The sequence below is a fragment of the Triturus cristatus genome, chromosome 11, assembly GCF_964204655.1.
Source record: "Triturus cristatus chromosome 11, aTriCri1.1, whole genome shotgun sequence".
NCBI lineage: Eukaryota > Metazoa > Chordata > Amphibia > Caudata > Salamandridae > Triturus > Triturus cristatus.
In genome coordinates, this window is record NC_140594.1 from 121,993,091 (window position 1) to 123,119,866 (window position 1,126,776).

Here is a 1,126,776-nt window from a genome sequence, read left to right on the forward strand (position 1 = left end):
AGTGGGCTCATTTTAGGGAATTTGGGTGGCTGAAAGGCCAAGTAGAAATTGTAAAGATTCAAACATGCGCAACATGCACACACATATTTCTGCAGTAATTACCATAACCCACTGAGCGGTCCATTTGCTGATAATCGATGCAGGACAGAAGTGAGTGACTGGAAGGGTGCTTCCAAGTGGTGTGTTTTGAATGATTGTGCCTCCATTATGAACTACTCTTACTTGGTTGCTCGCCGACGTGGATAAACGTTGCCACTAGCTTCCGCTGGCTGCACATGGCTATCTTTCTAAAATGAATGCTGTTTTCAGTCAGCGACAAGAAATAGAACAGTAAATGCGGGGAGAGTTCACACTTTCCAATATTCTTTTTCCTTCTCTTCAATTCATTTTCGTTAATAACGAAAATATCTCAGGTAACACTCAGGCATGGGGCAGCGTCACCCATGCTATGTGAGGGGGGCGTAAACATACCATTAACACCGTATACGTACGATTAGACATCCATATCTGAGAAGACTTCACGTTATCTCACAGCTTCAAAAAGCATACAGCTTGCAGGTGGTTGACGCACGCGCGCTACTGCCTCCTGAGATCTGTCTCGCGCGTGACTGCTCACCCGCAGTTTCGCCCCCATTCCTCATCTCGCGAGCAGAGGGGCGCTCTCATTGGTAGTTTGGAACCGGCTAACGTGTGACGTCTTGTTCACCTTACGTACAGTGCCGGAACAGGGAAGCGATGGCGGCATACATAGGGCGAGCATTTATCAGCGTGGGAAAGCCAGCGAGCCGGTGAGCACCTGGGGGGAGAGTAGGGTGCGGTCTAGGGGTTAAGTTGAAGGCTACCCTTGGGGCACGGGCAGGAGAAGTTCTCGTGAGGAGTGAAGAGTACTTACCCTTTAAGTGACCCCTCAGGGCTCATGTGTGGCTCTTTCAAGCAGACCTGGATTTTGGGCAGTGACACTTTTATGTGCTGAGATTTTTCGGCTCATATTTATAATGTTAAAGCTAAACTGCAGGTTTCCAGTTTGAATCAGACAATGTCTTGAGGTGTAAAGGCTGTAGTTGATACGCTAACGATATGATGCTCGTTTACAGTTGCAAGTACAGGTTAAGCAGAGAAGAGCCAGGAAGGTTGAGCTATAGTGTGTAAGAAAGTGTGTGTCAAAGTGACGGGTGTGGTTATTATGTGAAAGGAATAATAATGATCACATAGCTGGACACTGTTGGCTGTCTGTCACATTGTGCTGATTGATGCTTCAGAAGATGGTTATATGGAGGGTAGGGAAGGCGGAGGAGGCACAGTCTGTACAACCGGGAACCTAGCCTCTTTGAAAGATATAGCTCTGACTAGACATTGAAATTATAGAGTGTTCTTACTCGATCATACTGTCTCCGAACTGGAGTTAGCTTTGACTGCCCATTCTGCTGCCTTTGGAGAGCAAAGCGTCAAAACTGAAGGACGTAGATGTCCAATTGAAATAAAAAATCAGACCAACTACCATTTGGGTAGTTACCATTGTAGATGGTGGATGAATTTTAGCCGTGTACCCGGAAGGCTTGAAATTTAATCCCATTGTTTCCACTTTACCAAGCTATACTGGTAATCAACACATAGTTAAAACAAGCATTGGCATAGCCAATAGGTCTCGCTTTTGGGACCTTATAAGTGAATAGCCATGCAACACTTGATGTTGTCTAATCTAGGATATTGTGCTGGATAACTAAATATTTATAATGTTCCACAGGCGAGACCTATTGGCTATGCATTGGGGGTAGCAGTAGCATGAGATATAAGGAAGGAGAGTGATGAGTAGAAGAGTAGTATGATCTATAAGAAAGGAGAGTAAGGAGGAAAAGAACAGTGTGAGGTATAAGGAAGGGGACTGAGGAGAAGAGTAGTGTGAGGTACAAGGATGTAGAGTGATGAGAAGAGTAGTGTGAGGTATAAGGAAAGGGTGTGACGAGAAGAGTAGTGTGAGATATAAGGAACAAGACTGAGGAGGAGAAGAGTGGTATATGTTATAAAGAAGGGGAGTGATGATTTGAAGAGCAGTGTGAGGTATAAGGAAGGAGAGTGAGGAGAAGAGTAGTGTGAGGTATAAAGATGTAGAGGGATGAGAATAGTAGTGTGAGAAATAAGGAATGAGAGAGGAGTACACATGCAGTGTGAGGTATAAGGAAGGAGAGTAGGGAGAAGGGTAGTGTGCGGTATAAAGATGTAGAGTGATGATAATAGTGTGAGGTATAAGGAAGGAGAGTGGGGAGAAGTGTAGTGTGAGGTAAAATGACGTAGACTGAACAGAAAAGTAGTGTGAGGTGTAAGGAAAGAGTGAGGAGAAGAGTATGGTGAGATGAGGAAGGAGAGTGAGGAGTTGAAGATCAGTATGAGCATTGGAAATGCAATAGGTCTCGCAATTGGTTATTTTTGAATTTTAAATGGTAATGTTTTTTATCTACGTGTTGTGGATGTATTATGTGTTGTGTATTTGAATGATGCAGATTGAATTATAATTGTTAGATATGGAGGAGTACTTAGTATAAGGAAGGAGACTGAGTATGCGAAGAGCAGTGTGAGTGAAATGGAAGAGTAATGAGAGCATTGTGAGTGAAATGGAATGAGAGTAATAAGAGCAGTATGAGTCCAAAGGAAGAAGTGTCATAAGAGCAGCCTGAGTGAAATGGAAGTGTAATGAGAGCAGTGTGAGTGAAATGGAAGAGTAATGAGAGCAGTGTGAGTGAAATGGATGGAGAGCAATAAGAGCAGTATGAGTCAAAAGGAAGGAGAGTAATAAGAGCAGTATGAGTCAAAAGGAAGGAGTGTCATAAGAGCAGCCTGAGTGAAATGGAAGAGTAATGAGAGCAGTGTGAGTGAAATGGAAGAATAATGAGAGCAGTGTGAGTGAAATGGAAGGAGAGTAATAAGAGCAGTATGAGTCAAAAGGAAGGAGAGTCATAAGAGCAGCGTGAGTGAAATGGAAGAGTAATGAGAGCAGTGTGAGTGAAATGGAAGAGTAATGAGAGCAGTGTGAGTGAAATGGAAGAGTAATGAGAGCAGTGTGAGTGAAATGGAAGGAGAGCAATAAGAGCAGTATGAGTCAAAAGGAATGAGAGGAGTAAGAGCAGTATGAGTTAAAAGGAAGGAGTGTGTGTCATAAGAGCAGCCTGAGTGAAGTGGAAAAGTAATGGGCAGTGTGAGTGAAATGGAAGAGTAATGAGAGGAGTGTGAGTGAAATGGAAGGAGAGTAATACGAGCAGTATGAGTCAAAAGGAAGGAGAGTCATAAGAGCAGCGTGAGTGAAATGGAAGAGTAATGAGAGCAGTGTGAGTGAAATGGAAGGAGAGTAATAAGAGCAGTGTGAGTGAAATGGAAGGAGAGTAATAAGAGCAGTGTGAGTGAAATGGAAGGAGAGTAATAAGAGCAGTATGAGTCAAAAGGAAGGAGAGTCATAATAGCAGCGTGAGTGAAACGCACTCAGTAGAAAAGAATTAAAAAAATTCTGTTAATTATAGGCGGGAGATGTGTCGAACAGAACGACTGTAGCCACATGTTTGCAGCTACACACAACCAAAATTAGTAGCACTAAATATTAGCAAAATACATTTGTAAAAATACGCTCCAATTAAAAAAAAAAAAAAAATAGCTTGAACGTTGCTTTTGTAACGTGGTTAATATAATGTAATAGATCGACGTATGTTTTGTAAAAACGCCGCCTGAAATTCTGATGAAGTGTGAGTTGCTGTGAATTGTCTCATCATGTTTTATGTACTTCAACTCATATACAGCAACCAACAATGAACCGCAGGCAGCTGAACACATATGCATTATGTGTGAAGTAAAATGCGTTAATTGACAGTAAATTGTAAACAAATATACAAAACAAATATGGCCATTTCTGTTACATATAGGTGGGCGTAAAAGCAACGACTGTAGGAGGATACATGTGTGAATTATAAGGCACACACAAGTGGTGAGGCACATATAGATAATATATACAAATATGTTGTACAATGCATACAAATGTATAAAAAGTGTACTTATGGAAAGTACATTTCGCGCACAGAAGATAGATACGCGTACAGTAATGAGAGCAGTGTGAGTGAAATGGAAGGAGAGTAATAAGAGCAGTGTGAGTAATAGCAAGCTGGTGGCCGGCCTGGATAGATCTTTTAAACCACCTACTAAATTTCTCGCAAGAGCAGCGCATGCGCTGACTCTAGCGAGACCTAAAAAACAAAATGAGCAGGTCCCCCAATAGATTGGTATTTCGCTGATGAGGATAGTTGGGGAACTCAGTCAGTGCTACCCTCACTCCAATTTGGCCTAGTGGTTAAGTTGGAAACCATGGCATTAAGATAATGGATATACGGTGTACTTGCCCAAAACGTTTGTGTTTAAGAAAACTGTATGTCTGATGTTTAAGGATTCAACACACGCTGTAAAGTACTATTTTACACTTCGAGATAATTGTTTTATTATAAAATTCCTGACTTTTTTAGCCCATGCCTTTACAATGTTTGGGTCTTTAGCCACTTAATATTAACCATATCTTTTCTTATATTTATGACCCCTGTAGCGTATTTGATCTATTTTTCTAACTTATGTTCATGATGACCGTAAATATATTCTCTTTTTATTTATTATTGTAATTCATGTGATTAATTCAATACAAATTGATTAATACACACATAAAGTGAAATTATTTTAAATATTTGGCTCTAATTGTGTTCAAATTGAGTGCATTTGGAAGTGTTATTTATAACTTATTCCTATAATCCCATTTTTTTGGGGCTAAGACTTCGAAGTACTTTGTTATCAGTTTAAAATTTAAAATATACTTAATGTAAGTAATTGCTGGAACCCATCACTTGTTGGCTATTAACTCAAGGAACAGTGGGCCCAGTCTCGTTATCTAGTAATTGAAATGTGTGACAGTAGGAACATTACAGGTCTAGGAGCGAGCAGTCCTTTCTTCCCAGTTCCCCTACTTGACTAGTTTTTGATGTTGGGCAAAACGTATTCCTCATGTGCTGCTGTCCCCTTATTGTTGTGAAGTGAATACTTTAATAAAGGCTCATTCAAGCCTCAAAAAACCATAACATTTTTACTAGATCTACAGGTGTAGTGACTTAAATAATCCATTTGACCTAATAATGCTCTTGACCCATAAACTGGTTTAAAATTATGTGATCCTGGGCAAATATTTTATTTCACTAAGCTGCAATTTTCATCTTTATCGCTTATTAGGGCACCTTCAAATACGTGAGTTCAGCATGTCTGCTGTACAAATAACACTTTTGTTTGATTTAATAGACATCACTTTTGCTCTATATAAAATACCAATCTAGTCACACGACTGCTGACTTGCCTCTTAGTTCATTAACTGCATTGTCATCAGGGGAAGGCAGGGATTTTTCTCAGATCAGGTTTAAAAACTATCACTTTTAATAAATACACACCTGAAGCATGAAGTGGTTGCACACATTTGCAATCAGCAGATTTTCCATTGAAATGGCCACAACATTTCCCACTGACTTGGTTTTACTGATAAAACTATATAGTTTATAATGTTTTAAAATCGAGTTACTACAAATATTTATCATTTGCACATCACCAAGTAAAGTGTTCTGATTTGTTTTGCTCCGGTTTAAATCTTTGTTTGCTTCAAACCTCTGAATTACAAAAAAGTGTTATTTCGTAATTCCTGATATATTTTGAAATACTTGTACTTTTTATTTACAAGCTGTTTACATGTTGTGTGTTGGAAAAAAATCTGACATCTTGCAGTGTTTTGTTTTTTAATGATTGTCATACAGGTCACTTAACAAAAACCTCTAACTGTAATAAGAGAAAGAAAAGTAAACCACTTTTTCCAGTATAAGATCAGAAACAATTAGTAAAAAGACAAACTGACATTTGACTTCTGTCCTTGAACACACAGCAAATGTGTCAAGATAAAAACAAGATTTATAGGTGGCTTTATTGCTCATCACTTTCTGAATGAACAGAACACCTGTTCCTTCCAGCTTAAATTCTCTCGCCAGAACGGAGGAGTAGGTGCTAAAATAGCTCAATCTGATTAAATCTGACTCGCCATAGCTAGTGGGCGAGTAGATATTTTGAGGCCTGTCAGTACATGAAATTAACATTAAGAACATATTTTATTCATTAACAGAAAAAATAATCAGACTCCTTAGTCTGCTTAGCAAGCAGTAGCAATGCCAGTAGGGCTGGATTTAATGTGCTGCCCTCTACAGTTTTACAGGCTGACTGCCTTCCCTGTACTCACATGGGCAGAGATTTATACATCTGATGTACTGAGAACATGAGTGAGAACCAAGAAAAAAGAATCTATGTATTTTGGGTTGATGAAATATGGGCTCAGCCAAGAGTGCATAAGAAGAGGAAGGAAGCATGTGAAAAGGTATGTAGGGCTGAAGCAGAGAACTGAGATGCTCACGACAAGTTCCTTGTCCACCAAGCATAATATGTTTTGTAAAAGATCTGTTTATTCACTGATAACTTGTGGAGGAAGTCCTGCTGGGAGTAACAGAAGTGTACTTGGGTAAAATAGGTAACAGAAGTGGCAGCTGCATTTTGCACAATCAGAAGGTGACACGAGAGACTTGAGTAAGTCAAGCAAGACAGCAGTGTTCTAATTTAAATAGAATGAGATGGCTACCTGGTTCATCAACCTTCTCTCTTCAGCTCGGAGGAGAGGAAGAATTTTCCTTAAACTCTTCAAAGGGAGTAACATACACATATGGACAGAAGGTTAGATCAGCGTTGAGAGTAACACCAACATTTTTGGTCTTAGTAGCAGGAGCTGGGAGTGGGCCAACAGCTAGTAACAGAGCTCTAGGATGATTCTCTAGATCCAACACCTCCATTTTATCAGCTTTCTTCGTCATCAGCCATGAAGCCAAAGGAAGACATTCCCCAAGTTTAAGTGGAATGTCAGATTACTTCCACCTTGTTATAGCAGGAATTTAATATCGGCATAGATTAAAAACAAAAATAAAGCCAAAAGAATTAACTAAATAAACCAAAAGGTTTACATGAAAGTTAATTCTACACAAAGTTCAAGCTTATGCTTAATTTTGTTGTCCAGTGTTATAACTTTAAAAAAGAAGTTTAATTGACACACTACTAAATACCAAACATAAAAGTACAGATGTACACAAAGAAACAAACCTTTAGCACCAACTGAACTATAGATACATGTTACATTGTCTCTTAGTGTTAAACAACGTGTGGACTATCTCTTTTGTCTTGTGTTAAAAGGAGTTCGTATGATTGTCACATAGTTCAGTGTAAAACCATTTCCCCTTCGATTTCTGATTGAGTTCAGAGTTTAAACCCCCTTCCTTGTGCATTTATCAAAGAGTTCACAATGTAAAATCTAACTCTCAGGGTACTGTTATAGAGCATTCCAGGCTGATTAATGGAGGCACTGTGGGGAAGGAGTTCAGAACTGAGAAACCCACAATAAGTCAATGTCCAGGCAGTGTTTTTTCTTTAAACAGTAAATGTACTTTAATGATCACACAACTAAATACTATACAAAAAATGTCAAATGTTTTTAAGATTTCAGATGGAATTACAAATCATCACCCCACATAGAGGGCCTTACAGATTGAACAGGGTACTAAGAAGTAGAAGAGGGGTCTTCTAATCTTCTAGATGTAGTCTGATCCTGTTATCTGTGAGGTGCCAAGTGGCTGGTTGCGTTCCAGCAGGCTTTAATCCAATCAAACGATCAAGTTTATAGACTCTGTCAAATCTTTCAGAATGTAAAATGTGAGGCCTCCTGCCTACGTTGCTGCATTTAATATTCAATCAAACAAGCGTGTTGGCTGTAACTTGAACATAACATAAACATAACCATGTTATCTTTGCCTACAGTAATCAACTAAGCAATTTAGGCAGACCCAAAGTATACATTAACATTAGCTGTCTTTCTGGAAACATCAAGCATATACTGTGACTGGTTTTAACAAGCATTGGCAAAGTCTATAGGTTATGCATATGTCAGTGGTTCCCAAACTTTTTCGAACCTTTGGCTCCCTTGACCAATTGCCTGATGGCCGCAGCTCTCCATTATATTATTATTTTTTTGCCGGTGGAGGAGTCAAATAGCAAACAAAAAAGAAAACGAACTGTTATATGGCTAGATGAGTCTCTGGTTTGAGACCATATTCTTGATCAAGAGATTTCTTTAAATCTGGATATGACCGTGCACTGGACACCTCTCCTGGATAAGGAGACACTGCATTATTTAATTTGTCACTACCAGGAACATTTTAGGTCGGGTGTTACCCCCAACCTTTTGTTTTTAATAAAAAAAGAATATATAATATACATACTTTTAGGGGCTTTCTGTCAGCCCTGTTCGCCCATTATTAGTCTACTGTGGTGTCATTCACATTTTGCTTCTACCCACCACAACACACGGAATGGGGCACAACGTAGGCCCACTTCAACCATTGATCAACCTGACTGTGAGTAATGGTTTTGCTTTTGCACAGTATACACTGTAAATGCTCATTCATCAGCCTTCTAGCGGAGACATTATATAACTATGGCTAATGCAGCATCAATCCAGAACAAATGGAAAGAGAATACATTAAAGTGCCAAATGCAATCCAGGCAGCTTGTTGTTTCTGTACACCACCAGATACCGAAAGAGGAAGCAAGTAAATCCCTACTGCATACATTCTGGAATCAAAATAATATCAAACAATTTGTTACAGGGGTAATACTGAGAAACTATTGAAATTTGAAGGCCAGACTGACTGTTATGAACACTGGACTGAATGCAGAAAAACATGTTGAAACACCAGCATATTTCACTACTTCAAAAGAAAGTCCGGATGTAAAATATCAACAGTATTCCGGCAAAGCTGAGAGAGTGCAATAGTGAAATCAAAACGGAGTCACCTTGAGTGTGTAGGGCAAGGGTACCATTCTTCTGAAAAACTTAGCATTTTGTCTGGATAATGTGACTTACAAAAGGGGAAACACTGATGAGTAGAACTTGCCCTTCAGCAATACAATGATGAAACTGGAGTCGCTGTTCCCAATTCTGGAGGTGTGTGCTCATACTGGCATCTAGTGGCTGTCCTAGGAACTGCAGTTCATTGAAACGATCTGAAAAGCTTTACCGCTGAACAATGTGTGCCGCTTTATTGTTTTGTATTGACCGCGGTGCCCCTGGCTGAGTTTGGTGGCACACAGTTTGGAGCCTACTGGCCTATGCAAAACCTATTGCCTTTGTCAATGTTTAGGTCTCGGCCTGGTGTGAGCAGCGCATGCGCTGCCCTCGCCATGCTGAGGGCTTCTTAGAATCAATACGGATTCCGAAGCTTTCAGAAACCCCGCCGATCTTTTTCATTCGCTGGCTTCACGCTGGCGTCATCCTCCATGGTAAATGATGGCTCATGATTGAAAAGGAGGCATCTTAGTCCCTCCTGGTTACCGCCTTGTCTCCTTTTGGCCCCGCCCACCGGGATTGCATCTTTTACTGGTGGCATGTTACTGTGGCCTTTAATTACGGGGTTAGCACTTTTTGTTTCCCCTTCCCTCTGCCTCTCCACGAGCAGATGGTGATCTGCAGAGACACAACTGCATGAGTTGAAACGTGATTCCACAGCTATGTCTCGTATCACTACATATTGGCGCGTCTATTTTTGCATCGCGCTTTCAATTAAGTGAAAGCGCGATGCAGATATAAACAAGCGACTTTTGCTGGACAGCTTTTTAAAAATTGTATTTCTTTAATGAGCGCGGCGCCCGCGAGGGACACCGCGCTCACTTTATACATAAAATCATTGTCGCTCTGCCTCCATTCTTCTAGGAAGCGCTTATAAACAAGCGGCTTTCGTTGGACAGCTTGTTTTTAAAAAAAAAATTCTTTAATCAGCACGGCGCCTGATAGGGATACCGCACTCACTTTATACATAAAATCATCGTCCCGCTGTCTCCATTCTTCTAGGAAGCGCAAGCACCGCGCTCACTTTACATAAAATCATCGCTGCACTGTCTCCTTTCTTCTAGGAAGTGCAAGCAAAAGAAGTATCTTCGTAATTGCCAAGGCTGTTCTGTAAGCCTACGGCGGATACTTGCCGGGGCACACGCAAATTGTGCAACAACTTGGGGCGGGTAGCATGCGTAGAGTGAGTAATCGAGAGAGGAGCATGAATGCAAATTGGCTGCAAGCAGCATGCCCCAATGCCGCATTTCTCCACTTCAGTCCTATTTTCTTATTTTTTTTACTTACCAAAACCAACCACTTGTTTATTTATTTACTACGGCGCCCGTATGCTTTTCTACAGAGAACGCACCTCCCAAACAGCATCAAGCAGCGATCGCTGTATCCTTTATTTTTTTACTACGGTGACCGTATGCTTTCCTACAGAAAACACCCTTCCCACTTCCCAAACAGCATCAATCTTCCCCGGGGAAGTGGAGAAGAAAAGGCTTTTTGGTTTCCCCCCCCCCCCCCACCCAAAAAAAGTTGGGAGGAGGAGGAATAAAGCGTTTTCAAGTCCTCCCCACTCCAGTGTCAAGGAAGGTGTTGAGCAGGCAGGAGAGGCTTGGATTTTCCGCCATCTTCCCTTTTTGAAGCCCCACGCTCCCATCCAGCTCCACTCCAGGATCATGGTTCTGTTGCATGCTGGGAGAAGCCCCTCCGGATTTTTGGGGGCCCGTGGGCTATGGAAGAGCTACCTTAACCGAGTTGCTTTTCTCTTTTGCTTAGTAGCATGCCATATGCCCTTTAACTTAACCGAGTTGCTTCGCTCCTTTTCTTAGTAGCGTGCCATATGCCCTTTAACTTTGGCTGCACTCCCCCACAACGCTCGCGGGACGCCAGCAATCGCAGAATATAATATCATCCAACACCATTAAGTAGGAAAAGGAAATATTGCAACATTTTCATTTTAATAAGACGTCGCACCATGCATCTTAATGTACCTTGCTGTCTGCACTCACTTGCGGCTGCGTGGCTTTCTCATATCGGGTGCTCTGATTGCAATAATTTCCGGGCCTCACCTGCATGGCCGAGTCCAGATATTGTTGGGTGGGGGGGGGTTGTTTGAGTGACTTTTTAAAAAATTGTTTTTTTTTTCTTCTCCGTACTGTTGTGCGCACTCAGATCGGCGTGGAGGTGAAAGTGAAACTACATCGTAAGAATAATTCCAAGATCAACGGTGCACAACCACGCCCAAGTCTTGGTAGCTGTGGGGCGCGGGAGGGGATGGATGAATAGATGATTACATTGCAATCATTCTAAGCTCGGCATGGCCAGGTCTGAGGGAGATGTGCTGGCTGACACTCATCTCTGGGGAGTGACATATGCTGTCTAATTGCCGTCTCTGCCTGTCTTCCAGTTCTGAGAAGTGATCAGTGATGAACACGGCATCAGTCCCACAGGCAGCGGTCACTAAAACAGCAACCATCAGCAGCTCGAGCGAATCCGTGCCTATTGCAACAAGGCCTCTGGTAACGCAGCCCGATTGCCTTGCGGATCAGTAATTGCTGCTGTCACTCATAGTGATATACCCCCTGCACATATGTTTTATTTAAAGGGCAGCTTTGCCTGCGGGTTTTCTGAGGACAAGTCAAGAGGTTTAGCTGTCATTCCTCAGTGCAGCAAAGTCAACACAACAAACACAACTGTTTCACGGATCATATTTAGATTTTGTAGCATTTTTTAGCCTATTAAAAAAAAAATTTCAATTGGTATTTGTGAAGAGAAGCACTGTCACCGCTAGGCAGGGCTTTAAGTGGGATGACAAAACTGGGGGGGGGGGGGGTCTTTCCAAGGGGCGTGGTCATTGTAATTAAGGGCGTGGCTTAACAACACGTAAAGTAAAAATCTGTATTTAGCATATTGCGCCGCCCGACTTGTATTTTGCAGTTCCTGTCATTGCGTCCAGATCTATGATACAAGAAGTCACATCATACCTACAAGTCAGGACTATTTGCTTTGTCAATGGTTGCTAGTTGCATAAGATAAATAAGCAGCAACTATGGCTTGTATATAATATTGAAAAAGCTTCTACTTAAAGCCCTGGTGACACCACAACAATGTTGCTGCTCCTGAGATCCAAAAAGAGAAAGGAAATCCAGAGAGTAGATGACTCTCTTTAAAGGATTTCCCTTCCCCTACAACACTCACTAAGTTAAAGCCACTTGCTTTGCTAATGGTAATGTATAGCAAAGCAAATGGCTTAAACTTAATAAAAGGCGAGACCTATTGCATTTATAATGCTTGTTTTTACATGTTGTACAGCAGTTCAGCTGTTGTGCAACATGGCTTACATTTTATATTTTTTTTAAAGCATTATGACGCGGCCAGCATTGACCATGTCATTACTCTGGTTTTTCTTTCTACGAAGTAAAAAGTAAAACGGCTATCAAAAAACACTGTGCAATGTAACTAGTGTTCATGTAAAGTGCTCCAATACCTTCGGGTCGAGTTTGCGCTATATAAAACTAAAACAATGCTAATAGACCTTTGGGTTGAAGTGAGGTTTTAAACCTCCTGTCAATATTAACAGGGCATTTCATGTAGTTATATGACAATGTCTTCATGTCTCTCTATCCAACTGGCAAGTTGTCTATGCCGCAATATATGCACTTTGTTATATACATCACTAGTTCCCATCGCTCTAATCTCGTCAGAATGTTTAGGCACTTGCTATCTTGTTTTTATGGGTGAGACGCCAGGGTATAGAGTATATGTTGTGAGCATTTGTGAAGGGGGCAACAAAGGATGGGACAAAATGATAGGTTTGGGTGACCTAGTTTTGAGGGACTAGCACTGTACTTGTTGTTTAAGATCATATTGTAGGCATCACATGCACACCATTCAGCATTTGGCCTTACAAACTTTATGGCATTGCAGCTCAGGGTACTGAGAAAAGGTAAGTCACACCTGCCCCACAGCTGTGCTTCCCTCCCCGATGTCAGTGACAAAGGTACAGCAGTGGGAGATACATGTGCAGAAGAGAGACATGAGGAGCCCCCACCTCTCCATCCCCTCACGAAGTAAGTTTTGTAAATACTAAGTACTGTGTGATATGCAGAGTCCCCCAGGGCGCAAACAAGAAGGCAGGAGGGGGCCTCTTGAAGCGATAAAGGGATAAATATTCAAGGAGATTCATGATGAAGGTGAGGGAAAAGTTTAAACTGTTAAGAGGATTAAAGAGGACTCCTCTAATCCGAGCCCCACCTCCTCTTCAGAGAAAACAAACCTTCAGTAGGGCCAAGAGCGCTGCTTGGCGGACTACTTAAAATGGGCGAGAGACCTGACCAGTTAAAGGAAAACACACACAGATGAGATATTGGGACAAGCATTTGCAATGCAATAGGTCTCGCTTTACTGAAAGTTTGAGCTATTAGCATTGCAAATGATATTGTTAGTTAGGTTTTTTTGTCAAAAAATATCCCAGCTGTAGCATAAGTAATAAAATCCATGAAGCAAGAAAAGGATGCATTACTACAGTCTGTTACTAGGTCTCCCTGTGAGATGTACTATTAGCCACGTAAGGCACTGCACCCTTACTTATGCTACTGCTGAGACATTTGTTAACCAAAAAAAATTGTAACACATTATTATTTGCAACACCAATCACTCAGACTTTCAGTAATGCTAAACCTATTGCATTGCAAATGCTTGTTTAACATGGAAAAGGCATCATTAGGCCAGTCAGTGCACTAAAAGTAAAAAGCTGAAGCATAACTGACTCAAATGCAGACAACACAGTAAATGAAAAACAGGTAAGAGGAACTGAGCTAAAGATATCTGGGATAATCAGACCTCTCCATTCAAGCACTTAATAGGTCCCCTTTGAGAAGGGGTTACGAGTTATGTTCCCCTCTAAGTACAGTAGACAAAAGGGGTGTGTTAGCTGGTGGTGTGATAAGCCATTCATTTAGAAAGAAAAAAAAATGATCAGAAGCAGTGAACTGGGTAGAAATGCAATGAAGAGAGGAATTGCATTAGGCAGCTACAAAACGTGGTGGTTGGAGAGGACAGGGAGTAGGGAGCACATCCTGAATAGCTGTGGGCAGAAAAATGCTAAGGTTTATCGACATAACATCACATTCTTTCCCACCCACATTTAGTGGTTAACCCAAGGTGGCAGCAAGTATGCCCTGAAGTTGTACAGAGAGACCACAACTGTGTGAGACCTGTTCCTGTCTCTGTAAATTGTTTCCTTTTACCAGACACCATGCAACATTCAGATCTTCAATGTTTCTCGGCCTTTTGTGGCCAACTTCACTATGATAGGTATTTGCACAATATAGTTTGCTACTCTGCCTTTCTGCCTATGTTTCCTGCCACCGGCTCTTGGATAACATGTTGGAGGCAAAAAAATGACACAAAACCAGGGGCACGGGAATGATTTTGGAAAGGAGGAAGTGGTCAGATCCGAGTCTAACTGGGCTAGTGGTGCTGAATGAAATATAAACAAAAAGCAGCAGTGACCCTCTACCTGTTGGAAGAAACTTTACCATCATTGTGTTACTGGTTGTGAAAAACACATAATCGTTTGCTATTATGCATTCAGTAATAAGGAAGGAAGTTTGTAAACTAACTGATGATCGATACTGGGCACATAGTGTTTTTATCTCAAACTTTATGAAAGATTCCACAACTCCAGTTAGAAGGATGCTTGCACGTAGTAAGAAACTGCACAAAGCAAGCACGCCAACGATACATGAATACATACAGAATAGAAACACAAAGAGGGAAAGATCCAGCAAAAGCAGACACAAAGTGTAGACAAAGAAGATATTTTTTATGGGAAGAAACCACAGGAACGTAGAGGTACTCTGAAAATCTAAAAGGTAAAGCAAGAAAAGCTGAACAGAGAATCCAAGAGCAAAAACAGTAATACAATGTTGCGCACTCGTGTGTCAGCTGCTTGCGATCTGTTTACCGGGAGGGTGAGTTATTTCTGTGGAATAGAAACAACAAACACTCTGCTTCAGAGACTGTGGGTGTTTAATGGAGTGTGCTACAGATGCCTAAAAGCGCGCTGTTCAGCCCTCATGTACAAGCAGCATGGAAGACCGCTTTTGTTGCTGTGTGTTAGCAAGTATAAATGGTGCTCCCACAACGTGCAAAGAGAAACCAAAGGTAACAGAACGCCACAGGCGTGAGACCTGAAAAGAGACATTCACTGTGAGAATATTGGCCTTAGTTCCTTTTCAGCATCTGTGCTGGCGTGTAGGACAGCCACTGTTGTGCTAGCCGTTATAGTGGAAGATGAGTGGCATAAACATAAAGGACGGACAACCTCCTGCAGTGAAGTGTAAAGTTAGTGAAAGGTGTTGTCAGCGCCATGAGTAAGCAGTCAAAGTGATATGATTTTCAGGGGTGTGGAATTTAATAAAATACCTACTTGTCCATGGGGCAGATTGCTTCATAAATCTACTTGTCCTGTAACAAAATCCACTTGTCCCTTTGGTGCCACGTTGTGCGGTGACAAATTATGACAGTAATCTCATTATATAAGAGCTCTGATATAGCCTCTCTGATTATGCCAGGGCTCATACCATAGTGTTTGAATACTTGCAATTCCCTTATGTTGCTACGTTTCCACAGATCTACATACTGGGGCTGAAGGTATTACTTAGCGATAGTTCCAGGGTTAGAATGCCGTTTTGAGCCTGTGCAAACCTACTAACTTGCATGTTTTAATGGTTTTCAGCAAAAAGTGGTTGGACGGAAAGTGAACTTGCAAACACTCAGATTTACCCATGAGAAAATCTACACGTGCATATTTACTCATGCTAAAATGCAGTTCACAAATATTTTCTAGGAATACTATTTCTGGTCCTACTTCCGTAAATTTTTGGGAATTCATAAAAGCCGTATAGCTGCATATACCATGGGTGCACTTTTGAGACTTTCTTGAATAATTTGGCCCCTAATATGGTCTGGCGTTGACCGTGACCTTTTGTGTTTATTACAATTCTGTCTCTCTCTCTGTATCAGCTGGCTTCACAGTGAGTGACAGCATTCTGCTCTTTCACAAGGAGCATATCGGCACACAAAGTAGTTTTGTTCAGTGCCAGTAACTACTGTGGCAGGGTGTGCTTTTTGAGACCAAAAACCTATTTTTTGCTTTGCCAATGTTTGTTATAATGGTGAGGGCCTGGCAGCTCCCACACAAAGGTTTTACAAAAACCATGCCAAAACAAGTCACACATTGACAAAACTAAAAAGCTGACCAGCAATTTAAGACCTACTGGCTTTGCCAATGCTTGTTAATTTTTGTTTTCCATAATCTTATTGAAACTGTTTACACTGATTTTCAATTATGAATATTTTGGGTAAATACTAGCATGCATTAACACATGTTACTAAATGATGCTGCAAAGAAATGGTACTTGAATTTTTACAGTAGTTTAGCAAAATGTTTTTTTTCCTGCTTTATTTTTTTATGAGCATTTTATTTTGAAAGCAAAGAATCATCAATCTTGCTTTGAAGCTTCTGCAAATATTTGCATCAAATCAGAGAGCATTCTGGGAGCATCATGCATAGCCTCATATTGCTAAACTTTGAAAACGTTTGTACACATTTTTATACTGGAACCACTGTTAGTAGCGCAGTCGGAGCTTACAACATTTACTTAGAGCACTCACCCTAATAATAAAGGCTTTCAATTAATGAAGCATAAATACAAGTTTTAGCAGCATTAACACATTGGCAAAAATATTACCTTAACTGCAGACAGTGCCCTTCCCTGATCCATAATGTGGTACCGCAAACTGGCAGCCAATTAGTTTGTGCTGCAGGGGGTTGGGCCTACTTGTCCCAAGGACAAAATACACATGAAAACTTGTTGCCCTTGACCTCAAACAATATGTCCTGGACGTTTGGCTATTGGAATTCCACATCCCTGGATTTTGTAATGTGTAGATATGAAGGAAGATGTTAATTTTCACACAGGGCAGGGCAAGCATCAGAAAATGCAAGTATAGAGACAGCCTGCAAAACTAACTCTGATGGAGTGCTATAGTTAAAAAAAAAAAAAAAATGTACCTTTGCAGGCGTGTGGACACTGGCTACTGGAAGTAGTACTTGGTCTAGGCCCCAAAACAAGACATCCTAAGCGCGCTGATCAGCACAGTAAACAAGAGTAACGTTCGAGCCAGCCATGGTAAGTAAAGTGACGTGGTAGATAGTCAATGGTAAGTAAAGGTAAGTAATGGGCGGGGTCTAAGCCCCTTTTAAGATTAAAAATAATAATAATAATTTATACTAGAGATTTCGCAAGCGCTGTGCAGACAAAACCTAAAAGGCGATGCATATGCTAAAGCATTCCTAAGGCATGTGTTAGTGAGTTCACAGTATAGGACCACTTGGCTTGTATTTGTCAAGTAGTTCAAAATGTAAAGCATCTTCCTATGGCTTTTGTCATGGAGTTCATAATGTAAATCTCATCCTTCATTTTTTCAGACTTCACAAATTAAAACCCAGTACAGGCAAAAACCAAAGCCAGGTATCCATGACTTCAATATCTGGAATTAAGGGTAGAGCTTGCCTCAACTTCCAGGAGTTTAACAAACTTGCAGTATATAGGAAAGGTTGTAGTGGGCTGGAAAACATTTGTATTCTCCTTTACTTTCCTTCCTCCTGCAGCCATCTCCAATTAGGTAAACTGTTGTACATGTTTGCACACTAAAACCATTTGCTTCACTCCCCAGTTGCATGTTTTCCAGAGCCCTCACTTTTTTCCATGTCAGATGTGGATGACGTAGCTAGTACTGATTTTATTTGCATACTTGTTTCCTTCTAGTGTAATTAAAAGGCTTCCAGTCTCTCAGAAATACAGAAAAAAATGACTAGATAATAAATTCGAGACTGGCATAAGGCATCGTGGGATCTTTTTTGTATTTCTTTCTTACTCTTTTGTTTCCTTTGTTTGCAGTTCACCAGCATAGGAAGTTACCCCTGGAGAGTCAGCTCACCCTGCTGGATTCCCAAGGAGTAAAGCAGGCTCATTGTACCTCTTCTGGAGCTCAAACCTAACAACATGAGCTGCAGAAGTAAAGATTTTAGTTAACAGTTTTTATAACCCGAGACCAGTCATTTCCTCAGCAAATTCATTCAAACTGAATGAACAGGGGATGTGCAAAGGCAGACTATAATTTTATTAGCTCCTTTTTGGAAGATAAAGGGGTGTTTAGAGACAACACATGCTAAGCAAAGCAGGACACTGAGGGATCACCATTATTGCCATGACGTTCTTCCTGGGTCTGATCACAACTGTGACACATCATGGCATCTGCTACTCAGTCTCAAGAGTAACTGCTATGGGTGGTTTCTAAGACAGCCCCTCCTACAGTTGTCCCTATTACTGTCCTTAACGGGTTTCCCTTTTGGTTGTGCCAATAAAATATACTGTACATCTAAAAACGAGTTAAATTGCAAATTAGTTTAATATGGAAAGCTCTCATTGGAGGTGATTTGCCAGGAAGTGAGGCTACAACCCTTTTCGCAGTCTGACCTGTGGCATTGTGAGGGCACTGCTATTCATATGATAGCGTTTCCACAAATAAACAATTATTGTAACAGGAAAGAGCAGTACATCCAACAGAGGCTCAAAATGACACTGAGCCTGGAATACTCTTCAGACAGGATTCCAACACAGAACATCCATGTCATGACTGACCCACTGAAATTCAGGATGGCACACATCTTCCCCCCTTAAAAAATAAAAGTACATGACTTGCAACTAACCAACTAAATCAGAATATTTAATATAATAGGTCTATTTGAAATTAGAAAAGTGCCAAGGTGCCCTGCTTAGTATGTTAGTGGTATTTACAAATACATCATATATTCGTTCAAAGCTCACTTAAAGATTGCACATGAATTACATGAAAAAGTGAATAGCGCGAGTGAATTTGGTTGTAAGTAAACAATTGTGGCTGGAATTAGATCAGAAATAACATTGAATTACTGCAAATAGATGAGAAAATAAGAACATAATTCCTATAATCTCAACTGTACTCTCTTGGATGGCGCACTGCAAACTAGTTGAATCAGTTGACTAGTTTCACCCATGCCTAATTATCTTCCTCGGCTATTTAACATGGTTACTCCTGTGCCACCATCACTTTCTCCAGCATTCATCTGGTTTGTACTCCCTCACCACTATTTTAGACACTCTGGAAAGATTTCACCACTTGCTGCCTCACTCGTGTGTAGTTCCCTTTGACCTCTTACTCTTGCATAGGCTCTCAAAATGTGTAAAGGAATTTTCTGTTCAACACTGGGTCCTTAAATTTGAATCAACCCACTCCCTGCACATCACACAAAACAAAGAACTGCCATTTTTGACAGACCCACTTTTCTCTTCAGTCTTCCATTTGGTATCATTCCAAAGATAACTTGCAACAACATTCTTACAGAACATATTCACCATCCAACACAAACACAATTCTAATATCACTTTCCTACCACATAAAATCAAATGATGATTTACCAGTGCCCGCATGCGGCTAAGTCGTGTATGACTGCAACATCTCCCTTGTAACCTTCGCACAATCAAAAATGGACAAATAAGCAATTTGTATCTATCAGTTTACCCCTTAACTATGCAATTAGATTGAGGGTGATAATGAGTTATTCTCAATTGCTTTATGCCACTCTTCCCCAGATACTTCCTCATCATGCCTGAAATGAACTGCAGACCGTTATTAATACGAATCTCATCAGCACCTTCTTTAGCAAATGTAATTTTAAACTATTTGTTCACATTATCTATAGTAGGTCCAGCCACACGCTTAACTTAAACCCAACGGGTGAGATTGTCTACCAAAACAATCATGTGTCTTATTAAGATCTGAAATGGACAAAGAAAGTTGACACCAATCCTCGGCCATGCCCTCTCGGGGCAATACACTGGATTCTCAACAGAGGTCCTCCTAATCAAATGTGTATCGTTCAAGTTGTACTGGACACAATCTTTAACCAGCCTGATTTAGCATTTCAACGTATCCATAAGAGTGTGTATTTGATCTTATCTTTTGTGATGCTTAGATCTAAATAACTACAGTGAACTGACTCCAAAATTCTGTATCTAAAACACAAGTGAGTATGAATATGACACCTATCATAAACACAAATTTCCAAAGATCATTAATTTTCAATCTTCCAAAAAGTTTGAAATTCAAGATTAACTTTTCTCTCAGCCTAACTACATCTCACCACCTCCTCTACAATAAGATAATTTGACATTCACTCCAAGCTGTCATGTCAGCACATACAACCATATCATCCCCCTTAGCAATCCTCTATTCTTAAATCTCATTCTATGCATCGATTTCATCTGCACCATCATTCACTGGAAGCATGGGCAAAAAATCTGCAGTAATGTTCTTACCCGCTCAAATATACACTCTGATATTAAATTCTAGCAGTTTGGATGACAGTCTTGAAAGTCTTCCTGTTGATTTCTTGACTTTCCTCCTATTGGGAAAGCTACTAATGGTCAATGCATTTAAAGCAAAAAGGCCTTACCACACAGACAATTGGTTACATTTTTGCACACCACATACTCCCAAAGCATTTGCCTCTCAATTCAATTTCAGAGTATCTTCTTTTTGCCTTCTTTAGTGTTCTTGAAACAACACCAACTGTTGCCTCCTCAGACCCATATTGTTGGGATAACAAAGGACAGATAGCATAAGAGCTCACACCTACAGTTACAAACCTCCCACTATACTCATTGAAAGGTTGTAGAGCAATATGCAAATGATGTATCCTCTATTTAAAATTGGAATTGCTTAGACCAGTGAAAAACATTTCCTTTCTTAAGTAAGGCTTGAAAACATTCAGTTAAATCAGCAAACTCATTCAGAAACTTTGCAAGAGTATTCTCAGAGACCTAAAATTAAGTTTGAGGTTAATTCATCTTTCAATTAGATGATAGTGCGTTTTCTATAATCTGCACCTAAGAGGGTTTAGGTTTCACTCCGTCACTAGGCAAGATGTGACTGAGATATTCCACTTCCGGTTTTTAAATTGAACTTCCCCTTCCTCAACATGAGGCGCTTGTACTTCAAATTGGAAAGAACTTTTTCAGTTGCAGCATTATGTTCTGATTCTGTTTTAAATCAGTGGGTCATCTCGGAACATCACTGCAAAATAAAGCCCTTCAGCTAGCTAGATATGTCTTTCTGAAATATTGATGCAAATGCCAGGCCAGAAGTCATTTTGCAAAACCGGTACATACCACCAGGCATGACATATGCTGTTGAATTATGTACGTCATTACGTAGCTCTACCTGGTGATACGCAGTTTGAAGGTCTAGCTGTGTGAATCTCTTGGCCAGACCCTACAGCTGCTATGAGATCATCAGTTCTGGGTGAAGGAAAACAATTGACCCAGATTGTTTTGGTTTAAGAAATCTTAACGATGCAGTGACATCGTTCACCAGTCTTCTTATGTGCTATAACAATGGCAGAAAGCCACAAAGTAGTGTCAGGTGGCTTGATAACTCAAAAAGAACCCATCTTGTATGATGAGGGACATATCACCTGAGTGCAACATTTAGCAATTTGTGATTTCGTTGGAATAAAAAACTTTACCCAGTTTGTCACCGAACACACTTTTCAAATTCCCTAGCCAAGGATTCTCTTTATCAAATTTGTTTTCAATGAATGATACGGGATTGTTTTCCCTTGCCTATCCACAGTTCCAAATTCTGCATGATGCCACTTTCCCAACGCATTCATCCCTTTTTTGTCTGAAAATACTGGATGAGAACTATTCACTTTCCTTCAATAGCAGTATTGGTGGCATCCGGAGGTAATATTGGTTTGCCTCTCCCTAATACCTTATACTTGTCCACTGATATGATAGTGATTCTGTGCCTCAGTTCACCAGCAGATCCTCAATTCCATCAATGACACAGCTATGTGAGGATCATTATGCACGTTAGGTGACTCCTAAGCACTGCTAACTGCACAATTGGTTACTAAATTAGCTCTAAGTTTTTCTTCTCCCTCTCTACATGCCTGCCTTTCATACACCACACATCTAACATCAACCTGCTTACCTCTTCTGCATACTTTGTCAGAATGCCACTCCTTCTGCATTCGTCTTCACGGACTATGCAGTAATGGAATTAGGCACATGTGATGGTGAAGCACACCTATGTTGCAAAGATCTTGCCACTTGTCTGCCAAATTGCTTGAGCCTGTCAGTTTGAAAAGTTACTTTTGTGTTTTCTGAATGGGGAAGGAAGACACGTTAGTCAACATCATGGTATTCAAACGAGTCTCAAATTGTTTTGCCTCTTCCTAGCAATTGAGTGGGCTGCTGGCTGTGTCCACAGCTTTGTCTAGGGAAGGATGTTTTTAAATTGAATAAATGTTCACTTTTTAGAATTGCACTTGGCAACTAATTGGTCTCGTATTAATTGTAAAGTAAGTCCCTCAAACACACAGTAAGCTGTTCTTCCTTTTAAAGCTTTTACATATGTGTCTGAGTGATTTGGACCTTCTACTCTAGTGAAGAAATGATGTTGATACACCACTAAGTTCTTTTTGCCTTAAAAAGACGTCTCTTATTGCTTGACACCAATTACATTTTTATTCACATTCTCACGTCTGCTGGAGTGTAATCAGACAAGTGTTCAAATACCTTTGACTCTCCCACTACGGGCTAATTGTGACTCTCCCACTACGGGCTAATTGTACCAAATATTTCTTATCCTACCAGGCTTGTATCTGTGGCCCTACCCTGCTCCAAGATATATACGTGCCGGATCGAGAAAAAACAGTTCATGGGTGGCTCCCTCGATTCCTGAAGGAAAGGGGATGAAAATTTAACACAATGCACGATGAAAGGATTGGTGTAAACTCCATGGTCATAAAACATGCTTTTTTAAAAAAAAATTGTGTATAAAACGACTTAGAAGAGAACTTGGGACTACATACATCATCCCAATGTCCTGTGGCAACTGTACTATAAGCAGATTATAGAAAAGCAAATGTTGTCCGGCCGACCACAGCTGCAGATTACTGACATTGCCCATAAAGTCTCCTTTCAAGCAAATGCCATGGCGCTTATATACCTGTTGGTGGACAGCCTTATGGGTAATACGATGACTCAGCTTCTCATCTTACATGGAGACCCCATTGCTCACTTATTCTTTGGTGTCCCCTTTCCACACTTTTGCATTCCAACAGTGCAAATCTTACACTTTGTGATTGTATTAAACTGTGGTAGAACGACTGTCTCCTACTCTGATGTCTATAACGGAGATACAGCGAAGTGCATATTCTATCTTAGCACTGCCACTTGCCTAGTACCAATAAAAAATGCTTCCACCCTGTTGTGAGTGGAGTGAGCCTTTTGAGACATCACTATGAGAAATAGTCAGGGTGTTTACATACAGCAACATAATAATTTATATTTACATAAACATACCTCCTGCATAGGAACAATAAATGTGCATGCAAGGATCGCAAGTGCTATATAAATGCAAACCTTTTCACCTCTTCTATCCATCCCTATCCTTCTCAATCCAAATAACTAACATATCCACCGCTCAAATTACTTTAATATTTTTACTATACTAATTCACCACTAATCCTTTACGGGTTCCAGAGTAACGTGCTACTCCCCCTAAAAAGCGATTTGACGCCTCGTCAGGGGTAGTAAGTGCTATAGAATTGCAATTACAATACAGTACAATACATGTCCTGATCTAAGGGTAGACAATGCATTCCTTTGCTGGGTTTACAACCTTGAAAGGGTCTATCAACCTAAAACGAGATTTTCAAAGGGGAAAGAGAAATAGGTGCACACTGGCTGAGCTCACTCTTATCTTCCTTTTGAAGGCAGCCCCAAAAACCTGCACTGCTAAGTTATCTGTTCAAAAATATAGCCTGAAAATATATCGGCCTTAAAACTTAAATATCTCCGTACTAACATGCCAACTATAGTTGGAGGCAAATGCCAGTCAAGACTTTGGGTGTCTAATGTTTGCATTTATGATTGTGCAGTCTTTGTGCAGTCTTGTGAGAGGCCATAAGCCAGTGCTGTAGTATGCCTAATACAAGGCGGCAATGGAATAATAGGTAAAATACAGAGTAAGCACATATGTACAGAACAAGGGCCTCCAATGATCAGACTCAATACAACTTCTGTTATTTGTTGTTTACACAGCCTAAAGTGTTGACAACGGTTCAACTCTCGGTGGCTTGAGAGTCCTCGACAGGACTAGTGGAAAATTAGAGAAGCTAGTGCAGGAAATCAGAAAAAAGGAAGGACCAGGATTTAGAATCCATTCGGCCTCTCACTGTGTGATCACTTGAGCACTGTTTTCTTGAAACTGCTCTATTGTATGATGAACGGGTCTTTTTGAAATTGTTTTTTCTGTGTAAATGTTCATTCCTATATGATCGATTTGGAACCATTGTTGGTGTTACTGTTTAATTCCCCCTGGTTCCAGGTAGTTTCGGGCTGCCCCTGTTTTTTGTAAATGTTTTAAATTAAATCATCCACTTTACATCATTTGTTACCCCATCAGCATGGACACGTAACCACAAGGTAGTGCCCTATGAAGATGCAGGCACGGGGCAGACCTCTGCCAGCTCTCGAGCACTTGGATATTGTTTATATTCTCTGGAAGGCTTTAATTCACATTTAGACCCCATTCCAATCCAATCTTTAACATGATAAGGCTACATCAACTTTGATGTTGAGAAGAAGTTTCTCTTTTCTGTATCTGGAGGAATGCAAATGTGGCGTGAAAGGATGACTTGGTGAATGGTTAGCTTGTGCTGGTTGGGAAAGGAGGCAAAAGGTGAATATATGGGCCTGGAGGCAAAATGCAAATGCTATCTTTAGAGAACGGATATGTCGGTGTTGAAAAGAGTCGATTTGAAGCAGTAGTGTGGCTGGCTAAGCGCGCCAGTTGGCAGTGCCCTGGTGCGATGTAGTAATATGCTATTTCCCAATTGTCAATGTACTGTAGACCCTGCTTTCAAGGACACCTCTAGCACTCAGTGTGCCCAGTTCGTGTGTGCATGAATGTTGTTCAGGAGCTTATGTTGTCTCAATGATAGGAGATGGGTGGATGGCCCAGGTTACTGTGAGTGAATTCCAGAAAATGAAATGCTGTGTAAACTGCGGCGCGTAGTGGTGTCGGAGTTTCAGATTTTCCAAATGTGCTTTTAAGTATGCCCCTGACTTTGGGGGTCCACAGATCTCCGAAACGTGTCCTGCTGCTGTACAATTTTTACATGTCCCTCTTCGCCCTGATTGTGGCCGGTGCATACCCACCTCCATTCCATTGTCAATCTTCATGACTTTGTACCTAATACCCATGGTTGTGTTACGATGCTCGCTCTCTACTATTTTTCATGTGTTTTCCTTCATGTGACTGCTTGTGCTGTTTGCACATGACGACTGCTCTGTACTGTTGGTTTATAATTTTAATAAAGCTAATAAAAAACAAAGTAAGCCTCTGGCCCCAAAAAGGTTTTAATAGGCACTTGTTGAAGGATGGGGGCCACCCATTCACTATTTACAAAATAAGTATGTTGATTATATGGAAGTGTATTTTACCCACTACGTGATTCTAAAGCAGATAATAATTACTCGGCATAATACCCTTTGGCGTCTAGCAATAATAGACTGTCTAGACCTAGGGTATTCTTGCGATGGGAGCAGTGATCACAGTAGTAGTTGTGACGAGTTAGTAAACCATTCATCTACAGTGATAGTATCACTGGCCACATCACATTAGTTTAAGCACAAAATGGCAGTTAAAATTAATCAATGAGCGCTCCGTTGTAATCTCTGTAATTGTTCAATACGCGTTACCCTATGCGTGGCTGTCATAGAGAGCGAGGAGCATGAATAGTGGTCATTATAAATGGTTAACGGAGAATATTGGGGATTTGTTTTCACAGAGGATTCTGATTGACTCAAAGTAGACAGGAGCGAAGCTTACGCGGTCTATGATGTCACTCAGAACCCTGAGGTGAAAGGCATCGGCGTCTTTCACTTTTTAGCCCTCTATAATGGTATGTTATGTGTAACACCCAAAATCGTTGGACTGCTTTCAACTAAGCAGAGTAAGGGGGAGCAGGATTCTGATCGACATAAAGTAGACAAAAGCAAAGCTCAGGTTGTCTAAAATGTCACTCAGACCCCACAGTGGAAAACATCCCCATTCAATTTTACTAATCTCTAAGTAATTGGGTAGTCATACATTACATGGCCTTATCTCTCACTACCAAATGCAAAAAGAAATACTATCCTCCAGCTACCCCTACCCCCCTCTGTACTACTTCTCCTAAATCTATGCTTTATGCTCTCCATTCAGTGCTGCACTAAACAGGCTCTCTGAGAACCCTGTCAGAGTGGCCTAAAACCTCTTTATGGCTTAGAAACAGTAGGAAATATCTTTTGTTTCCCACTGTTGCTCCGTTATAACAGTGAATAACCAGATTTAGAACCGTTTTTTCCCACCAGAGGCTTTCTGTAAGGGCCATACATGACTGAATTCGAAATCCACTGTTTCTTTATTTTAAAGGAACGACAGGCCACATAGTGCTGGTTCTCTGTTCCAACGGAGAGCAGAGAGCACAGATTCAGGCAGGGCGGAAAAGCCCTGAAAGCTGTAGAGGCAGGTGGAAGGAGGTCCTTTTTAGGTCGAGAATGAGCAGCACATGCGCTACTCTGCGAGGCATGCTGTATTCAGGTATGGACTTGACGTTTCACCTATCTTTTCGATTGGCTCCTGTTACTGTCCTTTCTAAATGATTGCCTCTGGTTCGGTAATAGGCTTCTTAGTCCCTCCTTAGTAACGCCTTGTCTGCATTTGTAACCTCCCATGAGGACTGGACTTTTTACTTCTGTTTAATCTAGTCTGTGAGCACTATTTTCTTTAATGATTTACCCTATTCCACCCAAGACATGCTCTTCTACAACCAGCACATACAAAGTATATTGCGTTTTTTCCCAGTATTTATTTACTTTATTAGTAGCAGTAACATGGGCCGCCCGCCTTTTTAGGTCGAGCCTATGGCAGCGAACATGCACTGCATAGGAAATCGACATCTTGAAATCACTTCAGCTTGTGTAGAAGCTTGTGCGTGTGGTGCTCACACGCGATTGGCATTTGCATCTGGCTTTAGTACGCAATTGGCCAAAGGCGTGTGGAGGTCCCAGCTTTCCTGAAATGTTCACTCCCAGAGCGTTTTGCTCTCTGGAGCCAGCAGCGGCGCGCAGGGGCCATCTGTTTTGGGTCAGGTTTCATGCACGTCCCCCTCCACCCCAGCTCCACAAGAATGTGCGTCGCTTTTATCTTTCACGGGCCGCGCTTGTTTTCTTTTTATTCCGATGCTTGTCGTTCTGCTTTTTTTTTTCTATTTAACCATCACCCGGACCGCCGCCCCCTAGCAGGTTTGAAAGTCAACCAAAGTTTCCTGTTTCAATGCTTCGAAATGGGGAAGAAACCACGCGACCCTGTCCTAGCCGGGGACAGCAGGGATGACTCCGCACAATGAATGACGGCTACACGCATCGCCATCACACAGTTTCTCCAGAATTACCTTGTTTTCGTCAATAGCTCCTCAAGTCCCCGTTTGCGGCCATGACAGTTACATCCGGGAATTGTGCTGCCTTCAGCGAATCAGCAGCAGGGTTGGACGGTAATACCAAATACACACTGCCCTCTACGGCGCTGGGGCACAGAGGGTGTACACACAGCATCCTTATATCACCCCCCAAGCGTAATGTGCTCGTTCATACTACGTCACTTCTGACCAGCAAATTACGGCAGGAAGTCCTACCGACTGGAATAAGCTCGGACAGTCACTTCATTGCCTGCATATTATCACATCTACAAACAAAAGTGTAAATCGCCCCCATATTTGAACACAAACTTCAATCACACAACACCCTAAATTCAAACCCCCTTCCTCCATTTCACATTCGCTTTCGGTGCGCAACGCCGCACAAATCCAATTGAGGCTTACCCTGCCTGGGCGTGTGGCACCTGTGTGTTTGTGTGGAGGCAGAGCAGGTGTGTTAACAATCACACTGCATGTGGACTACGTCTGCAGAGGAATCGAGCACCTGCACCGTTTGATGCGAAGTAAGATTGCCCAGTGTTACTTCCTGTGACTCGCCGGATGCGCTGCAGAGGGTATGAAAGCGTTGCTTGCACTCTGAAACGGTTGCCATCTTCGGTATGCAGGCTACGTGCTTGTTTTTATTCGCCACGGGGCCATTACATGAGAGAACCTGTTGTTGATTGCTGCCCCGTCCTACCTGCTTGCCACTACCCCACTTCTGCCTCTCCTGATATGTTTCTTGAATGCGCTGCAGACACTGTGTGGTCCTGGTCACATATTCGTATTTCCGTGGCGTTTCGTAACAGCAGTTGTGGATGAGTTCCTGTTTGCCTATTTTTCTCTCTTTTTCCAGCCAGAACAACATCAATGTTATAGAGCACGAAATCGAACGCCCTACAAGGGCACCACTTACAAAAGTGTGGTTGTTTACAATTACCAACATGGATGAAAAAGCTGAAGTCAAAGGAGAAGCTGCAAGGTCTGTCTGAGCCAGTGCTGTGTTGCCAACAGTGTCTTTTTTCGTGTTCCATTCATCGTTAGGCCACTTGTGAACAGTATAGTTAGAAATTTAAGAAAAAATATGGGGACTAGAAATGTATGCAGATTGTGTTGACCTCTGCTTAGGGAGGTGTTTATGAGATATTCATTCTTTGCGCTCCTGTGTGATACTTCAGATTATTTGGAGGCGGTCACAGTGCTGATGGCATACTTCGGGTTCGCATCAATAGTGACTTTAGGTGGTTCAACCTGTCTGGGTTCCATTAGAGGAAGGACCAGCCTTCAGATGCTTTTCATGCCTAATTATGCCACCCTGCCAACACTGCGACCTGTCTGAGTATTTGAATACCTGCCCCTGACTCTTCAGTGCCTCGTCCCAAGCTAACTTTGACCAAACATAATTTTATGTTGCCACTTTTTCAACCTACATCTGTGCACTTTTTTATTTATTTATAATTTACGCATTACTGATGCTCTGCATGTTACAGATTATGACCATTGTACTGCTTTGCTGCTCTCATCTACTGTAAACTGTCCAGCCCTGTTGAATACAGGCCTACTATTCCCTAATTACCTCTTTCTACTCCTGAAGCTACCTGTACACTTGCTGACATTTTAACTTAGAAATACATTTTTTTAAATTCTGAACAGACTTCCTCATATTTTCATTAAATAGCACTTAACCCTATCCTTGTGTGTGGCCGTTCACCAGTGGCATATGAAGTAACCGTGGATGTTGTAGCACCCAGGATAATGTGCTGCATGGTTAATTGCTTAAAAGGTCCCAAAAGGAGAGACCTATTGGCTATGCCAATGCTTGTTGTATATTTATTTGCTATATTAGCATTTACGTCATGCTGCTCTTTAGCTTCAGAGGTTTAAAGCTAAAGTGCAGCGTGCCACAATTGCTAAAAAAGTAAATGAATAGAAAAAAGCAGATGGGCACCGCTTTTCTTTTCTATTTATTTATTTACTTTAGTAGCAATCTCGGCACGCTGCGTTTTCGCTTTAAACATCTGAAGCGGGTCGTGACACGATTTCTACAAAAATAAAAAATTTAAATGTGACGGCCGCGCACTTTTTTTTTATTTATTTTTTTAGAAATATTTACTTTTGTAGAAATTGTTTCCAAACAAGGCACCTGACATGCTTCATGTTTTAACAAGGCGGCCGTGCTGCCCTTATGTATTATTTGTCACCGCAGCACCCGAAGCCCTATTACATGGCGGCCGGCCGTGCTGCTGTTATTTTGTGTTGTTTTTCAACAGAGTACCTGCCATGCTCCATGTTTTAACACGGCACCTGACAACCAACGGTAAGCAGCTGGTGGGTTCTACCATAACCTTGTTATATGGCTGATAGGAAGACCCGTGCTTGTAACTGAGACTTAAGGCACTCACACAGTTCACGTACTAATTTTCCTGCATGCGACTACAAACCAAATTTCTTGCCTTTCCATTTAACGTGGGCTTGTTTATTAACTCTTTAATGAGTCTGTGTGTGTGTCTGTCTGTGTGTCTGCTTGTGTGTGACATTTGGAATGCAATAGGTCTCGCTTTTGCGAGTTTCAGCAATTGGCATTGTAAATGACAATGCCTTTTATTTATGTGTTTGATTTTAAAACATACATAAAAGGCATGGTCATTTACAATGCCTATAGCTTAAACTTTCAAAAATGCGAGATGTATTGCATTGCAAATGCTTGTTTGGTTGTACATTTTGGACAGGGCAAAAAGGAGGGACCATGTTGTGCATGGCACCCTATTACGATTGAAAGCGGGGGCAAATGATTTTAGGAGCATAGATAACATACAATTATAGATGGATAAAAAGTAAATAACTAAAGACTTTCACCTTGGGCTTCTCTGACATCAGACAATTTGGGTTACACTATTGTCTTTTTGCTGTCTTTCATAATTACTTGGTGGAAAACATCTCTCCCCCATCTATCATTCTGTATGTTGTATGAAATGTACCTGTCTTAGTACTATGCTATTTAGTTCGAGATTCAGTTTATGATGCTCTGAATTTGATTAACCTACCTTGGAGCATTTCCTGTCATGTCTTTCCAGTTTGACAATAATCACAAAGGGCTAACAAATGCCTCCATTTCTGCTTTTCCATCCAGTGTTTGCATCTTACAAATCAGTGCATTCTGAGAGTGTGTACACACAAGTGAAAACAATAATCTGTACAAGAAAAGCCAGAGACTGAAAATATTATGGTCCAGTGACGTAGAGCCATCGGGTAACCACAGCTGACTTCCCTGTATCATTGCCAGATATTTCACATAAGCACCGAATCTCGCTTTATTATCTCCAGTTTGACCACCATAGAGCTCAGGATATTCTAGCCGCAGAGTAGGCCAGTGGAAGTGGCGCTGCCCTGGTGAAGAGGTGGGAATTTGTGGTTTGCGACTCAAAGGTTTTCTCCACATGAATGTCCCTGTAGTCTGTGTTGAACTGCAAGGGGTGTACTGTATTTGTTGGACCACTCTGCATCACCTAATTGGGAGTAACTTTTGGATAGCTACAGATATGCACCAACTGGCTTCCATTGGCGTGAGATCCTTTGCATCGCTTTGCGAGTGCTGGTAATGTCCCATACGCAGGATTCCCATATGAAAGAATGCATGATTCTCTCTCTACTCTTGCAGGTTATATGCACACTTCTCTGCCTTCTCTGCACACAGTTACAGAAGCAGGTAAAACGTTTACTGTAGGAAAGTCAAGCTGCACTTTGGGGTCTCTGTATGCTCACACTCCACATCCCTGGTATCCATGATTGCTGAAAATTAAATAAAGCATATTATCGTTTAAGTATTGCAGATATTTTCTTAAGAACTGGAAATGGCCATTACACAGTGAAAGATAGAGGACTATTAGAACATGAATTGACAAAGCTAATAGATCTCACCTATGTGAGATCTATTGGCTTTGCTAATATGTTTTAGCCATGTTGTACACCAGTGTGGGTGCTGTTCAGCATGGCTAAAAGTTAGTGGCGTAAAGGAGAGTGGCGTGGAAGATCATGGAGTGGAGTGTTAAGTAGTGGCGTGGAGTAGAGTGTTGTAAAAGAAGTAGAGTCTCCTATAGTGGAAGGACGTAGAGTGGAGTAGAGTTGAGTGGTGTGGAATGGTATAGAGCAGAGTGGAGTGGCATAGAGGGTGTGGAGTAGAATGTTGTAGAGTAGAGTGGTGAGGAGCATAGTAGATTGTTGTAGAGTAGAGTCGAGGGATGTAGAGTCTAGTGGCATAGAATGGAGTGGCACAGAGTTTCAAAGAGTGGAGTGGCATAGTGGAGTAGAGTGGAGTAAAGTGGCATGAAGTGGCTAATAGGGAGTTGCGTAAAGCATCGTGGAGTAGAGTTTAATGGAGTAGAGTGTCATAGAATGGAGTATCAAAGTGTCGTGCAGTGGCGTAGAGTGGTGCAGAGTGTATTGGTGTAGAGTAAAGTGGTGCAAAGTAGATTGCAGTGGCGTGGTTATATGATGGCACAACACATTTGTGAACAACACATGCCTGTACCACGTGGTTTCAACCACGACCGTGTCTTTACCACGCAATTTTGTGGTAAAGACATGATGGGTAAAGAGACATACATGCTAAAGATCATACCACTGCCCTGTAAACTGTCCCTTTTCCCCCTGCCCTGAGCCCTAAAAATTTACCCCGCGCCACAAAACTACCCCCAGCCTCCCCCACCCTGAGCCCTAAACACTAAACACTGTCCCCTACATCCCTAAAGTACCCCGACCCAGCCCCCCTACCTGAGGCCTAAAACTTCCCTCAGCCCTGTTTGACCTCTAAATATTAGTCCTGCACCCCAAAACTCCCCCAAGCGCCCCACCCCCCGCCTTGAGGCCTAAAACTGCCCCCAGCCGTTTAAAAAACTGTCCCTTTCCTCCTTTAAACTAACTGAAACCCCTCCTGAGCCCTAAAAACTAACCCCGCCCCCCCCAAGGACCGGTCTCAGCTCCACTTACCTCACTGTATCCTTTCCCGATACTTCCTCTGCCTGCCCAGCTGCTATGAAACTAGACTGCGCATTGCCTTAACCACTCATATGCGTTGTTAAGGCATATGCGTGGTTAAGCTGGCCTAAAAAAAACATTAAAATGTTACTAGATCTGCAGGTCTAGTGACTTAAATAATCTATTCAACCTAATTGTAATGCTTTTGACCCATAAACTGGTTTTAAATCGTGGGCAAATATTGTAATTAATTAAGCTACCATTTTCTTCATTATCTCTTAAGAGAGTACCTGCAAATATGTGAGTTCAGCATGTCTGCTGTACAAAAAACTCTTTTGATTTAATAGACTAAACCTTAGCTCTTGAGAACTTGTGGGACCCATAAAAACCTACCTGTTGTTCCTCGTGTTTGTTCTGGGTGTTCCTGGCCTCATTTCCTCCCGCCGCCGCCCTGCCAAAAACGCGGCCGCCGAGTGGAGAAAACTACATTACCCAGTCTCCCCAGCTCCGGAGGGCCAATCAGGTGACGCTATTCACGCGCCCGGAGGCGCTTTAAATTCCTGCATACCTCCGGGGGAGCGGGTGTTGCCCTGACGCTGTTGAGAACTTGTGGGACCCATAAAAACCTACCTGTTGTTCCTCGTGTTTGTTCTGGGTGTTCCTGGCCTCATTTCCTCCCGCCGCCGCCCTGCCAAAAACGCGGCCGCCGAGTGGAGAAAACTACATTACCCAGTCTCCCCAGCTCCGGAGGGCCAATCAGGTGCCGCTATTCACGCGCCCGGAGGCGCTTTAAATTCCTGCATACCTCCGGGGGAGCGGGTGTTGCCCTGACGCTGTTGAGAACTTGTGGGACCCATAAAAACCTACCTGTTGTTCCTCGTGTTTGTTCTGGGTGTTCCTGGCCTCATTTCCTCCCGCCGCCGCCCTGCCAAAAACGCGGCCGCCGAGTGGAGAAAACTACATTACCCAGTCTCCCCAGCTCCGGAGGGCCAATCAGGTGCTGCTATTCACGCGCCCGGAGGCGCTTTAAATTCCTGCATACCTCCGGGGGAGCGGGTGTTGCCCTGACGCTGTTGAGAACTTGTGGGACCCATAAAAACCTACCTGTTGTTCCTCGTGTTTGTTCTGGGTGTTCCTGGCCTCATTTCCTCCCGCCGCCGCCCTGCCAAAAACGCGGCCGCCGAGTGGAGAAAACTACATTACCCAGTCTCCCCAGCTCCGGAGGGCCAATCAGGTGACGCTATTCACGCGCCCGGAGGCGCTTTAAATTCCTGCATACCTCCGGGGGAGCGGGTGTTGCCCTGACGCTGTTGAGAACTTGTGGGACCCATAAAAACCTACCTGTTGTTCCTCGTGTTTGTTCTGGGTGTTCCTGGCCTCATTTCCTCCCGCCGCCGCCCTGCCAAAAACGCGGCCGCCGAGTGGAGAAAACTACATTACCCAGTCTCCCCAGCTCCGGAGGGCCAATCAGGTGCCGCTATTCACGCGCCCGGAGGCGCTTTAAATTCCTGCATACCTCCGGGGGAGCGGGTGTTGCCCTGACGCTGTTGAGAACTTGTGGGACCCATAAAAACCTACCTGTTGTTCCTCGTGTTTGTTCTGGGTGTTCCTGGCCTCATTTCCTCCCGCCGCCGCCCTGCCAAAAACGCGGCCGCCGAGTGGAGAAAACTACATTACCCAGTCTCCCCAGCTCCGGAGGGCCAATCAGGTGACGCTATTCACGCGCCCGGAGGCGCTTTAAATTCCTGCATACCTCCCGCGTCGCGGGACAGCGCGCGGGCAGCGCCGGGCGAAGCCCGGGCCAAGGGCGGGCCCGTTTAAGCCCGTTAAAGACCGGGTAAGACTGGACTGGGCCCCCCCTCTTACATTTTAGATAGGTGTTTTTGCTCTGCCATCCTTAATATACACACTAAGTACCATACTAGCGATTTCTGCTTAGTTGACTAGCTTTAGTTTGTATTGTGTATTTATCTAGTAGTTGTGATAGGATGCCGAGGGCTTCTAGGAGTAAAACTGCACATGGGGAAGTACAGACATCTGGCCCAATTGACCAGTACATCACCAGGGCAAATGAAGCCATCAACCAAGGCATATCGCTCTTGGAGAGGAGGGTATCTCAGGATTTGGCCTTAGCAAGGCGTTCCTCTATAGGCCCTTTGGCCTTAGCCAAGACACCCACTAGCCCTAGGGACCTTAGACCTCTTATTGAAATCCAGGCTGAAACCCATGGCGTGCCAAATACGGTCGATCTTTCGGCCTCATTGGCTCTTTCGGACATGCACTCAAGCGACGCTCTTGAGAAGACGCCCGATCTTTTTACTAGTTCAAGGCAGGAGCTTCCCACTGTTAATCACTCAAGGGGGAAGAGGGAGGGCGCCATTCCAAAACGGAAGAAGCCTAGGGAGGTGGAAAAATGCAAGGGTAAACCTAAGAAAAAAATACCGCCTATTCGGGCACAAAGCAAAAGCATACCTAATCAGAGTAACCTACCTAATTCAGCCACTGATATAACTGCTCCGCCCACAAACATAACAACTCTTGGTGACCTTGGTAGTTTGGGCGAGGGTTGCAAAGTCTGCGAGGCCAAAAACTTATTTTTATCTAGATTAGAAGAGCTTATCAAAGACTTTATGCAACCCATTGCACTATCCCTTTCTAACATTGAAAAACAGTTATCCTCAATGAATGTTTCCCCTAGGGTCCAGTTGGGCGTTGGGCTGGCTTCTCATGAGGAACCGCAACCAACCCCCACAACCTTGAGAACGGAGCGGCTACTGGCAAATGCACCCTCCCATGTATTAAACACAAGATCAAAGCCACTGCCAGCTCAATTAAAGAAAGTTGTGGAGCCCCCTAAACCCCCCGGCCCTGCCAAAATCTCGGAAAACACACTACTTAAATCCTCAGGGCCAACACACCCTAATGATAATATCAGGGGGGAGCACGGGCACCACATACATCTACCAGCAGACGCAGATCCATATGTTGTGATCCTGACCGGTGTCCCCGAGTTAAGGCCAAAAGCTGAGGAACCAACGTGGGCCTTAAAAAACAAGGTCCAGCATTGGCTCAATACCAACAGACCGCTCCCACCCTCCTGTGGTAGTAGGATCCTAATGGTGCGTAGGGTCCCTTGGGTGGGAAGCGAGAAGAAAACAAGCCAAGGGGACTGCATTATAGTTAATTTTGACAATCCACGTACGGCGGATTATATTTGCCGTCGTGGCTTGTGGCCTAAGTACGATGGAATAAAGGTGAGAAGGCTCTCTTCCTTTTATCCTCCCACACACTATTGGGCCGACATCCCCGATAGGAACATGCCACAAATAAACAACTGGAATATAAGAAGGGAGTGGTGCGATTGGCCGGATTACGAGGGCAGAGACGCAGCTCTCTCTGTTGGCTGGAGAGGTTTACCACTCGCTAACAGATTTAGCTGTTTAGAGGAAGTGGATTGACCATCATCGGGTCCAGTAAATCGCCCTGAGGTCACCGAACATGACAGTCCCAAATTATCCCAGCCCCTAGATAGTTTTGTCTTTGAAAACAGTATTGATTCCACCAAGACTGCCTCATCCCCGAAATTAATTCCTCAAGAAACCCCGCAGGCCTCCGCTCTAAGCCCATGCTCCATTGTGACCACAGGGCATGGGAGCATACCGCCTCAGGTCTCCACTGAGCTTGTGCCCCCTGTTTTATTCACGCCCTCTATTGTCCACCAAAGTGCCCAAAAAAATGTCGTCCAAGATCCTCTTGGTACTCTAAAAATTCTAAGTTGGAATCTTGCTGGCATCCACAGGAAATTATGCCTTCCGGAGTGGAATGCCTTAGTAGAGGCACACACGATCTGTTTATTCCAAGAGACCTGGAGTTTAGAACCTTTACACCGGGTAGGTTATGTCACCTATTTTGTTCCTGCAGTTCTTGCTAGAAATGGGATAGGCCGTCCCTCTGGAGGCCTACTCATTTGGATAAGCATTGCTCTAAATCTTCGTATAGATGCAAAACAAATCAATTGTCCTGATATCCTAGGAATTTCCCTGAGAGGTCCCCAAAGGGGATTTATTCTTGATGTACTTAATGTATATGCCAGAGGTGCTAAGTGTGGCTCTACGTCTCCGACAGTCTCCATTCTTGACACGATGTTGAGAGAAAATACAGTTCGAGCTAAAGTTCTGGTCGCGGGCGACTTTAATTGCACCTACGAGCCCCTGATACAGGATGACGCTTCTGACCCGGCTGAGGATGACGAAAGATGGGGCATCCCGTCTTTGGCCATCCCCCCGGTTAAAAAATGGTCTGCAACTGCGATCCAGTTGAATGCTCTAACGCTGGAGTTCGACTTGAGAGCTGCCAATGGCCGCACACGCTCAGATCCTATGGGCGCGGCCACATTTAACAGACCTAACTGCACCTCAAGGATCGACTATATCATGCTAGATTTCTTTCTCTGGGGTTTTGTCCAGGATATGGTCGTTTTGTCTACAGTTGAAAGCGACCATAATTCGCTTTCCTTGTCCCTTAGGAATCCCTGGCCCAACGATAGGATTAAAACATCTCCTAAGGTAGCTAATAAAATCTCTATCTCCTCTTGTGGGAGACGTTTGAAGTGGAGTTTGGTCTCCAAGGATGAAACCAAACTCAACACTATACACACACTGCTTATTGCCTCACAAATGGAGTTGGAAAACAGTGACCCGGCCTTCTCGACCCCTGGCCGGGTCACTTCCATCTTTGTGGAAACCCTTAGGTCTATTGGGAATGTGTTTTCTAAAGAGGAGCATCTGGCCAAGAACAAGGTAACTAGGAACCCTAGGGGGAAACATGACTGGTATACATCTGCCTGTAGACATGCAAAATCACTCTTGATTAAGGCCATCAAAAGTAAAAATCAAGGAGCAATTCAGGGAGCTAGGACATTATATAAGAAAACCCTCGCAAACGCTAGAAAGGAGTGGGAGCTTGAATACTGGTGCTCCTTAAAAGAGGCCAGCTTGGGGAAAGATCCAAGGCGTTTTTGGGATGCAATTAGAGCTAAAACAAGACCCGACAGCGAACTTATCACATGCAATATCACAAGTCAAGCATGGGTCGATCACTTTACTAAATTGTATGCTGGTCACACTGGGGATATTCTTGAAACTTCCCCCATAGCCACCTCTAATGATGATCTGGTGCGGGGGGTGGCGTCAGCAACTCCCGACCTCCCAATAAGAAGCGTAGACTATGAAATCGATACGTTAGGCACAATCACGACACTCAATGACTGGGGGGTAGGTTCGGCAGATTCCGCTTTCTCGATCAAAGAAGTCGAGTATGCAATTGGTAACATTAGGCCCCAAAAAGCAGCCGGCTTAGATGGTATCCCCGGGGATCTGCTACGTTCGGATATTTCGAATTGGGGCAAATTTATTTGCTGTTTGATCAATGCCATTAGTAGGGGAGCTCCTATTCCGGCATCGTGGAAAGGGGCGGAGGTCGTCCCTATTTTCAAAAAGGGGGCCAGGGACGACCCGTCTAACTATAGACCTATAAGCCTGCTGGATATAACCCAAAAGGTAGTCGGGAAGGTGTTGTTGGTCAGATTATCACAATGGATCGACGAAACCAATATCCTTTCCGACTACCAGGCAGGATTTAGAACAGGCACTGGTACCATTGAACAGACATTTAGATTGTTACTAGTGTATTGGAAGGTGGTGGTCCTAGGCAAGGGCAGTCTTTATCTCGCATTTATCGACTTAAAGACTGCCTTTGATTTGGTACCCAGGGAGACCCTCTGGAGAGTCCTTGCTGATATGGGGGTACCCCACTACTTACTTTTGTTAATTGCAAGGTTGCATGAAAACAACTTTGCCCAGATTAGATGGGGCAGGGATGGAGAGAGAACTAGTAGAATCCCGGTAGAGAGAGGGGTTCGCCAGGGATGTGTTCTAGCCCCCACCCTTTTTTCCTTATATGTGAACGGTGTGGTTGAGCATCTGCTGAACGATCCTTCAGATGAACCATCCCTGGCAGGGGAACGTATCCCTACCCTCCTCTTCGCGGACGACACCCTTTTACTCTCCAAATCCCCTATGGGCCTCCAAAAATTATTAAATAACTTCCAACTCTTTTGTGCTAAACGGGGCCTGGTAATTAACACTGACAAAACGAAATATCTTGTGATGAACCCCCCCAAAAAACTTGTGCGCCCTTTGAAATTAAATGACGTACCTTTGGGGAGGGTGGATGTGTTTGATTACCTAGGGATCCGCTTATCTCATAATATGCAATGGGCCCCCCACTTATGCAAGATGTTGCTAGCCCACAAGAGAGTAACAGGGGCCCTACTGAAGGAACAGCGCTCCTGTGCTATTAGACCCATAGCCCCTGTTATGGAAATTTATGCAGCAAGGGCAGTCAGCTCTGCTCTTTACGGGGCTGAGCTGTGGGGTTCATGCAATATTAGTGAGTTGTCAAGAGCTGAGAGAAAGTTTTGTAGGGCAATCATGTCACTCCCTCAAGGTACTCCAACGACCCCACTGATGCTCGAACTAGGTTGTCGTCCTATTGATGACCTGGCGAAACTTCGCCCTCTACTGCTATGGGCCCGACTATGACGTGTCCCGGAACTAGCTAAATATGCCAAAGGCCTCTCCGAAGTTATGTCACTCCCGGGATGGCACAAGATAAAGTGGCTGAGCGACATGAAAATCCTCCTGTGCAATCTGGGGCTAAGCGCAGCATGGGAAAACAGGTCTTCCCCACCGAAAGCTACGCTTAAGTCTCTATACTGGAATTGGATTGCGACTCAAAGAAAATTGAACTGTACATTGGGTAGACTCACGGAGGACTTTTTGGAATTCAAGGATCAGCCGATCCGGGAATTGTATCTCGACATTATTGAGAGACCTTTTGATAGATCTCTTTATTTCAAATTTAGGACCGGGACTCTCCCACTTTATGTTTTTACTTCCCGGTGGAATCCCCCTGCCCAGACCACTGAATTTTGTCCTTTTTGTCTATCTAGACAAGAGTCTGTGGCCCATTTTTTATTCGAATGCCCACAGTATGCATACCCAAGAAGAAGATGGCTTAAGCAATTGTGCCGTTCCTTAGGCACTAGGCACTACATTGAGGCGTTACGTATTTTAATGTCTGACTCCCGCCCTCTGTATGCTTGCGCCCTATCAAAATTCCTATCTTGGGCATGGCGCATCAGAAGCAAAAGGCTTAAAGAAATTGTTTAATACGTTCTTAACATTTATTTATGATATGTCTTTCTCTTAATGTGATATTTGGATTTTAACTTAAATGAATTTAAACTCTTTTTTAATTGTAAAGCTTTTATGATATGTTTTTATCGAAATAAAGCCTTTTGACTTGATATATGGTACAAATCTAGCCACATGTAGGATACACATGACCCGACTTGCCTCTTAGTTCGTTAACACGATTGTCATCAGGCAGGGTGCAGGCACTTTCCCCAATTATGTTAAACTACCACTTTTAATAAATACATAACTGAACCATGCTGTCATTTGCAATCAGCAGATTTTCCATTGAAATGGCCTCATAAATTCCCGCTGACATGCAGTTTTACTGATAACACTATATAGGGCCTGTTTCTGATGCGGTTAGGAAGGCATCCTACGGTCATTTGCTCCGTCCAAATCTGATCGGGAATGTGTCTTTCCAACTGACTCGGAAAGGTTTCCAACCGACCGAGTATGATCCGAGTTAGACGTAAGGAATATCCCAATCCAAACCTGACAGCATTTGGAATGACCAAGCCGTACGGAGCAGAATTGCGCATCTCTACGGGCTGCATTTCCAAACTGCCGAGTACGATGCTGGATTTGGATATCCTTTCCGAATCGTGCCGTCCAACTCGAATCGGCAGTCAGAATCAGAATTTGGGGGCCTGTAGTAGGCCCCCCTGCACATGGAGCCTTCCCGATCAGGCCTGTTGGGATACCCATGGGTCTTCTCTTACCAGCCATGCACAGTATGCCAGACACCAGGGGGTGCCCGCCAAAGGGTGCCCGATTTTCCCCTGCCACCCCTAACTTCAATGGGAGCGTATGCATTCAGTCGGAACAGAGGCTCCCATTGAAGTCAATGGGAATCCAACCAAATCATATCTGAAAGCATCCAGATGCATCGTACTCGGTCGGGTGGACTCTCCCGATCCGATTCGGTGGGAAAGCATTCCCAAACCCATTCAGTTGGGAAACTTTCCAAACCGCATCAGAATCGGGCCCATAGTGTACAAAGTGAAGTTTTCTGATGTTGTTTTGCTCCTGTTTAACTATTTGCATCACATTTCCTCATTACAAAACAAATATGCTTTCATAATTCCTGATATATTTTAAATATTTGTAATATTCATTTACAGGCTATTTATTTAAATATTATGTGTTGGAGAAAAAAACTGACATCTTCAATCCGCGCACTTGACAAAAACCTTTACCTGTAGCAAGAGAAAGAAAAATAAACTCTATTTTCCAAGCAGCAATTAGTAAAAAGACACACTGACATTTGACCTCTTTCCTTGAACAGACAGCAAATGTGTCAAGATAAAAACGAGATTTAATGGCATCTTTATTGCCCCTTCACTTTTTGAATGAACAGAACACTTGTTCCTTTCCAGCTTAAGTTCACTTGCCAGATGGAACTAGTAGGTGCTAAAAATGGCTTGACCTGATAAAATTTCACTCGCAAGTGGGCGAGTATATTTTTCGAGGTCTGGGTTAAGGCACACGCGGTTCGGCTTGCGGGGAAAAGGCATGCCTGGCTGAGCTCGCGTTGTTAAGGCCGTTTCCCCAGTGGTATAGACTAAATAGGTTGAGTAGAGTGACATGGCATTGAGTGACGTGGCGAGGAGTGCAGTGGTGCAGAATAGATTAGATTAGAGTGGCGTGGCATGAATTCAGAGTGTAGTAGCATAGAGTGCAGTTGAGTGATGCAGAGTAGATTGACGTAGAGTACATTGGTTTTGAGTAAACTGGTGCAGCGTGCATTGGTGAAGAGTACAGTGAAGCAGAGTAGAGTGGAGTAGTGCATGCTAGAGTACAGTGGCATAGAATAGGCTGACGTAGAGGGCAGAGTAGATTAGACTGGCATAGAGTGCACTGGCCTAGAATGGAGTGGTACAGAGTAGAGTGCAGTATTGTGGAGTGGCATAGAGTGGAGTGGTGTAGAGTACAGTGGTGCATTGAAGAGTATTGTGGGATAGAGTGCATTGGTATGGAGTGGTGCAGAGTAGAGTGCAGTGACGCAGTTTGGAGTGGTGCAGGGCAGACTGCAGCGGTGTGGAGTAGCGCAGATTCGAGTGTAGTGGGGTAAAGTGAAGTATATATGATGTGGTACTTCCATTACAGACAATACATATTCAGTTGAAATTACCATTACATTTGGACAGTCATACAGTTTTACTGATAACAGTATACAACACACAAACAGTAATGTGTGGAACTGTCATCACCTATTGTGTTTATTTTTTTTTATCATATTAAGATATTTATTTCCACCACACTCCAGAATTACCAAAGAGGTGCTTCATTTCAGCTTTCCATATTCTGATATATTCTCGAATATCTGCACAGTTCATTTACAGACCTTTACATTCTGTTGTGTGCTAGAAAAAAATAACATTGTATAGCCATCCTCAAGCAGATCCCCAGTAGCCAGCATGACTGTCATATAAATCCTCTCACTATGAAGTCTGAGAAAAGAAAAATAAACACTAAGCTCCTTGAAAGACAGTCTGGCATTTGACCTCTGTGTTTCAATGCACAACAAATGTGATCAGATCAAAAGGCCTGTTTACAGAAATCGAGCACTTGTGTAAGAATACAGTAAATAGGGGTTGGGCAACAGAAGGGACAAACCTGATCTGCACAGCCTTAAACAAATAGAGCGAGCATATAGAAAGCAAGCAAATGTGAGTTACAAACCACAAACCCAATGGTAAGCAGTGGGTGGAATGCATTGCTAGGGAAGCTTTCCCAATATCGCCAAGATGTAATTAGCAAAACAGACAGCTGCACTGTCTGTTGGGCTTTGACCTAAAAACTACAGTCCTCACTAGCATGGGTCAATTTTCCACAGAATTAGGCTAGAATTGCAGTTCCATTTCTCAAATGGGTTTCCTGAAATGCAGAAAAGGAGCGAAGTGGAACCAGTTGATTCTACTGGACTATTTGCTTCTGTTTGTCGGGATCGGACTGGGACAAAAAAATAGGCCTGTGAACCAAACTAAAAGTGGCCCCGGTTGCAATCCAGATAGCCATAAAATAGTGGCCCATATTTGCAAATCAAGTCCGTTTTGAACTTGTAAAGACCCGCTGTGTGGGTAGTTTGCACGGTACGGGAGACTGCATGCATTTGTGTTTTCTGCAGGCAATGGTTGTGGTAATAGGGAAATTGGAACTAAAATCTGGCCCACCTGGGTGTAAAACAGGCCCACAAACTGCTAAAAGAAATCGGCCCACACACTGATCTGTCAGACCATCCCATCAGAGCACCACGTATGTTTGCCCTATAGGCCAGTTCGACCCTACTTTTCGTGGATGCACCTTTAGGCAGTCCTTATCTGCTGCCAGCTTTGTAAGTAAGCCTTGTTTCCTAGGAGAGGATCGGATATTTTTCTCCATTCGGTAAACTGGATACAGTCAGGATTGCTTTCCTTAATTGCACCCCGTTAATAAAAATTATGTAAATTCCAGGTGTCTATCGATGGACACGCATTCTATTTTCACCCTGTTTAGTCTGCTACATTTGTGTGACCCCTGCTTTTTGCCGAGATCATGAAAGCCTGTTTTAAGCGTGGCAAGTTTATTTCGATAGAAAAGATTCAGCAAGTCTGCGGTGTTCTGGAGATGTAATTGCTTGGGCCAAAATAGACCTCTTTGGGGGTTCACTTGTAAGATTGAAAACTTGCAAATGTGTTGAAGTGGCTGTGCAGGGGCTGCTGGCAGACGGGCAGAGGGGACCTGGCTCACCAAGGCTTACCTCAAGCACACATCAGCCGGGGTCGTGGGAAGAACATGTGGTTGCTGGGGCTGTGGTGGTAAGCATACATGGGAATGGATGTAGCGGGTGGACCAGGCATCCCTTCTCTGTTCTGGACTCTTTGATTCCGTTGTGTGACGTTACATGTGTTCAAAACACGTTTCCTTGGCCTGGGCGTGCGTAGGAAGTACTGTTAGAGTTGAGTGGAATTTGACATGCAGTAGCCTTTCCTTTATCCTGAAGCTTGTCTTGGTTTACTTTTGAGGGTTTGTTTGCATATATTAACTCCTGAAAAGCTATCTTTGATCACCAGCGGCTAGGATCCTGAAAAACACAAAGAATCGCATATCCCATTGCTGAATTTCGAATGTGGTAGTTGGTAGTATCCGATATTCATAGGTAGAGATTTTCGACCCTTTCAGTTGCTCTGCATAGTAAACGCTGTGATGTGCGATTCACTCTTGTGTTTGCACTGATCATGTGGCACCAATGTGTGCATTTTCTGTTTGTCTGTTTTTTCGACTGCTACGTGATAAACCCTCGAGGTTAATCAACATCTTCTATTTCATCATTGCAGTTTACACTGGTTTATAAAGGTTGCTCCACGGCAGTTCCAGATCTCCAGCAATCAAAAGACTTCCAGAAATGTCCATTCCGGTGAGTGGGATGTCACTTCTGAACTCTTGCTTTTTTACCTTTCTGGCCTTCAGTTTGCAGTAGTGTTGGGTAGGTGAGATCAGGAGGCAAGGCTTGTGCTAAGTGAGTCTCTTCTGCTTCGGACTGGTTGTTGCCAGCGTGTGATAACTGCCAGGTCCCCCTCCTTTTAGGTAGCTGCTCATCTCTCCCACCCGCTGGTCCTCCAAAGAGCTTCTGCAGACTTAGTGCATGGTTTTAGTCCTACCTGGGTCATATCTTAGTTGTCCCCTTTAGGCCACTTTTAATTAATTATCAATACTCTTCTGTAATGTTGCTTCTGAAAATTGCAGAAAACAGGACCAAGGACAGTGCCCTCCAATCCCAGGCTCTTCGTCTCCTTTTCTCAGCTCTGTTCCCATATGCCAAGACTATTTTCTTCCTATTGACTACATGTTTCTGACCTACTAATGTTACTCGTGGATCTAATACTTATTTCTCGGATCCTATGTCATTGCTTCTCATTTTCAAATATATTTTTGTATGTGTTAATTGAATCCATCTGAATGAATTAAAGACTTCCCAATTGATCATTTTGATCACTGAGCACTGGTTTTGTTGGATTTGGATCTGAAGAGCTATGATCGCAGTGACCGGCATTGTTGTCCATATCTGTATTCTCACCAGTTATTATATAAATTACACGTACCCCATGTGTTGCATGTTTACAGAGGTGCCTTTTTGGCCTTGGTGGTTTTCAATTATTTGAGTGGCTGCCCTATGGATTCTCTGTACCATTATAATGCTTGTCTAAACTAAATCACCAATGACTGTCTTCTTTTCTTCTGCTTCTTGCTGCCAAACACCTGAAGATTTGAGCTTAAGGACATCTTGGTCCCTCTAATAGGCTTTGCTTGTCTAAGTGTGCTGTTTCTAACGCTGGATCCTGTTAGTGTCACACATGTTACAGATGTGCTGGTCTGTGATCGGTAGAGATGTATTGGAGAATCTGTACCTGGCTCTGCCCTTTGATGGGTACCCAGGCGCATGAGGCCCAGTAAGCCACTTACTGCTCTGTAATACAAACCTATCGAGTACCTTGTACCCCTAGAGCAACTCCTAAGAACCTGTAAGGCCAGAGTGTGTGGAATGGTGATGTAAATAGAAACCTGTGAGGTTATTGTGGCCACTTCGGGTTCTGCTGTGTGACAGGAACCACTTCAAATGCTGTTATTTGATACCCAGCCTATGTGGTCCTAGACCTGGTGTTTGACCAACTGTGTAGTGTCAGGCCCCCGATTGCCTATTACCTTTACGTTTGCAACAGGAGCATTTGGGTTCAAACCTCGTACTCTGGGTCTGACCATGCACCCTGTTTGATGCTGTCTGATTAGAATGGAGAGGCGCAGTGTCTTCAACCCTGTGTGCTGATCTGTGATGAGACCGGGTGAGATCAGAGAGCCTGTTCATGAGCTGCTCTCTGCTGTCACATACCCAGTATGCCATGCCCTCTGCTGCTTTTAGAACGATCTTTTATCCTAATGTTCGTACCTCACTGGTCAGTAGGCCCTGCGCTTGCTTGGTCAATGCTCATGTGATGTAGCACTGTTGCACGAAGCTTGTTGGCAGCCAGTGCTAGTGAAATTTCCAGAGTCGCTGATTGGAGAGCAAATTCAGCAAATTCTTGCCAGGCTCTGAGTTAACGGGTGCCCATGTAAATAATATCTGCAGTGTCATGATGTGTTATCTCATCAGTCCGCAGAGGAAACTTCCACTGGTCCACACCTCCTCGCTGGCATCTCATCAGAAGGACAGCCTGTTCTTTTACAAATTCTAAATCTGCACCATTTTAGTATTTTGAGTGAATACCGGTTTTAACAAGGTCAAAGTTCTAATCCTGAGAGTAAACAGGGAGGGACGTTTCACATGCCTGTCCTACCTTTCTGCTTTTCTATGAGAAACTTGCACATTTCTCCATCCGCCTCAGTCATGTTACCGTGGAGATTCTGTGCATAGCTCTTATTGCCAACCCGAGGCAGCTTTAAAGCACTGAAAGTATGCTAGTGAAGAAGCATCTTACTCAGACCAAGGCAATTAGGCTTCAGTGAGCGTCAAAGATGATGGTTTAAGGCTACTGAAGGCTAATGTCCTCCATAGCATTGGCGGATCGCGGTACTATTTGAGGTGCACTAATCTCTTGAAATACCATGTCGCTCCTGCGTCTGTGTTTGAAGTACTGTTCTGAGCCTACTGTACCCCCGTGGTACAGTCCGTGGCCCACTCAGTGTGGGCCTTTTGTTGCTGCAGTCATTTAATAGTGTATTTTTAAAGAGTTCATCTGGAAAATAACTTGAGCGTGCCACTGTAGCTAGGTATTCTGTTGAAAACTATGTTTCCCGTTTCATTTATTTTTTCCAAATTGCTGCAACAAATAGGTGATGTAAGGAATATTCAGTTAAGTGCCTTATTTGCCTTTTTAACCGTAAAGTGTAAGTAAAAAGAAAAGTAGTGTCAAAAAAGTTGAAGCACAGCATGGTTGTAGGAGTGCATGCCCCCGGCACACGCGCACACCTTAGTAGAGCATGAGTGCGAATCTGTATTAAGCTTCCTTCACACACTGAGTAGTGCAGGCATGGCAGAAGCTGGCAGCAAATCAAGCTTCCCTCAGTCACGAGCAGGAAGTTCGAGCCTCCATTTCAAAGAGCTGATCAGCAATAATGCATGTTTTCCACGAACACACAGGCCCAAAGCTTGATGCACTACAGCCCAGGCATCCCTTGCATACCACTACTCTTCTGTGATTTGCCGGTCCCCTTTTAGGAGTTGGATAGGTGTCGGAAGTTTCAGACAGCTATTCATATACCTGTTCAGGGTTGACCTCATTTTGAATTTTACCTACTGGGGTTGGGTGGAAGTTGTTGCCTGGAGAACATAACAAGCTGGTTCTGATATGCAAGTAGATAGGATTTGTTTGTGATCTTTCATCTCAGCGAGAAGCATCCTGGATAAATACTCTGAAATGCGGTCTACATATTTGAAGCACAGTGTGTTGCTCTTCTGCAGGCACAGGTCCCCCCCCTTCCCCTTTATGCTCGACCTGTTTACCTCTGGGAGCTTGAACCACTTAGTGTGTTAATAAGAGAAAACCGAAGGGTGGTAGACACTGGCAGGGTGATAAGCTCAGCTAGCTACTGAATAGAGCAGGAATTCAGTTAGATTGATAGATTGTTCACTAGTGGACGTTTCATGTACCTCTGTCAAAGGAATGTTATTCATGCTACTCTTCTTCAGAGGCTAAAGCAAGGGACATAGGATCAGTCTTTCAATGTACCTACGCAAGTACTCAGAGTGTGGGTTGTAGTATTTGACTCCAGCCACCACTATCTTCCACACCACAGTGTGCTTGATTCTGAACGGCCTCCATTCTTTCCATAGTTTTTTGTGATATAACATTTGTAATTTGACCTAGAACTTTTTCTTGCATGAAACAATGTTTGCTTCCTATGCCCTTTAGATTAGGTTTGTCTGACTTTGAAGCTGTCTGCATGACAAATTAACAGTGTGCGCTGTCGCTCTGCACTTGTTTTTAGCTATTTGGTGTTTCGTTCGCCTTCCAGAAGTGCTTCCAGTGGAATGTCCGAGGGCTATTTGACATCTGAAAAGTACACTCAGTCATCACACTGTTGGCCACATTCAGTTCTTTATCTCTTTTTTTGAAAATTCTTTTTATTAAAGTTTTTTTTTTTTTTTAAATTTATTTTTATTAGTTTCAGTTGTAGTTATGCATACATTAGAGTCGACATTTCAGCAATCAATGAGTACATCCGTACATTAACAAGGGAAAATAGTCACATTTAGATATTATCTATTGCTCGATCACTATTGCGCCTCATTTCCAGTTCCATCGCTGTGAAAATACAAAGATTACCACGGTACACATTCCATTTGCCCCATTTCCTATCCCACTTCTTAGGGCATCCCCGCATTATAAAAACTTCCTTTTCTGCAATCCTACGTTTATCAACTTCCCGTAACCATATTCGTATAGTTGGAGAACTTGCCGCCCCCACCCCTTAGCTATTTCTCTTTTGACCAGGGTATATCCAAGTGTGGCTAGCTGTTGTTCCACCTCTGTAAGATCCATTTCCGCCCAGATATTAAGCAGCCCCAACCCCGGCGTGAGAGTCAATTCTTTCCCTAAGGCCGCTTGGATATGAGTCGTGGCCCCCTCCCATAGCTGAAGAAGCTGAGGGCATTCCCATATTGTATGAAAAAAGGTAACCATACAGTTGCAACCCCTGAGACAGAGTGGGTCAGTCCTGGCCCCTAGCTTTGCGCGTGTTACTCCCGTTAAATATGATCTATGTAGAATTTTGAATTGTATTAATCGGAAGCGGAGGGTGATGGCTGCTTCCCTAGGGGACATCAGAGCTGCCTGCCAATCTTCATCTTCAAGTGATCCAAGGTCCCCCTCCCATTTTTCTCTAAGCTTATGCAGTGTGTCAGGAATGTTGTTGCACAATTTTTTGTAAGTCAGCGAGATGGCTTTGGAATATAGTGGCCCATCAAGCATCCGATCTTCCAACGGCGACGACTCTGGTAGTTCTGCGGGGTTCAGCAGTGCTGTGGTGAGGGCGTGTCGGATCTGCATGCATCTAAACTGCTCCCCCTGTGCCATTGCATACTGGTCTTGAAGCGCCTTAAAATTGTGGATCCACCCCTTTTTGATCATGTCGCCAACGACGGAGATCCCAATAGTGTCCCACCTATCAAAGCCGGGTTGATGACAGAGAGAACCCAACCTTTGGGCATACCATAGCGGCGTTGCCTTTGTGAGGACGTTTGACCACCCAAAGGGGGAGTTAGCCCGATGCCAGATAGCCCGTGTATGTGAGAGAGGCCCTAGATATCGCCCTCGCTTCTCTTTGGAGTACAGCGCTCCCAGATACCCTGAACGTCCAGTTTGATATCTGTCTAGCATATATGCTGGATCATTAGGAGAGCAGTAAATCCACTGGTTTATCACCACGAATTGCGAGGCCCAGTAGTAGAGTCTAAGGTCCGGGAGGGCTATACCTCCGTCGTACCAACCTTTCGTCAGTTTGTTGGTGGCAATGCGGGGTGCCCTTCCATCCCAGAGCAGGGTTCTAACCTCACTCTCCACCTCTGTGAAATGTGTGTCTGGAACTCGATATGGGCAATTCTGGAAAATCTATTCGAAACGGGGGAGTGCCAGCATCTTAAACAGGGCCGCACGGCCTATCAGTGACAAGGGCAAGGCTCTCCAGTGTTTAACATCTGTTTTGAGCTGGGCCAGTGGGGGGGACCAGGTTACAACCGTAAAAAAGGGCAGGATCAGATGTTGCATAGATTCCCAAGTACCGAAAGCCATCCTCTGCCACCTCAATTGCGCAATTTGGGGGAGGCGGGGAACCCGCCCCCGGAGCATAAACAGAACAGATTTACTCCAGTTTATTCGATAGCCAGAGTACTTTCCAAAATTCGTGAAAATATCCAAGACCCCGCAAATGGATTGATATGGGGAGGCTAGATACAGCAGGATATCATCTGCGTACAGGGATATTCGATCTTCCTGGCCCTCTGCCCATTTCGGGCCCCGCACCATCCCGTCTCGACGGATCCAGGCTGCCAATGGTTCCAGCATCAAGGAAAATATCAATGGGGACAGAGGACAGCCCTGTCGGGTTCCTCTTCGCAATGTGAATACGCGTGAGGTATAGTTATTAACTCTCACTTGGCCCTTTATATCCACGTAAAGTAATTTAATCCAGCCTAGAAATTTCGGGCCAAATCCCATCTTGGCCAAGACTTCAAATAAATATGGCCACTCAATGGAATCAAACGCCATAGAGGCATCTAATGACAACACCACAGCATCCTCTTCCAGAACTTCCTTCTGTGCCAGCACGTTGTTAAGTTGGCGGATGTTCAGTGCTGTGTTGCGCCCCGGCATAAACCCAGACTGGTCAGGATGCACCAGCGATGAGATAATCGGGACCAATCTGGTGGCCAGAACTTTAGCTAGGATCTTGGATTCCGCGTTGATCAACGAAATCGGCCGGTAAGAGCCACATTGATCCCCAGGCTTCCCTGGTTTACGGATTACAACTATAGATGCAACACGCTGGTCTCTGGGCAGCCTCCCTTGATCATAGCATTCATTGTACATGGCACGCAAATGAGGGGTAACGTATGAGGCAGTTGCTTTCAAGAATTCGATGGGGAGTCCGTTGGGACCCATGGCCTTCCCTGAGTGGATTTAGCGCCTTTTGGATCTCTTCATCCGTCAGGTCACCCTCTAGTGCGACTCTGTCTGAGTCTGAGAGAGTTGATATATTACCATCGGAAAGAAGTTGGCGAGAGTCCTCCGCAGTGTATACAGTGGAAGGAGAGTAGATCTGCTCTAAGTGATCCGCGAAGGCTTGTGCTATATCTTTAGGATGTGTGACGGTGCTGCCATCAGACATAGTCAGGCTCGACACCCACCTTTCCCCTTGCTCTCTCTTTTCCAACCAGGCCAGCGTCTTCCCAGTCCTGTCTCCGAGTTCATATAGACGATGTTGTATGTTAAGGTGCTTGGCCACCATATGTTCCCTAGCTTTGATCCTATACTCTTCCTGTTTTATTTCTAGGTGGTGCAATGCTTCCTCTGAGGGCTCATCTGAAGTCACTCGTTCCAATTCACGAAGCTCATCTTCCAAGTGGGCTAACTGGCTATGTTTCTTCTTTATGTATCCCACCTTCAGGGACAAGGCATGCCCCTTTAGCACCACTTTACATGCCTCCCACAAAGTTTGCGCTGTCCTTACTGAGCCTGTATTTTCATTAAAATAATTACAGGTTTGCTGACCGTTCGGCTCTGATATCAGGGATTTTCAGTAACCACGGGTTTAGAACTATTGTGGAACGCGGCTGTCTCTCCCAATGTGTAAGTTTGACAGAAATCGGCGAGTGATCTGAAATGCCTCTGGGCAGAACATCAGGTTTTTGAAAACTTCCAATGGAGGCTGCATGCGTCAGAAAATAATCTATTCGAGATGAGCTTCTATGCGCATTGGAGTAGTACGTATAGTGAATTTCATTGGGCTTCAGGGTTCGCCCCACATATACTAGACCCATGGCTGTGGTGAATTCTTTCATTTGTATATTGGGACGTGCCCCCGCCTGTTGGGGATATTTATCTTTATCTTCCTCCATGATCATGTTGTAGTCTCCTCCAATTATCAGTGTGCCCACCGGAAGGTCAGTCAATATTTTCCCAAGAGCTATCAAGGCTTCTTTACCCAACGCAGGAGGTAGGTACACTGAAATTATATTAAGCGCCCTCCCCTCTCATTGGGCCTCCAAGACAGCAAATCTACCCCCATGGTCCACCCGGGTATTCTTTACAATGATAGCTAGATTTCTCTTAACTAGAATTCAAGTTCCCCTAGATCTTGTGGTGAAGTCGGCGTGTACTAGGAGTTTGTACCCCCATCATGTTAGGGCTTTGCTTTTGTTCCCCACCATGTGTGTTTCTTGCAACAATACTATGTCTGGGGCCTGCCGTTTCAAGTACTGCTGGACAATGCCTTGCTTAATTTTATCTCCCAGTCCGTTTACGTTCCAGGAAAGTATAGAGATCGACGAATCCATTTTACCCTCCATCGTCCGATGTGGTACGAAGGCAACTATTCAGCAGGAGTGTGTGTTGGACAAACTTCTGTAGTGGTATAGCCAGGGCCTGACCTGGCTCGTCCTTCCAGCAGATACAATCTAGTGCGGAACTGGCTTGTAGCAGTAAGCATAACCAACTTTGTGAATCAAAACAGTCCTAAAAACAATGAACACCTGACCCTCCACCCCCTCACCTCCCCCCTCCCTGCCGCCCTGCCCGTGGATTTAGAACTACCCACTCCCCAAGTAGGCAGAGTGCCTCTCCCCCTCCCAGAAATACCAAACAGAATGGGTGTGCGGTCTCCCCATCCCCGTCTACAGTGATCAGTGGTATACCCCCATCCTGGGAGCTCCCAGCCCAGCCCATGTAGGAACAGAATAATACCATTCCCAACTGAGGCCTAGCAACAGTAACCATTACTATAGCAAATGCCCTCCAGGCCAGTAGGTCACTGTTATAATAGGAACGTTCTCACCAGTGTCCCGAAGCACTCTTGGAGGTAGATGTTCCGGCAGTCCCCGTCCATCGTACAGCCGCACCACCAGAGTTACGCCTAAGTGTTTTTGTTACCAGCGGGGCCATCCTCTGTAAGAGTCCCTTCAGTCTCTCTATGCATTTGTGTCTCTTTCGGTTTCGACGGTGTCCACCAACTCTGCGCCACCCCTCTAGCCATTCCCTCGCGTCTTCCGGCGAGTTGAAGAAGCACGTCTTTCCGTCTGATTCCACTCTCAGTTTCGCCGGGAACAGCATGGCATATTTCACCTCTCGATCTCGGAGCTCTTTCTTTACTGCCTGAAAGCTGTATCGTTGAGCCTGGACCCTGGCCGTGAAGTCTGGGAAGAAAGTGACGTCGCTGTTCTCTACTTTGAGTGGGGGCCCTGTCCGTGCTGTTTGCAAAATAATATCTCTGTCTCTATAGTTAAATACACGGGCTATTAGTGGTCTCGGAGGAGCTCCAGGTTTTGCCCTTCCTTCCAGAACTCGATGCGCTCGCTCAATTGAGAAATACCTGGAGAGACTTTTGGGCTGCAGATGTTTTACTATAAGGTCTTCGACAAAGAGGTCCGCGGCTGGCCCCTCAGCCCGTTCCGGCTCACCTAAAATACGAATATTGTTCCTGCGGGCCCTTCCTTCATACTCATCAAGCTGTTGAGCCATCCTCACGTGTTGGCTCTGCAACTCGGCCACCTGAGTCTGGATTTGAGCCGTGTCATCATGCAGTGATGACGTGACCAGTTTGAGGTCTTTAACTTTTTCGCCCATTTTCCGAAAGTCTGCTCGTAGTAGGGATACTTCAGTGGTGACAGAATCCAGAGATGACCTCACTCCACTGATGGCTTCCAGCACGTCGCGTAGTGTAGGTTCTGACTGCGGTCTCAACTCTTTTTGTGACCCTTGGTCTTCTAGTCGCTGCGTTTCCTGGTCCTCCCCAGTCTTATTCCATGCAAATTTTGCGAGTTTGCCCTGTACGCTCGCCTTTGGACCTCTTCCCATCGCTATGGCTGTCCTCGTGGCCCAAGGGGCAGCAATAGATAGATAGGAGGCGCCAATCAGAGCACTTCAAACATCTGAGTCACCTAGACTGTATTGTCGCAAGCCCCCTGCCACTGTGTCCGGGACTGGTCCACAGGGATCCAGGTATCGCCTCAATATGTGTCTCACGTGGGTAGTTGTCTCGCATACCTAGGTGTCCACCAGACGTTTTATACGAGGGTGTACGGGCTAGGACCTCTCCTTGTTTCAGCCGTCTACAGCTGTCAGGTCAGCAGGTCGCTATATCTCTCTACCGCCGCCACACTCTTCCTTAGGGCATCAGTTTGGGGTCAAATCTCCACTCCGGCGCCTCTTATGTTTTGCCCGCTGTCTGCCTTTTCCCACTTTGCTGAGTGAGGCCTTTTTGTAGCCTGCCACGAGGCTTCCCACCTCATTCAGAGGCCACAGGGGTGAGCCTCCTCCCCCCACGTCGCATAGATCCGCTTCAGTCTGCTGGGGGGTAGGCGATGTACGATCTCAGCCCAGGCAGGAGCAGCGGCCGCTGTTAGGCCACTCCCCGCAGCCCACAATCCACAGTACCCCGCCGGAGCAAGCAGCAGCTTTGCGCACACAGCGCCACCCTCGGGGCTTGGATCCCGCTGGCAGCGCCTCTCCACCGGTGTCAGCAGCCCGGCGCGGCCTATAGATCCATCAGTGTCGAATCAGGGGCATTGAGGAGTCCACCCCCGGGCAGCGGTAAGCCCAGCTACAGCGCCGATCCCTGCGCGGCCGAGTCCCACCTCTGGTCTTCGTCGCGATGTGCTAGCTTCTCCCACAGCGACTCTCTGGCCTGGGGCAGCCTCCGAGTCATCCGTACGTGAAGGCCTATAAGCCGGGTCCTCCAGTAGCAGCGTCACCCGGCAGGGCCCAGACAACCCCTCCCGCGCGTCTCCTCTATTACTCCGGGCAGGCTCCGATTGTCCCCGGTGCCCAGTATGGCATCTGCAGTGTGGCCAAGGGAAGTCCTCACCGGTCAATTGCTGGCAGGATTTGCTAGAGACTCCGTAGTAACTCCCCGGAGTCCGGATGCCGCCATGTGTTCCCACCGCCGAGCACCACAGGTTTTACCAAGTACAGGTGATGTCGCTAATAAAGCCAATTATCTGCCAGCAGTGGTTCCGGTGCCGGGAACCGTCTTTTCTTTTTTTCCAAAATGCAACCGTCTTGGGGTCAGGATATTATCGGATGTTTTCCGGGAATGTGGAGCTCCGCTAGCCAGCCGCCATTCGCTTCGACTGCCAGCCACGCCCCCCTTTATTGAAGTTTTTAAGCATTGAAATAATTGGCATAGCAAAGTTGAAAAGAAAAATGTACAGTCATGTAGAGCAGTTTCAGAGTTATTAGGATTACTTCCAGAGGCATGAATTCCAGGTTACACATTACTATAGCTTAAGCATCCAAATACATGAGTCGCAACATTATGGTATGTCCATTGCCGGGGAACCTTTCACGGGCAAGTTGCTTTAACTTTTGAAGGTTAGATTGGGCTGGTCCTTATGACTCCATTCAAAGGTGTGCTGTGCGTGATCTTCTAAGTAACGATGGAGGAGAAAGTGGGGATGAGGGGTTAACAAGGTGATGTCAATCAATCAATCAATCAGAGGATTTGTAAAGCGCGCTACTTACCCGTGAGGGTCTCAAGGCACTGGGGGGGCGGCGCCGTTACTGGTCGAAAAGCCAGGTCTTGAGGTGTTTTCTGAAGGTGAGTAGGTCTTCGGTCTGACGTGGTGGGTAGGTAGGGTGTTCCAGGTTTTGGTGGCGAGGAAGGAGAAGGATCTGCTGCCGGAGGTAGTACGTTGGATGCGGGGGACGGTGGCGAGGGCGAGGCTGGCGGAGCGGAGCTGGCGGGAGGGTGTGTGGAAGTTGAGTCTGCTGTTCAGGTAGGCTGGTCCGGCGTTGTGGAGTGCTTTGGGTGCGTGGGTGAGGTGTTTGAAAGTGATCCTCTTTTCGACGGGGAGCCAGTGGAGGTCTCGCAGGTGGGGGGTGATGTGGCAGTGGCGGGGTACGTTGACGATCAGTCAGGCGGAGGCGTTTTGGATGCGCTGGAGTCGACGCAGGTGTTTGGCTGGGATTCCGGCGTAGAGTGCATTGACGTAGTCCAGCCTGCTGCTTACGAGGGCCTGTGTTACCGTTCTCATGTCATGAGCTGGGTCTTCCTCCCGATGGAGGGTGGGGAGAGGAGGCTTACAAAATATATGGGGTGTGATGGGAAGGAGCCGTGGGTCTAGTGGAGGGCATCAGGGAAAATGCATTGATGAAAGGGGCTTATGTGGGGGGAGGGGTCCTTCTCGAGTCCATTCTCAAAGTTGGGTGACCATGGTGTTGCAGGATTCTGCTATGAGTCGCTTACAGAGATGTCAGGCTTCTTCCCATTGTAGGGCGGTGCCCTCTGCTTCCCCTGAACGGATGGAGGAGTCCACTGTACCATTGGGAAATCACTGGGGGTTGTTGGGATCTCCAATTGAAGGCGAGGATACAGTTAGCCAGTAGTAGAGCGAGATTGCACTTTATGGTTCTTCCCCCTTTTAAAAATTCTCAGCATAGTAAGCTCTGATAGCTGCTAGGTTATCATGTATGTTGTGCCAATAGTGGGCAATACTAGAGCATGGCCATATCATGTTGAAGGTCGGCTGTTTGGGACTGTCATCTGGGGCATGTTAGGTGTGCTGTAGGGAAGATACAGTTTAATCGTGAGGGCGTGAGATATGCCCTATGTAGTATCATATACTGGATGTACTTGAATCATGCATTACGAGATGCTTTGGGGGGACTCTAGGGGCATGTTCCATTCGGTGTCATTCAGGGGATGCATCAGCTGTACCTCTAAAGTTTGGAGGAGGTGTGTCAGAGAGGTCCCCATGTGTGTCAGTTTGAAAGAGGTTACCCACAATCTCTATGAATTGTTCGTGCCATGCGGAGAGGTGGTCCGATGTGAAGGCTCTGGGGAGTCGTGGTAGCCCCTGGAGAGGGAATGTGGGGGAATAGGGTTGCATGTGTCGTGTCAATTAGAAAATACTGGTGAGGCACTTCTGGGCCACCCAGACGTGTAAGGACCAGGAGCAGTGTACTTTGACTGTAGGTTGTAGTAGCTGGTGAAGAACGTTGAGGGCGAAGGAGCCATTCCCAGTCCTAGTTTCATATAAGTTCTTTCCTGTCAACCAGCAGGATACCCATTGGAGGTGTGCTGCAAGTTGGCAGGGCTCGAAGGATGAAGCACTGAGTCCATCCTGACCCACCGGCAACTGTAGTTTGCGGAGAGCTACACGTCGCCTCTTGCCATCTCAGAGCAGATCTCCCAGCATCAAATCTAAATCCTGAAAGAATTGCCTGGGGGGGGGGGGTGGGAGTTTGGTGTACCGGTACAGTCATGAAATAGTATAACAGGCATGGGAGGACGATCATTTTGGTGAGGGCGATTTTGCCTGTAAGGGCAAGGGGCAGGCGCTGCCAGAACCATGTTAGCGATGTGATGGCTTTGAAGGCTCGCCTCATTTTGCCCTCAAATAGATCTATCTTGTTGTGAGTGTTACAGGCGGATGCCGAGGTAGTGGACCGCAGCCTCCGCCCATGTCAGTTGCGTGCTGCCCAAGTGAATGGCCTGGGGGGGGGGGGGGCGCATCTTGCCGCAAGGGGAAGACATATGATTTTGCCCAGTTTATTCACAGGCTTGCGTCCTCCTCGAAGTCCCGGAAGGTTGCAGATATTGTCTTGATGCTCGCTGTGGTGTCCCAAAGGTAGAGTAGTAAGTCATCAGCATACAGCGACACTGCATGGATAGTGTAGTCTAGGGGGATGCCTAAGTGTATTCCTTGCGACCGAAGTCTGTGAGCCAATGGCTCCATGGCAATGGCGAAGAGGATTGGGGAAAAGAGACCGCCCTGATGTGTGCCTCGGTTTACTGGGAAAGGGGCCGAGATTCGGTGGCCAATACATACTCAGTGGGCAGGGGTGGTATATAGCAGTTTCATGTAGGCTAGGGTTCGTCTAACGAGGCCAGTTGAGGTAGTCCCAGAACATAGTATTGAAAACTTTCTCTAGATCTAGTAGCAGGCATGCTGGCTGGGGGTATCGCAGCGATGCCTGATCCATTATGTAGAATAGCCTTCTGATGTTATTTGATGATGAAGACCGGAGTACGTCAGACGGAGATGACATGAGTAGCAAGCGAGACTTCTCACTGTTGAAGTACGCTCGCTCCGCACGCCCTCCGAGGGAGCCACTGAGCCCTTAATTAAGTGTTCTAAGTACAACTGACCCATAACACTTCAGCGCACTTCGTGACGCCCTAAGAAAAAAGGGTAAGTGCAATTACTTACCTTCGCAGAACACACAATAGTGACCTGCCAATCCGGTCCTGAAGAACCATAGGGTTGAAACATGTCAACCACCTATTTCCTAACATAGGTGCTATAGATCAGTAGCCCTTCTATTCACGCACCGCAAATCTTTTTAATCTTGCCCCACCCCTGACTAAATAAATTTAAACCAGGGGCAAGGAGGTAATTTTAAGCTCACTCCACTCTCACCCTCACTACTCCTGATCACAATCCCTGATCACTACTGCGAATAACCAGTTGGTCTCCCTCCTGGTGGAGGAAAGCACATATAAGACCCAATGATGACGCTTTTCACGTAAGAAACGAAAGGGGACAACCAAGATATACCGCTGCTACAAGTAGTACGTGAATGAGGGTTTTTATTTTAGATGGTAAGAACCCCAGACCCTGGTCAAAACAGGACAAGTGATCCATTCTTCTCTGATTTCTTGAAAGTTATTTGATGTGCCGCAGCCCGTGACAAACCCATTTTGATTGGGTTGTACAATGGTGGGTAGTATCTGGAGGTAGTGGTCAGTAAGTATTTTGCTGAGTATTTTGTCATCTGTGCACAGGGGGGCATTCGGGCTGTTGAAGGATAGGCAGGTTTGATCCTGTCTGGTTTCAGGAGCGAAATGAGGAGGAATTCCGGTAGCGATGTCGAGAGTGTTCCAGTGGTGAGCGCTTCGTTGTACTTGTCAGCCAGTTTAGGGGCAAGGTGGACGGAGATCTGGTCATAATATTCTATAGGGATGCCATCCACTCACCCCTGGTGTCTTATTTCTGGCCAAGTCGTGGATCGCCTTTTTTACGTCCGCTACTGTGATTAAGTCATTGAGTTCTGTAGTAGGGGATCTCTGTGTATAGTCATAATCTAGTGAATAGTCCCGCCCATGTGCGTGGACCCCGGAGCAATAAAAAATAATCTCTAAAGGTGACAAATCATGCAGACCTGCATACACCTTTAAGAGAGAATTTAATTTAAAGACAGATAATGCAGCCTATACCCACAGGCTACACTGTCCAGTACTTCAACTAGAATTCCACCAACATCCACAAACAGCACTGCCTGTCTAGCTTTTTTCCACATAGGAAAAAACACTGCCTCTACCAGCAAAAGCCTCTGGAATGATAGAGAGGAAGGAGTGGACAGACAAGCCCCATAGGCTGCCATTATGTGGCTTAGAACAGGATACTGTGCCTTTAAGAAAACTTTCCAGATTTCCAGAACTTTCCCCAGTATCCCAGAATGCCCAGCAGGTCCCATTTACTTTCAGTTCTTTTTTAAGGCGTAGCACGCCAGACCTGTAGCATTCTTCATATGAATAATAATCTCTCCACCGGGGAGGAGGGCGGGTGCTTATGACTATAACAGAGATACCCCTACTACAGAACTGGAGTTACAGAAAAGAAACTACTCCTTCTGTAGTAGGGTATCTCTGTGTATAGTCATAATCTAGTGAATAGAATGGCAAGCCCATCCCCACACAACAACAGCGGTGGAGAACAACAAGACAAAACCACTACTGTGCGAACAAATTTCGCAGCGAAGCCTGCCCAACCTGAGCATCTGCCCTGGCATCCGAGTCCAGACAGTAATGCGCAGCAAAGGTATGGACCGACTTCCAAGTGGCCGCCTTGCAGATTTCCGCAATAGAACAGGATACTGTGCCTTTAAGAAAACTTTCCAGATTTCCAGAACTTTCCCCAGTATCCCAGAATGCCCAGCAGGTCCCATTTACTTTCAGTTCTTTTTTCCGGCTCCTGCTAGCAGGACCCTGGAGCATTGAGCTCTCACCTTTTCAAGGGTTTATTGTAGTTTTTGTCAATTTTTGTCACTTTTTCAAGTGCTTAGTGGCTGGTACTGTCAACATGCCTGGCTTGTTCGACAAGTGCCCGGAATGTGGTAGAAAGAAGGCTAAAACTGATCCACACGAGGTGTGTATAGGTTGCCTTCCCCAGTCCCACGTGCCTGAAGACTGTGATATCTGCCACTCGTTCTCAGCCAGGACCCTGAGGGACAGAATGAAAATCAGGCTTCAAATCCTGGAGGAGAGAAGGCTGAAGGCACCAGGTGGGTCTGATGGGGCTGATTTGGCCCATACTGAGGCCTCTGGGGGGCTCCCCAGGTGCAGGAAGACCAGTAAGCGTTCCCACTCCCCGTCGACGTCGAGGGCGTCGACGGAGACGTCGAGGAGGATGACTACCATCTGTTCGCCGTCTCCCCAGGGCTCTGGGGAGAAGCGGCGCCGACGGTCGACGTCGAGGGACCTGAATAGGCCGCCGTCGACTACGTCGGCATCTTCGGCGACGACGCCGTCTACGGCGCCGTCCAGCAGTCGGTGTCGAGATCGGACCCGGCGTCGGCGCTCGCCGTCGAGGGGAGGTCGCCGTCGGTGAAGAGGAGACGGTCGACGTCGCCGTCGAAGAGGAGATCGACGTCGATACGCTCGAGGTCAAGAAGATCGCCGTCGAGGCACAGATCGCCGTCGAGACGAAGATCGCCGTCGAGACGAAGATTGCCGTCGAGACGAAGATTGCCGTCGAGACGAAGATTGCCGTCGAGACGAAGGTCGCCGTCGAGACGAAGGTCGCCGTCGAGACGAAGGTCGCCGTCGAGGCGAAGGTCGCCGTCGAGGAAGAGAGAGTCATCGGGATCGGTGTACTCTGTGGTGTATACGCCTCCTCGGATGCCTACGTCACCGCCTCCTCCTCCGCCTCCACCACCACCGCCAACACCACCGCCGCCACCACCACCTCCACCGCCACCACCGCCTCCACAGCCGCGGCCAATGCCTCCGCCGCCCCCACCTCGGTCGTTACCACGCACTCCATTGGGGCTGCCGGCGGTTCCCCCGCGGTCGGTTTCTCTTCCGAGGTACCCGACTCCGCCGCAGGGGACTCCGAAGCCACGACGCCCGCGGTCGCCGGGACCGGCTAGACCGGCGGGCAGACCGAAGCCGAAGAGGTCGCGCTCCCGCTCTCTCAGGAGGAGAAGATCACAGAGCCATGGACGGTCATCATCGGACTCAGGACGACGCCGTAGGAGGCACAGGTCCAGGTCGCACACGCGATCCTCGACCAGAGATTTTTCCCCGACGTTGTCGGACTCGCCGGGGACTAGGGTGTCTCCGGTGGACGATTTGGTCTCTTTCCAAGAGGTGCTGTTGAGAGGGGCAGCAAAGTTGGGTATCACGGTGACGGTTCCAACACCCACGACGTCCGTGATATTCGAGACACTTCATAAGAAACATCTGTCTCGCCCTCTACTGCCCCTTGTAGCAGGACTGGTGGAACCCGCGTTGGAGCTGTTCCTCACTCCCGCGGTGACGAAGGCCGCCCCCTCCAGGCTCATGAAAAAGTATAGGGCCCCGGAGTCGGACCCTACCTTTTTGAGGGTGGACCCGAAGCTGGATTCGGTCATCGTGACGGCGGCGAGGAAACAACATGCGACCGCCCCTTCATCGACGGTCCCGCCTGACAAAGAAAGCCGCTGGCTGGATTCTGCGGGCAGGAAGGTGTGTGGGACCGCAGCCACCACCATGAAGGCGGCGAGTGCAGGGGCTTTGTTGGGCCGTTACGACCGGGCCCTGTGGGAGTCCCTGCAGCAGTATGCGGACCTGCTGCCCCAGGACAGGAAGGAGGACTTCTTGGAAACAGTGCGCGAAGGCATGCTGGTTTCTAATCAGGTGATCGGCGCGGCGGCGGATGTATCCTTGTTGGCCGCCCACGCCTTCTGTCATGGCGTCCACCAGAGGCGACATTCGTGGCTGCGCCTGACGTCCCTCAAACCAGAGGCGCAGCACAGAGTGGCCAACCTACCCTTCTCGGGGGAAACCCTGTTCGGGAAACATGCGGATGATGAGATGGCCCGCATGAAGGCGGAGGCGGAAACCCTGACGGCCGTCGGGTTGGAGAAGGCCGAGAAGAAGAAGCGCCCGTTCCAGAGGCGGTTCGGGTTTTCGGGCAGAGGGCGTGGGCAGGGTTCGGGACAGCAGCAGCACCAACAGCAGCAGTTCCGGAAGCCCTTCCAGAAGCGCCAGAGGGGTAGAGGAGGCCAGCAGGCTACTACCACTACCAAGGGCCCGGCCGGGTCTCGGCCCTGAGCGGCTACTTCCCCCTCAACCGTTACCCACTCCAGTGGGGGGAAGCATTCAACTTTTTCCGGCAGAGTGGAGAAAAATTACTCAGGACAAGTGGGTGCTGAATATTGTTTGCAATGGATACAGTCTTCGGTTTATCAGCCCGCCTCCAGCGATTCCGCCGGTCAGCTCTCGGTTCCAGCTGAGTGAGCTCCAGGCGGAGGCAGACATCTTGTTGAGAAAAATGGCGGTAGAAGAGGTACCTCTGTCTCAAAGGGGAAGAGGTCTGTACTCTCGGTTCTTCCTCGTTCGCAAGAAGGACAAGAACGAGTTCAGGCCCATTCTGGATTTGCGACAGGCAAACAAATGGATTCGCAGAGAGAAGTTTCGCATGCTATCGTTGCACCAGATTTACCCTCAGCTGCAACGGGGAGACTGGCTCTGTGCCATAGATCTACAGGATGCGTACTTCCATGTGCCCATAGCACTGAAGCACAGGAAGTTCCTGCGATTCCAAGTCGGCGCCAATCACTATCAATACACAGTACTGCCATTCGGGCTAAAGTCTGCGCCCAGGACCTTCTCGAAGTGCATGGCGGTGGTGGCGGCACATCTGCGAAGGAACAAGGTGTTTGTCTACCTGTATCTGGACGATTGGCTGATCAGCTTCATCCTTCTCGGAAGCGCAACATCACTTCCGATGGACGTGCGCTCTCTTGCACAAGCTGGGGTTACACGTCAACATGTCCAAGTCGGTCCCGACTCCGGTCCAGTGCATACAGTACCTGGGAGCCTCCATCGATACGCGGTCAGCAAGCGTGTCTCCTTCGGAGGAGAGACGGTTATCACTCCTTCGGAATGCTCAGGACCTCAGGACTGCTCCATCGACGACAGTGAGGAAGGTGTCTTCTCTACTGGGATCGATGGCCTCCTGTATCTTCCTCACGCCTCACGCACGGCTACACATGAGACCAATGCAGGAGTGCTTGGAGGATCAGTGGGATCAGAGGACAGGCTCTTGGGACGACGAGATACGACTGTCGCTGCATGCTCTTCAGTCTCTGAAGTGGTGGTGTTCGGCGGAAAACCTCCTCAAGGGGGTTCCCTTCCACAAGGACATTCCCACGACGAGTGTCGTGACGGATGCTTCTCTCCAGGGCTGGGGAGCGCATTCCGGAGACTTGCAGATTCAAGGAAAGTGGTCTCCTTTGGAATCGACGTACCACATCAATTTCCTGGAACTCAGATCTGTCTTCCTGGCACTGAAGGCCTTCCTTCCGTCCTTCCAGACCAACTCGCTGCTGATACAGACGGACAATACAACCACGATGTATTACCTCAACAAGCAGGGGGGGTCGAGATCGCGCACTCTGTCGCAGGAGGCGCAGGCGATCTGGCGCTGGCGGCTGGCCCGAGGACTGACGATTACGGCCACGCATCTGCCAGGGGTGCAGAATGCTCAAGCGGACGCCTTGAGCAGGCTGATTCAGGAAAACCACGAATGGGTCATAAACGACGAAGTACTAGGAGAAGTCTTCGCAAGGTGGGGGACTCCAGACGTAGATCTGTTCGCCACCGCCGAAAACAGCAAATGCCGAGACTTCGCATCCAGGTACTACCATCGGGGGACGCTGGGGAATGCGCTATGGATCGATTGGTCGAACAGCTTTCTGTACGCTTTATCACCCATTCCCCTGATTCCGGCAGTGCTCATCAAGCTGTCCCAGTCCAGGGCGCGGATGATCCTGATCGCCCCGGAGTGGCCCAGGCAGTGGTGGTTCACGGACCTACTTCACCGGTCTCTCCTTCCTCACATGCGGTTGCCGTGCAGGCCGGACCTTCTCACGAAGTTCGGGGGGTGGATGGTGTACCCCAACCTCTCGTCTTTGAGTTTGGCGGCATGGCTCCTGAAATAGTGCAATATGGCCATCTGAATCTACCAGACGATTGTATGGACATACTGAAGGAGTCTAAACGACCTTCCACTAGGACATCCTATGCTTACAAGTGGAAGAGGTTCTGTATCTGGTGTAAGTCCAAGAACTTTGATCCGACGACATGTAAGGAAGATGTCATCCTTCCATACCTTTTACATCTGGCGCAGTCTGGCCTTAATTTCCATTCCATTAAGGTTCATCTGGCTGCTTTGACTGCTTACAGGAAATGCCCTTCACAGACTTCCTTCTTTCAGATCCCTGTGGTCAAGGATTTTTTGGAAGGCTTGAAGAAAGTGTTTCCTCCCGTCAGACTTCCCTCGCCTTCCTGGGACTTGAATGTGGGGCTGTCCAGACTGATGAAGGAGCCTTTTGAACCCATTCACAAGGCTTCATTGCAGCACCTATCCTGGAAGGCGGCGTTCCTAGTGGCCATTACATCGGCCCGCAGGGTGAGTGAACTTCAGGCATTATGTTGTCAAGAACCTTATACTGTATTTCATGCTGCTAAGGTTGTGATGCGTACTCACCCTAAATTTCTTCCTAAGGTTATCTCTGACTTTCATGTCAACCAGACCATAACTTTACCTACATTCTTTCAGAATCCTTCTTCGCCAGCAGAAAGGTCTCTCCATTCCCTGGATGTTCGGAGGGTGTTGAAATTTTATCTGGATAAGACCAAGGATATTCGTAGGTCTGACCAATTGTTTGTTAATTATGGATCAGTCAGGACTGGTCTTGCGACCTCTAAGCAGTCCATTTCTCGGTGGATTGTGTCCTGCATACAATTGTGTTATCAAAAGGCTAATAAGACCTTAGGGGGTAAGCCTAAGGCTCATTCCACCAGGGGCAAAGCTGCCACGACGGCTTTGCTGCGTAATGTTCCTATTGCGGAAATCTGCAAGGCGGCCACTTGGAAGTCGGTCCATTCTTTTGCTGCGCATTACTGTCTGGACTCGGATGCCAGGGCAGATGCTCAGGTTGGGCAGGCTTCGCTGCGAAATTTGTTCGCACAGTAGTGGTTTTGTCTTGTTGTTCTCCACCGCTGTTGTTGTGTGGGGATGGGCTTGCCATTCTATTCACTAGATTATGACTATACACAGAGATCCCCTACTACAGAAGGAGTAGTTTCTTTTCTGTAACTCCAGTTCTGTAGTAGGGGTATCTCTGTTATAGTCATAAGCACCCGCCCTCCTCCCCGGTGGAGAGATTATTATTCATATGAAGAATGCTACAGGTCTGGCGTGCTACGCCTTCAAAAAGAACTGAAAGTAAATGGGACCTGCTGGGCATTCTGGGATACTGGAGAAAGTTCTGGAAATCTGGAAAGTTTTCTTAAAGGCACAGTATCCTGTTCTAAGCCACATAATGGCAGCCTATGGGGCTTGTCTGTCCACTCCTTCCTCTCTATCATTCCAGAGGCTTTTGCTGGTAGAGGCAGGGTTTTTTCCTATGGGGAGAAAAGCTAGACAGGCAGTGCTGTTTGTGGATGTTGGTGGAATTCTAGTTGAAGTACTGGACAGTATAGCCTGTGGGTATAGGCTGCATTATCTGTCTTTAAATTAAATTCTCTCTTAAAGGTGTATGCAGGTCTGCATGATTTGTCACCTTTAGAGATTATTTTTTATTGCTCCGGGGTCCACGCACATGGGCGGGACTATTCACTAGATTATGACTATAACAGAGATACCCCTACTACAGAACTGGAGTTACAGAAAAGAAACTACTCCTTCTTCTTGTTCAATGATGATGGAAGGCATTGGTAGGGAGGTGATGAATCCCTCAATTACCCCGAGACTGGAGCGGATGGCGCTTTGTATAGTACTGAAAGAACGCTTTCAATATGGCTGGTTGGGAGTGCAGAATGGGACCAGTGTCTGTGGCTATTTCTGGGATAGGCCTGTCTTGGTCTCCTGGTGGGCTAGCCACACCAGGAGGTGGCCTGGTTTGTCCCCTGTAGAATGTATCTGGGCTGTATATGCAGCAAAATTAGAGCAACCAAGGCACTCTAGAAGAGCGGCATGTTGTGTTTTAGCAGCCAGTGCCCGGTGGGCATCGGAGTTGGGAGGGGCTTGACTGTTCAGGTCTGCCGTTGTCGCCTCAGTGTTCTTGAAGTCCCTGGTTAGTTCACGACCGACTCTAGCTATGTTTTGAATGCAGAATCCCCTGGTGACCGCCTTAAAGGAGTTCCACTCGATCCCTCATGTGGAGCCCTGGCATGATTTTCAGCGAAATACTGACCATTGTGGGTAAGTTGAGCATTGCAGAAGAGTGGGTCGTCAAGAGTTTCAAGGGGTAGCCACCAGGTGGGGTGCACCAGAGTCCATGTCTCTAATATGGGCAGCATGGTCGAAAATAACTTGGCCTAGATAGTCCGAGTGTGTTACGTGTGGTAGTATAGTTGCGGAACTATTAGTTGGCTTGGGCCGAGTAATGTGACGCAGGTGTAGGTTGGGTGTTCTCCAGGCACCTAATAATGTCCATTGCTGAATTCAACGGGAGAATAGCTGTGAGTGCTGGCGCACTTGTGCTTGGGGAAGTGGTGGGTGTTATCTGTTGAGGTGGGGGTCAAGGAAAGGTGTGCTGGGACGGATCCACAGTAGAGCGCCTCAAGCATAGGCAGAATATGTCGTGCCATAGATCATGCCCCTCCAGCGTTTACTAAGCAGCTAGAGCTCACTACTAGTGAGATTGGTGTTAGTCTCCCCCTAACAAACAGGGGATAACGACCCATTGGGCTATGACCCTGGGCAAAGAAGCTCAAAAACAGTTTGTTCCATATTTGGGGCGTATATGCAGCCTAGGAGTAGTAAATCGCCTTCCAAACGGCCCTTTATAAAGACATATCTCCCTTCCTTGTCAAAAACCGTTATGAGTTTGCAAAGGTGTGCTGGGACGGATCCACAGTAGAGCGCCTCAAGCATAGGCAGAATATGTCGTGCCATAGATCATGCCCCTCCAGCGTTTACTAAGCAGCTAGAGCTCACTACTAGTGAGATTGGTATCCTGGTTGAAACTGATGTGTTCATTTTGTCATTTGATGTAAGAATACACTGAAAAGCCACAGTGCTACGAGTACAAACCCCACACGTTGAGTGTTAAGAACCTGGTGTGGAGTCGGGGCTCCTTAAGGTAGGGTTGTGTAGAGATACCATGGACTGGTATGGTAAGGAGAGGTATCCTGCTCTGTACCCATCCAGGCCTACGGTAAGTGGGATTTGCGTTGCTCGTGCTGTGGGAAAAACAACCATAAAATCAGGTAAGGATGGGGGGCGTGGCCTGGCGCGCGGCAAGATGGCCGCACTGTAGTGCTGCTCCGCCGGCTGCCGTAAATATCCTACACTATCCTGCTCTCTGGGTGCCCATCGCCCAACGCCCGGCTGGGAGATTGCAGTTCCGGAGCTTGGGCTAGCGGAGGCTTCTGTCGGGAAGCGGATCCGTAGCCTGGGGCGGTGATCGGAGAGCCGCGCTGGGCAAGGCCGCCATTTTGGGAGCTTGCAGTGGAGAGCGGAGAAGCCGAGGCGGTGGGAACCGACGCCGCGCTGGGGGCCCCTGTGCTGCACGCCTGGTGCTGGTGTCGTGTGCGCGGCTGCTGACGGAAGGTGGCGGCGGAGACGGACGGCGCTGACACTGGGGCTCCCCTACTGCTGCAGCGGAAGAGACGAGTGGTGGCTCGGCGGGCGCGGAGGTGAGGAGAGCGGGGCGGGACAGACGCGAGCTGCCGGCTTCGGACGGGCGAGTGGGCCCTGTGGCTGGCGGCGAGCTCCCCCCTTCGTGTCCTGCTTGAGCTGCTACACAGCGCATCGATCGTGGCAAGTACACGCTGGGAAGCCGCGGAGGCGGGAGCTGGCTTCGTGGATGTGGGGGCTGTGAGCGAGGGCGGCGAGGTGCACACGAGCCGCCGGCCGGGCGGCGGGATACCCCACTTCATCCTGAGTGAGCTGCCCGGTGTTGGTCTGCGGGGGACTGGGTATCCTGCAAGGTTGCTGGACACACACGCGGCGAGGGTGCCTGGTGTACTACTGCCTGTGGGGCTGAGCCGGACATTGCTGGATCCATTTGTGAGGACTATTACGCTGATCGGGGGTGTCGGGGGCACGCAGGCCAGCTGGCACTGAGTGGGAGACAGTGAGAGGGACCCCCCTGGCTGATTTCCGCCGCCGACTGGTGCTTTGCTCCCCGCTGACCTGGGGGCGCGCCGTCGGCTCCATCTGCCCTACTGCTACATTTAGGCCAGGCTGATCGCAACCATGGGCAAATCGGAAAAAACTCAGCCGCGGCTCACGTTTGAGCCTCGCAAAGGGGGTAAATCCTCGCACGCCGGGACATCGGACACGGAGCTGGAGTCTGCCGCGCCGGCCCCCACGGCCTTGGAGACGACACTAGCGGCGATCCAGGCCAGCCTGCAGTCTATCGATGGCAAGATAGAGGTTCTTAGTGGTCGCATGGACTCCATCTCCGCCAGGCTGGACAAGCAGGGGATGCGACTGGGTGAGGCAGAGCAGCGTATCTCGGACAATGAAAATGGTCTCAAGCAGGTCTCTGATAAGACTGCGGACATGGCACAGCTGCTGGCAGTGATACAGGCCAAGAACGAGGATATCGAGGCGCGCTCTTGGCGCAATAATGTACGGATTTTAGGCCTGCCGGAATCCACCAATGTGGGCCGGCTTGAGGACTACATCGAAACTATGATACGAGATATCTGTGAGCCCACGAATCTCTCCACCATGTTTGCCGTTGAGCGCGCCCACAGGTCTTTAAACGCGCGCCCGCCGCCGGGTGCTCCACCGCGCCCCATTATAGCTAGACTGTTAAACTTCAGGGATAGAGACGCACTGCTCCGTATGTCTCGTCAGAAAGGCACTATCACCTACCAGGGGAATGCCCTCTCCTTTTTTCCAGACTTTACTGCCACGGTTCAAGCTGCACGCAAAGAATTTCTAGGTGTTAAAAAGCTGCTCATGAAGGAACGAATCCCGTACGCAATGTTATACCCAGCCCGTCTTCGGATTGGCACTGATGACGCTGCTAAGATATTCGCTAACCCGAAAACAGCTATGGACCATGCCAAATCGCTGAGAAGAGGAAAACAGCCCTCCGCGTCTACCCCCGAGATTGATGACTGATTGTAGTATTCCTTACACAGTGGCCCACTATTGGGTCCGCACGGACGCCTGATCTAACAGATTGCTGCGTAATTGAACTAAGTGGTGAGCCTGTTGATTTATCCATGATACCTGCGGTGTCATTGTATTGCATTTGTACTGTTTCCTATGCATGATGGTTCATGTTGGGTATTACAGCTGAGGAGTGCGCCCACTGCGGATTCAGGGCTCTTCTAGATAACGCGCGCATGTTGTCTCCGCCCCTTGATCAGTATGGAGCGGGAGGGACTGCTGGGGCACATTGGCTGATTCCTCCGCGGCGACGCTTCACTGCTGTACCTGGGGAGCTTGAGCTGCACACTGGGGGACTTCAAGGCGCTTCGAGTGGTGGGATAACCATTGAGAGCATTAGACACAGTACGGCGGCCCCTCCCCAAAAGACTGGGAGGTGTATGCGGCCACTACGTTCCCCCAATGGGTGCTCCCCACACTACTCTATTATTGCTATGCCGGGGGTTTGTTTTTGGTTATGTTTATGCGTTTTGTTGCATAGTACTGGGCTCTGTCTTTGGCACGGTTGGGTTGCTGAAGTGGGTGGGGGGGTGGGTGTTCAATACAGTTCCGGATGCGACTGGGGACGCTGATCAGAGTGCATGCTGGGAAGATGAAACGAGGTGCGTGTTGTACAGCGGGGCGGAGGGTGGCAGTCAGCTTTAGAGCAGTGCCATCGCATACGGAAAATGGGTGACGACTGTCGATGCTTGACTTGGAATGTCCGCGGGCTTAATACTCCCAAAAACATACGCCATGTGTTACATTACTTAGACAGGCACAATATACAGATTGCGCTACTGCAGGAGACCCATCTCACTAAACACACGGAGGCTGCGATGGCTCACAGGTGGGCAGGGTTTCGGCTCGCTTCTTCCTACTCAGCTTATGCGCGGGGAGTGATTATACTGGTCATAAAAGGTGTTCCATTCCTACCTACGCGCACAGCCACGGATTCAGAAGGGCGCTGGGCGGTGGTGCAGGGTAGGCTGGGAATGACTTATGTTACGATTCTGAATATGTATGGTCCAGTAGTGGACGATCCACTCCCCTTTACACAGATGCTTGCTGGGGTGCGCTCCTGGCCAGAAACTGCAGTGCTCTGGGGGGGTGACCTCAACACACATCTCAACCCACAGGTTGACAAGTCTAATCCAGCGGGTGCCCGCACGCTTAAGGTGGCTCAATGTGTCCGCGAAGCAATGGTGGAGATGGGACTGGTGGATGCCTGGCGGTTGAGGAATGAACGAGCTTGCGTGGGTACGCACATCACACCTGCCCACAACAGTTGGTCCCGACTGGACTACTGGTTGCTGAGTGAGGAGACGAACAGATGGGTGATTGGCGTCGGCAACCTGGCGCGCACGTTGTCGGATCACAACCCTGTATATTTACATTTGCGAATCCCTACTAACCCGCATCGCCCCTTCACGTGGCGCTTTCGAGCGGAGGCACTGCGAGATCCCATATACACAGACACCATTAGGGAGGCCATTGTGAACTATTTCGCTGAAAATACAGGCTCTGTGACTAGCCAGGCATCTCTTTGGGAGGCTTTCAAGGTAACGATTCGGGGGGGTCTGCATTAGCACCACTGCGGGTATTCTGAGAGATATTCGGGGGCAGCTTGCTAAAACTGAGACTGCCCTTGAGGGGTTGGAGCGGGAATACCATGCAGCTCCGTCTACTGCGACGCTAGCACGCATACAAGAATTACTTGCGGAATACGAAAAACTGGCAGACACGGAAGTAAAATACAGGGGGAAGCGGCATGTGGCTAGGGTGTATGGGGAGGGAGGGCGGCCCGGCAGAAACCTGGCCGCTAAATTGCAATTTCGAGCAAATCACCAGCAGATTGACAAGATTGTTGATGCTGGTGGGACGGAGCACTTCATGCCGCAGGCTATAGTGGAGCAATTTAAGGACTGTTATGAGACACTTTATACCACACAAGGTGAGGTGGACGGGGCGGACTTGACAGACTACTTGTCGGACATAGCGTGCGCGTGGCTCTCCGACTCGCACAGGGAATACCTATCCATGCCTATAGACGTGGACGATGTCCGAGACGCCATTATTTCTCTTCCCAACAACAAGGCTCCTGGGCCTGATGGCCTTTCGGCCGAATTTTACAAGGCGTACATTGATCTACTGGCCCCACACATCTTGGAAATGTATGCAGAAGCGCACGAGGCTGGTATACTGCCTCCGTCTTTGAGACAAGCCATGATTATCACTCTCCTCAAAAAGGATAAACCACCCTCCAGTTGCGACTCCTATCGTCCCCTTTCGCTGATCAATCTAGACGCAAAAATACTAGCTAAGATTCTGGCCACAAAGCTGCAGCCTCTGATGACCTGTCTGGTACTCCCTGATCAGTCCGGGTTCATACCGGAAAGGTCCACCTCCCACAATTTACGGACCATATTTTCCATGTTTCACATACTTAATCCCGAACTGCCGGCGGCCGCTGTAATGTTGGACGCGGCTAAGGCCTTCGATTCCGTTGAATGGCATTATATGTTTTACATATTACGTAAGACTGGTTTTCCAGAGGTCACGATACGGTGGATTCAGCTCTTGTATACGGACATATCGGCTGTAGTGCACGTGGGTAACCATACGTCCGGGCCATTTCGGATTGCTCGGGGTACTAGGCAGGGGTGCCCGCTGTCCCCTCTGCTATTTGCCCTGGCCCTCGAGCCGCTGGCTTGCAAGATTCGGCAATGTCATAGGGCATCCGCCCTCAATTTTAATCACCGGCCGGTGGGCATATCGATGTATGCTGATGACATGGTCTTGTTCATTAGGGAACCCCAGACACATTTATCTCCGGTCCTCCGGGAATACATTAAATTTGGGCTGTATTCCGGACTCGCGATCAATTGGGACAAATCAGTTGTCATACCACTCACGACGATAACGTCACAGCCCCACTTGGAATACCCCTTGATCTGAACGACGGAACCAGTGAAATATCTCGGGGTGTGGGTCCACCGCGATCCCGATGTGGTGATCAGGGAAAATTATGGCAGGGCATATGACGCACTGGTGCGGCAGGTGGACGGATGGTTGCGCCTCCCCTTGTCCCTGGCGGATCGCATCGCTGTGATAAAAATGGTTGTCCTTCCACGCTTTCTGTATTTATATTGCAATATACCGGTTAGGCTGACCCAACAATTTTTTAAAACGCTGTGCACCCAACTACTGCGCTTAATTTGGGGGGGTAGACACCCTAGGATTAGCTGGAAAACGTTGACTCTTTCGTACGACAGGGGGGGCTTTGCGGCTCCTGACTTTTACGTGTACTATCTATGCGCACAGGCGCAATATGCGTACTTTTGGTACAGACCACATAGCTTCGTCCCACATGTAGCGGTGGAGGATGGGGACGCCCATCCCACCCCACTTAGAGGTATACTAACGCACACTGTCCGACACACGCCACGCACAGAAATCAACACACTGGACATGACGATTGCGGCCTGGCAAGCGATTGGACGTAGAACGCAGAGACTGCCACTGTATGCACCGGCACTACCATTGGCGCACCACGCGGCCCTGTCGGTCACACAAGAGGTGGGTCCTCTAACATCGCTTAAAGAAGCTGGTATAACACATATGCAGGATCTATACGCACGGGGCCGCTATCTAGAACAGAGTGACTTGGCATACATACAGAACCCCACACCCTTGTTTGTGTATACCTGCCACCGTCTAAAGCGAGCAATGAAAGACCACTACCCCTGTTTCCCTGCTGAACCCCCCGCACTTAAGGCCCTGCAGTTGATGCTGGTGGCTCCGTCCAGGAAGAAACTAATCACAAAATTATACAGGGCTGTGCAGGAGGAAGCGGTCAGTGGCCCTGATACTAGTTTAGCAAAATGGAACGATGTATTAGATCCCCACATCATAGGTGAAGACTGGGAGCGGACCTGTCAGCTGACGGGCCGCCTCACCCCTAATGGCAACCTGCGTATCATTCACTTAAAATATGTGCATCAAATATACTATACCCCGTCTAGGCTGTATAAAATGGGGTTGAGGGAGTCGGATCAGTGCAAGCGGTGCGGGCGGGAGGCTGCGGACTTCCTGCATCTGGCGTGGAGCTGTGTGCCGGTGTTTGAGTACTGGGGTGAGGTGCTACACCACATTCACAAGATGGCGGGGGCTGTGCTTCCATGTGTGCCCGCGGTGTGTCTGCTGACCTCTGTGCCTCAGCTGAGGGGTATGGTGGGCAGGTTTGTGAGGGTTGCTCTTTTGATGGCTAAACGGCGCATTCTGTTTACGTGGGACAGTGCAGCTAAACCAAAAGTTAGTGGTTGGCTGTCGGACATGGTATACTGTAGGGAAAACTTAGAATTGTATGCAGAGGAGTTGCCCACTTCTTCCAAACCGAAGGATATCTGGGAGCCGCTCAGACGCTTTCTTGCTGAGGGCACGCCGAACGATGCTGATTGAATTTTTCTCCTTTTGTGATCAGGTATATCGCTAGGGTGGCTGCCACAAGATTGTCATTACTACATGTCCGCTGCAGGACGCTCGCTGTATCTCCGAAGTGCACTTTGTGTCTTGTGAATTTGCCCGGAACTGTACTGTTGTTAAAATGTTTTGTTTGTCTGTACGATGCTCACAGATGACGGCGAGCTGTACTGTATTTCAAATAATAAACAGATTTAAAAAAAAAAAAAAAACAGGTAAAGGATCTCAAACGATAACGAGAATCTACAGCCATTGGCAGTACCCCCAAACAGTCTCTTGTAGGGCAGTCCATGGAAAGAGGGGAGGTAGAAAACGGTAACCATAATATGGAGAGAGAGGGTAGGAAGTCTACACTATTAATCGTCCGTTTGTGATGGGGTGTAGAGTGGGACGATGATCTGGTGTCCTATGAAAGAAGTGGCGGACTCTCATTGAAGGGCTAGGAGGGGAGCAAGGGAGGCTGAAGTGCGCCCTGGTACATGGAATATAAGGTGACCAGGATTGGGTCCCGCAGTGTCCAGCCCTCTCTGTATAGTGACCAGCTATTCCAAGGTGAGAAGTCGTTCGATAAAGTCATCTACTGTTTTTGGGGTGACTGAAGGGCCATAAAATAGACCCGTATAGCCTGAAGTACCAGAGGCGTTACCATCCTTGCTGATGGCAGAGCTTGCATGGGTTTCTGGTGTATTGCGAGTGTCGCTGCGATGGTGATTGTTGCTTGTGTCTCAGCTCCGGTTGTAAAGGTGGACTATTGCCTCCCATGGGTCTGTAGAGATGGCGACCGCCTCGTCTTTGTCGCTGTTTGGGGTGGGTCACGATGCCCCTGTCTGCGGAAGGGTGTGAACCCCCAGTCTAGGTGATTCTCGATCCAGTCTCCGACCAATGTGAGCTCTGTAAATAAGTAGGTGTGCTGGTTGTGGATGAATTTTAGCTTTGCTTGATAGAATGAGGAGTATTGGACATGAAGGTCCCGGAGTCGGGGCTTCACACTAAGGAAGGAGGAGCGTTGGTGTGGAATCAGCATGTGGTAATTGGGGAAATATTGAGACCGTACTGTTTTCGTATGCAAGTGGGGCTTTCTTCCCAGCTGCCTGCAGGTTGGCATCCCTGTCTTTGTAGAGGAGGAGTCTGGCAACAACAGGGCAGGGTGGCGTTCCTGGTGGGGAATGACAGACCGACACCAGGTGCGCCCTCTTGTTCGCTGATCATTGCGGAGCAGACCAAATTGCTTGCAGAGTTCCTCTATTATGGTTTCCACAGAGGATCGAGAAATTTCATTTGTGTGTAAGATAGCATCCACTTCGCCTGAGGGACCCTGGACTGGGTAAGCGACGCGTTTTCCAGTGTTGTCCTTCTGAGGACTGGGACATGGGTGAGGGGGGCTGGGACTGTCCTTTTAGTGTTGTTTCATGGCCCATCGCCGATGATGGCAAAAGAGAAACATGGGAGGACGCAAGAGAGGGAATTGCTAAAAAAGAAGCGGTTGGTGCCAACCTCTCCACTCCCTTGCAGGTGTCTTTCCTGGCTGCTGAGGGATGTGGGTGGGATGAGGAAGGTCGGTGTGGGCCATATGGCAGGAACAAGGGTCCCCCACTATCTGCATGGTTGAAGGGCTGTGCCCGACGTAAATGGTGGTATTCACTCCCAGGTGCTGTTGCACCAGATCCAGGGGTGGGGGGAGTTGAGGGGGCCCCCTGTGGGCCAACAGCATATGGCGGTGATGTTAGTCTGAGTCTTTAATGCAGGCCATAGTCTACTAACCCTCTTCCCACTCGATGCGTGGGTGAACTCACATCTGCCAGGACCCCTCCCCCCAAGCAGGCCCAGGAAATGTCTCTGTCCACCGCTGTGTCCCCCCCCCTTGCAGTCTTCTTGCGGGAACTCCAGGACCTGGGTGTGAAAATCTGCCTGCAGTACTAGAGGTGGGGCAGGCTCTGTACAGCCAACCCCGTATTCTCATGCGCTGAGGGGGGCCTCCCATATGGCTTGGCTCACATGCGGTGCCTCTGGATCTCACCTCAATTTATGTTTATGCTTGCGTCCTCTAGAAGATGCCACTGCAGTGGTAGACGGCGTTAGTCCTTCTGGCCCCTCCCTGGGCTTGTGTCTCTAGTTCCCACACCTTCCCTACTGTTTCAGAGACTGGAGTTGGAATAGTAAATTATACTATTCCAAACTCCAGCACCCCCATCCCCCACAGCAAGTTGTTGTAATGTCTTGCATTGTAATGGTATGCGTCGTAACAATGCGGTTGTTGTAATGACCGCGTTGTAATGGCATGCAATGTAAATGTGTGCGTTGTAACGTGTCCTATTTTGCGCTCACTCACTGGACCGCAGGAAGCATAGCGGTTGGGTGCCTCGCCACTGCGGTTGGCTGTCTCCGATCCAACACAAGCGTGGCAGGGTGCTGATAGGAGCAGGCAGGCCTCATAAGCGTATGGTCAGACCTTCCCTGCTGTAAGTCGGCGGTCTTGACCGGCCTCTGCTGCCCACCTACTCTGTCGGGTGCAGACAGGTACGTTAGCGAATGAAGATGAAGCCCCGATTGGCAGGATTCTGACGGATTTCTCTGCCAGCCGACCCGGAGCCTAGAAAAAAAGCTGTCTGCCCTCTTTGGTGGCAAAACCACACACCCTCAGTTCTTTATCTCTTTTACGCTTTCTACCCAGGAAGCTATCTTTTTCTCTACTTTTTAGGTCGCAGCTTTGCTAAAGACATCTTGGGGACATTCAGAATTGTTGACCTAGGAATGCATTCCGCCCGTTGCTTACGTGGTTTCTAACTTGCATTTTCTGGCCTTCTATTTACTGGCTTTATTTGCTTTAGGCTGTCCCCGCCCGTTGCCCAAACCTTGTTTACTGTATTCTTCCACAAACTCGCTTTCTGTAAACAGGTGTTTAAATCTTGTTCTTATCTTGTCACATTTGCTGTACATTCAAAGACAGATGTCAAATGTCAGGCTCTGTCTTCCAGGACGCTTGTGTTTAATTTTCTTTCTCTGACTTTAAAGTGAGAAGATTTATGTGACAATCATGCTGGCTACTGGGGGTCTGTTTGAGGAAGGCTGTACGGTGTTATATATTTTTTCTAGCTCAACAAAATTTAAATGTTTGTAAATAAACTGTGCTGATGATCGAATCAATTCTTTGGGTTATGACGTTTCCACACATTGTTTGTGCTGCATACGTTAATCAGTAAAACTGTATATGAGTGCAAATGTAATGGTCATTTTAATGGAAGATATATTGTCTGTAATGGCAGACACTACCATGTCATGCATACTCCACGTTACCCCACTCTTCCGAGCAACATTCCACACTATGCTACCCCACACTGTGTCACTGCACTCCACGCCTCTCTACTCTACACCACTCCACTTTACTCTATGCCAATGCACTCTACCCCACGTTACTCTATGAACCACTGCACTCTTCACCACTGCACTCTACACCCCCCCACTCTATGCCACCTTAGTCTGCAACACTGCACTCTACGCCAATGCACTGTACTCTGTACCACTCCACTGTATGCCTGTGTCTTCTATGCCAATCCCCTCTAATCCAATCAAATGTTCTCTGCACCACTGCACTCTACTCTGAAACAATCTACGCTACTGCACTCTGTGCCACTCCACACCACTCTACTATATACCATTGCACTCTACAACTGTATACTCTGCAACACAGCACTCTCTGCCAGTCTACTTTGCCACTCTAACCTGCTGAGCTCTACGCCATTGAACTCTGCATTGCTCCACTCTACGCCAATACACTCTAATCCACGTTGCACCACTGCACTCTACGAAACTCTACTCTGTACCACTGCACTCTACGCCACTTCACTCTACTCTGAAACCATCTACTGTATGCTGCTGCAGTCTACGCCACTGAATTCCACACCGCACCACTCCACACTGCGCCACTCCACTTTGCGCCACTGCACTAAAAAATAGTACACTTTGAACCACTGCACTCTATGCCAATCTACTCTACACCACTGTACTCTATGCCACTGCACTGTACGTCACTTTACTGTGCATCACTCTATGCCACTGCACTCTACACCAATGCACTCTACGCCACTCTACACCACTGCACTTTACTCTGCACTCTCTACTACTGAACACTATGCCAGTCTACTCTGCGCCTCTACACCACTGCACTCCACTCTGGAGCACTCTATGGCATCCTAATCTCCGTGCACCACTGCACTCTACGCCACTTCACTCTATGCCTCTCTAACTTGCACCATTCTACTCTATGTCAGTGCACACTGCCCACTCTATTATAGACCATTGCACTCTTAGCCACTGCACTCTACACCACTCCAGTGTAGTCCAATCCACTCTACGCCACTCCATTCTGCTCCACTACTTTATACCACTCCACACCACTTCACTCTAGTCTAAAACAATCTGCTCTATGCCACTGCACTCTGTGCCACTCTAACCTTCCCCACTCTACGTCACAGCAATCAACACTGCACCACTCTACGCCACTACTCTATGCCACTGCATTCTACCCTGCACGACTATACTCTACCATACTCCACTCCAGTCTACTCTATGCCACCCTGCTCCACTCTGTGCCCTTCCACTCTACGCCACTGTATTGTACGCTGCGCCACTCTATGCTACTCCTCTCTACTCAACTATAAGCCACTGCACTCTACGCCACTCCAGTGTAGGCCACGCCACTCCAGAACACTGCACTCTACGCCACTACTCTATACCACCACACACTACGTCACTTCACTTTACTCTAAAATAATCTGCTCTATGCCACTGCACTCTATGCCACTCTACTCCATTCTGCCCCACTGCACTGTCACCGCAAGCAACACTGCACAACTCTACATCAATTCTTTATGCCACTGCACTCTACCCTGCACCACTATACTCTACCCTGCGCCGCGCCACTCCACTCCACTCTGAAACAATCTACTCTATGCCACTCTACTCCACTCTGTCATTCCACTCTACGCTGCACCACTCTAATCCACTGCACTCTGTGCTACGTCATTCTACTCTAAGCCACTGCATTCTATGCCAATTCACTCTACACCACTTTACTCAAAACCAGTGCACACTACGCAAGCTACTTTGCACCACTGCACTTTACACCACTATACAACACAACATTCTACTCTATGCTACTGCATTCTACGCTACTGTCTCTCTACACCATTGCGCTTTGTCACTGCACTCTATTCTACTCTGCACCACTCTACACTACTGCACTCTGCATCACTGCAGTCTACGCAACTGCACTCTATGCCACTCTGCTGCACTTTATGCCACTGCACCACTCTACTCTATACCACTCCACTCTGCACCACTCCACTCCCCTCTGCGCTACTCCCCTCTGCGCCACTCCCCTCTGCGCCACTCCCCTCTGCGCCACTCCCCTCTGCACGCACCACTCCCCTCTGCACGCACCACTCCCCTCTGCACGCACCACTCCCCTCTGCACGCACCACTCCCCTCTGCACGCACCACTCCCCTCTGCACGCACCACTCCCCTCTGCACGCACCACTCCCCTCTGCACGCACCACTCCCCTCTGCACGCACCACTCCCCTCTGCACGCACCACTCCCCTCTGCACGCACCACTCCCCTCTGCACGCACCACTCCCCTCTGCACGCACCACTCCCCTCTGCACGCACCACTCCCCTCTGCACGCACCACTCCCCTCTGCACGCACCACTCCCCTCTGCACGCACCACTCCCCTCTGCACGCACCACTCCCCTCTGCACGCACCACTCCCCTCTGCACGCACCACTCCCCTCTGCACGCACCACTCCCCTCTGCACGCACCACTCCCCTCTGCACGCACCACTCCCCTCTGCACGCACCACTCCCCTCTGCACGCACCACTCCCCTCTGCACGCACCACTCCCCTCTGCACGCACCACTCCCCTCTGCACGCACCACTCCCCTCTGCACGCACCACTCCCCTCTGCACGCACCACTCCCCTCTGCACGCACCACTCCCCTCTGCACGCACCACTCCCCTCTGCACGCACCACTCTCCTCTGCACGCACCACTCTCCTCTGCACGCACCACGCTCCTCTGCACGCACCACGCTCCTCTGCACGCACCACGCTCCTCTGCACGCACCACGCTCCTCTGCACGCACCACTCTCCCTCTCCTCTGCACGCACCACTCTCCCTCTCCTCTGCACGCACCACTCTCCCTCTCCTCTGCACGCACCACGCTCCTCTGCACGCACCACTCTCCCTCTCCTCTGCACGCACCACGCTCCTCTGCACGCACCACGCTCCTCTGCACGCACCACTCTCCCTCTCCTCTGCACGCACCACTCTCCCTCTCCTCTGCACGCACCACTCTCCCTCTCCTCTGCACGCACCACTCTCCCTCTCCTCTGCACGCACCACTCTCCCTCTCCTCTGCACGCACCACTCTCCCTCTCCTCTGCACGCACCACTCTCCCTCTCCTCTGCACGCACCACTCTCCCTCTCCTCTGCACGCACCACTCTCCCTCTCCTCTGCACGCACCACTCTCCCTCTCCTCTGCACGCACCACTCTCCCTCTCCTCTGCACGCACCACTCTCCCTCTCCTCTGCACGCACCACTCTCCCTCTCCTCTACACCACTCCACTCTCCCTCTCCTCTACACCACTCCACTCTCCCTCTCCTCTACACCACTCCACTCTCCCTCTCCTCTACACCACTCCACTCTCCCTCTCCTCTACACCACTCCACTCTCCCTCTCCTCTACACCACTCCACTCTCCCTCTCCTCTACACCACTCCACTCTCCCTCTCCTCTACACCACTCCACTCTCCCTCTCCTCTACACCACTCCACTCTCCCTCTCCTCTACACCACTCCACTCTCCTCTACACCACTCCACTCTCCTCTACACCACTCCACTCTGCCACTTCGGTCTACGTCACTCTACTCTGCAACACTGCTCTCTCCGCCACGGAACTCTATGCCCCTCTACTTTGCATCGCTCCACTCTATTTCACTGTACTCTATGCCAGTTCACTCTAAGCCACTCTAATCTACTCTGCACCACTGCACTCTACGACACTCTACTCTATACCACTGCTGTTTATGCCGGTTCACTCTACTCTGAAACAATCTACTCTATGCTACTGGAATCTACGCACTCCACTCTATGGCCACTCAACACTATGCTAATCTACTCTGCACCACTGCACTGTATGCCACTGTACTCTACACCACTGTACTATATGCCACTTTACACCATTGCACTCTGGCACTTTACTCTGCACCACTCTACGCCACAGCACTCTACTTCAGTGTACTCTGACACACTACTCTGCAGCACTGCATTTTCAGGCACTATGCTCTATACCACTCTACTGTGTGCCACTTTACTTCATGGCACTGCACTCTACTCTGTGCCACTCTACTGCACTCCACGCCAGTGCACTCTACGCCACTCTAATGTATTGTGCACCACTGGACTCTGACACTGCACTCTACGCCACTTTACTCTACCACACTCTAGTCTGCCCTGCATCACTCTACTCTATGCCACTACACTCTATCTCGCTCTGCTATACACCACGGCACTCTTCATTGCACTCTACACCACTTCACACCACTCCAGTCTAGGACACTTCACTCATTCCACTCAACGCCACTCTACTATGCAACACTATACTCCACACCACTACTCTGTACCACTCCACTCTACCCTGCACCACTCCATTCTACACCACTTCAATCTACTCTGAATGATCTACTCCATGACACTGCAATCTACGCCACTCTATGCCACTTCAATCAACGCTGCACGATTCTACACTACTCTACGTCTCTGCGCTCTTTGCTGCACCACTATACTCTGTCCTCCACCACTCCACTTTACTCTGAAACAATCTACTCTACCCCACTGCACTCTGCTACTGCATTCTACACCACTCTATTCCACTGTACGCCACTGAACTCTATGCTGCACCAATCTACTCCTCTGCAGTCTGCTTTGCCACTGTACTCTAAACCACTGCAATCTACGTTGTGCACTCTACACCACTTTACTCAAAATTGATGCACCCTACAACAATGCACCTACGCCAACTACTTTTCACTACTGCACTTTCCGCCACTATACTAGGCAGCATTCTACTCTATGCCACTGCACTCTGCACTGTACGTCAGTGCTCTCTGCACTACTCTGCGACCCCGTACTCTACGACCCTGCACTCTGACACTCTAAATGACTGCACCGCTCAACTCTACGCCACTCATCTGCACCCCACGCTGCTGCACCCCACGCTGCTGCACCCCACGCCGCTGCACTCTACGCCACTGCACTCTACACCTCTACTCTACCCTGCTCTACTCCACTCTATCCTGCAGCACTTCACTCTATGCCACTCTGCACCACTCCACGCCATTACACTCTGCACCACTGCAATCTACTCTACACCACTGTACTCTATGGCACTGCACTCTATGCTACTCTACGTCATTGCACTCTATGCCAATGCACTCTACACCACTTCACTTAAAACCAATGCACTTAGTCAATCTACTCTGCACCACTGTATTTTATTCCACTTCACTCTAGGCAACTCTGCTCCACTCTGACACGCTACAATGCTCCAATCTGTGATGCTCTACTCCATTAAACTGCTACACTGACACTCTACTCCACTCTACGCCACTACTTCATTCTGTGATGTTCTACACAACTCCATGCCACTTTACTCAACTGTATTCTATGAAACACTACTCCACTTCATGTCACTCCACTCTGACAATCTGCTCCGGTCTAAGCCACTCTGCTCCACAACACTACTCTTCACAACACCCTCTATGTCACTCCATTCTACACCGCTCCACGACACTCTGTGCCACTCCACTCAACTCTAACGCTGTACTCCACTCTACACCACTCAACTCTATGCCCTTCCACTCTGACACACTACTCCATCCACGAAACTCCAAAGCACTGTACACTAATCTGACATTCCTCTTCACCACTCAACTCTAGTGTACACCACTCCACACCCCTTTATGCCACTCCATAACACTCCACTCTACTCCACTTTACAACACTCCACGCCACTCTCCTTTACCCCACTAACGTTTAGCCATGCTGAACAGCAGCCACTCTGGTGTACAACATGGCTAAACATATTGTCAAACCAATAGCTCTTGCATAGGCGAGATGTATTGGCTTTGCCAATGCTTGTTATCCCAAGGTTTGGCAAAGCCAATCGGACATGCTTTTGTGCAATAAGCAGAATTTGTATATGCCTGTGTTTGCATGCTTTGGCACACTAAAGTCTGACCTATTGGCTTTGCCAAAGCATGTTTCTCTGACTTGAGAGACTCCCTAATACCTTCCCCCACACCTCCTCTCACTCTCACCTCCTTAACTCCACTTCCCTTTGCCTCAATAGTCTAATGCTATTGTACAGAGTAACCTGGCAATACTTTATTTTCTGCAGTTTATCCAATATATGCTCTTCACTCATCTTCCACTAAGCCACACCCAGGTTCTTCATTGGACAACTTTCCTATGTTCACTAAAGCACTTCTATGCTGCTCTTAATTTTTCACGTTGCTTCACTTGTTCTGCTGCATCAAACTTCCCTGATGCTTTTATTTTGTTTTTTTGTGTTTTTTTTTTTTTAAACTAGGACAACTCTCCTGACAACGAGTTGCAATTTGACTGTGCTACCTTCTACACTGGTAGCTTAGGTTGTCAGTATACTTTGCATATGTTTCTTGGAGAATGTGGTCTTATTTATACTACAGACATTTAAAATCTGGGTCCAGTGTGCTTTTTTATGTATGAATTAGTCCATTTGATGTTGACCACTGATGATTTATCACGGGTTCCTATTATTCTATATATTTTATTTACATTTTTATTAGTCTCTGGGTTTTATTTCGGGGATTCACAGTTAAGTCTTAAAATTCAAATGTTTCTTTTTTATCTTTCCATTTGTACCCTTGACAGTTTATTTAGCTTATGAATTGATGTTATGCCAATCATCCATCCATAAGATCTTTGTTCGCCGGGCCAGGCGAGATGGGAGAAAGGGACAGGAGAAAGCTAGTAAGAGAGAGCCGACCGGGATGCGAATGGAAGCAGAAATTTGAACAGAGGAGTTGACATCTGCTGTACAGCAGAACACACTCGTCGAGCAAGGCCAGAATAGAAAGTGGATATATTAGGCGAGGGAGGGGTTTCAGCTGCAGTAAGACTTAGACCTTTCTTCTGTGAGAACATATAAATAAATTGAAGAAATTGTGTATAGTCTGTGCTAACTGGTAGGGAACATGTCACAGTATGAATATAAATCAAAGGTTATTAGATCCCATGCGGGATCTAATACCCTTTGATTTATATTTCTTGCTAAACCAGGATCTTGGCACCCACATTTACCATGTCTTATGAAAATATATCAAATCTTACTGACAAACGAGCAGATACATTCATGTTTGGAGAGAATGAGGCACAAAGAATTTACTCCTTGATTGGCGAAGTGGAGACGGCATCCACAAGCACCGGATCAATACAAAGCAATATCAAACAACTGTTGTATTTAACAAAAAGAGAATTCAGTCAGCGATTACATGCGAGCATGCTTATAAAATACCATTGTGCACAACGTATTCCAAGAGGTCTGAGAATTCCCTTGAGACCCTCCCTGTGTATAAACGATTCGAAATTCATCGACAGATGGTATGGGATACTCAAGTGTTCCCTAGATTTGATCTTGTTAATCATAGAGGAGCTGTCAAAGATCCTGGAAGAACTGGGCAGCGAGATCAATCAATAAAAAGTGAATTGTCATCTAAACTGAGTGCAGAGGAATGGTCAAAAGTGTTACCGGACATCAATGAACAACTATCTCGACACACGCAAGAGATTAATGAACGGAAAGTGCGTACATTTCGTAGAGACACCATCGATTATAAACTTGGAGAGGTTTATAATTGGGCTGAGGTATACGCAAGAAGAAGACAGAACAGACCTCCCAATAAGACATCTGAAACCGATACGTTGTCAGCAGGTAGTGATTCTGAGATACACAAGCAAAGTTGTGCACACACGAGTCAAATGGATCAGTTGGGTGTGGATAACACACAACCAGAACCAACGACAACACCAGACACCACTGTGGCTCCTTTTTTAGGAACGGGCCATTTAGGCAACGACGAACCAGGAGGGGCAAGGGGCGGAGCAAACACTGTTCCGACACCATCAAAACGAATAACCAGAAGTCAGAAGTAGGTAATGACAAAGAACTTGGTAATCAACATCTCTTCTGTTCCTTTGAAACCCCATGAAACCAAGATTCTACAGAAAAGTATGTCTTTTGTACCAACATACAAGTCCAACATCTTAGAAGCAGAGGTCAGCTTCTTCAAATATATATATTTTTTAAACCTCTTTTTATTAACAAAATACAGTTTTCCATTTAATGAGACAATACACATAGCAGTGGGTCAGCCGAGCAGTGATAGTACAGTATATAGCAGGTGCCATACCTTTAGGCCAGTAATAGTCCGAGACTCTTCCAGTGGACCCCCAAACCTCCCACCCGCCCCCAGGATCCCGACATCAGCTTCTTCAAATTTATGCGTGCATTGAGGTTAAGGCACTTTTTTTGATAACATCATCGCTGAACTTCCTACTAAATCGGATGACACTCTTAAAGATTTACAACCAAAGAGTTCCTACATGGCACCTATCAGTCACAAGGTACTAGACACTTTTGAAACCCTTGTCAGGAATGATCTACAAAAACTATTTAAAGGTCAAGGATCCAGGCAATCCAATTTAACAGTGAAGGACAAAGGCGTACTTCAACGGTTAGCCGATAGACAAGAAATCGTGATTGTAAAAGTGGACAAGGGCGGCGCTCTCGTCGTTATGGATACATCCTATTATCAACAGAAAATTGACGAGCATGTGAATGATCCAACTACCTACTTAGAAATTGGATACAGCCCAACAGAGATGTTTCGACGTGAACTCAAGGAACTCATTGACAAAGCAGTATCGACCGGTATTATCACTGAAAAAGATCGTAGATACCTCGTCCAGGATTTCGCTAGGTGTCCTACTTTCCAGATGGTGCCAAAGGTACATAAGGATTTGCACAAACCACCTATGAGACCCATAGTTTCAACACGTGGATCGATCCATGAACCCGTGGACAAATATCTCGATAGATATTTGCAGGACTTTGTGCAAAATATGTCGACATACGTCAGAGATACCACCGAATTATTAATGAAAATAAAAAACATCACCATTGATTGGAACAAAGAGGTTTGTCTGTGCTCTATTAACGTGACCGCTTTGTATGCGTCCATTCCTTATGACCTTTGCATCGAGGCAATTGAGCATTCTCTGTTACAATCTGATCTCAGCCAGGAATTGACTGTTTTTTTGCTTGAGCTGCTCCAGTTCACTTTATACCATAGTTACTTTGTTCACGATAACAAATTCTTTCTTCAACTAACAGAGACTTTCATGGGGAATTGCGCAGCTCCCAGCTACGCAAATCTCTTTATGCACAAGTTCAAACTTGACAACATTCTCAGAACGGATGTTTGGAGCAAACACCTAGTATCTTATCTAAGATGCATAGATGACATCTTCATTGTGTAGCAAGGACCTAAAGAAGATCTAGAGATGGCCATTGTGTTCTTAAACCGTGTTATTGATCGGATTAAGATCACATACAACATTGATCACACGGCGATTAACGTTTTAGATGTTGTCATTTACATTAGCAATCAACGATTGGAAACCACTTTGTACAGAAACGACACGGACCGGAATAATTTATTACATTTCAGTAGTTTCCATCAACATTCTCTTAAAGTTCACTTGCCCTATTCTCAATTACTATGGGTGAAGAGATTAGTCTCTGAACAACAACTGCTACCGTTGAACATCACGAACATGGTGGAGCGTTTTCACAACAGAAGCTATCCCTCAGAAATCTTGAACGTCGCAACCAGGTAGGTGGCTTCGATATCTCATGACCATCTTTTGACCACTCAAAAATGAGCAACCCAAATGGGCAGTTCTTGTGTCAAAATTCTCGACAAAGTCGGGGATTTAAAAAGATCATATTAAAAACATTGTCCAATGCTCCAGTTCGAACCTGATTTCAATCAATCCTTTTTGGAGAAACCACTCTTTGCTTACCAAAGGAGCAAACATTTAGCAGAGTTGATTAGATCAAAAAGACCGGAAACCTATATCTCCACCTATAGAGGCACTGTGCCGTGTCACAATTGTGGGAACTTCAACAACATCATCAAAGGGAATACAGCAAACCATCCGACGAAAGGTTTAAAAATCTGACTTTTCACTACAGCCACGTGTGACTCCAAAAACTTGGTATATCTACTCAAATATCCGTGTGGACTGGCATACATCGGCAAGACCGAAAGGAAGATAAAGACCAGATTGAACGAACACATAAGCAACATCAGAAACAAAAATCCAAGATCCACCTTGGCTACACACTTTGCACTTGACAATCACAACATCAGCCAATTGCGGTTTTTAGTCTGTGAAGTTGTAAACATCAAAGAAGGAAGAGATCACCACAAGTTTTTGACACAGCGTGAAACATTTTGGATCATGAAAATTAATATGTTGACACCTAATGGTTTGAATGACCGGATTGAATACAGTTGTTTTTTGTAATGTTGGGTGCTGACATTTACCATTGAGAATGGTTTTTTTAATGGACTGAATGACCGGATTGCATACAGTTGTTTTTTGAAATTTTTGTAATTTGGGTTGCCTACATTTACCATCTTTAATGTCTTAAGAAGTGTTCTTTCATCATTCCTGGTTCCCATTTTCTGGTTTCTTTTTATTACATATTCCTTGTTTCCATTTTTCACTTTATGTACTCATATCACTGCTGCTTTGCATTATTTGCCATGTTTTCACAAGTATTTCCTTCATGCACTTTGTGTCACTATTTTCTGTCTTTTGGTTCAGTCTACCAGTTCTCGATCTTCTCTGTCTGTCCTGTCTATTCTTCACCATCTCCCATTCACACTCCACGGCATGGCTAACCGCACTTTTCCGATATATTCGTGTACCATTCCAAGATGGCTGCCATTATTAGCGTCACAGCGCTTAGCAAGGCCCTTTTCACTTTCTGAACTCTTGCTAAAAAGAGAAGACCGCACGAACGCGTGTCTTGAATCATTTGCGCAACCAGCAGCATTCACCTTGGCGGGTCCGGAAGTACAGAGAGCAAAGGTAAATTTTCACCGTTACAACTGCCGCTTCATACGGGAACGTACACACGTGAGCCATTTTTGGTACCATATACGCTAGAGAAAAAGTTTAATGATTATTACTAGTGCATTGACGGCCGTAGCCTCAAGCACCATTGAAACCGGGTTTCAGTGCACTTTTGCCATCACACTAATTCACCTGCTGTGTTGCACTGACTTTTGTTTCACATTTCGTTCATAGCGCGAAGTAAGTCCGATATCCGTTGTACATGTATTTCACGCTCTGTCGAAATGATACTGTTGCGAACATTCTTCCTGATTGTTTTAACCTTTTGATTTTTTATATAGGCTAATGGTTTTGATCACAGCACGTTTTTTTTTTTTAATTAAGATCATCCTTATTTCTAAACCGGTCTGTTACCAGTAAGGGACCTCTAAACACAAGGAATCACGTCACCTTGCATGTCTCACATTGCAGATGAAGTGAACATTATGTCTGCTCTTTTGAATATGGTCGTCTCATTCGCTCATTCTTGGTTTTTAGGAAGTTATCCCCTGACGAAGGGCGGAGACACGCCCGAAATGCATTGGGGCCGCTGTACATGTTTGGTTTATTGATTACGGAAGCATACAGATTTGAAGATTGACATACTCCATGAAATTGATGTGATTAGAAACACACAGTTGAGAATAAACGATGTGTTGCAACATCCATGCGAAATTTGAAAATCATTTCTTTAATTGAATACATCCAGATTGGAATCTGGCAGTGTATTCCGAGGGACACTTCCCACCAATGAGGTGCAACAGAAAAGTATGAATATAAAAACAAGCACTGGAAAAGCCAATAGGTGTCACCTGTGTAAGAGCTATTGGCTTTACCAAAGTGTTTTAGCCATGTTTTGCACCAGCTTGGCTGCTGTTCAGCATGGCTTAAAGTTAGTGCGTACAGGAAAGTGGTGTAGCGTGGAGAAGAGTATTGCAGATTGGCGTAGGGTAGAGTATTGTGGAGTGGTATAGAGTGGAATCAAATGGTGGTGAGTGGGGTGTCGTGGAGTAGAGTTGTGGAATGGCATTGAGTGGAGTAGAGCTGTGGAATAGCAAAGTGTCGTACAGTGGAGTTCAGTGTCACGCTGAGTGTCATGAACTAGAGTAGTGGAATGGTACAGAGTGTCATAGAGTGGAGTATAGTGTTCTGGAGTGTCATGGAGTAGAGTTGTGGAATGTCAGAGTGTAGTGCAGTGTCGTAGGTTGGAGTACAGTGTCGTGGAGTAAGGTGACATGCAGTGGCATTGTGTAGAGTGGAGTAATTTATATGCGAGTGTGGGGGTGTATCTGTATTTGTTTACAAATTTAAATAAGTGAAACACAAATCCCACCTAAGCCATCTGGTGCAAGACCCCTGGCTAAATGAAACCAGCCCTGCTGCCACTGACCAATGAAAACAAAATAAGTGTGAGTGACAAAGATGTCAAACAGTGGTAAGTAGTGGGTGGACTCTAAGCATATTTTAGGTTTAACATACAATATATGTCAAATAGACAGTGCATGTGTGCTGCCTCAGGCGAGACCTAAAAAGGCAGAAGCATGTTTCCCTTCAGGGCATGACATGTTTGTTCACTGTTTAGGCCTGGGAGATAGTCGAGTGATGGCGCTGTGCATCTTTAAAAGCACAAAGGAACTCAGACCATCAATTCAAATTATATAAACTAGTTAACAAGGCGAGGGGAATTGTAAAGCACACGCAGCTGATTCTCTGCAGTGCTTTCGTGTTGACGAAGAAGGTGAAACCAAAATCCTCCCTAAACCGACAGAATTAAACCAGCTGCTCCTGACCAGTGAAAAGAAATGTGTGACGATGAAGCCGACCCAAGGTAAGTAATGGGCGGGCTGGGAACTCTTTTAAAGTTTTAGTTAACAAAACCTCTAGCGACAGTGCATGATCGGTCTCAGGCGTGAACTAATAACGGCTGCCTAAATATTTTTTCATTATTTAGCGTAGATTGTGTCCATGTCAGACCCTCCTCGCATTTAAATAATTTTCACCTAAGAGTAGATTGACGAGAGAGCTAAGTTTGACGGTTTAACAGGTTACAAAATGGCTGCCTTGCACTGAAATAGCACGCAGATAACGTATGTAGCGTTGCAGCGTCCTACAATAGTTTTTACTTTCAGGGCACATTGATCTGTTGCAGTGTATACATAGGAAATTAACTTTTTCCCTTTACAACGCCCATCACAACACAGAAACAGCGCTAGCATCTCCCCTCCCCCAACATAGATACTTACTCCATACTCAACCTGTAAATTGGCCTAGGGCATTAATGTGCCTTCCAAAGAGATTGATTTATCTCCCGTTGATCATTTCTAGATTCCTAGCCAACGCAAATTACCCTTTCACACTCAGGATTTCATAAAATAAGTACTTTTGAGTTGGTTAAAAGTTACATCTTTACGTTAAGTGCTTTGAAACCCTTTACTTTGTAGTCTGTGCTCTTTATATATTTCTCATTATTATATTGAATTTGCGTAGTGCACACTCGACTTAATCTACTCTGGGCAGCCTTGTGAATCTATGATGTTGAAATGGTGGCCGTAAACCCTGCTGTAACATAACATCAGGTGTATTTGTAACGCGCATGTTCACCCAAGGGTATCTTGGCGCTTCATAACAAATGTTTGTTACCCAATTCAATGGTACTAATTTTTCAACCACAGAAGGATGAAAAGCTGAGTGTACCCGCCGGGATTTGAACCTTTGACATAGAGGTCGGACACAGGCCACTACCGTGGACACATCAGTCCACTAAGCCACCAGACACAGCTGTATTAAGGATTCTGTGGATTGAACTCCTCTCTTGCTTGACATTGCTCTCTGGGATGTGTGCAATCCGCTCAGCTCGGTGAACAGTCCTTGGACCTGGTACATTATGCCACTTGAAATGGGGCCTTCTGTATAAGATGAGGGACAACAATTAAAGGAGCTAATAAAGTTAAGGATACTAGGCCATGAGGAGGTGATATTTTGTGAGGTTGGCAACTGTAGATTGGTATATGGCATGGGTGCTGTGAAACATGACCAGGATAGTAGTAGGTGTGATACAAACCTCTAAATAGAAAACATAGTGCTATAAAGTCCTGTATTGCCTAGTCTTTAAATTACCTATTCCCTTTTAGGACTTGCCTACCAGACATTGCAAGCTGTCTGGTTGGAAAAGATTTACTATGTGTTCATCTAGAACTTACAGTGAATTTACAGCACGCCCATGGCTTACCTTTGCTTGGCTTTATTGTCACTCTTGTGTGCTTGCTTCTTATTCCATGGGTTTCCTTGTCAATCTTGCTAGCCCTTCCCCTGGAGCATAGCTTCATTACAATTCTTTGGCTTGATTGACTTGACTGCTTCTATTGCTCACTTTTAGTAAACTACCTTTTTTCTTTAAGCATTCCATGAAAGTTCATGTGTTTTCCTGCTCTCTCCCTTGTGCGTTTCTACCCCTGTCAAATAGCCACCTGCCACACTTCTTGTTGCTAACTTGTGCTGCTGTCTTTCACATGTGTATCCCCCTCCGCCAAATTTAACCCCGCTGCGCGCTGTGTTGCTTTCTCATTCGTGTACGTTGCCCCTTCCCTGTTCTCCCTCATGTGCTGCTTCACCCCACCAACTCCCTGTTGATTCCCACCCTCACCTGCTCCTCTGCCCTTTCCAGCCACAATATTTATTCATCTATTTTGGGGCAAACCAGTCAGCAAAATGATGCTGGTCCCTCCACATAAAAATGATTTATTTTCCATTGAATACCCACCTCCAAACCGTAAATTAGAATGCCGTAAATTAAAATGCTGCCTGTGCCATTTTGTAGGCGCTCACACTTTCTCCTACAAAATGACGCTGCCTCACAATTGTGCTTTTTTCCCCTTTTCTTTTGTCCATGCTGCACAGTGTCTTGTTGATGTTGAATAACCTCGCCAAAAGGCATTGGCAAAGCCAATAGGTCCAGAAGGCGAGACTTGTTGCCTTTTCAATGCTTGGTTTTTTGCTGTTGCAGTGTGAAACTAGCCGTGTCACCTGGATGCAATGCTGTGCAGCATGCACCCCAGCACACCATAATATAACCGAACTTAGATACAACTGTTATTCCCCTCACTGGCCTGTGAAATGCTCTTTTTGAAATGGCCATACAGCTAGCTATAGCCACATTACATAAAGCACGTCTGGTGAGGATCACATTTTTTTTTTTAGCAAAAATAGTGTCTTTGTTTTTCAGAGTGAGCATTTGTATCGAACTATAACTCCTTAGATTGTAGTTAAGATTTCGAGTATGACAAACAATACCTTACTTGATTGCTAAAGAGGAACTCTTTTCAGATATTAAGAAAAAAGAAACTGTAATGGATGCAATGCTTGATTTAATCTCAGCCAGTTGCTGTTACTCTGGGCTGCATTCCCTTTACATCTTTTTTGCTGACTGGGCCACCCAAAAGGGAGTATCCCCATGCACTGCAACATAGGATATGCTCTTCTAGGACGATCCACCTCGAACTGCCCAGCTACACACCCTTTGAATGGGAGCAAAAGCACACCCAATTTCCTACCTTTATTCTGAAAACTGACTTTTTAAAAAACAAATTAGAAAACGAACAAATTGTAGTGACGGACAAACGACAAACTGTATGCCGAAGTACAACTCGCTTAAATGCAAGATAAAAAGCCATGTTCTGACGGATAATTCTGCCTGTGGATTCCTCACCTTTCAAATACCCCCTGCGCCAGCATTCCGTGGGAAAATTATTTCCTAACTCTCCCACGTCGACTAGGACGTCGCAATGGATCGGCTCCGCTCACGGCACCGTATGATGTCATCGGATCCACAATCCAAGAGAAGACAAACCTCTCAACATCGTTCTTCAAAGGCCAGAGTCTCGAGGTCGAGATCGAGGTCGCCGACTCCAGCTGAGCGACCTCGGAGAAGGGACTTTATCTCTCCTACTCCTTCTCCTCGGGCGACGCCAGTACCATCTCCGGCTGCGGCGTTGCAGGTTTCAGAGGCTTCTTCGCTTCATGAAGAATCACCAGCTCCAGCGACGTCACCGGCGCCGGGAGGGTCCTCTCCAGGCTGTGTGGCTTCACCTGTGCGGGCGCCGTCCCCGGCTCCGCAGGCTCCAGTGCGACCTCAGGTGACTCCCCCTACAGGAAGGTACGGATTCATATCCTCCTTTTCCTGCTCCTGGGGCTGACTCTTCGCATTTTCTCAATGCGATGTTTGGTTTATTTGCAAGAGCCTCAACTCCATCCGGTGCACCTTCAGGCCCCGTGGGTCCTCTGGCTTTCAACCTGGGTGTGCCTCAGTTCTATTCCCAGGCATCTTTCATGCCATTTATGCCGTCGACTCTGGCTTGGCATTTCCCGGCGCAGAGATCCTCTACCCCGGCTCCCCGGACTCCTTCAGCTGCTGAGTCTGCTCCACCTCGGATTCGATTGACGTCGAGGTTCGATGTCGAGGCTCCTCCATCGACGCCGCTGGTGTCTTCTCCGGCGCCATGTGTGGCTCCGCCGACGCCGTTGCCTAAGCAACGCTCCAGGAGAGAAGCTCAGAGATTGCTTGAGGTGGAGGAGTATTTGCAAGAACAGGAGGAAGGAGAAATTGTGGACAAGGGCCTTTAGGAAGCTAGTGGCCTAGATACTTCTCCTGAGTATGATTTACCATCTGCAAGTGGTTGTGTTGGGCAGGACGTTGCATCTTATTATGTTGTAATTAAGAAGGCAGCTGATTTATTGGGCCTTAAACTTCCCTCTGCTGAGGTTAAGTCTAACATACTGACGGAAGTTTTGAATACTTCTTCATCTACCTCTGAGCCCCTACTTCCATTCACAGAGGCTTTAACAGATCCAATTCTGGAGGTGTGGCAGATGCCTTTGTCTGCTCCGGCTGTATCTCGTTCTATTTCGAGAAGATACAAGCCTGCCCCTGGTAATCTGGCTTTTTTGTCATCACATCCGACACCGGAGAGTCTAGTTGTCCAAGCTTCTTGCTCAAAACAGTCTTCTGGTGCTTTTCCTACCATTTTGGGTGACAGGGACTCAAAAAAGACAGAGCAAGCTGCGAAGAAAGTATTTTCATCTGCAAGTATGGCTCTAAAGTCAACTAATGCGACTTCCCTTCTTGGACGATATATATATGCATTGATCGACTCTGTTGTTCAACTTGCTCCTAAGATGCCTGAGGAGGATCGTGCCAACTTCTTGGAAGTCCTTTCGGATTCACAGGCTGCAGCACGTCAAGTGATTGTCAGGCATGGACACTGCTGACTGTGGCTCGTGTTATGGGGTCTTCTGTGGCTACAAGGAGACAGGCATAGCTCAAGTCTTCAAGGTTTTCGGCTGATGTAAAGGCGACCTTGTTGGATTTGCCCTTTGATGGGTCAAGGCTCTTTGGTTCTAAGGCAGATTCAGCCTTGGAACGTTTCAAAGATAGTAGAGCCACCGCAAGATCTTTAGGCCTCCAGATTCAGTCTAGAGGTTATGGATACAAGAGATATCTGGGCTTTGGAAGATCTGCTTCCTTTTTGTGGCCGCCAACAATTTCAGCAGAGCCATCAACAGCAAAATCCCTTGTACAAATCATACAGAGGGAAGAATAAGAGAGGCCTCAGGGGTGCAAATCGTCTGCAAGCCTCTTCCTCCCCTCCTGCCACCGTTGGTACTTCAGGAAAGCAGTTCTGGATTCCCCATCTTAGAACATGTTGGTCCAGTTGGAGGTCGGGTGTCCCTCTTTCTACAAGATTGGAGACTGATCACATCAGATCGTTGGGTCTTGAATCTTGTAGAGAATGGGTACACCCTCCCATTTTTGGAGTTTCCCCCTCCTTACCCTCCTCGCCAGGGTGGTTGTTCAGAAGACAACTTGTTGTTTTTGCAGCAGAAGGTTCTCACTTTACTCCAAAAAGGTGCGATAGAGGTGGTTCCAGAGCAGGAAAGGGGTCAGGGCTGTTACTCCCGATATTTCCTGATCCCCAAAAAAGATGGTCGCTTGAGACCGATCTTGGACCTCAGGATTTTGAACCTTTACCTCAGACAGGAAAAGTTAAAAATGTTGACCTTGGTTCAGGTTCTCCTTGCGCTGCAACAGGAAGACTGGATGGTGTCCATCGATCTGCAGGATGCATATTTTCATCTTCCCATTCTGAAGTCGCATCGGAAGTATCTCCGGTTCACGGTGGGATCGCAACATTACCAGTTTGCGGTTCTTCCGTTCGGTCTTACTTCCGCGCCTCGAGTCTTTTCATAGGTGATGGCGGTGGTAGCGGCTCATCTCAGAAGGTCAGGGGTTCCTGTTTTCCCCTACCTGGATGACTGGCTGTTGAAAGCGGAGTCTCGAGAGTTGGTTTCGCGCCACTTGCAAGTGACAACTCATCTGTTGTTCAAATTGGGTTTTTCAATAAATGTACCCAAATCTCACCTGGTGCCCTCTCAACGCAGCCTATTCATAGGGGCAATACTGGACACTTCTGTGTGCCGAGCAAACCCACCTCCGCAGAGGATTCTCGACATACAGGAAATGATTCCTTTGTTTCACGATGGAGCAGTTGTTCCAGTCCTGAAGGTTCTTCGCCTGCTCGGTCTGTTCGCTTCCTGCATTCTGTTGTTCAACCATGCACGCTGGCACATGAGGGCACTCCAGTGGTGCCTCCGCAGGCAGTGGTATCAGCACAACGGAGATCTCGGGGAGAACATCAGAATCTCCAGAGAAGCTGCAGCGGAGCGGTCTTGGTGGAGTGTGCAGGGTAACCTGTCTCAAGGAAAGCCCTTTCAGCCTCCTCCACCAGTGGCCACAGTGATCACGGATGCCTCCACTCTAGGGTGGGGTGCTCATCTGGGGGATCTGGAGGTCAAAGACCTTTGGTCTCCAGAGGAAAGGTTGCTTCACATCAACCTTCTGGAATTGCGGGCGATACGTTTGGCACTGAAGTCTTTTCTCCCTTCCCTTCTCGGTCGGTCGGTTCAGGTCCTGACGGACAACACTACCGCGATGTGGTACATCAACAAACAGGAAGGTGTAGGGTCGTATCGACTCTGTCGAGAGGCTCTGGTACTGGGCTCAGGGCCAACGGATTTGTGTGTTTGCAAATCATCTGGCCGGTGTGCTGAATGTTCGTGCGGACAGTCTGTCAGCGTTACTCGGCCGATCACGAGTGGCGGCTTCATCCGGAGGTGGTCCATCGCATCTTTCAGATGTGGGGATCCCCTCGGTTGGACCTGTTTGCCACTCACAAGAACGTGCACTGCCCATTATTCTGCAGTCTCCAGTATCCGTTGCAGGGAGCTTTGGGGGATGCGTTTCAGATAGCTTGGACCTCACAACTTCTTTACGCGTTTCCTTGCATACCTTTGATTCCTCAGGTTCTGAGGAAGATTCGCCAAGACCGGGCCCAAGTTATATTGATCGCCCCGGATTGGCCAAGAAGGGTGTGGTACACAGATCTTCTTCACCTCTCATCGCACCCTCCGCTCCGTCTCCCTTTCAGGGCAGACCTCCTCTCACAGTCGCTGGGGCAGGTTCTACACCCCCATCTCCAGAGCCTGCACCTTCATGCTTGGAGATCGAACGGGGCAACCTGAGTTTTCTCTCTCTCCCGCCAGAGATAGTGGACGTTATTTTATCATCCAGGCGACACTCCACTAAGTCTGTTTACTCTTCCATGTGGTCCAGGTTTGTTAAGTGGTGCGGAGAGAGAGACATTGACCCTTTGAAGGCTCGATTGTCTAATATTTTGGAGTTTTCTCTATCTTTAACACAGCAAGGTTGTGCTGTAGCCACTGTTAAGGGCTATTTATCGGCTTTGTCGGCCTTTTTATGTTTGCCGGACCGGCCGTCTTTATTTAAGTCCCCCATTGTCATGAGGTTCATTAAGGGCCTTACAAATAAGTTTCCTCCCACACCTTTCGTTATGCCTCAGTGGGATTTGAATCTCGTACTCACTTTTTTAATGGGTTCTCCGTTTGAGCCTCTTCACTCTTGCCCGTTGAGGCTTCTTTCTTTTAAAACGGTTTTCTTGATTGCCATTACCTCAGCTGGGAGGGTAAGTGAGCTTCAAGCTCTTAGTTCGAAACCTCCTTTCCTGACCATTCATGCGGATAAGTTGGTTCTAAGGACCAGGGTTGCTTTCCTTCCCAAGGTGGTTACCCCTTTTCATATGGGACAATCCATCACTTTACCTACCTTTTATCCTCCCCCTTCCAAGGAGGAAGAGAGACTGCATCGGTTAGACCCTCAGAGGGCTGTCAGCTTTTATTTAGATCGGACTAGAGATCTGAGGCTGGACGATCAGCTCTTCGTGGGCTACGTTGGGAAAATGAAAGGCAAGGCAGTGCACAAGAGGACGCTTTCCAGGCGGATTAACTTGTGCTGAGAACAACAGAAGAGTGAGGAAAAACAACAGGTAGTTAGGCCACTCTCAAACCCGTAGGTAAATGCAATCAAATCAACAAAAGAGTGTGCCTTCAATTTATCAAAAGAGCACTACTGTAGATTCCGAATAGGTTTCTTTAGAAAGCCCTCACTCACCATCCTGGTTGGTGACATGCTTCATCATCGGGCCCCACCGGGAGAGGCCGAGTGCCACCCCGGTGTTCTTCGACGCCAGAATTACTGTGGAGCTGGTGAGGTGAGTGATGAAAGTGATAGTTAAAAATGTCTTGTTTGTGTCAACAAAAAAACTTTAATAGAAGCCAAACAGACATGTATAAAAACAAGGTGTAGGACGTAATGACTTAATAAATTGTTCAGCCAGGTCACTTACAGTGTGGTCTATAAAAACAGGGTGTAGGACATATGGGCTAAATGGATTAATTAGCCAAGTCACTTACCGTGTGGTCAACATGTTCCAGCCTACGTGTCATATTTTAACAGGCATTCATCAGGACCATAAATGAAACCCCGGCGGTATGGGCGCGCTAAGGCCCACCCTAACCAGAGGTTGCAAGTGTAAAAAAATTGATCACAAACAATTGATCAAAAAATTGTTTGACTCCCACAATGGAGAGGAACCGAGTTTATTCTGGATAGAGGACAAACAAACATGGACAAACGAAAAAGAGAGACAAACATGTAGAGATTAAGCATGGTCTCATGGGTTTGTCAATGGTGGACGTACAGTTACAGGTGCTCTGCGTGGTGCACGTAAACGGTAACGCTGAACAACTGTGCTACTATGAGGTCAGGAAGTGCTTCAACGCTGTAAGGGAAAGTCAAGCATTACTTAGACATACGAAGGTGCCTGTCTAACATAAACAGATATGAGAGGCCCAGGACAAACAATAGCATTACGATAGTCATTGTGGTAGAACACTATGCGCAAAAGGAGTAGACACACAGTGTGGTTGGGCACTGAGTACACAGAGATTAAACGGTATCTCACTTGGGGTGTAGAGAATTTCTACACCATGGATCTCAGGAGGGGGGTGGAAGCTACAATGGCACACCCTGGGTAGAGAGGGAAGAAAAGGGACGAGGGGTGAATACACCTCACACGTAAGGGGGAGATGCCTGTTACTTAGCTGAAATCCTATTAGCGATGAAGAACTCACGCCCGCTAAGCTTGGCACCCGCTTGGCACCTAAGCAGACCCTCTGGAACCAGACCTTGATGGTAAATGCAGGTGGGGGCCGGTGAGCTTATAAGGACGGGGGACGCTCACCGCGCTCGAGAGGCAAGGCATGGGGGCGTGGCCACGTCGGGGCGTGAACAAGGAGGGCGTTGTGACGTAATCGAGCAACAACCAAAGGGGTTGCGGAAGACAAAACTATCTCATCTGTACCCAATAGGTGGGGCGGGTGCTGAGTGAGTAATTTTAACTATCACTTTCATCACTCACAACACTCACATCACCAGCTCCGCAGTAATTCTGGCGTGGAAGCACACCTCTCGGCCTCTTCCGGTGGGGCCCGATGATAAAGCATGTCACCAACCAGGTTGGTGAGTGAGGGCTTTCTAAAGAAACCTATTTGGATTCTACAGTGGTGCTCTTTTGATAAATTGAAGGCACACTCTTTTGTTGATTTGATTGGATTATCTTGTGCGTCAAGATTTGCTACGCCCTGGCCAAGAAGGAACTGCGTGAAGGTATCAGGGCTCATTCCACCAGAGCTAAGTCTGCTTCTTCTGCTTTGGCTAGAGGTGTTCCTGTTCTTGATATCTGTAAGGCAGCAACTTGGGCCTCCCTCCACACCTTTGCAAAGCATTACTGCTTGGACTCTGACGTTAGGAGGGATGGCCATTTTGCTCGCTCTGTTTTGCAGGATTTTTTGGTCTAGTCAGGTGGACACCCTCCTCCGGGTGGGGTACGGCTTTGGGAATCTATTCGAAAGGTGAGGAATCCACAGGCAGAAGTATCCATCAGAAGAACAAGTTACTTACCTTCGGTAACGCTTTTTCTGGTGGATACAATATCTGCCTGTGGATTCCTCACAGACCCACCCGCCTCCCCGTTGTCCACCTGTTTCTACCAAAAAAAAGTTTATTTTGATATGTCTTAATCATGTTTATACTTTAATAAGGAGAATTGCTTATTCTGTTACTATTTCTCTATACTTTTATTTATTATGCTCTTGTGAATTTATATACATATATATATTTGGTATGCTATGTTTGCATTTGAAAATGTGTCGATTCGCCCATTTGCCTCAGTGGCACAGAAAAATGGGTGGAACTGACGTCAGCACGCCGACTAGGTCCTTTTGCGGCTCCGATGACGTCATACGGTGCCGCGAGCGGAGCCGATCCATTGTGACGTCCTCGTCGACGTGGGAGAGCTAGGAAATAATTTTCCCGTGGAATGCAGGCGCAGGGGGTATTCGAAAGGTGAGGAATCTACAGGCAGATATTGTATCCACCAGAAAAAGCGTTACCGAAGGTAAGTAACTTGTTCTTTTGGTTCAAACAGACACTTATGTTTTTTAATGTATTTTGATTTTTTTTTTTATAGCGTTTTATATAGCGCAAACTAGACCCGAGAGATCTGGTAGCAAAGCGCTTTACATGAGCACCAGTTTCGCTACAGATTGACACATTCTTTTTTGGTAGGCATGGGGAGATTAAGTGATTTGCCCAGAATCACAGGATGTTGAGCGTTGTTGCCGAGACTCAAACCCGGTTCTCCAGCTTTGAGGTCGACCGCACTAGCCGTAAGGCTACATCCTCTCCCCATTATGAAACAAACAAAAAAAAGCATTGGCAAAGCTTATAGATCTGACCTTGGCAAGTTTTTTTTTTTTTTTTTTTTTTTTTTACATGTATTTTTGTCATTAGGTTGACACTGAATCACAAACAGAAAGATGTATACAATACTGGAAATAATAGCACATCCGGCTTCACAAATGCTAATACAAAGGAAAATGAAACACATTTTCATTATCAGGAAAGGAACGTTAAACATCAACAAGGAATGGTGTCTCCCATCACCCCAGCACCAATGAACTAATAATTGCACAAAAGCTACTACAGGCATGGCTGGGGGCGCATTCCACAATACTCCGGTACTGGGCTCACAAATCTTTCACACCCTCGTTCTAGTGCAGGTAGCATCTTCGTTCAGTAAGAATTGGCAAAGCCAATAGGTCTCGCCTCTGCAAGAGCTATTGGCTTTGCCAATATGTTTTAGCCATGATGTACAACAGTGTGGCTGCTGTTCAGCATGGCTAAAAGTTGGGTAAAGAAGAGTGTAGTGTAGTGTCGTAAAGTGGAGTAGGGTGGAGTGTTACGGAGTGGCGTTGTGGTAAATAATTTTCCTTTACCTGGACTTAATTTGATACAGAAACATAATTAAATAGCTCAGTAAAATGAGAGGCAGAATCCGTGGTATTAGAGGTTCGGAATGGGCTTTATTCCAATGAACGATTATAATCGGTTGCTCCAAGTTCCATCACCACGGAGGTTCAGGAAGTGAAGTACATACATTATTGACATGAAATGACTTTTATAGATCATACATTACAATGAGGCGAATGCAGTAGGCGTAACAATTGATAAGGAAAATGACGATATATCTGCGTAACCAAAAATGGGTGTAATAAGGAGTAAAAAGGAACGTAATTGGTTATGATGTCATATATAGGTGGATCCATAAGATAATACTTGGCATAGATGCGCGCGCAGCAGCATGACGCGTAATTGACGTGTAACTAGGGGGTGAAGGGGACTTGACATTTAGCTCTACATGTGGAGACGAAAAGTCTGGGGGGTCAAGTCAACCTAATCCCAAATCATATCTAACATCCTATGTTTAAAGAACTATGTTATCCATAAAGAAGGACTCTCGAACAGAATCTATTCTATACTGACTGTGCGTGCGTGTACAAGCGTCTAAGTGTCTACACTAAATGCGAGGGCAGGAATCTTCCATAGCAACAGGACTATGAATTACTTGCATAAGGGCAGAGAAGCCGGGCCTTTTGCTCGGTAGTTGGAAGAATGTTTACTTAAACTACTAGGCAGGAATGCATCGGCTGAGGGGGAAGCAGATAACTCGAAGGTGAAATACAGTTCTTGGCAGAGAATAGGCTGATGTCAGGCTTCGTGAGCCGCGCAGAGAATGAGACAAAGTTCATGGTCACAGATGCAGGCTCAGACTGGAGCTTTCAGAGGCAGAAGGCAAGAAGAGTTTTGATGACAGAATCAGGGCCTACTTGCCTGGACTGTAAAATGGCATAAGTGAACCATATAAAGCCGGTGGCCTTTCATACTTAGGAATGGAATATCCGGCCTATTCATGGCGGATCTGACAGAGGACATGTTGACGGTGGACGCACATGTATTTGCGTCTTCATAACTGGAACTGGAGGGAACATACATGTACTTGTAACATGCACATAGAACCGTTGGGGTCCAAGATAGGGGACATAACTGACCAGAAAAATCCATATTTCCACATTCCCTCCTTGTCCCCTACTTGCCCGTTAAGAGATATCAATCTTCATTAATCCATTGATCTGTTCATATAGCATCATTTGTTCTTCTTTCTTCTTCCGGGATCTTGAATGAAATCTTGGTGGTGGAATACACGATGTGGCACACAGACCACAAATCGCTGGTCCACATTGTAGACATAGACAGCAACTGAATAGTATGAGAAGGCCAATACCTAGGAAGGATAGAACTCTCCATCCCCAGGCTGATATCACACTCCAAAACCAATTGGACCAAGTCCAAGTGCCTGGATTCTGGTGTATCTGGCTTACAATCTCATGAAGGCGAGTTATAGCTTTATATACAGATGGCGAATTTTCTGGTATGAAAATGCAACAGCTTGATCCGATGACCCTACAAGCTCCGCCCCTATCAGCCAGGATGACGTCAAGGACAAGACGATTTTGAAGCACAACAATCCGCATAGCAGACTGCTCTTCTGTTAAATTGCCTAAGGCGGAAATAGTTTCATTTACTACTGCTTCAAGGGTTCTAGTTAATCTACGTATTAGCTTACTATTAGTAACAGTACCTATATAGGGAAAGATGCCTTTATTGAAATCTGTGTATTTTTCCCATGCTGTTTCAGTGTAATCGACAATCGGGAGATCTCTCCGCTCTCTATTGTGTACTAAATGAATATTTCTATAATAATCAGGAGGAGCTAGGAAAACAGGTGGCAAAAGGAATGCAATGTAGCAGGTACCATCCCAATCTAGAGGTAGACGCATATATGCAGTCTGACCACATATAAAGTAGGAGTGGCGATAAGCTCTGAATGAGGATTTGCCTTGATCACTGAATTCTACTGTAGTAGTGCATTTACTATGGCCCATATGTATGGAACCAACCTTTCTTACACACAATTCACCCTTCGCTGGGAATACTGACATGGTGGGTAAGACTAGTTCAACTTCGGATACGACATTTAGAATCATGAGATTAGGTGTAAAATTACCTAATCCATATACTTCATTTTCTAGATCAGTTCCTGTTCTTTTGGGGCGACCCTCCTTGTCAGGGTAGCAGACCTTGAGTAAAACTAGGTTCAGGTTTCCCCATACCCACTGATCTTGGTAAACTGCTGTGTCTGAGTCTATGGAATTGATTAAACTAAACCATGCTCCACAGGAGCCATTATGTGTAAATGGGTGCGGAAAGAATGGCAAGACTCCTTCATAATTCTGATAGGGAGGGAGCCGGCCACACACCCAACAATTAGTGGCATTACTAGTCTGATGGGAATGATGTAACATACTAATGAAAGTGTTATTGCGCAGCGCAAGTCTATAAGACAATTCATGCGGGGGTAAGTCACTAAAAGAATGTTCAGCAGTAACATTATAAACATGTTTAGAAATAGGGTAATATATGTGCAACAATATGCTTGCAGTAATTATTAAAAGACTCAAGAAAAACAAGATTATTAATGTCACTATGCAATGGCTACGCAGTGATTTACAATACGCCTGTCGTTTCATCATTTTTCGCGACTGTCCATGATTCAGGTCTAGAGGATACATGTCAGAGACAGATTCAACCGCTTCACCTAGGAGAGGACTTAAACAATCAAATCGTCTGACGTTCTAGGCCTCAATTTTACTTTGTAGAGTTCGGTTTCAGTCTTTTCAACCAAAGGAAGTTTTGAATCAGTCTGTGAGGGAGTGCAGGGCACAATGTCTATATCCGAGGATTGTCCATGAAATTTCTTGATATGACTTGAATGAATCCAGCCCTTGCGGCCCTCGATCTTCACGGCTGTTCTTGTGGTCAGCAGAACCAACTTGGGTGTCTTCCACCTGGGCTCCAGCTGAGTCTTTCGGTCGAAATTTTTCACAAACACGAAATCACCCGGAACTATGTCATGGGGTTTCACCTCAGTGTTGTCGGGAAATGCTGCAGCAACCTGTGAACGACAAGATTGTAGTGCAGACATCAAGGAAGCCAAGTAATCTGTCAGCATATTACAGTCAATATCAGTTATTTTGCGTGGTATAGGCGTCCCCCACATATTTGGTGGTCTGCCGAAGATCACCTCATACGGGGATAGCCCTGTTCGAGAGTGTGCTACCATTCTCATGTAAAAGAGTGCAACTGGTAACGCTACTATCCAGTCGACACCTTTTTCTCGGCATATTTTGGACAATCTAATTTTCAGGATCTGGTTATGTCTTTCTACGAGACCTGCTGCCTCGGGGTGTCGAACACAGTGGAATTTCCACTGATATCCTAGCAGAAGTGAAACATGTTTCATTAATTCGGATGAGAACGGCTGGCCGTTATCTGAGTAAACAACACGTGGTAAACCGTATCGTGGGAAGAATTCTCGAACCAACTGTTTGGCAGTAGTCGGGGCAGTGTAATCTGAAACCGGGTACGCCTCCGTCCAACGGGACAGAGCGCAGACAACTACGAGAACATATTTGAATCCTCGACATCGTTCCATCTGGATATAATCCATCTGGAGGACTTCAAAAGGATGATCAGGAGGATGAAATCCACCCTGTTCTACGGGAACGCTTTTTCCTGGGTTGAACTGGCAACAGATCATACAGGTACGGACTTTTTGTTTGGCTGCTGCTCGTAAATGTTTTTTGAACCAAATGTGTTGAATGCTGTCTAGCATAGCTTTTTCTCCTAGATGTGCTGGACTATGTATAGTGTTAACTATAACTTGGACCATTGAATCAGGAAGGAACCATACAGACCTTTCCTTCATCATCCATCCTTGGTCCGTTTGGATCCCTCCTAATTCAGTCCATTTCTTTATTTCGTCTGGTGTAGCATGTGTCTGTATGTCAATTACGTCAAGAGTAGGGTCTTTAACTGTCATACAATGTGTCGGCATCGGGACTATTGTCTTTGTCATGTCGGGGGTTTGAGTTTGAGCAGTCTGTTTAGCTGTTCTGTCGGCTAGATCATTGCCTTGAGAAATGATATCAGTAACCTTCGTATGTGCTTTGCATTTCATAATTGATATTGCCGTGGGTAGATGTATTGCATCTAATAAGGCATGGATGAGGGGTCCGTGCTGAATGTGGGCACCGTGGGAAGTTAAATAACCTCTCTCTCGCCACAGCACGCCGAAGTCATGTACAACTCCGAATGCATAACGTGAATCAGTGTATATGTTGACTTTTTTACTTGTGGCTTGAATACAGGCTTGTGTCAGAGCAGTAAGCTCTGCGGCTTGAGCTGACAAAGTATTAATACGATTAGTTTCAATGACTTCTGTATCTGTTGTGACTGCGTAAGCGGCCACTAACTCTCCTGTACTTGTTCTCATACATGAACCATCTACATACAATGTCAGGTCTGGATCTGACAATGGGACATCGGTTAAATCTTGTCTAGGTTTCGTCGTTATTGTAATAACTTCAATACAGTCATGAGCTAGTGGGTCTGTTCCGGTTACTGGCAAAAGTGTGGCAGGATTCAATGTGTTACAGCGTCTGATTTCTATATGTGGCTGAAACAATGTAAGTTCATACCCTGTAAGTCGCGCTATAGTCAAGTGTTGTGTTTGCGTTCTATTTACAAGAACCTCTACTGCATGTGGTACTTGAACTGTCAATGGATGTCCTAACACTATGGCATCGCTTTGTCTGATTGCTAATGCTGTCGCTGCCACTGATTTTAGGCATGCAGGCAAAGCCTGAGCTACGGGATCTAATGTACTAGAAAAATAAGCACATGGTTTGTGTGCTCCTGCTTGTTCCTGTGTGAGTACTGACAAAGCAGTACCTTCGCGTTCTGTAACAAAGAGTGTAAACTGTTTTCTGTAACATGGCGTTGCTAAAACAGGTGCTTGACATAAAGCTTTCTTTAGGCTTTCAAAAGCTTGTGTATGTTCCTGGGTCCAAGGGAGAACAGTCGATGTGGCTGCCTCCTGTGTTGTCAACTGAATGAGTGGTTTTGCTAGAAATGCATATTGCGGGATCCACTGTCTACAGTATGAAGTGAGGCCTATGAAAGCCCGCACCTCCTTTTGTGTCTTGGGTATTGGCATGTTAGCTATTAACTGAATGCGGTCTGGTGTAAGCTGCCTTCCCTCCTTGGACAGCGAGTGTCCAAGATAAATAACTCGCTGGACACAGAATTGCAGCTTAGAAGGGGACACCTTGTGCCCCTTTTCGGCTAGAAATTGTAAAACTGTCAGTGATGCTTTTTCACATTCGGGTTCGCTTCGGGCGGTGATCAGCAGATCATCGACGTATTGAAGCAGAGCAGTGTTAACTGGCATGTGGATACTGTCAAGTTCTCGTTTCAGTGCTTGGCTATAGATGCTGGGACTTTCTGTAAATCCTTGAGGTGCGCGTGAGAATTTAAAGCTACGTCCATTTAAACTAAATCCGAATAAATATTGACTTTCCGGATCTATTGGGACGCTGAAAAAGGCATTCTTGAGATCGATCACAGTAAAGAATGTCGCTTCGGAATCAATAGCTGTCAGTAATGACGAGATATCTGGGACCACAGGAAATTGTGGCACAATGCATTTGTTTAATTCGCGCAGATCAATAACCAATCGATAGACTGGCGGGGCCTTTGGATCTGTTCGTTTAAGAATCGGAATTATTGGTGAATTACATACATTGGAGTCTGTTTCTACAACTACTCCTTGGGTAATGAGCTCGTCAATGATTTGCAGTAAAGCCATTACAGCATCTGATGGTAACTTGTATTGTCGCATTCGTGGTAGCACCACTCCTGCCTTTAATGTGACTCGATATGGTGTAATATTCATGCAACCAACATCAGTAGGGCCTTGTGCCCATAGACGTGTAGGTAAAGTCTGCAGTCGGGGATCCATGTCTCTAGATACATAGTGACCTTTAAAATCACGTAAAAACAATCTTACTCCTTCCGGAGAACAACATATTATAGCTCCTAGAGCTTTTAATGTTTTTATTCCTAACAGGTTTTCTGGACATGATTTAGTAAGCAATAAATCTGTAGTTCGGGTCAGAGGTCCTATCGTAAGTGGCAGAGGTTGTGACACTTCATTAACAATAGGTTTTCCTGAAAAACCAAGGGAAATATTCTGAGAGCCTGAGAGGGGTGCCCCTGGAACTTCACTACGTTTTATTGTTGTTCGACTTGCCCCTGTATCGAGTAAAAATTTTCTATCTTGGCCTAATAATTCACTGTGTACATAAGGTCCTTCTTGATCTACAGGTATCTCGATAAGGGGTAAGTCAACTTCCCTCTCTAGGCTAGTTCATGCGTAACGCTGATAATCAGGATAGTCGTACTGTGCGGTCTGGTACATTTGTCGTGTTGTTGTCTGTGTGGCAGCAACAGGCAACGGTGGTGCAGCCGGCACAAACTGTATTGGCTGTTGCGCGGCTGGCATGGCCTGGGCATGCTGCAGAGCTCCTTGTTCATTCTGATCTTGTCTAAGTGGCCGTGATCTTTCTTGTGTTTTACCTATGGCGATATTATGTTTTAAAACTGGACAATCGTGTACATAATGACCTGGCTTTTTACTATAATTGCATGTCCCTTTTACAGGTCCTGCTGAATCGGAATGTGTCATACCCTTTTTATGTCCTTCAGCTGGAACTGTCTGGGAAACTAACATTTTCATTTTCGTGTCTTTCATGCGTCTGTGTTCATGTTCTTGTTCCTCTCTAATTCTATTGTGATGGTATTGCAACATTTGTAACATTTGTGATGGAGTGTTACCTTGCCAGGTACTCTCGAATTTTAATACTCTATTCTTTACTTGGGGCAGGGCATTTTCTACTAATTTTGTTACAAACAGATGTGGGTATGATTCGCTACTTGCTTTTATGCCACTATTTATACCAAAACATTTTTCCAATCGGGCATAGTAATCACTAGTGTCTTCATCTTGCTTCTGTTTACAGGCTGAAATTGTACCCCAATCTTCCTTTTTCGTAGTTAATAAACGTGGCAGTACCTGTACTAGCAAACCTGGTAATGCCTTAGTTTTATCCCCGAGTCCTGCTCCTGCAGTTCGGGCCTTTTCTTCCGCTTCTAACACTGACCATTCTATCTTTTGGTCTCCTACCTCCCACTCTTTTTCCTTGAGTTTCTCATAAATACCAGCAGGCATCAATACCTTTAATATTGTCATAATGTCGGGATAGGTATACTCTCCCATGAGTAACATGTCTTTAATTTCTCGGTGAAAACCCGCTGGGTCTTTGTCATGACTGGGTACCACTTTCTTCATTTGTAGCAATTCTATTTTCGATATGGGCGTATATACAAATACGCGTTTAAACTCATTGTCCTCGCCCTTTATTGGGTGCACTTCTCGCAAGGGATTCTGTCTATCCATGTGATACGTGGTTCTTTCCTTGACGGGCAATGAGACATGTTCTGAACATACAAAAAGAATATACTGCTTTCTTGATTCTAGAATTTCTTTAATTAATTTAGTACCTGAACCTCTCCATCTATTCGTGAGTAATTCGGTCAATATGTCAGGTAAGGGACCAGGGTCCGAATGTTGACTCTGATATAGTATAATGAGTTGTTGAATCATATAAATCCCAGCTAACCGCTGTTCATCTGGGGTGAGATTCAAAAATGTGCGTGCTACTGTATCATCACTATATTTTCCGGGACTGTCCACCCAATGGACAGCTGCCCTGGCTAAGTCTTGTTCGTCCATAGAATCGAGGAAATGATAACCCCTTCGTTCTCGGAGTAGTTTGTCGGCGGCTTGGAACGAATGCTCGTTAGACCTGATGTTAATTATAGGTATTTGGAAATTCCTGTTATTATCTGGACATATTGGGCGTATCGGGTCAATAAGACATCTCGTACTATTACAAGATCTTCTTTTACCTACATAGGCTATAGTTTCTGACTGTCCTGTGGGCAGTCCTGATGCTTCTTCCTCGCTTTGTTCGAACTGATCTACCGCTAGTCTTTCTTCGTGTAGGCGTTCTATTTCTTTACGGATCTTTCGGCACATGGCTATTATACAATTTTGTTTATCATGTCTCCCTTCTGATATATTCTGGCTCCATCTTGTAAGAATTTGCATTGCTTCCGGGTCTACCCCCGGTCGGTCTTGATTTCTGATCACACAGTTTATGAGGAAACGTAACAGTTCCCCCTGTATCTCTACTTTCTGGTATTCCATAGCTCTGTTAATACATTCTGGATCTCGCCCTGTTTGGACAAAATGGTATATATTATCTAGATGCGCAGTCATTCCTGGTAACTTCCCTAAATACACTGCGGCTCGTCTGATACGCAATGACACCAGGGTCATTTCGTCCTCTTTACCGGGCACAGGGTCATATCTGCAATCTATAAGAAGTTCCTTCAGCGTACGGGCACTTATGAGTTTGGGTGTACGTGAATGTGCTGACTCTTGAAAAGTAAGTTTATTTATTCTGGGTGGCGTAGAAAAGATATTGGTAGCACCTCCCGTGGCCCCATCTGGGGTGTCGGGTGTGAAAGGATTCGTCGAACGTGACACAGCAACTACAGGTGTGGACACAGCTATAGAAGTAGCTGTAGGAGCGGATGCAGAAACAGATGTGCTTGCCAGAACTTGTGACTCGATTTGTTGCTGTAGGGATACGGGTGCTGGATCTTGGCGTTGGACCTCCCTGGTATGCGGTCGATGCGGGGCGGAATTAGCATATTCGGGAGCTGCGTCATCTAAATATGAGGAAAGAAAAACATCTTCTGCGGTTCTAGGATGCCCCTTAGGATGTACCTTTATTGGAAATAATGGGGTTGGCAAGTCTTTCGGTATTTCTGGGGTAGCCTTAGGTAATCCTTCGGCCAGAAGGGGATACATACCATTCATAAGGGCATTCCTTTGTCTGTCTACTTGTTCTGATTTCACTCGGATACCTTCCTCAATTAATAGATTTTCTCGAACTTTATTGGAATTCTCTTTACTCTTCTCTTCCTGTCTACGTGCTTTTTCTGTTCGTCTATGTGATTCCTTACGCCATAATTCAATGGCATCTTTCTGTGACTGTCTGACTTTCCTTTTCCATAACTCTTCTTCTACTTTCATGATGCACTCTGCATCCCAGGTTCCCGCTGCGGGCCACCTCTGACTTTCTGGTAATTCCTTAGTGTAGTCTACCCATAGATCAAGAAATAATATGGCGTCTAAGCCATGTTTATGATACATGAAGTACCCTGGAGTGTCCCTAGGAGGAATGGGAACGGCTTCTTCGAGTACCCCTTTTCTTGTAGTGATCTGTCTTAGTTTCGAAAAGAACGGCATATTGGGAACTGACCTTATACTTGATTTTGACCAACTGACCTGATACTTGATTTTGAACAGACTTAATACAATAAACACGATAATGAACAGTCATTCATACCACAATATACAGAACGTACTTAAAACATTTAACATTTAAACATTAAACCTTTAACTGAAACAACAATGATGATCGTCTGCATAACTAATCACCAAGCTTAATTCTTGACAATAACTAGATACTTCGGAATACTTGATATACTGCTAAAACAGTACAGATACACTGCTGAAACAGTGCAGACCGGAGTTGTGTACCCAAACCCGTCTTGACCGGCACAACCTATGTGCACGTCAGAAAATGCCTCCCCAGCAATGGTACTCACCGGGTAGCTTCGGAAACGGAAGGTCTCGGTAACTTGAACTTGAACCGGACTGGACTCGACTCGACTCGTCGGAAACTGGGCTTGACTTCGAACTGGTGGGCCTCTGTATACCTCGGATCTTGCTCTCTCAGCTAGGCTCTGGTCGGGATACTTCGCACTTCTCACCGCCTCGTCTGGGTGTTGATCGCAGCCTCAGTCGCCCCCGCTTGACCGGAGGGAGATACAGGAAATCCTGCTGGTACGCGTTATTGTCCGTCCAGCTGTGGCAGGAGACCGGGCCTGCAACTCACCGCCGGCGCGTGAGATGAGAAAGTGTCCCTATTCGGGCGCCATTCATGTGGTAAATAATTTTCCTTTACCTGGACTTAATTTGATACAGAAACATAATTAAATAGCTCAGTAAAATGAGAGGCAGAATCCGTGGTATTAGAGGTTCGGAATGGGCTTTATTCCAATGAACGATTATAATCGGTTGCTCCAAGTTCCATCACCACGGAGGTTCAGGAAGTGAAGTACATACATTATTGACATGAAATGACTTTTATAGATCATACATTACAATGAGGCGAATGCAGTAGGCGTAACAATTGATAAGGAAAATGACGATATATCTGCGTAACCAAAAATGGGTGTAATAAGGAGTAAAAAGGAACGTAATTGGTTATGATGTCATATATAGGTGGATCCATAAGATAATACTTGGCATAGATGCGCGCGCAGCAGCATGACGCGTAATTGACGTGTAACTAGGGGGTGAAGGGGACTTGACATTTAGCTCTACATGTGGAGACGAAAAGTCTGGGGGGTCAAGTCAACCTAATCCCAAATCATATCTAACATCCTATGTTTAAAGAACTATGTTATCCATAAAGAAGGACTCTCGAACAGAATCTATTCTATACTGACTGTGCGTGCGTGTACAAGCGTCTAAGTGTCTACACTAAATGCGAGGGCAGGAATCTTCCATAGCAACAGGACTATGAATTACTTGCATAAGGGCAGAGAAGCCGGGCCTTTTGCTCGGTAGTTGGAAGAATGTTTACTTAAACTACTAGGCAGGAATGCATCGGCTGAGGGGGAAGCAGATAACTCGAAGGTGAAATACAGTTCTTGGCAGAGAATAGGCTGATGTCAGGCTTCGTGAGCCGCGCAGAGAATGAGACAAAGTTCATGGTCACAGATGCAGGCTCAGACTGGAGCTTTCAGAGGCAGAAGGCAAGAAGAGTTTTGATGACAGAATCAGGGCCTACTTGCCTGGACTGTAAAATGGCATAAGTGAACCATATAAAGCCGGTGGCCTTTCATACTTAGGAATGGAATATCCGGCCTATTCATGGCGGATCTGACAGAGGACATGTTGACGGTGGACGCACATGTATTTGCGTCTTCATAACTGGAACTGGAGGGAACATACATGTACTTGTAACATGCACATAGAACCGTTGGGGTCCAAGATAGGGGACATAACTGACCAGAAAAATCCATATTTCCACAGCGTAGCGAGTTGTAGAGTGGCTTGGAGTGGTACAGAGTGGTGCAGAGTAGAGCTGAGTGGCATGACATGAAGTGGTGTGGAGTGTCGTGGAAGGAGTAGAATGTCATAGAGTGGAAGGGCGTAGAGTGGAGAAAACTTGTCGGTACAGTTGGGTGTAGTGCCATAGAGTGTCGTGGACTAGAGGAGAGTGGAATGGCGTAGAGGGTGTTGCGTAGAGTGGAGTAGAGTGTTGTAGAGTCAAGTGGCGTAGAGTTCAGTGGAGTGGCATAGAGTGGAGTGGAACAGTGGAGTGGAGTAATGGGTCATAGAATAGAGAAGAGTAAAGTGGCTTGATGTTACATAGAGGGAGTTGCTTAGTTTCTCGTAGAGTCGAGTAGTGGCATAGTGTTGTGGGGTAGAGTGGCATAGAATGGAGTGGAGCATCATGAAGTGGAGTGTCGTAGACTGGAGTGTCATTAGAGTGACCTGGCATAAAGTACATTGGTTCAGAGTAGATTGGCATAGCATGCATTAGTTTTGAGTAAAATGGTGCAGTCCTTTGGCTTAGAGTGCAGTGATGTAAAGTGGTGCACAGTAGATTGCAGTTGCGTAGAGCGCAGTGGTGTAGAGTAGATTGTTTCTGAGTGGAGTGGTGCAGGGTAGAGTGCACATGTGTAAAGTGGTGTTGAGTGCAGCGGCATAGAGTAGAGTAGAGTGGTGTAGGGTGCAGTGGTATGGATTGCAGTGGTACAGAATTGATTGGAGTGGCTTAGAGTGGATTGATGCAAAATAAAGTATAGTGGCACAGAGTTGAGTGGTGCAGAGTAGTGTGCAGTTGGTTGGAGCTCAGTGGCAGAGAGTGCCGTCTTGCAGATTAAAGTGTCCTAGAGTGCAGTGGCATAGACTAGAGTGGTGCAGAGTATAGTTGTGCAGTGGAGAAGAGTGAAGTGGTGCATAGTAGAGTGTTTTAGGGTAGAAAGGCGTAGAGAGAAGTGGCATAAAATGCAGGGTCATAGAGTGCAGTGGTGCACAGTAGATGAGGGTGGTGTACAGTGCAGTGGCGCAGAGTAGAGTAGTCTAGTGTAATACAAAAACAATAATGTGTAATGCCACATTAGGACCCCATAAAGCACGGCATTCGTCCGTGCTAGTAACCGTATTCAAAAGAAACCATAACGTTGTTGCAGGAACACACTGCACTATGGTGCGTTTGATATTGAGGCTTATCAACTATTTGTAGAATCATGTGTGCAACCTAGGGACTTTTAAGTACCTAAGCAATGTATTATCATGTGAACAGGCTAAATGCTAGCATGTATTTAGCTTGTTAAATATCTTGGACATATTTTTGAACTTTCGTATTTATTATCACCTGAGAATTCTAGCCAATCCTCATATACCTTCTTGTTGATCATTATGTGCATTATCTAGGCACTATAATGTACCTAACTTGTCTATCATCATTGTATTGTGTTGAAAGATATATATGGCGCTTACTACCCATATATTTGGTGCGAAAGCGCTTGCCTACATGGGTAGCACACTATACTGTGTGGTTGGAAGTGTGTTGTCTTTGTTTTGATCCTACTACATGGGAAGTGTTTCCATGTCGTGCTTGTTGAGCACAGAGGTGCGGTTATCATGTTATCCGACGCAGCTCTTAGCAGTGTGATGAGTGAAGAGGTGTGAGAGACACTTGCAGTTTATGGTTTTCAGTAACCTAGTAGCTTTTAGTAGCTCTGCTGGTCCCTTTATGCTATTTCTTATTATCATAGTTCATTTCGCTGGTTACTTCGCTGGGTGGTCACTTCAGAGATATTTTGCTTAACGCCTTCTATGTGTGCTTCAGAAGCCGCCTGATGCTACAGTGCTCATGTGCGTAGGACTTCTCATGGCTTTCCGCACACATGGCACAGGAAATCTCTCTGGTGCGTGCACAGAGGGATTTACTTCCCCCCCCCCCCCCTTCCAAGCAGCCCCGGGAGCTGGGGTAAGAGCTTCCCCACCTCCCGAGGCTGCTCATCATTTCAGTGAAAAAACAGATCTGCACGCACATCGCGCTGACGTCATTTCAGTGAAACAGAAATGAGCCGATTGGCTTGTTTCAGTTTTTACTGCCTTGGTGCTCAGGGGGCTATCTCAGCCCCCTGAGCACCGAGGCAGACGGAGATGTATCATTGCAAAGGGGAAAATTCCCCTTTTCAATGGTACACCTCCCTAGTGGTTGCCTGCTTGGGGATCGCCGCAGGAGTGTGATCCCCAAGCAAGGATCCACCACTAGACACCAGGGAGGGGGAGTGGCCCCTTGGGCAAGGGCCTTTGCTCCCCCCAAATACATTTGGGCAAATTCAGTCTTTTTGCCCACCCCAGGGGCAGAAAGCACACTAAACACCAGGGATTATTTTTTAATAGTATTTAGGGTTGGGGGTTGCCAAACTGACATTTATTGCCTCCCCTAGGGGGCAAATGAGAGGTATTACCCCTAATCTGCCCCCCCGGGGGGGGGGGCAGAAAACCCACTAGACACCAGGGATTACTTTAAAAAAAAAAAAATAAGAGGGGTGGGGCTGCCCACAAAAGTCAAGACCGTGCCCCCAACCAAATAGATTTGGGAACACTCTTTCTGCCCACCCGGGGGGTCCGAAAGCAAACTAGATACCAGGGATTATTTTTGTTTTATAGTATTTGTGGGGTGGGGGCTGCCTTAAATGGGCATGCCAATGCCCCCACCCCTCAAACAACCTTCACAGACTTTCTCCCTCCCCATCCTTCCCCAGGGGGCAAATGAGGGTTATTACACCCGATCTGCCCCCCTCCCCCCCCCCCCGGTGGCAAGCCCACTAGTCACCAGGTACTTTTTTTTAAAATTGAAATAAGAGGAGTGTGGGCTGCCCACCACAAGGAGAAAGACCATACCTCCACCCAAATATATTTGAAAACAGTCTTTCTGCCAGACTACACTAGGTATCTGGGATTTTTATTTATGTATGTTTAGGGGTGGGAGCTGCTCAAAATGGGCATGTCAATGCCTCCACCTCCCTTAAAAAATTGCCACAGTATTTCTGCCCCCACCATTATGAGGCAGATGGGGGCAGTAGCCCCTGATCTGACCCCCCGGGGGCAGAAAGCTTACTAAGCACCAGGGATTGTTTTTTTTTTATACGTAGGGTGGGTGCACTAGCATGCCCATTTTGGTCTGCCCCCACACCTACTAATTGGACATTTTTTAGGTCTCGCCTAGCATCGCAGCGCATGCGCTGCTCGCTCTGCGAGAGCTATTGTTATCGAGGCGATTTCGGAAGTGGAGTGGAATCTTCACCCATGCGTTTTATTGGCGCGTGTCGCATTTTATGCTATATGCTCGCTTTCTATTTAAAGTGAGGCGTGTTTGTTCCCTCCCTGTCTCCTTTTGCCCCCGCCCAACCCGACTGGATTGTTTGCTTGCGGCGTTATCCTTGGTAAGCACTTTTTTACGCTATGCTATTTCAACTGGTCCTAGTTGTTGTTTGTTTTTGGAATGACTAGAAATGCATAAGTACATTCTTTACTGATTAGTTAACATCAAAGAATATAACCTCAGAATAAAACAACATGAGAAACTAATGTTTCACCGAGAAACATGAAAGTTTAATACTCGCGACAGACATCGTCAGAATTAAGGATCCCAAATTACTCCCTTCTTCGCAGTCGCCAGGGCACAGGAAGTACAGTGCCAGGAACCCCAGCATGACTGCTGTTCTCATGCTGACAAGGTTTGTAGCTTTCCGAAGCATGCTGCTTCTCAGACGTCACATTTTCGGGAGCGTTGCTGCAAGCTCGAGCCTTGCTTCGTAGCCTTGAACTTCCCCGGAGGACTTCCAGGCGGCTGCGGCTCTGTCACTAAGCCAAGCACAGCAAGAGCCTGGTGGGAGGGATCCGGGCCATGACTTGCTGCGTCATGCATGACTTTCAGGCAGGAAGCGCTCCTCTTAATCCCCAAGGAGCAAAGTTTATCTCTTAACCTGCCGGGTTTCCTGTCGGAGGCTAGCACGTGTTTTTCATGTTCAGACTGGTATAATGTTTCAAACATTGCGCCCGAATGCCTGCCCTCGACATGCCTAACATTTAAACCTATCCCGTGTACTTAAATACGTTTCCGTGAATTCTCATCCGAAGCACATACCTCTCAGTCACTGCAGCAAAACTAAAGTTGGTACCGCAGGTTGGTGCAATAATAAACATTTGTGGTTTCTTTTTACCAAGACCTGTCCACGCGTTTGGGTAGGGCCAGGGCCACTGCTGTTATGTGGCAATGAATGTGAAAGTTATGCGCCGGATCATGCCGCGTACATATATTATGCAACAATATGCAAAGTACGTGGTAAGTTGTATGGCAATATCTGTTTTGACATTTTTCAGCTTATCATACACTGTTGCAAATTTTATCCCAGTGCAGTAGAAAAACACTTATGAGTCTTAATAAGAAAAATACACGCATGTTATGAGATCCTATTTAAAATGTTATTCCGCAACAATGAGGTTATCTCGAGTAGGGGAGGTGGGAAGAAACGATAATCAGACTGGTCCAGACTAAAAAAAACTTTGTGTAAAATGTATACATTGTTGTACTCGCAGAAAACGAGAGAGAGAGAGAGAAAACACCCCCGAAACCTTCTTGTCATAAAAGTGCTTCTTTTTTTTAACACATCCCAGTTATGGTTTTCAAATTTCACTTCTTTTTCAAGTTTCTCAGTGTTTATAGTATATTTATGTTCTGAAACAACCATCAGATTAGTTGTTTACACCACATCTTTACGTACGATTGTAGGTCAGCTTTATGAAAAAAACAGCTTGGGCAAACGGGTTCGGTGCTAGACTTTCCTTCAAACCGATTTCTCTGAAAATTTCAAAATTAATGAATGTTGTGTTTTTGTGCAAATACGTAAAAAGTAATTGGTGATGACTTAACACATTGTTAAGCCATGCACTCCAGAATTCCCATCAGCCAGTGTATTTACCACGGTGTTCCTTGCTCACTACATAGCCAGGAGGAGGAAGAACAGGGCCAGACTGGCCTGCTGGGCAAGCGGGTAATCCATCGGGGGGCTGAAGGCCAGTTTTGACCCTTGGAGGGCCAGTTTCGGCCCCCAGGAGGCCCTTTTTGGCCCCCAGAAGTAGTGGTGCAAGTTATATGGTCCTGCTGCTGCTCGTTAGATTTTTTTGGAGCTGTTTTAGCGCTCCTGCCCGCGTTAACCGAGCGAGCACAGAAAACAGCATACATGAGGACAAAAAGTGTATGGCAGGTTAAGCAGCCTGACTCCTGCAGCATACTATAATGTAGTTGCGCTCAAGGTAGACCTGTGACTGCCGCATATAGGCAGGCGCTGGTGCTAGGCAGATTCCAGACTATGGTCGATGCAGGGCTCGGAGTGGAGCTCTGGGCAGGGTTGCCTGCCAGTGCAGTGATGACTGCATGGTATGAGTGAATGCCAACCACACATTAAACCGAATTAAAAATCCCATGATTTTACAGTGCATGCAGTCAGTCGCTGTGCAGCGAGTTAGGCTACCCCAGGCAGCTGGCTTCAGCCTTGCATGACGCAGCAGCATCAGTGACGCCACATACATAACTTAGAGGAGCAGTGATTTCCTACAGCCTAGAAACTTGTGCCATAATGGTCCTTCCAGTTAATTGATTGTACCTTAATAGAGTATTTCATACAATACTTGAGGATTTTTTTTAACCTGAAAACTGCCTCCAAAAAAGTGTGCTGTCGAACAGTGCTTCCAGATATTGGTAGCTTGTGACTTATCAGAAGCGCTTTTCTTTCAAGAATTATCCTTAGATATGCATTGTCCAAAGCAGAGAATTTTGAGTCTTGGTTAGGTTTACTTGGAGGTTGTTGGATGACTTGTAAAGGGCAAGAGGGTTCAAAGTCCCTGGCAAGTCAACTGCGGTTCACTCGTCCTCCCCATTGTCGACTTTTTACATCGTGTCCACTTAGTGAAGGGAGATTGGTCCGAGCCTGTGCCAGATCGGTGTCCGGACCGGTTACAGAGATGTTGAACTAGAAAAGAGCAAAGACTTCTCTCTGCAGGGAGAGTATTTATAAAACAGCAAAAAAAAAGCAGTATCTAGTGTGCGACATATCAAAGTTGATACATACATTATTAAACAAGCATTTACAATGCAGTAGGTCTTGCATTTGCAAGAGTTAGAGCGATTGCTTATGTAAATTACAATGTCTTTAACCCATGTGTTTTAGTTTGGAGTGTAGTGAATGTATGTGGAGTGGAATTATGTGAGTTGTATTGGAATCGTGTGGGGTGGAATTGTGTGGTGCGGAGTATATTTGTGTAGTGGAATTATGTGGCATGGTGAATAGATTGTGGTGGGAGCGGCACAGAATAGACGGAAAGGAAGAAAAAGAGTAATAGATAGTTTGTTCAGGAAGTGGTGAATGAACGAGACAGAGGAGCAGAAAGTGTTTGAGAAAGAACATACTGAAGTCCTGCCTTTCTCTGAATCAGGCGGATGGACCTTCAGTTAGGCACAGAGAGTACACAGTCCCCTTTGCAATAGAGTATCCTTTCCACCAAACTGTAAATCGGCCCCTATGTTTGTTGAGCTGTGAACGCAAAGGAATGATGTAATTTCAAGGTTGCACAATATACTTTTTAAAAATCACGTAAAATCTCACCCTCAAGGCTTTTCGTAACAAGCATTTGCAGTGCAATAGGTCTCGCATTCACGTGAGTTTGAGCTATTGACATTGTAAATGACAATGCATTCTATTTTTTTTTCCGTTTTTAAAACAAAAATAAAAGGCATTGTTATTTACAATGCCAATAGCTTAAACTTGCGTAAATGCGAGACCTGTTGCATTGCAAATGCTTGTTCTGCCTCCTTTGGGGGTAGATCGGGGAAATAGCCACCGATCTGTCCACCTGGGGGGGCAGAAAGCCCACTAGGCAGCCAGGGACAATTTATTTTGTAGTGGAGGGGTGGGGGCTGCCCAGAATGAGCATACCAATGCCCCCACCCCTTAGACAATTTGCCACAGTCTTTCTGCCACCTCCCCTGGGCAGCTGATTGGGGCAACAGGCCCTTATCTCCCCCAGGGGCGTGGGGGGGCATTGTTTAAAAAAAAGAAATATATATATATATATATACGTAGGGGATGCCAAAAAAAGGGACTGCCAGTGCCCCCACCCCTCCAAAACGAATTGGACAGTCTTGCTAGCCCCTTGGGGGGTATAAGCCCACTAGGCAGCCAGGGACTGTATATTTATTTATTTTTTTGAACAGTGGTGGGGGGCTTCCTAGAATGGGCATGCCAATTTCCCCACCCCCTAAAAAATTTGCCACAGTTGCAAATAGCATCAGTAGCCCCAAATCTGCCCCCTGAGGGGTAGAAACCCACTAGGCACCAGGGATTGTTTTTTTTTATATGTAGGGGTAGGGGCTGTCCGAAATGGACATGCCTGTGCCCCCAAACACAAACTGGACAGTCTTTCTACCCCCCTTGGGTGCCAGATGGGGGTTATTACCCTCGATCTTTCCATGGGGTGGGGGGGGCAAAATGTCCACTAGACACCAGGAATATGTTTATGTACATGTCAGAGAGCGGTCCCATAGACCCGGGTTGCTCACCTTTTTTCTAGGCACACATTTTGGCGGTTTCTACCAAATTAATTGCTAAATACCCGTTATGCAATGAAAACCCATTGCAAGGCACAGCTCAGTTATTGGCTCTGGGGACCTCGTGTTCTTGGTGAACGTACAAGTCCTATATATCCCCACATCTAGAACGGTCCAGCGGACGTAACGGTATATTGTTTTAAAAAATCTGCCATAGTTAGAAGAAGTTGCAGGTGAAAACATTAGCACAAATTAATGTTAATTTTAAACTCAGTTTAATTTTTCTTTTTATTTCAACAGTTAGTTTCTATAGGAAAACCTTGAAGGATCTACACAATGACCCTTTGCTAAATTCAGAATATTGTCTACTTTCCAGAAATGAATAGCTTTCCGGGATCCGTTATTGCTTTCATATTAATTTCTACCACTAACTGAAAGGAGGTTGGAAGCACAAAAACATTGTAAAAATAGACTATGTCCCAGTAAAATGCCAAAACTGTATAAAGAATTAGGATTTTCTGACAAAAGTCTGCCTGTCCCTGAAAGCTGGGAAGATGGTGATGTGAGCACCACAAACCCTTTGTTGATACAATTTGTAGGGAAAATAAACAGGTGCTTTCTTCTGCAGCATTTTTTCCATTTTACCCCCCAAAAACAAAATGTTGCTCTATTTTGGCTAATTTCTGGGTCCCCTCCAGGGGAATCCACAAACCCTGGGTATCTTTAGATTCTTCAGGGTGCTGGGAGAAAAGGACATAAGTTTGGCGGGCATACCCTATGTGGACAAAAAGGTACATGGGACTAAGCGCTTACTACCCTAAATAGCCCAAAAAAGGCTCAGCACGGGGGGGGGGGCGGGGGGGGGGGATGGAAGGCCTAGCAGCGAAACGGTTAAAGTTTATGGTCCTGAGCAGGCATAATTTGGAGGGAGAAATGATGGAGAGATCTGCTGAGATGGACTTTAATATCATCCCGTCCCTTGATTATCATTGTGAGTTGTCAGGTCACACTTGTTGCCAACCACCAGTTTATTTACATTCTTGCTGACATAGCGGTCAATTTCCTGGCACAAATGCTTCACATTGTTGTAGTGCTCCTGGTTGTTGATCTCGTGTGCATGTTCGATGCATTTTCGTGTACCTGCCCTATTTATTATCATATGTACATTCTAGGACTTTCATGGAGGTATCGTGTAAATAAGCAAGGTACTATCTTGTAACCTGTCTGTCATCATGTATGTGTGTTATTCATTTTCATGTATGTGACTCATTTTGTTCGCACGTTAGTATTTGATGCACTTTCATGCAGCTGTCAGCTAGCTTGTTTTTAATACATAAATATTCTTTACTCGTTCAAGGTGTTGACTGTTTATATTCCTATGCTTCTTCATGTACGTATCCTGTTCGTTGTCATGTACATAGTCTGGGCTTTTGTCATTTTCATGAGTATTATCAAGAAATTTGTGAACCGATTCCTGCCACACGCACACTCCTTTTAGGACTCAAAACTGAGAGACAACAGTGTAAATCTTTTACATCTCGGCCTCCTTTGCAACATATACATCAGTTAGGGGTGATCCGGACAGCAACTGCTGCTCCTTCCCTGCCATTTTTAGGCTGCACCTACCAGACAGTGCAAGCTGGCTGGTTGTGAAACACCTGTTGTGGTTTTCCCAAAGGCCTACAGTGGGCTTGGAGCCCGCCCATTGCTTACAGTTATTGGTGTTATTGTCACTATCCTCTTTTTTCTTCTCATTTAATGTTTTGCTTTCGTCGTCTTGTGTTTGTTCCCTTGATCAAACCATCTTTACCATCTGTTTACTTATATCTTTCCACCGCTCACTCTTATGGAACTGTGTTTGTCTTTTTGCTTAAGCAATCCAGAAATGCATTGGTTTTCCAGATCTCTCTTCTTGTGCTTTTGCCCTCCCCACTGCGTCTTGAATTTGTGTGTATGTGTATATATATATATATATATATATATATATATCTCCAAAAGTCCTCGCCTACTTCAATCTTCTCCGTGGAGGATAACAAGTGCGGACCCATATTCTGTGCAATTATTATTTATTGTTCACCCAAATCCGCCATAAGGCGTTTCGGCCGTGACTGGCCTTGATCACATGACAACGCTGGCTCAATAGATCACCCTTTTTAAAGTGACAGTGCTCGTAAACCAAATAATGGACATAAACAACATACTGCACAGCTGCTCCAATGTACGCTTAAATAAAAGTATAAATACTCCTAAAAACCATTTTGTATACAATTAAAATCACATACTGTGGTTACATTGCGTGCAGATCGGTATTGCGTGCTATTCAGAATTAGTTGATGGCTTCAACGCATTATCATCCTGTCCATTGTTTTTCCATCTCCTCATTTGGTTATCTTAACACTTACGGTGCCTACAAACCTGATATCTACCACCCAAACATTTCCATTTTATGTATTTGCAGATAAATCAATGTTTTAATACATCAAATGTTGCTTTACCTAAAGTGACTAGTGCACACAATTTGGCACACCATTGGAATACACTGTTTTTGAACAGCATGAGATATATATAGATATATATATAACTTCTCTTGCTCGGTCACAACCACCGCAACTCCTGATCAAAGGGCCCGTCGTCCGTCCGGATCATCCGAGCTAGATCCGTATGAAATCTCCAAACTGCCGATACTTGAGTATAGGGTGACGACACCTTGTCTTGCAAAATAAACAGATTTAATGTTCAGCTGTTGGACGCGTTTCGCCTGTCCTGCAGGCTTGTTCCCCAGCCGTTAACAATAAAGTTTTCACCATTTTAAGACACTCACCGCGTGTCACGTGTACAAGAACTACAAATGCAGTATATTAGACAACAGACTAGTAGTTTTTACAGTCCAACATGAATTCATGCTAACACATTATACCTTTGCATCAGGAAGCCAGGGTTGATTAATTAAATCTTTGACACAACAACATTTGGACTCAAATTAACAAAGTTCCAAAATTCAAAGTATAAAGTGTCAAGGAAAAATTATGCAATTTAACTCTAAGTAACATTTCACGGTTAGAGCATACATATATCGTTTTGATTCAAAAACCTTAATGTTTGGTATTGACGTTGCATAATGCTCTTTTTCAACTTTACAGTGTAACTTGCTGTTACCATTAATCTATTCGATATGCTGCCCAAGTGGGCCTGAAGTCCTTGCGGTAATGTTCTACTAATAAAGAAAGTATTCAATTTTAACGGCAAATGTTTTAATTACAAAAGTGCCACCAAAAACAAACTTAAAAAATCATGGTTAAAAATACGGGCAAGGAAGAAGCTGTTACTATACAATAATCACAGGTGGGTATGCAGGTCTTCCTCCATATTAAGTCCTGTCGGGATTTTACAATTCAATTTGATTATGTATGAAGATTCAAGCCTTCTCAATTGTTTTTCCCTATTACCTCCTCTCTTGTTGCTCTTAACTGCATCTATTACGAAGTATGTCAAGCCAACTATGCTTTTGTCATGAAAGCGCTCAAAATGACGAGCCACAGGATAAGATTTGTCACCATTTTTGGTCGCCCTCAAATGTTGTAAAACGCGCTTATGCACCGGCAGGATAGTGCTGCCAACGTATCTCAGGCCACAAGGGCACTGAAGCACGTAGACCGCATAATCCGTCTTGCATGTGTAATGGCCTTTGATTTTAAATTGTCTATTTGTGAAGCCTGATGTGTACATGAAGGTGTTAATGCCATGTACACAAGCTTTACATTTCGTACATTTCACAAATCCTTCTCTCTTCGTGAGCCACATTGTGGCTCCTACCTTTGCGGGCGGATTTTTCAAAACATTGCGGACCAGCATTTGCTTAAAACTCTTTGCTCTTCTGAACGTGATTTGTGGTTTTTAGGTCTCGGGACCATCCGGTCTGCCGAAGGCAGAACCGGTAGTCGAGAGATTTAATGTTTTGGAGAAGAGGGGCTTGAACCCGCCCCTCTTCTCCCCTGTTCTCCATTGGCTGGCCTCTTCAATGCTGGGCAGCCATTGGAGAAGAGGTCCCATCACTCCGATCAGGCCCCGTCCTTTTCGGATCGGGGGGCGTGTTTTTTGCAGAAAGTCTAATTATCTCCTCCAGCCAATGGCTGGAGGAGATAACAGCAAAACACGCCCCCGAATCCGAAAAGGACGCTGCGTTTCTCCGAGGCATTTCTGCTCTGCCTCGGAGAAAGGCGGTGGTGTGCTTGTCGAACGAAGCTGCAGCACTGGCTCCAAAATTGACTTCGGTTGTTATAATCTCATAGCCCATAAAACTGTCCGAGGAGCGAATTTAGTAAGATTTTTTGGTTGTTGTTCCAAATGGGCTTTATTATACCGCTTGCATCAAATGTTTCCAGCAACATCGGCGCTATGCTTTCGATGCGGGCTTCCATGAGGGGGCTGGCCCTACGTCCTGCTATTCTTATGCTTCGTAAAACAGCGGGAGGAGCGGTATGCACGGAGTGCGGGTGCGTTTAAAATATCCAGATGTATCTGGGAGAATGCCAGGATTGAAGAACTTTAAAAATCTCCTTTGCTCTCTATTTAAGCACCTTAAGACTAGCGAGTCGTTTTTTATAAATATATATTGTCTATGCAATTTTGTACTGAGAATTTTATGAGACAATGCGTACATTGTATGAAATGGCAATGAATTGAGTGACGCCTGATTACTTGCCTTCCCCTGCATTCCGACACGCTTCCGACTTCGCGGCGCCTCGAAGCTTCCATAGAAACGACCAGACCATCCATTGCATTTTTTTCACCCTCGGCCCTTTGAAGCGCCAGAATATACTCCCTGTTCACTCTCATCTAAGTAATTGTATTGTTACCAAAGTATTTTATCAGAAAACCAAACAAGGTAATACGGTTGTATACCGGATATGTAACTTGCATGACCACATAGTAGATGAGTGGTAGAAGTAATGAATTGGAAAATACGATTGAAGTCGACAAATTGCACCCCCACGCTTCGATTCGCCTATAGTTTTGAGTAAGTGCTGTGCCAGCAGCGTGAAACACCACGCACCCTTCCCTCTTACCTCCCCCCAATCTTTAGCACTTTGAGACAGCCTTATAATAGTACAGGCAATAAACAAGCGGTCACTTACAATATGACATTCTGGAGCAGGTAGCCCCGCCCTCTTGTCCATCATTGAGCCTAGTGAGTGTGTAGGAGGGGCAGACGTGCAGTTCGCCAGAAGTAACCTGGTTTGCTGTCTTGACAGTTAACATTTACACAGACGTGATTGATTACCCCCAGCAGCTTGTGCGACATGGAGACGGCATGGCCCACAGACCATGCCAGTACCCAAAATATTTTTGGCTAGTAGTGTTTATCTAGAGGCGTGGTTTATGAAACATGAGTGCTGTTTTGTAAACCCCCTGCTAATCAGAAGAGGCAGTTTCCGCAAACTCCTTCCTTGTAGAAGCGAAGGCCCTCTTTCGAATGCCCGCATTAACGTCATTTCCGCAGTTGTCTAGTATTCTTCTGTGTCCGTACAAAGTAACGCGTATTACAGCATCTCGGTGTTGGCGTGCAAACCTGTTCACAAAGCGTTTTATTTATTTGGTTTTGTAACGTGGAGCCGCACGGGTGATACATGCGTTTGACGGCCGATAGCGACCACAGCTCCTCCCTGTCATGTCTGGGGTTTCACACTGCCTACAATGTCCCCGGCACTGCTTCACCCACTCTTGTTACTCCGGTTTTTGTGTAGATTATGACTATTTTTTTTTCTTCCGGCGTGAAGGTTGTTTCACAGGTTAATTGATCAGCGTGAATAAATAGTTCAGCTATTACACTTGTTCCCCCTTTTTTCAACTGTTTCGTGTTGGAGGTAGTAGTGTGAAAAGTTTTGAGCTTTTGGTGTGTTTATGGTGCTCTTCCCCCCCACTCATCTCTCTCTATCAAGCCGACTTCCACTCCTCTCTGTTGACCCGTGCTCTTCCTCTTCCACCCCTTCTCTAGCCAGGCACATTCCTCTCTCACTCTCTCGCACCTCGCCCTCAAGCTTGCCCACTATTTTCACCCTCTCCACGCACCCCTCGGTCCCCCCTCACGCCTCTTCCTGGTGACTGCTCTCTACTGTCCCCCCTCCATGTATCTCTCTAATGTCCTTTCCCCTTCCCCCTCTCTGCTCTCTACCTCCTCGCGCCCTCTCTTTCACACCATCCTTTCTTCCACCTTACCTCGCCCACCCGTCTCCGCTTCCTTTTCCCTCTGTCCTGCAGTCTCATATCTTTCGCCCCCCGCGCCTCCACCGCCCCTGCCTTTCTCTTTTTTTTTCTTTTTTAACGTTTGCTGGTAAAATCTTCCCGTCTCCTTTTTACACCCCCTCATCCTCTCACCTTACCTGTCTGCCCTTCCCCGCCTCCCTCGAGTGCTTTTTCTCACCCGCCCCCTAAATCTACCACCCCTAATCTCCCCACACATATTTGTACATTCACTTCACCTTCCATAGACTACAGGTTTACATTTTAACATGGATGCACCAAACTTGCAACGGGCACATCATAAACTATGTCTATTGGCTAATCACGTCACCTATACCTATAAACACTACAGAGCAGAACAAACTGCTCCAAGTGAGGCCTTCGGACGTGATCTCCTTAGCAGGACACACTGCTTAATTTATGTTACGAATGTATTGTCTTACACAGAACGACCTTAAACCAGCGAGGTTTCAAAGAAATGTGCAGAGTAGGTTTAAGAGAACAGCATATATGCATTGACCGAAAATTAATAAGATGCAGAGTTCAGAATTAGAAGCTCACAACCTCACAACTTCACTATCTCTCACTCACTACCTCAATCACTCTCTATCTCACTACCTCACTCTTTCTATCTCACTAACTCACTTTCACTCTCTTTCCCTACCTCTCTCTCTATCTCACTACATCACTCTATGCTTATATATCACTACCTCACAATATCCCTCTCCCTCACTACCTCACTCTTTCACTACCTCACTCTCTCTATCTCACTACCTCACTCTCTATCTACCTCACTCTCTCTATCTCACTACCTCACTCTCTATCTACCTCATTCTCTATCTCACTACCTCACTCTCTATCTACCTCACTCTCTCGCACTACCTCACTCTCTATTTCAATACCTCACTATCTCACTACCTCACTCTCTCTCTCTGCTAATGCAATAGGTATCACATATGCAAAAAAAAGCTAATGTCAATAGAAATGACAATGCCATTTATTTAGGGATACAAAAATGATAAAAAAAATAATGAGCAATACCAATAGCTCTACCTATAATATTGCCGAGACCATTGCATTGTAAATGCTTGTTTCTTGACTAGCTTGCCTAGTGTGGGTTCACTGCATATCAAATGCCAATGCTTGGCTAGGATGCTTCTTACTTTTTTATGCTGAATATTATAAGTAGTTCTCATCCTACAATCATTTTTGTTCATATTTTCCAATTTTTTCCTGGTGTTACTTTTATTAAAGAGAATGTCTTCCCTCGTCCTTTTCTTGGCTTTTTTGATCGCCGATCTAATGCATTCTTCAGAGTAACCTCTTGCTTTAAAACACAATTGCAGTGTTGATAATTCTTTGTCAGTCTTTGAGAAGACTGCAGTAAATGAGGAAATTAAGAAACTTCATAACAAATAAATCTCCCAAGATGGCCGCTGAGACAAAAGAGCCCAAATGTAGCCCAAATTTCACCCAGATGTAGCCCAAGTATAGCCCAATGACAGAATGTCCCAGAGTGTTCTAACGAACAGCTAGAGCGCTTACTGTCTTATGACAAAAGTATGGCACACCTAAAGCCATCTTGATTGGAATAAACTGGTAACACTTAAAACATTTAATTTAAAAAGGAACACAATGAGGGGGTTCATTTTGCCATAGAAATTATGATTAATGCTGAAGAAAGAAAATGAGGGCACATTTTGAGTGACTTCTCAAATCCTCTTCTATTTCATTAAAAAATTCTGATGTGCAGACTGAAACATGCACTTTTAATACCAGCAGCAGACTGAAACGTGCACTTTTAATACCAGCAGCAGACTTCCGTGGTGAGCAGTAGCTTTACTACAGTGATCTAATGAGCAACTAGAGTGCTAACATTCAGAATTTATGGCAAATGTGTGACCTATCTGAATACCTTCTTGATGGAATCAAAGTAAAAAACTGAAAGCATTTCCTACTGAGGAGACTGCAAGAAATGAGGAAATTAGGAAACTTCATAACAAATAAATCTCCCAAGATGGCCACCAGAGACAAAAGAGCCCATATGCAGCACAAATATCACCCAGATGTAGCCCACATGTAGCCCAATGACAGAAGTGTGCAAAACACTTATTTTTTGTGTATTTGCAGTTTTATATAGTGCAGACTTGTCAGGTATTGGAGTGCTTTACATGAGCATTGGTTACATCACACAAGATCAAATTCATTTTGGTTGTAGACATTGGGAGATTAAGTGATTTGACCAGAATCACAGAATGTTGAGCTGAAGCAGAAACTCCAACCTGGTTCCCCAGTTGCAAAGTCTGCAGCTCTGGAAGTAACATCACATCCTCTCCCCTAGGTGCAACATTTAATCAAGTGGTCAACTGGATAAAAAACCATAAAGATTACAAATAATTTAAAAGTTCTTTGTTGCTATTTGAAAACTCAGAAAATATGTCCTCATTTTAGTTTTTTAGAGCACTAACCATAATTTTGATGCAAATAAGACCCTCTCATATATGTAATTTCTAAAGGAAATACTCTAGGTATTACAGTTTTGATTACATCAAGATGACGTCAGGCGTTCCCACTTTTGTAATAAATATAGAATGTTAGCAATCTAGTTGTTCATTGGGATACTGTTGAGAGGCAGCGGCCAGAGGCACGGACTCTGAAAATTGAAGGCAGGTAGGAGAGTGCAGAGGCAACAAGTTTACCACACTGGGCAGGCAGGAGGGGCAGTGGCAGCACAACAGACTATGGAGGGCAGTGGAAATGGGGGCAGGGGCAACAAACCAACAATACAGGACTGGCAAGAGAGGCTGTGGCAATATAATAGTCCATTGTGGGCAGAAGGAAGAGGCAGTGGTAGTGCAACCATACATGCCAACAGACCCGTTTCAGCCAGGAAACGTCCAATGTTTTTAAGCTCAAATGGGCTTTATTTGATCTGTCTCCTGTCTACAATCTCCTCTTTTTCAATGTAACTCAAAGGGGAAAATCAATACCCCAGTTTTTTTTTCAAAATCTCCCTCTTACCAAGTTCAAAATGTTCGCAAGTATGGTACATTGGATCATGGTTGGCAGTAGGAATTGGGGTAGGGACATGGACACGGATAACAGAGGACAGGAGGGACATGGAGAGGTGCACCAAACTGACCCTACAGGGCAGGCATCAGGGTTTGCAGCAGCACAATACACCACACAGCGCATGCGGGACGGGAGTGCAGCACAACAATCCATAGAAAGCAATAGGGAGGGGACAGGACCATGCACATGGACAACAGAGAACAGATGGGAAAGAGGCAATGGTAGCTAGCTGACAATAATGGACAGACAGGAGAGAAAGCTGATGCATAACAGACCATAAAGGGCAGGAGGGACGGATCAGGGGCATTACAATGGAACAGACACGCCAGGAGGGAGGGAATGGGGGTCTGCACATGGAAACAGAGGGCTGGGGACAAGGGGGCAGGGCAGGAGCAGCAAGATGACCATTGAGGTCAGGCAGGATGGGCACTAGAAACAAGACACACCATGGAGAGCAACAATGGGTCTATGATGGCATACACACAGACCATGGAGGGAAGATGGTAGGGGGTCAGGGCAGCTAGCTGACCACACAGGGAAGGTGGGAGGGGCCATGGCAGCACAGAAGACCATGCATGGCAAGCGGGAGGGTTAGTGGCAGCACAATGGCTATGATGGGCAAGAAGGAGGGTGCAGGGGCATGCACAAAGGACCATGGAGGATAGAAGGGAGGGTCAGGACCTGGGCACAGACAAGAGAGTTCAGGGGAAGGGGCCTCACAACAGACCGCGCGGGGCAGGCAGGAGGAGAAGTTGCAGCACAACAGACCAGGGAGAGCAGAAGAGTGTGGCAGTAAAATGGACCATGGAGGACAGGAGGAAGGGGATAGGGGCATGGCATGTGCACAGGCAGGGTGGAGGTGGCAGGGACAGGTTACAGTCATCTGACAATGCTAGGCAGGTGGGAGGGGAGTGGCAGCTCAACAGAACACTCAGAGTAGATAGGAGTGGCAGGTCCATGGAACATGGTGGTCAAAAAGGATGGAGCAGGGGCATGCACAAAGACATCGGAGGGCAGGGGGAAGGAGAATAAGGGCAGCAAGCTAAGCACAGAGGCTAAGCAGGAGGTCAATGATGGGCCATAGAATTGGGCAATGGAGGGCAGGAGGAGTGGACTGGTACATCATGCTAAATGGAGGGCAGTGGCAGCACATCGGACCATGCATGGCAGGAGGGAGGAGGCTAGTCCATGGATTCAGACAACAGAGGCTAGGGAGGAGGTGGATGGGGCAGCAAGCTAACTGTTCAGAGAAGGTGGGTATTAGGAACTTTATTGTTTTTAAAATGTGTGTCTGTGCGAACTACTTAAAATATGAACAAGTATGCAGCATAATCTCACTTTTATTCAGGAAGAAGAGGACGTTTGTGACTGTGACTCCGGGCTCACTTGGCAGAAACACCCCCTGACCCTCCACCCCCCATCGCAAAATGTAATGCCCGTGAAAAGGGTAGGTGGACGCAGTGTTATATAGAACATAGTCCTGAGAGCACGATTGAAAATGAAAACTAGATATAGTATATGGTATAAACTATGCTCCAAAAAGTGTGATATAAGATGAACCGGGTCATGAAATATAATATGCAATACATTGTGAGAGCGCGAGATAGCACAGGCACTAGCGCCTGCTATGCGATATGCGCCTTGGAGTGTAATATGCACAGGGCAGTGTTGTGTAACCTAACTAGTCTCTAAAGTTGTTATATAAAATACGTGCTCGGGAGTGTAACGTTGCATATGCACTGTGACAAAGATATGGATCCCAGATTGTAATATGTATGGCATAGCGCTGTGCGTTATAACATAGGCATCGAGGAAGGCACGTTAGATGGGGCAATATAACCCGTGCGAAGGCAAGTGTGGCATGACATATTCACGGGGTGGTGTTACAGTGCACATGGGCTAGAGAGTGTCATAGCATACGCACTAGCTGGTGGAATACAACACAGAGGTGTGAGGCACTCGGCGGGCACTGGTGGGTGTAACACAGCATTGGGCTCAGCCCGAAGCACGCTGTGACTCTAAAGTGAGGTTCGTCTCCTTTCCAGAGAGTAAAATAAAAAGTATTACACATCCGGCGGTGGATGTGTATTTTACTAACAGTGAGGGGGGTTTCTTGCATAGTTTGGTCGAATTTTTTGTCGAATCCCCTTTGAATGGCTTGGTGTGCGTGTAAATTAAATGTGCCCATCAATAGCTACCCATTTTTGTATAAATAAACGACAAGGGTGTCTACTTGGAGAGTACCCACCGGCGGGGCGCCGGGATTAGGCACGGTAGGGCGTCAGACACGTCAGAGCTTCACTAGCGGTGTAAATACATTCCATGTGGATTCATTCTATGCATAGTCGCCTTTTAATGAATATCACGCAAATCGTCATGGTGATAGGTACATACGGTTTGTCCAGCATGTCCTAGGTGTTTCTATAAATATATATTTTTTTTAAATAATAAAAAACAAAGGCCGGCCCCCGGGAATGGGGTCCCCGGGGCCATAAGTGGCCTGAGGAGGGGGGCAACGCAGCCCCCTCCTAAAGATAAAAAAAAAAAAAAGTCATGAGCGGGGGGTTGGGGTCCCCAGGGCCGATTTAGGCCTTGGGAGGGCCAAATTTATTTTTTTCAACAAAAAAAATTAGGGTGCAGGCCCTGGGGGATGGGGTCCCCAGGGCCAGTAAATTAGAAAAAGAAGGGGGGCCACACAGCCCTCCTTCTTAAAAAAATAAAATAAATAAAAGACCGGCATCGCGCCGGAGGCCACGCCCCCTCCTTACAGCACTCTGCAAACGCGCCCCCTGGCCAGTTGTAAGTTGGGGAATTAATTCCCCTTCAATACTGAGGGTCCCTGAGGGCCAACTAGCCCAACAGGTATCTCCAGTATGCGCCAGGGAGCTGCGTTGCAGCCAGGTGTTCTGAGGCCACGCCCCTTTTTACACTTCTATGCAACGCAGCTCTGTGGCGCTTACTGGAGGTACCTAGTGGGCTAGTTTGACCTTAGGGACCCTTAGGATTCAAGGGGACTTCATCTTGGAGCGGCTACAGGGCGCGTTTACACAGTGGTGAAGGGAGGGGACGGGGCCTGAGTTAACGTGTGCAAACTCCCTTTCAATCCTGAGGGACCCTGGGGCCAACTAGCCCACCAGGTGCTTCCAGTAAGCGCCACTGCTTTGTGTTGCAGAGAGGTGGTGCAGGCAGGGCCCCTTTTTACACCTCTCTGGAATGGCGCTTACTGGACATACCTAGTGGGCTATTTTGCCCCTAGGGATCCTCTGGATTCAAGGGGACTTAATCTCCCAACTTAAAAAACGGCCACAGGGCGTGTTTACACAGTGGGGAAGGGAGGGGACGGGGCTTGAGGTGACGTGTGCAAACACGCCCTATGGCGCGTTTTAAGTTGGGGAAATAATTCCCCTTCAATCCTGAGGGCCCCTGGGGACTAACTAGCCCACCAGGTGCTTCCAGTAAGCGTCACTGAGCTGCGTTGCAGAGAGGTGGTCCAGGCCGTGCCACTTTTTGACACCTCTCTGCAACGCAGCTCTGTGGCGTTTACTGGAGGTACCTAGTGGGCTAGTTGGACCCTAGGGACCCTCAGGATTCAAATGAACTTAATCTCCCAACTAAAAACGGCCACAGGGCGTGTTTACACAGTGGTGAAGGGAGGGGACGGGGCCTGAGTTAACGTGTGCAAACAAGCCCTGCAGCACGTTTTAAGTTGGGGAAATAATTCCCCTTCAATCCTGAGGGACCCTGGGGGCCAACTAGACCACCAGGTGCTTCCAGTAAGCGCCGCTGCGTTGCAGAGAGGTGGTCTAGGTCGTGCCCCTTTTTACATCTCTCTGCTATGCAGCTCTGTGGCGCTTACTGGAGGTACCTAGTGGTCTAGTTAGACCCTAGGGTTCAAGGAGACTTAATCTCCCAACTTAAAACGGCCACAGGGCGTGTTTACACAGTGGGGAAGTGTGGGGACGGGGCCTGAGGTGACGTGTGCAAACACGCCCAGTGGCGCGTTTTAAGACGTAGTTTTAATCCCCTGCCCTATTATATACTAGGGGCTTACAGAGGAGGTCATGTTAATCACAGGGGGACCCCAACGCATAGTGTTCCCTAGTGTATGTAGGTGTGTTCACTGTATTCTGAGTGTCTTTTAACATAGCACTGGCTCTAGGACTGGTTAGTCAGACTGTTACCACCAGTATCTGTCTGAAAAAGTTGAGGGTACAGGATGATTTTGCAACAAGGCTTCTTTCTGCTCTTCTATTTGTTCTTTCTGCACGTTATCCTTCTTCCTGCACTTTTCTTCGTCTTTGAGGACTTCTGTTGCTTCTTTCTGCATTTCTTTTTTTTCTTTCTGTGCGTTTTTTCTTCTTTCTTCACATGTCCTATCTCTGTAGGCACAGTTAGAAATTAGCATTTAAAAAACCTTTGAAATTCACTGAAAAAACCATAGGTTTCAGGCACGTTATAGTTAGGAATTAGCATTTAAAAAACCTTAGAAATTCACTGAAAAAAACATAGGTTTCAGGGGCGTTATAGTTAGCTGGACTTTTCACTCGTACAAAACCATTGAAATTCCCCCGTTATAGTTAGTTCAGCTAACTATAACTCGCGCGCCCGCAATGCACTGCTGATGACGTCACATATTACATCACTCATGACATGGTCAGTGACATCACTGATGACATCTCAAATGACATCACTGATGACATCACTGATAACATCATCCTTGTGATAGAGTGGCAGACCTCCTCTCACCATAATATAACCTTTGATACACACATTCAAAAATAGAAACAAAAATTTTCAAAACAATGGACATACCAATATCAGTTACAACAACCTATTCAGTCATTCTAAGATCCACATACACATCCACTCATTCACCAACAGTCCTATACAGTCACTCATACATGTACTCACTCATCATATGTACTCATACACCTATACATCCTGTTGCACATAGCCACTCATCCATAGAGTTACTCACACACATAGTCACTCATGCTAATAAAGAATCAAACATCCATTTACTTGCATATACAGTTATACACACACCACCACACTTACTTCTACATAAACTTACACATACTTAGTCTTTTAAACAATCACTTACAGAAACACATACTTATTCATACAGGAACTCTTTCAATCTCTCACTCTCACATATTCTCACTTATATACACCAATAGTCACATATACTAGTTTAAAACATATGTAGTTACTCATAAAGACACTATTGAGACAGTCATTCACTCACTAACACACCCATGCACACACTCATCCACCCATACAGTCCTGCACACATGCTGTCTTCAACACATACAAACAGTGAGTCACTCATTCATGCACCTATGCACTGTGTAATACCCCCCCCGAACCATACAGCCACTCAGACACTCAGACACTCATACTGATACTCAATAAACCAACTAATAACCTATATAGACACTCATGTAGCTACTCATCAACCCATGCAGCCACTTATACACAAAGTGAGAGACTGATACAGATATTTACATATTTAAACATTACTCACTAAGCCATGTATTCACTAAGATACACTTAATCAGTCAGTTATACAATCAATTTTTCAAAAACAAATCATCCATTTAGACACTTATATACCCATTTATTCTTCCATCGACCTTGAGATATACATATATAAAACATATGTAATTTTCAGAAAAACACACACTCACTGGATGATGTCATCAGTAATGTCACTGACCATGTCATGAGTGATGTAATATGTGACATCATCAGCAGTGCATTGCGGGTGCGCGGGTTATAGTTAGCTGAACTAACTATAACAGGGGAATTTCAATGGTTTTGTACGAGTGAAAAGTCCAGCTAACTAGAACGCCCCTGAAACCTATGGTTTTTTCAGTGGAAAAAAAAAAAATATATATATATATATATATATATATATATATATATATATATATATATACATATACATATACATACATACTATATACCAAGGTGTTGTGAAGAATGAGTGGGTGTATAAGTGTCTGAATGGATGATTTAGTAGGTGCGTGACTGATTGTATAAGTGTCTGATTAAGCGTATCTTAGTGAATGCATGGGTTATTGATTAAACTGTGTAAATGTCTGTATCAGTCTGTCAGTTGGTGTATACGTGGCTGCATGGGTTGGTGAATAGCTACATGACTGTCTATTTCGGTTATTGATTGGTTGTCTGAGTATCTATATGGGTGCCTGAGTGTGATTGTGAGTGGGTGGGGGGTCGGTGACTCTGTTCATAGATGTGTGAGAGGGTGATTCACTGGGTGTATGGGATGAAGAGTGCATCTGTGAAGGGCTGTATGGGTTGGTATGGGTGTGTTGGTGAGTGATTGGATATTTCAGTGATATATATGTGAGTAACTACATATGTGAATGACAGTATATGAGTGTTGGAGTATATAAATCACTATACGTGAGAGTGAGTGATTGTGAGAGTGGCTGCCTGGATGAGTGTGTGCTTGTATTAGTGACTGTATAAGAGAAAGTAAGTATGTTTTAGTATTTGTATAAATAAGTGAGGTGGTCTGTGTATAACTGTATAGGTGAGTAAATGGATGTGTGATTTTTCGCATGATGGAGTAGGTGTGTGAGTAAGTCTATGGATGGGTGGCGGTGTGGGTGTATGTATAGGTGTATGAGTGCATATGATAGTGCTGTATTGATGAGTGACTGCATGTATGAGTTACTGTATGGGTAGATGTTTGTGTGTAGACCTATGAATTACTGAGTGGGTATGTACTAACTGCTATTGGTCTGTCTATGCTTTCAATATTGATAATCTGTATTTTAGAGTCGGTGTATAAAAGGTTTTATTAGGCTGTGAGGAGGTGCATCAGATTATCACATGGATGATGTCATCAGTGATGTCATTTGAGATGTCATAAGTGATGTCATGAGTGATGTCACCCACCATGTCATGGGTGATGTAATATGTGACGTCTTCAGTAGTGCATTGCGGGGGCGCTAGTTATAGTTATCTCTACTAACTATAACGGCCGAGTTTCTCTGGTTTTGTACAAGTGAAATGTTCAACTAACTATAACGTCTCTGAAACTTGTGTTTTTTTTTCAGTGAATTGCTAAGGTTTTTTAGATGCTAATTTCTAACTATAACTTCCCTCAAACCTATGTTTTTTTTTCAGTGACTTTCATAGGTTTTTTAAATGCTAATTCCTAACAATAACGTCCCTGAAACCTATGTTTATTTCAGTGAATTTCAATGGTTTTTTAAATGAGAATTTCTAATTATGTCCCCTAATCCTATGGTTTTTCAGTGAATTTTCAAAGTTTTTTAAATGCTAATTTCTAACTATAACATCCCTATTAAGTCTACTTGAATCCTAAAGGTCCCTGGTGGCCAAGTAGCCCACCAGGTACCTCCAGTAAGCGCCACAGAGCTGCATTGCAGAGAGGTGTTCCTAGGCTATACCCCTTTTTACACCACGCTGAAAAAGAGGCTTCTGGTGCACTGCTGCTCGGAGGCTGAAGTCCTCTTGTGTCCTGAAGTCGTCAGGACACAAGAGGACCTCATCGCCCCACCAGCAGTGCACCAGAAGCCGCGTTTGCAGAGTAGTGTGAAAAGGGGCGTGGCCTCGGACCACCTCTCTGCAACGCAGCTCTGTGGCGCTTACTGGAGGTACCTGGTGGGCTAGTTGGCCCCCAGGGACCCTCAGGATTCAAGGAGACTTAATCCCTCAATTTACAACGAGCCAGGGGTTATTTGAGCCGCCCTGGGTGGTGGCGGGCCCCAGGGCCATCAAGGGCTCCAGGAGGAGGTCCGCGCGGACCCCCTCCCAACGTTTAAAGCCCCGGGGAGGTGGCGTTCCCTGGGGCTGCGAGGGGGCCGCTTGCCCCCGTACATAATCAGCATAGCCCTGGGGAGGTGGCAGGCCCCGGGGCTGTGGGGGCACCCCGCGGTCCCCGCTCTTAGTTTTTTAGGTCTCCCTTGCGTTGCAGCGCATGCGCTGCTCGCCTTGGCGAGACCTATAGTTGTTGGTTTTCTCTGTGTTCTTTGAAAGCGGGGTTTGTGTCCGCCCTGTCGCCTTTAGGCCCCGCCCACCCTGCCTGGAGATTCTGCTCGCGCAAGGCATCAGCGCAACACAGGACCTTCAGGCAGTGTCCTAACACGGTAACACCTCCTCCCTCCAAGATGGTTATTGGGTGACGAACGCACTAAGGATGAAGGACAGCGCAAGGCACGAGGTTCTACCGAGTCACAAGATGGCTGCCAACAGTTCCTGGTTTGGAGTGTTGGCAGCCAATGAGAATGAAGCTCGTGCTCAGGAGGGTTTGCGAAGCCACCGCGCCCACAGATATCAACATTTTTTCTTTTTCTAATTTCTCAGGAACTACGGAACTTTTTTACACCATTTAAAAGAAGGGCTCTTTCTGAAGCAAGACCTACCTTTCTGTCAATTTTCGTGTAATTCCGTTCAGCATTTCGGGCCGTAGCTTTTATCTCGCTAGGAGAAAACAGCGTCATGAGTGATGTAATATCTGAGGTCATAAGCAGTGCATTGCAAGGGATCTAACTTATAGTTAACTCTGGTAACTGTCACTTCTGAATTTTATTGGTTTTATATGAGTAAAGTCTGAGGCTAACTATAACGTCCCTGTAACCTCTGTTTTTTTAAGTGAATTTCTGTGTTTTTTAGGTCTCGCTAGCATAGGCTGCACACATGCGTAGTCTTGCTGGCGTGATTTAGGGTTTTGAGGTCTTTTCGTTAGAGGGCTTTAAGCCCCGCCCCTCTTTTCCATTGGCCGGCATCACCTTTTATGGTAAACGGTGGCCAGCCATTGGAACAGAGTTGGTCATGACGTATTTGCTCGGCTTTTTCTGCCGTCCCACTTGGACTGCCTCGCCTGCTTTCCTTCTGAAGTAAAAGGTTTCCTATCTTTATGGAGCCAAACACATGGCCCCATAAAGATAAGAAACCTTTTAGCAGGCGAGGCCACAGCAGAAAAAGCCAGACAATAACGTCATGGTGAGTGCTTCTTTTTATCGGCGTGTGCTCGTGTGTCTTATGGGGCACTGGACTTTGGATTGTCAGAGTGCATTTCCGTGGACTTCTCAGTATGTGTATGAGCTCATTCGTACCCTCCCTCTCCCCCCCACCCACCACATATACACACACACAGCTGACCCGGACTCACAGCCAAGGCAAGCGGCGTTGCGAGTATATAAACATTAACAATGCGGCCCCTGGGCCCCAGTAGAAGAGCGCGGAGCACAGCAGCAACGCACCTACCGGCCGCGGCGACTCCTAGCTGTCTGCTGCCTCCGGTGCTCTTGTGTCCTCCCCCCATGGGTACACCCGGCATGTCTCGCACGGTGGGTCCTCAGTCCCCAGCCATGGAGATCCAGTAGCGTCAGTCGGGAAGAGATTGTCAAGGCTTTGACTGCTCTGAATCCTGGCCTGGTGGCGCTACCTGCAGGCGCTGCAAAAGCCCCTCTCAGCACCCGACGACTACAGAAGCCCCAGGAAGCGGTCCTATTAGCCGCAAACACCGCCGGCAGCATGACAACACCAGCGCCTGCAGCCTGAGCCAGCCCTGCCCCAACCGCGCTCCAGCCCCTTCCTCCCCCTCCCTGCTGCACTCACAGCTCAGCTCTCCCGCCGACCCCAGAGTCGGAGCTGCCAAGTTATAGAGCTCACAGCCTTCCATAGCAGGACTGGCCCCATCTCCCAGCCTCCCATAGCAGCTCTGGCCGCATCTGCTGATGAAGAGGATAACTCTTCCTTCTTACTTGGGGACCAGGCTAGTGCCTCACACTGAAAGACATGCCATAGGTTTGCACAGGGTTGGATTGGAATCAAAAATAGGCCCTGGCACCCTAGAAAATGTGGCCCACATTTGTGGATTGCGCCTTTTCGATTAAGAGTATTAAGAACATGAAGGGGAGGGGTTCTCTAAGAGAGGCATGTTTTCTTAAATTCACTGAGATAAAAAATGCCAATGTTGTCAGGACTTTTTGTGCACGAATTAGTTCACAATGGTGAACCACGCCTGAATACGAGTGAGGCTACTTCTGCTCAGGCCCCCTGCCCCTGCTCAATCTGTGTACATTATTGGGCCGGCCCAGCAAGAGACTGGTAATGACACCTCCGCCCGCCCCCTTGGTAAAAGGTAAGTAACAAGCATTAAAAATGCAATAGGTCTCGCCTTTTATTAAGTTAAAGCCATTTGCTTTGCTATAAAATACCATTAGCAAATTAAATGGCTTGAACTTAATCAAAGGCGAGACCTATTGCATTTTCAATGCTTGTTTAACTAGTAGTCGCGTTTGCAGAGTGGTGGAGAAAGGGGGCGTTGCCTTTCAACTGTTAGCAGTCCCGCTGTGTGGGACTTACTGGAGATATCAGGAGGGATTGTTGACCCCCAAGGACCCTTAGCAGCCAAGGGGACTTCATCCCCCAACCAGTAGTGCGATAGGAGGCGCGTTTGTAGAGTGGTGGAGAAAGGGTGCGAGCCTCCGACAACCTCTCTGCAATCCCACTCTGTGAGACTTACTGGAGGTAAGAGGAGGGGTTGTTGATCCCCAAGGACCCTCAGGAGTAAAGTGTATTACCGCCCCCAACCAGTTGTGCGCCAAGGGGGTGTGTTTGCAGAGTGGTGGAGATAGGGAGCGGGCCTCTTGCGACTTGCTGATTGAGCTTTTGTAGTCATTTCTAAAATTTTATAGGGGGGGGACGGGGACGGAGGAGCCCCGTTCCCTGGGCCGATTTCGGCTCCTGGACCGCATCCATCTGGGCCAGGCCTTTTTTGAATGGAGGAGGGGGGCTGCGTGGCCCCTCTCCCCAGGCTGATTTCGGCCCCGGGGACTCCATCTCCTTGGGACCCATACTTTTTTTTTTTTTTTTAATCAAATGGAAGTGGTCGAGTGCCTATCCCCCTGGGCAAGGCCTCTTCTGGGTTCCTTGGTCCCGCCCATGTCATCCACTTACAACTGTTGGGGACCCCCCTGGGGAGGCTAAAGGCCCCTCTGATCCCTACCCGCTCCCTGCCTCCTGAAGGAGCTGGCATTGCTTTTACAGAGGGAGCTGCTGAACATGCAGCTCCCTCTCTTTGAAAGCAACTTTGCTCCACTTCCAGCTCTCGCTTTTCTGGAAGCAGTGTGTTTGCTATGGCTTGGTGGGAGCAGTAAAGTGGTTGGTTAACGTGTCCCCCCCCCCCCCCCCCCCCCCCACACACATTTGTTCAGGAATAGCCCCGGTGAGGTGGCAGTCCCCAGGGCTGGGGGGGTCTGAGACGCCTCCCCATTTAAAAAGTAAATAAACCCTCGGGAAGTGGTGGTCCCCGGGATAGCGGGGGAGGCTAAGTTAATAATAGCATCCTTTAATTTGATTAATGTTTTTACATCGGGTACTGGAGGTGTTTTAGAATAGTGTAACTTAGATATGCATATGAGACATGCATGTTGCCTGCAGATTGACCCACTGGGGTACAATATTGATCAATGTGATAATCTGATTACTCCTAAAGAGCAGCGTATTTTATTCTGCAATACCCCTTGGTATGTGTTGAATTTAGTCAATCTTTTTCATCCATACCGGGTTCTCGACTACATATGTTTACTCTCTTTGAGCTTGATTGTAAAAGACTCAGTAATTATTATTATTTTTTTTTTTTTTTTTTTTTTTGTTTTTGAAACCGTTTATTACAAATCTCAAGAATATACAGGTATGGGCCTACAACCTTCCGGCCGGCCGCTAGGATGACAGGAGCATATGACATACGTTCATAAAACACTTGGTATTGCAGAGGAGCATATTCAGGAGGTATCAATGCCGTGGGCCATATCAGTCAGACCCCACAATACGGTTTCATTTTATACAAACAACAAGAAAAAACCACACCCACAAGGCAACCCGCAATCGACAGTAGCAGCACGTGCTCCCCGAATGGGGGACCCCAAGTAGCCACAGGAGTCTAAAGAGGGGAAGGGGAACAGAGCAAGGACTGGGGGAACCCTGTGCCCGGGGCTGGGGGAAGGAGTCAGCTAAGGGGACGGGGCTGGTGAGGCAGCAGGCAGCAGTGGTGGCGCGCAGATACCCCCACGATAGGCGTTCCAGGGGCCCCATACTTTCACCCATGTCCCAGGCTTACCCCTCGCCACATACACCACCTTTTCTCGAAACATGCACCAGTCCATGTGTTCTTTCCAGGCCGACACCGCCGGGGGCTTCTGGGATCCCCACAGTTGAGCAATATCCCGCTTAGCTACCATATATCCCAGAGTCACCCACCACATCTGCGGAGCCGAGTAGTCAGTTGGTTCCCACACATTCAACAGGCACCTCCTCGCTTCAGGCAGCAGCGCGACACGCGTAACCACTCGCAGGACCTCGTGCACACCACGCCAAAATCGCTCCACCTTCGGACATTCCCACAAAATATGCAGAAAGGTCGCCAAGGCACCACACCCACGCTTACACAGCCCATCCTCAGCATAGCCCATACGCAGAAGCCTTGGCCCCGTCATGTAGACCCGGTGGAGTATCTTAAGCTGGACGAAGCGAAGGCGAGCCGGTATGGCCACCTCCTTCGGAGAGGCCACCGCGGAGGTCCAGTCTTCGTCGTCCAACTCCAGCCCATCGGCAACCCAAGCCTCTCGGAGGCCAGTTAGCAAGCCCGAGCGGTCATTGATCAGCTTTTTGTAAATAAGGGAGATCGTGCTGTCTGGGACATGGCCATCTAGCACTCTGTCCTCCAGGGGGGAAGACTCCGGGATGGAGGCGACGTCTGGGAAGACGGAGCCCAGTGCATGACGGACCTGCAGGTACCGAAAGTATTCACTGTCCTGCAGCTGAAACTCCGTCTGCAGCATCTCGAATGTTTTAAATCCCCCCCTCGTCCAGAGATCCCCGACTTTACTAATGCCGATCATGTCCCACTTCTCGAAGCCCTTCGAGGTCCACAGGGAGCCCAACCTCTCAGATGCGTACAGTGGTGACGCCCGGGTCAAACGGTCCTTCCACCCCATAGCTGCATTACCCGCGTGCCATACTCGCACCATGACACGCGTAGGTCCCGTCAGGCGAGCGTCGGGCGCGCCAGAATAGAGCGCTCGATTGTAGTCGCCACCGGGCAGTAGCATCTTGTCCATTTCAAATGCCGGGTTCAAGGCGGGCCCGTAGAGGCCATGGTTGAGTGCAGCTAACTGGGAGGCCCAGTAATACCGTTTAATATCCGGGAGGGCAATCCCCCCGTCGTACCATGGGAGCGTCAACTTTGCCAGGGCAATACGCGGCCTCCCGTCCCAGAACAGGCGGCGCTGTAGACTCTCCACCTCACGGAAGTAGCGCGCTGGGACTAAGTCCATAGTGTTCTGGAGAGCGTACAGGAAGCGTGGCAACGACATCATTTTAAACAGCGCCGCCCGGCCGAGCGGCGAAAGCGGCAGGCGCCGCCAGCGCGCGACGTCCTCCTTCAAGCGCTGGAGGGGGGGAAGCAAGTTCCGCTCGTAGCGGGCCTCCGGGTCCAGGGTAATGTAGACACCTAGGTACCTAAACCCCTGAGCGGCAATCTGGATCGGACAGCCCCGCGGGAGGACGGGAGCCTCCCCGGAGAGCACATTAACACATGATTTAGCCCAGTTGATGACAAGGCCTGAGTTGCGGCCAAATGAACGTAAAACATCAACCAGGACTATTAGTGATTTACGTGGGGAGGCTAGGTACAAAAGGATGTCGTCAGCGTATAGGGACACGCGGTCCTCGTACTCGGGGGTCCAACGGAGACCACGGATGGAAGGCTCCCACCGCAGCCACTCCGCCAGGGGCTCCAAGGCGAGCGCAAACAGGAGCGGCGACAAGGGTGCAGCCCTGCCGCGTGCCCCGGCCCAGCTCGAATGGGGCCGATACTCTTCCGTTTACCACCACCTGCGCCAATGGGCACGAGTACAACAATTTGACCCAACTGATGAAACCCGGGCCAAATCCAAACTTCGCCAGCATCGCCCAAATGTATGGCCACTCAAGCGTGTCAAACGCCATGGTGGCGTCTAAGGACGCCAGTATGGCCGGCACCCGCACGAATGGAACACGTGCGAGCACCCCGTGCAAGCGCCGCAGATTAAGGGCCGTGTTGCGATGGGGAATAAAGCCGGACTGGTCTTGATGGACCAGATCGCCCACCACGCCGACCAGCCGATTGGCCAGCACCTTGGCAAGAATTTTGGGCTCCGCATTTAAGAGCGAGATAGGCCGATAGGATGTAACCCGGTCCCGAGGTCTCCCTTCCTTGTGGATCACCACGATTGTAGCCAGACGCTGGTCCAGCGGGAGGGAGCCCAGCGAGTGGGCCGCCAGGAACATCGCGCGAAGGTGGGGTGCCAATGCATCCGGTCGCAACTTATACAACTCGATAGGGATGCCATTCGGGCCCATGGCCTTGCCAGAGGCGACCGAGCGTATGGTGAGGGCAATTTCGTCGGAGGTGGGAGCGGCATCCAACGACACCCTGTCCTCCTCCGAAAGGGAAGGGAGCGCGATATCCCTAAGCAGGGCATGCGAATCCTCCTCCGAGCAGGGAGAAACCGGGGAATACACTTCACGGAAATAATCCGCGAAACAGGAGACAATTTCTTCTGGCTCGGTTACACTCACACCATCCATCCTCTCAATCAGCGGGACCACACGATTCGCTCTCTCCTTTTTATCCAACCACGCGAGCAGTTTACCAGCCTTATCACCCACATCATACAGTCGCCCCTGTTGCTCCCTACTGAGGCCCCTGGCCGCCTCCGTGACGAGGGCCCTGTAGGCCGCCTGCTTAAGCTGTAGGACATGTAGCGCAGCATCTGTCACCCCACCCTCTAGATCCCCCTCCAATTCGACGATTTCAGCCTCCACCCGGGTCACCTCCTCCCGCTCGCGCCTCCGGGCATGGGAAATAAGGGATAGGGCCTCCCCTCTGAGAACTGTCTTGAAGGCTTCCCACAGGGAGATAGCCGAAGGGACGGACCCCACATTCTCATCAAAGTATCGCTGTAAGGATTTAATCAAGTCAGCGCGAATGATGGGGTCGCGCAGGTACCAAGCATTGATTGGAACTACCCTGCCCTCACCCCTCGGGAAGACATCAATGCGTAACAGGAGCGGGGAGTGATCTGAAATACCCCGCGCCAAATGGCGCACCTCTCCTACCCTCCCAACATAGGCCGCCGGGACAAGGACATAATCAAGCCGTGAGAGGCTACCATGGGCCCCCGAGTGGAAAGTGTACTGCAGCTGCGTGGGATGTTTTAAGCGCCAGCAGTCCACCAATCCCAGTGTATCCAAGAGGCCGGACAGCCACGCCTGTGCCCGGGGGAGGTCCCTAGGGGGGTGACGATCCACAGTCCCAGAAACCGCCGCATTGAAGTCCCCCCCAACTACCAGAAGCCCCCCCGGAAGGCCAAGGAGGAGGCGCCCCAGGTCTGCAAAAGTGGTCGACTGTAGCCCCGGTGGGACGTATACTGATACAAAGACAACTACTTTGCCCTCCATTCTCCCCACCAAGACAGTGTAGCGTCCCCTATCATCATGGAGCACCTCATCAATTTCCAACGGGAGCGAGTTCTTCACCATGATACCCACACCCCGTGAGCCCGACGTGAAGCCCGAGTGGGCCACTAAACGGTAGCCACGCCGATTCATGGCACAAAAGGAGTTACCAATAAGGTGTGTCTCCTGCAGAAAGACTACATCGGGTGAGATTCGTTTCAAATACTGCAGGACCACACCTCGTTTGATCCTATCCCCCAGTCCATTAACGTTCCAAGACAACAAAGTCAAGTCTCTACCCCCCATCACACACAAAAGCCATCATTCGTCCCCCGGAGAGCACCTTAAGATCAATACAAAAAAGGGTTTGCCTTGTGGTAAAAACGTACAACACCCCACCCCAACCCACCCACCCCAACAAAACTCCCCCCTCCCTGCACCCCTGCATGAGCCCAAACAGCCCCCGCAAAGTGCAGTGTGCCTGTCGCCCCATAGTTGGTTAAACTATCTAAGCCCCCAGAGGAGGAGGGAGAACCCCCAAGAGACCCCACACGACCTCCACAGGAGGGGAACTTACTCGAACAGACGAACAATCCAAAGTGACATCAATTTTGTCCAGAGCGAGGCCTAATATTAGTCCCTCAGTCCTGGTCCGGCGAGCCCTCTTCCCCCAACCGCTCCCCCCCCCACCCCCCCGAGCCCGATCCCCAGACAAAGTATCCAGCCAGTCCCCAGCCGCTTCGGGACGATCAAAAAAGTGCGTGCGGCCATCCACCTCCACCCGCAGCTTAGCTGGGAAAAGCATCGCATACTTGAGGTTAAGGTCCCGTAGACGACGTTTGACTCCGAGAAAGCTCAGTCTCTGCTTTTGGACCGCTGGAGTGAAATCAGGATAAAAATTGATGTCCATGTTGTCGAGTCTGACCGGTCCCTGTAGTCTGGAGGATTGCAGAATGGCATCTCTGTCCCGAAAGTTGAAAATCCGGGCAATGAGAGGCCTCGGAGGGGCTCCGGTCTTAGGCCTTCCCCCGGGAACCCTGTGGGCCCGTTCCACCGCGAAGAATTTACTCAGCCCCCGGGGCTGGAGATGAGTGAGAATCAAGTCCTCCACGAATAGGTCCGCCGCCGCCTCCTCACGTCCCTCAGGCACCCCAATAATGCGGACATTGTTCCTCCGGGCCCGACCCTCGGAATCCTCCAAGCGGCGGTCCATCAGCGCACTCGCCTGGCCAAGCCGGCGCACCTCCTTTTGGAGGGTCGCCACATCTGTCGTGAGGCCCGATGTGGTGTGGGCCAAAGAATCGACCCGATCATTGGTCTTGGATAGATCGGCCCTCACCAAGCCAACATCCACGAGGACCGAGTCTATCTTCTGCGCCAGTGTATCAAAACGCTGGCTCACCGAGGCCTTCATCTCGGCGATAGCACCCATGACATCCCGCAGGGTCAGATCCGCGGGCAGAGCAGGAGAATCAGTCGGGCCCTCAGGGGACCTACGCGGCACCTCAGGAGATCCCTTCTGGAGGGTGTAGCGGTCCATGCTGTTAGACTGCTGGGCTGCGCCACGTCGGGTCGATTTCACCTTTGCCTGGTCGCCATCTTGCTTTGTGGACATGGTTCCAGTCCCCCGATCGTGCCAATCACGTCGTAAAGGGCAGGGAAACCGGGTCACGGGCTCCGGGGGGGCCACCACAGACCTGCGGGGTGGATCACAGCCGGCGGGCCGGCAGGGTACCCCAACGAGGCCACACCACCTCACTGCGCCCCGCGACCCAACCTCGCCAAGACAGCAAGGAGGGTGCAAAAGCGAAAGTGAAAGTGCGGGGTACGCGAGTCGCCGAGCCCTGCCCGCCGCCGCTGTTGTTCACTTTGTCTCCGGATGACCCCACAGATCCAATCCGGGGTCCGGCGTGGAGAAGGCCGCAAACCTCGATCGATGTTCCCGCCGGTGTCCGAGGTCCAATTTGGAAGCGGAAAACGGGTGCCACCTCAGCTCGGGCTCACCAAGACAGTCCCCTCATCTAGGACAGGATATTTTCAGGATATGTGTAGGAGGTCACGGAGGTCCTCGGGAGCCTCGCACCTACGCGGCCATCTTGGTTGCGCGCTAGGCTCCTCCCCCCGACTCAGTAATTATTAATGATGTCCACTTGTCTTCAGGAAGTATGGCTGGAAAGGTGATAAGAAACAATCACTGCTACTCACTAAGGGCGTAATTCTTATTTTGTATTGACGCTGTCTTGAGACAGGCTGCATATGTCCTAATATATGTTATATTTGTGGCAGCATGAGTACTGTTATTATGACCGTGATACCCGTGACGCAAATACAAATTAATCATGCGTTAAATGCATTTAAGTTCAAACACTCTCATATGTATTGATGTAATTCTCTGTGCGTTCTTTCATTTTTTTATTTTTCTTTACTGTCACTTTTTGATTAATTTTGCTTTCACATGAATAATGAATTGAGAAAATGCTTAAATTGTTATTTATCCATGGTGTAGAAATGTATGAGATTTAGTGTTTGAAGAAAGACAATCTCTCTGTTTCTTTACCACATGAAAACGTTAAATGATGCAATTATTGTGCGCCACGTGTATGTGCGCACCATCCACCTTTCCTTACTCTAATCCAAACGCAGAGCCAACCCCTACTTAAACCAGTCCTCTTCTCAATCCCTAACTCTTGCCCCAGTTCGAACTCTAACACCAACTCTAACCTGGACAGCTTGGTTTTTATCATGCCTCACACCTTAGTTTAACCCTCAGCTTCTCAGTGACCTCATCCCTAAACCCTGAGCTCACAAACTTTTGATCATATGTTTTTGTTCTTGCTATTTCTTATCTGTTTCTCTTTTCTTTATTTTTGATGCTCTATTTCCATTTCAAAATTTGAATGTGAAATATGTTCCAGTGACTGTGATCCTGGGTTAGTTGCTCATTTGGTCACCAACTCCTGGAATTTATATTATTGGGGACATTGGAAACTATAGTTAACACTAAGAAAATCATCATAGCTATTATACTGTTAGACTCTTGCTTGCTCTTCAATGTGTGGTCTGTTTAGGACCCCAATGAAAAGAAGATTGTTCTTCCTACATTTTGGATTGTGTTTACTTATCCTACATCTGCTCTTTGTTTTGACAATTTCAGATGCAAGGAAGCTCCATGCAGCATCGGCCGCAGTTGCATTGCGAATACGACCGCTCTACGTTCTGCTGGGCACTGGTGGTGGATACGTTGGATACAGACAGTATGGGAAGTACCAGGATCTCCAGCTTGAAAGACGAGGAATAGAAATTCCACCAAAGCTTGCAAATGAAGTGGAGGTTAGTCCTGGAATGGATGAAGCAATTACTCAATGCACACATTTAAGAATGAGGAAATGGTTTCATGGTTTTCTCTGAGTAAATTTGCGTTTTACATACTTGTGTTGTGTGAAGCTATCAAAAGATACTTCTGTTGACATCAAGAGGCTCCTTAAAAGGTATCTATAGTTTATGGCTTCAGCATTTGTCAATGAGATCCTAGGCTGTCTGATTTGAGAGAGCAGGCGCTTGTCTGACCATATTGTCCTAATTTATTTGCCTTTCTTTTATGTGGTTGTTCAGAAACACCTTGATATGTTGTTACCTAAAGAATTACCTACCTAATGCAGAGATAATGGGAAGGGCATGTATTCATATTCAGATTTTTCTAGTTAGTTCTTACATTGTCCGTAATTAATTTAGCTTTTAAATGTTGACATCAAGTTTGCTTCTTTTGGTTAAGATCTGTTGATTTGTTTTTTAATGGAGGGAAGCTGTGGGGCATGTTGGAATTGACCAAAATCAACAACAGTAGTTTTTCCCGTCTGCATTTTCTTGTATAGAGACTTCAGTGTGGTGAAGATTATTCAAATTCTATTTTACCACTGAAGTGTTTTTTCACAGTTTGTGTCTGCAGTGATGCCCAACTGATAGAGTACCCTGGATGCCAAGCTGATGAATTCGATACATACTTTGCTAGTTTATTAAAATGCAGTGCTAAGTAATTGAGTATTCTGTCTGTCTTGTTACTCCCGAACACCGTCTCTATCAGTTTTCTTCTGCATCCCTATCTCGACATTTGCTGACTGGTGGATAGCTGTATGATTATATATTTTTTATTACTTTGTTATCTTTCCTGCATAGTTTTTTAGGTCTCGGCTGCGAAAGGCTGCGCTTGCGCAGTCTCGCTCCGAGATTTAATGAGTTTGAGTGACTTTGAGAAGAGGGGCTTGCACCCGCCCCTCTTCTCTCCTGTTCTCCATTGGCTGGCCTCTTAAATGCTGGCCAGCCACTGGAGAAGAGGTCCAGTCACTCCGTTGAAGCCCCGTCCTTTTCGGATCGGGGGGCGTGTTTTTTGCGAGAAGTCTCCGGGAGGAGACAACAGCAAAACACGCCCCCCAATCCGAAAAGGACACTCCCTTTCTCCGAGGCATTTTCTGCTGTGCCTCGGAGAAAGGCGGTGGTGTGTCATCCCCGTCCACTTGGATATCCGTGCTAAACTCACACTTCTTCACTCCAAGTCGAGTAGTAAGTGAGAAATGTGCTTCCGTTGTATTCTTGCTAATGATTGTGTAGTCCTTTTTTTGTTTTTTGCGTTTTCTGTTATCTATGACGGTTGCCCGGAGAGAGGCTCCGCCTGAGTAAAGTATACTGCGCGTGGAAGGGTAGGGGCGACCTCGCGTGACAACTACGTCCGCTTTACCCCTCCCCCTACATAAAAGGCGGACGCCATTGTTTAGATGGTGGTGCGAAGTGATCTGGTGTTGGAAGGTGAGCATGGTTTGTTTATCACCTGCGTTTGAGTTGGCCGATTTGCGGAGCAGTTCGTCGCCTCCTCTTTGTTGAGTTGAGCTCCGAACGTTTCCCCCTCAATTTAGGTTTTGCGGGTCCGTTGTATTCTTGCTAATGATTGTGTAGTCCTTTTTTTGTTTTTGGCGTTTTCTGTTATCTATGACGGTTGCCCGGAGAGAGGCTCCGCCTGAGTAAAGTATACTGCGCGTGGAAGGGTAGGGGCGACCTCACGTGACAACTACGTCCGCTTTACCCCTCCCCCTACTTAAAAGGCGGACGCCATTGTTTAGATGGTGGTGCGAAGTGATCTGGTGTTGGAAGGTGAGCATGGTTTGTTTATCACCTGCGTTTGAGTTGGCCGATTTGCGGAGCAGTTCGTCGCCTCCTCTTTGTTGAGTTGAGCTCCGAACGTTTCCCCCTCAATTTAGGTTTTGCGGGTACCCCCGATTCTACTGTCACTACTTCCAATGATGGCAATGATATTTAATAAAAATGTGGGCTCCTTGTAAGTGGATCCGATGTTGCCCGTGGATTGCTATCTTATGGCGACGGTGGTTTATGTTTGCAATCTTTCATGGATCTCAGGTGGGGCTAAATACTGCCTCCGTGGCCTCTCAAATCGGTGACACCTGATCCCTCCCCGTTAATTACTCAAGACTTGTTCCTGCTAAAATAACAAAGTGTCAAAAAAAATAGATAAGCCCACTGTTCGGTATCCGCTGACCACTTATGGACCGCCCAGTCCAAAGTGTCCAAACTGTTTTTTGTGTGCGAGATAATGTGACGTGGGAGATGAAACGTCTCCGTTTCGTCCCTTCTTTCGGTTATGGGGACAAAACAAACTCTGTTGTAGTTTCATATATTGTCTGCTGCCGTCGTACTGTTTCTCTGCTGTAAGGGTTCTCCGGTTCCTTCTCAGGCGGTGAGAGTTCTCAGACTCGCAGGCGAACTGACCACAGCCCTGCTAGGAAAGTGCAAATGTGTCAACAAGCCAAACATTAACTTCATCGTTGGCGTATTTAAACATTCGTCTTTAATGTTTGTGATCAGTTGCCTGTCCTGGGACACAGCCTTGAACTTCTCTTAACACGGAAGTGTCAGTACTTTACAATTTGTAGGAAATGGCGGAGCCTGCCGTCTCAAGTCATTCATCCTGCCAGAATGCTATTAATTATCTAGTTTAAGTTGATGCCAAGGCCTTAATTACATCGTATAAGCCGGATAACCAATAAAGTTGTTTTGTTTACAAACGTGTCCTTTTGGTTTTATTTCATATTGACATCTGTATCCCGTTTTAATACGTGTTACCGACTTTTGCCAGCTGAGCTGATGAACAGGTTTATTTGTAAATCCTTTTAAGTGGGTTTCGTTTATTCAGTGAAGTTGTGATATTCTCTAAAATCAAACAGTTTATGCAGAGCAATTCTTTTGCTGTGTACTTTTGGAAACCATTTCCACGTAGGTGTCAGGGCAACCATTGTGTTGGGTGAAGGATCCTGTGACTTAATATCAGTGGCTACACTTGTTTTTTGCGTTTTGGACAGACTTTAAGGAAACATGTTTTAGTTTCTGGATGAACACTTGCCCTTAGGGATTGCGGGTTGCAAATGTTCTATAAGGCCCTTGAAACCACTGCTATCCTGTCCATCCCGACCCATACTATTTATGTAAAGCTAAATCTTCATGGGAGACATGGATATTCGTGACTATTGGGTGTACCCCACTGAATTTAACTACTAGATAATCAGACAAGCATTTACAATGCAACGGTCTCGGCATTGTTAAAGTTAGAGCTATTGGCATTGCTCATGACAATGCCGTTCCTTTAAATGTTTTAAAAACAAAAACATAAACAAAAATAATGTCATGAGCAATGCCAATAGCTCTAACTTTACCAATGCCGAGACCATTGCATTGTAAATGCTTGTCTTTACTTATTACTATTGAATTTGTTCTTAACTTCCTTGGATGTGTTACAAAACACTAAATATTCCATCATTTTACGTTTTAAAAAAAATATATATATATGTGTGTGTGTATATGTATATAAATGTTGGAAGGCGGACCCCGAGGAGTCGGTGAGACCACCAAGGGGGGCCCTCTCACTGCACGAAGTAGCCGAGCGCTGCCGAGAAGTCTCCTGAGAGATCCTTCTCCTATCACGTACTAGCACAGTAACACCACCACACCGGACTCAAGGAGGTTGTCTCAAGACAAGCAATTCTTTATCAGCAATAAAAAGGTTACGAGGTCAATATTTACACGAAGGGATCGAGGGATCCACCAAAAGTCTCAGTGTCTCTTTGGAAGGGTAGGGGTAGCGGGACAGTCTTTGGCAGGAGTGCGGTACGAGGGTACCTGGGGCCCAGTTCTTATCCTCAAGCTGGAGGACCTCCGGATCTCGGATGGGTCGAGCCGCGACGGCGTCAGCAGGGCTCTGGCGTACAGTTCGTGGAGAGCCGCGATTCAATCAGCAGGGCTCTCAAGATGGTTTCTGCTCAGCTCGGGCCGCGACGTCGTCAGCAGGGCTCTGAGGAAGGTTTCAGCGAGGTTGGGCCGCGACAGCGTCAGCAGGGCTCCGATGTTCCAGGTGGTTCAGAAAGGGTTCACAAGAAGGAGCCGCGACGCAGTCAGCAGGGCTCGTGATGGTTCCGACAAGAGTTCTTCTCCGTAGGGTCAGCCGCGATTCAATCAGCAGGGCTCTCGACTCCGGGATACAACTGCCGAGCTGTGGTGGGGTCGCCCCAGATATAGGTCTGGAGCCCTTTGATGTCCGGACCTATGCGCCCGAGGGGGCGGAGTGGCCGGGTGGAGGTGGCCAGACGCCCAGCAGGAGAGGCGCCAGGCCCATGGGAGTTGCAGGGCGATCACACCTTGAGAGGGGAGGACAGGTGGGGGTCCCATCGATACTGTCCTCCGCCGGGGGCGATGAATGGTTCCTGCGGCACCCCCTGGCTAGTTCGTGGTGCCTCGATGTCGGGGCTTCGCTGGGGTCGAGGCCGGGTTGAGCGGGGTCGCGCCGGCTGGTGCACGGTGTGACGTGGATGCCAACAAGATGGCGGAGCCACGAGGAGTATGCGACCACGTGCAGCTCCGGGTGAAGGGCCTTGGTGCAGTTCAGACGGGTGGCCCGTGACGGCCGGGGCGGGGAACGGGCACAATCCAGGGGGTTAAGGACCACGCCACGAGGCCGGGTCCAACAGGCGTCCCCCCCCCCCCCAGCCGAAGGCATGGAGAGTCACCCATCTCCTTGGGGATTCTCCTCGTCAAGGCGGAAGAAGCGGGACAGGCCGTCGGCGTTGGCGTGGTCATTGCCGGGCCGGTGTTCGACGTCAAAGTCCATCCCTTGTAGCGAGATGGACCATCGCAGCAGCTTGGGGTTCTCGCCCCGCATTCGCATTAACCATTGAAAGGGCCGGTGGTCGGTCTGGACCCGGAAGTGGGCGCCAAAGAGGTAGGGCCGGAGCTTCTTGAGGGCCCACACCACAGCGAAGGCCTCACGCTCAATAGTGCTCCAGCGTTGCTCTCGGGGCAGTAGTCGTCGGCTGATGAAGGCCACTGGTCGGTCGAGCCCCTTTTCGTCGGCTTGGGATAGGACGGCCCCGATCCCATACTCGGAGGCGTCCGTCTGTACCACGAACTCCTTCTGGTAGTCCGGGGCCTGCAGCACCGGAGCAGTACACATGGCTGTTTTTAGGGTGTCGAAGGCTGTTTGGCAGCGGGGTGTCCAGTGTACCTTCTTGGGCTGCTTTTTGGACGTTAACTCTGTGAGGGGGCCAACAATGCTCCCATAGTCCCGGATAAACCGCCGGTAGTATCCGGTGAGGCCCAGGAAGGCCCGGACAGCGGTCTGGGTAGTGGGGGGTTCCCAGGTCTGGATGGCATCTATCTTCGCTTGGAGGGGGGCCACCTGACCGCTCCCCACTTGATGGCCCAGGTAGGTCACGGATCCGTGGCCGATTTGACATTTGCTGGCCTTGATTGTGAGCCCGGCCTGCTGGAGGGCGGCCAGGACGGCCTTCAGGTGAAGGAGGTGCTCGGCCCAGTGGTTGCTGTACACGGCAATGTCATCTAAGTAGGCCGCGCTGAAGGCCTCAAGCCCGGCCAAAACCTTGTTCACCAGTCTTTGGAAGGTGGCCGGGGCGTTCTTCATTCCGAAGGGCATCACCCGAAAGTGGTAATGCCCATCCGGAGTCGAAAAGGCGGATCTTTCTTGGGCGCCGGGGGTGAGCTGGATTTGCCAGTACCCGGCGGTGAGGTCCAGCGTGCTCAAGTAGCGAGCGGCCCCTAGGCGGTCGATGAGTTCGTCGGCCCGGGGTATCGGGTGTGCGTCTGTCTTGGTTACTGCATTCAGGGCTCGGTAGTCCACGCAGAATCGCAACTCCGGGGGGTGACCGGGAGCTGCGGCCTTGGGCACCAGGACGACAGGGCTGGCCCACGGGCTGTCGGAAGGCTCGATGACCCCCAGGGCCAGCATCTTCGCTACTTCGGCCTGGATGCAGGCCCGCACTCGGTCAGGCACCCGGTAGGCTCTGTGTCGTATGGGGGGGCTCTCCCCGGTGTCGACGTCGTGGACGCACCAGTGAGTCACCCCCGGGGTGAGAGAGAAGAGGGCTGCGTAGTCCCGCAGTAATTGCTGGCAGTCGTTGCGCTGTTCCGGGGTCAGGGACGAGGCGAGTTGGACCCCTTCGATCGATCCATCGTGAATGTCGGATTGCAAGAGGTCGGGCAAGGGCTCGGAGTCGTCCTCGCCCCCCTCGTCGGTCGCCAGCAGCAGGCTCAGTTCGGTCCGGGCGAAGTGGGGTTTTAGCCTGTTAGCATGTAGGACCCGGAGGGGGTTCCGGGGGGACTCCAGATCGACCAGGTAGGTGACGGGACTTTTCTTCTCCACCACCTTGAAGGGCCCAGTCCACTTGTCCTGGAGGGCGCCGGGTTCGACCGGGGCCATGACCCATACTTTCTGACCTGGCTCGAATTCTACAGTAGAGGTGTTGCGATCGTACCACCGCTTCATGTCCTCCTGGCTGGCCTCGAGGTTGGCTTCGGCCATGGCTCGGAACTTGCGGGTCTGGTTTCGGAGGGTCAGGAGGTATCGGTAGACGTCAGGAGGGGCGCCTCGGGGCTTCATCTCCCAGCCCTCCTTGACCAGGCTGAGCGGTCCGCGGACCGGGTGTCCATACAATAGTTCAAACGGGCTGAACCCCAGGGACTTCTGCGGGACCTCCCGATAGGCAAACAGGAGGCAGGGCAGCAGGACATCCCATTTCCGCCTGAGGGGTTCTTCCAGGCCCTGGATCATCCCTTTTAATGTTCGGTTGAACCGCTCAACCAGTCCGTTCCCCTGAGGGTGATAGGGGGTCGTGAACTTGTATGTGACCCCGCACTGTTGCCACAGGGACCGCATGTACCTGGAGATAAAGTTCGTGCCGCGGTCGCTCACCACTTCGCTGGGGAATCCCACTCGGGAGAAGATCCCCATCAAGGCCCGGCCTACCACAGGGGCCGTTATAGTTCTTAGCGGGACCGCCTCCGGGTACCTGGTGGCGTGGTCCACGAGGACCAGGATGAAGCGGTGGCCCAGGGCGGTTTGGGGGTCCAGGGGTCCCACAATATCGATTCCGACCCGCTCGAACGGGGTGCTGACGGCGGGAAAGGGCTGGAGGGGGGCCTTGACCCGACCCCCCGTCTTTCCGCTGGCTTGGCAGGTCTGGCAGGACCGGCAGTGGTTGTCCACATCTCTCCGCATCCGGGGCCAGTAGAAGTGGGTCACCAGACGACTGTACGTTTTGTCTTGCCCCAAGTGTCCGGCGAGGGGCACGTCATGGGCCAGGTTGAGAAGGAACTCCCGGAAGCGGAGGGGGACCACCAACACGCGGCTGGCCCCGAGTTCTGCTACTTTCTGTTCACTGTACAACAGGCACTCGGCCCAGAAGATCCAGTGGGTGCCGGTCTGGTCACCGTTGGCTTGCGCGGTCGCCTGTTGTCGGACCCCTTCGAGAGAGGGACAGGACTGTTGCTCTTGCTGGAACTGCTCTCGGGTGGGGCCCCCTTCGTGTTGCCATTGCGTCAGTTCTGGTAGGGCGCTCGGAGAAGCCATCTCTTCGGGGGAGGATTCGCTGGGCCCAGGGCCGGTGTCCGCCTCCTCCTCGCTGCTGGTGGGAGGGGGTGTGAGCCCCTCGGGTCGGGCGGTCCCGGAGGTCGAGGATGAGCGGGGGGCCTGGGCGGTCATGGACCGGGTGATGGCGCAGGCCCAATCAGCCAGTCCCAACATTCGGAGGTGCTCTCGTCGTTCTACTTGAGCCCAGGGGGAACTTTCCAAGTCGTTCCCCAGGAGGCAGTCGACCGGGGCGTCGTCGCGCACCGTCACCTTCAGCAGGCCCGTCACCCCTCCCCACTCGAAGGGGACCAGGGCCATCTGGCATAGGCTTTCACTGTTGTCGGCCGTCCGTACGGGGCGCAGCACATTCGGTAGAATCTGTTCAGGGTTCACCAGGTGGCAGCGGACAGCGGTGATACTGGCACCTGTGTCGCGAAGGGCTTCGGCCCGTTGTCCGTTGACCGTGACCTGCTGCCGGTACTTCTGGGTGTTGGTTGGGATGGGGGTGCAGGGTACCATCTCTCGGCTACCCAGGCAGACCAGGGACATGGCTGCCGGCTCCCACTCAGTGTTCTCTCGGTCGAGGGCCTCCTCTTCCTCTTCTCCTCCCCCCAAGGCGGCGGCTGTCAGCTGCCGGGGCGGGGGCCCACCGGCCCCGTTTCTTCGGTTCAGAGGGCAGGCCGGATCGCTGGCAAAGTGTCCGGTTTGTTGGCAGCCATAGCAGGTCACTGGTGGCCGTGGTCCGGGCCGGGCCCACCCTTCGAGCTAGGCTCGGGGAGAGATGTGGCTGCGGTGGCCCTCGAGGGGGGCTCCTGGGGGCCCCGGCGGGAGGGTCTCGGTTCCTGTTCGGCCCTCCCCCCCCACCGCGCTGGCCTGGGGGTCCGTTGGGGTTCCTCTGGTACTCCCCCATTGAGCTCCGGGGGACCCGGGAGTTGACCCATCGATCGGCCTCGACGGCAAGTTTTCGCGGGTCGGTCATTTTGCTGTCGAGGAGGTGCTGTCTCAGTTCCACGAAGCAATTGTTGGAAAGATGTTCCCACACGATGAGGTCGACCAGCTGCCCGTAGGTGGTTACTTTGCTTCCTTTGATCCACCCTTCTAGGGCCCGACTGAAAAAGTCCACATATTCCACCCATGTGGTACCCGGGATTTTCTTGCAGTCTCTGAACCGCTGGCGGTACATTTCCGCTGTTAGCCCGTAGCGGGTGAGCAGGGCCTCCTTCATGTGATCGTAGGAGGTCATCACCTCCTCCGGTAGCTGGAGCAGCGTGTCCCGCCCTTCACTCAGGAATCGCCCCCACAGGCCTGCGCCCCAGTCTTTTCGGGGCACCCGATGGGAGGTCATGGCCACCTCGTAGGCCTTAAACCATTGTTGGATGTCGTCATTCTTGTAATACTCCTTGACGACCTCTTTCGGGATATGTACCTTGGCCTCGGGGGGCGGTAGAGTGTCTCTAGTACTGGGGGTGTCGGTCCCTCCGTTCTTGGCCTTGATCTCGAGCTCCTTGAGACTGCGCTCGTGCTCAAGAGTTAGTTTCTTTTCCTCCAACTCCCGGTGTCGTCTCTTCTCTTCTATCTCTTCTTGAAGGCGTAGCTGCTCGAGGGCCAGTTTCTTTTCTGCCAGCTGGAGTTCGCCGTCCAGCCGCAGTCGGGCGAGCTCTAGCTCGTGGCTCCGGACCTTTTCCCGCTCTCGTATTTCTTCTTCGGAGAGGCCGGTTTCTAGGCTCTTTCTTCCTCCGGTTGCCGGAGTCAGTGCGGTTGCTGTGGTCTCCGTCAGGGGCAAGGGCCCTTCTTCCTGGGAGGGGCCTGCCCCGGCCTCCAACCATGCCCTCAGAGCTTTCTGCATCTCTTCTTTGGTACCTAGGCTGGTGGTTGCAATGCCTTTGTCTTTGCAGAACTGTTTTAATTCTTTGTGCGTATATTCTTCCAGCCGTTCGGGCTGGAACTCCATTGTCGCGTTGTTTTCCTGGCTGCTCATGATGCTATTCGTTTGGATGGGTAGCTAGTGGGTACTGGCTGGTACGTACTGCGTTCGGCTCGGATCCCGTCGCTGGCCACCAAATGTTGGAAGGCGGACCCCGAGGAGTCGGTGAGACCACCAAGGGGGGCCCTCTCACTGCACGAAGTAGCCGAGCGCTGCCGAGAAGTCTCCTGAGAGATCCTTCTCCTATCACGTACTAGCACAGTAACACCACCACACCGGACTCAAGGAGGTTGTCTCAAGACAAGCAATTCTTTATCAGCAATAAAAAGGTTACGAGGTCAATATTTACACGAAGGGATCGAGGGATCCACCAAAAGTCTCAGTGTCTCTTTGGAAGGGTAGGGGTAGCGGGACAGTCTTTGGCAGGAGTGCGGTACGAGGGTACCTGGGGCCCAGTTCTTATCCTCAAGCTGGAGGACCTCCGGATCTCGGATGGGTCGAGCCGCGACGGCGTCAGCAGGGCTCTGGCGTACAGTTCGTGGAGAGCCGCGATTCAATCAGCAGGGCTCTCAAGATGGTTTCTGCTCAGCTCGGGCCGCGACGTCGTCAGCAGGGCTCTGAGGAAGGTTTCAGCGAGGTTGGGCCGCGACAGCGTCAGCAGGGCTCCGATGTTCCAGGTGGTTCAGAAAGGGTTCACAAGAAGGAGCCGCGACGCAGTCAGCAGGGCTCGTGATGGTTCCGACAAGAGTTCTTCTCCGTAGGGTCAGCCGCGATTCAATCAGCAGGGCTCTCGACTCCGGGATACAACTGCCGAGCTGTGGTGGGGTCGCCCCAGATATAGGTCTGGAGCCCTTTGATGTCCAGACCTATGCGCCCGAGGGGGCGGAGTGGCCGGGTGGAGGTAGCCAGACGCCCAGCAGGAGAGGCGCCAGGCCCATGGGAGTTGCAGGGCGATCACACCTCGAGAGGGGAGGACAGTTGGGGGTCCCATCGATACTGTCCTCCGCCGGGGGCGATGAATGGTTCCTGCGGCACCCCCTGGCTAGTTCGTGGTGCCTCGATGTCGGGGCTTCGCTGGGGTCGAGGCCGGGTTGAGCGGGGTCGCGCCGGCTGGTGCACGGTGTGACGTGGATGCCAACAAGATGGCGGAGCCATGAGGAGTATGCGACCACGTGCAGCTCCGGGTGAAGGGCCTTGGTGCAGTTCAGACGGGTGGCCCGTGACGGCCGGGGCGGGGAACGGGCACAATCCAGGGGGTTAAGGACCACGCCACGAGGCCGGGTCCAACAATATATATATCTTTATTTGAAATGCTTTTTTGGGGGAAAGCTCAACTAAGCCATTGCAGTTTTTAAACAGGAGGATAGTACTGTAGATTACACCTTTAATGGCATTACCGGAACAACCCTTTTCAATTGTATTTTTTCTTGGAATTTGTTAAGTGTCCTGTGTTGTCTTGGGGTAGCTCTGGGGTTATGTAAAGGCCAAGTACACAGAGGTAATGTGCTAGGAATAGATATCAAGTATTGGACAAGGAGGAATTTTTAGTTAAAAAAATTAATCCGAAATGAAATCAATCACATGGTTACTTTGGACATGTAGTTTTCTTTATAGCACATTTCCGAACCTCAGACATGAGTCTTTCCTCATATGACAGAGTGATTAAATGTGAGGGCATAGTTCCATACTAGGGACATTTTGGATGTCAACTTCCTAAGGTCATATAATGCCTTGAAGCCTTGTCACAGCAAACATATGATGGACGGAATGCTGACAATGCAAAAATTATCCCCCAATCAAAAGACCTGGGTTAAATCCATTGTTCTTTTGCCCACTACGCCACCCCAGCAATATGCAAATCAGTCTTGACCCTGTGCCCCATGGGAACAGTCCAGACCGAACTGCCAGGCCAGGTCCTCCCTGGACTGGAAACAAGCATCCTGGGACCGTTTTTAGGGTATGTCACCCTTCTTCAGCCAGGCTATCTTGGATCCAGTGGCACAGTGAGCAAGGGACCCACTTCTGGACATACCCATCCAACTTAGGGCGATGCTTGTTTCCAGTCCAGGGAGGACCTGGCCTGGCAGTTCGGGCTGGACTGTTTCTATTGGGCGCCGGGTTAAGACTGATTTGCATTTGGCTGGGTCCAAACTGGAACGGCATGGTGAGCAAAAAAACAATGGATTTAGGCCCAGATCTCTGTACTGGGGTGAATGTATGACATTGTTCTGCATTCTGTCCATCAATTGTTCTTTTTGCATTTGTCAGCCCGATTGGGATGGGTATGCCCAGACGTGAGTCCCGTGCTCTCCATGCCACTAGAGTCAAGCTATCCTGGCTGATGAGAGGTGAAAGCCCGAAACCGATGCTAGGATGCTTGTTTCCAGTTCAGGGAGGACCTGGCCTGGCAGTTCGGGCTGGACTGTTCCCATTGGGCGCAGGGTCAAGACTGATTTGCATATGGCTGGGTCCAAACTGGAATGGCATGGTGAGCAAAAATACGATGGATTTAGGCCCAGATCTCTGTACTGGGGTGAATGTATGACATTGTTCTGCATTCTGTCCATCACTTATTCTTTTTGAAGGCTTATCAAGCACAGTGTAGGTTGCAAATGCACTCTTGGTTCATCTAAGAGCCACTGCTATCATCTGAGCTAGTTTGTGTTAAGTTTAAGACCCAAATCGGTGTATGTGCTCTCTTTCGAACAAATGGCAGTTATGACAGTTTGGTTGTTCTGTTGAATGGGTTTTATAATATACCACTTGAAGGTAAATAAGGAGATCACAAATGTTTATTAAGTGCAGCTGGCAAGTGGGCACCAATTGGGGTGGCAATGAAGAGGCGCATAACAATGGTCCAGTCTTTTCCTAATGCTTGATTCGGATTGTTTGGTTCTGTGCCCAAACATTGAGCTTCTCTTAGTCCCATTAAATATGGTTATTGGTAAGACCTTAATTCATTGGTCCCGCTCGAAATGTGCATGACTTCGTATGAGACTTGTAATGTGTCATTGTTTGTTAATTGTGTTGGACCAGACCATGACATTTATTTAATAGGTTGAGCTGGATTTGGGTGAAACAATTGATTTATAGGTGAAGCTCGATATGAGCACAGCAGGTCGATCATAGTTCTCTTTGAATAGGGCAGGTAATGCATTGACTCTGCTGCATATGGACAAGGCATTAATAATTATTCTGTCCCTACAGTGGTTGGTTGCTCACTACTTAACAGCAGTACAGGACTGGTATTCCATCAGAAGACTGCCAGCTTACACTTCTGTCCTTTATCTCATGGAGTTATTAAGCAGCAGAGGTGCTTTGCAGAGGAGAAGAGCTACGATTTTAATAAGAATAGTTCTGAAGCAAGTGGGCGGGGGACAGCAAAGAGCTGTGCTGTGAACCTAGTTGTTCCTTTTTCACTGATCCACAGCCAACTGCTTCAGCTTTAAGGTGTAAAGGACTGACCCAAAACGCCATGTTCACGTGGAGCCTGCCAGTTTAGAGTCAAGTGGAGGCGTTGCAATTGTGTGCTGGTTTTCTTGTAGTTCTTGCAATATCCAAACCACAAACAAGGTTGTACTTCAATCAAACAATCTTTCAGTCTTCCTGTTTCCTTTGCTTTTTACAGTATTGCTCTTCTGCCCTGTGCATTGCCTTCTCTGATATTTGGGTATCCTTTTGGATCGATTTTTGAAGCTGGGAGGCACAGGGAAAAGCCAATCTTGATGGGGCTGGAAAACGGTTGCTAAGTCAAAAAAGATTGTCATGGGAATAGGGCCTCGATCAGGGATTGAGTCCTTCCATCAATTCTCTCCTCCTAGACCATTTTCTGGCCACAGCCCTCCCCTAGGGAATTGTTGGCCAACTCCTCATCGACCCTGTACTGTGCCTGAATACCATTCCAACGTTTGGTGCATGGTGGAATGAGAGAAACATATTTCTGGTTTTTTTACCAAGCTCCATTTCTGAGGTTTGTTCTCATTTGAGTATTGAAATCACTTACTGGTGTATGGGACTGTCCTGACATTTCTTTGAATTCCTTGATTCAACCTGGAGCAAGGTGTAGCTGCAGAGTTTACAGAGTAGTTGACTGTTTGTTGAGCCTCAGGTTTGACTATTGAAGGGTCCTGTTCTGAAGTGTAATTTGTTGATTAGTGATAAATGATTAATCCAGACATCCATATCAAACTCTTGGACTGCTCATTATGACATTGAACCTGAGGTTACTTTGCGAAGTCTGTAGCTAAATGTGAGTCAGTAACTGGCCTAAATACAGATCCAGTGGCTGGCCTTGTAACCGCTGAGGAGAGGGAGTAAACTAGGAGTGGCAGGTTATAGTTGCCTACCGTAGTTCATTATAAAGTTCTGTTGGGAGTACATCTTCATCTCCCACCCAAATCAATACCTCTCTGTTTGGGCGCATGTTAGTAGTTAACCTCAATTTGATTACTGGAGAAATGACCATGGGCAAGTTTGCCATAGGAAGATGGAACTTTTACCCGGTCTCGTTTATCAATTTATCTTCTGTGCATGCGTTTTGCTTGTCCACTCTGAACTGCTTTCAGGAGAAGGTACCTTAGTACAGATGTGAGTATATTCAATGTGTATTATACATTTCATTACCTGTTCTTGCTTTGTGTGGCTTTCAGTGACCCCTACAAACAAGCCATCTGACAGCTGTTACTACCGTTTAGTAATTGTGAAAAATTCCCTGATCAGTGAAAAGTATTAATAAAATACTCCTGTCTTTTTTTTTTTTTTTTTACTTTTTATTTATTGAATTTTCATAATAAATCATCTATACATTTCATCAGTATTTACACATAGTTACAGAACACACATTGATGATTTGATACATTCCAATAAAAACCTGACGGTAAAATTCAAGTGCATTCAGTGTTTGGATTACAATAACAGATCTCGAGCAGTATGGAAGGAAAGTCCTCAACCATAGACATGAAATAGGAGTCTAATGAACCCCATATCTCACGTGGCTTAGACGCACATGGTAATTCTTCAGCATAGCAGGTGAGTTGATCCTGACAATTTACCATATCTTTCAGCCAATGTTTGTGCTGTGGTGCAGGCCTGCCACCCCAATGAATGGAGATTCTGCGTTTCGCCAACAATAAAGCTATAGCTACCAATTTCCGATTACTAGATTCGTTCTTTATGACATTTCCTAACAAACATACTTGCATAGTACAATCTATCAGCTCCCCCACCATTTTCGTCAGTGTGTGTGTGACCTGTACCCAGAACTCATAGATCTTAGGACAGGCCATGCCAAATGGTGGAAATCTGCGTTGTGCGCACCACATCGTACACAGCATGCAGAGTCTCTTAATCCATATTTATGAAGCTGCGCAGGCATATAATACATTTGATGCAAATATTTAAAATGAATAATTCTAAGGTTCCCATTTACAGTCAGCTGCCCTGTCAATTTGCAACACGTTCCCCATTCGTCCTCTGTCAGTGGCTCAGATAGAACAGCATTCCATTTCTCCATTGGACCTATCCCAACGGTTGCTGCATCTATTTGTGAAGCACTATATAAATGAGTGATAAGTTTGGATCGTGTTTGCGTTGTGTATATTCCCTGCAGCGCTCCTAAGGAGGGCGGCTCTCCAGGAAGGCATGGGTATAGCGCCCGTAATGCTGCGCGTAATCTGTATATAAACATCAGCATTGCAGAAACTCCTTTCCCTCTACAAACTTCGAGATTCCGATAAACTTCCCTTCATGATATATATCTCCCATTGTGTGTATTCCTGCTTCATGTAGGATCTTAAGTGCGCCAGCCTCACTTGTTACAGAGAGTCCGGTATGGTGCAAAAGTGGCATAGCTGGAGCATATAAAGGGAGCCTTTGCGCCCTCTTCCCAAGCTCCTTCCACGCGTTGACCGTGCATTGCACCGTATCTATTTCTCCCTTTTCAAATATAGTGCTAGTGTTTACAATCAGGGCTTTGAGCGGTACTGGATGAACAGCGCCAGCTTCCACTGCCACATGCCACATGTGGGATGAAAGCTGGAGCCTGCTGCCAATAGTAGGCGTAATGCGTCTGAGCACAGAGTTAATATAAGTGTAAATCCGGAGCAGTGAACCCACCCATCTTGTATGGAAGCGTTAACACCTCCCATTTCACTCTTGGTTTTCTACCCACCCATGTGAGCGGAAGTAGTGAAGTACGAAGCGTAGTGAAGGAATGCTGTGTTAACCGAATGGGGATAGCACGAATAAATATAAAAACTTCGGGAGTACGATCATCTTGATTAAGGCTATTCTGTCTGCAAACAATAATGGCAGTTTTATTCATCTGGACACTTGCTCTTCTAGTCGTGTGATTGCCCTACCATAATTGGTTTGTATAACTACCTGCGGATCTCTATGGATCCAGATTCCCAAGTACTTTACTGGGTCCGTGCTCCATCTCCTCATATTCTTACCCATGTTTCAGGAAGCATGATGTGGTGAATGATGGGTGGCCACATTCTGTCTGCTTTGAGAGGCTAGGTGATATAAATGGTTTCTGTCTCGGGTACCGTAGTGCTGCCCTTTGATTGTAGTACCAAATTAAGTCTTGCTGTTCTATTTCCATTTAAATATTTGGACTTGCTTGCTCCCGTCAATTGAACGTGCCAGGTTATTGAGTTTATCCTGGTTGAGACTAGCTTTGTTAGTGACATACTCAGCTTTCCTTCGTTCCTCTTATTTCTTAAATTAATGTCACCATGACTGCTGTCTTCCTCAGTACCGCGGTGCTTCCTGTGCCTTACGGACCATCATTTTGCACATGACGGGAGACACAACCCATATTTCTCTTTGGAATTATTTTTCTGCTGCTCTTGACCTTTCTGGTCATGTTATTGGAAGATATTTGCAAACACAAGGAGATGATATACGGAGCGCTGAACCTTTTCAGACACTCACCCCAGTCACACATCTGGGTTGAATCCATCATCGTTCTTTAGCTCACTTAGCCACCTCAGTTCAGACCCAGCTATATGCAAATCAGTCTTGACCCTGTGCCCCATGGGAGCAGTCCATCCCGAACTGCCAAGCCAAGTCTTCCCTGAACCGGAAACAGGCATCCTGGGACCAGTTTCGGGTAACGTATTTGCCACAGATTGAGCAGTGCAAAGCTCTATTACAGAGAGGATCTGGTGGGAAATTGTCATAATACAGAGCAGTAAAAAAAGATAACTGAGTAATCTCCTTCCTTGTTAATCACAGTCCCTCCTACTTATCGGTAGTGCTCTTGAGACACAGAATTAGAAATGCACTGCTCTGGTGTGACCAAGCAACGAGACACTATGCACAGAGATCAGTAATACAGTTCCCTACTGGTCGCAGAGGCGTGACCTTACACTCCTTAGAAACTAGCAGCTTCATGGAAACTGTCCGGGACTTCAGGAACCAATCACAAGGTCCACAGTAGGTCCAGAGACTGCCACTGACGTCCCTGAAACTAGTCAGTGAGTGCGATAGGAAGCATTTTTGGAAAAACATGAAGCAGAAAAAGAGAATGTTCACACCTTCGGGGATCAGCTAATTTGTCGGGCTGTGATTTGTGATTCCAGTTTTAAGCGTTAAGTAAGACATCCCTTGCCCTTGTGCGGCCTGAAGTTGGACTTCGAAGGACCCTTTAATTGGTATCGGTTGTAGATCTCTATTTTTTTTCTCTCATGCTTATGCACTTCCTCCGATGTCCCCTTCTTCATTTAATCAACGAAACTGGAGCATGTTTTTAGTCTCTCCTACAGACTGCTTGCAAATGTCTGTAATTGAAGACCTCTTGTGTCAAAAGCCGAAACTTAGACTGGTCAGTCAGCTTTTGGTCAGTTTACTGCTTGTGGTTGGTTGGCTTTCCAGTCAACCTCGTTTGCTTCCTTGCTTATTTCATGACTTTATGAAATATTCCTGTTTCCCTACCATTCTCTAAAGACTGTGTTTTCACAAGCACACTTTCTGGTTGAAAAAAGAATCTGCTAACATATTTAGAGAACATTTTGTAAGTGTTGGCTGAGGTTAAGGCACTCAGTTCTCAAATTGCTAAAAAAAAAAAAATCCCCAGGTGCTAGTAGGCTAAAGTACATGTGTACGTTTGGTTTGTGTCTCCTATCTTCTCTACCTTTAATGTTGAGTAAAAACCTTCGGTTATTCAGTAGGCCTTCAGTTCCCACATTTAAGTCCAGTAACGGGTTTACCTGCCTGCACAGTCATGAGAGGCAGTGTGTACTGTTTGACTCTATCCTCTGTACACTGTTTTACTTCCATAATGAGACTGAACACTTTTCTAGCATGCTTCTTTCTCTACCCTTTGCCGTTACCAAACAGAAACAAGCGCTGAAGCTAGAGGTAACAAGATATAACAGTTGAAACTGTGTGAGCCTTGTATGTAATCCCTTCTTGCATTAATTGGTGCGCTCTGGACTAGTCTGTGTAGGTGACTGCCTGGCAGGTTAAAGCGTTTGTGCTCTTTCCGTCTTATCTTGTATTAGTAACATAGCAATAGAAAACTGGGAGCTGCCATGGGGTCTGTCCCTGGATACTTTTACGCATTTGTTTCAGGCATTCGTTATCGCTTTGCAGAACTGCAACAGCAGCAAGATGTCTGCTTCCTACAGAAGGCCCGCGTTCTTTGTATCACAGCCCACAGCACTTGGCAGACACGTTCTACATTACTATTTATTCTGGACAGGCGCCCTGGGCACCCTGCACGCACATGGGCCACCCAGTGAAGAGAAAAGAACTGCTTGCTTTGCCCAGTTCCGCAACACTAACAGTATGCCTTCTAGAATGTTCCTTCGTTCAATGATGCCAGCAGGGCTTTGACACACATTGTGACCTCATTTACCAGCGGGCCAATTAAATACCTTTTGAATGGAAGTCATCCAGTGAGTAAGGGATAATAGGCTGTTGGTGTAAGAAAGCGGACCACCAGCCACCGTAGCTTCAGGTTACCGACTCAGTATCCATTCTGTCCTGCTGGGCTTGGAGAAATAATCCCCTTAAAGGATTTCCTCTCCTCCTATCGGCGCTCCATTGATCTCATAAACCGCTCCGCAGTATGACTTGCTGGAGTACTGGGGCACGTTTCTTCAGTCCTTGGTCTGTATTCTGAGAAGAAAAACTTTCTTTGCCTAACATTGTGGAAACTCCCCAAAAATTCATTCGAATATTCATAGCAGATGGATTTTGGTCAGTGCCTATAACTAGTGAATCTTGTCAGTGCTTTAGTTACATCCGCACCAAATACACTGTGAGTCTGGTCTCCAACTTATGACCCCGATCTTGGAGGTATTACCAGAAAACAGAGATAAAATATCTTACTGCAAAAATATTGTAGGCTCAATTGGGTGATGGTGAGTATATAGAGGCAAGTATAACTTTACTATACTTAATGCTACACATATGTACACTGATACATAAATCCATCAATGTTAAGTTCTTATATGTGTAAACCTAAAACATATACACAAACAATTGATTATGTTACAGGGTCGTGGAATTGTTTACAAATCTGTATTTCCAAGAACCAGAATGCTTCAGACATCTACTTGTCCTGTAAAAAAAAATACACTTGTACCATTTGGTTTTGTGAAGTGAGAAATATGGCACAGTTCCCATTAGACCAAAGCTTTGATAACAGCCTCTCTGATTATTCCGGGGCTCCTATTTTACCTTTAATTGACACCTAACAAAGCTTCTATGGTACCACCTTTATGATTATGCTGTACTCCCAAACATATTCTGCAACAACAAGGGAACCCAAGAGAAGTCGACCAGGGACCTTGGGAGACAATTGTTTTCAACAACAGTGGTCCCCAGAAAGTGAAATGGAAACCAAAGGAATGAATATAGACTCAATCGTAGCTATATTTAGTGGACTTGTCCAGCCGGACAGAGGTCTGATATTTACTTGTGGGTTTAGGATATAGTCATACAAAACAAAACCTAAATGGAACACAATCCTGTGTCCTACTTAGCCAGTAGAGTACATAAACAAGGGAGAAAACGAACAACACGGGGCTCAGGCAAAGCTTTTCCGGTTTGTTACACAAGGAGAATATACAGTGTTACAAGAACAAATCACTACAAAACACCTTTACAGCGGAATGAACAAAAGGTTTTTTGCCTATAAGGTGTATTAGGGTGTCGACGGCGTTTCGATCCGGAAGAATCCTGCTATTGAGCAACTTCCCTGCAACATACTGGCGACTGAGCCGTTGGAGTACGCGAAGGTGACTCCCCCCCCGTATCCGAGTTTGAATTCATCATATCTGGAGCCGCCATTATAACAGCCCTCGTCTCCCCGCCCAAGTTCCCCCGTTCTGGAATTGCGCCTAATGAGGCTCTATCTAACAGGCATGTTATTTAAGTCCTGATGATGATCCACTCATTCTTCAAACGGATCGAAACACCGTTGACACCCTAATACACCTTAAAGGTGTTTTGTAGTGATTAGTTCTTGTAACACTGTATATTCTCCTTGTGTAACAAACCGGAAAAGCTTTGCCTGAGCCCCCTGTTGTTCGTTTTCTCCCTTGTTTATGTACTCTACTGGCTAAGTAGGACACAGGATTGTGTCCCATTTTATGTATTGTTTTGTATGACTATATCCTAAACCTACAAGTAAATATCAGACCTCTGGCCGGCTGGACAAGTCCACTAAATATAGCTATGATTGAGCCTATATTCATTCCTTTGGTTTCCATTTCACTTTCTGGGGACCACTGTTGTTGAAAACAAGTACTCCCAAACATACCAGGGCTCTGCTCATGTCAAATCTTAAATTATTCACAGGCTCAGAGTATGCCGACCTTCTGTCTAATAATGGGTTTTGTTTAGGCCAGCTTTCTGATCATGGTAGGGTTCTGAATTTAAATCTCACACAACAGAGAAGTACTGCAAACAATATCCTATCCCCTGGGATCCAAGATAGACAGGTGCTACCATTCATGTAGTTATCCACATGGGAATGGTAAATATCATATGCACCCAAACCCAAGACAAACAAGCATTGGCATAGCCAATAGGTCTCGCCTTTGGGACCTTATAAGTATTTAGCCATGCAACAGTTGCATAACTAAATACTTATAAGGTCCCAAAAGCGAGAGCTATTGGCTATGCCAAGCGGCCGTGGGGCCGCGAAATTGAAAGTAATCGCGGTACAGCACGGCGCGCGCGGCCGCGCACATGCACTGTAGCTCTAGGCTGGCCTGGTAGCACTTTTTGGAGCCCTCTCAATAAGTCTCGCCAGACCAGCGCATGCGCTGGGTCAGGCGAGACCTAAAAAGGGGAAGACAATAAATGTCTTAATACTGCCCTCACACACTTTGCAGTGTCATGCTTCATCATAGGGCCGCATCATACATCCAGGTGCAGACCAGCACTCTGGATGGAGTGCGATAAGTTTTTTGATGAAGAACAGTGGTGTGGGTAGAAAAAGTAAGAAAAAGTGACAGAACCCACAAAAAACACATAAAAAACGTGACACAACTTAAAGAAGGGAAATGTATTCCCCTGGGAGACGGGACCAAACAGTGCAGATACATATACTTAAAACAACCTAAGGGTCAACACTTAATATTTTATTCTATCTGTTAACCCCTGGTAGGATTAAAAACACGATCAGGGATATAAAGGAGAGGTAACGACCCCTATAGCCCCACTGCAAATACCAACATGTTTCTGCCAATATTATGCGCCCACAAGGATCGCTCTGGCATTCATCAGGGTGTTGGCCCCCCGTTTCTGGTCTTCACCCCTATTCGGGTGTTTACCTTTTTATTCAGTCTGTGGAACAATATCCAATTCTTACGTACTCTGGGAATTTCCGAGAGGGAGCAAATTCCTATAAAAAGAGAAGGGAAGAGAAAGGACAAAACCTCTCAATCTTGTATTCCCAAACCTTTGTGTGTTCCTCCTTACAAATCTGAAAATCATGTCTTCAACCCATTAACCCACATGCAGCCAGTCTCTCACTGTAACCCAGACAGTACATGTAACTCAACCCACACACGTCCCACTTGGAGTCGCCACACTCCCCAAACCCCACAGACACCTCATTATTAATGGAATATATAACACTAGCCCTTGTTCCACCAGTGTATGTCAGGTATTTAAAAGTGAGTTCCCTTATAGCCTCAGATCAAATCAAGTTGCATAGCATCATGCTGTCAAATAACACACTCCATAACCCATTTCCCTGTACGTAAAAACATCCAGGACCTAAACCTAAGTTCATCTCTGTTCGCTTAATTATACTCACAAGAGTTCATAAGGAATTCTCTGAACCGGGACCTTAGTGGGACTGTGCTCTCGCCGTCCCACTGTGAAATATAAAAACAATCGATAGTCGGACATACGGGGACGTGCATTCCTTGTACCACACCATCCCCCTCGTAGCTGTGTCTCAAAGTACACACCTAAACTCGCCTTTTGCCAGCACTTTCATTATCGCAGACGTCTGATCATAGCAGCGTTCAAGATGTATCATTTTTAGGTCCTTGCTGAGTCGGTGCGCATGCACTGCTCGGAGAGACTTTAGTAAGGGCTTTAAAAAAATGCTACCACCGGCTACAGCTTGCAGTGCATGTGCGGGGGGCGTGCGTTTCAGCAGAGGCGCCATATGGCGTGATTACTGCTGCGCGCGCACCACTCGCGCACATGCACTGCAAGCTGTGGGCGGCGGTAGCATTTTTAGCTTGCTAATCACGGCACCGGTGCTTTATTTTTAACATTAAAAGTAAAGTGCCGCGAATATAGCAAAAGTAAAGAAATAGATGTTTTTTTCTATTTCTTTACTTTTGGTATAATCGCTGCACCCGCGCTTTACATTTAACATTAAAAGTAAAAGGCGGGTGCCGCGATTATAGGAAAAGTAAAGAAATAGATATTTTTTTCTATTTCTTGACTTTTGGTATCATCGCGGCACCCACGCTTTACTTTTAATGTTACAAGTAAAGCACGGGTGCTGCGATTATACCAAAAGTAAAGAAATAGAAAAAAACATCTATCTCTTTACTTTTGATATATCGCGGTACCGTGCTTTACTTTTAACATTAGAAGTAAAGCGTCGGTGCCGCGATGCTGGTCTTGCATTGTACTCAACGTGAGCTCATTTGCATGAAAATGCTCCCAATTGACGGCATACATGAGAACTGAGGCACAGAATGATATAGTAAATTTCCCAGGATCACACGTTTTGGTCAGTTGCATTCGGAAACATTCAAATCTAAATTTTGTGGCTCCAGACCCTGCAATTAAAGCCATTAAATCACGCTTTCTCCCCAAGAATGAAGACATTCGCTTCGGGGATGGAAAACAACATGTGCCTATAAGTGGGGAATTTTGCACATGAAGTGAACTGCTTCAGCAGACGTAAGCAAGCCTGTGACATGAATCAAGCACATTTATTGGCTGATGTAAGGTGCAAGTTGTTTCTGTTCAATCCATTCGTTGATCTGCCCAGAATTCTCCCAGTGGCTCATTTCCTGCCAGAAACCTGCAGAAGCTTGTGCTATAACTGCTAAGAAATCCGGAACAGGACTGCACCCTCAGTTGTTAAGTTCGTGTTTTTACAGCACAAACCAGGTGCAAGCAGTACCACGAAGATGTACTTTCAAGTAAAAATAGCTAAAGAGGCAACCAACAAAGGGCCCACTCAACCTACAGTGTATTTCAGAAAAGTCGCAGCATTCTTGACCTTCTACACAATTGGTTACTTGTTGACGATTAGTGATTTACAAAAGATATAAATGTGATGCATGAGTGTGTTTTATATGTTGTTCTCTTCACGGATTGCACAAGTCTGTGAAATAACATTTCCTTGACTCATAGACATAACCTCGTCATGAAATCCTTTGTCTATTCCCACCTTGATTCCGATAACACCGAACTACATCAAACTGCTCATGAGACATCATTCTCTAAAGTGCACTAATGAAAGCGAAACGTGTCAGGATTTGCTGTCATGTTGTTTTTGGTAGACTTGGGTGATACTTAACTAATCCAAATGCTGTAGTAATCGCTGCCTGGTGGTAAGTGATTAATATTTTGTCTTGGCTTAAATGGTATTTTATCAGCCAGAAAGTAATGACTTGTGCAGACACAAGGCCTTCCAGAGGCAATGAAGAGTGTTGCTGGTGAATTGCTGTGCTTCACCGGGAGTGACCTTCCCCAGAGCAAGTAGGCCCGTTGCTGTGTGTGTACAGTGTTCCTTGTAGCCACCTTTCTTCATAGTGCGCGATGTAGTCCAGGCAAAGATGTTCGGCTGCTTCAGTGTTTAGCGCTTTCATTTTTACGGATCAGTGCTATATGAAACGTAAGCTGTTTTTCTTTACTCGCAGCAAAACTCTAAGCAGAAGTTGCATGTAACTCACTTCTTCCAAGTTTGCAAATGCTGCATGGTCATTGGCAAGCCGACAGCAGTGCAGACGAGCCTATAGCAACGTTCTGCTGTCAATCCATTTTAAGGCGTGTCCTCTCTAGATAAGGAAGCCGCAAAGCAAAGGTGAAACTTTAAAAGGAAGTGTTCTCGACAACAACCACTGCTGAAAAGCAATACTGCGTGTTTAGTTAGTACTCTGTCTGTTAAAATAAACGGGGGTAAACCCAAATAAATTCAATGTAAATATGCTGGAGTGCTGCAGAAGTAGGGTTCCCACCTGACTGTGTGTGTTTTTCTTTTTTTTTTACCAGTCTGGCCTGTAATTTTAACTCCAGGAAATTAGGAAAAGCGCTGAAATTCGGTAATTTTACCCACCTGAAGCATAAGCCTAAAGGTTACCATGTGAAACAAGCATTGGCATAGCCAATTGGTCTCGCCTTTGGGACCTTATAAGTGTTTAGCCATGCAACGGTTGATGTTGTTGCACCAAGGATATTGTGCTGCCTAACTAAATACTTATAAGGTCCCAAAAGTGACACCTATTGGCTATGCCAATGCTTGTTCTAATTGTAACATGACTCTCTTTCCTAATTTAAATTTTGCGGAAGCGTCCTGTGTACTGCTTTGGGAAATTCACCTTTAACCCCTTGCGTGCGGGTTTATTTCTCCCGCTGTGCAGGAGAAATGGCGTTCGGGAACACGACGGCTCCCGGCCGTCGTGTGCACACGCCCACCATAATACACGACGGCCGGGAGACGTCGTGCGCACTCAAGGGGTTAAGCATTCACTCAATTTTAGAAAATATTACTTTAAATAAACCCAGATAGTATTTGAGGTCCATTTCCTAGACTGACAACAGACTCATCGAGTCCACTAACAATGTGACCTTCGATTGACCCACATTGTGTTAAATTTTTGTGCAGATCACGTCATGTCACTGTGCCTCGCTTCATTAGCTCGCTATATTTGTGAGCATGTACCAAGCACTAGATGAGTGACTTGTTTCACTTTACAAATAGATACAATCTGCAAAGCCGTGCCAGGTCACAATGGTGTGTGCTCGATTCTCAAAGCTACTTACACATGTAGTTTGACTTAGACCTATAAAACTTGGTTTTACACTCATAAAAGGATTTTGTCACATGAAAATTTTCATGTGATGAAATCTATTCACAGGGACTGGAATTAGGATGGGGGAAGTGGTGGTTTCAGGGTTCAGGTGTCATGTGAGTTTGGGCATACTGACAAAACAACATGTTCAAGATATGAATGAATTTAACAACTCCTCTCCACCCATTTCCCGGCCTGGAAAAAGTTGAAAATACCAAAAAAGGTGGGGAAATAGGGAAAGGCTCTACTTGTCTCCAGAAGGAAAATATTAACACCCCCCCCCCCCCCCCCCCCGTAAAAAAAAAAGGATAAAACGCTTTAATACATGAATTTGTTTGTGGTGCAGATTTTTGCGTTAACAAATGTATACAGGTATGTTTGCTCGGGCAAAAATGGAATCCCCTTAAGTTCATTCTGAGTTTGGCTTCCAAGCCAACTTTTGTAAACTGTTGTGAATTTCTGAAAGTCATGAATCTACATCAGGCAAGGTTTGAGAACTGCGGGTGCACTTTTACAAATGTCTTTAATAATGGAGCCACTAAGATATTTTTTACAGTTGCCCATAATGAATTTATAATAATGCTCGCTTTAAACAAAATCAGTAATTTTGCCTCCATTCTTTTTCATGTATTTTCATATATAATTAAGGATCATTCAGAGAGTATTACAAATAGTCATAGATTGTTCACTTCTGCAAACCTATGTTCATATATTCATATTGGAATCCATGACCGTAATGCAAGCTGAGCTTAAACTATCTGTGTTTCCTTAGAGTTCTCACACTAATAATAAAGGTTTTGCATGAATGAATACTATATACCAATTTGAACATTTTCTACAGAGGGATACTTACCTTGCTTTAGTAGCGGATTCCTCACCTAGCCTTTGACAGTGAGTGTAGGAAAGGGGGCCATTTTTGGAATGCTTGTTTATGTGAAAGAAGGCAAAAGAGGGACAGTGTGTAAGAAAGGTGCATGTAAGAGAAGTTAGGGTATCTGTAAAAAACAAGTGGAGTTTGCAAGGGAAAGCGATGACAGCAGCAGAAAATGCAGAGAACAGCTGCACTAAGAGCTATAGATGAAACGGGACTCCGAGAGATCAGCAATACTGTAGGAATTGAAAGCAGCAGGAGTTACCATATTGGCAGCAGGACCCAAAGTGACCCTCGCAGAATTAGCAGGATGTGGCAGAAGGAGGAGTTGCAGGTAGTGACAGCAGGACTGTGATCTCACCAGGTTTGGCAGGATGTGACAGCAGCAGGACTTGCAGGCAGTGACAGCAGGACTCTGTGATCTCACCAGGAGTGCAGGATGCGACAGCAGCAGGATGTGACAGCAGGATTTGCAGGCAGTGACAGCAGGACTTGGATCTCACCAGGAGTTGCAGGATGTGACAGAGGCAGGAGTTGCAGGCAGTGATAGCAGGTCTCTGATCTCACCAGGAGTGCTGGATGTGACAGCAGCAGGATTTGCACAGTGACAGCAGGACTCTGATCTCACCAGGAGTTGCAGGATGTTACAGCAGCAAGAGTTGCAGGTAGTGACAGCAGGACTCTGATCTCACCAGTAGTGCAGGATGTGACAGCAGGACTGTGATCACACCAGGAGTGGCAGGGTGTGAAGCAGCAGGAGTTGCAGGCAGTGACAGCAGGACTCTGTGATCTCACCAGTAGTGCAGGATGTGACAGCAGGACTGTGATCACACCAGGAGTGGCAGGGTGTGACAGCAGCGGGAGTTGCAGGCAGTGACAGCAGGACTCTGTGATCTCACCAGGAGTGCAGGATGTGACCGCATTAGGAGTTGCAGGCAGTGACAGGACTCTGTGATCTCACTAGGAGTGCAGGATGTGGCAGCAGGAGTTGCAGGCAGTGACACAGGACTCTGTGATCTCACCAGGAGTTGCAGGATGTGACAGCAGCAGGAGTTGCAGGCAGTGACGGTGGTGACAGCAGGACTCTGTGATCTCACCAGGAGTGCAGGATGTGACAGCAGGAGTTGCAGGCAGTGACACAGGACTCCGTGACCTCACCAGGAGTGCTGGAGGTGCAGGCAGTGACAGCATCAGGAGTTGCAGGCAGTGACAGCTGGACTCTGTGATCTCACCAGGAGTGCAGTATGTGACAGCAGTAGCAGTGGTTGCAGGCAGTGACAGTACTTTGTGATCTCAACAGGAGTGCAGGATGTGACAGCAGGACTCTGATCTCACCAGGAGTGGCAGGATGCGACAGCAGCAGGAGTTGCAGGCAGTGGCACAGGACTTTGTGATCTCACTAGGAGTGGCAGGATGTGACAGGAGCAGCAATTGCAGGCAGTGACGGCGGTAACAGCAGGACTCTGTGATTTCACCAGGAGTGCAGGACGTGACAGCAGGAGTTGCAGGCAGTGACACGGGACTCTGTGACCTCACCAGGAGTGCAGGATGTGCAGGCAGTGACAGGAGTGCAGTATGCGACAGCAGTAGTTGCAGGCAGGGACAGGACTTTGAGATCTCATCAGGAGTGCAGGATGTAACAGCAGGACTCTGTGATCTCACCAGGAGCGGCAGGATGTGACTATAGCAGGAGTTGCAGGCAGTGACAGCAGTGACAGCTGGACTCTGTGATCTCGCCAGGCATGGCAGGATGTGACAGCTGCAGGAGTTGCAGGCAGTGACAGCAGCACTCTGTGATCTCACCAGGAGTGCAGGATGTGGCAGCAGGAGTTGCAGGCAGTGACACAGGACTCTGTGATCTCGCCAGGAGTGGCAGGATGTGACAGCAGCAGGAGTTGCAGGCAGTGACACAGGACTCTGTGATCTCACCAGGAGTGGCAGGATATGACAGCAGCAGGAGGTACAGGCATTGACGGTGGTGACACAGGACTCTGTGATACAATGTAGCACCCCCTTAAATTGGGGTGTGTCCCCCTAGGCACCATTGCTACCTTAAATAGGGTTTTAATAAAGTTCAATGAGCTCAAATGTGACCACAGTATTCAGAGATTTCTGAATGTATCGTTTTCTTCACAATAATGCATTCATTTTTAGGTCTTGCGCCTAGTGTTGCAGTGCATAGCACTGCTCGTGCAGCACAAGACTTCTTGTAGGGGCTTCTGAAAGCTGATCACACGCTCGTGCGTGTGGTCAGCTTTTGTTACAGGGCTATTGTGCTTTGCGTGCATCTTTCTGAGAAAGACAGCATGCAATTGGGCAATGGCGGGTGCATGTCCCGCCTGTGCTCCGCCCACGGCCTATTGGTGTCGGTTACCCGCACAGGCCACATCTCTTTTCAATTATCGTGCCCAGACACGGGCGCGATAATTGAAAGAAGATCGCTTGTTGTGGCGCGCGCGCACCACTTGCGGGCTTGTTTTTCTTTATTGCGAGACTCATGTTTTTGTTGTTGTTTAACTCTCAAATGGCACTGTGTAACTTGAGGTGAATTTAGTAAGTCCTTGCTTTGTCTATGAATGCTAAGATTTTTAAACCCATACAGTCTACTGTAAAAAAATAAAACTATACAGTTTACAAGATGCAGAACTGGCTATGTGACTTGACAATTACATAGTGTCTTTATACAATAACCACAGTTAGGTTTGCGCTATAGAAATAGTCCCCACACATATTTATATCCGTATGCATACATGCCAAAATTTTAGGACAGGGACATGGGTGTTTCAAAATAACAAGCATTTGCAATACAATATGTCTCGCATTTACGCGAGTTTGAGCTATTGACATTGCAAATAACAATGCCTTTTATTTTTGTTTTAGTTTTTGAAACATAAATAAAAGGCATTGTCATTTATAATGCCAATAGCTTAAACGTGCGTAAATGCGAGACCTATTGCATTGCAAATGCTTGTTCAAAATGAAATTGAGATCTTAATCCAGAAGACTACAATCTCCATGATACATTGCACCAAAAGTTTGAAGTTCAAACATGGATTGCATTATCTAGAGTTTTACACATCCCAATGCATTTCGGGCTTGTCGCCCTTCTTCAGGATATAAATATGTAGTACAAAGTAAAATGAAATCGGATGTGACATACAATGAGGAAACAACGTATGATAATAAACTGATTCTTCTACAGTCTATGGGTGAACTCGTTGGTGAGCCTGGTGAACGCGTGATTAAAAGAAAGTGTAAACTGTGGTTTAAAATATAGGTACATCGTGCAATATAAAAATAACAATCAATTAAAACAACGAAGTGAAAAAACAACAGGCATGTATGTGGCAGAAGGTTCTGTTTTTAATGAAATGAACACGGGAAGTTCAATCAGTGAAAAAATTTCACCCCCAATACACGTGTGTTTCAAACTCGAGGAGTTTAAACATAACGTTTGCGATTATCAAGAAGACCAAAACGTATTCGTGCGCGTAGGTTGAAACTGTAAGGTCGCGGTGGAAATCAGCGTACCGGCATTTTACTCCGGTTCGATGTAAAATTACTACTCAAGTGAAACGATAGATAGTTGGCAAATCGAAACAAGTAGAACGTTAGTGGTGTGCACAGAGAGGAATAAAACTACCTCAGTGCATTCAAGCTGTCTTAAAAGTGAACTTACTCAGATCTAGTTTGCATGCTCTAGAATGAGTGCAAAAATTCTTTTCCGACTAATGTGTTAGTCAGGTGAATGTTTCCAGAAATGAAGCGTGTTTAAAGGAGATAAAATGAAATAAAAGACGGACGATGTTAAAACCGGAAGTGTAGTGAAGGAAAAGATGGCGGCCATCTTGACGCGTGAATATTCGGTTAAAAAAAAACAAGAAATAAAAATGCTAACATTGCGGCATAATATAACAGTAGGTTTAGGTCACTAGAAAATAGTGAGTGTTCAAACGAGTTACTTGAAAGATACGATCTATGGCAAAACATGCCGAACAATGTCAGATGTGATGAACAAAATTCAACATGAGGTTAACAATAATAACTGCGATGTATATACTCTCCACAGGAGAAGATGAATAACAATCAACAGGCTAGAATGACAGTCATAATAAATGATGTTCAAAAGTGAGTCAGTTGTGGATCACAGAAACAGGCGGCGTAGTACAGTGCAATACAATAAAAAAATCAGTCAGTTATAGATGTCATTGAAATTCCATCCTATCGTTCATTCCTTTTGGTTTCAGTGCGTCAAGGTATCTGATCCAGAAGTTCTCACGTTGTAATAAATGATTGTGGTTGTCTCTTCCTTCCTGTTTGACAACCACCTCAAGGATTCAAAAATTCAGTTGGCTGATATTATGTTTAGCTTCCATGAAATGGCAGGTAATTGTAGATTTTAGCTGTTTGGTTCTTATGTTCATTGATCCTAACCTTCATCTTTCTTTCAGTCTTGCCGACGTTCACTTTGCCGCATGGACACTTTAGTAAATAGATGACATTAGCGGTGTCACAGGTTGCTGTCACTTGTAATTTAATGTTATACCCCTTCATGGGGTGTGAGATGTTGGATCTGGCAATTATGTTATGGCAATTGCTGCAATTCAAGCACGGTTGTGTTTCTTTATATTCCATTTGGTCATAGTTTGTTGATGGATGTTTGAGTAGCTCTCCAAGATTTTTCCCTCTTTTGTATGCGAAGATGGGTTCTTCGGTAAACCACTGTTTAAAATCCGGTTCCAGTTGTAGGATCGGGCAATGTCGTTTTATGATTCTTTTATAAGTACCACTTAAGGTGGAGAATTTTGACACAACATTCATCCCGTTGTTTGTGGGTGTCTTGGTGGTAATTACCAATTCCTCGCGCTTTCTTGATTGGACTCTTGCCTTTGCTTGATCAAGTATAGGTCCCGGGTAACCGCGTTCCCTGAATCTGTGTCATGTTCTCAATTCGCTCTGTTAAGGTATCCGAATTAGACACTATGCGTTTTACTCTAAGTAGCTGAGAATATGGAAGATGAATTTTCAAAGATGGCTGATGAAAGCTGCTGTAATGAAGTGTGTTATTTCTGTCCGTTTGTTTCCTGTAGATGTTGGTTTCCAGTCCTAATTGTGTTTTGGTAATTCTAACATCCAAAAAGGTGTTGGAATGCTTCTGGATCTCATGAGTGAACTGAATCCTCTCATCCATTTGGTTCAGTTTCTCTATGGCTTTTGACAATTCTGTTTGTGTGCCGTTCCACAAAATGAAGATGTTATCTATGTAACGTAAAAACAGTTTCATATGGAATTTCCATGAAGGGAAAGTAAGAATATGTTCCTCTTCAAAACTATTCATACAAAGATTTGCATATGCAGGAGCTGCACAATTGCCCCTCGATGTTCCGGTTAGTTGTAAGAACTTCCTCATGACCTATATTACTTTCACAAATTGAACATCAATTCAACATGGACTAACCAACTATTTTATAGCAATGCCACAATTTAAAGAGAAAGCTTTGTAGTTTCATCATTATTTATTTCATTTTTTGTGTCAAAATCCTTATACTTTTTCCCTATTTTCTTAAATATAAAAATATCAATATGGATATATACATACAGATAAACACAATTGTTACATACAATATGAAATACAAAACGTAATTAACTTGATAACCCCTGAATGAAAAAAGAAAGAAAAAAGTTTCATTCATACTAACATCCAACCTCATACACACTCATACTATATTCACAAGTGCATAGATCTAGGGTATGGGAGATAAAAGATTGCACAATCTCCACAACCAATTAAGGTGACTGCATACTGCAGGATCTGAGCAATATTGGTTGACGCGCGTTTCGGTGGTTTAAAGAATGGTAGTTCCACCTTCCTCAGGACCTTAGACAGATAATGAAAAAACACAGACACCCAGGGGAATTTGTTGGAAATGTGGATGAGTAATGAGGCATTTACTAATGTTCTCTGTAAGGAAAATCTCGCTGCGGCATGAACTGCTGACCACTGCTGCCAAAAGTGGCCATATATATTGACAGAGAAGGCACGTCCTAGGATTCTAATTTGTCATGTGTCCTAAGGCATTTGGTAATGTACTCTGTACAAAGCTCTCACTGCGAAATGGACCGCTGATGCCAAATGCGGCTGTTATATGACTAAAACGACACGCCCTAGAACTTTAATATATGATGCATCCTTAAACAACTCTGCATATATGCTGACACTCAAGACTTGACGCTCTGTCTTGGGGTCGGGCACTGTTCAAATTGATGAATCTTGTGAGTTCGTATTATACTAAACAGCTTTGTGAATGTCTCGTAGCATGTACTGGGTGTGTCAAAATCGGTGCCGCATAAACTCCGGGCTAGTGGCCTCGCATTCGTTAATCTATCGTGGTCACAGGGTCCAAAGAGTAATCCGGTGTAATACAATAAGAAACACCTTAAAATCCAAATCTGTGTTGGTTTGCAAAAGTGCATATTCGACAGCCTCCATGCCCAGTTGATGTGGAATGGAGGTGTATAGCGACTTCACATCTATTGTGCACAATAGAATAGATTCCTCCTCGGTGATCGTGACTTGGTTGATTTTTGTCAAAAAAGCTGCAGTATCTCCTATGACAGTATTAATTTTCATCACGCTGTGCTCTAGATAGCAGTCCAAAAATTTACCGACAGGTTCATGTATGCTACCTTTTGTGGACACTATGGGACAAAATGGTGGATTCAGTGGGTCCTTGTGTAAATTATAGGACTTTTGTCTCAAATACCTCCTTGACTTTGTCGTTTATCAATCCGTTGTCAGTGGCCCTACCAACAATGGATTTCAGTATATCCGCAAATTGGTTTGTGGGATTCATGTTGAGTCTGGCGTAGGTATGTTCATCCATGATATGAGCTTCCACTTGTCTTTCCTAATATGTGCTATTCATAACCACTAGTGCACCACCCTTGTCAGCACCATACTCCTTTTGGGTGAGATTCCTTTGTTTTTGATGCTTTTTGAAATTCCATTTTAATAGGTCCTGTTTGACGAGGGATTCAAAGACATCCAAACGTTTGTGGCTCACTGGTGCCATGAATGTAGTCCTAGATTTCAATCCACGTAGTGGATCCTCATCATTGTCTGATCGTTCAATCATCACATTTTCAAAGAAATGTCTTAGACGTAAATTCCTCATGAATTTAAAAAGACTAATTTCAAGCTCTAAGCTGTTGGTGTGACAGATAGGAACAAATGATGTTCCCTTCTGTAATTTATTCAACTCTAAATTGGAAAAAGAGTAGTCAGCGATGTTGATCACCAGGTTTTGGTATATGTCGTCTTCTTGCCTTTCTCCTTCTTCCCACGAGTTTGAGGATGTTCTTTCTCTTTTTCCTTTTCTTTTGCTCTACCTGGGTTGTCTCGATCAGTTTGGCCTAATTCTAAAAAAGACGCTCCAGATGTCTAAGGTGGTTCAAGAATATCCGGTCTCCTGCGAGGCTGGCTGGAAGTATCACTTTCTGAAGATGACGTATCAGTGTTCTGAGTATATAGTTTATTTTGCCTTCTTCCGGCGTATATTTCCGCCCAACTGTAAACTTTTCCAAGTTTATAGACCACAGTATCCCTGCGGAATTTATGAATTTTCCTCTCATTTATTTCTTGGGTGTGTTTTGTCATTTGGTTGTTAATATCCTCCAATACTTTAGAAAAATCTTCTGCGGACATTGATTAGCTGAGTTCAGACTTGACATTTGCATATTCTTTAGTGAGTTCTTCCAGTATGTTAGATAGCTCCTCTATTATCAAGAGTATTAAGTCCAGGGAGCATTTATTTCATATGGTGTACCAACGATCCTTGAATTTATGTACGTTTTTACATAATGATGGCTTAAGGTGAATCCTCAGACCCCTTGGTATTCTTTGGGCCCTGTGGTATTTGATTAACGTGCTGGCATGTAGCCATTGATTGATCTCCCTTTTAGAGATATATATCAATTGTTTAAAATTCTGTTCCTTATTGTGATTTGTAGAAAATTGAGTGGTTTCCTCTCGTTATGAGAGCGTAAACCCTGGTTGCCTCCTCGTTAAAAAATGCGAATGGATCTGCTCTTAAATCTGTGAGGTTTGAAATTTCATCATATGCCATGGTGGCGTCAACAATGCGTACTTTGTTCTAGTTTCGGAAGAATATATTGACAAAAAAGATTACGTCCGTGCACAGCTAATATTCACACAAAAATTATTTTGACAGCGTTTAAAACCCTATTTAGGGTAGGACTGGTGCCTAGGGGGGGACACTCCAATTTAAGGGGGTTCTACATTGTTTCTGATTCGGAGAGCGATACCCTGGGAGCATCTTACACACTAATGAAGACTTAAACGCTGTCAAAATACATTTTTGGTGAATATTAGCTGTGCACTGACTTAAACTTTTTTGACAGGACTCTGTGATCTCATCGTGAGTGGCAGGATGTAACAGCAGCAGGAGTTGCAGGCAGTGACTGCGGTGACAGCAGGACTCTGTGATCTCACCAGAAGGGCAGGATGTGACCGCAGCAGGAGTTGCAGACAGTGACAGCAGAACTATGTGACCTCAGCAGAATGTGACAGCAGCAGGAGTTTCAGGCAGTGACAGCAGGACCCTGACCTCTCCAAGAGTGCAGGAGGTGCAGGAAGTGACAGCAGCAGGAGTTTCAGGCAGTGTGAGCAGGACTCTGTGATCTCACCAGGAGTGGCAGGATGCGACAGCAGCAGGAGGTGACAGCAGCAGGAGTTTCAGGCAGTGACAGCAGGACTATGTTACCTCACCAGGAGTGCAAGATGTCACAGCAGCAGGAGTGACAGCAGGACTCTGTGACCTCAGCAGGACTGGAGGATGTGACAGCAGGACTCTGTGACCTCACCAGGAGTCTATGAGGTGCAGGCAGTGACAGCAGCAGGAGGTGCAGACAGTGGCAGCAGCATGAGCTGCAGTCAGTGACAGCAGCAGGAGGTGCAGACAGTGACCGCAGGACTCTGTTACCTCATCAGGAGTGCAGGATGTGACAGCAGGACTCTTTGATCTCACCAGGAGTGGCAGGGTGTGACAGAAGCAGCAAGAGTTGCAGGCAGTGACAGCTGGACTCTGTGATCTCACCAGGAGTGGTAGGGTGTGACAGCAGCAGGAGTTGCAGGCAGTGACAGGACTCTGTGATCTCACCAGGAGTGCAGGATGTGACAGCAGCAGCAGGAGTTGCAGGCAGTGACAGCTGGACTCTGTGATCTCACCAGGAGTGGTAGGGTGTGACAGCAGCAGGAGTTGCAGGCAGTGACAGGACTCTGTGATCTCACCAGGAGTGCAGGATGTGACAGCAGCAGCAGGAGTTGCAGGCAGTGACAGTTGGACTCTGGCCTCACCAGGAGTGCAGGATGTGACAGCAGGAGTTGCAGGCAGTGACACAGAACTATCTGTCCTCACCAGGAGTGCAGGAGGTGCAGGCAGTGACAGCAGCAGAAGGTGGAGGCAGTGACAGCGGGACTCTGTGACCTCACCAGGTGTGCAGGAGGTGCAGGCAGTGACAGTAGCAGGAGGTGGAGGCAGTGACAGCAGGATTCTGACCTCTCCAGGAGTGCAGGGGGTACAGGCAGTGACGGCAGTAGGAGGTGGAGGCAGTGACAGCAGGACTCTGTGACCCCATCAGGAATGCAGGATTGACAGCAGCAGGAGTTGCAGGCAGTGACGACAGAAATATGTGACATCACCAAGAGTGCAAGGTGTGACGGCAGCAGGAGGGACAGCAGGACTCTGTGACCTCACCAGAAGTGCAGGAGGTGCAAGGAGTGACAGCAGCATGAGGTGCAGGCAGTGACAGCAGCATGAGGTGCAGGCAGTGACAGCAGCATGAGGTGCAGGCAGTGACAGCAGCAGCCGCAGGAGGTGCAGGCAGTGACAGCAGGACTGTGATCTCACAAGATGTGACAGGATGTGACAGAAGCAGGAGTTGCGTGCAGTGACAGCAGGACTCTCTGACCTCACCAGGAGTGCAGGATATGACATCCTCATGGGTTGCATCCAGCAATGTAAGCTGTAGCAGTACAGCCTAGCAGAGAACGGCAGGATTGGGATTCGTATGGAGTGACCGCAGCAAACTGCATGATAAAATGGCCGGAGGTACAGTGGGACTCTGACTGGCCACACCAACCTTTTAGGAATTGACAGAAACCTCAACAACCACACAACAGGTGATGGGAGGAATGCTTGCAAATAGACTAAACCACTGGCAATCGCTCTGGGTAGCATTCCAGTCCATCGTTTTTCACCCAGAGTGTCGCTCTAGACACAACAACAACATGAGTGAAACAGAGCTACAGCAAGTGCTCTGTGAGGCAATGATGACTTAGTATGGTGGCTGTACTCACATTCACTCACTCGCCCATGCACCCACTCCAGAGCTATCTATATCATCTACATGCCACTGATAACTGTACATTACTGTGAGTGTGGACGATCGATGTGCTGCCGCAATGGGGAGGGAGGGAGGGTGTGTGTGTGTGCCTGTCTGTCTGTCTGTCTGACAAAGCCTTGTACTGCTCCTCCAGCTGCTGCCATCTGACCTTTACCTTTTTTTAGGTCTCGCCTAGCGAAAGCATCGCATGCACTGCTCTCGCTATTGCGAGTACCTTTTGGAATCGATTCTGCGGAGCACTCGCATGCACGCGTCTGCATGGACAAACATGACTGCTCTCGCCATCTGTCCATAGCAGACAGCATGCGCGTGTCCGTCGGACTGTGGACAGCCCGACGCCATCTTGCGATGCTTTCGTTGTCATAGCAACGAAAAAGCTATCGCTTTCACTGCCGCTTGTTTCCTGTGGTACCTTTTCTCCATCAGGAGCGCAGGGAATGACGCCTTGTGTGCTGACCCATTTGCACTTTAGGCACAATAGATGACCACTCGCCCCTCCCATCCGCCCTGCCCCCTCAATTATGGGCGATTAGTCTGTGTGTTGTGTCAAGAAGGGGGAGGGGGCGGGGTGCACATTATCTGTTTAGGTACACGGAGAGCACGCTTACACCCCGCTTTGTGTCAGCCCAGGCTCCGAGCCCGTTCTGGGGTAGCCGGGAGTCCAGCTGCAGGCTGCTCGGGTGACACCGGCCGCCCCACACGCCCATCTTCCTTCACGTGGCCTCTGAGCTCGGGGGGTCGTGAACTGGGATTTCATTAATGTATTAAATCGAGCCATTCAAGTGCGCGTCCTTTATTAAATTATCTCATCGTGATAAAAGTGGAGTCGTCCCCCTAACCACTACTATTTGTGTTTGGACCAATATGGCATTTTCCTGTGACAATGCACCGTTGCACATAATGTATGCCAGGTCGGAAAAATTAGGCAAGAGGGGGTGGGTACTGAAATTGGAAAAAAAGGCACCATTTATTGTTGTCCATCGTGTTCCCACCAACGAGGTTCGCAAATACGCGAGTGCACGCGCAGACTCAGAGCCACAAACATTAATTGGCATATAGTAATAAAAACAGGTTTATCAGCTGATTGCAGTATACTCCACCCAATCTCTTTCTCTCTTTAATCGTGTCTCTCTGCCCCCTCCGCTTTCTTCCTTTTAATAAAAACAGAATCTAGTAAACTAAAGTTCCAGAGACTCTGCCAGTCTCTGCTCTCTGTCTCATCTGCGTGTCCTCTCTCTAGCCCCATTTGTCTGTGCCTAACCTCACTCTTTCCCTGCTTCCCCAATCTCTCCACCCTTTCTCCCCCTCTGTTTCCCGCCCCGGTCAAGCTTCTCGACATCACCAACGTTTATGCTGCAACCAAATCAGTCTGCTCGCAAAAAAAAAAAACAATTATGACAACTAAAAAGGCTATTATGACGTTTCTGTGCACATGAATGTTTGTTATTCCTGATGGTTTTTGGTAGGGTGCAAGTCACCTAAAAAATACCCCAACCCGCCAGGCTTTCCACTGGTAATTACCAATGTTTCCAGTAGGCTCGCCCCTCCCCTTTTCTGGAAATATGCTTCATTCGAGCCGTTCACGCACCTCTGAAGGGGAAGTGACATCAGCTCACCCAGACATTTTCACAACATCAAGATAATGCCACATTATCAACTATTTTCTCTACTTTTCCCAGAACTGCTAGTCGTTCCAAGGTGCTCGCCACACACTGGCTCGGCCCATCCGGACACCCTTTTGGGTGTGAGAAATGCGGTACCCAAACTCGGCAGCCTAAGCATTCACCCTAGGTGAACCGGAACATTGTATATTTCACAGAAAAACAACTAAGTAAAACGAGCCCTTACAACGAGGCCCTGACACAATAAACTAACAGTGAAAAGGGAAGAAGATCCATTAAAAGGGACACTTGCGCTCTCCACTAGCACAAAATCAGCACTGGTATAGAAAGACAGTGCTTTAAATAGGCCGGTACTGTGCACCTGCACTTTGTTTTATTTTAAGAGGGAGAGTACCTGCACTTCTCGAGAGAAACGTAATACTTTTAATTGGGGAGTAGCGGCACTTCTCAGAAACAAGCACTTCTATTTTTCCTGCACTTCTATTTTTTCATTTAAAGCACCGAGGAAAATCCTTTATTGGTCAGTCGTATGGACCTGGAGAACACATTTAGTTAATGTAGGAAGACACATTGCCATGAACGTGCTCTTTGCCAATGAGGGTGTGTGTTTTTATGTCTACTTGTTGTATACTTTGGGTGGGCAATTACCCAGAATGCCTCTCTTGAACAATGACCATGCACTCGTCTTTTCATTTGGATTCTCTGCAGCCTGTATTGTTTACTGCACATATAATTACATCTTAATGTCTATAAGGTGCTAACAGCCAGTTCTACAGTCCACCAGGAGTGTATTCCCAGTGTATTCTTGGCAAAGCCAATAGGTTTCGCCTTTGGAACCTTATAAGTATTTAGTTATGCAGCACAATATCCTTACTGCAACATTAACTGTTGCATGGCTAAACACTTATAAGGTCCCAAAGGCGAGACCCATTGGCTATGCCAATGCTTGTTTTGTTAAGGAAGTATGTACTGATGCTATCCATGCTGCACCTCTGTTGTGTGTTAATGAATCGTGGTGTATCCTTTTCACGACACTAAAGCCAAAACAGCTGGCATCAACGGTGCGTCTTTTGATGCAAGGTGCAAATGAAAGAATGCAAAATATATGAATAGCAGTTTACTCCTTGGTTTGCTTGTGAAGCAAGTATTGTTTTCGAAATAGACTACCGCACTCAGTAACATGTTAAGATAGTTGTGAAAGGATTCCAAATAATGTGTGACGCCTTTAGCTAATCTTGGTTTTTCAAACAGTATCTCTTTGTATGTTGAGAATTTTGAGTCTGTAACAAAACTACCAGCCCCAGAATCAAGGCGGTGTTGGGTGAAAAGTCAGAAATCACAGATATGTCACATCACTGAGTCGCTGGCAGCCTTCTAAACAAGCATTTACAATGCAATGGTCTCGGCATTGTTAAAGTAAGAGCTATTGGCATTGCTCATGACATTATTTTTGTTTATATTTTTGTTTTTAAAACATTTAAAGAAACTGCATTGTTATTTACAATGTCAATAGCTTAATCACTCTCAAATGCGAGACCTATTGCATTTGCACCCACACACAGAGCCACACACACAAAGCCACCCACACACACAGAGCCACCCACACACACAGAGCCACTCACATAGCGCAACCCACACACAAATAGAGCCACCCACAGAGCCACCTACACACACACAGTTACCCACACACAGACCGAGCCACCACGCATAGTCACCTGCAAAAAAAGCCACACACACAGAGCCACACACACAGAGCCACACACACACACATTGAGCCTCCCACACACACAGAGAGACGCCCCACACACACACACACACACATACATACACAGAGCCACATACACACACACACACACACACACACACACACAGCCACACACCCACATACAGAACCACACACACACAGAGAGAGCCACACACACACATAGAGAGCCACACACATAGATCTGGACACATACACATTGATCTTGGGAGCCAAAGCAGAAGTGGCACCCACTTCACCTCCTGTTCAAATGTTAACTGGTCTCTTTGTTGCTTATGGCTGTACTTGCGTGTTAAACTGGTACCAATGGTGTAAAACCTTTGTCCATGGAGTTTTAATATGTAAAAATGACAAACTAATTAAGCAATACCATCATAAAATGCACCGCATTATGATGCATAATGTGCCTTGTAGTTTCCCATAATTTAGTCAATCCTGCAACATAATTGGCTCCTTTCCTGTTGCATAATTCAAATGGCTTTGCAGGTACCATATTGCACCAACATCACTACGAGATTAATGGGGAGCCTTAACCGTCCCAAATGTAATATTGGAATCTTTTTCAAGCAGATTACATCAAAAAATAGCATGTACACTCTCGGCAGTGCCACTAAGCTATCCCTGAACCATAAACTTCACAGAAGTTCTAAACTGCACTTTTTAGGTCTCACCTGAGCCAGCGCTTTAGCGCTGCTCTGGCGAGAGCTATAGAAAACGCGGATTTCGAAGTGCAAATGAGTGCTTTTCAGGCCCCCAACTACAGTGCATGTGCGCGCGCACCATTTGGCAGCCTGCATGTACATTTCACGGGCGCTTTGATGTTCTCAGTGAGCCGCGCGGCCATTGCGAACATCAAAGCGCCCGCGAAATGATTACTTTCACTTTAACGTTCGCACCTACTTGGCAGACTGGTTCTCTGTTGCTCTTTCTCCTCAGAGTCCGTCCCTCCCCCTGTTGCAGCAGCTGGCATTACACGGGGGAGGGTGGCTCTTCGTGCCTACCAAAAAACGAGCATTGGCATAGCCAATAGGTCTCGCTTTTGGGACCTTATAAGTATTTAGTTATGCAACTATTGCATAGTTAAACACATATAAGGTCCCAAAAGCGAGACCTATTGGCTATGCCAATGCTTGTTTGCATCTGATTCCTGTCTTGTTAGTTTCAGTACCGTCTTTTCATCTCTTTGCTGATGTAAAGAAAAGAAAGACATTAATTCTGAAACTGACAGGCGGTAGTAACATCCTGTATTTCAAGGCAGGTAAACAACACAACTTAGTATCAGCCTTGGCAACACAAAACAAAGCCCCCGTTTGTGAGTGTAAATGAGGAAGGAGCTCTGACAACGCAGAGTAATGTACTGACCCTTCTGCAAAGTGCTGCAGCGCCTCGGCAAGCGAAGGAAGCGCTATACACATTTTCATAGCATATACTCAAAGCTTGTCCCTTACTTCACACGCATACCTACTCCTAGACGCCGCCAACCGACCTGTTCAATTCACATCCCTCTGAATCAGTCCGTGCTGATAACGTTAGTCTGAGAAATTAGCACTTTGCGAACCCACTGTATTGCGAGACGCACTTAATCTTTCAAAGCGCTATGTGTTGCATCAAATTCCCCATGAACATTTCGCCTGCATTTTAAAGGTGACGTTGTAATTAATGCACGAAGTTGCGCCGAAGCAGAAATAACCCAGGTAGAATGAAACTACGCGCTTCAGCCAGAGTAGGAAGAATCTCCCTAAATGGAAAACTAATTCAGTCTGATTAAACTGAAAACATAAAATAATAATACTTCAAAATAAAAATACACACATCGTCAATGGATGGCTGCAAGAGCGTTCTCCTTTGTGCAACTCAACTGAGAAACATATACACTGACTTGCACATTGTTGTAGAACAGTGAACAATGAACTGCTTCTTGGCACTTAACAGCTGGCACAGCATACGTAACTTTAAATTCCGCACTATATTAATAGAATTGAAGGTGTAGCGCTAGGGTGCGATTGGAAAGCGCGACGGGCGCTATATACATTAACATCAACAGAAGTAAATGGTAATAAAAAATGCTACACCATGTACTCACATTGACCTTCATGTTGCTGCCTTGGTGCTTATTCCATAGTCCGGGGGACGCAATGGCTGCAGAAGACCCCATACAACACCCAAATTTGCCTTCAAGTTTCTGCGAGCCCTCCTCTGAGCTGGCAGGCAGCCTGGAGGGGACGGGACACTCCCCTTTCCCTCCCCTATTGAGCTCCGGAGCACGCACTGTAGGGGTTTGTTTGTGAATGAAAGGACCTAATGGCACTATAAATTCTCGCCGGCTTCCTCATTGGTTGTCGCTATCTAAATGCAAATGAAGGGCGGGGCTTACCACATGGCTCTTAGAAGCTCCCTGATGGGAAGCCTGTAGGGGTGAGGAGGGGGGGGGTCATCTCCCCCTCTTGTTGTCATCACAAGCTGAGTGTATTTGGGGGGCAGGAGCAGCCGCGCTTATTTCACCGGATGTCGTCGCCAAATGTGTCACACTCAGTGCACTGTCTTGTTCCACGGTCGCCTCCTTTTAGTGCCCTGCTTAGCCCTTGCCAGGTCAATGGGGTGGGGGGTCAGTTTCTCCTTTATTTGTACCCGTAATTTCTCCTGTTTAAAAGTTTCATATTGGCAATTTTATATAGAGGGAACTTGGCCCGAGGGCATCTGAGCGCTTCATGTCAGCACCAAAGTACGTCACACATGGTCAGATTAAGTTCTTGGGCACGTGGAGATTAACCGTTTTTTTCCCACAATCACAAGATGATGAGCGGTAGCCGAGGCTCGAACTTGGTTCCAGGGTTCCAAAATTGACATATGGACCATGAGTCCACATCACAACTGTTCCACGCGCTCAGTGCCAATGTGAGGCCAGCACTTTCTCTTCATGCCATTCCTCCCCACCTATCAAAGCCCATCCTCTCGCATCTCCCTGCAAGGTAGCTCGGTAGGTTTAACTCTGCTTGCCGTGTTGACTCAGCCTTACGTCCTCCGGGACAACATTACTGTGCCCAGTGTTTGCTCGGTTTTATTCCCTGGGCCCATACTTACTACCTGTTCGAGACGGCGCTCCTGCGACACACAGCAGTGCTTTATGACGCTAACAGCAGCGATGGTTATTTTCAAGTGCAAAAAAATACTTGGTAACCAAAGTGGACTCGAGCAGTGGCCCAAAATCTCTCTGTGCCACAGACTCCGCCCTCTCTCTGAGTTATACAAAGGAGGTGTAATCGGCGTAACCTCCATTAGTGCAGCAGGTGCAGTGTCACCGGCGCCCAGAGGCCTGAGGGGGTCTCTGCACCCTGATTATTCATTCGAACAGAAGCCAGGGGGCCCATTTCCTTGCTCGGGGGCCTGTGACACACTGGCTTCGCTACTGGGCGTACCAGTCGTTGAGGGAATCGCCCTGAACACCACCGCCTTTCTCCGAGGTCAAGCAGAAATGCCTCGGAGAAACGCAGCGGCATTTTCAGATTCGGGGGCGTGTTTTTCTTTCTCTCCTCTTGCCATTGGCTGGAATGTTTACATTCCAGAGGAGAGAAAGAAAGTAAAAAACACGCCCCCCGAATCCGAAAAAGACGGGGCCTGTTTTGCGAGACAAACCTCTTCTCCAATGGCTGGCCAGCATTTAAGAGGCCAGCCAATGGAGAAGAGGAGAGAAGAGGGGCGGGTTCAAGCCCCTCTTCTCCAAGTCATTAAATCTCGCGAGCGAAACTGCGCAAGCGCAGCCTTCGCTAGCCGAGACCTAAAAATGAAATCATGTTGTGCGTTTCTCCATGTTTTTAATGGTAGGCAATGAAAGATTGAAAAACTCCAATGGGGGAGAAGGTATAGATGGCCTTTCATCTCTCTGCTAATGGACGAGCATCTCCCTGCTGTTGCGCAAGCATCTATCTCTCTTGCTAATGGATGTCATGAACACTTTTCTAAAACCAAGCATTGGCATAGCCAATAGGTCTTGCCTTTGGGACCTTATAAGTGGTTAGTCATGCATCGAGGCTAGGAGAGAACTGGGGCCGTGCGCTCAGGTACTCTACTCGGGGAGGGTAGGGAAGAGGTAGACTAGCTCGTGCGCAGGAGCACGGATTCACATTGAGGGAACTGATGCAGTAAGTAGGGGCTTGAGTACATGGTAAGTGGGAGAGGAACATTATGGAACACCTATGCTACTGGACAAACCAGCATTAGCAAAGCCATCAGGCTCGTTGGTACACACTGACGTGCACTAACTCGCACGCAAGAATTGCTTTGCCAATGCTTGTGTCTAGCTACCAACTGAGCCTCCGAACAAGGGCTGCGTCTGATAGGAACCGGCCAGCAGCAGCCATGTTGGCAATAAAGTGACACTTCGCTGGGAATGTGAACACTCAGTGGTATTACAAACAATGTCACGTTTCAGGGCGGTAAAACTGTTAGTATTACATTGGACTGTGGCGATTTCCTAAAGCGATAGGGAGGTTTTTCGTTGCTTCGCCATGTCACTATTAATGAAAAATACGGAATTTGATCAGACAACAAAAAACGCCAAGAGGCGAAGTAATCACCGACCACCACTGCATTATGAAAAACACACTTTAACTTAGCATCGGCGATCGTACTAACTCCTGTGTAAAAATAACGTACAACTCTTTACTAATAAAAAGCGGGTGCGTTTTCAGAGAAAGGTGGGGGTCTCTGCTTTGATTTACAAGGACGCTTCTCTGCTTCAGGGGGCTATGAATCCGTGTACAATTAGAAATGAGGCTGACCGTTGTACTTCGGTCACGGCTGTTGCTGTAAGGTGCTTTAGTTAAAGTGCTGGCATAGTGGAGGTCTGCAAGCAGATGCGGTGGGGAAAGTAGACTAAGGTGTGCGGGGCATGTGTAAAATTCCGCGGACTTTAAATGTCATAAATTGAAGGCACAGAAGTACAGCGCGGAAATACGGTTTGTGAGACTAGGCCGCGATTCTATGCGCTAGGACTTGACAATGAGCATTAGGCAGTCTCACTATGTCAGTGTAGCACAACCTGCAGTGCTGGGGTCGCCCACGCCCACCTCCTCAATTACCTCATGACATCCGACCTCAGTTGTTTACGTTTCAGGCAGACCCTGCTGCTCTTGGGATGGGTACCTCCTTAGCGCCTCGATGGGTGCATCAATATAAGCGCAATGCCACCAGCGTGCCTTCTGTAAGCGCTGCATCTGCCTCTCCCAGCAAGGAACCCCGCCAACAGCCGCAGGTAATTGCAGGCTAATGCCATCAGTAAGGGGCAGTAACCACGAGCTAGTTTAATTCCCCTCCCCCTTCGGCTTCAGTGTTGAAACCTGAGCTCTAACAGGGGGTTCAATAGTCCCCCTGGCACCGGTCTGATCAGAGTGCACCATCACCAGCCACCCTCGAAAACTACACCAGGCTCACTGGTGCAGTCACTGCTTTCCATATAGGGAGCGATTAATTGTATTATCGTGTATTTGCATTTATATACTGCTTAGTGCCCCTGACAAGGCGTCAAATTCATTTCTTTAAACCATACAGAAGGCAAGAGGGATCAGCGAGTTAACCGCTCTCGGCTGACACCTGCTGCGAGTTCAAATCTGGGCAAGGCCAAACCAGTCATCCATCCTTCCGAGGTTGATACACTGATTTGGCTTACAGTCACACGTATTATATATAGTGCACATAAAGAGACAAATCCAGTACGAAGTGTGACATAAATACGTTGGCTCCCAACAGACCACGCTGTACTGGGGGATGAGTGTGGGTTTCTGCACGTTTACTGTTCGCTTGAGGATCCGTTAAAAGTTCCCACAAATGGGGAGGAGCCAAGATGGCGACCGGAGCAGACGCTTGAGCGCCCGGCTCCGTCGGCCCTTGGCCCCGGACTATCATCCTGATTCCTATCCTTGCCGATTCTCGAGGTGAAACGTGTGCGACGACGCGCTGTCCAAGCCGCCGCTTCCCCGAAGTCTCAGCCCGCCCGGATGCCGGAGTTTTTGGTGCTTTTGTTCTCCGCCCTGGACCCCTGCTCCATTGTGGCCTTTGCCGGCCCCCTGGAAGCTCCGCAGTCACCGGACCCGCTAGCGCAAACCCGAGCCCCGCGGTCCCGACCTCACCTAACACCACGTACTGTCGCCAGATGAGCCTGGGGAGGGACGGCCAGACACCTCCTGCACCCTGCGCCTGAAAGGCTGGGGCTGTAAGGTAAGCCCCGGTGCGGCGGGTCTCCTGCCCCGATCTGTGGACCGCGCTGCGGGAGGCTGCCGACCCCCTTCTTCTATTGCCTAGTCGGCTGCAAAGAGAACCCGAGGGAAGGGAGGCGACTGTTGGCTTTCCCAGTTGCGGCGCAGACCTGAGGGGAACTGACTCCTTGCTACGACCCCCCCCCCCTGGCCATTGTACCGTCCGGCGGTAAAACATGGCGTTGTTTGCCTGCTCGCGGCTGGGGGGTGATACTCCGGTCTTGCCCGCTGCCCGCTTCGCCCTCCCTCCACCAGACACCAGCTCCACAGTGCCGTCCCGGATTGCTGCCGATGTGGGGGTGCAGCTTCCGCTGACATGCGGCTCCGTTCTGGCCGTCCTGCGGGACTTTCGTCTACACATGTGTGCTCGCTTTCAGGCGCTGAGTGAGCAGTTTGACTCCATGCTGTCGGCTGCGGGCCGTGAGCGCTCCGTTTGTCATCAACACGGCGTGGGTCCGCCAGTGCTTTTGTCCTCTTGCGGGGACGCAACGGCTGTGTGTGATCGTGCTACACTGGTGCCTGCATCTGGCTTTCCCGGCACCCAGGATCAATTGCTCTCCAGCTCAACAGCGGATACTTTGTTTCCCCGTTCATTGCTGCCTGCTTCATTGTTGCCTGCCTCACCGCGTCTGCAAGAGTATCCAGCTGAGCGACACCTAACATCCTCGAGGAATCGTTCACGGTGGCCTACTGCTTCTTTTCTGTGGAACTCCTGTACTCTACATGCCATGTCTGGACTTTATGTGGTGCACAAAGGGACCTCTACAGATGGTCGGCGGCCATTTTGTGATTCTACTTCACCATCTTCTCCCAAGCGGCCATATTGTCTTTGTCTGCACGGGATGCGGGGCCTTCATGTAGGGGCTGGCTTAATCTCAAGCCCGCGATCGGGCCAGGGCTAGACTGATTTATATCGCCATGGTTTCACGGATGGGCTGGACTGGGACTGGAACTGTATGTATACTTTGTGCGCACTCGTCGCGATCTGTCTTCCTTCATTTAAATTGTTGTGACAATTCATTTTCACACGACCGCTTCTGGTGTAGTGGGTTCTCAGTGTGTGGAAGCCATAGATGGCCGATGGTTTAGGGCGCTCTGATGATACGTAGGCTCCTCCCCACTTTCTTCTCTTTGGGAGTTGAGATTAGAATAGTCCTATTCTTTTCTCACCCCCTTTATCATAGGTGTACTGTTTTCTTATCTTTCTTTACTCTATTCTTACTCTCTTTCTTGTCTATATTTCGGGTTTATTGGGCGACAGGCACTATGCTGGGGGGGGGGCAGGCCGTAGCCTCCGCATTGGTGTAGGGTGGGGGGGTAATTTACTGTTTCTAATTAGTTCTATGGGCCTTTCTTTTCTTTTTATGTTTCTGCGCTATACTTCTTTCGATTCTGGGTCCGGGTGTGGGGTTGACTGAGTGGGGGCGGCACTGGAGGGGTGCGTAATTGCTTATGTGACTATCCTGTTATATAACTGCATTGCCTCACTGCCTGAGATTTTACTTCCATTGCTGTTTTAATGATGCTGCTGCTCTCCCGCGTGGGGAAGATATCGTGCGGACTTGAATCTCCTTGGTTCTTATTCTTCACTGACTTTTTCCCTGATAAAATTATTTTGGAAAACTTTAAAATTAACCTTCACTTCTCCTTTCCCAGGGGTCAAGGATCTCTCCAGTGTATAATTCCTAAATCGTTGCTAATCTTGACCGTTGAAGCACAGGGGCCGTAATGTTTGTATCAGTGCTTAACCGTATCGTGGCCGGCCTGAAGGTTGTAGGCCCGTATTTGTTCTTTTAATATGCACGAATAAAGGTTTAAAAAAAAAAAAAAAAAAAAAAATCCCACAAATGATACATTTACGCGTTAAAAAGATGCTAATAAGTGCGAATCGCTCAGGCACGAAATATTTCCGTGACAATGAGCATTAGGCAGTCTCACTATGTCAGTGTAGCACAACCTGCAGTGCTGGGGTCGTCCACGCCCAGGATCTTGTGGTGAGATGCACCTGTGAAGGGTGCCTTGAGAGAGACCATCCCAGAAGAGGCACGCGACAACCAGTACGAGCTTCCCCAGAATACAAAAGATCAAAGGCGCAAATATAAACATATCAAACTTCTCTTAAAAAAAAAGCTTGCATTGAACGAACAGCGCAAGAGCTGCAAACTTGTCTCATGAACAGATGTTTGTTGTATCTTGACTCCAATGTATTTCTTGCTCTCTCTGTGGAACCTTGCTGTGATGTCATTCTACGGAATGTTAGGAGTCAAATGTTCATAGTTGACTGGGCTGAGCTGCCTGCTGGCTGCTCCTGGTGGGGTCCTGTTATAGTCTTGATCTGGTCTCCCTGTGATCTTGTACCATCCTGAATAAAACCTCTCTGAACTACATCTACCTGCGTGGACTTGATCACTACAATTTTTGGCGACGAGGATGGGATACGAACCCATGCGTGGTGGACGCTTTGGTGCACGCTTTTTCCGTTAGCCACCCGGCACTGCGTAGCCAACGTGCCGCCATGTTTTGGTTGGCTGCCGCTGCAAAGGCTGGTCCTGTTTCATTATGCCAACCACGTCTTGTGCGGCAATTATCTGAAGAATAGACTTCTTTCACCTTCATGCTCTGTCTGTACCTGCTGGTTAGTTTTGTCCTACGATCACCGTCGTGGGATCTGCTTTGAGTTTCTGCGGTGAGTGACAGATTACTCTTCTGGAGTCATAATTGACTTTTACACTGTGCTACGATTGGCTAAGGATGTTCATTGCTTCACGTCTCTTCAAGCTGGAAGACCCAGACTCAGCGTGTCATCACACCAACTACTCTGCGGTGACACGCACACCTGATGGATTTATTGCAAGTTTACTCCCCTCGTCATTACAAATGGTATAGGGTGCCTGGTTCTTAATTTTACCTATTTTCGCATATTATTCAATTTCGATGCTACTTTGCCAAATTTCTTGATTTAGTTAACATGTCACAGTCTGGGCAATACGTGACAGTTACGCATTTTCTTGATCTGCTTCTCTTACGCAAGAGCGTTTCTTTTCTAACACAACTCTGGTGAGAGAGCGCGCACCGGCGTGTAGTCTGGTTTATAGTTGCAATTTATTCATGGAAAAATATTGCATACTTCGTGAATATGTTATTGTGCAGTGATGCCACATCTTTTGTTCTCTTTCATTAGGGACACCTTAGTTTTCTTGTAGGTGGCATTCAAGCTCTACTCCCTTCAATTGGGAATGGGCGTGCGTATCGGTACGAGTCCCATTCACACAGAGTGCATTACTTGACCCTTTATGTGTTGGTCATAAGGGTGCTGTTTCCTTGCACACAGTCCCTCATTCACACTGATTCTCGCACTTTGTGTGTTCTGCCAGTCAGTGTTCCTGCAAGCACGGACGTGCTGTGAGCCATCCGGGGTGACGTGGGATACGTCCCGCCATCTTGCGGTTGGTAGCATGTTCTTCCGGCTTCTCTCTGTACTCCCACTTTGTTGACCAACAAAGTCAGGAACCAAATCGCACCATCTTGAGGCACTCGTGATGCATGGTGTGAGTAAACCGTTACTGAGAATGAGAGTGCACCTCAGGTATTGTCATCGTCGAGGGTTTCCCTGGTTCATGGATCTAAGGTACTTTATCTGGCGCTCTTGCTGCGTTGCACGCTGTACTTGGAGTCAACTGTATGCCAGCACAGAAGACAATCGTGGTGTGTTGTTTTCTTTGGGTTTTATTTTCCAGACTTCCGATACTCGGGTGACATATCGGTCACTACATGTCTCTTAGAAAAGTGTTTTATTTTTATTTTTTTTCTGTAACATGTTTGAGAGTTTTACACGTATATCGGACTCCTGTGTGCCTTTGCTTATGGCTCTTTGAAAAGTGTTTTTGCTGTAACATATTTGAGAGTTTTGCACATATATCTGACTCTTTTATGCCTTTGCTTCTGCCAATTTCACAGTCTCCAGTGAGTGTTTCTGCATTTCTGGGGGTGGGGAATTTTAACATGCTATTTATTTTATCTACCTGTATTAATGACATTAGTGAATCCAAGCTCCGTTTACAATGTTCTATGCTTGGAGTTTCCCTTCACATTGCAGTGGAAAGTTTGCAATGGGTTTGTAGTCCCATTTGCCAGCAGTGGGTTTTAGTTGTAGTCCCTTTTGCCAGCAGTGGGTTTTTAGTCCCATCTGCTAATTTTACAGCTACTGTTCTTTGTTTTACGTTGTGTTGCTACGCTCAAAGCAATCATGCATTAGGTTTTAGTCCTTTTGCATCTCTTTACACTCAGGGCAACTATGCAACGGTTTTAGTCCATTCAGCTTTTTTTTTTAGCTTCTCTATCCATAGAGATTTGTCACAGGTTCCTACCCACATTATGTCACAGGCTCCTAACCGTGTATTCGGGTTCCTACCCGAAAAAGCTAACATTTATGTTGCTTTAGTGCAGTGTGGAAGCTCCACACTAGTTGTCCATACACGGACACCTTTAGTCTTATTTGTTAACCCTACATAGGGTGTGTTTGACACTTTGGTGCACAACTTTGTTCTACCTCCCTCCAGGGAGCTATGCATGGGTGTAAGTCCCTTTACATTAAATATATGGGTTCTCACCCATATCTGTTTGCTCACATTATTCAACCTCTTTTAGTTTTCCCTGTGTCGTCACCACTAGGGGTATTAACGCTATGTTTGTTCTTATTTTATTTCCCATCTTTTTACACTCAGGGTAACTGTGCATAGGTTATTGTCCCTTTGCATCTTAGGTATTTTACTGTCACTAGAGATATGTTTTGGGTATACAGTATACAGTCCAGTTTACTCCACACAGGGTGTACGTTATGGGTGTTAGTCCCATCTTCTTATTTATGCATGAATCAATCAATCTGACACACTGTCTGGTGAAGAAGTATGTTTGCCCATGTGTGTACCAGTCAACTAGATTTCATCTTATGCAGAGGTTATTTCCTCATATCAAGCATTCTTGGCATTGTTTTTTTTATTGCCTGCTTGATTTTGTGTTACTTGTCGAGTGAAGTGCTCGTCTACACTTAGAAGCCTGCTGGGTACTGTGTATTCAGCGTGTTGTGTGTTAATTGTTACAAGGGAAATACATTTTCAATAATGTTTTAAGTAATTGATTTTCAGCGAGGCTACATGGCAGTTCAACCTCTGCTTTTTGAAAACTCCTCGTGCCTCTCTACCACGCACACTATCTCGCACTCAGCCATACCGAGCTTCTTTTGCCTCCGTGGTGTCTCCTATGATGTGCTCACACTCAATTTCTCTACTGCGAGATGTTTTAGCCCACGTTCTTGCCGCAAGCCAGTTTAGCTTCCACATTTCATTGTTTAAGTTTCCCTTATGTTGGGGATGTTTAGTTTTCTTTACAGTGGTTAGCTGAACTTCACATGGCTCCTACACACGAGTGGATCCCGTTCATGGGGTATTGTTTCCCTTGCATGAGGGTTGGCCCTACGTGGGGTTAGTTTTGGGGTTTTCTCTCGTGCATACATTATGTGCCTCTACCTGAGGTTTTACTCTAATTACACAGTTTACTGACACAGTGGACATTGTGTTTACCTCTTGGGGTGTCGTCTCTTTTTCTGATGCACAATATTTTTTTTGTGTTGTACGATGCACAATATTTTACTTTCACACAGTGCACAATGTTTAGGTTTCAGTCCTGGGTGTTTCGCCATCGCTACATGTGCAGCCTAACAGACTTTCCTATGAGGTCCGTTGTTTCTCATTTGGTTAATGTTTTGTCTCGTAGTACACTAGGTGTACATCCACTATGCACACTCTCTTGACTTCTCCGGAGGTGTGTTTGTTGGGTTTTTCCCTATCATCCTGTATATAACATATGACCTCCAGTCGAGGTGTGGCTTACACAGACATTACATGACTTATACCTTCACTACAGTGCACGTTCTTACCTTACTTAAGGGGGTGTTTCTGTAAAGTTGATTGACAGTTTATATTTTGTATTTATTAATAAGCTAGGAAAAGTCACTTTATTTTTTTACGCATCTCTTTTTGAAGAGATTAGCCATGTATTTGGGTCCCTACCCATATTTGTTTTAATCATATGGGTTTCTACCCAAATCTGTTTTTGTTTTTTTACATCACTCAACCTCTTCCTTTGTTTTCACAATTTTAACTTTACAAGGACTATGGTTCCTATGGGTCTTAGTCCCATCTGTTACTGCTGTATTGCCTTATCTTCCAAGGGTTTTGTTTTCGGGTCATAGTCCTCCCGAACCTCACATATAGTTATGAATTATTAATATGCACTTTTGTCTTTAGTTTATATTTTTAAATTTGTATTGATGAAGGTGTTTCTCGTGGGTGAGGATTATTCTTATGCTTTTCCTCATCTTCCTTGTTTTCTTTCTTCATTTCTTTTCTCATGGTGATGTCTACCTCTAATGTATCGTGTGGATTTTGAGCTTTACCCTGCTTTTCTGTCGTTTTTACTTGCTCTGTTGGTTTTTCATTTTTCAGCCTCCTTTCATTCCTGTTCTGGCCAGTGGGTGTGTTTTCGGGCAGTTGTTCGTGCTTCTTCTTTTCTTATTCTCTGATTATGTATTTTGTCCTTTTTTTGTGTACAGAAGAGAGGATGGTCCTATATCTGGGTGTAGGAAGGTGGATATCTGACTATGGTTACCCCCAACTTTTTGCCTAGTGTCTAGCTGGTTTTTCGACTTAGTTGGCCTGAGATCCTGCCATTCAGGGTCTCAGGCTGTCTGCTCTCTCTTTAAAATGGACTCCATGTACCCTAGGTACATAACCAATTGGTAAGGATCACCTTATTGGACCCTGTACAGTGTACCCTAGGTACCCAGGGCATAGGTGTACCCTAGGCCTCCCAGGGGCTGCAGCATGTATTATGCCACCCCTGGTCTGGCCTTCCAATCAGACACAACTGGCTGATCACTCAGCTGGGGCAAGGTCGTGTAATCACCCCTTGCTTAGATATAGTATGCCTATATCTGCCCTTATATATAGACACATGTGTACCTATCAGTCACTCCTATGGCAGGCCTTAACAATCCTGGAGGCAGAGTGCTTGGTAACATGTGAGATGGTGCTCTAGCATGAGCTGAGCCTGTCTGCAGCTTTCGGAACCATGTCCTTATAGCTGTTCTATGATATAGCCTACCATATACTCTTAAAGTGCCTTATAATCTTAAACGGTTATGGTAACTATGGTTTGGCTTTATCAAAACATGTCGTGTAAGGTGTCTAACACTTTGGAATAATACCCCCATACCATTTCTGGTGATGAGGATATTATTCCTCCCTTCTAGAGGGAGAGACATGTTAAAATCCTACTTTGCTGTTTAACTCTAACCAAAGCCTCAGCATCACAAAATGGATGCTGCTGCCACAGACACAAGTCTGACCTCCTGCAGCTGGGAGTGATCCCAGCCAGGGAGGCCTGGACAATAGGTTTCCTGCTTGGGGAGGTGCTAGCACCTCCCCAGACAGCCTTTAGTGTATTGGGGCAGGGTGGGCTGAAAGGAATGAGACATGCCTGGGGCACACAAGGTGTTCCTTGCATAGTCCAGTTCAAACCGGCACTGGGGCACTCCAGCCCCAGCTCTGGCGCGAAACTGGACAAAGGGAAGTGGGTGTAACCACCCCCTCCCAGGTCCCACCCATAAGGCGTGACCTAGCAGGTATCCCAGCCCCCCAGATTAGTATAAGAGTGGGAGTTGGGCCTCAAGACTTTGGATTATCCTGAACCTGCAAAACTGAACAGAAACTCTGGACCTTCGACATTCGACGAAAGAAGAAGACTGAAGAATCTCCCTTGTAGCCAAGGAGTGGCTACCCTGTGCAAACAGGCACCATCAAGAGACTACCCTTTGCTTTGCGACCGTTCTACGAGGAACCGACTGCAGAGCCCGACCAGAGCCTTGACTTCCAGACTTCTCCGACCCTCATCCACATCTGCAGCAGAGCTGAGATCCGTGGAGGCGACGAGCGACGTGGGACCGGCTACCTGGAAAAAGTGGCTAGTAACTTACAGCGCAGCTTCTGAGGTACCCTCGAAGTTGTGCACCGGGGATTGAGAAGCCCCAACCCCAAGCACCATCTGCACCGAAGATCAGCCCCCCACACTCCACGAGTCCTGCGTGGGGCCCTTCAGCATTTTCCTGCTTGCCGCGTCTGTCCGGTTGCTTGCCCGCTGGCTAGTGGCAATCTTCTGCGCTGGTTTGGCTCCTCCAGACTGGCTCCCGCTTCTCTGCAAAGAAGAAGCACCCCAGACCTTCCTGGTCTGCGCCAGAAGCAAGTCCTTCGTTCTTCGTGGGTTCCGCTTGCCAAGGCTTGGTGAGTCCTAGTCCAACTTCGACGCCGCCGACAGCAAGAGCCTTCGTGGGACAGCTCGCCTCCTGGTCCTGGTCGTCCTCGACGCTTCCTGGTCCTCCTGGCTGCAGCGACAAGCTTCACCTCCACCTGCAAGTCTAGTTTTCAAGTCTCAACTTCCTAGCTACTCCGGAAGTGTCCTAAATCTACCGTTTTCTAAACTGTACTATTGCTATTGACTTTTACGCATTACGCGTGAGTGTTTCCACTCTGCACACGAATCCCGTGGGCCTCCCACTTCCTAACTAACGCTAGTGTAGTGTAGCCCCAGCGATTCCCTAGGCCTAGGCCTATTCTATTTCCGTGACAGTGGTTCTTATACCACTTACTTAGTATATGGTTTGCGTGGCCCCTAGGGCCTAACTGTATTACTTACCTGTGTGACTTAATGTATGCATAAATAAGACTGTGTTGTACTTACCTCTAATCTCATAAAGAGTGCTGAGGGTTTGCTTAGAATAAATACACTTTATTTTATATATATATCTGTTGTGGTGTCCTTTCATTTGGTATTCAAGGGATTATATATGGTATCACAGCTGGCTTCACATGCCATTCAGAGTTTAGCCTAAGACTGCTCTTGTCCATGCTACCACTAGGATAGCTGGTCTATAAGGTTGACTTTACAACCAATCACCATAAGGGTATTTGGACTGATATAAGGTGTACACTATAACTAGTGACATCATACATCAGGCCAACTTCTCACACTGGGTTTGACTCTCTTCTTTGCTGCTTTATTCCTGTTTCTTATGCCCTCTTATTTCTATGGTTTCTTGTTTCTCATTTTCTGCATTCTCCTCATCTTTGGCTCTTCTTTCTTGTGTTTCTTTTATATGTAGAAGAAAGAGTTGTATCTTGTATCTATGTTGTATCTTGACTCCAAAGTATTTCTTGCTCTCTCTGTGGAACCTTGCTGTGATGTCATTCTACGGAATGTTAGGAGTCAAATGTTCACAGTTGACTGGGCTGAGCTGCCTACTGGCTGCTCCTGGTGGGGTCTTGTTATAGTCTTGATCTGGTCTCCCTGTGATCTTGTACCATCCTGAATAAAACCTCTCTGAACTACAGCTACCTGCGTGGACTTGATCACTACATTTTCCACGCTCAAAACACCTATAAACGGCCCTGAATGTATATTGATGTCGGAGACAGGACATATGCAGCACGCCGAGGCTAGCAGTGGGAGCGTACTGGTTGTTTACAAACATATACAGTTACAGCACGCCAGGAAGCAGACATTCACGCTTTACTACCACACAGAGAATAGACACACTAGAGGTGACTGTCGGGCAAACGACCTTCGTACAAACAGAACAAATGCACCACAAAGAGCAAGCCTCCCTCGCACACGGCCCAAGAAGGCACTGAAAGGTGGGCAGCTGTCTGGACGAAGGCTTTCCTGTGGCGCGAAGAAGTTACTCAGCCTTGGAATGTGCAAGCCCTGCAAGGAAACCGGACAGAAAACAGATTGCCCCTGCGTGCCGCTGCTGGCTCCCGAGAGCAAAACGCTCTGGGAGTAAACCTTTGGAAAGAAGCTGGGACATCCACACGCCTTTGGCCAATTGCGTATTGAAGCCAAATGCAAAGGCCAATAGCGTGTGAGCACAACATGCACGTGCTTTGAAGAAAGCAAAAGTGATTCCAAGAGGTCGATTTCCTATGCAGTGCATGCATGCTGCCATAGGCTTGACCTAACAAAGGGTCAGCAAAAGGTCCTAATACCCCAAAACATGAGTGTCAATTGTCTTTGGGTACATAACAGCACCTGCAACTGGCCACCTTACACCTGAAGTCTGTGATTAGGCCAGTTAACAGCGTCAGCTGAACTTGTCTAATGACACATTAACTGAAAACCTACGTGCTGGCAACCACCTTCTTCCTGGACTCATCCTACAGTTTGGAATGCCTCACAGTTCGCACCGACAACACCTCTGTGACACACGCTTTGCCTCGACCAAGGGAAAGCATGTGTTGCAAGTGCCACCCTGCCAGGAAGCTAAAGCTGTGATTTATCTTGCAGGCTTTTAGGAGTCCCACACCTATATCCCGAGTCTCCTGGTGACCACTCTTGCAGGTCCTCTTTCTACTGGAACACAAGTTTCTGTGTGTTCCGGTCACCCCCCCCCCCCAATTTGGCTGTTATGCTTTAGTGGAATCTCTCCTTCCAATTTTGTTTTCTCTTGGTAACCTCCCCAATCTGTTGTGCTGTCTTGGTTGTTCCTTCTGTGACCTTTCTTTGGGTAATCCACTGAAAATTGTGTTGTCTTCTGGTATCCCCTTCCCAGTGGTGCTGTCTTGTGCTAGCAGAGAAATAAGAACCTGTATTCTAATCTAGTAAGACTCCTTCCCAGTTCTACTGTCCACGAGTGACCCACTTCCTAGTTATGTTTTCTCGGTTACTCCACCCCTGGCTGCCCCACATTTTCTGGGACCATCTCTTGGTTATACCTTGAGGCTCCCATGTCTCCAAGTAGCACGTTCCGGGCAGCTGTCCTTGTGGCCCGTTTCTGTTCTTAGGTTTGTTTCCCAGTTGTGCCTCCCAGCTTTAGGACCTCTAGCCCGCTCCGCTGCCCAAGAAAGTCACTTCCCAGTTTCCAGACCTGTCTCCCGGTGGTCCTTCACAATTCCCAGGCCTGTCTCCTGTCATAGTCTATTTAGTGGAGACATGTCTGTAATGTAGTCTCGTGGTGGGCCCCTGGGTGTTTCCCTGGCGCACCTTCTAGATCACGGGCTGCCTTCTCACAGTGCGGTCCAGATAGCTCCTTGGGCTGTTTCCTTGTGGCGCCTCCTAGATCTGGAGGTTTTTTCCCACCAGCGTCTCCCAGATCCCACAACTGTCTCCAGGTGGAGCCTCCTAGAGTCCACTTATGTCTCCGAGTCCTCCCTTCTCTGAGTTCCATGGTATCTTGGTAGCACTCTGTTTCTCAGTTATTCGGTCTTCGTTAACTGCTCACTGCCCCACCTCGGCTGTCGCCTGTAATCCATCCCCCTCTTGTGCTTCCTTGCCTTCAAGTAACACATTTACCACACCCTTTTTTGTCCTCTTCTACGCTCTTGCCAGTTCCCTTGTCTCCTAGAAATCCAAGAACCCAAGTCTTGTGTTGTTGGAGTTGCAAAACATTCGTTCCTTTCAGCTCCAATGTGATGGATGCTGAGTTGGCTTTTTGTTAGAGCTATGCAAATTGAATATCTTTCTAACTGTGTGGATGATTTTAGGGTGGCCGTTTGGCGCAAAGGGAAGGACCTCATTTAGGTCACTGATAGCTGGAATTCTTTTTGCCACTGAGTTTCCCACGCTGCCGCCTGTAGGATCATACAAATCATGTTTGACTGGCGAGAAAATGTGCAGAAACAATTCTCATAAAATCCTGTACCTCTTTTCTGCGCTCTGCCAAAGTTGTATCGTTTTACAAAGGAAGTTATGTGGGAAAAAGTATGGGAAATGGAGTGCGTAGCCAATAAAAGATAATGTTGCACAGAAAAAGAAACGTACTGCTACAGTGGAGGTTGTGGTGGTGAGTGAGCAAGTTGCCAGGAAGGAAGGAATTCCATTATGCTGACTGCACTGTACCATACTCTGATAAGCACAGGACAATTGCCACTTCGAAAACAGTTTAGAATAAAGTTTCGAGGCCAATTGTGATTTTATTTTGTGGGACATGTTTGAAATATCATTTGAAATACAAAAAAAATGTAAGAAAGTTAAGACGCAATGGTGAATGTTTTGTCAGAAGGGAGATAAGGCAGAGCCTGCATCCACAAAATGAGGACAGGTGCAATTCTTTGGGGATGATGTCTGATTAGTTCTTACGGGGTGGAACTGTTAAAAATCAACATTACGTTTGTTTTATTCAAGTTAAATAGTGCATTTGTGAACCAGCCCCGTTCCGAACAGTAATACTAAAGAAATGCCGTCTGTGTGTTGTGCCCTGGCACCCTGGCTGTGGAAACTCGGGCACTTACTAAACAGGGGCCTGCACCCTTGGGGTTATGCCCACTGTGCCCCTGTACCTTTTTGAGTGTGGAAGCTGGTGCCTTAATGTTGAGAAGTGCCTACATCCCTTTTAAGTTGTGCACAGTGCCCCACACTCGTCAGATAGTGGAATGTTGTACATTTTAGTGAACTGTGCCCTGCGCCAGTATGAATTTATGCACAATGCCCTTGCACCCTTTCTACTTGAACCCCCGTAGTGAACAGTTACCTGCAACAATCTTAAACTGTGCAGTGTGGCCCGCATGCTTCTTGATGTTGGCCCTTATGCATTTTAGTGAATTGTGATCCTCTCGATATTCGCACTGCTCCCTCACACCCTTCTGTCTGTGAAAACTCACGTGTGTCAGTAATGGTGCCGTGCGCCCTTAGGAATCTGTGCACTCTGGTCTCGTGCCCTTGCTCTGGACCCCCCTCCCCCTTGTGAATAGTTCCATCACCCTTCTTACTGTGTAGCCACTTGTAAGTGGTGCGCAGCGGCCTGTTGACAGTGGGCTGCCTTGTGCAAAGGTCTTACTGTGGGCCCTTATCGAGGGTGCTCTGCACCTTTGTATCAATGCAATGTGCTCCTGCACCTTTCTGACTGTGAAGCACATACTTTGAGTGAGTGGCCCCTGCACTCCTATCAGTCTGTGCACTTTGCTTTAGGCCCTTTCTTACAAACTTCAAGTGATTGGTATCATTTATCCCTGTGTTTAGATGGTATCCTCCTCCCTTCATACTTAGAGCCATACATCCCAGTACTTCCGTCAGTCTCTTGTTGAGGACCACTGAGGCCCCAGCATGTTTCCTTCAGTGACCTCTAAAATCCTCACACAGTCATTAACAAGAGTCTCTAGCCTGGTAGCCGTTGCACTTTCCCACTGCTCTCTTAGCTTCCTCTTGCTTCTAGACTCCATCTTTCACATTCTCCCACCCTGCTACCTCATTTCACCGCCATTACTGAAATATCAACAGGCACCCCTGCTTCATTCCTATCAGCTATCACTCGGAGATACATTTCCAACTCTCCACAGTACCTGTCACTATTCACATGGACATCTCACAGGCACTCCATACTGACCCTGCATGGGTGGTGTGATTTGACTCTTTTGACACAAATCTTTGCTGACCAGCAGTGTAACACTAGTCATTCCTCCTCCTTCTCTCGCATGACACTTGCCTGAACCTCCTGCTTCTCTCCAAGTTCCTCATCCATTCGTCCTCCTATATACTTATTTGGATCTTTTCCACCCCCCCCTGAAAGTAAAATCCACCTTGATTTGTGTCCACATACCTTAATGGTATTTAGAACAACCTCTTCCTACTGCATGGCTGAGTCATTTGAAGACTTAAGATGCCTTACGTGCTGCATTGGATGGTCACTTTTCCATCTGTGCCTTTACACTATTAAGTCTCTACATGCCTTTTCTTATTTCTTGCACTCCAAGACGCACACATATAACAATATTTTGTTACTCTTGACCCTCATTGCTACCCCATTTTAGTGTTAAACCCCACCACATTCCCAATATTTTTAGTACTTCTGTGTTCCCGCTGATCCTTTCTGTCCTCTAAAAGTCAAATGCTTTACCGCCTAATTAGGTCTCGCCTGAGCCAGCTCGCATGCGCTGCTCTGGGAGGCTTCTAGTAATGACTTCCAACACTGAGCATGTTTTTTTTTTTGCTCTCCCGCTGTTGGTCTTTGTGTGCGTCTTTCTAAGAAAGACAGCACGCAATTGGCCAAAGGCGGGTGCATGTCCCGCCTTCTCTCTCCCCTGGCCTAGGGAGCTCGGGAGAGAGAAGCAGCCCCGCACTGTGCTTGCTGCATTCTTTAAATTCTTTGCAGCGCGCGCACCACTCGCTGGCAGAGCTGCGGTTTCTTTCTTATCTCGCTTTAACTTTCCAGGCCACGCTAATTTCTTAAGGATTGTAGAGGTGTGACATGGCCCGGGGATTTTTGAACTTCTTTTGTTTAACTTCCTCATCAAGAGTTCTTGTGTCTGTCACTGCGAGCCAGGAAGCGGCCCATGTGAAAGTCCTTGAATGTAACCGTATTGCGCCTCTTTGCCGGGTCCGGAAACACTGGCAAGAAGCACAAAGTATCAAATTCGCAGCACCGATGAATGTGACTCTGTAAAAATTAATGGTCAGTCCACATGGAAAAATCACGTGACGATATCCAATTTCTGGATCTCATTAAGCATTCCACCCCCCACTTTGTGTGTGTCCAGGTGGAAAGTACATGCACAGATGCGGGCCAGCTAAGCAGAAGCCAGCCTGGGGTTGCTTGTACTTTCCTTCAGATGAGATGTGGGGGAGCTGGTCGTTTCTAAACTATTTTGGAGGTGTGACATGGCCAGGGGATTTTTGAACTTGTTTTGTATAACTTCCTCATCAAGAGTACTTGTGTTCGTCAGTGCGAGCGAGGAAGTGGCCCATGTGAAAGTCCTTGAATGTAACCGTAATGCGCCTCTTTGCTGGGTCCAGAAACACTGCCCAGAAGCACAAAGTATTGAATTTGCAGCACCGCCATAAGATTCAAAGTGCTGCGCCATCAGGAAGCCGCATCGGTCCTAGCCATCAGCTGGAACATCTACACCTGAATGCCAGCATTTCTAGGTTTGCCGTTGTGGGTACAATAGGATTTTTTTCCCATTGATCAACTCACTTACCCTTCTCCCATCCTCTTTCGGCACCAGAGGCAGCAGTGACAGCATATGTAAACCCGCAGTGGTTCTTATTTGCATGAGGTGTGTAAGAGGGCAGGTGTAGGGTTGGCAGGGGCCATGCCCTAGCTGTATTGATTCAGAGAATTTCGAGCCAAGGCTGCACAAAAACACACAAAAAAGCTTATTTTCTCTTGCACGTTTTTTGGGCGCCATCTAACCATTATCTGCCCAGGTTTTAAGCGCGCAAATCCTAGTTGAGTATGCACAAGTCCACCCCCCCTCCTAACTCTGCTCCACCCCCCCCCCCCCCCCCCCTCCCTCCCCAGCACCCATCTCGGCAGGGACATGAATGAACACTGAGACAATGTGATGGCTTTAGCAGGACAGTAAAGAGATGCAGAATCTTAAAGTGGGCGCTAAAACGCCTGCTTACGAAACCTATTCAGAAACTGCCGATGTCTGGATGTGTTAAAAACCGCCCTTTTCGTGCCTACTTGAAGGCGCCACATTTATGCAGAATTACAAAGGTAGCCATCACCAAAATCCCCTCCATGTCTCAGCTTAAATTGGTGGAGGGGCCGTGATTTATACGCTCAGCTCTACCAGGCCCACCTAACTAAGAGAGCTTTGTTTTAGCCACAGGATCGGTTTCATTTCTACTTTAAAGCAAACCTGATCAGGGAGGTAGAGATGTCTTACTAACCTAGTGTTGCACATCAGACCTGCTGTTTCACTGCTGTAGCAAGGAGCCCACCCTTTGGGTTTTGGCATTTGGTGCGCCTAACAGGGCTGCACCAGTGCTGTCACCCAATCATATATCCATGTTTTCAGTTTGCTTATGTGTGACATTTCAGTATTTTCAGTCCACTTAAAAGTGACAACGTTTTGGTGCTTTGTGTGTGACACACTCAGTGATTATCACACGAAATAAAACAATGAAGCCCCTATAATACGGATATCTATGTTAATAAATTAGCCCATTTTGATCATAGTTATAACTAGACCTGGGCACATTTTTATTAAAGCAGAGTAATTTCGTGTTACTTTTGGGACTCGAAATTGCAGAAAATTACACAATTATGCCCGCTGACGAAATTTGGAGTAATTGGGGCACAAATGCCTACTGCAAGAGCACAGGAACAGAGTGCGAGCGGCTGCTGGCTGCGACTGTCCGTGTTCTACTGCATTTAGCTCTATTTTCTTAGCATGAAATACATTCTCTGTTCCATTTTGGACGCAGGGGTGCACTTTTGAGCTAAGAAACTAGAGCTAAATCCAGGGTTACATTCCTCACGCAATTGCATGTAATCTCCTGTAATTTTGCTTAATTACACTACAGCAAACTACACGAGTTAAGCCCCCCTCTAGTAATAAAATTCCTAGGAAGGAGGTCATCCTGCTGGTGATATGAGGGTTACCTTTGAATCCGGAAGATCTGGTTTACACACCCATGGAGGACGGCCAGACAGAGACCCCTTAGCGTCGCACAGTAAACAAATGCTTCCAATGCTTCCCCATGCCTAACAAATAACAATCATTGGCATAGCCAATAGGTCTCGCCTTTGGGACCTTATAAATGTTTAGCCATGCAACAGTTGATGATGTTGCACCAAGGATATTGTGCTGGATAACCAATCACTCATAAGGTCCCAAAGGCGAGACCTATTGGCTATGTCAATACTTGTTTTTCGATTATTAACATGTAGTTTGATGATGACAAAATGAAAGAAACAGAGTAAATTGCAAGCCACAACAGAGGCTCTCTTTTTATAACTTCCATCCAGTACATTACAGTAATAAGTTAATAGCAAGCATGCCAACAGCGACATAAACCCCACATGCTCACACATTACAATTATCCTAGGTATTACTAAGAGGGATTGGGAGACTCGCCAGGTCCGCCATCTCTGCAGGTGTCAGAGCAGGGGTCTGTCTGACACCTTCCCCCACAACCACCTCAGCACTGTGCCCCATGTGCACTCACACCTCGCCATCCTTCATCTGTCCACGTCACATAGTATAGCATTATATAGCAATCAGTTCTGTTGTAATGCTGAAAGCCAAATACATGCCAAACGGGCCCCATTGACTGGCATCATGGTCCAATATTTCTTCAGCTGTTCCCTGCAATATGAAACGCCGTTCAGACAGCATTCAACATAGGAGGACCTCCCTCTTCTCCATTGCATTGCCACCCTTCTGTTGACCAGGAGGAATATCATAGCACTAAGCTTGCCGGTACTAGCAGACACATCCTTGACGTACCCCAATAAGGTCACCAGAGGACTCCTCTGTCTTTCATTGCCCCCCAACCTCTTTAATAAATGTGTACACAGCAGCCCAGAAAATGGCTACCTCATGGCACCCTCAAGCTAAATGCGGAAGGTCTGTATCTGTGTCCCCGGAGTGTGTGCATCAGGAATCCTGTGCTAATCCCATTTTATGTAGTTTAGTGAAGGTGAGATATATCTTGTGCATGTATGTGACATGTTTAGTCGTAGCCTTTAATTGGGCGACGAGTTGTTCGTCTGCTCAAGGCAGCACTTCCACTGCTCATCAGTTAGGTCAATTCTGAGATCAGTTTACCACTCAAATCTTGCTTTTGATGTGACAACAAGAGATTTCTCTTGCATAGTTGTGTATATACGAGTGATCAAACGCCTCAGGAGGGGATGCCACCACACAACTCAGTGCCTCTAAATTCAGGGGATTCTTTGGATAAGTGCTATGCACTTCCTTGTAGGTGTTAAGCAATCTGACATAAAGCAAAATGTCTAATGATATGCTGACCGTAACATTTAAATGGCCTGTAAAGCAATGAAATTTCCCTCTTGGTAAGAGATCCCTAAACACAGCCCCAATCTTTTCAGCTGATTCTGACCGATCCATCCACTGTGACAGACAGGGTAGGGTTCTGAGCCAACTGCAGTACTCTCGGATAAAGGCAGGTCCGCTTAGCCCAGTGCCTCAACCAGTCTCATACCCACCCAGCACTTTTCTGAGTATCAGTCTCTCTTCTAGTGCGCACCGCGGAATGCATAAATTGCATTGACTAACAGGCAGGGGCTGGTGTTATCCGCTTCAATTGCAAGGTGTGACTGATATAATGTTGACTAAAATCACTGATGAACAATTTGAGCCTGCACACAGTAATGATATAGCTCATGGTCAGAAGGGCACATTCCGCCCTGAGCATACGCTAAAGTCAGTATCTCCCATGCCAGCCTCGGCTGCTACCCTGCCCATGTCAGATCAACCAGTAGGGATCTAATGCAGTAAAAAAATGGCTTTTGTCAGTGGGATAGAAATGTTAACAACTAGGTAAAGGAATTCTCTTGCAGGAGACAGTGGCCGCTTCACCCACACAGGGGCCCGCTCTTCCAACCAAGCTACAGCTGTACCATTGTTCTACCTCCAAAGCGTGTTGAGATCCCAGATGATCCATATCCTCCGCTATTTCACAGTATGTCCCACCCATGCCAGTGGGAATTCAATTGCAGATGAAGGCTTGGCTGGCTTCGGGGGTAATATAACTGACTTGGACCAATTTACTCTGATCCCTGTCAGTCTGCCAAATCTAAAATACTCATGCAGTATTGGCCCAAGATTTGTCTTAGGGCTTTTAACATAAGAAGTCACGTTCACAGTAGAGATGATGAAAGAACCAACCCCCACCCACTTCAACACCCCCAGACCATTGAAGAAATTCCCCCCAGACCAAATCCAAAAGCATTGCCCTTGTGATCCTTGGGCCTGCTGAAAACCAATCAGACCAATTCCAGGGTAGCTCAGAGCTGGGCAAACTCCCCATCTCAACACGAGGATGGGTGGCAAGGGGAAATCAATCAATCAATCAAACCCAAAAAGAACATGTGTTAAAATAAAGAAAAAAGAGAATCCTCCCTCTCCATAAGAGCGTTCACCAATCCACTTCAATACATATTTGTGGTCTGCAATCTGGGAGCAGCAGGTGTCACGCGTCTGCCAGGGCATCAGAAAATTCCATGAGAGGCTCCGTCATTATCACTGGCATGGTCTCCAGAACCTTCACTAGCTTCTCCTCTATCCTTCAGGTCCTTAGCAGCAAATGTGTAGCCAAATTTGGTCACCAACTTGGGATCCTTGAAATAATCAACTTTTCTGAATTGCAGTCACACAAAGTCTAGCCGGGTAAATGAGGGTGTACGACCATCATACAGCCTGGACAGCAAGGATAATGTCTGGGTAGATCAAAATCTTTCTTCCCCGGTATTGCAAATACCGCCTTTCCCATGCAGCCCTAATAACTGTGCCCCAATCCCTATAATGCAGTACTTTGGAAATTGTTAGGTGCGCCTGAGCCTCCGCTTGAGAACGTGGGCTGAGGGATCAGTTAGAGCGCTCATTCGAGAACTGTCCGGTCCCCACAATTCTTACCTTACTGTTGTGGAGAAATCCCACAGGGATGACAAGGACAACCCCCTCCTGGACCCTTTCCCTCCTGGAAGGACCGAGTGCACTAACCAGGACAGAGAGGGAGCTGGGGGAGGCTGCCACGAAGCAGGTGAGGGTGGTGTGTCGGGATGGGGCGTCTCTCGTGAACAACCGGGGTCTTGGGTCGGGCGCGAATCCCACCTAGACAGAGAGGAGAGGGGTAAGCGCGGTTCCAGGAAAGGGAATGAAAACAGAGGCACAGGTACGTAAACACTAACCCCCTGGTTATCGCTCACTGCAAGTGTTACCTGAAGGTGGCGCTCCTGCGCAGGAAAGATGAGACAAGTCGGCAAGCGCTTCAAGGTGGGAGGCGAGAGAGGGCCTCAGCGTGGCGGAAGCATACGCTCCTGCGCTGTATGCTATGGGTACCAGGAATCGGTCCATGGGGGGAAGCTCGGGAATGACCTGGCGTGGCAGCGCACCTGCGCTAGTGAGGAGGGGCAAAGTAAGGGTGACTCCGTGCCGTCGCACAAGTCGTGGTGCTCAAGGGGGAAGCGCGCCGGCGCTAGTGAAGGAGGGGCAAAGTAAGGGCGACTCCGTGCCGTCGCACGAGTCGCGGGGAAGCAAGGAAGATAGCGCTCCTGCGCTGGAGAGGAAACAGAAAAGGCGATAGAGACTCTACCCGAGTCTCGGTGAACAGCAGCTGTAGGCGCCCATGCGCGGTCCAGCCGGAAGGTCTGGTTGCTGTTAGAGCCTTCGCTACGCTCCTGCGTATCCGGCGAAGCTCCGTGGATGAATCCGAAGCACCGGCGTGGGGGTCCGTCGGCTTAAAGTACACAATCCACTGGAAGTGTGGGACGGCCAATGACAGTGGCAGAGTCGATCACAGCCACTAGACCGCTACTCGGTGAGAAGCCAGTATAGGGGAGGAGTCTCGTCCCGTGGAAGGCCTCGCTTCCGGCAGTCGGGAGCGAGGAGCGGACGAGATCATGACAAGAACATATCAGAAAGCTGCTCACCAAAGAGTGATTTCAGCATTGATTCTACTTAGATCTTGATATTTTCCATAGGTGTGGATTCCAGCAATTCCAACAGAAGAGTATTGTTTCTTCTGGAGCGTGCCTCCAGGTCTTCTTTTTAGCTTTGATAACCTCCAAAACTTTCTCCATCCTCAAAAGCTGTTCATTTCTCACTGTAGTGCCATCTTCAGTGTCAGATAGTCTACGTTCTAGATGATACACTAGGTCATCATATTTATCTATTTTGTTGCTCATCCGGTCTAGTCTATTGGTCAGGTCATCAATTTTACAATCGACTGTGCATAGACTGTTGCATATCTGTTTGCAAAGATTTAATATCCAAGTGTTCTAATAAGGGTCCTATGCTAGCCTCAGTGCTGATGGATCTCAAAGGCCTTTTTGCCTCGAAGGTTAGCTTAGCATGGCTCCGATTATGTTTTTCCATCATAGCTGGGAGCTAGTGTGCGACCAAACCAGACCACTATGGTAACAGTCGGGTCGCCAACCTGACTTGGAACACTGCAAGTGTAGTTTGCAATCCTGGTGGGTCCCACCTTACCACAGCACAATGGAGGGGGGGCACAAGCCAGGCCTCCCTGGTCTGAATGTCCAACTCTCAAGGTTACTCAATAGGTGGGGAACTCGGGGTGTCAGTCCAACAGTACAGCGCCACAAGTCCAAGGAGAGCCCACCTGCGTGCAACCAGGGCGATTCCACAGCACAGCCCTGTCATCGGCATTCCAGCACAGAGACACAGACCTAGGCGTTCAGAGCTTGCCTGCCGTCAAACCACAAATTAGAAGCTGCGGTAGACGCAAGGGGGTATTGGGGGGCTTGGTGCAGACCCCTGGTGTTATCACATCTCCTCTGGGAAACCTGCAATCAAAGTTTAGGCCGCTCTGCACCGTCCGCTCACTGCAGGTTCTTACCCCGGACAGGGCCTCAGCTCCATCCGCCAGCATGCCTGCTTTGCTTCCTTGCTTGACCCTCAACACCAGATGCGTTCTGTCCTAGCTGCCAACTCAGTCTGCCTCCAGGTCAGGAGCTCGTCTCTGGGACTTCCTCAGAGGTTTTTTATGCAAGTAGGCCTCAGATCGGATTCACAGCCAATTGCCTCCAACTCGCCCTTCAGCAACAGCAAAAACACTCCGCCACCTGGATCTCTTTCTGATATGTGAAGGACAGTCTTACTGGGTATTAGCTCGGATTCCTGTCGGATTCTCCTCCTGATCGGCAAAGCCTCACTGGGTGCTGGCCATCTTGCAGCCAGGATCTCTGGCGCCCTTCATTTACCTCCTTAGTTGATCTTATTTTCCTCTATTGAATTTTATCCTCTTTGATTACTGATATTGTCCTTTGTTTAAAATTCACTGACTTGTTCTCTCTTGCACTGCCTTTAAAAATCCCTAAACATCTGAGCTTTTACAAGCTCGCTCTCAAACTGGCGAACAGTAACCTACTTGGTCACCCTCCAGTCTGGCCTTGAGATTTTTCACTCAACTGGGACAGCTCCCTCCATTTACTAAAATTTCCTCTCCTCAGAATTCCACAACTGGTTATCGGTACTTCTCTTTCTTGGCCTATGTGCTATCTGCAGTATTTTAGACCTTCTGCCATCTGTAGCTACTCAGTTCTCTCAGTTCTCTTGGCATTGCCAGCATCGCCTTTGAATAGTTCGTCATGTATTTTTAGGTCGAGCCTGGGTAGTGCATATGCTGCTCTGTGAGGCATGCTGTATTCATATTTGATATGAAGCTTCTCCCACTCTCCGCCCATATTTTTCATTTTCTTGTGTTATTGTCTTTTATAAACTGGGGCTTTTCATTGGTCAATAGGCTTAGTAGTCCCTCCTTAGTACCGCCTTGGCTCACCTTGTAACCTCCAATAAGGACTTGCCTTCTAAGTGTGTTGTTACTCGATAGGCTTTAATTACAGCCTTCGAGCACTATTTTGTTAAATTGTTTTCACCTGCCTGCTGTTGCAGGCAGGACATGCTCTCTCCTAATGTTTGTTTTAAAACAAAAATGTAATCGCACGGCCCGTCACAGTGGCGTTCGCTTCTTTTGTTTATTTGCTGCAGGAGAACCCGGCCACAGGGTTTTTTTTCTATCCATTCACGTTTTGTTGTTGTTTACAAGCTTCCCATGCCACGATTGCATGTTAATAGAGGCTGCGCCCTTTTCTTTAGTTGAGCTTATTCTTATTAGGACTTGTATTGCGCAATGAATCATCCCCTAAGGGATCTCTCGTCGCCTTGGCTGCACGCTACCGGTAACTTATGACAATATGGCGGTTAGAACATCCATGTTTTAAGCTGCTTCTTAAACAGCACCAAAGTTGAGCAGGCTTGGATCTCATCTGGTAGTCTGTTCCCGTGGAAGGGGGCAAGATGAGAAAATGCACGCCCACCCATTTTAATTTTACTGATTTTACAGGGACAGATTCTTCCTTAGCTATGCCGGGCCCATCCATCGCAGTGCTTTAAACAATATAGTCAAGAGCTTAAACACTGCTCTCTTCCTAATGGGCAGCCAGTGCAGTTGTTGCAAGAGAGGTAGGGACGGGGTGCGGACCGGTTTGTTGAGAGCCAGCCGCGCTGCTGTGTTTTGAACAACTTGCAGCCTAGATGATAGATCCTCCCTAATTCCTACTAGTAGTAAATTACCGTAATCTAGTCTACTTACTAGCAGTGCCTGTATTAAGGTCTTTCTGGCCTCCAGGTGGATCTATGGAAAAATCTTCATCAACATCCACATTATTCCAAAGCATGTACCAGAGACCGTCTTCACATGATCCTCCAGGGAAAGTTTATTATCGATCATAATTCCCAAGTTCCTTGCCTGCTTTTTTGGACTAGGTGCCTCCCCAAGTTCCACAGGCCACCAGTCCGCCGGCCATGGTTCCACAGCCTTCCCAAACAAGAGAATCTCAGTTTTATTGGAGTTTAGCTGAAGGAAATTCTTGCTCATCCATGTGGCTATTTTCAACATACAGGACTTAAACTTTGCTCTGGTTGCCGTGGGATCCGTATAAGAGAAATATTACAAACCTCAGAGTGAGGAGGATAAGATCGGCGCTAGTTCTGACATGATAAACTGCAATTCCGGGTCTATTGGCGAGCCTGATTTCGTCAGCGCAAGTACAGACTCCACTTGCTGTGTGGTAATAGTTACAAAAGAGTCGAGCCTAGGTAGTGAACTATCCCTCCGGGAGGAGACTATCCCCTTCGATACCTCTCCTACCCCCAAAGAGCTATACATTTTATCGATCTTCTCTTTAAAATAGTTTGCTAGATCATCACAAAGCCTTTGCGTAGGGGGAATAGAGGGACTGTTTACTCTAGGGTTTGTGAACTCCTTAAGTATCTTAAAGAGCTCCTTGGAGGAGTTTTTTGCCTCCCGTATTCGCATGCCTAAATGATCTCTTCTTGCTGTATTACAGCTTTTTAGATAGGCTCTATGTGCCAATTTATAGGCCTGCTTATCCTCCGCCAGCTTAGTTTTCCTCCATTTTCTCTCGCTACCTCTACACAGGGCCTTTACCTTTTTAAGGCATTCCGAGTACCAGGGGGCTGGAGCAGCCCTTTCCTGAGTACTCACTACTCTAAGAGGAGCGATGCTGTTTAAGGTGTCCCTAATGGAGGCCTCCCATCTTTCTAGGGCTTTGTCACTTGCCTCCCCTCTTTCGAATGAGGGGGTTCTAAATGCCCGACTAAACGCTGCAGGAGTGACTTTACTCCAAGCTCTACGAAAAGTTTCTCTATGTTGGAGCTGGCTTCCTGCTTCTGGCATGCTGAAAAAAATGTTAGCGCCAAATGCTCGGTCCAAGTTAATGCCAGCGGAGGTTCTACTGATAAATCATGAATGTTCGTAAAAATGATGTCCAGGGTGTGTCCTGCTACATGTGTAGGTTCATGAATTCTCGGATAGAGACCTAACGACTCCATCCTTTGATGCTTGGTCGCTTGGGGTCTGGGAGTGAAGGGGGTCTATAGTTTGCTGAATGTGTCGCAAACCACCCACATTGAGAACAGTTACAGCCTTGTGCCCCCCTCTCTACTGAGATATACCCCTCACACCCCGTGCCTTGAGTATTCACCCTAAGATTCAGCAGCAAGTCTTTTGAATAAATTAAAAGAGACATCTTATACCTGTTAAAATGGGCAAAGTTTCCTGGCAGCTGGCAGCGTCCAGGCGCGGACAGGCTTGCCTTAGACACGCCAGCGGCGCACCCACTGGGCACATCTGCTGCACTTCTGCGCACGCGGTGAATTCATGCCCCCAGACCTGACAACTAGAGCGCTCACCGCTCAAGATGGCCCTCAAAATCAGATTGCCCAGGTCTGCAAAGGCAGCCTCTCTCCACTCAAACGGCCGTTAAAGCGCGACCGCGGTGGACCAGAGAGTTCCCGAATTTACATTATATTCCCCCAAAACAAGTTCCACTGTGCACAAACGTTTAAAAAGCAGGTAAAAACATAGTTTAAAAACAGGAGCAAAGCGTTAGTGTCAGCTTCCAAAAGTGTGTGCTGCGTGTAAAGAAAGGTCCATGGCCGCTATTAAAGTGAAACTGCCGAATGCGGCGCTTTTAAAAAAATAAAAAAGCATTTGTCAAGTTGAGAAACAAATGCTTTTTATATAGACGCCCCATACCGCGCTTTAATTTTAAAGGTGGCCGCGCCCCTTTCTTTAGATTCAGCTTGTCTAAAGAAAGGGGCACGGACTATATTAACGTGAAAGCGTGGCATGGGGTGCATGTAAACAACAAAAAATATTTGCACTGCAGTATGTCTCGCATTTAAGCTATTGTCATTTACTCTCATAGATGCGAGACCTATTGCATTGCAAATGCTTGTTTTTTCCGCCGCTGTTTGGCATATATAAATGCCGAGCAACTTCAGCAAAAAGCATTGGTAAAGGCAAATGATTAGACCTGTTGGATTTGACAATGCTTATTGCTTCAGGTGTCTCCTCTGGCTCAATTCCCAGACTCCGTTCTCTACTTCTTGTACACCTCCTTTCTTGGCTACATTATCTCCTGTATCACCTTTTTGTACCACCTACACTCCTTTATTTCCATTACAGCTGTGGCTACTAGCTATCGGTTGCCTGACATTAGGAAGATGTGCCCCTCCCTTCCCTTCCATACCCATAAGTCTCTAATAAATGCTTTTATGATGATTAATTCAGACAGCTATAGCAGGCATCTTGAGAGCCATCCAGAGCACCTGTTCTTTTTCTTCAAGAAACATACTCACTTTGCAGCAAAAACACCCACTACCTCATGGCACAACCAAAAAGGGACGTCCACTGGCATACAAAATGGGCAAAGGAAGATGCACCAGAGCTAAAACAATGGCAGATCTCATTGAGAGGTGAGAAAACAGCCATAAATACAAGAATCATCAAGAGATGGAAAGTGAGCATAAGGTAAGAGAGCTAGACCACTAAAGGCAATGACAGACCAACATCTGCAGGAGTGATTATATAACACAAGAGCATCCAGGCAGAAACTATCCACTTGCTCCCCGTAGTGCCCAAGCCGCTAAACATAGCCCGAACTCCACTTCCGCTCCAGAGCAAAGGGCAATTGAATACAGAAACAAATAAAGAAAAAGAAAAACCAGCAAAAGTGGTGCTCCATCATGCACCAAAGGAGCATCTATCTAACTCGTAACAGAAAGGTTTCAAGCTCTGAAGGCCCAGTGCATGAAACCCCCAAAAGGTGAGGTGGATGACACATTGGGGGGCAAAGACACTTGAGGTTGACTGCTCCCAAGTCTGAACGTCCCAATCAAGAGCAAAGGCAGCAGAACCAAACCAGTACTGCATTAGAAGCACCCACAGGTGTGGCTGTGAAGCTCCACACCACCCTGCCTAACATTACCGACTACTTGCAGTCTTCGGTTACAACTGTGTAGGCTTCTAGCAGAGTAAAGTCAAAAGTCCCCCTTAAACCTCCAGAGACCAGATGCTTATCAGAGTCTACAGAGTTGGGAGACAGCCCAGAAGCACAAGCACTATAACATGGATCTAATCAGTAGTGACCCCACCTCTTACTAATAGCCAGACATAAAATGCTGGGCAATAAGACTAATAGAACTAGGGGTGCGATTGAAGAACAGCACAGAATACCTACAAGGAAGTGACTGGCGAGCTGTAGGCCTCCACCACCAATAGCAACTAACGGAAGACAAACACAGGGCCCCAAACCCCAAACCGAGACCCCAAGGAGAACATCCCTTAAGGACATCTGAACTACCGATACCAGAATACTACCAATAGGGTGACACCCTAGGAGGGGAGACGAAAATAAAACAAACCTTTATAACTTGTGCTAGACCAAGTAGGATTCACCTGAAACTGGGCTCCCACCAGAAGTAGGACACATTCCCAAGAACATGAGGAGAAAAGGTCCGCAAAAATATTTGTGTGAATATCAGAAAGAATACTCTTACTATTCACATATGAGGGCCAGAGCACTAGACTGGTGTGAATGACTACTGCAAAGCCTAACAGGAAAGTCTCTGAAAGCTGTCTCAGGAACTCCCCATGATATAATCCTTCCCTTCAACTGAGATGAGTCCCACATGGCTTAGCCCCTGAAAATTCATCGGCCTTCTAGTGTAGCCTCCATAATTTACTTACAGGAGATGCCAGTGATCTAGATCAAGAAGGATTGTGCCCTTGCCTGTGGCTCTCCAAGACCTGACAGCTCCCGCTCCGGAACGAATGGAGCCATCAAAAGATAATCCTACTTGTCTGAATGGACAGCCTTCCGGAAACTAGATGGACTAATCCAAGCGGTATGACAAACATACAGAGGAGCCCATGGATCTGAGCACTGAGTCCGCCAGACCTAAGGAGCTGTTTGGTAGCTTAAAAGCTATCACAAACCACCTCGGTAAAGTAGCCACTCACATTATCTGGAAGGTGCAGGTCCACAGTCTGCGCCATCTCCCAGAGAGTTAGAGTAGCAGACCAACAGGAATATAGCATCACACGAACCGAGAGCAATTTCGCCCCCCTCTCATCAATCAGTATCTAGTCCGCATCAAGCAGGCGGATGAAAACTATTTAATGAGGGGGGATTTGTTGATATCCTGTGATAGAAAGAGGTTTGCCATGCATACTGTCAGTCTCAGAATTTGATGGTAGAAAGCAAGGGAGCCAAGAGCTCGGTAATAACACCATGCGACTTGATAGCTGGAACATAGGTTTCTCTATTCCAAACCTACTGTATTTTTTGTAATATGTTTTATTTGAGTTTTAAATTGACATACGATTGTCAGATAACCATTTCAAAGAAAACATAAGCAAAACAAATTGATTACGGTGATGTTTGGTCACATTTCCCTCTCTCGTCCTCACACCCTCCCTGAGGTCCATAAGATACGTGGCGTTGTGATGGTCTTTCTCATATCATCCCCGTTCCTAGTGCTGGCTCTCCTTCATATGTCCTTAGCCTTTCAGACAAACTGGATAAATGCCTTCATGCATTTTCGGTGCGTTGTTTCCTGCTTTCTACAGCTCAAGTCCCCCATAGGGCATCCTCCCCACACTTTTCCATATTATTTTGGGTAGCCCCTTCCCTCATATACCATTTTTTTCTTAAGTTCCACATACGGCCATGCCCATTGTCCATTCTTAGAACCTTGGGCATGTTTGGCAACCCCATTTCCTGGCAATCTTCCTTTTTCGTCAGTAGAAATCCTTAATTAATCAGTAATTCTTTAAAGACGTTGCCTCAGAGTCCCTCCATATTTACAGTAGTATCAGTGGGGATTGTGCTTCGATAGTTACTCCTGTGGCCTCTTCCAATTTGCTTACCATCCTGTGCCAGAATGCTAGAACTGCAAGGCAGTCCCATAGTGTATGTAAGAAATTCACCTTTTGTCCACACTTTGTCATCCATTTATCGTCCCGGGCTCTACCTACTTTGAACATTAGGGCTCTGGTGTAATACATTCTGTATAATACAGGGGATTCTGTAATCCCTGTATAAATGCACATCTCTAATTTGTTTATAATCGGCGACTATTGACGCTCTCAATCGCCTATTTTAAAGAAAAGACGTCTGCACTCGAGTATTGTAAGTTATCGCAGTCGAGTTCTAAGATCACAATGCCTTCTGCTAGAGCCAGCAGTGAAAGTAAGGAGATGTAGCGTTTCTTTCTTCTGCTCTTCTTTTTTTTTTTTTTTAGCTTTCAATGACCAGCAGAGAGAACATGTTTATTTTTTGCACTACTTAGTGAAAAGCTCTCTTCACGTTCAGAGCTAGTGCAGTTTAAAAAAGAAAAACTGACTTGTATTGAACTCTTTCTAATATCTTTGCAACAAATAACTAACATATTTTTGATGTTTCATTTTGCACTAGAGTTTTATTTTTATTCTTCATGTTTGCAAACATGCTCACTCTCATATGAAAAAGCTTCGCAACAGGGTTGTAAGTGGTTTGTAGGAAAGGTAATTGTGTGACTGAGCATTATAGGGGATAAAGTACTCCCTGGCGTGCATTAAAAGGATATTGCAAGTCACTGAGGAGTTCCATAACCTTATAAAGGAACTCCGGTCTATATGGCTGCCGAACTCTTCTGTGACTTGCAATATCCTTATAATGTACGGTTGGGGGTACTTTATCCCTTGTATGTAATATGTTTAACTGGGTGAGGCATAAAGTTGCCTTTATGGCCACTTCTCTAGGGAATTGTAGCACATCCCTCTAGTCATCATCGTCCAGTTCACCTATATCTCTTTACCCTCTGGCCTTAAATCTCCCTAGGTTGTCCTGTGTATTCTTCATTAAAGTGGCATATATATAAAGGAAATAGCCTTCACAGTCACATGTCCATCCAGTTATCTCCACTCCAGCGGGGAGTCCTCTTTGGTCTGCTTATCAGGAGGAATAGTTTACTGTAGTTGGAGATATTTAAAGATCTGCATCATTGCCATCTTATATTCTGTTTGTAGGTACTCAAAGGGCACTATGCCATTTGCGTTCCACACGTCCCCTAGTGTCAAGACGCCGATAATATCCCATTTGTGAAAGCCTCATGTTACGGTCACTGGGCCAAGTCTATTTTTCCATCCCGGTTCTCCTGTTAGCTTGCACCACATGGATATCACGGTTACAGTGGCTGGTGGGGCATCTGCACTCTTCTTCCCGCCATATAGTATATGTAGGTATCCTTTCCAGTTGCGGCTCGTATTCCTCGTGGGTGGGGTTAAGCGCGGGGGTTCGTGCAGGGAAGGTAAAAAAAAAACTTTCCTTACCAGGTCCCGCGCCACCTCCACTCCTGGCCGGGTCCCGTTTCCTGGAACCGTAAGCATGCATCCTCCCTCCACTATCCTAATTCAATCACAACGCTGCAATTGGTGCGGACAGCGCCCAGCCGGGCGCCTGTAGGGAGGCCATTTTCTCTATGTAGGCTGCATGCAGCCTACATACAGAAAATGTAAAGTGAGTATGACTGGTTTGGTCCGCCCTAGAGGGCCGACCAAACAGTCAGGCCCCACAACAGTTGGCAAGCCACTCCTCCCCGACCCCAACCAGGCAAACCCTGACTTCTGCTTTCTCTCAGCACGAGAAGCAGAAACATTAAATGGTATTTAAAATACCCTTTTATGTTTCTGCTTCTCGCACTGCGAGAAAGCAGTGGGGCGACGCTCCTCCACCCTAATGGAGGAGCCGCCCCTGTTCCTTTCTGTCCCACGTTAGGCAGTCCATCTTTAATGCTGGTCATATAGTGGACCATACACCCATTTATTTATTGTGCTAACCTGAGTTGCCTCATAGTATCTACAGACATTTGGTAAAGCCATGCCCCCATCGTAGACAAATCTCTGGAGGGTAGCCATTGCTATTCAGAGCGGACTGTTCCTGCATAGCAAGGTCTGGAGGAATCGATTTACCATCCGGAAGAACACCACCTGGACTGTGCATCGACTAATTTGAAGTACATATGTAACGCATGACAATGCAATCATTTTAAAGAGCGTTGCTCTGCCAGGATAGAGAGAGGCAGTGCTTCCCAGTGTTTAATATCCTTTTCCAAACTGTGAATTCGTGGGACTAGGTTATCTTCATAGTGTATTTTTTTGCTTATTGAGATCCACAGCCCTTGGTATTTGAAACGTTGGGTGGCAGTGTTCAGTGGCAGAGGTAAGTCACCCTCTAGTGACCAGTTGCCCATTGAGAATATTAGAGATTTGTCCAAGTTTATTCTCAAGTCCGAGAATGCCCTATACACTCTGAAAATCTCTAGCCTTCTCAGGGGCATTTCCCGGTATGCCACGTACCACAGTATGTCTTCCACAATTTGGGATATGCGCTTTTCCCAGGAGCCTCCCCATTTCCACCCCCACACCTGAGCATCTACTCCATTTCTCCAGGACTGCTATTGCCAGAGCATCGGCAATAGGGGACATTCTTGCCTAGTGCCCCTCTGGATGGGATGTTTTTTGTCCATTTTTTAAATTTGAGTCCAAACCCCGTCTTTCCCATCATGACAAATAAAAAGGGTCGTTCAATAGAGTTGGGCACTGTTTGAGCATCCAAAGATGCCACCGTAAGTGGTACTGCTAGCCCCATTGCCACTTTGATGTTATTATAGAGGCAACAGAGGTTTAGTTTAGTAGAGCCTGGAGGTACGAATCCGCTCTGGTCCTGATGTACCAGATCTGAGATCACTCCCCTGTAGTCTGTTTGCTAACACCTTAGCTAGTACTTTGCTGTCTGCATTGAGCAGAGGTAATGTCCGGCAGGAGTTTCATCTGTCTTTTGGTTTACCTTCCTGAGGGATGAGCACTATTGTTGCAGTGCGTAAGTCTTTTGAGTTCTCCCTTACTTTACATCTCTTTATACATTCTGTGCATCGTTTTCATTACTTTACTTGCCATTCATTTAAAAAATTCCGCCTGGAGCCCATTCGGGCTCTGAGTCTTCACAGATTAAAGCTATAGGAGTGCAGTTTGCCCTTCTTCCTGCATGACATAGTTTTCAAATGCAGGGGCCCTGTTTTTTCCTAATGGGGCAGTGGTTTATAAAAGCCTGTGCGGTGTTATGCGTGTTGAATAGAATTCCTGCATGCGTCTGCTAGTATTGCCGCTATTTCGTTACTCCCTGTGATTTTTGTGCCGGTCTGAGCCACAATCTCACTTATATGGTTCCTTTCATTATCTCTACCACTAACCCTTGCCAGGAGTTTCCCAGCCTTGTCCTCTGCTTCATATATTCATTGGCAAAATAGAAATGAAGTCCTTTTTATGTCCTCAGTGGCTATCATATGGTACTTCTCCTTTGTAAGAGCTATGCATGTTGTTCTTCTAAGGGGGTTAGTATGAAGTCCTTTTCTAGGCCAGCTATCTCCTTTTCCAGGTCAAGGCTCTACAGTATCCTTTTCCTTTCATCTCTCACCTAACCCTGAAATTATTGTTCCCCATATTGTGACCTTGTAGGCTTCCCACTGTATTACAGCATCATTTGCTGTTTCACTATTTTCTGTAAAGTAATGCTCCAAGGCTTCCTCTAGTCGCTCTACTTCTTTTTGTGTTAGTCTCTATGCCGCCATCCTCCACTCTCCCCTAATCTTTCTGGTTTCTAATGTGGCACTCAGTGGGTAATCATCTGACATACCTTTTGCTTTGTATTCAACCTCTGTGAATCAACCCAATGTTGTAAGTGGTATGAAGAGGTAATCTATGCATGAGTGTGTTATGTGCCCCCGAGTAATAGGAGTAACATTTACATGTACCGTTCAGGGACCTCCAAATATCCCCCATTCCCATCACCTGTACAAAGCTCCCCAGTTTCCTAGCTAGTGGGTGGACCATCTGTTTGAGGGACGTTCTAGCTAGGTGAATTTGAGGACCATATTTAATCCTCCCCACAGGATGGTTGTAGCTTTGGGGAGGTCCGTAAGTACTTATTTCTGTTTCTGTAGTGTCTAATGGAACCCCAGTAAGACGTACACTTTGTCTTTGTCTCCCCTTTTTTGACAAGATGGCCTGGTATATGATGTCCACTTATGTAAGTGGGTACCTTGCACCACTCCAGACAACCCTTATGGTGTTTTAAGAGGTCTTAGACAACCTTGGAAAGCACTCTAAGTGGTAGCTGTGGAGAGCAGCCTTCAGGCTTAGTCCAGAAGGAGTGTGAAGCAGCTTGTTCTACCAGAATGCAATCTTATAGTATAGATTAAGTGAAAGAAACCACACCAAGTATTTATAAAAATATGTAATCAGTATATAATACTCTAGTACGTTTCAAATATCTCCTACACGAGATAAACACAATGCACACAATACTTTAGCAAAGTAACACAGTAAATAGCACAAAATACACAGTGGCCCGGGGGAGGGGGGGGGGGTGTAACCAAACTATATACTGAGAGAGTGGTAGAAGAACCACGACTCGGGTCAAGACCAGGTCAAGAGGACATAGAAGTGCTGGGACCCCAAGGAACCACCCAAGGTGAGTAGATGGGGACCCCACGGAGAGCATGTGCTGTGTGGGAACACGACAGCGTGCTCTCGTGCAACTCAACGTGTAAGTTGCGGTTGAATTTTTAAAGATTAAGGACCCTTCCCAGTGGACCCTGAAGAAACCCCATGGATGACAGAAGATTGGAGAGCAACCCCGCCCGTGGATACCATAGTACCCACGTTACCTACACCAGGGAAGCCGGGTGCATACGTGTGAAGTGGTGTTGGAAACTGCCGTCAAACCCAATGGAGGACTTCAGGTAAATGCCGCTGTTGCAGAAGGAGAAAGTGTCCAGTGCAATCCAATGGTGGATTCTTGATGAGAGGTACCTACAAGCAGAGGGGACAGAGTCTTTATCACTCAGGAGTGACCAGGAGACTTTGAAGACGAAGGCCCTCCGATATCTGGTGTTGCAGGATTAATGACAATGACCTTGACTCTGCAGCTGTGAGGACCAGGCGATGCTGAGGCGGACCAGGAGCCGTGCACGAGCTGTCCCACGAAGGATGTTGAGTGCTGAGGGGTCGGTGTCCGGCAGAAGCACCAACTAGCCTTGGTAAATGCAACCATCGCAGGAATCAAAGAAGGAGCAGCGTCGGGACCAGCAAGGTACAAGGGACTCACCAAGAGCAAGGGATTCAGGGCAGGCCCGAGCAATCCGGGGAGCCCAAAAGTAACAACAATGACCTTCAAGTGAACCCACAGGCTGGAGGCACAGGAGTTGCGAGAGAACCTCAAGCAGCTCACCAAAAGATGCAGGCCAGGATGCACACGATGAGGTGTGGCTGAAGATTCTAGTCACTGGAGGTGCTCGAGGTTGGGGCTACTTGGAGCCCGAAGATCTTCTTGGAAAGAAGTCAACAAGCCCTTGCAACTGCAAGTTGACGTGGTGCACGGGGGTTTGTTTATTGCTACCCCCACGAGGGATACTGGCCTCAAACTTGGTGAGAGGACAGGGCACGCCACGGGAGGTGTGGAAAAAAAAACACCTGTGTTGCAGAGTCCAGAGTATCTCAGGTTAAGCAAACCGGTCGACTTAGTTACTGTGCCTGCGGATGCAGGGGAGTGACTCCTTCACTCCAAGGGAAATATCTTCAAGTGTCTTTGAAGGATCACAAGCCTTGGAAGGTTCCTGTATGATGCACAGGCACAGACGATGCAGCAGGCTGGAAAGGAGACAAAGTCTGGCCCAAACGAAGTCCAGCAAAGTCCAGAGTGCCCAGACGGTAAAAGAGCAGTGGTGTCTGATCTGAATCTTATCCCACGATGAATCTAGGGACCTACACCCAGGTAAGTCCTTAAGTGCCCTAGGGAAAGGGTTGGGAAGATTCAGGGGACCCTCCCAGAGGAGGGTCTGGACAGGGGGGAGGTTACTCCCATGTCCTTTGTCCAGTTTCGTGCCAGAGCAGGAGCCAACGTCTCCCAGGACTAGTTTGAACTGGATTCTGCACAGGGACAGCATATGTGCCCCTCATGCAGACTGCGTGGTGCTGGCAAGCGCACCCACCCCATCCCAATACTCTAAATCCTGTTTGGGAGGTGGTTTTTTCTTTGTTTAAGGGCACTACACATGAGCGCTCGTGTTTTCATCGCTCTGAGCTCCATTTAAAACCAGGTCTGTAAATCTTATTTTTATCTTGTCACATTTGGTGTGCGTTCAAAGACCGAGGTCAAATGTCAGGTGATGTTTTCAAAGGGCACTTTTCTTTCTCTGACTTCAAAGTGAGAGGATTTAAAAAAATAATGCCCTGGTGTTGCTTGCTCGTCCCTCAACACCCTCCCGCTTCTCTGCTTCACCCGCACCCCTCCCCCTCCCTCATCGCTGCTTGTTGTTCCGATGGTCCCGCTATAATAGCTTTAAAAAAATGTTATAGGTATTTGTAATGTTAACATGTGATGCTTCGTGAATGTGACACTCATCTTGTTTATTTATTTGAAAAGTTTTATAGAGCGCGAACAAGACCCCAAAGGGGTATCAGAGTGCTGTACAGCATTGTCAGCAGCAATTATACAGAACATAAAGAAGGTGAGTGAGATTACAACCTGAGGGAAAACATTCACGAATAAGGAGTAGGGTGTATCAGAGGTGCCCTAGAGTGCTCCGAGTACAACATCAGACACATAGAAAGAACCAAGATATGCGATGAACATCCCGGAATAGCAAAAATCAGCAGTTGATGCAGTTAAAGGAGCTATCGAGGACTAGAACAAAAAGAGGGTGAGTACATATCATACAACATCAGTGAAAATATTTCACGTTTTAGGTTATTAACAGAACATACGAGTATTATCAGCGCATTAGCGTTCGTTCATTAGTAGTCTTTTGATCAATTTTTTAAAGGAGGTAGTGGAAGGATTTGATCTGATCTCGGTTGGCAAGGAGTTCCAGATTCTAGGAGCAAGACTGGTGAACGCACGATTGTACAGTCTTTTTTTTTTTATATCTTGGAGGTTTCAAGAGAAGGATGGACGTACTTCTGAGATTCTGTCTGGAGCCTGATAGCTCAAGTTTGTTTGCTAGATAGTGTGGGGTATTGTGGTGTATGGCTTTATGAGTCAGACAAGCTATCTTGAGTCGGATTCTAGCTTCAATAGATAACCAGTTTAATTGTACACGGTCCGGTGAAATGTGAGAAAATTTCTTAGAACCCGTTAAAAGCCTGGCCGATGCATTCAGGGTAGCTCTGATTGGGGCTAGGCTGGCTTGGGAAGTCCTGCGAGGGTCACCAACCCATATTCCAATCTTGGGATAGTCCGGGATTGAACCATCGCCCTGAGATCTTCGGGGGGGGGAAGGAATGGTTTGATTTTCTTCAGTGTGTTGTTGGAAATTGGCTCCCCTAATAGTAGCACTGATGTGTGCCTGCATGTTTAGGTGTTTATCCATGGTGATACCTAAATATTTGGCTACAACGTGAGGCATGCAGTTCAGATCAGTTAGGTGTTTAATCCAGTCGGGGGTAGGAGCTGAGTGATTAGGTGGGGTGATCAAAAGAAATTCCGTTTTGAGAGTATTTACTAGGAGATGGTTCTGAGCTAGCCATTGTTGAGTTTGGGCTAGTGCAGCATTTACAGTTTTTATGTCCTCTTGCGAGGAGATCTTCAGGTACAATTGCGTGTCCTCCGCATACATGTGGTATTGGATGTTGGCTCTGTTCAGAATGACCGCAAGAGGCTCCATGAATAGATTGCAGAGAGTGGGCGAGAGTGCAGAACCTTGGGGGACTCCAATCAGGACAGGGGTGCTGGACGCCAGGGTATGATTAACTTTGATCCTTTGCGTGCGGTTGTGAAGGAAGGAGGCAAACCGATTAAGGACCGGGCCCGACAATCCCATCCTATGTTGTAGAAGATCAATCAAGTTTTCATGTTTGATGGTATCGAAGGCTGAGGACAGGTCTAAAAGGATCAGGAGACAAGGGACATTTAGGTCAAGGGCTCTCACGGCATCATCCACAATGTGAGTTAGTGCCGTTTCAGTGCTGTGCCCTGCTCTGAATCCTGACTGATGAGGATCCAGGAAATTACATTTTTCAATATGTTTACAGAGCTGCGAGTGAACGCATTTTTCAAGCAATTTTGCTAGTCATGCTGCTGGTAAGAGGTCGCAAGTTGTTTGGATCTGATAGGTCCGCATTGGGCTTCTTAGGAATGGGAGTAACTTGCCCAACTTTAGGCAGTCCGGAATCTTTCCCTGTGAGAGGGATTCATGAATGATCCTGGACCAGAGAGGTAGAACGGCTGAGATTAAATCTTTATATAGCTTGGCGGGTAGAGGATCACCAAAGTGGTTGGAGGGTTTGATGGGTGTCATGTTAAGTATCTCAGTGCAGTCTGGTAGGAGAAAACTGCTCCAAGAGGCGTTGTTTTTGAGTCTCAGAGGTGAGTGCATTGTCGTGGATTCTGCAGCCTCCCCTAATCCTGTGGGTTAAATCTTGGATAGCAGAGCTATATTTTCGTTGTTTTTTCAGCGAAGTGAGCTGTAAAATCATCATCACTAGGGAGAAGGGATAATGGAGTAGAGCTTTGGTTTGAAGATTGGTTAGATTGTTCCTTAATGATTTTGAAGAGTTTTTTTGGTCTATTTTTGGCTCCATTCAGTTGAAGTCTGAAGTGTTCGATTTTCGCCAGTCGTATGTGTTTATTGTAAATGCTTCTCATTTTCATCAGTTGAGAGAGTGGTGGAAGGCGAGTTTCTCCAGAGTCTAACAGAGAGTCTTAGATTACGTCGTTCATCATTTAGGGCACCATTAAACAATGGTTTAGAAAGTTTGACTAGGATCTGTATGAGCTGTTTCGGAGCAACCGAGTCAAGAATGTTGGAAAAGGTGTTAATGTAATGCTCAGAAAGATCATCAAGGTTGGTCAAATTAGGGGGGGCTGTAATTTATTTTTGGTGATTGAGGTCATCATGTTAATGTTGAGGTCTCTCGTATTGAGAGTTATTTGTTGCGCTTTAAGGGGTTGACCCCGACGACCCAGTCCCTTATCTAAGATGAGCAAGGGAATTTGAAAATAATCGTTCCAGTCACTGAGTAGGATTTCTCCTATTTGTATGAGGTTGTCTTTGGCAATGATGAGGTCTATAGTGGCGCCTTTATTGTGAGTAGATCCTTTACAGAGCTGTGAGAAATTGAGGTCAGAGAGGAAAGTCTTAAAGGAGTGGACAATTGGATCATTTTTGTCTTTCCAATGGAGGTTGAAGTCTCCGAGGAATATCTGGCATAGTTGTTTCGAGCTAATGACCTCCATGATTTGCTCTGTGAAGACTAGATTGTCACCAGGAGGGTGATAGATTGAGTTCAGCACACAAATCTTCTTGCCTTTGTCCCAGATTTCAGAGACTAGCTGTTCACTGGAGGATAAGACAGTATAATAGAATTGTTTTACTGTGAGGTTGGAGCGATGAATGCAGGCCATGTCTCCTCCTGTTTTATCCAGTCAATCACTTCTGAGAATAGAGTAGTCGGTGGGATTAAGATGTCAAGAATCAAGGAGGAAGCATCATTGAGCCAAGTTTCAGTGATGATTAAAAGGTCCAAGTTATGTGCAATGTTGAGATCAGAAATATCAGCATGCTTCACAGCTGATCTACAAATGAGAAGCATCCCGTTAATATGCAGGTTGGAAGTGACCACTTCTTGAGTCGAGGTGTTTGTGTGACGTAGGTTCCTTGTTTAACTTTCTGAGATTAAGGCTCAGTTCCCTGTCAGGGTCTGCAGTGATTGAGGGGAGTAGAGTTGGGTTGGGAGATCATTTTAGAGTCAGTGTAGGACCCAAGCAGGGCGAGAATGTCTTCTTCAGATAACTGGGGTAGGGGTCTGTGGGGCCGTGAGTGGTGGTTAGGTAGCGGCCTAGAGCTCCAGCTAGCGCTAAAATAGGAGCAGAGGGAGGTAAAGTCTTTGGTAGCGTACAGCTTCTGTGAGTAGTGGATATCATTCTTCTGCACGGGGTGAACCCCAACGCTTCTCCATCTTCAAAGAGAAATGCATAATGCTATGCACCAAGTCTTTGACTACCGACATATCATGCTTTAGGTCCTCAATCTTCTTCTCAAGGCCATGATTGTTCAAGCACTTATTCGCATGAGTAGTCCGCGCAGGTAGGATAAAATCCGCTTTTGTAGTGTTAGTAGAGGGTTAGGTAGGACTATTGGCACGGTTATATAGGGAGATAGGGTCAAGCTCGAGCAGAGGATCAGGGCTTGGAGTGGGAATAGTGAGAGGTGGAGGGGAATTGGGAGGAGTAGATGGTGGTGGGCGTGTAGTGATAGTGTGGGTGAGTGTCTGTTATCGGTCAACGGATAGGCGGCATCAACAAGGTTCCTGACCCTGGGAATGGATGATACAGGGCTTAAGGGTCGATTATCCAGTCTTACCTTCTTGTTAGGGTTGGTAGGGTGGTCATCACTACCGTTATTAGCATGAGTAGTGTGCGGTACAGGGGATAGTGGATAGGAGGTGATGCAAGGTAGAAGAGGAGCATTGGTCCGGGAAGCAATAAGGGGGAAGGAACAACTCTGGTCAGTTAGACCTTCCTCAGCTCGAGACAGACGTGGGTTTTTCAGGTTTGTGGTGTTGGCGGTTGGGATGGCGTCAGTTAACTTGGGTCGAGCTGTCGGGAGCGTGGGCAATGGAGAGGAGGGGCCGTCATTCGCCTCGGGATCAGAGCCATTGAGTGGCATCTTTTGACTGTTGGTGGAGGTGTTCGAGTTAGTTATAGTGTTCTTGAACCTTAAAAAGGCATAATTAAATCACTTGAGGTTCAAGTCCGATGCTTGGATAAGGACATTACCATTATTGTAAAGGGAGATAGTCATATCCGCCATAAGGGCCGGGGATGGAAGCGTGGTTAAACGATAACCATGTGGAGTTTTGGTCTGTTTGGAGCGCAGCATAGAGGTGAGGGTCCTTCTCCACTGTGCTCTTCTGTTGGTGTAGAAGATGAGATCAGTCATTATAGTGCCCTTATTTGAGATATAGGTGTCCGATATCAATGTTTCGGGTCATCTCTTGAGGCTATTGTGCTTAAAGGTCTTCTTAGCCTTTAGCGATAGGTTGGGTGGGTAGATGATCTTAACCGAGTTTTAACCAGATTGGACAAAGGGGTTAGAGGCATGATAAGTATTTTGTGCCATGTTGACTGAAGAGCTTAGTAGGCAGCGATTAAAAGGAGCCCAAAAGAATAAAGGGTGGAGAGGTAGCCCAATTAGTAGAGGGTCCTGATGGAGGTCTGGGGAGCGAGCGTCATCTCGCCCGTCCGTGTTGAGAACCACACTTCAGGGGTGAGCCAGTAAGTGGGAGGGGGTGGTAGACTGGGGCTGGGGATCACATTAAGAAATATAGGGGTAGGTCTAGGAAAGTGGTGGGGGGGCATAGTGAGTACCGAAGGCAGAGTAGCCATGTGTCTAGATTTTTTTTTTTTTTAAACCTTCTTTTTATTAAACAGTAGTCCGCTTTCATAAACATGATCATAAACTTACATTGGGTTACATACATTTTCAATGGCACACACATACTACAATGCAAAGACATGATGTTGTATTAATAGACCCTTTGGAGTCCAAATCACTCTGTCCCTGCGCCCTCCCTAACCTAACTAGTCGAAACCCCCCCAAATCCCCAGTAGTGTTCCCATCGTTGCCAGATTTTCTCCCATTTCTTGGGGCATCCCATACTTTCATAAATTGTCTTTTCTGCCGCACAGCACCAGTCCAAGTCTTTTTTCCACTGGGATACTTTGGGCGGTTGAATTGCCCCCCTCACACCCTCAATATTCCTCTTAGCAACCATTGCAGCCACCTGCAGCCAGCTTTTTTGATATTTGGGCCAAATCAGTTCCCCAGTCACACAATATATGCCATCTGTCTTCCAGGGGGATCTCCTGCTCCACCACGTCTGACATAATCCAGCCCACCTTCCGCCAGTATGTCTGTATAATCGGGCAGTGCCACAGGATATGAAAAAACGTTCCCTTCTGAGTACACCCCCTCTGACACTCCTCAGTTAAAATGCACCCTACTTTAAACATAAGTGTACTGGTACAATAGGACCTGTGCAGGATCCGCAGTTGGACCAATCTAAAGCGTGCCCGGATTGCCAACTCCCTGGGGCTCCGTAGGGGCGCCACCCAATCATCATCCTCCATTAGTCTCACGTCGGACTCCCACGCCTCTCACACCTTGATTAATAAATTTGGTGAGTTTAAAAAAAAAAAGAATTATATGTACAGGACAATGCCTTCTCCGGGATTGGGTCCAACAATAATCTGTCTTCTAATGGACTATACACGGGGATCTGGTCCAAATCCTTGAGATAACTGCCCAGCGCATGCTTCAATTGCAAATATTTATAGTGTTCCGTAGGTGCCAACTGGAATTCTGAATGTAGCTCTGCAACCGGCACACAGCCTGTCTCCGCCTTACATCCGCCAAACGAGCAATGTCAATTAGTTTCCATTTCGCGAATCCCTGTAGTCGACCCACCTCCCGGAGCATCTCACTGGTCCACAAAGGGGCCTGCTCCATCAGCCATCCCGCCCAACCCAGGAATCGAGTAGCCCTAGTCCATGCCATCCGTACTAATTGAGTATGTGGGAGTATACCGTCCTGTCTTTCCCGACCATATAGTGCCTGCAGATAACCTTCTGCCCCCATCGCCCACTAATCGACTCTATATGCTGGATAGTTCCTATCTGCAAAGACCCAGTCAATAATTGACCTTAAGTTGTGACGCCCAATAGTACTTTTGAATATCTGGAATGGCCAACCCTCACACGTACACCCCTTTCTGCAGTTTGGCCAGTGCTATCTGTGCAACCCCCCACCCACACCCCACAGCAATGTTCTCAATTCACTGTCTATGTCCTTAAATAATTTTTCTGGTATTTGACAGGGCATATTTTGTATAACGTATAGTATCCGCGGCAGAGACATCATTTTGAAGAGAACAGCTCTTCCCATCAGGGAGATTGGTAGCTTCCTCCAGTGTGCAACGTCACTCTTCAGGCGGTTCGATGTGTCTAGTTTTCAAAGTAGTATCATAACTGAAACTGAAATAATTCCCGGTGCTTAATGATCTTGCGCCATAGTTGAGAGTATTGTCCTGACTGCGGTCTTCCCAGTGGATGATACTATGAAATGTTGAAAAGACAAGATATTGGAGCTCAAGTGCTAGGTGTGTGGGATGAGGTGAAGTGACCACTCCATGATGGCCCCCATAAATTAGGGATTGGAGCAAGCTCATTTCTCTTTCCATGGATTGCAGAGCAAGCTCATTTCTCTGCAATAGATCCCCTCCAAGATGGTCACCATATGTTAGGCTTGGACCAAGCTCATTTCTCTTTCCATGGATTGCAGAGCAAGCTCATTTCTCTGCAATAGATCCACTCCAAGATGGTCACCATAAGTTAGGCTTGGACCAAGCTCATTTCTCTTTCTCTGAATTGCAGAGCAAGCTCATTTCTGTTTCCATATTTTGAGTTAAAAAAAACAAAACTATTACCCTACACTTTTGTTAGGCCACATCGAATTATTATACTGTACTCGGTCAGGCACAAACACACACACACACAGTATCCACGCAGATCACACGAGTGATACAATCTTTCGGAAAACTTGTATCACAGACGTTAACGTTCTGAATCCGCCACAGATTAGGGTTACGTCCGATGGAATCTGCTGCACAGTACGCATTAGTTGTTTCGAGGGTCCTGCTGTAACAATTTTTAGGTCTCGCCTGAGCCAGAGCTTATAGCGCTGCTCTGGCGAGAGTTTTAGTAAGAGGGTTTTGGAAGTGCTAACCTAGTGGCTTTTATCAGGCCTCCAGCTTGCGTCGCGATGTCGTGCACGCACACAGCTGCTATCCTGGTTTCTAGCATTCCTTTCCTCGCATGGCCGGATTTCCTCCCCCTCTCTCATCCACTCCTCCCCCTCCCTTACTGCACGGAAGATCGGTTATGTTTCTAATCTTAGACCTCTTTCATTCTCTGCCTCTGCTAATTACTTTCGCGGCGCCGCAATGTAATGCTGCTCTGATCTGTCTCATTATCTCACGCTATCTCATTCTGCCTCAGATCAGACTATTCTTTTCGAGGTCTGTCTCGTGAAGTCTCTGGTGTAACTCGCTCACATCTGTCTCACTTGTTTATTTAATTGCACTCCACACAACTCCCAGCCGGGTCGCGTTTTTTAAATTTTTTATCCAGAGTGTCGCGCTATCAGTTTTAAATGCGCTCCCTTCCCCACCACTCCATCCCACGCTTCACCGACGTGACCATTCACCATTCTCTAATCTCCAGTGCCAGCTTATGTGCCTTTAAAAATGTATTTTGTTGATTAGGAATTGTGGCATCCTCGCAGCTCGCAAAACCTCATTCTGCCCGCCCTCCCCACCTTTAGAGACAGAAATTGCAGTCCGATTAAGGTCTGAACACTTACAGTGCGCAAAGCGGGAGATGCTCACTTCGTTCTATGCGTGCATAACTTTTCACATGGAAGGAAAAGCTGCTAATTTTTGCCCTACTTGCTTTATGTACCATTAGCAATTCCTTTGGTGCTGCTCCTTGATTTTTGTCATTTCCTGATTTAGCAAGGTTTCTGCTAAGTAGAGTTGCAGATCGCCCATCGGTTGTCCAGCTCATCTACTGCCCCGTGACTTCAGGTTACACTGTAGTTGGTCAACCCACTTTATTCACTGGCTGTCCGCACTATGAGTGAGAGCATTTTGTTTGATCACACGTGCACAGGAGCATGAGAAGGAGTACACTTCAGTGCATGTGCTGGCATGTTGGAGCTCTGGCTTGCTCCTTTATTTTGTATATTTTCCCACTTTTTCCACATTGCAGGTTTGCAAAATAAGCAAACACAAGCATTGGCATTGCCAATAGGTCTCGCCTTTGGGACCTTATAAGTGTTTAGACATGCAACAGTTGATGTTGTTGTACCAAGGATATTGTACTGCTTAACTAAATACTTCTAAGGTTCCAAAGGCTAGACCTATTGGCTATGCCAATGCTTGTTTTTTATGTTATTGGTATTTGTAATGTTAAAACGTGATTCTTCATGAATGAGACACTGTTCTCGAGTTTAAAAAAAAAACATTTATAACCCTGCATTTTTGTAAGGCACGTCGAATAATACTGTACTCTGTCAAGCACACCCATAAAGTATCCACACAGATCACACGAGTGATACAATCTTTTGGTAAACGTTTAACACTGCTGGTTAAGATTTGAAGCCGCCAAAGGTTTGGATTACGTCCCATGGAAGCTGCTGCACAGCATGCATTAGTTGTTTCCAGGGTCCCTCTGTAACAGCCCTCACTGATTAAGAATATGCAAGTTGCCTGTAGGGACCCTTTAGGAGAAAACAGAACGTATACAAAATAAGCACATGGGGCAGTTTGAGGAAAGTTCCCAGAATTTATAGTTATCACAAGTTAAGTGGGATTTGTGTTTTTGCCAAAGAATGTGCACATTAAATGTTTCTCTTTCCCACTAGTACATTTTATTTCTCACTCCCCTTGCTATGTGCATTTATTTTGTGCAGAAGTAACCCCCAAGGGGTATTCTGAGACATGTTTGTAACACATATTATCAAACAGGAGCCATTGAGGGTGGGACAATGGAAGACTGACTTACACTGGTGTTGTACTGCAGAAAAAGTAGTGTATGAAGGCAGGGGCTGCCCTAAGAAATGGGAGAAAGTGTGGCACCAATGGGATGCCTATAGGGATTTGTAAAGCCGAGAAGGGGAGGGTGACTGGGGGGGGGGCAGGCCTCACACCGGTTTGTTCAAGAGTTTAGTCACTAGGGCGGCTAGAGATATAGGTTTTTTTATCTAATGTGCCGACTGTTTGTGAAGTGGAACTGTATTTTATAATGTTTTTATAGTCCATTTCCCATGGTCACTGTACTGTACACTGCATACATTTTATATTCAATAAAAAGGTTTGTTAAAAAAAACCAGGAGCCAGTGAAAAATCCTTAACTAAAAGACATTCACATTGTCGCTGCCTATAGCTCTCAAATTGTCGTGACCTATTGTCTTTACTAATGCTTATTTTTTAGGTCTCGCCTACGCAGCATTCTTGCGCTGCATAGGAGGGCCTTTAGCCGTTGCTCTTCACTTTTTCAAGCACTGCACTCGTGCTTATGGCGGCATCCTCCTTGCGGGAGCACGCAGCGGCGCGCCACAAGCACGAGAGTAGTGCTTGAAAAAGTGAAGACTGCTCTCCCAAGCGCGTGGCCAGCACAAGCACGAGTGCTTCAAACAGCTGCTGCTTGTTGAGAGGTGGCGCGAAATTCCAATGGGAACGAATGACAAAACCGCAGGCAGTCGCAGCACTCAAAGCGACCCTTCCAGCAGGAGCAATGCTAATGCTCGCTGTGCATATTTCACGAGAAACAACCAGTGCTTTAAGAGGGGCTTAAAGGTCGTGTTTCATAAAGGGGCATGTTCAAAGAAACCTATAGGAATCCTTTCCAGAAAACACGATCGCCGATGAAATGTGTGGATGAAACACGTGAAACAAAAATCATGTGCTTCAAGTAGTTTACCCCCTGACCAGTATTTGGGTGTGTTTGAGTTTTCTGATACTCTGTAAACTATGCCCAGCAGACATCTAAGGATACTCGTGTTATGGCTGCAGCAGACAACGTGTGAGCCAGTCGATCGCTACAGCACAGGCGCCACCTGCAGGGGTCTTGATGTACTGTTTTTGACATGCAATAATAACCGGCCTCCTTATTACTATATCTGAAACAATCGACTCCTCTTACAAGTTGCTTGGAATGGTGCATTATGTATTTGTAGAAATTAGGCTGCGCAGATGAACGACAGTGCTCCCCGACTGCAAACAAACGAGAGAAAACAGTCAGGCCAGACGTGAAACACCCGCCCCAGCACCTATCTGATGTCATGTGTAATCCCAACGCCGCGCGTGCACATCTTCTGTCTGGTTGCACTCTTTAGAAAACACAGTAGTTTATGTGCTTAAGCCATCCCTTACATACATCGGCCAAAGCAATTTAGAGATCCATCGCACGCTTTTTTCATCGAGGCTAAAAAGTGCCTCTGTGCAAAGCGAACCCTCCTGCCTTTTCAACAATTATCGCTAGCTGAAATAGTTATATTAGAGTTTTCTGATAATGCATCTACGGATGTCACGTACCAAGGAACATGCAATTACAACGGACCAGACCCATTGGCTTTGAAAGTGCTGATGAGTATTATCAGGTAAAGAATAACAATGATTTTATTGTGAATAATTAAAACATTGAAAATGCTTCACCTCTGAAAATATGCGACAGTTAAATGTTTCTACGGTCTGTGGAAGGAGTAACGTGCTTCGGAGTGTCTCAGTCGCAGCCGTTCCCTTGCCCCTGTTACACTTGCATCTTTTCTCCCAGCATATTCCAGAAATTCTCTATTTGTATAGCTCCCACACCATCACCTGCCGCATCATAACAGTGTTTTCACTCTGTCCTTCGGCATATCTGCCAACCAAGCAGAAAAGTGATTTATACTCTCTAAAGACACCTACGCATCTTAACTTTGCACCAAAATGTTGTTTTGCAGCTTAGCGTGCTGTCAACCATCTGCCATGTCATACTGATGCACTCCTTCAACACCTGCGGTTAAATCTTAGTACTGAATGTTCTGTCTTTACTCATTGCAATTAAATGTAATAAAATACTACTGCTGACTTTGTTCAGGGTGAATTTGCACCTAAACGGGATTTTACTTCCTAAATGTGTTTTGAAATCTGAAAATATCTCCACGTTCCTGTTAATGTTTCAAAAAATCTACTTCATTCTACAAATTTTGCATTTCAGGCTTGCAGTTTCACATGGAAGCACCATTCTGAATGAGCAACCAGGGTGAGAATCAACTGCATGACTTCAGTGACCCATAATGCACCCGTTGGGCCAAAGCAAACGTTGGCAGTTGGCTATCCACTGTCACTGCATAAGATACAAGACTAATGTGCCAGCTGCAGAAACGTCTGTGCATACTGTTGGTCAAACATTTGATTGCCATCAGACTACCTCACCCTAACATCATATAGTAGCCTGACATTACTGTGATGACAGTTACATTTATCGAGAAGCAAAAAACAATAATTTCTGGTGTTTGGGCTGGTTTTTATACACTTGTTTCTTTTTCTTCTCTTTCGTAGTTAGGGAAATTTGATGGTGAAAGGCAGTACGAGTACATTTAAATTGTAACATTTGCTTGAGTTTTCATCTGTCCTTGTGCTTTCATTTCGCACCCTCTTTTGTTTGTTTGCAAGGTAATATGAAGTAGTGTTCCTGCTTGAAAGGAAAGCTAGTCTTTCTCTGGGAAAGTACTGCAGTCACCTAATACATTTCAGTGTCATCAGTGAAATATTAATTTGATAATTGAATTATGAGGTCATTTTAAAGTGAATTTCCTAAATCGAAGATCTTCTGTTCTATCATACGGATACGGAAGTCACTGTCACAACGTGAACAAATTAGGTTTTTCCTAAGTGCGTATTGGCTTAATCAGTTAACTGTCTCCAAATAATGTTTAAAGCGCTTAAACTCCTTATAGCGCTCTATTGGAATACTTGGAGACTTCCAGAAAGATATGTTTCCCAAAACGACCACACAGGCTCCGTCAATTAAACAAAAGAGTAAATGTGGTCAGATTTCCTTGTAGATTTGGGCTGGAATGGCTCTCCAGATAGGTTAAAGCGTGCCATTACATTGTAATGTCCTTCTGTCGGAGAAGCGAGTAGGTGTGCAGAAAGCTCTCCAGAACCCCCATCCAGCCAGTGGCTGAAACCTGTCAAGCAGCATATCTTAAAACATAGTTTTACATTACTTTACTCGATGTGGTTTGTTAAAAGCTTCCAGTTAAGCGTGTTTATGTGTTGATCTTAATAAAAACAAGCATTGGCATAGCCAATAGGTCTCGCCTTTGGGACCTTATAAGTGTTTAGCCATGCAACAGTTGATGTTGTTGCACCAAGGATATTGTGCTGGATAACTAAACACTTATAAGGTCCCAAAGGCGAGACCTATTGTCTATGCCAATGCTTGTCTTTTTTTCGGAGGCAGTCTATGAGGGTGCATGTTTTATCCAGCTGTTTCTCTTGTATGCTTTTCCCAGCCGTGCTTAGTTTTCTTTCGATTATGCGGATGGCTGTTATTTAAGACCCTTTGTGCCTTGTCGGTTGCCTCGGGGTGCAGAAGTCAGCTGGCCATTTAGGTTTCAGCGCATGTTAAACGTTTAACTTCGGAGGATGATAAACTTTCTTTTAACTTTCTCGATGTAGTGCTCTGTCTTGAGTTTCATGAGGAAATATTTATAATGCACGCTGTAGTTCTACCCATTTTTTGCTGCCATATATTGGAGAATGTTTATTTTTGCATTCACAAATTAATTCAAATCACTAGCCTACCAGGGTTCCAGTTTGTTATTTTTTTTAAAAGAAAAAACTCTTATTGGGACAGGGACACCAGTGTCTGCGGGAAATGTGGAGGAAAAATGTGTATGTATTTATTCAGTTGTCCCTTGCAGCATCAGTTTGTGTGCAGCCCACCCCGGAAGGCATAGGCTAATTTTTTGGTGACAGTTGTGGCTTTAGAAAGTGAATCTGAGTATTTTTTTCTTCGTTTTGCACTAGTACAGAATATGTTAACGGCCCTTATCTTCTTCATCCAGAAACTCTTAAAAGCAGTTATTCGCCTTATTGCATGCTCTATAAAACTTGGCCTTTTCTTCAGTCCATCACTTTTGTTGAATTTATCACCACATGTATTTAGAGGTTTTACTTGCCGTTTTTTTCCAAGTCAGTTTGCTATTTAATGTTTTGCTCTAAGTTAGTCGTTTTATGTGATATATTTTGTAATAGGAAAGTGCGATTCTGCAGAAGATACCCCGACCCGTGCTGCAATTTAATTATATAGCAAAATAAATGTGTAATGTAATTGTGTAAATGCATAGTGTACTCTCTGCCAGTTTTTAGGTCTCGCCTGGCGTTAGCAGCTCGCATGCGCTGCTCTCGCCATGCGAGGGCTTCTTGGAATCAATACGGTTCGAGAAATTCAGTTTCTGCTCCATCCCTTAATTTCATTGGCGAGCGCCATTTACCATCATTAATTATGCCGAACAGAGTGTGCTCATTGTACCGGAGGCTTTCAGTCTCTCCTGGTTACCGCCTTGTCCTCTTTTGACCACGCCCACCGGGATTGGATCTTTCACTGGCGGCGTGAGATCGTGGGTTTTATAACAACTAGCCTCACTTTTTTTTTTACAGTCACGTGGCGTGGCGACAGCTGTTTGTGTTCTTGTTACATATTCGTGGTGTCCACTTCAGGGACACCGCGCTCTGTTTGTGTTTGTTCTTTTTAACTGTTCTCGGCTCGAGGCGCGTAGGGCTTGCGGCAATTTATTTTTTAAAGATTGTATGTGTAGGCTTACCAAACCGCTTGTAACTTTACCTCACATGATAAAACAATCTTCATTTACCTCCTACTTTTTTTAATTCTTCTTTAATCATTGACCTTTCATTTAGTTACATATTTAATTAATTAATATTAATTGATTGTCATCGCCGTTCCCCTTGCGTGCCGTTGCTCTGCGGTCTCCTTTGAAATGTTCGCTTTTCGTGTGGCTCCCGCCTTCGCTTCCTCTCTTTCTGAAGTCGGCTCTCCTGTCTGGTCACAGCTGCCCCCTGATGGTCCCTTCGATAATAACATCAAAACGGTTTTCAAACACAAGCCCACGCAGGCCCTGTAAGTTGTTTGGAGACTGAAGGGGTTTCAAGCCGACCTATTCGCTCCATCCCCACTGTGCAAACAGATGGGACCCCTTTTAAGGATGCGGGGGCACCCCAAAGCACACAGAGACCTTGATTGACACCTAACTAAACTACGGAGGAGTGAAATTAGGAAACTGCTGTGTGTAAGCTAATGACGACTGTGGGCGACTGGGCGTGTGCCCGCCACCAAGGACAGAGCCTCTTCTGGGGTCAAAGTTCAGCTCGCCCCTAGGCCTCGCCCACCTTTAATCAGTGGTACCTCTCATCTCCACTCTCAAACTCAGATTAGTAGTTAGGTCAATTCCATCTAACCCATCACCTCTTGCGCGTCCTAGGCTATTATTTCAGAGCGCCACAGTGCTGCAAAGATATCTAGTCCTCCAGTGTTGGGTAAGAATAGTTTTCTCAAGCCTCTTTTTATTACTTCTTTGAAATGACGCGATTGCAGTACAGCGTTTGTCAAGAGAGAAACAAAACTAGGCATCGAGCTCTTTCCGGTAAAGCTATGGTGTTTGATTTACGTTGGCACATTTTTTTTTCAATTCGCATGAAGGCTTTTAAGATTGTTGTGCAGTTTGGAGATCGGGAGATACTGAGAAATTGTGCAAACCGAACCAACTGGCCAGGATAGATTAGTCCTTTTAATTAAGGATAGAAACTATGTTGATTCAGTCTGTCGTGCTTAACAGGAACCCAGGGTGAAATTCCCAACTATTAAATGCTTTGCAGTGGAATAATCCATGTTGTATGTGTTTTTGAAAAAAAGACGGGGATTTCCACTATTTCATATAAGCACAAATTGAAACTAGCAGTCGCTAAAAGAAAGTGAATGTGTACATATAACTATACACATATATATATATATATGTAGGTAGCTGCTGCTGCGAGAGCGCTTGCGCGTTTTTGCAGTAAAACTGCTGTTTTAAAAACGTTATATATTCTTTTTGTTTGTTTTGGTCATTTTGACCCTTTTTTAAATTGCCCCTTACCTGCACCATAAATTGTGCCCCTTCAACGCCGTTTTGGCGGGTCTGGTCCTGGGGTGGGTGCCTGGTTCGTTTTTGGCGGACATCTTGGAGTGGGGTGAGTGGATTGAGGCTTTTCCAGCTGACAGCGCTTGAATGCACATGTGACGCCTGGGAACACCTATTTAGGGCGAGTCCCTCCTGCTTTCAGCCCCTGACAAGGTAGCTGCTGCTGCGAGAGCGCTTGCGCGTTTTTGCAGTAAAACTGCTGTTTTAAAAACGTTATATATTCTTTTTGTTTGTTTTGGTCATTTTGACCCTTTTTTAAATTGCCCCTTACCTGCACCATAAATTGTGCCCCTTCACCGCCGTTTTGGCGGGTCTGGTCCTGGGGTGGGTGCCTGGTTCGTTTTTGGCGGACATCTTGGAGTGGGGTGAGTGGATTGAGGCTTTTCCAGCTGACAGCGCTTGAATGCACATGTGACGCCTGGGAACACCTATTTAAGGCTCCTCCCCTAGCGCAGCGGGATCGCGCAGCGGGCGCGTCCTCGCGTGGCCGGAGTCGTGCCAGAGTCCTGCCCGTCTGCGCCCGTCCGCGCTAAGGACGCGCTGGCATCGCGGCGATATTTACATCAGGTGCATCTTTAACCATGCTTATGTATACCAGGGATAGTCTCCTGGCATTTAATACCTGTCTGCCTCCCTGCGCCGAAGTCCGCGTTGACCCTTTGTGTGGCCCCCATCGCTGTGCTTGTGGCGGCTGGCTACTCGAAGCCCCTTCCTGTTTGGGGTCTTGTATAGTGCAGCCTGCCATAAGCAGTAAGGTCTCTTCGCGACATCTCACCATCTGGAATTTAAACGTCAGATCGGTGGTCAAGCATTATCAGGATATTGCTGATCTTGTGGACAATGACCCCCCTGACATCTTTTGTCTGACAGAGACATGGCTGCAAGACACCGATTCTACGGTATTGAATCTGGCGTTCCCTGTTGAGTATTCCATCTACACGCTCAACCGCTCTTCGAGAGGGGGTGGCGTCGCTCTTGCTGTTAAATCGTGCTATTCTTGCGCCTGGAGTGTGCAGAACATCACGGGCTGCGAAAGCGCCCTGTTCAAGGTTGCGGTTACTCCGCATTTTACCTTGTCAGGATTGCTGATTTACCGTCCACCTGGTAGCTCAGTGGCATTTCGAGAGGCTCTCCCTGAGGCGGTTAGTTCACTAGCAGTAGGGTCTGCCAATTTTTCTATCATTGGTGATTTGAATCTCCATTTTGACACTTTGTGTCTTTCTTCTGTGGGAGGGATGGTGGCGGACCTTGAGGCCCTTCAACTGTTCCAGCTGGTCTCGGACCCCACTCATAGTGGTGGCCACACTCTGGACCCCTTTTTTTCTAACTTAGAAGGGGTTACAGTGGCCCCCCCCCTCCCCCTGACCTGGTCAGACCATTCACTCGTGACCATTCACTGTAGTCTTGATGAAGCCCCACTTAAGGTGCCACTGCGAGCCATGCCCAGACGGCGCTGGAGCAAATTAAAGGCGGAAGATCTCCACCGCCTTCTCACTGACGACCCACTGGGTGCAGTGGAGAACGTGGAGTCTGGTTATGACCATTTCTGCGGTTGGGTAACCAGGGCCCTCGACTCCCTTATCCCGATGGTTTCCAGTAAGTGTGGCTCCCGCGCCCCCAGTCCCTGGTATGATGGCAATCTGAGGGCTCTGAAAAGTGTCTGCAGACGTGCAGAGAGAGACTGGAGGAAGAGGTATGACAGCAGCAAAAAAACCCTGTATATGGCTGCGGTCAAGTCTTATCACCGCGCGGTTTGTAGAACCCGGGCTGAATACTACGCTCTGGAGTTTCGCAATAGTGGGAATCCTGTTAAAACCATCTTTAAGGCCCTTAAAGACCTTGTGGCAAGGAAGCCGGCCGGTAACTCCATCAGCTCCAATACTCATTGTGAAGCGCTGGCGGCTTTTTTCCTGGAGAAGGTCCAGACCATATATAGGGCCTTCCCCTCCTCCACTGCACAAACCAGTATGGGGCCTCCCATCCGGTTGGATCAGGTGGTGCTAGACTCTCTCCCCTCTCTCTCTTTGGAGTCTTACACGGCCTTGGCTCTCCGAGTTAAGTCGGGGTCGCCGGACGACCCGCTCAAGCCACCTATGTTCAGAGACCAGGTTTTTGCTCGCCCGGTTTGCGACTTAATCAACACGTCGCTATCATCAGGCCAAGTGCCTTTGAAATGGAAGCATGCGGTAGTAATGCCCATTTTGAAAAAACCATCTCTCGACCCTACAAAATCGGAGAACTACCGCCCGATTTCACTTCTCCCGTGGCCAGCCAAACTCGCGGAGGCGCATGTCAACATCGCCCTCTCTGGTCATCTGTTGCGTGCCAACATTCTGGACGATACCCAGAATGGTTTTCGGGCTGGCCACAGTACGGAGACAGCACTGTTATCTATGGTCGAGCACCTTCGGGTAGTTCTGGATGCAGGTCAAACGGCGGCGCTTGTTTTGTTAGACCTAAGCGCCGCCTTTGACACGGTCTCCCATGATATTCTCCTGCAACGTCTTGAGGAGATAGGGGTGATCGGCACTGCACACCAGTGGTTCCGTTCGTTTCTCAGGGATCGTTCCTTCTGTGTGGCGTCCCCGCCCTACCAGTCCAAATGTCATCCTCTGTCTCTTGGGGTCCCACAGGGTTCCTCACTGAGCCCCACGTTGTTTAACATCTACGTGAGGCCGCTGGCTGAGGTTGTGAAGCTCTGTGGTATGACCATGGTGTCGTACGCAGATGACACCCAGCTAGCGGTCACGATCAGCGGGGACTCTGGGGTGGATGCCCCAAGATTCAGAGAAGGACTCAGGGCGGTGGCTGGTTGGATGACGTCCAACTGTCTCCAACTAAACGCCAAAAAAACGGAGGTGATGATCTTTGGGAAGCGGACGGACCTATGGGGAGATACTTGGTGGCCCTCTGAGCTGGGGCCGACCCCCACTCCGGTTGCGGAGATCAAAAACCTTGGTGTTTGGCTGGACCCTTCCCTCAACTTCGTTGGCCACACCAACAGGACGGCGGCTTGCTGCTTCGGCATCCTGCGCAATTTGCGCCCTGCCCTTAAATACTTCGATGCCGCAACTCGTCAATTGGTGGTGCAAGCAACGGTTTTGGCACGGTTGGACTATGCCAGCTCCCTTTTTATAGGATTAAACCAGGCTGAGTTAACCCGACTTCAAAGAGTGCAGAACGCTGCGGCCAGAGCGATCATAGGTCTTCCTAGGTTTTGCTCGGCCGGTCAATCTTTGCGAGCCTTGCATTGGTTACCCGTTAGGCAGCGGATCCACTTTAAAGTTTTGTGCCTTTCCTTTAAAATTCTGAAGGGCCTATCACCTCCCTTACTGCACCAACTCTTGCGCCCTTACATCCCGGGCCGCACTCTGCGCTCGCTAGACCAAGAATTAGCGGTAGCCCCTCGGTTCAAACTCAGTCGGGTGGGGGGTCGCTCTTTTAAGGTGCGGGCAGCCGCACTCTGGAACGCTCTCCCTTTGAAACTCCGGACCTTTGGTGACCTGCTCTCCTTCCGCAAGGCCGCTAAAACTCATTTATTTTCTGAGCTTTGTTAAATCCTTCACCCCCCAATTTCTTAATAATTATTTCTGTTTCCCAGTTGTGTTGTGTTCGCCACCTTGTCGGTGCGCCGGGACGCTCCTTCGCTGGAGCAGCCGTGCGCAATACAAATAGCACTAACATAACATAACATAACATAACATATTTACAAATGTATATCAATACATATGTATGCATACATATATGTAGATGTATGTGTACATGCATATGTATGTGTATATATTAGTGCATATTTATATATATGCATACATATACATATATATGCATATATAGATTTTCAAATATATATGCATATATATAAATCAAAAATATACACTAATAGATACAAAACTAAAAATCGATACCATTTACAAAACAAATTGCTTTAACTTTAACAAAGGCGAGACCTATTGCATTTCCAATGCTTGTTTAATACAGCGGTTTATCACAGATGGGGGGACGCGACCACTAGTCCCAGCCCCACACTCAGCAGCGAGGGGCAGCCAATGTTCTCACCGCTCCAAGAGAGGCATAATGCCTGCATCTTGATCCCGCAACGTAGGAGCGGTTTATCGGAGCAGGGGGGACGTGACCACTAGTCCTAGCATCACCTACAGCAGCGAGGGGGCTGCCAACATTCTCGTTATGCCAAGATGCGCATTAAGCCCGTACCTTGACCCTGCAACGTGGGAGCGGTTTACTGGAGATGGGGGGCGCGACCACTAGTCCCAGCACCACCCATGGCAGCGAGGGGCCGTCAACGTTCTTGCCGTGCCAGAAGGGGCATAAAGCCCGGGCCTGTCTGCATATGTCCGCGTCCGTAAGAGGCTGGGCCACATCTCTCATTTGTTTCTTGGCCACAGTCCAGAGAGAGCTACTGTTGGTGTGAGTAGCCGCAAAGCCTGAGTTTGATTTACCTAAGCCACTGCTTTGTCTGAAGGGGCCATCGTTGTGTCTGAGACTGAGCAGGCCCTTTAGAGCCATATATTCTGATTTTGGGTCTCTTTTTGTTGAGCCCAGTGCTGAGCAAATGTGATTTATCGGTCCAAGCAATTCGGAGACGGAAATACCCAGGAGGGGCCCAGTCTCCACTATCTTCTCCAAAACTCACTTCGATTGGTAGGATGTTACTAAGGGCCATAGGGGTGGTGACTACAAAAATATAAAAAACTGAGAGGCGGCTCTCCCTGAGCACTGATGCCCATTACTCCATAATGGGCCCCCAGCTTGTCTCATCTTGTAAACCAGAGTACTCTGTTAATGACATTCTCTTGCCCCCCTGATCAGCTCGGAGTTAACAGCCCACGGCGGGGATTGGATAATAATTGTACCTTGACAGAGAAAGGGAGTGCGGAGACATATCTGTCTACCAAGAAGAAGTATAATGCCAGTCGCACTCCTAAGTCCACTTGAAGCAGCAGAGATGAAGTGGCTCCACCTTGCTCCATGGACAATGTACTTCCTTTGCGTGACAATAGGCAGGGCTTTAAATAGGATGAAAAAACTGGGGGGGTCTCTCAAAGGGGCGTGGCCAATGTAATTAAGGGCATGGCTTAAAAACACGAATGCTAAAAGTTTGTGTTTAGCATAGTGTGCCGCCCAACTTGTATTTAGCGGTTTCTGTAATTGCATCCAGAATTGTGATACAAGTAACCTCATACCTACAACAAGTCAGGACTATTGGCTTTGTCAATGGTTGTTAGTTGCATGAGATAAATAAGCAGCAACTATGGCTTGTATATAATATTGAAAAAGCTTCCACTTAAAGCCCTGGTGACATCACCACAATTTTGCTGCTCTTGCGTTTCAAAAAGAGAAGGGAAATCCAGAAAGAAAATGACTCTTAAAAGGATTTCCTTTCCCCTACAACGCTCACCTGGCATGACATCATGCCGTAACTTCTCAACTGGTGAGAAGTAGGCATGGGCGGTAAATTCCGTTCCGCTCACGGAATTTGGGTAATTTTGCGTTCCGAGGAGAACGTGGAATTGCCAAAAATTCAGCTGCTTCAAGGAATTTTTTGCTTGTTCGTGCTTTCAAAATGCGTGTTCGCATCGTGAATGGGCAGAACAAGCAATTCCTCGTGTTCGCTGAACTCTGCGTGCTTGCAGAGATTTTTTACCCTACGACTACGCAAATTCCGCCCACCCCTAGTGAGAAGTGAGCAGTGTAAGCAGGTGTGCATCGATGTGCCTGCTGTCTCGAAACGGGTCTCTATCGGGCTCTGTTTTGCGCCCGGCCACTTTTTTCCAGACTGCTGTCACTGCAGTCCGGAAAAAGAACGGTCCGCCTTTGCCAGGCCGCAAAACAGAGCTCAATTGAGACCCGTTTCGAGGCCCCCTTCAAAAAACTGACGGTGCTCAGACCCGGTGGGACCTGGCCCACTTGAAGCCCTGATAATAGGGATGGTGGGAAGGTCTCTCAGCCCCCATGGGTAACGTCCCTAGTAAAGGACATCTTAGCCCAGGTTAAATCCATCCTCCTTGAGGAACTTACACCCCTTATAGCACACTTGAACATGCTGGGTCAATCGAACAGGGATGTCCTGTGTGTAATTCCCGGGGGGGGGGGCTCAAAGGGCACAACTGGCAGAGGCTGCCAGACTGATTCTGCCATGCCCAGGGCCAGCATCACTAGTTCAAAGGGGAGGAGCAATTGTGTGAGCAATTGTGGGGGCATTGTACAGCTAAATGGCACGAACCCGAGGAAGCCCTTTTTTCTGTAAAATCTGGTAGGAGTAATTCCCCGGTAGGTTCGAGGGAGTCCCCACAGAGGCTGCCAATGTTAGTGGTGCAAAACCCCCAATTATTTATCTACCTCCTGCCCTTACGTTGTGATCCTGTCAGGGGTTCCAGAGCTAAAAACAGGTCAGAGGGAATCCCACGAGGACCTAACTAATAAATGTCTGCATTGGCTTATGAGATATAGGAACGTTCCCCTTGATAGGGCCCTTGATAGGGCCGGCAGCATTCTTGAGGGTGAGCTGGATTAGGAAGGGTCCCATAGATAGGTCTGGTGACTGTGTCATTATTAATTTTAGGAATCCACCACTGGCTTACAATCTTCTGTCAGGTGAACTATCTATGCAGGAGCCAGGTTCAGCTATAACCCTTTTACTACTGGGCTATTTTCATAGACCCCCACCGGCTGGCCCCAATTCTTTGAACCCAACTCCAAAACTTAAACATTTTGATCGTCAGGCACTGTGTGCCCTGACCTACGGGGTACCTGTAGCCAATAGATTTGATGTGCTGGAGGGGGTGGAATGACTTTCCAAGATTAGGACTGACCATGCTTCTAGGCCTAATGAGGGTGATCTTGATCATTGCATTGGAGGGTGGGAATGGAAGCAGGGAAACTCCACCAACATTACAAGTTGGAATCCTCCACGCTCAGCTAGGTCCCCATGTTTGGATGGTGACCTGCCGGGTGAAATCTGCTTGAGAGCTCACCCGGATCTAGCAGCCGGTCAGGTCATGAGGGGAATGACTCCTTGAATTTCTATTCATCTTGCCAAAAGTTCCTTTCTTTAGAAGGTTGTTCTGAAGTTATGCGTAATAGTAGGGTGGGCTGTGAACTTGGTTCTGGCGAGCCCTCTTGTAGTGTAAACAACTCCAAGATAGAGGGGTTGAGTCAGGCACTCATACAACTGGGAGAGACTAACGCTTTGGATGGCACCATAGTAACTCTGGGCACTCCACAAGTTACAAAGTCTACTAAAGTGGTGTCATGGAATGTTGCTAGATTGAAGGGCAAATTGAATTGCAGTTATTGGGGGTCATTTATAGACCAGTATGATATTTGTTTGTTTCAAGAAACCTGGTTAACTAACTAAGAGATGCACCCTTTGGTTAGCTACTCATCTGGGATACGCAGCCAAAATGGTAGAGACTCTCTCCGATGACATTCTGTGCGTCTTACTAACCTTCGTCCCCAAAGTTAATGTGTATTTGGTCAATGTCTACTCTAGACCAGTGGGCATTGCTTTGTCCCTTGATCTAGCTTTGCCTACTAGGAGTGCAACGGCAACATGAACTGATCAATTGGATGGTAGACTGACTTCCTCCAGACGTAAAATACAATGGATTGCGTTAGAGCAATCCCCAGACTCAATTGACGCTCTGTATAAGGCAGTGGGTACTTCCCTAACAGATTTGTGCAATGCTATTACATCTGACGGTAAAGTCTGCCAACTTGCAAGGGTGACCGCAATTCATGCCATGCTAGCTGGCAAACTAAAGGATTTATTTTATGTAGAAGCACGTTCTAGGGGTCCTAGGAAGAATATGTCTTCATGGTTTAATAAACCGTGTAGAGTCACCAAATTAGCCTTATTAGAGGCATTAAAAACTAAAGATAGCAATTTGATGTGAATTGCGAGAGTAGCTTATAAAAATGCCACTCGCTCTGCAAAAAAAGTGTGAATTAGCAAAATGGAATTCTCTTCTTTGTGCTACTAAGCGTGAGGATTCTAAGGCATTTTGGAGTATAGTTACGTCTGGCAACTGTGAGGGTAAAGTCAGCATAGAGCATAATATTTCAGCTGGCGCGTGGATTGAGCACTACCAATCCCTGTATGGTGCCCCGGAGGGACAAGGTGAACATGTGTCCGTAACCATTGGCAGGGGTCTGCTAAGCAGGGAGTCGTCCTCCCATGGTCAGAAGGACTATCTTGTGATAACCCTTGTGTAAGTGCTTAGGCCCATTAGCAAGATCACCCCTCGTAAGTAGGGGCAGGCGGTGAGCTCTGCTCCTCCGGCAGAGCTTGTGGAGTTTTGCGTGCTCCGCTTGGAGCACTTAGTTCAGCAAAAACTCCGACAGCAGAGCATGCCGGCGTGCGCTCACCCTACAACTACAGCTGACTACAAGGAGGATGGCTCGGCCAGTGGTATGTGTGGAATCCACCACAGCGAATGAACATTTTGGAATGTTGTGTGGCTCACCATGCTACGATTGACTAAAGAGCCTCCGCTGCTCCAAATCTTGTCACTTCTCACTTACACATGCTTGGAAAATCCACGAGTCCCTTTCTGAGCCTGCACAATGGACCTCTATTCCTGTTGTGGGTATGCCCAGTAGCAAATAGCTGGAGTTCTCTTTAGTGGGCCTGGTCGCAGCGCAGGGAAGGAGCTGTGCTGGCTAACCACAAAGGTGGGAGAGTCTGCTCCAGGAACAGCAAGCAGAGTGGGAGTGCCCACCTGGCAGGCAGCAGAAAGTAGAGGCTACCGAGGGCTTCCTGCAGGATGAGGCTGCCCCATCACGATCCTCCCTTCATGTTGGGGGCGTTTTTTAGCTTCCCATGTTGAGCCTTGTCCTCCAGCTGCAGTGCACAGGTAGGCCCAGAATGTATGTGAAGTGTGCTTTGGAACAGGCAAGCGCACGGAGCACATCACCTCTGGAAGGTAATGTGAGGGCTGCAGATGGGATTCCCTGTCTGCTATTGGCAGTGTACAATTGTGCTATCCTTTATTGTGTCTCTCGCTCTCTCCTAAAATACATGAGCTGCATGGGCTCACAACTGACTTGTGGCTTTAATTATGCTTCCCTCCGCTTCTTAGTAATTGCAGTAAGGGGTGGTCAGGGATTGTGGTGCTACCTGTTGACCATCTGCACTCGTTGCTGTTGGTCAGTGTTTTTTTGTAGTCTGTCCTGTGTTCATTGTCAGTATGGTGCAGGGCTGCCTTTCTTACTTGCAGGCCTTTGATGGGTGCTCAGTGGGTCCTGTTGTCTGGTGGTGTTGTAACCTGACCGATGTAACTTGAATTGGGCTGGTTTGTTCCACTACTATGCCTCAGGGAAATTGCTCGAGTGAATGCTCTCCTCCCATGCAGTGCAGGTTGGTCCACGACGTCAGGTCCATAGCCCATGTCTGCAATATAGAATGGTAGAGGTAGGCCTTGTGTACACACTGGGACTGACTAGGGAGGCACTATTGTAGATTCTGGCTCCAGATGGGTGACCCATGTGTTGTTGAAAAACCTGACTGACGTAACTTGAATTGGGCTGGTTTGTTTCGATTTGGTACTGTGCCTCAGGGAATTTGCTGCAGTGAATGCTTTCCTCCCATGCAGTGTGGGTTGGTCCATGGCGTCAGATCCACAGCCCGCGTCGGCAATATAGAATGGTAGCGGGGGACGTGTGTACATGCTGGGGCTGACTAAGGCGGCACTATTCTAGATTCTGGCTCTATATGGATGACCCTGTGCCCTGACACTGAAAAGCATTTGAAGTTATCTGTGCATGCCCCTTGGTACGCTATGTGGCATGCCTCCCTCACACACGGTCCCAGCATGGAATAATAATTGCTTTGCTAACTCCGCCCACTCATGAAACTGTGTGTTTTAGCCGAGTTTTCCAGTAACTCTGTGGAGTGAATCTCCACGAGCTCCACCCAGGCCTACTCGTAAGGCACTTGGTATTGATAAAATACCTGGGGATCTTTATCTTCCTGAACCCGAAGTCTGGGGCCCATATTTGTGGGTATTCTTCAATGCTATCATGGAGGAGATGCTCATCCCTTACTCCTTGGCGGAGATGGAAATCATCCCCATCTATAAGAAAGGTTCCCCATTGTTGCCTGGTAACTGCAAACATGTTAGTATGATAGATACTATGCAAAAAGTATTCTTCCTAGAGATACTAGAAACTACAGGATTAGATCAAGGAAAATAAGGTTCTTATCCCCTTTCAAGCAGGCTTTAGGCAGCGTACCTACAATAGATCAAGTTTTCAGATTACAACTTTTATATTGGAAAACTGTCGTCTTTGAGGGTGGCAGCCTCTTTGTGATATTTGTAGATTTAAAGTCAGCTTTTGACTTAGTGCAAAAGGAATTACTTTGGTGCGTTTTGGCCGATATGGGGCGTCCCTACCTATCTGTGCCATATAATTCATTGAGTCCATGAGAAGAACTTTGCACAGGTCCGCTGTGGTAAATTGAGGAAACTTTCTGAACCCTTTGTTGTTAGCAGGGGAGTCCAACAAGAATTTGTGTTGGTCCCAACATTGTTTAGTTTGTATATTAATGGCCTTATGAACGCATTGAACACTACTAACAATGATGCACCTAGGTAGGCCTCCATCAAAGTGCCAGCGTTGGTTTGCTAATACCTTTCTTCTTTCAAAAACTCCAATGGGTATCCAAAGGCTCCCGAATAATTTTAATGCTTTCTGCAAGTTAAGGGGTTTAGAAATCAACATCACTTAGACCATATTTATGGTCTTTAACCCATCCCACTCTACACACCCAAACCCTAGTTTAAATGAAACTCCTTTAGAGAGGGTATCCACGTTTGACTATCTAGCTATAACGTCTAGTGAGCACATGAACTGGTCGTTCCATATTGCCAAGCAAAGGCTTAAACTAGCACAACACATGAATGGGCTCTGCAGGGTGTCCATGGAGTACTTCTTTAAACATATTAGCTCCATTATTGAAATTTATAAATCGCAAGCCCTAGGTGCTACTGTGTACAGGGCCAAGCTCTGGGGACACGAGCTTGCAAGCAACATCACGCAGATGGAGAATAGGTTCATTAGGCATTTGCTGAATCTCCCCCCAGTATCCGAATTAGTCCCCCTCAGACTATTTCTAGATATCAGACCTATTTTTGAGGGATTCTGTTTTAGAGCCCTCTTTTTTACGTCTCGTTGAGCCAGCACATGCGCTGCTCTGCGAGAAATTTAGTGTGTGGGTTTTAAAAGTGCTGCCACAGGCTTTTGGTGGCCTAGCGCTTGCGTTCACGCGAGCGTGCACGCATGCAGCCGCCATCTGTCTTTGATCGTGATCACTTTCACGTGTCACGCGGCAGTGTCACTTTCACGGCCGCGCTGCCAATGCTTGTTTTAATAGCTGCATATCATAGTATTTTCGACTTCCAGTGCTATCTAATGCATTAATCAGTGGAGTACTAATCGGTTCTCTTAAGGTGGCAGTCTTTCAACATGGCAAAAGTACTCTTGCCAGGCTGATCAGCACGGCATCAGCAAAGTGTTTTGGGGATGTCTACAGGCCTTTAATTAATTGCCCTGTAGCTGTCTACATTGATGAAATGTTGCCCGTCTAACTCCGTATATCGTGTATTTTAATTTATATTTGTATATAATTATATTTTGGACTTGCGCTGCTCATTTAATCACATTTATCAGAAAGGCACTTTCAGCCGCTTTTAAGGAAGCAGCCATTGTATGGGGCAAAATCAGTCTCCCCAAGCTGAGCAGCACAGCACCTGCTAAGTGTTTTTTGGATGTTTTCAGTGTGTTAGCCAAACTCCCCATTGCTGTCTAAATTGGTGGAATATTGGGCCGTCCTAGTCCCGCATACATTCCTTTCTTCATCCACCGCTACACTACCTAACATCGGACATTTTTATTTATAGCTGCAAACAGCTGTATTTATAACTAGTCTTTTCGCAGCTGCCCACATTTGCTCGAAGTTGAACGTTTGCCTCACGCACAATATGATTTCCTATTACTGAAATAACATTTGATACATTTTTCCACCGTTTAAATTGCAACTGCACAAACACGTTTGCTTTAAGATATTTAAGGGTTACGATCTGATTGGTGAACGTCAGGGGTTGCATTTTATTTTATTTACAATGTCAATGTCTGACCATCACCTTATCTCACTGTGATATTTCCTGTTATTCTCACTGGCGTGGCAAATGTTTCATTTTGGCAGCACATTATTAACGCAGTAATAACATCTCTGCATTACAAAAAGTCAGAACTAGGTACAAGGGGCAAGTGACAAAGTGCTCTCGCGGGTTAATAATGAGAGATCAAAGTTCATCTGTTCTTTGTAGCCAGGACATGCCTCAGGAATGTACTGAAAGGCGCACTTAAAGTGGTAGTTTTTGTGGGGGCAAACCAACTTTTTCTTGCCAAGCTGATCTGCACAGCAGTAACAAAGTGTTTTCGAGCTGTTTTAAACAAAAAAACATACTGGAACAGCAGGGAATTTTAAAAGCACAGGCTCGCTTTGCCTTTTTTGTTAAACTAACATATGTTAATTTAGGCCAATTGGCACAGATTAATCACAATTCCCTCCAGACTCTCTTTACAACCCAGTCCTGCACCCCTGGCCGCGGCTCCCACTGAGGGCTAACCATCGAGGGTGCCTGAATTGAATAAGATGGATTCTCGTTGAATTCAGGAGCCCCACTAGGTCCTCAGGGCAGGCCCCACATGAGCCAACAAAAAGGTCCACTGTCTAGGACCCGCCATTTCTTTTCCACGGTAAAGCGCAGAAGGTGAAGCTACCTTTTCATAACGGTGGCATAAAAACTACTTCCACGCCTTCAAAACAGCAAAATCCTTTTTTTCCCATAAGAGAAAAAAGTGTGCTCATTTACTTCTCAGCAATATTTTCCTTTCTTTAAAAAAAGAAGAAAAGTAACAATATCCTGCCTGTGCCGGTGTGTTTCCGTTTTTATTTTGGCTTGTTGTAAATAGCTCCGATGCTGAACATCGGCGCGTCCAATTAACATGTATTAAACAGATGTATGTGAACGACATGCGATAAGCACACCCGTTTCAGTGTTCGATTTCCCCACACACACAATTGTTATGTTTAAGAACAGCAGAATCCTTTTAATGACACTTCCGCCCTTTGCCTCCAAAGGGCAGGTGCCCAGTGCTTGGGTGAGATTCCTACCACTGAATCTGAACCTCCACGGCGTGGGATAACTCGCCCTGCAAAGACACATTTTACTTTTAATAAAGCCAAGGATGTGAAATGCACTTGTGATGTTTCATTTTCTTTTTCGAGAAGGCGCTACACAACGTTCATGTCTCAAATTATAAACTTTTTTTATTCTAAAAATATAAATAAGTAAAACCAATCCATTGGCCCTCCTCCTGTCCATCCATTTCTATCTCCATTTCTATCAATGTGCGGCACACATACGCAGCAAGCACACATATGCATACTTTCATATGTAAAAACAACTGAAATCGTCGATCAGTAACTGCATTTCTGAGGCTGTCGCTTTAACCCTCATTCTACAGCACCAGGAAACCCTGCTGTGCTTGCGCTGTCCGCCTCATACTGCTTTTATTTTCCTTACTTTCAGACATGTTGCCGAGCAGCACGCGCTGCTGTGCAACATGTCTACAAATTATTGACAAGGCCAATAGATCTCGCATGGGCGAAACCTATTGGCTTTGCCAATGTTTGCTTTTATTCTCTGTTTTCTCCGAGTATAGGTGACTTCTTCAAGTTGACGACTCTATTCTTTCAGCCATTACAAGCGTTAGCGTGTGATCGCGGAGTGCTAATGTGTGTAATTGCGTTTAACAGCTGCCGCCTTCCAACAGAAAGAGAAGTGGGCACAGTGGCGGCAGAGTGTGCAGTGATTCTAAAGCACAGCACAGCTCGGGGAGCAAATGGAAACACGCATTTGGAAGGCAATAGGTCTCGCATTTACGAGAGTGTGAGCTATTGGCATTAAATAAGTTACTTTTATTTATGTGGTGTTTTTAAAACGGATAGATAAAAGGCATTGTCATTTACAATGCCTATAGCACAAAACTCGCAAATGCGAGACCTATTGCATTGCAAATGCTTTTTTTTTGTAAAAGTGCTCCATGCTCATGCTGACCGATGCAGCTGGAATATTGACTATTAATTCACAAGAATGATAAAATAATTACTGATAACACAAGTAAAGCGTTAATATACTTTCAAGAATTGGTGATAAGACACAAGACATATACACAACAAGCATTGGCATAGCCAATAGGTCTCGCTTTTGGGACTTTATAAGTATTTAATCATTCAGCACAATATCCTTGGTGCAACAACATCAACTGTTGCATCGTTAAACACTTATAAGGTCCCAAAAGCGTGACATATTGGCTATGCCAATGCTTGTTTGGAGAAGAATTTGGGCCACTTCTGAGCTGATCTCTTATAGATTAGCCCTGGAGGAGATTTTAGTGCTTTTGGAGGCGGGAAGGCGGCCATTGCTCAGTCACTTTAGGGAAACTCTTGAAAGCATGGGCAAAGCGAGCCTCTGGGATAATCCTGTTGAGGCCTCCCTGACCGTCTTTAAGGAGGAACTTGCTAAATGATAAAAGGAGTTTAAGTTGCCTTGCCTCCTGATGAGCTCTTCTCTGGGTGCTGTGACAGCAAGATTGTTAGGGCATAAAGATACATACAGATTGGAGGATTTTCTGGATGAAGTCAAGCCAGCTTTAGCAAGGAAGCTTTACATCCAGTTTAGGCATGGATCACTTCTCCGGCGCATATTTACAAACCGTTGGAGGGGTGAGGGCTATAACTCCTTACAGAACCGTCATTCTTGCGGTATAGCTGAGGAAACCGAAGCCCATGCTTTATATTTTTTGCCCAGTTTATAATAAATCAAGGTCCAAATGGCTAGTCCAACTTTGCAGGAATGTAGGAACATCGCATTGTTCTGAGGCACTTAGAATTCTGAAAACTGACACACATCAACCTATTGTTTGTGCTGTGTCTAGATTTCTATTCTTAATTTGGTGCTTAAGAAAAAGGTTTTTGTGACTGTTTATTTTGTATTTGGACTCTGTCAGCTTCTCAAGCTTGGCAACCGACATATAGCATTGCGAAAGGTTGGGATAAATATCTTATCTGAGGGTGTTTTTTTAATGTCTTAATGTTTTAATTTTTTAAGCCTCTTTAGGATATGCTCTTTGTTTACCTACATCAGATAGTGCCTGAGTATCCCCGAACTAGTGCGTACTGCTAGACATCACGGTTGGCATAGTGGACCCTCTTACAGCTCACTTCTTAGGTTCTTTGTGAGGTTTTTGCCTTTCTGGAATTTTTTTTATCAATGAGGAACTCTAATGTGCTCTGTCGTAAACAGATGCAATATGTTCTTAACTAGTTTGAAATGATTTGCTTTGTAATGTATTGGGTATTTGACCTTCTGGAAATGTCTCAGCGTGGAGGTACACTTTGTGCTCTATTGTACGAAGATTCATCATGTTCTTTATTCACTACTGAGATGTACTGTAATTAACTCCGTATTTTTTTTATTCATCATGTATTTTATTTACCACTGAGATGTTTGTTACTGTGTACTTTTATGGTTCGCTGAACAGAAATAAAGTTGTTTGATGATAAATACACATTCCCGCATCCTAATTATTGTAGACACACTGACGCACAACTACAGGTGTACGAACACATCACCACACACGCATACACAAAATACAGTTCTAATGTAAGTGCCTCAAGTTTGAGATGCGCTACTGCAATATAAATGTCCTCTGTAATGTAGTGCCTGGTCGCTCTTCGTAGCAGATCTGTGCAATATAAAATACCTAGGATAAGTACCTTATGATGCTGTGGTCCATATTCATCATGCTGCTAGTGCCAGATTGTGTTCTGAGCTGTGTGTGGTGTCAGGTTGTGTTCTAGGTAGTGGTATGTTCTGCAGTTGGTGAAGGTGCTGCCTGCTCTAGAAGGTGCCTACCAAACTGCGCAAGGTGTCTGGTTGCAAAATATCTATTGTTGGTTTACAGTGGTCCTTAGAAACCGCCCATTGATTACCATTGGTTCCTTTATTGTCACCTGCGTCTGCTTGCTTCTTATTCAATTGATTGCCTTCCTCTCCATGTGTTTTCCTCTTCCCAGGAGCTTAGCCTCTTTGTGATCCTTTTGATCTGCTGACGTGTAGCCTTCCACTGCTCACATTTATTGAACTACTTGTTCAAGGCATATGAGCTGCAGATTACACACTTTCGCATAGATCGCCATCTGGTGTTGGGCCCGGATGTTTGCAGTTTGTGTTTCCTCATGGAAAGTCTTTGGAAGTCACGAGGTCGGTGACTCCTCCCTTGGATCGTATTGCGCATGGGCTTCGGCTCCATCCTCAGATTTTTTTTTTCCGCCATCGGGCTCGGATGTAATACTTCGCGTTTCGGTTCCGAACATTTCCAGTTCGACGATCAAAGCGGAATCCTCGCTCATCGCGGTATTGTTCAGATCCAGATCTCCTCAATCACCTTCTCTTCGACACATCTTCGATTCCAGTCGTCAACGGCGGCCTTCGGGCCTACCCAAGCTCCGGTCCCGGCTGATTGAAAGAACTCCTTTCAAGAAGTGCCCTCGATGTGGGTTCAAATTCCCCCACACCGATCTTCATGAGGTGTGCAACCTCTGCCTCTCCCCTGAACACGAGGCTCGAGACTGTCCGGCCTGCAAGTCTTTCAGATCGAAAAAGACTATTCGAGATCGAAGGGCCAGATGAAACATGGCGCACTCCTCGACCTCCGTTCCAGTCGACATCTTCGGGGACGACGTCGAAGATCCGGGACAGCAGCACACCGAAGAGGACCTCGTCAGTGCTTCCGAAGCCGACGACTCAGATGTGGAGGACAATACCCCGGCGCAGAGGGTCGTGAGTACTATACCCCCTCCCGCACCCGCGCCGACAACCAAAAAGGCTTCGGTCACGCCTTCGCCTCCGGGCCTAGGCAAGACCAGAGACACTGCTTCAAACACCCCACCTTTGGGCCCGGTGAAGAAGCCAAATAAGCCTTCCGGCGGCTCGGGCTCGAGCCAGCCCTCCAGCGGTGCAGAGAAACACACTTCGGCACCGAAAAAGAGACTGGCCTCTACCTCGACACCGAGCTCCGCACCAAAGTCCTCGGTGTCGAAACCCAGCTTTTCGGTACCGACCAAACTCCATAAGGCCCTCGGCACCGACACTTCTACGCCAAAGCCCACCTCGGCGCCGACCAAGATATCGGAGGTTCCCAAGCCCAGTGCTAAGCACGGCACGGACAAGCCTAAAAAGTCATCGGCCCCGAAACCTTCGGCGCCAACGGAACAAACATTGTCACAGGAACTGTTTACACTGGATCCCTTGCAAAAGACTCTTACCAAGGATCCAAAAACTGGACATTTGGCACTCTCTTCGAAAAAGAGACATTTGGACAAACCGGCTCCGCCTCCACCTCCAAAGAGGAAGGACTCTGCTACCTCCCCTTTCAGAATGCCTTCCCCACCTCCTTCACCTCCTCCACCCTCTCCACCTCCGCCCCCTCCGCCACCCCCACCTCATCGCTCCACGACCCCGTCTCCAGACGATGATGATCAGGGGGACCCATATTACGATCCTGGGGATGTGCCCCAAGACCCCACCCCTACAGGATCCCCAGACCCATGGGACAACTACAATAATCCAGACATTCCAGACGTCCCACAAGATGACCTTTACCCTTCCAGGCCATCTCCACCGGAAGACTCCATTAGGTTTCCACCACCTACTTCAGAGGGCGGCACATTATCACGGGGTAGAGCTACACACTGACCCAGTAGAGGAGGATTTCCTCCTCGACACCTTTGATACTGCACATAGGTCTACCTCCATACTACCTATGCTCAAGGGGGTGATAAAACATGCGCCAGAGGTTTTTAAGGACTCAGTCAGGGCTAGGGTCATTAACCCACGCATAGAGAAAAAGTACAAAGCTGCCCCCACAGATCCTGCCTATATCAAAGGGCCAGCGCCACTGGATTCCCTAGTGGTTTCCACTGCACGGAAGAGGTCAAACTCCCAGGCGTCAGGCGAAGCACCACCACCTGACAAAGAGTCAAAGCTACTGGACGCGTCAGGAAAGCGCACTGCGTCACAGGCAGCCAATATATGTCGTATCCCCAACACTCAAACGCTATTGGCCAGATACGATAGAGCGCATTATGATGAATTAGAAACCATAATGCACCACCTCCCAGAAAGATACAAAAATAGGGCCAATGAATTAATTCAAGAGGGTAAGACTATAACTAACACCTCCATACGCTGTGCCTTAGACGCAGCTGACACAGCCTCCAGGGCCATTAACACTAGCGTCCTCCTCCGTCGCCATGCTTGGCTGAGAGTATCAGGCTTCAAACCTGAGGTACAGGCCTCCATCCTAAATCATCCCTTTGACCAAGAACACCTATTCGGCCCAAAGGTAGATGAGGCCCTCGAGAAAATGAAGAAGGACACGATACAGCGAAATCTATGGGAGCCCTGCAGTCACACCCTCCTAGGCTCTCCTTTCGTCGCTCTTCCTTTCGGGGTATGGCTAGAGGCTACTCCTCAGATAGCGCGTCCACTTCCTACAAATCCCCTGCTCAGTCCACCTTCACAAGGGGTTATCAAAGAGGCGGCTATAGGGGCAATAACAATAAAGGCAGAGGCAAAACAAATACCGCCCGCTCTGACACACCGCCTACCCAATGACTTCCCCCCCGCTCCCTCCAGACCATCCCACTCCGGTCGGGGGCAGGCTGCAAAATTTCCTTCAGGTCTGGGAGACCATCACCTCAGACAAATGGGTGAACCAAATTATTCGCTCAGGGTACTGCCTAGAATTGACATCTACCCCCCCACCCCCCCCCCCCCAAACATTCCACCCAGGCAACGCCCAATGTCACAAGAACATTCCACATTACTAAAACAGGAGGTAATCTCCCTCCTACAAAAACAGGCAATAGAACAAGTTCCCGGCAATCAGCAAAATTTAGGGGTCTACTCCCTATATTTTCTGATACCAAAAAGAGACGAGACTCTACGACCTATTCTAGATCTCCGGCCTCTAAACACATACATACATTCGGACCATTTTCACATGGTAACACTTCAGCAGGTACTTCCGCTCCTCTCCCAGAACAACTTTCTCACCACACTGGACTTAAAAGACGCATACTTTCACATTCCGGTACACCATGCTCACAGAAAGTACCTCAGATTTGTAGTGGACGGGCAACACTACCAGTTCAAGGTGCTCCCATTTGGGGTCACAACAGCACCAAGGGTATTCACCAAGTGCCTAGCGGTAGTGGCGGCACACCTCAGAAGACAGCACATTCACGTCTTCCCATATTTGGACGACTGGCTGATAAAAGCCACGTCCTACAACCAATGTGTACACCACACCGCCACTAAAATCCAACTACTTCACCAGCTAGGTTTCACGGTCAACCACCAAAAGTCCCAGCTAACACCATCCCACATAAAGCAATACCTCGGTGCCACCATAGACACCTCAAAAGCCATAGCCTACCCCAATCCTGCCAGGATTGCAAGCATTCAGGCTTTGCGTCAAAGATTCATACCTCAACACTTCCAGCAAGAGTGTTTATGCATCTGATAGGGATGATGGCCTCTTGCATTTTCATAGTGCCTCACGGAAGACTCCAGATGCGTCCACTCCAAGGTTGCTTAGCGCGCCAATGGAACCAGGCCCAGGGGCAACTGACAGATCTGGTGTTGGTAGACGGTCGCACCCATTGCTCTCTGCAGTGGTGGAACACCACAAATCTTTCCAGAGGTCGACCGTTCCTGGACCCGGTTCCACAAATAATACTAACAGACGCATCGCTCTCCGGCTGAGGAGCTCATCTACTACACCTCACAGTGCAGGGCACATGGACGCCGCAACAAAAGTTACTCCATATCAACCATCTGGAGTTACTGGCAATCATTCTAGCCCTAAAATCCTTTCAAACACAGATTTTAGGCAAAGCAGTCCTCATTCGCACAGACAACATGACGGCCATGTACTACAAAAACAAGGCGGCACACACTCTCCACAGCTCTCTCAACTAGCACAGAGCATATGGAGATGGGCAATTCCACACAAAATCTTTCTCCTAGCCCAACATGTCCTAGAAGTCCAAAACACCATGGCAGATCTGCTCAGCAGACAGACGCAGCAGATCCACGAGTGGGAACTTCACCCACAGGTTCTTCACCCGTTCTTTCAGATGTGGGGTCATCCACAGATAGACCTCTTCGCCACCCACGAAAACAAAAAATGCCCAAGCTTCGCCGCCAGATACCCACACCCATTGTCCAAAGGCAATGTGATATGGATGAACTGGTCAGGCAAATTTGCGTACGCCTTTCCACCTCTCCCACTAATTCCATTAGTGGTGCGAAAGCTACAACAGCATTCCCTCACACTGATCCTAGTAGCTCCAACGTGGGCCAGACAACCATGGTACACCACGCTGCTGGAACTCTCGGTAGTACCACACCAAAAGCTACACCTCTCCCCATGCCTCCTAACCCAGAACCATGGAGAGATCAGACAACCGGACCCAGCTCAGCTCAACCTTGCGATCTGGCTCCTTAGATCCTAGAATTCGGATACCTTAACCTTCCCCCTGACTGTATGAACGTCATCAGAGAAGCTAGACGCCCTACCACTAGAGCCTGCTACGCTGCCAAGTGGAAAAGATTTGTTGTTTATTGCCATAACAACACAATCAATCCTCTAGACGTATCTATACAACACATCATATGCTACTTGCTCCATCTACAAAGGTCTAACCTAGCATATACATCCATTCGGCTACACCTCGCAGCAATTGCCGCTTACCTACAGAACAGACAGCACCTATCACTTTTCAGAGTGCCTGCCATTAAAGCCTTCATGGAAGTCCTGAAACGAATAATTCCCCCCAGAGTACCACCCTCACCTGTGTGGAACTTAAATATAGTTCCCACAAGGCTAATGGGACCGCCCTTCGAACCTTTGCATAAATGCGAACTGCAATTTCTCACATGGAAAACAGCTTTTCTTGTAGACATCACTTCCCTTAGAAGGGTCAGTGAGATACAAGCACTTACTATACAAGAACCTTTTCTCCAAATGCACCAGAACAAGGTTGTTCTCCGTACCAACCCAAAATTCCTACCCAAAGTCATTTCCCCCTTTCATCTAAACCAATCGGTAGAATTACCGGTATTTTTCTCCCAACCTCAAACTGTTGCAGAAAGGGCTCTACACACGCTAGATGTTAAACGGGCCTTACTTTACTATATCCAGAGAACACAACCTTTCAGAAAGACCAAACAACTATTTGTCTCTTTCTCTCCACCACACAAAGGCAACCCCATCTCAAAATAAGGGATAGCTAGGTGGATTGTAAAATGCATACAGATTTGCTACCACAAAGCAAAACGAACACTATCTGTTCCCCCTAAAGCCCACTCTACACGAAAGATAGGGGCTTCTATGGCTTTTCTAGGGAACATCCCATTAGATGAGATCTGCAAAGCAGCTACATGGTCAACACCGCACACTTTCACTAAACATTACTGTGTAGATGTGCAAACCAAGCAACAAGCTAGTGTGGGCCAGGCTGTACTAAAAACACTATTTCAAACCACTGGAACAGATACTGGTGGTCGCCGCTAAGGTTGGGAACTGCTATATAGTCTATGCAAAAGTGTGTAATCTAGTTCATATGCCTCGAACGGAATATGCTACTTACCAGTATGCATCTGTTCTTGGCATGTAGAGCTGTAGATCTACACACGCCCACCCGCCTTCCCGGCTACCGGTATCCGTTCCAGTCTATCTTATTTAGATACAACACACATGGGTTTCTTCACTGTTATAACTATGCTCCATCTTTCCCTGTTGGCGAAAAACAATCTGAGGATGGAGCCGAAGTCCATGCGCAATACGATCCAAGGGAGGAGTCACCGACCTCGTGACTTCCAAAGAATTTCCAAGAGGAAAAACCAACTGCAAACATCCGGGCCCAACACCAGATGGCGATCTATGCAAAAGTGTGTAGATCTGCAGCTCTACATGCCAAGAGCAGATGCATATTGGTAAGTAGCATATGCCTTTCTTTTTTCATTCAGCACTCCAGGAGAGTGCATTTGTTTGCTAGCTCTCTACCGCTTGTGCTGCTTCAGTCCTCTCTTAACCCCTGTGCTGCGTTGCTCCCTACATCTCCCAACTTGTGTATAAAAGCACAGCCACCAGGGATATAGTTGCTGGGGTGAGACTGAAGAGCATACTTTAAATATTGTTTTACCGCCTGCATTCCACATATTGTGTAAAAATCACAAGCTTTGACACACAAGGGTTTTCAGGGTGTTGGGTCGAGGGCCATCTGCTGCGCCCAATCAGCTGGTGCCCTGGAGGCCAGTAACTCTACTCCCTAGGCTAGTGCAGAGAAGCAAATGGCTGAATCCTGTGGAAAAGTAAATTAGACATTGGAAAGCGTTTCCTTCACATTCTGACAAATTTCTTATTTTTTTAACATTCCGTTCAGAGGTTCTTGAGTTAAAACTTTTTGACCTCTCAAAAGAGATGTTTGCTTTCCTCCAGTATTTTGAAATGTTTTTTCTTTTGATTTACTTTGTTGGACCCAACAGCTTGACACTTGCATTATAAAGGCGAGACACATTTGCTTTGCTAATTAATGCTCGTTTGTGTGGTGTCTCTTGACACTTGCTGCTATGAATAAATAAATAATAATATTTTATTGTTCCATTAATTAAACCCATAACAATATTACATACACAATTTCTAGCATTCCATTTTTTTTCTAAAAATTACATTGTTATAATATAAAAAACATCATAAGATATACACAATTTTTGAAATATTCTTCAAATTAGCTCTTTAAAGTGCTTTTGCTTTCAGTTTTTGTTCATGAATGTGTAGAAACTTTATCAATTTGCAATTCATTTGGGAATCGGTTGAGTCCACTCCTCTTATAATAGCGGTTCTACACAAATGTACCTCTGTCCAAGAACGCTCTCCGTTAAAAGGTAATTCGCGCTGGTTGCAGTACCTTACAGTGGTATACAAGATGAACCAAATCTTCCTTTTAACTGCTACAAAGCCGGCATTTTTGATTCTCCATACGCTTCCGTTGCGGGGCGTCCGCAAGAGTAGGGCACTTTCCAAACTGCAATGCCATTAGTTTTCTTTTTACATGAATAGAGAAGGTGGAGTCAAAATAGGCCGCTTGTTTCAGTATTTTATAGCTATTGATCACTGTCCAGGAATGAGATCTTTTAGCAAAAATGCCTTTATCAACCAGCAACTAATAGAACTTTGCAGCTTTATTTAGTGCTAGCTTGAATGTTGGATAGGGCATATTTTTATTCCAGAGATCAATGATACAGGTAACCTTAAGTGCATATTCTAAGAATTTGTAGGCTCGCAAGTTTTTTTTCTTTTCCAATTCCAGCCATAAAGATTAATTGAGCCTATTTTCCTCTACATATTATTTTATCCGGTACCGCACCTTTATGTATGTGTAGAGTCTGCCCAATGTTACATTTAATAGCCCAAATTCTAAGCGCATTTGCGCTGGTGAGGCGGTCTTGGGGAGCTGTAGAACCTTTTTATAAATACTTGTTATTAGCTTATTAAGAGTCTCTGAGTCCTTCTCGTGCATAGCGGCACTGGCGTATGATAGTGTTGACAGTACTTTGGCAGAAATAGTCGCCAGCAGCTGTCTTAATGAAGGTCCCTCCAGTTTCTTTGCTAGTGATCTAAGGGCAAATATTAGGGCACCTGCTCGCAGGGTCATGTCTTTTTTCTGGTCTTCAAAGGATAGCTTATCGTCTACATAAAATCCCAAATACTTGTAGCATGATACATTCTCTAATAATTTGCCTTTGAGTTTGATGTTATGATGCGGGGCTATTCGGTTTGTATTGAGCATTGTTTTGGATTTGGGTGAATTGAGTTCCAGTTTATTTGCAGACAGAAATTCTGAGATGTCGTTTAATAGTCTTATCAAACCCACCCTAGTTAAGCTCAAGAGAAGAATATCAGCTGCGTAGGCAAGGTGCGATAATTGTAGTTTGCCTAACTTTTGTGAATGTGAGTTAATTCCATCGAGCTTTCCAGATAGGTCTGAGATGAATAAGTTGAATAGGTGCGGGCCAACATGTACCCCTATTTTAAGCCAATGGTGGTCTACACCTTTCTGGAAATTTTAGCTCCATCCCCAATCTTCACACGAACCCAAGTATCTCTATAAAACAGCAGTAGAACCCTAAGTATTCTCTCTGGTATGTTCCAGAATTTTAATTTAGCCCACAGTAGTTTCCGGTCTACGCTATCAAAAGCAGCTTTTAAATCTATATGACACAGATGCAGGTCCTGTTTCTTGTTTTTACATTTTTCAGCAATCAGTGAAATTGACAGGATATTGGAGATAGTTCCAATGCCCTTTCCAAAGCCTGTTTGATTTTTTGGGATTAAATTACGTTCTCTTGACCAATCAACCAGATCTTCAAGGATAAGTGAGGCAAAATACTTAGTTTCAACATCCTGTAAGGCAATTAGCCTATAATTTGTAGGGTTAGATCTGTCTCCTTCTTTATAAATAGGGGTTATGATTGATCCCTGCCAACTTTCTGGAACTAGATTGGTAATTTCAACATCAGTGTAAAGTTTTTCTAGGTGCGTGCTCCAATACTCCGAATCCTGTTTAAATGTGGCTTGCGGAATGCCATTCGGGCCAGGAGTTCCATTACCTTTGTTTATTATGTTTATTATTTCTTCTGTTGTGTAAAGTAACTGCTTTGTCAGTGGAACCAATTCATGCTCAGTTGACTGCATCGCAGTCAGCGATTGGCCTTTTTTCCACGTCTTGGAGTTGTTTCTGTTGAAATTTCTCCCTGAGAAAATTAACCCATTCCTGCTCTTGAACAAACGATGTTAATGCAATGCATTTCGAGGCCTTGACAGGTTATTTATTGTCTGCCAGAATTTATTCGAATTTGAATGTCTTGCGTTGTAAATTAGTTTGGACCAGAAACTCTCCGTTTTCACTTTTTTAAATTCCCACATTCTCTTTTTAAATAGTTTTCTTAGTTGTCAATGTTTCCCATATTATCCCCTCGGATTTGTCTAAGTGCAGATTCCTTTGTGCTCTTTTTAGTTCTCTCTTTAGCATTTGTAGATCATTTGGTTTATCTTTAGTTTGATCATATCTTTTAACCCTGATTTCGGGTTTGTTCATTATTTTTGCTAATTTGTTTAGAAAAAGCAACCAAGCTTGGATTCTATTCATGGGTTCTGTTGTTTGTTTTGCCAGGAGAACCTTTATTGTTAAGAACAAATCTGTTTTGGTTGTGTTTGTCCATTTCAGACGTTTTAGATTTATTGAAGTAATTTCGCCCTCTGGTGTATTAGTAAAATGAAATCTTGGCATGGTCAGATTAAAAATGACGTGCTGCATTGAGTGATCACTCAAGGTGCTGTACTCTATGAAGAAGCGAGCCAATAATGGAATTAGAGGAAGTGTTATAAGTGTACAATCTAACGTTGATTGCGCCCTTGGGCCGCGATACGCTTTTGTCAGTGGGCGATCTTCATCTGTTCTTCCGTTAAGCACGCACATACCTTGGAATTCAAGATCTGTTGCTAGTTGCTGACCAATACGGTCCACATGACAGGTCCCAGCATTATATTGCTGTGGAACACACCAATATGAATTATCTGCTGTTAAGATTTCATCATCATCCGAAGTGAATATCAGATTGGAATTAAAATCTCCTGTCACTATTAGATTCCACATGAGCTCTGCACAACGTAATCTTGATATTGTTTTAGTTGAGACCATTTTTCTCCTTTTTTATTTGAACCTTCGGTTGTGTGTAATAGTTAATTGATACCATTGTATTTCTTTACCTGAGTGTTGATCTGAGAATGTAACAAGTTGTATGCTGGGATCCGGAGATTTTAGATGTTCTGTTGTTATTTTTAAATCTGTGGATACATATACTATCCGTCCGCCTATTGCACAACTAAATTGATTGCATTTTTCCGCAGCTACTGTGTAGTGAGTGAAACCTACTATCGGAATCTCTTCCTGCGACCAAGTCTCCTGCAGGGCTGTTATGTCACAATCTGCCCACTCCTTAAGTGGAAGGTCCTCCTCAAGTAATCGCCTAGCTCCAGCTATGTTCCAAGTTAACGTGTGTATAGCACCTATTGCAGAGCTGGTAGCCATAACTTTCTTATGTCAAACACTACTTTTGTTGCTTAGTATACTGGGTAGCCAGTTCCATTGATCTTGATTTAGTTCAGTCTCCCTTTGTACTTCTGTGGCTAGTCCCTCTGAAATCTGGGCTGTACCACTCCTACCCTTTGCATTATGTAAAATTCAATAAACCTGTGCGGAAACTGCAGTTTGATTTGTTTTCCTTTTAGTATGCTGCGTTTCAATTTCTTTCAATGGAAATGGGTAACAAGGTATTACTGGTGCTGTTATTTGTATTCCCCAGGCTGAAAATTGATCTGAGCTACTTAGTATTAAGTGTGCTAACTCTGACGTCTGCCATGTAGTTAATGTTTGTTCTTTTGTTGTGTTATCTCCTGGTAGAAATTGGACTGCTACAAGATCTGACGATTGTACATGTTTTAGTGCCTTAATTTCTGCCATACGTTTCATAATATTGCGTCTATTTAAGATATCGTAACTGCCCTGCGTTTCATATTCTGGGCTCCATATTAACTAGTGAGTTACCTGGGTACTTGGTGCAGTTCCCCTTCTTATATATTTGTCCTCCAGATTCTTAGGCTGAGATTTAATTTGATTGGGAAAATGGATACTTAGATGGCCATAAGAGGAGCATTGCTGCTTGGTCTGTGTTGGATTTTGAAATACTACTGGAGTACATTGATCTATCACTTCTTTTACTGGATGTCGAGGTAAAGAAGTTGTATCTACTTTCTCTGCGGGTGTAAATGCCCCAGTAACAGATTTCCAATTAGTATTAGTAGATTCCCTGTTTACTACTACATCCGATCTTAATTTGTGAATACTTAACAGAGTATCTGGCTTCATTGCCTCGTTCCCGCTCTCCTCAGTGAATCAATGTGAAAACCTGGACTGGCTTACTAATAGTTTTTCCACATGTCCTACAGCCAACTCGGTTTACATGCAAAACCTTGTATTGCAGTAAGAAAGAACTCAGTCAAGGGACTGCTATGCTTGATGTTATAATCCACCTAAAAGACATTTATTCCATATTGGGTGTATGTAGAATTTTAGACCTGTTTTGTTGGATGTTGATTTATTCTGTGAGAACAATGCAGGTGAAACAAACTTTACTTTACCCTTTAACTGATGCATTTGATTTCTGCTTCAAACTACAGTATGCCATTTAAAGAAAAGCAGTAAATATGTTTGCTGCATATAGATATAAAGACTAAAGGGAAAAAAGACCGACTGGTACCAGCTCTCTCCTCTAAAGAAAGAGAAACTATTTCCTCCAAAAGTTGGCTTTATAACCCTTGTCCAGGGCCTGGTACACTTTCATCCAAATGGTGCAAAAACCCTGCCCCATGGCCTCTCAGACTCGACACTCACTCGGTAAGGGCATCCTACATGTATGATCGAAGATATGAAGACATACGAGCTCTCCACCCCCATCCTGATGAAAATCCATTGGCTTCCCTTGCAGGCCTGCACCAGCCTCAAAACCAGAGGCATAATTTGCAAAGCCATTGTCAATACCAGCTGGATAATATAAAAGCCATTACGACTGACACCCCAAGCTCACTATCTCGGGAGGTTCTCTGCATATGTGCAGCCCGGACACCATCATATTGCAGACTAAGAAATGTTTTTTTTTTTTTTTTTTTTAAATGGCACAAGACCTTTTCCATCTTTGCATACAGGATCTGGAACAACATCCCCATATCCATCAGGACTGCTACAGTGCGGCTCCAGTTTAAGAAAGAGTTGAAGACTCGCCTGTTTAAAGATCACTACATCACAATGCATTAACCGTCCGGAACACAGCTTTCTCCCCTATCACTCGGTGACTTGATGCTTGTCTTTGACCCTGTACAGCGCTCCACTGCCTTTTTGCTAGGTTTGTCCTATAGAAATAACATATACATACATATATAGATATACACACACAATCTATTGCCCGTAGGGGAAGTGTATACATAAATGAAATCTTACCAATACAAATAATGCACAGTGACTAAGAAGTGACCAGAGGAGTGTAGAGAGTTACTTTGTCCTAAAATGAATACTTCAAATTGATACCAGAATAGGATTAGTAGGAAAAGTTGAGACAGTGTCTAAGTCCTTAGCATCCAGGTGTGGGTTGCTTTGTAAGTTTGTTAGGGTAATCCAGATGCAAATTGTGCAGAGCTCATGGATGCATTAATGCAGGAGAAGGCTACCAGACTCGGCTAGCTGGAGGGAACTGTACAGATAAATAGATGGTTAATATGTGTTTGCCATTGGTCTTACAATAAGTTTGCAGACACCAATTTTGTGAACAGATAAAGTGGTAATCCCAGATAAAATTGACAAGTATAGCCTGTTGTAAGCAAAATATTTGCGGCCTTCACAGGTGTGTCCGGTGGAGATTGCTGTTGCTTCTCATACTAATGGAATTTACATGGAACCGAACAGCAGGCTTGGTGAAGGAAAGTGCCACCTGACCCGACCAAACCTTCATGTCAGCCGGATGCTCAATTCTGCCTAACTCTGTGTACCCCAGAGCTCCAGCACTGTCCAGTATCGGCATTCTCCAGGATTGCCATACTTAAAGGCAGGACAACTGCGATGACTCCACCATCAACCCCGATGGGTTTGTCAGTGATGGAAACGTTAGAACCATTTTGAAACCCACTCCATCTACAGAAAGTGCTGCAATGCTATGAAGATAACATCAAACAAGCATGATTGTGGTTATCCCACCTTACTGACAGACTGACCGCATTTCTCTGAGGGCATCCAGGGTGACTTATTGTGCCGTGAACTGAGGCAGAAGCAGAGTGACCACCATTCAGGAGAGTGAGTACAGTGTTGCCTTGCAACTTGGTGTCACTTGGCATGTTGAATCCATCTAGTTGCCCACAAGCTATTTGCATTGTGAGACTTGTGCATTTAGATTGCGCCTTTCTACCATTGTGTGGTCCTGCAGCACATTTGAAATGTGGATGCCTTTTACATTTATGGGGTTTTCCTTGACTGGAGTGAAAACGATCTGTTACCTTTTTATCTGCCATGTTTTGTATGTTTAAAGGATGGATCACATTGGATAACGACCATTATGATCAGAATAGACTAGTATAGTGCTGAGCGATTGATTATATTGGACAATGACTGGCACATCCCGTTATGAGTCAGTGTAGAGTATTGTGTATAGGTGTGTGCCAGAGTACTTGATCAGATGTTTTCATTGCTTGGCTTGGATAGGCTGTGCAGTTTGGAGGCATCTTTTTCCCATTCTGTGGCCGTGATGCTGCGTTGTGTGCATGTGGGAGAAGCATAGTTCAGTTCCTCGGTGTGGTTCATCCTTGATACAGTGTTGTGTGCATGTTCGAGATGTATAGTTTGCTCCCTCGGCTTGGTTGGTCCTTGATGCTGTGTTGTGTGCATATGGGAGAGGCATAGTTCCCTTCTTCAGCATGGTTGATCCTTGATGCAGTGTTGTGTGCATATGGGAGAGCCGTAGTTCACTGCCTCAGCGGGGTTGGTCCTGGATGCTGTGTTCTGTGCATGTGGGAGAGGCGTAGTTCACTCCTGTGTGATTGATCCTTGATGCAGTGTTGTGTGCCTGTGGGAGTGGCATAGTTCACTCCTCTGTGATTGATCCTTGATACAGTGTTGTGTGCATGTGGGAGAGGCATAGTTCACTCCTCTGTGATTGATCCTTGATGCAGTGTTGTGTGCATGTGGGAGAGGCATAGTTCACTCCTCTGTGATTGATCCTTGATACAGTGTTGTGTGCATGTGGGAGAGGCATAGTTCACTCCTCTGTGATTGATCCTTGATGCAGTGTTGTGTGCATGTGGGAGAGGCATAGTTCACTCCTCTGTGATTGATCCTTGATGCAGTGTTGTGTGCATGTGGGAGAGCCGTAGTTCACTGCCTCAGCGGGGTTGGTCCTGGATGCTGTGTTCTGTGCATGTGGGAGAGGCGTAGTTCACTCCTGTGTGATTGATCCTTGATGCAGTGTTGTGTGCCTGTGGGAGTGGCATAGTTCACTCCTCTGTGATTGATCCTTGATACAGTGTTGTGTGCATGTGGGAGAGGCATAGTTCACTCCTCTGTGATTGATCCTTGATGCAGTGTTGTGTGCATGTGGGAGAGGCATAGTTCACTCCTCTGTGATTGATCCTTGATGCAGTGTTGTGTGCATGTGGGAGAGCCGTAGTTCACTGCCTCAGCGGGGTTGGTCCTGGATGCGGTGTTGTGTGCATGTGGGAGAGGCATAGTTCCCTTCTTCAGCATGGTTGATCCTTGATGCTGTGTTCTGTGCATGTGGGAGAGGCTTAGTTCACTCCTCTGTGATTGATCCTTGATGCAGTGTTGTGTGCATGTGGAAGAGCCGTTGTTCACTGCCTCAGCGGGGTTGGCCCTGGATACTGTGTTCTGTGCATGTGGGAGAGGCGTAGTTATCTGCCTTCCCGTGGTTGATGTGTGGGTTGGTGAGCAGACCTAACAGCTATGTGGCTTGGACCCCTTGTGTGCACGATGGGGCTTGTTGGGTTTGTCTCGTGTGCTGTTGTTGTAGGGTGGGGTATGAATATAACTTTCCTGTCCTCCTCATAATAATGGTAACAAACAAAGTACTGTGGGGTAAAAGGACAGGAGCGGCCCCTGTGCTGTACATGACACGGATTGCCGTAGCAGTTGTGACGTGCTAGGGATGGCTTACTCTACTGCACCATCCAGAAATGGCAGGATGGCCACCTGGCAGAAGTTGGTGGGTCAATGGTAGGTTTCTTAAGTTAGAACTGGAGTAGGCAGTGTTGCTTCCAGGGCCCGGGAGAGACGAAGTTACTCTGGTGCACACGTTTCTGGGGCTAGAGGTTGGTGGTGTGGCTTTGGCTGGGTGGTTATCCATTGTGGAGCCGGGTGAAGGTGGTGATGTTGGCAAGTGCAGAGGTCTGACTTGTGTTACTCGAGAGGACAGGTGGGATGAGATCTGTAGGTATTTGTGCCCAGATGTTGAGGCATCGTTTGGTGGGGGCCTTCCCCGATTTGTGGTGCTAGCGTTTGGCTGAAACCAGTCTCAAAACTCGTGTTGCATCATTCTCATGTGTCAGCAGAGGCCGTGCTTGTGGCGATGCGGGAGTGTTGAGATGGCTGTGCAGGGAGGGGCTGGGAGGGCCGGCCTGTCTCCCTATCGCGTGCATTCTCCCATCCCGCCGGGGCGAGGTGTGAAGCGGCAGTCTGGGGGTTCACACTGAACTCTGCCACCGAGGCGTGGCTGCCGTGAGTGGAATTTTTTATTGTCCGTGTTGACTTCCCTTGATGGAGGCTGTTTGTTCCTCAAATCAGCGACATTGAGGCCAAAGCAAACAGTGCAAGGATAAAAAGCAGGGGCCGGGTGGGACGACAGAAACTTCCCTGGCAGGAAGAAGCGGGTACCCTGAACTGAGTGACGGCGGTGCAGCGCAGAGCGCCATGAGGCCGAGGTAAAGTGCCAAGTGTTTGCTGACTGCACGGCGTTGCATGGCTGCCCCTGTCTTTTGTTCTGCCTCGTAATGTCGCTGCATGGAAAGTCATTTAACTAATCGAAGTGCAGCCCCTCAATCTTTGTCTGTTATCAGCATTTTCCCTGTATTTTGAAAAAAATATGTGCTCCTATTTATATCATTTTTGGTTTGTTTATTTTTAATTGGTAACGGATTTATAAAGTTTTCCATGAAAGTGCACACATTTTATTAAATAATGTTGAAGCGTGTGTTGTTCTTTGGTTTAGTCGCAAGGGAGGGAGCGGGCTCGTTGCCCAGCCGCCCCATGCCGTCGTCCGGCCAGTACCTTGGTCTGAGTGTGAAGGTCACGACAGAAGCGCGGCTCCTCCTGCCCTGGGAATGCGGTGGGAGGATGCCCGGACAATGCCTGCCCTTGTTAGCTGTGTCCAGCTGGGATGCGGGCATTCCGCGCGGCATACAGCGAATCCCAGGCTCAGCTGCGCCTTCAACCTGTAGAAGGGTAGAGTGCAGGGTGGCCTATGAGGAAACCAGACGAGTCGGCCGCCCGGGGACCTTCCCGTGCCCCATAGACTGTCCGCCTCCGACAGTGGTGGTTCATATTGTCTGAGGTGAAGTGACGCAGGAGCTTGGAGTAAGGCCATAGAAGATACCCACTGCCGCCTCTCCCTCTCCTCCAGGCTTCCTACCCAGTGTCCTAGATTCCCAATCCCTTCAATTTAGGAAAAGTGCTCAGTGCCGCAGTAGGGGGCGCGGGAAGCCCAGGCCTCCGCTTTACTTGTGCCCATCCGAAAGGTGCCTCCACTCTGCACCCTGATCTTAGCAGGAAGGGGTCAGCCCGACATTGGCTCTTATGATGAAGCTGGCCAGGTGCCTCGGGCACCCGGCCCACACGGAGCGAGTTGGCAGGGGCTGCAGAGTGGTGGACGCGGCCCGATGCCACCTGAGCGTGAGGTCTGAGCCGCACACTTGTGCTTTGCAGTACTTGTAACTTTATTCCACTTTAGAAATGAGCGCCAACTTCCTTCTGACAGAAGATGACCAGCGCGTGGCACGCCTCGCCTCACGTGCCATCATGGTAGAGACAGAAGCGCTGCTAATGGCGCGTGACATAAAGGGAACGGGGCAGAGACGCAACTGGGGAGGTGAAGACACGACAGGGAATGAATAAGAAAAGCTCAGGATTTAGGTACTGCTGGCGGGGAGAGCAAAGACTGGGCCGTGTCATCCCAAAAGCTCAGATTAGACTAGGGCAGTATCTCAGAAGGGGCAGAGAAAGGCGGGACGGGATTTGTGTACCGCAGGAGACGAAAGGAGATAAGGACAGTGTCAGTCCAAGAGCGAAGTGAAGAGCCTGACTCACTATCACTGCAGGGGGTGCGACATAAGACTGGGACAGTGTCACAGCAGGGCTGAGAGGTGGGAGGCGACAGTATACTGCACGGGCAGAAAAAAGGGAGTTGGGCAGTGTCCAAGCAGGGCTGAGAGGAGTGAGACGGCAGTATACTGCAGGATGGGAGAAGAGACTGGGGCAGTGTCACGGGATGAGAGGAGTGAGATGGGCAGTATAATGCAGGGGGTGAGAAGAGACTGGGGCAGTGTCACAGCAGGGCTGAGAGGAGTGAGACGGGCATTATACAGCAGGGGATGAGAAGAGACTGGGGCAGTGTCACAGCAGGGCTGAGAGCAGTAAGACTGCCAGTATATTGTAGGGGTTGAGAAGAGACTGGGGCAAGTGTCCGAGAGGGGATGGGGCGGGAGATTATACTGCAAGGGGTGAGAAGAGAGTGGGGCAGTGTCACAGCAGGGCTGAGAGGAGTGAGACGGGCAGTATACTGCAGGGGGTGAGAAGAGACTGGGACAGTGTCACAGCGGGGAAGAGAGGAGGGGAGATTGGGGCAGTATACTGCAGGGGGTGAGAAGAGACTGGGGCAGTGTCACAGCGGGGGTGAGAAGAGGGAGATGGGGCAGTGTACTGCAGGGGGTGAGAAGAGAGTGGGCAGTGTCACAGGATGAGAGGAGTGAGATGGGCAGTATAATGCAGGAGGCGAGAAGAGACTGGGGCAGTGTCACAGCAGGGCTGAGAGGAGTGAGACGGGCAGTATACTGCAGGGTGTGAGATGAGACTGGGGCAGTGTCGCAGCAGGGCTGAGAGGAGTGAGACGGGGCAGTATACTGCAGGGGGTGAGAAGAGACTGGGGCAAGTGTCACAGCGGGGATGAGAAGAGGGAGACGGGTCAATATACTCCAAGGGGTGAGAAGAGACTGGGGCAGTGTCACAGCGGGGAAGAGAGGAGGAGAGACTGGGTCAATGTCTCAGCAGGGCCGAGAGCAGTGAGACGGGCAGTATACTGCAGGGGGTGAGATGAGACTGGGGCAGTGTCACAGCAGGACTGACAGGAGGGAGACAGGCAGTATACTGCAGGTGGTGAGAAGAGACTGGGGCAGTGTAACAGCTGGGATGAGAAGAGGGAGACGGGGCAGTGTACTGCAGGGGGTGAGAAGAGAGTGGGTCAGTGTCACAGGATGAGAGGAGTGAGATGGGCAGTATAATGCAGGAGGCGAGAAGAGACTGGGGCAGTGTCACAGCAGGGCTGAGAGGAGTGAGACGGGCAGTATACTGCAGGGTGTGAGATGAGACTGGGGCATTGTCACAGCGGGGATGAGAAGAGGGAGACGGGGCAGTATACTGCAGGGGTTGTGAAGAGACTGGGGCAGTGTCACAGCGGGGATGAGAAGAGGGAGACGGGGCAGTATACTGCAGGGGGTGAGAAGAGACTGGTGCAGTGTCACAGCGGGGAAGAGAGGAGGGGAGACTGGGACAGTGTCTCAGCAGGGCCGAGAGCAGTGAGACGGGCAGTATACTGCAGGGGGTGAGATGAGACTGGGGCAGTGTCACAGCAGGACTGATAGGAGGGAGACAGGCAGTATACTGCAGGGGGTGAGAAGAGACTGGGGCAGTGTCACAGCGGGGATGAGAAGAGGGAGACGGGGCAGTGTACTGCAGGGGGTGAGAAGAGAGTGGGTCAGTGTCACAGGATGAGAGGAGTGAGATGGGCAGTATAATGCAGGAGGCGAGAAGAGACTGGGGCAGTGTCACAGGATGAGAGGAGTGAGATGGGCAGTATAATGCAGGAGGCGAGAAGAGACTGCCGCAGTGTCACAGCAGGGCTGAGAGGAGTGAGACGGGCAGTATACTGCAGGGTGTGAGATGAGACTGGGGCATTTTCACAGCGGGGATGAGAAGAGGGAGACGGGGCAGTATACTGCAGGGGTTGTGAAGAGACTGGGGCAGTGTCACAGCGGGGATGAGAAGAGGGAGACGGGGCAGTATACTGCAGGGGTTGAGAAGAGACTGGGGCAAGTGTCACAGCGGGGATGAGAAGAGGGAGACGAGTCAATATACTGCAAGGGGTGAGAAGAGACTGGGGCAGTGTCACAGCGGGGAAGAGAGGAGGGGAGACTGGGGCAGTGTCTCAGCAGGGCCGAGAGCAGTGAGACGGGCAGTATACTGCAGGGGGTGAGATGAGACTGGGGCAGTGTCACAGCAGGACTGACAGGAGGGAGACAGGCAGTATACTGCAGAGGGTGAGAAGAGACTGGGACAGTGTCACAGTGGGGCTGATAGAACGAAGACGGGGCAGTACACTGCTGGATGTGAGATGAGACTGGGGCAAGTGTCCCAGCGGGGACGAGAGGGGAGGGGGCGGGACATTATACTGCAAGGAGTGAGAAGAGACTGGGGCAGTGTCACAGCAGGGCTGAGAGGAGTGAGACGGGCAGTATACCGCAGGGGTGAGAAGAGACTGGGGCAGTGTTACAGGATGATTGGAGTGAGAAGGGCAGAATACTGCAAGGGGTGAGAAGAGACTGGGGCAGTCTCACAGCGGGCAAGAGAGGAGGGGAGACTGGGGCAGTGTCTCAGCAGGGCCGAGAGCAGTGAGACGGGCAGTATACTGCAGGGGGTGAGATGAGACTGGGGCAGTGTCACAGCAGGACTGACAGGAGGGAGACAGGCAGTATACTGCAGGGGGTGGGAAGAGACTGGGGCAGTGTCACAGCGGGGATGAGAAGAGGGAGACGAGGCAGTGTACTGCAGGGGGTGAGAAGAGAGTGGGTCAGTGTCACAGGATGAGAGGAGTGAGATGGGCAGTATAATGCAGGAGGCGAGAAGAGACTGGGGCAGTGTCACAGCAGGGCTGAGAGGAGTGAGACGGGCAGTATACTGCAGGGTGTGAGATGAGACTGGGGCATTGTCACAGCGGGGATGAGAAGAGGGAGACGGGGCAGTATACTGCAGGGGTTGTGAAGAGACTTGGGCAGTGTCACAGCGGGGCTGATAGAACGAAGACGGGGCAGTACACTGCTGGATGTGAGATGAGACTGGGGCAAGTGTCCCAGCGGGGACGAGAGGGGAGGGGGCGGGACATTATACTGCAAGGAGTGAGAAGAGACTGGGGCAGTGTCACAGCAGGGCTGAGAGTAATGAGACGGGCAGTATACTGCAGGGGGTGAGAAGAGACTGGGGCAGTGTCACAGCAGGGCTGAGAGGAGTGAGACGGGCAGTATACTGCAGTGGGTGAGAAGAGACTGGGGCAGTGTTACAGCAGGGCTGAGAGGAGTGAGACTGGCATTATATTGCAGGGGATATGAGCAATATTGTTAAATCCACTCTGGGTGTATCAGCGTGTGTGGTGGTGAGAGGTGGCCTTGTTTAGATTTTCCATGTGTCATACCTGGTCCTGGACATGATTTAGGTGGTACCTGGATGTGAGGCAGTTGCGATGTATGATGACAGGTTACATATATTCCACAGGTGTGGTAGGATGGCTTTAGCTTATATTGAGGAGGTGGGCCGACTCCGGTGGTTAGATGGAGGGCATGGATGCGTCAGTAGATGGGTTGTCTATTGGTGAAGGGCCGTGGATGTCCGTGGTGGGTGAGAAGCTGGTTCAGTGGATGTCACAGATCTCAGTGGTACTCGACTGGAGTGCTCGCCCACGCTGGTTTGTGAGTTTTAGGTGTGGCCTCCATGTAGAGTTGAGGTTTGAGGCTCACCACCAGTAGCTGTGGTTTGTGCATGTTGAAATCAGCCATGTGTGGCAGCGGTTGCACGTTAATGGTAGCCCTTCCTGGCTGCTCTCTAGTGCGGCTAAATGTTGCATGCATACCCCGTTCACCCATGTTAGTGTTTTCTACATGCTAAATTTACCCCCCTACCTCCACGTCTTTGGTTTGGTGATGCAGTCCTTAGATCCTCATCACTGCTGTTGTAACTGCAGCAGGTACTTAGTTGTGGTGCAATTGGTAGTCCTGTGGGGTGCTGGTGTTCTCCATATGGCTGTGGTTTGGGAGTGCATGTATCCGTCATGTGGCTGTCTCTACAAGTGCTAAATATAGCTCAATGTGGCTGTAGTTTGGTGGTACCCGAGACTGATCCACGTGGCTGGGTTTATATGTGCTAAATATAGCTCCATGTGGCTGTAGTTTGGTGGTACCCGAGACTGTTGCATATGGCTGGGTTTACGTGTGCTAAATGTAGCTCCATGTGGCTGTAGTTTGGTGGTACCCAAGACTGTTCCTTGTGGCTGGGTTTATGTGTGCTAAATGTAGCTCCATGTGGCTGTAGTTTGGTGGTACCCGAGACTGTTCCACGTGGCTGGGTTTACGTGTGCTAAATGTAGCTCCATGTGGCTGTAGTTTGGTGGTACCCGAGACTGTTCCACATGGCTGGGTTTATGTGTGCTAAATATAGCTCCATGTGGCTGTAGTTTAGTGGTACCCAAGACTGTTCCACGTGGCTGGGTTTACGTGTGCTAAATGTAGCTCCATGTGGCTGTAGTTTGGTGGTACCCGAGACTGTTCCACGTGGCTGGGTTTATGTGTGCTAAATATAGCTCCATGTGGCTGTACTTTGGTGGTACCCAAGACTGTTGCATATGGCTGGGTTTACGTGTGCTAAATGTAGCTCCATGTGGCTGTAGTTTGGTGGTACCCGAGACTGTTCCTTGTGGCTGGGTTTATGTGTGCTAAATGTAGCTCCATGTGGCTGTAGTTTGGTGGTACCCGAGATTGTTCCGTGTGGCTGGGTTTATGCGTGCTAAATATAGCTCCGTGTGGCTGTAGTTTGGTGGTACCCGAGATTGTTCCGTGTGGCTGAGTTTATGCGTGCTTAATGTAGCTCCATGTGGCTGTAGTTTGGTGGTACCTGAGACTGTTCTATGTGGCTGGGTTTATGTGTGCTGTTAATGTTGACCTCAAGAGCCTCTCGTTTAGGGATGTAATGGGGGTTTTGGGTAGAGGTGCTTGCTCTGGTGCTGTGCGCTGGTTTGGGTGCGCTGTTAGTATGGTATCCCCATGTGTCTATGGCGTGGTGGTGCTGGAGATGGCTCTGTGTAGCTTTGGGTTGACGATGCTGAGGCTAATTCCATGTGGCTTTTGTTTGGGGTGCTCACAATAGCTCTACTGTGAGTTGAGGGTTAGGAGGGTCCCCCACGCATCTATAGTGTGGTTTGCTGGAGCTGGCTACATGTGGCTGATTTTGAAAGCTCCAATGTTAGCCTATATGTCTGGCTTTCACTCGCTGAGGGAAGCCCAATTTGAAAATCATTGTATTGTAACACAAATTTTAGAACCGATGTGACTGTTTTATTCCAATTGTTTTTTAAATGCTATATTTATGTGATATATTTTATGGTCTTTTGTGGTACTAGTATTTGTGCCAAATAAAGAATTCGATTGATTGACTGTGGTCTGATTGAAATGGTCAGATGTGGCAGTGGTCCAGGGTCAGATGTGGCAGTGGTTTGGTCCTGCTGAAGGTAGCCCAATGTGGCTGCATTTGGGGATTCACAGGATCAGTCGCCTTGCTTGGCTGGCGTGTGCAGATGTCAGCCCTGTCTGGCTGTGGCCTGAACCTGCTTAGGGTTGGCACACCTAGCTATAGTTTGTATATGCTGCGGTTTGCCCCATGTGTTTGTGGTATACACCCTCTGAGGGGTGTACTTATGGGGCTGTTGTGGTTAGCTTATGCTTGAGGGGATGACCCATGTGGCTGTGTTGTGCACCTGCTGATGGGTTGATCCATGTGTCTGTTTGTACACGCCGAGGGTGGACAAATTTGGCTGTGGTGTACGCATGCTTAATGTAGCCATATGTGACAGAGGTTCAGACTTGCTGAAGGCAGCACCATGTGACTGCAGTTGAGTGTTCTTGAGGCTGGCACTCTGTGTATGTACAGCTAGCGTGCGCTGAAGGCAGCCAAAGCTGGCTGTGGCCTGCACATGCTCTGGGATGTCCCTCATAGTTGTGGTTTACACATGCTGAAGCTTGCCCCAACGCCTGGTTTAGGGGCTCAGGGTTCCAGTGTACTGTAGTTTGGGATTGAGCATGAAGGTAGCAGGAGGTGGCTGTAGTTTGGTGTTCTCAAGGTACATCTAGATGGTCTTCTTTCAGATGTCAAGGATCACCTAGTATGACAGTGAATTGCTGTAATGTAGTATGCACGTCATGTCGTGGCATATACTTGTATGTGAGGGATCTGCAGGTAGCCATATATTGCTGCAGTTGTGGTCATAGCAGGTCATCCCTAGTGGCTCTGGTTTGCATCTGATGAAGGTTGCATGGTGTGGCTCTGGCCTGCACCTTCCAAGGGTAGCCCACTTGCTTCAGTTTGGGGGCTCAGAGGATCACCCGTTATGGTTGTAGTTTGGGGTACATGACAATAATTTGGGGTTGCTGTAGTTAACATGCACCGAAGATAGCTCTATGTGGCAGTAGTTTGTGGCGTAATGGTCCTTTGCATTAATTGAGGATGTGGTTGTTCAGTCTCATGGTTGTGGTTTGAACTACTAGCCCCTTGGGTAAACCTGCTTTTTTCACGGGACTAGAGTGAGCAAAGCTACCCTTTTCAGAAGCCATTGATAAAGGTACTTCGTGTGGTCGTAGTTTTGAGTTGCTGTTCTTTAGTCTGCCTTGAAGATAGGAACACGTGGTTGTAGTTTTTCGGTCGCTGTATTTTTACATATACTCATGTAGCCCCCATGCGGCTGAAATTTGGGGTTTCTCCGGTTCAGAAAGCACACGTGGCTGTAGTTGTGGGGTGCAGAAACTTAAACTGAAGTTATTCCCACGTGGTTGTAGTTTGGGATTCACATTCAAGACTTTCTCCTATGAGGGTGGTTTTTTTAGGGGTTGTTGTAACTTACGTTGGTGAAGAAGGTCTTGCTATGTTTTGGCATGCACTGAAGGTACTCGTGTGGGTGCAGTGTGGCTTTAGTGAAGGTAATAACATGTGACTGTACTTAGGCGGTGTAAGGTGCCACGCTTGGCTGTGGTTGGAGGCCTTGAAGGTCACCCAGTGATGCAGTATTGTGGGCAGGCGCGCAACACCCATTGGGCTCACCGGGCTTCAGCCACCCCCGTCATGTGTGTCAGCCCGGCTGAGACAGCCTCGCGGGCTGGCGTCCGTCTAATTGCAGCCGGACCCGAGTACTTCACAGGTCTTTAAAAGACCATTTACTCGTTAATGAGGCTTTTGTTGCGTTTTCGTCACTTCTTACAGCCACTCTGTATATGGCTGGAAGACTTAGCCCCCCCCCCCCGAAATCTTTTTCAGCCCCTCCCCCGAAATTTGACTCTAGTTGCCAACCTGATTGTGGGGTTGCTAGACTCGAGCATGTAAACAGAATAGTCCCACGTGGCCTTAGCTGTGGGTTGCGGTAGTTTAGCATCCACTGAAGATAGCAGCATGCAGCTGTTTTTCAAGGGCGCCTCGTGTCAGTGTAGTTTGAGGGGTGCATGCACTTGAGGTAGCTCCGTTTTCTTTGCGGCAGCTGTATTTTAGCATGCACGCTAGGCTGCCCCATGCGGCTGTAGCTTGGGTTTGTTGTAGTTTCGCATGCATTGAAGGTAGCAGCGCGATGCTGTAGCCCGGCGGTTTGAAGGTGGCCCACTTGGCTACCGTTGGATGCCTTGAAGGTCACCCGTATAGCCCCGGTTCATCGCTTTCTGCATCTAGTCCTACGTTTAGAGGCAGCGCAGAGCCACATTACCTAGCAAGAGATTTATGAGATGATGGAGAAGGAGGGTCCAGACTGTCATTCAGGGCAGCCAATGGAGTTGCCCGTGACGTCACGTCCTCCATGCCTGCATCCCTCCCTGGCGAGGGGAGGGCAGAGCAGCCTGAGCACAGACGATGTGTCAGTCAAGCAGCCGGCACCAGAGCCCAGACCTGCACACGGGGAGATGGTGAGATGTCGTAGGCCTTTGCCTAATCCGCCTAGCTCGTGCTTCAACCTCCGTAAGGTGAAAGTCCATGTCCGCAGGGCGCGGGCAGCCAGCAGCAGTGGCTGGGCCGGGGAGGAGCAGCCAGGCAGCGCGGACCCGGGCCGCCCTGACGGCGGCACCCCCAGCAGGCGGGCCCGATTCAGGTACTAGAGGGGGCGGGCACAGGAGATTGAAGGGGCAGCAGGAAAGCAAAGTCGTTGTTTGGCCTAATTACCGCAAAGCTCCTTATGCTTTGAATTGAGTGGAGATGGGGGAGGGACGGGGGCGAGGTGGAGGGAGGGATGCTGATGCTGGAGAGGAGAGGCGTCGCTGACAGCTCCAGGGCCCCTCACCGTATGGCCCATCAGCAGCATCTCTACGAGCAGACCATGGCAATATTTTGCTGAGAAGGAGCGGGAGGCAGCAAGAAGCGATCAGTCCCTCAGAGCGTGCGATGCTTGCCCGGGATTGGTTAGTGGTCGTCTGCAGTGAGGAAGGTGGGGGAGGGGAATCTGGGATACTGGTACCCGGGCCTTGATGCCCAACTCATCGGCCCATGTGATCACTCTGTTCCCGGTCTGTGGGACGGAGGCGGATCGTGGCGTTCTGCCTCTGGGATGGTGCCCAGCTCGTCAGAGAGAGAACTGGTGGCTTTGTTGTGTTTCAGGACATCAGAGTTGGCAGTGTTTCCATGTCAGCTGCCTCCTGCCCACGGCCTGACTAAATTCTTCAGCACTGCTTTTTATTGTGATGGCAGAGCGGAGGTTGCAGTGGATGGATGGCACGGGTGGCAGTATCGGTCTGCTCTGAACAGGACTAGATGGGCATGGCATGTAATATATTAATTAAACAGCCTTTTAAAATGTGTCCCCAAGCAGCAATACAATAAGGGGCCGTGTCAGGTCAGGGTTCCTGCTGGTGCCGCATCACCGTAAGGGTGTCTGTGCCAGACAGTAAGGAGATGACCTCGAGGCCGGGGACACCTTGGCTTATGTGACGGACACATCCTGGAGGTTCGTATCCCAGCGCTCGTGCGCTGCTGCTGATCCTGCAGCGTGGCAGCCCTGCGTTTTATACAGGGGCAATTCATGTGACTGGCTCCTTTCTAAGGGAGCAGTGGACATTGCAGAGATACACTCCTGTATTACTGCTAACGCGTGAGGTTCAAAGGTCAGCGCGAGGACTCCAAGAGGCCAGTGTTTGGGCCCGCAGGATAGCAGTGGGGCTGAACCCACTAAAAGTGAGACTGCCTTGTTGGAGTAGCCCGATCTTGTGAGTAGAAGGACTTCGTATTCTCACGTCTGCCATGCTGGCTTGGCCTGTGGAGTCTCTGCTGTATTTTTGTGGCATGCTTGCTTGTACTGAGACATAGGTGAGGAAACTAGCCCCTTGGGTAAACCTACTTTTTTCACGGGACTAGAGTGAGTAAAGCTACCCTTTTCAGAAGCCATTGATAAAGGTATTTCTGCTGCTACAAATATTGTTTCTTTTAGCATTTTCCTGTGCCGACCAGGAGCTAACAAGTGCTGTTCATAGACCGTGACACAGGCTAGGTGGGCAAGTAACAAAAAGTGTTAAGGCGTGGGTGATAGACGCTGCTCAGTTTATGGGCATTGAAGGTTATGCGATTTATTTTACATGTAACCTGATAGATAACAGAGTTTATGCGCTAGTGCCTGAAGGGTGCAGTGTCGCGTAATAAATAAATGAATGAGCCAAGCAGCTATTTGTCACCGCTCTGAACTCAATCACCTCACGGTACTTCCCTCTAGAGGTGAGGATGACTGCTAGTATTGGAAAAGACCAGTTCTGAGTTTCTTCCAGTAACTGAGGGGGTTGGCCTAGGAGTGGATAGTCTGGGGCTCTGAGTTGTGTGGCTCTCTTAATTGAATTATGAAGTGTCTATCTCTTTTTAAGCTGCAATGGTGTTCAGGAAATCTTCAGCAATTTTTGGTCAGATGATGGAGCATACGTGTGAGCAGGAGTGTTTTCTGTTCTGGCTGTTATATTTGGTGGCTTTCGCCTGGATACATTTGTTTGAGTCAAATGGTCTTGAGGATGCCACGGGCATTGACGGAAGTCAGTGTATTGCTTTTAGGACTGGGGAAATGGCACTTCAAATTATTGTGTTGTTTTTGTGCCTGCATTGTGGCTGCAGTGTTTTTGGCCTCCTGCAGGTGGGAAGTTTGATGGCTTTACAGACTAGTGCAGGGGGGGTTGGCTTAGCCAGAGAATATCCCTTCATTGCAAGATGTCCCATCTCTTTATTAGAATTTGAATTTTAAAAAAAAGTATTCAGTGAATGTGTTTGATTTAATGAAATAGAATTTGGTTTGTGCAACAGGGGGCCAATTCTGTAAAGCGTAAGGATGGAATGGATATTAGTTTGGTGCCAAATTGTTGCTGTCTGGTTTTGGGCATTAATGGAAATTGCAGCAAATCTAGGGATGTGTGCAGTTGTGAGCACCTGATTTGAGCACTACCCAACCTATTGTAAATCACCACTTTTGGCTCCTGGTGTTATGTGTGTTCTGAGGGAGGTCTTCAAACTACCCGATAGAAAAAGCAACAGCCCATCGGACATTCACAGATCTTGGAGGGGGTTGTTCAGATTATCTTCAAACCCAAGTCTCATATGCAGCTTCTACACCAAAGGCACACTTTATGGATAAGTCCACAAGCCAGCACACAGATGGCTTGGAAGAAAGCGTTGACCATCAGAATTTGGCCTTTAGGTGTGCTGCTTTGACCACCAGTCTAACTGCTCTAAAAGAAAGTTCTCTGAGCAACCAATCCCTGACCAGTATTCGTTTTCAGGCCTGTGGGAACCAATACTGTGTGTTGTTCCCCAGCCAGGCAGTACTAGTGCAATGAAAGGCCGCAATAACACCAGATAGATGTCCTGAACTGGTCTTTTACGACCTTTGCACAAAGATCATGCAGCAATTAGTGCCCAGTTTCTGGACTGTTAGACTCAAGTTACTAGAAACGGAGCCATTGGGATCCTTTTTCGTCCTCAGAGGGTGTCACGGTCTAAGGTGCCACCATTAGAGTGAAGTCAAGAAGGATTCTCATCCGTCCACAATGTATAGTAAATAACGATTAAAAAAACAGGTCCTGGAATAAGTTAACTTGTGAAGCGATGAGGATGTTGCGGGCTGGTGGTAGTTTTGCTTGTCTTTTGTGTTAGTGTTTTTTATAACCCTCCCATGTCTGTCTTAAAAGTAACCCTTGCTTGATGTAGCACATCTGTGCTACTGTGTCGTCTGAAAGTGATCCATAACTGGGGCATGCGGAAAGGAGAAGCCTGACACTTTTGTGTGTGTGATCCAACAGGTTGCAATTCCCCCAGCTGGCACTGAGGAGGAGGTTGGGCCAGCTGAGCTGTATGTCTAGGTCTGCGCTGAAACTACGCTCTTGGCCGCTGACAATCCTTTATTACCTCCTGCCCTTCGGTGCCCTTAAACCTTTGGCCAGAGTGGGATGGAGGCCTACCAGCAGGGTAAGTGTCCAGCAGAGATTTATAAATAGCTTGTGAGCCACGAGGACAGTAAGGGGCAAGTGGGTGGGCAGAGGGGCAGACTGGCAGAAAAGGCTGGAAATGGGCAGTGGGTTTAAGGGTAACAGATTTGCAAGGACTGTAACAATATTGCTTAGTTAATCAGTGTCATGATATGTGTCCAACCTTTATTTTCACAGTACAACTGGCCTTTTGTAGCCTTTTGCACATTTATATAGTGGAAATCCTCCGAGAACTACTAGGTGCTTGGTGAGTTGAGGCTTCCAGATTTTAAGACGCAGCATGTTGGCATTGCAGCGTTTAGTGATGTACTTCATTCTGTGAGTTTCCGTGGTGCAGGTGGATGTTTTCAGATGAGGGGCAGATGAGTTTGATGACTACTTGGTGAGGAAAATGAGGGGGAGATTTGGCAGTATATTTAGGGCTGACATCTGGAATAAGGGAAGTAGATTCCTGGTACAAGCGCCCTGAGATGAATGAAAGGGATGGAGGTGGAATCTGGAAGGGAAGTGCAGTTAAATCACAGAAAACCAGGACCTTAAAAAAGGAATAGTTAGATTAGATTAATTTGATCATATTCATTGGATTTACTGAATAGCATTTCGAATATTAACACTGTACATACCTGACATAAAGGTACATGGGCCTCAACAGTGAGGTTGAAACATTCAGAAAATTTGTTGGAATGGTGATAGACGAACTACAAGACAAAGTGCAGCACATTCGTAGCAATCATTTTCATATTTCAAATTTTAGTCAATCATACTTTTTGCAGCTGATGTTCAAGAGCATTTCAAAGCTAACAGATCTTCTGTACTGAAGAGATTTGTTTTGAGGGCCTTTTTCAACACCTGTAGGACGTAGATTGTAGGGGGGCATAGGAGGTAAAAGGGTAGTTTGAGAAGCACAGCCTGGAGACATGGGAATGACCAGGGTGTATTTGTTGGCAGATTGATGTTTTCCGACTGCAGGGTATCAGAAGGCAGTCTTGACAAAGTAGGGGGCGTTTCAGAATGTCTCTATAGCATAGAATCGAGAGAGTACTAGTATTTCACCCTTAGGTGGGCAGCTAACGAGCCAACTTGGTATTGGTGATCCGAGCTGTGGTGATTTCATGTGCAGTTAAAATGATACATGTACATTTTCTGACTTGGTCAAGGATAAGCGAGGAGTTGAATGGGTGACATGCTGGAAAACGGTATTGAAGATAATAACAAATCCTAGGCCACAACAAACCTGGCGATAATCAGATTTTATACATACAAACAGAAACGCAGTGTACTACCGAAGGACATTAAAAACAATTCATTTTATTCATATTAATCATTTTGTTAAAATAGGTGTATCGACTTTGAAAACAAATAACATAACATATTACATTACAATCAAAATGACCATATATATGTGCTGATGTTACTTCACATATATTCTAAACAAAAGATTTGAAAAACACATTGAAATACATTATGTGCTAATAAAAACACAAGAGGTGGCTAGATTTGGGTAGATAGAGATGTAATTCTCTACGCGCGTTTCGGCGTGACAAACGCCTTCTTCAGGAGAAGCCACTGGAATTTCTGTATAAAAAAGAGCCAAAGTCCATGTGACATAACACAACATAACATATATGACATGGTAGTACACTGAGTCTGTACTAATTAAAAAGTTACTATGCATAGTACAACAAATTAATAAAGTGGTCCAAATAGACAATTGAACCCAAAGATAAGCCATTTATTACTGACCAAAGATGAAAAAAGCGATAAAAAGAAACAGTTGAGATATATCACCCTGTGAAACGAATGGATAACCCCCCAAGATAGATATACCCAAAAGTGTCTGATAATAAAGAAACCAAGGATGTGAAGGATGGCATGCTGGAAAACGGTGACACTGATCTCGCTTGTTCATTGCTAGAGCACTGGCAAGAGTTTGGAGGCTTTGCAATAGAAAAGTTCATGATGTCGTGCTTCTAGGTGTTGCAGATAAATAATTCCAGCGGTGTGCAAGAGTTGAATAGGACACTCACTTTCCAAGTGGAAGGGTAAACATATGCGGGGAAAATGAGTTAGGGGTGGTGAGAGTGGCTGTCGGCTGATATTGCTGGAAAGAACATTTCAGTTTTAAGGAGTTGAGTTTTGTGGAACAGAGTACCACCCAGTATCTAACTGCTGTTAGACAGTGGGAGGTTCAGAAATGGTGTTGGGATATGAGCATGAGAAAGAAGAATAAGCTCTGCATGTCCTATGCAGAAGGGCAAGCTGAAAGAGCAGACTGTTGTCAATGGGGATGGTGCAGTTAAAGTTGGCAATAGTCTGGAGCAAAGGGGTGCTGTATGTGGTATGGACGAGGAAGAGCAGACCACCAATTTTGGGGTGAAATAAAAACCACTCAACTGATGTAACTGCAGTGCGTAGTGAGGTCAGAGGTGATTGTTCTTTGCTATATTCGACCATGTTAAAAAGATTATGAAGAGGCATGTGTGTGTGGAATTTCTTTTGCCCGACACCCAGGGACATCATCTTTGGGGTCAAGGGAAACAAGGTTTCATGTTTTGTTTGTCCACCGGACTACTATTGACTGAAAGTTTACAGTCCCACTGTATAGATCTGCGAAAACGGCTCGCCTGCCAAAAAGGCAGTATTTGTATCCATATGTATAAGCTGTTCTAACATGTATATATAAATTATGAATGTAGTGCCTTTACTATTAGGGTTAACACTACAAGGAAACGTAGTAAGCTGGGCGCTCAGCTTGCGTTGCCGACTGTTGTTCAACCATAAAAACGTGTATATAACGAAGAAATAAAGAGTATTGAATTGAATCTTCTATATCCTTGCAAAAATGTAAGAGTTTAAGGATGTATTTATTAAGAAGTTTTATATAGCGCTGGCCAGACCCGAGGGTATCGGAGCGCTTTACAACAGATTTAAAGCAGAAATTACACAAAAAAGACATAGGTAAATATAAATGTTCGGAAGCTCCAGTGTGCTGTGCGTCACTGAGGTAAGGAAGTCCTGAGATAGTCTCGATGAGTGCACAATGTCTTGGGCTAAACCTCATTCCGGGAGGAGGGGGTCGGGGAGCGGGGAAAAGGTAGGTTGTGGTGGAACATCGTCAAGGGGCTGCAGAGTGTAGGCTTGTGCGTTTCGGCCTCGGTTCGGGAAGGCACGGTTGAGGTAGAGGTCTTTTAGGAGTCTTTTGAATTTTCTTTTGAAAATGATATTTCGTTTGCTGTTTTAATGAAATGTGCAAAACATATGGTGCAACGCTAGATACCATTTCTGTGAGGCATGATTTAGTAGAACATGCCTATATTTAATAAATTAAAAGAAAAGGTAATAATGAAGAATCAGCATAAAAACTATTATCTGCGACAGTAAATTGGGGGGCTTAGTTCTTGTTCACTAAAGTGCTTTCAGGAATTCACAAGACTTTACAGAAGTAGATCAGGAAACCCTACTCCTAACAAGTTTGTGAATTCCATTTTTACACGCGCAAATATAAACACATGTTTCTTCATTCTAAAACCAGCTCAGTTATTGCACATTCACTTTCCCTAGAGCCTCTTTTTGTCCACCCTGGAAAAAGATTTATGTCTGCCCTTTTTGGAAGTATATTTCCAACTTGATCCAGTGTGGCAAAAGGTTATAGAGGAGTTTGTGAATTCCTTACGCATGTATGTTTTTTGGTGTGCAGACTTGCTAGGCTTGAAACAACCCTGGAACTACCACTTTCTCCCTTTCTCCAGCCCGGGATGTAATTTTGTGGAAATTTGGCAAAATCAGAATCTTGCCAGAATGAAAACCTGGATATAGTATGAGCCCCGCACAATCAGAAACCCTGATTTCACAGCTCTGACATAATAAGAATGCTGCCATAATTTGTCCCCTCAGTGCATGGTACTAAATGAAACAAGTGATTTTTTGTTTGAAGGATAACGATTTGTGAAGCATCATGCTCCTTGAATAAGTAGATATTATATAAAATTACACACTGAGAGGTTGAGAAGGTTGAAGGTGCAGGATGTAGTGGCAGACAACTTCCTTGAACAAGTAGATATTTAAAAAAAAAAATCAAATGGAGGGGTTGAGAAGGTTGAGGGTGCAGGATTCTTATGCACAGAAGCAACAATATTAGAAATGTGGGAGAGAAGTATCAGTGGAGTGTGTGAAACTTATTGGAGACTGAAAAGGAAGTTATTCGAGAAGGCAGAAGTAAAATGGTCGACCACAGAGTACACTGAGTTTTGTGATGAGGTGAGTCACAGGGAATAAAATGGTATTGGAAGTGTTTCGGCTAGGTGCCAGAAGAGAGGAAAACATATGATGGACAAGACTGATTGATGAAGACCATGACGGAGAGAGCAAGACACTCAATAGTTTTAAGGTCTAAAGGGGCACACACGAGATTTTCAGATGTTGGGTCTCTGGTGTGTCAAGGTTATTGGAGTGAAGTTGCTTAGAGTGACCTCTTGGGGAAGGATTAGGAGGTTGGTGGTTATGTTGATTTTGGCAGAAAAAAAGGAGCAAAGCCTAAAGCCAAGAAGCTCAGTAGCGTTGCTATTTGTAAGGTAAGGAAACTTGGAGGAGAACCAAAATCTGGACATAATGGTGCAGGAAAATTAAAGGGAGGGGATGTTGCATTGACGAGAAATCGAATTGCAGTAGAAGTGTGTAAGAAATTGGATTCATATTTGGGGTAGGTGAATAGCTACTTTGAGGAATAATCACAACCCTTTCTGAGTGAACCCTCAAAGTCACTAAATTAACCTGAGCTCAACCCCCCAGGGAGCTATGGCATAGAGCAAACAGGCTTCACGTAGGTCAATAGGTGGGATATGTATGTAGTACAAAAACAGTAATACTTTAGAAATTAAAAAGAATAAAAATCCCAAACCAAATTAGAAAAATAGAGTAAAAATTAATAAGCAAAAGACACAAAAATGACAAAAATCCAATAAGGTAAACTTGAGAAGAATTTTTTAAGTTGGAATAACGCAAAGAAGCTTAAAGTACCAGCGATTGTCAAAAGTCACTGTAGACCGGAACCTAGGTGCAATTTGACGCTGACCGAGATGGAGCATGGATCTGATATACCAACAAGGTTTGCCCTGGTCTAAGATTTTTCGTTCTGACTTTGGACCTTTAAGTCCTAACCCACTACAGGAGTACACTTCTAAAGCCCCCCCCAGGACCACAGGGGAGGCACTTAAAAGACTCACAGGGTGTCAGGCAGAGGCCAAACAGCACGGTCCAGTCTAGGGTCCCATTGCCTCTGGTCAGCTGGGTATTTGGAGGAAAAGGCCTTTTGTAGCTTATTGTGCCTCTATAGTTTTCATAGGAGGTCGGTCTTATGACCCTTGAAGTGCACTTCTTTGTCCTGGGTCGAGGGCTCTTCTGAGGTCGCAGACAGCAGGTTCAGTCCGCTTCTGATCTTTATCCGTTCCAGAAGTGTTCTGAAGTGAGTGCCTGGAGGTACAGTATTAATGCCTGGTTCCAGAAAGCTGGTGCAAAAGATTCTTAAGCATGCCCTAACCAATGAGTTAACAATTCCTGGGGCCAGATACTTTTTAAAGCATGGGCAAAGTGGCCAGTTATCCAGGGCTCCCAACTTCCAAAGAGCCTCATGGGAAGTGTATTTGCTCGTTATTTTCTCCATCTATACCTCGTTCTCTGTGTCTTCCTCCACTGTGTGACTATCTTAAAGTTTAACATATCATTCAGTATTGTTTGGCAGCATATTGGATGGAATTAGCTAGAAATGGGTTATAAAGTTCAAATTTGTTCAGGACAGAGCCCTCCGATCGGGCCCAAAAACTCCATAAGATGATGCTGATGGGACTACATTGGGCATTTTCAAGATGTCTAAAATCTTTGGCCACACTACAGTTTGGCTCTGAGGAATGGAGGTGTGCGTGGGGAGTGTGCTCAGGGTCTCCTAGTGGCCTCCCACATTAAACACTATCACTAGTCTCGTAGAACAAAAGAAGTTCCAGCATTCAGACAGTGGATCACAAGAATTGTTGTAGGATCCTCTTTCCTTTCCTTTCAAATGCGCCTCTTGGTGTTATATGTAAACCCAGCTGACCTGTCAAGCAGGATTTGCCACTGTAATGTCAAAAAGGATGCTCACAGCCCCACCCAGTATATTCTGTCAGGTTCAGAAGGATCATCTCTGCCCATTCAGGTCAGCTTTCCTGCAATGAAAATAGCGTTTGAGGTTTTTTGAATGTCAAGACATGTTTAACATTACATTTTTACATGTACTGCTTTTAAAGGCCATTTTGGGCAAAGAGGCCTACATAGGGGTGATTTAAAATTATTTAAAAGGAAGGTTTTTACCTGTCAAAAGAAGTAATTTTGACAGGTTGAATTTTCAGTTTAATCTGCAACAGCCAGGCTACAAATGGTAGGCCTTCAGTCATGTGTGCACTGTCACTGTATTTGATGACACAATGGGTGCTTCCGCACACTAGTGACATTTAACTCAATATTCCACGAGTACACTGTATACCATATACTAGGCACTTACAGCTAAGTTAAATATGCCAGTAGGGTGTATACCCATTTCACCATGGTAAAAGGGGGGAGCACAGGCACTTTTATCACTGGTTAGGAAGGGTAAATTGTACTGAGTTACAGACAGCATAAATATAGAGTCCAGCAAGAGGCGAAAAGACTGGGGTGATGCTGCAGAAAGGGCAAATTTCCTACAAAGGGTAGAGATTTTGTGAATCCGAGACGAGTAGACACTTTCCTCCTGAAACCACTCATCCTTAGTAAAATGAGAACTTGTCACCGAGCCTTCTCCGGCGCTGCCCCAAAGATATGGAACTCTCTTCATCCGGAAGTACGCAGAATCTCCTTAACGACTGCTTTCAAACTGGAAGCCAAAAGATTCCTAATGGACAAATTCCTACCTTAATCTGGGCTAGGTTCACTGGCTCGAAATCATTGATCCTACAACCATTGTTCCATCATGTGATGCTGCTCTTCTTTACCGCATTGTGTGCCCCCTTCGTAGACCGCTATATACCCGTTTATTGTATTACTCTCCTTTGTGTCATTTGTCTGTGAGTCGTGCTAATATTCATGTTGTGTATTCTTTCTTGATGTCAATATTGGGTTTATGACCTTCCTTCCACCCTTTTGTAAAGCGCTCTGATATCCTTCGGGATCTTGTTTGCGCTATATAAAACTTTATAAATAAATACATAGAGGAAATTAGAATCTGGAATGTGAGTAGAGCAAATACTAAAGCATCAATGGCATCCATTATATATAGGACATCATAAAAAATTATTAAGAAGGCAGATTCTTGAATAGCTCTCCATTGTTCCTTTATCTGATAAACTGTCAAGAGCTGTTGCTAGCTATTATGTGGCAGATCCCCTGGGTATACAGGGGCCTGCAGCCTTTGCCTTCTTGACCAATAAAAAGTGTTGTTAAAAAAAAAGAAGGCAGATTCTGACCTATGGTGCAGGTAAAATGCTAACTGCAGGGGACTTACAAGTCATACTGTGGTTGAGGTCTCTGCAATTGTGGTATCATTCTTTCCTACATCTCGGAAGACGTCTGTTTTCAGTGGTCAGATAAATCGCTGTCAGAACTTGGTTTGAAGGAGGTTTTATAAGTAAGGGACTTGTTATAGTTTTTCTAGGTGTTTGATATGGGTTTGTTGGAGAGAGAATTGTGATGTGGAAGCGTCGAACAGATGTTTTGTGGAGGAAAGGTGCCTTTGAAGAGATTTGAAATGTCTTCTTGAGGAGAGTGTCATATGGAAGCATTGGAGATGTGGACTTTTGAGTCATGATTTCGTGATTTGAACAGATAGGGGTGGCCACTTGTCAGTGTGCCTGGAATGGCTACAGAAGGACAGTGAAAAAATAGTTGTGAAGTACATGGAAATGTTAAGATATTTGGATCAGGGAGTGTGCATAATAAAAAATGGCTGTATCCTTATCATGTGTATACATTTATGTGCCTTTCCAGTTAGTGTAGTGCCATGGCAGACTGTGCAAATATTGGACAGCATGGCCACCCTTAAAAAAAATTACGTCTGCAAACAGTAGCTGATCTTTCCATATTCCTTCCTTTAATGTAAATGGTGCTGTAAAGTATCTATGGGCTTCTGCCTTTTTCCAGCTCTCCAGCTAGTTGTGCGCTAGGCTAATACACCAACATTAACTCAAATCACGTGGGTGTTTTATGTTTAATGTTTTGCTGCCACACTTGGTCAAGTACTGTTGCTTGTGTCTTGCTGTGACCGGAGCTCCAAGTGCTCACTTCTTCCCCACCAGTTCTCTCTGAGGGAAGACATTAGAACCAATGTATAGAATGGATGTGTAATCCTGCAATAGTTCGTGTAAGCGTTCACACTGAACAGGGTGCATGGTTTTAAAGTCACTACTTTATGATGATTGCAGATTCCCTTCAGCCCTGAACAGTCTGTACCTTCCTGGAACCCAACATTATGAAAAGGCTTTCTGAATGTTAAGAACGGCGAAAGAGGAGGACATCACAGTTAAATGCAATTTTGACTGCAGATAAAGCTTTAATTATGTTGATCCTAATCCCTTGCACATACTCTTGCCTTGATTAACCAGAATCAAGGTCTTTTGGAGTAAGTGCTTGTAAACTATCAAAATGTGGTCTCTTCCTGAACTGCGCACAGGGTAACTAGTAATAGAGCTGCTGACACATGGGGCCAAAGCATCTTCCGCTGCTCTGTTTATCCTCTCCAAGATTTAATGGGACCCTCAGCCAGAGCGTAGACTCTCTATCCTCCTTAGCTACTAGTTTCATGGTGCAAGGTTCTTGTCCACATGGAGTATTACGAAACCCACTCTGACAAGAAATCATTACAAAACAAGCAGCTGGACTTGAGATAGTTAAAATAATTATGTTCTGGACAAGGAAACCTTCCAAAACTTTGCAAATCCTCCACTCTATATCCTGAAGAAAAATTCTTGACACACGTTTAATGTATGTAGGAAGACCATGGTCTTAATAAATCCGGGATTCACGCTATCCTCGTAGTGACCCAATATGTTGCTGGTACATTCCTCACAAATGGCTACACCCAAAAGCTATTGTAAAAGGATAAGTTGTAGGTAGTTGGTGGAGGTTTGTACCCATAAAAGGGTAAAATCCTTGTTGTTTGGTTTCTTGATTTTATTTGTATTTTTCTTAGTTACACCTTGTAACTCTGAGAAAAGAAACAGAAAAACAGCTGATATGTGTTTTGCCCAGTGGCCGGGGGCTTTTTCAAGGCAAAAGTAACTGGGAAAGTCCGTAAAAGTTGACAGTAACTGTAACGATGCGGTTGGTTCTCAGATGCGGTCTCTGCAGTCCTTGGGAAAGAAGTTACTTCTTTCCCAAGGACCGCAGAGACCTTTCACAAACAATCCCAGTTACTTTTGCCTTGAAAAAGCGCCCAACCAATCGGCCACCGGGCGAAACACGTGTCGGCTGTTTTTCTGTTTCTTTTTTCAGAGTTACAAGGTGTGTAACTAAGCAAAATAAAGTCAAGAAACCAAACAAGGATTTTGCCCTTTTATTTCTGATTTTATGGGTACAAACCTCCACCAACTACCTACAACTTGACACACGCTTAGCCTGTACTAGCACGTCAGAGCACCCATCATATTCTCTTGTACCACACCAACATGCCCCTACTTGAAGAACACTTCCACTTCCCACGTCTACAACCACTCATGCAGACATGGGCTCACAGCTGCCCATAGACCAAGTACTCAGGCGACAAAATGTCTCCAAATAAGCTCCCATGGAGGAAATCTTATAGCTCCTGTCAAATCAGAAGCACATTTATACTTTACAAATACAGCTTAGCTTGATCTATTGCACTGAGGGCTTGAGCTGTGCTGTAAATCAGCACAGCTTCACAGAAGTTTTTTTCAACTAGGCAGATGCTTGATAAAAAGAGAATGCTTTAAAAAACAACCACTGGCAGAGCAAATAGGTCTCACCTATACAAGAGCTATTGTTTTAGCCATGTTGTACGCCAGCGGGGCTGCTGTGCAGCAAGGCTAAAAGTTAGTGGCATAGAGGAGAGAGTTGTGGAGTGGCATGGAGTGTCCTGTATTGGAGTTGCATAGAGTGTGTCCAGTAGAGTGAAATAGAGTGGACTGGTGTAGATTGATTTGGCATACAGTGTTTGAGTACAGTGGCATAGAATTCAGTAACATACAATGCAGCGTTGTAGAATACAGTGGCGTAGATCAGAGGTTTGCATAGTAGAGTGCAGTGGCATAGAGTTCAGTGGTGTGGTGTAGAGTACAGTGGCGTAGATTGTAGTGATGCAGAGTAGACTAGAGTGCCAGAACTCAGTGGCGTAGAGAGGTGTAGAGTATAGTGGCGTAGAGTGCCGTGTAATAGGGGGGGGAGTGCTTCATAGTACAGTGGCGTAGAGTGCAGTGGTGCAGAGTAGAGTGGGGTAGAGTTTATTGGCATAGAGTGCCCTGTTGCAGAGTAGAGTTTCGTAGAGTGCAGTGACATTAAGTATCGTGGTGCAGAGTAGAGTGCAGTGGCGTAGAGTAGAATGGACTGGTGTAGAGTGTTGCAGGGTATATTGGCGTAGAGTGCAGTGCCATAGAATTCGGCGTTATACAATTCAGCGTCTTAGAATGCACTGGTTCTTTTACAAACTAAGCACTGACTTAGGCCATTAACACCTTGATCCTGTGCCGGAATGATAGGTATTGGCAAGTATCAGTACCTTTTAGGGACATATCCTTTCCCATTTGGAAGCCCACCTTTTCCACCAGGGGTACAGATATTGGAGTGTTGTCAAAATGTTTTGAGTCCGATGCCCCCTCCATCATTATTCCAGGCTTGTGTTCGCGTAGTTTCGGCTGGTTTTAACACATTGACCCCCCCACAACCTCAACACATTTGATGACATTTTCACATTATTCCTATTTGAAGGCCTAAGTTTTACGATTAGCTTGGCACAACCTCAATATCTAGTGAGTGCCAAAACCCTTAAGAAGAACAGGACTTCAAAAGGGAGAGCTACAGCTAATACACACACAAATAAAGTGATAGCACTATCTGGGCTCTAGTTTACCATATTTATAACATTTATAAAAATGTTTTTGCATCCAGCAGTAGGTTTTATTTACCTTGAGCCGTGTGGTAAATGTTTTACCTTTGAGACGGCTGTCAGGTGTTCTTGGACCTCTTTGCCCTTTTGTTTGCCTTGAGTTAGTCTGTGGACAGAGGACGCTGGCAAAGGAATGCACTATATCTGTTTTTCATACTCTGAACTTCTGCTGTGATGTCTCCAGCCCTCAGTGATAAGTTATACCTTTCACTGGGTTTGAGACTGCCTTACACAAGTAGCTGCTTTCCAAAATTCATGCCCCATCCCAGGCTGGCATTGTTGGGCAGGAATGTTGGAGCCATTGTAATCTGGTTGCCAGGCGATAGCTTGCAAAACACAATAAAGTTGGAGGGATGAGTTCAGTGGAGTTTGGTGAAAATGTTTCTACAAGTGAAGGATCAGCATTCCACCAGAATCGGGAAGGGGCGGCAAACAAAGAGCAAGTCAGATGGAACCTGTACCTAGGCAAGCCTGCATGGTAAACGCCAATCTGGGCTAACAAAATGTGCCCCATATGGTCGCTGGCTATTGAACTCACTCTTCCCTGTGAAGCAAAAACTTTCTCCATTCGAGATGGAGGGGGACACCATTTGTGGGGTACCACTTTGACCTTATTGTGAATCGTGGTTGGATGCCACACCGCCAGGTGTTCATTTAAACATCATACTCTAATGGACTTAAAAACACTGGTACCAGCTGCCTCGTCATAGCCAGACACAAGGGGTAGTAAGCCACCCTCTACTATAGCTCTTATGGGCCCAATGGGTCGTTTGCGACTGGTAAAATGTGTTTTACATCTGACCCAAAATTCGGAGCTATTCAGATAGGTTCACAGATTGTTGAGTGATCTACGGGTTACACCTAAAGCAGGTCTGAGAAGCAAACTTAGCAGTGCAGCGTTTCCAAGTCATGCATAGGAATACTGTTCCAACAGTCTAGCTGATGTTTGGACTGGCCCCGGGCTTTTCTTGCACTTCTGTAAGCCAACTTCTATCTCTTCCTAAGCGTCTGTTCAACTTGTTGTGGGAAGTGCCATACTTCATTTAATGTAACTGGCCTTATCAGCCCAGCACAGTGCTCAAATCCGCTGTGAACTCTGCTTGATGCACACAAGGGAAGTTCACGTCTCACCACTCCCCACCCATGCAACCTCTTCTCAAACACTCCATTGCTGACTCTTTGGTAACCCATGCTTCTTTGTGCATCTTTGTGTGGATAAGTAACTTGAAGCAGTTAGACCAGCCGTGACCCGAGTTGTATCAACTGTTCAATCAGTATCATTCTCATCTTCTTGGCCAACCCTTTGTGCACTATCTTGGGTCCCTATAATTCCAAGAGCATAAAAACTCTCCCATTTCGCTCCCAGCCTATTGCACCATTCAGCCAATCTTTACTGACTGGCAATCATTGTTTCTGCTTCAGAAGATTTATTACGCCTGCCTAATACCTAAAAAGCCATGTGTCAACCTCACTATTTCTTCTAGTTCTCCCCAGTCTCTTTGCCCCTCTTTCTCTCCAATGTCTTTAATAAAGATTTACCCTAAAGGGACTCGCCCGATACCACACCAGCAGTAACATATGCAATGCCCTGTAAATGGGCTTCTCCAAATGCATTTCACACAGTCTGCTCTTAGATATTTCTGTAACTTGAAAAGTGCTGTACACCAGAACCATCTGGGCTGCTCTTCCTCCTTTCCAGTACCGTTGAGAATGAATAATGTTTAGCCACCATGTCAAGGTTATGCATCCCAGGTCATCTCTTATGGTTATCCTACCTTGGGTTCTGATCTTTTTTCCTGGTGCTCCTCTGCATCCAGACCCACATCACCGTAAGCTAGCTTTTCACAAGTGGTCTTTGCCCCCCTCCTTTTCTCCCAGTCAGGGCAATTTCTGACGTACCCGTGCAGCTTTCATGTCTTGCCTCTTCACCAGCTACTGCTCGATGGTCCTGTGCTGCCTATTGCTAAACTCTGTCAAGATTTAAATAATCTCATTCAGGTCATGTCAAGCCTACCTGTCTTCTATCCCCATGACTGCAACCTTCATTTTCATTCTTCCTCACCTTGGCTGTCACCTCTGACTACTACCATCCCCTCAACAACCACAAAATCCACCCTATCTTCACGATCCCTCAGCATACTAGAGCGAATAGATGTACCAAAGCCTCCCAACCTGCTCCTTCCCAGTCCTTAAAAACATACTGCAATGTACCATTCCACTTTTGCCCCCATATCTTATTTTCCGTGTCCATATTTCGTTCCCCTCCTGTAGCATGCAGGCTAGCGGTTTACTATTTCTTGTATTCAAATTAGTCCCTGGGCGCCTCTTCAGACAGTTTCCTTTTATACACTTTTCTCTGCACTGTTGCAGACACCATTTTATCACTTTGAGAAACCTCCTGATGTAAGCAATTCTAGTTCCGAGCCCTGCTTTACAGGCCACAGATTACCTTTCAGTATGAACATCTTCAAAGTGGTTCTCACAACCTACTCCTGCAGGAGAGATCCTCACTCACTCGAGCCCCTCTTCCAACGTCCCATGCATTAAGAGCACATGATGATCACTCGGTAGACTTAGTCTCTGCAGTGCACTTTATTACTATGACTCACTAACCACCCTCCTTTCACCATTGCTTTGATACCACTGTGGAGAAATGTATTCCTAGATCCTAACCAAATAGTTTGGTTATGCTGTGTTACAAGCTTAAGATCCTGAAAAGACTTGTACCCTTTATCGAGAATCACTCACATATCCCAACAGTGTACACAATCATTCAAATCCATCTGATGTACAGTATGCCTTGTAAACACAGTTTACCCTGGAGCATCTGTTTTAAAAAAAAAAAGGGGGGGAAAAAGGCTGCACCGCCTGGTATTGATCCAGAATGCTGCTGCTGCTCGCCTGAAAGCCAGGCTTTCATACAGGGTTCACGCTTGGGCCATCCTTTGATCTCTACATTGACTGTCAGTACACAAGGGTGATATTTAAAGCTATGGTCATGGTCCATAGAGGTTTGCATGAGAACTTGGCAGAATGCATCATCTCCATATTTAAATAGCACTCAGACGTTTGTTCCAGTACACCAGCCTTTCTCTCCTTGAAGTGCCCAAAACGAAATATGTCAGATATGGAGACAAGGCTTTGTAAAATTTAAAATTCTCTTTCTGTCCATTTACACACCAAAAGTTCTCACTCGGTTTACAAAACTGTTAGTGTTGGCTGTGTTCCCTTTATGAGTCCTCTTTTTTGTATATATCGTCTATATTTCAGGCACTTCTTTGAATGGGTGTGTTGATTTTTTAATCCAACTACGGCAAGAAACAATAGCGTACATTTCACTCAAATAATTAATGACTAAATAAGTAAAGACAATCACGTCACAAATCACAACAATCCGATAATCTTCAGAAAAGTAAAACCACTGTTTGTTTTATATATAAAAAAAAAAGATAGAAAGCAGTACCCAGAAAACTGCTTTTGGAACTACTGGACTGCAGAATTTAGTTTGCAAGAAGTGAAAGTAGGAAAGCATAGGTGTACCCTTTAAGTGGATTACAGAACGAGTCAAAAATTGGCTCCATGTGTCAGGTCAGTGAAAAGACTAGCTGTCTTCTCCAGTACTGTACTGAAGCAAGATCCATGTAGGGAACGGACATGCTTGTTGCACTACTGCATTTTATGGGATTTAAAGACGACCAGACTTAATATTGCTTTAATAAGAGTCCCATTTTCTTCAATCTTGAAAGAAATGTTGCTTTTTGATGTAACTAACCACCTGTTGAAACAATGGTGAGGTTTCAGTTTCTATGTTTTCCTTCCTTAACGGTGTACCGATGGGCCCATGCGGGCTGGAACCATCTATCTATCTATGACCCTTCTATCTGCAAGTAGTAGAACCAGTGGTTTTCATGCTTTTTATGTTCGAGTCATGTGGGCTGCTGAATTCATATCTGTGCATAGATCGCCGCCTAGTGTTGGGTCCGGATGATTGCACGTTGTTGTCCTGGAAGAGTCTTCGAAGTATCCTGGGATAGGTGACTCCTCCCCTGGACTACAGTGCGCATGGGCATCCTCTCCATCCTCAGATTGTTTTTTTCCGCCATTGGGTTCGGATGTGCTTATCTTGACTCAAGTTAGGAAAAACTTTTTCTAGGCCAAAAGGCCTTTAGTTCGCGTCGGTACTGTTCCCGATCGGTATCGATAGTATCTTGTTAGTTTACTAACTTCCAGAACCAACTTTTTCGCTTCCTACCCGACCATCACCCGTCATCGACGATGGAATCGAGGACACCATTCAAGCGGTGTCCGGTATGTAATGCGAAATATCCCCACATCGACGTCCATCCGGTGTGCAACAAATGCCTTTCACCGGATCACGACGAATCTACATGTATGGCCTGTGCCCGATTCCGATCCAAGAAGACTCTCCGGAATCGACGAGCAGCGAGACTCGAAGCGCAGCAAGCGGCACCGGCCCCGGCCGACATCTTCAGCGCTGAGACCGAAGATGTCGAAGACGTGGAGAACCTACCCTCCAGCCCCGTTTCCGAACACGACTCCGGCTCGGAAGACGTCGAAGAAAGCCTCTTTCGCAGAGACGAAGACGACACCGAGGTAGGAGACTACAATGAGGCCTTAGGGGCCAAAGAGAGTAGCTCCGATGACGAGCAAGGCCTACCCGTACAGACTGAGAACATCCCAGTGCGCCAGTCTATGGCTCCGGTCGAGGGATCGCCTTCGGGCCTTACCCAAGACCTATCCCGCAGTTCTTCGGCCCCGCCCTCTGGCCCGGCCTCGGACATTCAGCGGCAGCCATTAATACCCAAACCGGCTGATTTCCCTTCTTCGAACCCGAAACCTGTATTGGTTCAACTGAAACCGAAAGTAACGCTGGTCGGATCGAGGCCCACCACACCTTCGACGCCAGCAAAACCCATCGGCACCGAGCGCACCAAACGAGACTTCGGTGCCGAGCTTGCAACGGCCGACGTCGGCGTCGACATACGGAAGAAGACCTTCGGTGCCACCAAACCTACTCGGCTCCCGGCACCGACGCAATCGACTCCGACCCCAAAGGTCAAACTGCCTGCTGCGTCTCACACCGCTTCGACAGCACCACCAAAGGCACACTCATCGAAGACGTCGACGGCCATTACCGCCCCTCGACTCGATGACTCACCGGCGCCGAAAAAGTCCACGCCCGCTTCTACGGAACCAGTCGGCGCAAAGGAATCGATGGCGCTCCAGGTGTGGCCCGTTGCTGCGCAACGCACCAAACACAAAACAGTCCTCCAGGACACATCGGGCTCCGAGCCAATAAAAGCTCCAACAGCCTCTTCGGCACCGGCCAACATTACTATTGGCCTGCCGCCATCCACGGCCCCGAAACTGTTCCAAATCAGGACACGGGTCACCCACACCACGATCACGCCTGCCGAACGTTCTCCTCCGGAGACGTCTCCGTCACATATCATCGACGCCGACACCGGCAGGATGCTGCTCCACAAAAGGAGAATAACTTCAGAGCCAGCTTTGGACTCCTTCCGGATCCCACTTAAAAGAAAGCTGCCAGTGGTTTCGGAACCGGTTGTTTACGAACCTCTCCATTCCCCCTACCAGGATCCACAGTCCTTCTCTCCCACACACTCCGACACAGATGTTTTGGAGGACTACATGGGTGACCACGTCCCCTACCCCGGAGAGATGGACCCTGAAGGCCAACAGGACCCTGATCAAGCTTGGGATGACCCTGTCGACTCCGGTGCACCTATAGATGCACAGGACCCGCAACTCTATGGAGCAAAAACATCTCCCACAGAGGACACTGCCGCGTTCAACTCCTTAATTGAACGTGCTGCGGCCAATCATGGGGTGCAACTTCACTCTGACACCGTAGAGGACGACTTTCTCATGGACACTTTCGCATCCTCAGAAAGGACCATAAAAACTCTACCCATGTTGAAGGGTGTCCTCAAACCAGCAAAGGACATCTTCAAGGAACCCACCAGGGCAAGAGTAATAAACCCCAGGATCGACAAAAAATACAGATCGGCGCCTGGGGACCCCACCTACATTAGAGGCCAGTTACCTCTGGATTCAATTGTAGTTGCGAATGCTCGCAAGAGGGCACACTCTCAAACAGGTGATGCTCCTCCCCCAGACAAAGAGTCCAAGGTGCTAGAGACCTCCGGCAAACGGGTTGCCGCACAGGCGGCTAACATATGGCGTATTGCCAATACTCAGGCGCTCCTCGCTCGCTACGATCGAGCATACTACGACACATTAGAACAACTACTCCAACATCTCCCTGACCAATACAAAGAAGGTGCAGAGATCCTCATCAGGGAGGGACAGCTCCTCACAAATGCATCCATTAAGTGTGCACTGGATGCCGCGGATACAGCTGCCAGAGCCATAAACACTAGCGTCATGTTGCGACGACATGCCTGGTTACGAATCTCCGGATTCAAACCTGAGGTACAAAATAACATCCTCAACCAACCTGTCAACCCCGACTACTTATTCGGGCCGGAGGTTGACACCACTCTAGAGAAAATAAAAAAAGACACGGACACTGCAAAGTCCATGGGGGCTCTACAAACGCAGTCCTTTCGGCGCCCCGGAAATAGAGGAGCAGGTAGAGGACAGGGGTCACAGCAAACATACAACAAAGGCAACACACAGAGCACCTACGACAAAAACACCCGGGGTGGATATCGTGGCTCCAGCACAAAGGGCAGAGGACGCGGCTACGGCAACACCAGGTCCTCCCCCAAGAACAAGCAGTGACGCCCTCTCCCTTCCTCCCGACCACATAACACCTGTCGGGGGAAGGCTACAAAGGTTCCTGTCCACGTGGAACTCCATCACCACGGACAGGTGGGTCAAAGATATTGTCAAATACGGTTACTGCCTAGAATTAACCTCAACTCCACCCACAATACCTCCAAAAAACCGTCCTATGTCCTCAGAGCACTTAACGCTCTTACAGCAGGAGGTGCAAAGTATGCTACTAAAAGGTGCAATAGAGGTCGTACCCGTCCACGAGCAAGGTACGGGGGTGTACTCCCTGTACTTTTTAATACCAAAAAAGGACGGGTCGCTCAGACCTATATTAGACCTGAGACCCCTGAACCGGTACATTCTCTCCGAGCATTTTCACATGCTCACTTTACAGCAAGTCCTCCCGCTGCTCAGGCAGGGAGACTTCCTGGCCACACTGGACCTCAAAGATGCGTATTTCCACATACCCATTCACCCCTCACACAAAAAATACCTCCGGTTCACTGTTCAGGGGCAGCACTACCAGTTCAAAGTCCTTCCCTTCGGCGTGACAACAGCACCCAGGGTTTTCACAAAGTGCCTAGCTACTGTAGCGGCACATCTGCGGAGGCAGCACATACACGTCTACCCTTACCTGGACGACTGGCTCATTCAAGCAAAGTCAGCCCAACAATGTGCCAGCCACATGTCCCGCACCATTCACCTCCTTCACAGTTTGGGGTTCTCACTAAATTACCCAAAGTCCCATCTCCAGCCCGCACACGTACAACAGTACCTAGGTGCGACCATAGACACTCTGGCGGCCACAGCTCAGCCAAATTTAGTGAGAATCAACAGCATACAGATGCTGATTTCCAAGTTCAAACCACAACACTCCCTGCCCGCGCGAGTGTTCATGCAGTTGATAGGCCTGATGGCCTCCTGCATTTTCATAGTCCCACACGCGAGACTACATATGCGCCCGCTCCAGGAGTGCTTAGCACGTCAGTGGAATCAGGCTCAAGGACAGTTGAAAGACCTAGTGTTGGTGAGCAGTCGGGCATACAACTCTCTGCATTGGTGGAATCCACAAAACCTTTGCAAGGGCCGACCGTTCCAAGAGCCTGTTCCACAAATAATACTGACAGCGGACGCGTCTCTCCAGGGATGGGGAGCTCATGTACTCAACTACACAGTGCATGGACTATGGACAACACAACAAAGGAAGAGGCACATCAACATTCTGGAATTGATGGCGATCTTCCTCGCGATGAAAGCGTTCAAAGTACACTTGTGCAACAAAGTCGTGTTGATCCGGACGGACAACATGACTGCCATGTACTACATACAGAAGCAGGGAGGAACACACTCTCCACAGTTGTCTCATCTGGCTCAGAGCATGTGGAAGTGGGCCATTCAGAGGAACATGTTCCTCATGGCAGAACACCTCCCCGGCAAGGACAACCAGATGGCGGATCTGCTTAGCAGACACAGCCACCAGATGCACGAGTGGGAGTTACACCCATCAGTACTCCAACCGTACTTCCAGCAGTGGGGTCATCCAGAGATAGACCTATTCGCCACAAGCGAAAACGCAAAATGCCAAAGCTATGCCGCCAGGTTCCCACATCCGCAGTCGCAGGGCAATGCGATATGGATGAACTGGACCGGCAGATTTGCGTACGCTTTTCCCCCAGCCCCACTAATACCGCTGGTGGCACGCAAACTCAGACAACACTCACTGACACTCATCCTGGTTGCTCCAACGTGGGCACGCCAGCCGTGGTACACCACCTTTCTCGAACTCTCCGTGGTGCCGCATCAACGGCTGCGGGTCAAACCCGAGCATTTGACGCAGAACCATGGAGAGGTTCAGCACCCAGATCCGCAACAGCTGAACCTGGCAATCTGGCTCCTGAAGTCCTAGAGTTTGGCTACCTCAACCTGCCACCTGACTGTATGGACATCATTAAGGAGGCCAGGAGACCCACTACCAGAGCTTGCTATGCAGCCAAATGGAAGAGGTTCGCCATTTATTGCAATAATAATGACATCAACCCGCTAGACGCATCCATCCAAAACATTATTTGTTACCTATTACACCTCTACCGATGCAATCTGGCGTACACCTCTATACGTGTCCATTTGACCGCAATATCAGCCTATCTACAGACCAGGCAGCACCTCTCTCTATTCAGAGTGCCTGCCATCAAAGCATTCTTGGAAGGACTCAAACGAGTCATTCCTCCTAGCCACCCACCAGCCCCAATGTGGAACCTCAACTTGGTCCTCACACGCCTGATGGGTCCACCCTTTGAACCTCTACACTCATGCGAGATTCAATTCCTTACCTGGAAAGTAGCTTTCCTAGTAGCGATAACTTCTTTACGAAGAGTTAGTGAACTCCAGGCACTGACCGTCCAAGAGCCATTTATACAAGTTCACGCCAACAGGGTCGTACTACGTACCAACCCCAAGTTCATGCCCAAGGTGGTATCGCAGTTCCACATGAATCAGACTATTGAACTGCCGGTTTTCTTTCAAAACCCACAGACTGTCGCTGAAAGGGCACTCCATACCCTAGATGTAAAGAGGGCCCTCATGTATTATATCGACAGGACCAAACCCTTTAGGAAAACACAACAACTTTTCGTTGCCTTTGCCCCACACCACAAAGGTAACGCTATCTCCAAAGCAGGTATAGCCAGATGGATCGTTAAATGTATTCAAATTTGCTATCAAAAGGCTAAACGCACTTTAACGATTCCCCCACGAGCCCACTCAACACGTAAGTTAGGGGCCTCCATGGCTTTCCTAGGAAACATTCCTTTGCATGATATATGTAGAGCAGCCACCTGGTCCACTACACATACATTTACCAAACACTATTGTGTAGATGTACAATCAAAACAGCAGGCAGCTGTAGGACAGGCTGTTCTCAAAACTCTTTTTCAGACCGCTGCAGCTGGCACTGGTAGCCGCCGCTAATAGAGGGCACTGCTATGTATTCTATGCACAGATATGAATTCAGCAGCCCACATGCCTCGAACTGAATATGCTACTTACCAGTATGCATCTGTTCTTGGCATGTAGGGCTGCTGACATTCATATCGCCCTCCCTCCTCCCCGGCGCCTGTAGCAGCTGCAGCCCTCAGAATTACTGTAAAGCATGGTCATCACTTTCTGTATCTACTCCATCACTGCCACAATGGCGAAAAACAATCTGAGGATGGAGAGGATGCCCATGCGCACTGTAGTCCAGGGGAGGAGTCACCTATCCCAGGATACTTCGAAGACTCTTCCAGGACAACAACGTGCAATCATCCGGACCCAACACTAGGCGGCGATCTATGCACAGATATGAATGTCAGCAGCCCTACATGCCAAGAACAGATGCATACTGGTAAGTAGCATATTCAATTTGCTCCAGACGGCTTACTCCCACACATTAATAACCATCGTTATTCGTTAAATGAAAGCCGTGCTTTCGCAGTGGCATGTGAACATGCCTTGTCCTCATTATAACTTACTCAGAGGTTAGTTACCTTGTAACACTGAAATTAACCTACGTTTGTCATGCAGATAGAAGGGAATACTGGCATCCAAAGGGAGAAACAAAGAAGTAGCTGCACTTTTTAAAAGAGGGAGCAACAGGATTAAATATATACTTGATTTCCATGAATCCATTAATTGGCATGTGGTTTCTGGGCGCTTCTCAAAGGAAGTATCGCCAGGCCACCCTGCTTTCACACCACTCAGACGACGAAATCGTTCCCTTAATAAACGTCACAATTGAAGACAAGGTTATTAAAAGGTGTGCCAGCATTCCTCAGCATGGCTCCTGAGGGGTGGTTATGCACTAAAAGCAGCCTGTTGGCATTAACTGTAGAAGGGAGGGAAGGAGGTGGGTGGTGTGTTTATTAGTCATTGCAGGGCTTATGCGTATATTGTAGTATTTGGCAGTGCGCCTCAGTTCCACTGCTGCCCACTTCATGAAGACGCAATGCCTACATTCACCCACTGGAAATATACCCACTACTTCCCTTCCTCCACATCCATTGTAAAAACAAATTTGTCTTCCAAATCGTACACTCTAATCACGTTTGTATGTGGTGACAATTTTACTCTTCTAAAAGGGCAGTCTTCTCTACCTGATCATCAGCCAGGCAAAGATCAGCTAAATCACCCCCTCGCTCTGGCATTTCCATTATCTCACGTCTCATAACTATTAAAACAAGACCCCCACACCATGTTCAACCACCTGGCAGCAAATACATCCAGCGTACACCTACCTGCAGCACCTGTAGCTCAAAGTAGCTTATACTAAAGATTCCTAAGGGGAATACAAACCAGGAAACATCCCCTACACCATGAGAACCCCTCCCACCTGGGACTGGCCTCATCTCTCCTGATGTCCAGGAGAGTACTTAAGACCCTCCTGTTCTTCATCTACTTAAGGCACCAATATCTGCTAATTCAAGCAAATCGACCAGTCTGCATTGAATATTTGGCCAAATGGGTCACCGAAATCTCAGGCCTTCCTGCTCTGCTTCTATTATGTGATATTTTGTACTGCTCTTGTGAGGGAAGGTTAGTCTACAAGTGATCAAAAAAGGTGTTCTATATGGTCATTTTCGGCAGGAAATATTTTGCTCTCTGTATAGCATTACAGTCTGTGCTAGGTCCTCCCTAAATTATGAATGTTAAGAAAATAAACAATAAAATGCAATAGCTATGTGTGTAGCACCTGTTGCTTCTTGAAGCTAGCTCAGCACCTTATAAATACGTGGAAAGCTGTCGCTGCCAGTCCACTTGAACGTGATAAGGACCTGGACTAGCCTTACTCTTATTGTCGCAAAGAACATTTGCGCCACAGATTAAATAGGTTTAAAAATAAAATACTACTACTCTCTATGCTTGCAGTCTAAGTTGACTTTCACTAGTTTCCTGTTGTGCATTTAGGGGCACGTCCTACAGTCTACATGCTTTTTCCCGAACATACTCAAAAGTATATCTCTTTCTATATGCATTATGGTCTTACTTTTTCCATTGGCCCATCTGAATGACAGATGGTGGTGGTGTAGATAAAGTGCATGGCAGAAAACTAAAATCCTCTAGTGCGAGATGAGGTGTTGAGACCTGGCTCTATTACAGGTGCTCGAGAGGGAGCACCAGTACCTTTATAAGGTTATCGAACTCTGAGGTGGCTTGCAATATCCTTATAATTATGGTGGTTGTACTTTATTCCTTATACTACATGGTCATACCATAACCCTCTCCACAAACCACTTAAATCTTTGGAGTGTTGCTCTTTCATATGGAAGAGCTGGAATGTTTGCAGACATGAAGACTAAAAGCAGACTTTGTAGAGCAAAATTAAACATGCCAAAAGCAGTCTATTTGTTGCAAAAATATATTATAATCCGTTTAATACAAGGCAATTTTCTTTTACAAAAATACCCAAAAAACATTGTTGCTCAGAATGTGTACAGAAGGACCGAGATTCTGTCTTCCTTTAATTACCTAAAACTTGCATGAAATACACATTACTATACATCTCCCCTCTTTGCTGATCTCTGTTCATCTGGAAAAACGGAGCAGAAGGAGGTAAAGGCAGGTTTCGGTTTCATTTTTTAAACTACAGCTTTGATTATTCTCTGTAACCTACCTTTGGTTATATTTGAGCAGCTAGGTAATTTCCTTATTACAGGGAACAAGATACGATACAAGTAGCCTGTAATAAAGAAATTCGAGAAGGGCTCCTATATAGGGATTGCAAGCACCCATGTATTATATTATATTGTATTGAATTGCTATTGCATTTATTTAGCGCTTACTGCTCCTGAGGAGGTGATGAAGTGCTTTGCGGTGAGTAGCATGCTACCTGGGAGCCCAAAGTTAGTGGTCAATCAATTGGTTATTGGGATTAGTCTTGTGCTGTCAAACCATTCCAATGCGATAAGTACTTTCAAACCCAGAAAGGACATCTAGTACAGCAATACATTCTGTACTGTGAAGTATTGTTACAGTTTATGCAAACAAATCATATTACACCGTATATAAACTACATATACAACCTTGTTATGTAAACACGTGCCAACTTAATAAGTGACGAGGCAGTTGATGAACATGTTGCAACAATCGTAATATGTAAATTCAGAGCATTGTTTATCTTACCCATTTATTACCTGGTTTGGAAGGACTTTAGAAGCCTGAAGAGCACCGTGCCCCACAGAACAGACACCACTGTCTGCCGAATGGATGAGTCTGAGGTCACCATGACACCCCAGCATCCATCCTCTTAGTGGAGCACACCTGGCTGTGGCCCAACATTGATTAAATATCTACATGTTGGTTCGGATCTGCCTACATCAATATTATTAATAATAAACAAATGGTTGACAGTGGTATTCTCTCCTTCTGGCCTAAAAATGGTCAAGATTCAAATGGTGCCTCTAATTTGATACTACCTCTTGTAATACTTCCACGAAGACATCCTTTTGCCAGCTGGCTTTCCCCAGCCTCTCAGAAATCTAACTAATGGAAGGATGAGGATAGAGAAGAGTTTTCCAAGCTATCTACCAGGGCGCCTTTCTGGTGAAGCCAGGCAGATTGTTCTCCTGCCTGAAACAAATGTTTCTCCCCACGTGAGGTTTGTGCCGGTGATGTGAAGCCTATTCACAATGTCGTGGCCTTCAGACTTTTCACCCACTCCCGTCATGTTCTCCTTGGACACAGCAGTAGAGGACTTGGACCTGTTTGCTATACTCCCTCCCAGGCACTTTGTTGATTTATTGACTGGTCATCAGTCCGTATGTATCCTCATTCTGCCAGTGGCATTGACACCAGCCTCCCGATTTGGCCAGCTTTAGTTTGAGAGATATCCAAACTCTATACTGTTTCAGACAGCTACCTTAATGCTGGCTTGGCTCTACGTGAAACAATAACTGCAAAGACCTTTCACTGTTACCTTTCTTAAGAGGTTTACAGTGAAGCTGATTATTAGGTTAGCAAAGCCTAAATATCATGTGGCAACTCAGAGCAGCCTATGCTGGTTCCACCGGCCCATGTATGTTTATCACAGCAGCTTCTCTGTCCTTGCCTCAGTCTCAGGCGCCAGCTGTTTCAGGGGTGCCATCATTTAATTTAAACCAGAAGTCGTTTTCTTAGCAATCTGAGCGAGTGCCACAGAAAAAGTCACCCCCCCCAAAATAAAGTTGCGGCGAAGTAAGAGATTGTAAATGGCACACATGCCTTTATAGTTCCCCAGTTCTTTGAGATTTGTTGTTTAAATTTAGACATCCACTCACCTCCCTGTTTTATGAGGACTCCAGAAGAACATTGGAGACGTCCACAATCTTGAAGTAAGACTAGCCTTATCATTCTGCATAGAAAATAACTAAGGACTTTCCAGATGCAATATCAGTTGAGGAGGCACTTAGCCAGGCATGAAATCTTGTAAGGCATCTGTAGCCTGTATATCACACAGGTAAGGAATGTGTGTGCATCAAATCCTGAGGCTATTCATGCACATTCCGCTATAGCTAGTGCATCCTCCATGACTAAATAAAGGGATGCCTTGGTAAGGAAATGCTTAGTGTAGTTATATAGGCAGCACCACACGACTTCGCATATTGGTTCCTTGGGACTTTTCAATTCGTTTGACCTTGGCAGCACGCTTGGGTATGCCGTCTTTTGCCTGCACACTCGCACATTTCTATGCTTGACTATCTGCTCCCAGTGATTATGGATGGTAGACAGCTGGACATCAGAGCAATGATGGAACTTTACCTAATTGTTACACTAGGACTTTGTATACCCAAGGTTCTTACCGATGTTCTGCATCCAGTCTTCATCTCCTAGTAAAAACAAGTGTTTGTCGGATCACTGTGTCAAATATGGGAACTGAAATGTATGTTGCATGGTGCATGCTGTACTGAGCTACCATTTAGTTATATATATTTATTTTAATAGCAACAGAATCATCACTCAATAGTCCATGTTCCCAGAGCAGACTCAAGCTTGTCTGCCTGATAGACTATGCTTTGCTCACTAATAGACTGACTTACATCAGGATATTGGAACTGGTATTGCATGAACTATCTTGTGCTTCATAAAAGCGAGCTGAAGGTTGACCCTTTTGTGGCCCAAGGTACGCCTTTGTGATTTCCTTTGCACATGGGAGAGCACCTTGTGTTGGCAGTGATGTTGAAGGCTCATCATCACAGCGTCTTCCCGGTCTGGGTTGCGTTCCATATTGTAGAACTGTGGGAGTTCCTGTATAGTGCCCTTTCTCATTTAAAGGGGGATTTCATCTGATTGAGGATCAACTGTCTCTTTACAGGAGTCTTCCTGGACTGGTAGAGAGTGTGTCAGAAGTGCCTGATGTCAGCCGCTGAGGCTTTATAAAACGGACTGCATGCCATAATAGTGATCTTTGCTGTTAGAGTTAAAACTCTGTGTCCGTGTCAGATTTTTTCAAAAGTCTGAAATTCATTAATTGGACGAGTCCGCCCAAGATTTGTGTGGACTTTGGGACCCCGAGGCCATGAAAGCTATTCTGGGAAAATTCCTGAATTCTGTGTGTACTCTTAGCACCCTATACCCACATCTGGATTCAAATGAGATGTATTTCTCCAGGTGAGGAACCTTCTTCCTCAAACACTCATTTAGAAATGTATGTCCATACCCACTCCCACCCTTCAAATATACTTCAGTTTTTAAAATATATCTTAATTAAATTTTAATTTGAATACAAACACAGTTGTGTCCAGTATAGCATAATTATTTAAACAGCATGAAACACCAGGAACACAGACCTGTTTCAGAGCAAAGCAGTTCTGCACATTGAAGAAAATGCAAAATAACTGACTACGTAATAACATACCTACAACACAGCCTCAAGGAGATGTAGTGACATCACATCAAAGTGCACCCTTCAAACATACTTCATCTTCTGTAAAAGAAGTTTCCCTATGTTTCCTGTTTGGGAGTGACGGTGCAGGATATTTGGAAGTACCCCCACAGTTCTGGCTGTGAGCATCCAGGCAGGTTGTTTGCTCACCCCCTTGTTACCCTCCCTTTGTGTGGCTCGTCTTTTCAATCGTGCTCTTCCACTCAACCGTGGTGTAAAATGTGTTATATAAGCAGGTTGTCTCCAACATTGAGTGGAACTGGCAGTTCGAAAAATCTGCAAATGCAGATTGTTTGAATGACAAACTGTAAACTACATTAAAAAAACTTCAATGGTTAGTGCTATTAATTGTCAGTCACCATAAAGGCAATTTTTCTGACAGTCTGCATGCTCTAACCACACAAAAAGAAGATCTGGAGTGACCGCGCATCAGATAAAGACAAACACTGGTCCATTTATGCCGCTAGGCTCAGACCGCATGCACAGAGGAATTGTGCCCTTGATTTCAGAACTAACCTTTGGCTTCAGTGAACAATATAAACGTCATTTTTCAGGTAGATTGGCTTAATAAAAGTAGGTGTGTGTTCACAAAGAATAGAAGTGTTCTATTTTGGGACATTATGCTTGACCGGGTCAGTATAGGATTGCAATGATTTTGGTTGAACCTGTTGAATTCATACCTGCTTTATCAATGATTGTAATGGGAGAGAGTGAATGTTGGAAAGTATACAAAAATGAAGTGAACTTATGTTCCTCTGGTTTCCCATAGGTCGCTTTATACAAAACTGTGCCAACACGTTTGCTGTCGCGGGCCTGGGGGCGCCTGAACCAGGTTGAGTTGCCCACTTGGCTCCGGAAGCCAGTCTACAGCCTTTACATCTGGACCTTTGGTGTCAACATGAAAGAGGCGGCTGTGGAGGATCTTCATCACTACAGGAACTTGAGCGAGTTCTTCCGAAGAAAACTGAAGCCTCAGGCGCGGCCGGTCTGTGACATGCATAGTATGGTAAGGAGCCTGGTTGAAACAGCTGCAGTATGGTGATCTAGGCGCGGCCGGTCTGTGACGTGCATAGTATGGTAAGGAGCCTGGTTGAAACAGCTGCAGTATGGTGATCTAGGCGCGGCCGGTCTGTGACATGCAAAGTATGGTAAGGAGCCTGGTTAAAACAGCGGCAGTATGGTGATCTAGAAAGCGGCCGGTCTGTGACATGCAAAGTATGGTAAGGAGTCTGGTTAACACATCTGCAGTGTGGTCATCTAGGGGCGGCCGGTCTGTGACATGCATAGTTTGGTAAGGAGCCTGGTTGAAACAGCTGCAGTTTGGTGATCTAGGCGCGGCTGGTCTGACGTGCATAGTATGGTAAGGAGCCTGGTTGAAACCACTGCAGTATGGTGATCTAGGCGCAGCCAGTCTGTGACGTGCATAGTATGGTAAGGAGCGTGGTTAAAACAGCGGCAGTATGGTGATCTAGGCGTAGTTTGGTAAGGAGGCTGGTTGACACATCTGCAGTATGGTGACCATGGGATCTGGTTGCAGTATGCACAGTATTATTAGTCAGAGGTATATCTTTGAGGTCAAGAGTGAGAAGCATGTCTGCAAGATGGACTGAATGGTGAGTGAGGGGGCCTGTTTGATGGGTGAAGTGTCAGTCTGCAGCATGCGTTTTATGGAGCAACAGTATTGTGAATTGAGCTCATCAGCCACATGCAGAGTCTGGTGGGTGAGGGACTTGACATCACATCTGCCGAGGATGAGTGAGACAATAAGTATACTAAACAGTGATGGATGGAATGCTTGAATTCATCTCAGTCAATGGTAATCACTCGGGCTGCATCCCAGTCCATTGTTATCTTGATGAGGATGAGTGAGACGCTCGTCTGAGCAGTGCCCATGATAGTTTGAAAGCTTCGCTGGACATGAACAGTATCAGTTGTGAGAGGTCAGTAAGTGACACGCACATCCTCATTGGTGAGGGGCAAGTAAGTGATGTGTGGAGTATAGAACGTGAGGGACCCATGTGGCATACAGTCTTGTGTATATATTGAGCAAGGGGTGCATGTGTGACATGTCTCATAGGTTGATTTGACATGCATAGTTTAGGGTATGCAATGCTAAACTTTAAAAACTTTCCCAGACCGAACTCTTATATACCGTTGGTTATATGACCTTTTTCTACAGATCAGTCCATCTGATGGAAAAATCTTGCACTTTGGGCGCGTGAAGAACTGTGAAGTAGAGCAGGTGAAAGGTGTTACCTACTCCCTGGAGTCATTTCTGGGGCCGCGGACATGGACCGATAATCTGCCAGTCACCAGAAGTAAGTGATCAATGTAGGCAAGCAGACTGTAAGCTGTGGATTCTCAGCCATCAGAGGGCGCGCAGCTCGAACTCATCCCCTTCTATGGGACAGTCTCCCCTTTGCCAGGGAAATACCGAAATAAACTTTACTAGAAGTCTAACTTTGGGCCCTGCATGTCAGGCCAAGGTATGTTACTTTAATTGAAAATATCACTCTCCTTTGCTTGAAGGAATTGCTCAGCTTTGTCCACTACTTCAATAGTCAGTCACTCCTGTACATTTTAAAAGGCATGCTTGCTGAAAAACGGATGTATACACAACCTACCTGGTTCTTTCGGGTACAGGTCCTTTGAGGCGTCATAGACCCAGCCCAGCTTAAATTGGGATTGTCTGTGTTCTCAAAAATGTATGCCCATCACCTTCCCATCTTCTTCATGATAGGTTCTTCACTAATAAACCCGATAGGTTCTTCACTAATAAACCTAACCAAAGCTAGAATCCCAGGGGATTTTGTTTTTTTAAAACAAAAAAAGACTTATTTTTGTATGTGCCCACATAGGCCCTGATTGCTGAAAGTTATATCTTTAAAAACCATATTGAAAAACACACTAAAGATTAAGGGCTGATCCAGCATTTGCTAATTTCTATTTAAAAAGCTTCTTACCAGAATCTTAGCTGCCGCCATTGGTCAGTCTCCCCATTGCCTGGTTTGGGGTAGGGGCAACCTTCTACCATGGTGAGGACCCCCTGAAGGGACTACCCACCTAATAAAATAACATAACCCCCTCAGTCTAATCAGGTTGCCAAGCTCACTGTGAAAAAAAGCCAAGGCAGGCCAGAAAATGTAGAGTAGGGGCGTGGCTCTCCTTGCTTGACAGGGTTTTCCTCTCTACCAGTTCCCTTCAGGGTAGCCTCAATCAGGAAAGCACAGTCTGCCGCCTCAGCATGGCCATGCCAAAGGCTGGTAAACAGGTGACTGATTCTGATAAGCAGTGCAGAAATAACTACTGGACCAAACTTTCTACTGATTAATTGCTCTTCATGACCATTAGGCCACAAAACCTGCAGTTTACATGGTTCATGATAAAGCATCAGTTTTTGCTCCAGAACATTCGCTTTATTAATCAGAGTCATCACCAACAGGCATATGTTCATAGGCCTGTCTGTCATACTAGGTGTCTGTAATAACAATGATCGTGAGGTGATTGGAAACACACAGGGAACTAGTGTAATCACTACAATGCAATAATTGTGAAAATATTCAGCTGAGAACCACATGCATCTGCTTCTATGAACTGCTAACTATTATATGTTGACAGAGTCTAAAAATATTGAGTAAGGGTGTCTCAGAGACTTGACTCAATTTGTGTCTTTTCCCCCTGGTTATATACGAAACCTTCATAACACACTGACGTTTTTCACCAGCATATTCATGCCATATAGGAACCTGCTCGAGAATCTTCACGGTGCAGTAGCCTCTCTTAATAATTTGAGTGCAACAATTTGTCCTGGGTGCTGGCCGTCAAACACAGCACTCTGCCCCTGCCCTTCAGAGTGCACTGGGACTTACGTCAGATCTTCAAAGCTTTGTATGATCTGTATTCACTCTGCGGCACTGCGTGTAATCCCTTAACTAGATCACCTCCACTTCAGGAGTTTAATACATGTATTAAAACACCCTGTCATATAATTTAAGTCTGTAAATTGTTGACCGTGTTTTTTTTTCATTTTCCATCCTAGCTTCACCGAGTACTTCTTTCCAGGACCAGCTGGTCACCAAGGAGGGAAATGAACTGTATCACTGTGTTATTTACTTGGCACCAGGGGATTATCACTGCTTTCACTCGCCCACCGACTGGAGTGTGCACCACCGGCGGCACTTCCCAGGTAAGGCTTTTAAGAGTGTTGGCTCAACAGCACTTGGTCAATGTTTTCTTCAATGAAGCCGCCAGTGAGCGCCCCTTTGAGTGGGTGGATGGAAGTGTCCTGGCTGGAAATCTCTGTAGACTTGCAGTGATAACATCAGTTTTAGTAGCTTGGTGTGCGTATTTTTTCTAATATTGTTTTCGTTTTACTAAAGTGTCTAACAATATGGCGTTACAAAAGGTGTAAGAATTGTGTTTGGAAATTCCGTTACATTAAATATAACTTTGATTGAATCCTTTAATGTTTATCCTGGTTTGTTCTTTTTGTGGGCTATGCCTTTAGGACAGCTGACATCTATCACAGGGATGTAAATGTGTGTGGGTTGTAATGTGGTTATTTGAAGGGTGTGTTTTTTCCAACGTGACCTGGTGAAATGCGGTGATGCAGTTTGTATCCTTGCATCACTGGTGAGGAGCATTTCCCAATTTGCTTTGAGGTCTTTAGTGCCAGAAAGCTTTGATGCTTGAATGTTCACTTGGAAATGTGATTTATTTTAGCAACCTTCGTAATGCTATCGGTGTTTATCAGTACTGTTGCCAAAAAGAGCTTATGTAGTTAGTTGCAGGCCAGTGCTTGCATGTATAGACTGGGGAGTATATGAATGAGATGAGTCCAATGTGTCAACAGTTGGGCAGGGTGTTTGAGGTTCTGAGATAAGCTACAAATCTCCTGCAGACAATTGGATTTTACAGGTTTTCATGATTGAAAGGTGGAAGATGAGAGTGCAAAAATCTGCTTTCATGTGCGAAGAGGTACTAGATGTTTGCCGGTATCACTGCTCGATGCATGGTGTGGGTTCATTTAGGCTAAGGGAGAAGCATGCTATTGGGATTTTAAGTTAGTTAAAGTTTTGTGATTCAGACTTGAGTGTTCCAGAGCTCTGGGTCTATAATGAGAAAGCAGCACCGCCAATTTGGCATTTCTGAACTCTGGAATGTCAAGTAGGTGTTCCGCCTTTCACCATAGTACCCTCCTTGTCGGTAGGTTTGTAGATTTTGTTACTGGACTAAAGGGACCTACTCACATTGATTTTCTGATGCACTATTTGTAGGGCTCGAGCATTATGGCCCCATGGTTGGAGAGGAAGCTCAGCCTGGCAGCTGTGCTCTGAATCTTACTGAGTCTGGGTTTCAGTGTGACCGTGAAGTACTGAACCAATTGTACAGGCTTGTTGAAAGGAATCTTAGAAAGTAGAGGATTCTCCTCTGTGTCTAGATTGAGGATTTGATTACTTGGTGGTTCTTTAACTCGAAGGATCTATTTCATAGATTTTCACCTTTCTTTGTCCATTGGCCTCTTGGCTGAAACGAAGACCAATTGCCATGTACCAGGATTTCTGTTTCAGCTTAATTGAGGAGTTGGGCATTCTTGCCTTTTTTAGATTGCTAGCAGAGAAGGTACAAGTACTCTGTTATCAGTACTTTGTACTTATTTCACTTCAATCTAAGTGTCCTTATCCTATTTCCAGTAGGAGAAACCCAAACCTTCATCTGGGAGTGGCAGGGTCCCAATAGATTGTTGAAGGACCACTGCTTCAGTGTGGAATGGATAGAGTTTAAAGTTGATCTCAAGGCGCTGACAGGAACAAGGACATCTACGCTCCGGAGCCTGTTCACTAAAGAGGACGGTGAACAATATCAAAGGCAGCTGAGAGAGAGCAGAGCTGGCTGCCTAAAGTTCACTGTTGCCTTGAGGTCACCCATATTGTGATCGATGGAAACCTGTTGCCGTGCTTGGGTCTTAACTATGTTTAGCAATATGACTGGGACTTTCTTGCCTTCAATGAAATACTCTCTTATCCCAAAGAAGTCTTTCCTGCCATGAAGACTGTTTCCGAAAATGCTTTCTGAAAAGCAAGTGCGTATGCTCCATGTATATATAGAGTGATGACATCCTTTTAAGTTTCAAAAGAGAAGTTTATTAAAAGTTTGTCAAAAAAGAAACATCAAAATATCAAATAACATAGCATCAAAAAGTAACATTGTTGAACATATCATTAATGGCACTTAGGTAAGTAATCATTTTTTTTTTTTTGTTTAAACATTTTTTTATTGTTTTCTTACCAACATACCAATCCAATTCCCACAAAAGCACCAGCAACTCACCAGAGAATATTACATACGACATTTCAACCATTTATGCATTGGAGAAGTTACCCTTCCCGCTGGGGGCCCCCCTCCCACTCCCTCCCGCAACCCATGTCAGTGTGCCCCCGTCTTCCTATCCACCCACTGATGTGGCCCTCCCTATTACTATGATGCATATAGGGGTATTCAAACCTGTCTCTGTCAGCTTGGGCGTTCCCCTGGGTTCAGCCGCGTTGAATGTGTCCACCTACCATAGTGACCCCCCTCCTACTCCCCGCTTATCGCATCCTCATGTCGGTCAGGTATGCCCCCCTCTCCTATGTTTTCTGACATCAGCCCCTGAAGTTCAACCACTAGTGACTCCCATGCACGGGCCGTCGCTAACGCCTTTTCGTCGTTCCTCCTATGCACTAATTGCAGGCGAAGTGTGCCTTCCGCGCCTGCCCATTTCGCGAACGCCGTCCTCCACCTCAGAAAGCTAGGCCCCACCCTTGACTTATAGGTAAGTAATCATATAAGAAAAGAAAGTCCATGGCAAAGATAAGGGTATAGAAAAGGAAAACAGGTTCGAAAATGAATAAGGATGCAAATAAAACAAAATTACATTAGATCAAGTAAAAATTAGAAAGAATGACAAAACCAGAGAGTTCAAGGGGATGAGCAACTTCCTGGATACATGGTATTGTAGCAAAGGATCTTTTAGCACTATCATCAAAAAATGTCGTAACACAAGACCATAAAAGTTATCTTTTTTGTTTCAGCGACATGGGAAATACAAAAGTAGTGTTGAGTCTGTGATTATGGCAAACAGAGTACCACCAAGCTAAATTCGAGAGTTTGGAGGCATCTTTCCAATTTTTTGTGATTTGCTGAAAGGCAGCAACCACTAACGGGTCAATGATTTGAGTTTGTGCTTTTGGTTTGTTCCAACTTTTGGAGAGACTGCCTAGAAAAATATTTGCAAATGAAAGGGGGATGTTAGTCCCAAAAATAGCATTAATTTGGAGCCAGACTGATTTCCAAAATTGCATAACTTGTGGACAAAAAAAGAGTGCTGAAGATCTGCCTGTGGAAACGAACAAGACCAACAAGTGCTGGGAGTGTCAGAATGCATTTTATGTAGGGAAACTGGTGTTAACAACAATCTATTATAAATAAATAAAAAGTTTGTGTGGCACTAGCTGCTCTGGAAGTCTTTCTAATTTTCGGCCAGATCTTATCCCAAATAGATATGGGCCAATGTATACCTAAATCGGTCTACTAGGAAATTTCAATCTTTGTTTTGGATCTTGGTAAAAGTGGGGATAATAAGCAGGTGTAAAGGGTGGAGGCCTTAGGCGATCTGCAGAGGATGCTTGACCAGAAGTGATCTAGTGGCAAGGGGGTGTGAGGCAAGGATTGAAATATGAGTAAGAATCTAGTATGGCAGAGCGTAAGGCTAGAAATGTATGTGCAAATGATAAAGGTAAGTGAAAAAGAGAGCGTGCTTTTGGAAAAGTGTCATTTTTAAATAACTGATGCACCCATCAAATGCCTCTATCCCTCCAAGTTCTCGAATAAATAGTTTTTTCTTGATGCAAATAAAGTTATTATGCCATATAGTGGAGTTGAGAAATGTATTAAAATCGTGTGGCTCAACATGAAGAAGTTTATTCAAACTATTACACGAGTGCTTAATAATAGGCGTATGCAAGTTTTGCGGTTTTCTCGTAAAAGATAAATATTCTTGGAAAGAAAACGGGGAAAGGAAGGAATTCTCTAGATCGATCCAAAGAGGCAGATCAGGAGAAGGGCTAGACAACCACTTGGATATATGTTTTCGTAAAAAGGCTTCATGAAATTTGGGGAGATCAGGGAAGCTGACACCTCCTTCGGATTTCGGACACGACAACTTTAATAAGGACTTTCTAGGTTTTTTTGCTCAACCAAAGAAAGGAAGTAGAGATGGAATTAATTTTGTGAATCCATTTTGTAGGAATGGGTACTGGAATATAGATAGAGGATAATAGGTGTTAACATCATTTTAATGGTGTTAAGACATCCCCACCATGAGAGATATAAAGGATGCCATTTGGTCGTGAGGGAGCTAAGCTTCTCAATGCATTTATTGAACTTAAGAGGAATTGATGATTTAATGGAGGGAGTGAACCATATGCCAAGATATTTTATGTGAAGGGGTTTCCAAGTAAAATTGGAAAGGGAAAAATCTTCTTTAAAAGTATGTTTAGATAAGGGCAAAATGTCACACTTGTCATTATTTAATCTGTAGCTCGAAACTAAAGAATATGATTTGACTTCATTCAAAAAGGCCAGCATGGAATTTTGAGGTTGGGAGAGGAATAAAAGAACGTCGTCGGCATAAGCGGCTAATTTAACCTGTAAAGAATTAGAGTTGTAACCCGTGATGGATTGATTCTGTTTTATTTTAGACAAGAAGGGTTCTAGGGCTAAATTAAAGAGGAAAGGAGATAAGGGACAACCTTGCCGTACTCCTCTATGGAGAGTAAAGTAGGGAGAGGTAAGACCTTGGCAAAAATGGCAGCTTTAGGACTCGAGTAGAGCAGAGAAATCAAGGAGATGATTTTTGGGCCAAAACCAAACCATTTTAGTGTCTGAAAGATGAAAGGCCAATATACTCCATCAAAAGTCTTCTCGGCATCTAGGGCAATGGAGGCAAGGGGTTCTGAAAGATTTGGCGACTTGTAAATGATGTAAAAAACAAACGGGTATTGTCATTAATAGATCATCCTTTGACAAAGCCTGATTGTTCCTTATCTAAGAGATGGGGTAGAAACGTTTCCAATCGAAGAGCTAATGATTTTGAGAAGATTTTATAGTCTATGTTAACTAGGGAAATGGGTTGATAGTTTTTGCAATAATGTAAATCATTCACCTCCTTTGGAATAAGACAAAATAAGGCTTCCAGAAAAGTACCAGAGTAATTACCAGAAGAAAGAAAAGAGGAAATTAAAGTATGTAACTTAGGAACAATTATTTGGGCAAAATGTAAAAAATTCAACAGTAAAACCGTCCGGGCTGGGGGCCTTATCTTTCTTAAGGGATTTAAGAGCACTAAGTCAAATCGGTTTCAAGGAGGTCAAGATGTAGAGACTGAGAGGCTGGGATGGGCGTTTGTGGATTGAGGAGAGATAAAGGGAAATATCATCTTCAGTAGGATATAACTCAGAAGTATAAAGTTGTTGATAAAATTGAACAAATTCTTGTAAAATATCGGCGTCTTTGTATTTAGAAGTGTTTGTGTCCGATATTATAGATTCAATACGAAGCTTATTTTGTTTGGTCTTTAGATAATTAGCTAATAGTTTGCCAGATTTATTTTGTCCACCATAGAATTTAGCGCTAGTCTTTAAAAGAAACAAAGAAACAGCGTCAGTAGTGTCTTTATTATACTGAATCTTGGCATTAATAAGATGAGTTAAGCAATTTTTCGATTTGGAAGTGTAATAAGTATGCTCCAATTTCTTTATCTTCGAGAGGAGTTCCCTATTTAAAGCCCAAGCTGTTTTCCGTTTATTAGAAGTGTACCGAATAATAAAGTCACGGGCAGAAGCTTTAAAAACGTCCCAAATTATAGAAAAGAGTATAGTGTCAGTATTGTTTAAAAGGAAGTATTAATTGAAGAAAGAAATAAAGGAAGTATTGAAGTGAGGGTCTAAAAGCATGGAATTGTTAAAGCGCCATCTCCTGGGGTGATCAGAATGAGGCAAAAAGTCTAACAGGATGGAAACAGGGGCATGGTCGGAAATGAGTATGGGGCCTATATCTGCAGATATGAGAGATTGGGAGACACTGTGTGATGTGAAAATATAATCAATTCTTGATTGGGTCGTATGGGGTGGAGAGTAAAAAGTATATTCTTGCAAGGACAGATGACATAATCTTCATGCATTGGTTAACTGTAAGTGTTTTATAGTTTGTGTGAAAGTTTTATGTGCTTTTGAAGGAGTGAAAGGAACTGTGGATTTCCGATCTAAAAAAGGATCAAAAACCTGATTGCAGTCCCCAGCTAGAATTACATTGCTAGCAAAATGTTGAGAAATCAGTTGATATACATGGGACCAAAAAGGAGCGTTACCAGAAGAAGGGGCATAGACATTAAAAAGAGAGATTGAGACACCATCAATCTGTAGCTTGGTATACAGCCATCTACCTTCCTCATCTCTCTCTTGCAAAATAAGGGAAGTCTTCAATGATTTGTGGACTAGAGTGATAGCACCATTTCTTTTGCCATCACCAGGTGGATAGAGTTCACCAACCCAATTTTTCTTAAGCTTTAAAGATTCAGATTCGGTAAGATGGGTTTTTTGCAGCAAAACAATTTTAGCATTCAGTTTAGATAAGTAAGATAATACCCGTTGTCTCTTAATAGGGGAGTTTAAACCTTTAACATACTAGTACTGATTTTTAAAACCATAATTCAAGGGAACAGAACAAATAGTAAAATAAACCAGCCTTGAAGTAAATACCATTAAAATGCAAATAAGATGCCATTAGATGTATGCAAAACTTGAAACTTAAAGAAGTGAAGGAGGAGGAAAGACGGAGGGAAAAAGGGGGTGTGGAGATTATAAAGAACAATCGATGAGAATAGGAGAGATTATAAAAATATGAAAAATGGAAGAGATAAGAATAGAAGAGGGTTCGCAGGTAAAGGAAAAAGTTAAGGAAAAAAGGAGTGAAGAAAAAAGTGTCACTGTGAAAAAATCGAATATGGCAATAAATATGACGATGAGAAAAGAAAGAAACGGAGAAAGAAGCAAAAAAATGAAGATAGAGAAGTAAGGTAAGAGCCAATGAAGAAAACACAAATTACATACTTACAAATAATCCAAGAAACATGTAAGGTGGGGGAGATGAGGCCACATGGGAGAATGATGTATCCAGACTTCAAACAGGAAGCGGGAAGGAACGAGAATTGGCAAGCAATACAACACAGGGGAAAGTACATCGAGGGAAACGAATCCTGCAAGGAAAAAGGAGGTTAATGAACATTCAAAACAACCAAGCCAGGAGGAACATTATCATCAAACAAATAAACATGAAGTAAGTCAACAACAGTATATGAGAGGAAATTAAGAACTCATGCAAGATGAGAACAAATGCAACTATTTGTTATACGATGAGGAAGTATCTATAGACTCCGAGTGACAAGAGTTGAGGAAACTTTATAGGGTCCTCATATGTAGTAGTCTTGTTGTTGATGGTCACCTTGATGAGACATGGGTGAAAAAGGCCATAACGTGCTCCAAGAGAGCTAAGCTGTGGTCTCATTGCCCAAAAGTCTCTGCGTCTATCAGCTGTAGGTTTTGAATAGTCCTGAGAAAAAAACTGAGAATTGCCTGCCCATGTAACACGGTTGGCTGCCCTGGCGGCTGAGAGAACCTTGAGCAGGTCAGTATATTCTAAAAAAATATATGATGACTCCTCTCGGTTTCCTCGTGGTGAATGAAGTCATAGCAGAAGCAGGGCCCAGACGGTGAGCTCGTTGGATGTTGAGCTGAGTATCCTGAGGCAAATTAAGGACTTTAGGAAGAAAAGATTTGAAGAAATTGATGGAGTCTGGACCCTCTGAGCCTTCTCATAATCCATATATGCAATGATTGTTTCGCCGGTTTCTGTTTTCCAGGTTTTTAACTTGCTTTTGGAGCGCCTGCACTTGAGAGTGAAGGGCATCCATTTTACTGCTCGCAGAAGATAAAGATTCAATGTTCTGCTCCACTGTGGTAACTCTGTCCTCCAGGCTTGACCATCTGTCTGTTAGAATTTGAAGCTTAGAATTAGTCTCCTCAACAAATGGACGAAGAGCTCTAATTTCCTCCAGTAACAAATCCATAGAGACTGAAGATGGTTGCTTGGCGGAGGAGGAGGGTCCTTCTTTAGACGTTTACTTGGCGCTTTGTTGGTACCAGAGGAAGTTACAATGGTGAAAGCTGTGGCGCCCTTAGGCGAAGAATTCGTAGAATCTTCCATTGAGGAACAGTACAAGTGGGATTTAAACAGAGTTGAAAGTTTGCGACCCAAAGGCGATGGTTAGGATACATCCTTTAATAAGTTTGCCCATACAAACAGACTGGAAGCAAAGTAAATAAATTTAACAAAGTCAGGAGCAGCCGAGGCGATGTCGTATCAGCAGGGAAACGCGTTGAGAGGGAGTCTCAAACCTTAGTGTAACACTCCTCAATGTGCTGAGGTGAGAGGGCAGGAAGTGTCACCAAACTTATCTCAGGCAAAACATAAAGATTAAATATTGAGTTCCCCAAAGCTGATCATTAAGCTGTAGAGCGCCAAAAAGAAAAGAAAAAAGAAAGCATACACTTGAGGTGAAAGATTCTCTTTAGTAATGTTGCAGATTAAAACTTGCATTTGAAATGCAATATTCTCTTGAGTAATGTTGCAAATAAAGCTTCCAGTAGAAGCCAGAAGAGAATATCCAATTCCTCGTTCTGCTGGCAACAAGACGAAGTAATTTGCTGAAAGTCTTAACTTAATTGTCACATAGAAAAGCCCTCATGGGTGAAATGCGCAATGAAAATACCTAATCGAGCGTGAGTTAAGATGATGGCCGCTTCCGTGACGAAGCTGCGGTGTTGCGCAAAAGGATGAAAAAGCCTCTTACATTCAGCGGCAGCGTTTCAAAAGGTTTTCATCATGAGCAGGATCTCTTCCGACACTTAGGCATTCAATGTGGGGTCCGTGTAGGCGATATGCAGCACGCCAGGTTCATCGCCCTCTCCGCCGTCACGGGAGAGTCAGGGACCGACCACCATTTCCCTTGGGCGCTAGCCATGCCCCCCCAGAGTGATGACATCCTAAGCACTCAAGATAAGGTAGGAAATCAAACCATAAGAGCTCTGTTAAACCTGCAACCGGTTTTCTGCTGCATGTTGAGAGCTTGAGAAGTTACTAGTAATTGTATAGATCACATTTGCCGTTGGTATCACACAGAGCACTGTAGGCTGTCTGTAATGTTTTTCGTCCTAGCTGTTGGTTTTGTGCAGACTGGGTTGCAGATGTTTTTATGGCCTTTGTGAGTAGTTAGTTGGTGTAATGTTATGCTGAGTAGCAGATGCATAGATTGCAATGTGTGGAATGTGTTACAGATCAGATTTGATGTGCAAATAGCCTCGGCGTAGTGTGCAGACCTTGGGGACAAGTCTAAGGTAACAGAGGGTGTGACCATATGCTTTTCTAAAACTATTCCTCATGGGCTTGTTTCTCAGATTAGGTGAGTATATTGTGTGTATGTTTAATATGTATGTAGTAGTTGAGTGCAGTGGTATTCCAAGTACAGTCTGTTACATTAGATAAGATGTGTCCAGCATCACATTATTTAATTGCCGTAGACACGGGGATGGCATTGGGGATGGCAAACAAGCAAGTGTAAAAGAAGTCTTCTTGAAATAGGGACTGGTGAGTCTTTGACTAAATGCCTGATAGGTATCAGGTATGAGGGTCAGTAGAAGGCACTAGTTTGGAGGGAATTCCTAGAATCACTGGCAAACCTTTAATGCTTTTGTAGATCTTTGGAGTGGACACCTCAACAATTGTTGATGGGTCTTGGGAGTTTGGGGGAGGTCCCTAGAGATGCTGGTGGGGGTCTTACTGGTGAATCTATGTTTAAAGGATCTCACTGGGGTTGTAACAGCACTGATAGGTTTATGGGAGGGTCCTTACAGACATTGATGGCATTGTGTTGATGGTTCTTTAAAGGTTGGGATTGTGGAGTTCCTTGAGGCACTGGTGGTTCTCTCGATAGGGAATGTTTAGATAGATTTCTGGGCCTCAGACTAGCATAGCCTCACCATAGCATAGCCTCCTATGTGTCTCCCATATATGTGATCCTGAGTGGCTGTGGTGGACCTCATGTTTGGTGGAGGGAGGTTTATAAATGCAAAAACAGTTGATGGACAGAATGCAGAACAGTGTCATACATTCACCCCAGTACAGAGATCTGGGAGTTAATTCATTGTTTTTTTGCTCACCATGCCATTCCAGTTTGAACCCAGCCATTTTCAAATCAGTCTTGACCCTGTGCCTCATGGGAACAGTCCAGCCCGAACTGCCAAGCCAGGTCCTCCCTTGACTGGAAACAAGCATCCTAGGACCGGTTTCGGGGTTTCGCCCCTCTTCAGCCAGGATAGCTTGATTCCAGTGGCATGGAGAGCACGGGACCCACGTCTGGACATACCCGTCCCACTCGGGATGCCAAATGCAAAAACAACAGTTGATGGACAGAATGCAGAACAATGTCATACATTCACCCCAGTACAGAGATCTGGGCCTAAATCCATCGTTTTTTTGCTCACCATGCCATTCCAGTTTGAACCCAGCCATATGCAAATCAGTCTTGACCCTGTGCCTCATGGGAACAGTCCAGCCCGAACTGCCAAGCCAGGTCCTCCCTGGACTGGAAACAAGGATCATAGGACCGGTTTCGGTGTTTCACCCCTCTTCAGCCAGGATAGTTTCTCTGAACTGGGGTGGCGGAGTGAGCTAAAGAATGATGATGGATTAAACCCAGATCAGTTGACTGGGGGTGAGTGCTTGCAATGTTCAACACTCCGTCCATCACCCCCTTTGGTTTTAGGTTTATAAATACACCAGTGTAGGAAATCTTTTGGTGCACCTCATTGCAGAGTTCTTAGATGTATTGTTGGCTGGTGGGTGTTTGATGTGGGAATTCCAAGACATGTGTGATTCTTAGATGGAGGGATCACCAAATGGAGCACGCAAAGGTAAAAAGGCATCAGAGAGAGGAAGCGGGAGAAACAGTGACAGGCAGGTATGGTTGGTACCTTCAAGAATAGTGTTAGGACTCTTTGCACAGGGACCAGAGACTGGCCTGTATTATTGTCATACCCACGGAGGGCAAACCTCCAGAAGCCTATGCCTCCTAAATGCCTATTTCCCTTCTCAGTGCAGAGTTAAAGGTGCTTGCAAAGCTATTGGCCACCGGACTGGTGTGCATGATTAAATCATTGATTCATCCGTACCAGCCCAGCTTTATGCCGGGGCGTAGTACGGCCCTCAACCTGAGACGCCTTCATTGGGTCTTGGGTCGCACAGAAAAGATTTGTGAAGATGCCATAGTGCTCTCTCTTGATGTGCGCATGACTGTTGATACTGTCGAGTGGCCGTTCATGTTTGAGGTCCTCTGGTGGTTCTGTTTGGCCCACGTTTTCTATCATGGATATGTCTCCTTTATTCCATTCCTCTGGTCCAGGTTACCGTTCACTGAGGTGTGTCCTCGGCATTTCAACTCATGCGGGCACATGTCAGGGCTGCCCACTTATGGCCCTGGAGCCCCTGGCACAGTGTGTACGCAGCGACTCTCTGATTGGAGGGCTCCATTGGATGGAGGAGTGGGAGGATAGCATCTCCCTATATGCTGACCACTTCTTACTTTACATTGCTGACCCTACCCACACCCTTAACAGGATCAAACATGTGTTCACTCTCTACCGGCGATATTTTAGATATACTATCAATTGGGATAGATCCCTGATTTACCTCCTCCACAGGGGTGACCCGTGGCTGCCCGGCATCTGTGCCGCCTGCATAGTTATTGAGGGGTTCCGTTAACTGGGAATATATATCACTGCAGAGCTGCGTGTTTTCCACACTAGTAATCTGGAGCCCCTTCTAACGCATCTTCGGAGGGATGTCAAGCTTTGAAGGTACCTTCTCTTGTCCTTTTTGCCTTGTTTCCTCTATGCTTCTTAATTTGCCTTACCCGAATCAAGCCCTCTATTTTTAAGCTATAGATCAGGAAATTTGCACACTACTATGGGACGGGGGTCCCGCACGCATAGCTACTAAAAAGTTAACTAGGACCTGATACGATGGTGGCATTGCAGTGGCGGATATACAATATTTTTACCGGGCGGCGCAACTAGCAGCCATCAACCATTGGGTTCATCTTGGACTCTGAGCCGGCCACACGTATTGGCCGGTGTGCCATGCAGCCAGAAAGCTACCTCAAGGCACTAAATGGAGGAAGCCGTCACTGCCTCCTTCCCTATCCCCACAGCGGTTACTCTCACACTTTGGCATGACACATTACACTCCCTGGGTTGGCGGGACAGGATCACTTGGGCTACTCCCCTAAGGGATACTATGCATGGGACACTACCCAACTGGGCACTCTGGGTACTCAACCAGGTTTCAAAAGTGGGATCCTATTAGAATTGCAAAAGTGGATGACCTGTGTTTGCGGGGAAGGTTTATCCCATTCATGGATTTACACGCCGAATATCAGCTGGCAGCTACTGAGGCCTATCGGTACCTCCAAATCCACCATGCCCGGCGCAGGCAGTGCCAAAAGGAGAACTCCCTGAACCCTCTCCACTTGAGGGTAGACTACTGACTTATTATATGCCCAAGAAAGCTGTTTCGCTCACATATTGTAAGCTCATTAACAATTCACCTGACACCCTAGTAAGCCATAGGGAACATTGGGAGTGCAACCTTGGGGGGATTGGAAGATGACGAGTGGCAGAGGCCCTGGCGTCCCCACAGGAGGTGCCATACGCTCTAGATTCCGTCTATTACGAATCACGATTGAAGGTTCTCCATGGGTGCTCTTATGCATGTAATACCCTAGTGAAGATGGGCAGAGTAGCTACACCATATGGGCAAACAGATACATTTTATCACATTATTTGTAGTTGCCCGGCCATACAGAGATTCTGGGATTCAGTGGTGACTTGTTTGAATTATATTTGTTGTAGCAATGTGGGACTCTATCTAAAATGGTATTAGTTAAAAATATGGGAGGAAAGCGACCTCACCCGCATGGACCTGATCTGGAAGACCTTTGGGTTAATGGTGGCCAAACGTAATATTGCTCATGCTTGGAAGACTGAACAGCCACCGGAATCGGGCGATTGGAAGCTGGACTTACACTGGTGCATGCTAGCGGAGGAGAAATTGGTATATGAAAGCAGGGGTAAATGGACTAAAATCTGGGGGAATTGGAACGACCAACGTGGTGGGGGTGGGGGTGCCTGTGTGCTCCACTTGGACTTATGGGAGCTGATATTCATAGTCCGATACAAGCAACTGCTGTGACTACCATGCAATTTGATAGCGGACTGGGCGGGGGGGGAGGTTGGTGCAGGAGCAAAATGGGGAGAGTAAGTATTATTGTGTCTTGATGCTGCACTCTATGATGTTGTACTGTGCGTTTGTTTTTTTACTTGCAATAAAAAGAATTAAAAACAAAAAATTGAATAGTGTTTGGAAATAGCCATATTGTGCTGGGTGCGGCAACTCTATGTAATCTGATGGAGGACAGTGAGTTACAAAAAATACTGATAAGAGGTAAGCTATCCACAATACATATACATGAGATCTTACTTGCTTTGGTATTCTAAGTTGCTGTAATTAGTTCCCGGGCTGTCTGGAGACCACTGTAAAACCAAATTGGGTACTCTGTTGAAAGGACCCCTGGTGGAACAGAAGCAGTGTGGCAGATGCATCCAAGGGTAGTGAAGAAGGAAGAAATGCTATGGAACCACAGGCCAGGGAAACAAACCCGTAGTAGGGGAATAAACAACAAAGGCCTATCTATGTAACCGCCCTAGGGCAAAAAAAAAATGTTTAACAAATTGGAAGGACAATAGGCAGATGCAAACTGAGTGGAACAAGAGTAACCCACAAACTACTGTTACTAGGAATTTCAGGTATTCTGGAGACTTGCATGATATCCGAAATTGTCACCCCATACACCCAGTAGTCTTCTTGTGCCTACAGTATCTTCCTACACTTCCCAGGAAGTGGCTTAGTTAGAGTCCCTCTGGCCCATGCCAAATACCAGTGACTGGTGCTCCAACCTCCCTTCAATCATAGCCTCCATTGCTGTCCCCTGATTAGCCCAAACCTCTGTGACTGCCGTACTGGACATTCAACCAGTCTTAGTAATGATTTCTGATACAGGCAGGACTGAATGCTTCTATAAATCCTGACAGGTCTAAATTGAGGAGGACCTGGTCACTGTTAGAAGTAAGTAATTAGTTAATTGCAGTCCTCCAAAGTAGACCAGTGTTTGGATAGTTCAGTTGCTTGCATTGGCCAATGCGTTATCAGTATCTGAAACTCAAATTAACAGTTCTTGTCTCTGTTGCCTTCTATGATCTTTACTTTTTCAGAAACCGTTATTGATTCTCTTCAGTGTGTATTCAAGCATATAGTTGATTGCCAATGTTCTGTTTTTACTAGGGCCTAGAAAGCAGAAGCACAGTCTTTCAATATCCCTGTTCATGATGTTTTTTTCTCACAGGCTCTTTGATGTCGGTGAATCCGGGGGTCGCCCGATGGATTAAGGAACTCTTCTGTTACAATGAACGGGTGGTCCTCACTGGTGGTTGGAAGCATGGCTTCTTCTCACTGACAGCCGTAGGAGCTACCAATGTCGGGTCTATTCGGATCTACTTTGACAGGGTACGTTTTATTAAAAGCCTAGCTTTGATAGAATACTTTATATGTCACACAAATGTAAATGGTGTTAGCTGGATGTTTCTGGTTAAAGAGATTTCCTAGAAATTCATTGGGGTTAAATGTATAGATGCCTGCGCGTATTAATTTCACAGCAGGGTGCGTGTTGTTAATTTCACAGATGAAATATACCAATTAGTGATGATACTGGATTTGCTAGGCTTGGTGGTGCTGTTGGGAGTAAAGCTGGGTGCACAGAATGGGTTAAGATATTACGGCCAGAGTGATGCACAAAGGGTCTGTTTAGCTCTGTGATTATGTGATTGGCTGGATGATACTGAATTTGGTGGTTGCGTCTGAAAGAGTGGCTGGATGAGATAGCTGGGAGTCACTAAATTATTGGTGAGATGAAATTGGTAGCGGAGGCAATTAATGATGATAGGACAAACTGAATAGCTGGATGGCAGTGAACATTGGTGCTATAAAATGGGTGGCTGGGAGGCAGTGAATGGAGATTGTATAAGATCGATAGTTGAAAGATACTGAACGTGGTGGGTTATGATGAGTAACCAACAAGCTTTGAGTGGTGGTGGTATGATATTCATTTACGTTATTGGATGGCAGATGGATTGGATGGAAGGTATTTCCTTTCAGTTTGATGGGTTAGCTCATTCAAAGGCATTTTGTTGCATTAAGATAGATGAACAGCTGTTAGGCATTCAAAGGTTTGGCCGGATGGGGAACCATAGTGGTGGGATATGACCTGTACTGTGAAATATTTAATTGTGATGAAGAGCTCACAATTGATGGGATTGGATGGGTAGCTCAAAGACCTATTGGAGATACAAGGTGGGTTACTGGGAGGCATTTTATTAGTAGAAAAGGATGGGCAGCCGGAAAAAATAAGAGAGAAGGATTCTATGATGGGACTGGATGGCCAGCAGGAACGCACAGGTTCATGGTGGGGTTGGGGATTGGAGGGGGGTGGGTAGCTGGAACGCTGTGAACGGATTTGGAGTTAAATGGGTGGCCGGAATACATGAATGGCATGAAAGGTGGGTGTGTAGCTGGAATGCATTGCATCGCATTGGGGTTAAATGGGTGGCCGGATTTATTGAATGGTTGTGATAGGATTGGTTGATTGGAGTACATTGGAGATAGATGGGTAGCTGGACTGAATTTAATGTCAGCAAAGTAGGATCGGCAGCTGGAACACATTCCTGTTTCACATTTCTTAGTGCAGGATGTGATGTAGTGATTTCGCCCTTTAGATTACCCTTTGCATTGATGCTTTTTAGTGCATACTTTAGTCTGTTAAAATAACCGATACAGAAAACATAAATCCCATCAGTGAGTGCTATGTCTCATCAGAATGGCTCCTGTCGAGGATACAGTTGGTATGGCTCCATAAAGGCTTCAATTGGTACTTGTGATGTTTACTTCTTATTTAGAGCAAGCCAAAGACACTGGGATTTAGAGTTTCTCTCCAAGTTTTTCTCTAGTTTATTTTCTTCAATAATGCTTGAGGGTTATTGTCTCAGTTATAATGCAACACCCGATGGGGAGAATGCAGAACTTGTATGTGCTTGACTGACTCTCATAACAGAAAAATATGGTGATTGGGGTTAAAACTTGGCTCTGAAACACGCCTTCCATGCCAACAAATGCTCCTCAAAGCTTTTGGGGAAAGTGAGATAAAATCTGTGTCAGCCAAATACCCAGGCCAGGACTCTCGGTCCAGTTCCTCCTCTTAATCATCTGAGAAGTACAGTAAGAAAAGACAACACCAGCAGGAGAAGCACCATTTGTCAGAATGCCTTTTCAGCTACTGATTTGTCCTCCTGTTCTAAAGAGACCGAAAACATTCCTATTTATATTTCCTCTGGATTCTAGCACATGAAGAGGAATTGGGGCATGTTTTCTCGGAGCATGATGTCTACTACAAAGGCTAAGAGGGCTGCTACCATGCTGGCAGGACAGGCTTGAGGCACTGTTGACACCACGCTATTATTAGTCAGGCGTTCTGTGCTTTTGCTTACTTTTGCACATTCTATTGCTGTTTTTGCACAATTGAGCTCATATTGCCCGCATACTTGCACTTTAAAATTTGACAAATATTTTATCATCATTCCTTCATCCTGTTGTTTTTAACTTGTGTTTTTAACTGTGTGTACCTACTACTTCCTGGTTCCCTCGCGGGGCCGCGAAGAGCCGCCATCTTGGGTCTGGGCGTTCTAGTCGTGCATCCTGGACGACTATTTGAAGCGTGCCGGTCGGACGCGCAGCGCTTGAGGCACTGTTGACACCATGCTATTATTAGTCAGGCGTTCTGTGCTTTTGCTTACTTTTGCACATTCTATTGCTGTTTTTGCACAATTGAGCTCATATTGCCCGCATACTTGCACTTTAAAATTTGACAAATATTTTATCATCATTCCTTCATCCTGTTGTTTTTAACTTGTGTTTTTAACTGTGTGTACCTACTACTTCCTGGTTCCCTCGCGGGGCCGCGAAGAGCCGCCATCTTGGGTCTGGGCGTTCTAGTCGTGCATCCTGGACGACTATTTGATGCGCGCCGATCGGACGTGCAGCGGACGCGCGCAGCGGACGCGCCTAAGGCAAGCCCGTCTGCGCCCGTCCGCGTCCCTGCCGCTTCCAGCGCCAGGTATGCCTCTGGCTGTTTGGGGGGTTCGTTGACATACAGCAGCCACGAACTATTGGCACTTAGACCTAAATCTTGTAATCCCAACTCCAATTGGGATCTGAGTTCCCGCCATCCTTTATTGTGCACCACCTGTCAATTTTGTCTGAGCCAGGCCCCTAGAGGGCTACACCCTCGCCTTAGAGGAGCGATTAGTTCTAACGCTCGTCCACTGATTAAAGCTGGTCTGATTAACAGTCGGTCGTTGGTAAAACATTACCAGGATATTTTTGATCTTATCCTAGACCAACAGTTCGACCTTCTGTTTATCACAGAGACCTGCATGAATGATTCTTCCAATCCTATTGTTCAGATGGCGACCCCAACAGGCTATTCCATCTGCCGAGCTGATCGCCTGTGTGGCAGGGGGGGGGCGGTGTGGCCATCATTCACAGAGATGTCTGGGAGGTGACTTTGGGGAATAATCTCTCGCTAGACCAGAGTGAACTCCTTGACTTCTCTATTGTTCTATCGGCCCACTCTACGCTGGCAGGTACCTTAGTTTATAGGCCACCTGGCTATGCTGGTCCTTTTCTTAGTGGTCTGGGTGAGGTGCTTGTTTCCCGGGCTCTCCGATTTTCACAATATCTTTTTTTGGGAGATGTTAATATTCACCTTGACCAACAGGATTTGAGTGATACTCAAGTCTTCCTAGATGCAGTTGATCTCGCGCAACTTACTCAATGGGTTAACTCTCCTACCCATTGTGGAGGTCACATTCTAGACCCTATGTGCTCAAATTTCACTATCTTTTTGGAAAACCCGCTTCCAGTCTCCTGGTCGGATCATTTCCTCTCTTGCTTCGCTTGGTCGGTGAGTGAAGGGGTAGCTGACCAACAGGTCAATTCCCGTCCTCCATCTGCTAAAATTGACCCTATATCTTTTCGGCTTTGTTTAGAAAAATCTAGGGTGATCCTTCCGACTGATTTGAAAGGGGCCCTTGCTTGCTTTTTGGGTTGGATTGGGCGAGCTGTGGATAGTCTTTCTCCCATGTTCTGCCGGCGTCGCCATAGAGATTCTCCCTCGCAACCTTGGTTCTCTCCTAACTTGAAACTGTTGAAACAACAGTGTAAAAGGTTTGAACGCGCTTGGCGTTCCGCCTTCTGCCCCTCAGCTAAGAAGGCGCTGAGAGATGTCCAGAAGACATATTATCAGGCCATTCGCCAGGCTAAAAGACTTTACTTTACTAAACGGATTGAGGCCGCTAGTAATAATTCCAAAGAAATTTTTTCAATTGTTCAGAGCTTCATGGCGCCTGAAGCTATGGCCACCAAACTCCCTGTTTCTGCGTCTTGGTGTGGAAAGTTATCCGACTTTTTTGCTGACAAGATTTTGTCCATTCAGGCGACGTTCACCTGCCATAGTGGACCGCCAGTTGTAGGTCCTACTCCAGCGGTGCTATTTTCTTCCTTTTCTCCTGTGGACTTCTCTGAGACCTTCAAAATATTGCAATCTTTAAGGTCAGGGTCTCCGTCAGATCCGTGTCCGGCTAGGCTTTTGGCCTCTATTGCCGAGACAGTTAATCTTGAGAGAAATTCACTTGTTAATTTGTCCCTCTCAGAGGCTGTTGTTCCATTGGAATGAAAACAAGCTAAAATCATCCCGCTGCTAAAAAAAAACATCCCTTGATACCGGCAACCCCGCCAATTATCGCCCAATTTCTCTTCTTCCATGTCTGGCAAAAATTTGTGAAAAGGTAGTCAACAAACAGTTGACTGCTTTTGTTGAGAAATCCAGAATTCTCCATCCAGCCCAATCGGGTTTTAGAGCTTCCCATAGCACTGAGTCGGCCCTGGTGGAGGTCTCGGAAGCTATCTGCGAGTGTCTGGATTCGGGGGGGAAGCACAGCCCTTATCCTTTTGGATCTGTCGGCTGCATTCGACACCGTGCCGCACACGATGCTGTTGTCTCGGCTTGCTGATATCGGCATCACAGGTCAAGCCTGGAAATGGCTGAAATCTTTTCTCTTTTTACGGTCTCAACAGGTCTGGCTCCCGCCTTTTGCGTCCCATCCTCAGCCTGTGACTACCGGTGTACCCCAGGGCTCCTCGCTGAGTCCTCTACTTTTTAATCTCTATGTCACACCTCTTGTTAAGCTGGCGGAGGAATGTGGGGCAAAAGTTGTTGCATACGCCGATGACACTCAGCTCTTGTTCACATGGGGAAATTCCGATTTTTCTACTGCCAGAGTACAGGGCGTTTATCTGCAGTTTTTGAATGGCTATCTGGCGCCCAATTAAAATGCAATGAGGAGAAGACGGAAATTTTACTTTATGGTAAATTTCCTCCCCATTTTAGAGACTCTCTTTGGCCCCCAGCCTATCCCTCTCCTTCTTGCACTGGCCTTCCAGTTAAAAACTTGGGGGTTTGGTTTGATGAGCAATTGTCCTTTCAGCCCCAGATTAAAAAACTTACAGGCTGCTGTTTCGGGATTCTCAGATCTCTGCGGAAGTTTTTACCTTTATTACCTAGATCAGCTAAGGAAACAGTGGTCCGGGCTTTGATCCTCTCTCGCCTTGACTATGCTTATGGTCTATACATTGGCCTTCCCGATTATCTACTTAAAAAACTACAGGTCATTCAGAACGCGGCAGCCCGGCTGGTGGTTAATCTTCCTATGAGAAACTGCATTTCGCCTTCGCTCCACTTGCTTCATTGGCTGCCAGTCAAGAAACGCGTTGAATTTAAGGCAGTGGTACTTGCACACTGCGCTCTTTATGATGGAGGTCCTCTCTATCTTAGGAAGCGCTTCTCCTTTTATAGGCCTTCCAGGCTCCTAAGATCTTCCTCTCAGCTTCTTGCCTCTACCCCACGCATTCGTCTTCAGCGTATGGGGGGTAGATCTCTTGCTTCTAAGGCTACCATATTGTGGAATGCACTTCCGCTGTCCTTACGTGCTGTTCAGGATCCTACACTGTTTAGGAAGCATCTTAAAACACTCCTGTTTTAATTAATTTCTTGGTGTCACTGTCCTCTTGCTCGCGCCGGGACACTCCTAGGAGTAGCTGTGCGCGCTATAAAACTACAATAACATAACATAACATACTGAATGAAAGAAAATAAATTGACTTTTGGTCTCTAAAACATAGTAAGACGAAAGATAATAAGCTCCGATGTAAAAATGGAGATCTCAAGATGTTTGGCTGCAGCAGCCTTAAATAGCAGCAAAGGAGGTGGCTCTGGAAGGGGCGCTTCTGCCCCCAATCACTGACTCGCCCAAGGGACTGATTACATAACACCTGTCAGGTGGAGGATGCGAGATTTCCACTTTCACTGGGCAGAAATCACATCAGAACAATGGGTGCTTGCAGTAGTCCAACAAGGCTACTGCCTCCAATTCCACCCCACCAACATATCATCACATCGACAGGTATTCAGGCAGCAACACCTCATGCTTTTACAATAGGAAGTTCAAGCCCGCCTTCAAAAGGGCTCCATACAGCCAGTACCCCTCCACCAACCGGGAAAGGGTATGTACTACATTTATTTCCTCATCCCCAAGAAGGACCGACTCTACGGCCCATCCTCCGCTTCAGGCTGCTCAACCAATTCATCCTGTAAGAGAACTTACTCCATTTGTGTATCATGTCCAAATCTCTATTTATGTATACATATGTGTGGTTATGCATCTATATATTTGCAACAGGAGGAAAATATATAGAGGAAAAACAAAAATTAACTAATCTCCTCAAACCAGCACTCTTGACTCATCCTATTTCTCTTCCAAAATATCTCCTACCTTCACTCTGACTCATCCCAAACCTCTTTTACTACTATGAACGCCCAAATAACTCTTTCCAGACTCTACCCTCATCTATCCATCCTTTATCGTATTCATCCAAGTAACAAGCTCTCTGACTTATCCCAAACCTCTTTTACTACTATGAACTCACAAATAACAATTTCTAAACTCTTCCTTCCTCTATCCATCCTTTATCCTTTTCTTCCAACTAGCACTCGCATGTCTTCCACTCTCAATAAAAATGTGTATTTCCCTCTACTAATCCACCACTAATCCACCTTTGGGTTCCAGAGTAGCTTTCTGCCCGCCAAAAAGCGCTTCAATGCCTCATCAGGGGCAGTAAGCGCCATATAAGTACAATTGCAATTACATGACAATCTTGCACAACGTCATCCTGTTGCTTTGAATTTGACAATGTTAGACCTCAAGGACACATACATCCACATCCATCCCACGCATCTCCGGTTTGTGGTATGTGAACAGAATTATCAGTTCACAGTACTATCGTTCAGGGTTGCAACAGCCCCAAGGCTTTTTATATAGTGTTTAGAGATTGTTGCTGCCGCCCACAGAAGAGAGGGCATATACGTCTTTCCTCATCTCAACAACTGGCTCATGAAGAGAAGGAACCAGTATGTAGCACACACTCAGACAGCACTGTCTCCTACACCATTTAGCGTTTACAGTAAATGTAAAGAATTCCCACCTACAACCTCAGCAGATCCAACAGTTTTTAGCATTAGTCCCAAATGTTGTTACAGGGAAGGCATGCCCCTACCAGCAGATGATGCATTTCAACAGCTGCTGCCTCTTTTTCAGGCTGCTTACCCATTGCAGAAAAAAAACTATAATGGAAATGCTCAGGATGAAGGCATCATTTATAACAATAGTATTGCACAGCAGATTACACGTTTCATTACAGCAGTGTCTCACCAGTCATCAGTCACAAGCAGAGGGACAATTGGGAGATCTAGTGTTAAAGCCAACACATTCTGCTGTGGTGGAACGGCAACAGCCTGTTATCAGGCAGCCTTTTCTTGGACACTGTTCCGCATGGAGCCATTACAAGTGATGCATTGCTCATAGCATGACTCAGACATCTTGGCGAAATAACTGCACAAAGCACATGGAGCCCACTTCAACAAAGCTGACACATCAACTACCTGGAGTTACTAGCCATTTCCATAATTCTCCAATGCTTTTATGCACTTGTCTGGAGCAAGGTAGTCCTTATAAGATGGATAACAAGGGAGCAGCCTTTCCCTTCTGCTATTTATCCCGGCCAACAGATTTTGCACTGGGTGATTTACTACAACATACATTTCCTGGCAGAACATTACTAATAGGTAAACCATGACTTTGCATCCTTCTTAGCAGGTCCTCCACAACAACTCTGAGAATAGGAACTGCACTCGCACATCTCACAACTGTATATTCACAAGTGGGGATCCCATCTGTCAAGCTCTTTGCCACTTATGAAAATGTGAAATGCCCAAACATCACCTCCAGGTATCCACACCTACAGTTCATGGGCAATGTACAATGAATGAACTGGTCAGGGATATTTGCATATGCTTTCCCACCTCTCCCATTACTCACATATGTGGTCAGGAAAATGAGGCATGTCTGCATGACCCTCATTCTGGTGGCACCAACCTGGGCCATACAGCACTGGTACGCTATGTTGTTAGAGAGGTCTATCAGCCCGCACAAGACTCTACACATCAGTCCAGGCCTTGTCATGCAACATGAGGGCATAGTCAGACACCTGTACCGTAGGCTGTTAAACAACCAAATCGCTTACCTTCGTTAATGCTTCTCGTGGTTCTGTCTAACCGCACATTCCTCTCCTTGTGAATGCTGCCAGGAACCAGTCTGGATATGGAGAATTTTATCAGCAACTCCTTTGCGCGCTAGTAAATGGCGTCCTATGGCTCTGCATTGACTCAGTCCCAAACCAGAAGTGACGCAGGAGTCCTGAATAGCCGCCATCCCTGCATGCTTAAATTTGTTTCTATCTGAACCTTGTCCATGTCATTTTACACAGCACCATTGACTTATCCAAATAGTGTGCAGATCTCTAAATTGCAACCTTTTTAAGATGCAGAACAGAGTCCACTCCATAGAGTGGGGAGGGGAGGTCGGCTGGTCGATGAGAGATTCGCAGTTACAGTATCCACCAGAGAGCATTACCCAAAGGTGAGTAACTTGTGGGCATGTTGAATAGCTCAGACCAAATAGCCCTGCAGGACTGAACGGACAAAGTGTCCTTCTGGACAGAGTTGGCTATAAAGGCAATATTTGTGAACAGACATCTACATTGCAGCCTGGTAGAAATCTAAGACCGGCACTCCACATGGTGCTGCAGTGGTTGCAGCCTTGGCCCTGATGGAATCAACTCTCAAGCATTCTTGGAGCTGCTTCTTAGCCAGTGTGTTGCAGATTTTGCTGCAGAAGACTGCTCACCTGCAAATTGCTCTTTCTGCACTGCCTTACCCTTCTTTACGCCTGCAAACCCCACAAAGAGCTAATCGTCCACCCATTGTCTATGGTGCGATCATAAGCTCATGAGTGGCATTTTTCTTTCTCTTTCAAGGGATGAGGTGGAGCAAAGCATGCCAGAAGAGTGATAGATTTTCTGACCTGAAAGGGCAACACAACCGGGGGCAGTAATGACACCTTAGTCTGTAGCACCAGTTAGTCTGGAAAAAAAAGTGGTATATGGTTGCTGGAGCACGTGAAACTCTCTCATGTAACAAGCCAACATTATAACTACGAGAATCTGTTTTTCGAGTCAAAAGGCGCAGAGGGCAGCTGTGCATTGGTTTGAAAGGGGTACATGTCAAAAATGGGAGAACCAAGTTAAGGTCCCACTGTGGCATCACAAATGGTTTAAGTGGAAATGCGGTTAATTCTTTCAAAAAATGCACCACAACAGGTGATGTGAACAACAATAGTTGATTTGGTCAACGTAAAAAAAGGCAACAAGGCTGACAAACAACCTTTAATAGTGACTACAGCAAGTCCTTGCTGGGCTAAACATAGCACAAAAAGCAACCTATTGGTTGATTTAGCTTGCAGTCATTATGAAGAGTAGTAATCCAAGCCCTCTCCCAGTGTCTAGGATGGACTGTTCTTGTGGATGGGGGCCAAGATGACATCCAGTACTATCCATGGGGCCAAAAGGCATACCATAGGGCTCTGCAAAGGTACCAAAAATAATTTGCAATATAACCTTTTTTTAAGAGCTTGAAACTGCTGTAACCTCGCCAATGGAGCCGGGAACAAGAGCGGGGGCCGGTTCCATGATGGGTGACTGAGATCTGGAGGTAACCTGCCATCCACACAAAAACTCCTGACAAGAATGGTGTAGCTGGTGTGGGAGGGCTGCTAAGTATGAACATCTTGTGGTGGGTTTGTTTCCCCTTCTTTGTTTTTAACTGAAAATTTGGAGTGAGTTGATCTCTCTCAGGAGCGACCGTGGACCAAGAACGCATCCTCAATTTTGATTGAGATTAAGCCTTCCTGAACCTTCCCAGGGTGCTTAGTGATGTAGAATTTGGCTTTATGGTCCCAGATGGCCTTTGGTTTAATTTAGACGCATTTGTTGCACAACTACGAGTCATGCTAGAAGCGGAGAAAGACCTTGTGTGAGTCTGTCACAGACATCTGTTTGTGGCATTCTTTACAGGATTTGAACCGTATCATTTTACGTGGAGATGTCACTTGCTCACTGGAAACATTTTAGAGTTTTTTCTTTCAAGTGACACAAATTGGTGGAGCGACGTATAAATCTGCGTTGGAATGCGCTGAAAGAAAGGAACAGATGTCGATGCTCGGAGGTGATGACTATATTGTGGCCCTGACGTCACTTCTGGGGCTGGATGAGCCTAACGTGGAGCCGCACAATACCACCTACTGAGGTGTGAGTAAATTGTTGGTAAAATTCTCCAGATCCAGTCTGACATTTGGGGGTATTCACAAGGTGAGGAATCTGTAGTTCGAAATATCCATCAGAACATCTGTTTCCTATAAGCCTCCATACATTTGAACTCCCTGTCTGGAGGTGTAGTGGGAAATGAGCTTGAATTAAGTCTACTTGTGGACGTCTGTACCACCAAACTTTCCAATGTAGCGTGTTGCAACAGAAAGGCCAGGTCTCCTGGCATGGGTCTGTGTCTTGCCACTTGCCTACTTACTGGCAGGCAGGAACGGGTTTTGACCCTTGTACCCAGTTGTATCAGTGGGAGAGGATGTGGCCTTACGGCTAATGCGGTCGACCTCGAAGCTGGGGAGCCCAGTTCGAGTCTCGGCAGAGCAGCTCATCATCCTGTGATTCTGGGCAAATCACTTAATCTCCCCGTGCCCAACAAAAATGAATGTGACCTTGTGTACCGCAACTGGTGCTCATGTAAAACGCTTCGATACCTTTGGGTCAAGTTCACGCTATATAAAACTCCGGGGGGGAAAAAAGAGTGGTTCATGTCTGCCTACGCTATAGGACTTCAGTGACCACATCTGTTTTAACTTTTGCAGAGGGTAATTTGAGATCAAGAACTTCCACAGCATGGCAGATAACATGCAAAACAGGCCGATTCTTGAGAAGAAGGGCCAGGGGGGAATTCAACCCTATGTCAAGGGATGTATTCAGCCCACTGGCTTCCTGCAGAGCCATATAGAAATTATCATCCTCATAGATTTGGTAATCATCTTGATTATCATCAAGGCCTTTTTGGCTGTGGTCTGAGAGAAAGAGTTTGTGAAGTGAATGTCCGTTCTGACAGTGTCTGAGTCTAGAAGAGACTGTGTTGGTTGAGGCAAAATTGAAGGAGGATGCAAGTTTAGCCAGTTCTGTTATGAGTCCTACAGCTCAATTAGTTTTTCCTCTGGCGTCTGGGCTTGTTTCGATGCGGGAGTGATCGGCGTGGGTTGTGGTGCCAGAGTTGGGACAGATGAGGCCATGGAGTCAGGCTGGGCCCGCTGCAGGGTTGAGAGGCACATATGGCGTTGGGGACTGATCTGCCAGAGGCCTCCTCAGATGCATGGTACCAGAAGGCCCACCAAAGGGTAATATTACGGTGCCAAAGATATGCAACATGGCCTCCTTCAAAGCTTTCACTTGCTGTGGTGGACGCAACACCGCCAGTAACTCTGGTCGCATTGGGACAAGTTGGGGAATCAGTTCTTCAGTAGGAGTTCTGTTTTGACTTCTTATGCTTTATTTTTGACCTGTACTTAACCGAATACCTGGAGTGGGAAGACGATTTATCACGGGAACAGCCTCAAGAGAGGGAACGGGACTGTACCAACGACTTCGATCTGAAACAGCTTTTCCTTGCTTCCTACCAAAGTTCCGTGATGTAGACTTTGGCTTTGTGTCCCCAAATCATCTTCAGGTTCACCTAGAACAGTCTTCACAAGACTTGGTTTATATGTGGACCCAAGACACCAGAGACATTCCTGGTGAGTGTCAGTCACAGGCATTTGTGATAATCCTCATCAGGTTTAAACCCTGTTGTTTTAGGGACTGACATATATATCCCTTGCACACTGTAGAAATTTTGAATTGGAATGTTTTTAGTCAAGACGTAAGAGTGGGGAAACGAGTTCTGGATCTGCATCGAAAGGTGCAGAAAGAAAGCAACTGATGTCAGCCTGCAGTGGTGGGGATTATAAGTAGCTCCGGTTTCGCTTGCTGGGCAGGATGGCTTCAAGCGGAGCCAGATGACCCCCCACCTACCAGTGCGCAAGGGTATCGCTAAAACAAATGTCTCGGATTCAGTCTGGCACCTGGGGGAATTCACAAGTTATGGAATCGGAGGCTAGAACTATCCTTCAGAACTAGCAATTTAGCACCTGTGGTCCTAGAATAAGAATATTTAAACCTCCTAAAGGAGTGTATGGTTAGATCATGTGAGGCTCGTAGACTGACCACTCATGCTTGCTACGCTGCCAAGTAGAAGAATATTGTCCATTACTTCTTTGAACATTGCTTGCATCCCTTAAAAAATCCATTCCCCACATCCCCCATCTGTAGAAGGTAGAAGCAGCATATAATGTACACCTGCACTTGGCAGCCATATCTGCATATATGTAAAACAAATAATCCACTTTTAAAATCCCTATAGTCAAAGCTTTTATGGAGGTGTCTCTTGAGGGGTATACCCTCTAGACCACCTCCAGCACATGCGTGGAACTTATTTATTATTTTATTAATTTTATTTTGTTTATTTATAAAGCGCACTGCCACCTAATGGGTATCCTGGCGCTATAGTACTCCCAAGCCAAGTCTTTCTAAACCTGGCAACCCTAGCCATCCTGGCTGAGGAGGAGCGTAAGCTCCTGTTGGGTGCATTCCACGTTAGTCTCTTATGCATGGGGATCCATCCAATGCCGTGTAGGGATTTAAAAACATTGCAGAGGGACTTAAACATTATTCTTTGCGTTAATGGTAGCCAATGTAAATCTTTTAGAACCCAGGCTACAGAGGATCTTCTCGGCCTATTCAGGGCCAATTTAGCTGCCACTGCATGAACTCTCTTGAGCCTCTTAATTAGATAGATCGGGGCTTCTAGAATTAGGGCACTGCAATAGTCCAGTCTGCTTAGAATCACACTTCATATCACCAATGCTCTAGAAGAGATAGGAACTAATAAGAGAGTCTTCCAAAGTGCTCTGATAAAGGAAAAACAGGTCCCTTCTGTCTTATTGACATGACCTTCCAACCTAAGCTTCCTGTCAAAAATTACCCCCCACCTCTGACGGTACCACGACCTTATCTGAAGATGCTGGCCAAACATTTGGTGGGACTGGGGTCCAGAGCGTTAGACACTGGACAGCACAGGCTCTGTCTTGTCTCCATTAAACTGCAATGAATTGGATTCGAGCTAAACTGTAATCTCATTCATGGAATCTTGAAATGTGTCCAATGTCATTGATTGATCTCCTTCCAGTGATAAAATTAATTGGGTGTCATCAGCGTAGTTAACCACATTAATTTTATATGATTTGATGAGTGAGATCAGTGGGCTCCTATAAATATTGATGAGTATAGAACGCGACTGATTGAGGACCTTTGCGGGACACCATGTTCAGTGGCCTTAAATACTGAGCAAAAAGGAGGAAAGGACACAGCCTACTGTCTATCAGACAGATAGGAGTGCAACCACTTTGACACCAAGCCCTTAATTCCAATTGAGGAGAGCCTGGCCAAAAGAATGTCTTGACTGACTGCATCAAAAGCAGCAGACCAATCTAGCAAGGTCCATAGCACTGTATGACCCTTGTCTGCTCGCATTCGAAGTTCATCCATAACAGTAAGTAGAGCAGTTTCAGTTCCGTGATCTGGACGAAACCCAAATTGCTCTTCTTCCAAAATCTGGTTAGCTTCCAGATAGTGAGAAAGTTTTACTAACGAAGTGTTCAAGAATTTTCACGGGATATGGTAGAAGAGATATTGGCCTGTAATTACTTAATAACGTGGGATCTAAAGATGACTTTTTTTTTTTTTTTAGAAGGAGTAACTATTGCTCTTTTCCAGGCTGTTGGATCCATCCCGCTATGCAAGGATTGGCAAAAAAAAAATCCATAATTGTGGGAAGAGCTCTCCTGCCAGTTTTCCAGACCCTGTGAGGTAATAGGTCTTGAGGTGACGCAGCTGAAATATTCAAGGCTAGTTCTCCAAACTAATCCTCTGTTAGAAGCTTGAAAAGTTCTAAAACATTTGTCTGCTTCGAATGCACGCCCTGAGGTGGAATGTGCAGATAAGATGTCATCTTGAGGAACACAGTCACTAACGAGGACCTGGATTGATATATTGGTCTCAAGCCTATCAATTATAATAAATGAAGTTCTCACTAGGCTCATGGGCCCACCTTTTGAACCTCTACATTCAGTGTAATTCCAGTTTCTTGTACAGAAGGGAGCTTTTCTCATAGCTACAACTTCTCTTATGGAGTTAGGCACTTATTATTTAAGAGCCATTAAGTCAGTTGCATTGGTACAGCGTGGTCCTTTGTACTAATCTCAAGTCCTTACCTAAGGTTGTTTTACCTTTCCATTTGAATCACTCTATTGAACTGCCCGTTTTCTTTCCATAACCAAATTCTGTTGCAGAGAGAGCTTTACATACACTCTATGTGAAATGGGCACTCGTGTATTATATTGATGGTAGAAAGTCTTTTTACAGGACCAACCAGCTCTTAGTTGCTTATGTTAGGCCTCACAAAGGTCAGCAAATCTCGAAGGCAGACATCGCATGATGGATTGTAAGATGTATTCAGACTTGTTACGTTAAGGCTAACAGAGTGCTCTCTACAGCGCTTTACTCTGAAGAGGGCTACAATGGCATCCTTGGATAACTTCCCCTTAGCTGATATATGTAGGGAATCAACATGGTCAACACCACACATATTCACAAAGCATTACTGTGTGCACTTATTAGCCCCCCCACAAGCGATGTATGGCCAAATTGTCTTAAGAACGTTATTCCAAACATCTGCCTCATTTGCCCGCTAGCCGCTGCTGTCATGAAACTACTTTATATTTGATGCAAAGCATGTGTATATCTACAGCCACACATGTTAGAAACACAATATGGGACTTACCCTGTAAGCATCTGTTCATAGCTTGTAGTGCTTTAGATTCACATGTACAATTCATCATCCACGGAAATTTGGCATTGATTGGACATGTTCCTTAACATTCACCATACTTCATTTGGATAAAGCTAACATGGACTGGACACATATACTTACCCCTCTGCTATCGCCTTACACCTGCTGTGCAAAAACCAATCTAAATATGGAGTCAGTGCCCGCGCGCATTTTGTGCTATGGGAGGAGTGACTCAAATAAAAACAATGTGTAATGTTCAAATCCACCACTTGATGGCAGTAGTTTATAAAGCATGTAAATCAACAGCATTGCAAGCCACCAACAGATGGTCAAAGCGTAAGTAATATTTTCCTTCTTGTTGTTTCCTCTGCATCTGTAATAAATTAGCAAAAAAGAATCAAGCAGAAGAACTCTCGGTCCGTATGGCAGTGCTGAGATGGGTAGCACTGTCAAGCAGCAAACTGCGTCAGTCAGTTATTTGTCCAACTATAGTTTTTGTTTTTACAGTTTGTTTTTTCTTTTTCTTATTAAAGTGTTGCTCAGACCCTCCTCTCTAAAGGTTTGCTGCTTGAGTCTTTCAAAAGGAAAGGAATTGACTGAAAGAAGTATTGATTAGAAATGGCTACTTCGCTAATGATTTTCTGATGGATCATCCATCTTCCATAAGATTCGTACTCACTCTTTCAATCTCTGACTTTTTGGTGGAGGTTGTTATAATAACACATTTTTTCTGAATGTTTGTTCTTTTTTGCTCAGTGTCTTCTTTGGACGGGTGGCGAGAATATGGGAGCTGATATCATCAAACCTGGTCAACTTCGCAACTAAAAAGTCCTTCTGACACTGCCTTAGCTCTTGCCATTCATGGCTCTGACCTCTTGTCTGGGGTGTTTCAGGAGATCATAAATCAGTGAGAAAATAAAGTATTTGTCAGAAAAAAAATACCCGTGATAAGTAACTAGTTCCTTTTATTTAGATTCCAGAGGACTTGTTATTTAATGCATGTTGTCGCTGATGCAATGCTAGAAACCATCTGACCTGACAGAGACTGCTCTCTCTCTGGGCGTGTGTAGACTGTATTGCATGATAAATGTCTCTGGTGGATGCAGAATGCTTTGGATGTTGATTTGAAGTTCTTCCTTTCTTCTGTTGCCAGGATCTGCACACAAACAGCCCTCGGTACTGCAAAGGCTCCCACAACGACTTCAGCTATGTCAACAACAATAACGAGGAGGGCATCCCCATGCGGAAGGGAGAGCAGCTGGGCGAGTTCAACCTGGGCTCCACCATCGTGCTCATCTTCGAGGCACCAAAGGACTTTGTCTTCAGCCTAAAGGCCGGCCAGAAAATCCACTTTGGGGAAGCTATGGGCTCTCTGTGACCACTCTACAGGGCCCCTTGCACAGCGTCAACATAGCCCCTTTGCAAAAGCTCCACAAGGCCTCCTTGTGAGAACTGCAGCAGGTCTGCTGCAGAACTTCAGCAGAGGAGTCGAAGCGACTCAGGAGCTGCTAGTGGTACGAGTTTCTGCAAGGCAGTATTTAACCCAACTGTCTCGGTGAAGGGTGAGACATCAGCTATACCAGTCGGAAGGTATCCTCCACCTCAAGGTGCTGTCGAGGGCAGGGTATCCCAAGGGCTGCCATCAGCCTTGGTTAGACAGGCGTCTGTCTCAGTATCTTGGGCACTATTACCAGCACATCCTTCTTGACTGGGGACACCGCCCAGGCAGTCTTCTCTGCTCGTCAGCGATTTCTACATCTCCCAAGCACAGCACTTCCCAGCTACTTCACCCCCTTTTTAGCCATGGTCCGACTATCCCTTTTTAACAATGCTGCTTCCCTCCAACCCGTATGTCCAATCACATGGTTGCGCTGCTTAGATAAACGTTTACCAATGTTAGATTGGTAAACACCAATTTGTGATTGCCGTTTTGCAACTTGATTACTATAACAAGAAGTTATGGTACATTAACAAAATCATGTTTTTAATTAACAACATTTTGCATCAGTGGTCGGCATTTTCAACCGAATAACGTTTTAATTTGTAATCATTATTATGAATCGGTGGCAGTGCAGTCTTTGAGTATAGATCCAACTGCAGTGAATGTGGAATGAGCCCCATCGCTCAGTGGCTGCTTCCAGCACCGTTTATCAGTTGGGGCGACTGTCCTCTCAGTTCCGCCTGTCTGCTCAGATGAATGGGGGCAATTGATTGGACAGAATTAACACTGCACTCTTTGCTCCGTTGGAGCAATCACAAGTTCAAGATTCTGCTAGGTAAACTTTTCCATTTCCTTACTTGAATTACTTGAGGATTAGTTCTGTTTTGAATTTTATTTATTTGAATTTCAGTGCACACAAATGCCCTGCAGGGTTATCGGGGCGCTGTATTCTTATTTTATTTTTTTATTTTTTTGTTTCTATGTCTCTCCAGTATGTTCTTGCATGCTGTCGCTATGCAGCAGCACGTCCTTTAATATCCTCTAAGTGCAATAGGAGGCCATTGGTGCTTTGGCTGGAAAGAATCCGTCCCCTGCACTGCTCGCGATGCTGCAGCTTACAGCACTGAAGTGTGCCCAGCACAGAATCTCATTTTTGCCAAAAAGCAGCAGTTGAGGAGCTTTGTGAACGACGACCTTTCGTCCTATAGCCAGTTACATTCCAGGTACTGCTGAGAAAGGGAGGTGCATGAGACACATTCAACTCCGTTTTTGGAAAATTATACCCTTTTCTTCTGACACCAGCGCTGGACCAGTTGAGTAACAATGATATTAATATTTGTGTGGTATGGTTTTTGATCACTGAATCTACTCAGTAGATTTTAGACCCTTTCCCCTCCCAATCTTCAGTCCCTAGTTGGAAAACAAACAGCTGTCATGCACAAACAGGGCCACTCCCATCAATTGCCTTTCTATCTAAACCTCAGAGAGATAACTTGCTTCCTTCCAGGAACCAGGGTTATTGGTTCTCACACCCAAAGCATATTGGCCCTTTGTTGAGTCCCCTAAAGAGCTATGGGAAAATCAAAATACTCAGTTGTGCAGCTGGGTGAGATGAGGAAAGAAAACGCCAACTGCTCAGGGAAGGGTTGCCATTGCAATTCTACTGGTTGGTGCTGAGGTGCATTTTCATGCGGGCACAGAGCGCCATCCTTTTTTGATATGTTGGGGCCAGAGGCAACCGACGTCGATTTGTGGTGAATGAAGGCAAGATGGTGACTTGTAGTGGAATTCAACGCCATGGGTACAGATACATCACTGTGGATTGATGGTGGAAGGTATCTGCTTTTAAATGGACACTGCTGGACCTGAGCAACAGCTCATGACAGTCTTCTTTCTTATATGATGAAAATCTTTCTTTTTTTGTGCTCTTATCACTGTGGAAACCTGGCAGGTCACCAGGCATGGAGGGAATCCCTCCCGATTGGCACTTCTGGCGGAAGCTGCAAGCTGGGTTCCCATAGGCGCTGTATCCTACTTCTGCCTGAAGAATCCATTGACATTCTTCCACTGCATCAGTAGCACCGTATTTTTGTATGGAAGGAAAGTGTACAATTTGGTTAACACATTAACTCATTTATTTGCTGACGTTTTTAAAATAAAAAAAAATAAAACCTGAGAACCACCTAAAACAGACTTCTTTGTATTCCTTAGAATAAATCTAACTGGCATCCACTTCTTCTCCTAGAATGCATGGATAGTTTGAGTTGGTAATGGAACACATTAATGTATTTATTGGGCTGCCTTAACAGAAAAACATTGTCTCTTTCCTTTATGAAATCTCCAATATTCTACAGCCTTAACGTTCATGCCATGGTAAATACTATTTTGTGATGTTTGGAACACGTAATTGAAAAGAATTATAAAGAATAACTTTACTGCTAAACCACTGCTAAAAGTTGTTGCATATTTCTGTGTCCCTGCAGTGGGTAATTATGGTAAATTCTTGGGGTGCATGAACTGCTGCTAGCATGTAAATCAATATATGGCATGATAATGGCTCATTTCCTTACAATTCATGTTTTATACTATCTGTATTTGGTTGTCTGGATCCTTCAAGGAAATGTATGTCTTTCAACATTTTTAGATGTACTCTAACATTGTGCAGAATCCAGGATTCCAAATAACAGCATGTTAAGCCCTCTACCTTCACCTAAGATGTATTGCTTAAGAGCCGTCTTTGACAAGGATTGCCACCATCTGTACATGTGATTTATTTTCCAACTGGCAAATCCACTTCAAATTGGATCTAGTCTCTTTTGGGACCTCTGGCTTACTACAATTATATTGGGATCCTAATATTCATAAGCACTGAATGTATTTTCTTATGTGTGGGATCCCAGAACACTTCTTCCAAAGAGATCGAATCACATACCTTTGGGAGCATTCATTCCAATGGATACAGCTGCTACCACAGATTCCTCAAATTAAGCCATTCCCACATGTTCCAGACTAGGTATGAAAACTAATACCAGAAGGCACTGTCTGGTGTGCTGAAGAATGTCTTGTGAATTCACTGTAAGTGATCTATCCATGTTATGTGGTGCTCAATCGCTGGTGATGTCGGTTCTGTCTTAATTTTTCCACGACTCTGCAGAGGCAAAGGACAGAGCCAAATGAACATTTTATTTAAAACAAACACATCCACAAGAGGGGGGGTGGGAGGGTCTAAGGTATTGGGGAAATGTCTAGTCCACCTGAAAGAAAATTACAAAATTACCAAAGGTACGTAATTTGATCTTCAAATAGATAATTTCTCATGTAGGTTTTTTTGATGAATCCCTGCCCTATAGCATTCTTGAAAGAGGAGGGCTAAGGAACTCAGATAAAATTGCAACAGCAATAAGGATTTCTTCACTGCTCTGACAAATTTAGTTCAGTCTCATTCCTCTGCCACAAGGCAGTAATGCTCAATAAACTGCTGCATTGTGGACCACATGGTGTTTAAATAGGAATGAATTTTAAAAGAACCAAGGTAGCATCTGTCCCTGTGGTAGAATGGGCACGGAAACCCTCAAGCAGAGCAAAACTTTAGAGAACAGGAGTGCAGTAGCTGGAAAGGCTGCCCCATGACAAAAGAACATTAATATGCAACATTGTCCTAGTAGGTATCATAAACATCAACCATAGAAGATTTGTACAATATTTAAATAGTGTATTGTAAATCACCTAATGTTGCTGAGTGAGGATAGGACCACAAACCACACTTCGAACAAAAGTATCACGTTATATAGAACTACTTAGTAAAGTTAATAAAAATCATAAATATTACAGTAAAAGTTATAGTACTAGACAGTTCAAAATCAACCAGAGGCAGTATTTAATCATTCCGTAGATACATTCCCCCAGAAAGCTAAAATGCAGTGCAGATTAAATTAAGTCAGAACTTTCATGTCAGAGATAACCTTCCTATAACACATTGAGGAATAGTACAGCAATTTAAGGTGTTAAAGTGCCGGTAAAATCCTCTAAAAGCAACTTATTAGGTGAGCTGCAGTATCTATGAAAGCAGATTGAAAGAAATTATTCAATTAGAAGGTGCAAGTAAATCAATGATTAGCCCGGCCATTATGTAGTGCTTTCAGAGGCTGCGGAGCTGGCCCAGTTAAAGGGCCGGCATTCTCTTGGGCAGGCGATAGCGGGTTGTTGCTGGATAGGTCGCCCTGTTTCGTCCTTGAATTTAATGAAATGGACGGTAACCGTAGGGAGGTCAGCCCTCATATAAAAAAAATAGTTCTTTGGCAAGTTCTTATGCCAAATTGAATGCACAATGGTCGTAGCCAGTATCTGCGTTTGGTTAAGGACCTGCGGCAGTTGCAGGGGAGGTGCAATAATGTTTCTTGGTCAAGCGAACAAAGCATTCCTATATAGTGTGGGTTGTCGTACACACCCATTTTGGGATAAAGTCTTGTGAAGACCATAACCCAAGGCGTAATTGTGTAAGTCTTAGTTTAAAATAGCTTTTATAGCTTTCAGCAAGGTAGCTCTAGCGCTGCGACATCTTCTAGGAGTTCATCGTAATCCAAGTGTGCCTTCTTCTCCTAATTTTGTTCTTTGCCCCCACGGAAAGAGAGCTGGTTTACTTGCTTGCTCAACAGTGTTTTAAAACTGGCATGTGGTAGATTTTGCTCCAATAGTCTCTCTGCCTGGAGATCTAGCTCCCATGCCTTAGAATTTACACCCAGTTGCTTCTCGTTCCAGACAAGGGACTAGCCAGAAAATTAAAATACCCACCCACTTTGATCCTTACCTCGATTACCATCAGTGAGCGAAGTGAGAATACGCTACCCTCCTTAGACGAGGTACCTTCATTCCACCTTCTGTCCATCTTTCGCTCCATCCTTAAGTCTTGGATGCATCCATCCATACTTTACCATTCTATCCACAGTTTCTATATTACTCTTCCATTCATCCTATCCTTCCACTCACACGTCTAGCCATTCATCTATCATTTACCTATCTATACATTTTCATCCATCCATTATTTCACCCTTTATCAATTCACCCACTCATCCAGACTTTCATCCATCCACCTGTTCATCCTTGCTATTCCTTCTTTCAGCCACGCAAGCAGATGTTGTTTTGCTCTTCATCCATTACTCCTTTCACCATTGCATTGATCTTTTAATGCTTTTGGCCCTTCATTCTTTTTAAAGTTTATTTCTTTATTTCATGTCCTTTGTTTCACTTTTCCTTCCAGACCTTTCTTTCTCACACACACTCGGGAGCGTAGCCAGCGTAATGTGGGCCCTAGTGCAAGGAAGGACGTGGGGGGGAGGGCACTAATACTGGATTCATTAAATACAGCAATAAACAGGGTTCAGTAGGCCCCTCAGGCTTTTGGGCTCTGGTGCCACTTCACCTGCTGCACCGATGGAAGCTATGCCCCTGCAAACTCTTTCCCTCATCATTTTACCTGCTGGGCCTCCTTAACTATGAATGGCTGCGCATCCCTGCCCCTGTTATGGTTTTACCCCACTTTTGTGTTTTTATGAGCTTTTGTCTGCAGTGCTGCAGACAGGAACGGCTCATAAATAATTGTCAATATCACCCCCATATCACCCCCGTGGAAGCAGGGGATGGTGGGGGGAGGGGCTCATGAAGCCACTGCTTCCAGATACCCGCTTTCAGTGTACCCACCTCTGCGTACCTCAAACACAATCCATACTTATTCAGCGACGCCTTCAGGCACAACTTTTGATCAGTAAGGCAGAATTCCAGACTTACCAGAGCTTGTGATGCATTATTGGGGAGAAGAAATAACAGCTGGTACACTTTGCTTTGTGAAAAATTTAGGATAGACCCTAATTTGTCTAGGAATGCCGAGGAGCCGAAGGGTAGCACTGGGATGAGTTTTGTCTTATTAACACAGCAAAGGCCTTAATAATGGACTGAATGACTTGCGAAAAAGCAACTGGAAAGCATGAATTAATGCAGCCTACGTAGGTTACGAGAGAGGTTGCGAGATGGCTTCACGATTATCTCCTATGCTGATGATTCCCAGATCATTGTGTCCACGGGTGAACAAGCCAATGACACGGCTATTAAGTTTCATAGGTGCCTGTCAGAAATCATGAGCTGGATGCGAGAGAATTTTCTCAAAATCAATACGGAGATAATAGAGTTTGGCCGGGGAAATCCCGTGTGGAGCGGTTCCTGGTGGCCAGCAGAGGCTGGCGAATGCCCCTGTCCCGTGCTTAAGGTCAGAAACTTGGGAGTGGTGTTCGATAATCAGCTTAATTTTTCTGCGCATGTCAGTAATCTGGCCTCGTCCTGCTCTTATCTAATAAGGACATTGCGGAAGATTTTCCCTTTTATTAAATTTGATCTTCGCAGGAATGTGGTGGTAGCTTTAGTGCTGTCCAGAATGGATTACTGTAATGCATTGCTATTAGGAATAAACAAGACCTTGATGAGGAGACTGCAGGTCCTGCAGAATGCGGCAGCCAGACTCTCGCTAGAAGTTCCCAGAGGTCAGTCTATTGCTGAGGGAATCAGGGCACTTCATTGGCTCCCAGTCCAGCAGCCATAGATTTTAAGGCTCTATGCCTAGTACACAAGGCTGTGTCTGGGGGAGGAGCTAAGGAGGTTCAGAAGCTTTTTATTCCCTACTCCCCAGGTCGGGCACTTAGGTCCTCCTCTCAATCCCTCCTTAAGCTAAACCGTGTCAGGAAAGCCAGATGGGGCGGCAGAGCCTTTTCTTTTCATGCTGCCAGTCTCTGGAACAAACTTCCTGGTTCTCTGAAACTAACAGACAGTCATCAAGTCTTCAAAAAAATGTTAAAAACACGGCTTTTTGATGTGAGCAGTGTTAAGAGGGAGCTGTTTCTCTCTACCCACCAGCGCCAAGACGCTTCGGCATTCGTTCGCGCTTTACAAGTGGCTATCCTATCCTATCCTATGTGCGACTACAGTCTTGCAGCCATACTCCCGGATGCTTATAGCTTTTGCACCTTTTAATTGGCCTCCCTCATAAATGCTAAGACCCTTTCTTATTCACCTTTTTGCTAAAAACTGCTTTAGCACACTTCACAGACATTTGATTTGCTGTTCAATAAGTATTTAAATGTTTAAAAGAGTCTGGAGGCCCACACCAGACTGATTAAGAAGCACTACATCTTTTGCATACTTTAAGGATGTCAAGCTCTGACTGCATGGTTGGTGGGTGAGATTGTGCATGGTCTAACAGGGAGCTCAAATCAGAAATGCACTGGTTAAAAAGGCCGGGGTGGGGGGGCTTACCTCCTTGTTCTAATCCTCTGTGCTCACCCAAATTGCACAGAGCAGAGTAGCTGGTATATTCCAGGAGGCCACTTTCTGCCATAACAATTTCTTTTTAATGCGATCAAATGTCTTAGTAAAGTCAATGAAGCAGGTGTAAAGTAACCCTTTCCTCTTTACTGACTTATCTATTTCCAAACAGGCTAAATTGTCAGTCTTGCTTGATTTTGCCCTAGATCCGGTTTGGTTGAAGTGTAATAAGTTTTCCTTGGATGTCCAGGCTTCCAAATCGGACAAGAGTAGGTTTCCATAGCACTTAGCTCTACTGGATGTAGACTCAATCAGATGATAGATATTCGGGCTTGAATATGCCCCCTTTTTAGGTCTTGCTTAGGCAGCGCATGCACACACTCTTCAGGACATGCTGTTCACTGGATATGGGCTTTAAGCAACGCCAATCTTTTCAATTGGTTCCTCTTACTGTCTTTTGTAGATCGGGGCTTTTGATTAGTCAATAGGCTCAGTAGTTCCTCCTTCTGGGCTTTTGTATGCTCCCATGAAGACTGCCCCCGTTACATGTGCTGTTACTTTTACTGTTTATGGTGCTCTATGATTATGGGGCTCGCCTACCTCTATTTTTATTAACTTTGAATACACATTAACATAATTTCACTTAGAGCTGTGCTCATTTCACAGGCGCCGTGCTTTATCTACTTGTTTCTACTTGTGCACTTTTAGTTTCGCTTGCTCCCCCACCCCATCGCTCTTCTCGTTTTGTGCAGTCACGCGCTACTCCCCGGTGTAAACCACCAACAGCCAGTCGGAGCCAGCACGCCGCGCTATTTAGTTCCAAAATCTACATTCCATTCAGACACAGAGTGTCAGGAATCCCCTCCCGCTCATGGATTCCCTCCCACGATGCCACTGCCGTGAACCTGGTGCGCTTGGAGGAGAGCGGACTACAACTCCCAGAATGCCCTCCGGCAACAGTGCCTTATGCAACTCAAGAGTTCTGGTTACATAACACCAAGGGTAACGCCTAGTTTTCGTGTTATGCAACTCAAGAGTCATGGTTATACAACGCCGAGAGTACTACTTAAGGAGAAGATCACTGGGACTCGGCGTCGGATATTCTGATCTTTACCGGAGTACCTGGTTGAGGTACACCGACCCGTTGGAGAGTTGGGCGGCGGAAGGAACATTCTAAGGAGCGGAGGAAAGGTGCTGCGTGTGCTTCCTGTCCGTGTCCTGTCCCGTTCTGAGAGCCGTATTCAACGTCATTGGGCACAGGTACCGTTGGTAGAGCCGAAGCTCCCAACGGCCTGACAATTGGCGAAAACGAGGTGGGTGCGAGCCGAAGCTCCCCACCCTCGTTACTTGGGTAAACACACGCCTAGAGCTAAGACGCTATCCAGGAGGTGTTTCCGCGTCTTAGCCATCGACACTCGTAGGAGAACTGGGATAGGTAGAGCGGCTGCTCCCATCCATTCTCTGCACCACCTTGGGTATCATCACTTAAACCCGGATACAAGAGACGCACACTAGGAAGTGTTCCCAGCGTCTTTGTGTTGTGGCAGTACTCTTTGGGATACTGGTAGAGCGGCTGTTCCCAGGTGGTAGAGAGCCCGGCCGGGTGACTCCCACGTAACCCGCCCCCCCCCCCCCCCGTAGATTCCACAACCTTGGAACTACCCTTCACAGTGGCATTGTCGGCCACTGCTTTAGCACTGTGCCCTCCGTTGGAGCATACCGGGTCCGGTGTGCATGCGGAGGACGGTTAGAAGAGCTGTGAATGGGTATCGTACTTTAACTGGTGATTCCAGTACCGGTATTCTTTGTTGTCTGTAGTTGTTTATCTGTTTATTAAATCATCCTTAACATCCATTTCTCTGGTCCGTCGTCTGTTTGTCCCAACCCCGAGAAAGCCAGGACGTTACATAATATCCGACCTCTTCCATAACAATCTCCTGGTTGGGCGAACAACATGGCCACGATTGAGGATGTGTTGGCCGTCTTAGCCGCGATGCAAATCGAGCTCACCGCTTCCAGACAGGAAACAGCAGACGTTAAGGCTAGAATGGACGCTCTGCAGAACGATCCGCTACAGGCGGGTGCCTTTCACACGGCCACGGCCCCTGCGGTTGTGGTAGAGATGGCCGTAGCCATTCCTTTGGCGACACCAGAGAGGTACAGCGGAGACCCCAACACAGTGCAGGTATTCCTCACTCAAGTAGCACTGCATCTGTCCTGCAAACCAAAGGCCTTTCCTACCAGCCAAGCCAGAGTGGCCTTTCTGATCTCGTATCTTGCTGGGAATGCGGCGCAATGGGCAGTCCCACTGGTGAGCAGGGACGACCCTGTCCTATGTGATCGGGGAGCCTTCCGCGAGGAATTCTTGAAGGTGTTTGATCGAAGGGCGGACTCGTATACTGCCGATCGAGAGATGTTGGAGCTGAGGCAAGGCAACAATGATCTGGTGCAGTACCTTAATGCTTTTCGAAGGTTAGTGGCCGAAACCAAGTGGCCCATAGCCAAACAAACCGCGCTGTTTCACCAGGGCTTGAGGGAAGAGCTCAAAGATGTGGTAGCACAAATCGACCCCCAACCCAAGACATGTGAGGGCTTGATCAACCTGGTGCTACGGCTGGACCATAGATTGAACGAAAGAAAGGGCGATCACAAGAGGAAAGGGAAAGCGCTGCCATCGTATGTTTCGATGGGTGGCCCTGAGACCAACTCCTCCACCAGGACGGAACCCATGGACATAGGAGCTATAAGGGCGAGCCTTACAGCCACTGAAAAAGAATCACGCCGCAAGCAAGGCCTTTGCCTTTACTGCGGAAAAAGGGGGCACTATGTACGCGAGTGTCCAGCCAAGCCAAAAACCTCACGATACCGAGCGAACAAAACGGTGACAGCAGTGGTGGACGCACCGGCGGAAAACTGAGGGACTCCGGGTCTAGGGAAGGGGCATCTTGGAGTCACACCCACATCCCTTCCATGTTGAGCCCAAATCAAGGAGGGCGAAGACATTTGTTTAGTACCTTACACGTAGGAGTGCAGGACCAGTGGATACCTGTGGTAGCCATGATTGATTCAGGAGCCACGGGCATGTTCATGGACTACAATGAAGCACGGAGACTGGATCTCACTCTCCTTCCCAAACAGATACCAGAGGAGGTGTATGCAGTGGATGGGAGAAGTCTGGTGACCGGACCTATCGGACAGCACACAGGAGAAGTACCGGTGAGGTTCGGAAAACAGCATAACGAACGTATCGATTTTAGCATAATCAGAGCCCCGCAGTACGGGGTCATATTGGGCCTACCCTGGCTCCATAAACATAACCCAACGGTGGATTGGCCTACGCATCACATTGAGATGACTTCCCCGTTTTGTGAACAATGGTGCGGCATGCGGCAGGACCCCCACGAAGGTGAGGTAGGCGAAGGTCACACGGTCGCCACGGCAGCAGAAAAGGACGTAAAGCTGCCCAGAGTGTATCACGGTTTCGGGGACGTCTTCGAGGAAATCCGAGCGGAGGTGCTCCCTCCACATAGACCGTTCGACTGCCAAATCGACCTGGTTCCGGGGGCTAGCGTTCCCAGCGGCAGATTGTATGCGCTCACAGAACCCGAAAACTTACATCTACGGGGATATTTGGATAAGTTACTAGGGCTGGGGTTCATCAGGCCGTCGAAATCCCCTGCCGCATCGCCTCTCTTTTTCATCCCGAAAGAGAATGGCGAATTGAGGGCCTGCGTGGACTTTAGGGCCTTGAACGCGATAACCATAAAAAACCGGTACCCCCTGCCTCTCATAAGCGTCCTCCTGGAACAGGTAAAAAAGGCCCAAATATACACAAAGCTTGATCTCAAGGGGGCATACCATCTTGTGCGCATGAGGGACGGCGACGAATGGAAAACCGCCTTTAAGACCAGGTTCGGGCTCTTTGAGGACCTCGTCATGCCGTTCAGACTATGCAATGCCCCTGCCGCCTTCCAATACTTCCTCAATGAGGTGTTCCGGGAGGTATTAGATATTTACGTGGTCGTTTACATAGACGACATACTCATCTACTCCACCTCAGAGGAAGAACACGTACAGCACGTATCCGCGGTTCTCAACAAACTGAGGGAAAACATGCTATACTGCAAACTCAGCAAATGTGACTTCCACGTCACATCAGTGGAATTCCTTGGGGTGATGCTGAGCCCCAACGGACAGGAGATGGCGGAACGCAAGATCAGAGCGGTGGAGGAGTGGCCGGTGCCCCGAGGAGTAAAGGAAGTCCAGAGCTTCATAGGCTTCGCCAACTTATATAGGCGTTTTATTGAGGGGTTTTCTGGCTTGGTTGCCCCGATCACGCAACTACTAAGGAAGTCTCAGGAGTTCGTGTGGGGACCAGAAGCACAAAAAGCTTTTGTGGCCCTCAAGAAGGCCTTCAGCACCGCCCCGGTGCTAGCTCACTCGAATCCGGAATTACCCTATGTGGTAGAAGCGGACGCCTCTGATGTGGCGCTGGGTGCCATTCTATCTCAGAGGAATGAGGTGTCGGGGTTGCTCCATCCTGTGGCGTACATGTCTCGTAAATTGAACGACGCGGAACGCAATTACCATATTGCGGAGAAGGAACTACTCGCGATAAAGGACGCATTTGCTGAGTGGAGGCATTTGTTAATGGGGGCCAGACACGTGGTTACAGTATATACGGACCACAGAAACCTCCAGTTTCTGACGGCGGCGCGGCACTTGTCTCCCCGTCAAATGAGGTGGATGCTCTTTTTCTCCGGTTTCAATTTCCACATCACATACCGACCCGGTACGGAGAACAGGAAAGTGGACGCGCTTTCGAGGCAATCGAATGCCAGGGATCCGCAGCCGGTTGCCGAACATTCCATCATCCCTCCAGGAGTTGTGATAGGGGCGATTCAACCACAGACGTTCCTCAGGGGGGTTCAGAAGGGGACCCATACCTTCATGTGGCGGAGGTGGCTTCACAGTCACAAGGAGTGGCAGATGAAGGACGGGATTCCGGTGAAAGGACGATGTATGTTGTTACCCACGCCTAGGCTTCGAAAACAGGCCTTCACCTGGTGCCACGTGTCTCCCTGTGCCGGCCATCTGGGTGTCAAAGACGGTAGCGAGCCTAGGACGGCAGTTCTGGTGGCCTGCCATGAGAACAGACGCCCAGAATTGGTGTTCATCATGTACAGTTTGCGCATCCATGAAATCGGACCACAGAAGATCGCAAGGACTCCTCCAACCCCTTCCTACACCGACCAAACCCTGGGAAAACATATCCTTAGACTTCATTGTCGGGCTACCAAAGGATCAAGGAAAGACGGCCATACTGGTGGTGGTGGACTATCTCACGAAGATGGGGCACTTCCTCGCTTGCAATCAGGTACCTTCGGCAGGAGAGCTGGCGTCGTTATTAAGGAATGTAGTGAGAATACATGGCCTACCCAACGTGATCGTGTCGGACAGGGGGTCTCAGTTCACGTCGCACTTCTGGAAAACTTGGTGTTCGGCGTTACACGTCAAGTCTGCCATGTCCACGAGTTATCACCCGCAGACGGACGGCCAGACGGAGCGCCTGAACCAGTCGCTCAAGCAATATCTACGTTGTTTTGTAGAGCAAGGGAAGGATGAGTGGGTGGACCTACTTTGGATCGCGGAAATCGTGTACAACAACGCCACACATTGCTCCACCAAGGCCTCCCCTTTCTATTGTAACTACGGCCATCATCCCCTGTTCTTGCCATTTCTGCACCCGGTCAGGGAAGACAGATTGCCGACAACAGCCAAGCGGGTGGCCCGCATCAAGGAGGCCTTGCTGAGTTCTCGAGTTGCCCTGGAGGGGGCTAAAGCCTCGTATAAAGCCTTTTCTGATAGGAGGAGAAGGCCTGGACCGGTCTACAAACCTGGGGATTACGTCTGGGTCTCTACACGGCACATGAGATTCAAGAAAAGTAGCGTGTTCCATCCCCGCTTCATGTGCCCATATAGGATCCTTCGATGCATCAGCCCGGTGAACGTGAAATTGTGCCTGCCCCAGTCCCTGCGGATCCATCCCGTGATCCACGTTTCCCTCATGAAACCCTCGAACGCGGTGAGGCCTCGTGCGCCGGTGTCGGTGCATGTGGATTCGGAGGTGGAGTACGAGGTGGCTGGTATCTTGGATTCCACGTGGCGCAGGGGCAAACTGTGGTATCTGGTGGCATGGAAGGGGTACGAACCCGAGGAGCAGTCATGGGAACCTGCGGCGGGGGTTCACGCTCCTCGTCTGGTGTCGTCGTTCCATCGTCGATTTCCTTCCTGTGCTGGTCCTGATGGGAGGCGCTGATGGGAGGGGGATGTACTGTCAGGAATCTCCTCCCGCTCATGGATTCCCTCCCACGATGCCACTGGCGTGAACCTGGTGCGCTTGGAGGAAAGCGGACTACAACTCCCAGAATGCCCTCCGGCAACAGTGCCTTATGCAACTCAAGAGTTCTGGTTACATAACACCAAGGGTAACGCCTAGTTTTCGTGTTATGCAACTCAAGAGTCATGGTTATACAACGCCGAGAGTACTACTTAAGGAGAAGATCACTGGGACTCGGCGTCGGATATTCTGATCTTTACCGGAGTACCTGGTTGAGGTACACGGACCCGTTGGAGAGTTAGGCGGCGGAAGGAACATTCTAAGGAGCGGAGGAGAGGTGCTGCGTGTGCTTCCTGCCCGTGTCCTGTCCCGTTCTGAGAGCCGTATTCAACGTCATTGGGCACAGGTACCGTTGGTAGAGCCGAAGCTCCCAACGGCCTGACAATTGGAGAAAACGAGGTGGGTGCGAGCCGAAGCTCCCCACCCTCGTTACTTGGGTAAACACACACCTAGAGCGAAGACGCTATCCAGGAGGTGTTTCCGCGTCTTACCCATCGACACTCGTAGGAGAACTGGGATAGGTAGAGCGGCTGCTCCCATCCATTCTCTGCACCACCTTGGGTATCATCACTTAAACCCGGATACAAGAGACGCACAGTAGGAAGTGTTCCCAGCGTCTTTGTGTTGTGGCAGTACTCTGGGGGATACTGGTAGAGCGGCTGTTCCCAGGTGGTAGAGAGCCCGGCCGGGTGACTCCCACGTAACCCCCCCCCCCCCCCTCCGTAGATTCCACAACCTTGGAACTACCCTTCACAGCGGTCGAGTGGCATTGTCGGCCACTGCTTAGCACTGTGCCCTCCGTTGGAGCATACCGGGTCCAGTGTGCATGCGGAGGACGGTTAGAAGAGCTGTGCATGGGTATCGTACTTTAACTGGTGATTCCAGTACCGGTATTCTTTGTTGTCTGTAGTTGTTTATCTGTTTATTAAATCATCTTTAACATCCATTTCTCTGGTCCGTCGTCTGTTTGTCCCAACCCCGAGAAAGCCAGGACGTTACACAGAGAGATTGAGTGATTTACCAAGACACAGAATCTTAGGCATCCCTCCGAGACACTAACCCTATTTGTCAGCTTCAAGGGTTACCGCTCTAGCCCTTATGTCACTCCTCTCCCCTCAAGATCATAGAAGATGGCTAGCACTCCTTTGGAACGCACAAGTATGATGCATTTCCATTATGCGTTCCAAAGCATTGCCAGTAATCTTGTTTTCTACTGCTACAGCCGAATTCAAAAACAAAGTAGAACTCGCCATCAATGACAAACCCTTGCATGTAAATGTTCTGCTACACACCATCTAGTAAGACGCACAAGCAACATGCTTCCGAAAACCTTCGAGGAAAACTAAACAAGAGAACCAACACACTCTTCAAAGTAAATGGAAAACGTCAAGATATGCAATGACCATAGGTGTCAGGGCACCTAGCATGTTTGAAACTATGCAGCGATTGATATACGAAATTCCAGACTACTGGTACCCTGTTTCTGAGCATAATGTCCACATTTTAAACATCAAAACTATTTTAAAAAGACGCTAAGCATATAACATTACGAACTCGTCTTACCTGTGCTGCAGCGCAATGCATATTTTCTTTTTCTTTCAATAGACTTTCACCACAAAAAATGGTTTTCTCAAAGAGTTTAGAAAGTATTGTACAGACTCTGTTCATTCTCTGGGAAACCGAATATGTCATCCCTCAGAGAGCATCAGATAATGTACATTCCTGCAGACTTCTATCAGCGCCTGTAAACGGCGCGCGCTATTTTGAGCTCGGCACAGATTTCATTGAAACAAATAAGCATGACGCTTAAAACACTAGTCATGCTTTCCCAGTTAGTGACGAGCTAGACTGCTGAGAACATCTCAGACGGAGATCCGTTTCTGCCTCAGCATTTTTGTACATCAAAAGAGCCGCGCTCTCATCAGGACCACTGCTACTCATTTTTTTACAAATTTTCCATCGACATTAAAATTCAAAGTTCGCCTTCAATCATCCAAAGAACAAACCGTCTATAAAACTTATCCTAGGGCTGCGCTGGCACCATTTAATATTTTTGTGTCGTCAATAATCATTTTTATTGTAAATGTTTCAGATTTTTGTGTGAACATTACCTCTGACGAATGGTGCAGATTGGTAAATCTCAGAGTATATTTTCCGTCACCTGACGGTGGTAAGTTATTTAAAAGTCCAACAGTCCTCTGTGTGCTCCCATTAATTTTCTGAGTGCCGCATAGAGCAGCCCAGGCAGCAGCAAGCTGTGTGTGATATTTTAGGTCTCGCCTAGCGACGCAGCGCATGCACTGCTCGCTTGTGAGACTATTGTCGGTGGTTTTGCTTTGGAAGCGGGGTGGAAGCTCCACCCATGCTTCTCATTGGTGTGCGTCAAAAATGCGTGCTTTTGATTGGAAGGAAGGCATGTTTGTTCCCTCCCTGTCTCCTGTTTGCCGTGCCTTCCCGGACAAGAGATGTGCACGCGTACGGCTCGCGGCGTTTCTGCACAACCCGCGCATGGCACGCTTTCACTTTCCCTCCCTCCCCCTGTCGGGCCCCTCCTTCTTCCATTGTGTGCCAGTGCTGGTCAGAGCCCGAAGCGCCGTGCCTGCAAGGACAGGAGATTGTGCACACGCACTTCGTCTCACGTCTCTTCCGCCTTGTTCTCACTTTCTCCAGATCATCTCGGAAGCTCCCGTGAGCTGCTGTCTTTAGAGCTGGGGGGAAGCAGGCAGCAGTCTCGGAGTCGGCTCACCGTTCTGTGATTCTGGGTAAGTCACTAATCCCCGTCTCTTCCGCCTTGTTTATCCCACTTAAAGCCCTGGCTGAAATGATGTCACGAGGTGCACTGCCTCTCAGCAGCAGTCTACTTGTGAAGCTCACGCACCTTGGCCAGTCCCTCTGATAGGTGCCGCCCCGGTCGCCGTTCCCCTTTCATCGTTAATCAGCGCTCACTTCCCCGAGACACGTGCAATCAGCGCCGAGGCCTCATTATGCAGCCCTCTCAGCAGCACTAATGGCATGTCAAGGGAGTGACGCTCCGATCTCCAGCCAAGTCTGCCCGCGTGTAATGCACTCATAAATGATTTGCGCTCATTTCATGTCCGCTCTCTGCATGTTAAGCGAGCAGGCTAATATTAGCCGAGAATCCCAATGCCTTGGTTTTCGGGATTAGCCGAGGTGCGGAGCGCACCGAATGTCATCAGCCCTGCCTGTGTTTTTGAGCGCCATTTAGTGGCATTCCAGTCTCCAGGCTGGGCGCCGCAGTGAAAAACCCGTTCCCCACTGTGCACAATTTCATCATCAACACAGAGAATAAATCACAGCACTCAATCTCCACCTGAAGTCCTTTTCCAGTACAGTGAACAGTCCCTTCGCCCACGACCCCTCACCCAGTGTTCAAAGGCCGATCACCCCTTCCCCACTGTGCACAATCTTCACACATACAGCGCAACAGTTCTAACTAAACACCCCCACTAGCGCAGTGCACAATCTCTGCACGCACACCCCTCATCCCAGTACACAACCAAGGCACCTGCACAACATCCACCACAGCGCATTGTTTGCACTAACACACTGGCTCCAAGTCCGCACCCACTCCCTCCACCCTTTACTCATCTCTAGATGTCTCTACTAATGACCAGTCTTTCAGTGCTATGAGCTCATCCCATCTTTTAATCCAGGAGCTCACTGTGTATCACAGCCTGATGGGTGGGAACCTTCATAATATTATGGAGACCTTAAAAGTCCTCCCACTGCGTGCCACTGTCTGTGAACACTCAACAAAGGTACAATAAAAATGTACAGAGACCCTGAGCCAACCACTTTGCTGACCTACATACAGATGAAAGTGAGGCCTAAGTGTTTCGAGTTTCTTGTAGTGGGCATTTGGGCGATCCCTGCACCAACCTTTATTAGCCTTCTCAAATGAGCTGATTTTGTATTCAAGAGAGAACTGCTAAATATCTTTCATTAACACCAATACGGCTAATATTCCATTCCGTCACATGAGTTGTCCTACCAGAAATCTTAATAGGCAGGTAATGATTTCTGTGTGCAGTCAATCCCGGAATTAGGTTTCTAGATCTAATCTTGGACTTACAGACATGAACAACTAAATAAATAAGGCTCATTGATAAGCACAGGGGAAGGAAGGACAAATGGCAACATTTTTTTATATACTTTTAAATAAATTCAAATACTAGTTTGCACTAAAGGGTGTGGGGATGTGGCTGTTTGTCTTTTAGTCTACAATAAAATATAAGCATATCTTCTTGTAAGTGAGTTGGGTTGCTATGTGAAATTGTCCAGTTTCTAGATGCAATGCTAAAAGAGGAGAAGAAAAATCTACAAGTGAGTTTTCTTCCACCTTCGAGAGAATGAAGGAGTAAATGCGGGCAGTGGAAGTTCTTTTTGATTTAACATTTCCTTCAGAGATTTGAGAAGAATTTGTTAACACAATACCTTTTATTTGTGTTTTGGTTTTTAAAACATAAATAGAAGCCAATAGCTCAAGCTTGCATAAATGCGAGCCCTATTGAATTGCAAATGCTTGTTTTTTTATACATTTGTTTCCAAACCAACAAATGGCATGGCAGCAGTCAGTTCACTTGATTACAATAACGCTTGACCAGCAGCAGGTATTAAAAGACCGCTCTCTGTTTAGTTGAATAGCAGAGGGACACAGTGGTTGCGTGCAAGTAACTAACGTTGCAGGTAAGCATAGCTGCCCTTCTTTTAAAGACATTATTATTTATTTAATAAAAAACACCTCATAGACTATTGGATGCTTTCTTACAAACTAATGAGTACATTACTTCACGATTCATAACTTTATTTGCAAACAACATAACTACAAAACAATATAATTTTTGTGTATGGGGTGTAGTACCGACAATTTCCAGAAGTTCAGAATAGAATTCACGGACAGGCAATATTTAAACAAACCATAGAAGTTGGCTGACCACTACACCGATATCTTGTTTATAGATTGTGGTGGGCAGACCATTTGGATTGGGGTTGCCGTCTCCCTGCCATTTGTTAATTGGTCCTAAACTGTCATGTTGGGACTGTGAGTGGGGTCAGTACGGGACCATCGCACGGCCTGAATGGCTCATTGTCATTTCAATAATGCAGCTCCTTTATGTGCGCTATCTAGGAGGCTTTAGTGTCGTCCACTAACTGATCTCTTTCCAATTGGTTTATTTAGTGCCAAAAGCCCTGCTGATTCTTAGCCTTGCTGGCTTCAAAGAAGTTCAGCCAATGTTGATCTAACGCGCCCAGTCTGAAGTCCCATAGTGGGTTTTTTGTACCCCTTCCTTAGATCTTTTAGTCTCTTGGCATGTTCAGTTTGATCCTCGCTCTAAATTTTTTGGCTTCCTGTTCCAGTATTTTCCTTTGGGCCCTTAGCTCCATTGAGTACCATTTTTAATGAAGTAATCTCATGGGGCAATTGCAGCGTTGGCCTCTGAGGTAGGTTCTTAACTCCCTTTGCTTCGTTTCCCAGTCAGGGATAGGGTCTTTTATCTGTCCTTTGGGGGTGTCCACGGTCTGCTTCCAAGTGGTGTACTTTACCAGCGACCCGCTGTTCCAGGTGATTCTCTTCCATTGATGTACAGTTGATACTGACCCAACCACAAGGATAGGTTTTGCCTCCGCTTTGGCATTGTCAATAGGTATAAGTTGAGGATAGGGGTTGCTTTTATATCTAGGGATCATAGCGAACGTTTGGATTTTATCAAGAGATTTATGGAAATAAAGGTGTAATCCAACACTGAGTTGTTCTTTTTAACCCTGTAGGTGAGGCCATAGGGACAGCAGGTAGGAGGTGGCAGTTCAGTGATCTGGGGCCTAGGGTCTTTAAATCTGTAAGCAGCAAATTATCTAGTTGGTCCAGATTACAGTACCTGGGTCGTTGAATTGCAATTCCGCTAGTGGCATCTATTCTGCGGAAGGATCCTTTTCACCTTAGATGACTGGTTAGGTTTGATAAAAAGTGCAGGTGAGAATCTAGGGGAGGTTAGTGTGTGGCTGACAGGTCTACTAGCTTAGGTTCGACCCAATCAATGATTTGTTTCTTCAGGCGGGAACTTGGATTAATATATACATTTATTACCAGCACAGGGACAGAGCTCTCTCCGGACATCTGTTTGTCTATTGTAATCCCTAGCTGTTTGGTGAATCAAAGTTCAGCTTGTAACTGCAAAGGCGTGCTTAACAGAAACCTAGATTGATAGGCTGATGCCCTCCCCTCATCCCTTTTGCATGGCCTTTCTTTTTTGTCTAGCTTGCAGGAGTATAACATTTAGTGAAGCCCTTTAGCAGTCGTTCTTTCTCCTTTCATGTTTCTTGAAGGCATATCAGTGCATGGAAGGTGGCATAACTTTCCATCACTGTAGCCATGTGAAGCTTTTTTAGGCTGGCAACGTTCCAGATAAAATAGAAAGGTTTTTTTTTTTTCTTTTGTAAAACCATAAAAGCACATGCAGCAGGGCATAACACAATATGGCAGCACAAATAAATATACACAAAAACAAGTTTAAGAAAATATAGCTAAAACCGCTACACGATTGCCATAAAAAAGTTTATAAAAAACCATAATACCTAAGATATTATAAAAAGTGTATACACTTGCAAAATTCATGCACACAGCACATACAGCGTGGAAATTAGAGGAAATTCATATCCATCATTCTCTTCTCAAAAATAAAATATACTGCACAATCAAGAGCAAGTGGCTCCAGAAAGAGACTTGGCTTTAGCCGGGCTCAACTGGGAACTACTCCAACACCTTCGCTCCGATAGACCAAGCCCAATGGAGGTACCTAGCAACAGCACAGACAACCGGCTCCCTGGTTTCCATAAGCAGAAGCCTGACCTTCAGGAGATAGTCTGCAGCCAAGAAGCCTGCCGAGTGGGAGAATCCAGCTTTTCCTTGGTCAGACATAGCCTGGGCAAAATAAAATAAAATGTGGCAAGGTTTCTTTCGCTTGCGCTCATACCGTAGATTTATCAAGATTGGAGTTCCGGTTTGAGCAAAAAGATAGTAGAGGTAAGGTACCATACCAAAACTTAAGGTATAGTTAGTTGTCTGGCGCCAGGAATCAAAGGATAATCAAGGAATGGCTCAAATTCGGCATGAGGTTTTATATCAAAGAAAATGCACAAGAGAGAGCCTTGAGAGGTGTTTCTCATTCCCTGTTCCCACTCTCTCCCCAAAAATGCATCTTTGCGAGCTTCCTTAGAAATTTGTTGGGAATTACTACCATCAGACCAGAACTCTCCCAAGGCCAAGATCAGTCAACATACCCTTTATATAGCCTTTCCAATTTATTTTGCAAGACTTATCCAATGCAACTGTTTCTCTGAGAGCGTAATAGTACTCGCCCAATGCTGGCGCCTAGGTTAGCCTATGCCAATAAAGCAAAGGCCTTAGACGAGCCTTGTGCGCCCAAGGCATGAGGACCAAGTCCCATCGAAATGGTAAAAGTGGTGTGCTATTAGGTAAGCTAACTAGAGCTCTAAAGAAAACTGGTCTCTGCAACACCCAAGGCTGCAAAACCCCAGACCTCTGCCCTGTATAGTGCACTGCCCTCTGCCTTGGCCAAATATACTTTTAAAGCAGGCGAAATGTGTCTAGTCTTAGAAGCATTGTACGTTTTTGCAATTGCAGCAGCCTGGTCTGTCAATTTTAATACAATTTTCCTGAACTGGGAAGACCAGCTCATGTTCTTGGTGAGGGTAATTCCCAGATAATTAAACTTGTTAACTCTCTCTAAGGGTTGCCCTTTCCATATTAAAGAACCTCTGAAGGTCCTATGGGGATTAATGGTCACGAATTTTGTCTTTGAATGGTTAATGACCAACCCTCAATCATCACAGAATGTCACATCTGTCAACAAGAGTTTGAAGTCCAGCCAGTGTTTTTGAAACCAGTAGAGTATTTTCTGTGAACAGGAGAAAAGGTATCTTCCTGCCCGCGACCGTGTGAGGAGTCATTCTCACTGTCCTCTAATAAGCTACCACATTGTTAAGATATTATGATATCAGTGTGGGGGCAAGGACCCACCCCTATTGGACACCTTCATCAACTCCTATCCGCTCGATTTATTCCCCGGGGCCCCATCTCACTTGTGCATATGTGCCTTAGTGTAGGCGGGTGAGGATATCCAGGTCAAACACCGACTTTAGGTCCACGAATACCAGGTAAAGATGGGATTTTATAATGATTGCCATTTTCCAGTAAATGATCAAGAACCTAAAAGCCTGGTCGATAGTGCTCATCTGACTCCTGAACCCTTCTTGCAAGTATGACAAAGCCCTGGTCTCCTCTATCGAGTGTTCGAGCTGAAACAGAATCTGTCTGCTAAAAACCTTCCATGTTACATCGATGAGACCGATTGGTCTATAATTCAGGGGTTAGTTTTATTTTTAGCCCTTCTTATAGTCCAGGGCAGTCTCGGCTGCCTTCCAGCTAGATGGGATTTCCATCCTCCCTGATATTAGGTTAGTTAGCATGTTTATGTATTGCAACCAATTCTCGATATCCGATAGGAGATTCCCTGGGACCTCATCTGGCCCGCAGCTTTGCCAACTGCTATGAATTTAATAGCCCTCCCAGTCTCACTTTAGTCTTAATGTGGTGGAGGGGGCTTGAACTACTGAATGGGAAAGTGTCTTAATGCCCAGACTCTTTGCTATCATCGGGCTGTACAAATCTGAAAAGTGTTTATGCCTGGCCTCAGGGGGAATTGAGCCCGCAATGCGAGGCGCAGGGCACTGCCCCTGATATGCGACTAGCCGCCAGAATCTTCTGGCATCATTATTAACTGCTGCTACGTCTATGTCTTCCCATAATTGCTTGTCCCATTAGTGCAGTGCGTTCCTTAAGGCTGTTTTGGACTGCTTCCTGGTTCAGCCCAGTTTAAGGGCCATTCTATTTTATGCATTAGGGCACATAGAAGGCTCACCCAAAGTACGGAATCAGCTTTCATGTATCCGTGGAGCTGCAAGATGCCTATCATAGGAAGAAAATGAATTATCCAAATCCGAAATAACATTTAGAAAGACCCTATTCCTTTTAGTCCCGAGGCCAGGCTGGGTTGCTACTGTGGTCCATTTTACCCTGCTCTCATTATTAGATCAGTACAAAAGGGGGTGGTGATGGACGGAGCATCAGAACCAATCTTACACTCGCACCCAGTCAACAGATCTGGGTTTGATCCATCACCGTTCTTTGGCCCACTCTGCCACCCCAGTTCAGACATGGCCATATGCAAATCAGTCTGACCCTGTGCCTCATGGGAACAGTCCAGCCCGAACTGCCAAGCCATGTCTTCCCTGGACCGGAAACAAGCTCCCTAGGACCGGTTTCTGGCATTTCAGCCGTCTTCAGCCAGGCTTGCTTGAATCCAGTGGCAAAGTGAGCAAGGGACTCACGTCTGAGCATACCCTGCCAACTTATGGTGAACAAAGCAGTACAAAAGGGGGTGGTGATGGCCGGAGCATCAGAACCAATCTTACACTCACACCCAGTCAACAGATCTGGGTTTGATCCATCACCGTTCTTTGGCCCACTCTGCCACCCCAGTTCAGACATGGCCATATGCAAATCAGTCTGACCCTGTGCCTCATGGGAACAGTCCAGCCCGAACTGCCAAGCCATGCCTTCCCTGGACCGGAAACAAGCTCCCGAGTGGGAAGGGTATGCCCAGACGTGGGTCCCTTGCTCTCCATGCCACTGGAATCAAGCTATCCTGGCTGAAGAGGGGTGAAACCCCGAAACCGGTCCTAGGATGCTTGTTTCCAGTCCAGGGAGGACCTGGCTTGGCAGTTGGGGCCGGACTGTTCCCATGAGGAACAGGGTCAAGACTGATTTGCATATGGCTGGGTTCAAACTGGAACGGCATGGTGAGCAAAAAAACGATGGATTTAGGCCCAGATCTCTGTACTGGGGTTAATGTATGACATTGTTCTGCATTCTGTCCATCAATTGTTGTTTTTGCTCTCATTATTAGATGACAATAATTCTACAGTAAGGGAGGAGGCAATATTTTCTGACTGTTTAAGGATATCTCGCAGCGAGCAATGTAATGCGTTGTGATCGCGGTCAGTCCTGGGTATCACCTTCATGTCCAAGACAGAGCTCTAGGGCAATCAATATATAATCTATTTTACTACAGGAGCCACTGCGGTGAAAGGTATGTGCTGCAGTTTGGTCAGACATGGTGCGGCCATTACTTGCCCTCAGCCCAAAGAATAGTGTAACGGATACGCGGCGTGTGTCCATCGCTTCATAGGGGTGGCATTTGTAGGTGGAATGCCTCATCCTCTGCGTCAAAGGGTGAAAACCTATTCTGATCGAAAGGCTCATATGTAGAAATCGCCCACAATAATTAGCGGGTCATGCAAAGTAGAAAGATGTCTATTAACATTGAGAAGCTGTAAGGTCTGCGCTTCTTTACCCCCCCATTATCCCACGATTATATACATTATAAACTTGGGTTGTACTAGAATCCTCTCTTGTCATCCTAATTTCTAGAATATCATCAAAGGCAATATCCGCTAGGGATAATTTCACTTTGGAAGAAGTTTGAACCCAGATGTTTGTTGTTTGTTTATAAAATTTATAATGCGCACAGCTACTCGGAGAGTGTCCCGGCGCGAACCAAGTGGGGAGAGTTGGGAGGACTACTAGATAAAAAGAAAAGTCTTCAGTCTCTTCCTGAAGAGCTTGGGGTCCTGAGTGCTGCGGCCAAAGCGATTTTCGAAACTGAGAGGGGAAGCTTCCAAAAAGAAGTATCTCAGTTTCCTCCTCGTTACACTTCGGCTGTGCCGAGGAGAGCCATTGGAAGACAGCCGTCAGACAGGTTTTGGCTAGAGAGGTAATTTTACTTCCATGTGAAGAGGAGCTGGGTATCATCAGCATATGCGATGATCTTGGCTCCGAGCTCCTCAGCCATCTTTATCAGGGGAGTGACATATATATATTGAAGAGAAGGGGACTTAAAGTAGACCCCTGAGGCACTTCCGTGGTCACGGTCTGGGGAGAGGAAGAAAATGGGGGAAGCCAAACTGTTGCGTTTTGCCTTCCAGAAAAGACTTAAACCATTTCCAGGCATGCCCCGAGATACCAATATCCCGAAGACGGCCCAAGAGCAAGGAGTGTAGCACGGTGTTGAGTGCCGCAGAGAGGTCCTACAGAATCAGGGCCGCCTTACCACCCGAATCCAGAGTTTCCCAAATGGCTTCAGTAATTTCGACAACAGTCGTCTCGGTGCTCTATGTGGCACCTGAGGGACACCCCTTCCCTGTATAATGTGCTGGTTTAAAGAAGTTAACGTAGCCTAACCTTAAAATGGGATCAATGCTACGGGTTTCCTGCAGTAGACATACATCGAATTGGTCTATTAAAAGTCCCCATGCGGGGTCAGCAAGCTTAGATTTAGTTCCTACCACATTCTAGGGCAGCATAATAATTATTGTAGAGTGTTTGAAATGATCATTGGACTGGGAGGTCAAGGGTGTGCTAGATGAGTCCACGGCTACCAGGTTCGTACTCATTGGGGCACCATCCAAGGGTGATATGTCATTAGGCTCCAAATGTCCCATTTCTCTACTTGCGTCTGAGTGAAGAACCCCTTCCAGTCAGTCCACCATAGGAGTGCCAGGTGCACGTGGTGGGTCAGATTTCCGAGGGGGTGAGTTGGTAAGCAAGGGACCAGGGCTTTCAAGAATCAAAGGTCTCAGTAGAGGGGCATATTTGGCATAGAGGCAACGGCTGGGTTTAGTTTAAACCTTATTATAGTGCCAAGTGGGGGATCTATGCGTAATTCCAACCCTACTAGTCCGACGGCCAGGGTGTTACATTCGAGGATTAGCTTAATAAAATCTAAGGACCCTGTTTGGCCAGAAGAGTCAGGTGCCGTCTGGCATGCTTGATGTCAGAGCTTATTACAAAATAGCAGTTCCAGACAGACCTTATATGGCATATACCCTTATTAATTTGGGAGTCCTCACCTTCATGGGCTTCCTGAGGCAGTTGGGGTACCCTTACCATATAGATTGACCTTATTCTCTCCAGCTGCGGCTTGCCTTGTCTTCCTAGGAGACGGCCATGGCTTGAGCCCTGAATGGGAAAATCACTTTCCTTTGGTTCCCCTGCATTTTTTGCTGGAATTCTAGGGTTCTGAGCAGGGGGGGGTTATCCTTAGGGGGAGGGGTCTAGCAAAAGATGAGTCCCTGGTTCCAACAGGAGGGCGGGGTAGGTCTGTTATGTGCTGCTACTTTCCTCTTATTTCTCATCAATTAGGGCCGTATAGGTGGAAGGTGAATCGTGTGAATCGAGAGTTTATTTTTTAGATATTACTGACGATTTCAGTTCACCCAATTCAGCTGTTAGGATAGTCACCTGTATTTTTAAGGTTGATATCTCATCCAGGAGCTTATTAACCAAACCAACCGTGCTGGCCATGTCCATATGAATATTATTCAGGTGCACCCCATTACTATAGATAGTCTGTATGCACAGATGTTGCCCACTTTGAGCTCATAAGAGGGTCGTTCTCCTTACCAGGGGGTGAGGGCAGTGTTGCAAGGATAGAAAATCTATTTACACACTCAGGTGGAGGTTGGGGTCGATGCTGCATTGTTGTGTCTAGATCGTACAGTAGCTAGTAAAGCAGAAAAGAGGTCAGTAGTTGCATCATGTAGTGTTGAAGGGCATTCAGTTGGCACAGATGGATTCATGCCCAGCCACTAGGGTCTGGGTTTCGTTCTCCTGGTGAATTTAGGGGCACTTTGTCAGATGCGTTAGCTGGATTCCTACTATCCACCTTTTTAGCACCCAATAGTCACTCAACCTCCTCTATCAGAGGGTCAATGTCCTCAAGTGTTGTTTGGGACTCACCAGATGTAGGAGTTGAGTTAATTTTTGAGCTTTTATTTTTCTTACCCAATAGGGTATCTGAGTCTTTACGCTTGCCCATTTCTTTGCCCTTAGGGGTCTATATTTAGGGTCAGTTCACACCAGCACTCAGTTGTACCCTTTGGCTAAAAACAATGATACCAGCAACCAGGGAGGCAAATATAAGGAGAGTACATTACATGGGGAAAAGGGGAGTCGGGGGAATTGCACACATGCAACACTCTACTCAAATTCCACCATGGTACGGCAGGTGGACGGTTTGGTAACAAACCAGAAATGCAAGTAGGCAGGCTGTTTACTGTGCCTAATCTGCATAAACACCGCAACCTAGGGGGCTCTCTTGGACCCAATCATGTAATTGTAATTGCATTTATATAGCGCTTACTACCCCAGACGAGGCTACAAAGCACTTTTTCGGTGAGTAGCACGCTACACTGGAACCCATAAAGGATTAGTGGTGAAGTAGTATAGGGAAATATGAAAGTAATTTGAGTGGTGTATATTAGTCAATTATTTGGATTGAGAAGGATAGCGGATGGATAGAAGAGGGAATAAGGTTTGCATTTATATAATGCTTGTTACCCATGATTGGGTGTTGAAGCGCTTTTTTGGTGAGTAGCACGCTACTCCGGAACAAGAATATAGTGGCCAAACAATCAACTAAATAAGGGAGACCGACAAAACAGCCTCAACGGTCAAGGTTAGGAGGAAGACGCATCATTGGCCCGAGGTGGCCGGGGCCTAAAGTTCCACGTCCACCTTTAGGGAAAGTCACTAGGCGCCGCAAAGCAGATCATTCACTTGTAGATATGGCAATTACCTGGTAACAGCGGTCTGTGGGGGTGAAGGGCACTATGAGTCAGAAGCATCCAGCTGCAGGACCAAGGGAGGTGGCCCTGCCCTGTCTCTTCCTGTTGCTGATGGGTGCAGGACGGGCCTGCCCACTTCTAGCGCTGCGGAATTGCAGAGGCGCTTCATAACGCGATGTGGATCCTTGCCCCCAAGCTCTGCAGTCCGCAGCTGCGCCTCCTGGTGCTTGGGGAGCCGGAAGATAAAGTCCCCTGAGGTGGTAGGGGTTGCTAGAGATAGGAGACCCCAAGACTGTTCCTCGCCATCCCCAATCTTCTGCATGAGTGTATGAGGGTGGTCTAACTTGCACTGGGGACCCTGGATAGTGTTCCATGACAGTAAAATCCTGCCTGTTTCAGGGGGTTTGTAGTTTTCAACCGGTCCTGTTGCATCTTTTAGATTTGTCATCAGGCTCGGTTTGGCAAGCCTTTCTGTGCAGGTCTTTGATTCTGTGACCGCATGTTTGTTGAATTCTCCCAATAGCACAGTCGGGTACCTTGCGTTTGGTGGTCTGGCGATGGTAATGCTCCAGTCTGAGAAGACTTCCTGCTTTGATAAAATTACATTTGCGGAGGGGCGGGGGGGCGTGGCTGGGCAAGATGGCCGAACAGACGTAGCCTGTCTCGGCACCCGGTCCGTGCGCTGTCTTGGCGAGGAAAGGAGCGGCTGCGCCAGCAAAGCAACACCGCAATTGGAATCTACAGGCGCATGAAGGTGTGAGACATCGGCGATGACTACTTATACGCATTGATCGCCGCGAGAACTGCTGCATTGGATTTCGGCGCCTTGGTGGGGGAAGGCACTGCCGGTCAAGATGGCGACGCGAATACTGTGGCGACGGGACCCCTTTCTGACCCTACATCGGAGGTGAGGTCGCTGCAACCCTCATACGAGGAGCGGAATACTGCTTACTGTAGCGGATGGCCCGGGGGCACCAGCGGTGGCAAAATCAGTGCCCGAACACGGCTGCAATTCCTCGTTATGGAGTGTGCCTGACGTTAAGATGGCGGCCGCGCTCCGTGAAATGGCGGCGCTCTTTCGCGCTTACAGCTGACTACTCGGCACTGCTTAATATTTCCACTCCAGAGGGCTCCCTAAGCGCTGCAAGCAGAGCCTCCTCTACACTGGCTGTCGCGAGGCTGGCGCATTTTGGCAAACATGCGGATGACTTAAGGGGCTGCTGCATCTGCCCCTAATTGTAGGAATCATCAGCGCCAGTTCATCATTGCCTGCGAGTCGCGCACTGGCAACCCTCCCCGTCGCAGGCCGGCATTTTGCTATCTCCGCTGCAGTGCCTCCTTTCTGGTCCTTCTGGCTGCGGGAGCATTGTCTCGGGGCTCTTTTCCCTATCAGGGGTTTTGCCACTCACTGGAGCGCCATGCTTTCACGTAACACCGGTGGTCTCCCCTGTGCACCGCGGAACTGACTAGCTGGGCCCCTGGGCGGCATCATCTGTGGGCTCCAGGGTGCGGACTCTTACAACTTGAAGATCAACAATTCTAGCACCACCTCATGACGCTTCACGGCTGGAATCTTACATACTACATTCCGGAACCGCTAGCACGCTTCTGAAGGTTTCAGCCATATGCCGCCTAAGAAGACAGCGAGCAAGACACCAAATAAGGTCTCAGATTTCTTCTCGACTGCGGAAAAATGATCTGCGCTACAGGGAGACGCAAGCTCTGCAGTGATGGCCCTTACAAAGGCGGACCTCTTAGCCATGTTCAAGGACTTCAAATCTGAACTGCGCAGTGACATCAGCCAAGACATCAAATCCTCCATGGACCAACTGCGATCGGACTTGACGGAGCGTCTGTCCTCCTTGCAAAAAGATGTGGACTCCGTAGGCACCAGAGTTCTTGACCTCGAGGCACACCACCAGGCACAGGAGCAACTCTCTACTGAGCTTCAGGATGATGTGCGATTTCTTAAAGATCAGCTCCTTCAATTGCAACTCAAGACGGAGGGAGAACATACGAATTAGGGACCTGGAGGAGGGCGCAGAAGGGCCTGACCTGGAGGCCTTCGTGGTAGGTCTCTTTTCGGAAATTCTAGCACCACAGACTCTTAAAACAAAATTGGACCAAGTTCATCGAGTGGGGGCCCTACAACATGGAGAGAAGCAACGGCCACACGACATCCTGGCCAAATTCTACTCCTATAAAGTCAAAGAGACGGTCCTTCAGGCAGCCAGGGCGAAAGATATCGTCGCATTTCAAGGTCATTCCTGCACCATCTATCAAGATGTCGCTCCATCTACATTGGCACGGAGACAATTGCTCAGACCCGTAACTACTAAGTTGCGGGATGACAAGATCAGGTACAGGTGGACATATCCCTTTGGGCTCAGCTTCGAATTCCAGAACAAACAACGCCACATCACCAACCTGCAGGAAGGCTTGGATATCCTGGGCATTCCCGCTGAGGAGGTTGTCCCCTCCCAAGGCACTAATATGCTTATGATTGAACTTTCCGCTGGGACGGGCGTGGACAGGGTCCTCGGACCTGCTGTCTCCCATGGTCTCTAGGGGGTCTCGTCGGCCCCTCAGGGGGACCAAACGTAATGTTTGTATTATATATTTGTTTCTATTTGTTCTTATTTTTATGAGGGTTTCAGGATGGGTAGGGGAGGGTTGTGGTGGCGGCTTTTTAACAATTGCTTTGGGGAGGTCCTCTACTTTCTGGGATGCACAGCTGGCATGCTTTGGTCTTATACTATCACTAGGAGACAGATTGGGAGCGGTAACAAGCTGGGGCCTTCGGAGCTTCTGGAGAGATGTAGTTTTTTTCCTGTGATATTATGCCGATTACTATCGGAACTTGGAATGTTAAAGGTCTTAATTCCCCTCCAAAACGCCACAAAGTCTGGAAATACATTACTGACCATCACCTCGACATAGTGGCTTTACAAGAGACGCACTTATCCAGTGCCGAAGACTCGCGTCTCCGCCACAAACATTTTTTCACTAATTTATAGGTCATCGGCCCATACGAAACATAGGGGGGTGGCTATTCTGTTTCGCTCCTCCATACAATTTCAACCTCTGGGGGTTCAGAGTGACCAAGATGGCCGTTGGGTCATGGTCAAGGGGCGCTTGAGAGGGAAGGTCTGCACTCTGGCGACAATATATGCCCCCAACACTGGACAGTCTGTTTTCCTACACACTTTTCTGAGGAAGTTTATAGACTTTGCAGAAGGTCCGCTAATCCTTATGGGCGATTTTAATCTGATTTGGCAGAAAGACTTGGACAGTACGCGCACACACAGCGTTCGGACATGGGCTCCTTTTTCGGCAGCGACACAACAGCGCATCCATGACTTGGGCTTTCTGGACGCCTGGCACACTCTTTTCCCGCAGACCCGAGATTACACATTTTACTCACACGTCCATCGTACATACTCCCGGATAGATTACATCTTTATTAGTCAGTCTCTACAAGGAGTTCTGCGGGACGCCAAGATCTTCCCCCTTTCGGTATCCAATCATAGCCTACTCTCTGTTTGTCTCAATGGGTTTGGGAGCGCTTCGCCTACCCCCAGGTGGTACTTTCCTCCGTCGCTTGTTCGCGACAAGGAATCCTGTACTAAATTAAGAGAAGCTATTGCTGAATTCCTCACTACTAATAAGCCAGAAGACACCTCGGAATTTATCACCTGGGATACGCTGAAGGCCGTTCTCTAGGGGGAGTGTATTGCCCTCAATGCAGCATTGAATAGACAGCGCGCTAGTGAGAGAGAGCTATTAGAAACCGAACTGACTTCTCTTGAACGCAGTCATAAAGCGAACCCCACCAGGCAAACACTACGTAGTATCACGGCGCTCCGAGGTAAACTCTGGGCCATTTACAATAAAAGGGCGGAGTTCACACTCCTCGAACTACGACACCTATCATACACCCAGGGCAATAAAATTGGTAAACATCTTGCCAGACAATTAAAAGATAAGAGAGAGAGAATACATAGGCGGTGTTCAGGGTCCCTCGGGGGATCTTACGCATAGAGACGAGGACAAAGTTGAGATCTTTGGATCTTTTTATGGGAACCTATCCACTGGGAAAACCTTAGATTCGAACGCCCAGCAGAAGTACCTCCAATCACTGCCCCCGCCCCAGGTGTCTGATGCAGGGAATGAATTGCTTACCGCTCCTATTACAATGGAGGACGTCACCATGGCCATTAAAGGCCTGAAGTCTAATAAAGCTCCTGGGCCGGACGGCTATACCGCCCTTTTTTTTTTTTTATAAGACATTCGCCTCCGACATTACTCCCATCCTTACACGTCTTTTTAATATAATGGCGGAAGAAGGCGCGACCTCCGGCACCATGTCCGAAGCTGTGATCTCAGTGATACCCAAGCCGGGGAAAGATCTCCAGTGCTGAGCCTCTTATAGACCGATCGCCCTGTTGAATTTTGACGCTAAACTGTATTCTTCAATTATAGCCCAACGCCTAAATGATCTCATGCCAGTCCTCATACACCCGGACCAGTCGGGATTTATCAAAGAGCGTCAAACACACGACAATACACGCTGAATCATACACTTGATAGAAAAGGCGAACCGACGCCGAATCCCAGCGGTCTTGGTAGATGCCGAAAAAGCCTTTGACAGGGTTGATTGGGTATTCTTATTCCACACACTTGCAGCATTCGGATTTTCGCCAAAATTCCTATGATTAGAGCGAACTACTGTCATCCTAGCTCCAGGGTGATGATCAACGGGATACAATCATCCTTCTTCCGCCATTTCAGAGGCACACGTCAGGGGTGTCCCCTTTTACCTTTACATTTTGCTCTCAGCATAGAACCGCTAGCCCTAGCGATCAGGACTAACCCCGATATTCAAGGATTACCATTCACGGGGGAATCCCATAAAATATCCATGTTTGCGGATGATATACTTATGTCCCTGTCTGAGCCTTCCACGTCCCTCCCGCACTTACAGTTGGAGCTTGAACGTTTTGAACTGGTGTCAGGGTTTAAAATAAATTTAGGCAAATCATATATACTCAACCTTACCCTCCCGCCTACTGAAGTCCTCAGGCTCCAGTCTCTTACTCCACTTCCATGGGCCACCTCTTCCATCCAATATCTAGGGGTTCAACTAACGTCGAGAATTGAGGGGCTATATTCTGCCAATTTCCCCCCCGCCCTTGCACGCATTCAAGCAGATCTCACGAAATGGAAACCTCTCTTCCTGTCATGGTTAGGCCACATCCACGCCATGAAAATGACCCTCTTGCCCAAGCTCCTCTATCTATTTCAAGCCTTGCCTATTGAATTGGAGGGTGATTTCTTTTGGAGAGTGAAGACCATGATCCTGCGCTTTATCTGGCAGGTGGGACGTGCTCGCTTTTCTTACTCTCTTCTGCGCCGCTCTCGCACAGATGGGGGAGTTGGACTCCCGGACATTCTCTTATATTACAAAGCGGCGCAGTTGAGAGTCTTGGTTGAATGGTCACAACAGGCCTCCGAGAAACATTGGCTACATATGGATCGTAGTGTGACGGGGAGGACTATTTGGGACTTGGTTTGGCGCCCTCAACAGGACAGACCACAGAATACCTATATTAGTACTTCCACACGCACCACCCTCAGAGTATGGGACTCAGTCGCGGGAGACGATAGGTGGACTTCGTTCCCCTCCCCGTTTACTCCAATTCACTTCAATCCGGCATTTCCCCCGGCCCTGCATGAGGGACCCTTTGATGCATGGAGACAAGGAGGTTGCTTAGCTCTGACCCACTTGTTCCATAACTTCGACCCTCTCACTTTCGATAACTGTAAACGGGACTATGAGCTAGAGAACACAGAAAGATACCATTATACTCAATTGATGCATTGGGCCCTTACTCCCCAGATACGAGAGGCAGCCACCCGGCCTCTGACAAAATTTGAGACCTTCCTCACCAAGACTGCTTCTATGAAGGGGGTGATTTCATTTATATATAACTTCCTGCATAAAACCACCCTATCCCCACGCCCCCGATATATGTCCATGTGGGAGGACTTGATTCATCATCCTATTTCTGACGAGGAATGGACGCACTTATGGACTGATATTGCGCGATTCAACCACTCCACAGAACTCAGGGACGTGCACCTGAAGACCATGATGGACTGGTACCTGCATCCTTCCAAACTTCGGCAGATCTTCTCTGCCACCTCCGATAGATGTTGGAGAGGGTGCGGACTACTCGGGGATTTCCAACACATATGGTGGGATTGCCCAACTAGTCGCCCCTTCTGGAAAGAAATTTTGGCACACATAAAAGACATGTTGGGTTACCCCATCCCCACTACCATGGCGGGTGTCCTTTTGGGGTTGCGTGATTCGAGCTGATAAAATGATCATGTGGCTTTGCATTGGAGCAGCTAAGATTACTTTGGCAGCTGCTTGGAAGAGGAGGGAGGCTCCGTCTATTTCCCTCTGGCACTCTCGCCTATGGAAACTGCTGAGCATAGAGCGTATGGCTGACATTTTCAGGGATAACTATAAGAACTTTGAATATAAATGGGGGCCCCTAGTCTCCTTCCTTTCAAGAGGCCTCCCATCGGCTGTGTGTCCTTCCATCTTAAGAGCCCTTCATCTCTTTCAATTTTGATTGGAGTATCGGGTTCATACGACTCCTCTATAGTATGAGTGTTGCCGCCACCACGGGTAGGGTGGGGGGAGGGTTTTGTCCTTTATTACTATCATCTCACGTCTGGGATAAGTTGGTTCATGCTGCATGTTCACTTCATGTAACGTATTCCACTTGGACGGCTTGAGGAAGCTATCATCCAGAAGGCAGTAGAGCTTTCTGTGGTACCGCCTGTTCGCATCTTGCCCCAGAAAGGACTCATTTCAATCTCCATTACGTTTAGAAACTGTTTCCACCACTCTGGCCACTCGATAAGGAAAGGAGCTGGTTTATATTGAGCAAGGCACCCGGGGCTGCTGTTATAGTTCTACTGAAGCCTTCAGTTCCCCTGCGAGGGACAATGTGATGGTACCATCTCAGATTGTAAACTGTATAAAAAACTCAATAAACATATCTTTGAAAAAAATTATAATAATTACATTTGCAATGTCTACGGAAGCGCAAGTGACGATTGTGGTGTTAGACTCCCCGTACTAGTGGTGGCTTCAATTCAACCTAGCCGATATCAGCTGATGTCTAATGTTTGAGATCACTGTGAGCAACCATATTCCTATTAAGAATATAATTTCGTCCTCTAGGTTTACATTCTGGATAAATAGCAGTCTTGGTACTTGGTTGGTCGATGTGTTTTGGTGGATATTGGTGCAAAAACAGCATTACCGCTGGATAACTACTTAGTTCTATTAGCGATGGGAAATAGTCCTTCTTCCTTGTATCTACCACTGGGTTTATAGAGCTGTTGTGGCAATATCCTGGCTCCCTGCTTAGGGTCGGCACAGATTTAACTTTCGAAGTTGAAACACCAAGTGGCAGAGAGGTGACGGGGGCCCAGCCTTTCTGCCTCTTCTGTAACTAGAATACTTTGAGGCGGTTGGCATAAAACACTACGGGGTATATTCACAAGAACGTGTGATAACTACCGCAACAGTAGCGTAGCGCAACTTTCAATATCGCAGCCCATCGCAGGGAAATAACCCCGTGACAACATGGGATTTACAACAAGGCGTTAGCATGCGATAGTCACCAGATAACGCGCCAAATGTCTGCATCCAAATCAAGGCCACGCCGCAGAAATCAGAAATGCGATACGCGAACGCCAAAAACTATGCGAAAACCAGCCACAGGCCTGCAAATCCCACACATCTGGCGGAACAATGCACTATAAAAACCACAGAAAAGATACACCATAAACAATCCAAAGTGCGTAGCAACATGGATGCACCCTGACACAGCGCAGGGGCCAACACGAACCCCACAACCCCCACAGACTACCAGCAAGGAACAACGGGGCCGGGGAAGGCCTAGGAGAAGAGGGAGTAGAAGACTAGGTGCAGACCACAGGAAAACATGACCAGCATCACGGAGGTGACAGAACACCACCAGCAACTGACCCACAAGCAGACCACCTGGATTGCAGGCGGAGTGCCGAGGAGGCCAATAGGCGCCGGCATTACGTGACTACCTAAACCAGGCACAAACCCACTGCCAACAGGAAGGCACCAACGGCGACAGGAGGTGGCAGTCCAGCGCCAGCGGAGGAGCTGAAGGAAACCCAGGCCACAGTCATCAGTGTAGAGACGGTGCAAGGAGTAGGGAGTACGGACACAGCTTGAGAGGACCAGACACAACATCCACAGGGACTGGGGGGAGTGGGCACAATGGCACACATGCACAACGAGGTGTAGCACACTGCACGCCCACAATCACCCAGGTCCATGGGCCTGATCCCCTTGACACCCTGCAGCACACACACACAGCACGAACAGCACACCCAAATTGACGACCTTAAGGAACAACGTGCATAGCCGACACTGCAGATCAGAGGACACAACTGGCTCCGCACATGCACAGAAACATGCCTACTACATCTGACGGAGCCGGAAACTCTGAAATGGAAATGTACGTGTACGACATCACATCCGTCATGTAGACCAAATCTACACTGTCCCGTACAAGAATCCAGCACCCCACAGTCACAGTGTACATTGCCATACAGTCTGCATGCAAACCTGCACAATGCGCCAACATGTATGTAAACGCAAAGTCAATACGCACCTCCCCATCACATCTCAGAGGGGCACACAACACCTTCAGCAGAGCACAGAATACAACACATCAGTGATACCAGAGAGGACCACCACACCGTCGACACAGACGCCCTACAACAGCACATGGATATCCCACGCAACTACCCACCAGGACCCAGACAGCCAAGCTACCCAGAGGAGAACACCCAGACTGCAACAGACGACACAGCAGGAAGCACCCGCAAGCACAGCTGGCCCACACATCGCACCCCAATGCCATGTCCCTGCACGCCAAAAGGAGGTGGACCAACAGGTGTAGGTGGGGGCCGAACCCATGGAATGCGAACCAGGACACATCCGTAGATGTCCATCACCCCTCAGGGGCCACCAACACCCCACTAAGGAGACCCACACTACCATAGAGACAAATGCAATTGCACATTCACAGCACAGAACCATGGGCAGGGTCGCTCAAATTCCAGTCACACACCCATGTTGGCTCTGCGTACGATGGCCCTGGCTACTACCCTTACGAATTGAGTGGGTGACGACAAAGCTACATGGCCAAGCTCCAACCCGCTGCCTGCGGTGACACGTCTGTATCCGATGTACACAGCACAATGTAATGGCGTCGGACCCAGGGCCCTCATTCATACAATAAGACCACAGGGACACAAGCAGATACCATGTTGAACTGGCTACTGGCACATGCGCCCGGCCCCTTTATTGGCAGGGCCACATGTACAGTGACCCCTGTGCTGGATTTGTGTGGGGTGAGTGTAAGCCAGCACGCACGGAATGTCTGGTGCTGGCAACCACTTGAACATTGGACACCAGTGCAACGGAAACAGAAAACACATGCATAAAAGAGTCAACTGCTGAGCAACATGAAGGGAGCCGGAGAAAGTCCAGAGGACAGCCAACATGCAAACAAAAGTGTCTGTGAGTTGAAGTGCACTGGGGATGGGACTCTACAGATGAGTGCGCCCATGTGAAGAAAAAGTCGTGGATCGTGCCTCTCTGACAGACACCTGATGCAGATGCAGTGGGGTGTGTCATACCTGCATCATCTTCCCCATCAACGTCTCATGGCCCCCACACTGTTTGGGGTGACATAGCTGCGCAACCTCTCCACAGCTCATGACTCAATCAGTAACAGACAATGGCACCTGGAGTGCTGGGTAGGGTATCAGGACGATAATGGCATCCACAACAGGTCTGGGCAACTCCGTAAGTGTCAGGACCACAGTTTCGACTCTGGCAGATGGCTGTTGGAGGTGGTCCTTGCTGTGGTGGCGTGTGCCTCCTGCGGTGATGCCACGTCCGGGCCGTTCCGGACTCGATTTGGTGTGTGAGCCATGGTGGGACGCTGTTGGGCCCGGAGGCTGTGTACAGCGCAGGGCCCCAGAGAAATGGCGTCGTTGACCTCAAGGCCAATGCTTCAGGGGCTGCCAATATCTCAGAAGGAGGGGTCCCAGACCTGACCAGCACAGAGTTAGTGGCCCCGGATGCACAGCGCCCGGCACAGGCACCCAGCCACGGGAAGGTGACTTGCGGTGCAGTCAGATGGGCCATGCAACCTGAGCGGATCACCATCAATGTCCGAGGTGTATGTTGCGGAGGGTATCGGGGGACAGTGGAAGGTGTCCTCCAGGGCATGATGCCGAAAGGTTTGATTTTATCTGGAAGCAGCAAATGGAGGAGTGGAATGCGACAGCCTTGTTGCCACCACCAATTAGGTATCAGTTACAGGAGGATGAAAACTGCCCCCTAGTCCATAGGCTCAGACGCCACCAAAGTTCGACCAGAGATTGTCCATGTTTGTCGGGGAACAGACTCAGTGGCACCGGGGCTGAAAGGGGATGCTGTCTTCGATGATGCCGGTACGCTGATATGAACTCAGCCATTGCAAATTGAAGACTCTGTGTCCTACTGGACCGCAGTGTAGGCCTAAGGCAGCGGTCAGCAGTGGCCCACAGCCACGTGTCGTTGGCTGGCGAGGCACAGAGTTAGTGACACAAGGGCAGTTGTCGGTAGTGTCCGATCACCTTTGTAACGATGATCTTGTTCCCTCCGGACTGCAACGTGTCATCCTCTTACGCGTCTCCGTGCGTGCGATGACATGTATTCTGCCTTTTGAATGACCGATATTCAGTTCCAAATGTGTGACCTAACTGACCGTGGTGTAGGCCTGAGGCAGCGGTCAGCACGGCCCATTCACCGAGTGTCGCCGGCATAGGTTGGATGGCCCCACCGGCCTGCATAGTTCAAGTTCAGTGGCACCACGTGTTGGGACACCTCTGTGTAAGTGACCCGGGTTTCGACCGGACTGAGCCGCATCTTCCGCTTACTCCTCTCCATGCGACCACTGGTGTGGACTCTGCCATTCGTGATTTGCGCCTTGGTGCTGGATGTGGGACCTGGTCGCTCATCCACGTATCGCCGGCAGGCTTTGAACAGGGTTAGTGGCACCACGTGTCGCAAATAGCCCATATTGGACTATGCCTCACTGATCGGAGAGAGTCTGGGCTGTTGCCGGTGGCCCGGATTTGGGGTCACTGCCATTCATGACTCAGGACACAGTTTCACACATGGGACCTACTGGGCCGAGGAGTAGGCCTGAGGTGGCAGTAGAGTACGTCAACGAAAAAGGACTCAAGCGGGCCCGTGTCGTGGAGGCCGTGATGGTCTGAGGAGGCTGCCAAGGTCGCGGGACTCGGGCCTGGAGCTTGAGCCGGAACGTGGTGGGCCCACCTTGACAAACGCAGGTGTCGGTAGGTGATCAGTGAGGCCTGGCTGTACAGGGGCGGGCCTGACGGGTTCGTGGTCCGGCAGGCGCACAGCATTGCAGGCAACTCCACTCTAGAGGACGGCGTCGGCCTCGTGGGGGGTGAGACGTTGGGCTTTCCGGAAGAGGACCACACCCAGGGCTACGTGCTACTTATTCACACCCCTATGCTGGCGTGGCGTACGCCGGACCATCCCACTCTGGTCACGCTTGGGGGAGGGCGTAACAGGCAAGATTTCCGCGAGGTCCCCCACTGGCTGTGGTGACATGGTTGCGTCCACTGTCCACTACACTCCATACACCAGAGGTGTATGTCGCCATGGATATGGGTGTGTGCTGCATACTGCGGTCTGTCCAGCACATCTCCGCCACTCTTGGCATTGTGTACTTTCCCAATCATGGTACTACTGCCTCCTTCACACATGCCTGTTTGCCACCTCTCCCCACATTCGGCTGTTGTGTGGCTGAGGTGCCATGCTGTTGATGGATCATGGCCAGGTAACCATTGTGAGTTGTTCTTTCGTGTCTGGTCATGTTGGTGTGCATGTTGGTAGTGATGTAGTGACGTTTGCATTGCCAGAGTTATGAGTTGCATGGCTATGGAATTGAGGTGAGTAGGGTGTCCATTTGAAACTTGCCTTGGGGCTGTGCATTTCCATTGTTGCCATCCTGGGTAGGCTGGTTGCTGATGGAGGGTGAAGGGTGAAGGAATCGTGCACAGTGGCAGGGTATTTGGAGGCGACATTGTTGGGGGTTCCACGGTGTTCTGTTGTTGCCTGCAAATTGATGTGAGACGTGTGCTTCCTGTTGCCGTGATTGTGTGCTGTGTCACCAGGGGGCACAGGTGGGACGTGTGTGCTGTGGATTGCCACCAACACATGCGTGCATCCTGCTATGGCGAATGGTCCTTGCTTGGTGTCCAGCGGATCCTGCGCATTGTGTTGGACGTATGGGGACTGGGGTACCAGGGTGATGTCCAGGACAGGAGTGGGGGACTTGGATGTGGCTGGCTGTGAGTCTCCTCCGACGCTGGCGGGTGTTGTTGGGGGGGTGCCAGGGGCCAACAGGTGCAGTCAATCCAGCAGCTTGGTGTGGGGTGGGATGTTGGTTGTCCGCTGTGTTGGTGCCGTAGGCCTGTTAGGCGATGATGGTCAGGATGCGTAGGATGGTTGTCCCTTTCAGGCTGTGGTGGACGGTGACATTATCAGATGTTGGGTCTGTGAGGCTGGTGCGTTTCCTGGGGGTCCGCTGTCTTTGTCTGCACTGCCTCTGTGGTTGTCCGGTGGGGCGGGGGGTTGTGGGTGTGGGGTGGGGTCCTGGGGTGCTGTTGGTGGGTGTTGTGGCCCTCTTGGGTGTCCGGGCCGCATGATGAGTGGCTCCTTGACATCTGTTGCACTTCTGATGTGGCCCTGGGCTGATCTCCATTTTGTGGTCCAGGCTGCCGTCCGACTTTACACCAGGTCAGAGCAGGTGTAGATTTCCTGGTGCTAACACGCCTTATCGCCTGTTTTGTGTTTTTATCGCCGATCTGTCTGGTCGTTGAGAATGTTGAGGGGTGGTGTGGTCGCGGCTTTTGGCACGGGAACGCCCACTCTGCATCTCATTAGCGATAGTTGCGGGGATCCTCTGTGGCGATGTTTTTTGCGGCTGCTATCGTGGGTAAATTGGTGCTGTTAGCACCAACTTGTGAATGGGGAGCTACATTTTTATCACGACTGGCTGCGATAAAGTGACGTTGATTCGGCGATAGCTCCTTGTGAATATGCCCCTACATGTCCTTGGGTTCATACTGTGCAGAGCATGAGCTAAATTTAATATTAATGCAGAATTTACCCCTTTTGCCTGTTGCACTAATTTCTCTAGTTCTGTCGTCTTCTGAAATTAACCTGTTCCAGATTTGCCTTGGAATTAGGAGGCATGGCTTTAATTGCTCTCTGTTGACTATCCGGGGCGCTTGAGTGCTCTACTGGTGTTTTAAAAACTGGGAAACATTTTTGTGTTTGATTCCTTTATTCTTTGAGCTTTTGTCTCCTTTTCTTAGCCTTTTGCATTTCCCTTTTGACAGGGCAGGTTGAACTGCTTTACTAGCCGTTGTTGGGCCAAAAAAAGACTGTGAAGCATCTGACAAGTCCGCTAATTCAATTTTGCTATTGCTAAGGTCACTAGAAATGTTCCCTTGAATTGAGTTATTGCTGCAAGCACGACCTTATCCACCGAGGATCTCTGCTGTGTGCAGGAACATCTTTGACGTGGGCGGCTGAGGCTCTCCTGGGACTCAGGGTGGAATTAGCGGAGTCACCTTTGGTGCTTCCAAACCAGAAATTGTGAGCTCAAGTCCCCTGTTCTGCAAGGCCGCCTGGCGCTGAGAGCCTTTCACTTCTTCAGGCAGGGTGGAGAGAATGACGGGGAGAGATGTTAGCCTTTCCAAAAATGGAGCGAGTGATCATCCCTTTGTAATACAGGTCTGCACCGTCTGATCTCGCGCTTGCAGTTCCTTGACTGTAGTGTGAAGACGTTGGAAGCGGTAGTCAATGGATACAATGTAATGAGCTAGGGTTTCCAACCGTATCTGTATGTCAGATTTGTTTGACTGAAATATGAATGTTCTTGATGTGGCGTCCAATGTATTTAAGAGGAGCTTCCAACCTTCTTGACCAGGGGAGGCGCCATCCATGCAATACTAAAGTGAGCAGTCCACATCGTTATTTGCATTCTGCTTCGCTGTCCTTCTTACCCAATGGTTTCAAGCCTGCTTCAGATTGGAGTTCGCTCACTAAGCCTTGCTGTGCCTGGCGTGTGCTATGAGAGAACCCTATGGCTTGCGGTGAACTGATTGGTAATATCACCTTCTCGCTGTTCCAGCGGGCACAGGTATTGTTGTTAGGGCTTCTTAAGGGCTGAGGTGCCACCGCCCTGTCGTTCATCCTCTCCTCTGAACGATTCAGATCAGCCATTAGACCTCTTGTTAATTACCGTCCACGCTCTAGTGTGGATCTCCGAGCTCTGCTGAGGGGTGATGCATTTGATTTTAATAATTTCTTTCTTCCTTTTTGCAGGCCCTCGATCTGGAACTCACTGCAGAACAGCTGTGTGCCTCAGAGAACAGGTTTTGTCCCAAGCTTTCTAGAAATAGTGGTGCAGGGTGTTTGTTGAATTGGGCTCGAGGTCTGTTTACAGAAGCAGACTTAAATTGCTGGTTTCAGGTGTCCTAAGGCGATTCTTTGGGCAGCATAAAAGTTGAGTCACAAGTGACTTGAAAATCTGAAAGAAACAGTTAGTTATAGATTCCTTACCTTAGAATTACCCCGAGGCGTCAGACTGGATCCGGAAAGTTTTTCGTCAGCAGTACCCTTGTGCGTCGGAAGGTGGCGTTGGTCAGCTCTGCGTTCGTCATTGGCGTTGTGGCCGCCAGGATGAGGTCGCGGTAGCTATTTAGACGCCGACCTCGCGCGCTGACAACAGTTCCCTCTTTTTCCGCGCCAGCCAACGCAGATCCGGTGAGAGCGGTACCTCCAGTCACTTTTTTACTGACTTTTTGGCGACTTTTGTCAACACCGTCTTGAGTCTTTGACTCCTAGTGCACGTCAGGGATGCCGGGCTTCAAGACTTGCGCATCCTGTAGTCGACTGATGTCGGTGACGGATCCGCACCGCGTGTGCCTACTCTGCCTGGAGCGCGACCACGACCCCAAGTCGTGCTCCGACTGCCAAACCATGAATCCAAAGTCTTTGCGGGAGCGGTCACGAAAGCTTCTTAAGGCCCGGCAGACGGTTCCGCGCCGCTCGAGGTCCCAGTCACGTAGGCGGTCGAGGGACTGGTTGCGGATCCACCATCATTCTTCTTCCAAGTCTTTGGACTTGGGTTCAGGTAAGTTGAAGCACAAGAAGTCAAATAAGCATTGTCGCTCTTCGACTTCTCCACGTCCGTCGGCCGACGTGACGAGCGATGCGGGTGGTGCCCCTCCTGCGGCTCCGCGTGTTGAGCCCGAAGGGTCGACTCCGGGTTTCCCTCCCTTTCCTGGACCTGGAGCGACCCCTGCCCAGCTTCGTCAATTTTACGAAGCGATGCACGTCATCTTTGGACGGCCTTCGGGTCCCGCGGACTCTGCTGGGGGCCCTGGGCCTTTGACGCCAGCGGCTCCGGCCTCGGCACTGCAGGGTCCACTTGGATCCAGGCCTGGATCCGATCGGCGCTGGTCAACCTTGTTACACCTCCCCTGGCGCCAATTCCACCGGCACCATGTCCGCAAACGGCGTCTGCTGTGTCCCCAGCCGACGTCGACCCCGGCCTCCACCTCGATGTAGACACTGAGCCAGACCGGCGTCGACCGATGCCGGATCCGGCGCAGACGTGTACTTTTGTGTCCTTGTTCTACCCTGGCTGTTTTAGACAGGAACGGCAGCCAGAAGAGGGTGAGGACTGGAAGGGGTTTGGAGACCCTCTAACTGACCGGTTGGGTGAACCAGACTGGAGAGAGCAACTGGAGGAAGCCAGTGGTCTGGATACCTCACCAGATCTTGCCATGTTGTCTCCTCCTGCCGTGGCTACGGAGTAGCGAGCGTCTTACGCCACGGTGTTGCGTAGGGCGGCCAAGGCTCTCCACCTCGAGCCATCTACGATGATAGGATGATTGTCCAACGCCACCACCCGGCCCGGGGGACCCCACTTTCCTCACCCAACACCCCACCCCTGAGAGCTTGGTGGTCCAAGCCCCCACCTCCAAAGGCACCATCCCTAATGCACCACCTGATAGGGAATCCAAGAAGCTGGGCCATCCTAGGAAGATGTTTTCTTCCTCCAGATTGGGGCTGCAGTTGATAAACACTGCATGTCTGTTGGGCCGTTCCATCCACTCTGTGTGGGATACGGTGGTGCAAGTGCTGCCCCAGTGTCCGGTTGAGGCCCGGGCCGTACTCTCCCGTGCAGTTGCTGAAGGGAGAGACGCAGCAAAGGTTACCATCCGCTGTGGGATGGATACGCCCACTCACTATGCAGGACGATTTCCACATCGGTAGCCCTTCGACGCTATGCCTGGTTGAGGTCAACTGGTTTTTCAGGGGATGTCCAATCCACTCTTATGGACATGCCCTTTGATGGCCGTCGTCTATTCGGCAACAAGGCAGACAACGTGCTGGAGCGCTTTAAGGACACTTGGGCTACGACCAGGTCCTTGGACCTCTCCATCACCCGCCCTGCGCAGTCTTGGTAGCTACGGAAGGGGTGCCCCGCCACGTGCCGCCCGGAGCTACAGGCCAGTGCAAGCTGTTCAGCCTCTGCACGGCCGGGGACGTGGGAACCACCGCCGTGGTTCTGGGGGCCAGCGGGCGGGTCAGTGCACCACAGCCCCCTCTGCCGCAGCCTCCAAACCTTCCTAGTTTGACATTTTAGGGCCACCAAACGCCAGTGGGCGGCAGGATTTGCCATCACCTCCCCCACTGGTGCACCATCACGTCGGACAGGTGGGTTTTGCAAATAGTCTGAAGGGGCTACTCCCTCCCCTTCAGGACTACCCCTCCATCCATGCCACCTCAGTACCATCGCATGTCAGAGTAAGTTTTGGCACTCTTGGCCAAGGGAGCCATCGAGCGAGTTCCTGTTCTAGAAGTAGGTTGTGGTTGCTATTCCCACTACTTTCTGGTACCCACGAAGTACAAAGGCTTGCATCCTATCTTGGATCTCAGGAACGTCAACCACTTCCTCCTTAAGGAGAATTTCAAGATGTTGACGCTAGCTCAGGTCCTGTCTGCCCTCGACCCTGGAGAATGGATGGTAGCGTTGGACTTGCAGGACGCTTACTATCACATCCCCGTCCTGCCGGCCCACCGGCGTTACCTACGGTTCACGGTAGGCCTCGAGCACTTTCAGTTTACTGTGCTCCCCTTTGGCCTTGCCAGCGCCCCTCGGGTGTTCACAAAAGTGATGGTGGTGGTCGCAGCTCATCTGCGCAGATCAGGGGTTCCAGTCTTCCCCTATCTCGACTGGCTGTTGAAGGTGGGCTCGCCCCAGGCAGTCATCGGCCACCTGCAGACTACGGCCGATCTCTTGCATTCGCTGAGGTTTTCCATCAACGTGCTGAAGTCACACCTGACTCCTCCTCAGAAGCTCCTCTTCATCGGAGCGGGTCTGGATACAACGCAGTTTCAGGTCTATTCTCCCGAACAGCGAGTCCGGGATATTTGGGTTATGATTCCAATCTTTCAGGCTCTATCCCGGGTTTCGGTCAGGATGACACTCCGGCTACTGGGCCTGATGGCCTCCTGCATCCTGCTGATGGACCATGCCAGGTGGCATATGTGGGCTCTGCAGTGGGACCTGAAGTTCCAGTGGGCACAACATCAGGGGAACCTATCCGATTGTGTCCAGATCTCGGAGGGCACTGCACACCAATTGCAGTGGTGGCTAACGAACTAGGATTTGGTCGATGGCAGATCCCTCTCCCTTCCCCAACCAGAGTTCACAGTAGTGACCGATGCATCACTTCTGGGATGGGGCAGCCACATGGGAAGGCGGAGATTAGAGTCCTCTGGTCTCCGGCGGAGTCCTGGCTCCACATCAACCTTCTGGAGCTTTGGGCGATTCGTCTTGCACTCAAAGCATTCCTTCCCTCTGTCCGGGGAAGAGTAGTGCAGGTGTTCACGGACAACGCCACCGCCATGTGGTACTGCAAAAAACAAGGCGGGGTGGGGTCGTGGACCCTATGTCAAGAGGCCCTCCATCTCTGGACATGGCTGGAACATCAGGGCATATCCCTGGTAGTTCAACACCTTGTAGGTTCCCTGAACGCCAGGGCGGACAAACTCAGCCGCAGGTGCATGATGGATCACGAATGGCGTCTTCACTCAGAGGTGGTGCAAGGTCTCTTTCAACAGTGGGGCGAGCCTTGGTTAGATCTATTCGCCACCGAAGAGAATGTCAGCAATTCTGCGTGTTAGAATTTCCAAGGCGGCACTCGCTAGGTGACTCTTTTCGTCGCGAGGGGAGTTGCTGTCTTCTATACGCCTTTCCGCTTATACCGCTTCTGCCCATAGTGCTGAGAAGATCAGGCGCGACCGGGGTACTGCTGACGAAAAGCTTTCCGGATCCAGCCTGACACCTGGGGGTAATTCTAAGGTAAAGAATCTATAACTGACCCATGTTTCTTACAGATAGATTGTTACCACAAGTAAGTAACTTGTTTGTCAATCACAAAATGGCAGTCTATTCTGTTAACTAAAATAGCCACTTGCGAGAGTCATGCACCAATTTTTTCGTTTTTCCTGGTGTGGAACTTAAGATTGCCTTGCCTTTGGGTACCCCTTAGCACTCCCCTGGGGACGGGCATCTCTATGTGGCTCCCCAGGCTGTGCAAAATGTTTCCTTGAGCGAAACTCTCAAGTCCCAGCTGGCTCAAGAGTTTCTAAATGGCCGAAAAAACATTTTCAGAGCTTTTATCCAGCCAATCACATTTCTTAAAACATTGAACATGTGATTGTCAGGAATAGCGAGTCATGAATCTTGAGTAAAAACAAGAGATATACAAGAGTCTTAATCATTTAAAGCCTGTTTTGCAACTTTTTAAACAGCTAACATCTCGGACTACTGAATGGATTTCCAGCAAACCAAAGTACGTTTTCTGAGTTACACGGTCATACCAAGTTTGGTGTAAATTTGTTCAATATTTTGAACTATAGGTGTGAGCAAAGGAAGCTAAAGTGAGAAATCACTTTGTTTCTGACCCATCCCTAACCCCCCTCTTAACTTTTTTTTTTCCCCCTGCTAAAAAGTTGTCATGTCAGAGCTTATCTGGCCAACCTTGTGATTTGCCAGATTTTGTGCGAATCCGTCCACTACATTAAAAGTTACAGGCAAAAAAAAAAACATGCCTTTTCAATGTAAAGTGCGGTTGACCCGAAACTGGTGACCGTGAAAGTGATGTCATAAACACACAATCGTCTATTTTTCTACAAAAATAATTTTTGAGCAAATGTTTTTTCACATTTTGGAATTTATCAAAATGGCAATTTCCAAGCCTGGGGTCATGAGGCCTGTGTTCTCCATTCTGGAGTTTTATGAATTTGAGAAAAGGCACTCTAGGTGCCTGTTGAATACTTTATCCTAAAGATAAAGGTGTGGTTTTCCTCTTCAGGGAAGCTTCTTATGATTCTTTTTCCAGTCACCATACCGAGTCTTCAACAAGTGGCTTCTGTATTCGGACAAAGTTTGTGTAAATACAAATTACAACAAGACTTTTGTTTCTCTTCTTGACAATCACACCTTAGGCAGCTGTAGGTCTGCCAGAAGACCAATAAACAGAAGTCTCAACGCTTTCCACTAGGAGCACAAACCAAGCAGTAAGGGCCATGCCAACATCTCCTACCTTGATGAGACTGAATCTGATATTACCATCTCGCATTCCCAGTGCTCTGGTTCAAAGGTGTGTGACTCGCTGGTGAGCTCCTTGATGTCTAGGTGACTTTTGCTAATAATGAATGATAAAGCCAAATAGATCTACTCAACCATGGATCTTTCAATTTTAGGATATGACTTGGGTTACGAATGAATAGGAACTATGCTTTATATCGAACCAAAAGTGTCAAGAACTTACTAAAATGGAACCTTATCTGACATTAGTCTCCTCTGCCTATAATCGGTGGCTCCTAACCACGGTTGCACAGGGTTCTGTACATTTATTTTGTTTGCTATCTTTCCGTATTGGTTGGATAATACTATGTAATTGTATACAAACGCATTAAAACATGGCAGGCCTCCGCCATCATCCCATTGGAGGACCACCCATCATATTTAATGGACCCGCTGTGTTACCGGGGATCATGTTGATACAATACAATAATTTGGAACAACTTGTTAAAGTACGCACTCACATAGCAGGTCATACCCTGGATCTTATTTTGGCCAGTGCTCGTCTGGTCGTTAGTCTTATATGGTCTGATCATGTTTTAATTCCATCCGAGATTTCAATTCCCACCTTGTGTGTCCTACCATGCATGATGAAAAAGTTGTCCAGACCTTGGCACAAAGTTAATGACTTGATTTTGGCTGATGCCTTACAATCCGTCACTATTGATCTGATCGGAGTGTTGGAGCACGATGCCGCACTTTCCAATGATTGGGTCGAGGAGGCCATTGGCACTATTGCACATAAGAACGTATACTCTGCTATTTCGACTTAAGCCTTCTGCCCCTTGGTTCTCCGATGCTTTAAAACTTCATAAATCTAGCTTTAAGAAGCTAGAGAACTAATTACGATGTAGAAGCCAAAGCAAATTATCAGGATGCGGTCAAGAAATATCATAGAGCAATATACATAGCTCGTAAAGCTTTTATTGCTCTGTCAATTTCTGTTGCAGATAACTCTTCCCCAAGAATCGTTTAAGGTGGTTAATGCCTTTCTTTCTCCACTGGGGACTATAAATACGCTCACTCCATCAATGGAACTTTGTGCAGACCTTTCTGATTTTTTTCATAATAAAATTCAGGCTATTTATGATCTTTTTGCTCAGCCTTCCACAGCCTCTTCAGGCTTTATTTCCCTTCCTTCTGCCCCATTCCTGTCTTGTTTCTCTACCATCTCCCTTGAAGCATCAGCAAATGACCTTGTCAATTGTAATCAGGATCTTCACTTGAACCTTACCCTGACTATTCATAAAATGGCGGTATCCGTGGTTAATCCCTTGCTTAATGAATCTCTTACTCAGGCAAGGGCCCCCTCTGGATTGAAGTAGGCCCTTTTACTTCCTCTACTTAAGAAGCTTTCTGCTGACCTAAGATTTTGAGGAACTTCAGGCCCATTTCACTTCTACCCACTATGGCAAAGCTGGTGGCAAAAAAAAAGGTTAACAAACAGCTTACTCTATTTTTGGAGGAAAACCATCTGCTACGTGACTCACGATCAGGTTTTAGTCATGGTTATAGCACTCAGACCGCTCTTCTTGAGGTCTTCGGGCATATCAAAAGCAATGTTGACCGAAATGCTTCAGTTATGTTAATGCTGTTGGATCTTTCTGTGTTCGATACAGTCTCACATGCTATTTTGCTTAAGAGACTGGAGGCATGGGCATTACAGATCTTGCCTGGTCATGGTTTAAATCCTTTAACAGCAACTGTACACAGGCTGTCTTTCTCCCTCCCTTTATGTCTGCAGCAAAGCCTTTGGATTGCGGTGTTCCACTAGGTTCGGCGCTCAGCCCTACCCTTTTTAATGTCTATATGTCACCTGTGGCCAATACTGTGGAGTCTTTTGAAGTGAGAGTAGTTACATACGCAGATGATACTCCGCTGCTGTTGGCATTTCATGAAACTGTTCTTTCATCATTGAGCTCTTTTACATCCTGTCTCAGACTGGATGAATACCATTTTTTTAAGTTTAACTCAGATAAGACTGAGATTCTTTTCTTGGAAATCCCCAACCCCCTGTGGTAAGGAACTGGGGGGGGGGGGGGGGGAGGAGTCAAATTCGATGCTGAGCTCACTTTTGAGTCTCAGATAAAAACACTGTTTAGTTCCTGTTTTTGATCCTGAGATCCTTGAGAAGTATGATGCATTTTATTCCCATGGAAGAGCAAAATCAATTGTACACACCTTGATCACCTGTAAACTGGACTACTCTAAAAGTCTGCATCTCGGGCTTCCTTCTTTTCTTATTCAGAGTCTTCAGATCATTCAAAATGTTGCTGCCCGATTGATCCTTAAAATCCCTCCCTGGGGCTCGATCCCAAGTAACTTGTATCCGCTTCATTGCCTACCGATCAATGGAAGGATACAGATTAAGGCCCCTACTTTTGCTTTTATGATTATTAACTCAAGGGGACCCATCTATCTTAGGCGCCGGTTTAAGCTGTCCTCCTAGGTGCGTTACCTATGTTCCAACAACCTTAAATTGTTTCAAACCCCTCGCATTGTCAAATAGAGCAGAGGAGGCTGTTCGTTTTTCCACCTGACAGCAAGATTGTGGAATGCCTTACCGCTGGCCTTGAGAACCTGTACATCTGAAATTGTTTTCAGGAAAAAGCTTGAAACGCTTCTTTTTGACTCTGCAATAACCCTTTCTAACATAGAGGAAATTCTTCTAGCTTGTGTCGGGACACTATTTTATCTAGCTGTGCGCTTTACAAATAAAAAATGGATAATGTATTCAATATCACCAATCCTTATTATCTGACATCTATACAAACGCAAAACGTTTTTTATTCTTCTGTAAATTAACTTGTATTAAATTAGTACCAGTGTTGAAGTCATGTGGTTTCTCAAGGCGTAGTCTAATACATTTATTTATTTATTATTAGATCCCCCTTTTACTACATGGAGCTGTTTTAGCTGCATTTATACAGCAAAGTAAGCTATTGGCTGTAAATAATAAATTTGTGATTTTATTATTTTAATGGATCTTTTCTTAACGTATTGTTGCTGCATCTGTTTTATGGGTATTTATTTAACCAAGTACACTTAATTTTGACTTACTCAATGTTGAAATGTTGCTGGACATCAAGATGCACTTTAGCTCTAAGAAAGCCTCAGGCTCAGCAGCCCTTCAGGAAGCTTTAGGAACCAGTCAGTCTAGGACTTCTTTTTCATAGTTTTGGAAGTACTTCCTTGGAAGCCATTGTTCTAGAGACTGGTCTCACAACATTTGGAGGAGAAATATTACAGATGTTTGTCAATGCATGGGAATGCTTTGATTTAAAGAACAAACCAAAATGCCCAATGGATGTTGTCATACCAGACTTGGACACCAGTACAGGAACACAGCAACCGTCCTACTACAGAAAGCGCCCTTTAAAAGATGAACCCAAGTACCAGACAGTTTTCAATTTGGAGTAGTATTTAACACTAATCCTGCACTTTTTTTGTGCTGCCTCTGGTGTACGTATGAAGTATATAACATCCTCCACTTCTATTAGCAACTGGTGGATTTTGTCAAAAAAACCCTGTTTAACCACAAGCAGCAAGTTTGATATCACTCCCTTTTCAGCACATTGCAGTGGGACTCATTTGACCGATTTATAAAGTCCCCACCGAAGATTCAAGTGGAAACTTAGTACATATGTTTAGGAAAGTGTCCCTTTTTTACACGATCACCCCCACATTTTGCCTGGTATTTGATATGATTTTGACTGGAAGTGGACTGGGTCTCTGCTAATCAGAAACTTTGTGCATATGTTTAGGAAAGTGTCCCTTTTTGTTACATGATCACCCCCACGTTTTGCCTGGTATTTGATGTGATTTTCACTGGGCCTCTGCTAATTAGGTCCCCAGGGCCAGATCTCTTTCCCAAAACTGTACAATTGTATCCCGAGTTGGCCATATCTTTAGCACCCTCTGTATAGTCCCTAGTAAATGGTACCCCCGGTACCTAGGTCAAGGAGGCTAAGAGGTTCCCTAAGGGCGGCAGCATGTATTGTTCTATCCTGATGAACCCCTCACCAAACACGACGACTGCAGCTGCAGGCTGCATGTCTTGGTCACATACAAGGAAAACAACATGACACTTCGCCTGGAGACACTGCATGCAGTAGAAGTCACCCCTACAGCAGGTCTTACAGCCATAAGGCAGGGTGCGCTATACCACATGTGTGGACATATCTGCATGAGCAGATATACCCCTGTGATGTCTAAGCCAATTCTTAGTTGTCACAACTGAAAAGGGAAACGAGTTCTCCAGCTAAATGATAGCTTCACTGAAAATAGGGATGTTTGGTATATAACATCTTGTATTAATAAACCCACACTGCTTCCAGTGTTGGAATTATTAATACATACACACAGAGGGCACCTTAGAGGTGCCCCATGAAAACCTACCAACTACTGCTGTGCTAGCTGACTGGTCTTAGCCAGCAAGTCACCACAGATGAGTTTCTGACCCCCAGGGGTGAGGGACTTTGCTATCAGGAGGTCAGGAACAAAGATTGCTCGGGCAGAGTGTGTTTACACTCCATCCCACAGAGTGACCTGCAAATTAGAATTCCAAGGCAGGGAGATTCAAAAAGCCCCCTGCCTTTGGTATGCGGATCTGGCTTCCCTCACAGGAAAGGATGCTGAACCCCTCCCCCGTACCATTGACCAGGGCGCATTTGGCACCTGGGCAAGGCTAGAAAATTAGTAGTCAGATATGCGTGCCCACCCTTAGGCTAGTACCACCCCTAAGGTGGGCTACCTGAAGTGGATACGACTTTTCCGAGTGTGCCATCTTTCTGTTGGCAAACTTAGAAACTCTGGGACAGGGTTAGACCCACTTCCCACAAGAAGTGGTCATATAGGGAGGGGGTGGGGGGGTAGTGACCCCAGGGTTAAGTAGCACATTGGCTACTACCCTACACTCCCCTGCTGTCCCTAAATCTAGTAATTAGGGGAGCCCCTGGCACCAGGAAATCAGATCCTGCCAACCTGACAGAAGAAGACGGACGTGAAGAGTTGTGATCCAGCGCGGAGGACAACATTAAAATATTCCCCTTATGTCACAGATTCTTATTCACCACAGCTCATTCATACACTCATTCATTGGTGAGGCCCATAACACCAACACACTCGTCATTCAATCAATCTCACTCAAATCTGCACACAGGAGGGAAAAGCGCTGGACATGTGGGTACCTTATTACCTATCAGGATTAATTTGCTTTTACATTATATACACATTCTATATACATCTTCAGAATCTTGACCTTAACATCAAGGCACTCCACTATTTGGTCGATGGACCAACTAGTTGGACTGGTTGATGGTGAATTAGAACCAGGTAAGACACAATTAAAGCCTAGGAAACCTTTGATATTTTCTGTAATTAATTTAAGAACCACAAACTCATTTCGTATTGTTTCAATTTTGTTTATCTTGGCGTTAATTAAATTCTTAAATTTTGCATTTATTGTCTAGAACTCATTATCCGATTATTAAATTTATTAAAGAGAAAGTATGAACATTCAGAAATTACTCTTAGACATAGATTCACAGAAAATACATTGAATCATTACCAATTGAAAGATGATGATAGCTTCAGATCAAACAGGGAGTTATCTGCACTCTCAAATGAAGGGTCCCTCGAACCGGCAGTCCAACCCTCACCAAAGGATTAAACTATTGTGCAAAATACAGGAAACAGCGTAATAAAGTTCAGAATTTCAGCAAAGTCTGAACATCAATCCAGAGCATGGACCAATTCCACACTCAGACTGATAGCATAGAATTTAGGAAACACAAAGAAATAACCCAAAGATAAATGCAGCCACAACCGCGACGCAACGAACGAACCAACGCTGCTGCAACCAACCCTTCCAACTCTCTCTCCGTAATGATTGATGAGAGGGTTTTATACCCTTTTCTGCCTTACTTCATTTTAGATATGGCAACTTTAGGGGCAGACCAAATGTTCTGATTGGACAGTTCGGGGTTATCAGTAGTTTATTGAATTTTTCCCCAGTGCAAACTTGTTCTCCACAGTGACTTTTCACAAAGTTCTCAAATCGTCACTGTCTGTTCCGTTGCCAGTTGGGGAAACAGTAGTTGTATCTTTTTCCCAAGGTAAAAGGATCCTACTGACAGGTTCTCTCTTTGTCTCTTCCTTGACTTTCATTTTGTCATCTTCTGGCTTGCGGTCAAGCTCCCAACTTTCGGCCTTGGCAGGCAACACGATGTCAGGAGTTCAAGCTACCTTGTGATTTCAAAGGCCATCTAGGCAAGCGCAGAAGTCATTGTGTGCATATGGTAGCGTCTGCTTCAGAGAACGCCATCTTGGGTACTGCGGCCTAATAGGCCCGAATGTCAACTTAAGCAGAAATAGACGTAACAGCAATTAAAATATAGAAATGAAAGATCTGATGTTCAAACCCATACTAATCCCAATATATATTAGTATGTTCCTAGCTGTAGCATCATTTAAAGCAATAATACTTACCACTTGATAGCTTTTAAAGCACAAAACGATTACAAAGCAACATAAATCATGCAATTTTACTATTTCACCACAATCTAAGGTTAGTTTGCGTACCATTGTTAATTAATTAATTTTGCCATGCAATTTAGTCCCACGTGTATTTATGTTTATAAAGGTTGATCAGAAACACTTCCACTGCAAACATGTTAATGTAAATTAATTTTAGAATGATTACGTAATTAATTTCATGCAAATTAGAGAAGGTATACAAAATATTGTTTTACCTGCTCCATCAGTTGCAAAGGATATAAGAAGGACCAGCAACTGACTTGTGCCAAGCCTGCTGGCCTGACTGCTACCTTAGACAATTGTGCCAAAAGACGACTTGTTCTGCAGCTGCTGTGTGTCCAAAGCCTGGGAGAACTGCCAGCACTTCGCCCAAGAACTACTGTGGAACATCGGAGCTGCTACCCTGAACCTTGCAGGTACCAAGAAAAGAACTGTGAAGCTCCAAGACTGCAAAAACCAGACACCAGAAAGCACCACTGCACCCGAGCCACCTAGCCTGAGCTGAAGCGTGCCCACTGTGCTAACGTAGTCCCCAGACCCTTCAGACTTCACCTTTGTGGAATTCTCAATACCACCTGCAGCCTCTGTTTGCATGCCCCCTCTACTGCGACTACTCCTTGTGACAAAACCTGACACCTCTGCACCCCTTGCCCTTCGCCTGTGGAGAAGAAGACCAAAGGTGACTCCCAGTCCCCAAGCATCGTGAGGCCTAAGCCCCCTGTTGGTTCAGCCCTACTAGCCCATCAGTCCAAACCTACAGCCTCTTTTCATGAAGACCGATCCCCATAGACTAACACCGGGCACCCGATGCTGCACTGCACCCAGCCGCCCCAGTGCCACTGGAGGTGCCTGCTTGTGCTGTCTTGGACCTTGCCCCATGTGAACCTTAAGTCCAGGAGATTGGTCTTGTGAGTCGCTGTACTCTACCTACATGACCAATTTGTTTTTTCCTCCCATAGAATAACATTGCAGCCTCTGAAAGATGCAGTTGACTTTTGAAAACCTAAAGTGATTCTAACTCGAAACGTACTTACCTGATTTTCTTGAATATATTGCCTGAATATATATAAAGATACGTGTTATTTTTATAAATCGGTGTGGCTCTCCTTATTGAGTCGTGTGCATCATTTATTGACTGTGTGCATTTTGCAGATGTCTAAAACTCCTCTCCGATAAGCAGAAGGCTGGTCGACCACACTACCCCCTAAAAGAGCACCTTGGGATTGCTAGACCATGTCCACTCATAATGGAATACCAGGACTCTTTTTGCACGGTATCCTTCTCTTTGGTATACCATATAGAGGCAGCTTCCTACAATATGTTGCAAAATGATCCCCAAAGTAAGGATGTATTAATTGACAGCTGGTGAATTAAACCCCCACATTACCCCCAGAGGACTGCCAATAAAGCCAGAAACCGATGCATCACTGGCTCGGATGGGGGGGTTGGAGTCATTCAGTTGATCACATGGGAACGGAAGTCTTGCAGATGGCCTTTGTTTATAGATTGATCTCTGTTGCTCGCTCCCTCCCTTGTCCACAACCCTCATGTGAGCTTGGGTGAATCTTCCAAGTTAAGACTTTAAGCGAGAAAACATGATGAGGGGGTAAAAGCTTATTACATAGGACACGCTTACGTTGTGACTTGGAGAGAGGTTTTAGCTTTATACTGATCTGGAAGCCCAGGAAGGATCATTCAGCCTCAAGCATTGAATTGGACACCACCCATCAACAGTGACTCAGCTCAGCATATACAAGTACAGTCGTCAAGAATCTAAAAGGGAACAGGCCCTTATGTGTGCAGCAGAAGTGCACTTGAAAGCCTCTGATGTAACTTGATGGTTTCTTATATAAGATGGAGACAATGGCCTCTTGTGACCAATAGAGAATCCAGAACTAGCACACAATAGGAGAGCATGAAGATGTTGGATGAGGCATCAATGCAGGCGGCAACACTAAAAGAAAAGTTGGATGAATTTCAACATGGCACCACGATGCAAAACAGTTAGCTTTGTTTTGTAACATACCAACTGCGCAACTAGTCCCAGCATCCTTTCCATTCTCACCCATCTGAAGAACCTAGTGATCTGCATCCAATCAGAGAATCCTGGCACTGCACAATCAGTCAGTATATCCCAGGAGTGAGGTGTGTGGACTGTTCAATAGTCAGTTTTGCCTCTGGCATTGGTCCCTGGCCCAACTAAAATGCCTAGACACAGTTACTCAGCTTTCTGGGAGAAGTAAAGGGTGATGTATGGTGACATCTCCCATTAAAAGAAATGTGTGTGATCATGAATAGGTATGGGCACCACATGACTTAATTTTACACCTTGCCAGCATCTCTTCTCAGAGAGAACAGAAGAGTTCAAGAGAAGGTGGCGTGGTGATTTAAAAAAAGAAAAAAGTACACAACGGGATGGAAAAGTGGAGTGGATGGGAAAGTACGATTTAAAAAATTTTTTTTAAATCCATTATGAAAGATATTTTACTGCAAGACTGCTTGCATAAGTGAGTTTCCTGCTATGAAAAATGCTCAAACCCAGGGATGCACAGCAAGGCTGAGAATCCTGGCAGCATATGCCCAGATTGTGGTTCCAGGGTGAGGTTTCTGGTGAGCGGCAAAGGCCTCGCCGATGATGACTAGATAAAGGGAAAAATGGTGGAAAAGATTAAAAAGAAAAATACATTTTGAAATATTTGTGAACGCCTTCAAAGTCTACTACTTTGTTGCCATTCACTCCACTTGCACTGTATGATCTCGAGAGCTCCCTAGTTTCATGTTAAAAGTCTTGGAACCCCCTCTGGGTCATTCCCATCCACAGTACACAATCCTCAGCTATGTTACATACATTGTTTTGTAGTTTCCACATGCATAACGCTCCTGCACTGTGAATCATGTTAAGCTACACATGCTATATTAGGTATTTTGGGAAGTACACGTCAGACTTACATTTGGAAGCAACTTTATGATCTGGTGCTAGTATATTTAGGATTAAGCTCTCAGGAATGGTCACTATCTTAAAGAGTCACTCAAGCCTGATTGTTTTATTCTGATTCCACAAAGTGCCTACCAGCCCATCTCTCCTAGGATACTTACCTTTTTTCCTTCTCTGGGAGTCCTCTGTCACACAGCATCACAAGAATTAGGAGGGTGCAGTATGGAAGTCTTCCAAATGCATTAAGCAGTTCAGAAGTTAAGCAGAGTCTTGAGAATGCCTTTAGGCTTGATTAAAATACACACATGGGGGCGTGACTTAGGCGCCGTGCAAGATGGCCGCCTAGAGGGACTGCTCCGTCGCATCGGGGCGCTTTCTGGTCCAGCCGGTGCATTTTTCTTCATCCTTCCGGCGAAAGAATTGCTGCGCCGTGCACCGGAATCATGGGAGCATCTGGTGAGACCTTCGGCGTTTCACATCTGCCTTGCTGAACGCTTTATTTACTCGCTACATAGTCTGCCTCGTAAGGGCCGCCATTTTGTTTATGCGCACCCACGTTTTGAAGCTTGGCGCCCTCGAGGAATGCTCCATGTGTGCTGGTTCCTGGCTGCTTGTTTCTGCTCAAACTCCCAGCGAATTTATTTGAATTGATGTGCCACACAACTTACACGGTTATTTCTTTTATTCATAGCACCAGGTTTCATGGTCGCCCTCTAATGTTTTTCTCCTCAAGAGGTCTGCCATTTTGATTACGATTTGCCTCACGTTCCTTCTTGGATATCTTCTACTTATCTCTTTGTTGACTCTGCGATCTGCCTCATTTTTATTACTATGCGCACACTTTGCTCGCGCTGTGGAAGCTTTTAAAATGTGTTGGGGCTCATTTTATGCCTGTTGCTGGATGCACCATCCTCATTGATTTTGTCCAATACTTGGCTGGGTTTCACGGAACATTTTGCTTCCTTAAGCTGAAAATCAACTGTCTATGAACAAACTCTGCTGCACTACTAATTCTTCTTAGAATTGCTTTGCGCATTCCATGCCCTGAAGTTTTGAACCTATGAGCAAGCTCCGTAACCCGAAATTTGTCTTTGTCCCTGCCAAGAGTATTTCTCCAGCAACGTCCTTATCAACTTTGGTGTCAGTCTCATCACCCCACACAACTCAAATGGTGGGTGTCGCTTCTAATAGTTCGTCCCAACACATTCTATTTCAAACAAATCTTCTCCACCTGCCACGCTTTCTAAACGCTTAAAGCAGGATCCTCCGTCTCCTGATAAACCATCGTCTCCTATTTCTATGGAATTGATTTTAGAGGAAATTCGCGCCTTGCGCCCATTTGTAGAAGAAACCAATAACAAGATGCAATTCCTTGAGGAGAAGTGGTCTGCCATGGATAGTAGAGTGACGTCGGTGGAGCAACAAATTTCAGAGTTATCTGCTCATGCGCAACGCATCTCCTCTTTGGAAAAGAAGGTTCTCACTCTCCAACAACATACAGAGGACTTAGAAAACAGAAACAGGAGGAATAATCTGCGTATATACGGATTACCGGAATCTTTGGAAGGGGATGATCCTGTAACATTCTTTACTTCCTTCCTTCCGAAACTCTTGGACATGCCAGCAACTACTTTTCTCAGCATCCAAAGAGCTCATAGGCTTGGTCCTCGTTCATCTGCTTCAACTAAGCCACGTGGTGTCATTATCCTTTTCTTGAAATTTACGGACCTTCTCTCAGTTATTACTGCAGCTAGATCTAAACCCCAAGTTTCCTGGTTGGGTCAGAAGGTCTATCTATCCCAAGATGTCTCCAACGCTACTGCGTCCAGAAGAAAGGAATTCTTGAACCTCCGCGCCCCTAGTCGAACTCTGGGTGCGAAATTCGGTTTGTTCCATCCTTGTATCTTCAAAGTCACGCACCAAAACCAAACATGGACTTTTCAAGACCCGGCAGAGCTTAAGAACTTTATTCATATTCAAACCAATAGTCACATGGATACTTCCATTTCTCCTAATGGCTGATCATTAACCTCTTTTTCTTTACAGGATTTCCAGTTTTGTTCCTCATCTACCTGCTATATGCGGTTGTTGTTATGTTCACGTTTTGCCTTTTTATGTTTCTCTATAGGTTTATTAAGCTTTTCTTAGGTGTTTTAACTTTTCATGGTTCTTAATTCTCCATGTTCTATGGTGGCTGTTATCTATTCATATATTACCCTATGTCTTTTTCCTGTTATTAACTGTTTCTTTTGTTCATTTCTATAGATTAGTTGGTCTTTATTTCTTCGACCCGTATGAATCCCTTCCTACGTCCCTCGTCCTGATGCGGTTGGACTCCCAATCCTGGGAGGCTTGTCTTGTTGAGTGTCTCCATTGCCCCTCCGTCCTTTTTGTATCCCCCTCAGGTATGTTATTCTCAGTCATCCTTTTTGGATATGTACTGTCTCTTCTTGCGTTTCTTTTCTCCTTTTCCTCCCTTTCTTTCCCTCGTTTTCGTTTTTGTCGGATAGTTATACTCCCTTATCCTCTGATTATGTCTATCTTCTTTTTTTCTTTATATGTAGTGTTTCTCACTTTCTCTTCGTACTCTTACAGCTTGTTCTCTATATTCCCTTTCTACTTTTATTCTCTTTTGCCTCCATTTACAAATAATTTCATTTCTTTTTCTATTCAAGTTTCTTTACTTCATCCTTGTTCTTTCTTTTCTGTTCTTTGTTATATTCATTTTTTCTTTCTCTCTCTCTCATTTCTCGAGTGTATGATATATATATGCATTTTTGTACTTTTTGTTTCTATTAATTTTATGCTACATGTAAATTCAAGGTTATTTCCTGGAATGTAAAAGGTTTTATTAACCCCATTAAACGGCAGAGAGTTCTTTCCCATTTAGCTTTATATAATCCTGATATAGTTCTCTTGCAAGAGACCTACCTTACTGAAATTGAATCCCTTAAATTAAAACGAAATTGGGTGGGTACAGTCCTTTTTTCCCCTTCCACCAACAAAAAGAATGGAGTTGCCATTTTATGTCATAAGAAATTAAAATGTAATGTTTTGTCACAAGAGAATGATGCGGATGGTCGATGGATACTAGCTATGTTGCTCATTAACTCCATACCTTTAACTGTTTTTAACGTCTATGGCCCTACACAACCTGATTGCTCTTTTTGGCCTTTAATCATGAACAAATGTATTCAATATAAAGATGACTTATTTATTTTAGGTGGAGACTGTAACCAGATTGTTGATCCATTCCTTGATCGTAAATCCACAGTTCGTTTCATACCTCACAAAACTCATAAACAATTTCTTGACACCATCCTGCAATCCAGTCTTTCTGATTCTTGGCGACTTTCGCATCCTGACACTTTGGATTACTCCTTTTTCTCTCCTCCTCATACTTATTTCTCCCGACTGGATTACATTTTTCTCTCCCAACCTTTGTCTCAAAACTTACTGTCTTCTTCTATTGAACCTATAGTGATCTCGGACCATGGCCCTATTGTAACAGACCTGGACTTACTTCCGCAACGACACAAGTCTTCCCGTTGGCGTTTCAATTGCGCACTTCTCACTGATCCAAATTTCTCCTCCTCTTTTCGTTCCTTTGCTAAGGATTTCTTTTTATTTAACTGTGACCCGAATACCCCTCCTCACATCCTCTGGGACCTTTAAGGCTACTGCCAGAGGATTCATTATTGATTTTGTCTCTAAGAAAAAGAAACAATATCTTCAGAAGCAGAAAACCTCCCTAGCGTATATAAAATCTTTGGAGCATAAATTCTATACTTCTTCGGATAAGGTTATGTCACCAGATCTCTTGCGAGCAAAATTGCAATTTAATAAATTTACTACTGATAATGCATCTTCGATTCTCCTTCGTAGTAGGGCTCGTTATTATGGAGGTCGCAATAAGTCAGGGAAAATTTTAGCTAACTATCTGAAATCCCGTAAAGAACGTACTCTTATAGAATCTGTTTATTCTTCTGATAATACTCTTTTACATAAAGATAAGGAAATACTTGATCAATTTCAATTGTTTTATAAACAACTCTATACCCCAGAATCTCCCCCTACTCCTTCCCTTGTTCAGAACTATTTTGAGAAACTCCCTAAACCTTCTAACTCTCACCTCAATTTTCCGGTTCTTGAACTAGACCTTTCATTACATGAACTATACTAGGGTTTGACATCCCTCACTAAAGGCAAAACACCCGGTCCTGATGGTTTCCCTGTTGAATTTTATTTACATTTTTCGGATCTTTTATTACCCAAACTTTTAACGCTTTTTAAATCATTTTACTCAACTGGCAAGGCAGAGGGTACTTTTCAGGACGCTACCATTTGTCTTATTCCGAAAGAGGGTCGTGATCCCCAATTTTGTAAAAATTACCAACCGATTTCTTTAGTTAATGTGGATTATAAATTATTCGCTAAATTGCTTGCGTTGCGCTTAGACCCCCTTATGCCCCATCTTATTGGTAAGGAGCAATGTGGCTTTGTTAAAGGTAGGCTTACCTCTGATAATTCTCGCCTTTTTCTTAATGTTTTGAATAAAGCCCCATCTCTTTCGATCCCTTTGGCCGCTATCTCCGTTGATGCAGAGAAGGCTTTTGACAGGGTGGATTGGTCCTTCTTGTTCGCTTCTTTACGTTGGCATGGTTTTGGCCCCAAATTCATATCCCTTATCTCTCTGTTATACTCTGCGGCAAAGCTTCGGTACTTGTGAATGGTCAACTCTCCACGTCTTTTATTCTTCGGCGGGGCGTTCGTCAGGGTTGTCCTTTATCTCCACTCCTCTTTGTCCCGGCACTTGAACCCTTTTTGTCTCCTATCCGTAGCAAAAAATCAATTTCTGGTTTTCCTTATGGTAGCAGCCAATTGAAACTTTCTGCATATGCAGATGACATTCTCTTGTTTATATCTGATCCAGAAGTCTCTGTTCCCCCTTTATTATCTGAATTTGACTCATTCTCTCTGGTCTCAGGATAGAAGATTAACTCAGATAAGACTGAAATCCTTCCTCTTACCAAAACCTGTCTTCCTCACCTTTTCTCCTCTACTGGCTTTGCCTGGAATAGTTCAAAGATTAAATATCTAGGCATTTGGTTCTCTAATTCTATCTCCTCGTCAATTAAATTAATTATGTCCGCAGTTTTATCCAGAATTAAACAATTGTTCTCCGCCTGGAATCCTCTTTTTCTTTCCTGGTGGGGTCGATTGGACTCCATTAAAATGATGATAGACCCTATTCTAATTTATATTTTCTCAATGTTACCAGTTCATGTTCCTACACTTAAACGTATTGATTCATCCCTTTCAAAATTTCTTTGGAATAAGAAGAAACCTAGAATTTCTCTTGCAGCTCTTCGTAAGTCCAAACCTAATGGTGGAGTTAACTTCCCAGCTCTCCGTCACTATCATAAATCATTTTCTCTTCGCCAGGCTTCGAGATGGCTTTCTTCAGATCCTTCCCCATTTACCCCTCTTTGGCTTCTTATTGAACAAACATTGTTATTACCCTTTTCCTTTGGTGAAGAGGTGCGCTTCTCTGCCAAGACTCCCTACACTTCATTTCCTCTGTTCAAACATACCTCTTCTCTTTTAAGGCCCTTGGTTCATCCTACTACCATTACTCGTGAATACTTTTTAAATACACCCATTTGGTACAATTCACTTATCCTTTTCAATAAGAGACCTATCTTCTGGAACTCTTGGAGAATAAAGGGTGTTATGTGGGTTAAACAACTCTTCAATGGATTATTACCTTGCTCCTTTCCCCAATTTCAGCTTTTATTTCACTGGCCCCGATCTTTTTTGCAGAAATTTACTATTCTCATGGCAATAATTCTTGACCGTTATTATTCTCTTCCCTCTTCATCATCATCATTAGTGCCTCCACCTCCTCTTCTTAAAATTCTCACTATTATCCCTAAAGCATCTCTTATTTATAAATTTTTCTCCTCCCCTAATCTGGATTGTGTTAAATCTAAATTGGAGCTTTCCTGGGAAGTGGATTTTGACTGTACTTGGTCTGTTGCTCTTTGGGATAAACTTTGGTCCAGATTCTTAAAAATTTCACGTTCTGCCTCTCTTACTCAATCCATATTCTATTTCTATCATAGACTTTATCTTTCTCCTCTTTCCTTGTCTCGCTTTACTCCTTCTTCTGATTCTAATGGCTGGATTTGTGGCGCTCCTAATGCTGATCTTCTTCACTTATTCTTTCTCTGTCCTGTTGTCTCTGCTTTCTGGGTAAAAATCTGGCTATACCTTTCCCGCATGTTTGCGCTCTCTGCTCCTTACTCACTCATTCTTCCCTTTCTGGGTAGTCTTTCTGATTCTTTAGCTCTCCCTGCACACTCAGATGGTCTTTTCGATCTCATGCTTGCTCTTGCATTCCAACAGATTTCTTCCAATTGGAAATTCCTTACAAATATTTCCATACAAGGTTGGTGGAATACTTTGTCATTTTCACAGGCTCGATGTCGCCTTTGCCTCCTCCTGCAAACCAATTCGTAATGTTGATCTTTTCTGGTTACCCCTTAGTGCATATCTTGATCGATTGGCTCTGAAGAAATCTACACATATCAATTCAGAAAATTTTAAACCTCCTTGAAGAACTACAACTCTCTTCCTCTTGTTATCCTTTCTTGTTATTTTTTTACAGTCTACAGTTTATTGTATATGCTGAATATTTTTAGCGCTCATTTATACTGTTTGATTATAAGCTGTAATCATTTTTAATGTTTTATATTTTGCAAGGTTACTGTTTCCCTCCCTCCCTCTCTATTCCTTTCTATCTTTCCCCTTCTTTTTCCTTTCCTTACCCCTTAAAAGAATCCCATAAAAAGCTTTTGTTTCTTTGCAATGGATATTAGCATTGTTAATGTTTTATATTATTTTTTTAACATATTTCCTGCTCTCTACTGATGTCTTTATATGTTAACAAAACCTTCAATAAAGCTTTTCAAACATAAAATACACACATGGTACTTACCATGCACTCCTGCTCACTCGCACCTAGTGTTGTAATCAGCATTCCCATACCTTTTTTTCATCCATCCTGTTGCTCTGCTGGTCAATGTGTAAATAACCAGGTACACTTGCCTAGGTCAGCTACATGCATGCAGTCAGTGCTCTAACCCCAGAGCAGGGTGTGAGCTGCAAAGGAGGGTTTACTGTTGCAGATGAGAAGCCTTCAGCTGCACTCGGATGTGGTTGGGCAGGCAGAAGGCCTGCAATCCCACAGAGGAGGCAAGGCCTAAAGGGGTATCACTGCTGAAACCAAGACCCATCTGAGGGTCGGGTTTAGTGACAGCGCCTGAGGCAGAAAAAAAGGTAAATCTAACAAATTACAAAATGTGTTTATTGATCACATAACTGCTGCATTATTGGAAATGAAATGAATAGGATCAGAATGTAACATCAGCACGCTCCCCCCATGGAGGTGTGAGTGAGGACTCTACGTGTAGAGTGAGGGAGATGTACATCGAGCCCCATATAGATATGTACATCTATAGATATGGTATGTACATGAAAACAAGTTATTTTAGTAGACAGTTCTGCATTGTTACTGTATCATTTATGTAAATAGGTGTGCTGACGTCACAGTCTGAGCAGGAAGCAGACACTTGCCATGGAGACCAATCACAGCTCCCGACTCCGAAACGGAGGATTATGGGATGTATTTTATACAGGGCACTGGCTGAACGCCAAGATGGTTCCACTGCGCGAACATTGTGGAGCTCATGGACAGTCAGACTACCCAATTTCTTTTAAGGTCCGAGAGGAGGCAAGATAAGGCACGCTGTGTAACCGGCCACTGAAGGGCACTTGGATTTGCAGTTCATTTCACCTCACACCTATGACGCAGTAATGCACATAGTGTCTCCTGGCGCACCTGCTGCGTGTCCGCAGTGCCCATGAAGAGAGCTGGCATCAAGAAGAGTTCATGGTGGCCAGACGGACTCTGTTACAAGTCCAGGGTGGCCCGAATGTCCTGCAGGTGAGCCATGCATCTTTGTGTCAGGGGAGAGGGGCCAGGAAGTAGAGTTCATGGTGGCCAGACGGACGCTGTTACAAGTCCAGAGTGGCCCGAATGTCCTGCAGGCGAGCCATGCATCTCTGCGCCTGAAGCCTTCCCTCTGTCAGCTGTTGGGCCGCATGGTGAATCCGGAAATCCAGCTGGAAAAGAAAAACATGAACTGACCGTTAACACAAAAATCACATTGGGTTTCAAAGTAAGTCTTTACACGTGACATAAGGTGAGGAGAAAGCTGTCCAACACAGAGGGACAGCTCTGCCACGGGAGGGGTGTTCACCTGCCTGGAGACGGTTGTCATGCAAAATAGTGCACACAGTTCACAGTTTCCATACCCTCACTGGTGACTCCTTCACACCCTCTAAACCTACAGTTTCCCCCTTTGCTGAATCAGAAAAAGCAATCCAGCAACATCGCAGACAAAACATCGGCATGCTCTTCACCTGCGTCTTTTTTACCTTCACTCTGGTGAAAGCTATGGCAACCACTTCTTGTCCGTGCCAGTCAATGACCCTCCTGTCCAGATCAGAGTCTCAAATGCCAGGCCCCACTTGGCTGACACCAGTTTGGTAGTTACACATTCCTACACTCTGTTATCCTTCACTCCCCGCCCCCTTCTCTGGTACTTTTGTACTGGGTATGTTGTATGTCTTGAACTACTTCCATTAGCTATAACTGCTGCCTATTGGACGACATGGTGGACAGTCCTTTTTCGCTTTCCTTAGCCTTCAGCTGGACGCCTCCTCTGCTTGGACCAGTCTACTGTGCTGCGATTCGATAGAGTTTTTACCCGAAAAAGCATTAGCCTGTCACAGCTGGTGATCTCCCTCTCCATGACACGACAGGTCAACGCCATCGCCTCCACCTACTTCAACACCCTCTGCATACTTCGGAAGACCTTCAAATGGATTCCCCCGAATCAAGGAAGACCATCACCCATGTACTCATAACCAGCAGACTGGTCTACGGAAACCCCCTCTACGCCGGGATCAACAAGTCCGCAAACTCCAGACTATTCAGAACACTGTAGCCCGACTCGTCCTCGGCATCCCTCGACACAAACACATCACCCAACACCTGCAAAACCTCCACTGGCTCCCCGTTGAGAAGAGAGTGACTCTCAAGATACTCACCCATGCCTACAAATGCCTCCACAACACCGGACCACAATATCTCAACAATAGACTCTCCCTCCACGTACCCAAGAGAAACCTCCGATCCGCCGACCTCACCCTTGCAGAACCCCTGCGCATCCGCAGAGCCAGAACTGGTGGTAGAACCTTCTACTACATCGCGTCCAAGACCTGGAACGAGTTCCCGATCGCCATCAGACGTGCCCCCACCCTGCACATCTTCATGAAGACCCTCAAGACCTAGCTCTTCGACTGACCAGAGCTGCTCCCCCTACAACCCACAGCACCTTGAGACCCTCACAGGTGAGTAGCTCGCTTTAAAATTCCCTGATTGATTTGAAAGTCGTGGATCTTAATACCTGCCCTAAATTCTTCCAAGTAAGCCAGACTTCTGAAGGAATGTACAAGGAAAGGATATGAGAACTGAGAGGGTTCTGAAATAGCACTTGTTAACTATTCAAGTGCTTTCATGGGATGCCAAGCCAATGAAACGAGACACTCTCCAAGAGTTGACTCATTTTCTTTCTTCAACAAAGAGTGCGGTGGATTCACCTCCTGCCAGTAATTGCAACCTTTCTGTCAGGGTCAGCATTTTGAGTTGAGCGATCTATTATGCCAAGAATTACATACAAGATGCATCCAAGTACAATGGTGTCACATGCCAAAAATTACTTTTACTATGTCAGACCCAGCTATTTGTCATGGCTGCCTGGTACCCACACTTACAAACCATGGTCATTCTGCCAAGAATTATATGCCAAGATTTACCCCAATATGCCAGTGCCAGCATTTTTTCACGAGTGTCTCACATGTCATGAATTACATCTACAGTGACCCCTTTATGCCAAGCTTTATATCAAGTATGTCAGCGTTTTGCCGTGGGTGCCTCTGTAAGCCAAGAATTACTTCCTGCATGTCAGGCCAGGCTCATATCCTAACACACACTCATGCATGCTCACTTAGATTCACTCACTCTCATTCACTGTCACTCTCATTCTCATTCTCCTGTAGTCTCACTTATTTTTACTCAGTCACTCCTTCATTCCCCTTCGCTCCCACTTTTACCCTCCCTCATCTTCACTCACTTCTAATTACAATCACTTTTGGTCTTCGTAATGCCTATTCTCAATCACTCAGTTGCACTGTCACTCACTCACTCAATTTCACTCACACACACACACATACATACTTACACCCACAAACACACGCTCACCTGCAAGTTAATTTTTTTTAATCACAATCTTCAGCTGCAGGGACTGGACACAGCTCCTTCCTGCCTCAGATGCTGAAGCAGGGAACTGAAAGCTGGCCCCTTTGCAGGCTTCAGCTTCTTGTTTTTTCGCCTCCCCCTCTCCCAGTTCGACACATGGTGGGGTAGGGTTAGAGAGTTTTCGGACCCCACATCACTTTGTGATGAGATGGAGAGGTTCAGAAAACAGCCCAATTGAAGTCTAGGTACTGAATGGTTTACATCTAAAGCATCCAGTATATGTATGGGCAGCATGTCACTACTGGGGAGGCACCTAGGAATGTCAGCCCCCCCCCCACCCCCAACCCCCACGGAAGGGCTTGGACTTTCCAGCTCTGGGCATCTATCTGATGGCTTATGGCTGGTGGAGGCTCCTCGGTGTGCTTGGGACAGCCATCAGACAAGTTTAATGCCTCAGGGCTTGTAGCAAGGGTATGCATCGTTTTTGATTATACCTGTAGTGAATAGGATACTATTAATTACTGAAATGTAAATGTGAAGTATTTGTATAGCGCACAGCTACCCTGAGTCATCCCGGCGCTTGTACTCATACCGCAGTGGAACCCTTCCTGGTATTTCCTGTGAGATGTCCACTCCTGGGCACCCCAAGGTGAAAGCCAGGCATCCTTAGCGCTGTGGGGGCCGTTGTGGAGATTAAGCAAGCTATTGCCCAGAGTTGCAGCGTGAGACCCATGATTAGAATAAGCACCGAGGCGAGAATTATCAGGTCCGATGGAATTGAATCCAAAGTTTGTGGCGTAGGGGAGAGTGTAATGGATTAGTGTGGAGAGTCGTGGATTGGTGTGGATTGGTGTGGAGTGTTGTGAGATTGGTGTGGAGTATTGTGGGATTGGTGTGGAGTGTCAGAGTCGAGTGGCGTTGAGTGCAATGGCGTAGTGTTGTGCTATAGAGTGGAGGGGCATAGTATGGAGTGGAGTAAAGTGCAGCAGAGTGCAGTAAAGTGCTGTAGAGTAAAGAGTTGTGGAGTGGCGTAGTGGTGAAGAGTGGAAAAGGTTGTAGAGGGTCGTAGAGTGGAAGGTTAGTATTGTGGAGTGGGACAGAATGGCGTAGAGTGCCATGTCAGAGTGGAGGTTATAGCAGAGAAAATACCTCTCAGACCATGGATTGATGAGTGCTTTCCACAACGGAGATCCCCTAGCGTCATCCCCGTGGGTGATCAATTAATGAATCTTACTTATTTTTCTACTTCTCATATCATTTTATATAGCGTTTTTCCCTTTTTTTAAAAAAAATTTAAGATGGACACCTTGTATGGCTTGTACCAAAACTTTACTTATATGCCGTATTAATTGGTTATTTTAAGCATCATATCATTAAAAAGGAACAATACAGTGACACATTGACATATTTACAAGAAAAAAACAATCACTTAATGTATTGTTGAAGAGATACTAGAATATATATCAAAGAATTCATCTACTATATTCAAGAAACAACACACTTGAAAAAATAATTAATGCATTCTAGACATAACAGATACTCACTGGACATTACATACATATTTTAGACATTACATATAGTGAATGTTTTAATTATCCTATTGCCGTGCCAATTATTCCGTACGTAAGATCGTCTGTGCCATGCTCTACTATTCTAAATATCGGGACCTATTTACTCTATCTCCTCGATGTTGGTTGAGTTTATGGTCATTCAGAGGTCAGAGTGAAGGTGTGTAGGTTCTAATCTACGCCTTCTTAGTTGCACTTAGTCTGTCCGTCTTTTGACACAATTGTTATCAAGTGGTCACTCTTTGCCTCTGGAAAGTATGGGCCGACGTGTTTCGACCTTCACGGTGGGACCAGGAGCTATTCTGTAGGTCTTCCTCAGAGCTGGGGGAACTTTGGTAGGACACTGAAATTCTATAATGCAAAGTCAGAGGATGTTATCTAGTGTTTTATTTAATGGCTCAGTGTTATGTTGAATCTTAATGTTCCTAAACACATATATATACATACCTAAGATATACCTCAATCTTTCTTGGGCATATTCTGGAGGAGGAGAACTGTCCTTAGAGGGTTTGCGACGGTGTCTTCACACTCCTTTGTACTTGGCTCCTTTATTTTCAGCTAATATAGGGCTTTCGTGGATGGATTAAGTATTAGAACCTACTATAGTTAGGGCACTGGATATAGCTTCACATTTTGTGTTGTGCACTAATGGAACTCATGTGCAGTATTATTGCTCAATACCTTCATTTCTTTCTATGGGTGGAATAGGCTCGTGAAAAGATTGTACTGCATTTGTTAAAGTGGTAAGTCTCTGTGCAAACAGCATTTATCATCTGCCCGTGTTTTGCTGCTGTGCCATGCGATATTTAAAAACAGATTCCTTTTCCTCCCCTCTGCGTGCCTGGTGGTACTAAAGAGGGTGTCGCATGCTTTGGTGATTTACAACATGCTTCAAAAATACTTCTAAACAATCCCCATGCGTACACATCGGTACCTTGAGTTTAAAACAATTAGTGCCGTACGCCATGCTGTTGTGCTCATGGGATGGTTGCTCTGTTAGCTTCCCTTGGGGTGTGAAGGGAGTCTGCGCGTCTCATGCGGCAGAGTTTCATTTCCTCTCGCTGTATGGGCAACTTCAGTTGGCAGCTATGGTACGAGTGAGTGGTTTCGCGGGAACATTTTGTTACTTGCAGTGGACATGATGTGTATGGACATGCGTCTATGTGCATTGCCTGACTTCCGCCTGGCTTCTCGCAGTAGTCAAGGAGACCGTTGTGCGCTGTTTGTGACAATCTTTTATTGCTCGTGTGGCGGCTGCCTTGCTTTGAGAGTGTGTATCTTCTGAGAACTTTACACAGACAAGACGTCTCCTTGCCTGACTTATGCCTGGCTTTCTACTGGAGGTACATTTCTTGGTTGTCAAGGAAACGGCAGAAAAAATGTCTTGGTGTTTTTTGACATTACTTCCACTTAACATTAATAGGTGCACCAGCGTTGCTGGTGTTATACAGGGGGTCATTTGGGCATGGGTTAGGTGTCGTGTTTTTGCAGTATCTTACTTTCTACCATTAAGACACAAGCATGGATGATTTTATACACAATGCATTATCTCACTCATTTCGTTTAGGCCATTTTCCGTGGTCCCAAAGCACAAGATGATTTTGGCTTCAAATCTTGAGAGGAGAGTTTCTGAACTCCTGCAGGTGACATGTTTAAGGACTAACCATTTAATGTCTTGTGGGCCGTGGCCATTCTCAATGCAGTGTTGCACCATTAGTGCATTCGGTACTCGGCATTTTATTCGAGATCTATGTTGGGTAATTCTCTTTTTAACAGGTTGTGTAGTTTTTCCAACGTACGCCTTTTGACACGAGCAGATCACACAGTATATAACATTTGTTGTGTTACAGTATGGGAACTCTTCATGTAGGACACATTTGTTCCCATATTCAAATTTCGTCCCTTCTATGGTACTGGTGCATGAGGTACAATTCCCAAATCGTCGATGTCCCTTGTTTGAGGGTAAGGCCAACATTGTTTGTATGGATACTTGTGGTCTTTTCACTTGGATATTTGCACGGACTAGTTTGTCTTTGATGTTATGGTTCCTTTTCAGGGCAAATACCGGTATTTGTTTGAATTCTTCGAGGCCTTTCACAGTGGAGGGGCGAGGAGGGGCAAAGAGTGGAGTGGCATTAGAATGTGACAAAATGGAGTGACGTAGAGTGGCATAGCACAGAGCGGAGTAAAGTGTCGGATAGTAGAGTGCCGTGGAGTGGTATAGAGTGGAGTAAAGTGGCATAGAGTGTCGTACATTGGAGTGGTGTAGAGCATCTTAGAGTAGACTGTCGTACAGTGTCATGTAGTAAAGTGGAAGGGAGGATAGTGTTGTGGAGTAAAGTGTCAGAGTGGAGTGGCATAGCGTAGAGTGGAGAGCCAGAGTAGAGTAGCGTGGAGTGGCCTGGAGAGGTGGAGAGGGTAGTAGTGTCATAGTGTGTTGTTGAGTGGAATGGCATTGAGTGGAGTATACATGGTGCGCAAGTGCACTGCCATTACAGAAAACATTTTCAACTGAAATTGCCATTACATTTGCACTGACATACAGTTGTACTGATACAGTGCACAAACTATAATGTGCGGAAATGGTTTCACCAAATGTATTGATTTCTTTTGCTTATATTAAAATATTTGTTTCCTTCACACTTCAAAATTACAAAAATAAAAGCGCTTCATTTGTGCTTTGCTAATTCTGATATATTATGAAATCTTTGCACAGGTCATTTACAGACATAAAAGTTGTAGTTGTGTGCTAGAAAAAAAAACAACATCCTACAGCCTTTCTTCTTACATGGGTACCAAGCAGGAATGTCACATAAATCCTCTCACTTTGAAGTCAGAGAAATGAAAGTAAACACCAAGCTCACTAGGAAGACAGAGCCTGACATTTGACCTGTCTTTGAATGCACAGCAAATGTGAGACGATAAGAACAAAATTTAAAGGCCTGTTTACATAAAGCAAGTTCATGGAAGGATACTGTAAACAGGATATACTGGTAATATGGTGTGGCGTAGACAGGCAGAGGAAATATATTGGGAAAGAGGCTGTCCCCAGAAGTATGGTAAAATATGGGACCCATTGGAGGATGCGGTGGAGTGAGGGGGAACAACCGAGACCCAGATATAGGGTAACTGGGTGTCACCCAACCCCCAAAAATGGACATGCGAGTCAGAAGGGTGGTAAGCCTGAAATGCACTAAGGTGAGGGGAGAACATCCTAAAATGTGGTGGGATTTTCTGTATCTTGTCCAAGAATGTGGAGACATACTTCTATAACTTTTGTTACCGTAGCTACCGGGAGGGAAGTGGGGGGGGGAAAGGGTGGGGGGTGGACATAGATGACTGTCAGTCTAGTTTGTTATTGCGTTTTTAAAATGCCTACTAAAAAGATGTTTGGGGAGAAAAAAGTAAACAGGGTATGCTGCACGGGATGGAGTAACTCAAGCTGGGCAGCCTAAAACAAATAAAACCAGCAAACAGAAAGTAAGCAAATGTGTATTACAAATCCCAAAGCCAATGGTAAGCAATAGGAAGAATACATTTATTTATTTTTTATTTATAAAGTTTTATATAGCGCAAACTTGATCCCGAAGGATATCAGAGGGCTTTATAATTTGAGGCAAAGGTAACAAATCAAAACATGAGTCTAACATGAGGAATCTAATAGGTATTGAATCAAATAGTACACATATAACAGCTCATTTATAAACCTGAGTGAACGAGTAGGAATGGGCTATGCGATGGAGCATAGAGACATAAGGGGGGTACGTACAATAATCATATACAGGAATAATAACCAGAACCAAAACAATAATCAAAACATGAGTAAAATGGGGAGTCTAATAGGATTTGAATCAAATGTTGCACATCTAACAAATCATTTATACACCTGGGTGAACAAAGAATGGGCTAGACGATGGAGCATAATGACTTAAGGGGAGTAAATTCAATAATCATGTACAGGAATAATAACCAAAATAAAAATAATGATCATAAACAAGAATAATAACCGATACTATAGTATGTCCGATGTGCTTAGAGCTAAAAATTGCCCCTCATGTTAAGGTAAGAACTTGTTCATGACGAATCTTTTTGCTTCCAGTTTGAAAGCAGCCTTGGAAGAGATTCTCAGAATTTCCTGTGGAAGAGTTCCAAATTTTGTGCCAAACAGGTGAAGGGAGGGCATAATTTAGCTCCCTTTCTCAGTCTACCCTGTGTTTCTTCAGTAATTGAAGATTTTTATTTGTAGCATGTTTATAAACCAATAGGTGTGTAGTAATTCAATTTAACATAATTTATTTTGCAATTAGTCAATTGAATTCATCAAATTATTCTGTAAAAATGCTTTAAGATATTGTTTGAGAAGATAGTTATTTGCCTTCTCACTAAGAGGCAAATGGTTTTTTGTGTGTAAAGTCATAAATCGAGTAACAATCTGGTTAACCGATAGCTGGTTGACCGAGAGTGAATCTACATGACTAAAGTATTTTCCTCTCAATTTGAAGGTGGGAGTTTTCCAATAATGGTGTCCTGAAAGATAAATCTGCATTTTGCCTCTTCTGTTCAATCAAGTGGTGAAATACGGATATAGTGAAGAACCTAGCATCTGTTTTGGTGTGTGCTGTCCAGAGTCTTTCTGAAGCTAGAGACCATTTGATGCATTCTTGTTGGACTGCTCCTTTCTCACGAGTACCTGTCTGGGAGTTTCTGGTGAATTATTCAGCAACCACTGCTAGGCTTGTGATATTATGAATACTTGGTGGTAATTCTTCGGTTAAAGGATGTGCGGGGGACTCAAAAGCGCATATTGAAAATGGGATTTTCAAATCATCGATGCCATTTTTAGGTCTCGCCTAGCCAGCTCTTCGTGACATGCTATATTCAGGTATGGACTTTAAGCTCTGCCCATTTTCCGCCCATCTTTTCAATTGGCTCCTCTTACTGTCCTTTGTAAATGCTCGCTTCTAATTTGTGAATAGGCTTAGTAGTCCCTCCTTTTAGACTTTTGTATCCTCCCATGAGGACTGCCCCTGCTCCATGTGTTCTTACTTTCACTGTTATTTATGGTGCTCTGTGAGCACTTTTTTCTTATTAGGTCTCGTTTGGTGGCTTGCTCCTGGACATACTTCCGCTTATTAAACAGCATGGCACACGCTTTTCTTCATTTCTGCACGGCGCCGCTTTCACTTTGAATTTAAGGAGCAGCATAGCAGTGCGTCTTCCTTGAATTTTCTCCATGGTTCCGCTTTCAATTGAAATGTAAGGCGTGGCAGATATGAGTGCTGCGCTTTACCACATACCACAATCATGCGCCTTATATATATAAAAATGGCACCGCTTTTTACCACATACCACAATCATGCGCCTTATATATATAAAAATGGCACCGCTTTCACTTAAGGCGCGTCTTTAATTGTTTATGACTGGTGCCGCTTTCCTTCACAACCCACTACCGCGTATTTACAAATCTTTATTTCAGACGGGCAAACCAATTTATTGCCTTTCCGAACATGCTCAGCTGACAGCTGGGTCTTCTCCCGTACCCCAATCACCCTCACTTGCTGTTCACTGTTGATCCAACTTTCTCTCCTTTTCCAGCCTCTCATCTACCCCGCCCCTCCTCCATCCTCGAACACTTCCCTTGCTGCTGTCTCCTGAGCACCACTTGCTTGTCACAGCTGCCAAACTCTGTTAGACTTGTAACATTTAAAAAAAATATTCAAACAAAGAGAGAGAGAGGGTATTAAGAGACACTGGAGCCACTCTTGGTCCCCCTGCAAATAATCATAAACAACAAAAGAGTGAGTTCAAAAACTCAAGAGCCAGCAAGAGGAGTCACACTTGTTTTATAGAAGAACCCTCACTCACCACCCTAATTGGTGACATGCTTCATCATCGGGTTCCCACCAGAGGAGTCGAGTGCCCCTCTGGTGTGCTACGATGCCTGGTTACAGCGGAGCGGGTTATTTGGATTTGTGAGTGTGATAAGGTGATTGTGCAAAAACGGTTAAAATTACCTTTATACTCTCAAATTTTTTTTAGTGGTGGAGGTATAAGGTAAGTGGATAAAAACTGTGGTGGATGTTTCAAGACTGGGTAAATTGGCCAGTTACATCCTGTAAGAAATACAAATCTGGTCGACATGTTTCAGCCTTATTCTGCTGTTTGCAAGGCTTTCGTCAGGACCTACTGCCACAGCGGTATATGCATGCTAAGGCGCACCCAGACCTGAGGCAGCAAAAATAACCGATTGACTTACGGTTGGCGTGGCGCTTTTCAAATTTTTGGGACGGCCATGAGATCTGCAAGACGAAACAAACAGACAGACAAGAAAACATACATGACAATAAATATGCTTGTGTCGTCACGTGGTTTGCCGGGCGAGTGACAAAAGCTCATGCTGCTTTGTGGTGCTTCTTCAATAAGTAGCTGTAATGAATATCAGCTAGCTGCACATGTGACATTGGTGCGAAGGGTCTGAAAACAAATTATAATTATCAAGTCCTTAACCTAATGGTCCAGGATGGTGTATTTAACAGTAACGATAAATTGTGGTATGGCGCGCTATGGACTATGCGCGCTGACTAGGACAATGCCTATATCTGCCGACTATGGCAGGGTAAAAATGGTGAACTTGACTAGATAAAAAGTCTCAAGCAAAGCGAGACTCTTGAGATTTAAAATTAAATAGGCAGACTTGGTTGTAGATGGATACGGTGCTTATTTCCGGTGTGGCGAGATCTCACACCATGGATCCAAGTGGTGGGTGGTAGCTTATAGTCACACAATAGGGAGAGACAAAAGAGTAGCATCACGTCATGAAAAGCATGGCCATGCGGTAGCGGAGATGGTAGGATACTGACTCGGCCAAAGCCAGACACCCGTTTGGCACCTAGTGATTCCCATCCTGTGGATCCCGTGGAAGTCGGCAGATATAGGCAATGTCCTACACCAAGAATTGAGAGTAGAACGCAGCCAAAACAGGGGCGGAAGGTACACCGCCGGCACCCTGCGTACAGCGAACATATCCTGTGTGTACACACATAGTGTCTCTCCACAGAGACAGGAAAGAGCTACGGACCAACCGTAGATTACAACACAAAACTCCCAGGAGAGAACCACACCAACCTGCAGGTTTCACTAGAGGGGATGTCCCACAACAGCAGATAGAGCGTCGACAAAAGAGAAGTAGCCGAAGACTCCGTAGGAGCCGTTGAAACTTCCCGTGCCAGGAAGAGCAGCTATACAATAGTCAACAAGTATCCCACATAGGGTATGGCACATCCCTATAAAAGCAAGGGACACCTCTTTGAGCCAAGCTCTCAGACAGAGGGCTAAAAAGAAATGCAGAAATAGTTGGCCAGCTGCAACAAAAAAAGGATAAAACGGCGAAAAGCCGCACACTCCGTCTGGGTAATAACGTCTTGAATCCAGAGACGGAGCACCGAAAAAAGCAGTGACAATACTGCAACAAAAAGCCAAAGTCCACAACAAGGACTACAAACCATGGAACTCATGGAAACCCAGACATGAGACTTTGAACCGGGAGACCCAATCAAAGGGCAAACCCCTAAAACGCTCCTGGACGTTGGCAGGGAAACAGCCTTCGCGCAGCCTGGCATGGTGGCGCAGTCTTTCTGAAGCTAGAGACCATTTGATGCATTCTTGTTGGACTGCTCCTTTCTCACGAGTACCTGTCTGGGAGTTTCTGGTGAATTATTCAGCAACCACTGCTAGGCTTGTGATATTATGAATACTTGGTGGTAATTCTTCGGTTAAAGGATGTGCGGGGGACTCAAAAGCGCATATTGAAAATGGGATTTTCAAATCATCGATGCCATTTTTAGGTCTCGCCTAGCCAGCTCTTCGTGACATGCTATATTCAGGTATGGACTTTAAGCTCTGCCCATTTTCCGCCCATCTTTTCAATTGGCTCCTCTTACTGTCCTTTGTAAATGCTCGCTTCTAATTTGTGAATAGGCTTAGTAGTCCCTCCTTTTAGACTTTTGTATCCTCCCATGAGGACTGCCCCTGCTCCATGTGTTCTTACTTTCACTGTTATTTATGGTGCTCTGTGAGCACTTTTTTCTTATTAGGTCTCGTTTGGTGGCTTGCTCCTGGACATACTTCCGCTTATTAAACAGCATGGCACACGCTTTTCTTCATTTCTGCACGGCGCCGCTTTCACTTTGAATTTAAGGAGCAGCATAGCAGTGCGTCTTCCTTGAATTTTCTCCATGGTGCCGCTTTCAATTGAAATGTAAGGCGTGGCAGATATGAGTGCTGCGCTTTACCACATACCACAATCATGCGCCTTATATATATAAAAATGGCACCGCTTTTTACCACATACCACAATCATGCGCCTTATATATATAAAAATGGCACCGCTTTCACTTAAGGCGCGTCTTTAATTGTTTATGACTGGTGCCGCTTTCCTTCACAACCCACTACCGCGTATTTACAAATCTTTATTTCAGACTGGCAAACCAATTTATTGCCTTTCCGAACATGCTCAGCTGACAGCTGGGTCTTCTCCCGTACCCCAATCACCCTCACTTGCTGTTCACTGTTGATCCAACTTTCTCTCCTTTTCCAGCCTCTCATCTACCCCGCCCCTCCTCCATCCTCGAACACTTCCCTTGCTGCTGTCTCCTGAGCACCACTTGCTTGTCACAGCTGCCAAACTCTGTTAGACTTGTAACATTTAAAAAAAATATTCAAACAAAGAGAGAGAGAGGGTATTAAGAGACACTGGAGCCACTCTTGGTCCCCCTGCAAATAATCATAAACAACAAAAGAGTGAGTTCAAAAACTCAAGAGCCAGCAAGAGGAGTCACACTTGTTTTATAGAAGAACCCTCACTCACCACCCTAATTGGTGACATGCTTCATCATCGGGTTCCCACCAGAGGAGTCGAGTGCCCCTCTGGTGTGCTACGATGCCTGGTTACAGCGGAGCGGGTTATTTGGATTTGTGAGTGTGATAAGGTGATTGTGCAAAAACGGTTAAAATTACCTTTATACTCTCAAATTTTTTTTAGTGGTGGAGGTATAAGGTAAGTGGATAAAAACTGTGGTGGATGTTTCAAGACTGGGTAAATTGGCCAGTTACATCCTGTAAGAAATACAAATCTGGTCGACATGTTTCAGCCTTATTCTGCTGTTTGCAAGGCTTTCGTCAGGACCTACTGCCACAGCGGTATATGCATGCTAAGGCGCACCCAGACCTGAGGCAGCAAAAATAACCGATTGACTTACGGTTGGCGTGGCGCTTTTCAAATTTTTGGGACGGCCATGAGATCTGCAAGACGAAACAAACAGACAGACAAGAAAACATACATGACAATAAATATGCTTGTGTCGTCACGTGGTTTGCCGGGCGAGTGACAAAAGCTCATGCTGCTTTGTGGTGCTTCTTCAATAAGTAGCTGTAATGAATATCAGCTAGCTGCACATGTGACATTGGTGCGAAGGGTCTGAAAACAAATTATAATTATCAAGTCCTTAACCTAATGGTCCAGGATGGTGTATTTAACAGTAACGATAAATTGTGGTATGGCGCGCTATGGACTATGCGCGCTGACTAGGACAATGCCTATATCTGCCGACTATGGCAGGGTAAAAATGGTGAACTTGACTAGATAAAAAGTCTCAAGCAAAGCGAGACTCTTGAGATTTAAAATTAAATAGGCAGACTTGGTTGTAGATGGATACGGTGCTTACTTCCGGTGTGGCGAGATCTCACACCATGGATCCAAGTGGTGGGTGGTAGCTTATAGTCACACAATAGGGAGAGACAAAAGAGTAGCATCACGTCATGAAAAGCATGGCCATGCGGTAGCGGAGATGGTAGGATACTGACTCGGCCAAAGCCAGACACCCGTTTGGCACCTAGTGATTCCCATCCTGTGGATCCCGTGGAAGTCGGCAGATATAGGCAATGTCCTACACCAAGAATTGAGAGTAGAACGCAGCCAAAACAGGGGCGGAAGGTACACCGCCGGCACCCTGCGTACAGCGAACATATCCTGTGTGTACACACATAGTGTCTCTCCACAGAGACAGGAAAGAGCTACGGACCAACCGTAGATTACAACACAAAACTCCCAGGAGAGAACCACACCAACCTGCAGGTTTCACTAGAGGGGATGTCCCACAACAGCAGATAGAGCGTCGACAAAAGAGAAGTAGCCGAAGACTCCGTAGGAGCCGTTGAAACTTCCCGTGCCAGGAAGAGCAGCTATACAATAGTCAACAAGTATCCCACATAGGGTATGGCACATCCCTATAAAAGCAAGGGACACCTCTTTGAGCCAAGCTCTCAGACAGAGGGCTAAAAAGAAATGCAGAAATAGTTGGCCAGCCGCAACAAAAAAAGGATAAAACGGCGAAAAGCCGCACACTCCGTCTGGGTAATAACGTCTTGAATCCAGAGACGGAGCACCGAAAAAAGCAGTGACAATACTGCAACAAAAAGCCAAAGTCCACAACAAGGACTACAAACCATGGAACTCATGGAAACCCAGACATGAGACTTTGAACCGGGAGACCCAATCAAAGGGCAAACCCCTAAGACGCTCCTGGACGTTGGCAGGGAAACAGCCTTCGCGCAGCCTGGCATGGTGGCGCAGAGCCACTGACCGGGCCATAGATCGACCCACCGAATCAGTGGTGTCCATGGCCGACCGAATGGAAAATTGCACCATTTCTCAGCCATCATAAATTAACCGTTCCAGGTCAGTCCGAGGACCCTCCGGAAGAGAGGGAGGGAGGTGCTCTAACAAGTCCCAAAGGGCAGAAGTAGGCCGTGCAAACACGCAAGACATGTTTAGGGATCTAAGGCCTGCACTGGTGGACGCAAAGACATGGCGGCCACACAACTCCAACCATCGAGATTCCCACGAGGGAGGGAGTAACTGAGGGGGGGCAGAAGGCAGCGAGACCAATCCACTTGAATCATCAGCCCTTGAGCCCTAGGATGTAGGGACAAAGACAGGGTCTTCTGGAGCAGGACAATGTCGATGTGCAATAGCACGATCCACCGGGTTCCCCGAAGGGGGTCACGCCCAAGTCCCCAGAAGAACGTCGTACAACAACTCGCCAAAAGGCAACAAGGGCTCCACTCCCACGGTGCCCTGGTGGAGTAAATCCAGCAAGGGATCCGAAGGCAGAGAGACTGAGGGTGGCTGCACTTGTAAAATGTCCTTAGCCCTGCAAACCGCCTTTGCAAAAGCCGCACTAGCGTGGCCATTCGAGGTGGTGACAACAGGTCATCCATAGGGGACGGCATGAGGCTAAGCCGGCCACCAAAACATGGGGGCTCTACAGCCTGAGGATATCCAAGGCCCTCCCAGTGCATGGGGTCCAACCCAGAAGGACAGCGAAAGAAGCCTGGGGGTGGTGAACCCACAGGGGCCTCCTCAGATTCGGCCTCCACAAACCGATGAACGGCCGGGGACGGCACCGGCGTCAAGACGGCGTTGCCCCAACGTCGATGAACCCGGAAGGAGCCTCGTGTCCGGCGTCGGCACGATCTCCACTGAGGTGGGAACCTGCAGAGAGGAACGGAGTCGAGGACTGCACCGCAGCCTCAGCCGGCGTCGACACAGGGAGCCTCTCAGGGCTGTGCGGAGGATGCCCCTCCGTGCTGTGTCCCGACGTCGCAGCGACCCCGGAACCGGAGCCAGGGTGCTCGACCGACACCGAGGGTGAACCCGCCGGTGAAATTCCAATCGGAGCCCCTACCCCGTCTCTGGGGCCCGAAGGCTCGCCGGGGAGACCCAAAGATAGCTAGCAAGGCAGGAGATCGACGTACGCGGGAACAACTCCGCGGCCTGTCCTGAACCGAACCGACCCCCCCCTGCACGAGAAGGAGACTGGCAGCGGGAGGACTCCGAATGGGACATCAGGGCAGATCGCAACTTCATGCGCTTCAGCCAGCGGCAGGCGTCGCACTCCTCTGAGTCGTGGTGCTCTCCCAAGCACCACATACAGATTGCGTGTGGATCCGTCGCCAACATCTGCTGTGTACAGGATTCACACGCTTTCATGCCCAAAGGCATCACACACTGTTCCTGGGCGCCAAAGGTGGCGAGAAAGCCTGAAAAACAAAACAGGTCATTGGTAACCGCTTCCCTAGATCTGCGTTAGGATGCAGAAAAGAAGAAAACGGATATCAGCGGGGAGGGGGGGGGGGCGGGGGGCAGGGGAGGGCTAGGTCTTATATGGCTCCATTCACGTCACTTCCGTGGGCGACGTCAGAACGGAGCCTGGTGATGGACTCTGTGTGCCGTGTAAACACTGAAGGAGTCTTCCGAAACGCGTTTGTTGTGCTGTGAATAAAAGGAACGCGTTACTTACCTGTAACTGCGGTTATCCAGTATTGGTATCTTTCATAGATTCACATGCCTGAATCATTCCCCGTCGTCGGGACTCCCATCCCCACGACGGGGATGGATTCAGGCATGTGAATCTATGAAAGATACCCTAATACTGGATAACATCGGTAAACTGCCCCCTTGAGTGCTGTTCTCTTTCTCATAATTGCGGAAGGAGTTTGGAGCAGTTATATATCGTTGGGGCACCACCACGTACGAAGCACCCGTCCGTGAGTGATCCGCTGTATGGTGCAGTGGAGCAGGTATATATATATATATATATATTACCTACTGGCGGTCGCCAGTAGGTAGTTATAGTTAGGACCCTGTTTCCATAGGAAATCCGCAACATTCTATTTGGAATAACTTTGGCGCCGGTCGACGAATCCTCGCGAAATTTTCAAAATAGGTGGGGCGCTACGCTCCGCTCCTACCCTGAAAGTCTCGGGGGGATTCGTCAAGCAGGGGCCGAGAAAAAAGGGGGGTCCCAAAACGCGTTTTCCCCATGCATTTTTCCATAGGACCTTTAGACACAGCTACAGCCCGAACGGCTGAACAGAATTACTTGAAATTTGGCAGAGAGGTAGCCATAAGGTCAAGGAAGTGCCTTTTGCAGCTCTGGTGTAAATCTGTTCAGTATTTCCTGAGAAAATAGCATTTAAAAGCATATATATATGTGGGCGGAGCCTAACCACACATCTCATCCTGAGATCTGATTGGCTGTCAGCACTTCATCCAAGAAGTGTTGGCAGCCATCTTGGGACCAATATACATGATAGCACCTCATTAAAAAGCATTGCAGTTAATAGAAGGTTTTAAGACTTTAGTTACATTATAAATCATTTGTTGATGGTACCATACTCATTTTAGGAATTGTGGTATGTTCTAAGGTGATTTCACCATGTGAAAAAGCCTTCTGCTGGGATATCATGATTGAGAGAAAAATATTTTCTCATGCTTTTACCACAGAGGTTTGGAAGGTGATCTATAGGCTAAACTGAGAGCTTATTTTCTGTAAATTCACATTATCTTTCTCAGTCATGTGAGAATGAAGTCTGACATTCTCAGTAACACATGTACATCCAACAAGGGCAGAGACTGTCAGTTGATTCCTTTGTGTTCTACTGCAGCTTCCCAGAGTGTTCCAAAGAACTACTAGAGCGCTAACAGTCCTACTTATGATAAACGTATGGCACACCTGAAGCCATCTTGCTTGGATTAAAGTGGTAACTCTTAAAACATTTAATTTAAAAAGGAACAAAATGAGGGGGTTCATTTTTCCATAAAAAGTATGATTAGTGCTGCAGAAAGAAAAATTAGGGCACATTTTGAGTGACTTCTCAAATCCTCTTCTATTTCATTAAAAAATTCTGACATGCAGACTGAAACATGCACTTTCAATACCAGCAGCAGTTTTCCTTGGTGAGCAGTAGCTTTACTACAGTGATCTAATGAGCAAAAAGAGTGCTAACATTCTGAATTTATGGCAAATGTGTGACACATCTGAATGCCTTCTTGATGGAATCAAAGTAAAAAACTGAAAGTATTTCCTACTGAGGAGACTGCAGTAAATGAGGAAATTAGGAAACTTCATAACAAATAAGTCTCCCAAGATGGCCACCAGAGACAAAAGAGCCCAAATGTAGCCCAAATATCACCCAGATGTAGCCCAAGTATAGCCCAATGACAGAATGTCCCAGAATGTTCTTAAAAACAACTAGAGCGCTTACTGTCTTCATTATGACAAAAGTATGGCACACCTGAAGCCATCTTGATTGGAATAAACTGGTAACACTTAAAACATTTAATTTAAAAAGGAACACAATGAGGAGGTTCATTTTGCCATAGAAATTATGATTAATGCTGAAGAAAGAAAATGAGGGCACATTTTGAGTGACTTCTCAAATCCTCTTCTATTTCATTAAAAAATTCTGACATGCAGACTGAAACATGCACTTTTAATACCAGGAGTAGACTTCCATGGTGCAGTAGTTTTACTACAGTGATCTAATGAGCAACTAGAGTGCTAACATTCAGAATTTATGGCAAATGTGTGACATATCTGAATACCTTCATGATGGAATCAAAGTAAAAAACTGAAAGCATTTCCTACTGAGGAGACTGCAGTACATGAGGAAATTAGGAAACTTCATAACAAATAAATCTCCCAAGATGGCCACCGGAGACAAAAGAGCCCAAATGTAGCCCAAAATCACCCAGATGTAGCCCAAATATAGCCCAATGACAGAAGTGTGCAAAACACTTATTATTTTGTGTTTTTGCAGTGTTATATAGTGCAGACTTGTCAGGTATTGGAGTGCTTTACATGAGCATTGGTTACATCACACAAGAACAAATTAATTTTGGTTGTAGACATGGGGAGACTAAGTGATTTGACCAGAATCACAGAATATCGAGCTGAAGCAGAAACTTCAACCTGGTTCCCCAGTTGCAAAGTCTGCAGTTCTGGAAGTAACACCACATCCTCTCCCCTAAGTGCAACATTTAATCAAGTGGTCAACTGGATAAAAAAACATAAAGATAACAAATAATTTAAAAGTGCTTTGTCGCTATTTGAAAACTCAGAAAATATGTCCTTATTTTAGTCTTTTAGAGCACTAACCATAATTTTGATGCCAATAAGACCCTCTCATATATGTAATTTCTAAAGGAAATGCTCTAGGTATTACAGTTTTGATTACATCAAGATGATGTCAGGCGTTCCACACTTTTGTAATAAATATAGAATGTTAGCAATCTAGTTGTTCATTAGGATACTGTTGAGAGGCAGAGGCCAGGGGCACGGACTCTGAAAATTGAAGGCAGGTAGGAGGGTGCAAAGGCAACAATTTAACCACACTGAGCAGGCAGGAAGGGCCGTGGAAGCACAACAGACTATGGAGGGCAGTGGAAAGGGGGGCAGGGGCAACAAACCAACAATACAGGACTTGCAAGAGAGGCTGTTGGAGGGAAGATCTATTATGGGTCAAGGAAGCTAGGGGCAGTCCCCAGATCCCCGGGAGCCACCACAGAACTGAGCAGGAGAGTGAGTCAGGGACAAAAGGGGCACCTTAATTTGAGCCGGGGTGCCTAGGAACGCTTGCTCCAAAAATGAAGAAAACAGACATATGAGACATGGAATTGGAGGCAGAATACAATGGCAGTTTAATGAGAAGATGCAACTTCAAAGAAACCGCAGAATAGAGACATAAAGTACAAAATACAGAATCCAGATAATCATACAGCTGTCATAATATTCTCTGTATCTCAATTAATGTACTGACAGAGAGAGAGAGAAAACACATCTATAAATGCATCATGAGAAACAAGTTACACCAAGGAAAATGTTACCTAGGAACACTCACGTTTACTCTTAGAGCAAGCATTCCTGCAATTACAATACAAAATCTTTTAAATGCAAAAGTAAAGAGAACAATGGTTAAACATAACATGACATTTCATATAGGTAAAATATAATAAGATACTTCAAGCAAAGCAGAGCAAGACATTTTAAGCAAAGGAAGACAAGAGCTCCCAGCTCTTGGGGAAAACCTGCACTGCCTGTTAACCTACATACAGACGGCGAGGTAGTCCGTCGATATCTGTGGGTGCTCCCATTTTCTATCATTTTGTGGGCTCCTTTGCACGCTACATCTACCTACGTATGCTACCCAAAAGCTTCGTCTGCAGATTTTACCAGACATTTCGTCATTTACCCACTTAATGCTGACAATGGACTGGGTGAAAAGGTCAGTCTCTCAGGCCAATCGCTTATCGCAAGTTCCATAGAGCAAGCAGAAAATAATGGGTATTGTACGGGAATTCAATATATTCATGTATAAAATCTCCTCAGTTCTCCTAACTTGACGCTCTGCGGTTGCCACTTCCTTAAAAGCGGGAAACCTGCCCAGGAAGCAAGTACCAGTCCAGGATGCAGCCTACTGTATGTCGACAGCTTCAGGGGGATGTTGAACTTTGATACCGAGCACGGAGCACTCGGGTAGGGTGGGGGCTACTAGTTTGGATCAGAAGGCCTCGCAGACCTGCCTTCAGACTGCTATACACTAAAATTGCAGAGCTATGGTCAATTTAACAAAGAGGCCTACATATTGAACAGAAGGGCCTACACAGGGGTTTTATGCTGGCTGAGTGGTAAGGATGTCTCAGGATAATTATATAGCAACACAGGACCCGCTGGTCAATTTAATACGGCCTACAAATGCAGCTGGCAGGGCAAGGACAAGGGTCTCATACTTCAGGTGTGGACAGAACGGGTCAGGGGCCCCCTGTGATACAAAATCTACCCTCCTTCAAGGCTGTGGCAATGTAATAGACCATTGTGGGCAGAAGGAAGAGGCAATGGTAGTACAACCATACATGCCAACAGACCCGATTCAGCCAGGAAACGTCCAATGTTTTTAAGCTCAAATGGGCTTTATTTGATCTGTCTCCTGTCTACAATATCCTCTTTTTCAATGTAACTCAAAGGGGAAAATCAATACCCCAGTTTTTTTTCAAAATCTCCCTCTTACCAAGTTCAAAATGTTCGCAAGTATGGTACATTGGATCATGGAAGGAAATGGGATAGGGACATGGACTTGGATAACAGAGGACATGAGGGACATGGAGAGGTGCACCAAACTGACACTGCAGGGCAGGCATCAGGGTTTGCAGCAGCACAATACACCACACAGGGCATGCAGGACGGGAGTGCAGCACAACAATCCATAGAAAGCAAGAGGGAGGGGACAGGACCATGCACTTGGACAACAGAGAACAGAGGGGCAAGAGGCAATGGTAGCTAGCTGACCATAATAGACAGACAGGAGAGAAAGCTGCAGCATAACAGACCATAAAGGGCAGGAGGGACGGATCAGGGGCATTACAATGGAACAGACAAGCCAGGAGGGAGGGAGTAGGGCTGGGGGCAAGGGGGCAGGGCAGGAGCAGCAAGATAGCCATGGAGGTCAGGCTGGATGGGCACTAGAAGCAAGACACACCATGAAGAGCAACAGTGAGACTGTGATGGCATACACACAGACCATGGAGGGAAGGTGGGAGGGGGTCAGGGGCAGCTAACTGACCACACAGGGAAGGTGGGAGGGGCCATGGCAGCACAGAAGACCATGCATGGCAAGTGGGAGGGTTAGTGGCAGCACAATGGCTATGATGGGCAAGAAGGAGGGTGGAGGGGCATGCACAAAGGACGATGGAGGATAGAAGGGAGGGTCAGGACCTGTGCACAGACAAGAAAGTTCAGGGGAAGGGACCTCACAACAGACCACACGGGGCAGGCAGGAGGAGCAGTTGCAGCACAACAGACCAGGGAGGGCAGAAGGGTGTGGCAGTACAATGGACCATGTAGGACAGGAGGAAGAGGATAGGGGCATGGCATGTGGACAGGCAGGGTGGAGGTGGCAGGGACAGGTTACAGTCATCTGACAATGCTAGGCAGGTGGGAGGGGAGTGGCAGCTCAACAGAACACTCAGAGTAGATAGGAGTGGCAGGTCCATGGGACATGGTGGGCAAAAAGGATGGAGCAGGGGCATGCACAAAGACATCGGAGGGCAGGGGGAAGGAGAATAGGGGCAGCAAGCTAAGCACAGAGTTTAAGCAGGAGGTCAATGATGGGGCATAGAATTGGGCAATGGAGGGCAGGAGGAGTGGACTGGTACATCATACTAAATTGAGGGCAGTGGCAGCACATCAGACCATGCATGGCAGGAGGGAGGAGGCTAGTCCATGGATTCACACAACAGAGGATAGGGAGGAAGGGGATGGGGCAGCAAGCTAACTGTTCAGAGAAGGCGGGTATTAGGAACTTTATTGTTTTTAAAACATTGTGTCTGTGCGAACTACTTAAAATATGAACAAGTATGCAGCATAATCTCACTTTTATTCAGGAAGAAGAGGACGTTTGTGACTGTGACTCCGGGCTCACTTGGCAGAAACACCCCCTGACCCTCCACCCCCTATCGCAAAATGTAATGCCCGTGAAAAGGGTAGGTGAACACAGTGTTATATAGAACATAGTCCTGAGAGCACGATTGAAAATGAAAACTAGATATAGTGTATGGTATAAACTATGCACCAAAAAGTGTGATATAAGATGAAACGGGAGTGAAATATAATATGCAATACATTGTGCGCAATGACAGATTCATTGGAGAGCGCGAGATAGCACAGGCACTAGCGCGTGCTATGCGATATGCGCCTTGGAGTGTAATATGCACAGGGCAGTGTTGTGTAACCTAACTAGTCTCTAAAGTTGTAATATAAAATATGTGCTGGGGACTGTAACGTTGCATATGCACTGTGACAAAGATATGGATCCCAGATTGTAATATGTATGCCATAGCACTGTGCGTTATAACATAGGCATCGAGAAAGGCACGTTAGATGGGGCAATATAACCCGTGCGAAGACAAGTGTGGCATGACATATTCACGGGGTGGTGTTACAGTGCACATGGGCTAGAGAGTGTCATAGCATATGCACTAGCTAGTGGAATACAACACAGAGGTGTGTGGCACTCGGCAGGCAATGGTGGGTGTAACACAGCATTGGGCTCTGTCAGGAGCACGCTGTGACTCTCAAGTGATGTTCGTCCCCTTTCCAGAGAGTAAAATAAAAAGTATTACACATCCGGCAGTGGATGTGTGTTTTATTAATCGTGAGGGGGGTTTCTTGCATAGCTTTGGTCGAATTTTTGTCGAATCCCCTTTGAATGGCTTGGTGGGCATGTGTATTAAATGTGCCCGTCAATAGCTACCCATGTTTGTATAAATAAACGACAAGGGTGTCTACCAGGATTAGGCATGGTAGGGCATCAGACATGTCAGAGCTTCACTAGTGGTGTAAATACATTCCACGTGGAGTCATTGCATGCATAGTCGCCTTTTAATGAATATCACGCAAATCGTCATGGTGATAGGTACGTACGGTTTGTCCAGCATGTCCTAGGTGTGTCTATAAATATATATTTTTTAAAAATAATAAAAAACAGTGGCCGGCCCTGGGGATTGGGGTCAAAAAAATATAATTAGGAGACTGGCCCTGGGGGATGGGGTCATCAGGGCCAATAAATTAGAATAAGAAGGGGAACCAAACAGCCCCCCTTCTTAAAAAACTAAAATAAATAAAAGACTGGCATCGTGCCGGAGGCCATGCCCCCTCCGTGCAGCACTCTGCAAACGCGCCCCCAACAGGCATCTCCAGTATGCGCCGGGGAGCTGCGCTGCAGCCAGGTGTTCTGAGGCCAAGCCCCTTTTTACACCTCTCTGCAACGCAGCTCTGTGGCGCTTACTGGAGGTACCTAGTGGTCTAGTTTGACCCTAGGGACCCTTAGGATTCAGGGGGACTTAATCTCTCAACTTAGAACAGCCACAGGGCGCGTTTACACAGTGGTGAAGGGAGGGGACGGGGCCTGAGGTGACGTGTGCAAACACGCACTATGGCACGTTTTAAATTGGGGATATAATTTCCCTTCAATACTGAGGGCCCCTGGGGGCTAACTAGCCCACCAAGTGCTTCCAGTAAGTGCCACTGAGCTGCATTGCAGAGAGGTGGTCCAGGCCGTGCCACTTTTTACACCTCTCTGCAACGCAGCTCTGTGGCACTTACTGGAGGTACCTAGTGGGCTAGTTGGACCCTAGGGACCCTCAGGATTCAAATGAACTTAATCTCCCAACTAAAAATGGACACAGGGCGTGTTTACACAGTGGTGAAGGGAGGGGACGGGGCCTGAGTTAACGTGTGCAAAAACGCCCTGTGGCCTGTTTTAAGAGGTAGTTTTAATCCCCATGCCCTATTATACACTAGGGGCTTACAGAGGAGGTCATGCTAATCACAGGGGGACCCCAACGCATAATGTTCCCTAGTGCATGTAGGTGTTTTCACTGTATTCTAAGTGTCTTTTAACATAGCACTGGCTCTAGGACTGGTTAGTCAGACTCAGTTACCACCAGTATCCGTCTGAAAAAGTTGAGGGTACAGGATGATTTTGCAACAAGGCTTCTTTCTGCTCTTCTTTTTGTTCTTTCTGCACGTTATCCTTCTTCCTGCACTTATCTTCGTATTTGAGGACTTCTGTTGCTTCTTTCTGCACTTCTTTTGTTTCTTTCTGTGCATTTTTTCTTCTTTCTTCACATGTCCTATCTCTGTAGGCATAGTTAGAAATTAGCATTTAAAAAACCTTTGAAATTCACAGAAAAAACCATAGGTTTCAGGCACGTTATAGTTAGGAATTAGCATTTAAAAAACCTCAGAAATTCACTGAAAAAACCATAGGTTTCAGGGGTGTTATAGTTAGCTGGACTTTTCACTTGTACAAAACCATTGAAATTCCCCCGTTCTAGTTAGTTCAGCTAACTATAACTCGCGCGCCCGCAATGCACTGCTGATGACGTCACATATTACATCACTCATGACATGGTCAGTGACATCACTCATGACATCACTGATGACATCTCAAATGACATCACTGATGACATCACTGATGACATCATCCTTGTGATAGAGTGGCAGACCTCCTCTCACCCTAATATAACCTTTGATACACACATTCAAAAATAGAGACTAAAATTTTCAAAACAATGGACATACCAATACCAGTTACAACAACCTCTTCAGTAATTCTAAGATCCACATACACATCCACTCATTCACCAACAGTCCTATACAGTCACTCATACATGTACTCACTCATCATATGTACTCATACACCTATACATCCTGTTACACAATGCCACTCATCCATAGAGTTACTCACACACATAGTCACTCATGCTAATAAAGAATCAAACATACATTTACTTGCATATACAGTTATACACACACCACCATACTTACTTCTACGGAAACTTACACATACTTAGTCTTTTAAACAATCACTTATAGAAACACATACTTATTCATACAGGAACTCTTTCAATCTCTCACTCTCACATATACTCACATATATACACCAATAGTCACATATACTAGTTTAAAACATATGTAGTTACTCATAAAGACACTATTGAGACAGTCATTCACTCACTAACACACCCATACACACACTCATCCACCCATACAGTCCTGCACACATGCTGTGTTCAACACATACAAACAGTGAGTCACTCATTCATGCACCTATGCACTACGTAATACCCCCCACCGAACCATGCAGACACTCAGACTGATACTCAAAAAACCAACTAATAACCTATATAGACACCCATGTAGCTACTCACCAACCCATGCAGCCACTTATACACAAAGTGAGAGACTGATACAGATATTTACATATTTAAACATTACTCACTAAGCCATGTATTCACTATAATACACTTAATCAGTCAGTTACACAATCAATTTTTCAAAAACAAATCATCCATTTAGACACTTATATACCCATTTATTCTTCCATCGACCTTGAGATATACATATATAAAACATATTTAATTTTCAGAAAAACACACATTCACTGGATGATGTCATCAGTGATGGCATCAGTGATGTCATTTGAGATGTCATCAGTGATGTCATGAGTGATGTCACTGACCATGTCATGAGTGATGTAATATGTGACGTCATCAGCAGTGCATTGCGGGCGCGCGAGTTATAGTTAGCTGAACTAACTATAACGGGGGAATTTCAATGGTTTTGTACAAGTGAAAAGTCCAGCTAACTATAACACCCCTGAAACCTATGGTTTTTTCAGTGAATATATATATATATATATATATATATATTACCTACTGGCGGTCGCCAGTAGGTAGTTATAGTTAGGACCACGTTTCCATAGGAAATCCGCAACATTCTATTTTGAATAACTTTGGCGCCGGTCGACGAATCCTCGCGAATTTTTCAAAATAGGTGGGGCGCTACGCTCCGCTCCTTCCCTGAAAGTCTCGGGGGGATTCGTCAAGCGGGGGCTGAGATAAAAGGGGGGTCCCAAAACGCGTTTTTCCCATGCATTTTTCCATAGGACCTTTAGACAGGGCTACAGCCCGAACGGCTGAACAGAATTACTAGAAATTTGGCAGAGAGGTAGTCCTCAGGTCAAGGAAGTGCCTTTTGTAGGTTTGGTGTAAATCTGTTCAGTAGATTCTGAGAAAATAGCCTTTAAATCAATATATATATCTGAGCCAGCTTACGGTACGCTTACCGTACGCGTACGGTGGCGTGCGCGAGCGCGATTCTGATTGGCTCTTAGATCTTGGTAAACATTCGAATCGGCCGAAACCAGGAAGCGGCGGCCGCCATTTTCTCTCTCGCACTGAGAGTGATGTTTAAAATATAAAGCACAAAAACATGTAAAGGGGCTGTTTAGACAGCTCCCACACACATAGCAATGTTGAGGGAGTCCCCAAAGATCCCCCAAGGCCAAAAACGGAATTTTTATTTTTTCGCTAATTTCGCCGGCTTATTAAAGAAAAGGTAAACTAAAATATTTAAAAAAAAAATAATTAAAAAAAATTATCCACACTCTCTCCACCCCGTGTGCAAATGGTGCCCGAAGGGCACCATTTGTGCATGGCTTATAACATATACGAAAAATTAAAATATTACCTTTCAAAACGAAGTGCATCATATGTCCTCCATGTGCGCACGGTGCGCGAAGCGCATCGTGCGTACATGGCCCATCTAGCGTAACGTGGGCACGCGGTGCGCGTACCGCACCGCGTGCCCACCGTGCATGCACGGCACTAACTGCGTAAAGTGGGCGCGCGGTGCGCGAAGCGCACCGCGTGCTCACTGTGCGCGCACGGTGCGCGAAGCGCACCGTGCGCGCACGGAACAAACTGCGTTAAGTGGGCGCGCACGCCACGAATGGCGTAAAGTAACTTAGCATTTAAAAAACCGTACAAATTCACTGAAAAAACCATAGGTTTCACACACGTTATAGTTAGGAATTAGCATTTAAAAAACCTTGCAAATTCACTGAAAAAACCATAGGTTTCACACATGTTCTAGTTAGCGGAAATTTTACTGATAAAAAACCAATGAAATTCCCCCGTTATAGTTAGTGCAGGCAACTATAACTCACGCGACCGCAATCTTCTGCTGATGACATATGTGTCTTTATGAAAAAAAAATATTTGTAATATATGTATAGCTAAAAATGTATGGAAGAAGACATGGGCAAATAAGTGTCTAAATACAGTATTAGCATCAGCAGAGGATTGCGGTCGCGTGAGTTATAGTTGCCTGCACTAACTATAACGGGGGAATTTCATTGGTTTTTTATCAGTAAAATTTCCGCTAACTATAACATGTGTGAAACCTATGGTTTTTTCAGTGAATTTGCAAGGTTTTTTAAATGCTAAATCCTAACTATAACGTGTGTGAAACCTATGGTTTTTTTCAGTGAATATATATATATATATACACACACATACATATATAAACATACATGGGTGTATAAATGTGTGTGAGTAGCTGTGTGGGTAAATGAGATGGCATGCAAGTGGCTGCATTAGTGAGTGGACGTATGGGTGAGTGAGTGGTGCTGTGAGTAGCACTAGATGTGGGTAAATGGGTCTGTCATTACTGTATATGTGAGTGAGTGGGTGTCTGAATGGCTGTATGAGTGAGTGACTGGTTGTGAAAGTGGCTGCATGGGTGAGTGAGTCGCTGTTTGCTTAAGTGAATTGGTGTGGCTGTATTAGAACTTGGGTGTCTGTGTGAATGCCTATACGGGTGAGTGAGCGTATGTGTGAGAGCTTGTATGGATGGGTTAATGGGTATGTAAGTGGTTATGAGGGTGTGAGAGTGAGTGAGTGTGTGAGTGAGGGCTTGTATGGGTGAGTGAGTGGCTATGTTGAGGCTGATTGGGTGAGTGAGTGGGTGTGTGAGTGACTTTGTAGGTAAATAAGAGTGTGTATGAGTAGCTGTATGGGTGAGTGTGAGGTTATGTGACTGGCTGTATGGGCAAGTGAATGGCTTTTATGAGTGGCTGTATAGGTGAGCGAATGATTGTGGCTGTACTAGTAGGTGTGGGAGTGGCTCTAAGTAGGAGTGAGTGGGTGTATGAGTACTGGTATGGGTGTGTGAATGGCTATGTGGGCATCCAAGAGGTTGTATAGGGGTGTGAGTGGTTCTGTGGATGATGTCATCCGTGATGTAATTAGTGATAAAATTTGAAATGTCATGAGTGATGAAATTTGAAATGTCATGAGTGATGAAATATGTGAGGTCATAAGCAGTGCAAGGTGGAGGTGTGAGTTATACTTAGCTCAGGTAACTATAACTGCCGAATTTCACTAGTTTTGTATAAGGGAAATCTGAGCCTAACGAGAACATCCCTATAACCTTTGTTTTTTTCAGTGAATTGTCAAGTTTTTTAAAATTCTATTTCCTAACTAGAACGTCCCTGTAACCTTTGGTTTTCTAAGTGAATTTCTATGGTTTTTCAAATTTTATTTCCAAATTATACAGTCCCTGTAACCTTCGGTTTTTGAAGTGAATTTTTATGGTTTTCACATTTGCAGTGTGGTGCAGAAAGGCGGCAGGGGGCCTCCAACCAGCTCTCAGGAATCCTGCTGTGACAGACTTACTGGAGTTAACAGGAGGGTTTCTGGGCCCTCAAAAACCCTAAACATCCAAGAAGACTTTATTCCCCAACCAGCAGTGCAGCGAGAGGCTCTGTGGCACTTACTGAAGGTAACCTGTTGGTCCCCAAGGACCCTCTGGAGCCAAGGGGACTTCCACCCCAACCAGCAGTGCAGCAGGAGGCGCGTTTGCAGAGTGGTGGAGAAAGGGGGCGTGGCCTCCGAAGTCCTCTCAGCAGTACCGCTGTTTGGGACTTACTGGAGGTAACAGGAGGGCTTGTTGGCCCCCAAGGACCCTCTACAGCCAAGTGGACTTCATCCCCCAACCAGTTGTGCACCAGGAGGCGTGTTTACAGAGTGGTGGTTTAAGGGGGTGGGGCCTTCGGTGACTTGCCAGCCTTTTTTTCCTTAATAATTAGGGAGGGAGGCCACGTGGCGGCCCCTTCCCTTGGCTGTTTTTGGCCCAAGAGACCCCATCCCCCAGAGAGGCCTTTTTTCAATGGGGGAAAGGGCCTCTCCAGGCTGATTTTAGACCCGGGGACCCCCACACCGGTCCTTTTTTTTAAAAATAATTGGGGGGGTAATTTCAGACCCGGGGACATCATCCCCTGGGGATAGGCCTCGATTGTGGGTGCCCTGGTCCCACCCAGGGCACCCACTGCCACAGACCGCAGAGGGAGCCTGAAGGCCCCCGCAGTCCCTGCTGGCTCCCCATCTTCTGTGTGAGCCAGCACTGCTTTTACACATAGGGAGCTGCTAACATGCAGCTCTCTGTGTGTAAAAGCAATTGTGCTCCGCTTTGAGCAAGCAGGAGTAAAATGCTCTTGCTTGATCAAAGCGGAGTACAGTTTGCTATGGCTTGGCAGGAGAGATAAAGCTCCTGCCAAGCCATAGCAAACAGCTAAGTCTGGGGGTGGGCCCCCCAGGACATAGCAGGAGCTGGCCCTGGGGGTTCCCGGGACCTCTATGGCTCCAGGAGGGGTCCGCGTGGCCCCCAGCATTCATTTTGGCTAAAGCCCCAGGGAGGTGGCCGCCCACGAGGCTGCGGGGGAGATGGGAGAGGTGGGCTGGGGCAGTGTCCAAGAGCCCCCCCATTTATAAAAACAGAAGCCCCTGCGGCTGTTCAACATCTACATGGCCCCCCTCGCACAAGTAACCCGCCAGCACAACCTCAACATCATCTCCTACGCCGACGACACCCAGCTCATCCTCTCCCTCACCAAGGACCCGCACACCGCCAAAATGAACCTCCACGAGGGAATAAAGGCCGTCGCCGAATGGATGCAGAGCAGCCGTCTGAAACTGAACAAGGACAAGACGGAGGTCCTCATCCTCGGTTCCACCCCCTTGGCCTGGGACGACTCGTGGTGGCCTACAACGCTGGGAACGGCACCCACACCTACTGACCACGCATGCAACCTCGGATTCATCCTCGACTCCTCTCCATGTCGAAGCAGATCAATGCCGTCTCCTCCTCCTGCTACAACACCCACCGCATGCTCCGCAGGATCTACAAGTGGATCCCGTTCGAAACAATAACTGTTACTACGGCAACGCACCATACGCAGGAATCCTAGCCAAACACCTGCATCGACTACAACGCATCCAAAATGCCTCTGCACGTCTGATCCTCGACGTACCCCGACACAGCCACATCACCCCCCACCTGAAAGACCTGCACTGGCTCCCCGTCGACAAGAGGATCACCTTCAAACTCCTCACCCACGCACACAAAGCACTCCACAACACCGGACCAGCCTACCTGAACGACAGACTCAACTTCTACACCCCCACCCGCCAGCTCCGCTCAGCAAACCTCGCCCTCGCTGCTGTCCCCCGCATCCAACGAAAGACCACCGGCGGCAGATCATTCTCCTACCTCGCCGCCAAGACATGGAACACCCACCTATGGCAGACCCAGGACCTGCTCACCTTCAGAAGACATCTCAAGACCTGGCTCTTCGAGCAGTAGCGGTTTCCCCCCTCCCTTCAACGCCTCGAGACCCTCACGGGTAAGTAGTGCACTATACAAATTCCCAGATTGATTGATTGGGGAGATGGTGGTCCCACAAGGCAGCAGGGAAGGCCATACGGGGCGCCCGTGCATTCATTTGAAAAGAAGCCCCAGGGAGGTGGTGGTGCCCGGGGCATTAGTAAGCCACAGGAGAGGAGGCCATGTGCCCTCCTCCTGTAATATGCAAATTCCCCCGGGACCTGGCCGACCCAAGGGCCGATAAATAATGAAGCGCTGAGGCTTTTTAAAAAAAAAAAAAAAAAAATTATAATATTCATCAGGATTCACGGATCCAGAGTGACTTTTGCTGAATGTTTTTTTTTTTTTTTTTAAAAGAAAATGCCTTTTTGGCCCTAAGGGTCCCTTAGCTCAGGTAACTAGAACTTCTGAATTTCACTGGTTTTGTACGAATGAAATCTGAGCCTAACTATAATATCCCTGTAGCCTTTGTTTTTTTGACTGACAGGGATGTTATAGTTAGGCTCAGATTTCACTCGTACAAAACCAGTGAAATTCAGCAGTTCTACTTACCTGAGCCAACTATAACTTACCCCCCACAATGCACTGCTTATGACCCCACATATTACATCACTGATGACATCTCAAAATTCATCACTGATGACATCATCAAGTGAGTGTGCGTGTTTTCTAAACGTTTTTGTGTTAAACTTGTATACTAAGATACCAAAAAAGCAAAATTAGTATACTTTGTTTTCCTTTTTTTAACATAGTTTATGTGAGTCGCTGTGTGACTGTGTGTATCCGTGTGTGAGTGGATGTCTGAGTGACTGTACATGTGGGTGTGAGAGTGGCTGTATGGGTGTATATGTGGATGTCTGAGTATCTGTGTGGGTGACTTAGTGGCTGTGGGAGTGGCTGTCGTGGTGAGTGAGTGTGCCACTGACTGTATGGGTGGGTGAGTTGGTGGGTGGTTAAATGAGTTGGTGTGTGAAAGGCTGTATGGAAGAGAGAATGTGTGGGATTGGCTGTATGGGTGAGTGAGTAGCTGTGTGAGTGGTTGTATGGATTGTGTGTGGGTGTACGAGTATGTGAGTGGGTGTATGGATGAGTGAGTGGCTCTTTTGAGAGGCTGTATGGGTTAGTGAGTGTACAGGTTAATAACTGGGTGTGTCAGTAGCTGAATGGGCGAATGTGTGTGGCTGTGTGATTGGCTGTATGGGCGAGTGACTGGTTGTATGATCAGGCACTGTGTGTGAGTGGGTGGGTGGGTGTGCGAGTGGCTCTATCAATAAGTGAGCGGTTGTGCAAGTATTTGTATGGGTATGTGAGTGGTTGCTTGGTTGTGTGTGTGTTAGTGGTTCTGTGGACGATGTCATCAGTGATGACATTTTAGATGTAATCAGTGATGTCACTGACCATGTCATGAGTTATGCAATATGTGAATTCATAAGCAGTTCAATGTGGGGGCATAAGTTATAGTTTTCAATGGAGATTTCCATGAGGGAGGACTAGTATTACAGGTAAGAAAGCATTTCTTCTCTCTCAGGGGATCCCTATTGATAATCATAAGCACTGAATAGATTAACAAGCTTATCCCTCAAAATTCAGAAGGAAGAGATAAAAAAGGAGAAAAGGAAAATTAGCAAGCAAATTCTTTTTTTTAATTTTTTTTTTTTATAAATATATGTTTATTAGCATTTTGTATCATTCAATAACAATACAATCAAAAGCAAGCACTTACATGAGACAAACTACGGCACAGCTTCCGTTGCACTGTCATCCCCGCTGTTACCCAATGGTATACTAACCGATTTATCGCTCCCCCTGCGACCCTTACGGAGTAGTCCCTTGTAAATCCACCGTCCAATGTCCACATGCTGGCAGACTGTAAGCATATAAGTCGCAGAGACTCCACTCAAAGGCTCCGTGGTGTAATCGATACAACTAATCCAAAAACTAACAACTGTCCTGTGTTACAACCCCTCCCCACATCCACCACCCCCTACCCACACCCCCTCCGGCATGACTTATTGTCTGGATAAATATCAAGGCACTCATGTGTTTTGCTCTAATTAGCAAACAAATTCTTTAGAGTTGCTTGCCCTACTCGAGCATCCACCTTAGCTTCCAAATCAAGTGTCTCGTAAATGTATGAAATGATCTCCAAGTTGCAACCTCGCAAATATCAGCAATTGGGATGCTCTTACGCTAAGCAACAGTAGCTGATTAACCTCTGGTGGAGTGGGCACTAGGTCTACCAGATTGAGTTGTGGTTTTTTTTTATAACAAAGGATTAAGCAAGAGAGGACCATAGTTGACAAAGAGTTACTTTGATTTTCTAAAAGATATTGTCTTATCTAGATAAAACTTCAAAACCCTCCTAACATCAAGAGTATGGAGAGACCTCTCTGCAGGAGAAGACAGATTCCTAAAGAAAGTAGGTAAAGTTATAGTCTGATTGACATGGAAATCAGAGACTACCTTGGAGAGGAATTTAGGATGGGTCCTCATTACTGCCCTGTTGCTATAGGATATTGTGTAAGGTTCATGTGAACAAAGAGCCTGTATCTCACCAACTCTGCGAGGTGAAGTAATAGATACCAAGCAGGAAGCCTTCCAAGAGAGGTGTTGGAGAGAAGCCTTATGAATGGGTTCAAATGGAGCATCCATAAGGTGAGAGAGGACAATGTTTTAGTTCCATGGAGGAAAAGGTCTCCTGAGGAGAGGATATATCCTCTTAATGCCTTCCAGAAAATCTTTGACGATAGGCATTCTGAAAAAGGACATTTATGAAGGACATTTTCGATAATCTGTAATTGCTGCGAGATGCGAGACATCTCATCATCCGCATGAGATCCCACTAATGTATTTCCTGAAAAGGAAAGATTTAGGATATGGTGCTGTGCTTCTGACTTTAACCCTGTAAGTCAAAGCCACAATGAGCGACAGAAAGCTAGGCCATGCCAATATCCATGTGCTACGAGAAGAGAAGTATCAGTTGCAGCACTGATTATTTGATTAGACACCATCATGCCTTTGTTGATAATTTCTTGAAAATCTTGACGTCTGTCTCTTGGAAGATTCGTTATGAATTGTTGGACTGATTCCCAAAGAGACCCATAAGTGCTGGTCGCTTTCAGTGTGACAACGGAGTCCAGTTTTTTACTATCCTTGTCAGGTGGAACTGTGGATGAAGGTGCTGTAGCATGACACTTTTGGGCCACAGAAACTACAACTGAATATGGTACAGGATCTGCATGGAGGAAAGAAGGATCTTTATCAGGAGGCTTGTATTTCTTCTGAAGGCGGCACAGGGCAACCTTTACAGAAGCTGGTGTCAGAAACAATTCCAAAGCCGGTTCCAACAATCAGGGTAGTAGTAGAGGTCTAGAAGCAGACCCTTGGTGGAGGGTCTCAAAGATTACCGATGTGGAAGTTATAGTTGTTGGTAAATCAATATTTAATGTATTGGCACCTTTGATGAGAACCTCCTGGAAGGTAATAATGTCATCTATAGGAGATAAAGCAAAAACCAAAGGAAATGATGGACGGAGTGTTGAACATTGCAAGCACTCACCCCCAGTCAACAGATCTGGGTTTAATCCATCACCGTTCTTTAGCCCACTCTGCCACCCCAGTTCTGACATGGCCATATGCAAATCAGTCTGACCCTGTGCCTCATGGGAACAGTCCAGCCCGAACTGCCAAGCCATGTCTTCCCTGGACCGGAAACAAGCTTCCTAGGACCGGTTTCTGGCATTTCAGCCGTCTTCAGCCAGGCTTGCTTGAATCCAGTGGCAAAGTGAGCAAGGGACTCACGTCTGAGCATACCCTGCCAACTTATGGCGAACAAAGCAAAAACCAAAGGAAATGATGGACGGAGTGTTGAACATTGCAAGCACTCACCCCCAGTCAACTGATCTGGGTTTAATCCATCCATATAGGAGATACCCAGGCCGGAGAGGACGTCTCCAGGCACAACGCAGGATCAGGTTTATGCAAATAACGCTGGTCTATTATCCCGAGCACACAGCTTAGTGTTGCCACCTCAGAAATAACACTTGCCCATTATCCCGCAGCAGAGTACTGCTGGTACGGCTGAGTTGCGGTTCACAGGACGCCTGTCTGTATGTTGTTGACAATTGTTTTTAGCAATTTTAAAGTTTTATTCACTCACCCGCTGTCATCTGGAGCTGCCCTGCACCCCGGTCCGTCGCGGCAAGTGCCGATCGAACGGAGGGTGGACCTTGGGCTCGACTCCTCCCCCTCCCCCCACCACTTCCGGGGCACTGGGGCCAAATACACTGGCTTGGCGAACGCGCAGCGGATACAGCAGAGTACTGCTGGTACGGCTGAGTTGCGGTTCACAGGACGCCTGTCTGTATGTTGTTGACAATTGTTTTTAGCAATTTTAAAGTTTTATTCACTCACCCGCTGTCATCTGGAGCTGCCCTGCACCCCGGTCCGTCGCGGCAAGTGCCGATCGAACGGAGGGTGGACCTTGGGCTCGACTCCTCCCCCTCCCCCCACCACTTCCGGGGCACTGGGGCCAAATACACTGGCTTGGCGAACGCGCAGCGGGCGCGCCGAAGGCGCGCCAAAGGCAAGCCCGTCTGCGCCCGTCCGCGCCCAACCGGAACCAGGGGCCACAATCCCTGGCCCCCACATATCCCAGGTCAGGACATACAGCTCATTAGACATCCACAACATTGGGGCTAGGGCGGCTGTTCACTGTGCACACATCTATGCACCAGCCGACCTTCCCCCCCACTGCCCTGGATGTAAACACTCCTTTTTTTAAACCACAGCACTACCCACGACGCAGGAATACCATATGTGCTTATTAAATTGTAGATCGCTCCCGAGACATAGTACACAAATCGCTCTACTACCGGACGCCGTCTTTTTGACAGAAACCTGGCTCAACTCCCATTCAGAGCCACACATAATCTCCGCCTTACCCCCGGGTTTTCAAATCCATAGATTGGACCGGACAGAGGGCAGAGGAGGAGGTCTGGCTATCATTTTGAAAGAGCAGTACCAGTGCCGCATTACGACTGAAACCATCCCGGAATGCGAGAGCCTAGCTTTTAGCATCGAATTTACTGCTAACAGCTCCTTCTCTGGCACTCTAATATATCGTCCCCCTGAGCCGGCCAAACTGTTCCATAAATCTCTTCCCGACATTATAGCTAAACGAGCTATTACCCTAGCTAACTATACCATGTTGGGAGATCTTAATTTTCATTTTAACTCCTCCATAGACCATATTGCTATGGAACTAATTGACGACCTGGCAGCCCTACAGCTAACTCAGCGGGTCACCGCCCCCACCCATGAAAAAGGCAATTTACTTGACCCAATTTTTAGCAACTGTTCCCAGCTGATGGTGGATCATCCCATTTCCCTCCCCTGGTCCGACCACTTTTTAATCCCGTTGACCTGGGTCACCAGTAAACCCTCCATGCCTGCCCCCCAAGTAAAATCTATGAGGAATTGGCCAAAACTTCCTGTGGAAGAGTGGTGCAGGAACTTAGAATCCACCCGCCCATCCCTCCACACAGACCCCAACCTGGCGAACAGGGATTATGAGGGCTGGGTTACAAACTCACTGGAGACTATTCTTCCCTGTCGGAAAGTCATATCAAAAAGACTGCAGAAATCTGCACCCTGGTTCTCAGATACCCTAAGGGAACAAAAACGCCTATGCAGGAAACGAGAACGAGCATGGCGTCTAGATTCCCTACCAGAGAAAAAGTTGCAATATAGGGAAGCAATCAAGGCCTATAGAGACGGGGTAAGGAAGGCCCAGGCTGCCTACTTTGCAGACAAAATCATGGAAGCTAAGTCCAAACCTAGGGAAATTTTTCACCTGGTTAAAAAATGCACTATATTAAATACACCTGCACCTCTGCCAAAAACGCAAGATCAGTGCAACGAGCTAGCGGAATTTTTCCACAATAAAGTCTCCCGGATTTATTCTTCTTTCTCGACATCAACCTCTAATTCTGGAGGTGCAGAGGAAGCACCCTCGACAAACCCTGCTCTCCCAGGCCAACCAACCTTAGAATATCTCCCACATCTAGACCTCGACACCCTGAGCAGGCTGGCTCGGCAAGTCAAATCCGGCTCGCCACGCGATCCTGCTCCACCTGAGATTATGTTGCGGTCAAGCTCAACCACTTTTCCCGTAATCCTGGAACTCTTAAATTCCTCGATTTCATCTTGTACTGTGCCCGCCGATTGGAAAAGAGCTATGGTACGGGCATTATTAAAAAAAACAAATCTTGACCCAGAGGATCACGCTAATTACCGCCCCATCTCATTGCTCCCCTGGGCAAGTAAGATTCTGGAAAAACATATAAACACCCAGCTGATCCAGTTCCTAGAGAAGAATCAACTACTAGATATGACCCAGACAGGCTTCAGACCTAGGCATGGAACTGAGACTGCGCTGCTGGCGGTCACTGAAGAGTCACGGAGGATACTGGATCAAGGAGGATCAGTGGCAGTGATCCTCCTTGACCTAAGTGCTGCCTTTGATACGGTCAGGTATACCATCTTACTGAACCGTCTCCTTGACATCGGGGTAACAGGCAATGCACTGAGGTGGTTTGACTCTTTTTTGACTGATAGATCATTCCAGATCTTCGACGGGGACACAGTGTCAGCCAGCAAATCTTTGAGCTGTGGGGTCCCGCAGGGTTCCTCCTTGAGCCCTGCGTTGTTCAACATATACATGAAACCGCTCGCTGGGATCGTCGAACCGCATGGTATTAAGATCATATCATATGCGGACGATACCCAGCTAGTGGTCTCATTGACGCAGGAGGGCATCAGGCAAAAGTCGTCAGGTCTGATGAAATGTCTGGAGGAGGTTAAAGGCTGGATGACAGCTTCCTCCTTAAAACTCAATGGAGATAAGACTGAGGTCATGCTCTTGGGCCCAGCTTCCCCAGTACCTTTTACCTCCTTATGGCCTTCATGTCTGGGCACGCCCCCCATCCCCAAAGAGAGCGTAAAGAGTCTGGGAATTTGGTTGGACAAAAATCTTACCTTCACTCACCAGGCCACCAAGTTATCTGCCACGTGTTTTGGCCTGCTCAGAACACTCAGAAAAGTCCTGCCTCTTTTACCAATGGAGGCCAAACAGGTGGCAGTACAAGGCCTGATACAGTCCAGGTTGGATTTCAATAACGTCCTCTACGTGGGTGCCCCAGAACTGACTCTACGGAAGTTACAGGTTGTGCAGAACTGCGCAGCCCGTACCCTGCTTAACATTCCACGTACGCAGTCAGCCAGACATGGACTAAAAAGTCTACACTGGCTACCGGTGAAGCAGCGAGTGGCTTTTAAGGCACTATGTATTTCACATCATGCCTTCTGGAAAACCGGTCCAGCAATAAATGACAATCTAGTCACCCGCTACCACCCAAGTAGGAATCTACGCTCCACCGAAGCCTTTTTGGCCGTGGTTCCAAAAGTTAAGAGAGCTAGAACTGGAGGCAGAATGTTCGCTCTGAATGCCTCAAAACTGTGGAACTCACTCCCGCTCCAACTTAGATGCAATCCCAACCTGCAATCTTTCCGCAAACAATTAAAGACTCTTCTGTTTGCTAGGTCCACCCTGACCTAATCCCTGTCCTAACTTCCGCCGTACCTCCCTACTCTGGCTGCATCCTTAGCGCTTGGACGCCCGTCGGGCAGCAATCGCGCTCTACAAATCGATATACAATACAATACAATACAATACAATCCCGTGCATATGGCATAGAACTGCCGCCTCATAACTTTGGTAAAACCTGCCTCCCAGCCTCCTTCCCTCTATGTGAGGGGCCATATTTTGTGTGCGGCAAGGGGACACCAAGAGACTGCATAATAAAACATACAATACAGAGTTCCAGGGGGACAACACGTCCCACCAGGTATTATAGGGATCGGATTTATATTGTGGTCCTGAAGAAAGCCTTCAACCCTTATGGTCGGTGCAAGTTGGCTGAAACAGGTCGAACCCCGGTCCCCCTTTTTTTGGATCGTTCATTGGTGTGTAGGACGGATTAGTTGTCCCTTTCAAGTCCCACTAGTTTTTAACCTTGCTACCATCCCATTTTATGTTTGTAATTACAAGTATCACTTCAGAGGATGGCAGCAACTTTAGATCAAGTTTCTTGCAGAGATCCTACCATGTCTCTCAGAGAAGACTCGACCTTCCTGGTGGATGAGAGGCCTGAGGATGATGCACATGACCACAAGTACAAAAGTGGTGAGAATTTACCACTGAGGAAAGTAGTCATTTAGGGCCTTACTAAAGAGACTCTTAATCGAGGAGAATTGTGAAGTACATTTTTTTGATTCCCTCCATCTATTGGAGATATTCTAGGTGGCGGAGAATCTGTTGGAGCAGGTGAATACAGAACAGAAGATGCAGTTGTATGATGGGATTGTGAAGATCACGATCTGGAGGAAGAAAATCTTCTCCGTGAGTGTGATAGTTTGGATTGACTATGTAAGCAGCGAGATCTAGATCTTGAGCTAGAAGTGCGAGGTCTGGTATGACGTGACTGTGATTTAGAGCACCTTGGAAAAGCTAGTGGTATAGGTTGAGGCTGAGATGGATTGGTGGGCTATGGAAGAGGTATTGCTGGCACGCCTGGTTGTGAAGGAGAAGGCGGGGGAGCTGGTGGAGGTGGTCCTGCTGGAACTTGAGTAAGTGTTGGCGAATCCGGTATGGTGACTAGAGATGTTGGTCTTGATAGTGAATATGCCATTAAATACTCTGAGTCAGACTCTGATGAAAGCCCCTGCGAGCTTTCATGCATGCAAGTCACTTCGCTGTCGTATTTAAGAAAGATTAATGATGTCTTGACATCAAAGTCCTTGAGGTAGTAGGATGTCTCAATGTCAACAGTGCTCCCCTCCTTGAAGTCGTAAGTGTTCGACGGCGAGCAAGTAGGTGCAGTACCTCTTCTCGACGTTTATGTCCTTGACGTCGAATGGGAGCGATGCCTTTCTCCAGATTTCCTCAGAGTATGACTTAAGGGCACTACTAGAGGGTACGGTCTCTCCTCACTCTTTAGCAGTCTCACCAGTCAGGGAATCTCCTCTTGGCCAAGGAGGGGAATTTGCTCTCTCTCCCTCAAAGTGTGCCTGGAGAGGGTCTTGCAGTAGTAACAAATCTTGGGATCATGAGAGTCTGGCAAACATAAAATACAGATCCTCTTCAGGTCTGTTTTTGCCATTTTCCTGCCACACTTTAGGCAGTTTGCATAAAGATGGCATTTTGCGAAAAATTTGATATATTACCTGTCGAACAAGTTACTTACCTTCGGTAACGATATATCTGTAAGAAACATTAGTTAGTTAGATTCCTTACCTTAGAATATCCCCAGGCGTCAGGCTGGATCCGGAAAGATTTTTCGTCAGCAGTACCCTTGCACGTCAATAGGCGTCGTCGGCGACTCCGCGTCCATCGTCTGTGTTGTGATCGCCAGGATGACGTCGTCAGAGTACTTAGACGCCGCCCTCGAGCGCTGACGTCAGTTCTATACATAGCTTTCCAACCAGAAACGCAGAGCCATGCAAGAAACCGACACTGGTGCCATGAAACTAGGGCCCTGAAAGGAATGACCTTAACCCTAGATATCAGTTCGCAGAACGGGGAGGATGGGTGGGGCGGTAAGGAATCTAACTAACTAATGTTTCTTACAGATATATCGTTACCGAAGGTAAGTAACTTGTTCATCTGAAAGAAACACGTTAGTTAGATTCCTTACCTTAGAATAGATACCCCAGCAATACTAACCCCGGTGGTGGGTCTGCGAACCAAGATCACACCAGGAAGGCCTGGAGAACGGAACGGCCAAAGAAGCCATCTCTCCGGACTTGGCTGTCCAGGCAGTAGTGCTTGGCAAACGTGTGCAGCGAGGCCCATGTTGCCGCCTGACAAATATCCTGGACTCCCCGTCCCAAGGCAGTAGTAGCCGCTGTGGCCCGAGTGGAATGGGCCCTCAGCCCCACAGGAGGATCCTTCTTAGCCAAGGAATAACAGGCTTTAATGCGCAAAACGACCCACCGAGAGATGGTCCGCTTGTTCACTGCCCGCCCCTTCTTAGCGCCCACGTAGCCAACGAAGAGTTGGTCGTCCACCCGGAACTGTTTGGTGCGGTCCAAATAGAAGGAGAGCGCACGTTTTGGGTCCAGACGTTGGAGTCTCTCTTCCTCTTTAGAGGGATGCGGAGGCGGAATGAAGGTGGGCAAGGTAACAGACTGCCCGATGTGAAAGGCAGTAACCACCTTAGGAAGAAAAGAAGGGCGAGTCCTCAGAACAACCTCGTCCCGATGGACAGAGAGGAAAGGAGGTTTAGAAGAAAGAGCCTGGAGCTCACTCACTCTTCTGGCAGAGGTGATGGCAACCAGGAAAGCAGTCTTGAGAGTCAGAAGACGAAGAGGACAGTTATGAAGTGGCTCAAAAGGAGCGCACATCAGATGGGTTAACACCAGATTCAAGTCCCACTGAGGCATTACAAAGGGGACAGGAGGAAATATGTGAGTAATGCCTTTTAAGAATCTATTTACAACAGGGGACTTGAAAAGAGAAGGCTGATCAGGAAGCCGTAAGAAGGCAGAAACAGCTGAAAGAGATCCCCTGATGGTGCCCAGAGCAGAGCCCTGCTGGGCCAGGGCAAGAAGAAAGAGGAGAACCTCAGAAAGAGGGGCGGAAAGGGGATCCACGGCCTTTGCTGTGCACCACGTCACAAATTTGTTCCACCTGCAGGCGTATACCGTTTTAGAGGAGGGATGCCTGGCTGCCAGAATGACATCACAGACTTCAGGAGGCAAGTCAAATGGCATCAACTGCCGCCACTCAATCTCCACGCATGGAGGTGGAGGCTGGACAGGTTCGGGTGGAGGACCGTCCCCGGCTGCTGCGACAGAAGGTCCTCCTGAAGAGGCAGTCGAATCGGGGGATCGATTGACAGACTGAGTAGCTCGGGATACCAGTATCTTCGTGCCCAATCCGGAGCCACAGGGGTGACTTGGGCCCGGTCGCGCCTGATCTTCTTCAGCACTCTGGGCAGAAGTGGTATAGGCGGAAAGGCGTATAACAGACCGCAACTCCACTCGCGTCGAAAAGCGTCTCCGAGCGAGTGCCGCCTTGGAAATTCCAACGCGCAGAACTGATGACATTGCGCGTTCTCTTCGGTGGCTAATAGATCTAACCATGGCTCTCCTCACTGCCGAAAGAGGCCTTGCGCCACGTCCCAGTTCAGATGCCATTTGTGATCCATCATGCACCGGCGGCTGAGTTCGTCCGCCCTGGCGTTCAGAGAGCCCACCAGGTGTTGAACCACCAGGGTGATGCCCTGATGTTCCAGCCATGTCCAGAGGTGCAGAGCTTCCTGACAAAGGGTCCATGACCCCACCCCGCCCTGTTTGTTGCAATACCACATGGTGGTGGTGTTGTCCGTGAACACCTGCACTACACTTTCCCGGACAGAAGGAAGGAATGCCTTCAGTGCAAGCCGGATCGCCCGCAGCTCCAATAGGTTGATATAGAGCCGGGACTCCGCCGGAGACTAGAAGCCTCTGATCTCCGCCTCTCCCATGTGGCCCCCCAATCCCAGGAGGGATGCATCCGTCACCACTACATGCTCCTGTTGGGGTAGGGAGAGGGATCTGTCACTGACCCAATCGCGGTCCGCGAGCCACCACTGCAACTGTCTTGCAGTGCCCTCCAAGATCAGGACGTAGTCGGACAGGTTGCCCTGATGTCGAGCCCACTGGAACTTCAGGTCTCACTGCAGAGCCCGCATCCGCCACCTGGCGTGATGTACCAGCAGGATGCAGGAGGCCATCAGACCCAGCAGCCGTAGGGCCATCCTTACTGAAACTCGGGATAAAGGCTGAAAGATCGGAATCAGAGCCTGAATATCTCGAACCCGCTGTTCGAGAGGATAGACCGGAAACTGCGCCGAGTCCAGAACCGCTCCGATGAAGAGGAGCTTCTGGGAGGGACTCAGATGTGACTGCGGCTCGTTGATGGAGAACCCCAGCGAATGCAGGAGGTCGGCCGTAGTCTGGAGGTGGGAGACGACTGTTCGGGGTGAGCCCGCCTTCAACAACCAGTCGTCAAGATAGGGGAAGACTGGAACCCCTAGTCTGTGCAGATGAGCTGCGACCACCGCCATCACTTTCGTGAACACCCGAGGGGCACTGGTGAGGCCGAAGGGGAGCACGGTAAACTGAAAGTGCTCGTGGCCTACCGTGAACTGCAGGTAACGTTGGTGGGCCGGCAGAACGGGGATGTGAAAATAAGCGTCCTGCAAGTCCAACGCTACCATCCAGTCTCCAGGGTCTAGGACAGCCAGAACCTGAGCTAAAGTCAGCATCTTGAACTTCTCCTTCTGGAGGAAGGCGTTGACGCTCCTGATGTCAAAGATAGGGTGTAGGCCCACTTTGCCCTTCTTGGGAATCAGAAAGTAGTGGGAGTAACAACTCCGTCCTACTTCTGGGCCAGGAACGGGCTCGATGGCCCCCTTGGCCAAGAGGGCCGTAACTTCCTCCTGCAGAAGTCGCAAGTGAAACCCCGACATGCGGTGGTACTGCGGTGGCATGGCTGGAGGGGTCGCCTTGAAGGGGAGGGAGTAGCCCCTTCGGATGATTTGCAGCACCCACCTGTCCGAAGTGATGGTACGCCAGTGGAGCAGGTGATCGCGAACTCTGCCTCCCACTGGCGTGGAATGGGCCTGAAAGCTCGGACTAGGAAGGCTTTGAGGCAGATACTGCGGGAGCAGATGTGGACTGACCGGCTCTCTATCCCCCTGATCCGCCACGGCGTAATCCACATCCGCGACCGCGTTGAGACTGGATCTGCAGCCTGTGGCTGGACGAACGTGCGGGGGCACCCCTTCCTTGGCTACGAAAGGGCCGAAAAGTGGAAGGTTGCTGGCGCTGGGACGAGAGGCCCACGGACTTGGCCGTAGCCCTGGAGTCCTTAAAGCGCTCCAGCGCGCTATCCGCTTTGTCGCCAAAAAGGCGACGGCCATCAAAGGGCATGTCCAGGAGGGTGCTCTGGACATCCCCTGAAAAGTTTGTGGACCTCAGCCAGACGGGACGATGAATCGCCACCGTCGTTGCAATCGCTCTACCCAGCGAGTCCGTGGTGTCAAGTCCACATCGAATGGAGTACCGTGCTGCGTCCCGTCCCTCAGCAAGAGCCTGGGCAAGCCGTGTCCTGGCATCCTCCGGACTCTGGGGCAGCACGTCCGCCACTGTATCCCAAAAAGAGTGGGTGTAACGGTCCAAAAGGCACGCGGTATTAATGGACCGCAACCCCAGACTGAGGGAGGAAAACAGCTTCTTTCCAACCTTTTGGATTCCCGATCCGGAGGTGCGGACAGGAAGGCGGTTTGGGACGTAGAGGTCTGGATAACCAGACTCTCAGGGGTGGGGTGTACTGACAGAAAGCTGGGGTCGCTCGGAGCAGGGTGGTGGTGCCAGGCCACGTTCCGATCCACAGGAGAGACTGTGGAGGGCTTGGACTAAGTGCCCATCAGAACGTCGGTGAGGGCCTCAATATACTGCAGTAGAGGCTCCGAAGAGCTTACCGGCGGTTAAAGCACCTCAGTGAGGAGGCTAGTCCTCACGGCCGCTGCAGGGAGCTCCAGGTGTAGGTCCTGGGCCGCCCTGCGCAGCCCCACAGAATAGGTCGCACCCTCCTCCGTAGGCACGGAAGGAGGAAAGATGAAGCCAGTGTCAGGCGAAGTGTCGAGACCACTGGCATCCCCCAGCTCGTCTGCCCAGTCCTGACTTAACTGGCACTGCTGTGCCAGAGGGTCCTCAGACCCCTCCCAGTCCTCCCCTTAATCCGTCTCCTGTTAAACAGGTAGAAAGGACGGAGCCGGGTCATAGATAAAATGCTCACCCATCGACGCTGGAGACAATTTTAAAGTAATCCAATAACGATTGGGAGTACAGCCTGTCACATATATTTCCTGTCCTTTCCGAAATAGATGCGACTTTGACAGAACTGCTCTGTGGTCCCCCACACATCGGCAGGACTTTTCATTGCTTATGATTATCAGTGGAGATCCCCAGAGAGAAAAATGTATTGTTCTACATGAATGAAATTGAACTCATTATAGGCAAACCAATCGTGGATTCCTGTATGGAATAAGGTGATGAAGATGTTATTGAGTGAACTGTACACACGTGATGAGTTGACTGGCAGGAATTGATTCCTAATCTCTATGGGATACTTATGAGTTGATCTACGTATATTAATATTTGGTTTCTGAGATGTCTGATATCTGTATAGAATTAATTGGGAGGATTCATTCATGTGATATGAAGTGGAGCCTATGTATGGTTCAGATTTCTTTAATTGTTTCTATTTTTAATTTTTTCAATTTGCACGAATTCCATTGTACCATTAACAGTAATGACACTGGTACACTAATTAAGTTCAAATCTCTATTTTTTAACATTAGGAGATTGTGTAATCACTGTATTGTACACTGTATGAATTTCCATGAGTACGGAGATCTATTGGTGCCATTTTTTGCTTTCTCTATGGTTATATAGTCTGTACCTAATTTTTATGATTTCCTTACCAACACTCACTATTTCTTTCAACGGGGTAATCGGGCTTTCACTTGAGTAAGGCTGTGATAGCCGAAACACATTGTCCTTCGTATCATGAATACATTAGAACCACCATGGAGGTTATATATAAAACCAGATTAATTTAAATACAGACACTGGCAGGAAAAACTCACCACTAAATCAGAGGGTTAAAGGAGCTAACAGAGTTACAAGTATTAATGCAGCTCAGTTGTCCGCTACTAGAGCTTGGGCAGGGACCACCAACAAACATTTAGTTCTATCATGTTACCTGCTGCAGTTCCTTTTGCACCTGATGGACTTCTGCTTGCTCCTCCACCTCCAAGCCTTCAGGGCTGGTCTCTAGCCACCTGCGGAGAATGTCAGCTTGTCTGCGCCATGATCTGTGGAGAATGAATTAATGTATCCAATGAAGAACTACCTTGGCAAGAACAGCCTTTAAATGAGCACAAGAAAGACACTTTCTTGATGCTTAACACAACCAAAAGAACAAGGTAAACTTAGCAAACACAACCTGTCAAAGTGTGAAGAAGGGAGCATACCAAGCTTAACTACAGGTCACTATTGTTAGAAACCCAGTGGGAAGCACGTACTGAGCTCCGCAGGAGAGAGGGTTGTGCTAGGAAAAACTATTGCATGTAAACAAGTCTATCCTCCACCAACTGACTTGCTAAACATTACTGGTTTGCAACGGAATAGGGAGGTGTAGCAATCACAACAGTACACAGGATTTTCGAAGTTAAACAAGTTACTAACCTCCGGTATTGCTCTTTCTGGTGGATACCCTATCTAACCTCAGATTCCTCACCTTGTGAATACCTCCAGGCGCCAGACTGAATCCAGAGATTTGTTTCCACAGCAATTCCTTCGAGCGCCTGTAGGTGGTATCGTGCGGCTCTGCATTTGGACCATCCCGCACGAAAGGGACGTCAGGGTCACAATATAACCTCCAGCATAAAGGATCAGTGTCTTTATGATATCGGTCTGTGCAGTTGTACGCCGACCAGTCAGTAATTTAGATTATGTCCGTGTGCAGATCTCTGATTGGAACCTTTTTAGTATGGATTAGAGGAATCCATTCCACAGAAACGGTAAGAAGGGTGAGTCGGTGAGGAATTTGTGATTAGACAGAGTATTCTCCAGACAAAGCGTTAACGAAGGTAAGAAACTGTTCTTCTGACTGATATTTCTGACCGCAGGATCTTTACCTTGTGAACAGATACCAAACCAGTACCTGGAATGGCTCAGACCAAAAAATCCTACAGGACTAAATAGGCAAAGTGCCCTTCCAACAAAACTTGGCAATCCAGGCAGTAGCGCTTTGTGAATTTGGGAACTGATACCCACATTACAGCCTGGCAGATGTCTAAAACAAGCACTCAGCACGTCAAAATAGAGGTAGCAGCTTTGTCTATGGTGGAATGAGCCCACAGCCCTTCTGGAGGCTATTTCCCCGCCAATTCATAGAAGATCTTAGCACAAAGGACAAAACACCTGGAGATGGTCCATTCCAGTACTACCTTTCCTTTCTTTGCTCCAGAGAGCCCAATGAAGACTTAATCATTCACCCTTTGTCCCTGATGTGATCAGTGTAGAAGCTCAGAGTTCTTCAGGTATAAGTAATCTAGACTTTCCTCCTCCTTGGACTGAAGAGGAGAGGCAAAGAATACCAGCATGGTAATAGACTACCCAATGTGGAAGAGTGTGGTAACTTTTGGAAGAAAAACTGCTTTAGTCAGTAGCACTAGCATTTCTGATAAGAAAGAGGCCTAGGATTGTTGTACAGAAAGCGCCTGTAGCTCACTCCTGTGACACACTTACGTGATCGCTATGAGGAACAATGTGTTTAGGGTCAGTAGTCCCAGAGGGCAACTGTGCATTGTTTGAAATGGGGTGTACATAAGAAATGTGAGAACCAAATTGATATTGGCTTGAGGCATAACAAAACAGGAATGACTATTCAGCTAACCGCTGAAAGGCTGATAAGGCTGCTATATAACATTAAATGTTCGAAAAGGTAGAAAAGAAGGACATCAGATAGCTGAGCTAGCAGAGGCTAGATGTGCCTAGAAGCACACTGTGCAAAAATATCCCAGCATCATAGTTACTACTTTGGGAGGATGATCAAAGCAGATAGCTGTTGCCGCTCAATCTCAAAGCATAGAAGTGTATGTTGTGCAAGAAAAGGTACAGGACACTTCCATGCTGCTGCGACAGTGAGTAAAATAAACAAGTTACGCATGGAGGGAGGGAGGTTGCTTAGCTCTGACACACCTCTGCCATAACACAGACCCTCTCACCTTTGACAACTGCAGAAGAGACTATGGTCTGGAGAACATGGAGCGCTACCACGACACTCAACTGTTTCACTGGGCTCTCACCCCACAGGTACGGGAGGCGGCCACCCGCCCTCTCAAGAAATTTGAGATTTTCATTTCAAAAGCGACTACCATGAAAGGGGTAATCTCATTCATATATAACTACCTACTCACCACTACTCTCTCCCAACAGCCACGCTACATGCACATGTGGGAGGGCTTACTTCAACGGGACATCTCAGATGGGAAATGGTCGCGGCTATGGACTGACATCGCGAGACACAATCATTCCATAGAGTTGCGGGAAGCCCATCTCAAAACTATGATGGATTGGTACCTTCACCCCTCCAAGCTCAAACAGATCTTCCCTTCCACCTCTGATCGCTGCTGGAGGGGATGCGGGTTACTAGGCGACTTCAAACATATATGGTGGTACTACCCTACTATACGCCCCTTCTGGGAAGAGATTCTAACACATATCAAAGACATGCTAGGCTACCCCATCCCGACTTCCATGGGGGAGACACTTTTAGGGCTCTGTGACCCAGCCCTTGAACACCAGACTCGAGCTGACAAAGCAATCATGTGGTTATGTTTAGGTGCGGCCAAGGTAACCATAGCGGCCATTTGGAAACGGAAAGAAGCCCTGGCAATTTCCCTTTGGCATTCTCGCTTATGGAAGTTGCACAGCCTTGAAAGAATGTCTGATATCTTCCGGAACAACTACAAGAACTTTGAATATAAATGGGGTCCACTGGTTACCTACCTCTCGCGGGGTCTGCCCCTGGCCGTCTGTCCTCCTTCTGTCAGAGAAATGCATCTCTTTCAATTTTGAACCATCTACGATTACTCATAGTCGAGAACGCCAGTGCGAGTGAGCCACCACCATCAATTGTGTGGGGGGGGGGGGGGAAATGGATCGGGCCTCTATAATGTTAGAAGCTGTACCTTCTATGTTGGCACTAACCTATGAGATTGAGGCCGGGACATTAGCTATGTACTATACCTGTGCTCAAACCCGTATTACGCGTCCTCTTTACGAGCTCACTGCGATAAGCGATGTGATGGCAATATTTTGGTTGATGTAATGGAAAAAGTTTCAATAAACATAAGTTTGGGGGAAAAAAAAAGAAAAAGAAAAAAGGTACTTACCTGTACACTGCGGTTCTCCAGTATTGATATCTTTCATAGATTCACATGCTTGAATCTTCCCTGTCGTCATGGTGGGAGTCTCACGCTAGTTAGATAAGCAGTGCAATAGAAGTACATTAGAGTCCATTAAGAAAGGAAACTTTAATACCCATCAGTATCTTTATATAGGTCTAAATTTTGACCAAAGGCGAGCACCATAACTCAGATTTCTTGCACAAGTGTGTTCATGTGAATAGTCGCATGAGGTAAGATGTGGCAAGCCTAAATGGGGAGGAGGGAGGGCTGCATGTGAATCTATGAAAGATATCAATACTGGAGAACCACAGTGTACAAGTAAGTTTCTTGTTTTTTCTCCAGTACTGAATCTTTCATAGACTCAAATGCTTGAATCAAAGTAGTTAGCAGTACAATTCTTTTAATCACCGTGATTAGGCGTAGACACCTCTGTATGCATTATAAATATACTGTGACAAGAATCAAGAACAAAATAAATATCTTAATAAAAATATATGAACATATATATATATGTACACACACACACACACACACATATATATATATATATATATATATATACATATATATATATATATATTACCTACTGGCGGTCGCCAGTAGGTAGTTATAGTTAGGACCGTGTTTCCATAGGAAATCCGCAACATTCTATTTTGAAAAACTTTGGCGCCGATTGACGAATCCTGGCGAAATTTTCAAAATGGGTGGGGCGCTCCGCTCTGCTCCTATCCTGAAAGTCTTGGGGGGATTCGTCAAGCGGGGGCTGAGAAAAAGGGGGGGTCCCAAAACGTGTTTTCCCCATGCATTTTTCCATAGGACCTTTAGTCCAAGCTACAGCCCGAACGGCTGAACAGAATTACTTGAAATTTGGCAGAGAGGTAGTCCTCAGGTCAGGGATGTGCCTTTTGTAGGTCTGGTGTAAATGTGTTCAGTATTTGCTGAGAAAATAGCATTTAAATCAATATATATAGCTATAAGCGCTCTCCGAGTGCGTACGGTAAGCTTACCGTACGCGCACGGTGCCGTGCGCGAGCTTAATTCTGATTGGTGGTTACATGACTGTAAACATTCAAATCGGTCGAAATCAGGAAGTGTCGGCCGCCATTTTGTGTGTCTCACAATGATAAACAAAGGAGGAGAACGTGGAAAGGGGGCAACGAAGAGAGTTGCAGACCCCCTAGCGTTTGTGAGGGGGTCCAAGAAGGTCACAAAAGTATGAAAAATACATTTAAATTTTTTTTTTAAAAATCGCGGGGTGCGTGTACGGTAAGCTTACCGTACGCGTACGACAGAAAAAAAAAAATAAAAAAAATAGAAGTAAAAAACAAATTTAAGTGTTTAGATATTAGAGGGTTCTAAAAAGAGCCGTTGTGTTTATGAAGTGTTTTTCGGTACCTACAAGTAAGTACCGATGCAGAGTCTAAAGTTCAAGAGGAAGACTCTGTTGCCTTCATCAGTGAAATGTACACCGTCTCCTCTATAAATGCCTTGCATGTTGTAACGCAAGTTGTTGTGGTATATAGAACCCATACCATTGTCTCTGAGGAAAGCAGAAATAGATTTGTTGACGTGCTTTCTTGCTTTGTCAATCTGCGGACAAAATTGGTTGGACCAGTTCCACTTTTGCCTTTGGCATATGTTAGAATATACAAAGGCAGATTGAGGAAAAAGCGACATCAATTGCACAAAGGTGTCCTTAATAAGCATTTCCAGACCTACCCCATAACTTAGCATTTAAAAAACCGTACAAATTCACTGAAAAAACCATAGGTTTCACACACGTTATAGTTACGAATTAGCATTTAAAAAACCTTGCAAATTCACTTAAAAAACCATAGGTTTCACACATGTTATAGTTAGCTGGACATTTCACTCGTAAAAAACCAATGAAATTCCCCCGTTATAGTTAGTGCAGGCAACTATAACTCACGCGACCGCAATCCTCTGCTGATGACGTCAGATATTACATCACTGATTACATATGTGTCTTTCTGAAAAATAAATATTTGTAATATATGTATAGCTAAAGATTAATGGAAGAAGACATGGGTAAATAGGTGTCTAAATACAGTGATGTAATATCTGACGTCATCAGCAGAGGATTGCGGTCGCGTGAGTTATAGTTGCCTGCACTAACTATAACGGGGGAATTTCATTGGTTTTTTACAAGTGAAATGTCCAGCTAACTATAACATGTGTGAAACCTATGGTTTTTTAAGTGAATTTGCAAGGTTTTTTAAATGCTAATTCGTAACTATAACGTGTGTGAAACCTATGGTTTTTTCAATGAATATATATATATATATATATTCACTGAAAAAACCATAGGTTTCACACATGTTATAGTTAGTGGAAATTTTACTGATAAAAAACCAATGAAATTCCCCCGTTATAGTTAGTGCAGGCAACTATAACTCACGCGACCGCAATCCTCTGCTGATGCTAATACTGTATTTAGACACTTATTTGCCCATGTCTTCTTCCATACATTTTTAGCTATACATATATTACAAATATTTTTTTTTCATAAAGACACATATGTCATCAGCAGAAGATTGCGGTCGCGTGAGTTATAGTTGCCTGCACTAACTATAACGGGGGAATTTCATTGGTTATTTATCAGTAAAATTTCCACTAACTATAACATGTGTGAAACCTATGGTTTTTTCAGTGAATTTGCAAGGTTTTTTAAATGCTAATTCCTAACTATAACGTGTGTGAAACCTATGGTTTTTTCAGTGAATTTGTACGGTTTTTTAAATGCTAAGTTACTTTACGCCATTCGTGGCGTGCGCGCCCACTTAACGCAGTTCGTTCCGTGCGCGCACGGTGCGCTTCGCGCACCGTGCGCGCACAGTGAGCACGCGGTGCGCTTCGCGCACCGCGCGCCCACTTTACGCAGTTAGTGCCGTGCACGCACGGTGGGCACGCGGTGCGATGACAAAGCAAGAAAGCACGTCAACAAATCTGTTTCTGCTTTCCTCCGTGACTATGGTATGGGTGCCATTTACCACAACAACTTGCGTTATGACATGCAAGACATTTATAGAGGAGATGGTGTGCACTTCAATGATGAAGGGAACAGAGTCTTCCTCTTGAACCTTAGACTCTGCATCGGTACTTACTTGTAGGTACCACTAAAAAATCATTTCATAAACACAACGGCTCTTTTTAGAGCCCCCTAATATCTAAACACTTAAATCTGATTTTCATTTTTTTTTTTTTTTTTTCTACCGTACGCTTACCGTAAGCTTACCGTACGCGTACCCCGTGATTTTTTTTAAAATCAATAAATGTTTTTTTGTACTTTTCTGTCCTTCTTTGACCCCCTTACAAATGTTAGGGGGTCTGTAACTCTCCTCATTGCCCCCTTTCCTTGTTTTCACTCTTTTTTTTCAGAGTGAAATACACAAAATGGCGGCCGCCGCTTCCTGGTTTCGGCCGATTCGAATGTTTACTAAGATCTAAGAGCCAATCAGAATCGCGCTCGCGCACGCCACCGTACGCTTACCGTAAGCGTACGGTAAGCGTACCGTAAGCGGGCTCAGATATATATATTGATTTAAAGGCTATTTTCTCAGAATCTACTGAACAGATTTACACCAAACCTACAAAAGGCACTTCCTTGACCTAGGGACTACCTCTGTGCCAAATTTTGAGTAATTCTGTTCAGCCGTTCGGGCTGTAGCTCGTTCTAAAGGTCCTATGGAAAAATGCATGGGAAAAACGCGTTTTGGGACCCCCCTTTTATCTCAGCCCCCGCTTGACGGATCCCCCCGAGACTTTCAGGGTAGGAGCGGAGCGTAGCGCCCCACCTATTTTGAGAAATTCGCGAGGATTCGTCGACCGGCGCCAAAGTTATTCAAAATAGAATGTTGAGGTTTTCCTATGGAAACGTGGTCCTAACTATAACTACCTACTGGCGACCGCCAGTAGGTAATATATATATATATATATATATATATATATATACATATTCACTGGAAAAAACATAGGTTTTACAGACGTTATAGTTAGGAATTAGCATTTAAAAAAGCTTTGAAATTCACTACAAAAAAACATAGGTTTCAGGGACGTTATAGTTAGTTGGACATTTGACTCATAAAACCAGAGAAATTCGCCTGTGATAGTAAGTTGAGCTAACTATAACTCGCGCGCCCGCAATGCACTGCTGATGATGTCACATATTACATCGCTCAGGACATGGTCAGTGACATCACTGATGACATCTCAAATGACATCACTGATGACATCATCCAGTGAATGTGTGTTTCTGTAAAGTTTAAATATTTTTCATATATATCTATGCCAAGGTGTATTGAAGAATGAATGCATTTAAAAGTGCCTGAAGGGATTATTTAGAAGGTGCGTGACTGACTGTATAAGTGAGTGATTGAACATATCTTACTGAATGCATGGGTTAGTGACTACACTGTGTGGAAGTCTGTATTAGTCTCTCAGTTGGTGTGTAAGCAACTGCATGGGTGGCTGAATAGCTACATGAGTACCTATATGGGTTATTGTTTTGTTGTCTGAGTATCTGTATGCGTCCCTGAGTGTCTGTATGGGTGGGTGGGGGGTGTATGACTCTGTGCATAGATGTCTGAGTGGGTGATTTCACTGGTTGTATGGATTCAAAAGCGCATCTGGGAAGGGCTGTATGGATGAGCTACTGTGTGTATGGGTGTGTTGGTTAGTGAATGAATGTCTCAGTGGTATATGCGTGACTAACTACAGATGTTTAAAGGCACTATATGTGAGTGTTGGACTATATAAATGACTATACATGGGAGTAAATTATTTGAAGAGTTCGTGTATAAATGAGTGTCTGCTCGTATCAGTAATTGTATAAGACAGTAAATATGTGTTAGTATCTTTATAAATAAGTGATATGGTGTGTCAATAAATAACGGACTTGGTGTGTATAACTGTATACATGAGTAAATGGACATGTGATTGATTCTTTGCATTACTGACTAGGTGTGTGAGTAACTATGGATGAGCGGCGGAGTGTGACTGCATGTATAGATGTATGAGTGCATATTATACTACTGTATTGATGAGTAACTACATGTATAAGTGACTGGATGTGTGTGTAGACCTAGGAAACAGTGAGTGGTATGTAGTATTTGGCATTGTTGTGTGTATAGTTTCAAAAATTGTAGTCTGCATTTTAGAATGGGTGTATCAAAGTTTACATTAGGGCATCAGTATGTGCTTCAGATTAGCACACGGATGAGGTCATCAGTGATGTCATCAGTTATGTCATCAGTGATGTCATCAGTGACGTCACTGACCATGTCATGAGTGATGTAATATGTGACATCATCAGCAGTGCATTGCGGGTGCGCGACTTATAGTTAGCTCAACTAACTATAACAGGCGAATTTCTCTGGTTTTATATGAGTCAAATGTCCGCCTAACTATAATATCCCTGAAACCTATGTTTTTTTTAGTGAATTTCAAAGGTTTTTTAAATGCTAATTCCTAACTATAACGTCTGTAAAATCTATGGTTCTTTCAGTGAATTTCAAAGGTTTTTTAAATTTAATTTTATATTTTAATGTTTATAAAACCTAATTTTTTTTGGGGGGTAATATTCTGGAACTCTATTATACTTCTTTTTTTTAACTTTAAAAATTAAGTAATGTTTTATATCTTCCCCAAAAAATATGTATATCTTTCTTTTTTTTTTAGAAAACTGCACTCCCATACCAGTAGTGTACCAAGCTCCTTCACCACGTGAATCCTATCCGCCATATTGCTAAACTCGTAAAGGATGCGCATTTCGTATCCGACGGATTCGTGGCACCGCGTCCCGCATAAAATCATATACGTATGAGTTTGCGCCAGCTGCTACATAGGTATCCGACGGGTACGCAGTACCAAGCCACGCGTTACATCATGTACGTATGGGGTCGCGCCCGCTGTGCGTTGCGTATGCGACGAGTGCACACTGCCAGGCCCTGTGTTACATCATAGACGTATGGTGTCGCGCTGGGTACGCCATTCCCTCGTTTTCTTTTACGTCTCAAAACTATATCTAAATAACTTTAAACTGTATATGAGAGCAAGCGATAATCAAAAATATTTTAAACATTTATATATTTCTAACTGTAATAAACTTATATTATGATAAATATATTTTCTCAAAATCTTGTCGGGTGCGGCCTCCTCGCACCCGTGATGCGCGATTGCCATGTGACCTTAAAAAAAAGCATTTGATTAGTTCATAACATTTCCCATTGTAACAGTTGGAGGACACCACCCATTTTAGTCATTCTCTCTACAGCGTTTGATGAGACACACCCCTTCTGCTTAGAGAGCTTTTTTGAAAAGTGTTTTGCTGTGTACACATCTTCTACTACACACAACATGCAACGATCATCTTGATCAATATTCATGGTCTGTACATTAGCCTTCCACGTGTGATGGCCATGCATCTCAAACGTTACATCAAAAATCAAATGTGTGTTACACGATGCCCCTGGTGTGCGTGTGTGCACATTATTGTGCTGCCTTTCGGCCTGGTATTGCTGGCCCGAAGGGGTATCATCAGCCACAGGCAGAGTGCACATCCTAGAACACATGCAACAAACAGTAATGTGTAGATTTGTGTTGCAGTATGCTCTGTTGTCAGGCTTTACCAGTATAGTAGTGTGTCATATGTTAGACTTTCAGATTCACGTTTGGCATGCATTGCTTGACTATAATGAACGTTATCACTATTTATGATGTAGCCTCACTGCTGATCCTCCCTCCATCCGAGCACAATCACACGTGTGCGCTTCGCAATAGCAACACTTTCAATAATACCGCACACCATTGACATGAGTGTCTGCGCATATCCACAACCTTGACAACGACATGTGATGTTGGCCATTCAATGTTTTCTAAAAGCATCTCATTAGCGATCGTTGCCGCCCTCCCGGTACATGCTACATTAATGTAAACTGCAACAGAAACATACATAAGTACACTTCCTGGTCAGGCAGGAACTGAACAACACCCAGGTCCCCGGAACTATTATTCACACCCCTAAGCTCGCCTGGCGAACGCAAGCCAGCCCACTTTGCGTATGTATAAATAGGATAACGACGACGCCACATGTCCCAGTTCTTCTACACTGCCTCAGGTGATATGGCTGCATCCACCTCGCGTATCACAATGCACGATAAAAAAAAGGGATCCATAAGGCTTACACCATCGTCGCAATCAACACTGCACCTGAATTGTGAACACTGCTGCCCGTTGCGTTTGGACACACAACAATGACAGCAGGTGAGCAGTGGGGCCTTGGTGCACAGGGGCTGCAATTGAGCGCGATGCTGCGGGAGGGGTGGGGTGCATCAGCCTGGGTGCGCAGGTACAAACAAGCGATATTGCCCTGCTTAATAATGTGTTCTCTGACCTCATTCAGTCACATGTCTGCCCCACTTTAAGGACCTGCTGGACCGTACTGTAGGCCTGAGCCAGCGGGCAGCGCTGCCCTACAGACACATGTTGAGCGCAGTGCTGCAGGAGGGGTAGGGTGCATCAGCCTGTGTGCAAAGGTGCGAACAAGGATAAGTTACTTACCTGTAATCCTAGTTCTCTTCCAGGGGTATCCTCATAAAAGTAATAAGCAATGAATATTCCCGCCCATGTGCGGGGACCCCGGAAATAATAAAATTATATATGAAAAACACATATATATACAGCTCTGTATATGTATAAACATATATTATTTTTTCCAAGCAAATGCAGCCCCCATAGTAGGCTAGACAATGTAGATATAAATATCCAATAACACACCATAGGTAAAATAATACAACTAAATCTCTTTTCTTTCTTTTTTTTTTTAATGAGGTAAAAAATCATGAGAAAGAAAAGAAAACACTGTGCAAAACACAGATCCATAAAACATTGTTAGCCTGCAGGCTGCATTGCAATACAATACCATAGAGACTGAAAAGCCTTGTACAGGTAAAAACTGGCACCGCGCCTTTAAGGCAGCCCTGATTCCAATATCCCATCATGCCTCAGGGGTGACAGTTGGGTCAGTTGTTCTTTGCGGGACCGTAGTCCTAAACACAAAGATATACTTCTTCCATACTTAATAATACAGTCCTCATTTGCCTGGGGAGGCGGGTGGGTTGCTTATGACTTTGATGAGGATACCCCTGGAAGAGAACTAGGATTACAGGTAAGTAACTTATCCTTCTCTTCCAGGGGATCCTCATCAATAGTCATAAGCACTCAATAGAATAGCAAGCCCATCCTCCACCGCAGGCAAATGAGAACTGCACTATACATTGAAGATAGCAACCGAAATAATCAGTTGTTGAACAGATTCCTCAAGGAGGCTTGCCCTACTTGAGTGTCTGCTCTGGTGTCCGAGTCCAGACAATGTCTCGTGAATGTATGGACAGATCTCCAAGTAGCAGCTTTACAGATCTCGGAGAGTGGGACATTATTGAGAAATACAGCAGTAGCCGCTTTCCCTCGTGTGGAATGTGCCTTAGGTAGAGGCCACAACGGTTTCTGAGCTAATTGGTAAGCTAATTTAATGCTTGACACAATCCATCTGGCAATAGAACGTTTAGATGCTGCAAAACCTGTACGGACAGCACCATAGTTCACAAACAGTTGGTCAGACTTTTTGACAGCCTTAGTTCTATCTAAGTAAAATTTGAGAACTCGTTTAACATCCAAAGAATGCAACGCCCTCTCAGCTGGCGAGGAGGGATTGGGAAAGAAAGTTGGTAGTGAGATAGACAGATTCACATGAAAATCGGACACCACCTTAGGTAAAAATGAAGGATGAGTTCTCATCACCACCCTATTAAGGTGAAAAACCGTATAGGGTTCTTTTGAGCAGAGGGCCTGTATTTCACTCACCCTACGTGCTGAGGTGATATCTACCAAGAAGGCTGCTTTCCACGTAAGGTGCTGTAATGTAGCCTTATGTATGGGTTCGAAAGGTGGATCGCCAACAGACAGCTTGCCGCCTTCCTCGAGACGAACGGATCCCTCGACCCCTCGCAGTCTGGTTTCAGAGCCAACCACAGCACCGAGACCGCCCTCATCGCAGCCACCAACGACATCCGAGCCCTGCTCGACAACGGGGAAACAGCGGCACTCATCCTCCTGGACCTCTCCGCAGCGTTCGACACTGTCTGCCACCGCACCCTAGTCCAACGCCTCAGCAACACTGGCATCCAAGAGAAGGCACTGGAGTGGATCATCTCGTTCCTCGCCGGAAGAACACAGAGTCCGCCTCCGCCCGTTTCGATCTGAGGCCACCAAAGTCATCTGCGGCGTCCCGCAAGGATCATCACTCAGCCCCACCCTCTTCAACGTCTACATGAGACCTCTTGCTGCCATCGCACGCCAACACAACCTCAACATCATCTCCTATGCAGACGACACCCAGCTGATCCTCTCCCTCACCACGGACCCCGACACCGCCAGAACCAGCCTACACGAAGGGATGAAAGACGTCGCCGAGTGGATGAAGAACAGCAGCCTGAAACTGAACTCAGACAAGACGGAAGTCCTCATCCTGGGACCATCACCCTCCGTCTGGGACAACTCCTGGTGGCCCCCAGCCCTGGGCACCGCCCCCAAGCCAACAGACCACGCACGCAACCTGAGATTCATCCTGGACTCCTCCCTCTCGATGACCAGACAAGTCAACGCCGTCTCCTCATCATGCTTTCACACCCTTCGCATGCTTCGCAAGATCTTCCGATGGATCCCGACCGAAACAAGGAAGACGGTCAGCCAGGCCCTCGTCACCAGCAGACTGGACTACGGAAACACCCTCTACGCCGGAACCACAGCCAAGCTACAGAAAAGACTCCAACGCATCCAGAACGCCTCCGCCCGACTCATCCTGGACATCCCCCGACGCAGCCACATCTCCGGCCACCTGAGGGACCTGCACTGGCTCCCCGTCAACAAGAGGATCACGTTCAGACTCCTCACCCGCGCACACAAGTCTCTCCACGACCTGGGCCCCAAGTACCTCAACGACCGCCTGACCTTCTACACGCCCACCCGCCAGCTACGGTCTACTAGCCTTGCCCTCGCCGCCGTACCACGCATCCGAAGAGCCATTGCGGAGGCAGATCCTTCTCCTACCTGGCGGCCAAGACATGGAACTCCCTCCCCATCCACCTTCGGCTGACCCAGGACCACCTCGCCTTCAGGAGACAACTCAAGACCTGGCTGTTCGAGCAGTAGCGGACCCCTTCCCCCAAGTGCCCTGAGAGCCTTCCAGGTGAGTAGCGCGCAGCGCGCTATACAAGTGATATGATTGATTGATTGATTGACTCATAACCTTTGAAAGAACCAGATTCAGCTCCCAAGGAGGCGAGGGAGGCCTCACTGGGGGGTAAACCTTCTTGAGTCCCTGCAAAAAATCTTTTACCACTTGAGTCTTAAAGAATGATTGTTGAGATGGAGAGCGCCTATAGGCCGTAATGGCCGCCAGGTGCACTTTGATGGAGGAGAATTTTAACCCCACCCTGGCTAAGTGAAGCAGATAGAGTAATATCACTTCTTCTTGACATTTAGTAGGATTATGATGATTTTGAATACACCAAAAATAAAATCTCTTCCACTTACAGAAGTATGAATGTCTCGTAGAAGGCCTCCTAGCTTCCTTCAATATGGTCATACATTCCTGGGGAAGGTTTAAATGGCCATACTGGAGGTCTTCAGGAGCCATGCTGTTAAGCTCAGCGAGGGAAGGTTGGGATGGTAAATCCTCCCCTGCATCTTGGTTAGCAAGTCCGGCCTGCACGGCAGACGCTTGTGCGGCCGGATCGATAGGTGAAGGAGATCTGGATACCACCACTGCCTCGGCCAGTCCGGTGCTATTAGGATCATCTTGGTGTTCGAGCGTTGCAGCTTGGTCACCACTTTCGGGATTAGCGGGAGAGGAGGAAAGGCGTACACAAATGTCATTGATCAGTCGATCAAAAGGGCATTCCCCAGAGACCCTGGTCGATAGTACCTTGAGGCGAAGCCTCGGCATTTTGTGTTGTTTTCGTCCGCGAAGAGGTCTACCTGCGGACGGCCCCACTCCTCGAAAATGTCCTCTAGCACTTCGTCGTTGAGGACCCAGTCCTCTGGGTCTTGAAAATGTCGACTGAGTGAGTCCGCTTGAACGTTGAGCTCGCCTGGCAGGTGCACCGCCGTTATGGAAATGTTCCTTGCCAGGATCCATTGCCACAGGGATTGAGCCTCCAGCGAGAGCGTCCTGGAACAAGTACCTCCCTGCTTGTTCAGGTAGTACATTGTGGTGGTATTGTCCGTTTGTACTAGAATGGAACTCGTCCTGATTGAGGGCAGGAACGCTTTGAGGGCTAGGTGGACTGCCCTGAGCTCCAGCATGTTGATGTGATACAGCTGTTCGCTGCTGGACCAAAGCCCCCGAGTCTGTAGGGATCCCAAGTGTGCACCCCAACCCTGCAGCGATGCATCGGTGATCAACGTCTGACGGGGGTTCTTGATGAAAAGGAATCCCCACCTGAAGATTGAGTGGTTTTAACCACCACTTGATTGACTGCCTGGCCACTGATGAAAGACAGATTTTTTTCCTCCCACAGGGAATTCTTTTGGTTCAATTTGTCCTCCAGAACTTGTTGGAGAGGACGCATCCGCAATCTGGCGTTGGGCACTAGGAATATGCAAGATGCCATGGCCCCTAGCAGAGATGAAATCTGTCGCGCTGTAGACAGACTGTTGGCTATAATCTGCCTGCCTTTTTGGGCAAGGGATAACCGTCTCTCCTCCGAAGGAAACACTTTTCCTACTGCGGAGTCTATAATTGCTCCTAGGTAGTGAATCCTCTGCGTTGGTGTGAAGGTGGATTTCTTGTAGTTCACCCCGAGTCCCAATCGGTGGCACAAATTCAGGCAGCTTGTCAGCTGTGAGTTTACACTCTGAGGCGATGGACCTTTGAGTAACCAATCGTCTAGATAGGGATAGACGAAGACTCCTGCGCGCCTCAGTGCAGCCGCTACTACCGCCATGCATTTTGTAAACACTCGAGGAGCTGATTTCAGGCCAAATGGTAGAACCTTGAATTGGTAGTGAGAGGTCCCCACTATGAATCTTAGAAATTTCCGATGACTCTGGAAGATGGGAACATGAAAGTACGCGTCTTGCAGGTCCAGCGAGCACATCCAATCGCCTCGACGGAGATGTGGATATATTTGGTGAAGCGCAAGCATGCAAAACTTTTCCCTTCTTATATGCTTGTTGAGTGTTGGTAAGTCCAAGATGGGCCGGAACTCTGCTTTTGTATTTCTTTTTTGAATTAGAAAATATCTGGAGTAGACTCCTTTCCCTCTCTGCCCCCTGGGAACTCTTTCTATTGCTGATTGAGCAGAAGGTTCGCCACTTCTTCTCTTAGCATCTTGAGTTGATGAGATGAATGTACAGGGTGGATCGAGGGAGGGGGACTCCGGAAACGAAGCGAGTATCCATGACGCAGTATATTTAGAACCCACTTGTCTTTGGTGATGGATTGCCACTCTTGAAGATGTTGTGCAATACTTCCTCCCACTGGAGCGGTGGACGGCATTGGAGGAAGCGATCGCTCATTGCTTTCCTTGAGCCTTGTTTCCGCCGCTGGACTGGCGGTTATTTCCACGTCCCCTAGATGACCTGCGGGAATGAAATTGCTGCTTTTTCTGCCCTTGCTGGTCTTGATTTTTCTGCCAGTGAGGGGTTTGAACCCTCTGTTGATAGCTACGCGTGTCGGTTCCCCTACGACGACGGAATTCTTTTCATTTCTCTAGCCCCACGGCTTTCATGGTCTCGAGTTCTGATTTCATGCGAGCCATCTCGTCATCCGTAATTCTTGCTTGTGCTTTAGGCTTCAGAGCCGTTAGCCTTAGCCAAGATGATCTTCTGGCGGAAATCCCATGAGCATAAGAATGCGCTGCCAGCGTTGCTCCACCCGCTGCTGCACTTATCACCTGATTTGAGACTAGACTGCCCTCTTGCAATATCTCCTCAAAGTCCTTTCTATCTTCAGGAGGAACTTTTTCTATAAATCTTTGAAGAGAGTCCCAGAGTGATCTGTCGTAGCGCCCCAGAAGCGCAGAGGCACTGGCCACTTTTATGCTGGAGGGGCCGACCCACATACTCTTCTCCCCCAAGAGTCTTGTGTCTTACTTTCTTTATCCGGCGGCACTGTGGATGACAAAGCCACTGAGTGAGTTTTTCTGGCTGCAGCAGTGATCACAGAGACCGGTGGAGGGTCCGCCTTGAGAAAAAGAGGATCATCCGGGGCTGGACAATATTTTTTAAGTATTCGTGCCTGAGCTGATTTGATAGTAGCCGGCGTGAGGAAGATATCCATGACTGGTTTAAGCAACCCAGGGACCAGAGGCAACAGTGGACGAGACGCCGCTCGTTCGTGAAGGGTCTCGAAGATGACAGAGGAAGTGGTTTCCTGAACAGGCATTGGAATGTTCAATTTTACTGCTCCTCTGCACAAAACATCTTGGAAGGTGCTAATGTCATCCACTGGCGAAACTCTAGATGGTGGCGTATCTGAGAGTGTGGGTGAATAATCTCTTCTGGATGACTGGCTTGACGAAGAGGATGTAGGAGACCTACGTCGTCTTCTCTCCGATCCCACCGACTCTCTCCTGCGAGAGATGGACCTGGATCGTCTCCTGGGCGAACGTGAGCGCCGTTGATATTCACTTCCTCGAGAATGGGAACTTGCTGGTCTTAACGGTTGAGCCAGATTCCTCAACCTTGCTAAGGAAATACTAACCGCCTGTGCCATAGAAGTTTCCAGAGGCAGTACTCTGGTGGGGCTGTGACTCAGAGTATGACCCTCCTCCTGTCTTAATGGTCTCGTCGGCGTTCTCACTTGAGGGCTCTTTTCTATTGGAAGAGCTGGAGAGAAACTCCTCACCTCTGGCGATAAAGATCTTGAAATAGACAAAGGAGATCCTGAGCCTTCTGAGGCTGAAGGGGAAATTGAAATAGGTCGAGATGAACCATGTTCTGATGTGGTATAAATCAGTCTATGTGGAGATTTGCGTCTCGACACTGGTTTGAACGTCGATTGAATTTGTGACGTTTCGCGGTACTCCCCCGCGGAGGACCGTCTCGACGGCGATACGCCTATCACCGGAGATCTGGACTTCGACGCCGAGTGGATAACCGGCGATGTGTCCTGCCTCGACGTCGAGAGCATTGTCGTCGACGGAGGACTTGTCCTGGACGGAGGCCTAGAACCCAAAGGGGAACTTCGCCTCGACGTCAGTATCTTCTCCGACGTTTTGGAGACCTTTGACGACAGAGGCACCTGCCTCGACGTCGATCCCGACGGAGGCACCTGCCTCGACGTCGATCCCGACGGAGGCACCTGCCTCGACGTCGATCCCGACGGAGGCACCTTCCTCGACGTCGATCCCGACGGAGGCACTCGCCTCGACGTCGAGTGTTCCGACGAAGATCCTCGTCTCGACTGTGAGAAGTTGGCCTGATGTATGATGTCACTAGTTATAGTGTACACCTTATATCAGTCCAAATACCCTTATGGTGATCGGTTGTAAAGTCAACCTTATAGACCAGCTATCCTAGTGGTAGCATGGACAAGAGCAGTCTTAGGCTAAACTCTGAATGGCATGTGAAGCCAGCTGTGATACCATATATAATCCCTTGAATACCAAATGAAAGGACACCACAACAGATATATATATAAAATAAAGTGTATTTATTCTAAGCAAACCCTCAGCACTCTTTATGAGATTAGAGGTAAGTACAACACAGTCTTATTTATGCATACAGTAAGTCACACAGGTAAGTAATACAGTTAGGCCCTAGGGGCCACGCAAACCATATACTAAGTAAGTGGTATAAGAACCACTGTCACGGAAATAGAATAGGCCTAGGCCTAGGGAATCGCTGGGGCTACACTACACTAGCGTTAGTTAGGAAGTGGGAGGCCCACGGGATTCGTGTGCAGAGTGGAAACACTCACGCGTAATGCGTAAAAGTCAATAGCAATAGTACAGTTTAGAAAACGGTAGATTTAGGACACTTCCGGAGTAGCTAGGAAGTTGAGACTTGAAAACTAGACACTAGGATAGTCACTATGCTGATGAGCACCGGAGTACCCAAGTTACCTAGCCCACAGGCTGCGGGTGCATAGGGGTGAAGATGCGTCGTTTTCGTCGTCGACTCCTATGGATGCCTGAAGAAAGATGCTGACAGGCAGTCAGTGAAGAGTGTCCGGTGGATCCCAAGGCTGGGATCAAGAAGAGAAGAAACCTGCAAGCAGAAGGGACAGAGTCAAGGTCACTAGCCAGTGACCACGTGGAACCAGGAAGGAACCAGGCGATGTCGTGAAGATTGCAGGTGAAGGTGAAGCTTGTCGCTGCAGCCAGGAGGACCAGGAAGCGTCGAGGACGACCAGGACCAGGAGGCGAGCTGTCCCACGAAGGCTCTTGCTGTCGGCGGCTTCGAAGTTGGACTAGGACTCACCAAGCCTTGGCAAGCGGAACCCACGAAGAACGAAGGACTTGCTTCTGGTGCAGACCAGGAAGGTCTGGGGTGCTTCTTCTTTGCAGAGAAGCGGGAGCCAGTCTGGAGGAGCCAAACCAGCGCAGAAGATTTCAGGGTGCGTCGTCACAGAGGCCACTAGCCAGCGGGCAAGCAACCGGACAGACGCGGCAAGCAGGAAAATGCTGAAGAGCCCCACGCAGGACTCGTGGAGTGTGGGGGGCTGATCTTCGGTGCAGATGGTGCTTGGGGTTGGGGCTTCTCAATCCCCGGTGCACAACTTCGAGGGTACCTCAGAAGCTGCGCTGTAAGTTACTAGCCACTTTTTCCAGGTAGCCGGTCCCACGTCGCTCGTCGCCTCCACGGATCTCAGCTCTGCTGCAGATGTGGATGAGGGTCGGAGAAGTCTGGAAGTCAAGGCTCTGGTCGGGCTCTGCAGTCGGTTCCTCGTAGAGCGGTCGCAAAGCAAAGGGTAGTCTCTTGATGGTGCCTGTTTGCACAGGGTAGCCACTCCTTGGCTACAAGGGAGATTCTTCAGTCTTCTTCTTTCGTCGAATGTCGAAGGTCCAGAGTTTCTGTTCAGTTTTGCAGGTTCAGGATAATCTAATCTCTTGAGGCCCAACTCCCACTCTTATACTAATCTGGGGGGCTGGGATACCTGCTAGGTCACGCCCTATGGGTGGGACCTGGGAGGGGGTGGTTACACCCACTTCCCTTTGTCCAGTTTCGCGCCAGAGCTGGGGCTGGAGTGCCCCAGCGCCGGTTTGAACTGGACTATGCAAGGAACACCTTGTGTGCCCCAGGCATGTCTCATTCCTTTCAGCCCACCCTGCCCCAATACACTAAAGGCTGTCTGGGGAGGTGCTAGCACCTCCCCAAGCAGGAAACCTATTGTCCAGGCCTCCCTGGCTGGGATCACTCCCAGCTGCAGGAGGTCAGACTTGTGTCGTGGCAGCAGCATCCATTTTGTGATGCTGAGGCTTTGGTCAGAGGCTAACAGTTGAAGTATGATTTTAACATGTCTTTCCCTCTAGAAGGGGGGAATAATATTCTCATGTCCAGAAATGGCATGGGGGTATTATTCCCTAGTGTTAGACACCTTACACGACATGTTTTGATAAAGCCAAACCATAGTTACCATAACCGTCTAAGATTATAAGGCACTTTAAGAGTATATGGTAGGCTATATCATAGAACAGCTATAAGGACATGGTTCCGAAAGCTGCAGACAGGCTCAGCTCATGCTAGAGCACCATCTCACATGTTACCAAGCACTATGCCTCCAGGATTGTCAAGGCCTGCCATAGGAGTGACTGATAGGTACACATGTGTCTATATGTAAGTTAGGTATAGGAATACTACACCTAAGCAAGGGGTGATTACACGACCTTGCCCCAGCTGAGTGATCAGCCAGTTGTGTCAAAATGGAAGGCCAGGCCAGGGGTGGCATAATACATGCTGCAGCCCCTGGTAGGCCTAGGGTACACCTATGCCCTGGGTACCTAGGGTACACTGTACAGGGGCCAATAAGGTGATCCTATCCAAATGGGTTATGCACCTAAAGTACATAGTATTAATTTAGAGAGAGAACAGCAGGGCTGTGGGTCTGATTAGCAGGCCCACAGCCACATCTAAGTCGAAAACCAGTAAAGCAAAAGCAAAAAGTGGGGGTGAACATAGAAAGCAGACCCTACTCTCCTACACAACCCCCCCCAAACTTAGGGACATTAAACTAACCTTGACCAGTTGAGTCTTCATGTTCTAAGTGGAAATATCTGGAGAGTCCATCTGCATTGGCATGGTCAGTCCCAGGTCTATGTTCCACTGTGAAGTCCATCCCCTGTAGGGAAATGGACCACCTAAGAAGTTTGGGATTTTCACCCTTCATCTGATTTAGCCACAAGAGGGGCTTATGGTCTGTCTGAATCTTGAAGTGAGTGCCAAACAAGTATGGCCTCAGCTTCTTCAGGGCCCAAACCACAGCAAAGGCCTCCCTCTCAATAGCTGACCAACGTTTCTCTCTAGGGGTCAGCCTTCTACTTATAAAAGCAATGGGCTGGTCTTGACCATCTACATTCAGTTGTGAAAGAACAGCTCCCACACCTAACTCAGAAGCATCTGTCTGGACAATGAACTCTTTGGAGTAGTCTGGACTTTTCAGAATAGGTGCACTGCACATGGCCTGCTTCAGGTCATCAAATGCTTTTTGACAGCTTACTGTCCACTGAGCTTTCTTTGGCATCTTCTTGGAGGTCAAGTCATTAAGTGGTGTCACTATGGACCCATAGTTCTTAACAAACTTTCTGTAGTACCCAGTCAGGCCCAAGAAAGCTCTGACCTGAGTCTGGGTAGTTGGAGGAGCCCAGTCCTTTATGGTCTGGATCTTGCTCTCCAGTGGTTGAACCTGACCCCCACCAACTAGGTGGCCCAGGTATACAACCTTGCTCTGCCCTATCTGGCACTTAGTGGCCTTGATAGTGAGGCCTGCCTTTTGCAGGGCCTCTTAAACATTCCTCAGGTGGACCAGGTGATCCTCCCAGGTGGAGCTAAAGACAGCAATATCATCAAGATAAGCTGCACAATAATCATCCAACCCAGTAAGGACTTGATTCACCAGCCTTTGGAAAGTGGCAGGTGCATTCTTCAAACCAAAGGGCATTACCACAAATTGATAATGTCCTCCTGGGGTCGAGAAAGCAGTTTTGGCCTTTGCATTCTCAGCTAGTCTGATTTGCCAGTAGCCTGCTGTTAGGTCAAATGTGCTCAAAAACTTAGCAGCTGCCAGTCTGTCAATGAGCTCATCTGCCCTAGGTATTGGGTGGGCATCTGTCCTAGTGACAGCATTGAGACCTCTGTAATCCACGCAAAACCTCATCTCTCTCTTACCATCTTGGGTGTGAGGTTTTGGCACAAGGACTACAGGACTAGCCCAAGGGCTCTCTGAAGGTTCAATGACTCCCAGCTCCAACATCTTTTGTACCTCAACTTTTATGCAGTCCCTGACATGGTCAGGTTGCCTGTAGATTTTACTCTTCACAGGCAGACTGTCACCAGTGTCCACCTCATGGGTGCACCAGTTTGTCTGACTTGGGGTCAGAGAGAACATATGTCTGTAGGCCTGCAGAACTTGTCTGCAGTCCTGTTGCTGATGGACAGTGAGGCTGTCAGAAAAGACCACACCATCAACTGAGCCATCATCAGGGTTCTGAGTCAACAGGTCTGGGAGAGGGTCACTCTCTTCCTCCTGCCCCTCATCTGTAGCCATGAGTAGCCCCATGTCTGCCCTGTCAACATATGCCTTCAATCTGTTGACATGAAGCACCCTGTGGGGGCTTCTGGGAGTCCCAAGGTCCACCAAGTAGGTGACTTCTCCCTTTTTCTCAACAATAGTGTGGGGTCCAGACCATTTGTCTTGGAGTGCTGCTGGGGCCACTGGCTCCAACACCCACACTTTCTGTCCTGGCTGGTAAACAGTCAGTACAGCCTTTTGGTCATGCCAAGCTTTTTGGAGTTCTTGGCTTGCCTCAAGGTTTTTAGAAGCCTTCTTCATATACTCTGCCATCCTGGAGCGGAGACCAAGTACATAATCCACTATGTCTAGTTTGGGTTGTCTGAGAGGTCTCTCCCATCCTTCCTTCACCAAACACAGGGGTCCTCTTACAGGATGCCCAAACAAAAGCTCAAAAGGGCTGTAGCCAACCCCCTTTTGTGGGACCTCTCTGTAAGCAAACAGAAGGCAGGGTAAAAGGATGTCCCATCTTCGCCTAAGCTTGTCTGGTAATCCTTTTATCATTCCCTTTAGGGTCTTGTTGAATCTCTCAACAAGCCCATTGCACTGTGGGTGATAGGGTGTGGTGAACTTATAGTTAACACCACACTCCTTCCACATTGCAGTCAAGTATCCTGACATAAAGTTGGCACCTCTGTCAGAAATGACCTCCTTTGGAAAGCCCACTCTGGAGAATACTCCAAGCAGGGCCCTTGCCACAACAGGAGCTGTTGTGGTCCTCAGGGGAATTGCTTCTGGGTACCTGGTGGCATGGTCCACTATCACCAGTATGAATCTGTGCCCAGATGCTGTTTGTGGGTCCATTGGTCCTACAATATCTATGCCCACTCTTTCAAAGGGGACCCCCACCACAGGTAGTGGTATGAGGGGGGCCTTTGTGGTGCCACCTGATTTGCCACTGGCTTGGCAGGTGACACAGGAGCGACAAAACTCCTTAGTATCTTCTGACATATGGGGCCAGTGAAAGTGAGGGACAAGCCTGTCCCAAGTCTTGTTCTGGCCTAAATGTCCTGCAAGGGGAATATCATGGGCCAAGGTTAGAAGGAAGCCTCTGAACTTCAGTGGTATGACCAACCTCCTGGATGCACCAGGCTTGGGGTCTCTAGCCTCTGAGTACAGTAGCCCTTCATCCCAATACACTCTATGGGTACCTTGAGCATTCCCTGCAGCCTCAGCAGCAGCCAGCTGTCTGAGGGGTTCAAGAGAGGGGCAGTCTAATTGAGCCTGCCTCAGATCTGCCCTTGAAGGTCCCCCTGTCCCAAGAAACTCAACCTGATCAGGTTCAAGTTCTTCTAGGACAGTTCCTTCAGGGCTCTCAGAATCATCCTCCTGGGAGGGCTGATCCACCACCTGAGGCAGGGGGGAAGGCACAGCCTTAACCCTACTGCTCTATCTCTTGGGTTGTGACTGGTCCATAGTTTCAGGATCCAGCACTTGTTCAGTGTTGCACTTTTTGGCCTGTGACCTGGTCACAGCAAGGACATGTGCATCTATCCCCAGCATTTCTGCATGGGTCCTATACTCCACTTCAGACCAAACTGAAGTTTCAAGATCATTGCCCAGTAAACACTCTACAGGAAGGTCTGAACTAACAACAACTTTCTTGAGGCCAGTTACCCCTCCCCAGGAGAAGTTAACAATAGCCACACTATGGGAGGTAGTGGCATTGCTAGCGTTGGTCACTAGGTAATTCTCACCTAGTATGATCTGTCCAGGGTCCACAAAAGCAGGTGTCACCATTGTGACACTAGCTCCAGTGTCCCTGTAGGCCTGAGCCATTCTTTGGTTGATAAAAGGTGTCTGTCTGTACTTGCCCAGGTTACTGGGGCCTACAGTAGAGGACAAAGCTAAGTCCCCATCACAGATCAGAACAGCCTGAGTAGGTACTCTGACTAGGCCAGAGTCCTCCTCAGTTCCCAGGGTTAACCCTACTACACCCTTTTGCTGGGAACCACCACTTACAGCTGAACTAGGGGGTACAGTTGCCTTAGGGGCAATGGTGGCTGGGGGCTTATCCTTTTTGGTGCACTCACTAAACCAATGTGAGTTGGACTTACAATAGTTGCACCATGGTTTCTTTTGGCCATCTTTCTTCTTATCCTTTTTGGAACCACCCTCCCCCTGAGCCTTTTGGGGGCCTGGTGAAGACTTCTGGTCTTTTTGTTTCTGCTCATTACCCTTCTGGTCTGCCTTTTTCTGATCACCGCCCTGGTTCTGGTTTTTCTGCTTAACTCTAGTCCTGACCCATCTATCTGCCTTCTTTCCCAATTCTTGGGGAGAAGTCAGATCAGAATCAATCAGGTGTTGATGCAATAGCTGGTTTTGACAGTTGTTAAGTATTTGCTCTCTCATGATCAAATTATACAATCCTGTATAGTCTTTAACCTTACTTCCCATTAGCCAGCCTTCCAGAGCCTTAGTGGCACAATCTACAAAGTCAGTCCAGTCCTGAGTCTGTGTCTTCTGGGTATCCCTGAACAACAACCTGTATTGTTCAGTGGTTAGGCCAAACCCATCAATCAGAGCACTCTTCAGGACAGTGTAATTATCTGCATCCTCATCACTAACTGTGAGGAGCTTGTCTCTTCCTTTCTCAGAGAAGGAGAGCCACAAGATAGCTGCCCACTGACTTTGGGGTACCTGCTGTACTTTGCAAGCTCTCTCCAAAGCAGTTATCCATTTGTGGATGTCATCCCCACACTTGTAGGGAGGGACAATCTTGCTCAGGTTTCTATTATCATAGTGCCTGTCTCAATCTCGAGGAATGTTGCTGCCACCAGTGGGTTCTAACCCACTTAACTTTTGCTCTCTAGCCAGAGCAAGCTTCTCTTTGGCAAGGGCAAGTTCTTCCCTCTGAATCCTCAGATTAGCCTCCCTCATTCTGGCTGCATGCTCCTTTCTCTCAGGTGAAGTCATTCCCCTGTGAGAGGAAGCATTAGAGATGCTAGAGACATGGGAGTGGATGGATTCCCTTGAAGGGGATCTGTCCCTCCTGCTTCTCTGTGAATGCCTACTTGTGGGTCTGTATGGGGGACCCCATGCAAACTCCCATGTAAACTTAAGTTAGCCTGGCTAAGTCTCCTTACTTGGCTCTGGCTGTCTACCTCCCCATCTGAAGCCCCATCTGACTCCTCTGTGGTGGGTAGACCCTCCTCTGTGCCTAGGGCACCTGCCTGAGATGCCCTCTGAGCATCATACTCCTCTAGGAGTTGTCTTAACTGAAGGAGGGTAGGGTTTGCACCCTGTTTTATTCCTCTGGCGGTACACAAGTGTCTCATCTCCTGGAATGTTAAGGTATCATATCTAGAGGGGATCTTTTGCAGACCTGATCCTCCTGAGAGAGCATCTACTTGATCTACTCTCAGAGACATGATCTAGTGAGGGTGTGGTGTGTGCACCTACCTACACTAGTTGTATCTACTAAACCTCTCTAGTAGTTGTAGTCAGGGTGTGTTACTCCCTTCAACCTACAACTACAAAGTCCAGTAGGACTTAAGTATAATAATCTATGTTATATGTACCTAGACAATATCTGTGATATATTTCAATTTAGTATCTCAAGATTACAATGGTATTACAACAGCAAGCTCCGATCCCAACCGCTGCTCACCAATGTGAGAAGTTGGCCTGATGTATGATGTCACTAGTTATAGTGTACACCTTATATCAGTCCAAATACCCTTATGGTGATTGGTTGTAAAGTCAACCTTATAGACCAGCTATCCTAGTGGTAGCATGGACAAGAGCAGTCTTAGGCTAAACTCTGAATGGCATGTGAAGCCAGCTGTGATACCATATATAATCCCTTGAATACCAAATGAAAGGACACCACAACAGATATATATATAAAATAAAGTGTATTTATTCTAAGCAAACCCTCAGCACTCTTTATGAGATTAGAGGTAAGTACAACACAGTCTTATTAATGCATACAGTAAGTCACACAGGTAAGTAATACAGTTAGGCCCTAGGGGCCACGCAAACCATATACTAAGTAAGTGGTATAAGAACCACTGTCACGGAAATAGAATAGGCCTAGGCCTAGGGAATCGCTGGGGCTACACTACACTAGCGTTAGTTAGGAAGTGGGAGGCCCACGGGATTCGTGTGCAGAGTGGAAACACTCACGCGTAATGCGTAAAAGTCAATAGCAATAGTACAGTTTAGAAAACGGTAGATTTAGGACACTTCCGGAGTAGCTAGGAAGTTGAGACTTGAAAACTAGACACTAGGATAGTCACTATCCTGATGAGCACCGGAGTACCCAAGTTACCTAGCCCACAGGCTGCGGGTGCATAGGGGTGAAGATGCGTCGTTTTCGTCGTCGACTCCTATGGATGCCTGAAGAAAGATGCTGACAGGCAGTCAGTGAAGAGTGTCCGGTGGATCCCAAGGCTGGGATCAAGAAGAGAAGAAACCTGCAAGCAGAAGGGACAGAGTCAAGGTCACTAGCCAGTGACCACGTGGAACCAGGAAGGAACCAGGCGATGTCGTGAAGATTGCAGGTGAAGGTGAAGCTTGTCGCTGCAGCCAGGAGGACCAGGAAGCGTCGAGGACGACCAGGACCAGGAGGCGAGCTGTCCCACGAAGGCTCTTGCTGTCGGCGGCGTCGAAGTTGGACTAGGACTCACCAAGCCTTGGCAAGCGGAACCCACGAAGAACGAAGGACTTGCTTCTGGTGCAGACCAGGAAGGTCTGGGGTGCTTCTTCTTTGCAGAGAAGCGGGAGCCAGTCTGGAGGAGCCAAACCAGCGCAGAAGATTTCAGGGTGCGTCGTCACAGAGGCCACTAGCCAGCGGGCAAGCAACCGGACAGACGCGGCAAGCAGGAAAATGCTGAAGGGCCCCACGCAGGACTCGTGGAGTGTGGGGGGCTGATCTTCGGTGCAGATGGTGCTTGGGGTTGGGGCTTCTCAATCCCCGGTGCACAACTTCGAGGGTACCTCAGAAGCTGCGCTGTAAGTTACTAGCCACTTTTTCCAGGTAGCCGGTCCCACGTCGCTCGTCGCCTCCACGGATCTCAGCTCTGCTGCAGATGTGGATGAGGGTCGGAGAAGTCTGGAAGTCAAGGCTCTGGTCGGGCTCTGCAGTCGGTTCCTCGTAGAGCGGTCGCAAAGCAAAGGGTAGTCTCTTGATGGTGCCTGTTTGCACAGGGTAGCCACTCCTTGGCTACAAGGGAGATTCTTCAGTCTTCTTCTTTCGTCGAATGTCGAAGGTCCAGAGTTTCTGTTCAGTTTTGCAGGTTCAGGATAATCTAATCTCTTGAGGCCCAACTCCCACTCTTATACTAATCTGGGGGGCTGGGATACCTGCTAGGTCACGCCCTATGGGTGGGACCTGGGAGGGGGTGGTTACACCCACTTCCCTTTGTCCAGTTTCGCGCCAGAGCTGGGGCTGGAGTGCCCCAGCGCCGGTTTGAACTGGACTATGCAAGGAACACCTTGTGTGCCCCAGGCATGTCTCATTCCTTTCAGCCCACCCTGCCCCAATACACTAAAGGCTGTCTGGGGAGGTGCTAGCACCTCCCCAAGCAGGAAACCTATTGTCCAGGCCTCCCTGGCTGGGATCACTCCCAGCTGCAGGAGGTCAGACTTGTGTCGTGGCAGCAGCATCCATTTTGTGATGCTGAGGATTTGGTCAGAGGCTAACAGTTGAAGTATGATTTTAACATGTCTTTCCCTCTAGAAGGGGGGAATAATATTCTCATGTCCAGAAATGGCATGGGGGTATTATTCCCTAGTGTTAGACACCTTACACGACATGTTTTGATAAAGCCAAACCATAGTTACCATAACCGTCTAAGATTATAAGGCACTTTAAGAGTATATGGTAGGCTATATCATAGAACAGCTATAAGGACATGGTTCCGAAAGCTGCAGACAGGCTCAGCTCATGCTAGAGCACCATCTCACATGTTACCAAGCACTCTGCCTCCAGGATTGTCAAGGCCTGCCATAGGAGTGACTGATAGGTACACATGTGTCTATATGTAAGTTAGGTATAGGAATACTACACCTAAGCAAGGGGTGATTACACGACCTTGCCCCAGCTGAGTGATCAGCCAGTTGTGTCAAAATGGAAGGCCAGGCCAGGGGTGGCATAATACATGCTGCAGCCCCTGGTAGGCCTAGGGTACACCTATGCCCTGGGTACCTAGGGTACACTGTACAGGGGCCAATAAGGTGATCCTATCCAAATGGGTTATGCACCTAAAGTACATAGTATTAATTTAGAGAGAGAACAGCAGGGCTGTGGGTCTGATTAGCAGGCCCACAGCCACATCTAAGTCGAAAACCAGTAAAGCAAAAGCAAAAAGTGGGGGTGAACATAGAAAGCAGACCCTACTCTCCTACATCGACGACGGTAATGCTTTCGACGGCGATTCAGGTCTTGACGTCTAAGTTCTTCCCTGATCCTTTGACAACGATCTTTGCCTCGACATCGCTGTAGATTTCGACGCCGAACGCCTGCGTTCTTCCTGCGACGTCGACTTTAGCTTTGATGTTGATTTCGACGTCGATCGATGATGTCTATCTTTTGACGTCGATCGATGTTTTCTTGACGTCGAAGTTGCCGACGACGAACGAATGCGCTTTGCCGCCGGATCGAGTGTCGACATAGATTTTCTCTTTGAAGCATGACTCTCCCTGTACTCCTCACCTCTCAATGATGATCCCGCCGCTGGAGTCTTCGACGCCGAGCCCGACGCCGATGGAGAACACACAGGGATCAGCTGCTTCGACGTCGACCGTTCAGAAAGGCCATAAAGCCTAATTCTCTCTCTTTCAAAGTCCTCTTTGAAAGATCCTTGCAGTGACGACAGGACGCAGGAGAGTGTGAATCCGGTAGACAGACGATACACACATCGTATGTGTCTGAAGAAGCCTTCTTTTTGCCACAGGATGGACAGGGCATGAACAAAGAAGGCATTTTTCTGACAGAAAAAAGTTCTAAAATCTTGTCAGAAAACACAGGAAATCTGCTTCCCCAAGGGATATATTAAGAGGAAGCAAAAAAAATCACTAGAAAAGTAACAATTCTTGACTAGAAAGTCAAAAATGAAGAGAGCTGAATTCCAGGGTCCTGACTGAAGGAGCCGGAAAGAACAACTGACCCAACTGTCACCCCTGAGGCATGATGGGATATTGGAATCAGGGCTGCCTTAAAGGCACGGTGCCAGTTTTTACCTGTACAAGGCTTTTCAGTCTCTATGGTATTTTATTGCAATGCAGCCTGCAGGCTAACAATGTTTTATGGATCTGTGTTTTGCACAGTGTTTTCTTTTCTTTCTCATGAGTTTTTACCTCATTAAAAAAAAAAAAAAAGAAAGATTTAGGTGTATTATTATACCTATGGTGTGTTATTGGATATTTATATCTACATTGTCTAGCCTACTATGGGGGCTGCATTTGCTTGGAAAAAATAATATATGTTTATACATATACAGAGCTGTATATATATATGTTTTTCATATATAATTTTATTATTTCCGGGGTCCCCGCACGTGGGCGGGAATATTCAGTGCTTATGACTACTGATGAGGATCCCCTGGAAGAGAACCGATGTTACCCTGCGTACCGATGTGATCTCTGACCTCATTCAGTCACATCTCTGTCTCATTTTAAGGACCTGCTGGACCGTACTATAGGCCTGAGCCAGCGGGCAGCGCTGCCCTACAGACACGTGGTGTTGGCTTTTGGGGCACTGTAGTGAGCTGATTACTAAGTGTACATGCACACAGGCTTGCACCACTGCATTACACGCGCACATTATGCTTCTACCATGCGCTCTGCTCCTTTGTATGTGAACGTTGGCATAACATATTATTTAACCTTGTGTATTCTCGTGCACTCCAACTCCTCTTTAAACCATGATTACCACTAACAGTTCGAAGATCGTACTTCAAGAAGGAAGGATGCACTCAACTGGTGTTCTCTATTAACGTTGAAAGAAACCTTCATTTACCTCAAGACGTTTCCAACATTATATTTTTTCTCCCTTTTCAGACACTGGGTTAGTGGAGCCAAAATGGGCGAAGTGGGTGCTCACCCCGTGATGATGCCCTGGGCATTCTGACACCTTCAACCGTGGTATCAAGACCCGTCCCCGACCGGAGACCTGCTGGGCCATCCTGATAGCGGCACCCCAGAGTTGGAGCTCGCACCGGCACGTCCTTGGACACACTGGTTGTGGCAGGTGAGCAGTCAAGCCTCGGCACGCAGGAGCTGCAATTGAGCGGAGAAAGGGGCTGGGGTGCAGCAGCCTGGGTGCACAGATGCAGGCAAGCGATGTTGCCATGTATAATAATGTAATCTCTGGCCTCATTCATATCTCCGTTTCATTTCAAGGACTTGCTGGACCGCACTCTTTCTCGCGGACCCCAGCATCCCAGACACGCTGGTGACGGGAGGTGAACAGTGAGGGCTGGGTGCAGTAGGCCGGCACTCTGTCTCCTCCTCCCTCTGTTCTTTTCACTCACTCACTCTCTGTCCCATTCTCACTTTCCTCCGTTCATTCTCACTACCTTTCTTTTTCTCTTAGACATGGCACACATACTTATGTTTCTTTTTTGTCTTGCAGGTTTTGTACGCTGCTTCCGGAGGAGTCCCACCCACTTCTTTCATGTTTTACTGTTGTTCGAATAAAGTTACATTTCCATTTATTTGTGTTGTGTTAATAAAAGTTCTTTTTTTTTTTACCAATAAGTAACTGAGTGTATGGGTCTTCTTTTTCTGACAACACTTGTCTGTAGTTTATTGTGAAAATCGGCGGTTGATAGTAGGATATAAGGGAAATTTTGTTTCATTTTCCGGTGCACCTACCAAATATAAAGCAACAGACTATTACATAAATGAAGCCTGGGTAATTGTACAACGACAATAGTTCTATGAGTGTATCACTTTATAACACCATGAGTACTGCCCGTGTGATTTCAGAACCAATAAGGCACTGCCTAGGGCCACCGAGGCTTCAAGGACTGGTGAGGCCCAACCTGCATATTTAAATAAAGCCCCGGAGGTTGCCGATCCCTGGTCTTGAGTTGGCCTCGAAGCCCCCCCGAAAAATTCGGAAACAATACCCGGAGTGGTGTCGATCCCCTAGTCTGAGAAACGTCTCTGTGCCCCCCTGCGCCTAATTTACATGTGAGATTAAGATCCCCAGTGCTGCAGAGACACCGCAATACAATAACAGGATTGGCCCTGGAACATTACCCACCAGTGGGCTCATTTAAATGAACGGCTGAGACCCGCTTCATTTTTTTTCCTCCATTTTTACCATCCGGCTCCGCTTTATTGAAACAATACAAGGTTTTCCTCCTCTCGCTTTAATGAGGCAACTAAGAATTTACTATCACAGCGTGCAAGCACTGCTACCGCCCTGTAATAGCAAACATAAATGTCCCGCGCTTGCACACCCCAGGACACTGTATGACCTGCGCCTGGGAGGTGGCGCTCCATGGGACCATGATGCCTTGTTTAATGCTTAACAACAGAATTAGTATAAACGCATACTAACACTACATGCACACATGTGGCACAGCAACCAGAGTGTAGTGAAGAGGCAGAGGAAGCCGAAAATCAAAAAATATAAATCCTACCAGAGGTAGGATCACATAGTTGGATAAGCCGACGACCCTGGGATGAGTAGAAACAGATTCACCAAGAAAACGGGTCTTCAGTACAACGCAAGCAAGCGCAAAATCTTGGTGAGTGCTGCCTTCTTTTCACCTTCTCCCGCTCGTCGCCAAATTTATGTGGTGAACAGGAAGACAGCAGTGGATCCAATAAGTAGATTTAATGCAGGAAAAGAAGACAGCTTAAACAGCCACCAACAGGACCAGACACCAAGGCATCCGTCTTCTCCAGCACCGTGTACAAACTCCCCAAGATTCCCCTCATGACAGCCCTACATTCTAACATTACATACTTACATTATAGCATCATTACATACCAACATTGTACTATGACTTACATTGAAATAGTACACAGAGCACATCACTTTACAGCAATGAGCTCACGGTTTAATCCCCGAGTCTTCAGACCAGTAGGGGTGAGTAGTTCGCTTCCCACTCCCTGTATAGTATAAACGCATACTAACACTACTCACAGTTATACTACAGCGGCCAGTATGCTACAGCGCATCACTTTACAACAATCAGCTCGGTTTGATCTCGAGTCTTCACACCGGTAGGCATAGTACTTCGCTTATCACTTCCGGTATAGTATAAACGCACGGTAGAGCTCAGTAGTTCGCTTCCCACTCCCTGTATGGTATAAACGCCTACTAACACTACTTCCACAGGTATTCTACAAACACCAGAGCACATCACTTAACAGCAATGACCTCCCGGTTTAGGCTCTAGGTTTCAAACCAGACTGTAGCAGCATCTCATCTCAGCATCATGTCACTCTGAGCAACACCGCACTTTTAGACCGGTAGGTGTGACTACTTCGCTTCGCACTCCCCCACAGAGGTTACAGTGTTCCTATCCTCCTGTTTCCTACTCTTTTTGCCCTTTTTTCCCCTTACTCGCTTCAATGGAATCACAAAATGGCGGCCAACACTTCCTAGTTGCAACCGCATGCAGCGCTCACAACCAATAAGCAGCAAGGTCGTGACGCCTCAGCCAATCAGATGGCAGAATTCACAAATATCGATATCTGTAAATTTAGATATTTTGTCCAAAACTATTGAATGGATTTACACCAAATAAACAAAAGCGTGCTTTCTACATCAAGACCCTTCTCCCGTTTTGGGACCCCCCATGACGAATCACCCCCAACCTTTCCACATAGGAGCTGATATGAACAAAGAATTAGTTTGGAAAATTTCATGAAGATTCATCAAACGACGCTAATGTTATAAGCAAAACACAAAATGCTCTTCCTATGGAAACTTGGTCCTAACTATAACTACCTACTGGCGACCACCAGTAGGGCTGCTGCTGCTCCTCCTCCTCCTCCTCCTCCTCCTAACAGATCTCAGGACCGCCTGACCCACTGCAGCATCATTCTTCCATGCCGAATCCAAGCAGTAGTGCCTGGTAAACGTATGCACGTTCGACCATGTTACCGCTCTACAGATATCTGGGAGTGATACTCTGGCAAAAAGGGCTGTAGAGGCTGCCATCTTTCCTGTGGAGTGCGCTGTTGCAGACAGAGGTCTTCCGGCTTTGTTATGGCAGAAGGCAATCGCAGAAGAATTCCAATGTGCAATACTGCTCCTTGAAAGAGCTTGGCCTTTCCTTGGAGATGTAAACGATATAAAGAGCTGTTCTGACTTCCTGAAAGTCTTTGTTCTGTCAATGTAGAATTTTAGTCAACGCTTCACATCCAACGAATGTAAAGCCCTTTCAGCAGGAGTGGAAGCATTTCCGAAGTATGTTGCCAGTATTACCGGCTCATTTAGATCAAAAGAAGTTGGGACTTTAGGTATAAAGTGTGGATTTTTTTCAATATTACTTTATCCTGTTTAAACTGGAAAAAAAGATTCAGCGACAGTGAAGGCCTGAATCTCACTCACCCTTCTAGCTGACGTGAGAGCCAACAAGAGTGCATTTTTCCACGAGAAGCATTTTAATTCTGCTTTGTGGATCAGCTCAAAGGGTGGCTTCATGAGTTGAGCGAGAACAGTGTTTAACTGCCAAGGAACCGCAGGGCGCTTCAGGCATGGAAAAGCCCTGAAAAGGCCGGTCATGAACCCCTGTACTATTCTCGTAGACCATAGTGAGAGTTCCCTTGGCTTCCTGCGAAACCGGGAAATTGCTGCCAGGTGTACTTTGATTAATGAATGCGCCAGTTTTGATTTTGCTAAAAGGAGGAGATATGGCAATAATTGCTCCGGTGCCGAGAGGAGAGGATGAATACCTTTTTCAATGCATCAGTGACAGAATCTCTTCCATTTCACTGTGTACGATATATTAGTGGAAAAAGCTCTGGAATGTTGTAGGATGGAATTGTAATCTGGTACGATGTCTAGATATCTAAACTCTTAGTCGTGAGGTTACAAGCCCAAAAATTCAGAGATTTTATCCGAGGGTAAAGAATCTAACCGGTGTCCATGGACAGCAAGTTGGGCAGAGGTTGAAAGAGAATGTACGGGGATATAGACCGCAGTAGAAGTTCTGGGTACCAAAACTGCCTCGGCAATGCCGGAGCTATGAGAATGAGATGGTATGGTTCCTTCTTCATTTTGCACACCACCCTTGGGATGAGTGAGAACGGCGGGAAAGCATAAGCGAACATCCCTGTGCACTGCATTTGTAGAGCGTTCCCCTAAGAGTTGGCCTGAGAAAACCTGCTGGGGAACTTTTCACACTTCTTGTTGTTTAGGGTTGCAAAGAGATCCAGTTTCGGAGTGCCCCACAGTTTGAAAACTCGCTTCAGCTGCTTCCAATCCAATTACCATTCGTGACATTGAGAGCGGTGTAGGAGAGTAGGGTCTGCTTTCTATGTTCACCCCCACTTTTTGCTTTGCTTTACTGGTTTTCGACTTAGATGTGGCTGTGGGCCTGCTAATCAGACCCACAGCCCTGCTGTTCTCTCTCTAAATTAATACTATGTACCTTAGGTGCATAACCCATTTGGATAGGATCACCTTATTGGCCCCTGTACAGTGTACCCTAGGTACCCAGGGCATAGGTGTACCCTAGGCCTACCAGGGGCTGCAGCATGTATTATGCCACCCCTGGCCTGGCCTTCCATTTTGACACAACTGGCTGATCACTCAGCTGGGGCAAGGTCGTGTAATCACCCCTTGCTTAGGTGTAGTATTCCTATACCTAACTTACATATAGACACATGTGTACCTATCAGTCACTCCTATGGCAGGCCTTGACAATCCTGGAGGCAGAGTGCTTGGTAACATGTGAGATGGTGCTCTAGCATGAGCTGAGCCTGTCTGCAGCTTTCGGAACCATGTCCTTATAGCTGTTCTATGATATAGCCTACCATATACTCTTAAAGTGCCTTATAATCTTAGACGGTTATGGTAACTATGGTTTGGCTTTATCGAAACATGTCGTGTAAGGTGTCTAACACTAGGGAATAATACCCCCATGCCATTTCTGGACATGAGAATATTATTCCCCCCTTCTAGAGGGAAAGACATGTTAAAATCATACTTCAACTGTTAGCCTCTGACCAAAGCCTCAGCATCACAAAATGGATGCTGCTGCCACGACACAAGTCTGACCTCCTGCAGCTGGGAGTGATCCCAGCCAGGGAGGCCTGGACAATAGGTTTCCTGCTTGGGGAGGTGCTAGCACCTCCCCAGACAGCCTTTAGTGTATTGGGGCAGGGTGGGCTGAAAGGAATGAGACATGCCTGGGGCACACAAGGTGTTCCTTGCATAGTCCAGTTCAAACCGGCGCTGGGGCACTCCAGCCCCAGCTCTGGCGCGAAACTGGACAAAGGGAAGTGGGTGTAACCACCCCCTCCCAGGTCCCACCCATAAGGCGTGACCTAGCAGGTATCCCAGCCCCCCAGATTAGTATAAGAGTGGGAGTTGGGCCTCAAGACTTTAGATTATCCTGAACCTGCAAAACTGAACAGAAACTCTGGACCTTCGACATTCGACGAAAGAAGAAGACTGAAGAATCTCCCTTGTGGCCAAGGAGTGGCTACCCTGTGCAAACAGGCACCATCAAGAGACTACCCTTTGCTTTGCGACCGTTCTACGAGGAACCGACTGCAGAGCCCGACCAGAGCCTTGATTTCCAGACTTCTCCGACCCTCATCCACATCTGCAGCAGAGCTGAGATCCGTGGAGGCGACGAGCGACGTGGGACCGACTACCTGGGAAAACTGGCTAGTAACTTACAGCGCAGCTTCTGAGGTACCCTCGAAGTTGTGCACCGGGGATTGAGAAGCCCCAACCCCAAGCACCATCTGCACCGAAGATCAGCCCCCCACACTCCACGAGTCCTGCGTGGGGCCCTTCAGCATTTTCCTGCTTGCCGCGTCTGTCCGGTTGCTTGCCCGCTGGCTAGTGGCCTCTGTGACGACGCACCCTGAAATCTTCTGCGCTGGTTTGGCTCCTCCAGACTGGCTCCCGCTTCTCTGCAAAGAAGAAGCACCCCAGACCTTCCTGGTCTGCACCAGAAGCAAGTCCTTCGTTCTTCGTGGGTTCCGCTTGCCAAGGCTTGGTGAGTCCTAGTCCAACTTCGACGCCGCCGACAGCAAGAGCCTTCGTGGGACAGCTCGCCTCCTGGTCCTGGTCGTCCTCGACGCTTCCTGGTCCTCCTGGCTGCAGCGACAAGCTTCACCTTCACCTGCAACTCTTCACGACATCGCCTGGTTCCTTCCTGGTTCCACGTGGTCACTGGCTAGTGACCTTGACTCTGTCCCTTCTGCTTGCAGGTTTCTTCTCTTCTTGATCCCAGCCTTGGGATCCACCGGACACTCTCCCCTGACTGCCTATCAGCATCTTTCTTCAGGCATCCATAGGAGTCGACGACGAAAATGACGCATCTTCACCCCTATGCACCCGCAGCCTGTGGGCTAGGTAACTTGGGTACTCCGGTGCTCATCAGGATAGTGACTATCCTAGTGTCTAGTTTTCAAGTCTCAACTTCCTAGCTACTCCGGAAGTGTCCTAAATCTATCTATTTCTAAACTGTAACATTGCTATTGACTTTTACGCATTACGCGTGAGTGTTTCCACTCTGCACACGAATCCCGTGGGCCTCCCACTTCCTAACTAACGCTAGTGTAGTGTAGCCCCAGCGATTCCCTAGGCCTAGGCCTATTCTATTTCCGTGACAGTGGTTCTTATACCACTTACTTAGTATATGGTTTGCGTGGCCCCTAGGGCCTAACTGTATTACTTACCTGTGTGACTTACTGTATGCATTAATAAGACTGTGTTGTACTTACCTCTAATCTCATAAAGAGTGCTGAGGGTTTGCTAGAATAAATACACTTTATTTTATATATATATCTGTTGTGGTGTCCTTTCATTTGGTATTCAAGGGATTATATATGGTATCACAGCTGGCTTCACATGCCATTCAGAGTTTAGCCTAAGACTGCTCTTGTCCATGCTACCACTAGGATAGCTGGTCTATAAGGTTGACTTTACAACCAATCACCATAAGGGTATTTGGACTGATATAAGGTGTACACTAGAACTAGTGACATCATACATCAGGCCAACTTCTCACATTGGTGAGCAGCGGTTGGGATCTGAGCTTGCTGTTGTAATACCATTGTAATCTTGAGATACTAAATTGAAAGATCACACAGATATTGTCTAGGTACATATAACATAGATTATAATACTTAAGTCCTACTGGACTTAGTAGTTGTAGGTTGAAGGGAGTAACACACCCTGACTACAACTACTAGAAAGGTTTAGTAGATACAACTAGTGTAGGTAGGTGCACACACCACACCCTCACTAGATCATGTCTCTGAGAGTAGATCAAGTAGATGCTCTCTCAGGAGGATCAGGTCTGCAAAAGATCCGCTCTAGATATGATACCTTAACATTCCAGGAGATGAGACAGTTGTGTACCTCCAGAGGAATAAAACAGGGTGCAAACCCTACCCTCCTTCAGTTAAGACAACTCCTAGAGGAGTATGATGCTCAGAGGGCATCTCAGGAAGGTGCCCTAGGCACAGAGGAGGGTCTACCCACCACAGAGGAGTCAGATGGGGCTTCAGATGGGGAGGTAGACAGCCAGAGCCAAGTAAGGAGACTTAGCCAGGCTAACTTAAGTTTACATGGGAGTTTGCATGGGGTCCCCCATACAGACCCACAAGTAGGCATTCACAGAGAAGCAGGAGGGACAGATCCCCTTCAAGGGAATCCATCCACTCCCATGTTTCTAGCATCTCTAATGCTTCCTCTCACAGGGGAATGACTTCACCTGAGAGAAAGGAGCATAAAGCTAGAATGAGGGAAGCTAATCTGAGGATTCAGAGGGAAGAAATTGCCCTTGCCAAAGAGAAGCTTGCTCTGGCTAGAGAGCAAAAATTGTGTGGGTCAGAACCCACTGGTGGCAGCAACATTCCTAGAGATAGGGATAGGTCTTATGACCATAGAAACCTAAGCAAGATAGTCCCCCCATATCAGAATGGGGATGACATCCACAAATGGATGACTGCTTTGGAGAGGGCCTGCAAAGTACAGCAGGTACCCCAAAGTCAGTGGGCAGCTATCTTGTGGCTCTCCTTTTCTGACAAAGGTAGAGACAAGCTCCTCACAGTCAGTGATGAGGATGCAAACAATTACAAAGTCCTGAAGAGTGCTCTGATAGATGGGTTTGGCTTAACCACTGAGCAATATAGGTTGTTGTTCAGAGACACCCAGAAGACACAGACACAGGACTGGTCTGATTTTGTGGATTGTGCCACTAAGGCTTTGGAAGGTTGGTTAAATGGCAGCAAGGTGCAGGACTATACAGGATTGTACAACTTGATTATGAGGGAGCAGATCCTTAGTAATTGTCAGAACCAGCTTCTCCATCAACACCTGGTAGACTCAGATTTGACCTCTCCCCAAGAATTGGGAAAGAGGGCAGATAAATGGGTCAGGACCAGGATTAGGCCTAAAAATCAGGGTGGTGACCAAAAGAAAGATACCACCAAGCCTCAAGAGAAGGGTGGGGATAAAGCAAAAGAGAAATCTTCCTCAGGGCCCCAAAACTCCACACAGGGTGGTGGGTCCCAAGCTCCCTCCTCTACCACAGTTAAAAAGCCTTACTGCCATGTGTGTAAAACACCTGGGCATTGGAAAACTGACAGCAGTTGTCCACAGGCTAAAAACAAAACTGTTCCTCCAACTACTCCTGTCACACCACCTATTACTGTCAGCAGTAATCCCCCAGGTGGTGGGAGTGCCCCCAAAAATTTGGTTGGGTTTTCTTGGGGAACACAGGGGGATCCTGGCTTAGCCAATTCCCCTGCAGCAGCTACTCTTGTCTGTGATGGTGGCATGGGGTTTGCCAACTTCACTGCCTGTCCCAACACTTTGGGTAGGTACAGACAGGAACCCTACATCAATGGTAGAAAAGCTGAGGCCTACAGAGACACTGGAGCTAGCATCACTATGGTGGCCCATAGGCTAGTTCCCTTTGAGCAGCTTTTGCCTGGTTTCTCATACCAGGTAACTAACATTGATGGCAACCAGAACAGTCATCCCATGGCAGAGGTATGTCTCAGCTGGGGAGGTGTCACTGGCCCTAAAAGGGTGGCAGTGTCTCCAACCTTGCCTGTGGACTGCTTGCTGGGGAATGACTTAGAACTCTCAGCTTGGGCTGGAGTTGAACAAGACACCCATTCTAAAATGGTAGGCCTTTCCAAAAAGGGTAGTGGGGTTGTGCCAGTCACAACCCCTGTCCAAGTAGCTTTCCTCCCTGAAAAGGTTGGAAGGGCAGTGGTAGCCACAGCCCAGGCACAGACAGACTTCCCTGTAGAAATTGGCAGAGCTGTGACAGTCACAGCTCAAACACAAACTGAGTGCCTTCCTGAAAAGGTTGGCAAGGCTGTAATGGTCTCAGCCCACACTCAGACTGATATAGGTGTAGTGAAGCCTGAAACTATGGATCACTCCACACAAACAGAGAGTAGTGGGGAGGAAGAAAAGTCTCCCTCTCCCCAGACATTAGGAAAAGGTCAGCCTCCTCAGGGATCTGACCTCACCCCTTGTGAAGGAACTGCCCCAGAGGTAGCCAGGCCTGGCCTGGCAGAGCCTCTGATGTCAGTGGCCCCTTCCAAGGTGGGACCCAGTCTGGTGCAGGTAGCCTGCCTCTCTCTACCCTGCCTCAGTCAGCCCAGGGCTGCAGAGGTCAGGGAGGCCAGTGGACCCCAAGAGGGCCCCTGTCCACAAGAACCCCCCCTTCAAAAGAATGAGGATTGCCTGGTTAGTTGCCCTAGCCAGGTGATGGGTAAAAACATTCCTGAGGGATCCCCTTCACAGGTAGTTAGGGACCTCCCCCAGAGGGATTCTGTTGGGCACAGGCAAACATGGGACCTTAGGGCCCCAAACCTGACCTGTCCCTCCAGTAAGCCCACAAAAGGGACCCAGCCTCCAGCTTTAGGTAGCCAGAGGCTGACCCTGAGAGCACAGTGCAACTCAGTTAGAGAAAGAAAGGCATCCAGGGTGGAGGATGATTGGAGGAAGCTGAGGCCTCACTTTGAGGACACTCACTTCAGTACTCCATCTCAACACCAGCCTTTTACTTTGCAAAGACACACCAAAGGTAGAGATTCCCTATGGTGGAGACCCTATGATATCTTTAGGATGAGGGATTGCTTAGTGGACCATGAGACAGGGGGTAACCATGCCAGTGCTGGTTCTTCCTTATATGGCCACTCAGGCAATAGAGGCTTACCTTGTCAAGGCCAGCCTTATCTCCTTTCGTTTGGGGGGGGGTTGTGTAGGAAGGTGGATATCTGACTATGGTTACCCCCAACTTTTTGCCTAGTGTCTAGCTGGTTTTTCGACTTAGTTGGCCTGAGATCCTGCCATTCAGGGTCTCAGGCTGTCTGCTCTCTCTTTAAAATGGACTCCATGTACCCTAGGTACATAACCAATTGGTAAGGATCACCTTATTGGACCCTGTACAGTGTACCCTAGGTACCCAGGGCATAGGTGTACCCTAGGCCTCCCAGGGGCTGCAGCATGTATTATGCCACCCCTGGTCTGGCCTTCCAATCAGACACAACTGGCTGATCACTCAGCTGGGGCAAGGTCGTGTAATCACCCCTTGCTTAGGTGTAGTGTTCCTATACCTACCTTATATATAGACACATGTGTACCTATCAGTCACTCCTATGGCAGGCCTTAACAATCCTGGAGGCAGAGTGCTTGGTAACATGTGAGATGGTGCTCTAGCATGAGCTGAGCCTGTCTGCAGCTTTCGGAACCATGTCCTTATAGCTGTTCTATGATATAGCCTACCATATACTCTTAAAGTGCCTTATAATCTTAAACGGTTATGGTAACTATGGTTGGGCTGTATCAAAACATGTCGTGTAAGGTGTCTAACACTTTGGAATAATACCCCCATACCATTTCTGGTGATGAGGATATTATTCCTCCCTTCTAGAGGGAGAGACATGTTAAAATCCTACTTTGCTGTTTAACTCTAACCAAAGCCTCAGCATCACAAAATGGATGCTGCTGCCACAGACACAAGTCTGACCTCCTGCTGCTGGGAGTGATCCCAGCCAGGGAGGCCTGGACAATAGGTTTCCTGCTTGGGGTGGTGCTAGCACCTCCCCAGACAGCCTTTAGTGTATTGGGGCAGGGTGGGCTGAAAGGAATGAGACATGCCTGGGGCACACAAGGTGTTCCTTGCATAGTCCAGTTCAAACCGGCGCTGGGGCACTCCAGCCCCAGCTCTGGCGCGAAACTGGACAAAGGGAAGTGGGTGTAACCACCCCCTCCCAGGTCCCACCCATAAGGCGTGACCTAGCAGGTATCCCAGCCCCCCAGATTAGTATAAGAGTGGGAGTTAGGCCTCAAGACTAGAGATTATCCTGAACCTGAAAAACTGAACAGAAACTCTGGACCTTCGACATTCGACGAAAGAAGAAGACTGAAGAATCTCCCTTGTAGCCAAGGAGTGGCTACCCTGTGCAAACAGGCACCATCAAGAGACTACCCTTTGCTTTGTGAAACGTTCGACGAGGAACCGACTGCAGAGCCCGACCAGAGCCTTGATTTCCAGACTTCTCCGACCCTCATCCACATCTGCAGCAGAGCTGGGATCCGTGGAGGCGACGAGCGACGTGGGACCGGCTACCTGGAAAAAGTGGCTAGTAACTTACAGCGCAGCTTCTGAGGTACCCTCGAAGTTGTGCACCGGGGATTGAGAAGCCCCAACCCCAAGCACCATCTGCACCGAAGATCAGCCCCCCACACTCCACGAGTCCTGCGTGGGGCCCTTCAGCATTTTCCTGCTTGCCGCGTCTGTCCGGTTGCTTGCCCGCTGGCTAGTGGCCTCTGTGACGACGCACCCTGAAATCTTCTGCGCTGGTTTGGCTCCTCCAGACTGGCTCCCGCTTCTCTGCAAAGAAGAAGCACCCCAGACCTTCCTGGTCTGCACCAGAAGCAAGTCCTTCGTTCTTTGTGGGTTCCGCTTGCCAAGGCTTGGTGAGTCCTAGTCCAACTTCGACGCCGCCGACAGCAAGAGCCTTCGTGGGACAGCTCGCCTCCTGGTCCTGGTCGTCCTCGACGCTTCCTGGTCCTCCTGGCTGCAGCGACAAGCTTCACCTTCACCTGCAACTCTTCACGACATCGCCTGGTTCCTTCCTGGTTCCACGTGGTCACTGGCTAGTGACCTTGACTCTGTCCCTTCTGCTTGCAGGTTTCTTCTCTTCTTGATCCCAGCCTTGGGATCCACCGGACACTCTTCACTGACTGCCTGTCAGCATCTTTCTTCAGGCATCCATAGGAGTCGACGACGAAAACGACGCATCTTCACCCCTATGCACCCGCAGCCTGTGGGCTAGGTAACTTGGGTACTCCGGTGCTCATCAGGATAGTGACTATCCTAGTGTCTAGTTTTCAAGTCTCAACTTCCTAGCTACTCCGGAAGTGTCCTAAATCTACCGTTTTCTAAACTGTACTATTGCTATTGACTTTTACGCATTACGCGTGAGTGTTTCCACTCTGCACACGAATCCCGTGGGCCTCCCACTTCCTAACTAACGCTAGTGTAGTGTAGCCCCAGCGATTCCCTAGGCCTAGGCCTATTCTATTTCCGTGACAGTGGTTCTTATACCACTTACTTAGTATATGGTTTGCGTGGCCCCTAGGGCCTAACTGTATTACTTACCTGTGTGACTTAATGTATGCATAAATAAGACTGTGTTGTACTTACCTCTAATCTCATAAAGAGTGCTGAGGGTTTGACTAGAATAAATACACTTTATTTTATATATATATCTGTTGTGGTGTCCTTTCATTTGGTATTCAAGGGATTATATATGGTATCACAGCTGGCTTCACATGCCATTCAGAGTTTAGCCTAAGACTGCTCTTGTCCATGCTACCACTAGGATAGCTGGTCTATAAGGTTGACTTTACAACCAATCACCATAAGGGTATTTGGACTGATATAAGGTGTACACTAGAACTAGTGACATCATACATCAGGCCAACTTCTCACATCAACCTTATAGACCAGCTATCCTAGTGGTAGCATGGACAAGAGCAGTCTTAGGCTAAACTCTGAATGGCATGTGAAGCCAGCTGTGATACCATATATAATCCCTTGAATACCAAATGAAAGGACACTACAACAGATATATATATATAAAATAAAGTGTATTTATTCTAGTCAAACCCTCAGCACTCTTTATGAGATTAGAGGTAAGTACAACACAGTCTTATTTAAGCATACATTAAGTCACACAGGTAAGTAATACAGTTAGGCCCTAGGGGCCACGCAAACCATATACTAAGTAAGTGGTATAGGGACCACTGTCACGGAAATAGAATAGGCCTAGGCCTAGGGAATCGCTGGGGCTACACTATACTACCAAAGGTTAGGAAGTGGGAGGCCCACGGGATTCGTGTGCAGAGTGGAAACACTCACGCGTAATGCGTAAAAGTCAATAGCAATAGTACAGTTTAGAAAACGATAGATTTAGGACACTTCCGGAGTAGCTAGGAAGTCGAGACTGGAAAACTAGACACTAGGATAGTCACTATCCTGATGAGCACCGGAGTACCCAAGTTACCTAGCCCACAGGCTGCGGGTGCATAGGGGTGAAGTTGCGTCGTTTTCGTCGTCGACTCCTATGGATGCCTGAAGAAAGATGCTGACAGGCAGTCAGTGAAGAGTGTCCGGTGGATCCCAAGGCTGGGATCAAGAAGAGAGGAGACCTGCAAGCAGAAGGGACAGAGTCAAGGTCACTAGCCAGTGACCACGTGGAACCAGGAAGGAACCAGGCGATGTCGTGAAGATTGCAGGTGAAGGTGAAGCTTGTCGCTGCAGCCAGGAGGACCAGGAAGCGTCGAGGACGACCAGGACCAGGAGGCGAGCTGTCCCACGAAGGCTCTTGCTGTCGGCGGCGTCGAAGTTGGACTAGGACTCACCAAGCCTCGGCAAGCGGAACCCACGCAGAACGGAGGACTTGCTTCTGGTGCAGACCAGGAAGGTCTGGGATGCTTCTCTTTTTCAAAGGAGCAGGAGCCAGTCTGGAGGAGCCAAACCAGCGATGAAGATTTCAGGGTGCGTCGTCACAAAGGCCACTAGCCAGCGGGCAAGCAACCGGACAGACGCGGCAAGCAGGAAAATGCTGAAGGGCCCCACGCAGAACTCGTGGAGTGTGGGGGGCTGATCTTCGGTGCAGATGGTGCTTGGGGTTGGGGCTTCTCAATCCCCGGTGCACAACTTCGAGGGTGCCTCAGAAGCTGCGCTTGAAGATACTAGCCACTTTTCCCAGGTAGCCGGTCCCACGTCGCTCGTCGCCTCCACGGATCTCAGCTCTGCTGTGGATGTGGATCAGGGTCGGAGAATTCTGGAAGTCAAGGCTCTGGTCGGGCTCTGCAGTCGGTTCCTCGTAGAACTTGGGCAAAGCAAAGGGTAGTCTCTTGATGGTGCCCGTTTGCACAGGGTAGCCACTCCTTGGCCACAAGGGAGATTCTTCAGTCTTCTTCTTTCGTCGAATGTCGTAGGTCCAGAGTTTCTGTTCAAGTTTGCAGGTTCAGGATAATCTAAAGTCTTGAGGCCCAACTCCCACTCTTATACTAATCTGGGGGGCTGGGATACCTGCTAGGTCACGCCTTATGGGTGGGACCTGGGAGGGGGTGGTTACACCCACTTCCCTTTGTCCAGTTTCGCGCCAGAGCTGGGGCTGGAGTGCCCCAGCGCCGGTTTGAACTGGACTATGCAAGGAACACCTTGTGTGCCCCAGGCATGTCTCATTCCTTTCAGCCCACCCTGCCCCAATACACTAAAGGCTGTCTGGGGAGGTGCTAGCACCTCCCCAAGCAGGAAACCTATTGTCCAGGCCTCCCTGGCTGGGATCACTCCCAGCTGCAGGAGGTCAGACTTGTGTCGTGGCAGCAGCATCCATTTTGTGATGCTGAGGCTTTGGTCAGAGGCTAACAGTGAAGTATGATTTTAACATGTCTTTCCCTCTAGAAGGGGGGAATAATATCCTCATGTCCAGAAATGGTATGGGGGTATTATTCCACAGTGTTAGACACCTTACACAACATGTTTTGATAAAGCCAAACCATAGTTACCATAACCGTCTAAGATTATAAGGCACTTTAAGAGTATATGGTAGGCTATATCATAGAACAGCTATAAGGACATGGTTCCGAAAGCTGCAGACAGGCTCAGCTCATGCTAGAGCACCATCTCACATGTTACCAAGCACTCTGCCTCCAGGATTGTTAAGGCCTGCCATAGGAGTGACTGATAGGTACACATGTGTCTATATGTAAGTTAGGTATAGGAATACTACACCTAAGCAAGGGGTGATTACACGACCTTGCCCAAGCTGAGTGATCAGCCAGTTGTGTCAAAATGGAAGGCCAGGCCAGGGGTGGCATAATACATGCTGCAGCCCCTGGTAGGCCTAGGGTACACCTATGCCCTGGCTACCTAGGGTACACTGTACAGGAGCCAATAAGGTGATCCTATCCAAATGGGTTATGCACCTAAAGTACATAGTATTAATTTAGAGAGAGAACAGCAGGGCTGTGGGTCTGATTAGCAGGCCCACAGCCACATCTAAGTCGAAAACCAGTAAAGCAAAAGCAAAAAGTGGGGGTGAACATAGAAAGCAGACCCTACTCTCCTACACAACCCCCCCCCCCCCCCCCAAACTTAGGGACATTAAACTAACCTTGACCAGTTGAGTCTTCATGTTCTAAGTGGAAATATCTGGAGAGTCCATCTACATTGGCATGGTCAGTCCCAGGTCTATGTTCCACTGTGAAGTCCATCCCCTGTAGGGAAATGGACCACCTAAGAAGTTTGGGATTTTCACCCTTCATCTGATTTAGCCACAAGAGGGGCTTATGGTCTGTCTGAATCTTGAAGTGAGTGCCAAACAAGTATGTCCTCAGCTTCTTCAGGGCCCAAACCACAGCAAAGGCCTCCCTCTCAATAGCTGACCAACGTTTCTCTCTAGGGGTCAGCCTTCTACTTATAAAAGCAATGGGCTGGTCTTGACCATCTACATTCAGTTGTGAAAGAACAGCTCCCACACCTAACTCAGAAGCATCTGTCTGGACAATGAACTCTTTGGAGTAGTCTGGACTTTTCAGAATAGGTGCACTGCACATGGCCTGCTTCAGGTCATCAAATGCTTTTTGACAGCTTACTGTCCACTGAACTTTCTTTGGCATCTTCTTGGAGGTCAAGTCATTAAGTGGTGTCACTATGGACCCATAGTTCTTAACAAACTTTCTGTAGTACCCAGTCAGGCCCAAGAAAGCTCTGACCTGAGTCTGGGTAGTTGGAGGAGTCCAGTCCTTTATGGTCTGGATCTTGCTCTCCAGTGGTTGAACCTGACCCCCACCGACTAGGTGGCCCAGGTATACAACCTTGCTCTGCCCTATCTGGCACTTAGTGGCCTTGATAGTGAGGCCTGCCTTTTGCAGGGCCTCTAAAACATTCCTCAGGTGGACCAGGTGATCCTCCCAGGTGGAGCTAAAGACAGCAATATCATCAAGATAAGCTGCACAGTAGTCATCCAACCCAGTAAGGACTTGATTCACCAACCTTTGGAAAGTGGCAGGTGCATTCTTCAAACCAAAGGGCATTACCACAAATTGATAATGTCCTCCTGGGGTCGAGAAAGCAGTTTTGGCCTTTGCATTCTCAGCTAGTCTGATTTGCCAGTAGCCTGCTGTCAGGTCAAATGTGCTCAAAAACTTAGCAGCTGCCAGTCTGTCAATGAGCTCATCTGCCCTAGGTATTGGGTGGGCATCTGTCCTAGTGACAGCATTGAGACCTCTGTAGTCCACGCAAAACCTCATCTCTCTCTTACCATCTTGGGTGTGAGGTTTTGGCACAAGAACTACAGGACTAGCCCAAGGGCTCTCTGAATGTTCAATGACTCCCAGCTCCAACATCTTTTGTACCTCAACTTTTATGCAGTCCCTGACATGGTCAGGTTGCCTGTAGATTTTACTCTTCACAGGCAGACTGTCACTAGTGTCCACCTCATGGGTGCACCAGTTTGTCTGACTTGGGGTCAGAGAGAACATATGTCTGTAGGATTGCAGAAGTTGTCTGCAGTCCTGTTGCTGATGGACAGTGAGGCTGTCAGAAAAGACCACACCATCAACTGAGCCATCATCAGGGTTCTGAGTCAACAGGTCTGGGAGAGGGTCACTCTCTTCCTTCTGCCCCTCATCTGTAGCCATGAGTAAGCCCATGTCTGCCCTGTCAACATATGCCTTCAATCTGTTGACATGAAGCACCCTGTGGGGGCTTCTGGGAGTCCCAAGGTCCACCAAGTAGGTGACTTCTCCCTTTTTCTCAACAATAGTGTGGGGTCCAGACCATTTGTCTTGGAGTGCTGCTGGGGCCACTGGCTCCAACACCCACACTTTCTGTCCTGGCTGGTAAACAGTCAGTACAGCCTTTTGGTCATGCCAAGCTTTTTGGAGTTCTTGGCTTGCCTCAAGGTTTTTAGAAGCCTTCTTCATATACTCTGCCATCCTGGAGCGGAGACCAAGTACATAATCCACTATGTCCAGTTTGGGTTGTCTGAGAGGTCTCTCCCATCCTTCCCTTACCAAACACAGGGGTCCTCTTAAAGGATGCCCAAACAAAAGCTCAAAAGGGCTGTAGCCAACCCCCTTTTATGGGACCTCTTTGTAAGCAAATAGAAGGCAGGGTAAAAGGATGTCCCATCTTCGCCTAAGCTTGTCTGGTAAACCTTTTATCATTCCCTTTAGGGTCTTGTTGAATCTCTCAACAAGCCCATTGCACTGTGGGTGATAGGGTGTGGTGAACTTGTAGTTAACACCACACTCCTTCCACATTGCAGTCAAGTATCCTGACATGAAGTTGGCACCTCTGTCAGAAATGACCTCCTTTGGAAAGCCCACTCTGGAGAATGCTCCAAGTAGGGCCCTTGCCACAACAGGAGCTGTTGTGGTCCTCAGGGGAATTGCTTCTGGGTACCTGGTGGCATGGTCCACTATCACCAGTATGAATCTGTGCCCAGATGCTGTTTGTGGGTCCATTGGTCCTACAATATCTATGCCCACTCTTTCAAAGGGAACCCCCACCACAGGTAGTGGTATGAGGGGGGCCTTTGTGGTGCCACCTGATTTGCCACTGGCTTGGCAGGTGACACAGGAGCGACAAAACTCCTTAGTATCTTCTGACATATGGGGCCAGTGAAAGTGAGGGACAAGCCTGTCCCAAGTCTTGTTCTGGCCTAAATGTCCTGCAAGGGGAATATCATGGGCCAAGGTAAGAAGGAAGCCTCTGAACTTCAGTGGTATGACCAACCTCCTGGATGCACCAGGCTTGGGGTCTCTAGCCTCTGAATACAGTAGCCCTTCATCCCAATACACTCTATGGGTACCTTGAGCATTCCCTGCAGCCTCAGCAGCAGCCAGCTGTCTGAGGGGTTCAAGAGAGGGGCAGTCTAATTGAGCCTCAGATCTGCCCTTGAAGGTCCCCCTGTCCCAAGAAACTCAACCTGATCAGGTTCAAGTTCTTCTAGGACAGTTCCTTCAGGGCTCTCAGAATCATCCTCCTGGGAGGTCTGATCCACCACCTGAGGCAGGGGGGAAGGCACAGCCTGAACCCTACTGCTCTTTCTCTTGGGTTGTGACTGGTCCATAGTTTCAGGATCCAGCACTTGTTCAGTGGTGCACTTTTTGGCCTGTGACCTGGTCACAGCAAGGACATGTGCATCTATCCCCAGCATTTCTGCATGGGTCCTATACTCCACTTCAGACCAAACTGAAGTTTCAAGATCATTGCCCAGTAAACACTCTACAGGAAGGTCTGAACTAACAACAACTTTCTTGAGGCCAGTTACCCCTCCCCAGGAGAAGTTAACAATAGCCACACTATGGGAGGTAGTGGCATTGCTAGCGTTGGTCACTAGGTAATTCTCACCTAGTATGATCTGTCCAGGGTCCACAAAAGCAGGTGTCACCATTGTGACACTAGCCCCAGTGTCCCTGTAGGCCTGAGCCATTCTTTGGTTGATAAAAGGAGTCTGTCTGTACTTGCCCAGGTTACTGGGGCCTACAGTAGAGGACAAAGCTAAGTCCCCATCACAGATCAGAACAGCCTGAGTAGGTACTCTGACTAGGCCAGAATCCTCCTCAGTTCCCAGGGTTAACCCTACTACACCCTTTTGCTGGGAACCACCACTTACAGCTGAACTAGGGGGTACAGTTGCCTTAGGGGCAATGGTGGCTGGGGGCTTATCCTTTTTGGTGCACTCACTAAAATAATGTGAGTTGGACTTACAATAGTTGCACCATGGTTTCTTTTGGCCATCTTTCTTTTTATCCTTTTTGGGACCACCCTCCCCCTGAGCCTTTTGGGGGCCTGGTGAAGACTTCTGGTCTTTTTGTTTCTGATCATTACCCTTCTGGTCTGCCTTTTTCTGATCACCGCCCTGGTTCTGGTTTTTCTGCTTAACTCTAGTCCTGACCCATCTATCTGCCTTCTTTCCCAATTCTTGGGGAGAAGTCAGATCAGAATCAATCAGGTGTTGATGCAATAGCTGGTTTTGACAGTTGTTAAGTATTTGTTCTCTCATGATCAAATTATACAATCCTGTATAGTCCTTAACCTTACTTCCCATTAGCCAGCCTTCCAGAGCCTTAGTGGCACAATCTACAAAGTCAGTCCAGTCCTGAGTCTGTGTCTTCTGGGTATCCCTGAACAACAACCTGTATTGTTCAGTGGTTAGGCCAAACCCATCAATCAGAGCACTCTTCAGGACAGTGTAATTATCTGCATCCTCATCACTAACTGTGAGGAGCTTGTCTCTACCTTTCTCAGAGAAGGAGAGCCACAAGATAGCTGCCCACTGACTTTGGGGTACCTGCTGTACTTTGCAAGCTCTCTCCAAAGCAGTTATCCATTTGTGGATGTCATCCCCACACTTGTAGGGAGGGACAATCTTGCTCAGGTTTCTATTATCATAGTGCCTGTCTCTATCCTTAGGGATATTGCTGCCACCAGTTGGTTCTGACCCACTTAACTTTTGTTCTCTAGCCAGAGCAAGCTTCTCCTTGGCAAGGGCAAGTTCTTCCCTCTGAATCCTCAGATTAGCTTCCCTCATTCTGGCTTCATGTTCCTTTCTCTCAGGGGAAGTCATTCCCCTGAGAGAGGAAACACTAGAGATGCTAGAGACATGGGAGTGGATGGATTCCCTTGAAGGGGATCTGTCCTTCCTGCTTCTCTGTGTAAGCCTACTTGGGGGTCTGTATGGGGGGACCCCATGCAAACTCCCATGTAAGCTTAGGTTAGCCTGGCTAAGTCTTCCTACTTGGCCCTGGCTGTCTACCTCTTCATCTGAAGTCCCATCTGACTCCTCTGTGGTGGGTAGACCCTCCTGTGTACCTAGGGTACCTGCCTGAGAGGCTTTAAGAGCATCATACTCCTCTAGGAGTTGTCTTAACTGAAGGAGGGTAGGGTTTGCACCCTGTTTTATTCCTCTGGAGGTACACAATTGTCTCATCTCCTGGAATGTTAGGGTATCATATCTAGAGGGGGTCTTCTGCAGACCTGATCCTCCTGAGAGAGCATCTACTTGATCTCCTCTCAGAGACATGATCTAGTGAGGGTGTGGTGTGTGCACCTACCTACACTAGTTGTTTCTACTAAACCTCTCTGGTAGTTGTAGTCAGGGTGTGTTACTCCCTTCAACCTACAACTACTAAGTCCAGTAGGACTTAAGTATTATAATCTATGTTATATGTACCTAGACAATATCTGTGTGATCTTTCAATTTAGTATCTTAAGATTACAATGGTATTACAACAGCAAGCTCAGATCCCAACCGCTGCTCACCAATGTGAGAAGTTGGCCTGATGTATGATGTCACTAGTTCTAGTGTACACCTTATATCAGTCCAAATACCCTTATGGTGATTGGTTGTAAAGTCAACCTTGTAGACCAGCTATCCTAGTGGTAGCATGGACAAGAGCAGTCTTAGGCTAAACTCTGAATGGCATGTGAAGCCAGCTGTGATACCATATATAATCCCTTGAATACCAAATGAAAGGACACCACAACAGATATATATATAAAATAAAGTGTATTTATTCTAGTCAAACCCTCAGCACTCTTTATGAGATTAGAGGTAAGTACAACACAGTCTTATTTAAGCATACATTAAGTCACACAGGTAAGTAATACAGTTAGGCCCTAGGGGCCACGCAAACCATATACTAAGTAAGTGGTATAAGGACCACTGTCACGGAAATAGAATAGGCCTAGGCCTAGGGAATCGCTGGGGCTACACTATACTACCAAAGGTTAGGAAGTGGGAGGCCCACGGGATTCGTGTGCAGAGTGGAAACACTCACGCGTAATGCGTAAAAGTCAATAGCAATAGTACAGTTTAGAAAACAATAGATTTAGGACACTTCCGGAGTAGCTAGGAAGTCGAGACTGGAAAACTAGACCCTAGGATAGTCACTATCCTGATGAGCACCGGAGTACCCAAGTTACCTAGCCCACAGGCTGCGGGTGCATAGGGGTGAAGTTGCGTCGGTTTTCATCGTGGACTCCTATGGATGCCTGAAGAAAGATGCTGACAGGCAGTCAGTGAAGAGTGTCCGTTGGATCCCAAGGCTGGGATCAAGAAGAGAGGAGACCTGCAAGCAGAAGGGACAGAGTCAAGGTCACTAGCCAGTGACCACGTGGAACAAGGAAGGAACCAGGCGATGTCGTGAAGATTGCAGGTGAAGGTGAAGCTTGTCGCTGCAGCCAGGAGGACCAGGAAGCGTCGAGGACGACCAGGACCAGGAGGCGAGCTGTCCCACGAAGGCTCTTGCTGTCGGCGGCGTCGAAGTTGGACTAGGACTCACCAAGCCTTGGCAAGCGGAACCCACGCAGAACGGAGGACTTGCTTCTGGTGCAGACCAGGAAGGTCTGGATGCTTCTCTTTTTCAAAGGAGCAGGAGCCAGTCTGGAGAAGCCAAACCAGCGATGAAGATTTCAGGGTGCGTCGTCACAAAGGCCACTAGCCAGCGGGCAAGCAACCGGACAGACGCGGCAAGCAGGAAAATGCTGAAGGGCCCCACGCAGAACTCGTGGAGTGTGGGGGGCTGATCTTCGGTGCAGATGGTGCTTGGGGTTGGGGCTTCTCAATCCCCGGTGCACAACTTCGAGGGTGCCTCAGAAGCTGCGCTTGAAGATACTAGCCACTTTTCCCAGGTAGCCGGTCCCACGTCGCTCGTCGCCTCCACGGATCTCAGCTCTGCTGTGGATGTGGATCAGGGTCGGAGAAGTCTGGAAGTCAAGGCTCTGGTCGGGCTCTGCAGTCGGTTCCTCGTAGAGCGGTCGCAAAGCAAAGGGTAGTCTCTTGATGGTGCCTGTTTGCACAGGGTAGCCACTCCTTGGCTACAAGGGAGATTCTTCAGTCTTCTTCTTTCGTCGAATGTCGAAGGTCCAGAGTTTCTGTTCAGTTTTGCAGGTTCAGGATAATCTAATCTCTTGAGGCCCAACTCCCACTCTTATACTAATCTGGGGGGCTGGGATACCTGCTAGGTCACGCCCTATGGGTGGGACCTGGGAGGGGGTGGTTACACCCACTTCCCTTTGTCCAGTTTCGCGCCAGAGCTGGGGCTGGAGTGCCCCAGCGCCGGTTTGAACTGGACTATGCAAGGAACACCTTGTGTGCCCCAGGCATGTCTCATTCCTTTCAGCCCACCCTGCCCCAATACACTAAAGGCTGTCTGGGGATGTGCTAGCACCTCCCCAAGCAGGAAACCTATTGTCCAGGCCTCCCTGGCTGGGATCACTCCCAGCTGCAGGAGGTCAGACTTGTGTCGTGGCAGCAGCATCCATTTTGTGATGCTGAGGCTTTGGTCAGAGGCTAACAGTTGAAGTATGATTTTAACATGTCTTTCCCTCTAGAAGGGGGGAATAATATTCTCATGTCCAGAAATGGCATGGGGGTATTATTCCCTAGTGTTAGACACCTTACACGACATGTTTTGATAAAGCCAAACCATAGTTACCATAACCGTCTAAGATTATAAGGCACTTTAAGAGTATATGGTAGGCTATATCATAGAACAGCTATAAGGACATGGTTCCGAAAGCTGCAGACAGGCTCAGCTCATGCTAGAGCACCATCTCACATGTTACCAAGCACTCTGCCTCCAGGATTGTCAAGGCCTGCCATAGGAGTGACTGATAGGTACACATGTGTCTATATGTAAGTTAGGTATAGGAATACTACACCTAAGCAAGGGGTGATTACACGACCTTGCCCCAGCTGAGTGATCAGCCAGTTGTGTCAAAATGGAAGGCCAGGCCAGGGGTGGCATAATACATGCTGCAGCCCCTGGTAGGCCTAGGGTACACCTATGCCCTGGGTACCTAGGGTACACTGTACAGGGGCCAATAAGGTGATCCTATCCAAATGGGTTATGCACCTAAAGTACATAGTATTAATTTAGAGAGAGAACAGCAGGGCTGTGGGTCTGATTAGCAGGCCCACAGCCACATCTAAGTCGAAAACCAGTAAAGCAAAAGCAAAAGCAAAAAGTGGGGGTGAACATAGAAAGCAGACCCTACTCTCCTACAATCTGCAGGTAGGTGTTCAAGAATTGGTGCAAGATTTGACCACAACTGGCAGTCGCACCACCCCAGAATCGCTAATGTATTGGAGGCCTTAATGGAAGTAGCCGCCATAGTGGCAAAGCGCCTGCCGATGCTGTCTAGCCGCTTTCCTTCCCTGTCTGGAGGCAAAGAACAAGGGGCTGCTGGATTCCTGGAGCGCCTCTGCGCTGCTTGCATTATCACTGAATCTGGCCGAGGATGCCCAATCAAGCACGCAGGAGCAGAATCAGAGGCTTTGTATTTCTTCTCCATTCTTGGTAATACGGCCGAAAAAGAGGCCGGATTCTTCATCAACTTCAACCCTTCCTTCCAGATGTAATCCACTATTAGTATGGATCATACCGATTTCCTGGCAGAATCGTTAAAACCATAGAGGAAGCATTCGGTCTGGGTTACTGGCAGAGGTAAATCAAATAATTTGTAAGCTCTTTCCAATAACTCATGGAAACCTCCCATAGCTCCTGGAGGAGAACTCGCTAGATGAGGAGAAGGCGATGGTGAAGATGGAGAAACTTAATCTCCCCATTCCCAGCCGACCATGTCTATATCCCGGATGAGCTCTCCCTCCTCAGGCTGATCATCAGCCTCACTTTCAATGTAATTGTCTCTTATTGCAATACTTCAAGGAGCTAGTCTCTCCTCTTGTGTTGTAGGTGGTGGGGTAACCACTGGCGGTGCTGATGAAACCTGTATGCTAGCCCCTCCTGGCGTGAGCGGAACTGGGGCGTGAGAGTCTGGAAAACACTTATAATAATCATGGAGCATGTGCCTAAGGTCAGGGACAAGAGAGGTTCGTACCAACATGGCATCTCCCCGTACCTCCTGATGTTCCTCTCATGCTTCGTACAGATAATGCTCCTGAAAAAAGTCATATTGTTGTGTTTGATGACGAGCCGTGAAGGAATAGTCCCCTACCATGAACTCTGAGGTGTCCTGGATGTGTGCATCATCCTCATCATACGTGTCCTGGCTTTTAACCCTAAGCTGTGATGGACTGTAAGCTGGACCAAACAAGCTCTAGTCCCCAGATTCCTCCGTATCCAGAAGGTGAGATGGAGGCAGAGGTGATACCTTGGTTAGGGATGTCAGGCCTGGAGATTTTTGGATTAACTGATGTCTTTTAATGTCCTTTTTATGCACCGTCGACGACATCTGAAGGTAAACGTCGTCGACACCGGAAGTCTTGTAGGGGACTTGAACACCGTCGTCGACGGGGCCGTGGAATGTCTGCATAGATGGTAGAGGCATTGGTACAGAGTCAGACTGAACGACAACCGGCTGCACTTTAATTTGGTAGTGCGGCATTCGGTCGAGATTGAGATGACATTCGATTGAGATTGAGCCGAAACCTAGTCAGAGTCAGGCAACAAAATCAGCACCAGATCCACTTTCAGCACAAGTAGGGTTGGTACCGGCATTAACAAGGAACAGCCTAGCACAGGTTCTTGAGCCGCAGTAGACATATGTGCTGGAGTCAGCGAGGGACCTGGGAACCTATCCTTAGGGTGCAGACAGTGTAAGGAATGGACCTCCGGCGGGAACCTGACTGGAAGCCCCTGCAGGTCCATGGGGCCAGCAGGTGCACCACAGGGAGCTGGGAGGGCACTGAAAATCTGCAGCATGGCCTCTTGTAAACCTAAATTTGCTGTGTAGTCAATGGCACGGGAAACTCAGGGATCACTGGGATCAGTTAGAGAACTGCATCTGCGACTAAGAACCTTGAGGGAGAGCAACTAACATTGTGACACCCTTATGCTTTCTCCTTTGATGTGGAGTAGTTTGCTTTCTGGTGTTTGCGTTTGAACCTCTTGCGGGAATGGCCCCTACAGTGGGACAGAGTTGAACTCTGCAAGCTGGAGAAGGACTTACACGGAGGCTGCGACTGCTTCTTATGTTCTGCGACATACAATCCTGGATTGCCTTCAGATGAACGAAGGCACACTTGCAGCGTGACTTAGATTCCTGTCCCAACCTCAAACACCAGAGAGACACCTTGTGCGGGTCAATGGCCAACATCTGTTTTTACTGTCACGGCACGGTTTGAAACAAGTAGTTTTAGGCAGAGACATCATTCCTAGCACACTGGATTTCGTTTTAAGAGCCTTCAGTAGGCTGACAAATTTAAGAGCAGAGCTCTGGGTCCGCTTCAAACGGTGCAGAAAGAAAGGAACTGACTTCTGGGTGCAGGGATGTCGCCTGTATGCGGGCTCCATTCCATCACCTCTGAGGCAGTAAGAATCGAGTGTACAGCCACACAACGCCACTTAGGTGCGCGCCAAAGCATTGCTGGAAAAGATTTCCAGTTCGTGTCTGGTGCCATGGGAGTATTTAAAGGTGAGTAATCTGCAGCTATAAGTATCCATCAGAAAGCTCTGATAAAAGGCTTGAACTTTTTGTTTCATCTGCTTTACAAGGATTTCCTGTCTGACATCTGAGGAATATTCAAACATGCATGTAAATCTACACAATAGCCAAGAGAGGTGGGTCACTGTCCCACCACCGACCATGGCTTGGACGGAGTGCAGTGTATCTAAAACAATAAAGTATAATTTGCCTTAACATACTTGAGATTTGTTTTGTTATCCAGGTATTGTTGCATTTTCTGCTGGATCTGTCCAAGCTCAGCTACCAGCTCTCGCCTCAGCACAGCTTCTTTTTGGGAATCACTTTCACTCCCTGCATCACCTGTAATAACATGAAAAACTAGAATAAGAATGAGTAACAAGTTATGCACAGTAGCTATACTTACACTGGTGGTAATTAGCCCTCCTTAATCTTTTATTGGCTATACACAGCATGAACAAAGCCTGGTAGGATGACAGTGTTTTACATGGAACAAATGGCTGAGCCCATAGGTTACTACAAGAAATATCATAGCATTAAGATAGAAAACTGGTAATACTGGAAAGCACTCCAAACAAAAACTGAAAGAGAGGGATTGACTAGGTAATAGAGAGAGGAATGAGGAAGGTTGTGGGAAAGTGAAGTAAAAGAGAGATAGTGTAAGTTATGTCGGGAAATAACACATTCCGAGATGTTGACGAAGAAGAATACAGTTTAGTTCTTTTTGTAGGTGGTTCAAGAAAATAAGATTTAAGGATCTTCAAGATAATGACAGAAGATAGTTTTTAGTGGTCTCCTGAAGGCCATTAAGGAATGTTAACTTTTGTAGGATTGGAATCAGAGTTGCAAATGGATACCAACAAGGGATGCGGTGATACTTATTTAATTTTAGCATTGTGTTTCTCGTGTCTAGAGCTGGATTTGCTTCTTATATCTTTTGCACCTACAGAGATTATTTTTGGCCCTGCAACAGCATGGATAGTGTTGAGGGGTATGAAAGCCAATTTATACCATTGATAGCGAATTGCCTGCCACATCCTAATCACTGTTTATCTGTGAAGGAACCAAAGTGTTCAATCCTATAAAAAGCAAGGTCTAGGCATTAGACTAAGGCGTGACAATCCTACATATAGGCATCGAAGTCCATGTTAACGTTCATGGCTTAGTGACAAGCTCACTATGCCGGAAAAAACAAGCCCATTTGCTTCCTTCGTTGGTGGTTCGTGAAGCTCTGCCTCCATATTCTGGTGGAAATCGGGCTTTGTGCAGGAAGCGAGAGATAAGAGTTTAATTAACTTTCTTCCCAGTGAGTTAAAGGAATTTCACATATTTGTCCACAGGAGTAAAAGAACCTATTTGTTTTTCTCTGCTCTGACCAGGTTACATCACAAATGATTTTGACTGCAACTATCATGAGGTGCAAATAGCTTTGGGCCTTATGTTCATACAAAGCATTCAGTAAAAACTGTCACAATTTGCGCACTGACTTTTGCCGAATGCATTGTTTTTTTGGCAAACCAACATACGTTCAAACTTGTTGGTTCACAAAATTTCGACTTGTAGGGGGTCCCAATTTGACTCACCTCAATATACATGAGGTTGATCGTAAATTAAAACCCAGTACGAATCGCTGCCATTACACGGATGATGGCATGCTGGGGTTTCAAATAAAATTATCTTTTTTTAAACGCAGCCTATTTTCTTTAAAGAAAAACAGGATGCATTTAAAAAAAATAAACAAAGGTTTCAAAAACGTTTTATAGCCAGTAAGCTGCCGACTCCTAAAAATATTTTTTTTCGAACATTGATAAAGGGGATTACTACCAGCTTTGAGGTGTCAGTAAACGATCAATGATTTATGACCGCTACTGAGGTCGCAAAGCATTGGCACATAGCATTAGAAATTGCAACTTGGAAGGGACGCCCTAACAACGCCCCTTTAAATTTGTGATTCAGTATGTAGTCGCAAACCTGTTTTGCAATTCGGTAACAAGTTACTGAATCACAATTTGTGTTTTGAACATACACAAAAGGTATATGCGGTAGCAAAGGCTCAGGTTTTGCGAATAAGAGCCTTTGTGACCGCAAAACATCTTTGAATACAAGACCCCTTTGTTTGTTAAGGTGTTTTCTATCTGTTTCTGTAACACAATTGCAAAGGAGTGCACGTTTTGCCAAATTTATGTGGCAGCTGCATGCATACCTTCTAACAAAAATACTCTTAGGCACACATTAGAGCACTGCAGAGATTGGGATTTTGTGGATGCAATAAATAGTATCAACTATCCATTTTGCCCAAAAGTGGAGCCTAACCTGATGTTGGTGCTTTCCACACCAATATCTGCATACTCCGATATGTATGCTACATTTTTTCCCCAGTACATTTCAGCAGGACTGTCTTACCAAAATATGCCTTACTAAAATTGTGGGGGTGTGATGCTTTGTCCACAGGGATGGCATTCATTGCTTAAGGTACAACCACACCATCATATGATCCAGAATACGATACACCGATTTGGCCCAAGAGATGGTGTCTTCATTCAGACCAGCACTTGTTCCATATGGATTGGTGTCCGCATTCTTTTTTGTTTAAATGAGTTCTATTGTCTTTTCAATGTTCAGTATACATCAAAACTTAAAGGAATCGTATTGCATCGGCATACCAACTTAAATACAGCATTTTCCACTTATAAATCAACTGCAGATGTAAACGTTAGACACTTACGAGTTATTTGTGCCAAATACACGCTTCTACCTGTATTTCTTGGACCTCAGTCAATTCCAGAGTATAAACCTTGAGGTCTCCAGCCTATACTCTTGTGTACCATTTTTGCAGCCTCTATGCACCAACCAAGATTTGTGTGGAATTGTTCTTGAGACGGAAAGCTTCTGATACACCATTTATGATCCATGTCTCTTCTTCAATGCTACATTCACCAACAGCTTATATTTTGAGTCTTCTAAGTCTTCCCATATACCCATTAGGGCAAGCATGAAGGTATTTCTGTTGGTTGGAGTGTCTATTGTTTTGTGTGTATTTGTTACCACAATTCTCCAAAAAGGGATACTGCCATGTTTTATGAGATTATGTGCACTCTTGCGTGCATCCCCTCAAGCATTCAGTTCTGATACGATATCCAAACAATTTCATCTGTGTTCTCGAGTAGATAGCCCTATGTAGTATTTTTAATTACACAAGCCAAACATTTGCTTCAATAGCTATATCTTTTGGGTACATGCAGGTTTCTTTGTTAATCTTTGTCCATTAGCCTCATATTTCTGTCCAAGTTAGCTTTCAGTTTGGCCAGAGTTTGTTTAACATTACAATTCAATGTTTTGCATGTCCTTGAAGCTGCTTTAGTCTCTATCGTGTCAGCCAAAAGCCTGTTTCTTAAAGGGAATAATCATAAGGGAATAATATATTGCCTTAAGGGATGATGTTATTGGAGACAGATAAAGAATTGGGCCTTAGGTATCTCAAATTAGCTATTTAAAGAGAAAGAAGACAGAATAGCATGGTGCCCATATGTCTCTTACCTTAGTTACGCCAATAACATTCCACTATTTGAAGCATTAATTGCTGACCTCTGTCATACATTTCTCTTTCTATATTAGGGTCTCTGTTACTTTCCCTTTCCATCCTGTGTCTCTAGTAGTCCTTTTCCATGCCTTACCTGCCACCTCCATTCGAGAAGGCAAGGGTATCAGTGAGCTTTCCCATACAGATAATGTGGGTATCATTCTGGCCCATTATAAGTCTGTTCACCATTACAGACATTCATTCTGGTCATTAAAGGACGATCACGGACTATTACCAAATGTAGTCGATTACCAAGCAGTAGTTTGGTAGATGCGGCAGTGAGATTGCCCTCCATTATAAAAGCCACTATTGAGGATCTGCATTGAAATGTTGTGTGTCACACCCCCCTATAAAAAAAGTCTCAACATAATTTGCTTTTCTATAAAAAGAAAAAAAAAAAATCAGGTTGAGAATTCCGAAGTGGGAGTTTTGCAGTTCAACAGAGAAATTTGGACCATCATTTTACCTAGTTGTGATAACAGGAAAGTCCCAACAAGCAATCTTCGCCTTAAACGATCCAGCAATAGTTTTACGTTTAGCTCAAAAAACATTTTTACTTGTCGTTACTTATATCCCCAAGCACTTGAAGCAGTCTTCCTTAATGTTAAATGAGGACAAAGTATTTTTTCCATGGCACTAATCTCCTATGGGGTACAGTATCGGTTTCTCCCAGTTAATTCTAAAGCCAGAGATTTGGCCAAACCAGAAATATGTGTAATAGTCTCTAGATAGATTAATCTGAGCTTGTGATGTATAAAAAGATATTACCCGCATTTGGTCAGTTTCCATTTTCAGCATTCGTATGTGAACCGGGGGCCTTTCATGAGGATGGATTGAAAAAAAACAGAGGAGACAGAGTGTGAAGCACAAGCACTGAACTAGGAGTATTTACAGAAAGCGGTACCTTAAAGAACCTTCTCACTACCTGGAGCTCACATTGGAAATAGAAGACACATGCCCCAAAAATCATCAGAATTATGCATGAAAAACCTGTAAGTTCCTTCTGGCTTGGGCAGCGCCATGAGAGTACAGAACCTGGACAGGAAACATTATTGGATCTGTATCCCTTTTTCACATGCTTTGGAGCAAATGGTGTTGGCAGAATCAATGAGTCAGTTAGGGGATCACCGATTGAAGAGGGTCCGAATGAGATATGAGAATAGACTTCTAAGGGATTTGTCTTGGATGCAAAATCTGAACGCTATCACGTTGATTTTTAGGTCATTCCCTGGTAAGATAGCAAAGAGTCCTGGTTGACTATCACAAGGAGACCTTCAGGCAGCTTGTAACGCATATACTCTTATCCATAGCATTACCTGATCAAACTGGTTCCTGGGAATATCATTCTCCTTAGGCGAAAATCACTAATTTGGCAGCTTCTAGTAAGGCAGAGAAGTCTCACTCCTCTCTCACCAGGTTGATTGATAGATCAGAAAAAGGCCCTACATTATTCTCACTCCTTGGGAACATGATTTCTTGGCGATCAGTTATACTGATAAAGCTGCACTTGCAGGTACCTGCCACAAGGAAGCTGTGGGTCGTATAACATGTTTGGTCTGATCCAAATATTAAGCTACATTGGTAGTGAACAGAGCTGAAGGTGCAGATGTGAGCAATCTGAAAGGTACATAAGGAAAAACATTGGCAAAGGTTTCCACCTTCGCAGTCATCTGCTAAATTTTCTCCTTCACTTACTACTCTTAATCACTCTGATCTTTTGTCCTGCGGGGTATAATGCTAGTTTTGAATCTCTGTTTATCACTGTGCAATCATTTTGAGGACAGTGGCTAATATTTATTTACTTGTATTACATTTCAAACTTTGATGATAGAACATTGGGTTTTTGATTGTGTAATTCAGCTTGGCGACTAATTATTATAGTCCAAATAAATTAACTATTTGTGCATAATCCCGCTGTGAGCAGTCGTTGCTTTCTATTGCCAAAATGAAAAGGATGAATTTTCAGAAGCTCTTTCAGTAGAAGTAATCGCCTTAGGAAGAATGCTTCCACTGTTCCAGCCGGGTAGCTGTTGACGGCAGTTTTTTGTTCTATAGTCATCTTACTTGTATTATTGTTATTATTTTAAGGATGCTTCCATTCGAAGACTAATCTGTGAGTTCAATTAGTTTTTCAGATTTAATGTGTTACTGTGTGCACACAGTGGTGGTGTTGCCTACTCATACAAATCGATATGTTTTATTGTAAACGTGTTCGCATATTTTTTATTGTTTTTAAGAAACTTATGACACACTTTAGTGTCGTTGATATGATCACTATTGTAAATATCATTACTCAGTCACTTACAGCATAAGATAGTTAATTCTTCTTTTATCCTTATGCAGCATCTTGCAATTCCTGTGCTCAGTCCAACTATGTTATTATCTTTATACTGAGCTTCTAAATTATCAAAGGTTGGAACATGGTTGACAGCTATCCCGGCTGGAAAAGATTCTTCATTTATTGTACTTTGTGCAGAAACTCGCTCTATGAACTCCATTATGAATGTGGGTCCATTTGAAGCGCGTAATCAGCATGCGTTGCAAAAATAATTACATATGGTCTTTTCGCAGTTTTGTTGTCTTCTTTTGTGATCACCTCACTGGGCCGCCACACAATTTATTGACCACCACATGCCCACCCGACACTCTGAGCACCCACTGTCTATATGTATGCTGCATATAACTATACAAGTATATATAATTGCATGAATTTCAGGTCAGAAAGCATTTATTGTTCACTTTATGCATTCAATACTTTGCTTAAGCATTGTATCTTAAAAAAAAGTGTTATTGCTTTTCCAGAAGAAAGAAATCCAATCCAATAAAACAAAGAGGCAGGGTTCAAGGCACCACACAGTGGGCATTATCAGCGAGGGGTGACAGACGAGATTTCGGAGACAACGGACAAAGGACATCATCATGTACTGTCCATTTAAAATTTTGTAGCAATAGTAAAGTCTAAGTTGAGTGACTTTCACGTTAACCCTCTATACTCTCGCCAAGGAGCCCGGATTTTTCCCATTTCTGGGGCATCCTCTGCTGAGATAATTTGTTTCTTCTGCTAGAATACACCAGTCCATGTCGTTACGCTCAAGCATTGTTTAAATGATCATTCATTTACTAGAATGTTGCCTTTATAGACATTTTGCATGTCTATAGTCTTAGGTTACTGTCATTTGTGTAGCACATGTCTATCATAGGTGTGACTAGGGAGGAACACAGGCTGTTGACTGACGAGTCTCCCTCTGCTACTCACCAGCACATGCAAGTGGTTAGAAGTCTAAAATTCTCTGGCTTTCTGGGGAATTGAACCTCCGGTCACGTTACACTGCATCAGGCGCTGAGCTACTTCGACATTCGCCTTCAGCTGGAAGGAAACTGGGTCCCCTCCCTACCTGACAAACTGAAAGACTCATATGGACAGGTCAATATATCTGCACTGAGGTGCTAAAAGAAATGCTGTTCGATGTTGTATGTGATAAATAAAACTTAGTAAGACCTCCATAGTATGGTTTCAAAGCAGAACATCCTACGTCTAAACAAAGGGCTACATACACCCACCTCTTAAATATCTGCACAAATAGGAAGCGAATCAGCATGTACCTGAGCCAAATGAATCCATCCCTTTTACCATCTCCCTAATCAGTCTTGTTGAAAGCCTTATGGGGGAGTGGTGGGCACACCCAATATCAGAAACGGTACATATATGTCAGCTTGCAAAGCAACAACCTCTGCTTCGATTTGTTTTGAAGTCAAAGCTAGGGACATTTAAGTCCATGGCACTTTGCAGCAAGGTACCATCACATGTAACACACTTAAGCCACTTCAATAACTTAAGTACACATCATGAAATACATTAAACCCTGGAAGTGATATCTTGCTTTATATTCTGAGGTACCGTCAGAACTCTCTTGCTTTATCGTTAGGGTACCTCCAAATCTATCTCAACTTAAGCCTGATTTAAATTTATTTGCTGTTATGTCTAAATCTCCCATTAAAAAATAAAATTTGCAAGGAGGGAGCAACTAGGGAATTTCCCAGCAGCAAGTACAATGATATGAGTTGAGTGGTCTGCCTGCAAATCTGCCTTTGCCAATGGGAAAATTAGCACATGGTTTTAGGTGTAGGAGAGTAAGATCTGCTTCTTATGGTTACCCCCACTTTTTGCTGATGTTTCACTGTTTTTCGACTTTACTCTGGCTGGGGTCCTGCTATTTAGGGCACCAGCCTAGCTGCTTCCTCTCTAAATGGATTGCATGTACTTTAGGTACACTCCATATTGGATTCTGGGGTACAATAATAAGTCCCTAGTATATGGTATAATATGTACCCAGGGCATAGGTACCCCAGAGGCCTACCAGGGGCTGCAGCATGTATTGTGCCACCCCTGGGAAGCCATTTAAAATAACACAACAGGTCTGCTACAGCAGCCTGTGTACGGTGTGGTATGCACCCCTTACTGAGATATAGGTTCCCTATATCTCTCCCTATCACTGCACATATAAAACTATCAGTCACCCCTATGGCAGGCCTTATCAATCCTGAAGGCAGGGTGCTGGGTTTTATGCAAGAGGGTGCCCATGCATGAGCAGAGCCCCTCTGCAGCCTTCGGAACCTTAATTCCAGGGTTGTTTGAGATGCAGCCAAACCATATACTCTTAAGTGCATTATAACCTCGCGGTAAATGCTAACTTTGGAATGGCTGCATGGAAACAGGTTGTGTTTGGTGTCCAACACCTTGGAATCATACCTCCACACGAGTAACTGGTGTGGAGGCATGATTCCACCCTACTAGAGGGAGAACCATGACTTCACCGGTACACCCGGTACCAGCTTCACAGACCCTGGCATCACAAAATGGATGCTGCCAGCCACAGACACGAGTCTGCCCTCCTGCTGCTGGACGAAACTCCGCCAGGGGAGGCCTGGACAATAGGTTACCTGTCACAGGGAGGTGTAACCACCTCCCAGACAGGCTTTAGTGTATTGGGACTGGGTGGGTGCACTCCAAGAGTGCTTTGATGTCTGCACTGGGGGCACATTTGGTGTCCCTGTGCATAGTCCAGCTCAAACCAGTTGCAGGGGCACTCAGCTCCTGCTCTGGCACGAAACTGGACATAGGACATGGGTGTAGCCACCCCTCTGTCCTGACCCTCCCATAGGTGGGTCCCCAGAGTTTGTCCCTCTCCTTCCTTGGGTATAAAGTAGGAACCCCTGACTAAAGGACTTTAGATTTACCTGGATGAAACTCTACTACAGAATCCCAGAACTTCTACTATCTACACAACATTGGATGACTGAAGAATCTCCCTTGGAGTAAAGAAGTTACTCCCCTGCAAGGCCGGCACCAAAGACGCATCTATCCAGTTTGCATCGACGGACACCGATTTTGAAACACTGGAGGGGAGTTTCCAAGCTTCCCCGAGGCGGATCCGTGCTCTCAGCAAACCTGAGATCCAAAGCCCTCGTGGGGACCTTGCAACCCGAACCCCTGTACACCACGACCATTTGCAGCAGCATATGCTTCTTGACGATCCCTGAGGCTGTGCTTTGGGCTACTTGCAGTCCGGACCCCGAGCAGTGATTCCACCGAAGATTGTTGGCCTACACTCCTTGAGTGAGCCGTGGGCTGGTATCTAGAGATTCCTCTCGAGGTCCCATTGCGATCCCTTGTCCGTCGACTTGTGGGTCCCTGAGAAGGGTACTTTGACTTTCAACAGGCTTACCTGGTTGCTCCAGACGTGCCCTGACTCTCCATCGCTAGGGGAGTCCACAGGACCTGGCTGGTCCACACCAAAGCCATTTTTCTCTCACCGCGTGCGTTGCCAAGGCTTGTTGGTCTCCAATCCAGAAACTGACCCCCCAGCACTTGACATCCTTCGTGGGACAGCTCGCCTGCGGTCGTCGTCGACGCCTCCTGGTCCCCGTGGCAGTTGAGTCAAGCTTCACCTCTGCGCACCTTAAACACCCGACATCGGTGGGCATTCGTCTATTGTGCCCCTGGTCACTTGCAAGTGACCCAGACTCTGTTCCCTCTGCTTTCAGGTTCTTTACATCTTTGATCCAGGCTTGGATCACACCAGACACTTCTCCTTTCCACAGCAGCAGCCCTTTGCAGCCCATCGCCATTGAAATCAACGACGATTCCTGACACCATTTGACACCTATGCACCCTGCTTCCCTGGGTGAGGTGACACGGGTACTCCGGTGCTCCCGTGGGTGCTGGCCCTAGAACCCTCCAAGTCTGAAAGGGTTTGCTCAAAGTCCTCCCCTAAGTGTCCTTATTCTTTAAAATTCCAACCGCGACTTTCCCATTGAATTCTACGGGGCTCGCGGCTGTGTTCTCACACTGCACACATCCCCCGTGGGTCCCCTGTGTCACTGCCTTGGGTGGTTCCTTGGGGTCCCAGCGATTCTACGTGCTCTAGGCACTGTGTCTGGTCAAGTCATGGTTTTTATACCACTTTCTTAATATATGGTTTGGTCCGCCCCTAGGGCCCATTGTATATTGTGATATTTACTGTCGTTTAATAACTGTATTATTGTGTGCCTTGCTCTCTAAATTCATAAAGAGTTTAGTAAAGTGTTTAGAAATAAATGCATATATTTTATATATACACCTTGTGTGGTTCCCCTTTCATTTAGTTATTCAAGAGGTTATAATCTGGTACACCAAGCTGCTGTACACTCCTTCAAGACTTAGCCTGAAGGCTGCTCTCCATAGCTACCACTAGGATAGCTTTCAATAAAGGTGGTCTTAAACCTATTCATCAATAAGGGTTTTTTGGACTGGTACAAGGTGCCCACTATAAATAGTGGACAGCATATACCAGGCCAACTTCTCACATTAGGTACAGCAGTTATTTTGTGTCTCGCACTTACAGAGTATGAGCCACCACCTCATATTTTACGATAAATAGTAATAGGATCGAAGGAGTTAAAAATGAGAAGCTATATAAAGTAAAGCTCAGAAGGGTGAAGAGAGACAATTTGTGTATGGGAAAGTAAAGAAATATGTTATCAAACTAAAATGGTTCACTTGACACCAACAGAGTTCTTGACAAATAGATTAAGAAAGTAAGAAAGTAAGTTAAAACCAAGTAAAATGCACATATAGACAGTGTGAGCACTAATAAGTATTTGTAAAGCTGAGAGCAAAAAGAAGTAAGTCATACAGAATTTTACTGCAAGTAGGAAAAAAAGCAAGAATCAGAACACATTTAGATACAATACACTAACAAAAAACGTTAAAACAATCCTAAGGATGAACGGAATACAATGAAGAGGTGAAGAACAGCTGGAACAGAAGTCAGGCTACATAGTTTAAGTACAGAATGCACGCTAGAGATGTGAATAAGATCACAGTCAAGATTACAATGACCTTAAATGAATCTACCTGTAGTACTGATGGGAGGGCAGGAAGCATGCCCTGTCATAATGTCTTCAGACGAAAGCAGAGAGAAGAGTCCATCCTTCTGTCTTCTGTCCAATCGCTGCTCGAAAAAGTGTTTAGCACCAACATTCTCATTACCAGTCTCAGGGTGAACTGAATCCTATGACAATCCAAAGAAGTTTAGGCAGAACTGAAACCAAGCCATTTCATCAACGCAGCACATGCACACAAATACAGATTAAGACACACAACTGTCCATGACACTCATACCTCTGATGTTCCTCGGCGGCTGGTCATGAAGTACGAAGGAGGCATCAGCTCGACTTGTGGTGCAGCCTGTTCCTGGCGAGAGAGTCTGGCTTCCCACGAGGGTCTGCCTAAAGCGCCATCAGGGACTGGTTGGCCGACTTCACAGGAAGTTGATCGATCCTCTGCCGGTGGACTCCGTACATGTGAAATGAGTGGTACAGGAAGTGACGATGCATTCAAGGACACAGGAGTTGGCAGAGATTCCAACCTGGGCTCAGCAGTGCTTCCACTAGCACTCAGACCGCCCGAGGTCTCCATTGCAGACAATGTGAATGAGAGGGCTTTCGGATGCGACTTTTCCCTTTCATCACTCTTTAGCAACTGATATCTGCTTGAAGATGGAGAAAGGAATTCTGGTCGTCTTGGTGGCTGCCTGACTGGACGCAAACTATGCCTAAGAAGATGAAAAGCAAAGTTCAGAAATTGTTCATGCCATGCATACCTTACATTCTGAATTAGTGTGCAAAAGCATTACTGAAATCAGGATTTCCTTGAATAAGTATTGCAAAGATTCTGAAGAAATTAGGTAAATCATAGGTGACCTGGAAAATAGTAATTTTCAAGGTAAAAAAAAATAATAATCAACTGACACCCTGACAATTCCTTGCCAATCATTGTACCATGACCACTAGGGGAGAGGAGTGGGTATGCTAGTTATAATCAGTATAAGCTTTAGCGTCCGCAAGTGTCACATAGGAATGAATTGTGATTCACTGACCTTGTTCATCACACCACAAAACGTCTGTCTGCACACATTCTACAGAGACAACAAAGCAAGTAGACATCCTGCCACCACTTTAGTGAAGAATGAAAGGAGATCTCAAATCAAATTTACAGATCTTTGCAAGCCCAGTTGACACAACACAAAAGACTACAAATAGAGGGGGAACGAGCAGTTTGTGGACAGCTAATACACTGTGATGTAGTGTTCTTTAAAGAGGTGTATCTTCAACTTTTTCTAAAATTGGAGAAGCATTGCAGCATGTCTGATGGATACAGGGATGCTGTTCCAGATCCTGGGTGCATAATGGAAAAGGGCTGCTTCATTGTGACTTTTCTTTCTTTTTTACATTTCTTGTCTACAGTCTGAGGGTGTCCTTGCTGCGGGTATGCGGAGAGCTACAAGAGATGGAGCGCTGGTCTACAAGATCAGAAGGAGTGCTGGTCGTAATGTCTTTGTATAAAATGCAGCTGATTTTGAAGATGGTGCAGGCCAGCAAGGACAGCCAATGGAGTTCCATCAAGATGGGGGTAATGTGACATGGAAATGTTATTCGTAATACTGGTTCTGCATTGGAGGTGTCTCTATGTAGGTCATAATTGATAAATAATTCGACATGCAGGGATCACAGAGGTCTCAATAATTTGAAAATTTTTCAAAAGGTGAAATCTGCTGTTTGAAATGCAGCTAGCATCCGTATATCCCCATCAGGCTTGAATTATGTTTGAAAATGGGAAAAAAAAAGAATTACAAGTAACGCTTCCTTCTGTATAGTAGGATCTTCACTGATAGTCGCATATACTGAATAGAATAGCAAACCTATCATGTCTATCCGGAGGTTCCTTCTGCTCAAGTGGAAAACAAAGAATAATAGAATTGTGACTGCCAAGAGGAAACGCAAACTGAAAATGTTCTTTAAAGCAGCTTGAGTGGCTACGGTGTCTGGTTTAGCATCTGAATCTAAATATCTGGTAGGTGAATGCACATATAGATTTGCACACAGCTGCTTCGCACTAGTCTACAATGGGGACACTTGTGTAGAATGTGCCTTGGGGTTGACAGTCGAATGGGTACTGGAAAACAGATAACTGCATAATACATGAAAGTATCCATCTTGACAGCAACTATTTTGAGGCTAACCATGTGAAAAGGTGACAATAAGTGACAAAGAGCTGGGTAGAGATTCCTAAATCATTTTATCGCCAGATAAAACCCAGCACCCTTCTGATATCTATCTAATGAATGCAATGACCTCTCTATCGGAATTGTGTTTTTTTTTTAAACAAAGACCAGTAGAAAAAAGGACTGGTTGATATGAAAGTCTGAAACCACGTTTTGGAAGAAAAGAGGTTTTTATCATCGCTGTTAGAATGAAAAATTATATAAGTTGCTAAGTCGAGATAGCCTGAATATCACTCATCAATCTACTTTCCACAAGAAAATCTATATACCAAGGGAGATGCTGCAATGGAGCCATATGTATGGACTCGAAAGAAAGAGTCATTAACTTACAAAGAAAAAAACTTCGCTCTCAAGGTGGAGAAGACTGACCACAGGAATTGTGAAACATAACCTTTGAGAAAAGCTCTTTTGGTATGATGATATTCCCATCAGTTGTACCTTGACTTGGGTGATGTAGATTTCGCTGAGCTAGCTGAATCAAGTATTGCAGGATAACTTCTTGAAAGAAGATTGGTTTGAAGCCATAGGTTAGCATCACAAGTAAACATTTTTCCATTTAAAAGGATAGGATGCTCTTTAGATGGCATTTTTTGCTTCTACTTAAGATGTCCGTGCAGGACTTATGCAATCTGAGTGGCTATACAGGATGAGCAGAGGAGCCAGGCTATCAAGTTCCAAAGACATTCCATTTGGGTCTAACAGCCACCCCTGTCAGCTTGACTGAAGATTGATTCAGTTTGCATGAAAGCCTCATGTGTGGTTTCAGGGATAGGTGGAGAAGATCTAGAATCAATCACTGTCTTGGCTATCCTGGGCCAATAAGGATCATTTCAGTTTGAGCAAGACAGTTGGAATAAGTGGAGTCGGTGGAAAAGCTATCAAAAGTGGATTGCCAATCGCGCCTAGTTCTTTGAAGACTCTGCTAAAGACATAAGCTTAGAAAGTTTAGAACTACTGGAAGATGGACTGCTTGGATGAGTAAGTTCCTTGCCAGAAGCCAATGCAGGACTGATTTGCATAGGGCTGGGTCCAAACTTAGGTGACATGGTGTGCAAAATAAAAATGAACTGGAAAGAGGTCCGAGTAATTACCAGTGGCTGAGATTAAGTCAAGCATTCCATCCGCCACTTTTTTTTTGTAAAATGTAGTGTGTCATCCTAAGTGCAGCGACTAAGCCCAGACGTGGGTCCCGTTGCACACTGACACTGGAACCAAGCTACGCCTGGCTGATGAGCCCTAACTGAAGTGAAACTGGTCATGGGTAGCTTGTGTTCCGGTTCAGGGAGGAACTGGCCTGGCAGTTCAGACTGGAATGTTCCCACGGGAGCAGGATCCAGACTGATTCACAAATGGCTTGGTGCAAACTGAGGTGGCATGGTGTGCAAAATAAAGATGTACTAGGATGTGGCCAGAGTAATTAACAGTGGCTAAAATTAATTCAAGCATTCCATCCATCACTTTTTTGTAAACATTAGATGATGTAAGTAAGCACCCCATCCCAGCAGGGCAACCTCTGTTACAATGATTTGGGTTGAGAACACCTCATAAAAAGGAACATATTTTAGAAGGTTTTCCTTTTTGTACCACCAGAGTAGTGCTTGTTTCGCTGCCAGAAAGATGGAAAGGCTTTCCCAAGCTGTATTCCCATTGTGGCTACTGAGCGTCCAGCCACTGCTCAAGAGGCCTCACATGCAGTCTTGCATTGAGAACAATGAATATGAACAAACCATTTGTGCCCAGAAGAGATGACATTTGTTGAACTTTTGGGGAGAATTTGGAGGCACCTTATAAGACTGTAGAAGCTCTCTCCATCAAATGGGGCACTTTCTTAAAACTGTCAATGTTTATAGAGGCTTCTCGAAATGTGAGGCTTTGAACTTGAGGGGGTGGATTTTAAGTAATTTATTTGAAGTGTCAAAAGGTGGAGGAGGGTGACATTCACGAGGAAATCTCGGTATGTCGTCTTCAAGAAATTACTTTTTTTTTTTTTTTTTTTAGTTGGCCAATCATCGAATTATGGGCAAATCAAGATTTTTCTGTCTACAGAGGAAAGCTGCTTCAATTTCTATTCAGGTGTAACAGATGAAAAGAGCAGACTTGAGCCCGAAAGGCAAGACAAGGCCCCCCACTATGAATCTAAGGAACTTTCTGTGCTTTGTGGCAACTCAAGATGTCAAAATATGCATCTTGCAAGTACACTGTGCATGTCCCATCTCCCTTCTTGAGCTAAAGAAGATCTGATGAGGAGCAAGCATGCAAAATCTCTCTCCTGGGCAGCTCATTGTTAAGTTTGGTGTCTAAGTGGAGAAGTGTGGCTCAATGGTTAGAGCGGCAGACCCTGATGCAGAGGTCTGGCCCGGGACCAGGGTTCAATTCCCCGCCTCGGCGGGTCTTGGGCTCAAAAGATTCCACGGACCTGACAATTCTCGCCTCGGTGCCTATTCCAATCATGGAGTCCCACTCTGCAACTCTGGGCAATAGCTTGCTTAATCTCCACCACGGCCCCCACAACGCTAAGGATGCCTGGCCACCACCTTGGGGGTGCCCAGGAGTGGACACCTCACAGGGAAAGCCAGGATAGGTTCCACAGCGGTATTTGTACAAGCGCCTTGAGACCCTTACGGGTGAGTAGTGCGCTATACAAGTATCAATTTACATAAATCGGTATAAATTATTCCTTGGGGCCTTTTGTCAGGGCCACCAATGTATCTCCGATAAAGGTCTTTCCCTCCTTCCGGATTAGGCACAAGCTCCAACGGCTTTGTTTACAGAATCACTTTTGAAGTGAAAGAGTCATTGTATTGAATGTGAAGTAGCCTCTCCTGATAAAGATGACTGCTGCATAAACCTCTATCTTGGAGTAAGTGTGCTTGAACAAACACTGGTGCTGGGTCTGTTACTGTTATTGAGGATGTGGTTGGTACTGCCAACAAAGGGATTGAACACACTGCCAAGATGCTAATAGTGGTCATGTTTATTTTTTGAATTGGAGATCTTTTTCTACCCTCTAAGTTCAGTGCTTTGGCAGCTTGTGATTCAATCTTCATTTCATCGTCACCATGAGGACCAGAGAAGGGAAGGTTTGTTATTTTGTGCTTTGCCTACCATTTTATTGAAGTACAGTGCAGCTAAAAGGATCTACTCAGGCAGATGCCATAGTAGAAGTGTGAAGAAGCGAATGCCTGTGAAAATATTGCTAATCTCTGAATTAAAACTTGTAAGACCTCTTGTTCTATATCTTTATCTGCAATTTTTAGTAAGCTCTTCTGAAAACTGTTGGAGGTTTTCCAAAAATGTTCTGTAATATATTTAGAGCTTGTGCAGTGACAATTCAGACTTTCACACCTACATCAAATCTTTTGCTCTACCTTTTTTCTGAGGGACTGAGGTATCTGTGGCCAAGGCATGTCTGTTGTGAACTGTTAAAACAATGCCTGATCCTGATTTTGGTTCTTGTCTAAGAAAGGCTGGATCTTGTTCTATAAGATTATACTTTTTCAGAGGTCTGACAGTCTGCACAGAGACAGAGTGGGATGTTCTTGGGCCTTGGCTGGAGATCTTTCGCCTTATATACGTCCACTGGAGTATGCAATTATGAAGGAGGACCCTTCGGCACATGTGATGGTACCAGAGGTGGAAGCAACGACTGGCGATATGGAAATATGTCTCTGCAACATGACTGGCTTGTAGTCAAAAAAAGAGAAGAACTTAGGTTGCAAAGGCATCGGAAAAGGATCATCAATAACACATAAGGTGATGAGATGAATGTTAGTAGTCTAAACACTACAATCACTGGGTATAGCATTCAAACCGCCCCATTTTTCATCCGCTGCACCACTAGAGAAAGGCATGCCCTATGCAAATCAGTACGGATTCTGATCCTCATGGGAACAGTCTATCCCAAAATGCCAGATGAGGCCCCCACCGGAAGTGAGCACAAGCGATCCTCATACCTGTTTCAGTCTTGTTAAGTCTCATCAAGTCAAGTCAAAAAGATGTTTATTTCGGCCATTAAGACTATAAAAGCACAAATAAAAAATACAGCAGTTTGTTCATTCAATTTTCCTAATAAAGCTTTTATAGCTCAAGACTCATCAGCGAGGAGCAGGTTCAGTACTGAATTGCATATGGCAGGCCCTTGTCTAGGTTGTCACAGGGGGGTAAAAAAGGATGGATTAGAATGCTACCTAAAGCGATTGCGGGTGGTAAAACTTCTTGCAAGCATTGCTCCCATCACCTTTTCTGTGACTGATGTTGCGTCCTGAGTAGCCAAGGGTATGCTCAGGTGTGGGGCCCTTGATTACTGTGCCATAGGATCCTAGCTATACCTCAATGAGGAGGACTAACATGGGAGGTGATGGTGAGTTCTGCGATATTGATAACAAAAAATGAATTATAAATGGGAGTGTCAAAATTACGTTGAGCAGTGCAAAGTCAAAAAGAGCAACACCATGAAGAGCAGGGACGTTGAAGATTTGTTAGATGACAGCAACGACTTTGATCTTCGAAGCCTGAGAATATCTTGATAGCTAACACATTGCTATTATTCCTAGCTATGACAGGTGTCTTGGAAATTGTAGGAAGTGTGCGAGGGATGGTGCAATCAGGGACTCTTTTTGCACCGGATCTGCCTCGCAAGAGTCTTGGAAGTTGGGGGCACAGCTACAGTGTAAGGGATACCTTCCCTGACAAACCGTACAAATTTCTTCTCTGCACCTTGGGTCTCTGCTTTAAGCTTCTTAATTATGTAACCAGAGATGTACAAGTCTTTATCTATAACGGAGTACACCTTTATTTTAATCTCGTCTAGAGGAGAGAACTTCAAACTGTGGGACATGCCCCACTGAAGGTCCATCACTTGAGCTCCAGGGGGCGGCATTCCTACAGACACCTTTATGGCTCATTGCACTGGAATATGGGGGTGGGTAGGGGGCAGTGCTTTCAAATAGCTTTGGAAGCGTGAACTTCTTTTGCGTGTTTCCACATTGTCAGTGTTTAAAAATTCACAGTAGAGGACTGGGCAAAGAGGGCAGGGTTCAGTGTATCCAGTCACAGGCAATAGGGCTCATATATAGAGCCATCCAATGCTCTCACTCCAGGGGGGCCTTGGGGCCCAAGACTCATGGGCAGGCCCCAATGCCCCAGGGCCCATTTCTTAACTTAAAGCCTCAGAGGTGGAAGATAGCTGGTGGCCTTTCCACCATCGCTTATGAGAGGGAGGCCATAACGACTTCTTGATTAGGGCCTCGAGGCGCTGCTCCTCGCCAAATTTGCAACCCCATTATCATTTTTTTCATGAAGGGAACTGACGAACAGTAAGCATATGCAACGTGATGATGAAAGCCTGCCTGCTTGAGCCTCTCTAGTAAAGGCCAGGCAAGCAGGCACTTCCTGAAGCTCTAGTGCATAGGGCCAAGTTAGGAATGATGCAGCCACATCAGGCTTACCATTATAGGGCCCTTTACTTTCATACAGTGGGTGGTGCAGGCCAGGTAGCATCAGCACAAGCTTCACTGATACCACCAAACTCTGTGATAAGATGGGGAAGGTTGGGGCTCCTGAAAGGAGTCCTGTCTCGGTCATATCTTGCATAGCCAGTCTCCCCCTCTTTGAAGAGGAGATGGATTGTGCGGTGTGTGTGGGGGTGGTGGTGGGGTTGTGTGTGTGCACATATGCCTGTGTGTCACAATGAAAAAGAAATACGCTCTGCAGAGTCGAAGTGAACTTTACCTGCCTTCTTGATGTTAAAGGAATTGGCTGTAATGATTCTTGGCTGCTGAGATGAACGAATCAGAGTTCTATGAAGACTGACTAGAGATATCTGCAGCTCTAAGCCAGCATTAAAGTATGGAAAATAAGACCAGTTGACCACCTTAACATTTTGGAATGGTAACTGTGTTTGCAGCAATTAATCTGTTAATCCAAAGGCTAAATTTCTGCTTGGGGTCGGCGATTATTTCCTTTGCACTCTATTATTTATCTCGCATACTTTTGCCAATTAGGACCCTTCTTTTCTGTCTTTCTGTCCCACAATTCTCAATCTCAACATACTCTATAAAATAATACATTGGATTTTTCTTGTTAATCCGGCCCGGATAAAAGGCATTCTGAAAATGAGCTGAATATGCTGTGCACTGATCCTTAAATTAGACTAGGAAGCGGGAAAGGGCTGACCAAGTATGACTTCAAGGAGATAAAATAAAGCACAGACTTTTGGTGTTGCTGAAAGTTAATTGTGCATTTCATTTCTCTGTGATAATATGCTTGCAGTCAGGGGTTTAATCAATGCTGTAAAAAGAGGAATGTTTTGAAAAGCCATGTGTTTGCTTTCCTATGTGCCTTCTTGTGTGCAGAATGAGATACACGAGAATCTGTCTTCAAGCACAGCCTTTCCAAAACATTATTTGGCAGGATTATATAGCTCACAGAAAGTACTTAAAGAATAGGTATTCCCATGATTATGTTTTATGATTTCATGCTGTACATGCCTGTTTCTGCCCTACCACTTCCAAAGTTTACCAGCCACCACTGGAGGAAGGTGAAATTCAGGGCACATTTTTCTCACTCGGAGGCCAGAGGGGGCACACTAGTGAAGCAGCACTTCTGTTTTCCTAGGTCCATGCATGAGTTACTTATATAGTCCATGTTTTTGTCTCTGCATTCAAACATGTTTAGTCCCATTTATTACATGATCAAGTCAGGACTAAAGAGTCAAAGAATGCACTGAAAAAAGAAAAATACATTTACTGTATGAGCTGCTCGCGTATGCGCCTTGGACACTTGGCAGCTCTCTTGGGAGGCTCGGAGCCATAGCCGAAGGGAAGGAATCAAGGCATGTGGCTCAATTGTTTATTTATAACTTCAAGTACCTGAAGAGGCAGACTTCTTGGGGTTTTCTGCACTATGGCTCAGAAGAGGGGTGACCTACATGGGTATTGTTTCCATTTAAATCCCTAGAAGGGGAAGACTGCGCAGGCAGAACCCCCCACATTTTCAAGGCCCATGCATGTATAGTTTATTCAGACAAGATTTCTTTTTCTTTGCATTCTGGAGATTAAATTCTTGTCTATTACAATATTAAATAAGGACTACTTGTCCCAGAATGCAAAGAAAAACCCCCAAAAACACTTGAACAGGGTGCATGTACCTAAGAAACTTAGAGCTCTTTACATGGCCCAGCAGCTGTCCAAACCCTAGGGAAGGAAATTGAGGTGCAGGGCTCATATCTTTTTAGTTTAATCCCGAGTGGGGGCAGACTGCGGAGCAGCACTTTCAAGTTTCCTAGGTCCATGTGCAAGCCCAATTTCTTTTCTTTGCATTCTGGAGTTTGAAGTTCTGGTTATTACATTATCAATATAGGATAAAAAAAGGCCCAGAATGAAAAAAAAAGCCAGGTGTCGATGAGCTACTCATGCAGATACCTGGTAAGTTAAGAGCTCTTGTGGAAGACTCATAACCACTGACCAGACGAGTATTTTAACAAAATGCTGGTTTAGTAAATCCTGTCAGCTCCATGTACTCCTTTTTCTGGGCCCTGAACCTTTGTAGGATGCCCCGAATTTAAATTATTTTGCCAAGAAGGGATCAGCACAAAAAATACTTACGGCCTCTGGGTTAAAAGGAAAAGAAAGATTGCCACAGTAACAGCATATAGATACCCACTGCCTCTGCTGTTTCTGGAGAACCCTTAATTTGTTTTTGACCTACAATGACCTAAGACTATTGCTCTATAGGCATAGCAAATAAGGGAGACTTCAGGTAAGCTTTGCCTAGTGTCGCATTATATTGTAATGATGTCCATTTCTGCCCCCCACTCCACTGTCAGCTCCTGACAGGATCACCTATATGACTAAAAGATGAGTCCTGTGAACTGGGAGGGGAAGTACATGTATTCCAGAAACAAACCGAAGTACTCTCCAGCTCACCAGATTAAATGGCGCTTCGGCATCAAAAAATACACTGCAAGGGCGGTTTCAAAGTCTCAGCAATATCCAGTACTTCCCAGAGGTAATGTATATACTGAAGGCGAGTAGTTGAATTGGAATAATCTGATTAAGACCTACAAGACCTTTGATGACAACTGCAAGCCTCACTGACCAGTTCTTTATAAAAAGTTTTAATCTGCCTTAAGTAAGGTAATCAGCAACTTCCATAGGTCTCCTGTGATTTTGGAGGTTTCAAAAATTTACTTAATAGTACCACCATTTGAGGTGCTCAAATTGATTGGAAACATTTGTCAGCGTCTCCAGAGACGTGTAAGGTCCTAGAACTTTAGTGGAAGGAAAAGATCTAATTACCGCTAACAGAAATTCTGTTGATCGTCTAAACTGATGCTATTTACATTTATTTTAGGATAAAATTCTATAATTCTCCCTTTTACTGATGTGTAGTTTTTCTGTTAAACCTTGCGATATAAGTGTGAAAAGATATCAGCAGGTCTACTTAGCTCTTCCGCCACCAAACCTGCAATACTATCCTTCATTTTTTTAAATTGATTAACCACTCTTCTAGTTTTAACCTTCCATGCAAACTATTTCCTAAACTTATTGCCTTCCTTAATATTTCAAACCATTTGCCAGAAAATATTTCACGACTTCCCTTTGCACCGTTATCTTTTCGCTTGCACCCTTGCATTTTCCTGTGTAATGGTTTGCTCAGACGTTACTCCAGCAACTGCCCTTTACTTTTTTTTCTCAGAGGCCATCCTGCTACTACATGTTATTTTATCTCTTGACAGAAAAAAGTACTCCTCTAATGTATACCTTCAATGTGTCCGAAATTATGTAATTAAGAGATCTATTTTCTTTTCACTGTTCTTTACCGGATTTTGTTCATACGATATAAATCACACATTTACATCAGAAACAAACAGTCTCATGTCATTTGAGTTCATCACAGAGCATTTAATGTTATACAGATACAGGTATCTTTTGCAACCCATCCTCCTCGGTTTATGATCTAAACTATAGGCAATCAGAATGTTAGTTAATATGGTATGTTTCTGTGTGAATCTTTGAAAGATGCCAATGCTGGAGAGCTAGAGTTACTGGTAAGTAACATATTTCCTTTTGACTCATTTAAGGTAGTGCAGATGGTTACTATGCCAGCTGCAATTAATGTGTACTATGCATATCAAAGAACAGTATTGTTTGTGCACAGATCAGTGGGCTACTGCTATTGTCACAGAGATTATTTTGTTAATGTGCAGTTCATAAGTTAAAATCGTAATCTAGCACAGTGAGCTATGAACTGCTATAAAAGAGTTCCATGCAAACTGCAAGGTACAAGCTAGAAAGTTATGTTTTTCTCCCAGTCTTTCATTATCCTGATGCTGCTAAAAAAGGCTTGTTTGGATAGCAATAAATTCTTGTTATTAAAGTCAACGCTAACCACTGTGTTATGCACTCTGAGTTTGTGCTTCTCCAGACCAAGCACTCTTAAAAAATGCCTAACAGTATGGATGACATGTGAACCCTGCACCTTATAGTCAATCAATCAATCAATACATTTATAGAGTGCGCTACTCATCCGTGAGGGTCTCAAGGCGCTGAGGGGGGGGGGGGGGGGGGGGGGGAATGGGAGGGGTGCTGCTACTGCTCGAAAAGCCAGGTCTTGAGGTGTTTCCTGAAGGTGAGATGGTCCTGGGTCAGTCGTAGGTGGGTGGGTAGGGAGTTCCACGTCTTGGCAGCCAGGTAAGTGAATGATCTTCCTCCGGAGGTGGTTCTGCGAATCCGTGGTACGCTGGCGAGGGCGAGGATGGCGGAGCTGGCGGGTTGGAGTGTGGAACGTGAGGCGGCTATTGAGGTAGTCGGGGCCCGTGTTGTGGAGCGCTGTGTGTGTATGGGTGGGTGAGGAGCCTGAAGGTGATCCTTTTGCTGACGGGGAGCCAGTGCAGTTCTTTCAGGTGGGCAGATATGTGGCTGTGGCGAGGGATGTCGAGGACGAGTCGTGCGGATGCGTTCTGTATGCGCTGGAGCCTTTTCTGAAGTTTGGCTGTGGTTCCTGCGTAGAGGGCGTTCCCGTAGTCCAGTCGGCTGGTGACGAGGGCCTGGGTGACCGCCTTTCTTATTTCGGTAGGGATCCACCAGAAGATCTTTCGGAGCATGCGCAGGGTGTTGAAGCATGAGGATGAGATGGCGTTGACTTGCTTGGTCATCGTGAGGGAGGAGTCCAGGATGAATCCCAGGTTGCGTGCGTGGTTCGTGGGTGTCGGCGCGGTGCCCAGTGCTGTGGGCCACCAGGAGTCGTCCCAGGCGACTCCTGGTGACCCACAGCACTGGGCCTTATGGTTTTATTTATTTTAGGAGATTTTTATAGCACTGACATGACCCAGGGGTATCAGAGCGCTTTACAGCAACATAAACAACAGTCATAAACAGTCACAGTACATAAATACACGGAGATTCTGAAAATATTTCAATTCAATAACATGTAATAAAGGTTTTGTTTATGCAGAGTGGAGGAGTTCGATTGAGGAGACGTAGAGCAGCTATTGTCCTGAGGGATAACATCACACACATACAGAGACAACGAACCATACGTGTGTAAGTTATGTAACATTTACTATACACTGAATTACACACGTATGGTTCATTGTCTCCGTATGTGTTATGTAAAGTGCTCCGACACCCTACATTGGTATGAGGTGCTATAAAATAAATGAAATACATGTGACAGGGGCTAATTATTTGTTATCGCCCACCGGGGGCCTTCAGTGCCCAGCATCAACAATCGCTACTTACTTCTCTCTCCAATATGGCGACTTCTCACAATAAGCTAATTATTCTAGGGGACTTTAACTTGTGGCCGAATGGTCCTTTAGATACTGGACTGCATAATCTTTTGCTCTCTTGTGAGAGCGTGGGGCTGCAACAACTAGTCAGGGAACCCACTCATAAAGCAGGGCATCGACTTGATCTTATTTTTTCCACCCCTCAGCTAGTACACGGGAATGATATCCTGCCCATGGGCTGGACTGACCACTCCCTCCTTAAATTCTACATCAACTGTAAGTGGGCTAAAATGCCGGCACGTAGTACCTCCTCTGAATTCATGTACAGAGACTGGAAAGCTCTGGAAAGGCGGAGAACTACTGGTGCCGTGTTCCAAGTGGAGGACAGCTTCTCTCCAAATTGTCCAGTTGAGGATAACTATGAGGCTTTTTGTCTTAGGATATCGACAACTATTGACTCCTTCGTTCCATTAAAGAAATGCAAGTACAAGGGTAGAGTATCAGCTCCTTGGTTTGATGATTCGTTAAAGGCCCTTAAATTGGCCTGTAAGCAGGCTGAAAGAAAATGGAGACAGGGTTATTTTGATGCTAATAAGCAACTCTGGAAAACCAAACTCTTGGAATATAAAACTGAGATTATGAAATCTAAATCTGCTTACTTTTGTTCTACAATTTGTACAGCCACCAACAGTTCCAAAAGTATTTTCCAGATTCTGAACAGCCTCACTCACCCTGACTGCGCTAAAAAGTCAATCCCTCCCACACAATCCCTTTGCGATAATCTTGCGCTGTTTTTCAAAGAAAAAATTGAGACTATCATTCGAAACCTGAGCACTTCCCCCACACTGGTCGGCCCAACCAGCCCTGAGGTCGTCATCATTGATTATGGAGTGGTGAGCCCAGGGTGCCAGCCTATGGACTGCTTGTGGGAGTTTCCCTCCATTACTAAGGCGGAATTCGATAAACTGGCTCAAGGGATTTCCTCGGGCTCTCCTCTCGACCCCATTCCCCCTAAAAACTGGAAGACATCCGGAGAGGAACTCTTTCCCACTCTCTGCAGGATCTGCAATTAATCCCTGCGTAGTGGCTTAGTTCCTGCTCCCTGGAAGCAGGCTCTCATTAGGCCACTGTTGAAGAAACCCTCTCTGAACCCTGAATGTCTACAGAATTATCGCCCCATCTCCCTGTTACCATTCCCGGCAAAAAATGCCGAGCGCTGGGTGAGCCCGTGTCTCTCCAAACATCTGGAGCAGAATCATTTCCTGGACGAAATACAATTCGGCTTTCGTCCAGCCCATGGCACCGAAACAGCTCTACTTACTGCCATGGAGGACCTTGGTATGCGTGCAGACAGGGGTCAGGCAGTAGCCTTGATCCTGCTGGACCTGTCTGCCGCATTCGATACGGTCAATCACGTGATTCTATTGGAGAGACTAAGAGAGGCCGGGGTGGGTGGCACTGCCCTGCATTGGTTTCACTCCTTCCTGCGGGATAGGAAGCAGGCTGTGTCCCTCCCCCCGTTTCAATGGGCCTTCTCCCCGGTGATCCATGGGGTGCCTCAAGGCTCGTCCATCAGCCCGATTTTATTTAACGTCTACCTAAAACCACTGATCACGTTAATAAATTCCCACAGGCTAAAAGTAATTAATTACGCTGACGACACTCAGCTCATCCTCTCTTGGGAGGGTGAGGAATCGATTCCTTTGGAATCGTTTCATGTCTGTCTGCGAGACACGGCTGGCTGGCTACACAATAATTCCTTACAGTTCAACGCCTCCAAAACCGAGGTTTTGTTCTGCGCCGGAAGTCGGATTGCTCGCCCGTTCCCGGCGGAGTTTTGGCCCCCTGAAACCTCGGAAAAGCCACAGCCCGTCACCACGGTTCGCAATCTGGGTGTTATGATGGACAACAAACTCAGCATGGAAGCTCAGGTTGCGAAAACAGTGACCACCTGCTCGGCCCTTATTCGTTCTCTTCGCAAGGTCTTGCCACTCCTTCCCTCACAGGCCCGGGCCTTAATAGTCAGGTTTACCATTCTTAGTCGCCTTGACTATTGCAATGCGCTGTTGCTCGAGGCCCCGTCCGTGCTGCTAGACAGACTCCAAAGAGTTCAAACAGCCGCTGCCAAACTGGCCCTGGGTTGGCCTAGGAGATCTTCGGCCACTGCGGCAATGGCCGAGCTTCATTGGCTCCCTGTGAAACAGCGAATTGCTTTTAAATCTCTCTGTCTTGTTTTTAAAGCTTTACATGGAGTCGGGCCCGGCCCCCTGCAATCTATGTTTGACTGGTACATTCCAACCAGAGCCCTCCGATCTACTGCGGCCTGTCTTGTCAAAGTACCAAGATTTAAAAAGGTCAGGACAGGAGGAAGATCTTTCAAGGTTGCAGCAGCTAAACTTTGGAACGGGGAACAGCTATTACAACGCGGTTATTACCACGCTGTGCAGTTACATCGCATGCGTTACAACGCATGCGATGTTACAACGCTATGCCATTAGAACGCAAGTCTGTACATCGACTTGCGCTAGATGGCGTGCTAACATTACAAATAGTGTAGTTTACTATCCCAACACCTTCCCTACTGTTAAGTGGACTGGAGTTGGAATAGTAAATTACACTTTTTTAATGTCAGCACGCCATCTAGCGCAAGTCGATGTAAAGACTTGCGTTCTAATGGCATAGCGTTGTAACATCGCATGCGTTGTAACACATGCGATGTAATTGCACGCGTGGTAAAAACCCACGTTGTAATATCATACATCACTTTGGAACAGCTTGCCTTTGGATGTCCGTCAAACAAGTGAGCTTCTCCCTTTTAAGAAACGGGTCAAAACTTGGCTGTTTCCTAAATGTTAACTGTTCACTATCCTACCGTCATCTCCCAGTGCATCTATTTTAGGAGTTATCTTCAGCGCCAGGATACCTGTAAGGTGATAGCTGCGCTATATAAATGTTTTAAACAAACAAATAAATAAATAAATAAATAAATAAATAAATGGAGAGATGAGAGGCGCTCTTGGAGGGTGATAGTGAGGGAATGATAGCCCCAACAAAGCCTGTTGTATCCTGGTGCACAGTAAGGTCAACATTTACTATGCTTTGAAAGCTAGTACAGTTGAATATATAATGACAAATGTGTTGTAGAATGCATCATTTGGCGCGCTCACTGCACTGGCTATGCATGGTACCGGGCTGGTCTGACAAAATTTGTCAGGCTGCTTTTGGGTTCCTAGTCCGGCTGTGGCATGCGCAGGAACCTCATACCGCTAAATCGACCACTATATCCATACATGCCAATAGAGCCGATTCAGGCTGTCTTCTGCCTGAAATTGTCTCTGCTTCAAAAGATGTGAATGGGGGAAATACGTTCTCCCAAATATATTTTTAAATCTCCCACTTTCCTCTTCTAAAATGTTGTGCAAGCATTTATGTGAAAAAGCTTTCTCGGGTCTTATGTAACCAAAAAATAAATTCAGAAATCGCTTGGGAAATGTAGAATCTGACCTGAGGGTTAAAATTTCTGAAATAAAACCAAACACTTAAAAGTTAGTCGTCTAGAAGTAGCACCAACTCATTAACAAGTTTAGATTTTTGCATATTTTTTCAATATAAATTAATAAAATCTCGAGTATTTGTTTGGTGTTTACTTTTCTATGTATTTTTTGCGAATTACTGTTTTAATGTTTGAAATTTAAAATCGTACAAGATTCTTGGTGGTCCCCAGCTTCCAGTAGCGAATAAGCGGGGTCCTTAGGAGACAAAGTTGGGAAACACTGGTATAGACCGACTTTTCATTCCGAGGATGTTAAATATTTTCGATTTTTTAGGTATTCCCCCTTTGAATTATATATGCTCATTTATTTAGGAGTATGTCTTAAATGCAAGCACAAAAATGCCTAAATCGTAAGAGAACAAATTACTTACCTTCTGTAACACACTATCTGGTAGATACTCCAACTGCAGGTTCCTCACATTTAGAATATTCCCCTGGCACGAGGCTGGATTCTAAAACCTTTAAGTAAAGCTCCTGCATGCTGCTAGGTGCACTGTGCAGCTCAGTACAACCCTGAAATGTGTTTAGTGCTTGACTATTTCCCCACACTCAGACGTGGAGCGTGTCACAATCCTTGGTACCAATGTGCAGATTCTTAACTTGGGACCCTTTTAGTTATTTAAAACTACCACTCCCCTCAACGGGAGGTGAAAACACAATGATAAATCTGTGATTAGACAGAGTATCCAAATGAAAGAGCATTACCATAGGTAATTAACTTGTTCTTTTGATGGTTAACGTCTAACTGCAGGTTCCTCAACTTCAGAATAGATACCAAAGCAGTACCTTCCCAGGTGGAGAAATATCCTGCCCATCAAACTTGGCTGTCAAGGCAGTAGTGTTTTGTGAAAATGTGAACTGATGCCCGTGTTACAGCCTGGCTAATTTTAAGAACATGGACAAATACACAGGATCAAAAACCCTTATACCCATTAATAGAACCGGGCACAATATATATTCAACACAAGCGTTCGCAGGCCTTATTCATATATTCACCTGAAGATGTATTCAAATAATACAATAAAGATTTCCTCAATGCCAACAATGGTTTCTTGTATTTGTTCACCAAATACACATTAGTGTCTCTTCAAGATAAAACATGCCATCTGGCAAAACACATCACAGCAGAGTACATCCCTCACTTCCTGAGGTTTGTTAAACTGTGATGCCCCAAGAAGTCAGCTCATCAACAATGCCTTCACAAACCCAGAAGCAATCTGGATCACTGCTGTAACCATGGCTCAATCAGCCCATCCACCCTTCCAGGCCAAGACTTGTAGACGTTTTAAGACCCACAGGAATTAAGTTGCGGACGAAACATCAACACTATAGTAGGGATTTTCTAAGTGTAATAACTAAAGCAGAAATCAGAATTATGACCGTACTGTGTAGCTTTAATAATGTATTGGCATCCCTACTGTACATATGTATCATATCTTACAGTTCACTTCACTGCACCTATGAGCACTGCACCATATGCACTAACAGGAATTATATAATACCTTTTGGTGAATAAATACAAGTCGTCATTTTTGGCACCGAAAAAGACAATGTATTATTACGAATTTAACTAAGTGAGATTATATGAATGAGACCCACAGAAAACGCGTGTTGGCTATGATTTCAAGGCACATAGTGTGTCAAAGAAGCGGAAGCAGCCTTAGCCTTGGTGGAACAGGAACCCAGTCCTTCCGGAAGCTGCTTTTCGGCCAGTGCGTAGCATATTTTAAGGCAGAGGGCTATCCACCTCGACACAGTTCTCTTCTGCACAGCCTTCCTTTTCTTTGTTACATAGAAACCCACAAAAAGCTGATTGGCATTCGAGAAGGTCTGGGGTCCCTAAAGAGTAGTGAGAGAAGAGGGAGAGTGGGGAAAAGTGGAAAATGCTTAGCTGATGAGAGCGGAGAGGGCTTGAGCCACAAGTTGAACTATTGGGTTTTCATTTTGATGCGAACAAAGACTCTGATTGCGACATAGGTGTCATGTTCTGGCCCAGGGCTCGGGAAGACCTATGTAATAAATGATGTATGTTTCGCTCACATGTCCTCAACAGTTGGGGGATATGTTATACTGTTTTTTCTCTGTGTAAATTGAAAAAAAGAGATATCAAAAAACACAAAACAACTTGAATGTCCGACCAATGGCCCTTGGTATGATCCATGTAAAGGCTTAAAGCTCTTCTGGGGTCCAACAAATGGAGCCTCGTCTCCTCTTTCAAGATGTGTGGTCAGGTTAAGAAGATGGGGGTAATGATGGACTGCTCAATACAGAAAGGAGTCACCACTTTCAGCAAGGAGGCCACATGAGTCCTTTGCACTAGTTTGTGTGGAAATATCAGGGTGTATGGCAGTTGTACCAAACTAGTCTGGGATTTACTCACACGAGGAGCTGAAGTGACCGGAATGAGGAAGAAAATGTTTAAGAAGACGCAACAAGCAGGTGTGAATCAGCTCGAAGAGTGTGCACATGAGAAACATCAAGACCACGTTAAGGTCCCACTGAAGCATCACAAACCATTTTGGAGGAAACGTGTGACAAAACTTTAATAAACTTCATTGGTTAGTTCTGCAAAATTAAAAAGGCTAAAAGGGACTACAAACAACTAGTACCTATTACAAGGCTATGCTGGGTCAAAGACAAAACAAACATTAAAATATCCTTCCAGAGTCTGTCTCCACACCAGGCCATAAAGTTATTCCAGGGCCGATGCAAATAGCTTTCATAGACTAACACCTGGCAGCGAGGAGGATATCCACAACCTCAGGTAGTAGATCCAATATAGTCAACTGCTGCTGCTAAATCTCCATGCATGGAGTTGTAGGCTGTGCAGATTCAGGTGTAGAACCCTGCTCTCCTGCTACCACAGAACATCCTACTTAAGTGGTAACCTGATCAGGGGACAGACACTCATGCCCATATGTTACCCGTACCACACTCTCCTGGCCCAATCTAGAGCTATTAGGATCACTTGTTCACAGTCGTTCCTGATCTTCTTCAGAAATCAGAATCCCATGCTCCTGTAAAACTGCACTAAGTGTCCTAAAAGGAGTTTTTGCAAGAACTCCAACACGCAAACGTTTTGACACTGTGCGTTCTTGACAGTGGCCAAAAGATTTAGCCAGTATTTCTCTCAACCCACCACTCTTGGAAGATGCCCTGAGCCATCTCACTATTAATGAAGCACAAAGCTCTACCGGCTGAGCTTATCTGCCCTGGCATTTAAGGAACTCAGCAAGTGGTTCACAATGAAGAAAAGTGATGCTCCAGCCAACTCCATAGACAACGAGCCTCTTTGCACAGAACCCAGGCCCACAATCCAACCTGCGTGTTATAGTACCATTGGCATTGGGTTTAAAGATAGAGAGGAACTTCACTCTAGGGATTTGAGGTTGAACGTTGAATAGTAGCTGTAAACACTTTTCTTCCTGAAGGTTACAAAGCAGGCACATTTAGTCCTCTGTGCAGTTCGGCTTATCTGTCAGTCTTGATGGAATAGACGCTGAAAATGGCCACAGGAACGGCAGATGCCATTTCTTTTTTTGTCAAGTTTGGCAATGGGCTTTGGGCCAGTAGCGGAGTTCTTCGTGTAAAAAGATCATTCCTCCTACAGGTGATCAAGTAAGTAAATGACTATGACTCACATAGACTCATCTTTGACCCATAATATCGCCAGCAAGTTCTGGCACCGCTTCACTTGGAAGAACATTCTCATGATCATCATCACCACTGTCATCACCCTGACCATGTAATCAATGTGATGTTCCTCTGCCTCCTCTGGGGCAAGGCATCATTGTTCTCACTGAGGCTCAGTAAGTAAATACACAGGTATTTGCTGCAACGTGCTTTCTGGCAGAAGCAAAAGTGCTGTTAGAAGCTATCTGTAACAGGAAGCGCCACGCTGTGAAGAAACAGCTTGTGGAACTGGCAGAAATGGTGAACGATGCAAAGTCATTGATTGTGTGTAGCAGCATGGTGGAGATCGACAATCACAGAAATTCTCCATTCTGGGCTTCAAATGCTCAAGGAAGCATAGAAGGATGTGGCTAGGTAGGTTGACCATAGCCTAGTGAGCTTAATACATTTGCTCAGAAATAGGAATGAAGTGGATGTCCTGATCAACAGACTCTCTGGCTTGATTATCATGTTCCTTAACAACATGAAGCCTCTCCGAGCACATAAATGGTTTACTTATGATCACAGTCTCCTCCTAAGAAATCTGCACCCTCTGGGCCAGACAAGTTCCTCCAATATTTGCAGATAAATTACGGGTATCCTTGCAATTCTGTGAAATGTTCAAAATGAAAGAGAGGCTGAATGGCAGAGGACTTTGGGCTAGCACTGGATGACAGTTGGCTGCAAATGCACTATCCACAATGGTAGGGTCGATGGAGGAGACATGAATAGTATGGTCTCTGTCAACAGAGATGAAGCAGTTGTCACCACTAATGAGGCAGTGGCCAACAAAATCATTGTCAGTGTTCCTGTCGATAAGACTTTCAACTTCGAAGCCGACAACAAGACTTTAGTTGTCAAGTGGACTGCATAGCTGTTGACCTGGGAATGTTGATGAGGACTTCAACAGGGTTGTTGATGGTGAAGAGGCATCTTTAACATGAAGAGCTGAGGAGCTCCTGTCAAAGTGCCGATGGGCTTACATTTCTAAATCTTTACTACCCACATCAGGAGTCTGCCTAAAAGACAGGCTCTGAGGGTTTCAGGGCAGTGGACGAGACAGTCTCCCAAGGTGAGGCTCATGCCAACCCCAGCTCTTTTTTTTTAAACTTCGAAGGAGGTGCACCGTTAGAGGACACAGTGTCTAGCAAAAGTGTACCCAAGATACTTGCCTCTCCAACATTTAGAATTTAGTGATTTACATTTTGGCATATTTTGCATCTTCTTGCCACATGTCCAGAGTGATGATGACATAGCAGGCATTTTTGTGTGTGCGTGTGTGTGAGAGGAGGGGTCCATTATGATAGATCTTTCTGGCCCTGCAGGAGTGGCAAAGTTTAAATGAGCCTTTGGCCTTACTAGGGGCGTCAGCCAACAAAGTTCTTGGTGTACAGCCAGTCAAACGACAAAAGAGGCATAAAATACTGCTTACCTCCTGTAAATTGTCGTGAAACAGACCCGAAGGAATAGAAGTGATCATCAAAATGAAGAAAAATGTGCAAATCCAAAGAGAAGAGCTGAGACATCAACTTACCTATGGTAGACAATCTACGCTGATCAGCTTATGGGCGAGTTGGAGCTCAGAGTAGTTTCCATTCATTGGCTGGAGTTCGGATCACATAATGAAGTGAATGGATTACATATAGCACGTCTTTCATTTTGATTGAATTGTATGAGACACTGCTCTATTAACATTGAAACCTGACTGACAACGAGCATATTCAAACCTGAGAATCAATTAAACATGCAATTTTGGCAAAGGATAGCCTAAAAGGAATAATAACCACATCTATGATGTAGCAAAAAAGAAACAGTGAAAAAAAGGAAATTGGTGAAAGGTGAAACAGGCAGCAGAGAAGTAGCCTGAATAGCTACAAGAGTATTCAAAAGACTGACCACAGAAAGGAAAGGACTGTTAAAATGGAAAAACTACAGCACTTTATAACAGAGCAGCAGAATCACACAAACATGCATCGAGACGATAGGAGCTACAATAAAGAAACAGCAAAACATCAGGTTGTTACTTACAAGAAGTGCAGCGGTGCATCCCCGGCGTTCACTAGTATTGAGGATTCTCCACTTGACACAGGGGAGAGTTCAGGTTTTGTAGTGGGCAGAGTAGTGGCTTTTCCCCGTGCTGTAGGACTGCCGGGTATCTGGAAGGTCACATGTTTTCTGAGAGGCCCTGTGAGGGTGGGAGGAAGATCTCCTCTTCGGCACAGAGCCTTTTCCTTCCAGGTCATGGCACAGCGATACACAATCTGGTGAAGGTCATAGGCAGCCTGGCCAACAAACATGGAGGTTACTCTACAGAAAAGTGACAGTGGCTGCCAATTATCATGAAAGGAACTTGACCAGTCATATTACATGCCTGAGGCTAATTATTCTCCAAGTGTAAATCAGCACTATCCTCCTTCTTAATTGCTTCACTTAATAGACACATCAGTAGACACTTGGAGATTAACACTTGCCATGAAGAAACTTTAAGGACTGAAAAGGATGTCAAAGAAAACTCGAATTCTTGCATGATCTTGTAGTGTACCCTTTAAAGGACCCAGTTAGATAGGTATGCAGCTCAAAGACTCAGATGTAGGTATTTAACACTCTTTCAGTTGGATACCATCAGGCCACATATTCCTCACCTCTAGACTATTCCCAAGTGCCAGACTGAATCTGGAGATTTTTTCAACAATGTCTCCCACACTGGCAAGCGGCACCATATGGCTCTCTGGTGACTTCATACCGTCCCGGAAGTGATGGGAGCGAAGATGCAAATAAGCACAATCCCTGAAGGCAGACGCCAGTTTCTTAATCTTTCTCCTTCTGTGCCCTCAGTCAAGGACTACTTCAAACACACTGAAGGTATGTGTGCCAAGTGCAATTTGGAACATTTTTATGAGTCCACTCCACAGTATAGAGAGGTAGGAGGAGAATCTGCAATTAGATCCACCAGAAAAAGCATTACCCACGGTAAGTAACTCGTTCATCTGATGGATACTTCTAACTGTAGATTGTTTACTTTCTGAACAGATACCATAGTAGTGCCCCCAAAAGGTGAAAACTCTCCGATTAGGACGCCTTGAAGGATCGAGCAGGCAAAATGACCCTTCCATCTGACCAGATTGTCAAGGCAGTAGTGTTTCATGAACACGTGCATCAACGCCCACATCACAGCCTGGCAGATGTCCAGGACTGGCACCCCGTTTGCCAACACCATTATAGACAATCAATCAATCAGGGTTTTGTATAGCGCGCTACTCACCCGTGAGAGTCTCAAGGCGCTGAGGGTGGCGGGGGGCAGCTTCGGATTAGTTGAAGAGCCAGGTCTTGAGGTCCTTCCTGAACGTGTTCAGGGTCAGGGAGCGACTGATGTTCACGGGAGCTCGTTCCAGGTCTTGGCTGTGATGTGGGAGAAGGCTCTCCCGCCTGTTCTGTTTCTGCGGATGCGGGGGACTTCTGCCAGGGCGAGGTCGGCAGATCGGAGGTTCCTCTTGGGTGCGTGGAAGGATAATCTTTCATTGAAGTATTTGGTTCCAATGTTGTTGAGTGATTGGTAGGCCTGGGTGAAGAGTTTGAAGGTGACCCTCTTCTCAACGGGGAGCCAGTGGAGGTCCTGTAGGTGTTGGGTCATGTGTTCGTGGCGTGGTGTCCCGAGGATGAGTCTGGCTACGGAGTTCTGAGTGGTTTGGAGTTTGTGTAGGAGGGTTCTGTTGATACTGGCGTATAGGGCATTGCCGTAGTCCAGTCTGCTGGTTATGAGTGAGTGGGTGACGGTTCCCCTGCAGTCGAGAGGGATCCATTTGAAAATCTTGCGGAGGATGCGTAGGCAGTTGAAACTGGTGGAGGTGACGGCGTTGATCTGACGGTTCATGGAGACGGAGGGGTCGAGGATGAAGCCAAGGTTTCATGCATGGTCTGTGGGGGTGGGCGAGCTCCCGAGGGCGGCGGGTGACCAGGTGTTGTCCCAGGCAGAGGTGCAGGGTCCGAGGAGGAGGACCTCGGTCTTCTCAGAGTTGAGCTTCAAACAGCTGTCTTTCATCCAGGCTGCCACATTCTACATTCCTTCCTGGAAACAGTCTGGTGTCTTCGGGGTTCTTCGTGAGTGAGAGGATGAGCTGGGTGTCGTTGGCGTAGGATACAGTGCTAAGCCCTTGATGTCTGACGATGTAGGCGAGGGGGCCCATGTAGATGTTGAAGAGCGTGGGGCTGAGCGATGATCCTTGGTGAACTCCGCAGTTGGTATCGGTGGGCTCGGAGAGGAAGGGAGGGAGTCTGATCCTCTAGGTTCGGCCGGAGAGGCAGGATTGAATCCAGTTGAGGGCGGTTCCTTGTATTCCCGCATCGTGAAGTCTGGCTGCGAGTGTCCGGTGTGAAATAGTGATCTTGATGCTGGTGGAATGAGCCTACAGACCTCCTAGAGGTACCTTCTCCGCTACTGTGTAGTAGGTTTTAATATAGAGGACTACCTGGACAAAATCCGCTTTTGCACCACCTTACCTTTCTTGTTCCCAGCAAACCCCATACAAAGCTGATTATCCACATGGAGGTGTCTCATACGATCAATGTAAAATCTCAAATTTCCCTAGGGGTCAAGCCGATGAGGCCTCCCCACCTCTTTCGAGCGGTGTGGGAAAGCAGAACATGTTGGCAGGGTAATCGATTGTCTGACATGGAAGGGCGATACCACCTTTAGCAGAAAGTCAGGCAAAGCCCACAGCACCAATTTGTCTCGAAAGAAAGTGCTGTATGGAGTTTGTATCAAGAGCGCTTGTAGGTCACACATGCAGTGCGCAGAAGTGATGGCAATAAGAAAGACCATCTGGATTATCAGAAGCCATAGCTTAACAACTAAACATAAGCTCAAATTGTGGGCATGCATGTATCAAACGTCAAGATCAGATTTACGTCCAATGTTTTTGAAAGGAAGATATGTCAGGACATCCAAAAACTGGATTACAACCGGTGACATAAAAAGAGAGGGCTGCTCAGGCAAACATAAAAAGGCAGAAAGGGACAACAACACGCCCTTAATTGTTTCCCCCACAAGGCTCTGCTGGGCCAGTGACAAAACAAACAATATCTCAGAGGCCACAAACTCTTCCCAGCACCTGGCATTGATGGACTTTGTGGACTGACGCCTGGCAGTAAGAATGACATCCACAACTTCAGGCTACAAGGTAAAATAATTTAATTGGTCACCACTAAATCTCCATGTATAGCGGTGTAGGTTGCACTGATTCGGATGCAGGATCTTTCCTTGACAGGAGGTCCTCCCAAAGAGGTAGCCAGATTGAGGGGGAACATTCTCAGGAGCTCTGGTTACCACAGTCTCCAGGCCCATGCCAGTACTAATAAGATGGCTTTGGTCTGGGCAGTCTGTCCTGTCTTTCCTCAGAACTGAAGACAGGAGAGACAGTGGTGGGAATGCATACAGACCCGTGTATGCAGATGAAATGCATCTCTTAATTACCATTTTGAAGGAAAGTCCAGTGTGCCAAAGCTGCAACAATGCTTTCTCTGCGATGGTGAACCGATCTACCCAGGGCATGTCTCACTGATCGAAGATGCCCTGTGCCAACTTGGGATGGAGGTGCCACTTGTGGTCGACCAGCTGACATAAGCTAGGCTCATCTACTCTGAAGACCACTAAGTTAATGAATACCAAAAAGATACTAGTAACAAGATTGGGGAGTGTAGAGGGATGGCCCTTCATGGGCTTCAGAGATGGATGCGTCCTCCACTTCAAATTATTTACTTAACAAAAAGATCCATCTCTTAAGGGGAGAAAAGAAGGAAATTCAAACCTGGGTTATATGGGTGTAAATGTCCCACAATGGTTGGACATACACAAAGGTGTTTAAATACCCCTCACACACCAAGAATGACCAGTGGTGTCATGCTTCATCATAGGGGTCTTCCCGCCCCGCTGCGGGACGGGGCGTGCTACGACCTACGAATACGTGGGAGCACTGATAATAAAGTGCTATGTGTAGTGCAGTGGGAGGGTCTGGGATAGGTGTGAATGTGAGTTAAAAAGGACCTGGCCCCTAGGACAAAAGAACTTTAATAAGTCGGAAGGGGCTGGTACTAGTAAAAGGGTGGTGCGGAGACTTCCTACTCAATGTGTGGTGTTCTCCTAGTATGTTGTCGACATGTTTCGATGCTAGGCATCTTCTTCAGGACAGGGTTAAGATCCCTCCTATGTGCGCATATTGGTACTCATGATAAGTTTATCAATATAAGAGAAAACATGCGTGAGTATACAGTACCTAATGGTATTCGTATTTAATTCTGTAAGAAAAATAATAAAGCAAATTACTCGTTCAGATTCCCAGGAATTGTACGATGTTCACAATTCCTGGGAATCTGAACGAGTAATTTGCTTTATTATTTTTCTTACAGAATTAAATACGAATACCATTAGGTACTGTATACTCACGCATGTTTTCTCTTATATTGATAAACTTATCATGAGTACCAATATGCGCACATAGGAGGGATCTTAACCCTGTCCTGAAGAAGATGCCTAGCATCGAAACATGTCGACAACATACTAGGAGAACACCACACATTGAGTAGGAAGTCTCCGCACCACCCTTTTACTAGTACCAGCCCCTTCCGACTTATTAAAGTTCTTTTGTCCTAGGGGCCAGGTCCTTTTTAACTCACATTCACACCTATCCCAGACCCTCCCACTGCACTACACATAGCACTTTATTATCAGTGCTCCCACGTATTCGTAGGTCGTAGCACGCCCCGTCCCGCAGCGGGGCGGGAAGACCCCTATGATGAAGCATGACACCACTGGTCATTCTTGGTGTGTGAGGGGTATTTAAACACCTTTGTGTATGTCCAACCATTGTGGGACATTTACACCCATATAACCCAGGTTTGAATTTCCTTCTTTTCTCCCCTTAAGAGATGGATCTTTTTGTTAAGTAAATACCAAAAAGATAGTCTGCTTGTCCAGCCACCTCCAGAGAAAAAGAGCATCGTGGCACAGGATCCAGAACACAACTCTGCCCTTCTTATTTCAGTATCACATGGCAGTCATGTTGTGAATCAGGACCAGCACCAGTCTTCTCTTGACGGTCAGTAGGAAGGCGTTGCCTACAAGCAAAACCCCTGGCAATGCCTGGAAAGGAGTGAAACTGTGGTGTGTGAAGAGACTGCTTTCTCTCCAAAGAGGAGAGTCATGTCAAAAGGCTTATTCATGAGTGATACATGAAAGCAGACCGAAAAGGCCATAGATCTCACCCACGAATGAAGGCGGAGCGCAACTCTATTCAAGACTGCTCTGCCTAACAGTATATTATAAATAATATTCATATTTGGCAACATACTGGCCATCCTGAATGGAATGTGCCACATTAGAGCAGAATTCCTCCAGGGCTACTGGTCTGACACTGACCGAAGGGCAAGGCTAGATGAAGAGAACACTTGTTTCACAAATGCCTTAAGTCTCTTCAGCTCCTTATGTGGAGGGGTGATAGAAATACATTTTGGATTGATCAGGCTAGTGGAGGTCTGATCCACCAGGGTCTCCGGCGTAGATTAATGCGTCAAAAAAGCAGGGTTGTCTGGGGTAGGTCTGTGGCATCATGCTACCCGTCTATTTGCAGGTGAACAGGAATCATGTTTTGTTCAGGCGCCTATGAAGATGTCACTCAGGACTTTGCTGAATGGCAGCACGTGAGTTCTACCCAGGCTGCAGAACTTCAGTGAGTACATTTGTCTTTACTCTAAAAGATGTTATTTGTTAGTTGAGGGGGAAATTCACCCCCACATCGCAAAAGGGTGGATGGATTTGGTCAGAATCCGATCAGAAAAATTGTTGATATTCGGAGATGTAGTGCCAGAGGCACTTCCATATATTGGGACCACATGATGACCTTTGACTACCACTGTTTTAATTGCCTTTTGGTATTTTACTTAACCCTAGCTTGAATGTACGACATCATTTTTCCTGCATGTGAACTTTTCCTTGAAGATTTTTGGCGTGTCTCCTTGTAGCTGCACAGTGGAAGTGCTTTCACAGAGTAGCATGGCCTTGTCAGGAACAGAACATATATATGAGAGAGAGCGAGAGAGCAAGAGAGAGCGAGAGAGCAAGAGAGAGCGAGAGAGCAAGAGAGAGCGAGAGCGAGCGAGAGCGAGCGAGAGAGAGCGAGAGAGAGCGAGAGAGAGCGAGAGAGAGCGAGCGAGAGCGAGCGAGAGCGAGCGAGAGCGAGAGAGAGCAAGAGAGCAAGAGAGCAAGAGAGCAAGAGAGCAAGAGAGCAAGAGAGAGCAAGAGAGCAAGAGAGCAAGAGAGAGCGAGAGAGCGAGAGAGCGAGAGAGAGCGAGCGAGAGAGAGAGCGAGAGAGAGCGAGCGAGAGCGAGAGAGAGAGAGAGAGAGAGAGAGCCAGAGAGAGCCAGAGAGAGCCAGAGAGAGCCAGATGGAATGCACATCTTGGTCTCAAAGTGCAGGGTTCTAAGCAGTTGTGTTCAAGTGTGTATTATGTTGTACATTGGGAGATGAAGTGTGTGATGCTATAGGCAGTGGTACACAAATGTGCATTGTGTTGTACACTGGGAAGTCTTATCAAGTTCTTACTATTGGCTTAGGCATGCCTCTTGCCATCTTGAATTCTGACTCTGTCTAGCTTGAACTTTTGCGCACACAGGCAGGCCCCTTGATTACTCACGTTGTTTAGGCTATCCACGTTCAAGATTGTTTTCTGTACTTTTGGAGATTGTTTTCCACTTTCTCAAGCTTCATTAAAATAAGGGGCTGGAACATGTGAGAGTGCAGAAGGATACGGCCGAACTCTTTTGCCTTTGGAATGAATGCATAGAAAGTGTCCAACTCCGGTAAGTTTCCTTGGCACAGAGGACGTCCTCTCGGAAACTTCTAGTGCTTTGAAATGATAAAACTGGGGTTTGTTGACTTGGAAAGTGGGGTATTGGACCTGAATGGAGGCGGACGCGTCTACTTCAGTGTAGGAACCCGGCTTGCTGAGTCTCTTGACCCCGGCTGTGAATCCCCCAGTCTGGAGTGGGCTATGATGCGGGTGATGTGTTTTCTTTGATTATTGGCATTGTGATGTGTGAGTGTGTCTGTGTGCTCATTAAAGTCTACAATGGTTATAGTAATCTGATGTATTTAGTGTATGTATATATATATATATATATATATATATATATATATATATATATATATATATATATATATATATATATTCACTGAAAAAACCATAGGTTTCACACATGTTATAGTTAGGAATTAGCATTTAAAAAACCTTGCAAATTCAGTGAAAAAACCATAAACCATTTGAGATGTCATCAGTAATGTCATGAGTGATGTCAGTGACCATGTCATGAGTGATGTAATATGTGACTTCATCAGTAGTGCATTGCGGGCGCGCGAGTTATAGTTAGCTGAACTAACTATAACGGGGAAATTTCATTGGTTTTTTACGAGTGAAATGTCCAGCTAACTGTGTGAAACCTATGGTTTTTTCAGTGAATTTGCAAGGTTTTTTAAATGCTAATTCCTAACTATAACATGTGTGAAACCTATGGTTTTTTCAGTGAATTTGCAAGGTTTTTTAAATGCTAATTTCTAATTATAACGTGTGTGAAACCCATGTTTTTTTCAGTGAATTTGTATGGTTTTTTTAAATGCTAATTCTTACCTATAACATATGTGATTCCCATATTTTTTTTTATTGATTTTGTATGATTTTTTTATTATAAATTCTTATCTTAAATGTGTTTTTTTTTTTAAAAAACAAGGTTTTTAAAAACTTTTTATTCTCTTAAAACACTGTTTTTTTAAAAAAAATATGCAATATATCAAGTTTTCTCTTTTTTTTTTTACCAAACAGGTAAGATATATTAGTATAACATAGAAAATAATTTTTTTTCTTTTTTTTTATTGCGCGTACGGTAAGCGTACGGTAAGCGTACGGTTTACGCAATGTTCGTAATTTATCTACTCTGGTTGCGTATAGTTACGCAATTTGCGTAGCCGCACGTACTGTGCGTGGGGCGCGTAGGCGTGTACGCTACACGCGTACGTTACGCGGAAGTGTTGTAGAGTGACTCTTTTGCGCATGCGCGCGAGTCTTTTTTACGCGCATGCGCACTTTTACCGTAAGCGCACCGTAAGCGTAACGTACGCGCACGGTGGGTCATGTGATCATGAAACACAACTTTTGATTGGTTGAAACTACTTTCAGTTCTAGAACTCTCCTACACCACACCCATTCCCCTCATTTCTGCTTGTGATCCCTTAGGAGAAGGAGCTGACTTGTCTTTGTGATACGATGGCAGAACAGCACTCTTCTGCTGAGAGTGAGGCTAGCAGCACCACCATCAGGCAGAGAAAGAGGAAACAGAAGAGCTCTTTCATATGGGAGTATTTCAGTTTTCCAGAGGATGAGAAAAAAGTCAATGCTGCCTTGGTGACTTGCAAGCTGTGCCAGCGTGTACTTTCGCGAGGTAATCCCAACAAGAAGAATTCCTTTGGGAATCACACTATGTTGAGACACCTTGAGGATGTGCATCCTAGGACACATGCACGACATACTAGGGGCAACCCTTCAGTAAGTCGAGCAAGCACATCCACAGCAGCTCAGCCGAGTCCTTCTTCGGAAGCTCAGCAGAGCCCTTCATCTGTGGGGGCACATTCACCTTTTTCTGAACCTCTGGAAATGAACCCTCGGTTTGGTAGGGTAACTATGCGGTGTTCATTTTGCCATGATCTAATTGTTCATAGGGAGACCAGTGTTTCCCTCATTAACAACAGAATAGATCAGCACAAATGTCCAACCAGCTAATGTTCCCATACTTCCTTTCCTCTGTCCCTGCATGAACACAACGGCTCTTTTAAGAGCCAACCTTACCTCTCAACTTTTTTTTATTTTTTCTTTAAAACTTTTTTTTTTTTACCGTAAGCGTATTTTTTTTTTTTTTTTAAAACACTAAAAATCAATTACCACATCTCAAGATCCTTGAGGAATTAATAACTAAATACTAAAAATCTTTTTGAGATAAAGTGGAAGAAAGAGACCTTCTAATTTCTCAGTTACCTGTCCCACCCAACAATTTAATTTTTAATTAAAATGTAATTGAAATTACTTGAAAAAATGGTTGGTTTTTTTTGAAAATTTTCTTTCACAATCTGAAAAAAAAGAAAAAAGTATTAATATTTAATAAATCAATATATTACACAGTACACGTATTTACATATTTTTCCCCAAAAATGTTTTGCCTTTTTTTGCTGTTTTCAGAATATATTGCATTTCACTATAAATTGTGAAAGCAATTGCATTCATCATTTAACAGCGGGCAAAAAAAAAATAATCTCAAAGATTGTATAAAAAAAGCCCAGAATCTCTTTTAACTTAAACATAACATTATAGAAATGCATAATATTCTAAAAAAATATCAACTAATATCAATACTTATTTCTTTAAAATACCGTCTGACATTTTTGTTTCAGAAGTATAATCACAAAAATATATCTCAAATAACTCCACAATACATCTGGTTCCATTTCCTTTAGGCCAAATAGTAATTTTAAAATTCTTTTTTGATTAAATTTCCAAAGGTAATCCAATAAAATTCAAAAGTTTAAATTGTACAGATCTCACCGATTCTCTGTAACATTTTGGTTTCCGAAAGATTAAATAAGGATTAAATAAGTTCACAATACAATTGTTTACTTTTCCTCATGGCCAAATAGTAATTTTAAAAATCTTTTTTGAATAAATTTCCAATGGCAATCCAATAACATTCCAAAATTTAAATTGTGCAGATGTTACCGATTTTGTCTAAATTTTTGGTTTTCCAAAGTTTCATTAAAAATTTAAAAAGTCCACATTACAATTGGTTACCTTTCCATTAGGCCAAATGATAATTTGAAAAATCATTTTTTTTGAAAATTCCAATGGTAATCCAATAAAATGGTAAAATTGTTTTGTACACATCTTGCCAAGTCTCTCTAAAATTTAGGTTTCAGGAAGATTAGATAGGAATTTGCTAAGTCAAAAGGCAAACGTTGCTTGAAAATCAATTGGGAATCATTACACAGTGTCCAGCCTTTTTCACATTTAAGATAAACTGTGTAATGTCCAGAAGTAACAGTAGGTCCTTCATGGAAAATTATTGCAACTGTTACAAAAGTTTTTCCTGAAATTGATAATTGCTGTCCTGTAAACTTCTTTATTAAAGTATCTAATTTTGAACCATCAGCTTTACATCGTTGCATCATTAAAATTACATATTGTCCGTATTCCTTTAAAATTAACGTTGAAAACATTTCAGATTTACACTCACTGCATTCCATGCTATGATTAGCATCTTTAACTAATTTAGCAAAAGTGACTGTTTTACTTTCTGGCAATGTTAAATAAATAAACCTTTCAGAATCAACATTAGAGCCACATATATTGTAACAGTTTTCACAACTATGTTCCCATTTATAAGAGAGACCAAATAAATTTTCAATAGGAACCCCTTCTTCTTCCAGTACCTGAAGAAAAAACATCAAGAATTCCTGTGCGTCTTGCTGTACATTTTGAGAAAACTGTGTTCGTCCTGAACATACATCTAAAAGTTTTGTAATTTCAGTAGCACTTTCTATTTGAGTTTTATCATTACTCAGCTTTTGAAAAAGGAGACTCAACTCAGAACAGAATCTTTTTCCCTGATTTACTATTATCTGCTCTTGCATACTTTCCAGATAAAATGCAACATTCAGCACTACATTAGCGTAGCAGTTGACACCAGAGCTATTTTCAAAATGACATCCTACACCCTGTTCTTCATTTTCCTTTTTCTTTTTGCTTGCAATTACATCACTCCTCTTTTTTTTCCTCCTCTCTACATCTTCATTACAGATATTCTCATTTCTCCTTTTACGAGAAACTACACGTTTCTCCAACACAGGATACTGACCTAAATGAGGAGCATAGGTTCTTCTTAATCTATTATACTCCTTTACACAATTTGTATCAGCACTAACTTTTGAGTCATCAAAGTCTATCATGAATAAACCAGATAATGTTTTCACTCGTGACAAAGCTACATAAGCCATACCTTCTTTGAACACAGTTGAACCAATGTTCACAAAAGCACAATCTACAGTCAATCCTTGAGACTTGTGAATAGTTACAGCATATGCTAGAGAAAACGGAAACTGCTTCCTACGTACATATAAGTCTTTCACAAGCATGAAACGAACTGAACAACGACAAATGTCTTTAACTTCTTCTATCTGATCAAATTTTATTTTTAAACATTCAATTCCATCTTTTTTCTGATAATTAATAAAACCCACAACTCTTCCCATAGCTCCATTAACTAAACCTTTTTCAACATCCAAATTTCTCCTTAAAAATACTCTACAGTTCATGCAAACATATAGATTTTTTTCTAATCCAGCTGTTTTGGAAATGTTCTTCTCTAGTGAATCCAATTTATTTTTCAGTGTGCCTGTTAATGTGATAGTAATTCTTCCATCCTCAATTTTGTCCACTGCTTCCAATTTCCTGATATCTTCCTTTTCCAATTTTAAAAGCTCCTCATTGAATATTGAGCATTCACGTAGAGTTGGCATTAAGCAGATGACACTTTTCTTTTCTGCAATGTTCTTGTATATCTTCTCTGCAACTATTTCTTCCTTTGGAAATAAATTATGTAGCAGCCGACTCTGTAATGCTTTTTTGCCAACTTCTGTGAGTAGTCCAATTCTGATATCTTTCAGAATACTTCCATATTCTTCATCGTTTGCTTGCCTCATATTAGTAGTTAGTTCCTTGTACTCAAAGAAGGACCAAATGTTTGCATTACCGATGCTTCCCAATTACTTCTTTGTGTCTTCATGTGTCACAGTATTAAACACTGGTTGTCCTTTAACTGGAGTAAGTTGTAGAAGATCCCCAAAAACTATGACATGTTTTCCACCAAATAACACGTCATAGTCTGTCCTTAGAATTTGCTGCATTCTTAAATGCACAAAGGCAAGCATTAAGTTAGATACCATGCTCACCTCATCAATAATGAGAACTTGCATCTTCTTCAATACTCTTGAAACTTCCAAGCATGCTTCTCCAGTTAGCTTGTTGTATTGTATTTTGTTCTCATGCTCCACTGGTAACATTAGCAAGCGATGTAAGGTAATTCCTTTTATGTTATAGGCTGCTAACCCAGTTGGAGCAGTAACCACACAAGACAAAGTAGAATCCGTTTTTTGCTGTAGGTAGCTTCTGATGACTTTTATTAGGAAACTTTTTCCAGTTCCAGCTTGTCCGCTTACATACATCCTGATTGGATGAAATGATGTGCATGAGCACTCTTTTTTTTCATGTAGAAATCCGTGATCAATTTTGTTTCTGATCTCTTCATAAATTTGTTGCTGCTCTTCATTCAGTTGTCTTTCCAAATTTTGTAAGTCTATAAATTCTTCTTGAGCTTGATTCATAGCCGTTTCAACTTCATTCATGGCTATTGATGCTTCATTTTCAACGATTGGTTGTCCTAGGGGATCTTGACTGAGTGTTCCTGAACTTTGGCTGTCTTGAGAACTGTCTCTAGCTACTTCTGCTGCAATTGTAGTTTCCTGTTCAATTTCTTCATTTAACATTTGCAGATAAGTTGTGAATGTACTGCATTGTATGCTGTCTTTGCAAGCATTAAATGAATCTTCATAGCTTTGAAATTCTCCCAGTAGTTCATCCTCTGTACGCCATGGTTTAAACAGCTGTAAAAGAGCCAAGTAGTAAAATTCCTTTTTGTCAGTAGTGTCGCAACTCAGCTTCCTGTGATTTATCAAACTTCCTTTTGTTTGCTTCACCAAACATCCTTCCTCACCAATGACTTTATATTTTCCATTGTTGATGTCTTCTGCGGCTTTCCGTGAATAAATGTAGTTCTGCAGCACTTCATAGAGACACATGTTCTCCAGATGATGACTTCTTTTTGGATAATATGTGTCCAACATGTTTGATTTCAAAATATCTGTACTTTCTGGGTCATTCTCGGCCAAATATTCAATTTCTCCAACAGATTTCAGTACCCGATTTCTCATTGCTGCAAGGCCTAAACTTGCCCAAATTATTCTTCTTGATTTCGAGTAGAGACTTGCAGAAGATAACCTATCTGAACATTCGTAGGATCCAATTTCTCGATGCGATAACATCTTTAAACTGAAACTGTACAGCTTCTTACTGACAGTCTTCTCGTGAGAAATCTCTTCCCACATTTCTTTCAATTCAGTTTTTTCAGATTTAGTAATGTAAGACGTTACATATCGAGCAACAGCAATGGAATTGTCAGCTACATACTGTATATCCATGTTAGCATTCCACATGGATAAAATGACTGGGTTGTAGTCATTTATATTTTTTGATTCTTCTTTTCTTTTTAGGTTGTAGGTATTCTTAGGTGATTTTCTTGTAATAGTATGTCTCACAGATGACATAAAACTGTTTACTCTTCCATTTGAAAGAACAGGTCTAGGAAATCCAAATCGACATTTAGTGTAGTATTTTTCTTTGCTCTTGTATTTCCGTCGACAGTATGTTCCACACCGATGACTTTGGAAACGTAAAACTTGCTCCTTTAACTTTTTCTCTTCTGTGCTTTTTGGTATAGCACATGTTGCATATTCTTCAATGTAAGATAACACTGCTTCATCAGTATCTGTTCCAAACTTTGGGGCATCCTTGATCCACAACAGCATATGAATATGAGGAGCACCTCTTGCCTGGTACTCTTTTCTCCAAAAGAAATCCACTACTTCTCCAAGAGGTGGATTTTTTTTATTGCAGATGAAGGACATCATAGCCTCAAATCTATGATTGAAATATCTGCAAACATTAACCGGATCCAATGAGCACAGTTCTCCTGCTGTCTTGTATTCGATGTTTTTAATGTTTGAATTTGCCTCTCGTAGAAAATCCAGTAAATCATCCCAAGCGTACTCGGCACAGCTTAGGGTAAGGAACCATGTTGGTGTTCCTAAATTCCGTAACATGCATTTTAATTCACCATGGCGTCGGTACCAATATTCATTTGTCCCACGCTGACAAGCCATCAGATTGATCAGTTGTGTTTCCAAATGATCATCTCGGTGCTGCACTTTCTCCATAAAATCCTTAGCAGACACATTTTGTAAATGTACTCCACTTTTTAAAATGTGATTTACTGCATATGATAATGCAGACAAGTCGCTTTCAAATAAAAGATGGAACAAATAAGGAATACTTTGTCGAAATCTGGGATCTTCTGCATATAGTCTTGTAGTCCGATACTCAGAAGCTGGAATCTGTTCTGGACGTTCATCGTATCGTCCTCCTTTTCCTTTAGGAAACAGCTGGGGAAAACATCGAGCTTCCAAGCTCTCCTCCCATACACTCACGGGAGTTCCTTTTGCTTTCTTCATCTGAAACAGATCAATATTGTCTCCCATAGCTTCTTTTGAATGTAGAGGATGTATGCTAAAATGTTCATAAATTTCTTCTTCCTTTGACTTGTCCACTTTTTCAATTTGTCCAGTTGGTGTTTCTGTGTCTTCTTGTAAATCTTCTTCTTCTTCTTCTTCTATATAAATTGATTCATACCATTTGTTATTCCTTTTCAAATACAAATTTGCTCTTTGTACTTTCCGTACATCTACCAGCTCCTGCCAAATCTTCTTATTCTTTGTAGGTACACCATTAACCAGAATAACTAATGGTTCAGTTTCCAAAGTATCTGCATCAATAATTTCCATATTTTTTTTCAAATCCAAGGGCAAATACACCACTCTACCTTTTAAACCTCTCAGTAAATCTGAAGGAGGTAATTTACCAGTTTTGGGCTCCATACGTACTATGGTCTGGAACGGATGAACACATTGAATAAGTATAGACTCATATGTATTTAATTCAGAAAGTTCGGCAGGAATAACATCCAATTCTAAATTATTATGTACAGCTCTGGTCGGCATTCTATTTTCCTCTAACTTGTTGTAACAGTATTTACAAATACGCTGATCTTCACCCAATTCAAAACAATTTTCTAGAAATATATATGTGACAAAATCTTTCCACTTATAATTATCTTCATTTTCACTCTTTCTGTAGAGATCAACATTCCTAGTTTGTTTTCTATAATGAGTTCTGCGGCAACAAATACAAGTAATATTTGGTCTTTCATTAGAGATTTTTTCAAATTTTGTTATGTGATCATTAAATGTCTTACTTACAGAGGGTTCTACATTCTCTTCCACTTCTTCCTCATTTACTGTGTCCTTTTCTGCACTGTTTTGTTCAGGACCAAAGTAACAAAACTGAATTTCATCAACAACCTTCTCTACATCTGATACCGATCCACGGAACAGAGCCCTATTCAATTCATCTAACTTTATTGCTGGACTTTTAGCAAAATACAACCGTCTCACAAACTTTCTCATTTCAGTATGATGAACAGCCAGCATCCTAAAATGATGGAAAACACTATTACACACTTTTCTAGATAGACAAGCCAGAGAATGACCCTGCAAACCAGTATTCTCTCTCACTCTGCATGGATCTAGACTTTGAAGCACCTTAATCTTCTGTTTTACACTTTTTTTACTATATTCTCTTAGAAACTCACGAAATTTATCAATAGATTCCTGACGCACAGTGCAAATACTACTACAATTCCAAGTGTACACTGGGGCTTTAGGACGTCTCCCCATAGCCTCATCCGCCATCACTTGTACCTCATCTCTTGGAACCATTATCTCCTTCTCCATTATGCAACCATTTTTCACTTCATAAGCACGACCTCTGGTGTCAACTGCATGCAGCAAACTATTACTTTGAAAATAACTCTCTTCATTAAAAAAAGGTTCACTACTTGAACTATGCATCCATTTTCCTAAAAACACTTTACAAAAGTTTGTTCTGTTCACTACTCTTTTCCTTTTGCTTTGTGATTTCAGTACATTAACCATTTTATCTAATGTACGCATCCTATTCAAAATTAAAATGAATAGTTTCCTTTTTAATTCTAATGCCTTTGCTGCAATGGCTTCAATTTCTTTTTTTCTCTTGTAATATTTTGCCTTTTGCTTATATTTCTTCACATCCTTTATCAAATTGGACATAACTCTTCTCTGAAACATTTTTCTACGTATCTCTTTAAACGCTGTTTTTCTGTTTAAGTTAATCTTTGTTGTTGCAGAAGGTATATTTGCATTAACTAAATTCTCAATTTTTTCCAGTTTTTTTCAATTGAAAACATTCTTTCCAGTACAGACATTTTGTACATTTTTCCTTTTTTTGAAGATGTTCTTTAAAAAATCTTTTGTCTGCTTACCAGAAGACTTGTTCTTTTTCCCAACATGAGCATCTCCAACTAACTTAGGTCCTCCAGTTGTCTTCAAATATAGGTTTTTTTTGTGGTCCTTCTTTAGTCTGGATTTTGTAGGCATCTTAAATTTTGTTCACTGCTCTTCAGCAATACCTGAAAAAAACTAAGAAAAAATTCCTTTATTTTAATAAAATATATTACTACATTTTTTATGATCTTTTCAAATCTTAAAATACTATGTACCCCTTTCCTACAAGTGAAAATCACAATAACACCATCACAAATTAAATATCTAAAAACAATTCCTATGTGAACACAGAGTCATGGTTTGAAATTAGGCAGAAAACGAAATTTCTTTGCCAATTGCAAAGCATACTTTCTACTACTTTTTTGGCAAGTGATAAGTACTTTTACAGTCTGACACATTTTAAATCCACTTTTCAGATTCTGAAAACATCACATGTCCAAACTGCTTTTTCAGACCAGCACCATGTGTAACCTGGGTGACTGACTACACTCCAGCAAGGGCAACCAGCCTTAGTGATGCTGAATGTATTTGCATTACTGACTGAAACCTCAAACCCCACTCGGTTGTAAATACTGTGCATGATTCCACAGGATAAGCAGCTGGCTGTGTGCTAAGAGTCTGCTTCTGCATACAAAAAAATGGCTCCCCCTTTCCATCTAATGCAAATGTAAAATCACCAGAGCAATACGCAATAAATCTCTGCCTGTAATTCCTATTTGCACACAGAGTCGTGTTTTCACAATAGTCACAAAACGAAATTTCTTTGCCAATTTGAAAGCACACTTACTACTCTTTTTTCTTGGCAAGTGATAAACACTTTTACAGACTGACACATTATGAATCCACTTTTCAGATTCTGATAAAAGCACATGTCCAAACTGCTTTTTCAGACCAGCACCATGTGTAACCTGGGTGACTGACTACACTCCAGCAAGGGCAACCAGCCTTAGTGATGCTGAATGTATTTGCATTACTGACTGAAACCTCAAACCCCACTCGGTTGTGAATACTATGCATGATTCCACAGGATAAGCAGCTGGCTGTGTGCTAAGAGTCTGCTTCTGCATAAAAAAAAACCTCCCCCTTTCCATCTAATGCAAATGTAAAATTACCAGAGCAATACCAAACAGCTTTCTGAGACCAGCAACATGTGTAACCTGGGTGACTCACTACACTCCAGCAAGGGCAACCAGCCTCACTGATGCTGAATGTATTTGCATTACTGAGTGCAACCTCAAACCCTTAAAGTATTCCTTATTTTTACCAGTACACCTTAAATTTTCGTGAAAACTTAGTCCATATTATTTTACATGTTCCTCACATTTAAATTTCTCCCAAAACAGAAAATAATAAACACAACTTCAACAAAAGGAATTCCAATTCTATTATTCATTTCTTAATTTACCATATACATCCCCTCTCAAACTCTAAACTCACCTTTAAAATTAGTTAGTTGTGAAAGAAATGTGGCACTCAAACAGCAGATTATCAGAGCCAGGATCTCTCTTCTGTACACCTCTCTCCTCTAAGCAGAACCAGATAATGGCAAACTTTCCCTCTCTTTTTCCACACATATACATGTTAATTTCAAATCTCAGTGCTTCCCCCTTTTTTTCAAATGTAATCACACATTTCTATTGGTTGAAAACCAACCCTTTTCCAAAAGTACCCTTCCCCCAACTTGACTTCTGCCTAGTACCCTTCCCCCAACTTGACTTCTGCCTGCTACCATAGCAACAGCTCTTGAAACACTGCTGTGTAGAGTCAGGTCAGAAGTTCACCAAACAATGTTTCATTTCCAAAGAGCAGGAGTGTTTGACTTTTCAAACCTAACAGCAAATCCATAGTACTGTTCTTTGGTAACACATTTTTCTGTACCAATACAAAACATGCTTCTTTAAATTTACACATACAGCCTAGTTTTTATTCTAGAATGGTATGAAACAGCCAATCAGTTTAAAAAAAAATATATATATATATGTATGCCTCCATTTCCAAACTGTCTTTCATTTCTTTTTACCATTCTACTGAATTACACCTCCTGAGTGCATCCAGTTCTCCTTTGATGATGTTCACAGTGTGGATTGTAGGGCACAGCTATGTCTTCTGGAGTGAAAAGTATGCAGAGAAAACAGATATGGTGAGAGACCTTGCTTTACCAAATGTAGACATTAAATGGATTGGTCAGAGAGGGTTAAAGTGGCACCAATTGATGCCATTGGTGAAATCCTTCATGCAAATCCAACACCCTGACCTCATAATAGTGCACTGTGGTGGCAATGACCTAGGCACTTTGACTGGGGTAGGTCTGGAAATGCTTATGAAGGAGACCTTTGCACAACTGTTTTCACTTTTCCCTAAAACTACCTTTGTGTTTTCTAACATATGCCAAAGGCAAAAATGGAACTGGTCCAATCATTTCTGTCCACAGATTGACAAAGCAAGAAAGCACGTCAACAAATCTGTTTCTGCTTTCCTCCGAGACTATGGTATGGGTTCCATTTACCACAACAACTCGCGTTACGACATGCAAGACATTTATAGAGGAGATGGTGTACACTTCACTGATGAAGGGAACAGAGTCTTCCTCTTGAACCTTAGACTCTGCATCGGTACTTACTTGTAGGTACCACTAAAAAATCACTTCATAAACACAACGGCTCTTTTTAGAGCCCCCTAATATCTAAAACACTTAAATCTGAATTTTATTTCTTTTTTTATTTATTTTTTCTACCGTACGCGTACGGTAAGCTCACCGTAAGCTTACCGTACGCGTACCCCGCGATTTTTTTTTTAATTATTAAATGTTTTTTTTGTACTTTTCTGTCCTTCTTTGACCCCCTTTCAAATGTTAGGGGGTCTGTAACTCTCCTCCTTGCCCCCTTTTCAAGTTATCACCCTTTTTTTTTCTGTGTGAAACACACAAAATGGCGGCCGCCGCTTCCTGGTTTCGACTGATTCGAATGTTTACTAAGATCTGACAGCCAATCAGAATCGCGCTCGCGCACGTCACCGTACGCGTACCGTAAGCGCACGGTAAGCGCACCGTAAGCTGCCACAGATATATATATTGATTTAAATGCTATTTTCTCAGGAACTACTGAACAGATTTACACCAGACCTACAAAAGGCACTTCCTTGACCTGAGAACTACCTCTCTGCCAAATTTCAAGTAACTTTGTTCAGCCGTTCGGGCTGTAGCTGTGTCTAAAGGTCCTATGGAAAAATGCATGGGAAAAACGCCTTTTGGGCCCCCCCTATTATCTCAGCCCCCGCTTGACGAATCCCCCCGAGACTTTCAGGGTAGGAGCGGAGCGTAGCGCCCCACCTATTTTGAAAAACTTGCGAGGATTCGTCAACCGGCGCCAAAGTTATTCAAAATAGAATGTTGCGGTTTTCCTATGGAAACAGGGTCCTAACTATAACTACCTACTGGCGACCGCCAGTAGGTAATATATATATATATATATTTTATCTACTGGCGGTCACCAGTAGATAGTTATAGTTAGGACCGTGTTTCCATAGGAAATCTGAAAATACTATTTTGAATAACTTTGGCGCCGGTTGACAGATCCTCGCGAAATTTTCAAAACTAATGGGGCGCTCCACTCAGCTCCTACCCTGGAAGTCTCGGGGTAATTCGTCAAGAGGGGGCTGAGAAAAAAGGGGGGTCCCAAAACGCGTTTTCCCCATGCATTTTCCCATAGGACCTTTAGTCGAAGGTACAGCCCGAACGGCTGAACAGAATTACTTCAAATTTGGCAAAGAGGTAGTCCTCAGGTCAGGGATGTGCCTTTTGCATATATGGTGTCAATCTGTTCAGTAGTTCCTGAGAAAATTGCAGTTAAAAGTACATAAATATCTATAGCCGCGCACCGTGCGCGCTCGATGCCGTGCGCAAGCATAATTCTGATTGGTGGTTACATGTCAGTCAACATTCGAATCGGTCGAAATCAGGAAGTGTTGTCCGCCATTTTGTGTGTGACAGTGAAAAAGAAAGGTGGAGAACGTGAAAAGGGGACAGGGTACAGAGTTCCTGACCCCCTAGCTTTTGTCAGGGGGTCCCTGAAGGACCATAAAGGGTGAAAAAAACCTTTTTTTTTTTTTTTTTTTTAAATCGCGGGGTGCGCACACCGTCGGGAGGTGCGCGCACGGTGGGAAAAAATTAATTAAAAAAATAGAATTAAAAATCAAATTTAAGTGTTTAGATGTTAGGTGGCTTAGAGCCGTTGTGTTAATTAAGGGACAGAGGAACAAAAAAATGGCAAAAATTATAGGGTGCCGCACGTGTGCTGCTGTATCTTGCTCTCTATTAGGGGAATGCTGGTGTCCCCATAAGAGAGAAGAGCATTGCATCGTATATGCACCCTCTTAAACAGAGGGTGTATATCCAGAGGAACAGAAGCAGGTGAAGCTGCCGCCGCAGGTGACGTGTTCGGCTGAGCTGCCGATGATGTGCTCTGCTGAGCTGCTGCGGATGTGCTCGGCTGAGCTGCTGCAGGGTTTTCTCTAGCAGCTCGAGCATAAGCCACAGGATGTACATCTCTAACGTGCCTGATCAAAGTTAAGATACTAAAAGAGTATTTCTTTTTAGGATCTCCTCTTGATAAGACACGATCACAAAGAGTGCAGGTGACTTTTGGAGCATTCACCTTCTTCTGCCCCTCTGGAAAAGTGAAAAATTGCCATATAAAAGAGTTTTCTGTTTCCTCTGTCTCTGTTGCACAAGGGTCTCCTGCTCACTCCCAGAAGATGACTGCTGCTCTGCCATTCTCAAGTACTGGAGTACTGGAAAAGCTGCTCAGCTCCTTCTCCCAGGGAATCAGAAGTAATAATGAGGGGAGTGGGTGTGGTGTTGGAAGTTTCTGGAACTGAAACTACTATAAACCAATGAAAAGTGTTGTTTCTTAATCACATGACCTGAAACTACTATAAACCAATGAAAAGTGTTGTTTCTAAATCACGACTTGCCGTGCGCGCACCGCGCACGCAAGGTGCGCGTACGGAGCACGCACGCGCGTACGGAGCACGCGCGCATGCGCGTACGGAGCACGCATGACGTGCGCACGTGGAGCACGTACGCATGCGCACACGGAGCATGTACGCATGTGTGCACCGTGCGCGCACGGTCAAAAACACTTAAAAAAAATAAATAAATTAAAAGTGTTGTTCAACTCTATCCAAATTAAAATAAAATAAAAACTGAGCCATTCCATATTACAGGATAAAGTTAATCTATAACTATATATATAGGTAGCTTATTGTAAAATAAATATTTAAAAAATATAATAATACATTCATAAATTAGCATTTAAAAAACCTTGCAAATTCACTTAAAAAACCATAGGATTCACACACGTTATAGTTCGGAATTAGCATTTAAAAAACATTTGAAATTCACTTAAAAAACCATAGGTTTCACACACGTTATAGTTAGGAATTAGCATTTAAAAAACCTTGCAAATTCACTGAAAAAACCATAGGTTTCACACATGTTATAGTTAGCTGGACATTTCACTCGTAAAAAACCAATGAAATTCCCCCGTTATAGTTAGTTCTGCTAACTATAACTCGCGCGCCCGCACTCCACTGCTGATGTCACATATTACATCACTCATGACATGGTCAGTGACATCACTCATGACATCACTGATGACATCTCAAATGACATCACTGATGACGTCATCCATGTGATAAATTACCACATCTTATCACACCCTAATATAACCTTTGATACACCGACTCAAAATTTAAGAGTTCCATTCTCAAAACCATACATACTGCAATACCAATAACTACATACCCACTTATTAACTCTTAGGTCTACATACACCTCCACTCATTCACCTGTACAGTCACTCATACTTACAGTCACTCCAAAAAAAACCATCATATGCATTTATACACCTATATAGACACTCACACACTACCAATCATCCATAGAGGTACTCTCACACCTGCTCAGTCATGCAAATAATCACACTCCCATTTACTCACCTATGCGGTTATACACACCCAAGTTCACTTACTCATAAAAATAGTATCACATTCTTACGCTCTTATAGAATCATTGATACAAGCACACACTCATCCATACAGTCACTCTCACAATCACACACTCTCACATCTACCCACTTATATACTCTTACACGCATATATACTGCCTTTCACGTATGTAGTTAGTCACAAATGTACCACTGAGATATACATTCAATCCCTAACACACCCATACATACACTCACTCAATCATACAGTCCATCACAGACGCACTCTTAAAACCATGCACCCATAGAATCACCCATTCACACATCTATGCATAGAGTCACACACACACTACCCACACAGACACTCAGGAACCCATACAGATACTGAGACAAGCAATCAATAACTCATATAGACACTTATATAGGTATTCACAAAACCATGCCGCCACTTATACACTAAGATACAGACACATACAAACATTTACACAGTTTAGTCACTAGTCTGCAGTAAGATACATTTAATGACTCACTTATAGAGTCAGTTACGCACCAAAGAAAATCATACATTTACACACTTGTACACCCACTCATTCTTCAACAGGCCTTTCCCTATATATATTAAACATATTAAAATTGCTCAGAAACACATACTCAATGGATGATGTCATCAGTGATGTCATGAGTGATGTCACTGACCATGTCATGAGTGATGTAATATGTGACGTCAGCAGCAGTGGATTGCGGGCGCGTGAGTTATAGTTAGCTGAACTAGCTATAACGGGGGAATTTAATTGGTTTTTTACGAGTGAAAAGTCCAGCTAACTATAACGGGTGAAACCTATGGTTTTTTTAGTGAATATATCTATATATATATATATATATATATATATATATATATATATATATTATCTACTGGCGGTCGCCAGTAGATAGTTATAGTTAGGACAGAGTTCCCATAGGAAATCTGAAAATTCTATTTTGAATAACTTTGGCGCCGGTTGACTTATCTTTGTGAAATTTTCAAAACTAATGGGGCGCTCCACTCAGCTCCTACCCTGAAAGTCTCGGGGTGATTCGTCAACCGGAGGATCAGAAAAAAGGGGGGTCCCAAAACATGTTTTCCCCATGCATTTTCCCATAGGACCTTTAGTCGAAGGTACAGCCCGAAGTGCTGAACGGAATTACACCAAATTTGGCAAAGATGTAGTCCTCAGTTCAGACTTGTGCCTTTTGCTTAAATGGTGTAAATCCGTTCAGTAGTTCCTGAGAAAATCAAAAGTAAAATCACATATATATCTGGGCGGAGCCTAACCACACATCTCATCGTGAGATCTGATTGGCTGTCAGCACTTCATCCAAGAAGTGTTGGCAGCCATCTTGGGACCAATATACATGATAGCACCTCATTAAAAAGCATTGCAGTTAATAGAAGGTTTTAAGACTTTAGTTACATTATAAATCATTTGTTGATGGTACCATACTCATTTTAGGAATTGTGGTGTGTTCTAAGGTGATTTTACCATGTGAAAAAGCCTTCTGCTGTGATATCATGAATCATGTTTGAGAGAAATCTATTTTCTCATGCTTTTCCCACAGAGGTTTGGAAGGTGATCTATAAGCTAAACTGAGAGCATATTTTCTGTAAATTCACATTATCTTTCTCAGTCATGTGAGAATGAAGTCTGACATTCTCAGTAAAACATGTACATCCAATAAGGGCAGAGACTGTCATTTAATTCCTTTGTGTTCTACTGCATTTCCCAGACTGTTCTAAAGAACAACTAGAGCGCTAACAGTCCTACTTATGAGAAACGTATGGCACACCTGAAGCCATCTTGGTTGAAATAAAGTGGTAACTCTTAAAACAATTCATTTAAAAAGGAACAAAATGAGGGGGTTCATTTTGCCATAGAAAGTATGATCAGTGCTGCAGAAAGAAAAATTAGGGCACATTTTGACTTCTCAAATCCTCTTCTATTTCATAAAAAAATTCTGACATGCAGACTGAAACATGCACTTTCAATACCAGCAGCAGACTTCCCTGGTGAGCAGTAGCTTTACTTCAGTGATCTAATGAGCAAGTAGAGTGCTAACATTCAGAATTTATGGCAAATGTGTGACACATCTGAATGCCTTCTTGATGGAACCAAAGTAAAAAACTGAAAGTATTTCCTACTGAGGAGACTGCAGTAAATGAGGAAATTAGGAAACTTCATAACAAATAAATCTCCCAAGATGGTCACCAGAGACAAAAGAGCCCAAATGTAGCCCAAATATCACCCAGATATAGCCCAAGTATAGCTCAATGCCAGAATGTCCCAGAGTGTTCTAACGAACAACTAGAGCGCTAACAGTCTTACTTATGACAAAAGTATGGCACACCTGAAGCCACCTTGATTGGAATAAAGTGGTAACACTTAAAACATTTAATTTACAAAGGAACACAATGAGGGGGTTCATTTTGCATAGAAATTATAATTAGTTCTGCAGAAAGAAAAATTAGGGCACATTTTGACTTCTCAAATCCTCTTCTATTTCATAAAAAAATTCTGACAAGCAGACTGAAACATGCACTTTCAATACCAGCAGCAGACTTCCCTGGTGAGCAGTAGTTTTACTACAGTGATCTAATGAGCAACTAGAGTGCTAACATTCAGAATTTATGGCAAATGTGTGACACATCTGAATGCCTTCTTGATGGAACCAAAATACAAAACTGAAAGTATTCCCACTGAGGAGACTGCAGTAAATGAGGAAATTAGGAAACTTCATAACAAATAAATCTCCCAAGATGGCCACCAGAGACAAAAGAGCCCAAATGTAGCCCATGTATAGCCCAGTGACAGAAGTGTGCAAAACACTTATTTTTTGTGTATTTGCAGTTTTATATAGTGCAGACTAGTCAGGTATTGGAGTGCTTTACATGAGCATTGGTTACATCACACAAGATCAAATTCATTTTGGTTGTAGCCATGGGGAGATTAAGTGATTTGACCAGAATCACAGAATGTTGCGCCAGTGCATAGCGGCGTTCCTCTCGACCTTTCTTCCTGTGAGGTCTATCCTCCTGCTCTCTTTATCAGGTGGTGGGCCCGAGGTTGCTGGTACGTTGGCCCTTCTCCTGGCCGTGGACGCTATGATGGAGTCTGCGGTCACGCTACCTTTGATGTAAGGGGGGTCGAGGGAAGAGTGCTTATACTTCTTCTCAATCTTCGGATTGATCGACCGGCAGGTCGCTGGTTCCTTGAAGGCTTCTCTCCCCTGATTCATCACGCTTTGAAGCATGGGGAGGAACTGGCTCCTTGTCTGGATGGGGAGCAGGGTCTCGACGAGAAAATCGGCTTTCGGCTTCTCTTCGTCGAGTTTGACGCCGAAGGCTGTCGCTGCGCTCCTGACCACCATATTGTACACCCCGATGTCGTCGGGTGGCGAAGGCCTCGAAGGGTACGTGTCCACGGACTCCTCCGGGTTCTCGGTGTCGAGATCCTGCCATTCAATCTCGTGGCTGGTCGATGGTGCCGAGCCGTAGACCGACTGTTGGTCTTCTTCCTCGGCTTCCTCTTCATAATAGGTCTCGTCTTCCTCTTCGAGATCCCTCATCAGTCCCTCGGTGTCGAATTCTTCCTCGACCTCGACGACGTCCGCCGATGAAATCGTTGGAATCTTGAATTCCTTCATCTTGGCGTCAAACTCCTTCTTCCTTTGAAGGATGTTCTCCATTTCGGCCTCGAGCCGCCTTTTCTTTTTCTCCATCTCGGAGATGCTTTCGGCGTCGACCGCGGATCTTTTCGTCGAAACTTGCGTCGACGTCGACCGTTCTTTCAGCGTTGATCGGGCCGCTCCCTGGGTTGTCTTCGACGACCCTTGCCTTTCGGCGTCTTTCGGCACCAGGGAGTCCTTCTCTAAGGATCCGCTCGGCCTCTTGTCCATGGTTCCCCCTTTGGTCGTCGAAATTTTCGGCGCCGGGGCTCCCTTCGTGGACTTAGACTCAGATTTTTTCGAGTCACCCTCGTGTTTTCGAGGTACTTTCTGTTTTTCGCTCGACGATTCTCTTACCTCGTCTTCTTTTTTCTTGTCGGTCTCTACGACCGTGAAGTTTTCGGCTGTCCCGGCGACGTTGTCCTCGTCGTCCGAGGAGAGGCCCAGATCGTAGAGCGACGGGGCCTTACCCTTGCCATCCATGCTGGCGTTGGCTCTTCTCTGCCGATCTCTCACTCTGAGCGTCTTCGGCGCGAAGGCTGAGCAGGCGTTGCAGTCCTTACTCTGGTGTTCGACCGGTAGGCAGAGGTTGCAGACCGGATGCTGGTCCTTCTGCGCAAATTTGTGGTGGCAGTTTGGGCAGAACTTGAATGGCGTCTTGTCCATTGCGCTCAGGGCCTCTGAGTGCGCATTCTCCCAGGTCGAAGAAAAATGGGCGCTGAACCTCCTTTCTTCGCGCTGCTGATGAAATAACCTCCTTTCCTGTGAAACTCCGATGTATTTGTCGACGAAACTCGCTTTTCTTTCTTCTTTCTTCGGTTGTAACTCTGGAGCTTCTCGATGACGATCCAGACCCAACGGCGGAAAAAAGAATCTGAAGATGGCGCCCCAAAGGTGGGACTTCCGCAGGAAGCACGACGACGTCACGGAAGGTGCACCAAATGGTAGTCGTCGCCGCCCACTTGGGCTACAAAAAAACAAAAAAAAAAAAAACAAAGAAAAGACTACGAATCCGGACCCAACCACAAGATCGCGGAATAATGCACAGCATAGTGAATCCAGAAAGATTCACGCTGCAAAAATATATTTTTTTAAAATAATAAATAACAAAGGCCGGCCCGAGGAATGGGGTCCGCGGGGCCATAAGTGGCCTGAGAAGGGGGGCAACGCAGCCCCCTCCAAAAGAATTAAAAAACCAAAAAAGGCCATGACCCGAGGGTTGGGATCCCCGGGGCCGATTAAGGCCTTGGGAGGGCCAAATTTATTTTTTTTGACAAAAAAAACTTAGGGTGCAGGCCCTGGGGGATGGAGTCCCCAGGGCCAGTAAATTAGAAAAAGAAAGGGGGGCCACACAGCCCTCCTTCTTAAAATAAATAAATAAATAAAAGACCGGCATCGCGCCGGAGGCCATGCCCCCTCCTTGCAGCACTCTGCAAACGCGCCCCCTGGCCAGTTGTAAGTTGGGGAATTAATTCCCCTTCAATACTGAGGGTCCCTGATGGCCAACTAGCCCAACAGGTATCTCCAGTATGCGCCAGGGAGCTGCGTTGCAGACAGGTGTTCTGAGGCCACACCCCTTTTTACACCTCTATGCAACGCAGGTCTGTGGCGCTTACTGGAGGTACCTAGTGGGCTAGTTTGACCCTAGGGACCCTTAGGATTCAAGGGGACTTAATCTCTCAAATTAGAACGGCCACAGGGCGCGTTTACACAGTGGTGAAGGGAGGGGACTGGGCCCGAGGTGACGTGTGCAAACACGCCCTGTGGCGCGTTTTAAGTTGGGGAAATAATTCCCTTTCAATCCTGAGGGACCCTGAGGCCGACTAGCCCACCAGGTGCTTCCAGTAAGCGCCACTGCTCTGCGTTGCAGAGAGGTGGTGCAGGCCGTGCCCCTTTTTACACCTCTCTGCAATGGCGCTTACTGGACGTATCTAGTGGGCTATTTTGCCCCTAGGGATCCTCAGGATTCAAGGGGACTTAATCTCCCAACTTAAAAAACGGCCACAGGGCGTGTTTACACAGTGGGGAAGGGAGGGGACGGGGCCTGAGGTGACGTGTGCAAACACGCCCTATGGCGCGTTTTAAGTTGGGGAAATAATTCCCCCTCAATCCTGAGGGCCCCTGGGGACTAACTAGCCCACCAGGTGCTTCCAGTAAGCGCCACTGAGCTGTGTTGCAGAGAGGTGGTCTAGGCCGTGCCCCTTTTTACATCTCTCTGCAACGCAGCTCTGTGGCGCTTACTGGAGGTACCTAGTGGTCTAGTTGGACCCTAGGGACCCTCAGGATTCAAGGGGACTTAATCTCCCAACTTAAAATGGCCACAGGGCGTGTTTACACAGTGAGGAAGTGAGGGGACGGGGCCTGAGCTGACATGTGCAAACACGTCCTGTGGCACGTTTTGAGAGGTAGTTTTAATCCCCTGCCCTATTATATACTAGGGGCTTACAGAGGAGGTCATGCTGATCACAGGGGGACCCCAACGCATAGTGTTCCATAGTGTATGTAGGCGTTTTCACTGTATTCTGAGTGTCTTTTAACATAGCACTGGCTCTAGGACTGGTTAGTCAGACTCCGTTATCACCAGTATCCGTCCGAAAAAAGTTGAGGGTACAGGATGATTTTGCAACAAGGCTTCTTTCTGCTCTTCTGTTTGTTCTTTCTGCACGTTATCCTTCTTCCTGCACTTTTCTTCCTTTTTAGAGGATTTCTGTTGCTTCATTCTGCATTTCTTTTTTTTCTTTGTGCGTTTTTTCTTCTTTTTTCACATGTCCTATCTCTGTAGGCATAGTTAGAAATTCGCATTTAAAAAAACCTTTGAAATTCACAGAAAAAAACCATAGGTTTCAGGTACGTTATAGTTAGGAATTAGCATTTAAAATACCTTAGAAATTCACTGAAAAAACCATAGGTTTCAGGGGCGTTATAGTTGGCTGGACTTTTCACTCGTACAAAACCATTGAAATTCCCCCGTTATAGTTAGTTCAGCTAACTATAGCTCGCGCGCCCGCAATGCACTGCTGATGACGTCACATATTACATCACTCATGACATGGTCAGTGACATCACTCATGACATCACTAATGACATCTCTATTTCTAAGTTATTTTAAATGCTAATTCTAACTATAACGTACCTGAAACCTATGGTTTTTTCAGTGAATATATATGTGAATATATATATATATATATATATATATATATATTTCTGACTACTTGCATTTAACAGTGCTTATTTCTTGCAGTGGACGTCAGATGATGTGTTCTTTGTATGGGAGGGAAGAGAATGTGATTGAATTCACTTTGTGAACAAATTGAACAGTAACATTAATGTACAAGTTACTTACCTTCGGTAATGATGCATCTGGAAGAGACTATTCTAGCCGCAGATTCCTTAACGTAGAATTATCCCCAGGCGTGAGACTGGACCCGGAAAACTTTCTTTGCCCCAGCATCTCTGCGCGCGGGAAGGGGGGGGTTACATAAGCCCCACCCCTGTGTGCTGACATCAGTTTTCTTCTGAGAACTTTTCCGCGCCACAACGCGGAGCCAACACAAACAAAAAACTGTGGAGAGTAGGGGAACAGTGTGCGAAGAATCAGTGAAACAGAAAAGAGAGAGAAACGGAAGGTGAGGAACAGCACCAGGTGGAAAAGTGCGAAGCGCTAAGGTACACAAAGCCATAACGGTGAAAGCCTTAGCAGTGAAAGAGTAGAGCACCGCTCTGAAGAACCCCCTTGCAAACTAAGGCGACATCCTCCCTGGAGGCAGAAAGCATGCGAACGCCGCAATAGCAGAAGAGAGAGAGGGACTGCAATCACAATCCACAACAGGGAATGGCAACAAGCCCGGAGCAGAGTAGTAACAGCAATTCACCCCCAGACGACACCCTCAAGGAGAGCCGTATCCCCTGAAAGGAGCGAAAAGTCGGAGGTACAGGCAAAAAAAAAAAAACAACGGAGAGGACTGCAAAGGAGTCAGAAACCCCAAGCAAATAAAGGCAGAAGAAGTAAAGAAGGCCCCTACACTGGAGAAAAAAACAGAGTGAAGGGATGCAGAACCACACATGAACCAACCGACCAGGAATCCTAAGGGAAGGGGTGGAACAATCAAGCAGAACGAAGCATCCTGTCCGGGAGGAAGCGAGGCAGACACCAACAGAAGACAAGCCACCCAGAGGGAGGCGAATGCAGAAATCCAACTGAAGGTCCTCGCAGAACGGGGAGGAAGGGGGGGCCGTGAAGGAATCTGCGTCTAGAATCGTCTTTACCAGATACATCGTTACCGAAGGTAAGTAACTTGTACATCTGATAGAGACTACTAGCCGCAGATTCCTTAACGTAGAATAGATACCCTAGCCATACCCAGAGGGGACGAGGGCCTGCGAGAGAACCTCCCCAGTAGGAAGAAACACAGAGCCCCAGCAGGGGACTTGTCTCGGGAACAAGAAGGGTGGCCCAGCCCTTACCAAACAGAAGCAAGGAAGAACAAGGCGAAGGGAAGACTAGGAGACCCCAAGCCCATTCAAGGGACAACTGCCACAAACCCTCGCAGGGACAGACAGCCACAGAGGAGCACCCAGGAAGAAAAGAACCACCCCAACTCCAGGGAGAAGAGGTAGAACCGGAGGCAGAACCCGCCGTAGAAAAACACACAGCGATAGAGGACAGCGGAACAGCCATCCGCTGCAGGAAACAGACAAGGCAGGAACGGCTCCACTGCCAGGAAGCGCAAGCATAAGAAGAAAGGTACAGGTGCGCAAAGCCCCAGCAGAACAAGAGGCAGGGGCCAAGGGAACACACGAAGGGCCACGGCGGTGGAGTAGAACGAGCAGGCGTGTGCAGCCGGCAGCTGACAATACCATAGAGCAGTACACCCAGAACAAACCAGGCGCAAGCCAAGGGCAGAGGCCAGAGAAAGGTAGAACAAACCCCAAAGGATGATCGTCCTATAGAGTCACACCAACCCACAAAGAGAAGTGGGACCAGCCAGAAGAGAAAGGAGACACGGAGGACGGACCCAAGCTATCAACCAGAAAACAGGAAGCCAGGAGAAGCAGAGCCCCCCTGCAACACCAGACAGAGGACCAGGCCGAAACGCCAAACTGGAAGGCGGAAATGCCACAACACTACACCGCAGACAGCATGCCAGACTGGTCGAGCGATGTAGCGAACACTGAGAATGACAGAACCTGGAGCAGCGCAAGCTGCACCCGGGCAGACAAAAGAGACTGCAACAGCGGTATACAGTGATGCCAGGAAAGGCAGGGAACCCGAAAAAGGGCGACTATACCTTCCCAGCGCAGGACAGAGCTATGTAATAGCTACAAGTACCCCACATAGGGTATGTTACGTCCCAAGAAACAAGGGAACACCTCTAAGGGAAAAAATCCCGCAGCAGTGGACAGAACATAAAGGACCTGCAGATAGAACCACAGACGGCTTGCCAAGAAGCCAAATAAAAAACATGCAGAAAGTCCAACCTGAGGACACATACGGGTGTACCAACAACCCAAGAACCACAAAAAGACCAGCAGACAACAGTACAAAGGGGCCAATCTAAAAACCCCGAAGGCATGCCAACCTACACAGAATACACAAACGGTCCAACCGAACCACTATACCCCCAAGAAAAAAAGAGATGGGATAACGCCTCCCATAAAGCAGCAGAGGACCGACAAGCCAAGTTTACGGAGGGGGAGGAGGATGAAGCCCCGCAAGGAGCCGCTGAATGGCGGCATCCACATGGGTGTTAAACAAGAGCACCCCATCAACGGGCAGGTCAACCAGACGCTCCCTAACATTCTCAGGGAAAACGCTATCCCGCAACCAGGCATGGCGACGGAGAGCTACTGAACTCGCCATATTGAGGCAGAGAGCCTCAGAAACATCCAGAGCCGAGCGAAGAATAAACACAGCTAACTCCCGGTCATCCATCACATGGCGCCGCAGATCAGCGCAAGCACTGTCTGGAGAGGCGCAAGACAGAAGGGACTCCACGGAATCCCACAAACTGGAAGTAGCCCTGGCCAACACACAAAGCGTGTTGAGCGCTCGCAAAGCAGCGCTAGAGAAAGCGAAGATGTTACGCCCCCAGGAATCCAACCACCGGGCCTCCTGCGACGGAGGAAACACCACCAAGGGCAAGGAGGGAAAAGCAGTCTGCAGAAGAGGGCCCTGGGTAGAAGGGTGGAAAGAAAGGCAGACTGGATTGTGTGGAGCAGGACGGTGGCGGTGTAAGAGCGATTGGGGCACCGGATCCCCCGTGGCAGGACGTCCCCAGCCCCCAGAAGAGAATTATGGAGCGAAGCTTCGAATGGAAGAAGCAGCTCCCATCCACCAGAGCCCTGATGAAGAACCTCAAGCAAATGGTCGGTAGGAAATGGGGTGGTAGGGTCGCCCATGAGCAAAATGCCAGCGGACGTGTAAATGGCCCGGGCAAAGGCTGCACTCACCTCAGTAGGGCGTCGTGGGGGGGGGGGGGGGGGGGGGGGAAAGAGAGCAATTCCTCCGTGGGTGACGGCTGTAAACTAAGCCGCCCATCCCCGAGTCCAGCTAGAGGAAGAAATGGCCCGCCCCGGAATGGTGGAAGATGCACAGACGAATGGGTGACCGGAGGTGCCTCTGGTGAAGGCTGTGGTCGCGGGGACGGCGAAGAGCCCTCCCTGGAAGACGCTGGGGAAAAGGACACGACGTGGCGTCCCGTCTCCGTGGAAGAAGAGACAAAAAGTTGATGAACCTTCGGAGAGGAGGGGGCCTCTAGAGACGAGTCGACGACTCGACGACAACGCCGGCACGGCGCTGTGGAATCCGCCACAGGTGCCGGTGGAACGTCGACCAGCGCCGGAGGGGACGCCGAGACAACCTCCACCAACCTTTGCGACCTAGGAGAATGGAGCAGGGCCGGCGCCGGGTCGGTGAAAGAACGGCGCCGAAAAGGCGCCGACTCGACCTCCGACTGCGTGGAGAGACGAGAGGGACCAGGGGACACGCCCCGGCCCCTAGCCAGCACCTGCGGCGCCACCAGGGCCAACAGCTGTCAGCGCCTGAGCAGCGTCACTCGGTCTCTAGCAAGGCCGTCGCCTGCCCAGAAGACCGAGGAGGACTCGGGGATGAGCCGCGAGTCTCGGCGACCTCTTGCAACACCACAGGAACCCCCTTGGGGTTTGCGGCGAGGCAGAGACGCCATGGGTCGAAGAAGGAACCCCGTAGGGCCACACCCCGACGACACCACACATCCAGAACCTGAAGCCGAACTCTCCGGCGCCGGGGCCAGAGCTGCCGGCGACGCCGTGGAAGGCCTCGCACATGGCAAAGGATCTGCGGGTGTCCCAGGAAGAGGAGGAGGAGGAGGGGCCACGAAAGCCTGCAAAGCCGCAGCATAGGCCTCCATTTGGATCCTGGTTGCCCCGACGCCAGGAAACAGCAGGTAGGATGGCGACGAATGAGGCCGCATGTCTCTCGGAGAACCGCGCCCTCCGCAGAGCGGGGATCAGGCCTCGGGGACAAGCTTAAAGACTTATCGACGGGCAAGCGACGCCCTAGGGGCCTCGGCGACGGGCGATGTCGGAGTCTGAAATGGCAATTCTTGGACCCTTCCGCAGGGGACAGACGAGGAGACGACACCGATCTGGACAAGCGTGCCGAAAAGAGTTTCATCCGGCGCTCCCGCCGGGACTTAGGCTTCAGATGCTGGCAAGCGTCGCAGTCCGTGGAATCATGGTGCTCATCATGGTGCTCGTCCAAACACCACATGCAAATAGGATGAGGGTCCGTCGTCAACATCTGACGTGCGCAAGACGAGCACGTCTTGAAGCCTGAAGGCACTTGCACACTGTTCTACCACGCAAAGCGTGTAAAGAAGGCCTGAAAACAGGTCAGGGACACGATCCGGATCCGCGTTGCATTCGGAAAAGAAGGAAACTGATGTCAGCGTGCAGGGGTGGGGCTATGTAACCTCGCTGACGTCATGCCCGCGGACGACGCCAGGGCGGAGTCGCGTGGTACCGCTCCCCCACCCCCCCGGCGCGCGCAGAGATGCTGGAGCAAAGAAAGCTTTCCGGGTCCAGTCTCACGCCTGGGGATAATTCTACATTAAGGAATCTGCGGCTAGTAGTCTCTATCAGATTTGAAGTTTACAATGCAACTTAGCCTAGACACCATTGGTTTTTTGGACATCAGTTTGACAGTAAGTGAGGGGAAACTATCCACAGATCTCCACAGAAAGCAGACTGCAGGCAATTCGATCCTCCACGCTGCCAGTTGCCATCCACCTAATTTCCGATGGAGCATCCCCTATGGGGAACTCCTCAGATCAAAACGGAACTGCAGCTCTGAAACGTCCTATGAAAAAACTAACAATGAAATGCTGAAGAGATTCAAAGACAGATGGTATTCTACCAGAATGTTACCTAGAGGGGTAACCAAAGCAGACACCATCAACCGTAATGAGGCTGTTTTTCAACCACCCAAACCGAAAAGCGGGCCGGGACATTTGACAAACCGATACGATTCATAACCATCTACAATACACAGGCAGCTGACCGTAGACAGGTTTTGAGGAAGAGGTGGAATATTCTCACACAAGATCCTATGCTAGGAAAGAAACTATGGGGAACACCATCAGTTACATACAAAAAGAACCTATCCCTTAAGGACATGCTGGTCAACAGCCATTTAAAGTCTCGCAAGAGAAATTGGCTGGAGCAGGGCGGTGGTTTTCACAAATGCAAGGCTTGTAGTCACAGTGAGAATGTCAGGGAAGTGACACTACAGAGAGCTACGAAACAATGGAAGACCCCCAGAATGATCAACTGTGGGACTGATTTTGTGGTGTATGTGATAACATGCCCAAGTGATAAGTGGTACATTGGGTCAACAACCTTCTTGTTCGAAAAACGGATTTTAGAGCACTGGGGAGCCATAACCAACCGATACTTCAGCCATAGCACAGCTAAACATTTCAATGAAGCCCATAATAGCAACTAGACGAAGGGGAAATACTTTGGCTTAGACACAGTACCCAAACACCCGAGAGGAGGTAACCGTGTTCAGGCTTTAATCAGACTTGAATGTTGATTTATTTTGCAGGCTGGCAGAATGTTCCCCACAGGGTTGAATAATGACAAAGAGTTACACTCACATTTATAGATTATTCATGTCCTCCCAAGGCCCAACTCCATAGTTCTTATGAGTTTTGTTTTTATATATTAATGTTATGTTTGCAATATTTTTACTGTTCCCTATCTTAAATCCTCTATACATTGATACATCTCCATACCGGTCTAGCAATAGTTCATTTAATGTTTTCATATGCTATTGGTGTATGTTTCCTAGCTCCCGTTGTGTAGGAATTATCAGGAATCAAGACATATAGACGCTGTTCCATTTTTGCCATTCACTAGATACCCCATGTTAATTGCCTCTCATTTTGTTTTGACAGAGCATTCTTGGCGCAACAGATCAACTTGGAGAGTAGCCACCGTTAAATTGTTAAGAGCACTGGAGATTGTAGGACGTTCTTCTGAACAGTCATCTCTCCTTTAACGCGGTTAATATAAGACAGTAGATTTCAGTTTCAGCCACTACAGTCACTTTGAATTATTCTGAGTCTGGGCATAAATATGAGTAGGCTGTATTAGAACAAACTCCTTCCTCGCAACTCCATTGAGCAATACCTGCACAGCCTATTATCAGATCAAGGGGTACTATACCTACAATGCATTTCACTCTTCGATACTTCCCGGACAACGATGAGCGTATGTTGATTTTTATCTCGAGCACTAATCTCAATGATTCATTCACACAGGATATAAAAGACACCAATTGTTAGGGTATTTTGCTCAGATTTTTCGTCTAGACTGATTGTGGAGCTTAGGAATTTTGATTCTGTATCTTTATTGCACGATGATCAACATGTGATTCCTTATCTTGGGGGAATCATTTCAGTGTTTTCAAAATGAATTTGTGTAATATATTTATCTGTATTCCAATTTAACCTGTGTGTATTAACAGTAAATTGGTGATTTAACATAGAAATACCTTCATGTTTAATTGTGTTAACTCCTGGAACGGCACACGTCTTGGTTATATTCTATTTTTGTCTAATAGTATTTTTTCTATTGTTGTTAGCACACTGTTTTGTGCCTGACGCCGTCTCTATTTATAATTCCTGAACTCAGAATGTGGTTGGTCATCTGACCAAGACCCCGAGAGAGGTTGAAACACGTCTTTAGTGCCATTACAATCAAAATTTGCATCCTTACAACCAGAGTGATATATATATATATATATATATATATATATAATCTACTGGCGGTTGCCAGTAGATAGTTATAGTTACAACCTAGTTTCCATATGAAATCTCAAAATTCTATTTTGAATAACTTTGGCGCTGGTTGACGAATCCTCGCGAAATTTTCAAAACTAATGGGGCGCTCCGTTCAGCTCCTACCCTGAAAGTCTCGGGGTGATTCGTCTAGTGGGGGCCGAGAAAAAGGGGGGGTCCCAAAACACGTTTTCCCCATGCATTTTTCCATAGGACCTTTAGACACAGCTACAGCCCGAACGGCTGAACAGAATTACTTGAAATTTGGCAGAGAGGTAGCCATAAGGTCAAGGAAGTGCCTTTTGCAGGTTTGGTGTAAATCTGTTCAGTATTTCCTGAGAAAATAGCATTTAAAAGCATATCAATATCTATACGCGCGCACCGTGCGCGCACCCTGCTGTGCGCGAGCGCAATTCTGATTGGTTGTTAGATGTCGGTAAACATTCGAATCGGTCGAAACCAGGAAGTGTCGGCTGCCATTTTGTCTTTCGCAGTCTGAGGGGGTGAAAAACAAAGGTGGAGAACGTGAAAAGGGGGCAGAGTGGACAGTTCCTGACCCCCTAGCCTTGGTCAGGGGGTCACAGAAGGAACCCCAAGGGAGAAAAAAACAATTAAAAAAAAAAAAAAAATCGCGAGGTGCGCGCACCCTGCAAACCGTGTGCACGGTGAAAAACCTGAAAAAAAAAAAAATAATAAAAACATAACTTAGCATTTAAAAAACCGTACAAATTCACTGAAAAAACCATAGGTTTCACACACGTTATAGTTACGAATTAGCATTTAAAAAAGCTTGCAAATTCACTTAAAAAACCATAGGTTTCACACGTTATAGTTAGCTGGACATTTCACTCGTAAAAAACCAATGAAATTCCCCCGTTATAGTAACTGCAGGCAACTATAACTCACGCGACCGCAATCCTCTGCTGATGACGTCAGATATTACATCACTGATGACATATGTGTCTTTCTGAAAAATAAATATTTGTAATATATGTATAGCTAAAGATTAATGGAAGAAGACATGGGTAAATAAGTGTCTAAATACAGGGATGTAATATCTGACGTCATCAGCAGAGGATTGCGGTCGCGTGAGTTATAGTTGCCTGCAGTAACTATAACGGGGGAATTTTATTGGTTTTTTACGAGTGAAATGTCCAGCTAACTAGAACATGTGTGAAACCTATGGTTTTTTTAAGTGATATATATATATATATATATATACACACAAAAAAGAAGCGGAGAACTCTGGGTAGTTCTCAAGTTTAGGTGGAAAGCAGCTCTAGTATAGAGCACTCTCAACACCAGTGAGACTCTAAATTTGCTGACCTCAAATGTCTGCTTTTCTATCAAAGTCTTTAAGCGTAGGATTAGCACAGTGCCATATACGCCAAGATAGAAAGGGACAAAGTCTTTTACCATTTCCACAGCATAGTCTTGAAGCATAGAATTAGCACAGTGCTATTCATGCCGAGCTGTAAAATGGCCTAAGCCTTTTACCACTCCAGGCACAGTAGGACAGCTCTGGATTGGTAAAATACCATCCAAGCCAACCTGAAATGAATAAAAGCAACCCCTGACACGTGTTTCGCTCTCATAAGAGCTCTTCAGAGAGGTATAGCTTTGTCCAGACACAAGGGAGCACCCAGTATAAGTCAAAAGAATACCACTTCAGGCAGAGTGACGCAGCTGATATATGATTCTCACCTGCACTTGATGTTGAGTTCTTAGCTGCCCACGGAATTGCCTCATGCCTGACACATATTGTAGGATGCTTCTGACTCCAGTCTGCAAAAGATCACTGCGGTATCGCTCCACAGCCTGAGCAATGCGTGCCTTCTTCCGACGCTGTTCCATAACAAAGTGCACCCAACCATCAAATACCTGCCAAAAGACAACCTTGTAAGTGAGGATAACCCTCATCAATGAATCAATACAGTTAGAGACCCCAAAACACAAATACCTATAAACACAACTAGAAAAAGGAAATTCACTGGCTTCACTTTTTAATACATTTTGGAGTCTGCCTAGGGTTTTGTATGGCATCCTAGTCATATTATTTCCCTTCTTTCAATTTGCTATTAAAAGAAGGATCATCTCTTCTAGCTTCAGGTCTAAACTCACAGCTAGCCCTGAAATCAACGTGCAGGCAGGAAGACTCTTCTAGCTCTAGCACCTAAAAAAACTGAGATTTTTGGTCAAGGCACTCAAACTGTCTTTATACAAAGGTGTTGTCTCTCAATCTTTTAAAACAGACAATCATCACAGGCTTATTGAAAAAGTGCTGGCTAGACTCTATTCTGCGTAGCAAAGTCTGGCCGACTGTGCAATTGTGCTGGATCAAGGAAAAAGCAATAAATGTACACCTGTTGGCTTATTTGGAGGACTACAACGTACTGGCTGTCCATCAGTTAGGTTTTCACTCCAGGAATGGGACAGAAAGAGGTGGAGATATGGGGTAATCTACTTGCCACCGTAGACCTGGAAAGCTTTCCCCTGTTGGTCATGTTTGATTCATCAGTACCTTCTGACACTGTTGCCCATTCACTCTTGCTGGAAGCACTGAACTTGATGAAGCTGAAATTCAAACAGACACCATGGAACTGCTGGTCGATTAATTTTCCTGCAGGTTCTGCTGGAGCTCTGGAGGATAAGTTTCTCAAAGTTTCCATACTTTCTTCTAATGCCCAAAGAACGACAATAGTACACTTCTAAGGCACCCTTGCGTCAGGGTAGGGCAATTACAGTCCCTCAGGGTGTCAGGGAGTGGTCAAAATCAAAGTCCAATTGCGCCTGCTCAGCTGGGGATTACCAGGAAAAGGCCTCTTGCAGCCCATTGTGTCCATGTACAGGGAGTCAGCCACACAGTCCTTGGAGCCCACTTCTATGTCCTTGGTACATGAGGGAGCAGGTTCAGTCTTTCAGGGCTCCTCATAGGTCACCGACAGCAGGTACAGTCCCCTTCTGATCTATGGAAAGTGTTTTGAGGCGGTGCCTTGGGGGTACCACGTTTATGCCTTGCAATAGCTAGTGGGTGGTGAATCTGGAGTACTCTCTAAACAAATAAATAAAAAATAAATAAGAACAACAAGAGAGCGAGGAAAAGAAAAACTTGTCCTCTTCCCCAACACAATATGGTCAAACAAAATGGACAAGTTTCATGACTTGAAGCAAACTTTTTTCGCTGTCATTGTGGGAAACAAATTAGAAAGGAGAGCTGAACAAGCGGAACCGAGCGCCGTCCTAGGTACTACGGACCTGTTCTCCCTTCAAACTGCAAGCGGAGATTCATACGGCGTTCTAACTCCAGAGGATTCACTACCTCTCTACTCATGTAACCTCGAACGAAGTTACTGTGAGTATTTCATCACTACACTCACAGCACACTTTAGGGTGTGTGCTGATAATTACACTTGGCCTATATATATTTTTTACGGCCATTCACCAAAATTATTTTTAACTACAATTTCGATTGGTCCTGACGAAAGCCTCTAGAACTATATCGAAGGCTGAAACTAGTTGACCTTAGTTTCTAGGGATATAAGGAAAATAACATTCCTAACGATATCCCCTTCTCTCTTTTTACACTAGTCCTGGGACCCTTAAAATTAAAGTTTTTTCAAAAGGGCATTTCCCTGAGACTTTTTTAACTCTTATATCACTTCACATAGCACTTCACTCACTGCTCATAACCCTGCTCCGCTGTATCTCAGGCGTTGTAGCACAACTGGATTGTGCTAGACAATCCAGTTGGGCCCCGATGATGAAGCATGCCACCTACTAGGTAGGTGGGTGAGGGGTTTCCTACACAGCAGTTGTGCTCTCTCTCCTTTCTAATTTGTTTCCCACAATGACAGCGAAAAAAGTTTGCTTCAAGTCATGAAACTTGTCCATTTTGTTTGACCGTACTCTCTAAACAATCAGGTAACATTTCCCAGAGGCAACACTGTCCATTTTTTCAGCATTTCTTATTTGCGTTATTGCAAACAATCTAACAGGGCCCTTCGCTCTAAATATTCACGATAAGCAAATTCTTCTCCCCTTGGGCAAAGCCTATGAGACCAACCAGAGGTGTGGCCAGTGTAATGAGAAGTCCCCTCCTCTGTGGTCACTCAAAACCAGTTCTGGGGTAGTTTTCATTCTGCTGGGTTTGGTGCCAGACTAATTTGAGGGACAAAAGATGGGCCATTCCCTAGTGTTCTGTAATATAAGAGGGAAGAACCCTTTAAATTAAATTCCTAGGTCTACCACAACTGGGGTTCTTGCGAGGGGAAGACAACACCTCCCGACTCCAAGGCTATTGTCCCTGCCCTCGAAGCAGTTTCCACACCTTTTTTTACACAAATTCAGGGCAAGGACAGGCTGGGTATTTGCTAGAGAGCTTAGGCAAATTATTTTCCAGCAGATTCAGGCAGGGTAAAGGTAGCTTTCTAAAAGTTGCATCCACATATATTTAATAAAAAAAGAGAGTTTACTATTAGATTGGTGTTTCTCAAATATGTCTGTAGCTGGTAATGTGAACAGTTATAGACTAAACTATATAATCTATACTTCTACTTTGTCACTGGCCAGACTGTAACTGGCACACGGGAAATGTCGTTTTAAGCCTAGCTACTGGGGGAACATGTCATTTATAATATCACACATGTTCCACACTTAAATATATTGGGCAGCAAGGTGTGCTTGGTGAATTATTTAATATTTAAAATCATGTATTCCTACTTGTCAAAACTGTGATTTTGACAGGCCTGGACAGCAGGGTTCAAGCTGCTGCTGCTGGGAGGCTACACATTGTAGGCCATGTTTTCACTGCCACTGTAGTGTATGGCACAAAAGGTGCTGCAGTCCACTAGTAACTTTCCATGTTATGTGTATATTTATACACCATGGACCATGGCCTTCTACGAACTTTAAATGTGCCAATCAAGTTTTAAGCCAATTTCAACAAGTTTTAAAGCGCCAGACCACATAAATTGGGTGCTGGGTATCAGTGTCCCAAGGTTAGAGTTCAAGATTACCAATAGGTGAGTACCAAAAAAATATAAAACTGAGGATGACCACTACAAAGGGGTCATTTTGCAACATAGCTGTAGGGTCCATCTGATTTTTTTTGGAAAGGAGGTAATGCTTGTGGCCACAGCACCTTTACTCATGCTCTACTCATTTTCCTACAACCTACCTTATTAGGAATATTGACTGAGCAGTTGGATACAGTAAGAAATCGGGGTATCATCCAGGATGGCATAGGACTTTTTTTCATCATACTAAGTGATCAATAGCTGCTGGGTCAAACTCAACTAACTGCGCAGTGTTCTACAAGACGCTGATCACCTAGCACAGATGATCATAGTCCTACCCCAACACATTGATCATTACATACTCCTGCTCAAGGATAGTTCATTATCTGTCAATGCCAAATCTGTAAAGATTGGAGCAGCAAGAGGATAATTGTCTATTTATTGGTTAGATTTTTTAAAAGTTGTAATATCTCGGTAGACAAGAGGCAACACCTTTGTAAAATATGTAGAATGGCTTACGATAATGAGAGAGGTGCCACTATCAATACATAAATGTGTGCATGCTTACTCTTGTATTCCTATTGTACGGAAACACCTACTTTAATCAAGGTATTTTCTTTTTAAACTGTGCAGTATTCTTCACTTTCTACCAGTTGATTCCCATCATTTGGTGGTCAAGGCCCTGAACCATTCCAAACTTGCTCACAGAAACACCCTGTAGGGATGCCTCCTAAAGCACCAGTCAATTGGGGTTATCTTTGGTCTTCAGAATAGGACAGACTCTTTTTGAAGGTAGCCCTGTCACTGGTTGCCAGTCGGAAAAGCTATCTAACTCGTAACATCACCAAGTACTGCCCAAGCCGTCCACTCTGTTGTGTGATCTCTCTATGCTGACCATTCCCAGAACCAACTCCATGTCCTGAGGAGGACGATGATTTTCAATCTGAAAATGACCCTCACTCAAGGTTTTCTCCCTGAAGTGTGCAAACTAAATAATTAGAATAAATGATTAAAGGCGTCTGTGAAAAAGAGGATACACTCTCGAAGACATTGAACACTGATAGATATATGAAGAGCAGATACATTACAACAAATATCAAAGTTCCCGACACTGAACAGCAGAGACGTTCATCTGCCACAAAAACTACTCAGTGCACACCCCATCATATAGGAATGACATTGTGTAATTTCAAGCACAATAGTAAGTCTGTCTTACCTTGCCCTGGAGTGACAAGGACCAGTGCCAGAGAGCACGCACTGTTAGCTTCCTCTCACACTGTTTTTCCAAAACCTGCAAGAAAAAATAAAACCATCCTCAAACCTCAAACATATGTCCGTCCCCCTTATTAATGAATGACAGCACACTATGCCACCCAGAAGAATGAGGTCTGCTAAGGTACTTCATAGGCATGTAACGCCATGCGCAATTCTGATACGGAGACCCACAACATAATGCCCATGGACCTAAATCTTAAAGTAGATGCCACAATGGCAGGAATGTGCCACACATAGTTCTGGCAATGCATACCAAACATTCTTTGCAGGGCATGTTGGCCTAGAGACTTTTGAAGGCCTCTCTGTCTATCTAGCTTTTACTGATAATAATTAACTGGTCTGTATTTTGAGGAAATATCTTCGGCTGTTGGTCCTGGTTCCACAAGAGTTCTGATGGACTATATTATTTCTCTCTTTTTTCCTTTTCAAATTATCATGTGTCAAATACCTGAACATAATTATACTTTATTATAATGTTTGGGAGTTTATGCTTACGTACTCTCAAGGTCTATAGGAACCTTGATAATTATCGCTGACCGGTTTAGTGGTTTGTAAAGGTTATACTATAGAGTTTTAAATAATATTTTCCAAAAGATTTATGATTTTTACCAACATTAGCAAAAAAATGATATTTTCAATATGTTTAATGGCTTTGTTGTGTTATCTTAGTGAATATAGTACAGCTTTCATGTGGCCGGCAAGGAGATGGTGCATGTGGGAAATCAGGGCTACAACTGCAATTGAAATTAATCTAGGACATGCAATTGCAGTGCTTGTTCGGAGGGGTGGGGGCACACGGTATGCATATTTTACTACGCTTGGTAAGAGCCAAGTCTGTCTGGAATGCAGATAGATGACACAGAGGACTGCAACCAATAGTGCTGCAGGCGAGGGCCTGATGAAGTCACTGTGATCTCTGGGGCGGTTGACCCTTTGACAGTTGTTGTTGCATAGAGGGTTTTCAACTGGAGCTGCAAGTGACTCGATGGGGAATTATATACGTGCCCTGGAGATGCAACAGCATTTTTGCAGCTTTGTCCCTTGTGGTCATCTTGCTGGGATGCTGACTCGCAGATGCAAGTCGAGCTGGAGATGCTGGGGCTGCCAGCCGACCATATTAAGTAACACTAGCAAACTCACATTGGCCTCATGCCTGCAATGTGCTTCAACGAGCGGGCTGTTCACTTCTTTGGATCTATCTGTGCACTGAAGCAGCTATGGCTTCGGTCCGACCTAGCTGTGCAAAGTACATTACAGCAGTATGGACATACTGGATCTAAGGCTCTAGTGTTACACAGCACATTCTAAGCATGAAGAGCAGTCTATCTCCATCTCAGCAGGGTTTATAAACATAGATCCTCACCACAGTCTTAGATACATAGTCCTTAAAAGGAAGACAACCAATGTTTCCATCTCTGATCCTCTCCTTTTGATATACCAGTGTGCAGAGCTACTTCAAGTAAAGAAAACATTCTGAAAGGGTCAGCTAATTTTTTGTCATAGGGTCTTTTGGCTAAGTCCAAAGCACATTTAAATTCAATGTTAGTCTCAAACATGGAAGGAGCATTTCCTTTTCTGTTCCACAGCGACCATTGCTCCATGAAACTGTCACCTTCCTCTTCTGGGTTCCAAGTATACAGCTGTTGTGCACAGCACAAAGCACCAGAGACAGGGAGGTAGCCCATACCTTCATGCAAAGGATGTGCCTTGAATTCAGAAATCAGTCACTCTTCAAGTGTTGTACCTTCAGCTGCTGGAACTGGTTCAGTTTCAACCAAGTTGAATAAATGGTCCTTCCCCAGAATGATGATTCAAAGACAGGCAGTGTACTTGACTTAAAGAATTCCTAAGGGAGAGTGGACCTCATGGGAACTGGTAGGAAGAGAGCAGACTGCAACTCTAGCTACCACTAATCATATGGATCAGCCACAACTTTGGAAAAACATGCACATAGGTGGTGACCCTCAACATGGATTCCCTTGTTTACATGTAATCCAGCATGCACATGCTCATTACACATATAATCAAGAGAGTTGAGGGGATCAGTAATGATCTACTAAACAGATTTGCTAGGGTGCACGAGCAGGGTAAATGTATGCACCCCCCTACTATCCATGGCTCATTCATATGGACATTAGTAACACACATTCAAAGAAGTACCACTGTGGTCAGACTGGTCAGATCCCAAAAAGCCAAAGCCACCAAAGGTGAAAAAAATAAGCTTTAATAATGTAGGTTACTAGTCAGGAGAGTCTAGACGCAGGTCTCTTGTTTCACAATATCAACCCTCCCTACTACCAATATAATTTCTCAAGTGTTGAGCCCATTTCATTAAGAAACAGAGGTGGACTATCTCTTTTAATCGATCGGTTTATTCATAAAACATTGTGTTTACTCTTAATTAATAAATAAACATGGAAATAGCTATACAAATACAGACTCACACATAAGCATTATATTAGGTGTACAGATAAAATCATTGCAAACCTCTAAATTAATTAGTATCCTAAGTTGGGAAATCAATTTTAAAATACATGCTTAGAAGTACCAAGATTTTCTCAATTAAAAGGGGAAAATCCAGAGTAATGTAAGATATCCAAGTACAGCGTTGCCAAGGCACCCAAGCTATTTTGGTAAGAACAACGTATGCAGAGGCCTGCCCTGCTGTACATAAATTGAGACATCAACACAACACCATCATATTAACTCATCAATCTACACTCAGTTACCAAACCCTCCATACACAACTAAACCAAAACATCTCTCTCCACTTCGTATTTGAACACCATCATGTATGAGTTAAGTTTCATGTACCTGTTTCTTCCACCAACAGAAGGATGACCGGCTAATTCTTTGGGCCGTTAGCCACTGGCCACGGCTCTGCAGCAGCTGTAATAAGAACAACATAATTATCCATCTTTTGAATCCAACCGATTTGTTTGAATATGGGCACTAGGCCGAGTGCCACTGCTCTGCGTATATTGAAGACTAGCACTCAGAAGGCAATAGTGACAACAAACAAAATGATGCGACGGAACAGATCAAACAGATGTTTCTTTCATAACATGAAGGATACCATAAATTACTCCTTCACAAACAATTACTTATATGTTGAAATAAATCATCCATTAATTATACCATTGTTCGGACACAGTTTCGCTCGATAAATCTCTTTTTATCCACATATCAAGACGATTTCAAATATTCATCTCATACAAAATTGAATAAGCAACAATCCATTATTCAAAAGAACAAAAAAACATACAACACAAAGGACATTTAGTCACTTCCTTATTCCCCTACAACAAATATATATATATAATGGATGCAACCATTATTATCATAGGCATTCCATAGCATTAGAGTCGCCCCATGGGACAGTACTGGGGAGAGGGAAACGGTATTTGCCCCCAATCTAATTTATTGGTACTGTCTCTCTCTTGGTTTGAAAAAAGGGTTTAAATTCTTCCGGGGCTCTTAATACAAAACAATAGTCGACGCGTTTCAGCCCAACTCGCTTGGGGGCCTCATCAGGACTAGGGTCTATAAGGATATATCTCCTGGCACAATATCTAAAATATAAACACAAACACATATTACAATATGTACACCTATCTATATATGTACAACAATTATATACAAAATTTAAATGATATGTAGAACCTCTCTGAGGGTGGCAGTATAAGGCAGTTCACAATACACACCAATTGTGAAGGTCACTTAATAAATAGAAAGAAACTACCACCGAAAAAGGGGGGGGGAGGGGATGTGATGACACCCGTGTAGTAAAAAGTCAACTTTACCAGGAAAGATACTAAACAACCAGAATTAGGCCAGCCAAACACACGTGTGTAATCACCAGATACATAAAAACGCCGTTGACAAAGTACATAAAAGTTACCAGAATCCGCAGCAATTCCTAAAGTCAATAGTGATCGCTCTGGCAAAGTTTTTAGGCTGGGTGTGGAGAATTCATTACAAGATTGGTAGCAAGTAGACTGCGACAATGTTTAGTTTAGACACTGTCTTCTACTTAGCCCTCCCGTCCGGCTATCAATTATATCCCTTAACCAGTTATGGAATCCACCAGTATTGTATTCAATCTGAGCTGCTAATAAGTTGAATTGTTTTTTAAACAAATCTTTAATGCATAAAGCGGTTACAAGTTTTTTTTAATTATATAAATGGTTTGTCTTTTATCATGTTTTATCACTTTGCTATGTACTGTCTCTGTTGAGCACGGATTTTTATGTATGCACTTCTTGATGTTGTTAATTATTTATGGTCTTTTATGATTAACTTGGTCGAAATAAAGACTTAATGAAATGAAATGAATCCTTCATACCTCAGACTGCAGGTGCGTGCAAATAAAATGGCAGAAAATACCATCAGGCAAGTCATATTCACCTTTACTCAATTTTCCGATCTACTGCAGAATCTACTCTGACTTCCTCAACTATCATTGATTTTAGTGCATCACAAGCTTGGAGCATTGAGTTTTTCTTCAACACCCACTAATGTCATATCATTCATTCACACAACATGTGCACGATAAGGGTTCAAATTGTTCTTTTTTTTTTTTAATAGCTGCCACACCATTTCCTCCATTACCAGGCAGTGCTGGCACATCAAACATTCGAAAAACATTGTAGAGTGAAAGTATTCAGATATTTGCCACCAAGAACTGCTCCAGAATGTGATGTAAGTGGAAAATTAAACAATGGGTCTGAATTGAATATCACCTGACCAGAATGAGTCACATCATTAGGAGTGAGACAGACCAAGGCCATAGAATTAAATGTAGAATCTGGTCATATATGAAATATTAAAACCAGATGTGTTAGTTTTCAAGTACAGTATCGCTCGCCATATTCAAACTACAACCTCATTAGTTAAACCCCATACTGTGGATAGAAATTAGAAAATTGACTCCAGCATGTGTAAAGGCAGTACATGAGGCTGTCATACAGACAGACCAGCTGGCACCCCTTCCATATTTATCATTTTGTATTTTCATTGTAGTTTGTATGTCTATTCAGAGCGTCAGCTGCGATAACAGCAAACTCCCACAATGTGCCTGTGCCTGAGCAGTGGCCCAACAAATGTATTTTTTTGTTTTCTAGATACTACAAGGGCCAAAACCAAGTCTGGTCAAAATCAAGTAAGTTTGTAAACTCACTCATCCACCCCAACAAATATAACAAGTACACAGTCGGCTGGAACACACTCCCAGCTGAATGGATATGGATATAGATATATATATATATATATATATATATATATATATATAATCTACTGGCGGTCGCCAGTAGATAGTTATAGTTAGGACCGTGTTTCCATAGGAAATCCGCAACATTCTATTTGGAATAACTTTGGCGCCGGTTGACGAATCCTCGCGAAATTTTCAAAATAGGTGGGGCGCTCCGCTCCGCTCCTACCCTGAAAGTTTCGGGGGGATTCGTCAAGTGGGGGCTGAGAAAAAAGGGGGTCCCAAAACACGTTTTCCCCATGCAATTTTCCATAGGGACCTTCAGTCCAAGGTACAGCCCAAACGGCTGAACAGAATTACTTGAAATTTGGCAGAGAGGTAGTCCTCAGGTCAAGGAAGTGCCTTTTGCATATATGGAGTCAATCTGTTCAGTAGTTCCTGAGAAAATCAAAAGTAAAATCATATATATATATGTGGGCGGAGCCTGACCACACATCTCATCCTGAGATCTGATTGGCTGTCAGCACTTCATCCAAGAAGTGTTGCCAGCCATCTTGGGACCAATATACATGATAGCACCTCATTAAAAAGCATTGCAGTTAATAGAAGGTTTTAAGACTTTAGTTACATTATAAATCATTTGTTGATGGTACCATACTCATTTTAGGAATTGTGGTATGTTCTAAGGTGATTTCACCATGTGAAAAAGTCTTCTGCTGGGATATCATGATTGAGAGAAAAATATTTTCCCATGCTTTTCCCACAGAGGTTTGGAAGGTGATCTATAAGCTAAACTGAGAGCTTATTTTCTGTAAATTCACATTATCTTTCTCAGTCATGTGAGAATGAAGTCTGACATTCTCAGTAAAACATGTACATCCAACAAGGGCAGAGACTGTCAGTTGATTCCTTTGTGTTCTACTGCAGCTTCCCAGAGTGTTCCATAGAACAACTAGAGCGCTAACAGTCCTACTAATGATAAACGTATGGCACACCTGAAGCCATCTTGCTTGGATTAAAGTGGTAACTCTTAAAACATTTAATTTAAAAAGGAACAAAATGAGGGGGTTCATTTTTCCATAAAAAGTATGATTAGTGCTGCAGAAAGAAAAATTAGGGCACATTTTGAGTGACTTCTCAAATCCTCTTCTATTTCATTAAAAAATTCTGACATGCAGACTGAAACATGCACTTTCAATACCAGCAGCAGTTTTCCCTGGTGAGCAGTAGCTTTACTACAGTGATCTAATGAGCAAAAAGAGTGCTAACATTCTGAATGTATGGCAAATGTGTGACACATCTGAATGCCTTCTTCACGGAATCAAAGTAAAAAACTGAAAGTATTTCCTACTGAGGAGACTGCAGTAAATGAGGAAATTAGGAAACTTCATAACAAATAAGTCTCCCAAGATGGCCACCAGAGACAAAAGAGCCCAAATGTAGCCCAAATATCACCCAGATGTAGCCCAAGTATAGCCCAATGACAGAATGTCCCAGAGTGTTCTTAAAAACAACTAGAGCGCTTACTGTCTTCATTATGACAAAAGTATGGCACACCTGAAGCCATCTTGATTGGAATAAACTGGTAACACTTAAAACATTTAATTTAAAAAGGAACACAATGAGGGTTTCATTTTGCCATAGAAATTATGATTAATGCTGAAGAAAGAAAATGAGGGCACATTCTGAGTGACTTCTCAAATCCTCTTCTATTTCATTAAAAAATTCTGACATGCAGACTGAAACATGCACTTTTAACCCCTTCAGTGCCCATGACGAGATGGTCTCGTCATGGGCCGCGGTTGGGCTGTGCCCATGACGAGACCATCTCGTCATGAACTCCGCCCGCTAATAGAAAGCCCGGCACAGGGCGGGGAAAGGGCGTGGCACACAAGGGGTTAATACCAGGAGCAGACTTCCATGGTGAACAGTAGTTTTACTACAGTGATCTAATGAGCAACTAGAGTGCTAACATTCATAATTTATGGCAAATGTGCGACATATCTGAATACCTTCATGATGGAATCAAATTAAAAAACTGAAAGCATTTCCTACTGAGCAGACTGCAGTACATGAGGAAATTAGGAAACTTCATAACAAATAAATCTCCCAAGATGGCCACCGGAGACAAAAGAGCCCAAATGTAGCCCAAAATCACCCAGATGTAGCCCATATATAGCCCAATGACAGAAGTGTGCAAAACACTTATTATTTTGTGTTTTTGCAGTGTTATATAGTGCAGACTTGTCAGGTATTGGAGTGCTTTACATGAGCATTGGTTACATCACACAAGAACAAATTCATTTTGGTTGTAGACATGGGGAGACTAAGTGATTTGACCAGAATCACAGAATGTCGAGCTGAAGCAGAAACTCCAACCTGGTTCCCCAGTTGCAAAGTCTGCAGTTCTGGAAGTAACACCACATCCTCTCCCCTAAGTGCAACATTTAATCAAGTGGTCAACTGGATAAAAAAACATAAAGATAACAAATAATTTAAAAGTGCTTTGTCGCTATTTGAAAACTCAGAAAATATGTCCTTATTTTAGTCTTTTAGAGCACTAACCATAATTTTGATGCCAATAAGACCCTCTCATATATGTAATTTCTAAAGGAAATGCTCTAGGTATTACAGTTTTGATTACATCAAGATGACGTCAGGCGTTCCACACTTTTGTAATAAATATAAAATGTTAGCAATCTAGTTGTTCATTAGGATACTGTTGAGAGGCAGAGGCCAGGGGCACGGACTCTGAAAATTGAAGGCAGGTAGGAGGGTGCAAAGGCAACAATTTAACCACACTGAGCAGGCAGGAAGGGCAGTGGCAGCACAACAGACTATGGAGGGCAGTGGAAAGGGGGGCAGGGGCAACAAACCAACAATACAGGACTTGCAAGAGAGGCTGTGGCAATGTAATAGACCATTGTGGGCAGAAGGAAGAGGCAATGGTAGTACAACCATACATGCCAACAGACCCGATTCAGCCAGGAAACTTCCAATGTTTTTAAGCTCAAATGGGCTTTATTTGATCTGTCTCCTGTCTACAATCTCCTCTTTTTCAATGTAACTCAAACGGGAAAATCAATACCCCAGTTTATTTTCAAAATCTCCCTCTTACCAAGTTCAAAATGTTCGCAAGTATGGTACATTGGATCATGGAAGGAAATGGGGTAGGGACATGGACTTGGATAACAGAGGACAGGAGGGACATGGAGAGGTGCACCAAACTGACCCTGCAGGGCAGGCATCAGGGTTTGCAGCAGCACAATCCACCACACAGGGCATGCGGGACGGGAGTGCAGCACAACAATCCATAGAAAGCAAGAGGGAGGGGACAGGACCATGCACATGGACAACAGAGAATAGAGTGGCAAGAGGCAATGGTAGCTAGCTGACCATAATGGACAGACAGGAGAGAAAGCTGCAGCATAACAGACCATAAAGGGCAGGAGGGATGGATCAGGGGCATTACAATGGAACAGACAAACCAGGAGGGAGGGAGTAGGGGTCTGCACATGTAAACAGAGGGCTGGGGGCAAGGGGGCAGGGCAGGAGCAGCAAGATAGCCATGGATGTCAGGCAGGATGGGCACTAGAAGCAAGACACACCATGAAGAGCAACAGTGAGACTGTGATGGCATACACAGACCATTGAGGGAAGGTGGGAGGGGGTCAGGGGCAGCTAACTGACCACACAGGGAAGGTGGGAGGGGCCTTGGCAGCACAGAAGACCATGCATGGCAAGTGGGAGGGTTAGTGGCAGCACAATGGCTATGATGGGCAAGAAGGAGGGTGCAGGGGCATGCACAAAGGACGATGGAGGATAGAAGGGAGGGTCAGGACCTGTGCACAGACAAGAAAGTTCAGGGGAAGGGGCCTCACAACAGACCGCACGGGGCAGGCAGGAGGAGCAGTTGCAGCGCAACAGACCAGGGAGGGCAGAAGGGTGTGGCAGTACAATGCACCATGAAGGACAGGAGGAAGAGGATAGGGGCATGGCATGTGGAAAGGCAGGGTGGAGGTGGCAGGGACAGGTTACAGTCATCTGACAATGCTAGGCAGGTGGGAGGGGAGTGGCAGCTCAACAGAACACTCAGAGTAGATAGGAGTGGCAGGTGGTCCATGGAACATGCTGGGCAAAAAGGATGGAGCAGGGGCATGCACAAAGACATCGGAGGGCAGGGGGAAGGAGAATAGGGGCAGCAAGCTAAGCACAGAGTTTAAGCAGGAGGTCAATGATGGGGCATAGAATTGGGCAATGGAGGGCAGGAGGAGTGGACTGGTACATCATACTAAATTGAGGGCAGTGGCAGCACATCAGACCATGCATGGCAGGAGGGAGGAGGCTAGTCCATGGATTCACACAACAGAGGATAGGGAGGAGGGGGATGGGGCAGCAAGCTAACTGTTCAGAGAAGGCGGGTATTAGGAACTTTATTGTTTTTAAAACGTGTGTCTGTGCGAACTACTTAAAATATGAACAAGTATGCAGCATAATCTCACTTTTATTCAGGAAGAAGAGGACGTTTGTGACTGTGACTCCGGGCTCACTTGGCAGAAACACCCCCTGACCCTCCACCCCCTATCGCAAAATGTAATGCCCGTGAAAAGGGTAGGTGAACACAGTGTTATATAGAACATCTTCCTGAGAGCACGATTGAAAATGAAAACTAGATATAGTGTATGGTATAAACTATGCACCAAAAAGTGTGATATAAGATGAACCGGGCGTGAAATATGTGCTGGGGAGTGTAACGTTGCATATGCACTGTGACAAAGATATGCATCCCAGATTGTAATATGTATGGCATAGCACTGTGCGTTATAACTTAGGCATCGAGGAAGGCACGTTAGATGGGGCAATATAACCCGTGCAAAGACAAGTGTGGCATGACATTCACGGGGTGGTGTTACAGTGCACATGGGCTAGAGAGTGTCATAGCATATGCACTAGCTAGTGGAATACAACACAGAGGTGTGTGGCACTCAGCAGGCAATGGTGGGTGTAACACAGCATTGGGCTCTGCCAGGAGCGCTCTGTGACTCTCAAGTGATGTTCGTCCCCTTTCCAGAGAGTAAAATAAAAAGTATTACACATCCGGCAGTGGATGTGTGTTTTATTAACCGTGAGGGGGGTTTCTTGCATAGTTTTGGTCGAATTTTTGTCAAATCCCCTTTGAATGGCTTGGTGTGCATGTGCATTAAATGTGCCCGTCAATAGCTACCCATGTTTGTATAAATAAACGACAAGGGTGTCTACCGGGATTAGGCACGGTAGGGCATCAGACATGTCAGAGCTTCACTAGTGGTGTAAATACATTCCACGTGGATTCATTGTATGCATAGTCGCCTTTTAATGAATATCACGCAAATCGTCATGGTGATAGGTACGTACGGTTTGTCCAGCATGTCCTAAGTGTGTCTATAAATATATATTTTTTTAAAATAATAAAAAACAGTGGCCGGCCCTGGGGATTGGGGTAAAAAAAATATAATTAGGAGACAGGCCCTGGGGGATGGGGTCATCAGGGCCAAACAATTAGAATAAGAAGGGGAACCACACAGCCCCCCTTCTTAAAAAATTAAAATAAATAAAAGACTGGCGTCCGCGCCGGAGGCCACGCCCCCTCCTTGCAGCACTCTGCAAACGCGCCCCCTGGCGAATTGTAAATTGGGGAATTAATTCCCCTTCAATACTGAGGGTCCCTGAGGGCCAACTAGCCCAACAGGCATCTCCAGTATGCGCCAGGGAGCTGCGCTGCAGACAGGTGTTCTGAGGTCAAGCCCCTTTTTACACCTCTCTGCAACGCAGCTCTGTGGCGCTTACTGGAGGTACCTAGTGGTCTAGTTTGACCCTAGGGACCCTTAGGATTCAAGGGGACTTAATCTCTCAACTTAGAACAGCCACAGGGCGCATTTACACAGTGGTGAAGGGAGGGGACGGGGCCTGAGGTGACGTGTGCAAACACGCACTATGGCACGTTTTAAATTGGGGATATAATTTCCCTTCAATACTGAGGGCCCCTGGGGGCTAACTAGCCCACCAAGTGCTTCCAGTAAGCGCCACTGAGCTGCATTGCAGAGAGGTGGTCCAGGCCGTGCCACTTTTTACACCTCTCTGCAACGCAGCTCTGTGGCACTTACTGGAGGTACCTAGTGGGCTAGTTGGACCCTAGGGACCCTCAGGATTCAAATGAACTTAATCTCCCAACTAAAAACGGACACAGGGCGTGTTTACACAGTGGTGAAGGGAGGGGACGGGGCCTGAGTTAACGTGTGCAAAAACGCCCTGTGGCCTGTTTTAAGAGGTAGTTTTAATCCCCCTGCCATATTATATACTAGGGGCTTACAGAGGAGGTCATGCTAATCACAGGGGGACCCCAACGCATAATGTTCCCTAGTGTATGTAGGTGTTTTCACTGTATTCCAAGTGTCTTTTAACATAGCACTGGCTCTAGGACTGGTTAGTCAGACTCAGTTACCACCAGTATCGGTCTGAAAAAGTTGAGGGTACAGGATGATTTTGCAACAAGGCTTCTTTCTGCTCTTCTTTTTGTTCTTTCTGCACGTTATCCTTCTTCCTGCACTTTTCTTCGTCTTTGAGGACTTCTGTTGCTTCTTTCTGCACTTCTTTTTTTTCTTTCTGTGCATTTTTTCTTCTTTCTTCACATGTCCTATCTCTGTAGGCATAGTTAGAAATTAGCATTTAAAAAACCTTTGAAATTCACAGAAAAAACCATAGGTTTCAGGCACGTTATGGTTAGGAATTAGCATTTAAAAAACCTCAGAAATTCACTGAAAAAACCATAGGTTTCAGGGGTGTTATAGTTAGCTGGACTTTTCACTTGTACAAAACCATTGAAATTCCCCCGTTATAGTTAGTTCAGCTAATTATAACTCGCGCGCCCGCAATGCACTGCTGATGACGTCACATATTACATCACACATGACATGGTCAGTGACATCACTGATGACATCTCAAAAGACATCACTGATGACATCATCCTTGTGATAGAGTGGCTAACCGCCTCTCACCCTAATATAACCTTTGATACACACATTCAAAAATAGAGACTAAAATTTTCAAAACAATGGACATACCAATACCAGTTACAACAACCTCTTCAGTAATTCTAAGATCCACATACACATCCACTCATTCACCAACAGTCCTATACAGTCACTCATACATGTACTCACTCATCATATGTACTCCTACACCTATACATCCTGTTACACAATGCCACTCATCCATAGAGTTACTCACACACATAGTCACTCATGCTAATAAAGAATCAAACATACATTTACTTGCATATACAGTTATACACACACCACCACACTTACTTCTACGGAAACTTACACATACTTAGTCTTTTAAACAATCACTTATAGAAACACATACTTATTCATACAGGAACTCTTTCAATCTCTCACTCTCACATACACTCACTTATATACACCAATAGTCACATATACTAGTTTAAAACATATGTAGTTACTCATAAAGACACTATTGAGACAGTCATTCACTCACTAACACACCCTTACACACACTCATCCACCCATACAGTCCTGCACACATGCTGTCTTCAACACATACAAACAGTGAGTCACTCATTCATGCACCTATGCACTACGTAATACCCCCACCGAACCATGCAGACACTCAGACTGATACTCAAAAAAACAACTAATAACCTATATAGACACCCATGTAGCTACTCACCAACCCATGCAGCCACTTATACACAAAGTGAGAGACTGATACAGATATTTACATATTTAAACATTACTCACTAAGCCATGTATTCACTATGATACACTTAATCAGTCAGTTACACAATCCATTTTTCAAAAACAAATCATCCATTTAGACACTTATATACCCATTTATTCTTCCATCGACCTTGAGATATACATATATAAAACATATTTAATTTTCAGAAAAACACACATTCACTGGATGATGTCATCAGTGATGTCATTTGAGATGTCATCAGTGATGTCATGAGTGATGTCACTGACCATGTCATGAGTGATGTAATATGTGACGTCATCAGCAGTGCATTGCGGGCGCGCGAGTTATAGTTAGCTGAACTAACTATAACGGGGCAATTTCAATGGTTTTGTACAAGTGAAAAGTCCAGCTAACTATAACGTGCCTGAAACCTATGTTTTTTTCTGTGAATATATATATATATATATATATATTCACTGAAAAAACCATAGGTTTCACACACGTTATAGTTAGGAATTAGCATTTAAAAAACCTTGCAAATTCACTGAAAAAACCATAGGTTTCACACATGTTATAGTTAGCGGAAATTTTACTGATAAAAAACCAGTGAAATTCCCCCGTTATAGTTAGTGTAGGCAACTATAACTCACGCGACCGCAATCCTCTGCTGATGCTAATACTGTATTTAGACACTTATTTGCCCATGTCTTCTTCCATACATTTTTAGCTATACATATATTTCAAATATTTTTTTTTCATAAAGACACATATGTCATCAGCAGAAGATTGCGGTCGCGTGAGTTATAGTTGCCTACACTAACTATAACGGGGGATTTTCACTGGTTTTTTATCAGTAAAATTTCCGCTAACTATAACATGTGTGAAACCTATGGTTTTTTCAGTGAATTTGCAAGGTTTTTTAAATGCTAATTCCTAACTATAACGTGTGTGAAACCTATGGTTTTTTCAGTGAATTTGTACGGTTTTTTAAATGCTAAGTTACTTTACGCCATTCGTGGCACCGCGCGCCCACTTTACGCAGTTAGTGCCGTGCACGCACGGTGGGCACGCGGTGCGCTACGCGCACTGCGTGCCCACGTTACGCTAGATGGGCCATGTACGCACGATGCGCTTCGCGCACCGTGCGCACATGGAGGACATATGATGCACTTCGTTTTGAAAGGTAATATTTTAATTTTTCGTAATTTTTATAAGCCATGCACAAATGGTGCCCTTCGGGCGACATTTGCACACGGGGTGGAGAGAGTGTTGTTAATTTTTTCTTTTATTATTTTTGTTTAAAATATTGTGGTTTTTCACACGGTAAGCGTACCGTAAGCTGGCTCAGATATATATATTGATTTAAAGGCTATTTTCTCAGAATCTACTGAACAGTTTTACACCAAACCTACAAAAGGCACTTCCTTGACCTGAGGACTACCTCTCTGCCAAATTTCTAGTAATTCTGTTCAGCCGTTCGGGCTGTAGCCCTGTCTAAAGGTCCTATGGAAAAATGCATGGGGAAAACACGTTTTGGGACCCCCCTTTTATCTCAGCCCCCGCTTGACGAATCCCCCCGAGACTTTCAGGGTAGGAGCGGAGCGTAGCGCCCCACCTATTTTGAGAAATTCGCGAGGATTCGTCGACCGGCGCCAAAGTTATTCAAAATAGAATGTTGCGGATTTCCTATGGAAAAGGGGTCCTAACTATAACTACCTACTGGCGACCGCCAGTAGGTGTTATATATATATATATATATATATATATTATTTTTTTATGTGCAGGGATGGGGAGAACTTTGACTCTTGCTATACAGCAGTGATGCTCACATGAAACCTGAACTGGCTACTTTGAACCTATGAGAGTGTTTGTCTTCATTTGGGAAGCTGTGTCTACTGTGCTGTACATCATCATAAGGCGGTGACTTATAGTCTAGTGAGACCTTTGCTACAGCTGAACTCACCTCTCCACAACCTGCTGGATTCAGATTCTGAGCACATCCCACGTGGGGAATCAGGAAAAAGTCTCATGAGAGACCAGGACTGACACAAGGTGGCAAGCAGTGTGTGAATCTTTCGCCTGTGGGCACACTTTACGAAGACAGCATCCCAAGCAAACACCACAGATGAGTGTTGCACAGTGCTTTGTTGCCTAGAAGCACCACTCGCTGAGCCCACAGACCAGACTTTAACTGCCTTGTGCGACTCATAGGGCTCTTTGCCCTTAGATCAGGGAAAACACAGAAGACTGAAAAAATGGTTATATAGATTGGGTGGTCCAGTCACATGGAGAGATGTACACTTTATTCCCAAAACTTCGGAAAGAGCATACATGGAAATATTACATACCGTTCACCCAACTTTAAAAAAAGAAACAGATTTGATGACCACTCCAGCACTATGGCATTTATTATAGAGCATACAGGATGAAATAAATGAATTGGCATTAATAGCAAGCCAAGTGTGGCACGATAATAATGACTTGCGAGCTAAAGGCAGAGCCAGCTGCTTTGCCATACACACACTATAAAATCATTATATTTTCGCAAGATAATGAGATGTCTTCTACATGAGAAACAATGGAGGAATTGAAAATTGATTTACAGTCAGTTAACGTTGGGTTCAAATGGTATAGAATGGAGTGTGGAAAAGGCCGTTGCCCAAATGCATCAGAAGATAGATAGGTCTCACAGATTGTTGTACCTTTATATCCAACATCCCTTGAGATACCTCCACCATATACATCCACAAAACAGCTACACCCACAAATGCCTTATAAAGCACAGAACAAGGACGGAAAAGAAAAAACATAGATAGATTCAGAGGATATTATTGGGGCCCCTATGTAAAGTGGCAAAGCAACACTCATCAAATAGCATCAGAGTTACAAAGGCATTAGAATATGCAAACATGACATTAGCATTGGCAAGCGATAGCATGAAAAATCCACCAAGAATTCCTGAAATACACCTAGAGGACCCTTTAAATGAATACCATTACACATCAGACCACAACTATGCTACCAGATCTGATGCTAATAGGACCAGCCGTAGCCCTTTCATGGCCCCGACTGCCATACACACTCACTCCCAGTAAAACAAGCTTCGGAAATGAAATAGGTCTCAGATTTGCTTAAGTTAGAGCTATTGGCGTTGTAAATGACAATGTCTTTTATCCATGTGTTATGGAGTGTATGTGGTGTGTAGTGAAGTTCCCGGTTTCAGATTTACTTGTAGAGCTGTGCAGTGTTTGAAATAATAGTTCTTTTTGCAGAGTTCTTTATTGGTTCTTCCAACAAAAGTGTGTTACTGTCTCACTGCCCCAGACCGGCCTGCTGGCCTCAGGCTCCCAGAGATTCTCAGCTAATCTGTTTAATACTTGCTTACACTGCCAAGATGTGGCAGGATTTTTTTAAGCCCCTAATAAGTTTATTCTTATATGTAAAAAGTGGGTGTATACATAAACTCACTTATGCAATGCTTTGCTTATTTTATTATTTACTTGTGTTTATGAAGCCTGTAATTGTATTGCTTCATAAAATGTTTTCTCATAGTGTATGCTACAGGATGTGGCTCACGGCTAGACTGCCGACTTTGGAGCTGGGAAACCAAGGTACGAGCCTCGGGGCACGACTCCACAACTGGTGAGTCTGCACGAATCATGTGATCTCACCGCGCCTACCTCAAAAAAATGTATATATATATATATATGTATGTATGTATGTATGTATGTCCTTTTCTTTATTGCAGGAGATGCCAGATAGCGTACATTTACTCAGAGTCAAAAATGCGCCAAACATGTTTCGGGTGAAATGTCCCTTGATCACTGGCAAACACACAGAGTCTCACAGCTGCTTGCATTTTATAACTCCACCTTCAATGATTAGTGCATTCTGGGTGAGCGAGTTTTGTTCCCAAAGTGAGATTCTTTGCCTTAGTGGTAGCAGTCCGTTCTGTGATAAAAACTAAATTCCCCAAGTGGGCTGGCACGGAGAAAGTACAGCAGTGTCTCGCAAATGTAATCCTCACCCGCAATAGATGGACCTCCAAAGAATCTCACTTTGGGAACAATTCTTACATTTGGCTTGGGAATGCCCAGCAGTGCAGGAGTTTTGGGGACAAATATTCGTGGCACTAGAGGCCATGACAAGAAGCACATTGGCAAGGACTCCCGTGTTGGCACTGATGGGGTATACGGCACAGATACCTAAATCCTACCGGAAGCTGCTTGCCATTGCATTTTTGCTAGCCAAGCGACGGGTGGCCTGCAGGTGGGACAGGGGGCGTGCCCCGAAGTTCAAGGATTGGCTGACAGACATGCTTTATTGCCAGGATCAACTGACCGTTTATGCTGAGACACTTCTCCGGGCCTCCCGTCCGAAGGACATATGGGGGCCTCTTCGTACCTATGTGCTTGGGAGGGGCTCGGAGGAGCCGGAACCTTCTTCCCCAGGATGAGACGCTTCGTTGTTTTTTACATGTGGGGTTTGTTCGTCCTACACAGGTGCATTGCTGATTGGCGACAGAGTTTGATCTCACCGCTCACTATTATGTTGGACTCCTGGGGAGATGTTTCTCTTTGTTACTGCTACTTCCATGAAGGGTCGGGCCGGGAAACTGGACTGGAACACAAGGCTCTTTACAGGGGACGCCGTCCCTGGGATCCTGTAGCTGGGCTGGTGCCGCATAAATGCAGTTTTGCTCCCCTGGGGTTCCAAGGATGCTACTGCTATCGCAGACTTGATTATGCTATCTACTATGCCTATGTGTCGTATAAGGAGGACCTATTGGATGTATTAGCGTTGCGGGGTGGTTGGGGAGTGTGCTATCCCAGACAAAAACAGTATATATATGTAATGATTGAAAGCTGTCATGTTGTCATTTCTATGAAAAATGATAAATAAAAGGTTTAATAAAAAAAAAAAAGTGTTTAGCGGCTAATTAAGAGACACCGTGTCACGCCGCGAGTAAAAGATCCAGTCCGGGTGGGTGGGGCAAAAAGGAGTCAGGGCGGTAACAAGGAGGGACTAAAAAGCCTCACTCACAAAGAAAAGCCAGCATTTACCATAAACAATGATGCAAGCCAATGAAAAGAAGGGGCGGAGCCTACACTCCACTTCTGAAAGGTTATCGATTACAAGAAGCCTCACAGAGCGAGCAGCGTATGCGTGCTGCAACGCTAGGCGAGACCTAAAAATGCAATGCATTACGTGCGTATAAAGGAATAATAAATTAGGAGATGGTTTACTAATTTCTGCCAAAGCTAATGAAATATACATATAATAGACTTACCATCAGGCTGCACGACAAATACAAGATATAAGATGAACAGAACTTAAACAGAGATCAGGCAGCAGCATTATTAATGAAAGCCCAAAACCCACACAAACACTACGGGATTAACCACCTTCATGCTACCAATATCAGGCACTGCAAACAACCGAAAATCACTACATCCAGTGGTGTATACAAAATGACAGTCTCAAATTCAATAGCAAAGATAAAATATCAGATCCTCACTACAGCAAACATCATGTATAAAACATTTCAAGAAAAGGCAAATGATACTTACCAGCTTCATTAATATAAGGGGCTGGAACATGTGAGAGTGCAGAAGGATACGTCAGAACTCTTTTGCCTTTGGAATGATTGCATAGAAAGTGGCCAACTTCGGTAAGTTTCCTTGGCACAGAGGACGTCCTCTCGGAAACTTCTAGTGCTTTGAACTGATAAAACTGGGGTTTCTTGACTTGGAAAGTGGGGTATTGGACCTGAATGGAGGCGGACGCGTCTACTTCAGTGTAGGAACCCGGCTTGCTGAGTCTCTTGATCCAGGCTGTGAATCCCCCAGTCTAGAGTGGGCTATGATGCGGGTGATGTGTTTTCTTTGATTATTGGCATTGTGATGTGTGAGTGTGTCTGTGTGCTCATTAAAGTCTACAGTGGTTATAATAATCTGATGTATTTAGTGTATATATGACAAATACTACTTACCAGTATGCATCTGTTCTTGGCATGTAGAGCTGCAGATCTACACACTGTTCATAGATCGCCATCTGGTGTTGGGCCCGGATGTTTTGGGAAGTCACGAGGTCTGACTCCTCCTTTAGATCGTATTGCGCATGGGCTTCGGCTCCATCCTCAGATTGTTTTTCGCCAGCAGGGAAATGATGGAGCGTAGTAGAAACAGTGAAGATGCCCATGTGTGTTGGATCTAAATAAGATAAACTGGAACAGATAAAGGTAGCTGGGGAGGCGGGTGGGCGTGTGTAGATCTGCAGCTCTACATGCCAAGAACAGATGCATACTGGTAAGTAGCATTTGCCGTTCGAGGCATATGAGCTGCAGATTACACACTGTGCATAGATTATATAGCAGTACCCATCCTTAGGGGCAACCACCAGTATTTGTTGGAGTGGTTTGAAACAATGTCTTGAGTACAGCCTGGCCCACACTAGCTTGTTGCTTAGTTTGCACATCTACACAATAGTGTTTAGTGAAGGTGTGCAGTGTTGACCATGTAGCTGCTTTGCAGATATCATCTAAGGGGATGTTCCCTAAGAATGCCATGGAAGCCCCTATCTTACATGTAGAGTGGGCTTTAGGGGGAACAGATAGCGTTCGTTTTGCTTTGTGGTAGCAAATCTGAATGCATTTGACAATCCACCGAGCTATCCCAGATTTGGAGATGGGGTTGCCTTTATGTGGTGGTGAGAAGGAAACGAACAGTTGTTTGGTTTTACGATAAGGTTGTGTTCTCTCGATGTAGTAGAGTAAGGCTCGTTTTACAGCTAGTGTGTGGAGAGCTCTTTCTGCAATGGTCTGTGGTTGCGAGAAGAATACGGGTAGTGCCACAGATTGGTATAGGTGAAAGGGAGAAATGACTTTAGGGAGGAATTTTGGATTAGTACGTAGAACAACCTTATTATGGTGCATTTGCAGAAAAGGTTCTTGAATAGTGAGTGCTTGTATCTCACTGACTCTTCTGAGAGAAGTGATGGCTACCAGAAAAGCAGTTTTCCATGTTAGGAATTGAAGTTCACATTTGTGTAGAGGTTCAAAGGGAGGCCCCATTAGTCGGGTGAGAACGATGTTTAGGTTCCACACAGGTGAGGGTGGTACTCTGGGGGGAATTATTCTTTTGAGGCCTTCCATGAAGGCTTTTACGGCAGGCACTTTAAAGAGTGATAGGTGCTTCCTGTTTTGTAGGTAGGCTGCTATGGCTGCAAGGTGCAGTCGAATAGACGTGTAGGCTAGATTGCATCTCTGTAAGTGTAGTAAACAGCATATGATGTGTGAATGGACACATCTAAGGGATTGAAGTTATTGCTGTGACAATAGACTACAAATCGTTTCCACTTGGCTGCGTAGCAAGCTCTAGTGGTAGGACGTCTAGCTTCTCTAATGACGTTCATACAGTCTGGGGGGAGATTTAGATAACCGAATTCTACGATTTCAGGAGCCAGATCGCAAGGTTGAGCAGAGCTGGGTCCGGGTGTCTTTTCTTTCCATGGTTCTGGGTTAAGAGGTGTGGAGAGAGGTGTAGCTTTTGGTGCGGTACTACTGATAGTTCCAGCAGTGTGGTGTACCACGGTTGTCTGGCCCAAGTTGGAGCTACTAGGATCAGTGTGAGAGAATGTTGTTGTAGTTTGCGCACCACTAATGGAATGAGTGGGAGAGGCGGAAAAGCGTACGCAAATCTGCCTGACCAGTTCATCCATATCGCATTGCCTTTGGACAATGGGTGTGGATACCTGGCGGCGAAGCTTGGGCATTTGTCATTTTCTTGCGCGGCGAAGAGGTCTATCTGTGAATGCCCCCACATTTGAAAGTACGGGTAAAGAACTTGTGGATGGAGTTCCCACTCGTGGATCTGTTGAGTTTGTCTGCTCAGGAGATCGGCTATAGTGTTTTGGACTCCTGGGACATGTTGAGCTAGGAGGAAGATTTTTCGGGGTATGGCCCATCTCCATATGCTCTGTGCTAGCTGAGAGAGCTGCGGAGAGTGTGTGCCTCCTTGTTTTTGTATATAGTACATGGCTGTCATGTTGTCTGTGCAGACTAGGACTGCCTTGCCTGAGATTTGTGTTTGAAAAGATTTTAGGGCTAAAAATAAGGCTAGCAACTCCAGATGGTTGATATGGAGTAACTTTTGTTGAGGTGTCCACCTGCCCTGCATGGTGTGATGTAGTAAGTGAGCTCCCCAGCCGGAGAGCGATGCGTCCGCTGTTAGTACTATCTGAGGAACCAGGTCCAGAAACGGTCGCCCTTTGGAAAGGTTTTTGGTGGTCCACCACTGCAGAGAGCGATGGGTACGACCGTCTACCAACACCAGATCTGTCAGTTGACCCTGGGCCTGGTTTCATTGGCACGCTAAGCACTCTTGGAGAGGACACATTTGGAGTCTTGCGTGAGATACTATGAATATGCAAGAGGCCATCATCCCTATTAGTTGCATGAACACTCGAGCTGGAAGAGAGTGTTGTGGCAGAAATTTGGTGCATAGAGCCTGAATGCTTGTTATCCTGGAAGGACTGGGGTAGGCTAGCGCTCTTGAGGTGTCTATGGTGGCACCGAGGTATTGTTTTACGTGGGATGGTTGTAGATGGGACTTTGCGTGGTTTACTGTGAAGCCCAGTTCGTGAAGTAGATGGATAGTGGCATGCGTGTGTTATACACACTGGTTGTATGAGCTGGCTTTTATTAGCCAGTCGTCTAAGTATGGCAAGACATGGATGTGTTGTTTTCGCAGGTGTGCGGCCACTACTGCTAGGCACTTGGTAAATACTCGTGGTGCTGTGGTGACTCCGAATGGGAGCACTTGATAGTGTTGGCCGTCCACCACAAATCTGAGTAACTTCCTGTGAGCGTTGTGAACAGGAATGTGGAGATAGGCATCTTTGAGGTCTAAAGTGGCCAGGAAATCGTTTTGGGAGAGCAGGGGAAGTACCTGCTGGAGTGTGACCATGTGAAAATGGTCTGAGTGGATATATTGGTTCAGGGGCCTGGGGTCTAGGATGGGCCTTAACGTGTCGTCCCTATTTGGTATGAGACATGAATTTATGAATGTCCATCCAGTGTCGAAAGTACTCACATTTCTTTATTCTCCTTTGATTTTGAAAAACATACATCAAGCAGCCAATGCGTTTCGGTCTATTAGAAGAACTTCATCAGGGCAGAAATAATCTGTGCTTCAAAATTTCAACTCGAAAATTGTAAAGAGGTCGTCCGGTTCGTTCCGCTAGTTACTCCCCGTGCGAAAGTCACCACAAATGTAGCATCAACAGGCAAAGACGAGATATGTCTCCAATGCCTATTCGAATTGTTTCGATCGGGTCCAAATCCAACTCCGACGAAAATAATGATGTAAAGGCTGATGGGCCAAATGCTCCATAGCGTAAAACTTTTGCCGGTGCACCTCTTTATAATTTTCGAGTTGAAATTTTGAAGCACAGATTAATTTCTGCCCTGATGAAGTTCTTCTAATAGACCGAAACGCGTTGGCTGCTTGGTGTATGTTTTTCAAAATCAAAGAAGAACAAAGAAATTTGAGTACTTTCGACACTGGATGGACATTCATAAATTCATTTTTGGACATTACTATTGGGTGGTGCAACCTACAGTTGGTAAAACGGTATAGAAAAAGCACAACTCACATTTTCAAATGCATCTCTGTTACATGTAAACTCTTAGCCGCTGCATCAAGTCTGACACGATGGGAGCATATATTTAGTTACCCAATTCTACCTCTACTAGACACTCTTCAAGAAGGCTCTTTCTAACCATCCAGCAAGCTCCAGCATGCAGTCCATCAAACAACCCAGCAACATCACTAGGCTGCAATTGGACACTATATCACCAATACTAATGGCAAAGCAGTTATACGCTGCATCTTCAATCGGTTTCTAGCACAACTGACACAACAAGTAAGAAAGCTGAATCATAGGGTGTTTGAAACTTCCCTGCCTACTTTGTGGTTTCTTATAAGCAATGAGAGTAGCTTTTCTAAGATCCAAATTGTATGGACAAAAGACTGCACAGCCCATTAGGTCTAACTTGCTGGATATCCTCTCCAGGAGGGCTGGGAAGTATTTGTTTTCAATCTATGCCAGCATCAATAAAATATAAGGTGGAAGGACAAGCAAACTGGAACCCCAGATTCTTAGCCACAATTTTAACAACCAGAGAAACGATCAAAAGATGGTTTCAGAAAGCCAAAATAGTTTCTAAAGACACTTCACATTCTCTTCCATAATTCCCTGTGATCCCCCCAAAAGTCTGAAATTGCTTACAGGTTCTTGAAATCAGATTAAAAAATAATCCTCAATGTCCATAAACATATTTCAGGTGGCATTTTTGAGCGAGGGCCTAGGCAGAACTGACAGAAAAGGGCCAGTGGGAACCTCAAAGCCAACCGAGGCGACCTTAAGTGATAAGACAATGGGAGGACAGTACTGTCAAGCTTTGTGTGCCTAGAACCATTCTGAATCCATTGGGAACGATGATTAGTTCGGCACTTCGCTGTATTCACAGGCAACCATTCACCCTAGAAATAGGATGGGTAGCAATTGACCCAGGAAAAGGGATTGGGACAAAAGAGAAAATAAAGGGACTCAATGTCGGACTCGTCACTGAGTGCAGTCATCTACTTGGGTCGGAGTGGATCATCTAAAATGAAGATTCACCTTTATTACCATGTTTTTATGAATACTTATCGAATACTTGCTATAATATGTGATATACCTCCAGAATAACTCAAGACCTCAGCCTCTCTGGTATGTTGGCGGAACTCTGGCACTCTTTGAAATGAAACAAACAATATTTCTGAAATTGGCTGAACTTTTATTTTCATAACTCTCTCTTCTCTGGTAAATATATCTACCATAGGTTCTCGATTACATGGTTTGTGGTTCTTGTATACATTTGGGTTGTTTCTCAAACTGTAATGCAGACATTTGTCAGGATTGTATGGTCTGTGTTCACAATAATAAATCACTCTTCTAATCATATAACACTTACCTTATGTAGAAATGTAAACATCATGAAGCATCACCAGTCTCTAAATAAGTTGAGGATTCTTTCCATTTCTTAAGTAGTTTTAGAATGCAAATGAGCAACAGCAGTGTAGAGTTTATTCGCTAATGATACATTCTCTGCAACAGCAATTTAAACGACTTAAGTTCATTTCAGAATTAAGTTCTTGAGCTACTACCCTGTATTCTGTTTCAACTTACAGTCATGCTTTCAAAAGGAAAACAAAATCTCGAAGGACTTCAACAAATGTATGGTCACAATTTCCTGGCTGCAGCAACAAAATATTCTGCCTGCCAAGCAAAGATGCTCTGGGCCACATGGAACTTATACATGATATCTTCACGATGACCATTGAAATTTCCAAAACACTGAGAATTCTGTGACCTCATGGAAAATGTAGCTTCTGATTCTTTGAATCCAGGCACGTATGCGTATTGCGGGCTCCAGAAATGTGAAGCCATTTGCCAAGTGATGCCAGTGTTCCGAGAGCTTTACCACCCTTCCTTCCGCAGAATAAACTTAACATGCATAATTTGGAGTATTGCACCCTGAGGGCGAGCAACTGCAATGGAGCTGTTAACTCATATCATGCCACCTACACACAAAACCTTTTAACTTTTGTGGGTTATGAACTCCCACAAATATTAAGGGTGGGCTAATTCTGGGATGGTCTACTAGAGCGTGAGGTCTCAGTGAGACAGGACATTGTTTGGTTCAACTACTGCAAGTGGCCTGCACTCAAATTAGTTACTTCATTAAAAGAAATAAGGCAAATGATCTGTTAATCATTTCAAAATGAATGCTGGGAATCATTATCTAGATGGTGACAGACTTAAAGAAGACACTCAGTCATCACTACTGCTAACATTTCTAAAAGAGTTCTGTAAAGTGCCATATCGACTTTAAGCAATTTACGTGCATTCTGTGGCACAGCATGGTATTTGGAAAACCTTCACCAAATATCATGCATGCTACTTTTAAATAAAATATGAAACAAGAAACATTTTTTAACAAAACATTCATGAAACATTCCTAAAACATCCTTGTCCACATCAATTTCCAAAGTTGCCTGGCAAGACTCCATAAGAGGTCTCAACTTCGATGCCAATTTCAACATGTTTAAAAGAAACACCAAAATATTACTCCTTATGAAATTAAAAGCATATAGCAAAACTAAAGAAGCTTTTGTGGAAAAGCCTGCCAGTTGACATCTTATCGGCTTATAGCAGCCACAAAAATACATCTGCGGACAAAGAAAAAAATATACCAGCCCTGGTTTGGCTCACCATTTTCCTTAGTTGCTTGAGACGGTATTGTTTCCATTTTAGCAGGTACTGCTGGAGAAGATTCTTCCTATGATGCACTACAGCATTCTCCATCTTTTCCCGCTGAATCTTGGCCCGCTGAGTGAACTCTCTCCAGTGGAGGAAGCGAGTCCTTAAGCACACTGCACAGTACAAAAACACAAGACCAGAGACATTTTACTATGACAAGCAGGCCTAAGTAAAGATGGATGAACCTTTGATTTCACCCCAAAGCTGAATCTTCACAGTGACCAACAGCAACAGTTAAATCAGTCCATCCATTTGAGTTTACCCATATGATACGGGGCAAAGACCCTATTGTTTCTGTATACTCACATTGGTCTAGCTGCTGCTTTGCATCCCTCACAATTTCCTCCTCTTGGTGTCTGTTATACACTCGCATTGCAACCACTTCCCTCCATTGGGAAAGTACCTTTCAGGAAAAACAGAAACAATCAGCCAAATAAAAACCTAAGTTAAAAGTAAAACTTAATCACTAAGGGGACTTCAGTAGTTGTAGAACATAAGAAAATAAGTTACTTACCTGTAACTGTAGTTCTCCAGTATTGGAATCTTTCCAGTGATGGTACTGTATAAAAGCTATGTCACAATAGACACAACCTAGAGGCTAAAGGTTCTATGTTGTCCTTAACAAAAAAGGACCAAACTTAAAAATGAACCAATCAGATGACACCACCTTCTGGAACCTTCCTGAGAGAAGCTGCAGTGCCTCAGATTTTCATTCGCACTAGTGCATACTAAAGTGCAAACAAGTAGAGAAATAAAGGCAAACTTCTCTGGGAGGGGAGTGGCTCGCATGTGAATCTATGAAAGATTCCAATACTGGAGAACTACAGTTACAGGTAAGTAACTTATATTCTTACTCTAGTTTTGGAACTTTCTTAGATTCACATGCTTGAATCAGAATAGCAAGCAGAAACTAGCACATTTTGAAAATAAACCTTCCATAGACAATCATAAATGTTTACATATATCAATATAATTAACACCATTATTATGAAATCAATATACACAGTTAGGAGGTGAAATCCTAACATAAATAAGCTAGCATAATACAGTAACGTAAAATGTGTGTAACAGGTTGAAAAGTGGCCGTGTGAAGGTAAGATAGCTCAATGTAGAACCGCTTATCCCACTGCTGCTTCTCTGAGGACATCCATATCCATAGAGTAATGCTTCACCAAGTGTGTGCAGTTTTCCATGTCGTTGCTCTGCAGATATCTGGCAACGACACCCCCTGCAAACAATGCCATGGATGTGGTAATTGCTGTTGTGGAAAGAGCCAGTACTCACCGTCCTGCCTTTTGATGACAGAAAATTATAGTCTTTGATATATATCTGGATATGCTCTGTTTGGTAAGCGGCAGACCCTTCCTTAGTGCGCTGAAGAAGACAAATAGCTGGTTTGTTTTCCAAAAGGATTTGGTTCTGTCCAAATAGAATTTCAAACATCGTTTGATGTCTAGTGAGTGAAGTACTCGCTCAGCCGCTGTTTGGGGATTTTGGAAAAATTATTTGAGGTCTACCGGCTCATTAAGGTGAAAATCCGAGGGGACCTTAGCAATAAATTTCGCCTTAGTACAAAGTATAACCCTATCTTCTCTGAAATTAAGAAATGGTTCTAGGGTGGTAAAAGCTTGAATTTCACTTACTCGAAGTGCAGAGGGGATGGCGAGAAGGAGGGCTACCTTCCAGGAGATGTATTTAATGTCTTCTTTATGCATTGGTTTGAAAGGAGACTTCATTAATTTTCCCAACATTGTATTAAAATGTCACTCTGGAGGAGGTAGTCTGCATGGAGGAAATTCTCTGAACAATATTTACGGAGCCGTTTAACTAGCCTCTAAGACCACAGAGATCTTCGGAAACAAGAGATGGCAGCAAGATGCAGCTTAATAGAGGCATGAGCCTGGCCCGGTTGTACGAGGTGCAAAAGATATGGTAAGATTTGTTCTGGAGAAGATAAGAGGGGGTGAATGTCAGCAGTTGGAAAACATTTAAAGAATCTTTTCCATTTTAAGGAATAGGTTTTATTTGTACTGTCTGCCCTTGCTCTAGCAAGTATTCTTCTGCAATCTGCAGGAATATTCAGATGGCCAAACTCTCGGAACTCAGGAACCAAGCTGGCAATTTGAGCGATCTGGGATCTGGATGGAGAACCTGACCCTGGTGCATTGTTAGAAGCGAGGGAATTGGTTTGAGCCGAATAAGAGGTCGCATTACGAGCAGGAGAAATTCTGTGTACCAGTACTGGCGTGGCCACGCAGGAGCGATCAGAATAATCTGACAGGGAGGAAGGGAAATCGGTGGAAAAGCATAGTCAAATATGCCCTACCATGCAATCGAAAAGGCATTCCCCCACGACCCCCGATGGCGCCGTCAACTTGAAAGACATGGCAATTTGAGGGGGGTTGCTAAGAGATCCAGCCTTGAATTTCCCCACTGAAGAAAGATGTAATCCAGTGTGCTTTGGTCTAATTCACAATTGTGCAAAGCATATTTCAGCCTGCTTAAGGTGTCCGCTATGTTTAGCATCCCCGGCACATGCTCTGTCATTAAAGGTACCTTGTGTTAGATGCACCATTGCCAGATCAGCTGAGCTTCCTCTGACAGTAGATGAGATCTGGTGCCTCCCTGCTTGTTTATGTAGTGCATCGCTGTGTGTTGTCTGTGCGCACAAGCACTGTGGATTGCCGAATCCTGGGAAGGAAGGCCTAGAGAGCAAGGTATACCGCTCTGAGTTCTAATAGATTGATGTGCATGCTGCGATGCAAATTATGCCATTTGCCGCTCACCTGGAGGTAAGCTCCCCACCCTTCCAGGGAAGCATCCGTTGTGATTACCAATGGAGATGGCTGAGGAAGAAACCAGAGGCCTGCAGAAAGATTTGCTGGTTAGGTTCTCCAGTGCAGCGACTTGATCATGATGGGTGTGACCTGGATGATGTCTTCGAATGCTAACGTCGCCAGGGACCATTGAGCATCCAGGATTTCCTGAAGTGGACGCATATGAAGCCAGCAGTGCTGTACGAGGACATCATACCTAAGAGATTTCTAGAGGCGAGCTGAAAGTGACTTTCTTTTTGGTATGGAGCGTGCCAGAGAGAGCACCTTTCGTTATCTCTCGACAGGTGGGTATGCTTTGTTGAGGACTGTGTCCAGTATGGCTCCTAGGAATATTATTTACCTTAAAGGCTGAAGAATTGACTTGTCTGTTTTGAGAGTGAGTCCAAAATCGCTGAATAGGCGTAGGCAAGCGTTGGTGGATGTTTTCCCCGACTGAAGGGTGTTTGCCTTGTCTAACCAGTCGTTGAGATATGGGAAGCCTTGATGACGCTGCTCTCTGTGGTAAGCATTGAAAGATGCCAGGCATTTTGTAAAGATCAGTGGGGCCGATTTGTAGCCAAGTGGTAACAATTCGGAATTGAAAGTGGCTGCCAGCTACTGTGAACCTGAGGAACTTTCTGTGTTTGGGATGGATAGGTATGTGAAAATAGGCGCCTTGGAGATCCAGGAAGGACATGTAATTTCAATTGATGAGGAGCTGCAGAATGTCTTGTAGCGAGATCATGTGAACGGTCTGTTTCTTGAGAAACTCGTTGAACTCCCTTAAGATGAGAATTGGTCTCCACTGCTTTTACTTCTTAAGAATCAAAAAGAAACCGGAATAGGATCCTTTCCCTTTTTTGGAGCTGGAAACTCTTTCTATTGCCCCCTTTTCTAGCATTATTTGTGCTTCCCATTTGAGAATGGGTAAATGCTTTTGAATGTGTGGTTGGGGTGGCGTTGTAGGAGGAATGCAGATAAATTCTAAAAAGTGCCCAAATTGGATGAGGTCTAAGACCCATTGATCTGTAGTTATTTGATTCCAATGATGGATATGTTTGGATATTCTGGCTGGCACCCTGGGTGGAAAGGGGAGAAGCCGGCTGCAGACAGAATTCACTGTCTACGGCTATTGTCTTTAGGTTGTCGTCCTGCTTTCCCTCTAAGGGAAGGGCGGTGATATACCGCTGAGGGCGGTTGCCATTGCGGACATTGGGGCGACAATGCTGTGTGTTGGAGGAGTATGCGGATAACAATATTGTTGATATCCTCCACGAAAGAACGGCTGCCCTCTTCCTCTGGCACCCCGAAAGGATACTTTATGTTGAAGCGTGCCTAAGGATTTGGCCGTGTCCGTTTTATTTGTTTTGAGGACCTCATCAACGTGGCTCCCAAACAGCACCTCTCCATCAGAAGATAGATCCAGTATCTAGGTCTGAACTTTAGAGCGGAAATTAGTGGCCTTTAGCCAACCTTGGCGGTGTAGAACCGCTGCACCTGCAACTTGTCTAAAGCCTGTGGAGGCAATATCTATGGCGCAGTCTATTATCTCAGAGGAAACAGTTTGACCTTCTAGCAACACTTTCCTTGCCTCTCCACGAACGTCTTCTAGAAGTTGGTCGATAAAAGGGGCTATATTGTAGCACATTTGACAATCATAACGTCCAAGGAGGGCTACGGAATTGGCAGCTCTTACTATGAGGGCTGACTTAGAAGAAAAGCGTTTGCTGATATTATCTAAACGCCTACCCTCTCTGTCTGGAGGCGTTGTAAGGGGTGTAGAAGGATTCAGAGATCTTCGCTGTGCCACTTGTGAAATAACGGAGTCCGGCTTGACCCGTGAGGCAAGCAGGTGTGTCCTCCGGGGCCTTATACTTCTTGTCCAATTTGGGCAATACTGCTGGTACTGTTGCCGGACTGCGCATTACCTTGAGGCCCTGGTTTGATACATAGTCAATGATGGGTATGGATCTTACTGTTTTGCGATACAGCTCTTTAAAATCGTACAGGAAGCAATCTTGTTGTGTGGCTGGCATTGTCAGTTCATAAAGAGTGGCTGCTCTTTCTAGCAGGCAGTGGAAGCCGCCTATATCCTCAGGAGGTGAGTCAATAACATGAGGTGACGAAGATGTTGGCGTCAGCAGGACGTAGTCATCCAACTCATCATTGTGGCCTGGAAGTTCACCCTCTTCTCTTTCATCCTCAGATGAAGTTGCGCTTTGTAAGGGTTTCGTAGATGGTTATTGAGGAGTTGGAGGAGAAGGAGGCGGAATAACAGCTGGCTGTGAGATGTTTGGTACAGAAATGACTAGCAGGAGCTTGTTAACTTGATGTAGATGTTGGGGGAAATCGTGCTCTGTAATCTGACAGCATGGTCTGTAAATCTGTCAAGAGAGTGGGTGGCACGCATACCATATCTTGTTAATATTGTTGATGATGATATTCCTGTGGGTAGTAGTCCTGCTCATGATATTCCTCCTCATCTGTATAGTCAGATGGGCTCTGAACTGCTCCGTAAAGGCTGTCTACCTCGGAGTCTTCATGCTCAAGGAGGTGTGTAGGAAGCAGCGAGGACACCTAACTGGGAGAGGTAAGTGAAGGCATGATCTGTTTTTTAGCCTTTTTAATTTGCGTCGTCCACGTGGAAAGATCCATTCTCCTCAGACTGGGTATCGTTGGTGGTAGGGTTGTCGACTGGCTCTGCTGGCGAAAAGGGGGCCTTAGTTAACGAATCCGCCGGGGATTGTTCTGTCATCGATGGTGATGACGGCGATGAACGTTTGTTTGCCTGAAGAACTGCCCTCAACGACAGCTTGGACGAAGATTGTAGCTTTATCGTCTACGGCAGCAGGACAGAAGCTGCCAACGAGAGTTTTGTCGTTAATGACGATGCCACCATAGACACTGTTGCGGTGGTCACTGTAGATTCTGATGAAGAAGCTGTAAAGGGCATTGACTATTCCATCGTCGGAGTATTTAAAAAAAATATGTTTAACCCTCAGAGGAGGTGTTGAGGGCTTTGAGGTAGACTTTTGAACAGAATTTAAGGTGAAATAGGTCTTTCTCTTCTTTTTAGCAGTAGGCAAGGCAGAAGTGTGAGGCCCTTTAGAGGGACTTCTATGCCTGTGAGCACCCTCAGGAGACTGACACCTTTTTAGGTGGTTCTGAAGATGTAGGAGGCAATGTCTCGTCTCTAGATCTCTTCAAGGGCGTTTTAGAAGAGGACAGAGGAGGTGTCACTTTCTGCATAAGAGAGGGGATCATCTCTGGACTCGAGCTTTTGAAGCCAGAGAAGAAGGCCTCCTTCTCTATCCTTTACGGTCTTATTAAAAAACGTGCAACATTCCTTGCAATCTCTAGTTTTGTGCTCAGGGTAGAGACAATAAATACAGTCCTTATGAAGATAATCAATATGGAGCCTTTTTTTTTTTTTTACATGTGCCACAGGATCTGAAGAGCCCCTTCTTTGGTGTCTCTGGCATAATGAAGATCAGTTTGAAGCACCAACCCCCAAGATCTTGTATTTGAAGAAGGATAAGTCACTGAAGTAGTAGAAAAACGGTGTGGACATTTTTTTAGAAAACTGAGCAGCGCTCAGTGGAGACTCCCTAGCACAGTGATCCTCAAAGTATGGCCCGGGGGCCACATGCGGCCCTCCTGACCTTTAAATGCGACCCCCTGAGAAGCAGCAGCACTGGGCTGCTGTTTGGTCGACTCAGCACTAACGTTAACATTTAAAAACAAATATACAGCTGTATTGCCTTGTCCACTGGCGTAATCTAAACTTACGCACACCACTTACTTACACAGCAACTCCAATACTCCTGTGGAGGTAAAATGAGCTTTATTAGTATCGTAGACAAGGGCAATAAGTCACTGAAGCTAGTAAGTTCTTAGGCACCAAGTGAAACAATGAATACACCACACTATATATATACAAATATGAGATCTTGAATATAGATATATAAACAGTTAATGTACAAAGCACCTCACCAGATGCGTCTGCACCGAAGTCTTCAACATCCCTGGCCAAGCACTGAAAACACCAAGTCGGGAACCCTGTAGAGACTGGGGCACAGGAAGTAATCTCTCCGGACACCAAAGTCGTCCCGCGACTGCGTCCACTCCAAGACTGAGTTCCTGAGCTCCACCCCACGGACACCGATTTTTATAGTTAAATCAACACGTTCGAGAACCTTCTAGCAGGCGTTCTCGCCCATCTCTCCATCATAGGTGCTGGCCGCATCTCTGCGTCAGATCCACCCATACAGACCTGGCCAGATTCTGTTTGGGTGCGCAGAGGCAAAAGACGGATTAGTTACTTACCTGTAATCATAGTTCTCTTCCAGGGGTATCCTCATCAAAGTCATAAGCATTAGAATATTCCCGCCCATGTGCGGGATCCCGGAATATTCCCGCCCATGTGCGGGATCCCGGAAACAGTATATTATATGTGCCCCACATATATATATCCATACATATATACCTATATGTATACACCAGCAATTGCAGCCCATAACACCCTAGAGCTGAACCATGCTGTAAGGAATTTCCACTATACATAAGAAAATAGCATTATAAACATGAGAAACAACATTATAACTTGTTTGGAAACTGTTTTAATGCTTAGAAAACAGCAGAAATTCTTAGAAAACACTGAAAGCATAGGAAGCTCCCAGGCTGCATTGCAAATACCCAGTCTAAAAAGACTGAAAAGCTAACTAATAGCTGCATAGCAAAAAACTGACACCGTGCCTTTAAGGCACACCTGACCCCCACCTTCCCATCAGGGGTGGCAGTTAGGTCAGTTGTTCTTTGCGGAGACTGAAAAATCATGGCACAAAGAAATAATAACCTCTGAAAACTATCACACCTTTGCCCGGGGAGGCGGGAGGGTTGCTTATGACTTTGATGAGGATACCCCTGGAAGAGAACTAGGATTACAGGTAAGTAACTAATCCTTCTCTTCCAGGGGATCCTCATCAATAGTCATAAGCATTAGAATAGAATAGCGAGCCTCACCTCATCCCTCTGCGGGCAAAGGAAAGAAAAAAAACAGAGAAGGAAGAGTATGCTTAGATAGACCCCGCTACCCAAACAGGTTCCTCAAGGAGGCTTGGCCTACTTGGGCATCCGCCCTGGAATCGGATTCGAGGCAGTAGTGCCTGGTAAAGGTGTGAACCGATTTCCAAGTGGCCGCCTTGCAGATCTCTGCCATTGGAACGTCATGCAAGAAAGCTACTGTGGCCGCTTTCCCCCTAGTAGAATGAGCCTTAGGGGCCAAAGGTAAGGGCCTTTTTGCCAGCTGGTAGGCTAGGGTAATGCAGGAAACAATCCATCTGGAAATGGATCGCTTAGCTGCTGGGAAGCCTGTTCTCATGGCGCCATAGTTGACAAACAGCTGATCCGTCTTCCTAATGCCTCTGGTACTTGCCAGGTAGAATTTAAGTACCCTCTTTTTTTTTTGGTAAAAGATTTTATTAAGTTTTCACACCCAGGGTCTTAGAGACCAACATTACACATATGACCAGCAGACGAGGAATCCCCCCTCAAAATACACATCAGGAGAAATCCGTTCCACTGCATGCCTACCCTACATCCCCCACCCGCCGCCCCCTCTACCCCCACCCCCCCAGTCAGTGTGCCCGCAGTAAGTCCTCAGCAGCTACCTTCCATCCGGTCCTATGGCCCAAGACGTCCCCGCTCCGGGCGAACGGGCAGACCCCTGCTAGTAGTCAGCCCGAGAGAGAGGACCCTGCCGTGGCCTCCCTCCGCAGCCCTGTTCCCACCTGCGCTCCTCAACCGCTACCCACGTAGAGTGCAGATAGCAAGTCCTCCATGAGTCTAACTAAGTGATCCCGTCCTGCATGCACTCCTCCGCAGCCCCCGCCGACCCCGTCCCAGGCTCCACTCCCCCATCCACATCTACAGAATCCCCATCCTCCACAGCCTCCACATTCCTCGTCTCCCAGGAGCGCAGCTCTTCCACCAACACCTCCCACGCCCTCGCCACATCCAGCGCCTTCTCATTAGCGGTCCGCCTGGCCATCTGATGCCGAAGCGTCCCTTCGCTTCCCGCCCAGGCCAGGAAACTCCCCCTCCATCTCCGAAAACTCGGGCCGGACTTGGCCTTCCAATGCAGAGTGAGCTCCCGCTTCGCTAGTATCAGCCCCAAATCGCAAAACTTGCTTGTGACCCTGGTGCGAGGGGTGTGCGGAAACCACAACAAAAGACAAGTCCCCATCTCCACCTCCAACTCACGGTCAGTCACCTGATTCAGACACGCCACCACATCCGCCCAGTACGAGCCCAGGCCCCGGCAGGACCAGAACATGTGACCAAAATCAGCCCCTTCTACTCCGCATCGAGGACATGGCGACTGAGAGCCTCCAAAATACCGCAGAATTTTGACCGGAGTGAGGTAAGCCCTATGAAGGGTGTAAAATTGGATCAACTGGAATCTAGCATTGCGCGTGCCCTTCCAGGCCCGCCGTAAAAGCTGTGCCCAAGTCGTCTCAGGAATGGGCCTGCCAAGATCCCCCTCCCATTTACCCCGCAAGACCTCCAAGGGTGCCAGCCTCTCCGTGGACAACCGTCTATACAGACAAGTAATGGCCTTAACCGTACCCGCCGCCATAGTGACGTATTGACATCCCTGGGAAATCGGGGGTTCCGACAGCCCCATCCCCCAGTGCTTCTGGATCCCACGCACCAAGGCAGCATGCAAAAGGTAGTCCCCCCGTGGTAGGTCATATGCCCCCTGCAGATCCTGAAACGACAGCAAAACGCCATCTCCGTATAAGCCCCCAATCATGTGCACCCCGCACTCCTCCCAGTGAGCCAGGGCCGACCAGTCCCCACCGTGCGGGAGGGCCGTGCACATGCCCAACGGTATCTCCGGGGCATACGGCCGGGCAAACCCCGCCCGTTTCTGACTACGGATCCAGCACAGCCGAAGCGTGCGTTCCTCGAGGGTAAGCTGATCCAATCGGAGCCGTTGGCGGAGCACAATGAACGACAGTACATGGCGCGGAATGACCCTATCCTGCGGGCCCTCTGGGCCCCGAAACTCACGTGCCACGGCCTGCGTCAGCCACTGCAGCTGCGCCGCCAAATAGTACCATTCAAAATCGGGGGCTGCCAGCCCGCCCGCCTCCCGTGGCCTCAACAGCGTCGACATCGCCACTCGTCGCCTCCCAGTTCCCCAAATAAACCCTGTCATTAAGGACCGAAGCGTCTGGAAAAAGGCGGACGGAATCCAGATCGGCAGAGTACGGAAATAGTAGAGCAGGCGCGGTAGTGCTATCATCTTCAACAGCGCCACTCGTCCAGCAACCGAGAGGGGAAGGGTGCGCCAGAACGCCATACTACCCCTAAGCCCCCTCAGCGCGCCCCCCACATTCCCCTCAAAAAGATCATTGGGGGTGTGGAATATACGGACGCCCAGGTACGGCAAACAGCCAGGTTCCCACCGCAGGAAACAGGCAGGTCTTAGTCTAATTCACCCGCAACCCCGACAAGCGACCAAATTCCTCCAGCAAAGTCCGAGCACCCCGGAGGGAATCCCCCGTATCAGCCAGATACAACAGGACGTCATCCACATACAACGATATGTGTTGCAGTTCCTCGCGCCACCAAACCCCCCGTAGTACTGCCCTTGCCGGGCGCGGGCCGCCAAAGGCTCCATGGCCAGCGCGAACAACAGCGGGGAGAGAGAGCAACCCTGGCGTGTGCCCCTCCCCACCAAGCACGCCACCGAAATAGTACGTCCCGTACGGACCCTAGCCGTAGCGGAGCTATACAGCAGCTCGGTCCAGCGCACAAAATTATCACAGAGGCCAAATTCCCGCAGAACCCGGAACAAATACGGCCACTCCACACTATCGAACGCCTTTTCAATGTCGACCGATAACACCACGGCATCCGATCTCCCCTCCCCCTCGTCTCCCATTATCCGCACCAACCGCCGAATGCACGTCGCAGTGTTCCTAGTCGGGATGAACCCCGATTGATCCGAATGAACCAAGGAGCGCATATGACCCAACAATCGCGTAGCCAAGATCTTACTAAGAATCTTGTAGTCAACTGAGAGCATGGAAAGCGGCCGGTATGCCACCATGGAGGTAGGAACCCCACCCTTCTTCAACAATGGGACTATGATCGCCTCTCTCATGGTGGCCGGAAGCCGTCCCAGACCCCACGCCTCCCGATATACCGCGTGTAGCCGCGGCGCCAGAATGTCCAAATACGCAGCGTAGAACTCCACCGGAAGACCGTCAGCCCCAGGAGTCTTCTTCCGCGCCATATGCTTGACCGCCGCTCTAATTTCGCCCAGAGAGATCTCCGACCCCAGAGCAGAACCCTGTTCCGGGTCCAGGCGGGGCAACCCCGCAGCCTCCAAATAATCGTCCAGCCCATCCGGTAGACCCCGCATCCTACTCTGGTACAGCAGGGAATAGTAACCCAAAAACAAGTCATTAATCTCCTTTTGCGAGTGGACTAGGTTCCCCGTCGGCGCAGCCAAAGACACCACCGGGGAGCCCCGAGCCGCCGGATCAGCCAGCCTGGCCAAAAGCGTCCCCACCTTGTCACGCTCCGCTTGTGCCCGCACCATATATTCCTTGTGGTCATAGCAGCGGAGCCGCTCGACCTGCAGGGCTACCTCCTCCCGCGCCGCCAGCAGCTCTCCACGGGTACCCTCAGACGCATGGTCCTTCAACTCCGCCTGGCGCAACCGCGTCTCCGCCCGATCGACATCACGTAGCAGCACCTTGCGCGTCCCAGTCACAGACGAAATGCAAATCCCTCTCACTACCGCCTTGAGTGCATCCCACTCGTGCGCTCTACTCGTCGCCGTCCCCGAGTTACCCTGAAAGTAGCGCTCCACGCCGTCCCCCAGCTCCGCATGAAACACGGGGTCCTCCAGCAGCGCGGGATTCAAACGCCACGTCGGGATCGCCGGCCGCTGCCGCGACCAAAGTATCGTGATCAAGCACGGATTGTGATCCGAGAGCGTCCTTTCCAGGTACTCACTATAAGACGTGAGCTCTAGGGCCCCCGGGGTACACAAGAAACCATCCAGTCGAACATGCAAGTCATGTGGTGCCGAGTAAAAGGAGTAATCCCTATCTAATGGGTGGTGCTCGCGCCAGGCATCCACTAGACCCCACGCCTCCTGCCAGTCCCGTCGCACCTTAGCCACTCTGCGCACCCCGGACTGAGCCAGCAGGGGGTGAGAGCGATCCAATTCCACATCCAGTACGGAATTAAAGTCCCCCCCGAGAAACACGGTACCCGCTAAGTACGCCGCCAGCTTCCCAGAAAGACGCGCAAAAAATGCAGAGTGCTCAGAATTCGGGGCATAGACACTGCAAAACGTCACATCCCTACCATCCAGCCGGCCAGCCACCAACACAAACCTCCCCTCAGGGTCTATCAGCGTGGTCAGGGGTTGGAAAGGAACCCCAGCTCGTACCCAAATTAAGGTCCCCCTAGCAAAGGCTGAGAATGTGGTGTAGAACAATTGACCCCTCCACCTCCGTTGTAGTGCCCGCCCCTCCACCTGATCAATATGTGTCTCCTGCAGGAAGGCCACTTGGATCCCCCTACGGACTAGATAAGCATGGACCTTATAACGTTTCCTCATGGAGTGCAACCCGCGCACATTCCATGTGACGCAGCGTAACTCAAGGCGGGTCGCCATACCGGAAAATACAACTGAGCACAATCCAACCCGGCCTAGCGGGCACACTGACATATCCCCCCCCTGCAAAACATCCCCAACAAACCCCCACCCCACCCTTCCCCAGAACAGGCTCTAAACCATAGTTACCCATCCAAAAACTGCCCCAACGATGAAAGGCCCCCTGGTAGCTACCAGGGACTCACAGTAGGTGTGAGGTAAGAGGGGGTGACCTAGCACCAGCACAAGCCGGACCGCGATCCCACCAGCCCACCAGATGTGTCAGGCCTCAATCACAACATTCCCCTCCTCTCGGCAGCGTCCCGACCCAGGCGGCCCCCCCGGACCACAAGACCCCCACCCGGCCCTTCAGCAGCAGAACCCCCGACATCACCCACTGCGCCAACCTCAACGTGCAAATCAGAATCGCAACCCATAAAGAAGGCAATAGTGTCACTCATCCAAAAGGCCATCGGCAGTTCCGGGAGTCACCCCCGATAGGAGTGCGACATCCTCCCCAGCGTCCTCCGACCCCTGCGAGTCCGCCCCCGAGGACGTCCGCCTGGAGCCCGAACCCACCGGTGACGCCGCCGCTCCAGAAATAGCAGAGACCGCCTGCAGGGCCGCCCGCCTCTCCACCTCCGTTTGAGAAGCAGGCGGCGATCGTCCACTCCTGGCACGTTGCCTATTGCGGCGGCCCCGGCGTAGCCGCTGCCCAGCCCCCACCTCCGGGGCTCGCCGGCCAGGGCCATCCCCGCCGGCGCGGTGCCGCTCCAGCCACTGCCAGGCATCATCCGGCGAATCAAAGAACGTCGAAGTCCCATCCACCATCACCTTCAAACGGGCCAGAAAGTACAGAGCATACTGGAGCCCCACCTCTCGGAGGGCCTTCTTAACTGCCATGAAGGAGTAGCGGCTCCGCTGGACCTCCTGGGAATAATCAGGATAAAGAGAGACCGCAGCATTATCCACTTTGTACGGGCCTGACGCCCGGGCATTCCGCAGGATAAGGTCACGATCCCTGTAGTGCAGCAGGCGTGCCACCACTGGCCTAGGGGGGCGGCCCGCCGCCGGAGGGCGAAACGGCACCCGGTGGGCCCTCTCCAAGGTGTAGAACTGCGACAGGCCTTCGCGCGCCACCACTTCTCGCAGCCACTTCTCCAGGAACTCGACCATATCGTCCCCTTCAATTCTCTCGGGAAGGCCCACCACTCGGATGTTGTTGCGTCGATTGCGCCCTTCCGCCTCCTCAGCCCTCTTCTCCAACAGCTGCACCCTGTGCTCCAAGCCACTCAGTGAGGTCTCCGTTGCCCTCTGGGCAGGCTCCAGCGTCTCCAACTTGTGTTCCGCAGTTGTGACGAGGTCAACCAATTTGGCATGATCGGCGCGCAAAAATCCAAGACTTGTGGACACTTGCGCAATGTCACGGCCCAGAGCCTCCCGCGTGTCCGATATGGCCTTTAGAATTTGATCCAGCTGCTGCTGTTGGAGTCCCGCCGCCGAGGCGCCATCCGTGCCCGGAGCCTGAGAGTCAGGCGGGCCCTCCTGGTGTTTAAGTACCCTCTTGAGGTCTAAGGAGTGGAGCGACCGCTCAGCCGGGGTCGCTGGATTCGGGAAGAAGGATGGCAGAGAAATGGACTGATTAATATGAAAATCAGACACTACCGTAGGGAGAAAAGATGGATGTGCCCTTAAGACCACTTTGTGCTGGTGAAAAACTGTGTACGGCTCTTTAGTACAGAGAGCCTGGATTTCGCTTACTCTGCGTGCCGATGTAATGGCTACCAGAAAAGCGGCCTTCCACGACAGATGCTGTAAGGAAGCTCTGTGGATCGGCTCAAAAGGTGGGCCCATCAACTTGGACAACACTAAGTTCAACTCCCACGGAGGAGAAGGGTTTCGAACAGGGGGGTAAACTTTCTTCAACCCCTGCAAGAAGTCCTTGACCACCTGCATCTGGAAAAAGGAAGGTTGACTGGGAGACCTCCTGTAAGCTGTAATGGCAGACAAATGGACCCTGATGGATGCATACTTCAAGCCTGATCTAGCTAAGTGAAGGAGGTACGGAAGGATGACGTCCTCCTGCCCCTTTGTAGGATCAAGGTGATTCTCCCTACACCAAATGAAGAACCTCTTCCACTTAAACGCATAAGACGCTCTCGTGGAGGGTTGCTTCGCTTCTTTGAGAATATGCATGCAGTCAGGTGGTAGACCTAAATGTCCATATTGCAGGACCTCAGGAGCCATGCTGTTAAGTTCAGTGAGGGAAGGTTGGGATGTAGAATCCTCCCGCCCATCTTGGACAGCAGGTCCAGCCGGCAAGGCAGTCGCCTGTGAGGTCGCACTGAGAGATGGAGAAGGTCCGGGTACCACCACTGGCGCGGCCAGTCCGGAGCTATGAGGATCATCTTTATGTCGGATCTGAGCAGCTTGGATACCACCTTCGGAATCAGAGGCAGGGGCGGAAAGGCGTAGGCAAATGTCCCTGACCAGTCCATCAAAAGAGCATTCCCCCTGGTCCCTGGACGGTGGAATCTGGACGCGAAGGCGTGGCATTTTGAATTTGTCGTCGTCTGCAAACAGATCGATTTCTGGACGACCCCAACAATGGAACAGGTCTGCCACCACGTCGACGTGCAGCACCCAGTCGGGCTGACCTTCGAAGTGCCTGCTGAGTGCGTCTGCCTTGATATTCAACTCCCCCGGAAGGTGCACTGCCACTACCGAGAGGTTCCGGGCGAGCAGCCAGTGCCAGATCACCTGTGCCTCCAGGGAGAGGGGGCGTGACCGAGTCCCGCCCTGTTTGTTCAGGTAAAACATGGTCGTGGTGTTGTCGGTCTGCACCAGGACTGAGTCGGCCTTGATTGCTGGGAGGAACGCCTTTAGAGCAAGGTGGACTGCCCGAAGTTCTAGCATATTTATGTGGTAGCCCTGTTCTTTTGCAGACCAGCCGACCTTGTATTTGGAGGCACCCCATGTGGGCCCCCCAACCTTGCAGCGATGCATCTGTCACCACCGATTGCACCGGAAGTGGGTGGTGAAACGGGACTCCCACCAACAGATTGTCCTGACGAATCCACCATGCAAGGGAAGATTTCACCACCTGGGAGAGTGAGATTCGATCTCCCCAACGGCCTGTGGACTGATCCCATTGGTCCTCCAGAGCTTGCTGCAAAGGTCTCATTCGCAGTCTGGCGTTGGGAATGAGAAAAATGCAGGACGCCATGGATCCCAGCAGAGATGCTACCTGCCGGGCTGACGGCCTCTTCATCTGCTGCATAAGCCTGCATTTCCTCTTCATTGAAGACAGTCTCTCCCCCGAAGGATACGCTTTTCCCACGCTTGTGTCCAGAACGGAGCCAAGGTAGTGGATGGACTGAGTGGGCTGCTGCACGGACTTTGCCATGTTGACGTGAAGGCCGAGAGCGTGCAACTGTCTCAGACAGATCTGGAAGTCTTTCTTCACCTGCTGCTGGGATGGAGCCTTCAGCAACCAGTCGTCTAAGTAAGGGTAGACGAAGAGACCCTGCTTGTGTAGGCAGGCCGCCACCACTGCCATACATTTGGTGAAGACTCGCGGAGCCGACTTGAGTCCGAATGGAAGGACTTTGTACTGATAATGCTTGCTTCCAACCACAAACCGCAGGTACCTGCGGTGATGTTTCGCGATTGCAATGTGAAAGTACGCATCTTGGAGGTCCACCGAACACATCCAATCCCCGACTTGCAGATGTAGACATATTTGGTGAAGCGCCAACATACGGAACTTCTCCTTGACGATGACTTTGTTTAGGAGACGAAGGTCCAGAATCGGCCGAAACTTGTGCTCTTGATCTTTTTTGGGCACAAGGAAGTACCGGGAGTACACTCCTTTTCCGACCTGCGAAGGAGGAACTTTTTCTATGGCCTGTTTTTGCAGAAGGGCCCTCACCTCCTTTTGGAGCAGTTTTAAGTGGTGAGGACGGGACCTTTTTGGCGGGATGTCTTTCGGATGCGCTCGAAAACGTAGCGCATATCCATTTCGCAGTATATTCAGCACCCAGCGATCTTTTGTGATGCTGTCCCACTCTGCTAGATGTCGTGACGCACTTCCTCCCACTGGAGTGGGCAACGGTCGTAGAGGAAGCCACAGCTCATGACTTTCCTCCTCTTGTGGTAGTGGAGGACTGCTGCTGGTGTCCACCTCTGCCCCTGCCGGACTTTCCGCCTCGAAACTGCGATTTTCCTTGGGGTTTACTCAGACCACTGAGGGGTTTGAACCCTCTGTTGAGGCCCCTTGCATTGGGTGGGTCGAAAACGGCGCTTGAATTCCTTTTTCTTCTCCAAGCCCACAGCTTTGAGGGTGTCTAGCTCAGTTTTCATGCGCCCCATCTCCTCATCCGTGTGAGTGCCGAAGAGGGAGTTGCCAGAGAACGGGAGGTTTAAAATCCGTTGCTGTGCGTCTGGCTTGAGCCCTGTCAGCCGCAACCAGGACGACCTCCTGGCGCACACGCCGTGTGTGTAAGTGTGGGCTGAGAGTAGCGCACCATCCGCCGCTGTGCTAATCGACTGATTAGCCACCAGAGCTCCTTCAGTAACAATCTCTTCAAAGTCCTTTTGGTCCTCCTTGGGGAGCTTGGACTTGAATCGCTCCATCGAGTCCCAGAGAGCCCTATCGTATCTGCCCAAAAGCGCCGCCGCGCTGGAGATTTTGAGGGACGCCGCCGCGGAAGAGCAGGCCCTGCGTCCCCAGGAGTCCTGGGTTCTGCTCTCCTTATCTGGAGGAACGGAAGAGGAGGCTGACGTCGTCTGACCCTTTCTTGCAGCCGCCACTATTACGGAGTCCGCAGGCGGGTCCATCTTCACAAAGACGGGGTCAGAGGTAGCTGGTTTGTATTTTTTGAGGATACGAGCCGGAACCGCTTTGACGGTCGCCGGGGTGAGGAAGGTGTCCATGACTGGTTCCATGATTCCTGGGACCAAAGGCAGCAGTGGACGAGAGGCAGACTTCTGGTGAAGTGTTTCAAAAATCACCGACGTGGTGACTTGGGGGACTGACATCTCAATCCCCAGCTTCTGCGCTCCCCGCTGCAACACCTCCTGCAAGGTGTTGATGTCGTCTATGGGCGAGACCCTGGACACTGGGCTGCCCGATAGCATGGGTGAATAGTCCCTGATGGAGGACCTGGTGGACGAGGAAGAGGACGATGATGGAGTCCTCCGCTCCCGGCGATGATCACGAGCCCGTGATCCGGATGAACGCCCCTCCTGCCTGGAGGAGCGCGATCTGCGTCGCCTGCTGTCCGGCGACTTCTGACGTGCTGGCCTGGGGGGACTAGCTCTGTCCACAGCCACCACCAGCCGTTGCAGCGGAGAGTCATGCACTTGACTGACGTATTCCCGCAGCCTCCTTGTAGCCCCTGAGTCCTGCCAATGATGTGCTGGCAGCAGCCATCTGGGCAACAGAGAAATGGTCCCTTGAGTCTGAGGGGAAGACCTACGGGGTTGGCCGGCAGACTCTTGTGGAATTGCCGGTCGTGGAGATGCCCCTGAGTGAGAGGAGGAATGGCGCGACGCCGACTGTCACCAGGACCACCGACCTGTCCGAGGCCTGTCTCGACGTCGAGCGTGGTCTTGACGTCGATCCGTGGCGTCGCCTTCTTTCTCGCCGGGACTCTTCTCTCGACGTCGAACGACGCCTCGATGTGGACCGGCGGCCATGTTCAGTGGGCGAAGAATGCCGCCTCGACGTCGAACGGCGATGTGAAGCCGACGACGGAGGCCCTCTCTCCCTCGACGCCGAACGCCGTGGGGATACCGGCGGAGATGCTGCCACTCTCGACGTCGGCGCGGATGCCACTCTCGACGCCGAACGCCGTCTGGATGACGACGGCGGAGGATCCTGCTCTCTCGACGTCGAACGCTGATGGAGCCTCGACGACGGAGGGGATCGTGCCCTCGACGACGGAGAGGTGACACTCCTCGACGCCGGTCGTCGCCTGGTTGACGACGGCAGAGGGTCCATGCTCCTCGACGCCGATCGTCGTCGAGATGACGACGGCGGAGGTTCCCTGCTCCTCTACGCCGATCGTCGCCGGGTTGACGACGGCGGAGGGGTGGTGTCTCTCTACGCCGATCGTCGCCGGGTTGACGACGGCGGAGAGGCTCTAGATCTCGACGCCGATCGTCGCCGAGTTGACGATGGCGGTCTGGACTTCGACGTCGACGACGTACCTGCTCTCGACGGCGAGCCCGCTGTCGAAAGTCTCTTCTTGGAAACACGACCTACCGGAACATCTTTCCTCAGCGCCGAGCCCGACGCTGAGGCGGAAGGACGAGAGGACTTGCTCCTAGATGAATCTCTAGGCCTCTTGGAGCCCTTCCTCACCGGAGATCGGCCTCTGGATGGTTGTGCCAGGCCATAAATGCGAATTCGCTCTCTGTCCTTCAAAGTTCTCTTGGACAGGCTCTGGCAGTGAGTACATGTCTTGGAATCATGATCCTCCGGTAGACACAGGATACAGACCCTATGAGAGTCAGTCCTGGCCTTCTTCTTGCCACAAGCAGGGCAAGGATCGAAAAGAGAAGGCATTTCAAGTTGGAAAAAATGCCCAAAACTGCCTAAAAAAGACAGCCTCTTACTGACTTAGATGTAAAACGTCGAAGTAAGGGAAAAAACAGTTGAAAAATAGACAATATTTTCTGACAAACTCAGAAAAAAGTGGAGCTCTGTTGCCAGGATCCTTCCAGAAGGAGCCGGAAAGAACAACTGACCTAACTGCCACCCCTGAGGCATGATGGGAAGGTGGGGGTCAGGTGTGCCTTAAAGGCACGGTGTCAGTTTTTTGCTATGCAGCTATTAGTTAGCTTTTCAGTCTTTTTAGACTGGGTATTTGCAATGCAGCCTGGGAGCTTCCTATGCTTTCAGTGTTTTCTAAGAATTTCTGCTGTTTTCTAAGCATTAAAACAGTTTCCAAACAAGTTATAATGTTGTTTATCATGTTTATAATGCTATTTTCTTATGTATAGTGGAAATTCCTTACAGCATGGTTCAGCTCTAGGGTGTTATGGGCTGCAATTGTTTGTGTATACATATAGGTATATATGTATGGATATATATATGTGGGGCACATATAATATACTGTTTCCGGGATCCCGCACATGGGCGGGAATATTCCGGGATCCCGCACATGGGCGGGAATATTCTAATGCTTATGACTATCGATGAGGATCCCCTGGAAGAGAAATTCCTTTCCCTATCTCTGGCCTTGGAGAGCCTTGCACAGCGCATCCTCCCTAGGTCCTAGAGATGAGCATAGAATGCACAAAAACAAGCTCAGGGTACAAAATAACCTCACGAGGTAGGTCTCGCACCAGCTTGTACTGGTTTACGTGAAAAACATGTTTATGTTACTGCTGAAGTGAAACTACAGGGCAAAGCAGTACAAAATGGAGATGCAATGCAACAAAATGGAAGACCAGAGCATCACATGGAATCGAGGTCAATATGCAGTTTAGCACGTGTAACGTGTAAAATGGCAAATGCAATACAACAGCAAGCACCTATTTAAAGGTAATTTGCAGTTAAACAAAAGGAAGTAACTAGGCCCTTAACTTTAAGAACATCTTCATTTTAAAAATACAGTAAACATGTAAAAGTAGTCTTTTGAAAATTTCAAAAAGTGTATTTTATGGACCTGTAGAACCATTTCACCTTGGTACATCAAATTATAGCAGTGCATTCAGCAGTATTTTTTTTAAAGTGATGGTTTTCAAACATGAATTTAGAAACGTTCATGCTTTCCACCCCACCACCCCCGATAACAATGCCATTAGTGAGTACATCAAAGCACAGGAGATGGTTTTGTACAGCACGCATCCTGAAGTCATATATTTCAAGGTCCTTTTATATGTGATAATGAAGAAAAAGGAGGGAAATTGAAATAAAGCAATTGCCCAAGGTCACACAATTTGGTCAAGTGGAAAATCCGGGATTTATCCCAGGTTTTCCGGTTGCACATTGCGCAATTGAGTTCAGCCAGTAGATATACATGCTTCGCTATCCCCACACCCATTTCACAATCCTCCTCCTCCGTCGGCATCAGTGCGGTCCATGGTCACAGCAAAGACCAAACTTTGCGGCCCCCGGGAAAATGTTTGTGAGTACCCATGCCCTAGTATGACATGAGGTAGAAAATCTGAGGCACTGCAGCTTCTCTCAGGAAGGTTCCAGAGGGTGGAGTCATCTGACTGGTTTGTTTTTAAGTTTGGTTAATTTTTTGTTAAGGATACTGATATGTTGCTAAACAAAAAGAGCCTTAGGACTCTAGGTTATATGTCTATTGTGAAATTGCTTTTATAAAGTGCAGGGAACTTCAATCTTGACGATGGAGAATGACTCCAGAATATGAATCTATGAAAGTTCCAATACTGGAGCAACCTTCTTTCCTGGTTCTATTGGGAATATCACTCCTGGTATTGGAGAGAAAGAAGCAGTCCTGAACAGCAAATGCCAGTTACTCCAAGAATTGTGAAGCCCAGGCATACTCGAGGCACTTTCCATGCTACACCGCAGCCTCCAAAGTTTTATTCCATACCATCTGTCCATACCAAAAGCCACAACCCCAAATAAAAAGACTGGTGTTAGTAGGTGGGCCTTACAAAGTGCTTGTCCTTAGTCCCCCAACTCTTCCTCCATACTTACGGAGTGGTTGCTTGGAAGGTAGAGTGTCATAGCAACTTCAGACTAAACAGGTCTGTGTCTAGGATTAAGATGGTTAACTTGTGTTTAATTCTTCATCCCATCCTTTAAAAAAAATCCTGAAGGTCCCAAGAAAGGTAGAATGGAGGCTACACAGCTGCTAGAGAAACACGTTGGTTAGTTGGGCAAAGGCAAAAAGAGTCTGTTCAGCTGCCGGTACTGAATGCATAATATTTGCAGACAGCACATGTAGCAAGCCATCCTTACAAATAACCCTCAAAGGCATCTGTTTTTAGAAAGCTACTAATGCCACCATGACGTTAACTGCAAGCTTGTGCATTCGTATAGGACATGGCAAAATTTGACATATTTGTGGAGAATATTGATACATTTCAGATTTAAACTAAGAGCCATCAAAACCACAAAAAGTGTAGAAAAAAGACACATTGGTAAACAATATTTCTGCTGGATATGACATTTCCATAGTACTTTAGGCAGAAAAATGAAGTCCACCCAGGAACATGCAGTCTTTAGGAAAGATCATAAAACATTTAGAGAGCTGGCCAATTTCCCGCTCAGCAGACTGGGGGATCTGCAACCACATAAACCATCTGCTAGGAGAAAAACTTAATTGGAAGCAAAAGGTCAGCCCACCAAAGGGATGTAAAAAAAAAGCTTTGAAAAGGAAAACATTCTTAATCTCAGTTTCGGTATGCACTTATCACAGCTAAGCATGTTTTGTAAAAACCAGCCTCCTTATCAGACCTGGCTAGGTGATGAATGAATGAAAGGACATAACATTGTCCAAGGAGCAATATAGAGGATGTATCTGACATTTAACAGCAGTTTATATTACTTCTGAGCAGGATGTTAGTGGATGTCCTCAGAACATCAACAATGCTCTTCGAGATACCCAGAGAGCTACCTCAGGTACTAACTGCTGGAACATGGGAAGTAAGTTAGGAATGCCTCCTCAACCTCTCCTACTGAGGAGAAGAGGTGGTCCTTTCTCAGAAGTGGAATTCACTCTAGAAGAACTATAGTGAAGTGAGAGCAGGGGTTATGTTTCCCGGTTGGCCGTCCTAACTCAATGGATAATGTAATTGGTACCAGATGTCCAAAATGGGAGACCCATAACCCATTAATATAGAACACTTTTGTTAAGGGGGAGGACAGAGCTGGTGAGTGAGTTAAGTTGCAGATCCTTTTTTCAAATGGGTAACAAATGGGACAGGCCAAATACGATAGGACTCTTTAACCTGTACCATTTGGGAAAGGATGCACAACTTAACTCACTCACTCACCAGTTCTGTCCTACTCCTTAACAAAAGTGTTCTAGAAGGACTATGTACGCAAATGAGCCAATTGGAAGCCAAAGGAATTGCTGTGCAGCTCACACATAACTTGTACACTTTTGGTATGCTGACAACGAAGGAAAGCTGTAAAGGACGTAATCATATAAGCTTACATGGAAGGCATCACACAGGTCCATGCCCATGAAGGATGCACAGAGACGTTGCATGAGTTCCCCACAAATGCCAAAAAGTTTGAGCAAAGGTCTTAATTCAACATGTGTGATCTGAAATGGTTACTTATGATGTTCTAAATCATGACTCACAGGGAAACTAGAGTGGCAGAGTGGCTCTGATATTGACACATACCAGTAAGGCCGGACTGGCCGTACCAGGCAGTAGACGTTTCCCACGGAAGGCTGGAGGGGTGGGCTGCTGATTTTGTTACTGGGGCCGGTTTTGCAGTAGTGCTGCAATATGGACTACCCCAGCAAAAAAAACAGCAGGACTGTCCAGCATAATGACTCACTTCTCACTCTAACTCCAGAGTTCCATGTATGGCCAGCAGTTTTCAGGCATAAAAGTATCAAGATTGAAATCTGATGGTTTATCTTCCTGCTGGAGAGAAAATGTTCTTTTGTCTATTGGTAGTTTTGACTCCTCTAATGTAGTACAGAAGGTTAATATGCCTGCTGCTAAGAACGTGTACCATACAGATTACAAAACTGCATTTAATGTGCATAGCTCAGTGGGTTACTGCTTTTGTCATAGAGATCCTTTAGTTACTTGCAATTTATAACTTTAAATCGTTACAAATCTAGCACAGTGCGCTATGAACTACTATCAAACAGCTGCATGCAAACTACATGCTACATGTTCAAAAGTTATGTTTTGCCCCAGTCTTTGATTAGCCCAATGTTGCTAAAATGGGTTTGTTTGGGTAGAAATACATTCTTATTAGTAAATCCAACCACTGTGTTATGTATTGAATCCTGAGTTTGTGCTTCTTGCAGACCAAGCACTCTTAAAAAATGCCTACCGGTATGGATGACATGTAAGTCCTACACCTTGTATTCCCTTTTGTCTTATTTAACATTTTCCATACACTTATTCACACATGTATGATTCACTGTTTCTCTCTGTGTGCGTGACGTAAAGTGCTCCAACTCCCTACACCAGTACGTGGCACTATATAACAAATGCAACATGTGAGAGGGTCGATGGAGAGATGAGAGGGCTGTTGGAAGGTGATAGTGAGGGACTCATTGAAGGGCCCCAACAAGATTGTTGTATCCTGGGGGGCGCTAGAGGGCGCACGGCGACATGGCTGCCTTCTGAGTCAGCTCCGCCGGACGGGACAACTAAATGGCGCGAGAGGCATGATCCGCAGAGTGCTGCAGCCCGCAAACCTCATGAAATAAATCGGAAGGTGGGCTCTACGGATGGAGCGAGTGGGAGCTGGCAGAGTGTCCGACTAACCCCAGAAAACCGCAGTTCTCTGCACGGCGCGGGGCGCGAGCAACGGCTCCCAAGATGGCGGCGCCCTGGAGGACTGATCCGAGACGCTCCTGATGCGCGCCACGACTGTTTAACCGGAGGCTGACCGAGAATACGTACTGGGCGCTGTGTACCTCTGTCTGCGGAAATATGCAATTGAAGCTCCGGTGAGTTTGGGTGCACACGAAGACCCGCGGAACTGACCCAATCTGACGCTGCGAGCCCTATGCTGGGACGGCTGCCTATAACTAACATGGGAACACACTCGGTGCGCATAGGGAAGTGCAACGTCCGCTCATATACCCATCTGATGTGGCGGTGAGGACTGGCTGACTGAACCCGGCAGAACAGCGTGGCTGGGGACACTCGGCGGTAGAGGCTGTGACATACTGGCACACCGGGTCCCTGGTGGAGCCCCGATTGGGACTTTGGATTGCGAATCTGCCGCGGCATGGGAGCCCCGCTGCTGCGGATGGGTTGCAGGGATGGTCGCCACTGGTGATGCCCGATGACAGGCGGGCGGCCGGGCCCCTGCGACGCCGCCGATATGCAGACGGACATGTGCGACTGCTCCGAAGAGAACGCACGCCGGATCGGCACCTGGTGAAGCTGGATGGAACCGGCTAACAACGAGTGGTGAACCGCGGCGAACTACTGCGGTGCAGGCGACGGGGGGCGTGCGGTGAGCCACACCGACACACACCGCACCTGAGGAGCGGACAGTACTGCCACCTAATCCTACGAGCGCGGCCGTCGGCGGCCGGCGAGGGACCAGGACGCGATGGGGAAGCCGGACAAATCGCAAACCAAGCTGCCATTTGAAACTAAACGACAGCCCAAAGGCGCCACACCGCCACAAGACGAAGCAGTGAACGTGGGAGAGCTACCACCTCCGGACATGGCGGAGGCGCTGCGGGCCATCCAGCAAAGCCTGCACGACATCCACGGTAAACTGGACACCATCACGATGCGGGTCGACAACATGGCGACCAAACTGGATGGGCATGGCGAGCGGCTGACGGAGGCGGAGACCCGGATTGGAGCGGTAGAGGAAGCCTCACAAACCACGGCTCAAAGATGTGCAGAGGCGGAAAGGCTGATGGAGGCGCTAAAAAACAAGACGGAGGATTTGGAGGCGAGATCAAGGCGGAACAACGTTAGAATCACGGGGGTCCCGGAGTCCACCAATACTGGCCGTATGGAGACTTATGTTGAGGGGCTGATCAAGGACGTTGTGGGCGCAGAGCACTTATCTCCAATGTTCCTGATAGAGCGCGCGCACAGATCATTGGCCCCAAGGCCGAAGCCAGGGGCTCCCCCGCGCCCTATAGTCGCCAGAGTCCTCAATTACAGGGACCGGGACACAATCCTCCGCATAGTGAGACAGAAACAACAGGTCACGCACCAAGGTAATACGCTGGCCTTCTACCCGGACTTCACGGTCGCAGTCCAACAGGCGAGGAAGGAATTTAATCCGGTCAAAAAGAAGCTGCGTGACCTGGGGATTGACTATGCCATGCTCTACCCAGCCCGGCTGCGCATAACACACGGAGGACGAGTGACGTTGTGCCACTCGCCTCGCGAGGCGAATGATCTCCTCAAACAACTTGGAACCAAGCGCAAGGAGAAACACAGGGTCGATAAGGGTGCAGACACGGACTGAAGTGCCGCAAGCTGACCCGCAGGAGGACTGGTGAGGACACTCCACACAACGTGGTGAAACTACGATCCTGTCGAGGTATGCGGGGTCTGACAAGAGCAACGCTGCGACACGGGGACTGTTGGGGACGGTGAGTGCGCCCACTGTGAGCGAAGATAACTGGCTTTGTGCCAAAATGGTGCTTGTCGACTTTGCTGCTCCGACAGCTCTGCGGGGGTGGGCGCTGGCCCCTATTGATGGGACTCCGGTGTGCCGATGCCATACAGTGCTAGAGCCCAAATACTGACGAATTTGATCACTGTGTGATGTATTGCCATATGGGTAGCTGGCCTGGGAGGGGCTCAGATACCTGGGTAACAAGAGCAATGGCCCCTGTCGGTCTGGGCTGGGACGGGGATCTGAGGGTCAGCCAGGGGAGGGGTAACAGGAGACAGACCGTGCACTGCCCACTGGGTGGCAGGACAATGCTGATGCATAGTGGGGGTGATGATCCACAAGGGCTGTTGCACTGGGTAAAGGAAAGGGACGTTGAGATGCCTGCATTAACGTGGGAGCTGCTGAGCTCCGGACTATCATATAATCCCGTCCCCATCCATTAAGTTGGATGGAATGGTGCGCTCTAGGCGGTCCCCCCGTATAGGGTGATCCCCGAACTAAGTTAATTTGATGTTTGATGTTCGATTTGGGGTGTGTCTTTGGCATGGTTGGGGTGCTAAAGTGGGTGGGGGGACATGGGTTGTGGTTGAGATGTTGAACTGTTGGTCACTGCGCATGAGACGCATCGCTGAACTCCAAGTAACATTGCGGGGGAATCATGGGGCACTTGCCCACCACGACAGCTGCTGGGAGCACTCATTGACACTGGGGGCGACTGGTACACACATACTGATACGCCTTGATGGCTGAGAACAGGATAGGTGACGGGTATCTTCGACTGCTAACGTGGAATGTGCGGGGGCTAGGTAACCCCAAGAAAATACGGCAAACACTAGCTTACTTAGACAGGCAACACATAGACATTGCACTAATACAAGAGACGCACTGTGCACCGTCGCGCCGATTAACTGTGGGACGCCGATGGGCTGAATCAGTACACTACTCCTCCTACTCTTCCTACGCACGGGGGGTATTAGTGCTAATCAGGAAGGGACTGAACTATACGATAGATAAGGTGGAGACGGACGACATGGGGAGATTTGTCATACTGTCTGGGGCCTTGCGAGGACAGAGATTAGCTGTAGTGAATATATATGGACCTAACGTGGATGACCCACAGTTCTATCATTTACTGTGGGGTAAGCTGCGTGACTTGCAAGCGCCTCACGTGATTTGGGGTGGTGACTTTAACCTGGCGCTCTCGGACGATGTCGATAGATCCGGAACGACGACGGAACCACATAGGCGAGCATCACGTGTCCTACATGACATACTGGTTGATAGAGCACTTACTGACATCTGGAGAAGTAGGCACCCGGGAGAGTTGGAGGCCACACACGTAGCTACATCACACAGCAGCTGGTCCCGCATAGATTACTGGCTGGTGTCGGGGGATATAGCATTGTGGACACGGGAGGTTAGGCACTTACCCAGAACACTCTCGGATCATAGCCCGGTGCTCCTTTCTCTGGAGCTACCGAACTACACGCCGCCTCCATTTAGTTGGAGATTTAATGCCAAAGCCCTGATGGACCCTATCTATGCAGATACCATTGGGACTGCGATACGGGACTTTTTCGACAACAATGCGACTCCTACGACCGACTCGGGAGTGCTCTGGGAGGCTTGCAAGGCCATCATACGGGGGGTCTGCATCAGTACTAACGCAGGTATTCTAAAGGACATCCGACGGCAGATACGAGCCAGGGAAGACAAGTTGAGACTTCTCGAACGGGAATATGAGAGCACGCAGAATGAGCAGGTACTGGGGGCCATTAGGAAAACACTGTCCGAATTCCAGAGCCTAGCGGACGACGAAATTAAATACACAACTAAAAGACAAGTGGCGAGAGCGTATGGAGAGGGCGGCAGACCGGGCAGGCGCCTAGCGACTGCCATCTGCGAGGGCCGGGCCCCGCAAAACATACAGGTGATTCGTGGGCATCAGGGGGAGCGGCACTATGATGCACAAGCAATATTGGGTGAATTTGTGGCTGCCTACGGTGAACTATATGCATCCAGGCCAACAGCCACTGAGACCGAAATCGCGGACTACCTCGAAGACGTGGCGATAGCGTGGATGTCAGATTCACACCGCGAATACCTCTCCCAGCCTATCACGGTCGAGGAGGTCACCGAGGTAATCAAGTCGCTGCCGAATGGCAAGACGCCGGGCCCAGATGGCTTCACGGGCGAATTTTATAAAGCGTTCGCTGACCAACTAGCCCCACATTTGGTGGAAATGTATGGCAATGCTCACGAGCAACAACATTTACCGCCAACCCTGCGCGAGGCGCTGCTGTTGGCGCTACCCAAGCCACAAAAGGACCCGGAACTTTGCGACTCCTACAGACCACTGTCCCTTGTCAATGTAGACAACAAGATACTGGCAAAACTACTTGCGACCAGGCTCAACCCGCTCATGCCTAGATTGGTCCTGCCTGACCAGGCTGGTTTCATACCGGAACGCTCCACGGCACACAACACGCGTACACTGTTTGCACTCGCGCACTATCTAACACCTGAGACGAGGGCGGCGGCGGTCTTTTTGGACGCGGCTAAAGCCTTTGACTCTCTGGAATGGCCATATATGAGCAAGGTGCTAAGGAGGATGGGCTTCCCGCCCATGTTCCTCCAATGGATTAATTTACTATATGACGCACCTGTGGCACGGGTTAAAGTGAATAAATATATCTCAAGCCCAATTGACATTCGGAGAGGGACGAGACAGGGCTGCCCCCTGTCCCCCCTCCTGTTCGCGCTTGCGCTGGAACCACTTGCGTGCAAAATCCGACAAGGGCACCATTACTCGGCCCTGCAGTTCCCGCAGCGGCCTCTACACATATCACTGTACGCAGACGATATGCTACTCTTCGTGAGGGACCCACAGGCCAACCTGAATCGGCTACTGAGGGAATATATCAAATTCGCGCGACAATCCGGGGTCATTATAAATTGGGCCAAGTCCATGATCATTCCACTGACCGACAGCACGCAACCACACCCAATGGACTATCCTCTGGAATGGAAGATGGACCCGATAAAATATTTGGGTGTGTGGTACCATAGGGACCCGGAGGTCGTGATCCGGACCAACTACGGGACGGTGGTAGATGCACTAGACGCGAAGGTGGGGAGGTGGATCCAGCTGCCACTGTCGATGGCTGACCGAATTGCTATTGTTAAAATGGTGGTGCTGCCAAAGCTGCTCTACCTCTTCACTAACATCCCAATTCACCCTCCAGCGGAGGTGTTCCGAAGGATCAACTCGCTGGTCCTTCGCCTTATCTGGGCGGGAAAGACGGCCAGGGTGGAGATGCGGACACTGACACTGCCTTACAGTAGGGGGGGGTACGGGGTGCCTGACTTCTGTCTCTACTATCTCTGCGCACAAGCACAATATGCACATTTTTGGTACCACAAGATCCCATTTCTTACCCACACTGCGATTGAAGAGGGGGATGCTATGCCGGTTCCCCTGGAGGCGATTATCACCCATCGCAGGCCCCCTTTGCACATGAATGATATAAATACTATTGATGCTACAAATAAGGCGTGGCATGCGATGGGCAAAAAAGCTAATAAATTGCCGCTGTATGCCCCGGCACTCCGGCTTCAGTGGCACCCGGCGATATCGGTCACGCAGGAAAAAGTAGGACTGGAGCTGCTGCGCCAGGTGGGCATCGACACCATGGGGGACCTGTACGAAGATGGGACCTTTAAAACACTAGAAAACTTGACATTCATTAGTAACATGACTGCGCTATTTCGCTTCAACTATCACAGACTGCAGAGGGCTATGAAACAGCTATACCCAACGTACCCGTTGGAACCCCCGGGGCTAACCGCACTGCAATGGCTGATCACCACACCTGCAAGAAAACATGTGGTATCCACACTGTACACGAAGATGCAGGAGGACATAGCGGCAACCACGACTGCTTCCATGGAGAAGTGGAATGGCTGTCTTGACACTCCGCTAACGGAGGGTGAATGGACTGCCGCCTGTACTCTGACGGGCATGCTGACGCCTAACGGCAATCTCCGCATTCTGCATTTCAAATACTTACACCAGACATACTACACACCGGCCAGGCTGCATCGCTATGGGCTGCGGGAGGACTCTAGATGTGAGCGCTGTGGTGCAGACGGGGCAGATTTCATACACCTAGCCTGGTCATGTGAGGCAGTCGGGGAATACTGGGTGCAGGTGACGCAGAAGATTGGGGCTATGGTGGGAGGGGAAGTGCGATGCGAGGCCAAAACCTGTTTGTTGGGAATACTGCCTGACTTTCGAGCCCTGAAACGCAGGTTCTGTATGATTGCGCTACTAATAGCTAAAAGGAGGGTCTCGATATGTTGGAATGGCAAGCGCAGCCCGAAACCCGCTGACTGGCTCACGGACTTAACATATTGTAGGGATACCCTGAAGACCTATGAAGAAGAACTTCCAGCCGGATCGCAACCCAGAGACTACTGGGTGTATTTAACCCAATATTTGCAATCGCAGCAGCAGGCTTAATAAATGACTCGCACATGAGATAAATGATGGTGGGTATGAGAGGCTCCTGATTAGGACATGTACAGACAAAATTGGATGAAGGATGCTGTTGTGAAGTGACCGCATTGTTATGATTGCTTTTTTTTTCTCCATTTGTTCTGTTTGTATACATTTACAAATGCCAATAAACAAAATAAAATAAATAAATAAATAAAAAAAAGATTGTTGTATCCTGGTGCACTGTAAGGTCATAATGTGCTGTGGTCTAAAAGCTAATTCAATTGAATATATAATGAAACGTGTTGTAGACTGCACCATTTTAGCAATTTCTTTCCAAAGTTTTCTTGGGGGAGAGAACCCCTCCAACCCCAAGTCGCCTTTGAAGAGGTTAGGCTCGCTTGCTGAACTCGCCCGCTCCGCACCGTACCGGGGCTGGTCTCACAAAATTTGCCAGGGCTGCTTTGGGTTCCCAGTCCAGCCCTGCATGCCAAAGGGATCAACTGAAAAGTTCAGGCACAAAGAGACCTTAGGTAAAAAGGGCCTCCTGAATTGACAAAATAGATCCTGATGGAAAAACAGTCATTTAAATAGTAGTATACGGAAGGGCTTGAACAAAGTATATGATCTAAGAGGGTGCCAACAAGGACTTGTCACAATTACTGAAAGGCTTAGGTCATAAAGCAGCAAAGCTGAAAGACAAAGACGTTAATGTGCAGCTTTTGAAATGAGAGCCATAATCATTCTGATGTCCAAATAGAAGTAAATGGGTGTTGTTTGCCATCACCCTAGTGACCGTGCAGCGAGCTGAGCTCAGGAAAAATGTAAGGACAACCACATAACAGCACCCCCAACCTACCTATTTATGAGCCGCAAATAAATGTATCAATGGTTTGTGATGGCAATTGAGGTAACAAACTGTTAATTAGTTACTGACCCCGAAGTCGGGATGGGGTCTGAGAGGGGCAGCCTCACACGGAGGAGATGATGGTCCAGAGAGCCAAGTGCATACTTGCTCTTCACCATGTCTTACGAAAAGGTTTTTTGTTTTTTTATAGAAAAACAGCATCTGTCCCTTTCATGGATGTGAGCATTTAAAATAAATAAATTGGATTTGAAAGGACAAGGATGCAGAGCTGCTTTCATTTGCAGGCCTCCATTCCTGCACTCACAGTCAACTATAGGGGTAGCATAGTGCAACCTGCCTAAATAACATTAATTGTGCAGGCTATTAAACAACCCTCTCTTCCAGTATAATTTGTGATGAGACCTAGTAGCATATAAGCCTCATTGCAAAATTCACACCTATTTACAAACCAGTCGGAGTGCAAACAGCCCATCCAGGTTTGCAAATTGATATTAATACATCAGCTCCTGTTATGAAAATGCACTCTGTTGAATCTAAGAACATCAAACGAACTCTCCTATACCATTCTCCCACACTAACAGAACCTCCTTGCACTCCAAGTGCTCTGGTGCAGACAAAATACATGCAGACATGTACCTTAGAAACAATTGCTATCCTATAGTGGCAATCTGCTTGTTTATTTTTTCTAGTCTCCTCTGCAAGGGTGATTGCATTTTTCCTCCAGGTTGAGAAAGACCATCTAAAAGAAAACAGACATAGAAGGGATTAGGGAAAGGACCAGGAACTGATCTGTGAGTCACATTACTGATGAACGATAAAAAGGTATGGAGGCTTCTAGGTCATTGACAAAAGTAGCAGAGCACTAAAAGTAAGTAGATGAGGAAAGCGGGACTCAGGTTTATTGTAGCTGTACACTGGGGCACAGAGGAAGTTGGAGAAGTTTCAGCTGAGAGTGAATTCACACAGGTTCTTTTTGTTTATTTACCGTAGGAGAGTTGTATGGTGTTGAGTCTCCTTTTCATACACCTGTTGGAGAACACTGTGGATGCTACTCTGGTATTGCTATAGGAGTGAAAAAACATAAAAGGATTACCTCTCAATCATCTTTATTTGAAGCACTCTCACAGGCATAGAAAACCACAGACAGCAATGTGTAAAAAAACAAACATGCAGGTCTTTAAAGCGATGAAGGTATGTATTAAACATCACCTGCATTACAATGGACCATGCCTCACTCTCTCCCTTTAAATTCTTCTTCCTGCTGGAAGGAACCTGGAGTTTAAACCTGGCTCTGGCCCTTGAATATAAATTGTCTGACTCTATGCAAAGCACTAAATCCCCTGTGTCTCAAACAATAGATAGGTATGAAATATAATATTGTGAAATAGATATGTGCAAATGCCTACTTGATGAGGAGTGAACCCTTACTACCCAGCTAAGTTTGCACTACATAAATTTCAATCCAGGTAAACATAATTAAATACATGTACAACGCACCTTATACAGGTCCACCTACCTTCCATCCAATGAAAACCTTGTTCAACAGTGTACGTTGATAGTGTATGTCAGCTTTCAACAGCTTCCGCCACTTCTCTCGCCGACCAACCAGGAACTACCATTCCAGAAGAACAGAAAACACTGTAATTATTGCATACCAATGTGTATCAACAAAATGATGGGGATAGACAATCTGATGGCTGCATTAGGGGAGTGACAGGCAGATGCAGAGTGTCTAAACCTTGTTGGAATGGATCACAAACGAACGTAAGCGCACAGGTCCAGTGGCCTCTGGGGACATGAACAATACTGCACAGGTACATTTGTAGTTATGATTATACATATATTCTACAAACAGCAAACATAGAAAGAAAGAACTTAACTTGCCTCTATCCAGCCGTTCCACGACCGTCTCAGACATCTTCGACGATCAGACTGCATGGCATCAAACTCGAGCGCTCTCCTATAAAAGAAAAAATCTTTCACTTCCACCCTTCTATTTGAGGTTTACCGCCTGTGCCCCATCTATCCTTAAAAGCAATCAGATATATTTGTAGACGTGTAAAGTGGCTAGATTGCTGTCCTAGGGACTTAGAGCCCTGGGTTTTAATCTTACTATCGGCACTTGACCGAATAGTTGTGCGATTCTGGAATCAATATACTTGCATGCCTCACAAGCGTTTCAAATCCAAATTGTGCATTACCTTGGAAACTTTAAATTTTCTGTTATTCTGTCTTCCCAGGTGACTTTTCATGCTTGCATTTAGAGGGTTATTTAAATATTGTGTAAGTGCCCAAAATCTACACACTGTATAATCAGATTCAGCAATGTGGAATTTCATAAAATAACTACTTGTCCAAGAGACATGATTCTTTAGAAATCTTGTTTAAAATTCCACTTATCCCTTTTGGTGGCATGCAGGGGGGGGTGATAAATGACTGCAGCTTCCACACTGTATCAGAGCTCTGACACTTTTGCCAGGGCTCTCATTATATCAGGGTCCAGAATCTAGTAAGGCTCTGATTTTGCCATCTTTCCATAAGTCTACACGCAAGGACTGAAAGTAAGTGGAAAGCAATAGATCGAGATTTGGACGGCTTGTGAGTCTGTGCACACGCACAAACTTACATGCTCATGGGTATTCCTAAACTACTCTCCTTAGAACTTTACTCTTGATAAGGGCAGGAATAAAACTTTTTCCAGGGTGGCAAAAAAGGTGATTTAGGCAGAAGCATTTGCAATGGTTCAGTAGATTTTTCACATAAGCAAATATATGCACATAGATTTCCTCATGCAAAAATGGAGTACGGTTTCCAGGTCTACTTCTGTAACCGTTGTGAATTCCTAAAACCAATGTAAGATCATATAACTGGGCTTGCACTTTTCTAACTTTCTCTATGCGTTGGGATCCTGATTTATTTCCATGTTGCCCATAACTGTTTTACACTGAGCCTCTCTTAGATTTTTTTTATTTTTTATTTTTTAAATATTAAACATTTTAGTAAACGATGCCTCCAGGAAATGGTATCTAAAGTTGCACAATGATTTAGATAACTGTTTTTTTCCTAGTTGCTATTTTTATTATACATTTTATTTTTAAGAAACACTATTACCAATGTTACTTTCATGTATCTGGTAATAATTATGGAGCATGCTGAAAGCATTATAAGTAGCCTCAAACTGTTACATTATGCAAGCATGTGTACTATTTTATACTGGAACCACTACCAGGAACGTAAGCTAAACGCACAGCACTTCCTTATAGTGCTGCCCGAAAAGTAAAGTCTTTGCATTAATGAATCATATAAGCAACTGTGCATAATTTATATACATGGGATTCTGTAATCCCTCTATAAACGGCAGTCACTAACTTCTTGATAATTGGCGACTTGTGGCAAACCAGGTCGCGGATTATAAAGAAAAGAATTCAGAACTCAACTATTGTAAGGTTGTCACTGCTGAGTTCTGACATCAATGCCTGCTGGCTGAGTCAGCAGATGAGGTGAAAGGCAGGTCAGGTCATGGAGGAGAATTAAAGAGTCTATTTGAAGCAACAAAGGGAATGTTGCTTTTCTTTCTTCTGCAGATTCAGAGTGTCGCTGGTGTTGTAGAATTCTCTAAATAGGAGCTGCTCTCCCCCTGAACGTGGGAACTACCCAGAGTTACCCGCTTACTTATTTCCATAAGTTAGGAGGCACTCCAAGCCTGAAAGCGTATTATTTTGACTTATAGCGGTGTTCCCTTGTGTCTGGGCAAAGCTATACCTCTCTGAAGAGCTCTAACAAGAGTGACGTGTCATGGGTTGCCTTTAAGCATTAAGCATTCCAGGTTGGTTTGGATGGTATTTATCAATTTCAAGCTGTAATACTGTGCCTGGAGTGGTAAAAGTCTTTTGTGATTTTACAGCTTGGCATAGATGGCACTGTGCTAATCCTATGCTCAAAAACGTTGCTAGAATTGGATGCACGTATGACGTTCGACAGCATCGAATGGTCATACTGGTTTGTAGTCCTGAGGAGAATGGGCTTCGGGGAAAGATTTTGCGACTGGGTCAGACGTCTCTACCGGGACCCGATGGCGAGAGTCAGGGTCAATGGGGTGGTGTCCAGGGAATCATACTGTACAGGGGCACCCGTCAGGGCTGCCCCCCGTCCCCCACGATTTTCACGCTGGCGCTTGAGCCACTCGCGGCACGGTTATGCCAAGATCCACTTATTTAGGGTATTGAGAGTGTGGGAGGTTGGGAAGAGCATATTTCTTTGTACACTGATGATGTCTTACTATAGGAGCATAAGCCCCAGCAGACAATCCATCGACTCCTACACATCTTCCTGTTTGGCAGCTACTCAGGATACCTGCTAAACTGGGATAAATCCCTGGTGTTTCCGTTGCCTGGCGCTAGCAAGGTAAGAAGCGTTTAAATACCTGGGTGTCCGTATCGCTTGATCAGAGGGGGAATTCATAACACTCCGAATAGTCCCACAGCTAAGGAGGTTAAGGGAGGATGTTACCCACTGGAGGCTGCTTTGGATCTCTTTGATGGGTCAGGCCATCCTGTTCAAGACAATGTCCCTCCCACATTTATTATAAGTGCTCCAGAACACCTCCTACAAATTGCCAAACATAGTTTTCCAGACAATCGACTCCGAACTCCGCAACCTGTTGTGGGAGGAGGGTACCCCGGGAATAGCACTGGGCAAACTTCAGTGCAGAGTATACAAGGGTGGTTTGGCGGCTCCAGACATTAGGTCCTACTACCTGCCGTCCCAATTGATAAACATCAACAACTGGGTGTTTAGTGACACCACTGAGCCAGCATATTGGTTGGACTGGTTCACCATGGGAGCGACAGTCTATCTAGCAGTGCTCTATTAGAAAAGCTGCGAGAAACAGCTCAGACTCGTATGCAGAGAGTAGTGAGAGCGTGGCGAGACACAACAAAATTGTTGGGGTGGAATAAAACTGAAGGCTCAGACCCCTCTCAGGGCCTGTGATAGGTGGGACACCTACAGGACTTCCGCCGCCTGAGCTAAATAGGTCACACCTGGGGGATGTCTGGAGAGATGAGGCAATGATCTCGTTTGACGATCTAAAGACCAGATACAGAGCGCTTCCGACACTTACACTTACTACATGCCCTACGCTGCCACTTGCCAGAAGGGGAACAAATACCCAAGTACTCTGTCCCCACGTAGACAGACTTCTTCTGAACCCGACGTGGAAAAAGCCGCCTCCTATATCTACTGAAACTTATTAATAATTTACGGACCTCCTGGGATCCCTGAGATAGGCGTGGGAATCAGACATGAGCCTCCTGGAGAATGAGGATTGGGCAGAGGCACTGCAACGCCTTAGAGATATTGCCATTCATACATGTTTTCGATCTGTTCAGCTCTGTATCGTGCACAGGTCGTACGCCTCTAGAACACTCCAGTACAGATGGGGCCGCTTTGACTCCGATCGATGCGCCAGAGGGTGCGGGGTGGTAGGATCCTTCTTTCATATCATATGGGCCTACCCCAACATACAGTGTTATTGGAAAGGAGTGACCAGGATTATGTCCGCAGCCACGGGTCTCCAGGTACCACTAGAAGCAAGATGGCAGATTTTGGCTATAACGAGGAAGGAGAGGTGGCCCAAATACCTTGGTATCTGGCTTATGCTGGCCTTGGGGGATAGCGAAGAGAAACATTGCTCGGGCGTGAAGAGCAACAGCCCTACCTAGGTTGAGGGACTGGGAATACGAGCTAGACTAGTACCAGCAGGCAGAAAAGGTTATTTCTCAAGGTAACGGATGCCACAAAAAATGAGAAAAGATCTGGGCCCATTGGGACGAGTAAAGGCATAGTTAGATAGCATCCGGATACAGGCGCTATAAAGGAAATCAACCTCAGACGGGGGAAACAGGGGACGGAATGTTCCAAATGGAGAGACCTCTCACCATGTAATCATCCTCGCAATTCACAGACTGTATTACACCTCTGTATCTGTAACAAATTGTAATGGTGTGCCAAGCAACTGTTCAATAAAAAGAGTTCTTAAAAATAAAAAAGCATTGGGGAGTGTGTTGCTGGTGTTATTGGGTTAACTGAGGAGGAGGAAGTGTTTTATATATATATATATATATATATATATATATATATATATATATATATATATATATATATATATATATATATATATATATTCACTGAAAAAACCATAGGTTTCACACAAGTTATAGTTAGCTGTACATTTCACTCGTAAAAAACCAATGAAATTCCACGTTATAGTTAGTGCAGGCAACTATAACTCACGCGACCGCAATCCTCTGCTAATGACATATGTGTCTTTATGAAAAAAAAATATTTGTAATATATGTATAGCTAAAATTTAATGGAAGAAGACATGGGCAAATAAGTGTCTAAATACAGTATTAGCATCTGCAGAGGATTGCGGTCACGTGAGTTATAGTTGCCTGCACTAACTATAATGTGGAATTTCATTGGTTTTTTACGAGTGAAATGTACAGCTAACTATAACTTGTGTGCAACCTATGGTTTTTTCAGTGAATTTGCAAGGTTTTTTTAAATGCGAATTCCTAACTATAACGTGTGTGAAACCTATGGTTTTTTCAGTGAATTTGTACGGTTTTTTAAATGCTAAGTTACTTTACGCCGTTCGTGCCGTGCGCGCCCACTTCACGCAGTTCGTTCCGTGCGCGCACGGTGCGCTTCGCGCACCGTGCGCGCACAGTGAGCACGAGGTGCGCTTCGCGCACCGCGCGCCCACTTAACGCAGTAAGTGCCGTGCACGCACGGTGGGCACGCGGTGCGCTATGCGCACCGCGTGCCCACGTTACGCTGGATGGGCCATGTACGCACGATGCCCTTCGCGCACCGTCCGCACACGGAGGACATATTATGCGCTTCGTTGTGAAAGGTTTTCTATTAAATGTTCAGTTGATTGATATGCCATGCACAAAAGGTGCCCTGCGGGTACCTTTTGAACACGGGGGGGGGGGGGGGGGGGGGGGGAAATATATGGATTTTGTTTTTTTTTTATTTAATTTTTCACCGTACGCGTACGGTAAGCGTATTCAGCGTTTTTAAAAAAAATATATATATATATATTTTTGGGCTTTGGATGGCCTTCTGGCACACCATAACCAAGGCTAGGTGGTTAGGAGCTGTCTAGCCTGCCCCCTTTTTATGATATCCAACTTTGTTTTTCCTCCCCCCCTCAGAGTGCTAGAGAGAAAATGGCGGCCGACACTTTCTGGTTTCGACCGATTCGAATGTTTACTAAGATCTAACAGCCAATCAGAATCGCGCTCGCGCACGGCACCGTACGGTAAGCTTACGGTGCGCGCTCGGAGCGCGCTTACAGATATATATATTGATTTAAATGCTATTTTCTCAGGAACTACTGAACAGATTTACACCAGACCTACAAAAGGCACTTCCTTGACCTGAGGACTACCTCTCTGCCAAATTACAAGTAATTCTGTTCAGCCGTTCGGGCTGTAGCTGTGTCTAAAGGTCCTATGGAAAAATGCATGGGGAAAACGCGTTTTGGGACCCCCCTTTTTTCTCAGCCCCCGCTTGACGAATCCCCCCCGAGACTTTCAGGGTAGGAGCGGAGCGTAGCGCCCCATTAGTTTTGAAAATTTCGCCAGGATTCGTCGACCGGCGCCAAAGTTATTCCAAATAGAATGTTGCGGATTTCCTATGGAAACAGGGTCCTAACTATAACTACCTACTGGCGACCGCCAGTAGGTAATATATATATATATATTCGTATCCGTGATTAGAACACAAGAAGACTCACACTCCAGGATTACAACTAAAAAAGTTAATTGTATTGGTTTGAACATCATCGCGTTTCGACCACAGAGGTCTTCTTCCAATTGGCTCTCAACCTTTTACATGAATTGCTATTGGTCCACAGACAAAATTAATCGCAACATTTATTTGTGTCGGCATGTAATACTAACATACTGAAATGCCCGAAACATTTTCTCTGTAATATTAAAGTTCATGGTAATTGTTTCTCATTCACCCATACCATCTCTCTGTATTATGAAGATTCACCGCATCTTGATTAATCGATACGGTTTAACTTGCGCAATAAAAATTGTATTTTGACCTCATTAATATAATCTTCTCTTTTCATAAGAATAATGTTTCCACCTTTGTCAGCTTGGTGTATTACTATACTGTTATCATTCTTGAGACTAGTAATTGCTAGCTTTTCTTCTTTGGACAGATTCTCTTTCTTCCAATGTACACTAACATTCCTACTGCCCTTGTCTTCTAGTCTATGTAGATCAGCGATGATTATATTAATGAGGTCAAAAGACAATTGAGTGATAGCAGTTGTTAAAGGAAATTGAGCCATAATCCGACAAAAGAAGCAGGCAGATATATATCTGAAAAGTTATACTCTTAGAAGGAACAAGGTCTATTGGATGAGCAGGAGAATAAATATTTAAATGTCTCAAATCCAACCTTTTTATATATATACACATAAATCAATACATAATCCACCAGGGAGACATATAGTTTCCAGTATAGGGAGTTTAACGGAGCATATTTCAGTTTGTAGATCTATTTTTAAAACCACTAGTCATGAACCTACCCTCGTATATAGGGGACACTATGGATGTGTTGAATAAATTACAGGATGAAGTGTGGGACAAGGATTTGAGCTTTGTAACTCTTGATGTTGTAGGGCTTTATACTAGTATAGACAATGAGAAAGGAGAGCTAGTGTTGAATCACTTCTTAGGACATAGAAGTGCTAGTCTTTTGGATCATTCCATGACGATTGCAGAAATGAGTTCTCCGATACTAAAAAATAAACTATTTTCTTTTTGAAGGAGAGTGGCATCAGCAGACGAGGGGCAATGCAATGGGTTCCAGATTTGCTCTCTCTTACGCCAACCTATTCATGGGTTGGTTTGAGAGGGAGCATGCCTGGGGCAGAAAAGCGGCGAAATGGATAGATTCAATTTTATCCTGGGGTCGATTTATTGATGTGTTGTTAATTTGGAGAGGACCAGTTAGTCAATTAACAGAGTATTTTGAATTTTTGAATGAGAATGACTGTAATGTGAAGTTCACTATGTGCCACCACAAGGAGACGATTGAATTTTTAGACATGGAATTGTTCATAGTTGATGATAAAGTTCAAGGTAGACTATTTCAAAAGCAAACAGCTACTAATTCTATTTAAAGAGCAGACAGCTCACATCCACCATCGGTAATAAAAGGCATCCCGTATGGTGAAATGATCAGAATTAGACATAATTGTAGCCTGGACAAGGATTTTGAAGAAGCATTAGAACAATTGCAACATAGATTTTCAGGACGTGGTTACCCACAGAATAGTCTGGAAGAGGCAAAAAAAAGGGTAAAGTTAGTGAACAGAGAATCCACTCTAGTACAAAAGATAAGAAACCCAACCAGAGAAAAAGTGGCTTTTATCTCCACTTAAGTATGCACCAAAACCAAATACATAAAATTTTAAATAAACATTGGAATTTGTTGAAAGGTGTTCCGGGACTAAGAAATGTTATCTCTGAGAAACCCACAGTAACCTTTAGAAAAAGTCCAACCATTGGAAATTTAGTCACCAGGAATTATCTACAATCCCTATGTTTGCAGGAAGGAAATTGGCTCCCACCACCACCAAAAGGATTTTACACATGTGGTTCTTGTAACATGTGTGAATCAGGTGTTAATCGGATTAAGAAATTCAGTTATAACACTAAAAAAGTTTACAAGATAAATTAATTTATTACTCGTAACAGTGTGGGGGTGGTTTATATAATTCAATGTGAATGTCACAAAATTTATATTGGGTGTACAAAAAGAGTTTTGAAATTAAGGATTCAGGAACACAAGGGAGCTATTGTTAGCAAAGACATTAAATCTCCTATTTTTCAACATATTAAGGACAAACATGAAAACAAAGTGGGTATTACGTTTCATGGGATTCAAAGAATAACACCAAGAGTTACAGGCGGAGACTGGGATTTGTATTTACGACAGCAAGAAGCAAGATGGATTAGCAGATGTAGATCGGTGACAATGGGGCTCAACAGTGATAATGAATTGCATTATTTTTTTAGTTAGTCCTAGGTGAGAACGAATAAGGGACTAGAGGGACTTTGTGAGGAGCTATTTAGAATTGTAATTTTTATGAGTGGTGATGAGGTTCACGCTGGAAAGAGTATTAGGCTGTTTTGAATAAACTATCATGAGATAATCTTAGCATTGTCATTTTTAGGTCTCACGCCTAGCGATGCAGTGCACAGCACTGCTCGCGCAGGCGAGAATCCTTTTGTGGAAGGTTCCAAAAAACCCTGGAATCGCACACGCTCGTGCGATTCCTTTTGTTCCACGGTATTGACGTTTGCGGTCGTCTTTTTCAGAAAGACAGCACGCAATAGGCCAAAGGCGGTCGCGTTGCTCCGCCCATGGCCTATTGGTGTCTGTTACCCGCACGCCGACATCTGTTTTCAATTATCGTGCCCAGACACGGGCGCGATAATTGAAAAAAGATCGCTCGCTGTGGGGGGCGCACGCACCACTCATTCTGCTTGTTAACAGATAATCATGGACATTCAAAACAAATGTTCCCATACATGCCAGCGTGTGGGGTACAATGGGAGTATCGAGAACAATGACGAGGAGTGTAATTTCCCCATTTGCTTGCACTGGAAATATGTGACATTGTAATTTGTACATGTTTTTTTTAATACCTTTAAGACATCTAATTTGCCCACAATTTCTAAAATATTTGCTGTTAAATAGGATTGCGAAGAGTCCCATTTTCAAATGTCGAGTAAACTTTCATGGTTCGAGGCAGTGTTTTTTTTTTTTCAAACTACCGAGTCTTTCTTTTATATCTATGCTCGGCCAAGGCCGATAATGCTTAAGCGCTAACGCTCACTTCGGATCCTGTCATGATCTAACACGTTCTTTTGATCGATACTGTCCACAAGGTATTCCCGTCCTTTCATTCCTCTCCTGTCGCTCTCCCCCCCCTAGCTCCCAACAGCATTAACTCAAACGGATCACGACTAACCAATGTACTGGTGCTGTCCTACTATCTTTGTTCAAGCATAACGGCAATATCTTCCACAGTAGGTCGATGCACCTTTTGATTGGAAAGTAAAACATGCCGCATGCACGCTTCGTATTTCACACAGAAATTGTGTGATCACTGCGCCTGCCCGCACTGTTGTGTACACTCCACGATCAATGTGTCATAACTGTCTCTGTGGAGCAATCGGTTAGCGCGTTCGGCTGTTAACCGAAAGGTTGGTGGTTCGAGCCCACCCAGGGACGGTGGCCTGTTTTGTTTTTACATCTGCCACAAACGTAGATGAAAACATTGTTATTTTTATTATATTTATAAGAAATAAAAAACGTGATTTGTTCATGAGTCAGAAACTATGTTACTTTATATGCTACAAATTTGCTTAACATTTGAACTTGCTAAAATTACGTTACGCTAAAACGCAGTGGAATTCATTCTGTGTTAGGGCAAGAGAGATCATATGCTATTTTATTATATAAAACCAGGTCCCGTGGCGAAGAGGGAATGCATACCTGCCATTACGATTTTCTGAATTACATTGTTGGTTATATTTAGTTCATACGCTGCGAGATTTATACGCATACATGCCCATATTCCCGATTCAGGCAGCAGACTCCCAATAGTTTACCCCAAAATGGCTTTATTCTTTCTCCCGCGTGACACTGTCTTTACTTCAATGGAAGTCAATGGAAACAAGCATTGGCATAGCCAATAGGTCTCGCTTTTGGGACCTTATAAGTATTTTTAAGATGGCTGTTGTGCATAAAACACTCACGCTATTATAGGCTCGTAGGGTGGATTGCCTGACCTTGGCGTCATCCGAATACAGCCGCCATAATAATAAGGTGAATGCAAGTATTTCTTGAAACGCGAACGTCTCTGAATGTTGTATTGAGTTTACTAGATAATGTACCCAGCACACGTGAGCAATAAGTACATTAGTTAAAATAGCACGCTGTAAGCATCAAGTAAGACAAAGTGCAATGATTCTTGAGATTTTCTTTCTTTTATTCCTTCGTTCATCCAACAGCCAACACGTGTTTCGTCGCACAGGGTATTGCACCCGCGAATTTATCAAGGCTATGTTCTCCTTTAGTCAGATTTTATTTGCGGTGATAATTCCAACCCGCCATAGGGGGTTCTAGAGTGGTGACGACGTTCGTGGTGATCCAGTATCAGGGATCCAAATAAGTCCTAAGATTCAAGGACACTGTTCCGATATGTTGTGTTCCGCGATTCAAAAACGTCGCCTTTTGTTCCTATCAGAGTACGAGATAAGAACAATGTTGTACGTGTTGGCTGTTGGATGAACGAAGGAATAAAAGAAAGAAAATCTCAAGAATCATTGCACTTTGTCTTACTTGATGCTTACAGCGTGCTATTTTAACTAATGTACTTATTGCTCACGTGTGCTGGGGACATTATCTAGTCAGCCAATTGGCATATGCCGATTACCTGGGGAGACTAGTGGTGCTCCTCACCTTTCAGCACCGTTACTAATATAGACTGCTCAGGATACTCCTTAGATGGTACTCTCCCCAAGTGGCGCCATTTTCCTACACTCTAAACCACTACCTCCCTTTGTATTGAGTTTAGAATGGAGTCATTTAGAATGTATATGTATATTATGCCTTTGCTTCTAAACTTTGGAATAAACATATATTTGAATGACCATCGCTTTTTTAAAAATTTTTAACGAGATTCTGTTCTTGACGTTGTACTTAGGCTATTCTTTAGCTTCTTTACTAATGGGCTCTGTTTCCCTTACCGTCCTGAGGTTCCGTTAAGAAGCACGGACACTGCCTCCCTCTCAGGGCTGCTCGGCTCCTCCCACTAGAGCTACGTCAGCCTCTAAAAAGTAAAACACGAGCAAAGCCAGCAACTAATATCATAGTGTGACAGGCTCGGACTGGAGGGGTGTTCAGACGGGAGTCAGACCAGTATACATTTGGCTATGGGCATGTGATAGGCTGGTGCCCCAATAGGCCGGTAGTGCAGATAGTCACAGTCAGGCACCGCCTGATCCACCTCTCTTTTCTCATTAGCCTGTAACAGTCTCACCCTCTTCCATGGCATTGCTTTCCTGCTCTGCTTTCACTTCTCTCCCATTCCTTATAGCTCCCCATGCCAAATTCCCCTCCTTTCTCACTAGTATGACTTTTATGCCTCTTCGTTACCATTGTCCGTCTTTTTCTGTCCTCTCTCTCTAAAAGTAATTTCCACTACTACTGCTTCTCTCACTCATGCCATGTGCTGAAGAAGCTGGAACTAGGCGCTCAGAAGGGCAGTGCATGGAAGGAGTGACTATATTGACAGAGTATAGTTGCTGAAGGGATTAGGAGGGATTTGTGCTTTCTTCTAGTAGCGCTCACAGCTCGGCATTGGATCGAGCCCCGGAGGACAGTGACTTGTCTCTGATGTTGTCATTCCATCACAAGGGAAGTGTCACAGCCAGAAAACTGATTTCTGGTTTTAAATTATCCAGTTTGTTTCTTTGATTACAGTGCATAAGTAGCCAAGAATGGGCACAAACTGAGATATTGTAGGCAATTTTAATTCCAAACAGCATTAAGTGTTAACTCAAGATTGCTAAGACGTCAGGTTGGTTGAAAATAAAGTTGCTTACAGTTTCTTACATCAAACACAACGGAGTCAGGAGGCTTTGAAAGCAAAGCCAGTACATCCTCCATGGTTAATCCTATGAGCACAACAGAACTCACTGCCTATTGTGTATGAGAAGAAATACAATGGGTAAGGCCCTCACCCACCTGGTAGGTGGCATGCTTCATCCTTCGGCCCCTCCTTGCAATGAACCCGAGGATCTACCCACCAGTCACTAATGCCCAATGGAGTAATAGAGAACTTATGAGGGCTTTTTTTGGGGGGTGGAATTTTCAATTATGCCACACTTTAAACAATGTAGGTGTGAGGGTCCCACCAGCGGAACTCAACATTTTTCTATCAATACAACCTTCTGAAGAGGTTTAAGTCGCATTCATGAGGACTAGGTCACCCTCTCTGCTATAATAAATATAAAAAAAATCGAAAACGTGTAATTCACAAACTGCTTCTGATGAAGTGTACTCAAAGATGTCATGTATGTTCGTCATTCGTTGAGCACAGCATGTATGTGAAGAGAAAAGTCACCTGACAACCATTAGTTTCCAAACAAGATGTCATGGCATTAAAAAGCAGCAAAACTATTGTGTTGCCTATTGAGGTGGGAAGGGGCGGTCGGCTGGCGATACACTGGATTGGGGTTCTCTTAGAACTATTTGTTAGCCTAAGAATGTTGTCGTACCAAAAGAATGTAAAGTATGATGCAAGGGGGGTGTCCATATGTACTGCAAACCATTTACTGAAGTAATACTGTACAATACTGGTGACGTATGTTCAATAAAAACTATTGTGTTGCATCACCTGTGAAGGACTCAAAAATGAAGGGAATGATATGCTCCCTATACTTCAATTGCAAAGTGCACGTTCACGATTGTTATTTTCTCTTACACTAGATTATGACCCATTTTGCGACACCCTCTAAGCTGGAGTATTGGATCAGGGCTCTAATGGCTATCTTTACCAGCTATATTCCTTCCCATAAACAATAAGTCAGTTCTGCTGTGGCCATATAACATTTCTTACAACCTGTGATGACTCTTAGTTGATAATGCACAGTAATCAAGGCAAACATCTTGATGTAAAAGATTGGTTTCCTGGCTGAAACACCTCATGAAAATATGTCTTTATGTAAAGATGTTTTCATTCACAAGGAGAGAGCAAGAGAAAAGTGGTCCTAGTTGCGATCTCCCAAATACAATCACAAACGTGCTGCTGGAATTAACTTGCCACAATACAGTTGGGGGGGGGGGGGGCCTTTAGTTCAAAGATTTTGGAGTAGACACCTCACCCACAAAAAATGTGGCATGATTCATCATCGGAGCCTATCCACACCCTGATACAACTAGGGCGGACTCAACCAAAAACAAGCATTTGCACCCATAAACAAGTATTTGCAATGCGATAGGTCTCACATTTTCGAGAGTTTGAGCTGTTTGCATTGTAAATGACAATGCCTTTTATTTACATATTGGCTTTTAAAAGATAAATAAAAGGCATTGTCACAAATGCGAGACCTATTGCATTGCAAATGCTTGTTATGAGTGGTGATGAGGTTCACGCTTGGTAACCTAAGTCACATACTTAAAGACAGTGGTTCACGATTGACTATATACCACCAGGTGAACTTATTAGCATTCTATATAATAGATTTCATTGATTTACAATACTTATTCATAAAGATGATCAGGATAGAGAAATGGCACCCTGTAGATAAATCATTTCTACAATTTTCTTCACCATGCAAGTACTTCATTAAGTAAGGATTAATACATAGATTCAGAGGGTAGGTGTCCCTTCACGCTAGATATTTAACATTACATAATATATGCACTAATAGTAATGGTCATTGGAAATGGAGGTCAGTACATAGTTCATTTTGCAAGACACTAAATGTCTTAACACGAGAGACTGAAGTATTGCACAAGTAGGTTGCAGGCCTGCGTTGAGCTGAGTAACTACCGTTGTGCGTCACTGTTGATGCCGTATAATATAGATGCTGTTCTAACAATTTTAATTGCGCAGGTTAAACAGTATCGATTAATCAAGATGCGGTGAGTGTAATAATCACCGTATTTTGACAATTTTTATGCCGTTAAATAGATATTATTTCAAGAAATCGTGTTGCGTGGGTTAAATAATAACCATGAATCTTCATAATACAGAGCGATGGTACGGGTGAATGAGAAACCATAACCATGAACTTTAATATTACAGAGCAAATGTTTCGGGCATTTCAGTATGTTAGTATTACATGCCGACATAAAAAACAAACGTTGCGATTATGTTTTGTCTGTGGACCAATAGCAATTCATGTAAAAGGTTGAGAACCAATAGGATGTAACTTTAGTTAGACTTGGAACACGAGTACGCGTGCTAACAAAAAGTAGGTTGCGAGATCGCGGTGAATATAAACACAGTTGGAAGTGTTAAATAGCCACTTCGGATTGCGGACAACACAGGAAACCGAATGCAATAATATGAGAACCAATATTATGTGACTTTAGTTAGATTTGGAACATTAGTACGCTTGTTAACAAATAGCAGGTCACAAGACCGCAGTGAATATAAACACCGTTGATAGTGTTTAAGAGTTGCTTCGGTGGGCGTACCAAAGAGGGATTCGGATGCAATTAATGTTAATCAAGGCTTAGCAAAGGTGACAGATTATTGGTGGAATGGTTAACTGATACTTGAAGCCGATAGGTTAGTAGAAGGTTTAAATATGACCAGTTAGTTAAAGTTCGCCAACGGCGGGATTTATCGGACCGGCTGTTCGGGCGAAGGACTGATGGAGTGTCTAATGGTGAGGGTACACTTTATGATACGGCAATTTCGATGCATGAAGGCATTCAGAGGGAAGGCTGTACAGGAATGGGGAGTTCGGTCGAAAGGGATGGAGAACATTTTGACATTAATTTTGCCAGTTTAATTATACTGAAAAGAAAATTGGGGCGACAAGGTGAATTTTGGTCGCGTGGTGCGAAGCACTGCTTGTTAGATTGTGATAAGACAGTAGTGCCTTTTTCTAATTGCAGAATTAAACCAAGAGAGATTACTACTATGAAGGAAGCTTGATGAAAATCATTACACCAGTATCGCTGGGATCATAATTGAGATATAGGTAGGTTTATTGTCAGTATATTAATAATGGGAGACACTTAAATTATAAATGATTTGTAATAAGGAATTATTTTTGATTAATTAGGCTTTAGGATAGTGACACAAGTAGATTAACAAAACTCTTTGGATTTTGGATTTAGAATGTGATGCTTGGATAAAGTTTCAAGGTAATCTATCATCAATAGTGGGATAATGAGAATTGATAGATCAATAAGGAGATGTGTGAATACATGTAATGAGTAATAATGGAGAATAATCGTACAGGGAATTCTGTATATGATTAATAAATTGATTCAAACATTGAACAAAATCAAATACTTATAATAATTCGCCTTTAGACAAATGTGGTACATCAAGATGATGTTTTATGACGTTTTTACTAATATTATAATGTGAAGCAACAGTAATTGTTGATTTTTGAATGTAGATGAATTACACAGCAGCAAAAAATCTTTATAAAATGACTTCTATCCTGAGAGACTTAAAATTAGGATGGAGATAGGCAGGCCGGATAGTTGATAATTATACTTTTTTTCGATTCAAGTACAGATATTTCAATGACGTTTTTATACATTGTGTTTTGTTGTCTTGTCTTATTGCAGCCCTGATGAAGTCCTGAGGAAGGACGAAACGCGTAAGCTGTATGGAATTTTTTGACTATAAAGAATTGATGGCTGTAAAGAATTGATGAAAATATCTTACTATTTGTGAAGAAATCAAATTTGATGAAAAGAACATTATGGAACTGATGATTTGATGCATTTATTTTCATGAATAAAGCTTCAACATTGGAACTGTTTTGGAAACTATTGGCCTGTGGATTGAATTTCGTTCATTAAGATTCAATAATTGATTGTTGACCACAGAAGATTGATTAACGCTCGCTCCTCTGTTCACATATAAAAATTCTACGTTCATGACTATCAGTGAGAATCATACAATGCAGAAACATAGATTCATACCGCAAGATCATATTAAGAATAGGGATATCGTAAGGGGAGGAGAGAGCTCAGCGAGGAATCTACAGGATTATATAGTACTCACCAGAAACACTGTTACCAAAGGTTAGCAACTTTTTTCTGATAAATACTTCTTCTGCAATTCCTCATCTTATGAATGAGTCCCAACGCAATAACCTCAGGATATGTAATTAAGAATCAATTAACCAAGGAAGTCATCCAACACAGCTTTGATGAAGTATCCGTCACTGTGTTCCTGAGCAGTCAAACAGTAATAAATGGCAAAGGTATGCAGAAGAGACCAAGTTGTTAGTTGGCAAACAGCCACCAGCACACCCGTAGAAAGCTCAGCAGAAGCTGCCGTGGGCATTTTGCAGACAGTGTAAAAATATTGTCTGGAAGGTGTTTTTTGGTTAAGGATTATTCAATGAGAAATAGAACATTTGGTCACAGCATTGGCTTGCCTACCTCCAGCAAAGCCTACAAAAGCTGATCATCCACTCTTAGCCATAGGAAAGAACATACATATGGAACTGTTTGAGCAACATCTCCTCTTACTTGGAAGTGTGAGGGGAAAAGAATGATGGAAAGGTTAGAAACTGGCCTTTGTAGAAGGCCGATAAAACCAGATGAGAAAGGATGGGCAAATACAAAGAACCAGCATGTCTGGGTAAAGAACATTAAATGGTTAAAGAACTCAAAGTGCCTGTAGCTTACAGACACTACGAGCTAAAGGATTGCCACTAGAAATTCAGTTTTAAGAATAAGTAAGCAAACTGAAAAACTGAATTTCAGTTCAAACCGCGATGCCATGAGACAGGTTAAAATGCAGTTTAAATCCCCCTGCGAACCAATAAAGGGCATCAGAGTACAATGGGTATTTCAAGAAACTATCAATAGCAAGCCTTGCCTCCCTTCTTACCATAAGCTCTTCCTAGTATGAAGAGTGATAAGGGTGACTTTTCCCTGACCCACCATGCCTCTTTCTGGAAATGACTAGAAGAAAACTAGATGAGGCGGAATAAGGTGACAAAATAAAGAACAGCGACTCAAAAATATAATGAATAGTGGTGGTCTTGTACAAAAAAGATCTGAATAAAGTTCCTGAGATGTAGGGAAGAAAATCGTTCCTAGCGAGATGGACTGCCCTCAACTTTAACACTGATGTGCGTTTGTAGCTTGGACTTGGGACAAGGGCCTTCAACCATCTTCTCTGGTAAGCACACCGGCCCAATGAAGAGCTATCTATAATAGCTGTGTGAATGTGCAGGACAGAAGAGACAGGCCGCTGAGAGAATGGAAGGGCACACATATAGGCTGTGATCTTTTCAACTATATGTGGATTTCAGTGGTGTCTTTCAAACCTTTTGAAATTAGTGCTTATCAGAGGTTATTGGGCTGCCTAACTCCCGAAATCGACAGCAACTGTTCTTCCCAGTGTTTACAAAACATGTTTTTTGCAGTGTTTATTATAAAGTACATATTTAATTTCAGGAACAAGTAACGCAGGGTGTGTAGTATTTTCTCATCGGCTTTGTGTCCTGTGGACGTATGTTAGACTATTTTAAGCATAAAACATCTGTATTGCACTCATTCACATCTCACTACCCTCTCTCACATCTCATTTTCCTCTCAGACTCACTCTGGCAGGACTCTGTCTGGTTTACAGGACTATCTATGGATTAAAAAAGTAACAGACCCATATTAAAATATTTTAATAAATAAATTCCTAGATACAGTTGGAGGGGGGGTCATTCATCTACTCTTTACTAAATATTATGACATTGATGGGGTGGTCAACCCTGACAACAGCGTAGGGCGTGGCGAAGAGGGACATGATGGCGGACACATCTTCCTGAACCTTCGCGCTATGGCCCGATTATCGTGATTAATAGGTGTCGGTGGTGCCCCAAAAGTGCTATGAGGACAAAGTCCTAAACGGTGAAGTTCCGACTTGGAGACGAGAGCCAGAATCTGAGGGACAAGGTGGCCACGCCGAGCGAATAAAGTATTGAACGGGAGGAGACCGTTCCCAAAATGGCCGTGCCCAGAGAGCGAATGCTGGCCCGACGGAGGTAACGAGCCGCAGTGCTGAGTGAGGTGACAGTCTTGCACCGCCCGACTATTTAAAGGGTGTGGGGAAACCTCGGCTGACCCCTCCCCCAAAATAGACCACTGCAGAGGGACCTGGGCAGGACGGAAGCTACCCGTAACATGGCTGCGCCCAGAAATTGAATGGTGGCAACGCCGAGGTGCGAGCCAGAGCACTGAGCAGGGTGCCAACTCCACACATACAGACAACTCGGGAACAACTGTGAGCCCCCTCCCAACTGCCTTTGAGTAAAATCTAACTGGAATGCGAGGTGAGAGCCCAGCCAGCGCCAGCAGCGGGGTGTGTATAAACAAATACAGGTCAGACAGAGACTGACCTAATGTGGGTGCAATCTGGGAGTAGCGGTGCCAGCGGGAGCCCATAACCTAACTGCGCAAAGTAGCCTTATAAAAAGGGGGAAACCCTCCTGTAATAAACTGACGGCAGTTGATCGCAGAGGGGCCACTGGGGAACCCAGCACACCCTCCTCCGCATCATTTGAGAGCCAGAGTGCTCGGCGCCAGGCCTGGAGGCACGAAAGAAGAGGGACGGCAGCCAATACAAGACTCAAGCAGAGGAGAGTCATAAGTGAGGGAGGAGAGGAGAAAGCGCCAACACCCAGCCACGGGGAGAGCCGAAAGCAGCAAATAAGCGACACACGCCCAAGGAACTACGGATAACGCCCCCAAGACACAGGAGTTCGCGACATACCGCCATTTTGGCCTCCCAATAGACTTACAGGCAGACGCTGAGAGAGACAGCATAATCGGGGCCTAAACCACGACGTGAGGAAACATTACATAGATCCTCCAGCACAAGGGATAGTACCTTGAAATAGAAAACAGATCCGGCAGCTGATAAAACAAAAGTAAAGAAGAGGAAGGAAAGAGTGGGGACAACCAAGGAAATCTGGAAAGTGATCCTCAGTCCAGAAGTAAAGAAGCCAGCCAACAGACCATAGATTCCCCACCAACTAGCCAAAGCATGGGACGTCAGCGCAAAATTAGGGCCTCGCAAACACTGGCCCACACGAGACAGTCCTCCCCAGAGGCAAAAAATACCCAGACGGAGGGGGAATCCACAAACACGGTGACAATGTCAGATAAGATAGACAGAGTGTTGGAAGCCATAGAACATTCCAGCGTCAGCATGGAAGACAGATTCGGGGCACTGGCTACTGATCTCAATCTACTTAGAGATGATAACCACAAATTAGCAGACAAAATAAAGCTAGGAGAGAAAACCATCCAAACAATAGAACCCCAGGTTAAGTCGCAGCAGGAAACATTGAGAGACCTTCAAACGAGAGTCAACATACTGGAGGATAAAACAGACGACCTAGAGGGGTGCTCAAGACGAAGTAACATTAGGGTCCTGAACCTACCAGAAGGAACAGAAGGACTAGACCCCATAGGGTACGTAGAGGCTTGGTTCAAATCTTTCACTCAGGAATGGGAGCTAACCCCCTACTTCTCATTGGAAAGGGCGCATCAGGTCCTGGCGCACAGACCGCCTATGGGGTCCCTGCCCAGACTGTTGCTACTAAAACTCCTACATTATCGTGATAGGGATGCAGTGCTCCGGGTAGCCAGACAACAGGGACCGATTCGAGTGGAATACAAGCAAGTTATGTTGTTCCCTGACTATTCCCGGGCGGTGCAACAACATGCATCATTCTTAGGGTCAAGCGCATGCTGTGACAAAGAGCTATCCAATACGCCCTCTTGTTCCCAGCTCATCTAAAAATCATTCACGAAGGTCACACAAACTTCTTTACTGACCTGAAGGAAGCGTATGACTGGGCAGAACAACAACTGCAAGGCAAGGGGCCTCGAGAAACCATAAAAAGAAACCGTGAATCCAGAAGCAAACAGCGACAACAGAAGAATACAACCTTGAAACAGTCGGGAACAAGATCAGGGGCAATGTCAAGGAATACACCCCCCCCACCAAACACCCCCCCCCCAGCCCCCCCCCCCCCCGGGTCTGGAACAAATAATAGCAGAACGTAGAAAGGCCCTGCAGGCGGAGGCGGAACTGGGTCCAACAGCAGGTCCAAAGCTCGGACGGAGAGAGAGGTCCCAATCTCTTACAATAACCCCACCATTGGTAACCCCTCAGACAGCAGACACATTTATCTTAATGACTCAAGCAATTGTAGAGATATACCCAACATACTCAGTGCGTTCCCCCACACCTTGCAGACGGACAATGACAGGGCTGTGAACACCGACATAAACAAACAAGCTGCATTAGGTGAGCACACAACCATCTAACAGATACAATATGGGGACATGCAAGAGTTCGACCGACACCACATCCACACTTACAAGTTACAACGTGCCACACAGGCCACATACAGCGGAAGAAGGAAGCCGTGACCCCCCCCCTCCCCCAATAATGCACTAGAGTAGGAGTAAAATGTTTAGTTTGGAAGTATCGCCTAGAGCGATGGGTCCACTCAGTTGGGATTAATTCCCCATGAAAAGTTACAGCCCTTCCCCAACCGAATCCCTTTCTCAACACCGAACACACCCTACAGGTGGGGAGCATCATCACAGAACAATAATCGATCTAAAAATGAGGAGAAACCAGGTATTAAGACACTCTGGGACGCAGCACACCGAGTCACATAGACAGAATAACATGGCTAATAGGACAGCAAACATGGACCTAAGCCCCCTTACAATAAATGTCAGGGGCATACACACAGCGAGCAAAAGGTACACCATATACTCATACATAAGGAGCCAAAGAGAGCAGAGAGCCCGGCTACAAGAAACGCATTTAACAGAACAAGAGGCTGAGTGCCTGCGTAGGAAATGGCGAGGGACCCTGTGTGCCACGACATACTCGGCTTTTGCGAGGGACCCTGATCTGGCTCAGACCGGGAACTCCCTTTCAGGAAATCAGGAGAACTGTGGATAAAGAAGGCAGATATACACTCTTGGAGGGACTCCTAGAGGGGCAACCAATATTCATAGGCAGTATCTATGCCCCCAATATAGAACAAGACAAATTCTGGGATCATCTCACGGGGGTTCTAGCCCAATAAACATCCATTCCGTGGTTACTGGGGAGCGACTACAATTGTGTATTAGACCTTCCACTAGACAGCAGACAGAACGCTACCAAGCATGGGTTGGGCGTTGGGCACTTACCTATAAATGGCGAGTCCGACATCCAAACACCAAGCTATACTCATTTCACTCCATCCCTCACAACTTATGGGTAAGACTAAATAGATTCCTCTGCACCGCAACAATAGTCCCCAATATTCAACACTCAGACTACCTAGGGTCCTCTTGGACCACGATGCACACATTCTAACACTTAGGTGGAGGCCCCCCATCATCCAGTGCCTACCTGGAAACTGCTGCGCGAATGCCTGACCGATCAAGTGTTTCGACACGAGCAAGGTTTCAGTATATGGAAATATTTCACAACAAATGCGGGTACAACAGCATCCAGGTTGCTGGAATGCGACACATTTAAGGTTGTTGAGGGGGAGAGTGCATACAGCAAACAGTGGGAGTCAGGAAAACACTAGAACAGGTGCTAATAAGGGCAGAAACCGCATTGCGACCACATCCAAAGAGGCGAACGCGAACAGGGAACCCCGATCCAGGTGGCGGCAGCCAAAACGGCATACGCGGCAACATAATTGGATCTGCGTAGATATAATTTTAAGGCGTATGCGACAAGGGAACACAGGGAAGGCGACAAAGCCAGGACCCTCTTAGCCTGGATGGCCCGGCAAGACACAGAAATAAAGCCCATGACAGAAATAATAGGCCCGACCAGGAACCTAATCTGTTCACAGGCAGTAATACTACAACTGTTTCACAGCTACTCCTCGGGGGTATATAAACACCTGACACAGAGCAGCCAGAGGGCAATAGAACAGTTCCTAGGTCCTTTAAATATACCAGGCATCTCAGCAGCAGACAAGGCCTCCCTGGACACAAAGATTGTGTCTGCAGACATAACCCAAGCAATCCAGGCCTTGGCACGCAACAAGGTCCCTTGGAATGGACGGCTTTCCGCTAGAATATTATAGTACCTTCTCAACCCTACTGGTACCCCGCCTGGTGGAGATGTACGATGACACGATAGAGCGAGGCGAACTCCTGGGATTACTTAGAGAATCCACCCTGGTGACATTTCCGAAACCGAATCGGGACCCAAAACTCCTGGCCTCATACAGACCCATTGCTTTACTGACCAGCGGACTGTAAAATTCTGGGGAAGATACTAGCAGACCGATATACTCAAATTCTTCCATGATTGATCCACCAAGATCAGTGCGGATTTGTTCAAGAAAGAAATACATCTTAGAACATATGTAGGCTGCTCCATGTCCAAGACGGAGCGACGCCAAATATCCAAGGGCTGCGTGCCTGGTCCTGGACATGGAGAAGGCCTTTGATACTCTCATACATGTTCGCAGCTCTCCAAAGAGTGGGTCTGGGCCCCACCCTACTAGTGTACATGCGACTATTATACACAAATCTAACTTCGAGAGTATGATTAGGATGATACATTTCAGCCCCATTTCGAGTAGAGGAGGGCACACGGCAGGGGTGCCCTCTCGTCCCATTACTGTTTACTCTTGCAGTGTAGCCCCTAGCCATTAGTCTACGTCAGGAGGGAGGAAACTGGGGTATCCCAATAGCGGGCACGGTCCACATCGTATCATTGTACGAAGACGATCTATTACTATACGTCCGCAACATCACCACAGACCTGATTCCAATCTGGACAACACTAACGGAATTCACAGAGGCGTCGGGACTTAAATTAAACTGGGACAAATCCACGATTTACCTGTTGAGCCCAGGCCTCGCTCCCCCAGACCATTACAATAGGAGACCAGAGCATCACCTGGAGCGAGAATGGACCCCGATATTTGGGAATCCGACTATATCACTCTCCTAACGACAGATATGAGGGAAACCACCGTAAGGCACTGGCAGGAATAAGGGTGGCGTTGGGCTTTTGGAAAACGCTCCCCTTGGACCCAATTGGACGAGTGGCCCTGTCTAAATGATTATAGCACCCAGATAATTATATCACTTTGTTAACCTCCGGGTCATCCCTCCTCGGTCTTTCTTTCGGGAGTCAGACTCACTACTTCTCACTCTAATTTGGGGCACAGGCGGATATAGGGTGGTGGTGTCCAAATTACAATTACCCCTCGATGGCGGTGTATTGGGGGCCCCATCCTTCAAGGCAAACTTTTTAGATGCACAGTTGCAGCGGCTCTCGCACTGGACGGCTGAGCGCTACCCAAGAGAAACCACCACTGAGACAGGGTAAATACCGTTGCCAGCAGTCCGTCGCCTATTACTACCTGCCACTAAACCCACACAAACGTACTCACTACAGGCCTGCACATGTATGCAGAGGATACATCACATGTCCGCAGGGAAGCCCTCTACTCTCCACTGCTCCCACTGATAGGACTGCCTATGAGCAAGAAATATTATACAGCCCAGACTTTACAGGTGTGGAGAGATCACTCGCTGACCTAGATGGAATCCTTATTCCTGGACGGACAATTACGTCCGTACAACCAATTAATGGAGGACTATGCCCATCCCCCAGGGCAATTCCTACTACATAGACAAATTATTGCCAGCTACCACCCTTTTTGGAATTTAACCAAAGGGGAACCCGCAACACATTCAGTAATGCACATTATCCTGCACATGGGGCGGGCAGACACTTTGTCACCTGGCTCTACAAAGCCATCTGTAAACTTACAGTCAAATCACTAGATCCACTGCGACATACATGGGAAGAGGATATAGGACGGCCATTACATGACAAAGAATGGGAACAAGCAACAGAATACCCCAAAAAGGTATCCACAAATGCTCGCTTTAAAAACATACAGTTTTACATCCTACATAGGGCATATTTAACGACAGAACGTCTCCAACAATATTACCCAGACACACAGTTCCCGTCACCCTGCTGCCGAGCCCCGAGGCGACTTTTCAACGCATGTTTTGGAGCTGCCCCACATTGCACTTATACTGGAGCATTGTACACGAGGCATTGTGGGAATCCACGGGCCTACCAGGCATGAGCGCATGGGAGGCTTGCGCATTGGGAGTTTTCCTGTGGCTGAAGACACACAAGGTACAGATACGCTTCATGTCCCTGGCATTACTGATGGCAAAAAGAGGAATAGCCATGTACTGGAGGGCTCCGGCGGGACTCCCTGTGGCGGCCTGGGTGGGGGCAGTGAATAAATGGGACGCAGCAGGGGAGGAAGCGATTAGAAGTGAGAGGGACACTTAAACATCATATATCCATGGAATGGGCTCAACTCCTACACTAATTGAAACAGACAACACACAACGAACCACCTACGGCATATTGTGTATGAAAAAAAAGAAAATGTAAATAAAAACATGTTAAAAACAACTGCCAACAGCCTAGTACCTAGTAAAACCTTTAACATTTTGAAATACACCAGATTCATTTGTAGCCCTGCATTCTAAGGCTCTGACACCTGATACTGTAAGCATATTCACCACTTCTTTTCTGCCCTCTTTGCCTGATTACATCAAGGTGGTAATGCTGTTGTGTGGGGATTCATAGCAGCCAAATGTCACCATGGTAAAATGTCTAACTTCGAGTCAGCCCTTACCTTTTAACAGACATTACATTGAATTCCAGAACTTGAAATGTTGCTGTTAATATTGTAACTGTGGGCTCAAAGACCCAAGAAAAAAAGCTCAGTTGGCTAAAAAGCCCAGATTAACTGAAGGAATCACACAACAATGAAGCACCTCGTAGATAAGAATTTTGTTGGTATGTGGAAAGTTCTGTGTCATGCTTTCACCACTATCCCATGTGCATGGTGAAAGCATTCTTTTCACAGATATTGGTCACTACAACTTGCATTGAATGTTTAAAGGTTGGGGCGTATGGCAAGTGACCTGCTATCAATGCTGACTTGTTAGAAAAGGGGACTGATGAATGAAAGGATTTTGCCCAATTTGTTTCTGTGGGTAAATGTGATAGCCAGTCACTTCACCAATCAGTGAAAGAATTCAACACTACCAAAAGAGCTATTCCCATATTCTTTAAAATGTATAGAATGTATAAAATAATTAAATCACACCTAAAACATGCTTCTAAATCCTGAACCTTATATACAAGCACACAAAGCTGGAGGAAATAAAAGGAAGGTGAAACAATATGTTAGTAACATCTCTAAAAACACAAAACTTAAGCAAAATAATCTTAGACCAATCTTTCTTGCAGCTACCTTGTATAACAAAGTTACATTGTGTTGACCCATTCAGATGACTCGTCTCTCTCACCTTTGTTTGAATAGCATTTTAGTTTGTGGTTGCGCAGGTGTTTAACAATGTTTACATGTTTACACTGGAGAGGGCTGTTTCCCTTTCAATGGGGTTTTATCAGTTATTATAGGTTATTATAGGTTTAAACCTAAAGCAGGATAGTCTACACATATATGAAAGATTTTTAGCTGACCCAAGAGACTTCCTCTCAAGCACAAAGCGTGAACATAGAATCCAAGGAGGAAGTCAAACAATTCAAGCCATGGAGTCATGTCCTTTGGACTCTCAGTGCGAAGGAGCAGCAGGAAAGTGTTAGGATTTAACCTGAACTACCAAGCTTCCCTAACCATGATGTGCTAATAAGAAATTGCTATTAAGGACAACTAAGATAGCATCTTAGTGGGCATAAACTACTTTGGAATGGTCACAGAGGCTGGAACCTGAGGAGGAACTGAGTCTGAATTCCCAAAACCACAGAGATGCAGGGCAGTCTTGAAGAAATTCAAAATTACCTGCCAAAGGGTATTGACCTGGAAAAGATCAGCAAATGGTGCCACAAACAAAGGTTTAAGTTTTTTGAAAACCAGAATCGGCTAGGAGGCTGATGATGGAAGAGACCAGCATCAAGGAATTGTGCTACTGAGTTCCCATACACTCTGGGAGTGGGACAGTTTCCTCAAAGAAGAGGACTTTCCCTTCCAAAGGCACATTTTTTTGGGGGGGGTGGGGGGGGGGGGTGATCTATTAGGGGATTGCTCCCTGTTAGGAGACTTACCTGAAAGACAAAGCATAAGGATGTTCTTATAAACCCGAGCGAAGACCAACTCAGTGGGAAGGTTTAAGCTATTAACTAAGGGAGGAAAATCTGCCACAATATTAGGAGCAAAAGCATGGAACCAATTACCTAAGGAACTGAGGGCAATACAACAGCTAAATCCGTTCAAACGAGCCCTGAAGACCTGGATATTTGGTCTTTCCGACGCCCATTCTCTTGCCCTTATCTAGTTAGTACAGTACAGTCAACCCGGTTATCTTCAGCGCCAGGAGGCTCCGTCTGGAGTGACAGTTGCGCTATACAAGCTCACAAAAAAAAAAAAAAGAAAAGAACTCGGTCTCCAATTCTCTGATTGCATTTGTGTGCATGGGGGTGCAGTAGTCACAATCACCTTGTGGTCAGACCCCTGACGCCACATACAGATGTCTTGGAGGTCATACAAGGACATTTATTTTCAACCTTGTCTATAGGGTTTGAACCCAGAGACTTTATGAGTGGACAATTTGACCTAACTGCTGTCAAAAATTGCTAAGGAGCTCAGCTCCAGAATGACATTGGCAAGGAACAGAAAAATAAGAACTGATGCAAGCATGCCAGACAGTGCCTTATATAGGCCAGTTTCATCACATCACATCCTGGGCAGTCAGAGCCACAACAGGATTTGCCTAGTGCCACCAGGTGCCCCTGGAGCATTGCTGGGGAAAATAAGATTTCATGATCCAGTCTGGTGCCTGAAAGATATTTATAAGGTGAGGAGTCTGCAGGACAAAGTATTCACAGAAATTAATTTTATTAAGATAACATGTTTAGTAGCCTTATAGGTTTTGTGGCATTTCAATACTAATGCATAACATCATACTTACGTGATTATCAGGGGATATGCACCCATGAAGTCAAGAATATAGTTACAATTGTATTTGCATTATGGCAAAGCACTGCATTTTCTCATGAACTTGGGTAAGTTACATAAATATTTTACTGTCAATTTGTAATGTAGCAGTCTCCTACATGTGATTTTCTAATATTTATATATCATAGGCCTTGATCTATGGGAAGATGTTTCTAGTTATGCATGGGTGCTTTTATTTAGCAATAGACTCCAAAATGAAGCCTTAAAATGAGTGTGTGTTCCTTACTTCATTTGTGCAAGTAAGCAGAATTAGGATTTATTTTCTGTGTGAAAGATTGCCACATGCCTTCTGTTCTATGTTGCTCTAGCTGAAAGTGAATTTTAAATAAATGTTTTCACTACGTTAATTGAAGCTACGAGGAAAGGGTTTTCCGGCAGAATGACCTTGCTAACGCTTTTTGGTTTTCACACTAACTGGGCCATTAATGTATTATGTAGTAAAGTTTTTGAACACCTCCAAGGACAGTATTGCGTTTGATTATATGTTGTAACAGGAGTGTGGAGAAATGCTAGGGAGAAAAAGATGCACACTCCGCCTATATAAGGGAATCAGAAAGAGATCAGACGCTGGGGCACATGCTGCCCATCGGGGCATTTAACTGAGTGCACTCTCATCCACATTATCTTCAATAATGCTCTTTCTATGGGAGATTCTATCTCACTGAAGATTTCTCACCTTGTGAATCTTACCCAGGTGCCAGACAAAACATGAAAACTTCACAACGGTATTGGTGGGGACACATGGGTCAGTCTCACATCACAATAGGGGACTTGAAGAGGGATGGCTCATCCGATAAGCGCAAGAAGACCGAAATGGCTGAAATATAACCCACTCTTCAGCACAGCAAAATCTTGCTGTGTCAACAGTTAAACAAAACAGGGGAACATCCAATAGCTGTGCTGTCAGTGGTAGAATTACACAGGAAAAACACCAGACAATAAACTTCTCCCAGCATCCTGTGTAAACTGATTTGGTAGTTAGGCGCCAAGATCAGGGACGGCTCTAGGGCGGTGCTATCGGTGCCACCGCACTGGGCGCTAACTTGGGGTGGGGGCGTCATTTTTGCAAGTATTTAATCATTTTAAAAGCACCTGCTGCAGCGTTCCTGGCCTCCAGCAATTTTCAGGCACTAGAAGTCTTTTGCAGTCTCCTCCAACGCCTCAATTGAATCCTAAAAGGTTATCTTGGTGCTGAGCCAATAGAGACGGAAGATCCCACTCCAGAGCCCGCATGTGGCCCTCTGGTGTAGTCCACGAGCAGGATCCAGGAAGCCAAGAGGTAAAGAAGCCTCAGAGCTGCTCTCACTGAGACCCCGGTCAAAGGCTGAAACATCAGGGTCATAGCCTGAATGTACTGGGCTCATTGAGGGGGAGGATGTCTCCCGATCTCAGATACAGTCACCCTCTCTATCGCTCCATTGGCCAAAACCTCTGTGGAGTATGGACAAGTGATTGTCCGGAAGTTATTGTGGTGGTGTGGGTGGTATGTTCGGGGGATAAGAGAGGAAGGGTAGGGAATACCCATGTTCCACAATCTGAAGCACCCATTGATCAGACGCGAGGTGAAAGGTCTATCCGGACGATCGTGAGCTGCAGAGGGCGATCTAAAGAGATTTTGTGGCGACTGTCAGTGTGCTCCCCAGCCTCTACATCTCAAAGGTATGGGAGGCTTGTTGTTGCTCAGGCACGTATTGTCTTTGCCTCTGCAGGTAACCTTTCTAAGGCCTCTAAAGGGGCGTTGCTATTGGGGTAGCTGCAAAACTGTTGGAGCGAAGCCTGCTGAGCGGGCAGTGGCCTTACTCCCTCTCAGGTTGAGTGGTAGGGAATGCACTGGGGTTTAAGTGACTAGTGAATGCAGACCACAAGGCTACCCAGAGTGGGGTATTGCAAGAGGAAGTCCAGGTCTCTGGAAGCAGGCCTGTGCCTTTCACCACCTGCAGATTAACTGGAGGGCAAGATCCTGGCTTTCCCCAGGTGCCTACCAGAATATCCACTGAAGATTCATTAAATGGGAGAGGAGATTTCTAGGTGGACTGGGCTGGGTTGAGAACCTTAATAACTATATTAGTCTTGACTTCTTGGGTGGGTAAGTTAATGTCAAGAATCTCTGCTGCTCTCCGAATGACTGATGAAAAGGAGGCAGATTCCTTAGTGGCCATAGCGGAGTTTGGTGAGGAGAGACCAATGTATGAGGAAGTGTCCAGACCACTGGCCTCCTGGAGGTCAAACAGACTGCCATCATCATAATGATCGTCACTGTCCCCATCATCATCTCCAACATTATATTGTGGTGCATAAGTGTCCAGTTCTGATTGGGCATACTGTCAAGCTCTCAGCAGTACAGCGTGCATCTCCGAGCCTGACAATGCTATTGGCTCTGTTTGCGGTGCCAGTGACGCCGGTATTGTCGTGACGGTGGCATCGAGTGTGGAATGGAGGGAGGCATTGTTTGTGGCACTGGCAGCACTGAATTAGTAAAAGGCGTCAACCTCCTTTCAAGTTGGAGGCACACAGCTGGAGCTGAGGATGGATCAGTTGACGGTGAACCAACTGAAACTCCCCTCAATCCTTGGACCTAAAGGCACTTAAAAGGGATGCGGTGAGGCACCAAAAATATGGTACATCTGTGCGCACAAGCTCACTTTGCGCACTTCTGGTACACGGCTCATGACTTTATACCTCATGTGGCAATCGAACATGATGACGCTGCCGCAATACCTCTTAGAGCTATCCTTCCATATAACCGTACTCCGATCCATCAAACTGAAATAAATACAGTACACACCACATGAATGGTATGGTGCACCAGTGTTATATGCCCCAGAAATGCCTCTACTACACCATCCAGACATAACAGATACACAGGAAGATAAACCACTTCAGACACTATGGGATGCGGGCTTGAACAATAGGGGTGATTTATATAAAAATGGCACGTTTTGACACTATCAGATGCTGCGGCAAACAGGGAGATTTCCCCGCAATTCACATTCTTATACTATCGACTTAGAGCAGCAATCCTGGCCCACAACCCGCAGTTTCCCAGCAAACCCCCATTCTTATGGCACTGCAGAGTCTGCTGGCTAGCACAACTAGACAATATCTTATCACCAAGTTATATGTTGCTGAACAAAAACATGAAAATCCGGATGGTGGGAAATCATTGGCAACAATCAATTGTGGAACAGCCTATAGGGGAGGAATACTGGAGGGTTTGTTGTGCGCAATTAAGCATGCCTCCATCAAACTGTAATTTAAGGATAATCTAGTTTAAATTTGTGCATCAAATATATATAGTTTATACAGTATACAGTTATATAAGTATGGCCTAAAAGGAGATTCTAACTGTACTCGTTGTGGAGCTGAGGGGGCTGATTTCATGCATCTGGCATGGACCTGACACGGGTGAGACATTTCTGGGTGCAGGTCACGGATGTGTTATCTGAAGTGGTGGGGACGCAGGTGGCGTGCACGCCGGTGGTTTGTCTGCTGCGATTATTGAGTGTGTTCAGATAGCTCAATAAGAAACTACTGTTGGTGTGTTTACTGCTGGCGAAACGCAACATAGAGTAGCGCTACACTGGGGGAGTAAAACTATCCCTAAAAAGACTGCATGGCTAGTAGATATAGCACATTGCAAGACTCAACCAGAACTGTATGCTAAGGAACAACCTTTGACATAAAGGACAAAAGACAATTGGGGACCATTGATGGCCTACCTACACTCAAATGCTGGGAATGGAGGGTAGGGCGAGATATGACAATAATAGATATTGATACTACTAAGGTGATATATATTAGCTCATCTGACCCACCAGACATATTTTTCAGGGTACAATACATCCAATCCAGAAACCTTTTACTTTAAAAATGTGAACAAAACAGGAACTAAAAATATGTTAACCAATACGAAACAGATTTATTCTGCAGCCTTTATTGCCCAACTGTCTAGACAGGGTTTCGACTTTTGGAAAGACACAATTGACACAATATCTGTCTGGGGTACAAAAGATTGGCAAGTACAGGGGATAGAAGCTTTGTTTAGAGCCTGCATCATCCCACAGCAGATAATGTTTTTGAACGACACTGTCCCAACAAACTTCTTGCCTTGGGTTAGCCAAGATCAAAGACATGAACACAGCATCCATACCTACACCTGCAAGTAATAGCACTACACAGGGGGAGGTCGACGTACATACTATTTTACAAAACAACAGATCTGATCCTGAATGGGAAAAATGGTTGCTCTGGCCCACAGACACAAACATCTGCCAAGAAAGATTTCTGAACAAAATACAGGGTTTCACCATCAATAGGCCAGACCCACGCTATGTTCAAAGACAGCATCCAGGGGTAGTAACAACATACAGTGTAGGAAAAATATGCCTTGATTGGCTACAGACATCTACACTAGAGGTTGTGAAACAACACTTATCTTTACTTAAAGAAAACGCAAACCGTAGGGATTTCTTCCTAGGTCCAAGAAAATCGCGCCAAAAACGTCTCATATATGCCGGCATCTATGCTGCTTATAATGAAATATGGAAGGTTACCCAACCAGACGCCGCAGAAAGAATACGAGAAATCTCTCACTGTGGTCGACAATGGGTTAACGACTCTGTCATCCAGGATTTATTCACTGGGCAACATTGTATCCTCTGCTATAGACATTGTAGAACAAGATTTGGTCCTGCTGCAACAAGGCCAGTCTCCATTACGTTCTATTCTGTTATCAGGCTGGACGCTACAAAACTTGAGTGCAGGCTATGTGCCTTGGCGTTTCATCAACACGTCGTCTCTGTTTTCAGAATACAATCTCACAGATAAACAGATCGAACTGGCACAAAGGGGAGCAAAGTATACAGTGCTGAGCATTGAAAAACTGGAAACATTGCCATTTACAGTAGCAGAAAAACCAGCTACAGAATGGATCATTCATGGCAAAATAACTCTGCCTGTTACAACTTTCCATTTTCAGTATTGCCTCAAACAAATGCAAGCAGGCAAATATGAAAGGTTGGGTAAAGAATACATCAAGACATCCTGGGATTTACCTTACACACACAGAAGTTGGAGTGGAGGGTGTGAAGTGTTTCTTAGCAGTACACACTGTGAAAATACACTGAGGGGTTCACTCATATGTCGGGCTATTAGTTTACACGGGGCCCGTAGCGGTACCACTGCAAATTTATCCTGCCACCTGCAAGGTTCACCGGCCGCTGTGATTAATCCAACGTTTGGACAACTTTCAAATGGGAGTTACCTCATGTTGAATGATCAGAGCTGTTGTGGCATGTTGCCAGGTAACCCATATCTAGTAACGGTTAGTTTCAGGGTCACTTGCTGTATGCACGTCTTGTTCCCCCAAATAGACACAGTCAGGGAGTCGCCTTTATGGCCTTCACTGAACATCTCTTCTATACAAATTGATACTTTAAGCTGAATAAAAGCCATTCTTTTATAACAAACCGTGCCTTTGACCTCGGCCAAAGAAACCTATGATCTACAAATTGCAAGGACTTCGGCTGAGATACAGGCTCTGTTAAGGACAAACTGCCCTACACATTTCACAGAAATGTTGGGACGTATCTTAAACATGTCTGATACAAGCAGTATTGTGGATGTATTTAAGACCATATGTTCAGGACTGTTAACACCTTTTCAAGCAGTCCTCGGAATCATTCCAAACTTCATGCACTCTGTGTTTGGTGGTCTGCCGCTAATTCTAGCACTCGTTGCAGGAATCCTATTTTTATTCCTACTGCTATGCTATGGCAAGCCTATCCACCAGCGTCACTCCCTGCGACTTGGAGAAAGCTCTCCTGGAAAGGAAGTGTCGTGAACGCATAGTACAGCTATTGGGGTTATCTCATTTACGAGAACTAAATACCACATGGTTTCTGTCGTTCAGACCAATCTGGCAAGATTGCATCTTACCTGTTCTACGCTGCCTGCTTTGCGGTGAAGAATGCGTGCAAGACATCTGTCTAACACTCCCATCAGTCATGCCAACAGATATAGATACTATGCTGGACCTGATAATGGCCCATGCTCTGTGTTGTCCCCAGAGGCTACTAATCCTGATGACGGCATTCATCGAGATCTTACAGATGCAACATGCTATTGCTGAGGTACGAGATGGATCAACAGGCACACAGGCAACATCGGTAATGAACACTGCTACTGCCGATGCGTCAAATCTATGAGCAGTTAGTCTTCTAAACGAGGTAATCGACTTATCACCGACATTGATAGACGATTTTTTGTCTACGGGAATAGATGATTTCATGTTTTCACCAGCATCTTACACTGACTTTTGATTTGGCTCACAGTGTACTGGATAATCTATGAATTTGGCCGTCATTTTTTTAAAACAAATGACAAAAGTTTTTAACTTTTTCAGATAATTGACTTTTTTGTTTTATGGCTTAACAAACTCTGCTTACAGTAGAACTATTCATAGAGAACAGACTTCTTTGAACACTTCCAGGGACACATCGTCACCTTTTCTTCACATTTAAGTAATCATGACATGAAATGGCTCTGAACTATTTTTTTTTTCCTTTCTGTAAAAATGGGCCATTTCATTATATATGTGTATATTTCTGTGCATTCGTTTAGCATCCATTATAAACATATGCTTCAGATGCAACATTACTTTAAATATGTGCAGCACCTTTGCATTTCAGGTTTAGCTAAAAGTTTTTTTTTTTTTTTCCAAAAACCTTTATTCTTTTAAATCAGTGACACAGCTATTCAGCCGACAACCCGGAGGTACGGCAGCTTTAGAGACAACACATGCGAGCGTCCACGTTTCACTGACAGGAGAGTCAAAGGTTCAGTTTTAAATAAACACAAACCCAAACCTAAACACAAGCAAGGCGATAAGTACTGAAAGCATAAAAAGGGTTCCCATCAGGGGGAGCGAGCCCCATTTCGTCCAACAGACACAGATCGATAGCAAGGGAAAGGAGGGGAAGTCAGAGACTCAAGAAGACAAACACATACCAGCAAGAAGTACAAAGCCGGAAAGAAAGCTAAGGGGAGAGCTGCTCCTCAGGCGGGTCCGGGTCTGGGGACAGGCATATGCCCCCTCTGTATTGGTTCCATCGCCCCCATACAGAGTGCCATTTCCGAGGGCGCCCTCGAGCACAATACACTTTCTTCTCCCTAAACATGCTCCAATCCATGTTTTCCATCCAAGCTGTCAATGTAGGAGGCCTAGTAGAGCCCCACAGACGAGCGATGTCGCGCTTGGCTACCATGTTCCCTAGGGTCACCCATTGAGTCTGTGCCGCGTCGTGGTCAGTAGGACCCCAAACATTCAGGAGACAACACCGCGCCTCAGGCTGCATGACGATGCCCGTCACCTCCCCCATCACATCGTGGATTCGCTTCCAAAACTCCATAATCACACCGCATTCCCAAATAATATGTAGGAAGGTGCCCACCATACCACAGCCTCTCTTACATAAGCCTTCCTCAGAGAAACCCATATGGACCAGCCTGGGCCCCGTCACGTAGACCCTATGGAGTATTTTAAGCTGCACCAGCCGCAGGCGCGCGGGGATTGCGACCTCTTTGGGAGAAGAAACTGCATACTGCCAATCCTCATCATCGAGTTCGAGGCCATCCCTGGTCCATTGATCGCGCAACCCTAGAAGAAGATCCGCCCGAACATTAATTAGTTTCTTATAAATGAGCGAGATCGTACTCTCTGGCATATGGCCATCCAGGATCCGGTCCTCTAACGGAGAGGACTCAGGCACCCTCTCCCCTTCTACAAGGACTGACCGCAGGGCGTAGCACACTTGAGCGTATCGGAAGAACTCCGTGCTCCCCAGCTCGTATTCCTTCTGCAGCTCCTCGAAGGACTTTATCCTACCCTTAACCAAAAGGTCTCCAACCCTGGATATGCCGATCAGGTCCCATTTCTCAAACCCTTTTGTATGCCAAAGCTTTCCCAGAATATCGGAGTCAAACAGAGGGGTGGCAAGGGTAAGTTTACCCTTCCAGCCCAGTGAATCCGTCGCCACCTTCCATACATGCACGGCCACCCTGGTGGGCCCCGTAAGAGTGAAGTCCAACGACTTCGAGTACAACGCTCTGTGGTAATTACCCCCACGTAGTAACCATCGGTCCATGGCGAAGCCGGGGCTCAGCGCCGGACCATATACACCATGGTTAATCGCGCTCAACTGAGTGGCCCAATAATAACGTTGAATGTCTGGAAGTGCGATACCACCGTCATACCATGGAAGCGTCAACTGGTGGCTTTCGACCTCACGGAAATAACTGGCCGGGACCAAGTCAAGGGTATTCTGCAGGGCATAGAGGAAACGGGGAAGAGACATCATTTTAAACAGGGCGGCACGGCCAAAGAGGGAAAGCGGCAACCGCCGCCAGCCCGCCACATCCCGTCGCAGATGTGCCAAGGGAGGGAGCAAGTTCTTCTCGTATCGTAAAATGGGGTCGGTGGAAATATAGATCCCCAAATACAAAAAACCCCGCTGGGCTATCTGGATCGGGCAGTTGCGCGGGACAGGCGGGACATCCCCACACAGGACATACAAGTATGACTTCCCCCAATTGATGACAAGACCAGAGTTCCTACCGAAAGAAGTCAAGACGTCACAAACCACTATAAGAGATTTCTTAGGCGAGGCGAGGTATAACAGAATATCGTCGGCGTAAAGTGAAATACGGTCTTCGTGGTCAGGCGACCAACGAATCCCACGTATATCGGGGTGCCATCGTATCCACGCCGCCAGCGGCTCAAGAGCAAGGGCGAACAACAACGGCGACAGGGGACAACCCTGCCGGGTGCCTCTCCCGAGCTCGAACGGTGTCGACGCCCGCCCGTTCACCACGACGCTAGCAAGAGGCCCCTCATAGAGCAACCTCACCCAGCCTACAAATCCAGGCCCAAAGCCGAACTTGGCTAGCACAGCCCACAGGTATGCCCACTCCACCGTATCGAAGGCCATCGTGGCATCGAGGGACGCCACAATAGCCGGCTCTCGCATCGTGCCCGTCCTAGCAATCACTCCATGGAGACGTCTAAGATTCAGTGCAGTGTTACGGTGCGGGATAAAGCCCGACTGATCCGGGTGGATCAAGTCGCCAAGCACCCGGACCAGGCGGTTAGCAAGGATCTTAGCAAGGATTTTCGGCTCGGCGTTGAGAAGTGATATCGGCCGATAGGAGCCACACTTGTCCCGGGGCTTACCGTCTTTATGTATGACCACAATCGTCGCCAGCCGTTGATCAAGCGGAAGAAACCCATTCACCCGCGCCTCCACGAACATGGCGCGCAGGTGAGGAGCCAACTTATCCGGGCGAAGCTTATACAGCTCAATCGGCAAACCATTTGGGCCCGAGGCCTTACCGGAGCGCAACGCACGGATAGCACACGCCACTTCGTCTACAGTTATATCGCCATCGAGGTCATCCCTATCAATGGCAGAAAGGCAGGGCAGAGCGATATCACGCAGAAGGTCACACGAGTCCTCAGTCGGCCTATCCGAGACCGAGGTGTATACCGTACGAAAATAGTCCGAGAAACACTGAACTATACCGTCGGGGTCAGTGACAACCTCTCCCCCATCCATCGACAACTCCGGCACCACTCGATTAACACGCTCTTTTTTATCCATCCACGCCAGCAATTTCCCGGCCTTATCACCAACATCGTACAATCGACCCTGCTGCTCCCTATTGAGGGTCTTGGCAGCGTTCGTCACCAGATCCCTATATTCCAATTGCTTCAAGCTCAAATTATGCAGTGTGGCCGTTGCAACATCCTCTTCCAAGACCACTTCTAAAGCCGCTATCTCGTCCTCTACTTGTGTCACCTCGGCGTCTCTCCGCCGCTTGGCGGCCACTACCAAGGAAAGGGCCTCCCCTCTCAATACAGTCTTAAAAGCTTCCCACAAGGACACCGCAGATTCAACTGAACCCTGATTATCTTGAAAATAGTGGTCAACTGTCTTCAGCAACGCACTGCGCAGCTTGGGGTCACGAAAGTACCAGGGGTTAATGGGAGCCACCCTGCCCCCCACCACCCGGCCAATATCCAGACGGGCCCACACCGGCGAATGATCAGATATGCCCCGTGCCATGCCTCGGATACCAATGAGGCGTGCGCAGCCAGAGTGAGCAAGTAATCGATCCGAGAGAGACTCCCGTGGGCCCCGGAATGAAAGGTATATTGTCTCTGAGTGGGGTGCCGTAGCCTCCAACAGTCTACCAGACCAAAAGTATCTATAAAGTCGGGGAGCCACTTCTGAGCACCCCCGGTGTCCCTGGGCGGGTACCTATCGAGCATTCCAGACCCAACTGCATTGAAGTCTCCTCCCACCACTAGCATCCCTTCGGGGAGTTCCAACAAGGCCTTGCCCAGATCAGCAAACGTGGAGGCCTGCAGGGCAGGAGGGACATAAACAGAAACCAATACCAACGTTCTGCCCTCCCACCTCCCCGCCACAGCCACAAAACGCCCCCTGTCATCAGCGATGGTGGAGTCAACCTCAAATGGTAGGGAAGCTCTAACAAGTATGCCCGCACCCCTGGAGCCCGAGGAAAACCCCGAGTGAGCAATGAATTTATAACCCTTTCTGTTAAGTGCATAACATGTATTCCCTATAAGGTGGGTCTCCTGCAGGAGGACCACATCTGGCGAGGTCCGTTTCAAGAATTGCAGGACTATCCCCCGTTTAATACGATCCCCTAAGCCATTGACATTCCTGCTAATTATGTTTAAGCCCCTATCCCCCATCCCCAAACACAAAGAGACCTCCACCCCCCCCGGAGAACCACGATCGGACAATACTGACAACCATTGCTACGCCTTGCAAGAAAAAAAAAAACAACCCCCAACAACAACCCCAACATCCCGAATCCCCCCCCCTCCCTGCACCCCTGCGTCAGCTTACAAAGCCCCCCCAACTTGCAGTGTGCCTGTCGCCCTATCAAAAACAAATCTACAAAAAGTACCCCCAGGGAGGAAAGAGCTCCTATCTTCCCCCCGCCGCCCTCCCATTACTGCAGTAGGGTACGAGTCACTGTCCGGGGCTGAGTCAAAACAGACCGACACCGGAGGTATCACTTCTGTCCATCCCGGTCGCCTTCTGCTCCATCCACGCGGTCCCGGCCGGGCTGCCGCCGAGGGAGCGCATCCAACCAGTCCCCCGCCATGTCCGGTGATTCGAAGAAGAAAGTCCGATCCTCATACACCACACGTAGCCTGGCGGGGAAAAGCATAGCATACTTTAGGTCCATCTCCCTAAGCCGCCGCTTCACCCCCAGGAAACTCTGCCTCTGTTTCTGCACCATCTGGGTGAAGTCAGGATAAAAGCTCACAGAGGCATTCTGAAAAGGCACCGGGCCTGTCACCCTCCGTGCTTGCAGGATAGCGTCTCGATCCCGAAAATTAAAGATCCGGGCGACAATCGGCCGCGGGGGGGCTCCCACCTTAGGCCGTCCGCCAGGCACTCGGTGAGCCCGCTCCACCGCAAAAAACTTGCCAAGGCCCTTAGGCGCAAGATGATTCACCACCAAGTCCTCGACGAGTAAATCCACGGAGAGCTCCTCCGAAGTTTCCGGGACCCCAATAAGGCGCACATTGTTGCGCCGGGCCCGACCTTCAAAGTCTTCGAGCCGGCGGGCGGAGAGGTCATTCGCGGTTCGTAGCTTACGAACCTCAGCCTGGAGTTCCGAGACATCGTCCGCGAGACCAGTAGTCTTGAGGTCCAGGGACTTGACCCGCTCATTGGTTTTGCCCAGGTCCGCGCGAATCAAGTTGACATCAACCAAAATCATGTCCACCTTGTGCGCCAGGGTCTCGAATTGTCGCCCAATCGAAGATTGCATCCCATCTATCGCCCCCTTGATATCCTGCAATGATAACTCCGAGGCTGGGAATGAATCGGCCTTCTGTGCTTCCAGCGACCGTCCCGATCCACCAGGCGACCCCTTCTGCTGGGCATAGCGATCCATATTGTTGGATTGGGTATAGCCTCCCCGCCTGGTAGTCTTAGACTTCGACTTGTCTGCCTCCGATTTGGTCGACATCTCGAACAGCAGGGCGGTCAGTCGCAAAAAGACGTCCCTCACTCAGCCAGAGGAAACAGGGTCAACTAGGACGTCAGCAGCCAGCCAGTGCCGAGCGGAGGTCTTCCAGACAGCAGGGGACCGGCACGAAGCACTCCCAACCCAGAGCAAGCAAAGGGCGAGAAAGCGAAAGTGAAAGTGCAGCGGCACCCGTCCGCCAGTTCACACCTCCCGAGGCCGCTGTTGTTCAATTAGTGGCCGGGCATCCTGCCAACGCAAGCCCCTGGCATCCTTCGGAGGTAGGCCGCAATCTTCCGCCATGCACAACTTCGGTTCCCGGTAGGCGATCTTAGCCCGGACAACGTCAATCGCCCCAGCTGTGACTCATCTGCAGGATTCCGTGCATGAAAATCAGGATTTAGGACAGGATAATTGCAGGAGGGCGCGAGGGTCACGGGAGCTCAAGGCTCACGCGGCCATCTTGGTCAAGCACTATGCTCCTCCCCCCAGCTATAAGTTTTTAACGTGAACTTATTTTTAAGTATGCTTTTACAAAAGTTTTTAGTGAACATGTGATACTCAATTTTATGTGTTTAGCATTTAGTAATATCGATCATTCGTCAATGGAGTGGGTGTTGTGTTTCGATTTAGATGCCCGTACATAGGTTTCCCTGAATCATGTCCTAGGCACAATTCACATTGCCCTTATTTAGGCATAGAATCCCAGTCCTTATTTAGGCATTAGCCATGCTATCCAAATACAGGCATGGTCACCTACATTCGTCCATCCCACCGTCACAACGAGTTCTTCGAAACCAGACCCTTAAGCCATCTGGACTTTCCCTAGCTAGGATTATGGATTTCTCCAAGAACTCATCTATTATGCATGAACTACTATTCCATAGGGCTTCATTCATGACGTCTTCCTCTGCCCGACTTTACGTCAATGCTAGCATTCCTAAGCACCTTCCAGGTATAAATATACCTTCACTTGACATGGCAAGCACGGCACGGCTCAGCTCGACTAGCCAACACAGCGCGATATGGCTCACCACGGCAAGTTCTGAAGGGATTTGAGTCCCCGACTGACACACTGACCAGACGCTGTCATCCCTTCTCGCAGAGAATCCAGCTTCCAGTGTTCTGACTCCCTTCGCGGGGTGTTGGAGTTTGAGATTTGGAAAGAGATTCCCACCTCTCTCATTCTAAAGGGATGGAGCTGACAAGAACCTAGAGGGACTCTTGGCATATACACTTAGTATATAACATACTATAGAAAACAGCACCTACTTCTTTCCTGGTACTACACTTAGGTTAGGTACACTGGGGTAGAACTATTTAGAAGCATCAGACGAGTATTCACTTTTTAGCCTGTGTTATTTATGTATGTATATATGAATATATGTCATAGCTAAAAGACAATGCTATTGCAGTATTATTTCTTCTTACTGCGTACGCCGTGCGTATTATATCTTGCTTACTGTCTAATTGTAACAGCTCATATCTCTTACACGAGAAACATGACTGTTCAATAAATCCTTTTATTGAATCGCCAGTCTACCTGTTTCTGTGTATCTCTGGAGAAACTAAGCATGCACGATTGACTGAGTGAAACTGTTATCTATTGTTTCCACGATTCTGAGACACGTTCCGATTCTAAGGTAAACAAAGTTGTCATGTTTATGCGGTTGTCAGAGACTACTCCCTTCTTGTTTATTCGAGAAGTTTCTAGTGACCTCTGAGTTAGCTGGCACACAAGTAATTAAGTTTAATGTACTCGACAGAGGCATACTGACCTTAGTCCTATGCAAAAGCTATAGTGTATATTATTCCAATGCGCAGAGCCTATATGGGAAATAGGAACTACACTACAGTTCCTTTTCTGATCTTGCTCCACTCCACTGGAACAAACTCCCTCTGTATATCCGATCCTGCCCGATCTCCCGAAGTTTAAAAAACGTCCCAAAAATTGGCTGTTTTAATTCCACTGCATAGTAGCAACGCTGAGATACTCCTTTGGGAGTGAGTCCCTGTGTTATAAAACAGCCAAAAAAAAGGGAGGAGTTGATGGACCACATATCCCTATTCGCGGATGATGTCTTGCATTTCCTAAGCAATCCAGCAATTAGTGGGGATCGGGTGATGAAAGTGTTGGAGCTTTACGGAATGGCATTAGGCCTGGTTGCAAACTGGACTAAATAGATGGTGGTACCACTCAGGAGACAACTGCAGAACTGGGGCAGACTGTCAAAACCTGTTGTTTCAGGACTGCATTTCTAACACCTGGGAATGCAGATATCCTTAGACAAGCCCACCTATTGGGGGCACAACGCAACTAAAAACATGACCAGGATAGACATAGTGTGGCTTCACTCCCTCTATCCATTTTAGGTAGAATTACTCTGTATAAAATGATAGTGCTTCTACGCTGGCTCTGTATACTCTAAAACTTCCTATGAAATCCCTCTATCAGTCTTTAGGTGGCTTCATTCCTCCTAGGTCTTATAAAAGGGCTGGTAGGCAACCAAGGATTTCTTTTGATAAATGTAGAGATAACTATGATGGAGGAATGAGTGCCACAAACCTTCTGCTTTACTATTGGAAGACTTATTTACTGGGTATCAACAACTGGCTCTTTGGCAATGAACTTGCTTCAGCCTATCAACAGAAAATAGAGGAGTCTGGAGAGAAAGTAGCGCATCACTACCTCTGCAACAAAGGGGCTTTGACACTCCTGCCAAAGGCAACAAGAGTGACAATTGGAGCATGGCATGATGCTCTGCATCATATTTACTGGTGTAGAGTCTCGATGCAGGAGACGCCGTTGTGGGTAGGGAAATGGCTGAAGACTTGCAGCAGGGCATGCAACTTTAGCAAGTGGAACGTTGGAAGACTTTCATAACTGGGAGATGAGGGGTCATGGTCACACATGAGGTCATATGAGGACCTCAAGGAGGATTTCGAGCGGCATAATTCGCAGGTCTTTAGATTCCTGCAACTGAGGAGTATGTTGGACCCTTTGAAGAGAACCCTCCTCCCCATGGGCCCCCTTCCAGAGGTTAGCCCATTTGAGGCCTGACTGACAGTGGAACCCATAGGAGCCGATGGAATATCGGGCCTATATCACTCCAGAGTAGTTAATGCCCTGAGGAAGAAAGGCACGGATGGCACCCCATGTCCTTGAGATCTTGGCACATCCAACTAAACTCATCCAACTAAGTTATCTGCATATGACCTACCACACCCCAGAACGTATGTGAAAAAAGTGTGGCAGGCCGGGCCAAGGTTTCCCTAGGTGCACTGAGGGAACAGGGACATTCCTGCATATGACATGGGACTGTCCCAGGATCATGCAGTACTGGGGGAAGGTTGAATGGGAAAAGAGGATGGTAAGGAGTAGACTAGTACAACTCACCCTCAACCTCACACTACTGGGACTTCTGGAAGAAGAGGGTGAACCTAAAGGTGATCGGCTGCTGTTGGGAATCGAATGCATGGTTGCTAAAAGACATAGCCAGTAGGTGATCTCCAGAGCGACTCGAACCCTCCAACTCTAGAGAACAGGCATGAACCATTGTGCATTTATGGAATGTGAGGTGTACTTGGTGAAAGGCTGCAACAATAAACAGCATTAGATCTGGGGAGTGTGGCAGGCCTATCAATGGGATGGATCTAACTAAAGCCGCCCAAAGGTGGTGGGGGTGATGCCACTAAGGGCAATGTTCTGAGATCTTCGTAGCTGGTCCTTTCCTGAACTATACCATGATTCTATTTAAAATGTGTTTATGTATGTGGTCAGGCGGGGAGACACTTGTGGTGGACACTTTACCTCTAGGATGTAATATACATGCTAAATATGCCTTTATGTACAGCAAGTGTGTTGCATTCGTGATAACGGTGATGTGGATTAACTTGCTTTATAACTCAATAAGGAATATGCTACTTACCAGTATGCATCTGTTCTTGGCATGTAGAGCTGCAGAGCCACACACTAAGGATAAGATCGCCATCTGGTGTTGGGCTCGGATGATTGCAGGTTGTTGTTGTCTTCGGAAGAAGTCTTTGGTCACGAGATTGGTGACTCCTCCCCTGGACAACAGTGAGCATGGGCATCCACTCCTTCCTCAGATTGTTTTTCGCCATGATGGGAAATGATGGAGTGTGTAAGAAGTAAAGAGAAAGGATGTCCATGTGTAGTGTCTAATTAAGACAATGCTGGAACAGATACAGGTCCCGGGGAGGCGGGTGGGCGTGTGTGGCTCTGCAGCTCTACATGCCAAGAACAGATGCATACTGGTAAGTAGCATATTCCGTATATGAGCTGCAGATCACACACTAAGGATAGACTATATAGCAGTGTCTCCCCTAGCAGTGGTCACCTGTATCAGTTGCAGCAGTTTAGAATAGAGTTTTTAGGACAGCTTGGCCAACTGAAGCTTGTTGTTTGGATTGCACATCAACACAGTAATGCTTAGTGAAGGTGTGTGTAGTAGCAATGAATGATGGTGATGGATTAAACCCAGATCAGTTGACTGGCGGTGAGTACTTGCAATGTTCAACACTCCGTCCATCATTTCCTTTGATTTTTGCTTTATTCGCCATAAGTTGGCAGGGTATGCTCAGACGTGAGTCCCTTGCTCACTTTGCCACTGGATTCAAGCAAGCCTGGCTGAAGACGGCTGAAATGCCAGAAACCGGTCCTAGGAAGCTTGTTTACGGTCCAGGGAAGACATGGCTTGGCAGTTCGGGCTGGACTGTTCCCATGAGGCACAGGGTCAGACTGATTTGTATATGGCCATGTCTGAACTGGGGTGGCAGAATGGGCTAAAGAACGGTGATGGATTAAACCCAGATCAGGTGACTGGCGGTGAGTGCTTGCAATGTTCAACACTCCGTCCATCATTTCCTTTGGTTTTTGGTGTGTGTAGTAGACCATGTGGCTGCTTTGCAAATGGCTTCTAAGGGGATGTTCCCTAAGAATGCCATAGAGGCCCCTATTTTACGCGTGGAGTGCGCCCTAGGGGGAACGGTAAGAGTACGTTTAGCTTTTTGGTAACATATTTGGATACATTTGACTATCCATCTGGCGATACCCGATTTGGAAATGGGGTTGCCTTTGTGTGGTGGAGCGAAAGCAACAAACAGTTGCTTGGTTTTCCGAAAAGGTTTGGTTCCGTCGATGTAATAGAGCAAGGCTCTTTTAACATCTGAGGTATGAAGTGCCCTCTCGGCTACTGAGTCTGGATTAGGGAAGAAGACTGGCAGTTCCACAGACTGGTTTAGATGGAAAGGGGAAATGACTTTAGGGAGGAATTTTGGATTCGTCCTAAGAACCACTTTGTTCCGATGTAGTTGTAGGACGGGTTCTTCAAGAGTTAAGGCTTGTATTTCACTTACTCTTCGCAGGGATGTGATTGCGATGAGGAAAGCCACTTTCCATGTTAGGAACTGCAGTTCGCATTTGTGCATTGGTTCAAATGGTGGACCCATGAGCCTTGTTAGAACAATATTAAGGTTCCACACCGGGGAAGGCGGTAACCTTGGAGGAATGATTCTTTTAAGACCCTCCATAAATGCTTTAATAGCTGGTACCTTAAAGAGGGACAGGTGTTGTCTATTTTGCAAATAGGCTGCTAATGCCGCTAGATGTAGACGTATAGAGGAATACGCTAAATTGCATCTTTGCAAGTGCAATAAATAGCAAATGATGTTCTGGATGGAAGCATCCAGTGGTTGTAAGTCAGTTAGCGCAGTAAATGGCAAATCGTTTCCATTTTGCAGCATAGCATGCCCTAGTAGTAGGTCTCCTGGCTTCTTTAATGATTTTCATACAGTCTGGAGGAAGGTTGAGGTACCCGAACTCTAAGACTTCAGGAGCCAGATTGCCAAGTTCAGTGTTTGAGGATCTGGGTGTCTGATTACTCCATGGTTCTGGGTTAAGAGATCCAGTTTTTGATGTGGAACTAGTGATAGTTCCAAAAGTGTGGTGAACCAGGGTTGACGTGCCCAAGTGGGAGCCACTAGGATGAGTGTCAGCGACTGTTGTTTCAGTTTGCGTACCACAAATGGAATGAGAGGGAGAGGCGGGAAAGCGTACGCAAATCTGCCTGACCAGTTCATCCATATTGCATTGCCCTTTGATCGCAGGTGTGGGTACCTGGCGGCGAAGGTTGGGCATTTTGCGTTTTCTGGTGTGGCGAACAGGTCTATGTCTGGTTGTCCCCACTTTTGGAAGAATGGGAGTAAGACTTTGGGGTGTAGTTCCCATTCGTGTATCTGCTGTGTGTGGCGACTTAAGAGGTCGGCCACCTGGCTCTGAACCCCTGGGAGGTGTTCTGCTAGCAGGTAGATGTTCCGGGGAATTGCCCATCTCCAAATTTGTTGCGCCAGTTGGGACAGTTGTAGAGAATGTGTCCCTCCTTGTTTCTGTATGTAATACATTGTGGTCATGTTGTCCGTGCGGATGAGGACAGTTTTGTTTTGGAGATGCACTTGGAAGGATTTCAGTGCTAGGAACACCGCTAGAAGTTCTAGGTGATTGATGTGGAACTGTTTTTGTTGAGTGGTCCACTGTCCCTGAGTGGTGTGTTGAAGGAGGTGGGCTCCTCACCCTGTGAGAGATGCGTCGGTGGTCAGCACAACTTGTGGAAGGGGCTCCAAGAACGGCCGCCCTTTGGACAGGTTGATGGTGTTCCACCACTTCAGTGAGCGGCTGTCCACCAACACCAGATCGGTAAGTTGTCCATGGGCCTGATTCCACTGTTGTGCTAGACATTCCTGTAAGGGACGCATTTGAAGGCGTGCGTAGGGTACTATAGAGATGCATGACGCCATCATGCCTAAGAGTTGCATGAACACTCTTGCGGGGAGAGAGTTGTGTTTGAAATGTTTTGATCAGACTTTGTATGTTGGCTATCCTGGCTATGCTGGGATAAGCTACGGCTTTGGCTGTGTCTATGGTGGCTCTCAGGTATTGTTGTACTTGGGAGGGTTGTAGTTGAGATTTGGGATAGTTGATGGTAAATCCCAAGTTGTGCAGAGTTTGAATAGTGCGGTGGGTGTTGTGAACACATTTGTCTAGAGTATTGGCTTTTATGAGCCAGTCGTCCAGATAGGGGGAAGACATGTATTTGTTGTCTCCTGAGATATGCTGCCACAACTGCCAAGCACTTGGTGAACACCCTTGATGCAGTTGTTACTCCGAATGGGAGAACTGTAAACTGATAGTGCTGACCGTCTACCACGAATCGTAGATACTTCCTGTGAGCGGGATGCATAGGGATGTGAAAATATGCGTCCTTGGGGTCTAATGTGGCAAGGAAGTCTCCTTGTTGAAGTAATGGAAGGACCTGTTGGAGAGTGATCATGTGGAAATTATCTGATTGTATGTACTGGTTCAGTAGTCTGTGGTCCAGTATGGGTCTTAAGGTTTTGTCCTTTTTGGGAATGAGGAAGTATAGAGAATATACTCCTGTGCCCTGATGTTGTAGTGGAACAGGTTCTATAGTGTTTTTCTGAAGCAAAGACTATTTCCTGTTTGAGGAGCGTGAGGTGGTGAGACGTCATGGGACGGTGTCTGGGTGGTATGTTTGGGGGCGGGTTTATGAGTTCGAGGCAGTAGCCATATTGGATTCTTACCCACCTGTCTGTAGTGATGGTATTCCAGACAGGTAGGAACTGTTGAAGCCTGCCCCCGACCGGAGTGGAATGGTCTGGGGGGAGTGGTGGCAAGTCACTGTTTGGTGGCTGTAGAGGAGTGGGTGTTGTTGTTGTTGCCCCGTCCCCGGCCTTTATTATTGTTTCCCCGATACCCTCCTCTAAAATATCCTTTGTTAGGGGATGCTTGACCTGATGCTTTGAAGGTGGAAGAGTTGTCTGTTCCCACATTTTTGGAAGCTCCTCTATAAAAGGAGCGACGAAAGGAGCCTCTGGGTTGAGTAGACTGCAATGCGCCCATAGATTTTGCAGTTCCATTATCTTTCTTCATTTTTTCTAGGGCAGTGTCTACTGCAGGGCTGAATAGTTGCTCCTGATTAAAGGGTTGAGCAAGAATGGAGGTTTGTACTTCCGGCTTGAAGCCGGAGATGCGCAGCCATGCGTGGCGTCTAAGCAATACGCTTGTGTTGACTGCCCTAGAGGCGGTGTCCGCTGCGTCTAATGCACATTTAATGGAGGCATTGGATATTAGTTTGCCCTCTTGTATGAGGTCAGTGGCCTGTGTTTTGAAAGGTTCAGGCAGGTGTTGCAAGAGATCCTCCAGTTGATCATAATGGGCTCCATCATAACGAGCCAATAGGGCTTGTGTATTTGCGATACGCCAGTGGTTAGCCGCTTGAGCGGCAACCCTTTTGCCGGAAGCCTCCAGGAGTTTAGACTCCTTGTCTGGGGGCGGCGTGTCTCCGGTTGTTTGGGAGTTGGCCCTTTTTCTGGCATTGGAGACGACTAGTGAGTCTAGGGGGAGCTGCGCCTTGATGTACGCAGGATCTTGTGGCGCTGGTCTGTATTTTTTTTCTATTCTGGGGTTGAGAACCCTGGCTCTGACAGGGTCTTTAAAAACCTCAGTGACATGCTTTATCACTCCCTTAATCATGGGTAGAATGTGAACTGTTTTCTGGGACTGCTCAAAAGTGTCGAGTAGAAAGTCCTCCTCAGGAGTGTCGGTGTGCATGGTGACACCATGAAACGATGCTGCTCTGTTAATAAGCTGACCGAACCCTAAATGGTCATCAGGAGGGGAGGGTTTTGAGGGGTATGGAGCGGGGTCAGGCACATCAGGCATAGGGTAAGTCCAGTCATCTACTGGTGCTGTGTCCGGGAGTGTAAAGGGATCAGTAGGATCAGTGGGATAAGTAAAGAAATCTGGGTCTCCCCCTCCCCCAAAATCATCATCATCCTGTGGAGGTGGTGTATGAGAAGGAGATGGTAGAGGTGCAGGCGGTGGGGGTTGGGGGGGATGGAATAGGAGGTAATGTAGGAGAGGAAAGACGTATGGGTGAAGTGGCACAATCCTTCTTCTTTGGAGGTGCTGGAGGAGGTGGTGAGTCGAGCTTCCTTTTCTTGTAGGGCACCGCTGTGACATGTCCAGTTTTCGGATTTATGTAAATCAGTTTTTGCTTAGGATCAGGTTGAAAGAGTTCCTCAGTGTCCGAAGGCGGCTGTAGCGCAGACTTTTTTGGGTCTTTATGGACGTGTTTTGGCACCGAAGATGTTTTGGGTGCCGAAGAACTTTTCGGTTCCGGTGGATTTTTCGGTGCCGATGAGCTTTTCGGTGCCGAGGAGCCTTTCGGTGCCGAGGAGCCTCGGTGCCGACGAGCCTTTTGGTGTCGGTGGAGACTTCGGCGCCGAAGAACGTTTCGGTGCCGGTGGAGATGTCGGGACTGAGTGACGTTTCGGGCCCGATGGAGATTTCGGTCCCGAAGCCTGCTTTGGTGCCGAAGGTATTATAGGCACAATGACCTGAGGTTTGCTCGAGCCACCTGAAGGCCTACTTTTCTTCGGAGCCGGGCCCGAGGGCGGGGCTTCAGAAGATGTTTTTGGATCGCGACTGGGCCCAGTTGGCAGAGTCTTGACCAATGTCTTTTTGGGTGGTGTTGGGGTAGGGGGGCTGGTACTCACAGGCTGCCCCGGATCTGAATCGTCGGCCTCGGACACGATTTGGAGATCTTCGGAGTCATCGTCAGGGACATCCTGTGCAAAGAGGTCTTCTGGTTCCGGAACCGGCTTGGCCATGATATGGCGTCGAGCTCTTCGGTCCCGGGTGGTTTTCTTCGAACGGAATGCGGCGCAGGCTGGACAGCTGGATTCGTTGTGGTCTGGTGAAAGGCACAAATTACAGACCTCGTGGTGATCGCTATGAGGGAACTTTGCTCCACATTGGGGGCATTTTTTAACAGGTGTCCTTTCCATCAGCCGCGTCCGGAGTCGGTCCGATATGGTTTTCGACGTCGAGTTTTGAAGTTATGAGAGTTGTAGTGGTTGCTATAAGTTTTCTGCTGGAGCGGAAAAAAGTTCATCCGAACCCAATGGCGGAAAAAACAATCTGAGGATGGAGTGGATGCCCATGCGCACTGTTGTCCAGGGGAGGAGTCACCAATCTCGTGACCAAAGACTTCTTCCGAAGACAACAACAACCTGCAATCATCCGAGCCCAACACCAGATGGCGATCTTATCCTTAGTGTGTGATCTGCAGCTCATATGCCTCGAACAAATTGTTATAAAAAAGGTAGCAGTGCAGTAGGACATGCAGGGATCAGAAGAGATAGCTGCACAGACTACCACTAAACCCCATGAGGAACCCTAAAACCTTAGGAGCTACACACCTCACATGTAGCCTAGCACTCTCATGTCCACAACAAATAGTGGGATTTAGTGGCCCATTAATGATGGTACATGGATTTACCAGGGAGAACCAATAGGCAGCCTCCCCACTAGGTTTCAGGTAAAAATGCTTGTATTTTATGTAGAGCAATATCTTAGTTGAACCTATTTTTAGCACAAGAGAGGAATGCTTACAAGATTTAGATTAGAACCATTTCTAGAAACAGTTTAGCTTTCCAAAATGCAGAGCCCCAGAAGTATATGCTCCTTGCTGTCCGTGTGATCAGGAATCCAATCAGACTCCAATGTATGTTCTGTTTTTCTGCCAATTCTACCAGGTCCCTAGGATACAATCCTACCCCCAATACTGAGAGACATGGGCATAAACCTGTTGCCCAGCTTTTTTCCACTTCATTTTTAAAATAACTACTTCTGATGTTTTGCAGTTTCCTGATTTCTCAGGGTATTTAGGAATAGCAACCTGATTAGGCTAGAAAAAATTAAAATAATTTCACAATTGATGGGAAAATAATTAATTTAGATATAATGGAGTCATTTCCATTTTATGGTGTCTTTTTCTTTTTTACCTTTTCTGTTATTTCGTAGTAGTCTATGTTGGATATTTTTATGATATGTACTGTTTGAAATAAACTATTTAATTGAATGTGGAATGAGGTCATAGCAGGGGCACAGCCGCAGGGATGTTTGACCCTACACAAACTATGAATTTATTTAAAATTCATATATTTAGTACTGCAGCTCCAGGGCAAACAATATTGTAAATAGGAAAATAAAAAGAAGGCTTCAAAGAGAACATGTATTCCTTCCTCAGACACTTACTCTTGTTTAAGCTCAGCCACGTTCTCCCTCCACAAGTGAAAAGCATTGTGAAGTTGTCGGAAATGGCAGTGTCCAGCAGCAAGCTCCTCCCCCTCGCGCTCCTCAAGACATCTCAAAGTCCTCTCACGCCAAGACAGCCAGTAGTGATCCAGCAGCTGCCTGTTGTGGTGAAGAATTGCCTAAAACAAAAGGGGAGAACAGCTTAAAATAAAAGTGGGAAACGGCCTGAATTACAAGTTGGGAATCACGTCGATTAGGAGTATGGCATGGGCTGAACCTAGAATGACGACTAGCATGGATTAAGAGCAAGAAGTAGTTAGCCCAAACAAAATAAATGAGGATTTTTATGACTAGAGAATTATCTTACTTAAGAGTGGGGAAAGGGTATATTTGTCACTTGAGAATTGTCTGAATATAAAGTGGAGTAGGAGAAAATGACCTGAATTTTGAGTGAAGAAAAACAATAACTTATTTATAACACAATTGGTTTTTAATTTCATTTTGGGCTTTTGTAAAGCACTGGTAACCACATAACAGTGGCCTCAGAGTACTTTGGGGGGTTGGAAGATATGAGAGCAGGAGATAAACAGACGATTAGTACAGGAAAAGCTCAATCAAAAGGTTCCAGAGAATGTATTAAAGCTTTGATGAAGACAGAGTCCAACGGCGCAGACAAAGAGGTGAGCCAGCCTTGAGCATCTGGCCAGTAGGACAAAGGACGCAGCTGAAGTAGGGTATCATGGGGTGGAGTAAGATCATCCAAATGACACAGTAAAAAGGCGAGTTTAAGGATTTACGGAATCTGAGGTAGGCATTTTTCAGTCTCAAATGAAGCAGCATGGTGTTCCAGAGGAAAGAGCCCTCAAAGTGCAAAGATTGATCGTCAAACCTACTATATGTGAAAAGTCTGATCAATGGCATTGCCATGTAGGCAGACTTCAGTCTTCTAGGCAGTTGGTAAGGAAGGAGCAGTTTAACAAGCTAGTTGGGAGTGTGGCCATGTTCTCCATCAAGAGTATCTTCAATAAATACAAATGTTTTTAAGGTCAGAGCCAATATTCAGAGTCTTTGATTTTTAAAAGGGAAAACAAAAGGAAACCTGGGGTAAATACATTGAACTGTGACACTTTAAGGCAGCCAGGCTGCTGCAAAATTTCATAGTGAAATGCAGTGTCAATTAGCTGAAGTTTATTTGTCCTCTTGACATCCACTGTCTCTGTGTCAAAGCCCTTGATGACGAGCCTGCCTGATGATGTGATTGTATAGGATTTAAGACACCTGCTCTGCCTTTGAGTGAATACATTTCCCATCAGAATGTATTTAAAACCTCTTCTTACAGTATGGTAGCTGTACTGCTGCAGTTGCTGTGAGACACTGCATCGTAAGGCTGACAAATGTATGTGAGATTCTACGTTCATGCAAGTTTGATTTGTTAAATCAATTTTCTTCACTGTAAATTTAATTTAAACTACATGCTGTAACAAACACTTTACCTTCTGTATGAACAGTGCCAGTGGTGAATAATGATTTTAGTTCACTGCACAATAAACATTATTATTCAAGGTAGCACCTCAGCTTAATGAACATCAAGTAGGGAGATTTGCATTTATGGGTGGGCAGGCCCTATTCTACCCTTCTATCAGTACAGAACAACCCGTTCCTTTCTCCACTGCTTGAATAATCTATGGCCAAAATATTAAAGAAAATAAGTATGGCGGTTCTAGGCAACTTATTCCCGGGGGACACCTTCAAACTAAGTGTTAAAGGACAACAGAAAGAGTAATGCTATATATATAATATATATATAATGATATATCATCAAACAAAACATGAGGCTAGAGTGACACTCCTGGACTTTCTTAACCCCCAGTAGAGCTGAACATTTTGGCCAAAACAATTCAAAGGGAAGACATGGCTAAAACAATGTCATATTTGTAGAAAAGGGTACTGTGTTCCACAATTTTCCCTGTATACAATGCAAGATGGGAGAGGGATGCTCAATTGTGGGGTGGGTGGAAGTCTTGGGTAAATCCTGGAGGTATTGCTATGCTTATGTTAAAGGTATACTTTCAACTATAGACATAAGCATGTGCATTTTCGATTATTCTTTTTTTTTTTTAACAACCGTGGTACACCCCAGAGCGTATTGCCCAATTTACACCTGAAAGCATAGTGAACTATAAAAAATGCAAGGCGGTCAATGCAGCCTTTTTACATATAGCTTGGTACTGCTCTGTTGTGTTTTTGTTTTTAACTCAGTTTATTGATGGAAGGGCAAATAAAGCGGTTACAGACTGAAGCAGGATACACTTTTCACGTCTCATCTCACATTGACATAAGCATTACAACAAAGCAGTCATTACAGTAAGTTAGGCAGAAAGTTACAAGCCACCATTTCTCACCCACCTCCCTCAATCAGAAGCCGTGTCAGATGCAGTCAAAGGCGGAGTACAAATATCCCCTCTGAACTTATTCCAGGCTCCTCATATTCTCTCCCACTTTTTGGGGCACCTCAGCTTACATATGTCACCTTCTCTGCCACCGTGGCCCCATCCATGTCTCTGCACCTGTCATGAAGAGTCGGAACTGACTGTGAGCCCCAGAATTTGGCTATATTACACTTGGAGAACATCATCCCTAGCGTCGCGCTCTGTTGTGTTTTAATATTGGGGAAAAGCTTTTTCTACATTGGCAGAGATGTTAGAAACAGATGTAAGTCCCACACCAGAGGAGACCTTGCCGGCATTTACTGCAGATACACTTGGTGGGTTTTGCATGTTCACATCTATGGCAAAGTTATTAGTCAAGAGGCAAGTTTTGATGTGTTGGATGAGCCCTAGAGACCCTACTGATGAAGTATGGCTAAAGGATATGGAGTACTGCAATAAGATGATTGAAGAATATAGTAACTAAGTGGACCCAAAGAATGGCCGAGAGCCTTTTGGGAACCAAACAGGGCTTACACAAGGCTGAAAGATGCTAATACACTCTCATAGGACTGAGTGGTGGTGGACGATGGGGAGAGGGAAAGGCTACCTGCGAGTAAAGTATAAAGTGTTTAGGGAATTGATGTAATAATGATGGGATAGTGACAACATAGAATGTTGAATGGATCAAGATAAGATGGCACGGCATGAGCTGTGCGCATATTCTAGCTCTGCTTTGACAGAGACAAAATAATACTACATAAACTGCTTCAGACGTCCTGCACGGTTTCAAAAAAGCTTAAATGGCACTGCATGGAACTGCACAATTCATGACTACACTACCTGCCGATGCAGACAGGAAGAACTGCCCCATTTATACTAGAAATTATTATTCTTCTTGGCAGGACGGCACTGAATGAAGTGCTTCGCTCATGTTAGCAATGTCGCTCCATGGAGAGAGGATTGTAAAGCATTAACTGGTGACTTCATACTAACACAAATCTCCTTGCAGACAGAATATCACTACCGCAACTGCTCCCTTAATGTTGCCTCTCCATGCAGGCAACACGTCTGATGAACAGCAACAACTCTCCCAGCACAAAAGTCCATTCATGCCAGCACTGCTTCTTCAAAACATGACAGGATGGCCCTACATGATCTGCTTCATATGGATAAGGATTACTCTATATAAGTTGAGAACAGTAATGCATAAAAGTACGGCAGAGCTATTTGAACTTTTGTACATGATGCCAAAGGTTCCACTGAAAAGACAATGTCATTTAATGAACCGTTCCTAGAACGCGGAGGTAGACTTAACCTGAAGGAAACTCTTCAAAGCTCACAATCGTTTTCCCCATGCATTTTTCCATAGGACCTTTAGTCGCAGCTACAGCCCGAACGGCTGAACAGAATTACGTGAAATGTGGCAGAGAGGTAGCCATAAGGTCAAGGAAGTGCCTTTTGCAGGTCTGGTGTAAATCTGATCAGTATTTCCTGAGAAAATAGCATTTAAAAGCATATCAATATCTATACGCGCGCACCTCGCGATTTAAAAAAATAATAATAATAATTCACGGTGCACGCACGGTGAAAAACCTGAAAAAATAATAATTAATAAATACATAACTTAGCATTTAAAAAACCGTACAAATTCACTGAAAAAACCATAGGTTTCACACACGTTATAGTTACGAATTAGCATGTAAAAACCTTGCAAATTCACTTAAAAAACCATAGGTTTCACACATGTTATAGTTAGCTGGACATTTCACTCGTAAAAAACCAATGAAACTCCCCCGTTATAGTTAGTGCAGGCAACTATAACTCACGCGACCGCAATCCTCTGCTGATGACGTCAGATATTACATCACTGATGACATATGTGTCTTTATGAAAAATAAATATTTGTAATATATGTATAGCTAAAGATTAATGGAAGAAGACATGGGTAAATAAGTGTCTAAATACAGTGATGTAATATATGACGTCATCAGCAGAGGATTGCGGTCGCGTGAGTTATAGTTGCCTGCACTAACTATAGCGGGGGAATTTCATTGGTTTTTTACGAGTGAAGTGTCCAGCTAACTATAACATGTGTGAAACCTATGGTTTTTTAAGTGAATATATATATATATATTCACTTAAAAAACCATAGGTTTCACACACGTTATAGTTAGGAATTAGCATTTAAAAAACCTTGCAAATTCACTGAAAAAACCATAGGTTTCAGACATGTTATAGTTAGCGGAAATTTTACTGATAAAAAACCAATGAAATTCCCCCGTTATAGTTAGTGCAGGCAACTATAACTCACGCGACCGCAATCCTCTGCTGATGCTAATACTGTATTTAGACACTTATTTGCCCATGTCTTCTTCCATAAATTTTTAGCTATACATATATTACAAATATTTTTTTTTCAGAAAGACACATATGTCATCAGCAGAAGATTGCGGTCGCGTGAGTTACAGTTGCCTGCACTAACTATAACGGGGGAATTTCATTGGTTTTTTATCAGTAAAATTTCCGCTAACTATAACATGTCTGAAACCTATGGTTTTTTCAGTGAATTTGCAAGGTTTTTTAAATGCTAATTCCTAACTATAACGTGTGTGAAACCTATGGTTTTTTCAGTGAATTTGTACGGTTTTTTAAATGCTAAGTTACTTCACGCCATTCGTGGCGTGCACGCCCACTTAACGCAGTTCGTTCCGTGCGCGCACAGTGAGCACGCGGTGCGCTTCGCGCACCGCGCGCCCACTTTACGCAGTTAGTGCCGTACACGCAAGGTGGGCACGCAGTGCGCTACGCGCACCGCGTGCCCACGTTACGCACCGTGCGCACATGGATAGGTAATCTGTTAAATTTAATTTGTAAGTGATGACAATAATATGCCATGCACAGAGAGTGTTTTTTATTATTTTTATTAAAATTTTTAGCGTAAGCGCACCGTACGCGTACGGTAAGCGTAACCGGCGAAATTTTCAAAAAATAAAAATTTACCGTTTTTGGCCTTGGGGGATCTTTGAGGACTCAACTAACATGGCTATGGGCATGGGCGCTGTCTAAACAGCCCCTTTATATGTTTTTTGCCTTTGTTTACAGCCCCCCCCTCAGAGTGCGAGAGAGAAAATGGCGGCCGCCGCTTCCTGGTTTCGACCGATTCGAATGTTTACTTAGATGTAACAGCCAATCAGAATCGCGCTCGCGCACACCACCGTACGCGTACGGTAAGCGTACCGTAAGCTGGCTCAGATATATATATTGATTTAAAGGCTATTTTCTCAGAATCTACTGAACAGATTTACACCAAACCTACAAAAGGCACTTCCTTGACCTGAGGACTACCTCTCTGCCAAATTTCTAGTAATTCTGTTCAGCCGTTCGGGCTGTAGCCCTGTCTAAAGGTCCTATGGAAAAATGCATGGGAAAAACGCGTTTTGGGACCCCCCTTTTATCTCAGCCCCCGCTTGACGAATCCCCCCGAGACTTTCAGGGTAGGAGCGGAGCGTAGCGCCCCACCTATTTTGAGAAATTCGCGAGGATTCGTCGACCGGCGCCAAAGTTATTCAAAATAGAATGTTGCGGATTTCCTATGGAAACAGGGTCCTAACTATAACTACCTACTGGCGACCGCCAGTAGGAAGGAAGGAAGGAAGGAAGGAAGGAAGGAAGGAAGGAAGGAAGGAAGGATGGATGGATGGATGGATGGATGGATGGATGGATGGATGGATGGATGGATGGATGGATGGATGGATGGATGGATGGATGGATGGATGGATGGATGGATGGATGGATGGATGGATGGATGGATGGATGGATGGATGGATGGATGGATGGATGGATGGATGGATGGATGGATGGATGGATGGATGGATGGATGGATGGATGGATGGATGGATGGATATATATATATATATATATATAGAAAAAGTATTTTGCTGAATGGTGGAGATGAGTTTATATTGTACTCTGTGCAGTAATTCTTGCAGGAAATTAATAAGATTTACCATTCTTTGTGCCAGGTGGTTTTCTCGCTGCTGTACCATCTCCTGCCACCAGAAACTGAAGGTCCGCTTTTGTATCCAGCATCTGTAGGAACAAGACCATGTTGAACGCCACATACCAGTGCAAGAGAGATAATGAAGCAGAAACTTATGCCTTCACAATGTAAATACAAAACATCCTTTTTCTGGAAGCTCATCATAAAGTGTCATTGCTGGCTTCTCCTCACCAGCTGGAATTGTTCTAAGCCAGAGACCCATCGACCCCACCACCCAGATCCTGGTTTCTTCTGTTTCTCCAGTCCTCACCTAGACCCCTCCTACTAGTCTGGCTTCTAGGATAGGAAGACTCCCAAAGGCAAATTTGTTCCAACTAACCATAATATTTACCTGAAAACAAGCTGTCAACCGTAGCAATATACAGACTTACCTATGAAAATTATGTGCTCGCACTTGCATCCCTCTCCATTGCTGGTGTTGAAACCGGAATCTCTTCAAGGCCTGGAAGCATCGAGGCTTCCAAGTCGCCTCAAAGTGATTATCTGCCTTGTGATATTGAATCTGAACAAGGGAGAGTCAAGAATGAGTCTTGGATCACTCATGAAATCCAACCCAACTACAACATTTAAGGACACAGCCAGCACCTCCATACAGACATGCCAAGAAGCAGGCAGTGATTGAAAGATGTTTTCCCCAATCTAATAGGAAAGGAGTAATAAATGAACGTGCATTCATGAACCACATAAGGTGGGTCTTCCCAACCCCCATAGTGAGCTCAAAAACCAGGGAATGCAACCAGCTGACCTCTTAGTTAGAGGTCACTAGACAGAGAGAACAGGAAGAACTACAGGTGAGCCTATTCCCTACATGAATGGAAAACCTAGTGAAAAACGATTCCCAATCTCTTCAGGGCCTGTTGGTGCTCTACCAAAGTCACTTTGCAACCCACAAATACTCCAAGTGGGACAGGTTTATTTCCTAAATAGGAAAGCATACCTGCAATACCTCAATTCCCGACAGTCCTACAGAAAAACAGGGACAGCCACAGATGCACCATCAATCTGAAGGTGCCAGCTCCGCCTTGCCACCTACACCTTCTTTAAAGATCAGATTCATTGTTACAAAGGAGGGGGGAGTCATGCACCTCTCCCTACCGTCAATGAATTCGAGCACCTGGTTCCTGAGGAGTTAGACTTTGACCTTCTGGCTCCTGAGGAGTTAGAATTTGACCTCCTTGATCTGTCTTCAGAACTATTTTCTGTATGTGAATGTGTATGTATACAGCACCAACCTAGCAAGTGGCAACAGGGTGGGGTAACATGCCAGTGGCCAAACATTTATTTTGTAGTGGCTTTCAGGACATTCTTAATGAAAGCACAGTAGACTAGCAAGTAGCTGAGATTTGTTTATTATGCCCTGATAAATACCCTTAGTCTGCTTACTTGCTCGATGGATAAGGTCATATCCATTTATGGACATATTGAAGAATCACGCGTCCAGGCCCAGGTTAACACCAGCTTGACCTACTTGGCACCACTAAGGCCAACCGAATATACCGGCGGTATACTCCACTACTGTCAATAAAGTTGTAAAATGACAAGAATGATTCATTTTTTCTTTCTGTCAAACTTCACAGAGGCCTTAAACTCTTTAAGCTTCAGTCCTTTTAAGCCTATTGCCTCCTGTCATTTGACGCTGCTCTCTTTGAAGATTTCCCTCCTAGTCACTATCAGCTACCTATACATGAGCATTCAGACTATGTCTGTCTATTCCAGGGGACTCATTCTTCTTACCCTAACCCCATCCCTAGCACCAGGTTCACTTGAATGAGTTTCTTTTTAATGCCCCTCAGTCTCCTGCCCCCCCCCAATTTCTCCTGCTCCTGGCTACTTCAACTGAGGAAAAGATCTTAAAGAGTTGCCCTTTGTAACATAGAGCCCAGGGGACGTATTATAGAGTGTGCCTCGGGGAAGCAATGGGCAGGTGTGCCCACTTTGTGGGCCCCAAGCAGTTTGGTATCACAGACGGGACTGCAGACGCTTGTGTAGCCCCTTCTGTAATACAGATAGCGCTGGTGCACCTGTAGCACCAGTGCTAACATTAGAGGGCATTGCCTCATTTGAATGCAAATGAGGGACTTTATTAGCCTTTGCGCCCGCGCCCTATTATGGACGGACGCAGAGGCAAACATGCAACAAAAAAGGTGGCACAGTTTCAGGGAGTCTTGTAAAGGCTGCCTCTGGAGGGGAAAAAAGGGGTCCCACGGACCCCACCCAGACACTCACTGCACTCACTCACTGCATCCATCTGCAAGGGGCTCTCTCTCCCCTTTTGAATGTGCAGGCAGGTGCTATTTGCACTGTGAAACACGAAGCAGCTTTGAAGCAGTTGCTCCATATTTCACTTGAATGAGCTGCCCCCAGGGCAGCACTAGTTTGCGGTTGCCCTGAGGGTAGTGCATTGACCAGAATAGGCCACACTTTCCCTGTTTACACCTGTTTAACGTGAGCCTTGGCACAAACGGGGTCAGTGCGCCCTATGAGAATACGGGCCCAGTTTTTCTGACCAAGTAGAAACATAGATGTGCCTGAAATCCTAGTTGATTGTCAAGAACACCAATATTTTCACGTGGTTAGAACCCCATGACCCTGGGTTGTAAAGACCAACTCAGATCTTTCGACATGGTTATCTACTTTTGACACCGTAATTCTGGATCAGCTGCAAGCAGAACAACAATGCCTTAACATATTCCTGCCTGCGTGACACTGGACATGCAAATCTCTAAGGAGATATTATAAAAGTGGAATATAGTTCACCACCAGATTATACAGTCAGCCACAGAGAGATAATAGAAAGCATACACAGCCCAGTTCTCACCATGGAGCTAACTTCATTGTTGTGTGAGAAAGTGCACATTCATGTAAAATGAGACATCCTCCTAATAGAGCTGCTTACTCCATTTCCATTACTGGCTCTCCCTACCTGTCTGTGCCGCCTCCAGTGGACATACTTCAGCCAGGTCCGGACAGAATGACACAACAACACATTCCTGAAATTAAAAATGCATGCTTTAGTGCAATGTGGCACTTACACTCTTCTCCAAACAGGGCCTGTTCTTCATTATCACTCTTTGGATTGATTCAAATTCAGCAGCTGTTGCACTCTCCTTACAGCTACCCCACTCAAGCCTATATATAGAGCCACTCACTGCATCTCCAGCCACCACACTGCCAATGTTCATAGAGAACTGCTGACCCCATCTCCAGTCTTCACTTTATCAGTAGTCATACAATGCCACCCAACTTCATCTGCAGCCATCACAATTTTCACTGCATCACATGACTTGCGCTTCCAGTCTTCAGACAACAGGGACGTCTACAAATCCAAGTTGGATACCGCCAGTCTTTTAAAGAGTAACTCACTATATATCTGAACCTTACAGGAAGCCTTGGAGGCATGGCCAAGCTGCAGACCAAGATGGCCACGCGGCATTGAAGCTCCACCAGCCATCCCAGCCCAGTAGCCATTATCCCCCACTTACACGACAGTAACCACGCTTTTGCTGCCGCCGGACCCCTGAAGTGATGCTGTGATCGGCACTGTCCTTAATCCGATAAGCGGCGCTGCTACAGCTGTGTTCTGCAAGGCGAAGCATATTGTGGGCTGAGCAGATCGTAACGGCAGCCTCCTTCGTCAGCTGCAGCTCTGAGACCAGTGGGGCCAACGGGCGCTGCCCGGCGATCGAATGAGAGCACCCCAGCGGTGAGTGCACCGGGCACGGGTGCGCTCTGTACGCGCTGCCCTAGTGATGTCAGAACTTTGCCTCGGCCGAGTTTCGGACACATTTTCCCCCCGCTAGTAAGCAGCTATTACCAGGGCACAAGTCCTAAACAAGCATTTGCATAGACAGTAGGTCTCGCCTTTGGGACCTTATAAGTTTTGAGTTATGCAGCACAATATCCTTGGTGCAACAACTTCAAGTGCCAATGCTTGTTTCTCCCGAAGCTAATACCACTATGGACAAAGGAGCCAGCACGGTGCCAATCTTTAAATTACTCTATAAGCACATTATGCATTATGATTATATTATAAGAGTTTTTTTACGTTGAGAAAATAAAAGAAATCTAAATATTATAATGGGTGTGGTGTTTTTACTCCCTTGATAATGGTTAATATGAATACAGAAATCTCAAATTGAAAGTATTTCACAGACTTCCGGCACCAGTGTTAGAAATGCACAATGTTAAATCAAATACAACAAGCTGAACGGAATCCCACAGTGATGCTGTCGACATAAATAATTACAGTCCGCAGTACACCGAGGTGCCAAAAATCACCAAGAAATTGCAGCAGCTGCATAAAAAAAAAGACACAAGCAGCGCTCCCATCTAAACCCCAAGGCACACATTAAGCCAGCATAGCCAACATTTGGATTTTGCACTAGCTACCCAAACAAAAACAAATTTAAGTTTAATATTCTCACGCTGACTCAAAACACGTCTTAGATAGCCGAGAACTCATGCTATTCAGGGAACAGCTGACGTGAAAGCTCCTTGGCAGGTCCTTCCGCCTGAGTGAGCAGCACCTGCTGAGCTGACCACCCGAGCGCTGCAACGTCTATGCAAATAAAGGGCAGTCTCTGGGCACAGAGCTTCATATATGGCTCAACCTATCTGGGAACTTGCGCACAAGGAAGTCAATGCCAAGTGTAGACATTTGTAAACGACTCCTCTGTTTAAACAAGCGTACGTCATCTTAAATGGCGCAGCAAGGAATAGCAGAATGCAGCTAAATGGAATGCCACATTTTCTTATTACAGTTGATTCGTAATATCAGAAATAGTCTGTAACGAACCGAAACCGAAGCTAGGTGTTCGTGTATGCTTGTTTCAGGTATTCGAAAACCGTACAACATAGTTATGTACACAAATCCTTTCTTTAAAAGGGTAACTGGTGGACATGTGTCTCAAATACGGATTGTAAAGGAATCCCTAACATAAATGACATTAAAAAGAGAAAAAAACAAAGCGGAAATCTAAGTATTTTATTTACATGCTAGCTATTCACCAGTACATTGAATATTTAGATCTCGTCCAGGAAGGGCATTCTAATAAAAAAGGTATGCAGAAATAAGCCACCTCTGTTCATTTCTTGCTAGGCGGGTACGGTTTTCTGACACTTTCATTCACTTCGTACCTCTTAAACTGTGTGTGGACTAGAATTCTCTGACTTCCCGTGGCTGGCAATTAATTTTACAATAACAGAAAAGCAGTTCACAAAATGAACACTGGAGGTCAGTGTTAGCTCTAAGAAAATCTTGGTAACACACGCAGAGAGACAATATAAATATGCATTCCTTTACTACGGAAGGTTATAGGTCTTTTCGAAGCAATGTGGGTACCCGTAATCAAGGTTTTCATTTCGGTGGGGGAGGGGCAGAGAGAGGCGCTTGGGAGAGCAAGGCCTAATGAGCCATGAAAGCCACATGGCGGCTGCACGCGTGAACGCACTCGTGAACGCAAGACTGAGGCCAGGAAAAGATTGTGGTAGCACTTTGAAAAGCCACTAACTAAATGTCTCACAGAACAGCGCATGAGCTGTGTCAGCGAGACCTAAAAAAGAAGTGGGGGGACGCTGACGTCACGACAGGAAGTGACGTCACGAAAGGTGGCTTGTACCATCGGACTCTTTGCCTCCCCTCACTCACCCCTTAGCTGCGATTGCATCAGAGAAGCCAATGCGTGAGCAGCGTTCTGAATGAGGTCCGATCTCGCCCTAGAGAGGCCAAAGAGTGAATGTTGAACTGTGCACACACCCCATATCGACCTGCCGCCATCTTCAGTCAACTGCTTGGGGGCCACGTGTATCTAAGTACTTCACCCCTGGGGAGTCGCCTCCCACTTTCCACCCTTCTGGGCCCAAGTGTTACCCACAGACATCGGCACGCCGAGTTCAGCCTTAATAGGGCGACGCACGCTGAGTGCCCCCCACAGCTGCTCCTCTAGTGGCATCGCGGTGCGGCATGGGCCGCAAGGATCCCAAACAGAAGACCCTTACCTTTGAAAAATTAGTTGTCACGGCTCCTGAGGGTGGCTCCGGCATGGCAGAAGGCAGGCAGGATGCAGAACGGCCAGAAGACCCCACTGCTCAATGTAATACGCTATTGCAGGAGATGAGAGCGGGCTTTCGAGCTCTAGATGGTCGCTTTGACGCCCTCGAAAGGAGTCTCACGGACATGGGGGCTTAACTCAAAATTCATGATCGACGTCTGGATGTCGTGGAAGCCCGCATATCGGACATCGAGGACGGCACCGCTCAATCCCTCAAAAGGAGTGTGTGGAACGTATTCTCAATGAAGTCGCCATTAAAAATGAAGATCTTGAAACGTGCAGTCCGCGCAGTAATCTTTACGTTCTGGGAGTTCGGGAATCCACCGCCAAAGGCCGTCTGGACACCTTTTTAGAAACACTGTTGGCTGACATGTTTGGAAGAGATTCCTTCACTCCAGGTTTCGTGGTAGAGCGTGCCTACCGATCACTGGGGTTGCACTCCAAGGCCCATTATTGCGCGATTCATGAACTTTCGAGACAGGCACACCGCTCTGTGCCTTGCGAGGGAGCCTAGCAACACCATCTCCAAGATATCGTGTTGCGGGGATTCTGCTCATGCACAGAAATATGCACAGAAAACCAGGACATCAGTGAATTGTGGTATACCAAAAAACTCACCTCAGTACCCAGAACCCCTATCCGACTAGCATCAGTGTTTCATTTGTTCTCCATATCATCTAGAAGCTACCAATGATTAGACAACCCAGAACAAGCGACTTAGTGTACTCTCAGGAACGGTAGTAATCAGAAACACCTTTTTGTTATTATTCTCATATCAGTCCACAACAAGAGTAATCAGAGACACAGAAAAGTTTAAAATGTTTATTTTTAACTACGTGCTCTAAGGTGCAGTACTTTGGCTAACATAATCAGAGAAATGATTAGAAATAAAACCATAAGCATTGTTACAATTCCATAAAAAATGAAGGGAGAAATCATATTATAATGATAGTGGAAACAGGTCCTATAATACCTTGTAATCCACCCTCCCCTGGCTAGTAAACTAGTTTTATATACTAATAGAAAGTTTCTAGGTTTGAATGGGGAACCCCATACCTTAAAGATCAGCTTAGGTGACTCACATCACAGGATCAGCTCTGCTCTCTGTGTCTGGAAAGGTCTTCTCCAAGTGCCTGAATCATGCATGCAAATGCAATATTAAAGGCACCAGAGTTTGATATTTGCAGCTGTGTGCTAGTTGTGTCTAGAGCGTGGGCCGATCAACCTGAATTCAACAGCATACAATGTTATTTCACCTTGACGGCTTCTGCACACGGTGTTCAGACTAAGGTCGCGGTGCACGTCTAGGGATGTGAACAACAGACCATTCTCTTGTGAAGAAAAAGCAAGCAGTTTTACTTGTAATAACAGCTACCTGTAGTGTTGTGTGCAAAAGCAGCAAAGTGGCAAGATGGCGTTTAACTTCTAAAGCGCTTATGCTAACATAGCAATGTGAGCACATAAAACCCTGTCTCCACTACAATCGCTTTATCCTGACTTCACTATCATGGTACAAGAGGCCCGCCGCAAGTACACTTGTGTTAAATCCACCCTCAAAAACCTTGATTTGAAGGCAGAACAATCAGACAGTTGCGGATGGTGCCCGTCCCTCCCCAAGACACAGCAGATCTTTTCTCAGGGACTGGTTCTGGCTGATGACATTAAGTATTTCCTTCTTCATCGTTATATAACTGTTTTGGGATAATGATATTCATATTTGTGAAATGTTTCAAATGACTTTGGTGTACACTTTGGTTTGGTCGCACGTTTTGCACATGTACCTCTTCTGGGTTTTCTTCATTTTACTGTCAAGTCGATTGGTATTTTGTATGCCGTTTCCAGTTTTAAGTAGGCCTTACTTTCTTGGTAGTGAGATTGGGTGGGGGGAGGGGGGACAATTGTTAATGCATAGATGTTGTTGGATTTTCACGCGACTGTTCACTGTCACGGATAGTATTTACTTGAGACGAATCCCATATGTCAGACATGTCTCAACCTCTAGATGGCCCAGCTGGGCAGTGTAGGGGGTTCCTTCGGCCTATCCTTACTATCATGGAACATTCGCGCCTTAATGATAACCGCAAGAAGAGACACCTCCTACACTATTTGCTACGACATAAAATTGATATTGCCTTCCTCCAGGAAACACATTTGCCCAAATCCGACTCTACACACTTTACATCCAGCTGGGGTGCCCATAGGTATTTTGCAAATTATAGCAACTATGCCAGGGGCACAGCTATTCTTATACACAAGAGGCTCCCTTGTAGCCCCAGCTCGGTAGTTACCGACAGCGAGGGTAGATAACCAGGTGGCCTTAGTATGCGTAAATGCCCCGAACACTGATTCTCCAGAATTGTTTCACTCCCTATACATTCAGCTCGTGAAATTGGGTTCCGTATTCTTCCTCATGGGAGGAGATTTCAATCTACTTGCTGACCCAGCACTAGATAGCACCTCCGCATCCCCCGATTCCAAACCTCACGCACGCCGGACGCTATTAGACTTCCGCGAACAACTTTCCCTAATAGACATCTGGCGCTCGCGCAACCCCACCCACAGCGAATACACGAATTATGCTGGCCAATACCACACCGGGACTAGGATCGATTACTGGCTGTTTTCCCCAGGCATCTCCAGTTGGTTTTAATCGCTCACGACGCTTCCGAGAACATACTCAGACCACTCTCCCATTTTGCTTCACCTTAATGTCCCCTGTCCGGAAGGGTTTGAGCGTCAGTGGCGCTTCCTGAGTCGCGCCATTCATGAAGATCTCTTTAACCATGAAATATGGGAGGCCATTGAAGAATACTTCACCATCAACACTGGTTCGGTAGACACCTGGGCGATCCTATGGGAGGGATTCAAGGCATACATACGGGGCGTTTGCATTGCCAAACATGCCGGAGTTCTCAAAGACCTGCACAACACGTTATCTCGCACCCAGCGCGGTCTGGCGGAGCTTGACACTGTCACAGAGCACCCCCTTGTTCCGGAATCCATGGGAAGACGTCTCACCCTCCTCGCCGACTATAGGGAGGCAGCGGATCTTGAGATTATTTTTCTGGGTAAATACCAAACCGCTAGGCGATACGGTGAGGGTGAAAGGCCGGGTCGTGTGCTGGCCCAGATGCTTCGGCCCCCGTACAGCAAGGCCTACACCACAGAATGACGCTCTTCCGCTAACCAAGTACTTACCTCCACCCTGGCCATCTGGGACGAATTTCTGGACTATTTCAAAGCTCTTTACACTTCTAAAATTGGGCGTGATCCCACAACCCAAGAAGCCTATCTATCTGAAATTGCATTAGTATACCTCGACAAGAACATGCAAGATTTCCTAACAGAACCGATTTCCAAAGCAGACGTACTTGTTGCCATCGACTCCCTTAGATCCTCCTCTGCCCCTGGTTTAGACGGCTTCACAGGAGATTTCTACAAGGCATACAGAGATCTTTTGGCACCACAGCTCATTGAGGTATACGAGGAGGCCATAGAGAAACAATATCTCCCCCCTACCCTGCGTGAGGCCATCATTATTCTCCTCCCCAAACCGGGCAAAGACCCGCAACTATGCGGGTCGTACAGACCTCTGTCATAATTAAATCTGGACTATAAAATCCTGGCCAAAGTTATTGCCATGCGCCTATCTCAATTGATGGAATTTATTATTTCTCCAGCTCAATCCGGTTTTGTCCCCCACAGATCCACCTCGCTCAATTTACAGACTCTTTTCACAGTTCTTCACAGAATTAATCCAGACACCCCGGCTGCGGCTATTTTGCTCGACACAGAGAAAACCTTCGACTCTTTAGAATGGCCCTTTTTTGTGTCTGTTATGCGCCGTATGGGAATGCCGCCCTACTGCACGACTCCGATTGAACGGCACGCTCATCCGGCCCTTTTCACTATCCCGAGGTACACGACTGGGCTGCCCTCTGTCGCCTCTTACTATGGATCCCTTAATTCGCCTCTTTCAAGAAAAACATTTACAGCAAGGCCTACAATTCAACACAGGCCCTCTCCTTGTCTCGATTTATACAGACGACACTGTTCTTTATGTGAGGGAGCCACAGGCCAATTTAGAACCCCTCATAAGAGAAATAATCAGATTTGGTTGACATTCGGGTCTCGGCATCAACTGGCACAAATCGGTGATCTTTCCCTTGACTACCAGGCATCCACATCCATCTGGACACAGCTTTGATTATACGCCTCAACTATGGGCAGATAATCAGTGCCCTTGAATCACAAATGGAACCATGGCTTACGCCACCGTTGTCTGTCGCGGGCAGAGTTGCGATCGTTAAGATGGTGGTTCTACCCAAGTTTTTATATCTTTTTAATAATATCCCGATACCCCTCCCTAACAGATTCTTCCTGACGTTACGATCCCTCCTTATTAGATTGGTGTGGTGGTGGGGGGGGGGGCAAACAACCTCGCGTCCGATGGCAGGTACTCTGCCGTATAAGAGAGGGGGATACGGGGTACCGGATCTGCACTTATACTACCTAGTAGCCCAATGCAGCTACGCCTACGCATGGTACCACCCGGATGCCAGGATTCCGTTCCTTCATCCGGAATCTGACTTCGTTCTTCCTGAGACATTACTCACAGTGCTTTCCCAGGGCATCCCCAAAGACCCAAAAGACATACAGTGCCTACAACCAGCTGGGCTTGGGAGAAGCTGAGGCGGATCATGGGCACCACCACGCTGTATTCCACTTCCCTTCCGCTCCCTAATGCCCATTGGTTACCAATTACAGGGGAGAGAGTTGTACAGCGCACGTTAACGAAATTCGACATTACAAAACTCGGAGACCTATACCCTGATGGCCAGGCCTTTTCTGTGCAAGATGGACACTTTCCCGATGCCACGTTTATGGATAGCTTTGTGTTGAGCCGGCTACACTCGACTCTGTGCGCTACACTGCCTGGTTTCCCAATTGAACCCGAATCATTTGTCCCTCTGTCCCTGGTCATAGAAAGTGAACAAAGAGTTCACCTCATCTCCAAACTATACAAAGCTGCTCAGGGATCATCCCGGTAAAGGATGACAAAATCTGCTGGGATTGGGAAGACTACCTCGGCCGCCCAATCACGGATGATCAATGGGCTAAATGCTGTGCTGTTACAAAGGATATCTCCCTAAACAGCAGACACGAACTGCTACATTTACATTTTTTGCACAGAATGTACATTACCCCAGCCAAATCCCATAGACTAGATCAGTCCAGACCCCACACTTGCTGCAAATGTGCGGCCCCTCAAGCCGACTTTGCACACCTTACATGGACATGTCCACTCCTAGAGCCATATTGGGAGGCAGTACGTGCGACCCTGGGCGAAATGATTGATCTCCCCCTGGTTCCCACCACATAGGTGGCGCTACTGGGCTATGTGGTTAACTTTCCCCACCGAAAAAATGCGAAAATTTGCAGCCCTAAGTCTGTTGCTAGCCAAAAGAGAGATTGCAATCCATTGGGGCCGCAGAACAGTCCCCACATTGCAGTGCTGGATGAGTAGTTTAGCATCATGCAACACAAATAGCGAGATATATTCCACCACTTTACCCTCCCCTTCTCGCCCCAGAGAAATATGGGGTCCATTCAGGGCATACATTGAATGGCATCGGCAACCCTCTACCCCACAACTAGAGCAAGGAATAGTCCCGACTGGGGTGGGCTGAACTGTCCATTACTCTCGAACGTAAACTAAACAAGGGTAATATGAATATTTTATTGATGAGGCTTTATCAGCATGGATTATACACCTGTGTCTGGAACACACTGAAAGGAATTGATGCCGGGAAGGCAGTGGGGATGATCTCCAACATTGTGGGGATGACCGTGATTATGGGACTCTGATCTTTGCTATCAGCTGGGACTCTTTGATAACACTATGTGCGACATATTTGTACATCCTTGACCACATGGTATTCAATGTGTGAACTGTGATAGTGGACGATTATGTTCAAATTGTACTGGTCATGTTCTCCCAGCCCGACACTGCCAATGCTCAAATAGCACAGTCCTTCATATAGTACTGCATCACCACCACTCTTCATATATACAAGCATTATCTATTAAGAATTGCTCCATTTAGCATTAGCGGTCAAAATGAGAGTATTCATAAATCCGTACCCATTGCATCTCCATCCCTCACAATACCACCCTTTACACAGCACTGCTGCTCTAAGTCTACAATGCCAGTATCATGGATCATTGTACAACTATATATTCAGCCCTCAAATGGCGGGTATTCACGCACCACTGCCCAGTGCATTTGCAACCCTTTCACTGGCAGTTTACCTACACCAGTTCACTGGCTCCGAAGTACTCACCCTGCTGGTGTTCATACAGCACTGCTTTCTGCAGATCTAGCCCTCATATTAAGTCTTAAATTCAGTACTTCACTGTATATCAGGCCCTCACACCCATTAACTGTATGTCCAGCCCTCACACTGCCACATCTTCAACTGGAAGTGCTAACTGCATCTCAAACTCTCACAATAACAGTCTCCTCAAGCATCCCCATCACCAGCCCTCACACTGCCAACAGCACACCCAATCGCCAAACCAATGATCTTTATATGCTCCAAACTGCCTCACAATGTCTCACACCGCACGTCTTCAAACTTCCCAACTCACTATCCCCAGCCCTCACAGTACCCACAATGTGCCCACCCACTACACTGATGGTTTCATATCCTCTTAACTCCCTTTCAAACCCTCACACTGCCAGTCCTTCAAACAACACTACCTGCATCTTCAACCCACGCACTGCTGATCTGTATGAAGCACTGCTCTCTCCATCTCCAACTCTCATCCCACAACTATCCATACAGTACTGAACACTATATCTTCAGCCACTCCATGCATCACACCCCAAATGCATATTACTCCTTTGGCCTACCTTCACACAACAGTATTCACCACATATCCATCCCTCACAATGGCTAACTTCCTACAGCACACTCCACGTTACCCCAGTCCTCTCTCTGAAAACGTTGAAACAGCGCTGCTTTCTGCACGTCGATCCTTTGCACCTGCAGGCAGTATACTAAGCACTGCTCCCTCCAGCTCTCATCCCACCAGTTTCCATACCCCAATGTCCAGTATCTCAAGCCCTCACATTGTGAGTCTTCACATACCCCTACCCGTTTAATTTACAGACCCACACTGCCAACCTTCATACAGCACATCTTCATACCGCTCCAGTCCTCACACTGTCTTCATTCAGCACTGCATTTGTGTCTTCGGTCCTCACACTGCCACTCATCATTTAGTACAACTGCCTCAGATGTCTGTCCATCCATCTGCCTGTCTTCCAAAAGCTCTCTATCTCTCTCTGCAACGCTTCCAGTCACAGTGCACCTTCCTTACCTCTGCACCTCTGATAATCTTCATAGAGTACTACTCCCTGCCTTTTCATCCCTTAGTCTCCATCAGCTCTGCTCACTGCCTATTCAGTCCTCACACCACCAGACTTTCTACAGCTTTGCTTCCTGCATCTCGGGCCCCACACTGCAAGTCAGTTAACAGCCGTGCACAGTGCATTTTCAGCTCTCAAACTGCAAACCTTCACATTGTGAGTTACTGCACTGCTCTTCCTCACACAGCCAGTCTCAAATTAATCCATAGCCCTCACACTGCCAACTTCTTTCAAGCACCGATGAACACAGAATTCTGGTCACGGTTACCACTGTAGCACCTGTAGTGAGCATGAGCCTTCGATGTGAGCAACAGTTGCTGGTTCTCCTCCACTTCATCCAACCGTTTCTTCCAACAGTTCCAGAACCTCTGCAGCAACTAAAGGAAGTAACAACATAAACAATGCGATGTACAGAAAGACATACCAGGAAAGAAGCACACTAAAGAAGGGAATGGAGAAGGCAGAGACTGGACAGCTAGCGGACTAGCAGGATTTTATTCCATGCACTTTCAGTTCCATTTGCCCCAAATTGTTAATTTGTGTAACATAAATGTGGAAAAAAAATTATACATTGTGCTGTCTAGCATTATTCCAACTACATGTCCCACTCCTTATTACATCCTACTTCAACTTCTCTAATGTGTTCTAAGTTAAAGTGGTGTTCTAGTTCTCTACTGAGATCAAATATTACCATGTGCTACTGGAAGCACAGATTTGGGTGTTGAACCACTAGGGATGACTGATCCAGACAGGTTAGGAATGGGAAGGAGCAGGGGTGAAGGTAAGTATCTCTGGGGAGGTTTGTATAGTGACCCCCACCATTGCATTGGATGTGTGGGGACGAGTTACCTCCCCTCAGGTCTCCGACCTTCTGAAGGGGCAACCAAGATGATACATGGCCCAGGCAGGATATCTAAAACCATGAGCAAGAAGTAGTGTAGACAGTACACTGTACCACAGACAACATCTGTTCTATAGATGAATAACATGATCCATAGACAATACAAATAAATACCAGCTATGTACACATTCACCTTGAGACACAGTGTACTCAGTCCTACCCTGATAATTCAGAACTAATGGCTTACATATGGGGCCCTTGATGACTATGACAATACTCTGTGAGATAAGCAAGATAATAAGGTTTTAGGTAACCCCTCAGAGGCAAGAGACAGAATGGAAAGACTACACGGTGGTTGCTGATGATGGAGAGGCAGCCTGCCCCAGCACAGTGATCGGTATCAGCTAAGGGGCAAGCAACCACAAGCTATGCAAGAGAAAGTTGGAGGCAGAATTCTTGAGGCAAGGGTGAAAGTCAATGGCATTTGAAAGTCAGTGCCATTTGAAACAAAGACAGCCCTCCAAATGTGGCTTTAAGATTAATACAGTTAGATAGGCACACTATGGAGTCTGCCCATCTCTCAGAAGGCACACATCCTTTTCTCACAAGGATTGTATGGATAAGTGAATACCTTACCCTTACCTTAGTGAATATTCTTATCCATCCCCATTTCTAATAATAAATCCCAGAGCTTGGACCTATTCACCAGGTCAAACGCCAAGGAAAGGTCCATAAAGGCGAGATGTAAAGTCCCTTTCTTGGCCATTGTATATTTCCCTATTGAAAGGTAGAGGTTAAGGCACTGGTCCATGGTGCCTCTGCCTTTCCTAAAACCATATTGGAGGTCTGACATGACATCATGCTCATCAATTCATCCTGTCAATCTGCTGAGGACCACTCTCCCCAACACCTTGACGGTGGAATTGATCAGCGATATTGGCCTGTAGCACCTTGGATCTCCCTTATCGCTTTTTTAAAAACAGGGACAATAATAGATGTTGACCATGATTTAGGCAACCCTTTTACACATGCTAGATTAAAAACATTTTGACCATAAATTGATATCTAACCTAAAAAGATCAGCCGGGACCCCATCTGGGCCCGGTGCTTTATTACAAGACATTTGGGCTATAGCCACAGCCACTTCTTGTACTGTACGCAGCATTAGGGCAGGTAGGGTCTGTATTCACCTGAGCAGGTTGGTCCCCATAGATGTGTTTAAAATGGGAAAACCAGAGCTCTTCAGGGATGTTACACTCCACTATGTTAGCCCCCAAGTCAGAGGAGAAGGGTCTATTAACGATCTCCCAAAATTTTGCGCTGTTCTTAAGCACATCCACAGACAATAGATCGTTCCATGCCTCTTGTTTGATTTCAGATTTGCGGTTGCGTAGTGCCCGCTTGTACTCTGCCCTTAGCATAGCTATTCTATTTTCTGTCCTGGGGTATTTGTTTCAGGGCGAGTAATACGTTGCGGTGAGCAGCCAAGCAGTTACAATCAAACCACCTCTCTGCCTTCTGAACACCTTCTTTCATAGGTGAGGAGAGGGCACTATCTACCTGTTTACAGATCTTCTCAAAAGCTACAACAGTTGCCTCTCCTCCTTGGGTGCTGTCTAGACAGATAGCTATCTCGGTGCCTACGTTTAACATGTCGGTCAAGAAGAGGTCTGGTACCACCTTAGCCCATTTCAATCTACGCCCTTGATCCCTAGTTCTCAATATGGGATCGGGGGCCCTGGTCTCCACCACCTCTGTAGTATTTAAACAACCCCTTAGACTAATATAAATAGGGTTGTGATCATTAAGATGCGACCATTGTACCACATTCTCCTTTACATAGAGAGATAAAATTGTGCTAACAAATATATAATCAATAGTGGAGAACAAACCCCTACCCTTTTTCGGAGGACCAACCCAAAATCTGCAAGAGTATCCTATAGACATCCCCCTTGTGTAGAGTGTTCAAAGTGGGTCTCTGCATTATCACCTGGACCAAGTTCATCAAACACCTGGCACTTTTTGTTACACAGATGGATGTTAAATCGCCACGCAAAATAATCGAGAACTTGGTGGTTTGTTTATCTCTATAGGCCTCTAAGAAGTGACTAAGAGTGCATAAATGTTCATTGACCAGTAACTTATCAAAATAATTATAAAAGTTAATGATGAGAAACCTAGGCGCATGTGCTGGGTTAATCTCAACCGCTAGACAGTTCACTGATCCTGTATCTAATTTACAATAGCTTCCTTTTACTTTTAGGGAGATCAGTGTGAGCAGGTGACCCTTTGCCCGACCTGCAGCGGATGGTTGCGCAGCCTCCGCAAAAGAGGTATAACCATCCAGCCAAAATGTGTTTTCTGAATCCCATGTTTCCTGGAGCCCCAATATGTCATATTCCTTCACTAAGCCAGGCAAAGAGGGGTCATCACACTTATTCTTTAGGCCAGCTATATTCCAACGTAATATTTTCAGGGTATCTGTCCCTCTTTCCACCTCTCGTGTTAATGCACTCATGCTGGGGGCGGACCGACTCCAATAAGTCTGGCCTCGTGCAGAAGTATAATCATTGGAGTCTAACTGGCTCAAAGGAGCAAATCTATTAGTAATTTCTAATGTATTCCCAGAAAATCTAGAGCCTGGGGCCACCCCAAATGTAGACAATCTGACAGGTTGTGTATTCGTATTCTCACTATTCAAATGATGTTCTCTATGCGACCACCGGGGGACCCACCCTGTCTGTGGTCTTTCTTTAGTGTGATTGATCTGGGGTATAAAATTTACATCAATGTTTCTCCTAGGTGGGCGATAAAAAAAGCCCAAAGGGAGTGCTCTAATTTCTCCTGGGCTACAGTTACCATGTTCTTTGAAAAGCAAAGGGGCTACATTAGGCTGATTAAAATTAACCACAATACAATCTCCATCGACTGTCTTCACGCCCTGGCCACCCACCCCACTCGTCTCGCCATAATAATATGTGAAGCTGCTTTGGTCCCACCCTCTGATAGTCTTGTACACCAATCGGAATCTTTGCGAATCAGTTCTTCAGAAGACTCGTTAATATTATCTTTAAGATGCGGGGCCCCGGCTAACACAGCTGTAAGAGGGGTGGCCTACGGTGGCAGGTGAAGCCTACATTTATTCCCCTGCCCTCGTGAGGTCTGCCTATGCCTCGCACTTCGAGCAGATACTGCTAACTGTTCAGACTGAGTTTGAGACCCTCCAGGAATTAAAGAAACACCAGATTCGAAATTGTTAGAGGCTCGATTATTTAAATCACCCATAAGGTTCACATGATAAGAAACCACGTCGCGCTCCCTCAGATGATTCAGCCTGGTTATGACTTATACCCAAATGGGCTCCTGGTGTCTCGGCCCGAGTCGGCTCCCTCATACTCTTTAGGTGTGAATCTATGGAAGTCATTTTAGTTAACAAAGGCTCCAAAGCAATTTTAATAGAACTAATCAAGTCCTCTTTAAAAGTCCCCCAAAACAAATGGAAGAGGGTGTGGGGTCCATGGTGCAAGTATCGAGCTATGAGGGGTGGGGGGGAGAGGGGGGGACAGTTGTAGCTGGCCCATTTTGCTGCCCAGTTGGTCCTCAAATGTGCAATGTCATGCTGTTTGTTTGCGAGGCATTTGAACACTGCTGTGTAATGTATGAGACCTTGAGCAAAGTTAATAAAAAGATTTTCACAAAAAAAAATAAGGGTCCCCCAAAATGTCTCAAAATGCGATTGAATGATATTCCCAGCGACTGAGGCAAGATGTACTTTGAACCAATCCTCTATGCCCTCCACGCCACTGCACCCTGGTGATCGGTTGCGTTAGTCCCCATCTTTATGCCCTTTCTCCGTTTTCTCTTGTTTTTGGCCCCGGCTAGGGCAGCAAATACTGCACCCTCCACACTTCCGTTATACAGGGCCAAAGAGTACCGAACAAATGACGAGCTGGCTTGTGGGGCCCCCTCTGAAGCACCATCGTCCGCCTCACGGTCTGAACCCGTGGTAGTGCCTGGGTAAACCACATGTGCTGTCTCGCTGGGGGTGGACTGCGAGTTCTCATCAGATCTAGAACCGCCCCCCAAGCCCAATTGCTTCTCCACATCTTTTAAATGTACGTCCTACTAAATGGATATGGAGTGTTCAGGATCCCTGCACACAGGTGGGAATATTCTACGTTCATGACAATCAATGACGATCCTATGATACACCACAGTAGCACCCAATATTTACAGCGCTTGTAGACTGAAAGAACAGCAGTATTATCATTTATGTGAATAAATGGTGAACAAAACAAGTGGAAAAAGTAAGTGGGACTTTCAGAAAGCAATTCTAATAGTGGTGAAAAGTAACAAGGGACATAACTTTAGAGCGTGAAGTAGACTGGCTGGAAAGCACAACCAGGGGAAGAAAGCAGGGATAAAGTTAAAACAAATCTCACCATGACCTGATACTGTTGCAGAGCCAGGTTTCTTCTGATTTGCTGCATGCGAGTGTGGGCAATGTTTTTCCGTAGGGCGCTGAAACAAATGCACTGCACAGACAGAGAAGAATTAAGGGAGAGAACATTCATGCCTCGATGGAGACATAGCATATACAACAAGTCGTGGTTAGCATGCAACAACACTTTTCATTCCTGGATCTGGGGTTTCACTCTTCCAATTAGAAGTATGGGCTTAAACGCTAGATATACAAGTACAGGATTGGGAGATTGTTGTCATGTTTGGGAAATGAATGGATTCATGAAAGGTATACTCATGAGCTGACAGAAAACTGGTCCTGGAGGCATAAACACAGGGGTAAGAATGACCAGACACTAGATCCAGCGTACACTGCACCATGATAATGAGCTTAAAGCACTGTGTGCATTATGATACTTTGTGGGACCACTGCTCAAAGGATGTCTGTACCGGACACAGAACCAGACACATTTTCTTGGTGTATGAGTGCTTTTCCTTCAAATCAGTGGTGCCCTTGCTCAATCAATGCCAGCACACTCAAACTAGGTAAAGGGCAATGTCTAATATTTGATTGTGCTTTCACAATGAATGGGAACTACGACGTAGCATTCGCATCTATTGACAACGAGTGAAGCTCATGTTCAGTGTATATGCAAGCATGTAGCATGGTCTGTGCCTTGGTATTACACTGCATGGACCAACTGCTTGGTGTACTTCCTGCATGTTTATGGTTGTGCCACATGCTCAATGCTTCTCAGGATACGAAAAATGGGTGCAGATCAATTCTCAATATATGCCTACATTTTAGTTTCTCATGGGACCCTCTACAGGAGTTACACCTGCTTATTTACAATGCTAAGACCCATGCTTAATATGTCACCCAATTTAACCTGGGTGCAGGTGACTGCTCAGTAAAGGCTCGAGATTAAATATCTCATGGGACCTTCTACTTGGTATAAGCCTATTCATTTAAAATGGTTCAAACCGAAGCCCAACATACAGTATCAGTGTGAGAGCGGGCACAGACTACTGATCAACAGGCATGATTATTAACAATGGATGGGACCACGGCATGGTATTAGCCTCTCTGATGACATCTGGCAAGCCACACGCTCAGCATGCAGGAGCCTCTAGACCAGAGGTCTTCAAACTTTTGTACGTTGAGCCCCCCCAGACGAAATTTTTTTTATGTTGGCAGCGTGAGTAGGTGTCGTTACGAGCTATTTGAGTCCGAGGTTGGCGAGGTTGTCGATCAGGGTTGTGGAGTTGGTGTCGTTGTTGTTCTCGAGGTGGAAGTCCAGGTCCCCGAGGAGGATGTAGTCCGTGGAGGCGAGGGCGTGGGTGCTGACGAGGTCGGCGATGGTGTCACTGAACTGTGGGCGGGGTCCGGGAGGTCTGTAGATGAGAGTTCCTCTGAGGGTGGTGTTGGGGTCGGTGTGGATCTGGAAGTGCATGTGCTCGGCGGTGGTGAGGGTGTCATCGGTGTTCGTTGAGATTTTGATGGAGTCTTTGTGGATGATGGCGATTCCTCCTCCCACTTAGTTGGTGCGGTCTCTGCGGGAGATCTTGTAGCCCTGTGGGATGGCTATGGCGATGTCTGGTGCTGAGGTGGCGTTCAGCCAGGTGTCCGTCAGGAAGGCGACGTCGGGGGCGGTGGAGTCTAGGAGGTCCCAGAGTTCAATGGCGTGCTTGTGAGCGGAGCGGGTGTTGAGGAGGATGCAGCGGAGGTGGTTGGGTTCTCTGGCTGGTGGTGTGGAGGGTTGGATGCTGGTGAATCTGCAGTTCCGGCAGGTGAAAGGCCCCTGGGTGCGTTTCGGGGTGGCCCGGTAGCAGGGGTGGTCTCGTCTGGTGTTGAGTGCGTGGAGGGTGCTTGCGTCGTAGTGCAGTCTGGCGTTGCGGGGGGTGCGGGGTCCAGGGGTTCTGGCGCTGGGTGCGGTCCAGGCGCGGACGGGCACAGCCGGGCTTGCCTTAGGCGCGCCTTCGGCGCGTCCGCTACGCGGCCTCCATATGAGGGCAGAGGGAGGGAGGAGCAGCTGGGAGGTGGGAGCGGGGCGGCCAATGGGAGTGAAGGGGGCGGGGCCGCAGGGGCTCAGCGGCGGGGGAAAACCCGGGGAAAAAACGGCGGGAGAGGGAAAACAGAGCACAGGGGTACAGAAAGCAAAACACAGGGGCACAGAATGAAAAAACAAAGTGGCACAGAAAGCCAAGCGCAGGGGTACAGAATAAAAAAGGGAGCGAGCAGTCAGGCGGCAAAAGCGGCAACGGAGGTTCAACCCACAGGGGGCTGCGTGGCAGATGGGGGGAGCGACCTGCCTGGTTAAGGATTTTGGGTGCCCTGGGCCAATACTATTTCTCTGCAAATATTAAAAGAATCTGTTTAGGAATTATTCCAGGCCATCAGGGCAAAAACAGAGCTGCCTCTATCAAGTGCCCCCTGAAAGGCTGGATTGCAATGCCTGTAAATGTGTCCTTTTGTAATTTAGGAAGAAAACCTTGATGGGGCAGGACATGCCCATACTTGTGTACAGGGGCGCAACTAGACCTAAAATTTGGGTGGGGGCGAACACTCCCAGCCAGGGCTGGCCCTAGCACTGGTCGCACACATTTCCCCCATTTCCTCCTCCTCCATGAATTTCTTCACTACCACTCACCAACAATGCACCTCATTGCTCTATAGCACCTTTCTGGCAAACATTTTATTTTTTATAGCACTACTCATTGTTTACTCACCCTCAGTTCTTTGATCTGCATGGTACACGTTCTTTGTAGCAAGCACATTAAACCTCTGCGCTGTGTGGGTGGCAGGAGTACCCATGTGAGTGCAGGGTGAGCCACGCAACAGTGTGAGAGTAGGGTAAGAGGAGTGACTGCAGGGTGAGTGAGGTGACCATATGAATTTGGGTGTGGATGTAAGTGCAGAGTGGGACGAATTAATGTATGGTTAGTGATGGCCTTCTTTGAGTGAGATTGCAGATTGAGTAGTAAGGGGTACAGGTGAGTGAAGTGTCATACGAGTGCAGGGTGAGTAGTGTGCTTGAAGTCTAGACACTATGAGAGGCTAACTGCTTAGCCAATACCTGGGTTCCGACACCTCTTTAAAGAACACTTCATTACGATGCAGTAACAGTCCACAAACGAGCTACTGCTCCAATCACTTGTTGACTGCACCTTTGCATTTGACACTGTACAGTGCTTAACCCTATTTTGGCTAGGTTTGCGTTATACAATCAACTCCTACATACTGAATAGATCTTACTCCTTGGGCTACACTCGTTTGTTTCAGTGGGTGAGGCGCAAGCTCAGTTTATGTTTATGGCTTGATGGTGGGTAAGGGGCTTTGATCGAAGTCTGTCTGCATGGTGACAGTGGGTGAGGCTTAAGCGTAATGGATGTCAAAAGTCAAAAGACAGTAAAAGGGTTTTGGTAGTAGAAAAAATAATTTCAAAAATAAGATTGTTTTTTTTTTTTTTACATGGTTGACAAAGGTTTTCATTTAAAATCAAATTATTTTCCAAAAATACTCCAATGGCAAGGACACCAAACAAGCAACTTCCAGGACGTTTAAATTACAGTTTAATTTTAGAGGGTAAAAGGGGGAAAAATTGATTAGATGGGGTTTTCATCCTCAGTTTGGCACACCATTGTTAATCAAATACGGTCTGAGATTCGAAAGAGACTCTGGGAAAAGGTCTTAAAACCTTTCAACCGCACAACCTTCTGAATCCCAATAAATGGAATTAGACATTTACTTTCAGTGCTGAAACACAGACTAATTTATAGTCCAACGTGCACATTTGAAAATAAAATTAGAGTTCACATTATGAGAGAAACAGGGAACCCCTCTGTAGGAAATCTGCATTTCTGAGAGGTCACCCTAGATTGTTCATTTTCTGCTGGACCCTATATTTTTGCTGGCTTTAACACTCTGCGAACTTTACCCCCTGCTACTGAATAGAGTGCCTGTGCCCTCCCTGCCCCCATTGAACTTGCTTGAATTGGCTTACTCTTAATTGGCACATTTAACTTACCTATAAGTCCCTAGCATATGGTGTAGAAAGTGCATCCAGACCATGGATGTTAAAAGCAAATAATGGATTGCAGCACCTATTGTGCCGCCTACTAGAGTAGCAGGGCAAACATGATTTCAGGCTAACCCTCTGTAGCCTACGTGCTGCAGTGTAAACCCTGCAGTTCAATGCAAAAATATCCCTTTTTGGGAGGAGGAAACCTTACTTTTAAATATTAATAAATCACCACTATGTAAACCTTGCAGTGGCACAATAGGGTTCATGGTATTTAAAAGTGAGACGTCTAGAAAATTAATCTTACAGTAACAAGGCCCAAAAAGCTATTTTCACTGCAGCAGATTTACCGGTCCTATGTAGAAAACCAGAATATAGTTTAAAATACTAATACTGTATCTCTGGAATGGGATCAGATTGAAAAAAATAATTTACAACTATTTTTAATAGTTATTAAAACTCATCTCAATGGCGAAGTCATATTTTTTATAAATATGCAGGAAAAGTGACTTTTAGAAAGTTACAGTTTACCTATATGAACTGTCAGAGACTAATTAGCAGCATAAGTCTCTGGCAGCTCTCAGCTCTGAATAGTTTGAGATGTGTGTGAAAATGCCTTTCAGGAGCAAACAATCAGCTGACCGGAATTGGCAGAGATGACTCCTCTGAACTCCACAGAATATTCAGAGTGTGGGCTGTTGGCATCCTGCAACATCACACTTAAATACTGCTTGACAGGGCTGTTGAGCCACACGTAACACTGGGGCACACTTGAAAGGGAGAGAAGAGGATGCCAAGACAATTCTTGTGAATCCCCTGTCTGGTTGCTGAAGGACCCTGCTTTTATCTTAACAGACATATGTCTCGGAGTTTATTGTGAATATAGTACCCGTGTCTAACTGGATTTTAGTGTTAGATGTAGGATTGACATAAAACACTCCCCACATACCCCAATTCCTCAGAGCACAAATTTAGTGTGGCTGAAAACTCTCAAAAATGCATTGAACATGGCATTTTGAGCATGACTGTATTAAACAGGAGCTACTGAAAAAGTCCTTCCACCCACTAGCTAGTGTCAGTCATAAATGTGGCATCTCCAGGTACCCTGTTCAGAACAGAACACTTTCTGGACATGCAGGCGATCACAAGAGGACTGGACCTGCTGTCTGTGACCCTGAAATGATCCCTGAAGTACTGGACCTGCTCCCTTTTGTAGCCAGGGCAATGAAGTGGACTCTAAGGTTAACAGCCCTATGTGGCTACAGGGAGACAACAAGCTACAGGGGGCCTTTTCCTGCACCTGCCCAGCAACTGGACCCTGCTGTTGGCTTCTGCCTAAACACGCTGAATCTCCAAGTGCCTCCCTTGAGGTCCTGATGGCTTTGAGAGTTTACTGCTGTGGTTCTTTGGGACTGGAGACTAATGCAGAAAGTTTAATCTTTGACCAAGATGAACCCGGTTGGCGTTTGTGATCCGCTCTCCATTGTGGTCGATCTCAAACTGCGCCTAGATCCTGCTCTACTGCAACCACTACCATTGCTGCTTTGTGCTTTTTGGTGCTGTTTCTACTTAAAACTTTAAAAATTCACATCTTGCATTCCCCTCATTGGATGTCTCAATTTTTCCAATTTGTTTTGGGATATGTTTTGCTCGGTGTTTGTATTGCTGTTTTAGTACTGCACAAATACTTCACATATTGCCCTAAGTTAAGCTTGTCTGCTCTGTGCATAGCTACCAGAAGGCTGAGCCCAGGTTAATTTAGTGACTTTGAAGGCCCACCCTGACAGTGGTTGTATTAATTCCTTGAGGTGAGTAGTCACCCGACCCCAAATAATAATCCAATTTCTTATATCCTGAAGAAAGGACAATATGGTCAAGGAAATGCATTGATATTATAACCATGTGTGAAATATTATTGATTGAAAGCTCATAAATAGATGAATTATATTAAAAGGGATGCCAAAGACATTAAAAATATAACGTTACAACTATATTGATATCAATTTATTTATTTATTGAGAATTTTGTAAGCATTACGTGTCACATTTTGCGTGCTTCTGAGTGAAAACATTTTTGCTTATTGAGGATTGGATTTTCAGTATCCAAAAATGATTTTCGTGGCGAAACAGCTCACAAATGTCCAGAAAATAAATGTATTTAATTGAATTTTATTGTGGTTTATTAATAATATCTTTGCAAAATTAACGGAACACATTCCATGAGGCTTGAACACCTCGGCGAGGAATGAACCTGTGTTCCAATACGAAATATAAAAGTGGGAGAAGAATCCAGCACTGCTGAAAAGAAACGACCCGCGAGTTACGTGAACTAGATGGTGAAGTTGCTAGAAGCAGAGACTGCTGATAAAGTAAGATGCAGGGCAGGTGACAAAAGTGAAAAGTGCACCCATTCCTGCTGAATATCCATAGACAAACTCAATCAGGGCAAGAACTGTTCCATGTTTGCAGTCAGGCAGCAAGCGAGGTCATTGTGGTGTATACACAATACATTTTTAGTTCATGCTTTATGCCCCTGTTGAGGCGCTGCCTTGGTGGACAGGTAGCTTGATTAAGTCATAAGGCCACATAAATAGATCATGGAGCTATGCCACAGCAGGGTTCCCGTCAAGTTCCCATGAAGAGGGTGCTTTGTAGTATTCATACATGCCCTGTGACACACAACAGGGCAGGACTAACCCCCAAATTTAGGACACCCCACAAGAAAATGTAAGAATGTGCAAGCCACAGTAAAGGGTAGGCCTGTAATGTGCCATTGGGTGAGGCTCAATGCCTGATGTATACCTGTAGTGTGGTACTGGGTGAGGCCACGCACGTTGCATGTCTGTGCAATGACAGGGGTGAGGCTCACTGTCCAGTGCATATCTGTGCTGCGGCACACGATGAGGCCCAGTTCTGGTGCATGCGGGGGGTCTGGCATTGGGTGACGCCACACACAAACTATGCCACTGCATGACACTGGGAGGGTACCACGTTTGGGGAAACACAGAAACCGAGGGTACACCCCTATCACATCACCAGCCACGTTGTCAACAATCATCATATTCACAAAACAATTACACTGATGCAACCATTACAGCATTTGAAATGGCAATATTCAATCCATCAGGTTTACATGATGGTCCGGTGTCTGTCGGGTACCAACAGGCGGCCATGATGAGGTCCATTATGTGTCCTTTCATAGTTTCACATTAATGTCTTACCAGCAAATGGCGCCGATGGTATCTCTCGGCTTGCACCCACAGCGAGCGCTCTTCAGACTGCGTCACCAGATCTAAGCCAGATTTAGGAATACACTACATTATAAACAGTACTGACCTACCCTTCTGTATCAGGCTGTGAAGGGTGCACCCTACTTTCATGCCCTCCCACCTGCCTCCCAACCACTCTCCATTCCTCCAGCTGCACCAATCACAAGTGTTATCTAATGGGGACGAAAGAAAGAATGAAAAGGAAAGAAGAAGAGAGGGTCATGGGGTGCAGAGAATTGTTTTTAAAGTTGCCTCAGGTATTCACTCCTACCGCAATAATAGCGGCGCTTTATTCAAACAGAGGCCATCATCTCTTCTGTAAATACATTAAATCCATATGTTGATGCTTTCAAACACACATAGATCAGTCGAGCTGACCTAGTCTCCAGACACACCAGCCCCTGCCTCCTTTCAGACAGTCAGTCAGTGTGAAGGATACAGTGCTTCCAGTGGCTGAGAGCTCTCCGACAGACAAAGCGTGATGCCAGGACTTCCATGCGCTCCTGATGGGTCCGGACGCTTCTCCGATGCTTCAAGGCACAGAGCCAGCCTGAGAAACAGCGCTGAGTCAGAGAGTCCGAGTACATCCGCCGGGCCAGCTCTAGGAGGAGGAAAAACAACATACAGCCAGACCGGTAAAAAGACATGGACCAAGGCGGTTAGGCACAGAAATACAGCTAGATAAGGCAGGTAATCATATAGTTGTCACAAGGACATTGAAAGTCTTTTGCAGACACACAACTAGACAGGGAGCAGCAAACAGACGCAAGAAAGCAGGCAATTACAGAAAAACAAACTGAATGATGCCTAAACAGACAAAGGTAGAAAACATACATGGTTATAAGTATTACAAAGACAAACGTTTGAAGACTTACAGGAGATACTTTTGAAAAGAACAAAAGATTCATTGGAAGCCCCGCACTACAGGGAGAAGCAGGTGCACACTGCTTCAGAGGTTATCAGAGACAAACACTTTTCAAGATTTCACAGATACGAACAGAGAATAAGGCACACACCGCAAGAGGTATTGGAAAGTTTTAGACGTCCCCAGAGATGCATCTAGCAAGAATGAGAGACAAACACCCACTGCAGTGGCCATGAGAAACAGGGAGGAAGATTTTCAGAGGCACACCACGAGGGAATAAGCAGGAGAGACAGCCTCAAAGACTTGCAGCAGGGGGCTATCACTTCCCCACAGCTAGAAATGTATTACATTCAAACCGGACAACAATTATCCAAGCACACAACTAGGGAAACTGTTCTATTGGCACAACAGGTGGAAAGACAATTAAAGGTAACGAGCTAGAGCACGGTACAGTAGAGTGCTTGCAAGGCACACCTTCTCAGAAACGGTTGCAGGCTGGCTGGATTTTTTTAATGAAACTAAAAGAATGTAATGCTCTCCTAGTCATGGGAGTCATCTTCCATGGCAAGGGGAGCATTATTGCCACTTTACTGTCCCTTATCACCAGGGTTTGCCTGGCAGTGACGACCAGTAAATGAATGGCTATATGTCCACCCATCCTAATTGGGTGGGCAGACATACAGCCATTTCTCTGACGGCCTTTACTCCCTGGGAGAGGTTTGGCTATAGCGGAGATTGAGTAGTCGCTGCCACAGCCATTCTTATGGTCCACCCGCATCTAAATCGGGCAGTCGGACTATTAAGTTGGCGGTATGTATACTCCATCGCCGTTGCAACGAAGTATACATACCGCGAACAGAGAAATTAGGGACTTCGTCTCCAATCCTTTCAAGATCAATACAATCATTTCCATTAAACTGGATAAAGAAAACACCTTTTAATTGAAGCACTAAGATACCCCAAACCATTAATAAGAAGCACTATACAAAGAAGGTATTTTGTGAGTTGGTTTATCACAAGCATATGAATGTTTTAATACTATTTTCTGTACTTCTTAAAGCGCTTTGGAGCTCTTATGAGGGAAGGTCTCTGGGGCTTTGACTCACGGTATTGCTGGTGCTTCTCTTTGCGGATCTGCATGTACCGCTTCCAGGCCAGTAATGTCTGCCTCTGCTGATGAAGACTGTGATGCTTCACTGCCTGGACCACTTGCTGCTTGCACCTCTGGGCCTGCTGAGCGTGCTCAGTCCACTGCAGCCAGGCCTGAAACAAAAGAAAGAGCAATGGAGACATTAGCAGTGGAAGGAGCGGTGGGGAGACTGAGGTGCAACAGAACTGACACAAGACATGCAAGGCAGACTCAAAAACAAAATAAGGCCACGCAGGGGACTTGTTCACAGTGGCAATCTTCTTGTAGAGTGACCAGTGGTCAATGCTGGATTGTCTTGAAGTGACAATTCCAAGCTGTGGTGGAGAGATGAAGCAGTTCACAAAAGAAATTTGATGTGTTCAAAAGTGCAAGATGACAAAACAACATATCCAAGGAGATATAGGAACACCATGAAAAATATGGGGCACAAAAGATGGGTGTTTAGAAAGGAACCTGCAAAAAGCAGTGGTTATTCAAGCGACTGGAAGGAAAGACTGAGGATAAGAGCTGGGATGCAGAAATAGGGATGGAAGGTATCACCTTATGCGGAGAGAGACAGCGCCTCACCAACACAAAAAGGTAAAACAAAGCCTGACTGAGAAGAGAAAGGTGAGAAGTTATGGCAATGCTACCCTCATTGGCCTACCGAAAATAAAACTAGCACCGCTGAGGGCTACCCTTAATGCGGCTGCATGGCTCATCACAGGCATAAAGAAAAATTATCACATCGCCCCGGCCCTCCACTCTCTGAACCAGCTACCTTATGAATCTAGGATCCACCTAAAAATAGCATGCATGACGTACAAAGCATCCACCACAACACCCCTCGCTACCTGGCTCAGAAACTGGTTCTATCCGGAAGGAATAGAGCTTCTCGTAGTACATGCTCCCAACTGCTGAAACCCAAAATAATTCACAAAAAGAAAACCTGTAAGAGAACTTTCTCTGGAATTGCCCCAAGAAATTTGGAACGCTCTTCCCCCAGAGATCAGGGCCATCCCTACGTACACTTTTCAAAAACGAAGTAAAAATGAGAGTATTGAATATTCTCCTTCCTATCTGAGGAGACTATCCATGGCAATTTGATTTTATTGCTGGTGTTTTCACTATGTCTCTTTGCATTATCTTTTCATGCTGTATATTCTATATTTTGTTCCTTGTATATTTGATGCTATTTGTTAGGTTGTACAGTGCTCTGACACCAACAGTTTGGTCTTGTTTGCGCTTTATAAAACTTCATAAATAAAATTAAAAAAGCAAGATGGGTGAAGTGAAAAGGAATACATCGAAAACAGAACAGTGTGAGAGAGAGGGTTGAGAAGGGAAAGGGTGATACGAGACAAACCGTGAGACCAAGGAAAGGAACAGGAAACAAAGGAGAGGAGGGCACTGAGAGCATCAGCAAAATGTATTTAAAAAGCTCATTGATGTACACGCGTGCATGAATCATCACGCATGCACAGGTATGCTGCATTACACTACAGCGCCCCATTGTGACCATGTAGGCACATGTATGCATTAACACAAACTTGTAATGACTCTACGTCGTTTTGTTTTTAGTTCTAATTTATTGGTATTAGTTGGAAGATATCCACCTTGGAGCGATAACTTAAAAAACGTGTGTCAAAGTGAACTTGCAATTGCAACTACGGGGCCCTGCACAGTCTAATTCTTTTTTAAAAACAAAAACATTTTATTTTAAACTGTGTAGAGGCTGGGGTTGCAATTTTGGGACAGGCGAAGTAAGACTTTTTGCCAACGAGCAATGGGAACAGTGGGGGATGGGATTAACAGGAGTTGGCTGGGGGAGGAAATAAAAAATACAAAACAGAGCATGGTGGGCGGGGAGTGCAAACAGATGAGCACTGGAGAGTATGGAGCAATATAGAGAGTGGGAAAGCAGCACAATAGGGAGAGAGCAAGAAAAACATCACTCATATGGAATGCTGCAAGAAATAGAAAACAGTAGTTCCCTGAAGTGGAGCTGTGGAATAAGACATCCAATCAAAGGGATGGCAAAGAAACTATGCTCCTAGGGCAGGACAAGTGGAATAGGAAAACACTGAATAAGAAGCAAGCAAATAAGATTGACAAGAAAGCCAACCAATGGTAAGCAGCCTTGACCCAAGCAAACTATAAGTAAGGTTATTGTCCAGAAGGGGTCCTCGACAACCGAAAGCTAAAAGCAGTCTTTAGGCAAGACCGAAAAAAGGGCAAGGAGAGGGATATCCAAAACCGTAACAGTATAGCAAGGTAGGAGAGCTGAAAGGAATGGTGGGAGAGAGAACAGGTAATGGAAAGGAGAAAATGGGTGGCATACCCGGCTCTGCAGGCTCAGAGCCCAGTGCCTCAGACTTAAAAGATTCAGGTCTTGTACACGATGAACTTCTTGCAGCCGCTGAATCCACAAGCTCCATGTCATACTAGGAAAGAGGGCAACAAAGGTCAGCATTAACACAAAGCAGTTACTGTGACAATGGTTAGTTAAAATGGGTAGGATAGAGAGGGGACAGTGAGTAAGAGACAAGCAAAAAAACAAAGAAAAACAGGAGGGAATGAAAAGTCAAAGAATAAATAGTAAAGAGAATAATACAAAAATGTAGGAGAATGCAACTGAAAAAAACCAAAAAGGAATAGAAAGCATGTAACAAATCAAGAGAATGACAAGGGAAAACAAGAAGAGACTACAGCAAACAGAAAAACAAAAAACATGCATTGAAAAACAAAGTGACAATGACAGAAAGGTGAACAGGACAAACGAAAATGCCTAGAAAAAAGGAATAAGAACTCATTGTTTTTGATCTGATCACACAATTGCTACATATTGTGATCACACTTCTAGTATGAGATCCACTGCAATATCGCACTCTCACTCTCTTAAGCCTCTACCTTTTTGTTTTTTGAAAGAATGGCCAGCAATGAGAAGTCCATTAAATTGCTTTCTGGAAGGACAGATAGTTGTAGTGATGGCTCACCATAGTATCAGATGCCCAGGTTTTCTTCTTTAGATCTATCACTATACGTGGTCAAATAACGAATTATACTTTAGCAAGCATTAATACACTTAACTACGGTCTAGAGAAAACTTGCAAGCTGATTGAAGATCACTCATATGTTCCCAGTTGGAGCCGAATTGAAAACTATCTGACACTAAAAATTGATTTGACCTAGAAAAATTCATGTCTGAACAATTTCAAGGTTTCAGGGCCGTATGTCTTTCCAACTTGGCTTCATAAAGTATTATCAATCCAAACTAATTTACTTATTCTGCAAATAAAACTGCATTATAATTATTTTGGCCATAAAATTACAACACTTGATTAATGGTGCTGGTGAAAAAAAGAACACTCTTGACATTGGGCGATGCAAGGTATCTTTGTAAATTAACGAAAGGAATAGTTTCTTTTCATGGAACAGATTTCAGTTTTCTGTCAGAGTTGAAGGATTTCAATCCAATTCCATGCCAGGAAGAGGCAGTATTGCCATATCTAATGCATCTGGGTAGATCAAGATCACGATTGTAATCTATATATAAAAGGTAGATATTGTGCCCCTTCCTGCAACTATTACGGCCTACAATAACATTCTGTCGAAAATATACTCTTTATGATGCCAGTGATAAAGGACTTTGTAAAAGATATAAGGACAATCAATGTTTACCCCAATTAGGATACCATGTACTCCTGGGGAACTTAATGCGGTTCAAGAAAATTGAATGCATTGCCCATTTGAACTCCCGACAAAATGGATCTATCCTGGAAAACTGACTGGAAGATTTGGCATTCAGCCTCTTAAAGTCAGTGAAATCTAAGCTTGTTGTTCTCAACAATCCTTTTTCTCTCAAAAGTGGTCTAAGATATTTATGTGAACCATACTATTTCTTAGTCTGTGTTCTTTACAATTTGTACTTCCCCTAAAGGAGTGTTCCTGTATATTACAAATATCAGAAGAGTCCTCAGATTTTACCATGACAAAAGGAAGTAGAAAATCTGTGGTCATATTAACCAAATCGGCGTGTCTCCAGATGGATTGCATCTTGCATTAGCTTGTAGTATCGAAAATCAAAAAAATCCTACTCAGTAAACCAAAGACTGACTCTAGAAAGGAGAAAACAGCTACAAAAGTTTCACTAAAAAATGTTCCACCCACTTACAAAGCAGCTGCATTGAGAAACAACCATACATTCACCTGGCATTATTGCTTAAACTTGGATTGAAGAGCAGATACACAACCCACGTTAAGGAACTTGTTTGGTACTTTTACTATCTTTAAAATCCTTTTTCAAATTGTTTTTGTGTGACTTGCTTTGCAGAAAATTACTTACTTCTAATATCAGTTCTCTATCATTTACCACCATACAGTCACCGTCAGAGAGGGTGGATGAATAGTTCAAACGTATAAAGAGGAGCGGCATTAGACACCATCAAAGAGAACTAAACGGGGAGCGTGGCCATTACGCGGGCCAAGCGGACTATGATTTGTTGAGGTTCTACAGGATCTTCCACTCTTAGTCTTTTAGACTAATGAAGGGATGATCACTTCGTACTGGAAACAAAGATTCTGTGGTACCACTGAGGCTGACCTGTTAGCAGTGGCGTTTTGGGCCCCTGGAACTTCCTGTGATGGAAAATGAGATCTACTGAAATGACTGACAATGCGAGGTAAAATTAGAGCCGCAGGGACCTTGAAGGTCCACTGCATCCGATGGCTCTGACAGACAGTCACGCTGTGGAGTCAGGAGGGTCCTCCAATCCACTGCAATCAAGAGGCGCAATGAAGTAAGGAGCAAATGAGAGCAGGGATTATTGTCACACCATGACGTGTGGGCTGGGGCATGGATAACAACACCCGACATCAGAGACTGATCCCACAGCCCACTGCAAGGTGAGGAGGGGGCGCCTACATCCTCCAGATACAGCACACGCCTGAACAAAGCCCCTGGGGCAAACACAGAAAATCCTGGGCGCCCCCACCGGATTGTTGGTGCTGCGTACTGCCTACACATACTATCAGGAAGATTGAGGAATTTCACTGATGGAAGCTCTGTTAATGATGCAGACTAGTAGGAACCGCCTCAGGGCTCCCGGCTGTATAAATAAAGGATTACGACTCATTCCCAAAAACACTCATGTTTTATGGGCCAACGGAGCAGGGGCCAGGCAGTCTCCGCTCTCTATTTATTGACACGCCAGGGAAAGGATATAGCTCCTCAAAACATGATTGTTGTTCACAATGGTGGCTCTTTCCAGTGACTCAACATAGTGGGCACTGTCCTACCAGAGGGGTGACCCACAAACCTGGGCAACAGATAAAAATTCAATATTTAGTTCAATTAACGCTTGATGCCCCAAAGGCACATCTGTTTCAGCTGACTTCCACAGCCCTTCACAGTCAGATGACTGCCAATGTTGTAGAAGCCCTATCAAAACTTCACCCACCCAGGCCACTGAATGCCCCGAAAAAAGCTCGACAAAAGACAGTTAGAAACCTCTTTGAACCCTTTGAAGACCCAACCCACTTCTGATCTACTTGTGAGAAGATCCAACAGAGCTCTGGTACCATCATGACACTTACAAAAACAGACCTCATTGACACCCTGCAGCTGTTCAAAATTGAACATAGGGATATTATACTAGCTCAGTACTGGTCAAAATTGGGGTACTGGACTCACCGGTCTGTCCACAAGGATTCGGTCACACTGGCACCTACATAGACCAATGGTGGGAATGCCCGATATTACAGAGGTACTGGGAGAAGGTTATGTCGGTCATGGCCGGGATAATTAAGGTCTCCATTGATGTCTCCCCTCGGCTTTGTCTTTTAAATATTTAGGAGGCCACGTGTAAGAAAGTGGCTCTGTATATACTGTTCCCAAATAGGTACAGTGTGCACAGAGTCCACAGTCCCCAGAGGTTTGGCAGGGGCTAAAGTAAGATATAACCTTACTCTCTAAAGTGGTAGCTTGGTCGAGTAGTAAGGCAGTATCAGAGGACAGTGTAAAGCATTTGTTGTACACACTCAGTGAGCAAATGGTCTCACACACTCAAGAACTGAACTCTAGGCCAATGGTTTGTATATAAAAATATATGCTTGTTTTATTTTAGAACCAACAATAGGTATCAAAATATACTTTCTCAGAATGAGATGCTTTAGATAAATACTTTCAATAGGCAATAGACTTTTGAATGCAATAGGTACAGTTGTTGCAATAGGCAACACAATTTCAAACACAATTATGCATTGAGCTCAATGGGAATTTCTAGTTAAATGCAATGGTTTACTTACTGGATTACTTTTCTTACCATAGGACTGGATCCTAGATTCAGTCCTGGGACATCTCCTGTAAACAGTTGAGTAAAAACGTTTTTGTTACAGTTGTGATTTTTAAGGAATATTATTGTATTTTAAAAGGTGACACTTAGAAACTTTTTCACATAGAATCACCTATGTTATCCTATGGGAGGAAATTCACTTAGCAGGTACGTGGGGTTATGGTTACTTTTTCTAACTCAGTGTTGGATCCAGCACTGGGGCATCTCCTGTAAACAGTTGAAAGAATGTGTTTTTGTTATACAGGCGATTTTTAACTAATATTTGTAAGTTTGCAAAATCGACACTTAGAAGAATTTCTGGTGAAAACCAGGCAATGTTATTCTATGGACGGAAAATCAAGTTATAGGTAAGTAAGGTTGTAATTACTTTTCAGGGTCACTGCTGGGCACCAAGATCCAGCACTGGGATCTCTCCTGATAACAGGTGAGTAGATTCGTTTTCGAAATTTGGCTGATTTAGATAAATATTTTAAAGTTGCAAAACTCGACACTTAGAAGAATTTCCAAGTGAAACCAGTCAATGTTACCCTATGGAAGAAAAGTGAGTTATCGGCTTTTGGGCAAGTACTCGACTGGCAGAGTTAAGGGTCTGGGCGTAGACTCGGGGGTCTCCCAAGGTCAGGTAAGTACAGTTGCTACACCCTCAGCGGCACAGGGGCAGCCGGGTGCAGAGTGAGTTAGGCCCAATGTTATCCTATGGGAGGCAGGGTGCCTTTGGTTGGTGGCTGCTGGCTAGCAGGCCACGCGGCTGTGGGAGCTGGGCTCCTGGTCACTTGCTCAGGGCAAATGGGGAAGTAGGTTAGAGTAGAAGTTGCACTGCCAGGGTCACTCAGGCAGCTGGATGCAGGGTGCTTTTGAGCCATGGGGCGCTCAATGGATTGCAATGGAGAAGCTCAAGAACGAACAAAGGCTGCAAGCTCGGGGACGAAGATTCTTCAGGTGCGACCACCACTTCGAGAGGTAAGTTGGGTAGTTGGAGGATAGGTAGGCACCCAGGAGTTGGGCACAGGGGGCTGCAGGGTGCAGGGGTGCCTTTGGCTTTGGGAAATCTTACCCTCTGCTGGTCGCGGTTGGAGGGGTCCCTGGTTCTGAGGCTGCAGGCGTCCTCAAGAGCGTCGAGGTGGATCCTTGGGTGCTGGAATCGGGGTCACAGTCGCCGGGGGGACGTCCTTGTGGTCTTTCTCCACTCGGGTACAGGCCAGGCTTGGCGGGTGCAGAGTGTGCAGGGTTCGCGGTTCCAGGCTGATGTCAGGGGTCAGTTTCTTGCTTTGAGCAGTACCCCTGCTCGTGGGAGTTCCAGTGGCTTAGAGTCACAAGGTAACCAGGGGTTTGTGAGGTTGCTGGCCGCTGGAGATGCCTGGGTTTAGCAGGAGCAGGTTCGAGGGTCGACAGGTCGGTAGGGCTGGGGCCAAAGCAGTTGGTCTCTTCCTCTTGTTAGCAGCTGTACGGCAGGTCTTCTTGTTTCTTGATCTTCTTTGCTGTTTCGGAATCTGGATCTGAGGAAGGAAGGTTCAGGGTGCCCCTAAATACTAAATTTAGGGGCGCTACAGGTAGGTAAAGGGCAGGGACCAATGGGTCCCCTCCCTGGGGTAGATACACCCCCTATCCTGCCGCTCTCCTGTGGGAGGGGGCAGTAGCCTAGTCCTGATTGGGCAGGGCTTCCCATCTTCAAGATGGCGAGAGCCCGGAGATGTACTTCACCTCGCCTCCCCCACCTGAGGGGTGGGGTTGGCAGAGGCTGGCACACCCCCTTTCCTTCCTTGGGGTTTCCGGCCAGTCTTCCCGCCAGAGTGGGGGTCAGAACTGGTAGGGGCCAGTTGCGGAGTACAGCAAGCGGCCTGGAGAAGCTCACAAAGGCGGCATGCCTTTGAAGCTTCCCATGCCCATCCTGTGGGAGGAGACTTAGCACCTCGCCCAGGATGTGCATTGTTGCAGGCCCAGGAGAGCGGATGGCTCTCTACCCAGGGGTCCGGCAACATGTCTGCTGTGTGGCAGCCTAGGCAGCCCCTCAGACAAGACGTGGATTGTAGGTTAGGTTCAGGGGGCATCTCTAAGATGCCCTCTGTCGTGCATTGTACATTAAATCCCACACTGGCATCTGTGCGGGTTTAATGTGCTGAGAAGTTTGATACCAAACTTCTCAGTCTTCAGTGTTGCCATCATGGTGCTGTGGAGTTCGTGTTGACTATCTCCCAGCACCATATACTCTTAAATGGCAGCACTGCACTTGCAGTGCCCAGGAATGGACCTGGGTACTGTAGGGACACAGGGCTCATGTACCTGTACCCACACCACTGGCATAGGGCACCCAGCTAGAGGGGTGGCTGATGTATGCCAGGGCAGTGTGTGTTGTGGGCATGGGACACAGGGATGTGTGCCATGTCGACTCTGTTTTGTTCTGCACCCAGACACTCAGCCTGCAAGGGCAGTGTGTGTCAGGGTACAGGGCCTCTAAGGGTGGCTGTAGGAGAGTAGGATCTGCACTTATGTTGCCCCCACTTTTTTCTGATGTTAACACTGGTTTCTGGCCATAGTCTGGCTGGGTCCCTGCTAATCAGGGCCCCAGTCTCTCTGTTCTCTCTAAACAACTTAGAGTGCATATTAGATGCACTAGTGATTGGATACTGGTGTACCGTATGAGCCCCTAGTATATGGTACCCTAGGTACCAAGGACATAGGTACTCCACAGGCCTACCAGGGGCTGAAGCATGTATTATGCCACCCCTGGGAAGCAGACTAAATCTGACACCACAGGCCTGCTACTGCAGCCTGGGTGAGGTAGTGTTAGCACTCCTCACTGAGGTATAGGTTCCTATATCTCACCATACACACACATATAGACCTATCAGTCACCCCTAAGGCAGGCCCTATCAATCCTGAGGGCAGGGTGCTTGGTTTACAATGTGAGGGGGTGCCTCTGCATGAGCAGGACCCCTCTGCAGCTGGCAGAGTCTATTCCCTGTGGCTGTTTGTGGATGCGGTTAAACCATACTCTTAAGTGCATTATAACCTCCCGGTAAATGCTAACTTTGGAATGACTGCATCAAAACATGTCGTGTTTGGTGTCAAACAACTTGGAATCATAGCCCCACACCAGTAACTGGTGTGGCAGTATGTTCCCACCCTTCTAGAGGGGACGACATGTACCCACTGTGGAAACACGGTAGAAATCTGAAAGAGCCCTGGCATCACAAAATGGATGCCACCAGCACAGACACTGGGCTGCCCTCCTGCTGCTGACTGAAACAATAGGCATCCTGTCACAGAGAGGTGTCACCACCTTCCAGACAGGATTTAGTGTATTGGGGCAGGGTGGGTGCACTCCTAGAGTGCTTTGAAGTCCTGCACTGGGGGAGCAGTAGGCTCCTCTGTGCATATGCCAGCTCAAACCGGTTCAGGGGCTACCTGTCCCTGCTCTGGCACGAAACTGGACAAAGGGAAGTGGGTGTAACCACCCCCTACCCTGACCCTCCCAGAGGAGTGGTCATAAAGCCAGTCCCTCCCTTTCTTTTAGTATAAGATAGGGAACCATTGCCATTGTAAACTAGATATCCCTGGACGACGCTTTACAAGAAGAATCCTGGTCCTTCGACGTTCCACTACCTTTGGAAGACGGAGGAATCACCCTTGGAGTCAAGGAGTGACTCCCCTGCTTGGCAGGCACCAAAACTTTGAATCAACGGTCGCAAACTTTCTCGCTCCTGCTGGAGCCCGAAGTCCCTGCAGCCCCGGAAGTGGATCTCCTGACTTCTCGACGGCCATTGTGAGTCCCCAGCAGAGCTGAGGCGAGTGGACCCCACGAGTGACGAGGAACAGCAATACCCGGGTACCGTGCACTATTGTCGAGTGCAACCCCTTCACGACGTTCTACGAACTTGTGCTTTGGACCATTTGTGGCCCAAGCCTCCAGCAGATTGTGCACCGAAAATCAGAGGCCTACCCCGCCCGAGTGACCGTGGGCTCCTGTGAAGCATTTCCTCACGAGGCGTCTTCGCGATCCCTTGCCCGTTGGCTTGTGGGTCCCCTGAAGACTTTCTTATCGAACCAAAGGGCTCCACTGGTTGCTCCAGACCTGCCCTCACTCACCCTCGCTGGGTGAGTCCCTCAGACCTTGCTGGTCTGCACCACTGACTTAATCCACTTTTCACGAGACTTGCTGTTGCGAAAGCTTGCTGTCTCTAATCCGGTTGCAGACACTTCAGTCAGCTGAAGACGTCGTGGGACACTCCGAATCCAGCTGCTGGTCATCATCGATCCCTCCTGGACCTCGTGAGCGAAGAGTCAAAACACCCTTGATCACCTGAAATCACCCGACATCGGTGGGCATCCATGTTCCTGGCCCCGGGTCACTGGCAAGTGACTGTGAACGCTGTCCCTTCTGCTTTCAGGTCATCTTCATCTTGAATCCAGCCTTGGATTCCACCAGACACTTCTTCAGTCTTCAAAAGCAGCAAATCTTCTTTGGCTTCCATAGAAAACAGCGACGCAACCCAACACCAAAAGACACCTATGCACCCGGCTTCCCTGGGTGAGGTAACTTGTGCACTCCGGTGCCCTAGTGTGTGTTGGCCCTCGAATTACTTACCTTGTAAGTGGCTTGCTTGTAGACTTCTTTGAAGTACCCTAAAACTTTACAAATCCAACCGCGACTTGCTCCATTGAAATCAATAGGGAACCCGCGGCTGTGTTCTCACACTGCACGCGCCTCCCGTGGGTCTGTTACTTACCTGCTTTTGCTGCATTAGTGAAGCCCCAGCGATTCTACAGGCCCTAGGCCTTGTCCCCTTGCAAGTCGACTTTCCTAACCCTCTTTTTTAGTATATGGTCTGGTACGCCCCTAGGGCCCCAGCCATATTTGTGCTTAACTTATTGTGAAACGCTGATATTTGAATGTGTTGCTGACTTCTAATCTCATAAAGAGATTAGTAGAGTGTGTCTAGAAATAAATGCATATATATTTGATATATATACCTGTGTGGTGTCCTTTCATTTGGTAATTCAACAGATTATAAGGTAAAACAAGCTGCTTTACATTCCTCAGAGACTTAGCCTGAAGGCTGCTCTCCACAGCTACCACTAGGATAGCTTTCTTTAAAAGGTTGTCTTAAACCTATCTACCATAAGAGTCGAATTGGACTGGTGCAAGGTGGCCACTATAACTAGTGACCAGCATATGCCAGGCCAACTTCTCACAGTGGCGCAATAAGTGCTGCAGCCCTTAGGGGCCTTCTCTGGTCACAAGGCCCTGGGTACCTAGTGTACCATTTACCAGGGGCTGACATGTGGCCAGAGATGCCAATTGGGTTTAGGCTTCAACACAGTTTTAGGGAAGGAACATAGGCCCTGGGTACCTGATTGGCAGGAGCCCAGGCAGAGGCGTAGCTAGAGCTTGTGGCGCCCGGGGCTATCCCTCAGATTGCCGCCCCTGGGGGAGGGGGGGTTGCTGGGGAAAAAGGACGGCAAGCACTTGAAAGAGGACCGAGAGACACGTAGAATCGCCGCTAATAGTAACCTCGATCATGCAAGTTACATGCACATACATGACATGGTCCAAGGCTACGCAGTTGAATACACCGGTGACTGGCAGTACAAAAGAGAACACACAGACTGCATGATCTATCTGGGGACTCAGAAAAACTGCATGCGACATCCATCAGAGAGCTGCGTGAACAATTACCTGGTAATCCCCTCAGCACAATGCAAACATGCACATACAGAACACTGTTCAGGGAACCATCATCTACAGCTGACATTAAATGACCATTCATCCTGATTCCCCCATTAAAGCAGTGCACTTTGTGATCTGCATGGTACATGTTCTTTGCAGCAGGCATATTAACCTCTGTGCTACCTTTCCAGGAGTCAACCCTTCCACTAGACAAAACTCGGATCTCTCTCTAGGAAGAACATTTATCACCAAAGTTATCATGACATTTTTATTGTTTCTGAAAAGTGCTGGAGGCCAGGAAGGTGGCAGCAAGTTTTTTTTAAACCATAATATACTTGCAAACACTACGCACCCACCCGAAATAGGTACCCAGTGCGGTCACACCGTTCGTACCGCCCTAACCTGCTCAAGGTTCATGTGACTTCAGTGACAGAGTCACAGTGACTGGATCACTGTTGCTCTAGGGTGTGCTGCTTCGTAGGCCTGCCCGCAAGACTGGAGATGAACTTCAGTATGGATTGTGGTGAACAGGCCTTCAATGTTAACTCACAATTGACACCACTAGGGTACACCTGCTTGTGCTAAGACATTAAGCCTTCTAAGGTCTAGTGGGGCCTTGTAAGGTCTAGCATGGGAATATGCTCCCTCAGTTGAGTGGTCTGGTGGACTGGTCATGAAGGCTGAACCCAGTTCCCCTGTTCCAAATTCGACAGCTCTGGCCATAGTGTCACATCCTCTCCCCCACTGAACACCATACTGACCCACTGAAAGAAACTCGTACTGCCTTCAGCTACAACCTAATTGTGCCCGCTATAAACACTTGGATGTAGCTCAATTCAAATTATGCACTTGATAAGAGTAATATTCTGCCTAAAAAAAAAAAAAGTAAAAGCAAACACTCAGAGAATGCAAGATTAAGTAAATCATGTGAAATGTAAGCAGAACCAACATGGTTACCTTAACGATCTCTCACTCACTATTCAGAAATCAGCAAGTCGTTTTACCTGAAAAGTTAAGGACATGACTACAGGGCCCTGAAGGGAACCCTTTCAATGTCCATTGCTTATATCCTTAATAAACCTAAGCAGTATGGTTTAAAAATACCACATCCATAAACAGAGCCATGGTACACATTTTATTTTCCAATCCATCCATCAACCAGGTATTGCAGTACCTCCAGGAATGGTGCACTTCCTCACCTGGGGACAACAATGGTGTTCAAAGAAAGACGAGAAAACAAAAGTAGCGCTTCACTGTAAAGTCTGTAAAGTGAGGCTGATGTGTTTGGATGTGAATAAAACCAATCTGGCCACTTTGCAACTACTCTGTCTTGCTATATGTAGTTATGTATTTATTTTTCATATTTAAAACCTTCTATTTCTCTCCATCCCGCTGCACTTTGGAATAGAAAAATGTCAGAAAAAGGGCATTTCCCGCAAGAGTGTTTTTCTCTTTTGGATCCATTTCACAGGGAAGCAACTAAATGAAAGAAGGAAAGAGGTTGTGAACCGTTTCTTCAAGTTACGGTTTTCAGTAAGTGAGGAGCAAGACCGGAAGAGAGGGAATAATAGGAAGAGAGGGGGGGGACAGCTGCCAGCAAAAAAAAGAAGAGGACATTGCCCGGGTCCTATTCCTTCTCTGCCCGTCCCCGAACGTCCACGAAAGCAAGCCCAGCTTTATCTGAATGCCTTTGTCCGCCCCCAAAATAGTGCCGCTTGGGGCGGACCGCCCCCACTGCCCCCCCCAAGCTACGCCACTGAGCCCAGGGCACACTCAGTCAAAGGTACATCAGCAATTCAGCAAAAAGTGGGGGCATACCATGCAAGAAAGATGGCACTTTCTCACACCACGGACCTGTCTCGATCTGAGCAGCAGTGGGTCTCTCTGGGCTGTATGGTAGTGAAACGCAACACATCCAGAACATGGAAGGGAGGAGTTCCATTATGATACTCTGACTGAGAGTCGGATATGGATTGGTGTATGCAAGCAGAGAGGGTAATACACGAAAGTAGGGGCAGCCCGCATAAATGGACAAGAATCTGGGGCCCCTGGAATGAGAGTAGGGGTTTGCTCTGTACCCCCTTCAGTGATCCCCCCCTTATCGTTGATTGACAATGAAGCCATTTAATGTGTGAAATATAATGGAAACTACGGAATATGCGATTGTACTGAGAACCCTATGCTATGGTTTATTTTTAGTGTACTACCCTATCATGACTAACTGGTAATACCGATTACAGCACAGCACTGCACTGGTTTTTGTTGGATGTTTTTATGTTGAATTTTCAATAAAAAAATAATTATTTTTTTAAAATTAACAGAGGGAAGTGATCAAGTCTGATTGTGCCAGGGAGCAACAGAGCCTGAGATCAGATCTAAATGCAAGTTTCAAACTTATAGGAGGATATTGAATCACGTGGAGCACGAATAGTAGAAGTGGATGGTAAACTCCAAAGCCTAGAGGAAATATTCACGAAATTAATATGCCAAATGCATGATCTACATGCACACGCACATACAGCCATCATTGAAAATTGAGAACCGGGAGAACAGCACCCGGTGGTGTAACATACATATCTTGGCCCTGCAGGAGGGGGAGCAGACCGGTGACAATTTGCAAAAGGACTTTTTGAATCTCTACTATCTGGGGGCCACGATGAGATTAAGATGGATTGAGCCCACAGGGTCAGGTAGCAGACCCCAGGAAACCCTTCGTTATCGGTACATTTCCATTATCTTGAACTAAAACAGTTGATTTTAGCAGTGGTCCTCAAGCAGATTGGGCTTAAATATAATGACTTTGAATGCTCACTTTTTCAAGACATAGCACCAGCAATGCAGAAGTGCCAGCAACAGTTCCATCCAAATACACATAAGCTTAGACAAAATAAACTATCATATTACTGGTTATATCCTTTTGGGGTAGCTGTGAAATTCAGAATCAAAAATATCAGAAGAACAGGCTATCTGAAGCAGCACAGATTCTGGGGTTCCAAGTCAAAAATACCTCTGAAGACCGTCCAATATCCCTTCTTAATATGGGGGTAAAGATATTGGCGACTATCCTATCGTCAAGACTGCATCAGGGTATAACTACCTTGATATACTGTGACCAATCAGACTTTATGCCAGGCAGAGCCCCCAGATGGAATTTACAAACACATAACTGGATGATGAAGGTGAAAAGTCGTGACACCCCACATTTATTAATATCCCTAGAAGCAGAAAAGGTGTTTGACGCCGTTCATTGGTCCTTCTTGGAGGCTGTCTTGCTCAAATTCGGCATAGATCCAAAATTTGGGTAGGATTATTATATAAAGATAGGAGGGTGAACGGGAGAATCTCACAAGACTTCCCCATAGGTCGTGGGACAAGACAGTGGTGGCCCCTGTCCCCATGCTTTTTGCAATGACGGTAGAGACATTAGCATGTATGGTCCGTCATCACCCAGAGATACATGGCTTCCAACTTGATCCAGAGGACCCCAGGGATGAGAAGATAACACTGTATGCAGACGATATCCTTCAATACGTTACACAACCGGACATAACGATTCCCATCCTTTTCGATACCATAGATACATATACAATCCGTGGTCTACAGCCACAAAGAAATAATGACATGGTCCACACTTCCCAGGGATCTTCCTAACCACATGCCACAGGTTTACATACCTGGGGATCTTCCTAACCACAGATAAAGATTTATGCTACCAAAAAAATAAACGTATACTGACGAACTTCAAGGAAGAGGCACAACGATGAAAACACTGCCGCTCACTATACTGGGACGGGTGGCAATGTTCAAAATTATAACACTTACAAAATTTGTATACGCTCTACAAAATACACATTACCCACTCCCACGATCAATATTCCGTGAAATAGATGCTGAACTACGTTCGCTCCTGTGGCTAGAGAAACAACCTAGAATAGCACTGCACATACTGCAATGCAATAATGGCGGGATATCACTGCCGGATCTGGAGGCCTACTACTGTGCAGCACATCTAACACCAATCAATGACTGGATACAAACACCGGGCGACCACCCATCATATAGGCTCGAGAGAGAGAGACACGATACAAAAGAGGACATTCCTTCATTACCTATATGGCGGTCAGAGAACTTCTCCCAGCCACACAGACAGCGATAGAGCTCTGGGGACGGGCAACCAAAGCAATCAGATGGATCATAAAGTCACCAAAGAAACGCCCCAATGGTACGGGAACTGGCTGAAAGAGGTTAAACAAGCATTTGCAATGCAATAGGTCTCGCATTTACGCAAGTTTAAGCTATTGGCATTGTAAACGAAAATGGCTTTTTTTTTTTTTTAAACATAAATAAAAGGCATTGTCATTTACAATGCCAATAGCTTAAACTCGCGTAAATGCAAGACCTATTGCATTGCAAATGCTTGTTTTAAAAAGCCTAAATATTTGAAAATCACATCCTCCCACTTGCAAACAGGAACTTAGTTTCCATATATTTAGCCCCCCCCTCTTTCAAAGAACTTGTTTGCTCGCTCAAGGCAAAATCGTGGTGGAATGTAACAAACACGTACAACATATGTAACATACATGCATCTTCTGTTCATGTGAGTTAGGGCCTACATCATCTTCATTGGCTTTTGGCTAGATGTGCGCTATAGAAATACTACATACATACATACACACATACATACAGACGTACATACAAATATACCTACAGACATATATACAGACATACCTACATACATACAGACAGACCTACATGCATACATACCCATATACAGACATACCTACACACACATACATACATACTGACAGACATACTGACAGACATACCTACATACATACAGACAGACATACCTGCATACACACACAAAAACCAGTAGATAGGGTTGTCCAGTAGAGGTAGAGCTGGTTTTGGTAGCTGGGTGGTCAGGGTTCCTATTGTAAACAGGCGCTGAAGATTGAAGGCTTGAATTTTGTAACTCAGTCAGCCTTTCATTCTTTTAGGGCATCAAAATGAACACCGCTGAGGGCTGCGAGTGGCACAGTAATCCCGATGTTACTGTTCATGAGAGATACCGTCTGCATTGAGATTGCCACTCATGGGAACATATCACGACTTGAAGTGGAGACGTTTATCTGCGTAAAGAATTGAAAGCGTCCGTGTGAAAAAACAGCTGAGAAACATACAGGAATCGGGCGGGCTAGTTTCGTAATATTCCGAATTCCCACAACAAAGTAATAATTATACCGAGGGTTTTGGTCCTTCCAGGCGCTAGAATGTACACTAAACTCTCCTATCACCAGTAAGCCGTCCCAAGTTGGAAAACGCCTTTTAACATTGCTATTAAACTGCAAGAGTCTGCTAACAAGAGGTAGTAATGACTAGTAAAGCAAAGCCGGCACGATATGGACATCCGCGCCTTACTGCCCAGCGAACACACAGACAATGTCCTCTTCTTTTCTGTGCTGGCAGCTGCCCCCCACCCCCCCCCCCACCCTCTTTCTATTATTCCCTCTCTTTCTGTCTTGCTCCTCACTTACTGAAAACCTTGACTTGAAGAAACGGTTCACAACCTCTCTTTCCTTCTTTCATTTAGTTGCTTCCCTGTGTAATGGATCCATAAAAGAACAAGCTGTATCCGTGGAGCCGACGGGGGACGGAAAGTGAAAGCATGCGATGCGTTTGTGAGCGCGCGGTGGGAGCCAGAGACGAGTCACCATGCGGGCGCACCCGTGAGAGCGTGTGAAGCAGAGGAGACACCATGCACGTGCACATCGGATGTCCGTGCACACACATGGTTTGTCTCCCTTCCCTAGGAAAAGCCACAAGAATAGAGTCTCAACAAGCGAAGCAGCTGCGCTGCGTTCGCTAGGCGAGACCTAAAAACTAAGAGGGTTCAAGAAATTGATACCATCGGTATTTCCCCGTTAAGAGATATTATGGATAAATGGGTCCTTAAGAGCTTTAGTGCTCTCCAGGCTGAATTCTCACTACAACCGAACCAGTTCCTTAAATATGCTCAGTTAAAACATGCATGGAACGCAGAAAACATAGAGGACTCCTCCGTACCTGACGATGCACCACTGGAGGGGAGGTTACTCTAAGAACACCTCAGGACAAAGGAAGTACCGACCACTTATATGACACTAAAAAATAATGCTCCAGACAGGCTGGGAAAGTTTAGGGCCACATGGGAATCGGATGTGGGCGAAATGAAGGATGTGGACTGGCTGACAGCCCTAATGCATCCCAGGGAGGTTGCAATTAAATCCAGACTTAGTTTAATCCAATACAAACATTTGCATAGGGTCTACTACTATAAGGCCAAACTACAACGGATAGGGCGTGCAATAAATCCAATGTGCCACCGCTGTGGACAGGAAGAGGGGAATTTCTAATACACCGTGTGGGAATGCACACGTATACAGACATACTGGACGGCTGTCCTTGCGGAACTTAATAAAATACTACAGTACGATATTCCTCTAGACCCCAAATTTATCTTGCTAGGAGTTTTGAATGACAGACAGATAGGTCACAAATGCTATTTAGCACATTAGGATCAGTAGTAGCGAAACGAGACATAGCGAGAAGGTGGGGAGATAAGACTATGCCAATGATTCAAGAATAGAGAAAGGAAATGGATATGTACATGGCCGTAGAAAAGTTCACATACAAGGCGAGAGGTTGCCTGAAAACATTCCATAAAGTATGGGGCAAATAGAGGGAATACTACGGGCTTAACGTCATAGCAGATATAGAACAGATAGGCGCTGAGTGTAGCATGAGACATGTGAAGGTACAAAAATGGAGAGGGGAAGCCCAACAGAGAATATAGATAGACAAAATCGTACTGTGTGGGGAAGGAGGTGGGAGATTGCATAATGGTTGTCCTCGAAGCATTCTTGGCTTAATGTGAAGGGTATTCAAAACGTAATATGGAAATTGATGATTTTCTCGGTCATGGCACTTGTGTGTTATCATGCAACTTGGTTTATTCAGTTAACTGTGTTAATGTTCAAATGCGATAAAAACAATAAAAATATGTTTTTTAAATAATACTCTGAAGATGGTCAATGAACAGACCCTGTGGATGGGAGTAATCCCTAGGAGCTTGGAGGGAGCAGGTGGAGGATGCCTCAACCTCGGCAAAAGAAAGCAACAAGATACTGTACTAAATACTAACTCTCCCTCAAAGCACCCTCTCTTAGATACTGTGATATTGCACTCACGGACACAGGAATTCATATGGAGTTGAGAAAGGTTAAGTTAAGGATCAGGTGCCTCTAATACCACAGGTTGAACTATCAGGCCCATCATGGTTGACATTTGGAGGGCAGTTTTCTCTTTTGTGAACTGATGGAGATCAGATCTGAGCTGTGACGCACATTCCAAGTGGGTTTTTGATTTAGTGGGGTGGGGGTGGGAGATCTGTAGAATTCCCTGGGAGAAGTCTGGATTCATGGATCCTTTCACCTCGACAGTGCGATGGGAATCCATTTGGCAGATGTATTCCTTGATGGGGAACCATTTTATGCATCATTCTAATTGTTACTGACATGTTTGACAGTTTCATTTTTGTGTTATGATTATACATTCCCAGTTGGGTATCATGAAGGAAAGAGTTATTTTATACTCCACAGATATCGTAAACTAGTTACCAAATACACTTAGGGTGCCCTTGTCCAAATCACTGAGATGATTATTGGCACCCAAACTGGGAAGCACTGTGTAAGAGTCCCGGCGAACCTGAACCCCGGAACTCGGTCGAAGAAGACCGCGACTCCACCCAGGAAGGGCAGAGCGGTCTAGTAGCGCAGACCCTTCTGACGCATCAGCCAACGTCAGCCACGTCACCCGTACAGGACTGGTGGAACAGCAGAAAAGGGGCGGAGATCGAAGCAGGAGGGGTCATCAGACCGGAGGAGACGGGAGTAACGGTGGTGTACGACGAGAGGAGGGCGGAGGAAGAATCGAGAGGGAGAAGAGCGCAAGCCGACAGGCCAGAACGGGAGGAAGAGCGAAAGGAGCCCAGCGGTACCGACGAACGGAGAGGAGCGCGGGAATTCCCGGAGGCATAGTTACAGCAGAGGACGCCCCGGGTCCAAGCGCCGCGGCCCAGATCCTGGGTCGTGGCTCAGGGCAAGTGTCCACACGGGGATCGTTTTGGTGGTGGGCAGGTCGGGGCTGCATGGGGCTGTGAGCTGGGTAAAAGTGGGTTTGTAAATTGACACTCCTTGCCCGTGCCCTATCCCTGACCCGAGTAGCATACAATCCGAGTCACCTTCGGTTTAAAACGTCTTTTGTTTTCTTGACACCCATCTTAAACAACACTCTCCTGGTGGTGGTAGCACATAGACAATAACGTAAGGACAAAAACATTAATCCCGGCTTCTCTGTTGTTCCCTATGTTTCCGGGGGCTGGAGTCCCGCAAAGAACAGACTGAGGAGACAACACCAGAAGTGGGATTTCCGATGGTTTCCAGACCCCTCAAGGGAAGACTACGGCCTACAAGGAACCCCTGAATATCTCTTGTGTTTACCCTTATCTGTTACCTCATATTTGCTTGCTTTGAACCGAGAAAGACTATAAACCATAATAAAAGAAGCAGAGCCTTCTTTGCAGATTCCAACAACTGTCTCTATAATTTTCTGACAGTCCATACATCCTTCTCCGGGTTGGTCATAACTGCCCAGGGTCAACACCCCTTTGTTTTGCCGACATTATTACACACAGCATCTAAGAGATCTGCATCCTTATTCTACACAGGTAAGATTCTAAAACAATGTAAGGGACCTAACTCCTCCAATAAAAGCACAAGAATATGGAACTACGTAATAGATAAGAAGGTGGACATTTTGGCGGCACAAGAAACCCATCTATCAAGTTTCAAGAGATGACTAGTAGCCTAACTGTTACTGTTGGCCCGATTCCGGGTAGCTTGGGTGTGGACGAAAAGTCTTCTTCCCAAGTGATGCGATTGATTGAGGGATGTGACTTTCTGTAATGAACAAAGTTGAAACATATACCTCTCTGCAAATTCCAAGGTTGATGCCTAGAGACGTCTGGATGCCATATCAAGAAAAAATCGTTCAACTTGTTGTGACTGATGTGCCCTCCACTGGCCTTGTGCCCTCATTGGACACTGGCTGACCTATACCCCCAGCTCGTTCTATGATCTGCTCCGTGGCCACTTCCTTGTGTTCAGTGTGTGGTTGTTGTTCTGTGGTGTGGTCTTCCCTCTTTCCTCCCCTCACAATAGTATATGTGCTTTTGTATGTCCTGAATTCATACACAAGATTGTAATGTACCAAGTCTGGTCAACCTCAGATATCATATCCATCAACGGGCTGTATGTTTTGTTATTACCCAAGTCAAAAACTCAATAAAAAGGCTTGGAAATAAACAAGAAACCGATCTAAAAAAAAGTAGATGAGGCACTGTTTCGCAACAAGAAATACAAAGCCTTTCATTCCTCCAGCAGGACAAAACACAACTGAGTCACTGTTCTTTTTGTATAATTCACTTCCATTCTCGCTTATAGATTAAAAGAAACAAAGAGGGCAGGATGCTGATGATTAAGGGCACAATAGAGGGTAAAATGTTGACCATAGTTACAGGATATGCCCCTAACTCTGGCCAGGACACCTTTTTGGGCAACCTCATGGCTACAAATCCTGTCTTACCTGAAGACGACCTCATTATAATAGGGGAATTCAATGCAGTCTGGGACCCTCCGTGGGTAGGACTGGCCCGATGCTGACACACATGGGGGCTTTTTCTTAGCAGATGAAAACTATAACTAAGCAACTAGGCATTGTGACATTTGGCAACACCCAAATTACTACAAATACAAATATTTTCCCATGTCCACAGAACTTACTCCAGGATCAATTACAATCTGGTAAATAATTACTTAGTAGCGGTAACGGTTAGCTCTGTTATTGGTCAAATAACTATGCCGGGTCATGCTCCGGTCACAATCCAACTTGATGGGTAGCATAAACCACTTTGATATGATTTTGTGAGATCAAGTCCTACGAGAAGAACTTTGGACACACAGTAAAGAATACTTTGAAGAAAATGACAAAGATCTCAGACGCAACACTATAGCATACCTTTGAGGTAGTCCTATGAGGTGTCAGTATTAGCCTTATGGCAAACATCAGCGAGGTGCGCTAACTTCGTAGAGACCACTTAGAGAAGGAACTCAACATAGCAGAAGGAGAGTATAGAGCAGTCTTCTACCCAAGTCTATTGAGAAAAGTAACAGCCCTTAGAGGACAAACATGGACCTTCGACACTAACAGAGCTAAAAGAGCTGAGATGGCACTTCTCAGATTGAAAAACGTGTAGTACACACGGAGCAATAGAGTGGGCTCCTTGTTGGCAAAGCAAATAAGACAGTGGTACAAAAGGGGGTGGTGATGGACGGAGCATCAGAACCAATCAAACACTCACACCCAGTCAACAGATCTGGGTTTGATCCATCACCGTTCTTTAGCCCACTCTGCCACCCCAGTTCAGTTATGACCGTATGCAAATCAGTCTGACCCTGTGCCTCATGGGAACAGTCCAGCCCGAACTGCCAAGCCATGCCTTCCCTGGACCGGAAACAAGCTTCCTAGGACCGGTTTCTGGCATTTCAGCCGTCTTCAGCCAGGCTTGCTTGAATCCAGTGGCAAAGTGAGCAAGGGACTCACGTCTGAGCATACCCTGCCAACTTATGGCGAACAAAGTGGTACAAAAGGTGGTGGTGATGGACGGAGCATCAGAACCAATCAAACACTCACACCCAGTCAACAGATCTGGGTTTGATCCATCACCGTTCTTTAGCCCACTCTGCCACCCCAGTTCAGACATGGCCATATGCAAATCAGTCTGACCCTGTGCCTCATGGGAACAGTCCAGCCCGAACTGCCAAGCCATGCCTTCCCTGGACCGGAAACAAGCTTCCTAGGACCGGTTTCTGGCATTTCAGCAGTCTTCAGCCAGGCTTGCTTGAATCCAGTGGCAAAGTGAGCAAGGGACTCACATCTGAGCATACCCTGCCAACTTATGGTGAACAAAGTGGTACAAAAGGGGGTGGTGATGGACGGAGCATCAGAACCAATCAAACACTCACACCAAATAAGACAGACAGGAGAGTGATAATGATAAAGACATAGTTAATTACTTAGAATCACTCTACATAGGCAAAGAAACAAACTTAGAGCTTTTCATGAATTTTATACAATATTATAGACACTCACCCTGTTGCCCCAACCATTGTAAAGAGACTATATAAATAAATTCACATGCCCCAAATATCGACAGAGCAGAGGGAACTTTTAGACTCCCCAATATCAGAATATGAGGTGAAACTAGAGATTCAATCTTTGAACATTAATAAAACACAGGGCTAGAAGAATTTGCTGGAGGATTCTACAAATCGTTTGCATACGTATTGATACCCCATTGCACAAAAACCTTTGACATATGCATCCAGTCATCCCAGTCATGGCAGAAGCTACTATCACCTAAAGCCCCAAGCAAAGGAAATAACGCAAGTTATGTCTGTCTTTCCGTGCTAGCCTTCTATTAAATGTCGATGTTAAGATTTATTCAACAGTAATAGGTACACGATTAGAGAATGTTTTTTCAACCCTTATAAATCCTTATCAGTCATTCAAAATTGACAACTCGCACTCACTGATCCATTTAATTGAAAATGCACAGAAGAAGGAAGTACTGTCAATCTTTGATGCCCAGAAGGGCGTAGATCGGGTACAGACTCGGGATTCCTATATCAGGTTGTGTTAGGCTTGTGATTCAGTTCTAAATTTATAACAATGGTTCTTCACCTATCTTGAAAATAACGGTAAATAGCGGACTTGCTGCTCCCTTTAAACTGGGACAGGGTACTCGACAGGGATGCCTGTTGTCCCCTCTCCTATTCACCCTCACTATAGAGCCTCTGGTAAAGAGAGTTAGAGAAAAGGGGAGACTACGGAGGCTATATTTTGGTCAAGATCTGCACAAAGTAATGCTTTTTGCATGCAACATCTTACTTACACTCACAGACCTGAAGGTCTCACTCCCATGTTCAAAGATTAGGAAGCAATTTCAGGCTTCAAAATACATTTTTCTACATCAGTAATCCTTAATCTTACCCTCCCACTGCAAGAGGCGGAGATGCTTAAGGGGATCTCACAGGTCCCCTGGGCACGAAACTCAATTAGGTACTTTGGGGGTCACCATCACCCCCTAACTGAAGATTTATATTCTGCTAACTTTTCACCACTCCTAGCTATGTTAAAAGGAGATTTTCACAGATGGTAGACACTCCAAATCTCTTTGTTGAGCAACATGAAATCTACTAAAATGACAGATTCCTTTTTATGGAGATTGGACTCATGGTACTCGCAGCATTCCAATTCAGAATAGACCTGTGAAGACTATTTAGGCGTCACTCCTGCACACAGACATCAGTTGCTTTCGAGAATGTCCACTCCAACTAAAAGCAAATGTTTGACCTGTTTGAAGTTTCCTAGACTTGGGATCCTACCAATAGATAGAGGCGAACTGCAGAACAGGGAGGATGGAAGGATGGGGGTGGGGGGTAAGAGGGTCTGTAAGGAAAGGAATCTGTGGCTAGCTAGAGTCTCTACCAGAAACAGCATTACTAAGGTTAATAACCTGTTCTTCTGCTATAGACTTCAGAGACTTCTAGGCACTGTTTCCCCAACCTTTTGAATAGACACCAAAGCAGTACATATTTAAAGGTGGGTCTGTGGATAGACTCAAACTAACCAGAAAGTCCTGCAGAACCAAGCAGGCAAAATGTTCCACTCAGTGAACCAGACTATCCAGACAATAGGGCTTTGTGAACGTGTGGAGGGACGCCCACATAGCAAATTAGCAAATGTCTAGGACAGGGACTCTGCATGCTAACAAAGTGGCAGCAGCTTTGGCCCTGGTAGAATGAGCATGAAGTCCCTCAGGAGGCTCCTTTTTAACCAATGCATAGATGGTATTAATGCGAAGCACAATCTAGTGGGAGATGGTCTCATCTCCACAGCCTTACCTTTCTTTGCTCCAGAGAATCCCACAAAAAAATGTATCATCCGCCCAGTGTTCTTTGGTACGATCTATGTAAAAGCTCAGTTTTCCTTTGTGGTGGAGCCTCTCCCCCTCCTTAGAAGGTTGAGGAAGCTTAGCACGCTGGTAAGGTGATGTTTTGACGGTTGTGGAATGGCATCACCACTTTAGGCAAGAACGATGCCCACATCAGCAAAACTATCTTGTCTGCAAAGAAAGCGTGGTATGGCACGTTAACACAAAGAGCTTGAAGCTCACTCCACACCACGCCAATCTAATGGCAACGAGGAGCACTGTCTTGAGAGTGAGTAGGCGCAAGGAAGAGCAGTGAAACAAATTGAGAGCAAATCAGAAATGTGAGGACCAACTTAAGGTCCCACTGTGGCATGACAGTATGTATCACAAAGTCATTCAAAAAGGGGGTACTAGGGAGAATATTTAAAGACCAAACAGGATTAAGTCCCCGACCTTAGCCTCAAAAAACACAAGAAAAACTGTTGGTCTGAAAAAAGTATGTTCTACTCTAACAAGAACTGGTCGAACTGAATTAATTAGGGGAATCTTTAGCAAGAGGATAGAATCCCATCACCCACTGGAGTGGCATGCTTCATCATTTGGGATTCCACTCGGTCACAAACCCTAGTGTATCTGTGCGCTACAACCTTCTCAACTATCGAAGGGAGCTGGCAGATGTTTCAGGGAATTGTAAAGATGGAAGTTACAATATTCCCTAGATGAGTTGCCTTGGAATGAAGTATGGGGTGAAGGTTGCAGTGCAAGTGACTAACGTGAATGTACAAAAAGGTGATATTGTTAAAATTGACTACTGGGAAACTGGAAAAATTTTAATAGGCGCTATCCTAGTGTCAAACCTAAAAACAGTGCGTGTACAGTTTCAACAAATAACTGTAAAAAGGCCAAATGGGATGGCAGGTCTACATGTTTCAGCCTGAGGATGCTATGATCCTGGCTTTCATCAGGACCTTAAGAAAGGAAACGCTACTGCAAAACATGTGCTATATGTGCAAAGCAAATAAGATTACTAACAAAAAAACGGGTTGGGTGAATAGAGCCTGTATTTCTCCTATGCATATTAAATTGGAATAACTGTCACAGGAGTGTTAGATGCAATGCTGCAAGAAAAGCAGAAAAATAAAAATAAAACCTCCTAAAAACCGTTCACACTACTGTTGTTGTAAGAGAAAAACTGAATGTAGGCAATGCTTTAGTTATATCTGATATTGCATCCATGTATCATTTATCCACTGGTATAAATCATTAAAACATTTTGTTTAAAACAAGTTCATGCACTTACCCGGTATAAACATAAAAACCCATTTAGAGTCCGAACGTACTCTGAAATCTGGCTACCTTAGTACATTATATCTCCGCCATGCAATGGGGTTACCAACGCCGAATCACAGGAAACACCTAAGTGCTGTGTTGGATGATCGAAGTCCCAAAGTAAATCTGAAAAATGCTATTCTAGTCAGGGAGTGAGGCAACCTATGTTGAGTCAGCCTAAAAAATCATTATATTCATTTGTGGGAAATCAGAGAGTTTAGATCTTGTCCTAAAAGTACTTGTACATCAACCCTTGGCCACACTCCTTCATTCAAGGGTAAAGTATAAATATCGCAGTAACAGAACTAAATTATGCCTCGGTGTGTCAAGTGCCCTTAATGAAAATCTATCTAGCAAAATCTATCTAGCAAAAGGGTAGTGCTTCTTGACAAATAGTGAAAAACGAGCGTTACAGCAGAGGGGCAGCATTCAAATCAAGTCAGAAATGAAGATTGAATTGAGTCTGAAGCAAGCCAAACTTGCGCTTGCCAATGCTTCAATTAAAACTAAAGTTGAAATTAAAAAAGCTACGAACGCGAGTCATGCCTTACCTGTCCGTCGGTGCCCCTGGCTGGACCCAAGCCGGAAGGGGAGGTAACCGACGGACAGTGGTTGTTGTTTAAATTGATCCGGCCACTCACCGTCTTCATTGCTATTCGCTTGATGTTACCGCCATCAGACCTAATAGACGCATGCGTGTGACGTCGGCGAAGCAAAGGAGACCACGCAAGCCGATCACGCACAAGCGCCTGAAGGGAAATGTAGTCCTCTGATGTCCTAGTAGAAGATCTGAGTGAAGTATATCGGCTGTTCAGAACCGACAATCCGCGTAATACCCAGAATTGAGAAACACTCAACTCAAGGTGGAAAATCAATAGGATCTAGTTTTAATTACTCAACAGACTCTACCAATACTGTTCCAATGACGAGCAGTACACTGTAGAAGATGCTGGTATAACAAATTTTAAAAGCGGATAGCGAGATTTAAACAGCTGAGCCTTATACATAATAGATATATAAAATGTGTATTTTGTAAAAAACAACATTCCTATTTAAATGGTTCACAAAATAATGTCACAGTGTCAACATAATCAAAAGATATTGACACTCAAAGAGCAAATTTTAGTATCAATGTGACACTATAAATCAAAATGATTCATGTGTAAGGAACAATGAACTCCTCACATTCTTATCGTGTTACCCATGGTAATCATTATCATGCTTCACAGAGTCACCCACGGTATTTCGTCGTTCAAACCCTGGCTATCACTTTTAAGTTTGAAAATCCATTTCTGTTCTTTAGTAAAGAGGAACTTGGTAATGTCACTTACATGAGATGGTATGAACAGCTGTTCTAAAACTGTCCATCTCAATTCCTCTGCCTTGTGTTTATGTGTCAAAAAATGATTTGTTAATCTTGTAGCCTGCTTATTGCACCTAATTGTGCTTTTATGTTCATTTATACGCAGTTTAACCTTGCGTGTCGTCATTCCTACATACTTTAGCGAACACGGGCACGTGATCAAGTAGATAACTTTTTCTGTGTTACAATTTGTATGTTTCTTGAGAACCCAAGGTTTACTGGTCCCAATATCTATTGTTTTGGTTTGTTGTGTTTGAGGACAGGGGGTACAATACCCGCATGGAAAATGTCCTTGTACAGCGGGCATGTCCCATAGGGTACTAGCCGTACCTGAGGGTGTATTCCTTGGCCTTGTATGGGCTAGACTGTCCCGGAGACTGGATCCCCTTTTGAATGAGAAAAGTGGTGCTGGAATACTTTCATTGTCTATATTGACAACCTTCCAATGTCTACATACACTTTTTTGTACTCCGTTAGAAAGAGTACAGAAAACAAAACGTCAGATAACTTTGCCTGAAGGGGGTCAATCTTCCAAGTTCCACACCAAGCCACAAATCTGTCCCAACGACAGGTGTATACAGTTTTCACTTGGCTGCCAATATAACATCAATCATTCCAAAGGAAGGTCAACGGTGTTCAGCTGTCTGTCGCCGCACAATCTCTAAGCATGAAAGTTGTGATTTTGAATGCCTGGGTACAAAACCCTGCACTGCTGCTGAAAAAGCAGATTAGCCCAGAGGGGCAGCCTAATCAGAGGACAGATGCTCATGACCATGAGCTCTGGATACCATAATATTTGTGCCCGATCAGCAGCCACTAGGAAGACTTGAACCTGGTAGGTCCTCATGTTCTTGAGAACTCAGGAAGGAGTAGTATCAGCAGATAGGCATACAATAGTCCTGAGGTCCACATGAACAGAACTAGTCTCAGAGCGATAGGCGCCATGGAAACTCTAACTCGCGGAAGTGCTGCCATTGCGTGTTCTCAGCGGTAGCGAAAAGATGGAGTCTAGGTTCTCCCCATATGCGTAAGAGCCCTCGCACCACCTGGGGTATAACTGCCACTCATGATCCACTAGTATGCCAGTGCAGAGTTCACCACACTGGCATACTATGATCCTGCTAGGTGGTTCATAACCAGGAAGATTCCTTGGTAGTCCAGCAATTTCTAGAAGTGCAAGGCGTCCTGGCAGAGGGTACATGACCCTACCATGGCCTATTTGTTACAGTACCACATAGACATAGTGCTCTCCGGGAACATCTGTACCATCATCCCCTTGATGGGTGGAAGGATGGCTTTCAACACCAAGAGGATGGCCCTCTGCTCCAGAAGGTTGATATGGTGGCAGGGACTTTGCCAGAGACCAGAGGCCTCTGATCTCCACCTCTCCCAGATGGGCACCCCAACCCAGAAGTGATGCATCGGTCACTACTGTGAGCTCTGGGTGGGGAAGGGAGAGGGGCCTGCCGCTGACCCAATCACAGTTCAGGAACCACCACAACAAATCATTGCCAGTCTCCTCTGAAATCTGAACGTGGTCGGAGAGCTCGCCTTGATATTGGGTCCACTGAGATTTCAGATCCCCCTGCAGAGCCTGCATAAGCCACCTGGTGTACTCAATCAGCATGAATCAGTTGGCCATCAGTCCAAGCAGCCTCAGAGACGACCTCATTGAAAACAAGGACCAAGATTGAAAGATCAGGATCATAGCCTGAATGTCCAGGACTCTTTCCAGGGCAGAGGCACAAAACTGTACCCAGAATGGCTTCCATGAAGGGGAGCATCTGAGAAGGAGTTGGGTGTCTCTTCGGAACATTGACAGTGAACCCCAAAGATAACAGGACGTTTGCTGTAGTCTGAAGGTGGTTGACTGCCTGGGGCGAGCCGCCTTCAACAACCAGTTGTATAGGTGAATAGGTGAAGGAAGATCTGCTACCACCTCCGCAATCACCTTCGTGAACCCCTAAAGGGGAATGGTTGAATGAAAGGAGAGCATAGTAAACTGAAAATGCTCCTGTCCCACCACAAACCGCAGGAAGTGCCAGTGGGCCTGCCGGATGGGTTATGGAAATAGGTGCCCTGCATGTGCAACGCAACAATCCACGCTCAAAGGCACACAAGTCCTGGGCCAGCTTGAGATAATAATTTTCTCCTCACAGTGGAAGGTGTTGAGAGGGTGCATGTCTAAAACTGGATGGTGGCCTACATCCTTCTTTGATATCAGAAAGTAGCAGGGATAAGAACCACATCCTACTTCTACAGGGCCACACTCTCAATAGCTCATTTGGCCAAAAGAGCCTGAACTTCCTGACGCAAAGTTGAAAGAAGGTCCTCCGGCAGTCCCTGGGGTTGGATTTGCTGACAGTATAAGCTGCTTCTGTCAAAGCCACAGAAGAAACAGTAGGGCTTATGTGACTGGTGAGGTCAGCAGATAGGCCCAGGGGGCGTGCCATAACCCCGCTCTTCTTGAACCACTCGAGAGCTGAGCCTGTCTTGTCCCCAAACTGGGGAGTCCAGTTGAATGGCATGTCCATGAAGAGGATGACTGAACATCGCTTAAAATACTGGGGGGTGGGGGGGTGGGGGGGGGGTGGGAGGGTGGTGTTGGTGTCAAGGTGAATTGTAACACTGGTGCCAATGGCCCACCCTATGGAATCAGTGCTGTCTGCCCCAGCCACCGTCATCACCGCAGCTATCGCTATCGTCTCCACTGCTATTGTTGCCATTACCAAGGGTCCAAGGAGCTGCCCCCTTCAGCACCCCATAGCTGATGTCCACTCCAGCCACCTGAGCTCGAAGCAGATCCTGTATGGGCGTGGCGAGCGAGTTGACAGAGCGGGGGGAGCCACGGATCACAGCGGCCGGATCCGGCCCCAGCACCAAACTTGACCTGACCCGAAGAAAATCACCAGGGGGTTACATTTTAATCAGCCAGAAGCAGTGACTGCGGGGGCCCTGCCTGAGAGCCCGGTAGAGCACCGAGGCAGGATGCCGGAGACAGGTCTCGGCAGGCAAGGTGCGAAGGTTTCAAGCGGGGGCGTCTGGAGCGGAAGCGTGAGAGCGCGGCCTCCCTTAGCGGTGGCCGCGGAGTGAAGTGCCCGGGAGTGTCCGCTAAGGCTGCCCAACTAGGTTGGGTGAGGCTTGCGGCACCCCAGTGAGCCCAGCTCTCGTGGCTCCCCGTAACCGGGCCTGGAATCTGCTCCCGCTCGGTGACTATCCACAGCTGCGGACATGTCCATCAACAAGGCTGCCAGGGAGGCGCATGATCGGTCGAAAGTCCAGCCTAAGGGCTACCCCAAGGGTGGAAATACGTACAATCTGCGTAGTTGGGCAAGGACCAAAGTCCCCGTCTCCGCAGCAGGCAGCCCAGAGTGGACAAACTTGGACACTGGACACAGGGCCGACCAGCCCTCAGAGCGTTTCGATACCTCCATGGACACAACATCTCCTATATTCATACATGATGATGACGATGCTTTTAAGGGCCTAGAGCCTTCCACTGTCAAAACGATTCTTGGAGCTATAACCGTAAAAGGCAAATCCCCAAGGGCCAGCATAAAAACGGGTGGGCTAACAGATCCTGCCCCCCCACCAATGGGGATGGAGTCATCCCCTTGTCGGCTCTTATCCACACTGCTCAGGGGGCGGACAAAAAGATCTTTGTCTTGGCACAACTTGGGAGCCTCTCCAGCTTTATTTGATTCACATACAACAAAACAGGCAGCAGACCAGGAAGAGGGCTTGGGAACAGCTGGGGGGACTTTGCCTGTCACTAGCAGCCTGCACAATACTCCAATAATCTCGACAGTCACCTGCCTCACACCAAAAGAAGAAATGGACATTGCCGCTCCAACCCCGGGTCTCACAGCTCATATTAGCAAAGGAGGGTTATGTATTACCATAGGATCTTCCCCTGTGCTTGACCCGGAGATAAGGCTCTCTCTTTATAGATCACCACCGCTCCTGCCATTCGAGCTCTCATGTGCTCAGGACAACTTGCTAAGATCAGTCTGCACATCCCTCTCCACTGCCATAAACGTGTTATCATGGCAATCAGAGAAACTCGAACTGCAAATGGATACCCTGTAAATCATGGCATCTAAAATGGCAGAGTCGGCCCAAAACATTGACAAGTTGGCCGCAAATACTAACAACCCCCTTCTTCCCTCCCCTCCCCCCGATTGCCGATGCCCAGTCCTAATTGACAAACTGGCTTCGCTCCCGACGATACTCAACTTGCTGGTGGAGGAACTAAAGCTCAGTATTAGTACACGCCCAGTCGCAGCTAGCATGGAGCTGTGTGCCAGGAGCCTCACGCCAATAGTCGGGGACGGAAATCTAGAGCCCATACAATTACATCAGCAGCCAACAACAACGCAACTCAGCCCTCCCCTCATGCATCTCTAGAGGGCTCGATGGGGGGGGGGGGGGAGCAACCCTATAGGGGACACCACCCCCATTAATTCAGGGTCCACCAGTCGGTTGGAAGTTGCCCAGGCAGCTCCGCCAAAAACACGGAGAGAGAAGAAACGCCTCCAAAAAAAAAAAGAAGCAAGCCAGGAGTCTAGCACTAAGAAATCGCCAGCGCAATATTAAGCCACCTGGTGTACTCAATCAGAATGAATCAGTTGGTCATCAGTCCAAGCAGCCTCAGAGTCGACCTCATTGAAAACAAGGACCAAGATTGAAAGATCAGGATCATAGCCTGAATGTCCAGGACTCTATTGAGGGCAGAGGCACCAAACTGTGCCCAGAATGGCTTCCATGAAGGGGAGCATCTGAGAAGGAGTTGGCTCAGTCAATTGGACAATTGAGCCGGGTAACAACAAGCCTTGTTTTCAATATTTTGTAAGAAGTCCGACAGCAAACCCTCACCTGCCCTAATTTTATCAAACCCGTAATCAATTAACCAGCCCTCAGTAGTGGAAGCAGTGGCAGGGGACGGTTATAAGAAGTCAAAGAGCCATACGCTTGGGGGGGCCAGACACACTAGGGCTAGTGCCAACACTGAACCAGTGCAGACAGCCAGCCCCCTCCACCTCAAAACCCATCAACAATGGGATCTTCTGCGCACAAAGCGCTGATCCAGCAGGGAAGCTGTCCACCGGGAACATCGCAACCATCTGGCCCCCTACCTGGTCTCCAATCTCTCCTACTAGAGCCCAGAACGACATCCAGAACCACACCAGGCATGGAGGACATTTAACAACTTGTCCGGGTAATGCACAAGGCCAACCAATGGGTCATCTCCAGCAGCCCAGCGGCTGGACTCCTACCTCCCCCTCTAGCACCCAGAACGACACCAGGCATAGGGGAAATCTAACGGGTCATTTTCATCACCCCAACGCCGTCCCTACCAGAATTGAGCCCCCAAGATTAAAACAAGGGACGGAATTTGACCCTCCAGGCCTCCTGCAACCCCCCCAACACAGGTCGATCGACGTGGGCACAACTCTCATCACACAACGGCCCTCCCACAATGTTGGGACACTCAGGCCCCCCATGGGAACTTTGGGAGGGGGCCATTCGCCAAAAACAACTATGATTCCAAGCTATACCTCAAAGGACAATCATGATTCTCTTAATAGAACAAACATTTTGACACTTCTCCATCACACACAGACACTCTCCCATATCACAACCGAGGACATTGTCAGGGTTCAATTTGCCTCCCTGTCTTCACAACCTGGGAAGGAACAAACAATTGTAACTTGGGCCAATGCAGACACCGCCGACAGAGTCCTCATGGAAAAAGAACAATTTGCAGAATGGGGAATTGACGCGCGGAGGTTGGAACAGGAAAAATATCCATTTATCCTCCAGGTTCCTATAAAGAACCCCGCTATGGTTAGCATACTGAAGGGGATCCGTGGTGGGGAGGGCTCCCTTGCACAAGCAAGCTTGAACATTCAGTGCAGGGTTGATGGGCCTTGTGGGGGGAGACGGGTAATTTCTACATATAATATCCCCCACCCCTTTGGTCCCCCACCCTCCCTAAACTCGGCCTATTGGGGCTGGGTCACTGCCAACTTGGCCAACAAATCTCAGGGCCCTATTAAGTAAGGCGTCTGGATCATCAAAGGCCCGGCTCGCTTTAAGCAACAGCCCTGCTCAGCACAGACACTCTTTTGATAACATCCAATCATTAAGCATTATGACCTCGAACGTAGCAGGGATAACCAAGGTTCTGCAAAGTACTTCGGCGACCACGCTCCATGCAGGGGCTGACAATCTGCGTTCAAGAAACGTGGACAACCACGTCCATTCCAATAGGAGGTTATGTGGAATACTTTAAACCTGCATCCAAAGGCACTATATTTGGGAGACCTACGGGGGCATCTCCAAATACATCAAACATGCCATTTTATCGACATAAAGAACGTCTCGGACATGTTCCTGGCCGGGACCTTGAAAGGCCTTAATACGGGCGAGGACCCACTATCCCTACTCATAATCAATGTATATTACAAACCTCACGGGCCGGCCCCCAAGGACAAGCTCATTCGGCTGATTGCTCAGATTGAGTCTTTGCTTATACGGTTCGCTCCTATGGAACCCATTATCCTTGGGGATCTCAACATGCATAAAATAGGAGAGGATGTACCAGAAAGTCATTCCGCTTGGTGCGCCGGGAGATTTAACGCCTTCATGCGGGCATACAATCTGGTCACTACGCACTCCCTATCCACAAAGTCCAAGCCATGGGTATCTTATGCACCCACCTACAACAATAAGACCACTATAGACTATATTTTACTAGGTGAGAGGCTACAAAAACATATGCTAAACGGCGAAGTGCTTCAACGGAGTGAAAGTGACCACGCCGCCTTAATTCTGCATTTAACCATCACAGCGGACATCCGCTATACCCCCCGCTGCATCGGAGCTTCCCAGGGTGAAGAACAGCACAGGCTACTCAGAAGGATCAAATGGGGGGCAAAGACAATCAATGAATTTGCCTCATGGAAAACAACATGGATCGGATGGCAGACTGGTCCTAATAACTGGGGTTGTATACGGGAATGGGACAAACTCGCATATGCCCTAGTCACACTGTTGCGGGGGAACACCATATATAGTATCCCCCCCCAACCCAACATACGCTCTGGGTCAAGCTCCAGTGACAAAGCAATGCGTAAAACATCTAAATGCCAAACGAAGGGCCTATCAAAAAACCAGGTCAGAGACCGCCAAGAAGGAACGTAAATTAGCAGCAAAAAACCATTCACAACAGGTTTGGAAGACAAAACAGGAACTCACAGAGGCAAAATGGGTGAAGATCTTTGATTTGTTGGGGCCGCGCAAATCCCAAGAATTTTGGCAATATTTAAACCAACTATTTCACGGGACCTCCAACAGAGAGAAACCTCTCGACGCAGCTACCTGGGTAGCCCATGTTAAAAGTTTGTATACCGAGGATCTGAATGGCACTCCGCAAAACAGTGCTACAACACCTGGGAGGGACATGAAAACATCACAGTAGAGCCTGTTGTCCCTCCAGCCACTTTAATTCTCTCAGGTAAAGGTGAGGTCTGTTTAATCTTAAAAAAGATACGACGGAACGGAGCCCCCAGCGGTCTACCAGGCTCCCTTTTCAGGGATGATACAGACTTCTGGTCGGACACCCTGGCGCAGCTATATGCAGAATGCCGGTTTCCTGGGGGACGTCCCAGACTCTTGGGAGGAGTTCACTGCTGCAACCAATATATAAAAAAGGGCCAAATACTGACCCTAGGGACTACCAAATGATCGCCCCGTTGGACATCGAGGGCAAGACCTATGCAAGTTCACTTTTGGCGGAATTAGTGGACTGGGTTAAGACGGAAGGTCTTCTGCCCTTTTATCAGACTGGGATCCGACCAGGGGGCTCTACCATGGATAACATTGTCGCCCTGTCATATTTAGTTCATCAAGCAGTGTCCCACTGTACCCCGCCGCTCTTTGCCTGCTTTATATTACTCAGCAGCCTTCGACGGGGTAGACCGTTCCATCCTTGGCAGAAACTGGCACATTGGAACATCGGTCCATCCTTATTACAAGCCATTAAAACACTATATTTGCGAACTTGGGTAAGGATCAAACTTACCAGTCAGTTCGCCACAGAGAAAATTACCACGGGTCAGGGGCTAAAATAGGGATGTGTCCTGGCCCCGATGCGCTTCAATTTGTACACTGCGGACATGGGCCGGGATCTGCATGGAGCCTCTATAGCTACGCCCAGGATTGGCCTCACAAAGATACAGCTGCTACAGTGTGCCGATGACCTGGTTCTCCTCGACCATTCCAAAATCGGCCTCCAAAAAGCACTTACGACCCTTTCTGTATACAATACTCAGAACAAGTTGGTCGCTAATCCAACCAAGTCCAAAATAGTGATCTTCGGCCACCATCCGAAAAAAAAGTGGCAAAGTGGCGGTTGGGCACGCTGACCCTGGACTGTGTCCAATCTTATAATCACCTTAGGGTTTGGATCAGCAAATCGGACAGCCCACGGGTGCACCTCCACAAACTGCAGCAGAAGGGGAAAATGGTCACCTACTGTAGGAAGGTGGATATCTGACTATGGTTACCCCCAACGTTTTGCCTAGTGTCTAGCTGGTTTTTCGACTTAGTTGGCCTGAGATCCTGCCATTCAGGGTCTCAGGCTGTCTGCTCTCTCTTTAAAATAGACTCCATGTACCCTAGGTACATAACCAATTGGTAAGGATCACCTTATTGGACCCTGTACAGTGTACCCTAGGTACCCAGGGCATAAGGTGTACCCTAGGCCTCCCAGGGGTTGCAGCATGTATTATGCCACCCCTGGTCCGGCCTTCCAATCAGACACAACTGGCTGATCACTCAGCTGGGGCAAGGTCGTGTAATCACCCCTTGCTTAGATATAGTATGCCTATATCTACCCTTCTATATAGACACATGTGTACCTATCAGTCACTCCTATGGCAGGCCTTAACAATCCTGGAGGCAGAGTGCTTGGTAACATGTGAGATGGTGCTCTAGCATGAGCTGAGCCTGTCTGCAGCTTTCGGAACCATGTCCTTATAGCTGTTCTATGATATAGCCTACCATATACTCTTAAAGTGCCTTATAATCTTAAACTGTTATGGTAACTATGGTTTGGCTTTATCAAAACATGTCGTGTAAGGTGTCTAACACTAGGGAATAATACCCCCATGCCATTTCTGGTGATGAGGATATTATTCCTCCCTTCTAGAGGGAGAGACATGTTAAAATCCTACTTTGCTGTTTAACTCTAACCAAAGCCTCAGCATCACAAAATGGATGCTGCTGCCACAGACACAAGTCTGACCTCCTGCTGCTGGGAGTGATCCCAGCCAGGGAGGCCTGGACAATAGGTTTCCTGCTTGGGGAGGTGCTAGCACCTCCCCAGACAGCCTTTAGTGTATTGGGGCAGGGTGGGCTGAAAGGAATGAGACATGCCTGGGGCACACAAGGTGTTCCTTGCATAGTCCAGTTCAAACCGGCGCTGGGGCACTCCAGCCCCAGCTCTGGCGCGAAACTGGACAAAGGGAAGTGGGTGTAACCACCCCCTCCCAGGTCCCACCCATAAGGCGTGACCTAGCAGGTATCCCAGCCCCCCAGATTAGTATAAGAGTGGGAGTTGGGCCTCAAGACTTTAGATTATCCTGAACCTGCAAAACTGAACAGAAACTCTGGACCTTCGACATTCGACGAAAGAAGAAGACTGAAGAATCTCCCTTGTAGCCAAGGAGTGGCTATCCTGTGCAAACAGGCACCATCAAGAGACTACCCTTTGCTTTGCCCACGTTCTACGAGGAACCGACTGCAGAGCCCGACCAGAGCCTTGACTTCCAGACTTCTCCGACCCTGATCCACATCTACAGCAGAGCTGAGATCCGTGGAGGCGACGAGCGACGTGGGACCGGCTACCTGGAAAAAGTGGCTAGTAACTTAAAGCGCAGCTTCTGAGGTACCCTCGAAGTTGTGCACCGGGGATTGAGAAGCCCCAACTCCAAGCACCATCTGCACCGAAGATCAGCCCCCCACACTCCACGAGTCCTGCGTGGGGCCCTTCAGCATTTTCCTGCTTGCCGCGTCTGTCCGGTTGCTTGCCCGCTGGCTAGTGGCCTTTGTGACGACGCACCCTGAAATCTTCTGCGCTGGTTTGGCTCCTCCAGACTGGCTCCCGCTTCTCTGCAAAGAAGAAGCACCCCAGACCTTCCTGGTCTGCACCAGAAGCAAGTCCTTCGTTCTTCGTGGGTTCCGCTTGCCAAGGCTTGGTGAGTCCTAGTCCAACTTCGACGCCGCAGACAGCAAGAGCCTTCGTGGGACAGCTCGCCTCCTGGTCCTGGTCGTCCTCGACGCTTCCTGGTCCTCCTGGCTGCAGCGACAAGCTTCACCTTCACCTGCAATCTTCACGACATCGCCTGGTTCCTTCCTGGTTCCACGTGGTCACTGGCTAGTGACCTTGACTCTGTCCCTTCTGCTTGCAGGTTTCCTCTCTTCTTGATCCCAGCCTTGGGATCCACCGGACACTCTTCCCTGACTGCCTGTCAGCATCTTTCTTCAGGCATCCATAGGAGTCGACGACAAAAACGACGCAGCTTCACCCCTATGCACCCGCAGCCTGTGGGCTAGCTAACTTGGGTACTCCGGTGCTCATCAGGATAGTGACTATCCTAGTGTCTAGTTTTCAAGTCTCAATTTCTTAGCTACTCCGGAAGTGTCCTAAATCTACCGTTTTCTAAACTGTACTATTGCTATTGACTTTTACGCATTACGCAGGAGTGTTTCCACTCTGCACACGAATCCCGTGGGCCTCCCACTTCCTAACTAACGCTAGTGTAGTGTAGCCCCAGCGATTCCCTAGGCCTAGGCCTATTCTATTTCCGTGACAGTGGTTCTTATACCACTTACTTAGTATATGGTTTGCGTGGCCCCTAGGGCCTAACTGTATTACTTACCTGTGTGACTTAATGTATGCTTAAATAAGACTGTGTTGTACTTACCTCTAATCTCAAAGAGTGCTGAGGGTTTGACTAGAATAAATACACTTTATTTTATATATATATCTGTTGTGGTGTCCTTTCATTTGGTATTCAAGGGATTATATATGGTATCACAGCTGGCTTCACATGCCATTCAGAGTTTAGCCTAAGACTGCTCTTGTCCATGCTACCACTAGGATAGCTGGTCTATAAGGTTGACTTTACAACCAATCACCATAAGGGTATTTGGACTGATATAAGGTGTACACTAGAACTAGTGACATCATACATCAGGCCAACTTCTCACACCTACGCACTTTGCAAACTGTACCCGACTTTGGACAGTCCATCAACAATGGCCATACAAAGAGTCTTGAGGACTAAACTTTTACCATCCCTCAATTATGCGCAACAGGCATTCCCAGAGAAATTTGCGCAGGCCCTGGAAAAAATACATTGTACTGACTACAAAAAGTTATTCCATTTACCAGACTGCACCAGGAACACCTTAATTAGTTTGGAATTTGATCTTAACAAAAAAAAGCTAGAAGAGCTGGCGACTCTCGAAATACTTTTTTTTAACAACAGCGGCCCCTACAAACTCTATGAAGGCTGTCTTAAAATCGATTTTTCTACAATCCAGCAACCCATGGTCTGCCTGTCTTGCTTTAGTCAAAGATCTTCTGCAGCTAGCTACAGAGAACTGGGACCCTAGCATATCCAACTACGCTATTATTAAAGCAACAATAAAAAAGCAACTGCATCTACGCTCTCGCACTCTGGATATGGAATCCTTGGCAGCAAGAGGCTTTCATGAAACTCAAAGTCTCCCACATGCACGGACCAGTCGGAAACTTCATCTCACACAGGCCGTGGGGAGGCAAGCCCTACACAGGATTTTAGCTGCCAGACTACACCCTCTCCCTTTAAAAGAACTATAGCCAACCGTGAATATAAGGCCGGGCATTAGGTAGTGCCGCTTCTGCAATTACAGACGAGAATCCCTGGCCTATATTTTATTTTGCTGCCCAGCCCTTCAGTCAGTTTGCAGAATCTATCTTAGACCGATCCTTCTCCAATTGGGCACTTGTACAGCAAAAGAGGCAGTCCAACAACTTTACACTTTGGGCATTGTAAAGCACATGGCCAGTTTTGAGAAATGTGTTTACCATACCCGCATATTATTGAAGGGAAATTCTCCACACGCCGAGCTGACGCGTTTTTTTTTTTTTTTTAAAGGGAGGGCCTGGGCCATGGAAGCTCGACCACTATCGAACCTTTGACTTGCTCTGCCCATCAAGGTTTTTATAACTACTGTCTTGTCTTATCTTATAAACAAAAACAAATGGAGATTTTAATAATGTCTTGATCCAATATTTATTGTTTTACACTTCGAAATGCTGCTCTCTTCCTTTTTAAATATGTTGCATTTTGTAATGGTTTTGATTAACCACACAAATAAAGTATTCATTTATTCAGCGCTGTCCAAGGCACAACGATCTGTGAACTCGGCTCCATGCAACCGTCCTGTACGTCCTGGGTGGGGACCATTCAAATCATCAGAGACACCTGGGAGGATTTGGGCCACCGGGTCCCAAAGTGCATGAGAATAGCACCCCAGCAGGCAGCTGGCATTCGCTGACCTGAGCGCCAAGCTGATGGATGAGAAAACCCTCTTCCCGAATATCTTTATCCGTTTCAACTCCCTATCGGTAGAAGTCGTCGGGAATATATGGAGATTAGTCTTGTTTGCAGACACCTGCACCACCAAGGTTAAAGGTGAGGGGTTTGGAGATAAAAATGTAGGGTTGCCATGGGGTAGGGTGGTGGCATTGTGCAATTTGGCAGCTGACTAGGGGGCCAGAGCAAGGTTTGGCCTAAGCCCTCACCAAAGTGTCCATAAGGGCCTTGTTAAATGGTAATAACAACTTTGGTTAGTACATTGGTCTTGACCTCTAAGGTGGGGAGCTGAAAGTCTAGGACTTTGCCTGCCCTATGCATAACCATGGCATAGGAACCACTCTCAAGCTCAAAAATTACACTTCTTAGGTGTGAGAAGAGATCGAGAAAATATTTTCAGAACGGGAACCTGACCGCCACAGGCGTTTTTTGTGAAAATATAGGAGGCCAGCTACACACAATCCTTGGAGTGAGTGTGACTGCAGGGAGACATGTACCACCAGCCCTGTATGAGGTGATTGGAGACACCTTTGAGCAAGGCACAATGGCATGCCTCCAGATTAGAGGCTAAGGCAAGTAGGCTAGCCTCGGACTTTGCATGTTTTGTCCATGTCCTACGTGTGTGACAAACAACCGATGACTGAAAAGACATTATCGGCCGGTTCAGAACTGTAACAAGAATTTTGAAACAATCGGGTTGAATCTTAGTCCTGAAGAAAGCCCAGCCCCTTGAAGCCCTTCAGAAGGTGCCGAAAAATGTCGACTTCTTCTAGGGCATAGGGATAGTAACCCCTCCCCACGTAACCCTTGTTTTTAAACTTTTTAATCTTACCAGGGGTACCCAAAATAAAGGGCTAATGGGGTAACCACTAGGTATTTTTATAGACTCACCTAGTTATATCTAGAGCTTTATCCAAAGTGCTCCCTGGAAAACTGTTGAGCCCACCCTGGTTTTTAGGGACCATTGGGCAAATCTAGACGAGGCCATCAATTTTTAGAATAACCTCAAATCTCAAGGTAGTAGGATACCTTAGCAGATAGTGAGTAGGAAGCACTCTCCTCACTGGCAGGGTCAGGGGGTGAGATGAGACTAGCCTTAGGGGAAGTATCAAGGCCACTAGTCTTGCAGGCTGCTATTCAATTCTTTCTATGGTAAGTTTGGCCAATCTCTGCACTCGCATTGTAATCGTTACCCAATCTGTGCTGAACAGGGAATCTAAGAATCTGTGCTTGTTGGAAAACCACTCCCACTCCGCAGGGTGGTGGTGGTCTTCCGGACACACTGTGGTAGCTTGGCTCGAGTGGTCAGGAAACAGGCACCGTGCTAAGCATACAATATACCCATACAACAACCATGCGTGCATCCGTTCCAAAAACGACTCTACACCGTAAAAATTATGAAAATATTCTTCTTTATCTTTTTCTCTTAGTTGCTGATTGGAGAAATAAATAAGACAATCACAATATACAAATTTAAATAGTGCAGGTCAAATAAATACTGTCTGGAGATTCAATAAATAGGGATGATCATAAATACAAGGGACATAAATATACGTGCAGGTAATACAGGCAATTAAATATTCTGAGGCAATAAATACTGAACCAATAAATATTGTACACCAACAAGTCCTGTAGACCAATAAATATAGTGAAGCAATAAATAGGTTAACACAATAAATACAGTGCCCCCAATAAATAATTAAAAGTATACAGCAGCACTCATGTAATCAGATCACTTTTCAATCCCTAAGGGCTGATTTGGCCCAGGCACAGCTTGTAGGGTTGTGGAAGGCTTGCGGGGTACTACTCCCTGGCTGGGACAAGGCTGAGGCCTAAACTGAGGTAGATCAAGGGGGAATACCAGTGCCCTGGCTTTCTCTCTCCACACAACCTCTCTAGGTTAGTCCCAGTTCACCCCAGGCACAGTCAGGTTGGTTTCAGCACCTCCCTAGCCCCTTAGAGCAGTCTCTCAGGTCTCCACAGGGCCTTAGGCGCCCTCTACTCCACTTACTGCCCTTTTTCTGATGTTCCGACGCCGCTGGAGTCGTGTCGACGCCGTGAGGCGGTTCCGGTTCGGTCTCGGCGGCCTCGGCACAATGTCAGTTCTTTGACGACGCCGGTAGGCGGTTCCGGTCCGATGTCGGCGGCCTCGGTTCGATCTCGACCTCCGATTCGACGGCGTCGGGCAGTCTCTACTCGGTGTCGACTTCGGGCGGCTCCGGTCCGATGGCGCTCTCGGCTCCGATGACGTCGGCCGGCCTGGCCTCGATGTCGACTTCCGGCGACTCCGGGGTGCGATCCTCACCCCCGACCTCCGGTGCTCCTCCTCTCAGGTTCCGGGCGACTCCGGAGTGCGATCCTCACTCCCGACCTCCGGTTCACCTCTACCTCGGTCTCCGACGACTCCGGAGGGCGGACTTCACTCCTCCGATGACGCCGCTCGCTCGACCTCGGTTCACTTCCTCCTCGACCTCTGGTATTCCTCACGACCTCCGTCGGCGCCCTCTCACGACCTCAGGCGGCTCCGGGTACGACGTCTGCTTCTTCAGTCAGCGCCGCTTCTCCACCTCGGGCTCCAGGTCTTAGGCTACTCGACGCCGGACTCCAGGGAAACCAGTTTCCAGGTCAGGATCTTGCTGCTTTCTGCTTCTAAGGCCTGTTCCTGCTGTCCAGGTCCTTAGGATGAGTTTTTCTGGCTTCTTCCCACACAGGGCTACAGGCTGGGATCCATCAGTAGGGACTAGTATCAAGGGTGGGTTTATGGACCCCACTCCAGGCACAAGTTTCCACCCCTGCTGCTTCACTCCTTCCTCCTTCACTGTTGTGCTGCTCTCCCTTCACCAGTCAGGTGCCAACTGCCAGCTCCAACTGCCAACTCTCTCTCTTAACTCCCCAACATTCCAAACCGCCTCCAACTGTCACAGAGTTCTGGAATGTTCTGGAAGGTGCTGGTAGGTTCCAGTGGATGCTGGTGATGTCACAGGTGGCCACCATTTTGTGCTTCAGGCCCTCAGACAGAAGTTTCAGGGGTAGCTAAAATGGCTCCCTGAATCTGTAGCAACACTAAAAAGTCTGGTGGTTCCCAAAAAAAAGGAAAAATTCAAACAGGGTTTGAGGCAAAAGTGGGACAAAATAAATAATGATGAGGAGGGACCACCCAAAGGCTGACAGGTTTAACAGTGCTGAACAGGGAATCTAAGGTGAGCATTTGGAGGCACATCAAAAAGAGGAAATGGAGCCTAATTAGCAGCCGGGAGTGACATTGATCGACGTCGATCTTGCGCCGACGCGATGTCATGGAACAATTGGGCCGTCGTCTTCCAGCGTCAACGGAGTCGGAATGGGCGTAAATGCACCAAGAACCGGCATGAACTATGGCATATGGAGTCAAAAGTGGAGCCGGAGGTGGCCCTGTTTTGGGCCATAAAGGTACAGCTGGCGGTAACCCAGGGTAATAATAATAAATCTCTCTGGTCCGTAGGCCTGCAGGCGAGCCAGAGAGGAGTCGGCAAGGATACGAAAAGTTGGAGCATGGCCTCACGGAACTCATTGATCTGCTTAGGAGTGCCGGATGGCCCAGGAAACTCGTGTTATGGTGGACAAGTTGGGGGGTGCCTAAAGACTTCGGGAGCGAGATACAGATGGTGCTGCCTCCGCATCTTCTCAAGGGAGTGCGATTGGCAGGAAGGGGCCAAGACCTGCTTAGATTTCATGTTTTTTTCTGACTTACCTGAAGATTTGGATCAAGAGGAAGACTGACCCCTGGAAAGACTTTGGCAACTTCTGGATCTCAAATGAGTCCAAACTTTCAATCAGGGCCAGTCTCATTATAGAGTCTTTCCATGCTTGGCATTGTAGGGTTTCGCCTCATTGTCTTCTATCACCTTTGAGTTAATCGATGTGCAGTCTTGGCTCGACCTCAGGCACCACAGGCAAATTTGGTGAAGATCTGTCAAAGACATTTGTTTGTGACAGGTCTTACAGGGCTTATAACCAGTCATTTGGGGACACTGTAAAACAATTTTTTGATCGAGGGAAGGTTCTCAAAGAGACAAGAGGCAGCTCCGGATCAGAAAGAAAGGAACTGAGTCACCACACAGGAGTGGTGCCTATATAGACTCTGCACATTATTTCCGGAGAGTAATAGCATCAGTAGGGTGCCACACTGTGCTGGCGCACAGAGGTACTGCTAAAAGGTTTTCGGACCCAGTCTGACACCTAGTGAATATTCAAAAGGTGACTGAAAGACTATCAGAAAGATTGGTTTCACTACACATAGTTGAGACACTGGGTGCTTCAGCTGGGCCTGAAAGAGGCGGATAGATAGATATCTTTATTTCGATTAATTAAAATCTTACAATAAAACAAATTCATACAATAATCCATTATATACACTTTAAATAGTAACAAATCCTTAAAATTCAATACATCTTTTAGTGTTTACGATAAAATTCTTACATTTAAGATTTTAAAAAGAAAATATAGTCAATCTTAGTGTCCTGTTTCATGCTCTTCAAGTTTTTTCCATACTTTTATTAAAAATGTTACCAAAAGCGGAGTTAATTTGAGGAAAGACATCGAATCAATGCCTGTCTGCATGTCCTTATCCCTCTTTCATTAAATAATCTCTTTAAAATAATAACTCTTTCATTTTTTATTTCAGGACATAGACATAATAGATGAATAATGTTTTCCTCCCCAGATTTACACAGCCTACATAGAGTAATTTTCTAGTTTTTTCCAAGGTGGTGCATGGGATAAGCCCGGCAGTACGCCAAATCTTGCTTTGATAAAAATGTGTTTGTTTTTCTGCGACCATGCCGTATCCAGGTATTGCTGTACCATCTTTTTTGAGAAACCATTTATGATAGGCCAAGCATGTTTTCTTTTAGTGAAAACGGCTTTGTCACTGATCGATAAGTGATCTGCAATTTTATTAGTAACTTTCTTAAATGATTCCTGAGTGATGGTCGAGTCCCATATCTGCCTAACCTCAAATTCTTCTAAAGCCGCTTCCAAATATTTCCAGGTGGATGATTTACTATTTCCATTAGTTTCTTTCCACAGTAACTGGGACATTACATTTTCTTGGTCACTTTTTATTCTGTTCCAGACTTTGATTACATGACCTTTTCGTCCCTACAGCTGGTTATTGAGACCGAATTCCAGCCTTACTTGAGCTTGTGATGCGTTATTCGGCAGATGAAAAAGAATTTTAAATGTTTTTGAGATAGCATTGTTTATAATAACTGCGTCTTTTCCATTTAAGGCCTCACTGCTGTATGTTAAAGAAGGTAGCAGTTTGGCCGATATTACCTTTAGAAAGGGACGGTAAGTTAGGTCACTAATTGATTTTTAGATAGACCTAAATGCAGCTGTCAAAGCATTTGCTTTCCTATAAATTTCAAGCTTCTGAGGGAGGAAATTTCCATTATCATTGAATATAACACCCAAATATCCATAGGTATCGACTTGTTCTAATTGCTGCTTTCCCAAAAACCATTTAGATTTATATTTGCGTCTTGCGTTTTTTGAGATCACCAAAACTTTAGATTTTGTTTAATTTATTACCATCCTATTTTCTTTTGAATATTCAAATATTCGTGCTATTAAACGTTGCAAGCCCACTTTTGTATTGCTTAAAAGAACAACATCATCTGCGTATAATAGATTTGATATATGTTTATCTGCTAGTTTGGGTGGGTGAGCGTTTATATTATTCAATGCCTCCGTCAAATCTACTAAGAACAGGTTAAATAATAATGGGGCTAGTACGCACCCTTGTTTTAAACCACCTGTTGTCGGGATTTTGTTGGCAAGTGACCGACCATCTCCGATGCGCACTCTTACCCAAGTATTGGTATATAAAAGACGAATCAGCTGTAATAATAGAGGTGGGATTCCCTGCATTCGTAACTTTTCCCACAATCGTTCTCTGTCCACACAATCAAAAGCTGATTTAAAATCAACAAAGCATAAGTACAGAGGTTGTTTTCTTAAGTTTGCTTTGTCCATTAGTACCGATAAGGCTAGGATGTTAGTAGTTGTTCCTAGACCTTTAATAAAACCTGTTTGGTTTGGGGGGAAAATGTGATTATCCTTTACCCAGTCAGATAAACTTGACAACAGAATCCCTGCGAACAATTTTGCGTCTGTATCCTGAAGTGTTATTAAACGGTAATTCTCAGGCAGGGCCCAATTTCCCTTTTTGAAGATCAGGGATATTAGTGACCCTCTCCAAGATTCGGGTATTACCCCTATCTGAATTATTTCATTAAAAACCTTGGTTAGCTGTTCTGCCCATATAACTGGATCCTCCTTATATAGTGCAAAAGGGATACCGTTTAGGCCTGGAGCCCCGTCTTTTTGTTTTCTTATTAGCTTAGGCACTTGTTCTTGTGTTATTTCAAATTAATTATCCTATTCTGGGTTTGATGTTTCCTGCCTTTTATAATTGTTCGCACTTTTAGTTATGCTGCAATCCGGGTTTAAATGGTGTACCAGAAAATTCACCCATTCAGTCTCAGTTAAACTGATGCTACTATTTTATCTGGTCTTGTTAGGCTATTTATCATTTTCTAGAACGCCCTTGAATTAGTTTGGTTACTAGCATAAACATTTTTTGTCTAAAGATCATTTTAAGCTTTGGTTTTCTCATTCCAGATTAATTTCCTAAGATTTTGGTTTAAAGTTTTTATGTTGTCTAGAATTTCTTTTTTAATAGGAAACTTATTCAGCTCTTTCCTGAGTTTATTTTGCGACGTTTCATTTTCCGTACCGTATATGTTAAGTTAATTTTTGTTTCCTTTTTTCCTTCTCGCGTTACATATTTATTTTTAGCTTCAATAGGGGGGTCGTGCAAAGCTTACCCACTGATCAGTTACAGATATAGAGGTTTTTTCTAAGAAGCATTCAGTAACCAATTTTTGTGCTAGTGCACTAGTATGTTCTTTATTATTTGGTTTCCAAATTAATTTCCTATAGTTGATGGTTCCAACCTGGCCTTGCATTGACAAATACCGTTGATGTTTTGATTTTATGAATGTTGTCGTTATTATTTGCTGGCTGTGATTGCTCTCCGGGAACTTCCTTAGATAATACGAGGTAATGTTTTTAAAGATGTTCAGTGATACCATTGTATAATCAATTCGCGATTTCGCATTATGGGTGTAGAATGACCATGCTGGAGGTGAATCCGTCACGAATCTCCCATTGAGTATTCGTAATCCCAAGGCTTCAATATCCTTCACAAGATTTAGGCCTGTTTTAGTTTATCTGGACTTAGTTGTTGTTTCCATTGCTTGTGCGGGAATAAGCCATTGTTGGTCTTGTGACTGAGTGATATCGTCTCTTGTGAATGGTACTAACAGATTTAAATTATAGTCTCCTGAAACTATAAAGTCCACAAAGGGGTCATCAACGATCTGTTCCAGTAAGTAACTGGTAAGAGTAGCACACATAGTCTTCCTTGAATTAGCTGTAGGGGGAATATATATGTTAACCAGCTTTAAAGATTTTACATGATCATCCATTTTATATCTTAGCGCTACTGTTTGAACGTTACAATTGTTCGTAACTAATTGCTTATGTTCTATTTTTAGGTCAATTGAAATAAATATTGCTAAGCCGCCACATGGGCGACCGTATTTGTTTTGTTTAATCGCAGGTTTAAAGTATCCTTTATATCCATTCATAATAAATATGATCTGATAGGGCTTAATTATTTCAGTTAAGTTTTCTAACTTATTACCTAATCTGTTTATGTTCCATGAACAGATTGTTATAGTTTCACTGTCAGTACATCGTTTTTTCAATGTATTTTGTTGACTATTTTGTCACTGATTATCCTTCCCATGCAAAGACATTGTTATCCATTTCTCATTTATCCCTCTAGACTTCTCTATTTCTAGAAAGAGGCAGCAACTAGAGATCTCGCCCGGTTTGAGAAATGGTTACGACAAGCTATGTGATACAAAGGCATAATGACAGAACGTTATGCCCTCTTATTAGGTTCCAACCCGTATGACCATATTAAGCAGGAGCAGAAATAGCAATTCCTACCAGGGACTCTCCTTACTGAGCCATGTTCTATGGTTTGGAGGGGCCTTACTCAAGCAATACACCACATCTCCCGCAGAGAAGCACACTACAAGAACCTCCTACGCCGGTATCGCTATCTGGCTACACTTCATAAATTCTATCTCAATGTCCGTCCTAATTGTTGGAGAGGCTGTGATGAGACAGGTGACGCAAGACATATGGTGAGACTGCCCCCACCTTTCTCGATTTTGGTCTGAAGTTCTTGTGGCACTGAAGACAATTTGGGGTCAGCCTATTATTCAAGATCTACTCACTGTTCTGTTAGGAGGGAACTAACTACCTTAAAATATCGAAACAGAGCGGACAGGTTAATTGTCTGTGAGCAGCCAAGGTAATAGTGGCTTCATACTGGAAGAAACTCCAGCCTTTGCCCTTGAAACGCTGGGACTCATCCTTGTGGAATCTGCTTGCAATGGAGAAATAAACTGAAAATATAATAGAAAGGAAAGAAGACTTTCAAACAATGTGGAGTCTAGTGCTCTCTTATCTTTCAGAATGTGTCCCATCTTTATTCCTACTGGCTAGGCTAAAGGCATTAAACCTACGGACACTGTCACACAATGTTCTATGGGTTGAATAGACGACATTCTACAAGTCTGCGATTATTAGAGGCTTAATTACCTGAAAGAGATTTGCATTTGTGGCCCATTATCAAAAATTCTGTGTTGTTTCAAATGGTTCAAAGTTTTACTAACGCAACCTCTCCTCGAGTTGTTCGAGGAGGTATGACAGATGCTTCCCCAAAATATGCCGCCCAATGAAAAAGGACATGGAATACCCCTACGGAGAGCCTCCTAGGCCCAAAGGTTAAACAAACTCTAAACATGTGACTACATTTTGTCCTTGGACCAACCCAGTAGCTATGATTATTAAGAATCACTGGAACATACTAAACTTGCCATTTACAGTATTTACCTATATTTTGATTTGAAAAGATTTGTAATATTAATAATCATATTGTCACTGCAATGCCATGTTTCAAAAATGTTTAGTATTTCATCCATATGGGGCGTTCAACCAGTCAGATTTTAAATTTGGTAACTGTGTGGCTCGTATGTACACATTACACACGTAACACCAAAGGGAGTGAACATCACCACATTACACAGGATTTAAAATCTTAAACTTGATTTACTGCATAAAATGCCAGATAAGGAGATCCCACATTAGCCAACACAGAAGGAGGATCCAGTTCAGGGTTCCCTATGCCCCACTAGTGGATCATTTTTATGGAACCCACACACATAGAAGACATCAAACGGCAACTGATTCATGACTGAAAGAAACCACCTAGAGGAGAATATGTGGAAACCATTCTAACCCATATGGAATGCAAGTGGGTGTTTGATGTGGCTAAACTGTGAACGGACTGAATATAATGGAGGCACAGAATGGAGTATTATAATAAGCTAACTCCTAAAGTTGTTTATTATCTACGCCTCGCTTTTCGTTAGGACATGAGATTGTGCATCTGATTAGAAGTGAGACGTCTCCGAAAGGCATTTTCTTTTTATTCCCACATTGACTCTCCCACAGAATATATAACAAAGTGTAGGAGGATTTCAAGGTTATCCTTTCCATTGTTGTAAGGATGTTTTTTGTACTTCTGATATAAGTTGCTTTAAACCTAATTTTACACCATTAGTCTATTTCTTGTTTAATGATGATACACCGGGATGAATTCCTTTAATTCTGTAACATAAAGCATATGATGTAAATACTCTTAATTTGTGTTGATCACATAATTTTCCTTTCACCTCTCCATTTCTTTTCTTACTCCATCGTTTTACATTAATTTAGCATTGCTTATTGTATGCAACTCTGTCTGGAAAGACAAACGTACCTTCAGCCCAAAATTATTTATTTACCTGAAACACATGTATAACACAGGACAAGCGTTATATTACATGCTTTTCTCTATCCATGTTATTTGTTTGAAACTTGTGCTGTACACTTCCTCCTGCATTTTTGGAAGGATCTCAAGACCCGGCTCTTCGACTGACCCCCAGCGCCCAGATGGATCAGCAGCCCCCTCCCCCACCCCACTCCCCCTCAGCGCCTTGAGACCCTCATGGGTGATTAGCAGCGCTTGACAAACATCTGATTGACTGATTGGAACTTTAGGCCTTATGGAAAAGTCTGCTCCATTACCAGCAGTCCTATGTGCTATACTGACTCTTCCACCCGTGGTGCGTCCTGACATCAGCGCGTACACACCTAGGTCCACTCTGTGCTCCTTTTTCAGCCCGCTTTGCCACTTGATGTTTTACTGCCTCTGTGATTCACTAATTTAGCAGCTACTCTCAAATTGGGTGATGTTCATTAAACAAATCATTTGTTCAATAAGTAATTTGCTGATTGGTCCAATGTTTTGGTCAGGTTTTGTAGGAGATGGAGGACTGTGTTGGGGTGAATTACATGTTGATTTATAGGTCAGTGAAATTAGGCACTTTAACTAACAGCGTGAAAGCTGAGAGAGCCATGTCGTACTCTTTCCCCATCGCCAAGGGGACCCGTCAGGGCTGCTGGCTAGGGCCACTCCTGTTCGCTGATGTTTTGCCATAATAAGCAGACTATGGGGGTTCACTTGTTCGATACAGGATAACATATACAGACGTCTTCATGATATATCCAAGTAACCCATTAAAAAGCAGGGTGGCGGATAAGGAATATTAAAAAATCATTTAGTAAATACTCTGGTTTAGGAATGAAGAACACTAAATCCAGACTCTTCCCATTCTATCTGGCAATAGAACGTGCTGCCTGAACAGACAGATAGAAATACTGGTTAATATTCAACATATTAAGTATAAGGGTACTCTGCGGATCTACAACCCCTGCTAGATTCCACTCAAAAAGACACACCTGGCCTAGTCTCCTGTTTTCTCTGACTTGGATTTGGTAAACATTGGAATTGTATTGGTTAAAGAGATCACTCTCCCCAAAATATTATACATCTTCCAAGGCTATCCATTTTGCCGTCCCAACACATTCCTTAGACAGATTACATAATTACTGAAATCCTTCTAACTGTAGGGTGGCAAACTGAAAGCAGCCATAACACAGTGTATTAAGTCCACTTTCAATGGTTGTCTGGGCATGATGGACTCTACATCCTGTTATACAGCAGCCCGTCTAGGAGTGATAAATGACTGGCTGTACAGACCCACTTAACACCTTGGATACAGCACAGAGATATGGATAATGTGCAAAACCTACCCTCTACGTTATCTAGGAGGCAGAACCCTCCCACTGCTTTCCTCTCCGGTATTCGATACCTGTAAGGCTGTAACAATAAAATCCCTGATGACACTCCCGATGGACATGTACCCTTTCCCCCAGGTCGTTGCGCTTCAGGGTTTTAATAGTTGGGACCAACTGGGCATTTCAATTCTCGCTACTTCAAACCAAATTAAATTCTTAACTGAACTGTGTGAAGAATTTGTACTAAAACAGTCACAATGCTTCCACTATCAGCAGCTTAGGCATGCTGTTACAGCATACTTGGGCCACACCACAAAGGTCCTCGAATTCAGCGCATCTCAGGTCAAAGCCACATGGCACAACCACCCCAAAAAGGTAACCTATCGTCAAAATATGAAAACCTCATTAAAAACCCTCTGGATACATTTATTAAAGCAAGAGAAATATGGGAAATTGAAACTGGCCCCTTAGACATAGAAGCGTGGACATTTGTACTGAGAGGTAGTCATCTTGATGAGAAACGGATTGATACAGTACAAGTGTCTACTTAGAATCTACCCAACAACCAAAAGATTATGGCAAATGAATTGAAGCCCTAACCCTGCTTATGGTGCCAAGTTGTGGAAGGAGACATAGTTCACATAATTTGGCCATTTAGAAAGACCAGTCCCTTGGGGAAGAGGAATTAAGACATTATTGGACAGAGTACTGGGCAGACTGATGGCGCTAATTTCCAAGATAGTAATACTCCATATCCTTGAAGATGAGGGATATACACAAACTGATTTTGTCGGAGACTTTCTATACTAATAACAGGAATATAAAAATAGTTTTCAGAACTACGCACATTAGCGGATTTATTCAAATGTATGGCTACCACAAAGATCCTATGATGGAGAAAAGAGCTACTCATATACACTTACAATTGTAGCTGAGTCATGGATAGCAGAAACAGACAAAACAGAAAAAGAAAATAAAGAATATTATTATAATAATTTCAAAAGCAATTACCATACAATTAAAACACAAGTCAACAGGTGATAAAGTGACTTACAAGGTTATGAAAGAACGGCTCTTATTGCCCTACACATTCTTTTTACTTTCCTTTTTAAAATAAAACAGAAATAATATAAACAGCATTTAAAAAGACTGGGTTTGCTATAGTGCAGTGAGAAAAGAGACAATCTAGAGATTTCCCATTAAGGTTTTAGTGCACGTACAATCACTTAGGGGGTGGGGGAGGAGCAAGGAGGGAGGACTCGAAAATTCAAATACTTACAACCTGGGACAAGGGCGCAGGAATTATCTAAGATATTAAGTACTGAACAACACACAAGGAAAGCCTTTTCTGAACAAAAATATACTGTATGACACAATTCAACAGAGCTCAAGATTGAAAATGTACAGTATGAATGAACTGCCCAGCCACAAAAGTACTGTCAAATTTTAAAAACCCTACCAGATACGAAAAAGGAAATACAACTAGGAGTAAAACCAGAGACCAAGAAGAACATTCACAATTAAGAGTAGGCAGGGCTCAGCAATTTTGTTTCTGGGACTAACCAAGTTATTCGAAGTGTAATAAAAGTCAACCACATTGGCTGTGCAATATGGAGTGTAACAACATATTTGAATATGTCCATTTACTTATCACATAGCCTTTCACAAAGATGTAATGAATGTATTTTTAAAAAATATATTTTCAAGCACAAACCTAGGTAGGAAGCAACAAAGCTCAGAATCCTAATTGAAGGATACGGAACATTTTGAAATTGTGTTTTTCCGGTACTTTTAGTAAATGCAGAAGCGGTGGAACAGATTATCCTGAAGTGAGGTGGGATGGTGTTCGAAATTCTGAGCATTTCTTTATGCACTACTTGACTGCACTTTAAGCTTGGCAATGACTTGAGCAGCGAGGAGATAGCAATCACAATAATTTGAAACCAGATTACAGGAAATGCACATTTTCATAGTCCTTCTACTAAAAATTGACTTTAAGGAAACTCATTCCAGGCAAGGTGTTTAGATCCACAAAGACCCAGTTCCCAGTTTGAAATTGCCATCACCTGCAATTTTCGTCTTTCAGAGACATGGTGTAATACAGATGAACCGCCCAAGAGCCACTGAACTGCATGCACTGCATCAATGCACAACCAATAATTATATCCGTTGTTTTAACGTAGAATACATTAATGAATGCATTAGTGTGTGATCATTCATGTGCAACATGCCTGAGCTCAAGGGACATTAGGTTATATTTCTAAAACAAAGAGTAATATATGAAATGTGGGAAGAAAAGAGGATAGATTCAGTGACTCAGAGAAATACATTTTTGGAGTTGAGCAAAGAGAACAAGCTGCAGAGAGGAAGAGATTGAATCAAGGAAACACAGCACAAAGTACATTTTGGAATTAAGAAGGGTGAACACTCCGTACTCACCGTAATACTCTCAGCTCACTAAACTCTAGTGCTTCAGTGTGCATCCGCAGCTTGATCTTGCGAACATTAACGTATACTTGCCAGTGTTGGAAGGCCGAGGATGTGAGTCTTTTCTGTGCTGTATGACCCAGAAAGTGATAGATTAAACATGAATCCTGCAAAGGTATCCATCTTTCAGACATAGCGGCTCTTCACTTACAGTTCAGCTCTCTACACTTCCCACTTTTAAAGCATATACCCAGAAAAGTCTTCTTGAACTAAAATCTCAGGCAGGACACAACATTTGAGACAAGCAATCACAGAACATGAAACGGAGTGCAACAATACCATCTAGGGAGGATTGGGCCTGGAGAGCAAATTTACTTACTTGGAATCCAGAGTCACCATCTTTTGTAATTTCCCTGAATTTACATTCAGCAAAATAGCACCATGCATGTACAAGAACCCAGAACACACTTCTTTTTACACAAATCTATTTATTGGGTTTAAAAAAAAAACCACTGCATTGTGCAATCCCACATACATTTTCTTAAAATTTGGATCGAAGAAACTCCCACTCCCACAACAACACTTCACCCCCAAACCGGATGTGTCCCATGAAACAGAGTGCATCACTATTACACAGATGAATGTGTGCCCATAAGCTAGGTTTCTGTTTCAGAGATAAACCGCAGTCATATTGTGTCTCTTCTGTTCAAACAGGTTTAATTAATATTTGAATCATTGCAACGTTCTTAATCTAACTAGCACTTATTGTTGGTGCTTTAGGTTTAGTAAGTGATTTTTCTCAAAGTCTCTCTTTTTACCTTATGCTATAAGAAAGTAGCTTCCATATCTATTGTAGTATATGCTAGGGACATTCTTTTCCCAGTAGAGTGCTATTTGGGCTTTTGCTGCTCTAGTCAATTGTGGAAAAGGAAACCTGTGAAGTATAGATATGGGGTTTTCACTGCTCACCCAGAGCCCAAGCAATATCAGTTCGGTCAACAGGGCTTTGATACGCCAGTATGTCTTGTATTTGACTGAGAATGTATTTTTCGCGCTTGCGCTTATGTACTCCCCACATTATGCGAAGCACAGGCCCAATATCTGTACAACAAACTCCAACATCTATTGCTCACTTCTAGGTAAATAGGACTCATTGTCTCAGGAGTCATCTATCAATGGAAGAGACCCTTGCATTTGGTTTCTCTCTATATGATACAGAGTTGTGGCAATTGGAGATATCTCGACAAACATCCTCCTATTCCTTAATTGGAATTTCTCTCTGCAAGGCTGCTTCCTGTTTAGTTTGGTATTGTCATTGGGTGTTATAAGGAGACCCTCACAAAATTTTGGAAATACCTGCAATCAGGCCTCTCCATCAGGCATCTTTCCTGACCAGTTTCTCCATGGGGGATCGGCTCTCATGCCCACTATTTTATTTGGAGCTCAGTGCCTTAGATGTGTTTCATTCTTTCTTTCTGTAGGAGACCAAGCTCCATTTTAAATTTTTCAAATGACTTAATCGGTTGTTGATAGAACAAATCTGATAAGGCTCTTTTCCCCTTGACATCTCAGTGTAAAATGGGGGTTTCCATGTAATGATGAATAAGAATAAAGGGGGAAGGGAATGTGGTTAGTCCCTCTTATCGGTCATCATATCCGAAATTTCTAGGACTGTTTTAGTAGGTATGGAGAGGTAGGTATTACTTGGTCTCTGCGTTTCACATAGCCAAGCTACGCCCTACAGTCAGTCATTTTTACCAGTTTCTATTACTGTACATTTCACAATCATTTGAATGTGTGGGGCATGATGGGATCCGACAATGTCAGGTAAGGGAAGCCCTTCCTTTTGGCCATAAATATTCTTCTATTGATATATGCTCTATCATCTACCCGAACAAAATCTATCATCTTCCTTTGTAATTCCATCACCTTCTCTATCAGAAAGAGTAGTTAGGGTCTGGAAGATATAAGTAGCATAGGCATAACGTTCCTATTGAGAATATAAACTCTCCCAATACATGATAAAGAAATTGCTGCCATATCCTATTGTTGTAGAATGAATTGCTCTCATCTCCTACCATTGACTCTGACCCTCGTTGCGGTTACTTTAAAATCTGCCCGTATCCAAAGCCCTCCAAGACAGATATCAGGATTTCCCAGCTGACTTGGTCCAATGATGTTTTGGAATCCAAGCTCAAAAGCAACAAGGGTATGTTCTGTCTAAACATTTTCTCTATTAGTATGGCTAGGTGGAAAGTGTTATCAGTGAAATCAATGAAAGCAGAGAAAGAAATGGTGAACGAGTTGGAACACATTAAACAAAATGAGGATTTGAAAGCCTGGTCCCTTTAGTGTAATCTCCATTTTGTTGGCATACCAGAGACATCAACGATGGGTAGATTAGAGGATTACATCAAAACTATGCTGGTTGAAATATTCAGTCAAACCAATCTTTCACAGGTTCTTGTGGTGAAGAGGGGATATTGTGCTCTGACCTCAAGACCAGTCGTGGGATCTTCGCTACACCCTATAATAGCCAAGCTCCTGAGCTACAGAGGCCAATATTAAAACTGGCAAAAAACACAATGTTAGCTAAGCAGGATCAAAGATCTCCATCTAACCCAATTTACACACAGTCAGTCCAAGAAGGCCAAATTAATGTATGCTAGTTAAAAGGGAATTACTAGGTCCCTACCAAGGAGTGTAAACGGCATGAGCACAGAACCACGAATCAGTGCTGTGTTGATTAATCCAAATGCAAACCATTGTGCTCATTCAACATACATAAACAGGAACAATACATTAAAAATCTAGCGGGTAGCGTAGCAGGGTATGAAAATCAGCAGATATCCAGACCTCAGGCATTCACTTATAAAAGTGACATTAGTAATACATTTTGAGGGCAGTCACAATGAGAAAGGACAACTCGTGCTCCACATAATTTGTCATACATTCGGAGTCACAGTGTGGGTGTCGATGACGTTTCGATCCCGCCTGAAGGATAGGAGGATCATCATTAGGACAAGAGGTTCTTTAGATGCCTGAGAGTGCCTCATTGACAAGTAAGAAAAGAGGAACATACAAATGTACAATTGGGCATCCCAGCTGACCGTGATAAACCAATGGATACCTGTCCCACACACTGATCCAGCCTATCCTCTTGACAGACTTGCACTAGGGGCAGAGGGACTTAATCCAGCACTGTATAACACTAACCGCCAGAGGGCACTGGTAGGGCAGACTAAACATACGGTCCATCTTTGGCACACTGTACACAAAATGCTCGGATGGAATAAAAAGATCACACAAGCAACACCCTTTTGGGACACTGCCATTCTGGGTACACTACGCAATAGTAAAGGATTCAAGCAATGGGATGACATAGGGATACTCCATGTGGGCAATTTCTGGGCCAAGGGAAAGGTAATTCCATTCACCCAACTCCAGGACCAATACGAGATGGCACCTACAGAACTGTTCCGCCATCACCAAATTCGACACGCATTAGAAGCATCTATTCCGCCTGACACCCTCCTTCCAGAAGCTTCCCCCTTGGAAGACAGGATATTGACTGAACACATGCACAAAAAAGTCACGTCCTTAACATATCGGAAACTCATTATTAACCACCCGACCCGCACTTTCCGTACGGGAGAGATGGCAGGAGGAGGTGGGGGAAATGGACGAGATGGATTGGCAAGAGGCGCTGGCGTCCCCGAGGGAGGTGGCGATCTCGTCAAAACTACGTTTAATCCAAATCAAAGTGCTACACCGGATTTAGTACACTAGGGTAACATTATATAAAATGGGAAGGTCGGACAGTCAGTTCTGCCAACGACAGTGTGGGGCAACGGGTACATTTTACCATACATTGTGGGAGTGTCCTGAAATTATGACATATTGGGAGGCAGTGATGTCCACAATAACGAATGTCAGTGGGGCCCCGGTACCACCGGAGCCTAGGAGAGATCTTCTGAATATCTGGGAAGCCACAGATCTTAATAATGCAGCACAAACTTGGGCAACACTAGGTATACCAATAGCTAAAAGGAACATTGCAAAACAGTGGGGTGCACAAACTACTCCCACTGTAAGGGACTGGAGTGGGGATATGGATATGGCAATGGTGGCCGAAAGAGCAGTATACATACAAAGGGGTGCCCTAAAAAGTGGAAACGGGTGTGGGGAATGTGGAATGTCTTCAGAGGTAACATATGTGCTTTGCCAACCATCGATCTATCAATGGACAACAGTGAATGAATAACGGACTATAGAATGACCCTAACTGTACAGACTTAATGCTATATTGTATGGGAAATTGTTTTGTGAGATGGACTAAGCCACGCCCTATTTACAACACTAAGTTGGCATAACCGAGATCCTAGTTAACAAGCAAGCTTGTCGTTTCTGCTGCGCTGCACACGACACTCTTGTTATGTGTTATTCATTTTGTAAAATGCTGACTCGACATTGCCTTACAGGATAACAAACTGTTGTTGCACATTCTTAACCGTGAAATGTGCCCTTGGTCTGTACATCATGCAAAGAACGCGTCTGGGTCACTAGAAGGTACAGAGTGTTGTGTTTAGATTGATCGTAGACACTTGTTAGACATATCATGCATACAGCTGCCAATATTTGAAGGACAAGCGTCTTTAATATTGCAGAACAGTTTGGTTTTACATTCATTCGAACAAGAAGAGCTGATGCATGCTGTGAGAGCTGATCCTTTGATGTGATTCTACTAAGCTGATCTATACGGTATGGGGTCCCCCCTGTTAGCCTAAGAGACCTTCTAATAGTCTAATAATAATAACAATGTATTAGATTATAGTGAAAGGAGTGTGGCCGTATACCACTGTCATTAATAATATGATTGCTCCTTTCATTCTAGATGGTATTATAATAATGCTCATGATTCTGATCTGTACTGTTAGTCTGCTAGTGTTAGCCAAAGTACTGCATCTTAGGACGTGAGGTTTATAAAATAAACTCTTTAAACTTTACCGTGTCTGTATTATTATGTTGTGGACTAACAAATAAGTACAAACAGGTATTTCGGATTCCCACCACTCCTGAGAAATATCTAAGTCGCTTGTTCTGGTTTGTCTATACATTGGGACCACCTAGCTAGATCTAGGTTAACGAATGGGATACTAAGCTAGTCGGATAAGGGGTTCTGGGTTCTGAGGGGAGTTTTCTGGTACACCACAATTCTCTGAGGTCCTGGTCTCCTGCGCATAGTTCTGTGCAAAAGCAGAATCCCTGCAACAGTTTAACAGGAAAAATATCACAATGTAAAGTGATTGATGGTCTCATTGTTCTTTAAACCTGATGATGTCTCGTAACAATTATCAATAAAAAGTTTTTTTTTAAAAAAGGAAGGAAGGAGGGAAACAAGAGAAAGGGAGAAAAAAAGGAGAAAGAAACTAGTTTAGGAGAGGGCGGTTGGGTGGTAACAAAAGTCGCCGGATCATGATTCGATCGCTTAGGGAAGTCAATTGTGCAGGTACACTATCATAGGTGATTCATGCCAAGTTTAACAATTGCCGTGAGATTGAGGAGCAAAATTTGCTCATGTGAATGGGAAAAGGACAATACCCGGTGTGGCGGCTGCGCAGGTTGTCCAACTACATGCAAAGTAGTCCGGTGCTGGGACAGAACCGTATTACAATGATCCTCGATTGGTGCAGGGCCCGCGAGTCTCATGGAAAATTACTCAGGAAGGCGCGGTTGCGGCACAGGGTGTCCTCCTACATGCGTAGAAGTACGGTGAAAGGACTGACAAACAGCAGAGTATGGTAAGTTTTTCAGACACGTCTGCCGAGTCATCTGAGAACTCTGACACAGGTGAAGGCCCTAGTACCTCGTGAAATAAGAATACTGCCAATTTTTTAGACAAGGACCAGGGACGCCCGCCAATCGTGGGAAGAACTGCCGCTCCAGATGGTACAGCGCGCCAGGGGATCAGACAGAGATACTACCACTGGTGAATAGAGGCAGTCTCCAATCGCACAATACAGATACCACAGCAGACAATCAACTGTGCAACATGCTTGAACAAACAACCATACCTATCTTTAATTTGTCTCATTTCCAACTATCTGAGAAGGAAATCTCACTATTAGGTAGAGGCCTCTACTTTGTCCCGACTGTTAGACCTAACTTTCTGGATCTACAGATTGAACTACTACGATTCTTCAGAAAGATCCGACTGAGGGCCTTCTTTCATGACAAGCCTATCACTATGAATATGGCTTATAGTTCATTCCGTCCACCCTCCAAGTTCTCACCTCCACAGAGTAGCATATCTACTGAGGTGCTGACTTTTCAGAAAATCGTCCTTAAGGAGGTCTTGAGGCTAGAACAAAAACGTAGATTCATCCCTTGCAACTTACTCCTGCAAGAAAAGAATGCACTGACGAATTTCAAACTGAATGAAAACATAGTTATCAAACCCGCAGATAGGGGTGGCGAGATTGTTCTCCAGTATACCTATACTTACAAATCTGAAATTTTGAGACAACTTTCCAATACAGATCAGAACAAAAAGCTTACCTCTGATCCCATGAAAGAAATACAGACACTGATTCATGACATCACTGAGGCAGGCAAGGCAGAAGGGTTTCTCAGCCAGAACATATATCTATATCTCAACACCAAGTCACCCAGGACACCAGTCATTTACAGTCTACCCAAGGTGCACAAGAACACCGATGCCCCACCAGGGCAACCTATTGTATCAGGCTGTGGGTCCATCCTAGAACCACTTGGGCGCTATGTAGATCACTTCATCAGAGATTTAGTCCCAAACACACGCTGCTACATAAAGGATACCATGGACATGATCAATTTAGTGGAAGATCTCCCATTCGACTCTACTGATTGTATCCTATGTACCCTGGATGTTGAATCATTATATACTAACATCCCCCAGGATGAGGGTCTTGATGTCATCAAAAATACCTTGGAGTCTAGAACCTGTCTAGACTTGGTTACCTCCTCATTTATCCTGCATTTACTCAAGATTTGCTTATCACGCAATTTATTTTTATTAGATGGAACATTCTACCAACAAGTCAAGGGAACATCAAAGGGAGCAGTTTTTTGTTCCCAATTTTGCCATTCTGTACATGGATTGGCTTGAGACTAATACAATTTTGTCCATGGTTAACCCCTTTGCACTCAACATTTTAGAGTGGAGAAGATATATTGACGATATCTTTATGATCTGGAAAGGCTGTGAGACCTTACTGCTTCAGTTCCTTGATTGGCTCAATGCTCACTGCAATGGACTCAAGTTCATACTTTCACACAGTAAACCCAGATTGCTTTCCTTGACCTTCTGATGATAATACCCCATGAAGGCAAGCTATACACAACAGTTATCCGTAAGCCCACTGAGAGCAATACCTTACTTGCATACAATAGCCATTTCTCTTGGGCACTGCGGGACTCCCTACCTTTCTCGCAATTCCTACGCATCAGAAGGAACTGCTCTTATAAGAACGACTACTTCCATGAAGCGAACACTTTGACAAATAAAATCATCAGTAGAGGCTATCTCCGTAAACTGGTTAAGAAATCTTTAAAACTTGCTTGGTATTGGCCTAGGGATGCTCTTCTGATCCCCAAATCTAGGACCGAGAGTAATCGCATGGTGTGTGTAACCACTTTCTCCCCAGTTTCCAACAAGTGAGGAAATGTTTCATAAAACACTGGCCTATACTGAATGCAGGTAACATGGAATTAGAACGCTCTCTGTACACATAAAAAAAACAACAAAAAAAACATCAAAAGACCATCTGGTGAGAGCAGCCTTACCCGCCGGAAAAACTACACAGACGCTGACTGAGTTGTGGGGCATACCACCTGTGTAAGGCCATTTAAATGTAGAGACTGCATTGTGTGTCATCTTAGCGTTGAGAGCAAAAAGTTTGTTTTTGGAAACATTGATGTAACTCTACAAACTGTAATACCAACAATGTTGTGTATGCCATTATATGCCCCTGTAACCAGATCTATATTGGTCCAACAACCCAAAAAGCCAGGATCAGGATTTGCCAGCATCGGAGCCGCCTGAGATGTCAAACACCGAATGCACCTCTGGTGGAGGATGACTTACGATGGCAAGTCATCAATGTGATTCAAGCACCACCGCGCAGCACAGACATCAACGGAATTCTCAACAAAGAGGAACTGAAGTGGATACTACACACCAACAGCCTCCAAACTGGTCTTAACCGCTTGGAGGATTGGACAAACCTGTTGTAAATTCTGTTCACACCACTGTATGACATTCAAAACCCCTCCGGTGACATACTGTTTGACCTTAATTTCCATGTATGTTTTTCTTCCATTCCAGATTCCGAGCACCCCCACGCGGAACTATACTTTACATTATTATGTACAACCCGCCATTCATTTGAACCTTGATGCCTGAGGCTTACATCGTGTGGTTCTTTTAGTCATGGTTTGCATAACAGTATATATTACAGAGGTTGACTATCATCAGCTTTTTCCATTTAATTCCATTTAATTGCCCCTAGGTTGATTACTGTAATTTATATATGTACTCGTATTTTTTGGTACTTCCCACTATTGCCAATAATTTGCCTATATTCAGTTCCATTAACTATTTATTAGTTACACTGTAATCATTAGGTGTAGTATATACCCTGTTCTGATGCATCTTCGAACCCACATTGTGTGTTTCTTTTTAATCATGGCTTGCATAACAGTATATATTACAAAAGCGGACATCAGCTGTTTCTATTTAACTGCCCCTAGGCTGATTTTTGTAATTTTGATTTATTAATGTACTCGTATTTTTTGCTACTTCTCACTGTTGCCAATATTCTGCCTATATTCGGATCGCATTTCTATTTATTAGTCACCCTGTAATCATTGGGTGTAGTATACACCCTGTTCTGATGCATCCTCAATTTGGCAGGTCTCGTGTAATACTGACTGCCCTTTCCTCTGGCTATCTTTACTATTCTTTGATATTCTCACTTCCACCTCACCTAATATGGCGCACATGGGTTCCCACACCATTCATCCCTGGGACCTAGGCATTTACAATGCATGCGCGGCTTGCTGTCCTCACTTAACAGACTCACCGGCACACGTTACTGGCGTCCCTCGAGCTCCTGGATTTGCATGGACACCGATCCCGGTACTGCTACAAGCAGGTTGGTTTTACTTAATTTCTGTAGAACTCGCCGCGCGGATCCCTTACAGGCGATGTAATTATTTCACTAGTACCACTCGCCTTCTAGTTTTCATCACCCCTCGTTCTCTTCCAGGATGCTGCCTTCCGGTGCATCGCTCACGGAAGACGAGGCCACCGTTACAGGACTCGTTTCCCGTTCTCGACTACAGCCTGAGCATTCCATCGACTCACAGGCTTGCCGTAAGTGTCCATTTCTCACCTACCCACTGCGGTTTTTTAACATACCTAGTGCCACAGCATATTAACGACCAGGTTCTTTTTTAGATTGTACTTCGCCCGCTCCAGGATTTTCACGCAATCTACATCCACCTGGATTTATGGTATACAGGTCAGTCCTTTCACCGTACTTCTTTGCATGTAGGAGGACACCCTGTGCCGCAACCACTTCGACCTGAATAATTTTCCATGAGACTTGCAGGCCCAGCACCCAACGAGGATCATTGTAACACGGTTCAGTCGCAGCACTGCACTACTTTGCATGTAGTAGGACAACCTGCGCAGCCGCCACACCGGGTATAGTCCTTTACCCATTTACATGAGCAAATTTCGCTCCTCAAACTCACGGCAATGGTTAAACTTGGCATGAATCACCTATCATAGTGATGGAGCAAGGATCCACAGTAAGAATTTCTTACGCCTGCGCAGACGCTATTAAAATGGATGCTTGAAAACTCACATGCTTAGCATCTGCTTTGCAGAAACTAAACCAAGCTATTTTTCTAATGCTAACGCGAGGAAAGCAATAATGATTAAAGGGGTTTAGAGTAGAGATAGGTGGTATACAGTGAAACCATTTTATTTGAAATTAATATTTGTCTTTCTGACTTTCCAATTAGTATGCATTTGGGCCTCTTGTACAAATCCGGAACTCTTGAACACAGTCTAAGGACGCAAAAGATACATACCCTGGGAACCAGAACCGAAGTCCTCTGAAATGAATGGGAACACATGAAAATTATACTATTGTGTCTAATAAGATGTGAATAAGGGTGGGAATAAAGATTTATGAATAGAAATTAAGGGGTGGGATCTTTGAACAATAGACTGATAGACTAAGATGAAAAATAAGCATGGTGTGATGATCACCCCCCCCCCTTGCCTGTCCAATCAGAGTTAGTATTTTTTACGATATTGAAACATTAATGGGTGGTAGATGAATACCAAAGAGTATAATTGAGGTAGTCTTAGTTAGTCAGACGGAGATGTGCTGAATGCTGCAGAGCTCGGGATGCTGTCAGAGTGATGAAGAATTGAATACAGAACCATCTATCCTAAAATTAATTTAGAAGAAGATCGCGGAAGAATCTCGAGGAGGAAGTGAGTGTCAGAGAGAGGTGCTACGCAAGCATCGGTGTTGGAGAGGTCATCTATCCTGTCCTGATTCCTGTCCTGAAGCCTTTGTCGCCTGATCTTTCCCGGGGGACGCTTTCCAGCTCCTTGGCCAGGGGGTTGGTTTTCACACCATCCTAGGTAAATATATTTTCATGAATGTGCTGATGTGCTTTTCTCTCTATCCTCTCCTTTCTGAGCAACATCATTGTAGAGTATGATATATTTGTTTGATTGGTTAATTGAATCTTCCTTCCTATGAGTGACAGACTGTACTGTATTTTGAGAAATGGTTGAAATGAAATTAATTTAGATAAAGATTTAAACTTTTCCCCGAGTCTGTGGTTATTTCATCAGAATAGAGAAATAATTTATGTAATTTCACCATCAACGAGTTCAACTAATGGTCCATTTACCAGAGGAAAGAACTTTTTGATCAGTGAAAGATTAGTTGAGAACGAAAGGAGACTAATCTTGGAATGAAAAAATCATAAAACCTTGACTCCAGCGGTTAGCACAAGGCTGTGTGTATGTGTGAATTGTGTGGTTTATGGGCCCAGGTGAGTATATGATATTGGAGTATCTGTTGCTGGTTCATCACTGGATCAGTTTCCTGGTAGCAGAGCTATAGTTATTATTGACTAGTTTGTTGATAAGTATTGATTATTGTTTTATGTTTAACAAAAAGGAGTCTGCGTCGTGTTTTGTGTTGTCTGGAAAATTCCCGGGGAATGAATAGCGGGTGGTGATAGAAGCCATACTGCAGTGAGGTTACTGGTCTGTTGAAATAGCACTGGGAAGCTATGCAGGGCTGGCAGTGTCAAACTAGGGACTATTTCGTATGCAAGTTGAGCAAGAGCGAAAGCAAAGGGGTCCGCTGGTGAAACTTTGGTCTTACATCACCTAGAAAGGGTAACACTGAAGGAGTAACAGGTTCTCTTGAGCTTGAATGAAGGGTAAACAGAGGTTTTTACTCACAGTAGAAGAGAAGAAATTCTGAGTCTCCAGAATAAGTCGGAAATCTATCCTTTGGTTTAGTGGCACAGGCAGAGTAGCGAATGTTTTTATGTTGTTATTAACGAAGAATGAATGCAAAGTATTAAGAAATAAAGTTTACGTATTACCTTGTGAAGGTAGGATCAGTCGCCGGAGTTGCACGGACGTCACAAAGAGCCGCGCTGGGATAGGTTGAAACAGCGGGCGTGTCACTGACGCGGAATTGTAAAGGAAGGGACAGTAGTAAGGAGCAGAACTGACGACATCGAAAAGGCCGCGCTGGCATTGGTCAGACCACGAGCGTGAGCAGCAATCGGATTGGGTGAAAGCTGTTTTTAGATTGGTTGGCGAAAATGTGTATGTTTGATTCTCATTTGCCTTTTGGTGCGAGTTGCCCTGACAGAAAAGCTCGAGGGTTTGCAGATTGTTTTATGTATTCAGGGTATAGAATGTATGGTGAAAAGAGAAAAATGTGACTAATAAAGAGAATTAAGAATTTCTCCGCCAAAAACGCCTGCTTCATTTATGATGATGGAGAGAGGCGATCATATGTGTGTATGGATGGAGAATTGTAGTACACGAAAGGTGATGGTGTTTTAGCTTTTCCAGAACATGGTACGTTTAATGGGAGAATTCTTCAGAATTTGAGAATGCGGATGAATGATTTAGATACGAGCCCCAGGATGACACAGTATGAGGCATTAGAAGAATGGGAATCTGAATCATATGAACGAGAGAAGAACAGGAGGGGAAGATACGTGGGTCATTTCCCTAGCTATTTGCGAGATTCACGTGAGGGTCAGATGGAGCAATGGAGAAAAGCAATGGTGTCAAAAGGATTATATCCAGTATTGATGGCTGATGAACAGTCAGGGGGCAAGTGTAAGGAGAAAACAAAACACCTGAAAGTGACAGGTTATGGTGAATCAGATGGTGAATTTATGGAGGACATTTTAACTAAAAACCCTCCACCATATCAGGAAGGACCCACTAGAGTCACCCCGAGTGCACCAGTCCTGGGAACACCCTTGATTCCACAGATTTTACATGATCCATCAGTTAATAGAGTACTTCATGATAAAGAAAAGGAAGTGTTGAATAAAAACAGAGATGAATTAATACAGAAAATAAGCCAACTAAATTTAAACCGTGAAGCATTGACAATACCCGTAACTATATAACCGTTGTTCCATTGTATGGAGACAAGGTAAATTGTCCAAAGCCACAAGCTGTAACAACTCCTTTGAATAATCCTAGAAAAGAAATTATAATAACTGATGACCAAGCCAGTGAGTGCGATTCAGTAATTTCATTAAATGGATCTGCCGATAAGGGAATCGGTAAATGAAACCCCGAAAAGAGTTACACCCAGCAGTACAAAAGAAGGAAGGTCAGTAGTATACTTGGGAGCCAGAAGATCAACAGCGGTAACTCCAGAAGATCTGGAGAGATGGGCACAGGGAATAGAAAAACAAAGCTCACCCCCAAAGATTTTAGATATCTACAAATTGAAAGTGGAATTAGAGGAGATGATAACTGGAAATGTGGGAATAGACAGATTAAACACTTACAATGAGGAAGAGTTGTTGTTCATTTGTACAAGTATAACCAGAAATGCGAGATTATTTCATGAGAAACTGACAGAACTTGCCTTTGAGATGGGAATAGAAATAGAGAGATCAAAAGTGCTACAGAAACCATATCGAGTGGAGTTTACTGACAAAGATTTAGAAAATATGAATGCGTCTGGTAAGATGTTACAAGTAAAGGAGTTAATGAGTATCTTGCAAAAATGGGGAGACATTGACAAGTGGAGGAAAAGGTGGACAAAGAAGAAGGAGGAAGCACTGGCAAAAGAAGCGTCTACTGCATATCTGTTAAAAGAGACAGGAAAAGTAGAAAGATTGTGTCCCATGAGAGAGGTAGCTGGTGGTGGATATTTTCATGTTCCATGGAGTCGACAAGATATTTTGTCATTTACAAACGACTTCCCTAAATTGAGAGAAAAACCAGTTGAATGGTACAAACAGGTTGAGAGGTTTGTGAAGGTTTCGAAGGTTCTGTTGAAAGATTTGGATGGTCTGTTTGATATAGTGGTACCTGCTGATTTATGGACAGAATGCAAGATAACATTTGATTGGCCAAGTGACGAGTATCCAAGAGACTCAACAACAGGAGCACCCTCAGATGATGTGATGAAGAAATATCACCAAGTAATTACTTTCTTCAAAGGGAAAATTCCTCCTAAAGAAACAGAAAGGGTAAAAACAGATAGAACAATCCAAGAGCCGAATGAATCTGTTCATGCGTATTATGACCGATTGCTGCAAGTGTTTAAGCAGTACAGTGGTTTTGAGAATATTGGAGATAAAGATATGGTTCATTTTGTGTATCGGTTTGTGTACGGCCTGAAACTAGAGATTAGTCAGATGATTCAACAGCATATGTTGTGTTGGCAGGGAAAGCCCATAGATGATATTTTAAAATACACGAAGAATTGTGGGGATGATATTGAGGAAAGGCATAAAAAGCTAAAAGAGAAAATGATGTGGGCACAAGTGAAATTGGCAGAACAACAGGAACTTAAATTAAATAGTCAGACTGATGGTCAGATAAAAGAACAGAATCAGAGTGACAATGTGGCGAGTGGTGGTAAAACAAGAGGACGAATGAGTAGAGAGGATGCAAAGAAGAAGTTTCCTTGTCATAGGTGCGGAAAGCTCGGACATTGGAAAAACGAGTGTAAGAATATTCAGAATAATAAAGGCCAAACCAAAATTTAAATCCACAGACGCAGAATGAGGTGCTTACGAATCAGCCGCAGCAGGTAGTTAATCAGCAGTGTCAGGAGCCACCTGCCCTATGCCAAATTTTGTGAATAAGCCAAAGTACAGTGCGGACGCCGGATTTCAAGGAAGCGGTATGAAAAATTCTGTGATTTCACAATTCCTTTTGCACAATACCTAAGAAAGTGAGAATGAACAATGACGGTGCCTGAGGGGGGGAAGAAGAGGAGTGTGTACTTGGCGCATCCTTGCCGGTAGATCAGTCAGGTCCATTTATTGATGGGAAAGTGGAAGGCAATGACATCACTTTTCTATTGGATACTGGTGCTATCCGTTCTACTGTTAGAACAGCAGACATCCCAAACCTACCCCTCTCGGGAGAAACGATCCAAGTAGTCGGAGTGTCGAATCAACAGATTAGAACCCCAATTATGGAACCTATGGAGGTTCATATTGGAAATTTTAAAGACATGCACAGATTTGTGGTCTGTGATTCTAGTCCAGTGAATTTACTAGGAAAAGATCTGCTGTGCAAAATGAACTGCACAATTTATTGCACACCGGATGGTGTTGCTCTTCAAACCCCTGATGAGGACATTGTATACAAGATAATGCTTGTAAAACAAGACACAGAGGTAGATGAGATGTATTCTTTAATGACTAAAGATGACTTACCAGGAGAATTGAAATAAACTGTGAACCCAATGGTATGGGATTTCACTGGAAAAGAAATAGGGCTAGTGGCAAATGTAGACCCAGTAAAAGCGACTGTGAAAGAAGGTGCAGTTTATCCCAATACTAGACAATACAAAATGAGTCCAGAAGTAAAAGCAGTAGCTTCAGAGATTCACCCAATGATTAAACAGGCATTTTAAAAGAGATAATGAGCAGTCCATGTCATTCACCTATAATAGGACTTAAAAAGCCTAGCGGAAAGTACCGGATAGTACAGGATTTAAGAAAGATCAATAGAATCACAGTGCCTGGTTGTCCTGTAGTGCCAAACACAGCAGTGATTCTGTATCAGATACCCTGGAATGCAGGCTGGTTTACAGTAATTGATTTGTGCCAAGCCTTTTTCTCTATTCCCTTATATCCAGATAGTCAGTATCTTTTTGCATTTAAATTTGAGGATCGTATCTTAGCATGGAACCGTGTTCCTCAGGGGTAAACAGAAAGTCCTTCCATTTTTAATAAAATACTGAAAAAGTGTCAAGAGATGTTAGATATGCGGAGAAATTCAGTTCTAGTACAGTATTATTGATGACTTACTTGTGGCATCGAAATCCCGAGATGACTGTGTTACTGATTCAATAGCATTGCTGAATCATTTGGCTGACGGAGGTCACAAAGTATCTCCAGAGAAGTTGCAATTTTGCCGAAGAGGAGTTAAGTACTTGGGTCACCAGATAGAAAGGGGAGTGACGAAAGTGACCCCGGAGAGAATTAAAATAATCAAGCAAATGCAGTTACCGGAGACACAAAGAGAGATCAGAATGTTTCTCGGAGTGGTGGGATACTGTAGACAGTGTATTGTAGGGTTTTCTTTACGAGCCAAACCATTGATTCAGATGACACGAAAGAGGGTGAAAAAACAATAGTCTGGGAAGATGAAAGTGTGGAAGCATTTGTAAAATTACGAAATTGTCTATTTGAGGCCCCTGCTCTAGGTATGCCTGATTATACGAAAGAATTTGCACTGTTCTGTTGTGAAAGAGAAAGTTGTGCGCTTTCAGTCCTAACCCAGAGACACGGATTAAGTCACGTCCAGTGGCATATTTTTCTGCTACTTTGGATCCTGTGGCTTCAGCATTACCTGGCTGCTTAAAAGCAGTAGCTGCTACCTGTATGAGTCTGGAGCAAAGTGAGTCAATTGTAATGGGACATCCAGTAAAAGTCTACGTTCAACACTCAGTTGAGATACTGTTAACCAGCATCTTACTCCTAGTCGAATGACTACATATGAAAGAATAATTCTGGGAGCAGAAAATGTGACAGTAATCAGGTGCACAATGGCGAATCCAGCTACCTTATTACCAGATTCACGTTGTGAAGAAGTGAGGGACGAGGTAGATCATGATTCTTTAGATCTGACTGAAATGTGTATTAAGCCCCGTCCTGACATTTAGGAAGAGCCTTTGAAAGAGCCTGACCATAAATTATTTGTTGATGACTCTTGTTTAAGGCTTGAAGGAGGAGGACTAAGTGCAGCTTTTACTGTGTGCAAAATATCTGGGGTTATTGAAGCATCCTGTTTACCGGGAGTCAAGTCTGCTCAAGTAGCCGAATTGATAGCTTTAATAAAAGCATGCAAAATTTGGAAAAAATACAAAGTGACCATATTTACTGACAGCCAATATGGTTACGGGGTTGTGCATGACTTTGGCCAGCTTTGGATGTAGAGGGAATTTCTGACTTCTTCAGGATCTCCCATTCAAAATGGGATATTTGTAAAAGAGTTATTGGAAGCAATACAATTGCCAAAAAAAATAGCAGTGGTCAAATGTGCTGCTCATCAGTCAGGAAATTACTATGTAGCGGCTGGTAATCGATACACTGACCAGATTGCTCAATAATGTGCGAGAAATAATAAGCCAATAAACAAAAAGGTTGAAACATGTGGAATCAGTTGCCAACTTATGCTATTCTCAGCTTTTGAAACATGGGATGAGGTGAGAATTACAGGATGAGGTGGAAGTAAGTGAAAAGGAAAACTGGATAAAAATCGGGTTGTGAAAGGAGGGCAGAAGATGACGTGTGGTTATATCCTGATGGCAGACCAGTCATGCCAGACTGCTTGCTCTCACAAATGGCAAGAATGTACCATGGAGACACTCATGTAGGCAGGGACGCTATGATCAGACTATTTACACAAGATTGGTATAACCCAAGGTTTAGGGTAGTTTCAGAAAGTCTTTGCTAGAGAAGTTTAGTTTGTCAACAAATACATCCAGGCAGGAAGACAGTAGTCAGATGGGGATAAATCAGAAAGGCAGAAGAACCATTCATAAGATTACAGCTTGACTTTATTGAGTTACCACCATGCAGGAGAATGAAGTATGTCCTTGTCATAGTGTGTTTGTTTTCACGATGGGTGGAGGCATACCCCTCTAGGAGAAATGACAGTATAACAGTTGCCAAATTATTGTTGAGGGAGTTAATTCCGCGCTTTGGTTTTCCAGTAACTTTGGAATCAGATAGAGGGCCTCATTTTAATAATGAAATAATTTGATTAATCTGTGAAGCATTTAAAATTGAACAGAAACTGCACTGTGCATACCGCCCAGAGGCTTCTGGAGTGGCGGAGCAATTGAATGGCACAATCAAGTCAAGACTGGCAGAGGTGTGTGCATCCACATCACTGAGTTGGCCAGACGCATTGCCTCTTGTACTGATGGGACTCAGAAGTATTCCTGACAGAAACACAGGATTGAGTCTCCATGAGATTCTCATGGGATGAGCAATGAGTCAAGCATTCATACCAGGATATAAATTGCTGAATATATATGGTGATCTGGTATTAGACTATTGCAAAGGATTGCCTGACCTAGTGCATTCTGTCTCTCACCAGGTTGGAGAAGACGCAGTTGCCAGGCAGCCGGATCAGGTGCAGGATTTGAATCCTGGAGACTGGGTGCTAGTTAAGAAGCACACCAGAGAGTCGTGCCTAGCACCCAGGTGGGATGATCCACGGCAAGTCATACTGGTCACTACTACAGCAGTGAAGTGTGCAGGCTTGCCCAATTAGATCCATGCCAGCCACACAAAAAGAGTTCCAGTCACTGCTGAGAAAAAACCACAACTGACTGAAACAGTTGAGGCTGCTGAAGGTTGTGCAGTCGAAGAATCTAGAGAAACAGATTCTGAAGTGGCTGACAAAGAACAACCGAGCACAAGACAGGAGGACTGGATACCAGTGGTTGACATACCAGAAGTGATTATTCAAACAAGAAGCAGAACGAGATTAGAAAGACAAGAAATTTGTGAGGATCAGATAGGCGCAGAAGAACACGTTCAGGAAGAAAGGAACAAAGCAACTGGAGACCCTGAGCAGGACCAGACAGGGAGAGAAGGACATACTCAGGTAAGCAGATCAACCAAAATACCTGAGCAGGGACAGACAGGTATAGAAGAACACGTTCAGGCAGCAGAAGAATCAATTGAAATAAGACCTGAACAGGATCAGTTAGGTGAAGAAGAACGAGTTCGGGTGGAAGAAGAACAGTATGAGATAAGACCAAAACAGGAACAGATAGAAGAAGAATAATAAGTTCATGCAGATGAAGCCACAATAACAAGACTTGAACAAGGACAGATAGAGAGTGTTTCTGAAGGAGGGGAAAAACAGATTGTGCCACAACATAACGAGAATAAAAGAGCTTTTGAAAAAGCCAAAGAAGGTGAAAGTGCAGTGCAAGTTAAAAGGGTCAGGAAAGGTGATAACTGGCCAGGTGGAGTCAAGAAGTTAAAATATCATTTGAGAAAAACAAGCAAAAATCCTGAACAAGTAAATGAAGTTACGAATCGGACTGAGCAGTCAGCCGTGAAAATCACTCGAAGAAGTCCGAGACTAAGTGTCTTGAACAATAATGAATATGCTACTTACCAGTATGCATCTGTTCTTGGCATGTAGGGCTGCTGACATTCATATCTGTGCATAGATCGCCGCCTAGTGTTGGGTCCGGATGTTTGCACGTTGTTGTCCTGGAAGAGTCTTCGAAGTATCCTGAGATAGGGGACTCCTCCCCTGGACCATAGTGCGCATGGGCATCCTCTCCATCCTCAGATTGTTTTTCGCCATTGTGGCAGTGATGGAGTAGATACAGAAAGTGATGACCATGCTATACAGTCATTCTGAGAGCTGCAGCTGCTACAGGCGCCGGGGAGGAGGGTGGGCGATATGAATGTCAGCAGCCCTACATGCCAAGAACAGATGCATACTGGTAAGTAGCATATTCAGTTCGAGGCATGTGGGCTGCTGAATTCATATCTGTGCATAGAATACATAGCAGTACCTCCTATTAGCGGCGGCTACCAGTGTCAGCTGCAGCGGTCTGAAAAAGAGTTTTGAGAACAGCCTGTCCTACAGCTGCCTGCTGTTTTGATTGCACATCTACACAGTAGTGTTTGGTAAATGTATGTGTAGTGGACCAGGTGGCTGCTCTACATATATCATGCAAAGGGATGTTTCCCAGGAAAGCCATGGAGGCCCCTAACTTACGTGTTGAGCGGGCTCGTGGGGGAATCGTTAATGTGCGTTTAGCCTTTTGATAGCAAATTTGAATACATTTACCGATCCATCTGGCTATACCTGCTTTGGAGATGGCGTTACCTTTGTGGTGTGGGGCAAAGGCAACGAAAAGTTGTTTTGTTTTCCTGAAGACTTTAGTCCTGTCTATATAGTACATGAGGGCTCTCTTTACATCCAGTGTATGGAGTGCTCTTTCTGCGACAGTTTGTGGGTTTTGAAAGAAACAGGCAGTTCAATAGTTTGAGTCATGTGGAACTGCGAGATCACTTTGGGCATGAATTTTGGGTTGGTACGTAGTACAACCCTGTTTGCGTGAACCTGTATGAATGGCTCTTGAATGGTTAGTGCCTGGAGTTCACTAACTCTCCTTAAAGAAGTGATCGCTACTAGGAAAGCTACTTTCCAGGTGAGGAACTGAATCTCGCATGAGTGTAGAGGTTCGAAGGGTGGACCCATCAGGCGTGTGAGGACCAAGTTGAGGTTCCACATTGGAGCTGGTGGGTGGCTTGGAGGAATTACTCGTTTGAGTCCTTCCAAGAATGCTTTGATGGCAGGCACTCTGAATAGAGAGAGGTGCTGCCTGGTCTGGAGATAGGCTGATATTGCGGTCAAATGGACACGTATTGAGGTGCATGCCAGATTGCATCGGTATAGGTGTAAGAGGTAACAAATTATGTTTTGGATGGATGCATCTAGCGGGTTAATGTCATTGTTATTGCAATAAATTACGAACCTCTTCCATTTGGCTGCATAGCAAGCTCTGGTAGTGGGTCTTCTAGCTTCCTTAATGATGTCCATACAGTCAGGTGGCAGATTCAGGTAGCCAAACTCTAGGACTTCAGGAGCCAGATTGCCAGGTTCAGCTGTTGCGGATCTGGGTGCTGAATCTCTCCATGGTTCTGCGTCAAATGCGCGGGTTTGATCCGCAGCCTTTGATGCGGCACCACGGAAAGTTCGAGAAAGGTGGTGTACCATGGTTGGCGTGCCCACGTTGAGGCAACCAGGACGAGTGTCAGTGAGTGTTGTCTGAGTTTGCGCGCCACCAGCGGTATCAATGGTGCTGGGGGAAAAGCGTACGCAAATCTGCCGGACCAGTTCATCCATATCGCATTGCCCTGCGACTGCGGATGTGGGAACCTGGCGGCAAAGCTTTGGCATTTTGCGTTTTCGCTTGTGGCGAATAGGTCTATCTCTGGATGACCCCACTGCTGGAAGTACGGTTGGAGTACTGATGGGTGTAACTCCCACTCGTGCATCTGGTGGCTGTGTCTGCTGAGCAGATCCGCTATTTGGTTGTCCTTGCCGGGGAGGTGTTCCGCCATGAGGAACATGTTCCTCTGAATGGCCCACTTCCAGATGCTCTGAGCCAGATGAGACAACTGTGGAGAGTGTGTTCCTCTAGTCACAAAACGGTTAGATACCGGAGGGTCAGAGGGAACATATTTAAAGACCGCACAGGATTGAATCCCCAAACAAAGTACTAAAGACACTGAAAATCCTGAGGTCTAAAATAGCAAAGAAGAAAGGTGGTGTGTGAAATGAGGAACAGAAGCCTAATGTACGTGGTGAAAGGGCAAGCCCTTAGGAACGTGGTCATTCACTCACCCCGGGTAACAAACCCCATCACATGGGATTTTCATCCCAAAGAAAAAATCTCAAACTCTCAGGGGGCCGCAGGCCCCTCTACGAGAGGTAAGAGCTTAACGATGTTTGTGTTTTGCACTGAAAAGTGGACTAAATCCACAAATGAACTGGGTGTGAGTGGGGGGTGCAGTGCTGATGAAATAATAGTGCAATAGGAGAGTGTGTTCCTCCCTGCTTTTGTATGTAGTACATGGCGGTCATGTTGTCCGTCCGGATCAACACGACCTTGTTGCACAGATGTACTTGAATGCCTTCATGGCTAGGAAGATTGCCATCAGTTCCAGAAGGTTGATGTGCATCTTCTTTTGTTGTGTTGTCCATAGTCCCTGCACTGTGTAATTGAGTACATGAGCTCCCCATCCTTGGAGAGACGTGTCCGTTGTCAGTATAATTTGTGGAACAGGCTCTTGGAACGGTCGGCCCTTGCAAAGGTTTTGTGGGTTCCACCAATGCAGAGAGTTGTATGCCCGACCGCTCACCAACACTAGGTCTTTCAGTTGCCCGTGAGCCTGATTCCATTGACGTGCTAAGCACTCCTGAAGCAGGCGCATATGTAGTCTCGCGTGTGGGACTATGAAGATGAAGGAGGCCATCATGCCTATCAACTGCATGAACACTCGCGCAGGAAGGGAGTGTTGTGGTTTGAACTTGGAAATAAGCATTTGTATGCTGTTGATCCTCACTAAATTCGGCTGAGCTGTGGCTGCCAGAGTGTCTATGGTCGCACCTAGGTACTGTTGTACGTGTGCGGGTTGGAGATGTGATTTTGGGTAATTTAGTGAGAATCCCAGACTGTGAAGAAGGTGAATGGTGTGGGACATGTGGCTGGCACATTGCTGGGCTGAATTTGCCTGAACAAGCCAGTCGTCCAGGTAAGGGTAGACGTGAATGTGTTGCCTCCGTAGATGTGCAGCCACAGTAGCTAGGCACTTTGTGAAAACTCTGGGTGCTGTTGTCACGCCGAAGGGGAGAACCTCGAATTGGTAGTGCTGCCCTTGAATAGTGAACCTGAGATATTTTCTGTGTGAGGGGTGAATGGGTATGTGGAAATATGCGTCTTTGAGATCTAGCGTGGCTAGGAAGTCTCCCTGTTTGAGCAGCGGGAGGACTTGTTGTAGGGTGAGCATGTGGAAATGCTCTGACAGAATGTAGCGGTTGAGGGGTCTCAGGTCTAGTATAGGTCTGAGTGACCCGTCCTTTTTTGGTATTAAGAAGTACAGGGAGTATATCCCCATGCCTTGCTCGTGGACGGGTACGACCTCTATTGCGCCTTTTTCCAGCATACTTAGTACTTCCTGCTGTAAGAGCGCTAAGTGCTCTGAGGACATAGGACGGTGTTTTGGCGGTATTGTGGGTGGAGTGGAGGTTAATTCTAGGCAGTAACCGTGTTTGATAATATCTTTGACCCACCTGTCCGTGGTGATGGAGTTCCACGTGGACAGGAACCGTTGTAGCCTTCCCCCGACAGGTGTTATGTGGTCGGGAGGAAGGGAGAGGGCGTCACTGTTTGTTCTTGGGGGAGGACCTGGTATTGCCGTATCCGCGTCCTCTGCCCTTTGTGCTGGAGCCACGATACCCACCCCGGGTGTTTTTATCGTAGGTACTTTGTGTGTTGCCCTTGTTGTAGGTTTGCTGTGACCCCTGTCCTCTGCCTGCTCCTCTATTCCCGGGGCGACGAAAGGAGCCACTCCGAAAGGTCTGTGTTTGGAGAGCCCCCATGGACTTTGCAGTGTCTGTGTCCTTTTTTATTTTCTCTAGGGTGTTGTCAACTTCCGGCTCGAATAAGTAGTCGGGGTTGACCGGCTGATTGAGAATGTTATTTTGAACCTCAGGTTTGAATCCGGAGATTCGTAACCAGGCGTGTCGTCGTAGCATGACGCTGGTGTTTATTGCTCTGGCAGCTGTATCTGCGGCATCCAGTGCACACTTAATGGATGCGTTTGTGAGGAGTTGTCCCTCCCTGATGAGGATCTCTGCTCCCTCTTTGTATTGGTCAGGGAGATGTTGGAGTAGGATTTCTAATGTGTCATAGTGTGCGCGATAGTAGCGAGCTAGGAGCGCCTGTGTATTGGCAATACGCCATATGTTAGCTGCCTGGGCTGCCACCCGTTTGCCGGAGGTCTCTAGCACCTTGGACTCTTTGTCCGGGGGAGGAGCATCCCCAGTTGTTTGCGAGTGTGCCCGTTTGCGAGCATTTGCGACTACGATGGAATCTAGAGGCAACTGGCCTCTAACGTACGTAGGGTCCCCAGGCGCCGACCTATATTTTTTGTCGATCCTGGGGTTTATCACTCTTGCCCTGGTGGGTTCTTTGAAAATGTCCTTTGCTGGTTTGAGGACACCTTTTAGCATGGGTAGAGTTTTGATATTCCTTTCTGAGGATGCGAAAGTATCCATTAGAAAATCGTCCTCGATTGTGTCAGAGAAGTTGCACACCATGATTTTCCGCAGCACGTTCAATTAGGGCGTTGAATGCGGCAGTGTCCTCTGTGGGAGATGTTTTTGCGCCATAGAGCTGCGTGTCCTGTGTATCCATAGGTGCACCTGTGTCTACAGGGTCATCCCAAGCCTGGTCAGGGTCCTGTTGGCCCTCAGGGTCCATCCCTCTTGGGTAGGGGACGTCGTCACCCATATAGTCCTCCAAAACGTCGGTTTCGGAGTGTGTCGGGGAGAAGGACTGTGGAACTGGGTAGGAGGTATGGAGACGTTCGTAAAGAACCGGCTCCGAATCCGCTGGCAGCTTTTTCTTTAGCGGGATCCGGTAGGAGTCCAAAGCGTGTTCGGAGGATATTCTCCGCTTGTGGAGCATAATTCTGCCGGTGTCGGCATCGATGATGTGAGATGGTGACGTCTCCGTAGGAGAGCGTTCGGCGGGTGTTATCCTAGTTTGGGTGACACGAGTTCTTATTTCAAACATTTTTGGCGCCGTGGATGGCGGCAGCCCAAAAGTGATATGAGGTGTCGCTGGAGAAGCTTTTTGAGCTTTTTTCGGCTCTGGGCCCGACGTGTCCTGGAGGGCTGCCCTTTCTTTGATGCGTTGCAAGGATTCTGCAACTTGTCGCACCTGGAGCGCCGACGGTTGTTTGGCGCCGAGCGGTTCAGTAGAGGCAGGCGTGGGCTTCTTCGGGGCCACGTGGTCATCGAATCGAGGAGAGGCGGTAGCCGTTGACGGCGTCGATGATTGTGCCTTAGGTGCTGCTTTCGAAGGGGTGTGCGACGCAGCGGCCATTTTGACCTTTGTGGCCGGAGCCGATTGTTTCGGTGCCTGCTGCCGAGGCGGTTTGTCGGTGCCGATGGCCTTTTTCCGTGTGTCGGCGCCGACGTCTGCTGCTGCGAGTTCGGCACCGAAGTCCCGTTTGGTGCGGTCGGTGCCGACGGGTTTTGCTGGCGTCGAAGGTGTAGTGGGCTTCGATCCGACCAGTACCACTTTCAGTTTCGGTTTCTGTGGAACCGACACGACTTTTTGTTTCGGTTTCGATGAAGGGAAACCAGCCGGTTTGGGTCCTAATGGCTGTCGCTGAATGTCCAAGGCCGGGCCCGAGGGCGGGGCCGAAGAACCGCGAGATAGGTCTTGGGTAAGGCCCGAAGGCGATCCCTCGACCGGAGCCATAGACTGACGCACTGGGATATCCTCCGTCTGTACGGGTAGGCCTTGCTCGTCACCGGAGCCACTTTCTTCGGCCCCTAAGGCCTCATAGTAGTCTCCTACCTCGGTGTCGTCTTCATCACTGTGAAAGAGTTGTTCTTCGATGTCTTCCGTTTCGGAATCGTGTTCGGAAGCGGGGCTGGAGGGCAGGTTCTCCACGCTTTCTACATCTTCGTCCTCGGCGCTGAAGATGTTGGGTCGGGCCGGTGCCGCTTGCTGCGCTTCAAGTCTCGCCGCTCGTCGATTCCGAAGGGTCTTCTTGGATCGGAATCGGGCACAGGCCATACATGTGGATTTGTCGTGATCAGGTGAAAGGCATTTGTTGCACACCGGGTGGACGTCGATATGGGGATATTTCGCATTGCAAACAGGACACCGCTTGAATGGTGTCCTCGATTCCATCGTCGATGGTGTCGATGGTCGATGCGAAAAAGTTGTTTTTGAAGTTAATAAACTAACAAGTAACTGTCGATACCGATCGGGAACAGTACCGACGCAAACTAAAGGCCTTTTGGCCTGAAAAAAGTTTTTCCTAACTTGAGTCAAGATAAGCACATCCGAACCCAATGGCGGAAAAAAACAATCTGAGGATGGAGAGGATGCCCATGCGCACTATGGTCCAGGGGAGGAGTCACCTATCTCAGGATACTTCGAAGACTCTTCCAGGACAACAACGTGCAAACATCCGGACCCAACACTAGGCGGCGATCTATGCACAGATATGAATTCAGCAGCCCACATGCCTCGAACGTTCAAAGGTCCTGAATGGACCTACATGATTCTAGAAGAATTTGAGAATCTAGATTTAAATGAAGAAACAGATGAAGAAGTAAATGCAGAACAGATTGATGAAGGGAAAGTGAGGCCTCCTTGAAGTAACAAAAAATGTAATTCACAAGTAAAAGAAAAGAAGAGGAATCTTCTTAAAATAAAATGGCCGACGACAGGGTTGCTGAAAGACCAAAACGTATAAAGAAATGCTGTAGGGTTTGCATATGTAGTATTTTATTAGTGGTCATAGCATGGCTATTTCTAACAATAGCAGTTCCTTATCTTATGATAACAGACAAGAAGAATGACACAGACACTAATGAAAAGACCACTAACATGAAAGGAGAAAGAGTAGAATTAGAAGCAACAGATGAGAGATTTACATCCCACAGTAGCAGATAATGACACATCTTTAAATGTATTCAGAAAATTATTGTTCCAATATCTAGACACAATGGAGATTAGTGATTGTTACATTTGTATGAAATTACCAGCTTCAGTAGCAGAAGGAGTCACATCATATCATTTACCGTTAACATATGGTATTTCATGTAGCATACTGACAAGTCTATTCTATAGAACAGGAAAACTTCAATATTATTATTCAAACTTAGATGTAGTATTTCCAGAAATTCCTATTCGAAAGAATATGAATCCAGTGCTTAGTAGTCCAGATGCACAGTTTATGGGTGAATTTTTCTTAACTATGAAGTCAATAGATATAGCAAAGGCACACATGAATAACCCAACATGCTCATTATGTGAAGAAGAGAAAGTGTTTTTGAATTTAGTTGAAGAAAGGAGACAGGATTTCCAAAGAAAAGCTACAGAACAGAAAACTCATACCACCATGGGCTGAAAAAGAGGGAATTTATACAGCTGGCAAAGCTCATGCTGCGATGTCCCTAGACTTTGCAAAGACAAGGAAAACCTGCCTCCATAGATTAAAGACAGACTATAACAATGTATTTATTGGTACCAGTGAGTGTGAACATAACTTCCTAATTCTGGGAGGTTGGGGACTAAAATGGAGAAAAAATCCAGTATTTCCTGGTATTTACTACATGTGTGGGAATAATGCTTATTATAAGCTACCTGAACGGTGGTACGGGAGTTGCTACTTCGGAATAGTATTTCCGAAGATATATCGTGTAAAAAGAATCACTAGAAGCAATGAAAACACGAATGAACTAACACGAAGAAAGAGAGCTAGTTTTTCAGAATTAATAACTGACATATTTGGTGCATTGAGACCTTCAGTGGGAGTCATTCTGAATTCACATAGAATCTGTCAATTGTCAACAGTAGTTGATCGTCTATCGACTGATACTGCTGGAGGTTTCTGGATGATTAATACAGAAATGGTTGCAATTAGGTCTATGGTTTGACAAAATCGACTTGCGCTTGATATATTATTATCAAAAGAAGGTGGAGTCTGTAAAATGTTGAAAGTGCAACATTGTTGCACTTTCAACATTTAAAAGCACAGAAATTAAAGGATATATTAAGAATATTACGAAACTTCAAGATGAATTGAATCCACTGGAGGTTGACAGTGTATGGGAAAAGCTAACAAAAAGTATTTCTTCAATAGGGACTTGGTTTACTAATCTTGGGAAACGCATTATCGGTCAACTAATATTTCCATTAGTTGGTATAACAATAATAGTTCTAACAATAACAATATGGTGTCAATGTTGAAGGGACAAAAAAAGGGGATGGAAATATGAAGTAAATGGAAAGGGAAAGAAAAGAAAAGAAAATATTAGGAGATACAGCTAGAAGAAATGAACGGAGAATTATATAAAAAGATGAATAATTTGAGAAACAAAGATGAGGAAAAGAATTGAAAGGGAATTGAGATGTGCTAAAGTTGGCATCTGGTTAGGATTAGTGATTTTATGATGGCTCAAAAACGCTATCAGAGAGGGGATTAATGGAGCAAGGATTCGTAGAAAAGAGACTTGCTCAGAAGCAATCCTCTCATCTAACTTCTAACCTTGTATTAACTATGTATTGTGTACATTAATACGCACCACGTTTGACATAAAAGACAGAGAAGCTTGCCTAAGTGTCTTACTAATAAGTAACTTGAGCGAAATTCTAAAATGGCTGCTAACGGAGGGAAATCCTTATTGCGCATGCGTCAACTGCATCTACGCAGTATTACGAACTATCTTTTGGAGGGAATTTCTTGCGCCTGCGCAGACACTATTAAAATGGCTGTTTGAAAACTCACATGCTTAGCATCTGCTTTGCAGAAACTAAACCAAGCTATTTTTCTAATCTAACGCGGGGAAAGCAATAATGATTAAAGGGGTTTAGAGTAGAGATAGGTATACAGTGAAACCATTTTATTTGAAATTAATATTTGTTTTTCTGACTATCCAATTAGTATGCATTTGGGCCTCTTGTACCAATCCGGAGTCCATGCATGGTGCGATTGAGCCAGAAGAAGTGAAGGGACTCTTGAACACAGTCTAAGGACGCAAAATATACATACCATGGGAACCAGAACCGAAGTCCTCTAAAATGAATGGGAACACATGAAAATTATACTTTTGTGTCTAATAAGATGTGAATACGGGTGGGAATAGAGATTTATGAATAGAAATTAAGGGGTGGTATCTTTGAACAATAGACTGATAGACTAAGATGAAAAATAAGCATGGTGTGATGATCATCCCCCCCTTGCCTGTCCAATCAGAGTTAGTATTTTTTACGATATTGAAAGATTAATGGGTGGTACATGAACATCAAAGAGTATAATTCAGGTAGTCTTAGTTAGTTAGTCAGACGGAGATTTGCTGAAGACTGCAGAGCTTGGGATGCTGTCAGAGTGATGCTGATGAAGAATCGAATGCAGAACCATCTACCAAAACCTAATTAATTTAGAAGAAGATCGCAGAAGCATCTCGAGAAGGAAGAGTGTTTCAGAGAGAGGTGCTACGCAAGCGTCGGTGTTAGAGAGGTCATCCATCCTGTCCTGATTCCTGTCCTGAAGCCTTTGTCGCCTGATCTTTCCCGGGGACGCTTTCCAGCTCCTTGGCCAGGGGGTTGGTTTTCACACCATCCTAGATAAATATATTTTCATGAATGTGCTGATGTGCTTTTCTCTCTATCCTCTCCTTTCTGAGCAACGTTAGTGTAGAGTATGATATATTTGTTTGATTGATAAATTGAATCTTCCTTCCTATGAGTGACGGAGACTGTACTGTACTTTGAGAAATGGTTCACATAAAATTAATTTAGATAAAGATTTAAACTTTTCCCCGAGTCTGTGGTTATTTCATCACAATAGAGAAATAAATTAAGCCATTTCACCATCAACTAGTTCAACTAATAGTCCATTGACCAGAGGAAAGAACTTTTTGATCAGTAAAAGATTAGTTGAGAAGGAAGGAGACTAATCTTGAAATGATAAAGTCATAAAACCTTGACTCCAGTGGCTAGCACCAGGCTGTGTGTGAATCGTGTGGTTTATGGGCCCAGGTGAGTATATGCTATTGGAGTATGTGTTGCTGGTTCGCCGCGGGATCAATAGTGTACCTGCACAATTGGCTTCCCTAAGCATAGAAGCATGATCCTGCGAATTTTGTTACCACCAAACCGCCCTCTCCTAACCTCGATTCTCCTTTTTTTCTCCCCTTTCTCTTGTTTCCCTCCTTCCTTACTTGCCAACCAGGCACTCTAAGGCATCTAATAACCTCTTGTCCTGATGATGATTATCCCCCAACCCTTCAGCAGGGATCTAGACGTCGACACCCACACCGTGACTCCAATGTATGACAAATTATGTGGAGCACGAGTTGTCCTATCTCATTGTGAATGCCTGAGGTCTGGATATCTGCTGATTTCCATACCCTGCTACCCTACCCACTTATTTGTTAATGTATTGTTTCTGTTTATATGCATGTTGAATAAACACTATCTTTTCCATTTGGATAAATCAACAGCACTGATTTTTGGTTCTGTGCTTATGCCGTTTATACTTCTTGGTAGGGACCTATGTCTCTAGTAATACGGTATACCCTCGGTCCCTCTTGACGAACAGGGTTCCGTTGTTCCTTGTTACTCTCAGTTAAAAATGAATTGCAGACACGGTTGATACAGTATTACATGCTATATCCTGTCAAGCTTAGGGATACCATGGCTGAAAAGACGCTGGTGTTCACTCATCACCAAGCAGCCACAGCAAGTCAAAAAGAACTCTAATAAGAAAAATACTAACTGTAACACAACTACTGACCATGCATTTAGAGATGTTGAATGAGTAACTAGTCAGTTGCTGAAAATGATTGGTGTTTACAGCCAGGTTTTGGTAATAGGGCTGATATGCTATTATATTCACGATAGTTGGGTCACAATATACGCTTAAGAGGCTAGTATAGATTGATGTACACATGTGAAACATGGCATCATAACTACTAAAGAGGAAACAGCTCAAGCTACTATAGTGTAAGACACACAGCGAAATCAGGCACAAAAAGCAATATGCAGTGTGGATGCTACTGTCATTAACCCATCTTTGGCTGCAACCTAGAAGTTTTGCCTAGTTGTTATCATTATGACTGCTAGAGGGAAGGGACTTGCCAGTCCTCGAAGTAGCCACAGTTGGTTTATGGAGAATTCCAATTAAAAGGTAAAGTTCAGTGTGGGAGGGTGGTTGGGGGAAAGGGATTCAGATAATGGATACATATTCATAGCATGAAATCTCAGCTACTGCAGCTTCAAGGTGGCTAATATAGTGAGGATTATTTGCCTGCTCTTAAACTCAGATTAAGGTCATGGAATGTGTATGGGTTGAATAACCCTAAGAAAATACACCAGGTCTTGTTATACATCAACAGGCACAATATAGATCTATTGTTTCTTCAGGAAACTAACCTTGCCAAAGACGGCACTACCAACATACCTAAAAAGTGGGAAATGCACAGATTTGTTTTCGTCCTACTCTTTATATTCTAAAGGTGTGGTCTAATTAATCAAGAAAGAAACACACTACAAGCATATTCATACAGTGGTGGAACCTGAGGACCAGTTCTTAATAGTCTGTTATACTACAAATGTTGCATGTAACAATGATTAACACATATGGACCCAACCATGATTACCCAGATTTTTTCTCCCCGGTAATGTCCTGTTCCATCACCTTGGGTCCAAGCACAACGATGTGGGTAGGAGACCATAATCTTACATGTCACGCTTGACTGTAATGGTGAATATTTGTCGGATTAGGCATAAAACTGTCAGAGCATACACATATTAGTCCACGGTACATGGGATCATCTCCAGGACTGATTTCCGGATGGTGGACATACTGAGCTATGGATATAAGACATTTCCCTGTACGTACTCTGACAACTCATCAATGGTACTCACTCTGCGAAACCCCATATGCAGGCAGGGGCTACAACTATGCTTCTAGATAGGTTTTTAAGGAGGACAGGCCAACGATACATATTTTGACATAAATAAGGACTCTGTTAAAACATATGCTATACTTTGAGAGGTTTTTAGTGTTATTAGGTGGAACGTATAGCTAAACAGCATGGCACACTTAAGTCCATACACAGCAGACTTAAGTTGGAAATCAGAAATCAAAATATTTGAGAACGCACATAATACTTCCAGTCAATGAGGGCTGCTGCAAAATATGCATATTAAACTGCAGGATTATATAGATTAAGCAGGTAGTCAGAAATCAAGTTCTTAAGCAAATATGCATCTTCTAAGGTCGATGCGAAAGGAGAAAGGCCAGGGCATATAATAGCTGAACTAATTTGAATGAAATTAGCGGCCTCACACATAGTAACCATTAATTTGGAAGATGAAAACCTGCAATACCATTCCAAGGATAGGCTGAAGGTATTCTCTCAATATTATGCTGAGTCATGTCTCCAATAAATCAAAAAAAAAAAACACCACGGTCGCCAATGCAATTTACAAATATTTGGACGGAGCTACCTTAGCATGGGTGGATGCATACAAGCCATTGCAGTTGACCCTGCGCTCCCTTATTACATTGGGAGAAGTGGAAAACACTATTAGAGGACTGAAGAATGGCTGTGCCCCAGTGAGTGCTAGGTTCATATGTCAGTTTTATAAGTAATATATAGATGAGCTGGTCTCATTCTTGCTTTAAGTAAATGAAGAGACACAGTCCAGCAGACAGCTTACTCTATCCCTACGTTAGGAAATAGTCATTATATTGCTAAAACCTAGTAAAACACACCACTCCCTACACACGCGAAGCTTATAGGCAACTCTCCCTAATAAATATAGATAAAATACTAGTGACGATCCTGGCTGTGAGGTAGAACCAAGCCATACAACAGGGGTATCAATCAGACCAATCGTGTTTTATACCGGGTAGATCAGCGGCTGATAACTTGTGAACACTGTTGGTAGTTGCACATCAAATATGCCCAGGTATTAGAGTTAGAGAAGTGGCTATGTTCTTTGATGTAGACATGGCTGTCAATTCCATACAATGGCCATTCCTGATGACAACAGTGGAGCAAATTGAACCAGGCAGGGTTATAGCACAATGGATTAAGCAGCTTTATCCTGACAATGGGGAAGGTATATAAGCGAAAAACCAGATATCTGACCTGGTTGAGGGGAGTGTGAGGGGGGGACGGAGGGAGATATGGCAGGCAGGTTCCTCTATTGCTGATCTTATTTAGTTTGGCAATTGCACACCTGGCTTGTTTGCTTATGAAGTTTTATTACAAATCGGGGAATAAAAATGTGGACATTTTAGAATATGACGGTCACTCTATGCTGACATTTTGTTGCTAGTGAAAAAACCAGGTCCAGTACTACCCCTATTTTAGAGTATCCTATACAATGGCGAGAGTCCCTTGTGAAGTATCTGGGTATACAATACTGTAGGGATCTAGAGGTACTGATACATGAAAACCATCTAAGTGATGGAGCAGGGTTTTAAGTACATAACCTGCTCGTATTAACGCCCCAGTAACATTTATTAACAGTGTGAAGTGTGATTAATGTGCACCAACACAAACGCAAGGGGAAAAACGCTTTGCACATGCGTGCACTAATGAACAAGTTACTTACTTTCGGTAACAATATATCTGTAAGAAACATTAGTTAGTTAGATTCCTCACCTAAGAATATCCCCAGGCGTCAGGCTGGATCCGGAAAGATTTATTGTCAGCAATACCCTTGCGCGTCGCTAGGCGTCATCTGCGGCTTCGCGTCCGTCGTCAGCGTCGTGCGCCGGGATGACGTCGGAGTACTTAGACACCGCCCTCGGGCGCTGACGTCAGTTCTTGTACATAGCTTTCCGTGCCAGGAACGCAGAGCCATGCAAGAGACCGACACTGGTGCCAAAAAATTCTAGGGCCCTAAAAGGCATGACCTCAACCCTAGATATCGGTTCGCAGAACGGGGAGGATGGGTGAGTCGGTGAGGAATCTAACTAACTAATGTTTCTTACAGATATATCGTTACCAAAGGTAAGTAACTTGTTCATCTGAAAGAAACACGTTAGTTAGATTCCTCACCTTAGAATAGATACCCAAGCAATACCATCCCCGGTGGTGGGTCTGCGAACCAAGATCACACCAGAAAGTCCTGGAGAACAGAACAGCCAAAGAAGCCGCCTCTCCGGACTTGGCTGTCCAGGCAATAATGTTTGGCAAACGTGTGCAGCGAGGCCCAGGCTGCTGCCTGACAAATGTCCTGCAAGGGGACTCCCCGGCCCAGGGCAGTGGTCGCCGCTGTGGCCCGAGTAGAATGGGCCCTCAGCCCCACAGTAGGTTCCTTTTTAGCGAAGGAGTAGCAGGTCTTGATACACAATACGACCCACCGAGAGATGGTTTGTTTGTGCACCGCTCGTCCCTTCTTAGCGCACACGTAACCGATAAAGAGTTGGTCGTCCACCCAGAACTGCTTGGTGCGATCCAAATAGAAGGACAGCGCCCGTTTTGGGTCCAGACGGTGGAGCCTCTCTTCCTCTTTCGAGGGATGCGGAAAGAAGGTGGGCAGGGTAACCGACTGCCCGATGTGAAAGGCAGTCACCACCTTAGGAAGAAAGGAAGGACGAGTCCTGAGAACAACTTTGTCCGGATGGACAGAAAGGAAAGGAGGCTTAGAAGAGAGAGCCTGGAGCTCACTCACCCGTCTAGCAGAGGTGATGGCCACCAGGAAAGCAGTTTCAAGTGTCAACAGACGAAGGGGACAATTATGAAGTGGCTCAAAGGAAGCGCACATCAGATAGGTCAATACAAGATTCAAATCCCACGGAGGCATTACGAAAGGGACAGGAGGAAACATGTGAGTAATACCCTTAAAGAAGCAAGAAACAACAGGGGATTTGAAAAGAGAAGGCTGATCAGGGAGCCGTAGGAAAGCAGAGATAGCAGAAAGATAACCTTTAAGAGTGGCCAGAGCAGAGCCCTGCTGGGCCATGGAAAGAAGGAAAAGGAGAACCTCAGAAAGAGGGGCGGAAAGGGGATCCACAGCCTTTGCTGTGCACCATGCCACAAATTTGTTCCACCTGCAGGCATATACCGATTTTGTGGAGGGGCGCCTGGCTGCCAGAATAACATCACAGACTTCAGGAGGCAAGTCAAATGGCATCAACTGTCGCCGCTCAATCTCCACGCATGGAGGCGGAGACTGGACAGGTTCGGGTGGAGGACCGTCTCCTGCAGCTGCAACAGAAGGTCCTCCTGAAGAGGCAGTCGTACCGGGGGATCGATCGACAGACTGAGTAGCTCGGGATACCAGTATCTTCGTGCCCAATCCAGAGCCACCAAGATGATTTGGGCCCGGTCGCACCTGATCTTCTTCAGCACTCTGGGCAGAAGCAGAATAGGCGGAAAGGCGTACAACAGACCGCAACTCCATTCGCGAGGAAAGGCGTCCGAGCGAGTGCCGCCTTGGAAACTCGAAAGCGCAGAACTGCTGACATTGCGCGTTCTCTTCGGTGGCGAATAGATCTAACCAAGGCTCTCCCCACTGCTGAAAGAGGCCTTGTGCCACGTCCAAATTGAGACGCCATTTGTGATCCATCATGCACCGGCGGCTGAGTTCGTCTGCTCTGGTGTTCAGAGAGCCCGCCAGATGTTGAACCACCAGGGTGATGCCCTGATGTTCCAGCCATGTCCAGAGGCGCAGAGGCTCCTGACAAAGGGTCCACGACCCCACCCCGCCCTGTTTGTTGCAATACCACATGGCGGTGGTGTTGTCCGTGAACACCTGCACTACACTTCCCCGGACAGAGGGAAGGAATGCCTTCAGTGCAAGTCGGATCGCTCTCAGCTCCAAAAGGTTGATATGAAGCCGAGACTCCGCCGGAGACCAGAGTCCTCTGATCTCCACTTCTCCCATGTGGCCCCCCCATCCCACGGGGGACGCATCCGTCACCACTACATGCTCCGGTAGGGGTAGGGAGAGGGATCTGCCACTGACCCAATCGCGGTCCGTGAGCCACCACTGCAACTGTCTTGCAGTGCCCTCCGAGATCAAGACATGGTCAGACAGGTTGCCCCGATGCTGGACCCACTGAAACTTCAGATCCCACTGCAGAGCCCGCATCCGCCACCTGGCGTGATGTACCAGCAGGATGAAGGAGGCCATCAGACCCAGAAGCCGCAGCACCAACCTGACCGAAACCCGGGATAGAGGCCGAAAGATGGGAATCAGAGCCTGAATATCCCGGGCCCGCTGTTCCAGAGGATAGGCCCGGAACTGCGCCATGTCCAGAACCGCTCCGATGAAGAGGAGCTTCTGGGAGGGACTCAGGTGCGACTTCGGCACATTGATGGAGAATGCAGGAGGTCGGCCGTAGTCTGGAGGTGGGAGACGACTGCCTGGGGCGAGCCCGCCTTCAACAACCAGTCGTCGAGATAGGGGGATGACTGGAACCCCCAAACTGCGCAGATGAGCTGCGACCATCGCCATCACTTTCGTGAACACCCGAGGGGCACTGGTGAGGCCGAAGGGGAGCACAGTAAACTGAAAATGCTCCTGGCCCACCGTGAACCGCAGGTAACGCCGGTGGGCCGGCAGGACGGGGATGTGGAAATAAGCGTCCTGCAAGTCCAACACTACCATCCAGTCTCCAGGGTCTAGGGCAGCCAGAACCTGAGCTAAGGTGAGCATCTTGAACCTCTCCTTCCAGAGGAAGGTGTTGACGCTCCTGAGGTCCAAGATAGGGCGTAGGCCCACTTTGCCCTTCTTGGGAACCAGAAAGTAGTGGGAATAACAACCACAACCTACTTCTGGGCCAGGAATGAGCTCGATGGCCCCCTTGGCCAAGAGGCCCGTAACTTCCTCCTGTAGAAGATTCAAGTGATCCCCCGACATGCGGTGGTACTGCAGTGGCATGGCTGGAGGGGGTCGCCTCGAAGGGGAGGGAGTAGCCCCTTCGGAAGTTTTGCAGCACCCACCTGTCCGATGTGATGGTGCGCCAGTGGAGCAGGTGATGGCGAACTCTGCCTCCCACTGGCGTGGAATGGGCCTGAAAGCACAGACTAGGAGGGCTTTGAGGCGGATGCTGCCGGGTAGATGTGGATGGACCGGCACGTTGTCCCCATGTACCTTGGCCACGAAAGGGGTGAAAAGCGGAAGCTTGCGGGCGCGGGCCGAGAGCTCAGCTCGTCTGCCCAGTCCTGAGGTAACCGGCCCTGCCGGGCCAGAGGGTCCTTAGACCCCTCCCAGTCGTCACCGTCATCCGATTCCTGGTAGACAGGTGGAATGATCGGAGCCGGGCGGAAGATGAAATTGCCACCCATCGGCGTCGGGTGCGGCGCCGGACCAGGACCAGGACTAAACTGGGGAACGACGTCGCCCGGAGACGGCATCGGGGGTGGCACCAGAGGAGTCGGCACCGGCAGAGGGGTCGTGAGGTCGACCGGCGCCGACTGGGGTCCGGGCCTCGACTCCCCGGGGGCCTGCAGCGTCGGGACCGGAGCCGGCTACGGGGCCGGAGCCGTCGGCTCGCTAGGCCTCCCAGTCGAGCCTGCGAGGCCCGAATGTCCGCCGGCAGGCGTCGACAGCGGAGCCAGGCTCCTCATGGCCATGAGGAAGGCACTGATCTCCGCCGAAGTCGCATCAGTCCCAGGGACTGGCAGGTATGGGGACGGACGGGACTCCTGCAGCTCCGACGAAGCCGCGTGGTTGGTAACACCCGAACCCTCAGCCAAGTCGCGCGACCGGCGAGGGGAGCCCGAAGAGCGATGTCGCCTCTTGGACTTCTTACTATGCTTCGACTTACCCGAAGACTTGGAACCAGACGAGTGGTGGTGGCTGCGGCTCCACGACCGGTCCCTCGACCTCCTCCTCGACCGTGAACGGCGCAGAGCCGACTGCCGGAGCTCAAGCAGTTTGCGGGACCGCTCCCGCCTAGCCTTCGAAGTTAAGGCCCAGCAGTCGAGGCACGACTCGGCATCGTGGTCGGCCCCAAGGCAGTAGAGGCACCGGCGATGGTGGTCCGCAACCGACAGTCGATGACAGGAGTCACAGGGTTTAAAACCAGGCATCCTACCGGCACCAGAGTCAAGTCGACGAGAATAGACCAAGAGAGTCAAAATGACTTAAAGGGTATGCTCTTCCCGGATCGGCGCTTACTGGCGCGGAAAAAAGAAGAACTGACGTCAGTGCACGAGGGCGGCGTCTAAGTACTCCGACGAAGTCATCCTGGCGCATGACGCCGACGACGGACGCGGAGCCGCAGACGACGTCTAGCGAAGCGCAAGTGTATTGCTGACGAAAAATCTTTCCGGATCCAGCCTGACGCCTGGGGATATTCTAAGGTGAGGAATCTAACTAACGTGTTTCTTTCAGATGCTAAGACTAATGCATGAAAGACAAGGCCATGTTTTCACTTTGCTTTAAAAGATTAACAAAAATAATGCTGCTTCTGCACACTAATGCTCTTGCTAGGGAAAAAAACAGTGGGATTAGTACAATGGAGGGAGGTTAACAGTGAAAAGTATATTTGTGAAATTAATAATGTTTGTATTCTGTTTTAGAAAACATACGGGCCTAGAATTCTGCATGAATACTAGAGGGTTAATTTGATGAACAGAACAAAATAAAAATACTGAAAATCAAGCACTGACAGAATGGAGAGAAAGGCAGTAGCTGACCTTCACTAAAGAATTCTGTGTTCTTGCCAAGAAGCGGAAAAGATGGCTTGGGAAAGAAAAGAGATGTTTAAACTTGTTCCGTCAAAAGCAGCAGTTTCCCATACACGTTACAGACTTAAGGAACTGTGTGAACAACATAATAAGAATGAATAGAAAACAAAAAGAGTATTAGAATGTCTTTGTGACTATGATGGTGTGACAGAACACCCCCTGAATCAACCAATGAGAGACCGAAGTTTAGTGAATGTTTCAACTACTGTGGGTTGAACAGGTAAGTTTTATGGTATAACTGGAGTGCCTTAGGGGTGTGGTCAGGTCGGCGTTGGGAGAAGCTTAGAGGTAGATTGTCGCTGTCCGTCAGTTTTGCTGAGGCCTACCTGTTAACTGTTCTTATCCTGCATCGGTAGCCTGTGATCTTTGTTCCTTGAACCCTATCTCAAGCGACCCCTGTGAGAAGTTGGCCTGGCATATGCGGTCCACTAGTTATAGGGGACACCTTGCACCAGTCCAATTTGACTCTTAAGGTGATGGGTTAAAAGACAACCTTTAAAGAAAGCTATCCTAGTGGTAGCTGTGGAGAGCAGCCTTCAGGCTAAGTCTTGAAGGAGTGTTAAGCTTATTGTTTTACCATGGATAACCTCTTGAATGACCAAATGAAAGAGTAGTCCACACAGGTATATATTCAAAATATATCTATTTATTCTAAGAACAAATCCCACTAGTCTCTTGTGAGGCTTGAGGTAAAGATACAATTCAATAAACATTTATAACAACAATAAATAGCACTGGAATCACAGGGCCCCAGGGGGGGACCAAACCATATATTAAAAAAGTGGTATAAGAACCACAACAGTTCTGCAGACAGTGCCTAGGGCACTTAGGATCGCGGGCCCCTTACGAAACCACCCAAGGTAGTGAGAAAGGGGACCCACGGGAAGCGTGTGCAGTGTTTAAACTACAGTTGGGATCTCTATTAAACCCTATGGGAAATGTCGCGGTTGGAAATTGCAAGAATCTGGACACTTCTAGCAGGAGTTCAAGTTCAGGAGTTTAGAGTTAAGCTCTTGGAGGGCCCACACCCACGACAGTACCGAGGTACCACTGTTACCTGCCCCAGGGAAGCCGGGTGCATAGGTCGTTTTCGGTGTCGGTCGAGGTCTCGTTTTCAATGGAAAAACGTGAAGAACTGCTGCTGACGTGAAGCGTCGTCGATGTCGTGCAGATTGAAGATGTAGATCTTGAAGGTAAGGACCTGAAAGCAGAGGGGACAGAGTCTGGGTCACTAGCCAGTGACCAGGGGCCTTTGGAGAAAGAGCCCTTCAATGTCTGGTGTTTTCAGGTTGAAGACGGGTAGCTTGGATCAGCAGCCACGGGGTCCAGGAGGCTTCAAGGAAGGCCAGCTTCTGGAGGGCAACTTTCCCACTAAGGATGAAGGCCGCTGCGGTGTTAGTGTCCGGATTGGATCCCCTAAGCCATGGCAACCGCAACCCACGCAAGAATCAAGAAACAGCTACGGTGCAGACCCACGAGGTCTGAGCGAGGTCTCCAGCGAGGAGACTGTAGAGCCGGCCTGGAGCAACCAGGGGAGCCCTTTAAAGTGAAGATTGACCTCCGCTAGGGCCCACCAGTCGAGAGACAAGGGACAGCGGGAGGCAGCAATTTGGAGTGCGTAAAGATGTGCCCACGGGTCGCCTGAGCGGGCTGGGGCGTCCTCCTTTGGCACAGGTGATGCTGAGAGGTTGGCTCAATGATGGGCACAACTTCCCAACTGGTCGGTTGGTGTGCTGTGCAAGAGGTGGCCGGTGTCCTGGGGTATTGGGTATCTCAGCACCCACGGGGTCCACGGTGCTAAGCTTTGCTGTGCACACTCACTGGCCTCTGGGATGCTTGGGAACCTACCTCAGGGTAGGCAGACGTCTTCGTTGTCCGTAGGAGCAGCGGAGTTACAACCGGGTCACTTGCAGTGTTTCAGGTGCCTGCCAAGCAGGGGGGTAACTCCTTTACCCCAAAGGAGATTTCTTCATTCAGCTGAGCAGCAGCTCGTCGAAGGTTCAAGTCTTTGAAGCAAAGTTCTCGTCCAAGATTAATCTGAGGCTCTGGGGACCCTGCACCCACCTTTATCCAGGGATTAGGGGACTGTCTGAATCAGATCCCACCAATGGGAGTTCAGGCGGGAAAGGGTGGCTACACCCTCTCCCCTTTGTGTGTTTCCCGCCGGGGCAGGGGACAGGATGCCCCTGAACCGGTCTGAGCTGGTGTATGCAGAAGTAGGCACTGGAGAAACCTACGTGCAAGTTTGAAAGACATCCTAAGGTGCACCCACCCAGTTCCAATCCAAATAGTCTGTCTGGGGAGGTGGGGACACCTCCCTGCAACAAGATCCCTATTGTCCAGCTGCTGTGGCTGGAGTTCTGCCCAGCAACAGGCAGCCAGAATCGTGTGGGTGGCGGGTAGCATCCATTTTGTACTACGTGTGCTCTTTTAAATTGGTGTCTAAAATCTGCCGCTTTTACCATATCACCCCTCTAGAAGGGGGGAATCATACCCTCATTCCCATGGCTGGATTGGGGGTATGATTCAACGATGTTTGACACCAAACATGACATGGTTCTGTGCAGCCACTCAAGTTATCACGCTATCGCGATTACTTATAATGCGGTTAAGAGTATATGGTATGGCTGCACTACAAACAACTTCGCAATAGTTTTAACGAAGATTGCAGAGGGGCCCTACTCAGGTAGGGGTTCCCCCTCACACATATCTCAGCACCCGGCCTTGTAGGATTAGCAAGGCCTGCCTTAGGGGTGACCTATGAGGATTTTGCTTACTCTATTTTATAACTGCACTTGCACTTTACTCGTTTTTATGCTGAGTTTGATCTTACTTAAAAACATTAGGTTTCGCGCACGCTGAGTTCTTACTCACATGCTGGAACCCACGGTCTTCCTCGAAGCGCCCATTGCAGACGATTAGGTACTGCGTGGGGTTGACGACTTCGGGCGCCATCTTGAGTGAGGCGAGGAGCTGGAGAGCGGTCTAGTGCTCGGCCCCTCCCGCCACACAGGCATAAAATGGTTCCCTGGCATAGGAGGCGCAGCGGACGGGCGCAGCGGGCGCGCCGCCTGGTCTAGATCCCAGATGATGGCCTTGAACAAGGAAGCTTGTATTCCCCAGGCACGCTGTAACCTGACCTCGCCTACCTGTTCTCATTTTAAATGTAAGCATTGCACCTTCTCCTTTATGAATAATAAATCCATCCCTTCTCCTACATGTATTCCTCCCACTCTTACCCGACTTTACACGGCTGGCTTATTGAACTGCCGCTCTTTGCCGTGTCATTCTAGTGACATATGGCTACTACTTTCTGAGACGTCCTGGGATCTACTTTTTCTCACAGAGACGTGGATCAAAGACTCTTCTAACCCAGATATTGCTCTGGCCACACCCCCTGGCTATCGCCTAATGGGAGTTAGCCGCGAGGGAGGAAAGTCTGGAGGTGGAATTGCTGTCATTTTACAGAATCATTTAACTATCACCTCTAGGAAAATCCCCAATATAGGATCTATAGAGGCACTATACTTCTCCATCTCAGATGCCTCCACTGCCATATTTTCAGGCGCCCTGGTATACTGCCCCCCTAACATTCCCCAGCCTGCAATTGCCTCATTATTAGCGGCTATTGCTGATCTCTCCCTTAAACATCCTCACTTTACGGTACTAGGTGATTTTAATCATCATATTGATGTATATGATTGTACACGTGCCAAAAATCTTTTAGACTCCATGCAAGGTTTGAATTTAACCCAAAAAGTCAAAGGCCCTACTCACTCTGCAGGACACACCCTTGATTTAATTTTTTCAAGTTGGTCTGACCTTAAGGTTCTCCCACCTATGCCCCTCATGTGGTCTGACCATTACTTGATCCCATTTGAAATATCTATTCTCTCACCACCTAAGATGAATCCGACTATCAGAGATCAGGGTAGAAAGTGGCATAAAGTTACCTGTACGGCTCTGGAACATTTGTTTAGGAACAGCTCTGATCCTCTTGATGATGATCTTAATGTAGTCGTATCTACCTTTAATAATGATCTCTCTGCTGCCATTGAACAAATTGCCCCTATGCAGAACCTTTCCTCCTTACGTTCTAAACCCTCAGCTCCTTGGCTTTCAATGACGTTACGGGATAACAGAAGTAAATGCAAAACACTTGAACGTATCTGGCGCCGTTCTTACGACCCGGAGTCCAAAGCCCTCTACAGATCAGCTCTTAAAGAGTTCCACAAACTCAAACGTACTGCCATGAAACAGTACTTTACGGACAAAATTAAAAGAGCTGAAAATTCCACCAAGACGCTCTTTAATATTGTCAAGGAGTTCGCAAACCCCTCTGCTTTGGCATGCCCTGTCACCCCTAGCCAACTACTTAGCGATGGCTTGTCGGACTTCTTTTTTGACAAATTCGTGAACATTACGGCAACTATTCAACAGACTCCTATAGCAGCTACTTCAGCCAATGACACCACCTGCGCTATAGCATTTACCTCTTTTAAACCGCTGTCTGAAGATCACGCTTTGTTCCTGTTTCTAAAATGTAAGTCCAGCTCCCCCCTTGATCCTGCCCCGGCTCAGATTCTGAATGGATTAGCTCCGCTATTGATTACTCCTCTGTTAAAAATCTGGAACTCTTCTTTGCAATCGGGCCATTTTCCATCTTCGTGGAAACATGCGTTATTGTTACCAATCTTGAAAAAAACGGGTGCCGACCCATTATGTTTTAGTAATTATCGCCCCATCTCACTTCTCCCGAAACCAGCAAAAGTGTTAGAGAAGGCGGTACAAGAGCAATTGTCCGATTACTTGGAAACGAACCATCTGTTACATGACACCCAGTCAGGATTCAGACCAAACTTTAGCACTGAGTCAGCCCTGCTGGAAGCAACTGAATCAATTCGCGAATGTGTGGATAGAGGAGAGGAGGCCATGCTGGTCCTCCTCGACCTATCCGCAGCATTCGATACCATCTCCCATAACATCCTTCTAAATCGTCTTCTGGAAGTGGGCATTGGCGGGATTCCGCTGGCCTGGGTGAAATCATTTCTGACGGGCAGATTCCAACAGGTCACCCTTGGCTCTTTTGTCTCCACGGAGAAACCATTAATATGGGGGGTTCCCCAGGGATCTGCCCTGAGCCCCCTCCTATTTAATGTGTATCTTAGGCCGTTGGCGAAGGTGGTTGAATCTTGGGGCGTCAGAGTGATCTTCTATGCTGATGATACTCAGCTTGTGTTTTCATTCAAGGATCACTCTGAAAGCTCTTTAGCTAATTTTCGCCACTGCCTGGTTAACATCGCCTCCTGGATGTCCACCAACAATTTAAAACTGAATGCTGATAAAACGGAGGTCCTTTTTTTCCAATCAGAAATCTGCCATTCCTTCCAACACCTGGTGGCCAGCTGAACTTAATCCTCCCCCGGCGCCAGTTCAGGCTGCCCGTAACTTAGGCTTTCAATTTGATACAGAGCTTTCCTGTAAAACTCAAATTAATAAAGTTTCTTCCTCCTGCTTTGGAAAACTCCGAATGATAAAAAAGATCATCCCTTTTCTGCCTCTTGAGTCCCGCAGAACAGTAGTCCATGCCTTAATAACATCTCAATTGGACTACGCAAACAGTCTGTACGTCGGGGCTCCAGCGTACCTCATTAATCGTTTGCAGATAGTACAGAACTCGGCTGCCAGGCTGATCTGTTACATTCCTTATCGCCATTCGATTTCACCTTATTTGGCCAAACTGCACTGGTTACCAGTGAACTATCGTATTCAGTTTAAAGCTCTAGTTCTTGCTTTCAGAGCTCTTAATGGCCGAGGTCCTGCATATTTAATGCATAGACTTAGGTTGACTCAGGCGACACGGAATCTGAGATCTAACCATCTTCGCCTTATGTTCTGCCCACGATTTCGCCTGGCACGCATGGGAGGCAGGGCTTTTGCCGTGGCCACTTCCAGATTGTGGAACCTATTACCGATGGAACTCAGATTTGTGACATCTGAGCCTCTGTTTCGAAGGAAACTGAAGACCTGGTTCTTCTCTTGCATTTAGCTTCATCGTTCCTCTTCAGCTTATCCTCCTTGACCTTCGCATTATCTTGTTGTCAGCACCGGGACACCCCCGTCGGGGATAGCTGAGCGCTTTATAAATTTCTAAATAAATAAATAAATAAATATATATATAAGTGGGATACAGGATACCTATATCCCTGTAAGGGGTGCAAGCACCACCTTACCCAGACTACAGTAGTGGTCTGGTGGTGTCAGTTTGTATGGCTGTCCCAGGGTTGGCACAATAAGTGCTGCAGCCCCTGGTAGGCCTCTGAGGGACCCATGCCCTGGGTACCTAGGGTACCATCTACAAGGGGCTCACAGGGTTTCCTCAGTATCCACTTGGTATGTACCTATAGTACTCACATCAGTTTAGAGAGGAAGCAGATAGGCTGGGGTCCTGGATAGCAGGGCCACAGCCTGGCTAGAGTAAAAAAACTGTCAAAACATCAGCAAAAAGTTGGGGGCAACTATGCAGTCGATGCCACTCTCCTACAACCCCCTACTATCCCTAAGGCCAAGGGGTGGTATTTCCTCATTTTTCTGGGTTAGTATTAGTTAGATAATTCGTACTTTGCATAATTATTTGCAAATGTATTTTGTCTCTGAAACTTTTTTCTCTTCACCTATCCACTCCATGTGCAATTATTCATTTTGATATGAGTTTGATACTATTTGCATTGATATGTTTTTTTGTCTCTCCTCGTGAATGATACATTGCTTGCCTTGTGATTTCTGTATATGTATGAGCTATTATTCTTACATTATTTGGTGATTAAAAAAATTACCTTTATACTGATTTTGTGGTTATTTAGATCAAGATAGATAGATAGATAGATAGATAGATAGATAGATAGATAGATAGATAGAGTTATTATTACCATCAACTTCTCAACTTTAGGTCCATCGACCAAAGGAAAGAAGTTGGTATGCAGGCTCAGTTAGTTATATAGAATTAATAGATACGAGCCTGTATAATGAAACACTGATTTATTTAGTCGTTGGAACTAAATAATACAGCGCCAGTTCAGCGGATTCATGTTGGGGTGAGTTTTTGTGTTATGGGCCCGTTTGAATGTGTTGTTGTGAAGTTATCGATTATCGATCCCTGATTGGCGCTGGATCATAAGTGTCCTAAAGGAAAATACCATGAGTAATGATAAGCAGAACAGATTGAAAATATCTACTGCTGGTCGAATAGCTATTATGTAGAGGGCTGTTTTTCCCTAACTGTTATATCTATTTCAAAACATCATTGTCCCGCTAAACAAAAAATTCATTGACCAATTGAGCTACCTCGTAATTAGAGTAGCCTGGACAGGTAAGCAGCCCAGAATAAACTAGAAAACCAAGTGTAGGAAAGTGCCCCTTTTTGCATGGTTGCCCCACTTTTTGCTAAACTGTTTATGTACTTAGAGTGTGCCCTGGGTTCCTGCCAACCAGGTACCCAAGCCTATGTTCTTTTCCTAAACTGTACTACTGCAAAACCTAATTGGTAACTCTCTGGCCACACGTAAGTCTCTTGTAAAAGGTACCATAGGTACCAAGGGCACTGTGAACAGGAAAGGCCTGCAACACTTATTGTGCCACCCTTAGAGGTCCTGTACCTTTACACTCACACACTGCTATTGCAGGCTGCATGTTTTGGTGCAGAACAAAGTGAAGAGTCGACAGGGCACACATCCCTATGTGCCATGCCCACAATTCACTGCCCTGGCATAGGTAAGCCACCCCTCTAGCTGGGTGGTCTATACCAGTGGTGAGGGTACAGGTGCATGAGCCCTGTACCCCTACAGTGTCTAAGCCAATTCTTAGACATTGTAAGTGCAGTAATGCCATTAAGAGTATTTGGTGCTGGGGGTTTGTCATTACAAACTCCACAGCACCATAATGGCTTTACTGTAGACTGGAAAGTTTGGTATCAAACTTCTCAGCACATTAAACCGACACTGATGCTAGTGTGGGATTTAATGAAAAATGCACTCAGAGGGCATCTTAGAGATGCCCCCTGAAAAACGACCTAACTCTAGTGTCCTGGCTGAGTGGCTCCTCGCCAGCAGCCACCACCAGCCATGTTTCTGGACCCCTGGGTCGAGATCCTGTCGCTCTCGGGCTTCTGAAACAATGCACATCATGGGACGAGGTGCCAAGCCTCCTACCCCAGGAACGGCAGAGTCCACGAAGGGGAAGTTTCAAAGGCTTGCCGTCTTTGTGAGCTACCCCAGCCATTCGCTGCTCCCAGCAACTGGCCCCCACCGGTTCGTACCCCCACTTTGGGCAGGAGAATCAGTGGGAAAATACCAAGTTAGGAGGAGAGGTGTGCCTACCTTTGCCAACCCCACCCCTCAGGTGGGGGAGGCGAAGTGAAGCACAACTCTCAGTCCCCGCCATCTTGCAGCTGGGGGGACCTAGCCAACCAGAGTGAGGCTTATGTCCCCCTCCAACTGGAGGGTGGCATAAAAGGGGATGTGCCCACCCCAAGGAAGGGACCCATTGGTCCCAACCTGTACCTACCTGTAACGCCCCAAAATCTAGTATTTAGGGGCAACCCCAAACCTTGCCTCCTCAGACAAGAAGAAAAAAGAAGAAGGACCAAAGAGCCGAGCTGAAGAAGAAGAGGAGGACACCAACTGCCTTCGCCCCAGCCCTACCGACTTGTCCCAACCTCGACCTGCTCCAAGATAACCATTGCGTGTCCTGTAGACAGTAGCCCCCAAGAACCAGACGTGCCCTGCCTTCCCAAACCAAGGCTTTGTCTACCGTGAGCACCGGATTTGCTCCCCCACAGACTCTGGCTTCGGCCAAATCCACGAGTCTTGGACCACTCTGCACCCGACACCCCTGGCCCGAGTTTGAGTGGTCCAACACCACTAGGCTGTCTGCCCGGCAATCCTGACCTGAGATCTGGTGATCCCTGACCTGCCGCGAGTCTCCAATCAACACCTGCAGTCCCTTTCTGGAGGAATCCTCCCCCCCAGAATCCCCCCTCGACAGCGACCAGAGCCGGTAAGAAAAACCCGGTGCCTAAAGACACCCCTGCACCGGACGTCCCACGGCCTTGGGTTGCCCAACCAACTGTGTTAAAACATCCCAACTTACCTCTCCAACCGGTGGTCGCCTCCAGAAGATCTACGTCCCCGGGCCAGCAGTGTTTGTTGCAACTGGATAAACCCCATTGAAATCATCAGGGCACCCAATGCCAAATCAGCACCCTGCACCCGGCCACCCCTGTGCCGCTGAGGGTGCACTTTGTGTGCTAAATCAGATACCCCTTTGCCCTGAGCCTAACACCAGAAGCTTTGCTCCCACAACCTTGAGGCCTGCCCGTGAGCAGCCACCAACCGGATGCCCCCTATCCCCCACTGGATAACATTGGGACTCTGCACCAGGCCGCCCTAGTGCAGTTGACGGTGCTTTGAGAGAGCATCCTTGACTCTGGGGGAACCCTGGTTCTAACCCCAGAAACCCAACTCCCACAAGCAGGTACTTACCTGTTAACCAATAACTTCCTTTCCCCATAGGACTGCATTGATTGCTTTTCTCGGAAAATTCTTTTAAGTGTAGAGTTGGTTTGTATGAAACCTTGAAAAACTGCCTTAGTACAAAAACTGAATTACTTACCTTTTGTCTAGGAAATGTCCTAGTATGATAGCTAGGCATATCACACTGATTAGCAAAATATACTTAAAAAGTAATCCAAGAAGTAACGTGTACAATAATCTACAAAGTAACTGAAAAGTAATTTTGACTGTTGACTTACCTGTAAATCAACCAACTGCATTTGAAACTGCATTCAACTCTAATTCACTGCTTAAATCTTGCAAAGTATTATTTCACTTACCTGCACCAGGCCTGGCTTGGTTATAGAAAAAAAACTAACTAAATAATATTTTTATACAAACAAAATTGGTCTGAGTTCAGTCTTTGAGTGTATGACATCATTTCCTGCTGTGTGAGTACAATAAATGCTTAACACTACCCTCTGATAAAGCTTACTGCTCGCCCACACTACCACAAATAAAGAGTAATATATTATCTACTTTTACCTCTGCCTACCTTTGGGGGTCCACTGGACTCTGTGCACACTATACCTTACTTTGGTATAGTATATACATAGTCAGCTTCCTACACCAAGCAACTGCAATATAAGATGGGGGTTTGCACCGCTTAAGTATGAAGATTATTATTTAATCCCAATTTGCACACCACTGGTTTCACAATATCAAAAGGACCCCACATTATGAATTCCAAAAGGGACTTGTGGCCCCACTGCCTTTGAACATGGTGATAATGAAAAGACCTACAAGACCAAAGGGAGAAATACATACAGAAGATTGTACTATATGGGTATGGTCGAAATTGGTGGAGATATATGCGATGTTCTATACTATGGACTGGGGTGGTGAAGTGAGCTAAAGAACGATGATGGCTGATGAGGGCTGTTAGCCCGAAACCGGTCCCAAGATGCTTGTTTCCAGTCCAGGGAAGACATGGCTTGGCAGTTCGGGCTGGAGTGTTCCCATGAGGCACAGAGTCAAGACTGATTTGCATATAGCTGTGTCTGAACTGGGGTGGTGAAGTGAACTAAAGAACGATGATGGATTCAACCCAGATCTGTGACTGGGGGTGAGTGTCTGAAAGGTTTCGGTGTGGGATCCTAGAAATCCTTGCTTTGCTGACCACGTTCATCACCATACATTATCTTCATGATACCTGCCCCCACCCCGCACCAATCTAATTTTTGGCTGAATCTCTGGCTTTTGAATAGACAAGGGGTTGAATAACCAAGGCAAGGGGTTGTCATAAGAAAGAATCCAACATCAAGAAGCTACTTCAGCAAAGTTAACGGTGCCAAACAAAAGATGAAGAAGCGCAGTCAGCAGAGTGGGAGAAATTTGGCGGGCCCCAAGGTGGCCACTCCCAAGCAATTACCAAAGACTTTCTTTGTCAAGTCTTTCAAGAAAGATATAAGGGGTTCAAAACTGACCTTTAACATGACCTGTGGGCTACTTAATTGAAAATCAACTACCTGGGAGAGAGGGAAGCTCAGACTGAATGACCATTGATAAACACACCAAAGAAAATAAGATACAACAAATGGATTGTTCAGCTTGAAGACCAATATATTTTACTGCAAGAAAAATGTGAAGACCTTGAAAACAGATCTCGTTGAAACAATATACGCAGCCAAGGAGTGCCTAACAGCATTCCCAATGCAGACCTACCAAAATACTTTGTGGACCTCTTCAATACCATCGTCAAAAAAGCCAATAGCGAAACCCATTCTCACTGGCAGAGCCCACTGAGTGATATCAGTTAGCAGAGCTGGGAAAATAAAACTATGTCTTGGCCTGCATTCATAAATACTCTGATAAGGAGGCCAACATGTCCAAGGCATAGCAAGGAGGTGACATTTCTTTCAAAGACAAACCACCCTTTCCTTTTTCAGGAACTTTCAGCAACAAAACTGGCAAAGCACTGCTCTTTCAAGTCTATCAAAGACTTGTTACTGTTGTAGGGGATGAGTTAAAGATGGAGTCATTCAATTCACATTTCCTTTTCGTGGGTGGGCTGCTCCTGGGCCGTAGACTCACTTAGGGAGGCCAGGCAGATTGTGGGCCTTCCACAAGAGGAAGTGGAGAAATTTGCTGGACTGATCTAGAGGTCAGTGCCGGCCCGAGAGTCGAGTTGGTAGACAGTAACTAAAACATACAGAGATCGCTTACCGAGATTACAAATAGTTAAGTTCAACTCTTAGGACACCTCCATAGACACTCCAAAATAGAAGCTGAATATCAACAGGGCTGATCTCATGCACTGTCTCATTCCACTTTCCAGGGGCTGGCCCTTACTGCTTAAGACCTTGTTCACTGGGTGGGGGTGGTGGATGGGTAGGGGGCAGTTGGAACTTATGGTCATATCAATACAGACCAGAACCCAAACAATGAGGTTTACATGGAGTACCGCCCCATAGCGCGAAGATATTTGGACACAGTCTTGTTAGATTATTTGTTTTGATTGTTATTTTCTTTGGGTTCGGAATTTAAGGGGGTGAGAAGCAAATGACCACTAGATTTCCACCTGGTACAACACATGAGTTTTAACCCCACAACACAAAGTTGTAACCTATAACGTAAATGAATGTAAATGAATTTGTATTTTGGGGCTACTTAAAGTGACAAACACAGATAAATCCTTCGGCAGGAAAGGCAGTTTTTTGCGGTGAAATAGGGTTAGACTGAAACCACTACCCTTTTTGACTCAATACCTTGCGACTGACCCATCTGAGAGAGCTGAAGTGGCAATACTCCTTATCCCTAGGGTCTAATCCTTTAGGTTTCCAACCCACCACAGAAGTACACATCTGAAGGACCCCAGGACCTCGGGAGACTCAGAGGGTGTCAAGCAGAGGCTAAAATCAACTGGTCAGCTAGGTACTTCCAGGAAAAGGCCTCTTGTAGCTGGTTGTGTCCCTGTAGCTTGAAAAGGTCAGCATTATTACCCTTGGAGTCCACTTCTTTGTCCTAGGTATAAGAGGGAGACGGTCCAGTCCTTCAGGTCTCCTTTCAGGTCACAGACAACAGGATCCAGTCCTCCTCTTATCTTCCACAGGTCCAGAAAGCATTCTGAAGTGGGTGCCTGGAGGTGACACATTTATGTCTGGTACTAGCTAGTGGGTGGGAATGGCTCCTGGCCACGCCCTTAACCAATGGGGTAAACATTACCAGGGCCAACCCTACCCACTTTGGGAATTTATGATGGTGAAAGTGTTCAGGCCACACTAAACTTGGGCTTTCTCGGAGGGCTGGAGGGTGTGTGTTGGGAGTGTACTATGGAATCATTGTGTCCTCTTACATCCAACACTAAAATCTAGTTTGAGGCAGCCATAATACACTCAATGACAGTCCTTCAACAGCCAGACAGTCTTCACAAAAACTGTCTTGCCATCCTGTTCCTTCCCCTTTCAACTGTGATCCAAGGTTTATATGTAAACCTGGCAGGATTCAACACTCAAATCAGAATTTGACACTGTAGTGTCAAAAAATGATGTCCACAGCCCGCACCCTTGAAACTCTGGAGAGCCCAGAGAAGTAATCTCTGCCCATTCAGGTCAGTCTTTTGTTTGCTCCTTGGAAGCAATTTACACCTACTTGAGGCTAATTACTCTCTGAGAGCTTTGCAGACATTTATGTTAATTAGCCACTGAACATTGAGGCAGGTAAAGTATAACTTTGTGAACATTACTTTTCCTTAGTTGTTAAAACTCCAATTCAGTGGTAAAGTCTGATTTGTAATAAATACAATTAAAAATTGTTGTTTATTAATTATTTCAGCTGCCATGAATTGCCCTCTATCTGTAGCACCCTGTTTTTTCTCTCCCTAGTCCCACCGATAACAAGATACATCGCTCCCTTACACAGTAATACCCGTCAGGGCTGTCAGTTGAACATCATTTATGGCTACTACTCTGGACTCAGGGTGTACTTTACTTTCTCAAATGTAACTGCAGAATGCTCGCACGCTCTGCTATTTTCTTATGTTTCCACATTCACATGCTATGCATTATGTCATAAAATGCGTTGTTAGTTATGTATCTGAAAATGATAAATAAAGCTATAAAAATAAAAAATTCAGCTGGTTCATTTCCCGAGGTACAATATTAGTATTTTAATATGTACTCTGGTTTTCTACATAGGACAGTGAGGCCTATCACAGAGAATATAGCTTTTGGGTGCTAATCATTTTAAGGACATGTTAACATTAAATTTCTACATGCCCTACTTTTTAAATATCATGCACCCCCTCCCGCCTCCTGGGCTACAAGGCCTACATAGGGGTGATTCATTAATATTTAAAAGGAAAGTTTTTATCTGTCAAAAAGGGTTCATTTTGACAGGTCCCAGTGCATGTTCCCCATAGTCGATGGGATAATAGGTGCTGCAGTCCACTAGTAAAATACACAAGATGATGGACGGAATGTTGCACATTGGCAAAACATTTACCCCCAGTCACAGATCTGGGTTTAATCCATCGTTATTTTGCTCACCATGCCACCCCAGTTCAGACATGGCCATATGCAAATCAGTCTTGACCCTGTGCCTCATGGGAACAGTCCAGCCAGAACTGCCAAGCCATGTCTTCCCTGGACCGGAATCAAGCATCCCAGGACCGGTTTCGGGGTTTCACCCCTCTTCAGCCAGGATAGCTTGACTCCAGTGGCGTAGTGAGCACGGGACCCACGTCTGGGCATTCCCTTCCCAAATAGGGCGAACAGTAAAACACACAAGATGATGGACGGAATGTTGCACATTGGCAAAACATTCATCCCCAGTCACAGATCTGGGTTTAATCCATCATTATTTTGCTCACCACGCCACCCCAGTTCAGACATGGCCATATGCAAATCAGTCTTGACCCTGTGCCTCATGGGAACAGTCCAGCCCGAACTGCCAAGCCATGTCTTCCCTGGACCGGAATCAAGCATCCTAGGACCGGTTTCGGGGTTTCACCCCTCTTCAGCCAGGATAGCTTGACTCCAGTGGCGTAGTGAGCACGGGACCCACGTCTGGGCATACCCTTCCCACATAGGGCGAACAGCAAAACACACAAGATGATGGACGGAATGTTGCACTAGTGGCATTTAACTTCCAGGTCCTTGGTACTGCATACTAGGGACTATACTAGGGACCTATAGGCAAGTTAAATATGCCAGTTAGGAGTATGCCAATTCAGCCATGTTTAAAAGGGGAGCAGTGGCACTTTACCATTGGTTAGCAATGTTATAGTGCACCTAAAGTGGTTTAACTTCAGGAAAAATATAGGGTTCAACAAAAGGCGAAAAATCCACGGTGGACACAAAGAAAAGGTGAATTTCCCACGGATGTACAATAAAAATAATTGAGTAGCAGTCTTCAAGCCACAAGGAAAGATCCTTGCACTGTGAGCAAAAAAAAGCAAAAAAACTAGTTTTTAGTTCATGTATGTTCTAAACATCTGAGCACCATTACTTGCTTTATTCTTCCATGAGTCATACTGTGACTGATATATCTAACTGGATTAGGTTTTATTAAAATCAAGGGATATAAAATGTTGCCTTCTTTAGGTATGCTTTCTTGCTTTCTTTATTTTCAAATCTTAAAACAGGCATACGTATGAAGGTGTTTGAGGATCATGCACCTGCTCAAATACAGTCTACCAAGTATCAGAGGGAATACCATGATGGAGAACCAGCATGACCCGAAGGGCACTCCAAGTATGCCAGCATGGAGTCTTATAGATTGGGTATGTTTTCTGCATCCATTTAGGATGTTACTCTATGTGTCATACATTCATTCACTCATGCAGTGACGTGAAGAGCTATGCAACATATAAATAAAAAAGACTCCCTCACTTTTGCTTCTGTTCTTGCAAATGCCACAGTCATGCTCCCACACATGCAGTCAGCTTTATTAGCTTTTTTGACCCTTCTAGATCCCTTGCTCTGTTCAAAATTATGAAAGCTTCACTTTGGGTCCCACCAACAATCAAAAAGCCTCCCTTCTGCTCACCGTGAAGTGCTACTGCCTTGTATCTGGTTCTTTTCTGGCGCTGGTGGCGGATATATGTTGTCCATGCCTTGAAAGTGAGGTTGTACAAGACATACCTAATGGAAGAGAAAACACACTGTCAGCTAAGGGACAAGGGATGTGGTTGTGCATTTATTTGATGTTTGTCACTCGAACTGCTTTTTGTGTCCGTTTCACAATTTGCTTGTGTGCACTACCACCTTCTTCGTCTTCCTCTACACCAGTTTCACCACAGAGACTGATAAACTTAGACGCTACTCATCTAGCTGGGCACAAGCATCCTCCCGCCTCCAATTCTGTATTTATTGGTCTATGAATAGGTGACTGGTTCCAGTTTTAAGTGCAACAATTTAAGTGAAAAGGACTTTGCTGTTGCATTTCTCAAGCGTAGTACTGACCACTAACCCGGACTGATTTCTCTCCATCTGCTCTCAATGTCTGCTTCATTGATTTTTAATGAATGGAGGTAGAGATGCTAAAACACTGCCATCTTGACACCAAGATGGAGGTGGTTAGCCAATCCTTAGTAGGGAATCACAAGGGAAGCAGGGCTGTAACCCACGTTCTGTTTTTTTGTCTGACCCAAATGAGCCAGGTCCTGTGCTATTCCAGCAGTACTGTCTAAAAACAGATACATTTATGGTTGTTAATGCATTTCCTAAGTTGATGGGCTCACGTGAGTATAAAAAGGCCAGTAATAATCCGCAGTGCTTACAGTGGGCAGATTTAGGTGAAATGCTGGATCACCTGCAATATAATGTAGCCTGTACAGTCTTCACTTCGAGGCATGCAACATACTCTCTGGATATATACACAACTTTGTATTTGCACTTTAATTACATCAAGAAATATTATAACTGTTCATTAAAATGTAGCAGGGTCTGGAGACAGTGTTTCTCAGATATCTCACACAGCTATATGCCCTGAACAATCTTGAGAATGAGTTTGGTTTGATATTCAAAGAGGATTCCATCTTAGTGTAACATCAGGCTTCCCTTTGTGCCAACCAAAAATGTCCTGCCTAATAAGAATATATGCAAATTAACAGTCCCTTTATGCTCTGTTCCACAAGGAAGAGCAATGTAATATATTATAAGATTCGGTTGTTGACTGCAACATCCACAGGGAGGGTCCTTTCGTGGGAATCAATGAGTCCCGATTGATCATTCTCTGCAAATTCTAGAGGCATGACTATCTTGTATTTCCGAGCTGATCAGAGACAGATAATGTGGGAGGTCGTACTTCCTATTTTTTTAAAACCTGTGATCTCTTTCTAATAGTCAAGATGGGATTGGAAAGAGCGAGGCGCAACTACTGATGGAGTTCATTTACCTCCCAGCAAGCATTTATTCATTTTTCACACCAATTCTATGTCAGGACTGGAGGCGAGGATTATGCCTTCTTTCTTCACTTTATTCGAATAGCAGCAATAAGAAGAACAAAGACTACATTTCCCATGAACCAAGGGGAATGGTAGAAAAGATAAACACATGGAAACATCCAATCCTGAACAGAGAACCAGTGTCCAATCAGGAGTCCGCTAGACCAACATAGTCCTTTGCTAGTGTCCCCTCTTCCTCTTTCTTCACTGCTCCGCAGCCAGATAAGTGCTCTTCAGTTTATTTTACTGTTTAGCGCTTTGTTCTCGGTTTATCTTTAATGCCGACGATTGTGCGTGCTAGCGATGGTTCTTAATTGTTATTTCTGTTGTTGACCGCGAGCGCAATGTGGGTTTTTCTGGTTTAATCCCTTTGGTGGTGTTCTGTGTTCCTGCGCAGTTTTTCACTTCCCAGCGCGTGGGCTGCACTTGCGGTCGATTGTGTGTGCCGCGGGAGCGGGGTTTCCCCATTCCTACACGGTGTTCCGCTGGCTTCTGCTCTGTGGACCTCCCGCCACCAGGAGGCGTGGAACGTCGCGTCAGCGCGTCGCGGCGTTTATTCCGAGCTGAGCAATTCAAACGCTGCGCGTGCGCCGTTACCTCATAACGGAGCTACTGGTTCTGAGGCGAACACCCGTGAGGGTCTGTAGGCGGCGGCGGCGCCTCATCTCCATAAAGCCTGCTAGCTGCCTGGATTGTTACGCTCTATCTCGTGCCCAATCCATTTCGTATTCAGAGTCCATATTTCCCTTTTTCAACGCCTCTCTGAGGTCAGGTATTTCCCAAGCAGGGCATCTTGGGGGAAGCATCCCAGACCAGCTACACCCTGAAGGGGTGCTTTGGCGAGTTCCCTCGCTATTTTATTTAAAGTCTCCAAGCCAGCATTATTCCCCTGGGGCTCGAACCCCGAAAATACTGCGGGACATCCGCTCCTTTATTAATTTGGCTGCCATCCAGCCCTGATATCCTAGGTCATTATTGTCAGCCTGGTGGTTTGCCCACTGTCAAGAAGTGTCCAAAACCATGGAGTACTATGACGAGTACCAGGAAGAGGAGGACCCTCTCGCAGACACCCCCTGGGGGAATGCCTTTTGTGAGGCGATGGATTCTTCCATCTACCAGGCAGTGGATCAAGCTCTCTCTCCTTTAGAGGACAGGCTCTTGCGCAAGATAGACCAGGCGTTTGAGCGCCTTCAGCAGGGGATTGCTGCGCCCGCCCTGCCTCCGGGTTCTTTGGTCCCGGATACCCTTGGCTTTCCGCCTCCTAAACGGCCCCATGAACCTGGGGTAGATTTGGACACCTTTGAACGCCTGAAGCAGGCCTTTGTGGATAGCCAGGCCGCCCGTCCTTTAGGACCCCAGTCCTCCTCACACCCGCAGTCCCTTCAGTCTACTGACACAGGCATAGTGGGGGACCCTGTTGTTGTTCCTGGCCCATTGAGACCTGCTCAGACCTCTCGGGTCACACCGGATATGCTCGACCCCAATGACATCATCCACCCCCGGTCCTCAGAATGGACCCCAGCTGAGAAGGTTGCTACGTACGTAGCTGAGCATATCCGCCGTCCTCTGGAGAAAGAGGCCCGCAACTACCTACGGGCGGAGTCTCCACGTCCTTCCCTCGAGAGAAAAGTAGCACTTACCCCCAAAATCAATCCCCGTATGTCAACTTTCCTGCAAAAATTCATCAGAGACCCTAAGAAGGGGATCGACAGATCGTGTAGGGCGTGCCAAGATAAACTACTGGACGCCCTCGGATCCATTACCAAAATCCTCGACATGGCAGAGGAAGCTAAAGAGTGTGGCTCGATCATTTACGCCGGAGACCATTTCTGGATGGGCCCAGAGAGTGGTCATTTTTTTGGGCAACGCTAATTGTGCCCTCTCCACCGAGCACCACCAGTCCCTCCTTATTAAGATCGATCTAAAGTTAGGTGATCTGGCGGAATCGAAGGCGGGCGCCGTTGCTCAGGGGAACCCTTTGTGAAAGAACTTGGCAAATTTGTCAAAACTTTCACCTCATTGGACAAAGCCAAGTCTACCATCAAAAAGGTTTTCCCGCGTGTTTTTCGTGGGGCCAGCCGAGGCAGGGGCCGCTCGTCAATCCCACCACAACAACAACAGAGGCTCCGGTCAATACCAGGACCAATCTCGCTTCGGGAACTTTTATCCCAAAAGAGGACACCACAGGAAAGGAAAAGGATTCAGAGGAGGTTCTTCTACCTCAAGTCCTGGTGAGTATTCTCCCTATTTCCCCACCAAGAATAGGCGGCGGTTGGCAGGTTGTTACCAGGCTTGGTTGACCATAACACACAACGCTTGGGTGCTCCAAACAGTGCGAGGTTTTCATATAGAATTTGTAGGAACCCCAGTGCAAAGGTCCGCCCCTTGATCCATTCAATTTTCAGTGCAAGATGCAGCGTTGGTGGACGAGGAAGTCACATCCCTTCTCCACAAGAGCACTATTTTCATTGCTTCCCTTCATCCCAGGGGCTCTTTAAGCAATATTTTCTTAGGTCGACAAAACCGATGACGGCAAGAGGCCAGTCATCAATTTAAGCGAGTTCAACGAATGGCTGGTTTATAACAATTTCAAAATGGAGGGGATTCATCTCCTTCGGGCTGTGTTGCGCCCGCACGATTGGATGGTTTGTTTGGACCTCAAGGACGCCTACTTGGTGATCCAGATTCATCCTCCACATCGTCGGTTCCTTCAGTTCGCCTGGCGTCATCGCGTTTACGAGTTCCCGGCCCTTTCTTTTGGGCTCTCTTCGGCTCCCTGGTGTTTCACCAAGGTGCTCAAGCCGGTGGTCGAGTTCTTGAGAGCTCGGGCTGTCAGGATGATTGTGTATCTAGACGACATCCTGCTGATGGATTCATGCCCTCGGCAATTGACAGCACACCTGCAGTTGGAGGTAAGTCTACTTCAAGACCTTGGCTTTGTAATTAGTGAGCAGAAGTCTCTGCTACGGCCGACTACAATGTCGACCCTCAGTCTCCCGGCCAGGAAGATCACCAAGATCCAACACGAGTTGCGGCGTGTTCTGGCCAAACACCAGGTGTCACTCCGCCAACTGGCTCGGGTGGTGGGCCTTTTGTCCGTCTCAGTACATGCCATTTTCCCGGGCCCTCTCCACTACAGAGCCCTGCAGCGCCTCAAGGCTTACTTCCTTCGCAAAGCGTATCCTTATTCACACAAAGTCCTGTTGTCAGACGAAGCGAAAGCAGAGATCCATTGATGGTTGGATCATATGGACGCCTGGAACGAGCGTGCCATTTTCGGTTCGGCTCCAGACCTTATAATCTAATCAGATGCCAGCAGGCTTGAATGGGGTGCCCGATGGGGAGACCTTTCTACAGGAGGGTTGAGGTCTCCCGCAGAACAGAAGTTGCATATAAATTGCCTAGAACTTCTGGCGGGATCCTTTGCGGTACGCTGCTGGATGAGAGGCTCGGTGCAGTCATGCGTGCTCCTAAAGATGGACAACATTTCAGCTGTTTGTTGCGTGAACCATTTGGGGGGCACAAGGTCGCAAGCCCTCTAGGATCTGGCAGCAAGTTTCTGGCAGTACTGCCTGGACAGCCAGATCTCGGTCACGGCAGAATATCTCCCCGAACGAGACAATGTGGAAGCGGACTTTCAGTCACGTCATTTTTGGGACTCGAGCCTCTGGAGGTTATACCAGTCCGTGTTTTCCGGACGGAACAGTCACAGGGGTCCTTTCTCTGCGGATCTGTTTGGGTCCAGACTGGACCACCAGACCCCTTGGTTCTTCAGTTGGAGGCCGGATCCCCTGGCGACTGCCACGGATGTGTTTCTCCAGGACTGGAGTCTGGTGCAGGGGTAAGCGTTTCCCCCGTTCGCGATGATCACGCGGGTAATAGCTCAGGTCTGCAGGCAGTTAGTGGACCTAGTCATGATCACCCCTCTATGGAGATCTCAAGTCTGGTTTCCTGTTCTTCTGGAACTTTCTTGGGATTTTCCAATCCTACTCCCCCGGTTTCCGACTCTTCTCATGAGTCCGGAGGGGGCCCCCTCATCCCCTGGTGTTGTCGAACTCGCTGTGGCTCATGGCGTGGCGGATTTCAGGGGTCGTTGGGAAGTCCCGGGACTTTTGCAAGAAGCTGAGGGTTTCATCGCCAAAGCTTGGGCGGAGAGTACCGTCAAGAGGTACAAGTCCGCGTGGCACAGATGGTCCTGTTGGTGTTTGCAACGGGGTATCGATCCCGTGGTCGCTGACGTTGTTGCCATAGTGAACTTTCTGGCTCAGTTGGCTGATGGTCTGGCCTACCGGTCCATTAACACCTTCTGATCGGCCATTTTGTCCGGCCACTCCCCGGTGGATGGGTCCCCTTTGGGTGAACATCCGATGGTTTGCAGGCTACTACGGGGCATTCGCTTGTCCTTGCCCTCAGAGCCGTGTTACTCCACCCTCTGGGACGTGAATCACGTCCTCAACCTTTTTCTGTCCTGGCAACCTAACAGGTTTCTCTCCAGGAAGGAGCTTTCGGCGAAATTGGCCATGCTCCTGTGTCTGATCTCTTGCAGACGGGTCTTGGACGTCCGTGCTCTAGATATCACTGGCAGGATGTTTACCCCTGATGGAGTGACCTTCACATTGTTACGACACACAAAATGCCATTCCAGGGTCATCTCCTATCCGGCGTTCCCGGAATCACCAAAACTTTGTGTGGTCAGATGCCTCAAAGCATATGAGGAAATGACGGAGGAATTTCGTCCTCCAGGGGAGCGCCAGCTCCTTATTGCGCTCCGGAAACCCTTTAAGGCGGTTTTGTCACCTACCATTGCTAGATGGTGGCGTTGGGTGATGCAAGAGGCTGGCATTAGCCTCCGTCCCTTTGGTGCACATTCCACTCGAGGAGCTATGGCCTCGAAAGCATTTGGCTTGGGAGCCCGCTTGGAAGATATCCTCAATGCGGCAGATTGGTCTTCAGACTCAACCTTTAAGAGGTTTTACTTCAAGCCGGTGCTTAATGTGGCTCAGTTGGTTGTGGGCAAGCTTTAAACAAGCATAATCCTCGCCTCCAGTCCCGACATAGAATGAAAAATTTCCTAGCTAACATAACGGAAAGTTTCAATTCTATTAATGACTCGGAGGCGAGGATTATCCCGCCCTGCACTCCAGGAGGAGATCCCTCCCCGTACTGCAGTAAGTACTTTACTTGAATTGCTTATTTGTGATTCCTTTGTCGTTCAAATGCACTGCTTCATGCTTCCTTTGCAGGCTTTAGCAGTATTGTTCTTCCGGTATGAGTGTCTGTTCTTTTCAGGTTCGGATTCTCACAAGCAGGACGCCTGAAGAGAAGGATTGGGCTGTCTTCGCGCTCCGAAAGAGGAAGAGGGGACACTAGCAAAGGACTATGTTGGTCTAGAGGACTCCTGATTGGACACTGGTTCTCTGTTCAGGATTAGATGTTTCCATGTGTTTATCTTTTTCTACCTTCCCCTTGGTTCATGGGAAATGTAGTCTTTGTTCTTCTTATCGCTGCTATTCGAATAAAGTGAAGAAAGAAGGCATAATCCTCGCCTCCGAGTCCTTAATAGAATTTAAACTTTCCGTTACGTTAGCTAGGAAATTTTTAATTCCCCAACCTCATAAAGACATAAGGTGCAATGAAGATGATAGAAGGGGTGATCTGGTTCTGGAAAGAGGTGCTGGTTACTTCTTCATTTTCTTTCTAGCACAAAGCAGAATTCTGGAGATCTGCCTGGTCTCCTACCTAAAGTTAGGCATATTCATTAGAAAGATACATTTCAGGATGTAGGCTTTGCATATAGTAATTATAGTAGCTTTCTTCCACAGATTGGATTTACAAAATGCTTACCTTCACTTGATATTTCATCCCCTGCATTGGATGTTCCAAATTGATGACTATTAACCCCAGGTTCTTTTCTTCAATCTAATATCCGAGCAGCTGGATTTTCCCTTGTAGGAATTTTGCAAAACCCTTTTATTCAGGTTGACTTTTACCGGGTCTATTGGCTTGTGCACAAAGATTCGGCTCACCAAGCTGGGAAGAACCATCTGCATTTTTTGCAGCACAGCTATAGCGAAGCACGCACTACATCAGCTTCTGTGGGTGGGCCACATGGGCAGATATTGTATGGCCCTTACTAAATTGGATCTGTGGCTCGCAGGTCATCAAAAGAGAGAAACAGAAATTAATAAAAACACAGCTGTGGTCTGGGGCGCAAAGGGTGCCAAAGGAGCAAAATAACATACAGAGAGAGAAAGAGAAGTTATTAAAATAGTAAACAAAAAGTATGAGGCAAATTGAGGGAGAGCACACGGAAGGAGAATAGAATGCATATAAGGAGAGAACGGTGGAAAGAACAAGGAAAGCATAATGTAAAAATGGCACAAATGAAGAAGTGAAATATGGAAAGAAAGAGTGAAAGGAAGAAAAAGGAAGAACAAAAGAATGAATTTATGATCGAAAGAAGCCCAGCAAGATGAAAAGATAAAAGAAACTAAGAAATAAACATGTAAAGAGGGAATGAAATGAGAAAAACAGAATAAAATAATACACTAAACGAGAGACTGAAGGCGAGACAAGACATTTTAACGAATGGAAGGAAAACAAAAAGAAAAAAGATGGAAGGAAGGGGAGGAAGTAGGACAAGAGAAAGATAAGAAAACAAGGAATACAAAAGAATGAAAGGATGGTAGTAAGGGAAGAGGGAAAGAAAAAGAAATAAGAATATAAACAACAGAAAGAATGAGAGATGGAATGAGAAAATGACGCACAGACAGAAAGAGGAATGAAAGAAGAATGGAAAGAAGTAAAGACAAAATAGAAAGTAGAAAAGAAAGATGGATGGAAAGAACGGCGGGATAAAGAAAATGGAAGGAAAATTTGAAGATGGAAATCATGAAACAAAAAAGTAAATGCTGGTAAATTCAGTTTTTAACAAAATTCCTTTAATGCTGTAAAATGCATATTTTTTCATCATATATTAGAAATTTTCATTGGGGAAATAAATCCCACTGGGTTCCATGATAAAGATTGGGCTTAGTCCCTTTGTCCTGTTATTTTGTGCCATAAAAAGGAGCAAAATTAATTTTCTTGGCTACTCCCTTATATTGCCACTTGTTGAAAGATCGTCCATTCCTGTTAAAGCTAAAAATAAAAATGAATCCAACCAGCGACTCATTATTCAGCTCAGTTGCAAGTATAAGAAGCTCTCAACCAAATTGGAAGAAAAAAAATAGCACTCCTATTTTACAGCCTTTCAACATCAAGAAACATTATCCAGCCTGGAGCTGTAGGTTAAAATGCGTACGGCCACTTGCACTTCCACAGTTTGATACATTGCATCACCACCTGGTGAGATACATATATGATTACTTGACTCCTGAGTCACAGGATATTAAGCTTTTTAACATGTTATCAGAACAGATTTGACTGCAGCAGTCCATTGAGAATCCAAAACTCATTATCATTTCATCAACTCAGTTATTTCCCCAAGCAGTCATGTAGGTACATGACTGAATGGAACGGGTTACTCTAAATGAGAAATATCCAGGATCTGTGATCTTTTCTGGCAATATCTCACTCCAAGTAGACAGAGGTACAAGTAATTTGGCATGGTCTCTTTATGTTCATCCACATCTTATCTCTATCCTTTCTGACTGTTCAGAGAGACATTAGTGTGGAAAAACCCTCCATACAATGCACAGTGGAACAAAGCGCCACAAGGAATCCTACAGCAGATGATAAGCTAATGTGCAGGACTTAATCGAGTGCCTCCATCAGCATTGCATGTACTAAGCAACAAGAATGTTCAAACAGATATTCTCAGGCATCAATTTTCCTCCCAATAGCTACCCTGGATCCTGTTCGGTTTCACCAAATTTCACTCAGGTCTGTGGCTGATCATGCGAATGTTGGAAGAACGTGCTCTACTTCTAATTTTCTGTACAAGGGCCCAGTGTGCATCAGTTTTAGAAATGCACTGACACAAACACGGTCTCCAGGTCTTCTCTACACAAACCTCCATTGAGCTGGTTGTGTCAGAAAGGAAGAGGCTAGCAAGATATCTGCCCCTCGATAGGTTATCAGCAGGTTAAGGATGGACACATCTATCGAAGCAATATCTAATCGTATTTCCTCCTTTAACTACCATGGTTCATATCCATTTATGCAGGGAAATAACACCATCTAGAAAGATATTCTGCGAAGCCTTCTAATACTGAAGCATTTTTTTACCTTTAAAAAAAACATTTTCAATATAAAGAGGACCATCTTTCAAGATGGCAGCATTTCACCCACAATTCACTGATTATTTTAATAGGTTATTACCGGGGAAAGCTGAAATGTTAGAATCACGCTTGTTTTGAGCTGCAAATATTGTGGGAATTTCAATAATGATGTGTGGGCTAAAGAATAGAGGATCTGCCCTATACAATGCTATTGTCAATTATGAGAGTTTCTTTCTTATGTTGGAAGCATGTTCAAAATGTGTTTTTCTAGGATTACCATTATCTAGATTTTGTTACTTGTTTAGCATATATCAAAAACTACTAAAACCACTATTTTTACAGGTTACTGGCGACTGGGTTCTCAAAACTTTAATTTGAAACTCTTTTGATAATTGGTTTAAGAAATTAATGAAAAGAAATACTCGTATTACACATTCCAGTGCATTTGAAATGGACCCATTTCCTTTCGTAAAGGATGTACTCTAGCTCTCAGATTTCCATCAATTTGATTTTGAACAAATAGGACATACATACTTTGCAAAACAATGGATTGACCGACTATAAAGTAAAATATACAATTATGAAAGCAGCTTCTAGTATCTGTTCATTTTGTAATAGAATATTAAATATATTTTATAAACATTTTAAAAATATTCTTTCAAGGCCGAATACTATTGAGTTTAAAATATTTAAAGTTTTAGTCAATGATTAGGACCCAGAGGAAACAAACATCAGTTTCACAAAATAGGAGGTTAATATACATTTTTTTTTAATTAATTTAAAAAAAAATATATATATAAAGAATTCATACTTGTATTATAGATTCATTCTCTACAAAAAAAAGTTAACAATAATGAACGCATGCTATTTTCTTATTCATTTAAATTTTGACTGATTTATGTTTTGGAACTACTAAATAGAGTTCCTCCCTCAAATATTGTCTGTGACAATGCAAAAGTATACTGTAAGTAAACTGGTGGAAAAAAGTGTCTCAATATAAAAGTGGTAAAAAATATCCCCGTTCAAAAACCAACTTATTTTAAAATATATATTTTTTGAGTTCATTTGATTAGTAGACTGGATGCTTTAGTATTACCTCATTGTTTTAACAACTGTGATGGAAATAACCCCAAATTGCCCCCAAAGCACAGACGAGCGGAGGGCCCCTACCCAGTGAATAAATGCCACGTGGTTATGCATCTAGATCATTTTATGTACCTGCATGGTGGGTCCTGGATTAAATAAAACATGAGGCATGCACGTTGAAATAGTGCTTGAATATGTTAATTAATGGTCTAGATATATATGTCAAGAAGTGAAAACAAACAAAACTGATAGGAGACTGTATGCCTTACTAAGAGAGGGGTGGGACGGATGGAAGATTACACACCCATACTGGCTTCATTGATTACTAGTGTGGGAACTAGGTATTTCAACTGAGGCAAGTAACATAGGCAATAATAATTTATGTAGGCCTAGGGGAAGCAATGGCACCGTATAGGAATTCAGGGACCAATTCAGGTTCATGTATATTAGGTTGTGTATTTAACCCCTAGCATATAGATAGATTCCTGCTCCTTCGTGTACATTGCTTTTCAGTGCAGAACATTATCGGGAGCCACATCCTTACCCTTGGTGAAGCCGGTGAGATGTAGTGGAAGAGGTCACTCATTTGGGAAAAAATTGGGTTTTCATATGCCACAGCGTGGGTTGCAATAATGCTTGTTTGTGAGGGCATGCATGCCAGGGAGTACTCCTGGCTTCTGGAAAGGATGACTGTGCAGGCTGATAGAGGGAACTGTGTGCCTAGCATGAAATGCTTCAAATACGTTCTAAGCTATGCTTTTTTGTAAATCAATACAAATATGAAAGCCTGACCTGTAGTGGCAGTCCGCTCGGATGCTCAGCTTCCACTCCTTCCGGACAACCCACCATTGCTCCTTCCAGTCAGCAAAAGCTCCAAGCAGCAGCTTCCGCTCATGAAAACACCTAAAGAAATTACAGTGAGTGAGCTAAAAGAAGGGCTATCAGCACCTGCCATAGTTGAGGGACACTATAAACTCTTATGAGTAAGGTGTACCTCCCCACCTCTGGAGGGGCCACATTGTATGCACACACAAAACCCAGTCATACAGCATTCCCCACAGTCTGCGTTTCCATCGACTGTCAAGCTGATATCAGATTAGGCTCTTAGATGCGCTCATAACCTATTTGCCGGTATTTGGATGGAAAGAATAAAGTGATTGTCAGGAAAAGAAAAGACAAAGTTACGTTATATGCTCACCTTATCTACAAATGAGGACTGTGCAACCTAGTGATAGGGCTAGAAACAGTTCGATAGCTTTTCAACAAAAACAATGTCGTCCGTACGATGCAAGCAGACATTCTTCCTATAGGTAACATTCTTTTCTCACATGGGTGCATACCTTCACCAGTTCCCCCTTTAAAAAGAGAGCCAATGAGTGTTTGTCTTCTTTGTTGATAGCTGTAATGTGTAGATAATTGAACACAAACTATAGACTATGAGCAATAAAAGTCACCATAAAGATACCTCTATTCATGGGAGAGGATGTGGCCTAACGGCTAGAGCAGTTGAATTCGGAGCTGGGGAACCACGTTCGAGTCTCAGCAGGGACGCTCAACATCCTGTGATTCTGGGCAAATCACTTAATCTCCCATGCCTAACAAAAATGAATGTGTCCATCTGTAACTCAACTGGTGCCCATGTAATGTGCTCTGATACCTTCAAGGCTAGTACACGCTGTATAAAAATAAACTCCTGGCACGCTCACCCATTCTCAACCAGTGGGCAGATTCCACAGGAGAGAGAAAAGAGTGAGAGGAAGAGAAGGCAGCATCAAGGCTTAGGCAATCAGGTTGATCATAACCACCTTTACAAACTGAATATTAGTTCTACAGCTCAATACCTGTGGAATGGATGTGAAGTAACTCACAAACCCATGTAACTTCCCTCTGACATGCACAAGTCTGGTAAATGTCACCAGGGATGTCGTAGCTCTGCTGAAATATATGCTATGAAACCACAGATGCGCAATATGATGCATTTAGCAAAGGCGGTCTTAGAATTACAGACGTACACATACTATTCAAAGGCTGCAAGTTATGCCCTATTGTATTTTAGATATCCTTTCTGTTCCACAGATGTAGCCCTGGGATTGCATTGCTGTCCCAGTATACAAGACCACACAACTGGCTGCTTGGATTGTGAACTGTGCTCTCTGCTTACCCTTGGTTAACACATGGACTCGTTACAGTCAGAGACAAAATGTTAGGATTGGAGTTATGAATGGATTTACCACATTCGATGAGGAGAGGTCAATCCTGCGCTACAGAGGGTCTGATGACTACCTCAAGTGGGTCTAATTCGATGGGTCATCCACCGACTACTGATGTATTATTTAATTTTTCAATTTGAAATTGATTTCGTCAGATTAAAAAACATTAAATCAGGTCCCTTTTTAAAATAAATTGCTTCATGTAGTCATTTCATATGGATGAAAAATAGCCATCTAGAAAATCACAAGAATGCACTTCACGTAACCCACTAGTTTACTATGAATAGTTTGCTACACAGTCAATTCTGAAACTTGAGTTGATGCACAGTTTGCAAGGCATCAAGAATAAGGTGGAGTCTAGACTTCTTAGATAAGAGTACACTTCATGCTAACATTTGAGAAGAAAAAGAAACATTTCTACAAACTTTCTTTTTCTGATGAGAACTGTTACTGCTATAAAATATTTAGATTATTAAAGCAGGCAGAATTCGCCTTAGAAACACCCAAGATGAAATCTAGCACGTTAATAGGATTAGACAGAGGGCCAAGCTAAACCAGTCATATTTGAAATGTAAGAGTTTAAGAACAAAAACCAGCTATGGCTACAATCTGGGTTACATTTGTCGAGAAAAGATCTTTTCCAGAGGTTAGGTGGTGCTCATCAAGTTGAAAATCATTACTCATGCACTATGATTCCAGAAACTCAAACATTTGAAACACTATAAGATTCAAAATTCCACAAAGAGCAATGCTTTCTTTCCCCTGCACTAAACAGGGGTGATGAATCTAGCCATGTTCCACAAAACACATTTGTACTTTCAACTGCTTGATTAACAATACTAAAAAAATATATATTCCTTACTGTAGTAAGGGTGCAAAACAAAGTAACAAAACATCAGCCACTTGCCCTTATATTTCCATCCTGTGAAGTACTTCCAAGCAGCTGCCAAAGCATTTATTTATCAAAGGAAGGTTCTAGGCAAGTAAAGGCCAGTGCCTGAAAAAAAGAAGAAAAAAAGGACACTCCAGTTCAGAGATTACTCTAAGGGATGTGGAATTTCCCAGATGTGCTCCCTCGAGAGGTGCAAGGTATCCAAGAATTACACTTGGCATGGCCAGGCTAGAGAAAGTAGAATGGCCTGCAATATTGGGCTGTCTTTGATCTTGTGTAGAGCCATTTGTATAAAAACACATCAGATGCCTACCACAGAGCCAAATGGTTTGCAACTGGGTTACAATGACCCCCATGACACATCACTTCCCGGATCTCATAGATAGGTTCAAGTACATCCTCAGAGTTTACTTTCTCAGGGGGAAAGAAGGCATCCGGTATTACTGTATTCTCCATGGCTGTGCACTCCAGTGATGCGGGACACAAGCAGCAACAAGGTCTGTGAGACAGTTGCATCCAGCAGGTCTACTTTCATTTGACAGAGCTGTAGGCAGTGAATGTGTCCTGGTTTCCTCAAGTAAAAGATGATTATGATATTGTCCACATTGAATGTCAACTCTTTGGTCCTGTTGAACGAATGCCTTTAAGGCCAGAGAGGTCACTCAGGGCTTCAACAAGTTTACGGGGAGTGATGTACCAGACTTATCTCATACAGCACTTATGGCAAGATCACCGTAGACTGCAATCTGTATTCACAGTAGAATAAAACGGCACCCTATCAGAAGGTTGGAATTGTGGACTAACCATTTCAGAGCTGGCAGGTGAGATATATGGACAGAGAAGAGGTTGAAATGACTGTACAGCAACTGAACCTAGTGCTCTATCAGATGGATCTGAAGAGGAGCACCACAGGCATCAACCATGTCGACTCAAAGGTCTAGGTAACCACCACGCTTTCATAGCAGATCCAAAGAATGTTGCATAGTCAAAAACCACAATAGGGGTTTGACAAGCCCTATAAAATTCGGAGTCCTGACCAGCGCCTATAAACTGTATCTGCCTTGATTAGACGGCGCTGCCAGCCCTGCCTGCTCGCCATACCTGCTGGTCAAGTGCCCGGTCCTCCAGCCATGCCCAGCCCTTACGAACCATGCTTCACTGAGGTCAAGTTAAGCCCCGCAGCCTCCACCTGCATCATGACCGCTCCTCCCACTGTCCCGCTCTCTTCTGCTGCTTTGCCGACTTTGGCTTTGGTACCTTTCTCTCTTTTTTTCATTTCAACTTTCTTACTTTTTGCCATTTTCTCACTCAGTCACTTTCTACCCGCTGTACTCTTTTCGCCTTGATTTGCCTGCTTTGCACTCGGGAGTATACAAAACAATGTTGGATGGAATGCTTGAATTAATCTCAGCCACTGGTAATCACTCAGGGTTGCATGCCAATACATTGTTATGTTGCACACCATGACACTTTGGATCCAGCTGTATGCTAATCAGTATTGACCCTCGGCCAACACTACCCACTAAGCAAACTATAGGTCAATGTTCCTCCTACCATTTTTAGGCCAAGTTGATAAAGAAAGTAATCAAGCCAAGTCGCCTACCATCTAAATAAACACCAACTCCTAGACATTAAGCAATCAGGCTTTCGATCTAACCACAACACCGAGACAGCCCTATCGCAGCCACAGACATCAGGATGATGCTAATCTGTTGATACACAGTGGCCCTCATACTACTCTACCTCCCAGCAGCCTTCGACACCCCATCCTGATCAAAAGATACAGGACCCAGGCATCCAAGGACCCGCTCTCAACTGGTCCCTATTATTCCTCAAAAGAAGAACCCAGAGAGTCAACCTACCTCCCTACATCTCGGAGCCCAAGAGCCTCACCTGCGGAGTCCCCTGAGGATCGTCCCAGAGTCAGACATTATTTAGCATCTACATGACCCTGCTAGCCAACCTTAGTATATCTCACAACATTAGCATACTCTTGTACGCGGACGGCTCACAAGTTATACTCTCTGTCGAACATGACCCCCACCACCAAAGCGAACTTCGCCACGTGCAGCACTGCCATCGCCACATGGATCAAGTCGAACTACCTCAAACTGAACATAGATAAGATGGAAGTAGTGATCTTTGGAAGAGAGGCAGTGTCACCAAGTTTGAACTGTGCAGCCGGGCGGAGGATGCCAAGAATATGTCACGTTGCAACCTCTGCTTTGTCAGCTTCCTCATGGGTTTGGAGGGCAGTGACGCAGTCATTTTCCTGTAGAACTGGATCAAAACATTCTTCAAAGATTCAATGCTCTCCCCTTATTTTATATTTGAGCAGGCACCCCGGACACTGGAGCCTTGCCATTCCAAATAGCGCCGCCCAACACTGTCGCCCATATCCTCAACTAAAGGGACAGAAACGTAACCCTTCATTAGAGCATAGGGTCTCAATATTCCCGGATTTCACCAATCTAGTAAACCCGCAGCAGTGATCCTTTGAATCCATGAAACAGAAATTGCACAACATGGGTCGCCTCTTAATGCTGATGTTAGGTCATCTTCAACGATAAATCCTACTACTTTGAAAAACTGGAACAGGACTGGTCTTGGGTCGAGGAGATCCAGAGGACCCCTGGCCTGGAGATGTGAGACGTTCGTACCAAGGAGAGGTGCACCTGGAGTCGGTGGAGACACCAAGCAAAAATCAGCCCAAAAAGTGAGTTCTCCCTGATTGGAGAGCAATGCAGCCCAAGGGGCCCTCAAGGACGACGTGGATTCAGGAGTAGGCTCGACTGTCAGCTAGCCTCACCAGGTGTAGAACCATCTGACCCTGTTCCACTACACCACAACTAATAACAAAGATGGTCGAGGTTCAAGCACATTCTGCCCTGGTGGCGGTACCAACCGGCATCCCCGTGGTCAACTGACTGACTGCTGCCTGGCCTCGCTAGCAGCATGTTGGCAGATACTCTCCTACACTGATGTGGGGGCAGGGGGTGTACCCCAGCTGCACACTGTAGATATGCTGAGTATATGTTAAGCAGGTCCAGTTTCTTTGTACGAGAGTGGAGGAACGGTCAGTGTCCTTTACCTCCACTATCCCATACGTTTACCTTGTCTTCTATCCCCAGGTTGTTGTTAATTCTATTCACATCACAATTTATGTTTTTGGTTTTAATTTCTCCTCTTTTATTTCGGGCGGGTGGCAGATGCTTCCGTGATGTAGGCATAGGGAGGGGGGATGTTGAGTAGTTTGGGGCTATTGTTTTGGCCCATGTTGTATCTTTATTTAACGACAAGTGTATGGGTATTCAGCGTCATTGTGTGTGTTATAGAATAACAGCACCCCCAAGTGGTATGGCAGCCGCCTGAAATCTTACATCCACATATGGGCTACAGGGTGCTGTCATGGAATGTTAACAATAAACTCAAGAGGGGGGAGGTGATGCTATAGGTCAAGAGGCTTCAGCTCGCAGTATTGATGCTACAAGAAACCCACCTGCAGGGCACAAACTGTGCTTCCCTTGGGAGGCACAGCTACAACAACACTTATAACACAAAGGGCTCCAGGAGGGGTAGCAACACTTTAAAAGCCGACCTTTCCCCTTGATGTACACATAGTGGTCACTGACCAGTAGGGCAGATACGTAATGATCACAGCCTTGTTGGAGGGACGTCTGTGGTCTTTGTTGAGTGTTTATGCCCAACCATCACTGTTAGAATCCACTCTCTACGACCTTTCACAGCTGCTGGTGGAGTCCCCACCAGGGCAGACGATCATAGAGGGAGACTTCAATGCTGTTGTAACTCCTTCCCTAGCCTCCAACTCCCCCTCTGCAGCACTTAGAACCTGCAGATTCGAGGGCTGGATAGAAGCATTGGGTCTAGTGGACACGTGGCAGCACCTCCACCAAGAGACGCATTCTTCTATCCCCCGCATGGCACGTCGTCAGGTATTGATTATTTCTTTGTCCCCACTAAAGCGATTGCTACACTTGCCAGCTTCTTTATACTTCCTAGAGCGGTTTCTAAGCACTCCCCTATAAAACTCACAATTCACACCAATCGAGGAGGGGCAAGGGGGCTCTGCCGCCCCAATTCCTAGTGGCTACCTGTCGCCACAGAGTTGCCTCCGACTGCTTATCACTATATACTAGCTGCCCGTCAATCACAGCTGAGTGTGATCATCCTCTTGCATGCAAGTTCATAGTACATGCATTGAATGATGCTGAGCCAAGTGACTTGGATCTCCCTATTAGTGAGGTGGAAATCAGTTTGGCTATTATCCCTGGACCCAACTGCTTCGCCTTAGAGCTCTTCAAGAGATGCTCTTTGTTGCTTGTCCCTCACTTTAAGGTCCTGTACAAAGATGCCTGCCTGCAACAATCCCCTCCTCACGACCTCCACGGGGCTATGATCACTTTCATTCACAAAATCGGCAAGCGGCAGACGAGTTGCTTCCTATCGACCCATTTCTCTTACTAATATTGAAGCAAGGATTCTGGTGAAAGTGCTTGCAATACACCTTCTCAATGTTATACGACTCCTTGTGCACTAAGATCAAAACGACTTCATGCCAGGCAGAGGCACCAGGCACTGTCTAAGACGAGTACACATCGCGCTAGCCCATGTTCGCCAACTGACCGAAGATGGTAAACTCTTGCTGATCAACATAGATTGGTCTGTCGACCCTGTGCACGGGCACTTCTTGATGACTTTCTTGCGAAAAAATGTACTTTGGGCCGCGCTTCCCTCAACTGACAGCTACCTAATACACAGACTTGTGGGCACTGGTTAGGGTCAATGGGGTACTGTCCAGTCCTTTTCCCATTAAGCGTGGTACGCACCAGGTTGTCCCCTTTCAACGCTACTGTTTGCCTTCAGGTAATACAGCCATTAGAAGATATAAGCTTTGACGCTCCAGTTCAGGGATTTTGCTGGCCAAGAGGGCATGAAGACAGGATCTCCATCTACACTTACAACATGCTCCTATAAATCCAGAGCCCCCATAACTCTCTTCCCCAACTCATGGAGATCCTCCGGGTTTATGGGGATGCATTCGGGTTGATAGTGTATTGTGAAAAGTCTACATTGGCACCAGTGAAGGGGGACATTCCCATGAGTGAGATAGATGTCAGACTGCATGTAGGGCAACTTTTGGTATTTGAGTATGACGACAATTGCACACGCTCTGCAATGTTACTTGGACCTTAGGCTTGATTTTGCTAGCTGGGGCAAATGTAACCTGATGACTAACAAGGCGCTGTGATGAGCAAACTATAAGCGCATGGCATTGTATTCAAAATGGGCTCTATATTACACCCCACATTGCCTACACCAAACGCTTTCATCCTCGTTTACTAAGTGCTTACGATGTGCTCATGTTAGAGGGGATTGGACCCATGTTGTATTTAATGCCCCAAATTATTTAATTTCTGGAATGAGATCATGACTTTCGTAGGTGCAAAACCCCAGGTCCTAATAGAACCATACTTGCAGGGGGCACACTTTGGGATCCCACCATCGCATTGCTCATTAAGGATAAACCATTATAGGGTCACTGGTGGCTAAGTCACCCATTCTACAAGGGTGGAAGTCCTCAGCTCCACTGCTATATGAAAATTTTATGGCGAAAAGGTTGGGGGTTATGCAACTAGAAGAACTGTACACCCAAAGAGTGGGCGCACTCAGATGAGCCAGGGGAATCTGAGGTTGCATGGGGGAGGAGGTGGCAGAGGAATAATGGAAAGCTGCAAGTAGAGTTGGTGTACAGGTATCGAATCAAGAACCAATAACCACAATGTACGCTGTCGATTTTACATGTTTGGGTAGATATCCATTGGGAGGTAAAGGAATAGTATATTAAGTATTATTTACTACTATGCTGTATTTTGACATCATAGACCATGATAATATCTCTCTGATCGATAAGAAATAAAAAATAAAGAAATGTTACTTGGACCTTAACAGCCTACTGCTCCTAACCAAGGCCAAGAACAAATTCAAAGTGTGGGCATCATTGCTGCTCTCCATTGCCGGGTGTGGGGCCCTTTTTAAGATAATCACCCTCCACCGCTTCCTCCATGTCCTGTAGCATTATCTGCATTTTCGCCCCTCTTCCTTCCTTCTTCATAGTGCTCCAGTCTACTCTCTGCACTTTCCTCTGGGCGGAGAGGAACCCCTGAGTGTCCTTTGCAAAGTGTTGACAACCACCAAATAACGCTGGTTTGGAGTGGGTGGAAATCCAGCTGTACTACTGGGCCTCCCTCATAGTCCATGACCAGCTTCAAGGAGATAGACATGACCCCACCTATACACTGGAGTTTGAGTCAATCGAGGTCCATTGGATACTCCGCAGGAAGTCGGCCAAACCTCTGTTAGCCTCCCTTCATTGGCTCCCTATAGCCCAACGGATCACCTTTAAGGTAGGCTGCATAATCTTCAAAGCACTCCACGGAAAAAGTCCCAGGTTCGTCAATCAACTCATAAATAAATACGAACAGACCCGTGACCTTCGCTCTGCCCACCTGTCCTTCCTCACGCTGCCTACGTTCAAAAAGAAACGACTTGGTGGATCCCGTTTCGCCTACCTTGCCCCAAAAACCTGGAATTCCTTCCCCCTGTCTACTCGGAATTGTACTAAGCTGGCAGAGTTTAGGGGAGCTCTGAAGACCTGGTTATTCAAACAAGCGCATGGTTAGAGTATTGTTACCATCTATCTCTTCAGTTTACCATCTGTCTCACTTAGCGCCATGAAACCCCTGGGTGACCGTGCGCTTAACAAATTCCGAATAACATAACATAACTCCACCTGCTATACGTAGGGGCACCGCCCCACTCCTTGCCCTCTGTTACCAGACTCACCCTCCTCTACTGGCATGCATCGCTTAGGCATATTAAGTAACATACACCCTAACCGCCATGACACCCCTCTGGCATGGCACCTTTCTGGCACAGGCCACGAGGCTCCCAGGATTTTCTCAATGGGACTTTATTGGTATATCTACCCTCAAGGACGTCCGAGAGGGGGGTGCTGAATCAAAACATTTGAGGAATTGACAACGAAGTTTCACTTGCACAAAACCCAGTTCTATATCTATTTACAGTTGAGACATGCTTTAGCCTCCTATCGCTACAGACACATCGGGTTGCCCGACTACAGCCCCCTGGAGGCCCACTTCGTGTCAGAGAAGCTTTGGTAAAGGGGGAATTTTGCAACTGTATAGAACCATTGTGCACAATCGCCCAACCAACTTGTGCCACTGATGTGGGCGTGGAAGGCGGAGATCTGGAAGGTGAACAATGGACAGAGGCCAAAAAGGCACTCCCAGTGTTGGCGATAGGCACACGCCTCAGGCTCAATCAGTTTAAATACCTTTACCATTATTACTACGGCCCAGCGAGGCTGTGGCAGATGGTTAGGGCTGTTAGCCCGACTTTCCTCAGGTGTAGAGCTCAGTCCGGAACATTCTTCAGCAACGTATGGGGAAGCCTAAAGGTTCAAAGGTATTAGCGTGCATTCAACAGAAATCTGAGCAGGCCTCTAGACCTCAACCCAAAAGTAATTCTCCTAGGGCTCATGGATGACTTCGGCAGCTCGCACAGTGCCCGCACACTGGTAGCAATCGTATATATAATTGCAAAGCAAGACCTAGCACACCACTGGCGGGACGGGGACCATCTCATAAAGAAAGACATAGCACACCACAAGGGGGATGAGGATCATCTCATGGCCACTGAATGGACCAGAGGAATGGTATACAAAAAGAGAGGCGCAAGTAAGAAATACGTCATGGGATGGCACTTTTGGGTATGACACCACAGCTGTCTGTTGATTGTAATACATTATGCATGTTTTCATTGCGTTAAGCTTCACCTGGCTGTGCTGCAACAGTGGGCTGACACCAGACAACCATATATTTATTTTGTGGTATACTTCTGTCAAAGCCAAAAAAAAGCCATTCACAAATGAGGTTTACAAAAACATCAAGAGCAGTGGTGCTACTGCGGGAGTATATTGTTAGCACACAGATGGCCACCATCCATTTCAATGCAGTTCAGACTTAAATCCTTGTTCTACAAGGTAGTCTCATTTGTGCTGGACTTGTGATGTGCAGTTCTGTCATCAAAGCCTGAACTTATGGACTTTCCTGTTCTCCTCTCCAAAACCAGGGTACCCAGTGGGTGGGAAAGGAAAGAGATATGCCCATCAATTTGTTTTGGTGCAGCTTTCTCCTACCAGAGTGAAACCCATCCCTCCCCGTTTCATGTATTGTTACCATCTCACCAGACAATGCAGACAAAGTGACTATACATCATATCAAAGCCAGCCCAAAGTAGTCTCTTTGTGCTTTCTGGGCAGAAGGCACACAAATTTGGCAACCAGCAGTGGGCAAAAAAACAAAAACTGATGGAAGGTCAGCACGTCTATGGGGTCGCAGAGACCACGCAAACATTAACTAGGCACATTGAGAAGCTTTACACAAGACAAACACCACCTCATATTGAGCAGAAGTGCCCAATTGCTGTGGACCTCCTCGTCTAGTCCCTCTTAGTCTCTGACAGTTCAGATCTGGATCTATCTATCGCGGAAACGGAAATACAGAGGGAAATCACTTACATTCCCACTGGCAAAAACCGCCTGATCAAAATGCCATCCACCTAGAATTAAAAAAATACTACTCATTATTTCCACTGCATCTTTTAGCTGTGTGCAAGAAGGCGCAGAGTAAGGGTGAGCTACCTTATTACTTGCGAGGCGCCCGACACTTATGCACACCCTATTGGCCTATATTACTTATAAATATCAATACCAAATTTCTTGCGAATGTCTTAGCCAATAGCTCGGTGGGGAAAATCCATACTTTAATTCACGGAAACAGCTTTATACCTGGTAGAAGCATCAGATGTTGCCTCCAGCGTTTGTAAATGGCACTTACATACGTACACATGCTACAAGGGGAGGCAGCCCTGGTCACTGTGAGCTTTAAAAAGGTTTTTGACACAGTATACTGACCTTTCACTTTCAAAGTGCTTAAAAAGATATCATTTGGCCAGAGCTTTCTCTGCTATTTGAGGGCCCTTCACTCCACCCCTTGGGCACAAGTACAGGTGAACAGCGCCCTATCAGCCCCATTCCACATATGCTGTGGAACACACCAGGGCTGTACACTCTCTCCACTCTGGTTTGCTCTGGTGGTGGAGCTCCTGGCAGAGTGCATCCGTATGCTGCTTTGTGGGGATTTCGGTGGTGGGACGGCCTTGAAGAAAGGGTCTCACTGTATGCCCGCAGCACAAGCTACCATTGAGAAGTTAAAGTTTGTGAACATACATGCCCTATGGGGCAGGGATGCAGGGATGTTCAGGGGGATAGGTGCCCCCCAGGCCCAAACGCGAAGGCCGCTAAGGGGGCCCTGCTATGGTCCCCCAATGTCGCTTTACAACAGCCTTTCTCTGTCAGAAGGCAGACATGGAATGGCTGTCAGAAACCAACATCATAATCCCGATGGCAGAAATGCCGTATTTAATGGATCATGGTGATTTTCCAAACAATTGAAGGGCTCGCCCCTCAGAAAGTGTCGGTCGGTTCCTCCGACTGCTGTCTCCAACCCCACACATCGTAATGAGTCAGTCGGATCATAGCAGTAGATGCTGGTCGGACCGCAACCGGTTGCGGTCCAACCTGCATCATAATTAGGTCCCTAGTGGGGAGGATATTCTAAGACATGGCTCCTGAGCTCACAATGGCTAGCAACTCAGATTGCACCCGAGTGACGAGGCTGTGTGAAGCCAAATAATTACTGTCCTTGCTGGTGTTCTAATGCAGATGGAGATGAGGCCTAACAACTTAGAGTGACTGATCCTGCGGGATGCTGTAAAAAAAGAAAAAAAACGTATGGGTGGTGCATTGAACAGACTAGCTAAAAAAATAAAATGATTGAAATTCATCCCAGAGAAAGTCCCAGTGGTTAAGACGTACTCACTGTTTTATGATTAAATATGACAACTGCAACATGGTACATCAACAGTTTTTTTTTTTTTTCGTTTTCTGTCAAAAGACAGACAAGAACAAAACACCTGTGTTTCAGCACCCAACCATCCCCGTTTAAGCAATTGCTCCTCCGATTCCCACATTCCTCCTCAAAAACCGGTCCCATTCTATGCCCTCCTCTACCATTCTACTAAGATCCAGTCAGACGGAGTGAGATATTGGCCTTGAGGCAAGATGGCGGCCGTGGCGCGGGCTGTGTAAGCAGCTCTGCTCCCTGCCCTGAGTGCTGTAGAAGAGGATAATATTCGTTTATTCTTACCATGCAATATGGCGATCTGGTTTTGATAAAGGAATGTTTGTGGCAGCTAAAGCTTGAATACCGGAACACTTCGTCCTCGCTGCAATTGAAATACTCGGAGCCTTTCTGAATGCTGGGCGGAATCTCCTTCCCCTTTCTCGCTACTAGAATACACAACGGCTGGAAGGTGTTTGCTGGTTATACCTGGAGAAAAGGTTTGGTTCGTCCACCCCTCACTTGTGTTTGGGGTGCTTGTCGGAACGCAGCCAGCAGCTACGGCAGATTCGTACAGAGTAAAATGCCGCCGAAAGCAGCAACACGAAGCGCAAAAACGCAAGTAGTTGTTGCGGAGGATTCTCTAACCGGAGGAGTCAGCGAGACGGCAGGCGGATTGGGTAGTGCTGGGTTAACGCAGCACTCGGCTAATTCGTCTCATAAGAAAGGAGAGCGAGGTGGAAAGGAGAAAACACGCATCGGGAATCATGGAGCGAGAACGGTGCCGGAATTGTTTGGGAAACAGGAAAAAAAAAAGAGATTCAGTGTTGCGGTCCAAGCAGGTAGGGGAGACTGATTCTGATATACCTGATATTAGCAACATTGTTTCTAGCAGTCTTTCTCCCCTCCACGAGTGTGCTGCCCTGTCTACTCCCAGCTCTTTAAAATTAGCAATAACAGATAAACAGCAAGGAAAAGAAACCCAGCTTGCCATTAACTCTGACAGGGGTATTCTGGGAGATGGAGTATCTGAAACTTTTTCGACCGAGGAATCAACTGGGAATTCAGCTGACCTGATATTAGAAACAGGCTCGTTTGGGTTAACCAAGGAAGTTCTATTACAGGCTATCGCTAGCTCCCAAGAGTTCGCTGATAATTTTTACTCTCTATCAGATCTCTCGACGGATGAAAGTGGCAAAGACTGGACTGAAAATGAAGCAGATAATAGTACGGATGAGGAAGCGGATTTAAGTAAAGTCTCTCCCAGTGTACCGATAATTACTGTGAAAAAAGTCAAGAAACGAAAAGAGCGATCTACTAATCGTAATATGCAATTATCTAGTAGTGATATGCCTAGTGGACCGATATCTCCAGAAATTACGAAGGTTGGACTGGTTTCAGAAGTTGTCCCTAGGCTTGATATAGATTTAGAAACAGACTCTGCTTTACAAACATTGGGTCATGAGATTACGTTGTCAATGATTTATAACACTATGTTGGAACACAGAGCTGAAATTAAATCAGAGAATGTTCGGATGCAAGCTACTTGTCGAAAGGTGCAAAATTCCGTGCGGCGAGTAATTAAGATTTGCTCTGATACGGCTCTTAGAATGACTGAAGCAGAGTCAAGGATTTCCGCACTAGAAGATGCTCTGGCTGTGCAGAAAGTGGAGTTAAGCTCCATTAGTGAACATAGAGATGACGTTTTGTTTAAACTGGCAGAGCTGGAAAATCAAGCTCGAAGAAATAATCTCCGTATTTTAGGAATTCCGGAGAAAAAAGAAGATGCTGATGTTCGAAAATTTGTTTGTGATCTGTTTGCAGAGGCTTTTCCGGAGCTGACCTCATGGGACTGGTCAACAGAGATTCAGAGGGCTCATAGGATCCCTTTTACGGTTAGAAAAGCTAGGCAGGGGGAAGAAGATAGACCACGTGCTATTCTGGTTCGATTTAATAATTTTTTGGCTAGAGAAGCTGTGCTTGGCCTTGCTAGACCTGATAAAAAGAGAGTGGCAAAAGATTGTAATTTTTTTGCCAGACCTGATTTTTGCAAAGAAACGGTCTCGAGGCGTTGGCATCTACGCCAAGTAATACCAGGATTGCAAGAGAAAGGTGCCACTGTGTATCTGCAAAACCCTGCCAAGCTTAAGGTTATGATTAAGGGCCAGATAAAGTTTTTCTTTTCTGAAATTGCGGCTAAAGAATTTCTACGTTCTCTGTGATTTATGATTAAATACATAAAGGGCTAAATTTAAGGGAGAGCTCAGGGAGAGCTCAGTATATACGTGATTAACAATATAGCCATTTTTTTTTTCTCTCGCATTCAGGGAGGGAGGGCGGAATTCCATCCTTTTTAGGGCCTGTTTGTCCCTATGCCTCATATGGTGGTTTGGGTGGGATGGGTGGGTTGGGCGGGGTGGGTGTTTGGTTCAGGGTCTAGGGAATGGGGTGAGTGGGAGGTGATGGGAAAGGGGTGTTTGGAGGGTGAAAAGTCATCGACAGCCTGGATATATAGTCTCTTTGATTTTGTATGTAGTAAATTTTATGTTAGGATTATGCAAACACATGAACAATATCAAAATATGAGCTACTTTTGGGACATTATTTTTGTAATATGGCCAGGAAATTAAAAGTTTGTACGCTTAATATATGTGGGCTAAATGATCTGAAAAAAAGATGTATTGGCTAAATTCATTCAGATTACATACGTTGATGTACTTTGTTTACAAGAAACTCATGTTGCTTGGGCCAAAAGGGGATGCTTGAGTAAACTTGGACTAGAATTGGTTGCATGCTCTAAACAAACAGGAGTGAAGAGAGGGGTAGCTACTCTTATGAGACGAGGTTTAGGCATAGGCTTAAAATCTGCAGAAGATAAATGGGGGCGCTGGGTGATCAGTTTACTTCAAATTGGACAACTCAGATTTACGGTATGCAATGTATATGGGTCAAATCTGGATGACACGGAACATATTTATTTTCTTAATCTAGAATTAGCTCAATGGCCACAACCTTTAGTTTTATGTGGGGACATGAATATTTATCTGGATGCTAATTTAGATGCAAGGACGACCTCTCTATATAATGGTAGGAAGCCACGTCTATTTACAGCGTTAAGGGATCTAATTATAGATCACGGTTTGTTTGATGCCTGGAATGCAATTCATGGAGATGATCCGGGATATACTTTTTACTCAATCCCCCATAATAAATTTGTGAGATTAGATTATTTTTTTGTCTCATCGCAACATTTAGGAAAACTTGAATTAGAGATATTGCCTAAGCTTATATCCGACCACAACCCCTTAGTTCTTGAATTTATCATTAAACCACAATCAGAGGAAGGAAAGTATTCATGGTCATTTGAAAGGAGCTTGCTTCTGGATGAGGAGTATTGTCTATTTATGGTCAAAGTGATACAGGAGTTTTTCATGTTTAATCAAGGAACAGCATCTAATAAAACTATATGGGATGCTTTTAAAGCCACAGTTCGGGGGGAAACCCTCAGCTTCTCTTCATCACGACGTAAAAATCTGACTGCAAAATACAAAAATGATTTTAAGACGGTTATGTTAGCTGAACATAAATTGGCTGAGGCAATTAGGTCTGGTGGGGACTCAGAATTGGCTCAAAGAGAACTTACTGTTAAAAGGGCAAGAGCATATTCTAATATAGCGGACAAAATAGCTTTAAAATATAAACAACACAAGGAGCAAGTATATGAATTTGGGGAGAAAACGGGGAAAGTATTGGCTAAAAGATTAAGGCAAAAAGCTGCGTATAATGACAGGTAAAATTATGGATGCTAATGGGGTTATTCAAGAAACAAGAGAGGGGGTTTTGGCAGCCTTTCAAAAATTTTATCAATTCCTTTATAGTGCTCCGATAAGTAAGACATCTGATTACGATGGGGGGGGATTATTTGAAGGGAGTTGTAACCACAGGACTTACTGAGTCGCAGAAAACATTTTTATCCGCCCCAATAACGTGGGAGGAAGTGGAAAAAGCTATATTAGCATTAGCTCTGGGTAAGGCAATGGGCCCGGATCAGATCCCTTTGGAATTTTATCGTACCTTCAGAAATATATTGAAAAAAGAACTGTTAGAAGTTTGCCAACAATCTTTTTTGGGTAACCCTCCGGACTCATGGTCTGAGGCTATTATAGTAATTTTTCTAAAAAAAGGGAAGAAATAAACTGACATGGGATCTTACAGACCTATATCTCTTCTCAATGCGGATAATAAAATCTATTCGAAAATCATAGCGAACAGGTTAAACAATCTTATGCCCTTGTTGGTATCTAAGAGACAACATGGCTTTATTATGCAGCTTGATACGACAGATCACGTCAAAAGCATTATTTCTTTATTAGACTGGGCACAGGCCTCTGATTCTCCGGTTGCAGTGGCCCTGTTAGATGCCGAAAAAGCGTTTGACCGGGTTTGTTGGAGTTTCTTATGGTCAACTCTAGTTTGGAAAGGGTTTCCTGCTGAATTTATTAAAGCAATACAGGCTCTATATAAAAATCCAAAAGCAGCGCTGCGTATTGCAGGCAGGCTCTCCGACAATATAATGATTACCAGGGGGACAAGACAAGGCTGTCCTACTTTGCCGTTGTTATTTGCTCTGTATATTGAGCCATTTTTAAATAGTTTGGAAAACAACGTGGGAATTGAACCGGTCCGGATACACGATATAGCTTATAAGGTGTTTGCATATGCGGACGATATTGCTATAGTCACAACGGATATTAAGATTGCCTTACCCAAACGAATAGAAGAGTCGGAAGAATTTGGCAGGTATTCTGGATAGAAGTTAAATGTTTCTAAGACTCAATTACTCCATTCAGATTCAGGACGTCCAAATGACATGCATTTTGAGGATGAAGCAATATATCTCGGTATAAAAATATCAGCTGATATTGACAAGATTGTTCGCTTAAATACGGATCCAATAATTGCTTCTGCTAATAAAACCTTAGAAAGGTTGGATAATTTGCACTTGTCTTTATATGGTCGTAGCAATGTGTTAAAAATGCTTATTCTCCCTAAACTTTTGTACTTATTTCGAACCATTCCTCTGCTTTTCTCTATCTCTATATTCAATCGAATCGAAAGAATGTCCTCCAGGTTTCTCTGGAGCTATCATAGATCCAGAAGAGCTCTGAAAAAGTGCACTCTACCTAGAGATAGAGGGGGTTGGGCTATACCTAATTTTCAGTTATATTACTGGTCGTTTTTTTTACAGAATATGGCCGTTTTACTTCTCAATGAAATACGTTTGGATAAGTCATTAAGACCATCAATATACGAGATGGTATTAGGAGAAGAGGCCCGACAATGCTTAGCTCGCATTATTGAGCCTAGTTATTACAAAAAACCCAAATTCAAAATTATTGTAACCGCTTTTGAGATTTGGAGGAAAATCCAAAAAAAAAATTGGACTTAGCTCCAATTTAAATTATTATACTCCTTTAATGAATTGCCCTCTGTTACCGGATATTTTCAAAGATTCAACCATGCTCAGATGGCATCGGGCTGGTACATGTCAATTGGGAGATTTATTTGATGGACAACAGATATCTTCCTTCTTATACTTACAACAAAAATATGATTTATCTCGGACAGAATTTTTTAAGTTTTTACAGGTCCGTAGTTTTTTAGACAGAAAAAGTGCTGCTAATCAAATTTCGTTTGAAAAGGTTAAGCTTATTGAAGCACTACGGAAAAGACCGAGAATTGGCTATATCTATCAATTAATGATGGCAAAAATTCAAGATGATTTATCAGTGCTGGAAGATAAATGGCAAAATAAATTCGGTGTGGAAAGAATTGATATGCATAGAATTATAGAAATATCTACCAAAACGTTATTTAGCGGATCGTTAATGAGTCAACACTTTATGTCTATCTATGATTTATATTACACACCTGCTAAACTTGCTAAATGGGCAAACGCTAGAGTGAATAAATGTAATCGATGTGGACTTATGGCTGCTGACACTATTCACATGTTTTTACGTTCCCTAAATTAATTCAATTTATTAGAGATGTAGAGTATTTTCTGTCTATTCATTTAGGTGTTCAATTACAAATTACTGCAGAATTAATTATTTTGGGCGCACAAACTAGCAGAGATATTACTAGGACAGTTATGGAGGATAGGTTTATATTTATAGGTATGTCAATCTTCCGGTGCGGTATTACGACACAATGGTTTGACATCGAACCACCTGTTTTTAGTAATTGGCAAACTAGGTTACTGTCCGTATATCATCTGGAAATGGCTGTCTATAAAACAAAGGGCAAGAGAAGAAGAATAACTGGTTTGAAACTATGGACTCCACTTTCTAACTGGCTATACATTTTTATTTTGTGTTGTTAATTTATTGACTTTGTGTGTCATTTATTTGTGTTGCTGATGGTATATTTATTCTGTTTGCATTTATGTTTTTGTCTTGGCTGTTTGATGACAGAAAAACCAATAAAGAAATTATAAAAAAAAAAAAAGATCCAGTCAGACATGTCTTTAGATTTTTTATATCTATTTTGTTTCAAGCCCCTTTAGACTGACAATTGTCTCCCGGATCCCTAGGCATAGCCTCTTGACCATCAATTTGCTTGAACTCATCTTGCCCTATTTTGACCACTTAAACTTTTGCCAGATGTTGGCTGCAAGTGACTCAACTGTGACAGCAAAGAGTATTAGTGCAAGGACGCATTTGTGTCTCGCGATTAGATTGGACCCCAATACTTTGGGGGGATTAGTATCCATCCAGAATTCATGTCCTGATGTTCTCTCCCAGACCTATCACTGGCAGTGTCTGTTGCAACCTGCGTGTGATCAAACACTTTTTCGGCAGCAAGTGTAATGAGAAGCAAGATAGGAGCTGTAGAAGTTGGGATGCTTTTCTGGTTTCATAAAAATAAAGATGGATGCCTCATTCGCCGTTCTAGTACAGCAAGGTAAAAAAGTGCAATGAAACTCAGCCATTTAGGGCATGAAAACCTGTCCGTGCCTTATCATTTCCCCTCAAAACCACTTCAATCTGTATTGGGGCCTCTAGTGTATTGCACTTTTCGTTCAAAATGTTGGGAAGATGGGCCTCATCTAGGTGTGCCTGAGATACTATTTTGTTTAGGAGTTGTATGGTACACAGACCTTAAGAAGGGGCCCTTACTAAGTTGGTATCACAGTGCAGCAGTTCCACATCTCTTGTTTTAAGTCTCTCTAATCTAGAGTGAGTGTTCTTGATGCTAAACGCCTTGCGGCCTAAACTCCCCCTTTGTAATACTTTTGCCTCAGCAAGGCCTATGGTCCTCTGTCCAAATCTAAGTTCAGCAGGTGGTCTAGATACACCAAAGATTATCCTCCATATGTCTGAGACAGTGGAGGGGGGGGGATCTTTGATGCACCTCCAGGGTTGCCAGCTCCAATTCCAGTTTGGAACTAATCATTGCCCGTCATCAGGCCACTTCCTCAAGGAACCTGCGCCTGATAACTGACTATAGTCTCAAAGAAAGCTTTTGTCCATACCCTCCAACTCATATTCTAGGAAGAATTTGTCATCCTGTCTCCTAGATTTACCAACATCACCTTGTCCCACAGCAGACTGGTGTTTCATCTCCAATCCCCACGTCTTGGGTGCAAGGCCCAGAGTTAAGTTTTAAGTCAATGGGGTTATTGCCCAGGAATGTCTCTACAACACGTTACAATGGGAAAGGGCTAAATGAAAAAATGGACTTTATGAGTAAAGGATTTATGTGCCACTGAAAAAATGTGCAGTTATGGTTTATTTCCCTCTAGATGTCCACTGCCACTACTACTTCATCCTTCCCAGCATCCTATCCTTTTAACTGTCCATGATCATGTGGAGTTTGCCCTCTTAGATCTGCTTCCTTTTCACTGTCCAAGGAATTCAGATACTGTAGCTGTCAGGAACCGTTCCTGTATGAGTTTGGTGTGTACATGGAGGATACAGTATATTTTTGAGTGTCTACCTCTAAAACCAGTAGGGTGGTTTGTACTCTCACCATCCAACCCAGGAAAGGCCCCTGCACACAATGTCCATGTCCACACCCCTTTTGTTTTTATTCAAAGTCAAGAAATATGGCCATCATCAGGATCTCAGGCTGTCCCAATCCTGCCTTAGTAACTGGGTATCATGCAGCAGACAATTGTCATGTCAGGGGACCATAGGCATTTTAAGGATTGCTCCTTGCTTAGTGGGAGTGTTAAGTCGCCTCATATTTAGGCGAACAATGCTGAAAATCCTCTTTCAGCAGACCATTGCCTCTTGTTGAAAAGAAGAGCAGCAGGATGGTGCATTAAATGCCCACAATTAATATTAGATCTGCTTCAATCAAATCTTAATAAAGTGCAACCGTGTCTCCAGCTATGCCAAGTCCTTGACATGTGGTGGAACTGCCCTACTAGGAACAGGAGTGTGAGTGCTGGAAAACAAGATAAGCAGGAATTTAACAGAAATTATGAAAAGTTAGGGATAGTAGGAATAGCTGACAATACGAATGAATGAGGGAGGGAAGGAAATAAAAGTAGAATTTTTTTAAAGCACTGGAAACATTGTTCCATGAAATTTTACAGCACAACTGAAGGTAAACAATGTCACGTTTACAATGTTGTTCAGAAAACAGTTATCCTTCCAAGCTGATGGCTGTTTAAGTACATGTTAAACCTGCTGTTTCCCATTTAACCATAACAATGTCTCCTCTATTTTCAGCAGCCCTACCTTCAGTGATAAACTATGACGTTAGCTTAGGATCATGGCATCACTTTTCCTTTTACCTGTTCAATAAACTGATACACAAAGGAAGTCTCAGAGTCGCCCCCTTCCCAGAAGAGGACTGCAATGTCTTGAGCGAGAAGTCTGAGAAAGATCCTACACACTTTGAACATAAATTGGGTAGAGGAGCCATTAAGACACCATTTGTTTAGCTGGAGAGTGAGAGATGGATACAGAAGCACAGAAGGCGTTTTGCAGAAAGTAGTTTAAAAACACATTTAACTTTGGTGATGCTAAGCGGAGTTGAATCAGCAATGGATTAGCACTCATGTCCATATTGAAGAAAATCACCCGGCCATTAACACAGCAGGGGTAGTGGTCGATCAGCACAAGCCTCTCCTTCACCATGTTCCTTATTTGGCAGGCGACATATTGTCTGCTTTCGGATACGAGTCAGGTTCACTCCTGTGTAAGATGGCCACATCCTTTCACAAACTCAAGCATACCCTGGGACAAACCCATGGGGTCCAACATTCTGGCCTTTCCATCCTTGCATGGGGCCCCTCTGACTCGAAGACTTCTACCAATGAGCCTCTGAATCGCTCCGACATCCTTTGTCACTGCCCATCCCGTCACATCGGATGGGGGAAGCGGAGCAGGGCCAAAGCAACCACAGATATTCTCTTGGATTGGTACCACTGCTTACCCCTCTCAGATATCTCCCACCACTTATGCTAATTGGTAGATCTGTGCAGCTGTCTCCAAATTGGCTTTGCCATCAGCCCTCACGTTCACCATTGTCACCTCCATTCTCACTGCATCTAAGAGAACAGGTGCAGTCTCGGTTTCCAAATCCTGAGCCTCCTCCTTCAAACTAAGTGAGTTAATTGTTACTTCCTGCTAAATATCTTGCTGAACTTGAGAAGCAGAGAAGTCAAGGTGAGATCTTCCTTCATGCGTGGGTGTGCCCAGCTCCTAATTAATTCTTGATAATCTCCCTATGCAAAGAAGTTACAAAACACAAGCCTGCTTAGAGTACCTTGCTTTGGATGGAAGCACACGTCCAAATATCCTCTTCACCCACAGGTACAGGAACTTCCTGGCTAAGTATCTAGAAAGAAGAAAACGGTTAGTCAGCTCATCGGAGTTGCCCGTTATTGGTTTTTCTTTTTTCAACATCTAAAAACAAAGAAGCAGCAGAAACACAAGGAAAACTACCAGTAATTCGAAACAGCAGGCACATGCAAGATGTACACAGACAGTGTCTTATAAACCAGTGTAATACTTCCAGTTAGAGCATTGACCTAAACATGGGCCAAATTCACAAATACAGTTGTAAATCTGCACTTGCAGATTTACACTTACATGCACGTGTAAATTTGCAACTTTCTAGAATACCGGAAATCCCAAAAAACACCTATCCCTACACCCCCAGCAAATCTAGGATGGATTAGTTTCCCTTCCAGTCCTTGACCACAGCAAATCAGACCCTTTCCAGTGTGGAAAGAGGAAAGCTAGGAGTTTGTGAATGCTGACAAAAAGCCATATTTGTTTGTGTTCACACGCTTCCAAGGCAAACCCTGGCATGGAATGTCTACTTCACACCAGAGTGGGATTTATGGGTCCTGAGAATGCTGCAATCATGGTGCAGATCTCTGTATACATACATTAGCTTATGCCTGCCAGCAATCTTTTTTGGAAATATAAAAGACATTTTAAAAAGAATAGGTAGTAGGGTGATTTTTTCATCCACTAGACAGGAGCTATACTGTGAGACTTAACACGGACTAATTCTTGTCAAAGTCCACATGCATATTTGTTCCACTGTGTTAATAGCAGCACTCATGGCCTCACTATTTACTTACCTTTTTCTCTTCAAAGACTGTTTCATGGAGGATCTTCTCTCAAAGGGGGTAACGAGGAAGCTATGCCATCAATCTCATTAGTCATTGACCTCTTCAATGAAGAACAATTCAATGAATTTTACAGAAGCACTACACTAGTTAGGTAGTTTCTGTGATGGAGGCACACCAGTACACTTATGAGCATAGCACGTCCTCTGGGAGCTAGGTCACAGCAATTTCATAAATATAAAGAACAATTACTGGCTAAGGTAGGAGTCAAACATTTGCACCTAGAGGAGCATGGAGGAGGATTGAGACGATTAAGGAGCAAGAAGGAATGAAGAGGTGCAATGACCTAAAAAGGGCGATGCATCTCAATGTACTTTACAGAACCTGATTATCTGACCTTTACACTTGAGCTGTGAAGAGGAGTAAATATACCCTATATGGATATGCACCAAACAGCAACAAGCAGGGATCCACACATTGCTGGCAAAGTCACCATGACTCACAACAAAGCCAAAACTCTGATTCACGATCTATCAGCTGCGGGCCCCTAAGTCAAGGGTGGCCAACTCTGTTCCATGAGAGATAGTTCTATGTCAAATATTCTGGATGGAATGCATTTCCAGACAATAAATCACTTACATAGTCAGTGGCTTCTCTAAGAATCTGGCCTGGATCAGCCCTTGAGACCCAACATTAGACCACCCCACACACACAAACATATGGGGTCGATCGGACCTAAAATGCAAACAGCAGGGACATCATTGTGCCACGGTCTAGGCCATCAACTTCTGTAGGAGAGGTGGAAGTGTAAGACCTAAAAACAAAAGTGGCATGCAATGACCACCCCTCTATACCCCTGAGGCAGGGGTATATTCTCAAAACGAGCTTGATACACCAGATGTTTTGAGCCCTAAAGCACAAATTCAGAGTAGGCGGGGAGAAGCATTTTCAGATATTTATTCCCCAAAAATTGTGAGCGTGATCATGTATTTTCGCATTGTTCCAAATTATCACAATTGTGAAAACTGAACAAGGGCTACTTTGCGGTATCATTGCGTAAGACATTTTATTTTCATATAAGTAAATCACTTTATATATGCCCTTTTGCTGTAGTTTTAAACAGATTAGCATTAAGGAACATGGGTTTGTTGCTAAAGCGGTTTGCTAGTACAGCAGGACAGTTGTGTTGTTAAACGCGTTTCTTTCCTTATGATTATCTGTGGCCTTGTGCTTTCCTAAACTTTATCCCAGGTAGCCTATAGTCTTCTATACAGCACGCACCGTAACTGAAAGCATAGACTAATCCAGTTATAGAAAAGATTAAATTGTTATGGAATAGCCCTATAGGACTATATGGCCAGTTTGGTTCTGTAACAGCATTCCCCTTTACTTTAAAGTGGAAAGTGAAGGCAAATTCGGGTCTGAAGGATAATGTGGTTTGAAACTGAAGTCCAGAGTATGAATCAGTTTGCTGCCCATCATCCAGTTGTGTTTTTGCCAATCTTGGTCCATGTTCTTCTCCAGATGGTCTGTTGAGATTTTAGGGAATGACAAGGGGTTGGTAGTACGGCAAAGCGATTTGTGGTCATTGAAGGTCTGCTTTGTCTGTTAATGCGTCTTTCCCTTCTGAAAATGTAGGGCTTGAGGAGCTTCATGGCTTTTCAGCAGAGCTTTCTTTCCACAGCTTTCGCTCTATGCTTGAGGTGATTTCCCTTTTGGGCCCACTTTGGTTCTCCCTTAGTTTTGCGTTTTACCCGTTTAAAGCTGCCTTTGCTTGCCCAGCATAGCCACATACAACACATTTGTTTTGGCAACAATATTCTGAGAGTGCGCTGTACATGTTGTTTGTTATTCAGGATATCGTCTACACATTTTTGTACAAGATTGCTAGGAATACGTTACAACATAGTGCACTGTTTTCTTTGCTTGTTCAGGAACAGTTCCTAACCTTTAGACATAACACAGCTGTGTTTCTAGCACAATAGTTTTATCACATATAAACTCTCTTTGGTCAAGCTGGGGGCCAGAGAGGAGAATTCAAGCAGAGTCGACTGTTATGAAACGACAGCAGTTCCCGACATGCAGCCCTGCGTAAACTAAATTGACACTCAAGATGTGGACTCCCTACCTGCATCAATCCGGTATGAGGAATATATATATTTTGCCATGGTTGGGATGTTTGTCCAATACAGTATGTTAGTAATTCTAATTACTTTGTTGTATTGTATAAACATTTATAGAGCGCACTGCAACCCTACGGGCATCCTGGCGCTAGCGACACAGTGAAGAAAAAGAGGCCAGGGGGTTATACTCTAGGGAAGAGCCAGGTATTGAGCTGCTTACGGAATGATGTCAGTTCCTGGACCTGTCTTAACTCCAAGAGTAGGCTGTTCCACAAACGAGCGGGCGCAGCACTAAAAGCACGGCCCCCCAAAGTGGATCTCTTCGTCTTAGGAATCTTGGCCAGCCTAGCTGCCGAAGAACGCAGGCTGCGCGTAGGAACATACCAGCTAAATAGATTTTGCAGCGGTCGAGGGCCAAGGCCATGAAGAGCTTTGAAAACTACGCACAGGGATTTAAACAAGATTCTCTGTTGCTCAGGGAGCCAGTGAAGCTCAGACAGTGCCTTGGTGCTAGAGGTTAAGCCCGGTCTCAGAAGGGCAAGCTTTGCAGCAGCTGCCTGGATACGTTGAAGTCGCCTGATCAAATATCCTGGGGATTCGAGCAGCAAGGCATTATAGTAATCCAAGCGGCTAAGGATAGTACAACGAACCACTGTTCCTCTAACATAGAGAGGAAGCATTGGTAGGATTCTACGTAAGCCTCTCATAATCATGTGGCAATTCGAGGCCACTTTGTTGACATGCGACTCTAGACTCAGCATTTCATTGAAGCAGACCCCCAGATTACGCACAGTCTTCACTGGAACCAGGGTTGTGTCCAAGGGAAGAGGCCAAAAATTAGAAGGCAAGGCTTGTGGCACTTTGCCCACTGAGCAATGTAGGATCTCAGTCTTGGCACTGTTGAACTGCAAGGCATTATTTTTCGACCAAGACGTCATTTCCAACATACAATTGTGGAAAGTAGTTAAAGAGTCCGCCTGGTCACCTTCCAGGGAGATAATCAATTGCGTATCATCAGCATAGTTGACTGCCATAATATTGCTAGATTTGATAATTTTGACTAAAGGTCGCATGTATACATTAAACAGGACCGGGCAAATTGAAGAGCCCTGAGGGACACCATGTTTATTAGGCAGGAAGTCTGATTGATACGGATTGTTTAGTTGCATCTGCCTAATGATCACAGCACATTTGCTTCATTATGGACTACGATAGCTTCAATAAATGCATTGTGAACTTCTTTTGTGTCTTTCTTATGTTTACTATGGAAATGTATGAGTGAGTAAGTGGATAATGAAAGGGGAGGATCAGTTTCTACAGTTCTCCTGGGGACTAGATGGTCATGCTCGTGGTTGCTGAAACCACCTGTTACTCTGGGAAGGTTTGGAGTTCAGGTGAGGCACTGTGAACAAGCCAGAATCGGGGCAACAGGTACTAAAGTTGTAGAGAGACTCAGTCCTACCTTCTGACACCCTGTCATTCAAATACACAGTTCTGCTTTTCCAGCAGAATCTGGCCGACATGATGGGTGTTGGAAACCGGGCAACCGGGTTAGCAGTCACCAGGTTCCCAGCACAATGGTAGCTTGGCTCGAGCGGTTGGGGGTCAGGCACCGTGTTAAGCGTACGTCACACCCTCACAATAACCATGCGTTCATCCGTTCCAAAAACGACACAACACCGTAAAAATTATGGGAGACAAGTTGAAAATATATATGTCTTTATCTTATTTTCTCTTAGTTGCAGGTTTCATAACATAAATACAATACAATAGGATTTTTCTACAAAAGAGCAGGTCAAATAAATAATGCTACTTTGGAATTTCAATAAATAGGTTCAGGTCATCATTAAGCAAAGCATAAATAGGGTGCAATAAATACAGACGGCAAATAAATACAGTCAGACAATAAATAAATACAGTGCAAGAATAAATTAGTGGAAGACAATAAATAAAGCACCCTCAATAAATAAGGAAAAGCAATCAATGACAGTTACAGATCAGATCACTTTCATGAAGTAACTTGGTCTTACTTTGCCCATACACAGCTCGTGGTCATTTGGGTGGCATGGGGGTGTCCCACCTAGATTGGTCAAGGCTGGGGCCTAAGCTGAGGCAGAACAAGGGTAACCTAAAGATCTGGCCCTCCAAACTACACAGCCCCTCACAGATGTCACTGCACCAGTCTTAGTTCACCCCTGGCACTCCCAGGCTGGTTCTAACACCCCTCTAGCCCCTAGAATGGTCTTTTAGGGCTCCACGGGGCCTCAGACGCCCCCTCTACCACTTACTGCCCTTTTCACGATGATCGGCTCCGCTCGGCACCGTGTCGACGCCGTGAGGCGGCTCCGGATCGATGTCGCTGGGCGGCCTCGACTCGATGTCGCTGGGCGGTCTCGACTCGATGTCGCCTTCCGGCGTCGCAGGGACACGGTCTCCCCACTTCCGGGTGTCTCCGGAGTGCGATCTCCACTCCCGACCTCCGGCGCGCTTCACCTCAGTTTCCGACGACTCCGGTGGGCGGACTTCACTCTCCCGTCGACGCCTCACCTCGACCTCGGGTGAATCTCCACTCGACCTCCGGCGCCTCTCCACAACCTCCGTCGGCGCCCTCACCTCGACCTCGGGTGAATCTCCACTCGACCTACGGCGCCTCTCCACGACCTCCGTCGGCGCCCTCACTCGACCTCTGGCGGCTCCGGGTACGACGTCTGCTTTCTGTCAGCGCCGCTTCTCTACCTCGGGCCCCAGGTCTCCAGGCTTCTCGACATCAGGACTCCAGGAGGACACCACTGAACAGGTCAGGAACTTGCTGTTCTTCCTCTTTAAGGCCTGTTTCAAATGTTCAGTTCCTAAAGATGGTTCTTCTGGTCTTGGTCCCACACAGGGCTTTAGGCTGGGCTTGGTCAGTAGGGACTAGCATCAAGGGTGGGTTTCTGGACCCCACTCCAAGCACTGGTTTCCACCCCTGCTGCCTTACTCCGACCGCCTTCTATATCTGTCCTCTCTCTTCTCCAGTCAGTTGCCAACTGCCACACTGAGATGGCCTCCCAACATTCTAAACTGCCTCCCACTGTCACAGGGTTCTAGAATGTTACAGAAGGTTCTAGAAACCTCCAGTGGGTTCTGGTGATGTCACAGGTGACAATGGGTGGCCACCATTTTCTGTCTCAGGCCCTCAGACAGAAGTTCCAGGGGTAGGGAAAATGGCTCCCTGACCCTGCATCAACACTAAAAAGTCTGGTGGTTCCCAAAAAGGAAAAATTATAACAGGGTTTGAGGCAGAAGTGGGACAAAATAAATAATGATGAGGAGGGACCACCCAAAGGGCTGACAGGTCTAACACGCGTCCCGCCCAGCTGAAAGTGGGGAGAGCTACCCAACCCCTTGGGAGTTCTCATCACTAAGGCGGAAATACCTTGAGAGACCGTCTGCATTGGCGTGGTCCACTCCAGGCCGATGTTCCACCTGAAAGTCCATTCCCTGTAGGGAGATAGACCACCTTAGCAACTTGGGATTCTCCCCCTTCATCTGCATCAGCCACCGAAGGGGTCTGTGGTCGGTCTGAACTAGGAAGTGCGAGCCAAACAGGTATGGCCGCAACTTCTTCAGAGCCCATACCACTGCAAAGGCTTCACGCTCTATTGCACTCCACTTCTGTTCCCTGGGAAGTTGTCTCCGGGATAGGAAGACCACAGGTTGATCCAGACCCTCTTCATTGAGTTGCGATAACACTGCCCCAATGCCATGTTCCGATGCATCCGTCTGGACAATGAACTCCTTGGAAAAGTCTGGGGCCCTTAAGACCGGGGCCTCGCACATGGCTTGCTTCAGTTTCACAAAGGCCTGCTGACAAGCCTCTGTCCAGACTACCCGTCGAGGTTGCTTCTTGGACGTAAGCTCCGTGAGGGGGGCCACAATGGTCCCATACCCCTTCACGAAGCGGCGGTAATATCCGGTGAGGCCCAGAAAAGCTCGGACCTCAGTCTGAGTCTTGGGGGGTTCCCAAGCCATGATAGCCTCGATTTTCGCCTGGAGGGGTTGCACCGCTCCCCTACCCACCAAGTGTCCAAGGTACACTACCGACCCCTGCCCGATCTGGCATTTACTGGCCTTGATCGTTAACCCAGCTTGCTTCAGGGCCTGGAGAACAGTTTGCAGGTGACGCAAGTGATCCTCCCAGCTGTTACTGAAGACGGCAATGTCGTCCAGATAAGCAGCAGAGAAACTCTCCATTCCGGCGAGGATCTGGTTCACCAGACGCTGAAACGTGGCAGGTGCGTTCTTGAGCCCAAAGGGCATCACGCAGAACTGGTAGTGGCCCTTGGGCGTGGAGAAGGCTGACCTTTCCTTAGCTCCATCAGTCAGAGAGATCTGCCAGTACCCGGAAGTAAGGTCAAAGGTACTCAGATATTGGGCAGCTCCCAGCCGGTCAATCAGTTCATCCGCCCTTGGAATCGGATGAGCATCAGTCTTGGTTACTGAATTCAGTCCCCGGTAGTCCACACAGAACCTCAGTTCCGGTTGGGCACCCGGTGGTACAGCTTTTGGTACCAATACCACCGGACTGGACCAGGGGCTGCTAGAAGGTTCAATCACTCCTAGCTCCAGCATCTTAGTGACTTCACTGTGAATTCTGGCCTTCACCTGGTCTGTCATCCGGTAGATCTTTGACTTCACAGGTGGGCTGTCTCCTGTGTCCACATCATGGACGCACAGGTGAGTCCTACCCGGAACAAGGGAGAACAACGAAGAGTACTGCCCCAGGACCTGGCGGCAGTCCTCCTGCTGTTCAGGAGTTAGGGACGGGGAGAGAATCACTCCCTCCACCAACCCATCCTTCTCTTGAGACGCAAATAAGTCGGGGAGAGGCTCGCTTTCCACGTCCTCTGCTCCGTCAGTCACCATCAGCAATATGACTTCGGGCCTCTCATGGTGGGGTTTGAGGCGGTTGGCATGCAGCACCCGTAGGGGCTGGCGAGGGGTCTTCAGATCCACCAAGTAGGTAGCCTTACCCTTCTTCTCCAACACCTCAAATGGTCCTGACCAGCGATCCTGGAGGGCGCTAAGCTCTCCTGGTTCGATCACCCACACCTTCTGGCCAGGCTCCAATTCCACCGGATGAGCATTGTGGTCATACCACGCCTTCATTACTGCTTGGCTGGCTTCCAAGTTGTCAGAAGCTTGCTTCCACAATTTAGCCATTTGGCTCCGGAAGGCCAGCATGTAGCTCACCACGTCCTGGGGAAGCTTTCTGGGAGTTCTTTCCCATCCGTCTCTCACCAGGCTGAGAGGTCCACGCACAGGGTGCCCATACAAAAGCTCGAAGGGGCTGAAGCCCACTCCCTTCTGTGGCACTTCCCTGTAAGAAAACAATAGACAGGGTAGGAGGACGTCCCATTTCCTCCGCAGGCTTTCAGGCAGACTTCTGATCATGCTTTCAAGGTTTTGTTAAACCTCTCCACCAGACCATTGGTCTGGGGATGGTAAGGAGTGGTGAACCGGTAGGTCACTCCACACTCCTTCCACATGGCCCGCATGTATGCTGACATGAAGTTGGTCCCCCTGTCAGACACAACTTCCTTGGGAAAACCCACTCGGGTAAAGATTCCCATCAGGGCCCTAGCCACAACAGGTGCAGTAATGGTCCTCAGAGGTATGGCCTCTGGGTACCGTGTGGCATGATCCACCAGAACTAGGATAAACCTGTGACCAGCTGTAGTAGGCGGATCTAACGGACCCACAATGTCGATGCCCACCCTTTCAAAGGGGGTGCTAACGACAGGAAGTGGTTCCAGGGGAGCTTTCAGCTTCACCCCTGTTTTCCCACTGGCTTCACAAGACACACACGTCCGGCAGTAGGTGTCGGACGACACTTTCATTTGAGGCCAATAAAAGTGTGGGACAAGCCGGGCAAAGGTTTTGTCTTCCCCAGGTGTCCTGCCAAGGGGATCTCATGAGCCAATTCCAGGAGAAAGGCTCGGTAACGTTGAGGGACAACCAAGGCTCGTGACGATCCGTGCATGGGTGCCTTGGGTTCACTGTAGAGGAGGCCATCCTCCCAGTAAATGTTGTAGTTCCCCTCAACGTTCCCTGCTGCCTGGGCTTCGGCCTCTCGCCTCAGTCCCTCAAGGGTAGGACACTCCTTCTGGCCCTTGCAGAATTCCTCCCTGGTCGGCCCTCCCTCCACGTGCCACTCGGCCGGGATGGGTAGGTTCTCCAGTTCGGTAACATCCCCCTCCGCGGACTCCTGGTCCACCACCTCCGGTGGCCTATCCGTCACACGGGGCGCGGATGCCGAGGCAGGCTCCTCCTGCCCTCGGTTCTTCCCTTGGTTGGCAGCCGGCGGTGCCTTTGTTCCAGGCTCCCGCCTAAACGAACTCCCCCTCCGGGTAGTCGCAGACCCTGTGCTGACACAGGCCCAGTCAGGTGTACCCAGCATGAGTCTGGTATTCCACCTCCTTCCAAGCATTATGCTCCATGTCATTCCCCAGCAGACAATCGACTGGCATGGCAGGGCTTACAGCAACTCGAAGCAATCCTGCAACCCCTTCCCATTCAAATGGAACCTCGGCCACCGGATAGTGGCCCATTCTGCCGTCAGCCATCGCGGCAGGGTGGAGCACATCGGGAATCACCTGCTCTGGAGACACCAGTTGGCTACGTACCATAGTCATACTGGCTCCTGTGTTTCTCAGAGCCTCCCCTCTTTGGCCGTTGATGGTGACCCACTGCCCATACTTTGTGGTATTTGCGGGCACCTGGATCTTAGGAACCATCTCCCGTTCTCCCAGGGACACTAAAGTGACACCCGCCCACTCCCTTCCCTTATCTAAGGGCATCTCCTCCCCGAGCACTACACTAGCTACTCCGGGGCCCTTTCCTCCGATGGGAGGGGGTGGTCTTTTCGGGCACTTCACATCTCCCTTATAGTGTCCGACACCACTGCACTCGTAGCAATGGACAACCCTTGGCTGCTGACTCTGGCCAGGATTAGGGTTTCTGGGTGGGTTAGCCCTAGGGGTGAATCCCGTTCCCTTCCCTTGGAAACTATTTTGGGGGCCTTTAGAGAACTAAGTTTTCTTTTCCCCTCCCTCTTTCTTCTGGGGGGCGCCCTGTCCGGTCTTTTGAGAGTCCCCTCCAGTCCCCCTTGTGGACACCCGGAACTAGCCCAAATGTCCGCCTCCTCAGCAAGCTTCCGGGGTTTGGTCAGCTTGCTATCCACCAGGTGTTGACGCAGTTCGGGGAAACATTTTTCGAGCAGGTGTTCCTTCAACATCAAATCAAACAACCCCTCGTAGTCCCTCACCTCGCTGCCCTGTATCCAACCCTCTAATGCCTTCTTTGCATAGTCCAGGAAATCCAGCCAATTCTGTGTGCCCAGTTTGTGGCTACCCCGGAACTTGTGTCTGTACTTCTCGGGTGTTAGTCCAAACTTCCTCATGAGCGCCACTTTCATGGTGGGGTAGTGGGTCTGCTCATCCTGCTCTAGGGCCAATAATGTATCCCTGCCAGCTGGAGGCATGTATTTGTACAATCCCCCTCCCCAATATTTCTCTGGAACCCCATGGGCCCTTAAAGAGACCTCATAGGCCGCTAGCCACTTGGCGATGTCATCTCCCGCACTATAGCTGGCTACTATGTCTTTTGGCAAATAAGGTTTGGGTTCCCTGGTGATTTCTCTTTCTTCGCTGCCACCATTAGGAACAGTGTGTGCCCCGACCTGTAGGATCTGGAGATCTATCTCCCTGAACCTCAACTCGTGAGCCATCCTCCGTTCCTCCTTTTCTTTCTCCAGCTTCCCCAACTCCCATGTGAGCTGTCTTTTCTCCCTCCGGTCAGTTAATACTGCCTCTGATAAGCCGCCACTAGAGACACTGCTGCCCTTCCTTGAAAGTGTTCTGGGCCCCTCTAATAGGTTCCCCACCTCAGTTTGGTACAAACCAGCCCCTTCGCTGTCAGGCTCTCCATCCCTGTCCTCCTTCTCAACCTTACTTTCTCGTCGTGCCTCCCACCAAGCCCTCAAGCTGGTCTGGAGCTCACCCTTCTTTGCACCTTGGGGACAAAACACCCCCTCTCGCTGACAAAACTCTCTGAGTTGGGCCACAGTGTAAGTTTCCACATCCTCCCATACAAACTCCATTTTGCCCACTCAGGATAGAAGACAGTTGCTTACAAAAGCTATGCAGGGTGGTACCTTTTGTAATACCTCCTCCCACCACCAGAAGTAAATTTGGAAAAAAAACTCAAAATTAGGAAGTCCGCTTGGAGAAAACTCCCGGTGTAGGCCTATGGACTACCCAAAGTTATTGTCGAGTAGACGCAAGCACAGCTCAATCCCACCGCTGAACACCAATTTTATGTTGGAAACCGGGCAACCGGGTTAGCAGTCACCAGGTTCCCAGCACAATGGTAGCTTGGCTCGAGCGGTTGGGGGTCAGGCACCGTGTTAAGCGTACGTCACACCCTCACAATAACCATGCGTTCATCCGTTCCAAAAACGACACTACACCGTAAAAATTATGGGAGACAAGTTGAAAATATATATGTCTTTATCTTATTTTCTCTTAGTTGCAGGTTTCATAACATAAATACAATACAATAGGATTTTTCTACAAAAGAGCAGGTCAAATAAATAATGCTACTTTGGAATTTCAATAAATAGGTTCAGGTCATCATTAAGCAAAGCATAAATAGGGTGCAATAAATACAGACGGCAAATAAATACAGTCAGACAATAAATACAGTGCAAGAATAAATTAGTGGAAGACAATAAATAAAGCACCCTCAATAAATAAGGAAAAGCAATCAATGACAGTTACAGATCAGATCACTTTCATGAAGTAACTTGGTCTTACTTTGCCCATACACAGCTCGTGGTCATTTGGGTGGCATGGGGGTGTCCCACCTAGATTGGTCAAGGCTGGGGCCTAAGCTGAGGCAGAACAAGGGTAACCTAAAGATCTGGCCCTCCAAACTACACAGCCCCTCACAGATGTCACTGCACCAGTCTTAGTTCACCCCTGGCACTCCCAGGCTGGTTCTAACACCCCTCTAGCCCCTAGAATGGTCTTTTAGGGCTCCACGGGGCCTCAGACGCCCCCTCTACCACTTACTGCCCTTTTCACAATGATCGGCTCCGCTCGGCACCGTGTCGACGCCGTGAGGCGGCTCCGGATCGATGTCGCTGGGCGGCCTCGACTCGATGTCGCTGGGCGGTCTCGACTCGATGTCGCTGGGCGGTCTCGACTCGATGTCGCTGGGCGGTCTCGACTCGATGTCGCTGGGCGGTCTCGACGTCGCCTTCCGGCGTCGCAGGGACACGGTCTCTCCGCTTCCGGGTGTCTCCGGAGTGCGATCTCCACTCCCGACCTCCGGCGCGCTTCACCTCAGTTTCCGACGACTCCGGTGGGCGGACTTCACTCCCCCGTCGACGCCTCACCTCGACCTCGGGTGAATCTCCACTCGACTTCCGGCGCCTCTCCACGACCTCCGTCGGCGCCCTCACCTCGACCTCGGGTGAATCTCCACTCGACCTCCGGCGCCTCTCCACGACCTCCGTCGGCGCCCTCACTCGACCTCTGGCGGCTCCGGGTACGACGTCTGCTTTCTGTCAGCGCCGCTTCTCTACCTCAGGCCCCAGGTCTCCAGGCTTCTCGACGTCAGGACTCCAGGAGGACACCACTGAACAGGTCAGGAACTTGCTGTTCTTCCTCTTTAAGGCCTGTTTCAAATGTTCAGTTCCTAAAGATGGTTCTTCTGGTCTTGGTCCCACACAGGGCTTTAGGCTGGGCTTGGTCAGTAGGGACTAGCATCAAGGGTGGGTTTCTGGACCCCACTCCAAGCACTGGTTTCCACCCCTGCTGCCTTACTCCGACCTCCTTCTATATCTGTCCTCTCTCTTCTCCAGTCAGTTGCCAACTGCCACACTGAGATGGCCTCCCAACATTCTAAACTGCCTCCCACTGTCACAGGGTTCTAGAATGTTACAGAAGGTTCTAGAAACCTCCAGTGGGTTCTGGTGATGTCACAGGTGACAATGGGTGGCCACCATTTTGTGTCTCAGGCCCTCAGACAGAAGTTCCAGGGGTAGGGAAAATGGCTCCCTGACCCTGCATCAACACTAAAAAGTCTGGTGGTTCCCAAAAAGGAAAAATTATAACAGGGTTTGAGGCAGAAGTGGGACAAAATAAATAATGATGAGGAGGGACCACCCAAAGGGCTGACAGGTCTAACAATGGGGCACTGCAAATTGAGCACTTGATTTTGCAGTACTGTTTCTACTCTTAACCTGGTAACCCTTCTCTTTTTATCCTTTCTCTCCACAATGCCTTTGCCTGGTTTTCAGGTGGGTCACTTAGTAAGTAATCAATAAGTGGTCATGCAGCCCATCTGAATCCTGATGTCCTCAATGAACACTTGTGACCTGGGCACGCATGAAAGAACTCAAGAGTGCCTTTGGCCCTGGATCTGCAATGACTTACAATAATTCTCTAACCAAGAAGGGAGAAGCACATTAGTCTTCAAGCCATCTGCTTGAAACAAACTGCATTGCCCAATTCCTCGTTTGAATGTACTGGTTGTGTATAGAACAATGCACATTCTCAAAAATGTAAGTACTGAAGTGTATCCACTAAATATGTTCTTTTTTGTTTATTTCTTATCTTTGATGAACAGTTCAAGAAACGGATACCTAAATAATGCTTTTTAGGTCTCGCCTGCGTTGCAGCGCATGCGCTGCTTCGCCTTGGCGAGATCTATAGTCGTTGATTTTGTGTCCCGCTTCTTTGGAAGCGGGGTTTGTGTCCGCCCTATCGCCCTTAGGCCCCCCCACCGGGACTGGAGATTTAGCTCGCGCACAGCGTCTCTTCCAGACACGCGTGTTTATTCGTGCATCGCGCTTTCACTTAAGGTGAAAGCGCGATGCATATATAAACAAGCGGCAGACACGCGCGATGATGTGCATGCGCACGGCGTCTGTGTTTACAGTATTCTCTTTGCATTTTCCTTTCGGCTTTCCAGCTTGTTCTAATGACGTTTTGGCGACCATATCTTTGTTTTTTGTTATATACTGCAAATGGAACTTTCTTCTGCTACCAACAAAAACAGCAACTCGACCCCGGGCAGCTGACTCTGCGAACAGCCTGTACCTGTGACAGGAACATGCCTTTGTATCTGATGTTTACCGTTTTACTTTACAAATTTCAGTCTCACATCTCTAAGTGGTGGAAATGCCGAACACGGAAAGTAACTGGAGACCAATAAGGGAACACCCTTGTGGTTATGTACACGACAGTGGCTGGGCATAACCCTTTACACGCTCTCCCTAGGCGCAGTATTTTAACTGCTTGTTTCTTGGGAATGCATTCACTGTATCTGTTTGTTGTGGTTTACGGCTGGCCCTGGGCATGGGCAAGAGAAGGTGCTTCAAAGCACTAGAGGTCTGATTCATTCCCCAATATCAGGTCACTCTCTCTGAAAGGACCCCTAGCACTTCGATCAGCACAAATATTAACAGCTTCCCAGGTTTATCTACCAGTGCACCACGCTGAACCGCTCTTCTCATCTGCTTTCCATTATAATGCATGGAGCCCTCGGTGGTTCAGTAACTGGGTCCTAAAGACTATTGAGATGAGGTTGGGGCGTGCTCGAAGGTATTGCGGGCTGGAAGGTATGGCGGGCCTGGATGCAGTCTCACATACGGCTTTCATCTTTGCTGGAAAAAGTGGACGGGCTTGGCCATGGGTCCCCTTCATTATACTGATGGGGCCTCTATGCATGTAATGTGTCACATGTTTCTGCAGCGCATTGATTCCAATGGGAATGTGGACCACTTGTATACATTATCAGATAAATATCGGACTGCTTTCTCTCTTAGCTTATGGTAAAGATGCTCAAAGAACGACTGTCCTTCTCTGCATGTTACCCTAGATTAATGACTGATATTTGATTACTTTGATTTTTAAAAAGAGAAATGATGCCAGGTTTTGTTTTGTTTGTGGTGTGTGAGTGAAAAAGTGCTACAGTCATCTTATAGACCCAATGTGGGCTTAGTATTTAAATTTTTTTTGTCTGGGAAGTTTGGGTTGGTTACCCAAATACGCTTATGATAACATTTCTTTTGATGTATGCCGTCTTATATCTTCTTGTGCAAACACTGTTAAGTATTTCAGGGAACACCAGGGCTGCAACTGTGACTTCACTTACAGCACTTGCCTGTTTGATAAATTGCCTAAAGTGTTATTTTGCTCATAGCTTCCCCCGAAAAACACTGAGATCACCAACACGATGAGTGACTTATTACCCGGCGAGTCCACGCTCCCAAAGGTTGTGCAAGCGCAAATGAGTTGGTACATGAACTTTATTGTTCTAACAAATATGATTTAGTGCTCCCGGTTGGGAAACTTGCATTGTCCAACATTCTCTTTCTTGAGATGAGTCCCCCCTTATTAAAAACAGCATTAACTTTTATTTCAAAAAGGGCTTTCAATAAAGGTCCCAGGACCTCCCAATACATTTAATATCTTTAGGATTACAACACACAAGTGAATTAATTCTGTTTGATTGAACGTGAATGTAAATGTATCTTCCTATGTGAATATCTTGAGAATGTGGCATAGTTCCAACCCTCCTGGAGCCATGCTGGATACTTCTGTGCTACATCTAGCCATTGTGCCATTTCTTGCCCAGTTTCCCAATCCAAAACCCTGGTAGACTCAGTTTTTCCTCACATGTCTTTTTCTCTCGTTGTTGTGCGAGATCCACACTTCACGCTACACCATGCTTGCAGCTTCTCTACTTCAACTCAGCACAAACCATTCCTGAAATTATTCATTTCCCATCTCCTGTTGACCCCCCCCCTCCTTCCTCTGTCCCTTTATCTATCTTCGTGCGCCACTCTGCTGTAGTTTTTTCTCTGCTCACATTTCCACCCTCCCCTTTTCCTGTGGATTCAAACTTCTAAACCTAAGCACTCTGTGCTTTCCTTTCTATTGACCCCACATTTTTATCACACTCGCTTTAATACCCTGAATACCCACTGCCTTGTCCTCTGTTATACCCGCTTCAAGCTTTCGGCTAGGTTTGTTTTATGCAAATACCATATACATATAACCTCCAGTATATCTGCAGCTCTTTTCAAATAAACTGATTTAAAAAAAATGCATCTTTCAGTCATCCCCCGAGCTAGCCAACCTGTCACTCTCGCCCTGTTGTACTCTTTCCTACTGTGCCTCATCTTGGTTCTGCTTCTTCAATGTGCTTGCCACTCTCCTCTGGAATCAATGACTTCTCGACATTCATCTTTCTTCCATCTTAGTATGCCTCAGAAAGCATATAACTTATGCTTCTTCCTGTTCTAGTTCTTCACTCTGCTTGGTCTGACATTGTGTAGTTTCTGTTTTGCTCTGCTCTGTTTCATGTTTAGGATGAAAGTACCATAAAAATGAAAAAAACAAGTAAATATTCCTGCTTACGGAGTCACAGGGCTCTGTCGCAGATTAGGGTGTGTAAATGGGTGTGGGGCATAGAATGACCATAGCAATACGTAATTTCACAGATTTTTGAGAAATTAAAAAAAGGGGAACAAGGGATAAGAACTTCACAACACGCATTTCCAATGCAGTTGGTCTCACATTTTCGAAACTTTGATCTATTGGTATTGAAAATGACAATGCCTTTTACTATAGCAGGTTTTTTAAACACATAAATAAAATGCATTGTCATTTACAATGCCAATAGCTCAAAATCTTGCAAATGTGAGACCTATTGCATTGCAAATGCTTGTTTCTAAAGTAACCTACAAGAAACTGAGTACATCTCCAGCTTCCAAGTAAATGGCTTTTGAGTAGATCTCATAAACATCTTCTTAGGAAACATGTAGCTTCAGAATAACTCCTGGGTGAACTTCACAAAATATATTTCCTTGGACCCGATTAACTCTCAATGTTCTCGGGAAATCCCTTTTGGACATTCTTGGGGACTCTGTGCATTCCTGAATAGTCACTTCTGGGTGGCCTTCATGAGTAAATGCCTATGTTCGTCATATTTTTCATTGGGTAGACCGTATGTCTACTTTACCTAGGCGGGGATTATTCCTCCATGCCACAGGAACTTACATCTGGGAGGATAAGGTTTTTATTTCTCTTAGTAACTTAATAGCTCTTGATATTTCTTACACAATAAATCTAAGTTATTGTTGCAAATATTTCCCCATAACTGTCTACACTCCTTATGTATTGCTAGACGCTACAAATATTGCGCCTCTCAAATATAACATCCACATAGGAACGGAGTATGCTTTTACATTTCTTATACTTGCGGGCAAAACTTTTAACAGGAAATCAGTAACTCTCAGCACCCCGTATTTCACTGCTACGTGGACGTGTAAGTGTAACGCCCTGAACGTCTCAGGATCGTTTAACAGACACGACAATGAGGACGCAACCACTAGTGAAGGGTTAGTTGTTTTAATGAAGGCAAATAGAATACAAAGAATAAACAAGTTATAGTCACTGGAATCCTCCAGGCTAAGTACGTTACCAGCCCACAGCACGGATGGTCCTAACCGTCCTCTGCATATACGCCGGTCCCGGCGTATGCCAACAGAGGGCAGAAATGAAATGGCCGACAATGCCAATCGGTAGGCTGTGAGGGGCACGAAGAGTGTTGGGGAGAATCGAGGAGTCAGGGAAACACCCAGCCGGGGTCTCTACCTGAAGGGAGCAGCCGCTCAACCTCTTCCTCAGACTGCACCGGGACGCGGAGTCACCTCCTGGTGATGCGTCACCGATACCCCAATCACAAGCAAGAAGACTGAACCGAGAGCAGCCGCTCGATCGATCCTGTGGACTTCCGAGTCTGTAACGCGGCAAACACCTCCTGGTGTGCGTTACAGCTGGCAGTCCCTGTGTCTCTGGTCGGGCTGGGAGTTACGACTCCAACCAGCAAAAGCGCCACTGCGCTTGGACTCAGCCGAGTCAAAAAGCGAAGCTCAATGGTTGACCGGTAGAGCTTCCGGGTCCTTCACAGGTGACGATGGGGCAAGACACGGCCCAGGGAGTAACGTCTCGACCTACCTCCGTTCTTGCCTTACTGGAGCACCACTCCGGAACACTGCTCTTCATGAAGCAGGTACGTCGGTGTGAACACAATATCCGACAGCGTTGTACCTCCCGGTTCCTCCCTTTATAGGGCGTGTTTTCCTTGAGTTATGTAACAGCTCTCCTGTTTACATAAGGGCGTGTTTCCTTGAGTTATGTAACAGCTCTCCTGTTTACATAAGGGCGTGTTTCCCTTGAGTTATGTAACAGCTCTCCTGTTTACATAAGGGCGTGTTTCCCTTGAGTTATGTAACAGCTCTCCTGTTTACATAAGGGCGTGTTTTCCTTGAGTTATGTAACAGCTCTCCTGTTTACATAAGGGCGTGTTTCCCTTGTATGACAGGAATTCTTGACAGTAAGCATCACAATAGTAATGGAGTAGTAGTAACTTTTAACATAAAGGAGGACTTGCCCCATTACCAGTGGCCTCTCAAATTAGGAGTTGGTTGAGTCAGAAAACTGCAAACCACTCCTTATACTTGTGATGTAGATAGACTCTTCCTGGAGACGGAACGTCTCAAATTCTTTATATTAGCGATAAGGTGGAACACTTCCACTATGACTACAATGAGTACTAAAAACCCAATGTCACAATCACCAATCACCACACCCTCTTCTAGCAAACACCCATTGGCTACACTCAGATTCTTCCCTTTTGCAGGGTATAAAGAACACATTAACAACATCCTTGTGTGCACTTTAAAAGGGAAGCCCATTTACATCTTCTGGACTATGAGACAACTCTACTCAATGAGATGCATAATCAAAATATAATTAGATAGTCTTCCAATATAACAGATCAGCAGAACATTCTGCACAAACAATGCCATTTTTAGTTGCAGCATGCTGCATTAAAACTACTATTTGAATCAAAGAAAACTAATAACATTTATTTAATTGAATGATTGAATGAAATAATATTTAAGTGTCGCTGTGACCTCAAAGGTATCCTGATGCTCGCCCGTTGTAGTGAATGAGCCACTTTTGTGGTCTGACACCCTATGATGACCTGTATACAAAAAGACCTGTTCACAATGTGAACACTTGTTTAATATATCCGTTTTAATTATCATAAATTTTAGACACTGTTTTAGCTTGCGATTATTTCGTCTAAGCTGTTAAACGGTATAGTTCACTTCAGAAAGAAAGAAAGAGAAATTTTGCATACGAGGTTAGTTAAACTGACTATCAGTGTGTCTTAAGCTTATGTCTCCAACACCCAATGTGGTGAAAAAAAGAGTGAGGAGGAGTGTTGGTGCCTCACGGTAGCGCCACCAGAGAGGGTTAAGCAGGATGGTACTCGCCTGCTACCTCAAAATCTCATCATCAGCTACCAACACTCCAAAAGCATGAAAATTGTGTGAAGAAAACAATAGTTAGCTGTACAGGTGCTAAGGTGTGTAATTGAAGATGAAAAAGAAATAAAGAACTGTGCTCTACTGTGTGCACCGTATCGAACCCCATAAAGATATACACTGATATCGTAAAAAGAGCTAATTCACACTGGCTTGCATATTTTATTCTAAGCTGCGTGATGGCTCATATGTTTAAAATGCCGACATGTTTCATTGCCACTGGACAAAACTCACGGCAATTTCTTCAGGGCGTGGGGTTTGTTCGTTTCACCCTGCACCTCAATTTATCAATTAAAAACAGTTCTGTAGGAGACAAAAGAAAACATACACAGACATAACAACACAGATCAAACTTGGTTGGTAACCTGTTAACTTAGGACAAATGTCCTATGTATTGTGTTACAGAACACGCATTAACATATTTACCGGGATCTTGCCCACCATGGGCATACCTTTACCCTTTAGTCCTTGCGGCTATATGTACGCGTTCAAGGCTCTACGTATTCCACATCACTCGTAAATCTGTAATATATAATGTACAGTGAGGATAGCATGATTGACAGTATTTGGTGTCTCAATCATTATTAGTGCGGAAGTATCTCCCTCCTGTTTCAAGTGGTTCCCCCCATCTCGGGATTTGAATAACAAATGTCTCGTGTTTGGCATCCTATTAAAAAAATGTTGAAAATGTTAAAAAATGTTCCCTTCAGTGCCTCCTCCGTCCCTTCCCATATACAAAGTACATCATCTATGTATCTCTTCCAGAGGACAATGTTCCTCTGGAAGAGATTGGTGTCTGAATGGATATGGTACGCCTCGAACTGGCCCACATAGATGCAGGCCAGACTGGGGGCAAATGTAGCCCCCATCGAAGTCCCCGACACCTGGAGATATATTTGGTCCTTACATGCGAAGAAGTTTTGGGTCAGTGCGATCTCTATGCACTGAAGGACGAAGGTTTGGGGGCAGTCAACACTATCACGGTGAGTCTCGATAGACGGTTCTCAATCGGGGAATTAGTTTTGATTCAGGCCAAAGAGCAGGCAGTTTGGGACACCAAGGTTAGAGCGGGAGTCTTGGAAGTTTAATGGGCCAGGTTACAACTTCATAAAGGGTCTGCCATATTAAAGGGAACATTTTTTAACATTTTCAACATTTTTTTAATAGGATGCCAAACACGAGACATTTGTTATTCAAATCCCGAGATGGGGGGAACCACTTGAAACAGGAGGGAGATACTTCCGCACTAATAATGATTGAGACACCAAATACTGTCAATCATGCTATCCTCACTGTACATTATATATTACAGATTTACGAGTGATGTGGAATACGTAGAGCCTTGAACGCGTACATATAGCCGCAAGGACTAAAGGGTAAAGGTATGCCCATGGTGGGCAAGATCCCGGTAAATATGTTAATGCGTGTTCTGTAACACAATACATAGGACATTTGTCCTAAGTTAACAGGTTACCAACCAAGTTTGATCTGTGTTGTTATGTCTGTGTATGTTTTCTTTTGTCTCCTACAGAACTGTTTTTAATTGATAAATTGAGGTGCAGGGTGAAACGAACAAACCCCACGCCCTGAAGAAATTGCCGTGAGTTTTGTCCAGTGGCAATGAAACATGTCGGCATTTTAAACATATGAGCCATCACGCAGCTTAGAATAAAATATGCAAGCCAGTGTGAATTAGCTCTTTTTACGATATCAGTGTATATCTTTATGGGGTTCGATACGGTGCACACAGTAGAGCACAGTTCTTTATTTCTTTTTCATCTTCAATTACACACCTTAGCACCTGTACAGCTAACTATTGTTTTCTTCACACAATTTATGCTTTTGGAGTGTTGGTAGCTGATGATGAGATTTTGAGGTAGCAGGCGAGTACCATCCTGCTTAACCCTCTCTGGTGGCGCTACCGTGAGGCACCAACACTCCTCCTCACTCTTTTTTTCACCACATTGGGTGTTGGAGACATAAGCTTAAGACACACTGATAGTCAGTTTAACTTACCTCGTATGCAAAATTTCTCTTTCTTTCTTTCTGAAGTGAACTATACCGTTTAACAGCTTAGACGAAATAATCGCAAGCTAAAACAGTGTCTAAAATTTATGATAATTAAAACGGATATATTATACAAGCGTTCACATTGTGAACAGGTCTTTTTGTATACAGTATATTGAGTGGGGGATGACCTGTTCTCTGCCCCTTTAGCTCCTTATTGTAGACTGCCCTACCCTATGATGACCCTCAACCACCACCATTTTAACTGATTTTAAGTGTGTTATGTTACCCTAGCCTTAATGTAGGATGGGTTTGCATATGCCTGCTTCTCTTCTGTCATCTTGCTGTCTTTTAGTAGAATAGTCTTGCCAAGAATAGAAGGTATGGGATGTTGAGGTGCAGTGTTGTGGTTGGTGGCGCACACATGTTGTATACTGAAGTCTATAGTGTTATTTGGGTTATGTGAATTATGTGTTGAACTATTGCTTTTGACATGGCTTCATGTCATTCTGATTTCTGACTTTACCTTGCTTTATGGCAGTGCTGACTATTGCCTTTGACATGGCTTCATGTCATCCTTGCTTTTCTGAACCCATCTTGCTTTGGGCCTTTGTGTGCATGGCTTAACTAACTCCATTTTCATGCTGTGCCTGCACGAAGCTACAGAGGTGGGGAGGGCATGTTTTGCTCTTCTCCTGTTTTTCGCACTTTACTGACTAGAGAGAACTGGTTCTTATCAGAGGAATGTACATGGTCTCTCGGAGCCATAGCAAAGGCCTGATCAACCGATGCAGTGGCCTTGGAGCAGGCTGGTACGGGATCTCATGAGAACGAGGGGGCGAGGCTTCCTAGAAGCTTCGTTGTGTTTGAATTTGTATTAAAAAGGGGAGCCTACACTGGCCTGGTGGAAGTTCACGCCGTGGAGCAGACGTGTTGTCACGGAAGAGTGGGGGCTGGTGTCACCTCTGAGTTTTCACCCGGTTCAAGCAATGGACTCCCCTTGAGCGAAGTGGGGTGAAATGATGGAGCAGTAGGTGAGGTGTCTCTGCTACTAACTGTCTCTTGATTCTTTACTGATTCTCTCCTTTCCTTCTTATTTTCTGATTCTTATATCCATACATATATATTTCTACATATATATTTGCTTTGATTGTGTATTTCAATCGGTTATTTGATATGGGAGAGTCTGCCATGATCAATATATATATATATATATATATATATATATATATATATATATATAATCTACTGGCGGTCGCCAGTAGATAGTTATAGTTAGGACCGTGTTTCCATAGGAAATGTGAAAATTCTATTTTGAATAACTTTGGCGCCGGTTGACGAATCCTCGCGAAGTTTTCAAAATAGGTGGGGCGCTCCGCTCCTACCCTGAAAGTCTCGGGGTGATTAGTCAAGCGGGGGCCGAGAAAAAAGGGGGGTCCCAAAACGCATTTTCCCCATGCATTTTTCCATAGGACCTTTAGTCGAAGGTACAGCCCGAACGGCTGAACAGAATTACGTGAAATTTGGCAGAGAGGTAGCCATACGGTCAAGGGAGTGCCTTTTGAAGGTCTCGTGTAAATCTGTTCAGTATTTCCTGAGAAAATAGCATTTAAAACCATATCAATATCTATACGTGCGCACCGTGCGCGCACTGTGCGCGCACCCTGCCGTGCGCGAGCGCAATTCTGATTGGTTGTTAGATGTCAGTAAACATTCGAATCGGTCGAAATCAGGAAGTGGCAACCGCCATTTTGTCTCTCGCAGTCTGAGGCAGTGAAAAACAAAGGTGGAGAACGTGAAAAGGGGGCAGGCTGGGCAGTTCCTGACCCCCTAGCCTTTGTCAGGGGGTCACTGAAGGACCCCCAAGGGTGAAAAAAACATTTTTTTTTTTGTCGAAAATGCGCGGGGTCTCAAATGTTTCACCATCCTACAGATGGTGAAACATTTGAGACCCTGGCAGACGAGGGACGGAATAGAACATCATGGCACAGGCAATTGGAGGCACAATGGCCGTTTTATTTCGAGGGGCTGGATAAGTCATGCAGCATGCAAGTGACATTTGACTTTTTCATCTAAAAAGCATCTATGAGAGACTGAGAACTTTCAAATGTAAAAACGATATGCTTTCAATCTAGTTGCAAGTATTTAAACACACGCTGACATGGCAGCCAGGAAAGAGGTATTGGGACCTTGAACTGTGTTTGTCCTTCGTCACTGACTGTGATTGTGTGCCTCTCCAATGAGATCGTCTTACAATGTATTTAAACATATGCAAAGCCTAATGTTAAGTTGATAAGCACTGAAGAAGGCTAAACGCCGAAATGCATTTGCTGAAATAAATTCAAGTGAAATATGTCGCGTGAGTGCTCCGCAATTTGTAGCTGTATATTTTCTCGTGATTTCGCCCTCACGTTAGCGGAAATCAGCACCCGTCACGAGTTCTGCAGTTTAGGGGGGGGGGGGGGGGGGGGTGGTGTGTGTGTGTGTGTGTGTGTGTGTGTGTGTGTGTGTGTGTGTGTGTCCGTCACGAGTTCTGCAGTTTAGGGGGGGGGGGGGGGGTGGTGTGTGTGTGTGTGTGTGTGTGTGTGTGTGTGTGTGTCCGTCACGAGTTCTGCAGTTTAGGGGGGGGGGGGGGGGGTGGTGTGTGTGTGTGTGTGTGTGTGTGTGTGTGTGTGTGTGTGTGTGTGTGTGTGTGTGTGTGTGTGTGTGTGTGTGTGTGTGTGTGTGTGTGTGTGTGTGTGTGTGTGTGTGTGTGTGTGTGTGTGTGTGTGTGTGTGTGTGTGTGTGTGTGTGTGTGTGTGTGTGTGTGTGTGTGTGTGTGTGTGTGTGTGTGTGTGTGTGTGTGTGTGTGTGTGTGTGTGTGTGTGTGTGTGTGTGTGTGTGTGTGTGTGTGTGTGTGTGTGTGTATATATATATATATATATATATATATATATATATATATATATATTCGGCCTGCCCGTGGGCTTTTGCTTGTAGCAGGATGTGTGGACTCTTCTTGGCCAAGTATTCTGTTGTAGAAGGATGGGTGAATTCCCTTCTAGTAGGCAATTGTGTTATAGGAAGTTGTTCTACTCCTGGCAAGTGATGTGCAAAGTATATCTCGATAGAGAAGTGTTGTGTGCGTTACCTTGGTCTAGAGGAGACTCATGTGATAAGTTTGGAACTGATATTCTCTCCCTGGGAAAGTGACGGTACATACCTTGGTCCAGGGGAGATCTGAGACCTTTCATTACACCCGTCCAACTCCTTAAATAGAACTCAAGCACTATTACACCTTAAACTGGAAAGAGACATGTTTTCAAGGCTTTCCTCAAGGCCAATAAGTCCATTAAGTTCTAGCGTGCTCTTAGTGAAAGTGGTACATGTTTCCAGAGTTGTGCTGCGCTTAGTGAAAAGGCACGATCACCTATTCTGGCTTAAATTTTAGAATTTAAAGAAGTTTTGATATCAAAAGGTTTACATTTTCTTTGCAACTCCTAATACATATTTCGCTGCCTGGCGCTCAATAGATGGTTTGAAGGCAGTATAAACAGTACAGCACGTTAGTACATAGTCATAAACAGCCTCTTCTTAAAGTAGTCATAAAAAAATAAGCAAAAAAGATACGCCATCAAATTAGCTGGTTGTGTCTGCCAGCATCCAGAATAGTTCCGAGCTGGAACTGTGAAGGGAACGACTGGCCTTGACTGGCACTGTGCATCAGAAATGTGTGGTTAATTTGTTTCTGTGAAGCTCAACATACGCTATCTGAATTAAAAATCAGTCAGTCGGGGGGAGGAGCCTAGCGCGCAACCAAGATGGCCGCGTAGGTGCGAGGCTCCCGAGGACCTCCGCGACCTCCTGCATAAATCCTGACAGAATCCTGTCCCAGATGAGGGGACTGTATTTGTGAGCCCGAGCAGAGGTGACGCCCGTTTTCCGTTTTTAAATCGGACCTCGGACACCGGCAGGAGCATCGATTGAGGTTTGCGGCCTTCTCCACGCCGGCCCCCCGTATTGGAGTTGTGGGGCGATCCGGACACAAAGTGAACAACAGCGGCGGGCGAGGCTGGGTGGCTCGCGTGCCCCGCACTTTCACTTTCGCTTTTGCACCCTCCTCGCTGCCAGGCGAGGTTGGGTTGCGGGGCGGTGTGCGGTGCTGTGGCCTCGTTGGGCTGCCCTGCCGGCCCGCCGGCTGCGAACCGTCCTGAGGAGCGGTGGTCGCCCCCCCCCCCGGCGCCCTTGAACGGGATTGTCTGCCCCCTTTTTGAGGAGATTGGCTCGATTTGGGGATTGCGACCATGGCCACAAAACAAGATGGCGACCGGGCCAAGGTGAAGTCGACCCGTCGTGGCACGGCCCAACAATCCAATAACATGGACCGCTACACCCTCCAGAAGGGATCTCCAGAGGTGCTGCGTAGGTCCCCCACGGGCCCGACTGATGCTCCTGTCCCGCCCACGGACCTGACCCTCCGGGACGTCATGGGCGCCATCGCCGAGATGAAGGCCTCGGTGGACCAGCGCTTTGACACTCTGGCGCAGAAGATCGACTCGGTCCTCGTGGACGTGGGCCTCGTGAGAGCCGATCTGTCTAAAACGAATGACCGGGTCGATTCTTTGGCCCACTCTACCTCGGGCCTCACAACTGACGTGGCGGCCCTCCAACAGGAGGTGCGCAGGCTTGGCCAGGCGAGCGCCCTGATGAATCGTCGACTGGAGGATTCCGAGGGTCGGGCCCGGAGAAACAACGTCCGCATTATCGGGGTGCCAGAGGGACGAGAGGCGGAGGCAGCGGATCTGTTCGTGGAGGACCTGGTCCTCACCCACCTACAGCCTCGGGGGCTGAGCAAATTCTTTGCAGTGGAGCGGGCCCATAGGGTCCCCGGGGGTAGGCCTAAGATCGGCGCCCCTCCGAGGCCTCTCATCGCCCGGATCTTCAATTTTAGGGACAGAGACGCTATCCTGCAGACTTCTAGGCTCCAAGGGCCAGTCAGACTTGACAACATGGATATTAATTTCTATCCTGACTTTACCCCGGCGGTCCAAAAGCAGAGACTAAGCTTTCTGGGTGTCAAACGTCGCCTAAGAGACCTGAATCTCAAATATTCGATGCTTTTTCCAGCTAAGCTGAGGGTGGAGGTAGATGGCCGCACGCACTTTTTTGATCGTCCCGAGGCGGCTGGGGACTGGCTGGACACTTTGCCCGGGGATGGGGGCCGGGGGGGCGGGGGGGTGCGGTTGGTGGGGAGGGCCCGCCGGGTCAGGCCTAAGGGACTAATGGTAGGCCTTGCTCCGGGCTGTGTTATTGTCACCATTGTCACCATTGACTATTAGGGTAAGTTCCCCTCCTGTGGAGGTCGTGCGGGGTCTGTTGGGGGATCTCCCTCCTCCTCTGGGGGACTAGTTAGTTTTCTTTCTATGGGGCGACAGGCACACTGCACTTTGGGGGGGCTGTTTGGGCTCATGCAGGGGTGCAGGGTGGGGGGAGTTCTGTTGGGATGGGTGGGTTGGGGTGGGGTGTGGTTCGTTTCTACCGCAAGGCAAGCCCTTTATTGTACTGGTGTTTTTGAGTTGCTCTCGGGGGGACAAATGATGGCATCTGTATGTGATGGGGGGTAGGGACCTGACTTTGCTGTCCTGGAACGTTAACGGGCTGGGGGATAGGATTAAGCGGGGTGTGGTCCTGCAATACCTGAAACGGATTTCGCCTGATGTGGTCTTTCTGCAGGAGACACACCTTATTGGTAACTCCTTTTGTGCCATGAATCGACGTGGTTATCGTTTGGTGGCCCACTCTGGCTTTACGTCAGGCTCACGAGGGGTGGGCATTATGGTCAAGACCTCGCTCCCGCTAGCAATAGATGAGGTGCGCCATGATGAGAGGGGACGCTACACTGTTTTGGTGGGGAGAATGGAGGGCAAAGTAGTCGTCTTTGTCTCAGTGTACGTCCCACCGGGGTTACAGTCCACCACCTTTGCGGACCTGGGACGCCTCCTTCTTGACCTTCCGGGGGGGCTTCTGGTGGTCGGGGGGGACTTCAACGCGGTGGTTTCTGGGACTATGGATCGTTATCCCCCTAGGGACCTCCCCCGGGCACAGGCGTGGCTGTCGGGCCTTTTGGACACACTGGGATTGGTGGACTGCTGGCGTTTAAAGCATCCCACTCAGCTGCAGTACACCTTCCATTCGGGTGCCCATGGTAGCCTTTCGCGGCTTGATCATATCCTTGTCCCTGCGGCCTATGCCGGGAGGGTGGGGGAGGTGCGCCATTTGGCGAGGGGCATTTCAGATCACTCCCCGCTCCTGTTGCACTTTGATGTCTTCCCGAGGGGGGAGGGCAGGGTAGCTCCAATCAACGCTTGGTACCTGCGCGACCCCACTATTCGCGCTGACTTGATTAAATCCTTGCAACGGTATTTCGAGGAGAATGTGGGGTCAGTCCTATCGGCTATCTCCCTGTGGGAGGCTTTCAAGACAGTGCTGAGAGGGGAGGCCCTCTCCTTCATTTCCCATGCCCGGAGGCGCGCACAGGAGGAGGTGACCCGGATGGAGGCCGAAATTACTGAATTGGAGGGTGATTTGGGGAGTGGGGTGACTGACGCTGCGCTCCACGTTCTGCACCTTAAGCAGGCGGCCTATAGGGCCCTCGTCACGGAGGCGGCCAGGGGCCTCAGCAGAGAGCAACAGGGGCGATTGTATGATGTGGGTGATAAGGCGGGCAAGTTGATTGCGTGGCTGGATAAGAAGGAGAGAGCGAGTCGTGTGGTCCCGCTGATTGAGAAGACGGATGGTGTGCGTGTCATTGAGCCGGAAGGCATTGTTTCTTGCTTCGCGGATTATTTTCGCGAGGTATATTCCCCGGTTTCTCCCTGCTCGGAGGAGGATTCCCATGCCCTGCTGCGTGACATCGCGCTCCCCTCCCTTTCTGTGGAGGACAGGGAGTTGCTGGATGCCGCCCCCACCTCGGACGAAATCGCCCTCGCCATCCGCTCGGTCGCTTCTGGCAAGGCCATGGGCCCGAACGGCATTCCCATCGAGTTATACAAGCTGCGACCGGATGTACTGGCACCCCACCTCCGCGCAATGTTCCTTGCGGCCCACTCGCGGGGCTCCCTCCCACCGGACCAGCGTCTGGCTACCATCGTGGTCATCCACAAGGAGGGGAGACCTCGAGATCGGGTCACATCCTATCGGCCTATCTCGCTCTTGAATGCGGAACCTAAAATCCTCGCCAAGGTGCTCGCCAACCGGCTGGTCGGCGTGGTGGGCGACCTGGTCCACCAAGACCAGTCCGGCTTTATCCCCCACCGCAATGCGGCTCTTAATCTGCGACGCCTGCACGGCGTGCTAGCGCGTGTTCCGTTCGTGCGGGAGCCGGCCATCTTGGCGTCTTTGGACGCCACTATGGCGTTCGACACACTCGAGTGGCCGTACATCTGGGCGATGCTGGCGAAATTTGGCTTTGGGCCGGGTTTCATCAGCTGGGTCAAATTGTTGTACTCGGACCCACTTGCACAGGTGGTGGTAAATGGTCGAGTCTCGGCCCCATTCGGGCTGGGACGGGGCACGCGACAGGGTTGCCCCCTGTCGCCGCTCCTGTTCGCACTAGCCTTGGAGCCCCTGGCGGAGTGGCTGCGGTGGCACCCTTCTATCCGAGGTCTCCGTTGGACCCCTGAGTATGAGGACCGAGTGTCTCTCTATGCAGACGACATCCTTTTGTACTTGGCCTCCCCGCGCAAATCACTGATTGTCCTGGTTGATGTTCTGCACTCTTTTGGCCGCAATTCAGGCCTTGTCATCAACTGGGCCAAATCCTGTGTCTATGTGCTTTACGGGGAGGCTCCTGTCCTCCCGCGGGGCTGTCCGATCCAGATTGCCTCGGAGGGATTTCGATACTTGGGTGTCTACATTACGCTGGACCCGGTGGCCCGCTACGAGCGAAATTTGCTTCCCCCCCTCCGGCGCTTGAAGGAGGATGTCGCGCGCTGGAGGCGCTTGCCACTCTCGCCGCTCGGCCGGGCGGCGTTGTTCAAGATGATGTCACTGCCGCGCTTCTTGTACGCTCTCCAGAACACTATGGACTTGGTCCCAGCGCGCTACTTCCGTGAAGTGGAAGGTTTACAGCGCCGCCTGTTCTGGGATGGGAGGCCGCGTATAGCCTTGGCAAAGTTGACGCTCCCGTGGTACGACGGAGGGATTGCCCTCCCGGATATTAAACGGTATTACTGGGCCTCCCAGTTAGCTGCAATTAATCAGGGCCTCTATGGGCCCGCCCTAAACCCGGCATTTGAAATGGACAAGATGCTCCTACCCGGTGGCGACTACAATCGAGCGCTCTACGCTAGTGTGCCCGATTCCCGCTTGACGGGACCCACGCGGGTCATGGTGCGAGTATGGCACGCGGCTAATGCAGCTATGGGTTGGAAGGACCGTTTGACCCGGGCGTCACCGCTGTATGCGTCTGAGAGGTTGGGCTCTCTGTGGACCTCGAAGGGCTTTGAGCAGTGGGACACCATAGGCATCAGTACAGTGGGGGATCTCTGGACGAGGGGAGGATTTAAAACATTCGAGACGTTGCAGGCGGAGTTTCAGCTGCGGGGCAGTGAATACTTTCGGTACCTGCAGGTCCGTCACGCGCTGGGCTCCGTCTTCCCAGACGTGGCCTCCATCCCGGAGTCCTCCCCCCTGGAGGATCGAGTGCTAGATGGCCATGTTCCGGACAGCACGATCTCCCTCATTTACAAGAAATTGATAAATGATCGTTTGGGCTTACTGACTGGCCTCCGCGAGGCCTGGGTTGCCGATGGGCTGGAGTTGGACGACGAGGACTGGATTTCCGCGGTGGCCTCTCCGAAGGAGGTGGCCATCCCGGCTCGCCTTCGTTTCGTCCAGCTTAAGATACTCCACCGGGTGTACATGACGGGGCCAAGGCTTCTGCGTATGGGCTATGCCGAGGACGGATTGTGTAAGCGTGGGTGTGGTGCTTCAGCGACCTTTTTGCACATTTTGTGGGAATGCCCGAGGGTGGAGCGATTCTGGCGTGGTGTGCATGAGGTCCTGCGAGCGGTTACGCATGTCGCGCTGTTGCCTGAAGCGAGGAGATGTTTGCTGAATGTGTGGGAACCGACCGATTACTCGGTTCCGCAGACGCGATGGGTGACTCTGGGCTATATGGTGGCTAAACGGGACGTTGCACAGCTGTGGGGATCCCAGAGGTCCCCGGCGGTGTCGGCCTGGAAAGAACACATGGATTGGTGCATGTTCCGAGAAAAGGTGGTGTATGTGGCGCGGGGTAAGCCTGGGGCATGGGTGAAGATATGGGGCCCCTGGAACGCCTACCGCGGGGATATCTGCGAGCCGCCGTTGTTGCCTCCCGCTTCACCAGCTCCATCCCCCTAGTTTGCTCCCTCCCTCAGTTCCGAGCACAGTATTCTCCCGGTCCCAGACCTGTTTCCCTTCCCCTCTCGGGGGTTTTCAGTGGTTGGTTTGGGGTCCCCCATTTGAGGAGCACGTGCTGCCACTTTCGATCGTGGGTTGCCTTGCGGGTGTGTGTTTATTTATGTTGTTGTGTTGTATAAAATGAAACCGTATTGTGGGCTCAGAGCCACATGGCCCGCGTTGTGGATACCTCCTGCCTTAGTGTCTATGTAAAGCTAAGTGCCTCACTGTATGTATGTCATTTGTTATCGTCACTTTAGCGGCCGGCCAGAAGGTTGTAGGCCCCTATCTGTATATATTTGAGATTGCAATAAACGGTTTCAAAAAAAAATAAAAAAAAAAAAAAAAAAAATCAGTCAGTCACTGGTGCTTTACGTCACATGTTGAACAACCTTTAAAACTATAAAAAATAAATAAACAAAATGCATAATAATTGGCCAGTCCATGTTTTGAGTTCATTTGGGTTTTGTGTTTTTTTTTTTTTTTTTTTTTTTTTTTTTTTACAAACCAGTGCTTTGCAGCTACAAATTTTCAATTATTGCATTGGTAATACATGGGTGAGAAATGGGACAAGAAGTGATAGTACATTCGCCATTTCTATGTCTGTAAAACAGTGCCTCCATTACTTTGCACTATGTCACAATGCATAATGTAACCACGGTGCAATGATGCTTTTTAAGAACAAGGTATGCCCCATGTGAATGGCTGAACAGAGGATGATTTGGGCAAAAAACTACACATGCCCCTACATCAGAACATGCAATTGCATTTTTACAGCTACACTCCAAACCACTTATACTCGCCAATAGTCACCTACATCCACATCAATTATACTCTACCAGCCCACTACACAATTACAGCACAACATGCAGTACAACTCTACACCCCCATCTATTACATTCCCTCTACACAACATACACCTTCAAGAACCGTACTAAACACAATCTACCTATACTAAGCTATCAATTTTAGCACCATGTTATATTCTACACAGTTATCGATGCCCAAAGCACATTTTATTTCCACTCCTTTAATACTCGATCCCACTCAAAAGTATTCCTCAACAAGACTGGCCTAAGCTAGCACCATCTTCTGGCACTGACCTCCAATGTACAGAGCTAATATAACAAGCATCTGCAATGCACTAGATCTCGCATTTACATGAGTTTGAGCTATTGGCATTGTAAACGACAATGCCTTTTATTTAAGGTTTTGGTTTTTAAAACATAAATAAAAGGCATTGTATTTACAATCGTAATCACACTAAGAGGGGGACCAGGAGCAAGAGTTAAGAAGAAGGTCCTGTACCAGCGCTCCTAAGATAGCTTAATACACAAAATGGTATCAGTTCCTATGATTGGCAATACCAAAGTGGTGAGCTGCCTGATGGGCTGGGAAGATAATAGTGATTGGTAAGGTTCGTGGTGATGTCTAAGGTGTAGGTCAGGTACTCCTAGGTAGTTTTCCAAGTGCCCTCACACACCCTTGCGGGTGCAAAGCATCATCATCGGGCGTTGCTCCTCGTGGGGGTGGCGCTGCAGTCCCTCACGGGCCCTTCAAGAGGGCTCTCTTTCGGAGATCTTTTAATTGGAGTAGCCGTAGTTGTGCGTGCGGGTGTGTGGGGATGGTGGGTGATGTGGTGAGGCTAAAAAGACCTGTAGGAACCCCAAGTAGTTTATTAATGAGTCCTACGGGTCTGGTTAAAATCTAACGGGGAGTGGTGCCTGAATAGTACTCAGGAAAAGTAGGGGGAAGGTAGGTAGTTCTGTTACTCTCGACCCGTATGTAGTGAAGTTAGAGTGAGAACGTGTGGTGGGTGGGCAACATGTTTCGCGCTTCCCAACGGTCCCTAACGGATCCGTAGCGCTTCGTCAGGACCAAAAGAAAAATGATAACAAAAATAGTAGATATAGGTCAACACGTATCCTATGTATCCATAGTTAAGGGATCCCGTTGTATTCGAGTCCCTAAGAGCGAACCTAAAAGGATAGGGAGGGGAACAAAAAGGGAATAGGGAGACAAAAAAGAGGCAAACTGTAGTGGTCAGCAACAAATCCAGGGGGCGTGATACATATCCCTGGTGTCAAAACCCGTCCGTGCGAAGAAATACTCGCATGATGGTTGTGCCACATGCCAAGGGAGGGGGGTGGGTGGGTGCAAGAAAGACTAGTAGATCTATCGACTCTGTGGGTGTATTGGTCGCGCAGACTAAATCACTGCGAGGCGCATGCATTGTGGACAAATCCACAGTGCTAAGTTCATGCAGGGTTATAGAGGAAGGCATAACTGCGTATGTTGTGCTGGTGTCTAATAATCAACTGGTGACCAATGAAGCTACTTGTTGCCGACATCCCTCGTGGTCTACCATAGTGCATAGTGAGTCGTGCGGGGTTTAAGAGGGGGTCATGACTGCTATGGTTGAACCGGTGTCTGAAGGTCGATATGTGTCAGGTGAGACAGCTTCATAACGACAAGTCTAGATGTCTTAACATGTGAGATTGGATATAAGAGCCAGTGAGATGACTCAGCAGTTACCCGTGCACGAGACTATTCTACGTGGTGTGGGGCGGCAAACTAACGTGAGTAGAAAAATTGGTAGACCTACCCAAAGGAATTTGGGTCCAGGCTATACCGGATAAAGATCAGCTGGGGCGAGGGGCGCCAGCTAAAAAAGACAACCAGCGTAGGATTAGCAATAACATTGCGGGGGGGGGGGGGGGGGGGGGGAAAGGGAAAGAGAAAACATATTAGTTTAAAAGAGCCCTGTGGGACTGACTGGGCAGAGTTATGATAGTACAAACAGAACTCAGTACGGTAGCTGCAGTCAAGTACTTACTTAAGCCCCGGGTATTCTGCTCTGAACACCTACGTGCCTACCAGGATCGCCGGTAGTCGACATGGTTTGGAGGCACAATTTATGTCCAAAGTTAACTGGATACTCAACCCGGAGCAGCGATGATTGGGCACTCAACCCGGAACAGTTGGGTGTGTCGAGGAAACAGTAGGAGGACTGTATTTCCACGCAGCTCTGTGTGGCGGCCATGTTAGAATGGTCCCACACTCAAAAAAAGGAAATAAAGTAAGTCAGGGGTATAATGGTGTGGGAGTCACCGTACCGAGGATTATTCAGAAGGGGACACATGAGGGTGTATCGAAAGTTGTACGTAGAGACTGGACCCAAATGGAAATGTCTCATGATCCCGCAGTGAGATGGTAGACTGGTAGTACCACTAACCTCTGTGGTTGGAACGTCGGCCATCTTGAAACGGGTCTAAGGAATACCGAAGTGTGTATATAGTTAAGAAGATGGGGTGGTCTTCATTAAGGTACAGGAGTTATGGATGGCGGGTATAATAAAGTAGGGTCCGTCCCTGATGTACGCGTGTCATCGTATGGGTGTCTCTATGTCATAGATCTGGGACGACACGTGAGGGGGTGTAAACAGGTGGTGCATCCATACTGCGCCCGTGTGGTGGTCCCTCAATGCCGGGCAGTAAAGTGAGGTACTAATCACCCATTAATTTATGGGATGGGAGCGTCGGCCATAGTGGGTCCGAGATACTGTTCATGTTTATGTGTCAGTAAAATGACTGGTTGTGTTTGGTCACACATAGGTGTGGTCGTATATGAATGTGATTGATCAGAAAGGTACTCATAATCTGACATTCAGTGCTGAAGGTGGTGACACATATTTAGTGAGGGTCCGAAGGCTACAGGTGTCTGCACACAGAACCTCTCATGTGTCCACACATTTTTTGAAGCTGCAGTTCTAATTACCAAGAATCTTTTTAGAAGATCTCACCTTTAGACGAGAAGGGTCTCGCATCTCATGGAAGTGCACCAGAGACTGGCTGGTACTTATTATTAATACAGCCAAACGCCTATCAGACGAACTTCTGATTCAGATTACTCTCTCTGAAAATAGATTAAAGACAGGCATTTCTATCACGACCTTTAAGTCTCGCCTGTCTGAGATCAACCAAGAGATGAACGAACATAAGGAATATCTGACAAAACAGAAAATTAACCAACTTCAAAAGGACGTGAAATGATTTGACAAGGAGAAGGTTTACCCCTATACTAAGGAAGACTATGTCTTTCAAACCACTGAAACATCGGACGATGCCAGTAGCATTTATTCATCAGGATCTAATTCCTCTAATAGCAATTCAAGCATTTTACTGACACATAAACATGAACAGTATCTCGGACCCACTATGGCCGACGCTCCCATCCCATAAATTAATGGGTGATTAGTACCTCACTTTACTGCCCGGCATTGAGGGACCACCACACGGGCGCAGTATGGATGCACCACCTGTTTACACCCCCTCACGTGTCGTCCCAGATCTATGACATAGAGACACCCATACGATGACACGCGTACATCAGGGACGGACCCTACTTTATTATACCCGCCATCCATAACTCCTGTACCTTAATGAAGACCACCCCATCTTCTTAACTATATACACACTTCGGTATTCCTTAGACCCGTTTCAAGATGGCCGACGTTCCAACCACAGAGGTTAGTGGTACTACCAGTCTACCATCTCACTGCGGGATCATGAGACATTTCCATTTGGGTCCAGTCTCTACGTACAACTTTCGATACACCCTCATGTGTCCCCTTCTGAATAATCCTCGGTACGGTGACTCCCACACCATTATACCCCTGACTTACTTTATTTCCTTTTTTTGAGTGTGGGACCATTCTAACATGGCCGCCACACAGAGCTGCGTGGAAATACAGTCCTCCTACTGTTTCCTCGACACACCCAGCTGTTCCGGGTTGAGTGCCCAATCATCGCTGCTCCGGGTTGAGTATCCAGTTAACTTTGGACATAAATTGTGCCTCCAAACCATGCCGACTACCGGCGATCCTGGAGGCACGTAGGTGTTCAGAGCAGAATACCCGGGGCTTAAGTAAGTACTTGACTGCAGCTACCGTACTGAGTTCTGTTTGTACTATCATAACTCTGCCCAGTCAGTCCCACAGGGCTCTTTTAAACTAATATGTTTTCTCTTTCCCTTCCCCCCGCACCCCCCCGCAATGTTATTGCTAATCCTACGCTGGTTGTCTTTTTTAGCTGGCGCCCCTCGCCCCAGCTGATCTTTATCCGGTATAGCCTGGACCCAAATTCCTTTGGGTAGGTCTACCAATTTTTCTACTCACGTTAGTTTGCCGCCCCCCACCACGTAGAATAGTCTCGTGCACGAGTAACTGCTGAGTCATCTCACCGGCTCTTATATCCAATCTCACATGTTAAGACATCTAGACTTGTCGTTATGAAGCTGTCTCACCTGACACATATCGACCTTCAGACACCGGTTCAACCATAGCAGTCATGACCCCCTCTTAAACCCCGCACGACTCACTATGCACTATGGTAGACCACGAGGGATGTCGGCAACAAGTAGCTTCATTGGTCACCAGTTGATTATTAGACACCAGCACAACATACGCAGTTATGCCTTCCTCTATAACCCTGCATGAACTTAGCACTGTGGATTTGTCCACAATGCATGCGCCTCGCAGTGATTTAGTCTGCGCAACCAATACACCCACAGTCTCGATAGATCTACTAGTCTTTCTTGCACCCACCCCCCTCCCTTGGCATGTGGCACAACCATCATGCGAGTATTTCTTCGCACGGACGGGTTTTGACACCAGGGATATGTATCGCGCCCCCTGGATTTGTTGCTGACCACTACAGTTTGCCTCTTTTTTGTCTCCCTATTCCCTTTTTGTTCCCCTCCCTATCCTTTTAGGTTCGCTCTTAGGGACTCGAATACAACGGGATCCCTTAACTATGGATACATAGGATACGTGTTGACCTATATCTACTATTTTTGTTATCATTTTTCTTTTGGTCCTGACGAAGCGCTACGGATCCGTTAGGGACCGTTGGGAAGCGCGAAACATGTTGCCCACCCACCACACGTTCTCACTCTAACTTCACTACATACGGGTCGAGAGTAACAGAACTACCTACCTTCCCCCTACTTTTCCTGAGTACTATTCAGGCACCACTCCCCGTTAGATTTTAACCAGACCCGTAGGACTCATTAATAAACTACTTGGGGTTCCTACAGGTCTTTTTAGCCTCACCACATCACCCACCATCCCCACACACCCGCACGCACAACTACGGCTACTCCAATTAAAAGATCTCCGAAAGAGAGCCCTCTTGAAGGGCCCGTGAGGGACTGCAGCGCCACCCCCACGAGGAGCAACGCCCGATGATGATGCTTTGCACCCGCAAGGGTGTGTGAGGGCACTTGGAAAACTACCTAGGAGTACCTGACCTACACCTTAGACATCACCACGAACCTTACCAATCACTATTATCTTCCCAACCCATCAGGCAGCTCACCACTTTGGTACTGCCAATCATAGGAACTGATACCATTTTGTGTATTATTGTATTTACAATGCCAATAGCTTAAACTCTCGCAAATGTGAGACTTATTGCATTCCAAATGCTTAAAGGCATCGCTGAGTTGCCCCCTTCTGTCTCCCATGGCCCTGAAGAGCTCCCCATTTGCTACAAGTTAAATAAACAAGCCGGTGGTCACAACTGCGCACAAGAGACCCTCCTGCAGTAAGAGAAACTCATTAAAGAAAATAGTGCTTACAGACTAAAGAAGACATACCGTGCAACAACCAAAGTGAAAGGGCCAAACTTCATGGGAGGTTACAAATGAAGACAAGGCAGTACTAAGGAGGGACAAACAAGCCTATTAACGAATCAGAAGCCAGCATTTACGAAGGACTATGACACAAGACAATGACAAATAAGGGCAGAGATTGGGAAGGGCCTCAAGTTAATACTCCAATACAGCAGGACTCTCAGAGCAGCACATGCCCTGCCCAGGATCGAACTAAAAATAGTGTGGCACAGCACACTGATCAGTTTTGCAGATCACCTCCAAGGCAACGCGTAGCTGCAAAAACACCAACACTGTCTTAGTCCCAACTGTTGGCATGAATGACACTGGGAACAGAGAGAAGTGCAATGAGGTACAACTCCAGTATGAAAGAACAGGCAATGAGTAATGAAAGTTGCGGAGGCCTGCTTACCTATGCGAGGGCTACTGTAAGTCGAAGAGTGGTGCTTGAGCACCAAGTATGCCTTGTGCTTTCCAGAAGAACAGTAGAGTTTACAAGAAAAAGATTTTGAAGGATCACAAAAGTCATAATAGCAAGCCTTTTCCGTCCATATAAAGCAAAGAGAAAGATTTATATTGGATACAGATTCCATGAGAAACCCTCATAAGTTACAGGAAGAGAAATCACAAGAAGAAGCGTCGATAAACTGAACTTACATACAGCAAATTCACTTGCTGGACAAAGCTCGTGTTTGCTTGTGCATCAACCCATTACACGGTGGTGGATTCTCCGCTAAGGCGAAGGAGCGTCGCCCTGCTGCCAGGAGCAGCAAAGAATGGAAAAAATAAAATGATAATAACGGAATGTTATCATTTTATTTTTTCCTCCTGCTGCGGCAGTGCGTGAGGAGATGGAGCTGCAAGGGAGGAGTGGTTGAACACTCCTGTGCACAATGACTGTTTGGTCAGCCTGCATGGAGAATATGCCCATCCCTCCAGCCCCTGGCTGAGCGCTGTGTGACGACACTTAGACCAATCACAAAACTGCATTGCAGCGTTGTGATTGGCTTAGGTTTGGGAGGCTGGCTGCCTACTTTCTGTTCCGACCTGGAGTCGGACACAGGCGAGAAGAGGCAGGACCCGGCGGCAAGGTAAGTTATTTATTTTATTTTTTTTAAGCAGCCTGTGCGCCCCCCCTCATGCCCACCCCCCTACTTGTGAGCCGTGCCGGCCGTCCCAGTCATTGTATACAGCAATCTGACGACCGCATGGGTCTGGTTTGCGAAATATAGAAGTAACATAAATAAATCTCTGTATCAGGTATGGGAGAGAGTATCAGGAACCGAACCGAACTCCACTGGACCGACCACAGCTGCATCCACTTCACCTTCCGGAAACTCACCACACACCACCGCACCCAGCAGATGCCACGCTGCCGCTGGAGCAAGGTCACCGAGGGCCAGCTAACCATCACCCTCACCCAGAGCCCACCCGCAGACCCGACCGACCCTGACGCCACAGCCCGCAGCCTCAGACAATGGATCGATGACTGCGCCAACACCCTCGCCCCGCTCAAGAAGCCCCCCCAACACCCACACCAGCAAGAGATCCAGCTGGTTCACCGAAGACCGCCAGGCCTCCAAGCAAACCTGCCGAAAACTCGAAAAAGCTGGATCCGTGAACAAACACCAGAAAGCTACACAGCCCACAAGAACGCCACCCGCAGACACCACCACCTCATCCGATTCGCCAAAAGGACCTCCTTCAAAGACCGCCTAGACAACAACGCACACAACAGCAAAGAGCTCTTCAGCATCGTGAAGGAACTCTCCAACCCCAGCGCCAACACCAACGACATCCCACCATCACAAGACCTGTGCGACTAGCTGGCCACCTTCTTCCATCGCATGATCGCAGACATCCACGACAGCTTCGACACCGTCACCACACCGGCAACCGCTGAGACCCTTGCTCCCACGACCACCACCCGCACCAACCGCCTGCTTGCCTTGACCAACATCAACGACGTCGACACCATCAAAATCATGAACACAATCCACTCCGGATCTCCGGAAGACCCCTGCCCACACCACATCTTCAACAAAGCCAGCAGCACCATTGCACCCCATCTCCAGAAAACCATCAACATCTCCTTCGAGACAGCGACCTTCCCGGAGAGCTGGAAGCATGCAGAGATCAACGCCTTACTCAAGAAACCCAAGGCGGACCCCAAGGATCTCAAGAACTTCCGACCCATCTCCCTGTTCCCGGCGAAGGTCATCGAAAAGGCCGTCAACAAACAACTGACCAGCTTCCTCGAGGAGAACAGAATCCTGGACCCATCCCAGTCCGGGTTCCGCAGCAACCACAGCACCGAAACTGCCCTCATCGCCGCCACCGACATCAGGACCCTGCATGACAACGGAGAAACCGCTGCCCTCATCCTCCTGGACCGGTCAGCCACCTTCGACACGGTCTGCCACCGCACACTAAGAACACGCCTTCACGACGCCGGAATCCAAGAGAAGAACCTGGACTGGACCACCTCCTTCCTCTCCGGCAGAACTCCGAGCGTCCGCCTCCCCCCCTTCCGTTCTGAAGCCACCGAGATTATCTACGGCGAACCCTAAGGCTCATCCCTCAGCCCAACGCTGTTCAACGTCTACATGGCACCGCTCGCCCACGTCCTCATCATCTCCTACGCCGACACCCAGTTGCTCCTCTCCCTCACCAAAGACCCCCATGCCGCCAAAACCAACCTCCACGAAGGAATGAAGGCCGTCGCCGACTGGATGAGAAACAGCCGACTGAAGCTGAACTCGGACAAGACGAAGGTCCTCATCCTCGGATCCACCCCCTCGGCCTGGGACGACTCCTGGTGGCTGACTGCACTAGGAGCACCCCCTACACCCACCGACCATGCACGGAACCTAGGGGTCTCCCTCAACTCCACCCTCTCCATGACGAAGCAGGTCAACGCCTTCTCCTCCTCCTGCTTCAACACCCTCCGCATGCTAAGTAGGATCTTCAAGTGGATCCCCACCAAAACTAGAAGGACGGTCACCCAGGCCCACGTCAGCAGTAGACTAGACTACGGCAACGCCCTCTACGCAGGAGCCCTGGCCAAACTCCTGAAACGGCTCCAACGCATCCAGAACGCCCCCGCACGCCTGATCCTCGACATCCCTCGCCGCAGCCACATCACACCCCACCTGAGAGACCTGCACTGGCTCCCCATCAACAAGAGGATAACCTTCAAGCTCCTCACCCATGCACACAAGGTACTCCATGACAACGGACCAGCGTACCTCAACAACTAACTCGGCGTCCACACCCACACCTCCGCTTCGCAGACCGCGCCCTCACCACCGTCCCCCGCAACCGAAGAGTGACCGCCGGCGGCAGATCATTCTCCCACCTCGCAGTTAAGACATGGAACCCCCCCCCAGCGCCTTGAGACCCTCACGGGTGTGTAGTGTGCTTTACAAATGCTATGATTGATTGATTGATTGATTGATTGACACTGGAGCCTGAGATACATGCAAAAACATAAATAAACCCCCTACCTGTACATGGTAAACACAGACAAATAACACAATACACAGACCACAAGCATATTCACTGTAAGGCAGAGAGAAGATCCCAGACATAGGTTCTTCCTATACCTTGATATCCACCCATTCCAGTAGAGGGCTCAGATGCCACCTGGTGTCAGTTTACATCAAACAACATAAATAAATGAACCCTCACTTGTAAAATGTACATAGAGATAACTATCTAAATACAGGGTACAGAGTGGCATGTGAGGCCTATAACTTCTATCTAGCTGTTTGTCCGTTCACAAAAACAAAACTCAGGATTCCCCCAGTGACGTGGTTTGTGCATTATGAAACACCACATATGTAAATTCCACTTCCATCTGAGGTAGAGAGTGAGGTGTTTCATGATGCAGGGTCTGAGGATGTCCCACTACAAAGCAGACTAAAGTCACTTGAAGCAAAACAGACAATACCTTGGGCATCCTCCTATTCATGCTCAGCACCTTGGCAACTGTAGCGGCCGGTTTCATGATGTATAAAATCACATAAATAAATAGGACTGTGTGGATTACGGTGCAATATAAAAGAAGAGAAGCCACTTGGCATAGGATCCATAGGTAGGAAAATATAGGGTACAGAGAGAGTAATCACCTGATGCGTAGCTCTTTTAACCGTCCCCCTCTGTTCCATGTGTATCCCACGCGGTACTGAGCTGGACGACTCACACGTGAACGACCATTTCCAACATTCCGCATGGCAGGAACATGGACAGCAGAACGATCTTCACGGAATTGCGACTTTGGCACCAGAGGTGTCCTAAAAGGATAGGAACATGAAATGAAATAATGTGAGTACACAGTTGCCACACATTTAAAGACACTTCCACATGCAAACATTAGCAAAGCTAGTGGTCCCTTCATATTTCAAAATGAGACAAATATGGGCAACCAAAGTGTGACATGAGAGATTGCTTAACTATGGCACCATAGTCAATAACAATTTCATGTTTCGCAACGCCTTCTCTTCAGATTTACATAATTTTCTTTGGAGGAATTTGCCACATTGGTAATGGGATTGCATAATGACCCCATGTAGCCAAATGCCATCACTTATTTCAACAATGAATGCATTTTAAAATTCGAAATAATCATTGAAAAAAGTATTTAGCAAAACATCTTCATCAGTTTTAGGATACCCTGGTATTTCAGGCAACAAAAGTTCCAAAAAGCTCTAGATGTAAACCTGCAGACACATTCCTTTAATAGAAGTGGCTTGATAATACATTGAATAATAGCCGTAGCAAATCACAACTTGTCCATTGTTGTAAAATCCAGTTCTGCCTCGATGCTTCTTATTGTGCAATCTTTAGGGTGAAAAAATTCCACTAAATGTCAGGAACTGTCTTAAGTCAGCCTAGTGCATTTTTAATTGGAGGAGGATTCTTAGGAAACGCGTTTAGTATAGCATTGTTGATATGTTTCTAATTGTAATAACTGTCAATATATAGATAAATGGAAATTAGACCTGAAGGAATGGGCAATGGCAGAAGAGGAACACATGAGAAATACTAGAAGAGACGAGAAATACTAGAAGAGACGAGAAGTTGACATAAGTATTGGCGGCATGGGGGGGTGATGATTCAAGAGGTATTAGTTCAAATCCCACCTTCACAACTAGAACCAAACGAGGGGGAACACCAAGAAATGAACAACACATATGGTCAGGAAGTGCGAGTCAGTGACAATTAAAATCATATCTAAGGCATACATTAAAGAAATTAGCAAGCAGGAAGCTGGGAGGGAAGGGGAGAGTTGGGAGTGTTGAAATTATTGTTTATGTGTTTATGCAAGCAGCAAAAAGTGTGAGTTGGAACCTGCAACAAAGGATAATTGAACTATAATATTGGTGATATAACTTTGCATGTTCTATATAAGCCTGTAAATGGATGCTGCTTATTTAACGAAAAAATAAAGAAATGTAATTTTTTTTAAAAGTCATTACTTAAATAAACAGAACTTTCTTTTAGGTCTATATAGAAAGCGAAAGTTTCATCTGGCTGTATTGACTTCTGATCAGATACGTTTAAGTTATTTATTTCATGAACAAAATTAAGATGCACTAAGAAAGTCCCTGCCTTTTTAATTTGATATGGGTGTGGTCATGAAGCCACTGTTTTTATACTGGAAAAAACTTAATATAAATAGGACATGCAAATGTCAAATAAACAGCGCTGTCCTGTATTGTGTTTGTACTATGTCAAGTCAATGAATGAATCAATCAGTAGATTTGTAGAGCACTTCCTGTCAACCGTATGAGTATCCAGACACTGGCAGGGTCCAGCTGATTACCCAAGCAGGTCTTTGACCTTTAGCCCTGCTAGGTTATGTCAATTTGTATAGAGCGCTAATCACTGGTGAGAGTATCCAGGTGCTTTGCGGATGGGTAGTTGGGAGTCTCCCAGGTGAGAATATTCAAAGAGGCAGACCTTCGGCTTCTTCCTGAACTCAAGAAGCAATAAGGAGGCTCCGATGTTATGTGGGAGGTCGTTCCATGTTTTGGGGAGATGTAGGAGAAAGCTCGAACTCCGGCTCTATTTTTGTGTATGCAGGGTACATGTGCTAGCGAGAGTCCGGCAGAGTGGACTTGCCTGGGAGGTTGGTGGAAGTGCAGTTGTTGAGGTAGGTGGGTCTGGGTTGCGTAATGCTTTGTATATGTGTTAGGAGTTTGAACTGAGTGCATTTGTGTATAGGGAGCAAGTGAAGCTCCTTGGGGTGTGGGCTGATGTGGGTGCAGTGAGGAGGTTAAACCTTTCAGTGGCGTTTTGGAGCCTGTTCAGGAGCAGGTTGGGGATTCCTCCATCAAGTGCATTGCTGTAGTCAAGTCTGCTGGTAATTATGACCTGTGGGACCATTTCCTAGTATTCTCTTTTAGCCACTTACAGTTTTTGAAGCATCCTCAGGATGTGGAAGCAGGTGAAGGTCACTGAGTTTATCTGGGCAGTCAAGGGGAGCTTGTTGTCTAGGGCAATTCCTAAGTTTCAGGAGTGGACAGTGAGGGTAGGAGTGAAGCAGAGGTCTGCCAGCCACCCAAGCAGAGGTTTTCCTTCCCAAGATCCTCACTTCCGTTTTGTCTGAGTTAAGCTTGAGGCAGTTTTTGTCCCCTCCTGGTGGCTACCATGGTCCTGCTTGTGGTGAATCTGGCTTTTTGTCGTGGGGTTCTAATCCGACAGGGAGTGCATAAGTTGTGTTTCGTCAGAGTATGACAGTATGTTGATGCCAAGCGATCTGATGTGTTCGGCCAGTGGGGTCACATAGATGTTGAATGGGGTCGGACTGGCAGAGGATTTGGGGGGGGGGGGGGGGGGGGGGGGGAAGGAGGTTGCTCCCCAGATGGGGTTCTTGGCTCCCAACTTCCAGGGTTGTATGCTGATTTTTTGTCTTCTTCCTGTGAGGAAGAAGGAGATGAAATTGGGGGTGGGTCATTGGATGTCTATTTCATGTAGTTTTCTGATCAGGATAGAGTAGGAGACAAAGTTGAAGACTGCTGAGAGGTCAAGACAGATGAGGGCCGCGTTTTCTCCTCAATCGAGGATCATCCTGATGTCATCAGTAGCAGCAATGAGGGCAGTTTTAGAGCTGTGACTGGGTCTAAAGCCTGACTGTGTGGTGTCTAGGAATTGGCATGCATTGAGGTAGTGAGAATTGATTCTTGATGGCTTTCTCCAGGACCTTGACTGGGTAAGGTAGTTAGGGCATCAGTCTGTAGTTTGCTGATTGGAAATGTATTGGCTGCTGCGTGTTTCGAGGCCTCGGGGAACATTGCGTGATAATAGAGGTATTCTTGATGCAGATGAGTAATTCAGCGACTGGTGAGGTGCCCATGTATTAGATGCAGTGAGGACAGGGGTCCCTATGTACCCTGGAGTGGATGGTCCCCATGATGTTGGCTGTCTCTTCCATGGTGACTGCTTCCCATGTAGTAAGGGTATCGCCATGGTTGTCTGTAGATAAGCTGGAGGTGATGCTGCATGGGTTCGCCTGAGGGTCGAAACTGTTGTAGATGCCTTTGATCTTGTTGCTGAAAACTTCTGAGAGGTAATCTCATAGTGATGCAAAGGGGGTGAGGCTGGAGTGGTGAAGTCTTTGAGAATAGTGAAGGTTTCTTTACAGCTCTTGGAGTGGTTATCCATGTGCTATGCTAGGGTCTTGGTTTCTCTGATCTTGCTGATTGTAGAGTCGGAGTGCTGCTTTGTAAGTGTCTGTCAGTTTCTTTTGGTATGTTCTCCATCGTCTTTTGAGTTGCTTGCAGTGTTTGGCTGAGCAGAATTCCACAGTGTACCAACTGCTCTGCTTCCAAGTTCTTTTTTGTTTGCAGGGTGCCAGGGAACTGACATGTTCTGTAATCCACTCATCAAGCTGTTTGATGTCGGTGTTTAGGTCGCTGGCAGGGTTGGGCTGCTTTATGTGCACTGTGAGGACCAGTCAGATTGTGAGATGCTGCTCTAGCTGTATCTGGCCAGGCTGGTGGTTGTGGGTTTTGTTTGGCGAGGGATATTGATTTTTGAAAAGGAAGATGGAGTGGTCAGTCCAGGTGAGAGGCAGGGTTGTGGTTATTTTAATACCATTGAAGGTGACAAAGACAAGTTGAGGGTGTGTCCGGCGGAATGTGTGGGTCTGGCGACATGTTGGGTCACTCTGAGGTTTTCTAGACTTTTGAGCAGTGTAATAAAGTTGGGGTTGTTCCAGTCTTCCAGGTGTAAGTTGAGGTCTCCTAGTAGGATAAAGGCTTTCAAGTCAATAGCGAGAGGGTCTACAAAATCTACAATGTTGTTGGCGAAAGTAGTGCATGGTGAAGGGGTCGGTAGACAAGGATTCTATTCAGGATGTATACTGCTGAGATTCTCAGATTGAAATGTAGGTATGTCATGAAGGGGGTTGCATTCTCTGTGGCTGTAGTGCAGTTCACTGTTTCCTTGAAGATTATCGAACAAGTCCTCCTGGTTTCGGTTGATGGTCCTGCCGTGCAATCATAAATCCTGCCAGAATTGCCGTGGCGATTTTAGATACCGACTCAACAGGCTGTCACTTTTAGTAAGTAAGAGTAGGTCCGGAACATCGTTGTTCAGGATGTCCCAGATTCCTGTGACTTGTTTGCTGAGTGAGTGGGTGTTGAGGAGCATACATGAGTGACACATTGGTTTCTGTAATCTCTTCTCAAGCGGACAGCACACTTATACACTTGAGAACTGCCTGTTCGAGGTGCTGAAAAGAGTAAAATATTGTCTGTAAACCACTGAGCTGCTCATCGGAGCTTTATCTGAGCTGTCTCAAATAACCAAAAACAAATAAATCAGTTGTAACTTGGAAGTTGTGCTTTCACAGAGGTTGGAAGGACAGAGGGACATAAAATGCTGTTTCCTCTTTAAAATATGAGACCACTCCTCGTCTATAAACCTCCCGCAGTATATCGAATGTTAGAGAAAATAACATTAATTTTCCACCACTGCTCATCACAACCTCTAGATGAGAAATAAGCTTTCTAATGAAACTCTCACTTAGCCTAATATACACTGCCACCAAGGCTCATGTAGCAGGAGACTATGACGGTTTGCTCAAGAGCTGCAAGTAGTTCATGGTTTCAGCTTCACAAAGCATCATGGTTCCAATGATCTCATTGCCTTGAGGATGGAGTGGCCTTTTCCAGTGTAAGGTATTACATTGATTATTACTCTGTGCCAGAATCACACATTCCCTCTGCCATTCAGTCCCTTACGATGGAGAAGTTGATTTCAAACACGCTTTCAGGATAAAGTAGATTTTTGTCAATTATTTAGTCTTTGGGTGGCAGGGTCTCAATTTTACATGCAGGTCAGAAAATCGGGCTAGTTTCATTCTGCAGCCTACAGTTACGAAAGGGACATGCCAATTTACAAGCCTTGTTAAATACAAATTTAACAAGTGTCAATGGCACAAGATCCAGAAAAAGATCATCTTCTGGGTGAAGATTAACAATGAAGTAAAACTGCACAATTGTAGAAAAGAGGGTGTAATCGGAAAACTGTCCACCTCTCCATGACAAATTTTGGCTATTATTCAACGTCCATAAAGGTCACACTCTACAGAAGGTCTGAAACCTATCTGCAAACAGAGCACACACTGGGTTTCATCCCCAAACCCGACAAACCCCAAAGCCAGACATAAGAGAAATACATCAGTCTCCTTGTGCTGCAGAATATTTCTGCCTAAGCTGGAAATTAGTTTGTAGAACAGATCCCTTTGACTCCAAGGAACTGTGGATGAGAAACATGACAGGTTTCCAGCCTCCCTCAAAATTACTTCTCCTTTCAGGTTCTCTACAGATGACGCTACTGTGCATTCAAATTTAAATTGTTTTCAAGATAATCTCTGAGCAAATAGTCACAACTGTTATCTTGGTACACAGCTCTCTAGATCAAAGGACTAAATTATTTACCGTTACTTAAGTGTTTTTTAATTCATTTCTCCAGTTATTTCTTGACACTTTTGCACTCCACGATATGATAGTATAACTTATGTAAGCGTGAGAAGGTGACATGTAATCCTAGCAATGAGTTAAAAAGTAAAAAGGGATACGCCACTGTCCTCAGTAACTTTCAGAGTATCTCTAAACTGGATAGAAAGTGAGCAGATGCCACAGAGCTAAACAAGCATTTGCAATGCAATAGGTCTCGCATTTACGAGAGTTTAAGCCATTGGCATTTTAAATGACAATGTCTTTTATTTATGTTTTAAAAACCATAACATAAATAAAAGGAATTGTCATTTACAATGCCAATAGCTCAAACTCGCGAAATGCGAGACCTATTGCATTGCAAATGCTTGTTAATGGTCTGTTTAGTCAGTTTCTCATCTCTCCGGGTTTCGCCAAATAAAGAATAAAGAAGATGTTTTTGCCCAGGGTCACATCGTTCAGCCAAGCGTCGGAGCCAGGAATGGAACCCCGTTTTCTTGACCACACTCAATACTCAGACAAATCCGCCCCATTTGTGGAACGAAAAGGAAGAGGAGCCGGTGGGCTGAGAGCACTGGGGATACAGTTAGACGAAACTCGAGGAGACGCTGGGGCACAAATCGATTTTTATACAAATAAACGGTAAATGATTTAGCCACGACAGTCCGGGCTGTGTACCTGGTGGCCGGTCCTTGTATTTAGAAAAACACGAACTTTTCGCACCAGTTACAAAGTGAGTGGCAGCCTTCTGAAAATTCCATTCTATAAAAGTTTATAAACTTTCCGATATTTGACAATCTTCCCTGCGTCAGGGAGTTTAACCGACTTTCAAATAAGAAAGCAGCTCTTCCGGACGGGCTGCGGATCTAAAGATTTTAAGGGCGTGCTTCAAATGCGATTAACACACACCACAGCTAATAATCGAACGCACGTCTGCAAACAGCATCTGACCCCCACTGCCTATACGGGATACCCAGTTACCGCCTTTGCTAGCTCCTAGGGCACCACCACGCATGCGCAGGAAACCCTAGCCTGTTTCACCCGCTGCCCGAATGCTCTTTATTCCAATTTTATTTTATAAAAAATAAAAATAAAATGAAATAGGCGTGGTATTTATGTAACGCAATGATTGTATACATCTGTACCAGGGTACTCGCAGAAAGTATTTTGTACACTTATATCAGGATTAAGGATGTATATTTCTGATCTCTAGATGGGAATTATGTCCCCTTTTATGGTATCAATTTTCTCTGTTTGAATTTTATGCATTTAAAGAGCTAGCATCCTCTCACAATGATCTGATGTCTTCGTTTCGCGTCACTGTAAGCACTTCCGCTATCCTAGAGTGTACAAAAATAAAAATATTGGACTTTTTTTGCATCAGTTATTACTCATGAAGCAACTTTATAGGCTTTTAAAACAAACACAAAATATGTTTTTGTACAGCACACATTCTGATTTAGGCCATACCCCTATTCGTATAAGCCACTCCTCTTTTATATGTTTGCGACGCCCCTTTTAGAGACCCCCAATTTTTTCATCCCATTTAAAACCCTGGCTATAGTGATATCTCTCTTCGCTAGGTAAAGCAGCAGGGTAATAGACAGTGGCAGAAGAAGGTGTCATTGGAGAGAAAAACATCCCTTGTATCTGGAAAAGCTGTGACAGGGTCGATGGCTTCTCCTGGACTCAAGAAGATAGCTTCTCAGACAGGCTCCAAAGGCACACCTTTATTACAAGCACAAAGACTGTCAGAGAGGTGCAGTCAGAAAGTGCCCCCCTCCTGTGGGCGGACCCCTAGCTCCTCCCTCCTCCAGGTGCTGCTGACCCCTCTGCATTGAAAGATGGACTGGGGGTTCCAAGCCAGAACTAGGAGGTTGTCTAAGCACCTCTCCAATATTTATTAATTTATCGAGTTTTAGAAAGCGCCTAACTAGACCCAAAGGTATCAGAGCGCTTTGCAGAGATCACAACAGCAATAACATGAGATACATGTGGAGTACATAAAAATGCATAGTGACACAATATAAAAATAGAATAAAATATATGGTAGATTTTGTGAACAAACAGTTCGGAGGTAGTTAAGGTAGATTTATTGCCCTATGCAAACAGGCTGTCAAAACGCATAGGTGGAGTAACAAAGAATCAAACATTTGCACTTGTGGGTGTAATACTACTTTGAGTTAAATGTACACTTTACGGGGGAGCTTATGTGCGTGCAGCAGTGACAGTTTTCAATGACTACTTGCTTTCACAAGGATGTAAACGTGCATACGTGTGCATGCGGGTCAGTTAGGCATGCGTAAACGACAAGGAAAGGTGAAACTACTAACTTTTTTCAGTTCTCTCTAAAAGAAAATATAGTTCCCACGGATAAAAACCCCTTCCCTACTCTCTCGCCATCCACCTTGCACATTAATTTACTCCTTCTAATAACAGAAGTAAATCAATGAACACATCCATGGTGTTGATGTGCCTTGTAATATAGCTGGTGAACACCCTCAAACTTCTGAATGTAGGCATTTTCAAGACTTGGCAACGCATCCCTCCCTTGGAAAACCAACTCTCCGCCCCATCACTGGTGTAATATTAGAGGGAATCCTTTTAAAAGCCTAAATCTTACACAATGTGCCAACGTACTGTCTTAAACACCCGTCTGAGGATATACGTTCAACATACGCATCCGAAAGACGTTGTGGATTGGGCCGATAATTAGTAAATAGCACGTTGTTGTGAAAAGTCATGAGAAATAGCATGGTGCATTATGAAAACACAGATGCGTTGCCCCGCCTCCCCCACAAGCCAACTTTACAAACAGCGCGCGCGCCCGAGTGAGGCCTGTGTAATCCCTGCCTCCCACCTGCTATCAGAATTTCACATGCTGAGGCGCCCTGAACCCCCGCCTCGAGGCACTGTCAGAGCCCTCTGAGACGCTGTGACATTCCACACGCCCTCACGTGCTCCGAGTTTCCAGGAAGCGACGCATCACCTTTGTGCTGCCGGGCAGTCCATATCAAAGCAACAACTTGGAGGTTTCGCGGCCTCGCGGCCTCTGGGGCAGGCCGGGCCTCGTGCAGCTGTAAACATATTTGTACGAAGGGAGTAACAAGCCAAGGAAAAAGATGCTCCACAAATACAGAAAATATAACCAGACCAGCTTTGAGCATCATTTATTGTGCACGTGGCATCCTGCGGTCTAGTGCACTGGGTGGTGAGAGTGACATGCAGTGATAATAATTATAACAACAGAGCAATAATAAAACAGTTAGCGCTTATTGCCATACTTGTGCAGTTTCTAAGCGCAGTAAATAACAAATCCTACTATTGCCCAGTTTAAAGGTGCCTGTGATGAGTGTGACTTGTCCATCTCACGTGAAATACTCTACGGGTCATTTATTCTGCGAGGCACCACTAGAGTGTTGCACTTTTTAATGGTCTGTTTAGTCAGTTTCTCATCTCTCCGGGTTTCGCCAAATAAAGAATAAAGAAGATGTTTTTGTCCAGGGTCACATAGTTCAGCCAAGCGTCTGAGCCGGGAATGGAGCCCCGTTTTCTTGACCCCACTCAATACTCAGACAAATCCGTCCCATTTGTGGAACGAAAAGGAAGAGGAGCCGGTGGGCTGAGATCCTAACAAGCAGGAAGGGGGTGGCAAATGGTGTGCACTAGGCCGCTTTGATGTCCTCAGTGGCCGTGCGGCTCACTGAGGACATCAAAGCAGAAAGTGATCAGGCAGTGCTTTTCATGCTGCCAAATGGTGCGCGCGCCCGGCGCACATGCACTGTATTTGGAGGCCTGAAAAGCACTAGTTTGCACTTCCAGATCCTCCTTTTACAAAAGCTCGTGCGAGTGCAGCGCTAAAGCGCTGGCTCAGGTGAGACCTAAAAACATAGTTTTAGAGGTCAACAAATGCAAATTGCTGGCTTAGCTCTTTTTTCAAGAGAGCAGGACCCTGAACTCCACATAGATATTCTTAGCAGATTAATAAATTGAATTCCATCGATCTCACCTCATAAATTCCCTAGTTCCACCAACTATGTAAACATATTTAATTATGAGTTTTGAAGACCACTTCAGAACAATGAAAAAGGAAACTAGCATCATGAAAGTTCCAGGAGCATAACACAGGCCTCCACATCCCCCGCGGTGCAGGGGAGGGGGGGCCCGCTCAACACAGTACTTATGCCTGAGCGCTCCGGAATAAATCCGGAGCGGGCCCCTCCGTGTATATTGCAGGGGGGGCGCTTGAACTTTCCTTACACCACTGGAAAGTTCTGACACCATGAAAAGGGAGTGCAGTCTGATCTCGATATCCTTTAATTGCTCCAACAAAAAACAAAAAAACAACAAAAAAAAAAAGGTAAAACTTAACTAAAAGCCTGTTATCAGGAATTTGCTGAAAGAAAGGTAATAACCATTTTTTGGGAGTTGAGACTGTTGCAAAATTTCAGGCCCTAGACACTCATGGATCTTCTACTATACTTTAGTTTCTTAATGTAATTCTTTTGTATCAAATGAGCTTAGGAGGATTGTAGGTTCCTAGTTATGGCGCAAAGCCATGCCAGTTTCTGGAAGAAACCATTTCTTTGCCTCGGTATGCTTCTTACACAATATACCTTGTTTAAACTTGACCCTGTATATAGCTAGAAGCCAATAGTCACTTGAAAGGCTCTCTCTCAGGTGTTCTATATCCATCTCCACATTATCTTGTCAGACTCTTCTATTATTCCCACTTCTTTACCCTGCACCTTCTCTCCAGCTCTTCCTGCACCCAGAAACGTATACATCTTACTCTATGCCCTCTTACCCCTCACTCTCAAATACTTCCCGTTACTGCTCTTCATCACCACCCTTCATGTTCAATCCTCCGTTTTACACCCCAAACCTTGCAAGCTCATCTTTTCAGTTGGAGAGCTTAACCCGTCCTGACTTTATATATTAAGCACAAGCAGGCAAACGGAAAAATGTTTTAAAGTGTGTAAACAAGTAACAAAATAAACATATAAAGCAACAGAATCTCCAAATCATACCAACCACATATAGAATTATATAGAATATACAATAATCATAAAACACATTAGTCAAATATGATCAATAAAAAATAGCAAACATCTAGCTCAACAAACAACCTGAGGAAATCTTTACATTGTAAAATTAGATTTCATACACAATGCCTCAGCTACCCACCAATAAATACATATCAACAGATACATGCAACATACAAAATGCGCGTAATAGCAAAATCGTAATACAATTTAGGACAAGGTATGTAAGAATGATTGAGACTAGCCCTGGGAAGTACAATAGGAAACTAAATCAATTTTGCTTAGATATAAATAATATACCCTAGTTTTCAAAATGGAAAGGACTGAGATACCTCACAAGAGCATTAGGGTTATCATAGTTCACCCTGAGTGAACTACAATGACCAAGTTTTTCTTAAGAATATCTGTCCACGAACACATTATGGTTGGAACTGAAGTGAAGATGTCTTCTGGAATTTCAAAACTGAACTTGCTCAGCCTAATATATGGAAAGTCGTAATCATTTTCCACTACAAGGTCAGTCAGTACTCCACAATTTGTCCAAAGATGGATGGCATTCTGGTACATGTAGTTGCAATTTTACAATTACAAATCCATGACAACAAACAAAAGAATTGAAAGAAGGCTACCTGTGAGATACCCACATCATTGGGCAAGTTTGAACCTATGCCACCATATGCTCGCTGCGTCACACGTTACTCCCTTTTACTTTACCTGGCCATTCTCCTCTCACCGGATTGAATCCCAAGCCCTGCCCCATTCAGCCCTCTCATCTCCCCCATTACTCTTCTGAAACCATCTACCCTAGCAAAATTTATTTTCATCTGGAGACTATTGCCCACTTTGGAATAAATGTCACCCTAAATCAAATGCTTCTATAAGACTTCCACCGGATCACATGTCCTGAACAATGACATCTACAGCCAAACATCAGATTTCACCCTCCTTGAAGTCTAGAGGTATACCCTCACCATCTGATCCACAAGTTTATTTACCCAGTCCTTGCATCCTCTCAGAGCTTTCCTATAACTCACATTGTTTTAACAGTGTCTGTAAGGTGATACAGCCAAATCTTTAAGTTGTGCCGATGCATCCATTTGACACCAAGCAAAGGGGCCATTCACAAGCACTTGCAGAAATCCTGCCTCATTCGTTTTCACGAAGTATGCATTCAAGAGATGCTTGCTCACTAGGATTACTAGACATCCCAGATTTGCCAGGCAAGTCCTGATGTTTCCAATATCTGTCCAGAGAAATTTCAGTAAACGTACCATTCCCCAGTTTAAAAGCTCAACTAAACAGAGAGGGAAACTAGCCAGCATGTGTACACATGCAGAATTAAGTACGGTCATTCATAAGGAAGCAACGTAAATGACACTGAAACTGTGCCTCAATGTTCTATTTAGTTTTCCCCAGAAGATTATTACAAAAATACCTATCACAATAAACTGCAATCTCCTTGTTGTCTATTCTGGATGCCAGCGAGTGCGGTCAATCAAGTAATTGTGTGCTTCACAGTTGCTACTTCTGTGTCTGTTGTGTGCCCTGGTTTTCGAAACCTCACCTTTTAACTAACAGCTATGAACAGACCGCCAACTCTGCAGCTGCAAATTTTCAGTACTGCAATGTCCAAATGACAGGCATTGTAATGCCTGCTGAAACAAGCATTGTCAAAGCCAATAGGTCTTGGCAATCTGAGAGCTATTGCCGTTGTCAATGTTATTGTCTTTTAGCCATGCTGAATAGCAGCACGGCTGCTGTTCTACTTGGCTGGAGGTCATGTAAAAATCCTAAGCATATGGAGGCCACTTCAGTTTTTGTGAGTGAGGTAACACAAGCGTGCACACACACACACCAAAGCCCTTGCGCTGCTGTCTCTGGAAGTGGAAAAGACGAGGCGGACTGACTTTGCCTCAGGACGGATTTATTTTCAATTTAACAGGCATGAAAGAGCAGTAAAAAACAGGGAGGGAGGCGCTCACAGATTGAACACAAAACATGTCTCTACCTAAGACCTAAAAAGTGAGACACTTACAAATGTTTAGTATTGAGAAGCTTGCAACCCCACTTGTGTTCTTCAGAGATCAGTGGAAATCGCTAAAAATACAAACAGTTCAAAATTAGACAGGAGACACTATTTCAAGCATCAAATTGCTTTCCTTCTCCTTGCTCATATTAAAAGCTGCCACAGCAAAAAGGCACCAGGGATGTTAGATTTCAACAATTTTTCCTAAAGGTCGGGCTTCTCTGCTAAAATGTGGGCTTGTATGCTACCTCACCTCCTCTGGGCAACAGGATGGGATAACAGCCAGGGTGAGAGCACTGCCTTCCAAGTGAAGTCAGGCGTCACACACCAAATATCTGTGCATTTACCGAAAACAGTAGTGCGGTAAAAATGTAAAGAACCATCGAACGTTTTTAAAAATAGCCCTAGCCCTAGCCATTAACCATATAGCGGGTTAATGGTGCATGCATTCACCTTTTTCCTCCACATGTGTGGATTTGTAAGCGTATCGCCTCATGTTTCCCTTTTGCAAAATCTTAGCGCACATTCGCACCAGAGCACATTGTTGCGCTACACAAAGGAGCATGCTTCAAATAACATGACATTTATAATAAGGGCTGTAAAACCCCACTTTATGTCAGTCTGTGCAATTCTATGAGGTCAAAAATAAGTACAGGCATTTTATGTATCTATGTGGTTCTCTGTTATAAAGCGATAGAAGTGGGGGTGATAGTTTGTAGAGCGAAAGAAGCTCATTACTGAGGTCATGTGCAGAATGTGTCTGTCACACTTGGATGTGGGTGAGAGGAGACAGAGCTTTCCGGGCTGCTTGAAGAATGTAAACTAAGCAGCCATGCGCCCGAGCGCCGGTGACGTTGGTATTTAAGCTATCATAATTTAAGCAATCACTTTGACGTCAGAGAAAGAAAAGTGAACAGTTGCTCATGGAAAACCGCATCTGACCTTGGATCTTGGTCTTTAAATGCACAGCAAACGTGACAAGATAAGAATAAGATTTACAGGCCTGTTTAATGAGCACTCCTGACGAAGGCTCTTTAACAGATGAAATAAAGAAGTTTATAAAATGATCATTAAATTGGAGCAGTCGATAGATAGCAGTAATTGGGCCATGCCCTCGGGGAGGGCAGGAAGAGGTATGACGCATGCATGCCATGGACAAATGAGGAGAAAGAAAAGGTTAGTGACAATGAAGCTAGCAAATGAGTTGAGACCTAAAAAAAATTACATTGTGAAGGGGAATCGAAGGTGAGGAAGAACCATGTGACCACGCATCTGAACCCTAACACAAACGCCCATTCTCATGGACTGCTTCCACTTTGTGAATGTTTACTAACTGACAAACCACACGAGCAGTTGCAGATCAGTTGCAAACCAGTGATAAATTTCCTTTCAATTGACATGAGAAACGCCCCTTCGATGCACGATATGTAGTACATCACACTAGCCACACTGTGAAAGGCAAAGATATATGGTACTCGCTATATCCCTTTGGTGCACTCCATTTGTCTTTTTCAAGGTCAGAGACACTGCCATGTTATACAGTACATGGTTTGAGAGGAATTGTGAAGAATGCATTGTACTAGACAGGTGCCACTCAATTTGTTTTGAAGTTTGTCTAGATCCCTTAGGCGAACACAATTACCTTGATGCACTCAACAGGGACAACCTTAATCGTTTGCCCCCCCCCCCCCGAACTGAACTTGGCAGGTTGGCTACTTTCCTCCAGTGCATGGGCACTCACAATTCTTTCTCTGTCCACACTGTTTAAATTCCTGCCCCCAGGGGGCGTGGCCAAGATGGCGAGGTGAACGGACGTCTTCCTCGCGAGCTCCTAGGCCCCTAAGCCCCTAGACCGGTAATTAGCGCAGAATCTCCCCCTGATCTGCGGGGGAATAGGACACCACGGCGGTGGTGTGCTAGCAGCAGCCGCGCGGAACCCGGGGATCCGGGGGGGCGCCGGAGTGACCCGGCGGCCAACGAGATTGCTGACGCGGCCGGAGGAAGAGCGAGGAGCCGGGCCGGGAGACCGCGCGCCTGGGCTGAACCTTACGCAAGTGCCCGGCGCTGAGGGAGCGGCCGGCCACCTCGCGACAGAGCAACCGGAGACGCCAGACGGTGAGCGGGGGCCGGACCGCACTGAAGAACGACCTGTGAGAGGCGGTTGGGGGCGCGGACTGGCCCGGGGCGCGGACTGTCCGAGTCGGCCCCGACGACCCTGCCCTGCGAGCGGTAGCGAGGAGCGGCGAGGCAGGAGGGCGGAGCAGCGACAGCGGAGGACGGCGGACGGAGGGAGCAGCACAGACCAGCCTCATTCACGGGCAAGGAGGCTCACACAGAAGGGGCGAACGACCGCCACAGCGGAGGCCTTGAGAGAGCCTCGGGTCTCTGCCGCGGGACTGCTGGTGCCCAGAATCACCGGAGGCGACCGAGACCGCGCCGGCAGCACGGAGGAGGTGAGGAGAGACCCATCGAGGGGGGGGGGGGGGGGCGCGCGGTGCCACACCGGCACCAGGGGCTCACCGATTACAGCCTGCCCGGGAGCGAAGGCGGCACGGAGGGCTACTGCCAGGCAATTAACAGAGGTGAAACAGGGAGAAACCCACCCGCCTACATATCATGGAGGGCTGACAATGGTGGAGCTTAGTGCGGCTCGGCTTATAGCACCAGGGAGTGGCGAGGACGGCGGCCGCAACAGAGGAGAGCGCTGAGCCCGTAAGCAAGCTGACAGCGGCAGGACAGGAAAGGAGCGCAGGCCCAGGACGCAGCGACGACGGAGAGAACGGAGTGCCGGATCGCCGGGGGCGCTCTGGGGGGGGGATGGATGGCAGCGGGTATCCAGGCGGCGACCCCACGAGCGCTCCGGGAGACCGGACTCGCCCACCATCAGGGCCAGCATGGAAAGCGCAGTGATGGAGGTGGCCGAGAACACTGGCTGCATAAATCACTCCGGGGGGAGATTACTCTCGCCATCTTCTACTTGCAGGTTTGGGGGCTGGGGGGGGGGGGGCGAGCAGGGGGGGGGGGGGGTCCGGTGGCAGGACGTCCACTTGAGTATCCTACCAAAGACGGGTCCTGGTGGGACTTGACTTGGACTATGATGACCAAGGGTTGGGGGAGGGGGAGGGGGAGACTAGGGAGGAGTTACCCAGAGTTACTGACCCGTTGCCAGGGGAGGGGTTGGGGGGGTTGTAGGGGTAGTTGGGGAGGGGAGGAGAGGGATGGGGGAGGCCGGGAGGAAGGGGGTTCGATGGGAAAGAAGGCAGGAGATTGAGGGGAGAGGGGGGTCGTCCAGTGCGTGAACAGGGTCCCTGTTGCAGTCGCAGCGCCTGAGGCGCGAGTCGGAGGTCAGTTCAAAAATTACGCGGATACATCCGTCTCCTCCCGCGACGGCCACAACTCTTAACATTGTGACGCTTAACGTCAGGGGCCTTAATAACCCGGTTAAACGACGGGCTGTCCTATCTCTTTTAGAGAATACTCGGGCGGATATCTGTCTTCTTCAGGAGACGCACCTTTTACCCCGCGATTGCCTTCGAGTACGTTCACGCTCATTCCCAACACAGTTTTTCTCGTCCTGCAACACGAAAACAGCGGGGGTAGCGATCCTAGTAGCCCGACACTTTCGAGGAGAAATCCTCAACAAACAAGCGGAACAGAATGGAAGGCTCCTAGCTTACAGATTTAGAGTGGCCGGTCTCTCCTTCACAATCGGGTCTCTCTATAGTCCAAACGACAGGCAGGAATCCTTCCTTAGCTCGGCAGTGGGGGAGGTCATGGCTACGCCAGACAGGCATATCATTGTCGGCGGCGACTACAACATGGTCTTCGACTCGGCGCTTGAAAGGTCCGCGCACCGCTCCCCGCAGGCGGGGGAGTTCTCGGCCGGGTGCAAGGCCCAGCTGGCGGAGCTGGATCTACATGACATCTGGCGTAGCTTGCACCCTACCGACAGAGACTACTCCTATTACTCGCACGCACATAAAACTTACGCGCGGCTGGACCACTTTCTGGTCACGGGGCCAGTGCACTCTTTAGCCACGGCGGCTGAGGTGGGGGTGATATCTATGTCGGACCACGCTCCTGTCATGGCTACGTTTTGCTTGCCGCCGGCTTCCCGCTCCCCCCGGGTCTGGCGTCTCCGGGACTCCCTGCTCTATAGGAAGGAGGTGGTCACGCAGGTCATGGCGGCGATCCGGGAATATCTTTCCCACAATGATGGTTCTGACACCTCCAGAGCGACCCAATGGGCTGCATTGAAAGCGGTTCTGCGAGGGGAATTTATCGCTATCTCCTCCGCGGATAATGCGGCCCGGCGGCAGAAGCGGGAGGAACTCACTCAGAGGGTTCGGGAACTGGAGCAAATGCACTGTAGGATTGGAGCCCCCCGGGTCTGGCGGCGACTCAAGGAGGCGAGAAAGCTCCTGACGGCGTTAGATATGGACCGAGCGGAATATGCGGCGTTGCGCTTAAAGCACGCCTATTACACAGGGGGGGGGACAAGTGCGGCCGGCTTCTGGCAAGTAAACTCCGGGTGGTACGACAGAAGCAGATGGTGAAAGAGATCCTCAGCCCAGCGGGCTCGAGAGTCTCGGAGGACACTGATATTGCAGAGCTCTTCCGCAGGTACTATGCCGACCTTTACGCCGGGGAACCCCCGGACGCACTCGCGACAAAGGGGTATCTGGATTCGGTTTCCCTGCCATCCCTGACGCTCTCACAGGCGGAGACCCTAGACAAGGAGATACGGGTCGACAAAGTTGTATCAGCCATTGCTCGTCTAAAGCATGGCAAATCCCCGGGCCCGGATGGCTATACGTCCCTGTTTTACAAAACGTTCTGCACGACATTAGCACCGGTTCTCACGCGCCTGTTCAACACCTTCGCTGAACCGGGGGCCATTCCACCGGACTTGTTGCAGGCGTCTCTCGTGGTTCTCCCCAAGCCGGGGAAAGATAGATCGCAGTGCGGCTCTTACAGGCCGATATCTCTCCTAAATATAGATCTCAAATTATACACTGGGATCCTGGAGCGCGCCTGGCTCCACACCTACCGGGACTTCTTGACCCGGATCAGGCGGGGTTTGTCCCAGGAAGGCAGACGGTGGACAACACTAAACGGATTACTCATCTCATAGAGAAGGAGTCACGGATCCCAGGGGAAAGAATGTTACTAGCGGTGGACGCGGAGAAGGCGTTTGACCGCGTCCACTGGCCTTATCTAGAACAGGTACTAGTGAAATTTGGGCTGGGGGACAAATTCCGCTGCATAATATTCAACTGCTACCGGTCCCCAACCGCCGTGGTGCGAGTGAACGGGTACAGCTCTAAAAGTTTTAACATTGAGAGGGGCACAAGGCAGGGATGCCCGTTGTCACCTCTACTTTTTGCTCTTTACATGGAGCCCTTCGCGCACAGGATCCGTGGCAACTTGGCAGTGAGAGGGGTGAAATTTGGCGGGTTTTACCACACCATCAGCTTATACGCTGATGACGTCATACTCTCGCTGGAAGATCCGCTGCGGGCCTTGCCGGCGTGCATTGCGGAGCTAACCTCCTTTGCGGAGGTCGCGGGATTCAAGATGAACGTGAACAAATCTGTAGCCCTGGACCTCTCTCTCTCACCGACGACCAGAACCCTTCTGCAACACCGAGTACCGATAGTCTGGTCGTCAGATCCAGTGCCCTACTTGGGAATTATGCTGGCACCCACTTTGCCTGCTATGGTCGCAGCGAATTATACCGCCTTGGGCCAAAAGATAAAGGGAGAACTGACTCGGTGGGACCGCAACACCCTCTCGCTGCTGGGTAGAGTGGCGGCAGTCAAGATGATGATTCTCCCTCAGATCTTGTATCTGTTTCGAGCGCTGCCGCTACAGCCGCCGGCCGGCTGGATCCAAAAAATACAGTCTGACCTAGCACGCTTTATATGGCAGGGCAAGAAGCCTCGGATGTGGAGAGCGCTCTCGATGCTGGCACCGGAGGCGGGAGGACTGGGCATACCGGATCTCCGCAAATACTTTCAGGCGACGCAGTTGCGTTATCTGGTGGAATGGAGCCGGTGGGAGTCCGACAAACACTGGCTCTTCCAAGATCAAGCGGTAGCGGGCAGGCCCCTGCAGGAGGTGCCGTTTCTACGTAGGACCCACCGTCCCACTAATCTATATGCCTCCTATATCACCAGAGTCCCTCTAAGGGTGTGGGACGCCACCAACATAGCGTTCGGCCTAACGTCCTTTCCTTCGCCACTGACACCATTAGTGGACAACCCTGATTTCACCCCAGGGATGGAACGGGGGGCGTTCACACACTGGCGTACGGCGGGATGCCGGGCGCTGTGTCACCTGTACGACTCGGAAGGGGTCATTCCCTTTCAATGCTTCCGGCAAGAATACTCACTCCCAGAAACTGAGAGAATGCGTTACACGCAGGTGCGCCACTGGGCCCTACACCCTCAGGTGCGAGAGACCGCAGACAGACTGCTCCTCCCTTACAAACGCTGGCTTCTGACACGAACGGCGGACGCTAAACTCATAAGCGACCTATATCGGTTCCTCCAACTACCCTCGTCACACTTTTATAACCCGGGGAGGGAGCGCTGGGAGAAGGAATTGGGCAGAGCCTTAAGTCAGGAAGAATGGGAACAGATAGCCTATAGAGCCAGGCACTCGGCATACCACACGGGCCTCACCGAGACCCTCACTAAAATCTCGACCTATTGGTACTACACCCCAGAACTCTGGGGGGTGGGGTATTGGGGCAGGGGAGGGGGGGGGGGGGGGGGGAGTTTGGCTGAGTTTATTTTTCTCTTTGTTTTCTGGAAGTATCGAGGTGGATAACGCCCTAACGGGTAGATCACGGCCGCAGAGCCTTACGCCTAGAGCGGAATATTAGCCTCATTGGGGGGAGTCCCCTATCTAGCATGTACTGGGCGGATTGGTTCCTCAATGGCCGGCCCGGCTGGGCAGCATAAGGTGGAGAATGGTCAACACTGCCCCTCAGAGACCCAGGGGGTCCTCCTGACCCCTTCAGTTTAAAACGCGGCCGGCCCCACGGGGTTGTAGGCGACATGCTGTGTGTACAGGGGGCCCGACCACGGGGAGCTAGTTGAAGCCTTGATGGACTGACCTCCAAGTGCAGCGATCCGCCGGCCCGCAGGGTTGTAGGCGTTAGCTGCTGATGCCGCTCCGATACTTTGTTTTCTCTAATAAAAACAGATTTAAACCTAAATTCCTGCCCCCAAAGACGTTTTAAGGCATGGGCAAAGTAGGCTCTGGCCCAGGGCCCCATCCTTTCAGCTGGAAAGGGGGGGGGGGGGGGGGGGCTGATAGAGCCAGCTCTTTTCTGCAGATAATCTTTCCCTGATGACCTTGTATAATCCTAAAACAGATAGTTATAAATACCCCTTTCTGTTCATTTATTTTTATTGTGGGTGAAGAGTGGGAATCTATTACAGACATTTTGCAGAAAATGTGTTTGTTTCATGCAACATCCATAAAAAATGTTTCTTTTAGATCAAACAGGCCATCACATATGAGAAATGGTAGGGTGTCACGGAGATCACTTGCAGTAATATTAGTGTGCTGCTGCTGTGTTACAATATTAAAAACACACATCATTGTCCATGAATATTAGATGTAAACACATTAAGAATAAAAAATTAGCTAGCATTCTCGCCAAGAATTTTCAATTCTATTAAGGACAGGGAGGCGAGGATTATGCTTCTCTTTCTATTTATTGCTACTCACAGCAGCCAATGAAAACTTTTCTTATGCAAAACAAACTACATTTCCCATGATGCATACAGCACATCACTTCCTGCAGAGCCCCATAAGAGCCAGTAACACCGGAACCAGTCCTCTTTCTTTGCTCCGAACAAAAAGTCCAATAAGTATAATAAAGTTCAACAACAGCTTCCAACGTGGAAGAAAACTAGACCAGCTGGGAAGAACGTCAAACTGCCAACAGGATTAGTCCATCTTCTTTTTGGATCCTGAAAAAACAGAGATAAACAACCCGTAATTTCTGTATAATCAGAATATATAAACAAACGGGCGGGCAGAAAATTACAATACTGTAATTTTACCGGGTGGGATAATCCTCGCCTCCATGTCCTTAATAGAATTGAAAATTCTTGGCGCGAATGCTAGCTAATTTTTTATTCTATTACAGGACCGGAGGCTTCGTATTATGCTAGTTTAACGCTGATTAAAGACAACAGAGGATATATTACCCACCGGTTTATAATAAAACTGTTTAAACGTTGATTCAGACGACCAGTCTGCAGAATGCATAATATCTTGCACAGTAGAACCCAACATGACAGTCTTAGAGGCCATAGCGCCTCGAACAGAATGTGCACCAAAGACCTGAGTGTCTACACCTGCTTCCTGCATAACATCTTTAAGCCATCTGGCTATGGTAGCCGCAGACACAGGTTTGTATGGTTTTTGCAGAGCAATCAACAATTGTGCCACCCCCTCAGGCCTGGTACATTCCTCATAAGCCTTGAGGCATTGAACCACACAAAGTTTAGCATTATCAGGAAAAGCATGATAATCCACACTACGTGACATTGTTTTAGTTCTAGCCGTAATAGAAAACGAAACTCCCTCTGGAGTAAATACTCTACCTGTGATATCCAGAGCTTTGACATCCGAAGAACGTCTACAAGCCGCTAGGCAAAGCAACATGACCAACTTGGCCGACAACTGTTTCCTAGACAACCTAATGTTGTCGGGCCATCTATTAAAGAGTGAAAGAACCAGCGAGACATCCCACAAAGAAGAGTACTTTGGTTTGGGTGGATTAGCTACTCTGATACCTTTTAGGAGTTTGCAAACTAAAGGGTGCATTCCGACCGGTTTGCCCTCGACCTGGGAATGGCCTGCCGATATGGCGGAACGGAAATTATTAACAGATCTATATGCCAAACCATCCGACGCTTTTTCCGACAGAAAATTCACAATATAGGGTAATCCTGCCCCCACGGGATCCACCTGCTGTCCCATGCACCAACGAACCCAGCATCCCCAGGCTGAAGAATATCGCTTCCTGGTAGAGGGGGCCCACGCTTGATTGATAAAGCTCGAAGCTTGTTCCGAAAATCCTGGAATTTGCCAACGCTGCCTGAAAGTCTCCAGGCCATCAGGGACAGGTGCCCCGACAGAACCATCGGGTGCGTCTCCCCCTGAGGGCCCTGGAGCATCGTCGAGGACCATGGGATCCTCCTGGGAAAGTCGCAACTCGCCTCCAATAACAACGGGAACCATGGTTGCGACTTCCACAAGGGAGTCACTAGTATCACCTCTGCTTTCTGGCGCATCACCTGAGTGAACACTCGAGGAATGAGAATGAATGGCGGAAACGCGTAGTTCAATTTCTGAGTCGACTCTTGCGCAAAGGCATCCGTCGCCAGCGCCAGAGGTTCCGGTCTCCAGCTGAAAAACTTCATCATCTGACGGTTCAGCCTGGAGGCAAACAGGTCGATCTCGCAGAACCCACAAATCTCTTGCAACCACCGGACCACCCGTGGTAGAAGTTGCCAGTCACTGTAGTCCCTGAGGTGGCGCGAGTTCCAATCCGCCACCACATTGGATTGCCCCGGAATGTATTCCGCTATGACTGAGATCTGATGACTCAGACAGTAGTGCCAAAAGGCCTTCGCTATTTCCACCAGCATGGAGGACCTCGTGCCCCCCAGCTTGTTGATATATCGTACGCCGATATGTTGTCCATCCGAAGAAGGATGCAACATGAGATCTTTCTGGGAGCTAGTGTCCGAATCGCAAACGATCCCGCGAGGAGCTCCCGACAATTTATGTGAAGATTTAACTCTTCTAGGGACCAACGTCCCCCTGTGGAAATATTTCCGCAGCGCGCACCCCAGCCCCAGCGGCTGGCGTCGGATTCTATGACTACCTCCGGCAGAGACCCCAAAATTGCTCTGCCGTTCCACGACTCGACATGGGCCAACCATCATTGCATCTCGTCCCTCACCTCCGGGGAAAGAGGGACTACGTCCGTGTAAGAAAGACCCTTCTGTAGGTGCTGGATTTTGAGTCGTTAAGGGCCCTGTAGTGTAGGGGTCCCGGAAATATCGCCTGAATAGACGACGCAAGAAGACACACTATCCGGGCAATCCCCCTGAGCGAGACCATCTGTTTGGTCAGGAACGAGCGAAGTTCCTTTTCGATATCTCGCAGCTTAGCATTTGGAAGGCTGAGTTGGGCCGTCAGAGAATTTATGACGAACCCCAGAAAATCTATCGTCTGCGTGGGACACAGAACCGATTTTGGCTCGTTGATCACGAACCCAAGGTTCTGCAAAATACGGATGGTCATGCGCAAGTGTTGAACCGCTAACTCCTGAGATTGTGCCATGATGAGCATGTCGTCCAGATAGACAATCATGCGAACCCCTTGTTCCCTGAGGTAGGCTACGACCGGCTTCAGAACCTTGGTGAAGCACCATGGTGCTGAGGAAAGTCCAAAAGGAAGGAACAAATATTCGTACCACCGGTTCCGCCATTGAAATTGAAGGAACATGCGATGGGGACGATATATGGGGACGGACAGGTAAGCGTCCTTCAGGTCCAGCCGGACCAACCAGTCACCCTGTTTCAGCAAGTCTGCTAGCAGATGGATGCCCTCCATCTTGAAGTGTTTGTACGTCAGAAAGTGATTGAAATCCTTCAAATTGAGTACCAACCTGTAACCACCGCCTTTCTTCTGCACCAGAAAAATATTGCTGCAGAAACCACGAGGGCCCTCGCTGCAAGGAGCTATCGCGCGTTTCTGCAGCAATCCTTCTATTTCTGAATCTATGAAATCGCACTCTAGTCGGGAAAAAACAAGTTGTCTGGGTCGACGAACTTGATAGGGTGTTTGGAAGAACTCCAGATGGAACCCCTGAACTGTCTGTAAAACCCAGGTGTCCTGGGAGACTTGAACCCAATTGTGATAAAACTGCTGAATACGTCCCCCCAATGGAAGCAGAAACAAATCTGGAGCGCTCACCTGAAGATTCGGCGGCCTGGAATCCTCCCCGATAGGATCCTTTGTTAAAGCGCCTTTTGTTGAAGCGCTGACTTGTGGGGGTAGAAGGTGCCACCGCGGGTGGAGTCCCAGTCTCCTCTGCCGCGTGCGAAATCTCCTCTTTGAGGACCTTGAGAGTATTGACGGCCAAACAAGCGTCCCCAGCCTCGTCCGGCCCTGTTGAAAACCCCTGCGTGGAATACCCTTTTTATTCCAGCCTGCGCCTTGTCTAGGGTTGTGAAGGTGCCCACATATTTCGCCACGTCTTTAACAAATCGGTCTCCGAAAAGGTTGCCATCCGCCAATGGCCCAGGCTCAGCCGCCGCCAACTCCGTAAGATTGGAGTCCATGCGCATCAGAATAGACTTCCTGCGCTCTGTAGAGATTGCGCAGTTGGCATTCCCCAATAGACAGATGGCCCGCTGGGTCCAGCCTGCCAAAACATCAGAGTCAATAGTGGTACCTGATTCCTGCACCTCTAGAGCCATCTCCAGTATTTTTGTGAGTGGGCCGACCACGTCAAGCAGTTTATCCTGGCACCCCCGCCATGCGCGGTCTATACCCTTCTTAGGGTCCTTGGCAAACTTCTTGAGGAAAGTGAGTAAACTGAGATCGATTTCGGGCATGTCCGCAACCTTATCCGTGAGATCCGGTCGGGGCATTCAGACCACAGTCTGTTGCGCACCTCCTTGTCGAAGCTCTTGCGCAAGTTCTCATGTAAATACGCTGCCACCTCCGGAGCAGGCAGCCAATCCGAAGATCTGGGGTGAACGATCTCGGAGGGATTGAACGTGAAAGGTGTGGGGGTCGGCTGAGGAGTCTCCACATGCTTTACCTTCCGAGACCTCTTCTTGGGAGGGGAGTCATCAGGGGTGTCTGATGAGGTGGAACTGGTGTCCGAGTCTGTATCTTGCACCCTCTCGCTCTCTTTTGCCGGGCGCGGAAGCGACTCATAGGAATCAGAGTGGGGCCAGGACTTAGTCCGTGGGTCTCCTGTCGACTCCTCAGTTGGGGAAGTGAAACCATGACGTTTCGCAAATTTTTCCAGCTGCCTAGTAATAGGCTTCAGAGCAGTCGCCAATGCCTGCTGCACAGTTCCCGGAACTACCTTCTCCAGGGCCTTGTTGACCGACTGCTGCACGGAAGCGTCCAGGGCCTCAACAATATTATCCTCTAAGGCAGGTGTCGTCACCTCTTCCTCATACAGGGTATCATCCTTCTTGTAATGCACCCAATTGTCCATGGTGGAACCAAACTTATACACGTATTTGCTCATAAGGCAATGGTACAGGAGGAGTAATAAAGGGGGAGCCAACCCACAGCACAACAGCACCGGTACCTAGCTCCTCAGCAAGAGCTGTGATCAAATTATTGCAGCCCACCAGGCGTAGCGGAGCCAAAAGAGCAAGATAAGGTTCAAGGAGGTGTGCACCCTCCAGGCCCAGGTCGTTTTTGCAGCCAGCCAGGCGTCAGAAGTGCTCTCCTCATTAACACGCAGCCTGAATGGCAAAAACGAAAGGAAAAACACCTAAAATCGGGCAGTAACGACGTGCGTAGCCCAAATCCTACCAAAATAGCCCAATTGGGCTACGCACCTGGAAACACGACCTAAAAACGAAAGCGACAGGCTCCTGGCGTCACAGGCAGATCAGGGAAGCCTTTGCGCCAATATCTCACTTAACGTGCACCCGCCGAAGGCGGGGCGGTACCGGGTGCTGTAGACATCCTCTAAGCGTCAAAACGCTGGAGGGACAATCACTGAAGCGGCCGAGCGCCGCGTTTGTCAACAAGCTACCGCGGTATGCAGCGGTGCCTTGCCCGTGGCCAAATCCGCCTTAACCTCACCGCTATCAGCGGGACCCCCGTAGCGCCACAGCGCGTCTCCTGAACCTGCCACACCACGCGGTGCAGTTGGATGCGATGGCAGCCTTGAGCTAATAGCGCGAAATATACACAAGCTTCGCGTGCACAAGCACAGCCTCAAAATGTCAAATATCAACACATTCACCATTAAAGTAATCAAAAAGCGGAGCTCTCAACTTAACTGTCTGCGTGAGCAGCAAAGAAAGAGGACTGGTGTTACTGGCTCTTATGGGGCTCTGCAGGAAGTGATGTGCTGTATGCATCATGGGAAATGTAGTTTGTTTTGCATAAGAAAAGTTTTCATTGGCTGCTGTGAGTAGCAATAAATAGAAAGAGAAGCATAATACGAAGCCTCCGGTCCTGTAATAGAATTTGAACAAGTATGCAGTGCACTGTCAGAGACCAGGTCAAAGAGGGCATGAAAGAGATGAAAGTGGATAATAAAGGCAAATCTGTCCCGAAAAGGGGCCCCCCAAAATCTTTAAGATGTCCCTGCCTGCCCCTCGCTTTTCTTACCCCGTCCTGCCTTTTCGGTCCCCTTGCCTACCGCTACCCCCGTGTGCCTTAAATAGGTAGGTCCTCTTAGGTAGTGATAACATGAGCTACTTTAATGTGATCAAGAATGGGGTGTGATACTAACTGTGGGGAAGTAGCATCACTTCTCAGTAGCAAATAGATATTCGGGGATAGAGTACACCTACACTTTTAGATTTGCATGTTTCGCACTAGCTGCCCACTCACACTTCATGTCTTGTCCAGGTTAATCCCACGCCTCTCTTTTTCGTTTACCCTACCTTTTCTTATTTCACTTTTACGCGTTGAAACCTACCCTATCCCTTCTGTCATCGCGCTCCTCTCTTTCCTCATTCCGCCTCCTGTTCACCAACTTCTCCTCTTCTCACTTTAATTCTCTGACCGCAAGCCCACCCTGCAACCTACTCCTTACCGCTTCTGTTTACCATAGCCTCCTCCTGTTGCCTACCCACTTACAAATTCTGCATAACTTAACGGCATTGTCCCCAAATACCCTGGCCCATCGTCACCCCCTTAACTTCTGGTTGCCCATTAGTTGAAGGTCTCCCCCTTTCTCTCACCTTCCACGCCCCCTTCGCTCCATCTTGCTGCGGAGGGTGGACGGTTCCTGCTGAAAACTTGATGTTCAACTTCCCCGCCCTCCTTTCTGTACACTCCGCCCTCCGCGCTTGTTTTCCCGCCCAGTCCTCCAGAAAGTGTGGCCGTTCTCATGGAAACCGATGACGCCCAGTAGCACGCATGCGCATATCCGAACTACACTATTACGTTTCCTCAATTATGACACGGTAAACGTAGCCAATAGGGACAGGCTTCAATTGTGGGTTCAGAAGAGTGACAACTGCGCGTAGACACTCGTGTTCATTCCGGAATGTCAGTCGCACCCATTATCTTTATGGAAGTTCGCAAGAAAATGTTAAATAACGCTACCTTTTTTTAAACTCCACAAAGCTGGCTTGGCTATATTTTTCAAGACATTGGTCATTATTTTTTCGCTGCCGACATTAGACTCGTACACCTCGAACTACATATACTACAATATGCTGAATGTTTTTGATCCTATATAAAGTTTCTTCTAGAATACATTACCATTACTATCACTCAAAAATGGCTGCCAGGCTCACTTACTAATTGTCAGTTGCACCACACGCGAGGATTACGATGCCCAATTTCCCTGCCTGTGCTCACGCGCCTGCCACTTGTAGGCGACGATTCGCTGGCTGCCTCTCATGACAAACGGCTACATTGGTAATACAGGGGTAGAGTGGCCAACAGAGACATAGTAGGGCGGCACATAGGGTCTGCTGTGATGACAGGGCACACAAAGGGGCTGCATGGTTTTGTGGACTACAAAGAGCAGGTGAGGTGGGATGTAGTGTCCTAGCAGGGACACGTTCTAGTGTTCAGATGTGTGTCCTACACTGTACACCCACCCACCACAGACGTCACTGGGTCAGGTGACGCTGTTAATAAAAAGGCCGAGCGCACATGCTCGTGGCCAGTTAACCCACTACCCCAACCATGTGTCAGCGTCCGTTATTGCCACCGAGCATGAGGGCCTAGGGCCCCAACATAACAATGGCGACGAGTGGGCTAATTCCGCGTGTGCCGCCGCCTTTGGTAAGGTGGTGAGGAGGAGAGCTGGCTGTGCGTGCAGCAGCCCAGCTGATTGGAATTAAGGGGGAGAGAGCTGCCCGTTTCGAGGGCACCCCCAGAAGCCGGCGCAGAACAAGCCCGATGGCCCCAGTGTTAGAAGTGGGGGGGGACGGAGGGGCACGGCGTGCCCCTACTTTTAAAAATGATGCTAGTCCGTTCCCCTACTTCTTGATTTAAAAAAAGCGTCCCGGGACTGCCCTAATTCAGGCCCGGTTCTCAAAGTGCTTCAAAGCCCGGGCGCGCACACACAGACAGTTTCAGAGATTATCTCAGCCGTACCTGAGTACTTCACAGGTCTTTAAAAGACCATTTACATGTTAACGAGGCTTTGTTTATTTTTTCACCCCTTCATCTCCAACAGGGGCATGGCAAAAGGCGACAAATCCTTTCTTTGGCCGCGGCAACCTTTGCCCACTGTCCTGCTGCGTGGATATTCTTTTTCTATGCAGCGCAGGAGAAAAGAAGTTTGTTTATTTTGATTCACCTTTCCCAACCCCTGCAGCTGCTTATCACTTCAGGCTGCGACACTAAGATTGACTAATGGAGTAGGTAGGAGAATGTGTCACTATTTGTTTTTCTTTTTAAATCTGCACAGGCGCAGCAGGACATGTACTTCGTGTGTGCTTCATTTAATCCGTTTTTATCATTATCATGGCCGATGCAGGACAACAATAAGACAATAAAAAAAATGCCCAGATAACGCTGGCTATTAATGATCCTGCTGGAGAGCAATCATTTCTCTGTTAGTAGTTAAGTGCAGATGTACTGTATTTTATGTGGAAGCTCAGTGGGTTACAGTCATTGTGACAGAGATCCTCGTGTTACTTGCAGTTCAGAAGTTACAATCCTAACATAGGACAGTGACCAATGAACTGTCATCAAAGAGCTGCATGCAAACCTGAATGGTATAGTTAGAACTTCGCGTTCTTTGTTTTGTGATATAGTTAGAACTTCTCCAGTCTTTCATTATTCTAATGTTGCTAAAATTAGTATCTTTGGGCAGAAATACATTTTTATCAGTAAAGCCAACCCCTAACCACTGGAGTACTCTTTAAATCCTGAGTTTGTGCTTCCGCAGCCCAAAACCTCTTAAAATAACTGCCCACCAGTATGGATGACATGTGATTCCTACACCTTGTAATCCTCATTGGCTTATGTGACATTCCCTGTAGGCTGATTTACATACTTGTATGATTCGTTATCTCTGTATAATGTGTGTGTGGTGTAAAGTACTGACAGATTCTACACTGATATGAGTAGCGCTACACAACAAATGAAATGCATATGAGAGAGGGGCTACGTAAAGCTGAGGGGCACTGTTGGAGGGCGGCAGTGAGGGAATCCGAGGAGGAGGTAGTGGGAGTGGCTATGGAGCGATGAGGGGCACTGTTGGAGGGTGGCAGTGAGGGAATCAGAGGAAGAGGTCATGGGGTGGAGGGGGGAGGGGGCAGCTAGGAAGAGATGGAGGGCACTGCTGGAGGATGGTAGTGAGGGATTCTGAGGAGAAGGTCATGAGGGGGAGGGGCTACAGAGAAATGAGGGGCACTGGTGGAGGGTGGCAGTGAGGGAATCCGAGGAGGAGGTCATGAGGGGGAGGGGCTATGGGGAGATGAGGAGCACTTGTGGCGTGAGGCAGTGAGAGAATCTGAGGAGGAGGTCATAAGGGGGAGGGGCTATGGGGAGATGAGGAGCACTTGTGGCGTGAGGCAGTGAGAGAATCTAAGGAGGATGTCATGAGGGGGAGGGGCTATGGGGAGATGAGGAGCACTTGTGGCGTATGGCAGTGATTATTGGTGTGGCGCCAAAAAAGACTTTCGCATCAGTGCTAAAGCTGGCCCTGTCATGGCCTTTCTGTTTTTGTTTATTTAATTAGCAGTCGGGTCATAAGGGCTACTGTGGAACATACTTTAAAGTGTGTGCTAATTATATTTACTGCTATATTCAATGTTTTAAGTTTGAAGGTGATTTTACTAATGTTTTTACCGGGAAAAATGAAAGTGGAGCCCGATGGTGCCTGATATGGGGCTGGGGCCCAAGGTCAGCTGTGAGATAAGGTGCACTGGAGAGGAGTAGTGAATAATCAAGCCTGTAAGGGAGTGCGCTGCAGAGTCAGGGGTCAGGTGGAGGTAGTAATGAAGAGGGATTCTCCCTGAAGGCTCGCACAGAGGGAGCCTGTAAGGGAGCGCGCTGCAGAGTCAGGGGTCAGGTGGAGGTGGTAATGAAGAGGAATTCTCCCTGAAGGCTCGCACAGAGGGAGCCTGTAAGGGAGTGCGCTGCAGAGTCTGGGGTCAGGTGGAGGTGGTAATGAAGAGGGAGTCTCGCTGAAGGCTCGCACAGAGGGAGCCTGTAAGGGAGTGTGTTGCAGAGTCCAGGGTCAGGTGGAGGTAGTAATGAAGAGGGATTCTCCCTGAAGGCTCACACAGAGGGAGCCTGTAAGGGAGTGCGTTGCAGAGTCCGGGGTCAGGTGGAGGTAGTAATGAAGAGGGATTCTCCCTGAAGGCTCGCACAGAGGGAGCCTGTAAGGGAGTGCGTTGCGGAGTCTGGGGTCAGGTGGAGGTAGCAATGAAGAGGGATCCTCCATGAAGGCTCGAACAGAGGGAGCCCAAGTAGTGTCACTTGCCTGATACTACCACCTCAGAAACCTCCTCTTCCCATCAAAGGAAAATTACATAGAAAAAACTGTTTTTGAGAGTGATAATATTTAGAAAGAGATTTGGAAAAGAGTGCGATTTACTGGGCCTTGTAAGACTAAGAAGAGATAAAGGAGGGCCCTGAAGCAGGCCTGCCCCAGACATATATGCGACAACCGCAGTGGCCCACCCAAATGCACCCTTGGCCCACCCAAATAAAAATTCCTGGAGCCGGGCCTGCCCTAATTTAAAATGACACCTTTATTACCCAGCCTGTGTGGTCCACCGTGCACATCGACGAAGGCCTCTGCAGCGCGCCCGACCTCCTCCCTTTCCCCTCTGTGTCTAGGGGCCTGCAAAGTGACACTGAAAGGGGCCATCAGTCTAGCATAGCGCGAAAACGGCTGCTCTGAGTCCACACCTCATTCAGTGAGGACGCTGGCCTGCCTGCCCCCACTGTGACCAATACAATGGTCACATCAGGATACTTTGGTGTCTCCCCCCCTTCCCCGCTCACGCAGACTGACGGATGCCACCTGGGAAAGAAGAAAAGGGCTTCACTGAGGACTTTGTGACTGTGAATCTTCTCTCCAGCCAGCCAGAACTGAAACGCTGTCCCAGCCCCACTAGCCTCTCCTGGAAATTGTTCTCCGTGCCTGCCCAGAGGTCACCGGCCCCTCCTTTACAGCTCTGCTCTTTTCTCTGTACCAAGTGGAGCCTGGACTGCCTCTGAAGTTGAACTCCACAAAGATCAAGTAAGTTGGGAAAATTAAATACCTGGTGCATTTTTTAAACGGGAATTGTCGGATGTCTTATCTGCTGTTTTTTAGGTTATTTTTTTTATGTGTAGCAGACATGACAACCCTCCTGATTCAGGCGGGAGACTACCAATTTGAAGGCTAGTCTCCCATTGAAGCATCTAGAAACCCGATGCCAGCACTAATTACGTTACCTTCTGCTCTAGGCTGCAAAATATTGAAAACACATTTTAATGGGATGTTTCAAAGATGGACTAGAATTTCTTTACATGCCATGACAAGAATAAACGAATTTTAGAGTTGGGGGATTTTAGGTTAACAGGTGGGATTAATAGTCTCATATTACAGGCAAGCATGCGTCCCTGTGCTAAGAAGCTGTAACTCCTGAAGACTACACCCTAAACAAGTATGATGGCTTACGACTATTCAGAGAGCAGCACTGCAAACTGTGTGTGAAGGGGAAAACCCACGTAAGGATGAGAGAAGACCCAGGAAATCTGTCTAGAAACGTGGTTAATTGGCTGTGTCAGGTTTCCTAACATACACTTGGTAAAGAAAAATATATCTTTAACTGTACAGCTAAATACATCATTAACTAGTATCAATTAACGTGTGAAATCTGATATATTTTTAACTTCCGATATTTAATATGGCATGTTTACAAAGTCTGCTTTTTATACCATAAATGTGATAAACCTAGTCGTCCCTCTGGTGAAGCCATGATCTACCATTAAATACACTATTGTGAAACAATACCTATGAGGCTAAAATTGCTAGAAACTACGCTACGTGCCAGCATTTTTTAAATAAACATTTGAGCTACTATGGTCAAGAAAGGGACTTATTCAACCAGCGTTGAACCTAGTATCATGTTAGTCGCTACTTATTTGATGTCCGTTGTCCTACCTGTTTTCATCATTATATTTTCTGTTATAGCGCCCAACACAAACTTTCTGCTCTGTAATGAAGGCGGCCTGCACTTAAAGCACAGAAGAGATCAGCACACAGCCTTTCTATTCATCACGTCTCAAATGGGAAGGCAACATGTGATTATTTAAGGTTTAATATGAATTATTCACATTAAAATACATTTCCAAAGTCCGATATGTTTCCAATCACAGAATGTCCCCAATACTCTTAAAAGTGGAAGCACAAGCCATTTGACTCCGAGCCATGGAGTTTCTGTCATCAGCACTTCTCCTATTTTCCACAGGACCAGTTTAAACATGAATAGCAAAATATCCTAGTTTGCAAATGTTTTCTGAATAATTATGATCCTGGCATATTTGACACATAACACATCTGCTACATAATCTGACAATTTTAACTTACAAATTGTTTGTAGCTCAAACGGATCAAAAGTTACAAAAAATGTGACTTGTGTTGCTGCGAAGCGGACAGCCCTTCGCAAATGTTGCACCCTAAGTGTGCCGGGTATGCGCAGACATGGGTCCTGGGCTCACTGTCCCAAAAGCAGCTAAAGTTCGAAAGCCGGTAGCGAGAGCTCAAAAGATATATTATCAGTAGTCCAGTAAGGAGAGATTAGTAGTTTCTCGGATCTACTTTAAAGTGAAGGATCAATAAAGAACTGCAACAGGTTTTCTTTTCCTGAGTCTTATGCCAATGGAACAGTAAAATGTATAAACTATTTAACTGTGTCGGTTGTGCACAATACCCTTTCTCACCATGGCTGGTGATGCTTGAGAGTAGTGTAGCGTAATGCTAGAGCTGAACTAGAGCGTACAAAGCGAGTAAGGGTGCCTTTTTTTTTTAGGAGGATTTGCAGTCTGGGTGTTGCTACTCCCAAGATAATTTTGAAAAAAAAACTATAGGGTCAAATACTGCATTTTATTTTCAACACCCTATTTTTACACAAATTCTCTCAAAAGCCATTACTGTGCCAAGACAACATCCCCAGGAGTTGACCACATTTTTTTTCAAGATGCACAATATGTTCCTCCCATAAGTAAATATTTACCTCCACTTTGCCAAGGCCTGTGTTTTGTCCTGCTTCCTCACATGTTATCTCACTCAGGCTCACTACCCCCATTATTCATTCTCATTCACTTTCCCTTTTACTCAAAATTGCTCACTTGCACTCACTCTTCAACATTCGGTATCAGATTCTCACTCTCACTCAGTCTCACCACTTTTTCCTACTCTGATTACCTCATTCTAACTTACAGTTTCACTTACTCTACGTGACTCCTTCTCACTCACTTTCTCTCACTTTCATCGACATACACTCTTTCACTCATGCTCAGTTACATTCAGGCACTCAATCATTCACACCCACATTTACTTACTCGCACTCATTCTTCTTTGCAGGGCACTTGAATACATATGTGCTATACTATGTTTGAGCAGCTAGCTGTCTGACATGAATAAGAATTATTTATTTATTTATCTCACTTGTAAAGCGCACTCTCACCTAACAGGCATCCTGGCGCTGACAATCAAGAGTGCACAATTTGTGGATAAGAAGGAGCCCTTGTGGGTTTCCGTGAGTCAGATCAGATTCTCTTGAAGAGTTCCTTTGTCTCTGAGCCCTGCTTAACACATGTGTACAGGAGGAGCCCTATATTCATGTCCTCAATGTTTGAGACAAAAAATACTCATTGATTTCTGAACGAGAGTAAAAGCGTTAAGGTAACATGTCGGTCCTGCTTATATTTTGCATGCTTTACATAATCCTGCATTCCCTATGAGTATTTGCTTTTCCCAGAATGTTGTTACTTTTTTTCAGGCACTGCATAATTTGAAATGAGTCACATCCAGGTGCTTATAATGGGGCAGAATTGGGTTGTAGGTGAAGACAGTGCGAGTTTCACTCAGTGGGGCAGAAGGGTGTTCGGTGGGGATAGGATGTGGCATTATGGCCAGAGCTACCAAATTTGGAACTGGGGAACCTGGTTCAGCCTTCATGCCTTGTCCATCAGACCACTCCTGAGGGAGCACCCATGATAGACTTTAGAAGGCCCCACTAGACCTTAGAAGCCCTGGTCTCTTAGCACCAGCAGGTGAACCCTACCGGTGGCCAGTTGGGTAAACTTGAAGCCCTGTCCACCACAATTCATACCGAAGTTCACCACCAGTCTTGCAGGTCTACAAAGCAGCACACCCTAGAGCAGCAGTGGCTTTGTCACGCAGTAGTTATCCTGCAATAATAAAAGTCTCCCACACAACTCCCACGGTTTTTGACGCATTCATAGATTTACAAGGACTTGTAATCCTGGGAATGCGGCAAAATCTTGCGCTGCCCCAGAGGAGGCATAACTAGGAGAAATATCTTATTAATTCTCCTTGCTTTTTCCTCTTTCAAACTGTGCTTTATTCTGCAGCCCACATAGAAAGATGAAAAAGCCTCTCAAGATTGTTTTTGTACAGGAAGGTGCCCCTTCCTGCACAAAAACAATCCTGCATGCAAAGGAGGCACCCTTGCACCATGGGGCAAGTGTGCCTGCGTTGAAGCTAGGCTGTCGAAATGGCGCCAGTGCAGGGGGAAAAGACCGGAATGCACCATATTGGATAAATACGGCACATTCCCGCCCTTTCCCTGTGACGCAGGGCAGCGCAGCAAAGTAACTTGCTGTGCTGCCCTGCGCCACCATTCCCATAAATATGTCCCTAAGCTCACAAATAGTAAATTGACCACACTAATTATCTGTGTAAGAGCATGTATTGATAAACACAATGAGCCACTGACCTTTTTCTTGGACCTTGTTGAGTTGCCAAGCACAGCAGCAGATCTAATCTTAGATACCTTACTTGCATGCTTAGAGAGACACGGTTTTACTGATGAGTATTTAAAAAGTCATTTGGTACAGCTTGTAACAGATGGTGCTTCCAATATGATAGGTAGGAAATCCGGTGTGGCAACTCTTCTGAAACTGAAATATCCACAGCTGAGTGTATGGCACTGTGCTAACCACAAGCTGGAGCTTGCTGTGGGTGATGTTTGTAAAGAAGTCGCAGGCATTAATCAGCTCAAAGTTTTTTTTGATAAACTATATACCACCTACCATGCCTCTCCGAAAAATCAGAGAGCGCTTGGGGAATGTGCTCTGGAGGTAGAAGTAAGACTTCCTGCAATTGGAAAGTGCTAGATGTACGTTGGGTGTCCTCAAGTGAAAGATCTGTGAGAGCTGTTTGGAATAACTACAAAGCACTTATTAAACATTTCATGGAATCTTCCAAAGACTCAACGAGGAGTGACATTGAGCAGAGGAAATATGCTGGTTTAAACCGTTTATTAACCTCCCTGGTGTTTGTTGAAAATATGGGCATTTTATATGATGCGCTCACAGAATTGGGTGACCTATCCAGAAGGCTGCAGCGGCGTGATATGACGATATATGAGGCCGATCGTTCAATACAGATGCAGATTTTAGTGTTTGAATCAATGGCTGATTCACCCGGGCCCTTTGTTTGCTACAACTGCATTAGATGCTGCTGAACGGATGCAGTTTGCTGGTGTAGGACTGCAACAGAACAAAGGCTGTGTTAGCATCAATAGGGCACAGTTCTTTAGGAGCTTAGCAAATAACCTGCAAAAAAGGATGACAATGTCTAATGCATCAAATGTTTCTAGATGCACAACCACAAACAATGACGAAATAGAATACAAAGAGTTAGTACATAGAATGAAACTCCTACAACCAGTTTATTGGCCAGATCCAGTAGACATCTTATACGGTGAGGGAGAATTACAAAACCTTTGTAGCAGGTTGCATATATTTGATACCAGGCAGTACATCCTTGGTTTCAGAGAGTACAAACAAAATAAAAATTGCATCTCTGAAAGCCTGAAACCATTAATGCACATTATAAACACCTTTTGTACCTCAACTGCTGAATGTGAACGGGGCTTTAGTGTAATGAATGATGTGCTCACACCACTGCGGAACAAATATCAATCAATCGTCTGTCTTCTACAATGTTCATAAATATCGTGGGGCCACCTGTCATAGAATTTAAACCTGAATTTTATGTTCAGAAATGGTTAGAAAAAGGGAGAAGAAGTGCAGATGAAAGAAACTGCATGGCTCGGAGACAAATGGCTTATGATTCCACATATAAGCGTATTTGGAATATTCTGTGATTGGAAACATGTCCCACATTGTAAATTAATTAAATATAAACAACTTATATATTAAACCTCAAATAAACATGTTTATTGATTCTTTGAATTAAATAATGTTATAAGCTGTAACTGGTCAGTGAAATGCCAAACGTTCAAAAATTGGTATGTTTTGCTATTTCTAGCCACACCTCTGACTCCGCCCACTAATCCAATCCTTGGGTTATTCCCGCCCCCTGAGTCTCCGCCCACAGTTCCCCTACTTTTTTTTCCCCACTTCGACCACTGGATGGCCCGCAGGGCGTGTGAAAAGCCCTGGGCCTGAGAAAGCGAGGTCGGGAGCCCACCCCGAGGCCGCAGTGCCTGCATGTGGCTGACCCCAGGAAGCGCCCGTTGCGTTTGAGATCCCACGGGGCGTGAGAAGAGCCCCGGGGGTGCGCCAAGCCGAGTGGGAGACCCCGCGTCGGAAGAGCCTGAGGCAGAGCAAGCAGACGGTGAGCGTAACGCAGCGCGGCGAAGAGCGACCCAAATGGCATACAGTCAGCGGGTGCCCACCCTACAGCAGCAGCGACCGGTCAAGTGCCACTCTGCGGTGAGGCGCTCCACCAGCAAACTGAACTGAGCCCATAGCTCAAAGTGGGCAGCCCCGAGAATAACGCCAACACCTACCCACCCCCGCGCAGCATGTGAAATGTGAGGCTGCGGGGTGGAAGGGTGAGAAGGCAGCATCTAGACTGGTGCCGAGCAGAGCGGCACCAGCACCCCCACCCCTGTGCTGCCAGGGAGGAGGAAATGCCGGCTGCAAGGGGCGCGGAGGTCCTAACCATCTACGTGACTCGCCGTCCAGAAGCGGAGTTCTCCAGTCATGCCCAACAGCCTGCGTGTGCCCGGGAAGATAGGGTGCCTGGCCGCCAGCGGCCGATGAGAGACTCCGGCGACGGGGGAGCAAGAACGCAGCCTCGGAGTCCGTGTCCCACCTGCGGGAAGAGAGCGCGCCAGGCCCGTGGGAACTGGATAAATTAGGCCGTTTAGCGTGCTGCGAGGTCCCGGTGCAGCCAAGGGACACGAGTAATAAGGAAAGCGGCAGGCGTGGCCGCACGATCGAGAGGCAGGAGAGCAAGGCCCGCAGCAAGGAGGAAGCTGCTGGAGGCCGGTCGGAGCGCTGCAGGGCGCGAAAGTAATTACAGCAGGAAAGTGCCCTGATCGCGTGTGCACAGGCAACCTGACAAAGTCAAACAAAACAATAAATAAAAGAAGACAAACGAGGGCACCTACCTGGCTGCAGTGCCTGTATGCGTGGGGGTCCCAAGAAGGTGTGCCAGCTGGGGATCAGGAAGGTGTCCCACTGTGAAAAGACCGGCTGAGAACACGTTGAAATGAAGCACACTGCCATCTAGTGGCCAAAGTGCATCATTGCGCCCACTAGGTAAAAGACTGTGGCAGCAAGGTTTTCTACCACAAAACAAAAAAACAACACAAACAGACATAATAGTGTGCTGGGAGGCAACAGCGTGCCAGGAAGAAAATAAGGCAGCACAGAGGGAGCTGTTACAGCCCAAACGTGCAGGGAAAATAAAGAGCACAAGCACTGTTGCAGCTGAATTGCACAACCGCAAAGTGGAACGCTGTAACACAGCAAAGCAGAGTGGAGTATGCACGACCGCCCACACTGGAGTGGCAAACGCCAACAAGTGCACACACAAGGGATCCTCCAGGAAGGAGCCTGCTGACAAGGTTGCGTGGAGTGCGGTGACGCCTACTGGCCAGGGGTAGTCGCTGCAGGAGTGAAGACACCAGAGTGCACCAGCCTTGGGTGGCAAGGGTTTGAAGAGACTCGTCCAGGCAGCAAGTCTCAAAAGAGGATCGGAAGGAAGTGCGCAGCAAGTGCGTCCACGGAAGCAACCAAAGGGAGCAGTCTGAAGCAAGACCCTAGTTAAAGAAGGAAAGGAGTGGGTGCACGACAACCAGAGATCACGGCGCAAGGAGCAACGCGACACTGAAGATGTACCACGACGGTACGAAGAGAAGCATGCACCAGCGCCCGACAATTCAACAAACACAGGTAGTCACGCGACGTGACGCACCTCGTGAAGCCGACCAGCCAAATGGTCGCACCACAAAGGCCAAGCCGACCAGCCAAATGGTCGCACCACAAAGGCCCAGCCGACCAGCCAAATGGTCGCACCACAAAGGTCAAGCCGACCAGCCAAATGGTCGCACCACAAAGGTCAAGCCGACCAGCCAAATGGTCGCACCACAAAGGTCAAGCCGACCAGCCAAATGGTCGCACCACAAAGGTCAAGCCGACCAGCCAAATGGTCGCACCACAAAGGCCAAGCCGACCTCGCACCACAGAAGCCGACTCGCCTGGGGTTGCACAAGGAGGTGACCGACGCACGGGTCAGTGAAGCTACAAAGCAAGAGGTCTGACGACAAGACCGAAGATATCCTGCCAGTGATCGGCAGCGTGGACCGTCAAGTGGTCCAAGAAGCTCAAGAAGAACCAAAGTAACTGGTGAAAGGGAGAAGAACGAAGCGGACCAAGAGTATAGCCCCACGAACTTCAACCAAAGTAACTGGTGAAAAGGAGAAGATGAAGAGAAGGTCACGACCCTAACTCGGAAGATGGAGAGAGTGTTCTCGGACGAGGACAAGACCAGGGGGAACACGTGCAGAGTGCGCGCGCTGCATGGAGAAGCCTGGCCAGAGCAAGAGGAGAACAGAAATGGTCCAGAGTGGGTCGTGCAGCGATGGGAAGAAGATATCTGAGTGGCACGTTTGCCACTACAAGAAAAGAAGGAAGATGACATCGGAGTGGCACGTCTGCCACTAAAAGAAAAAGGGGAAAGAAAGAGATCTGAGTGGCACGGTTGCCACTGCAACAAAAGAAGAAGTCAGAGTGACATGACACCCTCACGGAGAAAGAAATAGAGGAAAGAGAGAAGAGTGTGGCAAGACTACTCACACCTCAAAGACAAGGAAGGTGACAAGCGGCAGAACACAGTGGGCAAGTCCTGAAGAACACCCGTGGCACGGAGAAAAAAAACCCATCTGTTTGACGATGCTTTCAGCACACCCGGGATCTGCAGAGGTGAGCAGGCCGGACCGTTCGGAACACCCACCTTTGGGGTTACACGGCCACTGGTCAATGCCAGCCGTGGTGACTCAGGGGCAAAGGCCTCAGGGATGCCAGTGAGAGAGAGCATCCCCGCGACGAGAGATGGTCATCAGCCGCCCTTCAGCAAAGGTCCCAGGAGGATGAAGACATCGCGCGCTAAAGACAGGAGCCAACAGCTACCCTCCAGGTCTGACTGCGGAATCTGAGGTGAGACCTGTCGTCTCCTCCGCACCCGCACTTATCGGCATGGGAGTAACACGATACAGGACACTTAACCCAGGCCAGATCTGATGAAGAGGGCCTCGGGGATATCCCGTGGCAGGGGAACAGCTGCGAGAGGGGCATCCTGGTGAGAGGGGTGTCTTGCGAATGACCCGTCTTTTTGCAAAACAGAACACACGCCACAGATAAAGAAAAGGACTGGACTAAAAGATGAACGGCAACATCTAGCGGTGAACCACAAGAACTCAACTGCGTTTGTCGCCAAGAAAGTAAAGCGAAGAAAAGACTGTGAGAACAACTTCAAGGCAGAGCCGTTAAACAGACTGGATCCATCGAGCACCCCGGCTGGTGCCACAGTGAACTGGTAATCGTCCGCGACAGGCAGAACATCGTCCGCGACAGGAAGAACATAGTCTGTGACTCCAAGCAGCTGAAGCGTGAGCGAATCTGCAGAAGTTTGGTCAATGTATTACATCTATGTATATATTTCTTTCTCCCTTAGGTTGAAATTGACTCTGGGTTTTGTTATAAAAAATTGGGAGGAATGTAGTGTCCTAGCAGGGACACGTTCTAGTGTTCAGATGTGTGTCCTACACTGTACACCCACCCACCACAGACGTCACTGGGTCAGGTGACGCTGTTAATAAAAAGGCCGAGCGCACGTGCTCGTGGCCAGTTAACCCACTACCCCAACCATGTGTCAGCGTCTGTTATTGCCACCGAGCATGAGGGCCTAGGGCCCCAACATAACAGTGGGAGACACGGGCTGTGAGAAAGCAGGGGCATATAAGGGGCTGCCAAGGCATTGCAGAGTGGTACACGGGTTGTAGAGCATACAGGGCAGCACATAGGATCTGTGGGGGGAGGCATAAAGACGCATGAGACACAGGGGGTGGAGGGATACACAAAGGATATGGTACACTGGCTGCAGGAGAGTTTGAGCATATAAAGGGGCTCCAGGGGTGTTCCTGGGCACACCGGGGTGCTGCAGCAGCACAGCAAGGTGACACACAGGGGTTGCTGGGGGAGATAACAGCACATCTAGGCCCTGTAGGGGGTGCGGGCACAAAGAGGGAATGTAGTGGGGGATATACACAGTTGCATAAGGGCGGCAATAGGGTAGAATGGGCTGGGCAAAGCAGTACACAAGTGGCTACAGGGAGAGGGGACAGAGACAGGCTGAATGAGTACAGGGGGACCATAGATGGCACAACACTGGGGCACAAAGAGGGTTGCAGGAGCATAGGAGCACATAGAGGGTGTGCCAGGCACAGAGAGGGACTGTTGGCAGCAAAGGGGCACACATAAGGCAGCAGGAGATGTGTATGGGACACACTGGCTGCGGGGGACATATACATAGGGGATGCAGGTACATGGGACATGAAGTGGGGTTTCAGTGGAAGTGGGAGATAGAAGTACAGCAGCGGTGCTTGGGCTCATCCACCATCATACGCCAACACATACAGCAACTCACCAACCATCATACGCCAACCGACCCACCATAATACACCAAAACAGCCGCCATTATAAGTCCACACAACCAACGCACCAAACATACATCCACAGGGAAAAAAACTCCTTTGTTGACATACCCAATATCATACATCCACTCAACCAATAGTTAACAACATGTCAGTCTTTGTACATCTACACAAACAAGACCCTACATCAACACATCCATCATCATATGTCAACACATCGCAGCATCATACACCAGCACAATTACTATCCTATGTCCACACAGCAACTATCATATACCAAAACAACTATTGTATACCAAAACAACCACAGCCACCCTTCCACAAAATCAATACTATATGCCATGCACGCACACTATCAAACATCTACGCAACCCACATCATAAAAAAAACCCAAAATAAATCCATGAAATCCCCTAATAAAAAGTTGAAAAGGAGAGTACAGTTAAATAGTATGTTAACAGTGGCTCTGCCATAAAACTAAAAAGTCTTAACATTTCTGAGGTAAGGTGTCCTTTGTCATAAACCTGTTGTATTTACATATTAACTTCCATCCACAGTATACTGCCTTTGTAATGTCACACACCTTTTCAAACATAAATTAACATACCACGTAATATAAAACATAATTGAATACACTATACGCAATACCCCCACCAACATATATACATCCTCACAATAAATATCATAATTCAATAAATCCACCATAATATGCAAGCACACACTCCAGAGTACATCCACCCACCCACTATCATATGGCAAAACACATACTACTATATGACCATCTACCCAATATCATATAAGACTACATACCTACCAAACGTAGTTCACACTACCACCAGCATGCACCCATACCCCCATCAGATAACCACACAGCGATGTTCATACCGCCTCACCCACTAACATGCATCCAGTCACCTTCAAATGCTCATACAGACATTCAAATATTAAAACCCCTACCATAATGCTCACATCCACCATCATACACCCAAAAGCTCATCATCTTATGCCAACACACTGATCTTCATGCACCCAGACAGCCACCAATTATCAATGCTCTCCAGTGTCACTACAAGGAGTTAGGCTTTAATTTAAGGTTTGGTGGTCAGCCTCCTATTCACCAGGGTAGGTGAGGGAATAACCTCCTGCAATATATGGAGAGCTACAGAGGCCTGGTGGAGACTTCTGTGTCTCCAGAGGAGCTGTCGCCTCTGTACTCCCTCTGAAGGCATTTAAAAGTTGCTGAGCGCCATGAGTCATGCAACTGCACAGCAAATCTTTTTTGTTTTATAAAAACAAATTCCCAAAGTAGTCATTTGTTTCTGTAAACCAAAAAGCTAATGACCCTGACACCCTGGGAGATTTCTCTCAGGCCGTGGGGTTTATTATTATTATTTTTCTCTTTGGACTGCCAGGCTTTTACTTGTCTTGAAGAGGATAAAAAGAGTACACCTGACCACCCACTCTGTATAGGTCAAACGGTCTGATGTGATTACACCAACAGCTCCAAGACGTTGGGCTATCCCTGTAATGTTTCCATCAGCAGAACCAGCGGGGCACCTCTGGCATAACCATGACTGCCCATCTGACTCTAACTAGAGCGCCCAGCTGTCAGTTCAGTAGACAGGACAGGATACTGGGCCGCCACTGTGGCACAGTACTCTGTCCACCACGCTACTGCACATCCGGCCCTTTGCCATTCCTCCTTTTACACACTTATAAACAATGATTCCTCCAACCACCTCCCATTCAGGCTTTTTCCCAAGTACTAACACTGATAACACAGCCACCATCACATATCCATGCAGCCACAATTATGTGTGCCAACACAACTAAAATCATGCATCCGAACACCCACCACCATATATGCACACATCTATCGTCATACAGGCGCCCATCGGTATATGCCAACCCATGACAATCACACACACAAACAGCTGAGTAGTTACCAAAGGTCTACAGTTTCACTCCAAAAACAGTAATTCCATCGTACAACCATTTTCACACTTTTGCAATGTAAGCGCAATGGCCCACTTGTAGTTGTGAATGGTGCTTCAGGGCACCACCGTATCATGTGGTCCTTTGCCCAGGGATCATTTCTTCAATACATTTGATAAACAGCTGATGCACCAGCTCAATACCAGGGTTAGATTGTTTCTTATATTCACTAGATGCAAGATAAACAGTTCCACTGGATTCTTTCTATAATGTTAAAATCATCAAATGTATTATAATTTCATAACATGACCTTTACGTAATTCTGTCCAATTAACAATCTTATAAAAATTTCCTCTATTATGTCATTGCTTCACCAGGGCAATCTCGTCTATATTTGACCATTGTTAGGATTCACATCATATGTAGCATTCACACATATATTAAGGATTCTGTAAACAAAGAAAACATAAAATAAATAAAAAACTAAATGAATATAAAAATGCAGATAAATAAAATAGTAGTCATCAACAACATACTACTCTTACTGCTCAAACATTATTTGATTCTAAACCAGTTGTTTCACAGTGATTATTGTTTCCAATGTCACACACATATAAGAATAAATGTTCTCCTGTAGACAGTAGCAACAGACATATAGAGCAACACGTTCAGATCACTTAGTGACATGCAGTGCTGGTCAGAAACCCTTATCAAGTGATTTGCCAAAGATGGGGTCCGTTGGAAGACAATCAATTTGCACCCTGTCTTAAGATCCCAGTGACTTTTCACTAGCATTGAAACGCAAACTCTATGTGTGTTGTCTACACGTTCCTTCAATACTATACTTTTTTTAAAACATGTTTTTTGCGGTGATTCCTAAACCCGGTAAGAATAAATGACTTTGCGGTTCTTATCGCCCTATATCCCTTCTCAACGTGGATTTAAAGACTTTTACCGGAATCCTGGCGAACCAGACTCTTTCGTCATCTCCCCTGGCTGATTGACCCGGATCAGTCCGGTTTTGTCCCCAGACGCCAGTGCTTCGATAATACTAAACGGCTTCTCCATCTAGTGAACAGGTGTAACACCCTGAACGTCTCAGGATCGTTTAACAGACACGATAATGAGGACGCAACCACTTGTGAAGGGTTAGTTATTTTAATGAAGGCAAAAACAATACAAAGACTAAACAAAAGTTATAGTCACTGGAATCCTCCAGGCTAAGTACGTTACCAGCCCACAGCACGGATGGTCCTAGCCGTCCTCTGCATATACGCCGATCCCGGCGTATGCCAACAGAGGGCAGAAATGAAATGGCCGACAATGCCAATCGGTAGGCTGTGAGGGGCACGAAGAGTGTTGGGGAGAATCGAGGAGTCAGGGAAACACCCAGCCGGGGTCTCTACCTGAAGGGAGCAGCCGCTCAACCTCTTCCTCAGACTGCACCGGGACGCGGAGTCACCTCCTGGTGATGCGTCACCGATACCCCAATCACAAGCAAAGAAGACTGAACCGAGAGCAGCCGCTCGATCGATCCCGTGGACTTCCGAGTCTGTAACGCGGCAAACACCTCCTGGTGTGCGTTACAGCTGGCAGTCCCTGTATCTCTGGTCGGGCTGGGAGTTACGACTCCAACCAGCAAAAGCGCCACTGCGCTTTGACTCAGCCGAGTCAAAAAGCGAAGCTCAATGGTTATCCGGTAGAGCTTCCGGGTCCTTCACAGGTGACGATGGGGCAAGACACGGCCCAGGGAGTAACGACTCGACCTACCTCCGTTCTTGCCTTACTGGAGCACCACTCCGGAACACTGCTCTTCACTAAGCAGGTACGTCGGTGTAAACACAATATCGGACAGTGTTGTACCTCCCGGTTCCTCCCTTTATAGGGCGTGTTTTCCTTGAGTTATGTAACAGCTCTCCTGTTTACATAAGGGCGTGTTTTCCTTGAGTTATGTAACAGCTCTCCTGTTTACATAAGGGCGTGTTTTCCTTGAGTTATGTAACAGCTCTCCTGTTTACATAACCTCTCAACCGCTAAGTATCCTGGGAGATGTAGTCCGTTTTCGCTGGTTACCGTTTTCCTCCCCTCGCATGACAGGAATTCTTGACAGTACATCCTCCCTCTCAGCGGCTCCCCACGGGTCCAGCGCTGGCAGGAAAACGCCGATGGAACAAGGAGACCAAGCGCGGAGCATGAACCCCTTCAGCCGGTTCCCATGACTGCTCCTCCGGGCCATAGCCTTTCCACGCAACCAGGTACCACAGCTTCCCCCTGCACCATTTGGACGCCCGTATGCCCGACACTTCATACTCCACCTCCGACTCCACGCATACCGGCCTAGGTGTCCCAGACGGCTTGGAGGGTGCTGGTTTGAGCAATGATACATGAAAGACAGGGTGTATCCGCAATGACTGGGGCAAGCACACCTTCACGTTCACGGGACCCATACACTTGGTAATTCGATAGGGGCCCATGTACTTGGGATGGAACACACTGTTCTTTCGAAACCTCATGTTTCTTGTGGATATCCAGACATAGTCTCCAGTGCGGTACAGTGGCCCGGGCCTTCTCTTCCTGTCTGCCGCAGCCTTGTATCTTCTCTTGGCCTCTATTAGGACAGCCCTTGAGCGCATCAACGTGTCTTTTATGTGTGCCACCCTGTCCGCTGTGGCGGGAATCCTGTCCTCTCTGAACGGATGTAGAAATGGCAAGAACCTGGGATGTTGGCCATAGTTGCTATAGAACGGAGATGACTGTGTGGAGCTGTGAGTGGCGTTGTTATAGGCTATCTCTGCAACCCATAGCAAGTCGACCCATTCTTCCCTGCCCTGGTCCACAAAACATCGCAGATACTGTTTGAGCGTTTGGTTCAGGCGCTCGGTTTGGCCGTCCGTTTGAGGGTGGTAGCTGGTGGACAGGGCGGTCTTAACATGCAGCGCAGTGCACCAAGTCTTCCAGAATTGCGCAGTAAACTGCGACCCCCGGTCCGACACGATCACCCCAGGTAATCCATGCAGTCGTACCACATTCTTTAGGAGTAGTGACGCCAATTCCCCGGCCGTAGGGACTCTCTTGCAGGGGATGAAGTGCCCCATTTTCGTCAAGTAATCCACCACCACCAGTATTGCCGTCATCCCCTAGTCTACCGGTAGGCCCACCACGAAGTCCAGTGATATGCTATCCCATGGTCTATCCGGGGTCGGAAGTGGATGTAAGAGCCCTTGGGTTCGGCCATGGTCGGCCTTCATGGTAGCACACGTAGGACACTCCTGTCCCCACCTCCTGACATCCACTCTCATGGTTGGCCACCAGAAATGCCGTCCCATGCTAGCCACCGTTTTTTCAAAGCCCAAATGACCTGCGCATGGAGAGTCATGGCACCAGATGAATGCTTGTTTCCTTAGCCTAGGCGTGGGTATCAATAGGCACCTGCCCTTCAGGGGTATCCCGTCCTTCAGCTGCCATTCTCTGTGACTGAGGAGCCACCTCCGCCATGCGAATGACCTGATCCCTCTCTTTATTCCCCTCAGGAAAGTATCCGGTTGGATAACCCCCAATACCATCCTCAGGGAAATGATGGAATGCTCGGTCGCAGGCAATGGTTCCTTAACTGCAGATTGACGGGACAGGGCGTCCGCCTTCCGGTTTTCCGTCCCCGGCCGATATGTGATGCGGAAGTTGAACCCCGCAAAGAAGATCATCCACCGCAGCTGTCTGGGAGAAAGGTGTCTTGTGGCCGTCATGAACTGTAGGTTCCGATGGTCCGTGTACACCGATACCACATGTCTTGCCCCCATCAACCAATGCCTCCATTCGGTGAAGGCGTCCTTGATTGCGAGAAGCTCCTTCTCCGCAATATGGTAGTTGCGTTCGGCGTCTTTGAGTTTGCGGGACATGTACGCAACGGGATGAAGCACCCCTGTGTCGTGGTTGCGTTGGGACAAGATAGCCCCCAGCGCCACATCCGATGCGTCCGCTTCCACCACGTAGGGGAGATCCGGATCGGGGTGAACCAACACCGGCGCCTTACCAAAGGCGCTTTTCAGGGCCTCAAAGGCTGTGTTCGCTTCAGGGGACCAGACAAACTCCTTGGACTTCCTCAGTAGCTGTGTGATTGGGGCCACCAATCCTGAAAATCCATCTATAAACCGCCTGTAAAAGTTGGCAAAGCCAATGAAACTTTGGACGTCCTTCACGCTTTGGGGCACCGGCCATTCTTTCACCGCCTTGATCTTTCGTTCTGCCATCTCCTGTCCCTCTGGACTCAGCATCACTCCGAGGAATTCCACGGATGTGACGTGGAAGTCACACTTGCTGAGTTTACAAAACAGCATGTTTTCCCTCAGCTTTTGGAGCACAGCTTTGACGTGGTGTACGTGCTCCTCCACACTGGACGAATAGATGAGGATGTCGTCGATATATACGACCACGTAGATATCCAACTCCTCTCTGAATACCTCATTCAAAAAGTACTGAAAGGCTGCCGGGGCGTTGCACAGACCGAACGGCATGACGAGGTACTCAAAAAGGCCGAACCTGGTCTTAAAGGCGGTCTTCCACTCGTCTCCGTCCCTCATGCGCACCAGATGGTATGCCCCTTTCAAATCCAACTTGGTGTAGATACGAGCTTTCTTGACCTGTTCCAGAAGTACACTGATGAGAGGCAAGGGGTACCGATTCTTTACGGTTATCGCATTCAATGCCCTAAAGTCCACACAGGCTCTCAGCTCCCCATTAGCCTTCGGGATGAAGAAGAGTGGCGAGGCGGCCGGAGACTTGGACGGGCGGATGAATCCTAGCTTGAGGAGTTTATCCAGGTACCCCCGGAGATGCACGTTTTCAGGCTCCGTCAGGGCATACAGCCTGCCGCTGGGAACGCTGGCCCCTGGCACCAGGTCGATCTGGCAGTCAAACTGTCTATGTGGTGGTAGCACTTCCGCCTTCACCTCATCAAATACATCCTCAAAACTGTGATAAGCCTGGGGGAGAGCCACATCTTTTTCTGCCGCTGTAGCCACCGTCTGACTCCCGCTCTCATCTGCGTCAAGGGATTCCGTTCTTATTCCACAATGCAGGATGCAATACGGTGACGTCAGTTCGATGCGATGTGTTGGCCAATCCACAGAGGGGTTGTGTTTCTGTAGCCACGGCAATCCCAATATGACGCCATATTGGGGCGCTCGGATGATGTTAAAATCGATTTGTTCCAAATGGTTCCTCCCACATCTCATCGGAAGGACCCCCGTGTGCTGCCCGATGGGCCCCGTCACCAATCGCCTTCCGTCTACAGCATAGACGTCTTCGGGTACAGCTTTGGGAAGAAGCACTAGCCCTAGCCTGCATGCCTCGTTGTGGTCCATAAACATGCCAGTGGCCCCTGAATCCACCATGGCCACAACGGGTATCCACTGGTCATGCACTCCCACGTGCACCGTGAGAAACAGGTGTCGTTGTCCCTTAGTGACCGAGTTGGAAAGTGAAGGGATGGATGAGTGACTCCGAGATGCCCCTTCTTTGGTCTGGGAGTCCTCTAGTTTTCCGCCGGTACATCCACGGCTGTTACCGACCGGTTGGCCCGATAACGTGACGTCTTCGGTTTGGCAGGGCATTCACGTACGTAGTGGCCTTTTTTGCCACAATATAGGCACAATCCTTGTTTACGGCGTGACTCTTTCTCCGTGGCTGTGAGGCTCGCTCGTATTGCGCCGATGTCCATGGGTTCTCCCTTGGATGCGGTGGCAGTTTCAGGACTTCCCACTGTCACATAGGATGGAAGGGATTTTCCTTTTCTCCCATGATCCCCCTTTCTTTCACTTAGCCTATGTTCCAGCCGTAATACCAGGTTGATAAGGCCCTCACATGTCTTGGGTTGTGGGTCAATATGAGCCACGGCGTCCTTGAGCTCATCGCACAGCCCGTGATGGAAGAGCGCCGTCTGTTTAGCAACAGGCCACTTGGTTTCCGCAACCAGCCTTCGGAACGCGTTGAGATACTGCACCAGGTCGTTGGATCCCTGTCTCAACTCAAGCATTTCATGGTCCGCCGTGTACGAGTCAGCCCTTCTGTCGAAGACCTTCAGGAATTCCTCGCGAAAAGCACCCCAATCACATAAGATGGGGTCGTCCCTGCTCACCAGAGGTACGGCCCATTGTGCCGCGTTTCCAGCCAAATAGGATATAAGGAAAGCCACACGAGCCTGACTCGTGGGGAACGCCCTGGGTTTGCACGATAAATGTAGCGCCACTTGTGTGAGGAATACCTGCACTGTGTTAGGATCCCCACTGTACCTCTCTGGTGTTGCCAAGGGGACGGCTACCGGCATTTCCACTACTACCGCAGGGGTCTGGTTCGTGAGGGAGGTGCTGGGCGTGAGCGGGTCCAATTGGATAGCATCCAGTCTGGCTTTTACATCGGCTGTTTCTTGCCTAGAGGCAGCCACTTCAACTTGCACGGTCGCTAAAGCAGCCAGCACATCATCAAGTGTTGCCATGTCTGTTATCGACCGGGAGACAGTTAGTGTTATTAAGGTCGGATATTTTGTAACACCCTGAACGTCTCAGGATCGTTTAACAGACACGATAATGAGGACGCAACCACTTGTGAAGGGTTAGTTATTTTAATGAAGGCAAAAACAATACAAAGACTAAACAAAAGTTATAGTCACTGGAATCCTCCAGGCTAAGTACGTTACCAGCCCACAGCACGGATGGTCCTAGCCGTCCTCTGCATATACGCCGATCCCGGCGTATGCCAACAGAGGGCAGAAATGAAATGGCCGACAATGCCAATCGGTAGGCTGTGAGGGGCACGAAGAGTGTTGGGGAGAATCGAGGAGTCAGGGAAACACCCAGCCGGGGTCTCTACCTGAAGGGAGCAGCCGCTCAACCTCTTCCTCAGACTGCACCGGGACACGGAGTCACCTCCTGGTGATGCGTCACCGATACCCCAATCACAAGCAAAGAAGACTGAACCGAGAGCAGCCGCTCGATCGATCCCGTGGACTTCCGAGTCTGTAACGCGGCAAACACCTCCTGGTGTGCGTTACAGCTGGCAGTCCCTGTATCTCTGGTCGGGCTGGGAGTTACGACTCCAACCAGCAAAAGCGCCACTGCGCTTTGACTCAGCCGAGTCAAAAAGCGAAGCTCAATGGTTATCCGGTAGAGCTTCCGGGTCCTTCACAGGTGACGATGGGGCAAGACACGGCCCAGGGAGTAACGACTCGACCTACCTCCGTTCTTGCCTTACTGGAGCACCACTCCGGAACACTGCTCTTCACTAAGCAGGTACGTCGGTGTAAACACAATATCCGACAGTGTTGTACCTCCCGGTTCCTCCCTTTATAGGGCGTGTTTTCCTTGAGTTATGTAACAGCTCTCCTGTTTACATAAGGGCGTGTTTTCCTTGAGTTATGTAACAGCTCTCCTGTTTACATAAGGGCGTGTTTTCCTTGAGTTATGTAACAGCTCTCCTGTTTACATAACCTCTCATCTGCTGAGCATCCTGGGAGATGTAGTCCGTTTTCGCTGGTTACCGTTTTCCTCCCCTCGCATGACAGGAATTCTTGACAACAGGTCGGAACGCTTCCCAGCGGAACGAATGGTTCTCTCTGTCGACGCTGAAAAAGCGTTCAATAGGGTCCACTGGCCGTATCTCCGGGCGACCCTGGTCCACTTCGGCCTTCCAGGCCGGTTCATCGATTGGGTATTTGGTGGCTACGCAAATCCTACGGCCACAGTGCGGGTGAATGGGATGGCTTCATCGGCCTTTCTTATACATAGAGGGACAATGCAGGGGTGCCCCCTGTCGCCGCTCCTGTTTTCCCTCTATATGGAGCCCATGGCTCAAAGGGTTCAAGATGATCCCGTCATTAGAGGGGTGCGTTTCGGGGGGTCGGAACACAAGCTCTGCTTATATGCAGACAATGTAGTGGCTAAGTTGGAGCATCCTAGGGAATCTTTACCAGCTTTCTTGGACGAACTGGACAGGTTCGCACTTGCCTCGGGCTTTAAGATTAATGTGCACAAGTCACAAGCCCTGGATCTGTCTTTAGGGTCTGAGACTCTGGGGTTGCTACAGCGCTCTTACCCGATCCAGTGGGCCCACTATTCCATTTCCTGCCTAGGATTGCAAGTATCCGCTACTATCAAAGCCACTAGAACGTCGAACTACACGACAATCCTGCGACAAGTCTGTGATTCCCTTAGGAAATGAAGACCACATTCTCTCTCATGGTTGGGCCGTATAGCAGCTGTGAAAATGGTGATACTGCCCCAAATTCTCTACCTGTTCCACACACTTCCACTGGTGCTGCCGACGGGGGTCATATGTTCGTTGCAACGCGACATAGAACGCTTTGTCTGGCAGGATCAGAGAGCTCGGTTGTATCGGGAACTTACTTATATAGTTCCGGTGGGGGGGGGAGGGGTGAATCCCTGACCTTCTAGCTTATTGGCGGGCGGCTCAAATGAGAATGCTGGTCGAGTGGTCCCGCCCAGAATCTGAGAATCACTGGTTATTTATGGACAGGTCCATTGCTGGCCAGCCTTTATGGGGGGGGGTTCCCTTTCTCGCGCGTGTGGGGCGACCTCGTAATTTATACCTTTCTGAGGTGACTCGTCCTATTCTGTTGGCATGGGACAAGACTGCAGTTTCTAGGGGGCTTACGACGTTCCCGTCCCTGATCACGCCTATAGCACAAAACCCTGACTTCACACCAGGTCTTGACCCCGGGGGGTTTCACCACTGGACTAAAGAGGCTTGCCATTCCATAGGTCATCTTTTTGATCTTTCGGGACCCCGTTCTTTTTCTTCTCTCCGTTCTGAGCAAGGCTTCCCGGAAACGGAGCGGTATCACTACCTGCAGGTCCGACATTGGGTTCTCCACAGTGATGTGCGGGGGGAGCGGAGAGGCACCTCGTTCGAGAAGTGGTTGCTCACACGACATAGTGACACACGGTTGACATCGGACTTATACAAATTTGCCAGATGCATTTCTGACACCGGGAAGTCTCCCAGCTAACTAGATGGGTGGGGGATTTAGGTAGGGCTCTCACGCAGAAGGAATGAACCAATATATATTATAGGGCTCGACGCACAGCACGTAACGTCGCCTCTATTGAGACTGCCACTAAAGTAACTACTTATTGGTACCTAACCCCTGTAAGACTCCATAGGGGTAACCCTTCCCGAAGCCCGCAGTGCTGGCGAGCCTGTAGTTCACTGGTCACCCTTACCCATCTGCTGTGGGAGTGGCCTTCCTTTGGACATATTGGCAGCAAATCCTTGATGACGTAGACTCTCACTTCGACACCCAAATTCCCGGTCTATGTTCTTCTGGGCCTTCCCAGCGCCATCACCTTCCCCCTTAAATCTCGGAGGGATAAGCAGATGGCATTAGCCCTAAGAGCGGCGGTCCAAAATGTTTTGACTCACTGGGGTACCAAGACAGTCCCTACCCGCCTAGGATGGCTTCATAGATTGTGGGCCATTTTGGGGATGGAAAAGATATCTCTCTCTATGACTCACCCGGGGGCTTTCTTTCACGATCAGTGGGCACCCTTTCTCACGTTATTGACATCAGAGTTTACGGAGCTCACCTGCCCCATATATATCTGCGACTACTGAGACTTGCAGACCCCCCTAGACTGACTGCCCCCAACACTTCCACTATTTAGCATACTCCAGACGGTCCTTTCCTAGATTGTTCTCCGTTCTCCCATCTCATAGTGGTGTGTCTTTTACTTTGCCTTTGATTGACCGAACATAGTAATACGATAGCCGGATTGCACCCCGATGACCATAGAGCACAATGGCTCGTTCGTCTTTTTCTCTATGTTGAAAATTAATAAAATAAATTTAAACCAAAAAAACATGTTTTTTTGTCCTCATGCAATTTAAACCATTGCCAGGTATCATTACAACCTTCACCACGTTTTTGCATTCCTTTGCCACACCTTGGTCTTATTCACTCATTTGTCGTAATCCAATCATGAGGAAATCCGTTCTTCGCTATACCTTGTTTACACTTTAACTCATTAATAACTTCAAGGTCTCAGTAGATGTTTGTCTTTCGCCAATATCAGAAATAACTCACTCTGGATGCTCATCTATATGTGCATTCTGGTTGAATTTTCGGTGTGGTCCTGTCACTAACTCTTGTATGGAGGACACATTTTTTTTTTAAACAAACTTTATTGAGTTTTACAGACATTCAACAACTTACATCCGTATTATATATTCCGTATACTCTATTGTATTCTTCAGTGGACTGCAGATTCATATCTACGACATTCTAGAGCATTGTTTCTATAGTCCAGGATCCCTATTCCGTCTATCCCCTTAGGAAGGTGCTACTGATTGACTCAAAATCAGTCCATCAAGATCTCTACTTTTAGGCCATAGATTCACTGCTCAACATTATAAGCTGTCCCCAACTGTTCCCCCCACCCTATCCACCCTCCCAGGCATGTCACATATATCCAGTCCCTTAGCTAACTGGTCTGGGGATGCCCTACTCTTTGTTCTGTTAGCTACTATTATGGATCATTGCTGATACCCTGACAATTAAAGGAGTTACTTCCGCTGCATGCCTGCTCCTTTGTTTGTCTTTCAGTGGAGTTTAGGGTGCAGGGTTCAACCTTCGCCATCAGGACCCCCACCCCGCTATGTCCTCTTCTCTCCCGTTCTCTGGGTTCTTTAGCAATTCCACTAACGCTGTCCATGCCCTAGCTGTGTCCAGTGACATTTCGCTCCCCGTTTTTTTGGCTATTTGCAACCTGACAGCACCATCACATTCTGCCAATTTTATAAATTATTTTTTCCACCTGAGTATGTTAGGGCCTCCTCTCGATTTCCAATGGCTGGTAATGTACCCTTTGGCTAAGACCAGGCCAAGATCCTGGAATCTACGTGTCACTTTATTCCTAGTCGTGTGGGGAAACCAGTGTAGCAGGCAAGACCCAGGTGTGACTGCTATCTCTCTGTTGGTCACATCTGCCAAGATTGTGGTTCCCTCCTCCCAAAAGTCTCCCAGGTTTGGGCAGCTCTAAAATATGTGCAAGAATTCTGCACATTCCATGTTACATCGTGGGCATGCTGCTGTTTGTCTATTAAAATATTTATTAGTCTTACCCGGAGTGAGGTAAGCCCTTTGCAACACCAATTGAAACCTAGCATTTCGACTGCTCTTCCATGCTCTTTCCACCAACTCACCCTACTCTGTCAGCTATAGGTGCGCCCAAGTCCGCTTCCCATTTTTGATGCAACTTATTCAGAGGAGAGAGTGTCTCGTACGGAGTCGCCTATAGAGGCATGTGACCGCCTTAAAGGTTCCAGCCGCTGTAACCATATACTGGCACCCTGTCAATGTCTGCGATTCTGTGAGTCCCTCCCTTCAGTGTTTCCGTATTGCTGCTATAAGGGCTGTATGTAACAAGAAATCACCCCCAGGCATGTCATATCTCTCCCGAAGGTCGTTAAAAGGGATCAGGTTACCTTCCTCATATAGGTCCCCCACTGTGGATATTCCTTGCTCTCCCCAGGCCTCCAGTCTATGCCAGTCACCACCATGAGGCAGCGCTTCACTCATAACCAACGTAATTTCTGGTGCATAGGGGTGTTTAGTCTTGGATCATTGCAAGCTCCTATTCCAACACTTGCTCAATGTTTTCAGTTCCGTGGGGATATCACGGTCCTGTATAGGGGGTCTCAGTATTGCTCGCGAGAGCAGTCGCAGGCTTGGGGCTACGTCTCCCTGATCTACTGCCCCTCTGACTTTGCCTGCCACCCACTTTATTAGCCACTGTAGTTGTGCTGCAATGTAATAGTATTCAAAATCGGGCACTGCCAGTCCCCCCTCTGCTCTTAGCCTCAAAAGGGTGGTGAGTGTTACTCTCCGCCTACTGGTTCCCCATATGAACGTCATAACCAATGATTTAAGTTGGTTAAACATTCGTGCCAGGATCCAAACCGGCAGCGCTCCGAAGTAATATAATAACCTTGGCAATGTCACCATCTTCAGGAGGGCAACTCTACCCACTACCAACAGAGGCAGGGTCCCCCAGAAATCAAAACTACTCTTGACTCCTCTCAGGGCTCTCCCTACGTTTCCTTCCAATAAGTCCCCTTGAGTGTGATATATCTGGGTGCCCAAATACGTCAAGCAATGGTTCTCCCACTGATCACCTTCTGTCTCCTGTGGACCCACCCTACCCGCTCTGACAGGGAAGAGGCATGACTTTGCCCAATTCACTTTCAGACCTGCCACTCGCCCCAGGCTGTGTAGAAGCTCTTTAGCCCCCCTTAGCGCATCTACTGCATCAGCCAGGAATAACAGTAAATCGTCTGCATACAGCGCAATATGGTGCATTTGCCTGGTCACCACTAAACCTTGAGAATATAGGCCTGTACAAGCCCTGGCCGCTATTAGTTCCATGGCAGGGCAAACAGCAGGGGTGACGGCGGATAACCCTGTCGCATTCCCCGTTCTATGCTGCATGCTTCAGAAATCAATCTGCCCATTTTGACCCGGGCGGTGGAGTCCCTATAGAAGAGAGCCGTCCACTTAGTAAAGTCAGGCCCCAAACCAAATTTCCTCATCACCTGAAAAAGGTATGTCCATTCAAGGCTAGCAAAGGCCTTTTCAATATCCACTGCAAAGACGGTCGCTTCATCCTCACAGTGGGAGTTGGCCTCCAGCACGTGCAGCAGCCTGACATTCAATGCCGTATTTCTGGTGGGAATAAAGCCTGCTTGGTCTTGGTGTATCAGTGTTGACATATGCGGGAGAAGGTGAGTTGCTAGTATTCAACTCAGAATTTTATAATCTAGGTTGAGCATAGATAGCGGGTTGTAGGCCACCTTGTCCCATGCTGGATTTCCAGGTTTTAGCAGCGGGATGATTACCCCTTCGCTCATTGTACTGGGTAAGTGTCCGTCCTGTTTCGCCTGGTTATATAGTTCTACCAGTCTGGGGGCTAATAGGTCAACATGCTGAGGAGAACTCTACCCGAAGTCCGTCTATTACCAGTGACTTGTTTCTGGCCATTTTCTTAATGGCCCCCTCACCTCGCTCATCTCAATATCCCTCCCAGGACCTCTGCTATTTCCTCTGGCACTACCGGGAGCACCGCTTCGCCCATCAAGTTATCAAGTTCCTCATTCGTTGTGGACAGTCTGATCTTATATAAGTCAGTGTAGTAATCCAGGAACAGCCTAATAATCAGTGGCGGCTTACTGAGGGAGTGGTGCGGGGCGGTGTGGCAGGGAGGGGCAGGGTGGGGGGTAGTAAACTCCAGCATATGGCGAAACGGAGTTAAGTAAATAAATAAAACTATTTACATTGCGTGCGCTGCATCGCCGAGTTGGCGTTGCAGCGCGCGCAATGTAAATTGTTTTATTTATTTATTTACTTAACTCCGTTCCACCCTATACCGGAGTTTACTACCCCCACCCGCCCCACCTCTCCGCAGCACTCCCTCGGCGAGCCGCCACTGCTCATAATATCCTGCTGGCGGTGGAGAGTTACTCCCTTCTGTCCTTTCAGCTCTAATATTACTGAACCACTCCTAGCCGGATTAGCCAACCAGGCCAGCAAGGCCCCAGATTTGTCGTTGTCAGAGTGAGCCCGAACCACATAGTTTTTGTAATCGAAGCAACGTAGCCTCTCTACCTGCTCGGCCACTGCTTCCTTGGCTGCTAGGAGCTCCCCTTGTTTGTCCCTTCTTTCTGGCCTCTCCCTCTCCAGGTCTCGGAGCTTCTGCTCAGCCACTAATGTGTCCCTCAGAAGTACCTTCCGTACCCCCACCAACTCCGATATACAGCACCCTTGTATAACTGACTTAAAGGCGTCCCACACTATAAGCTTATTTGTCTCTGTGTTAGCGTTTTCTACAAAGTATTGTCCGATAGCAGAACCCACTGCCGTTTGGAAGATCTTGTCTTCCAACGCTTCAGGTCTCAGACGCCAAGTCGGTATTTTAGGTCTCTCACTGGACTTGAGTAGTCCCAGTAATACTGGGCTACGGTCCGAAATTGTTCTGGCGAGGTATTTACTAGTTTGCACATATTCATGCACTTCAGGGGAACATAGTATAGAATCTAGTCGGACATGCAGCTCATGCAGTGCTGAAAAAAAGGAATGGTCTCTGTCCCCAGGGTGTTGCGCCCTCCAGGAGTCCACTAATCCCCACCTCTGCTGCCAATGACCGTGCGCCTATGCTAACTTATATTTAGGAGCATCAGGGAGTTGTGGGTGGGAACGATCTAACCCCACATCTGTAATGCAATTAAAGTCCCCCCCCCTAGTTTTATCAACCCCGTCTGTAAGTGGGCCAGCGTTCTGGAGAGCTGAGTCAGGAACGAGGCTTGCTCTGTATTAGGGCCATAGAGACAACCCAGGGTTATATCTCTTCCATCCAATCGGCCTGATAATATGACATACCTTCCTTCCGGTTCAATTATTTGCCCCGTACACTGAAAGGGTATTCCCGCCCTCACCCAGATCAAGACTCCCCTGGCGAAGGCCGAGTAATTTGTATAGAACACCTGACCCCTCCATCTGCGCTGGAGCATGGCTCCCTCTTTTGCCATGACATGCGTCTCCTGGAGTAGTGCAATTTGCACCCCTCTCTGCACTAAGGAGGCATGTATTCTGTGACGCCGCGACAAAGTGTGCATCCCCGTACATTCCAAGATATACATTTAAGATCTATGGGGTTACGATTGTGTTGACTTCGTCTCCTCCCCAATAGTTCTCCCAAATGTGACACGCCTGGCCCCTAGAAATAACCCCTGAGATAAACAAGAACCCCAACTCCCCCTCCCCAGGACAGGTCCACCCAAACTAGTTTCCATCCAAACGTAAACTAAGTTGCGAAATGGTCCTCTGGTGGTTGTGGGGCTATGTAGCTTACCCTACAGGCTTCAGAGCACCACCAGGCCTTCCCCCCCAGTGTCTCAATTGAATTGTCGACCCCGCTTCATTTGCTGCAGTCCTTGTGTTCTGTCCGACAGGAGTTATAACCCCTGCGGCCCCTTTCTCAGTTTCAGGCCCATCAGGTGTCATGATGAACATCCATTTCTCCTACTCAACTTTTTCCCCTCAGGCAATATCATCCACCGTTTGGGGTGTGACCACCGGCATATCTGTGTCTGAGTCTTCACTAGCGCTGGCAACCAATGACCCATCTGACTTGTCAAGCTTCCTGCCCACTCTTGCTCGACCTAGGACTGGAGCCCCCCGGCTGAGTTGTGCTACTGCTTGCAGTGCTTTGCGCCTCTCGGACCTGACCTCTTTGGAGGACGGCGCTCGAGACGCACTTGTGTTCTTCTCTGTAGGCTGCTGTGTCAGATCCGGTGAGGGATTACACCTTTCATGGCAATGTTTGTTTGAAATGCTTTATAGAGCGCGAACAAGACCCCAAGGGGTATCAGAGCACTGTACAGAATTGTCATCAGCAAATATACAAAACATAGAAAAAGGTAAGTGAAGGTACAACCTGTGGGAAAACATTCAAGCATAGAGAGTAATGTGTATCAAAGGAGCCATACAGCTCTCCGACTAAAACATCATACAGTAGAAAGAACCAAGATGTGAGATGTGCATCAATGAATATTAACAAAAAGGAAATGAGCAAACAAAAAAATCGGCAGTTGATGCAGTTGAAGAAGCTATCGATGATCAATATAAAAAGACAGTAAAAAACAAATTGTAGAACATCAGTGAAAGTACTTTGAGATTTTGGTTATTAGCAAAACACACAAGCATGATCAACGCTTTAACGTTCGTTCATTAGTAGTCTTTTGACACATTTTTTAAAGGAAAAAGTGGAGGGATTTGATCTGATCCCAGATGGCAAGGAGTTCCAGATTCTTGGAGCCAGACCTCTGAACGCACGGTTGTACGATCTTTTCTTTTTGAATCTTGGAGGGTTCAGAAGAAGGGTGGACGTACTTCTAAGGTTCCGGCTGGAGCCCGAAAGCTCAAGCTTGTTTGCTAGGTAGTATGGAGTATTGTGCTGTATGGCTTTATGAGTCAGGCAAGCTATCTTGAGTCGGATTCTAGCCTCAATAGATAACCAGTTTAGCTGCAAAAGGTCGGGTGAAATGTGATCAAATGTCCTAAAACCCGTTATAAGTCTGGCCGATGCGTTCAAGGTAGCCCTGAGTGGGGCCAGGCTAGTTTTGGGAAGTCCTGCGAGGGTTAGCAGTACATATTCCAATCTAGGGATAATCAGGGATTAAACCGCTGGCCTGAGATCTTCGGGAGGAGGAATGGTTGGATTTTCTTCAGTGTGTTGAGTTGGAAATTTGCTCCCCTAGTAGTAGCACTGATGTGTGCTTTCATGTTTAGGTGTTTATCCAAGGTGATCCCTAAAGATTTGGCAGAGTCTACAACGTGAGGTATGCAGTTTAGTGCCGTTAGGTGTTTAATCCAGTCAAGTGCAGGAGCTGAGTGATTAGGTAGGGTGATCAAAAGAAATTCTGTTTTGAGAGTATTTAGTGTGAGATGGTTCTGAGCTAACCATTGTTGAGTTTGGGCAAGTGCAGCATTTAAAGTTACAATGTCCTCTAGCGTGGAGATCTTCAACTACAGTTGTGTGTCATCCACATATGATATTGAATGTTCGCTCTATTCAGGATGACCGCAAGAGGTTCCATAAATAGGTTGAAGAGAGTGGGCGAGAGCGTAGAACATTGGGGACTCCAATCAAGACAGGGGTACTGGACGTGAGGGCATGATTAACTTTGATACTTTGCATACGATTGTGAAGGAAGGAGGCAAACCAGTTTAGGACCGGGCCCAAAAAACCCATCCTAGGAGATCAATCAGGTTTTCATGTTTGATGGTATCGAAGGCTGAGGATAGGTCTAGAAGGATCAGGAGACAAGGGATAGTTTGGTCAAGGGCTCTCACGACGTTATCAACAATGTGAGTTAGTGCCGTTTCAGTGCTGTGCCCTGCTCTGAACCCTGACTGATGAGGATCCAGGAGTTGGTATTTCTCAATGTGGTTGCAGAGTTGCGAGTGTATGCATTTTTCAAGCAATTTTGCTAGAGTCATTCTGCTGGTGATATGTCGGAAGTTGTTTGGATCTGATAGGTCCGCGTTGGGCTTCTTAGGAATGGGATTCACTTGCCCAACTTTTAGGCAGTCCGGTATCTTTCCCTGTAAGAGGGATTTATGAATGTTCCTGGACCACAGGGGGAGAAAGGCTGAGATTAAATCTTTATAGAGCTTGGCGGGTAAAGGATCACCAAACTGGTTGGAGGGTTTGATGGATGCCAAGTTGTGAAGTATCTCAGTGCAGTCTGGTAGTAGAAAACTGCTCCAAGAGGCGTTGTTTTTGAGAGAGCCGCCCAAAGGCGAGTATATTATCGTGGATTCTGCCACCTCCCCTGATCCTGCGGGCGATAACTTGCATAACAAAGTTGGGGTGAAAGGTAATAGCTCCAGCTCTATTTTCCTTGTTTTTTCAGCAAAGTGAGCTGTAAAAACATCACCATTAGGGAGCAGGGATAAGGGAGTAGAGTTCTGGTTAGAGGATTGGTTAGATTGTTCCTTAATGATTTCAAAGAGTTTTTTTGGTCTGTTTTTGGCTCCATCAAGTTGAAATCTGAAGTGTTCGGTTTTTGCCAAGCGTATGTGTTTGTTGTAAACGCTCCTCGCTTTCCTCAATTGAGAGAGATTTGTGGTGGAAGGCGAGGTTTTCCAGAGTCTTTCAGAGAGTCTTAGATTGCGCCGTTCATCATTTAGGGCACCATTAAACCATGGTTAAAAAGTTTGACTGGGATCCTTTTGAGCTGTTTCGGAGCAATGGAGTCAAGAATGTTAGAAAAGGTGTTAATGTAATGCTCAGAAAGATCGTCACGGTTGATCAAATTGGGGGAGGGCTGTAGTCTATCTTTAGTGATTGAAATTATCATCTTAATGTCGAGGTCTCTCATATTGAGAGTCATTTGTTTCGCTTTAAGGGGTTGACCCTGTCGAACGAGTCCCTTGTCTAAGATGAGGAAGGGAATTTGAAAGTGATCAGACCAGTCACTGTGTAGGATTTCTCCTATTTGCATGAGAATGTCTTTGGCAATTATGAGGTCTAGAGTGGTGCCTTTTTTGTGAGTAGGACCTTTACAGAGCTGTGAGAAGTTGAGGGCAATGAGGAATGTCTTAAAGGAATCGACAATAGGATCGCTTGTGTCATTCCAATGAATGTTGAAGTCTCCAAGAAATATGTGGCAGAGTTGATCCGAACTTGAGCTAATGACCTCCATGATTTGCTCTATGAAGGCTAGATTATCGCCAGGAGGGTGATAGATCGAATGCAGCTCACAAATCTTCTTGCCTTTGTTGCAGATTTCAGAGACTAGCTGTTCGCAGGAGGATAAGACAGTACATGAAGATTGTTTAACTGTGAAATTGGAGCAATGAACGCAGGCAATGCCCCCTCCTATTTTAACCAGTCAATCACTTCTGGTAATAGAGTAGTCGGGAGGTATTAAAAGAGGTCAAGAATTGGGGAGGAAGTGTCATTGAGCCAGGTTTCATTGATGATCAGAAGGTCCAAGTTATGCGCTATGATGAGATCAGAAATATCAGCAGCATGTTTCACAGCCGATCTACAGTTGAGTAGTATCGAGTTGATGTGCAAGTTGGAAGTGTCAACTTTTTGAGTAGAGGTGTTTATGTGAAGTAGGTTCTCTATATTTAACTCTCTGAGTTTAAGGCTCGGTTCCCTGTCAGGGTCAGCAATGATTGAAGGTATGTTGAGAGTAGAGTTAGATTTGGGGACCATCTTTCAGTTAGTGTAGGTTTCAAGGGTCTGTGGGGCCTAGAGTGGTGGTTAGGTAGAGGCCTCGTGCTCCCTCTGGAGCTAAGATAGGCGCTGTAGGTAGTGAGGTCTTTAGTTGAGTACCACTTCTGTGAATTGTAGATATCATTCAACGGCGCTGGGTGAGAGCCAACGCTTCTCCATCTTCAAGAAGAATTGCAGAATGTTTTGCACCAACTCTTTAACTACCGAGATATCATGCTTGAGGTCATGAATTTTCTTCTCAAGGCCATGCTTGTTTAGGCAATTATTTGCAGGAGTATCCCGCGCAAGTAGGACAGGATCCGCTGTGGTGTGGTTAGTAGAGGGTTGAGCAGGATCATTGGCACAGTTAAGTAGGGAGATAGCGTCATCATCGAGACAGGAATTAAAGCTAGGAGTGGGAATAGGGGGAGGCAGAGTGGAAATAGAAGGGGTCGAGGGTGGTGCGGCATGTAGTGAGAAAGTGGGTGAGTGTACTTTATTAGTCAACATATAGGAGACATCAGCAAGGTTCAGATCCCTGTGATTGGGAGTTCCAGGGCCTAAGGTGTGAATATCCACTCCTACCTGACTGTTAGGGTTGGTAGGGTGGTCATCACTCACGTTATTGGAGCGAATAGTGTGTGACATAGGGGATTGAGGTAGGGGGTAAGGCAAGGTACTAGGCAGACTTGGGTTTTTCAGATTCGTGGTGTGGGGAGTAGGGATAGCCTCCGTAGACATGGGTCGAGCAGTGGGGGGTGTGTTAGCAGACAGGAGCGTGGGTAGTGGGGAGGGGGGCCGCCTATCCCTTCGGGATAAGAGCCAGTGAGTGGTACATATTGGTTGCCAATGGAGGTTTTGGAGTTAGTTATAATGTTCTTGAACCTCAAAAAGGCATGATTGAATCGTTTGAGGTTCAGGTCTGAGGCTTGGATAAGGACATTAAAATTATTGTAAAGGGAGATAGTCAGCTCCGCCATAAGGATCGGGGATGGAAGCGTGTTTAAACGAAAACCATGCGGAGTTTTGGTTTGTTTGGAGCGCAGCATAGAGGTGAGGGTCTTTCTCCACTGCGCTCTTCTGTTGGTATAGAAGATGAGAAAAGTCACTATAGTGCCCTTATTTGAGATATATGTGTCCGATATCAGTGTTTCGGGCCATCTCTTGAGGGTATTGTGCTTAAAGGTCTTCTTAGCCTTTAACGATAGGTTGGGGGGGTAGATAATCTTAACCGAGTTTACGCCACATTGGGCAACGGGGTTGGAGGAGGGATAGGTATTTTGTGCCATGTTGACCGAGGAGTGTAGTAGTAGCAATTAAAAAGTGCCCGAAAGAATAAGGGGTGGAGAGGTAGCCCCAATTATTGGGGGGTCCTGGTAGAGGGTTGGGGAGCGAGCGTCATCTCACCCAAGCGTGTGAGGACGCTACTGGCGGGGTTATTATTTCCCCAGTTTCATTTAAAACCAAATCACAGTACAAAGGGGAACAAGCTGGGCAAGTGATTATTTAAATATTTTAGTTTAAAATCTACTAGCTGGACAAGGAATTATTAAAACACTTTTGTTTAAAATCTACTCACAAGAACAACAATGTCATTTGATAAGGGACCAGTGTGTATCAATATCAGCAATTAAGAAGTAATGGTTCAGGCCATCTTCGAAGCCCATTTGAGCAGTGGCGATTTTGAGAAATGTCTTAAAGTCGATGCATAACCTTGAGAGGCTCCATTTTGAGGCTCGTTTGAAGGAACGTAGTAGGATAAAGATACATGCCATCTAATGGAGGTCAGTTACTCTGTGGCTCCAAAGTGAGCTGCCATTGTTGCAGGGAAGATTTAGTTCGCAGAGACACTTACCCTATCCTGATAGAAACCGGGTGGAGGTGTCACTCCTTTGCACCCAAGCAAAGTCAATATGAGGGGAACAGGTGGAATAAAAGCCACTTTGCTTAAAACACAGTAGGCATCAGTTGCAGGCTATTAGGCGCCGACTACTGCAGAGGCATCTGCACAAAGTAGCCGTGTGTACACTCTCCCAGCAGCTTGGGCGACAGATGGTTAACAACCCCATAAGGTAGAGTCTCCGGACGGAGCGACCACGAGCATCTTAACAGGCTGATGCAAAAAGAAGAACATGAATGAATCCTGGACACAAGAGGTGGCAATGAGGGCTTCGGTCGTTGCTAGACACAAAATGCCCTGCGGTCTTAGAGAAGATTGAAGAATGGGGCGCCGAACATCCAATCCCCGAGGCATCGGCCAGGGGACTGATAACAACTTTATATCGTCTTCAAATCCCTCGATACGGCCGCCCGACTGAGGGACCCAGACGGAGACACCCATCGCCCCACCAAATCAATCCTATTCTTTGGCCAGCCAGATGCTGAGTGCCCCCTTCGGAGGCAGGCGAAGCTCACCCTGCCCCTCAACCAGCTCCGCTGACAACGCTCCCAGCTGCACTCAACCTGAGATCAGCCGAAAAAACTCCTGCAGCGCCTTAACAACAGAAAATTGTGGGCCAGCCTCAACGACAGAAGTTTGGGCCAGCCAGATGAAGGGCTTCGGCAAATTTTGGCAGAAGTACCCACCTCACCTCGACAGCAGAGGTGAGCTTGCCGAGTCTGGGTCGTCAACGACGGAGTCATATGAGTTCACTGCTTCTCTGAGTCATCCGAACTCCCTCTCTCACTGTCTCGGCCCACTAAGGACACGAATGCTCCAGTCCAGCAGAGGCGAGCTCGCCGAGTCCGAGGAGGATGGCTCCACATCGGGTCGTCCCGTAGCCACAACGCAGCTTCAGCCCTCCTAGGTCTCAGCTGGGGCTTGAGTGCCCCGTCAGTAGCGGTGAGATCCCTCTTTGTTGACGATGCAAATGCGGTCGATTCTTCATAGTCCCACTGCCACAACACAGCTTCAGCCCTCCTAGGTCTCAGCGGGGGCTAGAGTGTCCCGTCAGCAGCGGCGAGATCCGTCTTTGTCGACGATGCAGATGCGGTCGATTCCTCACAGTCCTGCAGCCACAATGCAGCTTCAGCCCTCCTAGGTCTCAGTGAGGGCTAGAATGTCCCGTCAGCCGTGGCAAAATCCATCTTTGTCGTCTATGTAGATGCGGTCGATTCCTCTCAGAAGGTGACCTGTAGCCCCTTTGAAGTTGCAGCCCTCCGTAGTCATCAAGGAGGAAACAGGGGTGAGCGAGTTGCACTCCGATAAAGCAGGCCTTCCAGCAGTCCCCGCTGCAGGTAAGCGGCTCAACGTAGAAAATCGTAGTTAGCCAAGTAATGTAATTGACTGTTGATGCTTGGTGGATGGCTGGGTTAGTGGGGGATATTCACCAATTTGGTGATCCCCAAACTCGGGAGTTCCGGTTTTGAGCTCCTACCAAGCAGCCATCTTGGCAACAATCCTTGTCGAGAGTCCAACCACTCCCATGCTTCTTGTGGCGTGGTGAAAAACTGCACACTTGTTTGATCAGCCACTCTTAATCGTGCTGAAAATACCATTGCATAGGGAATTTGTAGCTGCCGTAGTTTCTTTTTGAAGGCTAGAAATGAGGCTCTTTGCCGCTGCACCTCCCATGTAAAGTCCGTAAAAATCATGATTTTACTGTTGTCCATTTGCAGGTCCTGCTTTTGACGAGCTTTGTGTAGCACATGATTTCGGTCCCTAAAGTGAAGGAGTCGTGCCACTATGGGGCGGGGAGAGGCTCCTGGTCTGGGCTGTCGGGCTGGGACCCTGTGAGCTCGTTCCAGGGCATAAAAAGGAGAGAGTCCCTCCGGGGCTACTTCAGTTTTAATCCACTCCTCAAGGAATCGTACCATGTCCGTACCTTCCGCTTTTTCAGGTACCCCTACTATACGTACATTGTTTCTACAAGCTTTTCCTTCACTGTCTTCAGCTCGTACTTCGAGAACTTTAATCATGGTCTCCACTGCACTGAATGATTTTTGGAGGGCGACTACTTCTTCAGGGAGATCAGTGAGTGCTTTTTCGGTAGTTGCCACGCAGTCCTTAAGTTTTCAGTGGTCATCCTTCAGCAGGCTTAAGTCAGTCCCTATCGCATCTATTTTCGCCTCTAGAGCTTCTCTGGATGCCGCGATGGCCTGCATGATATCCGTCAAGGTGTGGTGCATGGCAGCAGCATCCTTCCCTGACTCCATACTCTCTTTATCGTCATCCATCTGGGTTCCGGTGCCCCCCATGCTGAGGGTGCTATATCTACTCTGCTTGGATACTTTCTCCATCTCTCTCAATGGGTCTCTACTCTCGGATCTTCAAGAAGGTCAGTCAGCAAAAGTAGATCTTCAGCGGTTCCTTTATCCGTTCCGTGTCCCAGTGGGCTGTTCCCCTATCTGCCCCCTGGGCGCCACTCAGGGCATCAACTCGGTCCCTAACGGCTGGTTGGGCCAAGCTCCATGCGCATCAGGTTCCTGGATTATAGCGCCCACTGTCCTCGAGCGGCTGCTTCCTTCGCACCCTCCTGATGTCTTCCACTATTTTGGGCTAATTATACTGACTCCTCCAGGTCACCCCCTCACCAGCGCTCCTCACTTCAAGTGCCATGATGTTATGGGAGCGTCCCCCTCCAGTTGTCCTCAGACTGCTGGCCACTTTCTGGTGGCTAGATTAGCTGTCCTCTGACTGCTAGGTTAAATCTTGAGGTGTCTCTCAAGACATGCCCACTTAGGTCTCCGCTAGACCCGGGGTCAGCATAGGCTTCTGGAGACCTCTGTTTGATTGGGCGCTTCTGCCGCTCGTGCCCCTTCACTGACAATGCCCGCTGCTCATATGCGCCACACATTCATCAAGGACGCTCCGGGGGGGCCTTTTTAATCAGGAGCCTCCTCTGCCACTCTTGCCTCTGGTTCCCCCTGAGTTGCTACATTGTCTACGGGCTCTTCAAGCGTCCCGCGGCAGATTACCCACTTCCATTCACCTCTTCCTCAGTTGTCAATGGCCCCCCCACCCCCACTCCCAGCTGCCATTCATTCCGGGGCTTCCGCGTGGCACCCGGGGGCCTCGCAAGCACAATCGCTTCACTTTCACGGGCCGTCAGCGGCCTCTCATTGTCATTATGCGCAAGCCCAGGGTAAAGCAGCCCCTACCAGTTTGCCTCTTCCGGAACAGACCTTATTGCCTCGCGGTGGTAGTCGCAACTCTCACCCCAGCTCTGCCGTTAAATGCCCGATGACGCTCCTCAATCCTCCGGTGGCCAGATCTTGGGGCACCTCTTCACAGTCGTCAATCTCCTCCCCTTTTGCCTGCTTCCATCTCCACTGGTATCTGCCTCCGCTGTCTCTGTCTACGCTTTTTGGAGGTATCTGCCCCTCCACCTCTTGGGCCCCATCTTACTTCACTCGGCAACGCTTCTCGACGGGCAGAATTTGGGTGTTTACCTCACAAAGCAGGGCCGCTGGGCAGATTTTTGTTGGAGCAACGTGCTCCGGGGGGGTTTCAGCTGGCTAATTTTCTGACAATTAATGCGCCCAGGGCTCAGGATATTTACCAGCGGGGGATATGCCGGCCAGAGCTCCTCAGACCGTTCCTGCTCACATCGGCACCAGGCCACGCTCCCCCACATTCCAGGCTCTATTACTGTCTAAATTTCTCTGTTGTTGCACTGCAGCCAAGAAATCAGAAACTATCATAACTTTACTACTGTCTATGGGGAAATTACTTTTCAGGTGTGCCCGCTTTACAATGTGGTACCGGTCTCTGAAAGTGTAGCAACCTTACTATCACTGATGTTACAGGTGAAGGCCAAGCTGGGGAGGCCTCGATGGACCATGTGTGTCCTTGTTAGGGCAAAAAATATTGTTCTGGTGCCACCACCTGCATGGTCCAGGCCTCTACACCATACAAGACCATACAGATAACCTCAGAGTACTCCAGGAAGCCCACTACCTTGATGTTACTCCCGCTGGCCCGCTCCTCCTAGTCTTCTGTCCGGTATTTGAGGCAGCTGACCCATACCGTCAAGTCTCTGACTTGTTTCTGTAGTGTTTCCGTGGCTGAGTTTAGGTCCGTCAAGGCATACTCATTCCTTCATCCATTATTGCTTGGTCATCTCTCATTAAGTTTAGGTCTAACACAACAATGTCAGCTTTGGTATCCATGGTGGAGGTGATGGCCATCTGCATGGTATCCAACTTGTCCATTTCTTTGATGCTACATGGGTCCATTTTTGTGTGTGCAATGAGGGATTTCTGTTTCCTTGTACTTCCTGTTGTTGTTGTAGGGGTACAGTTTCTCTGCTTTTGGTGTGTCTTTCTCTGATTATTCCTTAACCTAGAGTAGACCCTGGGCCAGGTTTTGCCCTGATAGTGGAAGAAGAAAGGTAGGTAGGTTCTTGAGGCTCAGGTCAGACTCAAAAGGCTGTTTATACATGCCAAAACGAGTTTACCATTCACCCCCCCTGCAACACACCTCATTGGGGTTGAGAGAGGGGGCAATGTATGACACGTCAATTAACCACTTCTGCAGGTCAATGAGCCAGGGTCAATGATATAGGTGCGGCTAATGGCTGCATTACAAATCCCTACAGGGTCAGTCCATCAAGACTGCAGCAACTTGCTTTGGAGCCTAGTGCAGAGCCTCATCGCTGCGGTATTTTCTAGTCCTGTCTCAGAGGACACAGATCACTGAGGCTATTTTTGGTCTTACCTTCTTTATCCCGACTTAAATAAACTAACAAAAGGGAGCTGCAGTCCTATGCGCCTCCTCCTCCATTTTCATCTTGGCCCTTGCAGATTAAGTGGATGGATCTGAGGTCAGCTCTGCGGACTTCCTGTTCTGCCCCTGCTGCTGCAGCCCCCAGCGACTTGTCCCTGGGCACGATGCTCACTCCCACACACTCTCTCCTCCTGCGCTGGCCTTCTTCGTTCTTGCGCCGATGCACTGCTGCTGGGGACTATGTTTCACGGGCCTCGCTGCGCACTGCCACTGGAAAGGCTCAAAGGACCAGGCCGGGTGGCTCTGTCCGCTCCGCAGGCCGCTCTGCTGCAGATGCACCAGGGTGGAGCAGCGCCCCTTGAGTTTCTTCCGTTGCAGGCCTTTTAACCGATACTCTGCCCTGCCTGTCCGTCTGTCCCGCGCCATCGTGTTTCGTGCAGGTGCACAGGTCAGCAGAAGCAGGGCAACTCTGCCGTAATCTCCTCATTCGTGGGCTCCTTCCGGCGCGTTAGGGACCCTTCGTGCACTCATTCCTGTGCTGGCAGGAAAACTGTATCTCAGGGGCCACGGTGCCAAGAAGTTACGGAGTCACACATTCGGCGCCTTGTTCAGTCAGGCAACCCACTTCAACAGTATTTTTGTTGGGAATGCTCACACGAGAGAAATGTCTACGACCTCCACGGGCGTAACACAGACCCCCGCAGGCCCTGCAGTTGAGGGGGGGGGGGGGGGGGGGCTTTGGACCACGCTCCAGGGACCCCCTCACTCTCAGCGGAGGGAGACGGCTGCACCTGCAAGTAAGCCTCTTCAGTCTTCGCAAATAAAAATGGTGCTCCTGCGCGCACGGCCTTCCCAAGTCCCCATAAATTAAACTATGCGCGCACGCCACGCTGACGACCTCTAAGCCTCGGAGTCTTCCCTCTCTTTCTGTCTCGCTCCTCAGTTAGTGAAAACCGAGACTTCAAGAAACGGGTATTACCCTCTCTTTCCTCCTTTAGAAGTTTATTTGCTCCCCTGTGAAATGGATCCCAAAAAGAAAAACATTTTTGCTGGAAACATTGTCTTTTTCTGACACAAGTGCAGCCTCAGGGTGGAGAGAAATAAAACATTCCAATTGTGAAAAATAAATAACTAATTAAAGCAAGACAGAGTGGTTGCAAGGTGACCAGATTGATTTATTTACACCTAAACACTTTAGCGCCACTTTACAGTGTTTGCAAGTGAAGTGATACTTTTGTTTTCTCCTCTCTCTTTGAACAACATTGTTTTCCCTGTGTGGGAAAGTGCACCTTGCCTGGAGGTACTGAAATACCTGCTTGATGGGTGAATTGGAAAACAAAGGGGCATATTAGCAACACTTTGCGATAAACATAGCAAAGCGCGCTTAGCGTCAATTTGTTTACTGCCGGTTATCGCTGGTTTTTATCACGGAGATAGCACGTTATTAGCAACGCGTATCTCCAAGGCGATAAAAAAAACAGCAATAGCGGCGAAATTACTGATCATCGCTGGAAATCCAGTGATGAAATTCCTGCGATTGTGAAATCCTTGGTAATAAGCTAAGGTGGTCTCAGCTTGACAATCCACCTCCCATTGAAAAGATGTCTAAGTCAGGTTTCAATCAGGCATTAGGAATCAGCGATAATCGCGGTAAGCCCGAATTTCTTTATCGCAACGCGGGCATTGATAATAGGGGGAAGTTGTGTTTACGACTGTTTCCATTTAGTTTTAGTGAGGAACGCCTACTTTGCATGTCATTATCGATAAATATCGCTGACATGCAAAGCGGCAAAAAAACGGACGCTATTGCCAGTAAACTGTCGCTAACAGCTGTTAGCGACAGCTTGCTAATAGGGCGATAAAAATATTGCCGCTTTAGCGGCAAAAAGTGCAGCTAAAGCGGCAATATTTCCCTTGATAATATGCCCCAAAATGTGTACAGCGACTGTGTGTTTACGAATGTTGTCTTTTTAAACCATACTGCCTATGTATTGAAAGGATATAAGCAATGGGCACTGAAACAGGTCCCTTCCGGGCCCTGTAGTCATGGCTTTACCTTTTCATGCAAACGCACTCACTAATTTCAGAATAATGAGTGTAAAAGGAAAAAGGTAACAATGTTGTCCCTGCTTACATTTCACATGCTTTACTTAATCTTGCATTCCCTATGAGTGTTTGCTTTTTCTAGGATGTTGTTAATTTTTTGTAGGCAGCATATTGCTCTTGTCTAGTGCGTAATTAGAATTGAGTCACATCCAGGTGTTTATAGCGGGTCAGTGCAGTGCAAGTTTCTCTCAGTGGGACAGTATGGTGTTCAGTGGGGGAGAGGATGTGGCCCTATGGTCAGAGCTGCTGAAGTGGAACTGGTGAACCAGGTTCAGCCTTAATGACCAGGCTCCCAGACCACTCTCCTGAGGGAGCACATTCCTGTGCTACACCTTAGAAGGCGCCACAAGATCTTAAAAGCCCTGGTGTCTTAGCACCAGCAGGTGGACCCTAGCGGTGGCAAGTGTGGATTAACCTTGAAGGCCTGTCCACCACTATCCATGAAGTTCACCTCCAGTCTTGGGGACAGACCTATGAAGCAGCACAACATAGAGTGGCAGTGACTCTGTCACTGAGGTCACAGGACCCTTGAGCAGGGTGGCTCCAGGGCAGTGCGACCGCACCGGGCGCTAACTTCAGGTGGGGGCGTCGTGTTTGTAAGTATAATATGGTTTTAAAAGCACTTGCTGCCTCCTTCCTGGCCTCCAACATTTTTGTGCAACAATAAAAATGTCTTGATAACTCCAGTGATTAATGTTCTTAGTAGAGAGAGATGGTGTTTTGTCTAGTGGAAGGTTTGACTCATGAAAAGAAATGGCAGTGGTGGAATGTGCATGCTGCTAAGAACATGAGCCATGCAGATCACAAAGTGCACATAATGTGAATAGGTCAGTGGGTCACTGCTTTTGTCAGAGAGACCCTATTGTTACTTGCAGTTAATAAGTTAAAATCCTAACATAGAACAGTGAGCTATTAACTGTCATGTAAGAGCTGCATGCAAACTCCAAGGTATAAATTAGAGCGTTATGTTTTTTCCCCAGGCTTGGATTATCCTAATGTTGCAAAAAAGGGTTAATTTGGGTAGAAATCAATTCTGATTATTAAAGAGAACCCCCAACCATGGTATTATGTTTTTGATTCTGAGTTTGTGTTTCTGCAGACCAATCACTATTAAACTATGCTGCCTACTAGTATGGTTGTCATGTGACTCCTACACCTTGTAGTCCTTTGTCTTATGTAACATTTCCTACACAGTGATTTACACACATATGAATGATTGTCTCTGTGTAATATGTGTGATGTAAAGTGCTCTGACACCCTACACTGGTATTAATGTTGCTGTAAATTTTCTGATACTTTATTATTTTGAAATTTTTACACATGCTAACAGTCTCTGCTAAGATTTTTCCTTATTACTAGTGGAACATACAACTGCAGCAATGAGAAAGGTGACCAGTCAACCTTTGCAAAGGGCCCTCCACTTCACAGCAGCACAAGTCACATTTTTTAGTAACTTTTGATGTGTTTGAGCTATAAACAATTTATTAGTTAAAATCGTCAGATCATGCAGCAGATGATGTATTATGTGGCAAATATGGCAAAGCCATAGTTATGTGGAAAACATTTGCAAACTAGGATATTTTGCCATTCATGTTTGAACTGCTCTTGTGGAAAGAGGGAGGAGAAGTGCTGATGACAGAAACTCCATGGCTGGGAGGAAAATGGTTTGCGATTCCACTTTTAAGGATATTTGGGACATTCTGTGATTGGAAACGTATCCCACTTTGTGAATGTATTTGAATGTCAATAACACATATTTAACCTTAAATAAACATGTGTATCTATTGATTAAATTAAATAATGTAATAAGCTGTAACCGGTTAGTGAAATGGGAAACGAATACTAAAAATTGGGATATTTTGCTCTTTCTGCCACACCTCTCACTCCGCCCACTGACCCAATCCATTGGTTATTCCCGCCCTCTGATTCTCCTCCCACAGTTTCCCTACTTTTTTCCCCCCACTTCGACCACTGCCTGGCACTAAGATGCATTAGAGACAACTGTGGGCTTTTACCAGTGGGTCACTTAGAGAATGACACCTCAGGTCCATGCACGGGGGCTACACACAGCACGTTTCTGGGTTCTCCGCACAACGTGTTTGCAGTTTGACGCAAGACTTCTGCAGCTTGTGTTGAGGAAATTAAACATCCCCTTGTGCTTGTATAAAACATAGCTGCCAAGTGGCATTGGCAACATGTTGTGTCCATTCGTAGCTTTTATTCAACAATACTTTGCATGCTGGAATGTTTAACCCCTTACTAAGATGGTCACAGCACAACTCCCAGAATGCAAGGCGCTGTTGGCTTCAAATCCAGGCCTGGCTGGCGGGTGTCACACGTGACGATAGAGCCATTTGGAGGCAATGGTGAATCTGTAATTTAGCAGGCGTGTCTATACTCTTAGTAAATTGTAAATACCGCCAATGTTGACACACTGAGGTCTGAGGCCTCTGTTTGTTATGAAGTAAGGCCCAGTCTGGTGGTTCAGGTCAGTCCTTGTGAGGGAAGCTGCTGGACTTGTTTTTACCATGCACTTTGAAAGTATTTTCACCTTGATACAAGAAGAAAGTTGGATTGCTTTACAAAACATGCTTGATTTTTGTATATTGCTGGACTGGTGATTGCTTTATTTTGCATTTTGAAAGTATTTGCACTTTTTCTTTTGCTTTACCAACTACAGTTTGAATAGATTGTCATTAGGTACTTGCTGATATGGTATGTTTTTATTCTACATGCAGTGTTATTTCTAGTATTGCTTGCTCTTGTCTGTAATACATTTACCTTAAATCTTGTATTTAGCATTGTTTACACTACAGAAACGATCAATTAAAACAGACAAACATCTGCATCAATGTTCTGAAGCATCCAAACAGTTTTCTTTCTCAGCCTTGTTTGCCTGCCTGTTTTGCAATGCTTACTAATAAAGACATTATGATTGAAATTGCTTCCTCAGTTCACGTTATTATCATGCACAACCCTTGACAGTCGCTAGTGTGTGGCATGTAGATAATTCACCAGTCTATTTCTCTTGATTTTCGCAGGATACTGAGTTATATCTTGTGTTCTTCTCATGTATATGGTCAGTCGATTTTTTATGGAATTGCAGGTTTGGGTTTGTCTTTCAAAGTTTCGAGGTATTGTCAATTCTATTTCAGACCCTTCATAGTTGTTCTTTGTTCTTCAGCAAAAGGCAGTTCCTGAGACAATAGGGTCGCTCCTTGGCATTGTTCTGATTGCTGCCTCAGTTAAATAATCTGCTTTTGACAGTATTGATACAAATGGCATAGCTTGTATGTTAAGAGTGTTTCCCACTTTCTCATTGGAACTTAGAGAAAGACAATATAGAGGCATTTCATTTAAATGTTTGAGGTTTCAAATCAAAATATGCTAGATTTCTGGGTGGTAGGGCAAAGTGGTAGATGGTGGGCCGCGCCGTGGGGGAAGGGGGGCCCCCTCCATGTGGTTTGCAGGGGGGCCCCCTCAAGTTTCGTTACGCCACTGATGATCTCGTGCATTACAAATAGAGATGGAGGGAACAGTGACGCTCTAAACGGTTTGACACTGACTTCAAAATAAATTACAGGACAACACCTTCCAGTCCTGTATGCGCTTTAGGTAAACAATGGCTGGTTTTGAGGTCTTTAGCTTAGTGAGTAAAACTCAATAATCAAAATTTAGTTAATTGACATTGAATGTATTCAATAGTTTGGCATCAACAGATATTCTTCACAGTCCAATACGTGTTTCACGACAACACGCTGCTTCATCAGGACCACGTAATATAAGTTTCATAGTTGTGGAACAGTTTATAAAATGTGGAGGAAGATGATATATTCTTTATGTTAATCACAAATAATAATGCTCATAAAAAAGATTCTGTATACGGTTTATTCATCCGAAGTATTAAATTCAAATTTTCATAATTTGGTTGCGATGACCGAAAGCCGGATTCTGCTGGGGTGTTCGTCGCACCGAAATTATGAAAATTGTTGTTGTCGTGAAACACGTTGACCCGTGAAAAATATCTTTTGATGCAAAAATATTGAATAAATTCATGACCAATTAACTAAATTTCGATTATTGGGTTTTATTCATTAAGCTTAAGACCTCAAAACCACTCATTGTTTAACTGCTGCATTACGAGTCACAAATGTTTTCCAACTCGCAATGTACAATTTGGACTCGTTACCAATCTTATAAACACCTTGGCACCTCACACCTACACACCTGCCCAAGCGCCTGGGTACCCCCCAGGGTGAATAGTGCGCTATACAAATCAATATAATATAACACAAGGAAGTGAGGGAATTCCGGTACATTTGTCTCTGGAAGGCTTCAGCGCCCAATCTGTGGCCTCACGTGGAGACGGGCAGTGGGTTCCTGGGTGGTGTCCGAAGGCACTCTCCTCTGCCGAAAAGAGACCAACAGAGTTGGGATGAACTAAAATGATAGTTTTCGTTCCCACACTAAGGGTGACACTCTTCCTCCATAGATGCTTTTTTTGTCACCTGACACCTGTAAGAGGGTGATATCCATTCTCGTATTGGAAGCTGTGGTAAGGTACAGCTTCCAATTTGTGAATTTGGGCTTGGACCTTGATGGAGCATACAGCCGTTCAGGAGGATACTGAGGGGCATATTATCAAGGTCCAGCGTTAAAATTATCACCACTTTATCGGCAGAAAACTGACGCTAAAGCGGCGATAATGGGCTTGATAATATGCCGCAGAGAATTCCCATAGAAGCCCATGTTGACACCAGAACATGGGCTTCTATGGGAATTGTCTGTGGCATATTATCAAGCCCATTATCGCCGCTTTAGCGTCAGTTTTCTGCCGATAAAGCGGTGATAATTTTAACGCCGGACCTTGATAATATGCCCCTGAGTTCTCTCCCCCATTGCGCACATGCCCAGCTCGCTCCGTGAGATTTATTGTAGATGAGAACTTTCAGAAGAGGGCTTTAAGCCCCGCCCCTCATTTCCATTGGCCTTTTATGCTAAACAGTGGCCTGCCATTGCAAGTGAGGGTTTTCTGTAGACACCCTTTCCCCTGCGAGCCGAACTGGCTCGCCTGCTTTGCGTCTGTCGCAAAGCACTTTCTTATCTTTATGGGGCCATGTGTTTCTAATTATAAACACATGGCCCCATAAAGACAAGAGATCGCTTGTTATGACATGGGTTGGGGGAAAGGCGAAGAGCTTGCTCCTTCCCCAAAACACCCTAAAGGGGGACTGAGGGCAAGTGTGGGTTCCCTCTGTACCACTCCCTCCCGTTACAATCTGCTTCTCTCTCGCTGCATCAATAATTTTATTTTGCATCTTTCTATGTCTCTTTCCACGCGCCGCCCACCCCTTCAGCAACATGTCTGGTTCTCCCCCACCCCTCTGCCTCCCTCGCTCCCTCCCCAGCGCCCCTGCCCCCCCCCCCTTCCCATCCCAAGCTTTCCCGGCAGCTGCTCCGGCAGCCAGAGTGTCAGTGGGCAGAAAAAAAGTTCGGAGAAAACAGCCCAGCGTAGACTTCAAACCCAGAGGCGTAGCTAGAGCTTGCGGCGCCCGGGGCTATCCCTCAGATTGCCGCCCCTGGGGGAGGGAGGGTTGCTGGGGAAAAAGGACGGCAAGCACTTGAAAGAGGACCGAGAGACACGTAGTATCGCCGCTAATAGTTACCTCGATCATGCAAGTTACATGCACATACATGACACGGTCCAAGACTACGCAGTTGAATACACCGGTGACTGGCAGTGACTGGCAGTACAAAAGAGAACCCACAGACTGCATGATCTATCTGGGGACTCAGAAAAACCGCATGTGACATCCATCAGAGAGCTGCGTGAACAATTACCTGGTAATCCCCTCAGCACAATGCAAACATGCACATACATGACACTGTTCAGGGAACCATCATCTACAGCTGACATTAAATGACCATTCATCCTGAGTCCCCCATTAAAGCAGTGCACTTTGTGATCTGCATGGTACATGTTCTTTGCAGCAGGCATATTAACCCTCTGTGCTACCTTTCCAGGAGTCAACCCTTCCACTAGACAAAACTCGGATCTCTCTCTAGGAAGAACATTAATCACCAAAGTTATCATGACATTTTTATTGTTTCTGAAAATTGCTGGAGGCCAGGAAGGTGGCAGCAAGTTTTTTTTAAACCATAATATACTTGCAAACACTACGCACCCACCCGAAATAGGTACCCAGTGCGGTCACACCGTTCGTACCGCCCTAACCTGCTCAAGGTTCATGTGACCTCAGTGACAGAGTCACAGTGACTGGATCACTGTTGCTCTAGGGTGTGCTGCTTTGTAGGCCTGCCAGCAAGACTGGAGATGAACTTCAGTATGGATTGTGGTGAACAGGCCTTCAATGTTAACTCACAATTGACACCACTAGGGTACACCTGCTTGTGCTAAGACATTAAGCCTTCTAAGGTCTAGTGGGGCCTTGTAAGGTCTAGCATGGGAATATGCTCCCTCAGTTGAGTGGTCTAGTGGACTGGTCATGAAGGCTGAACCCAGTTCCCCAGTTCCAAATTCGACAGCTCTGGCCATAGTGCCACATCCTCTCCCCCACTGAACACCATACTGACCCACTGAAAGAAACTCGTACTGCCTTCAGCTACAACCTAATTGTGCCCGCTATAAACACTTGGATGTGGCTCAATTCAAATTATGCACTTGATAAGAGTAATATGCTGCCTAAAAAAAAGAAAAGTAAAAGCAAACACTCATAGAGAATGCAAGATTAAGTAAAGCATGTGAAATGTAAGCAGAAACAACATGGTTACCTTAACGATCTCTCACTCACTATTCAGACATCAGCAAGTCGTTTTACCTGAAAAGTTAAGGACATGACTACAGGGCCCTGAAGGGAACCCTTTCAATGTCCATTGCTTATATCCTTAATAAACATAAGCAGTATGGTTTAAAAATACCACATCCATAAACAGAGCCATGGTACACATTTTGTTTTCCAATCCATCCATCAACCAGGTATTGCAGTACCTCCAGGAATGGTGCACTTCCCCACCTGGGGACAACAATGCTGTTCAAAGAAAGACGAGAAAACAAAAGTAGCGCTTCACTGTAAAGTCTGTAAAGTGAGGCTGATGTGTTTGGATGTGAATAAAACCAATCTGGCCACTTTGCAACCGCTCTGTCTTGCTATATTTAGTTATGTATTTATTTTTCATATTTAAAACCTTCTATTTCACTCCATCCCGCTGCACTTTGGAATAGAAAAATGTCAGAAAAAGGGCATTTTCCGCAAGAGTGTTTTTCTCTTTTGGATCCATTTCACAGGGAAGCAACTAAATGAAAGAAGGAAAGAGGTTGTGAACCGTTTCTTCAAGTTACGGTTTTCAGTAAGTGAGGAGCAGGACAGAAAGAGAGGGAACAATAGGAAGAGAGGGGGGGACAGCTGCCAGCACAAAAAAGAAGAGGACATTGCCCGAGTCCTATTCCTTCTCTGCCCGTCCCCGAACGTCCACGAAAGCAAGCCCAGCCTTATCTGAATGCCTTTGTCCGCCCCCAAAATAGTGCCGCCTGGGGCGGACCGCCCCCACCGCCCCCCCCTAGCTACGCCACTGGTGAGAGGTGTGCATGCTCCTGTATCAATTAAGGTTCTGGACGCCATTTGTTCTCCAAGTGCTGCAGTAAATTAATGACAGCATCTACTGAAGGGCCTGTGCCTATTTATTAAAAGTGCACTTGGGGTTTTGGCTCCCTCCATGAATTAATCAGTCGGGATAGACCTGGCATATTGATATCTACATAGTTTTCAATCAATAATGACAAATTGAGTGCCCTAAGAGGAGGAGGAATACGAATCCTACTCTGAAGAACAACCACAGGGGAGCTATTTGGAGGACAATTTGATTGAGGTTCTGGATGCCTCTGTTCAACAGTCTGCCAACAGGGCTATTGCCACTGATTTTCCTATCACAATGAATTAGGCTTTAGCAGCTACACTAAAACCCATCACAGCTCAACTGGAAATCTTTGCCAAATGACGAATTCTAATGATGGTAATTCAGATGTGCCCAACAAAACTGAAGCCAAGTCGAATGAGTGGTCTCATACTGATGCCTTGTCAAGTCTACCCCAAGGTCTGCTTAGGGTTCATGGATACTTGGCACCCTCTACTTCCAAAGGGTAGCAGTCCAAGTGTAAAGATGATAAGGACACTGACACTGACTCTGTGTATACGGATTCCACCCATTCAGACCACAATTCCTAAATAAAAAAAGGCAAAAAAGTCTGATTCAGCCAAACCTCTGGCCCCGTCTAGATCCCCCTCCAATCCATTTACCTTAAATCCACTGGACATTGTCCACCCAAGATCATCAGATTGGGCCCCGCTCTGGCGGTGTCAGAATAGCTGCACAAGAATTTACGTAAAGGGCTTGCCAAAGAAGTCTGCAACCGTCTTAGGACGGAATGCCCCAGATCTCATATTCCTGACAAGGTTGCTGAGACTCCTGGGATTGACCCTAGCATGTGGACTTTTCTGAAGAAATTTGCCAAAAGCCTTAGGAAGAGCATAGAATGTGCCTGGCGCAGGTGTCAAGACAAGATGCTGGACCTAGCTGGACCCCTCGTGAAGATTGTGGAAATTGCCTTTAAGGCCAAAGAAACTTGGTTCGCCTATTGACCCCGATATCCTTGCAGGCTGGACCCTGCTAGCTATTTGCTTGTTAGGAAACATAAATTGCACTATGTCTTCTGAAAGACATAAGTCCCTTTTCATTCGCATTGACTCAAACTTGACTGAGCTAGCTTCAACCAAAGCTGGTTCCTAAGCCGAGGGTCATTTCCAAGTACATCTGTACTTTTCAAACATCAAGAAGGGTGTTCTAAGCTGGCCTTTTTGCTTAGACAGAGGCAGCTCGCCAGGCCTTACTACATCCAGGGCCCTACCAGAGGTGCGCACGGTCGTGGTAGAGGAGACTGGCAAGACTCCACTAGAGGAGATACATTCTACCCGACCAGACAACAGTTCTCCAGATGCCATTTACACAAAGGTGGTCCCAGGACAGACTTCAAATCCCACAAAATCACAGGTAAGAATTCTCAATGCCTCCGAAGTTCAATTGGGGGGTCGAGTTCAATTCTTTCTTCTCAATTGGACTACTCTTACTCAGTATGTATGGGTATGACAGACCAGTCAGGGTTTACATCTAGGGCTGTATCAACCTCCTCAGCAAATGAAGCTTCCTCAACAGTTAAATTTTTCTCTACAAGTATCCGCTTTTATAGATGCAGAAATAGAAGACCTGCTGGGGAAGCGTGAGGTGGCCTATTGGGACAACAATGCCGCGGGCCTCTGCAGCAACGCTTTTTTAGTGCAAAAGAGAGGCGGTGAACACAGGTTAGTTCTGAATCTGTGACACTTCAAGTGCAACATCACTTACAGACATTTCAAGATGGAGAGCATCCATCTTTTAGCAAATCTGTTGCGGATATGGGACTGGATGGTCCGTCTGAACCTCAAAGGTGCATATCTAGCCATGCCTATCTTCCCTCCACACTGGCGATTTCTTCAAATATGGCGGAGGGACAAGTGGTTGAAATTTTAGTCCTTCCTTTTGGGCTTTCTTCTGCACCGTAGTGTTTCACCAAGGTGATGAAGAGCTGGTGGTAGCACATTTCTGAGAGAAGGAAATCCGCACAATAGTATACCAGGACAACATCTTCATCATGGCACATTCCCAAACTTTAGCCAACCTTCATCTGCAGATGACAACCTCTCTCTTATAGGATTTGGGGTCTGTCATCAACGGAACCAAATCAATTCTCTCGCCCTCTCAGACAATAGACTTTCTACGGTTTGTGATTGATTCTCAGTCTACCCAACTGAACCTCCCCAAAATCAAATTAAGGCAGATAATAAGGAAATGAAATCGGTCCTTTCCTGACAGGTAGTTTCCCTGTTGGCGATTGCTCTCTTTGTCAGCCTACTGGCTTCCTCCATCCAGGCCATCTTTCCTGGACCCCTACACTACAAGGCCCTCCAGAGATTAAAACTTCAACACTTACGGAAGGGCTTGTCTTGCACAGGTCGCTGGGATATGTGTATTCGTGGCACGGCAGAGCCATCTTCGGGTCTCAGCCAGAGATAGTAACAGAGTCGGACGGCAGCTGTTGGGGTTGGGGAGCGCGTTGTGGAGACATCTCCACTGGTGGCAGGTGGTCTCTCCAAGAATTAACTGTTCATATCAACTGCCTGGAGCTGCTTGCGGGGTCCTTTGCCGTCAGGACCCTCTCCCCCAAGAAAATATCTTGTTGTATCCTTCTCAGGATAGACAAAGTATCTGCAGTGAGGTACATCAACAAATTGGGAGATGCAAGGTTGTCTCTTTTAGTGGAGATAGCCAAGGACTTTTGCCACTATTGCCTTAATCACAAGATGTCTGTGTTAGCGGAATACATTTAGGGGCAATTCAAACATAGTAGCAGATTGGAACTCCAGGTATTTGACAGTTTCCAGCAATCGGCAGCTACATCCACATCTGTTCCAGTGGATACCATACATTTGGGGCCCCTGCATGATAAATCTTTTTGCTTCCAGACTGAACCGGCAGTTAGAGACCTTCTTCAGCTGGAGCCCGGACCCGTTAGCGAAAGCGACGGATGCTTTTTCTCAGGACTGGTCCACAGCAATGAATTATGCATTTCCCCCATTCACATTGATACCTAGGGTAGCGACTCAGATCAACCAACAGGCAGCAGAAGTGGTGCTATTGAACCCTCTCTTGAAAGTACAGCCTTGGTTTCCAATTCTATTACAGTAGCCGTTCAATTGCCCTCTCCTTCTGACTTGGTCTCAGACAATGCTCCTAGGCCCTCACGGAGAACTGCATCTGATGATAATGTTGGGGCAGTTGGCCCTGATTGTCTGGAGGCTTTCCAGCAACAGTGGAATATGCCAGTCATTTTGGAGGCGGCTTCAGAAATCATCAAGAGAGCCTGTGCCCCCTCCACTAAGAAGAAGTATTCTTTGGCATGGAGATGTTGGATGGGTTGGTGCCTGGAATACCACATGGATCCCGTGGTGGCAGAATTACGTCAAATTGTGAATTGTCTGTCTCAGAAAGCTTCTGAAGGTTTGGCCTACAGATCAGTGAATCATTTTTATCCTGCCATTTCAGTAGGACAAACGCATGTTGATGGTAAGCTGGTAGCAATGCACCTGTCATCTGTAAACTTCTTATAGGTAAACAAAAACTAAGTATTCTTTTCTATGGGATGTCTTTGGTTTTGACTCTTTTTGATAAATAGCCAAATAATGCTCATCTATCCAGAAAGCAGTTGTCTGTTGAATTAGCTATGCTCTCAAGTCTATCTATCCGCCTGTAGAAGAAATTCGGATGTGAGAGTTCTGGACTTAGCGGATAGAGTATTAACTCCGGAATAAGTTTCCTTTACCATTACTTGCAGGACAAAAACTTTCTCACAATGAATTGAATATAATGCTTTTCCTAATAATGACAAGTTGTGCATTGTTCAATGCTTGAAAGCTTATGAGGAATTTACTCATGAATTGAGACGTTATGATTCTGATTGTTTTGCAGAAGCATTTTAAACCAGTGTCGTCTGCCACAATTGCTCGATGGTTAAAATCAATAATGGCAGAGGCTGACATAGATGCTAGACTGTTCGGGGCTCATTCTGTTCGAGGGGCTATGGCCTCCAAATCATTTATGTTAGGTTCCACTATTCAGGACATCATGGAATCAGCTGACTGGTCATCAGAGTCTACTTGTAAACAGTTTTATTATAAACCTCTGGGTGGTGGAGGTGAGCAGGGCCGGACTGGCCGTACCGGGCACCGGGCATTTCTCTGTTGGGCCGCCAGTGTGGGGGCCGTTTTTGTTGCAGGGGCGCTTTTGCAGCATAGCTGCAATATCAGCCTCGGTAACAAAATCATCTGAAACGGCCCCGGGAAACAGCTCGGCCGCACCCCCAATACCCCGGGGGAGCGGCCGAGCACTGTGGCCAGGGCCGGTTTTGGTTCCCAAACCGGCCCTGGAGGCGAGGATTAGCCCACTCAGTATTATCAGTGAGATACTAATAATACTGATAATAGAAAGAAGGATAATATTGAACATGAAAAAACAACTCTTTCTTTTCCAGCGGCAAATGGATTGGTGGAAAGGTAGAACAAGTTTTTTAAAGAGGGCATACAAACTGCTTTGGCATCCGATTTAGATGGGCACTTGTACCTACAAAAAAACGTTTGGAGTTATCTTAATGCTCCTCATTCAGTCATAGGTTTCTCACCATTCTTTCCATTAAGGGGAAGATATGCATGGACAAGTCTGGCTCCCAGCTGAATTGAGGTGTCAGACCAACATTCGGTTAAAAGAGGTTTGAAAACACATTCTAGTGTAGATAGCTGTGTCAGACTTAATTTTATTCATAGATATAAAATGGATTTGAATAATGCAGATGTTGAACCTGTTACTTCTAAAAAATCTAAAATAGTGGAGTGGGTGTAATATAAAAAAACGAAAAAGTTGCTAAAGGAACTGCTATTCCATTATGCTCTGCACGCGTGGGTTCGAATCCCATCCTCGTCGCCATATTGTAGAGCGGATTCTTTGTGCACAGAATAAATCACATAAACGGTAGAAGATCTTTCTTGAAATTTGGTTTTATTTCCACAATATAAGAACAAACGCCCACGGAGGTTATGCAGGAGCTTCTGGAGACGCTGCTGTCCAGACCAATAATCCAACAGGAATGTCAGCTGGACAACCGCGGAAACCAGAGCAACAGAACAGAATTAAACACTATGACAAAAATAAACAACCTATTTGACAACTAAATCAGCTCATGTATGTCTGAGGGGATCAGGGGCGTGGTGACTGGGCGATGCAACTGTCCCAGGCGACTGCAGGCTTTAAATATCTGGGCATCTTCATGTCGCCCTGCCCAAAGACATGATGGCCACATAACATCAACCCGCTTATCGCCAGCCTTCAGGACGAGAGAGCAATTTGGTCTCCCACCCCGCTCTCACTGTACGGGCATTCAGCGATTTTTAAGATGGTCTCACTACCCAGAATATTATACAGACTACACAACTTCCCCTATAATATACCATGAGCCTGGTTCACGGAAATTAATGCTATACATAACAAATTCCTTTTGGAATAACGGGGAGGTCCGGGTGGCACTAAATACATGTGCACAGTCAACGTTCTGTGGGGGCATTGCAGCGGCAGATGTGTATGCTTATTATGCAGCATCCAACCTGCTCATTATTAATAAATGGGGGTACAACTTCCCAACAGACCTGGCATTTTCACTTGAATACACGGCAATGGAGGATACTCCCCCTCAACTCCTATATAGCACGCGGAATCTGGATACCTTACCGCCAGCCAGCCAAACAGTGGTCCTGCTCTGGAGGTACACGGTCCGACAGATGGGGTGGCATGGTCGACTCACACAGGCAACCCCACTATGGTATGGTACATGTCTACACTCTGTGACGGCCTGTGACGGAGCTCCGAGCGCTACCCCGGGGGTTACTGAAGACACTGATTGGTGGACCCCGCTTACACGGGTCTCTAACCTTCTTCCCTGTCCGCAGGATGAGTGGGATTCGGCCGCTGAAGATCGGCTTTTCCGGATGGGTGCTGGGCCCTTTAACTGGGAGTATCCAGAATCTCAAGTCCAGCCCTGCAGTGACGTCACGACGCGAGGTCCTACAAACGTGGGTGGAACCAGGAAGTCGACGGACGGCGAACCCTGGAGGAGTGTTGGAGTCGCGGAGAGCAAGGAGCACGGCGAGAAGGAGAGCGAGGAGCAGCAGAACCAACCGGAGTACAGCAGGAAGGCGGAGGTGGAGAGGACCGCAGGATACGGATCCGGCGAAGCGCCCTGCCACGTTCCCGGGGGAGGAGCGTAGCTAGGACAGGTACGGGACCGGGTAGCGGGCTGGATGGGGAGGCGGGACCGTCCACAGTAGTCGGCGACCGCAGCGTTTCTCCCTAGGCCTTATTTGTGTTTAAAACCCCATCCCTCACGGTTACGGTTGCGATCACTGGAATCTATTGTTGGTGGTTATCACATGGTGATCCCTCACTCCCCTGGTCCTGGTGTTAGGTACAAGTCCACATATACAAAGCCTAATAAGCCCCTTCTCTTTCCTTCTGGGGACCGGCGAGCGCGGACCTTGGGGAGACGAGAGACCGGACCCCTCCGTGGGAGAAGACGGCCCCCAAGACCCTGACCGACGTATCATCACGGATCCCGCCCGGTTCGCCCGAGAAAGACTGACTATCAGAACAAAACGCAAACTTATAGCAATAAAACCTAAACTACCCCGACCCCGTGTTCCGTCTCTCCTTGGTCCCCCGTCACACGTGGTGTCAGAAGTGGGATTAACATCTCACTCCGTCTGTGAACCAAAGATGGAGGCCCTCGTGCAGCATCTGATTCAAGGCCAGGAGAAACTCAGCTGGGCCGTCGAGAGGCAGATGACGTCCGCTCAAGCCGACAGAGAACTGTTCCAAAATTCAATGAAAGCCCATCTCGAATCACTGCCCAAGCCAATACCGGATATGCCCCCTCCTGTCCCCGTAGAAAGACGACTCCCTTATTCGAGTGCAGCGGGGGTGTCCTTACAGAAGTATGCCCCCGGCGAAGACCCGGATGCCTTTTTGACTAACTTTGAGCGGGCCGCTCGTGCCTGTGGATGGCCAGAAGAAAAGTGGCCCTTCTTTCTGGCCCCGCTCCTGTCCGGGGAGGCCCAAGCCGCGTACCAGGTGGCCAACCCTACCGGAGCCACTGGCTATCAGACCATCAAGGAAATTATACTGGAACACTTGGGGCTTGATGGGGAAGCCTATCGGTGCAAGTTCCGAAAGGAAAGAGGGGTACCAGGAGAAAATCCCAGGACCCTATACTTCCGCCTAAAAACGGCGGCTGATAAATGGCTGAAGCCTGACGCCAGCTCCAAGGAAGAAATCATGGCTAAGATATACATGGAACAATTCCTAGAGGCTTTGCCCTTCGGAACCCAAAGATGGTTAAGACAGCACCCACACTTAACCCCGGAACAAGCGGTGGACATGGCTAAATATTTTTCAAGAGCTCAACCCCGCCTGGAGGTTGAGAAGATGACCAAACCACCGGTGGGAGGCCGACCCGAGAGAAAAGCGGCCCCTCCCACTGTACTACCCCGTGCTAAGACTTACCGCTCAGAATCCCCAATGACCCGTGGTCCTCAGTGCTTCGAGTGCGGAGAATGGGGCCATATCGCCAGGATGTGCCACAAGAAGAGGACCGAGGAACCCATGGACGTGGGGTACCTGCCAAAAAGCGTCCTCTACTCGGCTGAAATGGGCCCGTCATTTTACGTACGTGTGGGGTTGAATGGCTTTTCCTTAAGTGCGTTATTAGACTCCGGATGCCGGCAGTCGGTAGTCCAGAAACGTCTGGTGTTGCCCCAGCAATATCTAGCCCAACAACAGGTTCACATACGGTGTATACACGGGGAGGTCCGACCCTACCCTTTGGCCCTGGTAACGCTTAAGCCCATGTACAGTCCCGCTTGTACAGTGAGGGTGGGGGGTGGTGGATTCCCTACCCGAAGACATCATCCTGGGAGTAGACAACCCAGATTTTCTATCAATGTTTAGAAAGTCCACGCAAGGCGAGACACAGGGAAGCGGGAGGGTCACCTCTGGTCTGGTCTCAGCAGATCCGTGGATTTCCGACAGGAGTTTCCTTTTTGCCCAGGGCAATGACCGCACCTTGTTCAACGCCTGGGAAAGTGCTCACATACACCAAAACCACCCGACAGACACGTATCCCAGATTTATCATACAAGATAACCTTTTATACAGGGAAGGAACCAAGGACGGGGGTCTCCAGCTGTTAGTGCCCCAACCTTTCCGGGAACAGATATTGTTCTTCTCGCATGCCCACCTAACGGCCGGTCATGCAGGGAAAGAAAAGACTACCAGTGGAGTGTTGCGGTTTTTCTATTGGCCAGGTGTTTATAGGGATGTTGAGGAGTACTGTAAGACCTGTGACATCTGTCAGAGGACTTCCTCCTATAAACCCAGAGCTGCTCCCCTACAACCCATGCCCATCATCGGGGTTCCATTCGAGAGGGTGGGTATGGACCTGATAGGGCCACTTCCTCGTACGAAACGGGGCCATCTGCATGTTCTGGTTATAGTGGATTACGCCACCCGCTTCATTGAGGCTTTTCCTTTGACCACCCCCACCACCAAGAACGTGGCAGACAAAGTGGTGGAACTATTCTCCAGGGTCGGATTCCCGAAAGAAGTCGTAACAGACCAAGGCACCCCGTTTACTTCCCGTCTCATGAAGGAGGTGTGTAACACCCTGAACATCCACCAGTTGCACACCTCAGTGTACCATCCCCAGACGGACGGACTGGTGGAGAGGTACAATCGTACGTTAAAATCTACTCTGAAGAAGATGCTGACGGCGGAACGCCAAGAGTGGGACAAATTGCTCCCCTTGGCCTTATACGTGCTGAGGGCCCAAGTGCAGAGTAGTACTGGATATTCCGCCTTTGAGCTCCTATACGGGAGACAGCCTAGGTCCTTGCTGGAGATAACAAGAGACGCCTGGATACACGAAGGTTCCCAAGACCACCGTACCGTCCTGGAATATACATCCCAGCTCCAGTCCAAGTTAGGAAAGCTCAGGGACCTGGCTCACGACAACATGGAAAAGAGCCAAGCCAAACAGAAGAGATTGTACGATAAAGGAAAGAAATTAAGGACCCTGCAGAGAGGAGACTGGGCCCTAGTGCTGTTACCTACCAGCACCAGCAAGTTCAAGAGCGAATGGCAAGGCCCTTACCAGGTGTTGGACACAATCGGACAGACCACATACAAACTGCAGTTGACCCCATCCCGAACCCAAAGTTATCATATTAACTTACTGAAAAAGTGGCTGGGACCCATACCAAAGAACGCCCACTTCTTACTTCCCTCACACCGACAGAGCAAGTCCACGGTGGGAGACCTGGTGATAAATCCCGAATTAGCAGAAGACAAAACAAATCAGCTACTCGAGACTCTCCACCGATTTGATGAGATATTCTCGGACTCTCCGGGGAGGACCCCGCTCGCAGAACATACCATCGAAACGATACCGGGGAAGGTAGTAAGACAAAAGGCGTATAGAGTTCCAGCAGCCAAACGAGACGCCATTCGGAAGGAAGTGCACGATATGTTAAGGCTGGGGGTTATAAGACCATCCACCAGTCCGTGGGCGTCGCCCATCGTGATGATACCCAAGCCTGATGGGTCATCCCGATTTTGCATGGATTTCAGGGCGTTGAATAACATATCTTCTTTCGATGCATACCCTATCCCAAGAGTGGACGACCTCATTGAGAAGATAGGTGATGCCACCTACATAACAACGTTGGACCTCACTAAGGGGTACTGGCAAGTACCCCTACGGGAACAAGACCGGAAGAAGACTGCCTTCTCAACGGACCTTGGGCTTTTTGAGTTTACGGTGTTACCATTTGGGCTCCACGGGGCCCCAGCGACTTTCCAGAGACTAATGAACGAAGTATTGTTGCCCTACTCCTCTTTTAGTTCGGCTTACCTGGACGACATAGTGGTGTTTAGTCGCTCGTGGGAGGACCATCTGCTCCACGTCCAAACAATACTTCACGCCCTACGCCAAGCCAACCTGCACATCAATGCCAAGAAGTCTAGGGTGGCGTTTAACCAGGTCCAGTATTTGGGGTATGTCCTAGGGGATGGGGTCATCGCTCCCCAAGAAAGGAAAATCAGGGCTATAGGAGAGGCACCCTTCCCATCCACTAAGAAGGAACTAAGGGGTTTCCTAGGTCTCATCGGATACTATAGGCGTTTCATACCCTCTTTTGCAAATCTGGCGTCTCCCTTGACGGATCTCCTCAGGAAAGAGTGCTCTTCTCATCACCTGCGCTCTCCCTCCCCGGACGCGATGAACGCCTTCCAGCAGCTGAAAACAGCTATCACGACAGCTCCGGTTCTTCTATCCCCTAATTTCCAGAAACCATTTATTGTAGCCACTGACGCATCAGACACCGGGATAGGGGCGGTTTTGTCCCAAACCGATGACGATGGACACGAACACCCGATCCTGTACGTCAGTCGCAAGTTGTTTCCCCGGGAGCGGGCCTATCCCACCATAGAGAAAGAATGCCTTGCGGTTAAATGGGCGATAGAAAAACTGCGCTACTACCTTGAGGGGAAGCCATTCATCCTCTACACCGACCATGCCCCCCTACAGTGGATGCATCGCAATAAAAGCAACAATCCCCGGGTCCTCCGGTGGTTCTTGTCCTTACAGCCATTTGCATTTACGGTACACCACCGCAGGGGCCGAGACAATGGCAATGCTGACTTTCTTTCCCGAGTCTCATCTCTCCCCGAGCGGGAGCAGCCAGGGGGGGTGGTATGTGACGGAGCTCCGAGCGCTACCCCGGGGGTTACTGAAGACACTGATTGGTGGACCCCGCTTACACGGGTCTCTAACCTTCTTCCCTGTCCGCAGGATGAGTGGGATTCGGCCGCTGAAGATCGGCTTTTCCGGATGGGTGCTGGGCCCTTTAACTGGGAGTATCCAGAATCTCAAGTCCAGCCCTGCAGTGACGTCACGACGCGAGGTCCTACAAACGTGGGTGGAACCAGGAAGTCGACGGACGGCGAACCCTGGAGGAGTGTTGGAGTCGCGGAGAGCAAGGAGCACGGCGAGAAGGAGAGCGAGGAGCAGCAGAACCAACCGGAGTACAGCAGGAAGGCGGAGGTGGAGAGGACCGCAGGATACGGATCCGGCGAAGCGCCCTGCCACGTTCCCGGGGGAGGAGCGTGGCTAGGACAGGTACGGGACCGGGTAGCGGGCTGGATGGGGAGGCGGGACCGTCCACAGTAGTCGGCGACCGCAGCGTTTCTCCCTAGGCCTTATTTGTGTTTAAAACCCCATCCCTCACGGTTACGGTTGCGATCACTGGAATCTATTGTTGGTGGTTATCACATGGTGATCCCTCACTCCCCTGGTCCTGGTGTTAGGTACAAGTCCACATATACAAAGCCTAATAAGCCCCTTCTCTTTCCTTCTGGGGACCGGCGAGCGCGGACCTTGGGGAGACGAGAGACCGGACCCCTCCGTGGGAGAAGACGGCCCCCAAGACCCTGACCGACGTATCATCACGGATCCCGCCCGGTTCGCCCGAGAAAGACTGACTATCAGAACAAAACGCAAACTTATAGCAATAAAACCTAAACTACCCCGACCCCGTGTTCCGTCTCTCCTTGGTCCCCCGTCACACGGCCCTAGCAGGGTTTTGTAAATTGGACCTGGTGGGTATATCTACTTTGGGGGATGTGATGCAGGGTACCACACTAAAGTCTTTATTACAACTACAGAAAGAGTTTAATCTTCAGAGGACGCAATTCTATAAATATCTACAGTTATGACATGCACTAGCTCCTCTGATACACTCAATTGAGACCTTGCCCGAGTTCCATCCCCTTGAAGGCTGCTTGTTAATTGGGGACCTAGGCATGCATAAGATCCATCAGATTTACCAAACGCTGACTATGCACACCCGAATGACACTACATAAGACCAAAAAGACATGGTGGGAGTACATACCGGACCTGACCGATGACGATTGGACTGAGGCCATAGCTGGCCCTCGGGGGCGGCGGTGTCTTCACGCTACAGACTTATACAATTTAAGTATTAACACCGTGTCTATTACACATGATATGGAAGATGGGTGCTATTCAATCCCCCCTATGTCTGAGATGCGGAGGAGAAGAGGGGACCTTTATGCATACGGTATAGAGCTGTACAGCAATATAGCCATTTTGGCGAAAGATCTCGTCCTGTCTGGGTGGGGTGTTGTCGTGGGATCTCCCGTTTGACCCGAACCTGTTCCTCCTTCATAGCACTGATGGGATAGGTGGAAATCGGTATAAACAGCATTTACTATTTTGGCCCTCACAATTGCTTAACGTGATATCGTCCAGCAGTGGAAAGGGATGTCCCCTCCGACGATGGGTGGATGGAAAAAGACTATTGACCAATCATGGGTGCAGAAATAGTAGTGTTTCAGGCCCGAGGCTTTCCCCAGAAGCATAGGAAGATATGGTCCCGCTGGGCTATTTATCAAGGTATAGACCTACCTCCCCTTCCGTCTCCATACCCACGGTAAGACTTCTCTATATATATTACTGGTCACCGAGCAACCCGAATTACAACATGAAACTGTCTGTTACTATGCTATTAGACTCCTCAAGGCATGTGGGATCTGAGTCAATATGTGCTATGTATTTGTTGTTTTACCTGCAGGTTGTTCTGGAGTTACAATTTTATCCATGTATGGGTACGCCCAATTTATTTTATTCTCAAATTGTATATAGTGGGCCACGGCCTAGCATGTACCATGAAAACCCAATAAAAAATATTATTTAAAAAAATCAGCTCATGTATATGGCTTGCACAAGTCAAAGGAGCTTGTGCAGTACATACACATGCGCGCACATTACAACACCTCCACACCCAAAGCTGAATCCTGATACCAGTTACATACATCTTTAAAAGACAAGCATGGCTTCCACAGTCTTTTGCTGCTCCTACAAAGGGTAGTATGACAGAATTGCCAGCTCTTTTCTTGCTTAATGCAATGCTACCTTTGCAACAGGTCTGAGACCAGTGGAGCCTAGACCTTACCTTAGGGATGAGGGCTCTAGAAACTCTTTAGCAAGCCACAAGGAAGGATAAGAGAGAAGCTAAACCCCACATGCTGTAGCACTAGCAAATGCAGATACTGAACATGATGCAAGACTGCAAAGAGATATGGTTGAAACAGCAGCGGAAGTCTAACCAGCACAGAATGGAGACAGCAAAGAACCCATACCCAGAGCAAGAGGAGTGCTACGAGAACAGATGTTGGAGCAAGGACTTGTGGAAAGGGGACTTGCTCGGAAGCCATCCTCTCATTTAACTTCTAATATTGTATTAACAACGTATTGTGTAAATTAATACGCACCACATTGAATATAAGAGACAGAGAAGCTTGCCTACGTGTTTGCTAACATAAATAACTCGAGTGAAATTCTAAAATGGCTGCTAACGGGAGATCTTTATTACACATGCGTCAACTGCATCTACGCAGTATGACGAGCTGTCGCTTGGAGGGAATTTCTTGCGCCTGCGCAGACGCTATTAAAATGGCTGCTTGGAAGCTCACATGCTTGGCATCTGCTTTGCCGAAAGTAAACCAAGCTATTTTACTAATGCTAATGCGTGGAAGGTAATAATGATTAAAGGGATTTAGAGTAGAGATAGGTGGTATACAGTGAAACCATTTATATTTGAAATTTATACTGTTTTTCTGACTTTCCCGATAGTGTGCATTTCAGCCTCTCGTATGAGCCCAGAGTCTGTTAACCACCTGACCTCCGCGCATGCTTAGTGGGAATGAGCCGGAAGAAGTGACGATATATATACAATATCAAGCGATACATACCCTGGGAACAAGCATCGAAAACAACTGGATGAATAGAAATACATGATAAAATAAACATTTTTTGTCTAATAAGATGTGAACATGGGTGGGAATAAAGATTTGTGAATAAGAATTAAGGGGTGGGATCTTTAAACAATGGACTGAAAGACTAAGATGAAAAATAAGTATGGTGTGATGAGCATCCCCCCTTGCCAGTCCAATCAGAGTTAGTATTTTTACGATATTGAAACATTAATGGGTGATACTGTCAGGAGCTGAGCCAATGCGCCTACTGAACATGCAGTGGACCACAACTCCCAGAGATCTCGGCGGAAAGGAGGTGTGGCCACAGCTGCTAAAATACGGGCACCGAGGACCAATCGGTGCGCGTAATACTGCCTGGTTGGATTTGCTGGTGTGTGACCGCCAGCGGAACGAAAGAAACGCCGAAGCTCACACGAGCGCGGAAGTCAAGATCTTTAATGCCCCGCTGGGCAAAGGATTAAGTCGAGGGGATACGAGAGGCTGAGGATTCAGTCTCCAACCTTGTTTCGCGGAACGCGGGACGCTGACGTAAGCGTCACCGCGGTTGACGGTTTTTCGGGAGTGGAGCACCCTCCCTGTTCGTGGAACGCGGGACAAGCGCTGCCGCGTTGTACCGCCCCCGGAGCCCCTCCCGGTTCGCGGAACGCGGGACAAGCGTTGCCGCGGTATACAGCCTTCGGAGCAAAGAGGAAGTAGGAGCGGACGCTCCCTACGGAAGAGTGTGGACCGGCACAGTGGGAACGACAGATACCTACCCAGAACTGCAAACGGTCAGGTAGCTCATCAATAGGGGGGGGGCTGTTTTGTACGTGACACTAGTCAGTGGTTGGAAAAGACCACGAATGTAGGTTGAAAGGGAGAGCGTGACTTTAACTGTACTCCCAGCGCTCCTCGCGCTATTAGTTGGGATTCACTCTCGAGGACTCTCAGAGTAGATTCGATTCAGGTCTCTTGGATGAGAGTCATCCTTGGTTCACTTTTGCTTTCCAGGGGACTTAAGTGGGGCTTTCACGTAGCACAGTGTGTTAACTGTTGTACAGTGCATGGGAGGGGGTCCAACCCTCAGTTGTATCTCATTGGGTCCTAAGGCATGGTTAATACCGCTTGAGTGTGTTTGGGAAGGCACATGGTTGAGGCATACCTAGTGAGACCGAATGAGAGTAGGATGCCTTATGTTTACCGTTATTTGTGTTATGCTTATGTTCTGTTACAGGTATCCCTATCCCTGCTGTCCCCATCCTAAATCCCTTTCCCTCGCCTGATTGCCCTGGTACTCTGTTTCCCTATTCAGAGCCGGGGACGTCGGGAGGTGGACCCCTTATGCTTCACTCGACTCAACGGAACAAAAAGAGAAACGTGACAGATACATGAATATCGAAGAGTATAATTGAGGTAGTCTTAGTTAGTTAGTCAGACGGAGATTTGCTGAATGCTGCAGAGCTTGGAATGCTGTCGGAGTGACGAGGGATGCTGATGAAGAATCGAATGCAGAACCATCTATAAGAAGATCGCGGAAGAATCTCGAGGAGTAAGAGAGTGTCAGAGAGGGGTGCTACGCAAGTGTTGGTGTTAGAGAGGTCATCTATCCTGTCCTGATTCCTGTCCTGAAGCCTTTTTCGCCTGATCTTTCCCGCGGGACCCTTCCCAGCTCCTTGGCCCGGGGGTTGGTTTTCACACCATCTTAGGTAACTATCATTCTTGTGAATGTGCAAATGTTCTTCTCTCTCTGTCCTCTCCCTTCTGAGCATAAGTCATTGCAAAATATACTGTATGTGTTTGATGATTGATTAATTGAATCTTCCTTTCTATCAGTGACGGAGACTGTACTGTACTGAAGTGACTCACATGAAACTAATTTACATAAAGACTTAACATTTTCCCCGAGTCTGTGGTTATTTCATTGCAAAAAGAAATAATTCATGTCATTTCACCATCAAATAGTTCAACTAATGCTCCATCGACCAGAGGAAAGAATTTATTGATCTGTGAAAGATTAGTTGAGAACAAGAGGTAACTAATCTTGAAGTAATGGTAAAATCATAAACTTTGACTCCAGCGGTTAGTACCAGGCTGTGTGTATGTGTGTTTATGGGCCCAGGTGAGTATATGGTATTGGAGTATCTGTTGATGGTTCACTGTTGGATCAGTTTTCTGGTAGCAGAGCAATGGTTATTATTGACTAGTTTGGTGATAAGTATTGATTATTGATTTATTGATTAATGTCTAACAAAAAGAGTTAGCGTCTTGTTTCATGTTGTCTGGAAAATTCCCGGGAAAGGAATAGCGGGTGGTGATAGAAGCCATACTGCAGTGAGGTTACTCGTCTGTTGGAATAGCACTGAGAAGCTACGCAGGGCTGGCAGTGTTAAACTAGGGACTACTTCGTATAAAAGTGAGTGTGAATGATAGCAAAAAGGGTTCGCTGGTGAAACTTTGGTCTTATATCACCTAGAAAGGGTAACACTGAAAGAGTAACAGGTTCTCTTGAGTTTGAATGAAGGGTAAACGGAAGGTTTTTACTCGCAGTGTATGAAGAGTAAGCGGAAGGTTTTACTCGCAGTCAAAAGAAATAATCTATCCTTTGGTTTCAGTGGAACAGGCAGATTAGCAAATGTTTTCATGCCGTTATTAACGACGAATTAATGCAAAGCATTAAGAAAAAAAGTTTTCGTATTACCTTGTGAAGGGAGGGTCAGTCGCCGGAGTTGCACTGACGTCACAGAGAGCTGCGCTGGGACAGTTTGAAACAGCGGGCGTGTGACTGACGCGAAATTGTAAAGGAGGGATCAGTAGTAGGGAACCGACGACATTGAAAAGGGCCGCGCTGGTATTGGTCAGACCAGGAGTGTGAGCCGCAATCTGATTGGGTGATTGGATGAAAGCTGTTTTTAGATTGGTTGGCGAAATTTTGTCTGTTTGATTCTCATTTGACTTTTGGTATGAGTCGCCCTGACAGAAAAGCTCGAGGATTTTCAGATTATTGTTTAACGTATCGAGTGTCCAGAATGTATGGAGAAAAGAGGAAAATGTAATTTATATAGAAAATTAAGAATTTCTTTAAGAAAGATAAGCCTGTATTGACTAGAGAGGGAAATCCTATTCTCCCTCCAAAAAACGCCTGCTTCATTTATGATGATGGAGAGAAGATATCATACGTGTGTATTGATGGAGAATTGAATAGAATATACAAAAGGTGATGGTGTTTTGGCTTTTCCAGAACATGGTACGTTTAATGGGAGAATTCTTCAGAATTTAGGAATGCAGATGAATGATTTAGATCCGAGACCCAGGATGACGCAGTATGAGGCATTAGAAGAATGGGGGAATCAAATGAACAAGAGAAAAACAGGAGTGGAAGATACATGGGTCATTTCCTTAGGTATTTCCGTGAGTCATGTGAGGGTCAGATGAAGCAATGAAGAAGAGCAACGGTATCGGAAGGTTTATAGCCAGTGTTAATGGCTGAGGAACAGTCAGGGGGCAAGTGTAAGAAGAAAACAAAACTCATGAATGTGACAGGATATGGTGAATCACATGATGAATTTATGGAGGACATTTTAAATTAAAAACCCTCCACCGTATCAGGAAGGACCCAGTAGAGTCACCCTGAGTGCACCAGTCCTGGGAAAACCCTTGATTCCACAGATTTTACATGATCCATCAGTTAATAGGGTACCTCATGATAAAGAAAAGGAAGCATTGAATAAAAACAGAGAGGAATTAATACAGAGAATAAGCCAACAACATTTAAACCCAGAAGCATTGACAATACCCGTAACTATAGGTCCCGTTGTTCCATTGTATGGAGGCAAGGTAAATTGTCCTAAGCCACAAGCTGTAACAACTCCTTTAAATAATCCTAGAAAAGAAATTGTTATAACTGATGACCAAGCCAGTGAGTGCGATTCGGTAATTTCATTAATGGATCTGCCGATAAGGTAATCGGTAAATGAAACTCTGAAAAGAGTTACACCCAGTAGTTCAACAGAAGGAAGGTCAGTGATATCCTCAGGAGTCAGAAGGGCAACAGCAGTAACTCCAGAAGATCTGGAGAGATGGGCACAGGGAAAAGAAAAACAAAGCTCACCCCCAAAGATTTTAGATATTTACAAACTGAACGTAGAATTGGAAGAGATGATAGCTGGAAATGTGGGAATAGATAGATTAAACACCTACAATGAGGAAGAGTTGTTGTTTATATGTAGGAGTATAACCAGGAATGCTAGATTGTTCCATGAGAAATTGACAGAGCTTGCTTCCGAGATGGGAATAGACATAGGGAGATCAAAAGTGCTACAGAAACCATATCGAGTGGAGTTTACTGACAAAGATTTAGAAAATATGGATGTATCTGGAAAGAAGTTACAAGTAAAGGAGTTGATGAATATCTTGCAAAAGTGGGGAGTCATTGACAAATGGAGGATAAGGTGGACAAGGAAGAAGGAGGAAGCACAGCCAAAAGAAGCGTCTACTGCATATATATTAAAAGAGTCAGGGAAAGTAGAGAGATTGTGTCCTATGAGAGAGGTACCTGGTGGTGGATATGTTCATGTTCCATGGAGTGGACAAGATATTTTGTCATTTACAAACGATTTCCCTAAACTAAAAGAGAAACCAGTTGAATGGTACAAACAGATTGAAAGGTTTGTGAAAGCTTCGAAGGTTTTGTTGAAAGACTTGGATGGTCTGTTTGACATAGTGGTACCTGCTGATTTATAGACAGAATGTAAGATCACAGTTGATTAGCCCAGTGACGAGTATCCAAGAGACTCAAAAACAGGAGCACCCTCAGATGATGTGATGAAGAAATATCACCAAGTAATTACTTTCTAGAAAGGGAAAATTCCTCCTAAAGAAACAGATTGGGTAAAAATAGATAGAACAACCCAAGAGCCACATGAATCTGTTCGTGCGTATTATGAACGACTGCAACAAGTGTTTAAACAGTACAGTGGCTTTGAGAACATTGGAGATAAGGATATGGGTCATTTTGTGTATCAGTTTGTGTTCGATCTGAACCCAGAAATTAGTCAGATAATCCAACAACATATGTTGTGTTGCCAGGGAAAGCCCATTGACGATATTTTAAAATACGCAAAGTATTGTGGAGACGATATTGAGGCAAGGCATAAAAAGCTAAAAGAGAAAATGATGTGGGCACAAGTGAAATTGGCAGAACAACAGGAACTTAGATTAAATAGTCAGACTGATGGTCAAATGAAAGTACAGAATCAGAGAGATCAGGTGGCGAGTGGTGGTAAATCAAGAGAACGAGAGGATGCAAAGAAGAAGTTTCCTTGTCATGGGTGCGGGCAAGCTTGGACATTGGAAGAACGAATGTAAGAATATCCAGAATAATAATGGGCCAAACCATAATATTAAATCCACAGATGCAGAATGAGGTGCTTATGAATCAGCCGCAGCAGGTAGTTAATCAGCAGTGTCAGGTGCCACCTACCCCATGCCAAATTTTGTGAACAAGCCAAAGTACAGTGCGGATGCCGGATTTCAAGGAGGAAGTGGTAAGAAACATTCTGCGATTTCACAATACCTTCTGCAGAATAACGATGAAAGTGAGAATGAGCAATGACGGTGCCTGAGGGGGGAGGAAGAGGAGTGCGTACTTGGCGCATCCTTGCCGGTATATCAGTCAGGTCCATTTATTGATGGGAAAGCGGTAGGCAATGATATCACTTTTCTATTGGATACTGGTGCTACCCGTTCTACTGTGAGAACAGCAGACATCCCAAACCTACCCCTCTCGGGAGAAGCAATCCAAGTAGACGGACTTTCGAATCAACAGATTAGAACCATAATTACAGAACCTATGGAGGTGCATATTGGAAATTTTAAAGACATGCACAGATTCGTAGTCTGTGATTCTAGTCCAGTGAATTTACTAGGAAGAGATCTGTTGTGCTAAATTAACTGCACAATTTATTGCACACCGGATGGTGTTGCTCTTCAAACCCCTGATGAGGATATTGTATACAAGATAATGCTTGCAAAACAAGGCACAGAGGTAGATGAGATGTATTCTTTAATGACCAGAAGAGCTGGAAACAACTGTGAACCGAATGTTATGGGATTTCACTGGAAAGGAAATAGGGCTAATGGCAAATGTAGACCCAGTGAAAGTGACTGTGAAAGAAGGTGCTGTTTACCCCAACACCCGACAATACAAAATGAGTCCAGAAGTAAAAGCAGGAGTAGCTTCAGAGATTGAAAGAATGATTAAACAGGGCATTTTAAGAGAGATAATGGCAATCCTTGTAATTCACCTATAATAGGACTCAAGAAGCCTAGTGGAAAGTACCGGATAGTACAGGATTTGAGAAAAATGTATACAATTGTAGTGCCTTGTTGTCCTGTAGTGCCAAATCCAGCAGTGATTCTTTATCAGATACCCTGGAATGCAGGATGGTTTACAGTAATTGATTCCAGTTTCCAGTCCAGGGAGAACCAGGCTTGGCAGTTTGGGCTGGACTGTTCCCATGAGGCACAGGGTCAAGACTGATTTGCATATGGCTGGGTTCAAACTGGAATGGCATGGTGAGCAAAAAAACGATGGATTTAGGTCCAGATCTCTGTACTGGGGTGAATGTATGACATTGTTCTGCATTCTGTCCATCAATTGATGTTTTTGCATTTGTCACCCCGAGTGGGACAGGTATGCCCAGACGTAGGTCCCGTGCTCTCAATGCCACTGGAATCAAGCTATCCTGGCTGAAAAGGGGTGAAACCCCGAAACCGGTCATAGGATGCTTGTTTCCAGTCCAGGGAGGACCTGTCTTGGCAGTTCGGGCTGGACTGTTCCCATGAGGCACAGGGTCAAGACTGATTTGCATATAGATGGGTTCAAACTGGAATGGCATAGTGAGCAAAAAAACGATGAATTTAGGCCCAGATCTCTGAACTGGGGTGAATGTATGACATTGTTCTGCATTCTGTCCATCAATTGTTGTTTTTGCATTTGTCACCCCGATTGGGAGGGGTATGCCCAGACGTGGGTCCTGTGCTCTCCATGCCACTGGAATCAAGCTATCCTGGCTGAAGAGGGGTGAAACCCTGAAACCGGTCCTAGGATGCTTGTTTCCAGTCTAGGGAGGACCTAGCTTGGCAGTTCGGGCTGGACTGTTCACATGAGACACAGGGTCAAAACTGATTTGCATATGGCTGGGTTCAAACTGGAATGGCATGGTGAGCAAAAAAACAACTGATTTAGGCCCAGATCTCTGTACTGGGGTGAATGTATGACATTGGTCTGCTTTCTGTCCATCAATTGTTGTTTTTGCATACTGGTCACTACTACAGCAGTGAAGTGTGCAGGTTTGCCAAATTGGATTCATGCAAGCCACACAAAAAGAATCCCAGCCTCTGCTGAAAAGAGACCGCAACTGACCCAAACAGTTGCGGCTGCTGAAAGTTGTGCAGTCGAAGAATCTGGAGTAACAGATTCTGAAGGGGCTGACAAAGAACAACCGAGCACAAGTCAGAAGGACTGGATACCTGTGGTTGACATACCTGAGGTGATTATTCAAACAAGAAGCAGAACCAGATTAGAAAGTCAAGAAACTAGAGAGGACCAGATAGGTGTAGAAGAACACGCTTAGGAAAAGGTGAATAAAGGTATGGGAGACCCCAATAGAAGGAGACAGATCAAGAATAGATCTCAGATAAAGCAAGGAGGTAGTCATGATAATTTATATGCTCCAATATGACAACGGAACTGCCAATAGAAGCCACGATAACAAGGAAAGATAAGAGCACGCTTTGCATATATAAACATAAAAGAAGGTATGGCTAGCAGAAATGTTACATATTGTATAAATACAATTATGGTTTAAAGAAATATTGGGAATCCCGAAACTAATACGTAAAGCTATACATGGAACAATAAAGTAAAATAAACTCGTAAACAAAGGCTGGTAGTAGACCATGTGTTCAAGGGAACCAATAGTATCCAAGCTCATGTGGGTCTACCTAACAGCATTGAATAATAGCAGTATAGATAGAACGAAATTAAAGATAAGGGATTGAAGAATACGCTTGGCAAATATAAACATAAATCAAGGTATGATTAGTATAAATGCAATATTTCATAGAAATACAATGAGGGCTTAATGGAATAATTGTAATCCCGATATTGAATCGTAAAGTCATACACGGAACAATAAAGTAACAAGCATTTGCAATGCAATAGGTCTCGCATTATAAAAGTGTGAGCAGTTGGCATTGTTAATAATAATGCAACACTAGCTATTGGCATTGTAAATGATAATGCCATTTATTTATGTGTTTGTTTTATAAAATAGATTAAAAAGGCATTGTCATGAACAATGTCAATAGCTGAAACTTTTGCAAATGCGAGACCTATTGCATTGCAAATGCTTGTTTCAGTACAGCAGGCTTTTTAAAAAGTTTTAGTCACTACTCAAAATGAAATCCATTTTATCAGCATTGCCAGTGCTCCTTTATGTTTAATGCCCTAAATGAAACACAATGTTCTAAGCAGATTGCTAAACAGCATCTCCAGCCCCGATCACAATGTCTCACTTCATGTTGGACAGTGGGCATCCTGTTTTTATGCAGTGCCAAGACGGGGTGAACTAATGCACAGACTGAGGTCTGTCAGCCTCCGAGGCTCAAAGCATTCCTTGCAACAGTCCGCTGTGTCAAGGTATTGCCATGTGTACAGCACACACTCCGCTACAACAAGGGGTTTCAAAGTTGGGGGTGACTTCACAAACTTTCCCAAGGTGTTCATCGTGTTTGGTGACAGCGTATTTATGCTGACAGCCAGAAAACGGTTTGTGGTTGTGTGTGTGGCTGTGTGTGGGTGTTGTGATTGTGTGTGTAGTAGTGTGTGTGTTGTGGTTGCGTGTGTAGTTGTGGTTGTGTGTGTGGATGTGTGTTTCTGTTATTGTGTGTGCTTGTGTGTGCTTGTGTGTGTGGTTCTGTGTTATTGTGGTTGTGTGTTTGTGTTATTGTGTGTGGTTGTGTTTGTGTGTGTGGTTGTGTGTGGGTGTGGTTGGGTGTGTGTGGTTGTGGTCGTGTGTGGTTGTGTGTGGTTGTGGTTGTGTTTGTGGTTTTGTGTTTGTGGTTGTGTGTGTGGTTGTGTGTTTGTGTTATTGTGTGTGTGTGGTTGTGTGTTTGTGTTATTGTGGTTGTGTGTGGTTGTGTGTGTGTGGTTGTGTGTGTGTGGTTGTGTGTGTGTGTGTGTGTGTGGTGGTGTGTGTGTGTGTGTGGTTTTGTGTGGTTGTGTGTGTGTGGTTGAGTGTGGTTGTGGTTGGTTGTGTGTTGTGGTTGGGTGTGTGTTGTGGTTGGGTGTGTGTTGTGGTTGGGTGTGTGTTTGTGTGATTATGTGTGTGTTATTGTGTGTGTGGTTTTGTGTGTGTGGCTGTGGGGTTTGTGTGTGGTGGTGTGTGTGTGTGTGTGGTTGTGTGTGTTTGTAAGTGGTTGTGTTTGTGGTTTTGTGTGTGGTTCTGTGTGTGTGTGTGGTTGTGTTCTGTTGTGGTTGTGTGTGTAGTTGTGGTTGTGTGTGGTTGTGTGTTTGTGTTATTGTGTGTGTGTGTGCTTGTGGTTGTGTGTGTGGGTGTGGGGGGGGGGTTGTGGTTGTGTGTGTTGTGGTTGTGTGTGTTGTGGTTGTGTGTGTGTTTGTGTTATTGTGTGTGTGGTTATGTGTTTGTGTTATTGTGTGTGTGGTTGTGTGGTGGGGTTTGTGTGTGTGTATGGTTTTGTGTGTGTGGTTGTGTGGTGGGGTTTGTGTGTGTGTATGGTTTTGTGTGTGTGTTTGTGGGTGTGTGGTTGTGGGGTTTGTGTGTGTGGTTGTGGGGTTTGTGTGTGGTTGTGTGTGGTTGTGGGGTTTGTGTGTGGTTGTGGGTGGTTGTGTGTGTGAGTGGTTGTGGTTGTGGGTGGTTGTGGTTGTGTGTGTGAGTGGTGTGTGTGTGTGTGTGGTTGTGTGGTTGTGTGTGTGTGTGGTTGTGTGTGTGTGTGGTTGTGTGTGTGTGTGGTTGTGTGTGTGGTTGGTTGTGTGTTGTGGTTGTGTGTGGTTGTGTTTGTGTTATTGTGTGTGTGGTTATGTGTTTCTGTTATTGTGTGTGTGTGGTTGTGTGGTGGGGTGTGTGTGTGGTTGTATGTGTGTGATTGTGTGTGTGTGTGGTTGTGTGTGTGGTTGTGGTTGTGTTTGTGGTTTTGTGCGTGTTTGTGGTTTTGGGTGTGGTTCTCTGTGTGTGTGGTTGTGTGTTGTGGTTGTGTGTGTGTGTGTGTGTGGGGTGTGTGTGTGTGGTTGTGTGTGTGTGTGGTTGTGTGTGTGTGGTTGTGTGTGTGTGCGTGCAATCCTAATCAAAACACAATGGCACAGACTTTAGTTTCATTAGACCTGAGGAACCGTACATAAGAGATGAAGAATTGTTATCGGTAACGGACCCACTAGGCCTCCAGTCAAGTAATAGTGGTCATGAACGTTCTAAATTAAAAACAACGAAACAGAAAAATTAACAATCTCATCACTCACCCACTTGAGGGTCTCAGAAGGAGCCTAGATCCCGCTTGGACTCAGAATCTCTCAGGTGCAACAAAGCCCCTTTGGTACAGAAAGATAGGGTGGATAACCCTGGCTCAGTGGTTAACAACGAAAAGTCCACCTTTGACACACCAGTCATGAACTTACAGATACAGAACTGGTGGTCGGTCATTGACACCACACTAACAACCATGGGCTAGGTGGCAATGGTGCATGCTGACTAAATGGACTCTCAGATTGTAATATTACAGTCCCTGGCAAAGAACGTGAAGAAGATAGAATCGCGACTGGATAATCTAAATTCTTTCATAATGAACGCCCAGTTACAGACTGACAAGGAGCGGTGTTATTGCTCACTTCTCCTCGAAAAAATCTCTGCATTCCCTGAAATAAATGTCGAATCTTCTCAGAGAATATAAAGTAACATACATCATAACAGCAATGAAAGGCCCCTTCCCCGTTCCTCATCAAAAAGTTGACCAAATACGGTTTTTGGTGTCAGTTCCCCCGGGGCACAAGCAGGCATCCACTTCTGTCAGGACAGCTGATCGGAGCAAAAAAGACAGAAGTGGATGCCTGCTTGTGCCCTGGGGGGACTGACCCAAAAAAAAAACACACAAAGGGAAACAAGGGATATCCACGGATAAATATGAAGGAATCGCCAAATGGGTGGTGACGCGGATGTCAAAAACCACGCACAATAATGGAGGTGGACAAAGAGGGTGAGAGCCGTTCTCCGTCTGAAGCAGACCGCTCTGATGCTGGAGAGGACGAAGCGCATGAGCCCCGCAGACACTGCGCAGACTCCGCGTACATTTTAAGAATGGAAGGCATAGACGAGAAAGCGGATGAAGGAAGGATGAAAAAAGTAAGGAAGGTTGTAAAGAAGGAAGGGAGGAGAGCAAAGGATATACGGTGAAGGCAGATTAAAAGGAGAGGAAGGTAGAGGAGAAAGGGTAGGAAAGTAAGAAGCAACAAGTGGCGTTGAAGGTGAATCAATGAAAACAGTGGGTGTGCCGGCAGAGGAGGCTGGGTCTGCGCAGCAAAGCCGCGAAAGTGAAAGTGATCGTGATCGCGATCAAAGCGGCCGAGAAAGTGAAAGTAAGCAGTGCAAGCGCGCGCCCGCGCACATGCACTGTAGCTCTAGGCTGGCCTGGTAGCACTTTTTGAAGCCCATATACAAAATGGTAAGCAGTGCAAGCGCGCGCGCCCGCGCACATGCACTGTAGCTCTAGGCTGGCCTGGTAGCACTTTTTGAAGCCCATATACAAAATGTCTCTTCGAGCCTTTGGCTCGCGAGACCTAAAAAAAACTCGGAAACAAAGACTGATAGATGACCATGGGGTCAAAGGAACCAATGGTATCCAAGCTCAGACTGGTCTACCCAACATGATTGAACAGTAGCAGTATAGATAGAACAAAATACTTAGGCAGCAGCGTATCAGCAGGCCAGTAATATACAAAAAACAGTGAACTGGGGCATAAAACGGAGTAGCATTGGTCCAACAGGGTCACATGGGAACGCGGGCCTATAGGGCAAGAAAGCACTTAGAACAAATAGGGGACAGGATTAGACAACTGCGCAAGCAGAATCAAGGAAGTTACCCCGCATTGATGAAAAAGCAAGCACGTTAGAGGAAAGAGTAATAGGAGGCACAGAATGGATCGGGAAACATTTCTTTTCCCACCCAGACTCATCGGTAGCACTGGGGGTTGGGCGGAGACCTAATGAGTGCTTCATGATACTTAAATAAGTCTTACTCAACCCTTCTATTTGCAGGACAAGGGGGTTGTAAAAATACGAAGGAAGCTTTATCCGCTCCGGTCCCCTCAAAGCCTTTCCCTCGTGTTCTGGTCTACAGTTTGAACCGAAGGTGAAAATGCGGGCATAAAAACAAAGCTAACAGAAAGGTAGGGAACAAATTCATTCTTTATCAAAACAAAAGGGGGGTCATTAAAACAATGTAGCAACGTAAGACATATACCTGATACCTGACCCAAGATTCGTGTTTTACAGATTTTGATAAGTGATAAAACGAGCCGGGATGAGTTTATTTCATGAAAGGAAATAGTGCCTATTGATACATAGCAGGCCGTACGAAAGACAAGAGAAAAGGAAAATTAGATCAAGGTGAGAAAAATGAAAACATACAAGTGGTTTGAACCAATACTAGAAAATTGAGAGCAAACAAACATGCAATGGGGCCCCGGAACTACTAGAGGGGGAGCAAATATGAAACTCATGGGCACCGATAGAGGTTGGTGTAAGGATCGCTGAGGATGTTCTACAGGAGCGTCTGGAATCTTGGAGAAAAGTCCACAGTCGTCCCCCACGTCCCTCCGACTCTATCAGACTCTAGAGTACGGAGGACACGCTAGGGGAAAACAGGGAAACAAAACAAGGATAGGTGGGGAGAAAGGCAGGTCTTGATTGGTGGATCACGTCAGGGTTAAAGGCAAGGACTCCCAGCTGTAAAACAAAGTCTTATTAAGGCACATCAATTTTCCACTAACCTCGATTGTTTGAACCCTCAAGATTACGGAAACCTACCACGATTATCTTCAGCCTCTCTGGTAACTTTCAGCATGAGTATCTATGCCTCACTCTACAAGAAGACCCCATGATGAGACACAAGTGTAATACCAAACAATCCCTCAGAGAAGGAGCTTAAACAGCGAAGGTACCTGGCTCACCCCGTAAGTATCCAAGTGACCTGGGAGGGAGGCTAAATAACGTCTTCTTCTACTACTCTCTGCAGGTGATTGATTTACCTTAGGGCTGAAGGGAACAGATAGTCATGGGTCAGGAATAAATAAATGCTAATATCCCCCACCTTAACTCAAGTGTTACGAATAAAGATTACCATGTTTTCTATACTGCAATACTGAAACCTAAATCAGTGCTCAATGGTCCACGCCAGTCAACACCACCTATTAAACGTTTTAAGGGAACGTAGTGCAGGGAAAAGATTTGGAAATGCCTTTCTCATTCGCTGAAAGGTCGTAATATCAAAGGATAAGTAATATAATAGGATTAACAACACCAGAACCAAATGATACTCCGGCTTGACAAAGACCGAGAGTCGCCTTAACTGCAGGCTCCACTATTTAGAACAAAAAGACTGCCAATGCAAGGTTCAATCCCAGGAATCCACTTAAAGAAACAGCGTGTGGAACGGGACCCACGGAATAGACACAGACTCTTTGACCTTACTTGGCAACGGGGAAATTACTCAGGTACAGCCACACCAACCAGAAGGAATTGCGCAGCCAGTGATGCTGCTTCTGCAAGCTCGAAAACGCCAACGCCACGCTACACAAGGAACAACGAGTACGCCAGCACTCATTCACTACAACTCGTCTGCAACCGGAAACAGGAAACTCAACCCAACCGGAAGTCAGGCAAACACCAATGGGACGGAAATGGGGCTAAGTGCAAGAACACTAAGCAGCGTTTGCACGCCCTTCGCCCCTTAAATACCTATCCGCTCTCAGGGGCATGACCGCGGGGCATGACAGTTGGGTGGTAAGAAATACAAGTGGGAGACAATTAAGTTCATACCAGATAAATGTTAGACTGATAAAAGGAATATAGACGAAGACAAATTAATACAATTTATATTGATAAGGTATTGACTCATAAAATAATTTAAAATAATTTTCTCTTCAAGACAGGAGTAATTCTATGAACATTGAGTAAGAACACCCCTATCAATTTTCTTGAGAAAGATAGCGGCATAAAAGAAAGCCCATCGAAACGCGTTGTCGCTTAGAACAAACACAATCCAGAGATCCGGATATCCACATGTAGTGATAAAGAGATTAAATATCCCACAAGTGGTTTATTTCCAGTAGAATATTTGGATGTGTAGCAGATGACAGAGTGTAGTGTCTTGTTTTATGGTGTGTTCTCTCTGTTATGCGGGTTCATAACGGGGCTGTTTTATTCTATTTGAATTTTGTTGACCGTTTTCATGACTGTGTATGGAATGAAATCTCATCTTATGGTTTGTTCTGTATATTTTTAATTCGGAAAATGTGTTTGTGATTAAATTCATTGTGCTGATTAATGCTAAGTAGGGATTAGATCAGATTACAATTTTTAAACATGATGCATTATATGTTATATACAAAATAAATGTCAATTGTTTTTTAACTTGTGTGTGAATATTATAACATTGAGTTACTGTAAATCACATTAGGGTATATGTTTTCAAGGGACGGCTAGTAGACCCTGAGCAGGACCAAACAGGGAAAGAAGAACATACTCAGGCAAGCAGATTGATCAAAAGACCTGAGCAGAGACAGACAGGTATAGAAGAACACATTCAGGCAGCAGAAGAACAAATTGTAGTAAGACCTGAACAGGACCAGTTAGGAGAAGAAGAGCAAGTTTGGGTGGAAGAAGAACAGTATGAGATAAGACCTGAACAGGAACAGACAGAGGAGGAAGAACATGTTCAGGCAGATGAAGCAGTAATAACAAGACCTGAACGAGGACAGATAGAGAGTGACTCTGAAGGAGAGGAAAATCAGATTGTGCCACAACATAACGGGAATAAAAGAGCTCTTGAGAAAGACAAAGAAGGTGAAAGTGCAGTGCAAGTTAAAAGGGTCAGAAAAGGAGACAACTGGCCAGGTGGAGTCAAAAGGTTAAGATTTAATTTAAGGAAAACAAGTGAAAATCCTGAACAAGTGAATAAAGTTACGAGTCAGTCTTAGAAGTCAACTGTGAAAAACACTCGAAGAAGTCTGAGACTAAGAGTCTGAGAATCTAGATTTAAATGAAGAGACAGATGAAGAAGTATATGCAGAACAGATTGGCAAAGGGGAAGTGAGGCCTCCTTGAAGTAACAAAGAATTAAAATTCACAAAGTAAAGAAAAGAAGAGGAATCTTCTTGGACTAAAATGGCTGAAGACAGGGTTCCTGAAAGACCAAAACGAAATTGTGCAAAGAAATGTTGTAGGGCTTGCATATGTAGTATTTTGTCAGTGGTCATAGTATGACTATTTCTAACAATAGCATTTCCTTATCTTATGATAACAGACAAGAAGAATGACACAGACACTAATGAAAAGACAGCTAACATGAAAGGAGATCGAGTAGAATTAGAAGCATCAGATGAGAAAGATTTACATCACACAGTGACAGACAATGACATCTTTAAACGTATTCACAAAGATGTTGTTTCAGTATGTAGACACTATGGAGATTAGCGATTGTTATGTTTGCATGAAATTACCAGCTTCAGTAGCAGAATGAGTCACATACCATCATTTACCATTAGCATATGGTACTTCATGTAGCATATTGACAAGTTTATTTTATAGAACAGGAAAACTTCAATATGATTATTCAAACTTAGATGTAGTATTTTCAGAAATTCCTATTCAAAAGAATATGAATCCAGTGCTTAGTAGTCCAGATGCACAGTTTATGGGTGAATTTTTCTTAACTATGAAGTCAATAGATATAGCAAAGGTACACAGGAATAACCTAATATGCTCATTACATGAAGAAGAGAGAGTGTTTTTGAATTTAGTTGAAGAAAGGAGATAGGATTTCGAAAGAAAAGCTACAGAACAGAAAATCCATATACCACCATGGGCTGAGAAAGAGGGAATTTATACAGCTGGCAAAGCTCATGCTGCGATGTCCCTAGACTTTGTAAAGACAGGGAAAACCTGCCTGCATAGATTAAAGACAGACTATAACAATGTATTTATTGGTTCCAGTGAGTGTGAACATAACTTCCTAATTCTGGGAGGTTGGGGACTAAAAGGGGGAACAGATCCAGTATTTCCTGGTGTTTACTACGTGTGTGGGAATAATGCTTACTATAAGCTGCCTGCACGGTGGTACGGGAGTTGCTACTTCGGAATAGTATTTCTGAAGATATATCATGTAAAAAGAATCACTGGAGCGGGGGCAGAGCTTGCTCGCGACCAAGATGGGCGCTTGAGCGCAGAGCTCCCACACATCGCCACAATATCCGCCAAAATATTGCTCCCTGAGGCGTTAAGCAGGTGCCGCGACCACGAAATTGGCAACCGGGGTGTGCGACGAACGGAACGCTGCCGCTCCAACCTTTGGGCGACGCAGGGCAGTGGAGTTCGCTGCGGCCTTCTGCTGCGCGGACGACTGGACCTCTATCCCCGGGCTCTAGTTGCTGCCGCGACTGCCCTCCCACCCACATCATCGGGGCTGTGCGCGGCGCCTTGCGGCCGCTGAGGAGACGGACCCTCCCCCTCCTGCCTGACTGGATTGGAGCCCCCGCTGATTCCCTGCCGGTCACAGGTGACAATCTCTGCTGGAGACCTGCACAGTAAATGGAATGAGGAGCCCTGGTGACGTCTGGTGGCTTGTGCTTTGGTCTGCGCCGACAACACTGCTGTGCTGATCGAGAGCTAACCCGAGGAGGACAAACGATGCTCCGTGGTTATAGAGTGAGTCTGGGGGACCCGGATTGTGTCTGCAGTGCTGCCCCAAAACTCCTACGTGGTCGAACCGTGGGCTGGGTACGAGCCTGGCTCTGGGATCGGGAAGGCACGCGTCTGCCATCTTGTGTGCCTGCGCAGTGCCTCACCCACGTTGCTGCCTGTCGAGGGCGCTTGGTATGTGGGACTGCACCTGGGGGTCCATAGGCTGGACTGCACGGTGTGGTGGAGGTTGTGATCCTCCCTGCTGTCGATGCTTAGCGGGTCGTCTGCTTCTTCCCCCTGGGACGCACCGGGGGCGGGTCCCGGTTCGGGCTGCACTTCTGGTGGTATTGTGCCTACGGCTGCTGTAGCACTTAAACCCCATTCCCTACCTGGCTTACGTTTGGCGCTAACTTGGGACAGGGTGTCCCCATCTCCCCCTGCTTTTGATGGGCCACGCCTGAAGAGGAGCTGTTCTGCCACTCCGGTCCTGCATTGTGACGCTTTGGAGAGTAGGCAGAAACTAACCATGGGCAAAGTTGACAAAACGCAGCCGAAGATCACCTTTGATCAGAGGAGAGCCAAGGGGCGTGAAGTGGCCGGGGAGGAAGACGAGACCACGCAGGAATTGCCCCATGCGGAGTCGGCGGGAGACATTCGCACTATGCTGACAGCAATGGAGACGACTGTCGACAGAATATGGTCATTATGAACACTGAATGGATAGAGACAGGAAATGAAAGACATTCTTTTCATGGAGGAGTATGATTTGAAGTCTGAATATTATTTTCACAGGTTGAACACTAGGCAACGACAGTGGAGTTCCAAAGTGAGGGGAAAGAGTGTCGAATACAACCCGTTTTGGCATGGTGTAGGCTGGTATGAGTGCCCTCAGCCCTCACCGGGTAAATACACTCTATATGTATAGGTGATTGTCATGTAAAAGATTTGACTATAAATACAATTGGTTGGTCAGTTTTTATTGATAATAAGATAGAAAAATGCTATTCCTTTCTTTTTTTAACAGCCCACCCGCAACATAAAAGTATTTGTCCAGTGAGGTGAGTGATTGAAACCCCATGCCCTGATGAATTTGCCACAAGACAAGTAAATGGCAATTAAACATGTTGGCCTTCTTGGTAAAGGTTAGCAACATGCAGTGCTTTTAACCTGAGTAAGCTCACAAGTGCAAATAAAGAGGGTGACCTAAAAGTGAGTCTTAACTCAATTTTATAATATTGCTTGGAACAACTGGTTCTTCGCAATACACTGGGTTCTTGTTCTGTTTGGGGATAGTAAAACTTTCCTTCTCTTATCTGATCTTTTTTCTTCACTGGACACTATTTTCTTGATTTCTGTGAGTGGGCAACCAATGATGATAGACGTGGGCATACTGGCGAGAACCGGCTGGTAGCCTCCCTAGTGTTGCGTACGTGAGGTGCCCTCTCACTTTCACACTTATTTCTTTGAGTACTTTCCACTCACTTGTTGTGGGGGAGGTATCATAGGGTTGCGGAGTGACAGTTTGCAGTTTTTTATTCATAAACTTGAGAGCTCTAGGACTACATTACATTGGACATGGTGCTAGAGACTGGGTGGAGATAGGTATCCCCATTAGAGGTATAGGTCCTAAGAAAAATTGTGAACTCTCTTTGTGCCAAGCCTTTGTTGCGTTGAGCAATGGAGAAGGGCCTGAAGAGTAGCCGATTGGCGCTGGGCTCCAGGATGGACTCTCTCTCCTACCGTATGGAAAGAATGTCCGAACGACTGGACAAACATGCACAAAGATTATATATGGTGGTGCGCCGCACCACAGAGGTTGAAGAAGAGCAAGAAACACTCGATGATGGCCACAAGCAGCTGCGGAAAGTCATGCAGGTCCTGCAGGACAAGATAGAGGACTTGGAAGCGCGCTCGCGACGGAGCAATCTTAGAATCACGGGCCTTCCGGAGTCCATCGCAACTGGTAACATGGAATTGTTCATTGAAAAGATGTTAGAGTCGCTCCTCGGGCAGGAGACTTTTTCGTCCATGTTTGTTGTGGAGCGGGCACATCGCTCTATGGGCCCGCACCCGGTGCCCGGGGCGCCCCCGAGGCCCATCATCGCAAAGCTCCCCAACTACCGCGACAGAGACTCTGCACTGAGAGCGGCCAGGGACAAACCGCTACTTCAATTTTAGGGTTCTACCATCCAGCTATTCCCTGACTTTACTATCAAGGTACAAGAAGCACGTCGCCAATTCGCCACTTTCAAGAAGCAACTAAGGGACAACAACATTGACTATGCAATGCTCTACCCTGCCAGACCCCGGGTTATTTGCCAGGGCCAGTCACATATTTTCACAGATCCAAAGGCCCTACAGAGGGCCATGAAAGTCTGGGCTAGAGACAATCGGCACAGCCCGGCTCAACCTCTGCTGGATGAGGCAGCGGGAGGAGTACAGGAGGAGTAGGACTGACGAGAAGGCTCAGTCCCGCGCAGATAAGATAGTTTTTTGCTGGGTCTGATGTGGGAAATTATATTGCAACTTAACAGTTTTAGCTCTATTTTTGTTTGTTCGTGCCTTATGTATATGGTATGGTCACAGCTCAAGATTGATGGGAGTGAGGATGTGTACTTAAGTAGGGAGTGCACCAGATAATGTGTTTATTTGTAGCCTCGATTAGCCCTTTAGTAACTTGATGTGGGTTGGGGGGGAAGAGGGTTCTATTGTATAATTCTTGCCTCAGGAGTACACAACCCAAGGGCGATGTGGGGGGCAGAGGCCACCTAAGATTTCTTTCAGTTTATATTCGGGAAGCGTGCCACCTGTGCCCATGAGTGTTATGCACTATGGGGACATCGCCTTGGGGGGGTGGGGGGGGTGTGGGGGGGGTTGGGTCCTCCTTGTGTTCTATTGATGCTGAAGTATCTGTTGTTATTTTTTGATGCTATGCGGGAGGTCTGTTTGCTCGATCATTGTCTAGGCTGTGTTGGGGTTGGCCTGGCGTTGGATGGGGGTGGGGTGGGAAGGAGCCTAAAGCTGAGCTGCATTACTGGAAGGCACAACTCGCAATATACAGGAATGATGCATATACCGCTATTTTATGGCTGACACTAGCGCTATAGATACGACGGATTTGATCGCGTCTACTCACACGCTCCGCAGGGTTGATACACATGGCTCCCTACGTGCACTTACATGGAATGTGCACGGTCTAAATGACCATAGGAAACTTCGGAAAATATTAGCATACTTGAACAGGCATGATATTGATATTGCGCTCTTACAGGAAACCCACCTTCCGCTCTCCAGTCCGCTACTTCGTAACAAAGGTTAGCAAAGGAACATACATGCTGCTGGTTTCACTACACACTCTAGGGGAGTACTCACATCCAAGGTCTTCCTTTACTCTGCAGCCCTTACATACAGATGTTAATGGCAGGTTTGTGATATCCAGTTGCAGGGGCAGGGGGCTGGATCTATTGGTCGTTAATGTGTATGGACCAACTATGATAATCCTGACTTCTATACAAACTTGTTCAGCTGAGTGCAGGCTCTTGAATGTGAACAGCAACTATGGGGTGGTGATTTTAACTTGACGTTGAACCCGGAATGTGACCGCTCAGGAGGACCGACTAGACGCGCTACAGCTTTGGCTCGCTCCCTTGCTGCAGCTATGACGCAGGCAGACTTACGTGATGTCTGGAGACAGCGATTCTGCTTATGCACAGAACTATGCACAGGAAACCAGGACCTCAGTGAATTGTGGTGTACCAAAAACTCACCTCAGAACCCAGAACCCTTTATCTGACCAGCATCAGTGTCCCATTCGTTATCCGAGTTTTATCTCGGCGGTCCCAATGTATAGACAACCCAGAACAAGCGACTTAGGGTATTCTCAGGAATGGTGGGAATCAGAAATACCTGTTCGTAATTATTCTCATATCAGTCCACAACAGAATAAACAGAGACACGGTAAAGTTCAAAGAGTTTATTTTATAAACCTCGTGTCCTAAGATGCAGTACTTTGGCTAACATAAGCAGACAAATGATTAAGATCAAAACCATCAGCATAGTTACAATACCATAGAAAATGAAAGGAGTAATCATAATAAAATGACAGTAAATATCAGCAACCTTCCTTTCGCTATTAAATTATTATTAATATTAGACTAATAAAACGTCTCTAGGCTTGAATGGGGAACCCCATACTGTAAAGATCAGCTTAGTGGAATCACATCACAGGATCAGCTAGACTCTGCTCCTGGGAAAGCTACTCTTCCGAATGTGTGCAAAACATGCAGAACTGCAATATTAAAAGCACTCGACTTTCAGATATTTGCAGCTGCGTGCAGCTGCGTGCGTGTTATGGCTAAATAGTGGGCCGATCAACCCAAACCCAACAACATGCACCGTCTAGCGACCCAGACTGTTTCTTTACACAATGTTCAGACCAAGGTCGCTGCTCACTGTTAGCGATGTGAACAACAGACAGTTCTCATGTGAAGCAAAGTCGAGCAAGCATTTCTCAATTAATAACATGTAACTACAGTGTCGTGTGCAAAAGCAGCAAAAGCGGCAAGATGGCTTTCTAACATCTAACGCGGTTGTGCTAACTTAGCATTGTACGTATATAGATAGCCGTCTTCACTACACCCCCCCTTGATCGGACCACTAACCAGTAGGGGCGCACTTTCAAGAATGCAGAGTTCAAGTTGAATGAATGAATGAATGAATAAGAATTATGAATGAATGAAGAAGAACTTATATCGCGCAACTAAGCCCGAAGGCATCAAGACGCCTAGCAAAAGGATCAAATAGACCAGAGCTACTCCTGCGGATAGGCCTTGGCAAAGAGCCACGTCTTTAATGCCTTTCGGAACATAGGAAGATTCTGCTGGAATTTGATTTCAATAGGGCAGGAGTTCCATAGTTTAGGAGCTAGTGACGAAAAGGCTCTCCCTCCCCATTTATCTTTTTGAAAGCGGGGAACTGAGAGTAGATTCCTTCCCTGGGAACGCAAGTTCCTGCTAGGGACATAGGGGGCTAACAAATCCTTCACTCCTTCTGCCCCGCTGCCAGTCAGGGCCCCAAAGGTCATGCAGAGGATCTTAAAAGCAATCCTATCTTGGATAGGTAGCCAATGAAGGCTCTTTCTAGCAGCTGTGGCTGACGCAGTCCTGGGAGCGTCCAACACAAATTTGGCTGCCGCATTTTGGGCTATTTGTAGATGCCGCACAAGGCTCTTATTGATGCCAGAGTAGAGGGCGTTGCAGTAGTCCAGCCGTGAGGCGACCAGTGCAACCACGATCTGCTTGCGGGCCTGCGGCGCCAAATAGTGTCTAATCTTCTTAAGGGTTCTGATAATGTCCCAGCAGGTGGAAATCGTCCTGGTAACCTATTGAGACATAGAGAGCACAGGATCAATCATCACCCCTAGATTACGGGCCAGGACAGTGGGAGTGGGACAGACTCCCAAGGAGGGGGGCCACCACTCCGAAGACCAGATGTCCCTATTCCTGCCGAAGATGAGGACCTCGGTTTTTTCCCCGTTAAGTTTTAGTGAATTATGAATCATCCACTGAGAAACTGCCTCCATGCAGTTCCTGAGCCTAAGAGCAGGGGAGCTGACCGAGAGGGAAAGGGACACCATGATCTGGGTATCATCTGCATATGACACCACTTCCAGCCCAAATGATCTTATTAACCTGGCAAGTGGGGTCACATAGATGTTGAAAAGGGTAGGGCTTAAAGCCGACCCCTGCGGGACCCCACATTGCACAGGTAGGGGTGTAGATAGAAATTCCCCCAATTTGACCCTCTGTACCCTCTGATTTAAAAAGGAGGCCAAGAGGTTCAAGGCCAGTCCTTCCACCCCAATCTCCCTAAGGCGAGATATCAAAACCGAGGGAGATAGGGTGTCGAAGGCAGGATCAGAAGAGTGGTATGGCCTGAATCAACCACCGTGCGGATGTTGTTAAGCACTACAGTAAAGGCTGATTCCGTGCTATGATGTCTCCGGAAGCCATGTTGGGACTGATCAAGACAGCCCGAGCTGTCTAAGAAAGCCGTAAGATGTTCATTAAGATGCGTTTCAAGCATCTTCGCCGGAGCGGGAAGCAAGGAGATAGGCCGAAAATTCTTGAGAATTTCCGGATCTAAAGAGGGCTTCTTAAGAAGGGGCTTCACAACAGCACTTTTCCACAGAGCAGGAAAAATACCCTCCTGTATTGCTTTATTCATAATGGTCAGAAGCGGAGGCAGAAGCGTTTGCCGACATTCCTTAAGGATTTTAAGAGGGCAAGGATCCAGAGGGGATCCTGACCTGGTCTTACTCAACAGCCCATCAAGCTGTTGCAGAGAGAGCGGAGGGAAATGGAACAAGTGCGCAGACGGAGCTCTGCCACCCTCTCCCCCGGCAGGAACAACCGACGGGGGCGGGCTCAGCACTGCTCTCTGCAAGGCAAGGCAAGGGCCGAGTAAATATCGGCTATTTTGGCATGAAAGAATTGTGCTATATTGTCACCCTTCCTGCAAAGAAGCGCTGTTCCTGTGCTGTTGCTGTCTGGCCACTTCGCGGGAGCCGCTCGTAGGCTTAGACTCTCTCTGGGGAACATCCTTTCTGCCTCCCTTCACGTGCTTTGAGCACCAACGCGCCCCTTGCAAGCTGTCATCTGGTCAACAGGGGTAGAGGCGGGACTGCGAGGACCAGCATTCCTAGCGGCGTGGATCGGCCGCAGCTGGTCCTCTTCCCGCCCCCTCCTCCTCCTCTTTAAAATCTGTGTGGAGTGAGTGAGCCTTGGGACCCTTCCTGCAAAGAAGCGCTATTGCTGTCTGGCCACTTCGCCACGCCTCGCGGCCCCCGCTTCGCGGGAGCCGCTCGTAGGCTTAGACTCTCTCTGGGGAACATTCTTTCTGCCTCCCTTCACGTGCTTTGAGCACCAACGCGCCCCTTGCAAGCTGTCATCTGGTCAACAGGGGTAGAGGCGGGACTGCGAGGACCAGCATTCCTAGCGGCGTGGATCGGCCGCAGCTGGTCCTCTTCCCGCCCCCTCCTCCTCCTCTTTAAAATCTGTGTGGAGTGAGTGAGCCTTGGGACCCTTCCTGCAAAGAAGCGCTGTTCCTGTGCTGTTGCTGTCTGGCCACTTCGCCACGCCTCGCGGCCCCCGCTTCGCGGGAGCCGCTCGTAGGCTTAGACTCTCTCTGGGGAACATCCTTTCTGCCTCCCTTCACGTGCTTTGAGCACCAACGCGCCCCTTGCAAGCTGTCATCTGGTCAACAGGGGTAGAGGCGGGACTGCGAGGACCAGCATTCCTAGCGGCGTGGATCGGCCGCAGCTGGTCCTCTTCCCGCCCCCTCCTCCTCCTCTTTAAAATCTGTGTGGAGTGAGTGAGCCTTGGGACCCTTCCTGCAAAGAAGCGCTGTTCCTGTGCTGTTGCTGTCTGGCCACTTCGCCACGCCTCGCGGCCCCCGCTTCGCGGGAGCCGCTCGTAGGCTTAGACTCTCTCTGGGGAACATCCTTTCTGCCTCCCTTCACGTGCTTTGAGCACCAACGCGCCCCTTGCAAGCTGTCATCTGGTCAACAGGGGTAGAGGCGGGACTGCGAGGACCAGCATTCCTAGCGGCGTGGATCGGCCGCAGCTGGTCCTCTTCCCGCCCCCTCCTCCTCCTCTTTAAAATCTGTGTGGAGTGAGTGAGCCTTGGGACCCTTCCTGCAAAGAAGCGCTGTTCCTGTGCTGTTGCTGTCTGGCCACTTCGCCACGCCTCGCGGCCCCCGCTTCGCGGGAGCCGCTCGTAGGCTTAGACTCTCTCTGGGGAACATCCTTTCTGCCTCCCTTCACGTGCTTTGAGCACCAACGCGCCCCTTGCAAGCTGTCATCTGGTCAACAGGGGTAGAGGCGGGACTGCGAGGACCAGCATTCCTAGCGGCGTGGATCGGCCGCAGCTGGTCCTCTTCCCGCCCCCTCCTCCTCCTCTTTAAAATCTGTGTGGAGTGAGTGAGCCTTGGGACCCTTCCTGCAAAGAAGCGCTGTTCCTGTGCTGTTGCTGTCTGGCCACTTCGCCACGCCTCGCGGCCCCCGCTTCGCGGGAGCCGCTTGTAGGCTTAGACTCTCTCTGGGGAACATCCTTTCTGCCTCCCTTCACGTGCTTTGAGCACCAACGCGCCCCTTGCAAGCTGTCATCTGGTCAACAGGGGTAGAGGCGGGACTGCGAGGACCAGCATTCCTAGCGGCGTGGATCGGCCGCAGCTGGTCCTCTTCCCGCCCCTTCCTCTTGTTTTTTCCTTCATAGCTTGTGTGGACAACGCGCACGCGGGACGCGCGCGGGGCAACGGCCGGGGCGAAGACCGGGCTAAGAGCGGGCCGTTTGAGGCTGTTCGAGGACGGCAGAGGACGGCCCAGGCCCACCCCCCTTATTGCTCCTAACCTGCTTGTTATTGTATCATCGTGCTGAGACAGGTTAGCTTAAACTGAAGCCCCCTAGTTAGTAAGTCGAGTGACGACCCTGATCTTATCGCAAGCACCATGAGTACTAGGATGACACGTAGCAAAGCCTCCAAAGGTGGTTCACAAATCTGTGGCCCTATGGACGACTTCATCACCCGCACAAATATAGCCATCGATGAAGAAATATCTAAACTTCAAACCCGGGTATCCCTAGAATTGGTAGCTGCACGTAGGCTGTCCGAGGTAATTGCCCTCTCGAAAAAATCATCCCTAGGACATATAGCCTCTGCTGTCACTCCAGCACGCCCTGCCCGCCCAAATAGTATTACCACCCAGGTTGATTTACACCAGCCCCCGATTACTTCCACCCTCACTCCGCCCTTAGAACAATCTCGCATTACAGAAGAGCTAAGTTTCGCTGCACCTTCTCACGCCCAGACCCCCACCCTTAATCCCCTTTCCCAAGTATTCCCAACTACTTCCCGTGTTAGTGGTGCACAACCCAAAAGAAAACGCCAATCACGCTCAGCCTACTCTCGTATAAAGGCAAAGGTCGCAGTCTCCCGCCAGCTCACAATGACCAACACTCAGGCATGTAATGCTTTACCTGAGGGTTCCTCGAGCACACAGTCAGTATGCCAAAGTATGGGAGAGGGTCCAGCCAACACCACCCCAGTAGACGAGGGGGCGCAGGTACAAGACCAGGGAAGGAATGATAAGGAATTTATAGATCAAGTCTGGGAAACATTAAAAAAACTTCTCTCACCACTCGACTTAAGATTGTCTAGGATAGAAAACAATCTACTCGAGATGGAGAAGAGCATTATTGCTCTGGCCACTCTTGGCCTGAGAAGTCTCGAAAACCAGGGCGTGTCCTTATCTGACCCACTTTCGCCAGCCCCTGTTTTGCAAGCTGAGCAGCACCCCCCACCAGTACCTGTTGTTGTAAGGCCTGTTCCTAAGCCGAGGACTGTGGCTGTGGATCAAGTTTCCATAACCGCTAAACCTCAGGCTACCAAACCGCAGATTCCCACACGGAACTCTAAACCTGGAATAGTAAATCCAAACCTGGTAGCATCCGCCAGACCCCAGCCTGCCGAAACCCAGGGTCCTCGTCCAAAAGAAAATTTTGGAGGAGGCTATATAGACCTTCCACCAGAGGCCAATGACTATGTGGTCGTGTTGACAGGCGTCCCTGTGATTGGCACTGACCAACACGAAAACCACTGGTCATTGAAAAATAAAACTATGCACTGGCTTAACGTCAACAGACCGATTCCCAATGGCAAAAGAAGCCGAGTAATGATGGTCCGTAGAATACCCTGGGTGGGCCCAACCAAGAAATCTAAGCAAGGGGACTGTGTAGTTGTAACTTTTGAAGACCCACATACGGCGCACCATATCTGTTCCTGGCCAACTAGTGAAGATTCTTTAGTCATACCAAGGCCGCTATCCTATTTTTACCCCCCACGCCAATTGCATACCCAAGCGGATAACTGGTCCTTGGTGCAGCACCACCCATGGAACACCCATCCCATGAGGCAAAAGAATACTCTTTTACACTGGAATGGCCTTTCAACCTACAATAGATTTGGAGGCCTGGAGGAGGTCGATTGACTTTCTATGTTCCCAGCATGCCCACAACTAGAAAAAGCATTGTCTCCACATGTTATAGACATAATTGGAAATCCAACCAACGGCCCTCCAACTAGCCAAGCCGGGCTTCTGACTCTCTTGCCCCGGGCCATGGAACCGATCAAAATGGCCATTTTAGATTGCAAAAGAGTGGAAACGAGGCCAGACAGCCCCTGTTCGATCCCCCCTCCTCCAGTACAATCTAATCCAATGGAGCTCGACCTGCCTGTTAGAGTTGCCTCCCCAGGCGATTCTTCACTGAGGGTCTTAAGCTGGAATGTGGCTGGCCTTGCACGTAACTTTGATAACCCGGAATGGAACACCTTCCTGGCACCCTATGACATTTGCTTGCTACAGGAAACATGGTGCCAGGAACCTAGACATAGAGTGGGGTTTTCGACGTTCTATGTTCCGGCTGTATGTCACCAAGGTTCTAAAGGACGCCCATCCGGTGGTCTTCTCATCTGGATCAACATAGCACTAGACCTCAGTGTTTCTCAAAGGACCACCGAAACACCTGACCTTCAATGGCTAACAGTGCACTACAAAGGGGGAAGTAAACTAGAACTATTTAATCTCTACTTAAGGGGCATTAGGAACGGAGGATCTCTAAACTCTTTAGGCTTAAGCAACTACCTGTCTGCCTGTGACGCCGACTCTCTCGTCCTGCTGGCAGGCGATTTTAATTGCTGTTTTGAGCCTTTAGCCAAAGAAGATATTCTGGATACCAACGAGGAGGATAACAGGAGGGGCATCCCTATTTTGAACCTCGAACCGATCCCTAAATGGACACAAAAGGCGATCGATATAAATGCTCTTTGCATGGAGCATAACTTGAGAGCAACGAATGGGCGTTCTAAATCAGATCCCATGGGTGCCCATACATACAATAGGACGGGCCACTCATCCAGAATTGACTTTGTTATGCTCAACTATAACCTCTGGCCATATCATCAAGACATGGAGGTTATAGAGACCTGTGACAGCGACCACAACCCTCTCGCTTTAACCATTTCTGTCCCCTGGCAAACTGGGTCTCAAGAAACCACTAATCAGTTATGGAAAGCTTCACATGAGATTCTTCCCTCAAACTGTGGCAGACGTCTTAAATGGGCAAGAGTCTCAGCGGATGAGGCTAGGATGTCACAAGCTGAAACCATCTTACTAGAGGCTGAATCTAGGCTTGATAGCACGAATAGCGATAGCAAGATGTTTTTATCGTTATTTACGGAGACTGTAACGGCACTAAGTGGGCTGTTCACCATTCCCAAACCCAGCTCCAGAACTGCTTCAAAGGGGGCCCTGAGAACAAGTGAAAAGTGGTTCACAGCCAAGTGTCGACTTGCTAAGGGTGATCTTGTTGCTGCAGTAAAAGGAAAAGACCAAGCTACCATCAGGTCTGCAAGGAAACTTTATAGGAAAACTGTGACTGAGGCCAAGCGGACATATGATTTCAACTTTTGGTGTGACCTAACGGAGGCGAGCACAAGGAAAGATGCTAAGGGGTTCTGGGACTTGCTAAGATCAAGAGTCAAGCCCATTGATCAACAACTGACTTGTAATATCCCTGGCGTTGCCTGGTTTGCCCACTTTTCGAAATTGTATTCGGCTCAGACAGGGCCTCCGCAACCAGACCCGCTCCCAAGGCTCAGTTCCACAGATCTCCCACCAAATGAAGTCCTATTTACCACCTTGGAAGTAGAGAAGGCAATCAGGTGTATTGTTTCTAACAAAGCGGCAGGACCTGATGGGATCCCGGGCGACTTGATAAAAAATAATCCCCCATTTTGGAGCAGACTAATTGCTGCTCTTCTTAATGAGGTTATGTTGGGGGGGTCTTTCCCTGACTCTTGGAGGGGCGCTGAAGTAGTCCCCATTTTCAAGAAGGGTAGCAGGGAAGACCCAGCCAATTACCGCCCCATCAGTTTGCTGGATTCGACGCAAAAGGTAGCGGGGAAAGTGGTATTGGGCAGGATTCTGGAGTGGGTGGATGAAAATCAGATATTGTCTGATTTCCAAGCGGGTTTTAGATCAGGGACAGGCACCGTCGAGCAGACATTCCGCTTTTTAATGCTCTATTGGAAGGTAGTGGTGCTAGGAGGGGGCAGCTTATACTTAGTCTTCATAGACTTATAAACAGCCTTCGACCTGGTTCCAAGAGCATTATTGTGGAAGGTCCTTGACGAGTTAGGTCTACCTCCCTATTTGTTGGCCTTGCTGATAAAATTCCATGAAAACACCTTTGCCCAAATCAGATGGGGTGCCCAGGGAGAAAAAACCCCGTGTATTCCAGTAGACAGGGGCGTCCGCCAGGGGTGTGTGCTTGCCCCCACTCTGTTTTCGCTTTACGTCAATGGAGTGGTGGAGCACCTTCTTCAACATCCTGCAGATGCACCATCCCTGGCTGGAAGGAAAATCCCGACGCTCCTGTTTGCGGACGACACCCTCCTGATTTCGAAATCACCTGCAGGCATACAGTTATTACTTTCCAGCTTCAAGGCCTTCTGTGACACCAAGGGACTGGCCATAAATATTGGCAAGACTAAATTTCTTGTCCTCAACCCCCCTAAGAAATCTGTTAAGCCCCCCACTCTAGACTCTGTCACATTAGAACGGGTCAAAGAATTTGACTATCTAGGCATACGTCTTTGTGATAGTATGAGCTGGAAGGCCCATCACCAAAAAGTGTTTCTAACCCATAAGAGGGTTGTTGGTGCTTTACTTAAAGAGCAGCGTGCTTCCTCCATAAAACCTATTGGGGCACTTCTTGATATTTATAGGGGTAGGGTTGTGAGTGCAGCACTGTATGGCGCAGAACTTTGGGGTACCCAGAGAGTGGATACTTTGGCCCACCTAGAAAATAAATTTCACAAAGATCTGATGAGGCTACCCCAGAGCACCCCCACAATCCCCCTCTTGCTGGACGCAGGTACTCGTCCAATCTGCGAGCAAGCTAAATTACGCCCCTTACTATTATGGTCTAGAATTTGGAACGTCCCCGAACTCCACAGCTATGCAGACGCCCTAAAAGATGTACTGTCCTTACCTGGCTGGCATAAGATCGCCTGGCTCAGAGAGGTCAAGAGGGCATTATACAAGCTCGGTCTGGGAGCTGCGTGGGAAAATAAAACAGCACCTCCTAAACAAGAACTGAAGAAGGCTTACTGGTCTTGGGTGGATAACGAGAGACTTGGTAAATCAAATCACCCAAGATCTGTTGCCAACTTCTTGATGGTTAAAGATATCCCCTCCAGAGAACCATATTTGGACTTGATTCACAGTTCACATGATAGGGCTTTATATTTTAAATTCAGGGTTGGGGTCTTACCTTTATGTCAGTTTACCTCTACCTGGAAACCACCACTGCAAACTGTACCCTATTGCCCATTCTGCGAGCTAAAAATCGAATCTGTCGCACACTTTCTATTTGAGTGTCGAGTCTATATGGCCCCTAGACGGAGGTGGTTGAAGCCTCTTTGTAGGAGCCTGGGAACTCGCTCACATCTGGAAGCTATAAGAATACTGCTCTCAGATACAAGACCCTTTTTTGCCATTTGTTTGGCCAAATTCCTAGGCTGGGCTTGGCGCATAAGATCTGCTAAACAACTGATGATACAGTAAAGTGTCCCTTTTTCATTTCTCATAAATTTTAAGATTATCTCGTGTAAATATGAAATGTTTTTAATGGTAATACGAATTGTAAATTGCTTTGTTTCGACCATTGTTTTTATGCTGTCATGTTTTGCTTTTATGATATGTTTCTATATCGAAATAAAGCTTTACTACTACTACTACTGCTATATTGTCACAGAGAGCCTGAGAGCTAGGAATGGGATCAGGCATTTGCAGGGTGCAAAGAAAGTCTGCAATTTTAAAAAGATCTCTGGGGGAGGTGAGAGCAGAGGTCAGCTTGGAAAAATACTCCTGTTTTTCTTTAATCACCTGAGCCTTGTATCCCTTAAGGAGGAGTCTATGTTTTTCCCTCTCTTTGTAGTCACCACTTGCCCTCCACAATCTTTCCTGCCTCCTACAACCCTGCCTTAGCACTCTCAAAGACTGTGAAAACCACGGGGCTGAGGATGTCTTTCTTGCAGAGTAGCAGAGAGCAACCGGAGCCAATCGATCCACCGCCATAGCTATCGAGTCAGTGAGCTCACACGCCGCCAGGCTAACATCCTTTACTGTGGCAGCAGATATATTATGAATGAAAGGAACCAACGTATTGTTAGTGATATTCCTAAAGTTACGCTTTGGTTCCCTCATACCAGGACCTCCCAGTTTAGTATATGCGGGAGAGGTCTGAAGCCTCAAGGGGACCGCTAGGTGATCGGACCAAACCAGCGGTATAGGAATCTCTTTCTTCAGCCTCTCATCGTTGGAGAACACCCCATCAAGAATGTGACCTGCCCGATGGGTAGGATTGGTAACTACTTGCTGAAGACCAAATGCAGACAGAGATTCCACAAGTGAGGACGTCTCTCTGGAGTCCACATTGTCAGGATGGAAATTTATGTCTCCCAGAACCGTAAGCTGGGCACAGCCAAAGTAGGGTTCTAGGAGATTAAGCATGGTATTCCCAAAGTCCGCTCTCGGGCCTGGAGGTCTATAAATCAATATACCAGAAAAGGGAGCAGCGGAAGGAGAGGTTATCATGAAGTATAGAGCCTGGAAGGGGTCTGCGGGGGCGGATAAAGTAGAGATTCGGCAGGTGTGGGAACTCTTATATAGAATCCCCAGACCTCCTCCCCTATGACCCACCCGGTCCAACCTGACTAGCGCATAGCCCTCAGGGATAGCATCCACCAGGTCGGGCCCAGAGGAGTCAGTGGCCCAGGTTTCCGTGATGAAAACCCACGACGGGTTTCTCACGGCCACAAATTCATGAAAGGCTATGTTGTTCTTTACCAGTGATCTGGCATTAATAAGAAAGCCAGTCTCACTCGATGATAAGGAGGAGGGAGCCAGATCATTGGGCGGGTTGATGTTAGCGACTGACTCTGTCGACGGGAAAGGATACTTGGGCAGACAACAGCAAGCAGATGTATCACAAAGGTCCTCCGGGGGGCACGTAAAATGACATGGTACCCAAGGAGGTCGATAAGCTATCATCTCCCGGTAGGCATACACAAACCTACCCTTTCTGCAGCCACCTTCTCCCATACAGTTCAGGTCCGGCCCAGTCCCTAGCCCGTCCTAAGCGCGGACGGGCGCAGACGGGCTGGACTCTGGCGTGACTCCGGCGCGATTACGGCGCTTCCGCTGCGCGTCAAGGCTGCGCGTGTCCATGATGGAATTTAAGTAGAGCGCTAGCGTGTCAGCCGGACGACTAGAGCGCTAAACAAAATGGCGCCCGCAAAGCGTCCCTTCAAGCCCCAGAATATTCCTAAATCGCCGGTACACCGCCCTAGAGGGAGACCGCTGAAACCGCGGTGCGTGAAGTCACAATTTAGGTGCAGGTATGAGGTAATGGGCTAAAACATGAGGGAGGCTAACACAACAAAATAAACAAATTTTAATATAGCAGGCGGATTTAAAATGCACAAAAGGTGCAGAAGCAAAACGCTTGAAATATGCAAGGTATTAAAGTGAAAAGATGCCAGGCGCTGAGCGCAGTAAAAGTAGCCTTGTCTAGGCTGACCCACCGCCTTCTCTGCCCTTAAATACAATCCAGCGCGGCAGCCGGACGACTAGAGCGCTAAACAAATGGTGCCCGCAAAGCGCCCCTTCAAGCCCCAGAATATTCCTAAATCGCCGGTACACCACCCTAGAGGGAGACCGCTGAAACTGTGGTGCGTGAAGTCACAATTTAGGTGCAGGTATGAGGTAATGGGCTAAAACATGAGGGAGGCTTGAAGTTTGATATAACGGAACCAAGGGCATAAATTTCGAGTCCATATAAGGTAAGTGAAAAGTTCGAAGAAAAAAAGGAGAGAAAAAAAACCATTTAAAGGGGAAAAAAATATCATCGATGGATGTTCAACGAAATGAAGGGGGAGAAAAGTTAATCCATCAAGGTATAAGCACAATAAGTTGCAACAGCTTCCAAGAGGAAATCATTGGAACGTTCTGCAAAATTATCTGCCATCCAGTTCAGCAAGGGGAAGGAACACACATGTTCCTCGACAACCGGAGCCTCTAGCACCATCAGAGGACAACTGGTGAGTTCTTCAAGATACCTTCTCGCTAAGAATTCAGCTGCATCCGTTCCGATGTCCCAATTCCCTAGGACTCCATGTGCTGCTCCACAGGCCATAATCCTGACGCCAGAACAGTCCAACTCATGAGCCACTAAGGGGCTCATTAGCCGATCATAATCCGGGGCAGGAGACACCGAGTTCGACAGGCACAAATCCAGAGCCCATTGGAACGGACAATCTAGGCAATGAAAGACGGGCTGCACACAAGTAAAGTAGGGAAACCGGAAGGACAATCCATAGGCTATGCTTAAAGTTGCCAGTGGTAAAGTGCCATAGATATTCAAGCATCCGGTTACGAAGATGGAGCAGCCGTGACATGCTGTCGTGTGACGCAAGTTGTGCATCCATAGCGTAATACCCAGATCAACAAAAGCACCCCAGCTACGAGGGCGAGAAGCAAAGGGAGACCTCCGAAGACGCTGGAAAAAAAAAAATGAAAAAATGCCGGGATCACACCAAAAATAGTTTGAAAGGATGTCACGAGGCCGGAGCCCACAATTTTAAAAAAATGAGCCAGGCCACTTGTTGACAAGGCATTAAAGATAGTCTGAATCAGGGCCCCAAAATGAAGTGGGAGATCAGTATTCAAAAGCGCTTGCACCTCTGTGCGCGTATTTGCTACGTGAAGGACAAATGTTTCCCGGGACGAAGTCAACGCGACTTCTTTTTGAGACAATAGAGCCCTTATTCTGCTCATCTTATTGAACTCTGCTTTCAAGGTTGGAATGGAAGGCCAGATGGATACATCGAGCCATCCATGCGGGGGTGGGAAAAGGACGTTATTACAGCAAACTACTCTCTGTGATACAGTCACTATGTAGGGAATTCCCACTAACATCCCACAGCAAGCTTCATTATTTAATAGCAAATAACTACCGTTAGCAAGCAGCGTAAAAGACGGTGTTATAACTGGCACCGGGATCCCTTTCAGGACGCAAGCTAAATTAGGAGTGTGTACATTACATGCACCATGCAATTGAATGTGCCTACACACCACAGAGTGATCTGGAGTGGAAGTGCACTCTTCACCTTTTAAGTAAACCTCTTTTCCGTCCCTCACACATCTGTACGTGAATGGGAGTGACCAAACTTCGTGCAGGAAGGCAGTACCCAGTTTTTCATATCTGCCAAGGGCATAATGTTTCATGCACGAACTGAACTTAAACAGGGGGAATGGTAATGTGATCAACCCGTGGATAAGCCACACAGCGGAGTTTAATTCGGCAGCAATGAGTATGTTGCATCTTTCATGGACATGAACTGTTGTTTCGCAGTTAAATTAAAAGGAAGGAACAAAGATGAAGTATTCATGTAATCCCAAGGGACTTTCCCAGCCTTTAACGTTTGCAACGTCCATGCAAACTGCATAATGGAACGCAATTGATTTTGACCATGATACAGAACAGACAAATCATCCTGCACAATGTCTACCACAGATTAAACAATATTATCTAAGGTATAAATTCTGGAAGACAGGGTGTTAATGCTATTATCTATTACAGCCAATACCTTTTCCATATTGGCTTGATCAATAGCTCGTAATCTGGATGCAGCTTCAATCTGTGATAGCTTCCAAACTTCATTGTAAACAGCATATACCCATCTTTTGGACCTGCCAACCACAGGACCCTTAACAAAATCATTCAAATCTATTTTGTCGGTCAATTGTGATAAATGAAGTTTAACAAATGCTAAGGTGGAATGTTGCAGCCAAGACTGGCATAACTTCCCTACTGAGTAGGTAGTGACAGTGTGAGAAGATTCAAAACGGGGATCCACACGAACTTGTGTATACCCCGGCGCTAAATCCAGAAACCGATGTTGACAGGAATCTGAGCTCGTTTGCCATACTAACCACCCTTCCGGATCCAATTCAGAAATATTGAAGGATGTGTTGGAAATGTATGACTGCAACGTAGCAAGGGACAGATCCGTATGATTATCCCAATTAGGATAAGCACCCAGATCCGGAGTGGAGGGAGAATTTAATTTTTTAGAAGTAGCCAATCCAAAACAGGTGGTCTAAAAAATTGACGAATTAAAAAATAACATGTGGTTCGGGATGAGGCAGGCACGATGCAAAGCTTCTGTTCCCTGTACCTGCCACGGTTTAGAACCCCAAAACGATTTAAGATCGATAGTAGCTTTCCACAGATCAGAGCCTCCGATTGCCAACTCGTCCATAAAGGATTTGGAATACAACAATTTGGTGTGTGTCAGTCTAACTTTAGAAGCAGACTCAGCCGCAACCTTAAAATAAAAAGAGGCCGGATTCGACGCACTAAAATCAGAAAAATATGTGAATTTGTCCACTAACGTGGTGGAACTGCCCAGCCTAGGGGCTGGACAGTGTTCCCATTGTGTATAATTTACAACATTTCTAAACGTATTTGCTTTGTGTAGGAAATGCGTGCCATAATGTTGATAGCAGAATTGCTCATCATAATTAGCAGTATCTAAATACAAATCTTCAGCATCAAATGCAGCATAATATTTCAAATCAGAAAACAGTGCTTCTATCGCTTGTACATCCCAATCATCCGAGTGGATGTTCTGCTTAGCTACATCACCCATAGAAACACGAAATAAATTTGGCACATTGATTACTTCAGTGGGACCATGAATTTTTAATTTTACAGCATCCCAAGCGATCCCATCCAGTACAGGCCAGGCAGAAATGTTCACAAAAGTCTGGTCCCTTTTCATAATATGTGATGAGGAGTAGGGGGCCAAAGTCCCATCAATTAGTCCAATTGTAGATCTTTCTTTCAGTTAGAGTCCATTTATAAGTCTAAAAAACACTACCACAAAACCAATGGACATAAACAAAAAAATGCATAAGAGCACCAGCCAAATGTAAGTCCAAGGGGGGATTAAAAAATGTCTTTTGAACCAGGCCACAAAAATCAAAACTTTCGATGGGGCAATGGAAGTCATTGAATTAGTGTCAAAGGAGTAACGCGACTGGGTAACTGTGGTGGATTGTAAAACAGGCAACGGGACATCCGCAGGATAAGCATACTCAATATCTTCAGGTAGACCACCAGATGTCAGTGGCAGCAAAGGACCAGTAATTGTATGCATCTCCACGGCAACATCAGGCAAGGTGTTAGAAGCTGGGGCCACAACAGAATTTCTCAGCACCGAAGGGCAAGAAACCGCTGGTGTCATACTAAGAAGAATCGGCCACTCGCTGTAGCTTGACATTGTCAATAGAGATGTACCTGTTATCCTTGCGACCAGGAAGTGAAGGTAAAATGACTGTACGTGTAGACTGTACGTGTACCCTGTACTCCAAGCACCAGAACTGGTGCACGATAAGAGGGGCCGAACTCCTTCTTGTTCTCCACCTTCTCACGGACCAGATCACCAACTCGAGGTAGCCAGCCGACTACCGGAATCTGAAGCGCAGCATCCGATGTGGAGGGTGTGTGTTCCTTCGCTAGACTGTCTCTGGCTTCTTGTAGATTCTGCAATACAGCACAGTGATCATCTACGTCAAAGGGTGCGGCCGACGCCGCCATGTCTAGACCATCAAGGTCCGGGACAAACATTTGTATGCCAAAGAGCATCATGTATGGGGTCCGCCCACCCAGAGACCTTCTAGGGAGATTATTAAGTGCACGTTGCACGTCATATAAGTGGGCTAGCCAGTTCCGGCCAGTACCTAAAACCCTGGCTGTCAAAGATTGCTTTAAGTCACGGCTCATTCGCTCCACCACACTATTACCCTCAGGTCGGTATGGAGACGAAAATTTTACTTGGACCCCCAAATTTCTCATGGCTTCTTTGTACGCCTTAGAGGCGAACGCAGGGCCCTGATCAGAATGAAAGGTACCACATGCAAAACTTCCAACAAAGACACGCAAATCCTTGATGACAGTACGGGCATCAGCACTCCTTTGTGGCCACACCCACAGAAAACGTGTGCACGAATCCACTGCAACCAAGATGTATTTGTACGCAGTATCAGAGGTAAATGGACCACAATGATCTAAATAAACACAACCCAGTGGTTTATTAGATATGTACAACTGAGTTTGTGGTGGGCGCGCCGCAGTTGAAGGTTTTATCTGCTGGCAAATGTCACAATTAAGAACATAAGCGCGTGCGAGTGGAGGTAGAGGGTCGCACGCACTTTTTTGATCGCCCCGAAGCGGCCGGAGACTGGCTGGACACTCTGTCTGGGGATCGTGATCTGGGGGGCGGGGGGGGGGGCGGCGGGGGGAGACGGCACACTGGATCGGGACTGAGGGGGTAATATTGGGCTTCACTCTGGACAAAAATTATGCCACTCTCGATTAAGCGTCTGTCTGTATAATTTCCCCTCCTATGGAGGTTGTGCGGGGTCTATTGGGGGTTCTCCCTCCTCCTCTAGGGGGCTTAGCTAGTTTTTACTATATATATGGGGCGACAGGCACACTGCACGTTGGGGGGGCTGTTCGGGCTCATGCAGGGGTGCAGGGAGGGGGGAGTTTTGTTGGGGTGGGTGGGCAGGGATGGGGGGGTGTTGTTCGTTTTTACCACAAGGCAAAAGTATCATTGTGCTAGCTCTATAGTGCTCTCGGGGGGACGAATGGTGGCTTCTGTCTATGATGGGGGGTAGGGAACTAACTCTGTTGTCCTGGAACGTGAATGGACTGGGGGACAGGATTAAACGTGGGGTGGTCCTGCAGTTCTTGAAGCGAATCTCGCCCGATGTAGTTTTTTTGCAGGAGACACACCTCATTGGCAACTCCTTCTACGCCATGAATCGGCGTGGCTATCGCCTAGTGGCCCATTCGGGCTTTACGTCGGGCTCAAGGGGTGTGGGCATCATGGTTAAGAACTCGCTTCCGCTGGAGATTGATGAGGTGCTCCATGACGACAGGGGACGTTACGCGGTCTTGGTGGGAAGGATGGAGGGCAAAGTGGTTGTTTTTGTGTCAGTATACGTCCCACCGGGGCTGCAGTCGACTACCTTTGCGGACTTGGGGCGCCTCCTCCTTGGCCTTCCGGGGGGGATTCTGGTGGTGGGGGGGGATTTCAATGCAGTGGTTTCCGGGACTGTGGATCGTCACCCCCCTAGGGACCTCCCCCGGGCCCAAGCGTGGCTATCTGGTCTATTGGACACTTTGGGATTGGTGGATTGCTGGCGTTTAAAACATCCCACGCAGTTACAGTATACCCTCCATTCGGGGGCCCATGGTAGTCTCTCACGACTAGATTATGTCCTGGTTCCGGTGGCCTATGTTGGGAGGGTGGGAGAGGTGCGCCATTTGGCGCGGGGTATCTCGGACCATTCCCCGCTCCTGTTACACCTGGACCTTTTTCCGAGGGGTGAGGGTAGGGTGGTCCCGATCAATCCCTGGTACTTGCGCGACCCCACCATTCGCGCTGCATTGATTAAGTCCCTCCAGCGCTGCTTTGACGAGAATGTGGGGTCCGTGCCTTCGGCTGTCTCACTGTGGGAGGCATTCAAGACAGTACTACGAGGAGAGGCCCTGTCCCTCATTTCCCACACCCGGAGGCGCGAGCGGGAGGAGGTGACCCGGGTGGAAGCTGAGATAGCCGAGTTGGAGGGTAATCTAGAAAGTGGGGTGACGGATGCCGTATTACATGTCCTCCAACTCAAGCAAGCGGCCTATAGGGCCCTCGTCACGGAGGCGGCCAGGGGCCTCAGTAGAGAGCAACAGGGGAGATTGTATGATGTGGGTGATAAGGCTGGTAAATTGATTGCGTGGCTGGACAAAAAGGAGAGAGCGAGTCGTGTAGTCCCGCTGATTGAGAAAACAGACGGTGTGTGTGTTACTGAGCCGGAAGAAATTGTCTCCTGCTTCGCGGATTATTTCCGTGGGATGTATTCCCCGGTGTCTTCCTGCTCTGAAGAGGATTCCCGTACCCTGCTCAGGGATATCGCGCTGCCTTCCCTTTCGGAGGAGGACAGAGTGTCGTTGGACGCCGCTCCAACCTCCGACGAAATCGCCCTCGCCATACGTTCGGTCGCTTCCGGCAAGGCCATGGGTCCTAATGGTCTCCCCATCGAGCTGTACAAATTGAGACCGGATACGCTGGCACCACATCTCCGTTCGATGTTCCTGGAGGCCCATTCGGTGGGCTCCCTCCCGCTGGACCAGCGTCTGGCTACAATCGTGGTTATCCACAAGGAGGGGAGACCTCGGGACCGGGTTACATCCTATCGGTCCATTTCGCTACTGAACGCGGAGCCCAAAATTCTCGCCAAGGTCCTGGCCAATCGGCTGGTCGGCGTGGTGGGCGAACTGGATCACCAGGATCAGTCCGGCTTTATTCCCCATCGTAACACGGCTCTCAACTTGCGGCGTTTGCATGGGGTGCTCGCACGTGTTCAGTACATACGGGAGCCGGCCATTTTGGCGTCCTTGGACGCCACCATGGCGTTTGATACGCTTGAATGGCCATACATCTGGGCGATGCTTGCGAAGTTTGGCTTTGGCGCAGGGTTCATCAGTTGGGTCAAATTGCTGTATTCGGACCCATTGGCGCAGGTGGTGGTGAACGGTAGAGTATCGGCTCCGTTCGAGCTGGGCCGGGGCACGCGGCAGGGCTGCCCCTTATCGCCGCTCCTTTTTGCGCTTGCCTTGGAGCCCCTGGCGGAGTGGCTGCGGTGGGAGCCTTCCATCCGTGGTCTCCGTTGGACCCCCGAGTATGAGGACCGCGTATCCCTATACGCTGATGACATCCTCTTGTACCTAGCTTCCCCACGTAAATCACTGATAGTACTGGTTGATGTTTTGCATTCATTTGGTCGTAACTCCGGCCTTGTCATCAACTGGGCTAAATCGTGCGTGTATGTTCTCTCTGGGGAGGCGCCTATTCTCCCGCGGGGCTGTCCGATCCAGATCGCCCCGCAGGGATTTCGGTACCTGGGTGTCTTCATTACTCTGGACCCGGAGGCCCGGTATGATCGGAACTTGCCTCCCCCCCTCCAGCGCCTGAAGGAAGATGTCACGCGCTGGCGGCGCTTGCCGCTCTCGCCGCTCGGCCGGGCGGCATTGTTTAAGATGATGTCTCTGCCGCGCTTCCTCTACGCTTTGCAGAATACTATGGACCTCGTCCCAGCGCGCTACTTCCGTGAGGTGGAGAGTTTGCAGCGCCGCCTGTTCTGGGACGGGAGGCCGCGTATCGCCCTGGCGAAGCTGACGCTCCCATGGTATGACGGAGGGATTGCCCTCCCGGATATCAAACGATACTATTGGGCCTCCCAGCTGGCTGCGATTAATCACGGCCTGTACGGGCCCGCTTTAAACCCGGCATTCGAAATGGATAAGATGCTACTCCCGGGTGGGGACTATAATCGAGCACTCTACTCCAGCACGCCCGACGCTCGGCTGACTGGCCCCACGCGTGTCATGGTGCGAGTGTGGCACGCGGCTAATGTGGCGATGGGGTGGAAGGATCGTCTGACCCGGACGTCACCACTATACGCGTCCGAGCAGTTGGGCTCCCTGTGGACCTCGAAGGGCTTCGAGAAGTGGGACATGATAGGCATTAGAAAAGTGGGGGATCTCTGGACGAGGGGAGGATTTAAAACGTTCGAGATGCTGCAGACGGAATTCCACTTGCATGGCAGGGAGTACTTTCGGTATTTGCAGATCCGTCATGCACTGGGCTCCGTCTTCCCGGACGTTGCATCCATCCCGGAGTATTCCCCCCTGGAGGATAGAGTGCTGGATGGACACGTCCCGGACAGCACGATCTCATTGATCTACAAAAAACTGATCAATGACCGCTCGGGATTGCTGACTGCCCTTCGTGAGGCTTGGGTTGCCGATGGACTGGAGCTGGACGACGAGGACTGGACCCTTGCGGTGGCCTCCCCGAAAGAGGTGGCCATACCGGCCCGCCTTCGCTTCGTCCAGCTCAAGATACTCCACAGAGTCTACATGACGGGGCCGAGGCTTCTGCGTATGGGCTATGCGGTGGACGGGTTGTGTAAGCGTGGGTGTGGCGTTTTGGGGACCTTTCTGCATATATTGTGGGAATGCCCGGAGGTGGAGCGATTCTGGCGTGGTGTGCATGAGGTCCTGCGTGTGGTTACGCATGTGGTGCTGCTGCCCGAAGCGAGGAGATGCCTGTTGAATGTGTGGGAACCTACCGACTACTCGGCGCCACAGACGTGGTGGGTGACTCTGGGATATATGGTGGCCAAGTGTGATATTGCTCAACTGTGGGGATCCCAGAGGTCCCCGACTGTCTCGGCCTGGAAGGAACATATGGATTGGTGCATGTTTCGGGAAAAGGTGGTGTATGTTGCGAGAGGTAAGCCTGGGACATGGGTGAAAGTCTGGGGCCCCTGGAACGCCTACCGCGGGGGAATCTGTACTCCGCCGTTATTGCCCGATCCGTCGCCTGCCCCATCCCCTTAGCCGACCCATCTTCCCTGTTCCGGGCATTGAGTTTACCCAGCCTTGGTCCTGATCTCTTCCCCTTCTTGATACTCCTATGGATTGGTAGGGTCCCCCTCTTAGGGGAGCACATGCTGCTATTTCTGATTGTAGATTGCCTTGTGGTTTTGTTTTTCTGGTTGTTATTTCAGTTTAAAATGAAACCGTACAGTGGGGTCCGGATGGTGTGGCTATCAACGCTGCTAACTCCTGTGCATCTTCCTCAGCCGCAACACGCGCTCTATAATGTGTATCATATGCTCCTTTTGTTTGCTAGCGGCCGGCCGGACGGTTGTAGGCCCATCTTTGTATATCTTTTTGAGTTTTGTAATAAACGGTTTAAAAAAAAAAAATAAAAAAAAATAAAAAAAAAAAGAACATAAGCGCGAGCTTGTTTATATAAACCGCACCACCAGTAACATTGTTGTAACAGAGATACAGTAGCTGCAACGCCGGCATGCGCAGACGCCATGCCCTCGTGAGCTGCTAATATCAAAGATGGTCTGCAGTCCGCGTTGGGAATCAATCTGTCACCAACGTCGTTAATCATCACTAATGGGACGTTATCAGGACTTAAGCGATAATGGTAACGAGAAGGGAAACCTCTTGGATATTTTGTTCCCTTCTCTGTAGCAGCAATAGCTGCCAAGATGTCATCATCGATCTTACTTTGTGATCTTGTAACTGCTGCTACTAAGTATGTCGCCACTGCTGTTTTTGCTGCCTCGTCAGCTGTTGCCGACAGCATGGACACCAACTCGTTGGTGACCAAGAGTGTGAATAACATTCACGAGAGGCAGATGTTCTATAAGTTCTGCCACTCGAACCCAAAGCGTTTTATGCTTAATTATGCTACCTTTGGAATCACGATAGTCATTTTGAGACCAAAAATGTAGATTGTCGTTGTAAGATTGTACACAATAAAACGAGTCACTCACTATAAGAGTAGTGACTCGAGGATCAGCAAACTCCAGTGCAAGCACCAGAGCACGAAGCTCCGCCAACTGTGCGGTACAATCACCCAATGACTGTGTATGCACGACATCGGATTGGAATTCACCATTCACGAAAGTACCGACCACAATTGTGCAGGCCGCTGAGTAGGCATGCTTCGATCCAGTAGTCGGTTGCGCAGAACCGTCAGTGTAAATGACACAATGGTAATCCTCGAGCGGGCGCAAGGACAGAGGAGCTGGATGGACAAATTCATACTGTAAAAACTCCTGTGTCTGTAGAGCCGCGTCAAAGATATATGTGACGTCGGGCGATGTCAAGGAAGTGGCCCATTGTATCCACCGTGGATGCAAAGCCTTAGAATAAGGTACACTTGCTTTCGTCACCGCCTCAAGGGCAGGATAAGGTGTCACCACCAACATGCGTTTACCTTGCGATAGCGCTCGTTCTTTCAGAATCGCCATCTGCACTGCCGTCAGAACCTTCTCGACAGCGGAAAATCGCAGTTCAGCCGAAGTGTACAGGTGTGATTTGTAGGCAATGGGGACGGTGTCGCCCTCATTGAACGTTAAGTATGTGAAATCCACCGCGCCCAGCACAATTCTTATGACCAGGTTAGTGTGGTTATCACGCGTCAGTAAGTATTTTGAAGCAAGAAGGTCAGCTTGCAACGATTGCAATATAGCTGAATGCTCCGGCAGCCAACATGATTTGGAAAAAGTAGGTTGTACCAAGGCATAAAGCGACTTGATACGCTGGGCATAATCAGGAATGTACGTTCGACCGAAATTCAGAAAGCCCAGCAGAGATTGTAATTTCTTCAGTGTCGTAGGAGCACGTAGGCATGCGCATTTCTCTAGGAAGTGCGGAGCCAATCCTCGGCCTTCATTGTTGAGTTCGTATCCCAAAAACAACACTGTATATTCAGCAATGTGCGACTTCGCAAAGTTGAATTTGTAACCGAAGTCCGCAAACAAAACAATAATGCGGTCAACGCGACACAGATGCGGCCGCAACTCGTCATCTGTGAGATAAATATCATCCACATACGAGTACGCATCAGGGTCTATGCTCTCTAACAGAGAGACTACACGAGCGGCAAAGACACCAGGGCTGTTCTTATAGCCCATCGGTAATCTTTTGAAATGTTTTTGCTTGCCGCCCGAGGTGAATGCTGTCCATTCACTACTAAGAGGGGACAGATTATGGCTGTAAAAGCCGTTGGAAATGTCAAGTGTGGTTTTAAACCGTTTTCTCACGAGACTATCGACGAGAGCCGAACTGTGGGTATTCTGTACTGCGCATGTCCGGCAATGAGAGTTTAAATGCCGGTAATCCAAAACCAGGCGGTACGACCCGTCAGGCTTCGTCACAGTGAACAAAGGATTATTCATTGGTGACACATATGTTTCTATTACTCCTTGATATTCCAATTGTTCAAGGATTGACGTGACGTGAGGTCTAGCTTTGCGACGCATGGGATATTGGGGTTGTGGCTGGGGAGTGGACCGCAACGGAATCTCATGGCAGGGGGACAATTTATCCCAGCCTACCTGATTACGATACAAAGCCGGTGCAAGCACCAGTGCCCACTCTTTGGCGAACTTCTTAGCTTGGTCCTTTGGCACTGTGTGCGCAAAGGACGGGAGGATCATCTCCTCCCCTCTAGGAGCATCCAAAATGAATGCCGGGGGCCAATCAGCCGCTGCCAATAGAATATCATAGGAAGAGGTCAGATTATCCCAAAAAATCCCTTGAATCGTGCATTGTATGTCACCTTCAATTAAAAGGACTATATTATACAGTCTGTCAGGGGGAGCCACTCTAGTGTCAGCAGTTTCTACAGTTATGAACGTATCAGTTGCTGTCGCCACCAGATATGGACGCAGTGCTTGTCGCACTACTGTAACTTCCGCCACACTGTCGAGCAGTGTTAGTGCCCATGTCAGGTTCTGAAGCTGCGTCCGCACCATCTGTGGCATACCTCGCTGTTAGCGCAGCAACTTTCTTCTTCTGAAACGGTGGTCGTTGACGTGCAGACTCGTCCTGCTTGCCTTTGCCGTCAGTCTGACGGGGTTGCTCACGACTTTGGGCACCCCTTCCTTTCCCACGGTCTCCGCCACCGGATTGTGAAGCCGATGTTTCCTGTGAAGAACGAGGAGAGCGTTGTTTAGAAACCTGAAATCTATCAGGTGACTTAATACTAGATCGATCGCGCAGATCATATGTGCGTTCGCTAGACGACTGTACGGGTGAGGCAGGACGAGACCCCTGTTTCTGTTGCTGCTTCCCCTGTTTCTTTGCTCGCCAATTTTGTTTAGGATAATTTGGGCGTTCGTCTTTAGTAGACGAGCTTACCTTAGTTTGCTGTACTATATCAGGAATTATCACAGTTGGTTTAACACCCAAGGCACTACGGCCTATGGTCCTATAGGCTTGCGCAATTATTTTAGCGAACTCCTTAGGCCTGTAGAGTTCATCCACACGGTCCAGCTTATTAGCTACTTGGAACTGCATGGCATCGCCTTTGCGGTTGCCCATTACCATGGAAGCCACCACATCGAACACCCCGACAAGCCTCATTCCCAATTCAACAGCAGCCTCCGCTCCGTGATTCTCTTGAACACGTTTAATGACGGAGAGTAGTACAGACATAGACGGAGTGCCGAAGCACTTCGAGTAGGTCGCGGCAAAGACCTTGCCCCAGTTGTCACAATCGGCCATATCTGGTACTAAGTCTTTCGACAAACTAATGGTGAGAATCCTGTGTCAACCGCCATAAGGACACACTAAAGAGTATCAACGATATCAACCGTAGCACTGGGGTTCAGTAAAAATAACCTTTTTAATGATCAAGCTTGAAAGATCCTATTAGTCGAAACACAGGTAGGTTAAACCATCACTCCCGTTAACCGGAAACAAGAGTGAGGGTGTTGTGGACTAATATGAGCACTACTAAGGCATTTCAAATCAATCGACCAAACTTTAGGGGCGCCATGTTGCAGGGATTCTGCTTATGCACAGAACTATGCACAGGAAACCAGGACCTCAGTGAATTGTGGTGTACCAAAAACTCACCTCAGAACCCAGAACTCCTTATCCGACCAGCATCAGTGTCCCATTCGTTATCCGAGTTTTATCTCGGCAGTCCCAATGTATAGACAACCCAGAACAAGTGACTTAGGGTATTCTCAGGAATGGTGGGAATCAGAAATACCTGTTCATAATTATTCTCATATCAGTCCACAACAGAATAAACAGAGACATGGTAAAGTTTAAAGAGTTTATTTTATAAACCTCGTGTCCTAAGATGCAGTACTTTGGCTAACATAAGCAGACAAATGATTACGATCAAAACCATCAGCATAGTTACAATACCATAGAAAATGAAAGGAGTAATCATAATAAAATGACAGTGGATATCAGCCACCTTCCTTTCGCTAGTAAACTAATATTATTATTATTAGACTAATAAAAGGTCTCTAGGCTTGAATGGGGAACCCCATACCGTAAAGATCAGCTTAGTGGAATCACATCACAGGATCAGCTAGACTCTGCTCCTGGGAAAGCTCTTCTTCCGAATGTGTGCAAAACATGCAGCACTGCAATATTAAAAGCACTCGACTTTCAGGTATTTGCAGCTGCGTGCGTGTTATGGCTAAATAGTGGGCCGATCAACCCGAACCCAACAACATGCACCGTCTAGCGACCCAGACTGTTTCTTTACACAATGTTCTGACCAAGGTCGCTGCTCACTGTTAGCGATGTGAACAACAGACAGTTCTCATGTGAAGCAAAGTCGAGCAAGCATTTCTCAATTAATTACATGTAACTACAGTGTCGTGTGCAAAAGCAGCAAAAGCGGCAAGATGGCTTTCTAACATCTAACGCGGTTGTGCTAACTTAGCATTGTACGTATATAGATAGCAGTCTTCACTACAACCCACTATTCGGCTTTCCATGGCCTGCACACACATATCGACTACTGGCTAGCTTCCAGACAGCTGCACAACCAGGTGCATGCTTGCGAGGTGCTTCCACGTACATACTCAGACCATTCCCCGGTTTTGGTTGTAATCGTCACTGTCAAGATCTCACCTGTGTTTTCTACAGGAACGTCAGGGAACTGAAGAACAGTCCGCAGCTTCTCCCAACCACCTATTGTGCTGGTATTATGTCTAGCAACAAAAGGTAATCAGAGGAAGGAGGGAAACAAAACAAGGAAAGGAGGGAAGACACTCCTTTGTCACAACCCAGGAACTGCAGGAGTCAAGGCAAATCAAAAGGCTGTAGATAAGGGGGAAACAAGGTTTTAGTAAATACACCTAAATCTCTAGTGAAGCAATTCCTTTACCTAATTCCCTTCTTCAAATCAGGAACATAAAGGAGAGCAGTAGCATACCCACTTCAGTGTAATGCTGTAATGTAAAGCAATATATTAATTGGGAGATCGGTAAAAAAAAATAGGAAGCTTATGTGTGATTACACCCCTGTGGTTTGCCCACCTTTACTATCTGTCGTAGCTACTCATGCTTTCTGGAGTTAAACTAAATACCAGCCAGACTTCAGGGTACTGCTCTCTTTCCCTTATAGGTTCGCCATGGCCAACAATCAGAGGGGCAGCTGGTCACCAGACGAATCCTCAAATCAGGTAAGACTATGTGCAAAAATAAATGAAAAGGCAGTGCAACGCACTGTTTACTGCAACCACGGATTGAAGAATTAATGTCTCTCTCTTTCTTTCTTTGCAGGATATCCAGGAAGTTCAAGGAGAAGCGTCCCAAGGAGCCAGAAGAAAGATGCCCCGACGGAGGAACACGAACGCCGAGCGACGCGGAAGTGAAGGGCCGCGACGTACCGGAAGTGGCATTGGAAGGTAAGCGACAGCTAAAACGCGAAGCGCATTCACTCGGAAAAGGCAGGGCTTTAACATGCCTGACCTATCCCTGCGCATGCGTCCCCCTCGGAGGCCATCACTGTAGTTCTAGAGCCTCCGCACCGGCAATCATGACAGCCACTCCCACGAGGAGACTTCTTCATCACACCTGGCGGTTTCCTCCATTTTCACTTCTGGACGCTGTATTCAGAGCTGAACTTGCAGACGCGATTGAGACATACTTCGACAAAAATGTAGGCTCAGTAGAGAGCTTCCAGGTAGTGTGGGAGGCGTTCAAAGTATATATTCGAGATATCACGATATCCAAGTACTCAGGAGTTCTTAAAGCTCTGCGTAAAAGATTGACTGACTTGGAGGCCTCGCTGACTGACCTAGAGGCGCGGCTGCAACTCGGTGCAGATGACGTGATGAGGGCGAAATTCAAGACCCAATTGGAAGAATTCCAGGAGACTGCCAATGCTGAAATTAAACATCTTGGCAAATACGCCACGGCTCGTATTTACAGAGAGGGCAAAAGACCAGGCAGCGTGCTCACGCGGCTGTTGTGCAGCCGCCGCGACTACTCTGGAGTTACAGTTCTGAATTCGACAGAAGGCGAGGCGCTAACGGATGAACGTGCCATAGCAGATAGTTTTGGCTATTTTACTCATCATTGTATACGTCGTGTGGTACTAGCACTGAGGCTGAAATATTAGATTATTTGTCTCATATTAAGCTACCATGGCTGACGGACACGCATCGCGAGTTTCTGATGCGACCCATAAAATGCAATGAGATTCTTCTAGCGTTATCCGCTATGACAGCGGGTAGCGCCCCCGGGAATTATGGTTTAACTGTGGCATTTTACAGGGCGTTCCTGGATCTCTTATAACCTCAACTGACTACTCTATTCGAAGACCTGTGTGTGTCAGGTACGATGCCGCCCTCTATGAGAGAGACGGTAATTGTTGCTATTTTAAAGCCAGGGAAGCCCCCTGAGGAATATTCGTCATACCGTCCCCTTTCACTAATCAATGTTGATACGAAGATCTTGGCAAAGATTTTGGCCAACCGTCTGGTGCCTCTGGTTCCTCTTCTAGCAGCACCGGAACAGGCGGTGTTTGTCCCGGGACGCAGCATCACTTATAATTTACGTACGGTGTTTGGGGCATTGCAACACACCATCCCGGAGTCGCGCGCGGTAGCAGTATTTCTCAACATGGAGAAGGCATTCGACTCCGTTGAGTGGCCCTTCATGAGGCAGGTGCTGGAGCGATTGGCATTGGGGCCGGTCTTTCTGCAGTTGTTAGCAGTACTCTATTGCTCGCCTTCTGCTAGGATTAAAGTGGGTGACTTGGTAACGGAACCGATATACATTTCCCGAGGCACGAGGCAGGACTGCCCGCTCTCTCCGATTCTCTATGCGCTTGTTGCCTGTGCACTACGTGAGTACCACGGACATAAGGGTATACGTATCCCGGGATATAATCTCATTATCTCAGCCTATGCTGATGATACGCTTCTGTATGTGAGGGATCCTGAACGACATCTCTCCTCGGTGCTACGGGACGTGGTACTTTTTGAGGGACTCTCGGGACTGCAGGTTAATTGGTCCAAATCCCTTGTATTCCCCTCACACCGTCTACGTCCCAATTTGACCTATACTACCCACTATTATGGACGACGGACTCAGTTAGATACCTTGGTATCCAAGTACACGCTGACTCAGAGACAATCTTCAGAGACAATTACGGTGTGATAGTGGGTAAACTGGAAGACGATATAGACCGCTGGATTTGTTTACCATTGACGCTGCTAGGTAGAATTTCAATAATGAAAATGGTAATCCTCCCCCGCCTGTACCTTTTCACGAACATCCCGATGGTCCTTCCCGGTATATTCTTTAAGAAGCTTACAACTCTGAGGGTCAAGCTGGCTTGGGCGGGCAAACAGCCAAGAGTCAAATGGCAAATCCTCACCTTACCCTACCACATGGGGGACTGGGAGCACCGGACTTTGACCTCTATTGTAGGGCCGCATAACGCGCCCACGCTCATCTCTGGATACATGGCTTTCCTGATATCCCCCATCTGTGAATTGAGCGGGAGGTGGCCGCCCGAGCCCGCTGCCCATGCTGCTCTTTACACCTGCTGACCGCAGGACGGGAATTCTGGATTCGATAAATGCAACTAATCATGCCTGGCATCATCTCCTAAAGTTGCAGGCTGGGGCTCTGCTATACTCACCTTTGGCACCCAATGATTGGTGCCTCTGGCTACTGCCCTGCAGAGATAGGAGTGTTGTCCGTGCACTCAATTCCCTTGAGATGCACACAATGGGCTAGTTGTTTGAGAATGGGGTTATGAAAGATTGGGACTCTGTTGTTTTGGGGAAGCTGAGCCTTAACTCCTAGCCAAGTTCCTATATCATAGAATGCGTCACGCATTACTGCAGCAACTTGGTAATGACCTAGCTGAACCGCCAGAGGTGACTGCACTTACCCTCACTATAAAAACGCAAGCCACAACGGGAATGGTCTCTAAAATATACAAACAAGCTATGTCATATAGAGCGAACCACTACACTAAAGCCCGTTTAGCCTGGCAATCAGACTTGAATAATGAAATAGATGATGCCATGTGGTTGTACTGTTGCCTTAGCACAAAACGAGTTTCTCTTAATGGAAAACACTGTCTAATACATTTCAAATTTCTGAATAGGGTCTATTATACCCCAGAAAGATAATGCAAATATGGGCTCCGTGAAAGCTCGCGATGTGAGCGATGCGATGAGCCTGTTGCAGATTTCACACATCTTGCATGGCTTTGCCCGGGAGTGGCAACATTTTGGAACCTAGTGTTATTGGAACTGAGAGCGATAACTGAACAGGAGCTTACACCCGACCCGGCGCTAGCGCTTTTGGGTTTCTCAAAACCTTTGCCTAAGGGGCTGCGTAGGTTGGTTGACATGGGACTACTCATGGCAAGGTGCAGGGTGGCTATCAGTTGGTCTAGAGGCCCTCTACCTACGTTGACCCAATGGGATTCTGACATGGTATATTGCTCTACACAAACGGAGAACTTTAGCGCCCTCATGCCCCCCGCAATAGACCCAAGAATTTCTGGTCACTATACAATACAAACAGGGCCAATAAAAGCAGTGAAGGTGGGGGTCTGCCAAGAGATGTACAGCAGTGATTGTCTAGTTCGGGTGCTTATATTATTAGACACAACCTGTAAGAAGAGAGGTGTCCTAGGTACACTCTACGAGCGCGAATGGGGGAACTGAACTAAAGTTGTTGTGCTACTTATAATATGTGAAACTCAGACGAGCTCTCCTACTTTTTGCCTGAGGGTATATTAATTTTGTATCAACTGTGTTATGATTGCTGCCTGGTGTATAACCCTGTAGCGCATTGATCCTTCAGGTTTCCTTTTATGTCTTCGCCTTCTTATATCCACAGTGGCTATTGTGTGTTCATGACAAATGTACTGAATTGGTTGCCTGATCGATCTGCTCGACTTGGGTGCTCCTTTATTATTTGTCTAAATGTAAACTTAAAAAAAAAAAATTTTTTTAAAGAATCACTGGAAGCAATGAAAACACTTATGAACTAAAATGAAGAAAGAGAGCTAGTTTTTCAGAAATAATAGGTGACACATTTGGTGAATTGATACCTTCAGTGGGATTCATTCTGAATTTGCATAGAATCTCTCAATTGTCAACAGTAGTTGATCGTCTATCGACTGATACTGCTGGAGGTTTCTTGATGATAAATACAGAAAAGTTTGCAATTAGATCTATGGTTTTACAAAACCGACTAACGCTTGATATATTATTGGCAAAAGAAGGCGGAGTCTCTAAAATTTTGAAAGTACAACATTGTTACACTTATATACCGGATAAAAGCAGGGAAATTGGTGGATATATTAAGAATATTACGAAACTTCAAGAAAAATTGAAACCACTGGAGGTTGATAGTGTATGGGAAAGACTAACAAAGGGTATTTCTTCAATAGGGACTTGGTTTACTAATCTTGGGAGAGGTATTATAGGTCAAATAGCATTTCCATTAGTTGGTATAACAATAATAGTTCTATCAATAATGATATGGTGTAAATGTTGCAGGGACAAAAGAAAGGGAAGGAAATATGAAGTAAATGGAAAGGGAAAGAATAGAAAATATGAAGAGATACAGCTAGAAGAGATGAAAGGAAAATTGTATGAAAGAATGAAAGATTTGAAAAATAAAGATGAGGACAAGAATGAAAAGAGTGGAAAAAGAATTGAGATGTGCTAAAGTTGGCATCTGGTTGGGATGGGTGAGTTTGTGATGGCTCAAAAATGCCATGAGAGAGGGGATTGATGGAGCAAGGACTTGTGGAAAGGAGACTTGCTCAGAAGCAATCCTCTTATTTAACTTCTAATGTTGTATTAACCACGTATTGTGTAAAGTAATACGCACCACATTGAATATAAGACACAGAGAAGCTTGCCTACATGTTTGCTAATATAAATAACTCGAGCGAAATCTAAAATGGCTGCTAACAGGAGATCTTTATTGCACATGCGTCAACTGCATCTGCACAGTATGACAAGCTGTCGCTTGGAGGGAATTTCTTGCGCCTGCTCAGACGCTATGAAAATGGCTGCTTGGAAGCTCACATGCTTGGCATCTGCTTTGCCGAAACTAAACCAAGCTATTTTACTAATGCTAATGCGGGAAGGTAATAATGATTAAAGGGGTTTAGAGTAGAGATAGGTGGTATACAGTGAAACCGTTTATATTTGAAATTAATATTTGTCTTTCTTACTTTCCTGATAGTGTGCATTTGGGCCTCTCGTATGAGTCTAGAGTCTGTTAACCACCTGACCTCCGCGCATGCTAAGTGGGAATGAGCCGAGAGAAGTGACGATATACTTGAACGCAGTCCAAGGCCACAAGAGAGATACATACCCTGGGAACAAGCATTGAAAACCACTGGATGAATAGAAATACATGATAAAATAAACATTTGTGTCTAATAAGATGTGAATACGGGTGGGAATAAAGATTTTTGAATAAGAATTAAGGGGTGGGATCTTTGAACAATGGACTGAAAGACTAAGATGAAAAATAAGTATGGTGTGATGATCATCCCCCCTTGCCTGTCCAATCAGAGTTAGTATTTTTTCGATATTGAAAGATTAATGGGTGGTACATGAATATCGAAGAGTATAATTGAGGTAGTCTTAGTTAGTTAGTCAGACGGAGATTTGCTGAATGCTGCAGAGTTCGGGATGCTGTCGGAGTGACGAGTGATGCTGATGAAGAATCGAATGCAGAACCATCTACCAAAACCTAATTAATTTAGAAGATCGCAGAAGGATCTCGAGGAGGAAGAGAGTGTCAGAGAGGGCTGCTATGCAAGCGTCGGTGTTAGAGAGGTCCTCTACCTAGTCCTGAAGCCTTTGTCGCCTGATCTTTCCCGGGGGACCCTTCCCAGCTCCTTGGCCAGGGGGTTGGTTTTCACACCATCCTAGGTAACTATCATTCTCGTGAATGTGCAAATGTTCTTTTCTCTCTGTCTTCTCCCTTCTGAGCATAAGTCATTGCAAAATATACTGTATGTGTTTGATGATTGATTAATCGAATCTTCCTTCCTATGAGTGGCGGAGACTATACTGTTCTTTGAAGTGGTTCACATGAAACTAATTTAGATAAAGACTTAAAAGGTTCCCCGAGTCTGGGGTTATTTCATTGCAAAAAGAAATAATTCATGTAATTTCACCATCAACTAGTTCAACTAATGGTCCATCGACCAGAGGAAAGAACTTTTTGATCTGTGAAAGATTAGTTGAGAACAAGAGGTAACTAATCTTGAAGTAATGGTAAAATCATAAACTTCTACTCCAGTGGTTAGTACCAGGCTGTGTGTATGTGTGCTTATGGGCCCAGGTGAGTATGTGGTATTGGAGTATCTGTTGCTGGTTCAGGAAGTAAGTGACATGTTATAACCATTTGGATTGTGAACATAATGCTTTTAGTACAGCCTTCCAGTGCGTGTGGTTGGCCAAGTGCGCAGACTGTGTGTGGGTATTGACTATTAGAATTAATTAATCATAGAACAGTACCCCATCTCTACAGCCTGAAAGAACTCTGAGACTAAGATAGAAGTTATGAGATGAACAGTAAGCAAAAGAAAGGTAGGAAACAATTCCTCTCACTTCAACACAATCAGAAAAGTCATGGGGCTCTGAAAGGATGCAGTGGTGTGTGAAAAGTTGGCCTGTTATATGCTGTCCACTAGTTATAGTGGGCACCTTGCACCACTCCAAACAACCCCTTATTGATGATAGGTTAAAGACAACCTTATTTGAAAGCTATCCTAGTGGTAGCTATGGAGAGCAGCCTTCAGGCTAAGTCTTGAAGGAATGTAAAGCAGCTTGTTTTAACAGTCTATAATCTCTTGAATGGCTAAATGAAAGAGGACCACACCAGGTATATATATAAAATATATGTATTTATTTCTAAAAACACCTAGTCTCTTTATGAGGCTAGCAGTCAAAGCACATATGTTACACATCAAATATCACAGTAAACTAGCACAATATACGATAGGCCCTAGGGGCGAACCAAACCATATTTTAAGAAAGTGGTATAAGAACCACGACTTGACTAGACACATGGCCTATAGCCTGCAGAATCGCTGGGACCCCAAGGGGGGATGTGTGCAGTGTGAGAACACAGCCGCGAGCTCCTGTTAGCTTCTATGATGAAAGTCGAGGTCAGAATTTTTAAGTTTAAGGACACTTAGAGGTGGACTAGGAACAAACCCTTTTGGACTTAGATGGTTCTAGGGCCAACACCCACGGGAGCACCGGAGTACTCGTGTTACCTCACCCAGGGGAGCCGGGTACATAGGTGTCAAATGGTGTCGGGTCGCGTCGTCGTTTTCAGTGGCAGGAGACTGAAAAGTGCTTATGCCGGTGAAAGGAGAAGTGTCCGAAGAGATCCAAGCCTGGATCGAACATGTAAAGAACCTGAAAGCAGAGGGGACAGAGTCTGGGTCACTTGCCAGTGACCAGGGGCACGACAGACAAATGCTCACCGATGTCGGTGCTTCAGGTGCGAGGAGGAGAAGCTTGACTCTTCAGCCACGAGGACCAGGAGGTGTCGAGGATGACCAGGAGCTGGATTCGAGCTGTCCCACGAAGGATGTTGAGTGCTGCAGCGTCGGTGCCCGGATTGGACACAACAAGCCTTGGCAACCGCAACCCACGCAGGAAGAGGAAAGATGCTTTGGTGCGGACCAGCATGGTCCTGGGGACTCCCCAAGCGATGGAGAGTCAGGGCACGTCTGGAGCAACCAGGGAAGCCCAATTAAAGTAAGAGTTGCCTTCACAGGGACCCACCAGTCAACGGACCAGGGATCGCAAAGGTACCTCGAGCGAGAACACTAAGGGCCGGCTCACGGAACACTCGTGGAGTGTGGGCCAGCAATCTTCAGTGCAAAAGGTGCTCGGGGTCTGGGCTACAAGTAACCCAATGCACAGCGTTCAAAGGACGTTGAGAAGCTGATGCACTTACAAATGTGCACGGTGTCCAGGGGTTCCGGTTCCACGGTACCCACGAGGGCTACGGGTCTCAGCTTTGCTGGGGACTTGGGTCAGCCTCTGGGAAGTCTGGAAACCTACCTCCTGTGTTGCAAATACTTCAGAGTCCGGCGGCAGCTTCGGAGATGCAAACCGGGCAGATGCGTCTTTGGTGCCTGCCAAGCAGGGGAGTAACTTCTTTACTCCAACGGAGATTCTTCAGTCATCTAGTTGTGTAGATTGTCGAAGTTCCGGGATTTCTGTATCAGAGTTTCATCCAGGTGTAATCTAAAGTCCTGTAGCCAGGGGTTAATTTCTTATACCCAAGGAAGGGGTTGGACATACTCTGGGGACCCACCTATGGGAGGGTCAGGAAAGAGGGGTGGCTACACCCATTTCCTTTGTCCAGTTTCACGCCAGAGCAGGGGCTGGTAGCCCCTGCAACCGGTTTGAACTGGACTATGCACAGGAACACCAAATGTGCCCCCGGTGCTGAACTTCAAAGCACTCCTGGAGTGCACCCACCCAGCCCTAATCCACTAAGGCCTGTCTGGGAGGTGGTAACACCTCCCTGTGACAGGAAACCTATTGTCCAGGCCTCCCCTGCCGGAGTTTTGGTCAGCAGCAGGATGCCAGACCTGTGTCTGTGGCTGGCAGCATCCATTTTGTGATGCCAGGGCTCTGTTAGCTGCTACCGGGTATACCGGTGCTGTCATGTCTCTCCCCCTAGAAGAGTGGGATCATACTTCCACACCAGTTACTGGTGGGGAGGTATGGTTCCAAGGTGTTTGACACCAAACACGACATGTTTCCGTGAAGCCATCCCAATGTTAGCATTTACCGCGAGGTTATAATGCACTTAAGAGTACATGGTCAGGCTGCATTACAGACAACACCGGAGAATAGATTCCGAAGGCTGCAGAGGAATTCTGCTCATGCATGGGCACCCTCTCACATAACACCAAGCACCCTGCCTTCAGGATTGATGAGGCCTGCCATAGGGGTGACTGATAGGTTTATATGTGCAGTGATAGGGTGAGATATAGTGAACCTATATCTCAGTAAGGGGTGCATGCACCACCTTACCCAAGCTGCAGTAGCAGGCCTGTGGTGTCATTTTGGAGGGCTACTCAGGTGTGGCATAATACATGCTGCAGCCCCTGGTAGGCCACTGGGGTACCTATGCCCTGGGTACATAGTATACCATATACTAGGGACTTATAAGGGCATCCCAGAATCCAATCTGTGGTGTACCTAAGGTACATGGAATCAATTTAGAGAGGAAGCAGCTAGGCTGGGGTCCTGAATAGCGCGGCCCCAGCCAGACTAAAGTCGAAAAATAGTGAAACATCAGAAAAAAGTGGGGGTAACCATAAGAAGCAGATCCTACTCTCCTACACAACCACCCCCCCTCAAACGCAGGGACATGAAACTAACCTTGACCAGTTGAGTCTTCATGTTCTAAGTGGAAATATCTGGAGAGTCCATCTGCATTGGCATGGTTGCACCCAGGTCTATGTTCCACTGTATAGTCCATCCCCTGTAGGGAAATGAACCACCGTAAAGGTTTGGGCGTTTCACCCTTCATCTGTTCTAGCCATAAGAGGGGCTTATGGTCTGTCTGAATAATGAATTGAGTGCCAAACAAGTATGGCCTCAACTTCTTCAGATCCCAAACCATAGCAAAGGCCCCTCTCAGTGGCTGACCAACGTTTCTCTCTGGGGGTCAACCTTCTGCTAATAAAAGCTACTGGCTGATCCTGACCTTCATCATTCATCTTTGACAGTACAGCCCCTACCCCAACTCAGATGCATCTGTTTGCACAATGAACCCTTTGGAGTAATCAGGACTTTGCAGAATGGGAGCAGTGCACATGGCCTGCTTTAGGTCATCAAATGTATTTTGACAGCTAACTGTCCACTGAAACTTTCTTGGGCATTTTCTTAGAAGGTAATTTAATGGAGTCACTATGGATCCATAACCTTTTACAAATCTTCTATAGTACCCAGTCAGGCCCAAGAAAGGTCTGACCTGAGTCTGGGAGGTTGGAGCAACCCTGTCCATTATGGTCTGGATTTTGCTCTGCAATGGTTGAACCTGGCCTCCACCTACAAGGTGGCCCAGGTACACAACCTGACTCTGCCCTATCTGGCACTTAGTAGCCTTGATAGTTAGGCCTGCTTTTTGCAGGGCCTCCAAAACATTTCTCAGGTGGACCAGGTGATCCTCCCAGGTGGAGCTAAAGACAGCAATATCATCTAGATATGCTTTACTATAGGCTTCCATGTCTGTAAGGACTTTATTCACCAACCATTGGAAAGTGGCAGGTGCATTCCTCAAACCAAAGGGCATCACCACAAAATGGTAGTGCCCACTAGGGGTAGAAAATGCTGTCTTTGGCTTTGCACCATCAGCTAGTCTGATCTGCCAGTAGCCAGCTGTCAAGTCAAATGTGCCCAGAAACTTGGCTGAGGCCAAAGTATCTATAAGCTTATCTGCCCTTGGGATGGGATCGGCATCAGTCCTAGTGATTGCATTAAAACCCCGGTAGTCCACACAAAACCTCATATCTCTCTTACCATCTTTGGTGTGAGGTTTAGGCACCAGGACTACTGGGCTATCCGAGGGTTCAATGACTTCCAAATCCAACATCTTTTGGACTTCTGTCCTGATACAGTCCCTGACATGATCAGGTTGCTTGTAAATCTTTTTATTTTTTTTATTTTTATTAAACTTTTTATTGCAGTTTAACGCAAACCAGACCGGTACATACAAAGTCAGGGCGCTGTAAGAAATGTCCCTTCTAATACATACATACAATATCATTATGCCATTGTAAATTTTATTTTTAACAGGCAGACTGTCCCCCGTGTCCACTTCATGAGTGCACCAGGTAGGTCTGACTTGAAGTCAGAGAGAACATATGTCTGAACTGGCTGAGAACCTTTCTGCAGTCAGTTTGCAGCTGGACAGGGAGGCTGCCTGCCAAGGCTACACCATCTACTGATCCATCATCAGGGTTCTGAGAGAACAGGTCAGGGAGTGGGTCACTTTCTTCCTCCTGTCCCTCATCAGTAGCCATGAGCAAGCCCATGCCTGCCCTGTCAACATATGGTTTCAGTCTGTTGACATCGAGTACCCTATGGGGACTCCTGTGAGTTCCAAGGTCTACCAAGTAGGTTACCTCTCCCTTCTGTTCAACAATTGTATGGGGGCCACTCCACTTATCTTGGAGGGCTACTGGGGCAACAAGCTCCAACACCCACACCTTCTGCCCTGGCTGGTAAACAGTCAGCACAGCTTGTTGGTCATGCCAGGCCTTTTGTAGTTCCTGGCTAGCCTCAAGGTTTTTAGTTGCCTTTTTCATATACTCTAGGAAAATAAAAGGCAGGGCAGGGCAAAAGGATGTCCCATCTGCGCCTAAGCTTTTCTGGGAGACCTTTGATCATGCCCTTTAAGGTTTTGTTGAATCTTTCATCTAAACCATTGCATTGTGGGTGATAGGGTGTGGTGAATTTGTAATTTACTCCACACTCCTTCCACATTGCAGTCAAGTAACTAGACATGAAGTTTGTATCCCTGTCTGATACTACCTCCTTAGGAAAACCCACTCTTGAGAATACACCCAAGAGGGCCCTTGCCACCACATGTAGTGACACAGGGGACCCACGGGAGACGTGTGCAGTGTGAGAACACAGCCGCGAGCTCCCGTTAGCTTCTATGGGGAAAGTCGCGGTTAGAATTTTAAAGTTTAAGGACACTTAGAGGTGGACTGGGAACAAACCGTTTTGGACTTAGATGGTTCTAGGGCCAACACCCACGGGAGCACCAGAGTACTCGTGTTACCTCACCCAGGGGAGCAGGTGCATAGGTGTCAAATGGTGTCGGGTTGCTTCGTCATTTTCAATGGCAGGAGACTGAAAAGTGCTGATGCCGGGAAGAGGAGAAGTGTCCGAAGAGATCCAAGCCTGGATCGAAGATGTGAAGAACCTGAAAGCAGAGGGGACAGAGTCTGGGTCACTTGCCAGTGACCAGGGGCACGATAGACGAATGCCCACCGATGTTGGGTGCTTCAGGTGCAAGGAGGGGAAGCTTGACTCTTCAGCCACGAGGACCAGGAGGCGTCAAGGATGACCAGGAGCTGGATTCAAGCTGTCCCATGAAGGATGTCGAGTGCTGCAGCGTCAGTGCCCGGATTGGACACAACAAGCCTTGGCAACAGCAACCCATGCAGGAAGAGGAAAGATGCTTCGGTGCGGACCAGCATGGTCCTGGGGACTCCCCAGGCGATGGAGAGTCAGGGCACGTCTGGAGCAACCAGGGAAGCCCAATTAAAGTAAGAGTTGCCTTCACAGGGACCCACCAGTCAACGGACCAGGGATCGCGAAGGTACCTCGAGCGAGAACACAAAGGGCCGGCTCACGGAACACTTGTGAAGTGTAGGCCAGCAATCTTCAGTGCGAAAGGGGCTAGGGTCTGGGCTACAAGTAACCCAATGCACTGCCTCAAAGGACGTCGAGAAGCTGATGCACTTGCAAATGTGTTGGTGTCCAGGGGTTTCGGTTCCATGGTACCCACGTGGACATCGGGTCTCAGTTTTGCTGGGGACTCGGGTCAACCTCTGGGAAGTCTGGAAACCCACCTCCTGTGTTGTAAATACTTCTGAGTCCAGTGGGAGCTTCGGAGAAGCAAACCGGGCAGATGCGTCTTTGGTGCCTGCCAAGTAGGGGAGTTACTCCTTTACTCCAAGGGAGATTCTTCAGTCATCTAGTTGTGTAGATCATCGAAGTTCCGGGATTTCTGTATCAGAGTATCATCCAGGAGTAATCTCATGTCCTGTAGCCAGGGGTTCCTTTCTTATACCCAAGGAAGGGGTTGGACATACTCTGGGGACCCACCTATGGGAGGGTCAGGAAAGAGGCATGGCTACACCCATTTCCTTTGTCCAGTTTCGCGCCAGAGCAGGGGCTGGTAGCCCCTGCAACTGGTTTGAACTGGACTATGCACAGGGACATCAAATATGCCCCCAGTGCTGAACTTCAAAGCACTCCTGGAGTGCACCCACCCAGCCCTAATCCACTAAGGCCTGTCTGGGAGGTGGTAACACCTCCCTGTGACAGGAAACCTATTGTCCAGGCCTCCCCTGCCAGATTTTCGGTCAGCAGCAGGAGGCCAGACCTGTGTCTGTGACTGGCAGCATCCATTTTTTGATGCCAGGGCTCCGTTAGCTGGTACCGGGTATACTGGTGCTGTCATGTCTCTCCCTCTAGAAGGGTGGGATCATACTCCCACACCAGTTAGTGGTGTGGGGGTATGATTCCAAGGTGTTTGACACCAAACACAACATGTTTCCGTGCAGCTATCCCAAAGTTAGCATTTACTGCAATGTTATAATGCACTTAAGAGTAGATGGTCAGGCTGCATCACAGATAACCCCGGAAAATAGATTCCGAAGGCTGCAGAGGGGTTCTGCTCATGCATGGGCACCCTCTCACATAAATCCAAGCACCCTGCCTTCAGGATTGATAAGGCCTGCCATAGGGGTGACTGCTAGGTTTATATGTGCAGTGATAGGGTGAGATATAGTGAACCTATATCTCAGTAAGGGGTGCATGCACCACCTTACCCAGGCTGCAGTAGCAGGCCTGTGGTGTCATTTTGGAGGGCTTCCCAGGGGTGGCATAATACATGATGCAGCCCCTGGTAGGCCTCTGGGGTACCTATGCCCTGGGTATATAGTATACCATATACTAGGGACGTATAAGGGCACCCCAGAATCCAATCTGTGGTGTACCTAAGGTACATGGAATCAATTTAGAGAGGAAGCAGCTAAGTTGGGGTCCTGAATAGCAGGGCCCCAGCCAGACTAAAGTCGAAAAACAGTGAAACATCAGCAAAAAGTGGGGGTAACCATAAGAGGCAGATCCTACTCTTCTACATGGCGGACCACAGTTCAAAGCTTAGTACATGCAAATACAAACAAGCATTTTCAATGCAATAGGTGTCGCATTCGCGAGAGTTTAAGCTATTGGCATTGTAAATGACAATGCCTTGTATTTATGTGTTTTTAAAAGCAGCACATATATAAAAGGTATTGTCATTTCTAATGCCAATAGCTCAAACTCTCGCAAATGTGAGACCACTTTCATAGTGGCTGCGCCCCTTTCTTTGGATGCTGCTCAATGTATTCAGGTTACAGTGAGCAGCATCTAAAGAAAAGAGCTCAGCCAACATAAAGTGAAAGGGCAGTATGAGATGCTTTCACTAAAAAAAGAAAGAAAGAGAGAAAGCAAGTTTCTGTAGCGCGGCTGCTAAAGTGAAAGTGGACCATGCTGCAAATTAATGAAATAAAGAAGCGTGGCCGCTAAAGTGAAAGTGGACTGCGCTGTAAGTTAAATAAATAAAGAAGCGCGGCCGCTAAAGTGAAAGCGGACCATGCTGCAAATTAAAAAATAAATGCATAAATAATAACAATGTGAAAGCGGGCAGCGTGTTGTGATGTAGTTGTGGAATAGGGGAAAGACCATTAAAGAAAATAGTGCTCACTGACTAAATAAAGCAGACCATGTAACACCACAAGTAAAAAGTCCAGTCGTTATGGGAGGTTACAGATGAAGACAAGGCGGTACCAAGGAGGGACTAGTAAGCCAATTCACGAATGAAAAGCATCGAGTTTGAAAGGACTGTAACAGGAGTCAATTGAAAAGATGGACGGGAAATGGGCAGAGCTTTTATTCCATACCTCAATACAGCATGCCTCGCAGAGCAACGCATGCGCTGCACAGGCTCGACCTAAAAAGAATATTAATCAAGTTAAGCGAAGAAAAAAGGTCAGGTAGAGCATGAGGACATATAAAGCAAAATGACTTCAGGGAACTACAGGCAAGGAAAGAAGGGAAAAGGAGAACAAAACTGACAGTTGAGAGCATAATGTGATTAACATAAGCACTCTACAGTCATCTAAAAAACACAGTCCTACTCCAGCCAGCCGCTGGCTTGAACTCGTGAAGAAAACCCCACTTTAGACAGTAGAACTAAGAAACAATTCAGTATTTGCTACTCAGTAGTTTAGAGACTGAACAAGGTTGTGATCCTGTAGGGTCACTGGAAATTAACAACAGTCCACTATAGGTTAAATCCCCCATTTTCTATGTCCCTTATCCATTCATAATTGGAGTTTCCTGACTGACAAACCTTATGCTTCCATTAGACTATAAATGATTTGCTGTTTGCAATGGATTAATTTTACCCCTTGTCAACAAAAGATTAAAGTTGTTAGTTACAGATGACCAGAAGACAGAGCAGGCTCCACCTGATCACCCCTGCTTGAGTCATCTTTTCAGGAGCAGCACTACCTGTACTACCTTTTGTAGCACATTACATTGCTGTAGAGTAGAAGCTGTGTGTGGCACCTAGTATCTGAATGCTACACTTAAGAGATGATGGAGACTAATGTGGCATATAAGAACAAATACGCTGTCAAGCCTTAATCCTTCATTCCAATCTAGCTACTGCAAACACTGGAAAGATGTCAGTCCTGGAGCTCTCCCAAAACACACATATTGAAAACACAGGAAAAATGATGGCACCCTGACACTAGTGTTATTGGATTGACCAAGGAGGACGTCAATCGCAACCTAAAATTAAAATGGACTTTATCAATCAGGATCGGATGCTCCTTCAATGCTGTGCTTTGACTGGAATAGTTATATGCATGTCACTGAGCAAACAGTGTGCCAATCTCATCTTGAGGGGTTACTCTGCCCATTGCTCCCGTTCTCCTGCCTACCTTACGCTACTTTGCACAGGCTGCTTGCTGCTACCTACAATACCATTTTAATAATTTTTAAAGTTGAATTTGGCTTTTAAAATGTATTTTTTGTATGTATTGTTGCATTTGAATTTGACTGCTGATCTCTGAGGGCTGACTACTTGCTGGTGCCCGTGCTTGCCATAGAGAGTCGCCATTTTGGGGTAGTGAACTCTAGTTTACTTTGGCTGGTGGGACCATAAATATGCGCGCTGCGCAGATGTGCCGCTGGCATGCCGAAGTCGCATCTAAGGCGTACCTAAGGCAAGCCCATCTGCGCCCGTCAGAGTCCCAAAAGCGGCAAGCGCCAGCCACGCTGCCCGTCGGGCTCCCCTTCCAGAGGGTAGGTTGCGCTATACCAGTAAACATCTGTGGACACTCCGCCCTCAACCATGCCCCCATCATAGTAACTGGAATGTGCTTATTTGCCAAGACACCATCTGCCCAGCGTGTGATTTGAGGCTGGGTTTGGGCTTGGCAAATTCAACCCAACCAAGTCTCTCACCCAGTAGGCCCACAAGGGTACCTGACCACTTCTAAACCTATTTTTCTTGGGTGGTAGCCAAAGCTGACCCCCCAGTTTGTTGCAATCATAAACCGGCGATCTGCAAAATTGACCCGATTGTGCTTAGCCAGGCCTTGGCGGCCTCCAGGCCCGCTTTACCTAAGGATCTTGAGGGGGACTTGCGGGATTTACGAGTTGGGTTTCAAACACAATGGCTACGTTATCCTTGGCCCCCCCTTAGGCTTTCCAGGGAGCCACCTTCCAAACCATGGTTCACGCATGACACCATGAGTGTAGGAAACTAGAGCGGGACTGGCGGCACAGAGAATTCTGCCCTCTGGCTAAACATAAACTTAGGTTAAAACAAAAAATGTACTACTCTGCTATAGCCCAGGCTAAAAGCTTATACTATTCGGCTCGCATCGACCTTGCCAAAAATAACACTAAGGACATTTTTGCCATCGTCCAGAGCTTCATGACCCCCACAGCCCAATCGAGCACGCCTCCATCAACAGAGGCCTGGTGCGATAATCTCTCCAGTTTCTTCATGGACAAAATCTGCACTATTCAGGCGGCTTTTACCTCCTGTAGCGGGACTACAGCTGGTTCCTTGCCTCTGGTGTCTCCACCTGTTAATCCTACTCACTCCCTGCTTGCCTTTACTCACATTGATCTGCCCAGCTCTCTTAAAATTCTGAAGGACTTGAAATCAGGCTCTCCATCTGACTCCTGCGCAGCTAGATTGCTGGCAGCTGCTGCAGAGACCGTCAACTTTTAAGTCAATAGCATCATTAATATGTCCCTCCAGGAGGCCCATGTCCCGGAAGTCTGGAAGCAGGGCAAGATTCTTCCCCTACTAAAAAGCCATCCCTTGATCCTCTTAGCCCAGGGAACTACCGTCCCATCTCCCATTTGCCTAGTGTGGCTAAGGTGTGCGAAAAGGTGGTGACTAAACAACTCACAGAGTTAATCGAAAGCTCGGGCCTCTTGCATCCGGCCCAGTCAGGGTTTAGAGATTCTAATAGCACTGAGTCAGTCTTGGTGGAAATCTCAGAAGCCATTCGGGAGTGTCTGGACGTCGGCGGGAGGGCAGCATTGATTCTGCTCGACCTGTCGGCGGCGTTCGACACGGTTCCACACTCACTGCTGCTCACTCGACTTGCCAAGATTTATGTTTCTGGCACTGCTTGGGGCTGGCTTGAGTCCTTTCTGGAAGGGTGGATGTAACAGGTCTGGCTTCCGCCGTCCTCTTCATCCCCTCAGACAGTGGCCACAGGGTCCCCCAGGGGTCTTCCCTTAGCCCCCACTGGTCCAACTAGCCGAGGACTTGGGGGCTAAAATCATTGCCTATGCTGACGACACCCAGCTCCTATTTACATGGGGCAAAAATGTGAAAGAGAAGTCTGAGATACTCCTCTACGGAAAATTCCCCCCTAGCTTCAGAGAAATGCTCTGGCCATCCGAGTTCTCCATGCCTTCATCGACAGGGAAACCAGCTAAGAACTGGGGGGTTTGGTTTGAGGAGAACCTCTCTTTTTCCACTCTCTTTTTCCACTCAGGTTAAGAAGCTTGCTGGTAATTGCTTCGGACTTCTTAAAACCCTCAGGAAATGTCTTCCTCTTGTTCCTAGAGCTGCGAAAGGAACGGTCATCCGTGCTCTTATATTATCCGGCTAGACTATGCCAACGCCCTGTACGTTGGCATCCCTGGCTATCTGCTGAATAAGCGACAGGTGATCCAAAATGCGGCAGCCAGGCTTCTTCTTGACATACCTTTTAGAAGCAGCGTGAGACAACACCTGCGCTCATTGCACGGGCTTCCCGTGGCAGAACCGGTAAAATTTAAATCCCTAGTCATTGCTCATCGCGCCCTCCATGGCCTAGGCCCTACCTACCTACAGAAGCGGTTCTCCTTCTATGCCCCTATGAGATACCTGCGCTCTACGTCTCAACTTTTAGCCCAGGTTACCCACGTCAAACAACAAAGGTTGGGTGGCAGCTCTCTTGCCCTGAAACGCACTGCCATTTGCCTTACGAAACCTCCAAGACCCCAGGGCTTTCAAGAAAAACCTGAAAACATTTCTCTTTGTCTAGTGCATCCCTTTCTACCCCTCTTGGTTCGTGCCGGGACACTGCTCGGAGTATCTATGGGCGCTATAAAATAAAATAACATAACATCTCACAAGTTCCCTAGTCTCACCACTAAATAAAGCTGACATTTTTGCTATGGATCAGGAACATTTCACCAGAAAAACAGGCAGAAAACTTAAAAAATCAACTAGATGCTCACAATCCAAAATAATCTTCATTGTAGAACCTGATTAACAAAGGTAAACTGAGAAGAAAGTCTAACTTTACGACTTTCGGTATTCACAAAGGGCATTTATGAGTCGTAAAGTTAGACTTTTGTCTCACTTTAACTTAAGTTTTGGTCTTAAGTTTAACAGACCAAAAGTCTAGTCTCAGTTTAATTTAAGACCAAAACTTAAGTTAAACTGAGACAAAAGTCTAACTTTACTATTCGTAAATGCCTTTGTGAATACCGAAAGTCGTAAAGTTAGACTTTCGTCTCAGTTTACCGTTGCGATTGGGACCCATACATTTATGTGTTGGACCTGGGAATAAACGTTCCCTTCAGATTAAGATGCAGAGTAGCCCGTTACAGTATTTTGATTTTCAATAAAACAAGAAGCACTGGCAACGCCAATAGGTCTTACCTTTATGACCCATTGGCTTTGCAAACGCCGTTTGCCAATACTGTGCAGCATAGGCAAAACGCCTTTTTTGCTGATGCGCTACAGCATCGAGCAATAAAAGAAACGTGATGATGCAGCCCGGTGGCAGTGTCATTTCGTAGGGGCTCGCATGCTTGATGTCTTACGTTCACCAATAACCACATATTTGTGCACTTATGAAGTGATGCGGGCAATGTTTTTTTTATTTTACTGATATGATCTGGAAACTACATTTTTTTTAATCTGTTAGCGCAAAAGAAATTTTAGTAAAGTGCATTAATTTGCTGCCTGTCCCTACAACAGAAGGATTTTTAAAAAAAGATCAGCTGCATTGCTGGGAGGGAAGTTGGGAAGTGGGGCTGGGAGGGAGGATAAAAACCTAAACCCAGTTAAGTGGAGGAGGGGAAATGCAGCACATGAGGGAGACAGCCACACAGAGTGAAGGGTGGGAGAATTCATCAGAAGAAATTCAAACAACAGAGAGAACAACATACGAATGAAAGTGCAACATAGAGCGCAGGGTGAGTATATAGCAGTATATATGTATCTTTATACATATAATCTTTTGTGAGTGGTTTTGATTTTTATTTGTCTATTTCTTTTCCAGTTTAGTTTTGTTTTCTATCAGGTACCTATTTATTAGGCCCTATTACATACCTACTGAACCGGTTTTGTTGTCTTGTTGAAGTATACAAGTCAGCCAATCAAAATGGTGGTAAAGAGACTATGCTTCAGGGGATGAACACAAGAAAGGGAAGGCAAGCCACTGAATAAGAAACATGCAAAAGATGGTGATATCAGCTCCTAAGGACTACTCGACCATGATTAATGGTTGTGAGCAGGGTATCATGGGATATGTAGTTAATGTTGGTGTTGAAAAGTTTTTCATTGGCTGCTGTATTTTTTGCAGTAAAAGAGAGAGAAGCATAATCCTCACCTCCGTGCTCTTAATAAAATTTAAAATTCTTGGTACAAATGCTAGTAATTTTTTTTGTCTCCAGCGCATTCAAAACTCGAGGGCTGCTAAGCGTGTCTGATAGAGTGCTGGCGGCATGGAGAGTGAAAGAGGATAGCGCTTATTGTGCCCAATTGGACTACACACATGCAATTCTCGCTCCCTTTTCAGTCGGGCTTTGCTCCTTCTAGAACACATGAGCGACCCTTATGTTGAGCAATGGAGAAAACTAGCTGTCCTCAAAGAGAAAACAAGCATTTGCAATGCCACAGTTCTCGCATTTGGGAGAGTTAGAGCTATGGGCATTGTAAATCATAATGTATATTATCTATGCGTTTGCCTTTGGGACCTTTTAAGTGTTTAGCCATCCAGCACATTATCCACAACTTCTGCACACAACCACAGATCAGGAGGTGCACTGCAGACAGAGTATTACTTAACATACTGAAGTTTCTATGTCCTTGCAATGAGGCGCGGCCAGCACAGGTAAGAACGGTGGGGCGTGAGCGGGGACGGAGGGGGGAGTCAACAGACGACGGGATAGATCAAATTAAATTAAAAAAATACTAAAACCACTTAACTTGTGCTCGCCGCATCGCCAAATCGGAGATGCGACAAGCGCAAGGTAAGTGGTTTTATTAATTTTTTTATTTAATTTTATCTATGCTGTCGTCTGTAGACTTCCTACCCCGCCCCCGCCCCGTGCATGCTTGCAAAGCTGGCAACTTCTTCCTGTCTGTTCTAATGCTTGTTTGTTATAGCTTTTTATTGGTTTGTTTATGGGGGGAAATAAACAATGGGGGGTGGAGGTTGGAAAATAGTACCTGAATTACAACATGAGCAGCAGGCGGACACTAAGGGAGAATCAAAAGATGCCAAATTCAGAGGGCGGACTACACTTATGGCAATGGGCCACATTAGAAACTGTGTGGCTAGAGCCTGAAATGTGTATGAAATAACATATATAGAAGTGGTGAGGCAAGAGATAGAGCATGAAACACTGAGGTAAGAGGGTGTGCATAGGGGGGAAGAAATAAACAGGTGAGAAAGACAGACTGAGTTAGTATGAGAGGAGAGCAATAGAATAGAAATAATGATATCCACAGGAAGGACAAAGGGTGACAGAGAAAGAGAAACAAGAGAGAGAGAGCAAGGAATTGCGTGTGTATGTGTTTGAGAGAGAGATAGAGGTGGTGCTGCGCTGGGGCTGATTGATGCTGAGGTGTTGCTGTGCTGGTGTTGTGGTGGTGCTCCGGTGCTGCTGATGTGGTGCTGTGCTGATTTGTGCTGAAGTGGTGCTGCGCTGAGGTGATGTTCCACTGGTGCTGAGGTGGTGCTGCACTGGTGCTGAGGTGGTGCTGCACTGATGCTGCGGTGATGTAAGATGGTGCTAAAGTGGTGCTGTACTGATGCTGAGTAATGGTGAGGTGGTGCTGAGTGTTGCCCAAGTGGTGCTGCACTGATGCTGAGGCAGTGTTGCTGTGGTGCTTAGGGGGAGCTAGAGTGGTGCTGAGTGATGTTGAGGTGGTGCTCAGATGGAGCTGCACTGGTGCTGAGTGATGCTGAGGTGGTGCTCCTAACCCCTGAACCTGCGTAAAGGTCATTGACAAAGTTACTTTGTAAGGAGCTCATAAACCTGTCCCTGTTGACGAGGGTGTGCCTCTGAGTATGAGTGAGGCGCCTCTGCTCAGAAGGCCACATCAGCACAGACTTTCTGGGAGAAAAGAGAAATGATGCTGCACCCCTTATGCCTGAAACAAGCACTGCAGTGGGTGCCAGACGTGGGCAATGATGTCAACGTGCACAGTACACTCAAAGCATCTGAATGCACAGCCTACAGATATTAGCTGTTTAACCAGGGACCATTCTATCCTGCTCAACAAAGGCAGCACAAGGCATCCGTGATCTTGCTTGAGTTAAATTTAGACTCTGGACTCCTCCATTTAAATAGGCTGGTGGTTGTGAAAAACGAATGTGACTGCTATTCAGTATGGCACAGTTATTGGTGTAAAGGGGTATAGAGTGAAGTGTTCTAAAGTTACGTAGAGTGTAGTGTAATGGAGTGGTGTAGAGTGGCGTGGTGTAGCGTAGAGTGCAGTTGTGCAGAGTTTAGCGGCGTTGCGATGTTTGTCAAAGCCAATAGGTTGTGACACATTAAAGAAGAGCCCTGAACATTAGCTAATGTGGATAACTGTCTTACATCTGTCTGGAAAAAAAGTCTTGACAAAACACTCTCATTGGTTTTTTTTTATGTAGCTGCTTAGAGATGACCCATTCTAACATGGAAGTTATTGATGCTGATTCGAGACAAGTTCCCAATCAGCTGCAAGCCCGCTTCTGTCTGCACCCAATAGAAGCTGAGATCTTGTGGCCTGTCCAAGAATTTCAACAGCACCAGAAACAGGAACCTCAATCAGTGAGCCACAGACATGTCTGGTTACAAAAAAAGTATAACGACTCTGCGTTAACAACCTCTCCCCAGCCACGCATGCGCTTAAGCTCAGTTTAATTAAGAATGTGTGTAAACAACACTCTATTTTGAGAATTATTAGTTTAACAGTGAGCATGACGAACAGAATGTCACCTTTGTTTGGGCTTGCATTATATAGTACAGCTTGGTAAGTATTTTCAATGCACATCTGATAATAGCTGATTTTAAACGGTATATATGTTCAAGAATGCGAAAATAAACACAAAACTAATTATAAACTAATAAGAAAGCAACAGCACGTATTATGAAACAGAAAAAATCAGTGTAAGGATGTCACAACAGCAACCTCTTTTGCAGAGATCCGAGGCACTCTTAAGGTAGTATAAAGCGCTATACAGTTAACCAGCTGCTGATAATGTACTGCCATGAAGAGGGGAAGGGCACATTTTTCCAGAGCGCCCTTTTATTATATATAGTGTAGTTCTCTTTTAAAAGTCTCGGATGCTTGGTTGGATGCATGATTAGGGCACTCTCTTTAAAATGGCACATATTAAATCAGTATTCTACAGAAATATGTGACACACATATCAGGTGTCTTGTGACAGGTTTGAAGAGGCCCTGCAGACCCGGCTTTTCCTTGGCATGCTTGTACTCATAGTTTTGTTTTCTCCTTTCCACCAGAAGCACTGTGTGGACTCCTCACACAGACATTTAACAATTGCAAATGTATTTGCAATTTTGTTAAAGTGCTGCTTCAAGAAGCCACGTACCAGTGTTATTTGTAGTCCGGTTCAAACAGAAACAGTGAGCAGCAAACTTTCCTCCGGGGAGTTTAAAACACACTGCCTGATATAGCTTGCAGCTATGCCTTTTTGTTCCCCGGCCCGCTGTCGCATGTTATGTGACCAACGAAAGCAACGTACTCCTGCTGGAAAGAAGAAACGCAAAAAATTTGAGGTCAAATACCAGTGGCCACATCCTGCAAGATCCAGCTTTATAAGAAGCATTTATTGCTGAGAAATGTGAAATTAACCCACAAAATCAGCGGCAACACATCGAATGCGAAGGAAATACACAGGGTCACTGCACAGCCTCGTCCTATCCACCCTCTTGTGTGTGTTCTGAAAGTGTGAGCTGCTCTTTTCACTGCATCACGAATATGTTAAAAAATCTGTATACTTTTTACACCCCGGCATATCAGTTTTTCAAGAAAATATCTGGGATTGGGCCTCTTCTGTCTACGGAAAAAGTTGGTATTTCTGTTAGAAAGACACATCGCCTGATATAAGAAAAAGTAAATATTTTATTCCCTAAAAAAAATGTGAACTGTTTCGGAATAGGATCCAACTGCTTGAGCGGCATGACACAATGCAGAACTACAGGCGGAGTAAACAGCACAGAAACTTTGTGAGAAAGTGCCATCTTTCTTGCATGGTATGCCCCCACTTTTTGCTAAATTGCTGAATGTACTTCGATTGAGTGTACCCTGGGTTCCTGCCAATCAGGTGCCCAGGGCCTATGTTCCTTCCTTAAACCACACAAACTCCAAATTGGCAAACCCTAGCCACATGTCAGCCCCTAGTAAATGGTACCCTAGGTACCCAGGGCCTTGTGACCAGGGAAGGCCTCTAAGGGCTGCAGCACTCATTGTGCCACCCTCAGAGGCCCTGTACCCTTACACACACACTGCCCTTGCAGGCTGAGTGTCTGGGTGCAGGACAAAACAAAGAGTCGACATGGCACACATCACTTTGTACCATGCCCATCACCTACACTGCCAAGGCATATGTCAGCCACCCCTCTAGCTGGGTGCATTACGCCTATGGTGTGGGCACAGGAGCAGGAGCCCTGTGCCCCTACAGTACCCGGGTCCATTCCTGGGCACTGTAAGTGCAGTGCTGTCATTTAAGAATACATGGTGCTGAGAGCTTGTCAAACACGAGCTCCACAGCACCATATTGGCAACACTGAAGCCTGGGAAGTTTGGTATCAAACTTCTCAGCACATTGAACCCACACTGATGCCAGTGTAGGATTTAATGTACTAAGCACCCCAGAGGGCATCTTAGAAGATGCCCCCTTACAGCTAACTTACAATCCACGTCTGCTCTGAGGCTGCCCAGGCTGCCACACAGCAGACACGTTGCTGGACCCCTGGGTGGGAGAGCCCCTGCTCTCCCGGGCCTGCAACAATGCACATCCTGGGTGAGGTGAGAAATCTCCTCCCCCAGGATGAGCAAAGGGAAGCTTCAAAGGCATGCCGCCATTTGGAGTTTCCCCAGGCCACTGCAACCCCCCACTCTGGCGGGAAGCTTGGCCGGAAACCCCATACAAGGACAGGGGATGTGCCAGCCTGCCCACCCCACCCCTCAGGTGGGGGAGGCGAGGTGAAGCACATCTCCGGGCTCTCGCCATCTTGAAGATGGGAGGCCCTACCCTATCAGGATTAGGCTACTGCCCCCCTCCCACAGGAGAGAGGCAGGATAGGGGGTGTACCCACCCCAGGACAAGGACCCATTGGTCCCTGGCCTTCACCTACCTGTAACGCCCCTAAATCTAGTATTTAGGGGCACCCTGAACCTTCCTTCCTTAGATTCCAGATAGAAAACAACAAGAAGAGCAAGAAGAACAAAGACCTGCCCTGCAGCTGCTAAAAAGAGAAGAAGACACCAACTGCTTTGGCCCCAGCCCTACCGGCCTGTCGACTCTCGAACCTGCACCAGCGCGGCATCCCACGTGGCCAGCAACCTCACCAACCCCGGAGGACCTGGCTACCTTTTAGCTCTAAGCCCCTGGGACTCCCACGAGTAGAGGCTCTACTCAAGAAACCTATTTGCTATCCCTGGCACCAGCCCGGGACCGCGGACCCAACACACTCTGCACCAGCCAAGCCTGGCCAGTGCCGGAGTGGACAAAGACCCAGAGGACGACCCCACGGCGACTGTGACCCAGAGTCCGGCACCCAAGGACCCCCCTCGACATCCCGGAAGAAGCCTGCAGCCTCAGAACCAAGTGCCACCCCAGCCGCGATCAACCAGAGGGTAAGATTCCCGACGCCAAAAGGCACCCCTGCACCCGGCGCCCTGCGACCCCCTGTGCCCAATCCCGGGGTACCCACCTAACCTACAACTACCCAACTTACCTCTCGAAGTGGTGGTGGCACCTGAAACATCCTCGTCCCCGAGCCTGCAGCCTCTTTCCAAACCGGAACATTCCCATTGATTTCCATTGAGCGCCCTAAGGCTCAAAAGCACCCTGCACCCAGCCGCCCGAGTGGCCCTGGCAGTGCCCTCTCTACACTAACCTACTTCCCCACTTGCCCTGAGTAAGTGACCAGGAGCCCAGCTCCCACAGCCGCGTGGCTTGCCAGACAGCAGCCACCAACCAAGGCCCCCCTATCCCTCATAGGATAACATTGGGCCCAACTCTCTCTGCACCCGGCCGTCCTGAAACCGCTGAGGGTGAACCAACTGTACCCACCTGACACTGGGGGACCCCTGAGTCCATGCCCGGAATTTCAACACTACCAGTCGAGTACTTACCCTTAAACCGCTAACTTCATTTTCCTCATAGGGTAACATTGACTGGCTTTTTCTTCAAAAATCTTCTAAGTGTGAACTTTTCAAAACTGCAAAAATTCACCAAAAATCAGCCAAGTGACAAAAACGAATTTACTCACCTGCTCCTAGGTGAGCTCCCAGTGCTGGATCTTGGTGCCCAGCCCTGACTCTGAAAAGTGTTCACAACTATACTTACCTCTAACTCATTTTTCTCCCATAGGAAACCATTGTCTGCTTTTCTGTGAAATTTCTTCTAAGTGTCTACTTTTGCAAATTTGAAATATTCTTTTAAAATCGTACCATTTCTGCAAACGAAATTACTTACCTGCTTTTGATAAGGACCCCAGTCCTGGGTCTAGGCACCCAGTCCTGGATTACTAAAGTAACGATAAAGTACTCTACCTGCAATTTGAATTTCTTGCCATAGAGATCCATTGAATGTTTTCTGTGAAATATTTTCTAAGTGCTAACTTTTGAAATAGCTAAATATTATTTAAAAATCATTACAGTTATTAAGTCGACTTTCATCACTTGATTCTGAATACTGACCCCAGGCTGGTTCTAGGAGCCAGACCTGGAATTCCAAAAGTAATCTGAAAAGTAATTTATTACAAATAACCTGAATTTACCATTGAGCTCAATGCATTGTTATGTTTAGGAAATAGGATTGTTTATTGCAACCAACTGTGACTGTTTACACAAATTTATTGCTTAAAACAAAAGTATTTATATTCAACCTCTCATTCTGAGAAAGTATATTTTTACCCCCTTTGTGGTTCTAAAAATAAAACAAGCATATATTTTATATATACAAACCATTGGCCTAGAGTTCAGTTATTGAGTGTGTGAAACCATTTGCTGACTGAGTGTGTACAATAAATGCTTTACACTGTCCTCTGGTACTGCCTTACTGCTCGACCAAGCTACCACTTTTGAGAGTAAGGTCATACCTAACTTTGACCTCTATCAGCCTCTGGGGGACTGTGGACTCTGTACACCCTGTACCTATTAGGGAACAGTATATATAGAGCCACTTTCTCACAAACTTCACACAAGGAGAGATGCATCACTGTACCTGGGGCAGGCACCGCTTCCCCTTCTGTGCCATGGTTCTGAAGGTTTCTATGTCCCAGCCTCAGTCCTGTCCTGCGATTCAAGGTCCAGTACCTGCCGGGCTTTGCATAGCTCCTTTATGTGACCTTTCACTTCATACATGTCAAGCAGTGTGAAGCAGATTTATTTGTTGACAAGGAAAGATACACACATTGTTTCTGAACATCCCTGCCTCAGCGCATGCCTGGAGCTGCTCTCCAAAAGAAACTGCTTAGAAAATAAAGCTGTAGTTCTAGCGCCAAGTGCTCCCATTTTTCTCCGACATTTGTTACCTGGCAAACCAGTCCTTATCCAAACGAGTGGTGCACGCGCGCGCCACAGCGAGGTATGTGCTTTCAATTATCACGCCCGTGTCTGGGCACGATAATTGAAACCACATGGCCTATTGGTGTCTATTACGCGCACCAAGCGCGTAATAGACATCAATAGACTGTGGGCAGAGCAATGCGCCCACCTTGGACAACTGCGTGCAGTCTTTTATAAAAAGACGCACGAAAAGGCCAATGGGGTAGCACAAAAGGAATCGCACACGCTCTTGCTGAATCCCCGTTTTTCACCTACTAAATGTCTCGTGCTGCGCGAGCACTGCTGCGCAGTGCAACGCTAGGCGCAAGACCTAAAAAGTGAATATTGTATTCCTACAGCTGACCTGCTAATGTGATGGGACCAGCTCCAGGTAACAATGCGATCTTATTCAAAGCGGGAAAGTGATCGCCCTCATAAACAGTGACACATGAAACCAAAGGAGGGGAAAATAAGTGCAAACCAAATTATCAATCTCAGCTATATCGTATAAATCAGCAATTAGCATGTTCTACACAGTGACAAGCATATAACAAGCATTGGCATAGCCAATAGGTCTCGCCTTTGGGACCTTCTAAGTGTCTAGCTATGCAACACTTGATTTTATTGCACCAAGGATATTGTGCTGGATAACTAAACACTTATAAGGTCCCAAAGGCGAGACCTATTGGGTATGCCAATCCTTGTTATTTTTACACTCCACTCAGCTACTCCATTGTGCTCCCCCTTCTCCCCCCCAACTGGTCAGGTGGCTCATTAGTGCTTACTTAACCCCTCCACCTGTGCTCGCTGCACCGTTGACTCCCTTTGTTTTTGCCATTGCAGTAACCATTTCCTCTCTCTTTTTTTTATTTTTGTTCTTTTTGCTGATGTAAAACAGCATCAGGAAAAAAGTATTGGCAAACCAAATAGGCCTGCCTTAGCACTCTGTAGATGTGTGATGAAGCCTCGTGTGGGGATTAGTAGGAAAATCAGCCATTCTGCAGCTGACCAGATGATAAGCCCTTAGAAATATAGGCATTTCCGAAGTGTGACATAATGAACATGTGTATATGAGCTGCTACGCAATGAAACATAAATAGATTCAAGAAACCATGCCCTTTTAACTATGATCGTTAATATTTCAAACTCCTCAGGTTGATATTATTGAAAACCTATGAAGCCAAAAGCAATTATTTGTGATACATTAAATGATGCGAGGCATTATGTGCGGTTTGTGATCCGGTTTATGAGTTTATTATGTTCGCGCCCTGAAGAGGTCTCTGGGATGCATGATTGCTATAATGACCAAATATACATGTAAAAGGTTTCTATTCTGTATTGTCTTTTTTTTTTTTAGAACTAAAGTTAGGCGTATGTTTTTCACATGGGAATGTGTGACTGGCATCAAGTACAAACATTTAAACAAACATAGTAATTTGTACTTACTTTTGAAACCTTCCATTTTAAACGTGGTGTGAGTGTTTTTTTGTTTACTAGGTAATGGTTTACTGTTATCGTGTTTCTTTCTTTCTGGTTCGTATTTTTTTCACCACAAGGGAAAAATCGCCATCATCCCTTCTGAGATATTTGCACCCCATTAAACAATGACAGCGTGAATGCTGGGCAGTCCCCTCTGAAGCTAAGAGCTGCAGAATGACCCCTCTCTGAACCGTTCCCAGAGCTACAGGTTTGCAGCCATGAGGTTACAAAACAACCTGCAAGAAGGCCATGTCGCACATCTATGTCAATCTGCAGAAGCATGCACTGATAGCACGTGCGAAGAACCTTGGTGGTGGGTCATAGGGTGACACAAGGATTAACAAACAGGGGGACCGATCCGCTCTAACAAGCATTTACAAAACCAACAGATCTTGGTTTAATTTGCCAAGGCATTTGAAGACAGGCATGCTTCACGAGCAGCCGCTCTTTGTGCAGGGTCTCTGTGCAGACTGCCTCCACCCGGCTTTCGAGGTCGGCGCTCTGTGCTTTATTCCTCATGCTGGAGGTGCCGGGCAGCAGATTACGCTGTGACGCAGCACTACCCAGAGGTGCGAGCACAGGAAAGGAGAGAAAGCAGATGGGGTGGCAGAAGGAAAGGGGGGAGATAGCAGATACTGGAATGACTTAAGGAAAGGGGGTATCAGAACAGAGGGGTGTCGCAGAAGCGGAGGCAGCTGCAGCCGAATGAGAGGGTAGAGCAGTAGATAGGGAGGCTATAGGGGGGCAGCTGACAGAAACGCAGAAGTGGACAACAAGCGAGGCGGGGAAGCGGCAGACAGAAGTGAGGCGGTGAGCCAGCTGACAAGTGAAGTAGGGGGGGCAGCGCACTGAAGGGAGGGAGGAGGACGGCTCACAGAAGCGAGGTAGGTTGATGGCACATATCCATGCAAACAGACCAACAGACACAATCACACAATAGGGCGGTGAAAAGGGCACGCGGATGAGCCAGGAGGAGGTTGCGAGGTGGGAGAGAGGGGGAGACAAGACAGGGAGAGTGAAGGAGAGAGGCAGGGAGTGACTCGGAGAGGGGGTATGAAGCAGAGATGAATTAGAGAAAGAAGGGCGCAGAGGACAAGGAAGAGCTGTTTTCCAATAAAAACCATAGCATGCGCCAAAGTTCCTTTCTGTTGTTCTCAGAAAAGCATCTCAAGGTCGCCTGGAACTGACTAAACACGTTTCACTAAAATATGCCTTGGCAGAGGGAACGCATTCGCAGGCCTAGACCTTTGTCAGACTGCTCAGGCATCTGCCTGAAAATGGTGTCCCAGTAATCTAAATGACCGGCATTGGCTCCTAAGTGCGATTAAGTTTGATTTCGCAACCCTCCCACTTTACACCCGGCATCATAGAGTAAGCTGCCTACCAAAAGCCAGTATCTGCCCCTATGACGACCTTCAGGGGTCTATGATCAGGAAACCTGGGCATTGGGGAGACATGCCTTGAGTCTGTCCCCTGGGCTTCCACACAGCGCTACCACCACAACGCGAGAGGGCTCTCGGGCTGATTTTCCTTTGCTCCGCAGCGCACCCCGATGGCAGGAAGCGCTATAAATGGTACCTAGACAAGGAAAGTCCTATTTCAATGCACCTCATTTCCAATCGAACTAATTACAGACTCCGCCTGTTCCTCTTCGCACTGGACTCCCAGGATTGTGTTTGCATGGCTACAACAGTAATTGCATCCCACAAGAAATAAGAAACACTAGTGGCTAGTATTGGAGTGTCATGGGGTGAAATTCTCAAAGGGGCCAGGCCATACTTCAAGCATTCTGGGAGCGTTTAAATAAGTACTGTTGACATTACAAAATGTATATAACACACAAAAAGGACGAAGGGGGTCCAAGGGAACGGATTTTAAGACCTGCAAGAAGTTTTTCCCCAATACGTAATATGCAACACACAAAAAAACTCTCGGGTCTGAGCAACTTTAAAACTTGAGCATGAAAGGAGGAATACTATATTCAAGTTGTGTCTGAAATGACAGTACCCTAATAAAGAAAAGGAAAGGAATCCCTTTCAGGATAAATGCCCTCACTCACCAGACGGTGACATGCTTCATCATTTGGGCTTTCTCCTCTCAGTGGGAAAACCTAGTCCCACTGAGGGCTACAACCACCGCACTGAGAGGTGGGAGCTCAGGGATGTTTTAGGATTTTAGGATACTCAGATCCCAAAGATGAGCACTAATGTGAGGTGAGGGCGCAGCGCAAAAAAATACAGAAAGATGTGTAAAATGTGATCTAAAACTGACTAGCGCTATTGAAAAAATGATTTTTATTGGCTCATTAGCCCTGCCAGAAGTAAAAACAGTGCAAAGCAGTTGCTATTGAAGACTGCTTGGTGACAAAAGGTCAACATGTTTCAGCCAATGACCAGCTCGAAAGTATGTATGGCTTTCATCAGGACCAAAAACAAAGCTCCTGCTAGAAAGTGTTACACACGTGCAAATAAAGTTTGAAAAAAAGACCAAACCAGTTAATGCTCTTGCGGATACAATCTCGCTGGAACTTGTCTGAAAATAAGAAGACACATATGGAAATAAAGTAAGTATCCAAACCTATTTACTAAATAACAGTAGCGTCTGAGACAATAGTGTATGTGTCTCAAACGTAGTGCATCTGCCCAAACTGTTAGGAAGCTCTAGTAATAAAGACTCACCCAATTTGTGGGACAAGTGGGCCCACCTCAACCTGGTTACAACTCAGGAAAGGGAGCCCCGCTCTGTAAAGATAAGCAAGCGTGAGCTAATCAATACATTTTGCTTACTAAATGGTGCCAAGAAATGTGAAAAATATCGGTAATAACCAACAGACTGAGATCAGAATCAAAGACATACAGTGTAATACATGTGTCACTATTTAAATCCAGAAGGTATACATATCAACCCCTCATTGATGTTACTAGAAGTGGTCAAAACGAGATAAGCTAGGCGACTAGAAATTCAGACTAGAGTTCTTGCCGAAATTCCATCACCGGAAAACCACGCCATGTCCCAGGGCAAGGACAATTGCAACATACTTAAGGACTAAACCATAAACCGAGCACTCTCTAATACTCGTATCAGTACACTCACCTCTCCGTCGGTACTCCGTCGTAGTACAGAAATTGCAACCGGAGGTACCGACGGGGTGGGAGAAGTGAAGATAAATACCCATCTGATTCCAACTCCGAGTGGCGATGTGAGGACCCCGTAGGTGTCTAACAGAACTGCCTGTACCCACGGAAGAACGTAAGGACCCCGTGGATGTCTTACAGTTCTGCCTGTCTCCATTAGTGCGCTAGCTGTTGGGGAAACCGTGTGCCTTGAAAAACGCATGCGTGGTGGAGTGTCACCTATACCCTACGGTATTGTTAGGAAAGCCCACCCCTAGAAGACAATGATTGGTTGGAGGCTATGACCCAGCAAGGGGATGTGTGTTTTTTTTAACTAAAACGATGAAAGTTAGAGCACAAGCTTTATTAATTAATGGCCACAGCAAAGTCCCTGGATGAAAGACAGATCGGTGCTTACATGATTGCAAAATGCCCAGTATCTGCAAAAAGCATTTGTCACTTCCCACAACAAGTATGGGAATCGGTAAAAGGCATTTGTCATTTCCCACGACAAATATGGGAATCGGTAAATGGCAGAGCCACAGTTTTCTAGAAAGGTAAATAAACAATCGAAGGAAAAAAGGGGTTGCATACTCAAAACCATGATCTTTGAAAAGATCAACACATTCACAGTTGTTATGTATGTCTGGTTACAAATATTTGACCAATCGATTGTTTATTAAAATTACAGATGGCAAACCACATATACTAAATGGTGCAAGGTCATAGAGACAGCCAAGGGATATCCTCATTTAACCCTATGATGTCACTTTTTAAGCGGAACACCCACCGCTGTTCTCTTCTAAAGAGAAATTTTGAAATGTCTGTAATATGTTGGGGAATGAGGGGCTGCTCCAGAATAGTCCACAGCAGGTCATCTGCCTGATGGTTGAGATCCAAAAAGTGATTTGTCATTTTTGTAGCCCTCCTCTTGCACCGAATGGTGCTCTTGTGTTCAAGGATTCTAGTTTTAACCTTTCGTGTAGTCATACCCACATATCGCAAGAGACAAGGGCACGTGATGAGATAAATGTCATTATCACTATTGCAATTAGTGTGTTTCTGCAACAACCAAGGTTTTCCAGTGCCGATATCGACTTCTGTCATATGTGAGGTCTGTGGACAAGCCGCACATGAGCCGCATGGGTAATGTCCTCTCACCGGTGGCAACCCCCTCATTCCCCAACATATTACAGACATTTCAAAATTTCTCTTTAGAAGAGAACAGCGGTGGGTGTTCCGCTTAAAAAGTGACATCATAGGGTTAAATGAGGATATCCCTTGGCTGTCTCTATGACCTTGCACCATTTAGTATATGTGGTTTGCCATCTGTAATTTTAATAAACAATCGATTGGTCAAATATTTGTAACCAGACATACATAACAACTGTGAATGTGTTGATCTTTTCAAAGATCATGGTTTTGAGTATGCAACCCCTTTTTTCCTTCGATTGTTTATTTACCTTTCTAGAAAACTGTGGCTCTGCCATTTACCGATTCCCATATTTGTCGTGGGAAATGACAAATGCCTTTTACCGATTCCCATACTTGTTGTGGGAAGTGACAAATGCTTTTTGCCGATACTGGGCATTTTGCAATCATGTAAGCACCGATCTGTCTTTCATCCAGGGACTTTGCTGTGGCCATTGATTAATAAAGCTTGTGCTCTAACTTTCATCGTTTTAGTTAAAAAAAACACACATCCCCTTGCTGGGTCATAGCCTCCAACCAATCATTGTCTTCTAGGGGTGGGCTTTCCTAACAATACCGTAGGGTATGGGTGACACTCCACCACGCATGCGTTTTTCAAGGGACACTGTTTCCCCAACAGCTAGCGCACTAATGGAGACAGGCAGAACTGTAAGACATCCACGGGGTCCTTACGTTCTTCTGTGGGTACAGGCAGTTCTGTTAGACACCTACGGGGTCCTCACATCGCCACTCGGAGTTGGAATCAGATGGGTATTTATCTTCACTTCTCCCACCCCGTCGGTACCTCCGGTTGCAATTTCTGTACTACGACGGAGTACCGACGGAGAGGTGAGTGTACTGATACGAGTATTAGAGAGTGCTCGGTTTATGGTTTAGTCCTTAAGTATGTTGCAATTGTCCTTGCCCTGGGACATGGCGTGGTTTTCCGGTGATGGAATTTCGGCAAGAACTCTAGTCTGAATTTCTAGTCGCCTAGCTTATCTCGTTTTGACCACTTCTAGTAACATCAATGAGGGGTTGATATGTATACCTTCTGGATTTAAATAGTGACACATGTATTACACTGTATGTCTTTGATTCTGATCTCAGTCTGTTGGTTATTACCGATATTTTTCACATTTCTTGGCACCATTTAGTAAGCAAAATGTATTGATTAGCTCACGCTTGCTTATCTTTACAGAGCGGGGCTCCCTTTCCTGAGTTGTAACCAGGTTGAGGTGGGCCCACTTGTCCCACAAATTGGGTGAGTCTTTATTACTAGAGCTTCCTAACAGTTTGGGCAGATGCACTACGTTTGAGACACATACACTATTGTCTCAGACGCTACTGTTATTTAGTAAATAGGTTTGGATACTTACTTTATTTCCATATGTGTCTTCTTATTTTCAGACAAGTTCCAGCGAGATTGTATCCGCAAGAGCATTAACTGGTTTGGTCTTTTTTTCAAACTTTATTTGCACGTGTGTAACACTTTCTAGCAGGAGCTTTGTTTTTGGTCCTGATGAAAGCCATACATACTTTCGAGCTGGTCATTGGCTGAAACATGTTGACCTTTTGTCACCAAGCAGTCTTCAATAGCAACTGCTTTGCACTGTTTTTACTTCTGGCAGGGCTAATGAGCCAATAAAAATCATTTTTTCAATAGCGCTAGTCAGTTTTAGATCACATTTTACACATCTTTCTGTATTTTTTTGCGCTGCGCCCTCACCTCACATTAGTGCTCATCTTTGGGATCTGAGTATCCTAAAATCCTAAAACATCCCTGAGCTCCCACCTCTCAGTGCGGTGGTTGTAGCCCTCAGTGGGACTAGGTTTTCCCACTGAGAGGAGAAAGCCCAAATGATGAAGCATGTCACCGTCTGGTGAGTGAGGGCATTCATCCTGAAAGGGATTCCTTTCCTTTTCTTTATTAGGGTACTGTCATTTCAGACACAACTTGAATATAGTATTCCTCCTTTCATGCTCAAGTTTTAAAGTTGCTCAGACCCAAGAGTTTATTTGTGTGTTGGACATTACAAAATGACCAGCTCTTACAGTCCTGATATGGCCACTTGCACGTGTTACTGTTTTCCACACGAGATGTGTCCAGTCGATAAAAGAAGCGCAGGTAGGAAAAGAAAATGTTCGTCAATGAACGGAAAAAGAGAAGCGCTACATGGTCACAGAATGATTTGGCAACAAAAAATGTCCATAGTCCAGTGTCTGTATGTACAGCTGGGGGTAGTATTGCCAACTTTTAAGGACACGAGGGGCTGTAACCTTCCTTTAAAATCAGGCCACTGCTTTTATTTATTAGGCGAGTTTGGACGTCAGACATCACCCACTGTATGAAAATGGCTAATGAATTGTTACAGTGAAAATAAACATCACCACAGAACAGATCACTGTTCATCTATTTTATAAAGAAAGGAAAAACACTGTAGAAACGCAAACATGAACGCCATGACAATGCAACTTTTTAAAGCCACTTTTTCAGCACAATTAAACTACAGCCCAAAAAATTAGTTTTGTGTTGTAACGTAAACACACAATGTTATTAATTCTAATTTTGCGCTCTTACTGTTAACGGTGAAAAACAATGTCAGAACATGTGAACAGGCAGGAGCTATGAAGAATGAGTCCACTTAAAGAACACAAGTGCCTTACTTTTGTAACGCAAACCTAACTCAATCTTCATTGTTAGGATTTACGGTTCAACTCAAATAGTCTACAATGATTCAGGCCATAAGCACACTTACCTCTGCCCCACCAATTCACTGTCTTTAGACAGAAACAAACCCAGAAATAATCACATTCTACAAAATATTTTATGATTGAGGGCAAGGATGGTGCTCCAAGAAACAAAAATCAGAGAACTTCCAATCTTATCAAAATTAAGTCTTTTATTCTTTTTTGATCTTTAAAAAAAGGGCTCAGCCAACGCATTTCGTTCCAATGGAACTTCGCCAGGGCTGAAAAGAACACAAATACAAAAAAACATACTAAATATACAGACAACACTACAAATATATGCCACATACTACATAGATATATATACAAAAGCACAATGCAAACTAAACACAACAAGACTTCAGGATGGCTAAACACACAAATCTAGGAAAGAGGAATTATCCTACATATAAAATACACACAAACCTGCATAACAAGGCATAAATAACAGTCTTTATATAAATATGTATATGGCCTAATAGGTCCAATAAGGCTAAGGAGAGATAAAATAGAATATTTTCTCAAACATCATACATATCCAAATAGGTAACATATAGAAAGAGAAAAGAAACAAGTAGAACACATATACATAAGCAATTATTATAAGCTACATTACAAACACATAACTTAAGATAAAATAAGATCTCAGTTGCATACACAATTTCTCATAGTAGACTAGATAGAAACAGTCATAATGGACACTGAAGTAGACAGGAAATGTCTCTCTCTCTCTCTCTCTCTCTCTCTCTCTCTCTCTCTCTCTCTATATATATATATATATATATATATATATATATATATATATATATATATATATATATATATATATATGGAGATAGATAGTACACCTACGTCTACAAACCAACAAGAGAGCCAAGCTGTTGATCTCACCTCAATATTCTCTTTATGTTTCCAGATCATAAGTCATAGAAATATATATATATAGAGTATTCCAAGTGTTTTCAGTTCTCAATCTACATAAAATAACAATATCATATATCCAGTTAGAGCAAAGACGTCAAATTTCCAAATCTAATATATGTTTCCAGACATTAGTATTACAAAAAAAAATGACAATGTTATCATACAGACTTCCCATACAAGGGGAGAGGACAGTACAATGGACCCATCTGAAGAATATTAAGAATGTTTACATTTATTTACAAAAAAGGAAGGGGACAATTACGCCAAATCCCAAGAGGGAAATATACAAGCTGGCCCCCTAAGAGTATAATCAAATTCCCTTACATTCGTGTCTCACCTAATAAATGTCCTGTTATTAATTGGCAATGTCAAGAAATACATGTAATTCTCCAAAAACAGATCACATGCTAATGATCCACAAACCTTATTCTTGTGCCTAGCTAGTGAGCTATATATTTAATGCCATTCACTATAACCCAAAAATACCATAAACAGGGATCTTATTAGGAAAAAGGAAGGCAGAGAGATGTCAATAGTAGGCAGTCTCACCTCTTGCACAATCTTTATATAAGGAAGACTAGCAACCTTATTCCTTCTCAGTCAAAAATTATTTTCCTTTAATGGCCCATGTACGTAGCACACTTGTCTGCATAGAGATATTAAAACAAACAAATAAACAAATCGACTTGACAAGGGAACTTACCCATAAATAAAATTATAAGGCAAATCACCCTATATGGAATGCTACCATCATTGTCCTACCTCTATATTTAGAGGAACACTTGGAGAAATGACATATCTTGAGTTACGTTTTTAGTAATCCACAAACTACAAGAAGAAGGTCTGTGTTCCTAATCAAATAAAGAGAACACAAAAAAAAAAACACCGAACCGTTATGTAATCAAAATATGAAAACCCAATATATGAAATATCTAACAAGGTTAGCACACAAAGTACACGCTTACCTTTATATTCAAGTGGCATAAATAACCCACTAATAGGAATAAATAATGAAGTAGCGCGCCCCAGCACACCTGCGAGTTATCCAGTTCCATCTGTGAGCAAGGCAGAGAGCCGAAACGTTAGAAAATGGAATGTGGTGCTGCTGTTCTTGTGAAATAAACGTAATCTGCAGTATTGGGCCTCACTTTTTGTGCTACAGTGGTGGAAGGATGGGCTGCTCCGTGCCCATTGCGTGAGGCCACTCTGTAGGGTCTTGGGCTCCTCAACGGGGGATTTTGTGTGTATATTTAAATGAAGGAGCCCGATCCACTCCTGCCTTCAACCTACAAAGGAGAAGCTAATCAGCGAAAGACGGCGCGAGGAAGAGATTCAGGCAGGAGGATTTCCTGCTATGATCGTGCTGCGAGATGGTGTCTGTTTTTCAAGTTTGCATTCAACAAAAGAATAAAGACATTGTTCCAAACTCACCTGACTGTGCCAAGGAATTCCAAAAAACAACAGGAGTGCTCGTGTTTGAAAAGTAAAATACCATCAACGTTAAAATACCGGAGGACTTCCATTAGAACTATGAATAACGAACACGGTGCACTATGGGACCTGAAGGAGGCATTCTAGTCACGTGACTTACTCTTGAAGTAGCGCGCCCCAGCACACCTGCGAGTTATCCAGTTCCATCTGTGAGCAAGGCAGAGAGCCGAAACGTTAGAAAATGGAATGTGGTGCTGCTGTTCTTGTGAAATAAACGTCATCTGCAGTATTGGGCCTCACTTTTTGTGCTACAGTGGTGGAAGGATGGGCTGCTCCGTGCCCATTGCGTGAGGCCACTCTGTAGGGTCTTGGGCTCCTCAACGGGGGATTTTGTGTGTATATTTAAATGAAGGAGCTCGATCCACTCGTGCCTTCAACCTACAAAGGAGAAGCTAATCAGCGAAAGACGGCGCGAGGAAGAGATTCAGGCAGGAGGATTTCCTGCTATGATCGTGCTGCGAGATGGTGTCTGTTTTTCAAGTTTGCATTCAACAAAAGAATAAAGACATTGTTCCAAACTCACCTGACTGTGCCAAGGAATTCCAAAAAACAACAAAGGCTGCAGATAGGTCAAGAAGAATCAGAAGGCACGATTCCCCCGAATCGAGTATATGCAGTGCATCATCGATCACTCGCAGCAGGGCTGTTTCAGTGCTGCAATTTTGAATAAAGCCAGACTGGAACACGTCAAGGAGATTATTGTCCATAATGTGTTGGGAAAGTTGTTTTGCAACACATTTTTCTGGGATCTTAGAAAGAAAAGGGAGATTGGTGATGGGGCGGAAGTTATTGAGGTTGTTCGCATCTGCGGAGGTTTTTTTTAGAAGGGGGTAACCTGTCCTATTTTGAGGACAGCTGGGAGGGATCCTTGACTGAGGAAGAGATTAACTAGCCTGGTCCAATAAGAGAGAGTATTGGTATAGAAATCAATGGCGATGACACTAGGTATGGGGTTAGAAGAATGGTTGGAGGGTTTGGTTTCGAGGATGCATTTGAGGAGGTCATCTTCCAAGATGGCGGCAAAGTTCTGCCAAGTGACTAAGGATTTTCGCTCCTTTAATGGGGGTGGGGTGGGTGACCTGATCCACCAGTGATTTGACCTTTTCATCAAAGAATATAGCGAATTCAGTTGCTTTCTTTGAAGCATCCTCAGGTTTGATGGTTTGGGGAGAACAGTTTGGGTTTTTGATGAGGTTGAAAGGTTTTTTGGGTCTGTTTTTAGCTGAGTTGAGGAGGGATCTGAAATGTGATGCTTTTTCATGGAAGATGTGCTTGTGGCATTCGGATCTTGCTGAACGTAAAAGAGAGAGATTGGAGGTGGATGGAGATTGTCTCCAATGTTTCTCCAAGATTCTGAGGTTTTTCCTTTTGTCATAGAGAGCGTTATTGAACCAAGGTGCTGAGGGTGTGGGTCTTTTCCTTTTGCTTTGGAGTGGAGCGACATTGTCGATTTCGACTGCATGGATTGAGAGGCAATGGGGAGTGAGATCGTTGACATCCGCGTCAGTGTCTAGACTAGGAAGTGAACGCATAGCAGAAGCACACAGAGTCTCAAGATCAATGTTTTTAGTGTTGCGGAACCAGGTAGAAGCCCTTTTAGGTTGACCGAGAGTTATAATGTGCGAGAGGTGAAAATGGAAGGGAATGAGGAAATGGTGTGACCAGTCTACATGGATAGGGGGAGCAATGATAAGCTGGTCTGGTTTAGAAATAACAAGATCCAGAATTGAGCCCTTGGCGTGTGTAATTTCCGAGCAGTGTTGGACAAGATCGTTAGCTGAGAGAAAGGTTGCAAGCTTGTTGGCAGCTGAGTCTTCCATGGAGCCCCAGTGGAGATTGAAGTCACCTAGGAAGATCTGCCTGTCGCTTTGTGAATATTGGTCGCTGATGAAGGCGGTGAGTTCCTCCATGAAGGAAGAGCACTTACCGGGCGGGTGGTAGATGGCATGGAACCTGTAGGGTGAGCCGTGATGAACTTGAAATTCTAGGGATAGGCATTCGAATATGCGGAAGAAGATGGTGGGAAAGGCTTTAATTTGAAGGGAGTTTCTGAAGATAATCGCAACACCTCCCCCGATTTTGTCTGTTCTGTCGTTTCTGAGGATAGAGTAGTCGGTAGGTATCAGAAGATCAAACAAATTGTGAGAGGAGTCATTAAACCAGGTCTCAGTGAGAAAGAGCATGTCGAGATTGTGGTGGGTGATAGTGTCAGAGATTTCCAGTTTGTGTTTGGTTGCAGATCTGCAGTTGTGGAGCATACAATGTAGCTCTGACGCAACTGTTTTGGTGATGGGAGTGTTTGGGCTGATAAGAGGTATAGGGATTAGATTCTTGAATGAGGGTGCCCCTTGAGAGGGAGGCTGGTAAGTTCTGACGGAAGAGATGGTCTGAATGGGGAATTGAGTAGAATTGTTAGGAGAGGAGAGTGGAGGGGGATTGACGTTGGTAGTCTTGTAGCTAGCCCGTAAATTGGTGATGTCTGTGGAAGACAGACTGTGGTTGGCTTTATTGGGGCGCGGGAGCAGGGAACTCCTCAGGAGGTTATTAGGGGAGGGGGATATCTTAGCACTTAAGAGTGAAATGGACGCTTCAAGCTGGGAAATGGAAGAGATGAGAGAATCAAGTTTAGTTTCCAGAGATAGGTGGGCTGAGCACGGAGTGTTGGGTGGCTCGATGGTTAAGGGAGGGAGTGGAGTAGGCGAAGGAGGACAGGGGGATATGGGGGACCGGGGAGAGTGTTGGGGTGCGAGGGTCAAAGGTGGGGGAGGGAGTGAAGTAGGCGAAGGAGGCAAGGGGGATGAGGGGGACTGGGGAGAGTGTTGGGGTGTAAGGGTCGAAGATGGGGAAAGATGGTGGTAGAAAGGAGTGGATGGAGTTACAGTGATATTTTTACTGGTGTTGAGCAGAGGTGAAGAATAGAGATCATACATAGGAGGAGAAAATTGAGAAGTAGAAAGGGAGGGCGAGAGGTGGAGGGGGAGAGGAGGGGGGTTAAGGGAAGGCCAGGGATACGGTAAGATGAGAGGAGAAGGGGCTGTACAGGGAGGGGTGGGAGGGAGGTCAATGGAAGGCCAGAGGAATGGGGAGAAGAGAGAGGGAGCAGGCAGGTACCATGGGCTGTGAAAGGTGAATGTAGGGGGACAGGCACCATGCAGAGTGGGGGGTTGGGCTAAATGGTAGTTGTGGGGGTAGTGAGGGACTGTGAGGTCAAAGGGAGGGAAGAGGATGGAATTACAAAGAGGGGAGGCAGGGATGTGAGGCATAGGAGGGGGGTGTAGGTTGTAGAGAGATGGGAGGTGTAAGAACAGAATTGAAGGTACGAGGGAAGGGGAAGAGCGGAAAGGGAAGAGGAGAAAGGGGGAGGAAAGGGTAAGGGTAAGGCGTGTTGATCGGTAGTTCAGGTTGTAAGAAAGGTGGATTAAGTAGGGGGAAATAGCTAGAAATAGGGGGGTTAGGGGGCGGGAGATGGGATTGGAGTATTGGGGAGATGCAGGGTGGGGAGGGGAGGCGGGAGGTAAAGCAGACGAGGTAAGGGGGGTCAAGTTGGGAAGGGGGCAGAATGGGAGAGGAGGGAGCAAGAGAAGGGGGAGATAAAGGGTGGACCTGTGACTCCCGGGAGAGCGGTCTTAAGGAATGTATGGGGGTCATGGGGGGAGAAAGGGAGAAAGAAGACAAGCAAGAAGAAGAAGAAGAAGAATCGAGAGCGATCATAGTCGCGGGGGTGGGACGAAGGGAGTGGAAGAGGTGGTCAAAGAGAGAGAGACAGGAGTCTGTAGCTTGGATCATGACAGTGCCATTATTATAAAGTGTAATGGTGAGAGAGCCATTAAAGCAAGCGGAGGGAGAACTTTTTAACCGCTTCCCATGTGTGAAAGAAGAGGAGGAGGAGACGTTGAAGGAATTGAAGAAGCTGGAGGACCAGGAAGGGATGTCGTGAGTGAAGAAAATGAAGTCATTTTTGATCTACCCTAGACGCCCATTATGGAATTGGTCAACAAAGAGGGAATCTGGAAATTGTTCAATGGTGTTATGCTTGAACTTTTTTGCTGCTGCTTTGGATAGATTAGGGGAATAAATTACTTTGGTTCCTTTTGTTTTCTTCAATTGGGTTGAAATGCTCGTCTAAAAATAGTGCACGGTCCCCTTTCAACTCGACCATTTGTGTGTGTGTGTTTGTTTTGCGAGAGAAACACTTTAAGCGTTTGGCACAGTAAAGTGAACGGGAAGTGAAAGTAATGGCGAGCGATGCGGAGGAAGAGATAAACAAGCATTGGCATAGCCAACAGGTCTCGCCTTTGGGACCTTATAAGTGTTTAGCCAGAGCTATTGGCATTACCAATGTATTTAAGCAATGTTGAAGAGCAGCGTGGATGCAGTGCAGCATGTTGCAAAGTTATAATAAAAAAGTGTTTTATGCATTGTCATAACCTTATGTATAACCAATAAGACATTATGTACTACTGAACGACCCTATTAAACAAAATGTTTAGAGTAGTGAGAACAAACATATGGCACATTATAGTCGAGGCAGCATATCTAGCCAAGCTTTCTCAGTTATTAAGCAACCACATGTACATTGTCATTTGAGAGGAGAGTGAAGCGTTCTGTGAAACGTATCCTAGGTCCTATTTATATTTATACATTAAGTCTCACACGTACGGTGAATGGCCGATAACAACAAGCACTATTTTGCACTAAGGAAAGTGCAACGCATATTTCGGCGAAAAATGGGTGTCCTGTATGATTTTAGTGTATCGAAAGCCCTCTTAGAAAATTGGATGTAATTATCCATTCTAAAGTATATTTTTGGTGGCCGTTGGTGTGTTTGAAATCTTCAATGTCGATTAATATGGTAGCGCGTACAGTTTCAAGTAGGGCCAACAGGGAGACAAAAGCCTGCCGTCAGCAGCAGAAAGACTTTCCACATCAAGCTTTCAAGGGTATTGCACAGCATACCAAAAAGAGCTTCTACGTGTCAAAAAATAAAAGGCCTAAAAGTACTCAAACGCGTCGTTGTACAATACAAGATGTAGAGTGCACTGTGTTGCCAGACCGTGCTGCGATAGTGCAATTGGCTTTTTTATCTCATTCAAACTACTAAACTGTAACAGAGGTATTGTATCTATTTTTATACTGGGCTTATTCTTGAATACAAAATACGGCACACGACTCACCTTTTTGACTTGATCATCCTTTAATTCTGTGAAGTAGTATGCTAGGAGTTGCGCAGAGATTCCGCCAGAGTAAATGCGGCGACTGGAGTGTTTCGAGACAAACAGCTCGATAAAGGTTAGCTATAAGTTATTCTTATTGTCGCCGAACAAGATTACCAAAATCAGACCACCGCAGCTCCCCACTCAACCAGAGGAAGAAAGATGTAAAGGTTTTTTCTACACAGTACTGGTGACTGAGTGATTCTGGCCCACTTCCTGGTCTTGGATTGGCTGTGTACGTGAGCAGTGAGTGGCGAAGAAGGAGTGACGAGAGACCGGGGAGACAGAATGGGCTGTCCGCCCTCCTTCTGATGTGGAACTGGGAGGCGGGTCTTGCGACTGGGATATTCGAAAGAGCTATTAAGAGCGGACTCTGTTAATTGATGCAGAGAGTTGGGTTCAAGAAAAGGTTTGCGGAAAAGATGCGAGGTGATGATGCTCCTCTTGAGTTGTGGGGGCAGTCGAGCGGGGAGGGTGCTTCCCCAAGTTGTGAGACAGAAGTGATTGCTGGGACACGTAATACCCGAACATAGAGAGTGTTACTGTTAACGACTTCTTGCACTCATGAGTGGAATCCTGGTGTAAATAAAAAGAAGCGTGGTTTGGATTGCCCGTCCACCCTCGTAGCATATTCTACAAATTCTATACTTGTAGTCTGCAATGTATTAAACCAAAACAGGCGTGCGTGTAATTTCCTGCTATTTCTGTAGAAAGGTTTGAAAGGGCGCGCTGCAATTTAAACAAGCCGGTAATGTTTGTGTTATTAAAACGTGTGGGCGCGAATGGGAGTTGTGTGCGCGCACGCGTGATAGTGAAAGAGATCAGCAACAGAACATTGGAGAGCCGGAGCGAGGCGCGCGCACTTGTGCGCGTAACAGCAAGCTGGTGGCCGCCTTTGGTAGCACTTTAAAAACCCGCTTACTAAATGTCTTGCCAGACTAGCGCATGCGCTGGCTCTAGCGAGACCTAAAAACGCAGATGGTGGCTGCGCGCGTGCATGCGATCGTGCACGCAAGCTTCAGGCCAGGAAAAGCTTGTGGGTAGCACTTTCAAAACCCCCTTACTAAAAGTCGAGCAAGCAGTGCATGCGCTGCTCTAGGCTCGACCTAAAAATGGAGAGACATCTTGACTGCTGGGCAGCAAAAAAAATTCGGCAAGATTGTGTCTCTGTTTTGATGACTGGTAACTGCGGTGAGTAGTGGAAAGAAGAGGGGTTGTACTAGTGATGTTCACTGGAGTTGTAGTTTTTTTATGGTCCTTGATTACGTTTAAGCTGTATCACATACACTCATCCACAACCAACGGAAGGTGAAGAGTAAAATCAGAATAACTGGGGGAGAAAGACGGCCATCATGGGGGAGGTTGGAAAGGGGATAAGAGAAGAGGGAAAGAAGACGGAGGTGGAGGAGTAGACCAGGAAGTAGTACAAGTCCGCCCTAGGAGGCAACAGGAGAGGGCCGTTAAGAGAGCAAGTATCAGGATAAGCTGTGTTGTCTACACTGTCCATGGGGTACATCATTAGTCAAACAAAGCACTCGGAGGTACTTGGGACACAGGAGTTCCTGAAACTGGGATAGTGATCTTTCCACCAATGCAGTGATCTTTTCCATGGCCAGCACGTTCCACAATCTACGCAGCCAGTCCAGGTGCGCTGGCACGACATCACTACCCCAGTGCACTAGAAGAGCTTGGTGTGTCAGAGACAGGGGTAGCCATCCCCAGGCCTAGGGCCCGCAGCGCAAACTGCTCCTAATGGTTGTTAGGTGTGTATAAAGTGGCATGGGTGAAGGTGTGAGCGTTCACAGTAGGGCAAACAGAGAGGAGCCTCCCAGAAATCTCAGCTTGGGTTTGCACTACTTGACCAGGGAAATGGATGGCGATGAGGATAGTGACCCCTTCTGTCTTACTGGGGTTAGAAGAGAAATATTGCCTGCCAAACCAGTGAGAGCAGAGCTGTCCCAATCCCTTATGAGGAGGTATGTCTCCTGTAATAGGGAAATGTCACATTGACAGTCTTCAAGATAGGCCAGGAGGGCCAGTTGCTTGGCCGGGTAGTTGAGGCCCCGGACATTATAGCTTAGGATTTTGACCATCTGCAAACAAGGACAGTGACGCGAGAGGAGTCGATCTCAGATGTAAGTGGCTCAGAAACTGCGGGCGGCTCTGAAGTCTCCCACAGGAGTCAAGTATAGTTGCAGGAATAACCTCGTGGCCAGTAGGGAAAACAAACTGGGAAAAAACAACTACGTAGAAACGTTGAAGATGAGCCATGTGAGGTGGAAGCCTCTCCAGCCCGAGGCACATTTCAGGTAGCAGGTGTTACGGTGGCAGCCCAGCCCCCTGAGGTCAGAGTGGAGCGGGTCTAAATTCTAACTTCATGAGTGTTGCAGCCGGACGGAGGAATGAGCAGAAAAACTGGGGCCAAAAGAGCGAAGTTAATCCGATGCAGGTTCTTGGTTTGGGTCAAGGTTTCTAAGCATCTGGAGGAGTGTGCTGCGTTTACGCTCGCTTTCTTCTTTCGTGGGCATGGAAATGAATCCCCATTGGTGATGACACTGTCCGGGAGCGGGGAGCAGACAGGAGAGGCCGGGACTCCCTGGTGGCGGGGCGCCCTGAGTCTCCTAACAGACCATGGACCTCACTGGCCTCCCCCATAGTATGGAAATTGTGGGTTTTGTTGACCCAGACGAAAGACAGCTTGAAGGAATGTTCCAACCTGTATTTAACTGCGTATTCCCGGAGGAATGTAGTGAAAAGTGATGGGAGAAAGACCTTGGTAGAACCGAACCATGTCCAATCAGCGACCCCTCTTGGGTCTCCATCCATTTACAATGTCCAAGTTTGCAAGGTTCGGGCGGTCTTGATGCACTCCCAGGCCCAGCAGCACTCACCGCTCTCCAAAGTTGACTCACCCCAAATCCGAAAGGGCGTCATCAAGGGGTTGCAACCAACAGAGGGGAGCTGTGGCGGGTTGCTGAGGCGGCCACGGGTCCGTAGCCTACAAAATTACAGCACTGCGCCATAGTACTAAGGCTGCGGTCAGGTGAGCAGGGCCCCCTGCAGCACAGGAGGCACCTGCAACTTCCCAGGGGTGCCCCCACCACTCGGGCCCCCTTTGTATGTGTGCCCCGAGGGACAGGGGCACTTCGGCTGTAGAGGGTGTCGGGCCGAGCAGCCTCGGTTGAGAGTTCTTAGCAGGCTGCCAACTTGGCCATGCCCCCATATGTAGTTGTTTAAAGTTATTTATTTTACTTGTGGCTGGCTGCTGTTGAAATGACAGTAAAGATAATGAAGCATAATGTGAGCCTTACAAAAAGGACATAGACTCAACTGTCCTTTAACCAATCTGAGGACTTTAAGGAATGACAAATAATCTAGCAATCATAAAGAAAAGTTTCAATTTCTTTACTGTTTATTCACAGCAGCCAATTAAAACATGAAACATGAAATACAATACCCAGTATAAAAAATATGTGATACCAAATGTCCAATCACAGTCCTTATAAGCATATAAATGATCCTATCACAATCTCACTTCTTTCTTTGCTCAAGGATGCTGACAATCTGTTTCCAGTCTATTCAGGCCCCGGCAACACCTTCTGTCTCTTTATTGACCTCCGATCTTGTCCTTCGGAGCTGTAAATAAAATGGACCTATAAGAATTCTTTCTTATGTAAACAAACATCATCCGATATGCAGATTATCATGTCAAACATCAGTAACTGAATAAACACATTGAAAATGCCAAGCAAATGCATGGTTGACAATGATCTCAAGAAAAAAAAACAATACCTGCATATATTTTTAAAATATCACATTAATAACAGTTGTAATTCAACCAATAATGCTGGGAGGGTATAAGGAACGCCCTCCGGGTGGGATAATCCTCGCCTCAATGTCTTTAAAATAATTGAAACTTTCCTTTACGATTGATAGGATATTTTTCATTCTATGGCTGGACATGAGGCTCAGATTATGCTGGTTTAAAACTAACTTACCACCAATGTAGCGATCTCCGAGATCGAGGCACTTACTCCAGTTTTGATCCAGGTTAGGAATGCGTCCACTTGCACCACCTTCAGCTGAAGAAAAGTGGAAATTGCGCATTCAGTCTGGATGCAAATAAGTCCCTGATTGGAGTGCCTAATTTGAGGCACAGCTGCTGGAATGCTCACAGGTGGAGAAACCCATCGATGGAATCCTTCAGGAATCTCGAATTTCAATCCACTACTGTGTTGGATTTTTCTTGGAGGTAAACTGCTGGAGCAGGGTTTTCTGTTGAAAATTTATTGGGTTTTAAGCTCCAGTTTTGTCTATATGTCGAGACTTAAATTACTAATCTATAATCGATAATTATTTGTTTTGTGAGAGTTTTTTAATTAATCAACATACTAATGAGAGAAATTACACGTGGGAATGCATATATGTTGCTTAATAATAATGTGCGGTTATTTAATATATGTGTGCTACTTGTTTTGTGTTGATGCTTTTCAAAAATAACGTGTACTAATGCTTAAATATGTTGCAGATGGCTAGTTAATTACATACACATAAGGGTATTAGTGGGAATTAACACTGTTTAATCATTACGATGATGTAGTAACGTTGTTTGTGTTTCTTTCAATTAAGATGGTTCGTTTTGGCCAAGGAAAAGATGGCTGCCGTTTACAGCCTGTGCTCGAGTGAATATGATGTGACGAGAGGCCTTGTTGAAAGTCACCTGACTATGGCTTCTGCTGGAGTTTGAAAGTTTCCGTGATGACAGTGACTCCAGGCAATCGTCCAAATAACCTTGGAGGAAAAGAGAGCCACAATGAACTTTGTGATTACAGTGGTGGCTTCGCTATGGTTCCGAGGAAGAGCATTTACAAAAGTAACATTTGCAAACTCGAGTTTCCTTCTTCCGTCTTTTTATTTTTGTGATTTTTTCTGAGCGGGGGTTTTTCCAAATGTAGCGATGCTACATCCTTTCCTGCTCGCTCTGTTCAGCGGCTTAACGGATATTCAGAACATTTTATGTTGCTTTATTTTGTAAGTTCTGCTATAAATATTGTTAGACTAGAGAGGGTCTAAGGCCACTTCTTCCCAAACCTGTGTTGGTGAGAATCGATGCTGTGAGGACGGCGACTCGGGAGACTTCTACCGAGAGACCTGTCCAGACCCATTTATGACATTTAGCTAGAATAGGTAACTATGAGAATAATGATTTTGCTTTGATTGACTTTCTTTGAACTAATTTTAGATAAAGTACCATTATTTCAAATACAGTGTTGGTGGTTATTTCTTGTCGTTTATTGAATACTCTAATGTGATTATTGTTGTTATATCATGACTCAGGACAGAATCAATTCGGTCGCATTGACCTTACTGTAGATACAGGGTGTTTAGGAGTTTTCTCTCTCCATGTTTGGCGCTGATAGAGTAATCTGAGTGTGTGTTAGTGAAATGGGCCCAAGCGTATGATGAGTGCATGTGCGTGTATCTGTGAAATTACTCTATCCGTGGAAGTAGGGAGGATTTGTATGCCCTGATCTGCAGCAATTTCCTGGTAGCAGAGTAATGGTTTTGATTATTGTCTTGATCTGATTAGATTGCTTGTACATTGGCTTTTTGATTCATTGATTATTGATTGATGTTGGTATATGTACTAATACTATATGTTGGAGTCGTCGTATTGAGTTTTATGTAGTGCTTCTGGAACTTGGGAGCTGGTGGCAGTTCCGTAGTAGGGCAGAGGAAGTATATGCTGCTCTCGGGAAAAACGAGATTGTTGGAATTACCTGTACGTATGCAGGAAAAACGTGTGACAATTGAAGTTGCGCGTCACATTGTCTGGGTTCGGAATCAGTGACATCCTCGTGTGTTACTATTAGGGATATAATTCTAGTATAAAAGGAGTGTGGATGGTAGCGAAGGTTATCTGTGAAACTCTGGTCTTAAGTCCCAGGGATCCGTAAGGTTTGCCGTTAAAGCTTATCGCTGGGGAAGTAATAGGTATTCTCTGAGCTTGTCTGAAGGACTGGGCAGAGGTAAGTGCTGCTTGGTTAACGTGTGTTATAATGCTGTAGTAGGGCAGACTGATTGCTGTTCTCGGGAAAAGCAGGATTCTGTATGTATGTACTATATTTTCTTGAATGAAAGTGCGTGGATGTATGAGCATTTAGTTGATTGTAAAACTCTTTGGAGCAGTCATAGAGGAAACAGTAAATGAATGCATGTTAGAAGGGCAGAGTAGAGGGATGTGCTACTGTGTCAACGAGAGTATTAATTCCGTAGTGGAGCAGAAGTGAGTGCTGTTTCAGGGAAAGACGGGATTCTTGTGAAATAGATTTTTCTTTACTATTCTGTGGTTAGCGAAGCAGACAATGGAGATGTTTATATGTTGTAACTAATAGATTTTGTAGAATTTGACACGAAGTCTACTGAGAGGTTTTGTAAAGGAGGGGTAGACGAGTGACAGGAGACAGGAGCAGGAGCGACTGCAGCGACTGCTGACGTCATACAGACCGTGCTCTGATTGGGTAGTGGATCAGAACAGTGCTCGCGCTGGGATTGGTGAGTTGGTGTGAGCCGCGCAAGGATTGGAAGGAATACAGGGTGACGTAGACGCTCCAGGATTGGTGCGTTGGTGTGAGTCGCGCTGTTATTGGACGAAATATCGTACTGTACAGTTGTACTACGGAAGGGATTAGAAAGTTTTGGTAAACGCTAAAATGTATTACCAAGAAGAGAAAAAGAAGAAATCCTTGTTTGGAAAAATTAAAAGATGGTTTGACAAGGATAAAGACATTAAAACAAGAGAAGGTGAATTGTTACCTCCAACGAAAACGCCTGCATCCTTCATGGTTGCGAGATATGGGTATCATACCTGTATATGGTTGGAGAACTGGGCTAGGTATACTAAGGAAGATGGTGTCTTAGCATTCCCAGAACATGGTTCATTTAATATGGACGTGTTGAGAAATTTACGGGAGAAGATGTTGTGTCTTGACCCGAGACCTAGGCCGACACAGTTTGAGGCGTTGGTGGAATGGGAAGATGAGGTACATGAGCGAGAAAAACAGAGATCTGGAGGCAACTATAGGTACATGTTCGGGAGGAAATATGATCGTGAAACTCATCATGATCGAATGAGGAGATGGCGAGATGCTAGTATGTCAGAGGGATTATATCCTATGAGAACAGTTGATGAGAAGGAAGAAAGAAAGGAAACAAGAGGGGTTCCTGAGGCAGAAGTGAAAAGATATAGAGTTAATGATTATGAGGATGAGGTCTTGGACGACATGATTTACAAGAGACCACCTCCATATAGACCAGAACCAGAAGAGAGCACACCAGTTGCTACTCCAATAAGAGATACTTTGCGTATCATTGAGACAGAAGTTGTGACACCTGATTTAAAAAGTGGTAGCTCTTTCAGAGAAAAAGAGAGAGAGAATAGATGTGGTGACGAGAATACGAGAGAATTAGCCAGAACTACATCTGAACTGACTGAAAAGATTAGAGAGCTAACGAAGAATTTAGAAGCTGTTACGGTGCCTGTAACCATAGGTCCGGTTATGCCTATTTTTGATAAGCAGAGGACGGGTGAAAATGGTTTGGTTGTTCCATATGTTGGGAATAAGTTAACAAGTTTGGCTGGTCCCTCTGGAGAGTCAGGGAAAAGGACAGAAAGTAGTGATTTGAGACAATCCAGACGTGACACATGTAGTGGGGGATTAGAGGTACAGTCTAATTCGAGATTGGATACTAGTGATACTAGTTGTTCAGGGATGCCAATTTTAGAACCACAAAGGATGCCAGAGAAAGTGGTTGCAGTAAAAAAAATCTACTGAAATAACAGCTGAAGATTTGAATGATTGGATGAAAGTTCTTCAAAAGAGGGATAAAGATTCACAGGCAATTGATGTGGCCAGGTTGCGCATAGAATTAGAGGAGCTTATTGCAGGGACAATTCCTACAGACATACTCAAAAACCATCATGATGGAGAATTATTATTCATGTGCAAGAGTATTACCTGGAGAGCTAAAAATACACATGACAGGTTAAGGGCAATAGCGAGTGAACAAGGAGTTGACATTGATAAGGTGAAAACATTGCAGAAGTCTTACAGGATGGATTTTACGGATAAAGATATTGAGAATCTGAATGGTGCTGGTAAAACAGGACAGATTAAGGAAATGATTTCCTTGTTGCGGAAATGGGGTGATGTGGAAAAATTGAAGGATAGGTGGTACAAGAAAAGGGAAGAATCAGTGGATAGGACTTATTCAGCATTTCCTATGAGAGAAAAAGAGAAAACAGTGGATGCTTATCCTATGAGAGAAATACCTGGAGGAGGATATGTACATGTTCCATGGACCAGACAGGATATTTTATCATTTACGAATGATTTCCCTCGATTGAGAGAAAAGCCCGTCGAGTGGTATAGGCAGGTAGACAGGTTTGTGAAATTGTCGAAAGTGCTGTGGATTGATCTGAATAGTCTGTTTGATATAATTGTTCCAGCAGACTTATGGGCTGAGTGTAAAATAGTTGTAAGTTGGCCTACTGAGGAATATCCAAGAGATCAGAAAACAGGAGCACCAGATCGAGAGGTAATGAGAAAATACGATCAGGTGATTGTATTCCTGAAAAATAAAGTACCTCCAAAAGAGACAGACTGGGTTAAGATAGATTGAACACACCAGGAAGCAAAAGAATCATTTCATGCTTTTTACGAAAGGCTGATACTGGCTTTTAAACAATTCAGTGGGGATGAACACCTGGGTGATAAGGATTTGAGTCATTTTGTATACAGATTTGTATATGGCCTGAGACCTGAGATTAGTGAGAGAATTCGTGAGCATACAGTGGACTGGCAGAGTAAGAAAATAGATGAGATTCTGAGACATGCAAAGTACTTCAGTGATGAGATTGAAGCAAAACAGAGAAAACTGAAGGAAAAGGCAATGTGGGCACAAGTGAAGGTTGCGGAGAGACAAGAAGCACAGTTGGTGGAACAGGCAAATAATCCAGGGAATAGGCCCAGATATGTGAGGAAAGGAAAGGGGAATTTAGAGGAGGCGAAGAAAAAGTTCCCTTGTCACAACTGTGGCCAACTGGGACATTGGAGATCCGAGTGTACCAATCCACCATTAGTGAATAACGAGAGTAAACCCTTAAATCAACAGGTGCAGAACGAGGGGAATAATCAACAGCAGCAACAACAGAAGGTTGTGAGACAGCAGAGCCAAGAGCCAAAACCGCCCTTGCCGCAGAATAGAGGGTCCCAAAAGTACAATCAGGATTCGGGATTCTACAATGATGAGCAGGTAAACAAACAAAGACGTTCAAACCCGGTACAACAGTATTGGTTAAAGAATGAAGGGAGTGAGTCCGAGGGTGATTATTGACGGTGCCGAAGAGAGGAGGAAGAGTGCATACTTGGTGCAACTCTAGAAATAGACCAGGCAGGACCATTTGTAGATGGGAAAATAAACGAAGAAAGTGTTACTTTTTTAGTAGACACAGGAGCGACGAGATCAACTGTCAGGTCAGCAGATATTAGAAATCTTCCTCTCTCGGATGAAGCAATCCAAGTAGTTGGTGTAGCCAATACACAAATCAAGACACGTCTTACTGAACCAGTAAGGGTAAGAATAGGGAAATTTTCAGACATGCACAGATTTGTAGTCTGTGACACTAGTCCAGTGAACCTATTAGGTAGGGATCTGTTATGCAAGATGAATTGTACAATTTTTTGTACTCCGGATGGAATAGCTTTTGAAACACCAGATGAGGATGTTTTGTACCGAATGACTCTAGATAATAGAGAGAGTGAGATGGTTGGTACATATGCTGTGTTTAATCCGGAGGATTTGCCTCAAGAGCTGAGAGACACGGTGAAAACGACAGTTTGGGATTTTACTGGAGAAGATGTGGGATTGATGAATAATGTAGATCCTGTGAAAATTTCAGTGAAGGAGGGAATTACTTATCCTAACATCCCTCAGTACAAAATGACACCAGAAATAATTGAAGGAAGAACTCCTATAATTGAGAAAATGATTCAGCAAGGAGTTTTGAGAGAACTACTGAGTAGCCCGTGTAATTCACCGATAATGGGGCTAAAGAAACCTAATGGGAAGTTCAGGATTGTACAGGATTTGAGAAAAGTTAACAAAATTGTGGTGGCATGTTGTCCCATTGTGCCAAATCCGTCAGTGATTTTATATCAGATTCCACATGATGCTGAGTGGTACACAGTGATTGATTTGTGTCATGCTTTCTTTTCAATTCCATTGCATCATGATAGCCAGCCGATTTTTGCATTTAGGTTCGGCCAGCGTATTTTAGCATGGTGTCGAATCCCACAGGGGTACACAGAGAGTCCTTCAATATTCAATCAGTTATTGAAAAAGTCATTGGAGAGTTTGATCATGCCTGAAAGCTCAGTACTGGTGCAATATATTGATGACCTACTTGTGGCATCAAAGACACGTGAAGCTTGTGAAGTAGATACCATAGCTTTACTGAATCATCTGGCAGATGGAGGGTTAAAGGTATCTCCAGCCAAATTGCAATTTTGCAAGAAAGAGGTGCATTATCTTGGACACAATATTGAAAAGGGTCTGAGAAAGGTGACTGATGACAGGATCAAAATTATCAGGGGAATGAGAGCTCCAAGGACCCAGAGAGAAGTGAGGATGTTTCTGGGGATGGTGGGTTATTGTCGTCAGTGGATTAGTAATTTCTCCCTGATAGCAAAGCCATTGATTAAGCTGACAAAGAGTGAGATGAAAGACCCATTGGAACTAGATGGAGAACAGATGGCAGCATTTGAGGAGTTGAAGAGCAGAATGTGTGAAGCCCCTGCTTTGGGAATGCCAGACTATGAAAAAGAGTTTGAGTTGTACTGCAGTGAAAGAAATGGATGTGCACTTTCAGTGTTAATCCAGAAGCATGGACAACTGAGAAGGCCTATTGCGTACTTCTCATCGACACTTGACCCCGTAGCTGTGGGTTTACCAGGTTGTCTGAAATCAGTAGCCGCAACATGCAGAAGTCTGGAACAGAGTGAGGGTATAATAATGGGATATCCTGTAAGGGTATTCGTACCTCATAATGTGGCAATTCTTTTGACAAGAAGCAGAACTCAGTACATGTCACATAGTCGGCTGACTAAATATGAGAAAGTCATTCTGGGAGCATCAAATGTGACTCTTGAGAGATGTGTGAATGTGAATCCGGCAACATTATTGCCTGATACTGAAAATGTGGGTGTAAAGAAAGAAGATGATCACAATTGTTTGGATGTGCTTGATTACTGTACCAAACCGAGACCAGACATAAGAGATCTTCCATTGCCTGAGAGTGATCATGTGCTGTTTGTGGATGGATCATGTCTGAGGAATGACGAGGGTGTGCTGAGTGCAGCATATGCAGTGTGCAAGGTTTCAGAGGTTATGGAAGCTTCACCATTGAAAGGAGTGAAGTCTGCACAAGTTGCTGAATTGGTGGCATTGACAAAAGCTTGCAAAATTGGGAAGAATCTGAGAGTGACTGTGATGACTGATAGTCAGTATGGATTTGGAGTCGTGCATGATTTTGGTCAGCTTTGGCTACAAAGAGGTTTCTTGACGTCGAGTGGGACTCCAATAAAGAATGCTGAAGTGATTGGGAAATTGCTTAAGGCGATACAGCTGCCTAAAGAATTAGCAGTTGTAAAATGTGCTGCTCATGGACAAGGTGATGATTTTGTAACACTAGGAAATCGTTTCGCAAACGATATTGCACAATATTGTGCTAAGAATAATCACTCGATTAATAGGGAACGAGAAAAGGAAATGTCTTTTTGTTCTGTGATGTTTACTAATGTCCTAGAAACGTGGGATGAAGTGAAACAGTTGCAGGATGAGGCAGGAAAAGAAGAAAAGAAAGACTGGATCAAGGCAGGTTGTGCCCCGAGAGAGACAGATCATGTCTGGATCTATAGAGATGGTAGACCAGTCATGCCTAACTCTATGCTGTCGACAATGGCAAGGATGTATCATGGCCAGGGACATTTGGGAAGGGATGCGATGATCAGGTCTTTTAAACAGACTTGGTATAATGCAAAGTTCAGGATGATTGCAGAGAGCATCTGTCAAAGATGTTTGATTTGCCAGCAATTTAACACTGGGAAAAAGACAGTGGTGAGTCTGGGAACGATAGGCAGAGAAGGTGGTCCTTTTACGAGAATGCAGATTGATTTCATTGAAATGCCACAAGTGAACAGATTGAGGTATGTTCTAGTGGTAGTCTGTTTGTTCTCGAGATGGGTGGAGGCCTATCCGACTAGGAGAAATGATGGAATAACAGTGGCAAAATTACTGTTAAGAGAGTTGATTCCTAGGTACGGGTTTCCAGTAACGATTGAGTCTGATAGAGGTGGACACTTCTATAATGAGCTCATGAGTTTAATTTGTGAAGCATTAAGCATACAGCAGAAGCTACATTGTGCTTACAGACCAGAGGCTTCTGGTGTTGTGGAGCAGATGAACGGCACAATCAAGAACAGGATTGGTAAGATGTGTTTAGCCACTGGAATGAAATGGCCTGATGTCTTGCCTCTAGTGCTAATGACTATTAGATCTACTCCAGATAGAACTACTGGTTTGAGTCCACATGAGATCTTGTTGGGACGTGCAATGCGTCATGCATTTGTGCCTGTCAATAAGTTGATGACAATAACTGATGACATGATTTTGGATTACTGTAAAGGCCTGGCTGACGCAGTTCATTCTGTGTTTCACCAGGTTGGAGGAGACGCTACCACACTTGAGAAGAAGCAAGCCCATGATCTGAGTCCAGGGGACTGGGTGAGGATTAAAGTGCACAGAAGAAGAAATTGCTTGGTTCCAAGGTGGGGAAGGCCAAGAAAAGTTATTCTGACTACAACGACTGCAGTAAAGTGTGCCGGTGTGAAAAACTGGGTGCATGCAAGTCATACTCTGAGAGTTCCTAATCCAAAAGATGGGACTGGTAAGGAGTATTTTGAAGAGTCAGATTCCAGTGATGAAGAGGAAACTGAGCCAGTGAGAAGGAATCGGAATTTTGAAAGAGCTGAAGGGGAAAGAGAGTCAGGTCATTCTTTCTTTCCAGGAGAAGCTCCAAGAGAAACATTGAGAGTCTTAGAAGGGAGATCAGATTCTGTAAGAGAGCCTGAAGTTCCAACAAGCAGTGGAGAAGAAAGAAGAGAAAAGAGCAGTCTTACAAAAATTACTTCTGAATTGGATGAAGAAGTTGAAAATCCACTTGAGATTACACCTGAAGAAGCAGGGTCAGTAGAAGTTAGAGAGGGACAGATTGCAGAAGACCCCAGAGGAGGTGTAGGGAACATTCCTGATAAGCTAGGTGAAGGGACAAGTAGACAGCAAGAAGATTGCGTGTTGGAGACCCGAGGAGGGACAGAAATAGGGAAGTCTCAAACAGTGGTAATAAAGACTGTGGAGCGAAAGAAAACTGCTGAAGAACAAGAGGCAATTGAAACAGAATCGGATGAGAGTGAGAATGAGAAATCAGAGGGTCGAGTTCTGAGAAAGAGAACTTGGATTGGAGAAAGAAATAATAAAGAAACAAGACTAAAAAAGGTTGTGAGAGGAGATCTTTGGCCTAACAACAGAGTAAAGAGGCTGAGATACAGACTGACACGAGCAAATACATCGAAAGCTGAACAAGTGAATGAGGTGTCGAGTCAGAATCCAGCAAAAGGTGAAAAGCGAAAAGAGTCGAAAGAACCAGAGGAGATCAAAAGGATAAGAAAACCTAACCAGAAGTATAGGTCGCCGGAATGGACGTACGTGGCACTGTCTGAAGGTGAAGAGGCAGAAAGTCAGGGAAATCCAGAGGAGACCATACGTGAAGTGGTTGAGGAAGATACAGGTGAAATCCTGAAAGTAATCTTGACTGACATTGGAGAAAAGTCGGATACTGAGGATGTTGTTGGAGATCTAATACAATTTGATGTTGAAGAAGATGAAGTGAAGAGTGATGAGTATCCAAATTGAATAAACTGAAGAAATAATTTGGAGGAAAGTGAAAAGAAGAAAGTCTGAAATTTTATTGTTTGAAGTAATCCAGAATTTTAGAAATTCCAGTAGTGGAGTAGTAGAGGCTAAGTCAAAAGACACGGTCAAAGTAGTAAAATGGCTAACATAGAAAATAATCAAAGTAGATGTGCCTTTTTGAAAAGATGGTGTAGAATGTGCTGTTGCTGTACTGGATTATTAATGCTATTATGGGGTGTACTAACTTTATTAGTTACTTTTAGAGTTACAATAGGTACATTTGAGATACACACTGAGAATGTGACTAATGTAGAAAGGAATTCACAGAAAGTGGTTCCAACTAGAATTAGTAATACTTACATACATAAAGATAGGTCAATTAATGATTTTTCTAGTAATGTTTTTTCAAAATTATTTTATGAATACGTGAAGACAATGGAAGTAAGGGATTGCTACGTATGTATGCAGTTACCTACATCTGTTTCAGAGGGTGTTACTTATCACCATTTACCAGCTACGTATGGGATTTCATGTAGTGTGTTGAGTAGTGTTTTTTATTTGTTAGGGAAAATAGATTATGTTATGTCTAACAAAGATAATATTTTTGGGCAATTGCCTATGAACAAAAGGCTGAATCCAGCTAAAGAAGCTAACATTTTTGGTGAGATTTTTATTGAAAAAGAAGAATTAACATTAGATTACATTTTTAAAAACAATTTAACTTGCAGTTTGAAAGAAGAGGAGAAAGCTTTCCTAAACATGGTGGAGGAAAGGAGAATGTGCATGCATGAAAAGGCAGGGAAATATAAAGTGAGTGAGACAATTTGGGACATAGAGAAGGGGAAAGAATTGAGAAATGGGGCTAGTCCAACTCTAGCTTTAGATGCACCACAGAAGGGTAAGCTATGCATTACAAGAAAGAAATCTCAATATGATACATATTTTGTTGGGACTAGTGAGTGTCATGATACATACTTCATTGCAACAGGATGGGGTTTCAAGGGAGGAGAAGATCCAGTTTTCCCAGGAGTGTATTATGTTTGCGGGAACAAGGCTTATTACAGGTTGCCTGACCATTGGTATGGCACATGTTATGTGGGCCTGGTTTTTCCGAAGATTTTTCATATAGATAGAATAGAGGATGTAGAACATATTAATTTACTAACACGTTTTAAGAGAGAAACTTGGTCAGAAATAGTTGGTGATATCTTCAGAGCTTCGATTCCAGCAGTGGGAATTTCTTTGAATGCATATGGGATTCGGAAATTGTCAACAGTGGTGGATCGTTAATCGACAAATACCGCTGGAGGGTTTCTTTTGATGAATACGGAGATGATTGCCGTACGTGCCATGTCTATGCAAAATAGACTTGCCCTTGATATTCTATTGGCCAAGGAGGGTGGGGTCTGTGGAATGCTGAAAGTTCAACATTGTTGCACTTACATTCCTGATGAAAGCAAGGACCTGAAGGTTTATATCAAAAATATTACTGATTTGCATGAAGAATTAGTACCACTGGAAGCTGAAAGTATCTGGACCAAAATAGCTAATAAGATAGTTGCTGTTAAGAGTTTTATTGCAAAAATAGGTAGTACTATTATAGGTAAGATATTGTTTCCTTTGACATGTGTGATTGTTGCTCTATTGTTACTAAGATTGGGGTGTTTGTGTTGTAAAAACAGGGGAGGGAAAAAGAAATTAATTAAAAGAAATATTGAAAAGAAACATAAAAGGTCAAAAAGAGATCCACAAGAAATAGAATTAGAAGAATTGAGGGAGAGTGTTTACTTAGAAACAAAGAGGGATGATGAGAGGGAGTCTGGTGTGTAGTATTGTGAAAAGAGAAAAAAGACATTTTCAATTTCTCCTAAAATGGGACTAAATTTTTTTTTTTTTTTTTTGGTTGTTTATTTGGTGATGATATCACCAAAGGGGGGATTGCTGGAGCAGGGTTTTCTGTTGAAAATTTATTGGGTTTTAAGCTCCAGTTTTGTCTATATGTCGAGACTTAAATTACTAATCTATAATCGATAATTATTTGTTTTGTGAGAGTTTTTTAATTAATCAACATACTAATGAGAGAAATTACACGTGGGAATGCATATATGTTGCTTAATAATAATGTGCGGTTATTTAATATATGTGTGCTACTTGTTTTGTGTTGATGCTTTTCAAAAATAACGTGTACTAATGCTTAAATATGTTGCAGATGGCTAGTTAATTACATACACATAAGGGTATTAGTGGGAATTAACACTGTTTAATCATTGCGATGATGTAGTAACGTTGTTTGTGTTTCTTTCAATTAAGATGGTTCGTTTTGGCCTAGGAAAAGATGGCTGCCGTTTACAGCCTGTGCTCGAGTGAATATGATGTGACGAGAGGCCTTGTTGAAAGTCACCTGACTATGGCTTCTGCTGGAGTTTGAAAGTTTCCGTGATGACAGTGACTCCAGGCAATCGTCCAAATAACCTTGGAGGAAAAGAGAGCCACAATGAACTTTGTGATTACAGTGGTGGCTTCGCTATGGTTCCGAGGAAGAGCATTTACAAAAGTAACATTTGCAAACTCGAGTTTCCTTCTTCCGTCTTTTTATTTTTGTGATTTTTTCTGAGCGGAGGTTTTTCCAAATGTAGCGATGCTACATCCTTTCCTGCTCGCTCTGCTCAGCGGCTTAACGGATATTCAGAACATTTTATGTTGCTTTATTTTGTAAGTTCTGCTATAAATATTGTTAGACTAGAGAGGGTCTAAGGCCACTTCTTCCCAAACCTGTGTTGGTGAGGATCGATGCTGTGAGGACGGCGACTCGGGAGACTTCTACTTAGAGACCTGTCCAGACCCATTTATGACATTTAGCTAGAATAGGTAACTATGAGAATAATGATTTTGCTTTGATTGACTTTCTTTGAACTAATTTTAGATAAAGTACCATTATTTCAAATACAGTGTTGGTGGTTATTTCTTGTCGTTTATTGAATACTCTAATGTGGTTATTGTTGTTATATCATGACTCAGGACAGAATCAATTCGGTCGCATTGACCTTACTGTAGATACAGGGTGTTTAGGAGTTTTCTCTCTCCATGTTTGGCGCTGATAGAGTAATCTGAGTGTGTGTTAGTGAAATGGGCCCAAGCGTATGATGAGTGCATGTGCGTGTATCTGTGAAATTACTCTATCCGTGGAAGTAGGGAGGATTTGTATGCCCTGATCTGCAGCAAACCGCCATGACCCTCATGTCCTGTTGCAGACAATAATTCCCAAAATCCCTGGCAATTTCCATCAACATCCGGGATCTGGTACCCCTCCCCCTGCTTACTGACGTACTGACTGCCCAAATGTTGTCACTCTTCAGTAGGACTGAACAGCTTACCAAGTCTTTCGCTAAACTCCGGATGGCAAATGAACCAGCTAGGAGTTCCAACAGTTGATATGCATGGACAATTCTTCCTGCAACCACCGTCCTCCTGTGGAAATATCTCTGTATTGTGACCCCCAGCCAAAGAAGCTGGTATCTGATTCTATTACCAGGTCTTGCGTCGATCCGAAGATGACTCGGCCATTCCATGCCTCCATTTGATCCATCCACCAAGACATCTTCGTCCTGGCCGCCTGCGTCAGGGGGACCTCCTCCATGTACGATATACTCTTCTGAAGGTGGGTTATCTTGAGTTGTTGCGTGCTGAGCTTCAACGATGATATTTGTTCCAGAGAGGGAAAAAGGAGGTATAATACCTTTGCTCCAATCAGTTGGTGCTCTTGGTGCCCTCAGGACTATATGAGAAGGGATGGCTGGACGAGCGTCCCCTGTCACGTCCAGCCCACCAGAAAATCCTATAGTAAAACACTTGTTTCAAAGAGGTCTGGGCCTTGTCCAGAGCCGTAAAAGCTTGGACAGATTTGGACAAGTCCTTGACAAAAGCTTCTCCAAATAGATTGCCCTTCAGCTCAGCCCCAGCCTATGTTGTTGCTAATTTCCCTAACTGTGGGTCCAATTTCAGGAAGACGGACTGTAGTAACTACTTGGACACAAAATGGGTTTTGATAGTACGTTTATTCAGGAGAAGACAGCTTGCACATCCACCTCCATTAGACACATCAAAGCCTCTGCCCAATCACCAGCATAGAATCCCCCACCATAGAATACAAGCAACATTCTGGTGGTGCTATGTTCCAATACTGGAACACCACACACCTTCCCCTTTTTGAAAAAAAAACAATATACAAAAATACAAGTGAAAAGGAAAAAAAATGACATCACAAAGAAAGTTAAAACTGAACAAAATCTTTCATTTTTATGGGTAAATGCTTGGTACGAGAACTTTTCCTCAATTCAACCACATGTCCTTCAGTCTCAGGTTGATTACTACATTGTTCTGTTAAATTATCTGAACCAGGAACAGAACTTTGCTCAACATGTGTACTGCTACCACATGCATCCAATACATTCAAACCAGAATTCAAACCATCATGCATGTCTAAAAAACTGGCAAAACCGTCTTCATCCTCCTTAGATTTAGAGACTACAGGCGTAATACCTGTATTTGTGACACAAGTATTAGGTTTTTCCCTACCCAAAAATCTGCACACAGATATACGTCTTAAATTCTATATTTTACCACCTTCTACTCTCACCGCCCTATGGAAAACCTCAACCACTCTTTCAGGATCAGACCACCTGGACCACTTCTTGTTGAAAGAACCACCAAACTTGACACGGACTATATCCCCTACTTTCAATTTAGACTCCTTAAACTGATGGTTAGAGAGATAACCCTTCATTTTCTCCTGATATCTCTTGACACGCTCCCTGACTTGAGACAAATCCATAGCAGAATCGTATGAATTTTTTCCTTTCAGCCACCAAGGCATGAGTTTAGATCCAGGTTTCCTACCTCGCAACATCTCGAACGGAGACAACCCAGTAACAGAATTAGGAGATATGCTATATGTCAACAAAGTAGCCCGTAGAGCTTTTCTCCACAAAATACCATTCTTAATGGCAAGTTGAATAGATTCTTTAACAACCCTGTTAAAGCGTTCTACTTGACCATTGGCTTGAGGGTTATAATTAGACACTTTCTTATGCAAAACACCACATCTTTCGAGAAACAATCCAAGCTCCTTGCTAACAAACTGTGGACCATTGTCAGAAATTAGTTCCTCAGGTAACCCTTCACGACAAAAAATATCATCCAAAAATTCAATTACTTGGGCTGAAGTAATCTTGTCCACTATTTTCAACTCAGGCCATTTAGAAAAGTAGTCCAAAAGGACTAAAGCATACACATCTTTCCTAAGGGGAGTACCTAACGGTCCAATTATATCAATACCTAATTTTCTCCAAGGTCCTTGAGCATACTCACAGGAGTTACATTTACCGGAAATGGTTTGCCAGACTTGTCACTCTTAGAACAAGGGAAACATTCCCTGACCCATCTATCAACCATGTCTTCAATTCCAGGCCACCAGTAAAATTCCCTTATCCTTTTTGTGGTGGGCATACCCATGTGACCCTCATGAGCCACTGTACAAATCATTTCTCTAAATTTCCGTGGTGGTACAATTTTGTCCCCTCTCGTTATGATGCCATGTAAAAACATAAGTTTGTCTTTAATTTTGAAAAATGAACTTAACTCACCACTCAACTTCCTTTCTTCTGGCCAACCTTTCTGCAAAAACTTTACAACCTCACTCAAAATACAATCCTCTCGCATAGCATCTTTCCATACATCTTCTGAAATGATTTTAATGGATTGTTCTTCTGCACAACCTCTATTCACATCGTCAATGGTGTAAGCCACATCACCTTCTTCCATAATTTTGGTCTCTGATAAAGGTAAACGTGAAATGCAATCAGCATGAACATTAAAACGACCAGGGACATATTCAACTACACATTGATACTCCTGCAACTTAGCAGCTAGTCTTGCCAGACGAGCTGTTAATGTTCTACCTCCACCAGCTGCTAACATGTTAATCAATGGTTTGTGATCGGTCCTTAAACTAAATTTGGCACCCCACAAAAATTTACGAAAGTGTTGAGCCGCCCAAGTACATGCTAATAATTCCTTTTCGAAATTCGAATAATTATACTCAGCACCACGCAACATCCTTGAAGCATAATACACCACATATTCATCAGAATTGTTCTTCTGCATGAGCACAGCATGCAAACCTACACTACTGGCATCTACAGATACAATACATTCTTCACCAACCGCATATGATTTCAAGAATGGTGCACAGATTATTTCCTTTTTTATAACATCAAAAGCTAACTGTTGATCTTGCCCCAAACACATTTTGCATTCTTTTTCAATAACTGTCTTAATGGATGCACCTTGGTTGAATAAATCTTGTACAAATTTACCATTAAATTCTGTCAACCCTAGAAACAGTTGTTCTTTAGCAGCTGGTGCAGGTGCATTAGAAATGCTTTCCACATGATTGAGTTTGGGCCTGATACCTTCGCTAGAAATTTCATGACCCAAATACTCAACCTTGCTCTGTCTGAATTTACATTTGGAGAAATTCAAAGTCAATCCCTTATTTTGTACGCAGTTCAACACATTTACCAAATTCCTGTCATGTTCCTCAAAATCTTTCCCAAAAATTAAGATATCATCCTGGAAAGCAATAGCTCCACAACATCCCTCTAAAACCTCCTTCATTAGCTGCTAAAATACAGAGGCATTGCTTGCTAACCCAAAAGGCATTAGTGAAAACTGAAACATTCCCTCTGGAGTCACGAAACCTGTTAAACATTTTGACTCTTCGTGTAGTTCCACTTGATGATAAGCACTAGCTAAGTCTAGAGTGGAAAAAATAGAAGCACCAGATAGTGTGGAGATGAATTCATGTATATTGGGTAGGGGATGTCTGTCGATCCAAATCTCTTTATTTAGGCTGCGAAGATCCACACACAGACGAAGATCCCCAGTACTCTTAAGGGACAAAACAATGGGAGAAACCCAAGGAGAAGATTCTATAGGTTCAATAATGGATTTCGCAATTAAGTCTCCCAACATAGCTTTAAGTTTGTCACGATACCCCAAAGGTACACTCCGCACCCTATGTCTGACAGGAATTGCATCATCTTTAAGTATAATTTTGTGTTTGAAATTCACATATTTCCCAAGAGTACCGTCGAAACGTTTTGGGAACCTATCTTTAATTCCACACACAAACTCTTCATTATTAGCTGCAACAACATAAACAGGTGGAGTGGCGTTAGGATCTAATCTTATATCCATTTCTTGTTGATGATGCCATCCTAATATGGACACACCTTTAGTTGCCACATACACTTTACCTCTGGTTCTCCGACCCTTAAAATCCAAATCTGCCCACATAAACCCCTTGTTGAAAGTTCTGGGGTGGACAGGGGTCTTTTGGGGTGTCACATACAAAGAAGACTAAGCAACTCACGCTTATGATAAGGCAGATCACACCTAAAGTTCTTTTATTTAGGCAAATATAAGCGTCACAGGTCGGATGAAATTAGCAAAATCAAAAGCAGTTCTGGGGAAGAGGTGTTATATGAGGTGGGAGAATGTCTCTAGTGTATTCTGGTATCCTTGGAAAGCCTTCGTCCCGGGGCTCTCTTTATCCAGGTTCTCTTGTTTGTAGGGGTAGTCCCACCATCCCAGGGAAGATGAGGAAACAACTAAAAAAAAACAGAACAAAACTAAGGTCAGCTCACAGGATATACCCGTCTTCTAATGGTGCTACCGTCACCAGCTTGAGTTATCACCAGGGTGAGGGAAAAGGTGTGAGGGAACTATTGACAGTGGTGGACCCTTCCCACCCCCTCCCTCCCTTTCTTTATTCAGTCTCCTTCTTCACTCTTCCCCGTCCCCTTATCCTTCTTAGCATTTGTGCCCAGTACACTTGCCTGGGGCCATTGTCCTCCTGGACCGCAGCAATGGGTATCGGGGTGTCCTCTCCTCCTCTGGGACGTCTGGATACTTCCGCCTTTGTGGACTCTGGAAGTGAGCTTCTGCCGCCACTCTCCTCCGTGGTCCTGCGTTCGCTTTCTCCCGTCACTGTGTCCGTCCATCCTTCTTTTCCGGTCCGCGCTCTTCATTCTTCCCCCGAACTTCCATACTCTCGTCCTTTACCTTCGCGTCTAACGTCATCCGAGGGCGCCACTCCTCCGCTAGACCGTCGACCGCCGTCCCGAGGAGAGAACTGTTGGGATCCATGTTGGAGTTCCCGGCTAGCGGACACTCCGTATTACACCGCTCTAGATCAATTTTATGACCAGAGTAACCACCAGGTTGGGGATCAGGTGGTAATAGTTCTTTCTCACCCCCAGTTCATTGAACAAACTCTTACCAATAATACTGTACCATGCACATGAATCAACCCTCATGGAAACAGTTTTACCATCAACTAACACTGTACATCTTGGAAAACCTTTACAATTAACATCCCCGACACACAATAAAGAATTTAATTCAGCAGGTGATTCATCCTCTTCATATGTTATGAGATTCACTTTCTGAATCGACTTACAAAGTTTGCCAGAATGCTCTCTTTTCTTGCATTTAACACAAATCTTGTCCCACGCAGGACACCCCTTGTAACTCCCAACATGGTTGAAACTGCCACACCTGTAACAAATTATAGGATTTCTTTTCCCAATAAATGTGTTGTCACCATCCTTCACATCGGTGTCTTTCTCGAGAGGAATAGAGGGATTTTTTTTCAAACTGTCTGATTCTTCACTAGTGAAACTTCAGATGCAATGTCTTGAACTTTAACTGCTTGACCACTGATTTCACTAACGAATTTCTCAGATTGTTCAATTCCCTTAGCAATGTTGACTACAGCACTTAAAGAAGATTCAGTACCCAACCATAGTCTTTCCTGAATGTTCTTGCTTTTGGTTTTCATCATTATCTGGTCTCTTAGTACTTGCTCATAACTGATGGTTTCAAAAGCACAAGATCCTGCTAAAGCACGCAAAGCAGAAACATATTCCTCGATAGACTCTTCTTCCTTTTGAGCACGCGAATAAAACTTAAACCTTTCCATGACAATATTAATTTTCCTACCAAACCTGGTATTCATTTGTCTGATTGCTACCTCAAAAACATTCATGTCCCCAGCACCGTCAACAGGTGGGAAATTAGCAAATTCTTTCAGTCCTGCACCACATAAGCAATGCCTTAATAAAGCAAGTTTCCTCTTAGGAGAACAGTCATCTTCTTCCAGAACTTCAACATAAGCTAGAAACATAGGATACCATAACTCCTATTCCAATGTGGGTTCTCCAGGTACTGGTAAAAAAGGTGGTGGTGCTGAAAGGTTTGCCATGGCCAGAATAATGCACAACAAAGCAACTGTGAACAAGAAAATAGTTAATTTAGAATGGTAACAATAAACATGTAAATCAGGAAAATAATGCAAAGTTGTGAAGTTAAAATTATGCTTGTAAATATGTATATCAGAAATCACTGAAATTCCTTGAAGCTGTGCCTGTCAGCATGTGATCCGACAGGCGAAATCTCAAAATGTAGAAATGCAGAGCTGTGCACAATTGGTACAGACAAAACGTTAGTAGGCTGTGCGAATCAGTGAATGAAAGAAAATCAGCTGTGCACACTTGAAGCTACTTTCATAAACTGGACCGGTTGCTAGGTAATCAGCATAAACTCAATTGTATGGCCACATGCAGCTTGATCACTTTTCCGAAAATTGTGCAAAGTGACCAATCTAAAATGGCCACCAGCAGCGTGAAACAACGCGCTGTGACGTCACAGCGCAGTCTTTTCAACTCTCCAAACCAATCCAAGATGGCCACCGGCAAACGCGGTACAACGCGCTGACGTCATACCATAAGGCAGACAGCGCGCGCAGAGTACCAATTTACTGCATAAAGCTCACAAAAAGGCAGCAGATGAACGCGGGACGCAGCAGACGCAGAAAAGTCATACCGGAGAGTCTCTCCTGGAAGATATAGCGGAAGATATAGCGGGAAACTTGAAAATTCTGCAAGAAGACTGGTATCGATCACCAGAACACAGCACAACAGGTGAGCGCTGTCTTCCTCTTTACTCCCGATCGTCGCCAATTCATGTAGTAACTCCTTGGACACAAAGTGGGTTTTGATAGTACATTTATTTAGGAGAAGACAGCTTGCACATCCACCTCCAATTGACACATCAACGCCTCTGCCCAACAGCCAGCATAGAATCCCCCAACATAGAATACAAGAAACATTCTGGTGCTATGTTCCAATACTGGAACACCACACGGACCACCTGCATTCTGCAGATATGGCACAGTTTGTGTTGCCAAGCATATGGACGGCCAGTTGGGCCCAACCCTACAGAATTTCAGGATCAATCAGTTCTTCAGACTCTTTAGCCATTTCAGCAAGCTCCATAATCTTTGTTAGTGCTCGGGCCAGATCTAAGAGCTTGTTCTGACAAGCTCACTTGGAATGGTCAATACCCCTCTCAGTATCTTTAATCAATTTCACCTGGAAAGTAACCGTGGTGGCATAGAGTTCAGGAGTGTGAGTCACTTTAACATCAATACCCAGCCTGGGGCATACCATTTGTAAGTGGTTCCTCACCTCCTTATCCAGAGGTTTTCTAAGCCTTTGCTTTGAATAGAACGCAATTTTAGTAGAAGTCTCCCACTCCGAGGAATGGGATGCCTAATATCTTTGGGGTCAAACAAGCTTTTGTGTTGACCCTGGTCATCGGATGGCTTGCTATGTTGTCTCTTTGTTTTAATATTAGCCTCTCCAGAAGGAAGCCAATACCTTAATCACCTAGATCCCTAGTCAGAATCGTCTGAAGTAAGGGAGTCAGTATGTCCCCTGTCCTCTGGCTGTTCACATTCTGAGGTGGGAAAGAGATTTAGAAGTCGAGAAGAGTCCACTTGGACCTGCAATCTCCCCAGAGTCAAGATCCAACTAGGACATGTGGAGCAGGTGATGCAATTTAGATAAGGGATCCACCTTGCCAATAAGACTTTCTGATCCTTGGTCCCCAATGGGGCCTGGCGTGCACCAGTGGAAAGCATCAGGAGTGGCCCTCCTGCGAACCCTGAGGGGAATAAGCAGGAGGGTCCAGCAACTGTTTAAGGGCTCTGGCCCATGAAGAATAAAATGTGCGTGGAACGGC

The 1,126,776-nt window shown here is 46.3% G+C and overlaps 2 protein-coding genes and 1 non-coding gene across 7 annotated transcripts; 2 read left to right on the forward strand and 1 right to left on the reverse strand.

Moving 5' to 3' along the window:
* The first annotated feature begins 635 nt into the window (after positions 1-635).
* On the forward strand, positions 636-352,490 carry PISD (phosphatidylserine decarboxylase). Of its 4 annotated transcripts, XM_085635875.1 has the most exons (9): positions 710-788; positions 44,173-44,252; positions 147,283-147,458; positions 288,048-288,213; positions 315,804-316,040; positions 317,214-317,352; positions 319,074-319,220; positions 333,648-333,808; positions 350,014-352,490. In XM_085635875.1, the coding sequence occupies exons 3-9, from the start codon at positions 147,448-147,450 to the stop codon at positions 350,236-350,238; spliced, it is 1,086 nt and encodes a 361-aa protein (XP_085492001.1). In that variant the 5' UTR covers positions 710-788; positions 44,173-44,252; positions 147,283-147,447; the 3' UTR covers positions 350,239-352,490. The 4 variants fall into 4 exon arrangements, with proteins under 4 accessions (XP_085492000.1, XP_085492001.1, XP_085492002.1 ...); XM_085635874.1 differs by lacking the exon at positions 288,048-288,213 and having other exon boundaries at positions 636-788; XM_085635876.1 differs by lacking the exons at positions 710-788; positions 44,173-44,252; positions 147,283-147,458 and adding an exon at positions 275,300-275,426.
* Positions 352,491-414,449: 61,959 nt separating this feature from the next.
* Positions 414,450-945,710, reverse strand: SFI1 (SFI1 centrin binding protein). 2 transcript variants are annotated; one of them, XM_085635878.1, is made up of 31 exons: positions 945,603-945,710; positions 918,706-918,870; positions 877,084-877,155; positions 854,987-855,097; positions 843,488-843,582; positions 790,070-790,187; positions 738,212-738,314; positions 735,848-736,004; positions 734,316-734,477; positions 733,829-733,899; positions 726,568-726,660; positions 721,564-721,661; positions 710,723-710,789; positions 708,171-708,301; positions 707,747-707,828; positions 701,311-701,489; positions 651,103-651,178; positions 650,735-650,830; positions 650,204-650,280; positions 649,855-649,957; positions 618,376-618,472; positions 618,022-618,182; positions 595,569-595,643; positions 592,696-592,770; positions 588,169-588,345; positions 550,133-550,386; positions 528,206-528,638; positions 527,939-528,035; positions 517,184-517,304; positions 460,838-460,949; positions 414,450-415,288 (listed from the first exon to the last, which is right to left on the reverse strand). In XM_085635878.1, exons 1-31 carry the CDS (start codon positions 945,623-945,625, stop codon positions 415,181-415,183), a joined length of 3,789 nt encoding a protein of 1,262 aa, XP_085492004.1. In that variant the 5' UTR covers positions 945,626-945,710; the 3' UTR covers positions 414,450-415,180. The 2 variants fall into 2 exon arrangements, with proteins under 2 accessions (XP_085492004.1, XP_085492003.1); XM_085635877.1 differs by having other exon boundaries at positions 527,939-528,095.
* Positions 660,479-660,552, forward strand: TRNAN-GUU (transfer RNA asparagine (anticodon GUU)). Its single transcript has one exon. It is a non-coding gene; the product is annotated as a tRNA-Asn (tRNA).
* Positions 945,711-1,126,776: the final 181,066 nt, after the last annotated feature.

Excerpts from the sequence above, each read along its gene's own strand:
- PISD (XM_085635873.1), top strand. The coding sequence starts at position 284,691 with ATGGTGAGATGTCGTAGGCCTTTGCCTAATCCGCCTAGCTCGTGCTTC. Across the intron at positions 288,214-315,803 it reads GATGGAGGCCTACCAGCAGG|GTCGCTTTATACAAAACTGT; the intron begins GTAAGTGTCCAG and ends GGTTTCCCATAG. Across the intron at positions 333,809-350,013 it reads TTCGGATCTACTTTGACAGG|GATCTGCACACAAACAGCCC; the intron begins GTACGTTTTATT and ends TTCTGTTGCCAG.
- SFI1 (XM_085635877.1), bottom strand. The coding sequence starts at position 945,625 with ATGGAGCGAAGGGGGCGTGGAAG. Across the intron at positions 726,661-733,828 it reads ACCATCGGCGCCATTTGCTG|TGCATTTGTTTCAGCGCCCT; the intron begins GTAAGACATTAA and ends CTGTCTGTGCAG. Across the intron at positions 588,346-592,695 it reads CCTTGTCACTCCAGGGCAAG|GTATTTGATGGTTGGGTGCA; the intron begins GTAAGACAGACT and ends GTCTTTTGGCAG.